Source organism: Leopardus geoffroyi, chromosome C1, assembly GCF_018350155.1.
Source record: "Leopardus geoffroyi isolate Oge1 chromosome C1, O.geoffroyi_Oge1_pat1.0, whole genome shotgun sequence".
Taxonomy (NCBI): Eukaryota; Metazoa; Chordata; class Mammalia; order Carnivora; family Felidae; genus Leopardus; species Leopardus geoffroyi.
This window is the reverse complement of record NC_059328.1, coordinates 147,913,592-149,035,610: the sequence shown is the minus strand read 5'-3', so window position 1 is coordinate 149,035,610 and position 1,122,019 is coordinate 147,913,592. Positions and strand designations below refer to the sequence as shown.

Sequence of the window (1,122,019 nt, the reverse complement as noted above, 5' to 3'; positions counted from 1 at the left end):
GAGTTTGAGCCCTGCATCGGGCTCTGTGCTGACAGCTCAGAGCCTGGAGCCTGTTTCAGATTCTGTGTCTCCCTCTTTCTCTGACCCTCCCCTGTTCATACTCTCACTCTCTCTCTGTCTCAAAAATAAATAAACGTTAAAAAAATTTAAAGAAAAATAAAATGAGCATCTTAGGTGCTAGGTCAAATATATGACTTTGGTTTCCTCATTTTCTTTTTATAATGTTCCCTCATTAAACTCTAAAGTTGCATGGATTAAAAATAAAAGCTATCTCCTGATGGCTGATTTTCTAAAACAATTCTTAAAGTAGACTGTATTATAGAATACCTCCCTCACATAACTGCAAACTGGGTATGCTTTTATTTTTATTTTTTAATTTTATTTTTTAAAATTTACATCCAAATCATTAGCATATAGTGCAACAATGATTTCAGGAGTAGATTCCTTAGTGCCCCTTACACATTTAGCCCATCCCCCCCTCCCACAACCCCTCCAGTAACCCTCAGTTTGTTCTCCATATTTAAGAATCTCTTCTGTTTTGTCCCCCTCCCTGTTTTTATATTATTTTTGTTTCCCTTCCCTTATGTTCATCTGTTTTGTCTCTTAAAGTCCTCATATGAGTGAAGTCATATGATTTGTCTTTCTCTAATTTCACTTAGCATAATACCCTCTAGTTCCATCCACGTAGTTGCAAATGGCAAGATTTCATTCTTTTTGATTGCCGAGTAATACTCCATTGTATATATATAGCACATCTTTATCCATTCATCCATCGATGGACATTTGGGCTCTTTCCATACTTTGGCTATTGTTGATAGTGCTGCTATAAACATGGGTGGATAAATGTCTAGTAGTACAACTGCTGGGTCTAGGGAACTTCTATTTTTAGTTTTTTGAGGAACCTCCATACTGTTCTCCAGAGTGGCTGCACCAGCTTGCATTCCCATGGATACACTTTTAATTTAAAAACAAAACAAAAAAGTCTGATCAACAGAAAACAAAAGACTTCTCTTAAAAGCTATGTTTTGTAGTATTACTTCAATGATTTACCAGAAGAGAAGCTTCAGTTAGGTTCTAACAGCCTCATAACTCTATTCAATATGTAACTAATCTTCCTTTTAAGGAGGATAGTCTCTGTATTATAGCAATAGCAATAGCCAGTGTAAGCTGATATAGGACTGGATAAGTACCATTGCAAAAGGCAGCATGTATTCTGAAACAAGAAGGTGTCCTGTATATGCTGCTTAGTTTGAAACTGATCTAAGCTCTAGGATTGTAGTAGTTTATTTACAATGTGCCCAGTGTCACTGGCATGAAATTATGTGTTTTGATTGATGTTACTACAATTAAGTTATATAGCAAAATTATATTTATTTGACTAAACTATATTGACTTTTTTCTTAAAGGTTGCTAATTTGCCAATATATACTTACTAATAACTAGCAAAATCATTAGCAGCTTTCAAAGTTTCAACAGTTCACTATATTCCTTAAATATTAGTTTTAAAATCTTTACAAAGAAAATTTAAAAATAAAAGTTGTCTTATCTTTGATTTTGCATCTGGGAGCCCTATAATGTCACGTACTTATCCTGTACTTGCACTTGGTTAACAAGGGTTAGCATGCTTAGGAACGTTTTTCTGCACAACCTTTTAATCTCAAAAGTGATTGGCAGGCCGACTTTGTAGTCAATTACACGCGAAACCACGGTTCATTCGTAAGCCCAGGAGACACACTCAAAAAGGTCGGAGGAAATGAACATCGGCTTCAAGGTGATACCAGGATATCCACAGGGGCCTGTCCAGTGAACAGCAGGAACAGCAGGAATCGCAGGAACCGCAGGCTGCCCTGAAGAGATGTAGGAAACCTGAGCACGAAGACGATGACAGAAAACACCAAGTCATGGACCGCTGAAAGCCGAGCTAGCCTAAACAGAAAAGAGAACACGGAGGTCAGAGGAGAACAGACAATACACACGAGAAATGAGAAAGGAAGAAGCTTCAAAAACCCTGAACTGCAATAACCAGACAGTTGATACAATCCCACCTTTAAAACCATATTTCAGGCGCTCGTTAGGCCTTGGGACTTCAGTTTCCTCAACTGGGAGAAAAAAAAAAAAAAAAAAAAAAAAAAAACCCTGTAAATAAAGGATCTTCCCCAAACTGAACTCATCTGGAACTGGCGCCAGAAGTAAGGGACTTCCGCAGCGAAGGGAGGGAATGCACGCATGCGCCGCGGCGAGGGGCGGGCCCGGGAGGCGGGGCCCGTTTCCATCCTCTTTGGATTTCCGCGTTTGCCAGCCCCGCCCGCCTCACCTGCGTGTCACGTGGTCCGCGCCGCTCCGAGGGCACCTGAGGGCGGATTCCGCAGGCCCTGGGTCTTCCAGGTGGAAGTGGCCGCATCCGTGGACAGGTTTAGCAGCGACAGAGGCAGGTGGGGGAGCATGGCTGGGGTCAGCCGGCGAAGCCTCCCTACTCGGGGTGTCTGAACCTCTGGTCCTCGGAATCTGGTTCCTAGCGCGCGACAGGGGCCAGCCAGCACCTGGACCGGAGCAGGGCGCGGCCTTGCGACCCGGGCCGGGAGCCGGGCGGGGACTGCGGGCGTTGCGTGGAAGCCGCAGCTGGGCCGAGTCAAAAGCCGCCTTGCGCCCCGGAAGGCCTGACTCCCCGCCGGCCAGCCGGCAGCCCTCCTTCCTGGGTGGCTCAGTCCGCTAAAGCCTGGCAGGCTCTCAGATTAGGGCACACTCTTGGTCCCTACGTGCAGGGGGAGTAAATCGCGGGCTTTATTTGGGGAGATTTGGGGCATATCCCCGGTTTGCTTTGGATTAGATAGGGATGCGTGTGTTGTCACTGGCGAGTTCACCGGCCGGCCCGGGGATGGAACCTCTGGAGTGACAGCTGAGACCTGAGTGGAGACGCCCACACCCGGAGGCAGGAAGCGGTAGGCTTGAGAGAGCTCTTCCAAACTGGCTGTTCTTTCAAGTGGTAATGTCGCTATTTGGTCTGGAACTGCAAAGGGAGCTGAGTGCCACAAGGGTGTGGAAGCCAAAGTTTATTTGCAAGATTACCTATGTGTACCTGCACAGTTGGGATTTGGGAGTTCTCCCAGAAATCACCGCATGATCTTGCTTGTTTTCAGTGCGCTAGTACAGGTGACAATCTATCAGGACATAATGTGGTTTGCTTTTTTTTGTTTTTGTTTTTGTTTTTTTTTAAAGACTTTATTGAAGTTTATGTTTGGAAAAATGCTGAAGTTTGGGCTATGATAAATATTGGTAAAGCTATGCTCCATATGTTTGTAAAGAATTCTACAATGTTACTAAAAAGTAACATTTTAACAAGGGATCATGAATTACAATCTAAGAGTATTTCAGCGCCGATTATTGTTTCATTTTGCATTATTTTTTCCCCTGCTGGATTTTTTTTTTTTTTTACTATTGGTAGATTTATTTTAAAATTTCTAATAACTTTATATTGTGTTCATATATGATACTTAAAGGTAAAACTCAAGTGGATTTGGGAAAAAATATGCAATAAGTATTTATTTGAGCATGTTAGGTGCCTGACACTGTTTTGTGTGCTATGGATTTAGAAACGAGCAAGATGGACAAGATCTCTACTCCCTTGGAATTTACATTGAGAAATAAGATCCCAAAAGCAAAGGGAAGAGAATTTCAACATGGAAAAACAACTTTATGGAGAGCTAGGACCAAATCCATTTGATCAGGGAGGCTGGAAGGAAATGAGGGAAAGGAGGAGTGGCAGGACTTGAGATCCGAGAAGCAGGCAAGAGCCAGATCATGTAACATTTTGTAAGCAGTGACAAAGGGCTTGGATTTCATTCTAAATTTGTAAATTTGTTCTTAAGCGCAGTCTGGCCAAGTCCTTATTGCCACTCTTTCTCTTTGGTTTCCTTCTCTTGGTTTCCTTCACTTATTAAATTGTTTCTTCACCTCAAGTGTTCGATATCATTTTATTCTTTATTAAGCAAGATGGTGGACCACGAGAGCTTTCAACACTGCCAGTGAAATTTTGAATGAAACCGTTTGTTAGTTTTTATGAGTGAACCGTGCAGTTAATGCATCTTAAAGGTAGAGCTTTAGCCTTGCCTCCATCCTCTGCAAGGAGCAGCCGAAACAGTTTCTTAAGAATGGAAAATCTTTTTGAGTTGAGAGTAGCCAGTCTGGAATGAGGCATCTTTGAGAAGTAATTAGTTAAGGGAAAGGCTTCAGAGGTGAAATACATACTCAAGGTTTTGGATGTTCAGTATCAAATCAGTTTGAAGTTACACAACAAGGTTCTTTTTCAAGAGTTATGGAACTTTATTGGTGTGCCGGTTGTGACTGTGATCATCATTAGAGTTTATAGTCTTATTGGCATTTTCTCTCCCAATTATTTTTATCTCAAGTATAATAGTTTGTCCTGTAAAAATATGAATGTAGGAGCCATCTCTGAGAAAACTGTTGAATTGATTTTGACTCTTTTATGTGGACTTGAGTTGTATTTATTTGATTCCGACGATGAAGTAATCTTTATTTAAAAATTGCAGGACATTTTACTTCAAATAAGAAACATGGTGAAACTAATCCACACATTAGCTGATCATGGTGACGATGTCAACTGCTGTGCATTCTCCTCTTCCCTCTTGGCCACTTGCTCTTTGGACAAAACAATTCGCCTGTACTCCCTCAGTGACTTTACTGAACTGCCCCACTCACCATTGAAGCTTCACACCTATGCTGTCCACTGCTGCTGTTTCTCCCCTTCAGGACATATTTTGGCTTCCTGTTCAACAGATGGTACCACTGTCCTATGGAATACTCAAAATGGAGAGCCTTTGGCAGTGATGGAACAGCCCAGTGGTAGCCCCGTGAGGGTTTGCCAGTTTTCCCCAGACTCCACTTGTTTGGTGTCAGGCGCAGCTGATGGAACGGTTGTTTTGTGGAATGCTCAGTCATACAAGTTATATAGGTATGAACGTTTAAATCCTTTCTGCTTTAATATTTAAATTAAAATATTACAACGCTCAGTCGTACAAGTTGTATAGGTATGAATATTTAAATCCTATTAACAAGTCTACCAAAAAAATAAAAATAGAAGGCAGAATATTTTGATGACTTGAAGAAGCAGATAATTTTCAGACACCACAAGGAATAACATTTTGACTTGATTTCTGAAGGACATAAAAACAGATGTTTAAGTGGTTCTTATAGTAGATCTGCTTGGCTCTGAGAGTTTTATATTTCCAATCTTTCTCTTGTAAAATAAGGATTAATCTGTTAGACTTTTATGGATTTTGACTTTAAGAGCTAGACGAAGAAAATGGTCTTTTGAATAAGGTTCAGTAATTTTAGGCTTTATTTTTGTCACTCATGACCCAGGTGTTCTCAATAATAGACTAATGGTAGGTAAGTCTCACCTAAAGAGACACAGCTATTTTCCTGACTAGGATTCTTGCTGGGTGAATGATCAACCCCAACCCCAGATAAAAGAACCTTGTGATTAGTGCAGTGTTGTGTTACATTTAAAAAAACAAGCAAACGAAAAACAACTGAAAACTCCTTTTAGATAAAAATACATCAATTATGTTACACTGGTAATGTTCCGTTGCAACTTGCCAACATGAAAGCTATGTATTTTTATGTACATTGTGGTTAAATACATACAACAAAAAGTTTACCCTTTGAGTATTTTTTTCTTTTTTAAAAAATATTTGTTTTGAGAGAGTGAGGGAGAGAGCTTGCATGCACTAGCTGGGGAGGAGCAGAGAGAGAGACAAACAGACAGAATGCCAAGCAGACTCCATGCTGTCAGCGCAGAGCCAAAACCAAGTCACACAGACGTTTACCCGACTGATCCACCCATAAACTTTTCAATATTATCAAGTAAAATAGCCCAGTATACTTTCTCCTCCCTGCCCCCCAGCATCATTCAGAGCACATGCCAGCTGGTAAACAACTGTTGCTCATTAGATTTAGGTCTTTTGATTGAATAAGGTCATGTGTTTTAAACAGTGTTAATGAATAGTTTAAAGAGAATGCGCAGGAGGAATGACATCTTTTTTTATTTTTTATTTATTTATTTTTTCAATATATGAAAGTTATTGTCAAATTGGTTTCCATACAGACATCTTTTTTACATGCGTGAAATATAGAGGTCAACTAAGGAATTTTCCTTTTCACTTATCAGATGATGACTTCTGGCCCTCTGGCATTACGACCCTAATGTATGTTGTAAAATGATACACTGCAGATTTAAGTGCTGGATGGGACACTGCACTACTTGTTGGGCTTTTACCAGTTTTTTTTCCTAATTGAGAAAATAATTAATATTGTCAGCACAGTGCTTCTTTTTCTTCCCAAGATAATTTTCTTTTCATAAAGAATTCATACTTGAAAATAAAAGATTTCACTGTTGCTTCTTTTAATACTAAAGTTGAAAGTACTTTTGACCCTAATAACATGTTTTTCAATAAGAATAGGTTTTTAAGAAATATGTGGCCATGGTTGATAGTAGTGGTTGTCAGAGCCTTTTTTAAGTTTTGTAGATTTTAACCTGTTCATACAGACCTGCCATTTGGAAAAATACGAAGATACATGGACTTTGGTTTAGATCTGTATAGCTTAGGCTTGAATACGTTAGTTAAGATAACATTTAGATCCTCTTTTTTTTAAGTGTATGATTTTTTATTTATATAGACATCTGCCCTTTCTAGTTCTCAGATAGCCATTTTTCCTGTTTTTACTATATCAAGCTGTTGTTAGAAATTGTAATATAAGGTAAAAGATACTCTGAAATGAAAACCTCCCCCTTCTTCTTCTTTTTATTTATTTATTTTTTTGCTTTTATTTCAGGTGTGGTAGTGTTAAGGATGGCTCCTTGGTGGCCTGTGCATTTTCTCCTGATGGAAACCTCTTTGTCACTGGCTCCTCGTGTGGAGATTTAACAGTGTGGGATGATAAAATGAGGTGTTTGCATAGTGAAAAAGCACATGATCTTGGAATTACCTGCTGTGATTTTTCTTCACAGCCAGTTTCTGGTTAGTTATTTTACTCTTTTAAGCACTAGTGGTTCCTATTTGTAATTTGTATATGACTTCTGGTTCTTTATTCATTTTCATTTCACCTTTAGTAAAATGAGAAGCCCCTTTAATTCATTCCTTTTAAGGAAATCATTCTCCTTTCTCTTGATCAAAATGAAATCACAAAGAACATGATAGGGGAAAATCAGGTTCTTGAATATATGTTGGGGATGACTCAGCTTTGTACAGTACATCTGGATTCCTTGGATATGGTAATTTAGAGGACTTGACCGTATTTTAAAATACAGTATGTTAATATTCAAAGAGAAATGTGAAGTTAAAAAAAAATTGGAAACAGAAGCTAAATTTTCAAAAGTTTACTAATTTAATCTTTGAAGCAAAAGCTAAATTTATGACATGTTTGACAACACAATTAGCTTTTAGAAGAAGTACAGACTCCTGAATATAGATAGACTCTTGGTTTTAAATAGATAGCGGTGAGTTGGGAAGCTTTCTTCTTCTGTTTCATCCCCTGTGTTAGGATGGGAGTTCTGCCTTTGTTGCTTCCAGTCTTGTTACACCACCAGTGCTGTCCTATTAGCAGTATAATGGGAGCTACGTTTGTAAATTTAAAATTTTTTAGTAGTAGGTGACATTAATTTTAATGATATATTTTAATTGTACTCAATATATATTAAATATTTCAGTAATCGATAGTAACAACAAGATATTTTACTACTTTTTGGTGCTAGGTTTTTGAAATCTGGTGTGTGTATTATGTCACATTTCAATTTATACTAGCCACATTTTAGGCATTCAGGAGCCACATGTGGCTAGTGACTACCTTTATTGCACAGCCCAGGGCCAGAAGGTGGGCAGGATCATTTTGGCACTTCCCCATTTCAAACCTATCAGTGAATGGTTAAAATAAGTTTAAGGTAAGAGAAAATGCCAAATCCAAAACATAAAGCCTGACACACTCTGTTTCCCTGCCTCTTAAAGCACACTTGGCCTCATGCATTCTCTTGCCACACTGGTCTCCTTTCATTCCTTGAATGTTTGTAAGATTTTTCCAAGTGTTTTACATGTGAACCCTTCACCTGGTTACTCTTAGATATCCTTTAGATTTCAGGTAAAAATCACTTCAGATGAACCTCCCCTGTGCTTACCCATTTAGTTGTATCTTAATACATATCCGTGCCCAAACTTCCTTTGATGAAGCTACATGTGTGATGATGTTGGGTGGAACTTATGTAAAATTGAGTTGATTTCAATATTTACATTACCAACAGGTATTTAGGAGCTTATCTAGTGTGTATGTAATTATACACTGAAATTATCTCACTAAACATTAAAAACTAATGGATTTTTTTTATGACACCAAATTTACTGATTACTTTCCCTAATTTGTATAATTTCCACCAAATAAAATAGACCGAGTTAATGTTATTTTGGATTCATATAATTCCAGCATTTGTCTTGATTAAATCAAATGCAGGGAAAAATCTCATTATTATTTCATGTGAATTATAGACTAAGCTTTTAAGAAATGGGTATGTTCTTGGGGTGCCTGGGTGGCTCAGTCAGTTAGGTATCCGACTTCAGCTCCGGTCATGATCTCAGGGTTCGTGAGTTCGAGCCCCGCGTCGGGTTCTGTGCTGACCGCTCAGAGCCTGGAGCCTGCTTTGGATTCTGTCCCTCCCCTGCTCACACTCTGTCTCCCTCCATCTCTCAAAAATGAATAAATGTTAAAAAAAAAAATTAAAAAAAAAGAAATGGGTATGTTCTTTAAAAAAAAAAGTTGGAAATAATTAAACATTTAACACTCATAACTTTTCTTCCTAATTTTTCCCATCAGTGCTAGCCTCATAGAGTCTAAAATTGGGCTGGAAAATTCTCTAGGCTTAGTGGCTCAATATTGGCGCATGGAGCCTTGAGTTACCTTAATGGAAGGTAAATAAAAAAAGGTATCTTGTTGAAGCAACTTCAGGGGTTAGAGTCCTAATCTTCTGAAGTACCTTGTTGAAAATAAATTCTTATACCATAGAGTGAAATGTTGGTTAAAGTTAATATCTCTTGTGAATATGGTTTAAATGAATAGAATTAACATCTCGATATAGGAAGTTGAAAATTTTTTGGTTTAAATGTTTTATCAATTCTTGTGTATTTATTTTTAACAAATTTTACGTTTTTAGATGGAGAGCAAGGTCTTCAGTATTTTCGATTGGCATCATGTGGTCAGGATTGCCAGATCAAAATTTGGGTTGTTTCTTTTACCCATATCTTAGGTATGTATTAATTAGTAGTTCTCTAAAATTATTTGTAGTCAAGATAGAATTTCTATATGAATGATTCTTTTTACTTAAGGAATTCTGGATATCTAGATGTGATTATAAAAATATGCTTTAATAAATTTTAATCAGAGAAATTACATATACATGATTTAAAAATTGGATGCTCATCACTGATTATGACCTCAACACCATCACCACACCCATTTCTGCTGACCAGAGGTAACCGCTTTTCACTTTATCTGTTTGCAATTCTTGGTGGTTTTCACCGTTTCTGTAAATATTGTTATACCACTATATTTTAAATGTATTCACTGTAGGGATTGTTATTTGATAGTGTGTGGGAGGTCGTTCCTCCCTGTATTGCACTATTCCTTCAGGTGACCCTTCAGTCAAGAAACTTACATTATTCAGTTTTGAAAAAGTGTTCCTTTAAGTTATTTCTTTAATAATTTCTTCCCCATGTCCTCTCTTTTAATAACTCTCATCAATAGAATGTTGGACCTCCTAATTTCATTCCCTATGGAATTTTTTATTCCATCATATTTTCAATTTCTATTAGCTCATATTATTTTCTGTTCCTTTCTCTTACTGTTTTTATTTTATGAATGCAAGATCATCTTAAAACTCTCAGGGTATTAATTAGAGGCTTTTTGTTTTGTTGTTCCCTTCGGTTTCCTGATTATCTTTGTTTGCTCTTGGGCCTTTTGTTTGTTTACTCTGATCTTTCTCTTTCATATGGTTACCTTCTTCAAATGTCTGGTGATCCTTGTTTTCCATTTACATTTAATAACTAGGCAAAAATAAGGTATTTAGAGGGTCTATGCACACAGTGGTTTGTTTTTGCTGGCTTCCCTATCGATTAAAGGGGTGGGTTGTTGGCCCTTACTGAGGAGGATTTAGGGACTTAGGGAATTGCTCTGGAGCTGCCAGGGAGCTCCCCAGAAAGCTGTTATTTTCCCTAGAAATATTTTGCTCAGAAAGCAGTATCAGGCTTTCGTTCAGTATGCTATGGGTGGGACCAGGGAGGAGTTAAAGGTAGACACTGTTTCATAAACAGGCTTTTCACTAACTTTTTTGTTTTCAGGTCGATGTCTGTGTCATTCTGACTTTCCTTTTCATTAGCTTTTGACAGTCCTAAGTCTTTTGGGGTATTCTTGGACATAGCCCCTCCTTTTGCACTCTGGGCTGTTACTTTTTCCTCCTCATTAGTTAATTTGCTTTCTGACTTTCCAAAATTGGTTTGAATTTTGGATTGTTGATAACTCTCTTTCTATTCTCTTCTTTGATGTGATTTTATATCTTTATTAATTCTTCCACTATCATTTCAATGAGGACTCTGAAATTATATGGTCATTTGGCCATCTTGCTTCAGATGCCTAAAAATATTCTTATTTGATTATTTGTTACCTAATAAGCTTCAGTTAAATTACAAACTGCAAATATTTTTTCCTACTTGTTGAAACTTTTACCTGCTCTAATGACTTTTTGTTTAATTAAATGCTTGTTATCATAAGAGCCATTAACACTTCAAAAAAGTTTTCATTGGGTCTGAGAAAATTAATAGATTTCACTTATTTCCTTATCTCCTCAGGTCAACTTCCTAATAATTTTTATAGCTTGTCACTAAAATGTATTGAATTCCCTGGGTTTACCTTTAAAATAGTTGTGCTATTTCTTTTCAGTAATTATAGAAGGTATGAAAAGGATTTTAGTGTTCCCATACTTTGTAGGAGTATTATATATTAGAATTATAAGATGGATAAATTACCAATGAGAAAATATTTTTTTAATATCGTATTTTGAAAACTGATCTTTGTTTAGGCGTTTGAGCAATTTTATTCCTTTTTAGGCATTTGGGCAATTGTGTGTGTGTATATGTACATATGTATGTGTGTATGTATTTTTTTTTTTTAACATATATATACTTTATAAGTAGGCTCCATGCCCAGCATGGGGCTCAAACTCATGACCCCAAGATCAAGAGTTACATTCTCCACTGACTGAGCCAGCCAGGAACCCCAATATGTATATTTTTTATATTTTTTAAAATTAGATGCCAAGACTGTCTTATACTGTATTTTAAATTTTTATATTAGTTTAAAATTTCATATTTTTATGTATTTTGTAGAGTTTAACATTAAAAATTTTTAAAGCATTTGATCATTACAATCCTCTGCACCTTTGCGGAGTGCACCATTTACTTTATCCATTACTGAACTTCTGAAATCACTTAATCACACTGCATTCCAGTACCTGAGTTGCAGGGGGAGTTTTTTTCATTTTTGTATTGTTTAGGCACTTAAAGATTTATTAAGTTTCTTTATTATTTAATATTTATTTAATTCATTATTATTTAATTATTTTTAATTTTTTTATTAAAATGAATAAGTGAAATAGTTTTGACTTAAAGATAAATTCTAAGCACAGTCAGCTTGCTAATTTTTCTCACCTTGTTATTTGCAGGTTTTGAATTAAAATATAAAAGTACACTGAGTGGGCACTGTGCTCCTGTTCTGGCTTGTGCTTTTTCTCATAATGGGCAGATGCTAGTCTCGGGGTAAGCTTTTTAGTTTAATTTCCTTACACCATTTTCATATGAAATAGGACATACATAAAAGTACATAAAACATAAGAGAATAGCTCAATAAAGTTATAGAGACCTGTGTAACCACTACTCAGGTCAAGAAATAGAACATCACTGGTTCTGCTCTGAAAGTCCTCCTCTTCCAGGTACACCTGTAGGGTGACAGCACCTCAGGTCATATACAATATTGCTTTTTTCTTTTAAACTGATTTAAAACAAATCATGCAATGTGTATTGTTTTGTGTCTGGCTTTCCTTAGTCAACGTGATGTTTATGGCATTCATATTAATGCATACAGCTGTGGTTTGTTGATTTTCATTGTTTATATTATATATATATATATTACACATATATATATAATATGAATATATAATTATATATATATATATATTTATATATATATATATTTATATATATATATATGCATGCTCTCTGTATTTCAGTATATGAGCCACTTATTGGTTATATATGTTACAAATATCTTTTCCCTTCTGTGGATTTACCTGTTCACAGTTTATAATTTTAGTGTACTTAGTTTTTTATGTTCTGAGTCATAAAGGTATTTTCCCATATTATCTTCTAAAACCTTCATTATTTTTCTTTTCTCAAATTTGATATGTGGGCATCATGTACAATAGGAATCCAATATTCTTTCCATGTGGATAGCCAGTTGTCCAAGTACTATGCATCGAAAATACCATCTTTTCTCCATGTTGTTCTGCTACCTTGTGAGAAACCACTGACCATGTGTGTGTGGATCTGATTCTCAGCCTGCTTTTTTTGTTCTAAATAATAAACTTACTATTTTTTTCTGTTTATCCCTTCTCTAAAACCATTCTGTCTTTCCAAGGCTTTGTATTTTAGCTATTCCTGAATTTTGACACTTCCATATAAATTTTAGATTTAGCTTGTCATATTGCCTCTAGTTACTCTCTGTACAGCCACAGACCTGTTTGGATTTTGATTGTGGTTGTAATGAGTCTGACAAAATCAGAGATAATTGACCTCTTTATGATATTGAGTCTTCTAATCCATGAATGTGGTATGTTTCTCCATTTATTTTTGTTTTGATTTCTCTCAATAATTGTCTTCTATGTAGAAGTCTTCCTCATCTTTTATTAGATTTATTTCTAAGCACTTAATTTTTTTTGTTGCTATTATAAAAGAGATGGCAAATGTAGGGAAGTAAATATGGGAAAACCACAGATTTACCTGTAAAGATCTTAAATTTTGTGTTTTTGATAACAAAAATCAATCATATCACATTAATAATGATGATTTTTGTTTCTTCCTTTCTAATCATTGTACCTTTGATATCATCTATGTGCTGCTGAACTGGCTGACACTACCAAGATAATGGAAACAGTGATAACAGCCATCCTTTGATTCCTTTTTGCAAAGGGAAAGCTTTCATTATTAAGTATGATCATATAGGTTTTGGGGAGATAAACTTTATTAGCCCCTCTGTTCCTTCTAGCTTATGAGTTTCTTTTTTTTAATCATGAAGAGGTATTATGATTTTAACTGTATCTTTTGAAATAATCATACGATTTTTCTTTTATTCTGTTAGGGTGGTAAATTATATTGACTTTTCAAATGTTAAACCAACCTTGCTTTGTTGGAATAAATACAGTTTACTCAGGACTTGTATTTTTGTGTATTGCAGTAGAGAAGTCTGATTCTAATTGTTACTTCTTTGTAATTTGTATTTTTTTCACTGGCTGCTCACAAAAATGTTCTCTCTGGTTTTTTGCACTTACTTTGTATTTAGATTTGGATTTATTTTTATTTAGTTTGCTTTGGAATTCACTGAGCTTGTTAAATATGTAGAGTAATAATTCATCAGTTAAGGGGAAATTCTTATTATCTCTTCAAATATTACTTCTGCCCTTTCTCTCCTCTAAATCTCAGACTCTAATTAAATGCAAAATATACCTTCTTACTATAAACTTTGTATCTTTTTTCTTCTGTATTTTTCATTCTCTTATTTCTTGTGTTGTATTCTGAATAATTTCTCCTTTGCTGATGCCCTCCTTAGCTTTATCTGATATGTTACTTTAAACTGGTCCATTGATGGATCTTTAATTTTGGTTATTTTACTTTTTGGTCCTGGCATTTCTATTTGGCTAGTTTTTCCAGGTCCACTATGTCACTTTTTATGATCTCTAGTTCTCTGTTGAAAATTTTAATCTTGGCTTCTATTTTCCAAAACTTTGTTCTGTAAAGCAATTGGTTTGGTACACAGTGGTATGATTCAGTTACTTTATATTCTCCTATTTGTGTACTTTGGTATATTTTCTCCTTGCTGCCATTGGATTTTTGCAAACTTGCCTGTCTGATCTCACAGGTCATAGCACTGAAATGCACATTCATAGCTCTTCACAGCAGCTTTTGCTCCAGCCACGATACTTAGGCTCCTAACATTCACTTAAAATATTCTGGACTGAACCTGATAGTTCTTTTCCCATATTCTCTAATCCTTGCCAGATAAAAGCCAAATAATTAGTTATATTGCCATCATTTTAGATTGACTTTTTCATCTCAAACGATGAAAATGGCTCATCAAAAAAGCATTTATAGTAATTCTCCTTTGACCTAGGATTGAAATCAGTGGAAAGTTTAAACAAATAAAGTTGGATTTCCTTCTGTTGTTTGGGGGGGATATATTGTGCATTTCATTTTTGAGAGGTTAGTTGACAAAATGATGGTATGAAATTCAGCAAATATTTATGACTCTCTTATGTACCCAGGTCTCTGCCATTGCAATAGGGCATGTAAAAGGAAGTATAAGACAGTGTGCCCTTAAAGACGTTTTGATTCTCTATCTTGATGTTCACGTGATAACCTAATGATATTACAAGATCTAACATGTCTTTGCTTTCTGAATCATGAAAGAAGTATTAAGTGATATTCAGTATAGTTTTTGTGTTACTATTTGTGTTATAAAAATGGCATTTTATAGCATACTTCCTTATATATATGTCATTTATAATTAGTATTTTATGTTAACTAAGATAGACCTTTTCAGTCATTCTGGATTAATGGAATTTTACATTATTAAATACTTTTTGGCATATGTGCTCTAGGTCACATTCAGATATTTTTCTGAATATTCTTAGTTCATTTGGATAAATATACAGGCAAGTGAATTGTTTGGAAATGTAAAGGATGGTGAAAGATAAACATTTAGTCTTTTAGGAGAATTGGGACATATGTTTTAACTATATTTCATGAGTAGATGAAGAACAAGTTAATTGGTTGATAATAGATTCCATCTGCAACTAAGAATCATTGGTAAGATGGAATGGATACATCTGCTAAAGAGAGAGTAGGAAAAAAGTGAGTAGGATAAAAGATTTTTGAATACAAGTGGCTACATAGGAAAAATGAATTGACCCCAGAATGGGATTATAGGTCAGGTGTGCTAAGGAAGTTGTATAGGGGATAGATACAGGGTAACTATGTAAAAGGCATTATGGAATTTATGCAGATATGGGAGGATTGGGAAAACAGGGCATTCCAAGAGGCAGGAAATTCTTGAGTGAATTACAATGTATTATAAATGGAGAGGTGCCTGGGTGGCTCATTTGGTTGAGTGTCCAACTCTTGATTTTGGCTCAGGTCATGATCCCAGGGTTGTGGGATCTAGCCCTTGTCAGACTCTATGCTGAGTGTGGAGCCTGCTTGAGATTCTCTCTCTTTTTGTCCTTTAGCCTCTCCCCAGCTTGCACTCTCTCTCTCTCTCTCTCAAAACGAAATAAATCTTAAAAAAAAAAAAAAAAAAGTATGATAAATGTAAAAAGGAGTAATGGGAATTGAGGCTGGAAAAATAGATTGTAGAGATGAAAGAGAACTAGGATGTTGTTATAACTTGGTATAGATTTAGGAAAACAATTGAAACTTTGAAAGCATTTCTAATATGCATCTCCTAGCTATAGGAGAGATGGGTGTTAAAGCTTAAATAAAGAAATTAAACTATGATTTAGGTCAATGGTTCTCATACATTTTGGTTTTAGGATTCTTTGACATTCTTAAAAGTTATTGACCTCAAAGAGCTTTTGCTTATATGGATGATATATATCCTATATATGCTATATATATGATATCTATATATGATATCTATATGATATATATGTATATATTACACGTATATGTGTGTGTGTAATATATATATTACATGTATGTGTGTGTATATATGTGATATATATATTACATATATATACATATATATATATGTATATTGCTATTTACCAAAAATAAAACTGAGAAAATTCTAAAATATTTTTAATTTATTAAAAATATATACTCATTGCGGGGCGCCTGGGTGGCGCAGTCGGTTAAGCGTCCGACTTCAGCCAGGTCACGATCTCACGGTCCCTGAGTTCGAGCCCCGCGTCGGGCTCTGGGCTGATGGCTCAGAGCCTGGAGCCTGTTTCCGATTCTGTGTCTCCCTCTCTCTCTGCCCCTCCCCCGTTCATGCTCTGTCTCTCTCTGTCCCAAAAATAAATAAACGTTGAAAAAAAAAATTAAAAAAAATATATATACTCATTGCATGTTAAGATTTTTTTCTTAGGAAAAATAAAAAGTGGCATTGTTTTACATTATTTAAAATCTCTTCAATATCTGGGCTAGCAGAAGATACATGGGTTCTCATGTCTGCTTCACATATTTCATTAGTTCTCAGAGCTATGATGGCATCACCCACGATGGAACAAAATACGTAGGAATTTATTCCATCTTTCTCTGCATCTCTCTTCTAATAATTTTCCTCTGGGCTTTGGCAGAATTTGTCTTTTGTTCTACCCTACTTCTCTTGATCAACCAGATAAAACAAACATATAGCTTTTGTTCAGGCAGAAAAGATCAGTCTTCCTAATTCAAATAGGGTTGCCACTTTCCATAAATTCTCAGTTCTAGTAGGTAGGATTCCTTGGAAACCAGTTTTACAATGCTCATTGTTGTTAGAGTTCAATAGATAAAACCCTCTTTTCTTCTTTTAAAAAAAAATTAAAAAAAAAATTTTTTTTTAACGTTTATTTATTTTTGAGACAGAGAGAGACAGAGCATGAATGAGGGAGGGTCAGAGAGAGGGAGACACAGAATCTGAAACAGACTCCAGGCTCTGAGCTGTCAGCACAGAGCCCGACACGGGGCTCGAACTCACGGACCGCGAGATCATGACCTGAGCCTAAGTCGGCCGCTTAACCGACTGAGCCACCCAGGCGCCCCTCTTTTAAAAAATTTTTAAAATGTTTATTTTCGAGAGAGAAAGAGCATGAGCGTGGGAGGGGCAGAGAGAGAGTGAGAGAGAGAGAGAGAGAGAGAGAGAGAGAGAGAGAGAGAGAATCATAAGCAGGCTCCGCACTGAAAGCAGAGCACCCAGTGTGGGACTCAAACTCATGAACTGTGAGATCATGACCTGAGCCAAAGTTGGATGCTTAACCTACTGAGCTACCCACATGCCCACCCTTTTCTTCTTCTTGAGTCAGAAACCAGTGACAGAGAACTACAGGACAGACTGGATGACATGTCTGTAGATTTGCAGCTGACTTGCTCACTGCTCTTGGGCAGCCAGCACCACTGCAGACTTCCCCTGCAGAGGCAGATCAGGTAAAAGAGAAAATCCAGAAGGGGCTGGGCCAAATGGCCTAATATCTTCCCCCAAACTTTCCAGTCATCTGTCATTCTTTTTCTGCTAAGCAGGAGAGGAATAAGACCAGGAACCTTATTCCAGAAAGGCTGAGAAATGTACCCTTTCATCCAACAAGATGTTTGTTTATATTTTATCTATTTTGCAAATGTAAAGGATAGAGTTTTATTGTCATGAATTTGGAGTGGCTTTAACAAACAACCTTCTCTTGCTCAGTAATGACTAGAATAAGGCTTGAGATCACTCTTCCAAAATCATCTTTTCCCCTCTATCTCTTTACAACATTGTTTATAATCCTATAGAACAGGTCAGTACATTTAGTAGCCTAAAAGTGCATGATGGCGATTTATCAATAGATAAATAAAGATAAAATTAGATATTGCATTGCTTTAAATTAGATGTCTTGTGAAAGCTTTAATGAAATATGAATGGCCATGTCATCTGCCTTATGTGTTTTTAGGCTGAAACCATCCCCATTATGAATCAATTTGAATGTTAATACATTCATGGGGGATGATGTTCTAGGAAGTAAAATGCAAAAAGTTGGGTTTTGGGATCACATAGAACTAGTTTTCATCCCAGTCCTGCCATTTACTAGCTGTGTGACTTTGAACAGTTTCTAATTCCATATCTTATCTCAACTTCATTTCTCTGAATTATAAAATAGAGAAAATAATAACACTTTCCTCATAAGATTGTTATGAAGCTTAAATAAGAAAATGCTGGGGGCACCTGGGTGGCTCAGTCAGTTCAATGTCTGACTCTTAGTTTCTGCTCAGGTCATGATCTCCTGGTTCATGAGGTTGAGCTCCGTGTCAGGCTCTGCACTGATGTGTGGAGCCTGCTTGGGATTCTCTCTCTCCCTGTCTCTCTGCCCCTCCTCTGCTGTGTGCTCTCTCTCTCAAAATAAATAAACTTAAAAAAAAAATTCCAGCAAAGCATTATTTATTTGGGGGGCATAATAATTGTTTATTAAACATTATGTATATTATTTTTTGTGTAATATAAAACATTGGGCAGTTATATAACATAACATTTTACTTCCTCATTTTCTGACTTCTGTTTGAAGTTTCAACCGTTGTCCTATACTTAGGGGTATTATAAAATAAATGTTTGAAATTAACCATGTGTCTTTGAAACAGTTGTTGAGGACTTTTTGTCATAGTATCTTCTCTGTAAACACCTTGGGGAGGGGCGCCTGGGTGGCGCAGTCGGTTAAGCGTCCGACTTCAGCCAGGTCACGATCTCGCGGTCCCTGAGTTCGAGCCCCGCGTCAGGCTCTGGGCTGATGGCTCAGAACCTGGAACCTGTTTCCGATTCTGTGTCTCCCTCTCTCTCTGCCCCTACCCCGTTCATGCTCTGTCTCTCTCTGTCCCAAAAATAAATAAACATTGAAAAAAAAAATTTTTTTTTTAAACACCTTGGGGAAAATAGTTCTTTCAGGTCTCAGTCTGAGGAATTGATGTCTCTTTTCCAAACTTGGAGTTTGTGTTTCTACATTTTTTTTTAATTGCTAAAGAAGCTCAGAACCAAACTTGCAGCCCTCCTGTGGCAAGGTGGACTGGATTTTATGACGTATATTTTTATTTTTAATCTTTATCTTTATTTTTCTTCCCCACCTCATCTTTGTATTCTCTTCATCTCCAGTTTCCTCATATAATTTTTACCTTGTTTTTGCCACATCTTGTAAGAGACTTCAAATACTTTATGAGTGAGAAGAAACATAGATAATTACCCCTCCCTTTTTTTTGAGAGAGAGAGAGAGAGAGAGCAAGCGAGCATGATTAGGGGAGGGGCAGAGAGAATCCTAAGCAGGTTCCACGTTCAACACAGAGTCCAATGAGGGGCTTGATCTCACAACCCAGAGATCATGAACTGAGCCGAAATCAAGAGTCAGATGTTTAACTCACTGAGCCACCAGGCACCCCCATAGATAAATACATTTAAAATAAAAATGCTTGAGTGTAAAATAAATCTTTAAAACTTAGGAACACACTTGACCTAAAGAAATGTTGGTAATTTCATTTGATTAGGGTTTTTTTTTTTTTTTTTGCCATTGTATAAAGCTAGTTTAGATTAAAATGCTTTGGTGATTTCTGATATGGGTGGCTGTTCGTCATAATGTCACTGATCACCCATGAGTCTATGTATGCTCTTCAATATCAAACACATAACAATATGTATTATTGCTCTCACCCAGTAACCGTCTAGATATAATTGACATGTTTGTCTTGTAGTCTTGAGTGAGCGGAGTTGAGGTTTTAGAGTGCCACAAAACTGAAGGAATGCAGTATCAAAAGGCTTGAAAACTAATACTTCCTTTATAAGGAAACCTGGGCTTAAAGTGACAGGACAGATTGTAGTGGGATGTAGATATGAAAAGTTGGGGAAAGAGTTACATAAAGCAGGCAGGAAATGTATAACCAGGGGCACCAGACAATTGGACTTCTTGTTCAGTGTTGGTTCAGGTTCAATTTAGGGAATATTTTGAGGTTTTATATTGCTTGAGTGATTTCAAAGTATTTTATTTTGTGTCTGTTTACAGTGGTTCTGTTATTCTCCTGGTCTTTCCAACTCAAATCTCAAATATTAAAAACTATTATTTTTTTCCTAACTCTAATTTCCTTCCACTAAATCTAATCAGCTATCAAATCCTATGGTATCTTTCTTTGAATCCCATTAGTCAAATTAGAGGTTATAGGAGGTGAGTTGACAATCTTTTCTATCTTCCTAAGTCCACACATCTTCATTCATAATTTCTATTCTTCTTGGTTGGATGTTTAGACTCTTAGGAGATCTTAATGTTTGGCCTTTTGCTTCTCAGATTCATTTTTTTTTTTTTTTTTTTTTTTTACCTCAATATCAAGTGAACCTATTCCATTGCCTTCATGGCTGACTATCTGTTGCCTACAGGATTGCCTACATTTCTCGGGTACTTTGTATTTTTGTTCTAGTCTACATTTTCGGCCTTATTTCATGCTGTTCTCGTATGTGAACTCTTGCTTGTTGTCCTTATTTCTGTCTTTCCAATATTAGATGCTCATAAAGATTACTAATGGTGATCCAGCTTTTCAAGTGCTATAGTATTAGGATGAGTCAGTTTTAATTGCACTACATGTAGTTAAGAAGGTGGAATTTCCTTTTAGTTTTCTTTTTTAGGCTGCTCAGAAGTAAGTTTTCCCTAAGAATTTTATATATTCTGATAATCATACCTTGTACCTTGAGGAATTTAGGACTCAATAAGAGTATCCACAAATTATGTTTAGTATATATGTACTCAAATAATGTTAGCTGCTAATTAATATTTTCAGTGTTTTTTGGCTGGAATTTAACATTTAATGCTGTAACTGTTTTTTACATCCAGAAAGCATTCTGTGTGCTTCCCACTTTCTTGTATTTTATTTTACATTTGAACATTTAAAGTGTAATTCTTATTTTGAACTTATAATAAAGATTCTGCAGTCAAAATCCATCCTCTACCCTGGATAACTTACACTAAACAAGGAATTTTAAGCCCTCCAGTAGGTATGACTCCTGTGGTCTCTTATCAGCTATCTTTTAATAATAATAACTATAAATATTATTAAAGTTGTACAGACATTAGTAACACTTATATTGTTGTATTATCTTACCTTGTAGCATATATCGTGGTGTAGCATATAGCATATATATAGCATCGTATATATTTTTAAAGAGGGAAGATACTATGCAGAAACACATTTATCTATTGTTAGTTATGTACTTTGTTACAATGTTTGCATTTTTCTTTGTTTGATGATTTTCTTTTTACCACCAGAATAATCCCAGATGGCTGTTTTTAATTTTATACTATTAAAAGAAACCTTGCAGAGTTCATACCAAGTTTAGAATTACAGTTTTCAGAAATGAGTCACAAGACGTGTGTGTGTGTGTATATGTGTGTGTGTAGAGAGAGAGGTTGGTAATTAAGTCATGGCTATATTAATGATAAAGAACAATGATGTTTGAAACAAAGACCAAGTAACAAGTATAGTTTACCGTTGAACAGCATGGGTTTGAACTTCATGGGTTTACTTATATGCAGTTTTTTTGGTACAGTACAGTATTTTCTCTTAAGATTTTCTTAACATTTTATTTTTTCTAGCTTTATTGTAAGAATACAGTATAGAATACATATAACATACACAATATGTGTTAATCAACTATTTGTTGTTGGTAAAGCTTCCAGTCAACAGGAGGCTTAGTAGTAGTTAAGTTTTTGAAGAGTCAAAAGTTATACGTGGATTTTCTTTTTTCTTAAATGAGATTTGAATTGTAGCTCATAGTATCATTTTTGACAAGAATATTTTTGTGATTCATACATGTATTTATGCATATATCCATATAGCTAGATATACATTTGCACATAGTTTTTATTTTTAAATTTTTGTTTTTTATTTCAAGTCTTTATTTAAATTCTAGTTAGAAATTAACATATATGGTAATATTGGTTTCAGGTATAGAATTTAGTGATTCATCACTTACATATAACAACCAGTGCTCAACACAAGTGCCCTCCTTAATACCCATCACCCATTTAGCCCATCCCGTGCCCACCTCCCTCCATCAACCCTCAGTTTGTTCTCTATAGTTAAGTCTTTTATGGTTTGCTTTCTTCTCTCTCTCTGTCTCTTTTCCTTTCCCCTATGTTCATCTGTTTTGTTTCTTAAATTCCGTATATGGGTAAAAATCCTATGGTATCTGTCTTTCTCATACATAGATTTTCAACTGCATGGGGAAGAGGAGAATCAATGCCCCTATCCCTTCATTGTTTGAGGGTCAATTATAAATAGCTTTCCCTTATAGTGGTTTTTCCCTTTGAGTTATTAACTTGATATGGGATTATGTCTTATTTATACATCATAAATGCTTACTCTGTTTATGGCTAGATGGTATAAATAGCATATACTAGTATTAATAAAGTATTAAGCTAGTATTTAATAAAGTTTATAATTTTCTGAAAAATTTTATATGTGGCATGTAGTCTTTTGAATAAAAGTTCATACATATGAACAAAAAGCTTGCATTCTAAATGTTTGTATATCAGTATCTCAGCCTTTTCTAAAAAAGTTATTTAAATGATTTAAAAATATTAACTACCTGGTTTTTATAGAACTTCTCACTCATAATTTCCTTTTTCTTTTAAAGATCAGTGGATAAATCTGTCATAGTGTATGATACTGTAAGTATTTCAAAATCTTGCATGTGTGATATGCGTAAATTATGTTTATTAGGGTACTGAACTTCAAGTTTTGTTAGGCAAGATGGATAAAATACTTTCTTTTCTTTTTAGAGTGCCTAAGAATATACATTTTCAAAAGTGCTAAGATAGTTATGCAAGTTATTGGTTCTGGGACAGGCCCTTAAATATTTCAGTAATGATTTTAAGATGGATAGATGTCTAAGATAGATGATTAATCTGATCAAAGAAAATACAGATTTAAAGAGCACCAATATCCAAAAAAAAAAAAAACACTTCAAAGTGATTTTTCTTAAATTTTTATACCAGGTTTCCATAATAGCAAAGAATGAATATTTACCCCAGGGTTGTGGATGGGTGTGCTGAAAGTGGCCTACCACTGGTAGAGATCTGGCTGGCTTTAGAGACTGATAGAAGGAAGAGTAAGTTTTAATAGACTTGGGAAAATGGCAGTTTTTGGTAGAGCCATATGAATAAAGACCGAGTTGCATGAGTATGAAAAAAAACCATTTTACATGTAGCAAAGATGTGGTTGATGAAAATATTCTTCAAGAGAAATCCATGTTGAATGGAGCCTTACAATGATGGAGTTCAGGCTGCTGCGTGCTAGCAAATGAACCAGAGATGTTAATCATCAAAGTGTAGTCGGTCAAGCAAGGAATCTAAACTAGTCTTCTAGTGGGAATTCAAATCGCGGAGTGCTCTGTCAGGAGATGGAAAAGAATACAAACTGGGTGAAGTAGATCCTGAATGTTTCTCAACAAATTTGCTTAAGATTTTACATTCACAAGAATAGCTAGAACACTAAACTTCCTCCATAAAATATGTATATGAATCTCAGCTAAATACAACTGATTGTACATTTGAAACTAATATAACACTGTTAATTATACTTCACTTTTTAAAAAATTAATAAATACATCTAGATGCTAGATGGCCAGCTAAGTGTACTCAAAATCTAAGTAACTAATTTCTCTTCACCAGTCCTGCAGTTGGGTACAAGTCAAATGCCATAGCAAAAATACAGGTCATTTCATGTAATAGATGTTTAGGCTACTGTTAGTAAATTCAAAACCATCAGCAGAAGCCCAGGATCTATTATACTAAAAATTTCTAGGAGGGTGGTCAGCAGACAACAGTGCTAATTACTGAGAGTGAAATAAGTACCTGATAATATTATTAGTTATAGAGGCTGTTCTCTCTTTATTGGGTAAAGTTTCAACTTACATTAGCGACTAATTATAATAAAATACTGGTATCATATAAACTATTTATGTCAAATGAGCCTTTATCAGTAACTTTACTCCTGCCTGAGTAAATATAAAGCTGTTTTTATTGTTTTTCAGAATACTGAGAATATACTTCACACATTGACTCAGCACACCAGGTCTGAGCTTAACCTCATTTTGTATTAATATAATAAAAAAATTAGTCTGAGGATACATAATAGTTGTTTTTATTAACTAGGTATGTCACAACTTGTGCCTTTGCACCCAATATCCTTTTACTTGCTACTGGTTCAATGGACAAAACAGTGAACATCTGGCAATTTGATCTGGAAACACCTTGCCAAGGTTAGTAAGGGCATCATATTTAACCCAGTTCAATCCCATTCACCATTAAATTAAAAAATCCTGTAATTTTTGGGGGCACCTGGGTGGCTTAATCAGTTAAGTGTCATGATCTCATGGTTCGCGAGTTTGAGGCCCAAGTCAGGCTCTGTGCTGACAGCTCGATGCCTGGAGTCTGCTTCAGATTCTGTCTCCCTCTCGCTCTCTGCCCCTCCCCCATTCACACTCTGTCTTTCTCTTTCAAAACTAAAAAAACATTAAAAAAAATTTTTTTTTAATCATGTAAATTTTTAACAAATTACTCACTTTGCTTTTTCTCAATATGAAGTGTATACCCGAATGTATAATTTAAAAATAATTTTACAGAATCTAGTGTTTCAAGTAGTTTATATATGTTAAAGCTGTTGGTAAATCCTTTTAGAAGCACATTCATGGAAATCATACCTCCCAATTTTTTTATAAGCTATTTATTTGTACGCATACTATTTTTTCAGATAAATATAGCCTGAGAACAAAATAGAAAGCAGAGTTTTACTTTGTTCGTTTTATTTTTGGCCTCATCAAGCAATGTTGACACATAATTTAGGAATTTTACTTTTATTACTGTCAGAATTAACCGAATAGTGGTGCTGATATGCAGACGATAGAGCAGAGTACTTTTGCTGATATGAATTTTATATAATAAAAAATTGTTTTTCTAGACTGAAAAGTTCTAAGAGAGTAGTATTTAATATAGTATTAAATAATATTGTAACTGTACATAGTGTTGTTTTTTTTGAAATTTCTTAAAAGGTTGTTAAAACACAGCTTTAAGGAAATTTTAGTTTTTAATTCTCAGTGAGAATATTCATAAAGGCAATACTTTCCTTCATTGTTATTTTACCTGCTTTTCTGTTTGTGGGTTTGTTTTTAAGCAAGGAGCACAGAAGACGAGGCGAAGCAATTTCCTGAAGACTGGTCAGAGGATGATGTTTCAGTGTGGCTTTGTGCCCAAGGTTTAAATGACCTTGTTGGTATTTTCAAAATGAATAACATTGATGGAAGAGAATTGTTGAATCTCACCAAAGAAAGTCTGGCTGATGATTTGAAAATTGGTAAGATTAGTGGAAGATGGGCATTCTTAAAAGCGACTTTTAATAATTTACTCTGAAATTGGTTTCAGTTGTATTAATGCTTTCCTCTTACTGTTCTGGCACAGTAATTATGCTGGTATATTTTTTTGTAGAGAAGGATTATGTAGGTTAGATTATGGAAAAGAAATGTTATGTGGTATTTCTTTAAGTAACTAAAGCCACCATGTAATTAATTTTCAAAATGTATTTATTTTAGAAATTGAGATGTAATTCACATAAAACTCACCCTTTTATAAGTGTACAATGCAGTGATTTTTAGTATATCCACAGAGTTGTATAGCCATCACCACTGTCTAATCACACAACATTTTCATCCCTTCAAAAAGAAACCCCATGCTCATGAGCGGTCACTCCTCTTTCCCTTTCTTTCTAGCTCCTGGCAACCACTAATCTGCATTTTGTCTCTAAGGATTTGCCTCTTCTTGACATTTCATAGAAATGGAATCATACAATATGCTGCCTTTTCTGGCTTAGCATGCTTTCAGAGTTCATCCATGCTACAGCATATATTAGTGCTTCATTTCTTCTTATGACTATCACTTTTTGCTATCCATTTATCAGTTGATTGAATTTAGATTGTTTCCATTTTGGACTATTGTGAATAATGCTGCTCTGAACATTTGTGTACACGCTTTTGTGTAGTATCTGTTTGCAGTTTTCTTGGGTGTATAATTGGGAGTGGAATTGGTGGGTCATATAGTAACTCTGTGCTTACATTTGAGGAACTGCCAGACTATTTCCAAAGCAGCTGTGCTATTTTATGTTCTCACCAGCTATATATGAGAATTTCAGTTTCTTTTCTTTTTTTTAAATTTTCTCTAATGTCTGTATATTTTAGAGAGAGAGAGAGAGAGAGAGAGAGACAGTGCGAGCAGGGGAGTGGCAGAGAGAGAGGGAGACACAGAATCTGAAGCAGGCTCCAGGCGCTGAGCTGTCAGCACAGAGCCCCCAATGCGGGAGTTCAACTTGTGAACCGGGGATCATGACCTGAGCCAAAATCAGACACTTAACTGACTGAGCCACCCAGACACCCCAAGAATTTTGATTTCTCCACATCCTCATCAACATGTGTTTTTTTAATTATAGCCATCCTAGTGGTTTCTCATTATGGTTTCAGTATACATTTCCTGGTGACTGGTGATGTTGAACATCTTTCCATATGCTTATTAGCTATTTGTAGATCTTCTTTGTGGAAATGTCTGTTAAGATCCTTTGGCCATTTTAAAAACTGGGTTATTTGTCTTTTTATTATTTTTTATATAAATTTGGGTATGAGGCTCTTATTAGATATGTGATTTGGAAATATTTTCTCCCTTTCTGTAGGTTAGCCTTATACTTGCTTGATAGTGCCCTTTGAAGCACAAATTTAAAAATTTTGATGAAGTCCAATTTATCTTTTTTCCTATTGTTGCTTAGGCTGTAGGTGTCATACCTAATAAACTATTGCCTAATACTAAGTCTCAAAGATTTAAACCTGTTTTTCTTCTATGAATTTATATGTCTAGCTTCTACATTTAGGTATGTGATCAATTTTGACTTAATTTTTGGATATGGTATGAGTATAGGGGTCCAGCTTCACTCTTTCAGATGTCGATATCCAGCTGCTGTCCTAGCACGATTTGTCGGAAAGACTATTCTTGCCTTTTGGGATTGTCTTGGCACCCTTGTTAAAAATCAATTGACCACAAATGTGAGGATTTATTTCTGGACTCTCAATTCTATCATTGACATATTTGTCGATTCTTACGCTCACACTGTCTTAATTACTGTAGCTTTGTAGTAGGTTTTGAAATTGAAAAGCGTGGGTCCTCTATCTTTTTTTTTTCTTCTTCTTCAAGATTGGTTTTGTTTTCCTGGGTCCCTTGCATTTCCATATGAATTTTAGAATCAACTTGTCAATTTCTGTTTAAAATCAGGTGGATTTAATTAATTAATTTATTTTTAAGTTTTAATTTAAATTCCTGTTAGTTAACACAGTATAATATTAGTTTCAGGTGTACAATATAGTGACTCAACATTTCCATACAACACCTGGTGCTCATCAGAAGTGCACTCCTTAAAAAGCCACTTATTTCGCAGTTGCATGGGTGGCTCAGTTAAGTGTCCAACTCTTTTTTTTTTTTTAATTTTTAATGTTTATTTTAGTTTTGAGAGACAGAGAGCACAAGCTGGGGAGGAGCAGAGAGAGAGAGAGAGACACAGAATCCAAAGCAGGCTCCAAGCAGCTCTGAGCTATCAGCACAGAGCCTGACGTGGGGCTCAGACTCATGAACCACCAGATCATGACCTGAGCTGAAGTTGGACAGTTAACTGACTGAGCCACCCAGGTGCCCCAAGTGTCCAACTCTTGATTTCAGCTCAGGTCATGATCTCGTGGTTTGTGAGTTTGAGCCCCGCATCAGGCTCTGAGCTGACAGTGCAGAGCCTGCTTTGGATTGTGTTTCCCTCTCTCTGTGCTCCTCCCCAACTTGCTCTTTCTCAAAAATAAACATTAAAAAGAAAAGCCAATTTTGATAGGGATTATATTGAATCTGTGAATTAATTTGGGGATTATTGTCATCTTAAGTTTTCCAATCCATAAGCACATGACGTTTTTCAGTTTATTCAGGTCTTCTTCATTTCTTTTAAAAATGCTTTGTCATTTTCAGTATATGTCATTTTTCCTTAAGTGTATAATTCAGTGGTCTTTAGTGTATTCATAGAGTTTTATAACCATCAACAACACTGTCTATTTTCAGAACATTTTTATCCCCTCAAAAGAACCCCATTCTCTCTCCCTAGCCTCTGGCAACCACTAATCTACTTTGTCTTTATGGATTTGTCTGTTTGGGATATTTCTTGTAAGTGGAACCATACAGTAGGTGCCCTTTGTATCTGGCTTCTTCTATGTAACATAATGCTGTCAAGGTTCATCCATGTTTTGTATGTGTAAGTGCTTCAATATGTAAGGTTTCCAGTTTCTTCACCTCTTTCTCAGTACTTGTTATTACCTGTCACCTTGATTATAGCCACCCTTGTAGATGTGAAGTGGTATTAGATTGTGGTTTGTGTTTGTGTTTACCTAATTATATGGAGTATCTTTTCAAGTTCTTATTGGCCATTTATGTATCTTCTTCAGAGAAATGTCTGAGAAGTTAAAATTGTTAAAAATATTTTTAAACTGGTTTATTTGTCTTTAAGTTGTTGAGTTGTAAGAGTTGTTTATTATGTTCTGGAGACTAGATCCTTATCAAAAATAGTTTGAAGTCTTTTGTTTTTATTTTTTTATTTTTTATGTTTATTTTTGACAGAGTGAGACAAAGCGTGAGTGGGGGAGGGGCAAAGAGAGAAGGAGACAAAGAATCTGAAGCAGGCTCCAGGCTCTGAGCAAGCTGTTAGCACAGAGCCTGATGCTGGGCTTGAACCCACGAGCTGTGAGATTGTGACCTGAGCCAAACCTGGGTGCTCAACCGACTGAGCCACCCAGGCACCCCTAGTTTGAAGACTTAATGTCATGCTGTAATAAAACTAATAATCGGACACTACTATTAACATGCTATAATGAAATGAGAAAGCATAGAAAATAGGATATCCATAGTGAGATTTATTGTTAATGAAGAGTCAAATGACAAAAAAAAAAAAAATATTAAAACCATTTTGGAGTATAGTGTTATACTTTCCTTATATGGTAAATATAGCATATGAGTGTATTTAAATCTCTTGAAATCTTACGGCCTTTAAAAAGTTAACATAATGATGGTTTGTGAAAATACTTAGGGTCAGATGGTTTTGTACTCCGGCCATATTATGAGAGCTATTTTTGTATTTCTAATGACTTATTGCCTTTATAATTTATTCTTTCCTCCTGAAAGTTGGTAACAGAGTGTTGGGTTGGTTGTTTGTTTTTCTGCTGATTTTTGCATCTTCATTAGTTGATTTCTTATTAGTCTCTCACAATAAATCTTAACAGCACCTTATCATTTAGAAGCACTTAACACTATAAAACAATAATTTCAGATTTCAACAAAGGATGTTTGAAAACAAAAGAAGCATAGTAAAAACAATAGGAATAGAATTCTATTCTGATAGATAAATAAGAAATTCTTATAGGATTTAATTAATGATTTGAAATAGTTTTTGAAGGATGAGTCCCAGGATTAGTAGTTACAATCATTTTAAACTTCAGTGAAATAAGTTTCAGAACTATCAGGCCCAAGCCAAAATTGAAATATAATTTAACTTCTCTAGTGGTCTAATAGTGGAATTAGGAAAATTATTATTATGAATGGAGACAAAAATGTTAACATTTTCTAGTAAATAAGGAATCTATTCTGTGTGTTTAAGATTTGGAAAGTTGGGGGGCGCCTGGGTGGCGCAGTCGGTTAAGTGTCCGACTTCAGCCAGGGGTCGATCTCGCGGTCCGTGAGTTCGAGCCCCGCGTCAGGCTCTGGGCTGATGGCTCAGAGCCTGGAGCCTGTTTCCGATTCTGTGTCTCCCTCTCTCTCTGCCCCTCCCCCATTCATGCTCTGTCTCTCTCTGTCCCAAAAATAAATAAACGTTGAAAAAAAAAAAAAAAAAAAAAAGATTTGGAAAGTTGGCAAATTAAACAGAATAAATTAGTAAATGGGCTAGGGCATTTATTTTTTCACATAATTCTACAGTATTTGAAAGTTTTTATAGAATTATAAAGAATTATAAAGGATCAAGAAGTTAACTTTAATCTTCTACAAGTACTACTTTAAGCTACAGTGAATTTCTTTTAGTCTTGAATTTTAAGAAAAGCAGATTCTTAAGATAGTATATTGGCATAATAGAGAATTGAAATTGAGTCTAAAGAAAAAATGTGCTAAGAGGCAAACTGATGAGTAAATGATAATGAATTTTATTCTTTAGATGCATAACTCTCTTACTTGCTTTTGACTTGTGATACAATTGTTAGAACAGTTCCTAAGTCAACGCGAGTAAATAGGAATTTGTGTATTCGTCATATGGAGGAATTGTGCAGTAAGGCACATTGGGGTGTTAGAGACCAAAGTATGTGTATCTATTATGTTTGACACTTAAAAAGTTACTTTTAAGGAATCAAGCAGTCTATGAAATTTTCTAGTGAGGCTTTTATAAATATATAATAAAGGAACTTTCTATAGACTTGAATATCTGCTGGAGTTTGATGCTTTAATTTAGGATAACCATCCTTTCTTAGGATTGTGTTAATGGAAACCAGGGCACACTAGCCAGTTGTAACTAGAAGATAACTTTTTATATTTAGTCCCACGTTTGCATAAGAAATGTCCAGACAGATTACAGGTACAAAAGATCCTTGACGTTGAGAGAGAGAGCTGTCTTAAGACATTTGTGAATCCACGAATTTGTGAACTCTACTATAGTATTTAATCTCTCATTCAAAAGTCATTAAGTATGAAGGGTGAAGATGAGAGTCTCTCGCTTCTGAGATGTGATAGTAGGCAAGCAGTAAATCTGGCCACATGACTTTCATCTGCACCTTGGCTTCAGTTTATGTTTGGGTCTCAGAAATTTTAAATTGCTGCCTGCCTTGGAGTGTGGAATTGCTGTAGATGATATAGTGGTAGAAACCTGGAATGACAAATGCCAAAGAACTATTCTATATCATGTCAGTCCTTACACCTACATTCAAATAATTATCAATCATAGAGTCCTAATTGGGAATGAAGTTTTTTCAAAAGGCTTCCTCTACCTTTTGCTCTTGTCTTTCCAAGAAACCATAAAGCACATGAGACATTTTTATCATTTTCTAGCTTAAAATTATAATATCAAATTGTTCAATCAGATGCTTTTTCAAACTTTATGCAGCAACTGAACATCCTTAGATTTTGAGTTTCTTCAATTCCTAGAACTACTTCCTTATGTAGATTTTCATTTGTTGCCTAAGTGAACTATCGTGAACTACTGGAACATTCACTGTTTTGTTGTTGTTGTTGTTGTTGTTGTTGTTGTTGTTATACACGATTAAAGTGACACAGTCCCTTTAGTTCTGGTCTCGTTACTGTGAGCCTGTGCATGGACCTGCTGCTGGACTGGGCAGTTCAGTTGCTGCTCTTAAATTGGCCCACCACACTTTCCAGTGGGAACTTGTGGGCATTTGGGGGGGCTCCTTTCCTGAGGCCGGTCAGATGTCCTGTTACTTCCTTCCACACAGGTGTCAACCACAGGTCTGTGGAGGTTGGTGGTTTCTCCTCGCCTGCTTATACGGTGGGGTTTGTGAGACACCTCGCCACTTTACTTTGTTGCGGAGATTGTGGGATTTGATTTTGCTCTCTCACTCTTTTTTTATGTGGAGATTCGGAGATATTAAAAAACTATACTGCTACCACCAACTTATCCAAATCCTTTTGAAAAAAATCCCTACTTGTATCTATCATCTTGTTTCCCTTTTCTTTTCCTATCATTTGTACGTCTTTGCTTTCCCTTGACCATTCTAGCCAGGAGTTGTTTTTTTTTTTAATAGTTTTTTTTTAAAAATATGTTTTTGTTGTTCTGTTCTTTCCTGAGAAACTGGCTTCTGGTTTTGTTGTTCTCTCTCTGGGCAGTGGAGAGGTGATGGAGTGACCAGCCTGATGAGCTGTGTTTCTTAGTTCTGGGCGACAGCTCTGTCTTGTTATGGTGCCTCCAGCCATTGCTGGCCTTGCTGCTTCAGCAGTGATCCATACAGGACACAGCTGGTAGAGAGAATGGTAGAGGTATCAAGGTCTCTCTTCCATTCGTGTACACATATCTCTGCTGTAAGTGGCCATCTTCCATCCCTCACTCTGGAACCCAGTTACCTCTATTTTCTTAGGGGCTTTTCAGAGTTTTGTTTTATATCTTTGGTTGTTATTTGTGTGTAGACTCCATCAGTTCTCAATTATGTAGCATTTTCAGGGTTGGAGAAGAGAGTACAGGAATTGTTGTCCTATTTAACTTGACATCTTATTAAGAACCACATGCCTTTTCAGAGTTACAATAAATATATCCAGATAATTCCCATTACCCATACTAAGGGTTTACTAGCCATCAGCTGGTAAGGGTCTTTTCTTCCTGAGCAATTAAATTTAATAACACCCACTCCCAACCCCCAGTCACAAAAGGAGATATTTGTTTCTGGCTAAGCTCTGGGGATATCACTTGGTAATTGCTTCCCTGAGGGCAAAGTGATCTGATTCCATTTTTAAATGACATTAAAATTGGACACGGATAACACCCAATTTAACTTTTTCTTATCTGGGGGCATTTTGAAATAGGTTTTCTGTGTTCTCTATTATAAAAATCATAAGCATTCTAAATATTAGCACCCATATTTTTGACAGGGAAATATATATTTTTCATAATATTAAATGCTTCTATATCTTTTTCTTGTATGTTGTATAACTATCCCTTTAAATGAGATGACTTCTGATTGTAAACATGTTGTGGTACTTTTAAAAAACTGTTTAAAAACTCTTCAATTTGGTTTCGGTGAATTACATAGGAAAGAATTCCTAGGAAAGCAGTGCCATAGTCCCTAAGAGGCAGGCGGCTGCTAGGTTGACTTGCCACACTTCCGTAGATTGTGGGCAACGAATCCGAACAGATTTAAACAGTGTATTCCTCAGGGCATAGCAAGCAGCATGAGCCTCAAGGTTTTTCTTTCCCCCCGAAGTTTTGTGAGGGCAGTTTGTGTCTGTGTCATAGCAGAGATACCCTGAGCTCACGAAACTCTTTCATCTTTTGAGGGGATTGCTAGCAAACCTAGCCCAAGAGTCATTTTATCTTTGTACCTATCACAGAACAAATCTGCCCTCTGACTGGGAGGGACACAAATTACTGCAAAAAAGTCATCAATAAGGAGTGTATAAACACCCTGAAGAATTGCCTCCCAACAAAATAAAAAGCTGATTTGGCTTTTCATGAAAACTGTGAGGTGTGAAATGTAATTTTTTTCTTCTACCCACCCCACTACCTTCACATGTCTCTGTCTAAAGTAGAACTGTCACTGGGGCACCTGGGTGGCTCAGTCGGTTAAGCGTCCGACTTCGGCTCAGGTCATGATATCACGGTCCGTGAGTTCGAGCCCCACGTCGGGCTCTGTGCTGACCTCTCAGAGGCTGGAACCTGCTTCAGATTCTGTGTCTCCCTCTCTCTCTGACCCTCCCCCATTCATGCTCTGTCTCTGTCTCAAAAATAAATAAACGTTAAAAAAAAATTAAAAAAAAAAATAAAGTAGAACTGTCAGTTCTAAAAAGGTAAACAGCTAATAACACTAAACCTCCTACAATTAATTACTCTCAACTTCCAGAAGCTGAAAATGAAGGTAGTTTTTAAAACTTGATAAAGTAAAAATGCAAATGAGTGAGTTTAACTTGTGTGTACAGTCTGGGACAAACAGATGAGCTTCATGATTGTGTTTCATATGAGATCGGCCAATAATCTTTCCAATTTCAAAAATGTTTTACATATAAGATGGAATTATTCCATTATTAAACTGAAGATGTTTAAAAATTGTTCTTAGGAAATTTTTTGCTTAAATACATAACCAATAACAACAAGCCTTTTCTAAGGTTGTGTGGTATATTACTAATCAGCAGTCTGAAATTCTCAAACTTTTAGAATCTAAGCTTGTTTAGAATAAACTCACCATTAGTTGCTGATTTATTTTAACCACACGATATTCTGTACTATAAATATTGGTTAAAGAATTTATAAAGAAAACCATTCCGTGTGGTCAAACAGTATGTGTGAAGATTTTGGGTTGTAATAGATAACCTCTCTATTTGCTAAAGACTTGCATAAAGGTTACCAGAGGTTCTCCCACCCTAACAGAATAATTTCTTTCCAGAATCTCTAGGGCTGCGGAGTAAAGTGCTGAGGAAAATTGAAGAGCTCAGGACAGAGGTGAAAACCCTTTCTTCTGGAATTCCTGATGAATTTCTATGTCCAATAACTAGGGAGCTTATGAAAGATCCTGTCATTGCATCAGGTATGTGTGATGCTTTTGTACGTTTGAGGGCATGTTGTGTGCTAAATGAATAAATGATGTAGATAGTTTATAGAAGTTTGTTTAAATGTGGAAAGTTTTTTAAATCTGTTTTATATCTCATAAGTTTTTTTAAGTCATTTAATCTGAAGTAAACTGTTGAACATTATATATTTCTTTTGTTTTTAAATGTTTATTTGAGAGAGTGTGTGTGAACCCGTTGGGAAGGGGCAGAGAGAGAGGGAGAGAGAGAATTGCAAGCAGGCTCCACGCTGTCAGCACAGAGCCTGACATGGGGCTCCAACTCATGAATGGTGAGACCATGACCTGAGCCGAAATCAGGAGTTAGATGCTCAACACACTGAGCCACCTAGGTGCCCTGAACATTATATATTTTGTAATAAAACTGGATGGAGTAGGTTAGGACAAAAGGAATAAGTTTTACAAGCTTTACTTAAACTTGTGAAATGTGTGTTCGGTTACAAGAATGCAAGTTAAAATACTGTTTTTGAGATAGACTGTTGAGATCTCTTATGTTTATTTTGTCTACCATGAATTTAAACAACCTTACAGGAATAAGATTTAAAGATTATGAAGTTGCATCATTCCACATTAATTTCTAATCTTTGTCAATAGACATAGGCATACATACTTTATCTAGTTGTAATCAGTGAATCCATATTTTTTTTTATCTTTGTGTAAAACTTTATACACTTCTAAATATTGACTTAGCCTAAATAACTTTATTCCACTGTGGCTGTATGCTACATTTTGACTCTTGCAAACACATACAAACACCAAACAGTAGAAATCTTTATTTTGTAAATATCATTGCACTGATATCTTATTTTTTTCTATTATTACCCATTACTTAGGGTTATTTTTATGGTATGTGTGCTCCAAAGCAGAATTAATCAATGAGAATATTTTATGAACATGAAAAAGAACAATTTTGACAGTTTTTTTAGGATATTCAGTGGACATTTGAAAAGTGTGTGGTCTTTCCCCATTGTATGGTCTTGGCATCCTTGTTGAAGATCATTTGACCACATATGTGAGGATTTATTTCTCGTTATTTCATTCCATTGGTCTATATGTTTGTCTTAGTATAGTCAGTACCATACTATTTTGATTACTATAACTTTGTAATATGTTTTGAAATCAGCAAGTGTGAGGCCTCTGGCTTTGTTCTTTCTCAGGATCGTTTTAGCGCTTTAGAGTCCTTTGGGATTCCATGTGAATTTTAGTATGGATTTTTTTTCTATTTCTGTAAAAAGTGTCATTGGGATTTTGATGGAGGTTGTGTGGCATCTATAGATGACTTTGGGTAGTATGGAATTTTAACAACATTAACTCTTCCAATCCATGAATACAGGATGCCTTTCCATTTATTTGTGTCGTCTTTACTTCTTTCCACAATGTTTTGTAGGTTGCCAGGAATTTGTATAAAAGCTTGCCAGGAATTTGATGAGAATGGTGTTTAATCTATAGAGCAATTCAGAATCGACATTTCCAACTCATGAATATCACAGCTCTCCATTTATTTAGGTCTTTATATTTCAGTCTATAGGTTTTGCCCATACTTTGCTAATACTGTCCATAGGTATTTACTATTTTTATGACACTATAAATACTAGTTGTGGGGTGCTTCAGTGGCTCAGTCAATTAAGCATCTGACTCTTGATTTTCACTCAGGTCATGATCTCACAGTTCATAAGGGTAGCCCATGTTGGGCTCTGCACTGACAGTGAGGAGCCTGCCTGGGATTCTCTCTCTCCCTCTCTCTGCTCCTCTCCCATGCATGTGCACATGCACACCCTCTCTCTCTCTATCAAAGGTAAATAAACTTTTAAAAAAGTAGTTTTTAAAAATTTTCAATTCCCAATTCTTCATTGCTTGGTATTCCACAGTTGATTTGGTAGACTGACTTTGTATTCTGTGACCTTGCTTAGTTTATTGGTAATAATAGCTCTTTCATAGATTTTCTTCATACGTGATCATATCATCTGCAAGTAGGGATTTGTATTTCCAATTTGTATGCCTCCCTCTGTCCCCACCCCTTTTCCTGTTTCTTGTTACACTGGCTAGGATTTGCAGTGCAATGTTGAACAGAAGTGGTAAGAGTAGATAGTCATACCTTAATCTGCTCTTGGGCGGGGGGGGTGGGGAGCATTCAATCTTTCACCATTAAGTATGATGTAAGCTGCCTTCTATCAAGTTAGAGAAGTTTTCTTCTATCTCTAATTGCTGAGAATATTTAAAATGTTTATCCACTGAAATAAGATGGTTTTTCTCCTTTATCCTGTATTATGATTGATTACTGTATTCGTTTCCTGTTGCTGCCATATCAAATCATCACAAAATTAGTGGCTTAGAACAACATTTCTGTAGGTCAGAGGCCCAGTACATTCTCACAGGCTAAAGTCAAGGTATTGGCATGTTCTGTTCCTTGCTGGTGGCTCTAGGGAAGAATCCATTTCTTACTCATTTAGGTTGTTGGTAGAATTCAGTACCCTGCGATTTTAGGACTGAGGCCTGTATGTTTTTGCTGGCTATAAGCTGAAGGCTGTTTTCAGCTGTGGTAGGCAGAATGTCCATGTCCTAGATCCCCAGAGCCTATGAATGTTACAAGGCCAAAAGGGTTTTGTAGATGTGATTAAGGATCTTGAGATGGAAGCGTCTCCTGTATTATCTGGGTAGACCCAGTGTAATCACAAGGATCCTTATAAGTGAAAGAGGGAAGCAGAAGAGTTGGGCAGAGAAGGAGATGTGACAACAGGATAGAGGTTATTATCTGATACCAGACAATGAGCTAAGGAATTTAGGCAGCCTCCAGAAGCTAATAAAGACAAGGGAAGAGATTTTCTGTCCCCTGGAGCCTTTGGAGAGAATGCCACCCTGCTGACACCTTGATTTCAACCCAGTGAAACTGATGTCATATTTCTGATTTGCAGAACTGTAAGATAACAAATTGTGTTAAGCCACTAAGTTTGTAGTATTTTGTTCTAGAGGCAATAGGAAACTAATACACTGGCCTCTTGGACTGTTTCATTTCTTGGCTTGGGGCCTTTTTCCATCTTCAAACCTAGTGACAGCATCTTTCTTGTATCACAGTGCATCTCTTTGACCCACCTTCCTACCTTCCTCTTTGGCTTTTAAGAACTCATGTGATACGATAATTTCCTGTCTTCAAATCAGCTTATTAGTGACCTTAATTCCTTTGCAACTTAGTTCTCTTTTGCCATGTTAACGTAACACAGTCATAGGTTCCAATTAGGATGTGGACATATTTGTGAGTCATATTCTACTTAACACAATTAGATTCATTGATTTTTTTTTTTATTGTGATATATATATAAAACCATTTTAACAATTTTTGAGTGTACAATTCAGTGGTATTGAATTTGACTATTCTGGATACCTCATAGAAGTAGAATCATGGAATATTTGTCCTTTTGTGTTGACTTATTTTACTTAGTATAATGTCTTCGGGGTTCATGCATACTGTAGCATGTGTCCCAATTGCTTTCCTTTTTAAAGCTGAAAAATATTTCATTGTGTGGATATACCATATTTGGTATATACACCCAGCCATGGACATTTGGGTTGTTACTCCCTTTTGGCTATTGTGAATAATGCCACTGTGAACATGAGTGTACAAATATCTGCTCAAGTCCCTGCCTTTAGTTCTTTTGGGTATATACCAAGAAGTGGAATTGTTAGGTCATATAGTAATTCTATATTTAATTTTTTGAGGAACCACCATACCATCTCCACAGGGCGGCACTATTTTACATTCTCACCAGCAGTGCACAAGGGTTCCAAGTTTTCTACATCCTTACCAGGACTTGTTATTTTCTGATGTTTGTATTGTTTTATAATAGCCATCCCGATGGGTGTGAGGTGGTATCTCATTGCGGTTTTGATTTACATTTCTCTAGTGATTAGGATGCTGACCTTCTTATGTATATTGACCAGTTTATATGTCTTCTTTGGAGAAATGTCTATTTAAGTCCTTTGCCATTTTTCAATCTGTTTTTGTAGTTTAGTTATAGGAGTGATTTATGTATTCTGGATATCAATCCCTTATCAGATATGATTTAGAAATGTATCTCCCATTCCACAGGTTGCCTTTTCACTTTGTTATAGGGCCCTTTGATACACAAAAGTTCTTAATTTTGATGAAGTCCAGTTTATTTTTTCTTTTACTGCATGTGTTTTTGGCGTTGTATTTGGGAAATCATTACCAAATCCAATGTCTTGAAGCATTCCCCTGAGTTTTATTATCTTTTGTATATGGTCTACTTATCCTTTTGTATGCAGATACTCACTTTACCAACCCCATTTGTTAAAGAATGGTCTTGGCACCCTTGTTGAAAACACTTGACTATGTGGGGGTTTGCTTCTCTTATATTCTATTGGTCTACATAGCTGTCTTTATGCCAGTACCATACTGTTTTGATTACTGTAGCTTTGTATATAGTAACTTTTGAAATCAAGAAATGTGAGTCTTCCAACCTTTTTTTCTTCAGGATTTTTCTGGCTCTTTAGGATCTATTGCAATTCATACACAAAATGTCTTTGGGATTTTGAGAGGGATTGCAATGGGGATCACATGGACTCTGTAATTTCTTTAGGTAGTATGGGAATTTTAACCACTGTCTTCTAGTCCATGAGCACAGGATGCCTTTTTTGTTTAATTTCTTACAGCAATGTTCTATAGTTTTCAGCATACAAGTCTTTCACCTCTTTAAGTTTATGACTAAGTATTTAATTCTTTTTGATGCTATTTGTAAATAGAATTTTCTTAATTTCATTTTTGGATTCTTTATGGTCAGTGTGTGGAACCACAGCTGATTTTTATATGTTGATTTTTGTATCCTGCAGCTTTGCTGAATTGATTTCTTAGAACTTTCTTTTGGAATCTTTAGGGTTTGAATTATCTTCTTCACTTATTGCTGGATTTGACATGCTAATATTTCCAGCGTTGTTGTATCTGTGTTCTTAAGAGATACTGGAGTTTTCTTGCTTTATTATAGGAAAGTTTCTTTTAATTATAATTCCAAATCTAGCTTTTAATACATAATTTCATCAAATTAGATTTCTGAGTATTCTCTCTTCTTGGAGGTTTGAATTTTCTGTTACCTTAAAATATACTTGTTGGCATCATTTAATATATTTTTTGTTGAATTGTATCTCATTTGTTTTAATCTTGATTCTCTTTTTGTTTATAGTTGCATAGTATTTTTCTTTCAATCTACTTTTAAAATAAACGTAGTGTACATCTTGATGTAACTTTACCTAAATTGAATTATAAAGTAGGTCTTTCTGGAGTTCTTAAGCTTCTGAAGCATTGTTTGATTTATCCATGTTGTTGTACAAAGCAGTAATTTGTTAACTTTTATGTGTCAATATACTATAAATTATCCATTCTGTCATTGTTACCTGCCATGAATCTTTATTCATGTTTTTTGGTGAACACACATATGCATTATTATTGGGTATATTCCATAGAGTAGATATGCACAGGTTATTATCCAGAGTGGTTGAAACAGCTTTACCCCCTCCAGCAGTGTATAAGAATTATAGTTCCTCCATAGCCTTACTTCTATTTGGTATTGCCTGTGTCTTCCACATGCAGTTCTAAAAAATGACAGGTCTGTACACTTGGTCCAGTTACCCCAGTGCCAACATTTTGCAAAATGATATATCACAAGTAGGATATGAACACTGATGCAATCTACCAAGCTTATTTAGATTTCCCCAGCTCCATGTAATGTGTATTAAGTTCTATAAGTTTGTCCCTTTTGGAAGTTTGAGCATCAGCCACCAGTCAAGACAGAACAGCTCCAAGCCTACACACCTTCTTTTGTCTTTTTCTAACTATATCCATCACCTGCCTGCTCTCTCCTCATTCTGTTCTCCATTTCTTTCAAAGAAATTTTTTAAACATTTATTTTTGAGAGACAGAACACGAGTTGGGGAGGGGCAGAGAGAGAGAGAGAGGGAAACACAGAATCTGAAGCAGGCTCCAGACTCTGAGCTGTCAGTACAGAGCCCGACATGGGGCTTGAACCCACGAACCATGAGATCATGACCAGAGCTGAAGTTGGACACTTAATTGACTGAGCCAACCAGGCGCCCCTCTATTCTCCATTTCTAAACTTTGTCGTTTCAAAAGTACCTTATGAATGGAATCATATAGTAAATAACATTTGGGGATTAGGTTTTTTCAATTAGCATTATCCAGGGAGAGTTGCCATTCATTTATTTTTAGTCTTCCTGTGTTACTTTTAGAGGTGTTCCCTGTGGAAAACATACAAAAACATACATATAGTTGAAGTTGAATTAAAATCTCAGTCTTCATCTTTAGTGGAATTGAACTGATGGCTTTATATTGTGATTGATAAATTTGGGCTAATTCCTGCCAACATATTTCCACTTGATTCTGCTTTCTTCTAGCTCGTTTCCCCCTTCTTTCCTGAATTAATCACATCCTTTTTGGTGTTTTTCCCTTGATGTTTCAGAAGGCCTCTATACCTTATCTGTTAAACTAACTGCCTCAGAAGCATTCTTACAGAATATTTTTAAAAAGCAGCATGCAGGGGCGCCTGGGTGGCTCAGTCGGTTAAATGTCCGACTTCGGCTCAGGTCACGATCTCGCGGTCCGTGAGTTCGAGCCCCGCGTCAGGCTCTGGGCTGATGGTTCAGAGCCTGCTTCCGATTCTGTGTCTCCCTCACTCTCTGCCCCTCCCCCGTTCATGCTCTGTCTCTCTCTGTCTCAAAAATAAATAAATGTTAAAAAAAAATTTTTTTTAAAGCAGCATGTGATTGGTGAAAAGCAATAGAGAAATATATATTTTGAAAATGTGGAGGCTTTGATATATCCATCCAGATCTTTTTCTATTTATAATTTCATCCTGTGACAAAGCAATATGATACAATCTTTTAAAAAATTGCTTTCATTTACTTAATATATCAGAGAGTATTTCATGTTAGTATATTCAGAACTACCTCATTCTCAACTACAGGATGTATTTCATGGCATGACTGTGCCATAAAGTTTTCCAAGTAATTCTGTAGAAAAAATCCTTAGTCATGTAGTATATACAGGTACACTTATTTAAATGTTACTATTGGATAAAAATCTTAATATTGATAGGTACTGCCATACTTTAATTATGCTCATCTTTCATTCTTTTTAAAAATTGGCTTGCCCAATTTTTGCCCATTCAGACCTCCTGATGAATTTTAGAATCATTGTATTAAACAAAAGAAAATCTAATTGACATTATTATTAGAATTACAGAAACCTAAAATCAAACTTAATTTGGGGATGGAGTGGGTAGTAGAAATGAAAACATTACACTAGTCAGGTATTCCTGACAATGCTTTTGAACAGTAATTATACACAATTAGCTGTGTGAGTATTAAATACTTCAGAAGATATTGTTTCTTAGGTTCATTCCTTAGAAATATTCAGAGCTTGTATCTGTTTTCACTTTCTGATGTTTGTGGGATCCTAATTCTGTTCTTTGTTGTCTGAGTATTCAGTCAAGTATTACCTGCGGAATTTCAGGGCAGGAAGAGGGCATTTAGCTCCAGAGAGGTGTTGGAGAGCAACAGGGGACAGAGCAAGCTTTTTTCTTGGACAAAGACAATATAAATTCAAAGCCCAGGCCAGTTAGCTAATATTTTTCACTTGAACTTGGAAGTCAGCTATACATGTAAAAAGATGGTTCCTTTTTGTCACATTTCTAAGTATAATGTAGCAAGAAATAGAAGTCTAAGAAACAAATCTTAAAAAGGTATTGTTACTTTGGTATTTTACCAGAACCTCTTCATCTGAGTATATTAAATTATTAAATAAAGTTTTGTGAGTGGAACTTATTAAATATTGCTTACCTCTTAGAACTAGCTGGTACAGTTCTTGGTTTGTCAACTTGATATCCTAATTTATAGCAAAAGTCAAATGGTACCATTTGGACAAAAAATATTTTATTGAAGGTTTTAAAATTTAAGTCAGTTTTAAAAAGTAGTAAAAATAAGCAAACTTAGTTAATATTGAATATGTACATATATTCTTTTAAATATTGTCATTTGTCCCCCTGGCAACATGTTTGATTTCAAATAAGCTGACTCTAATTGTAGTAAACTTCATGCATGAATTTTTCAAAGAAACCAGGAGTGTCATTAATACAAATTATAAGCTGCAAATATTTTTAGTTATAATAATGCTTCAGTGACTTTTCATTTATGCACGAAAGGCTCTATGTATATGTGTGGGTGGGGATGTGGCCTTTGCTTTGTAGCTCTAATAATCCCTCTGCTCTGGGATGAACTTCAGAACAGTCTGAAACCTTATTAGCAATGCTATAGATCCAACCCAAATTCCTGATTTTCCTATTTATCAAGTATTTGTTACCAGTAGAAAACTCTTGGTATTATAAAATAGTGATTCATTAGAATAACCATGAAAAGCTGATATTGAACTTTAGAGTAAACTATGGCCAGTGTAACTGACTTAGTTACAGTAGGAAGCCTGTACCTCCATAGACTGAATGATTTGACATGTTACACACTACCACCCAAGCAGGCAAGGAAAAATTATTCACCTAAGAAAATTCAATTAAAGGTGACAAAACACCGTGTGATAACATTTTCTAACAGTGCAGATAAAATATATATTAAAAGTGGAGAGTAGAGAATATGAAAAATTGAATATGCTCACTGATTATTAACTGATGGAAAACGTATTTGAAGTTTTGAGTACTACTTACTATAAAGAACCAGTGGATGCTAATAGTATTCTTGGTCTCTTTAAAAAAAAATTTTTTTTTCAACGTTTATTTTTGGGACAGAGAGAGACAGAGCGTGAACGGGGGAGGGGCAGAGAGAGAGGGAGACACAGAATCGGAAACAGGCTCCAGGCTCTGAGCCATCAGCCCAGAGCCCGACGTGGGGCTGGAACTCACGGACCGCGAGATCGTGACCTGGCTGAAGTCGGACGCTTAACCGACTGCGCCACCCAGGCGCCCCAACTTGGTCTCTTTTTAAAAGATATTAGTGTAGGGGTACCTGGATGGCTCAGTCGGTTGAGTGTCTGACTTCGTCTCAGGTCATGATCTCACGGTCCATGGGTTTGAGCCCCACAGGGGGCTCTGTGCTGACAGCTCAGAGCCTGCTTTGGATTCTGTGTCTCCTACTTTCTCTGTCCCTCCCTGGCCTGTGCGTGAGTTCTCTCTCTCTCTCAAAAATAAATAAACATTAAAAAAAAAAAAAAGATATTAGTGTAAAGGTAACCAAAAGATCAAAAATACAAACCTCCCTAAGCATTAAAATTGGTAAAACTAGCTCCTATAGTGAAAGTTTATTTATGTGATATATAAAAAGAATGATAAGTATTACCAATTTATTGCTCAGTAATTCTACCAGTGGATTTAACTCCTCCCTAAAGAGAAAAAAGATTTGACATTAGCTAACAAAGCATAATCCAACCTAAAAGCAAGGATTCAGAGAGGGTAGAAATAAAAGGATAGGCAAAAATGACACAGTTGCAAGTAAAAGTAAAGAAGGGTTACATACTTGTCTGCAAACATAGACCTCAGACCAAAAAACAAATTTTTAAGACACACAAAGATACCATGTGATATTGAAGATCAAAGCTCTCAGTGAAGATAACCATTATGCAGTCTCAAACAGCAACAACTTTCTTAAAGTAGAAACTACAGTGTGCGGAAAAAGCACAGTAATAGGCTTGATCGTATCTCTCAGTTGAAAATAGATCTGTGTATCAAACCCTGAATGTTCAAAATAGAAAGTACACTTTTTAAAACAGATATGGGACATTCATAAATATTAACCATATTTAAGCACTGAACACTATCACTACCAGAAGTAACACAAACAGCATTATCTCTCCACAATGGAACATAACTAAGAAATTAATAGCAAAAGTGGGCCTCTTTCATCTGGAAGGTCAAAAACATTCTATTATCAGATTTATGTAGCCTCGTGACACATGAATTAGCTGTTAATGAACTCATAATGTTCCACATAGTAATAATATTAACATGCACATCATTTATCAGTAATAGGCCAGCGTGATGGTACTACATAAGATTGAGGTTCATTATACTCAATTTTTTTTCGTTTTGTTTTTAAGTCGGCTTCATGCCCAGCATGGAGTTCAGGCTTGAACTCACAACCCTTCATGCCCAGCATGGAGTTCAGGCTTGAACTCACAACCCTGAGATAAAGACCTGAGTGGAGACCAAGAGTCAGATGCTTAAACAGCTGAGCCACCCAGGTACCCCCATTATACTCAGATTTTTATAAATAAAAATTGAATACGTTTTCCTGTCAAACTATTCCTACAATTCAACAATAAAACAAATAATCCAATTAAAAAATAGGCAAAGGATTTGAATAGACCTTTCTTCATAAGAGATCTACAAGCGGTCAATAAGTATTAGATGTCCAATATCATCATGGAAATGAAAATCAAAACCACATTTAGATACCACTTGACACCTACGGCAAAAACTAGAACCTAACATGTGTTGGAAGCATGTGCAGAAATATTGCTGATGGAAATGTAAAATGGTACAGCTGTTGTTGAAAACCGGCACTTCCTCAAAAAGCTAAACACAGTCACCATGTCTAGCAATTGTAGATCTACATCTGAGAGAATTGAAAACATTCATACACAAAGTTTATGTGAATACTCACAGCCTTATTGATATGCCAAAACATTGATATAGCCAAAACATGGAAATAACCCAAATGTCCCATCGCTGAATAAATGAATAAAATGTGATATGCCCATACAATGAAATACTGATCAGCTAGAAGGACAAATACTTCTACATGCTACATGGATGAACCTTGGAAACATGCTAAGTGAAAGAAGCCAGAAACCAAAGACTACATATTGTATGATCCTATTTATAGAAAATGTCCAAAATAGGCAAATCTACAGAGACAGAAAGTAGATGAGTGGTTGCCAAGGGAGGGGAGAGTGAATGCTAAGGGGTACAGGATTTTTCTGAGTGATGAAAATGTTTCGAAGTTAGTATAATTCAAAGTTAAGCAATCATCACCACCAAGAACCATTAAATTGTATACTAAAAAAGGGTGGATTTTGTGGTGTGTAAATTATATCTCAAAAAGGCAGTAACAGTATCTACAGAAAGCATGTACCATCTCTAGGACTCTGGGGAACACAAGCAAGTTGAGATTATCAGAACCTCACATAGGTCTCTCAGAACCAGAGTTCAGGCCTTTAAAGAAGGGGTACTACCCAACTGGTGCCTCTAAAGGGGTAGGATAGGACAAATTTGGGCATACACCTACAAAGAAGCAAGCAAAAAAATGTGGAGAGTATAACCAACTACCCCTGCCAGATGAAGGGCCATGGCCAGGCACAACACTGATAGGAGATTTCACTCTGTTTTTGTCTTCCTCTAGAAGATTCCTATGCAAGATCTAACAAGGAGTCAACTGATAAAAGCAGAAATGTGGTTTGCATTATCCTGGCTCCAGCATGCTGAATCCCCAGTATTGTGCATGAATTTGGAGCTTAGCGACAATAGCTTAATAAGTCTAATCAGCATTTACCAAGTTAAAGAGGAATCAATAGCCTTTCACTTGTGTGTAAATATATGTAAACAAAAAGCAGTTAAAAGGCATAACATTGACACAACATGGGACTGAGAGGATATTATGCTAAGTGAAGTCAAAGAAAGACAAATATCATATGATTTCAGTTGTATGTGGAATCTAAAAAGAAATAATAATAAAAAGCAGAAACAGATCCATAAATACATGGAATAAACTCATGATTGCCAGAATGGAGGGGGGTAGGGGAATGGGCAAAATTGGTGAAGGGGAACAGGGATACAGGCTTCCACTTCTGGAATAAGGGGGATATAAGGTACGGTATAGGGAATATAGCCAAGAGTATTGTAATACCATTGTATGGTGACCAATGGTAGCTACACTTGTGAGCATAGCACAATATACAGACTTATCAGTATGTTGTACAGCTGAGACTAATGTAACATTGTGTGTCAATTTCAATAAAAAAAAATAACAGAGGACAATGTACCAGATCAACATGAAGACGATTGTAACATATCCCTACAAAGTAAACTTGGAACAAATGGAAAGCATACCCCACTAATTTGAAGATACAATGTCAGCAAGATGCCACTATTAGATTTTTTTCCTAGTGATACAGATGATGATGATAGATTCCATTGGAAGGACCACACAACAAATAACCTAGAAAATAAAACAGTATCGCTTAGTCCTATCAAATATTAAAACATGTTTTAAGCCTCTATATAACACAGTACGAGATTGGCACATGAATAAACAGAATGGAAATACTTTTTTTTTTCAATTGAGGAATTGATACAAGTGCATTTGGAAATCATTTAGTGAATGATAAAAATGGCGTATGTTAAGTCAGTGGTAATAAATACTTTTAACAAGTGGTATTCTTACAACATAATAACCATATGGAAAAGGGTAAAACTGGCTTCATCTCTTATACTGTACATGTAAATTTCAAATGGATTAGAGATAAACAAGTCCCAGAAGAAAATGCAGATAAATTCCTTGATAATCTGGAAATAGAGACATTTCCTAACCTGGATTCAAAATCCAAGAGAAATCTCTGAAAAACTGATGAAGTGCCAATATTCCAAAGGTACAAAAAATATTCATGGAATACCAATCCTTCTCAAACTTTCAAAAACTAGAAAAGGAGGGAGCACTTCCAGACTCATTTTATAAGGGCAGCATTACCCCAATAGCAAAACCAGACAAGGACATTACAAGAAAATTACAGACCAATATCCCTGATGAACATAGATGTAAAATTCCTCAATTTTAGCAAATCAAATTCAATACATTAAAAGGGTTACACACCATGATCAAGTGGGATTTAGTCCAAGGATGCAAGAATGGTTCAACCTCTGTAAATCACCATCATATATCACATTGACAAAAATGAAGAATAAAAATCCTATCTCGATGCAGAAAAAGCCTTTGACAAAATCCAACATTCATTTATGATAAAAGCACTCAACAAAATGGGTATAGAGGGAATGTACTTCAACATAATAAAGGCCATATAGGACAAGCCCACAGCTAGTATCAATGTCAGCAGTGAAAAGTTGAAATCTTTTCCACTAAGATTGGGAATAAGAGAGCCTAGTCTCATTACTTTTATTCAACATAGTACTGGAAGTCATAGCTAGAGCAGTTAGGTGAAGCAAAGCACAAAGAAAAGACATCCAAATTGGAAAGGAAGAAGTAAAATGATCTCTGCAGATGACATGTTTTTATACATGGAAAAGTGTAAAGATTCCACAAAAACACTGTTAGAACTAATCAACAAATTAAAGTATTAGGATACAAAATTAATACACGGAAATTTGTTGCATTTCTGTACACTAGTAACAAGCTGTCAGAGAAATTAATACTTCCATTTACAACTGAATAAAAAAGATACCTAGGAATAAATTTAACCAAGGAGGTAAAAAATCTATAGACCGAAAATTATATTGAGAAAAGAAAGTGAAGAATACATGAAGAAATGGAAAGGCATGGATTGAAAGAATATTGTTAAAATGTCTATACTACCCAAAGCAATCTATAGATTCAGTGTAATCTCTATCAAAATTCCAATGGCATTTTTCACAAAAATAGAGCAAACAATCCTAAAATTTGTGTGGAAGCACAGAAGACCTTGAATAGCCAAAGAAATCTTAATGAAAAAGCTGGAGGCATCACATTTCCTGATTTCAGACTATATTACAAAGATATATATAGCATCAAAACAGTATGGTGTTGGCATAAAAACAGACATAGAATAGAGAGCCCAGAAATAAACCCACACATATATGATCATTAATCTACAACTAAGGAGCCAGGAATATACAATGGGGAAAGGATGGTTTCTTCAATAATTGGTGCTAGGAAAACATGAGCTGTGTGCAAATAGAATGAAATGGGACCTTACACCATATACAAAATCAACTCCAAATGGATTAAAGACAGCGTAAGACATGAAGCCAAAAAACTCTCAGAAGAAACATAGGTGGTAAGCTCCTTGATATCTGGCTTGGCAATGATTTTTTTTTTTTTTTTTTTTTGATTCTACACTGAAAGCAAAGGGAACAAAAGCAAAAATAAGTGGGACTACATCAAACTGAAAAGCTACTGAAAAGCTTCTGCACAGCAAAAGAAACCATCAGCAAAGTGAAAAGGCAGCCTACAAAATGAGGGAAAATACTTACAAATCACATATCTGATAAAGATTAATATCCAAAATATATAAAGAACTCCTATAACTCAATAGCAAAAAATGAATAAAAGATGAGCAGAGGATCTAAATGTACATTTTTCCAAAGATGACCTACAGAGGGTCAGCAAGTACATGAAAAGGTGCTCAGCGTTACTAATCATCAGGGAATTACAAAACCACAATGAGCAGTCACCTCACACCTGTTAGAAATGCTTATTTAAAAAAAAAAAAAAAAGTCTGGGATTGTGATGTTTCCCGAGTAATATTGAAGACGACCGAAGCGGGAGGCACCACAATCCCAGACTTCAGCCTCTGCTACAAAGCTGTAATCATCAAGACAGCATGGTATTGGCACAAAAACAGACACGTAGACCAATGGAATAGAATAGACTCCAGAATTGGACCCACAGAAGTGTGGCCAACTAATCTTTGACAAAGCAGGAAAGAATATCCAATGGAAAAAAAGTCTCTTTAACAAATGGTGCTGGGAGAACTGGACAGCAACATGCAGAAGAATGAAATTAGACCACTTTCTTACACCATTCACAAAAATAAACTCAAAATGGATGAAGGACCTGAATATGAGACAGGAAACCATCAAAACCCGAGAGGAGAAAGCAGGAAAAAACCTCTCTGACCTCAGCCGCAGCTATTTCTTACTTGACACATCTCCAAAGGCAAGGGAATTAAAAGCAAAAATGAACTATTGGGACTTCATGAAGATAAAAAGCTTCTGCATTACAAAGGAAACAATCAACAACACTAAAAGGCAACCGGCAGAATGGGAAAAGATATTTGCAAATGACGTATCAGACCAAGGGTTTGGTACCCAAAATCTGTAAGAACTCACCAAACTCCACACCCGAAAAACAAATAATCCAGTGAAGAAATGGGCAGAAAACATGAACAGAGACTTCTCTAAAGAAGACATCTGGATGGCCAACAGGAACATGAAAAGATGCTCAACGTCACTCCACATCAGGGAAATACAAATCAAAACCACACTGAGCTATCACCTCACGCCAGTCAGAGTGGCCAAAATGAACAAATCAGGAGACTATAGATGCTGGAGAGGATGTGGAGAAACGGGAACCCTCTTGCACTGTTGGTGGGAATGCAAACTGGTGCAGCCACTCTGGAAAAGTGTGGAGGTTCCTCAAAAAATTAAAAATAGATCTACCCTATGACCCAGCAATAGCACTGCTAGGAATTTACCCAAGGGATACAGGAGATGATGCATAGGGGCACTTGTACCCCAATGTTTATAGCAGCACTTTCAACAATAGCCAAATTACGGAAAGAGCCTAAATGTCCATCAGCTGATGAATGGATAAAGAAATTATGGTTTATATACACAATGGAATACTACTTGGCAATGAGAAAGAATGAAATATGGCCTTTTGTAGCAATGTGGATGGAACTGGAGAGTATTATGCTAAGTGAAATAAGTCATACAGAGAAAGACAGATACCATATGTTTTCACTCTTATGTGGATCCTGAGAAACTTAACACCATGGGGGTGGGGAAGGGGGAAAAAAAAGAGGGAGGGAGGCAAACCATAAGAGACTCTTAAAAACTGAGAATAAACTGAGGGTTGATGGGGGGTGGAAGGGAGGGAAAAGTGGGTGATGGGCATTGAGGAGGGCATCTGTTGGGATGAGCACTGGAAACCAACTTGACAATAAATTTCATATTTAAATAAATAAATGAATAAAAACACCAAAAAGAGACCAAGGGATAGAGAATACAGTAACTATGGGTCCACATTCTCTCAAGGGAGGCAGAATACAAAAAATAAATAAAATAAAAATAAAAAATGTAGTGTTGGTGAGGATGTGGAGAAAAGGGAACTCTTATGCACTGTTTTGTTGGAATGTAAGTTGGTGCAATCACTATGAAAAATATGGAGATCCCCCCCCCCCCCCGCCAAAATTAAAAATAGAACTACCTTATGATCCAGCAATCCCCTTCTGGGTATTTATTCAAAGGAAGCAAGTCACTAACTTGAAAAGATGTCTGTACCTCCACATTCATTGCCAATATTTAGAATAGCTAAGACATAATAACCCAAGTGTCCACCAGTGGATGAATGTATGAAGAAAATATATAGGTACACAACGGAATGTAACTCAGCCATAAAAAAAAAAAAAAGAATCCTGACATTTGTGCCATCATGGATAGACCTTGAGGGCATTGTGCTAAGTAAAATAACTCAGAGAAAGAGACCCATTGATCTCACTTACATGTAGAATCTAAGACAAAACGCTGAATTCATGGATATGGAGAACAAATTGGCCCCCTACCCCCGATCTCTGACAACCACTGAAATGTGAAGGTAGTCAAAAGACACAAACTTCCAGTTATAACATGAGCAGTCCTAGGGATATAATGTACAGCATGATGACTATAGTTAATAATACTGTATTGTATATTAGAAACTTGCTAAGATTTTTAAAAATTGAAGTCTACCTGACAGTTTGTGAGGCATAGTGATTTCAACAACTGTATGCATTCATTATACTCTGCTTACCACAAATGTATATAATATATATTAAACATAATGTATATATAATATATAATGTTACATATATATTATATAATGTATATACTATACAAAATGTATAGTATATATATATTATATACATTTGTGGTAAGTATAGCATAATGAATGCTATACCATATATAATATATACTGTATTCCCTGTGCTGTACCTTTCATCCCCATGACTTATTCATTCCTTAACTGGAAGCCTGTACCTTCCTCTCCCCTTTAACCGTAACAGAAATCTTAAAAGTCTCCCATCACAAGAAAAAGGAAAAAATTGTAATTATACATCATGATGGATGTTTATGAGACCTATAGTGATCATTTCACAATATAGTGAAGAATTGTTGTGCATCTGAAAATAATATGTCAATTGTATCTTAATGATTAAAAAGGAAAAAATCTTCGTAAGTAAAGGTCAACTCGGTGGAAAAATGGGCCAAAACCAAAAATATTAACAGTTCACAGGACAAAGAAAAGCAAATGGCTCTTAAATGTAAAAAAAAAAAAAAAAAAAAAAAAAAAAATTCTAGCTCCCTCAAAATAAAGCTACCTGACATCCTATAGCAGTGTTCGTGAGAGACTGGTAAAAATCCCATTTGACAACCTATTCTTTTGATGAAGCTCTTGGGGGGAAAAAGCATTCTTATTAATGTTGCTAGCGAAATTATATATACTCTTATCTAGTGAATATCTAGCAAAATTACGTATACCCTGTAATGCAGCAGTCCTACTTCTGGAATCTCTCCAAAAACAAGACTGTCCATCGCAGCACTATTTGTACAAGGCAAAGGTTGGAAACAACCGAGATGCCCATCAATGCCTCCATACAGTCCATCCATACAGTGGACTACTGTGGGGGGAGGGGAGGAATAAAAAAGCAAGTTACAGTTAAGTGAAAACGAAGCAGGTACAAAGTACAGTAGGCTAGCTCTCATGTAAGAATGTATTGTGTGTACACATACAGTTGCTTCTATTTTCAAAAAACAAAAGGATAAACAGAAGTGTACATAGTTCCCTGTATGGGAAGGCAGGGAACAGGTGTTGAACAGAGACTGATTAGACTCCTCCGAATGCACCTTCTTTTATAGTTTGTACTTGGAATTCACTTAAGTGTTTTACAGAGATAAATCATGAAAGACAAACCAATCTAAAAAGTGAGAGGAGGGGTGCCTGGGTGGCTCAGTCGGTTGAGCGTCCGACTTCGGCTCAGGTCACGATCTCGCGGTCCCTGAGTTCGAGCCCCGCGTCAGGCTCTGGGCGGATGGCTCAGAGCCTGGAGCCTGCTTTCGATTCTGTGTCTCCCTCTCTCTCTGCCCCTCCTCCATTCATGCTCTGTCTCTCTCTGTCCCAAAAATAAATAAATGTTAAAAAAAAAATTTTTTTTTAAAGTGAGAGGATAAAGAGGGAAGCAAATGAACATAGTTGTATGTCAAAGTGGTGACATAATGAAATGGAAGAATTTTTTTTTACCCCAGTGATTTTCACAGTATTTCAGTTAGAAGCCCTACTGGATCTATTTTTGGTGACACAAAGAGCCAGAAAGAAATCTGCAATTTCTTTCAGTCTTATGTTAGCAATATATTGGCACTGTTAGTTTGAAACTGTTGTACGCATCATCAATTAAAGCAAATAAATGTGTAAATGTAATTAGGAAGGAAGGTTTTGTGAAAGAGCTAAAAGTATATACATATATAAAAACAAAGCTTTACCTTTGCTATACATATAAAGAATTTTGCACAGATGTGGTATTAAGCACATGGAGTAGCCAGTGGAATTTTTTTTTTTTTAAATCACAAATCCCTTTACTGTCAAGTCCTTAGTGGGGTGAGTTTTATAATCTCTTGGTATCTGGTTCCCTGAGTTTTCAGTATGTCAGAGTTTTGCTGAGTTACTCCTAAGGCTCTTCTCTTTAGCCATATTAATTTTCACACATCGCTAACAGCTCTAATGAAGCCATTTATCATCACCACCACTCACCTTTCCCTGGCTCTTTTCCTTTCTTCCTTTCTGCCATATCTGAATTTTGGACAGGGTCTCTTTTTCTTTAATACTTTTTGTGTTCAAAATTATCCGTAAAATATTGACACTATTCAAGGTAATTTATACAATCTCAATGCATCTTATAAGGAATATTTAGGGTGTTGTGGCAGAAGTATTTTAGGAGTAGTGATACAAGACTCCCACTTAAATCACAGTGATGGCCTTGGCAGTGGAGCTGGTATACCCAACTCATTTTAGTAAATCCCAGCCTCCCGAAATTGCAAATAATTTGTGTTGTTGTTTTTTTTTTTTTAGACGGCTATTCATATGAAAAGGAAGCAATGGAAAATTGGATCAGCAAAAAGAAACGTACAAGTCCCATGACAAATCTTGTTCTTCCTTCAGTGGTACTTACACCAAACAGGACTCTGAAAATGGCCATTAGCCGATGGCTGGAGACACATCAAAAATAAAATAGTTTATATTGTATATATTTTTCAGTGATCTCATTTGAATGATTTCAAGGTAAATACTAATCAGATATTAAAGCAAAACAGGAGAAAAGTGAATTTACTTACCTGTAAAAACTTATTCTTTGAATTATATGGACAAAATAACATGTCTGACCTCCTTTCCTACTATAAAAGCCTTTTTTGTATGTGAAAGATATCTTAATCTGTGGAGAAATAAAGTTTTACTTTGACTTAAAATTGCAATACACAAAATTGATTCTTGCTAGATGTAGGTCATATTCTCATTAAAACCAAACATCAGAATAATCTAGAATATAACATTAAGATCCTAGTTAATAGCCATTAATTTGATAACTCTTTGGAATCCTTCTAGAGAGAATTTGTAGCAAAATAACTAGGTTTATGACTAAACTGGGAAAATCACCTGGACATGTTTAATGAGCAGTTTTATTGGATTCTAAATTTGCAAGGTGGCAGTGATTTTTCCCTGCAGTCCAAACCTGTGTACAAGTTAGATGGAATCGATTATCATGAATATGTCAAGTTGACTTTGTTGAAATAAAGTACTAAATTGGCCTCCTTTTTAAAGTTCAGAATCCTTAAAGTTCTCATATATCCTAAGCTAAGGTAACTATACATTTTTACACAATACGTTGATATTTTTTTTTTTAATTTTTTTTTTTTAACGTTTTTATTTATTTTTGAGACAGAGAGAGACAGAGCATGAACGGGGGAGGGGCAGAGAGAGAGGGAGACACAGAATCGGAAGCAGGCTCCAGGCTCTGAGCCATCAGCCCAGAGCCCGACGCGGGGCTCGAACTCACGGACCGTGAGATCGTGACCTGAGCCGAAGTCGGACGCTTAACCGACTGAGCCACCCAGGCACCCCAATACGTTGATATTTAATACAACATCCTGATAAGCGTTCACAAGAAGAAAACTTCCAGTTCACAAAGCTGGGGTGGTATTGACTTCACATACCTTTTGTAAGTTGTTTCCCAGAATGAAAGCCATTAGTGGGAAGGCTGGTCAGAACTCAACTGGAACCAAGGCAGGAACCAAGATTCTGTGTTTGCCCCCAAAACCCTCATTTTAGCTGTTCTAAAATTCAAAAACTCAGAAATGAGAGGGGAAGAGTGATGTAATTATGTATATATTCTTTTCCTATATTTTATAAATTTACAGCTAATATGCTACATGTTTACAGACTTTCGTGGAAAGCTTAGCTACCACAAAAATCTCCCAATTATCTTTTAACTGCTTTGTAAAATTTCTGTCATCCTAATGTATTACTGAATTTTATTTCCTTTGTGTCATAGCTGGGATTTACAATCTGTGATTCTACAAGAGGATTTTCTTTTTCATACCACCCATGCTGCTTACATTCAAGTGAAGACCAAAAAAAAGTTGGAACAGGCATTAGGTGCTTTTCTATTGTATTCTATAGAGAAAAGTATGTTAACCTAATTTTAACAAAAGATTTTAATTCCTAGAGTCCACTAATGGGCCAAATATTTGTTTTGGTAGATTTATTTTCCAAAGGAGGCACACTGGTTTTTTACATAAAAATTACTAAAAATTATTGACGTCATTGATAGAAAACACAATAAAAGACTGGTTATCTCTTAAATGTGTTAAAGGTGATTTTCTTTTCTACATTTCACCATTATGGTTTCCTGTGGCTGAAAACTAAGATGCCAGTAACTTACTAAAGTGAAGTACTTCTAGTCATGTACACAAACCAAAGCCAGACAGCGCCTCCTCCCCGCTCCCACACCAAAATCCAAACCCATCCACAGGAAGGGACACCACAAGGCCCCTCGGCTACATTCCCAGGCCCAACTGTTCACTCAGGTGTTCGTGGGAGCAGCGCTCACTGGCTCTCAGGACTGACCAGAGCTTCCCAGGAAGACTTCACTTCTTTCTGGGGGAAGTGGACCAAATATCTTTAAGACTATGTCAAAATCATAACGTAGTCTATAATAAATTCCCGTAGTCACATCAGCTTCGTAGCAAAAGTCATTCAACATTTATGGGCCAATGCTTTTCCTCCCACCTGTTTTTGTTTTTGCTTTTCAACTAGTTTAATATTTAGCTTTAAAGAAGGGCTGCAGATACCCAGCCTTGCTGTAACAGCCACACCCAGACAGTACCTGAAGCAGTACCGGATTGCAGATTAGGGTTTTATACCAGTACAACCCAGTTTGATGTTCATTTATCCTACCCTGATACAGAACTATGTGGGTATAAAGACTGAATGATGATACAAATGTGAAGAACTTTCCTCATCAACACAGAGTTTGGTGTCTGACCAAAGTGAGAGTGACTGACAGTACTAAAGGGATCCTGTTCCCTGTCAAAACAGACACCAAGATTTCTGGAACAGAGAATTACAGAATGCTCTTCCTAGTTCAGGCAAAAAGATTCATGTTAACCACTGAGTATTCTGGGATCTCTTGGAGCTGTCACCCTTGTTCTGAAATTATTGAATGACATTTAATATGCATGTGGTAGTATTATTATAAAAATAGACTTTTCACTCTTTTCTTGAGGGTAACAAGATCCCCCAGGATTAAACCAAGGCAAAGCATTGTCCTCAGGATAGTCTCTACTTATCCACTGTTTCATTTAATACAAAACAAATTCTATTAATACTCTTTATTCCATATGGAAAAGTACAGTAGTTGTGCAGAAACAAAACTACATAACAAGAGTAAGACTTTCACAAATATTAAAGAAAACAACAAACAATAAATAAGCCAAAGTACTTCTAGCAGAACTCAGGGAAAGCCTAGAAAAATGATAAAGCTGTACAAAGTACACCATTCACACTCAGGCACAAATGTTGAAGAATGACACCAGATTTCCTGTTCGTACAAAACCATAATGATGCTCAGAGGAACGTCGTTACAACGATTCATTTTTAAAACTTTCTGTAAATATAGAACTTACTTCTCCCCAATTCTAGAAAATAAATTTCACATCCCACCATATAAAACAACTATTCTCCTACCTCTCTCAAACTAGCATTTTAACATCCTCCAATAGCACACCATTTTCATATAAAAATACCTTTAAACCAAGGCTCATTGCTGTACCTTATCTTTACAAATGAATAATACATCAGTTAGGACTTAAGTAGCACCTCAAAGGTGTTCATATAAATGAGATAAAGTGCTGTTACTGGTATACTGTTAACATGCCATAGTAATATATCGTTCAGTGCAACAACCAGCATGAATGAAGCTTACAAAGAACATGCAAATATATGAGGTTTTTTTATGATTAACTACTTGAAATAGTTATATTTACAAGTCAGAATACAACTTGGCTATTTAATATGTACAACATGTGACTATAAAGTAATGATTGTATAATGAAACAAAAGCAACAACTAACCACACCTTAACTATCCAAATTAAATACTGTCCTTAAAGGACCCTGGAGGGCTTGTTCCAGGAATGGTATCATTGTTAAAAGCAGTTTGGGAACCAGCTGAGGGCGAATTTACATATCGTAAAGAAAGCTGTATCCTTAGTTTAGTCCAAATCCAACTTGACCACCAATCCTGCTTCCAAATGGCTTTATACTATTTCCAAATATTATAAACACCTTGAAGTGGGAATATAATTCCAAAAAGGTGCTATAAAAATGTTTTTAGTGAGAACCCTAACATGGAAATAAAAGAGAACTACTATGAAGGTAACAATACTTGGATATTCTTGTATTTTGCTTAAAAAAAAATGAAAAGAATCAGCTGTATAACATTTATAGTCACACATGTTCAGCCAGAAATTTTTATATATTTATATGTAAAAACTGGGATTTGACTCAATGGAACTGAAACTTGAAGATTCCATCTTTTCCAGAATACATCATCTGGATATTTGTCATAAGTTAAACCTATCACTTAGACATTTACATTCTCTAAGAAATATTATGATTTTACCACATAGCAAACGCTAGGAGAAAAGTGGTAAAAACCAAACAATTTCATAAGAGAAAACCATGAGTTAATGTCTTCTTGGTGGTCTTAAATTTTTTAACTTAATAGGCATAACTAATTATAGTTAGCATTCTTATTTATGGTGACTCCTAGCTATTTATCAAAGAAATTTTGTCCCATATTTTATATATATCAGTGGCATCTGACCCACCCCCAAGGAATAAAGAAAAAAAATACATGGCTACAAGGTAACTTTTCTCATGAAAAACCTCTGAATCACCACCAGGAGCTGGCACACGGTATCCCCAATCCCACATATGCGTCTCTCTTAAGGCTCACACATTTGACTCTATGAATGATCGCTTTGGTTTTGCTGAAGGGAGGTGACTCCTGTGAGCTTCATTACTGACATGAGGCTGCTGTTTGGAGATACTTTCCTGATACAGATGAGAAACAGTCTTAGTGATCCTGCTATCTTGACAGTGGACCGGAATTTGGCATTTCTTTTCTTCTAGCTCCTTCACCTGTGACCCATTATGGACACTTCCACCCAGGGTAGAAACAGCACAGGTTTTGGCTTGGCTACTATATCCTCCTGCTTGTTTGAGAGAGGGCTTCTCAGAGTTCAAGGATTGCAAGCCGGCTGCAGAGGACGTGTTCAGCAGTAGCCCCTCCGGCACCTGACAGTGCCAGGTACGGTTTGGAGGATTGTTCTGCTGCTGGAACCTTGCAGTCTTATCCATGATGCCCATGAACGGAGTACTGCGTGGTCTGTGCTCGGCTGTCCCACTTTGACCCTGGCTAACAACCTTGTCTTTAATGCGAGCATCCGGTCCTTGGACTTTGAAGCCATCTGAGAAACTGCTGCTTGAAGTCAAACTACTGGTTGAACTTGACATCTTTATGCTGCCAGACGGAGAACCAGAAGAGCCTGAGCTGGTGAGGGAAGCCGGGTGTCGCCCGTCACCGCAGCTCACCGGCCCGCCCTGGTTGAGAGGGGCTACATCCACAGCTACAGAGGCGTGAGACAGAAGCCTCTCTGCAGTCTTTACCTTGCTCGGTAAGGGGTAGGCAGCACTGCCCTCGCTGTGCTGCAGCTGGACACCGTGGCTGGGGCCCAGCCTCTCTCCAAAATGGCCAGACCCGGTGCCCACAGTCAAAGTGCCCGTGCCCTCCAAACGCTGGGTTCTGCCACCACTGGAAGCTGCAGGGATCCCACCTGGCATAGGGCTCAGGGGAGGATTCTGAGCAGCGACCTGCATTTTTGTGCTGCCGTTTCTCACACCGGCCTGTCCAGCACCCAGATGTTGGTTGGTCTTCACGATCTGTGCCTGCCGGGTGGGCTGCAGGACCAGCCCGGGCGGAGCTACAGCTTCCCTCGGGGCCTTACCGATGCCTGGCCTGTGCTGCGGGGACACCGGCCTGACTTTGGACTGTAACCCTTCTTGAAGGTTTCGGATATACGGAGAAGGGACACAGGAGGATGGCTGAGACCTGGGCGGCGGGGAAATAGACTCTTCCTGGGAGGAAGTTTCTTCTTCCCCAGCCTCCTCAAGATGGAAGTGGTCGTTTAACCCAGGGGTCGGAGCGTCCTCCTCGTTGTCGGAGTCATTGGGTGGGGCTGGCGCTGGGCACTGCTGTTTCTGCTGCTGGCTCCTCTGGAGCTGCTTGCATTCCTCCTCGACGCGGGCCACCAGCCTTCTGATTTCCTGATTGGTGGGACAGAGCTTCACAGCTTCCCGGAGGTCAGCCAGAGCCGCGGCAAACTGCCTATACGTGAAAGCAGAGGATACGGTTAGGAGCCACGTAGGAGCATGCTCCCAATGGAACTGTTCATAAAACAGTTCTGCTAAAAAGAAAGAGAAGGGGAGGGGGGCACCTGGCTGGCTCAGCTGGTGAAGTACTCAACTCTTGATCTTGGGGTTATGAGTTTGAGCCACACATTGGGTGTAGAGACTACTTAACAATAAAATCTCTAAAAAAAAAAAAAAAGGCAGCTGAGTGAGTTTGGCACACCTACTGTGGTGGACAGGAGCTATTCTACACGAGCTTAGAGCTACTCCACTAGGTGGGAGTGAACTCTGACCCACACCTGCACCATGCCAGGGCCCATACATCTCTAACCACCACTGGCCCAGGAGCAGGAACAGACATAAACCAGTGGGTGTTAGAATCCTCTTAGTTTTCTTCACCATTGCCTCTCACCATGTCCATCTCTAACCCAAAAGCCTTATAGGACTCTCTTCCCTTCCCCACCTCCCCTGCTCTAATGTCTCTAGCTGGCAGGTTCCCTGTGAGCACAGACTAATAGGGATTCTGTGTTGCAGCAAGTGTGCAGGGAAGGAACAGTTACTGGGATGTTAGGAGAAAACAAAAGTCTAGCCATCACTGATAATATCCACTGCTGTGCCCCTTGGAAGCTACCAATTTAGTATCAAAAGGGAAGAGAGTCATTAGAGCAATGCTGGTGAATCAGAAACTCCCAAAGTCAACAGCAGCTCTGATACCAAAGAGACACAAGAAGGCTTCCTTAGTCATAGATCAGACCCCAGACAGTACCTGCTATTTCTCTTCGCTCTTGCCCTGGCATAAAAGGCTTCATAGGACTTTGGTTTCAATTCGAGAGCCTTGGAAGCAAATTCTTCTGCCATGCCAAAGTCCTGGTGTCAACATTTAAATACAGGAGTCAAAAGAAGCACTGAGACATGAGTACAGACATCTTTTTAACAGATTTCCTCTCAAGGTTAGCAGAGAACTGGGACGTAACTGAATAGGTAAAGGGCAACATAAGTTTTATTTATTTTGTTTTAAAGTTAAGGAGTTTAAAATAAGTAAAGTTAGGAGATAGTTAATGCTTTTTCATATTTTAAGAGAAGAACCCAGTAGAGAAGTAAAAACGGACGACTCGGGACAGCGGGTAGAAGCAGCGCACCAGAAGGCAGGGGAGCATGCAACGCGCAAGCGCAGGGAGGGTCAGCTTCCAAGAGGGACGGAGACGCCCACTCACTGCAACGGCAAGGTGGGCCGCATTCGCGGGCACAGAAGCAGGCGGTCAATGGATTCGGTGGTGAGAAGATGAAATGAACAACAATAGCAACAAAAAGCAGGAGAAAGAAGTACTGAAGTACATCTCTAGTTTCTGTTTACAAATTAACTATGAGTTAACTACTGAGAACTACAAATTAACCGGTTACTGGCATACGGATTGTAACACATCCGTGTTGAACTTTACAGCACCCTTTTGAGTCTGGGAAGGGTGGCCCGTGACAGAAGTGCACGTTGGCAAGGGGAGGAGCGGCAGCCGGCTCGCCTGTCACTGCTGAGGCCGAGGAAAGTGCCTTCCAAGTGCATTCCCTCAGCACTCTAAGGACGCAGTGACGGCGATCACGTGACGGCCACCTAAGGAGAAGCAGCCCCCCACACGCCAAGTTCACAGCAACGTGCAAACAAATCACACAGGAGGCTCCATGACGCGGTCTGCATAAGGGCTGGCCTTCACCGCTAGAAAACACTCTACTGCTAAAGGAACAGACTAAGGTAAGGACCCACAGCTTACATTTGTTTTTCTTCGGCAGCGAGACAAATTGAGATAGAGGGAAACTCTTAGCTCATTGAATGGTCTCATGTCCTCTCCAAATCCTTCCCGCGGAAACTTCCTTAAGGCATACTGATACCTCTGGGCTGCCTCTTTCATCTTCCCTTTCTAGGAATCAAAAAAAGCACAGAAATTGATCCTTTCCCGGATGCTTCAAGATGAACAGCCTCCTGCAACTTGAAGACCCTGGTGAGGTTTCCGCGTCCCTCTCATCCCGCAACAGAAACCATCCGAGCACATGGAAGGGTCCTGCAGAGGACACAGCGCCCTGACCAGCATGAGCCCGCGCAGCCTCACTGTCCGCACGGACTTCTGCACCACGTGCTTCACGGGGAAGGCACAAACTGGTTTTCTAGGAAACAGTCTGTAAACTGCCTAATTGATAACCATCAATCTTAATACATCAGATTATCCTGTTATATATTTTTGAAAACCATTTCAGGAATGATCCTTCCTCGACAAATACTTTAATGCTAACTGTAACGATAGAAATCAGATAAAGAAATGATGCCCTTCCCAAGGCAAGTACAGTCTTGTGGAGAAACCTAGAGCTTGCTGTAAAATAATCATTTGTGAGAGGAACTAAAGTATGGGCTTTAAAAACTGGAACAGCACCGCACATCATTTTCAAGGCTAAAGAAATCAATTTGCTCAGTCAGTTCCATAGCACAGCAGGTGTGAAGTCTGCTGAAAATGGCTTGATATTTCTAACATAATTGCCTACCAAAATTCATATTAAAACCACTTCAAAGCCACAACAACATATACTCTGAACTCAATTTCAAACGGATTACAAGTCAGGAACCCTGCTGGGTCGTGCTTTTGCCTACATATTTGTTATTATTAAAAAAAGAAAAGGGAAAAACTAAATGCAGTCCATGCAGCAGTCTCCTGATAAAAGGATTAAAATGGTCATAATGCAGTTTTTTGTTTTATTTTCAGAACTTTTACTTCTGTCTAATTACAGACCTGGAAAGAACAGTGATCTAGGTCTATGGCCTAAGCATCTATCTAAGCCAGGGGTGGGCACACTACAGCTTCTGGGCCAAATCTCGCCTGCCACCCATTTTTACAAATGCACTTTGACTGGGACATGGCCACACCCATCTGTTCTGTATCACCTGTGGCTGCTTTCATGCCACAGCAGCAAAGCTGGGGAGCAGTGACAGAGACCATATGGCAAAGCCTATTTCCTTGTCTGGCGTTTTACAGAAAAAGTCTGCTGACCTCTGATCTAAACTAATGGCTTATTTTGGAAATTTTACTTCAAATTTTATTTAAAATGTTTACTTTTATTAATCTTTAGATTTCCATTTCTAAGGGAAAATGGGGAAAAAATTATCTCCCCAGTAACTGAGTATTATATATTCCTTGACTATCTTAAGTAAAAATATCTCTAGAAACTGTTTCAAATTGCAGAAGCTTACAACTATTAAAAATAAGATAATAAAGCCTTAGGAGACTTACTGATTCTTTTCTTCAGAAAATGTCTCCTGAGTGGCCCTTTCCTGAATTAAGGAATGTCCTGCTTGAGGCTACTCTACCTTCACACCAAGGCTTCAGGCCATACGTCACAATCATAGCTGTGAGGATTCATTCAGAAATAACAGTTCTCAACGACAGAATAGTGCCTTCCACCTTGAAGGCTCTGCTGTGGAGACATGAAAGCCTGGGCACAAGGCCAGGTGTGCATCTCCCAGAGCGTCCACGGAAGCCTGGCTACAGGTTTGGTGGGTAGGAGCATGGTCCTGCCTGGTCCACACCAAACTAAGAGGTTGCTCGTAGGCTGTCACATCCCAGAAAAGGGCGATACCACTTACTTTGTACATCACGTTTCCTTCCTCCATCAATTTCTGTAAAAGTATAATCAAAATATCAGGTTTGGAAGTAGCCATCGCCCAGGCGGCATTTCCTGCAAAACAAACATGCATTCAGAGGCACGTCAGTGCTCCGGGAGGGAAGGAGTTTACTGCTGCTGGGGCCAGATGGCAGCCCAGGTCACAGACGGCAGCATACTGTGTCCTGCAGCCTCCAGACAACAGTACAAGTAAGGACAGGGAGCAGGACCCCCAGGAGTTGGTCTCCCTTCCAATCTGCCTCACACTGAATGAGGCTCCTGGGAGGAGGCTGTACCCCATGCACCTGTTACTCTGATGAAAAGAGTGCTGGGAAACCAAGGCGTCAGAGCAGCCAGGCCCATCCCTCCCTTCTGCTGGGATTTTTGGGGAAAATCAAGCATGGCTTCTGAATAATCTCCTTAGCTTCCTGCAGGGCCCATGTCTGCTGGTGAGTGAAGGCACGTGTTCTTAGCAGCCTCTCGCTCTCTGCTGCAGTCTATACTGCATCTGCCCAGACAGGTTGGCTCTGGCTAGTCCGCCCTCTTGTCACAGCTCATGTTTCTCCAGCCGCCAGCCCCACTTCTGAGCACGTGCAGGGAATAATGCTTAAGAGAGAAGAGTCTCAGAGTCAGACTACTCTGCTCCACTGACTCTGCTGATTACCATGACCTTAGGGAAGCTATTTACCTCCACTGTGCCTTGGTTTACTCCTCTGCAACATGATGGTGTTATCTCTACCTACTTAGAGGGTAGGTGAGGATTAACTATGATAAAACATGAAACTGCTCAGAATAATTCCTGGTACTGTGAACTGCTTAGTAACATCAGATCTGTTCATCTTTGCCACAGTCCCCTCCTGGGGGCTGCTGCTGGCCAAAGGTCTGGCGTATTAAACTACGAGAGCCATGTTCTTGTTGCTCTTTACCCACACATTGTGAGTGGGGGCTCACGCTCCGACCAAGCACAGAGAACGAGGCTCTTCCTACTCTGAGTCCCCTCTGCCCTGTCATTATCCTTCAGTGACACCCCTCCCCCATCTAGTTTCCAGTAAAATCCCATGAACTTTCCTTCACAGAAACTGCTGGAGTTGTGGCTACCCTACCCGACTAGGACTACTCCAGAACAGTGGTTCGCCAATTCAGCTGCTCAGCAGAGCCACCTGTGAGCTTTCTTAACCACATAACCAGCCTCCCCCGAAGAGCTGAATGGAGCTGCTCACTGCCGTGGCTCCCGGGCATCCCTAACACCCTACAATTCTAGACTGGTCTTCAACATTGGCCACTGCTTTCTACCCACACTGCAGTGGTAATGTCATGAGTTATTTAAGCATTCTGAGTGACTGTGTTTAAATGAGCCTTGTAGAGGACAGAAAAGAAATCTCTAGGCACCTGACATCTTCTTAACCTGGGATCAGGTAAGTCTTTATGGCCCCGGACATACTCTAGAATTTGAAGTGAACCTCCCTCTCCCGCTGCTGAGATGAAGTGTTCACTGACCTAATTTGGCTCCTTTTCTCAGCAGTGTAACCACTACAGATGTATTTCGACAACCAATGGCTCTATCCAAGGGGCGCATGCCGCTGTGGTCCACGTGCTCAATCACGGCTCCCTTCTCAACCAGATACAGTACCTGCAGGGAGAGACAAAGCCCTGAGGGGTGGCTGGTGGCAGAGGTGTCACACTCCACCCACCTCTGCATCCTGGGGTGGAACTGGCAGTCTTAGCTTTACTGTGATCTTCAACGCCTCTGGCCATGAAGGGTCCTAATGGAAATGAAGCCAATGGGTAACTGAAAAGAGGGCTATAATCTATAGCTAAAGTCCACTCTGCCATCAGCAATGAGGGAGGCGGGTGAACACTCCCAGGGAGGGACATGTTATGTACATGCATTCATATACCACAGAGGAGTATATGCATATCCACTTCCCAGACCACAGGGATGGCCACAGTCATCTTTTCATCTCCAATTACTTAGGAGGCAGACTTCTACAACAGCTCCTACATACTGGCAGTCTACAGCAATGGGACCTCTGGAAACACTCAGACCCACACAACCTGGGTGTAGCAAGCTAGAAAAACTAGCAGCTTGAGATTAGATAAAACCAATTATTACTCACTTTAAGGCTTAGGAAAGAGACTCAAATATTGGGTATGTAAAGAGGCAAGGTTTGAGACCATGGTACATAGCTTGATTTGACATGGTATGACAGCAGTCACTCAGAAATGGAACACAGAGGAAAAATCACTTGGGCTACTCAAATTGCTGAAAAGAAGTCACTTAGATTTTCATGTGAATCTGACAGTCCACCAATTATTCAAAATGACACTGGAAGGATTAATATCCATAATATATAAAGAACTCCTACAACTCAACAATAAGAAACCCAAATAACCCAATCTTAAAAAGGATATGAATATACATTTCTCTAAAGGTGATATACAAATGACTAAGAAGCATATGAGAAGATGCTTAACATTATTAATCATTAGAGAAACAAAAATCAAAACCGTGAGATTATCACCTCACATTATTAGGATGGCCACTATCAAAAAAAAAAAAAAAAAAAAAGTGTTGGTGAGGATGTCAAGAAATAGGACCCCTGAGCATTGCTGGTGGGAATGTAAACTGGTGCAAACACTCTAGACACAGTATGGAAGTTCCTCAAAAAATTAAAAATATAACTACCACTTGATCCAGCAATCCCACTTCTGGGTATATATCCAAAGAATATAGATAAATCTTGAAGAATCTACAGGATCCTGAAGAGATATCTGCAGAGCCACAGTGGACTATTGTAAATTGTGACTATCCATGATAGCCAAGAGGTGGAATGAACTCAAGTGTTCACTGACAGATGAAATGATTGACACAATGTGGCACAGACATACAGTGGAATATTGTCCAACCTTAAAAAAGGAAATCCTGTTACATGCTACAAGGTGGATGAACCTTGAAGACATTATGCTAAGTAAAATAAAGCCAGTTTATAAAAGGAAAAATATTCTATGATTCCACCTGTATGAGGTACTAGAGTGGTCAATTCACAAAGTAGAATGGTGACTGTCAGGGACCGGAGGAGAGAAACAGTCTTATTTATCAGAGTTTCGGTTTTACAGGATAAAGTGTGGATATTAGTTGTACAATAATGTGAAGTGTACTTAGCACCACTGAACTCTTCACTTAGAAATGGTTAAGATGGTAACTTTTATGTTATGTGTTTTTAAATCACAATGAAAAAAAAATTACCCTAGAATGCTAAGCTCCTTCACTCTTCCTAATGCTGACAAACTAGGATTTAGTAAGGTAATAGAAGCTGAAAAATAAAAGTATGAATATGTGAGGTTTAAACAGCTGTTTTTGAAAATCAACATTAAGTACAATTTACACTGTCCAGGAAATTGAGACCATTTAACATGAACATCACTGCCTTCTAAAAAGCATCAAGGCCCAGACATGCAGAACAAGGATGGCTTTTGTTCTAAATTCCATGGTTTCCAGAAACACAGTATCTCTCTGGCTAATTTGCACATTAGACATATTTAATTCTTCAAAAATGGTAAGTCGGAAGGAGCTGAACATTCCTTTAACACCTGCTTGGTGCCTGGGATGTGGAACTTGACAAAGACATGGTTTCTGCCCTGAAAGACATTTTGCAGTTCTTATATTACTAATATTTTATCCCTTCTTCTCTCAATTAAACATTTGGCAAAGGGATGAATATAGTGCCCTAAATATTTTATATTATTTGTATATTATTTATATATATATATTTTATCTATATAAATAATGTGACATTATATCTATATGCATCTATATAATCTATATAAATAATGTGGCACTGTCTAGAAATAATATAAACATATATATGAGCAGTTACTAATCAGATAATTATCTGGTTTATTTTTAATAAATAAAAATCAGCATTGTCTAGAAATAACAAATAATATATAAATCTATATATATATTATATATATATATATTTATATATATAAATAATATATAATATATAAATAATATATAAATCTATATATATATTATATATATAGATTTATATATATATATATATTTATATCTAATATGTAAATCTATATATAATATATAATATATATTTATATCTATATATTTGTTATGTTTTATTTATGTTATTTATGTTGTCTAGAAATATGTCAATAATATATAGATATAAATATATATAATATGTATATTATATATAGAAATATATACATACAAATATATATGTAAATATATATAATATAGATATATTTATATTATGTCTATATGTCTATATTATGTCTATATTATAGACACCATATAATCTATAGCTATATATCTCTATTATATATATTTATATATATTATTTATATTATTTCTAGACTGCCACATTTTTATTAAAAATAAACCAGATAATTATCTGATTAGTAACTGCTCATATATATAAAAAAGTGATTTTTAAATGCTCTGTAGAGGAATTCTATTTATATGGGTTACTAGAAGAAAATAAAACTACACACGCGTTTGTGTATATATATACACACACACACATACATATACATATGTTCAACATATGTTTGAAGACACAGTTTGTAATCATGTATCTTGAAGGTTTTAAGAGTCTATTAAAATCTTTACTAAAATTCTGCCACAGACTGAATGCCAGAGAATTAGAGAAAAATGAAAGCTACCCCGCAGCACACAAGTCCACACTGACCACACTCAACACGGCCTCACATGCACTCTGGGAATAATTCAACTCCTGGGTTTCTCTGCAGCACTGGCCTGGTGTGCAGGTGGAGTGTGTGACCACCTGCGGGGTACCTACGGTCTCTGCGTCACCGTAGAAGGCGGCCAGGTCCAAGGGAGTGCGGCCATTCTTGTCCGTCTGGTCTATCTCGGCTCCTTCCTCAACCAGAAACTGGACCACTGCCCTGTGACCCTTCAGACAAGCCCAGCTTAATGCTGACAGTCCCTCTTTGTCCAGAGAAGAAAGGGCAGCACCTGAAAGAAAAGCCCATTCGCAAAACATGAGCTCGGTAAGACAAAGCCCAGAAGCCAATCGATTCACATCTGCAAACACCTGGCCTGACTGGTGGCAATCAAGCCTGTGATGTCTGAAGCTGGCAAAATGGTCACCACTGCTGAAGCTGAGTAATAGGTATATATGTCTACTACCTATTCTTTCTACTTGTGTGTGAATCAGAGAATGTCCGTAACAAGAAGACTTTTCAAACTTGAATTGAAAAGCACTGCCAGTGGGTCTACCAAAGCTCTTTTCTTTGTCCATTCCGAAGAAACCTCTGCAGGGGCTCCCATGCTGCTACCTTTTGAAAGGAGAAATTCCACGGTGCTCAAGTGTCCTTCACAAGCAGCCACCATGAGGGGCGTCCGGCCCTGCTTGTCACTTAGGCTCACATCACAGCCACGGTCCAAAAGTAATCTAACGATCTGAAAGAAACATTGGAATTACAATCTCCCTGCTCCACTTTCAATCTTGTGCTCTCTACCCAGGCAGGTTTTCCACACTTAAAAGCAATAAAGGATTCCTTCTTCAAATGCCTCTCTACACTGTGTGATTTGTAGGGCCCGTGCCATCTCTCCATTGTATTCCTTTGAGCAGAATCTTCCTCCAAATATGTACTTTTTTTTCACATACTCAATTACTATAGCTGTAAAACATGCACATACAAGGCATGAACAGTAGTAACGTGGAGAAGGGGAGATACCAGTCACAATCAAGTCATGACCAGACAGCCACAATGCGGCTTATGGGATCACTGGGCAGAACTAAAGGAAGGGGCAAAGGTCCTGGGTCCCGGGGTGATGATCCTGCAGCTACACTCCCGTAGGAGGGTGGGGGCTGCAGGAAAGCATTCACCCACCACACCCCCAAGCAATCTGCTTTTCTAAGCCTCCCAGCTTAGTGGATGGCTTGACCTTCACAGAAGACAATTTTTAGCAAAGCTTCCTGGAAGACATTCCCAGCCTCGGCTCTGTGCCTTCAACCAGTGCATGGCAATAAGACTGGGGAACACAAACAAAAAACCAGAGAGGTGTCTCCTACAAATACCCATCACAGTGAGTGCCCTCTGGCACAGCATTAGTTATATGGCGACAACAGAAAGTGGAGTATTCCCACTGCTTTCTTGTTCTTGAGACACTGACAGATGCTTTCCAAACCTCCCCATGACTTAGGAAGTACTGAGACCAGGAGAGAGGATTAGCTAGGGCATCAGATAGACATTATGAGGAGGACAGGACGCAGATGGTACAAACCAAGCTCTTGGAAATGGAACTGAAAAGCCAATCTTGGTGGAGAGCACTGGTAGCTCCTAACAATTGCACTAGCATCATGATTCCATGATGTAAACTTGGGTCTAGAAAATTCTTCCTATAATGTATGTAGTAAGATCCATTTGTGTGCAGCTTGAATGTAACCTCATACCAGGCATGGGGTGGGTACATGGCTACTATTTGCAAAATGAATAAATAAATAAATGACTGTTCTCGAAGATCTCCTATGCCCCTAAATTAGAGGCAATGGGCCACTCCTCACAAAAGAAACCAGGCTGAATCACAGTCCTAGACCAGAGAGAAAATGTTTCCTTCTCTAAAGAGCACAAGAGAACCACTCTTCTTCCAAGTGTGCTGGACAAATGGGTCACAAAATCACGACAACAAGTATGTTACAGCAAGTCTTCACTTCTCATGACAGAAAACTAACCCTCCCTGGTTAAAAGGAGGCAGCCGCTGGTCTCCCCTGGTCACCAGCCTTGCTCCCAGTTAGGTTACCAGCCTACAATGGCTGACTGCGCTAGCCTGTCAAATGTTGGCAGTTATCGAGTAGAACTGACAGCACAAGCAGCAGCCAAGAATGTGAAAAAGACAGGGTCAGGGGAGCCGCATGTGGCCCCTGGGGAGATGGGCGCTAATGAGCTCTATCCCACCCACGGTTTCTGAAGCCTTCGGGGGCCCACCGGGTACCTGCCAATGCCCCTGGCGTGCTGCACAAAACAAAGGTGGGACTCCTCTCCTGTTAGTCTGAGACACAGCAGCTCCGTGCTCCAGCAGCAGCTCGCACACCTCCAGCTTCCCTCTTCCAGCAGCAGCAGTCAGGGCTGAAGGAAGGTCACAGGGCAGAGGGAGTCTGTTAGTGTGTGGTAGCTGAAGGGGGCCACAGATTCTTGGATAGTCCTCCCACTGCCAGGAAGGCGGTTCTGCACCCTTCCCTGCGTCCCTGGATCTGGGTGGGCTCTGTGACAGCTCTGACCAATGCAACACAGAAGGAATGACGACATGCCAGTGTCTGGGCCAGGTCCTGAGATGGGGAACTTCTAGTTCTCCTCGGAACACTCATTCTTGGAACCAGCTGCCATGGTGGGAGGAAACCCAAGTGGCCCTGTGGTGATACTCACAGGGAGAAGCACCCAGGCCTGTGTGTGGTTGACAGTCCCAGGTGAGCTCCCAGCAGCCAGCCAGCAACAAACTGGCAAGCATGGGTGTGCACCATCCTGATAACGGATCCCCAGACAGAGTCTCGCTGCACCAGGTAAAGCAGGTGAGCAGAGGTGAACCATCCCTACCAAGCCCAGTCCACACTGTAGATTCAGGAGCCACTATGTTTTTATTTCATTGCCTTGTTTTGCTTTTTTTGTCCCTCCACCCACAGCAAGAGATAATCAGAATACAGTGCCACACACACACACACACACACACACACACACACACACACAATCAGTAGTATTATCCAGTCCAGCCTCTTACCTTAAAGTCATAAATTTCAATCAGCAAGAACTAGTAATTACTGAGGCAGTCAAGGGCATATCAAATCATTCCTGTCTATACAGAGCTTAGAATCTTTATAACCAGTCAAGATGCTGGATTAAGAACGTCAAGAAAGCAAGAAAAGGGAATCTGATTGTTGGGGGCCTCGAGTGCTTAGGTAAATAGCCTAGTGCGATACTGAGCAGCAAGTGGCCACTGGTAGTAGTGATGTTCTAGGAAAGTCAGCCAAGGATAAAACAAAAATAGAATGGAGGGAAAGAGAATACATTGGAAAGGTTCTCATGATGCCCCCACTTCAGTAACTATGCCTCCTCACCCCCATCCCAGGCCATGATTCCTGATGAAGAGTAGTAAAAAGAGGGGTTTAATTGGATGAGGGTCCTCTGCTATATCACATGAATGATCATCTAGAGGAAAGGATGGTCACAGATTCCAGGGACGATCCCAAGCCAGGACAACAAGACAAGTTTCAGTGGAGGACAGGACAGGAAGGCGCTGGGGAGGAACGACACCTCAGGAGGGAGCACTGACAATGCAGATGAGGAAGGAGAAGGCGGAGCGTGGTAATGTGGCTCTATTCCTGCTGCCTGCCTAAGACAATGTTGTCTCAGCCTCACACTTACACATGCCCGGCTTCCAGAACAGATCCAGTGTTGCTACAAATCAGTAAGACCTCTCAGTATGAAAATCAGGAAAACACAGTACAAGGCCCTTCACCAAAGGTGAAGTCCAAGTGATAATGAACTTACAAAAAGTACCCAGCCTCGTCAGCAATCCAAGTAATTGAGAAATGGATACGCTCACACACACTGCTGGTTGGAGTAAAGATATCCACATCCCATCGCACAGCAACCCCACTTGCAGACACGTGCCTGGAGATGCCCTTCTAGGGCACTGAGAGATGTAGTGACAACAGCCACAAACTGAAAGCAGCTCACATAGCCATCAACAGTGGGGTGCATCGAAGTACGGTGCAGCCCAACAATGGAACACCGTACAGCAAGAACGACAAACGCCACACCACTGAAGGCAACACAAGGCACCAGTATCACAAACTTGTCATCAGTTCAAAGAAACAACACACAAAGGAACATGTATGGTGACTTGGTCATACGTAGCACGCATACCCCACCGCCGCAGGGCACCTCCTTTTAGAGGGCAGCCTGGCTCCACTGCAGACCGCAGGGTCTGTGTCCCATTCTCCTGGGCACCTAAGGGAGTCAGGCCTAGGGGAGCCAAGTGCTCACAAACCCTGCTTTCCACATGCACATCTCCATCCTTCTGTCCTCCTCAGACCCCTCTCGGGACAGACAACCACACCTACTCCACCTCCAGTCAGCCTGACCACAGTTCAACCCCAGGAGCCACATGTGCACAAGCATGTAAACCTGACACCTGGGCCTGATCTGCCTGTGAGAAGAACAGTTCTTCCAAGAAACAAAGAAGTCTCCTCGGTCTGTTCCCGAGACACAGTGCAGTGGGGCCAAAGACTTTGTTCACACAGAGGTGCCACAGCTGCTCAGCAGATCACCTGAGTTTCCCATCCATCCCAGGGACCTGTGCCCCAGGAAAGTGAGGAAGATGGCAGGACTCATGAGCAAGTGAACGAATGTGCCAGGCCGTCCTACTCTCAGGGCCCTAAAGATGTGAAGGTCAGGCTGTGGAAGATGGTGTAGAAAGCAAGCCCTCTCCTTCCGGAAAGGCAGTGAGCGCTCACTTTGCTTCTGGCCCTAAGTCCCCTGAGGCAGGGAATGTGTCACCAGAGCAGCTTGTCACTGGGCAATCTTAATAATGCTTTCCTGTCATCATCCATCCATTCAAAGAATTTCTTACACTCTAAGAAGGGCCACAGTTAGCAGCTGCCATCTGCACTGCTGATTTTCTCAAGACAGAGACGAGGGTCTCGACTGCAGGTGCCATTCTTACCTGGGTTACCCTAAGAGGCTCACTGCCACTGACCATACATCTAAACTCATAAGGAATTTGTAAACAAACACCATAAAGAGAACAGTATTTGTATCAGTTTTATATACTGATGCCCTGGGGTGGAGGTGAGGGTTCCCATACCCAGAGTATCTGAAAACCAGTGCCCAAGGGGATCCTGTCTATACTATAGAGTCTAAACTAGCAGGCCCTGGCCCCAGCTGTCCCAGGCATGCCCAAGATAGTCCGTTCCTGCCATGGTGTTAACGTTAATGATTCCTAAATAACACAAGCTTTGGGGCACTTTTTAAGAGTGTTATCTGGATGGATTGGAACACGACCAATGAGCGGCTCAAGAGATGGAAGTTCTGGGCAGTGAGACACCTCTTGGACCTGCTGACCTCTGTAAGCCTCCTCCAATTAGGGATCTCCTCCTCTCCCCTCCTCTGGTCACAGCTGACCACTGCAAGGAAAGAATGAACGAAGGAATGAATGAATGAATAAATCCACACATACACCGCAGGCAGGGTCATGGCCAGCAGATATGCAGGACAGCCTGGGAAGGAACAAACTCAAGGCACTTCTGTTTGATGAGGTCCTGAAGCAGCAGGGCCTCACTAACATTCCATTATCTTCTATTTAGTAAACAAGTTTCATCTGTATTGTAAATGAGGCCTTTAAATCCGGATGTCTGGTGCAGCTGCTACTGAATTTTTGCAACAGCAGCATATCAGAAATGACAGCCCAGCACTAAAAATAGGGCCGTGTGTTTTATGGAGGCGCCAGAGAAGCCAGAAGTTGGAGCAGCTGATGAGCGGATGAGAGCGCCACCCCAGGCCTGGCGACAGAGCTGGATTCCCTTCTCTTCCTTTACAGCCAGACCTGCTGTGCATTTGGTGATTAACTTCCTTTCGAGATAAAGCACCTATATGCACAGGCTGAAAGAGTGTCACACAGTCTGCTCTGGCCTAACACCACCCACGCTGTGCACATCAAGTCCTAATGAGGCGCTCTCCTTTTCAAGTGATGTAGGTCAATAGGACCTGTGTTTCCCTTTTTTACTCCTGTGAATACTTTTGGCCTCATCACTCAAAACCCCTGAGGCTAGAGGGCACCTCAAGTTCCAGCAGCCACAGATTTAAGGACACCAGATTGAGAAACAAGCAAGACTGAAGAACAGTCAACCACATGCTGAAACAAACAAAATCAGGCAAGACTCTGCTCAGGAATTCCAACTATTCTACTGAAAAGGCTGACCTCTGAGCTGACCACCAGACTCTAATGAGGGTCAGTGCACTCTGTGTGGCCAGAAGAAAAGAGGGGTGGGGGGAGACAGGAGGAGCGGGTGAGGCTCTGGCAGTGGGGAAATGCCTGTCTTCTGGCCAAAGAAATTCGGAGACGAAGGTGCGAAAAGACCTGGCACGAAATGGAGACTCTAAAATCAATGTGAGTGAACACATGGCACTTTTTATGACTCAAATTGGACACAATTTCTTTTACTTGCAAATTCCTTAACAAGATGGCACTTTTCTAATTAAATTCCCATGAAAGCATAGATCGTTTTTGGAAGATTCTGAATAATTGTACCTCAGCAATACTGTCCTGTCTTCAGAACAGGAGATTTGTCACAGCAGACATTCCTGTTAAGAAGACCCAGTTGACACTCAATATTATGAGCTTCCTGAAAACATCAGTTAGATCTGGTTCTTTGTAAAATGGATCATTTCCAGGAATCTTTTACATATTCAAGTTCTCTGGGCAAAGGTCTGATTTACAAACACTCAATTGTCAACTTGCCAGGAACGCAGTCATTCCACAAACAGGGCTGTTTATAACATTTTATGGCAGATCTGTCACTCAAATACACAGGCACAGGATGGCTGGCTTGAGGGTTTTAACAATGGATCATTATTCCCCCCCTCAGATGTTTCTGTCCCTAATTTAGAGACCTTGAGAGAAGGGTGACAGGTCAGTGCACACAGTGGTGGCTCCCACTTGCAGACAGCGGCCTTTTCAGACACTCCTTACACATTGCCATGCCACCCTCCGAGGCCGGAGCGGAACACGTGAGCCCAACTGTCTGCACCTGCAAAGGGGCAGTCATGCTGGCCCAGATGGCTGACAGAGGGACATGGGCAGAGTGGCTCTGCTTTGCTTATATATTTATGTTTACTGGTGCAATTTATTTCCTAATATATTGACTTTTCCTGTCTGTCACAAAAGTGAGTGGGAAAAAAAAAAAAACCAAAGTGCCAACATTTGTAATAAGCAGCACGATTCTCATAAATGTCATCTAGTTGCAATCAAGATGGAAACCATTAGATGTGCCACAGGCAGTGATGTTTGAACCTCAGCTGGAGGCTCTCTGGACAAACCCCACCCAACTGCAAAGGAGGAGAACAAAAGTAAAGAGTGTGCATGAAATGCTGGAAAATTCTCAGCTATTTTATCTAAGAGGTCAAATGTAATCAGGAATTTTATGATTAAAAAAAAAAAAATTCTTTGGGAATGGCAGCCTCTCTCCCTTGAATTCCAAAAACTGACTGGTTTAGAAGTTGTTACGGAGGAAGTTGACCCCTGCTGTGTTTGGCTTTGTTTTCTTCTGAGTATGGGCTGGGCTGGGCAGCCACCCTGAGGGCCTCTGACAGGCTAGCCCCAAAGTTCTCTGCCCGAATGAATGAAAGTAGCACTAAACCCCAAACAAAAGGCAGGCAACACCCCCTTATCCACCTGCTAGGAGTAGGGCTAAGATTTATAAAAGCCAAACCCCACAGCCTTGCTCTGTTAGGCATTTGCTTCCTTTGTTCAGGGGATGGGAAGGCTTTCCCTTAGACAGAAAAACAACTTCCTACAGCTATAAATTCTTCATCTCCACAGGGACCAGGCAGTTACTTAATGTAATTCTCAACAACGTAAAGAGTAAAATGAAACACAATAAAGAGTGATTACTCTTTACTCTTACTGAGATCTCTTAGAGATTACTCTTTACTCTTACTCTATTACTTACTAAAAAATATCACTGCATTGAGGGATGAACCCCTCAAAAGTCTCTAGCACTCCCAGCCCTGAACAAAGCCCCGCTGGGTGTGGGCTCCGTGACCTTATGAACGGGAAGCCAGCACCACCCAGATGCTCAGAGAGTCTCCCAAGTAACGGCTGGGAACACCGTCCTAGGTCTGACCCTGCCTTAGTGTTCTCCATTTGGCAGAAGTCCCCCAGGAGGGCCTCGGGGATGGAGGAAAGGATGGATGTTACCAAGCAACCGGCAACAACCGAGCATCACATGAAACGGTGACTCCCCATCATATCACGCCAGCTCCCAATGACCTACCTGTGGAGGTTAAAACAAGGCAGGGGCCAAATCTAAGGAACCAGGACACTCCTGACGTGTGAAAAGTTCTGTAAAAACATGCTGTCAATCTCTGTGTGATAATTAAAGACTAATTAAAGACTAAACATGAACCTCAAATTGCCAAGGAATTCATTACAGAAATAAAATTTGTAATTGCCACTAAACAGGACTTCACATGTAACCGAAAGTCATTGTTGTCCTTCGTTTCTGTAAAGTAACTGCAAACTAAGGTTCTATCACTTCAACATCCATTTCAATACTCTATCCAGACCAAATGTATAGTATAACTATGTAACATTCAATAATTAATACTAATTTATCACAACCCTAGCAGCATACTGCATCTGTTGAACACTTAACAACTGCCAAGCTCTGGCTAAAATACTATGGGTGAATTTTTATTTAATCTTGATAAGAATCCTTTGAATTCAGTGACTGTCCATTTTATTGAGGTGAAGGAATCGAGTCACAAGAGTTACATGATTTTCCCCGAACCCACAGCCAATCAATATCAGTCAGGAATTAAATCCAAACAGCTGAATGAATGAACCTGGATTCATGCTCTCAATCAAAACAGGAAAATTCTAACATATTTTAATATTGTATCATGATACCTATAAAATGCTTCCTACACTGACACTTCATGGCCCTTTAAGTTCACAAATTCATTTAATATACAACTAACTTTTATGAGGTAAGTATTGCTCATCCTGGTTTTATAGATGAGGAAAATAAGGCCCAGAGAAGTTAATCAACTTGCCTAAGGTCACACAGTTAGTGGGAGGCAGAGGTAGGATTTGAAGTCGGAGATCCTAACTCCTATGTTGTTGCCTCTGGGATGTTCCCCTGAAAAATATCCAACTAGGGGCACCAGGGTGGCCCAGTTGGCTAAGTGTCTGACTCTTGATTTGGGCTCAGCTCATGATCCCAGCGTTGTGGGATCAAACCCTGCACTGGGCTCTGTTCTGTGCATGGAGCCTGCTTGGGATAGATACTCTTTCCCTCTCTCTCCACCCCTCCTTGCCCCTCCCACCACACCACACACTCGTGCACACACACTCTCTTAAAAAATATATATGTGTCCAACTAATCAAACAGACTATGAATGTTGTTTTAGATAAGAGTACCAGAAAACACTTTTCTTCTCCTGAAGAACTGTTAAGCCTTCTCCCACAGACAATAAGAATAATCTACAATGATTATGTTCCCTTCCAACTCTGGTCACATGGTATCCTAAGACCAAAACAGCTCAATCTAATGAACATTTAGGACACAGGAGCAGGAATATCTGTGCAAATCCTTGTGTCCTATTCCTGACATTATTTTTTCCCTATTCTTTTATGTATTATTTCAAATAAGTCTCCGCAAATCCTTTGAGGAATAATATGTACTATAAATAACAAATTCAATTTAGGAACAATTTCCTAAAACACGGACAACATAAATCACATTTCATACAGACTTTGCCCTAAAAAAAATCAGAACACAGCTTTTCACAGCTGTCATTTCTAAAGTGTGATGAGAATGCTCACATTTTTGATAGACCCTCTTACACACCACGTTATTTAAAGCATATGTAATGTGTGGTTCTTCCTTCTCTCCTTAAAGGGCTGAGCATGCCCGAAGGAGGACAGTTATGTGCAGGACTCCATGCAAGGGGTCAGGGTTAAAGAGGGCATTTCCACAGATACACTCTATGCAAGTTCACATTCAGCCCAGAAGGATGGAAGGAAGGATCCAAACACTTTAATAAGAATTTGAAAGAAATAATTATGATTTTTCTGAGGAAGTGCAGATGAACCACACATAGTTCTTCCAGGAGTGACTGAAATAACAAGCAACGGTGTTTGTAGATAAAGGTACTCTAAGCTACTATGTACTGTAGCTGTACTATGTAGAGGAGTACAAGTTTTTTTTTTTTTTTTTTTTTTTTTTATAATATATGAAATTTATTGTCCAAATTGGTTTCCATAAAACACCCAGTGCTCATCCCAAAAGGTGCCCTCCTCAATACCCATCACCCACCCTCTCCTCCCTCCCACCCCCCATCAACCCTCAGTTTGTTCTCAGTTTTTAACAGTCTCTTATGCTTTGGCTCTCTCCCACTCTAACCTCTTTTTTTTTTTTTTTTCCTTTTTTCCTCCCCCTCCCCCACGGGTTCCTGTTACGTTTCTCAGGGTCCACATAAGAGTGAAACCATATGGTATCTGTCTTTCTCTGTATGGCTTATTTCACTTAGCATCACACTCTCCAGTTCCATCCACGTTGCTACAAAAGGCCATATTTCATTTTTTCTCATTGCCACATAGTATTCCATTGTGTATATAAACCACAATTTCTTTATCCATTCATCAGTTGATGGACATTTAGGCTCTTTCCATAATTTGGCTATTGTTGAGAGTGCTGCTATGAACATTGGGGTACAAGTGCCCCTATGCATCAGTACGAGGAGTACAAGTTTTTAATGCCGAAGCCATCTGTTGTCTTTTAAAGAACAGTAGGGAATTACTCACAAGAAGGATGGACTCTATGCACAGCAAAAGCACTATGAACAGAGTTCCAGTAGGTAAGTGGCCAGGTTACCGGTTCATTTGCAGCGAGATGCGCTCTGTGGGTTTTCAACTTGCCCCACTTCTTGCCCCCGCCCCACGCCAACCAGTCCTGCAGGGCAGGCACACACAAGTCAGCTGATCTCTGCTGTCTTGTCAGCAGAGAGGAATGGCTCTCCATAGCACACCTACGCCGGGGCAGCGAGGTGGGGATGGGCGGTGCAAACCCCAGGGGTCTGCCAGAACAGTAAAAAGACAGGGTGCAGACAAACCCAAACCCCTTAGTTCTTAACCCCAAATCCGCCTCTACTTGAGGGTGACCCTCACGCCCATCTCTCTCCTTGCAGAGCCTGGGTGAGCCCCTCCTCCCTACATTCCCCCACTTTGTTCTTCCCCTTACAGGGTCCTAGGTTACCCCACCCCTTCTGCACCCCTTCCCCTTCCCTTCCAGGTCCTGAGCTACCCCCTCTCCCATATCTTCCAGGATCCTGTATTACCATCCTCATCCTGAGTTATCCCCTCCCTCACATCCTCTAGGGTCCTGGATTACCCCTCTGTCATGTTTTGAGGCCAAAGACAATCAAGAATTACTTTTGTTTGGATTGGCAAAACCTGGATTTCTACTCATCTTAGATACTTTCTTAAACACCAGTAGAAGAAGGGATGCCTTGACAAGGATTTTCCAACAACAGCACTGGTGAGATACAGAGGATCTCCAAAAATTGAATATCCTAGGTATACAATAATAAGTCACTTTGCTTTCCTCAGCAGGATACGTTTAGCAAATTCCTTAACATAAAAGTTCTCCACATGCCCCAAAAAGCAATGGACAAATGGTTTTTCTTCCAGTCTCTCATCTGAAAATCTGCTCTGAGATGCCCATACATCTCAGAATGTAGTCTGAATGCCAAAGTCAATACTTACTGGAGTAAGTATTAAATTTGCTTTAAATTGTTACCATGTGATAGCCCTCCTCTCTCTAAAAAAGCAAAGTAAAATCTGACCAAAGGGTCATTTTTCAACCAACAATAAGTCATCCTGTTTCCTGGGGTGCATGCACCATATTCTGTGGCAGCCTTGAGTGTGATAGGCTCAGCCGTCCATGGCCTGGGTCCACCTGCAATTCAGAGCTGAAGGACACCCCACCTCCGGGAGGGTGGGCAGAACCACAGAGTGGGAAATTAAAGCAGTTCCATGGAGACAAGAGGGCAACATCAAGGATGCAATACGACTCATTACCCCGGCTGCACGGTCCAGTAAGGAAATTAGTGTGAGCACCACCCTCCCACAAGATAGGCCTGGAAACGCTGCACCCCAGCTGACAGGGCCAGGCCTCAGATTCAAGGTCCAGAGGCAGCAAGGTCCTACCCAGAATTCTGTCCAGAATTAAGAAAATAGAACTTTGATTAATACACATGCAGAACTAAACTGCCCCCACCCGCTAGGAAAAGGGAGGGCCATGGAGCTGAATAATCTACTCAATTTACAGTGAAGTAGATTCTGCTCTTCTTAGAGAGGAAACTAAGGGGTTTTAAATAACTTTGACATTAAAAAAACATGGTATTTACAATGACTAAACTTCTTTAGGAAGTACTAACTAGCCAACTAAAGTATTTTGCCAACTGCAATAGCATGAGCAACATAAAAGACACTTTAGAGGAGGTATTTCAGCCAGACTTCTCACTCCCCCTGACAGAGCATCATCCCCTTGCAGAAATTAGGGCAGGGGAGCCCTGGGAGCAGTCAGCCCATGGGCATGACAGCATCCTGTCTGGGCATGAAGCCCAGGGCCCCAGGCCTGCTGACAGACCAGCCAGCGAGCAGTAAGAAGGACTTCCCAGGGAACAACAGTATGAGCACACAGCACATCCAGGGTGAGCAGTCGGGCTGGCAGTGCAGGGAGGGGGACATTAAGCATGGGCTGGCACAGGCCACTCTGTTCTATCAGCCATGCCCACACCACGTCTGGTTGTTAACAGCTATGTCCCCAAAGGTGCAATCCAGCACCCAACTACACCCTCAGCACACCTGCGGCACCAGTGACTCAGACAAGAGTTTCTAAGCCAGCCTGGAATCCAGCAGGACACAGTCTGTGCTATGACAGACACAAGGAAACCAGAAGATTAGCGCCTTATGAGCCACCAGGCTCCTTAGCGTTCCCCACCCCAACAACAAAATTTCTCCCAAATTATTCTGCAAGGTTAATGTTACTTGCCCGAAAACTGTACGTTTTTTTAAAAATTCTTTTAACTTATTTTTTTTTTTTGAGAAAGAGACAGAGAGAAAGAGAGAGAGACAGACAGAGTGTGAGTGGGGGAGGGGCAGAGAGAATCCAAAGTAGGCTCCAGGCTCTGGCTGTTGGCACAGAGCCTGATGCAGGGCTTGAACCCACAAACCATAGCATCATGACCTGAGCCAAAGTTAGATGCTTAATGGACTGAGCCGCTCAGGCACCCCTGGTTTTATTTTCTTCAAACCCACTTGTTCACTCAGCCAACACCCATGTGACAAGCACCCAAAAGGCCAGTATCTAGTGGCTACCAGGTTTCGGGGCACAGAGTACATTTCCAACATCACAGGAGGTTCGGTTAGACAATACTAGATTAAACAGTTGCTGTTCACACAGGTAAGCACAAGAGACAGGAAAATTTCTGCTCTCCTAAAGCCTACCATTTCGGAAAACCCACCTCTGACCAAATCAACATCAATAATCAAATTCATAAATGGTTAACTGTAAAGTGACCCAAAAGAGTTACGGGTGGGGAAGGCCCTGCTTACAAGACAGGCACATCTGCACGTAAAATGGCAAATGCTAACATAGAAGAGCCTCTATCTCCCTGTAAAGAATAAGAAATTCCGACCAGAAACACAGACAGTAGGCTCACAGACTTGAGAGTTGCCTGCAGCTTGGAAACACAGTTCCTCTGACAATTTGCAACAGCATGAGGTCACCAGTTAGGCATCTCTGATCATTTCAGTTTGGGCTAATCCACAACAAACATGGATATGGAAACAGTAACTTAGGCCGGGACTTCGTGGGAGCAATTACTTGTCATGGCTGAGGAATGCCTGAAACAGAGATAACACAAGCATCTGATGGGTTCTTGTCATCTTTCAGGCCGCCCTGGAAGCAGGGCCCTGAGATGGCCTGGCCACGCCTGGGAATGTCATGGAGCAAAGGGGCTCCGCAGCCTGGAGGGCAGAGCTGTGGGTGGCCGCACGCGTCAGCAGCCCCCTCCTCGGTGGCTTGGTGCTTTCTGACAAGTCCCACCACTTCTTCCACCAGAGGGGAAGTGCTAAGAAGCTACCAGACTACACAGCAGGTTTTCCAAGGGCTGGACCCTATAAACAGCAACCAGACAGGAAAAGCAAATGGCCCCAGATGCTGGTGAAAGGGGGACCTACATAAGTTAAGCTCTCTATTCTCTAAAACCAGTAGAGATATCCTTTAAGTTTTCTAAAAACTGTGGGTTTACTACAATAAACCTCCAAATTAAATATTGTTATTATTTTAGATGAGCATCTTTAAAATCTGTTATACTTTCTTGTCTCTTAAAACTCAAGATAGAAACCATGGGCACCTGGGTGTCTTGTCCCGTTAAGTGTCAGATTTTGGCTCAGGTCATGACCTCATGGTTTGTGGGTTCAAGCCCCACCTTGGGCTCTCTGCTGTTAGTGTGGAGACAGCTTTGGATCCTCTGTCTCCCTCTTTCTGCCCCCCTCCCACTCTCTTGCTTTCAAAAATAAAGATTAAAAATAATAATAATGCTAAGATAGGAACCACCCTCTTCTGTGATGACATTTGAGGACTTTAGGTCATCAGCAGGGAGATGCTCAGGGTACAGAAGGCATAGGACTGTCCCTACTCCCACCAACCCCACAGGGACTGGCCTGAGTGACCAGGGGTCTCTATGGGTCTGTTGTTCCCTGTGTTCCCTCCTCTCTGGCTGTCAGCTGTCATCACCTGTCACCAATGACATGCAACTTCTAATCAGCAAAAGGCATAAAAATGACATTTTTGCAATATAAAGGAGATACACAGGGAGCACAAGGGTCTCTCCTGGCAGAAAAGTGGGGAAGGATTTTGTGCACAGATTTAGCCCTCCCACTTCTAGAACTGGCTGTGAGAGAAGGACAGGTAGCTGCCATCTGCAAACAGGGGGGTGTCAGTGCACAGAAATAGAATGGGAAGGGGAGCCAAAAACAGACCAAGGAGACCCTCCCTGGTTACCCTATCAGCTGGTATTTTAAAGCCAAGCTGTTCATAACTAAATGTATACTCAACAGACCTGTATAAGCTTCTACAAGGGTTCAAAGAGAAATACTGAACCACTTTATTCATACGATACTTCCAGTTTTTCTGTCATCTTCCCACACCCCTGACAGGCTCACTCACAGGATCCTGCCCCCTGGCTGTGGCTGGAGACAGACAAGCTTCACGCTTGGTGCTTTAGACACAGAGCACCACTGACCACACCCAGGAAGGAGGACCAAACAAAACCAGGAAGCAAAATAACTGCTTTTACTTCCAAGGGTCCCAGCAAAGAGAAACAGTGCACACAGTGGGGCAGTCCACACAGTCTGGGGACCTGCCTGGTTGCTGCTTGGTAAGAACAAGGAACAGGAGCGGACCTACACACGCATGCTATCGTTACCAGGGCCTTCTGTTCCAGAAGGCATTCGGGGTCAGGTACTGTAGACACTTCGTGGCCAATCCCAAACACAGACCACCCAACCTGGACACGTGCAGATGTGCCCTCATCTAAAATATCCTCTGCGAGATTCCAAAGTATTCTTTCGACAAGCACAGACCTGGAATTGGGAGGACCTGGGGTAGGAGACATTAATGGCCATTTTTGAAGGAACACAGGAGAAAGATACCAAGGAGAAAAATGGAGCAAAGGCAAGACTGGTTTTATTGACACACAGTCTACACACAGTCACAGGGTCCCCCTGAGCCTGAGAAACAGTGCTTAGCTTTTTCTTTGGTTTAAATTTAGTTTTAAAAAGTCTCTCAAACTTTTGGCTGATGAAATTTCCCCTAATGCCCGAGGAAGAGTGTGAGCTGCTTCTCAGGCTGCAGAGTGATCTGAGCGCTGGGCACCAGCCTTTGGAAGACACTGGCTGAAACATTACTCATCTTCTCATCAAGGCTGATGGGAGAGCTGTAGTTTCTCTTAGGGGTCTCCCCTCAGAGTCCCACGGGGGAGAGCAGAGCGGGGAGAATACTGAAATTCAGGACTGGTCATCAGAGACAAAACAATGTTCACACAGCACCCTCAAAGGCAGCCCTCCTCAGGAAAAAAAAAAAAGTCAACGTTAAAGATCACAGATTCCGTTTCTCCTAAGTGAGTGCCACGGTTACTATTAGCACTCAACCCCATCGCCATCATGGGTACTTCTCACGTGTCCCATCCCCAAGTCAGGCCCTTTAGACAACGTTCTACAGAGGTTCTCTTCTTGCCCTGAAGCCATGTCACCTCAAACGCTTGTTTGAGAAAACAAGAAAAAAGAGTCCCAGTCTCATCCCAGAACTAATGAACCAGAATTTCTAGATGCAAGTGAATCATGTCAGGCTGGGGGGGTGTCTTATCACTGGGTACATTCATTTGGGCAAGACTGCCTTATCTCATTTAGTCTTTGCCCCAATCCTAGAAAGCGGGTACTATTTACCTCATTTGACAAGGAGGTAAAGTAACTCGTCCAAAGTTATTTAACCAGGCAATTGAAGGGCAGGGATTCAGACGTTCTGGCTCAGCACAAAGCAGGGTCATGCACTGACCTGGTCTGCTACCCACAACACAATATGGAAGTGGATGGACACTTTTCTTTTGCCAAATTACAAAGCAACCTGTGCTATTTAAATGGGTGGAGGAAAGACTCTGTGGAATCAAGAGTATTTAATTTTAAATTATTATATATATATATAAATAATATATATATAAACATATATATATATATATATAAATTTATTAATATTTAAATCTATACACGTTGAGCCCAAGCATAATTGAACCCCATTTGGGGTCCTGCCCTCTCCTTGGAACCATGGCGCAGGCCACCCCCTCCCGACGTACCACAAACTAGCTTTATAAACCACGCACACAGCAGCAGCCTCAGAGAGAGGGCACCAGGAGGCTCTGAAGTACAGGCCTGTACTTCCTGCTGGGGAACTCTGAGGTGTTTCCAAGTATGAGTTACCTGATAAACTCGACACACTACCATTTGGCTTGTTAGGAATAATTGAGAAGCATCTGGAAATAATTCTATGCAGGCAGGAACAGAAGATACGCAGCCATCCTTGTTTTATTGTACTCATTTTATTGTACTTCTCATATACTGTGTTTTTTTACAAATTGAAAGTCTGTGGCAACCCTGAGGTGAGAAAGGTTTGTTTTCATAGCAGTTGCTTAACTTGTGTCTCTGTGTCATGTTTTGGTAATTCTTGCAATATTTCAACTTTTTCATGATTATATTTGTTATGGTGGGATCAATGATTATGACTCCCTAAAACCTTAGAGGACAGGTTTTTTTTTTTGCAAAAAGTATTTAAAAAAATTTTTTTAATGTTGATTTTTGAGAGAAAGAAACAGAGTATGAGTGGGGGAAGGGCAGAGAGAGAGGGAAACACAGAGTCTGAAGCAGGCTCCAGGCTCCAAGCTGTCAGCACACAGCCTGACACGGGGCTCGAACCCACAAACCAGGAGATCATGACCTAAGCTGACGTTGGATGCTAAACCGATGGAGCCAGCCAGGCGCCCCTCAAAAAATATTTTTAAATTAAGGTCTGTACATTTTTTTTATGACATAATGCTACTACACACTTAGTAGACTACAGTCTAGTGTGAATATAACATTTTATGGACTGGGAAACCAAAAAACTCATTTGACATGCTTTATTGTGATAGTCTGGAGCCAAACCTGCAATGTCTCCGAGGTATGCCTGTACACTAGGCGCGCGCGCACACACACACACACACACACACACACACACACACACACACACACGACACAGCCCAGAAATGCATTTAGCACTCTTGGTTACATCTATTAAACAACTCATAACTTAAAGTCTTATATTTTGAATACCAATTCGGTCAAATGGAAAATTTCAAAGCAGCATTAGCTGTGTTAATCTGACAAATAACCAACTCAGATCTTCATTATGATGCACTCACCTGGGGCTCCCCTCCCACACTTCAGTTAAATATATATATCCACGCCAGCGAAAAGGGACCTGGCAGCTTGTATTCAGGAGTTGAGAGAGGCCCCACAAGGCTGGAGTCCTGATCTCATTCTATAAGGCAGGCTGCAGCCTTCCTTGCTGAGCAACTTTGACTCATCTGAATGTGAGGCCCCTGTCCTGCTCATACTGCATTGTTCATAGGAAGACCACGTCAGGGAGGATACAGAAGACTCCATAAGCGGAAACTACCATCTTATTTAGGTACTTCTAACAGAGATTCATCAGAAGTGCAAGAACTAATAGTCAAATTCAAAACTATTCTGATTTGCTTCAAAAAAAGTTTTACCATATTTGGGAAGTTTTAAAAGCTCTAAACTTCAAATGCCTTGTGACAAAATAAGAATAGGACTAACATGTATCTCAAGTAATTCTTAAGATAACTTAGGCCAAAATGGGGGCTAAAACATCAAGAAAGCTGGCCCAGACTACATGCAGTGGAACCATAATTACCTGTTTCTCCCCACAGCGTGTCGGTGCCATTGACGTCTACCTCATGTTCCTTCTCCAGTCCCAGCAAGCACTGGACCACCTGTCAGAAGTGGCAAGGTGATTTAATGAGTTCTCACAGCCATATGTGCTTATTATATCCCATGTATCAAAGGAGAAAGTGTGTTGTTTTTTAACCATAATTATCTCATGCTACACAAGGAGACAAAATATAATGAAAACTGTTTTCAAGCATAATTCATATGCTATTCACATTTTCACTTTGAGAAGAATAAAAAAAACCTCAGTGAATTTCAGCAACATTGTTCAGGATTACTAGGTACTCAGAATTCTAATGAATTCCAACATGACCCAAATATGCCAGCCTAATCAACAAAGGACACGGGAGATCATACAAAGTGCAGTTTCTGCATAAATCGCAGGAAGATGGTGAATCCGTTTTTTCACAAAGATGCAAAACAAAGCAATATATACCTTTTCAATAAAATAAAATAAATAGTATTGTCCAGAAGATTTTTCTACTGACAGCATCATTCTTCTTTTCCCTAGTTCTTTTCCCTTCTTCCCCATCAAAAAGAGCTTGAGATCACAAGTATGGAGGAAGGAGTGCTGGCTCGTGGGGAAAGAACACTATGTGAGCCCCGAGCCAGCATCCACCCTGTGCAACAGCAGCAACAGAAGAGCATAATGAAGCCATTTCCCAGTCTCCCAATCCATACCCTATGGGTAAACTGCATAATAGCCCCAAGTATGATCACATCGTCATCCCCAAACCCTGTGAATGTTACCTTATAGGACAAAAGGGAATCTGCAGGTGTGATTATGAATCTTGAAATGAGATGATTATCCTGAATTACCCATGTGTTCATCTCATACACCTGACATAATCACAACTGTCTTCAAACAAGGGACAAGAGGAATCAAGGTCAGAGGAAGAGATGGAATGACAGAAGCATAGGTTAAAGTGACGCACTTTGAGGGGCGTCTAGGTGGCTCAGTCGGTTAAGTGTCTGACTTCAGCTCAGGTCATGATCTCACAGTTTGTGGGTTCAAGCCCCACGCCGGACTCTGTACTGACAGCCGAGCCTGGAGCCTGCTTCGGATTCTGTGTCTCCCTCTCTCTCTGCCCCTCCTCCACTCACACTCTGTGTGTCTCTCTCAAAAATAAATAAATGTGAAAAAAAAATTTTAAGGTGACGCACTCTGAACATAGAGGAAGGGCCATGAGCTAAGGAATACAAGGCTTCTAGAAGCTCTAAAAAAACAAGGAAACATTCTCTTATAGAGCTTCCAGAAGGAACACTGGCTTTTGGACATGTTAATTTTAGCCTTCTGGCCTCCAGAACTGTAAGAAAATAGATGAATGTTGTTTGAGCCACTGGAGTTTGTGGTCACTTGTTATAACAGCATTAGCAAATGCATACACCCTTCAAGGCTTCTGGTGAACGAGCCCTGCCCTTTTCTAGGAGACAGTTACTGGCCTTGCTGAGGCTGCTTTGGCACAGGATTCCTCCCAGCCAGCTTTGAAACAGGTTGAGTTTAACAGGAGTTGAGAAAAAGGTCACATGTGAATGTAGCATTCACTGTCCTCCCTGTGATGATTTTTCACACTTTGCATTCCCATGCAGATTTAGGGAGCACTTTAAAAAAGGAAAAACATCTCCATTTGCTTATTTGTGTATTTAACATGCTCTCTGTATATGAGTATTTAAAAAACACATTTATAGTTCTTTTTTAAAGAAACAATAAACCTATTACACAGTAACATTTAACATACTGTTATGAAATATGTATTTTTTTAAGCGAAGTTACTATTTTTTCCAAAACTAAAACATATAGGGAGGTTGGCTGGCATTGTTTCCTATTTTTATAAATCTCTTTTATGCCTATCTTAAGAGAAGACAGCTGCATTCTCTTATGTTTCTGCAATTAACTTGTTGCAGTATATTGTATTGGCTTAAATATTGTATATGTGTACTTTTAATGTTTTAAATGCCAAATTTAAGCCCGCTTTCAGTATGTATGTGTACATGCACGTGTGTGTGTGTGTGTGTGTGTGTGTGTGTGTGTGTATACGTCCGTGTCTGCCCTTGTGTTTTAAATGCCAAAAAGTCAGTCAGCTGGCTCTGTACCCAAATTCACTATAAATCATTGTGGGTTCTAATCTTACCAAATACTGGCGACTCTAATTGCTTGAAGATAATACAGAGTAAGAAACAGGTGGAAGAGAACAGGTAAAAATGTTATTAAATCCTCAGACACATGGGTCAGGAGATTACAATTAAATCCTCAAACTAAGGGGACGCCTGGGTGGCTCAGTCGGTTAAGCTTCTGTCTCTTGATGTCAGCTCCGATCAGAAGATCCGGGTTCATGAGACAGAACCTGGTGTGGGGCTCTGTGCTATCGGCACTGCTTGGGATTCTTTCTCTCCCTCTCTCTGTGCCCCTCCCTCGTTTGCTCTCTCTCAAAATAAATAAATTTAAAAAAAAAGAAACTTAAAAAAAAATCCTCAAACTGAGAAATACTGACATCTACCAAAAATATGTGCTCTATTTAGCTACTGCAAGAAGCTTTCCTTCAGCACAGGAACTGTGAATGACAAGCATTCTTACATGCTACCAGAACTTTGAAGTTCTATTTTTAAAAATCCTTCAAATACTCAAGAACAATTTTAGCATTAGTATTCCACATGATTATTTTTAAAAGATCACAAGGACAAAAGAATGAATCAAAGAGAAAAAAAGTGCAAGACAGCTGAGCTGGAGGGTAAACGTGGAACAGAGGAGAAACTGGGATACTGCCAAGAGAGAGCCCGCCCTCCCCCCGCCCCCAACTGCAGGAGTCCACATGCACACCAAGACCCTGGACACCGAATTCTCTCACGCAAAGGGTGGGATGTCAACAGAAGACCTAGACACGTGGTCAAACCAACTTCCATTTCTTGAAATCCTCCTTTTCTTTCATTCCTAAAGTGCATCATGGGCTAGCAACTAAGATAACTAAAAAAAAACACCTGAGGGGCACCTGGGTGGCTCAGCAGGTTAAACGTGGGACTTTGGCTCAGGTCATGATCTCGTGGTTCATGAGTTCGAGACCCGTGTCGGGGTTTGTGCTGACAGCTCAGAGCTTGGAGCCTGCTTCAGATTCTGTGGCTCCGTCTCTCTCTGCCCCTCCCCTGCTCGTGCGTGCGCGTGTGCGTGCACGCGCTCTATCTCAAAAATAAATAAACATAAAAAAAATTTTTTAAAGACAAAGCACCCAATCCATATTGGGCTGTGGCTTCCAATTTCCCAAGAGTGTCCTCTCAGCGCCAACTCACCGAGCTGTGGCCCATGCTGGCGGCTGCTGTCAGCGCCTGCTGCAGGGCTTGGCTCTTCCTCAGTGCACCTGGCTGGGGAGGGCCTGCCGACCACTCACAGGTCAGCAGGTACCGGAGAATGTCACCATGGCCCCTCAGTGCGCTGTGCACCAGTGCGCACTGGCCTTTCTTATCCAAGTGGTCCACCTGGAGGGCAAGAGAAGGTCATGGGTTAGTATCACATCCCAAATGAAGTGCGCAACAAATCCAGTATCACTGCAGATGCTTGGTGGTGGCTGGGGGTGGGGTGTTCACATTCCAATGCAACTTTCTCTAGTGCACCAAATATCCATCTGAACTACTTCCTTGTAGTGAATCGGCCCTAAGGCCAAGGGAACCCTTTGTAGATCCGGCAAACACAAGGCACCCTCAATTCCTGTCTCTTTAGCAAAGGACTTAAAGCTCCAAGTTCTCTGGGAAACATGTGTGGGGACACAGACCAAAGCCTCAGCCAAAGCTCTGTGCTTCCCAATGCTGCTGGTGAGTAGAACACTCTAAATCTGCTGTGACAAGCTAGGATTTGGGGAGAATAAAGCAGTTCTTCAGTCATTGAAATAGGGGAGCCAGCAAAAGGCAGGGATCTGCAAAATCTAGCTATAACCAAGAAAGGGCAGGAAGGGACTCTGAAGGCCTTCTAACTGGGGAAGGAGGCCATGCACAGTCAGGTGACCTAGGACATGTCAGCATGTAAAGTGGGGCCTCAAAGCCAGGAAGGCCAGCTGGCCACAAAGTTAGTGTCTAAGGGCTGCTTACCTCTAAAGGTCCAAGCAGCAACAATGGGTCATTCCCTGTCTAACCCCAGGAATACTGGACTGGAAGAGGAACTCAGGGCCCACCCTCACCTCACTTGCAAATTCTGGTGATGCTCTGCACCCTCACCCAGAAGCTTTGCAGGAGACACCTGCATGACACCCAGCCTCCTCCTACAGAGCTTTTAGCAGTGATGGGAGGGGGCCTGCTAGCCTCCACAGAAAGCTAAGCCACCATTTAGATGTAGAAATGAAGGCATGGAGATGTACACTAAAGCACCCGCCGGGAAGGCTTAATTGCAACATTCCCCTTCTTCCATGAGCTGAAGTCCCTTTACCCCAAATATTGTATTTTTGAGGGAAAAATTAAAAGGCTCTCATAGTTTCTATAAACCTAATTAATGTCTTCCTGTTGAAACTTAAATATCCTAATTAACTATAAAGACAAATACCAGCGATTTATTTCTATTTTTATTCAAAAGCACATCCCCTCTCTCCCAAAGAAATGCTTATAGCAAACCTAAAGAGAGTTTACTGTGAGCTTGGCACTGTTCTCATTTAATCTCTCAACATTAATGGTCCTAGAGTAACTTGTTTAATAATACAGTTACATTTATTTAATGCTCAGACAACAGACCTGTGGTAGATACTGTTGTCATAATTATTTTACAGATGAGAAGCCTGAGGCACACAGACTGGACAGTGTGCCCAGCATCCTAGCTGGCAGGTGGAGAAATGAGGATTGTGGGCTGTCCAGCTCCTGCAGCCATATGCTCAAGTACATGGCTTCTAAGACCCATGGAACTCATTTTATTGTTAAAAAAAAAAAGACATGAAATGAAATAGGATAGGCAGAAAAGAGGCAAAAAACCCTCCTAAAATCTTTTAAACCAATCTAGTGCTCTGTTAAAATCTGTGATTGATGGAGTTCTAGGTCACCATTTCCAGGCTTTTGAAAGGATGACCTCTACTCACGCTGCTGTTGGCCTAGGGTCTCCTTGGTGTCCTGCCTCCCCATGGGTAGTATTAAGAAGAGTTAAGAGCTTATGAGCAAAACACATGATGCCTCCTCTCCAAGGCCGCACACCTGACCACCAACATCAGGCACCATCACGCCCTGACCGAAGCAGGCAGCTCACTCTTTCTGTTTAGGTGGCGATTTCTATTAGTTGCAATTCGACAAAGCAGAGACAAAAGGGAGGCTGGCCCAGCTGATGACAATTCTAACAAGGCTATGAAGACATCCTCCCCCTCTCCCCACTGGGGAATGCTACCAGCTTACCCTCGCCCCCTTCTTGGCCAGCAGACAAACCAGCTTCATATGGCCAGCAGCTGCAGCATAGCAGAGGGCGGTCATGCCATTCTCTGACATTCCCTCCAGGCAGGCGCCAAATTCCAGGAGGAGAGTGACCACTTCCTCATGGCCAAGGTGAGACTGGACACACAGGATTGGGGCATTATTTAACACTTCTGTTCTGTAGTTCACGTTGGCCCCTCCCAAAATCAGGAGACGGCTGACCTGTTGAATAATATCCCCCAACAAGATGAATTCTCACATAAACGTCAGTCACAACAGCATTTGTGGAGATGGGCAGTATCCTCATTCTAATCCAGGAGTTCCAAAACTAGAGTGTGCAACAGTACTATCTGCGAATGCACTGAAAATGCACGTTCTTCATAGTGGAAAACTAAAAGGGCAGCTGCTTGGAAAACAGAGTGGAGGTTCTTCAAGATCTAGCAATCCCATTTCTGGGAATATATCCAATGGAAATGAAATCAGGATCTCGAAGAGATACCTGCACCCCCATGTTCACTGCAGCACTATTCACAATACCCAAAAGATGGAAACAAACTAAAATGTCTCTCGACCCATGAATAGAGAAGCAGAAGCGGTATGCACATATACAATGGAGTATTATCCAGCCTTTAAAAGGGAGGAAATCCTGTCACATGCTGCAACATGGATGAGCCTTGAGGACATTAAGCTAAATTAAAAAAGCCAGTCACAAAAAGACAAATGTATGATACCCCTTACATGAGGTACATAGAGAAGTAAAATTCAGAGAGACAAGTGGAATCGTGGTACCAGAGGATGAGGGGAGGTGAAAAGTTTTCTTTAACAAGGGTAGTGTTTTAGTTTTATGAGAGGAAAAAGTTCTGGAGAGCTACTGCACAATAATGTGAATATATTTAACGCTACTGAATTCCGCACTTAAAAACAGTTAAGATGATAGGTGGCTGGTTGGCTTAGTCAGTTAAGCATCCGACTTTGGCTCAGGTCATGATCTCATGGTCCGTGAGTTCGAGCCCCCACGCATTGGGCTCTGTGCTGACAGCTTAGAGCCTAGAGCCTGCTTCAGATTCTGTGTCTCTCTCTGCCCCTCCCCTACTCGCACTCTATCTCTCTCAAAAAATAAATAAATAAATGTTAAGAAAATTTTTTAAATAGTTAAGATGGTCAATTTTATGTTTTTTTTAAAAAACCAAAATTAAAAATTTTAAACACCCTGAAAAAAAACCTTAAAATGCACATTCTCCGGCTCCACTTTCAGATTTCTGATTCAGCGGGTCTGGAGTGAGGCCTGAGACTGCTTTTTAATAGTTCCCTGATGATACGGATACTGTTGGTCAGTGGACCACACTTTGAAAAATCACTGTTTAAATAAAAAAAGAAAATTCATTTTTTATGGCAATGAAATAATCACAGGATTAAATAATTAACAGTGAGCTAACAAAAACAAAAGTAAATGCAAATACTCTTTTTTTTTTTTACAGGACATGTTCCTACAAGAAAAAGTAGAACACATTAAAATGTTCCTGTGCCTCTGGGATTGTCAGCAGCACAAGACTCCCAGAAAATAATCTGTTTTTTCTACTGATTACCACATCCACCACCTACTAAACTTGCTGTGTGATTTTCAGAAAATTACTCAGTCTCTCTGTGCTTCAGGTACCTCCTAAGAAAACCCAGCGGAATGCCATCCCATGCTACCCAATAGGTACTCTTGGTTAACAACGTTGGAAGGTGCGCTTTTAGTACTTCCTTGCCGACCACCTTACAAGACTTTACCTGGAAGGTATGTGCTTAGAGGCAGAACTTTCCTAAAGATGTCTGTCGTTAATTAATACTTCGTCTGCGTCTTGGAAAACAACATTTCCTTTGTCGGTGTAATGCTGCTGGTATTTTTACCACTTAACCCCCAATCGGTTTGTGGCTCTTCCCCCAGCCCACAGTTCTTAACCCTGCTGCACACCAAAACCACCTGGGAGCTTGAAAGTTTCCAGTGCTGGAGCCCCACCCTTGGAGATTCTGACTTGGCCACGGTACCAAGAGCTCCCAAGTGACTGCTGCTGGCAGCCAGGGCTGTAAACACATCAGGTGATAAATGCAGCTACAAAGCATGGGCTTGCTCGGAGCCAGGCACCCTCCAGCTGTGTGATTTGGGGCACGCTCCAACTGCCCTCGGCCTCACTTCCCTCATCTGAAAAATGGAGATAACAGTTTCACTTCACTGAGCTATTGTGAAGATTAAAAATGAACATGCCACACACACATACATACAGCACTTAGCACAGCCCTCAGCATCTCGTAAGTGCTAAATAAATATTGTCATGGTCACAGTCATCTTTTGTAAAATCTTCAGAAGGGACAAGACCCCAGGCCCCTGACAAGCACAGTAGGGAGCTCTGCCCCGCTGTCTGGCAACCCAGGTCTCCCTACCACCTTCCCCTCCCCTGCTATCACTAGCACAGAGCAGCAGGGAGATCTCCCACTTATTTGAGGGGAGACATAGGCAGCTCCTGTTAACAGCCACCAAACGGCACATTCAGAAGTTCTCAGGTACCTACAGCAAAGTCTCAGCTCCCTGAAAGTAGGTAAAACCTAGTAAGAACAACTCCCTTGACCGTTGTGAAAAAGAAAACCACAAGCCCAAAATGGTGTTACTTGGGCCAGGCCCGGTCACCAAACCTTTTAATACCTAACCTGACTGCAGTTGCAACCTCTTCCAAAAATAAGTCTTAGTCTGTCAATAGGGAATTTTCTGGTCAGCACCAAAGAGGTAATTTGTCACAAGGCCCTTCTCTACCCACCAAAAGAGAATGTGCATAGTAAGACCCTCTGCCCTTTCCCCTCAGGGAGGGTGATCTTGTCTGGAATAATCCTTTCCTTACTTCTGCTTATAACTTTCTTGCCCCACCCTCCTTCCTATAAAGAACTTCCATTTTTGGGGTGCCTTGGTGGCTCAGTCAGTTAAGCATCCCACTCTTGATTTCGGCTCAGGTCATGATCTCACGGTTCCAGAGTTCGAGCCAGCCCTGTGTGGGGCTCTGCGCTGGCAATGTGGAGCATGTCTGGGATTCTCTCTCTCTCTCTCTGCCCCTCCCCATCCCATCAAAATAATAAGCTTAAAAAAAAAAAAAAAAAACCCTTCCATTTTGTACAACTCCTGAGGGTGCCCCTCTACTTGCTAGGGGGGATGGTGCCCAATTCATGAATCCCTTAATAAAGCCAATTAGATCTTCAAACTTACTCTGCTGTATTTTTTTAATACCATGCAGAAGATGCCAAGTGTTTTTCCAAAAGCGTTAACATCTCAATGAGGTTTCTGATCACTCTAGGAGACAGGCTCTTTTGTGACCTCCATTTGGCAGGTGAGAAAACAGAAGCTCAGAGGGATAAAGCACAGATTAGCTCTGGGCACAAAGCTAATTACTGTCACAGCCCAGCCGCTGCAGCAGCTCTAGCTAACATTGCTCTGCCTTCAAGGAAGGGGTTAATGTTTCATCCTGTACATTTATTCCTAACCACATGGAAATTTCCTGATTATCACCACCGCATAAGCTCTCCCTGGATAACATTTGGAAATGGCAATGTTATCTATAAACTTCTGGGTTTAATGAATGCAAGAAAATTTTAAAAAGGGGGTCCAGGGAGCCAGGCGAAGCAATGTAATTACGAAAACAGAAGCGACACTGGAGTCTCAGTTTTCCAAGCATACTGGAGGTTCATAGCAACACAACCATTTCAAATGTGTATCGCCTATCATGTAGAATATGACCGGATCCTTTCCACCAAGGGAAGTCAGGCCAAAGTCCACGCCTAGTTCCTGTCTTCTCCCCTCCCTGCCTTTGGCTGAGAGAAAAATTCCCCCGAGTCCACAGCCTTGGGAAGGATGCCCACGGCCGGCATGCACTCCGATGGTACAGTGTGAACAAAACAACCCGCTGGGTGGGAGCCTAGAGGCACTGGCAGCAAAGACCCTAGTGGGCCGGCATGACCCTGGCCTGGTGAGGGGAGACGACAGTGTTAGAAATCACTGGCGCGCCAGTAAAATTAAAATTCATCTACCCAAGTCATCATTCTGGAGCAAGTCACTTTAATTTACCAAAGTGGCAAACTGCAATTGCTCAAAATGACATTCATTCCTGTATGACAACATTTAATACTCTCTAAAAAAAGTTCCCTAATTGCATGCATAATTTTAAATTACTGTAATTTGTTCAAGATTCTGTGAAAACCTTTTTTTTTTTCTTGAAAGATAAAAGAAACAGAAGGATAATGGAACGCCTTAAAATTCTATAACCAAGTTATAGAATTTTGAGCACAGTGTTGAAGCAGATGACACTGGGGTTCTAGAAAACAAAGTAAAGACAAATAACTCTGAGAATTGAAAGTATGTTAAAAGTAAAGTCTATGATCTCAGGAGGGTCAAGCTCATTACATTCTTATGCTGTACCTTTTAATTCACTGTCTTAAAAACATTTGTATTTAAAAACCCTGTATTTGACAGGGTATAACGCTTTCCATTTACTTTCCTCCACTTTAAAAGAGGAACTTCTGGGCCCATAATGCACTAGTGAAAACAGATATTGCCGCATTTTTATTTCTTTCTTCCTCATCATTATAGAATTTTATTAATTGTGGAGAATTCAAAAGATATACTTTTAGCTGAGAGGAAAGATGAAACCATGTTATTGTAGTAACCTCAACTCTCATTTCTATAAAATCTAAGCAAAACAAAAACTCTTAATATGACTTCCACTCTGATCATCCCTGTGATCAGTAGGAGAAGTTCTCCTTAACTACTAAAACCAGCTTCTCTGTAAAACATGCATGTGGGTTCAGCCTGGACACAGCACTCACACCGAAAAGTGTGGAAACTGGGGAGTGGGACAAAGCACAGGGTTCTTATGAGTGGCTCTCCACTGCTGCTTTGCTGCGAGGTGCCCTGCCAAGAGGGGAGTCAGGCTGAAATCCATTAAGCCTAGGACCCTAACAGTGGGCTGAGTCTGCCCGCAGAAGGCTGTGCTTTTATCCTTGCAAAAACCCTGTCTGCATCCATGGGGGAGCAGTGGCCTTTCTCCAACCAGCACCGAGGTCCTGCATGGAGCACCAGGGCTCTAGGGGACCTGCTCCAGAGTCGGGGGACTCCCATATCCTTTATGACATAGGGGCTCCTCTGTGTGCTCATTCTACCCTCTCTACCAGGAAGCCAGAGGAGAGAGAAAGGAAGCAGAACTATGTCTACCAAGGAAGCGCTCTGCAAGGTCCACACTCCCAGACACACAGCTGAGTGGCAGGTGCTGAGGATGGGGTGTGCACACAGTGGGGGAGAAGAGGTGCAGGAGTCCCCCAAGGGCACTCTTTCCAGGTGGGTCTGATGAACTGAAGTGAAGAATAGGGAAGAGAGATGCCCAGAAACCTCCAGGGCTTCGAAAGTCCTTCCCTGTATGACCACTTGCTTATACTCACCCTTGATGCTGCTGAGCAGGCAACAGGTATGATTGTGTTCATGGAGGTGTTGGAAGGGGAGGACCTGGCTCCTTGGGAAACTGCCTCAGAGGTTCTGTATGCAGCAGGGCACGTCAGGGCCTGGGGCTGAAAGGCCTGGAGTCCAGCTGACATATCGAGTGGAAGACACTTGTGATCTTTTTACTACATTGCATTGGACAGGATGGTTGTATGCTGCTGGAACATAAACCAGTAATTCCCACAATCTTTGTGGGAGTTAACCCTCCTGTGTTGCCTTAAAAGACACTTGGCCTTTATGTGTTTTAGATTCTCAGACTTGCTTAAAGGAGGAAGGAAAATTGACTCTAAAAAGCACAGCAGTGCACTGTGACATGACAGCCACTGATCAGGAGGGAAGAAGCTCCCGGCCCAGTAGCAGGTCGACCCCCCTACACTGTCCACAGTCATAAATGCACACGCACACACAACCTTTAGGTAACACATCTTCTCTGTGCAACCATCGCTTTGTTGTCACTCATCAATGCTTAATTTCCTATGAACCATAAAGAGATAGTCCAGATTAGAGACCCAGGACAGTTTAAAAATCAATTTTCCCTAGAAATCTCCCTTTGACCTTTGGTTTCCTTTGTGAATTGCTTCCTTATCACATCCTCTCTTAGACAGTCCCCACGTGCTCACATGGCAGCCCACGTTTCCCTGCCCAGGAAAAAGCTAAACTTCTACAAGAAAACCAGTAATAGGGCATTCAAGCCTGTGCGATTTATATCGGGGGGAAAAGTATCATTAGAAGCTCCACCAGCTCCTGTGGCTGCCACATGGTACAGGGGACAGCAGGGCTGCTGGAGGAAAGGTGGTGGGGGCTGGGGCCCCAGCTTTCCAGGCACAGGGTCGCTCACCTTCACATTGGGGGTGTAGAGATTCCTGAGAGAGGCGAGAGCGGCAGAGAGGCCCTCGGTGCTGTACCCGATCCACAGGGCTTGGAGGTGGCTTGAGGAGATTCCTGTCTTCTTACTGAGGCCCTGGAAGTAATCAGAGATAAGTGGGCCTCATCCTCTCCTTTCCCAGCTGTGTCAGGCTGAAAGGGGTAGGCCCGGGAGGGTGCAGACCTGCACTAACTCAGGGAAATGCCGAGGCACAGAGAACGCTGGACATGTAAGCCATCCTTCCCACTCTAAAATCAAGAATCAAGGAACTAGCCCACCCTTGCTACATACACGATGCCTAAGGAAAGACATGGCAATGAAGACCAAGTTTCTTCTTATAGAAGTTCTCCAGTCAAAGGAAGAATAAAATTTGGAATATCACCATCCTGTAACCCTTAATGCAGAGTCCAGGCAAACATCAGTAGTGACTGATAATACCCCACTAAGAGAAGCTAGTATGAATTCCTTACCTCCTGATGGAAGAAAAACCCTACAGACGTATAAAGAGTTTAAACTCTAAGTATAACTCTAAAGTAATTGTGACACCCTGCAAAAACAAAACAAAACAAAAACAAGCAACAACCAAACCCGAACCTGATTAAGCCTCTAGATACAACTAGCAAATGACATGGGGCGCCTGGGTGGCTCAGCTGGTTAAGCATCAACTCTTGATTTCAGCTCAGGTCATGATCTTGAGGTTCACAGAGCCTGCTTGGGATTCTCTCTCTCCCTCTCTCTCTGCCCCTCCCCAACCTGCACTCACTCTCACTCTCTCTCTCTCTCAAAAGAAATAAACTTCAAAACAAACAACTAGCAAATGACAGGAAATCCAGAGGAAAGAGAACCATGTTAAACTAGACCATGAAAAATAAGACTGTGATCAGAAAATCCAGGCTGTATGAAACTACACAGGTCACGTAGCTCACGTTCTTCAGCAACTAAATAACCGAGAAACAAAAGGGAATGAAAGAAATGGAAACTTTAGGTGAAGAGGAACTTTTTAAAACAGATGTTAAGGGGGAAAAAATGGGGCTCATGGAAGGCTCTGAGAGGGTTGATAAAGCTGTTGAAAATCTCCAAAACCAAACACTCAAAATGACAACAAAACTCTTCTTCAAGGTGGCGCATCTCACCTTGAAAATGTGTGCCTTCAGGATGTGATGGCCAAGCTCCATGGTTTGCTGGCGATTCAGCTTGCCCTCTTGTCGAGAGAACATGAATGCCAGGAGAGCGTGCCCATTCCTGGAACAAGAAACACAAAGCTTAGGAACAAAAGACTCCATTCCACGAACTGTAGGCTCTCAGGTGTGAACATCCCCACACGACTCTGCACTATTCTCCTGGTGCTTCAGCATCACCAAACAAAATGGGTCAAAAGCTGCCTCTTTACAAAAGATGGCCAATGCTATTTATTCTTCAAGTCATTTTAGGACTTTCTCTGGATACCCCTATCTCTGTGGAGTGACCCAGAAAGAAGCTCTAGGACAAGGCAGGTCTTTACCTTTGGAACCATCCACTCTCTGTCCCTCATCCATCATTCTTCACCTTGTTTATTTATTTAGGTCTGTCACAAAAATGTCAATTCCATGGGATTAAGGGTCTTGCCTATGGCACATCAATAGGCATAATACCTAGCAAATGCCTAGCCCTTAGCAACCACTCAAATATGTATTTCTTGTATGGATGAATGAACAGAGGGACAGGTGGAGCAGAACCATCACTGGACCTGGCATTCAGGTCTCCCCCCTCAGTGTAATCACCACTGGGAGTAGACCTGGCCAAAGGATAAGACCTGACAAAGAGAACAAAACAAAAACCAAGCCATGCAAAGCAACAGCACATACTCAGAAATACCTAGAATTCTAGGCTTGGATGGAACACAGTTCCTTACTGGGTGGAGAAAACTAAGATGTACAAGCAGACTTGCTGTGTCTGGGCACATGGTGGACATTCAACTGACACCACCAATTAACCCCTCACTAACCCTTTCATGAAGAAGCCATCCTACCCATCACCCTCTCCACATCTGCAAGACTCATTCCGTCTCCTGTGGGATCCATGCCTCTGTCTGAGCCAATTTGTTTGGGAAGGATGTTAGGGGCTGCTTATTCCAACAGCAATGACTTCTGTACAATGTGAATTATTTTTATTTCTATCAATCTGACAACTCTGAGGTGCTGGATTTTTTGTTTTGTTTTGTTTTGGAGGGAAAGCAGGTAATGGTGGAGAAAAGGAAGCATTATGGGAAAAAAATGCATTCTCCCCAATGTTTTCTGGGAGTTACTAATCTAGATGAGTAAAATCATGCATCATTTAAATAGTGTTTAGCTATCCAACTGCCTGCCTGTTTTTCAAATAGGTCATAAACTATGTTAGAGATGAAAAAAATCAAGGCAAGTAGAGACCAAGAGATTGCTTTTTATACTTAGGGGAAGGCATGACTTAAAAACATGCTGACACTGAGTGCCTTGTCCAACATCTCGTAAGGGATTAGAGCTCTTCCACAAGCACACAGTCTGTACTTCTTTGCACACATTCCACCTCCCACACCTCAAGCTTGGGTTTTCCCTCTCAGATGAGATCCTCCCATGTTCCCACCCTTCCTGCTCCCTCCCACCTACCAGTGGTCCAGGCTCTATATCCTCCCTAGTTCCCTAGTCCCTAGCCATGGGCAGGTCCCAGGGTTCAACCTGGCTCGCATCTCCCAGCCATGGCCTAAGCCATCCTTAGTCTCCCAGTCTGCTGAACTCAATGGCCACACCAACTGTGTCCACCACAAAGACATACTAGGCTAAGTACCATGGCTACACCCCTAATGGGGAAATGATCATGCATCCTTCAGTGGCTTCTAGTGATCTCAGCTAAGCACGTGGCCTCCTGCCTAAGGAGACAATTCATGTAATCACTAGATAGCTGTGTTCCATTCCTCTATATCCCATTTACTTTTCTTCCCTTCCTCCTAGATCCTGCAGTGCTTTCTAAGGCTACCTGCACTTATAATTCTGTTCATTATATACCAGATGCAGAAACTTAGCTAATTGTTTCACTAAACCGTACAATCCCGCAAACCACTAAACAGTTTGTTTACATGAGGAAACAGACGCCTGGACAGGTCAAATGATTTGCCCAAAAGATCAAATAGCTGGTGAACAACTGAGAAGAGATTTGAACTGCAGTCTACCTAATGCAAGCACCTATGCTCTTTATCAGTGCACCATGATTTCTCATTCATTCACTCATTAACATCCACCTTGTAACTAGCACCATGTTTGATATGGAGGATTCCACAGGGAACAATGTGAGGTGCTTCCCTGGAGGAGCTCTCAGCTACCAGAGGACTATAAACAACATTCAGCAGAATGGTGCCATGAATCACCTCAATGGGAATACAGAGGAGACAAGTTGCCTGTGCTCCCCACCCCTATCCCCCTTGCATTTCCATTAGGATTCCCCACATTATCCCACACCTTTCCAACAACACCTCCAACTCCTGTGTTAAAACAACAACAACAAAAAAAACCCTTTCCCCACAAACAAACCCAAACCTCTCCACCCTTACACTTCTTATCCCAGAATTTTGGCGCTCTCCTCTTCCATCCCTCACAGCTGGATGGAAGGAATCTCTAAGAATGTGGGATCTTCCTCCTCCACTGGGAAGCCAAACTCCCTCTTAGTTATCATCTTCCTTCACCTCTCAGCAGCTCTTGCACCCCAACCTCTTTCCTGGAATTCTGCTCCATACCCCAGAAGTCAGAGCTCCCTTTCTGCTAACTACACTCCCTCATCAGACCCCTCCACCACTTCTCCATGAATGATACCACATCTTCACCTCCAACTTCCCCACCATCAGACTTCCCCCCCACTTGAACAGGCAGTTCTGCCAACCCCACCAGCTCAAGCTGCTATAAGCAAAAGGCATCTCATGTCCTGCAACACGTGCTCCACACCTCCTGCTTTTCTTACCCTTCCTAAGAACAGTGCCACTCCTAGCTTCTGTGGCTTAACACCCTGATGTCCTCTACAGCTCCCCCTTCTCCTTGACTTTGCTTATAAGGCCAAGCTGTGCCCACCCATCTCATGTTAGCAGAGCCAGTCTCTACCCCCCTGCATCCCGAAGCCAGGTCCACCAGGTCCCTGCTGCTGTCACACAGGTTCTCATGGTCCAACCCTCCACACTCCTGCCAATGTAGGTAGTCTGCACTTTTGCCCTGCTCAATTGAGGGCTCTCCAGAGATGACTGATTAAAGTCTATTCTCCCTAGCACATGCTTCTGTTAAGTCTTCTATCCCATGACAAAAGCTCCAGCCAAACTAGGTTTGTTGTTGCCAAAACACAACCTGCCATTTGACATGATGACTTGGACAGCTCCTTCTGTCTGCAATAGCCTCTTTTCCACCTACTAAAATCCTATCTATTCATTCCTCAAGTCCATGACATGACAGCAGACAGGAGGTTGCTCAAGATTTTAAAACTCCTGATGCAACCCTAATGAACTGATGGATCTGGGAAATAATCATCAGGCCTCCATTAAGACATTGTGTGCCTCCTGATGGAAGCAGACCTACTATCTATTAAGTATCCTTGCAAAAAATACTTTAAGATAAAATCTGACCAATTTCAGGAAATAAAGGTGATAAACACAGTAAATACCATGAGAATGCAATCAGCAAAATTCAGATTATGGGAAACCATACAGAACAAATTACTCAGTTGTTCTTTTTAAACAAATAATATGCAAGGACAAAGCAGAAACAGAAGGAGAAGCAAATCTATAGATTAAAAGAGGCACTGTAAAATGCATTTTCATGATCTTATCTGGATCCTGATTCAAACATACTAGAAAAATATGAAGGAAGTAAAGAAATTTGGTCACAGCAAAATGTGTGATAATACTGATAAATTAGTCTTAACATTTTAGGTGTGGCAATGGTGTTGTGGTTAAGTGTGAAAATGTCTTTTTGAGGTACATAATCAGTTACTTGGTAAAATGTCGTGGTATCTACAACTTGTTACCGGCAAAAGATGACAGATGTAGTAAATATTGCAAAATGTGAATTATGTTTCAGTCTAGGTGATGTGCATGAAGACTTTAAGCAACTTACTCATCTTTTTAATTCTGCTCCTGTAATTCTAACATAAGGAATAATGAAAACAAAGAAGAAAATTCTATTCCTTTCCTGAAAAGCACCAAGACATGCACAATAGGTTGCTTTATTTATAAATAACCCAGAAACAACTGCAAGGCCCCACAGTAAGGGTAAATAAAGTACATCATTATTCGCCTACTAGGAGGTTTGCACACCCATGAAAAATGATACTTTGCTAAGATTTCCAAACTGCTTGCTAAGCTATCCATGATGTGTAAGCAAAAAAAAAAAAAAAAAAAAATGCAGGATAGGAATTTTAATATAGAAAAGATGATTTGGAGAATGTTTAAAATGCATGGAAAGAGACAGAAATAAAAAGTGAGATGTCATTGACTCTGGGTATTGGGTTCTTTTTGCTGCTTCTCCCTAATTAGGGCAAAATTACAACTAATTAGGGTGGGAAGAGAAATGCTACCCATCTTTCAAGGCCCAGCCCAAATGTCCTCATGTATGTGAAACACTTTCCAAAAACGGTCTTCCCTAGCTGGAAGCCTCCCTTTCCTAAAGTCCACGTGCAGTGCTTTCTTCCCACATGGTCACTTCCTCCCTCACTTGCCCCCTTGTGTGGGAAGCCCTTGAGAGCTGGGCCCTTATCCCAGGACTCTCTGAATCTGCCACAGTACCCTGCATGTGGTGGGCCCGCAGAGACTTCTGCTGAAATGCATCCAGTAGTGTCCTTTCACCAGCCTTGTCTGCTGAATGAAATTCCAGAACTAAAGGGGTCTTGGGTAAATGCTGATGTGCACAATGCCAAATAGGAACTCCTTATACTTTGTACCCTGGATGTCTCTCTTGTCCTGGTCCAGTCCTGGTCCTACCCTGGGTAATTCCCCACACATGCTTCTTGGAACACATCAGCACTCAGGAGCCCAACATTTCAGGTACACGTCTGCTAGTCACTGCACAGTGAGCTCTGCTCCAGGCTGCATTACCTCAGTGCTGCCCACCACCCAAAGCAGAGCGAGGCTTTACAGTGACTACAGTTCAACTTCCTCTGCTTCAAACCCTACTGACAAATCTACATCCCCTGTTGAAGTCTCTCAACTTGTTTTTATGTTTCTACAAACTCGACTGTAGCCTATCTTCCTAGAAAATGATCCAACTTGGCTAAGTATGTCAAATATATGGTACACATATCACCTCGTTATTTACAGTCTCGCTAAATAACCTGGGAGTTACAGTTTGTTGCCTCAAACCAGACTCAAAAGAACACGTTTTTGGCCTGGTGTTACCTCAGAAAACAACAGTACCCACAACATGAAACAGCCAGACTCCCATCTGGTCAATGTCAAATCAGTACTCATGGGGAAGAAGGTGGTGCAGCTTACAAATGCTTATTTCACCTCTTCATTCCTGGACCCCAGCATCTGGTCACCTGGCCAGTTCAGCTCATAGGGAACAGTTCAGCAGCTTGCTGGACATGGTACCGAGTCGGGGGCAATTATGACTCACAGACAGCAGAAACCATTCAAGACAACAGTGATGCAGGCCAAGGCCAGGGCCAGGCAGAAGTAGTACACAAGAACCCACCCTTATGGAAACAAAAGCATCTGTACCCTCAAATTCCCTGACCTCTCACTCTGACTAGCATGAGGCCACATGAGAGGCAGTCTTACCGCCTTCCCTCCCCTGAGCAGTGCAGAGAGCGGAGTTTTGGCCCCACCCTGCTGAGACTCCTCAGTGGAACCTTCCACTCCATATATGCAGCTGCCACAGGACCATCTCATAAATGGGGCATCTGAGGTCTGAATCTGAATCCTGCTGACCCCAAGCCTGTTACACTGCACTGAAGCACAAATGCAAATAATCACAACCAGCTGTGATCACCGTGCTCCATTTGGGGCCTGCAGGCATATCTGATCCCTGGGACAAGACGCTGTATGCCCAAGAGGGGCAGCAGTGATGCTAGGGGTCCAAGACAGTGCACAGACTCAAGGTGAGGAAGCTGAGTTGAGAGTGGCTTCTGGAGAAGCCCACTGTTCCCTGGAGCATGTACCACACTGTGACTCCCATAAAGGGGACCAAGGTCTAGAAGAGAATGGACAGCGAAGAAAGGTCACCAGGCATTGCTCAGCTTCTCTCTCACTGGATGTACTCGCATACAAATTTCTAGCAATTAAAGGATGGAAGTTTTTGTTTGGCAGCAAGGTTTTCCACGGCCCTCCTGAATTGTTCATCATGTGTTGCCTTTCCATTGAGAAGGGTGAAATGGAGAGGAGGGGAAAAAAGGGTGAATTGTGTTTGGAACCCATTCTCCAATCGCACATTAGACTCCCTGCAAACAGCAGACAGGAAGCGGCCTGCCATACCTGGGCTCGCATAGGAAGGCCGTGTTTTCGCCATCTGCTCTCCAAACGAGCCACTCCCGGAAGGACGGGTGGCAGAACATGCGGGTTTTGTCTCGCCTCTTAATGAGGAAGCAGGAGAGAGCATCCATCCTCTGCTGGAAGTCCTCCCATCCCTGCTCCCCTTGTACGTGGCCCGCGTTAATGGCCTGAAAGATCTGCTCATCCGTCATGGGGTGGAGGGATGCGAGGGCCACGTTTAGAATCGGAAGTGCTCTCTCGAAGGCGGACTGGGTCATGAACTTCATGTTGCACTGCAGCAGATAGAGCTCAGACAGAGACACGGGGACCACCTTATAGCTGGCACTTTTGATGACCAAATGTCCCCTCTGGAAGAGGTCCAAGGTGAGTTTGAGGTACAGGTAGGAGCCGAGGCTCCGCAGCACCAGGTGGCTGCTCACTTTCCCAATAAGGGCGGCGTCGGCCTTGCCGTTCAGGGAGATGTTGCTGAGGATGTCCTGGCTGCTGTGGACCCTGTGCTGGACGTAGGCATGCAGGTCACTGTGAATGTCTTTGTTGTCCGGAAAGTCATCTAAGGAAAGCTTGACGAATGGCAGCGTGCTCACAATTTCCTGTGGAAAAAAAAACGCCAAAAACCCACAGTGTCAGTCCACAGAGATTTCTTTTTTATGTCAGCTGCATTTCAAACTAGATTCACTAGTTTTCTTTCAAGGAGGATTTTCATGGATTACAGGGACTCATTGTTTTGTATTAAAACATGTAATAGGATAAGTTGAAGATAAAAAGCTTATGTGAAAGAAATCCTGATGCGAGATCGAATCAGTAATGGCTTTCCTGAGGCCCTCATCTGACGACTCAGAAACGAGCAAGATGTAAGAGCCCCGGGCAGACAATGGCAAGCTGGCCATTCCAGCACAGGGGCAGTGAGACCCTGAGGTGACCCAATACTCATAATCCTTACATTGTGCAGAGGTTACATAACAAGGACAGACACAAACCAGCACTGTGTATCTAAGAACACGGCCAGACACCGAGATAAGAGGCATCCCTCTCTGTGCATCAGATACTGGGACTGTATAACCGAGCCAGGAAATCTGAAACGGCCCCTGCCCCCCGGCAGGCTATACCGCAGCCACAGCATGCCTTAATGAAGGTGCCGTACTTCAGGATAGCCTGCTAGCATTTTTTTAACTGCTGTTCATTCCAAGTAAACTTTTAAGTTCAAGTATAACATACAAACCATAATTGCACAACGTCATTAATTTTTACAAAGTTAAATACATCTGTGTAACCAGCAGCGAGAAACAACGTCACCAGCTCTCGGAAACCCTGTGTCCCTTTCCATCCCACCCCCATCCAAAAGATAAGCACTCTCCTCACACCTAACAGCAGAGAGGAGTTTTTGGTTTTTTCTTTAAGCTAACCACTATCTGGGGCGCCTGGGTGGCTCAATCGGTTGGATGTCCGACTTCGGCTCAGGTCATGATCTCGCGGTCTGTGGGTTCAAGCCCCACGTCGGGCTCTGGGCTGACAGCTCAGAGCCTGGGGCCTGCTTCATATTCTGGGTCTCCCTCTCTCTCTCTCTGCCCTCTCCCACTCATGCTGTCTCTCTCAAAAATAAATAAACACTAAAAAAAAAAAAAAAAACTAACCACTATCGTTTCTGAAGAATCTGACCCATGTCCTCACTGAATATAATAATTGCAGCGGGCAGGCTGAGTGTAATCACTCCCATTTTACACAGATGGTACCCAAACCCTGTGAAAATTTAAACAGCTAGTACAGAAAATATAGGACTCCTGTTCCTTTGCTCTATCGATTACCAAATTCCGCTTACTGTGTGATAAATGACTGCAAAGGGTATAAATCAAATGGCCATAAAAACAAATGTCAAGTGAGGCTGAGGCCTAATGCCACTTTTAATGAGAAAAGAAAAGAACCCAAATGCTATTTTTAAATAGACATCATCACAAAAGGGCAAAAATCAAAATCTAAGAGTAATGTCTTTACTAAAAAAGGACAGGGGTAGAGGGAAGAAGTCAAAGGTTGGTAAGATATAATTTGGGTTCAAATGAGGGGAAAGATGAGGAAAAGAATTAAAAAAAAAAGCACTTCATTTCGCTACAAGTGGAATCTTATGTTGAAGTTTCATGAAAAAATAGACCTTATTTCAGAATTGGCCTTAAAAATCTTTTCTTCCTTGAAAGAAAGGAAGAAAGAAACCACAAGACAGAGAAGGAAGGAAAGAAAATAAAAGAAACAAATTCCCACTGCAATTCCACACAAATAACTACAGGAATAACTTTAAACTCCAGTACATAAATTGAGTTACTTCCAGGGCTGGACTCTTGTATTTTGGAAGTGCAGGGACAGTGCAGTGCTAAGAGGAGTCTTTCCTGACATCTTGATTCATGGAAGGTAAAAAGGTCAGAGTTTCACTCATTTGGGGCTTTGTGGACTAAATATTTCAAAGTCCTAATGTAGTTTTCAATTAATCAGCTAAACGCTTTTTAACAGTTTATGTTGTTAATCACTATAAATTCTTGGTATGAGGTCTTGGAAAGAGACTGGAGAATTCTTTCTCACCTGAAAATTTGCTCTTACAGTCACAATCAGCTTCAACCAGGCAGGAAACTTAGAAATAATTTTGGTAATAAATGAAGAAAGCGTATCTCCATAATCAGGCTTATGAAACTCCGCTTCATTTAAGCCATCTATCAAAATAATATATTCTTCTTCAGGAATTTTCTGCTCTAAAGGATAAAATAATTTTTTAATTAAGAAATTATACATTTCTAGCACCACCCAGTGAATTTTTGTGTTAGGAAAAGCTAAAAAGGTTTACATATTGCAGAAGAAATGTTTTCAGAGAAGCACATTTTCTATTAAATTTATAATGAAAACCAGAGCAGACAGCCAAGAGAAAAACAAATGTTATAAAACAGTTTTCAGAAACATATTGCATTACACACACTAGCAGGATCTCACCCATGGATATGATACAGTTAGCTCTTCATACACTCCTTTCACTGGGGTGAGCTATAGCTAAGATAACTGGCATATATGGAGATTAAATCTGGAAAAGATGCTAGGTCCTCCCCATAGAATCCCCCGTGCCCTGCAATGGATGTCCGGGAATGAAAAGGGACCCTCAAAAGCCAAGCATCTGGCCCAAGGCACACAGCTAGCCAGTGGTGAGAACCTCACTTTTACAGACTCCTAGAACAGGGCTGTTTCCCACAAGCCTGAATCTAGTTTTCCATTTATTAGCACCAACTTTCTGTCCAAGAAACTGAGGAGAAATGATGACAGATCTGTTTCCATCCCAAAGTGCTATGGAGGCAGGTAAACTAGCTTAAAAGGTGAGGAATGAGGAGGAGAAAGGATAAGAAATGAACAGCCCATAATAGCATTAATGTCCCCTACCTTGTTGAGTATTTCAAGGGCAAAAAAAAAAAAAAAAAAAAAAAAAAAAATCAAATGAACACTTCTAGAAAAGCCTTTAGGATCAACTCAACTGAGCAGAGCCCCTGAAAAAAAAAATAGCTGGCAAGTTCTCCAATCAACCAACTTGTTCCCCCACTAGGTAGGAATATAAAATATGCAGGCAACAGTTTCTAGGGCGTAAGTCATCTGTATAACCTATGGTTACAAATTAGCTACTTTGGAAATATTCAACGGGGAGTGAATTCTTTATTGGAGGCATTTCTTTCAAAACTACACCATTCAAGAAGCAAGCAGGGACCCTAGGGAGATGGTCCTGAGTAAAGGAATGAGCAGTGCACAGATTCACCCACATCCTTGCCTGGCACCCACCCTCGCCCCCATCCAAATGCTTCTGAGGACCGTCCCAGGGACTCTGGACTAGAGAGAGAGGGTGTGGGTGGCTGCTCCGAAGTACCGTTTCTCAGGCTTGTGAGCGGTTCCAGCACTCCTCTCCTGAAGGCGGCCACTGGGTCCTGCACGCAGGACCGGAGGCTCAGCATGCTCTGTAGCTGGGGCTCCCTGATCAGTAGGTCCCTGTAGGCGGCCAGCTGGTGGGACCGACACAGCAGAGCTGCAATGCTGTGCACGAACTCGGGCACCAGGCACGTGTACGTGTTGTCAGCTTGGCAGTAGTGGTAGGCCACGACCTATGCGGGAAGCAGAGCCGTCAGCACCCCTCTTGACATGCTCCCTCCCTGATCTCAAACACATGCGATGCCCCCTCTGCCAAGGGAATGAAATACGTTGTTTCCATTCCCCAACACTGAGTCATTATTTAGCTTAATTGTTTCAGTTATTCTTTCATTCATTCACACGGTTTGCCAAGTTCTGGGCAGACTCTTAATTGCAGCCGCAAATCCATCTTGATTAGCACTAAGATCAGCACAAGGTACTCTGTATCAAAAATAATGAATAAGCCTCATTCATAAAACCTAAAGCCAATCCTGGCTTAGAGCATCTCTGAATAATCCCAATGTACTCAACATCCAGAAGTGCCACATTCACTTCGTTCCTACTTTCAAAACAGCAGCATTTCCTTGGGAAACTCATGTGCTGCTCCCCAAAAGCAGATAAAGTTGGTGGCTAGGAAAGTGGCTCAATCAGTTGAGCATCCGACTTTGGCTCAGGTCATGATCTCAAGGCTTGTTGAGTTCAAGCCCTGCATCATGCTCTGTGCTGACAGCTCAGAACCTGGAGTCTGCTTCAGATTCTGTGTCTCCCTCTCTGTCTGCCCCTCCCTGTCTTGTACTCCGTGTCTCTCTCAAAAATAAATACACGCTAAAAAATTTTTTAAACATTTATTTTTAAAATGTTTTTATTTATTTTTGAGACAGAGAGAGACAAAGCACGAGCAGGGGAGGGGCAGAGAGAGGGGGAGACACAGAATCTGAAGCAGGCTCCAGGCTCCAAGCTGTCAGCCTAGAGCCCGACACGGGGCTCGAACTCACAGACTGTGAGATCATGACCTGAGCTGAAGTTGGACGCTTAACCGACTGAGCCACTCAGGTGCCCCAAACATTTATTTATTTTTGAGAGAGAGAAAGCACAAGCCTGCACACACATGGGTGCATGCATGCAGGGGAGGGGCAGAGAGAGAGAGAGAGAGAGGGAGGGAGAGAATCCCAAGCAGGCTTCAGCACTGTCAGTGCAGAGCCCTTGCGGGGTTTGATTCCACAAAAGGTGAGATTATGACCTGAGTCAAAATCAAGAGTCAGACATTTAGCTGACTGAGCCTCCCAGGCACACCCACAGCTGCTTCTTTTTCCCAGACAGGAGGGCCAGCAGCCTAGCTCAAACCTTTAGTCTCCTCCCCACACACACACCTGACACCGGAGATATTCAACACCAGAGTTTGAAGGACCAAAATCAGAAATTACCAAACGTCTGCCTATAGCGTGAAGAGACACATAGGAGAGAGGTTCCTTCCCAAGCACTGAGGGGATAAGGAGTATTGCCTTTGTTGGGATGGATTTGAAGGGGCAGCAGGCTACTCGTTAGAGTCCAAGGAAAGTGCCAGGTGCAGAACTGTCCTGGGAGAAGAGCTCTGTAGATGTATGGAAACTCTGATACATTCCCACATGAGAATACACGGAGGAACAGGGAGTATGAGAAAAGGAAAGTGAAAAAAGTAAAAATGTATGTGTGCAAATTGCTTTCTGTTCTCCAGAAGGGTCTGAGTGCCTGCTGTTCCCAGAGCTCCTCACAACCCTGCCTCACCAGGTGTGGTTCACAGCTGCGGACTGCACACAGGTTAAATGCCTCACCAGGTAACAAGGGCAGGCAGTGGAAGCTCTGGGATTAGATTCCAGGTCTGTAGACTCTTAAAAGCAAGTGGCAAGAGTAGACATGGCCAATTTGGAACTGTTGTGTGACTTCTGTTTTAGATTAAAATTATCATCCACACTCTGAGGAAAGCTGATTGCTCTTCCCCTTTGCCCTGGAAAGATGAGCAGGAACACAGGAGGACCCCCAAGCTTGTAGAAACCACCAACAAGACAGGCAGCACCCCGGTCTATGTCAAGCACCGTGTCTGACCGAAGAAGTCTGTCAGCCCAACAGTGGGTCATGAAACCAGTCTGGAGCCACAACAACTTGTTTTCATTTCATAAAGTTGGTTATATAAGGCTGCAAGAATTACTGTGATGCTTTTGCTTCAGTTGTGTGTTGTGAGTACGTGCACAGGTCTCCCGGGTAAAATATATCTCTTATTGCAGGTCACAAAGTGGTTTGAAAAATCACTATAGCAGGGTGGCTTTGAAGTCTGCACTATATTCTTCATCTCAGATCGCTCATTTCTGACTAGAGGACTGTCGCCAATCAGTGGCCGGAGCTGCCTACGCCAGTGAGGAGTAGCTGTCACGTGAGAAGGAGAAGCAAGGAGCAAAGATCTGGGGTAAAAAAGCCTTCTTTTCAGTCCCCTGCACCAAACTCACCCTCAGAGCGTTTCCTCTGAATCCAGCGGCATTCCTAGATGCCCCTGGCACCATCCACCTCATGCTCCCCAGCTCTGCCTGCCCCACCACTGCTGCCCAGGGAGACCCCAGCAGGTCACTAGCAGTGAGAGACATAACTGTTGTAATGCACAGGGTGGCTTATGAACTTGTCACAGATGCTGAGCAGATGGAAAATTTCAGAAGGACCCTGATGACCGTGAATCTATCAAGAGAAAGTCAGCCAAGTCTCTTTTTTAACCTCACAAGAAACCTCTGACAGAGGGATGCAGGGAACCAAAGTCCCCAGGCAACAGAGAACAGGCGTGGTGAACTGGATCACGTTCAAGGCTCCCAAGTGAAGGACAGCACATGCTTGTAAGGATGGATTTGTGGCACCTGTGATACCACCTGCTACTCTGAGGAATTCTTTCAATCCATTTTTTTTTAATTTAAAAAAAAATTTTACAATGTTTATTTATTTATTTAGAGAGACAGATAGAGTATGAGAAGGGGAGGAACAGAGAGAGAGGGAGACACAGAATCTGAAGCAGGCTCCAGGCCCTGAGCTGTCAGCACAGTGTCTGAGGTGGGGCTCAAACTCACAAACCACGAGATCATGACCTGAGCTGAAGTTGAGCGTTTGACTGACTGAGCCACCCAGGCGCCCCTCAATCCATTGTTTAAGATGAATCAAAGTCCCCTGCCAGTGTCTGGAGATATTTATTTTCATTAATACCTTTTACTTGGAGTACTTGATCACTATTTTATCAAAAGCTACCTTTTTACATTAAAGAACTGTCTCTGTTTCAAGATCCCTTTTTCTATTCCTTTCTCAGAAGCCAAACTAACAAATCTTGTTCTCTTTCTAGAAGAGTCCCCTAGAGCAGGAGCAGGTTACCTTAGAAGCGAGGTATTTCACTGCGTCCTCTCTTGGTCTCTGGTTCTCAGGAGTATCAGACCCAGACCCAGGTGGTGTTTTGGCCATGTTGGTAACAACTGCAGAAGAGCTCGGTGAAAGCAACGGAGTGAAAGGAAGATCCTGGGAGGAATCCGAAGCTGCCGAGAAAGAGGCCAATTTCATCATTACAACATCAGAATAGGGGTATGATGAGATAGGGAACGGATTGCTTGAATAGACCCAAAGAGTACTTTAATAGGTAATGAGTGAACAGCGTTCCAAATGCAAAGGTCCAAAGGAGAACACAAAGTGTCCCTCTCAGCCCTGCCCCCCATACACCCAGATACCCTCCCAGGAGCAGTGCTCTTTCTGGTTTCTTTCATTTTCTTTATATAAAGTCTTTTCGCCATATATACATATATGTGTGTGTATATATATATATATGTACATATATACATATAAATAAATATAATATAAATATGTGTGTGTATATATATATATAAATAAACTTTCATGGCTCACTGTTCCTGTTCACCATGTTAGAGACACTTTCTTTTAATGGGTTTATTATACATACAATAAGATGCGATTACTGAAATATTGGCTTCTATTTTAAGTTAGTTTTTATACTATGAGTAAACCCAGCACAGAGGACAAAGGCTGTGGAGAACAGGGTACAAAAGAATCATGCACAGACTCCTCCTGGCTTTTTCTGCCAGGAGCCGAACCCCCTTGGTTTTAGGACCCGAACTCTCCAGGGCACTTGATCAGGCCTCACAGGCCTACAGCTGAGACAAGACCAGGGAAGGCTGTTCTCATCCCAGGTGATGGCTTCCTGGGTGCCAGGATAGATGGAAGGGTTCAAACAGGTCTCCCAATGTGCTGGCAGACCAGGTACGGCAGCTAGAACAACTTGAGGAACATGGGGACTGTTTATCCCACAGCAACGTCCCCCATCTACCTGACACGAATATCATAAACTAGATGAGTAGTTAAATATGCACATACTTTTTGGTGGTGAACTGGGGCTGCTGGAAGCAATCTGCCTCATGCGGCTTCCGTGGCAGCTAAGTGCCACCAACTTAGAAATGATTGCGGTCTTCCCAAAGCCCACGTTTCCAACCACCACGGCTCCTCTATTTTCTGTCAGTTCTGTGTTCCTCAAGTTTTCTTCTATCTGGTGAAAGAGCCAATCCCTTCCCACAAACACAGAGTCCGTTGTTATGCTTGGTACTTCAAACAACAGGGGTTTCAACAAAATGTCCTGTGGCTTGTAGGGAGCAAATCGTGCTTAGGAAAAAAAACAAAAAACAAAAAACAAAAAGAAACAATCATTATTTTAGAAGAATGTCATAATTTTATACACTGATATACTTAGTATTAGCCTAAATTTAGGTTTACCCTACAAGGAATCCGTATTTCCAGTCTGGTTCTATGAATACTTCTGTAATACCTCATTTATAATCCCCTGTTGGTTTTACAAAGGGTCCTATTAAAATGACTTGCTACTTCATTAATCATGACTCAGGGCAGACACCAGAGGATTAGGAAAAGGGATTCAAGTGGCCAAACCAGGCCTCATCGGTTTGTCTGAAACAGTGTTTAAGACAGGCTCCTTCCACTACTGTGTTAGTAAAATGGAAATGTTTTCCTAGAGACGGGGCCCCAGCTCTCATCTTGGTGTGATGATGAGTGGCCCCTTTGGCAAGGTTCCCGACCACCCGACTGTGTGTTATGGGTAGACTTAAGAGGTGACCAACAGCCCAGGGAAATGAAACAAAGCTGACTCTTTGTTGGTCACAAAAAATATCCAGTGAGTGTTAAATTACTCCTCATTCCAAAATAATATACTGCAGAATTATTTTCCAACTCCAGAAACGAGTTCATCACATATTTTAAGGAAGAAGTCCCAAACCACTAAAGGACGCCCTCCTAGCACATTTAACAAACTTTTAGCACACACACACAATTCACGTCATGGTTTTAAATGAGCTGGCTTAAACGCTGGTTATCCCAGATCCTCAATGTTGAGTGAATGTGCTCATTATATCCATTATCCCAGCAGATGCAAAGATAAGTACCTTTAACTTCCTGTGCCCTACCTCCGGCTGTATTGTGCCACGGCAATCTAATTGACGTTCGAAGAGGGGCATTTCTCTGCCCGTCTAAATAACTCAGATCCTCCAACTTGGTTGAGCTTGTTGCTGTAATATTAAACTGAAGTTTAGTCTTTTCAAAGTTGATTTTAATATCATACCCAAACTACTACAAATTATAAATTACTAAGCAATTCCGTTCAGGCTTTCCATTCACTTCAAAGTAACTTTAGTTTTGTTTGCCCATCCCAGCTTATTTTTCCAGCAAGGAGTTCACCGAAAAGTGGCAAAAACCAAGTGTCCCTCATTCTTAAAATTGTGCTGCTATGGTTTCCAGAATTCTCCATTATTCCTGGAAAGACACAGACTTCACCAACAATTTTTATGAAGAAACTTGACCATCACGTGTCACTCAATACAGCTGCAGTACATCCTGCAGACACAGAGCACGGTCCCAGAGGTCTTTCCCTGCAATTCTGGAGAGCCTTCTGCTGTTGCTGGAATCCCAACCTTGTTAATTCAGGGAGCAGATTCTGCTGTACAATTCCACGGTGCTCAGAACACTAACAGTCAGCTCAGGACAGTGAAAGGAGCCATGTGGATTTCATCAGAAATAAACATTCCTAAGCTTTACATTTTTATGTATATGTTATATGCTATTTTATGTGTATTTTTAAAAATTCAAAAAATAAGTAATATTTACCTCTGATCAAATCAGTAAGTCACACCACACAGGTACCAGTTAAAACGCATTAAGGGTCTATGTGAGCATACATACAAGTTCGATTATAAAAACAACCAATACGGGAGGGGAAAGAAAAAAAAAAAAAAGAGGTTAGAGTGGGAAAGAGCCAAAGCATAAGAGACTCTTAAAAACTGAGAACAAACTGAGGGTTGATGGGGGGTAGGAGGGAGGGGAGGATGGGTGATGGGTATTGAGGAGGGCACCTTTTGGGATGAGCACTGGGTGTTGTATGGAAACCAATTGGGCAATAAATTTCATATATTGAGAAAATTAAAAAATAAATAAATTAATTTAAAAAATAAATAAAAAATAAAAACAACCAATACAAAATAATGTTGCTAATTCTTAGCAAATCTTAACAAATACACAGTATGTTTTTACCCTAAAAGAAAAAAAGAAAAAAAAAGAGCCTCCTCTTATTTACATATATATCCTAGGTCACAATGAGAGAATTCTAAATAGGATTAACCTAATTTGTTTGTGGGTTGAGTGACCCAACATTAAGATACTGCTGATCCTACACGTACAATTCTCTTCCAGGATAATCAAATACAGGCATCATTTGAGGGCAAATGAGTGGGGAACAGGAGTTGCATTCTAAGGGCTAGGGCTTCTAAGGACTGGTAAAATCATTAGCGGGACCAAGTTTTGAGGGAGAGAAGTCAAGTTGGGCCATCTGTCTGCCGAAAGCCTTCTGGCTGCACAGCATCCAGCCATTGACCAGCACCATCTGAGCAATCTGGGTCCTCCCCATTTCCCCTCCTGGGGCTTTCATCACTGTTAGCACCACCCCCCTCATTCCATTCAATAAGCACCTGGGCGGCTCCAAGGCCTGGCTCTGTGGTGGCATGTCCCCTCTTGCCACGTTCCCCAAAGGGCAATCCACCCCATGCCCTACTCACTTTCCCAGTCCCAGGAGAGACATCTGACGCCTTGACTTCACAACAACATACACGTATACTCCTGGATCCTTCTGGTGTATAACCACAGCCTAGGTACACATCGTGTGCACGCTAATGTCAATATTCCACACCAATCTTTCCCATAAGAAAGATTCAGCTAAGTCCTTATGTAGGACTCCCACATAAGCCTAATTTATGGGAATCCAATGGCAGCCTCTAGCTTCAATCTCAGTCCTTCACAAGTAGGGTGTGTGAAACTTCCAGGAGGGCCACCAGGACCAAACTCATTACTCTGGCTCCCTACAATAATATCGCTTGGAACATATAGTTCTAGGTTCCTGCCTGGGACCTGGGACTCTGACCCAGGCCTCTGCAAATGCCCCCTTTCCTCAGCATGCCTCACTGTGGACACACCACATGTTGGAGGCTGGGGGGAGAAGGATTAGCCACAGCTGTAACCCATAAGCCAAGTTGGGTTTGGAGCTGGAACAGCCACAAATATCTGGCCTGCTGCTTCAGCCCTAGAGAACTCAAAGGCTCCCCTTGGAGCCTCCAAAGGGTTTCCTATTTCCCTTCTTCCCCTAACCCCTTAGAACATGACATTCAGTTTATAATTTTGTGACAACTAAAAGGACTAAGAATAGGAGAGTATACAAAGGGCATTCCAAAGAGAGGATTGCAAATAAAAGCCCTAACTTGACACAGATGCAGGAGATGGTGAGGCTTCAAATACCTCTGTTTTCAGATTTACCATCACTATAGCTCTCGCTCCAAAGTGTGCAACAAAGTGGCCTCACCCTCTCTGCAGCTCTGATTCTCCATTGCAAATGGGATTAAGATGCAGCGAAACAGACCGTGGCTCAGTGGGGCTGCAAGACAGGAGCTGCCAGCCACCACTGCTTCCTACAGCGTTGTCACGGCCACTGAGAGAGACTTGAGTTGGGGCAGTGAAGCTTTAGGTGCTCCCCACCTACCAGAGCAGGCGACCTGGACCACGTGTTGCCTTCTCACACATGTGTACAGTAGAGTTTCAGATATTACCAGCACAACAGCTAGACTCACTTCCAGTATTTAACGATAACTGTTTTCAAAATCCTCAACACAACTCAGGGCTGAGAAAAAGCAGAGGGAAAACAATAATTTTATGCTGCCATAAACCTACAGCTAGTAGCTCTATGGTTAAATTACACACTTGTTGCATACACACACATCACATCGACCATCTGAGAAGGGTATTTTAAGATGCTGCAGGAGAGTTTTTTGAGGGGGTGGAGTGGGGTGGAGGGAGCAGAAGGAAAATTCTCTAATTGGAACAAAAAGAAACATCGGTTGAATACCATGGACTAACCTATCAAAGGTAAATACTATTAAGTCGAGGCAATGACCGGTTGGAATTTCAAGAAAATTGGCTGGTAATTCTGTTTGTTGGTATTCTAGAAAACTAAATACAGTGTCTGCGATCCACTTAGCAATTCAAAAGAAAAAGAAGTTAGTCAAAAACAGTGGAACCTAATTACCCAATTTCTAGATTATCTAAGATATCATGTTAAAGGCTTCTCCTCCTGTTTCCTAATAAAGGAATGAGGTGCCCATGCCACACATTTGATGTAGTATAAAGTAATAACCTGACTGCAGCATTTTAAACCAATTCTGCTCCAACAGATACCTTTACAAAGAAAATCTCTGTACAGTGAAACAATCTCCAAACCTAGCCAACTTATTTTTATAGTCTGACGTAAGAATTTTACTGATTTCATTGTATTAGACACAACAGTGAACAGACAACCACAGTTCTTTGTAACAGGCTCACTGACAGTAAAGGCTGGCAACCTCAGGAACTCACTTCCATAGGCTCACTCCCTGGGGGAAGGGGCAGGCAGGTCCCTTGGGGCAGCTGCAACCAGAAGCCTGGTATCGCCTTTCCTTCATCTGCCAGTCCTTACTCTTGCCCTCATGTGCCAAATGTACTCACTTGATGTTTCCCAAATGGCAATTTGTGTTTGCATGGATCTTCAGATGCAAATAATTCCCAGGGATTGCAATATATGGTCTGTGACATATTATTTAAGGCCTTCTAACATTGAGGGTTGTTTACTACCCTGTTTGTAACAGCTGGCCTTCTAATCACTAGACAAAGTGCTACACACAGTCTATATGACCTGAATCTTTTCTTTTCAATGATACTGGAAAAGTCTTGCCATTACTTTTTATTATTATTATTATTATTATTATTTTGTTTAATATGAGTTGCCATTACTTCTTAACTAAGGTCCAGCTTCAGGGGGAGGAAGGCAGGCAGTGAAGTTTCTCCCAGACTCCTGCTTGTTAAAAGGTACCATGAGGTAAGGAACTTGCTTATTTCCTTCCAAAACAAGCTTTCAGTTTATAAAATTTGCAACACAGAAGAAATGAGCAAACCCATTAGGCCAGGCAGCCACGCTCAAACCCAGAGGTAACACCCTCCCATTCCACAGGAGGTCTAGCTCAAGTGCGTACAGAGACGCTAATGAATAAGCACAGCAGAAATCAGAAAGCGCTGCTCTATAATCACCGCAGTCTCCTGGAAAAACTCAGCTCACACCCACTGTCACTCCACATGCCAGGAGATCACATGAAAGAACATCAGGCAGAAAACATAACCCCAAATGGGGTGCTTCCAACACTATTAATGTATTAATGCATTTACTAATTTTAAAATAGCTTGATTAAATTGAATGCAAGTTTGCTATTCTGTTGAAGTCAATAAAACTATCAGGTTCTGGGATCATATAAATGAATCGTTCATCGTAACTAGGTAGATAGACACAGTCTAAAAGGCCTTGGGTGTAACACACTTTGCTGTATGTAGCAGGATAGTGGTGGGAGGGCATAAAAGCTTTCGGAAGAACCATCACTCAATACGCATAACGCTCCCCAGTATTTCTCTCTGGCAGACATGCCAAATCCCTCTTCTGGAACAAGGCCATTTACTTCCTTTGAAAGTGAATTAGAGCTGCGCCTCAGAACTTTTCCATTAGGGCCATTTATGTATCAGCTGCTTCAGAGTTCCACTGAAAAAAGAATGCCCGAGAACAACCAGTCTGGCTGGCCACATCCCCAAGGAACAGTAGAGAAAAATCGTTTGATGCAGGGAGACAGAACCCGGGAGTGTTAGTAGAGGGGGAATTTTCAGTGCTATATTGGTAACAGAGAATAACTGCAACAAGGTCATCTTCTAAATTCAACCCAGGAGCATGGAGTTTAGAAACTCGGGACCGTCAGAGCAGGCAGGACAGCTTGGATGCAGAGTTCCTGTCTTCGCCCATCCCAAACTGCTCTCCTTGTCTGAGGACCCCCGATTGTCAACTAGCAACAGTCACCCCTTTTGTATCCCCTTCTTGTTCCAGCTGACCCCATTCCACTAAGGAGTGCCCGTCTTTCCCGTTTTCATTTCCTTGACTGACAGGCCGCACTTGGGCTGCTTATGGCTCATGCTGTGAGCTCCCTTATAACTGAAGGATACAGCAAGAGGACCTCCTATCTGTATGATGAGCCTCGATTATAAAAAAATTAGTTTGAAAGTTGGATTCAAAATTCTTTGAGTTGGTATTAACAAACTCACTGTAAACGACCCCTGTTTACCAACATATAATAAGAAGGTACAAATTCACTCAAGCTTCAAGTACCAAAAACAAGGACAAAATTTTTGGTACTTTCTTCCTTCATACATGAAGTGCCATAGAGTCTAAATATTAGATTTAAAGAATTCCAGAGTGGAAGGATCAGTTAAAGACCATTAAGGACAGCCTTATCATGTTTACAGGTGGGTAAACTGAGGCCTAGACAAGGTAAGTGCCTGACCCACGATCACAAATCTGGCTTGTGTCTGGACCAGATTCCCAAGTGGAGAGAGTGAGCATGGGGCACCTCAGACCCAGTGAGATAACCCTTCTGGAGAGAGGCATGACCTTACCTGCAACTGAGTTGGGCCGTGGCATTACTAGCGAGCTGGAGCTCTGAGAATAAGGGACTGGACCATCTCCAACTGAGGCTTCAGTTTTGGGCAGCACGCTCTCCGCTGACCCAGGGGGCTCCTCTTCTGCCACTGGGGAGCAATTATCTGCCCTGCGATCATGAAGCACTCCTTTCTGTACCCCTAACCTTAGGCTTCCGTCCTTATTCCATTCCAAACTGGAGCCACTCCGGTCATCATTTTCGGATGAACTTGTAATTGTGGCTGAAATGAGAGACCAAAATACTTTGAAGGAGGCCAGGCACAGCTGGGGCTGCTGAGAGTTAACACAAGCATACTGCCCTCCCCGTGATCAATGAAACTTTTCCGGTCCACACAGATTTTTATCAAAGTTATGTTTCATACAATGTATTTTGGTACATTAGAAGAATGTTGCTTATCACGGGAAATAAACTAAGTCATTCTACCAGGGAACAAAGGCTGGTAAGATAATGAAAAAGCTGTCTAAAAGTATCTGAGAGTTAACAGTAAACCTATGTAATCTAGAGATGATATATCCCCTCTTAAAGATAAATTGCTCACAAAAGAATTCATATCTCATTAAATTCCTTTGAACCTATAAACATTTTTTTTTCCAAATTAGTATTTGTATATGGGGCAGAGGACACGGTGATACAATGGTTAATGCAGAAAAGACGCGGGAGAGATTCTAGAAGAACAAAAATACAATTATAAAGTCAAGCAGAGAATTTGATCCTTAGAATTAAACTTTATAGCATCTGTTCAAGATGAATCAGAAAGAATGACGTGATTTTATTCTCCTTTAGCAGCATAGAGTGGAAAACCTCCCAGCACACAGAAAACACAAGCATGGGAAGGGATGCTTGACTACAGAATTTAACCTTGAAGAAAGAAAACCAGCATGGAAAACCATCTTGGCAAAAGAGGAGGAACATGATGTAAGAAAACAGCAATATTCACCCTACATGGCTTCTACCAATAGCCACTTCTAATTTAAAGACCCGAGCCCCTTGCGAGCACAGGTTACTACAGACCCAACACTGGCTTGTGTCCTAGAGAACAAGGGCCATGTCCCCTGCTCCCTTTGTGTTTCCTGTTTGGATCTACACAGTCTAGGCCCGTAAGTGAGAGATTCAATGGGATGTGGCAGATCAGAGTGTGGTATAATAGAACTCAGCCACCTGGATTAAGTTACTTCATCAATATAACCCGGAGGATACATACTATCAGCAGGCTGGTGAATGAGCTGCAACAGGCTTATCTAGGATCAAAGGGTCTGAGAGAGTTTTGTTTTGTTTATTTTTACAACACTCTTTAAGGTTTAGAAGACAAAATAATTTCCTCGCTGTGACAGAGGACATTCTGTCACGATTCTAAAATGTCCTTTAGTCCTGCTGCTCCAGTGTGGACTCATTATCCACTGCTTGTCTCCCTATTTAAAAACCCCTCCTACACACTGGAGCCTCAGACTGTCTACCTCCCTTTTCTGAAGAGCACAGCCCCTGGCACATACTAAGCGCTCAATGAATAAGCAAATGAACAAACTTCTCCTCCAGCTGTGCTCAGAGACGCTACATTTAATCTTACGGTTATTGATTCAGGACTTGATTTTCTGTCTCCAACAAAAATCTAAGCTGATTTGGGACAGGCCCACCCCAGGGTGTCTGCCATTATTCCCAACATTTCCAAGTATTCTATCCACAGTATTAAAACTGGTATCTCCATCTATTTGGAATCAGTCATAGCCCTGTGTGTTTTTTTAAATGGACCATTCATATGCACATAAGTATGGCAAGCATGACTCTTTCCACCCTGAAAATGTTGGTGATGATCATAATAGCAGCCACAAACATTTATTTCAGGTTACTATATGGCACGGAGTGTGCTAATGTTTCATAGGAATACTCTATCAGTGAGATCATTGCTTATTAATTATTATTAATTGTAATCTTGTTAATAAGCTGTGATTGTCACAGGCCTTCCTTTGTTAGCCCACTGTTTGGGACTCAGAATGCTCTTGCTGCAGACATAATTAGTTAGGTTCCCAGGCTACCCCAATATCTAAGTTACAGGAACAGTGACAGGGCAGGGGGAGGGGGGCAGCAGGGGTGGAGGTGATTTGTTTGGTTTTATTTTGTTGCTGCTTTATTTGAGGGCACATACTCTTAAGGTCAAAAATACAAAGAAAGTCAGAGTGAGGTTTCTCCTCATTTGCTTTCCCTAAGCACAACACACATCAGAGTCATACCCCCAAAGGTCTGAGTCCTAACTCAGTCCACAAGCAGTGTGATCAGAGACTGGGACTTCCCTCGTTCCTGCTACCATGACAGCACCAGAGGCAGCAGAACAGAACTGGGATGACCTGGTCAGGGGTCCTAGATTGCAGGGACAGGCTGGCAGTCCCATTCTCACTGTTCAGCCACAGGTGCCCAGGTACTGATGAGTGGCAGGAAAGTGGGTGCAGGAGGAAAACACTCAGCTGCAGGAAGAGTAGCTGAAAAGGGAAGTCCAAAATGGGGTTGCCATTTCAAAATGAGGGTAAGTTCATAATGTATTTCTAAGTAGGAGACTCTCCCAACTGCCCTCATAGTGTTCAGCTAAGACACACATTCCACTGTGCAGGCAGACAAGAAGTTCTCCAGCCACAGGTCCTCCCACTAAGACTGCCCCCCTTCACAGTATTCCTCCCTACGTTGCAGTACCAGATGCAGCCCACACAGCTTGAAGCCCCACAGTGTAGCCCCACAATGAAGCCCTGACACAGAGACAATGGGGCAGATCCAGGCCCAACAAGAGCAGTTTTCCTGTATGACCCAAGAAGCACACCGGATAGGGCAACAACAAAGTCCCCAAGAATGAGAAGCTGGTTCTTACAACAAATGACAGTCTACTCAAAAATACCTATTTTTCTTCCAGGCTAACAAATTCAAATGCCTCATTAAGTTAATCAGTCACTTTCATGTTAACAGGCACACACACACACACACACACACACACACACACACACACCCACCCCTATGGCAGCATCTGCACTCTGATGACTTTACTTATTTTCTTGAGCAGCAAGCAAAAGTTTATTAGAGTAAAAGATAAGAAAGGAAGAATAGTAGGAAAGCTCTCTTTACAGAGAGTGGACACCGGGAACTGAATGCCCACTATGATGACTTTAAAAAAAAAAAAAAAAAAAAAAAAAAGCACCACCTGAAAAAAAACTAAGTGACATTTGATATTTTCTGGAGATTTGGATCTTTCAAGTTCCCTAACAACTCAAAACTTCTAACATTTTATTTCTTCAACTCGTACAGATGCCAGCTCTTGTCAATTAAGACTGGCCATTATCATTCAGACAGGGTCTCTACCATTCTTCCAACACAGAGTATTCTGTTAAATGAGTGATTTCACAGTATTCTGTTAAATGATTAAACCTCAAGTTTTATCAAGCTAGGAGATTAGACTTTGCTTCTCACAATTTAGTATTAAATTCGGTTTGGTCCTGCTCACTGATTCACCCGTGCTACTTCTGACTCTGCACACCATTTGCAAACGCCTTTTAACCAGGGACGGCGTGTTCTCATTCCTATGTAGTAACGGCACTTTTAACCAAACCTCCTAGCACAAAGGGCTACGTGACTTCAATGCACACTCAAAACATGTTAGGACATATACATGATAACCACAGCGCTTAAGAAGGGGCTAAGAACCATCAACCCACTTTACAGATATGGAATGCACTTGGGAAAGACTAATCTCTCCCTCTCTCCCCCCCCCCCCTCTCTCACACACAAACACACACATGGTTAGTGGTAGGTCTAACACCGGCCTTTCTGACTGCCTACACAATATGTATTGAAACTCCCCTTGCCTTACACAGCTCTCAACAAGCAAGAGTTCTCTAAGTGTGTGTGGCTAAAAAGTACTTTGCAGTTCATGAACTTTGCCTTGTTAAAAACAGTAGCCCTCAGGCAGGCGCTAGCGGAGAGAAGCCAGTCATGGGCACACAGCAGCCAGGAAGTGGAAGAGACATTAAATGTTTTGCTATATAAAGTACTACAATAAAACTGTATTCTTTTTCCTTCCCAGCTTTCCTGCACCCACCCTTTTCTTTGCCTATTGAAGGTTCTTTGATATACTGAATGTATACTTAAAATAGAATTTTAAAAAATCAGTGTTAAGTCCAGGGCCCAGTAAGTAGTTCAGATGGATCTAAATCAAGTTACAGTTTAAAGGAACAATAAGAAGAAAATTAAAATGACTATAGCATTAGTCCAGAATTGTTGATGAACTAAGGGCCATATCAAACAAGTGTCCCAAACAGCAGAATTTGTCTCCCTTTGAGGTGGAGAAAAGACAAGATGTGAAAAGTGCAAAGGTCTTCGGTTCAAATTCTCCCCTTCCGAGGACCCATAAGGGGTAAGCACCTCCAGGCAGAGTACTAGTGATGGGCACATTTTTGTCTTTACCTTACAGACATCATAATTAGGTATTTGACTGTGTCTCTTTGTACAGGCTGCTAGGAATCCTAAACCTTTCTGCCCACTGAGAAGCAAAACGAATCAAGTCTTATGAACCTGACTCCTGACTTCACCCTTGTTTTGCATTTTTATTTTTTTAAATTTAAGTATAGTTGACACACAATGTTACATTAGTTTCAGGTGTACAACGAAGCAATTCAACAACTCTGTATTATGTTGTGCTCGCTGAAAGGAAGCGTGGCTACCATCTGTCTCCATATGCTACAATACGATTGCCTATATTCTCTGTGCTGTGCCTTTCATCCTCATGACTTATTCAGTCCTTAAATAGAAACCTGTATCTCCCATCCCCCTTCATTCATTTTGCCCCCCCTCACCTTCCCTCCCTTCTGCTCTTTCACTTGCTTTTATTTTCTTTCCTCAGCTCATATCATCATGGGGAAAAAAAATCTTATTTTACTAAATGTCTATTCGTAAGCATTTCAAATCCACTGGGGAGGGATTAAGTATAAAGCAGCCTCAGGAAATAACAGCAGTGGCTAACAGAAATATAATAGTGCTTACCATGTATGGGTTCTAAGACCTTATCATATGTCAACTCGCTGAATACTCCTAACAGTCCTACAGGCAGGAAAGCTGCATACGGCCTGAAGCCTTGTCATGGTGCCCCACGCCGTTCTGATCATGCCACACTATCAGAAAAACTGGAGCATGTATCCCAAACCCATGTATTTACAAATTATGTACATGCATCACTCTAATTTATTCTAATACAATCATACACCAAAAAATATATTTTGAAGAGACTTTTTAAAAAGCCCACAAATTGACATTTGTCTCAAGCACTCCACAGACGGTCTTGTGTTCTCCAATTTTCAAAGCCAGGGCTCTATAAAGAGAGTCCTTTGTCCTTCCTTGGGTTGTGGACAAAATCAGATATAAGGACATGTATGTAAAGTGCCTCACACATCATGAATACCCAAGAATGTTTTCCTCCCTACACAACTGAAAATAGAGTAGCATTGAAAAAACAAAGAAACATTTTCAACTCCTATATTCAGTATGATGATTGACACAAAGTTTAAAAGTTAAAACGCTCGACCAATGAATTGAAGATCAAACAAGAGAAAGACATAATGGTTGCTTAGAAAAGTGGGAGACGGGAATGAAAAAAGAAAATCCCAGCTATACTATAGATACACCACCTCCTTTGACCTGCCAGCATAAAGATCACTAACACTTTGGAAAGAGAAACCCGAGTCTAAATGAGACTGGGTGAAGGGCAGAGAGAAGAGTCGAGGAAGCACACGGTGCCCAACGCCCTGGTCCTCCTGGCCTGACAGGATTTGCTTCTTTCCTCGCTCACCCCCAACACCTTACACAGTTCGAGGCTGCTGTGCTGTATTTTGCATCTCCCCAGATGACAAAGGGAAGGATTGCATGGATGAAACCAGCCTGCCTGAAACCTTCGGACCAGAAACACCAGACTGGGCTTCTCCCTCAGCCCCACCTGCAAAGTAACCAACCACACAGCGAACAGCGAACAGAGGCAGCTCACCTGGAGTGACTGCTTTTACCTCCCTCAGCCTGACGAGGAGAGGACTCCAGGGAAGGCACTCAACCTAACTCGTCCTTGCCTGGAATGCCACAGGGAAGGTGGCCTGAGTTACCTTTGGCTCTCAGGGACTTTCTGGCTTCTCCTTCCACAACTTCCGATGGACAACGGCTTGGCCTATATAAAGCACTTCAGAGCCCTGCTCCCCTTCTGGGTTTGCACACCGGCACTATGCTTTGGCTTGTGGCAGACAGATCTCTGTACCAAATCTCCAGCTCAGTGCTCACGGCATTGCGCAAGGCATGCTCTGTTATGACACGCAGGAAGGCCAAGGACCCAAGTCATGGTTCACAGCTGTATTTGTGAAGTCCCTTAGACTGTGGAAACACCTAAAGGATCAGTGGGCGCAGGGCACTGGCAGAGTGGAGGACAGGCCACACTGCCTAAACACAGTCTGACACAGCAGGTAACAGACTCTAGAGAAAAGCCTGTGGATTTAAACACCATGAAGTTTTCTAGTGATAACACCCAATGCTATGCTTAGGTAAAGCTTCACCTAACCTGCATACTGAAGGCACAGACACTGGAGCTTCTGACATAGTCCAGTGACTCCCCAGAATTGTGGACTCTTCCAGAAAAGAGCACAAGTCACCACCAGTAGTTGCTATTATTATGCACCTACAGCATACATCTTCCATCAAGAGGTGTCAATCACTGCCATGTTTTAAACCCTTTTTCAGTAATTGATAACTTGCCCAGGTCTCCAAGGGCGGAAGACCACTCTTTGGTTCCACAGGTGGACAAGTTTGGAAACAGATACTGTGCCTGGGCTTTATTGTAACGATGCTGAAGAAGCTTGCTGCTGGTACACAGTAGGTGCCAATAAATGCTTGCTACACCAACAGAACAGCCTGAAGAATCCAACTACACTGTGAATACAAGTATTACAGCAGGCATTCTGCTGCCTCGAATCATCACGAAGGATTTCTTTCCCACATTAAGTATATTACCAAATTATATATGTAAAGGCAAATTTTCCTCCTTCACCCAGGAGATTAAAAAGAAAAAGCTTCTATAATTAAGGATGATTTTTTAAATTGCAGGCAATGTAGCAAAATGAATATTAACACAGATCTCAAACACTCTAAATAGTTATTACCAAATCAATTTCAAAGCATTTCAATTTAGTAGCAAGCAGGGCAATTCAGGTGGCAACAAAGCAGTATTAGCATAAAATCAAAAGGGCAGGATTTACAACAGGTTAAAATGAAAATAAAATACAATTAATTCCTCTTTGTAGGCCTCTCTATGCATATGATCATCTCCCTTGGGACACAAAGTCCAGGAAATAAAAGGAACAAAAGGTCTCTAGCTACCTCTGGAATCACTCTCATTTTACAAGTCTAGGAGGGAGTCGAGTCACAGGAAGATAAAAGTCAGCCCACAAGAAACTTTTTTTTTTTAAATATACTAAGCTACTGGGCAGAAAACAAATATTATCAAACTCTAGCAAGCACCAGCAGGATACTAATCAAGTACCCAGTATTTCTTGCAAGCCACATTTGCAAAAGAAATGTTTCTGTGAAGGTATGCCCCTGCCTAAATTTACACCTGCCTTCTAGCTTCAAAGGGAGAAAGAGCAAAAACAAGCTGCACCACACCTCCCCGCCAGAGAACAGGGAAAGGCAGCAGGAAGAGCCTAAGTTCTTTACCCTTTTCATATTCTGAGCACTTAATCTCTTGAAAGCTATCTGGCCTGGTGGAATGTGGTGGCTCAGGTGTTGGGAAGCTGGGCAGGTGAACAACACACCTGCTCTGTGTGGGACACATGCCCAGTGGGGGAGATGTGGATGCGGTCCACTCAGAATAACCCTCCTCCTTCATGTAGCTGTCCTAATACCAACTCTCAACAGGAAACAGATCTGGGATACTACGAAAGTAATTCGGAGACTATAAATGTCAGCAGGTACAAGGAGACAGCAGAAGAAGGGCCTGGAAGGGACAGATGACTAACTTTTAATGGCCTCTTACTCAGCCAGAATTTTTCTAATTGCTACCTATAAGTCCTTCTCCTGGGCACATCTATTATTAACGCATAGGAAGGATTATTATTTTGTTTTTAAATAGTGATAGGAAAGCTGGGTTTTGTTTCTCCTCATCCAATATGCATTCACTTTCTTCCTAAAGAGAGAAATAACCTATTTTCTTGAATACACACACACACACACACACACACACACACACAACACTGATCATGATGTGGGCACAAACAAAAACTAAACAGTATGTTTAAATCAAACAGTGCTTGTTTAAAAAAATTAAAAATAAACTGGTATTCACACGCATTCCAGTGAATACACCTACTTCATTTTTTTCCGAGCTGAAATTAACACAGTTTGCAAGTTCCATTTGTTAACAGTGGAAGTAAATTTATTCAAAGGAGTGTCACTAAGAAAAAATGTTTTCTCAGGCACGGAAGAAATCCCTTTAAGAGCCACTTCTTTACAGAGTTTTCCCTTTAAAGCAAGTTATTAAAAAGTTACCTTATGCTGATTGAGTATAGTTTCACATTTAGAAGGTCTTCACACTGCCAATTTGAAAAATCAGACACTAATTTCTAGGTAATGCTAATGATTTTACTATCTACAGAGTAGGAAATTTTACTTTAAAAAATATATGTGTTTGTAGGGAATTCAGTTACTCCCCATCCAGCTGTCAGAGACAGGATTTGTGCATGACAGAATTATGATACTTCTAAAGAACATCATAAGAACGCGGGGCACCTGGGTGGCTCAGTCGGTTAAGCGTCTGACTTCTGCTCAGGTCATGATCTTACGGTTCATGGGTGCGAGCCCCACGTCAGGCTCTGTGCTACCAGCTTGGAGCCTGGAGCCTGCTTCAGATCCTGTGTCTCCCTCTCTCTCTGCCCCTCCCCTGCTCATTCTCTCTCTCCCTCTCTCTCTCAAAAATAAATAATAAAGATTAAAAAAATTAAAAAAAAAAAAAAGAACATCATAAGAACTTGGACCTCGTCAAAGTAGGGTGAAGTGAGACTCCCCTCTGTAGGACACAATAAAGCTGGAACAGAGGGCAGAGGATCTGCTACCCTCTGACCTCCACACAGAAAGATTGGAACGGGTCCAAGAAATTCTCCTAATGGTCATTATTCTGCCCTCTCCCCCACACTAAGCTGTTCCCAAAAAGAAACTTCTCTTCACCCGCAACATGTCAAACCCAGCAGAAGCAGAAGAAGGACACCCCACGGCAGCCCTCACAAGGCTGTGTGAGCATGTGGGAACAGAACCTTCCCTTCATGGCATCTGCTGAGCAAAAACATGTAGATTAAGTATAATCGGCAAGATGGAAATCAGCTTACATAGTAAGAGGAGGGCCAGGAATTTCTAAGGATGGGTTAAAACTATTTGAAATTTCCCCTAAGTGCCCTATATATGCCATGCTAATACTGTGCATACAATTCTGAGCTCCATATGGGCGCCTGCAGCTACCTTAAACTACACAATGCCACAGCAACTGTGTGCACGGGCTGACAAATCTTAAACAATTTAAAGTGGAAAATTAAATGGAAATTTCCTCCCTGCTCTCTCCAGGGCCTATGGAACTTTAGAACAGGGATCCCAACCAGCCCATGACAAGCAGCTGCCAGGCCTTCCAAAGCAGGAAGCCAAGGTAGCTCACCTTCATCATTACCCATTCAGATCACTGTGTTCTTGAATATTTTACTCTGCTGAACACTTAAGATGCCTAAAGGCTGCTGTTCCCAGGCTACACCTTATAAAAACAGTCATGCTCCTCAGGTAGATAAAGCACACACGCCACCCCCCAGCAATCACAAAACCACAACTGAGTCACAGATCCCTGCTCTGTGATGAGGCCATGAAACCTGCATACCCTGAATTGATTCAGAAGGAAGCACTCTGCCTCCTCTGGCCCCACCAATCCTGCCTCTTCAAAGAGGTGTGGCTAGTCTGCCTAGAGAGGAAATACTTGCTTTTTTCCCCCTTCTCCTCCCTACCACACCCTCTCCTATATCCCTTGGCAACAGGTTCTAGTTCTGCAGGTCATGGAAGGAGAGTAAACAGAGGAACATTGTCCCCAGCAGTGTTTCCCTCTCAGCCGCCTACAGTCCTCACTCCCTGCAGAAGATCAGATAAGGCAGTAAGAAGCACAATTTCCAAAGCTGGGGGTCTTCTGTGAAAAATGGATGTACACTGCCTAATGACTAACACTTCATCTCAATGGTCACCATTTTTCATGCAAAGCTGAGTTAAGGGAACGTGTCTGACTGGAGCCAAGGAATGAAGGACAGCCTCAGTGACATGAAACGTGTCATTTAACTTTAACGACAAGACAAACATTAAAAGATGTGACAATGCCAACTTGGAATGGGAATACTGCATAGCTTCTTTCAAAACCAATTAAGCATTCCTTCCTTTGATGCAACTCGATAGTGGCAACAATTCTTCCTTAAATTCTCATTCCCAACACCATGCTAGGAGCCCAGTAGACAGCCGGAATAACATAAATGAGGATCGCTCTCCGTCCATATGGAGACAAAAATAAACAACAAAACCAGAACAAGTAAATTAAAGGAAAATACTGAGGTGCTATGGAGAGCATATGATAGGAGGTCTAACCAGTCTGGGATTGGATAGAACTGTACTTTTGCAAGTACTAATTAAGAGCCTTGGTATTCCTGCAGCTCAATCTCTCAATGACACGACAGAAAACAAAACCAGCAACTTTTCTTTCCACTCTTTACAACACTTTTAGGGGCACCTCGGTGGCTCAGTCAACAGAGTGTCCAACTCTTGATTTCAGCTCAAGTCATGATCTAACAGTCCTGGGATCGAGCCCTGTGTGTTGGGCTCTGCGTTGGGTGTGGAGACTGCTTGGGATTCTTTCTCTCCTTCTCTTTCTGCTCCCTCCCCTGCCCACATGTGCATGACCCCCCACCCCCAAAATAAAAAAAAAAACAAAAAATAGAACACTTTTAAAATTGCAGCACCGTATCTCAACAAGAGAGAGAGACAGAGAGCAGGAGGAATGAATAAATGAATGAAGGTCATTTTCTGTCACTGAAAAAGTTTCTGTCAAAACAAGAAACTGGCTTGGTTATAATTAGAGACATGTAAGGCCAAAGGCTGATCATTTCATGAAAAGAGAAAGGCTATCCCAAAAAACTGTAGCACTGACCAACTCCTCTTCTGAAGGAAGGTAAACTATGGATGAGAGGACATTTCAGAAGGGTGAAGAATGCTGTTAAAGGAAGTCAACTGGCTACCGCAGAATACCAGAGACCCATTAGTGATGGACAGCGCAGAGAGAAGGTGTGAGGACAGAAGTAACACTGGGGAAAATTAGTTGACCTAAACAGTAGGTGGGGAAGTGGAGTGAGGAGAGAACAGGAAATCAGTAGAATAAGCTCACTGTAAGGGCTTAAAACTGAGTGAAAGAATTTAAATTTGCTACAGAAACCTCAAGCCCCCATTTTATTTTTTATTTTTTTAATGTTTATTTATTTATTTTGACATAAAGAGAGAGAGAGAGAAAGAGAGGGAGGGGGAGAGGGGCAGAGAGAGGGAGAATCCCAAGCAGGCTCTGCATGGTGCATGGGAGTGCAGAGTCCAATTTTGTGGGCTCAAATTTGTGAGATCATGACCTGAGCTGAAACCAAGAGTCAGACATTTAACGAACTGAGTCACCCAGGTGCCCCATCAAGCCACCATTTTAATGAAATGTCCAGAACTAATCAACAGAGACAGAAAGCAGACTACTGGACAAGTGAGGCTAGGGGTGTGGAGGAAATGCAGTGTGACTTCTAATGGCTACACGGTTCTTTTTGGGGTGAGAATGTTCTGAAATCAGATGGTGGTAATAGTTGCATGCCTTTGAGCAGACCTAAAACTGTTGAGTGGTCTAAATGGGTGAATGCTGTGACATGTGAGTGCATCTCAGTAAGACAATTAAAACTGCAGGAAATGAAAACCTACTGGAGAGCCTGAAACAAGTGAAGACTAAGGGCACGGGCTGCCATCCTTATGCAGAGGGCCCCTCAGAAAGCTGCAGTGAGGTCTACGTCGGGGATCTCACAGGTCTTCTGGGGCAATCTCCAAAATATACAGTGCATGAACCCGCAACTTGGTTTTGCAAATTACACTTGAAAGAAATAGAAGGTGACTAAAGAAAATAAGGAGCTCAAATGTCATTCCCTTTAATTATATTCTAATGTGGAAGTAAGTGAGGTTCAGTCCACTTACTTAAAATGCAAAATACTCCTCAAAGACATGTGCGTAACTCAGAAAAAGGGAAGGAACTGAATGTTCAGTAGAGCTGAATATTGTTCAACAGCAGCACAATGCTGGAGCACAGGAGGGCGGGCCCGGACAATCCATCCAGTGGTCCCACATGTCTGTTATCTGAAAGGCACCAAGCTGGACACCTGAGACACACAGGTGTCCAACCCCAACTGCAAAAACATAAAGGCACACTTGTCTGGGGTAAGATGTAAAAACAAGGGCTCTTAAATTCCCAGCTGATTCTAATGTGCATCTGGGACTAGAATCTACTGAACTAATCAGAATCCTTACTTTTACAGAGAAGGAAAGAAGTGTGCAAAGAACTCAAATGTTATGCAAGTGATTATCCAGCTAAGCATCCTAAGATCAGTACTAGAATCTGTGTCACCTGACCCACAGTTTAGGACACCCGTACCTACTGTGTGGGTGTGTGGGGGCACAGGATGGATATCCTTACAAAATTCTGGCCTCAAAACAAGTGGTCAGATACCATTAAAAGAAACTAAAGAACAAACGCCTGGAAATAAGTGAGGAAATAAATGACCTTGAGATTGAGGTAGGACGACGCCTCAATATGCAGGGATTTTACTGCCCTGGTGTATGTCTTCGTGGGATGAGATCCCCAACAAATGGAATTAATCGATGAAGAGGTAAAATTTTGTTAACTTCACAGGCCAGATCTGATCTGGAAATTTTTTACCCAAATAAACCCAGTGTTATGAAAATAAATAAATAAATAAATAAATAAACACCAAGGAATGTAAAAGCTGATGCTTTATCCTCTCGGCTGCACATGGAGCCAGCGCAGTCTGTGAAGAACAAGGCGGGCCCTGGCAGACTGACCTTCACAGACCACGCTAAAATCCTCTTAAGAAGTGCCCGGTGAATGCTCTGGCTGACGTACATGGAGCCATTACATTACCGAGTCGTGTGCTTCTTACCTATAATTCCACTGTCCTTGCTTTCCAGGGTGGAACTAGGGCTGCTAATGGTCTCACAGGGACTTTTGTTGGCTGCAGTCTTGCTGACACAGCTATTCAAGGTTGAGCAGGGGCTATCGGTGCTAGGAGATGCGGTGCTGCTTGTTAGTGTGGAGCAAGGACTGATGCCTTGGCTTAGAGCTGTGCACTGCAAGACGAACGGAAGGAGGAGTTAGCACGGCTTTACACAGGATGCTGCTACACAGTCTTTTGTTTCTGGTGCGACAGCGATAAAACTCAAAACAGGAACACGGAAAACAGCTTTTTAAAACTAGGGAGCTTAATATGTATGTGGTCTTCCAAATTTTAGGAGAGAAATATCCTTGTTCTGTCCCCCTCCCTTGTGATTTTTTTTTTTTTTTTAATTAAAAGGGCAGTCTTAGAAATAATTTAGTGGGAATGCACATTCATAAAACAGAAATAGCAAGCAGGCAGACTTCCTTTCATTTAAAGTCTGCAGAAGACAAATGGGTTCTTTGACCTCTGCACGGAAAATCTGGGAACTCTGTTTTTGTAATGTTTCACGAGCACTGCAGCCTGATTCAATTCCTGAAGATTTATGGGCTCTGCGGTCAGGGCAAGGAGGCTGATGGCCACTGCAATCTCAATCAGTGTGTGATACCCTGGCAGAGACCCTCCCAGGGGGCAGAGGCTCTGGCCCCTCACGGCCATGCAGACATATACATCTCGAATGGGAAGCGGCAGGCTTCCATTCACTAGGATGCAGCGTGCTCTCCCATGCAGGAACCATTTGATCTCCTCTTATTTTGTCTCTGCCTCATCTCCTACAAATCTTTTCCTCACCCCGCTGACCCTCCAAAACCCCCACCATGAAAAAGCGCAGGAAAGCACATCCCAAAGCAGCCAGCTGAGAAGAATGGTGTTATAAAGATAAAAGTAGTATCATGACTAGGAGATTCTTGCAGCCACTTAAATTCATTTAGCTACCCTTGCCTGGGTAGTGACCTGAAGGTTAATGTGGACATTTTCTTCAGTTCTGTGCCCTTCTGCCTCTCCCCGCCTCCCCACTGCAGAAATCACAAACTGTCGAAGTAAACTTGAATTCACAACAGCCCAGACTCATGGACTGAACAGGGACTTCCTCACTCAGGGAGGGGGAGAAGACGGTTATGCCTTCGTTCATCCTCTGAGCAGGTAGGACATGCAGGGTCTTCCTCAGGCATTACCATGGTTTCATTTTTTTCTTCAATGGTTATGTGTGTGGCACTTGGGATCCCTTCTCCCAGTAAAAATCCCAGCCTTGTCAACAGTTCTTGAGCTGCCGGAGAACAGCTCGGTTCATTATCGGCCTTTGCTTCTGGAACAAAGAGAGAAAACAATGAAGATGCCCCTCTGGGGAATTTCAGGTTTGCATCTGGAGGAGTCCGCGCTGCAGCTGCTTGTCTGGGGCTTTTGTGTATTTTTATAAAATGCACAAAGTTTGACAATGCTGCCTGTCCTCAAGCAATACATTCTAATTAAGAGGCTGTGACAGGTTAAGAAAACAGTAAAAGAGAAACTCCAAGTGCAAAGAGTGAAGTATTTGACCTGAATCAGAACACAGTGTGATTATAGGATAGCAATTCCTATTTCCAGGTCCTGTGAAAAAGGGATACATCAGACACTAAAGGCAGAAAAGAGGCCTGCCCTTCATCTTAACTCTTTAAAAGCATAGGGTGGGGCCAACGCCCACAGGAGGCTGAAATAAAGTCAAACCCCAGTGGCATACTGGCAGAGACCTCGGCTACTTAAATGTTGGGGTACACCTGAAATCTCAGCTCTTATTAACCAAGACAGGGGCATTACTACTTTGGTGGAAATGTCCTGTGCATACCCCATTCCCACCACAATCAAAAGTCAAAGCCAGAACTCCAACTCAGGGGTCAATCGTCAGGAATCCACTCTGAAACAAAGATTTTAAAACCCAGCAAAATGTGTCCCAGGGGACCAGGCCCAAGAATACACTCTGCTGTTTACATGGGGATGTAGAAAAATCAGGCTGTGTTCTCAGCACACTCCACAGTAATGCTGGAAGCACAGTTAACCTGAAGGTCACAGGGCATGCTTAGAACCTGTCCTTCCTCTGGCTTCCCTGACCAGCTGGCCATCTTATTTTTCCCACTTAAACACATTCTGTTGTTGGGTTTAAATGTTGAGCTACAGGTTAACCTTGTATCCAAAGGCTTAAGGGAACTTAATTAAGGGTGACGAAATGATATTCACACCATTCTAACACCTTTCCTGTATTTTTAAATCAGCATCCATCAGGGAATTAAAAAAACAAAAAACATATAAAGCAAACTCTGCTTACAGATGTTAGAACTTAAAAAGCAATATGCAACCTGTAATACTCTCACTCAATGTTTTGTTCTTTTCTGTTAATTGTCTAGAGACTCAGACCTATACATTCATGAACCAATTTTTCCTAGACGTGGAAATCTGCAGGTGAGTCTTAGAAAGATAACATGAGGCAAGAACAAAACAGCAGTGGTTACCTTTGAACTACAATTCCACCACCGAAGTTCAATGCTAACTTTGCCTTCTTTAAGGAACTGCAAAAATCAAAACAAGTAGAGCTGAGAAGACCATCTGTATTATCCTCACTCACATATCAGTTTTGCTCAGTCATGCTCCCAGGATAGCAGCTACAAGGAAAACCAGGCTGGTCGTATCTTCAAGGAAGGAAAAGGATCCCACTCCTTGCTTACTCTCAAAACTCCCAATGTGTGTGGTAAGAATTGCTGTTTGCCAGCCTAGATGTTTTTTAGTTGCTCTAGAAAACCACAGGGGTAAAAGAACCAAGGCTGATTGTTCTGGGTTAAGAGTGCCTGCATGTTTCTGGATCATTTGTGTTAAACCTGTAACAGGAAGGGGCAGCGGCCACAAGCCAACGGAGTAAAAGAGCACCCCAGGGTGGGTCAACCACACCCAGAAGGCCACTCTACAAAAGGCCCCTTCCCACCAGAGATTTCCAACCACATTTTGATTCCCAAGGCACTTGGGCATTTGGGAAAAGGCGGCAGGAACTAAACCAAATCAGTAAAACCCAGGCACACCCAAGGGCTGAACCACTTCAGAACAGGATCAGAACACTTCAGAACAGCCTCGCCCCAAGGCTCAGACAGGGCAGCTATTTTATCTCAGGTGGCAGCTGGACCAAAGGGAGAGAACAGGATGCAGATGGAAAGGGAAAGAAGAGGGTAAGGGGCCAGAACTCAGCAGTTTTTCTACTACACGTCCCCCTTGCCTTTCAAAACAATCTCTATACGGCTACCAAATTGTGACTGTGCCCTTGAATGTCTGAATGTCTAGCTTCTGGTTCGACCTGAAACTCCAGGGAAAGTGCCAGAAACTACTCCCAGTTGGCAGCTGCTGTGGAGGCACAGAGAACAGCTGCACAGGCTTGGCTGCCACAAAATTTACCCTGACGACAAACAAGGCCATGGCCTATCGCTCACGTGGGGCTCCTTCCGAGACCCTGTAACCCATTGTAGGTCCTTGGCAGGGGGGGTTACCCCCTGAGGAGTCAATGCTGCCTCCACACTGTGTCTGTAGACAGACACCCCAGACTGTCAAGGTTTTCATTAAAACATATGTATTTATGCAAAGACAATTAACTCCTCATCTAAACCTTGCCCACAAGCTGGGAGCTATGGCAATTCCAGGTTTAATGTCTAAATTGACAGGACACCTCCAAATTCATGAACAAATTGTTCTCCTAACCATTCAACCTGGATTTGAATGCCCCTAAAGTTCTCAAACCTGACCTGGAGTCGGGATGAATAGATGTCCTTTATTTCAGGTTTAGCATCCAGTAAGCCATTGCAATTTCATTTCGTCCAAAAGCTTCCCAACTGTCTCTTCATATAATTCTCTCTTCTCAAATGTCATTCTAGTGACCTTCCCCTCAGAAGCCCTCTTCAGTCTGAATTCCTCAATCCATGTCAAGCCGTCTGCATTTTCCCCTCCCTAATGCACAGAGCTTTCTCTCTGGCTGAACTTTTCATTCTGGCAGAAGGACCCCTGGGTGAAGAGTGATGGTGCCATTTTGGGAGAGATGAGTTGCCTGGGAACTCACGCTGGTATACTAGACTGTGAAATTAAAATGAATTTCTACTTCCACAGCCGATCACCAAATACTGAGATCTGAACAGTAAGATAAGATGTTCTTGGAACTAATTCTTACTACAAAATTATCTCCAAACCAAAATCCAATGGGATACTCTAAATGGCAGTATTTTCATTCATGTAGTTAATACTAAATCACTCATCAATAATAGGTGTACCTTACCCAAAACAAGTGGGATAAGTACTAGAGAGACATCATCTCTTAGCAACACTTTATATCTCACAGATTTAAATATCCAAGGAATTTATGATGGCTGCATTTGGAGTTGAAAGGATAATTGGCCTCATACTTCCTGGGACTCTATTAGACAAATGGGGAGTGATATTCCTTCCCAGTAATGTTTTCATGGAATCTTCAACAGGACACCATTATGAAATAACCAAGTGGAGGAAGGCAAAGAGAATTTTTCAGGTCACTTCTTTTCTCTTGTTAACTACCCACACCTTGTTGGACTACGTTTGGGGCACCAACCCTCAGGTATGGTCCATAAATGGACCACCTTCCCAATTACCACCATCCTCACTTCAAATCCACTTGTGCCCCTTATAACCATCCCCTTATCCTTCCCTACAGTCTCAGAAGAAAGGACTTCTCCTGGCCAAAACTATTCTGGACCACTTACAGAGTGAACTTCTGTCACTCTCAATTTCTTCATGAGGGAAGTAGCCATAACCCACTGCTTATAGGTTGTGAGCTTAATAATAATAATAATAATAATAATAATAATAATAACAACAACAAAGAAGATGAAAAAAATGAGAAAATACCTTACACACCAAGCATCTTTGAAATAAGATGTGATATCAAAGTTGGTCATTATTTCTACCAATTTTAACACCAAGAGCCCACTTTCTCACTATTATTTCATTTTCTGGTGTCATGGATTCCTATCTATATTCAATGTGCTTGTATTTTTCTTACCTATTAAACATAGTTTTTTATGATTCTTCTGCCTTATTTAACTTTCTATGAACTCACTATTCCTTCATGACAACAAATTTCCTTCCTTTTTCTAATTATCAAACTGTTCCACGTTGGCCCACACTTAACTGCTTTCATTTTTATTTTTAAGTTTATTTCAGAGAGCGAGAGAGAGCGAGCACACGCATATGCTTGTGTGTGAGCAGAGAGAGAATCCCAGGCGGACTCCACATTGTCAGCACAGAGCCTGACATGGGGCATGATCCCACAAACCGTGAGATCATGACCTGAGCCAAAATCAATTTACAAAATTGAATTTACAAAAACAGTTATTTATAGAGGAGCATCTATCCGTGAACCTGAGCTGACTCTGTCAATAATTGGCTTCTAGTCCTTAATACAAAAACATAGTTATTGCACAAGTTGTCTTTAAGCACTCCACCTCATTCACCCCATATTGAAACTGTCACCAAATCTTACCACTTCCTCTTTTAAAATGTCTCCTGAATTAGCCTTTTTCTTTCCAGTCATACTGCCACTTATCAAGTCCTCATCCTCTCAAGTCTAGATAACTATCGGACTCTGGATCAATTTTCTCATCTTTTTAAAAAATTTTCACCGTCTTCTTTTCCTTCCTCACAGCCAGTGGTTCTCAAACTTTTTGTCACACTCTTAAAAACGAGGACTCCAAAGAGCTTTGGCATATATGAATTATTGATGTTTATCACATTAGAGATTAAAACTAAGAATTTTTAAGAATCAATGTTAATCCATTCTAAGTTAGTAAAACTTACACGCTAAACATTTTTAATAAAAAATATTTTGGGGGGGCGCCTGAGTGGCTCAGTCAGTGAAGCATCCAGCTTCAGCTCAGGTCATGATCTCGTGGTTGCTGAGTTCGAGCCCCACATAGGGCTCTGTGCTGACAGCTCAAGAGCCCAGAGCTTGCTTCAGAGTCAGTGTCTCCCTCTCTCTCTGACCCTCCCCTGCTTGTGCTCTCTCTTTCTCTCAAAAATAAATAAAAACATTTAAAAAAATGTTTTCCCAAAGATTTTAATCTCTACACTCAACGTGAGGCTCACACTTATAACCCCAAAATCAAGAGTCACATGTTCTACTGATCAAGACAGCCAGGCACCCCCAAAATATTTTCAAAGTCAAGAATGGCAGTGTTTTACACTTTTGCAAATTCTTTTTCATGTCTGATTTAACAGAAGACAGCTAGATTCTCACGTCTGCTTCTGCATTTAATCTGTTGTGATATGTTCTTTTGGGTGAAGCATGTAAAGATGTGTGGCCTCAGAGAGATATGCAGCTGGGAAAGGGAGGAATCTTCTCAGTTAATTACATTCTTCTCTGATACCTCACCAAAACTTGACAAGTAGCAATTTCTTAAAGGTTAGTTCTAGTTTTGACTTTGAATCCGTATCAATATACTTTTTGCACTCTGTTACAATAAAAGTCCATGATCTGTTATAAGCTTCAAATGGACTTAGTTAGCCATGCATGATTTCTTAACATCACGCATTGGGTGATTTGGAAAATATTAGTTTCGCAGATCCTATAAGTGCTGACACATTTATTATACAATACCAAAATATCACATTCATTAATATCTCATCTCAAATGAAAAGTCCTGAGAAGCCATCAAACTCAACGTGACCAGTGCAAATCCCAAAAACCTGATTTTTCACTTGAAAGGTCAAATTTTATCATTGGCAACTAATCCCTGTCAGTTTTATTTTTTAATTGAAAAGATGTGCTCATTTTGTTCTTTTTTGAGAAAATGTTGTGTCAAATACCCAATTCTGAATAACTCTGGCTTGCCAGTCATTCTTTCAAGTAAAAATGGTGTTCCATTAAAAAAAGTGGCTAGGTCAGCTTGCAATTCAAATAGCCACACAAGTGGTTTTCTCTGGGACAACCATCATACTTCAGCATGCAGCAGACTTGCTTTATGGAGACTTCCCATTTTATCACACAGACTATTAACAAGATCAGTCAAGGTCAAGATTTAGTAACATTTGTTATTTTCAGTGCTTTCTCAGGGATGTTACCCAGTGAGTTATTATTTTTAATACTAATGCATGGTGGTGAAAAATACCACTCCTAGCTCTAGTACAGCAGGTGGCCCTACCTCGATGCACACTAAGGCATCAGAAGTCTCACCAATAATTGCTTTTGTACCATCACTGCACATGTCAATGCAAGAGAAATGGAAGTATATTCCTAATATCATTATGGAAAGAGTTTTGACTTCATAGACCCCTGTAAAGGTCTTGGGGATGCTCCTAAGTCCACAGCCCATACCTTGAGAACCTCTACTTTAAGTCTTCAACTATACTAAGTTCTCCCTTTCCTTTAAAATCATTAAAAACTAATGTATGTATGCCTCTCAACCTATTAACTGATCTCTCATCTTCCCTTACTTGCTCAAAGCCTTGGGGTAAAAAGGCAATGGTTTGTCCTCACCAACTGCATTTCCCTTTCACCCACCTGCAACTTAAATTCACTCACCTTCACAAGCATCCTGAAATAGCCCTGTAAGGCACGGTGATATTTTTCTTTTTAAATGACCAATCTCCTCTTTTGACTTTCCTATAGTTTTTGACCTTGCAAATACTCTGTCCTCCAAGGAGGAAAGTGGCAACTGTCGTAACAGACACTCAGAGAGGAAATCCATGGTTTTCAGAATTACTGTGTGGTCCTGAGGATTCTTATCCTACCCTTTTGCTGGTGCCTCTTTCAGCCAATTCACAGCTCATGAATAAAATACCAAAGTTTCTCAGTCCTCTCCTCTCAGTGGCCTTTTTCCCAGTCTAACGCATCTCGTTCCATCACATTCCCTCCAAACAAAACGAAGTCCAGCTCATACCCAGAACTTTTCCTTGAGACCCAGTTTGAGTTTCCAATCGTTCAGTGGGCACCGGTGCCTACCTGTTCCACCAGCATCTCAAGCTCAACGTGCCTGAAACTGAACTCAAACCAAAACGGATGGTTCCCTCTCTTTCAGTGCCATCTTAATGTCACCTCAAAGCCTTGAAGTCATCATCTTTGTGTCTTCAGCTCCCAGGTCCATGCAATTTCTCAAGAATCTTCCTACTCATCTCCCCTTCTTTCCTGATCCTGTTCTCATTTGAGATCTTACTCTGTCTTACCTAACTACTGACATCTCTTCCTAACCATCTCCCTGACCCTAGTCTCTTCTGTGCCCCACTGCATTCTATACTTTGTTGCTAGGTAAATCTTAAGGTAATCAAGTCCTTCCCAGCTCAGCTCCCCCACCGGTACCCAACACCAGCTTGGATTAGTCAACACTACTTCCCTCTCCTGTTACAGTCACTCTGCGTATATAGGTCTTTAAACCCCAACCAGACAGACTCTAAGGCTCCATGAAGAAAGAACCTATGCTTGATAGCCCATCTCAAAGAGCATCCAACATAGTGCATTTCACAGAATCAGAATTTAATTAATATTTATTTAAGGAAATGCAGAATGAATGGATACTCTACCTCTAATCTCTCTTCCATAGCACATACAAGGCACATCTTTCTTCTATGCTTTCATCTAACTAAAACCTTACTCAACTATTGGTCAAATGGCCTACCACTATTCTAAGAGGCTGAAAATTAAATTAGCAGAAACAAGGTTACCTCTTGGTAAAGGAAGGGGAATATGATCAGGAGGAAATATAGTTATGTTTTATTTCTTAAACTGAGTAGTAGGTAGATAGGTGCCATGTTCTTTATAGCTTTTCATTCTCTACATCTTTTTGAACATCTGAAATAATCAAAAACATCAGGCACCAGTATTTTAACAAATCTAAAAAAAAAGGCTTACTCCCCCCAAGATAGTTGTGCATGTAATTATTCTGCTGTTTCATACGTGCTCATTTTACTTCCTAACTATACTGCCAGGTGAGAAGTTTCATCATGTTTTGAGATTGATCTTCACCAAGCAATGACTCATTAGACTAAAATTTTCTCACCCCTCCCCATCAAAGCTTGCTCAAGTAGCTAATGACAGATGGAAGCAAACCTAAACGGATTATGGTTGCCCCTAATTCAAAGAAACATAGCTGTGAATCCTATTATAATTTAATAATCCTCTCTAATTTATCTGGGTTTTTTTCCCCCTTAAGGCAGAAGTATTGTCTTGTGGGTAAATGACATTCTCCCCGTAAACAATATGTTGGTTTAGCAATAGGAAGCTTATTTGTAAAGACCATATTCTGTATGACACACACAGGTTATTAGAACCATTTGACAGGAAAAAGGGGATTGTATTCTGTTTAAGGAGCTCATTAAGTCACTCTTTTTTCCCAGAGTAGAAAATGCTATTTTTCCAAAATATTTTAAAATATTAAATAAAGTATCTTTTTCTAAAGATGTTTCCAGGTAAATGTAAACTTTAATAGATTCTTGGTATATAATAAAAATATTCATCTGTCCATATCATATAACCCACTCCCCAGGTAGCTAAAATATGCAATTTCACATAATCATAATTACTTACAAGTTAATGAACAAATTCAAAGTGCTTGTTGGTTTTGTTTTACTTTGATTTAAATTTCAAACAGCTAAGAATCAAGAATTTATGTAGCTAAACCATAAAACGAGGCAGCTTAGTCTGGGAAGGGTATTTCAAATATTCAGTAGTAACCTGATATTTCATGAGCCTACGGGAAATTTCAAAACCATTTCACAAAGAGCTGTTTGTTATTAACAGCGTCCAAAAACGCATTTTAAGATATTAAAAAAAAAAAAATCCCAAAGAAAATATGAAAAGTGTAAGACCAAGTTTTGAATTAAAATTTAAGTGATGATGTTTGATATTAAACCCTAGAAATTAGGGTTTGTCCACCATACATCAGTACATGCTTGGGTTAATACCCAAACTCAATTAGTTTTAGTTTGCTCCAGCCTCTCCTTTAGGTTCACTGACCTGGACATAAAATTTACACTTTAATATGGCAGACTTAATTAACGCTATTGAAATGTAAAGGATTCCATGGGGATTACAAAATACACCATCCTTTACTAATTGCCAAGCTAAATTGTGTTAAGCGACCACTTTCTCAGGAACCAACAGCTAACTGCTGGGGCTTCCACCACCTTCATGGCTATCCACACAAGACCACATGATTACAAACATCAACTTTACCTCTTTCTCTTTTTCTGGACACTTAAAAAAAGAAAATGTACCCTACCTGTAGACAAAACTTCTGGTCCATGTTCACAGCCACTTGGTATGTCAAAACTTCAGCCCACTAGGAGACTGACGATGCTGAATCTGAGAGCTAGGGTCTCAGCAGTGAGGGCACATGCAAAATGCAGGCTGCGGGAGCAATATCAATCTTTACGCTTGAATTAGCTCACCTGGCAGCCAGGCACGAGAATGCCTCCTCCCGCCAAGAATGACAGCCAATTTTGCCTTGGGTAAGAGGAGAAAAGTTGACAATGGGAGCTATTTATAACATCTTTTCTTTGCCCAATACAATTCTTAAAAATCTCCTCCATTCGTATCCCAGAAGGAGTCCTAAACTCTCAACAGAACAGGACCTCTGCGATATTCCCCACCAGGGAGAGAAAGGTAACATCATGGCCGTGTTTGGCCAGCCAAAACTCCAAGGGCATAAATAACCAGAACTTCAAAGGCTCTGGCGGGTGGTGATGAGGGTAACGGGAGGCTTATTCTGAAATGGGCAAACAGCTTGGCAAATCTGATTATTGATATTCACTTCAAAGGATCAGGTTTTTATTTTCCTTTCAACCCCCAGAACAGAAATGACAGAACAGATCTAAAAGTAGACACCCTGCACACGTGAATTCACCACCAAGAGAGTCTTCATGTCTGTAGGATGGCCATCCTAACCACACACCACTGGGGACTCTCCCCTCTTTACCACCACTCCCCTGGCACCCTTGTCCCTCCTCAGCACAAGTCTTAGTGTAAACCTCTTACCCAAACCAAACAGCTAGATGTCTGGACAGAAGGGAAAGGGTAAAATTTCTCATGCTAACACACAGGCAGCAGTATCCCTTCCCTGCCCAGAATGCCCAGCTCCTGGCCCTGTCTCATCTCCCACCCATCCTAAACTCTTCTTATTTTTATCTTCTGCCAATTCCTCCTCTTAGCTCATTTTTAGGTTTATTTTCACCACCATCCTATTCCATTTTCCTACCATATCCTCCTCTGAACCACTCCATACTATATATCAGCAGAAACACAAAATGCACACACAGCAGTTACAACATCAAAGAGCTATATTCCTGACTACCCACAACTGGGGCAAGGAAAATGCCAGATGTCCCATAGTAGAAACATGGGGGAGTTTTCTCTTTCAGCATTACTACACAAACTATTGATGTTGTATGACATTGTATGACAAAGTATTGACATTGAAGATAGAATGGGCTTCTCCAGACGGGCCAGGATTCCTAACCACAAGTTTCTGCAGGAAAATAAGATACAAGTTCAAAACATTCAAATTAAAGCCCACAGAGTTGTGACTTGGGGAGCCTCTGCTACCCCCAGAAAAGAACAAACAGGTAAATTCCCAAACTGATTAAAAAAAAATAAAGAACTCTTGATACATTTATGAAATGCTATCATTTGTAATGTCTGTTAGACGTGTTTCCAGATCTAGGAAAAAAGAAATATATAAAATATCTCTACTAAAGATTTCAATTAATTTGGATTTTTTTTTTTTTTGGCTCTTACTTCAACATTCCCTGAAGAACAACTTTAGATCTAAAAAAAAAAAAACAACAACAACAAAAAAACCACACACAAAAAAAAAACTTTCAAAAGCTATCAAATGCTTTTAAGAAAGCTAGTTATCAGAAACTTGTCTAGTGAAAGTGCTAGCTTTTCAGCCAAAGCCTGTTGAATACTCTAAAATGATGGAGTAGCAAAAAAAAAAAAACAAAAACAAAAAACAAAAGAGCGCCGGAAGCAATCTTCTGGCGGGCTTTCCTTATTCCCACCTACCCGCCCCCCCTCCCCAAGCCAGTGAGGTCAAAATTGAGAGGAAAGAAGACTCAACCCTTAAACAATGCATATGCACCCACTCAACTATTCCTATACTGTGTATATAATTCCAAGAATTTACATTAGCTAAACAGATCTGTATAACTGCAAAAGGGGAAAAAAATCTCCCAAATACATTCAGTTTGGCAAAGCTTCCTCCTACAAGAGGCACTCAAGTTTCACTCAGAAATGGAGTGTCATTATGTAAAATCTTTAGGAGGGGGGAATTATTGAAAACACATTCTTACCATTCTCATTGGGCTCTGCTGCCTTGGACACTTCTCTGAACGGTATTATAACTGCATCTCCAGGCACTCTGGGGCTTTCCACATACTTGGGCTTCCTGACGGGTCCTGCAGTGGAAAAGATCTGAGTGTGGCTAATTTTTTCCAGACGCAAACAAAGCTTCAGAATGTACAGTGTGTGTCCTCACCAGGACCCAAATATGCCTAAAGGAAGAGCCGGCCCCTTCTCCTCCCTTGAATACACACACGGTCATTTCAGTACAGACACGGGAATGTCCAGTCTGAGCTGCCAAAGAAGAAATGGGTAAGCTCAGTTTCGAGAATGTAAACTCTGACAAAAACAAAAGCCACTCTTTTGCTATGAAGTTTCTACAGCTGTCTTTGGTGTACATCAAGTGAGTGATTTTGACATGTTCAAACCTGGACAGCTTTTGGCAAAGGGTTTTTTATTTGGAATTTGTCTCTAACTGGGACAAAGACGGTTGGGTTGCTTGGTATCTCCAAAGTCAGGAGGCAAGGATTACTAACAGCCAGCCTGAAAGATCAACACACTCTGAGCGACCACAGAGAGCAGGCATTTTATCAGACTGGTGACGCACGGCAATTGTGTGGGGCACAGAAGGCGATGGTTTTCTTGGCACATGACAGAGGCACCTTCAGAAAAGCACAGCGGCCAGTGCAGCAGGCAACTGGGGACACAAGAGAGCCCGTGAGTCCAATCTCTTACCTCCCCCTCAACCTCGACTTATCATCAGAAAATCTGGAATTCTCAGTAAGAACGGATAGACCCCCTCACACACATTGGTGGTGGCAATGTACAGGTGCAGCCACTTTGGAAAACAGTTTGGTAGTTCCTCAAGAAGTTAAACAGTTATTGTATGACCCAGTAATTCCACCTCTATGTTCACACCACGTCCACACAGAAGTTTGTATACTTGTGCGCACAGTAGCACTATCAATAGCCAAGTGTCCATCAACTATTTATAAAATGTGATATCCCATACAGTGGAATCTTATTGGGCAATAAAAAGGAATGGAGTACTGATTCATGCTACAGCATGAAACACTATGCTAAGGGAAGGAAGCCAGTCCCCATAGATCACATATTGTAGGAGTCCACTGGTGTGGAATTATCCAGAACAGGTAAATTTATTTATTTTTTTAAACTTTTTTTTTAAGTCTATTTATTTTGAGAGAGAGAGAGAATCAGTGGAGAAGGGGCAGAAAGAGAGGTGGACAGAGGATCTGAAGCAGGCTCTGTGCTGACAGCAGAGAGGTTGATGCGGGGCTGGAACTCATGAAGCACAAGACCATGACCTGAGCTGAAGTCAGATGCTTAACTGACTGAACCACCCAGGCACCCCCTGAATAGATAAATTTATAGAAACCAAGTATGAATGGTTTTCAGGAGCTGGGGGATATGCAGGCTTGTGGGCTAATGACTAAGGGGTATCAGACTTCTTTCTGGAGTGATAAAAATGTCCTAAAATTAGTGGTGATGGCTGCATGACCTTAGGAATATACTAAAAACTTCTACAGGGTACACTTGGAGTGAATTGTATATGTGAATTATATTTAAATAAAGCAACTTAAAAAAAGAGCGCCTATTTTATTCCTTTCAAACATCACATTTGTTCCAGAATCACCCACTTTACTCTCATTTTCCTTGGTTGCCTTAAAGTGTGCTTTTAACAAGGCCACAAAGGCAGGGAACATTTCACACCAGTAAGGGACAGGATGGTGGAAAAAGTGGCAGATGGGTTGACAGCCCTCCCTTCTGCTCAGCCCTGAGCCATAGCCCGGACTCTCTGGGGTCTCGGCTCTGTCACGGCACACTGAGGTGGTGAATCGGGCACATCCTGAGCACCCTTCTGTGTCAAACATCTTAGGAGTCTGAGGAGTTCCGTTCAGAATATGGTTTGTGGTGAGAGATGCTGCCATCTAAAGGCTTACTGCAAGAGCATCTACACCAATATAAAAATAATCCAACTCCCCGCCACCTACAGTGTACTACAGATTAAAACAGGCTACGTTATCGAAGAAGCTTATGGTACTTGACAAATAGGGCTATTATTTCAAACTTTAGAAACCATGGTTTTTAAATGGCTAACACAGCATTTAATCACATGGCTATCTCCATAATTTATGTAACCCTGCCAGAAAGAGGATTTTTCAAAGGTTAAAATGGAATGCTTATGGGGGAAGAGGGAGGACCTGTTCACAATATGAATGGAAGATGTAGGCTATACAACAGAATACAAAGCATCATTCAGATTTTATCTAAAAATACACATATCTGTACACAAATATGCATGGAGAGAAGACTGGTAGGGGAGGAGGGCGGGGAGGGTAAGGGGATACTAAAAAGTATTTGCTATAGAGGAGCCAGAAACTAGAAGAAAGGGCCCTAACAGGGCAGGAAGAAATGGAACCAGGACAAACATGAGAACCTTTCTACACTTTTGGCTCCTGACCTATTATCTACGGTAAAAGAGATGGCTGGCGTCTCTTCCCCCATCATCTGCCCTAATAAAGAAGTAAAGCCCTTTACTATTATTGTCCAGTGATTCAAACTGCCCCAACCAGCATGCCATTGCTCAAGAGACACCTATAAATTTCTGCTCACCTTAACTCTTCAGAGTATAAGGAACAGCAAATCTAATCAGATCTATTTCCAGGCTCCAATCTACCTACCCCGCATATCCTTCAAAAATATTTTCTAACAGTAAGTACTCTCTTAAAATGTGGGCTACAGTAAGTACTCTTAAAATTTCACATGGATGAAATATAAATGGTTTCACATGGATGGTTTTGTGAATGATCGGAACATCGAACCCCAACGTCACCCAGAAACGTCATCCAGAGCCTTCAGAAAGCATCCATGCCCATCCTTTCAATTGTCTAGGACTGTATTTTATTCATAGGTCAATTGCTAATGATAAGAAATACTCAACATTGAGGAGTGAGGATATTAAGAGCAGAGTGTCTGGAATTGGGCAAACCTGGATTCAAACATGGTCCCTAGCCTCCCCCAACTTGGACCTCAGTAATACCCCAGAGCTAAAAGATGAACACGTAAGCCTCCTGCTCCAAGGGGAACATCCATGAGAGCAGAGACCAGGTGGAACGGATTCCCAGGATTGGCACAGTGCCTGGCACAGTAAACAGGGATGCAGGATAGGAAAGGAGACATAGAATATACCAAAGGAAATAAAACGTGTATTCGGTGGACCCACAAGGCTAAGCACTAACATACATTAATTCATTCAATGGTAATAACTTTGGGAGAAAAGCACTATTTCCATTTTTAGGTCAGGAAACCGAAGCTCAAATCAGTTAAACAAGTTGCTCATAGCCCACACATGGCAAAAGAGGAATTCAAATAGTTCTGTGGTCCATGCAGGTTTGAAGCCCATGTACTCAACCACCACTCAGTACTTATAAAAGTGGGAAACCCAGATAAAACATGCAGTCCTAGAAAAGGCCAGAACAGGGGAAACTTCTACCATTACCTGGTCATCCACGGACTTAGCAGAGTCAACAAATATTTTATTCATATTTAATTGTCTCTGATCACCCCTTTTACTAGGAGTTGAACATTATGAAATGAATACAGGCTTATGTGAGATAGTGCAGATCTTGCAATAGAGTCAAATAAATTTTTTGTTTCTTAGTGCATATGAAATTATGTATACACTGTAGTCTGTCACATGTGCAATAGCATTATGTCTAAAAAACAATGTACATACCTTAATTAAGAATTACTTGGGATAAGCACTGGGTATTGTATGGAAACCAATTTGACAATAAATTTCATATTAAAGGGGCGCCTGGGTGGCGCAGTCGGTTAAGCGTCCGACTTCAGCCAGGTCACGATCTCGCGGTCCCTGAGTTCGAGCCCCGCGTCAGGCTCTGGGCTGATGGCTCAGAGCCTGGAGCCCGTTTCCGATTCTGTGTCTCCCTCTCTCTCTGCCCCTCCCCCGTTCATGCTCTGTCTCTCTCTGTCCCAAAAAAATAAATAAACGTTGAAAAAAAAAATTTCATATTAAAAAATGTTTTAAAAAAAAGAATTACTTTATTGGGGTGCCTGGGTGGCTCAGTCCAAAGCATCTTTTGATTTCAGCTGAAGTCGTGATCTCACAGTTTGCGAGATCCAGAGCCTGCTTGGGATTCTTTTTCTCCCTCTCTCTCTCTCTGCCCCTCCCCTGCTCACACACATGCTCTCTCTCTCTCAAAATAAATAGTGTTTTTTTTTTTTAAAGAATTACTTTACTGTTAACAATGTCAACTATCATCCGAGCTTTCAGTAATTAGTAATCCTTTTGCTGGTGGAAGGTCTTGCCTTGATGTTGATGGCTGTGGACAGATCACAGTGGTGGTTGCTGAAGGCTAGGATGGCTGTGGCGATTTCTTAACACAAGACAACAATGAAGTTTGCCACATCAATTGACTCTTCCATGAACGATTTCTCTATATGTGATGCTGTTTAATAGTATTTTACCCACAAAATTTCATTCATAATTAGTCAAACCTCTAGCAGTCAAATACTGCTACTACTTTATCAACTAACTTTATGTAGTATTCTAAATCCTTTGTTGTCATTTTAACAATATTTACAGTATCTTCATGGGGAGTAGAAACTGTTTATCCATAAAAATCAACTCCTCATCCATTAAAGTTGTATCATGAGATTGCAACAATTCAGTCCCATCTTCAGGCTCCACTTCTAATTCTAGCTCTCTTGCTGTTTCCACCACATCTGCAGTTACTTCCTCTACTGAAGTCTTGGAACTCTCAAAGTCATTGCTGAAGGTTGGAATCAGCCTCTTCCAAACTCCTGTTCATGTTGATATGTTGACCTCTTCCCATGAATCACAAATATTCTTAAGGACATCTAGAATGGTGAATCCTTTCCAGAAGATTTTCAATTTATTTTGCCCGATTCATCAGAGGAATCACTATCTGAGGGATCGATAGCCTTACAAAACATATTTCTTAAATAAGACCTAAAAGTTGGAATTACTCCTTGGTCAGGCTGCAAAATGAGCACCATGTTAACAGTCATGAAAACAACATTAAGCCTGTTGTACATCTCTATCAGAGCTCTTGAGTGACCATGGGAATTGTAAATGAGCAGAAGTATTTTGAAAGCAATCTTATTCTGAGCAGATCTCAACAGTGGGCTTAAAATATTCAGTAAACCAAGGAGCCTGCGTGGCTCAGTTGGTTGAGTGTCTGACTTTGGCTCAGGTCATGATCTTGTGGTCTGTGAGTTCGAGTCCCGCATTGGGCTCTGTGTTGACAGCTCAGAGCCTGGAGTCAGCTTTGGATTCTATCTCTCTCTCTCTGCCCCTCCCCAGCTTGTGCACACTCTGTCTCTCAAAAATGAATAAACATTAAAAAAATATTCAGTAAACCATGTCGTAAACAGAAGCAGAAGTCCTGTCATCCAGGCTTTGTTGTCCACTTATAGAGCACAGGCAGAATACGTTTAGTATAATTCTTAAGGACCCTAGGATTTGCAGACTGGTAAATGAGCATTGGTTTCAACTTAAAGTCACCAGCTGCATTGGCCCCTAACAAGAGTCACCCTGACCCCTTTGAAGCTTTAAAGCCAGGCATGGACTTCTCTTCTCTAGTTATGAATGTCCTAGGTGGGATTTTCCAATAGAAGGCGATTTCGTCTACACTGAAAATCTGTTGTTTATCGTAGCCACTTTCAGTAATGACCTTAGTTAGATCTTCTGGATAACTTGCTGCAGCTTCTACATCAGCACTTGCTGCTTCACCTGATACTTTTATGTTATGAAGATGGCTTCTTTCCTTAAATCTCATGAACCAACCTCTGCTAGCAACAAACTTTTCTTCTACAGCATCCTCACCTCTCTCAGCCTTAACAGAATTGAAAACAGTTAGGGTCTTGCTCTGGATTAGCCTTTGGCTTAAGAAAAGGTGGTGGCTAGTTTGATTTTCTATCCAGATCATTGAAACTTTCTCCCTATCAGCAATAAGGCTGTTTTTGCTTTCCTTTCATTGATGTGTTCACTGGAGTAGCACTTTTAATTTCCTTCAAGAACTTTTCCTCTACATTCACAGCTTAGCTAACTATCTGATGCCAAAGCTAGCTTTCCCGGTTTTTGATATGTCTTCCTCACTAAGCTTAATCATTTCCAGCTTTTGATTTAAAGTGAGAGACATGTGACTCTTCTTTTCCCTTGAACACTTAGACGACATTATAGGGTTAAATTAAGTGGCCCAATTTCAAAACTGTTGTATTGGTGCAACATTCAGAACACACCCAACATTTATCAATTAAGTTTCCGTCTTATATGGGTATGGTTCGTGGCACCCCAAAACAATTACAATAGTTAACAAAGATCACTGACCACAGATTCACAATAAGACAGTAATGGAAAAGCTTGAAATACTGTGAGAATTACCAAAATGTGACACAGAGACATGAAGTGAGCAAATGCAGCTGGAAAAATGGTGCCAACAGAGTTGCTGGAGATAGGGTTGCCACAAATCTTCAATTTGCAAAAATGCAACATCTCCGAAGTGCAATAAAATGAGGTATGCCTGTATAAACAACTGCTCTCAACATGATCCTTTTATTTAAAGTGCTTTCCACAAACAGCTGAACCTCAAAATGCTATAAAATAAGAAAAATTTATAACTATAGAGGTTTTGTTCCTTCCTCCTCTCAACTGCTCATTAGAGAATCTTTGCACACTTTCCATTAAACATAGCAGATGAACACTCCTTTTCAAAATACCATTAAAGTTGCAGTAAAGGGATCTGAGAGACCAATGGGAAAAGGAGAACACCATAGGCAAGAAACCAAACTTCTGAAAGTGGGAAACTGTTTGCCAAGGAGCAGTGAATTGAGCAGACTAGAAAAAGTTAGCACTGGGGGAGGGGACAGGAAGGTTCAGCCTCAGGGACACAAGGCACCTCTGAAGGCACACAAGATCAGGTCTTGAGAATCTACTGAAGGGAGAATTAGACCCTCAGAACTAGGAAGCATTCTCTCTCTCATCCTGGAGGCTGAGGTTTTCCTCTGGAAAGGCTAAATGCCAAGACCATAGAGACTCGAGCTAAACTCTTAAGTGCTAAACTAAAAAACTGGGATTAAGAAAAATTCCACATGCAGATTGGTAGGCCCCAGATGCACCCCTGCATTTAGCCATGAAAACACAGGCAGTGAGCACTCACACCATGACAGAGAGAGACATTAGAGGATTCTTCTCTGGAGAAAGTCACCAAGAGAAAAGACCTGTAGGTAACCAGTTGGGGACATCCCCTGAAAGAAATGGTAGATCCCTGGGGCTCCTAGGTGGCTCAGTCAGTTAAGCAGCCAACTTCAGCTCAGGTCAAGGTTTGTAGGTTTGAGCCCTGCATTGGGCTCTGCGCTGACAGTTCGGAGCCTGGAGCCTGCTTCGGATTCTGTACCTCCCTCTCTCTGTCCCTCCCCTGCTTGCACTGGCTCTCGCTCTCTCTCTCAAAAATAAACATTAAAAAAAAAAAAAAAAAAAGGAAAGAAATGGTAGATCCCTGACCACTGTATTACAAAGCCTGTCCTCAATACCTCAACACCTATCCGGCACTTTCAATCAGCTTCTTTGTTCCTCCCAACATACAAACTAGAATCAGAAGGTCAAGGAAAGGTCCTGAAAGACACCAACTGAAACAAGAAAAGGACTCTGAGGAATCAAACAAAACAGGAGGAACACCCTCCAGAATGAGGAGAGTTACTGCTTCCACTACCCAAGGGGCTACCACGACAAAGGACACCTAGGATCCATGTGGTGGGCAACTGATAAGAATGACTGAAGGATGACGAGAAGAGAGGCTACCCCACTAGGAGCCATGTGATCACCAGGCACCCATCTTACACCTGAATTGCTGTCTATTAAACCACAATGACACTGATTTCTATGCCACTGAAACAAAAAAACTCCCCCAAAATGAAGTGGCCGCATTCTTTACCAACAGACCCAAACTGAGAATTCCATCTCCCTACTACCCTCTTACTCAAGGATATTACTACCCAGCTGCCTTCTACACACAGCTTTTTAAAATTTTTAATTTTTTTTTTTTTTTTTTTTTGAGAGAGAGAGAGAGAGAGAGAGAGGGAGCGCGTGCGCTAGCCCAAGTGGGGCAAGGGGCAGAAAGAAGGGGACAGAGGATCCAAAGAAGGCTCTGGGCTAACAGCAGACCTCGAACATCCAGGTACCCCTACACACAGCTCTTTGTTTAAAGTAAAATGCTCAATGTTCCCAAGCATAAACTATCTTAAAATAATCTCCCTTGCCCTTCCCTATCAGGTTAATCCCTGCAAATTAGCCAGAATATAATGGTACATACTAATTATGCAGAAAGCATGGTACTTTGGCTACTATGTTTTAAGGCAAGAGTTCCTTAGAAACGATATGATACAAGACTGTCAGGTATTAGCTTGAAAATCAGCTAAGGGTGCCTGGCTGGCTCCGTCGATACAGTATGTGACTCCTGATCTTGGGGTTGAAAATTCAAGCCCCACATTAGGTGTAGAGATTACTTAAAAAAACAAAACAAAACAAAACAAAAAAACAGTAGGAAGGGTGCCTGGGTGGATCAGTTGGTTAAGGTTCATCTCTTGATTTTGGCTCAGGTCATGAACTCATGGTCTGTGAGATCAAGCCCCATGTAAGACTCTATGCTGCCAGTGTGGAGACTGCTTGCGATTCTCTATCTCCCTCCCTCCCCTCCCTCTCTTTCTGCTCCTACTCACCCTCTCTCTCACTCTCAAAATAAATGAACTTTTTAAAAAATACATAATTTATTGTCAAATTGGCTTACATACAACACCCAGTGCTCATCCCAACAAAATGAACTTCTTTAAAAAAAAATGAAGATTCCGATATACTTACTAGGTATGGCTGGGACCATGGCCATGCTTTGGTACCAAGAGTATCAAGTAGAAAAGCATAGGCTACCATGGGCAGGGCCCCTAAGGAGGACCAACCATCCTTCTTCCCTCAGGTCTAAGCAGAGTCTACGGTCATGGTTGGGGTACCAATGGAGAATGTTCTCAATCATAAATGGGAATTGTTCTCAATTATAACTCATTTCATAGTAACTATGGATCCTTTACCTCATCCAGATTCCCTCACCCCCCATTCCCATTCTCTACTATGTGATACAAGGGAAGGGTCCTCGACTTTAAAGATAAAGGGCTCTTAAGACAAAGAGACACAGATTGTGCCCCAAAGAGGTTAAACTGGCACCCAGTACTCAGCTTGCACAAGAAGAGCTCCTGCCATCTCCTTTCACAGTTCAGCAGGACCTGTGTCAGCCTGGGAGGGGGATCAGCAGCCCAGCCTTAATCACTTCAGTCTCCAGCCTCAGAGGCAGGCATGCTTCCCATTCAGTCCTCTGCCTATGGAAATCTCCAAATGTACTTTTCCCAGCGGCCAGTTTTCCTACTCTTTTTGACATTTTAATCACATAGCTGACTATTCTGCTGCTTAGAAACTGCCATATAAGGAATATTTTTAAAAAGGGATGGCAGAAATAAACCAAACTGGGCTTTATCTCCAGGCAGTGAAAGACAGAAGGGCAGGGGTTACTTTACATTTCTGAGTGTTTCAGTTAAAAATAATTATATATATGAAAGCAGTAATTGGGATGCGGAACACCTGAGGCTATTTATTGCATTTAAAGCAGTCTTACATTTTTCACAACATCTGGAGACTATGAAAAGTGAAACTTTGTATTATCAATCATTTTAGAGGGTTTTGTTTTTGTTTTCTTTTTTAAGCATCTTGAACTTTTACAGAAAAGGTTCCTTTCAATTTTATCTGGTCTGGGGTTTTCGTATTACATTGGGAAATGTCCACAACAAGAAGGGAATGATAAAAAGGATAAGTAAGAGAATCTCCTTTGGGGGAGGGAAGCTTTATCACTTAAGCAAATGTCATTAATTAGTCAGTTGCCAAATGGTAAACTCTGGTAAACAATCAGATCACAGTCGGGATTTTTAAAGGGCACAATACTTAGTGCTTTCATTTGACCCTCTCCCTCCTGTGCCCCAAAAGGAAAGTGTTGGCGGGAGGAAGAGACACAGTCCAAACTGAGAAAGGGAGGAATTTGGCCTGAGGGCACAATGGGAACACCAAACACTGTAAATGGGATGAAGGTGTCCTCTCTTGTTGCTTTGTCCTGTGCTGAGTTGAGGCAGGGCAGGTGAGCTGGTGGGACTGCCCACAACCCTACCTGGGAGGAGTGAGAGCTTCTTGGGAGGATTCACTTTGAGGGAAGGAGCCAGACAATGAACCAACCCCAGTCAGGAAGCCTCCACCCAAAGTGAGGGCAATTTCAAGCACAGTGTGCTGTCCATCACTTGGATTTCTCCTACAAGAAGCAGGGGAGAGACTGCATATAAAAACCTAAAATGCTGCTGGAGATGGCTCTACTCCAGGGATGGACAAAGGCAGCAAGAGGCTCCCCAGCCAGCTCTACATCTTGGGTACTGGAAGCTGATGAAAGGCAAGGCTTCAGGAGAAGTGCATCAGCAAGAGCTTCTCTGGTCTGCCCCTTGGGGGGGCTTCCAGCAACTTCTAGAAACACTTTTATGACTGTCTGGGGCCCTGTGTAGGGAGAGGAGGACAGTAAGTCAGTGCAACCTGAGTTGTTACTACTGTATATAACCTCCTCTAAAGACAGGTAAGGTCTGGGAAAATGCAGGCTAATTCTATGGAAGAAAAAACTGGTGAGAGAAAAACAATGGGCCACCTGCTAATGATGATTGAAATACGAGAGTTACCTAACATTACTCTCAATAAGCCTCCTTTTTCTTATTTCAAATACCTTATTTTTTTAAGACTGCATTGAGAAGGGTAGACAGCCTTTATTTATTCACCCAATGCACAAGGCACTGTGTGATATAAACGTGCATTGCCATTCAGGCACTTAAATCTAGTAGGAAAACAGTGTTTCAAGATGGAGCCATATTCCTTTCAATATATCAGCTTTAAAATAAATGTTGACAAAGATTTTCAAGTCTCAGTTTATAGTGTGCATGTTTCCAGCACTTTGAGTACAATAAACCCCAAGCTCAACAAAATATGTACCCTGAGTAATGTTGCCACTTTCTTCCAATGCAGTTTGCTGTTCCTACACTGTACTGTCTTTATATACCAAAGCATGGAAATGCATTAATTCATAAAAATTAATAAAGTAATTAATTCTTTATTTACTCAAGTATCCACTGGCATCCACTGTATGCCAGGCCCAGGGTGAGAACAAGAAAGATATCAACACGCTCTCCTAAAGCTCTCAGATGAGGGAACAAAACTCTTTATCACATTGCCTAAATTTTATTTCCAAACACTTCAATATAGTTAATGTGATATAAATGTATGTCGGGTGCCTTTAATCTACTGCCTAAAAGCAATTAGTTGTCTTAATCTGGAATACAGACCCCAGAGGTTAACTAGCCTTTAATCATAAGGCCACACTCAAGAGCAGACCATTCACTACTAGTCAGTCAGCTAGCTATCCCTACCACAGCCACCACAGTAACACAAGTTAGCACGCTTGAGGTCAGAAATGGACTTCCACACTGGTGAAGTTCCTGATTTTGATAAATCATTATTATGTAGTTGGAAATTTATCTGCAGTGGTAAAAGTCATATTGAGTTAAGAGGATTAACCAGAAACATCCGGGAAACTCTCTAGCCCTTATATGACCCCAGTAGAAACTCTAGCAGGCCTGCAGAAAGGTGTCCTAGCTTAATAAGGAAAAGGTCCAGGTCTACCTGCTGATTCCAGAGAATTATTTGGCCCCAAGGCAAAACGACAGGATAAGTGAAATTCTGTCTGTGGTAGGTGGAACCTTGAAAGATGTCACTCCAAGATTCCTGTCCCCTGGTTACCAAATGAAACACAATCTGGGTATGGCTGTGAAGGGGTCTTGCAGATGGAATTTAGAATTAAGGCTACAGGATGGCAACACACAAGGCAGTGAATGTTTCTTGGGAAGAAAAAGCCTGATCCTTCACCCCCTACTTGGGGACTGTGTCGCTTGGATTCTTCTTTGTACCTGTTCCTTTCCATTCGACTTCACCTTCAGCCATCTTGCCCTTTCCCTGGCCAGATAACCCTCGCCCAAATGTTCCTTGTACTACAGTCTACTGGAAAGCAAACTCACCTCCTGCTATGTGATCTCTAACATTTACATGGGATTGTTTTTGCCATAGCTTAATCTTCCTGAGCCTGCTACCACCGTGGTAGGTTTTAGGTGGAGTTGTAGTGCCTTTGATTAATGTAAATATCTCATTTTCATCTTTCTCCCATTGATTTGGCCTCTCCAGTGACCTGAGATTTCTGTTAAAAAGGTTGATGTTACTGTTTACTGTCTCTTGTAGAGGAAACTAATAAAGTGTCTTTGTGTGGGGAAAAAAAAAATAGAATTAAGGTACTAATCAGCTGACCTTAAAATAGCCTTACAAAGGATAGACCCAATGTAATCACACGAGCCCTTAAAAGCAGAAGAGGAAGACTGAAGAGTCTGTCTTCAGCTCATCAGCACATGTGACGTGCCCCTGGGGGGCTTCCAGAAACACTTTACAAGGGCCCAGAGCCTTGTGTAAGGAAAGGAGGGTACAAGTCAGGGTAATCTGAGTTAGGTATAGATAAGATCACATTAGTAATAAAGAGTACAACATAAGGGGCGCCTGAGTGGCTCAGTCAGTTAAGCGTCTGACTTCAGCTTAGGTCATGATCTCACGGTTTGTGGGCTCGAGCCCCATGTTGGACTCTGTGCTGACAGCTCAGAGCCTGGAGCCTGCTTTGGATTCTGTGTCTCCCTCTCTCCCTCACTCTGCCCCTCCCCTGCCCACACTCTGTTTCTGTGTCTCTCAAAAATAAATAAACATTTTAAAAAATTAAAAAAAAAAAAAAAGAGTATGAGGTAAGATAAGGCAGAAGTTGGGGGAAGCGGTCAGAGAGACTCAAAGCATAAGAAGGATTCAACCCTTCTGGACTTGACACGTTGTGAGCGGTAAAGATTGAGGAAGGGGGCCACAAGCAAAGGAATGCAGCCAGCCCTTAAAAGTTGAGAACAATCCCAGCCAAGAGCCAGCAAGGAAGTGGGGACCCAATGCTACAGCCACATGACACTGAATTCTGCCACTATAAATGAGCTTGGGAATGTTTCATCCTCTCAGCCTCCAGAGAGGCTGAAGCCTGGCCAACATCTTCAGTGGGTCTTGTGAAATCAAAGCAGGGAAACCAATTTTGCCATGCTGTGCCTGGACTTCTAACCTACAGAACTATGAGTAATAAGCTTTTGTTTTTTTCTTTTTTTAATTTTTTTAATGTTTATTTATTTTTGAGAGAGAGGGAGAGACAGAGCATGAGCAGGGGAGGAGCAGAGAGACAGGGAGACACAGAATCCAAAGCAGGTTCCGGGCCCTGAGTTGTCAGCACAGAGCCCGACGCAGGGCTCGAACTCACGAACCACGAGATCATGACCTGAGCCGAAGTTGGCCGTGTAACTGACTGAGCCACCCAGGCGCCCCAATAAGTTTGTTTTAAGCTTATATGTTTGTAGTAATTTCTTAGGGCAACAATGGAAAACGAATGTATTGTCTATGAAATCCCGGAATACTTGCTACCGGTAACACTAAATGCAAGGTGCTGTCAGGCACCGACCCCCTAAAAGAACTGAGCTGGAACTTTACTGGGCATACAAAACAGGTTATGTGGTTGCACTGAGCTAGCCTGCTAATGAATCTATGTATAGACAGAGAGCCCTGTCTGAGCCTTGTTTTCATTCACACCTGAGTTTATAGGGGGACCTCTCTAGCCCTTACCTCCTCTATTGGTAGTAATTATAATTTACCATAAAGATCTAATGCCTAAAGGTTTTTTTTTCATGCTGGTAATAATCATTAACCAAAGCATCACAAATAAATGGCTAACCACAACCTTGGTTTTAAGATGTCCCCTAGGGGGGAAAAATTCTGACTCCTTCCTGGAATGGTAATTTCAGAGTTTCCCTAAAGAACTAGGGAAGAAGCCCATAAGGGAAAGGGTTCTCCTGTTATTCACACAAGCAGGAAACAAACCCAAGCTCTGCTGCATGGTGAAGTAATGACTTCAGAAAGAGACAGGGAGCATCCCCCAGAACTTTCTTTCCCTGAAGGTTCAGATCAGTATGCTCAAAGTAGGTCCCTAGACCAGGAACAACAGCGTGACCAGGGATCTGGTTAGAAATGCAAATTCTCGGTGCGCCTGGGTGGCGCAGTAGGTTAAGCGTCTGACTTCAGCCAGGTCACGATCTCGCAGTCTGTGAGTTCGAGCCCCGCGTCAGGCTCTGGGCTGATGGCTCAGAGCCTGGAGCCTGTTTCGGATTCTGTGTCTCCCTCTCTCTCTGCCCCTCCCCCGTTCATGCTCTGTCTCTCTCTGTCCCAAAAATAAATAAACTTAAAAAAAAAAAAAAGAAAAGAAATGCAAATTCTCAGCCCCATCCCAGACCAGAGTGATTCTGCTGTGTCCTCAGGTTTGAAAATCACTGGGTTATCCAGTCCTGTGTAGCTATGTAAGACCTTGCCCATGTCCTGAAACAGCTTACCATCAAGTATAAAGATTAGACAGAAAGAGCCACCGTGGCCAGTGTTAAGTGACTTGGGGAGGACAGCAGCAGTAGAGGCAAGAGGCAGGACCTAAGCTGGGTGGGAGGCAGGGGGCAATCACACCAGAGAGTGCACAGAGGTGGAATGAAAGCAGCTTGAGGAAGAGAACTTTGCCTCTTGTTGGCTCCCTTAGAGCACCGTGTACTCAAGGGGTGCACAAATACTAATTGTGACAACCAAGAGTTTCTGCTCTTTAAATGAATTACAACTATTGGCTTTAATCACTTTTAAGGAATTTCCTGATCTGGGGCTATTTTTCAAATATTCAGCACAGTAGCTATTATGGAATCCTGTTCTAACCTCCATTCATTCCTCCTGTCAAGGGTGGGAGATTTAGGGGTAAGGGAAGAGGTGGGAGGGAAAAGCATGAATCTCAGTCTATCCAGAGGTCCCACCTGTTGGCGGGACTTAACTATCTGGGAGAGGGCAGGAGACGAGAGGTCCCATGGCCCACTCATCAGCTCCCCTCCCATTCCTCCACAGTGACCAGGCCAAGACTTCTCCATTCTCCTCGAACCTCTGATGCACACACATGCACCCCCCTCCAAAAGGAAACTTCATGGCCCACATCAGAGATAAGGATACAGAAGGAAACACCCGAAACTTTGTTCAGCTCCATCCTCACACCTACTTGCAGTTATACTAATCCTGTCACACCCACATAAAACTAATCCTTCTCTGCTCATGGTGACAAGATCAAGACCAAGAAAAGGCAAGAATGCAGACTCCAACAGTTTCTATAGAGAAATATCAGAACTGTTGCTCTGGATAAGAGGGTTTATAAGCTTAATAAGATTAGGTCGAAATATTAGCAATGGATATTGTTACAACCTAGGTTGCACTGAGACTAACAAAAAGGGCCTAACTTGGGCAATGGGCCACCACTACACACATAGTAGAATAGTAAAATTTAAGAACAACAACAACAACAACAAAAAATGGAGGAGTAAAAACTGATGGCAAGCACGCAGATCAAGGGGAACTCTCCTCTGTTGCTGGTGGAGATGCAAAACGGCAAATCACTTTAGTAAAGAGTTGACATTTATATATAAAATTAAACATACCATGTGACCAAACAATTCCACAACTAGATACGGACCTCAGAAAAATGAAAATGTTAGCCCAAAAACCTGCATGTACATGTTTATAGCAACTTTATTCATCATCACTGCAAAGTAGAAGCTACTGAAATGTCCTTCAACTGGTGAATGGATAAACTATAGTATATCCATGCAACAGAGGGATACTCAGCAATAAAGAGGGGTACTGATACCCACTACAAAGCTTTGAATTTCTTTTTTTTTTTTTTTTATTTTTAATTTTTTTTTTTTTTCAACGTTTATCCATTTCCGGGACAGAGAGAGACAGAGCATGAACGGGGGAGGGGCAGAGAGAGAGGGAGACACAGAATCGGAAACAGGCTCCAGGCTCCGAGCCATCAGCCCAGAGCCCGACGCGGGGCTCGAACTCACGGACCGCGAGATCGTGACCTGGCTGAAGTCGGACGCCCAACCGACTGCGCCACCCAGGCGCCCCAAAAGCTTTGAATTTCAAACGTACTTATACTCAGTGAAAGAAGCCAGACTCAAAGGTTGAGTACTGTATCGTTGCATTTATATGACATTCTAGAGAACACAAACCATAGATTTAGTTGTTCCCAGGAAGTAAGGGTTGACTGCAGAGCAGCAGCCTGAGGGAATATTTTGGGGTGAGGAAGCTGTTCTGTACTTGACTGTGGGGGTGCTGAAAACAGAACTCTATGCATTTGTTAAAGCCTATAGATCTGTACAACGAAAAGTGAACTTTATTGTAGAGCTATAAAAAATGAAAAAAAAAAAAATTTAAAAGGATGGCCTGACTTAGGGTGTCCATCTGTGTAGGGGAGTATCAGTAGTTGTAGGACACCTCCATTCTAGGCAAATATCTCTGACCTACCGAGAGGCAGAAATAGCTGGAGGCTAGTCCCAGCATCCACCACATCCCCTTCTACCTTGGTGTTAAAAAAAAAAAAAAAAAAAAAAAAAAAAAAAAAAAAAACAACACCTAATTTTTTAACTGGTCACTATTTTAAAAAGTACCCAATACATACTTAGAGGCAAAGAGGGGTACCTGGGTGTTTCGGTCAGTGTCCAACTCTCTCTTTCTTTCTTTCTTTCTTTCTCTCTCTCTCTCTCTCTCTCTTTAATGTTTATTCAATTTTGAAAGACAGAGAGAGAGAGAGTGCAAACAGGGGAGGGGCAGAAAGAGAGGGAGACACAGAATCCGAAGCAGGCTCCGGGCTCTGAGCTGTCAGCACAGAGCCAGACGCATGGCTCGAATTCACAAACCGTGAGATCATGACCTGAGCTGAAGTTGGACACTTCACCAACTGAGCCACCCAGGCGCCCCAAGGGTCCCACTCTTGATTTCAGCTCAGGTCATGATCTCACGTCTTGACATTGGGATGGAGCTCCTCGTCAGTCTCCAAGCTGAGCACGGAGCCTGCCTAAGATTCTCTCTCCCCTTCACCTTCTGCTCCTCCCTCACTAGCATGTGTCCATGTGTTCTCCCTCTCACTCTCACTCTCAAAAAAGAAAGAAAAAAAAAAAAAAAAAGAGGCCAAGAGATTATAGAGTATCCCTTGAGTGGGGTGGTAGGGGTTGTTTTATGTAAAGCAGACTCTCCAAGACCATCTCATTCTATATTCCTGACTGGCTTCCTAGTAACTGGACTATTTTACGGCTCTGCACGTTTCCAAGAGCTTAATAGCAATGCAAATGATTCCTGTCCGTAGCAATGTAAATGAATTTTGTGTGGCAGAGAATATAAATCTCTGTAATCCAAATTCTCATTTAAACTGGTCTTAACATCTTACTCGCTCCCTCCTTAATTAATGAGCTAAATAAAATTGTTGACATATGACCTTTTATATTTGCATGTCCTATTTTTGCTTTTTTGAAAATTATACTTTAGCAGCACAGGGCATTAAATAAATCAAAGAGTGCATTTTCCAGCCTCCTTGGCAGCTAGGTAAGTGCAGTCAGAAAGGAAACTGAGTGTTAGGTGGGATTTCAAGGATGAGTGTTTAAAACTAGCCAACCCAGCTGAGAGGGGCCCCTTATTACTCTCCTCACTCTCTTCCATCTGATAGGAAATCTTGACATGCTAGCTGGTACTCTAATAATCCCATCGGACCATGAGGTGACCTTGTGGTAGGAAGGTGTCGCAGGCTGATACTGGCACCCAAAAGTATGTCCATGACCTAATCTCTGAAACCTGTAAATGTTCTTTATTTAGAAAAGTGGTTCATGTGGATGTGATTAAGTTAAGGATTCTGAGACACAGGAATCATCCTGGACTATCCAGCTGGGCCCAAAATGTCATCACAAGTATCCTGACAAAAGAGGCAAGGAAAAAGGAGACCAGACGGCCACACAGAGAGAAAGCCATGTGAAGACAGAGACAGAATGGAGGGATGCAACCACAAAAAAAATGGTCACGGGTAGCCCCCAGAACCTAGGACAAGCAAGAGCCTCTGGAGGGAGTGCAACTCTGCTCATACCTTAATTCCTGAATTCTGGTCTCCAGAACTGTGAGAATGAATTGCTATTGTTTTAAGCTACCAACTCTGTGGTACTTTGTTACAGCAGACACAGGAAACTAACACAGAGAATGGACACAAGTCAGGGGCCTGGTCCCCTGATGACAGACAGGTTGAAGTCACCTCAGCCCTGTACCATCTAACTCCATATTACTAACAGGAGAGAAATAATTTTTTATTTTGTTGAAGCTATTATGTATTTGATTGTTTTTCCTTGAAGCCAGACCTAATCCTAATGTAGCAACGTACTGTGATTATGAGTTATTGGCCCTAACCTCAATTTGCCTAAGCTGATCAATCATATTGGTTCTCCACAGCCTCAGCAAGGTTGAGAATTAAATGAAGAGCTGAAGAAGGAAGTCAGCCCCAAATAATTGATACAACTGTGTTACATTTAGAAATAAGTTTGTGTAGAGGCACCTGAGTGGCTTAGTCTGTTAAGTGTCTGACTTTGGCTCAGGTCACAATCTCATGGTCTGTGAGCTCAAATCCTGCAACAGGCTCAGTGCTGACAGCTAAGAGCCTGAAGCCTGCTTCAGATTCTGTGTCTCTGTCTCTTCCTCTCTCAAAAATAACATTTAAAAAAAAAAAAAAAAGGAAGTAAGTTTGTGGTCACTGGGTATAATCAGGAAACATGTCTAGTAGAGAATTTCTTGTATTTTTTAATTTTTTTTTTAACGTTTATTTATTTTTGAGAAGAGAGAGACAGAGCATGAACAGGGGAGGATCAGAGAGAGGGAGACACAGAATCTGAAACAGGCTCCTGGCTCTGAGCTGTCAGCACAGAGCCCGACCCAGGGCTCGAACTCACAGACTGCAAGATCATGACCTGAGCTGAAGTCGGACGCTCAACTGACTGAGCCACCCAGGCATCCCTAGAATTTCTGACATTTTTTAAATGTAGGGACACCTGGGTGACTCAGCTGATTAAGCGACTGACTCTTGATTTTGGCTCAGGTCACGATTTCATGGTTTGTGAGATCAAGTCCCACACTGGGCTCCACACCGACAGCACAGAACCTGCTTAGGATTCTTTCTTTCCTCCTTTCTCTCTGTCTCTCCCGCACTCAAGCGTGTGTGTGTGTGTGTGTGTGTGTGTGTGTGTGTGTGTGTGTGTGTCTGTGTGTGGGGGTGAACGTGTGCTCTTTCTCTCTCTCAAACATTTAAAAACTAAATAAAACAAAACATGGCCTATTGGAGTTTCTGACTGATTAGCTTTGTGATTCCTATTCAAGATATCTAATTTTTAGCTTTAAGTGAAAATCATTTTAAATGTGTGACTTTAAATTAGATTATAAACATGAGATTTGTAAACTGAGTTTAAAGGCTATGGAAAGCCGGGGCGCCTGGGTGGCGCAGTCGGTTAGGCGTCCGACTTCAGCCAGGTCACGATCTCGCGGTCCGTGAGTTCGAGCCCCGCATCAGGCTCTGGGCTGATGGCTCAGAGCCTGGAGCCTGTTTCCGATTCTGTGTCTCCCTCTCTCTGCCCCTTCCCCGTTCATGCTCTGTCTCTCTCTGTCCCAAAAATGAATGAACGTTGAAAAAAAAAAAATTAAAAAAAAAAAAAAAAAGGCTATGGAAAGCCATGTTTAAAATTAACAACACTACCTTGAACAGTAATTTGAAACTCTTATTATCATCTGTATACAAAACGCTGCTCTCAGACATCAAAAGGCTCATTTTAACAATGGTCTCTCCACAGTATAGTCAGTCTCTCACTTGTAAAATGCTCAGAGGAAGAAGTTCAAGATGGAAAGAAGGAAGGAGGGAGAGAGGAAAAAAGGACCCCCCCAAAACTCCCTTAACTCTGTCTCCCACAGCCCTTAGCCAGCCATCAAAGATAGCCACTTCATTTCTGGTCCTTCAGCTGAATTCTAGAACCTTCCATGTGCAACCACAGCCCCCATGGTCATCGTGGTATACTTGTCAGCATCCCCCAGAGGACTCACTCCTCCATGTTCCTGCTGTCTGTACAGAGGGAGACACTCTCTCTGAGGAGTCAGGAGCAGCCCATGGTGTTGCTGTACATGGTTAGAGGTTGGTGCATCAGGTCAGACACAAGTGGCCTCTAATGATCCAAAGAGTCCCAGCACAGGCTCCTTGGAGACTAAAAGCAAGAGCAGAGCAGAGGTTGGGCTTGTGAGCCGGAGGCAAACATTCCTCTCTGACCTCTTGGGTGAGAAGCTCACACTCTGAAGCATGTGATTGCCATTATCTGAAATACCTCTTGGAAGCCTCAGGAACCTAAGAGAGCAGCAGCAGACTGATATCTACAGGCTTAACTGCTATCTCCTTCGAGTTTGAATAGGACAAATTGCACTCAGAGATGACATAGGTAACCCATGACATCACTGACAAGGAGCCAGTTGAAGAGCCCCTGGCAGACCACATCTCTGTCATGGTCACGGGCAGCCCCTGCAGTGACCCAGCCAGTCAAAACCCTCCTCCAGCAACATCTGACTTTCTGTGCCCTGACCTCAGGGACTGGGTTTGCACACGGAGTTACAGTCTGGTCCTTTAGCATTTTTCTTTTTCATCAAAGCAACTACAATTTTATCTCACTCTCAAAAGCTGATCAAGATTAATCTGCAGCTTATAATTCCTGATTCCATAATGACTTATTACAACAAGAGTGGCTGCTTGATTTTTTTCCTTTAAATCAACTCAAACAGGCTGTCACGCTGACCTCCAGCTTACCATTTGCTACCAGTCACCAGGTCAACCACAAGGCCCTACGAATTACCCAACTAACTCCCTGACCTCTCCCTGCCCAAAGACTCCTCCTCCTGTAAACGTTCCAGTCATCCCAGCCCACCTCACATTCCCACACATCATGGTGGGTGGGACTGTCTGTCTGCTTTCCACACAGGCTCAAACATCTTTAAACCTTTGAGCAAAGAAGAATGAAGCTATTAAAATAAGTCCCCAACCTGACTAAGCCAAAGAAAAACAGCTCCAGAAGTTCAAGTTTTCAACCTGTTGCACTTTTACACCTCAGCTATTAAACAATTTTTAATAATATGAAAGAAAGTTTACCTTAAGATACCTAGACACCTTTTGGTCTGGGTGACCAAAGTTAGCAGTTACTATGCCAAAAAGAAAAAAAAAAAAAAGAACTATTGGGGATTTCAACCTTCCAGTGTTTACTTTTTATGTAAACCTGGACATGTACAAAGCTGAAGTCAGAAGGTAGCCTTTTAAGAACGTGGATCAGAAGAGTCCCAGAACTGCACAGAAACTATTCCTAGAATACACTGATCCTTCAGCATTTACCACACGGTGGCGCTGCTTCAATATAGATTTCAGACAGAATCCACAAATGCATTTCTTCAATCAGGACAAAAATGCTTGCACCCATTAGGAATTAGAAGCATGAAGCCCAGAAATGCTGCTTCTTGACAATTTCAGGGAACATGGTTCAGGAATTAAACTGTGGGGACAGCAACTCTCTGCTCACGTTTTATGCTACACCTAACATGAATTCTGATAACTTTTGGCCCCTTGCAAAGAGTTTCACTTCACTTATAGCCCACAAGGCAACATGTGGGGCAGAAAAGTGGAGTGTCTGAGTTGGTTTGTCTCAGTGCAACCTAAAATGTCCTCTACCCATGAATCTACACTGGTACAAGTATCTGAATGGGGAAGAAAAGATGAATCTCTCATGCAGAAAGTCTCACATCGATGCAGATACCCCACTGTCAAGGAGGGGGAGGAGAACACCCCACCCTGCATATGTGGGCTGCTCAGAGCACCTTCCCTCCAGAAAGTAGGACGTGGAGAAGGGCATAAGAAGAAAGAGTAACTTGACTATGGAGAAACCTAGAAACCACTACCTTGGCCGGGTGACCAAAGTTAATGTAAACTGTGATAAGTCACATTGTTAGTATTCATCATCAACACAATGTGGTAAGAAGGGGATTTTACCAGGGCGCCTGGGTGGCCCAGTCTGTTAAGCATCTGATTCTTGATTTCAGCTCAGGTCATGATCTCACAGTTCATGAGTTCGAGCCCCACATCAGGCTCTGCACTATCATTCTCTTTCTCCCTCTCTCTCTCTCTGCTCCTTCCCTGCTCATGCTCTCCCTCTCTCTCTCAAAATAAGTAAACTTAAAAAAAAAGGGGGGGCACTTTACCTCTATAGTCTTCCTCCCCAAAACCCCTTAAATCCAGTGTAATCATGAGAGAAGTATCAGACAAATCCCAACAGGAGGACATCCTACAAAACACCCTAACAGTAAGCATCAAAACTGCTAAAGTCATGAAAACCACACAAAGTCTGAGAAACTGTTACAGCCAAGAGGAGCCTAAGGAGACATGACAAATAAATGTAATGTGGTATCCTGAATAAGATCCTGGATATTCGTTATAAGCTAAAGAAATGTGAATGAAGCATTGACTTTACTTGATAATAATGTATCAGTATCAGTTTATTAATTGTGACAATAATGTACTATGTTAATAATACAAGAAACGGGGTATGTGGTATATGGGAACTCTGAGCTATCTTTGCAACTTTTCTATAAATCTAAAACTAAAATAAAAAGTTTTTATTTTTAAAAGTTCATCCAAGTCTCAAATGGTAACTAAGAGACACCTTCACATACCGGAGAATGCCTTTATCTTCTACATTAAGGAATTTAGGCTCTGTTCCTGATAGTTCCTTGATAGCCACCACAGAAGAAGAGGGTTGTTACAAGCTGAATGGGGTTCTCCCAAATTTCATATGTTGAAAGCCCAACTTCCAGTATCTCAGAATGTGACTGTATTTGGAGACTAGGCTATTTTAAAGATTATTTATTTTTGAAAGAGAGAGAAAGTGTAAGCGGAGAAGGGGCAGAGAGAAGGAGAGACAAAATCTCAAGCAGATTCCACACTGTTAGTGCAGAGCCCGATGTGGGGCTCAAACCCACCAACCACGAGATCATGACTTGAGCCGAATTCGGATGCTTAATGGACTGAACCACCCAGGTATCCCAGGAGACTAGGCTTTAAAGAGGTAATTAAGGGACACCCGGGTGGCTCATTCGGTCAAGTGTCTGACTTTTGATCTCGGCTCAGGCCATGATCTCATGGTTCTGAGATGGAGCCCCACACAGGGCTCTGTGCTGACAGCAGAGTTGGCTTGGGATTCTCTCTCTCTCTCCCTCTCTCCCTCTGCCCCTCCTCTGCTAGTGTTCTTCCTCTCTCTCAAAATACATAAACTTTTAAAAAAAGATTCAAATAAACATTTTTAAAATAATAATAAATAAAAAATAAAAAGGTAATTACGTTAAAAGAGGCCCCTGCTGTGGTCCCTAATCCAATCTGAGTGGTGTCCTGTTTAGATGAAATTTGGACACACAGAGACAGGAGGACAAACACAGGGAAAAGACCATATGAGGACACAGTGACAAAGAGGCCATCTGTACACCAAGGAGAGAGGCCACTGGAGGCGGTAAACCTGCAAGCACTTTAATCTTGGCACTTAAGCCTCCAGAACTGTGAGAAAATACGTTTTTGTTACTTAAGCCACCCACTCTGTGGTACTTTGTTATGGCAGCACTAGAAACTAATAGAGGGGTGAGGCAAAAAAACATGACACCACTGAAGGCCATGGGACTAAAGAGCCTGATGGCTTCTGTGCCATCTGCACCTACTGAGAGGAACCTAACCTAAGGCTGCTGTTCTGGTCAGCAATGAGGTGAAATGGAAATGTCTAGGGCTTTGCAATCAGGCTGATGGAAGTTCAAATCCCAGCCAGGCAGTAACTAGCTATGCAACCTTTAGGCAAATTATCTAAACTCTTGGGTCTCTCCATCAACAGTAAATGGGGTTGGTGCCTATACCTCAGGGTTAAATATATTTATAAGATATCTAGTACACAGTTAAGTACTAAACAAATACTAACTTTCCATTCCTCACTTCCTTTCCTTTAAGCTGGCAAACTATGGTCTAGGGGTGAAATCTGACCCATTTCATGTTTTTATAAATAAAATGTTAGTGCAATATAGATAGCCATGACCATTCATTTATGTACTGTCTATGGCTAATCTGTGCTACAATGAAAAGGCTGAGTAGTTACAACACAGACGGTATGGCCCTCAGAGCCTAAAATATTTACTATCTGGCCCTTGACAGAAGAAACTTGTAAATTCTACTCTGCCAGCAACTACCCTATTACCAAAAGTGAACACTTTCCATTCCTTATTGTACTTGAACTTCCCAGTCTCTCCCACAGATGCCATGTCTTGAAATTCTTCTGAGCTCAGGCTCTGCACTTCCAACTCCCCAATGTTCTTCACAAACAAGGCTCTGTGGAACATCCAAGGTTCAAGATATTCAAAGTCAAACTTTGCACCCCTCCCAACCAACCTGTTTCTGTAATCCACACCATAGTTAATTACACAGCACCTACATCCATGGCAGGACAGAAACAGCATGACTTGAAATCCCACAACTGGAATTGAAATTCCAATCATCAGAGCCTTACCTAAAATACGAGACTAATAATCACCTTGGAGACACCCTGATAATTATATAGGAGGGGAGGGTAAAACCACAAGAGCAACAAATTTTTTTTTTAATCTGAACCCACCTAGAAAACCAAGCTAGAGCCCCTGGCAAGCTTCCCAACTGGTTTGCAAAGAATGAATGAAGTAGGTACAGAGATATGGATCCCTTAGTTGTCAGGACTGCTGGGAAGTCTGGGGCAGCACCCCAAGGGACAGTCCATTTACCCTCGTGGCTGGACAAACATCTCCTACGTGCCATGATATGAAAAGAGATAGCAAGCCCTGGCCCAGAGCCATTCTGCATTTGTATTCCTTCCCTCATTCCCATGTACAAATAGGTCACCGCAACCTATAGATTCTTTTTCCTACAACTTTCTTAAGCAGATTTCCCCCTCCCTCCATTCTCTCATCAGTGCAGAGGCTTCAGTAACTATACTTCAATTGAATCATTACCAAAGAGGTCCAACCAGTCTCCCCAATTCCAAGATGGCCTCTATAAAATAGTTACCGTCCTAAATCCTTTATCTATTCCATGTCTCTACTTAAAGACTAAAGGACACCACTGCCAAAAGACTAAAATCAGTCCTGGCTCCCACTGAATTTCCACACTTTTCTCTAACACTACCTGCTGCCCCACAATGCCTTGTGAGCTCCAGCCAGTACCCTCCAGTCACTCACCTGCCTGCATGTTCTCCAGATTTCAGAGGGGGCTGTCCCTTCCCTACAGAACAGTCCTTCTGCCCAGCTCAAACCCCATTAGCTACGGACCTCCTAATTCATGCGTTAAGAGTGCCTTCCAGTGTCACATGCACTTGGCACATTACCAGCTGCCCCCAGAGATTCTTGCTCTTTTCCATGGCATCACAACTTTGTAGACACCGCTAAGCATTACAAGTTAGCACCTCTCTCACTAAACTGGGAGGTCCTCAAAGCTTGGGGCAAAGTATTTATTTACCTTCCTATCTACCTCACCTCTATCCCAGAGCCCAACATACAGCTCATGCTCAATAAACCTTTAGAAGACAAATGTTTATGGAGCCTCATGAAATCACCAACTAAAAGAAAGACTGAAGCAACTCAGAGTGCCTCTGAGGCCATTCGGAAAAATAAAGGTCACCACCAAAAAAAGTCACATCCACCTACACAGTGTCCTCTTACGATGAAAGGGATCCTGGAAAAATCTCTTGCCAACTCAGCTGCCAGCGAGTCCAGGAGAGCTGGGGGAAGCAAGGGCTCAGAAGAGCAGTAGTGCATAAAGAGGGACTATTTTTAAAGGCCAAAGGGCACACGAACTAAGAATTTCCAGTTTGAAAGGAAGAAATGGAAAGTAAACCACAAAAATAAGAGTATCCAAATGCAAATTAAAAATCATTCTCTTAAGCAGTCTGCTAGGTTTCTTTCTCATTTCAGGGAAAACATATTGGACTCAAAAGGTTTTATTTTTTCCTTTCACTATATCGTTAAGAAATCTACAAGCAACAGTGAAAAAGTCAAAGGGACTCATGCATATGAAGCTATAGTAAGGTTTTTCCTGCCCTAGAAGGATCTGTTCTTCCTCAATTGCTTATTAAAACACCACAAACTTTTGGGGCACCTGGGTGGCTCAGTCAGTTAAGCATCTGGCTTCGGCTCAGGTTATGATCTCATGGTCTGTGAGTTCGGGCCCCGTGTCAGGCTCTGTGCTGACAGCTCAGAGCCTACAGCCTGCTTCAGATTCTGTGTCTCCTCTCTCTCTGCCCCTCCCTGGCTTTCACTCTGTCTCTTTCTCTCTCAAAAATAAATAATAAAATTTTAGAATTTTTTTTAAAAAATTTAAAAACACCACAAACTTTTTAAAAATATGCAGCAAAACCTAGTATCAAGTAAATATCAAGTCCTCAGAAAGTGTTTAACATGTGCTTCCTTGACCTGGTCTGTTGACATCATTTCTTCCTGAGAGTCTCACATGGCTCACATTGTGAGGGATCTTTCATAGCTAGGCAGAATCAACCCTCCCCTCAAGATGCTGGGTGGTTTTCCTACCCTCACCCCAAAAACTTTGGTATCACCTTGCTTCCTTGTGAACTGCTTCTCACACTCCTCCAAATCTTGGCTACTTGCATTCTCACTGTTTGATCTTTACCGCTTTCAATAAGAACTACAATAGGACCAAGGATAAATAAACAAGGCATGTGACTGGGAGCAATACCTATTACAGGAAATGAACAGCAACGAGAGAGCTGACCAGACCCTTCACAGAAGCTGTCGGCAGGTCAGCTCCTGTGCTTATACACCCAAATCCAAGTACCAACAGTAAGGCTTCAGCGGTCCTTGCACTGAGGCAGAGGTGTCTTCCTCACTGTCCAGGTCAGACAAACTCAAGTCATAAGAGGAGGAAGTAGGAGAAACCAACACATGGAAAAAGGGGCAAGTTACCTAATCTCAGAAGTTATAGGTGGCAGCAAACTTCTTGAGTGTGTTTTAGGAGCCAGGCATTTACCAGCATCCTCTCCATCCTCTCAAAGAACTATATGGTAGATCATTCATTCTCCAGTTCAGATGAGGAAAACAAGAATCAAAGAGCTTGTCAAGTCACTTCCAAGGGCACAGAGTTGCTAAGAACAGGGACCTTGGATTTGAACCTCAGGTCTATCCACCTTTTAGGGTAGAAACTAACCACAGCACTACATGCTTGGATAGAATTTCCCCATTTAGATGACAGCAAGGGAAATGAAGGATATACAAGTTCATCTTCCCTAATGTACATAAGATCTGCTTAAATCACACCACTTCTAAAAAAATCATGCATTCTCAGAATCTTTTATATGCATATACTCAAATTTTAATGCATGTATGAGTACATATATACATTCATTCAAATACAGTACATATACCTGGCTCTAATAAGAACTCTAGAACTGGAAAAAAAATGCTGTAAATTGTTTTGTAAAAGTAAACTACCTTTAATAAAGAAAATTTCTATTGAATTTTTGCTAAAGATCTCAGTCTACAATCTTCTGATTAAAATAACAGGAGATTCCTAGCCTGTGAGCCTCACTTCAAGACCTCTAATTTCTGTATCAAATATTAACACTAGACCCTAGGATGTGCACAGCAGGCACATAATTTCTTTTGTGTACTGAAGCCTCACATCCAGAGTCCTTGTGAAATATCAAAATGCCCAAGAGAGAAGTGCCCATAATACCTCCTATACTCTCAAAATGACAGTGTTACAATGGAGTTGTAACCTGGGCACAATTACTTCACTTGCATTCAACTGCATGTGCTCTGCAAGGCAGGAGACACACGTACCTACTGTTCCCTCAGCCACTCTCAGCCCTACACACCCTCACATAATGGGATTCTGTGTGTGAGGTACACATTTCTGGTACCAATCAGACATGAGTACAAGCTTCCTACTTCATCTGGTACATCCAAATAAACCACAATCTGTGTCAATGGCAGAAGAAAAAATGTGCCATCCAGAGGCAGTCTGTCTGCATATGGCATTTAGGAGCAACTTAGAGGGTATTCAAGGGTAACCTGGCACAAAGACTTCTGTCTTAAATGCCAATTTTATCACTTACCTGCATAAGGAACGACTCTGTAACTACGCTTGCACGCACACCTTCACACGAGTAACTGTCTGCTCAACTTCCATTGAAGTTCTGCTCTCATTGCCCGGTGAGCAAGTGTGAACCACTTTGGAGCACTTACTCTCCATCAGCTTCAGGGACCGCTTCTCCTGTTTCATAAAGAGCTCACAGGAACTTCACAAGTCATTGAGGCAGGGGACCACCAGCCATCCTACCTTTGCTTCGCCCAAATTTCTCTTTTCTGCTCAGAACTTCTTTCTTAAACCTTTGCACTTGCATCACAGTTTACAAGGCAATTTTACAGACATCATTTTAATCACTTCACACAAATCGCATGCAAACCAAGAGATGAATAATACAAGTAGTTGGTGGGAAAGCTGGAATTGGAACCCAGACACTGGGCCAGCCACTGCATTATGCTGCTTTCATGTCCTGTTCACAGACAATAAAGCTTTGCTGCACATCAAAAAGACATATGCTTGCCAGAAAACACATATGTCTGAGGATGAAATCCCTCTGGGGGGCATCTGGCTGAGGATGGGGAACTGAGAAGACAGATACTGTGGGAATCCATTCTAGGCCACTAAGTCAGATGAAGGAAGATGAAGACGGGCTCCACGACTGATGGCTACACTAAGACAGCAACCACCACAGAAAAGCTGTGTATCAGGCCCTATACTTCACCGTCTACATCTCATTTAAACTTCAGTTACCCTATAAAGAGAAGCACCATTATTACTCCCATCTCCCAGATGAGGAAACACCTATAACCTTCCCAAGCACACAAAGTGGGAGGTGAATCCAGTTCCAATCTGCCCAAGACTGAGACGGATGGAGACGGTTGCACCTATCAAGATCATTAATATTTTAGTTAACTAAAACCAGGGTCTCACAGATTTCTGACTTCTGATGGATAATTTATTCTCCTAGGCTTTTCAAACAGTGAGCTCAAGCTGAATAGGCCTATATCTGTTAAAGAAATTGAATCAACAAATAACTTTCCAAAATAGCACCAGGCCCAGATGGGTTCATGGGTGAATTCTACTAAACATTTAAGGAAGAAATCATACCAGTTGTCTACAATCTCTTTCAGAGGATAGAAATGAAAGGAATACTTCCTAACTCACTGAGTTTATGAAGCCAACATTATTCTAATGCCACAAGCAGGCAAAGACATTACAAGAAAACTACAGACCAAAACTCCCATAAATACAGATGCGAAAATCCTCAACGAAATATTAGCAAATCAAATTCAAGAATGTATAAAAAGAATTATATATGACGGTCAAGTGGGATTGATCCCAGATGCGCAAGGTTGGTTCAATATCAGAAAATGTAATTCATCACATCAGTAGGCTAAAAAGTAAAATCACATGATATCAATAGACATTGACAGTTCATGGCAAAATCCAACACCCATTCATGATAAAAACTCTCCATCAACTAGGAATAGAGGGGGAACTTCCTCAACTTGATAAAGAATATCTACAAAAACTCTAATATCGTACTTATGGTGAAAACAAGCTTTCCCACTAAGATCAGGAATAAAGCAAGGATATCCCCTTTCACCAACTCCTTTCCATTATTGCCGTGGAAGTCCCAGTTAATGCAATAAAGCAAGAAAAGGAAATAAAAGGCACATAGATTGGGAATGAAGAAATAAAACTGACTTTCTTCACAGATGACATGCTCATATATGTAATAAATCCAAAATAACTGACCAAAAAATACCTGGAACAGGGATTATGGAAAATTTGTAGGATACAAGGTTCATATATAAAAGTCCATTGATTTCCTATATACCAGTAATAAACAAATGGAATTTAAAAATTAAAAACAATACCATTTGCATTTTCACTTCAAAAAGTGAAATCCTTTGGTATAAAAAAAATATGTAAAAGATCCACATGACAAAAACTACAAAATGCTGGTGAAAGAAATCAAACAACTAACTAAATGGAGAGATATTCCATACTCATAGAAGGGAAGACTCTACCTTGTCAAGATGCCAATTTTTTCCCAACTTGATCTACAGGTTCAATGAAATTTCAATTAAAATCCCAGCAATTTATTCTGTAGATATTAACCAACTGATTCTAAAGTTTATGTGGAAAGGCAAAAGATCCAAAATAGCCAAAATAACTTTGAAGGAGAAGAACCAAGTTAGAGGACTGACACTATCTTACTTCAACATCTACCATAAAACTAAAGAAATCAAGACCATATAGTATTGACATAAGAACAGACAAATAGCTCAATGGAACAGAATAGAAAGCCCAGAAACCCACATAAGTACAGTCAACTAATCTTTAACAAAGGAATAAAGGCAATATAATGGAGCAAAGTCTTTTCAACAAATGATGCTGGAACAATTGGACATTCATCACATGCAAGAAAATAAATGTAGACACTGACTTTACACCCTTCACAAATATTAACTCAAAATCGATCTCAAACCAAAATGTAAAAGGCAAAACTATGAAACTCCTTGAAGGTAAGAGAAGAGAAAACCCAAACACCTTAGCTATGGCAATGAATGTTTAGATACAACCCCAATTTATGAAAGAAGTAACTTATAAGCTGAAATTCATTAAAACTAAAAACTTTTCCCCTGAGAAATACACAGTCAAGAGAATGAGAAGACAATCCAGACAAATCCAGACAAACTGGGAGAAAAAAGATACATCTGATAAAAGACTGTAATCTAAAGTATGTGAAGAACTCTTAAAACTCAACAAGAACACAAAAAACCTGGGTTTTAAAATGATCCAAACCTTAAGAGGTAGTTCACCAACAAAGATATACACATTGAAAATAAGCTACGAAAAGATGGTCCACAACATGTAATCAGGGAACTGCAAATTAAAATAAGAGACCACCATTCACCTATTAAAATGGCCAAAATCCAAAAAACTGACAACACCAAATCCAAGTAAGGATGTAGAACAACGGGAATTTGTTATTGTTTTTTTGTTTGTTTGTTTGTTTTGGTTTTTTTTGAGAGAGAGAGAGCATGCATGCCAGCATATGTGAACAGGGGAGGGGCAGAAGGAGAGGGAGAGAGAGAATCTTAAGTAGACCCCATGTCCAGCACAGAGCCTGACGCGGGACTTAATCTCACGACTGTGGGATCATGACCCGACCTGAAATCAAGAGTCAGATGCTTAACTGACGGAGCCACACAGGCGCCCCTAGAACAACAGGAATTCTTATTCATTGCTTGTGGGAATGCAAAACGGTACAGCCACTTTGAAAGTTTGTCAGTTTATCTTAGAAAACTAAACGTATTCTTATCACATGATCCAGCAATCATACTCCTTGGTATTTACTCAAAGGCATTAAAAACTTATGTCCACACAAAAACTGGCACACAGATGTTTACAGAAGGTTTACTCAAAACTGCCAAACCTGAAAACAACCAAGATGTCCTTCAGTAGGTGAAGGGATAAATAAACTGTGGTACATTCAGACAATGGACTATTATTCAGCACTAAAAAGAGATAAGCTATCAAGCCATGAAAAGATGTGAAGGAACCCTAAATGCATACTAAGTGAAAAAGCCAGTATGAAAAGACTACATACTATAGGATTCCAACTATATGACCTTCCAGCAAAGGCAAAACTATGGAGTTTGTAATTGCAAAGGTGAGTAGTTGCCAGTGGGTGGGAGAGATGCAATGGAGCACAGAGGATTTTTAGGACAGTGAAAATACTCTGTATGATACCATAAAAATGGATACGTCATTATACATTTGTCCAAACTCACAGACTGTCTAATACCAGAATGTAAACTTTGGACCTTGGGTGATAACGGCATGTCAGTGCAGGTTCACAGATTGTAACAAATGTACCACTGTGATGAGAGATGTCGATAATGGGGGAGGCCGTGCATGTGTAGAGGCTAGGGGTATATGAGAAATCTCCGTACATTTCACTTAATTTTGCTGTGAACCTACAACTGCTCTTTAAAAAATTCTATTGAAAAAAAAAAGTGGGAGGGGCGCCTGGGTGGCTCAGTCGGTTAGGCATCCGACTTTGGCTCAGGTCATGATCTTATGGTCCGTGGGTTCGAGCCCCGCATCGGACTCTGTGCTGACAGCTCAGAGCCTGGAGCCTGCTTCGGATTCTGTGTCTCCCTCTCTCTCTGACCCTCCCCCGTTCATGCTCTGTCTCTCTCTGTCTCAAAAATAAATACAAAACATTAAAAAAAAATTAAAAAAAAAAAAGTGGGCTCATCAATTGCCAGGTAGGACCTCTAACCAATAAAGGATGACTTACTTGGTGATGGAAAGGATAAGAAAGTCACACCTCCTTGGAAGGGTTTCCTAAATTTTATTTCTCAGAACACTTGTGCCAAGAAAGGGTTCCACGTGCGACTGTTCACTAGCTACTCTCAGTAAGTCCCCAGAGACAAAGCTTACTGGTTTAACATTCCAGGTCTGGACAATGAAGATTTTCCCTGTGGTCCCAGTTCTCCCTTTGTAAGGCACCCTCGTTCTTACTGAGCTCTCCTCTAGAGATCACCATTCCGTGTTCACTTCAGCTTACCAACTCCAGGCTTTGCACACCCTTGCCCCTCCACCTGGAACACAGCCAGCCATTCCTGCCGACACACAGACTTGTTTCACAACAAGCTTGAGGATTCGAGCTGGAACATCACTCTTTTTTTCTCCTGCCGCCTTCTACTTTTCAGTGACGTTCATCAATGTTACTTACAAATACAGTAGGTTCCATGAGCTTCTGTGACTTCTGTGTTTCCCTGAGAATCAGAAATGATCAGAAAGAAGAGATTCCCACCACTGCTGTCCCTGCCCCCATCTGTTTTCTTGAGGTAAAAAGACTCCTTTCTGAGCATGGCACTGGGTTTGTTCTAGCTGCCATCTGACACCACCACAGGGTGCAGCTGACGAGGCTATAAAGTGTGACTGGATAAAGCCTCCAGTCATCATTAACCGCAGGCAGTGGGAAACATGCAGCAAAAATGCCAAGAGCCTGAGAAAATGGAAGAGTGACAGGAGGGAGCATAGAAAAGTAGGATTGAGAAGGCCCCTGACAAACCCAGCTTAAAACCTACTCCCCTTTGCTCACTGCCTAATGATAGCAAAGACCTGAGAGAGAGGTAGGGCGTTAATTAAAGAATCAGTTCTCTGTGGGTATGGGGGAAGGTATGTTTCTAGCCTTATAAACATAAGGTCATTACACTGAAATTGCTTATTAGTATTTTCAGCCAATCACATGGAGCTGATGACCATCAATTACTAAATTCCTATTCATTTTAACCAGTAGATACCTATGCCTCCTCACCAGGGTAACCAACAGAAGTGATAACATCCTGTTTTCAAGGCTTCCATGGGGAAACAAAGACAAGAACCAAGGACAAGGAGCTCATGGACTGTCAGGGCAGAGACATGCAATGAGAGGCTGTGCACAGGGAGGAGAAAGCACAGGGCTACAGGTATTTGGAGCGTGAAGTTTTTTCTCACACAGCGAAAAGGAGAGACACGAGGGAAGTCTGGATGAAGCAAAAGAAGCAAGTCATACACTAGGTCAACTCTAACAGAGGAAGTTCTGACCCTGGGCATGGGAAGGAGGGACTAAGCAAAAGGGAAAGCAGAACAACAGGGCTGGTTTAGAGCATAGAGATGACTTGGTCAAGGCCACTCACTGTTTCAGTAAACAGTGCTGAGACAATTGGATAACTACATGTAAAAGAATGAAGTTGGCCCCTACCTCTCACATCATGCATAAAATTAACTCAAGGGTGTCCCGGGTGGCTCAGTCGGTTAAGCATCCGACTTCAGCTAAGGTCATGATCTTGCAGTTCCCAAGTTCGAGCCCTGCATCCGGCTCTGTGCTGACAGCTCAGAGCCTGGAACCTGCTTCGGATTCTGTGTCTCCTTCTCTCTCTCTCTGTCCCTTCCCTGCTTGTGCTCTGCCTCTCTTTCTCTCTCAAAAATGAACATTAAGGGGCGCCTGGGTGGCGCAGTCGGTTAGGCGTCCGACTTCAGCCAGGTCACGATCTCGCGGTCCGTGAGTTCGAGCCCCGCGTCAGGCTCTGGGCTGATGGCTCAGAGCCTGGAGCCTGTTTCCGATTCTGTGTCTCCCTCTCTCTCTGCCCCTCCCCCATTCATGCTCTGTCTCTCTCTGTCCCAAAAATAAATAAACGTTGAAAAAAATTAAAAAAAAAAAAAATGAACATTAAAAGTATTTTTTTAATTAACTCAAAAATCGGGGCACCTGGGTGGCTCAGTCATTTGAGCATCCAACTTTGGCTTAGGTCATATCTCGCAGTTCCCGAGTTCGAGCCCCACACAGGGTTCTTTGCTGTCAGCATGAAGCCCACTTGGGATTCTCTGTCTCCCTCTCTCTGCCACCTTCTCACATGTGCACACTCTCTTTCAAAAAGAAACATAAAAAAATTAACTCAAAAGGGATCTTGATCCCTTTTCTCTCTTAGGAGAAAATATAGGCATAAACCTGTGTGACTTTGGATTAGGCAATGGTTTCTTAGAGCATCAAAAGGACAGCAACAAAATGAACTGAATTACATCAAAATTAAAAACTTGCACTTGAAACAACGTTATCAAGAAAGTGAAAAAGACAACCTGAAGAATGGAAGAAAAGTTGCATACTACAGAACTTGTAATTAGAATAAAAAAAGAATTCTTACAACTTAGTAATAAAACTATGGTGAGACACCAGCTCACATGCACTAGGATGGCCATAATCAAAAAGACAGACAATGACAAGTATTGGCAACAATGTAGAGAAACTGGAAATCTCACACTCTGCTGGTGGGAATGCACAATGGTGCAGTCACTTTGGAAAATACTTTGGTAGTACTTTCAAATGTTACATATACAGTTGTCGTGGAAAATACTTTGGTAGTACTTTCAAATGTTACATATACAGTTGTCGTATGATCCAGAAATTCTAATCCTAGGTGTATACCCAAGAAATGAAAACCTACATACCCACAAAAATGTATACACAAATGTTCACAACAGCATTATTCGTAAGAGCCAAAAAGTGGAAACCCAAATGTCCATATGCTGAAGAATGGATTTTTAAATGTGGCATACACATACCACAAAATATTAGGTAATAAAATGGAACAAAGTACGGATACATACTACATACAACATGGCAAACCTAAAGAACACTGTTCTATGAAAGAAGTCGGTCATGGAGCCCACATGTTACAAGATTCCATTTATAGGAAATGTCCAGGAAGGGTGATTCACAGAGATAGAAAGCAGATTACTGTTTGCTTAGGGCTGCAGGATGGTGGATTAGGAAGAGAGGGAGGGAAGTAGGGAGGAATGTGGAGTAATTGCTAATGCAAATGTTTTTTTTTTTTTTTTAAGGCAGATAAAAAGGTTCTAAAATTAGATTGTGGCAATGGCTGCACAACCCTGTGAAAATGCTAAAAATGTTGAACTGTAAACCTTAAATGGGTGAATTATAGGGTATGTGATACATCACAATAAAGCTGTGTTTTAAAATGCAACGGGATAAATCACAATGGAAAAGTATGTAAATTTGAACTGAGAGAACAAAAAACACTTTAGTGGGTCATAAAACACTATAAACCTAATTAAATGGAAAATGATCATCTGAGAAAATGTTTTAGTGACATACATGACTGATGGCCTTAAAACAAACAGCAAGAAAGCTGTGATGATTTGATAAGAAATACCTATCACCCAAGTAGAACAGAGGGCAAATGCCACAAAAATCCCCCCCACCACACACACACACCAGAGAGTACAAATGACAAGTATAGAATAAGCCACTCTCAACATTCATTACATTTTCACCCAGTAATCCCACTTTCATAGTCTATGCAATGAAAATATCAGAGATGGCCTTTAAATACTAATATACGAGAATGTTCTTCCACTGTTCTTTATTTAGTGGAAAACTGGGAGCTTCTCACATGTCCAGTGCTCAGGCAAATGGGCAAATGCATCACTATCATTTAGTGGTACACAACAGGGCAGGAAAGACATTCAACCAAGTGTCAGAAGAAGTTGTCTTTCTGGGGGCATGAGGAAACCAAGATTTACTGTATCTTTAGTACATTTTTGTAATGTATTTCCCTCCTCAAATATGATTTCTAAAATTTAGAAAATAAAGATACCTGTGTATTTACCTTCATTAAAAAAGAATATGTGATTATCTCATCTAATTCCTTATCAATGGTTCTCAAACTTTGCTACATATTAATTAGAATCATGTGGGAAGCTTTTTCTTTTTAAATCTTAAATGCCAATGTCCAGGCCATACCTCATATGCATTATATCAGAATCTCTGAAGTTAGAATTCAGGCATCAGCAGTCTTTAAAACTCTGGGGTGCGTCCAAGGTACAGACAAACCAGGATCAAGGGTGGGTTAGTCAATGGCACACAAAAAGGTCCGCAGCTTCACACAGGGGAGCAAAGGCATGCACATGAGTTCTATGTGTAAACACCGAACAACAGAAAGTGTGTGTCTGGGTCACAGCTGGGTGTGGCAGTGAGGCACAGGCAGCCACCTACTTCTAGGAGGAGGCTATCAAATAGCAAGTCTCCAGGAGGAAACAAAGAATGTTTTCCTATTCACACAGCAGGAGGAACTGTCCTTGATGAAAGTCAGAGCACTGAATGTGGCCCTGACCACTTAGGTGAAAGCAGGGCCTAGCACTCGCTGGTTCTACAAGCAGGCTTGTACTGGGACTGTGCATTTCCTGTCACAGATGCATGTGGGCACATAAGCTTATGGCCTCCCTGTGTGCATGCAACCAGAACGCAAAGCCACGTCATTTACAGCTCATGTGTCAACAATGTACAGGCAGAACAATGCAGACTGGACTAGGAGAACGTACTGGGGACAGAGCAGGGGACCTGGGCTAAGGCCAAAACTCTATCAATAACTTGCCCATTGGGGCAAGCTCTATACCTTCCATCCCTTTCATATCTGCAAAGAGGCCTTGCACAGGTGGCCTGGCGACCTCTCCAACTCTAACATGTCTATCATCTTCCCCACATAACAGAGTGTGGCTGTAGCTAAAACTGGAAGCCAGCTTTATGTTTTTCTGACCATGAACTTGATCTGACTCAGCTGTGATAATTCCCCTGACACAGTATCGTGGAAGGAAAAGAAAGTGAGAATTTCCTGAGAGGTGCCAACAGAGGGGAGTTCAAAAGAGGAAGGTGACAGGAGGGCTTCTCTCAGCCCCTTCTAACTAATTCTGAGTAGTCCACAGCTAGCCTGGACAAAGCACCTCACCAGCAGTAACCATCTAAGACAGTTCCCAGAAGACATTAACTTCAAAAAGCAGCCTCTCAAAGAATGCTGGAGGGAATGTGAAATCAATACAGCTTTTCTGGAAAGTGACTGGGCAGTATGTATCGAGATTCTTTAAAAATGCAGTCCATTTTGTTCAATAATTCCACTTCTGGGAACTTGCCACTCTTACGAGATTGGATATGTGTAAAAATTACTGGACAAAACATTCACATTAGGAGTTTTAGAGACCAGTTGCACAACAATGTGAATGTACTTAACACTATCGGACTGTACATTAAAAAATGGTTACAATGGTAAGTTTTGTTATGTGTATTTTACCGCAATTAATAATTTTGAATTCATAGGCATTTGACAGCAAGAACAAGCAAAATGTCTGGGCTTATGCTACAATTTAAAAAGACCTGGGGGCACTTCAGTGGCTCAGTCAGGTAAGCGTCTGACTCATGATCTCACGGTTTGTGAGTTCAAGCCCTGCACTGGGGAGCCTGCTTGGGAGTCTGTCTCTCCCTCTCTCTACCCCTCCCCTGCTCTCTCTCAAAAAAAAAAAAAAAAAAAAAAAAAAAAAAAAACCACAGTAACAAAGTAAATAAATAAATAAGCCTGAAAAAATAACAAATATCCAACAACTGGAAATTAGTTAAAAATCAATCATAGAGGGGCGTCTGGGTGGCTTAGTTGGTTGAGCATCCCCGACTTTGGCTCAGGTTATGATCTCGTGGTTCATGGGTTCGAGCCCTGCATTGGGCTTTCAGTGCTGACAGCTCAGAGCCTGGAGCCTGCTTCAGATTCTGTGAATCCCTCTCTCTCTGCTCCTCCCCCACCCCGCTCTGTCTGTCTGTCTCTCTCTCTCTGTGTCTCTCAATAAATAAAACATTAAATAAAACATATAAAAAAATTTTTAATCAATCATGGGATATTGAAACAATAGACATTAAATCTCAAGTTCTTCAAGCAAATTGGAAATTGTTCATGATATAATATTAAGCGAAAAAAAGCAGTGCGAGTGTGGTTTCAGGTCTAGATAGAATAGGTAAAAATAATTTTTTTAATAAAAACGCTAAGAGTAGTTCTGTTTCTACCCTGGGATCTCCAAATTTTCTACAAGAAACACTCTTAGAGGGTGAGGGCCTTGGCAGAGAATTAACTTACGGTCCAAGAATCAAAGGGTAGAATGACTTCCACTTTACAGGCTGTCAGCTTTGAGGTTTCTCCCTTAAAGAAACAGACAGCCAGAAGGATTTTCACAATTGCTACATCAGCTCTGTCAAGGGAGACAGAACTAGAACCGGAAGCAGCACAGGTGCAAACAGCCAGCACCCTCCAGTCTCCCCGTATAAGTGAGGATGAAAAAAGCAAGATCACCCACTTTCCACCATCTGCTGCTGTACCCCCATCACAGTATTTTAAAAGCTTGCTTCTCGTTCATGCCCTACCTTTTGAGTGTTTCATAATGGGCCCAAAGTGATCTGGGAAATATAATCCAACTATAAAGTAACTAATGATATTACTAATAAATAAACCACGGGAAATGGGCTTTGCTCTTCTCTGGAAGACAAAAGGATACATTACAAATATTAATGACTTCTTAGTCCAAAAAGGCTTGCAACCACCACAAGACTATAAGGGATACTGGTCCTTGTTTTCTTTAGCCACAATGTAGTTATCATTCAGGAAAAAAAAAAAAAAAAAAATTGCAACAATACTCAAAAACTGCAGCTTCAGACTAAATAATAGAAAAAATATAAATATATGGAGCAAGGTAGTAGGAGAGTAAATAATATTAACTAGCAATATAAGTGGAATGTAAGAAACTCAACAATGAAAAATGCAGGGTCACATTATTGCAAGGTTAATGAAACTCTCTGGCCCAGAGTTCCCAAGGCCCAGGAGCTAATCACCTATTGTATTAAAATACAAACTTTCATTAATACAGGCTATGCTGAGTGCCTATTACAGGGTTTTATAGTATTTGACCTTTGCCAAAATAGTTTCAGTCCCTGACAGTTTCTTGATTAGCATCAATTAGTAAAGAGTTTCTATCCAAACAAGTAAAACAGGTTTAGGTTTTCTTTCCTTCCTTCTTTCCTTCCTTCCTTTTTCTTTCTTTCTTTCTTTTTTTTTTTTTTTTTTTAATGTACCTTCTTGAGAGAGAGAGGGTCTTATCTTAAAAATGAGAACAGAAGTCATCAAGGTAATTTCAGAGCTAGGTCTGAAAGATGACAAGATTCTGAAGCATAGCCCACTAGTGCAGGCCTCAATACTTAGGGGTGTGGCACACACAATGTATTTACTGTATCATTAGCAACAGTGCGAGCTTTTTAAATATAAGGCTATTTTTTAATCCAGTGCACGTTCACAACCATATGTCAACTTATTTTTCAGGCAGGTAGAACAGTAGGTCTCTGGGTACTTTTCTAACAATATGGCTTGAACAGAAACCTGCCTGTGTTAGACACTGTAGAAAAACATTGTTTATTGTCTGATGTACTCTGAGTCACGCCATTTTTAAGCAAGCATCTCTGCCCTTAGCTTCCCTTTTGAATTAAAATTGCCAAGATAATGAAGCCAAATTACCACTGTGAGACACTAATTTGCTGCACAAATTTAGGCAACGCACAAGCATGGCTCCGTTAGAGGAGAATCTGCTTAGTGTATTAAATTTGGACCCAAAGCATCTAAATGGAGAGTATTTTCTTCAATCCATTAAAAAGCTGAATGTTGCAAAACTACTCTCTTCTATTCATAAGGCCTTGCGAAGAGTTTAGCAGAAATAAATTTTATTCCCATGGAGAAGAAACAAACTATAGGATATTTTCTCAACACTAAGGATATCAAATTTGGTCAGGACACAGGAGACCAGGGCTCGTCAGGGATTTCTGGCCAGTGAGCCTATAGACTCTGAGACACTTCTGGATAGCCATACTTCCCATGCTTGCCATGCCATTCATTGCTACCTAACATCCCACTAAAACCTCATAAAATAAACAAATTATAACTATATGAGGTGATAGATGTGTTAATTAACCTTAATGTAATCGTTTTGTAATATACACATGCATATTCAAAATCACTATGTTATACACATGAAACACACACAGTGTTATGGGTCAAGTGTATCTCCATAGAACTGGAAAGAAATCAAATTAAGAAAAATTAAAAAGAAGATTGAAGTTCCACTAAAACAAATCTTTAATTTGTTAATAATAAAATCCTATCTGAAATGCATATTCCCTAGTTTCTTAGGCATTCACCAGGCCTAAGGCCCAAGAAGCATCAATTCCTTTGCAGCAGCACAGGCTATATAGGAGGGCAAATTCTCCTAAAGGTCGTATCTCTGCACGTGGCACTTGCAAGTACTATTCCCTTAGGAATCCAGATAGGTTCAGAATTCTATTATCTGTTTTTTATAGATGAGGTATACTTAAAGAAGACATCGTGCCTGTCCATGCCCACCAGACACAGGATGCACATGAACACACTGATTCAAGGAAAAAGGGCAAATGACGTGGCTGATACAGAAAAAAGTATAACGCTATGTACAATTTGCATAGTCATTCCAATGGGGTAACCAGCAAGAAAGGCAGTGTGGGAACCAGGATTTGAAAGAAGAAGAGAAATCTGACAGAGATACAGTCGTAGGGAAAGGCAAAGAGAAAGAAGGACATTCCAGGAATTTCCCCAAATACTGATAAACAGGTCAAATTCCTTGGCACAGGAAATTGCTTCATACCAAAAAGGTTTCCAAGTTCCAGCTAATGACTGGATTGTAAACAATGTTGTCCAAAATAAGAAAGCTCTAGGACAATAAAAGATTTTGGACACTTACCAATTCATAGCATCATTTCTAACATTCAAAGCGTCAAGGTTTGTCCTCTTAATTTTGTCACCACACAAACTGCAAATATCCACTAAATGATTCAGAAATCATGCCTATCACATCTCAAATAATACAAACATTTAGGAAACCAGAAAAACAGATACCAATTTTATAGGCCCAGGACACAATGTAGACCAATCCCAAACACATTCATGGATAAATGAGAAGAATCCTTTCACTGGCATATGATTGATCAGTAAAGACCCCAAACTATCCTACCCTCAGAAAACAAATGCTCAGCAAACATGAAAGAAGATCAAAGAACTTTCATGATTGTGGGTATCAGCATTCTGGAAAGGCTTTCCTCACGTCTGATTCGTAACCTCTCAAAGTTAACTAACATTTATGTTTTCATTGGTAATGTTAAGTGCAAAAAGTTGGTAATGATGAAGGAAGCCAAAATACTTTAAACAAGTAATCCATGAGACCCTTGTTCCCACCCCTTTACAAATCTGAATTTTCACAAATTGTATATCTACTCAAATGCTGAGTGATGTAATCAAGGAAAGTATATCAGTATATAACACTTGGCAGTAATAAATGGACTGCTGTCAGATTACACTTGCCAAAATCCAAAATCTTTAAATGCACCACAATGAGTTTAGATTATAGCATTTCCTAATTCACCACCAAGAAAACAAGACCAATGATTAACATTAATACTGATAACAAGATCCTGAATCTTGGTAAAAGTCTAATCTAAGCAATCAAAATAGTTTGTATATAGGCTGAACTAAAGAAATAAGTCTAAATTCAAATCAAAACTTTGTTTTTTAGAGATTTTCTTCTTCCAGAAGTTACTGTAACAAAGAAAAAACCTCCCAGGAAATTTCTTACAAGCACTAGTTTTGCTTAATCTCAATACATGCCTTACATATATAACGAAGACAGTTAGGGTGCTGTTTTGTTGCTTACTTACCTGGGGATTTTTTATTTGATCTTGATTGCACTGAATGAGACTGTCGAGGCAGCAGAGGTGATGAAGGCAGAGACATTGAGACACCTTTGGCCAAGCTCACCCTGTAGGTGTCTTCTGCCACAGGAACGCTGCTCACAGACAAGTCACCACCATGGCCAGGGGGCAGGACTGGGGGAGAAGTCTCTGGACCAAAGTCACCTCCTGGAGTGAAGAGAAAAAACCATAAATTAGGTCATCCATCACAGGTAGATTAATTCCTAAGAACTACATCCTTAGAATATAATTCTCATATGTCACCTACGTATGTTGTTTTTTAATGTTTTCTTTTCTTCTACCACTCTTATAACTTTTTCTATGTGAGAGAAAATTCAAGTTTCACCACTCAAGTATCAATGAACTCTGCCTCATACACCATTCTGGACCATATCAACTGGCCCAGTTTCGCTCCTAACAATGGATCCAGAAAGCCATCAATCTCAGATTAGATTAAGGCCAAGTATGAATGATTCACAAGAAGCTGTTATTTCAGATTTCAGCTGAAGTAGGGGAGGGAGGTTATTGGTCTTACCCAAGTATCTTAGAGTAGAGTCAAACACCCAGATTCATTCCAGAACTCCGACTTCACTTCTCTCCAATAAAAGACTCCAAGAGAGGGTCTCTCTACTTCAACATTCCTCCCCAGCACTATATCTCTTCTCTCATTAGATCTACTCCATACTCCCCATGGCACAGGGTCCACCCTCCTCCAATTCGACCAGCCCAACCCTTAGTCATGAGACTAGAAATATGGCTTACTGATGAAGCTAGTTCTTCTTGGTGTTCAGCTTAAGAATAAACAAGCTTACTATTATGAAATCAGATATTCTAGGGTAAGCAGATCCAACAACAAAATACAGAGAATGCAATTACAGTATAGAGAGTACAAAAGGAAGGGAGTATGGTGGTGAGGATTAGCCTCTCTGAAAAAGATACAACTGGTCCTCAAGTATTCCGATAATAAGCTCTCCTCTTATTGTTCCTCCTCTACCCATTACTTTCCCCCCTCTAGTGTGTACTATGAAGCAACTGAGGACAGGTAAAGAGGGAAGGTAAATCATTACCCTGATGATTAACACATCTACAAGCTCTAATTTATATACAGAACTGGAAAGATATAGAAAATTTTCCATAAGCAAACTAGTCTTTCTGATAAATACTACCCAAATGGTCCTTATCAGGCCTTCCTGACTCTGAAAACTCAAGGCCTGGATTTGAATCAGAACTCAACTTGTGTAGATCTTTGTGCACAAGACTCAAAAGGGATGTGATCCAAACCATCAAGTTCAAATTGCATCGCTGTGCTTGTTTTTCATGTTAGGAGGCACGGTGAAATATGTAGTCACCCCCTCCACACACTGGGAGTTTGGGGGGTGGGGGTTAAAACTGGCAGACAGGCTCATGCTTGATCCTCAAAGGCAGCTCAAAACCAGTAGATCTGTGAACAGAAAAGCCGTGGGTCCCACAATGGATAAGTTGGCAACATCAGAAAGGTAATTTTAGTCACACCTGGGCCAGCTATGCTTGAAGGATTTTAACAAACTTGGACATTTAGTGATAAATCTTGAGTTTCCCAAGTGACTGGTATTTGAAGAAGAAAACAATTACCAGGAAACCTTCACCAGAATTTTCAAAACAAGGAGTATTCACACACAAATGTTCTGTCCCTGAGGGAAGGAAGCAAGAAGGAATTAGTGGAAATCTTTACATCCTAAATCTACGTGAACAGCGAAGTCACCCACTCTGGTCCTCCTATAACCTTCACTCACCCTGCTTTATGATGTGTACCGTGAGATACCACCAATTCCCAGGACCCAGGAGCTACTCTTACACCACTGTGGATAAAGCCAGAAATCTTTCTGAAACCACCTGTCCTTGAGGTCTTGAGCCAGGACATGAAGTTTCCCAGGTGCCTCTCCTTTGACTATCTGTCAATGAAAGAGATCTTAAGGCAGAGCTGGAGGTATACTGCAATGCCAGTGCCCACTGGGGCTAAGTGCCTCCCCGACTAAGGAGATTTCAGAAGATAGAGGAAAAGAGAGCTGTTTTCTCCGGTCCTATATCTGGTGCTCATGACCAGTCCCCACCACCACACTGGTCTCATCTAGGGAATGCAAGCAGGTGCTATGCCTACAAGAATGGTGCCTGGTCACCTGACTCCTGGCTATTTGGCAACGAAACTAGGAGATGTAGAACTTGGAAAGTGCTGAGGCCACAGCCCCAAGGGGTACATGCACAGGAGGTGCAGGGGACCTTGAAGAGGTTGTCCATGTGGTTTGAAAAGAGCTGCATTGCCCTGTGGCTGGCCCTTACACCATCCCAATCACCAAGGTGGTAGTCCAATGTCTAGATTGGCCTGATAGGAGCAGGCACTGTGACAAGGTATGGTCTTCCCTACTCATACAGAAATATTTCTAACCTTTACGATAAACAAAACAAAACAAAACCCAAACCAGACTTCAAGTCCCTTAATTTGGATGGGGACACAATATTAGGGAGAAAGGCATCTATTCTAACAACACCAGAAATAAAAAATAAGCTCCTTACTGAGAAAGGGTTTATTTTCTTAAATACTTCATATTCTCCAATGATACAAACAAAAGGGGGGAGTTAAGGATAAAAGAAAATTAAAGGGTTTCCTAATTATAAAATGTGCCCATAAACTTTGTTTATATCAAGCAAAGCAAATATTTTCATTAACTGCAAGTACGGTGGGGATGAGTTTCCAAAGCAGGCTGTAACCATGAGGACCTTCAGCCTTCTGAGCAGCTGCACTCTGACACTCTGATTTTATCTGGTCTGCAATAAAAAGGGACTTGGAGATGGGGCTCGGGAAGGAAGGGTTTCTATTTCAGGATTACTTGAACATCTTACTATATTATCATTCCCAAACATTTTCTGTTGGTTTGTCCTTCAGACACAAAGACCCCTAACTTCCAGTTTCCTTTTATTAGAAAGGCACAAAGCAGGGAGAGAAATTTTAGGTATGAACAGGCAGCATGAAACAAGTGGGGTGATTCAGCAGCTTAGAAGCTGGAGGCAGCATTCCGGAGCCTGGTGCTTTAACTACATGTAGGCAAAGGGGTTCAGGTCAAAGTAAATCTCGAGAGCATCACAAGGATGCAGACGACGCCAGGGGCAGAAAGTGAAAATCTCCTAAGGGTATCCACAAGAATTATACAATACTGGTTCTGGCAACAGGACACCAGAAATTCTCTGGTTGATTTAACATTCCACAGCAGATGCTTAAAGAGGTTTTAAGAAGAATTAAAAACATTTCACTGCAATAACCAGCACTGTGGACACATTTCCTTTAGCTCCAAATAGTTGGTGTCCTTTGAACTGTGACCTATTTTATTCCTACCTCAATTAAGTGATAAGATACACTTTGATCACCATTCCTGCTACTCCAGAAATGCCAGGCTATGTAGGATGACCATGTTATCAACCACCAATGATCTATCAGGTCCCCTCCTGTTCCACTGGCAGGTGTTTCCCATGAAACATTCATACACCACAGATACATGCATCCACCCCACCATGCTTTTAATCTCGGAGAGTATCTAGTTCAATCACATTGTTTCACAGACAGGAAACAATGGGACATAGGGGTTGAAATTGACAAGCAGGGGTCAAACACCTAGAATGACCTTCTCTCCCAATTCCTAAAACTGGCCAGCTCAGGCTCTAACACACTACCCCACACGTCTGAGGGGTGCCTAGATGGCTCAGTCGGCTGAGCACCTGACTTCGGTTCAGGTCATGATCTCACAATTTGTGAGTTTGAGCCCCGTGTTGGGCTCTGTGCTGACAGCTCAGAGCCTGGAGTCTGCTTTGGATTCTGTCTCCCTCTCTCTCTCTGCCCTTCGCCTGCTCTTGCTTGGTCTCTCTCTCAAAAATAAACAAACAAACAAAAAAAAAGACCTGTACTTTGAAAAAAAAAATGGAGGTACCCAAAACAGACACATTTTTAAGTAACAAGTCTATAAGGGGTCAGCACAGTTTTGCTTTTAAAGTTTAGGCTTTGCAGGTCACATACAGCCTCCAGCACATGCATGCACACACATGCACACACACGCACATACACATACACACACACACATACACACACACACACACCACAAACCCACACATACTTTTATTTTAAAATCACCACTTCTTTGAATTCCAAAAATAAAAGACCATAAATGGCATGGGGGTATAAGGTTCTTCCTATTTGTAATACATATAACTAAATATGTACATATGCACATATGTATAACACAAAGGAACTATAAGTCCCAGTCATAGTTTGCCAAGATAATGGAATTATCAAAGGGGATAAAGCCATCCAATAAGGCATTTTAAATTGGCAGAAATGGCTTTTGATAACACTTCTTTATTTTAAATTTTTTTTCTACTGTTATAGACTGTGAAAAGGGATTTAAGTTCATAATGGAAGAAAATGCAAATCTGGGAGATGATGAATGTTTAAAGGTGTCTATGCAGAATGGCAATGTCCAACATTACAGATTAAAGTAAATGGAGTGCAGGATTAGAGAAGGCTTAAAAAATGAGGGCAAAGAAGCCAGGGAGATGAAAGCAAAATCGCATTTCAGAAAGAGCAGACCTGAGAAAGGCAAGGGTGAGCTCAGACATTCAGGTAAATAGGTCTGCAGATGCAGAAAATAAGATTTCCATTTATTGTGCCATTGAAATCACTAGGTGGGGGGTGGGGAGGGTCAGGTGGAGGGGGGAGGATGGAAGCTCAGAATAGAAAGAAAGAATGTTCTGTTTATCCAGTTCCAGAAAACGGGACTTGTGCAGTACATTTAACTAGGGCATTAAATGTGTTAGGGCATCTTTTGTGCAGTCCCCGCCTGGGAGTGCATTAATGTTTCTTAAACATATTTTCCATCATAAGGTTTTATAACCACATAACTCATATATATTTACAGAAACCTAGAAAATTGGAAGATTTCCTCCCACAAGATCCAAGTATCATTTTGGGAGCCTTTGGAAGGCTCCCTCTGCAACCGAAAGCATTTTAAACCGTTTTATGTCTTATAGGATCTCCCCAAGTAACCAGCCAAAGCTACTGATTGTTAATGTACGTTTTCAAAAAGAGAGTCAAGATAAATGTATCCAAGAAAGCAATTTTCCAGAAGATTATTCACAGAGTCGTGACTAAGACTCAAACAATACTGTTAGGAGGCAACAAAGCAGCTAACTTCCACCCCCACTCCCCAGTACAGAAAAACCTGGTCAACAGGACAAGTTTATCCTTTTGTCTTCAAAAATCCACGAAGCAGATTCTACATGGAGATCAGTAAATACTATCCTCACAGTTTTATTCTCAATACTCAGTGGTTACAGAACCAGACATACTTCACCCTGACACAGACGATGAGGAAAGAGACTGGCATTTCCTCTCTTATTGTCAAAATTCTCCTTTAAGGCAGGTCCACCAGGCAAGAGTTTCTAAGCTTAAAGAATACAAGACCTCAGAAAAATTCCTACCCCCAAGCCCTAGAGGGGTGTATTTCAACACAGTAAGTGCCTTCTTTGACGTACTATGTGTTAGGACAGGGTTCGTTGGAGACACTTTATACCCATTATCTCATATCCTCACAACGACCTCATGAAGTGGGTGTTGTTTTTAATACTCCTCTGACAAGGAGTCTACCACACAGAAAGTACCCAGCATCTTGCCCAAGGACACCGACCAATGGCAGGGCTGACTCTGAATCCAGGCAGTCCAATCCAGAATCCATTCCACTACCCTGAAAAAAGGGTACTGAGCTATGCCTTTCAACATTACGTCATTTTGAATACTTAATAGGGAATGCCAAAAATAGTATATGTAGGTCTATGCACAGTACCAGGCCACTGTGAAAAGAAACCTGTTCCCTCATCTATTTTCACTTTTCGTGCAGGCTGGTTAATTAGCTCCACAGCACTCCTGGACCATTCCATTTGGGAGGCACCCGGGCTCAGATCATTAATTGTCTTTCAGTCAGTCACACCTTATGCTGTCACCATGCAAGCAAAGTGGATCTGAGTTAGATGTTTAGTAACCAAGCACCTTAAATAGTTTCTTCTCCTTTCCCTTTGCACTGTAAATTCATTTACCTCTTGCAGCATTGGGCCCTGCTCTCTCTGCCCAGGGTGGATGTGCTGAGTGTCATTCTCACCTCATCGAACCAAGAATGTGGCCACTCTATCCGGCCCAGAGGAAGAAGAAAGCAGTGGGCCGGCTGTGGTCAAAGCCGCCTGGTAGGATTCATCCTCAATCTACATGGAATCCGTTATTCTGTATTTCCTTGTCAGGTACACTCAGTACTCGGGTCCCTGAGTCCACTGGGCCTGCTGCTCCTGCACACGACTAAAGCTGTAGTGCCCAATCCCTGCACACAGGGAAACCTGAGCCCTTCCCAGCGAGGCTGTTGTAACTGGTCTGGGGTACGGTTCAGGCACTGACAGTTCTCCCCCAAGTGATTCTCAGGTGCAGCCAGGATTGAGAACCACTGAGGCAGAAAGGTGGTCAAAGACATCCAAAATGTTTATGCTCCTATTCCAAGACAGAGGTGGGAGAGATGAAAAGGGAAAGAAACTGGAGAACACCATACAGATGATTATAACACAATGTACATTCCTTGAGTGTGTGTATATGTGTATATGTGTGCCTATCTGTATACACATCTGTATATACACTATAAACTTATGTATATAAATCTGTGTAAACATACACAGTTGTACATGTGTGGGGTCTCTAGAAGGACACACAGGAACCAGCAGCAGTGGCCGACTCTGGGAAAGGGAAATGACCAGTTGGGAGCATGGATGAGAGGTGTATACTTTTATATGGTTTACATTTTATGTGCATATGTTTCCTGTAAATATTTTATATTTGCATCCCCTAGGATTGAGCCTTGTATGGACATGAAGATCTTAAGTCTAAATGGGCCACCCACCATGGCCTGACCTGGCAAGTGGATGAAATGAAGATCTGTTCCACAAAGATCATCCAAAGTGACCGTGTTTGGGGCTGACCGCTAGAGGAGCTTATGTTCTACTGACTGAAGTGGACGCAGTACAGGACCCCAAGGGTCCTGTACTTTTCTTTTCTTTTCTTTTCTCTGAAAAAGGTCTTCTCCTCTGAAGAAGGTCGGATTCTTGGTAGCACAGAACACACGTGCTCCCGTCATCGATGGGCTCTGTGCAGGCACATGTTTCATTTCTTTTCTGCCCACCCTGCATTCCGGCTCTCTTCCAGGTCCTGGGCGTCTCTGCTGCTGGTGGTGGAGTGTGGGCACACCTGTGGTTCCAGCACACACAGGATAATCCAGAGGTCTGCCAGGAAAAGGGCAGGAAGAGAGACAGGCTTGGCAGGGAGGTAAAGGGGATGGGGAGGAAGCAGAGGCTGAAAGGGCTAGGAATGAAACAGGCAGGACCAAGGACTATGGAAGTACAAGGAAGAGGGGGGACAGCCCATAGTACAGGGGGTGGGGTGATGGTAGGCTAAAGGTGGTAATTCCTGTTTCACTTAAAACATCTCCCAAGACCCTGATAAAATACTTGTAACTACAAAGTAAGAGGCAAGCTCATAAATGCAAAAAGCATATGGAAAGATAAGGGAGTGTCAGAAAAGGAAAGAACTTCCAATAATGTAAGGATAGTAACAGGGCATCTTTTGTTGTTATTGAAACAACCAGGGGCCTAAGCACACTTAGTCCACCAGGTCAGAGAGCTATCCAGGCCCTTTCCTGGGTATCTGCTCCTGTCTTTCCCTCACACCTACCAACAGGAACCAACAGATCAATCCATGTAGGTAAAACAGGGCTGACTAGGGGCACCCTGGTGGCTCCGCTGGTTAGGAGTCTGACTTTGGCTCAGGTCATGATCTCACCATTCATGAGTTTGAGCCCTGCGTCGGGCTCTGTGCTGACAGCTCAGAGCCTGGAGCCTGCTTCATATTCTGTGTGTGTCTCTCTCTGCTCCTCCCCAGCTCGTACTCTATGTCTCTCTCTTTCTCAAAAACAAAACAAACAAATCAAAATAAACAACAACAACAACAAAAAAAAACAGGGCTAACTATACCTTTTCTCTTTGATGAAAAGCCTCCCCTACAAACACCCCCAAAATAATAAATGATGGCAGAATGAGCAAACATATAGCTTATGAGAGAAAGGAAAAGAGTATCTTCTTGAAGACTCAAAAAAAAAAAAAAAAAAAAAGGCGGAGAAAAAAAATTCAGTGAATTGCATGGCACCCTCAGTAGAATACAGAATAATATGGCCTCTATACCCTTCATATGCTGTGTTATTTTGATTATTTCATCTATACACTAGATTCACACTAAAAATAAGGGAAGACAAGCAAGGAAATTTAAAAAGCAGTAACCAGATTTCGATCCACATTTCAGGCATAAAGAATAAAATTAACACTATAGAAAATCCACTCGGTGATCTTGAGGAAGTCTCCCCAGAATCAGAGGAGAAGGGCAAACATTTTAATGATGTGAGTAAAGATTATAGATATGAAAAACAAAAGGTGTTTTTGAGATGAAATGAGGACATGATATTTTAAAAACTAAAAACAAACAAATCTTGGGGCACCTGGGTGGCTCAGTGAGTTAAGTATCCGACTCTTAATTTCAGCTCAGCTCATGAGCTCACAGTTTGTGGGTTCGAGCCCTACACAGGGTTTCATGCTGCTAGTACAGAACCTGCTTGGGCTTCTCTCTCCCTCTCTCTGCCCCTCTCTGCTCATGTGTTCTTTCTCTTTCTCAAAATAAATAAATACACTTTAGAAAAAAAGAAAACAAACCCAACAGGGTACCTGGCAGGCTCAGTCAGTTAAGCATCCGACTTTGGCTCAGGTCATGATTTCATAGTTCTTGAGGTCAAGCCCTGCATAGGGCTTTCTGCTGTCAACACAGAGACGGCTTCAAATCCTCTGTCCCCCTCTCTCTCCGCCCCTCCCCTGCTTGTGTGCACACTCTCTTTCTCTCAAAAATAAACAAACATTTAAAAAATATCTTTTCTGAATTAAAGTATGCAGATAAAAAGAACCCACCATACCCCAGGCTGTTTCCCTGAAGGGACTGCACCTTGACTCATCTTGGCAAAACTAAGCTGATAATTTTTTCTTTATCACAAATATCCAGGTAAGGATATAGTTAAAAAAAAAAAAAAAAAAAGAAAAGAAAAGAAAAGAAAAGAAAAGAAAAGAAAAGAAAAGAAAGAAAGGAAAGGAAAAAGTAAAAAAAAAAAAAAAGTTTAATGGGCTACAAAACCACAGAGACTTTCAAAGGAACCAGAACCCAACTCCCCTCAGACTGCTTATCTTAGTTTCTCAGGCTGCTGTAACAGAGTACCATAAACTGGGTAGCTTAAACAGAAATTGAAGGCTTCAAGTCTACAATTTAAGGGTGTTGGGCAGAGCCAGGCTCTCTCTGAACACTCCAGGGGAGAATCTAGTCCAAGCCTTTCTTGGTTTCCAGTGTTGCTTGTTATCTTTAGCTTGTAGACACATCAATCTCTGCCTGTGTCATCACATGGCCTCCTCCCCTATGTCTGTGCTTCTTTTCTTCTAAGGACAGTCATAGTAAATTAGGGCCTACCCTAGCCCTATACAATCTCATTTTACCTCAATTATGTCTACAAAGACCCTACTTCCAAATAAGGTCACCTTCACAGGTATTGAGGGTTAGAACCTCAACATCTTTTGGCGGGGACAGAATTCAACCCACAACACTTCTCCTCTCCAACCAATACCAAAAAAACAGAAGTCAAAAGCAACACCCACAGAATTTGAGGGAGGGAATAGCAAGACCAAACCTTATAAAACTATACCAAGTTTTCCATTAAGTACAGTATCAACTAGAAAAAAAAAAAAAAATCAGAAACTCAAAGGCTCAGAAAATGCCCAGCCCATTTATCCTTCTTGAGAAAAAAAGTTACTTAAGAACCAAAATTAACTACTCAATACTAAGGACGTTATCATTAAAAACAAACAAACAAACAAAAAAAAAAAGACAAGACAAGAAAAAAGAAAAGAAAAGAAAAGAAAAAAAGGCAATAAATTCTAGCCCAAGCCCAGCCTCCAAACACCTCATTCAGCTGTCTCCCTCTTCTGCTTCCAGTCCCTGCTCATTCAGGAAATGTGTTTTTTTTTTTTTTTAATTTTTTTTAATGTTTTTTTTTTATTATTTTTAAGACAGAGAGAGACAGAGCATGAGTGGGGATGGGGCAGAGAGAGAGAGGGAGACACAGAATCTGAAACAGGCTCCAAGCTGTCAGCACAGAGCCCAACGCGGGGCTTGAACTCACAAACTGTGAGATCGTGACCTGAGCCGAAGTCAGACGCTCAACCGACTGAGCCACCCAGGCACCCCAGGAAATGTGGTTTTTGAACCATATCCTTCACCCCTTAGTGCAGAAACAATCTCTTACCTTATCTGGCAACCTCTTAAAACAATAATGCCCTGTGCCAGAACTTGCTAACAATGGCTAACATTTTTTGCATGGTTGTGACACTGGGCAGAGAAACCTCTCCCACACCACCGCCCCACCGTTTCCTAAACAAGCAGAGGAGTGCAGAACACCACAACAACCATTTTCATTGCCAAGGAACTGAAATTACGAAAAAGAAAGATTTGAGTTTACCATATGATCAACTTTAAAAAAAAAAAAACAAAGGGAGCAACATTTAAGCCAATATACACAATTTTGTATATGCTGTATACCAATGGGAAAAGAATATGCACAACCAAAAGCCAGAAGAAGGTTTGATAAAATGTTGATGGTTATTCTTAAGGGGGTGGAAGCAGCAATGGTTTTTCCCTTTTACATTTTTCGTTTGACATATCTTCTGACATTTTTATAATGAGAATGTTTTATTTTTTTTATTAAAAAAATTTTTTTTTCAACGTTTATTTATTTTTTTTGGGACAGAGAGAGACAGAGCATGAACGGGGGAGGGGCAGAGAGAGGGAGACACAGAATCGGAAACAGGCTCCAGGCTCTGAGCCATCAGCCCAGAGCCTGACGCGGGGCTCGAACTCACGGACCGCGAGATCGTGACCTGGCTGAAGTAGGATGCTTAACCGACTGCACCACCCAGGTGCCCCAGAGAATGTTTTATAAGAAAACACACTTGGAGCTCCTGGGTGGCTCAGTCAATTGACTGTCTGACTTCGGCCCAGGTCATGATCTCACGGTCTGCAGGTTCGAGCCCCACACCAGGCTCTGTGCTGACAGCTTGGAGTCTGTGGAGCCTGCTTCAGATTCTGTGTCTCCCTCTCTCTCTGCCCTGCCCTATGCTCTCTCTCTCTCTCTCAAAAATAAACACTAAAAAAGATTTTTTAAAAAAAGAAAAAGAAAACACAATTTATTTTCCATCAAACATTTATTTGAAACATAAATTTGTACCTATCTCTTTCTCCTTCTGGAGGTTTCCCAGTAAGCCCCTGCTGGATACCTGCCAAGTTATTGCTCTTATGAATACCCTTCCCCAGGAACAGAGACTCACTTTTCCCTTATCCATGCACCTCTAACGATGCCTACTCAACCACCTGGCTCAGACTTGCCCTTGTCCATGTAGCTTAAACTGTCTATGGTCCTCTTTTCCCCAGATCTTACAGACATCAAAAAGTCTTCCTTATTGGTTGATCTCACAGGGAAGGTCTGTTCTGGCTGTATTCTATGGTCATTGTGCAGTCCAAGATCCAGTTCCTTGTTCTATATACTTCAAAGTACTTAATAGAACCTCACTGTCCCAGCTCTGTCTACACTCTGATTTCTCTGCTTACAACCTCCAATCTCCAACCAAACTTCTCTTAACATTAAACTTTCTCAAAAACAATACCCTGAATATGACTTCTTATAACATAGAAAACTCCACTTTTTCTGTAGATCTTGAGTGTGATGTGAGGAAGAATGACAGTAGGATCACTGTGCTGCATGTCTCACATCAATGTGAATGGTGCCTTGGAACTGCAAGGAGGCAACCCTGAGGACTGCAGCTACCCATTGAATATCCAACTCCTCAAGCTATTCTCCATCTCAATTACACGCTTAGCCCCACTATGACTGCTGGAGCTCACTTACCCTGGAATTTCACATTGCAGGAAGTACCCAAGTAACACGTCAGGATTTACAGAGAGTTCTCTGCTCTAACTAGATATACATGTTCATCAAATGTAACTGTCCTAATAATAATGAGGGTGATTAAGTTAGCAGTAAAGGCCCTACTTTGTGTACCAGACATCTTGCTAAGCACTGTATACACGTTAGCTTATTTATTCATCCTATTCCATTTGGTGGCATTGCTCCTGGGCTATAGCTGAGAAAACTATTGCTTAGGGAGCCTACTAAGTGAGCTACCTAGGGCCCCAGAGCCTGTATGTGCTACATGTGGACTTGAACCCAGGCAGTCTGACCCACAGAGTTCTGCATCATGGCTTTACACTGGCCTGCTTCTGTGTACACCATGGATCTCCTAGCCAAGGTGTGTACCAAGCATGGAATGCTTTTCAGTGCTTAAGAAATTCTGACTGTCATCCACAGATAATTTAGCAAGTCATGTTTCCCTGAATGATAATCACCAGGAACATTCTGTCATATTGGACACGATGACATTTTGGGGGTGGAAAAGTAAGTGGAGGGAAAAAGACTTTTAGAACAATACCATAACCAGCACACCACCCCCTCACTGACTACTCAAATCCAAACCCTGGCAGGCCCATCAGCAATACTCCTGCCAACAGGCCTTGTTACAAGAGAAAGGAAGGAGAAGAGGGAGCTGCCACCATTTATCTCATTTCAACTCCTTACAAGGAAAATGGGATCTATAAACATTTGGGGGGAAATGCCTCCAAGTTTCTAGGCAGCCCTGAAAATTTCTTCCCTACAAAAACACGTTAAAAATGCAATGTAACCAATTCAGCACACATCCTAGAAAAAAGCAGACTAAATCAATTGTGTACATGTGGCTGTTTAACAAGATCCTTTTCAGGCCTGTACTGCGGGGCAGGGAGTGGGAGAATGAGAAGACATTTTCTGCATCTGTTATTTTATTTGCTATATTCCTGCTTCACCAGCACCACCAGCACCACAAATTGGGGCAGGGGAGGGGGGGTGTTGCGGGGGGGGGGGGGGAGCATCACTCAGTTTCGGAAAAAAAAAGCAGCCTCAATGACATGTCTGGTACAATATCTTAGCAACAATGTCAATATTGTCTCACCACAGCTAACCATATTCACATTCCACTCTAATCATGATTTCTCGACTATAAAATGGAATGTGAGCTACTCCATTCATTCTCTGAGCACTGCACTGGGAAACACAGCCCTCTAACAACTTCCATTAAGCTGCATGTAAATTAAATATCAAAATTACATTCAATAGCTATTACTTCCTGTGTATGTAACTTCGAAGCATGAGAATAAGCAAATATTGATGAGGCATCGACATAAACACAAGACCCAAATAAAATATAACTAACAAATTAATTTGATGAAATCCTGTCCCTGGTTATTTCTGGAATGGAACCCTTATCACTCACCTGCTTGTAGACCTGTATTTCCAATTCATCTTTAGAGGGCTGCCAAGAATGGGGTTGATTAGATAATGGGGAAGTTCCTTCTCCCAAGACTTTTCAAAGTCATACACACACACACACACACTTCTGCCATGGCTGGCTGGGGGTGGCCCTGCACAGACTCAGAAACAAGCAGCATCCTAGTGGCTCTCAAACCTGGCTAACCATTCAAAAGCCATTATAGGGGCACCTGGGTGGCTCAGTCGATTAAGCATCTGACTCTTGATTTCAGCTCAGGTCATGATCTCATGATTCATGGGATCGGGCCCCACGTCGGGCTCTGTGCTGACAGCATGGAGTCTGCTTGAGGTTCTCTCTGCCCCTCCCCACTCACACACATGTGCACACACACTCTCTCTCAAAATAAATAAATAAACTTAAAAAAATTACAAATACAGATGCTCGGGTCCCACCACTGAGGAGTGATTCGATACGCAGGATGGGAATTTAACTCACAAATGCCTCCAGTGAATCAGCCACGTTTGGCAATTAATGCACTAGACAATTATACTAGAGCACACTCTTATAAAGGCAAGGCGAACACCAAATCATGCAGGCACTACACCTTTGAGTGCACACACATCTTCTCTTGGCAGATAAAGAGGCTTCTGGTGGTGGGTCCTTGTGTTTGGGGCTCATATCCTTTCCCCCTTCCCTGTCCTAGCCAGCACATGCCATCTCAGACTATTTACAGCAACTGCCCTCACAGCACTTCGCTAAGGCCAGGCCCATCACCACAGCTCTCCTCCATCTGCACCAGATGAAACAGCCAGGGCTGTGTCTGCCACACAGGCAAAGAAACAAAAATATCCAAGAGGCTGCCACTTATTAAATGCTAAAGGAGGAGATTAAGGGGTGGGGGGAAAAAAGAACCAGAATGATACAGAAAGTACCATCAATTACAATAAGAGCAAGCCTAAAATGCTCACTATGGTCCAGGCACTGTTCTAAGCCCTTTAACTCACTGGATCATCAGAAAAACCAACACCCCTAGAAGACAGATACTGTTGTTATCTCCATTTTGCAGATTTTAAAACAGAACTGAACTTAGGCAACCTGGCTACTATACGAAAGAGAACACAGTCCTTGGAGACAAACTGGGTTCGAATCTTGGCTCTGCCACTTAGTAACTGCACGGTCTTAAATCAGCTCTTTAAGCTCTACTTAATACGCCATCCATGATATGGCATAACTGTTTATAAGCATTTAGCACACTGTCTGATACATAATAAGTACTCAAAGAGCAACTTTTATCAGTGCCACCATATCCTCTCCCAGGGGATTCACTTCCTAGTTTCTTTAATATATTTGAGGAAGAAAAAGAGGTATTGCACCCCTCCCTCACAACACTTGGGTATCAAAAACTCCTGACATAAGTTTAAATATTCATATGAGTGTATTTTATTTTCTCACTTAATGGGCATTTCCCCCAAACCAAGAATACCATGTGGTTAAAAACAAAACAAATTCCCCACATCACCAATATTACTGTGCCAGAAGTTAAAACAAACAAAACAAAACAACACAGCGTCATCTAACCTTTACAATTAGTATATGACAGACGATTACCTTCATTTTACAGGCAAGGAAACAGAGCTTCAGAAAAGTGAAACACTTGTTCACAGAGAGCTAGTAGCTACATTAAACCAGAACTCCAAGTTTCCTGAAGCCAAAGCAGCAGAGCGTTGTTCTTCTTGGAGACGCCGCTTCCACAAAGCACAAGGGATTTGAAGTACAGTTTGCGGAGTCCAATAACCATGGAAACAATTTAATGGATAAAGGGGGGAAAACTCGAGAACCTCTAATCTTAACAATCTTAGAGCTAAGGATGTAGCTTTAAAAGGTTTAATCAGATTAGCGCATCAAAACTCTCACACAAAGCAGGGGAAGAGAGAGAGCTGACCTCCCTGAAATAATGATGTGTAAACCTCTCAGTCAGTTTTCAACACTGAACTTACAGAATTAAAACAAAAGCCTTCACTTAATCCTACCAAAAACGAAGGATGACTTGTATGAATCCTTTTAGGGTTTATAGTTCAAAATTAAACAGGACATGTGTGACTTGCTTAGAGCTCCAGCTGGTAAACAATTAATGGTTCACCACTTACCAAATTTTAAAACAAATTTAAAACAGTAAACCCAACAGAAAAATAGGTAAACATACAGGCAAGAGAGAAAAAAACTTAAATCTTTATGACAAATACTCATATAACATATACTATATGTCAAGCACGGATTTAAGCCCTTTATAAATATTAACTCATTTAATTCTCATAAGTGACCCAGGAAGCACAGAAAGGTTAAGTAATTTGCTCATGTTCACACAGCTCGCAAACTATGGAGCTAGGATACAAATCCAGGCAGTAGGATTTCAAACAGCCAATAAATAGAAAAATGTGTATGAATTCATTCTGAAGAACTGCATAATTAAAACAATGAGATACAATTTTTGCCTATCACACTGCAAAGATGAAATAATTTGATTATAACCCATGTTAGTAAGTGTATAAAGAGACATTTTCATATATTGAAAGTGGAACTATACATTTTTATTTGACAGATTTTTTTTAAGTTTATTTATTTTGAGGGAGGTGGAGCATAATGAGAGGGAGAGAGAGATACCCAAGCTGGGCTCCACACCAAGCCTAGATGATCTCATGATGGTGAGATCATGACCTGAGCCAAAACCAAGAGTTGGACACTTAACCAATTGAGCCAGCCAGGAGTCTCACAAGTGGAGTTGTAAATTTAATGCCATCTTTTTGAAGGGCAATTTGACAAAAATCTAGGAAGTTTATAAATGAACAAACTTGTTAGCTTTTTCTTATAGTTATTTTTATGAAAGCGCAGGCAGGTATGTACAAGGAAGTTCAGTCTAGTACTAATGATAATGATGACAACAAAAGAGATACAACCGTCAACAGGGGAATAAAGAAACCACAGGCGGGGCGCCTGGGTGGCGCAGTCGGTTAAGCGTCCGACTTCAGCCAGGTCACGATCTCGCGGTCCGGGAGTTCGAGCCCCGCGTCAGGCTCTGGGCTGATGGCTCAGAGCCTGGAGCCTGTTTCCGATTCTGTGTCTCCCTCTCTCTCTGCCCCTCCCCTGTTCATGCTCTGTCTCTCTCTGTCCCAAAAATAAATAAACGCTGAAAAAAAAAAAAAAAAAGTTAAAAAAAAAGAAACCACAGGCTACCTGTCCAATAAATACTGAGCAACTTTTAAAAAGCCTATATATTAGTGTGTGCTAATATGAAAAAGGTCTAAAAACACAACCAACAAATTTGCAAAATAAAACACTGTAAAGTCTGGATTTTCTTAAGGATCTACACATGTACATATGTGTGTACATATACACATATATGCATAGAAAATACTTAGAAAAATAAAATAAACTATGAATGTTAACTGCCTTTAGGGAGTACAAAGGAAAAAGCAGAGAAGAAATAGGAATGCTGTCTATTTCTAATACCATTGTATAGCTTTTTAAAAAATAATTGCATTATATTTAACTATTACATTTACGGTATTTTAATGGCTTTACAAAAACTAAATAGGGCTGATTTGTAACGGTCTCAAAGACACCAAGCAGAAATGGTCCTTTAGATAAAGAAAAAGAAGACATATCACTCACAGTTACTGGGTCTAGATAAAGACCACGTAAGAAACTCAGAAATAATCCTTTGGGGCTGGGGCAGGGTGGAAATCAAAATAATCCCTGTAGAGAGAAATTATAAATATATAGGAAATCTATCTTCTATCTCAGGGACAGGTTTTCTATTTATTCAGTGCTAGAAACAAAAATAATGCAGCTAGCCAGAGACATAGAAACTGAACTAGTCTGGAGTCAGAAACTACACTTGGACTCCATGTTTGTTTTAACTAGCTATATAATGCTGGGCAGTTGCTCAGTGCCTCTTTTCCAAATATTCCTCAAAAAAATGAAGACTGAATTTCTTAAGACTCCTCTAGATCTAAATCCTTTCATTATTTTACCTTAGTTTGAAAAAGAATCCCTACACATAACAATCTAAGATTTGAGCCATGGATAAAAACTTTTACACTTGAGAATACAGCAATTTACTAAAGAGATGCTAATTATCTGGAACTATCCCTGCCTGCTGTTAGCACCTCACCGGGAGTCCAGCTTCGGGCACCTCCAGGTGGTAGGAGGTATTTAGACTTTTTGACTGTGCACAGAGACAGAATGCTATCAAGTACTGTGAAAAACTTGATGATTCATTTTGAGTTGGTTTTATGCTTTTATTTTGGTTTCTCTATAAATTTATTAAATAGAGCCAATCAGACTAACATATCTCCAGCCTCAGCACAAACTGAAACTTCAACAATGCAGGGGACACTTCTACCAATGGAACACAGGCAAGTTTTAGTAAGTTCAATAAAAATTCTTCGGTGAGTGACTTTATAAAGAAACCCCAGGGGCGCCTGGGCGGCTCAGTCGGTTAAGCATCCGACTTCACCTCAGGTCACGATCTCGTGGTCCGTGGGTTCGAGCCCCGCGTCGGGCTCTGGGCTGATGGCTCGGAGCCTGGAGCCTGCTTCCGATTCTGTGTCTCCCTCTCTCTCTGCCCCTCCCCCATTCATGCTCTGTCTCTCTCTGTCTCAAAAATAAATAAAGGTTAAAAAAAAAAAAATTAAAAAAAAAGAAACCCCATTCTGACATACCAGGGGCCATACTAGGAAAAGGGAAGAACCAGAATGAAGAGCCTCTCACATTCCCAACAGATAAAAAAAATAAACAGTTGATTCTTGAACAACACGGATTTGAACTGCATGGGTCCACTTAAGTGCAGATTTTTTTTTTCAGTAAATACAGTACAATATTATAAATATTGTAAAATTTTCAGTAAATACAGTACAGATTTTTTTCAGTAAATACAGTACAATATTGTAAATATTTTCTCTTCTTTATGATTTTAACCTTTTTTTCTCTAGCTTATTGTTTTTTAAGAATACAGTAATAAATATACAAAATGTGTTAATGTTTATGTTATCAGGAAGTCTGGTCAAAAACAGACTATTAATTAAGTTTTGGGGAGTCAAAAGTTATACTCGAATTTTTGACTGTGGTAGGGAGGGAGGTGGAGGGTTGGTGTCTCTAACCCCCATGTTGTTCAAGAGTCAACTAGACACGGGCATAAAAAGACAATAAAGAGAAAATATAAATGGGCACTAAATACTTAAGAGGTCTACCAATCTAAAAAAAGAAAAAGCTAATTAAAAGCAAATAACATGTTTTAAGTTATAAAATTGGCAAAGATTGTTAAAACCTACAAATACCCAATACTAGTAAGAGTCACGCAAGCAGGCACATGCACATACTGCTTACACAGGTGGCAATCAATACAATCCTCCTGGAAAACAATTTGGCAAGAGGTACGACCAGCTTCTGAAAAGTTTGCTTACTTGCACTATTAATTCCTTGCCTAGAAACATTCTACTAAAATAATCAGAGATTTGTATACAGATACCTATTTTCCAGACGTTGTTTCTGTTTTGTTTTCAATGAATGAGAAAAGCACATACCCAAGCAAAATCATGGTATATGAGTTCAATAAAATATTAGGCATTGATCAAAGACTAATGGCATTGGAGAGGTAAGGCAAAAGACAAAGAATATCCTGGGTTTTTTTCTTTATTCTTATTAGTATTTTCCAAATTTTTTACAATAAACACATGCTATATTGGGCATAGATTCAAAGACCTATATTTGTTTTCACTACCAAAATGTATGTTAACAGTCGATGGCATCTTAAAAATCACTATCAGCCAAGCAGTGATTGTAATGTGGAGGCCACTGACCACAAACCTAGGGTGACTAGACAATTTTAAGCCTTTCCAGGTTTCAGTCAACAAAGCACTTAAGATCAACCGTGGAATGAAGAAGAACCCTAGATTTTATCTGAAAACTTTCCATTAAAATCTCCTTTGGAGATCATGAAAGGATAGTATCAAATATGCAGAATGAAGATCTTCAGCTTGGAAGAAAGCCGTGGAGAATATAGTAACCGACTCAAAAAATACTCTATCATTAATGCTCTCAAAGGCAGATAAGATAATGTAGTGTGTAGAAAAATGGATGGTGACAACTAGGTTAAAAAAAAAATAAGGACTTACAAAAATAAGGCTCTGAATATAAATTAGAAATGCCTTAACCAACCTATTTATATTTTCTTTCAGTTTTATGAAAAAGGTTAAGATATGTAAAAATAACTCTCTGAAAAAGGGAAAACTTAAGTCAAATGAACATTTTAATTAATAAAGTATTATGTCAGTAGGTCAGTAGGTCTTTCTTCCTTAGAGGTACATGAAATAATGGTGTGTTTTATAATCAATGAAATATAATATTACATTTGTAATTAGAATAGAGACAAGTGCTGTGCGCTGAATTGTGTCCCCTGAAAATTCATTTATTGAAGCCCCAAATCCCCATATGATGGTATTTGGAGATGGGGCCCTTGGGAGATAATTAGTTTTAAATGACATCACGAGGGTGGGGCCCTCATGATGGAATTAGTGTCCTTCTAAGACGGGGTACCAGAGAGCTTGTGGTCTCTCTCACCATTTGAGGACACAGGAAGGCAACCGTCTACAAAACAGAGTCTTCCCCAAAACCCAACAATACTGGTGCTCTGGTATCAGACATCTGGCCTCCAGAACTGTGAGAAAATAAATTTCTGTTTTTTAAGCCACTCAGTCCATGGTATTTTGTTATGGCAGCATGAACTAAGACAATAAGAAAACATACCATCAAACAAATATATATTTTTTTAATATCTGACACTTGGAAATAAATTTTCTATATAACTCAAAAGTTATCTCCAAAATTTTCTTGGGGGGGGCGGTGAGAGGTAGGGACAAAGAAGCCCCTTTTAAAGTTTATTTATTTAATTTCTGTGAGAGAGAGACTGTTAGCAGGGGAGGGGCAAAGACAGAAGGAGAGAGAATCCCATCGTGACTGTCACTGTCAATGCAGAGCCCGATTTGGGGCTCAAATTCATGAACCGTGAAATCATGACCTGAGCTGAAATCAGACACTTAACCAACTGAGCCACCCAGGTGCCCAAAGACAAAAATTATTAACATATAAATTGTTCAATTTTGAGAACTGAAATAGAAGTGCAATCATCGGAAATCAGCAGTATACAGGTAGCTCTCTCTCATCCTTACTCAGGAGTTTGCATCCAGGCTCCTAGCCTCTGCTGCCGGTCGGCTCCTTATCTATAAAAACTCCAGACAAGTGCTCAAACTATTACAGCCACCTATGTATGTATCCCCTATCAGAGACATCATCCTTCCTAAGTACTCTGTGTTCCAGGACAGTCTCAGGACACAAAGACCGTCATTATATACCAAATCCAGCAGTTTGGTGTCCCCAAACTCCCTTAAAGATGGGAAACTTTTGGGGCGCCTGGGTGGCTTGGTCGGTTAAGCGTCCGACTTCGGCTCAGGTCATGATCTCACCGCCTGTGAGTTCGAGTCCCGCGTCGCGCTCTGTGCTGACCGCTCAGAGCCTGCAGCCTGTTTCAGATTCTGTGTCTCCCTCTCTCTCTGCCCCTCCCCTGTTCATGCTCTGTCTCTCTCTGTCTCAAAAATAAATAAACGTTAAAAAAAAAAAAATTAAAAAAAAAAAAAGATGGGAAACTTTGGCATAAATAAACTTGAAAGTAAAGAATTAAAAACCAACTGCTCATGTCTTATTTTTACCCCTAAAATAGTGCTGCGGTCGCCAAAACTTAAAAATTCTCCAACTCTAGGGGCACATCTGGGTGGCTCAGTTGGCTAAGCATCCGACTTCAGCTCAAGTCATGATCCCACAGTTCATAGGTTCGAGGCCCGCATCAAGCTCTGTACTGACAGCTCAGAGCCTGGAGCCTGCTTCAGATTCTGTGTCTCCTCCTCTCTCTGCCCCTCCCCCACTCACACACTCTCTCAAAAATACATAAACTTTAAAATAAAAAAAAAAAAAAAGAATTCTCCGAGTCTACACCAGCACCTTTAATGGCTGTTTCACAACTAGCCTGCTACGAAAGCAGGGAGAAATGTGGGATAGAGACCTACTTTCCAATGCCATGATTTCAGATGTGAATAAAGGTTTCTCAATTTAAAGCTCCACACCAAGGCTAGGGCTACCCAACTGATTACCCCTAGCGGCCATCCATCAGCTGCAGGACAAATGCAAGGTCAAAGCCTCACCCTCCTAAGAGGAATAAGTTCATATCATCCTTCACAGAACAAAAAGAAAAAAAAAGTCAATCTAGATCAAATCTTTGGTAGCTTACCTCCCCCCTCAGAAACTATATTTTCCAGTAGATTATATGAAATCAAGATTTTTATATTCCTGTAGAAGAGAAATAAAACCTTGGAATTCTCCTAGAAAATGCAAATTGGTCACATAAAAATTCAAATATAGAGCTTCTATGAGAATTAAGAAATTACACATGACAAAGTTCTTTGAAAACTCGATATATAGAAAATAAGACCATTGTTTGGGGGGTTTATTTGTTTACAGAAAAGCAACTTTATTTTTTAAAAAGTATTGATAGGGGCACCTGGGTGGCTCAGTTAGGTATCCAATTCTTGATCTCAGGGTCATGAGTTCAAGCCTTGCATTGGATTCCATGCTGGGCATGATGCCTACTTAAAAAAATAAAAACCAGGGGTGCCTGGGTGGCTCAGTCAGTTGAACATCTGACTTCAGCTCAGGTCATGATCTCACAGCTTGTGAGTTCGAGCCCCGCATCAGGCTCTGTGCTGCTGGCTCGGAGCCTGCTTCCGATCCTGTGCCTCCCTCACTCTCTGCCCCTCCCCTGCTCACACTGTGTCTCTCTCCCTCAAAAATAAATAAACATTAAAAAAAATTTTTTTAATAAAATAAAACAATAAATAAAAACTAGGGGCGCCTGGGTGGCTCATTTGGTTAAGCAACTGACTCTTAATTTCAGCTTGGATCATGATCTCATGGTTGGTAGGACTGAACCCCATGTCAGGCTCTGCTCAGACAGCGCGGAGCCTGCTTGGGATTTGCTTTCTCCCTCTCTCTCAGCTCCCCCTCCACTTGCACACACACACTGTCTCCCTCAAAGGAAGTATTTTAAAAAATTAAAATAAAAAAATAAAAAATATTTAGGGGCTCCTGGGTGACTCAGTCGGTTAAGCATCCAACTTCCACTCACATCATGATCTTGTGTTTGTGGGTTCGAGCCCAGCATCAGACTCTGTGCTGAACAGCTCAGAACCTGGAGCCTGCTTCAAATTCTGTGCCTCCCTCTCTCTCTGCCCTTCCCTCACTTGCACTCTGTCTCCCTCTCTCTCTCAAAAATAAACATTAAAAAATTTTTTTAATATGGTTATTTATAAATGAAATTAGATTTGACCCAAAAAAACCGGACTCTGAGTTGTTACTTTGTATTTCTCTATTAAGTTTCCTACTACATTTACACATATACAGTTGGCCCTTGAACAACACAGGTTTGAACTGCATTGGTCCACTTATACATGGATTTTTTTTCTTCAATAAATACAGTCAGTACTGTAAATATGTATTTTTCTCTTCCTTAGGATTTTCCTAGCAAATTTTTTTCTAGCTTACCTTATTTTAAGAATACAGTATATAATACTATGTATAAAATATATGTTAATAGACTGTTTATGTTATCGATAAGGCTTCCAGTCCAACAGGTTATTAGTAGTTAAGTTTTGGGGAGTCAAAAGTTACATGTTGATTTTCAACTATGTGGGGGTCGGGAATCCCTAATCCCTGCATTGTTTCGTGGTACATGCAAAGAAGGACCCAAGTAAATAAGTGCTGTTGTTTGAGAATTCTGCCACAAACTTTATGATGGAAGTCTTGGAAGTCTTACTGGCCAAAAAACAAAGAAGATCCAGGCAGGGTCTTGATTTCACCTTCTGTGTCCAGAGCTTTCACTAATTATGCCCTTCACAGGAAACAGGCTGTTCAGGATGAACCAGCTTGGTCCATTATGTGTAGGCACCTAACACATGATAAATGCTAAGTATTTGTTCTCTTCCTTCTCTCTTTCATCCTTTATAGTTCCCTAAAACATATGGAAAAGGTACAAAGAGGATGGAAGGCAGAGCCTTCTAAACAGGAAGACCTTCATTAATTAAGGATGTGTTGAAATGAAACATCTCAGAAACTACATAAACTGTCCTTAGAAATCTATTCTTAAAGCTGCTCGCTGACTCCCAAAATCTCTTTAAGCAAAGGAAAGAGGCTTTTCATTTAATTTCACAAAGAAAAAGGATAAAATGGCAGTACTTGATATAGGCTAAAAGGTAAAGGACTTCTAAAGAATAGACCACCATACAACAGACAAATGACTCAGCTTTCTCAGTTTTATTATGAGGGAAAGGGTAAAGATGGCACAAAAAGACTTCGGTATGCAAAGATGATGGCAGAGTATTTGGAAATGGGAAGTCGTAGAAAGAAGCTTCTAGAACATCACTCCTGAGAGCAGTCCCACCTTCTCTTCAAGGAAAGAACAAGAAGCTTTACAAGGGTTTTGTTTGTTCTTAAAGGCACCACACAGTGTTCTAAGGAAAGCAAAGCTCTACTGAATATTTAGCAGAAGCCATGTGTCAAGTGAGACTTCTGCAAAAAGGTCCTTGTATTTAACCCTGACAACATCCCTGTAAGGTAGTTTAGTGAATAAATTTGTCCAAATTCAAGTAAACTAGGAGGTGATCAAGCTGGGATTTGAATCTGTGACTTCTAATTCCAAAGTCTGTGCTTTTTATAGACTTTGAGACATGTATAGACAACAAAGAAAAAATGGTGAAGGAACCAATCAAACCAGAGGGAACAGCATTCCTGACTTTACCAAAAACCAACCTGGCTTCTATTCTGTTTTTATATCATGTCCCAATATTTTACAGAATTTTCTTAAGTGCCCTGGTAAAGAGAAATACAATACCTTTAGATTGAACTATTTCTGCCTGTTTTGTTGCTTGGGAAACATTTTTCGAGTCTGTTAACAACACGATACCATATATCCATAGCTCAGCAAGACAGTCACTGCACTAAATTCCTAAATAATAGTCCACAACCACAGAAAATGGGCAATGCAGCACAGAATAATCAAAAGCAGCTTCATATTTTCCGGATAAAACAAAGCATCGTTTGTATGGAGGCATTTTTAGAAGGTACCACTGAAAACCAGACTGCAGCCTGGAATGGCTTAAAATACCACATTTAACAATCACATCAGTGGCTTTTAAACTTTAGAGGCAAACAGCTTCCTTTTACTACAAATTCAAAGTGAAGGATTAGATGCAAAGCTAACAGATTAATTCAGTACACATTCAAGTTTAGAGACTATCCAATGCCTTAATTAACACCATTACAAGTGCACTTAGCCGACCAGCTGGGTTTTAACGATGAAAAGGTGAAGGTCAAATGTGTTGTTTTTTTTTTAATAAATTGCTTCAAACTAAGCCTCCCTGCTGAAAAAAAAGAACACAAATAATTAAACTGAAAGGAAAAGGCTAATAAACAATTATTTGGGCATATTAAGCAACCCTTCTTTACTCAGTCTATATTTTAATTGAGGCAGTGCTTCAATTAGAAGTTGACCAAACTTTGTTCTTCTTCCTCAACTTGGAGCTTCTTCCCCACCAAAACAGAACAATTGCAAAAGTTGGATAGGGCAAAAGACTATGGTTTCAAGCTTAGCACAGAGCAGAAGGGAGGGATACAGAGAGAGGGACGAACCCTCTCTAGGAGGGCAACAGGTCTTGCCTATTGCTTCCAGAAGGATGCCCCTATCTCCAGGATTAAAAGAAAAAACCCAAACTGCTAGCAACTGTAAGCTGCAATTATATCAAAGATGTTAGCAAAAAATTAGGTTTCATTTCTGGGAGCCCAATAGGAAAAAAAAAAAAAAAAAGTCCAAAAAACTAGCCAACTCATTTATTCACTCTGGAAGTGGCAGCTATTCCAATGAGCTATCCTACAGATTTGTGCTTGGTTTCTGAAGTGGAGGGGACCTGCCAATGTCTAGGACAGAAGAATCCTCTTCAATGCATGTCTCAGTGGGAGGTGAAGTCCACCCTGTAAAAGTTAAGAAGTCAAAATACACACCTGTCCCACTTCTGCAGCTAGAACCCAGCATGGGAACCAGGCTCAGTCATTTAGATACACTTGCCCCACACTTTCAGTTATTCCTTGGCTATTTTTAACCATGTTTTCTCCCAGATGAATTTTTAAATCAATTGGCTATGCTGTGTTAAAAAAAAAAAAAAAAAATGACAGGATTTTTTTGAGCAGTGAAAATACTCTGTAGGACACTATAACAATAGGTACAGGTCATTACACACTTGTCCAAACCCATAGAATGTACCACATCAAGAGTGAACCCTAATGTAAACTATGGGATTTGGGTGACTGTGATGTGTCAGTGTAGGTTCATCTATCGTAACAAATGTACTACTCTGGTGGGGGGTGTTGATCACGGGGGAGGCTGTGAGTAAGTGGGGGCAGAGGATATATGGGAAACCTCTGTACCTTCTGCTCAATTTTGCTATGAACCTAAAACTGCTCTAAAAGAACCATGTCTTTAGGGCACCTGCTTAAAGTATCTGACTTCGGCTCTGGTCATGATCTCACAGTTTGTGAGTTCAAACCCTGCATCAGGCTCTCTGCTGTCAGCACAGAGCCGGCTTCAGAAACTGTCCCACTCTCTCTCAGCCCCTTCCCAACTTGCATGCATATGCGCTCTAGCTCTCTCTCTCAAAAACAAAATAAACAATGTCTTTAAAAATAAAATAGGATTTCATTAGTGATTAAATGAAACGTATAGGTAATTCTATGAGAGTTAATCGGTTTAAAATAATGCCTTTGTCCACTTGGAAAACACAGTATTTCTTTCCATTTATTCAGGTCTTCCTGTAAGTGCTTCAGCAAAGTTTTATTTTATTTTATTTTATTTTATTTTAATGTAAGGCTTGTACATTTTTTCTTAGGTTGTTCTATGAAAGTTTTTGTTTCTATTATAAAATGGGACTTTTCCCTATTGGTTTTCTAAACCGTGCTGTTCTATAGAAAAAATATTAATTCCCTACATTGCTCTTTTATCGACTCTAAACTCTTACTTGCTCCATACTTATATCAGAATACTCTCAATATACTCACAGCAATTAGTTCATCTTTAAATTAAGTAGGTTTAATAATAGTAACATGAAAGTTTTTTGATAGCAAAGGTCACTTAAAAAGACATGGTCTCTCCCCTCTGGAGAGCTTCAAAATAAATACATTTGCTTTAGATCAAGGCCTTAACATAAGAGCAGGGAAGGGGAAAAAAAAAAATAGATGCCCTCATCTAGCTCTCCCCACGTTGTGGTTTAATATTGATTTTTGCTCCCTCTGGCCTAACTCAAGGTCAAGAGAAATACAGTACTCATTTGCACTGATGGAATGGTGAGGACAAAGCAAATGTACTTTCCCAAAAAACATTTTCAAGTTTTTAATACTGCATTCTCTGACACAGTTCAACAGCCTCCAGAAAACACGTTTTACTTAGCTATAAGCATTCCCTACATTATAAAAAGCATAATTAAAAAAAAAAAGAATTTCACCATTTTTAGAGTTCACCCAATGGCTTTTAATAGTTTAATACTTAACATACATTATTTCAAATACCATTATATACATATAAATTTCAATACCTAAAATTTTACCAATAATTTAAAGTACACATATGTGACATTTTCTTTTAGGGATAAGAACTGAGGATGTAATGACTTTTCAATATATATTTCTGAAAAAATGTCTGCTTTCTTTTGAAGAATACTAAATTTAACTCAGTGATTATGTTTTCCAAATTCTCAAAGCTGATTCGATTAAAAAAAAAAAAAAAGTATAGTTCAAGATTGTAAAAACAACCTACAAGACATGTATAAAAAGCGAAGCTCAGTACTTTAGACATAAATATTTCCTAAATTTCTGTAATTGTGAGTTCAAGTACATAAAAACGAATTTTCCTTTGTCTTTGCAACAAAGATTGGTTTTAATTGGAAACAGGAGAGCAAAATTTTTCCATTTGTAGGAGATATTATTACCCAAGTCTCAGAGCAGTCTCCATAGATTAACCAGCTTTAATTTACAGAGAAACTTAGCTATGATCTACTTATATAATGAGAGTTGGCACTGAACTTAACATACGAATGGTCAAATTCCAAGTATTTTCCTCAATCATCTTGTGACATAACTTCATCAAGATTTAAAATTCCATCTGCTTTGTTCCCCAACTACCACAACCAGATTCTAGTTAAGAGAAAAAAGGCACATACCATACAGATGTTTTATGAGAAATGTTCCCATTGCTTTTTCAAGTTGGTTTGCATTAGTGAAAAGCCATAGTGTGGGAATTATGAAGAAATGATTCAGAAAAAAACAGTAGTTGCTCTTAACAACCAGAGGGGGAAATGAACCCAAAATCACATGCTCTAAAACTGGAACAGTTACAAATGCAAACTATGTTCACGGTCTGGCCCTTCTCAAAGGCAGGGTGCCCCACATCATTACTGTACTGTTATTTTACTGGCACTGGTCAAAGAGCATCGTGGCTCTGCTGTGAAAGACTCCATTACAAAGTAGGGAGTTTTGGCTTGGAGATCCAGGCCAGTGGTTGGGCAGCTCCAGCTAGATAGCCGGCTTAGGACCCAATTTAATGCTGAAAATTCCAAAGGCATGTAAAGAAGCAACTAACAAAGTCCCTAGCATGAGTGTCAGACAAGCCAAAACTGGGGAGGGAAATTTTTTTAAACAGCTTTCAGAGAAATCAAAAGAAGGATATTTTGGCCTTGCCCCAGCAGAGGGTGAATATCCTCCTGGACAGAAATCATGTGTACTGAAAAATCTCTATAGTAACCATTCTAATTAATTATTCAAAAGGTAGGGATTGGTTTTTTAAGATTAAAAGCAGAATATGGTCTCTTGTTTCTATCATTAAAAACTGGTTTCTTTTTTTTTGTATCTGCTATACAGGTATTAATGAGAAGCTTCTAATAGAATCTTAACAGTAACTTTACAATAAACGGTATCTTTTTTTAAATATTTATTTGAGAGAGCAAGCATGAGCAGGGGAGGAACAGAGAGAGAGAGAGAGAGAGAGAGAGAGAATCCAAAGCAGGCTCCGCACTGACAGCAAGAGAGCCCGATGAGGGGCTTGAACTCACAACCATGAGATCATCACCTGAGCCAAAGTCAGATACTCAACCAACTGAGCCACCCAGGCACTCCTAAAGACTCTACTTTTAAAGTAAGTTTGACATTTTGCAGACTTTTTGGTTTAAGGGTTAATTAATAGAAAATTTGTCTAAATTCCATATAACTAAAAAGTTTAAGCCCACCTATTCTCTTAAGTACAGAAACAACACATATTACCATGATCCTTAACATTACATAACATACATTGTGAATCACACACACACATTACATAGTAACATTATGTAATAAAAGCTATTGCAACATCTTTTCAATTGAAGAGTTAACTATAATTCAGTGATATTTTGGTAATAAGTGTATTTATTTATACTTTAATAGAAATTACAGGACGCCTGGTGGCTCAGTCAGTGAAGCGTCCAACTCTTGATCTCGGCTCAGGTTATCATCTCACCATTTGTGCGTGAGACCAAGCCCCGTGCTGGGCTCTGCACTGTGAGCATGGAGTATCCCTGCTTAGGATTCTCTCTCCCTCTTTCTCTCTCTCGCTCTCTCTCACTCTGCCCCTTCCTGGCATGTGTGCACACACACATGTTCTCTCTCTAAATAAATAAACATTAAAAAAATAGAAATTAAAACTGCAATGTTATTCAGTATACAATAACTCAGAAAACCAGCCACTCTCCAACTCCAGATCATCGTGAGTTTGCAGAGTGAAACAGCACATCTTGGGGAAATCAATCAATGCGAACAGATTTTTTATTGTACAATAATGGTAAAAAATATGCAATTTTCCTAGCAAGAGAAACAGACCACTAGTGGCCACCAAAATAACCTTAGAGGAGTTTATCACATGGAATGCAGTGAAGAGTCACAATGACTACATATGCACCAGAACTCTATCAATAGGAATGAAATCCAAGGCAAATTAAGTAGCTCTCATCATAATGAAAGCTAGCAGTCTGGCACTGAGTGAGGCTACACCTGTTAGGCGGAAAATTTGATACTCAAAAGAGGAGGACCAGTCAGCCAGCAGTTGGCCAAACATATAAAATGAAATCGTGTGTGGGAAAGGGGAAAGGGCTTTCTAGAAATCAAATTCCTGGACACACCTGCTATCCCTCCATGTCTTAACTCTGACTGCCTCTGGATCTGAATGTTCTGTTAAAATTATGAACCTTCCAAGTGTTCTGCGGAAAGGATTTGGTTCGTAACCCAAACTCAGTTTTCAAAGTCGCTTCCCATAAAAGAGCTCAGAAATGTATTTAATTTCTCATGGCTTCCAGGATTATGTGCATTCTCACCCAGAGCACTCCTTGGGACCCATTCCCGATGCAAGGGCATGCGTCCAGCCTAGAGTGAGCAGGTGTTGATGTCCCATACCCACCTGCTTGTTCAGCTCATTCCTGTACGTACCTGTCTCCTTCCTGCTCCCCTTTCCTCCCTCTCGGCTCTTTTTCAGCACAGCCTTTAACATTTTCAACACTCTTTTGCTTCTAAAGAGAAAAGGAGGGGAGGGAAGAGGAATTAAGGGTTATGAGTTGGAATATAACTTGCATACTGACACAAAAGATAACCTGTGCCCTAACACATTGCTTAGGAGAATATAAAGGTACCTTGAGTTTTACATTATTTTTCTCTGAAGAGACTAAGATGGGAAACTAAATGCTAAAGACACAAGGAGTATTTTGTAACATTTAATGAAGTGATCAGAAGTTCACTGTCTTGTTATGAAAGTTTAAAAAAAAAAAAACTCACACCAGGGCATTCTCAGCATTCCACATCTAATTAAGGTTACGAGGCTAAATCTGGGCACGTTACTGTAAGATGTTTGGCACAGGAATTCAGGTCTCCTAACCCCAGTTCATCAAAAGAAAACATTAGAACAGAGAATCAACAAGATAATGGTTAAGAAGAAAGCTACATGTTTAAAGGCACGTTTTGCAGATGCTACTGATTATATAACCACAAGGAAAACGTTTTGTAAGTTTATCAGATTAAAACATAACCTTATAAACATTTATAAAATAAATACAATGGAAACACATTTTAAAGCCGATGTCAGGGGACCCAATCAAACAGCATACATTACAGTGGGTTTTTACTACATATAGTTAGGACTTGGGGTAGGGGGTGGGAGGGTTGGGGATGGGGAAGAAAGTAGAACCGTCTGTGGTGCTACAGCTGAATCCTTTAAACGATAAGCTGCATTTTTAAACAGGGTTGTACTGAGCATGTAAAAACACCACAATGGCCCAGGCCTAAGATGAAACCTAAAACCATCCCTATAGCAAAAGACAGACAAAGGGCCATTATTTCATCGCTGAGTCTCCAGTAGCTCTCTTCCCTCCAGGAACTCAGAGGAGATGGCTGGACAACTCCCAGTGGTCATGAATCCGAGTAGGTTGTGTTACCCATCACACCGTTGTTAACGCACTAAGGACAGGAAGGTGGAAGGCAAGCAGGTTGCTCTTGGAAAAAAGGGGAGAGAGAGAGAGAGAGAGAGAGGAGAGAAGGGAAGGGAAACAGGGAGAAACTGCTGGGGAGAAGAGGGCTCCACCTGCCTAGTGAGCTTGAATGCTTGAAATGGCCTCAATGTAACTAACACCCGCACAACTGCTCAATCCCAGAGTGAAACAGAGCCTTTGTGGGGACCACAGAGAGCCAAGAGTCTCAAAGTGCTGCCATTCACAGAGTCACACAACATAAGCACACAGCGTGACCTTCTATCATTTGGTCCAGGCCTGTATTTATTTTTCCAAGCCCTTTGTTTCCCTGACGAAGAAACAGAGACCCTGGAAGGCTGACTGCCCAGGGTCACACAGCTAATTAACAGCAGGGCCAGAATCCAAATCTGCAGGCCCCCAACAAGGGTCTTCTCCTTCCAACACACTGCCTCTCCTCTCAGAAAGTGAAAGCTTTGGGCAAGAGCAATCAAACCAACAAAAATCAACAACAAATCAACCCACCCTAGAGATACCAGGAAGACAGTATTTTAAGCAGAATTTGGAGAAAGCTAAAGTTTAATGGAGTTAAATTACTTTACAAAACAAGTCTCCACACACAAAAGGCTTACAGCCTAATTTTTTTTAAAAAGTCTGCTTCAGTGAGGGGTGCCCGGGTGGCTCAGTCAGTTGAGTGTCTGACTCTTGGTTTTGGCTCAGGTCATGATCTCACAGTTTGTAGGTTCATGCCCTGCGTCAAGCTCTGTGCTGACAGCATGGAGCCTGCTATGGATTCTCTCTCTGCCCCTCGACCCCACTCAGGCACACCCATGTTCTTTCTCTCTCAAAATAAATTTAAAAACTTAAAAAAATTAAAATGCTACTTCAGCAAAGATTTGGGTTTCACCTGAAGGGCAAGCACTGAACCTGGGAAGACCACCAAATTGTGGCAACACCAATTTCTATGATCATGCTTAAAAGAGACACTGAAAAATGTTGTGTAAAAAATGGTGGACAAAATTCAATAATAGATGCCTGCTAAGCTCAGATTTTTTCTTTTCCAAATCAATCAACCTTCAAGGTTTGTCATTTAACAAAGACAACATACTTCAAAAATAAAAGAAAATTATTGATGGAGTCGTGCCAACAGAGCTTGGCTATGGTCCCTTAGTGAGCTCTCCCAGAGCCCTGTACTTCCCTGGACCACAGACTGGCTCAGGCCCCACCATGGCAATGAGGCTGCCCCTGATTAATCACCCTGGTCATCTCCAACCCACAGCATATCTGCTTTGCCATGGGAAAGACATGTCCCACAGGGCGAGGACTAGGAGACACAGGCTTGGGCATCTCATCCCAGACTCCCTGGATGCCTACTTTGGGGAGCTCAGCTATTTTCAGGATAGTCACATCTTCCACATCAGTGGTCTTGAGTTAAGTGAAAGAGGCTATCAGATAGCCACTGTAATTTTTCTTTCCAGTTCCTGCTTTCCTCCATAAATAGCAAGTCAAGGGGAAAAGCTTAAATTTTTTTTCTAAGACTTATTCGAACTATGACCTGGAGAAACTTTAACTGAGTGTACCTGAGTACAAAAGTAACTTCAGCTTCTATTTCTTTAAATTATATACTGTTGAGGAAGAGAGAAAAGACTAGCCCCTATATCAGGCTCTGAAATTCTCTAATGGGGGAAAGTTGCTGTAATTTTCATTTAAAAGAAAATAAAATGTGAATAAATAATGTTAACCCTAGACAACCAATGACCTGAAGTGACCTAGATTTCCTTATTTTCCTACTATCATTCAACATCTAAGTCTCCCAAATACCATAGGTTCTTCCTTTTAAAATGCCCAGAAGTTAAATAAACTACCAAGCTTACTTTCACTTTTTGGATTTCTCCTTTAACACAAAGTCTTTGGGGATAGGCACAACATCTCCATGTTATGTGTTAGCATTCTACACAGTAATTACAATGATATGAAAATTATAACAAAGATCACCCTAAGTAAAACAGGGAGGATTTAAATCCAAGACCAAATCTGTTCTGGTTTGCAGTCACGATGGCAGCATCGTAACCATGACCACCTTGTCTGAAATCACAGAGTAACATAGCATTAAAATTCTCCTCTTCTGGAGTGCCATACTGCCTGTTTACACAATTCCAAGTGGAATCTGTGAGCTGAGGGCAGGGACTATGTTAATTCTTTAATACAAACAGAAGCCAGAACACAGGCTTCGTACCCACTCTGTTCTCCGTATTTGTTGACAGATTTAACTAGGCTGCAATGAACACAGATGAGCGACTTCCTCCAAATCAAGCAATTAGCCAACATTTATAGCAGTTTATAAGTTACAAGGAACATTCCTATAGATTTTCATTCACAAGAAACACAGAAACAGAAAACACAGTTAAATTCATGTGACATCAGGCAATGAGACAGTAGGGAAGGAATGCTACATTTCCTAATACCCCTTCAAGTCAACACCTGAATTAACCTTAAAATCTCCTGGTAACAAAATCTTATTATCCAGTTATCCTGAGTTTGTATGCACTCCACTAGAAGGAGCATCTCCCATCAAACCATATATCTGACCTCAAAGCAACGCTGTTTCTGAAGGTGGCTCCCTTTTGCCAAAATTAAGCAAACCAAAATAGCAATATTTACAAGTGAAACACTGAAAACTAAGTTGTACATAATTAAGGATTTTTTTCCCCCCAGAAAAGGGAGAGACATCAAAAACATCCTCATCTTTAAGGGTTTGAAAATATTTTTCCATCCTACTAAGGTCTGACTTATCAAAATAATAGCCATGTCCTCTGGTATGACTACCTGTGGAACTTTCTTTGCATTAGCAATCCTCAGTGTTTATTAAAAGAAAGGAAATGTGTGGTGGCAGTGGGAGGTCTGAAGCACCCTTCAAGATAAATAATATATAGAACAGGGCAAATTAAGAAAACAACGCAGCATAGAGACCACAAAAGGAAACAAAGGGGCCTGCTAGCTGGGGCACTGGCCCTTGGCTGGAAATTCACGGAAAATTACATTATAGAAGCTTCCTGAAAGCAAGAGCCACATCTCAACATTCTTTTAGAGCTCCCACGAAGCTGGGGAAAAAACAACCCCTGATGAATACTTGAAATTCCAGGAGGTCTCTCTCCCTGCTCTGGCTCCTGGTGCCCCGTGCCCCCTAACCCCAGCTTTTTTTTCCCCCTCTTATAGTAGAAGCCGCCTAAGAATCAAGAGACCTAATCCCAGCTGTGGCCCACACATTGTAACTAGGAACAAGTCACTGAACTTCTCCAGGATTCAGATGCATCAGCCAGAAAAGGTGGGGGAGACACTGGGCTATAATTTATTTCCCAAGACACACAGGCCCAATCATTCACTCTTCTTTATTCAAAACCACTCTACAAACTGTACCTCTAATTCTGCTGTTCTTTTCTTTAGTTAGGCTGGTCATAAGCAAAAAGACTTCTGATTTGAGTATAAGTTATTAAATGCATAGTAAATTTACAGTCTGACAGAATGTGAATTTAAAAGATCTATGGGCATGAAGTCTCAACTCAAATGTTTAAATTCTGATGCACAAATTAAGTGGAAACTATCAATTAGATTGAAATCACTTTCAACCCATATTTTACATATTCTGTAGGAAGGTATACACGTTGTTTGGGGAAAAGTTTCTTAAAAAACAAACAAACAAACAAACAAAAACAAAAAAAACAAAAAACCTGACTCTCCTAGAGCACCTGGCTGGCTCAGTCAGTAGATCATGTGGCTTATGATCTCAGGGTCATGAGTTCAAGCTACACATTAGGTGTAAAGATTCCTGAAAAATAATAAAATCTTTTACAAAATTAAGAAATTAAAAAAACCTGACTCTCCCAAGCTGGTATTTCAAATTACTAGACAATTACTATATGCAAGTTTGTTTAAAGAAGTTCTCATTTTGTGAACTAGTTGGCAAAAAGAAATTTTCACTTTAGAAGCAAAACAAGACTAAGCTACTTCCTTCTGACTGCAGGAGCTTTTTTATTTTGTGAAGAGATTTGTTCAGCCCAACTTGTCTACCTCTTCCATAAAGCCTTCCCAGGCCATAGCCATAAAAAGTTATCTTTAGGGTTGCCTGGGTGGCTCAATCAGTTAAGTATCTGACTTCAGCTCAGGTCAAGATACGTTCAAGCCCCACGTCAGGCTCTGCGCTGACAGCTCAGAGCCTGGAGCCTGCTTCGGATTCTGTGCCTCCCTCTCTCTCTGCCCCTCCCCTGCTCATGCTCTCGCTCTCTCTCAAAAATAAAGAAACACTAAAAAAATTTTTTTGGGTTATCTTTAATTCCACATCCCACTTTGTACTGATATATGGTTATGACTCAAAATCATGCTGAAAAATGTTAATTCTACAAATTCCTCTCAGCACCTTGTAATGTACCTTATACACAATCAACACTAGGTACATTTTTTAAATGAATGAACAACAGGTTGTCATGGAAGGAACTCAAAAATCAATGGCAAGGGGTGTGGACTAATAATTTAAGATTTTTTCCAGTACTAGCCACTGGTTTCCAAGTTTATGGTCAAAGTTATACATTTCCACAGCAGGATCTGTTCTTTTATCAGGCCTTCAGAAGGTCACAGGGAGGTTTTATTTTGGTATTTCAAATATGCATACAGAAGGAAAAAGTACAATGACAGAAAAATCAAACCCTGAAATCAATACATTCTCCTCCAACCAGGAAAAACTCAGATGGGAAGATAACCAAGGGCAGCACTTCTGGCAATAATCTTTATGCCTCCCAGGCCAATGGCTGTTGTACAAGATTGAGCACCAACCTTACAGAAAGCCCCTGCTCACCCAGAAGCTGTCTTCAGGTTGGAAGCTCCCCAACCAAGCACATACCTCCCTACTCCAACAGCAATGCTCCTAACTAGAGCTCCTAACTAGAAGACAAAGTAACCACCATATTGCCGCCACCACCACCAGCCAGACATTCATAGATATGTAGATCTATTTGAGAAAGCATAGGCATCCCCGCCCCAGCCCACTTCAAAAGCTACCTCAAAGCCCCTCCTACTCCTGAGGCCTTCTTACCCACCTGCTTCCTCCTCTAGGTCTGATGGTCAAACCCTGCCCCACTCCCCACATCAGCACAGAATTTGTATGGTCACTCCAGTACCACTGGATACGTTGGGGAGGAACAGAATTTTATTCCATCTATAATTCTCCAAGGGAAGGGTTGTATCTCAAAATAGACTGCCATCCTTTAATAAATTTAAACAAACGTAATAGTGTCATTTAGAATGCAAGTCCTGGGGTGCCTGTGTGGCTCGGTTGGTTGAGCATCTGATTTTGGTTCAGGTCATGAGCTCACAGTTCATGGGTTCAGGCCCCGCATCCGGCTCTGTGCCAACAGTGCCGAGCCTGCTTGGGATTCTCTGTCTCCTTCTCTCTGCCCCTACCCCGCTCGCACTCTCTCAAAGATTAATAAACATTAACAAAAAACTTTTTTTAATAAAATGCAGGGCTCTGAGGATTAGAGGAAATTGTCCTGACTCTCCTGGGCCAGCTGGCAGCAAAGAGAGACAGGGTTACAACCTGATTTTCCAATTAAGGAATCAGCCCTATGCTTGGAGTTTTTCATTTTATACACTCCTAAGTATTTGTACCAAGCAAAGAAGGATGCGAAGTCAAACATAATACGATGGAAAGGGAAGAAAATTATATTAACAAACATGGGCAGGAAGCTAGGAGTTCATGCCTCCATTTTCTCTATAAAGTAAAAATAAGGTATGAAAGGAGCAGTGAAGGTTGAAAACAGCCCTTGCAGAAGAGAGGAAGATAAGCACAAGATTAAAAGGACAGCTGAACAGCTCTGACTGCCCAATCTAGGCTGCAGAGCAAGCCATGGCACCAGATCAGAGTGTGGAACTGTATCCTCATGCTCAGCCCTACGGACCACCCAGAGGAGGAGAGGAATGAGCCAGCGAATGAATGTCCAGCACAGGAGCTCCAAGACTGAGAAGGGTGCTCTTGTGATGTGCTGAAAGTGGTACACCATGGAATGAAGGCTAGACAGGGAGGGAGGGAGGCCCCGAGAGGTCTGATAGCCAGAGAGAACAGGGACTGTGTCTCAAGGAGATCAAAGAACAAAACAGTCACACTAAGTGAATGAGGAAGTTGAAAAAAAGTCCAGTCCTTCAGAATAAACTTTTAAATTTCGGATGTGGAACAATTCCAGACAATGATAAAGGTCACATGATGGCCAACAGCATTGTTTGGTAAAGTGGAATGTCTTCAAGCCCAGGTTGCTGGAAGCAAAGAAATCACAGAACTTGATTCCTGGTGTATGGAAGGGCCATTCAGATGCTTATTACAGTAATGGAGGCAGCATTTGGGATATCAACCATCACCCGAATACCTAGTATTTACTAAGTTTTACTATATATCAGGTAAAGTGAAGAGTTTTACATACATAATCTCTTTTTATCCTCAAAAAAAAAAAAATCCTGTGAGATAGCTTACTGATATTTTTTTTTTATAACCAAAAGAAGCAGAAAGGCTTAGAGAAATTAACAACTTTCTCAAAGTTACACAATGTGTAAAGGTGGAACTAGAACTTGAAAGCTCAGGCACTGACTGGCTGACTCCAAAGTCCTCAATGAACTGGGGGGAGGGGAGGAGGGGGACAGGGAGGTGACCAGGAGAGTGCATAATACAAGCTTCAAAGACAAGGTGGCTTTTGCATAAGGGTGAAAGTGTAGTTGTTATGGGTCCAGCCAAGGAGAGCTGGGAGAAGGCCAACATCAAGCGTTAGCCCCACTGGCCATGAGGTCAAAAGCCCATGGAGGACCACCCAGGGTTTGAATATGAACCACAGTCTTTGAACATGCTTCCTTCCATCCTCTCTCACACAACTCTGTAGAGGATGTAACTAGGGTCACAGGATGCTCCCCTGTAAGGTTTACAGCAACTGGAGACCCAAGCCCTGTTCCTCACAATGGCAGTTAGCTCTATAACAACCACACTGATTACATTTTCTTCTCTTTTCCCTTCTCCTTTCTGGGAAGTTTTCCACTTGTGTCATTTAACAGATCTATGAGCTCCCAGCTTACACTGACTACCTTCTTGACGTATAGCAACTACAACTCCCTTAATAAGGATAGAAGTCATTATGTAAACAAAATAACTTTGGGCTAGTTATTTCCCCTTTTATGGACTCCTGTATCTAACAGGAATACTGCTTCCTTTCTGGCTTGACTGGACAATCAGGCCTCTTCCACCTACAGGTGCTATAATTTCACAGGGAAAATTTTATTTCTGGTTCATAAGACCACTGTAATCATAGTAGCTGGTAAACCATCACTGCTAAACCATCACTGCAGATGAAAAAAGAGCCCCTCATTGGAGTCTATGGCATGGGTGATAAGCCTTTATAGGAAAGGAGAAGAGACCTTGAAGACATGTCAGAAAGTCCATTTTTCAAAAACTGCTAAAAGGTAATCAATCAATGCCAGCTGAATGAAGTCTGGTATTATAAATCTAAAGAAATTAAATTTTTTTAAATTGCACTGCATCTGGCCTCAAAGTGAAAAAGGTCAGACAACTTCAAAGGTGCCGTGAAAGGCAGCTATTCATTACACAAAGATCTCTTGCTTATGTAGCTGACAGATGGATCCTTCACTTAAAGCCCTACAGAAGACATCAAAATCCCTCCTCCACTCCTGTCAGTGATGTGCTAGGATGCTCCAAACAAGGTTATAACCTCCCCTCCACCGGGTCCTAATTTCATTAGCATGGGAGTTCCCAACACCCAGTGTCATTTTTTTTTAAACTCCCCTAGGTGATTCTAATGTGCACCCAGCAACACTTATTTAACACTAACTACATACCAGGCCTTGTTCTAAGCACTTAGCCTACATATATTGTTATTTAATCCTTACCACCACCATCCACAGAAGGTACTATTAAGATCCCGATTCTACAAAGGCAGAGAGAAGCTAGTGATTTGCTTGGGGTCACACAGCTCAAGGGAGCAGAACCAGGGTGTCCATCCAGATTGTCCTGCTCTAGAGCCTAACTATATAGTCCCTCCTATGCCTACTTTTTTAATTAAAAAATGAGACAGACTAGCTCCCAGGGGCCTGATGAGGTGGACAGACAGAAAAAAAAACTGCCAAATAGGAGGAAAAAAAAAATCATCGTTGGTCACACACACACACACACACACACACACACACACACACACACACCCCTCCATCCACAGAGCAGCATCCCAGGTCTCAAACCTATACTGAAAAAGAGTCTGGCTCTATTGAGAGACACCTACTGTCTACTTGCTCAAGTTCTGCGAGGCATCCAGGAGTTATTTCAACCACCAGTGTTGTCAATATTTGTGACCTGGAGGTGTCATGCTACAAAATACATGCTAGAATAAGCAAGTTCTTCAATTCCTGAGCTCACAAAAGAACAATACTGGAAGTTGGGCCATATTGTCAACGGGGGAGAGTATTTGGGACAGAGACCTCCATGTCACATGGGCAATGCTTCCCCTATTCCTAACATCCAGAAGTTAGGAACGGTGTATTCAAAAGGATCTCAAAAATCCCACCCCATTTCTCACTGAATAAATTTCATAAAACCTGTTAATAGGAGATGGGGCAAGGAATGGCCTGGTGCCCAGCATTTCTCTGGGCAGTTTTACACAGTCCAAATAGACATAATAAGGTTTTAACTTTGGATAGAAAGTTCTAAAATAAACTAGGGTATGCCTGCCACAATAATGCAATGGAGAACTCACTGAAACTAATACAAGTCACACAACATCATCTTTTCCATAGCTACAGCAAATATCAACATACGGAGCACTGTGTATTCTTTTCTGAAATTTGTAAGGGAAACCATTGTTGGCCATAAACACTCGTTGTAGTAAGCCGTCTTAAGGGGGACTGCTACAGCGGGCCCTAAGAAAGGTCACCTGGAAATAGGGGATGGTCTTATTTTATCATTCACCCCAAGAGCCCCAAAATGGGGGGAAGTCAGAGCTCCAGATGATAAAAGTCAAAGACAACTAGGAAGCAAAAGCTGAATATGTTAAGACTTTTTTTTTTTTTAAGTTAACTAGTCTCAAAGCAAGATGAGAAAGACACAAGGATGCCATCCAAGGCAGAAGCTTATGACCTTTTAAGGGAGACAGACTGCTTCAGCAATCTAGATCCTCTCATGAGAATGTTTCTGAATGATTGTGATGAAGAAAATACGCTTACAAAGAAAATCAGTTATGCTGAAATGCACATATAAAACTATTTAAGAAGCAAAGATGTGATAATAGTGATGTGTGCTTAACACATACATAACAAGACACAGCAGCAGGGCTAACAGCTACTGTAGTTTTCTAAACAATGATGGGCATAAACGATGGTTTAAACTATTTCCCACAATGTGATACCAAAATCTGATTTCTACTTGCCAAAGCCACAGGTGCTACTGTATGCTGCATGTTTTCATGACTTAAGGAAAAGCCACATTCTGGTTAAAGGTTGTGAAAATAAAGATGTAAATTTTTTTCTCCATCCATCCACATTCACAGAACCCCTGAAGTGCATCCAATGATCTCAGGATTAGGAACCCTGACTCAAAGAATCAGAGTCAGACTCAACAGGACAATTACTCAGACTTGCTAAGTGGTCTGCTAATAGCCCAGGAGCTTCCAGACAAACAGTAGCTCAGTTTTATCCCACTAACAGAACCACTGAAATTCAGAAAATTAAACAGCAATTTACTGACTGGCACACATTAGCAAGATGGGGTATTTCACGTATGCACCACTCCTAGCAATTAAATGCCAAGTCCCATGATTAGTGTTCATAGTAATCTATAAAAGTTCTACTTAACAAGAAAGTCCATCACCACCAAATTACTAACCCACCCACAATAACCAGCCTGGCATTGCAGGAGTAAAAGACCTGTGGGGATTTACACCGTGAGACAATATACAAAAACAGGAAAGCCAGGTTGGATATATGGGACAAGTGTATTTTATTATGGTGTTGTTTTCTTGGATGCTCTCCTTATCCTTTTTAAAAGTGTTTAAGGTCCAGCAAGTATAGTCTTCCAATTAACTGGATCAGGCTTCCTAGTTAAGGGTGATACCCAAGGCTTGGCCTCTCCCACGCGCACTGTCTCATACGGTCAGGCCATTCCCCAGCTGTGTGCCCTAAATCAGGGGATACCCATATGAAGATAAATATAGTCCAAAATACATGGACTTAACATTGGGCTATTGCCAGTTTCTCATGGATCCTGGGTAACTGAGACGGTTTTTGTTTTCATGGCTAGGACCTACAACAACAGCTGCAGGAGCGTAATACTTTTTCTAGACTAATAAAATTACCTAAGTCTGGCTCACAGTTTCAGCGCTGGCAGCAGCCAAATTTCCCAGGAAGATGCAAGCCTTGTGTAGCTGTAGAAGAACCAGGAGGGTAGCGCTGGGCTAAACGGGTAGCATTCAAACCCGACCCAACAGCAAACACTTTGGCTAAATTGTGAATTACAGAGTAATTCCCTATGCATAGAGATCACAACTGTTATTATTTTTAGGAGTCCCACAGAAGTTTAATCAAACCTATGAAGTTCAAGCTTTACACGTGAAGTTATGTGACATGCTACGTATGAACATCAGATTGTTTTCCCTCTAAAATGCAGTGAAAGGTTCAATTAAAGTCCTTAGTAACTCTGCAGTGAAACCTTTGATCGTGGATTCTGTCGCCACTTCTCTTAACACATACCAACAGTATGAAGCATATCTGAGACCTAAGGAACAAAATCACTATTGTGAAGTCACACATGCACATACCTATGTATACACAGATAGATCCCTTTTCTTTGAAGCTGGGGGAGGTGGGGTGGGAGGGTGAGTTTCAGATTCTACAGTCTCCAAACTGAGAAGGTTCCTTGTAGTTGCAGCACAGTTGGCAAAGTTATTTCCTAAATAGAAGTGTGTGGTCCCTTTAAGGAAAAACATCCCAATTAGAACCCAGTGAAAAACAGGAACACATGTTTCTTCAATGACTCTGAATTAGAAACAGTGGATGTGAAATTGTTCTAGATATAATGAAGATGTTGCACAGATGTACTAACTTTCCGTGGTCTCAGGGAAACATCTTTCTCGTACAGAAAAATATGTGAGTCTACAACAAAGCTGGATATAGCTTTTTAACTATCTGGTCCTTGTTTTTATGCAAACTTCCCAAGCCGACTCCCTTCTGCCTTCTCACAAACCTAATAAAACACATATTTCAATGTATTGATAATTCACTGAAAACCACAAAGCCATTCATCTCCGATTCAGACTTATGACTTTTTAAAATTATCTCAGTACTTAAACCAATACTGTAAATTCGTTACAAACATAAGACCTTTACTCCACAAATCCAACAAAACATCATAAAAATCACAGCCCAAGTGGAGACACAAAAGCACCCTTCAGCAGGCACGGTTAAGTTTTTCCACAGTGAGGGGTCCTGTTTCGTCCTCACAGCAAGAAGGTAGAACTCTCCTTGTTCTCTTTGACACATAATGAGGCTGAGACAGAGAAACTCAGTGGCCTGCCCCAGGCCACCTTCGCTCTGAATACGGACTCCACAAGAACCTTGCCTTTGGCACCCTAAACCTTAGATCCCCATATTAAATGATGTCCAAGATCAGCCTCTATTGCACAGAATGGGGCCTCTAAAGATAGCATTATGAAACACTCCAACGTGTTTGTGATAATCCGGTTTCATTTAAAACTATTATCATAATGTATTCCTCAATATTTCTACTTATACTGCTGAAGGAGAAACTGAATGCTATTATCACAAACATCCAATTCCAAACCCATCAATCTCAGCTCTTTTCTGTGCACGATTTTCCTCGGACAAATTATCTGAATACCCACTTCAACAGCTACCTTCACTCAGGCAGTGTGGTAGTTTCCCCACACTGGGTAGTGGGTGGTTTCCCCATTGTTTTACCTGTGCTGCGGTTCCAGTACTCTATTTCCAACTTGCTGACATCAACCCTAGCAACACAAACTCAAAGTGTCCCAAACTAAACTCACCTTTCTCTTCCCCTGACCTCCAACACCCACTCACCAGGCTGGGCTCCAGGTTCCTGTTGATAGCACCACCCCCGCTTAGTCTACCAGACTCAAGCCCCCTACAACCTCATGGCCTCCTTCCTGGTCTGATCAATAGCCAATCAAATTACTAAGTCTCACCAGTTCCAGCCCTTCTCCACTCCCACAATTCTGGGGAGGTCTTCACTATATCCCCCCCACTGGACCACGTGGGGAGACTGCAGCCTAATTTTTCTAACTTCAGGTCAGTTAAAGTGCATCAAAATCCCCTCTAGGGCTTGCTAATAAGGCAAATTGTGGAGTCCCACTGCCACTGATTTTTAGGTCTGGTTTGAAACTGAGACATTATATTTCTAGTAAGTCTGAGCTTGTGAAGACTCTGCTTCTCAAGGTCCAACGCCTGGGAACCACTGCCTTAGACTCTCCTGACTCCCTTCCCATCTCACATCAATCCTTCCCAAATCTTTTCTTCATGGACCAGCAAAACCCTTTTTAAATCTGAAACTGTAGGCTTCTGATAACTAAGTGGGTGCAATAGGAGCTACTATTCGCTGAGGACCCACTATGCTTTAGGTTACCTCTGTTATATTCTAGTTAAAACAACCCTACAAAATACAGCATTGCCTCCAAAGTTACAGGGCAACTTTGTTAAAAAAAAAAAAAAAAGAGAGAGAGACTTTGAAATGTTAAGCAATTTTTAAATTCTACAATGACAAATTGGTTTTATGTATTTATTAAAGGGGACACTCTCCTTAGAAAAACTTTTGTTATCAAAATTTGATGCAAAAAGGAGAAGGATGATGGAAAACAAAGAGTATTTCCTTCTCAGGACAGGACAAAAGGAGAGACCTATGAGGACACAAAGTATAGAACCTCCTCTCCTTGATTTGGAGTTTGCTTTACTATACCACAACCCATGTTCAAATCCATCCTCCCAAGATCAATTTAACTAAATAAAAAATGTCAATAGACTCTGTTTAATTCACCTGCCTCAGGGTGCCTGGGTGGCTCAGTCGGTTAGGTGACCGACTTCAGCTCAGGTCATGATCTCCTGGTTTGTGGGTTCGAGCCTCACATCAGGCTCTGTGCTGAACACTTGCTGGGAGCCTGAAGACTGCTTCAGATTCTGTGTCTCCTTCTCTCTGCCCCTCCCCTGCTTGTGCTCTGTCTCACTCTGTCTCTCAAAAATAAATAAATGTAAATCAATCAATCAATAATTCACCTGCCTCTACTCACATACGTACTCTCTCTGGTTTTTGTACCCTCACCTGTTCTAACACAGCTAAGCTTGAATAACTAGATCTATGTATGCTATCCTTATCCACAAAGTCTTTACTTGAAAGGGCTTTTTCTGCCTACATTCACCAGCATGTGAATGAGTTAAACAGCATGACCAGAAATTCAGAAGAAACTACATTTTCACATGCTGTTATTTAAAAACAAAGATAAAAGCTCCAAGGCTCTACAAGAGATTCATTTCAAACCAACAGGCACCTGCAGATTGAAAGTGAGGAGACGGAGAAATATTTATCATGCAAATGGATATCAAAAGAGAACTGGAGTAGCTATATGACAAAATGGACTTTAAAGCAAAGACTGTATTTAAAGACAAAGAATAACACTATATAATAATAAAGGAGACAATCTAACAAGAAGATGTAATGACTGTAAATATTTATTTACCCAAATGGGAGCACCCAAATATTTATTTATCCAAATGGGAGCACCCAAATACATTAAACAGTTAATAACAAATATAAAGGAACTAATGGATCAAAATACAATAATAGAAGGGGACCATAACATCCAGGACAGATCATCTGAGCAGAAAATTAACAAGGAAACAACGGCTTTGAATGACACACTGGACCAGATGGAGTTAAGATGTATATTCAGAACATTTCATCCTAAAACAACAGAATACACATTATTTTCAAGTGCACATGGACCATTCTCCAGAATAGAACACCTACTAGCCCACAAAATAAACCTCAACAGATTCAAGATCAAAATCATACCATGAGTACTTTCTGACCACAATACTATGAAACTAGAAGTCAACCATGAGAAAAAACCTGGAAAGACCACAAATACATGGTGGTTAAACAACATGTTACTAAAAATGGATCAACCAGGAAATAAAATTTAAAAAGTACATGGAAACAAATGAAAATTAAGATGGTCCAAAATCCCTGGGATGCAGCAAAAGCAGTTCTAGGAGGGAAGTTTATAGCAATACAGGCCTACCTCAAGAATTAAAAAAAAAAAAAAAAGTCTCAAATAACCTAACCTTACACATAAAGGAGCTAGAAAAAGAACAAACAAAACCTAAAGCTAGCAACAGGAAGCAACTAATAAATATTAGAGCAAAATAAACAATATAGAAACTAAAAAAGGACAATACAACAGGTCAATGCAACTGGGAGCTAGTTCTTTGGGGAAAAAAAAATTCAATAAAACTAATAAAACCTCTAGGCAGACTCACCAAGAAAACAAAGATAAAGTACTCAATAAAATCACAAATGAGGGAAGAGAAATAACTGCCAACACCACAGAAATACCAATAATCATAAACATATTATTCAAAATTATATGTCAACAAGTTGGATAACCTAGAAGAAATAGATCAATTCCTAGAAACATACAAACTACCAAAACTGAAACAAGAAAAAAAAACTTGAACAGACTGATGACCAACAAAGAAATTTAATTTTTTAATTGAAAAAATTCCCAGATGACTTCATGGCAAATTCCACCGAACATTTAAAGAAGAATTAATACCTATTCTCAAACTACACTAAAAAAAACAGAAAGGGAAGGAACACTTCCAAATTCATTCTATGAGGGCAGCATTATTCTGATACCAAAACCAGATAAAAAGCCCACCGAAAAAGAACTACAGGCAGTGTATGATGATGAACATAAATGATGAACATAAATGATGAACATAAATGATGAACATAAATGAAAAAATTCTCAATAAAATACTAACAAACTGAATTCAACAGTACATTAAAAAAAAAAAAAAATCATTCACCACAATCAAGTGGGATGTGCTCCCGGGTTGCAAGGATGGTTCAATATTCTCAAATCAACGTGATACACCACATTAGTAAAAGAAAGGATAAGAACCATGTGATCATTTCAACAGATGTAGAAAAAGCATTTGACCAAGTACAACATCCATTTGTGCTAAAAACCCTCAAAGTAGGTTTAGAGGGAACATACCTCAACATAATAAAGGCCATATATGAAAAAAAAGCATAGTTAACATCATCCTAAAGGGGGGAAAACAGAGCTTTTCTCCTAAAGTCAGAAACAAAACAAGGATGTCCACTCTCACCACTTCAATTCAACATAGTAGTGGAAGTCCTAACCACAACAGTCAGTCAAACAAAAAGAAGTAAAAGGAAACCAAATCAATACGGAAGAAGTAAAACTTTTAACTATTTGCAGATTACAGGATATTGTATATACAAAACCTAAAAGACTCCATCAAAAAACTGCTAGAACCAATAAACATTCAATAAAGTCTCAGGATACAAAGTCAATGTACAGAAATCTGTTGCATTTCTATACGTTAAAAATGAAGCAGAAGAGTAAGGAATCAATCCCATATACAATTGCTCAAAAAAACAATACGATACCTAGGAATAAACCTAACCAAAGTGGTGAAAAGACCTATACTCTGAAAAGTATAAAATACTGATGAAAAAAACTGAAGACAAGGCGAAAAAAATGGAAAGACGTTCCATGCTCAAGGACTGGCTGGCTCAGCAGGTAGAGCATGCAACTCTTTATCTCAGGGTTGTTAAGAGCCCCCACTTGGGTGTAGAGATTACTTACAATCTTAAAACAAAACAAAACAAAAACAAAACAAAACAAAAACCCAAATTGTAGTAATCAAAACAGTATGGTACTGGCACAAAAACAGACACACAGATAAATAGGACAGAGTAGAAAATCCAGAAATAAACCCAAAATTATATGGTCAATCTTCAACAAAGCAGGAAAGAATATCCAATGGGATAAAGAAAGTCTCTTCATCAAAAGGTGCTGGGAAAACTGGATACCAACATGGTAGACAATGAAACTGGACCAGTTTCTTACCCCATACACAAAAATAAATTCAAAATGGATTAAAGATCTAAATGTGAGACCTGAAACCATAAAAATCTTCAAAGAACACAGACTAAAGTAACCTCCTTGACATCAGCCCTAGCAACTTCTTTTTAGATAGGTCTCATGAGGCAAGAAAAACAAAAGCAAAAATAAACTAATGGGTTTACATCAAAATGAAAAGCTTCGGGGCGCCTGGGTGGCTCAGTCAGTTAAGCGTCCGACTTGAGCTCAGGTCACGATCTCGCAGTCGGTGAGTTCGAGCCCCGCGTCGGGCTCTGGGCTGATGGCTCAGAGCCTGGAGGCTGCTTCCGATTCTGTGTCTCCATCTCTCTCTGTCCCTCCCCCATTCATGCTCTGTCTCTCTCTCTCTCTCAAAAATAAATAAACGTTAAAAAAAAATTAAAAAAAAAAAATGAAAAGCTTCTGCACAGCAAAGGAAACAACAAAAATAAAAGGCAACTACAGAATGAGAGAAGATATTTGCAAATGACTTAACGCAATACAGGGTTAGTATCCAAAATATATAAAGAACTTCTACAACTCAACACACAAAAAACAAATAATCCAGTTAAGAAATGGGCAGAAGACAGGGTGCCTGGGTGGCTCAGTCAGTTAAATATCTGACTCTTGGTTTTGGCTCAGGTCACATTTCGCAGTTTCATGAACCTGAGCCCTGCATCATCAGGTTCTGCGCTGGTGGCACAGAGCTTGCTTAGGATTCTCTCTCTCTCCCCTTCTCTCTCTACCCCTCCCCAACTTGTGCTGTCTCAGTCTCTATCAAATAAATAAACTTAAGAACAAACAAAAACAAAAAAAGGAATGGGCAGAAGACATAAATAGACATTTCTCCGAAGAAGACATACAGATGGCCAATCCATAAAAGAATGCTCATCATCACTTATCAGGGAAATGCAAATCAATAAGCTATCACCTCACACCTGTCAGAATGGCTAAAATCAACAACACAAGAAACGACAGGTGTTGGCAAGGATGTGGAGATAAAGGAACCCTAGTGCACTATTGGTAGGAATGCAAACTGGTGTTGATACTGTGGAAAACAATATGGAGGTTCCTCAAAACTTTTAAAATGTAACTACCATATGATCCAGCAATTGCACTACTGGCTATTTACTCAAAGAGTATAAAAACACTAATTCAAAGGGATACATGCACACCTATGTTTATATCAACATTATCAACAATAGCCAAATTATAACTGATGAGTGGATAAAGAAGATGAGGTTATGTATACATATATATATATATATGTATATGTATATGTATATATACATACACCTACATATGTATATGTATATACATACAACAGAATATTACTCAACCATAAAAAAGAATGAAATCTTGCCATCTGCAACAACATGGAGCTAGATATTAAAATGCTAAGCGAAGTAAGTCAGAGAAAAGGCAAATATCTATGATTTCACTCATATGTGGAATTTAAGAAACAAAAATGAGCAAAGGAAAAAAATGAGAGAGACAAACCAAGAAACAGACTCTTAATTATAGATAACTGATGGTTACCAGAGGGGAAGTGGGCAGGGAGGGGTGAAAGAGATGATGAGGATTAAGGAGTGCACGGGTAATGATGAGCACCAACCAGTATATGGAAGTGTTGAATCACTATATTGTACACTTGAAACTAATATAAGTACTGTATGCTAACTAAATGTAATTATAAAGTAAAAACTTAAAGAGAGGCTCATCTGAGCAGTCAATTATTGACATCCACAACTAATCATTTCCCCCAAAACGCACCCAAATTTTAGAGCACTTTTTCTTCTGCTATCCCACCTGTTTCTCATAAGAACTCTGGGAGGATAAGCAGCATGATCCCACCATCCTAACCTCGGCTACCTAGCTAATGCACATCTAAGAACCAGGAACTGAACCCAGATAAAGCCACAGAAGACATGGTCCATGGCTTTGCCATTAAGAATCTTGTCTTTAGCAGTGCCTGGGTGGCTCAGTTGGTTAAGTGTCTAACTCTTGATTTCGGCTCAGGTAATGATCTCACCGTTCTTGTGATCAAGCCCTGTGTCGGGCTCTGCACTCACAGCACAGATCCTTCTTGGGATTCTCTCTCTCCTACTCTTTCTGCCCCTTCCTCGTTTGTGTGTGCACTCTCTCAGGATAAACGAATAAACACTTTTTTAGAAAGTCCCCATTTAAAAAAAAATCTTGCCTTTAGCACCTACTATTATGAAAAAAATATAGGACACGCAAACTTGAATAACACCCAGTTCCTCAACAAAGTCAACCTACCAACCAGAGGTCTACAATGGCACTGTGGCATTATGGGAACACAGCAAGACAGAGTGACATGGTGTTAAAGGCTTTGGAGTCAGGCAGACCAACCCACAGGTTTAAAATCCCCCCATCCCAACCCCACCATGCTTTACTTGCCCTGTGATCCTAGGCCAGTAATTTAATCTCTCTGAATCTTAGAGTCCTCATTTATAACAGAGATAATATGCCACGGAATAGTTGTGAAAATTAGAAATAACATGACAACATATGTAGGCCTACGCTGAGCATAAAATGTGTATTATATAAATGGTCATAATTGTCTCATGTTATTCTATCTGCTTATATAAACCAAACTGCAACTTTTAATACCTATAATATTTAAATGTCAGTGGACTGGCCTTTTCCTTTATTATTTAGGTTATTAAAGTGATAGAACTTAATTGCAAATTAAGGTATGGGCTGACTGAGGGAGGATGAAGGATGAGTCACATTTCTGGCTTGAATAGTGCCAATGACCAATGTGGGAAAAGCAGACAGAAGCCTAGAGATGAGGTGCCTTGTAGAGGCAGGGGAGGGGGCAGGGATGCAAATGTCAGAAATGGTGCAAAAGGGGCACCTAGGTGGCTCAGTCAGTTGATCATCCGACTTCAGCTCAGGGCATGATCTTACAGTTCATGAGTTCGAGCCCTTCATTGGGCTCGCTGCTGTCAGTGCAGAGCCACCTTCGGATCCTCTGCCCCCACTCCGGCCCCTCCTCCACTCGTGCTCTCTCAAAACTAAATAAGTCAGTAGTATCAAGTGCTACAGAAAAGTCACGCCAAGAGTCCTAGCAGAGGTCATTTGTAACCTTAACAAGAGCAGTTTCCATGAGGTTGAGGCAATAAAAAACAGGTAATAGGCCATCTGTGAAGTCCTACTAAACAGTAAGATTCTTTGATCTTGAAAAGAAACCTATTCTCTGTCAAATCAATTAAACTATTAAAACCTCAAGTAACAAGTTGCAAGGTTTTCTTCCAGAGAAAGGGAATTTGCAAAAAAGACATAGTTAAAAAACATTTAACTTGATCTTTGCTATTAAGCTCCTATCTACTTCCTGAAGATGGTCCCAGGGAAGGAATAAAGAAAAATTAGCTAATTCTCTACCACCAAGAAACGTCCCGGAAGGGGAAAAAAATGTATACCTTACTAAATAAATTTCCTGTCAAATAAATCTCTAAGGGCAATATATTTAAATTGCTATTTCAATATTACTTTGAAAAAGGTGTCACCACAGGTCAAAAAGCTTTGGTTTCAATATGCAAATCTCTGCATACTTTGGGTGAAATTCCATTTAAGCAGATTCCCACCTGGATTTCTAAATAAGCCCTAACTCTTATTAAATTTAGAAAATTGTTCTTCAATGTCATTTTTTCTCGTTCTTTGTACACTTACAACCATAGAAAGTGTTGTCTCCCAGGCAATTTTAACTTAAAGTTATAAAATGGTTCTACAATACAAATTATGGCACAACAAGGGAATGTTTGGCTTGGCTGTATAAACTGGTTAAACTAGTTAGTAGAGTTCAAAAATAATTCCCCCAAACATCTGCTCAGCCTAAGAAAGAACTTCTTTGTTTTTAAGTCTACTCCACATACAAATATTTTTCAAGAAGTTATACACTATCACCTCTTGAGGAGCTTTTAAAAAAACAAACATAAATAGTAAGGACTCCCTCCCCATCCCCAAAATTCTAGCTTAGCACACCTGGGGGGGGGGGTAGTCCCGGTATTCTAATTTCTAAAGCTTCATGTTAGATTCTGATGTGTATTCCCCAGCCATGCTCCTTCTGACAAGCTTTACTTTTTGTCAGGATCCCCCAAAGTTTTAGGGGCAATGTGACCACTGTGTTCTTCATGGAAGAGTGAGGCATGGCAGGAGGGGTGAGTACAGGATATGAAATCCTGCCAGCAAGCCACACAAGACAGATGGCATAGCGCACCTGCACGTTGCATGCACGTTTCGAGAATTCACGGAAGTTTGGAGGCAGCTTTAACCTTGACCCTCATCTCCTATGGGGGCCCCTTCCACCACTCAGAGAAGAGAAGGAATATGGAGTGGTCTTCAGAACCCTCAGTCAACCACTCTGTCCTGGACCTCCTAGGGATTCCTGCTCCACGGTCTCAACTGTGAGCAGTGGAGGATAAATAACAGCCCTCCAAGCTGGGCTCACTTAAGATGGGATTGAAGATTCTGTTCTCAGCCAAGTCTCTTCTTAAAGGAAAGAGCGAATATTTGAGCCCTACTAACTGCTACACATTAGAGATAGGGAATATAACAATGTGAACAGAACAAAAGTTTTATATATGTATTTTTTTTATCATTTGTTTATTTTTGAGAGATTGAAAGAGAGTAAAAGAGGGGCAGAGAGAGAGGGAGACAGAGAATCCAAAGCAGGCTCTGTGCTGACAGCAGAGAGCCTAACAAGGGGCTTGAAATCACAAAGATTTCATGCAAGATCATGCCCTGAGCCAACATCAGACGCTTAACTGACTGGTGCCCCTGAACAGAACAAAAGTTTTAGCCATCGGGAGCCTCCAGCTTCACCAAAACCCTTGAGGTAGGTATTTTTGTTTCAAAATTTAAATATAGAACTGCAGTACAGGAAAACCATAGTACAGAGTTCCTAAAGGAACACAACTAAACAATCCTCCTTGAAACCCAGAAAAGAGAAGAGACACAACTCAGAATAACTTAATAGGACTTCTGTATTTGCAAACTGTCAGCACTAAGGTATTAAGCTATTCACACAACACGTCCTAAATGTTCTCACTGGAAAAGTACCATGCCAGGAACCATAAAGAGAGACCCAAAAACTCAGAAAAGTTCTGGAAAAAAATGTATTGAAGCATCCCTATTAACAAGATTTCACCTAGTAATTAAGACACCAATTTTAAAAATTTCTTCTTAAATTTGACTAAAAACCCAATTTACTTCCAAAGTCCTCAAAATTTTCAGAGAATAACCAATCTTGGAAAAGGTGGTCTGTCAGAGGATGGGTTTTCCATGGATCTCACTCACCTTGCCTCACCCTAGACTCCACTTGTTTGCAACAGAAAGAAGCTGGCTCACTCGGGGTGCACCCAGAAAGTTCCTCGGGACAAGTCAACCACAGAAAGCTAGAAAGAGAACTGGAAAAAGGACAACATGTGAGCACATTCACCCTAGGAGATGAGAAGCAAAGAGTTTATAAAACCAGCCACAACCTCCCTGAAACTCCCGACCAAGCCATGATGGAGACAAAAGAGACGTCAACCCACATACATACTCTTAACAGAGGAGAAAGCAGGTTGAGGGGATGTCAAAACTGAGAAAATTTGTTCTTTCTTCTGATGCCCTCTATCCAAGCTGACCGGGGACATTTACTGAAAGTTCCTTGTCTTGAGCAAGGTACTGAAGTATCTGTTTACTTCTCCTAGCTCAGGTTTTAAGTGAGGCTAATCGGTTTGCAACCCAGTACACAAAGACATGTTTCAAAGGTTTGAGATAAGGAGCCCAGAACCTCTCTAAAACACTCAGGGTGCTGAAGTTCCCACACTTCCTGCCTCACTCTTCACAGGTCCCAGCTCTGGACACAGCTCACTCTGAACACACTGCTCAATCTCACACCTCTGCTCTCCCGGGTCCCTCATCCTGAAGCACCTCTCTTGCACTTTGGAAATTAGCCATCCTCCACACACAGCTCAAACACCTCCACTGCATGCCCTGCCCCACCCCTACAGCATCCCACCAGCCCCTCCTCTGAGCTCAAAAAGCCTCTCAGGGGGGCGCCTGGGTGGTGCAGTCGGTTAAGCGTCCGACTTCAGCCAGGTCACGATCTTGCGGTCCGTGAGTTCGAGCCCCGCGTCAGGCTCTGGGCTGATAGCTCAGAGCCTGGAGCCTGTTTCCGATTCTGTGTCTCCCTCTCTCTGCCCCTCCCCCGTTCATGCTCTGTCTCTCTCTGTCCCAAAAATAAATAAACGTTGAAAAAAAAAAAAAATTAAAAAAAAAAAGCCTCTCAGGGATCTGAGTTCTAGCATTTGTTTCCTTCTGCCTTGACCTCCCCTCCTACCAGTCTCCCCAGGGCTGGTGTTACCTGTCACCCCCTATCCCAACCTCCTGCTCTTGTCACAAGAAGATGCCGACCGCAGGCTTGTTGAAAGAAGAACTCCAATAAGAGGTTCCCCATGACTGACTCAGTCTCTTTCCCTGGGAAATGCTCTTCTACAAGGGTGCTATCCATATGCTCAACCACACCAGCCATCAGGCTCAGTCCAAGTCAATGCCTTCCAGGCTTCACTGCCTAATAGGACAGAATCATGTGTAGTCACGTTTAGGCCAACAAAAGCACCTTGGCAGGGCAGCAGAATATAATAGGTTTGTGCATGCAAAGGCTGGGTGGAGGCCTTTTCTCCCCTTTAAGTCTGTTTAATGAGGAGCTCTAAAAGACATGCCCCCCTTGCCCACCAGGACTTCAAAGATGAGAACGGAGCACAGGAGCCTTTCTCGAGGAGGAAACCAGAGACAGAGGCAGGGCACAGGTTCACGTCTTCCTCCGCTTCAGAGACAACAGAGATCTCACTGAAGCAGAACGTGGAGGAGAAACCTACACGAACCAGGTGATCGCGCTTGGGTCAGATGTTTCCTCCAAAAGAGTCTCATCTCACGTCCAGTGACAGCCAACAAATGCTACCAAGTCTTCCAGGCACCTCAGACCTTTCTTCCACCAGGTTGCTGACCTCACTTGCAGTATTTAAGCATTCACTGCAGGACAGCACCACCTGGTGAACAGCAGCTCAAATATCTCAGGGCGTCTTCCTATTATTTGCCCATAATAGGGATCACCTGCCTCTTTACGGAGGGTTCTGGCAGCTAGGGAAGGAATCCATCTCACAGCTGGTGTGAGTACTTCAGCCAACCTCCTTTCTTAAAACACACCTCATCAGAAAAGGCAGGCTTCTCATCCGTCCCAACCACACCGACACACAAGTATACAAGAATATCCATCATAGCCCAGACATGCCGGCTGTCAGGCAGACCTGCTCAGAGGACCCACAGATGTGTGGGCACCCTTAAAATTACATCTGTCACAGGTTATGCACACACTTTCCCTCTGGCCCCTTCTCCACCTAGAACAACCCATCTGTTACACAACTTCTGTAAGGACAGGGGGAAATGCCCTTTCTAAGTTCAAGACCACAAAGGCACCACTATAAATTACGGAGTTACAGTGGTCCCAAAGGGAGGCGGCTTCCGGCGAGAAGGAGGACTGTCCCTATAGTCTGTTTTTGTGGTGATGAGATCACAGAGTTTAGATTCTGTATTTGGCCCTACATGGGTTTTCAGGGCCATGTTCAGTAATTACAGAAAGGAAAAAGGGAGGTCAATGAGACCAGAGGAACTCTGAGTGGTGTTTGAGAAGTTACTTATAACTGCAGTTACATCACTCACCTACCCAAACTCAGAACAGACCCTATGCCTGGACTTTTCACCTTTTGTCCTTCAGAATCTGTATTAGATTAAAGTGGAACTGTCTACTTTTTACTTGTTTTTGTTTCATTATTCCTCCATTCAAAGGGATCCATTCATTTTCAATGCATAATCTGAAATTTGGGCCAAAGAAAGTTTTGAAAACCAAGCATTATGTGATAAAATATTCTCACGTAAAATCCAAAAGACCACAAAGTACACTTATTGGGAAAATTTTTATGGAACATAAAACATGGGAGTTTAGAGCCCAGGTGAATGATAACCCTCAACTGCCAATCACTAGTTTTTACTTTGCAGATCTAATCTCCAATTGGCTCCTAAAAAAAATCACACAAAAATAAAACAAACAATAAAACTTAAAATGCTTTTGAGAATTTTTAGGGTTTACTTCCTGCCAAACTTTCTTACTCGCTTTCAAGGATGAACAAAGAGACTCCCAAGTTGTTCATCCAATAGAAGTTAAGTATTCATCAAACATTTTTTTTTTTTACCTCTCAAGTTTCTCCCTCAACGCTAGCAGTGGGCCTCTTCAGCCGACAAAACAAGGACTACTGTATGTGTTCATGGACTAAAGTGTGTGGCCACTTGTTCGTGTGACAGTCCACCAGCCCTGGTTGTACAGGGTTCTGCAGCACCGAATTCTGCTCCATTAGAACGTGAGGCCCAGAGAGGTGATGAAGGTCACAGCCTGCTGGGTCTGAGAGTTCACAGAGGTGCAAGTCACAATCAGCTAGCTGCATGGTCAGAATGGAAAACAATACCACAGAAATGCTAAAGCAAGGAAAAGAATGTTCTCGGTTTTTTTTGTTTTGTTTCATTTTGAATGCCGGTGCTTAATAGAAAGCAGGCTTATATAAAGGAGGAAGACAGGGGGAAGGACAACCTGGGGACTCGACATGCATTTGAAACACGAGCAGCAAAAAGCATTATTTTAAAATACTACCTATGTTCATTCTAAATCCTGCAGCTTCCATTTTCCTTAAGACACATGTACAGCTAATATCATTACATCTAACTTACAGTGAGGTGGCCACCAGATCAGAATCTCCTGGCAAGCCTTAAAAGTTCTGACGCCCGGAAGAATGGAAACGGAATCTCCGGGGATGAGGCTCAACTGTTGATACTTCATAAAGCTGACCGGCTGACCTTAATGTATAGCCAGGACTGTGAACCACCGCCCCTGCCCTATCCCCAGCGTGTTTTCTTTTTTCTTGAAGCTATGGGGGCAGCAGTAAATATTTATGCCTAAAATAAGGGATGGCAGGACAAACAAATGGACCGGGGAGAGGGCTGGAGGAAGCTGAAATGAGTAACAACTTGCAGCTGGTGATCACTAAAGTGAGTGCAAGGTGTGCCCGCAGGGCACACTCCCTCAGGGAGAAGACATGGGGTGGGGGGGGAAGCCTGGGTCATTCCCCAAGTACACTCTGGATGGCCCTGCCATGGGGATGACAAGAGGTAACAATTCAAAGCTCATCTGTAAAGAACATCCCTAGGTTAAGTGTCTGCTATGTAAGAAGTGATTATATAACATGATGGTTTTCATATGTGAAGAATCAACTAAACTGTATTTACCGCTATGATTTCTCCTGGTCCTTTTGCTAACAGTATTAATAGGTTTGTTGTTGTTTTTCTTTAACTGATGATGCATATTTCCTTGCTCACCAAATCTAACAAAGCACATACTCATTAAGAGATAATGCCTGGAGTTATAGCACCCAAAAAACAGAACTTCCCTAGACAGAAAACCAGCTGGCTCATAAGGGGCTGAACACAGATGCGACTTCAATTAGCATCATTATGTTCTATGACGTGACAGTGACTGGCTAGGGAGGAGAACGTGGGTATCAGGGTGAAGGGTGAGGACGGCAGGAACACTGTCTCCGGTTGAGGAGCTTATTCTCACGTCCATGTTCTTTCATTCTTAGGGCAACCTGCTCTCCATTCATCCTTCTGAAATAGTGACAAAAATCAGGCAGCCCAGCTTGGATGCCTCCTTCCCAATTCCTATGTCTCATGGAGGAATTAATCAGCTTTGCCTAATTCACCCTTGACCAATATTTCCTAAAATATGTCCTGCAGGCCAGTGTACCCGAATGATCTGGGCCATCCCTGGAGACCACCCCAGACCACATAAGAAGGGGATCATACTATCTGGAGTAGTGCCCAAAAGTCTACATTTTAATCAACCACACAGACACAACAGTGAACCAGTCAAAAACTCTCCTCCATTTCTCCTTTGAAATGGGTTTACCAGATGTGCTGCTAAACCTCTCCATAACCTCTGCCACTTCCTCACTGGGGTTACATTCTCCCAGTGTAGCTGTTTTCTCCAATGTCACTGCATGGCCACTTTCTCAGATACCGCTTGGACCCCAGCACAGCCAGCTCAAAGTTCCTGACTCAAGTCACACCCGACGCAAAACTTCTCCAGTACTTTCACTTTAGGATTTCGGGTCTGTTAGTTCTCTCTCCCAACTACACATTCAGCTTCTTGAAGGCAAGCTCCACATAATCCCTCGGTATCTTCCACAGAGATCAGTCCATCTTAGCTTTCAAGAATAGTGGTTGACAGACAGACCAATGGTTGACAGACCAAACCCTTGCCTCAGCCCTGGGTTTTTCCTTCATTCACCTTCTCATTTTTCCTGAGAAAAATTCATTCTCTCCTCTCCATAATAAAATTGCTTCAGGCACAGGTGGGGGGAAAATTTTACACACTATTGGGGGTAGTAGGAAAGGGACAGAAGTCATAAGCTAACAACCTCAACTATCCAGCAAACAGCTACAAACCAAAATTTAGTCTTTGCTGCTGCCAAAATCTGTGAATAAATTCACACACGAGAACTCCCCAGTCTCTCCCCACCTTGATCCAGCACCTTTTTCGCAGGCCCTCCTGAGAGCTATTTTACTCCTCTTTTAGATAGGATTCTAACAGGAGGAAAATATTTGGTTTCCCCGACCACTGTAAATCAAGAGGGTGGTTGGTGACTGCTAGATCAAGGCATAATGACAGCCCTGAGAAATTATGACTGACAGGAGACAATTTATAAAATCCCAAATAGCAGATTATAATTTAAATATAGTTATAGTTTAAATAGCCTTTCAATCCCCAAAAGTGTCCAAGGACACCAAAACAAGGCATTCCAAAACAGCACAATCAGTGGCCCTGAAAGATTATGCTGGGCACTAGGAAGAGGTTATTTCACTTTTAGTGGGTCTACAAGATACTCTGTCGAGGAGAGAAGATGCTCACATGGCCACCCTCTGTCCCTAAGACCCATGTGTTCTCAAAAATAAGAACGGGCACTGTATCCAACTGCAATGCACTGTCTCTATGCGGTCTCCAACAGCACTGAACACCAGGACAGACTTTCAGAGGCAGGAACACAACCCTCAGCATTGCCATTCTGATCAGAAACCTTCCATCTGGCTACTCCCATACTCTCCACACACTAGTCACTTCTCATCTACCTTTTCTTGTATTTGTAAGCTAAGCACCTTACCAGATTTAAGCATCCTTGAACAGGGGAGTCTGGGTAGCTCAGTTGGCTGAGCGACCAACTTCAACTCAGGTTATGATCTCATGGTCCATGGGTTCAAGCCCTGCATTGGGCTCTGTGCTCACAGCTCAGAGCCTGGAGTCTGCTTTGGATTCTGTGTGTGTGTGTCTCTCTCTCCCCCTCCCCAATTGTGCACTCACGTTCTCTCTCTCTCTCAAAAATAAACAAGTCTTAAAAATTAAAAAAATAAACATCCTCGAGCACAGGAACACCATGTATGGACACCATGCCCCCACCTCTGCATCTCACAGCTGATGCCTCCTGGCCCTGTGTCGGTTCACTTAATCTAGAAGCCCTATAGGCCAGATAATCTTAAGGAAAGAGGGATTTAAGTAAGTGTGTTTTAAGATAGCCCAAGCATCTCTTCCTTTTTTTTTTTTTTTTTTTTTTTTTAATTTTAATTCCAGTATAGGTAACATAAGCCCTAGCATTTCTACGGTCTTTAAAGATACAGATTTTCCTGCTCTCTTAAGGAGCTAAAAAATAAAAGTTTAAATGTTAGGATTCAACAATGGGACAAGCTTTGGTTTATCTTGGAATCTAATCCATATGGGATAAGGAGCCAAGGAATAAAATCTGCACCACTGCATGTACCTATCTGAACCACAAAGGTGAGGGTGAGTTTTTCCTTCATCTAAAAGCAACCCAACCTCAAATGGCTTCAGTTAGTTATCTATTCAGAACTGATCATTGGGTAACTTCCCATTTTTGTCTTGATAAGTAATAGCACTCACAAGTACTGATTTGTTTTGGGATTAGTAAAGAGAGTAATGAACTTATTTTGTAGTTCCATAAATGCAAGGTTATGATTTACACTTTGTTCAAGGAATTTTTTTATCTAAAGTTAACTATCTACACTTAACTCTAAACTGAGTTAAAAACTAAATCTATTTCCAGATTCACAAAAGCAATTCTCAGTTTTGTTTCAGGCTCATTGTTGAATATGTCCCTTACACTCAGACCCATTCATTGTATAAACAGGCTACAATGACCTACCAGGGTACTGACGATCTATTTTAGGAGGGTGGAGGTCAAGGTTGTCAGGACATCCAGGCCTAGTCTGCTGTTTTCAGCTTCTACAGCCCTTCCTTCCCACAGCTGAAGCCTCTTGACCCCTGCCCCACCCTCCCTGGCTGGCTCAACCCAGCGGGAATTTCTAGAATAGAGATTTAAACAGTTTGGGCCAAGTAGCTTTTGCTGTTTAACAGGCCCTGACCTTGTGTCTAGTGACTCGACTTCTTTCTCCCGCATTCCACAGGCCTAACTCACCCTCTAGCTCGGTTCTGATAAACTGCAAGACTCTGGGGGCTGAGGTGCTTCCTTGCTCTTGGCAATCATCCAGGGGACCAGAGGTCTTCTCTAAACCCACGGGGGACATGAGTACCCATGTCAGGAGACTCTGATGTTCTGGGCCACTCTAGACCACTGTCTCCCAGACCACTAGCACTAAAGACCCCTGTTCTTTCCTCCTGGTACACTAGACTTCCTCCCAGCTGCACAGTAGGTCTGTTGCCCCCACTACATGTCCCCCACCACTAGGCGTGGAGTTTCAGGCCCAAACCGGGCCTCAGAAGGAAATTACTCGGATCACACAAAGCTGAGGGTCCCCTGGCCAGAACACAAATAAGTCACAAGATCTGGATCTTAACCTATCAGAAATTAAAATCCCAGCAACAAAACATCAACAAAGCAAGAGAAAACATGTCTTTTTCTATTAAAATATAGAATAAATGCGTAAAAATGGCCCCATGCTGACTACGGGTATGCTGAAGCCATAACACCCTCATTCACTAATTCTAAGGTGAAACCTGAGGAAAATCAGAGAAATGGCAGCAAACTGCATCTTCCCTGGATGGAAGGGAGCAAAAAGGCTTCTACAAACCACTCCAAAGCTAACACCGGTGGCTACTAAAATTACAAATACAAAAACAATGAGGTAGGTCTTCTCTCCACAGAAGTCAAGTCCTGTTCTAAAACCCTGTTAACAAAGCTAAATTTATATATACATTTTTATCAACATCTTAAAAAAAAAAATCAGACATTAAAAACTCTAGCTGGCTAAACTGTATTCCAATTCAAAATAACATGAAAAACAGCAACCTTCATTTTCTGGTCAAAGCTTATTTTTGTAATACCTATCATTTTCTACAGAATTCTAGCATTTTCTGCTTTCCGCCACCATTTTATAGAAAGACTTTTCCCTCTTGGCTTTATATCTTTGCTTTTTGATCTTGTTAACAATCCTGAAAATTCCAACCTTGCAATTTTTTCAGTCCTGGGAAGGAATAACACACAGTCATTTAAAAACCAAAAGCAGTGTCAACACTTCCTCAATGACACAGCTGCTGTGACTGACCAGTGAAAAAAAGCTTGTTTTTCTTTTTTTCTTTTTGGAAAATGATGACTTTGCCTCAAAATAATTCTCAAAGTTACTGAACACATGATCAAAAACAGTAAGGCATTAGTAAAGCAAAAGTACTAACTACCTATGATAAAACACAGTGAAATAAATACATGAACAAGAGGGGCTGTGGAAGGGAACAAAATTGTGTGTGTGTGTGTGTGTGTGTGTGGCATATATTCCAGCATTCCAGCAATCCCACTTCCAGGTATTTACCAATAAGAACCGAAATCAGGACCCCAAAGAGAGATCCACACTTCAGTGTTCATTGCAGTGTTATTGATAATAGCCAAGACTGTAGAAGCAACCTAACTGTCCCCTGACAGATGAATGCATAAAGAAACTGAGGTACAGACACACATAGACCTAAAAAAAAAAAAAAAAAAAAAAAAAAAAAGGAGGGGCACCTGGGTGGCTCAGTCAGTGGAATGTCCTTCACTCAGGTCATGATCTCACAGTTTGTCAGATCAAGTCCTGAATTGAGCTCTGCACTGACAGTGTGGAGCTTGTTTGGGATTCTCTCTCTCTCCCTCTCTCTCTGCCCCTCCCCCACTTGCATACGTGCTCTCTCCCTCTCTCTCAAAATAAATAAAATAAACATTTTAAAAAAAGAAGGAAATCCTGTCACATACTAAAAGATGAAACTGGAGGATTATGCTAAGTGAAATAAGCCAGTCACAGAAGGTCAAATACTGTGTGATTCCATACTAGGTATCTAAAGTAGTCAAACTCACAGAGGCAGAAAGTAGAATGGCTGGTTGCCAGGGGCTGAAGGGAGGGGGAAACAGGGAAATGTTGTTCACTGGATATAAAGTTTCACTTGTATGAAATGAAAAAGTTGGAGAGATCTGCTGTACAACATGGTGCCTACAGTTAAAAATACTATAAAGCACACTTAAAAATTTGTTTGTTTAAAGAGTAGATCTCATGTTATGTACGTGTGGGTGTTTTACCACAATTTACACACACAAAAAAAAAGAAGAAACAAGCTCAGCAATTCAGATTATGCTGGCTTCAAAGTTCCCATCCCTTCTACTGCTTCATACTGCCTTCATGCAAATGAAGTATATAGGATATAGATGAGCATTAAAGGCCAGGAAGAATGGAGAGGGGACAGAGAACCAAAGAAGGCCCAAGTAGTTGAGGAAAGCATCAAAATGGAGGGTAACTCAGGCCAACCCCTGGAGGATTAAGCTGAGCCTGTGGAGCCTGCAAGGAGCCTGGCATGTGAATCTGGACAGACACTAAGCTGGTCCAAGCCAAGAAGGCATGCTAGGAAAGAGCTTTCAAAGGCTGCGGGGGTAATACTATGTAGCACGAACTCCACACTTCCAGCCCATGAATTAGTCACTGACAGCTAGAAATTGAAGCAAAACCAAAGGAACTGGTCAGAGTATCCTAAGCCATTTATAATCTAGCTCTCAGAGTCTGAGTTTTTCCAAATCCTGGAAAAGTACGTAATATAAAAAATCATAAGACACAGCTCTCCAACAGGGCCAGTCTGAGTTAAAATGTTCAGAAGACCAAATAAAGTGTATAACATTTCTTAAGGAATAAAAATATGGTATTAGAGTAATGCCCCATTTATCCAACATCTCTGAAAAATCAGGTATGCTAAATAAAGTCATCTTTTAGATAAAGAAATGGCTCCCTTTAAGTATAAAACCTGTATTAACAGGGAACATCTGCATGTGGACTGGTGTCGGACAGATATTATGGAAATACCCTTATTTTATTGTGTGATAATGGCATGGGGGGATCTTATCAATTAGAGATGCATACTGAACTCTTTACAAGTAAAATTACATAATGTCTGGAATTTGCTTTTAAAACAGTCCAACCATGGGCGCCTGGGTGGCTCAGTCGGCTAAGCATCCGACTTCGGCTTAGGTCATGATCTCACGGTTTGTGGGTTCGAGCCCCTCATGGGGCTCTGTGCTGACAACTCCGAGTCTGGAGCCTGCTTCAGATTCTGTGTCTCCCCCTCTCTTTCTGCCCCTCCCCTGCTCACACTCTCTCTCTCTCTCTCAAAAATAAATATTTAAAAAAATTTTTTAAATAATAAAATGGTCTAACCACATAAAAAACAGTGAAGGGTTAGTAAAACAAGACTGGCAAAATAGTAGTGTTTGTGAAGCTGGTTGATCGGTATACAGCAGTTCATTATATTCTCACTACTTGTATGTTTTTGATGATTTTTTTTTTAATTTTTTTTTTCAACGTTTATTTATTTTTGGGACAGAGAGAGACAGAGCATGAACGGGGGAGGGGCAGAGAGAGACGGAGACACAGAATCGGAAACAGGCTCCAGGCTCTGAGCCATCAGCCCAGAGCCCGACGCGGGGCTAGAACTCACGGACCGCGAGATCGTGACCTGGCTGAAGTCGGACGCTTAACCGACTGCGCCACCCAGGCGCCCCGATGATTTTTATAATAACGTTTAAAAGCCCCAAGTTACGCATTTGGAATAGAATTGTCTCTAACATTTATAACCCAGATTCCAGCCACCTTATTAGTGTACACAGGTCTCTCTCAACCTGGGGTATCTTTTTAATCCACTTGGACAAATCCTATGCACTCCCCAAGACCCCATCACCTTACGTTCACTCCAGAGAAGAGGTCTCAATTTTCCCTCTGCTCCCACTATATCCCATTCATCTCTACTCTGTACCCCTTATTATACTGTCTTGTATTTACAGATGAAACCATCCACCCTCTTAGCCTGTAAGAAAGGGACCCTAATTTATCATCATACGCCCAGAGCTTGGCACATAGTACACACCAAATAAATATTTGGGAATATAACAAGACCTAACCTGGAGTCATCACAAAAACCCAGTTACCATCCTGCCAAGGGATCTCAGAAAAGCCTGTCAGGCTGCACAGCATGTGTTCTTCCCAAGCTGATGTCCTTACACAGTCAAGCATGTCTACAATTTCCAGACTGTCATTTCTATGGAAAGAATCTCTGAACACATTTCAATGCTCACAATTCAAATGACCTCCAAATAAAAGAGCTCCTGGACTTAGGAGATAGGTACACATAAACTCACATGAACTACGTATTCTGGACTGCTCAGAGGGCTTTTCTGCTTAATTCCAAAAGTGTAACTGTGTTCAGGATAACTAGATTGCCAGGTGATACATAGCTGTTCCTGTGCAATATCTACATCTCCTGCCTGAGTGTAGACCACTAAGAACGTCAAGCTGAGAGAGGGTGGTACTCTAGCCACTCCCTTGACAAGCAGTATCACCTCAATGGAGTTGTGTCATCCCCACCACCCAACCTCCGCCACCAGTAGACTTCAAGTCTTAATGATCCAAGAAGAAATACCTCCGAAGGCTGTTGTGAGCAAGTAACCTCACATATATCCATCCAGGGTTTTCAAACCCATTTTGACATAGCAGAACTCTTTTCTTGTATAATCTTGAAATGCCGAAAAAAGACACCGATTAACTTATCTAGGAAAAATTTTCAGCTTAAGTTTTTAAAATTTTTTTTTTTGGGGCGCCTGGGTGGCGCAGTCGGTTAAGCGTCCGACTTCAGCTCAGGTCACGATCTCGCGGTCCGTGAGTTCGAGCCCCACGTCAGGCTCTGGGCTGATGGCTCAGAGCCTGGAGCCTGCTTCCGATTCTGTGTCTCCCTCTCTCTCTGCCCCTCTCCCGTTCATGCTCTGTCTCTCTGTCTCAAAAATAAATAAATGTTAAAAAAAAATTTAAATTTAAACATTTAAAAATGTTTATTTATTTTGAGAGAGAGAGAGAGAGAGCGCGCGCACGCACACATGAGCGGGGGAGGGACAGAGAGAGACAAAGAGAGAGAGAATCCCAAGCAGGCTCCTCACTGTCAGTACAGAGCATGTCGCAAGAGATGCTTGAGATCACAACCTGAGCTGAAACAAAGAGTTGGACACTTAACTAACTGAGCCACCCAAGCACCCCTCAAGTTTTTAAGTTTTTTAAATGGGAGTTTACAAGTCCCCTTTCCAGTCCTCAAACTTTGACCCAAGGCCTGTATCACATACTCTAGTCCTTAATTATATGCCACTCCATAGTGTTTATCCTTCTCTTGCATGTGGACCATCTGGTAAAGTAGAAAAGACAGGAATTCTGAAGTTAAAGTAATCTAGATTCTTGTGGTGGCTTGTCAATATCTTTCATATACCTTTTTTTTTTTTTTTTAATTTTAGAGCAATATTGTTGGGGTATGTGCAGGAGACATTAAATTTGAAAAAAACATTTAAGTTTGGCAATTCCTTCAGTTTTAATTTCAGCTGCATTTTGTTCCATTTAAATAAAACTAAATTTACTGTCTCATTTTAAATGTGTGCAGTAAAGCTCTGAATGGTAAAAATTACTCTTCTGTCTTTCTTTTTTTTTTAATTTGTACCAAAAGCATAGATTACTTTTGTCATCAGGAAAATAACTTAAAAAAAAAAAAAGCCTTAATATTTTTCAGTTGAATGAGAGAAGTATCCAAGCCCCGCCCTCTAGCTTCAAATGTAGACTTGAAAACCACAGACACCTACCAAGTATGGGCAAAGGATCAAATATTAGATTAATGTGATGAATACTGTATCATCTGTAAATTACCTGTTGTAAGTTAACCATTCTCCTTACATTCTCATTTACAGTATTCTCTGTGGGATGATCAGATATTTCAGTTTAGGGTCCTGTGCTAATTAGGTAAGGACTTGAGTATCTTTTCTTTCTTTCTTATTTTTTTTTTAAGATATTATTTTTTTAGTAATCTCTACACCCAACTTGTGGCTCGAACCCACAACCCTGAGATCAAGAGTCACATGCTCCACTAACTGAGCCATACAGGCAGGCACCCCCTTGGGTATATTTTCTTAGCCTCATGTAACTCCAGACTCCAGGCATCTCACAAAGGCACAACAGATGATCCAAAACCACACCTGTACTAACAAACCATTTCAAATACCCTAGTAACAATCCATAGCTCAGAAGCTATTTATAGGAATGATAACACATTACACTTTAAGTTAACAAGCCCTACTTTCCCACAGATGACAGAAAGATCCAAGTAGCAGTACTATGGTGTCTAGAAAAAGACCATGGAACCAGAGGTCAGGAAAAAGGAGACACAGGCTACAGCCACTCAACAGACATTTATGTCCAAAAGGGTTCTGGCTATACCACTCAACAGATGTATGACCTTGAACTAGGCTCTTAAATTCACTGGCCCTAATCAGCTTCATATGCAAAGTCAGCAAATTGGATTAGGTGTGTACAACCACTTCCAATTCTAAAATTCAACCTAAATCCAAATTCTTAACCGACTGAAAGTAAAGAAATAGGCGTGTACAATCCTTAACATTTTGGCTAGCTTACAGTAAGCATGTCAAAAATGCTAGCAGCTGTTGTTAGAATAAGGAGGTTTAGGTTTATGTGTGTTGTACACAGCATATATTTGAATTTCTCTGGTGTGATTTTCTAGAGGAAAAAAAAAACACTTTAAAGTCTTATTTTAATCAGCACTGTTAAGTCAAAAAAGCCCAAAATGAAACAATAAACTATGAAGCTCTACAGGAAAGGACATGAACCTCTCAAAATCGACTGGCTTTGTTTTGTTTTAAATTAGACTTTCAGTGAACTCTTGCGGCACGCAGGAAGAAATCGTGAGTGCTGTAGAGACTCACTCAGCACACATTCACTAAACATTGCTCTACGAAAGCTGCGGCTGGGGAAGCAAAGATCAGCAAAGACCTGCCTATGGGTCCAAACGATGGCAAGTGTTGACAGTGCCAGAGACACTCTGTTGAGGGGCCTGGACAAGTAAAAGGTTATCCAGAAACCTCCAGTAGCAGGCTACAGAAATTCTGTTCCGCCCACATGCTTTGTTTTTGTTTTTAATCGAGTTAGGTTGCCAAGACGGAGGAATAGCAAGGTCGTACCTAAAGAAGGGATTCTGGCTTCTCTTGGAAATTTAGAAGTGCCAGGAGTACCGAGCTCACATTCCCACTCAGCAGCATCTCCACATCTACCACTCCCTTAATTATCCCCAACACAGGGGTTAAGAATCAGATGCCATCTATGGTCAGCTCACTCTGTCCCAGGCTCAGGATTCCATTTTCCTTTGTCCATGCCACCTGCACACAACAAAGGAGCTTCTTAGGGGTCCAGGCTCTGGCACAGAGACTACTGAGCTGAATCTCCGCTCTGCCATATACGAGCCAGGTCATTATCTCAGACAAATAATTCATCTCTCAGTTTCCCTCTGCAAAACTGGGATATGGATAGTAGTTACCTGATGGCGCTGGGGTGAGGGGAGATATGTAGTCACCTGCAAAGTGCTTAGAGCTGTACCTGATAGACAGCAACTGCTTTATAAATATCAGATGTTACTACTGGCTGGCCCCTGAAGGCATATGAGTTTTGAACTTCTGTCCTACAGCTTTAATATCCTCAAGTTATCTACTATATTATTTTATGATCAAAGAGAGAATGGCATATGGTGAAAGCTATTCAGATACAACTTAAGAATTACCAAACCTGCCAGATACAAAGGACAAATATTATACGATTGTACTTACAAACAGTACCCAGAATAGAGTCAGAGAGTCAGAAAGCAGAATTCCTATTAGAGGGGCATGGGGAAGGGGGAAAGGTGGGAATGAGGGCTTAGTGTTCAATGTCACAGCAATGTTAGAGTTTCTCTTAGGAATGATGAAAAAGTTCTGGAGATGGAAGGTGATGATGACTGGGCAACAATTTGAATATTCTTGATGCCACTGAAGTATACACTTAAAAACGGTTAAAATGTCAAGTTTGCTGTGTATATTTTAGCACGATTTTTAAAAATTAATTATTAGAGGGGTGCCTGGCCAGCCCAGTAGGGGAAGAGCATGCAACTCTAGATCTCAGGGTTGTGAGTTCAAGCCCCACGTTGGGTGTAGAGATTACTTAAAAAGAAAATCTAAAAAAAAAAAAAAAAGAATTAGCAGAGCCTACACAATTTAGTCTGCTGCTATTTGCTAGAATTAAATTGTTAATGATCTCAAAGACCCCAAATGCACTCTAAGTTCATGTTCTCAAAAGCCAGATACTGTATTTCCCATAATAGTTTAGGAAGAACAGCATTAACTATTTTAACAGCTGTACTGCACAAGAGTGGGCTTTCTCTCAATTTGGTGACCTCATGGGAATGCATGTGCAGCGCATACAGTATGAGGCCAGTGGGATAGGCTTTTAGTACCTGCCTACAGCAGTCGGGCTGGTCTTCCCTCATTATAAAATGCTCCACATAGATGCCTCGTTCTCTCTCAACAAATATACAGAATGGGAGGCTTCCTGCCAAGCACTATGTTACTGGCTGCCTTTGAACTCCGGGATACTGAGCAACAGTGACAAGAGGTTTTGATCTCCACGCCTGTTCTGTAACAGCATTCAAAACACACACACACACACACACACACACACACACACACACACACACAGAGTCCTGCCAGGCTATAAATCAACATGCAGAAGAGAATATCCTAAACTGTTTCAATCAGGGTCTTATTTTTAAATTTCAACATGCTGGTATCTGTTCTTCATTTAAAAAAAAAGATTTAAAATATAAGCAAACTTAAAACTACTTTGAGAACTGCATTTAACCTGTGTGTGCACACACAATACATCCAATATGTGTTTGTAGTTGTCTGATTCAGAACCACTGAAAATAGTTATTTCCTAACATTTACAGGGCCATTTCCTATGAGTTTACAACCCTGAGTCAGACAAACTGGGCCTATCTCTAAGGAGAAACTGCATGACACTCGGAGATTTCTTAAATAAACTGATACCTTTTGGGCAGGAAAGATCCCTGGATTTTTAAAAAATTTTTTAATGTTTATTTATTTTTGAGAGAGAGAGAGAGTCAGAGCACAAGTAGGTGAGGGGCAGAGAAAGAGAGAGACACAGAATCTGAAGCAGGCTCCAGGCTCTGAGCTGCCAGCACAGAACCCAATGTGGGTGGGGTTCGAACCCACAAACCGTGAGATCATGATCGGAGCCAAAGTCGGACACTGAACCGACTGAGCCACCCAGGTGCCCCTGATCCCTTTAAATATTACTGAAAATTCAAAGTGAGAGGATATATTTTATCTTTTAGATATAATATTCTGAGTACCAACCCAAACTTGGAGTGGGAGAACTACCTGAAACCTTGATTTTTACTGACACCTGGTAGTTAAAAGACCAACCATCCAGGTGGCTGCGTGTCCTATATATAAACCCTCAAACACTGGCAATCATTTTCCCCTGCTAAGAGAAGAAAAAAAAAAAAAACTAAAAAAGAAAAGATCATAGGCAAAGTGCACATATATTGGTTTATATGTCTTAAACTGATGTGTACATTGAATGACAAGAATTTTATATTCCAGGGATCTAGAGGGAGAAGATATATGTTTTTAAAACACATTAATAAACAGCCTCAAGCAAAACTGCTGTGATCTAAGAAATGACTTCTATCTATAAACCAGCATGTCAGGGAACCACTGAAGAACTGGCATTTCTTTGAGTAGAAAATTTGGCTTTCCCTGTCCAAACTGCATACAAGCCAATCAACAAATATTTATTAAACAGACTGAGAAAGTTGCTGGAATTCGGAGACAAAAGGAAAGTGTGATCCCAAGATGTGCTGCTGTTATGAACTGAATTGTGTCTCTCCAAAATCCACTATAGTCCTAACTCCCAGCACCTCAGAAGATGAATTTATTTGGAAACGGGGTCTTTATACAGAGGTAATCAAGTTAAAATGAAATCATTAGAGTGGGCCCTACAACGTGACTGGTGTCCTTAAGAAAAGGAGAAATTTGGACACAGAGACAGAGATGCACAGAGGGAGATGACATAAAGGCACACAGAGAAGACAGTCCTCCATAAGACAAGCAGGGACGGCCAGGAACAGATCCTTCCCTCCTCACAGGCTTAAAAGGAGGAGGCTTAAAACTGCTAGCACCTTGATCTTCAACTCCCAGCCTCCAGAGCTGTGAGACGATATGTTTCTGTTGTGTAAGCCACCCAATTTGTGGTACTTTGTTACGGCAGCCTTCCCACACTAATACAGCTAATACAGACTAATACACCTACCCACTGTGTGGCCTCAGACTTCACAGAACCCAGTCGTCGGGAGCATCTCCATTCAGGTGCAGATAAGACAACATCCATGGGAGTATCCTGCAGATCTGCAACTGGCTATGTAGCTAGTCAGCGCTGTGTCAGGCACAGTGGGTTATCTAGAACTCTCTCTACCCTCTCCTGCAAAGATCTTACCACCTCACTGGCACAACAGGATGTATAATGCATTGTAAATTGACCATACTGCTATAAATCAAAGCCAAGAATGCATTTTTAAAAAAATCAAATTCTTTACTTATCAGCTAACAACGAAAAAAATCAGAGGTAATTTTTAAGACCAGATTTTTGCCCAGGACAAATGGCAAGCATGTTATAAAAATTCCCATGTTCTGTGAAGTTTGGGTACATCACGATGTGTTATCCTTGGTGTTTCACCCCCTTGGGACACAATCTTACTGCAGGAATATGACGTAACTGCCCTGCTTTGTCCACCAAACAGAATACAATATGCCTTCAATATGTCAGCCCGTTTCATCTTCCTAAATACATAATTGATTTTCAACATTTTATGCTCCAGTTACTGCCCAAAAGCAGACTGGGACAAGTTCACATGTCAATGCTTCTTCCTTTAAAGTACAAAAGGAGTGATCGGAACAATTAACAAACGGTCTTTAATTTTTCTGGGAGGAGTCATGTGTTTATTATTCTCTACAGTTTCTTTCTCACTCACAGATATGCCCCTCATGTATCAGAAAAGATACAGAACTTACACAACCTGGCTAAAAATCAGAGCCACATATACCATGAGAAACGACCAAAAAAACAAACAAACAAACAAACAAACAAACAAACCACACACATACACACACACAAACAAGAGAGGAAGGAATTTTATTTAGAACACTGAAAGGCTAGCTTCTTACATTCCCAATAGAAACAGAATTAGGACCAATGTCAAGCAAAAATTAAAAGCTTAAACTTCCCTTAAAAAAAATTAGAACTATATATTTAGGTCATTTTATTTTTAACCACAGTCTTCTAGATGACCTGAATATCCTAACATCCACTCTAAATGACAAGTTTTATAATTCCTATGAATAATTTAGTTGGGCAAATTTGTTTTACTTGTTGAATAAAAATGTTACTTTAGAAAATGGCAAGCCCGTTGCCCACAATAATTTTCAGTCTGAGTATGTTCCATTGCTCTTAGGAAAAAAACAGTGTGTGAGGGGGGAGAACAACATTAAAACTGGGACTCTTGCAGAGCAGAGACTTTGACAAGCCATACGGAAAAGGGTGGCTTTTGTTTACCTGAAGTTTTCCATCTATTCACCATCTTCCAAAAAGAATAGAAGCACCAAAGTATTTTAAAGTTCCAAAGGCATGTGTTTGAATTCAGTTTCTGAAAGACACTTCTATTAGCACAAGTACAGGGACTTTCTTAGAACATGGAGTGAACAATATACCGGACAATAGTTTACTCTGACTCCTACTAAAATGGAAACCAGAGCAGCTTGCCTCAGCAACAACACAGGTAGGGTTTTTTTTGTTTTTTTTTTTTGTTTTGAAATCCAATTTCACTTTTACAAAAGCCAGTATCTCAAGTAGAAGAGAACAATTTATCCAGAATGTTGTTGACTCTGGGAAACAGAACAGCATTTATTATTGGGGGGGGTGGGGGGATACCTGGTTCCTATTTCCTTTCATGTGGAGAGCAGGCCTCCAGTTCCCATCTGGGCCTTCCCACTGGCCCCTCACTCACTCACTCACTCCCTCCTAAAAGCCATGGTGATTTATCTAATCCTTGTGGTTTGGAAACAGTAACTGGGGATGAGGACCCAGCCCCTCCCCTCTTCCTCTCCTTGAGTGCCAAGCTACTCTCTGGAGACACACAATTAAGTCTTCTTAAAATTCTGGCTACATGGGAGCAGGCCTCCATGTCAAGGAGCCTCAGTGGTCCAACACATATTCTCCAATATCAGTTCTATCAGTAAAAAAGGGTGCAGTGTGAACTCCCGATGTCTTCTTCCCTCTTGTCCCTGTCAGAACTGGGTCAGCTCTCAGACTGACAGGAAAAACTGGGATGATGCTTATTGCCCCTCCCCAAATCCCAACAATCCAAAACATGAGCTTTTCCTCTTTGAGGGGTGGAATTTCAGATCTTGCTGGTTTTTTTTTTAAGTTTTTACTTTTTTCTAAATGTGTATTTATTTTTGAGAGAGAGAGAGAGAGAGACAGCATAAGCAGGGGAGGGGCAGAGAAAGAGGGGAACAGAGGATCTGAAACGGGCTCTGTGCTGACAGCAGAGAGCCCGATGTGGGACTCAAACTCACAAACCATGAGATCATGACCTGAGCTGAAGTTGGACACTTAAGCGACTGAGCCACCCAGGTGCCCCTAAAGATTTTAGTTTTAAGTAATCTCTACACCCAGTGTGGGACTCAAACTTACAATCCCAAGATCAAGAGATGCATGCTCCAACTGACTGAGCCAGCCAGGCACCCCAAGATCTTGCTATCTTTAAAGAGCCTGTTTTACTTCCAAGTAACCTCTGAGAAAATAGAACAATTCCAATACCCCACTTTTTTTTTCATTTCATTCAAAACTTATGATGAATCACTGTTACTATTATTACCACCATTTCTCTCTGTATTCTAGCTCAGCCACATATTAGTGGTGGCCGAGTGACCTTGTCCACGTGACTCACACTCATTTGTAAACTGGGAATAATGATGTCACTACCTCACGGGTAGGATTTAGAATGAATCAAGGATGAGGATTAAAGGAACTTTTATACATAAAGCACCAGGAACATATGTAGTAGGTAGTGTTAAATGCTACCTCTCGCCCTCAGCTACTCAAAATGGACACATATTTAGAAGCAGAAGGGGCTTTCAGAGACTATTTCAATAAACCTCTCTTTTATCTTTAGAGGAGGAAATTGAGACCCAATGTAAACAAGTGATGTACCTAAGGTTACTCAGAGAAAATTTTTAAAAGCTTTTCATTCATTTCCTCAAACAGTTCTGAATGTTATCCCCTTCCCACATCCTTGAAATAGTGTTTGGCAGATTATAGAATCTGTACACTAGAGCCACACGTTAGTATGAATTCCGTTACTGTCCGAACAATGGGTTTATGGGCACCCCTGCGGTAAGACAGGATGCTCCCAGGAATTCTCATTCAGAGAAGAAGGGCTCGGTTGCATTGCCCTAATGAGTAATGTTTCTGGAATCAATATAACTTTCTTTGATTCACTTCTTTAGTGAGGTCACCTTTCTCAAGGACTCCCAGCAACCCCAAATCCTTATTTTATCAGTTTCTAATTCTATTCCTGGCACTAAGTAGTTGCCAACTATCACAGTTTCTCATATTCCCCATGAAGCCACAAACACACCAACCAGTAATTTATGAGTGACTAAGCCTTTTTTATGTAACATTAAGGACAGGAATGTTCTAAGAATGTTCTATGAATGATACTGGGTTTTTGTTTTTGGGTTTTGTTTTTTGTTTTGTTTTTGTTTTTTTGAGAGAGAGAGAGAGACAGAGAGAGAGAGAGAGAGAGAGAGAGAGAGAGACCGAGAGAGAGCGCACAAGAGCAGGGGAGGATCAGAGAGAGAGAGAGAGACAGAGAGAGAGAGAGAGAGAGACAGAGTCTGATGCTGGGCTCCATGCAGACTCTATCAGACTCTATCCCATGACCCTGGGATCATGACCTGAGCTGAAATCAAGAGTCAGATGTTCAAACAACTGAGCCACCCAGGTGCCCCTAAGAATGATATTGTAACTATCATTTTAAAAAACTTCTCCAGAGCCGAATGCTGCCAAAGACTGGGTTCCTCTATTTATTTTGTCTTTCAAATAAGTTCCGAAGGGAAAGGAAGGTACCCTTCAGTGGCCCATGTTGCCTTTTCCTCTGGTTCTTTAATATCTGGCCCACCTATTTCTAGAAGAGGCTTTTTTCTCTCTTGTTGTAAAATGCCTCTCCCGAAAATATTCCAATAATACTCAAGTATTTTATTTGTAGATAATGAATAAAAGAAAATGAAGCTTTGGGTAATCAATCAGTTATTTCTCCAGTCTGCTTTTAGTCCTTCAAGAAACAATTTGAATTCTCTGTCTGCATTTCCCCACTTATCCCAGTAGTGAAACCCAGTCCCAGAGATTAACAGAAAACTAGGTGATCAACCTGCCTCAACCATCATCTCAAAAAAATTCATATTCATTACCACTTGTTGTTGTGAAGCACCTACCAATGTTGCCAGGCTGACGACTACTGCCATGGAATGCTACTACAGGACTCTCCCCAGATAAGCAAACAACAGTTTGTTAACTTGACAGCCTCCCTTCCCTATGATCTTTTTATTTCTTTTATTTGAGAGGGAGAGAGAACAAATGTGTGTGTGTGGGAGAGATGGAGAGAGAGGGAGGAAGGGAGGGAGGGAGAGAGAGGGAGGGAGGGAGAAAGAGGGAGAGAGGGAGAGAGAGGGAGAGAGGGAGGGAGGGAGGGAAGGAGGGAGGGAGAGAGAGAGGATCTTAAGCAGGCTCCACACTCAGCATAGAGCCCAATGCAGGGCTCCATTCCATGACGCTGGGATCATGACCAGAGCTGAAATCAAGAGTCAGTCACTCAACCGAATGAGCCAGCCAGGTGCCCCACCCCACCTCCATGGTCTTTAAATCCAGAAACAGGTAAGGTATTTGACAATCTTAGAAAATGTTAATTTGTGGGGAAACTACGACTAATTTACCAGCAGATATTCCATAATAACCACAGTAAGTGCCCCACTCTCTGCTCTACTCCTGCCTTTCCAGAGGCCTCAACAGCCTCCACCCTGATCTCTCCTGGAGCCACAATCAACACCTCCTCACTACCCCTCTACCCACCCACACCTCTTCCCAAGGTCAGGTCCAGTGATTTCATCTTACTCCACTTGCTCACTTGCAAACAATTAACTTGACTTCCATACTACTCCATTCAGGTCTATTCCTTAAAAATAGTTGAAATACCTTTCAATGAGGGGTGCCTGGGTGGCTCAGTTGGTTAAGACTCCAACTTCGGCTCAGGTCATATCACAGTTCATGGGTTCCAGCCCCTCATTGGGCTCTGTGCCGACAGCTAGCTCTGAGCCTGAAACCTGCTTCAGATTCTGTGTCTCCCTCTCTCTCTCTGCCCCTCCCCAACTCGCACACTGTCTCTCAAAAATAAACAAACATTAAAAAAAAAAATTTTTTTTAAGCAATTTTGCAAACCTTAGCGTATGAACTGTACTTTTTCCCTCTAACTCAGCGAGTTTAGCATAAGCAGTTATGAGGAAGTGATGTGACCATTCTAATGGGGACACTTTAATCCTCAGGAGTTTAGTTTGTGACCACCTCACCAACATTTTCAAGCAGATGGCCAGGCACAGTGTTCTGGTTCACTCTGCAAAACATCCTACACTCAATCTGCCTGACAGTTTACCTCTCTGTCAATTGCTCATCCCCACACCACTCCATCCAACAGACCCTCCTTCAGAAAATGCTATGTGCTTTCTCTTCTGGATTACTTTCAGTATTTCTAAACCGGATCAGATGTGGAAGGTGCAAGGTGACCTCCTGGACATAGAAAGAAAACATCAGAATGTTTAATCATGTTTATTTGTCTCATTCTTTTATTTTTATTTTTGTGTGTTTTATAATGACTATAATTCATAAATATACAAATGTTCTAGCTGTGACCAAAAGTATTTTACTGATAGGTCTCTGTGTCAAAAATGTTTAGACTATCAGGCTCAACAATGACACATTCTTCTAAAATACCTTTCTTGGTGCTCTACAGACTACTCCTACTAAAATACTGTATTCTAGTTGTTTGGCTAAGAAAATATTTTGTATTCATCTTGTGTTTGGATGGTAACATAACATTGTTATTACTAAACTCAGACCTCACTCCTGGCTTTCCTATAATGTCTCTGAATTATATTTTCTCATGCAGATCTACCTTTAAAGACAGTCCCCATTGTGAAAAAAAAAATTATTTTTTCTTTACTTCAAAATTAAAACCAAGTGAACCATCAAACATCCTTTAAAAAATAAAGGATCCTCAAGGCAAATTTTCAAACACAATGAGCATGTATAGTATAGGCAGTGTTCCAAGTTCTTTGTCACGTAATCTTCATGTAAGCAGTATTACAATTATAAAATTATATAATTACATTTATTATTAATAAAATTAATTATAAAGATTAGTTTTTAATAGATGGATAAACTAACTTTTGTAAAACCCAAGACACCTCTGTGACCATAGTAAATAATATTTTCAATCAAGAGGTTTCAAAGATACATTATTATTTTCTGTGCCTTCCACACTATCAACCTATCTCAAAGAATCTCACTTATTAATGGTGTGGCCTTGGGCAGGCAATTTACCCTCTCTGTGCCTTAGAATCCTTATCTGTGCTAAATTCATCCACTGGAGTGCTTCCTCTGTGCCAGGCACTGTTTTTGGCTGGAGGAATATAGCTGTGAACAAAAGACATGATCCTGTTCTCAGAGAGGCTTTTAGATAATACCCGGAAGGCACTTGGCCCAGAAGATAACCGCTCATTATAATGTCAGCCATTATTATTTCCCAAACTAAGGGCTACCATCGTTATTGTTATTTTAGTCTTATTTTCATTCTAAGGTAAATCCCATTTGCCTTCTTCTACCTGGCCCCCAAGTGTTTCTTAGCCAGAGAAAAAGGGCAGTAAAGAGGACATTCAAATGATTCATCAGAGTTTGGCACCAGCAACCATATAAACTCTCTACTTCCCTCGAAAAGAATTGTTGTAAAGGTCTGTAGATCCAGCCAGCTATTGGGCGTAAAACATATCACAGCCAGGAACAAGGTTCTGCAAATGACTTTGGATGGATAGCATCCTGCTGAGCTCAGATCCTCCCAGCACTTTTCAACGATGCTGATGAAGGTCTGTTTACACCTGGAGGTTAGGGTTGACATGCTGCGGCACCTCTGACAGCTGCAGATTTTAACTGCAGTGCAACTTAATCCCTTATGATGCTGGCTTCCAGGCTGCCCTTGCAGGACCTGTCATGAGAACATCTCTTTATTTATTCAAAATTATTATATAATCACAGGCCACACTCTCCACGGTCACCACTGTTACACAGACAGCATTGCTCAAGGAGCCTGTCTCTCGGCACAGAATTGAAAACCACCAGCAGGAGAATAAAAGAATTCTGCTGAATCCAAAGTAGGCACGTGAAGTAAAATAATAACAGGAACTCTCAACAGAGCGCTTCCCTTATAAACAGCTCAGATCACCTCACAAACACCTCGCCGAATCCAAATATCTGAGATAGAGTTACATCTCCACCCTGGGATCACAAATGCCACTGGCCACCACTGAAGCCAGGATACACGTTAGGAGTTTCAGGTTACAACCTCAAAAACTTCGTGAAGAGACAGGTATCTCTATTTCCTGCTATATATATTTCACACCATTCTGTTTCAAAGAAAGAAAAGCTGCAGCAAAACTTTTGCAGTTTGCTGATCAGCTACAAAGACAGAGAGCTGGCCATGATTTGACCTCACCCTTGGTATTTGCTCTGTCAGCATTAGAAATATAGCCAATCCTTTCCCCTGTCTCCACCACCTCCTCCTCCCTGCGTTCATGCACCTGAATTCAACATCAGGCTGACTTCAGATTCAACAGGCAGTGTAAAGAAGAAGTTCAGGAGGAAAACGATAAGTTCAGAAAGAGGGTACAGGCTGAGCCCCATCTCTGCACTTTCCACACCTCCAGCCCCTCCTCCTGCAGGTCCAGAAAGAACCTTCTGCCAACAAAACTGCAGATGGCAGACACCCCCCCACACACTCTGCCCTTAGCACTCTCTGTAGCCCCAGCCCCTTCAGAGACAGGTCAGTATTGGCCGGCCTTTCCACAAGTTCTATCAGGGCTCGTGCCCAATCTAGACACAGGAGTCCTTGCATCTAGCCTCCCATCTCCATGGTCCTACTGCTCTCCCTCCTTGCCCAACCTCATCGTCCAGCATTTTCCTTATTCCAGTCCCCCTCTGCCAACAACCCGGCCCTCACCCTTCCACCATTGCCTCTGGAACCATCTTTCCATTGTTCAATTCCCTAGGGGTTAATGGCAAGGGCTTTGGAGTCAGGGGGATCTGGTAGTGCCTGGCCTCTGCCATTTTCTGCATACATGAACTTGGGTGAGTTGCCTAATCTCTTCAAACCTGAGATTCCTCATCTGTACCACAGAATTGACCCCATCTCTGAAGCTGGATTAAATAAAACTACACGTAGAGCACTTAGCAGAATCCTCAGCATACATTCAAATATTAAATGCATCCATCTTATACTGGGGAAATCGTTAAGTGGTAGCAATTATCATTTTCTCCTTTCACCATCTTTTTATTTTTTATTGTGACAAAACATACCACAACATAAAATTTACCATTTCAGCCATTTTTAAATGTACACTTCAGTGGCATTTAGTGCCTTCACATTGTTGTGCAACTGTCACCATCATTCATCTCTAGAACTTTCTCAGCTTCCTCAACTGACATTCTGTGTCCATTAAACACTAACTCCCCAGCCCCCTCCCCGCCTTTGACAGGGCCCCTCTCCACCAGGAGACACTGGCCAAACCCATTTCTCTTACAAACTCATGTTAAAAATACACCCTTCTTTGAGTTTGTCCCCCTCTTGGAGACTCACTACCCACAGTCACACCACCCTCCACTCCAATTCTCAGCTGTCACCTACCTGGTTTTGGTAACTTCTCATATACTAGAAAAAGGAGGAAGGGATTTGGCTCTTTGGCCAAAGGTCAGCTCCTAAAGGAATGACAGCATAGGAGTTTGGGAGTGGAGGACAGACAACCTACATTAGAACCCCATAATCTATTAACTGTGACCTTGACCAATTACTTATCGTCCTGGGGGCCTCCGTTTCCTATGAGTGGGTATAATAATGTGCCTACTCACAGAGCCAGCATACAGCACTTAGTAGTTGACCTGAATTACCCTCACTGTTACTGCACTTGGGCTTCTAATCCTTGGCTCCTGACTCTAGTCAGCCATTCCCAGGACCACAGTTTAGGGTCAGAGGTCACAATTCAATGCTCTGGCATGATGACCACACCTCCTATCCTTCCAGTTCTTACATCCCCTCACTCCCAGGATACGTGTTCTTTGATGCCCTGGAGTGTGTCCTCTTCTTCCTTCCTTGATAGCATGGACCCCACCGTTGATCATCTGACTTACCTCCACAGCCACACCCTCCATTCTCTACAACACTCTCCTTTTACCACATCCACGGGAATCAATACCACAGCTCTGCTTCCCCATACCTAAACTCTGGGCCAGAAATCCCTGAAGAGAACTCACACCACTCACAGAAAGATGCCACCAAGTGCATCAAATGTCTTTGACCCCGAAAAGCTCTCAGCAGCTTTTTTAAAAAGTCCCAACCAAGTCCCCTCAACAACTATCTCAAACTTTTATCATCATTCTCCCCAGTCCTGCTCTAGCAAACGACCTTGCCTCCCACTTCACCCAGAAAACGGAAGCAGGCAGGCTTGACAGGCTAACACCCCAATTTCCTGTCCCTGACCTTACCCACTGGCATCTGCATGCAACTCCCTGGCTTTTCCTCTTGGCTCCTTTTCCAAAGCAACCTTACATGGACCTCTCCTGAACTTCCCACTGAACTCCATGTTCCCTCCACTTTGTTTCTACACACCATTTACCTTTCTCATTTCAGTCCTCTCCATTCAACCCACACCTCACCTGACTACTCCCCTGAGCTGTGGCTCAAGAATCATCTCCTCCAGGAAGTCTCCCCTCACTCCTCCTCTGACTTCTTCACTGGTCCACTCATACCTCTGCAAACTTCACTTTGCCATTTCCTCTGTTTGTGTCTCTCCCTGAGAGCAGAGGTTTCATGGTCCACTGTGAATCCTCAGTGTCTGGCACATAGCTGACAACTCCAAATAAATCAAAGGATGGATACAAGAGACTCTGCCTTCTGCTCTCAAGTGTTTCATTAAATGTTTTATTAAAATGTTTTCTTGAAAACATCACCAATTAAGACTCATAATCAGCCACTTACATATGGTGCCGTACATTTTCTTCCTCTGGTCTAGACTGAGAAACATCCCTTCCCCCTGCTTTCCCAGAACAAATATTCCTTTGATGAAAGAAAAAACCAGAAACAAAAACACTACTTCCTCCTCAACCAAAACAGAAAACCCAAAATAGCAAGACAGTTTATGAAAAATATCCAGCTGACACTGGCTTAGGTGGGGATAAGTGCAGTTGTCCACACTTAAGAGGAGAAAGGGAAGTTTACTTTGGATGGCTATTGGGGGAGGCAATGATATTCAAGTACTAAACAAGAAAGTTGACCAAATAATAAGTCTCAGGTCTATTTATAAGGCAAGGGAGGAAGAGGGAGTGGGTAACTCCAGTGGAAATTTCCTTCCTTTGTCTAGTTTTACTACAGGTATGTCTTCCATACTAATTTCTCAATAGTGACTTACAATGATTTAATTTATAGGAAGCAATTTCGAAGGGTCCCAGGGAGCTGCAGATGGTACCTCGGGGGCCCATCTGTTTAAGGATGAAAGCTTGGCACACACCATTACATCACCCTGACCTTCCTCAGCAACTTCCTATCCAACAAAATCTAGATGTTTGCTCTGTCAACAAGATATTTGTGTTTGTCCCCCCTGCCTCCGGCTTTGGTTCCTGATTAGTTTAAAAATCATTATGCACCCAAGCTGAATAGGGCTACTGTTAGCAGCTGTAAGGTCCTCTTCTGGGCAAACCCCCAAGTCTGTGGCCTTCAGGGAGTGATTTCTGTCCTTTCCACATAATTACACACTCTCCTGATTGATGAGCTGATCAGTCCTCCTACCCCCGTTCAGAGCTAAGCCTCTCTCTTCCCGCTCTATTTATTTTCCCAGGGGACCAGAGAGAAGGGAAGAATGGTATGGGCAGGGAGGCCTTGGGCTCTCCCCAAATAAATGCTCAGGCGCTACACATTCCCACCTGAGCATTCAACACGGTCCCACTCCAGACCCGCCTTCTCCTCTAGCTATCCTGTGAGCCGCCCTCTAGCTATCCTGTGAGCTGTGATCTTGGTTAAGATCATGTGAGGTATTGGAAACATGTGGCAGGAAAACAGCTGCTATTTCCTGGATACTCACAGGCCCCACAACGCCTCCGTGCCCACAAGCACAGATCCATTTCAGTCCAGCATGGCCTCCTAATCATACGCTACTGTGATCACCTCTGGAAAGCGCCTACATAACCTACAACTTCTCTAACCTTTCATCCCCCTCTGGGCACAACCACAGACATAATGTCAACTGTGAGTGCTGGTAGGTACCGGACAACAACCTTGGCAGAAATTACATTCTCACCAAGTTTGGGGGTTTTTTTCTGTGGCAGAGTAGGGCGGGGGGAGGTAACGTGTACTGATGTTTGCAACTTACTGTGAAATACTTTAAATTGGTGGGTTAGGTATGTAATAAAGCAAAGACCACAAAATCTTAATTGTAGAATCTAGTTGTGGGTATGTGGCTGTTCACTGTACACGTCTTTCAACTTTTCTTTACATTTATTTGAGTGTTTTTATAATTAAATGTTGAGAAAAAAATTGTAATATCTTTTGAAAAAATTAACCAAATTCCAGACCTCATTTGGGTTTTTCTAATTTTTCCACTAATGTCCTTTTTCCACTCCGCTTTGTAATTATTCATGGTATCTACTTAGTCTTGTCTGTTCCATCACAGTTTCTCAGTCCTTCCTTGTTTTTCATGACTTTAACAGTTTTAAGGAATACTGACCAAGTACTGTGTATTAAGACCCTAGTTGAGATTTCCTGATGTTTTTCTCCCAACGAGACCGGGGTTCGGAGGGGAAACCACAGAGGTAAAATGCCCTTCTCATCATACTACAATAAAGGCGCATGCTAACACTGGTGATGTCAACCTTGATCATTCGGGTTAAGGTAGTGTTTGTCAGTTTTCTTCACTATAAAATACCTTTCACCCTTTCCACACTGTGTCCTTTAGAAGTGAGTCACTAAAGTCAGCACACTTTCAAGGGAATGAGGAAAATTAAGCCGCAGCTCCTAAAGGGGTAAGTGTCTACATAAACTATTTGGAATTCTTCTATGAGGAGGATGTCTCTTCTCCCTGTACAAACTCATGTTTATTTATTTATTTTATACTCTGGGTTATAATGCAGTACTACACTATTTTGTTGCTCAAAGTATTCCAGTGTTGGCTATTAGGGGCTCTTTGAGTAAGGCTCCTAAGCCCTTTTGACTTTTCTGAGCACTTCATAATTTTCTCATAATACAAGATGCTCTAAACCTATAATTATCCATGTTTCAAGGAGCCCTGGTTACTTTTATTAAAGAATGGTATTTAGAAACAAAAATTTGGGAATGTTGCTACTACTGGAATGTCATTGCTTTCAAGCCCTTGCAGTGGATCAGATCTAGGAAATACATGCATGTATAAAGGTCCGCATATGTATACACATCTATAATTTCCGTGTCCATATTAATCTAAACGTAAGTTCATACTGACATCTCCAACTCCAACCCAGTACCACACGGTTCACTGTAGCCTTGTGCCCCTGCTTATCTGTAACTTCCCTCTCCAACAGCAAGAAAATCTGGGTCCCAGCATCCACCATCCATTTATTTATTTGTTAGACCCCTGAACACATGTAAAGCAGTTCATAATTGCTAACCTGTAATCCATGAGAAACAATTTTACCAACTACAATAGTGTCTACTCAAAACACCATCTTCCAAAGCTGTCAGGTCTATGCTTTTTGTCCCTCATTCCTTTCAGTGAGGTTATATCATACAACTATAATACAGGTAGATTCTTTTGTCAAAGTCTACATTCACGCTGAGACACATACCCGCACACACATGCACAGTCCTCTTTTTGTTTTTTAATGTGCATACAATTCCTAAATAAAATTATTTTTCTTTTCTAGCTATACTGATACCTGACAAAACTGTAAGACATACATTGTACACAATGTGATGTTCTGATATACATAAATTATGAAAGGATTTCTCCCAAGTTAATTCATATATTTGTCATCCCAGGAACGCTTGGGTGGCTCAGTCAGTTGAGCGTCTGGCTTCGGCTCAGGTCACGATCTCATGGTTCGTGAGTTCGAGCCCCGCATGGGACTCTCTGCTGGCAGCATAGAGCCTGGAGCCTGCTTCGAATTCTGTGTCTCCCTCTCTCTCTCTCTGCTCCTCCCTCCGCTCATGCTCTCTCTCTCTCTCTCCTTCAAAAATAAATAAAAACATTAAAACAATTTAAAAAAAAAAAAAAAGGCTCCTGGGTGGCTCAGTCAGATGAGTGTCCAGCTTCGGCTCAGGTCATAATCTCACAGTTTGTGGGTTCAAGCCTCACATAGGGTTCTGTGCTGACAGCTTAGAGCCTGGAGCCTGCTTGGGATTCTGTGTCTCCCTCGCTCTCTGCCCCTCCCCCTCTCATGCTCTGTCTCTCTCTCTCTCCTTCAAAATAAGTAAATAAATAAAAACATTAAAAACATACATATATCTGTCATCCCACATAATTACCTCTTTTTTTTTTTTTGGTGAGAACTTTATGTTCCACTTTCTTAGCAAATTTATTTCATTAGTTTATGCAGTATTACCAACTATAGTTGTCCAACTTCAACTTCAATTACCAACTTGTGTCCTGAAGGTCCATGTTATACATCAGATCCTCAGACTTTATTCATCTTATAACTGAAAGTTTGTACTATTTTACCAAATTCTATCCCTCCCATCCCCTGTTCACTATTTTTCTACTTTCTTTCTATGAATTATTTTTTTTTTGAAATGATTTCACATATAAATGGTATCATGCAGTGTTTGTCTTCTTCTGTCTGGCTCATTTCACTTAGCATAATGCCCTCCAGTTTCCTACATGCTGCCACATAGACTACAATTTCCTTCCTTTTTTAGGGCTGAATATTATTCCATTGTGTGTGTGTGTATATATTTTTTTCTTTATCCATTCATCGACTGATGGACACTTAGATTGTTTCCATAAGTTCTTTAGTGTCTATTTTATATAAACAGTCTATTTAAATATGCAACATCCCTTTCTATTAGTATATATGTTTTATTTGATCCTTCATTCTTTAATACTTATTTCTGAGTGGACCCCACAACAACTAGAACAGTTCCAGACCATGGAGATTATTCGGATACGAATACAATAAGCAGATTCTACAAATTTATCTTCTTAAACTACTATATTGATTTTAACACAGGAGAATGTTCACTACAGTGTTATTTAAAATTCAACAACAAGTGGGGCATCAGTGTGGCTCAGTCAGTTGAGCAACCAACTCTTGATTTTGGCTCAAGTCATAATCCCAGGATCGTGGGATCCAGCCCTGCGTGAGGCTCTGAGCTGAGCACGGAGCCTACTTGAGAGTCTCTCTCTCTCTCTCTCTCTCTCTCTCTCTCTCTCTGCTTCTGCCTCTCCCCCATTCGTGCACACTCTCTCTCTCTAAAATAAGTAATAAGTATTTTAAAAAATTATGTTACGCCTATAGGCTGGAATATGACCAACACACAACCATTACAGATCATTGGTAAAATACATATTAATATGAGATAATATGCACCATATGTGTACATAAAAACAGCAAACTATACAAAAAGTACAGCATGTAATTTAACATATATATCATGTGCATGTATGCCTATGAAAAGAAAACACTGAAGGAAAGAGCACACACCAAAAAATTATTTTTTAAGTTCCTTCTTGTCTTTTTTTTTTTTTTTTTTTTTTTAATTAAAAGTAAAGAAGAGAAGACTTTGCTGTGTGGAAAACTTTACAGAGGATTTTTCCAAGACACAGGTGTTGGGCCAAAGAGAAAGAAACAAAATCAGCAGCTGTGTCCTGAAGGTCCACGTTGCATCCAGGTAGGAGATGTAAATAAAGAAAAGCAAGTAAAAGGCATGGCTGTGGGTGTCCCCAGGTCAGTCATAATCTCAGACTAACAAATAAAAGGCAAGGACAGTGGTGTTTGCGCTAATATGTTTACTACAGGCAGAAGTACAAGAGGGGAGATGAGAGAAGTCTGGGAAGCATCCTGAGAAATGTGGGTGCTGGATGAAGCTTTCAAGGGCAGGAAAGATTTAAGTGAGAGGAAGAAGGGAGGTGGAGTGTGAATGGAGACAGGTATTAATAAGTGCACCTATCTGGAAGTTTTCTCATTATCTCATTCTATAAAAACCCAAGGAAGATCCTAAGCAATGGCAGCCATTTGGGGAGCTTCAGTTTCAAGTGTCTGACCCTCTGGCTACCCGCCATCTGGCCAAGTGCTTGGGGGTGGGTGGGGAGGATTACCCAATAGGATCTGGTTAGCCTGTAGCAGATTTGATAACACTCAAGTGGCTGATAACAGGAACCTAGCTCTGGGTTTTCAAAGATTAACATTTTTACACTGGAATTTGCACTCCATCCCTACAATTTTTGCTTTTTAAAAGGGAGTAAGACAAATAAACACTGGTAACCAGCCATTACACTGGAAAGCTCAATGGCAATAATGACCGAATTTCAGCTTGTCATAATTTTTCAGTGCACAACACTGTGCCCACCACCTAGCCACCTCTAGGGCCGGATCACACACGGCGTAAACACAGGGAGAGAATCTTCATCTCAACTTTAAGAGCTCAGGAGGAACTAGTATGTGCCGGACGTCTAACTGGACAAGGCAGCAGATGTTTCACACATTGTCCCTCAGTCTTCACAACCAGTGAGGCAAGGATTAGTCTTGGAAATTGCCACTCGGTGTGGAAATGGCAGAATAAATTCACACTCAGCTCTGTCCAGCTCCAAGCCTGTCATCTTTCCACTTAGACTGGTGTCAGGTGTTTCAACAAACTCGAAAGCAGACTTAAACATACCTTTAGTAGCACTCTTTAAAAAAAAAAAAGAAAAAAAAACAGTTTTCCAATCCATTTTTCCCTCAAAATAATAGTTCTTTTACAATATAATTCATATACAATGCAAAACATTCAATTTTAAAATCTAAAGCATATTCTCAAACCCCAATAAAGCTAACCAGTTATGATTTAGCAAAATAATATTTTACAAAGTCCACAAGTAAGTTAACTTGATTACAAGTTTTTTAAATGATAGCAAACCTAAAATATTAAAAAGTCAACATTTTTCAATATGAAGGTCTCAAATTGAGCCATGAACATCAGCACTGATGTTTTCTTCCTTCTCAGTAAGAACTAAGGTAGTTTATGTTCTAAAATATATTACCCAATTCCTCTCTTTACCCTTTCTTCTCCCCTTCCACTCACTCTCCCCTCCCCACAAAAAGAGATCCTGCTCCTACAGGTAACTGCAAAACAACCAATCTATTCTGTGATCCATAAACCACAAAATAGGGGCTCCTGAGTGGCTCAGTCGGTTAAGTATTTGACTCTTGATTTCGGTTCAGGTCATGATCTCATGGCAGTGGGGTCAAGTCCCATGGCTGGCTCTGCGCTGGGCATGGAGCCTGCTTGGGATTCTCTTTCTCTCTGCCCTCCCCACCACCACCAGTAAATAAAAAATAAAAAAAATAGGGGCGCCTGGGTGGCTCAGTCGGTTGAGCGTCTGACTTCGGTGCAGGTCATGATCTCACACATGTTTCTAGGAGACAGAAGCCTCCCTAGAAAGTTTAAACGAGGTATGTCAAGTACACTAGAGTTCCTTTGTCCAAATCACCTGAAAAATGTTTCATACTAAAATGATTTAATTTCTTAAGCACTCTTTAAATGATCAAGAGTGATAGTGTCAAACACACACTATAGACATTTGGAATATCACTGCCAAACCGTAGCACATTAATTCACACAGGAGACACCAAATCCTATTTGTTATGGAGTAAAGTGCAATTCAGGACAAAAAACAGTGTCTTCTCTTTAGACAAACCAAAGGAGAACTTTAGTAACTAACTTTCTAAAAGCTTAAGAAAAAAGTTTAAGGGTTCAAATTTGGAGATGGAGAAAAGGGCAATGCCTGTGTTTTTTACTTTTTTTAAGAGCAGAGGAAAATACTTTAATTTTTTTAATATGGTTTATTAAAGTAATACATAAATGAGGAAAAAATAGTATAAAAGTATTTTTTTAAATAGGGAAAACTGTTCAATCTTACCACCCAAAGTCCTTTAAGACTTTTCTACGTACACAAACCTATTAAAGGAGCCTACAACCTCCACATAGAGCCTTAAGTGTGTCAAACAGTTACATAATGCATACTTTGAAGAAAAAAAACATAAATGCAATTACAGCATGCATACTATGCTGTAACCTGTTTTTCAACGTCACAGTAAATAGAAGACCCCTTTCCACATCACCCCACTCAGTTCTCTCTCACCCTGTACAAAGCTGCTTATTATTCCATTGTATGGGTAACCAAGTTTTTCACCAAGCTCCTTTTGAGGTAAATATTTGGTTTCCCCACTTTTTTGCTATTAACCAATATTGCAATGAATATCCATGTAATGAAACTGTATTTATACAATTATTTTCTTCATTCTAATTTCTAGAACTAGATTTTCTGGGTCAAAGAGCTGGCATGTTTTAAATTAGCACATTGAAAGGCTGCCCTCCAGAAGAGTTGTCCCCATTTATTCTCCCAACACTGTATGAGAGTATTCATTTCCCCATCACTCTTACCAACACCTCAAACCATAAGGGAAAAAAAGTTATATTCGCATTGAATAAGCCCCTACCATGTGCTGGGCACCATCTTAAAAGCTTTACGTGTATTCTGATAGCCCTATGGAGGCAGGTGCCCACACTCTTTATACCTGCCTCACTAATGGGAAACTAATGCCCACAGATGTTAAGCAACTTGCCCAAGGTCATACCACTTGTCAAACAGGCTGCTGGGGTTTGAACCCAGTTCATCCATTGCCAAAACACACACCAGAGCAATTAAATATCTCAAAAAGATCAAAATCCTCCTCACTCATTCTAAATGGAACCCAGCCATCTCTTTCCCCAGCAAAACCTACTGAAAACTCTGACTTCAAGAAAAGTGGAAAGGCAGCTGAGATCAGGAGAACCGAATTCAAGACTGAATTCAGCCACTTTACAGGTTGCTGCTGCGTGAGTCTGGGAAGACTGCTTAACCTGAATCTCTTTCTTTGGCTGAAAGCTGCACATATCTACCATCTCTACCTTCACCGCTGTTGTAAAGCCCAAAAGGAACATTCATCCTTTCATAACTACTTGCTGAGGCCTTTCCCTGTGCAAAGGGACCATCCTACCTCTGAGGGTCTAGGAAGAGATGAACATCAACTCAGAAAACCAACACACCTATGCTAGAGAGCACTCAAGCAGGAGTGAGTCACCGGGGTCACAGGGAAAGGAACCACAGCGTTCCACAAAAAAGAGCAGCTATTCAAAAAGATAAGAAAAACACAACACCCAGGAAAATACATGAAATCATACAAACAGAAAATCCTCTAAGCAAATGTACATTTTATTTAGTTGTATTTTTTACAAAGGCATATACAAAGAATAGAAGGGAATCAAATCCTGGACGCTGCATCAAGCAAACAGTATTTATTCTTTTCTTTCCTCTTCCAAACTTTAGCATTATTTAACATTTATAATCCTTAAAACATTTTAATTGCTGTGAGAACAGATGAAAGTGATTAATTCTGACTGAAATAATGTATGTAAAAGTGGGAAACTCTAAAACGCCCCATGAATGGTATTATTGTCAGAGCATGAAATAATCTAGCATTCTGCATAATAGCATTACAGTGCGGTAGCCCAAGTTATTTTTACACTGCCGCTTGGTTTCCGGCTCACCTGATAATGTACATTAGTCATTTCTTTACAGTATTTTTCTTTTTTAAAGAAATGCATGCATGTGGGAAAATGGCCCAACGGTACAAAAGGGTCTGTAGTAAAATGTAAGACTGTCCTCTATTCCAGACCTCTGCATCCCTCCCAAAGGCAATCACCACTTCTATATACTGATATGTACTTCCAAAGATACTCTATACATATATACCTTTTGCATTTAACAATATTCTTGGAAGTTTTTCCTTAAGAGCACATATAAACTGACCTCATTCTTTTAACATCTGCAGATCACTCTCTTATGTGGATACACCATCATCTATTTAACTCAGACTACGCGCTATAAAAATGCCTGACTGGGGCGCCTGGGTGGCTCAGTCAGTTAAGCATCCAACTCTTGATCTCAGTTCAGGTCTTGATCTCAGGGTTACTGAGTTTGAGTTCAAGGCCTGTGCTGGTCTGCACTCAGCAAGAAGCCTACTTAAAAAAAAGAAAGAAAGAAAAGAAAAATGCCTGACAATGTTATTAAACACTATTAACGTAATTCTTTCTCCTTATATTTTGATTTTTCATCCTAGCAAATTTCACATCTTCTAAGTTTTTCAGCAAGGCCCATCAGGCCCACCAGAACCTTCCCAGACACAGGTTCTCTGGGCTCCTTCCCCAGTATTTCCTGCTTCCAGCCAAACCCAGGCTGCATACCGTTCTCCCAAATGCTCCATGCATTGCTCATGCTGTTGCTTTAGCTGCCACCCATTGCACCTTCTTTTGCTTGGTTAATTCTTATTTAATCCCTTCAAGAGAGGCTTAGGTATAACCTTCCAGAAAAAAAGGCTCTCCCACCCCTCTGGGCACCTTTTCTTGGCCTCCACCACAGCCCAGGGCTTGCACTTAACCTCCTCGTGATGAATCTGTACGTGTCAGCCCTGGCCACTAGCTTTTAAATTTCTCCAGGAAAGAAACCATTTTATTAATCCTTGTGCCTGCCAGAGTTTAACATAATATCTGGCACATTAAATATATTTAATACTGTTGATTCAAGCTAGAATGAATAAGGAAGCTCCTTAAAACCTGTTAGGTGCCAAGCCCTACTTGAAATGTACTGCACAAACATTATTTCTCCCTGAACACAATGATACCCAGTTTACAGATGAAGAAACCAAGGCCCTGAAGTTAAACTTGTCCAAGGGCAATAAGAGAGGGCTGAAATTTGAAGCCAAGTCTATTTTATTCCAGAGTCATTGATCTTTCCATTATGCTGTCAGCCACAAGATCTGATGCTGAAAGTTCAGTGAGGAGGTGGAATATGCAGTCCCGAAGGTCAGGACATCTTCTTAACTGTTGTGGGTAATCCAAGGGCACTACAGTCCCCCCAAAGAATCCAGCCAAATGGCACTAAACGGCAGAAAACAAAAAGGAAGTTATGAACAAGCAAATCTTGTCTATAGCATCCACAAATGTGCACGTAGCACACCCCGGCAGTCTTTCGGGAGCCATTCAAAATAAAGAAGACAAGCCGACTTAAGCAACCGCGATATCCCTGCTTAATCCCACCAGCTCGCTCTCCCAGTGAGCACTGTCTGTCACAGTACATGTTTTTCTTCCCACCCCCAACTCCACAGCATCCACAGTCCTCATACCACTTGCTAAAAGTGATCTTTGGGCCTGCACCTGTAAAGGATTGAAAAGCTCACCAATCCTGCACAGAGCCACCCCTGGAAAGGCCCAGGAGTGGGCGAGGGGCAAGACAGAGGGCAGCACTACAGGAGCAGGTACCAGGGCCCTATAAACCTGCTAGGCAACCTACCGTCAGATACAGACCCTCATCTGCAAGGTGAGCAAAGTAAGAATGCTTGCTCCTTTCTTACGGCCTTTGAGAGTATGAAATCAGACCATCTAAGAATAACCACTTAGCACAGAGCCTGACACCTATTCCATGAATGAACAAACCAACCAGGGAACAAGCTGACCCCCTCCTGTCCTCCGCACCAGGACAGGGATAAGGAAAAGCGGTGGGGAAGCCCTGTAACTAACACAGGAAGTATAATGGCATTTAGCAAAGGTGGGGACACAAGAGGAAGCTGTTCCTCCTTCTCACACATGACAAAAATGAACCTTCAGCAGCAAGCAGTTAATGAACCCAAACCTTACTCATTAGGTGAGACAAAGCAACAAGAATTATCCCAAGGGTAACCATACACCAATACAAAAGGCACACAGGTTGAAAACAAAAACCAAAAAACCCTTTCTCTCCTATTATAAGCCACAACCAAACAAAAATGCCTCCTACCTCTTTAGGAAAGGTAGAATACGGTAGGTAATGTTGTAAAGAAATGCACTGCAATCAGCCCTCAATACACTGCGGAGTGGAAGAATTAGGCGCTTAACGTGTGACGAATAAAGCACATTCCCAGGTCTGACTCTCCCTCCCAAGATTAAGGGAGTAAGGCTGGGTTTAGACCTAGGTGTTTTGACCTTATATCTCTCATTTCCCAAACAACCTTCAGAAGTACTCACATTCCAAAGTCACAGAAAACAAGGTCATGGAAGCTGGGTAGCATGCCAGGGTCACACTGAGATAATTCACAGTCAGGTCACACTGAGGTGGGACCGAAACCCAGTCTGTTTGGCTTCAAAGCCTTCACTCACCCCAACACACATGACTCAGGGGATGGGCAATGTGAATTAAAGGGGGTCAAAAGATACAAACTTCCAGGTATAAAATAAATAAGTCCTGGCGATGTAATGTACAGCATGGTGACTATCGTTCACAATACTGTACTGTATACCTGAAAGTTACTAAGAGAATAGATCTTAGAAGTTCTCATCACAAGGAAAAACTTGTAGCTATATATGGTGATGGATGTTAACTAACTAGACTTATTGTGGTAATGATTCCACAACGTATACAAATATTGAATCATTATGTTGTATACCCAAAACGAATATAATATTGTATATCAACTATATCTCAACAGAAAGAAAAAAGACACAGTGACAGAGAGGAAAGAGGGAGGAGATTAGGCCAGGGTCATGACCAACAACAAAGAAATGGTCTAATGACCAGTTGGTTGACCATGTTTGATAACATTTAAGATCCACCCTCTTAACAATTTTCAAATATGTAATTTTATAGTCACCATGCTGTACATTAGGTCCCCATTCAGTGACTTTCTGATCTGTGACCACCTAGGCCATTCCCAGGCAAACCAAGAGCCCCAAGGCACTATTCCTCACTCTCCACATGGCCAGGTTCCCTCTTCCAACCTCTTTTTCATAAGCAAGGAAGATACTCATTATCTAATTTCCCTAGAAATCTCTTGCCAAAAGTCCACTTAAAAGGCAAGCCAAACCTAATATTGGGGGCTTGCTACTTTTGAGCATTAATCCAAAATACTAAATAACTAAAAAATGACCTTGGCAAAATTAAATATGAATGTTAAGTTCCTAAAAACAAGTATTTTCCAAGGTGTCGGTTCTTACTAGAGATCAACATCATATTAAGGTGCTATCGAAAGCCCCCCTGAAAGAAATGAAGTTAAAAGACAGCCTAGACCACACACAGCCAAATATTCTCAACAGTATGATGCTCTTGTTACCTGTCTGGCTCAATCCAGGATCCCAGGATCTTACTATAAATGCAGACTGCCAACTCACTCCAGACTAACTGAAACACCAACAGGCAGGGCCTGGAAAGGGCCCTTCAGAAGAAGGGCAATACAACACACTTTAGGACTAGGGTCTATGGGAGGAAGGGCTCATTACCCATCCCCCCCTACACAAGTTCTAGTCCAAGCCTACCCGGAGGACTTCAAGGAGTTCCTACAGGGAGGCTGGGAAGGGCTTCAGGAACCAAATCTCCAACTGGCTACTGGGAATTTCCAAATGGGTATCCCAGAGGGGCCCCAAACCCTGTCCATCCCCTCCACAGAGAGGCCTCTGAGGGGTATCACCGATCGTGCACACCTCGATGCCGGGCCTGGAAACAGCCTTGCCCTCTACCTTTAGTCAGCCGCCAAGCAGCCTTTTCTATTCTGGACGGAGCTTCCATTCTGCTGCACAAAGCAGCTCCCATGAGCACCCTTCTTTGTGTTCTCATTCCCTCTGTCGTAAAAGCACAATGGCACTGGACTGTCCAGCTGAGTTCAAACCTTGGCTGAGCCAGGTTACTCTGAGCCCCTTTCCTTCTCTGCAAAATGAGGGTGAGGACAACAGGACTCTGTGAACAGAGTTCTGCGACAATGAAATGAGCTAATGCATCCTAAATGCACAATAAAAGGTGCTGAACTGACATTAGTTCTCTTCCCCCACTAACGCAGGCCCCAAACATCATCTCTCATCTGACCTACTTCAAAAGCCTCCTAACAGAGAGCCCTGCCGCCCATCTGTCCCCGATCCAGTCTCTCCTCCATACCACCGCCACCAGAGCTTTTCTCCAACACACAGCTCTGATTACATCATCTCCCTGCTTTCAAACCTTTGACAGCTATCACTTGCTTTACAGGATCAAGTCCACACTTCTTAGCCTAGCATGCAAGGCCTTTTGCAATCTGGCTCTCTCTCCTCCCTGCCACTGTACCCAAATGCCAAGCACCATCTGTTCTAGTAACAATCCTCCAAACATGACTTGTATTTTCACGCCTCCCTGCCTCTGCCGGTCATGCTCCCGTCACGGAGAGCCCCTCACCCCCTTCCCCAGTTGGCAAAGTGCAACGCATCCTTCACCCCCTCCCTGAAGTCTTCCTCAGCCACCAGCTCCTCATCTGCTTCCTCCTCCTTCTCCCCCTCCCCTTCCTTCTCTACTCTCCTGCTCCACACCTGCCTTCTAATATTTGTACTATGTATGCACTGGCCTCCTCAGACTGAGGCACAGAGCTGGGCTTCAACCTCAGAAGGGCACAATGGCAGCCCTCAAAAAGTATTTGTTGGAAAAATTATTCAAGCCTTCCACCAAATGAAAACAGTTTCTGATTTGTCAAACAGTTAACACCTTCATGGTAACTTTTTACTTCTAAAACTCATAAGGATATTATATTCCTTGAGCTAAGATTGCTCTTAATGAAGGAAGCAAAAAAGTGCTGTGTAGATGAATGTCTTTATAAATTCCATCTGTTTAGAGCTCAATCACTATCCCTGTAGAAATGATATCTCCTCCCTTTTGCCATGATGGGAGAGGGAAATCACATTCTCTGATTCTTCCTGGCTTGCCTTTCAGTATGTGGAACTGGACAGCTTAAGGAGTCCCTCTTACTTAAGCAAAACATTTCAGAAACGAAGGGATAAACAAAACTTACTTAATGGTAGGAAAAAAAAGTGTAAGAAGTTCAAGTGCGCTGGACCTGTGTGCCTTTGGGGAATCCGGTTCATTCTCAGAAACAGGTGTCACCTGGGCAGAGAACAGTGTGAGTACTGGTCTTCCTGGGACCTGCTCTTGCACAAGCCATTAACAAAGTCACATGTCCCAAGACTCAGAAACAGCTGACTGGAAAAGAACACTTCTTGGTTCACCCAAAATGCCAAGGAGTCAAGCCCCATAAATGTCTATTTATGCTGCCTCCAAAACGTGTTCCTTGACTACTTTCCATTTGAAAGTTAAGATATATTAACTGTCTCTTTACGTGAGTCTTTAACAAGGCACAAGCCAGGAAGGAGAATCTCTCCTCCTCCCCACTGTGAGGCTCCTGAGGCCCTTCATGGAGTCAGGGAAGCACTGACCCCTCTCCTCCGCAGGAAGGCTGTTCTCCTGGTTTGGCAACAGCCCTGTTCATAAACACACACAGATGACTTGAGTGTGGTGCTACAGGCTTACTTCATCTGGGTAAAAGAAAGCGTGTTATTCTACCCGACACTCAAACAACAGTCTACACGAGTTCGCAGAGCTTCTCGTGTTCTCACACACCTTAGTAAATAAATGGATTTTTAAAATACTGATTTTCATTAAAACCAGACAGTTTGTTAGCAACAGCTTCATGCCAACAACATCATTTTTTCTCTGGTTCCTTCTCCTAGATTACCACCTAAAAATATCCCATTTGTTTGCTGAAAACATTTCATATAAACATCTAATTGTTTTAATACAAACAACCAACCAACTTATAAAGATTATCTTGAAATTGGTGTCTTGGGGCGCCTGGGTGGCTCAGTCGGTTAAGCGGCTGACTTCAGCTCAGGTCACGATCTCACGGTCCGTGAGTTCAAGCCCCGCGTCGGGCTCTGGGCTGATGGCTCAGAGCCTGGAGCCTGCTTCCGATTCTGTGTCTCCCTCTCTCTCTGCCCCTCCCCCGTTCATGCTCTGTCTCTCTCTGTCTCAAAAATAAATTTAAAAAAAAAGTTAAAAAAAAATTAAAAAAAAAATTGGTGTCTTATCTGGACTTCTATAACAAGTACCTTAAAATTAGCAATTTTAAAAATACTCAGAATAAGCAAAAACTTCCATTCAATTACTGATCCAGAATGCTGAGCTTAAAAATATGGTTAAGAGGAAAAGAAGGAAGAAGAGGACGTGTTTTCGGCACCTATAAGCCAAGCACAGTGCTAAGCGTGTCATATAGGTTCTCACCTGCATCTTGGCAGGAAGCCTATGAAACAGGATTACTACCCCACTTTACAGGCAAAGAGACAGAGGTCAAGTAAACTGTCCAGAATCACACACAAAACCACAGTTCATCTGACTTCAAAGATCATGCTGTTTTCACTATACCCTATTTATTTGTATTTTTAAAAGAGGAGGAGAAAAAAGAGAGTGCTATGTGTCTATTTTTAGTATACTACTATAGTTGCAAAGTACTTACTGTCCAAGGTACCTCATTTACAACAAGCAAATTTCAATATATACAACAGTATTCCTACCCTCTAAGGGATTAAACACAAGAATGTGCTGGGAACTACCTATGATAGCTATCATTCTTCACACAAAGTTACTTTATATATGCCAAACTATTCTTCATTAAGACACACAAAATTTCTGATTTTAATTTTTCCCAGACATACAAGCACTTGGAAGGATATCAAGGGAAAAAACTTAAATATCAAATTAAGTTAGCAAAGTCAGCTACAGTAGGAACTTTTATTTACATGTCTGAGTTTCCAAGACAATGTATGTATAAAATTATTACCCTGAGAGTGTCCTTAGATTTATGGCTGTACCTGAAATTAGCATAAGCATTTATCAGAAAGATATTGTTAAGATTTTTCCAACAGAAGTAGAATTAATGCATATTCTTAATTAATGTGCTTAGAATAAATTTTTATAGAATAGTGTTTTACAATTACAACTCAGATACCTTGTCATTCTGAATAAAATCCAACCATCAAAATGTTTAACACTCAAGCCATTTTAACCAACAGGCTCATGGTTTATAATCTTAAGATACACTGAAAACTTATATCCATTTAACCAGACCAACTATTCAGAATACCACCACGTTTCCAACCACAACTGGAATAAATTAAATTTGCATCCACTTGTTATACTAATAAAATTAATTTCCAAACAAACTCTAAGCCATTATATATATATGTGTGTGTGTGTGTGTGTGTGTGTGTGTGTGTGTGTGTGTGTATATGACCTACTTATGAATTGCTAAATTAAAATGCCTGTTCTCAAATCATAGGGAGGAGAAAAGCATAGTTTAGGACCTGTTCTTGCCCAAAATATTTAACCTAAATTTAAACCATGCCTTGAAATCTAACCTCGAATTTATAAGAAATACAGAGGGCAAAGGACAAGGTACACAACACCACAAGGAAACAAATTCAGATATAGGACGTCCTACAAGTTATCTTCTAAAAGTCAGGAGGGAGAGGGAGGGGGTAGTGAAATAGCATTTTTCTACATTTAAAAAGACTAAAGGTGGGGGCACCTAGATGGCTCAGCTGGTTAGTGCCCAACTCTTGGTTTCCGCTCAGGTCATGATCTTATGTTCATGAGATCTAGCTCTACATTGGGCTGCACACTGACAGCACGGAGCCTGCTTGGGATTCTCTGCCCAAGGATTCCCTGCTCCTATGATTGTGCTTGCTCTCATTCTCTCTCTCTCAAAATAAAAATAAATAAACTTAAAAAAAAAAAAAAAAAAAGACCAACAGGCCAAATCAACAAAAACACACAGTGCTATATGTAAACTTTATCTGGCTCTTGATTTCAGCTCAGGTCACGATCTCACGATTCGTGGGTTCCAGCCCCACACTGAACTCTGCACTGACGGTGTGGAGTCTGCTCTGGATTCTCTCTCCCTCTCTCTGTGCTCCTCCCCCGCTCACTTTTGCTTTCTCTCAAAATAAATAAACTTAAAAAAAAAACTGACACTAAGAAATCACTGTTAATTTTATGAAAAGTGATAACAAGGTGATGGGTTTTTTTTTTTTTTAAGTCCTTAGTTAGAAATGCATACCAAAGTTTGTCAGGTGAAATTAAATGATGTCTGGGATTTGTTTTAAAGCTATTTGACCATATCAAACAACCCAACATTGTTCTCTGGCAAAGATGCTTTGCAAAAAAAGTTTCTACAACTCAATGCATTTGGGAACTGCTTAAAACTCTGGTTCCCTCCAAGGAGATTTACAATAAATATTAAAAATAATGGTGCTCAAAAGTCCTGCAGCTAAAAAGAAAATTACCAAGGCCCTTGGTAGCTCAGTCAATTAACCATCAGACTCTTGATTTTGGCTCAGGTCATGATCTCAGAGTTGGTGAGATCGAGCCCCACTGTGGCCTCTGCACTGATAGCATGGAGCCTGCCTGCTGGGATTCTTTCTCCCTCTCTCTCCGCCCCTCCTCCACTCGAGTTCTCTCTCTCTCTCTCTCTCTCTCTCTCTCAAATGAATAAATAAATGTTAGGGGGAGAAAAACAAAAATACCTATTTTACTTTGGTTAACCCCAATCTTCCCACTTATTTGAACACAGAACCTTTTTTCAGTGCATAACATCTACTAATTTCCTAAGAATTGCATTTTCCTTGGAAACTCCTTTGGGAATTGCTGCTTTATCTAGCTAAATCACTCTGAGGTAAGGCTCTCTTAAGTCACATGCATGTTCTAAGAACCCTGAATAATTAAAAAACTCACATACTCCAGGGGCGCCTGGGTGGCGCAGTCGGTTAAGCGTCCGACTTCAGCCAGGTCACGATCTCGCGGTCCGTGAGTTCGAGCCCCGCGTCAGGCTCTGGGCTGATGGCTCAGAGCCTGGAGCCTGTTTCCGATTCTGTGTCTCCCTCTCTCTCTGCCCCTCCCCTGTTCATGCTCTGTCTCTCTCTGTCCCAAAAATAAATAAACATTGAAAAAAAATTTAAAAAAAAAAAAAAAAAAAAAAAGAAAAAAAAACTCACATACTCCAATAATAAAATAATAATAGTAAATAAATAATAAATAATTCACAATTTTATTTGCAACTTAAAAGCCTCTCGCTTTCTCTGTCTTTTGCATCCATAAATAAGTACATGTGGACTCTTTAAGTTCGCATGTTTTCATTTCTAAATCAAACTCTGATTTTTTTAGTGTTTATTTATTTTTGAGAGGGAGGGAGAGCGAGAGAAAATGTGAGTGGGGGAGGAGCAGAGAGAGGGGGAGACAGAGGATCCAAAGCAGGCTTTACATTGACAGCAGAAAGCCCAACGTAGGGCTCGAATTCACAAACCGGGAGATTATGACCTGAGCCAAAGTCTGACACTTAACCTACTGAGCCACCAAGTTGCCCCTAAATCAAACTCTTTCCACAATACAAAACTGCCACTACAAAATTTCCCTCAAGTGGAGTTAAATTTTACTTATTCAAATCTATTTCCTTTTGAAATCTAAAACGGAAGAGATTTCAAATTCATAAGTTGTCAAACTACACCTAGTTTTTTTCACTTTCAAAACGTCCCTGAGATATTTCTTTTTTTCTTTTAAGTTTTTATTATTTATTTTGAGAGTGTGAGTGCACGGTGGGGGAGGGGCAGAGAGAGAGAGAGAGAGAGAGAGAGAGAGAGAATCCCAACCAGGCTTCTTGCTGTCAGCACAGAGCCCAACATGGGGCTCGATCTCATAAACCATGAGATCATGACATGAGCCAAAATCAGGAGTCAGCCACTTAAGCAACTGAGCCACCAAGGTGTCCCTGCCCTGAGATATTTCAAAGGCTCCTCAAACCCTCTCCAATGACTCCTCAAAATAAGTTAGTGGTTTCACAGTAACAAAACACAAACCAAACCAAAACCAAACAAAACAAAACCTGAAATCAAAACTCTCTGACAGTCTTTCAGGTAGTTCCTAAGGGCTTCTAACAATTTACCTCAAAGTCCACCAGATTCCCATCTTTCTGCACCAGACGTGGCCCCATTCTTATAAATGATCTTTTGAGTACTTGAACAACTAGATCCCTAGACAGATTCACCTTACCACAAATTCTATCTACTCCACGGCCAAAAGTTTAAAAGCAAGCTTTCAACTAATATCTGCAGTTCATTTAAGAAAAAAACATGTCCCATTCCATTTAAGAGCCTCCACACTTAAAAAGTCTTTGGAAGTACACTTAAAAGAAGACAAAAATTGCTAACACAGAAATCTGAGCTAGAAGTCACTGCTATAAGGAAACAATAAAATTTGATGTATCCCTTGCATCTAGGAGGCAATTTACAATGTTCAAAAGCCTTTCATACACATTCTGTCATTTGACCCTCAAAACCCTGGAGAGATGTCTGTTTTCCATCATGATAGCTTATATCTAACATGGCTCAACTTGAAAGCCGACAACTTGTCAACCTTCAATTATCCTTACCACAGAGAGAATAACGGCATATGCAATCTGACTCAGCTGAACCACGGAGAGGCCATCACCTCCAGCTTCTCAAAGGGGACACTCAGGCCAAATCCTACCGTGGGAGTTCCCCCATGATTTTGTTTGGTGCTACTTGCAGACAGCTAACTGTCCACAGGCATTTAGGTTGTCACACAACCCATGCTCCAGGCCTTGTCTTTACTCCACAGGAGAGCGGACTCTCCCTTGAACTGACTGCACCTGCCTAGGATTGTCCAGGGAGGTTTCTACAGCATCAGCCCACCGACCTCCCCATTTTTACCCATGTCAGTGTTTCCACATGAAATAAGAACAATGTTTAACTGTGCACAACACATGAGAGGGCAGACAAAAAACCTCTGGAATAAAAATGTCCTGGGTTTGGACCCTGGATCCTCCTGCCTTGGCCGTGTGCATTCCCTACCCTCAGATCCCTTACATGTATATGGAGCACTCAACCTCCTAAGCCTGTTGAGAAGTGGAGGAGAGAGAAGCTCCCCACAGTAACTGGGTTCTCCACCTGCCTCCCTTTTCTCCCCGGAAAGGGAAACAAGCAATTTAAAAAGCTGACTCAGGCAAGACAGGACTCCAACCATCAAGAAGCTATAACCCATAGGCAAAGTAAGCAGGCCAACAACTTAATAATAAAAGGCAAAAAGAAAAAAAACCAAAACATTGTAATTTTTCAAGTAATGTGCTGGGGACTAAATAGAAGCAACCATGTAAATGCAGAAGGGGGAGATCAGAAAAATATTAATAAGGAAGCAGTATTTACTTGAGCTAGTTCTTGAAGGACAATGAAAATGTAGTGGGGGGAGGGGGGGAGAACAGCCTCCCCAGAGGCAAAATTTATAGAAAGTATAGGACAGTTATGGAATGGGCCCCTAGCTGAAGTGTCATTTGCAGAGACACAGAGAAGACAACTGGGTCTGGAAAAGAAAGTTATGAGCCAGATCATGGAGAATCTTGAAAGCTATGAATAAAAAGGGAACAGCCATGTCTCTCACCTGACCTTGAATGGGTTGTGCCTTCAGCTACAAGTAACAAAAATTACATAACTACAAGTGGCACGAAAACATGGTCTCAAAACTTTTTGGATCATGCAGCCTTAAAAGTAAAAAAAATTTAAACATGTACCCCCAACATGTTATAAGTTGCATGTAATTTATGCATAATTAAAACACTAGACTTATGAATTACAGGTGTATGTAGTATGTACATTATAAAACATCTATTAAAAACTTTTTAAAGGATGAGAATGATTCAAATAGCATTTGCAAGTTTATTTTTATTAATACAAATTCATATACAATTTTTGTACCAATTTACTAATCTGATTTAAAAGTCACTTCCAGGGCGCTTGAGTGGCTCAGTCAGTTAAGCATTGGACTCTTGATTTTGGCTCAGGTCATGATCTCACCATGAGTTCAAGCCCAGCATCAGAGCCTGCTTGGGATTCTTTCTTCTTCCCTCCCTCTCTCTACCTCTGCCCCTTCACCACTCCATCTGTCTCTCTCTCAAAAATAAATAAGTAAACTTTAAAAGTCATTTCTTAATCTCACAATAAGACATTTTCTTGTTCCTATAGCCTCAGATCATTATCATTAAACTTTCTTTGCAAGAATCTTTTTAAGCCACTTGCCCACTCTGTGGGAGTCGATTTACTTAAAAATAGATAATATAATCCATAAACCCCTTTACACAGATAAAGTACACCAAAGGCAAGAATGAGAGTACCACTGGCAATTCCACCAGGTTGTAAAATGCCAACTCGTCCCTCATGTAACCTAAGTAACAGGAGACTTTCAGATATGGCAAACAGTGTCAATCCATCTATTAAATATTAGTAAAGCTTTTTCTTTTCTGGATAAAGTTCTAATATTTTCTTCCTTTCCATACTGGATGATCTAGCACACTCTACTTGGAGATAACTGCCTCAAACAATAACAATAATAAAAAATAATGCTCACATAAGAAGTTCTGAGTCACAGTGGTTTTAGGGTTAGTAAATTCAGCAGCTGAAAAAGGTCACTGTGTTCTTAGGCACCATCTATCCTTGAACTCTGTGATCCTCACACTATCAACCTGTTCTATTTTGCTGACCACCTTTGGTTCCTAATATGGTGGTACCCAAAAGGTGTCACATAAGTATTCATTAACCAGTCACTGGCAACAGGTATATTACTAAAGTTGACTTGACTTAAGATTCACTCCCTCAGGCAAAGGACACACCCAACTTACCTTGAAGTGAATGGCCAATGGAAAACTAATCAAAAGCAAGATTATGATATCAAGTAATGTGGAAATTATTATAGCAGTGGCCCTTGTAAAGAATCATGTAACCACCAGGGCATGAGTGAGCCTAGGCCCAGGCGGAAAAACCACCCAGCTGAGCCCAGCTCCAACTTCTGAATCCCAACCAACTAAACAGTAGTTGGTTTAAACTATAGGAAGGAAAGGAGACCAGGATGGGGAGTGCTGTGGTTTAGCCATCCCTGGTATAACACTCTGCATGCAGGATAATGGGGGAAGAAAAACTATACTGTTTCATTGCCACAGATTTTTTTAAATTCAAACATCTAGTTCAGTGTAAGCAAGCACTCGATAAACATTAATAATTGATGTTACTCACCCCCAAGTAATTTAGAATAAAGCATGGCAAAGAGAGGGGAGTATAATGGGATACATGATAATAATAACCAATTCCCGACTTTTTTGCAGTAATTCACTATCCTGTTACACGAGTGCCTGTATATGCAGCAATTCAAATCTCCACAGAATGTGGAAAAGTCTCAGACTGTGGAGTGTATATCACAGGAGCATTAAAAATGTTCTTACCCTCTGACACATTGGTATGTTGTTATGACCAGCAATACCACTTTTGGAAACATATCCTACATTAAACAGCTAGCTCTTTTTGTTTAGCCGGTTCCCTCCCTCTTCCATTAACAATAACCTCCTTCTTTGTGGGACACTTTGTCTCCCCACAGTCCCATCTTGTGGGTCTAAATGGAGACTGCCGACCGTAACTCTCCTTTGGCTGGCATCAGGCCAATCTGAGTTCTCTCCAGGGTTTTCCCAAATTGGAACTAAGAGCAAAGAGTCAGTTTCTTGATGATGGGAGGTTCTGAAGCTACCAGCAGCCAGGTGCCCCTATGTGGGGCAGTGTGCTGGACCCTATAATTTAATGAGTAAATCAGATCTGAGCCAAAGGGCTCTTAATGCCTAAGAGGTATTTCTTTTCAACACACCTAAACGTCCAAATGGACTGGCTAAATAAATTATGGTAATGTAGGTAATGGATTTACCAAATAGCCATTAAAACAGTGCCAAAGAATTTACTGATATGACAGGGGGGAAAAAAGCACATTATACAAGTATATACTGTACTAAACTGTGCAGATATATGCACCCTTGTATGTCAAATCTTTTTCACATCTCTTCAAAAGCACATGTAATAAAGGACCCTGTTTGCATGAGTAGGTATGCATGAAAAGAATATAACCAAGTGTTTCTTAGAGACTGCCCTACCCCCACCTGGACTTACAGAGGTAATAAGCCACTGTTCATGATAGGCAAGTAACCCTCGGTGTGCTGGGGTGGGGCAGGAAAGGTGGTGAGTCACTGTGGCTCTGGGCTATACAACTGAACATACTGGGTTCACATCTACATACAACTGTGGCCAGAAGATTTTTACTAATGAATTCCTTCACAGTAGTGGCAAATATCTGTGCTAAAATCCAGGGACCATGCCATCCTTCTACAACACTCTTTTAGTCCTTGACATCTTGCCTATGGGACTCTTCTTTCCAGAATATTCTTCTTGATTACACACACCTGCCAGAGCCCTTAAAGACAACGTCTACTGTAGAAAAGCAAACCCCATCAATACCGCAGCCTAGCCAAACCAGAACCCCTTTCACTCTCCACAAGATATTTGCTGATAGCCTTCTTTATCAAGTCTTCCCCTATCATTCAAAACCCAGTCTCCTGATAATAAAAAAACCAGAAGCTATTCTTCTGCTTTGCTGCTCTTGTCCCCTTCTAGTACACTGATAACAAAGTCTCCCAACTTCACTAGCAAATACAGGTTCATAATGCTCTCTCTGCTCACACACACAGAAATGGCAGCCTTTACAGTCAGGCAATCGATACTTATTGGTACACACTCTTTTTTGAGGTTTAAACCCCACTGCTTAACTTTCTGAAGAGGCAGTCTTTGGAGAATAAGTTTAAAAAGCTAAAGATGGACAGGCTGCTCAGACATAAAAGAGCCTATAGCTTAGCACATAATTTTATTTTAGAACCTTTTAAAGAAAATCCATACCAGCTTCCAGATGAGTGTCAAGTTGCACTCAGTGCTCTTAAACAGGCAAGCAAGACACAGTACAAACATTTAGAGTCACGGTGAAAATGGGTCACCTGCATCCTACTACTTACTTCTTTACCATTAAACCAACAGCATAAGGGAAGAATTTATGTAGCACAAAAAGAGCTGCAAAATTAGACTGATCCAGACATCAGTAGAAAGAGCCCAAAAACGATGACACCAAAAAAGGGACATTTATATCCAGGCTATATTATTCCGCTGAGAGATACCAAGATGAAAAGCAAATGATACGTTCATTTCTTATTTTAAAAAAAGACATACAGATTTGAGGATTGACTTCCTTAAGAATGCTGTCTGGGTTACTAGTCTGGATTATAAATCACACTAGACCCTGAAGCCTACTTAATAAAAGAAAAGTTGAAAATAAACAAATGATTAATTTGAGGTATGTGAATTTCTGAAACTCTCTTGGGGAGAAAGTTTTATTACCATTATTACTGGTCTGTTTTTAATCTCTGACATCAAAGCATAGATGTTAACCCTGGAGTTCTGAAACCAGAATAACCTATAAATGAAATACTGTGAGAAACTGCCACATATTAACATTAGTCTGTTTGTCAAGTTTTGGCCAATTCTCAGGTGTCTCCCTAAACAAAAGGGGTGGAGAGGAGGGGGAGAATCCAAGAACCTAAGGTTCAAGTTCAATTCCACCGTTTGTAGATGACATCTAGCAAACTGATCTAACTTGCTCAGCCTCAATTTCCTAACTTGAGAATTAAGGGTTAAAATTATTTAAGTAAAGCCCTTTGTAAATCCCAAAACGCTGTGCTAATATTACAGCACAGGTTCCAGAATGCCTATATTTCTCAAACTCTTGGAAAACTTTAGGGCTGAAAGATAATCCCATTTTAGAGATGATAATGATGAGAAAATCAAGACCCAGGAAGGTGTTAGAGCCTTGTACAAAAACACTTTTGTAAACTGGTTGGGAGGAGGTTCTAATTTTCCTCCACTGAAAAACACATTTAAAAGACAATCAAACAGGGGTGCCTGGGTGGCTCAGTCAGTTAAATGTCCAACTCTTGATAGCAGCTCAGTCATGGTCTCCCAGTTCATGAGTTCAAGCCCTGCATCAGGTTCCGACTGACAGTGCGGAGCCTGCTTAGGATTCTCTCTCTCCTCTCTCTGCTCCTCCCCTGTCTCTTTCTCAAAATAAATAAACTTAAAAATTTTTTTAACAAAATCTCTCCCCAACAACACACACACACACACACACACACACACACACACACACACACACACATATCCTCTGCTTCATTTTGCCTTTGTAAACTTTACTCCTACAACAAGTTAAACTAAACTTTCCATCAGAAAGATAAAAATAAAGCCATTTATCTTACTGTGAGGCTCACAGACAACTTTCACCCCAACCTAGACAAAACCTTTACAGTTGGGTTAGAAATGGCTAGAAGAAACATTGACATAACATTATAACCTCCAGCTAAGCTGACAGGCATCATTATAATATGGATTATAGTTATACCAGGCCAGAGATACTGGTTTTAATGTTCCCTGGGAGATAAAGAATTAATCAGCAACTCTGAAGGGGCTGTTGCCTAAAAAAGGACAATTTAATGGAGACAATTTCATTGTCTTTAAAATTGTGCCCTCAATCACCCAGTATCAAAAACCCACTATGGCACCAAATAAATTGAGTGTGGTGAAAGAGACAAAATGTTCTTTTTTCTACAGGCTCTTATGGGAAGCAGAAAAGGGCTGACTATGAATCAGTTATGCTTTAGTTCCACGATGGACATAAATTATGATGATTTGGGCGTTCTGGTGGTTAAACCAGGAAAGCAGGAAAAACAGTGCTTCCAAGTCCCAGCAAAAGTTAACTTTGTGGCATCACAGCTGAAAGCCAGGGTCATGAAAAAGTAACCTTACATTTATTTCTGGACTTTCCTGCCCCACTAAAATGGATGACACTATTTCCCATCCCTTATTGTCAAATCACAACAGTCCGGAAGCCTGGACCGAGTTCACTTGGCAGGTAACAGGAGCAAGGCTAGGAGGAAGTCCTGAAGGATGTCAGATACCACATTTCCTTTACTGCTGCATACTTTTCATCTCAGTACCACCAGGATATATTTACCATGAGTTCTAACACCCACCAAACATTCTGGCTGACAAACTCTGCAGAAGCTGGCATTGTCTCAATAAGGTCCCTCCTGAGATCCTTAAGTAGATTAGATGAGTAAAACATTCAGACTACTACTATAATGACCATCTCTCAGTCACTCATAAATTCTCTCATTCCCAGCAATCAAGAAGCAGCTGTTAAAATCCAGGAATCTTCCTAGTAGCAGATCTAAAATACCTCCAAGCTGGCCAGTGGAGCTTCACAACTGCTGCTTCTCCTTCCCCTCCCCCATCCGGGAGTGCCAGCCTGGCAGAAATAAAGATGACCCAGGAAGGAAAAAACAAACAAACAAACAAAAAACCAGAGTAACGGATCTGGTGAAAGCAGAGATGCAGACTCCCCTCATTTTCACTACAGAGAAATACCAACTTTTTGTACCAACTAACCAGGTTTCCCCTTTCCTCTCCCATCCCCACCCCCTCCAAACACATCAACTTCAGCAGTCTGGTGGTCTGGTATTTCCAGAGTTAGTGAACTCAGCAGTCCTAAACCCTTTCTCAAAGATTCTGGACAAGGCACTTCCTTTCCGTGCCAGAGTTCGAGGCCCATCCACGGTTAGATTCGGCTTGCCTTTACTTTGCAACCTGCCCAGACGGCGCTGCTCCTAGGGTCAAGTTCAAGATGAAGGTGCCCTTCCACCTCCCCTAGTTGACTCTAGCGGGGACAGCGCGACCGTTACGAGTCACCGGAGGCACAATGATCTAGGGCTGTCAAGAGTGGGCTGGAGGGGAAGACTGTGGCCGAGCCCAGCGTCCTCTCAACTCCTGGCCACGGAGCGGTATTTCTATCCAGGCACCGCCGCATTTCTTCCCCGAGCCTTACACAATAAGTCAAGTAAGTTTTGAGACTGCCGATCCTGAGACCTTTCTGTCTGCAAATACGCCACACAATGCCTAGGGCTTCCTTCCTCGCCAGCCGTTCCGGAAAGCTGCCGCGCCAAAGCGGGGAGCCCCCCAAACTCCCAGCGCTGAGCGCTCGCACCCCCAAAGTCTTCCAGTAAGACGAGAGCCTTGCCGTAAGTCCCCCCAAAAGTGACCACTCTCCACTATCCAAGAACCGGGGGATTCACAATCCTGATACAATCATCGTCTTTTTCAGCTCCCCCTCAATGTCTAATCTTACCCTCCCCCCACCACACACACAAAAAAGAACGTGGATATGCTAATCGCGGTGTTTTGGAAAGGAAGCAATGGACTTTTAGCCCAGACTGGGGCAATACCACAGCACCCCCCCCCCACACACACACTCCGCTCTCCGGCTTAAGTTCACCCGGCAACTTCGCGACTCGCGCTCCCCTACACTCCGGGGGGAGCCCTGGACCCCGCGGTGCCAGGCGCGCTTCTCCTCCGCCTCCCCTGCCCCAGGTACCAGGCGTAGCCCAAGCCCTTGCCAAGCCCGCGGGCTACAGAGGAGGCGGGAAAGGGGGCGAGGAGGCGCGCCGGGCGGGGGTGGTCCCGAAACTCTAGCGTGCTGCCGCGCGTTCCCGCTTGCCCCCGCACCTCAGTCCTGCCGGGGACTACTCGGTCCGGCACGGAGGGGACCGCGAAGGGAAGGCGCCGACTTTCCCGAGCCGGCAGGACCAAGGCCCGGGGCGCCCAACATGTCCAAGCCTATCCCCGGAAAGCTCCCGGGTGTGCCCAGCCAGAGAGGGGGTGGGGAAGAGAGGCTCCAGAAACTTTCCCACATGCTTTTCAACTCTCCCCATCTCCCTCTCCTTCTCCGCGGGACCCTCTCCTCCCCTCAGCACCGCAGCAGCTGGCGGTGCCCGGGACACAGGGAGTCCGGCGGCGGCGCCAGGGCGGCGAGAGTTACCTGCCGGGAAAGTTTCCAGCTCCTCGGCGCGGTTCCCTACCCCAGGGCCGGGCCTCGGGGCGCGGCCAGCTCGGCAGTCCGCGGCTGCCTCTCCTCCGGCTCCCGACACGGCCAATGCTCCCGCAGCTGCCACAGCGAAGGCTGCGTTCTGGCCCGTCCCCCCGCCTCGCGCGGCCCACACCCGGGCCTCATTGGCAGCGCGAATCCCCGCCCTTGCGCGTGTTCCCGAAGGCACCTTCCTCTCGCGCGCCCGCCCGGGCCGCGCCTCCCGCGCCCCTCCCCGCCCCGGGCTGCGGCGGCTCCCGGGACCCGCTGGGGCGCAGCGCGCGAACTTTCCGCCGGGCGCGGGCGCAGCGCCTTCCGCCCCACCTCTCCGGGTCCGGTCTCCAGCGCCCCGCCAGGGGGCTAGTCTCCTGAGGCTGCGCCTGGGGCCCTCTGGGCCTGCATCAAGATGAGTAGTCGTTTTCAACTTATTTAAAATCAGTGACAAGGCGTCCCCCTCCTTGCTGCGTTTTGAAAACAGTCGAAGACGACATATGGGAGCAATTAACTAAGTGAAGTTTTGGTGGATGCTTCACGGTGACTTTTGTGGCTTTCTTGAATTCTCTCTGCCTCACTTAACACACACACTCAAACATTCGCTTTTTGGGGCAAGAATGAGCTAGGGAAGATGGAAGGTGTAAAGAGCATATCCCCTGCTGTCTTTTTCTTTCCCAAAAGCGAACTAGGGACGTTCAGGGACTGGTGATTGTCCGGGGGTCCCCAGGGCCCGGTGTCCTCAGCCTCCTCCTACCGGTGCTGCAGCCTCCTCCTACCGCTGCTATATCCACGGAGGGCCAACATCATGTTTCTGTCGGTGGGAGGAGGGAGGTCGGGAAGGAGGAGAAACAAAGATGTTATTATTGTTTCTGTTGGTAGCAGTAAATTAAATTCCCGAGTTCCCAAAATGTTTTGTTATTTCCCAGCAGAGTGAAAGCCAGGATAGGGCCTACGGATTCTGGGGTCCTGGGTTCAGCCAGCACCCCGCAGGAATCTGAGGCAGTCAATTCAAGCCAGGCCCCGGGGGGGGGGGGGGGGGTGCACATCTCAGCCCACTCCACACCCCAAGCCCTTTGGACCAGCCTTGGTCACAGAAAGATCAACTAGGACTGCTGCTGCCTTGTGTGTCCTGCGGAAACTGCACAAGTCACCCCAACTGTGTGTCTGGAGCTGGGAATACAGAAGTTGCTATAAATGGATTTATTGGCAACCCTTAACCTTGCTGTGGCAAACCGGCCTTTAAAGACAACTGTGTTTTAAGCAAGTTCCCCATAAAAATTTCAACCTCATGCAGAGCTTCCCAATATAAAGATACCTCTAGAGATGGGTGTCCATATTTAGAGTTCTTATGAACAGGGACAGGAAGCAAAATGCCAGACAATCTTCCTACATAAATAAAAAACAACTGAAATTGGCTGGATTTTTCACCCCAACTTTCAAAGGCCTGATTATTACTGTCCTGATATTTGAGCAGTAAACATATCAGCAACCTTGAGGTCTTCCTCAAAGAAATCAGGATCTGAATATTTACGATAAAATGTTAACTTATTAAATCAGAAATTTATTGACTTATTTCTTCACTCTGAAATGTCTCATCGCTGAAAAATATGGTAATATGCTTTATTTAATTTCTCTTGAAATGAAATGCATAAAAGTAACCAATCTTTCAACAGATGAAAAGGCAGACAGCCACCTTAGAAATAAAAGACTGACACAAAAGAAAAAAAACTCCACAGTAGTTTAACTAATCTGAAATACTGAGATATAAAAGAAGCAATCCTAGGGAAACACACTGGTACAGTTCCCTGCCTCAGACAATGGGTGAAATGTATAATGGATGAAATTTACAATTTGTATCAGGTTCTTCTGTCTTTGGCTCTTTTAAGCTATATTCTCCAAGTTTTTGATGAAATTGCTTAATTAAATTGGGCTTTAAAGACAATGAAATTTATTTTCCCCCCTCTATCCCCAAAGCTCCCTAAGTAGCAACTAGAAAATCACATAAAGTAAATATGTTAATTATCAGCATCATCTTTAAATTATTTTTAGTTGAAAAATTTTCGTCTCTATAGTTTCAGAAGTCGCAGTCACTAAAGAAGTAACTTCATCACTGCCTAGTTAGGAGTGTTTAACATTCTAAACAGGCATACAGCTAGCAATCTGAGATTTGTACACAGAAGGGCCCTGTCTCCCCTTCTTCCTGTAGTGTTTATATAATCCAAACTACATATGTTATTATGCACAATCTGATCTTCAGCTTTGAACAGCTAACATTACATACAGTATGTCATACTAAGAACATCAAAGCTGTCTTAAGCTGTGAGTGAAAATGGTACATTTTCTAGAAGACGAGCCCCAAAACACATAGTAATCACAATTCATGGGAGGGGATGAAGGGGGGGGGCATTAAGATTAAGTCTATAAGAGAAAGACTTAAACATTTTCTAAGAATCTAAAATTGTGAAGTATTAGTTGAAACACGTTCAAAAAATGAATTTCGATCCTTTTTAAATATCTGCCTTTCCCTTAAAAAAATAAAAGATATTTTTAGTTAGTTGTTAGGTGATTGCTTTTATTTTTAGGGGTGGGGGGTGAGCAAGAATCACCTCTTGCTTTCCTTATGGTATTTCTGCTCCTCCCATTGAATTTTAAAAGCTCACTCATTACATTTCTATGGATTCCAGCTGAAAAAAATAATTAAAAGACAAATATAGATCACATTAGTGTTGTATGTTTGAACATATTCACCAAACATACATACAATACATTGGATTCCATTTTAAAATTTTCTGTCAGTTTGCCAGCAATGTAGCTTTTCTCAGCAGAGTGAAAGAAAACAGCAAATAATAAACTGGCTATTTTAATGTACAATTTACTGCCCAGGGCAATAGGCTGAGGAAGGCGTGAGAAAAGAATGTGTCTCATGAGTGTTAGTATGCTTTTTTCCCCTTGCTCAGATTCTTAAGTACTTCTATTTTAAATCAAGCCTAAGTTAGGATCAGAGCCAGTGTTTATTATGGTATGCCTAGTATAGAATACATAGTGAGAAGTGAAATGTTTAAAACAGTGTAGTAATTAAATACAAAAACTGAGAAGGGACCAAAAAAAAAAAAAAAATAAGGCCAGGTAGGAAATCCAGACTCCAAATAATTCAGCCCACAAACGCTTTTTCGCCTATCTTGGAGTGTCTTTTCAAGTTTACATAATTCATTCTCCTTTGGTCCATTCATTCTTCCTTTCCCTTTTAACATTTTCGGGGGAAAAGCATTTTTAAGGGCATGGGGAATACTGAAATAAATTGGGTTATAGTTAGAAATCCGCTGGGAAAAGCAATTAAATTACATACCCTACACAGTTCCTCGGTATGTAACAATTCATGGTCACACACTTGTATCAACACCATGGTCAGAGGTAGGCTAACAGCAGACATTCATCCTAGGATGTCAAAAACTGCAGTTGTATACAGTTAGCCAGGCAGTCAAAGTAAAAGTCATCTAATGGAACATATAACCCCCTCTGTAGGTCTAGCACATGCCCTGCCAATATTGTAAAAGCTCATCCAATAGGGGCGAAGCAGTGAATTATTTAAACTGATAAGGAATCCACAGAGGGAAGAAAATAGGGAAATAGATTCAGGGGGTCACATTTCCCTATAATAATAATGGAGTAACTAAAATCCCGGGAGAATTTTTTTTAAGATGGTACGCCATCTGATTAACATTTTAAACATAGGTTTAGTTCAGTCTTCTGATGGTGAAATGCTCTATAGGGGGAAATAGAAATTTTCCATGTTTAGGAAGGCTGAGGTAATGCAATCAGGTAGTAATCCCTCCAATAAATGTTGTTGAGTCTGGTTAAGATGGCTTAAAAAGAAATGTGCTGTTAACTTTAAGTATAACAAATGCATTTTAATATTCTCTACCTTGGAGGGGCGCCTGGGTGGCTCACTCACTTAAGTGTCCGACTTCAACTCAGGTCATGATCTCAAAGTTCATGGGTTCAAGCCCCACGTGGGGCTCCTGTGCTGACAGTCAGAGCTTAGAGCCGGCTTTGGATTCTGTATCCCTCTCTCTCTCTCTCAAAAATAAATAAACATTAAAGAATTTTTTTTTTAAATATTCTCCACCTTGGGAGTGGTATTTTCCCTCTTCTCAGCAAGTTGTATAAAAGGCACTGACACTAGAGTTATAAAATCTAGATCCCAGTGCTGACTTTGGCAGTTACTGTTTGTGATTCCTGGCAATTCGTTTAGTCCTTTTAAGTCTCTGGCCTCTCATCTATGAAATAAGGAGGATAGAATCTGTGCCTCACAGGTTTGTGGTGAAGATTAAACGAAATATGGTAAAAAGCACTTAATGAATTAGAAAATGCTCTACAGAAAGTAACTTTTATTTAGTAGACAATAAGCTATGCTTTTGACTGCCCCCCCCCCCCATTACCTGGGACCGTTTTGGTTGGAATAACAACCTAAAGTCTGATCAGAGAAGTCCAGAATGCCCACATTTGCCAAATGTGAAGGAAGAGTGCCTTAACTATGATTTAGTAGCAGATAATAACTCCAATTAAGCTCTCAGAGGCTCATCTGGGGGTAAATTGACAATTCTTTTCTCAAACAGAAGCAGTCAGGAGCCATCTACAGAGTTACATTTTTCTCCTGTGTTAGTTTTAAAGAGGGAAAATTGCAGTATATATACAATATAAGAGTACCTCACTTTATGCAAAAATATATGGAAATTATTTTTTGAATTGTTTTCATGTTTATTTAGTTTTGAGAGAGAGAGAGAGAGAGACAGAGCGCAAGTGGGGGAGGGGCAGAGAGAGAGTGAGACACACAATCCTAATCAAGCTACAGGCTCTGAGCTGTCAGCACAGAGCCCAACGCAGGGCGCAAACCCACAAACTGTAAGATCATGACCCGAACTGAAGTCTGACACTTAACTGACTGAGCCGCCCAGGTGCCCCTGGAAATTCTTAATTACACAATGTATTGATTTAAAGGAAATGTTTCCTTCAAAAAAATTCTTGCTCAGATTCTTCGCAATTACCATTACAATCTTACTTACATCATTAATTACTGAAGATCCTTTCAATTCTATGAAAGAGTACTGATCAACACTAATGAAATTATGAGCTCGAACCCATATAAATGTTTTCTGTTATACCAAGCACTAGTCAAAACTCCCTTGCAGGTGCATATTTATTTGAAGAAATATAAATCAGGAAATAGCACCTACCAAAAGATGTGGTTTAAGCTGGGGAAGGGGAGGGGGCATAAATATGGAGAGACTAGCCAAAATGGAAAGTTTGGTTTTACTTAAAAATCAGTTTGCTGTTTTCCCTTTGATGATCAGACAACCTACTCCAGAAACAGATGAGGAATATTGATGATGATGATGATGATGATGATGATGATGTTGACAATCAACTTTCTAGAACTGAGAGAGGTTTCTCCCCTAAGAGACAATACAGAATAGGCAGACTCGCCTTCCAAGACAAAATGTGCTTAAAGCAGGATTCCTGCATTTAGGAAACTTTTTTAAACTAGTCTTGGGATTTTAATACAATAATTAGAAGCTCTATCTAAAACAGTCTATTAAAGATCTGAACATTTTAGATTTGGGGCAGAAATGTTTAAATATAAACTTTTGCTCTATCTTCCGTGTGTGTCATGTCTAAATGTTTCAGTGGCTGTGACGCGAGTCATGTCTGCCTAAGAGAAAATAGGGCACAATGTAATTATCACAAGAAATTAAACCACTGGGCTTCATTAGAGAAGTCACCTCTTACCTAGAGCATTTGCTCTAAAAACCAGCTACTTAGTAAAGATTGATTTGACTACCTAGTGAGCTGTAGCTAAAGCCTTGCTACCTTTCAGTGGATTCAAAGCTCTTACTAAGCCTCTTTTTGCTTTTACAGCTCATCTGTTGCCTCTCTTCAAGGTTTTCAGTGCCTTTGAAAAGACCTCCTGAAGGGAGAGAGATTACTGATACAATTACAATAGAAACAGGTTAAAACAAGACATCAGCAACCCAAAATAAGACCACAATCACTGAGGGTTAAAATTAGATGGTGTCCTCATCAGCTCTCCATCTTCTTTCTAATTCTTCATGCCCTCATCCTACCCCTAAGGGCCAATCAAAATGCTAGACGCCTAAATCTTGTTGACAAAGAATTGGTACCTGCAATGGGGGAAAAATATTTCTAATATTTATCTGGAAAGCTATATTTAACTTACCATTCAAGATCAGGTGGCATGTGGAGAAACTGAATCACTCATACACGACTGATGGAAATATAAAATGAAATAGCCACTCTAGAAAACTGTTGGGCAATTTCTTTCAAAAAAAAATAAACATGCAAATACCATATGACCCAATAATTGCACTCCTGGATATTTATCTCAGATGAATGAAAACTTGTGTGTACACAAAAACCTACACATAAATGTTCATAGCAGCTTTCTTTGTAATTGCCAAAAATGGAAATAATTCAGATGTCCTTCAACAGAGGGATGGTCAAACTGTGAAACGTCCATAGAATACTAGTCAGCAATAAAAAAGAATGAACTATTATTGATACACACAACTTGGATGAACTTGCAGAAAATTATACTGAATAAAAGAAGCCGATCCTAAAAGGTTACAGAATGAAAGATCCATTTATATGACATTCTTGAAATAACAAAATTATAAAAATGGAGGGCAGGTTAGTGGTTGCCAGGAGACAGGATGGTGTGAAGGGCAGGGAACTATAAAAAAAAAAAAATCAGAAGAGATCCTTGTAGATGGAAATGTTCTATTTCTTGACTGTCTCAACATCAATATATATCTTTGTGGCAGTACACGATATAGCTTTGCAAGATACTACTATTTGGGATAAACTGGGTAAAGGTACAGGAGAGTTCTGCATCATTTCTTACAACTGCATGTGTTATTAACAATGATCTCAAAAGAAAAAGTTTAATTTTTAAGAAATCAGATGGGAAAAAATACTCAGGAGGTTGAAAACCAATACTTGTAAACAATAGCCATTAAAAAAAGGTCCTGTGTATCATCAGTTAGAATGACAAATGTATCAAAAACAAAGAATGGCTCCAGATGTTGATTGAAACATAACCTCCAGAGGCCCTTGAAAAGAGCAATAATGCCTGTAACCAAATGGCAGAGTGGCTTAAAAGCTGATAGCTTTTTCTGCTGGAATGTGAGCTCCAAAAGGACAAGGAACATGTTGCATGATTGAGTGAATATAAATTCTGCATTTTTCCAAGTCGTCTATTGCTGTGTGAAGAACCACCCCAAACTCAGTGTCTTTGTACAATAATGATCTATGGTCTGACTGAGTTCAACCAGGCAGTTCTCAGGATGCCTCATGCAGTTGCAGTCAGAATATAGCTCAGTGAGTTCTGGCACTTGGACTGGGAAGACCCAGAAGAGCTAGGGCTCCTTAGACATCTATCTATCTCTGTGGTTTCTTCACATGGTGGCCCCAGCATAGCCAAACCTCTTAACATGGCAGGGAGCTCACAGAGCAAGTTCCCAAGAGCAACAGCAGAAGCTGCATGGCCTTTTCTAAGACTCAGAAGTCACACAACCTTTAATGCTCTTGTTGAGAGTTGCCATGGTGTAAGAAAAAGGCCTTAGGGAACTCCTGGGTGTCTCAGTCCGTTAAGCGTCCAACTCTTGATTTTGGCTCAGGTCATGATTCCACGGTTCGTGGGATGGAGCCCTGGGTCAGGCACTGTGCTGACAGTGTGGACCCTGCTTGGGATTCTCTCTCTGCCCCCTCTTTGCTTGTGTGTGCGCACGCTCACATGTTCTCTCTCAAAATAAGTAAATAAACTTTACAAAAATAAAATAAAAGGCTTTAGGCTTTAGAGACAGGCAGACCTGTACTCGCATCCCAGTTCTGCTCTTTTTAGCTGTGAGCCCTTGACAAAGTAATTTAACCTCATTGCAACCCAAGGTGAAACTGTTATCTTAATAACTGGCATCAGAATTCCCCTTTAGAAGATCTTTACTGGGAAAACATTTATTGGGTCAGTAAGTGAGACCTTTGGTCCCATGTATGAGTTAAGCAGCAAGGTATCACAGACAAGGGCCAGACTGCTCTGTGACAGGGAGAGCAATCTGTGTTTGCTTCTAAGAAGAGGAGGTAAGAGGAAACTGTAAAATAGCAAAAAGTATGAAGCAATGTATATAGGAAGGACCACACCCACTCCCGCCAGAAGTGCCCTGCAATGAGGGTATGAAGGAATTTTTTGATTTTACTTTTTTTAATAGAACCCCTACCCCCAGAGTGGGGCTTGAACTCACAACCCTAAGATCAAGAGTCGCATGCTCTACCAACTGAGCCAGCGAGGTGCCTCCCAAGGAACATTTTAAGAATGAGAGTGCCTATTATTAAATGTAAAGTCATGGCGATGTGTTGCTTCTGTGTGTCCTTCTGTGTCAGTCTACCCCTCTCTGCAGCTGACATAGCTGTACTCCTACTGACTGTGATTGTAACTACTTTTCTTTTTGTTGTTGTTTTTATTTAAATCCCATTTGGTTAACATACAGTGTAATATTAGTTTCAAGTGTACAATATAGTGATTCAGCAATGCCATACAACACCCGGTACTCATCATGACAAGTACACTCCTTAATCCCCATCACCTATTTCACCCGTCTCCCATCCCACCTCCCCTCTGGTAACCATCAATGGCTTCTCTACAGTTAAGAGTCTGTTTCTTGGTCTGTCTCTCCTTTTCTCCCCCCGCACCCTTTGCTCATTTGTTTTGTTTCTTAAATCCCACATATGAGTAAGATCATATGATATTTATCTTTCTCTGACTGACTTATTTCGCTTAGCATTATACTCTAGCTCTATCCATGTTGTTGCAAATGACAAGATTTCATTCTTCTTTATGGCTGAATAATAGTAACTACTTTTCAATATGATGGCACACAGCAGATAATAAATGGTAACAGGTGTTACAGTTATTGATCAAAACTTCAAATTTGCAAGTCTTAATAAAAATAATTAACTATTTCTTCATACACCAGTTAAGGCTAGGATCAGAAAAAAACTCAGCTTAAAAAGACTTAACCAATAACAGCGTTCCCCTTGACAATTCCCCTTGACAATGTAACATAACTGCCAACCTCAACTGGGCTGTGTGCTTTCTTGTTTACATCCAGTAAGAAGGAATACATATTCCTGTCCCAACATTCCAAGCAAGAGTCCTGAAATTAACCTTGATTGGACCATCTGGTCCAATGCCCTCTTCTAAACCAATATTGGTAAATGGGGCTGCAATGTGCTGACTGCCTAAGTCAACTATGGCCTATCTGGGGCATTAGAGGAGACGTTGGTTTGCCTTGAAGCATGTGGGCTACATGAAGAAAGGTAAGTTCCTGAATGAATATCTGATTAGGGAGTAGCAAGCCAACAAATATCCACTGCAAGTGGCAAATATAGGTTAAAGACAAAAATCCTTTAAGTTGTGAACTAAAAGGGTGGGGGGGGGTGGTAATAATCAAGGGGATCTTTGGTGATTAAAAAACAAGCATGTGTGTTTTACTAAAGTTAAAAAAAACAGGTTGGCAATCACATGTATAAGAAGAAACAAAAGAAGGGGAGGAGAACAGGATAATAGATGGATCAAAAATTAAAAAAAAAAAAAGGATTAGAAGGAAAAACACACAGATGGTCCCTGAGTGATAGTTTATTTACAGTTTTTCAACTTTATAATGGTAGGAAAGTGATACACATTCCATAGAAGCTGTACTTCAAATTTTGAATTTTGATCTTTTCCCAGGTGAGTCCTATGTGGTACAATCCTCTCTCCTGACACTGGGCGATGACAGCAAGCTGCAGCTCCCAGTCAGCCTTGCCATCACGGGGGTGAACCACCGATTCACTTACCACCCTTCTGTACCCATTCTGTGTTTCATGGTGTTTCACTTTCAGTACTGTATTCAATACTTTACATGAGATTTTCCACACTCTTTAAAAAAAAAAAATGGGCTTTGTGTTTGATGATTTTGCCCAACTGTAGGCTAATGGAAGTGTTCTGAGCATGTTTAAGGTAGGCTAGGCTAAGTGATGCTGTTTGGTAGGTTAGGTGTATTAAATGCATTTTTAACTTAAGATATTTTCAATTTACAATGGGTTTATTAAGACGTAGCCCCTGTAAGACAAGGAACATCTGATAGACAAAGATAAATTAATTATAATAGTCTTGGCTCAATAAAAAGCTATTAGGTTTCTTTTTCCCCTTGAATGTGAATGACACAGAGGCCTAATTATCAGGTTTATTAGAGTCATCAGCAAAATGGAACAGAAAAGAACAGAACAACTTGTAATAAATCTCACCTAAAAAAGATGGGAACAAATACTAAATAAGAGATGGTTACAAGTAAAGAAGCATCTGAGACCCAATTATCTAATCACAATAGGTGCTCTTTTTCCCTTTTAACATGTACATACTTTGAATACTACAAACAGAATAAAGAAAAATAGTTTTAAACAATAGATATTGAAATTACGTAATACTTGTATTAGTGTCCTGTGGCCACTATAGCCAATTGCCACAGTCTCTGTGGTTTAAAGCAACAGGGATTTCTCCTCTCACAATTCTGGAGGCCAATAGTCTAAAATAAGGGTGTCAGGAGAGCAGGCTTCTCTGCTCCCTCCAGAGGCTGTGGGGGAGAATCCTTCCTTACCTCTTCCAGCTTCTGACGTCCCAGCACTTCTTGGCTGTGGCCCCGTAACTCCAGTTTCTGCCTCCAACTGCACACATCCTTCTCCTCTTCTGTCTGGCCCAAATCTCCCTCTGCCTTTCTTTTACAAGGACACTTGGCATTGGATTTCGGGCACCTATCCAGACAATCCAGGATGATCGAATCCCCAAATCCCTAATTTAATCACATCGACAGACCCTTTTCCCAAATAAGGTAGCATTCACAAGTTCCAGGTATGTGGACATATCTTCTAGGGGCCACCATTCAATCCACTGTAGTATTTGTTAAAACAGAAAAATAAGCTAACAAAATTGCATAAAGATTCTAAGACTAGATTTAAATCTACAAATCAATTATATTTGCTAATGAAATGTGTACATTTTTTATTTTCTCAGTTAAATGCAAGTACTTGGTCGTATTTAAGTAATGCACGTATATGTAGTCATCTAGAGATCCTTATCATTGTAGAGACATGCAGAGCAATTAGGTTGATGACAAATGGGTGAAATGTTTACAGTTTTAAGAAAATCCATTTCCACTAGGAAATTTTAAAAATGAAAATAATACTTTGGGAGCCATCATACACATATTACCTTAATAAGATATATATTAGAATTATAAGACCCATCTTATAAATCAGAGCCTAGTCAGGAAAATAGAAACCAAACTAGGGGGCACCTGGGTGGCTCAGTTGGTTGAGCATCTGACTTCAGATCAGGTCCTGATCTCGCAGTTCCTGAGTTTGAACCCCACATTGGGCTCTGTGCTGTCAGCGCAGAGCCTGTTTTGGAGCCTGTGTCCCTCTCTTTCTCTGCCCTTCCCCCACTTTCTCTCTGTCTCTCTGTCTCTCTGTCTCTCTCTCAAAAATAAATAAACCTTAAACAAGAGAGAGAGAGAGACAGAGAGAGAGAGAGAGAGAGAAACCAAACTAGGAATTTCAAAGAGACAGCATTTAATATAGGAAATTATATGGTTGGGAGAGCTGAAAGGTCAAAAAGGGAAAGGTAGGTAACTGTGAGATTAGTAAGCACAGAAAGATAGGCAGCAGCTGAGGGAACAAAAAGGAGGAGGTAGCATTATAGGAATAAGACTGCACTTCATACTGTGTCACTGGGAATGCTAAACAGGATGCTGGGAATACCAGGGAGAGGGCATCCAGAAATGAAGTCACTTCCAGAGATACTGCCAGAAACAGAAAGAAAGAGAACTATGACTTCTCCCCTCTTTCCTTAGAATGCCTCCTAATTTTCTGCTGGAACCTTCTATTGGCAGAACCTAACAGAAACCCAGCTAGAAATAAAGCCTGGGAAATGAGGTTTGCAGGCTCCCGTCCCCAGCATTCCGAAACTGATTGTGTGGAAGGGTAGATGCGGGGCTAAGAAAACAGCAGGCAAATAATCAGCACACCCAGTGATATGGAAAAGCAGGTGTGTTCTACATTGCTGATGATGCTGTAAGTCAGAGCACTGAAACAAGTAACTCTTCATACCCATTGACTAAATAATACCACTCTGGGGAACATAATCAAAAGAAAGAAAGAAGTAACCTCAAGGAAAAAAAAGAAAGAATTTATACAAAGATGTTGGAAGTGGCATCATTTATAACTGCAAAACCATGAAAATGGCCATATGCTCAACAATAGGGAGATGATTAAGCAAACCCATAGCACACTGATGTTAACAAAATACTCTAAAGCTTAAAAAAAGACATATATATTTCAAATAAGTATGAAAATGTTCATAAAAATACATTTACGTGAAAAAAATAGAACCAAGAATTGTAGGTCTACCATAATAATTACAATTGGGTAAAAATGTATGAAAGAATCTGAACAAAGATCAAGAGAGAACTGGATTCATGGAACTAGTTTAGAGCTTAATGTTTCTTAGGCTTCTTTTCTTCTATAATGTTGCTTAAGTTCTTAATTAAAAAAGAAAAGTAAACAAATCTTTATTTTTAGATTCCAAACCAACTAAAAATTGTGTTTCATGTTAAGCTGCTTTAAAGAAAAAAACCAACACACACACACACACACACACACACGTACTACAACCTGGCTAACCATTCCCACCATAGCACTTTTTACAACTCTGGCATTAATCACTGCCATGGCCGGAGGCCAGTGTCCGATTGGTCTAGAGATTTTATTTTACAACCTGAGAACACTGGCTGGCTCCCAGTGCCTCTGCTGGCTTGCCCTGAGCTGAGACTTTTTTCTGTTGCTATACTTCACGTATTTTACTACAGGCCAGGAGTTGTTAAAGTTAACTAAAGCAATGAATAAAGATAAAACAGGGCTAGTACGAACCGCCCCCCACCCTGCATTTTAATGACTATTTAAGTTTTTGTCGATATTTGTTGCTTCAAAATGATTTGTTCTCTCCCTGAGCCCAAGTGCCTTATACCATTCCTGAACCAAAACTCCCTAAACCCAGAGGGCATTAGGCCACACCTTTGAATCACCCCTCCCCCAAACCATGTTGCTTCCCAGAATCATGATGTGCCAAGAAGTTTTTTGCACTCGTGAACTCTGCCTCATTAGCAGGCTCATACTGATGCTTGTCACAGCTGCTTCAAGACTGTTTGGAGTCTGAGGGTATGTGGTTACATCAGGGAAAGTATGACAGCATAACTGCCTCCCATAGGGACCTGCTGGCAAATTGCCCAAGAGACCTTGGCCATGCCCCGAGCTGGCTCTCTGTGTGATTGATTAAGCAGTGAGAGGACTCGCAGGAGAACCAAGCTCCAAACTTAATCAGCTTGCCATCTTTGCCTTTTGTGAGTGCTTGAGAATCCTCTTTCATATTCCAGTTTTACCACCTACCACCTGTGCAACCCTAGGTAAGTAACTTCAGCCTCCGTGCCTCTATTTCCTAGTGTTTAAAATGGAAAAATAATAGTAGCTACTTCATAGTTTCTTGAAAAATCCGGGAGAAAGCCCTTGAGGCTCAATGGAGGAATTGCTAGTTGTTTACCCAAGATCCATTCTACCTTTCTTTTTTTTATTAACAGAAACATGATTTCGTTTGGGGTAGCAATATGCCCAGCTAAAATACTCCCTCCACAGACTGCCTTACAGCTATGGTGACCATATGTTTCTGTTCTATAGGGAGGGGCTCCCAGGAAAGCAATAGTTTCTGATTAAAAAAAAAGGGGGGGGGGAGGGAAGAGAGAGCCAGCCAGGATGTGTATTTTGCTTTTTGCTCTTCCTTTTTCATTCTGGACAAAATGAGAATACCTGGGAGAAAAGCAGCCATCTTGCAACCAAGAGAACAAAAGCTAAGGATGGTAGTTCAGGAAGCTAGGAGGTTTCTGGGTCCTTAAGATTTTCTTAAGCAGCTGTGCCAGAAGTCAACTACCTACTTCTGAACTTCACATTACATGGAAAAATGAACTCCATTTGGCTAGGCCACTGTGGTTGGGGTTCTGTTGCATGAAGATGAATGCAATCCTGATCATAACACTCAGCATGGGGCATCTGGGTGACTCAGTCATTTAAGTGTCTGACTTTTGATCTCAGCTCAGGTCATGATCTCACAGTCCATGAGATCGATCATGGATCAATGGATCAAGCACCACCCCCACCCCATTGGGCAAGCAAGGAGCCTGCTTGGAATGCTCTCCCTCTCTCTCTGCCCCTCCCGTGTTCACATACTCTCTCTCAAAATAAAATAAATTAAAAAAAAAAAACAACTGAGCATACCGCCTGCCAATAGTAATACCTTAATAAAGGTTACCTTTTATTTTTCTAAAAAGTATCATGGTTTTGAATCAGCTGTATTACATTGAGCACTAAGAGAGGTTCACCATTATTATTTTGGAATTTAGTTAATAGGTAAATAATGCATAAAATCCTCCATTATCAACGAGGGCTGGTAACATTCTCATTATTCAGAGACACTGGCTGTAATAACATTTGTTAAAATAAAATTTGCCAGTCTATTGCAGTTTTTTTTTTTTATTGCTACTAGGCTATATTCAACTATCCCTCTGAAGAGATGATTTTATTGATAAATGTAGTAATTGTATGAAGGGGAAGGAAATAGGACATTTAAATATTTTGGCTAACTTTTTTTTCAAAATTAAATTTTATTTTGTTAAAAGAAATGTTCCTTTCCAAGAGATATTGTCTTTATTTTATTTATGAATATAATAGATTTGTTTCTTTGGAACTCAACAACATTTTAAGGCTTTTTAAAAAAAAATGTTAATGTTTATTTATTTTTGAGAGAGCAAGAGAGACAGAGTGTGAGCAGGCAAGGGGCAGAGAGAGAGGGAGATACAGAATCCAAAGCAGGCTTCAGGCTCTGAGCTGTCAGCACAGAGCCCAACGCAGGGCTCAAACCCACAAACCATGAGATCATGACCTGAGCCAAAGTTGGACATTTAACTGACTGAGCCACCCAGGTGCCCCATTTTAATGCTTTAAAAAAATTTTTTTTGATGTTATTTTTGAAAGACAGACAGACAGAGGAGCAGAGAGAGAGAAAGACACAGAATCCAAAGCAGGCTCCAGGCTCTGAGCTGTCAGCACAGAGCCAGACACGGGGTGCAAACTCATGAACCACAAGATCACTAGCTGAGCTGAAGTCAGATGCTTAACTGACTGAGCCACCTAGGCGCGCCAACAACATTTTAATGCTTTCTAAGGAAGACTGGCAGTAGGGGTAGGAAGAGTACAACCTTGTTGATTTGCCCGTAAGTAAATGTGCAATACATAAAAGTCCTAGGAGATTTCTCAAGATTTCCCCAAGTGTCAGTTATGACACCATAAATAGCTTGCCCTCAAAGCTCTGCTTCCTCTACTTGGACTGAAACATGGATCCATCCCCAACACCAGAAAAGCTATTTCTAGCTTCAGTCTGAAAATACAGTTTCTACATAAGACCAAGGAGAAGTCAGAAAACCTGTCAGACGTCTCCACAATCCTAAATTATGCTTCTCTCAGTTTTTCTACTTTGTTGTTCAAGTAGAGGAAAGCAACAAGACAGGCTGGCTTATGATGCAGTAATAATATCAAAAGTTCAGTGGCTAAAATTGCCAAAATTTGTTCCTTGTTTATTCTATTCACCCTTGATGGGTCAGCAGGGACATTCTTCTCATGATAGCCATTGAACCCAAGCTGTGAGAACAGCCTTCACCTTGAACATTATCTGTCACTGTGTTGAAAGGAAAGGGCCTTACCCTGGCAATTTCCAATATACGTCACTTTTGTTCACAATTCTTTAGCTAGAACCAGTTTCACGGCCCCATACAACCAAAAGTGGGCCACGAAGTGCAACCCTACCATGTGCTGGCACTAATGACACTAGAGAGAGAGTATTACTGACAGGACTACCCGCCTACAGCTGTATACCTGTCATCTAATTCTCACAACAAACCTTGATATTGTTTAACTTTAGTTTTCAGATGAGAAATCTGAGGCTTACACAGATCAAGTAATTTTTCCAAGAATCCCATTTAATGTGTGGACTTGATTTCAGTTTCGTCTGATTCCAGAATCGGTGCTTTTTCCATTATTTCCCTAAGCCTCCCGATATAACATGTTCAGTTGCTTACAACCTCCAAGCCTTGGGGGCGGGGGGTCAGATGGAACAGGAGAACAGAGAGCGAAGAAAAGATTTATTGTTAAGAGATATTTCTCTCCACAAAGCCAAATTGTCCATACTTCTGTGGCCTCATTCTTTGTCACAATGAGGTGACAAAGTGAACTAACCTGACCAAGGATCTGCAGCTCAATCCCACAAGACCAGAAGCCGAAGTTACTAAAATTAGATTATGGAGAAGGAGATATTAGGGACGCCAAGTGGGTCATACAGACATTGCCATAAAATTGACAGGCAGCATTATGCTATTTCTGTTCCTTCAAGTAATCACTCCAGAATGTCTCCTATTACTTAGGGTGATGCCCAACTGCTTTAGAGGGCTCTATTTGCTACTACATAAATCTTACTCTTTAATCCCTAAAGTGGGAGTAATTTTGTTAAGTTCATTATAAGCATTATATATTTTTTGTTACCTCTCTGAATATAGTAATTTTGGGAAGGACTCCCATTTTGCAGTGAAGTATGCACTCAAGCATGCCAGAGAGGCTGCTTCAACCTAGAAGTCTCAGGCAGAGAATGATGAGCTGACCTGGTTCTTTGAGGGCTGTAATTTTCAGCAAAGAGAGGATGATCCTTTAAGCTTTTAAAATAGTTTTCACATTGTGTCTCATTTCTCCTACATAGCTAACCATAAGACCTTAAGTATTCAACCAGAGTTGAAGCTGTTGATATAATATAGCTAGATTTTGACTTTTCTAAGCACACTCTAAAAAAAAATTATAAACCTGAAGGAATATCGTTTCTTCTCTTATGAAGACTTTACTTGGAAATGCTTGTCATAAAATGTTACATGTAAAAGGCAATCTGTACAGTTTTTCACAGGCTTTGGTTCTAGGGCTGTTAAGCAGCCAGTATACACCAGTTTCAATATACCAACCTCGATGTGCTTGGCTGGGTCAAGACCCTACCTCACCTCTAGGGTAGGTCTCTTTTTAGCAGCACTTGTATTTGAATCATTACAGATGATTTCTCCCCTCTACTTTTCAATTTGTCTTTAGTGTCACTTTTCTGATAAAATTTTTTTAGCTTAAAGAGCGTTTACAATATGAGTTCAAATACTTCAGATTACACACTCCTATATTTCTATAGATTTTTTTAATGGAAAACACTGTGAAGATAAAGTATCAAAGACTCAACTAGTAGTCTTAAAATAATCATGAAAGTAAGCCATGAAAGTTAAAACTCAATTTGAAGAAGAGTGTCCTAGAGTTGAGGGTCAACCCCTCCTTATAACAGCCAAAATTTGAGTCACCTGAATAAATAGAGAGCCGAGAGGGAAAGGGCACTCTGAACTCTGCAACCTCTCATATTTAAAAGAAGAAACAGAAGAGGTAATTCCAATTGACCCTTTGTGCTTTATGGGTTTTGCATCCCTGGGAAGGTTAAGATGACAGCCCATTCTAAATACATGTCCATTTACATTAGCAGCCTTTTCTATGGGTGATTTAAGTGTATATTTGAAACATTCCAACAGAGAAACAAAAAATACATCAAAGGACCAAATAAATCCATACAAGCATGGGGATTTGAGAGTCAGTTTATTTGGACTTCATCTCATTCTTATTTACCCACCATAATCCAAATGATACCATAAAGGAGTCAGTATCCAAAAGGCCTGCTTTCCACAGTCAAAACAGTAAAGATCTCCACTCTCTTTCGGGAATGTTATAGTGGATGCTTTGACTATGTTAGCAAAGAGGTGTAGGGGAGGATGTCGGGACAATAATTTTACCAACATATTTTAAGTGACTCAAATAGGTGTCAAGTTCCTGCCTGAATGCTAATTAGGCCTGGATACTAAAAAAAAAACAAGAACAGGTTGAGAGCAGTTTTTATACTACTTGGGTGGTTAGTTGGAATAGCCATGACTGGAATGTCCTGAGCACCCCAACTTGGGTTGATGATGTAATTCAAGTTGAACAATTACTTTAGCTTTTCAGACAGTCAGGCTAGGTCCAGATTCCTTTGTCATAGCCTAACATTCTCTTTTTAATGACTTTTCCCCTTCTTCTCTTACACTCCTTTCTCCCTTGATGGTATCACTACATATGGAAAATTGCGGAGGTTTACTTTATACAACAGAAAAGATTAACACTCACTTTTTAAAAAATCTGGTACATGAATAAAATCCACATAGCAATACATACAATACTCACATACAGAACTCTGGGGCCCTTAACCCTAGTAAGCGCTAAAGAATGTTTTTAAGTGGAGACAAAGAAATGATGGGAATATTTGCCACAAGATGCAGACATCAGTCCCCTGGTGCCATTAGCTCAATAGGAATTAAATGTAACTATGAACAGAAGTCATTAACTCAATGGTTTTGTTAGGGAGTCTTTGTTTTGCAACCTGGCTGGACTGATTTGTTGGGTTTACCCAAGGAGTACAGAGATAAAATAGGAAGAAGAGAAGAAATGATGTGAGCAAAAAACATACTAAAGTTCAAATGGGTAGAACCCAGAGGAAGGCTATGGAGGTGATGAGCTAGTGGCATATGTTAAATACTTAACTTTTTTAACTGGCGTTTTAACTAGGGGCATTAGCATTAAAATCAAAGAAGCAAGTTTAAGTACTGGTTCTCTAAGGGAAAAAATCAGAAAGGGGCTCTTTGTCCTTTGTTAACACAAGCACAAACATTTGTACAACAGAGAGAAATGCTCTTCTGTGGTTTTCTCCTTTGCAAGTCAGGGATGACAGGGTACTTTTCAAGCAGAAAAACATAATAATGATTGATCACTGACAAAGTCTTATATTTTATATCACTAGAAGCAGATATTTTATATTTTTGGCCCATTTCTCTACATTATACAGTCACTTCTGCTAGTCATTGAAAGAGTTTCCAACATGTTTTTTGAAACATGTATTCTTTCTAGGTCCAGCAAATGATGGGCTACTACTTTTCCTTAAAGGTTGCCTTTTTTAACTTAAAATGCTTTTATTTAAAAATTACAAATGTTAATTATAAAAATGTAACAATGAACAGGAATATTAAAAAACTGTTTTAATATAAAAAAATTTTAAATAATGTTATTCCCTCCCCTTCTCTTCATACTCATTTTAGTGATCTATTATTGCATAAAAAAACTACCCCCAAAACTTAGGAGCCTAAAACAATAAACATTTATTATCTTTCCAGCTTCTGTGGATCAGAAATCCAGAATAGCTTAGTTGGGTGGTTCTTGGCTCAGAGTTGCTCACACATTGCCATGAGGATGCCAGCAGGGATTGTAGTAACCTGAAGGCTTGCCTGGGGTTGAAGGGTCCACTACCTAGGTGGGATCTACTCACACACCTAGCAAATCAGTGCTGGTTGTCGGTGGGTCTCAGTTTGTCAATACCTCACCTTAGAGCTGCTAGGTGTTTCCATTAGGTAGAAGCTAGCTGTGTCAAGGGCAAATGATCCAAAAGACAGAGTAAGGAGGCAGTCAAATGTCTTTTACAACCTCATCTCTGGAATCATACACACTAAATCTGGCCACATTTGAGGGGATGGAAATTGGGCCACACCTTTGTAAAGAGGAATAATGAAGTACTTGTGGACATTGTTTAAAATCACCACGGTGCTACTGATATTTAAAGGTAATCACTATTAATAGATTAATATGTAACTTTCTGGGCCATTTTCTATGTACATATAAATATATATAATGAACATATAAATTTTTTTTATTTAAAAAAAATTTTTTTTAACGTTTATTTATTTTTGAGACAGAGAGAGACAGAGCGTGAACAGGGGAGGGGCAGAGAGAGAGGGAGACACAGAATCGGAAACAGGCTCCAGGCTCCAAGCCATCAGCCCAGAGCCCGACGTGGAGCTCGAACTCACGGACTGCAAGATCTTGACCTGAGCTCAAGTCGGACGCTTAACCGACTGAGCCACCCAGGCGCCCCTATAAATTTTTATACACTAGATATGTTTATATACTTATTTTATAAAACCCAGAAAATTTATGGATATTGTTGGCAAATTATTATTTACTAATATATAAAGGACATAATTTATCCTCATACCCCATAGCTTGTTCTTTTTAATAGCTGCTAGCATTTCATTGGATACTTACAACATAATTTGTATAAGCATTTCCCTAAAGATGTACCTTTCAGGGGTGCCTGGGTGGCTCAATCAATTGGGCGTCAGACTCTTTTATTTTGGCTCAGGTCATGATCCCAGGGTTGTGGGATAGAGCCCCACATTGGGCTCCGTACTGATTGTGGAGCCTGCTTAAGTTTCTCTCTCTCTCTCTCTCTCTGTCACTCTCCCCAACTTGTACTCTCTCTATCTAAAAATAAAATAAAGATGTACCTTTGAGTTATCTTTAGTTTTTTGTTACTGTGAATATGTTGCAGTGGACATCCTAGTACATAAAACCTTACCTGCTTATTTAAGTATTTCCGTATGATATATTCTCATAAATGAAATTGTTGCATCAAAATATTTCTGCTTTTACTATTTTGATAGGTTACTATAAAATTGCCCTTAAAAGTATAACATTTATCTAGTCATCATATTGGGTAGGGTAGGCTAAATAGAGCTAAAAATTTTCCATGGTTTAAAGACAATAAGTTCATGGGGCACTGGAGTGGCTCAGTCGGTTGGGCGTCTGACTTTAGCTCCGGTCATGATCTCACAGTCTGTGGGTTTAAGCCCCGTATTGGGCTCTGCGCTGACAGTGAACCTGCTTCAGATTCTGTCCCTCTCTCTCTACCCCTCTACCTCTTGTGCTCTGTCTCTCTCTCTCTCTCTCTCTCAAAAATAAACAAACATTAAAAAAAAAAAAAAAAAAAGGACAGTAAGTTTCTTTCTGTTCTGTCACAGTTCAAAGCAGATTTCCCTGTCAATAGTGGTGGGACTAGAGGGATGGGAAGTGTTTGCCCACATAGCCGTTATCTACATAGTTCTTCAGGGATTCAGGATTATAGGGTCTCTGCCATTTGTATAATATCCTAAGATGACTTGGGTTGTTGCCATCACCATTCTAAGCAATGAGGAGGGAGGAGAGAGCATGAAGGGATAAGCCTGGAAACTTTCATTGGCCAGGCCTAGGAGTGGCATTCATTGCTTCTGCTTGCATTTCATTTAAGAGACCTGCAGAACATACTGGGAAATATAGTAAAGTTGAGAAACTATATGGCCAGCTACAATTCTCTGCCAAAGAGACTTTAAAATATTTAAAGTTGGTATGTCATGGATGTCAAGTAATCAAAATGGTTGCTAATCAAAAACAACCAGAAGAACCCAGCAGTACCTACCAGCTAAACATTAATCCTATTACACTGCCATGAAAAATTGAAAATAAAAATCTCAATAATATTTTTCATGGACTCAAAAGTGTATTTTGTTTATTTTAATGTTTATTTATTTTTGAGAGAGAGAAAGCATGCACAAGAGAGAGCAGAGGGAGAGAGAGAGGGGCAGAGAGAGAGAGAGAGAGAGAGAGGGAGAAAGAGAGAATCCCAAGCAGGCTCCAAGCTGTGGGACTCGATCTCAGAAGTGTGAAGTGATCTGAGACAAAATCAAGAGTCAGATGCTTAACCAAATGGGCCACCCAATCACCCCAAAAGTGTATTTTGTTTTACAATTTAAATGTTTAGCCTCTCCAGGAGCACCTGCATGGCTCAGTCAGTTAAGCTTCCGACTTCAGCTCAGGTTGATCTCACCATTCATGGGTTTGAGCCCTGCATCCAGCTCTGTGCTGACAGCTCAGAGCCTGGAGCCTGTTTCGGGTTCTGTGTCTCTGTCTCTCTGCTCCTCCCCTGCTCAACTCTCTCTCTCAAAAATAAATAAATATAAAAAAAAAATGTCTAGCTTACCCAAATGAGAAAATTTTGAAAAGGAAAAATAATGAGGATGCTTTTGTGTTACTAGATATCAAAGCATAACATGAAGGTATAGTAATTAAGATAATGAAATACAAAGGAATAGATCAATGAAAATTTATAAAGCTATAAATTCTGCCAAACTCTCAATTGTATTAATCATCATTTTTCTGGAGACCACCCTTTCCAAGTCTGCCATCATCCTGCTTCAAGGTAGAGTAATTGCTTTCTAGGTGTCCCCCATGTGGGGGGATTCCCTTTGTGGCTTCTGTTTCCTTCCATGCTATCTTTTTTCTTGGTCTACACACTGATTTTGCTGGAGCCCAGCCGTTAGTGGTTTCCTGAGACAGGGCACCTGGAAGGTGAATCTTTCAAGACCTTCTATGATTAAAGATACTAAAGATACTTTTATTCCTCCTTCAAGTTTGATTGACAGTTTAGCTGGAAGTTAACTGATATATTTTTGTATATATATATATATATATATATATATATAGTCTTCTGACATCCAGTGTTGCTGTTAAGAGGTTTAGTGTCATCTCCTACCTGTTCCTTTGTGTGTCACCTTGTTTCTCTTCCTTTAAAAAAATTTTTTTAACATCATTTTTTGAGAGACAGAGAGAAAGTGTGAGTGGGGGAGGGGCAGAGAGGAGAGAGAGAGAGAGAGAGAGAGAATCGGAAACAGTTTCCAGGCTCCAAGCTGTCCGCTCAGAGCCTGAGGCAGGGCTCGAACCCATGAACCGTGATATCATGACCTGAGCCAAAGTCGGATGCTTAACTGACTCAACCCCCCTAGGCATCCCTGTTTTTTCTTCCTTAAAGCTTTTAGACTCTTCTCTTTTTCCTTGGTGTTCTTGGCCTATGTGCAGATATGCCATACGTATCTCTCTTTTTTTAATCTCTCTTTCCTGTTAATCAGATGATAGACTTCCTAGATTGATTCTCTAACTTTCTTATCTTCCGTGTTACTTTCCATCAGTACTTTGGAAGAAAGGCTTTCCTCTTGTCATCTGATAAGATATATTAGTTGCTATATATATATATATATATATATATATATATATATATATATATATGATATATATATATGTATATAGTAGACTCAGGCTTCCTTGATCATTGTCTTCACAGCTTGGTCATCTGCTCAAACCTTGCTTGTTTGTTTTTGGTTTTAAAGGTTTTGTTTCTTTTTATTTGAGTAGTAGTTTGTAGCCATCACTGAGAGACAAGGAAGAAGAGGAAATTCTTGGATCTGTTTTATTTTTTTAAGTTTATTTATTTTGAGAGAGAGAAAGCACACACGTGGAAGTGTGCAAATAGGGGAGGGGCAGAGGGAGAGAATCCCAGGCAGGCTCTGCACTGTCAGCACAGAGCCCGATGCGGGCTGGAGCTCATGAACCAGAAGACCATGGCCTGAGCCAGAGTCTGATGCTTGACGGACTGAGCTACCCAGGCGCCCCTCTTGGATCTATTTTAGAATCTGAGACGTGAGGCTGAAGTGGGTTCCTGGCAGGGTCAAAGTCACACTAGTAGAGAAGACAGCTCTGAAGCTGCATGAGGGTGTGTTCCAAGCGACAGTAGGCGCCAGGCCTGTCCCGCATAGCCATGCACAGAGAGGTGTGCCCCAGCCTGGCTGGACACCGCAGACCCCTCCCACCCGACTAGTCCACACCCTCTGAGCTGTGCCATTCCTGGTCCCCGGGAGAGCCCACCACACAATAATAGCTGAGATGGTGGCTCCCTGTGCACATTCACATAAACATACCCACCCTCTGTGCACACAGCTCCAGGACAGGCAGCACAGGCAGAGGCACACAGCTTTCTCCAAGTATGCGCAGCATACCCACACTCAAGCTCCCTATGGAACTCAGGTCCAAGCAGAAATGCCTGTGGCCATGCCCATCATGGGCACAGTGTCAGGGAAAGCGGGGGTATCCCTGGGGAGGCCAGGCAAGTGGCCATGGCCACTGTGGCAGCCTCACCAGTTGGCCTCCACTGCCTGATGTCACTCACAGGGCTCTGGGCCAGACCAAAGATCTGGAGGAGGGCAATGCTCACAAAGAGCCCAGCCACGACGATCAGGTTGTTCTGTGGCCACTTCTCAAATTGGCCGATGCAGCCTTTGGTATGGATGGAGCTCTGCTGCTCCAGCTCCAGTCTGAGCAGTACATCCTAGTCACACTGTACATTGAGGACATCTTCCGCAGAGTCCCTGATGCAGCAGGAGAAGGGCACCTCGCAGCGCTCCTGGCTGGGGTTCAAGTCAGTGCAGTTGAAATAGATATTGAGGTTCCAGTCATTAGGCCCTCAGGCTCCACAGCAAGACCAATATTCCTGAGCAAAGTAAATGAGGTTCCGGAGATCAGTGTTGTCCTGATAGGCCTTGATGTTTTTGTTTACAAGGAAATCGAGCTGGTCTTGAATCCAGTCCTTGAAAACGAAGGCTAGGATCCCTGTTTTCAGCTCCAGGAAGAAGATGGGGACTAGGAACGCAGAAAAAGTTGAGCAGAAAGGTATTCTCCCGCAGTGCCCGGATGCAGCGGGCACAGCCCACTGCCATGCCGCCTCTAATCACTACAAACGGCCACACAGAGTGCAGGCCTCCCAGATCTGTCAGCACCGAGCTTTTGGAGAGAACTCACTTCTCACCCCAGGCCCAGAGGCTGTTGCCCAGAACCAGGACTTCCAGCACCCAGAAGACAATGTTGAAGCCAAACAGGAAGAGCTACCTGTAGCAGCCCATCACGGGGCCCCGGGGGTGCTGGTGCTTGTCAGGCTCGGGAGGCAGCCCACTGCCCGGCCCTCCACAGGTGGCCCTGGATCAGAGCCACCGGGGGCCCAGCGGGGTGGCAGTGGCTTCCGGGCACCAGAAGTACAAAGTTCAGATCTGAGCTGCCCACGTCTGCTCAGTCTTTCAACAAACAAACAAACCAACCAACAACAAAAACGCGAGGGAACTGAACAACAGAGGCCTGAGGAAGTCCACCTGGCAACAAGAGTGTTGCTCCCCATCATTATGGGAACTTAGTCCACTGAAATCTTTGTTTCAATGTTCCTGCCAGTACCATTCAAGTAACTCGCTTTCTGTTGGTATCAAATAGATAATTCATTTTCTGTTCACAGTCAACGTTACTTGTACTCATACTTCCTGTTTATTGATGATTTCTACTGCCTAATGGTATCTGTGCACAACTTTCTCATCTCTGGGGTCTTTTAGCTTTTTCTATCATAACAACGGCTTCCTTGTACTTTTCACAAAATGTTTCTGACATAATCTAATAATCTGTCTAATCACCATCATTCCTGTTTGGGCAGGTCTTTTCTCAGGCCACTCTTCTTCTGGCAAAATCAGCGGTGGACCGGGAGTAGGGGGTGGGTCGGGAGATAACATCAGACAGACTTTGCCTGAGGAACCACACAGGGTTTCTTTTCTGCCAAGTGGGCTTTGGGTACAGCAAGCATTCAGAGGTATGGCTAGTCCTTTATAGTGATTTCAGATAAGATACTGAAAGCTTAAGAGACTCAATGGCCTCTTTGAGAGTGGAAATGATTGGATAGCACTCATCTACTTCATGGGATTGTTATGAAAATGAAATCAAATATTGTAAATGATAAGGCATTGCACAATGTAAACAACTAGCAGAATGCCTGGCATGTAATAGATGTTCCATCAACCGTGTATGAGTGTAACAGGATGCTATAAAGTGCCCAGTACCAAAATGGGCTCTTCAGGTCCACTGCTGAGAACTACAAAATTAAGCACTACACAGGTCTTAGTCCAGCACTTTCCGATACGAGGGCTGCCTGCAGGGGCTTGCTGACAAGGCCTGTCAGAAGAGCCAGCAAGTCTGCCCTCATTCTTGCCCAGAAGGCCCTGGAGGAAGCAGTGGGGAGCTTTTAGGGGATGCCTTTGGGGAACTGCAGAGTTCTTGAGGGAAGGCTATTCCCTCTTCTTGCCAACCTGGTACAAAGGAGCAAAGGTACTTCCTCTTCTTGAAGCATAGGGAGGGAAGCTCCTGCGTGTGTGCGTGTGTGTGCATAACCACATCCACTCCCGCTCCGCTGAGTCAGGGGTGTATGGGAGTCTCTAGTGTGAAGCTGCCAGCGCTGGAACTAGCAGAGATCCTGCTGACATCCCGTGTGGAGAAAGGGGTGGGAGAGGGATGATGGAGCTGGGAAAGAACAGATGGTCTTTAAAATTTTTTTTTAATGTTTATTTATTTTTGAGAGAGGGAGACAGAGCATGAGCAGAGGAGGAGCAGAAAGAGAGAGAGAGAGACAGAGAGAGAAAGAGAGACAGAATCTGAAACAGGCACAGGCTCTGAGCTGTCAGCACAAAGCCCGACAAGGGGCTCGAACCCATGAACTGTGAGATCATGACCTGAGCCGAAGCTGGATGCTTAACTGACTGAGCCAGCCAGGCACTCCAAGAATAGATGGTCTTTTTAAAAAGAAGTTTCTCCTAAAGCTACAATTTTTAATTAAAAAGACTAATTTTTTTCCTTTTTAAAATGCCCTTTTTATAGTAAAATATAGCACACAGAAAAACATAAAATGTGCAGCCTAATGAATTATCAAGGCAATACCTGTGTAGCCATCACTAAAGTCAATAAATTAAACATTGCCAGCACCTCAGCAGTCTCCACCCGTGTCTCTTCAAAATCAGAAAACAATCCCTTCCCACAAAGGTAACCATAACTTGATCTTTATCACAATCACACTCTTGCTTGTTTTTTTTTTTTTTTTTCCTCCACTTTTTTCATCTAAGTATGTGCCCTAAAGCACTACACTTTAGTATTGCTTGTTTGGGGACTTAATGTAAATGGAAGCATATCAATTTGTCTATATTACTGTTGATGGCATTTGGTTTGTTTCCAATGCAAGGCTATGATTAACATACTGTTATGAACACTCTTGTCCATGATTCCTGGTGTGTGCATGTATGCCTTTCATTAGGGTGTACAGCTGGGAGTGGAAATGTTGGATGACAGAGTATGGAATCTTCAACTTGAGTACAGAATGTTTTCCAAGTGGATTCTCAATGTACATTTGGGAAGCGGTTCTCCTTGCTCCACATCAAAAATGATAATTTGTACTCTGAGATAATGTATTTCTATATAAAAAAAAAAGGCTTTCAAGAAAATGAAAAAAATAATGGTGGTAGAATTAACAGGTTACTCTTTTTGAGTGACTTTACATGGCAAAATAAAGATCTAGTAGTTCCATTTTGACCTGATTTTTCTCTTGAAATTCTACTGGACCATGACATCTCAAATGCTAGGAAACCATTGTCCTACACAGTATGCTAGAGATTGTTCCTACTTGTCTTAACATCAAAAGCCATTCGATGCATATAGTATCCAGCATCCAAGGTGCCCCTAATTTACCTTCTCTCTTGGTATTCATGCCTTTGTATAGACTTCCTACACTGAATAAAGGCTGATTTTTTTTTTAATTTTTTTTTTCAACGTTTATTTATTTTTGGGACAGAGAGAGACAGAGCATGAACAGGGGAGGGGCAGAGAGAGAGGGAGACACAGAATCGGAAACAGGCTCCAGGCTCTGAGCCATCAGCCCAGAGCCCGATGCGGGGCTCGAACTCACGGACCGCGAGATCGTGACCTGGCTGAAGTCGGACGCTTAACCGACTGCGCCACCCAGGCGCCCCAAGGCTGATTTTTTTTTGACTAATTAAAGTGTCAGTGTATGAATTCACAAGCTAGTTAATAAGAGACACTGCTGCTTCAACACTGGTCTTTTGGATCAGTCGCACTGGGGGAAGTCAGCCACCATGTTGTCAGGATGCTTAAACAGCCCTATGGACAAGCCCACATAGAAAAGAACCCATTTACTAACAGCAACTTGCCAACCAAGTGATTGCACCAGCTTGAACAAGGAGTCTTTGGACTCAGTCAAGCCTTCGGTGATTTCAGTCCTGTCTTTGGGTTTTTCAGCTAGACCCCAGAAATCATTAGGCAGACAAGCCATCCCCTGCTCCCTGTCCGAATTCCTGATCCCCAGAAGCCATGAGATAATAATGTTTTAAGCCACCACATTCTGGGATGATTGTTACACAGCAAGAGATAACAATGACACACATGACCACCTAGGAAGTATCCTTGCCAAAAAGTTGAACCTGAATCTGAATATGCCTGTGTATCTAACTACAGGTTTAGAAGAAATAGAAGGACCAAGGAATGTGTTAAACAAGTGCCCCACAAGGATGAGATTAGCAGAATCCAGAATCCAGAAAATTCTACAGCATAAATGACTCAATTCCTTCAACTAGTAAATTGCAGGGTGGAGGGCAGTGAGGAGAATATAACATTAAAAGGGACTTAGAAGGTATGATAGATTGCATTATCCCCAATATATGTGGCCCTCTTTTTTGGCAGAATTATGCTTCCTTTTTCCACACTGACATCAGCTTTGGCCATTTGATTTTCTTGCACCAATGAAATGTGAGCAGATGTGATATTTGCTACTTCTGAGCAAAAAAAATTTTTAAGGTTATTTATATTTGAGAGAGAGAGTGAGAGAGCAAGCAAGCACAAGCTGGGCAGGGGCAGAGAGAGAGAGAGGGAGACAAAGAATCAGAAACAGGCTGCAGGCTCTGAGCTGTCAGCATAGAACCCAACGCAGGGCTCAAACTCACCAACTGTGAGATCATGACCTGACTACAAGTCAGACAGGGGACCTGGGTGACTCAGTCGGTTGAGTGTCTGACTTTGGCTCAGGTCATGATCTCACGGTTCATTAGTTAGAGTTCTGCATCAGGCTCTCTGCTGTCAGCATAGAGTCCACTTTGGATCTTCTATCCTCCTCTCTCTGCCCCACCCCTACTCACTCGCTGTCTCTCAAAAATAAATAAACGTTGAATAAATAAGTAAAAGTCATTGTGTTTTAACCATTTCTCATTTCCATCTGCCAGGCAGTGGGTGTTTCCCAAATAGGGACTATTTCTTCAGCCCAGGGCCTGGAGTGAAGAGTATGCGAAGCTGACTTACAGTGGAAATTCACGTGAGGAAGAAATAAATCTGAGTTGTAGCAAACCACTGTGATTTTGGAGCTGTCTGCTACCACAGCATAGCTTAGCGTAATCTGACTCATGCAAGAAATGTTTCAGTCAAATAAAACAGATAAATCTCATTAGCATCTCAATTTACGAAACCATTGTAGAAATTTGATTACTACAATTTGGAATTTTCCTATAGTAATAAGTTAACAAAAATAGTCTATCGACTTGAGTCCCAGAGTTGTCCCTTGACTCCCAGAGAGGTACAGAAAATATGGGAGCTGGGAGGATGGAGCTGAGCAATTCAGTTAGTGAGTTAGTACACAAACGAGGTATTTGAATCAGGTCTCAGGAAGAACACATCAAAACTAATCATTTCTGACGAGAAAGATTTTTCCTCAGGAGCATTTTAACAATTCAGAGCAATATCAGGGCAAGATTCAGAGCACTGGAGAGATGTGGGGAGCTCTGGAGGTGGTAGCTTCCGCCTCAAGTGTGAAAGGGAAAGGTGTGGTTTAAGTAGAACCATTATCTCTTCTGTGCCTATTAGCTACAATCAAAAGCAGTATCTCTTCTCACCAATTAAAAGCATCCGATGTTTTCTCTGCCTGTATACTGGGCATTACGTTACTGCTTACAATTAGGAGATGGGTTGGGCGCTTGATCTATCCACTCCCTGCCTCAGCCTAGAACTGCATTACTTCTAGGAATGATGCATTCCTTTGAGTTAATGACAGATGATTTTCTATTGTTCCCCTTGTCTCCTACAAAGTGCTCTAATTCACTCTTCACGAGGCTCCAGACTGCATTTCCACCATTTGTCCTGCAAGGATAGAATTTCCTGGAAGTGGAGTAGACAAAGTAACTGCGCTTGAGCCACCTTGCCAGTATCACGTCCGAGAGAATATTGTACAAGCAGACCACTTGGGTAGGGAGAGGCCTGAGCTGAAAGAAAGAAAAAGAAGCTGAGCCTGAGCCAGACCCCATGTCAAGAGACTATGTGGCAGCACATGTGATCCCCTGGAGGGCAAAGATGGGCAGCTGTAGTGGGGAAGAAAATCTGTGGACATTTAGAGAGGCAGCAGCAACCTTGATGGGTTGACTCCCAAAGGAGTCAAGTAAAGAGATCCCACCTCTCATTCCATCCCCTAAAACTAGGGTTGTCCTCTCTGGGAAAGAAGATGGGTGTATGAAGGCAGACACATGTCCCACCCCCATTCCCACTAGATTGACATTGAAGCTTTGTGTTGTTTTGTTTTTGAGACTAAAGTTGAGAAATGAGTAGGACTTAGCATTAGCAATGGGACTGGGAAGTTTTACAATTGGATGGAGACGTCATTCAGATTTGAAGGGAACCCACTACTCAGGGATTCCACCAGAGGAAGCTGGAAACAGGTAAACAGCTTCATGCTTCCACCCCAATGAATTGTTATGGCTCAATAATTAGGTTCCTTCATTAACTCCTAACAATGCAACAACAAAAAGCAAAACCAAAAAACTTTGGTTCAGATTTTTAGTGATACACCATTCACTTCAGATTTTTTTTTTTAAGATTTTCCTTTTTTTTTTTTTTTTTTGTTTTGTTTTTAAAGTAAGCTCTATACCCAACATGGGGCTTGAACTCACAACCCTGATATCAAGAGTTGCATGCTTTACTGACTGAGCCAGCCAGGGCCCCTATGCCATCTGTTTCATCTAGACAAATCTTGTCTTTGGCAATTGCCCTTCTTGATCTTTCCTCCCTTCTGCCTTCTCTCCCTTATCCTGCAGAAAAACTGTGCCCCCCTGCTGCCCTCTGTGCAATTAACTAGAGCCAAACTTATGTACCATCAAGGACACTAAAAATAAATATCTATATTTTCTTTTAATATTTTGCCTACTGTGACCTACTTTTAGTTCAATTTCAAAAGCAAGGGAGTGAAGTGTGTCCTAAATAAACATGGCATTGAGCTCTGTTCCACTGTTTTGGCTGCATGGCTTTTTACCATAAACCAAAGTTGTTCTGTAGACAGTAAAAGTTTAAAAGATCTTCTGTGTCAATACATTGATATTCAAGTTCCAGAATTCCACTTGCTTCATCAAATATCTATTTCTTTGAGGGTCACTTCCCACTGATAATCCTGGTATTAAAGAACTCTAGTTAGTGTCACCTCTGAAGTGCCTGAATCACATGTAGAATTGCTTCCAACCCACCCACGTGTCTGAAAACACATTTTTCAGTGATTATAAAATCAAAAGCTGTGAATATTTCTTGCAAAGAGAGTATTTCATCAGCTAGTGTTATTTTAATTATTCATCTTTAATGAGGAATCTATGAATTGTCTTCAAAAATTCAGAATTAATAGGTAGACTGTCACCTAAAAAAAAAAAAATCAAGTTTTGGTCTGAAGGTTTCACAGGCATTTAGTGATTATTATCATAATTTAAATACTTCAGTTTAGGCAGCAAGATATACGTGAGTACTTTAAAAATTAGTTTTAATATTCACCCTAGGAGTTGTTAATGAACATTTTAAAGTGCTCTAATGGGGAATACAAACTCCAGGGGGTGGTTTGTGAGCACCAAAGGGCTCTAATCAGAACTTGGACTTGGAATCTGTGGCTACTACAGCTCCTTGAACTATTCATTTCTGAATCTACACTAGAGGATTTATTCTTTAACATAAGAGATGCTAGAAATAATTTTTATTAGTGAAACACATGATTTTTTGAGGTACGTGTACTGAACAAGAATCTCACCTGTATTTAAAAAAAAATTTTTTTTAGTGTTTATTTATTTCTGAGACAGAGACAGAGCATGAGTGGGGGAGGGGCAGAGAGAGAGGGAGACACAGAATCAGAAGCAGGCTCGAGGCTCTGAGCTGTCAGCACATAGCCTGACGCGGGGCTTGAACTCACAAACTGTAAGATCATGACCTGAGCTGAAGTCGGTAGCTCAACCAACCGAGCCACCCAGGAGCCCCAAGAATCTCACCTTTAAAGAAATGGGGCATAAGTTTTGGATGAGTCCAGAATGGTGCTCTAGGTTTGGGTGTTTGTTTAGTTCTGTGCCTGCCACTTAATGCAGGATTCTGTCACCTGAGTCTGTAAGAAGTGTGGCTGGATCCTGATTTAGGACAACATGATATCAGGTTCAAGTGCATATTTTCATGCAAGGTTCTAATCAGGAGCCTTGAGCTCAGGGCACATATAAGGACTCTTTTGCTTGTTTGCTAATCAGTATTTGCACATGGAACTTGGTGAAACACTGACTTTCATCAATTTCACTACCCAGTGGCCCTATGGAGGGTGAGAAGGCCCAGGCTCTACGGGCACAAATTGGAAGAGGCCCCACCTAGACACTGACAATTGTGTACTACCAAAACAGGCTTAGCCAGTGAACATTTGGTCCACAAATAGTTACCATGAGATGTATTTAATGAAAAAAAGATAGAGAGAAAGCCAAATAGAAAAAAGAAAATGTACTTACAATTGCAAAGATTTAAGGAAGATTCATAGAGAAAAATGTATTTTGTCTGCATAACAATAATAATGTAAACAAATGATATAGGACTTACTATATAAATTACATGTGTTCTAAACTCTCCATATACATAAACAAATACATATATTCATTTAATACTTGCCCCAACTCGATGAAGAAATACTATAATCATATTCTTAACTCCATTGTACCAACCAGAAAAAAGGGGCACAAAGTGTGACCTGTCCTCGATCATACAGAGCGAGTAAGTGGACAAGCAGTGATTTGAACCCAGAGAGTCTAACTCCAAAATCCAGGCTCTCACTGTTCTAGAAACCAGAATTTCCTTTCTGAAAAATAACCGTCTCCATGTAAGCAGGAGCCACAGGAGTCTACAGGGTTAAAGAAAACTGGACTTTGCTGTAAGAGCCCAGGGGGAAAACTAAGGAATTCTGAGGTTTTCCTTGGCTTGAGAAAAGGCCCTTACCAACAAGAGATTTTTCTGTCAGGCATCATTTGGGCAGCAGGGCTTCTGCGATGAATTAAAAATAAAGACCTGTCACTTGGTTGATGATGTGTATAACAGTTCTCCTAGACGCAACAAAGCTGCCGAGTATTAGGAGACTTTGAAGAAAAAGGCAGGCAGCAGACAAGCTGTTTCTCTCTCTTCCACATTTGACTTCCTTCCTTTTATATCTCTCTCTATCATCCCATACTAGAACAACTGTTCACACATGTGAGGTTACTGATCTCAGTCACAGCAAAACCTTCCTTCATGAAGCCATATTTTTCTCTATTCCTTTCAATCCCTAAGGCAGGGCAAGAGCTGGATAATCCAATCACTCACACAGTTATTTGGTAAACTCTCTATCCGCAGCTATAAAACTGACCTTGCATCTTGCTTTTGCAAAGTTCCTCTTTGGTCACGGTTTTTTGAGGGCATAGAAACCACCAGCCCACTGCCAGCAATCTATGGATGCCCTTTACCATTTACTTTCTTTAATTCCTGAAACATAATTTTACCCACATCTTATAGAAGTGAGTGTTTGGAGGTCTACTTGGGGCCTTTTTCCATTTCCCTGTCATGGAGGGAATATGGTGTGTATCTCCTATTATCCTCTGTTTTCAGCCTAGCTCTGTGTTTACTCAGGATCCTGGCAAACCACTCACTCAACCACATCACAGGACTATAGGAAACTAACTGTGAGCTCAGCAGACTAACATAATGGCTCTGGGGGCTGCCAGATCCACAAACACTTCAAGGGTCTAGGATTTTTAGGGTTCTTATACCTACCCCTTGGCAAGTTGCAAATTCTTTTTTAAAGAATCACCAACATTCACATAATCAGATTGATTTTATGTAAAAATATGATAACTAATTTATTTATTCATCAATTTTGAACTGAGACCAAGAATTGAACCCAACACTAGAAATTCAAGAGAAAAAAGATATGGATGCTGCTGATTTGTTGGGAGTTGTTTTGCTTGTAGTAAGTTGCTTGTAAGTAACTTAAAGTAACTTAAACAAAAAATGAAATTTATTGACATTAACTGTGAAGTCTGAGCATAAATTTCAGGCATGGATGGATCAACGGAGCTCAAATTATTTCATCAGGACTCCCTTTCATCTTTTCATCTCTGCTCATCTTTGTCTCTCTTTGTGTTCTGGCCTCATTTTCCCTTACTGAAGATAAATTTTCCAACATGACCTGAACCAATGGCTGTAAGAAGCTCCAGCTGAAATCATTCTCAGAGCTCAAAATAGCAGAGGAATAGAGACTTTCTCTCTCTCAGAATCCATCTATCAAAAATCAAGGAAGATTCTGATTGGCTGAAGTTGATCACATGCCCCGTTGATTAACCACTCTCTGGCCAGGGGACTAGAATATTCAAATTGGTCATGCTTAGGTTACCTGATTTCCCCTCAGATGTTGAATGTTCAACCCCAGTTGTACAACATGAAATGCATTTCTCACAGAAAGAAAAGGGTGATAGATAGAAACAAAGAATAGGTAATGACTGTGGTAGCGTGCCTCAAAGATGACCCCACATGATTTTTACCTCCTGGTATTTACATCCTTGCATAAGCTTTTATACTATATCATGGCTAGCCTGTGTGACCAATAGAATCCTGCAGAAGTGATGCTGTATGACCTTCAAGGCTAAGTCATAAAAGATATTGCAAGCCCTTATCTTGCTCTCTCTTGGATGACCTACTCTGAAGGAAGCCAGCTATCATGTTGTGAGGATGTGCATGCTGCCCCATGAGGAGATCCCTGTGGAGAGGAGCTGAGGCCTTCTTCCAACATCTAGTTCCAACTTGGTAGTCACTTGAGTGTGCCATCTGGGAAGTAGATTTTCCAGCCCTAGGGAAGCCTTCAGATGACTACATCTGTGGTATATACCTTGACCACAACTTTGTGAAAGACTTGAGCCTGAACTACCCAGCTAAGCTGCTTCTCAATTCCTGAACGGCAGGTGCTGTGAGATCTGTGAGATCATAAAATTTTATTTTTCTCTCAAGCCATTAAGTCTTGGAGTAATTTGTTACCAGAAATGGGTAACAAATATATCCAGGTAGCTCATTGCCCAGCCTAAAGTCATAGACATTATATAACTAACTTTAATTTGTGAGTGGAAAAGGAAGATAGAGGAGATGGAAGAGAAGCCTCTGGCAGTTTTATAGAGGAGACCACCTTTGAGCTCGGCTCAAGGATGAATGTGAGAAGGAACTGAATCCAGGCCAAGGGAATAGCACGAACAAAGGCTCTGAGCCTTGGAAGTGTTCAGAGAAATGCAAACAGAATAGCGTGGTTGTAGTTAAGGCAGTGGTTCATCAGAATCACAAGGAGGGCTTAAAAAAGTTGTTTTTGGGTTTTGGTTACTTGGTTAGCTGATTGCTGTGAAGGTGTATGTGTCTGCTACAGTGTTTTTCAGTAAGGTCTTTGGGCCACATGCTACAGAAAGCAGAAAACATCGGCTCTTGAGGCCAAATCAATCCTAATTAAATAGGATATAAGTGACCAGATAGAATGGAGTCCGGGGATCTGAATTTTAATGAACATTTTAGGAGATTTTATACACGTTAGTGCATTCATGTACAAGCTTGAGAGATGGGTGAATTATTCAAAACCCAGGAAAGAATTGTTTTGGGGAAATAAGGAGAGTTTCAAGGAGGTGGTAAATTCAAAATTGGTTTTACATTTATGCCATAGTGATATAAAAAATATGCTTAAGTGAAAAGACCAGAAAATATACCAAAATGGCCGTTGTTGAATTATTGTGGTGGCATTGCAGATGCTGGGTTTTGTTTTTGTTTTTATTTTTTGTGGTATAGGTACATTACCACTATGACTTAAAGAATGCTGGGGCGCCTGGGTGGCGCAGTCGGTTAAGCGTCCGACTTCAGCCAGGTCACGATCTCGCGGTCCGTGAGTTCGAGCCCCGCGTCAGGCTCTGGGCTGATGGCTCAGAACCTGGAGCCTGTTTCCGATTCTGTGTCTCCCTCTCTCTCTGCCCCTCCCCTGTTCATGCTCTGTCTCTCTCTGTCCCAAAAATAAATAAACGTTGGAAAAAAAAAATTAAAAAAAAAAAAAAAGAATGCTTCAGAAAGTTTAAGGGGCTGTGTTAATGCTGTGGAGAAGTCAAGTTGGACAAGGGTTGAAAAGAGGTCATTGGTCTTAGCAAGTAGGAGGTCATTGGAGACCTTTGGATGAGGGGGTGGAAGCCAGATTACAATGGTTGGATTCAGTGGTTGGGGAGGAAGTAGAGGGAGCCAGTATAGACCACTAGTTCAAGAAGTTTGGCAGCAAAGGCAAAATTTAAAATAAAATTGTTCCTTTTTTTTTTTTTACTGATTATAAAAGTAATACTTGTTCATTATATAAAATTGGGTAATTCAGAATATTAAGAATAGAATAATAGTCACCCATAATCCCACCACCAAAGCCAAACCATGTTAATAGTTTGGTATATTTGTTGAACATTTCCCTTTTACAACAGTGCTTTGCAGTACAGAGGACAGCTCATAATCATCCACATTATTCTCAGTAAAGGAAACTAAGGCCCAGAAAGAGACTTTCCTGAGACACTAAAACAGTCCATAAGAAAGAGTTTAGTTTCCATAGTGCTTTGACTTGTATTTCCTGGTTGCTCTGTGCCCACCCTACAGCACAAGTGGCTAGTCTAGCCCTTTCCTTGTGCCCAACCATATCCTAAACATATTTCAGCTGCAGCACCTCTTAACATTCCACTGCACCTATGAATTCACATTCTTTTTTAAAAAATAATTTTACTTAATTAATTTATGTATAAATATTTTTTTTTATTTGAGAGAGCGTGTGTATGCACATGAGTGAGCAGAGGAGGGGCGGGGGCGGGGGTGGTTGGGGAGAGAGTGAGAGAGAGATAGGGAATCCCAAGCAGGCCCCGCGCTCAACATGGAGTCTGACCTGGGACTCGATCCCACAACCTAGGATCATGACCTGAGCCAAAATCAAGAGTCAGTCATTCAAAGAACAGAGCCACCCAAGCTCCCCTGGATTCACATTCTTAAATCATCCATTAAGCCTGCTGTCTCTGATAGTAGGACCTGGGTCTCATCTCATTCATCCTGATATTCCCAGATCTTAGCACAGCATTTGACACAGAATCATTGCACATTTCTGGAATGACAGATAATGGGTGATGTTTGGTATAGTAACTGATGCAGTTTTCATTCTCAGTATTTCCTGCTTCTTTGTAATAGCTCCCCCATTCTGGGAGCAGCTAGGGTGTTCTATGCACAGACTGCCTTGGGGTAAGAATAACACAATAGAACTGAAGTCAAATGACTTGGCTTTTGCCTTTCAAAAGCTCAGGTAGGGTATAAACAACAGATTTGGAAGGCCAGCTGAAGAGCTGATTTACTGACTCCCTGACTGAACATGGTCTAATTGGGAAGAGAAAGGAAAGTTGAGGAAAAGGAAGCAAGTGAGATACTGGTGTTTGTTCCTTCCAGAGCAAGGGGTCTGCTGAACCCCCCCCCCCCCCTTGCCAAATCCCAATTCCAGAATAGAGCTTGCAGAGTTAATAAAACACCAGTTAATAAAACACCTGCTTCAGTGTGGCATTAGAAGAATATGGAAGGAATGGCCATGTGGAAAGTCTAGACCAGCACACTGTCCAACAGAAATATAATTTGAGCCACTTATAGTTTTCAATATTTTAGTAAGTAGCCACATTAAAGGAAGTAAAGAGAAACTGGTGAAATTAGTTTTATTAAAATATTCTATTTAACCTAATATATTAAAATATTATTTTGACATGTAATCAATATAGAAATCATTAATGAGATATTTTGTATTCTTTGTACAAAGTCTTTGAAATCTAGTATGTATTTTACAGTTATAGCACATCCTAATTTAGATTAGCTATATTTCAGTCATGTGTTCAGTAGTCACCTGTAGTTGGAGGCCACATTACACAGCACAGGTCTGGATAATCAAACGTAAAATAACTCTATGGAATGTCCAATATCCCAACTGAAAATTGGAGCCATAGAATACATATTTTTAAAGTTTATTTATTTATTTATTTGGGGGGGGGGTGGTGCAGAGAGAGAGAGGGAGAGAGAAAATCCCAAGCAGGCTCCACGATCAGTGCAGAGCTCAATCCCATGACTGCGAGATCATGACCTGAGTCAATATCAAGAGTTGGATGCTTAACCAACTGAGCCACCCAGGTGCCCCTGGAGCCATAGAATATTTTTTATGTGCTCAAGAATATCATTGACAAGGCCCAAAGAGCCAGATGACCTAAGAACATCTTGTTCCAGGCTGAGGGGGACCTGATCTAACACTGATCTGCATGAGCTGAGTGGACAGAGGGCCGTATGCATGTCTCAGTGGATGCCACGGAGAGATGGCAGTCCAGAGACCCCTTCACATGGGGTCCACACTCTGTAAATTCCCAGGAACTTGGACACCACCCTGGAAAAAGATGAAAGCCCATCCCATCATGATTAAGTTTCCACCATTTAGTAGAATAGGGCAGGGCGCAAAGGAAGTTCTATATAGAAAAAGAAAGTTACACTTACTTTGTGGACAGAGATTCAAATGCATTACAAAAACAATGAATGAGGGGGTGCCTGGGTGACTCAGTTGGTTAAGCTTCTGACTCTTGACTTTGGCCTAGGTCATGATCTCACAGTTCATGGCTTCAAGCCCTGAGTTGAATTCCGTGCTGACAGCAGAGCCTGCTTGAGATTTTTGCCCTCTCTCTGCCCCACCCCTGTTCACACTCTCTATGTCTTCCTCAAAATAAATTAAAACATAAATAAATAAACAAAAACAATGGATGAAGATAACTAGAATTGAGGCTGTTGTAAGCCCCGTCTGCTGTTTTCTTATAGGTTGCCAAAAGGTGATTTAAAGGAAGATGTGGCTGTTTATCAAGCCAACAGTCAGGAAAAAAAGGCGGGAGATTGGAACTCTTCTGCTAAAAGATAATCAAAGGACCCCTGGGTAGTTCAGTCAGTTGAGCATCGGACTCTTGATTTCAGCTGTGGTCATGATCTCACGGTTCGTGAGTTTGAGCCCTGCATCAGGTTCTGCTCTGATGGTGCAGAGCTTGCTTGGGATTCTCTTTCTCTCCCTCTCTCTCTGCCCCTGTCCCATGCATACCCTCTCTCTCAAAATAAATAAATAAACTTAAAAAAAAAAGATATTCAAGAAATATAACAATGAAATGTTAATATATTGAAGTTTTGTAGTGACTGGATACTGATTTAAGCAAATAAACCTAAGCCGTTTTGAGGAAGTTGGAGAAATTTGTATTTTAATTGAGTTATTTGATGATTGGTAATTTGGATGCTATTGTGGTTATGGGGGAAAATGTCCTTATCTCTTTGAGATGAATATTAAAAAATGAGGGGTAAAATGTCATTTTACTTGTAGTCTAATGTTCATAGCAGCCTTATTCACAGTAGTTCCAAAATAGAAAAAAAAAATCCACTGATGAATAAATAAAATATAGTATATCTAAACAATGGAATATTATTCAGCCATAAAGTATTGATTCATTCCACAACATGAGTAAACCTTGAAAATATTGTGCTAAATGAAAGCAGCCAGTCACAAAAGGCCATAAATTATGATTCCACTTATATGAAATGTCTCTATGTAATATGTAAATGTATAATAGAGACAGAAAGTAGATTAGTAGTTGACTGGGGCTGGGGATGTGGAGGGAAGTGGGGTTGACAGCTAGAGGATTTAAAGTTTCTTTTTGGGGCAATAAAAATATTTTAAAATTGATTCTAGTGATGGTTGGACATATCCATCTGTAAATATACTAAAAAACATTAAATTGTGCTCTTTAAATGAGTGATTATATGCTATGTGAAGTATACCTCAATAAAGCTGTTTTTTATTTTTATTTTCAGTTTATTTATTTTGAGAGAGACAGAGAGAGTGGGGGGGGGGGGGCAGAGAGGGAGAAACAGAATCCCAAGCAGGCTCTGCGCTGTCAGCTCAGAGACTGATGCAGGTCTTGATCCCATGAACCATGATGAGATCATGATCTGGGCCAAGATCAAGAGGCAGACATTTAACTGAGTGACCCAGGTGCCCCAATAAAGCTGTTTTTTAAAAAGCAGGAAAGAAGGGAAAAGAGTCATGCTGTATAATTTTCTTTAAAACAAGGGAAAAAAGGAGCAAATATAGCAAAGTTAACATCGCTAAATCTAGGTGCTAGATATATGGGGGTTCATAATGCTATTCTCTCTACCTTTTTGTATATTTGAAATTTTTTTTTAATGAAGAAAGGAGGGTAGTAGTTCTAGTTTAACATCCATGCTCTTGGGCATAAATTTGAGAAGCCATTCCCTTGCCTTTACCAACTGCATAATAAAATAGAGGACAACAGCACCCTCCTGCCTTTTGGGGGTACCTATAATGCAGGAGTTGCCTGAGTGGGATAGTAAATATTATTTCATTTCCTTTACTATTGAAAGCTCTCTGGGGAGTAGTCAAGTGATATCTGGAGAACCAAGCTATGGGGGCTGACTGATAAAAATGACCTCTCACCCTTCCACGCCACTACAGAACTAAAGGGAGCCTTGCACTGGCAGAACAGAATCATGAGAAAGAAATGAAAAGAAGGGAGAAGGGAGACAGAGGGAGGAAGGAGCATTATAGTTGTGTGTAACTGTAAGAAAATGTTATTCATAAAAAGGAAATCCCAGAAATCAGAGATTGTGAGACAATTATTTGCTTTATAAAAATATTTCTAATGCTTTATAAAAACATAAAATTTTTTTCAGTAATATATGCAAATACATGTAATGATAAAGCCAATAGTTGTATAGCACTATGTTCATTGTTCCACTTTCCATATAATTAACTTGTTTAATCTTCATGATAATCCCCATTTTACAGCTGAGACCACTTCAGGTTGAAAACTCACACAACAACCAAGGAACAGACCGAAGCTTCTAGTGTCATGCTTTTTAACTGCCACACTTGACCGCCCCCCTCAATAAGACACAAAAGGGCTATTCCCCTCCCCAGGAGCCACCACTGCTACCCACTTCCTGGGGATCCTCCCAGAAGATAGATAATTCAAGGAAACTTTTATTTTGCAGCCTCATTCAAGCCCACTTTTCAATCTGCAGTTTGGAGAATGGATTCAAATGCTCCTTTCCATCCACACGGTTAGTTCTGACCCATAAACTGGGAAGTCCCGCAGGCACCCGCAGAGAGGCACAGCCTGTTACATTGCCACCTGTAAGCCCACAGACCCACAAACAAGGGGCCTCTGATTTACTAGGCTTCTCCCTGCTGGTCCACAGAGTAGTTAATCTTCTGCCCTGGGGCAGCCTTTGACAGCTCCCAAAGGTCCCGTGAAGTACTCTTTTCAAAGTGAAATTCTCAATCAAATAAACTTGAAACAGACTTGGTCTGGATCCAGGTACAGACCTGGCCCACTCCCCGCCCCCTCCCCCCCCCCCCATACCCCCAGGCAGCAGTTGGCTACACTTCACTTCCTGGGTTTTTTGAATCCTCTGGTGCAGACTACGGTTTTCCTTCAATAAAACAGTGATTTAAAACCTTCATTCTTCCTGTTTTAAAACTGTGCCAAGGCATAATCATTCTGTCTTCACCAAGGAGTACACAAAAATCAACTGGGGCTCTGCAGCCACCCCCCATGGCAGATTGTCAGGTAAATCCTTTCTTAGAAACCGCCCCCCCATCTGCTTTTTTTTTTTTTTGAAAAATCTCTTTTATCCAATTAGAACTATTTTTTCATTCCTCCTTTCTTTTTTTTTTTTTTTTTTTTGAAATTTTATTTGAATTCCTTCTAAGCATTCAGTTTCACCTTAGACATTCAGATTATTCCTGCTGTTAGGTTAGTGCCTACAGATTCTCCTCACCTCTACCAGGGACTTCAGTGGTTTTCTGATGGTGACGATAAAAAGGAAAGTTTTCCTTTTTAAACTCTAACTGAAAAAAAAAAAACAACAACAGTGCAAACGATGATTGCCTGTGGGGTAGTGGTGGGGAAAAGTTTTTGTGAGGGGCAAAAGTGTATAGTAATCTTCTAATATCTCCACAGTTTACTTGTTTTAATGTTTATTTTATTTTGCCAGACAGCATGAGCAAGTGTGAGTGGGGAGGAGCAAGGAGAGAATCCCAAGCAGGGACTGACTTTGGGCTTGATCTTCGAACTGTGAAATCATGACCTGAGCTGAAATCAAGGGTCAACGCCTAACCGACTGAGCTACACAGGCCGCACCCCCCCCACCCCGCCATAGTTTAGATTAACGATATTATCAGATAAAATTCAGAATGACCATAAATAAATAATGAAGAGTTTGTGGATTTTTGCCTCAGCCTGTGAATACAAAAGTTAAAGGCTCTTTCCATCTGAGTGATCTCAGATGAAATACCAATTTAATTGATTCAATTAGCAAATGTTTATTAAGGACCTTCTCTGTTGAAAGCATTATTAGTAAAGGTAACAAAAAACTTTATTTGGTTATCTAGACTATTTATTTATAGGATACTAAAATTCCAGATAATTAAGAATAGCCAAAATGACTTAGCATATAAGATGCTGCACAGAGTGATTTTATTACACTTTCACATTGCCTTTCAGTATTTTCTGGCCTTAAAATTGTTAAAGAAGGGGCACTTGGGTGGCTCAGTCGGTAAGTGTCCGACTTCGGCTCAGGTCAAGATCTCATGGTTTGTGAGTTCGAGCCCTGCGTTGGGCTCTGTGCTGACAGCTCAGAGCCTGGATCCTCCTTTGGATTCTGTGTCTCCCTCTCTCTCTGCCCCTCCCCCACTCATGGTGTCTCTATCTCTCATAAATAAACATTTTTTTTTAAATTGCTAAAGGATAGATTTCTAAAAACAGTAAAATCACGTCTCTCAAAAAGAGCAGATATAAAATGAACCCATGTTAAAAATTTACCTAATTCATTATTTAGTGAAGAAACTGGAAATGCATTATAACTGGGTTCAAAGGAAAAGTCAAAAGAACACCATTTTTTTTTTTTTTTAAGAATCACTATTTTATATGAAGTAAAGAAATGTTGAAATGAATTCACAAAGGGACACAAAACTGGCATTTTTCACTTAGGTGGGGATTTTAAGGGTGTGGGGGGAAGTCAAATTAAACCACCACACCACAATTCCACCATGGACTTTATCTGCATGACACTAGGTAATTATTTTGCATTGCTATCACCTATATACAAATTGAGTTATAAAATAGCTCAGTGAAAAGCTTGAATCAGATAAAGCAAAGGGTGGGCTCTAGGAAATACAATTTTTCATTAGAAACATCCAGTAATTTCTTTCGCTTATTCTAAATTTCCTTACAGAATGAATTCCCAAAATAAAAAAAATAAATAAGGGGCGCCTGGGTGGCTCAGTCGGTTAAGCGTCCGACTTCGGCTCAGGTTATGATCTCGCGGTCCATGAGTTCGAGCCCCGCGTTGGGCACTGTGCTGACAGCTAAGAGCCTGGAGCCTGTTTTGGATTCTGTATCTCCCTCTCTCTCTGACCCTCCCCCGTTCATGTCTCTCCCTGTCTCAAAAATAAATAAACGTTAAAAAAAAAATAAAAAAAAAAAATAAGTAATGCTATTCACTCAGTGCTTTCCCAGTGTTAAGCAATATACTAAGAACTTTATATACATTATCATTAGGTAGATATTAATATTAATATTTTACAGATAAGATAACTGAGACCAACTTGTCCAATATCCCAATATTTACTTATTTATTCAAGTATAATTGACCTACGGTATCTTATTAGTGTCAGGTGTACATCATAGTGATTTGATATTTTTATGCTTTATGAAATGATCCCCCTGATAAGATACCATCTGTCACAATACAAAGTTATTACAATATTATTGACTATACTCCCTATGCTGTACATTATATACTGGTGACTTATTTTATAACTGGAAGTTTGTACCTCTTTTTTTGTTTTAATGTTTCTTTATTTTTGGTGGGGGGAGAGGAGGGAAAGAGAGAGAGAGAGAGAGAAAGAGAGAATCCTAAGCATGCTCTGCACTGTCAGCTTAGAGCCTGACTTGGGGCTTGATCCCATGAACCATGAGATCATGACTGAGCTGAAATCAGGAATATGATGCTTAAAGGACTGAACCTCCCAGATGCCCTAGGAAGTTTGTACCTCTTAATCCCCTTCTCCCTCAACCTCTCCCACCTCTGATAAGCAACAGTTTGCTTCCTGTATCTATGAATCTGTTTCTGTGTTGTTTGTTTGCTAGTTTTGTTTTCTGGATTCCTCATATAAGTGAAATCAGTGTTCCAATATTGAAGTGAAAGTGACTGATTCCAAAGCTCTCAACAGTTTTCAAAAAATATGTAAGATAATGACCAAATTAAAAAAAATTAACATATAGTAGAATTGACGTTTTGTTGGCATATAGTTCTATGAATTTTAACACACATGTAGATTGTTGTAATCACAACTACAATCAGGATTCAGGACTGTTTTATCACCCCCCTGCAAATCTCCCTGCAGTCACCCTCCTTTGTAGTCATATCCTTTCCCTACTGCTGGCAGCTACTGTCTGTTCTCTGCTGCCATACTTTTGTCTTTTTGATAATATCAAAAACATGGAATCACACAGTATGTAAGCTTTCAAAGAATTTAAAAATTTTTGAAATACTTATAGTTTCACAGAAAGTTGTGAAAAATAGTACAAAGAGATCCTGATACCCTTCACCTGGCTATCCCAATGCTGGAATCTTAACCTAACTATAGTGCAATATCAAAACCAGGACATTGACCTTGGTAAAACCCACAGCCCTCATTCCACATTCATCAGTTTTACATGCACTCATCTGTGGGTGAGTATACAGTTCTATACAGTTTTATCACAGGTGAGGATTTGTGTAACCACCACCATAATCAAGACACACAATTGTTCCATCACTGCAAAAACCCTTGTGTGACCCCCTTATAGTCACAAATTTTGGAAGGATTTCTTTATATGTCCCCCCTCCTTTTAAAAAAGACCTACTATAGGGGTGCCTGGGTGGCTCAGTCGGTTAAGCATCTGACTTTGATTAAGCGTCATGGTCCATGGGTTGGAGCCCTGAGTTGGGCTCTGTGCTGACAATTCAGAGCCTGGAACCTGCTTCAGATTCTGTGTCTCCCCCCTCTTTCTGCCCCTCCTCAGATTGCACTCTGTTTCTCTGTCTCCCAAAATAAATAAATATTAAAAAATTTTTTTCTTATGGCACAAGTACAGACACTCAGATCAATGGAACAGAATAGAGAACCCAGAAATGGACCCACAAACGTCTGGCCAACTAATCTTTGACAAAGCAGGAAAAGAATATCCAATGGAATAAAGACAGTCTCTTCAGCAAGTGGTGCTGAGAAAACTGGACAGCATAATGCAGAAGAATGAACCTGGACCACTTTCTTACACCATACACAAAAATAAACTCAAAATGATGAAAGACCTAAATGTAAGACAGGAAGCTATCAAAATCCTCGAGGAAAAAGTAGGCAAAAACCTCTTGGATCTTGGTTACAGCAACTTCTTACTCAACACGTCTCTGGAGGCAAGGGAAACAAAAGCAAAAATGAATGACTGGGACCTCATCAAAATAAAAAGCTTCTGCACAGCGAAGGAAACAACCAGCAAAACTAAAAGGCAGCCGAATGGGAAAAGATATTTGCAAACGAAATATTAGATAAAGGGTTAGTATCCAAAATCTATAAAGAACTGATCAAACTTAACACCCAAAAAACAAATAATCCAGTGAAGAAATGGACAAAAGACATGAATAGACACTTGTCCAAAGAAGACATCCAGATGGCTAACTGACACATGAAAAAATGCTCAACATCACTCATCATCAGGGAAATACAAATCAAAACCACAATGAGATACCACCTCACACCCGTCAGAATGGCTAACATTAACAACTCAGGCAACAACAGATGTTGGCGAGGATGCAGAGAAAGAGGATCTCTTTTGCATTGTTGGTGGGAATGCAAGCTGGTGCAGCCACTCTGGAAAACAGTATGGAGGTTCCTCAAAAAATTAAAATAGAACTACCGTATGACCCAGCAATTGCACTACTAGGTATTTATCCAAGGGATGCAGGTGTGCTGTTTTGAAGGGACACATGCACCCTGATGTTTATAGCAGTCCTATCAACAATAGCCAAAGTATGGAAAAAGCCCAAATGTCCATCGATGGATGAATGGATAAAGAAGGTGTGGTATATATATATACAATGGAGTATTACTCAGCAATCAAAAAGAATGAGATCTTGCCATTTGCAACTACGTGGATGGAACTAGAGGGTATTCTGCTAAGTGAAATTAGTCAGTCAGAGAAAGACAAATATCACATGACTTCACTTATATGAGGACTTTGAGAGACAAAACAGATAAACATAAGGGAAGGGAAGCAAAAATAATATAAAAACAGGGAGGGGGACAAAACATAAGAGACTCTTAAATATGGAGAACAAATTGAGGGTTACTGGAGGGGTGGTGGGAGGGGGGATGGGCTAAATGGGTAAGGGGCATTAAGGAATCTACACCTGAAACCATTGTTGCACTATATGCTAACTAATTTGGATGTAAAATTAAAAAAAATTAAAAAATATACATATAAAAAATAAAATAAAAAATTTTAATGACCTACTATAATGAAATTAAACAGAATTAATCCAATCCTTTTTTGTACCATAATATTTACTTTGTTTTTTACTGACTTGATTACTTTTGGAAATAAATACTATAATAAAAATTTTTCAGTTTTTTTGCTATTCTTCTTTTCATTTTGTGATTATTATTGAAAATAATTTTGTCACATAGACAAAGTGTGTTAAAAAGTGATCTATCCCAGGTAAGTCACTATGCTATGTGGGTCATTATTTGGAAACCAGAATCTTGGACTTCCCCAGGCATCCAGATATGTAGTTACCCATCACTAAAAATTAGTTCAAACTCTTATAGCTGTTGAGCCAAATGGAAGAAACTTACAATAACTTTTCCTCTTCACTACTTTTCTAAAAAACAAATTTTATAATAAAAAGTATAACATGTGGGTGGGGTGCCTGTGTGGCTCAGTCGGTTAAGCATCCCACTCTTGATCCCAGGGTCATGAGTTTAAGCCCTGCCTTGGACTCCATGTGGAGTTGTAGCTTACTTTAAAAAAGGGGGGAAAAGCATAACATGTTAAACTTATAAAAAAATGTCTATTTTGGTAGTAAATAGATGAACTATGGAAATGGAATAAATCAAACTTGTCTTTAAGTTAAAAAAAGACTTTTTAAAAGGAAAAGTAGTTTCCAAACCTATAAAATCTCAATGCTTCCTTGGGGCTCTTTTCCCCCCCATCTAATCATATTTATTATTTTAAGATAAGAAAAACTTCAGAAAATCCATTTCTAATTTTTTTCTATCTGCATATAACTTAAAATAAATTTTATTCATAAAGAAGATTGCTGCTTAAGAATTACCAGAATGCTATTCAACCATATTGATTTGTGAGGAGCTCTGTCTTTTTACTGGCCCCATCCATATGTTGTTTCTGTCATGGGTTAATATTTATTATAAAAAGGATGGTTCCCACTCTGCTCAAGTAATCCCTTTTGCATTCTCTGGTCTGTTGAGCCTCTAGTCATGATAGCATTTTTCTCCTAACCTGGACAGAAACATTCCATTCAGCTACCGATGGCATATCTTATTTGCAGGCCCGTGGGCTGGAATAATAAAGAAACCAAACATTAATAAGAGGGGGCAACAAGGGGACGTTTTTGCTATTTCATTTTTATTGACTCTTTTAATGAATAGTTTGCTTTTTCATTTTTATTGACTCCTTTTATATGTAGTCTCTTTTCTATATAATTGGAGTTATAAGCCAAGACGTGGTAAACTTTCAGAGCTGACTTAATGAATTCATTACCGTGATTGGATATACACATTGTCTGTGGTTCTTGGTGACTGGCTTTGCCCTGAGGTCCACAGACATGGCTACTAATGAGCACAGTAGAACACTGCTCCTTCAGGTAAGAGGCGTATTCTCTCTTAGCCCCTCCAGATTGACCCTCTACTCTTCCCCACCTAGGGTTGCCAGATTTAGCAAAAATGCAGGATGAAGAGTAAGGTCAGATGTTTCCCTCCAGCTCCTCCTTCTCTGGCTGCTGAAGGTTGGCTGGGTCCCTCTGCAAAGCCACAGTTCCAGGGCTCAGGTGCAGGAGTGGCAATGGCTGTCTCTGCAGTAGCCCCAAAGTGCTTCACCATCTTGTTCTGGTTTCCTTTAACCCTGATACGACACTGAAAATGGTCCCTTCCTTAAATTCTCTGTTCCCCATTTGAAAGTTCCATCCAGGGGCGCCTGGGTGGCGCAGTCGGTTAAGCGTCCGACTTCAGCCAGGTCACGATCTCGCGGTCCGGGAGTTCGAGCCCCGCGTCAGGCTCTGGGCTGATGGCTCAGAGCCTGGAGCCTGTTTCCGATTCTGTGTCTCCCTCTCTCTCTGCCCCTCCCCCATTCATGCTCTGTCTCTCTCTGTCCCAAAAATAAATAAACGTTGAAAAAAAAAAAATTTAAAAAAAAAAAAAAAAAAAAAAAAAAGAAAGTTCCATCCATTTCCTGTCAGGATTCTGATTGACATAATATCCGACGAGTGGTGAATGCATTATATGTTTTGTAAAAATGTAACTTGTAAATTGAATCATAGTTTTTATTGACATAAATCTAAGTCTATGGGTTGACATAGTTTCAAGGCTGCTGTAGCTTGATTTATGGTGTGTCTTCAACTGAAGGAGGATCCTAGTATCTCTGATTTTGGAGGCTTTGGAGATGGTTCTATTCATTGGCTATTGGACATAAGTCAACAGTGAAGATTTCCATGCATGTAATATTGTCCTTCTTTTGATCCTTCTCTTGCATAAGTATTATTATTATTTGATATTTATGCAATTTTAGTTACTTTATCTTTTAAGAAGATATAAATGTGTACATGTATATATGTATGTCTGCGTGCATGTATAACATTTAAAGAGTGGTAAAATGTTAAATAAATCATGATAGATTCATACTATTGAATACTATGTAGTCATTAAAAAGAACGAGATAGACCCACAGGATGCCTGGGTAGCCCAGTTGGTTCAGCAATGGATTTTTGATTTTGGCTCAGGTCAGAATCTCACATTTGTGAGTTCAAGCCCTGCATCAGGCTCTGCACTGACAGTGCAAAGCCTGCTTGGGATTCTGTTTCTCTCTGTCTCTGCACCTCCCCTGCTTGTGCTTTCTCTCTCTCTCAAAATCAAGAAAATTAACTAAAAACAAACAAACAAACAAACAAAAAAAACCCACAAAGAATGAGGTAGGCCTGTAAGTACTAATATGGAAGTAGCTCCAAGACATTTTGTTAAGTGACAAAACCAAGACCAGAATAAAAAATATAAAATCAAGTGCTTTGTGTATGTGTGATTGTGAAGAGTAGACTGGGGAGGCTGTGCGTGCCAGACAACAGACAATGCCTGGGCAGAACGGAGGAAGGTGCTTTCATGTTTCGTTCTCTCTACTTACACAAGGCAAAGGACTCTTGATGTATCTTTTAAAACATGTGTTTTGTGGGGCGCCTGGGTAGCTCAGTTGGTTAAGCGTCCAACTTCGGCTCAGGTCTGATCTCGCCATTCCTGAGTTTAGGCCCTGCATCAGGCTCTGTGCTGACAGCTCAGAGCCTGGAGCCTGCTTCAGATTCTGTGTCTCCCTCTCTCTCTGCCCCTCTTCTGCTTGTACTCTCTCTCTCTCAAAAATAAATAAACATTACAAACGTGTTTTGTGTTCATTTCTGCTTTCTCCTAAGACCTCACCAAAATGGTAGTAAAGATGTAAAGAGACAATACAGGGGAAGTAGAACAGAGACCGCTATAGAGGATTAGAGACAATAAAATTTTGGAAGCTTACATGTGAAGGATAGGTAGCAACTGAATTATTAGAGCAGTGAAAATGGAAGCATACGTTTCTGCAGAAGTGGTTGCCAGTGGAAAGCAACTGATTCATGGGCGGGGAACATCTGAAAGACTCAGAAGTTAGAGACCTTCCAAGGAAGGGCAAGATGTGAGATAAACACAGGAAAATTAGTTGAGAGTTTGCATAAGGAGTAATTAGGCCCCTTGAACTTCTACCACACCCCCTGAAGTCCAGTGATTATACCCTCAACCCAAGAAGGAAATGGGAGGTTTGGTATTGGGAGAGATTACACCAAGAGACTCTGGACTCAGGGATGATGACAGGCACAGCTGAAGGTGGGGATGAAGCACTAGACAGAAAACAGTGGAATCTGGTGAACCACTGCATACCACATGGTGACACCCAGGCTTTGTCCCCTCCTTAGTCCCCACAAGAATGTCAGGGAAGCTTATAGCCTTCACTCAGCAGACTGGATAATTACTCTTTGGAGAAGATCCAAGAAAAAGATCTATTGACTTTTAGGGTTGTCCAGTAAAACACCCAAGCTCCACTTGATTACCCTGCAGTGGAACTCACCATTTTACAAGCCCTATTTGTGTACTGAAAGCTTCCAATCTGGTTTTTAGCACTTCAGTTTTAATATGAACTGGAAGACTTTCGAGGAAAACTTCTTACAAAGAAAAAAAAGTAGTAAAACGACAGAATAAAACTCAGGAGAGTCCAAGGCAGTGCAAAGGACAGAAGAAAACCGTGGGGCATCCAGATTGGGTGGAGGCTGGCGGCACAGGCCATGAAAGAATTCACCCGAGGCAGAACAAAGGAGATAGAAGTTTATTGAATATACTGCAAGGGGGCAGTCGGGACAGTAAAGGACACTGTGTTGGGGGCGGTGGTGAGGGGCTATGGTTAGAGGGCAGAGTGAGAGGGTTCAGGGACTATGTGGAATTTTCCCTTTCTTTGGTAATCTTAGGAATTATGCCTGGCTGTAAGTAGTCTATTGGTCAGTTAGGGCCTATGGTTATTTTGAGGTGGGTCACTTAATGAGCCTGTTTGCATTCAACGTGGTGGTTGCTGTGAGCCCTTTTGCCTTGCTTAGGTTTCCATTGCTCAAGCCTGTTGCCTAAAAGTGGCCTCTACATAAACTTCAAACAAACTATTAATATCCTCTGAAAGATAAATGATGATATTGCATTCGTGGGATAAAAATAGTATGCTAAGACAATGCAATAATGAAAGAACAAGGAAGAGCTTTAGAAATTAAAAATCGGTTAAGTGAAAAATTCAATAGAATGGTTGAAAGATAAAGTTGAGGAATTGTTCAAGAGTAGATCAAAAAAGTTAGGAAAGGAAAGGAAAGGAAAGCAAAGCAAAGCAAAGCAAAGCAAAGGAAAGAAAAGTAGGGCAATTCAAGAGGTTCAATATCTGACTAATAGGAATTTCAAAAAGAGGACAAAAGAGAGAGGCAGAAATCACCAGATACTGAACTAGTCTGGGTTTTCCAGAAAAACAGAACCAATAGTATATATACATATAAGTGTAATATATTTGCTTACTTGAATGTGGAGGCCAATTAGTGCCAAAATCTGCAAGAAATCCAGGAGAGCCAATGGTATAACTCCAGTTTGAGTCTGAGTCCAAGGGCAGGAGAACAACACCCTGGGTGGTAGGCTGTCAGGCAGAGAAAGTGAATTCTCTCTAATTCAACATTTTGTTCTGTTCTTGGAGCTTCAGTGAATTGAATAAGGTCTATCTGCATTGCTGAGGGCAATTTGCTTTATGCAGTCTACTGATTTAAATATTAATATCATCTAGAAATACACAGACACACCCAGAATAATGTTTAACCAAATATCTGGGCACCTTGTGGCCCCAACAAGCTGACACATAAAATGAACCATCATAGATAGATATAGGAACATATCCCAGAATAAAGGATGTGGAGAGTCCCATTAAGAATGAGAAATGCGGGCACTTGGGTGGCTCAACTAGCTGAGGCTCTGACTCTTGATTTCAGCTCAGGTCATGAGCTCACACAGTTTGTGGGATCAAGTCCCGAGTTGGGCTCTGCCCTGGCAGTGTGAAGCCTGCTTGGGATTCTCTCTCTCCATCCGTCTCTACCCCTCCCCCATTCATGTGTGCATGCTCTCCCTCTCTCTCTCTCTCAAAATAATAAACTTTAAAATTTTTTTCTTAAAAAAAAGAACGAGAAATGAAAACGACACTGTAAAATCCCCAGCAGGAAGAAAAAGAATCTAAAAGCTTCCAAAAAGAAAAAGAAAAGTCATGAGGAAATACCACAGCATTGAACTCTCAACACCAGAAGCTAAAAGCTAATAAAGCAATGCCTTAAAAATTCTGAGAGAATATCTCTCCAATCCAATTCTCTGCTCAGCTAAACTATTAAATATGAAGATAGCAAAAAAGATGTTTTCTAACAGACAAATCTGAAAAATGTTGCTTTCTTTACATTTTTTTTTTCCTCCAGGAATCTTCTGGAAATTTGCATATAAGGGGATACAAAACATATTTGTTTAAAAGTTTTCTTAAGCTTTCTGGAATAGTTTGAGTGTTGACAAATAAGATATCTTGATGTTAATTACCTAATAGTTATTAATCACTATTTTCCTAATTCAAATGGCTAAATACATTAGGACATACACTTGACTGTTTTACGTAGAAAACATTTCTACCAGAGTAAAAATTTTCCATTGTAGGGTAGGAAAAGAAATCTTGTTTCTTCAACTCTTCTAGGATCTTGATTGGGATGCTATAACAAAAGACAGATTAGCAGTGCAAAACATACAAATTTATTTAATCTAAATTTTATGTAATGCAAGAGCCTTCATAAAGAAGTGAAGATCCCAAGAAACGGCTAAATCTTAGTGGTTTTATCCTGGGTTTGAAGAAGAGTGGAAAGTCATGGAACAACATGGAGGACAAAATGCACACGTTGATAGTAGTAAACTGGGGGAAACTTAGCAATACCTGTTTGAATTCCTCTCAGAGTCCCTCCATCTTTGATAAAAGGAATGCTCCTTTTCTCTGGGTATAGGAAGAGCTCTTCTCATAGGAGGGTCTTATGACGTGCTTCAGGGCAGAAAAGACCAGAGAGTCCTTTCTGAACCTGCCATTTCCCAAATTCCTTCCGCTTAAAATATGCAATATGCCAAGGCGCCATATTTGGGGGTAGTGTGTTCTGAACCCTGTCACTACCATAAATTAAATGTGTTAACTCTTTTTGAGATACTGTTGCTAAGAATCTTTATGTAGAATCGGATAAGTCTGTAGTTTTCTTTTACTCTTTTACATGAATTTTCTATCATGTTCTCTTAATAACCCTCAAAGGAAAAAAACCCTAGATTAGTACTTTAAAAGTTAATGAATTATTTAGACATATCCTTTAGAGTTATTTAGGTATATCCTCTCATATAATTTCCTCCTTCTAATCAGGGTAGAAGTATTAATACCCAGTGCTAAAACCTTGGCTTGAATTTCTTTAAATTATCTTTGTATAAGTAATACTCCTAACATAAATGTGGTTGGGGAGAAAACAATCTAGAGGAATAAACATGTAACAAAAAGCTATAGTGATTATCTGGTATGTGAACTTGGGAGGGTTTTCTGAAATGTTTTATAGGATTTGTGTGTCGTTTTCATAATCAGAATATATCTGTATATAAGTATGTATATGTATGTAGATATATATGTAAAATAAAGTATGTATATGTATGTATATACATGTAAAATAAAACAAGAGGTTGTACATAGTAGGTTTGGGCTCTATCATTGCTTTTCTTTATGGTCTTAACCTTTATCACAAAGGGGTTTCACTAGCACAAACCTAAAAGGATTTTCTGTTGAACTTCACATGACATTCTAAGATATGATTTAGCTATTTTGACCAAATGACTCTGAACTGAGGTGACCAAAGCAACTGCCTTGCTCTAGATAGTTAGGTCCAAATTGGGGTCAGCATGTTAATGGCGTGGTGAGGAATGTCCATGCTAGGCAAATGGGCAATCACTTGTCAGTTCATAATCAGCCAAGGTAAATACACGTGCAAGAACATGAAATGAACTTAACATATGAAAAAAAAAAGTAAATTTAATGATATATATTATTAAGTAATAAACAAAATACATTTCAACCCCCAATTTTTTTCTCTTCTTTTCTTGTCAGGCCATTTTATGTTGACCAGAAAATAGGAATGACAAAGTTGCCCTTCTGGAGTGGGAGCATTTTCTTTCACAGTAGCCCCCACCCCACTTTTTTTTTAAAGTTTCTTTTTTGTAAGTAATCTCTACACCCATGAGTTTGGGTGGGGCTCAAACTCATGGCCCTGAGATCAAGAGTTGAACGTTCTTCCGATTAAACCAGCCAGGTGCACCCCCCCCCCCCCCCCAGTAGTCCTTCTTACCTGAGAAAACCTGGATTTGGTTCTTTCCTCTTTAATTTCTAGGACAAACAGCTAAAGGATTCTCAGTCTCATGGTCTCTAGTTTTTGTATTATGATTCCAGTCCTTAGCATACATTTACAGACTCTACCGGAGGTTCTGCAAATAATTCATACATTTAGAGACTCTACAGGAGGTGGCATTAGGAATAGAACTGTTTGATAATCTTTTCTCTATGCCTACCTCATATGGCACGGTGCTACAGATTGAATGTTTGTATGTCCTCTAATTCATATGTTGAAAACTACCCCCTAATGTGATGGTATTTGGAAGTGGGGCCTTTGGGAGATTATTAGGTCATGAGAGTTGAGCCCTCATGAATGGGATTAGTGCCCTTAGAAAAGAGACTCCAGGGAGCTCCCTTGCCCTTTCTGCCATGTTAAGACACAGTGAGAAGATGGCTATATATGAACCAGGAAGCAAGTCCTCACCAGACATCAAATCTTCCAGCACCTTGATTTTGAACTTCCCAGCCTCCAGAAGTGTGAGAAATAAATATTTGTTGCTTAAGCCATCTGGTCAGTGGTATTTTTGTTATAGCAGCCTGAATGGACTAAGACACATGGGAAATAAAAGAATGTTTGGAGTCCCCTTTGACAACTCTAGGTCTCTCCTAACCCACATCCAGTCCATTAGTAGGTCTTCCCAACTTTCACTCCTTGAAATATACCTTTAAGGGGCCTGCCTTTGTCCAGTTTCACCACCTGGCCCTCAGGAGAGTTGTTTTGGTCCTGGTCCCAGGGGAGTTGTCCAACAGAACCACTGTAACAGCCGCAATTTTAAATCTCTTGCACGCTCCAGTGTTTTTACCAACTAGCAACCAAAGTGACCTTTGCCAAGCACAAGTTGGACCATGTCTCCCTCCTATTTACTATTAATAATTTTTAAAGTCAGGTTTGTTGAGGTATAATTTACATACAGGAAAATTCACCCCTTTAAGGTTTACAGTTTTATGAATTTTAACAAATGCACACCACATGCATGATATAGAACAATTCCATTGCCTCCAAAAGTTCCCTTGAGCCCCTTTGTAGGCAAACCTTTCTCAGCCTACAACCCCTGGCCACTGATCTGTTTTTTGTCTCTATGGTATTACCTTTTCCACACTGTTACAGAAATGGAATCATACCACATGTAGCCTTTTGAATCTGGTTTCTTTCACTTAGCAGAGAGCATTTGAAATTCATTCATTAGTTGCACACGTCAGTTCTTTCCTTTTTATTGCTAACTGGTATTCCAGCAATATAACTGGTTATCCATCAGTTGGTAGATGTTTGGGATGTTTCCTATTTTTGGTGACTATAATTAAAGCTACTATAAATATTTGTGTTCAGGTTTTTTTTAGGTTTTTGGATGGAGAGACATATATCCATTTCTCTTGGTTCGATCTATAGCAGTAGGATTTCTGGGTAGTATAGTAAATGCATGTTAAATGTTATAAGAAATTGATATTCTGTTTTCCAAAGTGGCTGTATCCTTTTCCATTCCCATCAGCAATGCATGAATTCCAGTGACTCCTCATCCTCCTCAGCACTTGGTATTTTCAGGTTTTGTAATTTGAGACATTCTGGTTTTAATTTGCATTTCCTTAATGACTAATGATGTTGAGCATCTTTCATGTGCTTAGTTGCTACCCATCTTTTCTTTGGTGAAGTGTTTGAATTTGTTACCCATTAAAAAAAATGGGTTATTTTGTTATTGAGTTGTATTATTATTATTTTAAATAAAAAGTCCTGAATAGATAATACATTCACATAGTTGAGAAGCCAAAAAATGTTAAAAAAAAAAAAAAAGTCAGGGGCGCCTGGGTGGCGCAGTCGGTTAAGCGTCCGACTTCAGCCAGGTCACGATCTCGCGGTCCGGGAGTTCGAGCCCCGCGTCGGGCTCTGGGCTGATGGCTCAGAGCCTGGAGCCTGTTTCCGATTCTGTGTCTCCCTCTCTCCCTGCCCCTCCCCCGTTCATGCTCTGTCTCTCTCTGTCCCAAAAATAAATAAACGTTGAAAAAAAAAAATTAAAAAAAAAAAAAAAAGTCATTCATTAGGAAGTGCCATCTTTTTGCCTTTATGCAGCCTCAGCTAGAAAACATTCTCATTAATTTATATTTCCTTCCGGAGTTTCTTTATGTGACTACAAATATATATTCCTACCTCCTCTCCATCCTTACACCAGAAGTAGCATACTATGTATACCGTCCAGCATCAGTATATTCCGGAAAGCTTACTCAGAGTGTTTTACAATTACATATGATTCTATTAAGGGGTAAGGCTTATTTAACCAGTCCTCAATTGATGGATGTTTGTTTCCAATTATTTCTTTACAAATAACACTGCATACAATGAGTAATGTTGTACATAGGTTCTTTGGTATGCTCACAGTTATATCTGTAAGGCTATATTCCAAAAATAATTCTCAGATTTCTGTTCTTAAAGTATGGCCCTCTTAATGCCTATGTAAGTTTCCACTGTTCATTTCAACTCCGCTCAAGGTTCTTGTGTGAACCCTATTCATAAAAAATAAAACTGGTGTAGGGTGCCTGGTGGCTCATTCAGTTAAGCATCCGACTCTGGATTTCTGCTCAGGTCATGATGTTGGGTTGATGGGACAGAGCCCTGAGTCGGGCTTAGTGCTGAAAGCACGGAGCCTGCTTGGGTTTCTCCCTTTTCCTCTTTCTCTGCCCCTCCCCTGCTCTCTCTCTCTCTTTCATTCTGTCTCAAAATAAATAAATAAACTTAAAAAAAAAAAAGAAAATTGGTGTGTGCATATATGATGTGTGTGTGGGAATGCAGTGGGCATACGGAGGCTATAAATTGGAAGTTCCTCATGATTCAGACTCTACTTGCCAGGAAAGGTATAGGAAGAGGAAGTGCCCGGCCCCACAAAGTTCTTCTGTGATAGTGACATTCTTAACCCTACTCCAAACCTTCCTGTGTCTGTGTTCTATTTATTTTACATCTCATGCTTATATCTGTGTCTTTTGCTTCTGATCTTTATCTGGGTAAAGAAAGATTTTTTTTTCTGATGTGTATTTCAGTCTCACTAGTGATTTATGGAGTTTGCTCTTCATAAGTTTTTCTTTTGATCATTGTTCACCCTCAGTTAATTTGCTCAAGTGAAGAGTAAAATCTCAGGAGGAGATTAGCAAGAAGGATAGCATTTAGCTTTATCAAATGAAGTGTTTCTGAATTTGATCATTCACTTCTCACTCAAGGGGAAATTTAAGATGTAGTAGTAACCTCTTTGATATTTAACAATCTCATTGATGTTCTCAGTTATTTATGTCTTAAAGGGCCATACTGACTTTAAAAGATGATTATTCTTTTAAATCCTACTCATATGCTAAAATAAGAAGCTGAAGACAAAACAAAACCACTAACCAGACTGCCTTCTGGTTAGCCCTAAATTTAACACAAATCTTACCTTTAGTATTAAAGAGATCTTTTAATTTTGGCTTCCTTATGTACACACAGCTATTGAGGTAACTGTGAGCTGGTTGTTTATTAGGAAGAGGCAATTGTGAAAGTGAAGTCAGAAAGCCTTGCTCAGGCATATGCCACTGGTTCATCTCTCTCCTGCACAAGTTATTTTCAGAAGAAAATGCTGCAAATAAAGACTATATTTTTCTTTCCACACTGTTTATTTCAAGAGACATGGGAACCATCATGAAGCAGATTCATAGGCTTAAAATGTAAACCCTGTAAGTCTGCTTTGTTTGAGTTTATGAAGATGTGATTGTGGAGCCTCTTCCTCCCTGGTCTCACCTCTGCCCTGAGAAAATGGCAGGCCCTGAAATTTATGGGAATTCTGACCTAAGAGGCCAGGAAATGCCTGAGACTAGAGAAGGTGGGAAGCATGGAGACTGGCCCCTGATGGGGTGCATTTCCCAGAAGAGAAAATAATATTACCTGTAGCTCTAATTTCCACAGCACTGTTTTTAAACACTCGAAGATTTGTTATTCCTCTTGAAATAGCCCCAGGCATATGGAAGACACTGGATTCAAGTAACTTCCCTTCGCTTCCAAGTCTTAAGGCTGGGGGAAAAAAAAATCCTTGAAGCAATTAGAAAATCCCTAGTCTTAAAACTGTAGACACAAATGGCACATGCATAGTTCAAAGTTTTAGGGGAAAATGATTGCTTTCAGGTTAAAATTTACTGGGAACAATTTTATTTCAAAAGATCAATTTTTGCCATTTCTACTAAGCTAACAAGGACAAGGCTGAACGAAGCCTTAGAGTAAGTCATGAAAGCTCCAGATTAAAAAATATTTTTTAAATGGTCTCATTGAGAAATTTTTCAAATGAGAGTCACACTTGAATGAATGAATGCTGTATCAAATTATCCGGAGACAAAGAAGAGAAGCCATTCTACCAGAACAAATGCAGCCTGCTTTGTTTAGAGGACAAATCATTCTTGCAGCCAGTTTGAAATGTCACTTTTAAGTCAATGAGAGTTGTGTTCAAATAAGAGGGGGAAGCAAGACCCTATTATATTCACTAGGATGTGATGTTTTGCCTCTGAATGGTTTCTACAGTGCATGAAAATTCCTTTTTTTGGAGGGGGGTGTGTGTCTTTTTTAATGTCTTAAACTGTTTTCAGGTTTTACAAAGTGCTTCAGTTTTTACATCAAAAGGGCAGACACGATCACACTGGAACACCAGTTGTCCAACTACAGAAGCTCTGGACTTTTGGGATAAGACTTTTGAACTCTTGGTAAAAACAGACTCATTGGCTCACATGGGGGAGTTGTCTTCTGGAAGCAATCCAGGGTTTGCAGCCGTCCAACCCAGCCATTTTCTCCATCTTTCCATGATATCACCACTGGAGCCCTGGCCATAATGGGGTAGGAGCCACAATGCTGTCCAGTGGCATAGGAAGTTCAGAGGTGAGTTGGAGCAAAACTGATGGGGGAGTCCATCTGTTGCCAAGAATTGACCAGACTGTCTGGCAGCTGTGGGCTTTATAAGCAATTTGGGCCTCTTGTTTCATTTTGGCAAACTCTAAACCCCCCAATACTATTGGTTTGGTCATAAAATCAATTCATTTTTGTTGCCATCATTAAAAATAAGTTTTCTTATTACTAAAAGAGACTATAATACTAAGCAACAGTCCAACACCATCAAATTATTGTTATCTTCTGGCAGATATAATAAGACACTCAAAATGACTGATGATGTTTTTATATCATTTTGAAGTCTGATTTTCTTTTTAAAAAGACAAGCTTCCCCATGGAGATAGGGGGAGGTAAGCCTGACTGCCAATGCTGCCATCCTTGCTCAATGACAAGGAAGGCTGGACTGACACCAGCTTGTGGGGAAAGCAGACACTCACTTTGATCTGTAAAAGTCTATCCAGAAATAAACAAGGGATGACACCTTGTGCACAACCATATAGCAGAGACTCAAAAGTTTTTGAATGAGCCACATAAAAGAATTCCTTCTGAAAAGAAAGCAAGATTTAAAAGGGCACAAATTCCACACACACTATCTGTTGACATAGATCAAATTCTCCACTTAATTGCATGACTTTCCGATTTGGATTTCTGGTAGAGACAAAGCTTCAGGATAGTGGTGAGCAGCCTGTGGACAGGGGTCTATCTAGGTTTGGGAAAAATCAGAAAATGCTCTTTGTGTTGCTATTTCCAAATATGCCTCAAGGTAAGCAATACATGGTACAAATACCAGGGCCAAGTTCTTCATTGCAAGTCTAATAATAATATTGTTAGTAATTATAAAAAGAATATTAAAAGTAATACTAACGGTATGTATTACATTTTACTATGTGCCAGGCACCGTGTTAGGTGCTGATGTGCATTTAATCTTTAAGCAGTCATCATCGGGTTGGTATTATTAGCCCCATTTTACAGATGAGAACACCAAAGTGAAGAAAAGTAATATGTCCATAACATGAGCCAATATTTGAATCCAGGCAGTGTAGCTGTAGAGCCCAAGTGCTTTAAGCTTTAATAAGAGCTAGCACTTATGGAGCATGCATTTGCTGTTATTACTATCATTTTGCAGATACAGGTAGAAAAACTTTCCCAATGTTGCACTGCTGTTAAGGGCAGATGTGAGATGTAAACCTGTCATTCTGACTCTAGACTCTGAACATTTAATGTCTAAGGTTGTCTAACCAGTTGAAATATACATATTAGTCATGAGAGTTAGTAAAGGTATTTTCATTTTGAGTTAAAGAAAAATGGGATCTGAATTGCTTTGCCTAAGTCGGCCATTCTGATGAGGTGGTTGTTGTTATTTGCTCTTAGGACTATGCTTTCACGGACTGGATGGCTGGACCTTTTGCTGGTTTACACTACCCTCTAGTGGTTAGTAGAAAATTCTGGGGATACGCCTATTTGGTGACAAAGAAATAGAAGGTTGTTCATTAAAAAGACTCCTTTTAAACATAAAGTTATGAACCTATATTGATAGTATTTGTACTTTTAGTATCTTTTGGCTGAGAAAAATATATAAAGTCAAAGAGCTGCTATGAATTTGATATCCCTTTGATGTGAATGCATTTTTATTCATTTCAATAATACACACCTAGATTGAAAACAAGATGACATATATATTATCTTGTTTTCAATGTACATGTACATACACATATACACATACACACACATATACCTAGATATAGATATAGATAGATACATAGATATATAGATAAGTGTGCATGTGTGTGATTTATTTATAAGTGTTAGCTCTAGACTATGCTGGGTGCATTGATGGATTTGAAAGTCCTCACAACAGACTTTCCTTGAAGGCTCTTTGGCTGGAACTTCCACAAATACCCATACCTAAACCAATCACAGGCAAAGGGAATTGAATTGACACAAAATCCTAGATTAATCAGTATATTCTCCTGAATTGAGCACAGAGGCCCCTTTCCTGAGAGGAAGAAACCTAAAGAAAATTGGTTTTCTGTTTACAAGGAAGAAGTCCTGCTAGAGGATGCATAGCTGTCTTACTTAGGTCTCTCTTGTCCCCCATTCTGCATCCCTGGCTGACTTCAGGAGGTGGAGGCTTGGAGACGGGAGGGCAGTGGGAACAATCCTCATGCAGGCAGTAGGGAGTGCACTGTTCTAAAGGGAATTGAAAAACAACAATAAAACCAACTAAAAGTGGCCTGCTTTTTATTATCACCACCAGCCTGCAATTCTAAAAAATGACAATGATATATAATTCTCCCTGAATTTTTTTTTTTCTGGTCTAAATTCTAAACAACTATTTTGGTTTCTATTTAGTTTTTATAAATACATACATACATACATACATGCATAAATTTCTAATTAACACATTTTTTTACTTATTCTTTCATAAACATTGTGTTCTTCATCATGAAGTTCATTTGGAGAACTTCTAGTTATCATTTGGCCTATGACATACGCAGACTCAGCTCCAACCATTTGTTTCAGGAGTAAGTTCATGATCAGTTGGAATCATTTAGCCCTCAATTTGGGCACAGTTCAATACTTATTCCTGTGTCTAAACTATAGATCTGAAATAATCAATTAAAACTCAGTGATTATAAAGACAAGAAACAGAACTAGAGCAATTTTTAATCCTGTCCACATGCGCCCACGCAAACATATTTCCAAACTGTCAGAATCAACCTACCACAATGTACAGTGAAAAGGTAAGCTTTAAATTGTTCATTGAAGACTGGAGCAGAGAAACTGTAGAGAACACCAACTCCGCAGAAACAAAGCATAAGGAAACAGACATTTCACAGAAGAATGACAAGGATGTCTTGTCTTACATTGCCAGAAGAAATCAAACGGACATGTTTGAATGCTTCAATCATTTTCACCAAGACCTAGACCCTCATTCTAAAGTAAAGGATCAGGGGTGCCTGGGTGGCTCAGTCAGTTGAGTGTCTGACTCTTGATTTCAGCTCAGGGCATGATCTCATGGTTGTGGGATCGAGCCCTGAGGTGGGCTCTGCTTTGCTGGGCGTGGAGGCTGCGTGACATTCTCTCTCTCTCTCTCTCTCTCTCTCTCTCTCTCTCTCTCTCCTCTATGCATCCCCCATGCTCACGTGTGCATGCGAGCATGCTCTCTCTCTCTCAAATAAATAAATTAATAAATAAAGGATCAAATACAATCAATGTTTACTATCATTCAACCACTTTCTCTGACTTTTGCAAAATGAAAATTTGGGAAGTTTTAGTCAAATACAGTAGAAATTTCTGATGAATTTTTTGGTGAAGATATTTTAGGGGATTTTTTTTTTTCCTGCAGAGATGTTTAAAAATTGCTACAACTCATCCTGAAGAAACTTGACAATATTACAGTCTCTGGGATTTATTAAATGGGATTATTATGAATCTGCCAATCTCATTTTATGGTTAAGATTTTTTCTTAACTGTTTATTGCTTCATTTGAAACATTTTAAAAAATTAAAATAATTCAAAATGTCCTTTGTTTGACATGAGTGGAGAGAGCTATGCTCTCCATTAAACATGTGAAGGTTGATTTGGACAATCATTGGCAAATCTGAAGAGGTGAAAGCTTGAGAATAGAAACCGTGATGCTACTCATTACTGTAGCAGACCAGAGGTAGGTGTAAGGTTTTCCCCCTTTAAAAAAATTACATTTTTTAATTTTAAAAATTAAGAAAAGTAATGTATTTTTATTTAAAAAAGTGGTGTATTTTTATTTTTTTATTTTAGCAAGAGAAAGAGTGTGCGCATGCATGGAGCAGAGGAAGGACAGAGGGAGAGGGGGAATCGTAAGCTGGCTCCATGCCCAGCTGGGAGCCCAGTACAGGACTCTATCCCATGACCCTGCGATCATGACCTGAGCCAAAATTAAGAGTTGGATGCTCAACCAACTGAGCCACCCAGCATCCTGAAAGTAATGTACTTTTAAATCATTACATGCTCTCATTTGTGTCCTGTAACATTTATTTTGGTTGTTTTTTTATTAAAGTGTTTTTACTGATGATTATACTGATGACTGCTGATGCCCTCTGGAGGTAACTAACTTGATGAAGTCTTAGTAGTGTCTCTGAAGAGGTACGTTAGAGGTGGAATTATTTACAAGTTGCTGGGATCTGGTTTAAGGTGGGTCTTTCAATGTCAGGCCTGATTGGGATTGGACAGGTTTATGATATAACTGTTTAGTATTGGTTAATATAGTAAAGTTAGTATTTTGAAGTGAGTCTTCAAACAGTAAACAATCATTTGTTAAGTACAGTTGAACTAATTATTGCTTTGAGAAGGAGATATTTACCCAAAGTTTTGGACTGATAGTTTGTGTTTCCTCCAAATTCATGTTAAACTCCTAATTCCCAATGTAATGGTATTTGGAGGTGGGGCTTTGGGAGGTAATTAGGTTTAAGTGAGGTCATGAGAGTAAGGCCCCCAAAATGGGATTAGTGTCTTTATAAGAAGAGGAAGACAGCTCCTGGGATGCCTGGGTGGCTCAGTCAATTGAGCATCTGACTTCGGCTCAGGTCATGATCTTTGCAGTCCACAAGTTCGAGCCCCGCGACTGGCTCTGTGCTGACAGCTCAGAGCCTGGAGCCTGCTGCACATTCTGTGTTTCCCTCTCTCTCTCTGCCCCTCCCCCACTTGTATTCTGCACTCAGTCTATCTCTCTCTCTCTAAAATAAATAAACATTAAAAAGAAAATAAAATGAGGAAGAGACACTAGAGTTCTGTATCCAAGCACATGTACTGAGGGAAAGGTCCTGTGAGCCCATCATGGGGTGGGGGTTGGGGAGAGGGGACAGCTGTCTACAAACAAGGAAGAGGGCCCTCACCAAGAAACTAATCTGTTGGCACCTTTATCTTGAATTCCCCAGCCTCCAGAACCGAGAAATAAATGTCTGTTGTTTAAACCACGCAGTGTATAGTGTTCTGTTGTAGCAGCCTGAACTAAGACACCCCACTATGGGCAAATTGATAGACTACTGTTTGGATTAACAGATTTTTCAGGAAGTTCAACTCTATCTTCCTCATCAAGAATTTTCTGGAAAAGGAAAGTCATACTACTGCAGGCAGTACGTTGTGTGACTGTAGACAGTTTCGGTTCTCAATATGCGCCATAAATCCAATAAATAAGTTCAATAAAATAAAATTAATATTGTCTGCATTTCTTTTCTGGCTATCATTATTACTTTTTTTTCATTTCATAATTATATCTGAAATTAATTTGTTTTTTAAAGGAGGGTGTTAAAAATGATGTATTTTGGTTGCCAGTTATGCAACGGAGGCCTGCTAGAGGGATTATATAAAAGGAGCCTATAGTAGTTGGGCACGGGAGCAGTAGGACCCTGGCCTCATAACCACAATAGGAAAGAGCTTACACAAGTAATCCCCTAAAAGATCCAAAGGAGTTCTTCATCATGCAACTTTTTTTGGTGTGTTAAAAACATTAATTCATACACTCATGTTCATACCAGCATTACACACAATAACCAAAAGGTGGAAGCAACTGGTGTCTTCATCTGTTTATCAGATGAACAGATAAACAAATTGCGGTCTACACATACAATGGCATATCATTCAGCCTTCACAAGGAAGGAAGTTCTGTCACATGCTGCAACATGGATGAATCTTGAGGACACTAAGTAACATAAGTCACAGAAAGACCAATGTTATATGATTCCAGTTATATGAGGTACCTAGAGTAATCAAACTCATAGAGACAGGAAGTAGGAGGGTGGTTGCCAGAGGCTGGGGGAGGGAGACATGGGGGTTTTTGTTTGATGGGTATCGAATTTCAGTTTTGCAAGATGAAGAGAGTTCTGGAGACTGGTTGTACAGCATCGTGAATGTGTTTGACACTATCGAGTTACATACTTAAAAATGGTGAAGATGTTAAATTTTATGTTATGTATATTTTATTGCAATTAAAACAATATTGATTTGTTACATTGATGACCTGCCACAATTTGCATAACCTTATTTTGGCATAGCTTCCTTTTTAAGAAAAAGGGGAGGGTACCACAGCAGTCAACCCTCAAAGTTCCCTTGCGTGAGTAAGGAAAGAAAGCTTTTCCTCAGACAATCTGCTGCCACCTGCCAGAAAATTTTTTCTAATGTGTGTACAATTGTATGGTGATCTCAGTATGAATGGTGCCCCCTAGAGTTGTGTGATGTGCTACCCGCACCGGCTAAAGAGTCCCTGACAGAGAGCTTCTCAAAATGCAGAGGACCAGGCCTCTCCTCCTCTGAGAGGCTCTACAAATGGTCCAGGGTGTGAGTCATGGCTTTTGGAAGTTTCAGGAGTTGGGAAAACACAAGAAATTGTTGATAGGAAGGGTTTGGACTATTCAAGTTGTAGCAGTTGAAAATGCTGTTACGTCAAAGTAAATAAGCCCAAAATGAAGTTTCCCAAGGTGCCCTGCTGGCGACCCGGGAGGTAGCTCTGAGTCAGAAGTGGTGGGAGGGGATGAGACAGGAAAGGAAGAAGCTGTCACCAGGATTGTCCTTATTCACAGACACACTGGAACACTGAAAAGGCCCTCTGCACAGAAATAATTTTACTATTATTTGGGAATGCCTAAAATTCCAGTTACTTTCTTTATGACTTATAGATTGCTAGAACAACAAATAGCCTTAGACATCAACTGGTTCAAACCTCTCATTTCTCAGATGCAGTCTAGAATGTTGAATGACTCACTCATGCTCGCACAGTAATTATGGTATTTGGCTTTGTTCTCTCTAGGGGCATCTGGAGGAGGAGAGGGCTCTCAAAGGAGGAAAAAAGGGCAACGGAAAAGAACAGGTAGAATATTCCAGAGACATGGTTGCCCCACTGCACAGTCATTATAATGTTCCTTTTCCTATAATCCCTAAATCCCAGGAAAGGTAAATCAAGAGGGAAAGGGGAGAGCACAAGAATATCCGTAATATTGGAAGCACATCACAGCTTAAGAAGAAACTGTAAGTAGCGTGTATTAGATTTTTCATTAACTTATTCACTAAATATATTAAAGGAGAGAGATTATGTACTTGAGGATCTTACAGCCCAGTGGGAGAAAGAGATATGCACATAGATGAATTGTAATAAACCTGGAACATATGGTGTTAGATGTACGAATCGAGAGCTAAGGGGATCCTGACAAGGGAACTACTATCTTCCCACAGAGGTTTTGGGAAAGCTTTCCAGAGGAATGGGTATTGGAGTGGGTCTTGAAGGGTGGACAGGAGTTTGACAGGTGGGAAGGGTATGAGGGAAGGTCCTAGGAATTCTGGCAAGAAAGAATAGAGAGTGTGACTGCAGCTCTAATCACCTTAGGAATGAATGAAGGGTCATGTGACTGGAGCGCTCTGTGACTAGCAGAGCATGGGAGGTGGCCTGGGCCAAGCTAAGGAGTTGGCATTTTATCCTGTGACCCACAAAGTCTACAAAGGCTGTTGAGCAAAATGTGGCAGGATGCCTTGTGGAAGAGGAGGACACCGGCTTCGGTGGAAGAGGTGGGGAGGCCAGGCAAGTGACTCTCGTAATACTGGGGCCTGTGCTGTGTCAGTGAGCCTGCCAGGACCAGCCAGGCTGGGCACTGGAGAGCCGTTCAGCCTCCACCCCACTGCAGCTATCTGCTCCCTCACACACAGACCATGCCTCCTCTCACCCTGTGCTTCCTCCCGGAAGTCCATGGAACTTCTGCCGCTGACATTCAAAACAGTGGGGAAGGCTCAGCAAAAGGGAGGGCCGTGGTGAATACCCCCCACCCCCACTCCCCCGTAAGGGAGGGTCTGGGTGCGTGAGATGACGCTTAGGGCTTCACAGGCAGTGCATACCTGTAGCAGTAATTGGGTAAAGGAGGAATGTCTCTTATCCCTTCTGGGGAAACAAACTGCCCTGGGTTCCAAGAAAAGCAGGAGAAACCGGGCATCCGGGTACAAAGCCGGGAAGATAGCTAGTGGGAAGAGAAAGGCTTTATTTTGGCAGCGGCTGGATACCAGGAGATCACATTAGTGTGAACCCCAAGGTTGCTGCCTATTTCTGCAGGAACAGGCAGGGGCCTGTGGCCAGAGAGTTGGCTGACCTCCAGAGGATGAGATGACCTACTGGACCCTGAGCCCTTGGGCTCCCGCAGCCTTACCGGCTGAGGACACTTTTAGCTGAGGATTTGAGAAGACTTTCCTGCTTGGTAGCCCCCAGCTCAGTGTAATGCCAAGTTCAGTAAATGATTCTTAAATGGAATCAAACTCAAGTGATTAGCCTACTGAAATTCTTATAATTGTATACCTGAATATAGCCTGGGGGAGGCTTGTAGAAACTTTTTTTTTTTTTTTTTTTTTTTAAAGCTGCAGATTATTATCCGGACAGGTTAACACTGGGAGACAGAGGAGCAAAAAGGGGTCTTCAGGGGGCTAGAACCAAGAGCAGAGGCAGGGAGTAGAGGAACAGCTTTGCTGAGCAGGGTCTCAGAGTCCCTTCCTGGAAACCCAGTAAACGTGTTTACCTTTTGTTTACCTGACAGAGAAATGGGAGTGTCCCAGAAGAGTTGGTGGTGGTAATGGTGGTGGTGGGAGACGCTCGAGGGACTTGTACACCTGCATGGAAGTTTGCAGAATATTAAATAGCTGTGGCCATACATGTGTTCCTGGTTGCTGAGGGTGAGCAGCGAGCGGGCAGAAGACTTGGGACACAGAAGGACTTGCCAGGATGTATATGTTCAAGGCATGACAGATTGCTGCAGAATCCAGGCTGGAGAAAAGAGGAAACAGTAATAATAATCGTTTCCAGGCTCTTTACACTTCGGTAACACGTTTAATCTTCACAAAAATTCTGTGAAGTAGACATGTTTGTTACCTCTATTTTATAAATGAGGAAATTCAGGAGTGCCCTGGCTAATAAACTTAGTAAAATGAAAACAACGGATACAATACCGAAAGCATCCTAGTGTCTCATCGGGATTAAAGAAACAATAGCCACCCTGTCACAACGTGCTCTGGTTGCCCAAGGTCTCCCAACAGTTGCAAACTTGTTTTGTGATTGATGGATTTGAAGGCAGGAGATTAGTACAATACATGAGAAATTGCCTTAACAATTTACAAGCAAATTAACGAGAACTGAAAAAGAGAATTCTCTGTTCTTGTGTTAACCAAAGCTGGGATAAAGGAAAAATAAGTTAGTTGCTTGCTTGGGAAATTCCTACCCCTGGAAAATAAGAGTTGAAACCACTAAACAGCTTCCCAATCAAGAATAACAACTTGTGCATCAAAGTGTTCCTCAAGACCCTTGACCCGTGTATGCAAAGCCATTGTGTCATAAACTCTGCTTAATTCCAGTCATTTCCTCACCTTGCAAGATCTCCCTAAAAAATCACTTAGCCCAGGTCCGTGAAAACCTGAAACTATTCTGCCCTACAAGGTGATGTTTATCAATCTGTTTTTCTGGAGTTAACAGTTGACATTAAGCATATATTTAACTATAAAGCTGAGGTGACATTGTGACCTTATCAGTAAGATGACCCAGTCTTAGAACAGTCTTATGCGTGTAAAACACATGCATGTGGATCCTTCCTGCTGCAGTGATCTGTGCTCCAAAACTAGAGCTTGAGACTTATCAACTGGGGATTCCCAGAGGGACTGCTTCCCTATGGTAGAACATGGTCATTACAATGTCTGGCTCAGGGACCTCCAAGTCCCCGAACACCCGCAGCCCCTTGCATCCAAGGTCCCGTGAAGTGTGTCATCAGACCCTGTCAACCTGGCCATACAGACTGACCCAGAAATAGAGTTCTGACAAAGGCACCTCTATATGTCATAAGTAAAGAGAAGAGAGGTTTCTGAGGTAGCTGAATATGAAAAATTAGACGAATAAAGATCCCCAGATAGAATGGTAACTCACCCAATCTTATTCTCTTTGGGCGTGAGAGAGGGAAGAAGGAAAAAAAATAACAGTAAAAACCAAGAGAAGTAAAGAGAGAGCAGCAGTAGAAATGATTGGATGCTGAGGGGGAATCTGAGTCACGAGAGTGCAGAGTGCCTAGGGAACACCAGCTGCTATGTTCTGATGTGACCACAAAATGCTGGAGCCACAGAGCTGCTGGTGTATCCTGGAGAGCTGCAAATTATGTCCCTGTTCTCCATGAGGCTTGTGGTGTGGCTGATGGGGTGATTGTTGTAATAATCATACAATAATAGTAACATTCTTATATATATATTTTGCTGATATACAGTTGAACACAATCATATGCACAGATCTTAAGTGTTCAGTTCTATGAATCTTGGAAATTGTTTATACCCATGTCACCACCAAGCAAAACATGAATCCAGAAAGTTCTCTTGTGCTCCTTTCCAGTCAATCCTTTTTTTTTTTTAAGTTTATTTATTTTGAGAGAGAGAGAGAGAGAGAGAGAGAGAGAGAGAAGTGCAAGCAGGGGAAAAGCAGAGAGAGAGGGAGAGAATCCCAAACAGGCTGCATGCTGTCAGCAAGGACCCCAACACGGGGCTCGATCCCACAATCCATAAGATTGTGACCTGTGCCAAAATCAAGAGTCATTTAACCAACTGAGCCACCCAGGCATCCCTTATTATAGTTTTAACATGCATTTCTCTGAGCATCAGTGATGTTGAGCACAGTTTCATGTGCTAGTATCCATTAGCACACCTTTTTTGAAGTATCTGTCCAACATTTTTGCCCATTAAAAGAAAATTGGGTTGTTCATCTATTCTTTGTTGACTTATAGTCCTTTCTATATTCTGGATATGGACACTTTTTGAGATAAATATTCTGTACATATTTTTTTTTGTCAGTCTGTGGCTTACCTATTAATTTTCTTATGGCTGTTTTGGGGTGCCTGGCTGGCTCAGTCAGTAGAGCCAGGATGACTCTGAATCTCAGGATCGTGAGTTCAAGCCCCACGTTGGTCATGGAGCCTACTTTAAAAAAAAAAAAAACGTTACAATTTTTTCTTATGGGTGTTTTTTGATGAAAGAACTAACATTGTTTTGGGTAGCAGGCACTGTATTAAGTGCTTTATCAGCATTACCGCACTTGATCTCAAAATTTTTGTAAGTTAGATATTAATCTTCCCATTTTACAGATAAAAACATGAAGACTGAATGAGGTTAGGTAGTGTCTACACAGTATAGGGATGGGAGAGGCAGTATCTGAATCATTCAGCCCATTTCCAGAGCCTGAGGTTTTGGCCATATACTAGCCTTTTGGTTTTTACCCTTCTGTGTTAATCATAAGCCCCATCATTGAAGGCTGTGCATCTGAGCCTTTTTTCCTGACCACCTGAAAGAGCCTCATTGAGGCAGCCACGAACTGCAACGCTGGACAGTGCAGACCTACTTCTGTACACTTACAATGGTGCTTTAACCACTTAGATGGTAAACAGCCTCTGAGGATGATGCCAGAGTGCTTTATGCCATCACCAGTTGGTCTAAAGACAAGAAATTCATCGTGACCCTACTGAGCAGCTATAGAATCATTGGCACCATAAAATTGCTTTGAAGTGAGGTTACAGAGTTTAGAGAAGAGAGGTTTCTTTCTGGGGAGTCACTCAGATTTGAGGCTTGCCTTATCCTTTTCTTAATTCTCCCTCATTATTCACATGTATTATTTACACACAAAAACCACCTCTCAGATAGGGCCCTCTGAACCTTGCTGGCCAGTCTTTCTCAATTTGGGTGGTATGGTATGGATAGCCACATCGCCACTGCTAAATATTTATGTACATTGTTATCTTAAGAATCTCCTGTGTCCAGTAAAACATCATTATCTGAACTTGTATTACACAGTTCTTTGCCACAACTCAATGATTTATAAGGTCATGATCATAGGAATACTTGAATGTGCATAATGGCAACAAGGAATACCATGCACCGTGAGTGCTACACTAGGTAGAAGAGTGATGATCTTCTATAATCTTCAGGGGACAAAGTGCTTGGGGAAGCCTGAGTACTCTGGGCAGTACAGAACACTGCAACAAAGGGAGCAAACGGGGCTTTCCTAAAATAATAGGTGAAGAGTAAACTCAAAGGCGGAGGCCCTGCCCTCAGTGGGAGGTCTGCAATAAAGCCCCCCCCCCACCCCCCTGCCCTGCCCCCCACGTGGCGCTGTTTAATGTGCAGCTGACAAAGGGTAAAGGAGGTCCTGGAAATGTTTACAGGAGTGCTCCAGAGTTTAACCTTCCATCACCAGCTTCCTGAGTTTTGTGTTCTGGGCTCCTAATGAGCAAGATGGTGTTGCTCTCACTTGAAATGATTCAGTGTTTTTCTTGGCTTGATTGGTCTCAAAATAATCGTTTTACAAAGATGTGCAATGCCTTGTACCGCTATTTCCTCAAATTCACGTTCCTTTTCATTCACTCTTAAATGCCCAAATTGGGAACTGTAAAAGGCTACTATTTTTGGTCATCTGATTTTCCACTGGCATTAAAATCCAATAAAACAGACCAGACAAAAACACCCTAAACCCTTTTTGCCAGTATGGGGTGAATGTCAAAGCATTTTATGGGTAACTGAACAAGTTCTAGTTCAACAGAGGAGACTAAATGTACAGGACAGCAGGGGTGACTGGCTGGCTCAGTTGGTTAAACATCAGACTTCGTCTCAGGTCATAATCTCACCATTGGTGAGTTCAGGCCCCGCATCAGGCTCTGTGCTGGCAGCTTAGAGCCTGGAGCCCGCTTCAGATCTGTGTCTCCCTCCCTCTCTGCCCTTCTCCTGCTCACACTTTCTCTCTCTCTCTCTCAAAAATGAATAAACATTAAATTTTTTTTTTTTAAATGTACGGTACAGCAAAAAGTTGTCCTTAGTGGCTGTGTGATTTTGGGTAAATTACTTCATCTTCCTGAGCCTCAGTGTCCTGGGATGATAATAATGCCTATCTTATATATTCATTATGGACATTAAATGAGGTGACAAATATATAAAAAGCCACCCAGCATATAATAACACTTATTAAATGTTAGTTCTACTTCCTTTTGTGTCTGGGTTTCATTTACTTCATCTATAAAGTAGGATTTGCCTCGTAAGGATCAAAGGAGAACATGTACATGTAGACACTTCGTAGGTTGTGAGGTTCTCCATGTGGTAGTTATTGTGAAACAGGTCATTGTGTTTTCATCATATTTGAGTCAGTCACTCCTTTGTCTTCCAGATATTCCTTAATGTCAAAACAGAACATGCATGAGAAGTTATCTGTCGGTCCCCAAACCTCCATTTTGAAGGTGCTGGGATATAAAGTATCAGGGTTAAGAGCTTTAAGAATTAGTAGAAAAGAGAAGAAGAGCATTTTAATAGGAGGGGGGAAATGCCTAAACATTCCTCTAGACTAAAGGACATTTAGGGGGCTATTTTCCAAATTCAGCTCGAAAACGTATTGGATTATGAAAATGAATTGTATGTAGTCTACAATGTTGTAGAATCTCAGAGACCAAGAGGTTCTCAGGTGTTGAGGGATTGGCTCTAAATTGTTTGTTTGAGGGGCACCTGGGTGGCTCATCTGGTTAAGCTTCTGACTCTTAAAAAAAAGTTTTTTTTTTAACGTTTATTCATTTTTGAGAGCTGGAAAGACAGAGCATGAATGGGCAGAGAGGGAGACACAGAATCTGAAGCAGGCTCCAGGCTCTGAGCTGTCAGCATGGAGCCTGATGTGGGGCTCGAACCCACCAACAACAAGATCATGACCTAAGCTAAAGTCGTATGCTTAACCAACTGAGCACCTAGGCGTCCCAAGCTTCTGACTCTTGATTTCAGCTCAGGTCTTGATTTCAGGGTCATGAGTTCAAGGCCCACCTTGGGCTCTGGGCTGAGTGTGAAGCCTGCTTAAAAAATTTTTTTTTGAATTATTTGTTTTGAAATTATCCTCTTATTTCTTGATCACAATAAAATGTTACAATGGAAATTTCAACTGGATACTAAGATACCATAGATTTGACACTCCAAAGGGAGGCCTTGTCACCGTAAGCAAAATGAAGTAGTTTGCTGGACCCCTGACACTTTACCCAGAGAGAGAGGCGAGCCCTAGGGGCTCCACCAGTGCAGGCACTGAGGGGGTGTGGCCTTGAGAATGGAATGAATTCCATACTTCCTGAGAGTTGTACAAATGATTCCTGGATGGCAAACTTTGAAAAACCCACAAAAGCTCCCCAAGAGGAAAAGTCAGTTGTGATTAAGCCTTTGACAAGAAACTTGGAAACTTCCCCAGTCACATTGATAAACTGGGGCCCTGAATGGGGTGAGGGAGAAGTTGACCAAAATCCCCTCCCCTATTGTAGATTTTCCCTGGCAGCAGCCTTAAGTCTATCAGAGTTTTGGGAAGCCTGGGTGGCTCAGTCGGTTAAGTGTCCGACTTCGGCTCCGGTCACGATCTCATGGTTTGTGAGTTCAAGCCCTGCATTGGGCTCTGCGCTGACAGCTCAGAGCCTGGAGCCTACTTCGGATTCTCTGTCTCCCTCGCTCTCTGCCTCTCCCCCTGCTCACGCTCTGTCTCTCTCCCTCTCTTAAAAATAAATGAACATTAAAAAAAAAAGTCTATCAGAGTTTTGGTTTTTTGCATTAATCAGGCATCGTAATTACCGAATAGAGACTGAGTATGTGCCCTAAAGGGGCCATAAAAAATTAGTTACTGAGACCTGAGAGTGAATTGATAAGCCAGGGGTCTGCCTGAGTTTGGGCCAGTTCCACGTCCTGAAGATCCTTAGGAAGTCCATGGGAGCGGGGGGCCTGGGTGGTTCAGTCAGTTAAGCGTCTGACTTTGGCTCAGGTCATGATCTCATGGTTCATAAGTTTGAGCCCCGCATGGAGCTCTGTGCTAATAGTGCAGAGTCTGCTTTAGATCCTCTGTCCCTTTCTCTCTCTCTGCCCTTCCCCAGCTCATTCTTTCGCTCTCTTTCTCAAAATAAATAAATAGACTAAAAAAGAAAGGAAGTATGTGGGAGCATGTTTTGATTATCACAATAATTAGCGAAGAAAGTGCTATTGGCATTTAGAAGGTTAGAGCCTGGGATGCTAAAAATCCTGAAAATTGCTCTGCTTGAAATGCTAACAGTGTCCGCATTGAGACATACTCATAGAGGCAAGGACAGGAGCATCTCTTTCCTGAGCAAAATTTTAAAAGACAGTGGAAGACAAAGATAAAAGTGTATTTTGATTATATCATAATTCATCATTCATGCTTATTCACCATATCCATTTCATTTGGGTTGAAATGATTTTGTGGGCTCCGTGCAGTGTTCCAAGAGTCCTCCTGGGGGCTTGGATGTATTACAGCAGAAGTAGGTCATGGAGTAGGTGATCCAGCAGAAGGATCACTGACTGTGGGTGTTGCAGAGCCCTGGCCCAGATGAAGCCTGCTGTGGTAACTGAAGACTGGGATCAGTGCCAGGTTTGAGGAAACGGGGCCCGCCCTGGTGTGGTAGGCTGAACAACGTCCTAATCCCCGAGACCTATGAATGTGTCACCTTACAAGGCAAAGAGGACATTGCTGATACAATTCTAGATCTTGAGATGCGAAGATGAACCTGGAGTTTTGCATGGGGACAGTGTATTCACAGGCTTCTTGTAAGAGGGAGGCAAGTGGATCCAAGTCAGAGAAAGGAGATGTGACAACAGAAGGAGAAGATGGAGGAGTGTGGTGGCTCTAGGAACTGGAAGAGGCAAAGAAATGGATTCTCCTCTAGAGCCTTCAGAAAGGAACAAAGCCCTGCCAACACCTTGATTTTGGCCCATGAAAGCCGTTTGGGACATCTGATTTCCAGGACTATAAGATAGTTGAATGTGGGGTCTTTTTGTTTGTTTTTTAAAGCCACTGAATTGGTGGCAATCTGTTACAGCAGCAGTTGGAAAATCGTACAGCTGGCATAACGTATAATAGAAACCTTCTGACTCAGGAGACCAGTAGATCTCAGAGTTTTCCCTCAAGAGTCTCCATCCCATGACACAGCCTTCCCTACCATTTTTAAGATTCCAAGGAGATATAAAAGCAACTCAGTCAGTATCTCCCACCATACCTTGTGTACATTTGCAATCATGGCGCATGGCCACTTGACAGAAATGTGTGTGCACTGGGACAAGGGTCCAAAGTAAATACAAAGGATTTCCATATTATCTGCGTTTTCCTCACTAAAATTTCTCCTTCTCTCTGCATGGATAGTTGAAAATGTAGTCCATGGCATCAAGGACATCACACTGCTTACTTTGATTTTCACAAGGACCTCCCTCACCCTACTGATTCCTAGACTGGATCTAGTGCTGCCTCAGGTCTTACAGAAGCCTCAAGTAGCAAGGTGAAATACACATTGGAGAAAGTTAGGTGAGCATTGCTGCAAAACAAAAAGAACCTCCCTTACTTGGTAGAGCAGAGCGTTTAAAATGGCAGGAATTAGATCACCCTTTGCAACAACCTACTTGACTTTTTCCTCTTTCTTCAGACCCTAGTTAAATATTTAGCTACAAACTTGAAGATCGAATAAAGCCAGACTTTGAGTTTATTTGATAAGAAAGCTTAGCATCAGATACTTAAATCATTAAGGAGAAGAGACCAGCCTAATGTGCTGTAAAACTAAAGATCAACGAGGAGTCAACCTAGATTCCTGTGTTCTACTCATTTCGGTAGGAAAAATGTTTATTCACTTGGAATTGGAGATCATGTGCTGAGTATGGATTCCCTGAGAAGGTCTGTTTTCTCTCAGGCATGCTTAGTCTGGCACAGGGAAAATGAAAACAAGTTAAAAAAAAACCATCATTCCTGGATAGTAATTTTCTCTGGAGACTTAAAAAAAAAAAAGGGAAATTAAAAATTGCCTCTGCAATCTCACTGTGAATGTCAAATGAAAATGCACAGAAGAGGTGGCCCTGGTAGCTCAGGTCCACCTTTAACTGCCTAAAAACAAAATTTTCAAATGATAATGTGTTTCCTTTTGTCAATCGAAAATTCCAGAAGAAGGAGACTTTTATATGTGTGTTTAATTAAAAAAAAAAGTAAGCAGTACAATAGAGCTAATGTTGCACATATGGATCCTAATTTTGCTAAAGTCTGACAAACCTGAGAAAAATAATCGATGCTATGAATCAATGTGTAATTATGTTAGTATTCCATGTAAACCTATTATTCAATATAACATGCCTATGGGCCACATTAGATGAAGGTCCAGTTATGGAAATGAGGGCATCGGGCATCTGTTCACAGTTGGGAGGTTCTCCAGCTTTCACTGAAGACTGGCACCTCACTCCTCCATCCTACAACCTCCTTATCCTGGTGACCTTGTCAGCAACTTGTCCCCTTCTCTACCCCTCAACCTGTCCCCTTCTCTACCCCTCAACCTGTCCCCCACTTAGCTATCCACCTCCATGGCCACAGCCTAAGGCTGCCCACAGGGGCTCTGACGACACCCACCAGCTCTTGACCCTAGGGAGACCTCTCTAACCCTGACTCCTCTTCGTTCTTCCATTGTGAGTATCTCTTGCGCCTCAGCTCATACAGATAAGATCTCTCAGGTACTCACCTGAAAATCAGGGCCACATTAGTGCCCAAGGCAATGAAAAAGTGATGGTGCCCTTGTCCTAGATGTAATTCAAAAAGGAACTCCAATTTCTGATTTGTTTCTCGTGGTGACTACATTAGTGTTCGTTGGCTTGTTTATTTTGGAGAAGGGGTAGGGAGGAAGTGAGGGAAGCATATTCTTAGAAAAAACTTTTTTTTTTGATTTCTGGGTGTCCCCACATTGCCAGTACTTCAATATGATTTAGTCCGCTAATTGGGTAACTGGAATCATTTTATGAGTATTCTTATCCCCTTTGCACTCTAGTCCTCCACTGCCCAGCCAGTTCACTAGTTCATTGTGCTCTCATTTTAGCATGCCTCAGAATCTCCTGCGATGCTCACTCTCACTGCCTGTTGCAAATAAGACGGGGTCACAGCCCACCTCAGCTCCCACTGGCTGTGTGGACCTCCCAGGGGCCTGCCGTGACGTGGACTGCTCACTCCAAAGCCCTTAGCTACAGGGTCGGTTCTGCCCTCGCCATGGTGACTCTGCGGCTTGCAGGCAAGACCTCTCTTCTCATTTCTCCATCTTCTCTGAGGCCTAAGGGAGATTCTGGTACCATCCAAGCCTCTTAGGGAAGCTTGTCAAAGGAGAGGCTAGCTCTGTCCCTCTGTCTGTTTAGACTTGTCCTACTCAAGTTGCTACTCTAATACAGCTGCCCAGTGGTGGCTCGGAAGAGGCTTCTTCCCAGGGGTTCAAGAGGGAAGCGGGACATGAGTGACCCCTGGCCTCCTCTCCCTCCCTTCAGACCTATCTGGATTTAGGAGTCACTCTCCTCTCCTCTCTGAGTGCTCCTGCCAACCAAGTGATCAAATTCTTTCCTGGAGGGTAAGCTCTTCTTACATGTTGTAGAATTCCTTCTCCCACCAGTTCTGTAAAAGCCTGACTCCTGCTCTAGATATCTGAGGGGAAGTTTTTAAAATACCGAAACCATTTTCTCTCTCAAAAGGGCTTGGCTCTTGGCTCTGAAAGCTTGAATTTCAAAACTATTGTTTCTGCTGGTTCCTTTAAAAGGTAGGTACTGAATATCACAACTGAGCAGAGATTTTTTTGTTGTTGTTCTGAACTGTATCTCACCTCCCGCTGAAACAAGCTTTATTGAGTTAAAAGGGATTAGACTCTAAAGAAATAGGGGAATAAAAAAATACGTTGGGTAATATTAGGAAAAAAACACAAAACCATGCACACATAGCCCCCCCACAGCCATGGGCTATTAGATCTTGTTTTGGCCTGGCCAGCATTTAAAACATTCAACTAGTTGGCGATATTTTCAGTTGGATGATTTAATCTAAAAAGCTGTATTTCTGCCTTCTCTTGGAGTCATGGTGACCTTGGGCTGTGGCAGTCACCAGGATCTGGCCTGCCCCAGAGGTCAAGGCTGCGCACCCCAGTTTGTTGAAGCTCCTGTTCAGCGCCCCTTGCACATTCCCCTCCTGGCCAAGCCCCAGAGGGCATTTGTAACTTCTGCCCTCAGTAGCAATTTACAGCCTCAATCCTTCCTATTGTACCTCTTAAGTTATTCCAGAACTTTGTACCTTCCTTAAACTCCTTACTCTCCTCCAAGCCCACTCCCCTGCACTCTCACCAGATGACCTATTTTGTTGAGAAAATTGAGGCCAGAATTACTGACTTTTCTAGCTGCTGTCCAACCTACAAAGTTCTCTACATCCATGTTGGTCTTGCCTCCACTCTCAGGATGGATAGTCTTCCTTTTGGTCAAAGCAACCTCTTCAGTTATGCTATTTGAAAACCATAATGTTGGGGTGCCTGGCTGACTCAGTTGGTTAAAGCATGCAACTCTTAATCTTGGGGTTGTGAGTTCAAGCCCCGTGTTGGGAGTTGAGCCTACTTAAAAAAATCTAATTAAAAAAAAAGTAGGCAAAAATAAATAAATAAGTAAAAACCATAATGTTTTTTATGATTATAGAAATGACATACTCTCGTAACTGTTCAACCAAAGTTAAAAATAAAAGTAGTCCCTTCCACAAACCCACAATGATACTATTCGCCAAAAGTAAATGCTGTTAAATTACTGTTAAATATATGACAGGTATCCTTCTGATTTGCACACAGTTACAACCACATATAAACTTAAATATATATGTATACACATTGCTCTATTATATTTTTCCAACCCTGTGATTGCGTATTGTCATGCAATTTGTTTTTTTTTTCTACTTAACAGTGATTGTAAATGCCTTTATGTGTTAGTTACATGTAAACATTACCTTTTTAATGTTCCATTGTTTGAGCATGTCATACTTATTCAAACTTCTTCAAAAATTGGTAGTGTATTCTTACTAAAAATAAACCAAATTATACAGAAGTGTAACAAGTGAAAGATTCTTTCTGCCCCATGATCCTCTTCTCCCATTCTTCCAGGGGTAATTAGTATTGGCAGTTTATTGGGAATCTTTAGAAACTTTTAAAAAGTCAGATATGTTGAAGTATAATTCATAGAGTAAACTTGGCCTTGTGCAGTGTATAAATGTATGTAGTTGTGGAACCAACACCACAACTAAGTTATGGAACATTTTCATCACAAAAAACTTCCCTTGTGTCCCTTACAGTGACCTCCTTCCTGACCTCCAGCCATGGCAACCACTGATCCATTTTCTGTTCCTACGGTTTTGCTTTTTCTTTTCTTTTTTTTTTTCTTAACGTTTATTTATTTTTGAGAGAGAGAGAGAGAGAGAGACAGAGCATGAACGGGGGAGGGTCAAACAGAGGGAGACACAGAATCTGAAACAGGCTCCAGGCTCTGAGCTGTCAGCACAGAGCCCGACGCGGGGCTCGAACTCACAGACCACGAGATCGTGACCTGAGCCGAAGTCATTCGCTCAACCGACTAAGCCACCCAGGCGCCCCGTTTTGCTTTTTCAAGAGGGTCATATAAGTGGAATTACACTGCGTGCAGCCTTTTGACGGTGGCTTCCTTTACTTAGCCTAATGCATCTGAGATTCATCCATGTTGATGTGTTAACCAGTCCTTATTTTGTCTAGTAACAGAAATAGCTTTGTTTCCAAATATGAAATCCTGCTATACCTAGAGTTTAGCTATATACATATATATATATATGTATGTGTTTGTTTGTTTACTTAAATAGTATAACCCTACTTCACATAATTTATCAGATCCGGATCTAATTCTTTTTCATGGCTTCAGAATATTCCATCATGTACTTGCTATGTAATGTAATTCGCTGTTATTCTCTCTCTCAAAGATATTATTTTATTTTTATTTTATCATTGTTATTTTTTTAAGTAGGTTCCACGCTGTGTGAGAAGCCCAAAGCGGGGCTTAGATTCATGACCCTGAGCTCAAGACCTGAGCTGACAGCTAACAGCTTGGAGCCTGGAACCTGCTTCAGATTCTGTGTCTTTCTCTCTCTCTATCCCTTCCTTCCACCTCCAAGTTTGCTCTCTCTCTCTCTCTGAAAAATAAATAATAAACATTAAAAATATGTACTTATTAACTATTTGATTTTTGTCTTCTATGAAATGCCAGTATAACTTTTGTTCATTTTTCTATTAGGTTGTCACTTTAAAAAATGAATTTGAAGGAATTCTTTATATAATAAGTAGACTAGAAATATTTTTTCTAGTCTTTATTTGTTTATGGGGTATATAGAAGCTGTTTGCTTTGTATCAATTCTGTAACACTTTTATTTATGACGTCTGGATCATATCATATATGGGGAAATTTTTCCATGTTTAAAGCTACTCTCAACTCCAGAATTTAATTAATCCTTTGCTGATAGACATGTCAATTGTTTCAAATTTCCCATATTGAACACTCTTGTACATATCTCTTTGCTTTTAAAGAATCTTGTAATCTTGTATATTTTTTCCTCTTATTGAGGATTTTTATAAGTTTTTTTGGTAAGACTTCTTTCTGTAAGATAAATTTCTAGAAGCTGGATCAAAGGATAGTCTTATTTCAAATTTTATGTATCTGTGCTCTTGGAATTCACATCCATCAGACTATTTTGGTACCCTGTTCTATCAGGTATTCTCTCTCCTACATACATCTTTGGCATCTCTCAATCTATGGGTTCTTTCTTTTCAGCTTACAAGTATGCTCCGGACTCATACTTTCCTAGAAACAAAGCAAAATAAAACAAAATAAATTCTCTTGAGTGTGCATTTTTTTTTCTAGTTGCCATCACATCTCTTTTCTTCTTAGTCAACCTGTTGAAAGGGTGGTCCATGCTTTCTTATTGTGCATTAGTGCTGTCCACTGCCATCTGTATCCTACCCCTTGTACTCCACTGATGTTGCTGTGGAAAGGACACCTAGGGACGTCCAGATGGTTTCTCAACTTCATCTACTGGCCACTAGCTCCTCCTGTTACTCACTAGTTTCTGCCTCCATGACACCAGCTCTTTCCCGTACTCACCTTCCTGGTCAGACTTTTTCCCCATCTCCTTTGGGTTCCAACTACCAATTCTCTCTCCCTTAACTTTGGTGTTCCCACTGCTTTGTTCTTGATCCAGTGTTCTTCTTTCCATACATGTCCACCCCATTGATTATATGTATGTACTCGCACTTAATGTAATGCCAACCACACATGTAGGCTGAATTATGTCCCCTAATTATCTCCAGGTCCTAATCTTTGGAGCCTGTGAATGTTTCCTTATTTGTCAAAAGGGATTTTGCAGATGTGAATAAGTTAAGGCTCTTAAAATGCGGACATTATCCTGGATTATTCGGTTGGACCCAATGTAATTACTAGTGTCCTTATAAAAGGGAGGCAGGGGGAGACTTGACTATCGGAAGAAGCAAGCATTATTTTACAATGCTGGCTTTGAAGATGAACAAAGGGCAGTGGGCCAAGGAATGTAGTTGCTTTCTAGAAGCAGGAAAAGGTAGGGAAAGTTCTCCTCCAGAGTCTCCAGAAGGAACCAGCCCTACTGATACCTTGACTTTTGGCCCAATGAGATGGATTTTAGACCTCTGACCTTAGAACTGTAAGAGAATAAATCTGTATTGTGTTAAGCCACCAAGTTTGTGGTAATTTGTTATAGCAGCCTCAGGATAAATACAATGCCCAAATCTGTATCTCTAATACTAGAACTTTCCTCTGATCATCAGAATCATAGCTGTGTCTGCTTGCTATCCTCAAATTCAACATGACCCAAACAGAAGTTATCACCTCCCTCTTCTACCTAGGTTTCCCTGTTTCATTTAATGGATCCACCACTCCCTGAGTCACACAAGTCAGAACCCAAGCGTCTTCCTGGTCTTCTCTCATCCACAGTCTTAATCATCAAGCCCTGCAGTGTTTTTTCAAATATGTCTCCTCTTCTCCATTCCTATAGCCTTTTGCCCATGGATTGATCCCCTCCTCAAACCCATTCTTCATGTCAAAGCCAAGATGAGCCTTCTAAAAGGCAAACCTGCCCAAGCTCCTTCCTTTAACAGCTGCCCAGAGTCAAGTCCCAGCTCTGTGGCAGACCATACAGGGCCCTCCCCTCCCCCTTAGTCACATCTGTGAACACCTTGAACTCCACTGACACTGAGCTGTTTGCCATTTCCCCATCTATACTAGGTAGTTTCATGTTTTCATGAGACTTCATGACCTGCACCCCTGCTGCCCCCATCCTTCTTTTTCTGGTCAGCATTTACTTGTCTTTGTAACTTTGCTAATTTTCTCTAATGAGGCAGGGCTAAGTGTCCTTCCTTTGTTCTCCTGTAGCATTTTGTGAGTGCATATTACAGCACAGCAGCTTCCACATGAAAGAGGCATTATCTGTATGCATCTTGCAGCCAGGACCAATGTCTTATCCATTTTTTAAAGCTCAGTGGTTTGTAGAAGACCTAGTAAGTGTCTGTTGAACTGAACTAAATTGTACTGTAGACAGAAAAAAAATATTCCATTTGCTTATAATATTTAAAAAATTTGGAAACTTCTCTTTTATAAGCTTAATCTCCTCTGACAGTTCTGGGCTATAGCCATGAAGAGCAAAAAACAAAAACACAAAACAAACACTGTCTGAAAATTCCCAGAGAGAGGCGTTTAAAAAAAGAACAATGCACATGTAAGTAAACTCTGTGGTCAACCCATCTTCTCAGTGTTCTTTCAAGAAACATATTTAAAATTTTATTGTTCCTTGATGTTCAAAACTTGTCAGCATATTTAAGAAAATGTCTAGGTATTTTGAATTTGATCTTTGACAATCCCAGAAGTTGACTTTTCTAGTCAGCTGTGAAATATAAATGCAAAGCACATATAATTTAACCCACAGCCAAATTTTAGGGTTGGGCATACATTCTGTGTAAATAAAGGAAGTAGGTATTATATCCATTTCTTTATAAAGATCATATCTTAAAGTGATAGAATGGGGAGATCTACATGATATACTGCTAGGTGACCAAAGCAAAGTGCAGAATGGTGTGTACAGCACGGCCCATTTTCTGTAAGGAAAGGAGGAATAATATATACTCATATCTGCATAAATAATCACTGGAAGGGGGCGCTTGTATGGCTCAGTTAGTTAAGCGTCCAACTTCAGTTCAGGTCATGCTCTCACAACTCTTGAGTTCAAGCCCCACCTCGGGCTCTGTGCTGACAACTCGGAGCCCAGAGCCTGCTTCGGATTCTGTGTCTCCCTCTCTCTCTGCCCCTCCCCAGCTCAAGCTCTGTCTCTCTCTCCCCCCCTCAGAAATAAAGAAACATTAAACAATTTTTTTAAAAAATCACTGGAAAGATAAATCAGAAACTTAGAAATGTAATTATCTGCAGGTGTGAGAGGTAGCTAAGTGGACGGTGATGCGGCAGGAGTGACATTTCTCAGTGTCTACCTTTTCCAAGTGTTCAGATTTTTCAATCATATAAATGCATAATCTATTTAAAATAATTGTAAAAACTAATTGTAAACAAATAAAATAATATCAGATGTAAGCCAGTAATATTCCCAGTGTGATATGCTACCATTTGAGAAGCAGTAGTGTATTCTTAGATTCTGGCCTAGAGTCTTTTTTACTTTCAACACTTGATTTAGAAATAATATCAAATTAAAAAAACAAAAACAGCACAAAGAAGATCTGTGCACCATTTACCAGGTTAACCTATTATTAGCATTTTATCCCATATGAGTGCCCTCTATCTATCCATGAACTCCTAATTTAGTGTTTGAACCATCTAAGCTCATGATCCTCTACCTCTAAGTATTTCAGCATGTGTTTGTATCGGATATAACCACAGTACAGTTATCAGGTTCATGAATTGGCAGTGATATCATGTGAACCAGAGAGTCTTCTTGGGGAAACAAACGTTTCCTAAACCTAAGACTCGTCTTAACTTTTACGTTGTACCAAAAGGTCATTGGGCAATCTCCTGTCATAGGTGAGGAGTGAAATTAAGTATATCACGGTGGAGCTCATCAAACACTTCAGACAGTGTCCATCAGTCAGTCTCAGACCTTGTATTTCCTCTTCTCTTTGGTATATAGCAAGCCATTCATTTCTAAAAGCCTGAAGCTTCCCCCAATTCTTAAATAAAAAAGTTCTACGTGCTCCCATTACAGTTCACTAAGGATTAGAAGAAGATTTCTCAATTACACATTGTTTAAAAGTAATTTAAAAATATATAAATATCACCTGTTTCAAACTCATTTGTTTGCATCCGTCTGCAACAGTGATAAATGTGATCAGGTTCTGGACTTGCCTTTTTTTGTCTCTGACTTTGTTGCTGAGTTTGGTCCTGTCAGAGAAAGAAGACATATGGATGCAGAGGTAAGCCTGAGAGGTCTACAGAAGGAAGGGAAGCTGGCCTTGCCCCCCAGGACTATGTTGAAGACCTCAAGTCTCGTACAGCTAGTTCAGTCTACTTAGAGGTAGTACTTTGCAACCCAAGGTCTAGGTGGTTTTTTTTTGTTTGTTTTTTGTTTTTGTTTTTTTAATTACAGAAGTATTCCATAAACATTAATGTCAAACGTCATGTTTCAGGTAAATAACACTGAAGAATGATTCTTTCATTAATACAATCGTTGTGAAGACATGGATAGTGGTTAGGAGGTGACCTTCCTGAGTGGGACGCATGCCAGGCTATGCTGGGTTTTGTGACTTAGTTTTGGGGAGGGTTCTTTCCTCCTACCCCCTATTCCCTTACTACCTTTGGACCCCCCAGTTCCTATCCACAAAACCTGACATTCCTGGGTCACTGCAGCAGAGGGATGTATTTACGCCATCATTTAACCAATCCTTTGTGGATGGAAATATGGATTTTTCTTTAAAAAAGTTTTTTTTGGCCTATGTACACAACACCTTGATGAAAAACCTTGTGTTTATATATATCTGTTAACTTGTTCTATGGTTTTTACAGAATAAATTTCTAAAAAGTGGGGTTGTTGGATCAAAGAAGTATGTCTCTATTTTTGACCTTTGATACCTCCTACCAAACTGTCTTCCAGAAAGTATGCAACAATTTACAGTCCCACTAACAGTGTATGAGAATGTGGTGTCCTACTCTTAGGACCCACCCGGTCTCTGGAAGATTGCAGTTAAACATTGGCTGGGTGTCTGGGTTTATACCCTACTTACGTAATACATTGGCTTCGCTCTTCAGTAAATGATGTAATCTAGCTAAATATTTCCTCTTCCCTCCAAGGGAAATGATAATAATAACTTCTCACGGGGCTGTCGTGGAAATAAATGAGATACTGACACCTGTTACTGCTTTTAGCTCCAGTCCAAGCCCCAAGAATAGCTTTTCAGGTGCCTTGTCTAGTCTGAGGCTGGGGGTAAAGCCAGACCCCAACACTGGGGACAGTGAGCTAGGATGGGGCCTTGGGAGGGAGCTAGAATATAAAAACAGTGCCAACCTTTATCACCTCCTTTATGTGTGTCATGACACATGACTGATGTTTCAATATCTAGTTTTCTGTTGTTTATTATTTTTTTTTGGTAACATTTTTTGAGGTAATGTGTATATCATACAATTCACCTACTTAAGTGTACAACTCAATGGGGTTTAGTATTTTCAGAGGTATGCAACCATAAATACAATCAATTTTAGAATATTTTCATCACTCCAAAAAGAAACCCCACAGTCTTTAGCTGCCACCACCAAATATCTGCATCCCTCCACTTACCCCAGCCCTAGGCAACCCCTAGTCTACTTTCTGTGTCTATAGGTTTGCCTAATCTGGACATTTCATATAAATGGAATTATACAATATGCGGTCCTTTGTGACTGGCTTCTTTCATTTATAATGTTTTCGGGATTCATCCATGTTGACAAATAATATCCCACTGTATGGATATAGTATATCTTGTTTACTCATTCATCAGTTGATGGACATTTGGGTGGTTTTCAACTTTTTGTTATTACAAATAATGCTGGTATAAATGTTTGTATACATGTTTCTGTATGGACATGTTTTTACTTCTTGGGTATCTATAATAAATAATATTGTAATGGATATCTTGGCAGAAAAGACTAGGGAAAAATTACCATGTCAAAAGAAAAGCATGAATAAGGGTCTGGGGGTGTTTGGGGCTTAACCTCTCTGGACAATACATTCGGAATCTGTAAAATGGGTTGTTGTAAATATTAGAGGTTAGATATAACAGAACACCCTTGGCACACAGTAAAATCTCAGAAAATGATAGTTACTATTGTACAGCCACCAAATCTTGAAGTAAAAGCCCTCTTGGTCCTAGCCTGTGCATCAGTCCATCCTGTCAAGATTATCAGATTTCCCTGGTTTTTCATTTTTATGACCTTGTATTTTGTTTTGTCAGTCTTGGCATAAGCCTTCAGTAACTTCCAGATTGATACCGTCTGAGGAAACTAAGGCTGGGTTCTGGCCAAAAGTCAGCTGTTCCCTTTCAACCTTCACATCTGACCTCTAGCTGAATTCTCCTTGTTGCTAACTTCTTTCCCTCCACCCCCACTGCAGGCTCTGCTCTTATACCCCTCAGGTCCTCAGGAACTAAGGATTGCTGTGCAAACCTGAGGAGCAAAATGCAGCTTGTGTGATATGATGGTCCACGGGCCAAATCCAACCCACAGGCTGGAACGGTTTGGTTTGCACAGTGTACAATAACAAAAAATTGACCTAATACATAAAAGCCAGGAGATCTCACACAAAACTATTCCAGGCTGTTTTTGAAACAAATCAGGTGTGTCAGTATGGGGCCCTCATCCTTGCTCGGAAAAAACAGACTGACTTGTCCTACCTCAGCTCCTTCCTTTGGTGCACTTCAGGGCTACACGGAAGGGAGGTGAAGTGACCAGTCTGTGGAGGAACGGCAAAGACCATTGTTTGCCACTTTCTTATGTGACCATGGCGCCATCCCTCCTCTCCCACTTCTTCCCCATTGTCGTTTATCCCCGCTAAGCCCCTGGCATGTTTTGTGATTTCATACCAGTCTAGACTTTATTTTCCACTTTGTTGAGTATTCGTTATGTTGTGGAAACTTTCCTACAAAAGTCTCCCACTCTACGCTTGTAAAGATAGTGGCATCTTATTCTCAACGTCTACCTTCTTTCCTTTGTAAAATATCGTGAGCGCCTTCTTTCACTGTTCAGCTCACTGCACCTTCCTCTTTAGTGTCTGCCATCGAAAACAGTGGTTTGCTCAGTTCTTAAAAGCCTGGTGGAGCTAGACACCATGTCTGCCAGGGCCAGGATGGCTCTCTTGCTTCCAGATCTGGCTCACTTAGAACCACTTGACCCATGATGTCTGCTGTCGGATCACTTGTTTCTTCCATCAGCCATGGCCAAGTGCATTGCTCAATCTTTCCTTGCACTTAATATGTCTGGTTAAACCCTTCCATTATCTCCAGGCTCTCTTTTGGTACCGGATTCTGCCCGTTTTAATCTTGTAACAATCCTCTCTCTTTTCACAGACCTTCGATTTTTGAAGGGAGTGTTTTTGTTCTTGCGTGACCTGATTCTGCTCTTAACAACCCCATTCTGTTACATCCGTTCTTTGATTTCACTGTTTCAGCCCCGGTGTCTTCACCTTGGTTTTATCTGTCTGTGCTCTCTCTTAAATGCTTCTGTGGCAATATCTATTTTATTCTTGGAAGCCTTTGCCTATATTCCTTTGGAAAACTCTCTTTATGTCATTGAAAAAAAAGTTCCATTATTCTGTAATCTTTGAAGGGAAGAATGTCTTTGGCTCTTCACTCCTTTTCCTAATTCCCTATATTTTAAGACATTAATTTCGGGGCCCCTGTGTGGCTCAGTCAGTTAAGCGGCAGACTTCGGCTCAGATCATGATCTCACAGTTTGTGGATTCGAGCCTCGCGTCAGGCTCTGTGCTGACAGCTCAGAGCCTGGAGCCTGCTTCGGATTTGACGTCTCCCTCTCTCTCTCTCTGGCCCTCCCCTGCTCGCACTCTGTCTCTGTCTCTCTCTCTCAGAAATAAAGATTAAAAAAAATTTTTTTAAAGAAATTACTTTTAATCTCTGCCACCACATGAATAGAAAGAATAACTTGTGTCTTTTAAACAAAACCCTGAAAATCGGAACTAGAATGGCTTTTCTCCTATTGAGGGATTTGATTAGTCCCAAACCAGTCCTTTCACATAGATTTCTGTCTTCAAATTCAGCTCTATTTTAAAGTCAGAATTATATCCAGATCCTCTCTGTTTGGAGACCTCTAAGCTTCAGCTCCAGCCTGTGATCTCACGGGGTCATGGAGGATAGCTTTAGATTTGGGATTAAGAGATTTCCAGAGAAATTCCTCCACTTACACTATTACACCCTGGGAATCTCTTAACTTCTCTGAGGCTCATGTTTGTCATCTGCAAAGTGGGGTAGTGACAGCTATCACTTTGTGATTTTTGTGAAGATTTCATGAAATCCTGTATGCAAAAGCAGGTTCAAAATTCTATCTGTATTATGTATTTTTACTTGGAGCTCTGCTCACCCTAATTTCATGTGTTTGTCTTTCAGTCCTTCAACATTTCCTTTGGAAGTTCTCTGCTTTTTCTTTTGGCTTATTTTTCTTGGCTCAGGTTCTCTGTCACTTCACCCTTTATAATTAATTAATTAATTAATTAATCACTCAGAACATTTTTGGATGAAAATGTTGACATCCTGATAGTTGATGTCAGACTTATTGGAAACAGGGAGATTATTTGGGGGGTAAGGTGACTCCCTGAGGTTGTGTTTTCCAGGGGTCAAGACAACACGAGAAATACTAATTGCTGATGTGGAACTGAACAGAAATTAGGAGGCGGGGAAGAGCAGAGAAATGAGGATGGGGGTGAGAGAGGGGAAGCCATCAACAAGACGGTGGGAGGAATAGGGGCCTGCCAGGGCTACGATGAGCAGTGAACAAAATCCTGGGTTGAGGGGAATGGGTAGTGGAAGGACATACACATAAAATCTTGGATAGCTCATATTCTGCTGCAGGTTGTCTGGTTGCTGTGATGTAAACTCTGCTAAATCTTTGATATGTTTATTACCCTCTGGAGTAGGCTTTTGGGAAATCACGGAAAAGGGCCAAAATGAGATCAGGGTGGTGGGACTCAGGGACACCAAATTCGTTGGAAATCAGAGGTGATTCCTGGAGATTCACAGACATTGTTGAAGGGCTTTGAACATCCACTAGGGGTAGGCTGGGGTTTGAGCTCATCTGATGTATTTGAAGGGGGCGGTGACTCCAGCTGACATCCCGACATGCACTTGAAAACGTAATACATACCCCCAAATCAGCCATACCCACCTTGGACTTGGGTTCCATCTAAAGAAAGCCTATCACCCCATTAGTCCTCTGAGTAACCTCAGAACTAGCTATTTGTTAGGGTTTTCTATATTCTTTTCCTCAACAAGAACTAATTTACCCCAGTGGTTTCTTCCTGTACCTTTTGTTTACTCCCACTAACTTTATGTTTACCTGTTTCTTTTCTTCAACCTAAAGACCACCTTCATTTTCTACCTCCCTTTCTGAGGTTTTGCATCTCACTGCCTCCTCAAATTTCACAGCTGTCATTTCTGTGAGCACGACTGGCTCAGCTGTGTGTGTGTGTGTGTGTGTGTGTGTGTGTGTGTGTGTGTTTGCACTTGTTTCTGGCTCTTGTAGCTCACACAGCAATACCAGTCTTCTTTCATAGTGAACAATTCTTGGATTGTTTATATAACACTCTCTTTTGCTCCACAATATTTGTAAAATTTTGTTTACAGGGAGAGAGGGAGAGGAAGAGGGAGAGAGGGAGAGAGAGAGAGAACACACGAGTGTTTATCTTTTGGAGATAGCATGCTGAAGTATTTATAGATGAAATTATGCTTGGGATTTGCTCTAAAATAATCCAGAAGGAGAGAGGAAGAAGGAGAAGTCGGGGGCTGGATGCTATAGATTCAACAAGATTGGCCATATTGTTGAAGCTTTGTGATGAGTACCTGAGGGTTCAGTATGATATTCACACAACTCTTGTGTATGTTTGAAAATTTCCAAGCCTGCTTCGGATTCTGTGTCTCCCTCTCTCTCTGCCCCTCCCCCGTTCATGCTCTGTCTCTGTCTGTCTCAAAAATAAATAAACGTTAAAAAATTAAAAAAAAAAAAAAGAAAATTTCCATAATAGAAACCTTAACTAAAGACTGTTTATTCAAGATCTGCATGTGGGTTAGTGATCTCCCTAGCCAACACATTTTTTTCTTTACTGTGTAAGACCTCCTCCTCAGCATGCCCCCCATTCTCACCAAGCCATTTCTAAACTCACTCTGCATGTTGATCTGTTGGCACGCCTGTTCCCCTTTGGTCTAGGGTCTTGTGGTAGGCAGGGGCCACTTTGTACTCATCTTTGTGTCCAGTGCCTCAGACAGCGTGCTGAACTGAACTGAAATGAGCTAAAGAAGAGTGTCCGCCAGCAAATCCCCAGCCTTGTACCTCCTGACACAGTCCTCCACCATTGTCATGGTTTTTGTTGGGCCTGTGAACATATCACAGGGGCTTCCAGTGAGTAAAACCACAGCACATCCATGCAGGGCTTACTCCTCAGGAGGGGGAGGGAACAGCCACTTTGGCTTTCAACATGTACAGCCATATCTCCACAAAGCAATCTGATTGGACTGGCCCTTTTCCTATTACACATTCTCTGAGATAATTTCAATTCCTTTCAGATCTGAAGTTCACATCAAACTTCCCCCTTTCTATAATTTGGTGATTTGAGTGACTGCAGTTGTGGGCCTAAATTACTGCTGGGGTCCTTATTGCATAACCTCCCTTTGAGCAGCGTCTCTTCTCTTGCAATACATCTTCCAATCTAGAAGGAGAGACTAGTACCCTTCTTCTCTTCTTCCTTCCTTTGGGTGGTTGGCCCTCCTATCACCTGCAGGAGAGGCAAGTCTAGCGGTCCTGCCATCTTAGCTTCCCATTTCCCGTATCACCCTCCTCTGTTTACTCCTCGCTTCCATCTGACCCCAAATCTTCAGCTTTTCCTTTAATTCCTATTCGAGGCTCATTTTATAGCACTTCTTATAGTTCTCCTGCTACTATAGTTCTAGAAGCTTCCAGAACCATCATCCTGGTACCACCTTACTCTCACTACTCTTGAAATAGCTTATTACAAACCTCAGTGCCCATTTTGTCTTCTTCCCAGTGTGTGCCACTGGTAAAGTTAAACTGGGGGGTGGGGTGGGGGTCAGGTGTTATTACACCCATTTGACAAGGATCAGAAAGGTTAAGTGGCTTGTTTAAGGTTTAAGAACTAGTAAGGGTCAGAAGTAGAATCCTAGTCTCCTAATCTCCTAGTCTAGTGTTCCAGCTGGTATCTACTATCCTCTTTATACTTTGCTACTGTCCCTCTGGGGATTCATGGCTGACCTTGAACTTCTGTACATTTATAAGAACAAGTGCGCCTCACAACACTTAAATATTCCAGCAAGGAGTATTTCTGACAATGGTCTCAGAGGACCAGGAACTGAGCTAAGCCAAAGTGAGGTGGTTAGGACTAACTGTCTTATTGATTCATACTGGCATTGGTTTAAGTTTCAATATTGTCTCAGACAATTTTCTTGTTCCTGAAAAAGAGCCAAACAATGCTGGGGGTGGGGGTGGGCGGTGCAGTGGAGGGGGTGAGATGCATCAGCATGACCACTGGGCTTCAGCCAAGTGCTTTTGGAGTTCCAGGAATCAGAGATAGGCATGGCACCTGGTCACTCCCCAAGGGTTATCAACCTATAATGTGACATACTCGAGTACTGACCACTTTTTTGGGTCAAGACAAGTGTTGATTGTTGGATAGCATTATTATTAAAAAAATTTTTTTTAATGTTCATTTGTTTTTAAGAGAGACAGAACATAAGTGGGGGAGGAACAGAGAGAGAGGGAGACACAGAGTCTGAGCTGTCAGCACAGAGCCCAATGCAGGGCTCGAATTCATGTACGGTGAGATCATGACCTAAGCCAAAGTCCGATGCTTAACTGACTGAGCCACCCAGGTGCCCCAGATAATATTATTAATTAGAGGTGCAGAATAGAACTGTGACAGATAACCTTTGTGAAAAAAGAACCTGGTTGTCCCTACTATCACCTGAAGACAGCCTTGGCTATTCACACGTGAGTATATGGGGTGGGGGGAGAGAGAGAGAGAGAGAGAGCGAGCTGTGGAGGGTAGGAGAGCTAGAGCAGGGTTAGCTATGGCAATACTTTCCCTCCTACTCCTACCTCCAATTAAAATCAACATCTATACCCCAACCACAATGCCCTGTAGCGTTGTGACCACCTAGGTTCTACAGATGAACTTTGTGGGAAGCCCTGAGCAAATCTCCAATGGAAACTCTAATTCTACCTTCCACCCTTGATTGCTTTGCAGAGGAGAGTATGTTTGTAACAAATCTAAAATTTTCATTTTCCCTCACCAAGCCTTCAAAACAAACTAAGTATTTATGCGGGGAACTGGGAATGACATTTTACCTCAAAGGAAAACTTGAGGATCTTGAAATAAACATATGGAGAAGACTTACTCCTCATGTTTGCATAGAGTTTGGCCTTTATACAGCCTTTGTACTCATTTGTCCTTTAGGAAGAACTCACTGTGGGTGGAACAGCTCAGGGTCAGCATCAAGGAGAGATAGACTTATCCTGAGAGGTGGAGTGGAATAGTCAAGTATTCTGGATTCTCCACTCATTCAACAGAATTACATGTGTAAACTTCAGTGGGTTCCTGACCTGCATCAAAAGGAGGCCCAGGAAGGCACTAGATTTATAACTTTGGATGCTTTATTATCTAAAGTAAAAAGAGAAGATACAAAAGCTGTTTTATTTACCAAGCAAGTGCACTAGACCTATGGAAAGTTTTGGTCCTTTTGCTAAGCTGTCGGATGTTTGAGGCAGTTGGCCAGACGGCTGTGTTTTACGTCCCAGCTTAACATTTCCGAGGCTGCTGAATAATGTGGATCCTTTTCAGTGGAGTGACCTTCTCCAGAGCAGGTCTGGGTTTTTGATGTGCCATATGCACTGCTGCTGGAAATTTATGGCTGAGCTAGAGGTGAGAAAGAAAGAAAAAATAAGTGTATTGGACCTTTTTTGGTCATGAAGTATGAGTAGCAGAGAACAATACGGTTTGGTCAGGGGAACCTCACAGTTTTTGGTTACTTCTTTAGTATCTCTTTTCCTAAACCACCTCCAGCTCTGGGCTCATATATGTATATGTTCACCTGGGTTTTCTCTCATTAGCTGGCTCCTGATTTTGAAAATTATAAATAATAGTATATACAAGATAACATATAGAAGATACATGTACATTTATATGTATGTTTTGAAATGACATCTGTACAGGTATAAAGGGTTGATCACATCTCATTGTTCCGACAAGATTAGCAAGGATTCTGGCACTAGTATGTATATATGGATCACTATTTTCCAAGGAGGCTATGGGGACACTGGGGAAGGTCCTGTAGGGGAGGAACACCTCCATTGTCAAAAGAGCAGAAATAAGGAGCCTCTGAAAGAAGTTAGGAAGAGTTAGGGTCAGTTAGTATGTTGAAGCGTGTGAAATAGCTGTATTTGTAGGTAAAAATGGTCTAGTATTGGCTATTTCACATGGTCCAATCTCTACAGCCTGGTAAATGGAAAGCTGAAGAGTGATTACCAGCTTCAGGTAACAAAAGTTCTCATTAGTCATCCCACGGAAGACGTCTATGAGGAAAAGGGCTTACGTGGCTTTCAGGGGACACAGACACTTTTGACAATAAGAGGAATTTCACATGGAACCAAGAGACCTTAGGGAATTTACACTAAGGACAGCTTAAGATGGAAAAGATGCCCAATGTGGTGAGCAATTCAGACATAGTTTTCTCAGGAAGAGAATTTTGACCCAGTGACCTTTTGGGTCCATTCCAGTTCTTGGTGTCTAAGCTGATGGATAAAATAGAAAAATACCTAATAAGGACACTTGCCTTAGCCAGCAAGGAAGGGATGCCTCAGCTCATGAGGAATTTAACTTATCACTGTAGAGTTTAGATGCCCTTGCCCTGACACTCAAGTTAAATAAAGGGGGAGATAAACTGTGCATGACCCGAGGCATCACATTGTTTATAGTTTGTTTGGGCTCTTCTAAGCCAGGGAAAACATATGTGCCTTATATCTCCTCTCAAATATCCCTGAGCTCTGAGCACACAGAGTTCCCCTTCATGTGAAACTTGACTCCAGAAAGTCCTTTCTTCTTAGTCTTAAAAAATTAAACAGGCTGGAAAAGTATACACTGATGTGTTAACAATGGTTATCTTTGAGGAATTATAGGGCAATTCCCAGTCATTTGCTTTACTTTGCCTATCAGTATTTTTCTAAAATTTTCCTTTTACAATGAGCAGACAGAAGTAATATAATAATTAAACCCAAGGATGGTCTCTGCTGGCATTCCAGCAGGAAGGAAGACACATAATTGAGATATTGGTCATAAATGTTGCTTTAGAATCCAAAAAAAGAGCCAGTGACTTTTTTTTTGTGTCAGATCAATTATCGTTGGGCCACATGACAGGCATTTTATAGTGTGGTCAGGGCAGAGTGTTTTGTTTTGTTTTTCTTTCAACATTAGAACCAAAAGGAAACTTAAGAGGCCACCAACGTTAGTAGTTTTCTTCCAGATAACTACTGGAAGTACTGGGTGTGTTTAGTGTTGACTAAAACAGATCAACCACATTCAAGAGATTACAGGTAGGACAACAATTTGGCAAGGTACTTAAAGTCAAACATAAGGTGAAGGGGCGAGAAAGGAAACAAGTTAATTCTTACCTAACAGAAATGTGGGCAAGTAACCAAGGTGAGACAGGGCAAGATGGCAAGTCGAGACTGAGGAGATGAAGCCCCAGAGTTGACTGTTGCTCTGCAGGCATGAGAGTGACCCCTGTGGGGGTGGGACAGGAGGGGACTGGCGGCACTAACTCGTTACCTGATCATCTTCAGGCTTATCTCCATAGTTTAGAGGTTGCATTTTTTTTTCTCATCACTTAAAAAATTGTGGTAAACTACGCAGAACAAAATTTACTATTTCAGCCATTTTTTTTCTTTTTTTTTTCTTAATTTTTCTTTTAACGTTTACTTATTTTTGAGACAGAGAGAGACAGAGCATGAACAGGGGAGGGTCAGAGAGAGGGAGACACAGAATCCGAAACAGGCTCCAGGCTCTGAGCAGTCAGCACAGAGCCCGATGTGGGGCTCGAACTCATGGACCATGAGATCATGACCTGAGCTGAAGTCGGCCGCTTAACTGACTGAGCCACCCAGTCGCCCCTATTTCAGCCATTTTTTTTTTTTTTTTTTCAAAAAAAATTTTTTTTTTCAACGTTTATTTATTTTTGGGACAGAGAGAGACAGAGCATGAACGGGCGAGGGGCAGAGAGAGAGGGAGACACAGAATAGGAAACAGGCTCCAGGCTCTGAGCCATCAGCCCAGAGCCCGACGCGGGGCTCGAACTCACGGACCGCGAGATCGTGACCTGGCTGAAGTCGGACGCTTAACCGACTGCGCCACCCAGGCGCCCCTCAGCCATTTTTAAGTGTACACTTCAGTGGCATCAGATACATTTGCATGGTTGTGCAACCATCCCTACCATTCATCTTCAGAACTTCTTCATCACATCAAACTGAAGCTCTGGATCCTTTAGACAATAACTCCTCACTCCCTCCTCCCCACTGCCAGCCTCCAGCAACCACCATTCTACCTTCTGTCTCTATGAATTCTGACTACTTCAGGTGTCGCAGAGAAGTGGACTCAGGCAGTATATTTGTCTTTTGTGTCTGGCTTATTTCATTTAGCATAATGTCTTCAAGGGTTACCCCTGTTGTGATATGTGTCAGAATCCCTTTCCTTTTTAAGACTGAATAATATCCCACTGACTGTGTATGTACCACAATTTGTTTATCTTTTCATTTGGATAGGCCCATAGGATGATAGACATTTGGGTTGCTTCCACCTTTAACTATCATGAATAACGCTGCTATAAACACTGGTGTACAAACATCTATTCAAATCCCTGCTTTTAATTATTTGGGGTATATCCTACAAGTGGAATTGCTGGATCATGTGATAATTGTATGTTTAATTTTTTGAGGAACTGCCATATTGTTTTTTTATGGTGGCTGTACCATTTAACGTTTCCACCAGTAATGCACAAGGGTTAGGGGTTACATTTTAACTAAGGCATTTAACGGAGATAGATCCTAAAAGTTCCGCTCAACTGCTTTTTAGGAGGGGCTTGTTGCAGATCAGAATGAATGGGAGACTGTCCCTGGGGTCTGTTGGCCATCTGGGAACTGATCTGGGAAAGTTTAGGGGGAAAAAATTGACAGGATTGAGAAGGAAGTGGAAATAATTCTGGCAAAGACCATAGGCTTAGGGAAGTTGCCCATAATTATTAAATTACAGATGTACAGGTTTGGGGGAGTAGCAAGACTCTATAGCAACTCTTGAATATACAACAAGAGAATCAAGTTCTCTCCTACGCCCCACTCCCTCAATCAGGAACAGGAACACCTTAATGTAGAAGGACTTGGGGGTTGTCAGTGGAGGGTCTATAAAGAGTCTTCCATCAGAACTGATCAGACTGTAAGTAGAATGGTCAAGTTCCAAACGCCCTAATTTTTTTCCTGTAAATTTTGTATCAAGGGCAATAGGAAGATTTTATTTTCAAACTGGAACTAGAAATAAGTAGGAATATCTTTCCAGAGTACAACCTACAACCAGCTGTCTTTCAGGCTGGCATCTGAACTTTGGGGAAGCTTTGGAATTTTCATCTTAGTTTTTTAAAAAAGATAGGGTTTCTAAAGAGAAAGGTGTTTCTTGCCAGATTTATTAGGATAAGAGAATCCAGGGTAGCCCCAGAAGAGAAAGAATTTAAGGCCAGTATATGTAAAAGGATTCTGCCTTGCTGTGACTCCATCATAGAAGGGACAACACACTGAACTTGAAAAGCAGATCAATAGAAACTACTCCATTGAGAATTTACCTTCATCTTGGGTAGTTGTGACCTCAGAACCTATAGTTTTAGTTTCAGAGAAAACACAAAAGAAGTATGATAAAAATCTTCATGACTGGAGCTAGGAGAGAAATTCTAGATGCAAGAAAATCAGCGGCAGGTTTTGTTTTAGAGCCTGAAGTTAGGTAGTGTTAGCAGACTGGAGCTCTTCCATTCATCTTTCCAGGGTGTTAACTTCCAACTCGAATGTTGGCACTTTGATTTCCACACCCCGTTAAGCAAAATGCTTAAAACAAAACATTCAGCTCCAGTCAATGAAATTCAAGGATACTCCTACAGCGATGTTAATCTACAGAACAGGAGAAACCTTTTTAGATTTGCAGATGCCTTTGATAGTTTCCACTCCCCCAGGATCCCATTTCACATACATCTCACTAACTTTGGCAATGGTGACACATCTGGCAACTTGAAAAGTGGCTCCAACTTTAACTAGGTTTCAACATTCCATCCCCCTCCACACCATAACCCAACCTTGTTACTCATGCTTTAACTGGATACTTTCATGTCCAGAGAAGCTTCACAACTATTGCCAAATTTAACTTCCATAACTGTCTAAAGAATTATATTTGGCAGTATCATTCTCTCTCGTTCCTTGCCTTAAAAAAAAAAAAAAAAAAAGATTAAATGAGCAACCATAAATCTCAGAGGAGCTACATGACTTCTAAAAGTTCAAACAGCCTTTAAGGAGTTGATGGAACTTGGTCTGAGACCGGTTCTCCCAGATTTTTAGTTTAGAGAGCTTTTGGGGTTACAAAACCCCTTTTCACGAATCAAAACCACACTCAGATACCACCTCACGCTAGTCAGAGTAGCTAAAATCAGGAGACTATAGATGCTGGAGAGGATGTGGAGAAACGGGAACCCTCTTGCACTGTTGGTGGGAATGCAAACTGGTGCAGCCACTCTGGAAAAGTGTGGAGGTTCCTCAAAAAACTAAAAATTGACCTACCCTATGACCCAGCAGTAGTAGCACTGCTAGGAATTTACCCAAGGGATACAGGAGTGCTGATGCATAGGGGCACTTCTACCCCAATGTTTATAGCAGCACTCTCAACAATAGCTAAATTATGGAAAGAACCTAAATGTCCATCAAATGATGAATGGATAAAGAAATTGTGGTTTATATACACAATGGAGTACTACGTGGCAATGTGAAAGAATGAAATATGGCCTTTTGTAGCAACGTGGATGGAACTGGAGAGTGTGATGCTAAGTGAAATAAGCCATACAGAGAAAGACAGATACCGTATGTTTTCACTCTTATGTGGATCCTGAAAAACTTGACAGAAACCCATGGGGGAGCGGAAGGAAAAAAAAAAAGAGGTTATAGTGGGAGAGAGCCAAAGCATAAGAGACTCTTGAAAACTGAGAACTGAGGGTTGATGGGGGGGGGGGTGGGAGGGAGGGAAGTGTAGGTGATGGGCATTGAGGAGGGCATCTTTTGGGATGATCACTGGGTGTTGTATGGAAACCAATTTGACAATAAATTTCATATATTAAAAAAAATAAAAAAACAAAAAAACAAAAGAAAACAAAAAAAAGCAAAACCCCTTTTCTGCAGGAATATCATGTTTATGACCTGTCACCAGGCAATATGAATTCTCTCATCATGTAGGGGCTGGAAGAGGCAGGAAGGGCTGACTGGAGAGGTAGGGAGGGAAGGAAAAAAGTAGTGGGAGAGAGGTCTGTGTGCAGGGAGGAGTTGGAAATAGTGGAAGAGGAAAATTTTAGGCTGCTTGCCACTTAGATTCATACAATTCCAAGCTTTGGGGGATTGTTTTTCAATCTCCCAAATCTCAAACCCTAGGTTGATTTTAAAGTGGGTCATCCAGAGATGAATAACATATGGATAGAAATTTCTTACCGTGTTTCAGTGGTTGATGAGATCCTATGAATAGGACTGCCCTCTTTCTGTCTTAGACTTTTAAATTCTTGCATTGATATGAGAATTAACATGGGTTCTTGAAACTAGACATACTTCTAGTTGAGTGCATGAATGAATGTTACTAAAATGCAGAAGATATGACCCTCATTTCTGCTACTGTATTTCTTCTGGCTAATTGTGTATTGTTGGGTCTTCATGACAATACATATTATGAGGGGAATCATAATGCATGTGAAAATTCATCAGCAGATACCTATACTTACATCACTACATCTTTTATATATCCTAATTTTTATATGAGGCTATAGGGTTTATGCATTTTTCATTAAAAAATTAAGGTATAACTTATCTACAGTAAAATATACCCTTTTAGTGTACAGTTCCATGACTTTCCATAAGTTTGTATAGTCTGTGACCAAAATCAAGAGACAGAACCCTCAACCCCCCCAAGTTCCCTCCTGTCCCTTTGTGGTCAACTGCTCCTCTCATCCCCAGCTCCTGACAACCACTGATCTCAGCAGATCTAGTTTTCTAAAAGGCATTGGTCTTTCCACTCCAAGTTGACCTTTCTTATAAAATCTTATTATGCTTCAGGCTGAACTATGGATTCAGGGAGGATTTTTCTCCGTGGTAAGAAAACACATGGGTCCCTCTAACTACCATATTCAAGATAGTCATACACAGGGATCTTGGGACTTGATTTTGTTGCTGGCCTCTTATCCTTTGCCTGGGATTCTGAGTGATGTCCTGTAGGATACCTGCTTAGGGATAGAAGCTAACACTTAGGAGGGCTATTTGCATCTGGCTCTGCTGTACTTTGCATATAACTTCATTTTCTTCTCACAGGATCTCAAGGAAGCACATACTATGAACCACATTCCCATTTACAGATGGGGAAACTGAGGCACAGAAAAGGGAAGAAATCTCCCAAGGACACATAGCTAGTGAGTGACAGAGGCAGCAGGAGACCCATTTGATGTCTTGTGTCAGACCTGTTCTACCCAGTAACCTGTGCAGTCTTAGCCACAGTCCTATGACAGTAAACATTGAACTAAGTATTAAAGGTGGTTTTTTTTTTTTAAATAGGTATAGTTGCTGTTAAAACAGCACATCAGCTCAATGTTTTCTTATGATTTACGAATACAACTTGTTATTACTGCTGTTGATTTTTCTTTTCTTTTTTGTTTACCTTTTATTTATTTATTTTGAGAGAGACAGAAACCTTGCAAGTGGGGGAGGGGCAGAGAGGGAGGGAGAGAGAGAATCCCAAGCAGGCTCTGCCCTGTCAGTGCAGAGCCCGATGTCAGGCTCAAACCCACGAAACCATGAGATCATGACCTGAGCCGAAACCAAGAGTCAGATGCTTAACCGACTGAGCCACCCAGGCGCCCCTTGATTTTTCTTTTAGTCTGTGAAATAAGGAAGTAATATTTTTAACGGAAAGGAAAAGAACTCTTGTATGTAATAGACATAAGCATATATGCCTATAAAAAGCAATATAGACTCTGGCATCATCAACCTAGCATAGCATAATCAACCTCTATTGACCACTCTCTTTAAACATTTTATTTGGGGTTAACATATATTCTAGGGGAATGTGTCCATTCCATCTAGTTCCACTTACAAGTGTGGACATGCTCTGGCCCCTCAGGAAGAGGCAGATAGTGGGCAGGTGCAAGAGAATGTGAGACGCAGAAGTAGGCAGGTTGTGTTGCCCTGGCAGGGCACCATCCATCCCTGCCCTTCTTCTAAAGCTAGGAAGGCAAAGAGTTGCTTATGACCTCACCTCAAATCAATTTGTAGGAGAACCAAGCCCCCCACCTTAGAGGCTTTGTAGCTGTAGCCTATAATCAAGATCGTGCCTTGTCCTGGGGCACCAGGTTGGCTCAGTTGGTACAGCCTGTGACTCTTGATTGTGAGTTTGAGCTGCATGTTGGGCGTAGAGATTACAAAAAAAAAAAAAAAAAAAAAAAAAGATCTTGCCATGTACCATCTGACTTATTACACCCCATGGACTTCATACACACACCTTTTTATTTCGCTGTCATAAAACCAGTGCTACTAACCAGAACAGAGTGCAAACAGATTACTAGGTGCCAGGCACTGTTCTAAGAACTTCATATGTAGAAACTCCTCTGTTTCACACAACAGCCCTGTGAAGTATATACTCTTCCTTGCCTCCATTTTACAAATGACTTCTCTAAGGCACAGGGTAAGTAATTTGGTCAAGGTCAAATCGACCTTGGTAGTGGAGAAGTCACTACCAAATGGGGGCCCTAGAGGCCTAGCTGCTCAGTTTATGCTCCAGTCTTTTCCAGATCCCTGATTTTGACGGCAATAGCTAGTCTTCCTTCTATAAATTATGCAATCCTGTCCCTTCAATTAATGTGAAAGCAGCAGAAAGAGTGGTTATTCACAGACTTAAATGCAAGTATCTGCCCTCTGGAAGTAGAGTAAGGACTCTCACTTCATTCACCCACAAAATGTAAAAACAAACTAGTAAATCCAAACCAAACCCCTGTCGATCTGGTAAGAGTTTTCTGAGTTTCTGGAGGTACTTAGAAGAAATACAAAACATAGAAACAAAAATGGCAACGGCCAACCACCTTCATAAAAAAATTTTACTGGATAAACCCAGTGCCTAATCTTCCTCCAGCCCTTAGCCATGCAACCCTCCACCACCCACCTTCACTTGAAATCAAATATTTCCTTATGGAGGGGAGAAAGATCAAAAACTTCTGAATTTCTATTACATAAGCTGCTTTTTTACAAAAACATGGCAGAGTAAAACTGTGCCAATTTGGTATCATGATGCTTGCCTCATTTTCTATCTTATCTTTGAAAAGGTTTGTTAAATAGACATTAGGAATTTGGGAGAAACAACTTTTCTCACCAAAACCTCTTCGTGTTCCTTGGACCGAGAGCAGATTCTCTCATAGGACATCAGATATCTGAGCTGGGTAGAGGCTCAGTGGTCAGTGCTTGTTCACCCATGCAGACTGGTGTGTTGGATAAATACTGACTGGGCGCATCCTGTGAGGGGCCTCACCCGTGGCTCACCTTCTCCAGTGTGTCGTTCAGGGTATCCATTGCCTGCAGTTTGGCAATATTTGCAATGGCGCTGTAAAGATGAGACAAAATTTCATATAGGATGGGAAAACTTTCTTACTAAGGAGGCTAAATGATTTATACAAGGGGCTATCTACTTGGCCTTTAAGTCTTTACACTTGCTTGGTAATATCTAGAAGGCAAAAAATTCTGCTTCTGTGTGCCCATGTGCTACAAAAATCTTTGTAGGTCAAATCATTCTTACTAGTGTATTTAATTTTTTTTTAATGTTTATTTATTTTTGAGAGCGGGGGCAGAGAGAGAGGGAGACCCAGAATCTGAAGCAGGCTCCAGGCTCTGAGCTGTCAGCACAGAGCCTGACACGGGGCTCGAACTCACGGACTGTGAGATCATGGCCTGAGCTGAAGTTGGATGCTTAACCAACTGAACCACCCAGGTGCCCTTTTACTAGTGTATTTTTGTTTTATCTTTCCATTGAAGTATATAGCCTGGTGAATATTCACAACTAGTTAAACCAGCTGCCCCTGAGGATAACTGTTTCCCTGACTTGTAGCCCTGTAGATTAGTTCTGAGTGTTTCTATACTTTATACAATGAATCACACAGCAAATACTCCTTTGTGTCCGGCTTCTTTTTCTCAGGCCAATTTATTTTGTAGGAGAGCATCAGTTAGGGCTCAGCCTGCAGTACAATTTCTTGATGGAAACTGTACTTGGCATTTTTTTTTTTTTCTGGATGTTTTGTGTTGGTTAGAAGTTATTAGGAAATGGACATAGATCGATGATGCTCAGAAATTTATTTTCTATGATACATTTTGCAAAAGCCATTCTCCAAGATGTAAGGAGGGATGTCTGTCCATGAAAATGAGGCCCTCGTATCTCATGCATACACTCACAAAGCAATGACAACAGCAGAGGTGAATTTAGGGTGGAGCTAATGAAGCTTCAGCTTCAGGCCTCCCCCTGAACAGGCTCCTTCTCCCTCAGGAGGGTTCCTAGCCATTCATAGCTATAATGTTTTACTATTTTTCTTTAAAATGGCTCCCAAATCCTACACATATCAGGCCTCACATACCTATATCTGTTGCTGGTAAATAGGGCAAGAGAGAGTGAGCTACTTCTTGCTGTTTATGTTTTGAAGTGGTCCCATTCTCATCTTTTAATGACTCTTAGGCAACAATTGAGTTTTTTAAGAGGGTTCCAATCTCCACTTTATTACTCTCTAGTCAACTCTTCCCACATCATTCAGCTGACGACACAATTAAGTCCCCATTTTCTGAAGTGTAGAGAAATAAATGACTTGTCCACTGGCTGCCAACTGGATGATATATCTAAGCAAACACTTTTATTTTATTTTATTTTTTGTGAGAGAGATAGAGACAGTGTGAGCAGGGGAAGGGCAGAGGGAAAGGGAGAGGGAGAATCTCAAGTAGGTCCCATGTCCAGTGTGGAGCCTGACACGGGGCTCGATCTCACGACAGTAAGATCACAACCTGAGGGGCGCCTGGGTGGCTCAGTCGGTTAAGCGTCCGACTTCAGCTCAGGTCACGATCTCGCGGTCCGTGAGTTCGATCCCCACGTCGGGCTCTGGGCTGATGGCTCAGAGCCTGGAGCCTGTTTCCGATTCTGTGTCTCCCTCTCTCTCTGCCCCTCCCCCATTCATGCTCTGTCTCTCTCTGTCTCAAAAATAAAATAAAGGTTAAAAAAAAAAAATTAAAAAAAAAAATCACAACCTGAGCGGAAATCCGAATTGGTTGCTCAACCACCTGAGCCACCCAGGTGCCCCTAAGCCATGACTTTTTAGTTGTTCCTGAGCCCCTGGCCCAGGCATGTTAACCAGGTCACAATAAACAGGGCTTATGCCTGAATCAGGTTTTAGTTACAGAATAAAGCCAGCTTTCAATTTCAAGTGATTTCTCTATTCTAAGAACTGTCCTAGATGTTGGGTCCGGAGATGAATAAAATGTGACCCCCACGGTTGAGGATTTATAGCATTGACTTTCATTATGTGATAGTTATTTTCTGATAGCAGAAGAAACAAAAACGTACTGGTAATGGGGCAAATGAGCCTTTCATTTTAAAGTGGCACAAATCCTCAAAAAAATTCTTTCCCAGAAATTGGGAAGAAAACTTCAAAAGTGATTTAAAGATGGGCACCTGGGAGGCTCAGTAGGTCAAGCATTCAACTCTTGATTTTGGCTCAGGTCACGATCTCACTGTTGTGATACTGAGCCCCAAGTCAGGCTCTGCGCTGGGTGTGGGGCCTGCCTGAGAGTCTCTCTCTTCCTCTGCCCCTCCCCCACTCATTCTCTCCTAAAAAAATAAAGTGAATTAAAGACAATTTTACATGAAACAGCCACAGAAATTACACAGTCTATTTCCCTCTGCATTCTCTTTCTGGGACTACTACCATTATAATTCTTTAGGATACATCTTGAATGCCCTCCAATTGATTTCTTTTTGAATCACTTATTGAGTCATCTATGGAAACCATCTTGAAATTGTCCCTGAAGTGCCCTCATTACCTACTTGGAGGAGCCAGTTTTGCAGGTCTCTTTCTTTTGGAACACATTTTCTTTAACCACAGTACACAGTGGTTAGGCCATTTGCTCACCTGACCAGCCCACAGCTCTCTGCTTAGCTCTGGGAATTGTGCCTTCTGTCAAGGTTACAGGGGAATGAGCAGGGAGAAACTAACCTCAGTATCTATATGCCTTCTGGCCATGCCAAATATAGTGGCCATTATTTTCTAAATAATTGAGTGATGGATTTAAAACAAAACCAAAAAAAAAAAAAAAAAAAAAAAAAAAAAAAAGAAACCCACCCCATTTATTTTTAATTCAGAAGATTTGCTACAGCAGAAAGCATATTATGAAACTAGGGCCAGCCTAGGGACACTATTTTAAAGGCTAATGTGAAAATAGGCTAAAGGAACATGAGTCAGGTTTAGATGAAGTCAGGATTGTGCTTTTTAAGCATAAGGACAAGGCAGCTGGGCTGGCTGCAGAGAGAAGGAGGAGGGTGAGGGGGTCCAGAATCTTCTAGAAGGTAGTCACCTTTCACCTGAATGTGCCTTTCATCTTTATCCCCCAACACCACCCCTCCTGGGCTGGCTGCCTTTAACCCTGTTCACCAAAGGTCTAGGAAGGGTTGGTTTGTCCTAAAATGCAGGGAGGCCTCTGACTTCTGGAAGCAGAGTCACTCAAAACTCCTTGAGGTGATGAAAGAGAAGAAATCAGGCAATCCCTACCTTGTTTTCTCTAATCCCGTTTTTTTGGTGTGTCTGTCCAAGACGCCAATTTCTTGTTTTTTGGAAATTCGCATTCCTCCGGCTTTTACTATACAAAATAAGCATCAACACAGAGGCGTAGTTAGAATAGAAAGAGTAGTCTTGCTTTGTTATCCAAGGTATGAATTTAGACTTGAAAAAAAATTTTAGAACTTACTTTCTGAAGATCTAAGCTTTTATCTAAAATAACACAATAAAACGTTACCCTGAATTGAAGAAAAAATATTGTGTCATGCAAACAAGGTGGGGAAGGGGAGAAGGGCTGAGGTCTGCTTTTTGATGTGCGGAGAGCAGGAACTGAGGCTAAAAAAAACAAGAGAGGTTTACACTTTTGGTTTGGGGAGGAGAATAACAACATACTCCCTTAGGTGTTTCACTGAAAAACATTTTTTCTTGTTATCAAACCAATTACATTCTTTATGATAGCAACAGACAATTACAATGTGACCCTCTTGTTTTCCCACAAGATTAAAGTTTGTGCAAGGCTTGCATTTTTTTTTTTTTTTTTTTTTTTTTTTTTCCAACTAGAGCGTTCAAAAGCCAGATTCTGAGAGATGAGCCAAAAGTCAGGGCATGCAGTGGTAACAGGCATTTAATTCAAGAGAAATGCCTCTGTTCCCACTGGATACCCACCTTCCATCCAGGACCCCAAACCTCTGATGTTGGCCAAGCTCAGAGGTTCTAATGAGTAATTAAACTACATTAATAATCCTGCCATTCAGGAGATCAATTAGTGTTAATTAGGCTACAGATGACCTAACAGCAATTCAAGTGTTTAACAATGTCAGATGAAATCAACTTTTGAAAAGGAACAACCCATTTCAGATTGCAAGTCAAAGCAAATACTTCTTTCTGTTCCCAGGAAATGTGCACATCTCAAATCTGACAAACTCAAATGAGAAGAAGCTAAATGGACATTGATTTGTTTGAACTTGTTAATTCTCTTTATGGAAACGCCAAATTGGCAATTTCTAAAACTAGTTCCAATAAAGCGAAAAATAAGGGAAACCCATTCTATTTCTCAATGCACTTGTGAATTTGACCTTACCCTTGTTCTTTAAAAATTATTACATACTTTGCTGATTTTGTAAAACACGCATAAGGCACACAATTCAAAAAGCACGAAGAGGTCTGCAGTCTCCCTCCTACCATTATTTCTAGCTCCCAGTTCATCTCCCTAGGGACTGCTAATGTTACATGTTTCCAATGTGTTTACCCAGATATTCTACATATCACGATTTTTAATGTTTTTAATTTTTAATTATTTTATTTTAGTGTTTATTTATTTTGTGTGTGTGTGAGAGAGAGAGGGAGAGAGAGCAGGGAAGGGGCAGAGAGAGAGAGAGAGAGAGAGAGAGAAAATCCCAATAGGCCCCATGCTGCCAGCACAGAGCCTGACCTAGGGCTGGACCCACAAACCTTGAGATCACAACCTGAGCTGAATCTGAGAGTCAGACACTCAACCAGCTGAGCCTCCTAGGTGCCCCATTGTATTACTAATTTAAAAAAAAAATTTAATTAAAAGTTTTTTTAATGTTTATTTATTTTTGAAGGAGAGACAGACACAGAGTGTGAGCCAGGGAGGGGCAGAGAGAGACAGAGACAAAGAATCGGAAGCAGGCTCCAGGCTCCGAGCTGTCATCACAGAGCCGGATGCAAGGCTCGAAGCACAAGATCATGACCCCAGATGAAGTCGGACACTTAACCGACTGAGCCACTCAGGCACCCCATCATATTACTATTTTTTTTTTAAATATGAAATTTATTGTCAAATTGGTTTCCATACAACACCCAGTGCTCATCCCAACAGGTGCCCTCCTCAATGCCCATCACCCACCCTCCGCTCCCTCCCACCCCCTATGAACCCTCAGTTTGTTCTCAGTTTTTAAGAGTCTCTTATGTATTGGCTCCCTCCTTGTCTAACCTTTTTTTTTTTTTTTTCTCCTTCCCCTCCCCCGTGGTCTTCTGTTAAGTTTCTCAGGATCCACATAAGACTGAAAACATATGGTATCTGTCTTTCTCTGTATGGCTTATTTCACTTAGCATCACACTCTCTAGTTCCATCCACGTTGCGACAAAGGACAAATATTTCATTCTTTCGCATTGCCACATAGTATTCCATTGTGTACATAAACCACAATTTCTTTATCCATTCATTATATTACTATTTTTTAAATGGCAGCATAAGATACACATTGTTCTGCATCTTGTTAGTTTATATTTTTCACTCAATGATAAATTTTGGAGAAAATTCCCTATCTATCTATGTAGACATGTGTTGTTCTTTTTTTTTTTTTTTTATACGAAATTTATTGTCAAATTGGTTTCCATACAACACCCAGTGCTCATCCCAAAAGGTGCCCTCCTCAATACCCATCACCCACCCTCCCCTCCCTCCCACCCCCCATCAACCCTCAGTTTGTTCTCAGTTTTTAAGAGTCTCTTATGCTTTGGCTCTCTCCCACTCTAACCTCTTTTTTTTTTTCCTGCCCCTCCCCCATGGGTTTCTGTTAAGTTTCTCAAGATCCACATAAGAGTGAAACCATATGGTATCTGTCTTTCTCTGTATGGCTTATTTCACTTAGCATCACACTCTCCAGTTCCATCCACGTTGCTACAAAGGGCCATATTTCATTCTTTCTCATTGCCACGTAGTACTCCATTGTGTATATAAACCACAATTTCTTTATCCATTCATCAGTTGACGGACATTTAGGCTCTTTCCATAATTTGGCTATTGTTGAGAGTGCTGCTATAAACATTGGGGTACAAGTGCCCCTATGCATCAGTACTCCTGTATCCCTTGGGTAAATTCCTAGCAGTGCTATTGCTGGGTCATAGGGTAGGTCTATTTTTAATTTTCTGATGTGTTGTTCTTTTTAACATCTACTTTAAAATTTCATTATATGAACATTCTGTGTTTACTTAACCAACTCCCAAATGTTGGACATTTTGGATGTTTCTAATTCATTGATGTCACAAATCATGCTGCAACAAATATTGCTTTATATGCATAATTTTGCACAAGTGCAAGTATATCCGTGGGATAAATTCCTACAAGTGATCTTGTTCTATGTGCATTTGGAATTTTGTTACATCTTGCCAAATTGCCCTTCCCAGAGGTTGTACCTGTTTACAGTCTCAGGAGCTCTGATGACAATGCTCCTTTCCCCTACCTCCGGCAACAATGGGAGCTGGAAATGTTTGGTTTTGTCAACGAAGAAGTCAAAGAAAAACATATTTTATTTTCATTTGCATTTCTTCGATTTTATTAAAGGTTGAGCTTGCTTCTGCGTGTTACAAGCCATTTGTATTTCCTTTTCATGAACTGCTCAAATTTTTGTCCATTTTTTTCTATTTGACTTCTACTCTGTTCTGTTAATCTCTTTACTGCAGTTGCAACTCTAGTTTAATGATGGTAGCAATATATATATTTATTTATTAAAGAATAGTTGACACACAGTGATGGTAGCATTACATTTTAATGTCTGATAGAGTTAATACTTTTTTGCTGTTTCCTCCGCAGAATTTTACTAGTTATTCTGATTTAGTTTTCCATATGAACTTTATTAAAAAATTTTTTTTAACGTTTATTATTATTTTAGAGAGACAGAGAGAGACAGAGCAGAGTGGCGAGGGGCAGAGAGAGAAGGAGACACAGGATCCAAAGCAGGCTCCAGGCTCTGAGCTATCAGCGCAGAGCCCAATGTAGGGCCCAAACCCACGAACTGCGAGATCATGACCTGAGCTAAGTTCGGATGCTCAACCGACTGAGCCACCCAGGTGCCCCTCCATATGAACCTTAAAATCAGTTTGTCAATTCTTTCCTTAACAGTCCTGCTGGTATTTTTTTTTAATGGTCTCACTTTAAATTTATAGATTTATTTATTTATTTTTTTAAATTTTTTTTTTTCCAACGTTTATTTATTTTTGGGACAGAGAGAGACAAAGCATGAACGGGGGAGGGGCAGAGAGAGAGGGAGACACAGAATCGGAAACAGGCTCCAGGCTCCGAGCCATCAGCCCAGAGCCCGACGCGGGGCTCGAACTCCCGGACCGCGAGATCGTGACCTGGCTGAAGTCGGACGCTCAACCGACTGCGCCACCCAGGCGCCCTTAAATTTATAGATTTTTTTAAAGGGAAAGTTCGTATCTTTATATTCCTAGTGGCTCTCTATTTAGGAACATGGTATGCTTTTCCATTGTTTATATATTCTTTTGGGTCGCTCAGGAACTGGTTCACATAAGGGGTGCTGGGTGGCTCGGTCGGTTGAGCATCTGACTTTGGATCAGGTCATGATCTCACAGTCTGTGGGTTCGAGCCCTGCATTGGGCTCTGTGCTGACAGCTCGGAGCCTGGAGCCTGCTTCTGCTTCTGTGTCTCCCTCTCTCTCTGACCCTCCCCTGCTCATGCTCTCTGTCGCAAAAATAAATAAAAACATTAAAAAAAAAAAAAAAAGGAACTGGTTCGCATAAATCTCACACATTTATTGTTAAGTTTAACCCCTAAGCATTTTATCTTTCTTGTTGCTGTTGCTATTGTAAATGGGGTTGATTCTTCAATGATAACTCTGACAGATTGTTGTTCTTATATCATTGATTTTATACCTAGATCTTATTGAATTCTTATTATTTATAATAGGTTTTTTTTTTGGTTGATTCCCTTAGGTTTTTCGGGTAAAAAAATTATATAACTTGCAAAGAATTATAATATTACTTCCTGTCAAACAATGTTAGTCATGGTAGTTGACATCTTTGTTATCCTAATTTTTAAGAGATTGCTTTTCATGTTTTTCCACTTAGGTGGACACACACACACACACACATACACACAGATATATATGTATATATATTTATATATTTTTTCATATTAAGGAAATACTCTTACTATTTCATTGGGCTTAAAAATTACAAATATCTTTTTAGCATTCATGGATATGACCCATGGTTTTTGTCCTTAATGTGGTTAATTATATTAACAGATATTAATATATAAAGATATATTAATGGATATCTTACTATCAAACCATTCTTGCATTCATGGAATAAACTCCACTTGGTCATTTTGAATCACCAAATTGTTTTTTCATTGATTATAAAAGCCTCTTGTTAGAATTTTGTAATATTAGATGCAGTCTAGAAAAAAGTGCTATTTTTACACATGATCTGCTTTAAATTCACACACACACACACACACACACACACACACACACAGACAAACATTACGTGAGAAAAAGGCATAGAGAGTAATCAGCAACAGAAATCAAATGATGTGAAAATATCTTCTGAACAGCCAGGGAATGTAAATGTGAAATAAATGAAGGGATGGCTTTTCTGGGAAGACTAAGGAGGCGTGCACCTCTGTGTGAGGGGTGATGGCATACACAGCACTGTTGTCTCTCCTACTGAGAGGAGTCAAACGGGAGGTCTAGAGTTTGGGCCTTCAGTACCTCTCCCATTGTATTTTTTATTCTCCTTGTGACAAGTGAGGTATCTTTTTAAAAAAAAATTTTTTAACATTCATTTATTTTTGAGAGACAGAGAGACAGAGCATGAGCAGGAGAGGGGCAAAGAGAGAGGGAGACACAGAATCCAAAGCAGGTTCCAGGCTCCGAGCTGTCAGCACAGAGCCCGATGTGGGGCTCGGACCCACGAGCTGTGAGATCATGACCTGAGCCGAAGTCGGACACTTAACTGACTGAGCCACCCAGGTGCCCCAGTGACGAGTGCTTTTGAAATATGGAGGGCTGTAATTATTTTCTTATTAATATTCTTTGTGTTTTCCCTGATGCTATTGTTTCTACATATTTTTTTCCACCAGGCTGACTATTATCACCAACTATAGAAGGACTATCGTGTGGAAGAGGAATGGCTTCTTGGTAAGGAAATTTTATGTAGGATCAGATAGCTCTAGAACCTTGAGCTCTGGAACCTTGAGCAAGATACTTAAACCTCTCTAAGACTCAGTTTCTACATCCTTCAATAATGCCATTCGTTCAGGTTGCTCTAGAGAATAGAGATGATACGAGCACCTGGTTCATGGTGGGCACTTGACAATTGTTATTACTCATATTTATTTCATGTTGTTCCAGAGGAGAGAATGAAGACCAAAGGATGAACATTCCTGAAAGGCAGAGCCTGGCTACTAGCCTGGCAAGTTTGTGTCATTCAAGTGAAGTAGGTTGCCTAGGACAAGAGTAAGTCCCTTGGCTCTCAGTGTGTGAAAGAAAAAAAGTCCACTTGCCATGAACATCTTAGGAGGATTTTGGAGAATTTGTTGGAAGTTGAACTAGATGATCTTTATTATAAAGTCTTAACTCCAAAATAAATTACTTTCCTCCCTTTGAAAGAATATAAGGCACTTAACAGAATGTCAAAAGAAATTTAAGAATGCATTCTTAAGAATGTCCTTAAGAACAATAAAACAAAGATATTTGAAGGGAAATTAAAAATCCTCCCAGAAGATTCTTACTTTCATCCAGGAATCTTTGAATTCTCTCTGTGATGGCTGCATGCTCTCAGTCATTTAGGAAGCATAAGTAAACCACAGACACCTTGGATTTCCAGAGCACAGTTCTTGTACCAAAGTTGTTCTGGTAGGCAGGTAATTTACTTGGTCAGCCATGTACAGTAGAAAGACATGGAAGTTAATATCCCCATACTGTAGATGGATACACTAAGATATCGATTAAGGCTCTCACTACTTGGGGTGACTGAACCTGATGGAACCAGTTTGTGGGAGGGTCATCTTCAAAGTTCTGCTGGGAATACTGATCACACTGGTCTCCCAGCCTGTTGATAAACCATTGCAAATAAGTATTTACAATCCAACACAATTAGGTACTTGCCCATTTTCAATACACCAGATAGGTCTGCTCATGAGAATGCTTCAAAGTTCCACTGTATCTAAATTAGTTTACTTAAAGATGTAATAATTTACACAATTCCATGTTTGAGACTATATTGCCTTTTGAATTTCTGTAGAAGGACCAACTGCAATTGGGCAAGGTAAATATGAACTGATTAAACATTTTAACAGGTTTTTCAGTACAAATATATAAGACTTTAGGTCCTTTCAATAAGCAAAATGAACTAGAGATTTAAAAAATGTAAAAGAGAAAGATGCCCTTTTGGATAGTTTCATCAGAAAAATCTAAATTTATGTGGGGAAAATGAACCTTTGCTCTCCTATCTCTGAGTAGTATTAATACTATATAATAACTTTTCAGTTAAGATTTTCCAGACAACAGGTTTTGGTAGAGGGTAGTCAAGGTAAAGAAAGATACATCCTCCAGCAAAATAAACTTTTTTCCTTCACTAATCAGTGGAAAATGAATGGGGGAAAGCTGAATAACACAAAGGTTTGTGCATACTCTGCCTGTGACTTAGCACTTATATTTGAAGATTTTAACTAAAGGTTAGATGTTCGCAAAACATTCACTTTGCATTTACAGTCAATGTTTCAGGCCATGTTTTTCAAGATTTTTTAAATGTTTATTTATTTTTCAGAGACAGAGAGACAGAGCATGAGGGCAGAGAGGCAGAGAGAGGGGGAGACACAGAATCCAAAGCAGGCTCCAGTCTCTGAGCTGTCAGCACAGAACCTGACACAGGGCTTGAACTCACGGACCACAAGACCATGACCTGAGTTGAAGTCAGACGCTTCATCGACTGAGCCACCCAAGGGCCCCATGTTTCAGCCCATTTTAAGATGCCAATCAAGACCCAAAAGGAGAGTCAGGAGAAGGTGGTGAAGTAATGAGAGAGGGCTTTAGAGCAGGAGAGCTTTGCCATGGGGCCCACTTTCTTTTCAAAGCTCAGCCCCACTCCCCATTAGCTGTGGCTTTGGACCAGTCCCTCAACCTTGCTGACTTTCAGTCTGCTCCTCTGTGAAACAAGGATGAGGGTGCATCGTTGGTCTGCAGGGCTGTGGGCATGTCTAGGAGACCAGCTGGTCCTATGGTCATCCCAACCCCTGGCCCCGTAATGTGTGGGGTAGCAGGTATCACACAGCGTCTCCTCGAGCCTCACAGACTAACCCCCGTACGGTGACTTGAGCAGACTGGAGTTGAGAATTAAGCCTTTGGTATTTGTTTTATTTTAAATGATACCCGTCCTTATGTAGCCATGGCGTCCCCCTCATTTTCTGCATGACAGTCACACTTGAGCATGTCCCCAAACCTCCCTCTCTTTTTAATGAGCCAGAAAACTGATTCTCTCTGGGGGTTCCATGGTGACCCCTCTGATGGCTCTGATTCATTTGACTTAAACCAAAATACAAAGTGAAAGAGATGCAGAAAAACGCAGGAATTCTTGCTCTTTTGAGTTACTTGGCTTCCTCATCTTACTTTCCACTCACACATTTTTGGCTCCTCGTGTAATGGGGTTCTTCTAAAATCGAGAGCGAGGCAAATCAGAAGAGCAGAAAAGTCAAAGCTACGCTGACGAGCGGCTAGGCCACGTCATGTTTAATGTAGACTTGTTTCACAGCACCAATATATAACCAGGGCTGACAGAGATGCAAAATATTGTATTCATACACGTGAAAGAAAAGCAGCTAAGACTGCACGTGTAGGCGGGAAAGAGTTACAGCTGGCTAACTTCGCAGACGTTTCATTTTTTTTTTTTAATTTTTTTTTTCAACGTTTATTTATTTTTGAGACAGAGAGAGACAGAGCATGAACAGGGGAGGGGCAGAGAGAGAGGGAGACACAGAATCGGAAACAGGCTCCAGGCTCTGAGCCATCAGCCCAGAGCCCGACGCGGGGCTCGAACTCACGGACCGCGAGATCGTGACCTGGCTGAAGTCGGACGCTCAACCGACTGCGCCACCCAGGTGCCCCCTTTTTTTTTTTTTTTAAATACTATCTCAACTTTTTAAAAAAGTTTATCTATTTTGAGAGTGAGCGAGCGAGAGAGTGTGAGGGTGTATGCAGGGGAGGGGCAAAGAGAGAGGGAGAGAGAGAAGCCCAAGCAGGCCCCATGCTCAGAGCAGAGCCAGATGTGGGGCTCGATTCCGCATCATGGATCACGACCTGAGCCGAAACCAAGAGTCAGGCCCTTAACTGACTGAGCCACCCAGGCTCCCCTATTAGCCCCTGCTTTAAAGATGAGGAAACTGAGGCCAGAGATGTGGAACGGAGTTTAAGCCTAGGGACTGCCTGATTCCAAAGGCCATGTCAGCCCCTCCCCACCAAATCACATCTGATTCCTGCTGTCAGGGATCTCTATATTGTTTATAAAAGTCAGGTGCTGTTTTAATGGAGTCTTGGCAATGAATTATTTTTGTGCCATAAATACAATTTTGCGCCATAGCAAACTGATTCAGGCTTCAAATATGTAGCAAGACGAGCTGAAGGATGAGGTTTCTTTGTTCCCTCGCTCTCAGCGGGGAGGCCAAAGTCTGCCTTCATCTCCATTCCAATTATCCCAAACCTCTTATCTGTAGTGTCACAGTTCATAATAATTAATTGTCATGCCAGAGGCATTGTGACATGCTTGATGGAGTCATGGTGTGCTATGTACACAGAGTAATTAGCAATCATTAGTGGAGGGACAGAAAGTTCCTGGTGGTTTCATTCAAACTTTCATTTGGTTAAGTTTATCTCTGTGTGCTTTGTGCATAAATGTAATTTAGCAAATCAGGTTTTAGCTTATCCGTTTTATGAAGGATTGGGGTGGAAGTTGCGGGAAGAGAATGTGTTCTTTTTTCTTTTGTCTTTCTGTAATGAGCTTCTCCTCTAATAATGTGCATGTATAGTTCCTGACCATTAGTTAGCATCATTAACTTTAAATACAGATAATGTTAAATACTGCTAAATCCAATTACAAATATAAAATGTCAGGAGTCTGCTACAGGAAACCAGGGCACCGTGTCCAAAACTTGAAGCTCAGATTTAGTAGTAAAATTCAGACTCTTTTCAGGTGGGCCACCCACCAGAAAGCCATTGAATTCTGTGTCAGTTTTTGAAGCTTTCTGAAGGTTACACCTGCCAGCATCCTCTGCAGCAAAGATGGCTGAAATAACCTTGGCTTAGAGGTGCCAAAGAATTACACCAATAAATAAATTTTGTAAATGGAGAAAAGCAAGAACAAAGTGGTCAAGATTTTGAGATCTTTCTTAAGGAAAAAAGAAGGAAGGCATTTGAAAGAACATAAAACTGGCTAAAAATAGTCCTGCATACCTCAGCCAATCTATATGAACATATGGTTAAGTACAATAAAACTAATTTCCATATTTCAGAGAGCATAAGTTAAAAAAAAAAGAGTGAGAGAAAACTGTGGCTACTTTGCAAAACACGTTGATTGCTACCTTTTCTAGTCAGCCCCCTCCAGTGCTTGGGTCCTTATTAAAAAGTGCTCCTTAGCTTGATAACAAGGTAAACTACATTATTGATAGCACTGCCCAATCCCAAAGCCTGAAGAGAAAGAGAGAAAAATAAAGTTGCTGTCCTCTTTGTGGAAACTGGTTTGCCTGGGTACAAAGTCAGATGATGTACAGGCATCTTGGGGTGACTGAGTCTTAGGGTTGGAACTTCTTGGGAGGAAGGTTGCCATGGCAGTCAATCACCTTCCTGTGGATGTGTCACTGCTAATCTCCAGCCAGAAAGGGAAGGTCCCTTTTTACGAGCACTGAGTCCCTTATACCTTCCTAGATCATTAGCTTTTAATTCAGCTGGGGCTTGACAAACCCCCAGGTGGTTTGTACACTAGCCCAGAAGGTTGAAAAAGACATAGGGGGAAAGCAGGTTGCATGAAGTTAAAGCAACAGCGGGATGTTAAGAACATCGACTCTGTTGGGGTGCCTCCGCCGAAGGTGTTGGTGGAAAGAGGAGCAGCGACAGCAGTGAGGCCAGTGAGGTCATCCGCAGGATGGAGGGCAGGTGGGTAGCCTACCTGCAGGAGGATGCCCCCCTTTCAGCGGGGAGAGCAGGACTTGCACTTCATTTGCCATAGCGTGTGCCAGTGTCAATGCCAGTCCGGTGCTCTGGAGGCTGAGCGCCAGCTGCTGCCCCACTGCACCCTGGCTTTATATGGGCTGGGGGCGGGGCCCCTTCAGGGCATTGCCGAGCAGCAACAGGGCTTGTCACCTCGCTTTCTGGGAACCTCCATCTCCTTGGCAAGTTTTCTCTTACAAGAAAGCTTTCTTCTTGTTCCCTTTATCTCAGAAGGCAAGGTAGACGGCTAAGGGAACTCCTGTTTTCTTTTGCCAGAGGCAGGGGAGAGGATGAAGTTCAGTGGAATTCTTTTTCTCACCAACTATTCATCCATCAAGTATATACAGTGCATCTACAATGTGACAGGCTCCCGGTTGCATTCTGGTGCGACAAGGAGGTCAAGATTTTTGTTTGGAGACATCCGTAGTCTTTCTGAAGAGACACTTAGAAAACAAAGCACTATGCCTTCGCCCCGGCTTTTGTCATTGTGAACATTCATACTAAGAAGATAATTGGGAATGTGCACAGAGACTTCTTCACAAGGATGACAATCATGTGCTTTTTTCTTTATTTTTTAGAATTGATTGGCATCAATATAAACATTCCCAAATACAGTGGGATAGTTAAGATATAGCCATGAGAATACTAGGTACACATTCCATGTCATGTTTTCAAATAATATTTAATGATGTGAAACTATTCATGATAAGACAGTGAAAAAGTAGGCTAGGAGCCAATAGATGCCAATTTTGTTAACAAGAAAAAGTCCAAATTTAAGCTTTATTGTATCTCCAGTGCTGATCAAAGTTGAGCATATGGCAGTTACTTAGAAATATTTCTTTGTTCTTCAGTATAATTAGAGACTTCTATACTTCAAAAAAAAAAAAAAAAAAAAAAAAAAAAAACCAAAATCAAAAGCAAAAAAACACAAAGTCCAAAACCTCTGCTCTTCAGAAAACATTGTTAAGGAAATGAAGACCAGCCACAAACTGAAGGGCAAATAAAATATGTGTAGAACACATTTCTGGTAAGTGCTGGCATTGAGAATACATAAAGAAACAACTCAGTAATAAGAAAACGAACAACCCAATTTAACAAAGTGAGCAAAAGATTAAAACAAAAACTTCACAAAGTAGAGATATTGACAACAAATAAACACATAAAAGATGTTCAACATCATTAATCATAGGGAAATACAAATGAACACCACAATGAAATACATTACACATGTATAAGAATGGCTCAAACAAAAAAAAAAAAAAAGAAAAAAGAAAGAAAAGGAAAATACAGCATCCTGATGAATATGCGGAGCAACTGAAACTCTCATACACAGCTGGTGGGAACGCCAATTGGAAAAACCACTTTGAAAGTCTGTATGGCAGTTTCCTGTAAAATATCTTGTAACATTAGTCATACACTTACTGTGTGACTAGCAATCCAATTCCTAGGAATTTTCCCAAGAGAAATGAAAACACATGCATGCACAAAAATCTACGTCTGAATGTTTTAACAGCTCCTATTCATAATGGACAAAAGTTATAAACAACCCCCAAATCCATCAAATGTAGGACAGATACACAGATTGTGGTGCATCCATGCGATAGGAAACTACTCCACAATAATAAAAAACAAACAGATAATTACATGCAATAACATGGATGAATCTCAAAAGCATTATGCTAAATGAGAGAAGACTAAAAAAGCCAGTTACTATATAACTCCATTTATATGACATTCTTGAAAAGTCAAAACTATAGGACCAGAAATCAGATTTGATTGCCAGAGGAGGGGGTGGGGAGAGTGGTTTAGCCACAAAGAGGCAGGAGGGGACTTTCAAGGCTGTTAGAAATAGTCAAGAGATTGTGGTGGCAATTCCATTTGTCACATATCATACGTAGATCATATAAAAGTGAATTTTACTGTATGCAAATTATACCTCAGTAAACAACAAAAATATCTATTTGTTAAATAATGAATGAAAATATTTCAAAATGTTGAGTGGTTGTATATAGGTAAGAATATTACCTGATGATTTTTGTTATCTTCTATTTTTCTGTATTACTTTTAAAATCAATACAAATCAATAAAACCTTTTTTCAGGGAAAAAGTATGTTAAAGTGTTTTGACCAAAGTAGGTACATGCTGTGGGAGCAAAACGAGGGATCATCCATACCATCTAGCAAATATTTTGTGAGTGCCTTCCCTCAGAGCCCTGGACAAGAAGCTGGGGTTTAGAGGTGACAAAACCCCAACCCCACTTTCAGAGAATCTCACAGTCTCATAGGGGATGTAGAAGATGAGATGAGAAGAAGGCTAAGAGGATTCCTTCTGTAGCTGACAATAGAAATTTCTGCGATGATGGAAATGTTCTGTATCTGCTCAGACCAATAGGGTAGCCACAAGCCACATTTGATTTGGGCACTTGAAATGTGGCTGGTGTAATGGAGAAATCAAAATTTAAATTTGTTAAAATTAAATAATTTTAATTAAAATTTAAATATTACTATAAATATATACATGTGGCTTGTGGCTACTGTATTGGATGGCATGGGTCTGTAGCATAAAACCTAGATGTGTGATTGCTTGTTGTCCAGAACTCATTGATTGGCCTCCTTTTCTGCAAGGTGCAGAAAGCCAGGAGGGCATCAAAGGGCAGCCATCCCTTAGGAGAGGCTGTACTGAGGGCAGCCCAACTGATTGGATAGAATATAATGCATGTCCAGGCAAGGAAGGCTTCTTTTGAGCAAATGCTTACTTTACCATGAAGTTATATTAAGTAGGTTCTTTTTCACCTCATTTACAAGCAAGGCCTTCAACAGTATGATCTGAGCTAACAGCAGTGATGTCGTCCGGGAGGTGATGGTGAAGAAGGGCAAACCAAGGAAATGTGAAGGGTGTAAGTAATTAGAATCCATGGGGCATCCCCTCTAGATTCTATCCTTCCCAACCCTACATATTTAAATTTTTTTTAACGTTTTATTTATTTTTGAGACAGAGAGAGACAGAGCAGGAGCAGGGGAGGGTCAGAGAGAGAGGGATACACAGAATCCGAAACAAGCTCCAGGCTCTGAGCGGTCAACCCAGAGCCCTATGCGGGGCTCAAACCCGCGGACCGTGAGATCATGACCTGAGCCGAAGTCGGACGCCCAACCGACTGAGCCACCCAGGCGCCCCCCAACCCTACATATTTAACATGAGCCTCACAGATGGATAGGGCGTTTGTTTCCTTTTACCCCCCAAATAGAAATATCTACCAGTTATTAACAAGACCGTATGTGGGAGTAAATAAAGGAGTGGCATAAACCACAAAGAGACAACCAACGTGTTTTACTATATAGAAACGTGAGAAGAAGAGGGGAAAAGCAAAAATGAGGACAATGTGTTTTTCCTTCCCCATCTCTGCCAGCATGGTCTTCCCCACTCTGCCACTATCTCTGCTTCCACAGGAACAGGAGGCCTGGAGTCCCAATTCTGATTCCCTTGGGGCAGGTGCACCACCGTGGGGCAGCCCACTTAGGGTGGTAGGGTCCTCTCTCACTCTATCTTGTGTAAGTCATTCAAAACCCAGACCTGTTTTGCAGGCTGTGACGTGAGTATAACCTGGATTCTTTACTCTGAGGATGGACTAGAGCCTCCATCAGGATGAAAGTCTCATCCAAAGAAGGCAACGTGTTATTACCCTTTAAATAGGCTTGTAAACCTCATTTTAAGAGGGATATTGGTCTGGTTAACTGCAATGGGAGAGTAGTTCCTGCTAGGACCAAAGTATTTGAAATGGTGCTTAGTAATGCTGAAAGCCTTGTAAAATGGCTTCTCATAACAGTGAAGTTGCCAGATAGCTTTTTTTTTTTTGTCTTTTAAGTGAAAGGACAATATAACATTAAAGACGTTAATAATATTTTAAAATTATGACACTTTCATCGTAGTACTTTCTTCTTTTAATTTGTATGTGGGGAGCCATTATTACCTTCTTCATACAATCACAGTTTAGCAGTTGCATTTCATCTTTAGATTTTTCCTCTTTATATACAGTATCTAATGCCCAGTTCTGAAAGTATGGGAGATATATGTCAGACTGTCACCGCAAGAAAGCCAACCAGGAAGGGGATGACTCTCGGGTGGGAGGTGGTTGATAAGGAAGCCCCCTCAAGGGGCCCTGTCTCCTGTTTTTGCAAGATGCTTCTGAGCCTCTGGTGCCTGCCCTGGGTTCACCAGCTTCCTTTGTCTGTTTTTAAAATGTAGTATGCCCTTCTCTCCCCTCTTTCTCCAAAGCACTGGGATATTCCTTTCCTTCAGGGACATTTTTAAGTCCTTGCATTCTGTAGCAGAAAACTTGTGCTGTGTTCTCTCTCTACTTGCCAGACCCAAAACAAAGAATCCATTAGTAATTCAGAGGTGTATGTGGGGATGTTTCCTCTGAGTTATAATGCAGGGAGACACGTTTGCAGATAGGAGAATACCCCAGCAATGAGTCTTGATTCTGTGTGCAGGATGGCATGTAAGCATAGCTTTGATGTTAGTTGATCTTGATAATAAGGCAAACAGTGATGAGTATACTTTCCCTTGCCTTGGGCCTTGGAGGCTTATCGGTGGGTGTTAGAGTGAAGAGACAAACAGTCTTCATTAGAAGATGGTAATAGTCACTTGTTTGTGGAAGTGCACTTGAGAAGATTAGTGAAAACACTAATTTCTGCAAATCCCTACCTTGCCCAACTCCTACAAAGTAAAAAAATGTATTTACTTCACTTTATAGGTGGGAAAAGGCCATAAAAAGAGATAAAGAGAGTCAAATGAGTTGTTACACATTGTAAAATGGTAGAGAAATGATTGGAAGCTGCTACTGACCCACTGTTGGCCCCATGTTTACTATCGTCCAGGAGCTTGACCCATTAAGCATCTGGAAAGTCACACTGGGAATCTGTATACCGCACACTGATTCTGTATATCACGCACTGGGAATCTGCATACCGCCCTGATAAGAAAACAGCCCCACAGCAGCACATTCTGAGCAGTAGGTGCTACCAATAGGTCATACATGTCACAGGAATGGGCACCTTTTCTGTGTGTTAGAAAGGTTCTGGTACCAAAGATTGAGAAAGGAGCTCTGACTGTAGCCAGACTGGCCATGGGAGAGAGATGGCCTTGCAAGGTTGCCAGCCACCAGCCTTTTGTGGGTCAGTGTTTGGCTGTATCCGCTCTGCTGATGGTTTCCTTCTCCTCCCGCCCAAGGCCGTCCCTGCCTTTTCTGTCAGAGGAAAAACTAGAGCTGAAAATCCATAGCAGATATTTTTGCTGTAATTAAAAAAAAAAAATGTTTATTGGGGGGGCCTGGGTGGCGCAGTTGGTTGAGCATCCGACTTCAGCTCAGGTCATGATCTCATAGTCTGTGACTTCTAGCCCTGCAGAAGGCTAGAAAATTTTTTTTTAATTAAAAATGTTTATTTTTGAGACGGAGAGAGTGAGGGGGCAGAGAGAGGGAGACAGAGGATCAGAAACAGGCTCTGTGCTGACAGCAGAGAGCCCCATGTGGGGCTCAAACTCATAAACGTGAACTCATGACCTGAGCCAAAGTCAGATGCTTAGCTGACTGAGCCACCTTGGCGCCCCTACTGTAATTTTTTCTTTAGTATGCATCAGTTTACTTTAGCGTTTTGTTTTTCCCTTTTATTTCATTATTTTCTCTTCTGTTTCCCCATTATATGTGCTTCAGGAGGGGTGTGGGGCAACCTTTACAGAGAAAATGATCCCTTGTTCTTTAAAGCACGAAGACATATTTGCCTGTATTGGTCTTCCTCTCAGTGCCACACGAGGTAGGGGAGTGGATTTCTGAGCCTGGGAATCTCTTTTGTTTGTTTTTTTTTAATTTTTTTTTTTAAACGTTTATTTTTGAGAGAGATAGAGACAGAGTGTGAGCAGGGGAGGGGCAGAGAGAGAGGGAGACCCAGAATCTGAAGCAGACTCCAGGCTCTGAGCTGTCCAGCACAGAGCCCAATGCAGGGTTCAAACTCACAAACCATGAGATCATGACCTGAGCTGAAGTCGGACACCCAACCAACCGAACCACCCAGGCGTCCCGCCTGGGAATCTCTTTACATGGATCCTGAGCCCTGTAGTCATGTGATGGCCCCTTTTCTTCTGGAAGTCCCATTCTACTGTTGGGAAAACCTTCCCATTTAAGTACTTATTGTATATCGACAACACCTGTCTTAAGTCTCCTACAAAGTAGTCAATTTAACATCTCTGAAGATTAAAAAATTTTTAATTAAGTAGATAATACATTCATGTAATTCAAAACTCAAAAGATACAAAAAGATATAGTGAATCTATATGCCCTTCTTCCTCTGATCACTTCTCCAGCAACCTCAAGGTCTCTGCTCTAGAGCAAACAAGGTAATTAGTTTCCTAAGGTATTTTAGACATTAAGAAATTATTAATATATATGTTTATATATATTACACAATATATACTTATATATAGTATAATATATATGCTATATATATTATATGTTTTATATATAACATATGTTTATATATGTTATATAACATATATATGTCATGTTATATGATATGTTATATATATAAACATATATGTTATATAACATGTATTATATAACATATATGTTTATATATATAATATAACATATATATTAGGTACCTTATGTACATTATTATATACTTAATGCTTCCCAGTTAACATACATCTTAAAGACAGTTTCCTAATCAGAAATAAAAGCTTTGCTGTTATTTAGTGATTTTATAGCCTTCCATTTTACGCATGGATCAGAATTTATTTTACCAGTGCCTTTCTATAAAGATTTACGTTGTTTGTAACCCTTTACTATTTCAAAAACCGTTGTAGTGAATAACCCTGTACAAAGGCAACTTTGCCTGTGTGTGACAGTTTATTTGTAAGCTAAATTCCTAGAAGTAGATTGGCATATCAAAATGTGGGTGCTGGGGTGCCTGGGTGGCTCAGTAGGTTAAGCATCCAACTCTTGATCTCGGTGCAGGTCTTGAATTCGGGGTCATTAGTTCAAGCCTGGTATTGGGCTCTATGCTAGGCATGGAGGCTACTTAAAAAAAATAAAAAGGTGCATTTGTAAGACTGATACTGCAAAATTGCCTTCCATAAATATTGGAGAGCAATTCCTACCACAAATATATGAATGCCTTTGTCACCATTGTCTTGCCAACATGTTAACTTTTGATCTTTGTCAAGCTGATAGGAGAAAAATAGTATTTAATTTTATTTATATGTATATATATATTTTTTTTTAACGTTTATTTATTTTTGAGACAGAGAGAGACAGAGCATGAACGGGGGAGGGTCAGAGAGAGAGGGAGACACAGAATCCGAAGCAGGCTCCAGGCTCTGGGCTGTCAGCACAGAGCCCGACGCGGGGCTCGAACCCACGGACCGCGAGATCATGACCTGAGCCGAAGTCGGACGCCCAACTGACTGAGCCACCCAGGCGCCCCTAATTTTATTTTTAATTTACATTTCTCTTAGTATGAAGTGAAGTAAAATTTTTCATGTTTAAGACACATTTGTACTTTTTTTGTTGTGAATTGTTTATTCAAATTATGTTGATTCTTCTATTTATTTGTGGGTGTTTGGGTCATTTTGATTATTGCTTGTTAGAAACTCTCTGTAAGCTGTTAGGGTAACAAGCAACACTTTGATAATTTTCTTGTGTAAATGAGAAAATATATATAAATTATCAACGTATATGTCAAAAATCTCCCCTAGAACAAATTTTGTTATTTTTAATGTTATATATTCACTACATAAAAACCTTTTATTATTGATATTTTCAAACACACACCGAAGTAGAGGAAACAGCATAACCAACTTCCACGGGCACTCAGTACCTAGCTTCGGCAATCACCCACACATGGCCAGTCTTACTTCATCTATACCCTCCTCTTGCTACCTCTACCTTCACACGAAACTTCCCTCTTGGACTAGTTAGATGCAAAATCCCTGGCATTCTATCATTTTGCCATAATAATTGCTATTGTTTTATTTTTTTTTTTAATTTTTTTTTCAACGTTTATTTATTTTTGGGACAGAGAGAGACAGAACATGAACGAGGGAGGGGCAGAGAGAGAGGGAGACACAGAATCGGAAACAGGCTCCAGGCTCTGAGCCATCAGCCCAGAGCCCGACGCGGGGCTCGAACTCACGGACCGCGAGATCGTGACCTGGCTGAAGTCGGACGCTTAACCGACTGCCACCCAGGCGCCCCTGTTTTAAAATAGTACTCTTATGTTTCCAAGTGAAATTAACTGTCATTCTTTAATATCATCAAATATTAAAATTTTTTCATGTTTATTTTTGAGAGAGAGCGCGCGAGAGAGAGTGAGAAAGAGAGAGAACATGAGCAGGGGAGGGGCAGAGAGAAATAGAGACACAGAATCCGAAGCAGGTTCCGGGCTCGGAGCTGTCAGCACAGGTGACCCGACAGGGGGCTCGAACCTATGAACTGACATCATGACCTGAGCCAAATTCGGATGCTTAACGGACTGAACCACCAATGTCACCAAACATTTAGTAAGCATTCAAATTTGCCTGATTGTCTCACAAATTTTTTGTTATAGATGGTTTGTTCACACCAGAATCCAAACCAATGTGCACTTTGCACTTGGTCGATGCATCTGGTAAGTCTTTTAAATCTATAGGTTTCCTTCCCTTATCTTCTTCCTTGCAATTGTTTAAGAAGCTGGGTTTGTAGTCCTGTAGAAGTTGCCACATTCTAGATTTTGTTAGATTTGTCATATTGCTATTTAACATGTTTTCCCTTCTCTTGTATTTCCTGCAAATTGGTGTTTAGATCTGAAGGTTTGATCTGATTCGGGTTTGATTTTTTTTTTTTTTTTTGGCAAGTATACTTCAGGGGTGTTATTGTGCACTTCCTGTTGAATTAAGTCAAGAGAACATAAAACCTGGTTGTCTGAGTATTCTGTTGAATTTGATCTGGCAGTTTAGCTAACATTCTGCTTTTGAAGAACGTTATTAGATACAGAAAACAAAACTTATCACTGTAGAAAATGAACTGCCAGAGGAGCGCTCAACCCACAACTTCATATTAGGAGGAGAGAATATGGGATGTGGGGAGATGGCTTTCATATTTAACTACAGTAAAAGGCTCAGCACAAAAGGTTCTTTTGGTTCAAGTTCCTTTTACTGTTAAGGTCAGTTATGTGTGGGACATATATGCTGGCTCACTGTGTCAAATGCATTTTTATTTCAGGCATTTTTCTACCTTCTTGTCCTTTTCATTTGACTTCGAATAAAGATTTCTTCATCTTGCTTATTACATCTCACTTTTAAAAATGCTTCTGCCAACTGCCTCTGAAATGTTAGTGAAAGTCAAAGAGCTTGAAAAAATGTCTTTCCAGGCACTTCCGGTGCCTGATGTCTCAGCTGTGGTCATGCTGGCTCTCAGTTCCTAAGTGTCTTCTGGTCTCTAAGCTTTCACTTTCCTCTTCTCTCTGCCCCACCCTGCTCTGGCTGATGCCAGTATGTGAGATGTTCCTAATACCCCCATCGCCCCAGCTATAATGCTTTGTACAGTTGATGAATTAAGTTTCAGGGTATCCCGGATTTGGACCACCCCACGGGTCCTCAAGAAGTACTTGTTGAAAGGGAATCACGTTTCTTTGCTTTGTGCTGCATTAAAAACTATATTTCTTCAAGGACAAGTGGCCTCCGTGGTTTCTCAATGGGAAATGCTTTCTCTAACGCTATTTCACAACTATCTGCAATGTTTCTAGTGCTTATACATTTAGGTGAGCTGAACTTCATGGTCATTTTGGGTAAGAGATAATTCTCCATTATTCAAATACAGAGAAATACAACCGTGAATAATCTTATTTTCTGAATGGTTTTAAGTTTCTCTCAATCCTATTAGTTAATCCTACTTTAACCATAAAGAATGACTTTCCTAAACATAACTTATGATAATCCTGTTATGAAACATGAAATGATAAACTGATGACATTGCATGCAAAGTCTCTTCTTTGGAAGATTTCCACAGATGCCCCTCCTCTGAGCCCCTTCTTCCCTGTGGGTAGGAAAGAAAGGGCAATAATTTGTCTTCAAGTTGAAGATGTGTGCTGGTGTGGGTTGGGAGTAGACGGGCTTGGAAAGGAGGCATATGTGCTCTGTTCTCTCTTGGCGATTGTGCTGTGGGTGTATGTGGTAAACGATGCACTTTAGAAATTGAAAAATTAATGGAAATCTGAAGATACTGACAGACCTTGTAGAATTTTATTTCAACTGTGGTTGAAGAGAAGTAGTGAGAAAATGCCTGTTGTCCTAAAAAAATATGCTCTTTAGTAACACTGATTGGAGATTAAAAAAATAAGACACACATATACATGTTAACATTTTATAGTAGGTCATTAATAAATTTTGTGGATTACATTACCCAATAGTCTGATTTCTGAATAAAAAACCTTTTCAAGGAAGATAACGATAAAACAATTCCTTTTTTCGTATAAGACCACAACTAAATATAGATTTAAAAAAATAGTCCCTTCGGGGCACCTGGGTGGCTGTCGGTTAAGCACCTGACTTTGGCTCTCGTCGTGATCTCGCAGTTCATGAGTTCGAGCCCCACATCGGCTCTGTGCTGACAGCTCAGAGCCTGGAGCCTGCTTCAGATTCTGTGTCTCCCTCTCTCTCTGCCTCTCCCCCACTCGCACTATGTCTCTTTCTCCTTCTGAAAATTAAACATTAAAAAAATTAAAAAAGTAAAAAAATAAAAGCATTTTAATATATGCCATTTGAAATCCTGTGTCTGTGTAGGTGTGGGGAAAGTCACAGATTTTTAAGATGTAGAAAGTCAGGACAAGAACCTTGGCTCTAGATTCTGGGTCTCTTTGGCCCCTGGGTGGATTTTAACACAGGATAATTTGTAACATCTGCCTTTTTATCTTTGCATGAGCTTGTGGGGATGGGGATTAGGAAAGTGGAATCTGCTTGTTACTCAGATCACATAGCATGTGGTTGGCACAAAATAAATGCATGTTATTGGTGCTGAGAATAGTAGGAAGGACAGTGGTGAGAGGCGTTTTGATCTTAATTGTGTGGTATCAGGAACGGTCACCTGGAAAGTTGACTTCTCCAGCTTCCAGAATGCCACCTCAGAAAGGGTGGGCCTTTCTAATCCGGGTCACCTAAGAATCTTCCTGATGCACTTGGAAGACAAAACGCCAATCACTTGTGATAAACAGTAATTTGAACATTTCTCCTCTGTGACCAGTGTGTATTCCATGAAAACAGAAATGACAAGAAAAGAATCTTAAACCTGTGAACTATGGAGAAGGTCAGAAAATAGCTATGGCAGCAGGCAAAGAATGGAAATGTCAAAAACTGGGCAGAAGAGAGAGAAGAAAGAAAGAAGATGCAAAGAATACCTTGTGTAAGATGAAAGTTGGGTGGTGGAGTGTGGGAGTCAGGAGGGGGAGGGGTGCTGATTTCAAGAGCAAAGTGGTCTAGATAACTGGGCCCTACTTAAATGCCAGCCTTCTGTGTTTTGAAGCCAGCAGGAAATGCTTCAGAAAAGCAGCAATATCCTTTGCCGAAGCCCATTCAATTACAAGCAGAAATGTCAATAAAGCTTGTGTGCCTGTACTTCCTCAGCCAGCAGCATCTTTATGCTTTGTGTCGGGGAGTAGAAAATGGAGCGCTCAAGAGTTTTTTCCTCTAAAAATAAGCCTACTGAAAATCAACTTTTCTTAAACTTTCTTGCACAATCCAAATGAACTCTGGTGCTCTCCCTAGCATGCCAGACCCCAGTTCATTGGGAGAGAAAAATAGCTCGATTCTAAACACCGCTTTCATTATTTTCTATCCCACAGACTCCATGTTCTGAAAGATTTTTGAGCCAAACTGCATTTGATAATAAAGTCATATTTCTACTTTTCTTCATTAGATGTATAGACCAAAGCTTTGGTGGGGGCATTTCTTCACCACTGCTGAAGTCTCAGCAAAATGTGTGTGAGCTAGCCGGGGAGGCAAGGTTGTGGTTTGGCCCTCTGACTGTCCAGATTAGCTCAGAGTCTATTTGAGCAGTTTTGTTTAAATTGAATTTGAGTATTTTTAGGTGGGATGAGTGCTCTTTAGTCTGCCAAAATTTACACCATCCGCTGTGGTATCTCTGCTGCTCCATGCATTGGATGGATGGTGTGGGAAGCCCCTGCTGGGAGAGGGGATAATTTTGTGGCACTGAAAATAGCTGTGGGTCATGAGTGCTAGTCTTTAGAGCCCCTGAGCAGCCTGGAGATCCCAGAATGGGAACCATAATTGTTACATAATCCACGTGGTTGGGGGGTGATGCGATCATGTCCTAAGGGTCTCCTGATCATCAGCTGCCTCTTTGAAGGATGCATTATTTTTGGTCAACTTTTTCATATTTGCTTACCTTTTGTGCACCTATTTTGCCACAGTGTCCCTATAGCAAATTGTCACTTAGGCAATACAGAAACTCCTTTGTTCTCTGTTTGCTTATTTGGTTTTTCTTTTCATCTTTCTTTGATCTTTGGAGAGCAATAGAGAGAAAAACCAGCTCTATGTAGAACGGAATTCAAAATAACCTTTTAAAGTATACAGTAATATCCTCCCCTGCTAAAGCTTTGGGTTAAACAAAAAGGAAATTTGATCTCAATATTAGAGAGAATATATACTTTAAGCTTTGCCTAAAAAGTCACACTTATTTGATGCTCTGGTTACCATTGCACAATTAATGAAAATTTGTCAAAAAAGAAAAAATGTGAGGGGTGCCTGGCTGACTCAGTTGGTAGAGTATGTAACTCTTGATCTTGAATTCTTGAGTTCACATTGGGCATGGAGATTACTTAAAAAAAAAAAAAAAGTAAGTTTCTGCACTATCATCTTAGTTTTCTTTTTATAATGTAATTTGGTTTTAAATTACACTGGTATCAAAATACACATCCCAGCTTTGCTGCTAAAATTCTGCCTGGATTCAAAATGAGGCAGAAGAATATAACATTGTGCAAGGCATTCATCACAAGAGGAGAGGAGATAGCAGGTGGTAATAATGTGGATGGAGAATCACAGACTCTCAGGGAAGGAAGAGCCCTTAGAAATCAGCTTAACAGACTCATTGTACTTTATTTTGGATTACAGTATCGTTTCTGCAAGACCTCCAAATTTCTATTCCATAAGTTCATTAAAGATGGAAAATACCATATGTTTTTTAAATATGATTAAGAATTCAAAGCTTCAGCTAGAAGAAAAGCTCACCCTCTTTTGACCTTAACTTCGTAAATCTGAGAAGAATAATGTAAGAGGCAGGATAGCACATGGATGTTGACATCTGAAGAATCTGGATTTGAATGCTATTCTCACCACTTATCAGCTATGAAAGCTTGGGAGATAGCTCTGAGTCTCTCACTTTTCTGTGCTTGTATCAGATAATCTTTTCACGGGTATGTGTACAGTGAACAGCCATAGAAGATAAAGTCTCTCCCTCCAGGGTACTGGGCACATTTGTTGTTACCCAAGATAATAGAACTAACATCTCTTTTGGGGAAAAAAAATGGGCAAATTTACTAACAACTATCTTATTATTTTTTATTTTTTATTTATTTATTTTTTTTTAAATTTTTTTTCAACGTTTATTTATTTTTGGGACAGAGAGAGACAGAGCATGAACGGGGGAGGGGCAGAGAGAGAGGGAGACACAGAATCGGAAACAGGCTCCAGGCTCTGAGCCATCAGCCCAGAGCCCGACGCGGGGCTCGAACTCACGGAGTGCGAGATCGTGACCTGGCTGAAGTCGGACGCTTAACCGACTGCGCCACCCAGGCGCCCCTATTTTTTATTTTTAAAGTTAATTTATTTTGAGAGAGAGAGAAAGAGAGAGAGAGAGAACATGCACAGGAAAGGGGCAGAGAGAGAGAGGGAAAGAGAGAATTGAAAGCAGGCTTCATGCTGACATCATGGAGCCTGATGTGGGGCTTGAACCCGCGAATCATGAGATCATGACTTGAGCCTAAACCAAGAGTTGGGTGCTTAACTGACTGAGCTACCCAGGCACCCCTTACTAACAATTATATGATTGGGGGGGTGGGGTTCCTGAGCTTGGGGTTTCTCAGTTGTGAGTCAGGCTTACTACGTGAGCATTGCACCTGGGCTGCTCCCCATTGCCTTTGTAGGATTTGGAGGACAAGTGGCACTAGAGTGATCGACCATTCTGGTTTGCCTGGGACATTTAATCCTGAAACTGAAACAGTTCTGAGCAAACTGGGATGAAGGTCACTCTAACTCGGAAACTGATGTGTACACAAAGCTCAGAATGTCTGCTGTGCCAGGAAAGTAATTCGTTTGGTCTCTGACCCAGGAGTTTTGTGTCTTCTGCCAGCATGCATGAAATTGGCAGGCTAGTTCATTAATTTACAAGTAGGGTAAAATCTCAGACCCTTCACAATTCTTTTTTTTTTTTTTTAATTTTTTTTTTCAACGTTTATTTACTTTTGGGACAGAGAGAGACAGAGCATGAACGGGGGAGGGGCAGAGAGAGAAGGAGACACAGAATCAGAAACAGGCTCCAGGCTCTGAGCCATCAGCCCAGAGCCCAACGCGGGGCTCGAACTCACGGACCGCGAGATCGTGACCTGGCTGAAGTCGGACGCTTAACCGACTGCGCCACCCAGGCGCCCCAGACCCTTCACAATTCTTGACAGTGAGATATTTGGCAAGTACTTCCCTAACCTTAGTTTTCTTAACTGTAAAATGGAGATAAAAACATCTGCCTCAAAGAGTTATGAGGATAAAGGAAATGGTGCATGTAAAGCCTGAGCACCACACGGAGGATATAATAGGTCCTCAACAGATAGACAGTTGCTACTTTGTTACCGTAATTCTTGTTAGGTAGAATTGTCCTAATCATTTCTTTAATTGGGATATGGGTACGTATCTTCCTCTGTCTTCACACAATAGAACATAGCAGATTAAAAAATGCTCAATTAAGTGCTTTTGATCATTTTTGTTACCAAGATCAAACTAATTCATGGTTGAGTCTAGTTACTAATTAAAATGTCCCCCAACTGGATGATTCAGTGACCCTATTTAGTTACTGCACATTTTGTAAAGTTCTTTTTAACCCAAAGAACAGTGCTCTAGTGGTATTTAACAAATCAACTTTGACCTCTTCCCTTAACGATCTTTAGGAGCTAATAAGATTAAAGTTCCAGGTAACACACTTCAGAGATTCTTTGCTGGGCATCATATGGAAGCATTTCTCTTCTATCATATAAGGTAAATGTCAGCCACTATGGTAAGTGAAGCTGAAAATATAGCATTTCCATCATTATTTGTATTTCCAAAGATTTTATAGATTTTTTTTTTGTGTATATATATATATATATATATATATATATATATATATATATACACTATATACTATATACTATATATATATACTATATATATACTATATACTATATATATATATATATATATATATATATATATAGTATATAGTATATATACAGTCCCTTCTTGTAAGAATCAGAGGCAGTTTTCTTTATAAGAAAAAAAGATTGTTTTTTTCTCTTTCTTTTTTCCCAGAGGATTCACAGTAACAAACATCTGGGCAGTCTTTTGCTCATTTGGAGACGTGGATAATGTTCATATTTTGTGTGGTGGAGGAATGTAACATTCCTTTCATGGGTTACAAGGAAAGCATATTTAAACTGAATGTGGTTCTATGAGATGATTTGAAACTGTCTAGGAGGATGGATCCATTGGGGACACTATGATTACACCTCAGTTAGCGAGTTCATTTTTGTGTGGGTAAGACAAGAATGACAAACAGAAATGAAAACCCAGTGCCTCCGCCTCTACTCAGATGTGATCAAGAGCGGATACAGTTCATGCATTATTCTATTTTTGTTCTGAAACACTGATTTCCATTTCACTTGCAGGCTCAGTTCAGTTCTGCTTGTTTTGCAAATGTAACACAAGACTCAGTAAATTCACTCCTTGGCCATCAGACTTTATCTTTTCTGAACTGACAACTGCCTTGGTATTTCCCTTGGATCAAAAATGCGATTTATGGCTTGATGCTTATCTGTCGGAAATAGAAAACATTCAGAAATCTTGCCTAAAGGAGCCAATTAAATTCTTAATGTGATGTAATCATACAGACATGGGGTACCCCTCTCTGGCCAGAGTTGAAAATCCTCCAACAGCCTCAAATGTTTCGTTGGTATCAGTACATAGTAAGGAAACTGGACCCACCAGTGATGAATACTAATATACATGTTTGGTTTTTTTGTTTTTTACTTAATTTTTAGGAAGGTAAAACGGACGTATTGTGAACACAATCTTATTTCTGAAGAATTGTTTCTTCCCGTTTTCCTTCAGCCCAGTTACTTTGATTTGAGTGAGGAACACCTTTCTCCTTCTTTGAAAGGGTCAAGCCTCTTGGCTCTGAACATGCTTGCCTTAACACCAAAACCTCCCCTTTAGACCTTGTCCCCTTTATTCTGCAGGCCCAAGGCCCCACACTCTTGTCTTACTCTTGTGCTATTGGCAAGATATCTGCTGGCAGCTCTCTCCACAGGCTTAGAGATGGTAGCCCAGGACTCTGGTCAGGCTTCTATGCAACTTCCGCCTACCTCCGGAGCTGGTCTCCATCCCTCTCCTGTAGGTTTAGAGCTTTCAACCCTTCCCTAGGCTCTTTTTTTTTGTTTTCTTTCACTTTTTTTTTTTCCCCTTCAACTATGTGGTTTCCACAGCACTGAGAGAGAAGTTTGGGTGAATTGTGGCCTCTGTGGAATCCTGACCTCCTGGTCCAGGTCATGCTCCCAGACTTTACATTCTGGTACAACCCTACTGTTTTTTCCCTGTACAAGTTTGCTAGTGATGCCATAACAAAGTACCATAAACTTAGTAGCTTAAAAACGGAAATTTACTATCTCATAAGTCAATGTCAGCAGGGCCAAGCTTTCTCTGAAGGTGGGAGAGAACGATCTGCTGCAGGCTTCCCTCCTAGCTTCTGGTGGCCTCAGACGTTCTTGGCTTGTAGATGAGTATCTTTTCCCTGTGTCTTTACATTGGCTACTCTGTTGTGTCGGTCTCCGTGTCCAAATTTTGCTTTTTTGTAAGGATGGTCATGACCTCACATTGACTTGATTTTTGGTAAAGACTCTTTCTTCAAATAAGGTCACATTCACAGGTACTCGGATGACTTCTACATCTTTTGGGGGGACACCATTCAATTACAGTCCCATTGCCTTGGTATCTCCATGTTCTGCTTTTAGTGCAGGCCATGGGATGAGCCCAGACACCGGGCTCAGGGGCAATGCACACTAAAGTCCAAGCCGGTCCCTCACCCTGCCTCGTGCTTTTCTGCCTTGCCACAATGCACAGCCATATTCCCCCAAGGTTTCAGCCACCCAAAAGGGGCTGTCAGGCCAGCTAAAATCTCACGACATCAACTTCTGATTTATTCATGGGTATTAGCTGTACTAAACAGATTTTCCCCCCGATTCAGTCATCTTGTATTAGTATTCATGTATAAACTATATGGACTGTTTTGCTTTTTCAAATGGGATTTAGCCTTTCTTTTAGAAGAAATAGCCTCACTGTCATCATTTTTATAACAAATGAAAATTTGTTTTCTGTAAAATTTCAAGGTTCCGAGGCAGGAAGCACGACAAACCTATACCATGTACCAGATGAAGTAAGAGACAGATCTCCGACTTTGCCTGGCGTCCTGCCTCCCCTTCCATTCTGGTTTCATAAGCCTCTCACAGGCTCGACATGGAAAAAGCTGGAAGGAACAATTATGGCCCCTATTTTTTTTACAACATCCAATTGTGGAATGAAAATTGAGATCTGGACTTGCTTATTATTTGCAAAATTTCAAATATAGTTCACTGGTGGTTCATAATTCACACAGAAAATTTTATCTACCACAGTAGAACCTTCTCTCCCGAGAGCATGATTGAGGGCTGAGCACATTTGAATCACCTTCAGATCTTGTCATTGCCCATTAAATTCATTGGACAACAGTAGGCCAGGCTCAGCTTTCTAATTCGGGAGGTTGGCAAGCATGAACAGTATCTCGGTTGCTCACTGGGGATGGGAATGGCAGCTTTGGGGAGGCCAGCCTAAATAGCATCTGCCTCTCCATTTAATGCTGACTCTGTGCTCAGTCTAGCCATAGTTTCATCTGCCTGGGCATCTCTGCCAAGCCAGTAGGGTAAATCTGAATGGGCCCAGAGACTGTGTTTCCCTTCCCATGACTTTGCCAGAGAGCTCACATGGCACAGGGCTCTGAGAGAATGACCTGCTGATTTAGCAAGGTCAGCGGCTCACGTGTAAATCCCTGGTTGTGCGTTGTTCTGAGAAGCTGGACAATGTCTATAAGAAATTACTCAATATAAGTCATAAAAAAGCCAAGGTATATCAGAGCCCACTGTGGGGATATATTTAGGGGTAGATTAATGATTTTTTTGTCAGCATGTATGGATGTGTGTTTTGTGTGTGTGTGTGTTTTTAAGAGAGAGTGCATGAGTGAGGGGAAGGGCAGAGAGGGAGGCAGGGAGGGAGAGAGGGAGAGGGACAGGAGAGAGAGAGAGAGAGAGAGAGAGAGAGAGAGAGAGAGAGAGAATCTTAAGCACTCTCATGCTCACAGCACGGAGCCCATCTCGGGGCTCGATCCCAAGACCCTGGGATCATGACCTGAGTTGAAATCAAGAGTTGGATGCTCAACTGACTGACCTACCCAGGCACGCCAGCATGTACTGTTTTTTTAATAAAGTGTGAACACATCCTTCTAATGTTTTTAAACAGGATTTTTACATTGCCTTTTTCTTCCTTTTATTTATTTTTTAACGTTTGTTTATTTTTGACAGAGAGAGGCAGAGAACAAGCAGGCGAGGGGCAGAGAGAGAGAGGGAGACACAGAATCAGAAGCAGGCTCCAGTCTCTGAGCTGTCAGCACAGAGCCCAAAGTGGGGCTCGAACTCACCAACCATGAGATCATGGCCTGATCTGAAGTCAGATGCTTAACCGACTGAGCCACCCAGGCGCCCCTCTTCTGTTCTAAAAGTTTATTTTTGAGAGAGACACTGTGTGCATGCATAGGTGCATGGACATGAGAATGGCTTGTGTGAGTGAGGGAGGGGGATGAGGCATGGAGGTTGGGGGGCGGGCAGAGAGAGAAAGTCCCAAGCAGGCTCCACACTGTCAGCACAGAGCCAGATGCAGGGCTCAAACTCAGGAACCTGAGCCAAAATCAAGAGTCAGATGTTCAATGGACTGAGCCACCCAGGCAACCTGCCTTTTTCTTCTTAATCTATAGAGATGGCAGTAGAGCCTCACAAAAGAGCCTGTTCTGTGTTCGTTAATGTGTATGCCCATACAAATGTTGTAATAGAGTGTTCTTGGATGGTGAAGTCAGGGACCCAGGGGCTCCAATGTGGATGGCAGAAGAGGCTCCAGAGAAGCCTAGTAGAGTGAAAATTTCAGAGATATGAGAAAATGACCTGGTGAAGGGGTAACCCTGGAGCTGTACTTTGTAGCTTTCCTGCAGCATAAAGAAGTAGGAGCCGTGGAGAGCCCTCTGAGGGCCAGTGCTGGCTGTGGCAGGGTTGGGTCCTGGGGCCTGCAGTGTCACCATCTAGGGGCAGGGTGGGGGTGGCACCACAGCACTCAAGGGCACAGCAGGCACTTCCATCACCAGGGCCACTTCTGCAGTGGGGTTTTGTCTTACCTCTGAGTGTGGCTCTCCAGACTTCCTGGCAAATTTTGGATGAGCACCCCCAATCCTTTATCATAAATTCCTTTTCTGCTTAAATCAGCCAGGGTCAGTTTCTGTCACTTGCAGCTGAGCACCCTAACTGATTTGGGCACTCTGGAGGGGAAGCCAGTATTTGCATGTGGACATGTGGGCCAGAGAGGTCATATCCTTCAGCCCTCCGGGGACATCATCTCTACTGCAGGCTCATCGCTGTGCTAGCACCAGACTAGAAGTGCTTCACCCAGGCTACCATATAGATTATTGTCCGAAATGGGACATTTTTGAGAATGGAAAAGCCTTCCATTTATAATTATGCTAGCACTATCCTGGGCAAAAAAACGGTCTTCCTACTTACATGTCCTACTGAGAAATTATGTCTTTTTCCTTATACTATAGAGGCTAATGGGATTGGCTGGAAATGGTAGGTGCCATTTAAGGCCCAGGGCTAAGGGTCAGACTCACTTAATTCTATTTTCAATTTCCCAAGATAAAGTCAGTAATGTCCATTCTGCTAAGTGTCCATTTAATTTCTTTATCAGCAAATATTAAAATCCAAGAGGAAGTACTTTTCTAGAGGGACAATGCCTACCAGTCCTAAAGTATATATGCAGGAAAGTTCTAGATCATGCTCATCACAAACACTAATTTTATGAAAAGTAAAAGGGTAAGTGCTGTATTCTTTTCAATGAACTCATGAAAGTAACAAACCAGGAAATTAACTGGTAATTGAAAACACACTTGAGATAAGGTTAGTGGTTACAGGGAAATTCACGGGGGGGGGGGGGGGGGGGGGGGGGGGCAGAAGCAAACAGAGACATTTTAGAGACATTTTACTCTCTTATCTGCTGGTAGATTTCTTCTTGAAAAGGGAATTGTATTTGTTTGGAAGAAATACATATGATAAACTTGGAGGGAAGGGTGAGGTCCCAAGGGGTAGAGCCAGGCAATAAGACAGAGTGGGTAAACTATCTTCCAAAGAGGGTTTCTGGGGAAACCTGGGTGGCTCAGTCGGTTAAGATTCCAGCTTTGGCTCAGGCCATGATCTCACAGTTCATAGGTTCAAGTCCCATGTTGGATCAGCTGTGCTGACAGCTCAGAGCCTGGAGCCTGTTTTGGATTCTGTGTCTCCCTTTCTCTCTGCCCCTCCTCCTCCTCTCTCTCTCTCTCTCCCTCTCTCCCTCTCTCTCAAGATTAAATAAACATTAAAAGATCAAATTAAAAAAAAAACAAAGAAGGTTTCTGTCAATGGCTAGGCTTTTGGTTGAGCACCTTGGGGAATTTGAGTCTGCAGAGATGGGCTGTGCAAAAATGGGCTCAAAGCTGAAGGCTCTGCACAGAAAAAGGCATAGGAAGTAGGGAGGGAGAATGAAGCAGGGAGAAAGCAGAGGGGCTAGGAGCCATATGGAGACCTTGTGAAAAGAAAACGGTTTTGGTAACAATGCTCCTGGGGGCAAGACCAGAGAAGGCCTCTGGGAGAAGAGAAGGATCTAGTGTGCTGCTTCATTTGACCTCTCTGTGTGAGCCACAAAGCTTCAGTGCTTGGAGTAATGGGGTTCCTGTGATAATGAGTGAAGGATCTACATTCTGCCTCTCAGTTGACATGGGATGAAGACAAAGCTAATACCCTTAAAGAGATGACTGACCAGTGGGTGTCTTCCTGATGAAATGTGCTTATTTTGCATCTTAACAGAGAGCCAGGATAGGTGGGAGCGCGGAAATTGATGAAATGAGGAACTACAGAAGGGAAGACAAAAAGGGTCAGTGTTCTAGGAAGAATGTGGGCAGAGAGTGCTGTCAAGGTTCTAGCTCAAGTACAGACATGGGGTCACAAAGGGTGGTGAGGAAAGGGACAGGTCAAATGGATATCTCTGCATCAATGAAGACTCCAATAGCTCACACCATGAGTCCCCGAGAAACGTGGTTAAGAGGCCCAGCAAAGAACACAACTTGGGAGACCTGGGGACAAATCTCGGCAATATGAATGCTGAGCTTTGGTGAAGCCAAAGGGCATTTTCCTCCACCTTCTTTTATATTCATTCTCCAATTATGTCAAGTAGATAAGCCAGGTGGATATGCGAAGTGGAAAAAGGCAAGCTGGTGATTTATTTTTTTACTTACTTCCTACTTTCCTCTATTCATGTCCAAATTCTGCCCAATTCCCAGAGTATCCCAATATTTTTAAGGATAAAGATTTTTTAAGATAAAAAATCTCCTGGAAAGCTGCAATAGCCATTATTTCAACTGATTAAAAAATACATATTATCAAAATATTGCTAATGTAATAACCTTTCAATTGGACATTTATCGTATTCGTTATAATGGCATCTAAGTACAATTGAAAAAGCATAACACATATTTGTCAGGATTGGATCTAACTGTAACAGATATCTGAAAAGCAGGCACACTTAAACAATATAGACATTTATCTTTCTATCACATAAAAGTCTGGTGTGGGGGCTCCTCAGTCACTGGCAACCAGGCTACATCTAGCTTTCAACTTCACAGTCAATAGGGTGCGACGCTTGGCATCATGGGCCAACAGAGGATTCTATGTAACATTTCCACATCCCAGGAAGTAAGGTGGGAGGAGGAGAGGGAGAAAAAGCAAAGGGCACATGTCTCTGTTGTTGCAAGGAAATTTCTGGAAACTTCCATGTAATCTTGCCTCTTCCATCCCACTGGCTAGAACTTAGTCACAGGGCTACATGTAGTTTCAAACAAGGCTGGAAAATGCAGTCTTTAGTCCTGGCTATCATGTGCTCAGATACATTTTGCCTGTTGCCAGTTATATACAATTGCAAATGTATATTGGGGTGATTAGTACTTTTTGCCCCAACAGATGCGTGTGATTTGTCCGCGGCCACATACCAAGTGACTGCAGAGTCAGGACTACACAAAACCCAGTTCTCCCAGATTTCCTGTTGCTTGTTGTCTGGTATCATTTTTATTCTAGCTCTTTATCTTGTCCACTGAACATACATATCTGTACCATGGGCAGATGCCTCTCTGGTGACTTACCAGGTTTCCTTAAATTGGCCTTTTCCTTTGTGTGTGTGACATTCTGGAAATGAATGTGATGTGATGTGTGAGTCCTCTAGCCACACTTAATACCACATGGCAGAATATTCTCAAGTTACAACAGACGAGGGATTTGGGGCTTAGGATTGTCTCTTGGGCACCTAAGAAAGTGCAGAGAAAGCAAGGAGGCAGACAAGAATTACTTGCAGTTCGTGGAGGAATTCACGAGATAATCAGGAGAAGCTGCATCTGGTAGAGACAGAGATGAGACCCTCGGGGTATGTAAAAGGGTGAAATATGTGAATAATAAAGGAAGTCTCAGTGTTTGGGAGATCTCTTGTGGAATATACTTTCAGAAGGTGGAAAGATATTTATGATGACTATGTTGTTGGTGTGCATAGCTCACAACTAAAGATGGGACTCTTACTATTTAAACAGAACATAATAACCATGGCTTCCAGTTTCCTTTTTTTTTTGTGCACTTCTGTGAACTAGCAGGTAAAATTGGGGCATCAACATTTGCAGAAAGCTGACACCCATCCTATTTAACTATCTTTGAAATCGAAAAGGACAATTAAAAACTAGTAACTTCTTAGCCCTTTTACAAAGCCAGGCTCTCATTTTAGAGCTCAAGAAAGAACGTTTACGTGGAGTATTGTCTTACATGATTCAGCTTTATTTTTGCTGAGAATTAGTAACAGATACTGAGTTTAGCACTGTACATCTTTCTGCAGGAATGAGAAGCGGGGAGCCGACTCTTAACTCTGCTGTGAAATCTCTTTGGTTGGTTGACTGCTTCCAACATGGTGAGGCAAAGGGACTCAATCAGGGTTCAATCAGGGAAGCAGAATTACGGAGGAAGGGATTCATTGCACAATTGTGGGAGAGGCTGGGGAAGTAAGATCCTGAAAGGAGGGACTAGAGGATCAGAGAAGAGTTACCAATCTGCCCTCTTTAAGAGTTGGCATTGTGAGCAAATTGCAGGGGAATCTATCTGGGAAACCGGATACATCCAGTTGCCAGAAGAGGACCGTGAAAGACGTCTTCTATGTGTAACTGTTGCCTCTCATGGTCTCTAGTCAAGCTTCTGCTGGGGGCCCTAGGGAGCAGTTGGTCAATAGTGTTGGCAGTTAGGAAGAGCTGGACACAGAGCAGGAGAGAGTGAAGATAAGCTGGAGCTTGTCTGCACCACTGTGTGTGTCTGTCACGTTCAGAGAATAATGGATACTGCTTTACTCCTGCCTTCCAAACCTCACACAAATTCCTCTTTTGGCCACCTCTAGCTCCCAGAACCATAAGGGGGTTCTGGAAAACATAGTTCTAGCTAAATCCAGTTGACACAGCACACATCCCCATTATAAAATAGCCAAAAAAGTGGGAAATCATAGTTTGTACATTTCAAGAGACATGCTAACAAGTCTCAGCCCGCCAGTTTCTTATATTTACAAGTATAAAAATGACAAAATCATTGCAAGTTAAACAGTCACAAAATATCACACAATATTTACATTTTATAAGTGTGCAACAGCTATAAAATTTTGCCCTTAAAATTCCCATCATAGTTATGGTTTTGATTTCCAGTAGTTACAGGGGGGAAAGGTCCAGGAGAGGTGAAACACTGAATGCTTTCCTGGGTTTGATAGAGTATCAAGAACAGAGGGCTGTACTCTGTGGACCACAACGTATCTCACACCATTTAAAACGGCGATTTATCCCAATAACAATCCCACTAATGGTTTCACACTTAGTGCTTATTAATGCTCATTACAGATTATTTCCCTCAGCTCCATTAAGTTTTAATCTCCACTGTTTTCTGGCACATTAACAATATGGCAGACCACCAAAGGAAGGCTGGTCACAGACTTAATGTTATGTACAAGATAATTTTGCCAGTGAATTGGATGTATTGAAAAACTAGAGCAGGATCCCATTCTACTCAGAAGACTTCAAGGCGCTGTGACATCTCAAAAGTGACAGCCTTGTCCTCTTCACAGAGGAAAGGCCTAAGAGAAGTATTAGGTTGAAAGCCTCCAAAGAGGCCTCCTTAGTTTTGGGAATTCACACAAACTGGAGAGCATGCTAGCATTTCAGCGTGGGCACCCTGTTTGTTCTTTCCCAGGCCAGGTTGGGAGGCACCAGGAGGTGGTGTCCCTTTTCCACAGGCTTCCATTAGCTGTGCTCAGGGCTGGCCCGGGGCCAAACCATGGGAGAAGCCACTCCCTGTCTTGTGCCTCTCCTTCCATTCTCTTTTGCTTTTAGATACCCTCTCCCCTGATAGTCCTTATTAAACCTTTGGTTGCCCAAGGTCACTCAAAATTGTTTGCTCCTTAGGTCAGCTTTCATTGGTCAATGCTTCATGCTTCAGAGTTCCATTTTCTCTGCCCCATGTACCATTCTGCTGTTCCTCTGAGACCTTCCTTCAGCTGATATCACAATATTGCTAATGGGTCCAGAAATACTCAGTCAACAAGAGTCTCTTTAGTGGTAGCAATTGGGTGTGTCTGGCTTCCCAGATTTGCCTGTGAGTTCCAAATTGGGCAGTCTGACAGAAAGATAACTTGGGTAAGCCTTTGGCAGTTTCCACTGGCCACCTACTCCACCTACATATAGGGTAAAAAACAGACATAAATATCTGTTTAATTATTAATGTGATCGATGGTTACTGCTTGCTCAAACTCAAGGCCATAAGTGTTTTGCACCTACTAGCTGCTTAATAAATACTTATTGGATGACGTAGTCTTCGAATTGTCCAAGGATTTTGTCCCTGAAATTACAGGGACAAGTGGGGCACTATTACTCTAGGACAGAGTGAGTAATAGCTCCAGGGGAAGAGAAGCAATCATGGATGGCAGGCTGGGCGTGTGGCCTAGTGGGCAGAATCCATAGCAAGGATGTCTGTGGCTCTAGGCCAGGTTTGTCAGCACACCTAACCTTGTGGCAAAATTTGGAAAAGGAGGTGAGTCATTGCTGGGGTCTACCACTGAAAAGGGCAGGGAAGGCCCAAGTGCAGCCGTGCAAGACAAAGCAACAGACTGAGGCCAATCAGTCAGTGCCTGGAAGGAGTTCAGACCAATCAGAGGAGCTCATCTTTTTCTAGAGGGTCTTGGGTTATTGTGTAGATCCTGTCTGTTCACGTGCCAGGAGTTGTAGGGCACGTCTGCAGCATTCACTGCCTGTACGGTATATTTGGTGATTGGCATTAGCCACTTCCTATTGAAAAAACATTCCTCTTTTCTCAATGAACCATCTGTTTGGGGAAGGGGCTAAGTTTTGGCACTGTAAGATCAGCTCCAGATCTCGCCCATGGTAGAAAGCCAAAAATGGTGGTTACCAATGGTATTTGGCTAATTGCGTTGACCTGTGCAGTGTAGTAGAGCAAGAAAGAGACTTGAAATAAAGATATTTTGAAACAAATCATGGTTTTCTTGATGGGTGACTTGTAATTTAGGGCCACACACAGCCACCCTGGGTGTCAATTTTCTCATTTATTACATGACGGCTTAATGAGCCTGACTACCTCCCAAGATTCTTGGCAAGATCAAATCTGATCACGCTTGTAAAAGTACATGGTTGACTCTAAAAACTAAAATGTAGGAGGGATATATACATATGTATAACTATATCAAAATTCTTATATGTGCCAAAATATATTTAGAGTGAGTACTTGTTCAAAAAGAACTTTCTGATGAGCTTTTTTGGGGAAACAGTTGAAATCCCAGACTCCAATGTTTCAGAAAAAGGAATGAAAATACTCCACCTGAGAGGAGTTGAATGTGTTTGGTTTTTGTTTTGTTTTGCTGTTTTGTTGTGTATGTGTGTTTAGAGGAAGGGAGGAAATGGAGTGAAGAGAGAGAGAAGAGATACAATGACAAGAAATTATCATACCTAGGCTATATGGGCCAGATTCTTTCCACTAAGAATTTTTAGAAGCACAACTTGGGAAATGAATTCTACCCCTTTAAGTTCATTGTCATCCTTAGAATGCTATCTGCCAGGACACAGGTAGTGGGCCTTTTTACTTGTTCTGTATAGAGCAGATTGGCATGCTGAAGGGACTTTAGATGATGATAATGGTGGGTGTTGGTGGAACTAGAAGTCAGGACTGACCTGTAGGGTTAAAACATGGAAGGGCACCTGAGTGGCTCAGTCGGTTGAACATTCAACTTCGGCACAGGTCATGATCTCATGGTTCTTGAGTTCCAGCCCTGCATCAGGCTCTGTGCTGACAGCTCAGAGCCTGGAGCCTACTCTGGATTCTGTGTTTCCCTCGCTTTCTCTGCTTCTCCTCTGCTTCCCTCTTCTTCTCTGCTCTCCTCTTTTAAAAATAAATAAAGATAAAAAAAAATTTTTTTTTTCCAACGTTTATTTATTTTTGGGACAGAGAGAGACAGAGCATGAACGGGGGAGGGGCAGAGAGAGAGGGAGACACAGAATTGGAAACAGGCTCCAGGCTCTGAGCCATCAGCCCAGAGCCCGACGAGGGGCTCGAACTCACGGACCGCGAGATCGTGACCTGGCTGAAGTCGGACGCTTAACCGACTGCGCCACCCAGACGCCCCAAGATAAAAATTTTTTTTAAAAAAATGTGGAGGGACAAGGTCAGCCAAAGACGGCTGTGCCTGGGCTAGTTAAGCAGAGGTCACCATGGGTGCTGGTCGTGGCTGGGGGAGACTAGGGAGGTGCCAGCTGCTGAGAGAAGAAGAGTGTAAGGCTCAGGATGGAAAACTGTGAGGCAGATGACACTATCAGGCTGATGATACTAACAACTTTTGATACCGTAGTCAGAAAAATTAACCAACTTTCAGAAGTAGAAAAGGATCTACTTGAACATGGATCAACATACGTTGGACTTAATGCTGCTCTCTGTGGCCTAATGACAGCCTTTGAAAAATTATTGTGGTAAAATATACATAACATAAAATTTATCATGTAAGTCATTTTGAAGTGTACATTAAATGGCATTAAGTGCTTTCTAACTATACAACTGTCACCACCATCCATCTCCAGAACTTGTTCATGTTTTCAAATAAAAACCCTATATAGCCACTAAACACGAACTCCCCATTCCCTCCTCCCTCTAGGCCTGGTAACCACCATTCCGCTTTCTGCCTATATGGCTTTGACTACTTTCGGTACCTAAGTGGAATCGTACGATATCTGTCCTTTTGTGACTAGCATGTTTAGCTTGTCTTCAGGGTTCATCCTCATCGTAGCATGGGTCAGAGTTCTCTTCATTTCTAAAGGCTGCATAATATCCCATTGTGTGTATATATACCACATTTTGTTTACTCATTCAGCCACTGATGGACCACTGAGGTTGTCCACCTTTTGGCTAGTATGAATCATACCACTATGAACTTGGGTGTACAAATGTCTCAATTCCTACCTTCACTTCTTTGGGATATATACTGAAAGTGGAAGTGTAATTGCTAGATCAGATGATAATCTTACCATTTTTCACAGGGGGTGCATCATTTTATATTCCCACCAGCAATGTGTTAAGGTTCCATTTTCTCTGTATCATCAATAACAGTATTTTTATTTATTTATTTATTTAGAGAGAGAAAGAGTGTGTGCAAGGAGGAAAGGGCAGAGAGAGAGGGAGAGAGAGAGAATCCCAGGCAAGCTCCATGCTGTCAGCACAGAGCCCAATGTGGGGCTCGAACTCACGAACCATGAGATCGTGACCTGAGCCTCAGTCAGATGCTTAACCAACTGAGCCACACAGTTGCCCCAATAACAGTCTTTTTGACGCATCTTAAATGTGACATGAATTAGTATAGCTAGCTTCTGGCTTCCCAATGGCAGTGATCTTATTTTTGATGACACCTATATCTTACAAAGATTTTGTAAGGTCATCTTAGTGCAGGTGATTTGAGTTGTGATATCTGTACGGTAACATGGGGGTGGATTGGTTGGTCTTGTCTTTGGTAGTCTCGCCCTCTTAGCAATAACCTGTGACTGGTGGCCTTGGGCCAGGTATAACTCAGCCCTGCTCCCAGAGAAAGAAGCATCTCAATTCACTGGATACGAATTTCTTTTTTTTTTTTTTAATGTTTATTTAATTTTGAGAGAGAGAGAGACCGAGCATGAGCAGGGGAGGGGCAGAGAAAGGGAGGCAAAGAATCTGAAGCAGGCTCCAAGCTCTAAGCTGTGTCAGCTCAGAGCCCAATGCAGGGCCCAAACCCACAAATTGTGAGATCATGACCTGAGCCAAAGTCAGACACTCAACTGACTGAGCCACCCAGGTGCCCCAGATTAGAATTTCTAAGCTCTCTTTAGGAAGATGTTACTTTCCACTCTGCCTCAGACTGTGTTTGCAGCAGTTGTGTTTGCAACACAAACTACATATGAAGCCCCTCTGCTACCTAAACCTGGCCTGGAAGTTTGCTGATTTTAAGCAAACATGCACGCAAAAATAGGATAGTTTAAAAGAAGTGGAGGACGAAGACCCTGCCTGGTGGCCAGGGTGGGAATAGTGAGATTTGTCCTTTGATGGGGGTGTTAGAGGGGGAAGGGGAAGGGGAGTGGGTGGGCACAGAGGAAGCTCCGCAGATTTCCTCCCTAACAGCCTCCTCCCAACACCCCCACCCTCTGCCCAGGGCAGGTGGATGCCTGCAGAGGAGCTCTTGGCAAATCACAGGATGTTAAGGAACCACCTTTCCTGTTTGGGCTGCTGATCGTTGATGTTGGCATTTTCAATTTCCTGATATTAAAAGAGTGTCAGAAATGTAATAGAGGGTATATTGTTTCCCAAATTGATTTTTATCTTTAATTTTATTTAATTTCTTAATTAAATCCCCCAAATGGGGATTCTTTATCTCTGCCTTTAAGAAATTGGCCTTTCCCTAGGCTGGCAGGGAGGGGAACCTCAACCAGTCAAGAATCCAGCTCTTGCTGAGGGTAAGAAGCTCAGAACATGCTTTCACCTGCCTTCAACCCAAGGACAAGCAAGCTTTAGACTTGACCATTGACCTCATATGAATTTCATGTTGACTTAGATGGAGTCTGATAAACTTGGGTTGGTCTGGGCAAGGAGTGTTCAAGCTCCCATTGAACTTGTCATCCAGTGCCCGGTCTTGTTTCACAGTGTCTTTGTAGCCAGTGACTCTCCTATTTACCACTGTGGTAACTCCCTTTTCCTACACACATTCTCTGGACAAGTTTTTACTTGACCTGGGAGGGATGAAAGGGAGGAGAGAGGGATTTTAGAGGCAGGAGTCCACCTACTTGTTCAGGCAGTCATCAGAAACTTGTACTGACTTGGTTAAGAGCACCTGCTTGCAACCATGATGTTCAGTGATGCATGTTCCTGCACAGGTCTTGGAAACCTATTAAACTTTTGGTTGTCCTTCTATGATTGATTAAAATGTTCACTGATTTTTGAAAAAAAAAAGTTTTATTTGAAAATTAACAGGGTTTTCTGTTTGTTGGTAAGCAAACTGCACAGAAAGGTAAGAAGTAAAATTCCCATCCCCCCACCCTCCATCCTAGCTTCCCAGTGTTGGGTGTGATCCTTTTGGGTATATTCCCAACACACACACACACACACACACACACACACACACACACACACACACACGTGTGTGTGTGTGTGTGTGTGTGCATGCACTTTAAAAAAAACTCAAAAAGTCATACTCTAATACTGCAGGAATTTTTTTTACAGCAGGAATGTTTACATTTTTACAGCAGGAATGTTTATGTTAATTCAATTTTTTTTTTTCAAGAAAAAATGTAACAAGACAAATAATCAGCTTTCTGATAGGTTCAAAACCTCAGCTAAACCAGAGCATTTAGCTGAGACTCGCTAGTATGACAGGCCCTGGGCTATTGGCTCCCTGGCCACTATTGCCTGCCCCATCTACTCATGAGTACCCACCACAAGGACTCTGGCATCTTGTTAGGTGCTTATCGAAGTGTGGGCAGGGACTCCTGGCGAGGGAAAGTGAGCACATGGCCAGTTTGGCAGGAAAATGGAAAGACTGGAAGAACTCCTGGCTTCACGGTTTTCCTGAAGTTGGCAGAAGTACTTCAAACATTGTCTGGTTCAGTGGATGCTGATGCCATTTCTCCTTATGAATGGTCCAACATCAGCTGCCGGTCTGGATCTCCAGAAACTTATGGATTACTAGTGGTCCAGACATGCCCACAGAGCCAGATTGCTAGAGTCCAGGTTGTTTTATCCCTACCTGTACTGTGGAGAAATCTGGGAGGGGGAGGAGGGCTTTGTTGTTACGTGTGACAATGATGAAAGAACTTGAGTAGGACACATTCCTTTGGAGAGTCCTAATTTAAATGATTTCTGGCATTTCAGAGGTTAATTCTCTCAACTAACACTCTCTTCTTCTGAACTGCATCTCTCTAATGACTTCCGGGCCCTCTGTCCTTGGCCCTGACCTCTTTCTTGAGCTCCTGGTCTGTTAGGCTAACTTCCTTCCAGAAAGTTCACCCTGGATTCCCAGGCCACTCACATCTAATATGTTCAAATTGAGGCTATTATCTCTACCTGAAAACCTGTACCTATTTCTTATTTCCACCCATCTGGTCACCCAAGAGAGAAACTGCTAAATCATTTTTAATTCTTTCTAATTGTTTGAGAAGTCCTATAGATTCTAGCTCAATGTCTCTCCAAATTACTCCCTTTTTCCTAGTCCCCCTGCTACTGCCTTCACTGAGACCACCACTGTCTCCCAATTCAATAAATATTATTAAATACTACCATGTACCATGATAATTCTGCCATCCAGGGCTTCATGGTTGAATGATCCTATTTAACCTCCAGAGGGATCTTTCTAAATTATACATCTGCTCATAACTCTTTTCTGCTCAAAACTCCACATTAGCTCTTTGCTGCCTACGAATTAAAACCCACTTCTCAGCTGGACAAGGTCTTTTTGCAACACCAAAGCCATAGCCTCCCCTCTTACCATCCCCCTCAGCCACGCCTTCTGTGGGCTCATGTCCCAGGGCACCCACCCGGCCACTTCATTTCACAGATGCTTGCTTTTGCACATGCCAACTCCTCAGCTGGGGACACTATTCCCCAGACCAAACTCCTGGGAAATTCTCACTTTGAGACTCCACTCAAATGCTAACTCCTTTGTCAAGCCTTCCCTTTTTCCCTGTCCTCTCAAGCTTCTCCTTCCCTCCTCTGTCTTCCCACGAGACTTTGCTGATGGCTCTGTGATGGCACTTACCATCCTTACTGCACGATTTGCTCACATCTCTCATGCTCCACTTGCCCTAGCTCCCAGCCTGTCAGCAACTTGAAGGCAGGGTCTACACCTGCTTCATGTTGGTATCCCTGGCACTCAGCTTGATACCTGGCACAGAATACTAGAATATGGGGGTACTAGGTTGGTTAACCTCCGGACTGCAACACGGTTTGTGAGAAGTGTCCTAATACCTGAACGTATTGGTTGCATGTGACAGAAACCCATCTCTATGTAAGCGTAAATCGACTTACACCACTGGTGAAGCCAAGGGTGCAGCTGGGTTTGGGGAGCCCACGCAGTGCTGTCAGGGCTCTCTCGAACCAACTCTCATCTCTGGTTTTCTTTTCAGGTTGGTTTTATATTTTTCCTGCTGACGCCGGCAGCTTTATACCTATGTCCTTGCAGTTTACGATCCAAAAGAAAGATACCTGCTCTCTCTCTCTCAGCATCCATACATCAGATCTCAAGGAAGTCTGCTTGGACCTGCTTGGTTATATGCTTTGATGAACCACAGCAGACAAACAGAGGAGGTACCATGATTGGTCGGGCCTGGGCCACATGTCCACCCCTGTGAACAGTAGGTGGTTGATGGAGCATCGCGAATGACTCACCCTGTGGGAACTACATGGGATAGACAAGCTCTCCAATAGGAAGAGGAGTGCCAGACAGACAAAAGCATTAGATGTCCACTCCAGTTGCGTGTTTTGGTCAATTAAAAAAAAAGTTTCATCTGATTTGTCTGTTAGCGCTCAATATAGCTGAGGTTCATGAATGGCCCATTGTATCAAAAGCAGAGTAGAGTTTTAAGACAGTTGATATTCTAAGACAGTGCATCTGAAACCACAGAAATGTGAAGATCTGAAACCGCAGAAATCAACCTTTTTTTTGTTTTTGAGAGAGAGAGAGAAACAGAGTGCAAGTGTGGGGGGGGGGGGCAGAGAGAGAGGGAGACACAGAACCCAAAGCAGGCTCCAGGTTCTGAGCTGTAAGCACAGAGCCTGACGTGGGACTCGAATTCATGAACCACAAGATCATGACCTGAGCTGACGTCAGATGTTTAACTGACTGAGCCACCCAGGAGCCCCCTGAACAAAACTTTTTAAAATGCAGGTTCTCATTCAGTAGGTCTGGGGTGGGACCTAGGATTCTGCATTTCTTACAAGCTTGCATTAGTCTGCTTGGGCTGCCGTAAAATACAGAAGACTAGGTGACATAATCAATAAAAATTTATTTTCTTACAGTCCTGGAGCTTGGGGCCATGGTTGGTTTCTGGTGAGGACTTCTTTCCTGGCTTGTAGACTGATGCCTTCTCCCCATGTCCTCACATGGCCTCTCCTCTGTGCATATGTGGAAAAAGCAAGAGCTCTGATAATCTCTTTTTTTAATGAGGATACCAATCCTACTGGATTAAAGCCCCACCCTTATAACCACATTTAACCTTAATTATATCTTTAAAGGCTCTATCTCCAAATATAGTCACATGGAGATTAGGGTTTCAACATATGAATTTGGGGTGGGGGGGGGACAGGATTCAGTCCAAACAACATGTAGAGTTGAATCTGTGTCCTGTAGCATCAGCAGCACCTGCCTGACAAGAAGCACCGAAGACATTAGAGGTGGATGCACGGCAGCTCAGCGCCCAGAAGCCCATGCTCAGGGGATCTGGAAGGACCAAACACTGGTTGATTCTCTAAGATCCTTTGGGTATTGCTCTCTGAGGAGGTCCCCAGTGAATATTAACACAAAAGTGTCTCTAATTTGGTGATTAGTAGTTGTTCAGTTATTTTGAAATTCAGTGCATACTGCACTGGGTTGGGTGTTCTCCTTATTTTATGATGTACCGGTTTTGTTTTTTTTTTTTTTTAATGTTTGAGAGAGAGGGGAGGGAGGGGCAGAGAGAAAGGGGGACAGAGGATCCAAAGCAGGCTCTGCACAGACAGCAGAGAGCCCGATGTGGGGCTTGAACTCACAACCGTGAGATCACAACCTGAGCCGAAGTCAGACACTTAACCAACTGAGCCACCCTGACACCCCAGTTTGAAAGTTTTATAAGAGCCTTTGTTCCATTTTGAGAAGGTGTAACTGTGGAATGTTTTCTAAGCGCCCCTTTAACTCCAGGCCTGCCTGGGAGAAGTTTGCTGATAAAGCTACTATCCCGGCAAAAGGGCCTGTGCCCATGTGTGTTCAGTCTCAAATTTCTGGGCTTTATATGCATTATGATATTTAAACGGAAGCGTAGGAAGTAGGGGCAGAAGAGGGGGTGCAAACCCATTACACTGCCTCAGGGCACCAGCTATTGTGCTCGACAAATTGTTCCATACTCGTCTGGGCTGAATGGTGTCTCCCCTCAGAATGTGATTGTATTTGGAGAAAAGAGCTTTAAAAGGGGATTAAGATAAAATGAGGCTGTTTGGGTGTGGCCCTAATCCAATAGAACTGGTGTCCTTATAAGAAGAGAGGGAGATGTCGGGGCAGGCATGCACAGAGAAAGGGCCACGTGAGGACACGGTGAGAGCTGGCGTCTGCACGCCAAGAAGAGAGACCTCCAGAGAAACCAACCAGCGGCCACCTTGATCTTGGATTTTTTAGCCTCCAGAACGGAAAGAAAATGTTTCTGTTTGTTGAAGCTACTGAGTCTGTGACATTTTGTTATGGAAACCTGAGCAGACTGATAGAAGACCTCAACAGCTACATTCTATGGTGTGTGAGGAGTAGGAATTTGTCATTCAAATGTTAATTTACTCAACAAATGCGCAGTAGTTCTCTGCTGGTGCTAGGGAAACAAGACACGGCCCCCATCCTCACTTGGTGATGGAGACAGACCCATAAGGGGCCAGAGTAGTGGAAAAAGGTCTGGAGGTTAGGAAGCCTGGCACATGAGAAGTGGGTGGCTCAGTCCTGCTGGGTGTCCAGTGACGATGGCAGAAATGACTCATGAAGAGGCTGTTGGGGGGGAGGTCACCGGAGCCAGCGTATGTTGGGCCTTGGGGGCCAAGTTGAAGAGAGATGGCATTTTGGCACAGAGTGTGGGAGGGCTAGAGGGGAAAACAGGGGCAAGGGGTGCACACACATTTAATGGCCATTCTCCAGGTACCCGTCATGGTCATTACAGGGAATGAGGTTTTTTAAAATAGTGAGTGGATTTGCATTATGGTTGAATAAGAAGCATAGTACACTGCGTTGGGTGTTCTCCTTATTCTATGATGTGCCTGGTAAGAACAACTTCTGGGGAGTTTTTTTTTTTTTTTCTTATATATGCCTCATCCCTAAACACACACGCATATGCATACACACACACACAAAGTTGCTTGAGAAAAATGTCATTCCTAAAACGCTTAGTGGAGCACAAACCTTATTGAGCAGGACTTGCTTGACCAGTTCTACAGAGAGAAAATTGCAGATGCCATCACCTTCCCAGCCATCTAAGGAGGTAGGAAACCAAAGTGTCACCTAGATGTCTCTTTCTTGCTGACTGTTCCCTTTAAAATCTCCCCCTCTCCCAGGGCCCGGCACTGCTCTCTCCTTCAGCTCATCCCATCTCCCTCTGCCTGCTCTCTCCAATCCAGCTGAGAATAGATCTAAGCCAGCTTTGCCATGCATGAGTTTTCAATTCTTTTTGTTAGACACCAGTGACAACCAGTCAGTTCAAGGAATGAGCATTTTAGCTCCTGCCTTCTCCCTTCTGGGTTGTAATGCAGGGGTTCATAAACCGAGATATATGAAATACATCTTTATTTTCATTAGCTTCGAACTGAAATTTAGTATTTCCTTCAATCACGCATAGCAAAACCCACCATACTGTTAGCATAGTGACTCCTCAGCAGGAGAAATCATGGGTATTTTTATGTCACGCTATACTTGTTACAGATATCTCAGAACACCATTTCTGCTTATCATGACAGTGTAATTATTAGAGAGCCATGAGAAGATTATGTTCTCAATTTCCGTTAATGAAGAAGCACAGAGGGGTGCATGGCATAATAAAGGTTAAGATCCTGTGCCCTCAAGGAGCCCGGGTGGCTCAGTCAGTTAAGCCTCCAACGTCAGCTCAGGTCAGGATCTCACAGTTTGTGAGTTCCAGCCCCATGTGGGGTTTGGTGCTGACGACTCAAAGCCTGGAGCCTGCTTTGGATTCTGTGTCTCCCTCTCTTTCTGCCCCTCCCCTGCTCGTGTTCTGTCTCTCTCTCTCTCTCTCTCTCTCAAAAATAAACAAACACTAAAAAAAAAAAAAAAAAAGATCCTGTGCCCTAGAGTGTAGCCAGCTATGTGAGCAGACCCCAGCACAGAGGACTGCGGTGTGGAGTACAAGTCGAGGGTGTTGATCATGTTCAAGTGGTGGTTAGAGGCAGACCTAAAACCAATGGCTTCCAAGAGAGATCTTGGTCCTGGCCTCAGGTGAGGCTGGGTCTGCTCTGTCTAGATCTGTGTGGCCCCCTGGTTGGCCCCACTGTTACTTCACTTGCTCAGTTGTCTAAGTATCTGGAATTATAACAGGACACTGTAACAGACCACAGGAACTTAACAAAATATACCTGTGAACTATTTGCTGTCTAATTCTCTACTCCCTGGTAGAGCCCCCCTCACGACTAACGTCCCCCGTTCCAGCCAACATGCGGCACCAGGGACCCTCCGGCAGCTCCAGATACACTGCCCATCATGTCTGTTTTGTGCTGCTTTCCTCTTAGACACCACGCTCTGTGTGCCTCAGATGCCCTCCTGCAGGCCACCTGTCAAGATCCCGCTGTCCCATTCCGGGTCACCTGCGTGGCTCAAGCTTTACTTTAAGAAAACATTCATGGAGGTAAAATTTAGACAAAACGAACCACTATAAGCAACTTTGTAGCAACCAGTGTATTCATGGTGTTGTGCAACCACCATCTCTGTCTAGTTCCAAAACATTGCTATCATTCCAAAATAAAACCTCATGCTCATTAAGCAGTCACTCCCCGTTCAACACTCTCCCCAGCCCTTGACAACCACCAGTCTGCTTTCTGGAAATATTCTGGATCTGCATATCGTGTAAACGGAATGATACAATATGTGCCCTTTTGTGTCTAGCTTTCCACTTAGCATAACGTTTTCCAGGCACATCTAAGCTGTACTAGATATCAGTACTTCAGTCCTTTTTATGGCTGAGTAATATTTCACTGTATGGACATACCACAATTTGTTTATCCATTCCTCCACTAATGAACATTTGGGCTATCTCCACCTTCTGGCGATTGTTAACAGTGCTATGAACATGTGCGTACAAGGATTTGAGTACTTGTTTTCAGGGTTCTTTTGGATAGACCTAAGAGTAGATTTGCTGGGTTGTACGGTAATTCTATGCTAAGTTTTTGAGGACCTGCCAGACTGTTTTCCACAACAGCTGAACCATTTTACTTTCAAACCAGATCTGCACGAGGGTTCCAACTTCTCCACATCCTCAGTAACACTCGTCATTTCAAGCTTTACTTTGTGTTAGGGGGATATTTTTTCTATTTATTTTGTGATTATTAAGGAAAATGTACGCTTGTCAATCAAGCGTAGAAAACATATAAGTGGAGTCATTTTGGTGAATGGAAATTGATTTAATTAATTTAACTAATTAAAAAGGGTTTAATACTGTCTTTTTAGTTATTTCATTCAGAAGCTTTACTTTTTAAACCCTTCAATAACTCCCTCTCTTTTGTGCCCATCCCAGACTCCCCACACCCACATGTGATCCAACCCCACAGCATTGCCCTTATCACACTATATTGCAATTCTGCCTTCACTTGTCTCTCTCCATTGTTAGCCTTGGCTGGGATTGCGTGGGGGAGGGGATCCTCTGGTGCTTGCAGAACAGGGCTGGCCACTTCAGTAGGAACAGGCGGCTCCTGCTACAAAGCGTGAATGGGGGAGCTCATGGGCTCCCCCTTGCGGTAAGCAGGAATAAGCCTACATGCGCTCTCACCTGCCCTGGTCCACCTAACACCAGCTTCACACCCTTTGTTGATTTTCACAAGGATGAAACGAAGACAAATGAGACACCAGATGGGCAAGCATGCTGAGCTCTTGGAGAAGAGAGGCTGTGTAAATCCAAGTCTTTCTTTTATTGGGGCAACAAAGCAAATGACTCCAAATTGTCTTCACTTTATCCTGCCTGCACAAGTCAGTTCAGAGGATGGAAACAGCAGTTGGAGGCATTTGAATGAATCATTATACAATTAACATAAGACTCTGGGGAAACTGTGACTTGGATGTGCAGTGCTCCAGACTAGTGACGGGGGGAATGTGTGCCCCTGCCTGACTGAGCCCTTTTTTTTCATTTGTTGTGTCCCACCGAAAAATTGGAGGGGCATACTTCCTCCTCCCACTGCCCATGTCCAAGCATTTGCCCACTTCCTATTTACCAAAGGTGCCCAAAAGGTGTTAGGCCCCGGAAAGTAAAGATAAAGAAGATCTCACCCTGCTCTCAAGGTGTCCATGTGTAAGATGATATACGTTAAGAAGCCACATACCGGGATTGTTTTGGAGGAAAAGAATCTCGGTGGAAAAGAATCCAAAATGTGTTTCTGGGCACACAAGAAGGATATATATGCTTTATTTTGGTTTTATGTGGTCAGTTGGGTCCCATCCTCAGACGAAGGGCTAAATATTTCTCAGATGTGTTAGCAGTCCTAGGGCTGTTAGAACACTGATTTTTCTAGTCCGAAAAGAAAGCAGATTAGGTCAGAGAGAATGATTTGACTATGGGTTTTTCTCACCTGGAGCTATTTCACCATAAAAAAAAAAACAAAAACAAAAACAAAAACAAAAACAATATAAATGGGCTTTCTGGGGGCACCTGGGTGGCTCAGTTGGTTAAGCATCTGACTTTGGCTCAGGTCATGATCTCATGGTTCTTGAGTTCGAGTCCCGTGTCGGACTCTGTGCTGACAGCTCGGAGCCTGGAACCTGCTTCAGATTCTGTGTCTCCCTCTCTCTCTCCTCCTCCCCTTCTTGTGCTCTGTCTCTCTCTCTCTCTCTCTCTCTCTCTCTCTCTCTCTCAAAAATAAATAAAGATTAAAAATTTTTAAAAAGGGGCTTTCTGTGTGGAAGAGGCAACACAGGCTATGAGAAGAATGTGGGATTTGCAATTAAAGACCTAGATTTGAGTCCTAGATCTGTTACTCATTTGTCATGTTCCAAGAGACAAGTCTCTGGACCTCGGGTCGCTCATCTAGGTTTGTCTTTGTCATCCCTCAGCCACCTTGGCAAATTAAAAAAAAGCACAACAACTAAATCTGAAGAAATTTCAGCAGCTCACCACATTGTTTTAAGACCACAGGCTTTGTTCCTGAACCCAAATGTCACATTCTTCATTTCCGAGTTGGCAAGGACCATGATTAAGGTGCCTTATCGTTGTCATTATCACGTACGTTTTCGCATTAGGATTGGAGTTGCAGCTACGTCTGATACTTGTCACTGAAAACCCAAGCCTAAACATCTACTTTGACCACATTCATGCCTGTCCAACTTTACTAGATAGTAACCTGCTCATAGATCTGGTTAAATTTAGATAATCATGGTCCAGTCCCTTCCCCTGATACCTGTGAATTCCTGGGGCTTACTTCCTTGTGATTCTCTGGCCTCCTCCCCAACCCTGCCCACCTCCTGTGCTCACTGCTTTTATTTCTACACCGTCTCTGGTGCAGAGCTCAGCAGCCCTTCGAGATTCCCCGGAAAGGCCCCCTCACACACTAGTGGGCAGCAGAAACCCATCAGAAGGCTTGATGGGGCCGGTGGCCGGCGCTGGAGCCCTGGGAGCACTCACACACTGAGGGGTGAGCAGCCTTCCCTCATGGGGCTTTCTCACTCTTCCATTTGTCCTTCTCACCTTCCTTCCCTCAGGCTGCAAGAAAATGCAAACCCTCAGAACCACTTTGTCCACACAGGTTTCAACTTCTTCACAAATATTTCCCACTGGAAACAGCTCTCCCTTCCCAGGAGGAATTCTGGTGAGTGGATTTCTTCCAGCTCAGCACCCTCGCTTTGGGAAGCCATCCAAGCCCATGGGGGTGCTTAGGGCTAGGAGTCCAATGTCAGGGCAGCTTCAATAAAACCTGCCAAGGATCTGTGCACAGCTTGGATGTCCATTGTAACACCCAAGACCTGTATTTGGTATTTTAAGTAAGATTCTAAAGCAAGAGGCTCCCCACCATTAAAGTTTATTATTTAAGTGTTCCGAGGCCCTCTGTCTTTTTGTCTCCCACACTCCCTGCTGCTTTTCTGGGGAAATGACCATCTGGCGGGGACTTCCTACGAATGGCCACTAGAGGGCACATCATTTCCAGCTCACAAGACCCTCGCCGCGGCCAATGCGTGCGGCTTTGCTGCGGAAAGGACAGTTTTTGTTTGTTTGTTTGTATGTTTGTTTTCTTTCAGAAACAGGAGGAAGGCACTTGAAATTCCCTGGATGCAGCTAAGGCATTTTCTACGGCATTCATCTGTGAAATGCTGGCTGCAAGAAGCACACATTCTGGCGGGTGGCGGAAAGAATGCATTCTCTGTTGCTGTCACTCATTCTCATCAAGGGGAGGAGAAGAGGGCTGCAGATAGCTGAACGCGTGAGTTTTGCTGTTTCTAAGATCACTAGGAGAACATACTTGTAGGCTGCATGTGTCTACGCAGGCCTAGTGATACGCGGGATAATGAGCGGAATGCATTTTGGAATTCAACATATATGGGATTCATTTCCCACAGCAGGGCTTCCTGCCAAATGGCAAACTAGAGTGGGTTGTGGCAACCCTGGAGAAACTCCAGTACTAACTTGCTGGGAGGCAGGAGAGGAGTTGAGGAGATCAAGTGACATGGGAGTGTTGCTTGGAAAGCCCCTTGGGCCTGTCTCTCAGAGGAGGGGTGAAGCACCCTACTAGCTGGGGGGAAGACAGAGACAGGAATGGGATTGAGAAGTTAGTAGGGGTGAATAACATCATGAATTTGAGCCAAAAGTTAGGAGTGACCAGTATAAATCAAAATTAGAATACTTAACTTCTAAATTAGCAGGCAAAAATTCAATGGTAAGTGGAAATGAAAAAAAAAAAGGGGAATTAAAAAAATCCTGTATTATAAATGAAAGTCTCTTGGGGCACCTGGCTGGCTTGCTTGGTTAAGCGTTGGACTCTGGGTTTTGGCTCAGGTCATGCTCTCATGGTTTGTGAGATCAAGCTCCGCATTGGGCTCTGTGGTGACAGCACAGAACCTGCTTGGAATTCGCTCTCTCCCATTCTCTCTGTCCCTCCTCCTGTGTGTGTGCTCGCTCTTTCTCAAAATAAATAAACAACCTAAAAAAAGAGAAAAAGAAAAGTCTACACTAAGATGCTGAACTAAGGGGGCACCTGGGTGGCTCAGTTGGTTGAGTGTCCAACTCTTGATTTCAGCTCAGGTCATGACCTCATGGTAGGTCATGAGATTCAGCCCTGTGTCAGGCTCTGTGGAGTATGGAGCCTGCTTGGGACTCTCTCTCTCTCTCTCTCTCTCTCTCTCTCCCCCCTTCTGTCCTTTCCCACTTGTACTCTGTCTCTCTCAAAATAAATAAACATTTTTTTAAAAGATGCTGAACTAAGTCCTCATAAAACAATGATTAAATAATTCCCAGCTTCAGCACTTACTGACTCTGTGACCTTGGGTAGGACACAAATTTTTTCTCAGCTTCAGTTTCTTGCCTCTAACATGAATAGAAGTACTATGGGTACAAATTTGCTGAGGATTAACATAACGTACGTAGGAGAGTCCTCTCCTGCCCGCCCTTGGAAGATGGTCAACTTTCTAGTTCTCTTCTCTCTTCTCCCTCTTTAACATGTTTAGCTCATAATCATTTATGCCTTTAAGAATATTTACATATTTACTGAGTACCTGTGTCAGCCAGGTTGTTTTCAGCAACAAGTGACAGACCACCTTACCTAAGGGGCAGTCAACAATAAGGAAAAGGTACCATCTCATTTCAAGAAGTCCAGAGATAGAATGGTTAATGTGAAGTCTTAATGAAACCATCAAGAACTCCAAATGATTCCTCCCACAGTTTGGTTCTATCATCCTCAGTAGGTTCACATCTGTCCTGTTGTGTCTCTTGTAATGGCTGCGGGACAACTGCCAAACCAGTCACCTAGAGACAGACAAGCAATGGGCTCCTTCACACAACTCCTTGGAATTTTCCTGGGAGTGTTTCCCAGAAGTCATCCCAGCAGACCTTCCCTCATGTCTCATGGACCAGAAGTGGGTCACTTTGCCCATCCCTAAATCAGTTCCTGGCAAGGTGAATGGGTTTCCATCACTGGGACAGATCGGTCATGATTCATTCCTAAGAGTTCACTTAGTCTTGTGGGGTTGTTGATATCAGAACAAACTAAGGTTCAGTTAGGTTAAAAAAAATAAAAAAAAAAAAAAGGAAGAAATGACTATTGGTAGGCCACCAAGAGTGTTTTCCTGGCGCTGTAGCTGATGTTGAGCATATAGTAGTTAATAAGATGCCATTCCTAGGGAGCTCGTTAGGGGAGGTTACACACAAGTAAACTGGCACTAACAATATAGTGTGTAAGTGCTATGCAGGGGGAACTGTGAGGCAGTAACCCATAATCAGTGGTCAGGGCAGACTTCCTAGAGGAGCTGCTCTTTGATGGAAACTGAGAGACAAAGTAGAATTTTTCTGGATGATTAGGGGTAGGAGTAGAATGAGAGCTTGCATGAAGCCCTGGGAGCAAAAGCGGTGATGATATGCTTAGATAACTGAAAGAAGTTCACCGTGGGAAGGGAGCCTGGGATGGAGGAAGCTGAGTGGTTAGCAGGGGCTGATCCTGAAGGTCTTGGAAGCTTTGTTGGGGGGGGGGGGGGGAGTTGGAATTGTGTTCTGACAGAAATGGATCAGATACATTTATAGCAATGACCTTCAAAATGTGGGTATAAAATCAATACAGTGGTTTAAAATGAGCATATAAAGATAAAATAACACTGGTAAATTCTTTGACTAGTAATTATGCCATTCAAGGCGTTGTTTTGAGAGTTTGTGTGTTCTCTAAAGACTCGATGATCCTCAGGTGGGTACTGCTGTCATCCCCATTTTGCAGATGAAGCACTTGCCTAAGGTCTGTTATAGGTGGAATTGCGTCTCCCCCAAAACAGACACAGTGAAGCGCGGACTCTCACCATCCCAGAGTGTATCCTTATTCGGAAACAGGGTAGTTGCAGATGTCATTAGTTAAGATGAAGGTCATACTGGAGCAGGGTGGTTCCTTACTTCAACACGACTGGTATCCTTATAAGAAGATGGCCATGTGAAGACCGAGACCCAGGAAGAACACCACGTGAGGATGGCAGCAGAGATCGGAGTGCTATGTCCACAAGCCCAGGAACACCAAGGGCCGCTAGCCATCATCGGAAGCTGGGACAGAGGCATGGGACAGATTCTCCCTCACAGCTCTCGGGATGAACCAACCTGGCCGCAACTTGATTTTGGACTTGTAGCCTTCAGAACTGTGATAGAATACATTTCTGTTGTCTTAAGCCACCCAGTTGGTGGTGCTTTGTCATAGTAGCCAGAGCAACCAAATAGGGCCACACAGCTAGTAAGTGAGGAATGGAGACCGAAGTGAGTCTGGCCCCATAGTTAAACACTCAACCACCCTACTTTTCTCAATAGAAAAGAGAAGGCAGTGTAAGTAGTTGAGGGGAAGGTTTTAATTGTACACATGTACACATGTGTGTATGTTGGGCTGGGTCATAACGTAAAATGTATTTCTTTAAAGTGTGAAAGTCCCTGCCTTAAAGGAGTTGGAACAGAGTAAGAAGACCAGTTTGCATTAAAACATTTTTTTAAATCTTTATTTATTTTTGAGAGACAGAGAAACAGAGCGTGAGCAGGGTAGGGGCCAAGGGAGAAGGAGACACAGAATCTGAAACAGTCTCTAGGTTCTGAGCTGTCAACACAGAGCCTAATGAGGGGCTTGAACTCACGGACTACAAGATCATGACCTGAGCCACAGTCAGACACTTAACCAACTGAGCCACCCAGACCTCCCCCCACCCCTGCCCCAGTTTGCATCTTAGAAAAAAAAAACTATGAAACAGGTCAAGATTTCAAGACTAGAAATCAAGAAGGGTGAACTCTCTTTTGTGGATGAGTTCGAAGGCTTCATTTCTTGGCAGGGTGGGGTGATAGGATATCTGCATTAGGTAGATGGTGGTGGGCAGAAGTATGACCTAAGGTCGTGCAAGTCCGGAGGGAGCTGCTGTAATCTAAGTGTACAGTCTCCTAGAACATGGTGCAGTGTACAACCTGTCCATCTGTCTTTGGTGGTCCTAGGATTGGTTTAGAGATATTCATTGAGAAAGAAGCATAGATGGGGGGGGAGCACCCCTCTTGAGCACATTCTTTAAAAATGGTTCCTTGCCAACAGATCCTTAAAGGTAATATGTTGGCATTCTGGGTATAAAGTCTATAATGAACAGCCAATAAAGGTAGCAAGACTGTGAGACCCAGGCGTTAGGATGTAGGCTACTCCGGAAGGTTAGCTCCCCACCAGAATGTAACTCCATGAGGACACAACTTTGTCTATGATACTACTAATCCTCAATGCCCAGAATAAATACTCAGCAAATGCTTGATGAGTATTTGTTGAAGGAATATTGAAGGGAATATAGTAAGTAAAATGAATGAAACTAAGTCACATGGTGGTCATCTTTAATGTCCACGCTCCCCGACTTGCCCCACTACCCTCTGAGCACCATCTCCTGCCCCACAGGCCCCTGGCTGCCCATCTCTTCTGTGTCCCTTCCATCTCTGAGACTCTACAACTCCACGTCTGCCTTTCCTTTCATTACACAACCAGAGGAAAAGGATGCTGGTGGTAAGTCGTGTGGCCTCTACTGAATCACATCCTCTCTGACAACAAGCCGAACACTATTAACAGCTCCGAGTCAGCTGCAGAGGCGCTCGTGACATTTGTGGATGCCCTGAGCCCTGTTCCACGGCAAGGGATTATAGCAGTGTGCACAAATCCTTGTCTGCTACGACCACAGTGCTGCCTCACAGTGACTGACAGAATTAAACGTGGTCTAGACTGATGGGAAGTCCAAGGGGGATTTATGGCCCAATATAAAGAAATGTAAATTTTGTTCTCATTCATTGCTATCATTGATTTTTTTTTTCTCTAGGTGTCAGAATTAATTCTGCTTCCTGCATTAGAAAGCGGACTCAATCTGAGGCAGCCCCTTGCATAGCCGGGCTCTGAGTGGCCAGATTTACTGCTTCTTGGGGTGCTCCTTGATGGGGGGGTTTGTGGCTCACAGATGTATCAAAATGACCCAATTGTCACCTGAGCTTTGTTCTGAGGGAGACTGTCCCTGCAGGCTCCAAATACAGGGACCCCTTTAGGGTGACCAACTCTCCCAGTTTGCTTGAAACTTTGCCTGTTTTTAGCATCAAAATTCCTGTATGTAAGGAAACCTCTTGGTCCTGGGAAAGGGATGGTTGGTGACTAGAGCACGTCACACTCAGAAGGGGACAGGAGCTTGTGCCTACTTGTTGGCACAACCAAATTGGCTGAAGCCAACTGTTCAAGGGCCTGGCAGATTAGGACTGGCCACGTTTTATTAATCAAATGGAAATGCAAGATACCCAGAGACAGAGAGTAGCCATAATCGTTTTGCTCCTCACTCCTCCCCGCTGCCCCCAGTCAAATGGGTGGTAGGAAAAATTCAGACTGCCTGCATTCAAATTCTGATCTGAACACTTATAACTACAAGTTCCTCAACCTCTGTGCCTCAGTGTCCTCATCTGTGGGAAGAGGATAATGAAAGCATTGGTCTCATGGGGTTGCTCTAAGGACTAGAAGAGAAAATATATATACATATACAATAGTCTTTCAACTGTAACTAGTTGAAGTAGGTGCTTAGGAAGTGAGAGCAATTATTACTATTACATCTCTCTGCAGAAATAGGATTCTTATGAAGCTGGCACTGCTTCCAAAGTGATGGGGGTGTGGGGCAGAAACAATTCTGCAGCTATCTGCAGGTAAACATGACTAGGAAACAGTTCCAGTGGGAAGGTGTAACCTGTCCATCCTGCCCCTTTTTAACTGTTTCTCAAATGTGATATGAATACCAGAAAATTGCATAAAACAAATGTGTAGCTTCATAAATTACTATATGGTGAAAACTCACAAGTGAGTTTGCTAAAAGGGGGAATGTTGCCAGCCATCCAAGGAGACCTCCACTGCTCTGTCCAAACTCTATTCCCTCCCCCTCTGCCCTGCTAAGAGTATCCTCATTTTTGCTATATCAAGAAATGATTTTTTTTTTTTTTTGGCTTTTTTTGTTTTCTTCCAATCATCCATTGGTTTTGTTTCCTTCAGGGGGAAAAAAAAAGTGGCATTGTGGTGCTAGTCAATCATGACTCTTACTTCTAGAAAACACATGGGCTGGGTCTCCTTTTTTATTTGGAGGAAATAAAAAACACAGAAGCATGATTTCTAAAGGAAAAGGTTTAAGTAGGAATTTGCAAATGTTACCTTCCTTTTTGTGACTATGCATGCTATCTCCTGGAAGGGGCGCATAGATCTCTGTGTATGTTGCTTAAAGAAAATAGACAACCGTCACAGTTCATTAAAATCCCATCTGCTTCCCATAAAGTGGAAAAGTCATTACTGGCTGAGTCAGGGGGTCTCAGCTCATGTCGAGGAAGAGATCACCTACTGGTTCTCCCTTACAACCTTGCAGCTTGTGAAGGGCAGAGTCACCCCCTTATCCTTCTGCCAGGCCAGTGCTTTTTACACCAAACCATGTGTCTCCCCAAACAGTTGTTAGTATAAAACACTCCTAATACAATTTTTTCAGTGGTGCTGAAAAAAATACAAGGCCTAAATGTGTGATTACAGTATTAATTGCTAGATTTAGAAAGGGAGAGGCTGCAGGGATATGGGAAAGGTCACTGGGACTTAAGACTAGAGTCAGACAGGGAGGAAACACACTTCCCTAGGGAATGAGGTGTGGAAGGGAAACATGGTTTAAATGGAGAAAATTGTTCATTGATGGGGCAGGCAGTTAGAAATTAAGACCAGGACACAATTTGAAATACCTCTTGTTGTATCTGTTAGGACTAGCTTCATCTTTAAAGAACAGAAAACCCAAATAAGAGTGGTTTCAATACAATAGAGGCTAATTTATTTATGCAGCCCATACTGGGTGTGTCGGTTCCATGACGGGCAGGAATTTTTGCCTTCCTGCTTTATCATCCTTAACAAGTCACGTCCTGGGAATGCAAGCTGGTGCAGCCACTCTGGAAAACAGTATGGAGGTTCCTCAAAAAACTAAAAATAGAACTACCCTACGACCCAGCAATTGCACTACTAGGCATTTATCCACAGGATAGAGGTGTGCTGTTTTGAAGGGACACATGCACCCCCATGTTTATAGCAGCACTATCAACAATAGCCAAAGTATGGAAAGAGCCCAAATGTCCATTGATGGATGAATGGACAAAGAAAATGTGGTATATACTCGGCAATCAAAAAGAATGAAATCTTGCCATTTGCAACTACGTGGATGGAACTGGAGGGTATTATGCTAAGTGAAATTAGGCAGAGAAAGACAACAATCATATGACTTCACCCATTTGAGGACTTTAAGAGACAAAACAGATGAACATAAGGGAAGGGAAACAAAAATAATATATAAACAGGGAGGGGGACAAAACAGAAGAGACTCATAAATATGGAGAACAAACTGAGGGTTACAGGAGGGGTTGTGGGAGGGGGGGATGGGCTAAATGGGTAAGGGGCACTAAGGAATCTACTCCTGAAATCATTGTTGCACTATATGCTAACTAATTTGGATGTAAATTTTAAAAAATAAAAAATTAAATTAAGAAAGTTAAAAAAAAAACAAAAAAAAAAAACAAGTGATGTCCATCCGTTGGAACCCTATGGTCCAGGATGGCTGCTGTAACCCACACCTATCACCTCCAAGTTTTTAGGCAAGAGGAAGCAGAAAAAGCAGAACAGGGTGTGTCTGGCAACAGTATAGTCTTCTTCTTCTTCTTTTTTTTTTTTAAACAGTATAGTCTTCTAAGTAGCCTCCCCAGAAGCTACAGCCTACAACCTCTGCTTACATCTCATTAACATACTAATGAGATGGGAGGCATTAACATACTAATGAGATGGGAGCTAAAAGGGAGGCTGGGGAATATAGTCTTGGCCTTCTGGAATAAAACAGTTTCTTCTGGAAAGGTAGACAAGGAGAATAAATAGGAAGGTGGGGCCATGAATAATCTTCTACATAATTGGAGGCAGTGAAACTTTATAGTGAAGCGTGGAGCCTCCAGATTACCTGGGTTAACATCTGGGCTCTATCACCTATTGTCTGTATGACCAACAAGTCACCCAACATATCTAAGACGTAGTTTCCTCATCTGTAAAATGAGGAAAGTAACGAAACCTCTCCCAGAGGATTTTTGTGAGAGTCAGGTAAGAACTTGGGCATGGAACACTCACTGCAGCATTTGGCTCCCTGAAAGCACCTCAAGTGGCAGCTGTTACTAGGACTCTGACTTAAGAGAACTGGGGAAGCAAAATCTCAACTACCTCTGTGTTTACACATGATCAGAATTAAACTCAATGTAAATAAATGTGTCATCCAGACTTGGAAAACTGAGGGGTTTCCAAGCCTGTGTTGATGGCTCCTTTTGAGTGCAGTCCCATAGGAGTAAGTGTTGTGCAGTGCCCTTGAATTCCCATAGGAACGTGTTTGACCAGCGTGAGGGACTCCGCATGAACTTGAGGGATGTGGGCTTTCCCTCATCCCATTGCTGTCATCCTGGTGGGGATAGATAGGTGGGTGCTGCACTGACCACCCTCCAATGGACCAGGTTGCCATGGAGGTTCTAGAGGACATTGTGCCTCCAGTCTTGATCTGCACTCACCCCAAGAGTAAGTTCCCTCCCGTTCTTTGCTCCTTCTCTGGGCTTCAAACCATTCTACTTAGACCTTCAGCCTCCTTTACCTCTCTGGAAAGCATTTTGCTTCTACCTTTTGCTGGTCCTAGTCTCACCTAGGGCCCAGGGATCCACTCTTTTTAGTCACTATTTCTTCTTTCTTCCTTTCTTCCTTCCTTCCTTCCTTCTTTCCTTCCTTCCTTCCTTCCTTCCTTCCTTCCTTCCTTCCTTCCTTCCTTCCTTCCTTCCGTTATTTGAGAGAGAGAGCACACACAAGCAGGGGAGGGGCAGAGAGAGAGGAAGAGAGAGATTCCCAAGCAGGCTCCACACTGTCAGTACAGAGCCTGACTCAGGGCTCGATCTCACAAACCCTGAGATCATGACCTGAGCCGACATCAAGAGTTGGATGCTTAACTGACTGAGCTACTCAGGTGCCCCAGTCTGTATTTCTAAGGTTTGTCTTCAGGAACATTAGTCTCAAACTGTGATAGCCATTCCATTACCAAATATGTGTGAGAAACATTATATACTTATACTCTAGCCCTCCCTTAGGAGTTCACAATGCACAGAACCAAAGGCTCTGAAAGTCCTGCAAAGAATGAAATTAATGCTCTTTAACTCCACATTTCCCACTTACTGACTAAAAACCTTGGCTTAGATGTTAGCTTCAGGAGCCTGTGTCTGCACATCCCAAATCTGCTAAAATTCCTAGTCAAACGTGCATTTTTCTTATGTCCAGCTCTCATTCCTGAGAGGATCTCCTGTTCAGTCTCAGTTTTCAGCCAAGGAGATATCTTTGGTTTGAAACCCATTTTCAGATCCGAGATGATCACCATTGCCTTAAAACCAAGACATGAGGCATCCCACTTATAAACTCTCCCTACCTTCTTATGTTCTTGAGATGAGAAATGAGATCATGTCTGTGAACAGTGCTTTAAAACCATTAAATGCTATATAAATGTTAGTTGTTACTATTACGATGACTCACTCCGGTGCTGCGATCCCCCTCTCCCCGGGAAGTGACATTTTCAGAATTACTGTTTCATAATATAAAAATAACTGAAACCTACACATATAGCAATAGCCATTTCTATAAAAGGGTCCACTCTGTTCGTGCAATAAAATGACCGTGAAGTAGTACACTGTCAGTTCTCTGTACAATGGGGGAAGGAAGAAGCGTAGAGAGCATCCCCTTGAATCCTCAGGTTATCCCCATACACATAAACCCGTAAAGCACCCCACAAACATGTCCAGACACTCGGGGCTGCCTCTTGCCTTGTCTGGCCCAGACCTCCAGGGTCAGATCTCTGGTTCCCCACAGGCTCAGCAGTGGTAGCCCCTCCCGTCAGATGTCACAGTGACAGCCTGCTCAGGATCCCTTTCAAACCAGGCCAGGAAATGCCAGCCAAGGCCTGATTCCTCTAAGCCCCCAAACAATGGACGCTTCCTTGTTTGTTTTGAGAGATTGGAGCTGTGGCTCCCCCTTTCCTCAACACCCCAGCAAGGTTCAGAGGCACACCCAGCCAGAGAGCACAGCTAGGGCTGGCAGTGGCTCAAGGGCAAGGTTGAAGTTCATTTTGCTGACTTCATTCAAATCTCTACTCCAGGGAAAACAGAAGAGAAAGCCAGGCGTCTATAGCCCAAGTAAACCAGCCACAACTAAAAATATTTGGCTAAGCTAGACACAAAAGGACAAAAATTATATGGTTCCATTACCTAGAATAGGCAAATTATCATAGAGACAGAAAGTAGAATAGAGGTTACCAGGGGCTGGAGGGAGGAAAGGGGAGTTATTGTTCAATGGGTATGGAGTTCTGGTTGGAAACGACAAGAAAGCTCTGGAAATAAATAGCAGTAATGGTTGCACAGCACTGCGCATGTACTTAATACACTGTACATGAAAACGTGGTTAAATGTCAAATCTTGCATTATGCATATTTTACCACAGTAAAACAAAACAAACAGCAATGGCACCAATAAAACATTTGGTATCAGTTCCCCTAACTTGGTGTCCATCCCTGGGGACACCCATCTGTGGTGGCAGAAATGCAGTCACAGGAGGAAGGATAAGGTGGATTGGAATTTCAGTCCTGGCCATTGGGCCCCCACAGAAGAACCCCACCAGACTGCAGCACTGAGAGAGCTCCTGTAAGTTTGGGATGTGTGCAAGAAGTCTCCTCTTGTCTCTCTAAAGCATCTTCTTTTTTAAATGTTTACTTATTTTTGAGAGATGGGGGGGGGCGGGCAGAGACAGAAGGGTACAGAGGATCCAAAGCGGGCTCTGTGCTGACAGCAGCGAGCCTGATGTAGGGCTTGAACTCATGAACCATGAGATCGTGACCTGAGCCAAAGTCAGATGCTCAACCAACCGAGCCACCAGGCTCCCCTCTCAAGCATCTTTCTTAAGTCTTTTTTTAAATGTTTATTTATTTTGTGAGCGAGAGACTGCAGGGGAGGGGCAAAGAGAGAGGGAGAGAGAGAATCCCAAGCAGGCTCCGCACTGCCAGCACAGAACCCGACGTGGGGCTGGAACTCATGAACCATGGGGTCATGACCTGATCTGAAATCAAGAGTCAGATGCTTAACCGACTGAGCCACCCAGGCACCCCTCTTTCTTAAGTCTTAAGACAGTCTGAAAAGTTCTATTCCTTTGACAGAGGCTAGAAAGTATTGGAAAGACTCTGTGGTTATACAGTCTCCTTGAGGGTGAGAGCTCTGTGAGCAGAAAGCCAGTTTTGAAAAGATAGAAGCAGAATGGGGTCTACTCAGTAAAGATAGGTTTTCTGAAAATGAAACATGAAAAATGAAACAGGAAGGAAAAAGATACAACAGGTTGGTGGCTGGAACTGAGGCTCAATTCAAGACAATGGCCTCTAGGTGGTGCACACACCGTAATAAAGACCCTGAGAAGAGAGTTCATTTGCAAATGAAGCTTCAAGGCTCGGATCAGAAGAGGGGGAGCTTTTATAAATAAGCTACCCCACCCCAGCTGAAAGATAACCCCCAGATCTAAACACTCTGGGTCCGATTTAAAGATGGTCGAGTTTTGATCGTCTCGAAGACAATAGGAAGAAAGGTATGGCATGTACTTGAAGACCATGGAGCTGTGAGCTGTGGCTTTTCCTAGAGGAGAGAGAGAGAGGTACTGTGCACCCATGGAAACGTTCAGCTCTGAGAAAAAAGGGCCTCATTCACCAGGACTATTGTTATTCCTGAGAGAGTGCCAGTGGTGGTGTTTTCTGAACACACAGGTAGAAGGGGTGATTGTCTCAGCTGTCAAGCGAGAGAGTATTCAGTCTGCTCAGCTCCTGGAGGGTTTTTCTCCCCTCCCCTTTTCAAGCCTGCTTGCTCTCGGCAGGTGCCCAAATGAGCAGGAGACCAGGAGGAGGAAGAGTCAGAAGGCAGGACCAGGAGCCAGGAAGATGAGGAGGGGCAGTTCTGCTCCCCCTTCTAGAGCTATTCTTATTTATACAAACAATTAACAGGCACACACGCAAACCCAGGCAGGGACAGACTTGATAATGACCTGGATAATGAAGCAATCCATTGCAGCAGAGAGTGGAGCAAGCAGCACTTCACTCTCAGGGCCCAGATTAATTCTATTTTTCTCCATTATACCACACAGCAGTGAGGGGTCACTTATGTCACCTTTGCTGAACAGGTCTATTCATGATTCTGTGCAAACTGGGATCACTCAGTCAATCGGTCAGATGCATTTACGAAGGACTTGCCAAGGGCCCCTTGCTTCACTCCTGGCTGTGGTGAGATGTGGAGGAAGCAGAAACTTCTGTCTCAGCCTTTATGAAGCTACTGTCTAGGGCTGCGTTATCTATTATGGTAGCCACTAGTCACATGTGGCTACTTAATTTAAAATTAAAAGTAACAAAAATAGAAAATTCAACTCCTAAGTCATCCTAGTTACATTTTAAGTGTTCAATATCACATGTGACTGGTGGCTACTGTCCTGGGCGGCACAAAAAACATTTCTGTCATTGCAGAAAGTTCTATCGGACAGTGCTACGGCATTTTGGGCAACTTTGGGAACAGAATGAGACCACATACAGACATGTTGCATCTCGCAGCCAGTAGGTGGTCTTCTGATTTCTACTCTAGTTTTTAGAGGCATTCTGAGAATGCCTGCATTTGAGATGGGGCCTCAGAAATGTTGCCTTCCATTTTTCTCTTACCTCCTTTTCCTCAGTGAAAGCCAATTCAGGTATGTGTTTGCCCCTCAGGGCTAGTCCCCATGGAGAGTAACCATTAAAGCCACAGTGTTATATGAACTATGGCTTTGTCCAGTCCAGGATACAGCTCTTCCTTGGAGTTTTGTCCCCAGGTTATGGAATCCTTGCTCAGTTGATTAAGGCCACCTATTTCTACCTCAAGTCCTGGCATTGGTTCCCAAGAAGTTCCTATTTTCCTATTTCCACTCTGCAGTGACCCATGGGCCAGGTTGTCTTTTTTTATTTTTTAATTTTCTTTCATGTTTGTTTATTTTTTCATTTTTACTCTATTTTTAATTCATTCAGAACTTTTAGTAAAAACAGAAAATTAGAGCAGTCCTTACATTCTCTGAATTCTACATATCAATCAAGTCTTTAATTCACATATTCTCAAATTTTGATTAATAAGAAATTACAAAGAAAGAAGAAAGCTAAAAAAATAAAGCAGATGAAAATAGGCATAAAAACAAATTGTAATATAATCCTTTTATATGTGATAGATATTTCAATTTCTTTTTTTAAAAAATATTTATTTAAAAAAAAATTTTTTTTTCAATGTTTATTTATTTTTGGGACAGAGAGAGACAGAGCATGAACGGGGGAGGGGCAGAGAGAGAGGGAGACACAGAATCTGAAACAGGCTCCAGGCTCTGAGCCATCAGCCCAGAGCCTGACGCGGGGCTCGAACTCCTGGACCGCGAGATCGTGACCTGGCTGAAGTCGGACGCTTAACCGACTGCGCCACCCAGGCGCCCCAAAAATATTTATTTTTGAGAGAGAGAGAGAGAGAGAGAGAGAGCATGCGAGAGAGAGCGAGTGGAGGAGGGGCGGGGGGTGGGGAGGTGGCGGTACAGATTCTGAAGCCGGCTCCAGGCTCTGAGCTGTCAGCACAGAGCCCGACACGGAGTTCAAGCTTATGAACCATAAGTCAATGACCTTAGCCAAAGTTGGAGGCTTAACACACTGAGCCACCCACGTCCCCGGGCCAGGTTGTTTTCTTACCAACTGCCCTGTAACCCCTCAAGGGAGCAGCTGTGTCCCCCATCTGCTCAGCCTCTGCCGATAGTCTCTGAACTCTGGCTCCCTGCTCTCTGCTTCTAACTGTTCTCTGCTTCACCCACAAGCCTTTGTTCTTTTGTTCCAGCAGAACCATTCAGCATCTTTCACTCACCCACCGGACGTGGCAGGAGTGGTGACTCCTAACAATGCATTCGGCCAAGTTCCCTCACTAACGTATGCAGGGGAGGGATCTGGTGGGCAGACCTACAGGAAGAGCAGGTAGGTAGCTTACGAATTACACACGGAGACAATACCAGCTACAGCTACACGAGGCAGGCTCTGGTTTCTCCTCTGTGGTTCCGATGCCTGGTGGGTAGATGCCTGGCTGAGGCAAAAGGAGAGAGGGAGCCACGAGTCCTCCAGGACCACACGGCTGCTTTGGACACGATCTGAAGCGAGTGGACTAAGGCAGGCTCTTTGGAGCTTAGTTCTGATTTTTTTCTTTCCTGAGAGTAGAACTTGTGTGTGGGGAAAGCAGAAGCTGGAGTCTCCCCAGCCCTTTCAGGGTCTGTGGCTGCTGCCTCTTCCTTGCTTCACCAGCCACACCTGTCTGGGACACTCTGATGGTTTTTTATGTCACCCGATCATCTATCTATGGCATTAGCTACAAAAACCTTGATCCCAAGTGCCAAGACTACACCAACTCCAACCATCCTATTGGGCAGACGGTGCTTTTGTTACCACTTCCCTCTGGTCGGATGGGTCCCTGGATGTCGACCTGACAGAATTCTAGACCCATCTGGTGTGCCCCCTCTTCATATTCAAACTATGGAGAACTTTGAAGGTCAGAACACCTGGGTCCACTTTCCAGCTCCTCCACCGTGTGCCATGTGATCTCAGACAAGTTACCCAACCTATCTGTGCTTCAGTCATCTATAAAGTGGGATAGTTTTAGTACCTACTTGATAAAGTCATAATAGGGATTAATAAACTAATAACATGATGTGTTTAGAACAGTACTTAGAAAGTGTCTGCTGTTGTTGACAGTAGACACAGCATCATGGCCACACATGTCCTAGTATGGCTGCAGAGCAAGCCACCACAACCTTCTAGAGTGGGGACAGCCACTGCTTGGAGACCAGCTAAATCAAAAATGAAGTGTGATCTTCTCCACGAATAAATGCACACAGCTTGCTTCCTGCTGAACTATGGCCAGGCAGTTCCCAAAGACATCCACCCTGCCCCTGTCCCCATCAGGGCTGGGAGAAGCATCTCTTTAGGAGAGTTGAGCCCCTCTGGTTCTGGGGTGGCTTCCACTTGCCAGGCTTCTGCTGAGCTGTACCCTATGGTCACCAGGCATTGCCTTTGTTTCTCAGATGGCAAGGACCCGACTGTCCTAGAGGCAAGTTATGAGGAGATTCATGATTCTCGATGTCGAGTGATGTCTCTCCAGTGAAGGGGAGAATAAAGAAGGTGGGACAGTTGCCAGTCCCTTGCTCCACTTGGCACTCAGCATGTGACAGCTGCTGATCTTTAGCTAAAACCCTCTAGCTAACGGTTGCTGCCAGGTGAGACTGTCTTCCCTACCAACAGAGATCACCTCTCAAGTTTCTTGCTATCTTTTATGTCCATGAAACTTAAGGCTTTGGGGTGAGGGAGGGGAAAACGTGTGTAATGATCCTGCCCCAGACTTGTGGAACCCAGATCTCTGAGGACAGAGCTCAATCCCCTCCCTGATTCCCATGCACTTCTCTGCGGGAAAACTATGGATTTATGAGAATCATCTGACCCTGAGGGGTCTGGAGCCAGATGGTCATTTAGTATAAACTTAGCAGATTTTGTCCAAAGGCAGAAAAGAACTGTCATTTCTCTGTCCCAATTCTAGTTTTCTGAGAATTGCCTGAGGAAGTCAGTAGTTGGGTCCAGATGAAAATTGTCTTATCTTTTCTAGTTGAATTTGGACTCCCTGCTGCATGGTTTCCCAGCCCTCCTCCTGCAGGATCCTATGCCGAGATGGGTACCAGCGCCTACGTGGGGTTGTTTGAATATCTGGGTTGAGGTCTGCCTTGGGTCTGAGTGGCAGAAAGGCCATGGGAAGGGACACGCTGGTCTCAATGGGAGGGAAAGTGGGAGCCACTGTAGGTCATTAACCCACTAGCCACTGTAGGTCATTAACCCAGGTCCCACCCCTTGTTAAGAGCCTGGGGGCTTGACAGGGAAGCCCAGGCACCATCTCCAGCACAACCCTCACTGGATGCTGTTTGGCAGCCTTTGGCATGTGTGAGAACACGTGGCTGAGATATTTCCCCGAAGAGCCCTTCCCAAGAACAGCCGTTCTGGCAGCCAGCAGGCAGCTCCTGGACAGACCACAGGCCTAGGAGGGAGGAGGGCTTGGGATACACATAGTGTCAGCCCAGCTCTGAGGAATGAAGCTCTTCCTGGGGCAGGACCAGCCAGGCACCTAAGACTGTGAGAACAGCCTTGTAACGCCCTCCTCAGTGGATTTCATAGGAGAGCCTGCAAGGGTTGAGGGCCACACATTTGCCACTCTTTAAAACATCAAGAGTTTTGTAATCTTATATGCTGTTGGTGGGGCCGATGGATAATGAGGATTAAACATCTGTGATGTGCTGTGTTACTTTACCAGAAAAACCACTGAGGCCTGTACTGTTAATCCCGTACCCTGTCAGCTGATAAGGGTGGGCACTCACTGGTTTCTAAGGCTGGAGAACATCTGTTGCCATTGTTTGACTTGTCTCCTCTAGACTTGCTGCAGAAAAGCTTTGTAATAGTTATTTGCAAAAGCAGGTGGAGTGTTTTGAAGAAAAGTCCTGTATAAACAGAATGAACACAACACCAGAATGTTTCACTTTGAGGCTAATCCTACCCCATCCCCGTTCAGGCTCTGTCATGTCAGGAAGGTTGCCACCTTCCCTACAGAAGGGCCCTTTGAGACAATGGGCAGAACCACATGGCATCGTGGTCAGAAGATATGAAGATGAGCCCTAACCTGACTGTGTGACCTCGACTAAGTCATTCAAACGTTTTCCTTATTTTGTCATCTGGAAAATGTGGGGAAGCAGAGATACTTTGGTGTTGTGGAGGATTAACTACACGATGCTTATGAAATGTATTGGCTGATGGCTAAAAAAGTCCCTAGAAAGTTCTGGTTTCAGGCATGGCTTCATTCAGGGCTCTAAGGATACCACCAGGTTTGCGCCTTGGTCTTTCTTCCCCTGGGGAGACCCTGTTTCTGGATACATTTGGCAGCTCTGGCCTCAGCCTCTCACCATCACAACACTCAGGGAAGCAGAGAAAAACATGTGCCTGCGGCTTGGCATCCTGGCATTCATCAGATTCAGTCTGCCCACACCAGGTTAAGTCACCTGCCCATCCCTGAACCAACCAATGTGGCTGGGACATTGAATGCGTTGAATCCACTTCAATCCACTCGTTTCCTCACCCGCTCACCAAGTGTGAGCACCTGCCATCCTGCCAGGCACTGTTGTATATTCTGGGGACATAGTAGGGATAAGATAGATCAGACCCCTACCCTGTTGGGGCTTTCTTCCCAGTAAGAGAGACGGAAAACAAACAAGTACATTGTGTAAAATGATACAAAATTGGGAAATGATGACAGCTATAAAAAAACAACAACAACAATAAGAAGGTAGAGAATGAAGTGGGGTGGGGGGAGGGAGTGCTGCTTTAGAGAAGATGGTCAGAGAAGTCCTCTCTTAGGAAATGACATTTGAATAGAGGTCTGAATGAAATGAGAATAGAGGTTGCGTGAAGAAGATCTGGGTATAGAACATGCTGGGCGTCGGGAGCAGGTGCAAAGGCTCGGAGGCAGAATAAGCCAGGCTTATTAAGGAAGAGCCACAAAGGCCCATATAGCCAGAGTCTCATGGACTGAGCGGAGTGCAGTGGGAGAGGGGGAGAGAAGGGGCAGAGCCATGCTATACTGGGCTCTGCAGGCTTCTGACCATGGTGACAAGTCCGGAGTCTTTCCAAAAGGGCAGAGACACAACACAACACGAGTTATGTTTGAAAAATATGTCCACATACAAATGGCCAACAGGTGTGTGAAAAGGTGCTCAACATCATTAAGCATTAGAGAAATGCAAATCAAATCTAAAATAAGGCATCACATCACACCTGTCAGAATGGCTGTCATCAAAAAGACAAGAGGTAATATTGTTGGCAAAGACGTGGAGAAAAGAGAGCCCTTGTGCACTGTTAGTGGGAATGTAAATTGTGGCCGCCATGATGGAAAACAGTTTGGAGGTTCTTCATAAAGTTAAAAATTGAACTACCATGATTCGGCAATCCCACTTCTGGGTGTGTATCCAAAGGAAATAAAATCAGTATCTTGAATGGATATGTGCACCCTCATGTTCACTGCAGTATAATTCACAATAGCCAGACTATGGAAACAATCTGAAGACCCGTCAATGGATGAATGAATAAAGAAAATCGGTATATTTACAATGGAATATCATATAGCCACAAGAAAGAAGGAAATGCTGCATTTGCAAGGACACGGATGGACCTTCAAAGCATTATGCTAAATGAGATAAGTCAGATAGTGAACAGCAAACTGTATGATTGCATATGTGAAATTTTTAAAAATCTGAACTTGTAAAAACAGACTAGAATGGTGATTACCAGTGACTGGGAAATGGGGGAATTAGAGAGATATGCTTTAAGGATACAAATTTACAACTAGCAGGTAAATAAGTTCTGGAGATCTAATGTACAACATAGTGATTATTGTCAACAATACTGATGATTAACTTCAAAGTTATGAAGAGACTAGATCTGAACTGCTCTCAACTCAAAAAAGAAATGATAAATATGTAACATGATAAAGGTGCTAATGCAACTATAGTAACATATTACAATATATAAATGTATCAAATGACATGTTGTAATTATATCTCAATTTTAAAGAGACACACATGTAAAACAACCCCCTGCAGTGTGGAGAGGGCTGGGGGAAGCAGGGATAGACAAGTGTCTGGGACAAGGGGGTGGCATAGAACTGGTAAGAAGTGGCAAGACTTGGGAGTATTTTAAGTTATGGGTTCCATCCCTGGAAGCAGAACCTTGTAACCTTCTCACATGGAGATTAGAGGCTGGTGCCTGAAGTCGTGAGGGTAGATTCTGGGGGACAAAAAGCATGAACTTTCAATGCTTTGACCATTTGTAGTAGTTTCATGCAGGTTTTTTTTTTTTTTTTTTTTTCTTTTGGAGCTATATTCTGACCATCATTAGCTTTTTCTGGGTTGGGGACTCTATCTTCAGTCTTGTTTCCTTCCTCCAAGCCCCAGAATCACAATGAAGGGTTTTAGAGAAGTGGTCTGACCCCAATCTCTTAACAACAGGTGAGAATCCCGAGGCTTTGAACAATTCTGGGATGGTGCAAAGTCCCTCAGCTGCTGAGAGCTGGAGCCAGGATGCAGCTTTTGCGGTTCCCAGGGCTGGCTTCATTCATGAACAAAGGGTACTGCCACGGACTGGTGGGGGTGATAGGAGAGGGTTTAACCCTCCTGCAGTCCCCATCAGCATCTCTCAGATGAAGTATGCTCAATAAACAGGGCTGTCCTCAACCATAATGCCCCCCCCCAAGGCCCCCCAGACAAAAATCCTTGAGACACCCCTATGCGTTTCATCAGCACCTCCAACGAGAGTCAAGAGTCCAGGCCAACGAGAGGCAGGCACACAGATGGAAAACACTAGGGTGTGCCTTATTTGTGTTATTTATTTTTTAGAGGAAACCTCATGTGAAGCGTAGACTTTTCATTCCTGCTGGGAGAGCTGCCAGCGGACAGTTCATTGCTCTTGTGCCAGAGGGACACACGTTAGCTTTTGAGCAGAGCTGTGGTTCTCTAGTCTGTAAAGCAAGATGCATGGGCTGTTCTGCAGGATGGAACAGCCAGAGAGGGGCTGCCTGAAACCCACCCCCACACACTTGGGGGGAGCCGGGGCCAGCCTCCTGCAGGAAAGGGAGCCGGGGACACCTTGCTATTGCACTCAGGACCCAGCACAGCCCCTGACACTCAGGGGGAATTGACACATGCTCAGTGAGAGCAGGGCCAGAGTGGCTCTGCCCCCAAGATAGGCACACTTACTGGGTGTGTAGGCACATGCCCGCTGGGCTGCCTCAGGGGTGATGGGGACATGGGGGGGGAGGAGAGGAGGGGCTGGGTCTTGCGAGGGTGGAGAAGAGCTGAGTCATCTATGGTTCTCACCAAGGGCATCGCAGCCAAGGGCTCTCTCTCATTCTTTCTCTCCCCATCACCCATCCCACGGTTTTAATTTTCTTCTAAGAAAAATAATCCAGCGTCTTTTTAATCAGTAACCATGGTGGTCAGAAGAAGCCAACACAGAGGTCGGGAGGAGTGGTTAGTGGGTTTAATCAAGAAAATGGCCCGGCTGTCCTCTCTGGGGAGGGCAGGGCAGCGATGCCTTGGATGGCTGTCTTTCCTCACACTCATTTCAGTGGTGAGCCAGCTGGCAGTGCAGGGCTGCTGTCTCTCAGCGTCTGTGTGGTGCTGAGGGCACAGGCAGGGTGCATAAATATTCAGTAATGAGCTCCCCGAGAGTGCAGGGAGTCTTGACGGAAGATACAGGCAGGAAGCGCAGTTCCTCTGGTGTGAAGCAGGGAAATGGGGAGCGGGTCCGAGGTCCACAGGGGAGGGAGGCCTGACCACAGGACGCACTGCTGGTGCTGAGCACTTGATCGAAGATTCTAATGGGCCAGCGGATGCCAGCCAGCAAAACAAAGAGGAACGTGGCCCTGGAGGAGTGGTGCAGTGGGGAGAGGATGGAGGTGAGGCTGGTGTCCTGTGATTTGGTCCTATGGTCCTGACTCCTTAGTATGGACTTTAATAAAGAAGGGGTGGGGCACCACACACACACGCACACACATGCACGGTTTCCTGCTTCTGACCTCAAACAGGAGTGTGGGGGCTTGCCCTGTGCGTTGGTGCAGGCAGTGGGCTTCGGGATAACGCTCTCTGTGGCTGCTGGCCACCAGGAGGGCACCCTTGCCAACAAGGAGGATAACTGCTGCAAGTGCCCAGGGGGGCACCCTGGCGTTCAGTCAACGCACCCTCCAAAGATGGGCACCGGGAAGGGGCACAGTCGTGCTCCGACCTTCCTGTGTCATTCTGCCCAACAGCGCAGCCCCCTTCCCGGACAGCCACAGAACACACTGCTGGCCTTGAGCACTCGATCAACCTTGTTCCTGGGCCTCCTCATCTCAGCCCTCAGCCCAATGTTGTGTGGAGCCTCCGTAGCTGCTGAGGAGATCCTCGAGTGCTCCCTTTGTGCATGTTCCTATCTTTCCTAACATTTCCTTGCTTCTTCTCTAGGTGGCAAACACAGCCAGGTGAAGGGTTGACTCCCAGGTTCTTATTTTTCCCCTCCCGTCCCCTGTACCCAGGGAAAGCTCTGAAACAACACACCTCCTGCTCCTTGAGCCCCATGTGGCCTAGAAGAGGCTGCCCATCTTTCCTTCTTACACACAAAATGCAGAGAACACACATATTTTTCTAGCCATGCTATATGGAGATTTCCCAGTCTATGTGTCTATGTGTATCTGTGTCTATATACACATGTTGGCCAATGGTTGCCTAGCTTAAAAACAAATCATCTCTAACATTTCTGTTCGCATCACAGAAACCCAGCAGGTACCATAGTAAAGTCCTCCTAAAAGGTGGCAAGTTCACCAAGGGCTTTTTTTTTTTTTTTTTTTTTTCCTCCTGGAAAGCACACTGAAATGTTTAGAGAAAATAACACCAGATCCAGAGCACAAAGGGCCTCTCTCCTGAAGGAGAGCAGTTGCTATTATTTTGGTTCCACGTGAGCAACATAAAAATGCCAATCGTCTATTCTCTGGTAACCACTCACGTCAGAGGTACCTCTGTGGCCCTCCTCTCACAGATCAATTTAATTACAGGCACGAATGCCCGCTGAGTGTGGGGTGCAAACTGGGAGCCTTGGATTTCAATGAAGTCCAAACTGCTTTGAAATCCAAATACGGCCAACCCTCAATTATCCACGCTGAGGAAAGGGAGCGTGGATAATCCTGAACAGCAGATGATTAAAAAATCATTTCTTTTGGCTTTGGGGAGGTACCATATGCTATTTGCAACAGAGCAGCAAAATTTCCTCTCTAGTTATGTTTTGCTGAGATTAATATTGCAATGTGCTTGCATTTCTCCTCATGCACCAGCTGACAGCAGTGGGAGTAAGACAGAGGAGTGAGTGCAGGAGCAAATTGAGTGGCAGGGGAAGCCAGCGAGAAGGGAAGGAGGAACACAGCCTGAAGTACTGATGAAAAAAATGAAGGCTCCGGGTCCTTCCTGTCTTAACTTGAAAAGAGAGTAGAAGGGAGGAGAAGGAGAAAGAAGAAAAAGAAGAGTAAACAAATTCTAAAACTCTAAATGGAGAGGCCAGCTTTAAGAGACCAAGCTCCCCTGGGGCACTGCCTTACTTCTGTCAAGCTTTCTGAAAAATATAGGATTCTGTGACATGATTCATTTTCTTAGAATACCCAGTCTACTCTGATCTCTGGAGCATGACTAGTGCTTTCCTGCCTCGTTGCTTTTGCTTATTCTAAATCACCTGCCTACAATGCCCTCTTCTTCTCCGGTCCTATCCAAAGTTCATCCATCTTTCAAGACCCAGCACATTTCCTACCATTCCATAAAGACTTTTCTTATTTTTTCAATATTTGTTTATTTATTTATTCAGAGAGAGAACGAGCGACTGTGAGCAGGGAGAGGTGGTAAAGAGAGAGAGGGAGACAGAGAATCCCAACCAGGCTCCACACTGTCAGCACAGACCCCCCCCCCCCCCCGACATATGGCTCAATCCTATGAACCACGAGATCATGACCTGAGCTGAAATCAAGAGTTAGACCCCCCAACAGACTGAGCCACCCAGGTGCCCCTCCATAAAGCCTTCTGTCCTCATATCCACTGGAAGCAACCTTCTTCCTCTCCCATCCTCCTTCTCAATGCCCACAGCACAGTGTTCTCTCTCCTCACCTATCTGGAGTGTAAGCTTCCAGAGCACAGGGAGAGATGTGCCAGGCCACTTAGTGTTTCTCTTTTTGGTGCATGGTAGGTGCCCCCTACCTGGAGATTGAGAGACCGAATCTTGCAGCAAGGTGTGAAGACACTAAACCAATGGTTCTCAAGCTTGAATGGTATTAGGCTTTCATGGGGGACTTGGTGATAAGAGTTTCCCCAAAATCAGACCCCTGGGGATGCTGCTTCAGAAGGTTGGGGGACTCAGAGTTTTCAACAAATTTTTTGACAAATACTCAGGAGATTGACCCCGAGAAGTCAGCTGTAAACACATACATCACCAAGGCTCACACACTGAACTTCCATCCTGGAATGCCATTTACATAGCTGAAGCCAAAATGTAAGAACAGAGACACTAAAGAACACACTGGCATTGGAGCGCCTGGGTGGCGCAGTCGGTTAAGCGTCCGACTTCAGCCAGGTCACGATCTCGCGGTCCGTGAGTTCGAGCCCCGCGTCAGGCTCTGGGCTGATGGCTCAGAGCCTGGAGCCTGTTTCCGATTCTGTGTCTCCCTCTCTCTGCCCCTCCCCCGTTCATGCTCTGTCTCTCTCTGTCCCAAAAAAAATAAATAAACGTTGAAAAAAAATTAAAAAAAAAAAAACCAAAAAACACACTGGCATTATTACTGTTCTCGGTCATGCTTCCTAATGCTGAGGACAGCATTTTCTTAAGTAGGAAAAAAAAAAAAAAAAAAAACCCCTGCTAAGATGCTAAGAACAGTGGTGAAAACAGTACAGAAATTTGCAACAGATTCTCCATATTTCCATCAGCTGAAGCTGCACATTTTTGTACTTTTTAGCATCTCTGATGTTGGGGTGCCCCTTACAATCTGCATTTGGGGCACAGCACTGACAGCATTTACTGGCTTGGTCCTAGCTCCTCACTCTGCAATCATGTGCATCCCTGGGGCTACCTAGGTTGAATTTCACTGCCATTTACATAAGTTTTGAAAGATTATACTATAATTTGGTGTTGAAATGAAAAATTGTGTACACAGAAGGGCATGAAAACAGAATAGCAGGATATAAGTTTGCTGTTAGTGAAACAAACATTTACTGGAGGAATAACCATACCTCTATACTTTCTTGCAAAGAAGTAACCAATTGAACCAATCGTGTTACAGCTTTGTTACTCAGACTGTAGTATCAGCTGTGTGGCCTCACCTGGGAGTGTGTGAGAAGGACAGAATCTCGGGCTCGAGCCCAGACCTATTTTATATCTGCTTTTAAACAAGATCCTCAGGTGATTTGTATGAACATGAAAGTTTGAGAAGTATAGCTTTATGGGGTTCAAGAAAGGGATATATCCACCAGTAGATAAAACTGAGTTATGTTTAGTTACAGAAGGATTGCCTATCACACGCTAGGCAAAAAAGCTTGTAAAAAGAGATGCCAATGGCTAGAAAAAAAATTCAGGTGAGGGTGCCTGAGTGGCTCAATTGGTTAAGCATCTGGCTCTTGATCTCAGCGTTATGAGTTCGAACTCAGCATTGGGGTCAATGTTGGGCATGAAGCCCACTTAAAAAAAAAAGATACAGGTGATAATAAGGAAACATCATCAATTCACTTGCAAGCCGGGAGGACATTATTGTAGGAAAAACTATGGCCGTGGCTGACTTAAAAGTGATTCTAAAAAGTTCAACTGAACGTGAATACATTTTGCGGAACACCTTAACCAATTTATTTCCCTGTCTTCCTTTTTAGATATGTACAAGAGTGATTTGTGGTAACAACAGATGTTTAAATTAATCTAAAAGAGCTCTTTCAATCAGAAGGAAAACTATGAGGAAAGAAAGCATCGTGTCATAGTTTAATTAGGAACATTCTTTGTTCTTAATGATACACCAAGTGATGGTGAATTTTACAAGCAAAGACATCTCAGATGTAAAGAAATACAAGTGAAAGTCCCACACACTTTACCACATTGCCTTTTTTCTTAGAGTTTAAATGTCAATAATAACTGTTTCAACTCTGATAATTCTTAACATCAAATTATTTTGCATAAAAGATGAAATTTTGAGGTTAACTCTGCTTTTTACATTTTCACATTTTTTTAGGTCCACCATTTTTTAGGTCTGTGCCATTCATCTCTTACTAAAAACAAACAAACAAACAAACACAAACAAAAACATTTTGCCTGCTCTAGCCACCACATTTTAGAAGCTAGCTACAGAAGAATGAAGAAAATCTCAAGTGAGAGATGGAAACGAGGCAGAAAGGCTTTGGTCCAGAAGGACCCAAACAGCTGTCACACCTTCTTTTCCTATCTCAAACAATGGCAACCACAAAACATTAAAAAAAACCTACTAGCCGCTTTCACATGTTACTGTATTTGATCCTGAGAAACCTATCAAACAGGTATCATTATCCCCTTTTCCACAAGTGAGGAGAGTGAGGTCAGACAAACGAAATAACTCACCCAAGAAGACAAGGATCATCAGTGGTGGGACCAGGATTCGAAGGAGGCATCACCACAGCCCCTCTGAGCCCAAGCCTCTAGAAGCACAGCTCCTGAAAGCGCATCGCCATCTGTAGCCTGGGCTGTGTTGCAACCACTGCCAGCCTGCGATGGCAGATAGTTCGAAACATACTCCTCAGGGTTAGTGAGCAATCCACACGCTGCCTTCTGTGGACCTGAATGTCGGCGGCAGAGTTACTGGCCTGACGGTGCTCTTCGCTGAAAGCGACGGCTCAGAACGCAAAAGCCCTTGCCTCTGAGTGTAGTATCAGGGCCTACCCGTTCTTGACTGGACCTCAAGTTTTCTTTCCATGTAATGTGCCCCTATTTCCTGCAGAGTTTCTTGGAACTTTCTTTCAGATTGAATTTAGCTCACTTCACACCGGGCTTTCATTTGAGAGCACAACATATGACTGACACATTGCCTGACCATTGGGGCACGTCTCATTGCTAACCTTTGAACCTGCTTCATGGCTTCACCTCAAGAACCTTCTCCCTGAGATTCTTCCTCCTTTCTAATTAACTTTCTAATAGTGGCACCTGGGTGGCTCAGTTGATTAAGCGTCCATCCAACTCTTGATTTGGCTCAGGTCATGATCTTACTGTTTGTGGGTTTGAGCCAGACGTTGGGCTCTGAGCTGACAGCTTGGAGCCTGCTTGGGTTCCCTCTCTCCCCCTCTCTGTCTGCCCATTCACTGCTTGCATGCTCTCTCTCTCTCTCAAAATAAATCAACTTTAGTAAAGAATGCTATTCTGAAAAGTGATCTCTCTTCTCAGTAATTAATGATTCTCCATCGTTGCTGGCATTAGAATCACCTGAAGAGCAAGAAAAACTCTCCAGCGCTCAGGCCACACCTCTTGCCAATTAACCAGAATCTCCAGATGAATCTCTGGAGGGATCCAGGATCAGTATTTCTTAAACTGGGCCGGTGATCTCAATAGACAACCAAGTTTGTGAGGGATCAAATCACAATCCCTTTAATAATCTTCCCTCAGCTACATAGCCATTCTTCAAAAATAGCTTTTGTTTTCATTCTAAAAAAGCCCCACACATTTATTGTACAATTGTTAGCCTTGCAAATACAGCCAAGCAAAGGGAAGGAAATACTAATCACTAGCAACCTCACTCTGAAGCAGTAACTATTGCTAAAGTGTTCAGGAACATAACGCCAGCATCTTTTCTTTGTATCTCTTTTGTACATGTGTATTTTATTGTATATCCGTTTTTGTAGCCTGCTTTTCTCACCCAAACATCCTTTCTCTTGCTCTCAACCTCTTCCCTTTTTCTCCTCTGTCCTGACTTCCGTAGCTTTAATAAGTCAGTCTTTGCTGGGCTTTTCAACAAGGCCTTCTGCTGTGAATTCTGAAGCCTCTTTTTGTCCTAATGGACGATTCAGTTCAGAAGCACTAAACATGTTCCTTCTGGAGCCACTGTCTTTCCAAATGACTCTACCATCTGGCTGCCTGACTGCTCAAGCCAGATGTACCTGAGGTCATCCTAGATTCCTCGGCCATCTCACACTTTGTTTCTAACCAATTATCAAAGCACACCCATTGTGCCTCTTAATATTTTTTGAATCCATATACATCTCTGTATCCTACAGCTGCAACTTCCCTCCATCAAGACATTTATCATCTTTGCCATGGTCTCCTAACTGATCTTCCTCCTCTGCTTTTCTTTAGTCCACTCCCCACACCATCTGAGTGAGTTCATAAAGCCATTCCCATTACCTTGATGGCAGAGTCCATGTGTCTTACTAAGGCTTTCAAAACCTATGGGATCAGCACCTGTTTAACTCATGTCTCCTCCAACCTCCTCCCACAACCCCCTACACACCTGGTCCACAGTGCTTCAGGAACACAGAACTGTATCCCTCTTTGTTGTGCCTCAAACATGTCTTCCATTCCTTTTTCTGGTGGATGCCTACTCATCTTGCAGGTCTCAGATGGTTTCTCACTTCCCTGGAGAAGTCTCCTCTGACTCCCTAAATCTGGATCAGGGGCCCTCTTTGTGTCCCCCCCACCCCATAATGTCCTGTACCTCTGTGCAGCAAAGCCCGCAATCACAGAGTTGCAATGATCTCTGTGTTTGTCTATATTCCTCTTGAGACTGGAATGAGGGGCCACATCTGTTTTGCACATGACTATGTCCCCAGCATCTAGTAACAAATACTTCAAACATGTGTTGAACAAACAATGAATGATTGCATTGCTTCATAATATGTCCTATAGTCAATCTTTAAGCACAGAAGGGGTTCTCTTCTCTGGATTGTGATCTTACTTGCTACTTAGAACATTAGCAGAGGCTGGGTGATGTTTTTCTCTGTGCTACAAGGGGAACGCTTGCAAAGGGGTTGGATTTCTCCTGTCCTATTGACCAGTCTCCCAGGCTTTCTCTGCTTCATACCCTTTCCTACTTTCTTTTTTTCTCCACTTCCTAGCTGCCTCCTGCTTTGCAACCTCAAACAACCTTTGCAATTCCAACTGAAATTAGCCAAGTTGACTTTGGTATGAGCCTCATTTTATTTTTCACAGAGGAAAATAATCCTCATCGCCTCATTAATAAGAGACACCATTGTCATCCAAAGCTCGGTAGCTTTTCAATTAAAATCGTGAATATCTGGTGAATATCTGATGTTTGCTTGTTGATACCAGCATCTTCAACACTTTAAAAGTGGGAAACACCAAAGGAACTGGCAAAAGTCGAGATAAGATTGTATGATTTCCAGTCTTTCAGAGTTTGGGTTCCTTCTTCAAAATATTGTGAATCTTTAGTGCCTCTGTAGTAGCTACTTTACACCACCTGGGGATGAGTGGGTTTTTACAGAATATTAGGCACGTGTAATTTAGGGCCCTTTAAAAAAAAGAATACAAAATTAGAAATATAATATACTGTAAGTCTTGAAAAGCGCTTGTGCAGGTTGGAGGCCCCTGAAAATCACCCTTCATTAGGTAAGTCTGTTTTCTGTCTTATATGTCAATCTTTTTTAAGTTTATTTATTTATTTGAGAGAAAGAAAGGCAGAGAAAGAGAGAGGGAGAGAGAGAGAATTCCAAGCAGGCTCCGCGCCATCAGCGTGGAGCCCAACCTGGGGCTTGAACCTGTAAACGGCAAGATCATAACCTGAGCCGAGACCAAGAATCAGATGCTCAGCCGTGTGAGCCACCCAGGCTCCCCATTCTATGTTAATTTTTGTAACTGGAGAAACTGAGGCCCAGAGTAATAGGTCCATCTGTGAGTTGACCTGAAGACTGATGACTGACGACTGACCTACCCGTCCCCCCTGGAGGACCTCCAGCTTGTTATAGAGCTAGATGGACTTTAAAAATTAGCTAAATCCTCAGTTCCTTATTCCATTCACACAGGCCATGCCAGGAGGATAAAACTATGGATATGTAGGGAAGCCTGGGTGGTTCAGTTGGTTATGCTGGGACTCTTGATTTTGGCTCAACTCATGATCTCACGGTTTGTGAGTTCAAGCCCTGAGTCAGGCTCCACACTAACAGAACAGAGCCTGCTTGGGTTTCTCTGTCTCCCTCTCTCTCTGCCCCTCCCCTGTCTGCTCTCTCTCTCTTTCAAAACAAATAAGTAAACTTGAAAAAATATATAGACAGGTAAAAAATAAATCTTTTTTTCAGTGAATTCAGGTTCTGCACAAGCAAAAGGCTTCTTAGTCTAGTTGGAAGAGCTGTGGGCCAGGAGGTGGGGGACAGTTCTGTGGGAGCTTGTTCGTACTAGTAAGCACCTACAAAAATTGACCTTCTTATGCTGATTCTGAAACTGATTAACCTTGAGTCAGTTAATAAACTTCTACTCCATGTTCACAGGAAAACAAGTGGATTCTGAACTTGGTAGAGTGGAGCAGTGTAGACACCCTGTCAGTTTTATAGGAAGGGAGCAAGAGCCTCTCACCACTTAACCATCCCATTGCTGTCACCCTACAGGGGTGGGGTCCCTTCTCAGACCCCACCTTCCGGGCCTGGAAGCCATCCTGAGGCCTGGATTCCCTGTCTGCCTCACTTCCTGAAGACACCCTCATCAGCCTGTGCCCATTTGTGACTTCAGTTTTGTCTCCCAACTTTCTCGTGGATCATTTCCACTCGTCCAGGGCTGTGGCTCAGGATCCCCGTTTGAGGACAGGACTGCGGGGGGACTCCAGTCTCCAGCTGTGTCAGCCCGGTTGTCATCTTGTCAGCAGGAGTCATAACGTATTAGGGGGCTATCATTTAAAACTCCAGTCCCAGCTGTGTGCTTTGGAGGGCATCCTTGCTGCAGGTTCCTAGTTTATAAAACTAAGGGCTGGACTTCATGCTCTGGAAGGCCCTTGGCAGCTCCACGGTCTGCAGATGCTAAGCAAAGTTGTAATAAAAACGAAGGAAGTTTGCTCCTTCACATGTTAAGAGTACTTTTATTTATTTATTTATTTTTGGTTGACGATGTCACAGATGAGCACAGTCAGTCCTTATGGGGCACACTGCTGTACCTGCTGCACTTTTTATTTCAAAGGATTAACTTTGAGACTTGTCAAGTTTCGATGAAGAGACCAAGGGCATGCTGCCATGAGGGCTGGGCCCGAGCCCCGAAGTCAGCATGCACTGGCTGTTTACATTTGGGTAAGACTCATGACAAACAGGAACGCGCTTGGCAATGAACAGGCACGGTGCTGAGTGAGCTCGGCGGGGACCGGATTTGTCCCACCATCCTCTCTGAGGTGCTGGGGTACAGGCCAGTTCGGGATTCAGGGCAGGAACTAGAGACACAAAGTAGGAGCAGGTAGGTCTAGAACTGAGGGCAGGAGGTCCATTTGCGAAAACCTCACTGAGGCCTTGGGGCAGAGCCATGGGGAATTTTTATAGGACACTCGCCCCTCACCTAGGATGGGGAGGGCAGGGGTGGCATACAGTGGTGCTCAATAAAGGGCAGATTCCTTCCTTTCTGAGTGATTGTGAGGTATAGGTAAAGCATAATTATGGGAGTCAGCTCCATGCCATTGCCCACCCAGGCCTCAGGGGCTTGGGATCACTAAGGCAGTGCCACAGTGGTTTCCCTGTGGGCGCCCTGGGCTTAGTGACCTCCAGAGTCAATGTTAGGCTATTGTTGGGCCAGTTGTGTTTGCTAAAGCTCTTTAAAACAACTCGTACAATTGTAGGCTTGTCGCGCACTGTATTCATGGTCCTGAAAGGGGTTCTTGTGTAGGCAAACCCCCCAGAAGGCCGGAGGCAGGGGTAGGGTCACTCCCTGCTTTTCCCGGTCTGGCTGCCAGCCCTGTGTCTGCAGCTGGCACTGGAGTGAGGCTAGGCCTGCTGCAGGCCCTGAGCAAGCTGAACAACACTGTCCTTGAAACCCACCAAGATCCACATTGGCATTGGTAGTGGAGAACAAATGGGGAATTATCTGCTGAGGGTTAATAATGGAGTCCTTGGGGAGACAGAAAGGCAAGAACTAGAAAGGACCACTTGCTGCAAACCCAGGTGCTCCTCTGTATAGAAAACTCCTTCCTAAGTAGGCCAGCTCAGTGGGCCACATGGCTGCCTCAGTCTCTGTGGCTGGGGAGGGGAGAGAGGAGCCCAAGCTAGGCTCTACTCTATGTACCTGGGCAGGGCTGGGAATATCAATATTCATTATCTGGCAAAAATGCCAGATGCCAAATGCCCAACACCGCACTTATCTTCATAACAGTTGACCTCACGAGACAGATGCTTCCTGAAGCAGAGCTCCCCCCCGACCCCACCCAGCCCCCAGGTTAACGATGAGGGAGCAGTTGCAGACAGGCCATGTCCAAAGCTACATGGCCAGCAAGTACAGGGCCAGGATGTAAAAGCAGGTCTGTCCAACTTATTGGAGCTCTTCATGTTAATGGGACTCAGCAGACACATGCTATGAGCAAATTGCTTCTCTTCTCTGAGTTGCAGGTGGCTCATCTGTAAAGGAGGGCTAATATACCCCTCTCTAGAGCTGAGGCGGGAATTAGATGAGTATGGACAGAGCCAGGCTCTGTGCTTGGCATACGGTAGGAGCTAAATTTGGCTCTTTGTCCTTCCTTCAGACATGGGATAATCTCAATGGAGTCCAAGATGGGTATGAAAGACGTTGTGGTCACTTCCTGCTCCCCTCTCAGCCCAGAGCATGTAACAGTGGGAATGCCTGGGTGCCCGTCAGGTTATCAGGTTGGCCATGGAGGATCTGTGAGGCTGTACAGTGACCTTGACTCTTGACTGCATCCTCACCACTCTACCCTGACGAGTGGACCCATCTTAAGCTGGCCCTTCCTGCTGGGTTGGAACAGCACCCCCAACACTGGAAAGCTACAGAGCAGTGCTCTCACCTGCCCAAGGTGCCAATCCTTCCCCTGGATTTGCTCTTCCTGTGGCTAAAATCCTGGCTCATGACCCTCTTTTCTTCTCCTCCCCATCCCCCGGCTCCATTTCCTGGAACCCTGACAGAGTGTGTAGTAGGCTAAAAAATGGTCCTCCAAATATATCTACTTCCTAATCCTGGAACCTGTGAGTGTTATCTTGTATGGCAAAAAAGGACTTGACAGATGTGATTAAGGATCTGGAGATGGGGAGGCTATCTGAATAGATAGGTCTTAAATACAATCACAAGAGTCCTTGTAAGAGAGAGGCAGAGGGAGGGGCGCCTGGGTGACTCAGTCGGTGAAGCATCCTACTCAGGCCATGATCTCACAGTTGGTAAGTTCAAGCCCCGCATCAGGCTCTGCACTGACAGCGTGGATCCTACTCGGGATTCTTCCTCGCTCTCTGCCCCTCTCCCACTTATGCTTTTTCTGTCTCTCAAAATAAAGAAATAAAAACTTTAAAAAAAGAGAGAGAGAGGCAGCAGGAGATTTCATACACAGAAAGAAGAGAAGGCAATGTGCAGGTGGAGGCAGAACATGAAGTGATGTGGCTACAAGCTAACGATGCTGTCAGCAACTAGAAGTTGGAAGAATCCAGGAACGGATTCTTCCCTAGAGCTTCTGGAGAGAGTGTGGTCTTGCTGACACCTGGATTGAGGCCCAGTGATACTGATTTTCAACTCTGGCCTCCAGATTTGTGCAGGTTTTTAGTTTTAAAAATTCTGTTAAAATATACATAACATAAAATGTATTGTTTTAACCACTTTTAATTGTCCAGTCTGTGGCCTTAAGTACATTCACATGGTTGTGCAACCATCATGTTCATTCATCTCCAGTGTTTTTCATCATTCCAAACTGAAAGGCCATACCAATTAAGTGATAACTCCCCCTCCTCCTGTCCCACAGCCCCTGGCAAATTTCTACTTTCTGCCTCTGTGAATTTGATGACTTTGACTACTTTGGGTACCTCATAAAAGTGGAATCATACAATATTCTTTTCTGTCTAATTTATTTCACTTAGTATAATGTCTTCAAGTCTCACCCATGTCATAGCGTGTATCAGATTTTTCTCCCTTTCTAAGGCTCAATAATATTCAATCGTATATATACACCACATTTTGTTTATCCATTCATCCAGCAGTGGACATTTGGGTTGTTTCTACCTTTTGGCATTTGTAATTTTTGTTGTTTTAAAACCCCAAGTCTGTAGTAATTTGTCACAGCAGTGAGAGGAAACTAATACATTGATAATTTGATCCCTGGCACCCCCATTTTCCTCTCTATAGGTCAAACAGTAAAGCCATGTTTCTTAAGGTCTGGTCAGCTGATTCCCTGCATCAGAATCACCTGGGAGAAGGGTGGAGATGAGACACTTTTTTTAAACGCACAGATTCCTAGGTTCTATCTCATATCTTCAGAATCAGACTCTGACAGGACAGGACTAGGGAAGCTGTATTTTTAACCCATGCATCAGAAGATGTTTATATACACTAGTGTTTGAAAACTAGCTTACTGAGTTGCTTCTTTCAAATACAATGTTTGATTATATGTGTCTTCTGGATACAATCCCTTAAACTGAAGGAATGACCTTTCCACTGGGAGTGTCAGGCATAGAGGTGAGACACAGCTCTCCGAGCAATCAAATCACATGGCAGATAGAGTGGACAGATAACAGAAAACACCTGTTATGTCGGAAGTTGAATGCAATTTTTCTTTCTTTCTTTCTTTCTTTCTTTTTTTTTTTTTTTTTTTTGGTCTTGAAGGAAGAATTGTTCTTAGTGGGAGAACTGTACATTTGTTGTTTCTCACAACTACAGGAGCCTCCCTCATGCTCACAAATGTGTTCCCTTGTCATTTCCTATTGCAAGTATACGTCAGCCTATGTGCCACACTGGGCTGTGAGCTCCTCAAGGGAAAGGACTGTCTTCCTCATCTTCCTCAAGGGAAAGACTGTCTCTCATTCTGTGTGGTGCCAGACTCCAGATTCCTGGTGTATGGCGGGTACCCAGTGTATTGTTTATTTATCACCATAGTAGACTGCTGAGCTGGATGGGTAGAGAGAAAACAAAAGAAGGCTAAACAGCTTTTGGAAATTAGGAAATGGTGATGTTTTATTAGCATCCAGAAGGGGAAGAGATGAAAAGATAGAAGAACTGACTAGCAGGAGATGGCCCAGTGGTCTGGAGGGAGCTCTTAGGAAAGCATGGGGCACAGTGTCATGGCACAAGGCTGGGGCATCATATGACAGAATCAGAAAGGAAAGCCCTGCTGGTGAGCAGAAGCAACCAAAATTAGGAACAGTGATGTCTGTCTGAGAGTGAATTTACTTCCTACTTTGTGCTATAATTACCCTCTATGGCCACTAAACCTTCAGGAAAATCTGTTACACAAAACTGTGTACAAAGAACTTTTCAGGAAAGGAGGACAAAAGGTTTTGAACCATGCCAGGAAATATTAAGAAAGGAGAGAAGTGGGCACTGCAGGAACTGGGGTGACAGTGAGGAAGCAGCTGGTAGCAAGGAATGACCAGAAGAATGTTGAGTCCCTGCCCCTGAAAAATTCACACATATTTTGGGGGATGCCAGACTTTCTGTAGTAGGTGGAATCCATTTAATTTTGTATTGGTGAACCTCTCTGATATATGGTGTGTGTGTGTCTGTGTGTGTAAAACAGAAGATTCATCAAATTATTGAAAGGCTGATAAAAGATATTCTGGAGACAGAGATCAGTAAAAAATACAAACTTCTCTTTTTTGATATTTTTCCTTTGTTCTTCCAGGCCAAATGCTCAAGTGTGTGGGATTTAAATAATTGTTTTTAAGTCAAATCAATTTTGGAACAGAGAGAGCTAGAGGTTTATAGACTCCCTTGGTCATCAGTGATTGCTGATTAATGATGCTGGAGTCTGTAATTATACTGCTGTCAGGAGGCTGAGTGTCCTCAATAACTCCAGGCTCATCTGCCTTCCCAAGACACTGGCGGAGGAGTGTCTTGATTTATCCCCCAATTGGCACATATTCTCTTTACTGTACCTTAGAGAACGCTCAATTACTTAATGGTTTGAGAGGTCAATTTTCATCTTGCTTGTATTGAGCAACCTAGAATTTAAGTGTCCTTGCCCACAATGGTGAGGACATAAATTGGACTTTTCTTCTTATTGCCTTTTTGGTTCATTTTTCTCTCCCTAACCTCTTTCATGGAAAAACAAAAAAAACCAAAAACTGGGTGTGGTAAACTGTAAAAACGGTGATAAATCACCACTCCTCTCTGAATCATTGTCTGTTAAAATGTGACTTTGCTGCTCTCCCCCGTAAGAGCTGGAATGATGGAGTCTATTTTGCTTCCCTTTGAGTCTGAGCTGGCGTTGTGACTTGCTTTGGTTGACAGAATGTGGTGGAAGGGACAATGTGCCAGTTTCAAGGCTAGTCCTCAAGAGGCTTTCACTCTGCCACTCTGAGAACCCTCCCAGCTGCCATGCGAACAGACTCGGGCTCAGCTGTTGCTCGATGAAAGACACATGTCCATCACCCTCTCCCACTGTCCCCTGTCCTCAGGTCAGAGCCTATATGACGTGCAGCAAACCCCAGCCCATACCAGAAAAACCACCCAGCTGAGCCTAGTGTAAACAGCCTAACTGCTGAATCATGTTTTAAGTTTGGTTTGCTATGAAACATTACTATGGCGATAAATAAGCAATACACTGGGTACCCACTGTATACTAGAAATCTGGAGTCTGGAGCCACACAGAATGAGAGATATAGAGATGAGGAAGACAGTCCTTTACCTTGAGGAGCTCACAGCCTAGTGCGGCACATAGACTGACATATACTTGCAATAGGAAATGACAAGGGAACACGTTCTTATTGGGCATCATCTATACGTCAGGCAGGATGTTAGGCATTTTACTGCATTATCATGTCACTAGTCTCTGCTGCAAGCCTACGAAGCTGACACTATTATTAACCTGTTTTAGAGATAAGAATACCGAGGCTTACAAAAGTGATGTCAGGTTCTGACTCCAAAGCCCATGCTTTTCTTTCCAGCTCCTGATGCCCCTCTACAACATGTCTAAGTCTTAAGGAACCAGATGAAGGGGCAGCTGGAACTCAGGAAGGAGGCAAAACCTCACCAGGACCTGGCTTTTGGAGGAGACTTGGACCCTGAGGTCACTGGCCACTGAAAGAGCCCAGGGGTGAGCTGTTATAATGGTGACCTGGAGAAGCCCGATAGTACAGTTCAGGCTGGGGGTCTGCCAGGGAGCTGGGAAATGTCTTCAGCTCATTTCCACATGGAGACTGAAGGAGGCAGGCCATAACCTGGGGGAGGCAGGGGTGTGTGGGGACAGGAGAGATTTTTCTTGCTCTCTTCGTCAGAAAGCATTTCTGCTTCCTCTGCTTCAGAGTATTCAACACCAGACAATGCCTGATTGGGAATTTCTGCATCCAGTGGGCTGTTTATTTATTAATTAATTAATTTTTAACATTTATTTACTTTTGAGAGACAGAATGCAAGTGGGGGAGGGGCAGAGAGAGAGGGAGACACAGAATCTGAAGCAGGCTCTAGGCTCTGAGCGGTCAGCACAGAGCCCTACCCAGCACTCAAACTCGCTAACTGTGAAATCATGACCTGAACCAAAGTCGGATGCTCAACCAACTGAGCCACCCAGGTGCCCCTCAAATGGATTATTTATTTATTTTTTAAATAAAGTTTTAGTGTTTATTTATTCTTTTTAAAAACAAAATTTTTTTAACGTTTATTTATTTTTGAGACAGAGAGAGACAGATCATGAACAGGGGAGGGTCAGAGAGAGAGAGGGAGACACAGAATCTGAAACAGGTTCCGGGCTCTATGCTGTCAGCACAGAGCCCAACGGGGGGCTCGAACTCATGGACCGCAAGATGATGACCTGAGCTGAAGTCAGACGCTCAACCAACTGAGCCACCCAGGCGCCCCAAGTGTTTATTTATTCTTGAGAGACAAGAGTGTGAGCAGGGGAGGAGCAGAGAGAGAGAGAGAGACAGAGAGGGAAACACAGAATCCGAAGCAGGCTCCAGGCTCCGAGCTGTCAGCACAGAGCCCGACGCGGGGCTCGAACTCACGGTCCATGAGACCATGGCCTGAGCCAAAACCGGACACTTAACTGAATGAGCCACCCAGGCGCCCCTTGAATGGATTTTTTAAAAACACATCATTGTTAATAGGAAATTCAGTTTTTCCCTCTGGTGTCTTTTCTGCAATGCTATTTTCAGATGCTTGTTTTTTCTTTCTTTTTTTTTTTTTTTTCATTTTTTAAAAGTTCTTATTTATTTACTTTGAGAGAGAGTGAGCTGGGGAGGGGTGGAGAGAGGGAGAGAGAGAGAATCCCAAGCAGGCTTGACAGTGCCAGCGCAGAGCGGATGCAGGCCTCGAACTCATGAACCACGAGATCATGACCTGAGCCGAAATCTAGAGTCAGATGCTTAACCCACTGAGCCACCCAGGTGCCCCCAGATGCTTGTTTTTAAATGGATTGTCCAGCTTCCTTTTGAGGACTCCTTTGATTGAAGGGATTGCACACTGTCACTGTGTGTGGTATAACAGTCCTGGGAGGTTCCTTATCTACTCCCTGCTCAAACTAGCATTTCCTTCTTTCTGTAAAATATCCATACAGAGGGGCATGGAACAGACACAAAGTGGTGCTAACATTTGCCTGGGCTGACTCCTTGCAGGTAGCACCCAGGTCTGCTCTATTTATTGTTCCTTTACTGTAGGTGGAAGTTTGCTGCAGTAAAAACGGCTAATATATATTGAATACTATGTACCAGGCGGTGTTGTGTTAATTCATAGTAACAAAAATACTATTATCGTCCTGGTTTTTCAGTTGAGGACAAAAGCAGGGGAAGACAGCTGTGTTCAGGGCTCAGAGCTGGGAAGGAACAGGAAGTAGATTTGAACCAGTGGTTCTAGGGCCCATGGTCTTAAGCTCTAATCCAATTTGTGTAGTAATGAAATCGAAGGGGCAATGGTCTGAGAGGAGTGGGTACGGGGAAGTGGGCGGGGATGTTTCATGTTTTACTTTATATACCTCTGTAATTGGTTGAGGTGAATATGTAATAAGAATGCAAATCTGAGGAAAAAGAAGAAAATAAAAAATACCCCAAAATATGCTTGACAATTCATGCAGTGTTAGAGCTGAAAGTGAACCTTGGAGATGATGTAGCTCAAGGAGGGAGTTGCCTGGAAGGTGAAGCAATTGCCCAGGCCACACAGCTAGGTGCTGATGACAGAATCTGGAGGAGAACCTGGCTGTTTTTTACTGTGTTTGTTTCTTGGTTTCATCTTCACCTACAAGACAGTATTTATGCCAGGGCCCCCTGAGGGTGCAGCTGTGGTCTGAGGTGAGCTTGCTCTGATCTTTCACTTGACATTCCTCACTTAGCGTAATATCCTCAAGGTTTATCCATGTTGTTGCAAATAGCAGGGTTTTCTCATAACGGAATGATATTTCATTGTATATATATATGCCACATCTTCTTTACCTATTCGTGTTGGTGAACCCTTAGGTTTTTTCCATGTCTTGGCTACTATGAATAATGCAACAATGAACATGGAGGTACCGATATCTCTTTGCTATCCTGTTTTCACTTCCCTTGGATACATATATATACAGAAGGAGGATTGCTGGATCACATGGTAGTTCTATTTTTAGTTTTTGAGAAACCTCCATATTGTTTTCCATGGCACCTGAACCAGTTTGCATTCCCACAACAGTACACAAAGGGTCCCTTTTCTCCACATCCTTGCCAGCACTTATCTCTTATCTTCTTGATGATACCCATTCTAATAGGTGTGAGCCAGAGAAAGACAAATACTGTATGATATCACTTATATGTGGAATCAAAAGAGATAAACTTGTAAAAACTGAGAAGAAAATGGTAGTTATCAGGGCCTGGGGGGTGGGGAATGGGAGGCAAGTTGTTTATGGGTACAGACTTACATCCAGCAGGCAAATACATTCTAGAGATCTGGTGCAGAGTATAGTAAGTATAAATAATCACATATTATAATCATCAAACTCACTAAGGCACTTGGTATTAATTATTCCCACTACAAAAAAGAATTATGTGACGTGATAGAGGTGCTAATTATCATCACAATATACACAATAATCATGTTATAATATACAAATGTAGCAAATCAACATGTTCTACCCCCTAAATTTACACAATGTTTTACATCAGATGTATTTCAATAAAAAAATAAATAAAGTATGCCCCTCCCTCATTCTCACTGTCTGCCCAGGCCTACCTCAAGCACTTGGGGCTCTCACACTGGCTCCCAGCTGACCACTGTGGCTTTCTGGGCCCTGCTTGGGCCTACTGTTTGGACGTGTTCCACATTTTTCTGATCTTCCTCTCAGTCAAATCTGTCTTCTGTCCACATTTGCTTCCTTGAGCATATCTGGTCATGCTGGAAAAACTAATTCAAGCTAAAGAGTTAACGACTGACACTATTTCCCCCCCCTCACATTTTATAGCTGGATTTTAACAGCAGTCATCAGTGACTTAAAGCCAAGGATCGTTATAGCCATTGCAGCAGTCAGGCCTTGAGTGAAGACTATTTAAGAATGCAATGTCTCAGTTAATGTCCTCAGCAGTAAGAAGAATTGCTAAGCAGAAGGGAAGAACTAATTGTGGGCAACCGTAAATTCCATTCTCTGGCAAGGCAAGTCAGAGAGAAGTGATATCAACCCCAAAGTCCCTTGTTCTCTCTCATCTCATCCCCCACTGAAGAATTGCCCTCCTCTCTGACCATTTGCAGAGATAAGGGGAGCTGCAACATCACCACAGAGGAAAACGAATATCAAGACCTTCAGACAGGAGCTCTTTTCTGGGACAAATGTTTAGTTTTTACAGCATCATCCAGTGTCTCACTTTATTCAATGATTCTGCCCTCGTGCTGAACCTTCTTCAAAATAAGAGAGTGGTCATTTCCTCCTCCTGATTCCCTGAAGGCAATGTGGCAGACAAATTACTATTGTGTTGTTCTGGGATCACGGGTTTGCTGCTTGGATGTTATGTTTACTGGGAACATTTCTTCTCTGTAAATGCCTTCTGAAGTCCCAGCCACTTCCTGTCTTGAGTCGCACAGTAGGCTGTGATGGCCAAAGAGGAAGTGAGGGCCAGGGAGCAATTTTGATCCTCATCCTGTATTTAGGATTCTAGCTTCCCCTCACCTCCCCAGAGGTTTTGTTCTGGAAAACAGCACTTGTTTTCCGTGGAACAAAGTTTTCTGGAAAGCAGGAAGACCATCCTGGCAGAGCCCTGTGTGGAGTAGTGAGCAGGGAGCAAGTTTCTAGATGCTCTATGGATATGCTTCTGCCAGAGGGGCCTGAGGGAGGCCTGTTAGGATTCAGGGCATACAATGTCAAAGGGTTGGCCCAGGAGGTCAGACTACCCTCACGTCTGGCAGGACAGGGCTCTGGTCAGGAATTGCAGGGACTCAGTAATTATGAAGGATCTTTGTAATCTAAAAGCTAGAGAGCTAGTTCTGGTTCTTCTAGGAACATACTCACATTTCTTTGGGTCTTTGTCACCTACGGAATAGGGATAGTCACACTTTCTCCTCCAACCTTGTGGGGGTAGTGTACAGATAAAAAGAAATAGAAAGGTAAATAAAAGAGAGTAAAAACAAATGTTACTAGTGTTGGGAAAATGCAAAAGATTATTATGCTTCCTCCACCACTCTACTGTACGTGCTCCATCAAGACAGAAGGTCCACCCTTCCAGAGACAAGGGAGGATATTTCATAAAGTAAGATACCAGTCCCTCCCTTGTAGATCCTGGGTGCTGAGATAACTCCCTGGATTATGTGTGTGGCTCAGTATTTCCAAAGTGGATGCTATTACAAGATATTATTAGATATTCTGGGAAAACATGTTTTATGCTTAAAATAATTTGGAAAACACTGGATAAAAAAATTAAACATATTCTTTACTGCAGATCTTCTCAGAGCCTTTAATATGTCCTCAAAGGGAGGGACATAAAATGAAGACTTTCCCAGATGTTTTTGTTCATAAAGGGAATATTATTTGCAAGGCATAATATTAATGGGAATCAGAACAGAGTGGTAAATTCTGATGTTAATTCTCATGCCTTTGGCTGTACAAAATTTCTGTAGTCTTTATTTATTTTGACTAAATAAGACTATGCTATTCTTGATATCAACTTCAGTACAAAAAAACCAGGCTAAAATTCATTCTCTCAAACTTCTACTTCTGGGAAGATGGACATACTTTTCCCTATGCCTTCTATTAACTACAATTGGAAACCACGGACTTTATACATAAACCAAACATAAGAAGACTTTGAAAGGTAGTGAAAAGAAGGCAGACAGGGTAGAGAACTTGGGACCCAAGGGAATACACAGTGATGAGTTCTCTGCGTTTTCTTTTTGCCTCAAATTTCTAAGATTTGGGGCTGAAAAAATTGGAAACAGCAACAAGCACAGGCCAAAAAAGTTCCTGTAAAAGTCTGTTTTCTCTAGCCAAAGGACCAGGAGAGTGGTTTTCTAAGACAGAAAACTTTTAGACAAGAACAACACCACAGAAACAAATTGTGGCCCTTCCTCTGCCTTTAGCAGTGAAGGCCCCATGGGGGAATCTAGACTTCCACCTTCATGAGGCTATAATGAGGAGCCCCAACACCCTCACCAAAGTGATATTGGAGAAAGCCACGTAGGAGGCCATGCTGGCTGGTAATTTTGCACCCTCCCCTCCCACAGTGTTTGTGTAAACCACATAGGAAACATGGAGCTCCACTCTGACCCAAGAATAATAATGCATCTCCTCCCAACACCCCTCCCCCCCCCCATCCCTGACTGGGTAGTGTCACAGGAGACCTAATGGAGAGTCAGGATTTCCATCATTGTCCAGTGGCAAAAAGACCATCCCCACGATGATGGCAGTGGAGACCATGCTGGGAGCCAGAACTCCCACCCAGCAGTAAGTAATAAGGAGACCCATCACTCCCAGATATCAATGGAAGCTGAATGGGAAACATGGAATTCTACCTCCACATGGCAATGATGAGGCAGCATGACCACCCCCTTCCCCTGCTTGTGCAGTGTCAAAGAAGACCAGTTAAAACAGAAAATAATATAAAAATGTCCCAAGTTTCAATTGGAAATTGCTCATCATACCAAAGACCAAGAAGATCTCACACTGAATGCAAAAAAACAATTGATAAATGCCAACACTGAAATGACAAGATGTTAGAATTATCTGATGAGTCCTTTTCTTTTTCCTTTCCTTTCCTTTCCTTTCCTTTCCTTTCCTTTCCTTTCCTTTCCTTTCCTTATAATCTCTACACACAATGTGGGACTCAAACTCATGACCCTGAGATCAAGAGTCACATGCCCTCCCAACTGAGCCAGCTAGGCGCCTCTGATGATGATTTAATGCAATCATGATCAAAATGCTTAATTAAGTCATTATGAACATGGTTGAAATAAATGAAAAAATAGAAAGCCCCAGCAAAGAAGCAGAAAATACAAGCAATGCAATAGACAATATAAAGAAAATCAAATGGAATTACAGAACTGAAACACATGATAACCCCCCCCCCCAAAAAAAAAAATCCTCAGTAGATGGGCTCAACAGCAGAACAGAAGTGACAGAAGAAAGAGCAAGAGGTATAAAACTATAGATTCTGGAAGCTGAGGAAAATACAAATAAGACAAACTCAAATAAAACCACATCAAGACACATAATAATCACATTCCCCAAAATCAAAGACAAATAATAAAATATCTTGAAAGCAACTAGAGAAAAATAACACCATACCTATAGAAAAAAACTTATCTGCCAGGCGCCTGGGTGGCTCAGTCAGTTGAGCACCCAGCTCTTGTGTCTCAGGTTATGATCTCACAGTTCGTGGGTTCAAGCCCCGCATCAGGTTCCATGATGACAGTGCGAAGCCTGCTTGGCTGCCCCTCCCCTGCTTGTGGTCTCTCTCTCTCTCAAAATAAGTAAACTTAGAAAAAATTTTTTTAAAGAAAAAAAAAAACTTATTTTTTCATTTCTTATCAGATTTCTGATCTTCATCAGAAACAATGGGGACCAGAAGGAATCAGCATAAATTAATTAATTAATTTATTTATTTATTCATTTTAAAGTTTTAATGTTTATTTATTTTTAAGAGAGAGAGAGAGAGAGACAGAGCACAAGCCGGAAAGGGGTAAAGAGAGAGGGGTCACAGAATCCGAAGCAGGCTCCAGGCTCTGACCTGTTAGCACAGAGCCCCTTGCAGGGCTCAAACTTATCAACAGCGAGATCATGACTTGAGCCGAAGTTGAAGGCTTAACCCACTGAGCCACCCAGGTGCCCCATTTTATTTTATTTTTTTATTTGAGAGAGAGTGAGAGAGAATGAGTGTGAGCTGGGGAGAGGGGCAGAAAGAGAGAGAGAGAGAATCCCAAGCAGGCTCCACAGAGCCCAATGAGGGGCTCGATCCTACGACCCTGGGATCATGATCTGAGCCGAAATCAAGAGGTGGACACTCAACCAACTGAGCCACCCAGGCACCCCAGCATAATTAAAATGCTGAAAAAAAAAAAAAGAAAGAATTAGCATTAAGGTTAGCATTCTAGAGCCACTAAAAATATTCTTCAGAGATGAAGAGGAAATCAAGATAGACTGAAATGAAGAGAAGCTAACGGAATTTGTGGTAGGCAGACCTATCCTAACAGAATGGCTAAAGGAAGTTCTCCAAACAGAAAGGAAATGAAAAAAGAAAAAAGAAGGAATTCTGGAATATCAGAAAGAAGAAAAGAACATGGTAAGCAAAAATATACGTAATTATAAGAGGCCTTATATCTTGAGTTTTCTAAATTATTTTTGATGGTTGAAGCAAAAATTACAATGCTATCTGACGTGGTTCTAAATGTATGTAGAGGAAATATTTAAGACAGCTATATTGTAAACAGAGGAAGGTAAAGGGATATAAAGGGAGGCAAGGTTTCTATACTTCCCTTAAGCTGGTAAAATGTTACCAGTAGACAGTTACAAGTTATGTATGCATAGTGTAATGCCTCAAGCAACCACTAAAAAGCTATATAAAAGATATACTAAAAAAAATAATAGATAAACCAAATGGAATTCTACAAAGTGTTTAAGCAACCCAATGAAAGTCAGGAAAAATAAAAAGATAAATTAAAAACAGAGAGAACAAACATAAAACAGAAATAAAATGGCAGGCTTAAGCCTTAACATATTAATAATTGCTTTAACTGTATATAGTCTAAAAAACATCAATTAATTAAAAGGCAGAGATTGGCCAAGGGGGTAAAAAAAAACAACATGATTCACTTATGTAAGAAACTATATAAGAAATTCACTTCAAATATAATGATGAAGGCAGGTTAAAAGTAAAAGGATAGAATCACTTCACATCCATTAGCGTGGCTGTTTTTTTAAAAAATTTTTTTTTAACGTTTATTTATTTTTGAGACAGAGAGAGACAGAGCATGAACAGAGGAGGGGCAGAAAGAGAGGGAGACACAGAATCTGAAACAGGCTCCAGGCTCTGAGCGGTCAGCACAGAGCCCAACGTGGGGCTCGAACTCACGGACCGTGAGATCATGACCTGAGCCGAAGTCGGAGGCTTAACCGACCGAGCCACCACCCAGGTGCCCCTAGTGTGGCTGTTTTATAAAAAAAACTACACAAACAAAAAGAGAATAACAAGGGGTAATGAGGATATGGAGAAACTGGAACTCTTTTTTTAAAAAAAATGTTTATTTTTGAGAGAGAGAGAGAATGAGTGGGGGAGGGGCAAAGAGAGAGGGAGACAGAGGATCTGAAGCAGGTTCTTCACTGACTGCAGAGAGCCTGATGTGTGGCTCGAACTCATGAACTGTGAGATTATGACCTGAGCCAAAGTCAGACGCTCAAATGACTGAGCCACCCAGCTCCGAAACTGGAGCTCGTATGCGTTATTGACAGGAATGTAAAACCCTGCAGCCACTATAGAAAATGGTATGCTGGTTCCTCAAAAAGCTTGACATAGAATTTCTATTTCATCCAGCAATCCCACTTCTGGGTATACACCAAAAAGAAATGAAAGTGGGGATTTGAACAAATATTTGTGTATCCATGTTTATAGCAGCACTGTTTACAATAGCCAAAAAGGGAAGCAACCCAAGTGTCCATTGATGGATTAATGGATAAATAAAATGTGGTACATATAATGGAATATTATACAACCTAGAAAAGGAAGGATATTGTGATACATGGGAACACATGGATGAACCTTGAAGACATTATACTAAGTGAAATGAACCAGTAACAAAAGGACATGTAAAGTATGATTCCATTTATATGAGGTATCTAGAGTAGTCAAATTCAAAGAGGCAGAAAGTAGAATGGTGGTTTCTAGGGGATGGTGGGGAGAGGAAAACAGGGAGCTGTGGTTTAATCAGTGTGGAATTTCAGTTTTATAACATGAAAAGGTTCTGGATGTGAATAGTGGTGATGGTTGCACAACAAACAATGTGAATGCGCTTAGATGCCCCTCAGATACCACTGAATGTACACTTAAAATGGTTAAAATTATTTTTAAAAACAGTAAAAGCACAGAAAAGGATATATCATGCAAACATTAATCAAAAGAAAGCAGGGGTGGCTATATTCATATTAGATAAAGTACATAACAGAACAAAGAAAAGTACCAGAGACAGAGAAGGACATTATGTCACGATAAAAGGGGCAATTCACCAAGAAAACAATTTAGCAATTCTCAGTGCATACCCACCAAAGGGAACGGCAAAATATGTGGAGCAAAAATGAACAGAATAGAACGGAAAAATAGACAAATCTATGATTATAGTGGGAGACCTCACAACCCCTCTTTCAACCCTTGATATAAACAACATCCTTGGCATATCTGAGCTCAATTCAGATACTTGCTCTGTCTCTTCAAATTGTATTTTTTGGCCTTTAGTATGCCTTGTATTTTTTTTTGTTGAAAGCCAGACATGATGTACTGGGTAAAAGCAACTGAAGTAAATGGGCTATTAATGCTGTAGTGGTGAGATATGGAGGGAGGGGGGTGTTTTGTAGTCTTATGATTAGAACTCAGTCTTTCAGTGATCCTGTGTCCCTGGGCTGTGACCTTCACAGATGCTGCTTTCTCAGTTTTTCCCCCACTGTAGGTGGGACAGGAAGTTGAGGGGGTGAGGTTAAGTGTTTGTCTTCTCCTAGGCTAGTTAGGTTCTGTTAGAACCTCAGTAGGTAAGGCTCTGGTAAAATTGTTTCCCTTGAGGGAAGGCCTTGTTAAGAACAGAATATTCTAGTGTATTTTAACATGACACTCTTTTCCCTTTTCCTGGAAGCACCAGGGGATCTTTTTTTGTGAGAATCTCAAAAAATGTTCCCCACCTCATCCTCCACTAAGACTGGAGCCCCCGGAGTTTTTAACTGTTAGACTTGAGATTCATGAATTATTGACCATCCACCAATTCATCACTTATAGTTTAGGTTTTCCTATCCCAGTAATGGTTCCCACAGATGTTTTGCTCTGGGGGCAACAGTTTGTCCCGTGACCTCCATTTTCTGGTGGGTGTAAGAAGAGTTGTTGTTTGTCAGTTTGTTCAGCTTTGTACTTACTGTTAGGATGAACTGATGACTTCCCTACATGCCGCACCAGAAACTGGAAGCCTGAAGCGTTGCTTAAAATAATTTAATACAAAATTGTTTCTCCAACCTTTCTATTTTATTTTATTATTATTTTTTAACGTTTATATATTTTTTGACAGACAGAGAGGGACAGAGTGTGAATGGGAGAGGGACAGAGAGAGGAAGACACAGAAACTGAAGAAGGCTCTAGGCTCTGAGCTGTCAGCACAGAGCCCGATACGGGGGCTTAACCTCACGAACTGTGAGATCAAAACCTGAGCCAAAGCCAGTCGCTTAACTGACCGAGGCACCCAGGTGCCCCATCCACCTTTCTATTTTACAAGTCACATGGTAAACAAGATACATTTATTTTCCTTTTGTATGAACTGATCTCAAGGGATATGAAGAGTTTTAAAGCCCCAGGGCCTAGACTTGGAAAACAGGACTCTGTCCTTTGCAAGGTCTCTCACTGTCAAGAAGAATATTTGTTGTGAGCTTGTAAGAAAACATCTACACAAGGGAGCCAAATGAACACTGGTTGTACTATCTTGGGGAAAAACATGCCCGAGGATGTTCTGATTTGATTAAGCCTTCCTGAGATGCTATGCCGCTTTCAACAGTGCCCTAATTTAGTTTTATTATAAACACAAACTTCCAGAAAATTTAATTTACCTGAAGAGAGTGTAGGTAACCATTCCAGGTATGTTGTGCATCAAAGCAAGGCAGTGTAGAGGCTAGGAGCAAATGCCATAAATTCAGACTGGACTGGCTCCCGGGCCAGGTTCCACTACCTGTGCTGTTCACTTTTCTCCCTCTCTATTAAAGCAGACACAAGCTCACCCAGATTCAGGGGCAGGGGACTGCTATAGACTGAATGTGTTTGCCCAAAATTCGCATATTGAAACCTCATCTGCAGTGTGAGGGTATTTAGAGGTAGGGCCTCTGGGAAGTGATTATATCATGAGGGTGGAGCTCTCACAAATGCAATTAGAGTCCCCATAAAAGAAACCCCAGAGAACTCCCTCACCTCTTCTGCCATGTAAGCATACATCGAAAAGAGGGTCTTTTGGGAGCTAGGAGGGAGACTCTCATCAGTCACCAAATCTGCTGGTGACTTGATCTTGGACTTCTCAGACTCCAGAACTATGAGACATACATTTCTTTTGTTTATAAGGCACGCAGTCTGTGGAATTTTGTTGTAGCAGCCCAAATGGACTAAGACAGGGATATGCTCTCCCCCTTTCAATGGGAGAAGTGCCAAAGAATTCGTTACCATGCTTTAAAACTGCCACGGAAGGCCCAGACTCCCTACAGGCCCTGGTGTTCCTATGAAGTTCATTTTCCTATGCTATCGGGGAGAGAGAAAGGCTTTGAGCAGGAGAAACACACAAAAGAGGACGGGCTTACTTTTTCTGGCATCTAAAATTGGTAGTAGAGAGCTGGGTATTGCTAGATTTACCTGCTTTACTTTTGATTCTCTGCAGCTGCAGCCTGGGTATTTAAGAAGTAAGAGTGGGCACCGAGGGCTTTTTGTTTTCTAAATCCACTTCCACTCCTCTCAGCTAAAATGTCACTCCTTTCTAAAGTGTATTGAGTTGAATAGTATCCACCTCCCCCCCGCCGCCCCCCCCAATGACAAATTCATGTCTCCATGGAACCTCAGAACCTGACCTTATTTATAAATTGTTTTTTTTTTTTTGCAGATGTGATTAGTTAAGGATCTGGAGATAAAATCATCCTAGATTTTGGATCATCCTAGATTCAGTGCCTAGGTTCTTTATAAGACGACGAGAGAACAAAGAGAGACACACGGGAAGAAGGCCATGTGAAGGTGGATGCAGAGATTCAGTTGTGCTGCTGCAAGCCAAAGAACGCTCGGGGCCATGAGAAGCTGGAAGAGGCATGGAGGTGTCCTCTCCTAGAGACTTTGGAGGGAGCATGGCACTGCTGACACCTTGATTTTGGACTTCTAGTCTCTAAAACAATGAGGGAATACATTTCTGTTGTTTTATTTTATTTTTTTATTTTTGTTAATATTATAGTTGCATACTTACTCATTCTACTCTTTTTTTTTTTAACGTTTATTTTCATTTTTGAGACAGAGAGAGACAGAGCATGAACGGGGGAGGGGCAGAGAGAGAGGGAGACACAGAATCGGAAGCAGGCTCCAGGCTCTGAGCCATCAGCCCAGAGCCTGATGCGGGGCTCGAACTCACGGACCGTGAGATCGTGACCTGAGCCTAAGTCGGACGCTTAACCGACTGAGCCACCCAGGCGCCCCCACTTCTGTTGTTTTAAGCCACCCCACTTGTGGTGCTCTGTTATGGCAGCTGTAGAAAACTAATATATATGGTATTATAAATGAAGAAAGCCCACTGACAGCAATTTTGGACTCAGAAAAATTAGAGCAAGCTTTATAAATTCAGCAGTATTGAAATTTTTGGATAGAGAATTCTTTGTTGTTGGCGGGGGTGGTGGCTGACCTGTGCATTATGGGATGTTTAGCAGCATCCCTGGCCTCTACTCAGTAGATGCCAGCAGCACTCCCATTTCGGTTGGCCCTTTGGGGGCCAGAAACAGCTCCCTGGTTGAGAACCACTGTGTTAGACAGAGGAGCCTATGACAACTGCTCTGAAGAATGAGTAACAAACACTTAGATTTTTATCTTTTGGGTGGTCCTATAGGCTGGTAAGACACATGTGATAAAATTGATTTGATGAGGCTCTTGGTTGCCTCTTCTGCTGATTTCTCTCTCTCTCTGCTGTGGACACATTCTATAGCTCATCTCCAACGGCTGTCTGAGCAGAGAGGGGAAGAGAACAGGTGGTTGCAAAAGCCAATATGGCTTTACCTGGCCTTGGCTGGGGCCCTCCTTGGAGGCCATATTAGAAATCATTTGTCCCTGGGGCCATAGCTTCTATGGCTGGGAGGGAAAGTCACACAACCTGAACCTAATTTGACTTTTGGGGAACAACTATGGGAGACAGGGGAGAGGAATGTTGAATGTAGGTTCAGCTTAATTCCTCCGGAGGTTCAATTCCCCCTCAGGAGAAGACATCTGGTTAAAACTGGACCTACACAACCACTGATTTTTTTTTCCCCCTTTAATCTTTCTTTTCCCTTTAATCGTGAAATTGTTTGTTTTCATTCTTTAAGAGACAGCTCATTAATTGTTAAGGTGTGGCTGACTTTTTTATTTATAGTGACAGGAGTCCCTGCTGTGTAGCTAGTGGGAACCACAGATAATACCCACCTTCACTAGAGTCCCTCAGCATTGCTTTAACATTTCATTGGGGGCCAGGGTGAGGAGAAATGACCAAATTCAAACTTCAAACGACAAGGAGGGGGAAGTAAGACACCTGGTTGATTCATAAGAATAACCCGAAAACCAGCTGTTTGTCTTGGTTTCTTGATTTTTTTTTTTTTCGTGCCTTGGTTCTTTGAGTGGGAAAGCCAGGCATAAAACCAAGTCAGCAGTCAGCACACCACCTGGTTCTGGGCAATATTTGGGGCATCTCTGCCCTTTCTCAGTGCTCTGGTATCCAGGAAACAATAAGACACGCACTGTCCCACACTGGGTGGGAGAACTCACCAAGGCCCTTTGCATCCCTGTCCTTTGAGCTGGGCAAAGGGGTTTCTGCTCCAGGCTCCACACATTACACACACACACACACACACACACACACACACCAGTCACTCAGTGCTTTGCTGAGTGCTGGTGCTTTGCTGGCACAGCCTAGACCCAAACTCCCCACCAACTGCTCTCCAGACCAGTACTGTTCAGGCCTCACAGAGAAGCTTCTCCACACCTCTTGCACTATGAACTTAAAACTCCAAACTACCGTTACAGAAGGCCAGGAAGGTATAGGTAGAACCGTGCACTGGGTCAGAGACAGATCTTGTTTCAGAGTGCAGGGAGAATTTCAGAAGTGAAAATCCTCAGGAAAAAGTTAAGTTATAAGATTCTCGTTAAGTATCATATTCCATTTGTTTTTTTTTTTTAATTTTTTATTTGAGAGAGAGAGAAAGTTGGGGAGAGGAGCAGAGGGAGAGAGAGAGAGAGAGACAGAGAGACAGAGAGACAGAGAGAGAGAATCCCAAGCAGGCTCCACGCATGGATCCCGACATAGGGCTGGATCCCATGACCCTGGGATCATGACCTGAACCAAAACCAAGAGTTGGACACTCAGCCGACTGAGCCACCCAGGAGACCCTCATATCCCACTTGTGACCAGCATCCATTTATTGTTTCTCTTCAAGTTCTCCCCGTGGGTCTGCACCTTATTCTGGAATGATCATTAAAGTCTAACACAAGTATGGTTCTGAAAAGTAGTAATGAAGGGACATCTTTTCAGGGGGCACAAGTTCAGTATGTGAATCTGGATGTACACATCTTATAGAAGAGATGGCCTGAAACCTAGATCCAACCTTGTTTTAGTCTATTTGGGCTGCTGTAATGAAATACCATAGACTGGCTGGCTTACAAACAAATTTATTTCTCATGGTTCTGAGGCTGGGAAGTCCAAGATTAAGGTGTGGGCAGATTCAGTGACTGATGAGGGCCCATTTCCTGGTTCTTAGATGGCCATCTTTTTGCTGTATGTTTACATGGCAGAAGGGGTAAGGGAGTTCTCTGGGGTCTCTTTTTTAAAGGTACTAATTCCATTCATGAGGGCTCCACACTCATGACCTAACCACTTCCCAAAGCCCCCCTCCTGATACCCTCACATTGGGAATTAGGTTGCAATAATTTTGGGGGAAACACAACTATTCAGTTTATGGCACACCCTATTCTCATCTTTCTTGTGAATTATTGTCTAGTCTCTTGAACTATTCATTCATATTTTTCCTCCTTTTTGCTTCTCTGTGCTGCATTTTGGGTAATTTGTTTAGAACTATTGTCTAGTTCATTAATTCAGACCTCAGCTCCAGCAAGGTATTTAACCTTTCAATTGACATTACTTACTTAAATTATATTAATTTTCATTTCTAGGAAATCTACTTGGGTCCTTAAAAAATATAAGCAGTCATTTTTGAAAGCATCCTGTTCTGTGCACATTTAAACATTATTTTATTTCTTTAATGATATTAAATATGTGTTTGGAATTTTTCTCTGACAATGTCAACATTTGATGCATTTTTACATCTGTTTTTCTTATTTGCAGTTTCTGCTGACTGTTATTCAAGGGGGCTTATTTCCTTGTGCATTATGTAATTTAAGAATATTATATAATCCATTTTGAGTTAATTCTTGTGAAGAATTTGTCTAGATTCTTTGCTTTGCATGTGGATGCCATATAATTCCAGCACCGTTTGTTGAAAGACTATCTTTGCTGCCTTGTATTGCCTTTGTTCTTTGTCAAAGATCAGTTGATTGTATTTCTGTGAGTCTGTATCTGGGAAAGCTCTTTATTCTGTTCTGTGAATTCATTTGTGTATTTCTTCTTGAATATCACACTGTCTTGATTATTGTAGCTTTACAATAAGTCTTGAAGTTGGGTAGCATCACTCCTCTGATTTTGTTCTTCTCATTCAATATTAAGTTGGCTATTCTGGTTTTGCTTCTCCATATAAACTTTAGTTTGTTGATATCCACAAAATGACTTGCTGGGATTTCGAATAGGATTGAATCCATAGATCAAGTTGGAAAGAACTGGCATTTGACAATATTGAGTCTTCCTAGCCATGAACATGGAATTTCTTTCCATTTATTTATTCTTTGATGTCTTTCAACGGTTTCATAGTCTTCCCCATATAGATATTTTACATATTTTGTTCACTTTATACTTATTTCATGTTTTTGAGGTCCCAATGTAAATGGCAATGTGTCTTTAATTTCAAATTCTACTTGTTTATTGCTGTATAAAGGAAAGCAGGTGATTTTTGTATATTAACTTTGTATCCTGCAACATTGCTATAATCATTTATTAGTTCCAGATTTTTTTGTTGCTGATTCTTTCAAATTTTCTACATAGACATCACATCATCTGCAAACAGCTTTATTTCTTCCTTTCCAGTCTGCTTACATTTTATTTCTTTTTCTTACTGCATTAGTTAGGACTTCCAGTATGATGTTTAAAAGCAGTGGTAAGGGGCGCCTGGGTGGCTCAGTCGGTTAAGCGTCTGACTTCGGCTCAGGTCACGATCTCACGGTCTGTGAGTTCAAGCCCCACGTCAGGCTCTGTGCTGATGGCTCAGAGCCTGGAGCCTGTTTCAGATTCTGTGTCTCCCTCTCTCTCTGACCCTCCCCCGTTCATGCTCTGTCTCTCTCTGTCTCAAAAATAAATAAAGGTTAAAAAAAATTTTTTTAAATAAAAAAAATAAAAATAAAAAAAAGCAGTGGTAAGAGGAGATACCTTTTTCTTGTTGCTGATGTTAGCGGGAATTCTTCAAGTTTCTAACCATTAAGTATGATGTTAGCTATAGGTTTTTTGTAGATGTTCTTTATCAGTTTGAGAAAGTTCCCCTCTATTCCTAGTTTGCTGAGATAATTTTATTTTTACAATTTTCAGCACGTATCTTCTTGGCCAGATAAAGAGTGGCTGCTATTGATCATGAATATTTAGATGGAATTATACACATACACAGACTTTCTTTACTGTGGTTAAAAAAATAAGGATAATTTGAAATTAACTATCTTCACCATTTTTAAGGGTGGTTCAATATATTATTAGCATATTATTAAGATATTAACATTATATATTTAGCTAACATACTGTTATAGTGCTAAATATGTTCACATTTTTGTGAAACAGATCTTGAGAATTTTTTCATCTTGTAAAGCTGAAACTCTATACTTATTAAACACCTTCTCCCTTCTTCCTCCCTCTAACCCCACCATTCTACTTTCCATTTCTATACATTTGACTACACAGTATTTGTTTTTTTTGTTTTTGTGACTGGCTTATTTCACATAGCATAATGTCCTTCAGGTTCATCCATTTTGTAGCATATGGCAGGATTTCTTTTTGCCAAGGCTCAATAATATTCCATCTTATGTATATGTGACAGTTTGTTTACACATTCATCCATCAATGGACATTTGGATTGTTTCCATCTCTTGGCTATTGTAAATAGTGCTGTGATGAACCTGAGTGTGCAAATAACCTCTTCAATAGTTTGCTTTCAATTCTCTTGGATATATACCCAGAAGGGTGGTTGCTGGGTCATCTGGTATTTCTATTTTTATTTTTTGAGGATCCTCCATACTGTTTTCCATAGCAGCAGCACCAATTTACAGTCCCACAAATAGTGTACAAGGTTTCCAATTTCTTCATACCCTTGCCAACATTTGTGTTTTTTATTTTCTATTTTTTTTTCAACGTTTATTTATTTTTGGGACAGAGAGAGACAGAGCATGAACGGGGGAGGGGCAGAGAGAGAGGGAGACACAGAATCTGAAACAGGCTCCAGGCTCTGAGCTATCAGCACAGAGCCCGACGCGGGGCTCGAACTCACGGACCGCGAGATCGTGACCTGGCTGAAGTCGGACGCTTAACCGACTGCGCCACCCAGGCGCCCCTTTTCTATTTTTTTTTAAGATTTTATTTTTAAGTAATCTCTACACCCAGCATGGAGCTTGAATTCACAACCCTGAAATCAAGAGTTGCATGCTCTACTGACTGAGCCAGCCAGGCACCCCTTGTTCTTAGATAGTAACCAACCTAATTGGTGTGAGCTGATATCTCATTGTGGTTTCAATTTCCATTTTTTTGATGATTAGTGATGTTGAGCATCTTTTCATATGCCTTTTGGCCATTTGTACATCACCTTTGGAGAAATGTTTATTCAAATCTTCTGCCCATTTTTTAATTGGATTATTATTATTATTATTTGTTGTTGTTGTTCTTGTCTCTTCAAGTTCTGATATGTGGTTCTTACAATGGTCAATAGGGAGCAGTGTACTCACAACAGTGGCACATGGTAACTGGGGAAGTGTTGCAGTATTAATTTATGTTATTTTAAATTTATACATATTATGGTCTACAGTTAACATGCATAAAACATGAAAATGATTATTTTGGTAACTAGGTAGACATGCATTTAGAATTGTAAAGTTTCATTTTTATCAAGATAGGTAGCAAGGTTTAATCAAATTTCAAAAGTGAAATTAATGTCAGGTTTATCTGAATTCTTAGATTTAAAAATTTATATTTACTAATTAGAATTTATATTTTGGCTTTTATAATTTTGAATATACTAGGAGAAAAATATTTTGGAAACATGAAAAGCAATTTATGTTTTTGAGTTTTACATGTGCTTTAGTTTACATTTCAGAAAAACCTTCTACACTTTGAATATATTACACTTAATGACAATTATACTTTATTAAACATTTTATAATATGAATAGGACATAAATTATGTAAAAATACTGATCACAACTATATCATTAATGCTTTTGCCAAAATGAAGGCAAGAAAGTATTATATGAAAAAAATACAATAATGTTGTGTTTATTATTCATCCAAATAATGCTGGCCTCTAGATATGTGCAATAATTAAAATCAGTCATATTTGTTATTTTATAAATTTTTAGTCATATAAAAACCATGCCTTTAGGCATGTTTAAAAATTTTTATTTTTATGAAGAATATCTCATCAAGATAAATATACAAGACATTTTATATAACAATTTTAGCAGATTTAGATCTTTTAAATGTCTATATATTTAAATGATATGTGGGCTTCCATCTGTATTTCCTTGTGTGCTGCAAGTGTTAGGGTGACTCTAATCTTTTTAGATTTTTAGGCACTTTTGTGCCTCTAATCATGTTAGAGGTTAACTAGAGCGCAAACTAATGGCCAGCATTTACTGAGTGCTTATCGTAAGCCAGGCACTATGGAAAATGCTTACATGCACTATCTCGGCAAATCCACCCATATTACAGGTGATGAAACTAAGACTCAGTGGGTCATGTGCGTTGTCCAAGGTCACCATGCTAGTTAGCAGGTGAGCTGGGACTACGTCCTATCCACTCAGCTCCAAAATCAGAACTTCTGACTCGAGTCTCATAAACACGTTCTTGCAGAGGAAGCAGGCGTAGCAGCTACTGCCATGGTATAAAGCAAGATCCTCAGGGTTTCATTTTCTCTCATTGTAGCCCAAGGCAGAGAAATGGTCAGCTGTGCCTGAGTGGTCACCTAGGGACTCTACAGAACAAGGACCCACTCGGGCCCTACTCATCTAGACCCACCTCTTGCTTGGTCTTGGGGGTTGGCCCAAGGCAGTGTCTCTGGCACAGGTGAAGCATGTCACCTTTATGCTCAGATCTACCAGAGCTGGTGTCTGTCTTTTCCTCTGTTCTCCTTTGTGTCTGGGCTTCAAACCTCCCCAGGGCCAAGATGAAAGACCGTTTTCATCCTCTTCCCGTGTGTGAAGAAAAATAAAAGATAGCTCTTCTTGGCTCATTCATATCGTGGGCCCACTCAGGCCCTGCAGGAGAACAGGACATGGATTATAGATAAAGCTTAAATCCATTTTTTCAGGAATTAGGCGGCTTACAAATGAAGGCAATATCTGTGTTTGCACAATGGCTACCTTGGGGCCCTCATGGCTTTAATGAAATTCTATACATCAAAGCTCTTTAAAAGCTTCTGAGTCAAGAACATGCAAACTGACCTCTATTCCCTGGGGCTCCAGTAACCCCAGGGAGAAGTGATAGGCAGTGGAGAGGAACGGGTATAGGCCAGGTCAGAGGACTGGGGCTCCCTGAGAGGTAGATCCTCCTGATCAGAGACATGATATTCCCGGGAGCAGAGAGACCCATCAAGGCCTCCACTCCTCTCAGGTGCATGCAGAACAAGAAGCAACTGGGCTAATCATCTGAAGCAGCAATTCTCCAAATGTGTTACAAGGATCCTGGGGATCTGAAGACCCTTTCAGGGGGTCCACAAAGTCAAAACTATTACCTTCATAACATGTCATTTTCTTTTTTCACTCTCATTCTCTCACCAGTGTACAGCGGCACATTATGAAGGCCACATGACATGTGAGGTCAGAACAGATTGAATCTAGAAGCAGGTATGAGAATACAGCCATATTCTCTTTTTCAAAGTTTATTTATTTTGAGAGAGAGAGAGAGGTAGAGAGAGGAGGAAAGAGATAATCCCAAGCAGGCTCTGTGCTGTCAGAGGAGAGCCCAACAGCAGGCTCTATCCCACGAGCTGGGAGATCATGACTTGAGCCGAAATCAAGAGCCTGATGCTCAACCGTCTGAGCCACCCAGATGTCCCTACAGCTATATTCTATTAAACCAGACATAAAGAAATTTTCAAAAATGTAAAGCAATGCCATTCTTCTTACTGACTTTTTTTGTTTTGCAAAATGATAGTTATTTTTCCTAAAATGTGTAGCTTATGTTAGCATGTAATGAATTTATTTTAAAATAAATTATATATTTAAAAATTTTCTGAGTTTTTAATTTCTAACATCATAAATATCCATAGATATAACCCACATATACAAGAATACTCTGGGGTTCTCAGTACTTTTTAAGAACATAAAGGGATCCTGAGACCAAAAAGTTTGAGAACTACTGAAGTTACTGAGTGTACAGAACACCCTACATCATTTAGAATTGGTACCTGTGGTCATATTATATGCCTATTCCTTACAGCTACAGAATAAATAAATGGGTCCAGATTTTAATTACGCTATCTTATATTTAAGGGAAACTTACAGTCTAAGAAGGTAAATTTTAATTATAGAAGTATAGAATATGTAAGTAAAAAAGAAGCTTCACCTATGAGTGAGGGGGAAAAAAACCCCTTTTATCTACTTTCATATTGCGTAGAATTCTACTGAATACTGTTTCTAAAGCAGGTACCCACTCCCCCAAAGAAAAGCTTCTTTGGTCTAATAAACTTGAGAAATACTGGACTTCTGAATCCAGTGTTTACTACAAATCTTCTCAAAGCCTTCAATACAAGCATTAAAGATATTGTGAATCTCTGAGATACACTAGGCTGCATTTTCCAGACTTACCTGACCATAAAACTCTTCTTAGGGACAACTTGTAGAACTAATCTTTCAAGCAACATGGGAAACTTCTCCACTCAGCAAAAGGATGAAGTGGTCTCCTGAGCGCTGAGAGCTGCTTAGTATCCAGAAATCCACCTGCTTGCTTCAGGGAGGGAAGTTAGGGATGGCTGCACCGAGGTGTGCAGATCTGAGTTTGGCTGGGGGTAGTATGGACTGGGAAGTGTTCATCCAACCCAAAGAGAATGATGAGTGGGGATAGAGAGAGGTGATTTGGAAGTCCAGGGCAGACCTGGGCAGAACAGCAGAAATGGAGGCTTTCTAGAGCTAGTGGAGTACAGAGATACCGGGGACAGGAGAGCAGAGCTCCCCAGAATGGGGACAGTGACACAGTGAGGGAAGCCCATGGTAGGCCTGACCTGTCCTACACACCCAGTCACATGGGAGAAAGCTGGAATGGAGTTTCCACCTTGGTCCATAAAAGATGAGACGTCCATGCTCATTCCCCAGAGCACCATGGCTGCTTGAGAGGAACTCCTGACCCTTAATCCCTACTCTCCCCAGCAGATGGGCAGTTGTTAATCTGATAGGTGAGAGACTGGTATTCATTTTGGGATGTGGCTCTGGAAACAGACACTCTGCCATTGTCACTTGGGGTGAATTTCTTACCCTCCCTCTACTGGGGTTCCTCATTTGTGGAATGGGGTCAACAGTGGCACTTACCTCATAACCTGAGTGAAATAATCCACGTGAAGGGCTTTGCTCAGTGCTTGAGACTAACCATGAATATTGTGGCGTTATTATTTCTTGTGCCACCGGAGGTGTATATGGGAGTATATGGGGGGCTAAAGGGACCCCACCCTCGAGTGTTTGCTCGGATGGTCTGCCGCTGCCGGGACGCCTGCCACGTGGCCTTTCTCTAGTCTCCCTTCAGGCCTCTAAGGGGTGGTAAGTTATGCTCAGGCTGAATGATGGACTTGACTGTCAATGTCAGGCTGAGAGGAGAGAAGAGGAAAATCTGCATTCAACACCAGATCCAGGCATGTACTGCAGAAAGAACTCACCAGAAGCTGGTTCCTGGGTTCCGGGTGCTGCCCAGGCTAGGGAGGCGGGACTTCCGCCCTCGGTGATGGTTGGCACACGCGCCGGAGACAGATTCCTTTGTCTCTTCCCAGGGAGGGGCCTGATTTACAGCTTGAGGGTCAGTGTGGTGCTGCGTCCTGAGGAGGCTAATCCACGCGTTCGGGTGTGCCAGACACAGTCCTCTTCTCCCTGAGGAGTAAGCACGGGAGCTCTAAGTATTAAAACGCCGGATCAGCGTTTTTCTTTGCGAAGTGGGACCTATAGCTTGAACCAGAGCAAAAAGGACTGTTCTGTAGATACCTGGATAAACTGAAGTCGCCCTGAACTTCCCAAAGCAGGACTTCAAGCCTCCCTGAGGACAGAGAGGGCCTGGTGATCCCACTGTGAGGGTGCTCTGGCCCTTACCTCATACCGGACCATTGAGCACCCTGAGCTGACCTTCCTCATCATCTCACCACATGGCCCCTCCTTTGCCCTTGAAGCAAAGTGAGGAGTAAAAAAGTGAGTGGAGCGCGAAGGGAAACATAAAAAGTTTGTTTCAGCGTCTTCCAGAATGTCCGTAGTTACCTTTTTAGACTTTGGAGGGCTGTGAGTGACCATTGTTAGGGAAAGTCTTTCTCCACGAAAGCTTAGGGCAGCAAGGAGGGCCCTTCTTTCTGTCTGAGGCTGAGTTGCCCCTTCAGGCCGAGCTGGGGGCAATGGGCTGGCCCAGGTGGGGAAGGGGGTGCAGGGTTCATTTGACATGTGAGTCCTTTGCTGCAGTTCTGCTGAGACTCAGAGCATATATAGTTCATGAACAGGACACTTTATAGTTTTCTATAGTTATAAAAGCATCAACTTTAATTTGTGCAAATAAGGTATTTTCCTAGTTATTTTGATAAGCCAAATATTAAAACTAATTTGCATTCTTTGATACTAATTTGGCCCAGGAGCTAGTAGGAAGCTGGAAGGGATTCCGCCCTGGAAGAGGGGTTGTCACATGGATTTACTTTAGCATAAACATAGACTACGTGAAGGCTGGAGCCTTCTGGTCTCCTCAGGGAGACCCAAAGGGCTAATGGGGGCTCCAGAATCCAACAGATCTAGGTTATAATCTCGGATTGATGTGAGCTTGGAGCACTTCCTCTATCTTTCTGAGGACTGTTTTCTTTTCCTCTTGTACACTGTTTTAGTACTGTTGCAAAGACTAAATGGGATGTGAGTAGGGCACTTAGCACACTTTGACACCTAATATCCTAGTAAACTCTCGACAAAGGGTTATTCCTAGGTTGTCTTTACCCAAAACCAGTGAGAGAAACTCACTGTTGTTTCCATCTCTCTCACTTGACCTTCTTCCTGTGCTGGCTTCAGCTGATTTTCTCCTTAGCCCCCTGCCATTCCTGTTTATTCCCTGGCACCTTTGCTTAGAATTAATCTTAAGTTCTGGGGCACCTGGGTGGCTCAGTCCGACTTTGGCTCAGGTCATGATCTCACAGTTTGTGGGTTCGAGCCCCGTGTCGGGCTCTGTGCTGACAGCTCAGAGCCTGAAGCCTGCTTCGGATTCTGTGTCTCCCTCTCTCTCTGCTCCTCTCCCACTCATACTGCCTCTCTCTGTCTCTCAAAAATAAAAATAAAACATTAAAATAATTAAAAAATAAAAGAATTAATCTTAAGTTCAGCTTGAGTCCTTCTTGTTCTCTGAGGCTTTCCTTGACAACTCAACTCAGACTTGATGGTTGCTCTCCGTTCTGATGGGTTCAGTGGGGCTCAAATTCTTGAGGTGATGGCAGCCTCATTGGCCTCTAGGTTTCTCCAAGTTGCCTAGGACATTGTATGGGGATGCTCCATAGACTCATGGTGAGTTAAAGTGACTCACTGAAGAAGGCTGCTGCTGTGACTCCACCAGCCTTGCCAGTCAGGACCACACAGAGCTATAGGTCTCCAGGGAGCTGCTCGTAAGGTCAGTCATGGACCATACAGTGGTTATCACTACTTTGCTTGGTTTTTAAGCCGTAGAAGCTTTGCTAAAATAATCTTACATGGACGTATGATATAGGAAGCTGCTCATGGTGGGCTGCTATTGGTACAGTGGAGAGAGGGGGCCACAGTTCCTCCCCTTGACTCCTGAGGTGCTTTTGTGGACTCCCGTGGCATTGCCCCTTGGAGATTGGAAGCCATAATGAAGGCAGGGTTTCTGACCACAGGTTGCTGATGGTAACTGGCTTTTGAAGGTTAACATCTGAACTGAGATGGAACAGTAAATTGAACCTGACCTGCTGAGAACAAGCTGAATTTGAGAAATTTCATCCAATTTTGGTTATATTTCATGTCTAGGGAGGGATGGGTACTATGGCTTCTCCCCAAGCATGGAATTAATATAACACAGGTCTCTGGTGTGGAGCCCACATTCATAGGAACCAAAGTAATGGAAGTGTAGGGGATCCCCTCATAGAATCATCTGTATCCTAGGCAGAGACTGATGGTGACTTCCCCTTATCCATCTCATTTTCCTTATCAACAGAACCCCTGCATGAGTAGAGACAGCAATTGGCACAGGTAAAATAAGATGGGTGAGGATTATAAAGGTCTTTTAAGAGAATGACTCAGTTGGCAGGTTCCACTTTTGTAACTCCTTGTTGAAGAATGAGGATGTGACGACTGGAGCTTCAACAGCCAGCTGGGAAGCCATGAGGGTGAGGCCCATGCCCAGAGATAATTAGGGAGCCTGGGTCCATGAGAACATTATAGAACTACCATACTCACATTGGTCTGTCTTTCTCTGTTCAAAATGTGGAGGAGAAAAACCCCAAAACCTTCTATAACTTATCGTGTTGAAGCCTCAACTTTAGGGAACTTTGTTGTTATCAATTAAATATAATTCCTTAGTGATGATACGTCACTACCACAACCCAGTGATGTGGACTTGGAGGACAATATTTGTAGTTTCAAGTGGTGTTGGACCAGCTTTTCTCCAATTAAGATGTTACATAGTGACAGGCTTGAAGGGTTTCAGTACCACCTTACATTTCCTTTGATAGCTTTTCTCCATAGAAGAGTTAATTATCAAAATAACAATAAAAAAAGTAGGGCACATGAGAGAAAAATGAAAAAGGAGTCACCTAATTATTTGTAAACTGAATAAACACACCATTATCTTTTGACCATAGTTTACAGACAAGAATGAGCCTTCTGGCCGTGACTGCAGTAATGTTGGTGGACATGTAAATATTTTAATCACTTAGCTATACAATACACTTCCTGGTTTGTTTTCACAAAATATTTTTTTAAAGGCTTGAAATACATTCCTTACAGCACAACCATCCCTATAATGGCCAGCTCCCCTCCTATGATGGTTATTTCCATCCTGGAGCCCATCTGGGTTGAATTCTTTCCTCTAGTCTTCAGGAAGCTGGGCGTGTCTCACTACTCATTCTCATTTGTAGAAAGGAGAGAGAGCTCCCTGGGATTGGGCTGGGACAGCCACTGACTCTGAAGAGCCCTGAAGAGAGATGCTAGAGGGATGTCATCCTCCCTGAAGTCATTTTATTAGATTAGTACTCAGTGGATGGCAGCTCATCAAGGCCAAAGCTCAACATGTTACATTTTATTGCCAGCAAATGAAGGCAAATTTTAGGGGTGTATGCCTGTGGGGGGAGTAAATAATCAGCTAAAGGGGATTTCTGAAGGAAGAATTGGATATTTTCCCATTGATCTCAGAATTACACCTTTGACCCAGTGCAAGTTGTGTTTAATTGTATTTTACAAGACAATGCGTTGGTCAGCTCTGGAATCAATGGGATGTGAATGGAGGGTGAAATAGTCCATTGTGTCATGAAGTCTTTATCAAAATTCCCCCAACCGTTGGATGGGCTTTAATAATGAAAGAGCTAGTTATGGCTCATGCAAATGATTATGACAGCACAAAATGGTTTTTAGTGATTTCGAGTTAGAATTAGGCAACAGCAATAGGCACAAACAGCCACTTAGGGGACATGCCAGCTGCTTCCAGCGAAGCTGCTGACATAAAAACAGGGAATGGCACTAAAACAGATACAATTCAAGTCATAATTTGCTTGCTAATAATTTCCTTTTTGTGTCTGCAGCCTTGAAGGATTGTCCTGAATAAGTGCATTCATAAAGATAGCAAGTCAAGTCAAGCCATCCGGCGGATGAATTAACAGCAAACTGCTATCACAAGGGTGAGTGAGGTGGGGGACAAAAGTCAAGGTTTCCTAAAGTGAGGCAGAACTGACAAGTACCAGCTGAGGAGTGTTATTCTGTATGATGGCAGCTCATGGCTGCATATAGTTCTCTGAGGATGAGTCCAGCCCTTGGCACAGGCCAGCAAAGGGCAGCTGTCCATCAGGATGGAAACTACCTAGGGAATTCCAGACATGGTTGCATCCTTTGCTCTCTTCCAGCTCCCTCTGCAGATGCACTCTAATTAAGAGTAAGACTATTCATTCCTTCTCTAGCAAGGATTTCCTTGACTTACAGCAAAGATCCTCTCTGAATTCAAAGTCTGCTCTGCATTTGTAGAGTTTAAAATCCCATTAGCTGTTCTGCCTCTGATTTCACTGATCTGTTTGTTTTGCTGCTAACACCTCTCTGGTACCTTGCTGAAAGGACTTCCCTCCCCTTCTTCCCTGTGGCTTGGGTAGCACTGAGGCGGGTGAGGTGTTTATTTACACATCTCTCTGGATCATTAGGTAAAAGAGGTGACACACTTCTCTCTCTTGGCAACATGTTTAAACATGAGCCTGTTTTACTTCTGAACTTACTTTCTTGTCAACACACACGTAAATCTGTACAATCATAGCTCATTCAAAAGACACTCCCATATAGTGCTTTTCAAATATGTATTTTCTAGAATTCTGTTTAAATTTAACTTTGGTAAGATGTCAGCTTTTAAACAGACTTTGTGTATATAACTACAAAGAATTTTGTGCTAAAATCTTTTGTTTGAGAAACCACTTGTTGGTCTGCAAACTGGCCCCCGTGGATGGAGGGCCAGGGGAGACCAGAGGAGGCAGACCATCCAGATTCGTAGGTGTCAGATTTAATAAGCAAGAGAGTTTATGAAGCTTGTCTTGGGGGGTGACAGGACGAGCAGCTCTCTGCACCTGCCCACCAGGATCTTAGAAGTTTATATAGAAGTCTTAATGGGTTCAGTAACAGACGGCCTCACCACCACATTACTATCTCAAGGCTCTGTGGGGCAGCTTCCAGAGTAGTGAAGGCAAGCAGAGTGCACATTCTAAGGACGGGGAGGGGGATGGGGAGCCTCTGACTGCCTGGGTCCAGCTCTCAGGTCAACTGGTGGTCACATCCTCTCAAGAACCACCCCTAACACCACTCTTAAGTAGCTATTTTGGAAAGTTTAAAATATATAAATTGGATTTTTCTCCACTCAGTAAAATCACTGTGATTCTAAGATAGAAAACTATGTCTCAGATGATGTCATCACGTATTTCTTCAGTGCCTTTTAAAACAAATGTTAGTAATTTTTTAAATTGGAATAAACCTTACCTGTGATGAAATGTCTTGTGTGAACATTTTGATGAGTTTTGATTAATGTATACACCTATGTAAAAGCCACCCCAATCAAGATCTAGAATATTCCATCATCTCCAAATTTCTCTAGTCAATACCCACCCCTTTAGGCAACATTGTTCTGATGTCTATCACCATAGACAGGTTTTACCTGTTTTTTTTTTTTTTTAACGTTTATTTATTTTTGAGACAGAGAGAGACAGAGCATGAATGGGGGGAGGGTCAGAGAGAGAGGGAGACACAGAATCTGAAACAGGCTTCAGGCTCTGAGCTGTCAGCACAGAGCCCAATGCGGGGCTCGAACTCACGGACCGCGAGATCACAACCTGAGCCGAAGTTGGACGCTTAACCGACTGAGCCACCCAGGCGCCCCAATGATTGGATTAATTGATGGTTCTGTGAGGTCATTTCTGACACTCATGAGACATCCTTGGGCTTCAAAGGACACACATTTTAAATTTTAAACTGGCAAGAAGGAAAACCTCATCTTTCACGTTCCAAGTTTAAAATCTCAATGATAATACTCCAGATCTCTTACCACTCTCCCAGGCAAACTCCACACACCAAACTCCAACTACCAAAATTTCGGGTCACAGGGCAGGAAGGTAGAGGGTAATCGTGTGTGGGCCAAGTGGCTCTCACCTTGACTGCCCATCACAGTCATCCAGGGAGCTTTTCAAGAATACTGGTGCCGGGACCCCCCCGTCTTGTGCTTTCGATTGGTCAGGATAGGGCCCTCTTAGTTGTGAAAGCTGCCTGGGTGATTCTAATGTACGGTCAGGGTAAAGACACACTGGTTTAGCTCTCCAACACTGGCTCAGTTCAGCCTTGACCTGCAGGATGCGGTTGAAGTGCACTGAGCAGAAACCACAGAACTCTTTTGGGGGGTATGAATTCCACATGCTACCTTGTGACATTAGGGTAGCAAAAGTCAGCTTTGTTCCAGCAGGGCTTGCTTATTCTTATACATTGGAAGGAAGAGTAGGATGGCTTTTTGAGCAGGGATACAGTTTTGTATTTTTCAGGCTCTATCTATGGTTTCTTTTCTCTAGTTACAAGGAAGGAGCCGTATAGGGCATCAGATCTTCTCTGTCCAATCCTCACCCAAAGGTCTCTTTCTGGCCCCAGTAGGAGGTCTGGGTGGACGCCCACGTGGGTTGTAACCCAAATTTGGATCAGTTTTTGAAATCCTGCCTGTCAGAGTTGGGCACCTGTGACCACTAAGTTATCTCAAAGACAGATGAGGTCACTAAAAGCAACAGTTAACTGTGATTCAGCTTAGGCCCGCTGTAGATCCTCTTCTATTCCTGACTCGAGTAAGGGTCTTCAACCCAGACATGAAAATGTCAGGTCCAAGGAAGTCAGTGATTGAAAGCTCAGATGGATACCGGACATCTCAAAAATCCTGATGCCAGTTCCTCAGGGAAATCTGGCAGTGTCTGCCACCTAGAGGGCTGTTTCTTGAGCTCTGCCAGGGCACATGAGGCCGGGGACATCCTGGCAGTCTTATTGTGTTGTCATTTCAGATAGCCTACACATCATTAAGTCCCCTCACCGGCAGACTTTAGGAATACTCCTGTTTGTGCTTGGATTTCCATTTCACTTTGTACTCTAATCTTGGGCTACAGTCTGTTCAACAAAGGGAAGCACTATTCTCCTACATCTCCTTCCATATACTCACAAACATAAGCACGCATGTTTTAATCTAGGATTTGTACCTCATTCGCAGGATATACTGAGCTGAGTCAACAGCTCTGGGTTTGACTTGCCATATGTGTTGTTTCCCATGTCAGATCCAGGGCGGAAACTGCAAAACTTGGGAAGGCCTGTCTTTGGCCCTCGTGGTGTTGGTACCCCTCGTCTTGATAAATGGAGAAAAGCTTACAAGTAATGCTGCTTGGTATTATTGGAACCCCTGTCACGTATGCAGGCCTTCTTCCACTCTGTCTCTAATCCAGGGATTATTGTCTCATGGGATCATTCAGCAAAAGAATTATTTTGAATTTCTTTTGGTTTCCTACACTGGTGCCAACCAGTAAGTGCCCAGCCACTGTTCTTACGGAGTTATTGAGTTCTTTAAAAAATTGCCAAGAGGAGTCTTTGTCAATTTTAGTTAGGGCCGGTCTTGCCAGAGGGACTTTCACTCAGGTGAAAAGTGGTGTTAAATACATACAGCGGTCCGAAGGAAAGAAAAAAAAAAAAAAGATAAAATGGCAATGTACAATAGATTCAAAATAGATCCCCCCAAATAAAAATACTAAGGTGGTTAAGGAGGAGGAAATTTCACAGCTTCATTCTTTAGTATTGTCCATCTTACAAAGTGTATAAAACTAGGAAAAGTCCATAATACTTGGATATATTTAAGCTGTTTCCAACATGCATTTAGATTCACATTTATAGCATGTGCTTTTCCATATTACACACAAAATAAAAAAAAGAACGGGGAACAAATTTCCAAGGATGAAATTTCCACATTTATTTTTCTTTCATGTGCATAGAAAATGGCAGTGAAGTGTCCTATGAAAGAGGCAGGGAATGGGCATGGCGCTTCTATACCAGACTGGACTTTGTGCTTCAAAGGTACACTATTCATTTTGAAAACAAAGGATGTTATAGTTTGTTTTTAATTGCTAACAATTCCTCGGGTTTCCCATTTGTCTTTTAAGCTGTCAGTTTCTTCAAATCTCTTTTCAAATGACACACTGCATTACAAATGATGGCACTTAACCAATGTGGCATTTCCATATTTACACCAACAAAAGAAATTTACAAGACATAATAGCATACAATCTTGACATTTAGTAATAGCAATAAAACATGAAGGGCATCCATTTTATTATTTTTTTTCTGTACAAACTATCAGAACATAACTTTATTCACATTAAAAAAATCATCTTTAATTTGATTTGACCTACACATCCCCCACCTCCTTGCACCCATTTCTCAAACCTCTCATCACATCGCCCACACCTTCACCAGACTACAGAATCTATAAGTAATTAGATCTAACACCTAAATAGAGCTTAGAAAGTCCTCTCTCCCAAAGGTTTCCTCACTTCCCTGATAATTCCTCAAAAAAGAAAAAAAAAAATGCTCTTCACTCATTCCTTCCATTTCACTTTCACATTTCATCAGCAAATCAGCAAGACGGATTTTTCATCTCAATCCAAACAAGGTTAGAAAGAAGAGTTCCTCTCCCGAGCATCTTGATGCTACACCCATGAGTCCGGGGACCCTGGGTACTGTTCTGCTCTATAAGAAGGTCGTTTCGTGGAATAAAAGTCTACATAATTTGTAGTTGATTTCAGTCCATACTGTGTTGAATAATCAGTAGAAGCTGGAAAGTGAACTCGGTCATCAAAATAAGGGTCTTCATAGCTATGAGGAGACTGCAAATACAATCTGTATGCGTCAAAGTTCTTTCTGTTGGAGTCATCTTGACTATAATACAGCTGTTGATGCTGTTGACAAAATGAAAAAGCAAATAAATCAAAGCAATTTTTGGCAATACATGTTTAAGGGAAATTAATGTGGGTTTCCTGCTTAATATTTTTAAAGCAGTATTCAATATTTGTGAACATATGGTTCAGAGTTGTTTCTGGTACATGCTATTATGTTTACTAGTAGATTGTAAGGATTTTAAACTATGTTTATAAGTAGGCTGGCAGAGTTTGCTCAAGCCCTGTTCTAAGGCCTCTAGAAGTTGGTGTCTCCAGAGAGCCTGAGGTGGCCTCTGGCTACCTCCTTCCTCACTAGAGGACCAGTTCTGTGCTCTGCTGTGGAGGGGCTTGTTACCTGGGCATGCTCAGTGAAAGGATGGCCTTGATTTTTGCTTTGACACGGGAACCACTAGTACATCATAAATTTAGTTGGAGGCTGGATTTTCATGCTTCAGATAGTTGTATATGTGCAGAACCATCTTTTAAAACATTTACCTCAGAGATGAAGATTGAGTCCATCCCTCAGTTTTAGGACAAATGTGAGGTACTATTAAAGGAGTAAGCAATCTCCAGGCAGCAGAGTAATAAAATTGGAAGAGACATGTGAGCAAATGGTTCGAAAGGAAAAGACTTCCCCAAGCCAGGACTAATCGATTTGTAAGGAAGCAAGGTGAGCACATGTGGGCATCCACATCAGGGTACCCTGCCCCCATGTCCTTTTGTGTTGTCTTAGCTCATCTCTGATCTCACCTTAACTTCTTCAAATATGTTTAGAGAAAAACTGTCCTGGTTGTTATGTCGGATTTCCCTCTTGATCATGTCCAAATCCCCTCACTTAGTAAGATGTAACAAATTTACCACGTAGGTATCAAAACATCATGTTCTGGAACTAAACACATTCTAACATTATAAGCGTTTCAAAGCTAAATTCTCTTTTTAAGTTAGAGTTATGATTTTTAGTTTTTTTTCCCCTCTCTTGACTTAAAAACTATGGCATAAATTATAAATAATTTGGGAAATTCTTTTTTTGTCCATCTAGAGAAAAGATGAAATGGAGGGAGGTTTTAGAGCATCCTTATCTGAAGTTGAGGATACAGGCTTGTTTGGAAAACCCCAGTTGTTCATGTATTTTTGGAAGGTAGGAGGAGAGATCAGATGACCCACGTGGGCATGGCATCAGGAAGGACTGAAATAAATTTTAGGTCCCCATGAAAGCAGAGATTGGATGTTATAATCACTAGTACCCACTCTGATGGAGAGTGGGGTCCACCCCAGTAGGGCCGAGTCCACTTTGACTTCTGAGACTAATGGAGACCTGGCCATGGACCAAAGCGTTTTCAAACCATGGCTTGGATATGGAGGGAGTCACGGAGATGAGGAATGAGGTGTACAGAAAAGAGAACAATGAGATGAGAGAATGAAGTATGCTTACCAACCTTTCCCCACAGAGGATGGAAGAGATTTTAGAGGTTAACAGAAAAAAGGAGTGGGAAAAGGAAATTACTGGGCAAAGAATAGGAGTTAGACTTCTCAGCTGGTTCCCATCAGTGGCATGGTGGTCTCGGCAGCACCGATTTGGATATTCAAGCACCTGGGGCTACTGTGGAAGTCATTTGCTTAAACCACACAGGAGATTCTGAAGTGCATCAGAGATGCCCTGGGAAAGCTCCTTGGCCCCTGCTGTGTTGGCCCAGCTCTGGTAAGTCAACCGACCCGGACCCCTTCCTATGTTGATCCCTGCTAATCAACCTTCTGTAAAAATGACATTGCAAATTCACCTGTAGCCGTCTATTTTGTTCTCTTGCTGGTGAGGAATAGGAACTGATGTAAATTGGTGAAGGTTTGCTGGAGCCTGTAAGAAAATATTTTATGAAATTAAAACTAGTGCTCATTACTGTGGTCCATTAGGCTGTGTGGGCTCCCTGACAGGGCCTGCCTTTCCCAGTGCCAGCGTAGATCGGGACAGTCAGCAGTCTGAGTTCCCTGGATCTAGCCTGGCTGCTGCTCACCCCAGGGTTGTTAGGGGCTAATGAATACGACAAAGACAAGTCGTGTGTGTGTGTCACCAAAAAGCAATACCAGAATACCAGAAGGTTTCCTTCTCAACTTCTGGTCACTGTGGGGAGCTATGTATACCTGTGAAGAGTTCCCTGGCTGGCTCTGAACAGCAGCCTTGCTCCCTCAGCCGAGGGACATCACTTTTCCAGGGCTTTGAGCTAGAGCCCTGGGTCAGATGGGGGAAGGGAAACATATTAGAACAAGCTCCATGCCTTCAGAACAACTTTGATTCCAAGTCCCAGGTCCTGGAGCAGGCACAGGCATGTTCTAAGCAGTGTGGCCACATGGAGGCACAGTCTTGTGTCTGCCATATTTAACTACATTTTCAAACAAAAAGGATCTGATAATCCGATGATGGTCTTCAAGAGTCCACAGCAGACTCCCAATGACGTCACTGGCTACCTTTCTATTATTGTTAGGGCTCACAAAGATTTTTTTTTTTTTAATGAGGAAAATGAAACATACTTGAGGCAAATTAGTTTATTGAAGCAAGCAAAGAAGATACAGAAGGGCATGCATGCTAAGGAGGCGATCTTAAAAATAAAGCAGGCTGCTGCAAATCTGAAGGAACAACGCACTTCACTTTGTGCATTTCCTTTGCAAAGAGCTTGGTGTTTGAAATGTAGCATCTGCAATTTTCTGAGCTATTAATTGCCATAGTAACAACAGTCGATTAGTAAACAGTCCTGTGAAATCACAATTTCAAAGACAACAGCACAACTGAGACGGCTCCCCCAGCAGTTAAGTTGCCACCAGATTTTATTTATTTCTTTTTAATAAATAGGTTTTTTGAGAAAAGAGTACTCTTTTGTGGTAGCTCAGTCACACTGCCTTATTTGAAACCTCTAGAGTAGTTATAATTTGCAAGAGAGTCAAGAATGGGGACAGTATGAAATCCTGGGAACTCTCAGGGCTGGCATCCTTTAAATAAATGTTATGCCCAGCTTTCTGAATGACATAAAAATATTAATACTGTGCAACATTATTTTTGTTATCTTAAAATATAATCACCCTGGGAAGAATCACATTATACATTGTGTTATTCATTCAAACTCTTTTCCATGAAAATGTAAATGAGATTGATCACCATTCTCAGGTTTGAATTTAAAAGAAGAACCAGTCTAGGATGTGTGGCCTTGCAAAGAGTCACAGAACTCAGAGTTCTGATACGTGGGACACACAGGGACACACTGCATGGATGGGGGTTGGGGGAGCAGAGCAAAGGGAATGCGCTGGGGGAGAGCCAGAAACCATCTCCCATTTGGATACAGTGCTCTTTTATTTGTGGTCACTAGGCCACTACCTTAGCTTGTTTTCCTTAAAAGAAGCGGAAAAGGCAACAGCCCCCCAAGCAGGAAATGCTGACGCTAGAACATGGTTTGCTGCTGGGGGGACCGTCTCAATACAGGCACGGGCTATTTCCCAGGCTGCTGGCAGGGTGCCTGGAAACACGTGGCTTTTCGAGATACTCTATCACACACCCAGCTGGCGTCTTACCAGGGTACAGGCCTTTATGTGTGGCATCCCCTTGGCTATTGTAATACTGCATAGGTGGCTGGGTCCTATCGTATTCAGAGCGAGGGTCTCTGATTCCTAACAGTGCTGGTGAGGAGGAGGTGCTGCCGACTGAAGGGAGAGGCAGAAGGAGACGGGAGAGAGAAAGGAGAAGAAAGAGAAAGCAGACTGTCAGTGTCTCTGCAAAATCCTCTCTGGAAAAATACAAATCAGCAATTAGCAATGCCACGCAGCTGATGCTAAAAATCAGCCTTCAGAGGTACTGTGAGTTGAAGAGCAGCCAGTGCGACCTGCAAGCCCTGCAAGCCCGCCGCTTCGAGGATCAGTGGGCGTGGCGAGAGCAGAGCTTCCGGAGAGCTGAAGCCCGGGCTGCCCAGTTAGGGGTGCAGCGCAGAAACCATGCAGCTTTCCCGGTAATGGGCCTCAAGGACTCCGACGTGCCTTTACAGCGCCTTTACAACGGAGCGAGGGTAACTTCTTAGCCATGCGAGAGGTACATTTGCTATTTTATGATCTCGGTTCGGTTGCTTGTAAAACAGCCGTCTATTATCCTTTATGTGCAGTTCTTTAGTAAATCGATGTTTTATGGCATATTTTGATTTTTAATTATTTCAAAAATATCTGCATCTCTGAATGTGTTTGAGTAAGAGTACCCAGCCCATAACATTTATACGTCTTTTTATGGTGATCAGCTGTCAGGGAAATTTTATAAACTCAGTAAGCCTGGCTCCTTAAGAAGTTGACAGTGCTAAGTTCAGCCTCACAAAACCCCAGACGATTTTTTATCCCAGCTTGAGCCAGATATTTAATAATAACATATACATCCACAGGTCTCCTTTTGAGCATTTCTGCACAGAAGGAAAGCTTCACGCATTTTTTTTCCTCATTAAAAAGTCATCTTGCTTGCACTAAAGTTAATTATAAATAAAAGTGGTCACTTATTCACTTGATCCACTTGAAAGCAGCAGCCTGCAAACCTTGCCACCAGTGCTTTTGCACACCTTGATGCTTTCAGAGGCAGGACACTGACATATTTTCCCTAAAAGGTCACTTCACTGCCGTAGGGCTGCTGTGTGTTAAAGGGAGGTGAGCATGCATGGGCTGTGTCTATGTGCTACTCACCTTGCTTACTTTCTAGAAGATAGCAGGACAAAGATCATGCCCACCCGCCTCCCACAATTACATTAGCACAAAGGCGTCAGAAGTGCCAGTAAGTCGAGACCACATCAGTGCTGACAGGTGGAGGATTAGCGCTTAGAATTATTGGAGAAACAAGTGCGAATTCTATCCTTCCTCTCAAACGGAATCCAAAAAGCTACGTTCAGGAACGTGGAGGGGCTCATCAACACTGTCCAGTGTATATATGTGAGGCCCTCAAAATAAGTTCATTGTTTAGTAACTATGCCCTAATCTGTCTGAAATAATCCTTTTGCCTGTGCTACATATGCCTTTGGTTAAGCAGCCAAATCTCTTGTTTCCCCTGACACCCTTATTCCAGAGTCCCTAAAGAGTTCTGAGCATTTTTATACAAGAAGACAGCCACAGGCTACACCTGGAAGCTCAGCAAGGATGTCAAAAACCAAGCATTAAGTGTCTTTGAAGAAAACAACTCATAATTTAAAAACTAAGATAAAAATATACACCAGACGCAGTAGGCACAGACACTTTTAAAAAACTCTTAGTACAAGTGGAGCTATCCAATTATGTGGTAAGAACCACCAGTCCTATATTTGTCTTTCTGGCCACATTTGTCCACATGACAAATAAGACTGCCAGCAGTAGCAAAGTTGAATACAACAGATAATATTTATATGTCAGAATGGGAGATTTAAAGCCAAATAAAAAAAAGATACTACTTTTCCTGTTTCATTTAACTAAGAATTAAATTTATAGGACTAACTGGGCTTGGTAGTAATATTCTGTCCTTGTATATAAAAAACAGCCTGAGTCTCAGAACGTTCTTTCTACAAAATTAGGCACTAATAAGTAGGTCGTGTGGTTGCCAAGAGTCCCAACTTACAAATCAAAGGGAATTCCTGCGAACCCACCTGTAGAGCCTGTTCCCATCAGTCATGGATAAGGGGTGGGGGCAGGTGGGGGTAGGGTCTGGAATACAGCCAGGGGATGGAGGTTTAACTGGGAAGAAGGAAGGTGCAGGAGATCGTGGCTTCCCCAGAATGCAGATGTAAAAATCATGTCTAGAGGACCTTGTTTCTAAGAGTTTTCACCAAGAAAACTAAAAAATCACTTTGGAGGAGATTCCAAACTTATAGCTAGTGGGCAGGCAGGGCAGCTGTTTTCAGGCATAATCCAGTGGTTCTCAAAGTGTGCTCCTCTACTCCTGCAGCCGCATCACCTGGCCAGCCTATCAAACACAGATTCCCAGACCCCTTCACAAACCTAGTGAAGCAGAATCATGGGGGAGTAGATGGGATGGAGGGCCCATCTTTTGTGGGTAAACTTGCATAAACTTTTAAAACTGAAGGAGGGAAATGGGTCTGTTGTTTACAATGGCATGTAATTCCCAAAGAAGGCTCTTCGCTTGAAAAGCAAATCCACCTCCTAAGTGTTTGGAGGTGACAGGCTTAATTGTCTATGTTCAATCTTCTCTGGCTGGAAAATAACGTCTGTCACACAAATGTTCTCACGAAGGAGTGGAGTTTGCCTACTGACCTGACTGAATGATGGGTGACATCTGTTGGTTGGTGGTAGACAAGGAAGGATGTGATTTGAATCGGTCTCGCTCTAACGTTGACACAGGTGTAATAAAATGGTTCTGATTCCACCCATCCTGTGGAGTTAAAAGAGAAAAAGAAACCTCTCAAAATGAATAATGACATTTCATTACAATAAATGATTATGAATGTGTGCTCTGATGAATGCTAATTATGCCAAAGCTATTCTTGTTAAGTTACCTTTTTATAAATGCTCCGGAGGTCCCGATATTGCCACAATGTATTCAAGACCTGGGCTGCTGCCTTCACCACCTTCAGAGATGATCTAGGAGAGAGCAAGGTAATGTTAATGAATGTGGGAGGCACATCCTCAGGTTCCATTTGCAGAGATTTAAGCTGCAAACCAGTGATCAAGAGGCCCAGAGGGCAAAAGGGGCCACTGCTGGAAAACACGACCGAGGAGTCAGGTGTACCTGGGAGTTGGGCAGGTTCAGGGTGGGCCCAGGTGGCTAGGACCAAAGTGAGACTCTCAGGCAGTCAAGTCTGTGGTGAGAGGCTGTGATTGGCATGAGCCATGACCCTCTAAGCTGGAGGCCTCTTTCAGGTGTCAGCCCCTAGCTCCCCCCCACCCATATCTCCCATGGGGCTGACTTCCCTGGGGCTTTGGGATTAACGCGACCATGACCTCGCATCCTGAGTACTGGAGGACCTTCCCACTTTAAATGTTTCCCCCATGACTAGGTCTTCCTATAAACACCAGCATTGCCTTCTTATTTATGCCTCTGGGTAAACGTACATATGTGCTGTAATGTTCAATTTGGAAAATACGGTCAGTTGTAAGTTCTCTCTGAAGACGTTTGCTGAATGTTGGCGCTCTGTTCAAGCACTGCTCACCATGAGTCACTGCTTTTCACCTCGAGGGCTGCTCCTCTAAATCAGTGGCTTCGGTGATAAGTGAAGAGGGAAGTGCAGCCTCCTTCCTGAGCACAGGCCTGCAGATCACCACGTCAGGGGCGGATCAGCGCTTGGGGAGTCAGCGGTAAGGATAATGGGATACCTCTTCACAGTTCATCTGAACATCGAAAATTCGACTTCAGATGTGTACCACAGTATCTAAAATCTGATTTCCTCTTATCTTCCTAATGAAACCCTTAGGAAGGGGGGGAAGTAGTGAGGTGGGCAGACTGGAAGCACTTTCTCTGTCCCAGACAACAGGATATGGGTTGTAATGATTCTGAGGGCTTCAGGGAGGAGGGAGTATAGTCATGTTCAGGGATAGCGCTGTCCCTGTTCTTGGAGGTGGGGCATTTCTGCTTCTAACTCCGCCCCCACCTCCCACTCAAGACTACCTCTCCTCCGTGTTGCTCTTGAGTCAAGGGCAGAACCAGGTCAAAAAAACCCACTCAAAGCTGTTCTAAGTTGTACATTTTCAAAATGGACCACAGAGCAGGAGATATCTCAAAACAAAAAATGAACAGAGATGACATTTCTGATACCTGGGATGGCCTCACAGGGCCTTCGCACCTCACAGCCATGCCATTCTCAGCCAGGTCCTGACACTGCTGCTGGTGTTTATCTCCCCGCCTGTAGGTGCTAGGCAGCCGGGAGGGGGCAGGAAAGACAGACCCCACGCCGGCTCCAAGGACTGCTCTGCAACACTCGAGCAAGCAGGAGTGTGCTGGCTATATGCCTTGATACAAACTGCTAGGCTAGATATCTGCAGATGAATTCTATTAGCAGAAACCTAACTCTTGAGAAAATCAAGGAAGCTTCTGTGCTTACCTTTGCAGCACACCTCCTTGGAAGAGTGATGTATCCTCAAAATTCTAATTCTTATCCTCTAATTTCTCATCTTAAACGTGTGACATCAGTAGCGTTCAACTGGACAAGTCTCAACTGTCGTTGTCCTATCTGGTTAAGCAGAGCATTTGACACGTGCTCACCTTTGAAGCACTTCCTTGGCTTCCAAGATACCACACGTTCCTGATTTTCTTCTGAATGCTCTGGCTACTCTTCAGCTCTTTTGCTGGCTCCCCATTTCCTTGGGGAAAATTATATCAGCCCTTAAGCCTCTTTTCTTCTCCATTTACAGTTCTTTATTCATCTCAGCCCATTTCACTTCTCTAAATATACCATTTATACACAAATGACTTCCAAATTTTATTTCTAGTTTGGACCTCTATCCTGAACTCAACTCAGATATATTCTACTGTTGACCAGACACTTCACATGGATGTCTAATAAAGGTCTTAAATGTAACATGTCCAGAACAAACACCTGGTCTTCCCTAAAAACCCTGTTCCCGTAGGCTTCCCCACGTTAGTAAGTGCAATTTCATCCTGTGGTCTTTTTTGCCAAAGACCTTGGGGTCATCCTTGACATTTTCCTCCTCTCCTGCTGCTCATCTAATCCCTCAGCAAATTTTGTTGACTCTTTCAACCATGTCAGCATCAACCACTTCCCCACAACTGCTGCCACCATTAATCTGTACTTGGTAGAGGGGAAGGTTCATTGAGTCACGATGACCCCTTTAAGGGAAGCCAGATTGTGTCCCTCCTCTGCTGAATGATCTCCAGTGGCTTTTGATTTTCCTCAGAGTAAATCAAAGTCCTTACACTGACTCACAGGGTCCTGTATTTCTGGTTACAGAATTTTCTTTTTTTTTTTAATATACAAAGGTTTTGGCACTGGTTCGCCACAGCTTCCCGCACCACTCCTGACTTGCTCTGTTCCCATTGGCTTCCTGCTGCCCATCATATGTGTGAGGCACTCTTCTGTCTCAGAGCCCTTCCACTTCCTCCTTATCACCTTTCCTGTTTTTATTGTTTGCCCCATCTGCATCTGACAGGCTGTGTTTCCTACTCACAGGTACCTCATCTACCTTGCCCTTGCATGTAAGGTACCCAGGGGTAGGGGTTGTTGGGAGATGTGCTCACTGCTGTAGCACATAGCAGGTGAACAGTAAACTTGGTGAATGACTCCTAAGGGAAAATAAATGTGTGTTTAGAGGACAACTTGAGTTGATCGAGAACTTTCCGAGTCTCTTGTTTTGAAAAAAAAGATTACACTGGATGAGAATTTTTCTTTTTTAATATACAAAGGTTTTGGCACTGGTTCAGCATTTCTCCAGCTTCTTATGCCTTTCACAAATGAAGGCCCTTTAATGAAATTTTAAGAGCACAAAAAGTGATTATTGGTTCCCTTAGCTTTATCTGTAACATTTCATTTCTTTTGAAATAAAAAGGTGTGTGTGCATTTATTACTAAGGAGATAAAAAAGATATGTAAGAAAAAAGGACTGAAAGGAAATTGGTTAATATGGTTAATGTTGACAGGTGTGACTTCTAGGGGATGAGAATATGCTTTGCGACATTACTCATATTTTAGAAATTCCTTCAAAAGTATAAACTAAAAGATTAGACAAGAAATAAGGTGAGTTGTAGCACTGTCACTTAGTCAAGTAATAAATATTTACTGAGCAACAACTGGGTCAGGTTGTTCTCCATGTAGAGGGTAGAAGAAAAGACAAAGTTCCTGCTACTGGGGGAGTCGGATGGCAGAGAAAGCCCTACGTTAACATATCAGGGGTTAATCAGTGCTGTGAAGGAGAACAGAGCAGGGGACAGGGTGGCATGTGGGGAGAGAGGTGCCATTTTACGGATCAGGTGGCTGCTGTCCTGTGTGTTGCAAAGGCTCCAAGCAGTCCTACTTCCCACTTCCTTGAAGGATTCTTTGATCTGATACTAAGGCAAACTGATAGTCCACTGATAAAACTCTGTGACAAAAAAAATCTTCTATTTTTGCCACCAATTCTCTAATTCCTACTTCTGCTGCTTCATCAATTAGGTGTCACCCAGAAGCAAGGGGGAATGTATGATCCAAGCCCAGGGCACATCCTGAAGCCCAGGGCACATCCTGAGGCCACACAACAGGCCCTGCTGCAGAGCAATGATTTTAATACTTTTTAGGCACCTGGCAGAGGCATCAGTCCCAGAACTGAGGATTCAATAAGATGTTTTTGCAGAATAGGCCCCAGAGGCTGGAGCGGAGTCAAAGGTGAAAGGGAAACGGTGCCCCCAGATTTTCCTCGTCATAGCATTTCTTTTTTTTTTTAAATTTTTTTTCAACGTTTATTTATTTTTGGGACAGAGAGAGACAGAGCATGAACGGGGGAGGGGCAGAGAGAGAGGGAGACACAGAACCGGAAACAGGCTCCAGGCTCTGAGCCATCAGCCCAGAGCCCGACGCGGGGCTCGAACTCACGGACCGCGAGATCGTGACCTGGCTGAAGTCGGACGCTTAACCGACTGCGCCACCCAGGCGCCCCATAGCATTTCTGATTCTTGCTGGAGTCAGCACAACCAAACATGGCTTTAGAGACAAAAATGGATGTAGGGGTGTTACAACAAAGTAAAAACCAGAAAAAAAGGGGCCACAGGACTGCAAATGCCTCTCCCAACAAAACAGGTTTTAATTGGTGGAGACTGTTTAGCTTATTAATAGTGTGTATGATATGCAGAAATAAATCGTTTCCAATAGGAAATATCCTCCACAAAAGCCCTTATCATAGGACAATCCCATCTCCCTGTGCCAGACTTGCCTGTCTCCTCTGCCCTTGGTTATGTTCACCAGCTTCTCTATCCCCCCTGAGTCGGCCAGGGCTTTGGCATTCTCCATGTTTTTGCTGGTGACCTCATGCAGAGCACAGCAGATGGCCGCCATGGTCTCATCAGACAGCACACTGGGGCCGGTGCCGCCGGGAAGCCGGTTGACCAGGTCCCGCATGGCATATTTACCTGCCAAATGCAAAGGAGTTCATTCTGCTTTCAGAAGGTACAGGTTTTTGTTATTGTTGCTGTTGAAAGACCCTGACAGTGTGTTGTCTCTTGAAAATAGAACCTCAAAAGACAATAACAGGAAAAAAAAAACATGGCAAAATAGGAAGTGACAAATATTATAAACATGGGGGGGGGAGTTAATCTTTACGGCAAAACCACTTGGAGAAATAATTGGTTTATAAAACATTACAGTGAGCCACTAAAAGAAAATGTAAATCAGCATATAGTTTGGTACGCCAATCAAGTAGCTTTAGTTCAACTATCTTCATTAACAGTGAAAAATAAATTATAAAAATAAATTTTACTTTCAATTGAATTCCTATTCATCAAAAATACCTTAACTTCCTCTTAATGCTTTTAAAAACTGATCTTTGAATAAGTTTTAAAACTGGACTAAGTAAGCCTGCCAAACAATACTTTTCATTAAATCTTTCAGGGTCTTAACATGTGAGCTGGGTAAAATTACGCATTTTTATCAAGTGAAAGGTAAATATCAGTTGGTCTGACTTCAACAGTGATAACAGGTTAGTTTCTTTTAAAGGACACAAGTAACCTTTGGCGTTAAAATGATGGCTGATTATTTCATAGGAGTGATGCAATATAATAGAGATTTGTTTATTTTGAGAGAGAGCACGTGCACACATGTGAGAGCAGGGGAAGGGACAGAGAGAGAGGAGAGACAATCCCAAGTAGACTCTGAGCTGTTAGGGTGGAGCCCAATTCGAGGTTCGATCTCAAAATCTATGAGATAATGACCTGAGCCGAAATTGAGAGTCAGATGCTTAATTGACTGAGCCATCTAGGTGCCCCAATATAACAGAGTTCTTGATGGGACAATGCTGGGGAAGTCTCCAGCTATTGAAGCATTTCTTTACAGATACTCTTTCCCTTACTTCTCTCTCAAGAGATTATCTCTTTTTTAATTTCAATTACCAACTGACAAACTAGAATAACTGCATGACAAACAAAAGAAATGAACTAAAGCTCAAGTAAATATTTTCTTAGTTTTTTTTTTCTATGCTAATAATTGAGTGGATACAAAATGGGTTTTTTATTAAAGACCTATTTATATACAATGGTAAGCAGTAGAAGTTAGGCCCTGACTACACGCTGCATAATTTACTGTATTTCAAAGGGAAGGCTCTGGCTTACTCACGGTGAACATTGTTGTGAATAGGGGGAAAACAGTATTGACACTGTAAGCCAGAAGATAAATGTGGTTTTTAGAACAGATGGAAGTTAGCGCTGGTGATTTTGAATATTCACGAAAAACCAAAACGTCCATGACATGTAATTCGTCATTTTGCTAAGGCACAACTTTAAATTGCCCCCGGAGACTGGGATAAGGCAGCTCACTCCGCCTGTGAGTGAGCCTGGTGGTCCCCTTGGAGCCTGCAGCTCTAGACAGCTGGGCTGGTCCGATTCAGTGGAGTATGCAGTAACTTTCATAGAGTGACAAAACTTGGTTTCCTTGTGAAAAATGGCTCTACAGAGAAAGTCCATTGCTAGTGCTGGTGATGGACGTGAGCACAGAGTGAAGGAAGAAGGGGATGGTTCTCAGAAACAGAAGTACTGAATAAATTAGAGTCGAATATTGAATCTGGGAGGGGCTCAGACCTCAGGAAAGGAGGGATCTTTATAGAGAAAGAAATAAGAAAGTGATTCATGAAACCATTCAAGAATGCTCCAGTTAGGTAAAAAAAAGGCTCACAGGTGGAGAGAGAAAATGCTCTTGAAAGTTTAAAAGGGAGTCAAGACATTCACAGAAAACACAGAGATGCTCTGAAAGAAGGGCAGGGCTTGGCAAACATGGTCCCCCTTCCCAGAGGTCTTGGCCCTCAGTGGCCCTGCACCTTGGCACACCTGTGTCCCCTCCCCAGCTGTAGAGTGACAGGCCACAATCCTATGTTGTCAGGCCTTTAATTTTTAGCATTAGAAACTCCCAAACTGTATGAGCTTCTTCTAAGAAATTCAAACAGTATGGATGTAAAAATAACTTAAAAAAAAAAAAATCTCTTTAGGGACCTGAAGGATTTCTCTCAAGAAGTATGGGAACTAAGAGTTATAATGCATACTGGCATCAGGCACCAGCTGGACTGTATGAACAGGGTGTGGAGGAAGCTCCTTTTCACTCATCAGGGGACAGTTTGGCTCAAAGGAACGGTGTGTTAAGAGCAGGTTAACCTGGGTGGTAATTTAAAATAGCAATATTGCCAGGCACTGTGTAGGGGCTTTCCTATAAGCTGCCACAGTGAATCCTCAAGGCAACACTTTAAGGTAAATATTATTGCCCTTGTTCTTTGTCTCCCTCCCTCCATCTTTGTGTCCCCCCACTCACACCCCCCATCTCAGGGCAGGCATATTTTAATGAGTTCAGTACCTATTCACTAATCCACATGAGATCCTACCAAATCTCCCCTCCCTCTCTCCTGGCCTGTCGTCAGCTGTGGGGCTGGTGTGGAGCTTGCTGGTTTATAAAGGGCTGCTTCATTCTCTCATTTGATTTGCACAGGAAACCCGCAGCGAGGACAGCAGGGTGGTCGGCTCCCTTTCAGACACGGGGTCAAGGAAGTTTTCAAGTTTAGATGAAAGAATTGGGGCAGGGTGGGATCACCACAGCACACCCCAGGTTACACAGCCAGTGAGCAGCAGATCCAGGGGGTAACTGAGGTAAACTGGAGAGTCTCTGATCTTTCCTTTACCCCACAGTCGGCTTGAGTGTGGCAATGCCCTTGGAGACAAGCAAGCTAAGTTGGTGAGTGTGTCAAACTTGAAGAGGTGCTCAGTGTCAGGTTCATGCAAGTGCCAACCCTACAGCCCTGAGGGTGGATGCTTCCTGCCATTTTGTACCCGGTGTGCCTGACTTGCCTTACCCTAGTCCTGATGCCACCCTTGGGTGTAAATGGCCGTGGGCCAGTGGTTCTGCCTCAGGGTGAGCACTTAACACAGATCTGAGAGGGAGAAGCTATAAACCATTTATGTCATTTCTTTTTTTACTTAGAACATGGTAGTTGGTAAATTAGCAGATACCAGTCTCAAATATCAGAAACGGAGAATTAACTTATTTTGTGGCTCAGGAAATGAACCTTTCTTGAAAATGTACCTTCCCTGATCAATGTTTAATTAATGAGCTTGGCTCTTGCTGAAAAGGGATGGTCACAAAAGATAGACACCACAAAGGGTACCCAAATATGCCAAGAAGCCAGAAAGTAGAATTCAGTTGCTGATGATATAAAATGTCACCTTTTTATATAAATCAAAAGAAGAGTCTTATAAATGTTACTCTGTTTTTGTAGCTTACCTTGTCACCAGAACATACCTATGAGCTCCTTGTTGCGAACATCTAGTGCCATATTCCTCAAGGCAGTTGCCACAGAAGAAACAACTCTGTCATTATCCATTCTCAGAAGTTCTACAAGGATGGGGAGCCCTTTTTCTTTGCGGACGGCTGCCCGGATATACGCTGCAAACTAGTGAGTAAAATAGGCCAATAAGTAATATAAAATAGAGTTCAACTCAGATGTTACTATCACCTAAAAAAGAGGTTTCCAAAAGATAAACTAATAGATTAAATGTTTTCTTTCCAATTGGAGAATAAATCTGTGGTGTCAGTAAAGAAAAAACCATAGATGGGGATAAAGATAGGCTAGGATGACTGATTTAAAAAAGAAATTCTAAAGCCTAAAAATCTCAAGCCACCATCTGCCAGATATTTTTGTGCAGAAAAGAGAAGGCAGTGATTGCTTTCTACCTCAGATACATAAATATGATTAAGGACGGATTTTGGGTCTTCTTGGCAATTGGCTCCATGCCAGGTCCAGAGGCTATAAATAGGATGGCACAGACAGTAACTGATCACTGCACATTACAGGAGAACCTGTCTCCATCAAGTCATTCTTTTCCTATATTCTCTGCAACAATATTTAGAGTTCAGTAACCTTTCAAAGAGATTGACTGAAAAAAAGCCCTTGCCTCAGAAGAAGAGGAATTCTCCAGAAACACTGAGCATCATAATTCACACACACTGGTGAAAAAGTAAGTATATTTGTGTGCAGGATGCTTTCTGATTCAAGATTAGTTAGCTGCTTTTTTTAATTCATAGTCAAGAAATTCTTTTGTGACTATGAGGCAAGTTTGTTCAGCATGTGTACCACTTGAATTGGAAATGAATGCTAGCTAAGTCATCAGGGAAATAACCAAAAAAAAAAAAAAAAAAGTAGCATTTGAAAATTGGGTCTTTAATCGTGTTTTGAGCTTTTATTGACATTTTTTACCAATGCAAATTGTTTTTCAAAATTTAGGAAAGTTGAAAAATGTTGCTCATGAAACATCTAATACTTTCCTGCTGTGGTCAAGACATAAGGATAAAGATCTACCAGCCCTTTGTATTATTTTGAACATTAAAATATATGATTGACCACTCAGTTTCTTGAATGCCAACAGATTAAATAATACAAGTAAGAGGAAAAGACTCATTCCAAAGACCCTATTAACATTCTTCATATGAAACGAATACTCCTATTTTTCTAAATCAGATGAAATCTATGGGGGAGGGGGAAGGGAAATGGAATACTTGATTTGCTACAAAGCACTCAAGGCAGCATTCTCAACTTCTCTCTGAAACCTGCAAGAACAGAGCCAACACCTGGCTCATGTGGAGACCACTTGGCTCAGCCCAGCCCAGAGTGCTTCCCTTCTGGGGCACCACCACTCCCAATTTAGCCTCTGACTTGATAGCATCTGTGGTTAGGATTATCTTAAAATTTTTTTTTAATATTTATTTTTATTTTTTGAGAGAGAGAAAGAGCACAAGGGAGGGCAGAGAGACGTGGACAAAGCAGGCTCCAAGCTCTGAGCTGTCAGCACAGGGCCCGATGTGGGGCTCGAACCATGAACCTTGAGCAGAAGTCGGATGCTTAACTAACTGAGCCACCCAGGTACCCCAGTATTTATATTTTAAGTGAGCTTGCCATCTAACTTACATTCACTAAGTGACCATTCAACACAACTCAAATCACGTCTATGTCAATTATTATCTTATTTATTGTCATAAAATAAGTTGGATGTGAACACTGGGTCACCAACATAAATATTTATCAACACTTATGTGCCACACACAATCCTAGGTCCTTCACATTTATTATCTCTCTTAAGCTCATAGCCACCTCATGAGGTATGAGGTCTTATCTCCATTTTACAGATGAAGAAACTGAGGAGAGAAGATCCAAGGCCCCTAGCTAATAAGTGGAAGGATCAGGATTCAAAACCAAGGGGTCTGGGTCCAGAGCCAGCACTTAGATGCTAAGCTACTTAAGAACAACAACAAAATAACCCATTGGCTTAGCACTAGGCCGTAAATATCTGTGTACATTCATTATAGCAGCTGACTGCACGTAAGAAACCATACCTAGCCTGAGCAGTGCTTTTCACTCTCATGGATAATACAGTGGCCAAAAGCTTCTCATTTGGGGAGGTGGTGGTGGCAGAAGTAGCCAAAAACAAGCATTAGAATAACTTTACTAAAATATACTCGTCAGGAAATTTTTTAGAGGTTAAAAATATTTCAGACAAGGACTGTCTGGGAAATTGCTAGAGGTTGTTTAAGAAGTTTTGAGACCCTGCTTACAGTAACAGTAGGAAACCACTCTCAATTTTCATAAAGAAGTCACACACCTTCAAAGGGATGTGGTAATGTGCATCATCCATATGTCTGTAAGCATCTGAGAGAGGAACGGTGGCCCCTCTCCCTCCCACCTCAGCCGTAATTCAGGCCCCTGACATGTCTAGCACGGAATCCTAGCCTCTATTTTCCTCTTCTTTGATTTCATCTTCTGCACCGTGGCAGAAGGGACCCAGTAGTATCCACATCTGTGTCACCTGTCTGCTTAAACCCCTTTAGTGGCCCTTGTGGTCTGCAGGTCACGTCCCAGCTTCTGAAGCTTGGCCGTCAGACCTGTCTGCGATGGCTGGGTCTAACCCAGGTCACACTTGCCCTGCCCTTGATGCCCCAGCAACCATCCTGCAGTCTCTGCCACACTGTCCTTTCGTCTCTTGTCCCTTTCTCTAGATCACTCCCTCTATATACCCAACCTCACACTCTGTTGGCTTAATTCTGCTCATTAAGATTCCATCTGGGTAGCACCATCCCTCTAGGAAACCTTCCCCATCTCCTGGGTTCCCTCTTTGCCTTTTTCTCACCTGCCAGGCTGGGTTAGATGTCCTTTTTCAAGATGCCACAGTACACATATCCTGTGAAGGCTATGCTGTACTGACTCTATCTGTACATTTTTCTTGCTAGTCTTCAGCTTGTACAGGGAGGGCCGTGTCACATTCATCTTTGGATCTCCAGAACCACTTGCTATCTCCCTCCTTTTTGTGCTCCCACCCTTTCCCAAACTCCACAAACAACTGTGTCCTTTTCACCATCATTATTGATCTGGCTGCACAGATGGAAAGAATTGTAGATAACTGGAAGACATCATACCTTCCAATTTCCAGCAGAGAGGTTCTGGAGAGATCCGGCAGAGCCTTCCAAGGTGGCTGGGTTGGAACTTTCTGCCAGAAGAGTCAAATATGGTTTTACCACTGATGGATGCCATAGCATCTCAACACCTTTGGGGGACTTAGACAGTCCTGGGATAGGACCAACTCCATCCCACTGAAAGACAAAGAGCACACGTGAAATGGAAACAAAATGAACACAACATTCCTGAAAATATTCCTCTCTGCTGGATTCAGCTATAGTTAGGTAGAAAAACTGTATGAGAAATTTTTTTTTTCTTGCCAAATATGTGATTTCTTACTCCTAGAAAAATGAAACCTTAGAGTTTCATGTCAAATAAAATGCTAACTTGATCCTCCTGTGGCGTTCTCTTTTTCTTTTTCTTTTTCTTCCCCCAGCAGCTTGGCTCCGAGTCCTTGCTGGGAGACTCTTTTCCTAGTAAGTCATCCAGCTCACTCAGCCCCAGTAGCCGGGCCTGTGGGACCTCCAGTTCCAGTCGATAGGACAGGTTCCTCAGGGTGCACACGCAGTTTTCCACAGTCTGAAAACCAACACAGCATATAATTAAAACCATCGTAGCACATTACTGCAAAAATGCTTCTGTACTGAGCTGCAGTTGTCATAAATAAATGTAGAATATGAGCTCCTTTTTTACTTAAGGGAACCTGAAACAATCTAAGGAAAGAATTACAGTTCCAGAATTTCTGTGGGATACCCAAATGACAGTGCAGGGCTATCCTCGGTACATCTGTGGCCCCGATCGCAATGCTGCATCTGATGAAAATGTGCAGGGCTCTGGAGGAGAAAATGCCCAGTGTTCCTGCTTTAGCGTGGCTGCACTGGCAGGGGTGTACCCAAGTTGCCACAACGTCACTCCTTTTCGCCACTAGGAATCCTTGCCATGGCAAGAGGTGCGAGCAACCCCCTCTCTGGGGAAGCCCCTCCCCCCAAGTCCCATCTTCGGCCCTTCCATCCATCTCCCTCTGCCCTCCCTCTGAGGAAAGTTCCATCAGCTCTTTCTCTGTTGACATCTGCCTTCTGTACATGGTCTTTTGCTTCTTAAAATCTGTATCACACCTCTTGTTGGGAGGCCAACTGTCACTTCATTCAGAGCGCCTAATGCCAAGCTCAGCTCTTTCCCAGGATGGTCACCTTCCAACTTGCTTATTCCTCTCCATTTCATCTGCACATCTTTTGGATCAACGAGGTTCAAATAAAAACCTGGCCATCACTTTGAGTTTTTCCCCCACCTTCTCCCTGAGCCTACCACTTGTCATTCTCTTCTCTCAGGCCCACGTCTATCACACAGGCCTATTTATGGCCTCTCCTTATCTAGCCCATAGCTCGCCCACTTGGAACTCCTGACACTTTTAGTCCCTCCTTTCTGTTTCTTGCCCCCACCTTCCTCAGCTCCTGTTCCTGGGGCAAGGATGGGGAAAACTGGAGGGGAGCAGAAGGGGCTCCTACTGGGAACAGACTAACCAGCAAGGCAACAGAAGGAGGGTTGAAAGGGCCAGACTGGGGATGTAGAGAAGGGTATCCATGTGGGTGTGGGGTGGGGGCTGTGGCCTGCACTGGGGCAAGAAGGGCAGTTATAGTGGGTTATATGTGTATATATATGTGGTGGGTTATAGTGTCTCAACCAGGAACATTTATTCAGTAATACTCAAATACAGATGGGTCTGATTCTAGGCACAGGGACACAGGACTGGAGGCAACAGCAGCACGGGCAGTCACCGTGACAATTAGCCCAGAAGAACCACAAAGAAAGTTAGGACCCTGCCACACCACACTAAGTCCTTGGCCACACGGAGTCACTCAGTTTTCATGGTTCTAAGGCTATTTTCTTAAGTTGTCATGTCCCTGTTAATTTGTAATTTTTAAATTAATCCCCTTAATCTGGAGTGTAGCCTAATGAGGAGGAAAGGCTCAAGAATCCCAGAAGGAATCAATGGCATGCCAGGAGCAGCATCAGGCAGCTGTCGTCATCTGCCACCATACCCCTCGCATGGCAGGCCGGCACTGACCTTGCTGTCGTAATCGGATGTGTTCACACATGTGTGGATCACATACAGGAGCGAGTCCACCAGCCCCTCACAGGAGCGCATTTGCTTCCTCGCTTCCTCCCCTGCAGAGCTGAGGTTCCTGAAGGGGCAGAGACACGTGGGAGCTGCTGAGATGAACAGCTTACTCCTTAGCCACGGAGCGTTATCTTAACATCAGAGAGAACCGACGACAGGCAGCAGCCGTGCAGATGCCGTGTGAGGAGGCATTTTAACATCGCGAGAACTCACAATAACTAGCTCCCTGTTGTCAACCCAAATAGAAAGGAGCAGGGGCATCTGAATTCTGTATCCCTCTGGTGACACCCTACTTTCTAACCTCCTAAAAAGTTGTTTTGGGGGCTATCCTCCTCAGTTTCCTCATATGTAAAAAGGGGAGAATATTGATCACCTCATAGGGTCGTGTGAGGAAGAGATGCTCCATATAAAGCAATTATTAAAGTGCCTGGTATGTCAGTTAGCTATGGTTGTTATTTCTAGACATGCTTTGCTTCCCTTGTTGGGCCACCAGATATGGCAGGCTCCTGTACCTAATATAATGTTTTGCATGTAGTAGGTGGTCATAAATGCTTCCTCAATGAATGAACAGAAGAAAGGTCACTTGTTGTATAAATATTCAAGTTAAATATGGACATTTGCTTATGCTACACTTTTTCTCATCTTTTCAAATATAAAAAACCCTGAAAATTGCTTTAGGTCTCATCCGTATTGAAACTTTTTTAAGATTTTATTTTTTCAAACAATCTCTACACCCAACGTGGGGCTTGAACTCACAACCCCAAGACCAAGAGTTGCATGCTCTACTGACTGAGCCAGCCAGGCAATCCATATTGAAAATTTTGATACCAGTTTGCCTTCATGAACTGATACCATATATTAAGGATCTATCTCGTTTTATGTGGTATTAGCAAAGGTTCTAGGATACGCTAAGATTTTGCAAAAACTTAGGCTAGATAAGGGGGTCTGGAATGATTTTTCTTTTCATCTTTGTTTTTCTGGGGCCAGAGAGACAATGTCATCTGTGGTCCCTACTCTGTTCTTATCTTGTGTCACTTCTCAGTAGCACTTAACAGCTGCCATCTTCTATTCCTTTATAAGCCCCTGGGACCCTTCACTTCTTTGGTTTTCCTCCCATCTTGCTGCCTTTCCTTCTTAGTCTTTTCAGCCAGGGGGACCCCCTGGAGTGCCCAGGACTACTTTGGTCCCTTCTTGATCTTTTCATTCTCATGGGTGGTCTCCCTCTGCCCCTTGGCTTTAATACAACCCGTGGATCCATGCATGACTCCCAAATGTCTATCGTTAGGCTGACCCCTCTTTAAAACTCTGGGCTCCTTTATCCAACTGCTTTCCTGATATTACCACATGGATAGCTAAATAGACAACTCAAAATGGACATGGCCAAAGCTTTCAACTGCTCACCCCTCTACCCTTTCTTCTCCCTGTGTTGCCAATTTATCCAGCCAAAGATTGAGGTATTATCCTTATCTACTCCCTTTCCCCACCCCTCTATTCAATCCATTAGCAAATTCTGTCAGCTCTCCCTCCACAAAAATACCCCCTATCTCCTACCTCTCTCCAGCACCTGGTGTAGGCCACTGTCATCATCTGCCTGGATCTCTGCAACAGCCTTGGCCTCCAGTCTCTACTGTTGCCCTTGTTTAGTCTTCATGCTGAAGCCAGGATCCAGTCCCATCACTCCCATGATTAAAGCCCTCTGTCAGTTTCCCAAGGCACTTGGAATGAAGTGCAAAGTCCTTCCTCTGACTTCAAAAATCCTGCATAATCTATGGTACTACTCTGTGCCTTGCCCATTAAGCTCCAGCCGTAAGCCCATTCTTGCCCCAGAGCCTTCATACTACATGTTCTCTTCACTTAAAATATGTGTCCTGACCCCACTCCACTCTCAGATGAGCAGCTCCTGGTGGTATTTCAATGTAGGCTTTAATTTCACCTCCTATGAGGGGCCACCCGACCATCAGAATCATCTCCCAATAAATCCTACATTACCATGGCATTCATTGTTATTTTCTTGATTGTTTTCTTTAATAGAATATGGTTCTGTTGAGCAGGGTCCTGTCTGTCTTATTCATCACTCATTTCACAGGGAGGGCATGCACCAAATGTTTATAGTCCTGAACCTGAGGGAGCCTGACTGGTATGTCCTGCTTCTGGGAAGCCTGGCAGGCTGGCTAAGGAGTGATCACATTCTCCCCAGATGCAGGGGCAGGGAGAGCATGAGGTGCTCCTTCCACAGATCATCAGTAGGGGATACAAACTGCTGTCTGATGCACACATCTGATTTAGGGAGCTAGCCTGCTTCCCAGGATCCTGACTCTTGTCATCCACCCACAGCAAGGGGGTTGACAGTCACTTGTCACAACAGTGGAAGGCTTCAGAGCAGCAGTCTTTCAAGCTCTGTTATAGCCTTACATTGGATGTATGGCTTAAATGTTAGCGCTATGTGTCAGATACTTCACTAAGCACTTTATATGGAGCTGATTCTTCACAAGTGTGAGATGGTGTTATTTTCCCTATTCTAAAGATGAGGAAGCTGAAGCTCAGAGTGGGGCAGGAAGCCACTCTGCCCAAGGCTCCTGCTTCAACTTCCCAGAGCACTGTAAGCCTGGGACACTGGGTAGAAACTGAGCTGATGAGTGTTAATGGCAAATAATAAGCACTACTGTCCATAAAGGGGCCTTTATGAATTTCACATGCTAAAGATAATGACTTAAAATAGTATTTGGGCTCATTTTCATTTATTTATAAAACTCAAACCCAATGATTGTTTAAACCACACACCTTTTTGCACCTTTTAAAAGCAGAAAGGTTTTAACCATCACATTTTGAATTTAAACCAAAACCAGGCTGTAAACACATTAGCAGTCAGGATGTGATAACCAGAAAAATGCTGTTAAAGTGGAAAACACAGGAATTTTGGCAGTAATTCCGGACTGAAAGGGCCCTTTTTACTAATCCACAGAAGGGTCATTTATCAGATAATGTCTTTCAGGCCGCTAGTCTGTGCTCATGGTGTTTAACTCACAGGATAAGAGTCCAGTGGTCATTTACCTACATGGTAAACGTTAATAAAATGAAGTAAATCCTCTTAAAATCAATTTAACCATAACACATGCTCTTTAATCAAAGAATTGGAAAGAAGAAATAAAGAACTTACCTCAGGCAACCTGTTGTATTACGCAGAACGAGTGACGTCTGAAATTTAATTTTATGATCATCATCAAAAGAAGAGTTATTCCATCCAGAATGTGGAACGATCACAGTGTTTGTTAAGGTCGAGAGAGCATCTCGAATGATTGTCATCTTTACAGCATCACATGAAGATAAATTCCAAAGAACTCCTTAAAAATGAGATTTAAAAAATCCAATTATCAATTAGAGATCCTGCAGGTTTAGGAATAAACAAATAAACATCAGATGTGAACTCGTTCTGTTCCAAATCTAATCTATGGCCTGAATTTGCAATCAGGCAGGGGTGGACCTCTACTAACTGCTGAGTGAACATATGTGAGCTCCTGGCAGCCCATCACAAAGCCGTAGCAGTCCATCTCTGAAGTTTTAGAGCCGACGTATCTATCAGACAAGATGACTGTGGCTTCTGCAGGGTAAATTAGAGCTACTCTTTGTGTGGGGGGGCACAATCCAATCAAGGGGCATAAACATACAAACGTAACACATCTGTGGGTGTCGTAAAGCTATCATTCACTGCATCATCCCTTACATTCAATGTTCTGTGTGGCAAAACCATTTTTAGACTTCGGTACATGGAAAAAAATTCTTTCTCAAAAGACTGACATGTTTCTCTACATCATACTTCCTCTTCCTACTGGGAAGCTCAAGCTTTTTTTTTAATTCTTTTTTTTTTTTTTAAATGTTTTTATTTTATTTTGGGGAGAGAGAGTGAGAGTGGGGGAGGAGCAGAGAGAGGGAGACACAGAATCTGAAGCAGGCTCCAGGCTCTGAGCTGTCGGCACAGAGCCTGACACGGGGCTCAAACTCATGAGCTGCAAGATCATGACCTGAGCCAAAGTCTGACGCCCAACTGACTGAGCCACCCAGGTGCCCTGAAGCTCAAGATTAAATATGCTTGCAGTAACATATATACAGGGTGGTTACATCTGTTTCACCTCCATATTCAGATAAGGTTTAAACATTTTTATTTCCATGTTAAGAGTTTTACTGCCATGTGCAAGTTACTGCCATTCCTTTTTTGGATCTAGGCGCGACTGACACTACATTACGTCACTCCTACTATAATTCATATCAGGACTGAACAACAGACTTAAATGCAGCTTATGAGAATATTATTTAAATTGTAAGCCTATTAGAGTGTCTTTATTTCTGTATCAACTATGAGGTGGGTTATTGTTACAGTACATATATTTTCTAATAATTATTCTATAAGATATCAGAGCAAATTCAAGATTATACTTACTCTATGACCCTTTCACATCAGTGCATTTTCCTAAGTCAGAGAAAAGTAGGTAGAGGAGAGGTGGGGCAGCTGGCACTAAGGTCCTGACGTCCCTCAGAGCCCTGCACTCCTGATGCATCGTTGACAAGATGCTCAAAAGCCCATACAACAGTGCTTTTAGAATTATCGACCAAAAAAAAAAAAAATGCTTCAGGCCCTGTGAAGGGGAAGGAATTGGCAAAATCTGCCCATTTCCATGGGAGCGTGTCAGGCTTGTGAACATGACTGATCAAGGGTGTTGGGAGAACCGCTGCCTCCAGTGCATGGTAACCGTGGATTGTCTGCTCAGCCTTCTCAGGGCCTGGAGAAATGGTGGGGACCTTTATAAAAGAGGGAGGTGTGACAGTGCTGACGGGACCTTTTCCTTTTAGAAGATGGAGAAGTACAGACAAAGGGCTTGGAGTGAAGATAGTAAACTGATATTCTGACTCTAAGCCGAGAGAGGACCACCCCTTCCCTGCAGGTCTGCCCTGACCTACCCACACTGTTGAGGGAATGGTTGGTAATGGAGGCTGATGCTTGGGCTCTGGCTGGGAAAGCCGTCTGCTCTGCCCTGTGCCTGGTTCCTTTCCTCTTTCACTTGGCTTTGACTTCTGGACCTGGCTGGATGGGTTTCCTTTGTCCCCCAAGGACTTTTACCCTTTCTCTGCTTACTCTTTGGGGTGGGATGGCTCACCATTAGCAAAGGACTTCAGGCTCAGCAGTGGTTCATCTAGTTAGGCCCCAAATGGGAGGGGAATTTAGACAGTTTGGAATCAGGAAAGTAAAGACACTGCTTTGTCTCTGAAAGCTTGTTGTGTCCACCATTACAGGCCTTTGCTTATATAATACATGGCACACAATAGATAGGTTCTAGTAAAGAGTGTAGCATACACTGTGGGTGCTTATGAAATGAACTTAAATTCGTTAGGCAGAGTTATTTCTCCATGGATTCTGATAAAACTGGCCATGTTTCTATATAAAATGGCTTTAATCCAGGGAGGTTTTAATCTTAGGGAGGTTGTGTTACCTGTTTTCTGGAGGTTTCACTGGACTCTCTCAGGGGCAGCCATGTGAGGTGTGGGGAGAGAATTGGCAGCAGGCTGCCAGATCCCCACCCCGATTCACCCAGAGTGGCTCCATACTTATCTGTCCTCAATATTGGGCTGCACTGTGTGTTTCTGTTTGAAAAAAGGGGTTCATGTCTAAAAGACATTTGAAAAGCACTGTTTCAGGGGAAAGGTATCAGAGGACTGATGACCATGGGTGGGACCTGGGAGCTAACAAGTAAAAATGAGTCCTTGGAGATAGCAGAAGGGAGACAAGATGGAAGAAAGAGAAGGTTGAAGCATAGAAGGGTGGGAGATAAAGGCTGCCACGAACGGGGCTTTAACATTTTCTGCTAATGAGGACAGCCATACTCCACCCAGGATACTGCCGGGGCCTGCTGGGGTGTGAGCCAGCCGCAGGGCAGCATACGGCCCAGATACTGTTGGGTGGGAAGGGTCATTTCCTAACCTCCCCTGACAATTTTATAATATGTTTTCAAATTCCTCACTCCACAGAATTCAACCATGAGGGAGAGTGGCATCTTCTAATACGCTATGTTGTACTTCATGGAATAAATGTATTCTAATAAAGTTAATTGTAAGGCAAGGCTTATGGAAAGGAAAGCTCGTTACATTATAGGCTATAGGTATAAAATTACATATATAGCTACAGAAAACAAAACAGTGTGAGTCACAGACTCACATGTGAAAACATGACTAAGAGGGGTGGTTCTTTAGCATGATGGATCTAGGAGTTGATGCCTAGAATTTCTCTGATCACTAGCAGCAAATCTTGTTTTTCATGGTTCCTGCCTCCACTTCTGGCTCCTGCTAAGACCTACTTCTGTTAAGAGGCTATTTCCTAGATTTATGGATTTCCTTAATTTTCTGTGCAGGTAGAATTTTGTCCTGCTCTTTCTTTTATCAGGCATTTAGAATGATCAGTTGAGTTATATGTCATTCTACAGTTTACTACTAGCCCTTATTTACATGGGATTGAACAGCATAAATGTGCATAGGTCAATACAAACAATAGTAACATGACCATTTACTGTGATTTTACTCTGTGCCAGGCATTGTGTGCTTTACATATAGTAACTTAAAGAGTCAAGCTGCACAAAATGAATTAAATTCCCATTTAATTATTTTGTAGGACTGAAATTCTACATGTTGATTTTTTTAAAGGATGAATATTTGTATTTCTAAATTTAATTTTAATTTCATCAGGAAAATACAAGAGGAACAAATACTCCACCATCATCCATTCTTTTACATGTCTTGTTACACATAAGCAGGGCACATAATGGGTGCTCAAAAATAGTTGTTAATGGATCCAGTTTAATAGCATGTATTTATTTTTGGATTTCCCTTTTATTTCCTGTCTGTCAGACTTAGTTCACAATTACCTCCCTTTCATGCCTTCTCTTAAGCTGGGTATTCAGGAGTGTCTTTAAGGTTTATAACTATGGGGAGAGGGTCAGAACAATGTTTTGTACCTGTAAGGGAATTTGCTAGCGTAGTTTTGTTTGCCTTTCATATGAAAACCAAAAGAGATGGCTGTTGAAACCATCTTAGCTCTGAGGATGGGAGAGTCCCATTTCTGTTATACCTCTAGAAACAGAAGAGTTAAATTAACGTGCCAGAATCCCAACCCCTCAAAACTGCAAAATAGAAAAGCTCAGTGTTGCCCAATTATAAAATGTTAAAGTATTTAAAAGTATGTAACCCTTCTGTAGACCAGGTGACAAGGCTATCTTTTGGTTAACTGAGATGACTTACTCATCATAAAACCAGTCTACTACAAGCTTTCTCTAACCTCAAAAAATGTCCAAAATTATTCTTGACCAGAAAAAAGGAAAGATTCTATTTTTCCTAAGTTTGTGGCCTTCAGAGAACCCGCACCAAGGCAGCTTTATCATCCTGCACTGAATTATATTATCCCTCTAATCTTGCACCTCTCCAGGTAACACAAAGAGCTACAGCACTAGGTGTGGATTTAAAGTAGCCACTTTGAATATCAAAGCAAGTCTCAAGACAGGGATTTTTTTCTTCCCCACCTTCTATTTCAAAAGTAAGGTTATGGAAAAACTAAACAATCAGTTCCAATCAACCAATATTGGATGAAGAAGGTTCAATTACACTTAAAAGCCTTAGCTATGGAATGATTAATTTGGCTTATCCAATCAAAGTAAAAAGCACCATTCTTGAGACCAGCTAATAATATCTGTGTGTACTCCACCTCACTAAAGTAGTAATAAAACAATGTTCTCCCCACTTAGTCTGTCTAAGGCTTCATTTAATGGGTCAGGAAGAATGCTGCTAGAGCAGTAAGTAATGAATAGAAAACACACCAGCTCCCAGATGTAGCAAGACTGTTGAGAAAAGAGAGAGCTATAGGATTAGCATTCTCCATTAACATAATAAACCTCCAACTCCTGAGGTCCTAATGAGAAATTTGCTTCAAAAAAATTTAGCAGCATACTCCTGGTTTCTAAAGGGAAAGTTAAAAATAAACTATAATTTGGTTTAGGAAACTTGAGTTTTTTATTAATTTAAAGCAATTAGCTATTTGTTGTGAGAACTAAGAATATACACATACAAACTAATTTAGAAAATATTAGAGAATTTCATGCATACTGTTGTAGAAACAGCTGCTTATTCTCTACCACAGGAAAAAGCACACACAATTATGAGTAACCAATAATTGCCAGGAAATACTGCCATGAGAGATGAAAGTTCATTTTCCCCACAAAGAATGAATAAAGTAATTAAAATATTATTTCCCATAAATCCTACGCTGCAGAATTTTGAAAGAGCTCACACTTAAAACTAGCTTTATAGCTATTCAAACAACCAACTGATAATCTGATTTTACTGATTAATTAAAATAATGGCACTATTTGAAAAACGTATTTCTTAACTGGCGTTAAACACCAACCAAACAACGTTATTTCTCTGGTAGCATAAATATATAACAGCTTACAAAACTGTTTTCCTTTCTGATTTGGAAGAAATCTAAAATCACTAATTTTTATATGGCATTCAGTTTTTTCAGTTTCCTAATTTATAAACCCCTCCCACAAATATTTGTGGACATTGCAAAAAGAAACATAAAGCAGCCCAAAGAACTAGCGCACTTCAAACAGTACCACTGGGCATGCTCCTGCATTTTCTTCCACAACCTAGCCTTATTCTTGGTGTCTGTTGTCGATGTCATGTCAGTCCTGCTCTTTCACAAGATGTCTTTCACAAGAGGTAAAAAGAACTGCCCAAGCCTTCGGGAGGCCGGGATGGGGGGGTGGGGTGGGTGGGTGGGGAGTTTTATATGAGAGGACAGATGAGACACTGTCGTACCCAAACAGAGAGGCATCATGACTGGTTTCTATGCTTCAGTTCTGATACTTGCCTTTGTTCGCCCCTAGCAATTCTGCATCTGTGTGCTCTTTGGAATAGGCTGGTGTTGGGATACCCACCCTGCAAGCATTCTTGATAAGTGGGGATAGAAATATTAGGCTAATAGTGAAAATACAGAAAATCAAAGTTTCAGACTGCATACGAAGGTCAGAGTGTGTGTGCATCTCGCAAACTCAGTCTGTGGATAATAAGGCAGGAATGTGGGCTTCTGAATCTAGGGCCACTGCCTGCTCCTGCACATGCCTCCGTTATTATTCCCCTAGACAGTCTTTGGCTGAAATACTCATGATCTAGCAAATACACCTCTCCACTTCTTCTCATCGCAGCTGCCCCCAAAGCTCTCCCCTAACACCTGTTAGGGTTTTTACAAAGCTCTAAGGCTTTCTCTTGGGAAGAGAGAAATGTTGTGACTCTATGGCTACATCTAGTCACACTATGGCCTCCTATGTCCCTGTCCATTAAAGCTATACAGCTCATGCCTTTCAGATGCATGTTACTTATACCCAAGCATGGTATAGATATGTGCTGTCCAACAGAGTAGCTATTGGCCATATGTGGCTGTTGAGCACTTGAAATGTGGCTAGTCCAAACTGAGATCTGCCAAAAGTATTAAGATATACAGTGGAGTATGAAAACTTGGCATGAAAAAAATGAATACAAAACATCTCAATTTTTATATTGCTTATAAATTGAAGTCATTATTTTATATTTTAAGTTTATTTATTTTGAGAGAGAGCGTGCAAACCAGGAAGTGGCAGAGAGAGAGGGAGAGAGAATCCAAAGCAGGCTCTGCACTAACAGTGCAGAGCCCAATCCAAGACTCGAACCCATGAACCATGAGATCATGACCTGAGCCAAAATCGAGTCAGATGCTTAACCGACTGAGCCACCCAGGCACCCCTGAAATGATTATTTTAGAAGAATTGGGTTAAATAAACTGCCCTGTTAACATAAATAAGACCTGTTCCTGTATCTTATTTAATGTGTCTACTAGGAAGTTCAGAATTACATGTGTCCTACGTTATACGTGTATTGGAAAGTGCTGGTAGAGACCCGTAGGCGAGTCCTCTGCTCTCAGAGGCCTTGCCACAAATGGTCACAGCACGAGGCAGCCATCACAAAGCATCCAAGAGTAGGAAGAGTGCCGAGCACAGCTCGCGTGTTGTCTGCACTATGCACTCCACATCCATCTTCATACAAACACCAAGCAGCAGGTATTATGTTTACACTGGGGAAGCTGGTGCCAGGTGAGGTGATTTGTCTGGGGCCACAGAGGTGGAAAGAAACAAGTGGATCTCACTCCAGAACCCAGTCACTCCTGACACCATGCTACTTCTCCCTGGATGTTTTTCTGTCTGGTAGGATTGAGGACCACGGCATCCAGGGTGGAGTATGAAGGGCAGAAGCCAGGGAGAAGCAGGCTGGGGCTGGGGAAACCCAGCTTGGGAGGAGCAGGAGTAGAAGAGCCTCGAGGCTTGGGCTGGCCTGGAAAGGGAGGGCAGGGGCTGCAGATGAAGACTTGCCAAGGTGGGGGGAAGTGTGGAAGGCAGGGACAGGTGTGATCCCAGGGATGAGGGGGAGGTTGATGGACCAGAAGGGGCACAACCTATGTCCCAGGAAGCACTGTAGGGGGAATGTGATGAGGACCTGAAGGAGTGAGGAGACGGGAAGGCACAGAGGAAGGGCGGGTGCTTGTGATGAGAATCTGGAGCCTAATGCAAGGGGAGGGTAGCATCCAAGCTGAGCCCCGGTTCGGCATGTGTGTGAGGATCTGGAGGTGTAACAGGAATGAGGAAATCCAGTGGCAGTGGGAAGAGAGAAATACAGTGAAAAATGTCCACCATTTGTGGCTTCAGGCAAATCACTCAAGCTTTCCACCAGGACTGGAATGCTGTGAACAAATTATGAAACTGAAATGGAAGTGAAATAATGGGAAAACAATTATTATGAGTGGGACGGAAGTACTGTCTTTAATCCTAGAAAAGCCTTCTTCCTCCCTCTGGATAAATGCTGAGGAAACGACAGTCACGGTGGTTTATAGTCGCTCCCAGGGTTCCTCAGAAGCTACTGCCTCAGCAGGGGTTGCTGAACCGTGTGCAGGGACATGGACGAATGCGCAGTCCCGGGCCAGACTGAAAGGCATGGCTCATGGCTTCCTTCTTCCTACCCTGCCGCCAGCCTTGGGCCTGCTTGCTGCCCTCCTTGCTGGCTGGCACAGCTGGCTACTAAGGTGGTGGACCAGTCCAGCGGCCTGGAGGGCTGGGTCGCACAGGAGGCCTGGCCCGGCCAGCTGGGTGGGCCTTACTTTGCTCGCCTGGTTGTTCCCCGCGATTTTCTGCACACAGCTAACGCGTGCTCCATGTCAGACATGGAAGAGCTCCCTCACGCCCAGGTGTGGGCATGGTGGTCACCACCGCTGGTTTCAGCAGCAGTAGTGAGAGGGTGCTTAGGTGGTGTGGGACAAGGAGACTTCCCTGGAGGGGCAGTGTGGAGTTGATGGTGGCCTGGGCCAGCTGCCGAGGCTACATACTCAATTTGAAGAGGATTGCTCCTGCTGTTTCCCTGCTGAACGGCACGAGCAATAGATCTTTAAAGTCTTTAAAGACCATAAGGGTTAGCCTGCGTTTCTTTGATTTTTCAGGTACAAAGGTGGTGGATCACAGCATCTTTGAAAAGATCTATCAATTTCTAGAGATCCGTTTACAGACTCACATTTACATTTCAACATATTCTTTATTTCAGGTAATTTTCCAACTTCACGGGTAGGCTGAGAGGATTAATTACATAATGTAGTCACAGAGTCCTCTGTACCCTCGAAAAGCATTTCCGCTGAAAATAAATCAGCTTAAAATTCAGAAATGCTGACTGAGAATTGCCCGTAAGGGATGTAAAAGATGGTTCTTCTTGTTAGGGGGAGTTTGTAAAAGTGAACAGGTCGCACAAAGGAAAAATATACCCAAGAGAATCACAGGGATGCAGAGGTGGCAGGGAGGGCAGTGATGTGGCCACCCTGGTTGTTCTTCAGGGTACTTCAGCCTCTGGCACAGAATTAGGTCACTTACACTATCCTAGAGATTTGCCTGAGAAAAAGTCACTGAAGTGATGTGTTCCACGTCTGGCTTTGATGGGTTCCAGGAATGTGCTTTTCCATGTGCACTACATCTTCAACCTCGTCATCTGGTACCAGCAGAAGAAGCTTACAGACAAAAGTACCTCCAGTCCTCAGCCATGAGAAGTTCTATAGACTCAGAAACTGCAAGGTACTCAGGGGACCTGGGCTGGGTTCTCTTGGGCATTTTTTTTTAGATTTCTATCATATGCCCTCATCTTTCTCAAATATACTGGTTCTCCAATATACTGAACACATGTGTCACTATGGGGTCTCTTTTGTACTGAGAAATTCTACTCTAACAGCTGACCACCTGAGTTCTGTAGGGACCTCTGAGGCTCCCCTTTTGATTGCTTCATTTTGCTTGACATTTAAGAAGCCTAAATATAAGGGGCACCTGGATGGCTCAACTGGCTAAGCGTCTGACTTCAGCTCAGGTCATGATCTCACGGTTCATGGGTTTGAGCCCTGCATCCAGTTTTGTGCTGACAGCTCAGAGCCTGGAGCCTGCTTCGGATTCTGTACCTTTCTCTGTTCCTCCACAGCTCATGCTGTCTCTCTCCTGAAATAAAAACATTAAAAAAAAAAAAAAAAAAAGAAGCCTACGCATAAAAGAAGATCATATTCATCTTATTAGTTGAATCTTTTCATACTCGAACTATAAATCCTGAAATAGTTATAAGACAAAAATCACATTTCATGTTTTCTAAGCAACCTAACACTTTATGATTATACCTTATCGGTAGTTTGATATGACTGTGCTAGTGGCCAAGTTCAAACATATTTCTCTGTACTCGCAGATAAAATTCAGAGAATAAATTCAGAGTTTTTTGTTTTTCCTTTTTTGGTGGTAATTTGAAAGAGTAAGGGAAAATGGGCAGGTGCACCCCCAAGTTGTGCACCTGCTCAGCACTTTTCAGTGGCCTGGGGGCGGGGGGCAGAAGCAGAAGAGGAAGGAAGAGCTGCATGCCAGGAACACAACCAGGACTCAGTCTCTCTGGATCCCTGTTTCTCATCTACAATATGGGGGAAAGAATAGATTTCTTTAAGGCCCTTTTCCAGTTCAAAGTTGTGACTCTGAATTAGGAGTTGTCCCATCTGTAATACACCGTTTTGTCTTGTTACCTATTAAACTTTTTTGTCATCTTATTTATTACCAATTTTTATGGTTTGAAATGTTCAGTGAATAAGAAAGCACATGATTCTGTTGCTCCTGTTTTATAAAGTGGGCCAAGTGTAAGGATCCCACTGACTTTGGCTGAGAACTGGGAAGAGATGTTGCTAGATTTGTGGAAACTACCCATGCAGCTCCTGATGGCTCTAGCGGTCCACAAAAAGCAGGATAGAAAGTAATAGGCCAACTCCTCTCTGGACCAAAGAACAAACGACTGTTTTGAAGGCATAATAATTAGACCAAGGGGACATATTTAGTAAATTATTTCATTCTGTAATGGCACTTAACATTCCAAATGGCTGAATGCATGTCCACTAAGCCCCAGCTCTTTATAGAACATCCTACTGTTTGCTAAACTTTAGTCTGGCCTATCCACCCTTCCTTAGTGCAGGACTATCATTTCCTTATTAATTTATTACCTAATTAGAAATATGGCGCTAATGATCAGTAAGGGAATAAACCTAATTTCTGCATAGTGTCTGAAATCCACTGCTAGCATCCAAAAATTTTTAAAATAAACAGTGTGGAAATATTGTACTTAGCCATATGGATGAATAATCACTTGCTAAATTGGAAAGAATGTGAATATAGCAGTCATTTAAACAAAGGCTATTATTATTCAAGAACAAGGGCTACTTTGTGGTATTTAACACCAGTGTTAACAGGGATAATAGAAATGTGGTAGTTTTAGGACATCTGGTACATTTAAAAAAAAAAAAAAAAGGTAGGCCTCCGAATTCTGTGAAATATCAATTTCTATAGTTTTTAAAAAATGATGCTTTCAGAATGCTCAATAACTCAAAACTCATATTTCCTGGCTTAGAAACACTATTTAATTATCTTGAGCAAATGAGTTCAACATATCTTTTCTAGTGACAAGATGTTCCCACTTTCCACCCATAGCATGTGGCCTAGAAGACATTCATTTTATTACCCAACCAGGAACAACCATATTTCATGCGGCTTTCAAGTTGAAGCACAATAAAGGCAAAAAGTATCTTTGTAATAAAAAAAACCTCACCCTGAGCACCAGATAGATCAGCAATTACTAAAAGAAAAACTCATTAGGTTTCAACCTGGAAAATATTCAACAAAATGAAGAAAACACAAGAATCCTGTTACATATTAGAGGACCATTTTAATTAACAATGACAGCCATACTGTCTTGAGAAAACACACCTGGCAAAAAGTAGTTTTCCCTTTTTTCCCTGCAAGTAAAGATGTGGCCCAAAATGCAGGTGCTGGGCAATTATTATATTCAAAGCAGAGGAGAGGCATCTTTTTAAAAGAAGAGCTAAAATTTCTTCATTTACGTACATTAAAATGCCAAACTGAAACAAAGGGACTAGAAAAAAAAAATAAGTCTTCGGATTAATAACTAGGTTGAATTACTTACATTAAGAATATCAAAATACTTAGTTTTCAAGGGGATAGTAATTTCTTCCAATAATACAATATTTTGAACACAGCAGTTCATTGTGCTTTGACATTTCATGATCTTAAGCCGACGATAATCTCCACTGAGGAGCTCCAACGCCATCCCTGCAAAGGGTAAGTACTGCACTAGGCTAGCCAGGGCCAGAGTACCTCGTGGAGACATTGAAGAACACGGAAATTTAGAAGGATAATGTTCTGTTTTCAAAGAGGATTGTACAGGAGATGGGCAGCTCATAGGGAATGCTGAGTGATGTGGTCACATAGCACACAGCTGCCCATGTTTGGAGCAGACACGCCTTAATGAGAATGGTTCAGCCTGAGACACACTTTCCTGGTTAGGAGAGTCCAGGAGGCTGGATTTAGGGGCGACTGGTCTTCTCCTATGGGGCTATTCTTCGGCCAAATGAACTCCCGAGGGCGTACCTTGCTTGCTTTCTCAAGCCATACTTAATGTTTTCTTGTTGCTCTCTGGATAACCCTGTGCTCAGTCTTAACCCCACAAAGCAGTGAGCTCCCCGTCCCTGTGGGTCCGAGTACATCAGGGGTGGCTATGTTGTGTGGAAACTGTACGGGGAATTCAGGCACTGGATAGCTGATGGGACAAAATTTATTTTGAGGTCTCCTCCAACCCTGTGATTGGTTTAAAGATGGTTTATGAGTATTGACTCAAGGAAGAGTTACTGAAGGAGCTCAAGGAAGTCTTGATATTGTCAGGCATTAAAACACACCAGGGATTAGTTATTCTTAAAAAGTTACTGAACATCATTTAGAGGTGGTACCACTAAATTCTGGAACCGAAAAATATGAATGTATAATTTTTCTTGTCTTCATAAATCTTGGTCTACAAATACGTGCATACATGCAACACACACACATAACTGTGCTAGATTTATATTATGACTTTGTAGTTTCAAATTAGCTGGATAATGGTTATATACAAATCAAACTCAGGTTGACATTCAGCATTCTGAAGCTGGAAATTCACTTTTGAAGTCCTCTGGTCCAACTCCCTTATATATATCAACTGGATGAAGTGTTCACACACCGACCACTCCCATTCCAAAGCAAAGACTACTTTTGAAGAGAACATTTCATAAGCAGTTGGTTCATAAATCAGTATAAATTATTGGGAGTAAAAATATAGAGTTATTGATTTTTCCTCCCCTACAAATGTGGACAAAAAATACTTCTTAAAGCCTAAAAGTTACTGGCAGTTGTTTAAAAAAAAAAAAAAAAAAAAAAAAAAAAAAAAAAGAGGTTGTTGCTGGTTTTACATTGGAAGCAATACGATCTACTGGAGAAACAGCCTTTTTGAATTAATAAACACTCATATCCTCCTTTCAAGGCTAGGACCCATGTCTTAAAACATCTTGCATTCTCAGCAACTAGTACTGCACTCACAAAGAGAGAGTGAAATATGGAGGGAAGCATCTAAATTAGCACTTACATCTGGAGTACGCACCAGGCAAATTAGTACATAAAAGCTCTTAGTGAAGTTTGGCTCTACTTCCAATAAATCGGATTTATTCTCAAATGAAAAAGAAATCGCCAAACTTTCATGTACTTGCTTCTTGTTTATCACTAAATCTTATACATTCCTTGAGCTCAGAAAAAGCACTGTAACCATTTCACCCAAGGATAAAACCTCAGAAACAAAAATCTACCAAACACCTATTCCTCCTGTGAGAAATTATGACAGAAGAGAAAAAACACCCTACACATCTATCATGACTAATCAAAAGAGAACCAAATCTGAGTAGAAGCTATGCTTTTAACATCAGGCTGTCCCCGGATTGCCATGATGTTGTAGGGAGCCCACACACATCGGTTTGCAGCCCTGTTGGCCACACAGGTATTACTGGGAGACGCTATTTGGACAATGACACAGGAAGTTCACAGTGATGGGAAAGAAACAGCAAACAAGGAAAGAAAGCACTCATGCTGCAAACACATGGTCTCCTCTGAGCCTCCCTTACAGAGAACTTAATGTAAGGGAGGGACTATATTGACTTCTAGAATGGATAGGTCTATATTCTTCCTTTTCTCTTAGTTCTATTTATCCTGTTCTAATTTTCATTTTATATACATATGCCATATGTATGTAAGTGTAAATAATTTATTTTTTGGTGTGAGAGGGTTTGATGCCTCGAAAGCATTTGAGCAAGAGAACATAGTAATAAATCAATAGATAATTTAGATGTGTGAAAGCATTAATATTCAAACTATGTTAAGGCAGGGAGTCTAATCCAGAGTTTAAGATTATATATAAAGTGTATTCTACTTTTAGTATGTAAATTTCATACCTTATTTGGAGTACAGGGTACTATATTTTAAATTTTAGTATCTTATGAGAAAGTTGATTCCCCTCAAATATTAGATTCATGATGGTTTGCTACATTCCCCAGTGTTACTGAATTATATGTGACAGAACCTACAGCTCTAATTTCATCGTGAAAGCCAGTGGGGAATGGGGTTAATTTTTTAAAATGTTGTTAGAGATTTTTAAATTAAATATCTCAGGCATGAAAAATAGCATAGCAAATACAAGATACCCAGGTAACTACTATCTAACTTTGACATTTTGTCTTCTTTGTTTCAGATTTCCTTCTTTCTTTTCTTTTTTAAAGAAACAGAGCTGGATTAAATCTCCCAATCCCTTTTTCTCTACCTGCCCTCCTCCCCACCCCACAGGCAACCACTATCTTTAATCTATCTTCTGTCATTTCAATGAAAAATTTTAACTTTATTGCATGTGTGTATATCAGAAAATAATTTATAGCCTCAACCTGCATACTGTGAAACTTTATACCAATAGTATCATGCTGTGCTTGCCATCCCACCAATGCTTCTAGATAGTTATCTATACATCTATAGATACACAGACATTACAGCTATCCAGAGACAGCTCTACTGCATTTGTCTTAATTCTTATGTCTGGTTTCACTGTGTGAATATACTGCCATTTATTTAACTATTTTCCTACCAGTCAATACTCAGTATTTCCCCTGATTCTCTATTATAAATAATGCTGTCATTAATTCGCTCTGCTGCAGAACTGTTCTTTCACCTGGACTTCAAGCACCCTTAAACTCAGCTGACAGTGCTGCAACATCGTCTCCCAAGACAAAGCATAACTTGCTTCCTCCTGTTCTCTCACTCCCCACATTGGACCGCTGTGCCCTGACCATCAAGTGTGTTTCTCTCTATTCCCTCTTCTCGACCACCCACCCCTTCCTTCCTTTTTTTTTTTTTTTTTTTAAAGTTTATTTAGTTATTTTGAGAGAGAGAGGGAGAGACAGAGAGTGCATGAACAGGGGGGAGAAACAGAGAGAGAGGGGGAGAGAGAAAACCCCAAGCAGGCTACTGTCAGCACATGTCAGCCCGACATGGGGCTCAATCTCATGATCCGTGAGATCACGACCAGAGCTGAAATCAAGCATTGGACATTCCACTGACTGAGCCACCCAGGCACCCCAGCCACCCCTTCTTTCTATCATGGATGTGGCTCAAGCTATTACCTCAAGATTATAGGCCTCCCAGATGCCACATTCATCTACTTCAAATCAATCCCCCACCCTGATACCTGCTGGAAGAATGCATTTAAAAGCCCAAACTGGCCACACCACGCCCTATAATCACCCCACAGTGTACGGGACACAAGTTCCTCATAAAAGTTCCCCAAACCAGGCCTGTGTTTCTCTTTGGCTTTGTCTTCCTTCAGCATGCCTCTCTGGCTGGAAACTCTGACCCCATATTCCATGCTGGCTTTGGGCTCTGCCTGTGACTGGAAGTATCTCCAGTCAACACCTCTACATCCTTCAGGGAAATTTTGGTTTCACACTGACCAGAGGACTTCCCTGCCCATCCTCTGTGCTCCTAGCTGCAGCCCCTACTAAGTCCTGACACTTGCAGCTTCTCGCTGACATTCTCAGAACTACTCCTGTTCCTCCTGAGTCGGAGTGCTACTTGAGGGCAGGGGGTGAGGTTTATTCACGTGTGCATCTCCGGTAGCCAGGAAAGCATCTGACGTACTAACAGGGATCTGGAAACTGGCTGAACTCAAGTGGAAGGTAGTTAATCCATTAACTGTATTTTACTTTCATAATAAAGGAGAGCCAGTCTATTTAACACAAGTAGATTTACTATAGAATACATCATAAAAAAAGCTGTATTCAGTCCTTCACGCACAAGACATCTGTTAGCTGATACTTAACGCACTCAAGTACAATAACTGATACTAGTCAGGATGACCCTGTAGCAGTGCAAGTGCTTTCTGAATCATCGGATTAAATTAGATTCAGCCGTTGTCACAGTTGTGCACAATACATCATGATCTCCTACCTAGAACCTCCAACTTCTTCACTGTGCCACCACACAAGGACATCAGCTAGGTGGCTTTCAACATTTCCTTCAGGACAAGATCACATTGTTTACCCACCTGTAACAAGCTCCCTTACTTCTGCATCAATAGATTTTCTCAACAGTCGCAACAAAGCAGGAATCCCACCAACATTCTTCATTGCTATTTTATTTTCATCTGTAGACTTGCCAAAAACAAGGTTTCGGAGGGCACCACAAGCATTCTTCTGAACTTCCAAAACTCTGTGGTCCAAAAGGTCAACCAGATGCTTGATTCCCCCTAACCTACACACCTAGAATGAAAAATATGAGGTACCAGGCCTAAGTGACACGTGACTAAAAAGTGATCAAATAAAAGTCTGTTATGGAAAGATCACAGGAAAAAAAAAGGAAGGCAGTCGTAGGTGGATTAATGGCCAAGTGTAGGTAGCATAGTCCTACTCTACCCTCCTAAACACACAGAGGGGTTATGCTTATACTTCTGAGGGAAATGAGCAAATACACAAACACAATAAAGCTGTATGGATTGGAGGTAAGGATTTTTGACTGAAGTCATTTGGATTACAGAATTGTTTCTCTAGACCACTCTCCCTAATTTTCTCCCATTTGCCAATTAATTAGTACATTACATGAATATATCTGGGCTTTATTTCCTTCATCCACCTTTAGCTCAGCAGCTGGTATGTTGTTTTGCATACGAAGCTGAGGAAAAACAACGAAGTTCCATTTGCCATTGCAGGGGGGAAAATGCCAAAGTGTTAAGAAAGAATCTGTATGTCATAGGACACTAGTCAATAACCAATGATTCACTGTATTTCTATAAATGCCAAAAAACTTTAAAATCTGAAATAAATTATTTATGTTCAGTATTAGTTAACAGTTAAAAATTCTCTGTAACTTGACTTAATTTCATGTCGGCACCAATCTTAACAGAATCACATAAAGTACGTGAGCTCGCTAGTTTCATACATAATTTTTATCTAATAGATTTTTGGAAAATACTCTAAAAACGTAGGTTAAATCGAATTTTGCTTCATGTTTTATAAGTAAGCTAATGAGTAGACACGGGATTTGAAAATGCTAAAAGCACTCCAAGAAATATCCTCATCTTGGTTTCTCCTACAAAATACTGAAATGCACGGTTAAGAACGAAAGGGGTCTGGTATCACACTATCCCTTTAAAATGGCCTGTGAATTGCAGCTAGTAATTTCTGAAGCACATAAGCACGTGATTGCTCCATGGAAGGCACCGCCCCCCGGGGGCGTGCCAGGCGCTGGGTGCGTACCTCCATTTTCACTTTGTTGTCGCCAAAGCACAGGTGCTGCAGGTAGGCGGCCGCGTTCGCCTGCACGGACGGGAACTGGTGCTGCAGCATGTGAATGACTTCGGGCAACTCGGGGTCACGCCAGGCAAACTCCCTGTGAGAGAAAGACCCAGCTTCAAAGCAGGAACGACCGTGTTTTAACAATACACTCGATGAAGAGTCTGTCATAAAAAAAGCTTGGCTGAGACTAAAATTGGAAGTTACAAAATTCCTAAAATATATAAATGTAAAGAGCTCTTCCCCCGCCCGCCCCGATGAACATACGCAGAGATGGAGATGCTACTGAACTCAAAGAAATCATCAGGCACAGAAAGAGGTTCAAGAGAACAAAGGACATTCTTAATATGAAAAACTTTTCCATTCTCATTTTCTTCTTCCATTCTAATTTTATGCCTTTCCTACCTATGTCAGAAATTTGCAGGTGTGAGGCTCAGGTAAACAAGTGCACTTTAGTCAGGTGAGAAGTCATGTCTGAGCAGAGAGAAAGAAAGCTGCTGGGAATAGACAGAACTGGTGTCAGCTGGGAAATCGCAAGTAATGTGGGCCTGATGATTTTTAAAGAACTTAATATAATATTTATGGTTGCTCTCAATTATAAGTATAGAAATTTATAAAAAAATATTTTTTTTCGGTAATCCTATAACCAGAGAAAACCACTGCTGACATTTCCTGTTGGTCTTTTTTTCCCTAATACATATATAAAAATGTGCACGTGTGCACACCGAGTTTTTTCAAAGTAATGGATTATATTTAAATAGCACTTCGTATTTCATGAGTACTTATCCTGTGCCAGGCACTATTCTAGGCATTTTATATATATGAATTCTAGGCATTATATATATATGAATTCATTTATTCTTTTTTTTTAATGGAACCACCATTTTTTTTATTTCAATTAAAAAAATTTTTTTTTAATTTGAGAGTGTGCATGTGAGCGAGCAGGGGAGGAGTACTGCGGGAGAGGTTGGGAGAAAGGGAGAGGAGAATCTTCAACAGGGTCCATGCTCAGTGCAGAGCCCAATGCAGGGCTTGATCCCATGACCCTGGGATCATCATATGACCTAAGCTGAAATCAGGAGTTGGACACTCAACAGACTGAGCCCCCCAGCCACCCCATGAATTCATTTATTCTTATTGCAACCACATAGATATTGAGGTTGAGACAGAGAGGCTAAGCATCTTGCCTAAAGTCACTCAGCTAGTCAACAGAACACTCTGCTTTCAGAGCCGGTATGCTATCCCACTTCTTGTAGAGTGAGTATACAGTCACACTAAGCACGTACACTTATACTCTGCTTTTTCAGATAACATCACATTGTTGGAATTTGGATGTTAACTGATTGGCTCACTGTTTAGGATCCTTTTTAAATGTGCATTCACGCTTGTAACATATAGAGACCAACTTCTTAGAATTGGTTCACATGGGGCACCTGGGTGGCTCAGTCGGTTCAGCGTCCAAATTTGGCTCAGGTCATGACCTCACAGTTCATGGGTTTGAGCCCTGTGTCGGGCTCTGTGCTGACAGCTGAGAGCCTGAAGCTTGTTTCAGATTCTGGGTCTCCCTCTCTCTCTGCCCTTCCTCCAATCGTGCACCCCCATCTCTCTCTCAAAAATAAACATTAAAAACATTAGAAAAAAAAAGGAATGGTTCACAAAGCAACAAATTTGTGGACTTTGCAGAATGAACTATTATACAAAATGAGTAAAATGAATGCTGTTTATAATAAACTCTAAAAAAAAATCTTTAAATTAACAACCTAGTGATCCTTCTATTGCCCAGTTGTTAAGGCCTAGAGTCTCTCTTGGTCTGGGAGCGCTCTATGTATTAACTTGCTTGTCCACTACAAGGGGCAACTTAAACCTGCACACACATACACGCCACCCGTTCAAATGAATAGTGCCATAGCAGGTGTCAGAGAGATACAAGCACTGAATGAGACGTGGTTTGGTGTACAAGACTCTGTACATGAAACAATGTCTTTTTCAATGAGTTTACCTGTGTCAGACACTGTGTCAAGAGCTTTATATGCATTACCTCATTTACCTTGACTATTGCCATATGACGTAGGCACTACTCAATAACATTTGATAGAGGTAAGGAACCTGAGATTAGTAATAAGTGATAGAGGTGGGTGAAACCCACCCAGGTAGTCTGTATGTTGCCTCCACACATAAGGAACAGAAAGCAGAGGTTGTGAAGCAGAAGAGTGAGAGAATGTAACATATATAAAGTCACATTTATAAAGAAGAAAACTCTGGTGGCCAAGTAGAGAACATATTAGAATCAGAAAATATTAGTGGCAAGAAGACTATCCACACATTTGCTCAAAACAAAATAGAGCCATCCTGACTTCTCTCTTTCCTGTATTCTTCTTGTCCAACCTATCAGCAAACTTTATTGACTATCTCTGAACTATTTCATATAAGCCCAACCCATCCATTCTCTTCGCCTTGCCTGGCCCATCTAATAGTCTCCTATGTGCTCTGTTTCAAATATCACTCCCTTACCCCATCTACTCTTTGCCTAGCAGCCAGATGATTTTTTTTGAAAACTGAAGCCAAGGGTAAGAGGGAGATTCTGTCTTGGGGGACAGTCTTAATGACTTAATTCTTTTTTTTGTTTTGTTTTGTTTTTTAACGTTTATTTATTTTTGAGACAGAGAGAGACAGAGCATGAACGGGGGAGGGGCAGAGAGAGGGAGGGAGACACAGAATCTTAAAACTGGACCAGGCTCTGAGCTGTCAGCACAGAGCCCAACGTGGGGCTCGAACTTGCGGACCGCAAGATCATGAGCCAAAGTCGGACGCCTAACTGACTGAGCCGCCCAGGTGCCCCAATGACTTAATTCTTAATAGACATTAAGAATACCACCAATGCCAAAAGAGGCAGGAAAAAAAGCACACAATTTGGAGTTAGACTGCCTATGTTGAGGTCCTAGGTCCTTCATTTACTATGTGATTTTGAAAAGTACTTAGTTGTTTGGAGAACTACTTTCCCCATCTGTATAATAGGAACAAAACAACTATCAGTTGTACCTTCTTCTTTAGGTTGGCTGTGATGATTAAATTGTGATTGTGTATATTAAAATATTTTCCTTTTAATTATGATATGGATGTTTTGTTAATATTCATCAGCCCTGAAAAAGGAACTAAACAGGGTCACTCTCTATAATAAATTCCCTTTTATATATTGAAGCTATGTTAACTATTTCTGGTCAAAATCTGTCCAAAGCCTGTTATGTAAATCTGTGCTCTAATTAACAGACTGCAAGGAGTGTGATTTAATTTTTCCTTGATGACTCACAATCATAACAAATACACATTTTTGTCCTCTTTAAGTGGCACAGATATGGTCAAGATTTTCTGGCATCACTGGGGTACCATGAGGGCCAGACTCCAGCTGGAGATGGGCAGTTAGGCTTGGTTGGCATCAATTCCAACCCCGATTTTCAGCAGAAATTTACCCTGGAAACACTGCTATCAATTCATGGGCTGGTTGGATGGCATCAATGTCTGCCAGGATTTGCTTCATTACAATCTAAGCCCAGACTTCTGTGTTCAGCCATCATAGAATAACTGATCCTGGACTTGGCCTTTTCACAAAACACAACCATGAAATGTATGTATGAAGGAAGTGTTTTTAGGTCCTGGACAACACATAACACAAGAATGTAATCTTGGGGGACCGACTTAATGACTTAATTCTTAACAGACATTAAGAATACTACCAATGCCAAAACAGGCAGGGAAAAAAAGCACACAATTTCAAGTTCCTGAGAGACAGGAACCATCATAGCAGCCCCATATTCCCTGGCTTTCTGCCTGAGGGTATTTTTTTGCATCGTGACATAGGAAGCTGGGCCCATGAAGTGGAGCAATGATGGACTTGGTGAGCTGAGGGAGAGAAGTGAGAATTGAACATGGTTGGAATTTGAGGGGCAGGGAACTGGGAACTATGTAGAAGAGATTCTACAAGTCTACAGGAGGATTACTCATAAGTCTTTAACTGAATGCTGGACCGTACACGTCCATGACACATGCGTAGGTCGGATGGAGTAGGTGTTGCAGGACAGAGCTGAGCATAGGCCAGTGACTATGATCTTCCAGCCCAGTCAGACTGTAAACCTTCCTGATTACCTCAGCATTTAATTTCCACAAAGAACTACACCAAAGAGTGGAAGCATATGCTAGGAGTAAAACAAGTCTGAAACAGACCCTTCTCAGAAGAACAGAACCAATCTTGACAGGATCAAAAGCATCTGTCAGTAATTTAGTTATCTGCCACAACAAAACTCAGAATCCTAACAGGTCACAACATAATACAGAGTCCCTACAATGTATCATCCACAAAAGTTAGCATATGATTTAAAACTGCTAGGTATAAGAAGAAACAGAAATGTGACCTATGAAGATGTAAACAAAACAAAACCAACCAACCCCAATAATAGAAACAGACCCAGAGCAAACCCAGATGTTGGAATTATCAGAGGACTCTAAAAGGTCATTATAGATGTGCTCAAAGATGGAAAGGAAAAGATGTATACAGGGAGTGAATAGATGAAGAAATGTCTTTAGAGACATGGAAACTATTAAAAAAAACCCCACCAAATTCAAGTATCTGAAATAAACAATTCACTGGATGGGCTTACCAACAGATTGTGGAGACTACAGAAGAAAAGGCAGTAAATATGAAGATAGATCAACAAAAAATATCCAGTGTGAAGAATACAGAGAAAAACTATTTTAAGATATACACAGAGCTTTAATAAGAGTAAGAGCATGTAGTACAATAATGTCAAGTTACTCCAGAAGGAGAGGAGAATGAGTTTGGGGCAGAAAAAAAATATTTAAAGCAATTATGGTTAAAAATGTCCCAGTTTTGATAAAAATCACCAGCCAATATTCAAAGAATCTCAATGAATCCCAAGCAGGTTAAATGTAAAAAAAAAAAAAAAAAAAAAAAAAAAAACCAAAAAAACCAAAAAACCATAGGTAGGCCTGTCAGAATAAAACTGCTGAAAGTCAAAGATAAAGAGAAAAGCCTGAGAGGCAGCCAAGAGAGAAGATACATTACATAAAGAGAAGAATGATATGAATAACGTCTGATTTCTCATCAGAAACAATGGCGGCTGAAGACAATGAATGACATCTTTTTAAAGTACTGAAAGGAAAAACCCATACCTGTCAATCCTGAATTTTATACCTAGCAAAAATATCCTTTAAAAATGAATGAAATAGTTGTATGGAAACCAATTTGACAGTAAATTATATTAAAAAAAAAAAAAGAAATAATGGAAACTCAGGTGATTCATTCTACAACCCAAAAATACTCATATAAAAATGATAATACTGTAATATTTTATAAAATAATAAAGGTAAATAAAAATTAAAAAATGAATGAAATAATAACATTTTCAGATAAATTAAAACTGGCAGAATATGTTGCTAGCAGACACGCAACACAAGAAAGGCTAAAGGAAGTGCTTAAAATGAAGGGAAATGGGTCGAGATGGAAACTGGAATTTGTAGGAAGAATACATAGGATGAGAACTATATTTGGTAAACATACAGTAAATATAAAGACATTTGTTCTCTTAATTTCTTTAAAACACAATTGACTATTTACAGTAGAAATAATAACACTATATTATGGGTTTTATTATGTGTGTAGAAGTAAAATATTTGACAATAACATAAAGGTCAAAGGGATTGTACATGGTATTATTCTGCTGAACAGCACAGATTAAGTCCTGCTTAAAAGGAACACCATGAATGCTATTATTCTTTATGTTGCTATTGCTTTCCATAGGAAGTATTTTTGTTACTACTTCTAGATGTGTCACTTATATTACTAATAAATTTTACTTCCACACTCAACAACTATTAAAAAACCCCACAGATTTCCATTTATATGGAAAATATTAATAACTTCTCCAGTCCTATAAGAAATTTTTCAGGCTAATTATAATACAGCATTAAAGGTAAAGAATGTGGGCTTACAAGTGAATAGAAATCACTTCAAGTTTGCTATTTTCAAAACTAAAAATTAAAAGCTGTCATGAGCTTTTTACTTTGGTTTGAATATTTAAACTTCAAATTCACCTGGATTCCAGTTTCATCGAGACTGGATTATTTTATTATAAAATAATCATTTATTCATCTTACAAAATGCATTATCAGTTAAGTTTCACATAATCAAAGCTAGCCGTAACAGTTTTATGCATTAGACTACAAAATTATCATACTATGAATAGCTGAAGTGTATTATCATACATGAAATCCTTATTTATCATGAATCAACTCGTAGCAGAGGTCAAATCTTCAGGGACACCTATTAAGCTCAAAGCTCTAATCACACTTCACTGTCTTTCTGGATAGCTGTTCTTTTTCTCTGCAGGTTCAGCCGAGGTAAGGTCTAAATTGCGTACAATTCAAAACCCTTTTGGGAAATTCCACATCTATTAGGGTGTCTTAGTATTTTGGCATTTTGAGGATTTAAAAAAATGGAATCATGTGAAAAAATTTGTGAGTCAATTATATTGAAGGTACTGTAAGACAAGTTATTTTAAAACCCTTAAAATGACAAGGACATGGACTAGTAGAACCAAACACATGTGTGAACTATAAAGAATTTTAGGCAAAAGAGTCAGAGTGGAGTGATTTTAGTGAAGCAATGGGCTCCCACTCAACTCAAGAGTACCTGTAGTTATTTTGTTTAAATGACCAAAATCTCATTCACATTTTTAATTCACATTCACTAGAATAAGTTGGTAGGTTGCTAAAAATGAATTGATAATTATAACAATTTTCCAGTAAAACAACAATTTGTGGGCGAAGAGTGAATGAAATCTTGCTAATTAATATATACCTTAATATAACACTCAAGCTGCTTAAAATGTAGTGATAATTCCATTCTTTTAGAAATTAAAATTCTTTCAGTTTCTAAATAATCTTTTTTATTTCCTAAATATTTTAAGTGGCTTTCATTAAAGATGAGACTACTTTTCAAAATCAATCAAGTAGTAAATGAGTCATACTCATCTTAATAAAACATTCTTTCTACATGGCCAAATAAAATGAAAAGGAGGAAACATGTATTACTGGCCAAATATTTTTTGCTTATGTGATATGAGAATGTCTTGTAAACTACTTTCTCCTAAATGGCAGAAAGCTTTTCAAAGGACCTAGTTAATAAAAGCACAACACAGCACTGACCAGTAGGATTCAAAATGTACACAACACTGGTCTTTTCTAGTTTAAAACACCATACATTTTTTTTCGGAAGCCCTTATCTAAAAAGTCAGTCAGGATTAAGGAAATTGGGTAAAATGATCCTTTAAAATCATGCGTATATATAATTCAGACAAAGAGGCTAACCCAGGGAGTGTTCCTGGTGAAGCACTTCAGTGATGAGTGCCGCAGATAGTGTGTGCATTCTCTAACTTGTTAAGGCATCGAAAGAAGGAATCGATCTTTAAGATGAAATTAACTTCAGTGACCTACAGTGCTAAAATACAACTGGAAATACTAGAGATTAGGAGTTAACTGATAGTATCATAGACTTGGCAACTTGAAAAAAAGTCAGACTGAAGGAACCACTGATGCCTGTGATACTGTAGCATCCTGGAGATTCATAACCAGTACTTGCCTGGGGTCTTTCTGAATGCTGTCTATCGATGGGGATCTTGTGGTGCCATCATCAGCTGGCGCTGCGTGCTGAAGCCTGTTATAATTGCACTCTTGCACTCGGTATTGTATTGGCCTGTAGGGCTCCGCGTAGGTAGCTGTTGTGTTCAGAGCATAATTATTTCTTTGGTATGTAAGGGTGCTTCGTTGGCTGGATGTCCTTTGCAGATTTCCAACACCTACTAGAAAGTCAACATTTTTCAAAAGATTAGTATACTTTCCACAAGGTGGTACTTTTCCAAGGAAAACTATTTTTAAGAAAGATTATAGTCTTTTGGGGCGCCTGGGTGGCGCAGTCGGTTAAGCGTCCGACTTCAGCCAGGTCACGATCTCGCGGTCCGTGAGTTCGAGCCCCGTGTCAGGCTCTGGGCTGATGGCTCAGAGCCTGGAGCCTGTTTCCGATTCTGTGTCTCCCTCTCTCTCTGCCCCTCCCCCGTTCATGCTCTGTCTCTCTCTGTCCCAAAAATAAATAAATGTTGAAGAAAGATTATAGTCTTTAACAATTATGTAAATTGCTTTATAGATTTTTACCAGTATTTCCAATGTAGATTTTAGGTTTTACCAGTCTAGCTTATCAGGGCTAAAGAAGGCACTTAGATTTTTAATATACACAAACTATGTCAATTTTATTGACAGAAAAGAGCAAAAATAAAACTATAAATCTGCCTACATGATTGATCTTACTATGTTTAATAAGATTTTGTAACAAAAATGCAAGCAAGGGGCGGCGCCTGGGTGGCTCAGTTGGTTGAGTATCCAACTTAATTTCGGCTCAGGTCACGATTGCATAGTTTGTGGGATGGAGCCCTACATGCGGCTCTGTGCTGACAGCATGAAGCCTGCTTGGGATTCTCTCCCTCCCTCTCTCTCTCAAAATACTAAACTTAAAGAAAAAAAAAGTGCAAGAGAGATATAGGAAAAGAATTAAACTATTCCAAGAAATAAATGTCAAAATGCCATAATTTTACTTAGCAATAAAAAGCAGTTATTCAAACCTGTAGATAATTGAGATGGTCAAACTGAACACTTAGTGTACACAGGTTACTTATTTTGAGACACATTTTATTTATAGAACTTTGGATTTTGATAATATTGGGAAATTTATTTCGTAAGAAGGCTGATACATCAAATTCTTCTCTAGGTACCCTCTTAAATTTTTGCATGAGGCTATATATAGAGGTATTGTACACTGCATATAACATTTCTTTCTTAATTATTACAGAAGCTATTTCTCCAATAATTGCAGACATGTTCTTCTCCCAATTAAAAGATTTTAATAACATTGTTTGTTTCTTAATGCTATGAAAGAAATTCCTTGGGAGGAGTTCCCCTCTATTTCTAGACAGAAGGCTGAATCACTAATCATTTAAAAAAGCCAATTAGAACTTTAAAAAAATTCCTTAATTTAGAGAACATAACAAGTGAAATATTTCTTGACTAATATCTATTAAAAATCGGTACATTCTATTAGAAGAAAAATCCTGCAGTGAACCAAACTGTCAGTTTTTGGTAAAGAACCAATTCAAATATAGTCTTCTCCCTCTTGGTATTCTGGGAGGCATACATCCTAGAATAGTGCCTTTACTTTATGTGTTATCATTGTGGGCATGTTCATTTGTGGGCATGTTCATGGATGCACTATCTCTAAAAAAAAAAAAAAAAAAAAAAAAAAAAGAGAGAGAGAGAGAGAGAGAAGAAAAGGCCTCTTGGGATTCCATGAACCAGGCTGGCAGCACAATCTGGCAGCTCATTTGGCCATGGGCCATAGCTTCTGCTCTGTCAGCCAATATGGGATGGCATAAATGTGAGAGTGGGGGTGCAAGGGTGTGATGCACTCATCCCTGTTTTTATAAATGCAGCTACTGTATTCTGCCTCAGACTGAGTCCATCATAAGGAGTATCTCACATTCTACATGTAGACATTCAGAGGAAATCTAGTATCTGAAGAGGAGTAATACCAAATACAGTTGGGATACATACATGCTGAAATAAAGATAGCCAAATAACTCATAAAGGAATCTTCTGTAAATACATATTCCAGGCAACAAAAACCACAAAGAAATATTCCAATTCGGGTTTTCCTTTCTGTGTCTAACATGTTTCTAATGCAAGGAGAGTCATACGTGTAGCTCTACAAACTTACTTGTGAATTAACAAACTAATCACTGCATTCATTGATTAGACTAAGGTGAAAATATATCACCTATAAATAGGTACAACATGAACTTGTGTTGTACTGTTTATTGATCTACTGTGATAGCTGGTTATCTGACAACTGAATGGGCAACATGATTTCATTCTAACAGGGGACCAATCTCAATAAAATCAGTCTGCTCTTGGGCATTGCATTTGGGAAAACCAGCTAAACAGCACTAAGGCCCACCTGAGCCTGTGCGATACAATGCTGTCTGTGATCCTTGGAGCTCCACGGTCCCGTGGTTTGGGCTGCGGTACACGGGGCTGTAGTAGGTCCTCCCCTCATATATAGGAGTGATGTGCAAGTCAGGAGACACAGCTGAACGAAGGTCTTGCCCAAGCTGGCTGTGCTGACTAGCGTAGGAACTCCGTAAGCCTAGAGGCAGGAAAATTACATCATTAAGAAATTGAGAAAATTGTGGACAGGTTAAAAGACTTAATTAATAGGACCTAACCAATAGGACCCAATGTTAAGACTAAACACTGGACCTGGTGAACTTTACAAGAGAAGGATGCCAGCTATGAAAGGGATGTTATATACATTTTTTGAGTTAAACTTTCTCTTGGCGGCAAAATAAAGGTAAATTTTGTAAGAAAAAAATTATTGTGTGGTTTGATACTCTGAAATTCATTCCCCAACTGTAAGCTATTTTATGGTGGTGACCAAAGAGAGAATGCCCTCTTCTGTGGTTACATGATTTTCACAGTTAAAACATAAAAACAATGGTTCACGTCATTCTCTTTTCCTGCTCTGCAGAACTGGACAACCATCTCTTTGGGGGCAGGGCCCACCATGTCCCACGCCTCTTTAAATCTCAACATCTAAGACAATGCCTATGTAACAGTGCTTAGTGAAGGCTGAGATTCAAGAACACTTCTGAAATATATCTCTCAATTCACCCATGATTTTTCAGTAAAACATGAAATTTTATGTTACAAAATTTGGAATATTATCAGTGAAGCAATAACATTTATTTAGTATTATGAGGTATTATTTTACTATTTGTTATCACTGTATTTTTCCTTTAAAAAAAAAAACAAACATAGCTGTTTTTGCAGGAACCCACATACCAGATTCTTGTTTACCTTCTTTCTAGTGCAAAGGAAAAATACAAAGTTAGTACATTCACATTAGATCATTTGAAATATTCTTTCATTCAAATTGCTAATAACTAAAGTTTACACATGGGATTTGTGATAAAAAAAGTACAGTTCAAACTCAAACATTTTATTTGCTTAAAGAAAGTGAATTACTACATTCTATGTTACGATGCTCAGAAGTTTGTGATCTGTCATCATTAGTAAGGAAAATCTGTCACTTGGTAAGAATAGTAACTAAGGTTACATTCCAAATATGAATAAGAGAAAGCACAAACATATCTGAAGTCAGCACTTACTTCCTTTTAAAAAGATTGCAAATAATTAACACAGTAACTAATTACAAAAAGACAGGTTCATTCATATCCTATTAGCTCAGTTAATCATATCACAACAAAAAGCAAATGGGCCTGAATATGAGTGATAATGTTGCTTAGTGAGGAGTGGCAAGAAAGTTTAACACGTAGAGCTCCTGAAATGAATGATTATTACCTACCCTGGACAGCAAGGTGACATGGTAAGAAACTAAATGAACCAATGTGGGCATTAGCTACTGCTCTCCACTTGCCAAAATGAAGATCAGAGGCTTAAACAATTATGTAATTGGGAGATTCTCCAGCTAAACTTCATTTCAAAACCAAGGAAACTGAGAGCCCAAAAGGAAATGTGATTCATCCCCATCAGAAAACTAACTCCTGGTAGGGCTGAGAGGAACCCAACACTGGACACAGTGAACCCTCTGGGTTCAATAAGACGTGGTGCGAGAGATCTGGAACTCGATAGAGCCCCCTGTGTTCACACAGAATTAAAGGGCAAGTTTAGCCCACCAGGGGTCCATGGAAGCCAATGTAACTCTAAAGATGATACCATGATTGTTATCGTAAAGTTCTCATTTGGACATTTCAGCTTTTCATTCACTGGCAGATTTCTCATTCTTCTTAGCAGAGGATAAGCTCCATTTCTTTATGGGATGCATTTTGAATGAAAGTGCAGGCATTGTATTTGTTAATGGTGATATAAAGTGGGCAGGTAAATGTACCTGGTCCTTGGTAATCTTCTCAATACAAGGTGCTATTTTAACATTCAATAAAGCCACAAATACTTGTGATTTGCTGTGATACTCTGTAGATCACTCAACACTTGGGCACAAACAAGCTGAGCACTGAATGCTCATGAAGTTGGCTGAACAGCCATGCCCTCAAACAAAGCATTTTGCACATAATCAGAATGTTATATTCTCACTATGCAAGAATCTGGCTGGATTCTTCACTGGAAACCATGCTACATGATATGATTTATAAATATTTGCAAGTATTTACTATAATTTCATGGGAAAGGAAACCAAATGAGCTTGTTGAGAACCATAAAAAGTATCCAGCAACTATTCACTTGTTATAAGATTATTAGTGAGATGAAATTACTACATGTGACAGACTGAAATGGGAAATAAAAGCCCTAGAATTATAGTGAAATGAACATTTATAAATGAAATGTTCATTTCACTATAATTCTAAGGCTTTTATTTTGTGAGTAACATAATCTTTGTGAGTAACGTAACAGTGATGGCTACTAATTTTGTTCACCTGCTCATGCATGCAAACAAAACACACAGTCTTACAGATTTACATTTAAAAAATCATAAAATTACATAGCCTCCATAGATTAAGTAAAATGATTAAGTGTAGAAAGTCCACTGTAACTTAGTGTCTTTTAAACTGGAAGATAAGTAAATATGTTCCATAACTGTTATTAGAAATAACTTTTCCAGAAGTATTTATGCAAATTTTTTATAACCTTATCTCCCCCTCCAAATAATGGAAAATGCTGATCTACAAAATTATTTATGCAACCAATAGTTTCTATTTGCAATTCCACAAATACACATTAGTTTACCTATTACAATGACATATTCCCTGTGATTTAAAATCTTTATATTTAAGACATTGCAAATAAACATAAATTTATCTCCCAAATAGTATTCTTTATATTCTCAAAATTTTTCTTGACATGCTATGATTTTACTGAAATGAATATTTTAGGGCAGAGATATTTTTCTGTTGTAGGAAGTAGTTTATACACATATTGTATCATCACGTAAATTATGATCACCAAATATCCAAGTGTCTGAATCTATTAGAAAATATTGCTTCAGGCTTATCAATTAACAGGTTATTAATCCTTTGAGATCAAGAACCATAATAAATATCATGATAAGCACATGGCTTTTGGAAGTAAGAATGAAAGAAAGGAATTCACAAATTAGGATCCACATTCAGAATAAGCAGGCGGGAGACAATGGGAAGACAGAGCTTTCCTAGAACCTTTATAAGGACACCCTTAGCTTCTTTTCAAGACTGTAGTAGATTAGGGCAAAAAATCTGTGATAGCCTAGCTCTAAACATAAAGTCTAATTTCACCTGTGATGGCAGAAGACAGGCTTTGTAGACCAAAGAAGATCATCCCTCTCAGGGTTAAACATAGAGACAGTAATTGATGTGCTCACTTCCTTCCTGGGTTTCCACTTCACTCTACGGCAAACATAGATTTCTGCATAGCTATTCTATATGTACACTGGGGGGAATACAGAAATCCTCAGAACTATTTATCTTTTAAGGTTTCCTTGGGAGACAGAATTTCATAAATGATTCCTACCTCACTTTGCTGCATACTTTCAGAGGCATGCCAGAAAATATCTAAGTCAAGTACACTCCTCTGATGACTGAATGAAAAAGAGGTGGTTTCTCCACTAGGAATTTCTTTTGAGCTCAAAATCTAGTTCAATATGAATTCTTCATGCAAAATTATTCAACTAGAAAATACCTTTCCCAGAAGCCATAAGGAAATGATATTAATTTTGCTATACAAAATATTAAAAACTTCTGTAAATAAAAAATACCAAAAACAAAGTCAAAAGACAAGTTACAAAATAGAAAAAATACCCGAGAAGTATATTACTAGAAGCTAATTTACTTCAAGTATAAAAAGCTTTCATAAGTTAAAAATAGACAAAAAACCTAAACTTGTGGTTTGGAGAAAAGAAATAAAAAGGCTGATAAACATGTAAAATCTTCAATATCAGTCATAACTCGATAAAGGGCACTTAAAACAATGAGGTACAGCTTTTAATCTACGACATTGGCAAAGATGAGGCACTCTGACAATATGCAGTGCTAGTGAAGGTTTAGGAGAACAGATATGCTTAAACCTACTGGTGGAAATAGAAATCTGTGCAACTTCCCTGGAAGGCACGAGGTAGGATAGTATTTCTTTAAGAATAAGCACCTAGTTTGATCTAGCAATTCTACTTCAAGAAATGCATCCCACAGTTATCTTAGTATCTATGTGCAAATATGCAAGGCCAATACAGAACTAGCTACATACACGTTACATTGTTGTCTCTAATGCCTAAATATGAAAAAACCTAAATGTTAATAAGGAAGAGATAAAATAAATTATAATACATCTATAAAAATAGGGTCCTAGGCATCTATTGGCAGAATGGAGCTTTCAGGAATATTAAAAAAGAAGATATACATATATATTATACATATTTACATGGTATAAGATATATACAATATATAAATATATAATAGAATCCCATCAGTATAAAACACAGTGAGTGCACATTTGTAATACATACATATGTAAACACACATTCTTTAATTTTTTTTTACCATTGTGTACATGTTAAAAATGTATTTTAAAACACTAACTAAAGATAAATTTCATTTTGATAAAAAGAACAATGCCTATACATTATGTGGGAAACCCTCCATGAAAATACCCTGGAGGAAATGGCTATAATATCAGGCACCTTGCTGGTGTCTTTCTGACTTAATCCGAATGGCATTTGAAGGTAATCATAAGAGCTTTGTGCATTTCCCACTGGGATGCTAAAATCAAGGCAGTAGGTGAGAAAAATCCATATTCTGTATCATTAAAGCATTTCTTTTAAAAAAGCTAAATATTTCAAGAGATATTTCAAGAGATTTTTTTAACATAACTTAGAGGTTTGGATATAGGTAGGCCTACCTGGTGAACAATTTTTCATTAAAAAAAAAAAACAAGCAACCCCCCACAAACCCCAACAAACAGCTTAGAATTCAATCAACGTTTCTAAAATGCAAAAAAAGTACTTTTTATATCCTAATATTGGGAGGGGGAAAATGCATTCATTGCAAAAGATTTCTGGTTGATATAAATGTATATATAGTTTCATGCATTAAGAATTATAGAGCCTGAAAGACAAGTCAGCCTGAAGTCAGCAGTATAAATTTTGAGATAAAACTATGAGCTTTTTCCACTTTATCATGCTCTGTTTCGGTGACGACTGCACAGAAGATTTCCTCACCGGGCTTTATGTAGTGCTGTCACCTTGAACTCACCTGTCAGGCTGTCTGGCCGAGGTGGGACCATCCTTTCGTAGATTTCATACTGCTGCTGTCCAAATTGCTCCATGTCGTGAACAGTCCTTTGCAGTGAAGGTCCCAGATGTTGTGGCACGGCAGTCATCCCTGAGCGTTTGGGGGACGACGACCCCACCTGGCCTTGGGATGGGGAAGCTACTCGAGTCTGTGCATCCATCAGGGTCAACGGGGACCCTACTCTGGCGGTGGTTTGGTACTGAGGGGTTGGTCCGTTGGGATTGGAGGTCTGCCGGGAGGTGACTGACCCAATCCGACGTACAGCTGTTGGGGACGCGGGTCTCTGTGCAGAGTATGGAGATGCTGCCCGCTGAGCAGGTAATGTGGTTGAGGAATATGCACTGGGGTTCAGTGGTCGGGAGTCTGTCACTGATGGAGAGCCAAATCCACTACCCAGAGAAGTTCTCAGTGACCCCCTTGAAGGAGACACGCCTGTGCTGATAACATAAGAAGGAGACTGTGCTCTAGATGGAACTGAACTAACTCTTCTCATGGCCCGATTGGCTACTGATGGCTGATGAAAGGGGGGGGAAAAAAGAGAACGGGTTTATCCAGGGTTTTGTGTCCACTGTCATTACAGAACAAAATGCACATAGCTCACTACAGAACATGAATTCACTGCTCATTTTAGGCGTCTAAGTTTCTTTCCTTTTTATGCTTTAGAGCTGGATATTAATTTGTCCTTATTGTGCTTCTCTTGGTCTACTTTTTTTTTTTTTTTTGGTAGTTTAACCTCTAACTTTTTCCCCCTCAGAATCAATTAATAAAGAGAGATCTGAAGATACTTAATATTCCTTTTTCCTTTGTCTTTATATTTTTTACCCTCTTGCCTATGCATTTTTCACAACAGACAAATGTTACATTGCCATTTACAACAACATGGATGGACCTAGAGGGTATAATGCTAAGTGGAGTAAGTTAGAGAAAGACAAATACCATATGATTTCACTCATATGTGGAATTTAAGAAAGAAAACAAAGAAACAAAGAAAAAAGAAACAGAGGAATAAAAAAAACCAGATCCTTAAATACAGAGAACAAACTGGGAGTTGCCAGAGGGGAGGTGGATGGGGGGATGGATGAAATAGATAAAGGGAATTAGGGAAACACTTATAATGATGAGCACAGAGTAATATGCAGAATTGTTGCATCAGTACACTGTACACAATTTAAAAAATGCTGGATTGCAAGTGTAAAGTATCACTGGATCAATGTACTTATTTTGTTCCCTGTGAGTCAATATTTTTGGCCATGGTAAGGCATTTGTGTAAAACAAAACAAAATTTGAATGTACCAATCTAAATGTAGCTAGAGGAGGGTCTATAATTTTTTTGTCCTTATGGGTTGGCCCCATTAATGAAAGGAATGTGATCAAATGTGGAATAAATGAATGTCTGGATAGGGCCTGGGGTCCAAAGCGCTGCTCTGTGTATCTATTCTCAAGGGACAGCTCAGTTGCACAGGTTGCCCCCTTGCAACCTAACTCTTCAGCTCTAGGAACAAAATCAACTTACCTTAAGTTAAAAAAAAAAAGAAAAGAAAAGAAAAAAGAGGTAACATGACCACTTCTAGGGAGATAAACAAATATCTGTAGTTAAGATAATTATTATTCAAAAGTGTGACTTCAAACCAGCTGACATAAAAATTCACCTAAGCCGATAAACTCCTGTAAACAGTCTAAAAGCTTCTCACACTTTCCCATCAAAGCATCCCTCATGTACTAGGAATATGATGATTGGAGAAGAAAAAAATAACATGCACTCTATTTTCGTTTGTTTTAATATAGAGATGTTTCTCAATACTTAAAAATTTCTTCTAAACTGTTGAGCCAAAGTGCCAAAGTCCTCTCCTGTTTCTCCTTTGGCACTGGGAAGCCTGACCCATGGCAGTGTTACCTTCAGGGCTTCCTCTACAACATTACGAGAGGATTAGTGTCTGCCTAACTTCTTGATCATCTTGGCATTTTTCAGTTCCAGAGAAATCACTGGGTACTTCGACAGACTGTTATCCCCGCTGGTTACTACCACTCAGGATCCTACTGCTTCCATGAATTTTGGTACATGCTGGTGGATCGAAGTCTGTGAAGTGGCAGTGAATACGGAGCTAAGGAGGTTTTACAAATACATACACAGGCAATCTTTTTTTGACCAACAAGTGAGAAAACCCTAACTTAACAGAATGGCTACACTTGTAAACAACTTTCTATAGGCAAGAGTATCTATAGTCTAGCAAAGAAATGTGATTTCAGGGAACAATTCCAAAGATGAAGGCAAAGCATTTTGATTACAACAGGCCGGTGCCATTTTATTCAGGTGTGGGAATAGTGTTCTACCCTCTAGGACTCTTTAGAACATATTGTAGCTCTAGTATTTTTAGAAACGCATAATCCCTAAGGCACTGCAACATTCTACCTAGTTTTCTAATACTCCCCCCACCCCACCAATATTCTTCCTCTCATGCCAAACTTGCTTCCTCTAGAAGAATTACTCTCCTATATCTGGAATTTATTAGAATTTACTGATACAAGCTAATAATTCCTAAAAGTTCTTTTTACTATCACAGACTCTAATAACGTTAAATTGATTTTGCTACTTTGTCCATTCTATAAAATCAATCCAGAAAGAATACTTATGACAGATATTCAATTAGGGGGGTTATTTCATCATAAGGATCTTGATGTTCTTGGCTTACCTGAACCAGTGTTTGTCCTTCAGCTCTTGAATTCCTCACCAAATGGTTATTAGTTGATCCTATAAATGAATGCTGTGGTCTATTATCTGCTTTACTCAAATTCTGGCTGTTATGGAAACTCCCTGCTTCCTGGTATCCACTGTCAGAATAAGAATTCATTTGTGTTGAACTTCGTGAGTTACCCAATGATCCTGCAGGAATGAAACCAGCAGGAAACACCTTTACTTTACACTTCGGATGCTCATTTTCAAAAAGTGTATATGAAAAGCAAATCGAATGCTTAAAAGATAATACAACAGACCCTCACTTTCATGGAGAGATGTCTGCTCTGGTGAGTAGAGGGTCCCTTGTTCTGGTTCTGTCCTGATGAGATAGTTGTTGGGATGGACAGCGTCAGAAACTCTAGGTTTGTTTACACCAGTATTTGGCACATCTGTAAGAAGAGAAGTTTAAACAGCGAAATCTAATGACAGTATTACATAAAAACTTGCTAAAAAAAGGTTCAGATATTTGTACCTTCTTATAATCTATATGTTAATAAAAGACTATTTTCATTGTAAACTGCACAATGATTTACTCTTTTCTATATGGAAGTGTTCCATATACCCATTTTATTAATATGTTTTCCTAAATTTCATGAAAGTTGTTCATCCTGATTACCACCCCAAGTGAACTTACAAACTATGTTAAATTAAAATCTGAAAACTGACCTTGTTCCTCGTTCCTTCTTGGAAAACTCACCACTCAGGTGACATCCTCCAAGAGGACTAACAAACTCAGAACAGTAGACAAGTGTTTAATAAAAGGTCCTCCATACCTCCAAACTTTGGAAATAAAAACTTGCATGGTGTTTACATTACTGAGCTTGGTAATGAAACCTCTGAAGGTAGAACTAGGCTTTTATGTCATATTTCATGTTATCTAAAATCAGTGGAACTCAGTACGGAGTTTTCAGATTTACAAATGATGGAAACTTTAATTTTTTATCCATTTGCTTATCTTACTTGTAGTCTCTTTCCAAACGAATACAGACAAATCTAACCTGATCCTTGTTTTCTCTAGCCAAATCAGTCGTCTCTTCCATGATCTTATTTTCCTTCCAACTGTACCATTGTGCCATCTTGAACTTAAAAACAAAACTATTTACCTCCTTTCCTATTCCTGCTTTTTTTTGTATGCTACAGCATACAAATCGAGGTGGTGTAATTACACTGCCTGTCCCCATTTCCATTCATATATGACCTCTTTTCTCCATTACCTTCAAAATATATTAGCCCATGTTATGATTATCTTCACAACTCTGTCTTTCCTCAAATTTAACTCTCAGGTTGCTAGTAAACACTTTTTTCAGGAATGCCGGCTTCACTATCTCTTCAAAGATTTATATGAAGTCTGTATCACATTCCGAGTCCAACACAGAGTCCTAAGGATTTCAATGTCTTCATTTGTCTTTCCTTTCTGACTTTCTTCCTTTAGCTATTTTTTAAGGCCCTAACTATGCAGCTATGTGAAAAGACAGGCGTGTGTGTAAGAGAGAAAGAGAGGGAGTGCCTGGGGAAAAGGAGCTTCAGAAAAATTTCCTTAAGGAAGTAATATCTTACCACAGGAGGCCAGCTTGCCCCTTCTTTACTACACTTATACCTCCCTCCACTAGAACATAAGCTCAGCATGAGCAGGGACTCTCGTCTGGTATGTTTACTGTTACTTCCTCAGTGCCTAGGATGGTACATTCTACTCAGCAGGTGCCCAGTAAATATGTGTGGAACAAACAAATTCCTAGTAAGAAGAACAACTCTTTAGTGAATGCTGATTCATGCCTGGCATAGTGCTGCAGCTTTAAAATGTTCAATAAAGTTTATCTATGTAAAGCGAAGTGAAACTTTTAGGAACTGCTGATCAAGCTAGTTTGGAAAGCAAATACAAGGTTTATAGGAGAGCCGGGAGCCCCACTGCATTCTAAACCTTTAGCTTGACGCTGAATTCAATCCAAGGTTTTGTTTCTTAGCCTCCAGAAAGATTCACTGACATTCTTAATATAGGCTTTTAACGACCTGTCTCCTGATTTATTATTTGACAGTACATTTCTAGGTGGTAGAGTTCTGTGACGGTTCTGAATTCTTAAGCTTGGAATTTCAATAAAGATTACAGATTGTGTATGGTTTCCCTGGTACACACTGAAACATGATCTGAGTCTCCGGCAGGCTGATGATCCTGAAGAGTGATCTGCTTCATTTGTAAGTCTTTTGTTACAAGTTCCAGGGTTCCACATGCTCTTATATAGCACTTCTTGACAGAATTTTACGCAGGACTGAGTAAAATATGTAGTTTGCTAGGCTACTAGAGTTTTCTGTAGAACTGGAGTGCCTGGGAATAGCAATGCAAGGGTCGGCCTGAAGGCAGGGCTGTGCTGAGTCTACCTGGGCTTCGTTCGTCCAAATGAAGCCCAGAGACATTGAATACAAAACGGCAGCAGACATGGAAGCACCCCTGCGGTAGCTCCAAGACTTCTCATACATGGAAAGGGTACCGTTTTTCAAAAGGAAGAGAGGTTTAGATAGTTCTTAGCTTCAGGTTTAGTACGAGATAAAACGTGGGATGCCAATACATCAAAGCTTTTGGCTTGGAAACACTAGGTGGCATGCAGTGTCAGGATCGGAGAACTTATCACCATGGAAACCGAAACCCATTAGAGTTCCATGTATGCCTCTTCATTTTTAAAAAACTACTAGGAGCTATTATTTAAATAGGAAAAGAGAAAGAGGCACCCTACAAATCTGTACCTCAGCAATTGTGTCTCCTCACCCAGAACATTTTCTCACAAACCATGTGGCAAACAATTGTGCTCATTTAAACTCTTTAAGAGAAGCTATTTAAAATAATCTTGGGGCACTTGGACAGCTCAGTAGGTTGAGCGTCTCTTGATTTCAGCTCAGGTCATGATCCCAGGGTTGTGGGATCTGGCCCCACGTCAGGCTCTGAGCTGAGCATGGGGCCTGCTTGGGATTTTATCTCTCTCTCTCCCTGCCCCTCATCCCCACTTTCTCTAAAAATAAGATAAGTTAAGATAAAATAAATCTTAAATAGAACAAGCACAAATTGTGAGATACAGGATTCTATACTGGTCACCCTAATAAATAAAACTTAACTAGTATCTCAAAAAATACAAAAACAAACAAAATAAACAAAATTACCCTGAAAGTAGTATAACCATGTACCCTCTCAATGTTAGTACCTGTTTCTTATACTTTGAAATGCAATGCCTCAAACGATAGAATATAGAAAAGGACTTTGAGATGGTTAACTAGAGTACTAAAATACTAAATTCCCGTGTCCCCCAAATCCAATTTGAAGATCTAAATAACTAGGTTTAGAGAACAGGATATAAATTTCATTTTAAAGATTTCATTTTTAAGTAATCTATACACCTAACTTGGGGCTTGAACCCACAACCTTGAGATCAAGAGCTGCATACTCCACCAACTGAGAGAGCCAAACACCCCTATTTTTTATGTTTAAGTAAGTTTTAAGAAGTTGATAGATAAATGAGATTAATCTAATATGAAGTACAAAACAACCAAATTTTAAACTACGAATGAGGTCTTCAGTCATTTTTCTATTTCTGTAATGAAGCCCAATGTAATCTATATATGCAAAGACAAAAAGATACTGACATCTTAATCATTAGAAGTTAAATAATTTTCAGTTTTACTATTATTTACTATTTTGTTGAAAACTTATAATTCACAAATTATATGCACATATATAAATGTATGTATGCATAGATGTTATACCTAAGGTAAGAAGACCCACTTCCTAATTACTGAATAAAGTATTCATATTGTAGTATGGTAAAGTTCGAAATTATTATATTTTTAAGTTTATTAATTTTGAGAGAGAGAGCGAGCGAGCGAGCGAACGCATGTGCGGGGGAGGGGTAGAGGAGAGAGAATTCCAAGCAGGCTCCATGCTGTCAGCGCAGAGCCTGATCTCACAAACCCAGAGATCATGACATGAGCTGAAATCAAGAGTCAGAGGCTTAACCAACTGAACCACACAGGCACCCAGGTAAGGCTTGAAATTATTAATTATGCGCTATTTGTGCAATCTTACTCTAAAATAAATGTCTTTTTAAAAGTTTATTTATTTTGGGGGGGGAGGGGGAGTGGGGGAGGGGCAGAGAGACAGACAACAGAACCCCAAGCAGGTTCTGCATTGTCATTGTGGAGCGTGATGCTGGGCTCAAATTCATGAACCGGCTCAATCATGACTTGAGCCGAAGCCAGATGCTTACCCGACGGAGCCACCCAGGTGCGCCTAAAATGAATGTCTTTTAAAAACACATGCTAGAGGAATAAAAGAAGACACTAGTCAAATTTACCAGATAAACCACAGAGCCTCACAGGATGGGATCACTTCATGCTCATTGCTATAAACTAAAATTAAATAGTTGGCATGGTGTGATTTAGCACAGTCAGAACATGCAACTGAGACATTTTTATGAGCAAAAATGACAAACGGAATGTCAATGCTATTTCTTTAATCTGTGTACTGAAGAATATGTGTTACTTTTTCACAAATATGTTTTGTGGGACATCAGAAATATATTATGGGGCATTTTCAAACCTGAAATTATCATTTTCCATGAAAATACATGTTTAAAAATGTAGAATTTGAACAAGCTTCAAGGTAGAATGAGATAATCTCCCATTTGTGTTTACGACTAGGAGATTATTGGAAACATGGCCCTTCTTGCCTATTACATTTCTTCTGAGTGCTCCAATATCACTAAAAAAAAAAAAAAAAAAAAAAAAGGGGCAATTAACTAGAAAAAGTAGAAGGTTGCGGCTAGGAAAAATATTAGTGGGTAAGGGATAATAATGCTGTAGGGCTATGTAAATCTCATGTATTATCCACCCCATTAAGCTTACAGTGAAAGAGAAAATACAAAGTGTATTATCTTTTCTGTGATGTATGTCCAAAATATACACCAAGTATGCATAAAAATATGCTCAGGAAACAGGGTAAGGTCTCACTAAAGAACTTAAATTACTGAAATTCCTCTGCTTTGTTAATCTATGTGTCTTACTGTTTAGAGTATATGAAACAGAGGTCTATGCTAGGTGTAAAATTACCATGGAAACAGGAACCCAGAGATCAGTAAGGAGATTTTTAGTATATACAACCCTGTAACTAGTCTTTCTTAGTCCAGCATACTGTAACTTTGTGCTAGAATCTCCTTGTTTGTGCCTGCTCTGAGTTGCTATGGTGTCTAGAGGTTTGTCCTTACATAAAAGATAGTGCAATATGAGTTTTTGCAGGACTCCTGTGATGGTTAATAGAATGAATGCAGATGATTTTTTGACAGCTAAGGGAATGGAGTATCTCACTTTTTTTCTAACTCTGGACTGTGAATTGAAGTTAGCCTTCATATTCAGAGTGGCAACACTTTATGAAAAATAAGAATAGAAAATTTTGTCTTATGGGGACTCAACTTCCTACTTGGCCATGGTACTGTGGCTTCCTGTAGGGCTACGGGCTCAGAAAGGAGTCTATCCACAGAGCTGTAGAAATAGTCCAGTGCCTTCTATGGCTAAGAAGTAAAGCTCTAGGCCAAATTCTGGAAGAGAACACGGATGATGGCCTTGAATAGACTTCTCTTCAGTAACTTCTTTGATGTACATGAGTCACTTCTATAGCAGGTAACCCAATTATTGTGGGAAATGACATCATTGGGGAATACTGTTGTGAAGTAAAAATGTAAATAGGGCAATGGAAACATGAATCATAAAAACATTCTTTGGTCTATAGAAGACATAGATAGATGTTGACTGATATTTTAAGAATATTATAGATACCCAGAGTTTGTTGACTCAAATATAAATTACTGTGTGTGTGTGTACCCACATATGATACCCTTTAAAAGTTGGGCTTTAATGGAAGTAAAAAACTTCTGGTTCTCGAGTGTGTCTAGGTTTCTGGGTCTTATACATGCTTATATTATCTTTTAAACATTAAGACAAAGACTCCAAAAATTTTACTCATCTAGAAAATGTTGAGTGAAAAGTCTTGGAAAGCAGAAACCATTAATGAAGTATCTCCTAGTTCACTTTACACTTTGCTCTAAACATCAATTAATCTGTCTTGAAAGCCACTGTAAAAGCTCATCTGTCTAGATTCAATTTCATGGTTTAAGCAAACTTTGTATCTACATAAGCTGGTATAAAGCACTTTCTTCAATTTCTGTAATGACACATCTGTAAAGTATTTTATAGTTTTATATGTCACCAGAGAGATCTTTTGTTCATAATATTGTAAAATTCCTGAATTCCGTTCAGGAATACAAAATGACTAAAAGTATTTTTTAGAAAAAAAAAAAGGAATTTTTGCAAATTGTCATATTAAAATGAGTATTTATCAAGTATTTTTTTTGTCTAGGCATGAATTAAAATACAGGTGTCATACTTACCATAAAGAATTTATATCTGTAAGAGGAAAACTAGAAAAACAAGGAGTTTAGAAATGTAAGAATGAAAAGAAATAGATCACACATGTCAAATTTCCAACACTGAGTTTACAGGTAGGTACTCATGAAAGGCCCTGGGCCTCTTGCTTCCTATAGAGAAAGCTGAAAAAAGAAAAGGATTTGCGGTAATGTCTACGAAAAATAAGTGCTCAAAATCATTCAAATATTTTTCCAAGGACACACTTTATTCCTTAGGGAAAAAGTGTTACCAAATATAAAAGTGGATATATTTGATAGCCGGAGATATAAGATAGATTCCCTCTGTTAAAAAAAAAAAATTCTTTAAAAAGACCCAGACAAATCTGTAAAGGAGGATATTCACTACCATAAGAAATGAATGGGTCTTCTGAAACTAGGTTTTTCTATAATTTTCTATTGGGTTATCTTTTTTGGTAAAGATTATCAAGATAAACCTAAATACAGACTAACTTTCTGGCATAAGAATGAAATGTGGAGTTACAGATGATAGCCTGACTCCTTGACATTTCCCAAAGCAATGACTGTTCACTGAGGAAGTATGGCTCTGTGTGTTGCAGAGATGGTAACAGAAAAGAAGGAGCTTTTAAACTTGATAATTTCTGTTTTATTTTAGGTAGTTAACAGAATATTTCTTCACATATCACTAAGAGCATGAGAACACTTAAATACTTATTTAATACATTTATATTAAACATGGAAGGTTAGAGGCTAGAACTGGATACGAGATTTTCATACAGTCCTAAATCACTGTATTTAAGTCTTTGAGGGATGTATGTAATCCATCCCCATATATTATGTGTAAATGGTGTAGGAATGGTCAGATACATTATTTGCTAAAGTAAAATGCAAATACTCTTATTTGCTGGTTGCCACACATCCATGAACCATGTCTAGTACTTTTACTGTAAGTATCTTTCCTGCAGATCACTTTACCATAAGCATTTTCAACAGAAACATTTTCGCTGTTTAATTGGCCATAAGACAATCTTGCCATAAAAGATAAAAAAATAAAATAAAAATAACTGGCTGACAATTTGGCTTCTTTTCTCCAGTGATGCACTACTCCTATTTTTATATTACGTAAATCGTAGCCCTCATAATGGTTTGTACCGTGGCGCAGAGGTTTGCACCCACATTTCCCACAGAACTTTGGAACATCTATCAAAAGACATGTGACAATATGCTAAGAACAAACAAGGCTTATCACAGCACAACACAAAATTCAGTTTCAAATACGCATCCTAGCATTTGAAATCTGATGCCTCTCTTAATAAAGAAATTTTAGTGAAAAAAGAAAAAGTGTGATGTCAAACGAGGAGACACATCAACAAGCAAAAAAAAAAATGTGTTTAATACTATCAACAAAATACTTTGAAGACAAATGCTTAGGTACAACCCACAAAATAAAGTCAGTATTGCCATGATTCTACCTTCCACATTTTGAATGTATTCAAATATTTTGTGTTTTGTAGTAGTCTTTTACATTTTGCTATTCATTTTTCATGTTTCATTATGTCCTTTGAGTGAATGTCCCTCTTTTGTTTTTCGTGATTTTATCTTTACAGTGCAACTGCCTTATGGCTAGTTACGCTGTGAAAGTGTCTGTGGCCGAGATATGTACAATGAAATTACTTACAATCCACACAAACACAGTGATAAATGTAGAGTTCTAAACTAGCAGAAAGGCTGATGTCCAGCATGTTACAGAAAATTTTGCTTAAGTTAGGACTCATTTAACAAAATCCCAACTATGTGGAAATACACGTTAAATAGCATCCACTGGCCGAGAAACTCTCTCATCTACCTCAGAGTGGTTTCATTTGTGTCACAGCTAACCTTGGGAGTATGACCAACAGTTGGCTGACTTTAACATGTGCCACTTTGATGTACTACTTTAACCCACAGTATGCTGAACCCTTTGTTTAAAGAATTTGTATTCAAGTATTCTAAAATTTAAGTTTTCAAACTTTCATAAAAGTAGAGAGATCAACAAACCACCTCCCCAATTTAAGTTACAACATTATGCCATACTTTTTATGCTCCATTTATCTTTCTTTTCTACTATTATAGAATTTTAAAACAGATCCCTCACATCAGATCATTTCAACTCTAAATACTTCCATATGTAGCTCTGTAAAATAAGGACTTTGCAAAACTACATTTATTCCACCATATAATGAGTTCACAGTCAAATTTTCCTGATGTCTCAAAAATTTCTTTCTTCAGTTGGCTTGTACTAGTCAGGCTGAAATAAGATTTACTGATGGCATTGGACTATGATTGCTACTTAAGTACCTTAAATCTAAAAAGAGGCTCTCATACCCTCATTTTCATGTTCTTGGCTTACTGAGGGAACCATAGCAACAAACTCATAGGATGCTCCACATTCCGAGCTTGTGTGCAGGTTTCTCATGGTGGCATTAAAACATCCTCTAACCTCAGTATGTCTTGTAAACAGAAAGTTAGAGCCAGCAGCTTTCAGGTCAAACTTTTGTGGTTAGAATACTTTATGGATGGTGCTGTATGCTTTACATCTTGTCATACTGTAACGCTTAGAGTTGCTAAGATCAGTCAGCCAATTCAGGTGATGGCAGCCCCATCTTTCCATATTTTCAAGTTCATCATCAACCTGTCTCCTAGTGCAATGGTTTCCAATGTTGGCTGCACACTGCAATCACCTGGGATGGGGTAGGTGCAGAGTTTAGAAACTATCACTGACTGAGTCCCATGCCCAGAGATTCCAATTCAAGCTGTGGTCTGAATATTAGAGATTTAAAATATTAAATATTTAAGATATTAGGAATTTAAAAACTCCCAAGATGATTCTAATGTGCAGCCAGGATCAAAATACAGTGGTTTTTGCATACACTGACAATCTTTGCTTGAACCATTTCATTAGAGCATGCAAATTGGTGATTTTTCTAATTTTATTGTTCTTTCTACATTTATCAGCAGGAATTCCTTTGGCGTATTTAGATACCTTAAGATAGCTATTAATGGCCAGGATTATTTGGTTATCCTAAAAATAATCTGTACAGGATAGTAGGATAAACTTTTAATTCTTCTCTTTAATTACCAGTAATTAAATTAATTTACTTTTGAGTAAGGCAGTGATTCTCACACTGCACTGTGTGATCATCAGGGCATATTCAAAAAGTTGATGCCTGCTTCGGGCCCCAGACTTCAACAGCTCCGCAGGCAATTTTAATGTACAACAAAGTTGGGAACCTCTGGAGGTGTTAGTACCCGAATTACCTCCAATGATGATAAACAAAAGTTTGTTGTTTGCTTGTTCTAGTAGTGGTTGTTGCATTTCTGTTGACAGAAAAATGTATGTGATCGTTTTGAGCCAGATATGAAAAGAAAAGAAAGAAGAGCTGACAGGAAACATGACAATTTTATTAAATTCCAAGATCAGGTTGATCTCCAACTTCCATAAGAACTAATCAAATGATAGAAAGGTCAGTGGTTTGCTGGTCTCCGCACAATGTTCTGATTTAATGAATATTTAAGAATTATTTAAGTGATTTTACTGTTAAATCTGTCTATAAAGCTTATGATATAGGGCATTTGGAAACAAATGGCTTTTTAAAGCCTAATAACTCACTAAAATTTTATATATTCATGAAAATTTACGCTCCTAGACTCTGGCAACATAGCAAGCATGGATAGGCATAGCAGTTGGTATAGGTAGGAATATTTGTAGGGACACCCTCAGACTCTGACAGTCAGCACGAAGGTTGTTTTGAAGTAAAGACATGTGAAATTCAACAAATGTAGAAACAAGCCTTCTTGGAGCATCCCTTATTTTACTAAAAGCAGAAACTTCTGGGAGTGAGGCTGCCATGGGTCCCTTCTGGGGGAGATTCATGGCATGAAAAAAAAGTGGGAGGACCACTTGTACCTGCATAAACAAACATTATTGCAAAATTTCTTAGATCCCCATTGTTCCCCTAGGAACCTATTTGTTTTCCCCCCAGAAGCCTTTTCTGCCCACTTCCTCTCCCCCATTAAGCTAGGTAGATAACCCCTAGTGTAGCCATTTAGGTAAACTACTTTCGTGAGCTCCTATGTGTATCTGAATACTTTGGGATTATTTTTCTATTAATTTAACTATTGTCAGTTAAATTCACTGGCTCCCTCAGTCACTTAACCTAAGAAGGCAGAGGAAAAGCCTCACTCTTCCCACATACTGTTAAGCATTTTTGGTGGGCAGTTTGACAATATGTGCCCCTAAAGCCCCCGTATACACACTTGCCCAGGCAGTCCCACTTAAAAAAATGTAAGCGACAAAGATACTCAGATGTGCAGAGAAACCTTTTACCATTGTTCGTCAAAGTAAAAAACTGGAAAAATAAATTTACTAATAAGGGATTGCTTACATAAATTTTCTAAACCATGGGTATTTAACCATTAAAAAAGAGGTGGGTCTTTATATACTGATAACAGAAACACATGCTTGGTTTTCACTATGCCGTTAAGGAAAAAACCTACATTATAGAACACTGTATAATATATCCTCACTGAATTAAAAACAAAACAAAGCCAAAGGTGTGTGTGTGCGCGCGCGCGCATGTGAGTAGGTATCTACAGAGGTGTGTGGGGCAATGGCCATTATATAGAAAGATGTGGGAATGAAGGAAATTTTACCTTTACTCCAAGTTCTTCAAGACTTACTTTTTGTAAAATATAGAAGGCCTTTTGTAATAAAACATTAACAAGTTAAGAGAACCTTTTTGTGGTGATCAGGAAGCTATAGTGTTGTAGCTGTGGTAAGAATATCATGACTATGTAGCTAAAAAGGCCTGAAAAAATAAGGGAGGAAAAACTTGGCTGGTTTTAACAGAAAGTCGTATTCCTCCTGTTATTTAGAAGAGAAACAGGAAGGAATAAATATATGATGAAATTTTGTCATTTGTACAATTCATAGCCATAATAAATCATAACATCCAAAATCCTCAATAAAATAATAGTCCTTTATACGTGATTGCTAATCTAATATTCTATTTATGGACATGTATAATATAACTTCCTATTCTATCTCCTTTATAAATCCGGCACATTTCTACTGAGGCATAAAGTGTTCCCATTTAAGTTTGTGTCCTATCTCATGATGTGTTGATGCTTTTTTGTATTGTAAATTACTTGCTCCAGATGGAGGAAAAAAAGAAATAAATTGACTTAGGGCTAGTCTCACATTTATCTCTTATCTTCAGTATTTATGTTTTTTTTTTTTTTTTTTTTTTTAACCCACCGCAGTGGGAAGAAAGTCGTATCTATACATTTTAGGAACAAAATTTAAATATGTAAACAAAATACAAAACCCAACCCCTATAAAGTCTTAAAATTAGTAGTATACATTAACTATTAATGTCAGTATGTACCACACAATAATGATTTAATGGACAGTATGTTAAAATTATGGCACTTAAATACATACTCCACAATAGATGGATGTGGCACTGTGAAGTTAAATTACCCTATCAGTTTAAAATTTGTTTTACCACCATCTTTTTCATTCCCTTTCACATTTTATTGTCAAATATCCACTATTTCAACTGAATGAAATCATTAATATTTTCTCTCTTACTCATTACTTATTACAATAGGCCCACCCAAGTCTCTCTACCCCTTAATGCCTTCTGGGTCAACCAGAAATTTCCCTTACTTTTATTCTCCTGTGTCCTTTGCTAACTCGTTGCTTTAGGAAAAACTCTAATCTTGTGGCTTCTTTATTTTCTTAGAAGTAGTAATTCCCAATCAGTTATTTAACATTCATTAATATCTGCTCTTGAGACTATTTCTTGAGCACTTTCTTCTAGTGAAAGGGAGCCAGATTCCTTGGCCTGTGGGCACAGACAGGTGCACTCAGGTTCAGAAGGGGGCCCCTTCTCATCTGCAGGGAAGGGGAGGGTGGGGGGCTGCCGGAAGAAGGCTAGGATTCTCAGGCTGATGCCATGCTGCTCCCCTCCCCTCATTTTACACATAAGTACTAAAACTGGAAACTGCCTAGACTCTAGTATTTTTTTCCGGGAACAGAAAAACTGTGAAATTGTGACTTGTGGCACAATTCACTTTACAGGATGTGGCTGGAGGATTTAAGTAACAGCCAATGAACACTTTGACAAAAGGACTCAATTTATGGCTTCAACAGCTTCTTTCTGGTGGGCAACACAAACTATGTATCTTTTGTGTGTGTGTGTGTGTGTGTGTGTGTGTGTGTGTGTGTGAGAGAGAGAGAGAGAGAGAGAGAGAGAGAGAGAGAGAATTGGTGTGCTTTTTCTTAAAAGAGAAGCCCAAGCGTTCCACCTCCTTTCTTTTCTTTAAAGACTATTTTGCATAATATTTTCCATCAAGAAGAATTATAATCACATGTGCATATATTTGTATTCTCACTTTCCTCCGGCTTTTACCTATTATTCTATTATATATGTTTATGATTATGGTGTTTATTTTCTATCTTATTGTATGTGTTCTTAAAAGCTACCTCAAATTTTGGCAGAAAATAAGATATTGTACAAATGCATCAAATTTTAAGAGAGGTGAAGATGTGAACAATGGAAAAATGGAACACTAATAAAAGAGAAAACAGAAAGGAACATTAAGACAACATTCTCTCCTCACTGCTCTTTAGTGGAACATACATAAAAAAAAAAACAAAAAACACAAGGTTATAAGAAATGCAAGGCTATAAGGAAAAGACAGAGCCAAAACAAAATGATAAACTCTCTTCATAAAAGACAAAAGGATGCACATTTTATGTTTATAGAGAGTAGATATGTAACACTGGTAAGCTAGAAAATATGGAATAATGAAGAGAGGGGAACAGAAAAGCAAGATAACAATAAAGCATAAATATTTCAAAACAACTTTATTACTTCTGGGGAAGCTTCTCCTTAAGACTCCTTCCCAACCAGCCTGAGAAAATTGTAGAGGGGATGGTTCTTCCTTGTGTTTTGGGAAGTAATCTCTTTGAGCCCCAAACTTAAAAAGCTTTGGCTTTTTACTTTCATACAGCCTACTATCCCTCATACAAAAATCAACCAAACGACTGTCAGACCAAAGGACCAACCAACCCGAGCAAACAAACAGGGATTCTGCTGAACTGAATCATAAAGAAATGGAAATCTTTTCAGCCTAGGGCATCCTGAGCTCTTCCTTAGAAAATGACTCTGCAGTAAGTCAGCTATTTAAAAACAAAATTCAGCAGCTGGTCTCAGGTTCTGGCATTTCAACAGAATGTGTAACATCCTGAAAACACCAGAGTAGGCAGGGATCTCTCCCAGGTAGTGATCAAACCATTGCCCTGTTAACAATTCACCTCACTGCTAAAAGGCAAATTTTTAAGTTCCAAGCTTTTCAACTCAAGTTTGTAATATGTATATAAAGGTAGAGCAATTGTCTGCAACAAAATGTTCAAAATATTGAAGAAAAATGAGGAACAATAAGAGACTTTTAATCCTAAGTCTTTTCATGTAATCCTTTCTTATTTAGGAAACCAAGAAAATTGAACAAAGATGTTACTTTTGTCAAGATCTAGTCAAAGACAAAGACTACCCCTATCTATCTATCTATCTATCTATCTATCTATCTATCTATCTATCTATTAAATTTTAAGCCACCCCTGCCCTTATTCTCATCAGGACTACTAAATTCTAAAAATGAGAGGATTTTTATACTACATTTAGTATTTCTGCATGCAACGTGGTAAAGAGAAGATAAGAGTTAAACTTAACAGAAAAAGCAGCAAAACTGACATTTTATGCCATTATTTACTTGCAATCAAACTTCTAAAGATATCTATCACTACTTAGAAAAAGAAACATGAAACAAATCAGATTTTACTCCTTTATGCATACAATCAAATTTCAGTTTTCTACCCTTATCTTTGTAGCTTATTGCCATGGTTACAACTTAAATGTCATAACTGTGGCTGAAATGTAGGCAAATTTAAGAAAGCACACAAGTAACGTTATTATAGTTAAAATAATAGAAAGTGGAGTAAATAGCAGTTGTGATTGTAGTGTGTGAAGATTAATACACTCCTTCTCCCCCCAAAAGAAAAAAACAAGGTCAGTAAATGTAACTAACACCTGCCAGATCTGAATAGGAGTTTGGTATGAGTATACTCTGACAAAAGTAAGGGATGAAGCATAGTTATTAGGTGTGAATTACAAATGTAGCTGTGGTGAAGACAGATGAATTATTGGAGTTGTATTTCCCTAATATTAAAGTATTTGGGGAGGAACTCAGACAATACACACACACACACACACACACACACACACACACACAACTTATCTATATTTAACTCATTAGTAAATCGTGAAGATGGTGGTCGAACGACGCTGAGTAAATGTACTAGAGGGGAGGGAGGTAGAAAGGACAGCAAGGCCCCAAATATTTCATTCTGTTATGTGTCTTCCTAATCAAAGCTCATTCTCTCTATATGTAAATCAACACAGTTGTACACTGCCTGGCTGGCTTTTGGTAGTTAGAAACCACCGAACTGCCTTTTCCGGCTCAGCTCAGCCGGGGCAGAATGGTGTGTGTCAGGAGCGGAACTGTACTAAGAAGATCCAGGATGTTCTCCGGCTCTGCTCTAGGCAGCATTTCTGGCTTGGCTTTATCTCCTTCCTGGTTCCAGCTAATGCTGGAAATCTCCCCCTGCCCTACTTCTCACCACTGCTCCAGTTTGGAAACAAAACCACCTAATCCATTGCCCCCTCAGTCCTAGAAACAGTGGCAGCTTTGGTTATGATCAGTCTCATGGGCGTTTGAGTATGCTGTTTAATTTTCCCAAACTTTCCAATGCGCCCTTGAACTATAAACCTCCCTGAATCAAATCCCTCATATGGAACTAGCTGCCATGGGCTCGGTTTTCCTGACTTGACTCTGACTAATATAGTTATCATCCTTGGTCTACAAAAAGCTCGTGCCTATCAAACACTCGCACTGCAACAAAAAAGGGCAATATATAAGAGATTTTAATAAAACGATGATGCCAATGAGGAAGTATAAGAGGTTCAACCTCACATTCCTAAAGGGAGGGAAAAATAATATAATCTTTTCAGGCAAACAACTTGGTTACACATACCAAGAGGCTTAAAAATGTTCATATACTCTAATATTTTTTCTTTAAAAGTCTAGCCTACGATAAATCAAAAGTACAGATATAATTTTATGTTTACCACAATGTTATTTATAATTGTAAAAAAATTAGAAACAACCTTAATGTCCAGAAATAGAGATATCAGTAAATATGGCATATATCTGTCGTTCCCCTTTATAGCCCCCCCCCCCCTCCAATTTCAAGTGGATAGCATTATATACCTCCACTAGACCTGAAGCACTTAAGAGGACAAGGATATTTGTTTTAAAGATTGACAGCTATGTGCTAGACAACTGTTTTAAGGCTCTCAAGAAATATTTCTGGAATAAATTAATGATGTACTGTTAAAGATAAACTTACAGAAGAATTTTATATGAAATGGCAAATTTTTGCCACAAACAAGTATGAAACGCACTGTGTGCTTAGTATTTTTCTTTACTTTTTTCAAATCACTTTTTAATAGTTTATAGAGCTGCTATTTCTCCTGAAGAATATTTAAATCAGGCAACTTTTTTGCTCAAAGGATTTTCAGTGACTCTCCATGACCTGTGGGAGAGTTAAAAGTCACCAGTATTTACAAATCTCTATATTTTGACCCAATGTGGCTATCTAGACTTTGCACACTTTACCATCTCTCAAACCAGTTTTAAATGTTCATATGCGACGTTTCTGTTGTCTCTTTTGCTGCCTAGTGACAAAGCGCTCTCTGCAGTAGGCTGTCCATTTACAACAATGTCTCCCACACAATATACATTTGGCATCTAACCACATACTATTTCATGGTATGATTTTCCTTATATTAAGCTACTGTTTGTGAGTCTTATTGTTAAGTAGCTTTTCATATGTCTTTGCCTTATCTATGGCTTGAGTAAACAATTCATGGGAATTGGGAATAGCTTCCTTATAAAACAGTGGAGTGCCTTGTATGCACTATAAATAACCCTGGAATCCTAATACCAGGTTTTGGTAAACTCAGATCAGACATTTAGTGATCTGAGTTTTATTCAAGATCAAAATCTGTCTAAAAATTGTCAAAGTATTTAGATAACAAGGCTTATTCTAGTATTTATATATTGATAACATTGTCCTTTATAAGTTCCAAGGAAGATGCAGAAACATGTATGTGTTGCACCAATCACTGTGTGACCAGCAATGTGTATAGGACTGGGTCCGTGATGTAGGTGCTCAACATTTAATGAATGAACACTGAATATGAAGTCATCAAATATTTATGAAGATGGCAGATACTCTCCTTAATGTAATTCATCCTTTCTATGAAGTGAATTTGGAGTGAAAAGAAAGATAAGGAAATTATATTAGAAGCTTCTGAATTCTATTAGAAGCTACCATATAGTCTGCATCTAGATACATAAAGGATATGAATGTTTCAGGCAACTCTTGAGTGCGGGAAACACTACGAAAGGAAAAATCTTGATTTATATAAATGATCAGTCAACTTTCCCAGATTATGCAGGAACTTTTGTGAGGGCATCCCTGTACTTTCTTATGATAGAAAAGAAAATATTCAGATGATATGTGACGATATTAAAAATGTCCAGTGGTGATAACATTGATATGCTGATGTCCAGTGCTTTAACTTTCTTTATAGCTGATATCTTTAAGTCTACTCAACAATGTTCAAACGAATCAAGCAAAGTAAGAACTATTTGAAAGTGAAGGAGCTCAGGAGTGTCACTACAAGAGGCAGTAAACTGAGGAAGAAAGCTATATGAATGCTCTTTTTGTGTGTGCAAAACATAAGAAATATTTTTTGTATGATAAAAACTCATACCTGTTGATCTCCAAGGAAATGACTTCTCAGTTGAGCTAGAGAAAAAAGGGAAAAAATGAAATATTTACTTCCTTTGTCATAATATTTAACTGTGGACCTATTTTGCACATAAACATCTAATTTTCACATTTCATTACATAAAAGTATAAAAATCTCAAACAAAATTTAAAGCCACTCTTTTAACTAAGTTAATTTTAGACATATTTAAGCTTCCATATCAATTTTGGATGAAACTAGTCCTACTTGGAAATTAAGGCAAATTATAAAGTGACATAAGATTCTTCTTGGATAAGACAAATAAAATAGCACAACTATGCATAATATTCATGGTACTTATGTATTATGTTGCTTTTTGTGATATGAAAACTACATATACGTTAAAAAGAACATATACGTTATATACAAAGAACTTATTATACATGTATACATTGACTACAACACATTAAAAAGGACCCAAAAGGCTGTTAAAAACTTCATTTTAATTCCTGTTAAAAGCCCCAGAAACTAAAAATAAATACATACACACATGCATACATACAAACATAAATGTCTAGAAACTATAATCAACACAAAATTTATTGGTTAGTTTGAGCTGGATGTTAACCTTATATAAGGTTTTAGGGGCACCTGAGTGGCTCAGTGAGTTATGCCTCTGACTTCGGCTCAGGTCATGATCTCATGGTTCCTGGGTTCAAGCCCCAGGTTGGGCTCTGTGCTGACAGCTCGGAGCCTAGAGCCTGTTTTGGATGCTTGTCTCTCTGCCCCTGCCCCTCCCCTGCTTGTGCCCTCTGTCTCTCTCTCTCTCTCTCTCTCTCTCAAAACTAAACATTAAAAAAATTTCAAAAAATATATAGGGTTTTAAAAATCAGAATATTTTAGCTATACATGTCTCTTAGTTTATAGAGTACCAATTTAATACATTTCTTCATAAAAACATATCTGTGCCTCCCCACCCCCCACCCCCACTTGCCAAATACAGCAAAGCATGGTGCTAAGGGGACAGTGAAGTAGAACACAGGAACAAGAGGCTGGATTATGAAGCATTTATTAAACTCTTGATGAAGCACTTTACATATATTACCTCCTTTTTATTGTCCACAACAACCTTCTGAAAAGATACATCATTATCCTTATTTTACAGGTAAAGAAACTGGTCAAAATCTTATGCTAGTAACCAGAATTGGCTGGGATTCAAACTTAGGATGGTCTGATTCCAAAGTCAGGGCTTTTCACTAGTGTATACGGCAGAACGGCTTGCGATCTCATTTTTCCATTAAACACGTAAACACACACACACACACACACACACACACACACACACACACACACACACACAATATGCCTAGAAAGAAAGAAGTCTGGAAAAATAAAAACCCAAGTGTTAGCAGTTATTTCTGTGGGGTACAATTAAAATGTCTTTTTTTTTCCTTCTTAAACATTTGTACTTTTTTGAAATCAGGAAAAATGCACATATTGACTTATTTTTAGGGTGTTTATTAAATTTAAGGAAAAGGTGTGTGACTTTGGACTTAAGGAAACACTATAAAATACAGGACATGGAACAGAAGGGAGCAGTGTTTTTAGTACTATCGCTCTCAGATTTAAAGTTCTTGTTAACCCCCTGTTATTTCTCCAATTCATAAAGTGGTTAATATAACTCTAGATTTAATAAGAACTCCCTGAACTTCAACTTTGTGTGTGATTTGCCTTTACTTTGGTCAGAGCCCTAGCAGTTTACATTCTGGGACCTTGAACTAGCAGCAAGCAGGGGAGGGGCATGCCCCCAGTGAATGCATATCTCTATTACTCTGTTGATGTTCCTTTATCTGCTGCACTCCTACCTGATTTCAGAAGGGACTGATGGGACAGGAAAAGATGAACATTTGGTCAGATACGAGTTAGGGCACATTTGTCTTCTTGCTCCTGAGGGAAGGTTATTACATTCTGTGACTCCAAAAGTGGTTCCCTACACTGAATTTCAACTTCTTTTAAATCTGTTTTTATTTCACTCTATCATCTAAATTAGTTTTCTAAATACTGAGGTTGATATTACCCAACTGTGTTCCTTTCAAAATGTTCATACTTTTGCCAATATTAAAATATGTGATAAATTAAAAACTGCCATCTAGAATTGTTTAACGTATCTCAAGTTTCTTGGGAATAATATCATGAAAATTATTATCTTCTGAGTATGAAACTTACATAAACTTTAATGAAATACTTTCACAAGATTTTTTATTCTTATAATTATAGATAACAGAATATAATTCAGGTTGATTTCTCAAATTGGGCAAGGGTTGTGGCTATTTTGGTCATCTTTTTAATGTCAAGTGCCTGTCATACTATCTCACACATAGCAGATGCTTAATATATGTTGTTACAACAGATTGGGTAGAATATCAAGTTCTTAACTGTCCTGACTGATCAGGTATATATAAGTGATCAAGCAGGCAACTTATTCTCGTCCATTCTAGGTAGAAAATTGCAGTAGCCTCGGTTAGGCAAACAGCTTTTTTACTGCTGAAAAGGCCTTTGATCATCAAAATACAATAAGCCATTCCTAGGTGAAGTGAAGGCAACAGGAAGTCTCAGTTAATATTTTTCTCTATTTTAGGTAAAAGATAAAAATCATTAGGAAAATAAACTAATATTAGGATCAAAAACAAGCAAAAATTTCCATGGTATTTTTTTTTGAAGACCTGTGTGTTCAGCCAAATTACTTCACACTAATCTTACAATTCTGTTATAACTGGTCACTGCATGTTATTCAGAATGGTCAATTTTCTCTTGAATCATTCACTTTAAATGATTCTCAAATCGTTCAATACTCTGGGATTCGGGGGTCAGACAATAAATATGTGCAATTTTGAAATGCTATTTTAAGTCACTGAACATAACCTGCTTTTCTCAGAACAATTAGAGGTGGCCCCCATGTTAGACATGTAGGCTTCTTCTCCCTTCTTCCCTTCCTCTCTCCAACCATCTAATCCTAGAAACACTTGCCCAACTTGTACTGTCTACAATGTGTCTATAGGCACTGTGCCCACAAATGATTCCATCCTATTCCCTTTCTTATCTTAAGATTCCAAGTGACTCGTGTCCTAGGAGCTTCCGCTGGAATGTAAAACACATTTTAAAATACAAGAACTGAATCATCCAGGTTAACTTTGTTTCAGTGGAAAGATGCATTCACAATTTCTAATAGCTTAATTATCAACAACCTTCTAGAATGAAATTCTTAAGTCTGAGACTGTGGAGTCACACAGTGAACAATTAGAAGTTCATTAGCAAATTAGTAAATCAAGGCTGTTCGTTTTAATGTGGACAATATTAGTTTTGTTTTAGAGCAGACACCATGCCTTCCTCGTAATGTTATAAAAATATATGTAGTAAATCATTGTAAAATTAAATGTTTTATTTTTCATTTCGCAGACATAAATGGATGCAAAAATATCTTTGCTAGATGTGTATGGTTGCACAATGTCTTCAAAACCCCTAATCATTACCACCTAGTCACTCAAAGTGAAGAGCATGGAATCATTTTATTGTTTTCCACCCACTAGTGTGCAATCTCCATGAGGGCAGTAAAAGTCTGCCTTATTCACAGATGTACTTCCAGAAACTAAGATAGTCCCGGGCACACAGCAGCCACTTAAAACATACACATTTTGAATTCATCCCTACTACCACAGACACAGTTCGGGCCTTCATCCTCTCAGTGTGTTGTGGCTGGATCATCCTTCCAGGCTCTCTTCCACACTGCCACTGCAGTGATTTTTCTTTTCTTTTTTTTTTTTTTAATTTTTTTTTTCAACGTTTATTTATTTTTGGGACAGAGAGAGACAGAGCATGAACGGGGGAGGGGCAGAGAGAGAGCGAGACACAGAATCGGAAACAGGCTCCAGGCTCTGAGGCATCAGCCCAGAGCCCGACGCGGGGCTCGAACTCCCGGACTGCGAGATCGTGACCTGGCTGAAGTCGGACGCTTAACCGACTGCGCCACCCAGGCGCCCCTGCAGTGATTTTTCAAACCCTCGGATATCTGACATCACTCTCGTGATGCTAATGCATAACAGACCCACAGAGGAAACAGCTCAAACATCTCGGTATGCCCCAGACAGCCCTCCACCACCCAGGTCCTTCTAGTCTGCCCTTTTCCACACAAACCTACATTCCAGGCACTTCTAATTACTTGCAGTTCCCCCACATACCGCGCTGCTTCATGCTTCCAGTGCAATTTTGGGGATAGAATGTGCGGAAACACAGTCTGGAAGCTCTTTCAGAATTACACAAATTCTAGAGTGGCCAATGCAGGTAACCTGTTACAACATATATGTTATACACCCATGAAATTGAATACACTAATAAACTTTACTCCATATCACTTAATAACAGAAATTTTTTTGAAAAATAGTATACTTAAGTCTGCACCCAATTTCCTTCCAATTCTCCTATTTCTGATGTGGGCTAGCCTGCGTTAATGGACACTAGGAGGTAAACAGTAGTGGAGGGGGCAGTAAAGAATTTGATGGAGCCACATAGAGTAATGTTAGCATGTCATTTCTCTCTCTCTCTACTAGGTCTAGATGGGGTTCTTTCCATTAGTAGGAGTGCAGGCTACTATCATTACTCACTGAATTGAATAGAACCCCAGAGTCATTTTTCTGTTGAAAAGAAAGTCAGGCCTCAGCCTGAGACTAGAACGTGGTCAAACTGCAAAACTTACTGCTTTGTTTTATGGAAAACAAATTCTCTGTATTAACAGTGAAGGCAACCAACAATAAGACAAAAAGGTAACTTCCTGAATGGAAGGAGAGGTCTGCAAATGATGTATCTGATAAGGGATTAATATGCAAAATAAAGAGAAAACTTACACAACTCAACACCAAAAAAACAACAACAACAACAAACCCCATATAAGCTGATTAAAATGGGCACAGAACTCAAATAGACATTTTTCCAAAGACATCCAGATGGCCAACAGATATGTGAAAAGATGTTCAACATCACCATCAAAATAAAACCTTATATCTGCCAGAATGGCTAGAATGAAAAGAAAAAAAAAAAAGACAAATAACAAGTGTTAGGGAAGATGTGGAGAAGAAGTAACCCTCATGCACTACTAGTAGGAACGTAAATTGGTACAGCCATTATGAAAAACAGGATGGAGGTTCCTCAAAAAATTAACAGAACCACTATATGACTCGGTAATTCCTCTCCTGGGTACTTAACCCAAAGAAAGTAAAAACACTAATTTGAAAACATATATATTCCCCTATGTTTATTGCAGCATTATTTACAGTAGTTAGTTATGGAAGCAGCCCAAATGACCATCGAGAGATAAAGAAAATATGGAGTATAAATACACAAAGGAATATTATTCAGCTATAAAAAAAAAAAAAAGAGAGCTTGCCATGTGTGACAACATGGATGAACCTAGAAGTATTATGCTAAGTGAAGAGAGTCTGAGAAAGACAAATACCATATGATTTCACTTATATATGGAATCTAAAAAAACAAAACAAAGAAACAAAAAGCAGAAACAGACTATAAATATGGAAAACAAACTGATGGTCGCCAGAGGGGAGGAGGGTGGAGGATGGGCAAAGTGGGAGAAGGGGAATAGAAAAAAAATCACCTTAAGAAATTTTACACACACACACATACATATGTGTATATATAGAGCCCTCATTAATAGTTTAAAATTTGAGTATAGTCAATACGAAGGTAAATTTCACTTGTATTAATGGAGAGGAATCACTGTAATGAATTATTTGAGACTTTTGCTTGTAAGAGTATGGGTGTGTGCCACTGCCTAGACTATGTACTCTTTACAGCATTCTCCCTGATGATCACCAATTATCCTTCAAGAATTAATAATAACAAAAAGACTTCAATGAAATTTGATCACATCCTCCTTTAAGTGAACAATGTGCCCAGTAACCTATCTCAATTTTAGGTCTTTTTGTATGATTTTAATTGTAGTAGTTGTTTACCTGCTTCAACTACCAAACTATGACCATCTTCTTGAGGGTAAAGTTTGTGTTTTAATTCTGTCTGTATCAACTAGCTAGCATTGAGTAGATAGCTGATCTTAATCTTAGCTTTTTGGATTCTTTTTTTCAAGGCTAAGTCTATGTGATTTCAGAAATTCTTTTATTAATTTTTTAAATGTTTATTTTTGAGAGAGAGAGAGAGAGACAGAGACAGAGAAGCACAGAATCCGAAGCAGGCTCCAGGCTCTGAGCTGTCAGCCTGATGTGGGGTTTGAACTCATGAACCATGAGATCATGACCTGAGCCAAAGTCGGATCCTTAATCGACTGAGTCACCCAGGTGCCCCAGAAATTATTTCAATTATTCTATGAAGGGATCAGAATTCCCCCACCTTGATTTGGCTCTATTATAGTAAAGATGTTTATTGTATACATAACATGAATCCAATTAATAAATATCTGATTATCTACTTGAGTTCCAGACATCATTAGAAGCTTCATTTGCAAAGTCCTTGTCTTCCAATGCTGGACTGTCTTATAATTACTCATTATGGTACTTTTGTGACACCTCCAGTGGATCACATGCCTAAAGGCAAGAAGGTGTCAAGAGACTTTGGAAAGGCTGTTCTTAAAGACAGAAACCTTTAAGAGAGGACTCTGATGGGCCCAGTAGTGTTTGAAGGAAGAAGCATTCACCTATCTATAACAACCCAAAGTGTGAAACATTTGTCTTTTACAACAAAAAAAACCAAGATCTAGCTCTCCTTCTACTCACCTAGCAAGAGAAGGTAAATTAGTATTGGGACCACTCAGGTGGAAACCGGAACATGAAGGCTCCAGTGGGAGAGAGATATAGCAATATGAAATGTATTGCCAAATTCTAGAGTTCACTTCAATTCCCATGGATCAAAAATTGTAAAGGGCTAGTAATCAGCCAGTTTGGGAGACCACCAACATAATATTCTACATGTCCAAATAAAACATTTCTCCCTTTTGTATTATGACACTGTCTTCAAATGGTTATTTAAATCATCCCAATTTGGTAGCATTATATCATCTATTTATTTCACTGTTACAACATATTCTTCCACAATGTTTTTAAATTTTTTAAATTTTTTTTTTTTCAACGTTTATTTTTGGGACAGAGAGAGACAGAGCATGAACAGGGGAGGGGCAGAGAGAGAGGGAGACACAGAATCGGAAACAGGCTCCAGGCTCTGAGCCATCAGCCCAGAGCCTGATGCGGGGCTCGAACTCACGGACCGCGAGATTGTGACCTGGCTGAAGTCGGACGCCCAACCGACTGCGCCACCCAGGCGCCCCCACAATGTTTTTAAAATGATTCTTAGGTGATCTTCCTTTACTGAACAGAGGTAATTAACAGACGAACACACATTAATCATATGTTCATTGACTTTTTACTATTAGTTTTACTACTTTGAGTTCTGAGTATAAGTTCTGAGTCTCATACAAAAGTTCTGTATTTCTTCTGTATATGTAAACTCCTGAATTCAAAAATTATCACGTTTACAGATGACATCTCAGTTGCTTAAATAAATTCCAAACTGAGTATCTTTCTCTAACAATTCATTATTGTCTTATTTTCAATTTATGATGCGCTTATTTTAAAAATCAACTTTCAACTTTTCACTTGTTATTGGTGAATATCCCAGTATTATATTGGGTTATATATCCCAAACTGGCTTTATTATTCTACTAATTGGTGTTATTCTGTTAGCAAGTATGTAGGTCTCCTGGATTCTAAATCCATTGTGAAAACTTCTGGTGACTCTCTATTAGTTTGTTATAGTTTCCTTTATAATCCGTTGCTCTAATATTTATGTCTAATGTTAATTGATTTCGAGGTCCATTTCTGGATTAAAAAGAAAACAGCGGAGGGGTGGAGGGCACCTAGGTGGCCCAGCCGGTTGGGTGACCAACTCTTGATTTTGGCTCAGGTCATGATCTCAGGGCTTGTGAATTCAAACCCTGCATTAAGCTTGCTGCTGTCAGCATAGAACCCACTCAGATCTTCTGTCCCCTCCTCTGTGTCCCTTAATGCTTGTGCTAACTTTCAAAAATAAGTAAATCTCTAAAAAAAAAAAAAAAAAAAAGAAAAGAAAAAAGAGGGGTGCCTGCATGGCTCAGTTGATTGAGTGTCCGACTCTTGTTTCAGCTCAGATCACAATCCCAGGGTCCTGGGATCAGGCCCCATGTCAGGCCTGTGGAGCCTGCTTAAGATTCTCTCTCTTTCTCCCTCTCTCCCTTGGTCCCTGTCCTCCACTTGCTCTCCTCTAAAAATAAAAATAAGATAAAATAAAATAAAATAAAATAAAATAAAAAGGAAAGTGGTTTATTTGGGTTTTTATTTTCTGGCAATGAATTCATATTGCAATTACTTAGCACCTTGTTATCCTTTAGGCATTACAAATTGCTTTTTAATGAAATGCATCATAATCTTCTTAGATATGGACTCTGGGCTCCACAGTTCCCAGGTCACTTCGTATTTCCTAATACGTACCTAGGATTTTCTACCCCAGAAATCTGGCAAAATAACTACTAATGATTCTTAAGTTTTAGTCTCTACTTGGGAGTTTTACAAGATAAATTTAAAACAAACTTCCTTAACTGAGTAACCGTTCTGGTAAACGTAACTTTCTGTATCTTGATTAATTAAAATAGTCAATTATGATATGGAGATAATACCATAACATACTTTAAGGTTTTTTTTTTATTTCTATTTAGTATTACTTTGACTTCCCTTTTAATTTAGTACATTTAAAATTTAGCCGTGTTTCTCTTAACACATTTATAAAGTCTACTAGTTCCTTGTGAGTTCTTAGCTAGGTAGATAGCTTATTCTGTCCTTTAGCTTAATCTTGAGTGCTCTTGAATGCTTGAGAATGCTACTTCTTAAATATAATGTCTGTGGAAGTCCCAAGTCTTAAAAACATTTACCATGTAAGCAGGTCAAATTTCTCTTCACCCTCAGCAAGAATACCCTTGAGCTTATTTTATGCTCATAATTAGCAGGGGGGGAAGTGGGGTCTAGAAAACTGAGATGGAATCAAGACCTCTCTAATGCTATAAGCCAGCTTCTGGTGTTCCAAGAACTCATACCACCTACCAACAGGGAACTGTGAGGCTGGAACTAGTTTCTTTTTTCCTATGTTTGGGAAACAAGGACATCACTTGTCACTTTTAGATAGATAATAATTAACTAGGAGATAGATCCTTTACGTTAAAAAAAGACTTAATCTCTGCCCTACCACCAGAACAACTAGAGCAGTTAGATAAAATTAAACAATATATTATGATTATTCTGCCTAAGATAGGTGTGGATAGCTCTTCCTTCTTCCACCAGGCTATATCAAGAAGTCAAAGATAGGAAGGCCAATATGTAGAACAGACAATGAAGGTGAATGCTTTACCTGGCTGAAGCAGAGGTGGGGAGCTGGAAGGCAAATAGCTAGCCCTATCAACGACACTTTTTAAGGAGCTCTGAGGACCCTAGTTTGAAAAGTCACTAGCCCATACACAATAAGGTTATCTTATAACACCCAGAAAGCAATCCTTCTTAGCATCTAACTACATTTTTAAGAGCCTCGTCCAAATTTTTTGTCTATTCATAATCAATCTCAACAAAAACAAAAACTCTTCCTCTAAATTTATGATTTTTCCAGGACTCAGGTTCCTTTCTGTGTTTTTATCATGGTATCAGACCCTGCACAATTCTCTATTGGATGGAGACCGATTTCCTTCTTCCTAAGAAAGGACCACATGATCAGCAGCCAGGAAAAAGGAAACCATGATAACATGCTCATTATGGTAGTTTATTAATGTTTTTGTGTCTTATGGCTCTGAGTTGACCCTGAAATGGTATATGCTTATAATCTGGGCTAAGCAAGGCATAACATACGAGAAAGAGCAAAGGATCTCTTTTCATAATTGTTTATATGATCTGAGGCTGATATTGAGGTTAGAGAAAGCAAAGAGCACTTGCATGAAAAATGATGTCCTTCTCGTAGGATGCAGTTGTTCCCGACCCATCAGTACCAGGACACAAGCCCTGAGTCACCTTTCACTAGTGTGGATGGATTTGGGCTGATCCATCTGCAATCTACACCAAGTCACCTGGAGAGCCAACAGAAGGTGCAAACAGGAAGGCTGTAGAAGAGAAGGACTGATACTTCAAGGAATCTGGGAAAGATCTAAGACTTACAGTCTGAACCATATATTTCCTCTCAGTGACACTTTACCTGAAAAAACTGGTCATGCTCTCAAAATGTGCTTTACAATTTTAGTCTTTAAAAAATCATGAGTAATAGGGACAACAAAGTCTTGGTTTTCATCGGCTGTTAGCAAGTTTAAAGTAAAATGTATAACCAGCCACTGTGGCGAACATTTGTGGTCTCATTACTGGCTCTATTAGTGTTCACCCTTGTTTTAATTCTTCATTCCACTTCTCCCCATGCTACTCTACAATAGCAATAGTTTTAGACTCCTATAACGGCTATATAAAATGAATTCTAGGAAGACGTAAGATATAAATAAGTAACACTCTGACCAGTCTCCTAAGGAGAAAATTATGTATTTAATGCAGAGCAAAAACAGTAAAGGAACAGATAATACTAGCCCTTTTAACAATTCAAGTAACTTTCATAGGGATTGGAGGTAAACACATTTTAGAAAATGTTAAATATTCTTTGACAAAAGCATTTTGTGTTAGTGCTTTGAATCTATGAAGAAAAGATCCAAAAGACCATATGGGACGGGGAAGATCAAAAAGGATGTAGTACTAGACAAAAATGAGACAAACAGTTCCCTCTGGTATCCCCATAAATTATATAGGAAACATGATTTCTGGTTAAGTCCATCCCACAACAGGTGTTCCAACCAGTAAAAGTAGAAATCAGAATAGAAGCGTTTTCTAACATTTCAGTTGACCTTTGAAAGAATGAAAGCAACTGAAAATAGTAAAATGGCTAAACACAATACCAGACTCTCTTTCCTAAGTATTGTGCCATGACTTAGGGTACTATTTAGGCAAAGGTTTAGCCTTAGAATAGATGGGCTACTGCAAATTTTTTGTGTCCATGGTCTAAAAACTGCTATTGTCTCCCTCACTTCTGTTCTTTCCAAAACCTTCCAAAGGTGAAAAAAACAGAAATGAGAAACAGTTTTAAAGATGGAAAATTAAAAAAAAAAAAAAAAAAAAGAGAAAGAACACACAAAAACACACTCTTTTTAGAAATGTATAAAACAATTTAAATCTTATATTTGAAAAAAAAAAGCTACACTGGTAGGGAGCAGGAGAAGGGTCCTGTTTTTCTACTTGCTCTGCATGAGATTGAGCAGCGTTAACACAGAAAGAACTAAGCTGTGGAGATGAGTAGTAAGATATACTGGCTGGCATCCAAATTCCGTAAAACTCATCATTATAAATAGCTTTGTTTATGATGCATACAATTTCATTTTTTACTTTAGGCTTTAAAATGTTTTGAAAAGCCAATATAAAAGTTTACTTAAAAGGAATTTTAAATTATAAAAACCTAAATTTTTTATTAAGCATGTACTCCCCTGATTGTTTATCCCATTTAGACATTCAAAAGCAAATGATTTATTCACATACAATTCTTTATACTCATATAAAGACACTATCAAATTTGGCATATGTCTAAAGAACGATATTCACTTTCTTTCCATTGATCAGCCAAAGGATTGATTTTTTTAAATTTTTATAAACAGTAAAGTTTCTTTAACTTCTGAAAAAAACTTCTATTTTCACTATTAAGTGTTAAAAGAAAGAACATGATATATTAAATTTCTCCTTTGCTTTTTGAAAAAAATTATGTTTCTCACTGTAACAGCATTTTCAGTTCTTAATTCACGGACAAGCACCATAAATAGCTGTTTTAGTGCTGAAGGAGGAATGAATTCACACGTGGGATAGACCCAGGATCATCAATAACTGTTCTGAAAAAAGAATGGACAGAAGGATACAGTCAACATTTGGCATAGTATATGCTATGTTTCTATGTAGTTAGACCTATGGAACTTAGGAAAGTGGTTCCAGAATGCTTAAAAGTCTTCTGAAAGCCCTCATAGATCCCTAATTTGTCACACATCCCCTCTGTTTATCTCTTCTCTGTTTATCCCCCACATGTAAGTGTTTCCAAACTACCAAACAGGAATGAAAAAGAAAAAAGCGTATTAGAACAAATGAGAAAGAGGGGTGCCTGGGTGGCTTAGTCAGTTGAGTATCCAGACTTCGGCTCAGGTCATGATCTCACAGTTCGTGGGTTCAAGCCCTGCATTGGGCTCTGTGTGGACATGTCAGAGCCTGGAGCCTGCTTCAGATTCTGTGTCTTCCTCTCTCTCTGCTCTTCCCCCACTCGCACTCTGTCCTCAAAAAATAAACTTTAAAAAATTAAAAAAAAAAAAAAGAACAAATGAGAAGGAATGACAACAATGATAATGGAGGGTCAGGATAAAGTCTCTTAAAACAGCATTTTGGATACAGAAAGGGTGATCCATAAACACTGTTCAGTGGTTGAACAGGCAATCTATGGCAAATAAGGCAAGTATTTGGGCAAGACTGTGTTAAATTCTTAGCTTTCATGTCCAGCATTATTCTTTTGAGAGATATGAATGAAAAGGACGACAATGGTTTGCAATATGACAGAAGAAGTTATTGATCAGCTTTATCTTTCCTTCTCCCTTTCAGTGCCCTCCCATTCATTGCCATAATAAGCCAACATTATTGATGGAAAAGGCAGCAAGAAATGTGTGGTGCACTCTGTGAAGATTCATAATCTATTCAATTTAAATAGTCTTTATTTGAACTATTAAAGAGAACATCTACCACTCAAATGTTAAGAAATAGAACCATCTCAATTTTGTAAAAATGAAACAGACAAATTTTAACCATAATTTCAGTCAGAAAATAAAGAGCTCAATCACTTAACATCAAAAAAACCTTTTGTTATGCAATATTTAAAACACACACACACACACACGTGTATAAAGAAGAAAACAGATTATAATAAATCCCTTATATATTCATTACCCAGCTTCACCTACTATTTTCTTTACATTACTAGATTATTCTGAAGTCTCTCAGACATCTTATCACTTCTGTAATAAATACTTTAGATGTACCTCTAGATACTTTAAAGAGATCATAACCACAATAACATTATCACACCTAAAATGTTAATAGTAAAATTCTTAATATCAACAAATATCTAGTCATATTCAAATTCCGTGTTTCAATTTTTTTTTTTTTTAATTTTTATTTTAGAGACAGAGCAGGCAAGCGGGGGAGACGAGCAGGGGGTGGGAAGGGAAAGAGAGAGAGGGAGAATCTTAAACAGGCTCCATGCTGAGTATGGACATGGGGCTCGATCACACGACCCTGGAATTATGACCTGAGCCGAAATCAGGAGTCAGATGCTTAACTGACTGAGCCACCCAGGAGTCCCTCAATTTTTTAACACAGTTGGTTTGTTTGAATCTAATCAAAACAAGGTCAACACATAATATTTGGATGCTGGTCTCTAAAATCCATCTCTCTTAAGGTCTGGTTTCATCTTCCCTCTCTCTTAATTCTTTCTTTCCTGTTTGAAATTAATTTCATTTGTCCAACAGAAAGATCTGGCTGATGCATCAGCACATTGTCGTTTAACAGCTCCATATTTCCTATTGACTTGGTATTTATATTTAGACGACTGAGAAATTCTTGGGCAAGAATATATCACAAATGACGTTATGTTCTTCCAATTGCATCACATCAGGAGGTCATAATTTCTGACTATCTCCTGTTTTGCAATATTAACATAAGAATAGATTGATGGGTTCAGATGCTGTCAGCCTGATCCATTCAGTGTAAAGTTTCCCATCATCTTTTTAGCTAATGATTTTAACTGCTGTTCATGATCACTGATCTAGATAAATTATTTTGTCAGTGGTTGCGAAGTTCACCCAAGTTTTTAACTTCTGGACATATTCTTAATGTACTACTTCTCTCAATAATTACTTTCTACCTTTATATTTACATTCATAGAGATACAATACTGTTTCACTATTTACCAGTAAGTCTTTACTAAAAAGTATTTTGCTAATACCACTGAGAAAACAGATATAGATCACGTGTTGTCCTTCCTAAGCAACTAAATTCTTGAATCACGGTTGCTAATTTTACTTGAATTTTCTCTGTGCCTCAAGTATCCCTGTATAGATAATGTAACTGAAGCTGGGGTTAGATCAACCTTTAACTGACATGTTCTGAAGCAGAGATGACACATCGTAGGATCCTCGAGTAACTGGCTATTATTTGTTCTTTTTCAATAAAAACAAAGCTAAAAGAAACAAGCACACACATATACCCTAAAGTCATTCCTCCTTGGATTATGGGAGTCTATTAATGCAAACCAAATGTTGTATCTAAACTATGTGACAGTGGCTAAAATGTGTAATTATTTAATATAAATTTTTTTAGCTGTGAAAATCTGTAGCATACAGGCTTTTATTCCTCTTCAGTTTCAAAAGTGTTTCCCCCCCTATTTAATAGTAGAGTAACACAACTGGAGAATAGAAAAACCCATGCAACAAGCGGATTAGACTGATTTGTTATTAAATAGACTGTGAAGCCTCAGGGAGGATAGCCATAATGACAATTCAGTCACTACAAAGTCTGGCAAACTTGTAGGTTGTCTCCCTCCTTCCCCTGGGGGGCAGACAAGCCATATCCATTTTTAGGGCAAGCTGATCAACTGCTGAAAATGCACTAATGGATGGCACTCACTTTTAGGTAGATAATCACATTCTCTATTTCCTTTTCCATACATCATTGGCTTAGAGCTGTATATAGTAGTAATTCTCTGAAGGGTTAAAGGAACATCTCATTACTTATATCAGTCTTTCCGCTCCATGTCCTTAACCTGCCAAATGGTAATGAGAATGTGAACTTAACACTAAACTTCCTTTATTTCATCACAGAGATGAAAATGATTAGCTGAAGAAATGGCAAACTTTTCCCCCTTAAACAACAAACTCCAGAAAGTGCATTAGGGGGAATATGTTGTTCAAGAATGTTTCCTAGAATCTTTAATATCTACATGACTTCTTTTAACATGTTTGTGATGGACCAAACTATAAATTGTAACCACTGCAATTTCCATAAGAGACAAAACAGTGGCAGTGGAGACGGGGCTAAGGGCACCATTTTTTTTTTTTTTTTTTTTAATTTATTTTTTTTTTTCAACGTTTATTTACTTTGGGGACAGAGAGAGACAGAGCATGAACGGGGGAGGGGCAGAGAGAGAGGGAGACACAGAATCGGAAACAGGCTCCAGGCTCTGAGCCATCAGCCCAGAGCCCGACGCGGGGCTCGAACTCACGGACCGCGAGATCGTGACCTGGCTGAAGTCGGCCGCTTAACCGACTGCGCCACCCAGGCGCCCCTAAGGGCACCATTTTATATAGGCTGTAACTATTGGGAGTGGTACAGTGGATGTAAGTGGGATGCTTAAGTCTTCTCACACCACTTATTGACACCCTGGGGAAAAACCAATAGAACAATGCTATCTTTGGGGGAAAATATCATCCTAATGATAAATTCAGGTATAGAGTAATAATTAAAACCAAAGCAAACTAAAACACAAAACACCAAAAAGGAAACGCTGCTGAACAGTTAAGATAATGGGTGTGTCTCTGGGGTGTCTGGGTGGCACAGTTGGTTAAGCTTCCAACTTCGGCTCAGGTTATGATCTGTGGTCTGTGAGTTTGAGCCCCATGTTGGGCTCTGTGCTGATAGCTCAGAGTCTGGAACATGCTTTGGATTCTGTGTCTCCCTTTCTCTCTGCCCCTCCCCTGCTTGTGCTCTGTCTCTCTTGCTCTCAAAAATAAATAAAACATAAAAAAAAATTAAAAGGAAAGAAAAAAAGATAATGGGTGTGTCTGTTATGCAATAGGTGCCCAACGACTATTGTTCTCTTCCTTATAATATAAAGTACTTTAACCTAATAATATAAGAATCAAAGACACCAAATAAAAGCCTTCTGAGATAGAGACAGGACAGAGAATGTAATCGGATCATCACGGAGCTCTTTACAAAATTAAAAATAATAAAATATAAACCTATATTTTATGCTGCTACTAAGGTGCTTTGTCATATTGCTAGTTATGCACAATGGTCCCTTCTGCAGGCTGGGAATTTCCAGACTTTTAGATCTTTATATCTCTACAGTAAAGCAAAGGTATACATATTTACTCAGTGAGTTTAGAGGGAAAAAAAAAAAAAAAAGAATCATGAAAGGGAATCTGGAAATAGAAAGCAATGTTCGTATCATCTGTTTGGGCTTTCATCTACCCTAAACTACAAATTTGGACAATTAGGTATCTATTATTACATCTTTACATATTTATATTATTAATACATATTTAATATTTACATTACTACATGTCAATTATTACATATCCTATATAGAATATGTAACTTCTACATACCTAGTAATGATACTAAGGGACTTGTATTCCAAAAACAGATTAGTACAGTAAACTTTTAGTGTTGTAATGTACTAAGACCTGTATTATTTTAACATGTACATTTCAGAGTTATTTCAGTGCAAAAAAAATAATGATAGAACCAAAGAGAATAAGCCAAATTACTCATTAGAAAAGTGGGCAAAGAATATGAATGGATCATAATACTCAAATGGATCATAAAGATACGAAAATACTCAATCCCATTAGTCATCAAGAAAATGCTAAGTAAAATAAGATAATGTTAGATTGGTACAATTTAAAGACCCTGCCTATTATTAAATGTTGGCCAAAGAAAGAAACAAAGAAAGAAAGAGACAGAAAAACAGAGAACACACACCCTGGAACTTTTCTGCATATTGTTTGAGAGGTTATAGTTGTTGTGCTACTTTAGAAAGCAATTCAGGAAGATCTAGAAAAATTGAAAATGTACATTTATTATAACCCTAATATTCTACTTATAATGCTATATTTTCCAGAACTCTATATGTGTAAACTAAGAGATATCACTGTTTCATATTTAAAGTATTGGTAAGTGGAAGTTAAATGTTCTTCAATAAGGAAATGGCCAGTTTATTATTCTAAGAAATATATATACACAACAATAGTTAAAAACATAAACTAGACCTACACATACCAACATGGATAGATCTTAAATACTAAGTAGAAAAATACTGAGTGCACAATGATACACACACTATACCATTTTATGTAGGTTAAAAAAGCAACACACAATACTGGTCAAGGATGTATAGGACATAAAAGTATGCAAAGTGAACTGGAAGACTATATACTAGTGGTCAGCTATTGGGAAGAGAGAATGGGCAAAGAGGGCTTGAATTTAAAAATAATTTTAAATAAAAAAGGCCAATGTGATGAATTATCAATAATTTTCAATTCCGGGATGTGAGTAGTTGAGTTTTTGTTATATTATTCTCTGTACTTCTTAGTACTTCTAACATTTCTTAAGATAAAGATTAAAAGATGCAGATAAAACCCAAAATGATAGCAAAAAGAAGATATATGATTAAAGTAATTATTAATTCCTACGAAGCAGTAAAGGTCAATTTTTTTTTTCAGGAAGTATCTTGAAATATACTCTGTATGGCCTATTTAAATTACTTTATAATTTACCAGTATATACACATAGTTAAAAAAAATGACAGAGTGGGGACTGGTAATATAATTAATGTATTGATTGAATAATTAATCACTGTTATATATTTTGAGAATAGTAATTACAGAATGTGAACTATGAAAAATTACAGAAAATGAAATAATGTTATTTTAATTAAAATGGTGTTTTATTTTTAAAAAAATTTTTTTTTTCGACGTTTATTTATTTTTGGGACAGAGAGAGACAGAGCATGAACGGGGGAGGGTCAGAGAGAGAGGGAGACACAGAATCGGAAACAGGCTCCAGGCTCTGAGCCATCAGCCCAGAGCCCGACGCGGGGCTCGAACTCACGGACCGCGAGATCGTGACCTGGCTGAAGTCGGACGCTTAACCGACTGCGCCACCCAGGCGCCCCTAAAATGGTGTTTTAAAAGACAATTAAATCATGGCATGATACATATATTTTAGAAGCATGGGCCCCTGACTTTTAAAAAGTATTTTCCTCTTCATTAATTAGGAAAATTGTACATTTGGGCTGCCTCCATATTTAATCAAATATAGTGAAAGAATCAAGATAATCTGAAACCTTGGGGTGCCTGGGTGGCTCAGTCAGTTAAGTGCCTGATTTTGGCTCAGGTCATGATCTCACGGTTCGCAGGTTTGAGCCTCATGTTGGGCTCTGTGCTGCTAGTGTGGAGCCTGCTTGGGATTCTCGCTCTCACCTCTCTCTCTGCCACTCCCCCACTTGCCCTTTCTTTCTCTCAAAATAAATAAATTAAAAAAAAATAAAAGATAATCTCAAACCGTGATGCTAACTATAAACTTGATCTCTTTTCATGGTTCCTTCTAGCCATATCACCCACTTAACATTTTTAAATGTTCAGTCTAAGAAATAGGTAGTTCATTTTGAAATATTTTTTTTTACTATGATTAAAACATTTTGTTGTATAATGTCCATAAAAGACACTCTTATAAAAACTACTTGGCTTAAAATCCACATTCTACATGGTCACGTTCTTAGGTTAAAATAGGTTAGCTTAACAGAATACTGGTTGAATTACCTTGGGCTCACATGCCCTGCAGAAGACCTAGTTTATACAAGTTTAATTCAAATCAGTAGAGATAGTTGTCACTTGGATTTGTACGTCCCAGATGAAATTGGCTTGTGACTGGAATGGCAATAAGAAGTAATAATTAAAATGCCTTCCGGAGGAAATGTGCTTAAGTAAACTGCTCCAGATAAATGACTTCTGTAGAGCTGCAGGTCAGCCACAGACTCATTTATATCTTTCAGATGTGGTACTCTTTACTCTGTTTACAGTAGCAGTTGCATCATAAAAATTCAGTGTTACTAAATCTGCTCATAAGAGCATCCATTTCATAAATATTCACTGCAGAGATCCCCAAGAGAGTTTCTGATAATTACATTCCAATATCAAATAGTTTATTCTTCATCTGGTCTGAATTAGAAGTGAAATCAGAGATCTTTTATTTGTTTGACCATTAAGAGAGAGTGACCATTAAAAGACAACATTTAGGAATGGAATTGGGTGAATTATATTCTGGTGAGTATCACAGGATTCCCAAATAGCTTTTCTTACTACACACTTAAAGTAACTCAACAGACAACTAGCGCAGCAGTATACAAGGATTTAACCATAAGAGAAAGCAGAGGAGAAAGGACAGAAGGCGAGTTCTCATGAGGGAGTGGGAGGATGGGTGGAGAGGCTAAGGAAAACTTCTGCCACTCCTTGACCCCCAAACTAAGAATGCCTACAGCAATACCCTTGGGATCTTCCCCTCTTAACACCCAAGACAATAGTAGCATTATTTACAATAGTCAAAAAGTAGAAACAACCCAGATGTCTATTAACTGGTGAATGAATAAACAAAATGGGGTATATCTATCTGTACAATGGAACATTATTTGGAAATAAAAAGGGATTGAGTACTATACATGCTTACAACATGGATGAACCTTGAAAACAGCATGCTTGGTGAAAGAAGCCAAGTCACAAAAGGCCATATATTGCATGATACTGTATATAGGAAATGTCCAGTGGGCAAATCCACAGACACAGAAAATGGAGGAGTAGTTCCCAGGGGCTGTAGGGAAGGGAGAATGGGAACGGGGTGCTAATGGGTAGAGGGCTTCTTTTTGGGGTGATGAAAATGTTCTAAAATGGAACAGTGGTAATGGGTGAACAACTGTGAAAATTGTACCCTTGAAAATATGAATTTTAGGCTCTAAAAATATATCTCAATAAAACTATTGTTTAAAAAACTCAGATTTTGACTGGTGAGAGCTCTGAAGGTCAAAGGGACAGAACTTTATCAGGCATCTTCTTGAAGAGGTGCATTTAACATGTAATAAACTGTCAAGGCACAAACATTCAGTCTTTTCAAAGACCCTTCATTTTTTAAAGAATGTATCATTTGAGGAGGTTTAGCTCACAATGACTTGAAAATATTCGCTGAAGAAAAGACATGAACCATGAAAAGGCCCTTTTTGCTACTGTCAGCCTAAAACATTTTTAGAATTTTTAATAGTATCAATGGAAGCCTGATGGGCACTAACAGATGACCCTATAAAGTGTGGGAAAAAAAATCTGAATGGCTGTGGGGAATCAAATCTTTTCATTAAAAAATAACACAGTTCTTTTCTTAAGTGGCGATAAGACGACTATTTGTCAAGACTGTATGACCTTTTTGAAACCATAAAGAATTCTATTTTAGCAGGGCTTTAAACTAACTGAAAGGGAGAGATAATCTTGGGAAGAGTGTGAAGTTATTTAATTTCAATATTGCTACCCATTCCCCGCCCCCCACCCCCATTCAGTTGGTATGGACAGGATTTTTCCAAGTCTAGAATAACTTCCTGACACCAGCAGTAGCCAGTTAAAGGATAACGTGAAAGGACCAAACGCTTCCAAATAGGGTCATCAAAGTTTAAGACAATGTATAAAAATCAAAATGAAAACTGAAAAACTGTACTTTGATTCCAAAAGTTGCTATTAATGTTTCTTACAATTAAAGGTCCATTTTTTTAAGAATCTCTTTTTGACTTCAATGCAAAGGAAAAGTTAGTGTTTCGTCTTGATAAATGGACAAACTATGATGTACAAGATAAAATACATGGAACCAATTTATGTGTCCTAAAGAAACAACCTTTTTCTTTCACTATCTACAACTTGTCTAGAAGTAACTTTGTTTTGGGGAATGAACGGGAAGATCCCAAGTCTGCACTCAGGTATAGTTTTGAAATTCTGTACAACAAAATCTCAGAAATAGCCTGTTGAAGTCGAAGATGATCATATTTTCATTTATTGACTTTTCAATTCCAATTACATTTTCTTCTCCTTGCACAATTTTGTTACACAACAAGTTGAACCACTTGTGTAATTCCTCTGCTTGCATGAAATGTGAAACATGAAATGTGTCTGTACACTTGAAAGCTGAATCTGCCTTGTAGTATTTGCCCTGACCAAGTCTTCCACCCACACCGTGCCCCTTGCCCCTGTTAGGCTGTAATGATCTCTAACCACTGCTGAATTAGCATCCCTAGGTCACTGGTTCCGCCTCAAGCTATCAGGCAGAGAGGGCCATTAAAAATGAGGCCTGGCATGTCAAAGTGCGACTTTAGAAACAAGACAAAACCAAAAGTTAGGGGAATTACCTCAACCTTAAATTAAAAAGATAAAAAAATTTTTTTTCAAAAGAATGAAATGTAGCAAACATTTAAAAGTGGTTGTTTCTTTTTGGCGTTAGTGGAGATGTTCTATATGGTGATGGTTACAAAACTACAAGCCAAAACGCTAAAAAATCATAAAGCTACATGTTACAAACGGTGAATTTTACTATAAGTAAATTATACTTCAATAAACGTAACTTAAAAACAAAGTGGTGGGGCGCCTGGTTGGCTCAGTTGGTTGTCTCAGACTCTTGGTTTCAGCTCAGGTCATGATCTCGCGGTTTTGTGAGTTTGAGCCCAGAGTAGGGCTCTGCACTGCCTGAACAGAGGGATTCTCTCTTTCCCTCTCTCTCTGCTTCTCCCCCATCTGCACGGTCTCTGTCTCTCTCAAAATAAATAAATAAACTTTAAAAAAGAAAATAAAATGGTTATCTGAATGGCAGAATTATGGATTTTTCTCTTTATAATTTCCTGAATTTTACAAATTGTCTAAAATGAGCATATTTAGCTCCACAGTCAGTAAAAACCAAACCAAAACCCAAACCCAAACCCAAAAGCAGAGTGAGAATAATGCTTTGGCCACCCCTGCTCCTTTCTATCCATTGGGAGTATAGGTGGGCAGGGGAAATCTAAGGGTGAGGAGCTGGGCCTCTCACTGAGGGCCACTGGGACCTTCTACTGTCACTGTATTCAGTGAAATCTAAGCTAGACTAGAGTTAGAATGAAACCCCATTGATGATGGGATACAAGGGGAAAAATAATAAAATTCCATGCTCATCAAAATTTGGATTTGAACGTTGTTGCTTAGTCCATGGGAGGCAAGAGGTTTAAAGGGCAATTTTCCCTGAGGTACCCGTGCTGAGATTCTCCTACAATGAGCCATACACACTTCAGCATCCCATGAGGGCCATGCCCCTTTTTATGGCACTCACACCATGTACCTGCACAGTTTTAACATAGGATATCTCACATTTCAGCACCCATTGTCACCCATGACTGTAAAAGGCGTGGCAGACAGAAAGTCTTCGTGGCATGCTGCCTGCTTGGAGGACCTGAAATTAACCCTTCCATCTATACATGCTAAATTCAGCTTTGAGTCTAACTAGTGTCAGAATTGGCCTCCTAGAGAATTACTTCCAGGTAAGGTGCTATTCTATCCATTTATACTCCCATTTAACAATGGAAGAAAGAGACCTAGCAGTCTGATTTTGTAATTCAGAGAGAGACTACCGAGGACGCTATTTGCCACATCATATAGTGGCCCCTCAATGTTGACTCACAGGAGAAACCACTCAAGTCCCGGCCTCAGGAATGGCAGATTTTCCTGAGCAACCTGGTTATTTTTATACTAGAGACACTTGAATCATACAATTCATTAGTGTTTCTCTCTTTAGGATGGGTACTAGGTCACTCAGAGCCAGAGTGGTTCCCTACTTTTAGCGAATGCATGGAATGTTAGCAACATACATTTCTTATACTATTTTAACCTTGATTTCATCTTGTTTTTCTTTAAAAAATTTTTTTTTTCAACGTTTATTTATTTTTGGGACAGAGAGAGACAGAGCATGAACGGGGGAGGGGCAGAGAGAGAGGGAGACACAGAATCGGAAACAGGCTCCAGGCTCTGAGCCATCAGCCCAGAGCCCGACGCGGGGCTCAAACTCACGGACCGCGAGATCGTGACCTGGCTGAAGTCGGACGCTTAACCGACTGTGCCACCCAGGCGCCCCTCATCTTGTTTTTCTAATCATTATCTTGCATTTGCTCTAATTTCCTCTCTCCATCTTTGGCTTCTGTATTTTTTTTTTTAATTTTTTTTTTTTTCTTAACGTTTTATTTTTTTTGAGACAGGGAGAGACAGAGCATGAACAGGGGAGGGTCAGAGAGAGGGAGACAAAGAATCTGAAACAGTCTCCAGGCTCTGAGCTGTCAGCACAGAGCCCAACGCAGGGCTCGAACTCACGGACCGCGAGATCACGACCGGAGCCGAAGTCGGCCGCTCAACCAACTGAGCCACCCAGTCGCCCCTGGTTTTTGTATGTTTAAAAGATGTTTCAAATGCTTTTGGAATGAGGGAAAATATTAAATACATAGATGACTACGGTGTACTCAAAACAAATGAAAAAAAAGTGAGATCTTCTTTATTATCTGATTCCATAGCCCACTTTAAATGAAGTGAATATTAAATATGTAAAGAACTATACTATACTCAGTATATATGAAAAAAAGTTCTAACTTCCTTATGAAGTATTTCCACAGCCTGCCTTCAGTGAGGTGAAATACTAAATACACAGGTAATGGTAAACGCACAAGTAACTGTAGTGTACTTGGGCACAAAGCAGTGAGGCCGTAACTTCTCTATTAACTAATCTCATAAGTCACTGTAGGCTTTTCAAAGTCACAATGATTATTTTTGGTTTCACATATCATCTTAGGATATAAGCACCATCAATTCCAGATGAAGAATCATTCTATGTTGCTACTGCTTGGGTTATTAGGGCTTTTTTGTAGTAAATAAAGCAAATGAGAAATCCTATCAGAAATGGGGTTTTTATTAACCTTGTTTAGAACTAGATTTCCAAAGGGGCCTTAATAGAAAAACTAAGCAATTACTTTAATCATTAAGATTTTAAAATGATTTTTAATGAATTTTGTTTTTAAGTTCTCAAAAAGGCATATTACAAGTAAACTGCCAATGGCAATTGTTCACTTTTTTAGGACACTTCCTAAATAAAAACAAGCACAGGCTCAGTTTCTCCACCTATGAAATGAGAATATCTCACGGCATGGGTTAAAAAGTTATCTTTGGTACTGCAAGTGTAAGGAAACCAAACTGCTCGTTTGGAGGGCCATTCCCCTGGGAGAGGACTCCATAGTGTACTATTTAGCACAACAGAACAACCATTTATTAAATACGACCTCATGCCACTGCCTCCATCTTATTCACAGGGTGAGGCCAATAATGGCAAATGCTTCGAACAGAAAAAGTAAATAAAAAATATGCTTTTCGTTTCCCTCTGAGTTATTAAGATGTCATCTTCGGACCAGGAAACATAAGAAAATCTTACGGTCACCTTACCAACTCTGACACAGGATCTAAATAAAATGATATGAAAGACAGATGGTTGTCAAATCCCCCATGTTGCTTACTTGACTTGATTCATGTAAGAATGTCCTGAATCTACTTCGTGACCATAAGCAGTGGTCCCACTTTTAATTTCCTTTGAGCAAATCAGAAATGGCTGACAGGAAAGAGGGTTTGGGTCTGAGAGCTTATTTCTGTGTTTCTTTAGAATCTTGCTCTGAGATGAACAGCTGGTGGGGACTGGAAGACACAGGGGGATCTCTCAAGTGACCAAAACCTATGCTCTCCTCACTAACATTGTTTTCTAATGGGCTCCTTGCTAGTGTGTAAACCTGGTGGTCACAGAGCAAAGTAATTATGTCAACAGGCTTCTCAAGGTCCACTGAAAAGCACACTGAAAAAGGGCAGAGAGAAACCCAAAGATGCCAACTAGATGACCTCATGATAAAGCATCCTTAACTTGATGAGCTTAAAACACATTGGGCTTCATTAAGTTTCATTATTCTTTCAATGAGCATTTGTCTAAGTGCCTGCCCGCTGAGGACCAGGTACTGTGCCAGGGTTGTGGGGACAGGGTGGGCCTTACCACCTCACAGGAAAGCTAACAAAGGCACAGTTAAGAGTTCAGATGAAGAGAGGTGACTTTCCTGGAGAAAGCTGGGAAAGGTTGTAAGGAAGGGTTAGCATTACACGGGAGGCATCAGGAATACATGAAAATCCAGCGTGAGATTGGAGTAGGGCAATCAAAATGGATCACTTATGATTAGCAATCTCACTGAGTGCCAAAACCAGGCTTACTCATAACCCTAAAATTCCATAACAGATTCCTGTCCTGTTGTCTGGTCTCTCTTCATTCTGAACTATGTAGGCCCTACATTGCCAGGACACTTACCTCCAAAAACAACTTTCCACAGGTCTCCTTTATAGACCTAATGAAGGCTAAGATTCTCATCACCCTCTTTCCTTGTTCGCCATGATCAAATGCCAGCTTTACCCTCCCAACTTCACAAGCCATCAGGTCTTTTTAGGACACATCCTAGACACGGGAGCCTCTTGGTGCTCTAGTATAACCACAGTGTGGAATCCTATATACCTCTGTGCATGTTTTCCCCCTTCCTCTGGTCAAACCAGCTTCCCTTTCTGCAGGATCCATTCACTAACCCCAAAGTCACCGACCGAACCCAGTGACATGCCACACACCACACTAGGCACTGAGATCCAGACACAAAGCACCAAAATCACAGAGAGTAAATATTATAAAATGTATTTTTACTAACAGATTAGCTAACTAATTAGGAATAAGCTAATTCAACTATATAATCTTAAAATTATTTAATACTTTAAAAATTGAAGTGCAGAAAATGATCTAATAGCCATGAACATATCCACCCCCTTATTTAACGTATGTTAATATTATGTCATTTTGCTGTAGATGGCAATTTATTTTATTTTTTTAATGTTCATTTATTTTTGAAGGAGAGAGAGACATAGTGAGAGCAGGGGAGGGGCAGAGAGAGAGGGAGACAGAGAAGCTGAAGCAGGCTCCGGGCTCTGAGCTGTCAGCACAGAGCCCGATGCAGGGTTTGAACTCATGAACTGCAAGATCATGACCTGAGCCAAAGGCAGATGCTTAACCGACTGAGCCACCCAGGCACCCCTATAGATGGCAATTTTAAATAACATGTTACAGATTTGGCTAAAGCCTAATTTCTGATAGCTTCTTCCTCCCTTCTTTCTGAGAAATACCACTATCTTAAATTGGTATCATTCCAAAATACTTTTTATACTTCTACACATGCATACATCCATAAACAATATCAAATACTGTTTAAATATTTCATAGTACTGCTGCATATATTTTTTTAAATGTTCATAATGATTTACATCTATTCTTTTGCAATTTGTGGTTTTCACTCAGGAGTCTGTTTTACAAAGATGTCCATGTTGATACATGTAAACCAATTATTTTATTTTAACTGTTCTGGCATTTACTCATCCACAGTTTATTTTCCATTTCCATCCTGATGGATAATTATGTTCTTTCTCATATTTCACTTTTGCAAACAACGCTCTAATGCACATCCTTATACCTGTTGTCCTATGCACACTATCAAACTCTCTCCAATGACAGCATATTCTTGAAGTTGTAAATCGTACTCTTCTGCCAGTTGATTCTCACTCACTGTTGAGGTTTTTTTTGACTCAAGTTTTATAATATCTGGCTGTGAGCTCATCTTTAGTGATGTCAATTTCTCGGCTGGGGATTCCTGAACAATGCGAAGAATTACACTTGGACTCCAAACCCACATGCGGTACAAGCTTGGAGTCTGCGATGGGAAATGGTCATAGGCTGCTTAATGCAGCTATCTTAAGGTCACGTGTACCACCTTCAAATTATACCAGGCCTCGTTCTTGGGTCCCTGCATGGGTATTAAATCCAAGACTCTAGTGCTTTTACATGGAAGTGGGGTGGGGTTTGACTGTCCCTAGGTCTCCTGTACAGACAGCTCAACTGCTTCTGGCTCTGGCTTTCAGTTTATTTCTAGGACCTGGGGATTTTCCTTTCTATTTTGCCATTTCCTCTAGGTATTGACTTGCTTATTGATGTATCAAGTATTTCTAGGGGTTTATCAAGAGAAATTCTATGTTAGTTTAATTAGCTACATTGCCAGAATAAAAGCCCTAAATGAATTCATTAAATGTTGAATTAAATTTTGTTAGTATCAAATTATATATTTTAAAATCTGTTGGCCTGTACATTTTAGAAACATACAATAATGTATTACTGAGGTTGTGAATTGCTCTTTTTGGTGCTAAAGATACAGATGGCTTTTTAAAAATACTGAATAGAGTCGAAATTAATTTTTCACAATTTTAGCTTCTTTGAAAAATTATTTCATTGAGTACCACAAAGCCAGAGTTAGAAATATTTGATTTACATTTTTATACCTTGCTTATAATTTCCCTTCCTATAAAAATAACTGTCTGGATAACTAAAATATGAACATGTAATTTTATATTTGTATTTTAAAATTTTTATTAATCTTATTTGTATGCTTTATGTCTTACTAAACATACCAATATACACAAACGTTAAGGGTCAGAGATGAAAAAATTCACAAGCACACAATTTATCAGCCTAATATTTTTTAAATCCATAGCAACAATTAGCCTGAAAGGAGAAACAACAGGCAGTACTCTTTCACCAAGAAGGATTTCTTGGCCATGAGTAATAGAAGATACTGAAAAGTAGAACAATGATGATGTTAGAAATAACTTAAAAGACAAGTTACTGTGGGTACATTCCTATGCAAGAGTAAACAAACCAAGCTTAAAAATGTAAGTAACAGAAGTTATTTTATGGTAGGCTGTACTAGAATATGTAATTAACAAGAAGGAAATCCACAAATAGGATAAGTAGTGATTTCACCACTTCATTCTTGTAGCAATAATTTTTTATAGTAATGATGTTTTTACATAGCTTAAGAGGCTATTTAAACAGAAAACAGTAATTCTGATTAAACATGCTTTTTTTCCAGCAATATACTGGTTTTGAATTTATTATGTGAATACACTACATTATTTCATATGGTAATTATTTTTTATAGCAGTTTTACAGAGTTGTAGAAAACCTCAAGGTCAACTGGAGACATTTTTAAAAGCTACTTAAATGTTATCCTTTAGAAATATTTCTTATTTGAAAAAATCAATGCCAGGCTTTCAAAGCCAATTAGCTTTACCAAGTAATTAGTAATTAACTGTGCAAACATGCATTAACTGTATCTACATATGAGAACTCAAATTTCTAAAGGCAGCATACTAGCTTTTGCTACAGAAACTTACCAATGCCACATAAAACACTTCAAGCACAGGACTGAAGGATAATCAATATTGCAAGAGGCTTCTCAAATTAGAATAAATTGACATTTTTGGTGTCAAATTCAGAAAGGCAAGTTAACAGTGACAACACTAACAGAATCATTTGCTGCATCCAGGACAACTTAATAAGGCATGTAACTTGAAGGCATGTAAAAAGATAGAGCCATCAGCCCTGTACCTGGTGCTGGCGATACTCGGGGATTCTGCTCCAAGCCTACATCTTTCTAGCTGACTGGCAACGATCTGCCTTTCCACTTCCAGTTCTCGGGTGAGTCGTTGAAACTGAAGCTCCTGTGATTCAAGGAAATAAAGGTATATAAGGTGCCAAGACAGATATTTGAATTAATGTGTGTCACAGGAAACATAGGAACATATCCATAACAGAGCACTGTATACAGTGTGGCTTTGTGAAATTAAGAGTTTTGGATGGGAATTGTGGGCCTAGATAACATACTGATTTGTACCTGTTTCAAATTTAAAGGCACTAGAATGTTAGCCTTTGTTAGGAATGGGAAACATGTGGATATTTATCTGTTTTGTTCTTTTTGTTGTTGTTAACAGTTTTAAAGGTTTATTTTGAGAGACAGCAATGGGGGAGGGGCAGAGAGACACAACCCCAAGCAGGCTCAGTGCTGTTAGCACAGAGCCCGACTCAGAACTTGAAATCACGAACCGTGAGATCATGACCTGAGCGGATATCCAGAGTCGGACACTTACCGACCATAGCCACCCAGACACCCCTGGTTTGTGTGTTCTTCTAATTGAGGTTTGCAAACAGTATTTCTGTTACAGTACTATATTAAATGTAAGGTCTGCAAAGTCCTTACTTGATGTATCTACATCAGGTGCCCACCTACCAACGTAAGCTCTTCAGCCTCAAGAGCAATTTTTATATCCTTCATTCTATATTGAAAAAATGTAAATTCCCATATGAGAATCACTTTTTCATGTTTGATACAGAGCCTTTTAATTGTTAGGGAAAAAAATCATTCCAATCCCACAGAAAAAAATCTTGCTATATTTATCTGCAATATAAGCAAGAAAAATTTTCTATTGTTACAAATGAATTCATGTGTCACTGTGTGAAGGGCAGAAAATAATGAAGCCTGAACCATAATACGGAATTTAAAACTGTATTTAGAAGTTTGGAAAGACTGTCTACAGATATTATATTATTCATTCTATGCTGCATTATGAAGGCAAGGAAGTTCTATCATAGAAGATGCTTTAATTTCATTTGTGCTTATCTCACTGTTACCTTGACAAGATTTTAATAAACAGGAAGCATGCCATGCTATAAAACATCTATAGATCAAATCAAGTATACTCCAAAGGCTTTAAGCCACAAATAACATCTCCAATAACACCTCAAGCTCCCCTGTGCCATATTATCTCCTTATAAGTCTACTCAAAGCAAATGCTGAAGTCAAAACAGTTTAATTGGGCAATGAATGCTAGTTCAAAATACCAGGTATATGAAGCCTAAGCCTAGAAACTAACCAGAAATAAAGCCACCTTAAATATTTATGAAAATATGTACATATCTGTTTGCCATGCAAAAATTTAAAACAATTTAACTGAAAAATGTGTTAGCGCCCTGTGGATTCAGGCAATCATGCTATTACTTGACAGCCCTGGCTTTGTAAATTCTACAAACTACTCTTACAGCAATTTTTTAAAATACAGTCCCTGAACTCTTTACTGCTTTGTGATATGGAGAATACTTTTCTAATGAGCCTAGTTGGTGTGGGTATATAAGGCAGGGCCTGAATGAATAATAATAGTTGGCTCAATAATGCTATAGAACATGATCAAAGTGGGAAGATACCTATCTCTGCTCAACATTTCCTAGGCCTCTGTCAGCTTAGCAACAAAAGACCTGATAGATAATAACAACATTCAGTATCAAGCTAAGATAACTGATTTTAAGGACAAATAGTATTATACTTATCTCACACTTGGTTTTTCTTTGCCCTTAAATAACAGCACATTTCTTGTGACACACTTGCATCCTTTCAACTATTTTACTCAGTTGTTTATTATACCTCTTATCCCAGAAGATTGGTTGCTTGTATCAAGCTGGGCCAGAAAGGACCATCTGTGAATCCAAAAAATATTCCCAGAGCCATCACATTCACTTTGTGTTCTGAGTTCAGTGGCTACTAGGGATGGAGGGCTGTAGTGTTTTCTTCATTTTGGGATGGCCAAAAGTTACCAGGGTAGAATTGAAGCATGTTTCACATTACAACATTAAAAAAATCTTTATCCATACAAGAAAATTCCAATTCAGTGGATTTTTATCATGTTTGAGGTTGCCTATGACCTTTTGAGCATTCTTTCAAGGAAATGGTTGGGATATTTCCCACTTCAAGGCAGAAAGTTGGAAGTTACTGTCCCATCATTCCTTCCCTCAGAAGCAGAGAGGGTGACTTTGGCTCTGCCAACAAGATGTTACACTGTGACTCAGATGCTGAAACTAAGACTTTTACTTATTTTTAAAAAATTTTTATTTATTTTTGACAGAGAGAGAGAGAGAGAGGGAAAGGGAGAGGGAGAGGAGAAGAATCCCAAGCAGGCTCTATGCTGTCAGCATGGAGCTTGATGCAGGGCTCGATCTCATGAACCATGAGATCATGATCTGAGCCAAAATCAAGAGTGGACACTCAACCGAGCCACCCAGGCGCCCCTGAAACTAAGACTTTGACATCAGAAAACAACAAAGCTTATTTTCTCTCTCTTTCACTTTCTTGCTGCAACCTCTGCGACAGGTGTCAAGGTCAAGCTCCCAATAAAGAAATGACCTCCCCCAAAACTGCTATGTTTATGCCAGGTGGCAATGTCAGTGTTGTTTTTTTTTTTTTTTTTTTAGCCAATTTGTGGTACAGATCGAGACACTGTTTCTGGAAGTTAAATCTCAAGGCTTGTTCTCCAGGCCTTGCAACAAATATGGGAATTCACAAATACACGCTTAATTTAAATGCCTTTTTCTGCATAATCAGCCACGTCTGTTTTTTTGAACTAGAAATCTTGACTGAAGCACCTACAGAAACCATTTACAGTAGTCGAGTTGCTAGCTAAACCTATGTACCCATGAAGTAGCTACATTCTTAATTTAAAAGTTGGGTAATTCCTTCAACCTTCATACAGACTGAGTAATGTCCACATTATATCCCTAGTGGCCATGGACCTATAATATTGAACATCACCAGCTGCCTTTATCAAAACCATTCTGCCCAGTATTTGCTCACGCTTCTCATTAGGAGGATGTCATTAAAGCCCTGAAAACAGATTATCAGGAAGCTATAAAACATGAAATTTGTAGAGGTTACCTAATACCTGTGAATATTTACAAGCAAAAATATATGCCTTGTTGCAAAAGTACTCATATTACCCCTACAGAATATAAATCGAACACCCATAAGGGACTGCCACCAAGATGGGTGAGCAGGATATAAATATTTGACAGTTCTGTCTCTACCAGCTTCTTAGACTGCCTGATGAGGAAGTTATTATTACAGTCATATAAAAATACACTTGATCATTTCTAAAATAACACTCATTAATATGATTACACAGAGATACCACCTACAAATTAAAAATTTTGTATTTTATCCTCTAAACTGACATTGTGAAGGGTAACACTTAAATCAGTATCCAAAACTGGGCATCTGAGTTATAAGGGGACCCTATATTTGTTCTCCTTTGAGAAGACAAGGAAAGCAATGTTAAAAGCATTTGCCAATGATTTAGCATATGACAGTTTCCTCTTAAATTCTGGCAAACAAGACCATAAACAAACCCAGAAAGTCAAGGTTACTAATATGCTATAAAATGGAGTCTACATGTGTTTGAAACCTTTTCTTTATGTTTACCTCCTCTCTCTCAGGTAAATACACCAATAAATATTCTCTGAGAGTGAGCCAAGGGAATAGAAGAAAAACTTCATTTTCATGCTTTATATGGTGGACAGAGCAGGGCAGGAAGCCTGAGGAAGGACTTGTTGCCGGCTGTCAGCCACTTCAGGGGTGCCTCAGTGGCAGAGAATGGTCCTTGCCCAAGGGCATGCCCTTCTGGGCGGTTGCAGCCAACCACTGATTGAGGTGGGAGTATAAAGGTGGAGCCCAGATTTGCTTCAGGGCTCCCCTGGGGCTGGGCCAGCCTGCTGAGTATTTGAACTTCCCCTCTGCCCCCAAGTGTTGATCTGTAATAGATACTCCGCGCCCCAAACTCCATCTCCGTGAGAACCCGACCTGAGACAGTATTGTTTTTTGGCCTTCTTTTATATAAAGATAGAAATTTTCTCTCACTCTTAATTTTTAAATTCTGTGAGACACTTTGTACAAAAAAAGTATAAACAATAACAGTGAAATCTGGAGAACCCGACCCAGCTGCAGCAAATCTTAATGTTTTACTACATTTCCTTCAGGTTTTTTGATAAATAAAATATTACAGATACATTGAAATCCTGGTTTCTTTCCCATGGATCCTATTTCTCTCCCTCCTTTCCTCCCTCTTCAGAAGAAACCATTCACCTCAATTTGGTGTTTAATAGTCACGTGACCAATTTATATTCCAGTCAGCAGTGTATGAGTTTCTACACATTCTCTCTCCCGGGCATCAGTTTGCATTTGGGGGCTTAACCCCCCCTCCCTTTTTGATAATCTGATAAATATGGGCAGCTACTTTGCATGTGTTTTAATTTGTATTTCCCCGATAACCAACATCTTTTCATATGTTTATTGGCCATTCAGATTTGGAAAACCATAGGTATCATGAATTCTCAGGGGGGAGAATTTTCTCTACTTCCAATATCCATGGCTCGTCCTCTTGTGTGGGACAGATGTCTTATTACCCGCCTACTAAGGTAGTTTGGTCAAGTTTTGGCTTTGGGCAAGGGACTTCCCATTTGACTCCCCACCTTAAGGATCCCTCAGTTGACAAGTAACCTGCAGCTGTCAAGTGGCATGCTGAAGATCATCTAGGTTTGGCAAGTACCTTCAAGGTGAAAGCCAGTTTTACTTACTACTTACTTAGCTTAAGATTCCCACTTTCATTTTAGTTTTGGTTTCTGTGGATTCTTTACTTCCCTTCCAGCTTAGTCCTGCTTTTACAAAAAACAATGTAAATATTTTACTCAGCTTATTTAGTTTCCTTCAGGGAAAAGACTGGTTAGGGTATGTCAGGAATGAAGAGTCTTAACAGATTTTTCATATTTTCTCTTAATTTCTCTCAGTTATATTCAGGGAAAATTTCTTAGTATTACTTTCAATTCGCTATTTCTCTATGTGCCCTGTTAAGGGTTTATCTCATCTATTTTAATGACAATATTTTCCATTGCTGAAACTTCTACTTGGTTCTTTATCACACCCACCTGTTCCTGCTGCTCACTGAGAGTGAAATCCTTCTCCCTTCTTATTTAGGTTTACCTTTCTTTACCTAAACTCCCAGGCACCTCGGTCCTAAATTGGTGACAATTTCAAACGGAAACACTACAGATCCTGCACATGTAGTCACGAGGCTATTGTCTACTTCCTCTGGTTTCCAGAAGCCCCAGGAAGCCTTCTACTATCATCTCCTTTAATAAGCAGGAAGAGCTCCACCTTAGCTTCAAGGACTCTGGTGTGGGCACTGAAAACAGGGCATACTTTATTTTCCTGTGGCCTTTTTAAAATCCTCACTGATGGCCCGTGGTGACAGATCTCCTGACCGTTTCTAACTGTGCCCTATGGAAGCCTTACTCCAGTTTGCAAATTTTCTCCTTATAAACTCTTCATTATTTACTCAGAATATTCTCCGTCTCTGGGTTACTAAGAAGACCCTACAGACTGTATGTGAAATGTAGTTCTTTCCTGAAAATAGTGCTTTTGCTGACCTCTCTCTCTGGCAAACACTATACATTCTTCACAGTCCATACCTGAAGTACCCAAAAGTCTTGGCTCCTCACTACCTCTACTTACTAGCGTAAAGTTGTTTATAATATTCCTCGTGGTCCTCATGCTGGTAGGATCAGTAATTACATTCCCTCTTACATTCCTGATATTAGTACATTTTTCCCCCCCTTAATTGATAAAAACCACGATTCCTCCAAATATGTACAAAAGCTCATTGTGCTTTCAGGCTCATGCAATCCAACTACAGTTGCCCACTTCCATCACTACTATCTATATTTACTTTTAGTTATTCTATCTGATTTACTGCTTCAGGGGTACCTACAGTAGTTATTACTGCCGTGATAATGACAAGAAAGAGCAGTGGGCATCACAGCAGGCCATTAGCCATGATGCCCTCAAATTCCTGTCCCCACACTCAACTAATCTTCAATCTCTTCCAGGCTGAGTGGAGGGAGTGGCCCCTTCCTGACTATCCCTAGCCTCTCCATGCCCTCTGGCCTCCTCCGGGATTTGCTTCTTTTTCCTGACTCTGAAGAGTTTCCTCTCAGTTTAATGTTCAAATCTTTCTCATCAGAAAGCACCTACTTGGTCTCAGGACTCCTTAATCTTTGTCTCCTTCCCTTTGACCTATACTACCTTTTTGGTAAATATTTTTCTTTAAGTTGACTTGTTTTTTAAAACACAGTATCTCAGACATTAAAATAATTAAAATCCTGGTTTCTAATGTTTTTTACAATTCTAATATAAACTCAAGTACATAGTAATTTTTAAAGATGTTCATCTGTGTACTAAAAATCATTTCACATCAGCAGAGCACGTGGAACACACCAGGAGTCAACATGTCTTTCCATGCCTGTAAATCTCAGCAGGAAAGTACTGAGTACTGGTTATGCTGAAGGAAAAAAAACCTGATACATGGTTATTATGTGATGCAATCAGTGGTTAAGCAAGAAAGCAATTTTATTTCAATCATTTTGCTTAAAAACCTTCCCCCAAAATGTACCTTTCTGTTTTAGCGTGCTGAAAGACTTTTATATCACTAAGAGACCAATTATCACCAAATAATAATATGTTAAAATTTTAAAGTACAGAAATTTGTGCTGGGTATGTCCTGCTCTCAGGATATACACACTATAGCATTTTTTTTTTCCCTCATGTTCAAAATATGAACAAATTATGGTCATGATCATATCTTTGGAGGTCTTCAGCCAGGCCTAGGGATCCATTTTAAAAGTGATTACTTAAAAGCAAATAAGAAATCCTCAAAAACATTCTAAATGCCATTCTTTAATCTAGGCTGGTACTAAACCAAAGCAGCCATATTGTCAAATGTTCTTGAACTTCTCAGTCTCAAAATAACCAGTCAGTAATGTAAAGGAGATTAAATGTCCTGACTTCCTATCATGGTTAAATAACTGACAGGGGCGCCTGGGTGGCTCAGTCAATTGAGCGTCAACTCTTGGTTTCTGCTCAGGTCATGATGTCATGGTTTGTGAGATGGAGCCCCAAGTTAGGCTCTGCACTGACAGGGTGGAGGCTGCTTGGGATTCTCTTTCTCTCTCTGCCCCTCCTGAATTCGTGCATGTGCACACGCGCGTGCTCTCTCTCTCAAAATAAATCAATAAACATTAAAAAAAACCCCAACCTTACAAATCATTATTAGGTCTACTTGGCAATCCCTAAACCATCCATAATTAATTGTCGAAGTGCCAGGCATATCATGGCCATCTCTTCTGTACTGGCTAGTTCCCTTTGTCAAAAGGAAATTCAAAATTAAAAACATTTAAACAGCTAACACTGACTTTCTCAAACTGTGTTCTGAGAACATCAGTGTCCCACAAAATATGCCCTGAAAGGAAGAGGTTCCAGGTCAACTAGATTTGGGAAATGCTGCCCAGAAGATTCCAATTCTTGGGGATTCACGGCAACACTTTGATTTTAAAAGATCTAAGACGTCTACTGATAGGAAATCAGCTTACCTTTGTATAACCTAGCAACTTTGATTTACTGAGACTAAGCACACTTTTTCAAGGAACAACTATTAACATCTCAAGAAACAATATTGTCTTGCAAAACACAACTTAGGCAATACTGAAAAATAAAGCTCATTTATTGTATTTAGAGATGGTTTAAGAAAGGGGTATTTAACCTGTATTCTACATTAGAAACACATACAGGAAAACAACGTTTTAATTACTTTTGTCCAGAAAGAATATTTACAAAAGGCAGGGCACCACAAAGGGTTAACCTTCAAATGGAAACTGTTGACCTCCTCCCACTCTGAAGATAAGAAGGGTATGAATGATTAGGGCACCTCTGCAGGGCTAGCCGCCCTACACTATATAGCCACAGCTTCTTGCATTTAGATAGTTTGAGATAAAAGGAAAATACAAGATACAATTACCAGCCTGATTTTTTGTTATACTAGCTAACATTCCAAGAAGGATGAGCATTGTTAAGATCTTATTGTTTTATCCTCCTATCAAACCACACAGGATTATACCAGCTTCTAGCTTTGATCTCTTAGCTTTCAGTTTTAATGAAGCAGAGAGAAAGCAGGGGAAGTTTACCAGATGCTCTAAATTTTTATTCTAAAGCTCAGGCTCTTATCTGTAACTCTGTCACCAAAGCTCCTTTATTAGAAGTAAAAATAAAGGGAGAAAGGTATTCAATACAACATACGAGGAAAGCGTTTTGCCTAGAACCAGATGCAGACGACAACATCAAGGTAAACAGGTAAAAGTCCAAGCATTTTTATAGTACCACTGATTGCTTTTAAAACACTGTCCCCTTAATGGTAACTCCTTGCCAGTGGTTCTTCTTCAGTCTCTCACCTGGCAATCTGACCAGAACACAGGTCCATCCACACCTGTGATACACAAATTATCTCTCATCAGATCCAATGTTTGGCTAAGTGGCTGTACCAGCAGACACATCCTCCACCCTGCTACACCTCCCCCTTTCTCCTGTGTTTACTATTTCTCCACTGCCATGGTTTTCAAAGTGTTTGCCCTGAATCAGCAGCATTAGCGTCAACGCTACCTGGAAACTTCTTTGAATCAGAAGGGGTGGAGTCCAGCCACCTGTGCTTGAACAAGTCCTCCAGGAGATTCTTGTGCATGCAGAAGTTCAAGGACTAGCATGCTAATGAGGTCACCCTTCCCTTCTCACCCAGGCTCAAACCACAAGTGTTTTCACCATTTCCCTCCTTTCTCTTACTCCCCACACCTCTCACGGTAAATGCTTTCCGAAATCGGTTGCTCTAGCTCTCTAACATGGACTGGATCCATTCCCTTCCTCACCATTCCTGTCATTTCCCCTAATTCAGGCTCACATTAACTTTGGACTACTGCAGTACCCCTCCCTCAGTCTTTCCCCACCGGGGTGGTCAGGGACCTCGCCTCTGCTTTCACGTTTCTTCCAGCCATGTCTGTCAAAGGCACAATTCTAATCAATAATTTCTATCCTATACTGGTGGCTCTCTGGGCTGCAGGCTCTCTGCTGAGTGCTGTAAATGCACTACTTGGTTAACTCCCCCAATCAACCAGCAAGGAAGTCCGGGTTACCCTCACTCCATACAGGGATGACTTGCCCAAGGTAATTCAAAGCCAGGATTTGAAATCACATCAGCCTGACTCTGCATAGTGCTAACCATTGTGCACCATGCCCTTCCTACCCCATCCACAATAGGACTTATGAAGTCAGCTCAGCTGTTTTTTAAGACCCAAGGTAGTGTGTGTGCCTCCCCAAATACCTTTTCTTGGTTTCCTGTCACTCTCCTTCAGGCACCTAAACTGAACTATTTATGGTTTTCTATGCACACCGCTCAAAGCTTTTTCTCATGTTGTTCCATCCACCTGAAATGTTACCTTTCCATGAACACCTACAGTCCTTTATTTAACCCTTGGGCAAAGACCTTGGCCCACTACATGTACTCAATACTAAGCTGGACTCTATTTCATTAATCTCAGCATCCTTCTAGCTCCCTGCAAAAGCAAAACAATGAAACCTTGCTAATTCATTCAGGGTGAATTTTATATAGCATATTTTATTTGTATGTTATAATTGATTGCATAAATTTTTAAACTGATTCCTGAGTATTTGTACCAGAGAAAGGCATAATATATTATGGCTGATCCTTTTTTAGGGTCTTAAAACATTTCAGATGTAATAACGATCATATCCTTGCAATGCAGGTAATCAATGGTGCAAATTAATGTTCTACTTTTATTTAAAGTCAAAGGGAGATGTGGAGGCAGACCTGGGACTAGAATCTTGTTTCCCACAATTTTGTTGATTGCTCTGTTAACAAATTAGTTCTATCAGGAATTTCCTATTATTCATGGTGACATGGGTAAAATAAGGTTTTATTTTTTAAAACAATGTGTGCATAATTTCAGTGACACGGTGGTTTATAGCCATTAATATGACTTACTCCATGCCACCGCTTACCTCCTCCCTCACAATTACTTATACCTGGTTTTTGGAAAGAAAGAAAGAGAGAAAGTGGGGGAAGGGCAGAGAGAGAATTCCCAAGCAGTCTCCTCGCTGTCAGCACACAGCCCGGTGTGGGGTTGGAACTCACCAACAGTGAGATCATGACCTGAGCCAAAGATGGCCACTTAACCCACTGGGCCATCCAGGAGCCCCTACTTACACCTGTTTCCACCTGCTGAATTCTCTGATCTCTCAGGCTTCATGCTCTGCCTCAGAGAAAATGAGGAATTTCCCAGTGGCAACATGCCATTTTAAAAATCCTGCCCACCAGTCTACTGACCTTTTAAGTCATTGAACTAGCAATGCCTTGTTTTATTTTCATTTACTTTCTCCCCTAAAAAAAGGCAGAATGAATGTGCGTGCGTGTGTGTGTGTGTGTGTGTGTGTGTGTGTGTGTGTAAATAGAAATAATTCTAGTTGTCTTCTTTTAGTTGAGGTTTTACTAATGCTTAAAAATACATATACGTGAAGAAGTCCTAGTAGTAAAGGAAATAGGGAGGAAGGACTACAACACAGAAAATGGACACCTGAGCCAGTATCAGTTGCAGTTGTCAATAACTGCTGCTGTCGTTTCTCTCACAAGGTAGTTCTCTGGTAGAATTAAATGTCAAACTTCTCCAAAGAAGACATCCAGATGGCCAACCAACACATGAAAAAATGCTCAACGTCACTCATCATCAGGGAAATATAAATCAAAACCACAATGAGATACCAACTCACACCTGTCAGAATGGCTAAAATGAACAACTCAGGAAACGACAGATGTTGGTGAGGATACGGAGAAAGAGGATCTCTTTTGCATTGTTGGTGGGAATGTATGCTGGTGAAGCCACTCTGGAAAACAGTATGGAGGTTCCTCAAAAAACTAAAAATAGAACTACCCTACAACCCAGCAATTGCACTACTAGGCATTTATCCACGAGATACAGGTGTGCTGTTTCGAAGGGACACATGCACCCCCATGTTTATAGCAGCACTATCAACAATAGCCAAAGTATGGAAAGAGCCCAAATGTCCACTGATGGATGAATGGATAAAGAAGATGTGGTGTGTGTGTGTGTGTGCGCACGCGCGCGTGCGCACACACACACACACACACACACACACACACACACACACACACACACTGGAGTATTACTCGGCAATCAAAAAGAATGAAATCTTGACATTTGCAACTACGTGGATGGAACTGGAGGGTATTATGCAAGCAAAATTAGAGAAAGAGAAGTATCATATGACTTCACTCATATGAGGACTTTAAGAGACAAAACAGATGAACATAAGGGAAGGGGAAGCAAAAATAATGTAAGAACAGGGAGGGGGGACAAAACAGAAGAGACTCCTAAATATGGAGAACAAACTGAGGGTTATGGGAGAGGATGTGGGAGGGGGAGATGGGCTAAATGGGTAAGGGACACTAAGGAATTTACTCCTGAAATCATTGTTAAACTATATGCTAACTAATTTGGATGTAAATTTAAAAAAATAAAAAATAAGTTAAAAAGAATTAAATGTCAAAAACATAAGGAAGTTTTTCTTTAAAATGTAATACCTTGAAAATTTTATTACTCATTACTTTAAAATTCATTAATTATGAAAAATAAGTGACTTAACAATTTATCTGGTTTTCTAGTATATAAATATTTCCAAATTAGTGAGATCAATGATGCATGTCACGTAATGTTAGATGCTTATTTGAGAGTTAATTGACTGCACAGTAGATGATGATAATGCAAATAAATCGTTATTTGCTGAAATGGAAAAGTGGGAAGAATAAATGACCAATCTTCCACTTCCTCCATGTGGACTAGTTACTATAAGCATAGCATAAACCATAAAAATGGTAGCAGAAACAAAATCAAGCCTAAATTTAATCTTCCTTTCTTCAGTAGGTCTAATAAATAGCACTAGGGAATAAGTCTAATTTAAAAAATGATTAATTTAAGATTTGGTTAGTAACTTAATGAAACATAATGGGGAAAGGAAACAAATACCCACTAGTACAGGTAGACCTTTTCTTGTGACGGTCCTTTTTTAATTACTAAACTTAGTTTATAGTTGTTCTTTCTGTTTTGCAGATATTTTATGGCTACAGTGTATGGGGAATTAGTAGAACTGGAATGTACATTGATCAGTTGGGCCCTAGACAATTAAATGGTTCCTTGTGAAGGCTTGTTACCTGGCTCAAGAGGTATGAGGTGTTCAACTTTTTTTGTCTTCTGAACTTCTTAATTTTACATTTTATCTTTATGGCTCCGTTAACATTATCTTTCCTTTCTAAACCTCCAGAAATTGTCCTGGGATTCTTGAGAAATAAGGTTAAGACAATCAATGTATTATTGATAACCATAGGATATATCTAACCTACAAAGAGCACTAAAGCCTGAGGACAGAACTGGGGCATGTCTAGCAATAGGCTGAGTCCAACTTCAGTACGTCTGCATCTAAACTCCCACCCACTGAAGTCTTCAGGTCCACTGTGTGCCACTCTGTGTTGTTCCATAACGTCTGTCTGTCTCTGCCTCTCCTGCTTTCTCCTCTGACATCCTGCTCCTTCCACCGGTTAGCTATCTATAAGAGCAATTTTCATTTCCTCTTTGTTACTCTTAGTAGTTATATTTCCTCCACTTATCTAAAAGAGCAGACAATATGCTGTTGCTTTTTACTTGTGTGATCTATATGACTTTTATTAGAAAAAAAGGAGAAACAAAAGATAAAAAAGAGACATTTTTAGAAAAACAAAAGTGTCAGGTTTGAACATGCTATTTTTATTGTCCAGATTAATACATCTGTCTGAAAGAATCTCTATTTTAATTTTTAAAATATTTTTAAGTAGGCTCCACGCCCAATGTAGGGCTTGAACTCATGACTCCAAGATCAAGAGCCACATGCTCTACCCACTGAGCCAGCCAGGTGCACTGAAAAGAATCTTTAAATTACATTTAGAATTCTTTTTCTCTTACATATAATATATATTCATCAAGAAATATATCTGCTTATGTTTAGAACAGGTACAATCTGATATTAAATGTCTTACTTTCTTATTTCTTGCTAAATCATAACACTGATAATAAAAGTGGGCACCAATGAGTGAATGCCAACTGTGGGTCTGGCACTCTACATATATTTTCTCTAATCCTTAGTACAGGCCATGGAGTTGAGCAATCTTAGGGTGGGAGAGAAAAAATAAATGACCTGTTCAAGGTCATATAATTAGTAAGTGAAGAGCTAGGAATGGAATTCTAAATTCTTGCTCCTGCCATTACAGGAAGCTAAAAACACTGAGGTCTCATTTTCTATTCCTGAAGGTTATATTTAGAACTGTAATAGATTTTACTGCTTCAAAACTTTCTTCCCAAATCAAATAAAGCCCTGGAATGTAATAAGAATTAAAGAGCCAGATGCCGGTATATATGGGAACTTACTAATTATGACAAAGGTAGAATTTCATTCAATGAGAAAAGAACTCCTGGTATAATTAAAGAAAACGAAGTTAGATTAGTATCTCAAGCCACACACACATCCACACACACACACACGTTCTATAATCAATGTAGAAAAAAACCCCAAATATGTGAAAAGATGAACTAAGAGAATATGTCTATAACCTTAGGATGACAGAGACATCCCTAAGATAAGAAATCCCGAAATTGTAAGGGATAAGACAGCCATATTTAACTACATAAAAACAACCGTTCATCTGCCAAAAGATATGCAAAGTCAAATGACCAGAAAAGCGAAATATCTGTAACATAATAGACATTTAAAATCTCATATAAACCAATTTTACAAAAACATAGTAAAATGAGCGAAGAGTATCAAACAAAACAAGTGGTCAAAGATCAAATATAAATGCTAATTAAAATATCAGAAAAAATTGCTCAATTTCATTTGTAGGGAGAAAGAAAATCAAGTAACGATGAGATGCCATTTTCATCGTATTAGCCAACATTTTAACAGTGGTAACATCCATGTCTGGGGAGGAGCCAGCAAAGGAGGAGCATACTATACACATTAGTGTCATTTGTTGTAACCCTTTTGGAAAACAACCTGATAACATCTATTAAAATTAAAAATAAATATTCCCTATGACCTCACAATTCCACTTTTGGATACCTATTCTACAGAAATAAAAGCAACCATATATATGAAATATTAAGTGCAGCATTGTTAGAAAGAATTTGCATGTTGATCTACATAGCGGTATTTTAACAAACTATAGAATCTCCACACTACATGTAATAACTACTATTAAAAGGAATAGTTATTAAAAGGAATAAGCTGAACCTTTATCTGCTGCCTCAAAACGGCTATCTATGATTAAGGGAAAACACCATTTGGAGGGCTGAGTAAAACACAATAAAATAATAAGATAAAAATCCTGAGTTTGAACATGGAGAAAACTGATAGAAATGTAGGTCAGTAAGATTGGTTATTTCAGGAGGTAGGATTCAGAAAAAGGACTGAGATACTATTTACATTTTTATCTATTCTCTTTATATTGTTTCACTTTTTACAACTAGCATATGACTTCTTTAATTACAATCTAATTCAGAAAATTAAAGAAAAGAATAAGACGGCTAAAGAAATGAAGTATTATTTGAGCACTACCAGGACAGATCCTGCTTAAGAAACAATCCAATTCCTAGAAAATGGTATTCTGGTTGAGAGGAGAAGAGATATTTTTGCTTTTCTGAAGCTATTAAAATAGTTTAAGGGGTTCAGTAATAGTCCAGTGATCTACAGAGGCCCCTAACCATGAGGAAGAGGACTTACCAGATTGCATAGTACGCAGCAATGGGAAGGCTGTGGAGGAAAGGTGCTTTGAGAATGTGCATTGGTGCAAACTCCTGGACAGCAATTTAACAACAATAAACAATGTACCTACCCATTGGCCCACCAGTTCAAAGGCTGCGACTCTGGATATACTTGGGAAGGTACACAAAACTGACCAAATAAAACTGGAAATAATGCAACATTCATCAACGAGGGACTGATTCAACATATTACATACAACTATGTAACAGGACCGCACGCAGTCACTACAGAGGACTGAAGTAAATCCACATGCATTAACGTGGAATCATTTCCAAGAAAGGAAAGCAGAGCCAGGCAGTTGTTTTTAAAAACAACTGGAGTATGCAAAAAAATTTTTCTTGACATATACTCAAGAAACTTAATTTGGGGGAAAGTTTTAACAGTTTGGGAAAAAGAATTCTCCATTTGTAGCATGGCTTACTTTTATACTCTTTATACATATAGATATATTTATATATATACTTTATATATACTTATATATATATGTACACACTTTTTTGTAATTTTATATACTTTTGATGAATAATTTCTTTTATTTTTTTTAAAAAAAAATTTTTTTTTCCAACGTTTATTTATTTTTTTTGGGACAGAGAGAGACAGAGCATGAACGGGGGAGGGGCAGAGAGAGAGGGAGACAGAATCGGAAACAGGCTCCAGGCTCTGAGCCATCAGCCCAGAGCCTGACGCGGGGCTTGAACTCACGGACCGCGAGATCGTGACCTGGCTGAAGTCGGACGCTTAACCAACTGCGCCACCCAGGCGCCCCTGAATAATTTCTTTTTTTTTTTTTTTTTAATTTTTTTTTTTCCAACGTTTATTTATTTTTGGGACAGAGAGAGACAGAGCATGAACAGGGGAGGGGCAGAGAGAGAGGGAGACACAGAATCGGAAACAGGCTCCAGGCTCTGAGCCATCAGCCCAGAGCCCGACGCGGGGCTCGAACTCACGGACCGCGAGATCGTGACCTGGCTGAAGTCGGACGCTTAACCGACTGCGCCACCCAGGCGCCCCTGAATAATTTCTTTTAACTTGCACTTTCGTTTGTTATTAATTTTATAGATGAAATAGAATAAGAGTTGTTTATTCATGTAAAACCACACAAAGTTTTTTGCTAATTTTTACAATTAGTTAAATGTTCCAATTCTGGCTTACTAAAGAAGACAATTTTTTAAGAATTAGTTTTCATGAAGGGCATGAAATACATGACAACAGTAATAACTATCTTACTTGAAAACACATGCTATATAATGAATTACTGATCTAATGGATTCCACTGTATGCATTTCTCTTGAAACTCCTCAGGACTCTTTAAGAAAGAATTGGTACCTTTAGAAAGGTGCATCTCAGCTTGATCTATGGTTAATTTTCTTCCATAAACTGCTAACAAGTAAGGAAGAAAAGAGCAACTGATGCCCAGTATAACCAAAAAATCAAATTTATACAATCTTTCTTAAAAATTCTATACATCAACATACTTTGTGGAAACAAAACACAAAAGAGGATGCTATACTTAACTTTAAATTTTAAATAATTTTAGGGCCAAAACACTTAGGTACTGCATACCAAATGGTAAATTTTTCATTTGATAAACTAAAACTATTAGTTTGAAAGGGTAGTCATTTTATTATATTACATAATTGATAGGTATTCTAAGTAGAAATGTTTTTTAAATGATAGCTGATTGTTTATATTAAATAGTCTTTTATTGTGATAAAATATACATAATGTAAAATTTACCATTTTAACAATTTCAAAGTGTGGAGTCCAGTGGCATTAAGTACATTCACAATGCAGTGTGACCATCACCCCCATCCATATCCTGAACTTTATCTTCCCAAACTGAAACTGTGCCCATTAAATAATAATTCCTAATTCTTCCCTTCAACCAGCCCCTGACAACCACCACTTTATTTTCTGTCTCCATGAATTTGACCACTCTAGGTATCTCACATAAGTGGAATCGTACAGTATTTGTTCTTTTATGACTGACTTATTTCATTTAACACAATGTTTTCAAAGTTCATCTATGTTGTGGCAGGTGTCACAATTTCTTTTCTATTTAAGGTTGAATAATGTTCTATCATATGTATATACCACCTTTTGTTTATACATTCATCATTATACAATCCATACATACACATGGATTGCTTCTATACATTTTTAAAAACCCAAAATTCTATATAAAACTTAAGCCAAATTCTGCAACCAACCTCCACAAAATTCAGTAGTGAAAGACTTTATCTACAAGGATAAAACTAGTATTATGACCTTTCTTTCTGTAATTTCAAAGACTGACTTGGCTAAATATTCATTCATTCATATTCATTCATTCGAGTGCCTACTATGTGCCAGGCACTGTGGTGGGCAGAAAGGAAATGAGAAAGAAGGGAGGAGAGGGAAGGAGAAAAAGAGAGAATATGAGTGCATGGATTTCACAATTGCCCCCCCCCAGAGGTCTTTGTGGGGGTCACAGGAGCAGAACAGACAAAATCTGACATCAAGTTTCTGTTCATGACAGCGAGAAACTGGATTAAAATATTCAAGCTGAAATGTCAAAATAAACCCGTACTTTAAGATGCCAAATAAAATTAAGTACCTAGAAAGCTAGTGAACATGAAAAGCTGTGTGGTGCTGATGAGACCACATGGTTTGGCATCCATTTCCTGGTTGTCTGGTACAAGAAGGCAAACACCATCTGCCTCACTAGCTGTTGGGACCATCAAAAGACCTAAGGTGTATGAAAGCCTTAATGAATTTTCATGTTCCATAAAAAACTTCTAATCGCAGATTTTGGTTTCAAAATCCTAGAGCAGGAGTTGGCCAACTTTTTCTGTGAAGGTCCAGACAGTAATATTTTAGGCTTTGTGGACAACACGCTAGGTCTCTGTCACAATGAGCCACCTCAGTCCTGGTAGTATGACAGAAGCCATAGAAAGTAACATAAAATGAGCGTGGTTGTTTTTATTTATGAACACCAAAATTTGAATTTCATCTCATTTTCTGATGTCATGAAAACAGTCTTCTGATTGTTTTTTATACAACTAAAAATGTAAAAAGAAAAAAACAGGCCATAAAAAACAAAACAAAAAAACAAAAACAAAAACAGGTAGAGGGCCAGATTTGGCCTATGCACAAAAGTTTGCTAACCTAGGCCCAACAGTTTAAAAGCTCATAAGCTTCTTTAAAGGCATATGATTTGAGAAACAAAGATAAAGGATTATAGGATTTGGGGTCCAATCTAGATCTGAATCTAGGCTCTACCACTTACTAGCTGTATAATATTGGACAAATCACTTTAACATTTATAAACCCTAGTTTAATCATCTGTTAAATGGGAACAATACCCATATCACATAGGAGTTAGTGTTCATACATGAACAAGATGCTGAGTGCTGTGTAAACTGTCAAGCTGTTTTTAAAGAACTAAGCATTATAAAGTAAAAATATACATTGAAAAACGTACCATATTCTCTTCTGAGGTTTTTTTGCCAAAAATTTGGGAATATATTTTCAATTCCTAAGTAGAAGAAAAAATGAAGTAATTTGGAGTATAGACAGATGTCTTGGATTCCATCTTCACTAAGCTATTAGCATTGTACGGTGTTGTTATACCACTCAGTTAATAATTTATCTTTCATTGTCTGATCATATTGTGTTCTCAACAGCTCTGCTTTGTCATTTTGTGTTCTCCCCTCTTAATCTTCATTTAAGAGGATCCAATTTTATATGTAAAATCACAAGAGAACACTGGCTGAAGCACCTCTCATAATAAATGACTGAGAGAGGTTGCTTCTTGCTATCATATGCTCTACTTTCTATTTCTTAAATTTCAGAGCAATCAATCTCAGCAAAGCTAGGGACTCTCATGACTCTCAGAAAATTAAAATGCCTAATTTCTTTATATGGCCAGCTTGAAGATATCAAAACATCAATGCCAATAAACAGTATGGGGGAGGGGGCGCCTGGGTGGCTCCACTGGTTGAGCATCCAAATCTTTATTTCGGCTCATTTCATGATCATGTAGTTGTGGGATTGAGCCCTGGATCAGATTCTCTCTCTCCCTTTCTCTCTGCCCCTCCCTCACTCTCTCTCTTTCTTAAAATTAACAAACACTAAAAAACAAAAACAAAAACAAAACAGTATGGGGATAGTGGGTAAATATATTAAGTTGTTCTTTAATATTCAGAGACCGAGCTAAGGCACAAAGTCTTGATTCGTATCTTTCATCATCTTACTCCATTAAGAAATTCCTTAATTAGACTTACTGTGGTGATCATTTTGCCAAATATATATAAGACTCCTTATGTTGCACACCTGAAACTAATATGTTATGGCAATTAAATTTCAAATTAAAAAAATTTTTCTTATGTCTTTTATGAAAATACTTGAAAATAAATAAATAAATAAATAAAAACCTGTTTTCCTCTTGTTTTCTGAGGATAATTTGGCCAGTAATTTTCATGCCAAAAACTCATACCTCTAGTTGAGAGACATGAAAAGATCAAGCTTGATTCTGTAACTGTCTTCTCTCCTTCTAAGAGCAGGAAGTTGATGTGGCAAGATGCTTCCTCTGACCCGAATGCTTGGTGTAAATGATCAGCAGACAATCAGGTTAGCCAGTGCTCCTGTCCAGGGCCTAAGGTTCAGGTAAGCAGAGGCCAGCATGCTGGTCTGCACCCACCTTGGGTGCCATCCTTAGGTCCTGGGACCTTGCCTGCCTGCATGTATATGAGCGGGGGAGCAGATTGGGTCCCACTGGACGGAAGGGATAATATGGTTTGCTACAGGATGAATAAAAGGGCTGTGGAGAGGATCACCACAGGCAGGCTATGGCTATTCCTCACCTTGAATCTACACCTAAATCATCAATTAAATCAACATTTGTGACATTTATCTTTTAAAATAAAATAAAGTATGTACAATTAAAATGAAACATTATGATAATATTGGGTAATGAATGTAAAGCATAGAAAAGAGTAGGCAAAAATACATGATATGGCAAATCAACGTTTTCTCTATAGTACACATCAAGTTGGTTTAGAACAGAACCTACTTCACTGAATGGATTTAACTTAAGAATAGTGACATTTTCATTACAAAGGCTGCAGGGCAGATGACTGTAGTCCCAGCAGGCTTGCAACTCTGGGACAGTATACAGAATGGCTTGGATGTTTTCTGGCTCCCTATCCCATCTCATTCACGTGACTAAAATTTTTATGACAGAATTATATCAAATTTTAACCATTCTCTTGTATTTCTTCTTGTTTTTAAGAAGACTATATCTGGCACAGATTCGTTTAAGAATTTATAATGACACTAGTATTACTGGCTATTATTTGTTAGGTATTTACTATGAGTTACATACTGTCCTAATGCTTTCTCTACAATCATCCCCAATGAATGATTTCTATGCGTTAAGCACCTCTTAATTTTTATAACCACCCCATGAGGTATATATTATTATACTCATTTTTGAGATGTGGGTCATAAGAGTCGAAGGTCACACAGCTGGTAGATGGCAGAGAAGGGATAGGAAGTTAACTAGTGTGACTCCAGAGTCGGTTCTCTCTATATCACTGTCTTTCAGCCTCACACCATGACCTACAGAGTGTGGCAATGAAACAGATTTCAAGGTGGAGAGAGGAAGATAATAATCTCTGAAAAACAACACAAGCCTAAGTAATCCATCAAAGGTCTCACTGCCCAGCTTGTTACTTCACCCTAGTGTGATGATCTCCTTCAATTTAATAACTGCCACTCATAAGCTCTACTTTGGCATTATCTAAAAAAGAAGGCACTACTAAATAGTACCCTGATGATCTCAAACAAGGAACAGTTTCTAAAGTTCCAGGGAAACAGCTGCAGATGGAGAAAATCTAGTTTGCAGTTTTCAGAGTTTTCTTCTATGGTTCCCATCTGATACACACAGTGCCTTCTATGACATCCAGTTCACTTTAACAGTAAGAAAGTAATGCCTTCATTGTATCTTAACTCTTGGGATCATAAATAAAAACTCCTAAGTGCAAGCAGAAAAAGAAGGAAGAGCCACATTGCTTCACTTATCTATCTGGATTTCCCCATTCTGAATTTGCTGTGAGGATTTTGTTTTTTAGCTCATTATTGTCAATATATCTGATTGAGAAAGAAGCTAAACAAGTCCCAGGTGAGAATGCACCATAGCAACAGGCTTGCCGTGAATTCTTTGGGGAGCAGAATTTCACACAAGTATTTGATTGCCTATTCACACTCTTGATTACAACACACCGAGCTGTTAAACTAAACTGTATGTCATTAGTGTATTGAAGGAACTTTAAAAAATAAACTACCCTGTGTGAAGATATTTTTCACACATACATTCATACTGATAAGTGTTTAATTGCACGTAGCCCATTTCTCTTTTATTCGGAAAACAAGAGACATCTTTAAACTATTTCAGAAGTTGCCAATGTCACTGTGTAGTAATGTGATAAATAAGGCATTACCTTTTATCACAGGTAAATATTGAATTCAGATTCTGGTTCATAAATATTTGTTTAAGCCTTCATTGTTATTATGATAGAATATAAATGTACTACCCTTTGAATTTAATCAGGAGTATTAAAGTACCTTGAGTTAGGTAAACAGTGGCCAAAATAACTATAGAAAAAAAAGGATCTGACATTAAAACCACCTCAGTCTCATAGATTTTGCTGAGCCTCTGGCTCAGCTGGGACAATACACTGATAACAAACAAAAAAGAGGCCGTAGAGAAAAAAAAAGGAGTTTACATCTATGTATCACCACAGAATGTCAGCCACCCTACAAATCATGTCATGATCAAAAGTAAGACCAGGTGAAGATACAGATGGCATGGGCAAAATCCATCATAACCATCAGAAAATCAACTCAAAGCAAAAGTCCAGATGAGTGTCAATTATTTCCATCCATCTTCATGTCCAAACAGAACACACTTAACTTTCTCCACAGTTGGTTGTAAAGGCGCTGGAGACTGAGTATAACATTTTACAGATATTCAAATCAAAAGACTGAAGAGCATTCATTATTTTTACACAACCAATTCTGTTATTTATGCTACTAGAGACACCCAATGGTGTGAATATAATCCAAATTATTTACATTTGGTTTTGTAATGCATGGTATAATGTTTTGGTGGCAGACTTGCCTTTCTAATTACATTTTGCTTTATTATTAAAATCAGTTTACATGTCCTTAATATACACCTGCTGTATGGGAAAGGTGGTGTCACAGAAGCCTGCTGGGCAGGAGGACAGCTGGCTCACAATTTCAAATACTCCAGACAAGCTCCAGAGAAAAGAGCTAGCCAAACAATTTCAAACCTTTATTACTTTGTAAGCACTCAGAGTTTATATAAGATTAGTATAAACTACTTGTTTCTTTTCTTCCATTTTTGATGTTGTATTTGACTTTTGTCTTAGAAGACTGGGAAGTACCTTAAACACCTAGAGCACAATTAGAAATTATCACTTCACTAAACATGCACTCATATTTAATTGATTAGACATGGTTTTTAATGAGAGACAATTTCCTTAGAATCTATTTATGTAATTAGAATATTCAAGACTATTTCAAGTAAGATAAATACTAAACCACAATACAATGGAAACATGCGATGAAGCAAGTATTATGTAGTGGACACCTGTTGATTTGCCACTTGGCTTTTTTTTTTTAATGTTTATTTATATTTTAGAGAGAGAGAGACAGTGCGAGAGCAGGGGAGGAGCAGAAGAAAGAGAGGGAGAAACAGAATTCAAAGCAGGCTCCAGGCTCTGAGCTGTCAGCAGAAAGTCCAAGGTGGGGTTTGAACCCACAAACCCTGAGATCGTGACCTGAGCCAAAGTTAGACGCTCAACCAACAGAGCCACCCAGGTGCCCCAGCATCTTTTTTACCTTTCTTCTAGATACGGCATTCTGGTTTTCCTACCTTCCCTATTCTTGGACTATGTGAGTTTGGTATATTAAGAGTAGTGTTGGTCAAGGCAAGACCAAAGCACAGGAGCTTCTAATGAAGATGAAGAATTATTTTTGGAGGTGAGTGGTATTTTTTTGGTATTTTTGGACAGTGGTTTTTGGTCTAAGAATACAATGTTTAAAGGAATACGACACTCAAGATAAGGATGCCAAAGGACTGCTCTACCAGAGATTTGATGGGCTATCTGGAGGGATACTGAAATCACCTAGAGACACATGGCAGAGGTGAGCTGGAGAAGTGACTATGAACTGAGAGTTGAGTCTTCAGTGAATGAAACTGAATAACCAAAAGGCTGTTGAATGATAGTAGGAAGAAGGAAACGGTGATACAACCAGTCATGGAAGTCTCAAAGGAGCAGGGTGCACATATGTAAATGATTTGAGATGGAGGAGAATAATGAATGGTCTTACTTCCTGAGCTTGAGCAACCCAGAGGTTAAGAGAATAATCAGATGTCCCTAGAGTGAGTTTTAAGGCATATGGAGTCCCCTCAGAGGACATCCAGACTGCTATAAATGGCAAGACGTGGGGAAGGAAAGATATGAGGATGTGACTGAGGATGTGTTGAGAATGTGGGGTTAGTGGTTTCCACAGGAGTTCCAGAGAACACAGAAGAAGAGTTTGGGAGAAGCATGAGGAGGATGGGGGCTAGACTGGGCAAGAGAATAAACAGAAAGAGGAAGATGGAAGACTGGCAGCTAACAGGATAACCAGATAGGAGTAGACTTCTGGTGATGAAAGAAAGAAAGACAATGTGAAGCGTGAGAGATGAAGTCCTTAATGTCTCTAGAAGTAGAGAGCAGGAACTTGCGGATTGTTCCTAGGAGAAAGGGAGGTAGACAGCTGAGTACAGATGTCTTGTTGAGCTTCAGGTGCAGGTATGATAGGTGCTCCAGGGTTTAGAAGGTCTTAGGCCTCAGGAGGTGACTTGGCAGTCACCTGTCCCATGGTATGATAGATCTCATACACAGTGTGCAGGTAGTCACAGCCTGAGTTAAGAGGGTCCTGATCCACAGCATGATTAGGTAATGTGTGCGGATTACTGGACTTTGTAGCCAAAAGAAAACCTTACTCTTAATATTCTTAGAAGGCAACCCCAGCCAACAACTCCTTTCTGTTTCCAAGTCTTGCTTACTGTCCCCAGACACTATCCTGCAGAGATTACCAAATATTATCACAATTAGAAGGAGGTGAAAAAAATCAAGGCAGGAAGAGCCGAAGGAAGAGTATTCCAGGCAGAGGGAAGGACAAGTACAAAGGCCATGAAATGTGCCTGGCATTGGTTCATTGAGGAAACTTCATCTGAAGCAGTGACTGATAAAGAGAGGAGAAACCGTGGACTGATCATAGAGGTCTTCAGAGGCCCTTGTAAAGACATTTGGCATCTACTCTGAGAATGGGAAGTCACTGCAAGATTTGGGTAGAAGGGTGACCAAACTTGATTTCCCCTTTAACAGCATCCCTCTGTTGAGACTAAACTAGACCAGACGGGAAAGGGTAAAAACAGGAGAACCAGTCAGAAGGCTTCCGCAAGTCTGGGCTGAAATTTGATGGGGGTGACGTGTGGACTATGGAGTGGCTGGACAATGCAGATAGGAAGTAGCTGGATTCTGGAGAGATTTTGGTGATAGAAGCCCATGAGTCTTCTAGTTCAAGAAACTATCCTACCTAGCATAGAGGCAGCAGTGGGAAACATGAGGAAAAGAATATTCGTTCCTGTTTTAGCTTCACTGCCACCTCTTTGAAAAAGGCCTTATCTGAACATCCATTTAAAGGAAGTCCCCCTAGATATTTTCCTGTGATATCCACTCTTTTCATTTACAGCACTTCTCAAAATCAATTCACATATATAAAGTCCTTTGAGTTTATGTGTTTAATGTGTGCTTTCCCCTATCAGATTCTAATTCCAACATGATCAAAAACTCTGAAAAGAGAAGTGGGAAGGGGGCCATCATTAAATTAGATAACAGGATAGATTCTAATGATTAGAATGGCTGAACCTGTGATACAAGTACATATAAGCTTCACAAGGGTAGGGAGCCATGCATTTAAAATTTTTCTTCACCACTGTATTTTTTCCAGTACTCATTCTACTAATCATACATTGAAAGAATGAATGCTTCATTCTTTGTCAGTATATTTTTTAACCTCAAACTATTGCCTAACATTGTTATTTAACTACAATCATTTTAGGTCTTAATAACTAAAGTCCACATCTGATTAAAATAGCTAAGATAATTTCAATGTCTTTTAAAGCTCTTCTTTTGTCTTTTATATCTGAAAAACTCATAAGATAAATATAAATCAAGGTAACATTGTTAAAAATTATCTCTACCCAAGATAGAGGAAGAACAACAGAAGAATTCCTTCAAAAATGAAGATCATCAGATAAAGCAATATATATGTATCAAAACCAAGCATATTTTAAAAAATCAAAAGAGCAAAGAAAAAACTTTTTTTTTTTACAAAAAGGAAAAAATATCTAACAGTACAATCAAGTATTTCCTTAAAATGTTTGATGAGTCCTAGGAATAACCTGGGAGAAATCAAATTGGAATGGAAAATAAAGCAAACATTTCTTGAGGGCTAAATGTAAAAGGGTCACCATATTAGTCTCTTCTGCCTGCTCTAACAAATTGCCATAAACTTGATGCCTTACAACAACAAAATTTTATTATCTCAGAGTTCTAAAGGCCAGAATTTAAAGATCAGTTTTGGTAGGCCAAAATCAAGGTGTCCACAGGGCCATGCTACCTGTGGAATCTCCAGAGGAGAATCCTTTCCTTGCCTCTTATAGCTTCTGGTTGCTGCAACATTCCTTGGTTTGAGGCTCCATCACTCCAATATCTGCCTCCACCTTCATAATGCCTTTTCTCTGTGTTAACTCCCTCTCCGCCTTTCTTTTACAAGGACACTTGTGATGGCATTTAGGCCTCACCTGGATAATCCAGAACAATTTCCCCATCTCAATATCTTTAATCACATGTGTAAAGACATTTTCCAAATAAAGTAACCTTGACAGGTCCAAGAATAAGGACCCGGATATCTTCAGAGGCAGGGGTGGGGGTGGGGCAAGAGATGGGACATGGCATTATTATGCCTACCATAGTCCATCTGGCCAAAGATTTTTGTCTGTCTCATGTGTAAAATAGGTGGACCCCATCCCAACCCATGATAGAATCAACCACAAAAGCCAAATCTCATGATGTAAACCTCATCGGCTTAAAAGTCCCAAATCTCATGATCTAAACATCTATGTCAGGTATGGGTGAGATTCTGGATATGATCCATCCTGGAGCACAATTCCTCTCCATCTGTTGATCTGTGAAACTAGAAGGCATGTTATCTGCTTCCAAAATAAGATGGTGAAGCAGGCATAGGATAACATTTATGACATCCCCAACTCCACAAGGGAGAAAATGGAAGCCACGCAGCCCAAGTAATTTCAAAGTCCTGTGGAGCAAAGTTTCAAGGGCTGGAAGTAAAACTCCAGGAGTCCCTGGAGTCATTTTTTTTCCTTTTTCTTAAAGGGTAGCACATATTAGATCCTGAGTAGTTTTATAAGGCTGTTTTCTGCCTATAGAATTTTGGAGGTCCAACAGCCTTCTTATATTTCATCCTGTGTCCCTTTCAGTCAAGTTGGCATTGTTTCTGATTTAATATTCCCAAAAACCATGTGTATCCCTTGTGTATTCATGCCATTAAAGAAGACGGTCCTCCACAGATCTTTCCTGGAAAATCCCATCTGCATTCCTGTTTCCTGTTGAGATGGTTGAGGGGATCCATGAGTCACACACCTAATTGTGTCAGCACTAAAGATTGTCCAGTTACACCTTTGGCCTACTCTCCAGAGCACACTTTCCTAACAATAAATTTCCTAATTTTAGTGTCTTTTGCAATCTGGATAGAGTGGAAATTTTCCAAATCAAGTTATAGCTCATTTTTGCTTGAAAGTTTTCCCCTCAGTTTATATCTTTCAGCTCACATTTTATTACTATGAACAAACAAGGCTGCACAAGCAAGAACAAGCAAGAACAAGCAAGAACAAGCGAGGCTGCACCTTCAGCATTTTGGTTGGAAATCTGTTCAGCTAAATAGTCAAGTTCAATGCTTACCTGCTTTCTATAGAACTGTGGTAGACAATTCAGCTAAGTTTTCTCCCACTATATATATAACAAGGATCACTTTTCCCCTGGTTTCCAACTACATCTTCCTCATTTCCTTCTGAGCTATCACTAGAAGTACCTTTAAAGTCCATCTTTCTACCAATAGTATGTTTAAGGCCTTTTCTACTCTGTCCCTCAAAAATTTTCCAGGTTCTACCTACTGTCCGGTTCCAAAGTCACTTCTAATTTTTAGGTATTTGTTACATCAGCATCCCACACACCAAATCCTACGCCTGCTATAATAAATCACCACAAATCTGGTGGATTGTAATGATGGAAGTTTATACTCTCACAGTTCCAGACACCAGAAACTTGAAATGAGTGTCACTTGGCTGAAATCAGGTGGTAAGTTGGGATATACTCATTCCAGAAGTTGAAAGGAAGAATCTGGTCATTGCCTCTTACAGCTTCTGATGGCTAGTGGCATACTGGGCTTTTGGTCACATCACTGGAATTTCTGTCTCCACCTTCACATTGCATTCTCCTCTGTATATGTGTCAAATGACCCTCTGCTTCTCTCTTACATGGACAGTTGTGAAGGCATTTAGAGTTGACCTGGATAATCCAGGATAATCTCCTACTTTCAAGGCTCTTAATTACATCCATAAAGACCTCTTTTCCAAATAAAGTAACATTTACAGGCTATAGGTATTAGGACCTCATATCTTTGGGGAGGGAAGCATATTTTGCCCACTACAATCACAGTGTAGAGGCACAGCATATTAACTTACTACAAGCCTATATGTCTAGAAACAAGTGTTAAAATTGAATTTGGCTCTCTAAAAGTGACCATTTGTTATTAATATTGCAATAAAAAGCTGCAGAAATTACTTTTCCAAGGCTATAATGTTAATGTGTAATACTTATTCTGATTTTTTCATATACAGATAAGTGTAATTAACTATACAAACAATTTTTAAATGAAGTCAATACTACAGCTAAATAGAGTAAGCAATGGTAAATTAGCAAATATAAATAGTTGCAAAGATTTAAAAAAACCTGCAGAAAGTCAAAAGATTTTAGGATCAGATATCACTTTATTTTAGGAAACTACTCTTTAGGAAAATACTTTTTTCCCTTAGGGGTGGGTAAATAAGTGGCTGACCTCTCTCTTTAAAACTGAGTTCTATCTAGGTTATACCTTCATTCTTTTGGATAAAGAAGGGCCAAGGGTGATCACATACCAGATGGGAGAATACTGGCTGAGATGGTTTTGGTAGAGCAGCAGGCAGCTATTTTTGCCAATTTGATCAATTATCCCAGAAATGGCTTCGCAGCCAAGAAACTAGCTCCCTAACTGTATTTGCTGCTATAGGAAGGAAGGGAAGATTTACAGAAGCACTAGTAGTGCTAAACAAATTAATGCCTTTTCTCTAACCTAGAAGCAAATAGTTTGGGATTTTCCATCTAGAGCTGTTAACTGCCAAATAAAAATGGTGTCCTTATTAATAGTTTAAATTGCTTTGGTAAAGTTGACCCAAGGGCCACAGGCCTAGTGCAAATTCGAACACTAAGAAAGGAGATTGTTCTTTTCCATTCAAGCCTAGCAGGCAAACCAGAGTTACATTAGAGAATGACCATTAATACTTAATAGTGAAAAGAATAACGATCAACAAATACTTGGATTTGTAAAATATTATTCTAAAAAAGTGACTTGTGCAAGACACTTTGAGTATACAGTTGTATTTTTTATGTAAAAGAGCATAAAAAAGCAGCAAAGCAACCTAATCTATTTTCTCTGTTATTCAAAAACCAGATTGCTTAGCCCACGAGTTCCCTGGTAGAGCACACCATTTGTTTCCAAAAAGTTTATAAGCTTTCTCTTTTAGTATTTATTTTGCAAACCTAAACTAACAAAATAACAATAAATATTGATTACCTAAAATGTAAATGCCCAGTCCTGTATAAACTTAAAAATTCACAGCTGTAGAACTTCAGCGATAAGAGCAGTTTCAAACACTGTTTTTCACTGGAACAGAGTGCCAGAAATTCTCCATTGGGTCTGAGAGGAGGCAGACTCATGGAGTCTGTCAAATTGGAAAGGTCTTATGCTGAAAAGATCTCAAGCTGCCACCCTTGCAGACTGTGAAGCCACAGGGAAAGACTAGAGATCACCCTAGCAGAGTCACAGCTGCAGTGACAAGTGATTGCTGGGTCACAGTGTGTTTGTTCAGACTATAGCCGCCTTTTGGAAAACCATCTACGGAACATCTTCTTGGGGGTGATGGCAATGTTCTGTATTTTGATTATGGTTTTATAGCCGTATGCATTTGTCAAAACTCATAGAACTACTCACTGAAAGTGTGCATTTTATTGCATTTGTCAAAACTCATAGAACTACTCACTGAAAGTGTGCATTTTATTGCATGTAAATTACACCTTGACAAACTTTCCTCAAAACCATTAACACACAGCTTTCTATTTTCTTTTTATTAAGGTATGACATTTTAACCTACAGATGCATTTCTTATGTTTCTGCCAGTAAATACTGCTGTAGATTCACTCACTAATCCACCTTGATGCACATTATGTTTTAGGAATCATTTGTCCTCATTAATACATTGTCCAACTTAAGTTCTCCTGGGCAATAGAATAATTTTTTCCTGAGAGATCTATAAATGTAACTTTGGAGCAAAGCCACAGAAAGGGCTGCCAGAGAGTAGGGTTTGGGTCCTCTAAGTGTCCCCAACCCTTCTGGTGTTTTCTCCTCCAAGATGCTGGAAAGATACTAATTACCATTAGCTACACCGCACTGAGGTAAAATATCATTCACATTAGGTTGAATCATTTTAGAACCCTTTTAAAAGACCACAACCATATATATTAGGCACACTCATAAATATTTTTCACAACTTAGATGTTTTGTTTCTATAAATTCATACAATTTTTTAAATAAGGGAAAGAAATTTTATCAAAGCTACTATATCTTCAATAAAATCATTGTAATTAAATCAAGAAAACTTTTTAATCTTAAATTTCGTTAATAAATGCAAAGATGGGCACTGGAATATTAATGACTCTTTCTGAACTGGTTAACATGAAAGATTAAAGTACTGGGCTATGTAGTTAAACCACTCTGCCTTCTCCCTCTGCTTAGTAATACATTAAGGAGAAAAAAAAACGTTGTCTGTTTCCGATACCAAATTTGTCTGTGTAAAATGAGTTTCCTAAGAGGTTAAAAGACGTTCAGCTACCCGTAAAGAGCTAAAAGGTCTTTGAGCTAGTCTCTGGTGATTATGTCAAAATCTTGTATGTAGGCCACTCAGAGGGGAGAGGACACTGGCCTTCACCCTTATAGGAACTGAGAGCTAACAGATGGGGACTGCAGGATCTCACACTGAGCACCGGACCAATGAAAGCACTGATGTTTGCACAGTAAGTTAGCTCATCAAGGAAATGGATCAAGTGTTGGTTATGAATAATATATCCTGGGGGACATGGAGGTCTTACAGCAATATAGGAGTACTGCCAATTAGCTTTACCAAATCCTATAGAAGTCTGTATGGCTATCTGTGGACTGTGTTCCTTCCAAGAACCCCATCTGGGAACCAAAAATGTAACTGTTCAAAACTTTTAAACAGGTATTGGTACAGAGAGGCAAACACCTAGCTAGATAAGATCAAAGTTATCTGTATGCTTGCAAGGCACAAAAATACACTAGAATGTTGAAATATTCTGGCATATAGCATAGTCTGAAGAGAAACTAAGGCTCTTGCTTTATCATGGAAATCATGGTCCAGAGACATTAGTTAGGATATTTTATGCACAGAAAAGACCAGAGGGAAGAAAATTAGACCTAAATTTTAGCTTATTCCAATTCTTCTATGTATGTTAAACTAAGGAGGAGGGGGAAAGGGGGAGAAGGCAGATACTGATTTGCTTCATCGTTTAGATGGTCTGTGCCAGGTTTTTCTATTGTTAAGATACTTATTTTCCCTTCGTAATTGATAGTATCTTGCAGGGAGATACCTTGAGACTACGTAAACAGATCATGTAAATAATACTGTTTCTCATGCTAACCCACCAGTTTTAGCAGCCAGTGACAATCCTTGCCTGAAACAATTACTACTTTGGCGACTGCCAACTGTGCCACCCCCCCCACCCCCATTCTATCATTTTAGGATTAGTTTTACACAAGCAGATACACTGGATGATTCTGAAGAAGACGGTCTATCAAACACACGTCAAGAAATCTGGATCTGGTTTTGACTACCTGGAAGTAAGGCTGCCAGAGGAAGGCTGGACTAACACCATTAATTAAGACCCTCTCCCAGAAGGAAACAGTCCCCTCTGGCAAAATACCAGGTCTGGGGTGTTTTAAGTACCAATTGATTACAAACATTTCATAGGAAAATTGTAGGTAAATGAATGGAGTTGGGGTGAGGCTAATTTTCTTCTCTCTCCAAGGACACACATATGTTCAGTTACAAGAGATGTGTAAGTAGAATAAAATGATTGGATTTTATCATCCTTGGATTAACCACATTTGTTGACCCAAACAAGGCCACAAAACCAAATATGTGAACTCTTCACAAAAGGCAAAGATGAGCCAATGAATTCTTAGGGTAACAAAAAATAAAAAGGATGAAATCTAGAGGACTTCAACCAAAGCACTCATCCCTTACAGGGATGTAGGTACAGGGCCACTAAGAATTTTCCCCCAAACTGAAAAATACTGCAATAAAATTTTAAAGGATTAAACACCAAAATACACTGACTCAGGTTTATTTTTCACACATGAAATAAAACATGATCCTTCCCTGCGAAAGTACCCCTCTGGTAACACTGAAAATGTAACATTTATGGAGTTGTATAACCTAAAGCAATTTCTTCAGCATTGACACAGAGAAGCCAAATACAAATATTAAATTTTTCCACAGGGTTAAAGTTTTACTTATCCACCAATTCTGTTTCTTCCTAAGTAAATATGAACAGTTATATCTGTTTCAATCTTAAAATACTCCTGAAGCATAAGATGTTATTTCCATAATCTTGGCCCTCAAACAGATGAGTCAGGCTTGATTTTATTAAATCTACTAACACAGGCTTCCTTACATTATTTCAATAAAATCGTTTCCTATATAAAGTACTCCACAGTTAATAGTCTGAATCCCTGTCTACCATCAAAAGACTTTATCTGTAATTCCAGCCGTGGCAGATTACATTGCACACATTCCTCCCCAATAGAAAAATAAATGTGAGGATGAACAAATCTAAAACAAAAATTTTATATCCAATAGCTTCACCCAGTCTCTCCTAGACTTGAACTCTGGCCCTGGAGTCTTGCTGGCTGAACTCCAGGGAACTCTGTTCTTCTATTCCCAGCCTATTATGTCACCTTGTTTCTATCTTTCACTCAGGCATTTACTCAAAAACATTTATTGGGTGCCTATTACCAAGCTGCATGGGGAGGTAAAAAAAAAAAAAAAAAAAAAATCTACCAAAGGATCTGTGCTTTACTGAAGCTGTCTAGTTTAAGTCAAGCCATATGGGATTTAAAAAGACATTAATATTCTTTACCTGTAAAGCCAACTCTGTTGAGATATAACTTACATACAATAAAACACACCCATTTCAAAGGTATAGTTTGATGGATTTTATTAACTGTACACACCAATGAACCACACCTCAAATCATATTTACTTCCATCGCCCTCCAAACACTGTCTCAACTCCTTTGCAGTACTTCTTCCCCACCTGCTTATTGGCAACCATGATTTGCTGTCATTATAGATGAATTTCATCTGTTCTAAAATTTTATATAAATGAAATAATAGCAGTACACCCTCTTAGGTCTGACGTCTTCAACAGCATATTTTGGAGACATTATCCATGTTGTATAAGGAATTTTTTTGTTGCTGAGCAGTATGTCCATAAGATACTTTATCAACAATCAAAATTTTATTTAAACATTTTTTAATGTTTATTCATTTTTGAAAGAGAGAGAGCATGAGCAGAGGTGGGGAGGAGAGAAGTGGGGGGGGGGGAGGGGAGGGGAGACACAGAATCTGAAGCAGGCTCCAGGCTCTGAGCTGTCAGCATAAAGCCTGATGTGGGGCTCCAACCCACGAACTGTGAGATCATGACCTGAGCTGAAGTCAGATGCTTAACCAACTGAGCCATCCAGGTGCCCCAACAATTAAAATTTTAATATGGAGGTACTATAAATAATGGTGCTATGAACATTCATATATAAATTTCTGTGTGGACATATTTCATTCCTGGGTTGTACCCAGAAGAATTACTGGGTCATATGAGAAGCAGACTGGTTAATTTTAGAAGAAACTGCCAAGCTGCTTTCCAACATGGTTGTATCCACAATACACCTGCACAAGCAAATAAAGTATAATATCCACCTTAGGCACAGGTCATGCAAAAATAAGTGATAGACCAAATTTGGCTGACCCCCATTCTGGAGTTTATACATATAAAATCATCCTTTCTGTGAAAAAAGTCTTACTTTCGCCTTCATATCTGTGTGCCTCTTATTTCTTTTTCTTGCCTTATAACACTGGCTAAAATCTTAAAAGGTAAAGTCGTTAGTATTTCATTACTAAGTTTATGAGCCTTAGGTTTTCCATAGATACACATTAACTTAGTTTGCAAAAAGACTTCAATATAATTGGAAGTTTCATTTTATCACATGCTTTTATCTATTAAGTTAATAACATGGGTTTTTCCATCTTTCTATTAATGTGTTGAATTACATTGCTTAATTTTCAAATCCTAAGCCAAGCTTGCATTCTTGGGATAAACCACACTTAGTTATAATGAATTAATTTTTTACATATTGTTGGATTAGACTTTGTATGTAATTTTTTACATATTGCTGGATTAGACTTTGTAAGGTCAAAGTTTCACTCTTTGCAGATGACATGATACTCTATATGGAAAACCCTAAAGATTCCACCAAAAACTGCTAGAATTGATTCATGAATTCAGCAAACTGGCAGGATATAAAATCAATGCACAGAAATCGGTTGCATTCCTATACACCAACAACAAAGCAGCAGAAAGAGAAATCAAGGAATTGATCCCATTTACAATTGCCCCCAAAACCATAAAATACCTAGGAATAAATCTAACCAAAGAGGTGAAAAATCTATACACTGAAAACTATAGAAAGCTTATGAAAGAAATTGAAGACGACATAAAAAATTGGAAAAAGATTCCACGCTCCTGGATAGAAAGAACAAATATTGTTAAAATGTCGATATTACCCAAAGCAATCTAAATATTCAATGCAATCCCTATCAAAGTAACACCAGCATTCTTCACAGAGCTAGAACAAATGATCCTAAAATTTGTATGGAACCAGAAAAGACCCCGAATAGCCAAAGCAATCTTGAAAAAGAAAACCAAAGCAGGAGGCATTACAATCCCAGACTTCAAGCTATACTACAAAGACACAAGAACAGACACTCAGATCAATGGAACAGAATAGAGAACCCAGAAATGAACCCACAAACGTTTGGCCAACTAATCTTTGACAAAGCAGGAAAGAATATCCAATGGAATAAAGACAGTCTCTTCAGCAAGTGGTGCTGGAAAAACTGGACAGTGACATGCAGAAGAATGAACCTGGACCACTTTCTTACACCATACACAAAATTAAATTCAAAATGGATGAAAGACCTGAATGTAAGACAGGAAGCCATCAAAATCCTTGAGGAGAAAGCAGGCAAAAACCTCTCTGATCTTGGCCACAGAAACTTCTTACTCAACACGTCTCCAGAGGCAAGGGAAACAAAAGCAAAAATGAACGACTGGGATCTCATCAAAATAAAAAGCTTCTGCACAGCGAAGGAAATAATCAGCAAAACTAAAAGGCAACTGATAGAATAGGAGAAGATATTTGCAAAGGACATATCAGATAAAGGGTTATTATCCAAAATCTATAAAGAACTTATCAAACTGAACACCCCAAAATCAAATAATCTTGTGAAGAAATGGGCAAAAGACATGAATAGACACTTCTCCAAAGAAGACATCCAGATGGCCGAAACATGAAAAAATGCTCAACATCACTCATCATCGGGGAAATACAAATCAAAACCACAATGAGATACCACCTTACACCTGTCAGAATGGCTGACATTAACAACTCAGGCAAAAACAGATGTTGGTGATGATGTGGAGAAACAGGATCTCTTTTGCATTGTTGGCAATTGCATTGACAATGCAAGCTGGTACAGCCACTCTGGAAAACAGCATGGAGGTTCCCCAAAAAACTAAAAATAGAACTACCCTATGACCCATCAATTGCAATACTAGGCATTTATCCACAGGATACAGGTGTGCTGTTTTCAAGGAACATATGTACCCCCATGTTTATAGCAGCAGTATCAACAATAACCAAAGTATGGAAAGAGCCCAAATGTCCATTGATGGATGAATAAAGAAGATGTGGTGTATATATATATGTGTACACACACACACACACACAATGGAGTATTACTCGGCAATCAAAAAGAATGAAATCTTGCCATTTGCAACTACGTGGATGGAACTAGAGGGTATTATGCTAAGCGAAATTAGACAGTCAGAGAAAGACAAATATCATATGATTTCACTCATATGAGGACTTTGAGGGACAAAACAGATAAACATAAGGGAAGGGAAGCAAAAATAATATAAAAACAGGGAGGGGGACAAAAACATAAGATACTCTTAAATATGGAGAACAAACAGAGGGTTACTGGAGGGGTTGTGGGAGGGGGGATGGGCTAAATGGGTAAGGGGCATTAAGGAATTTAGTCCTGAAATCATTGTTGCACTATATGCTAACTAATTTGGATGTAAATTAAAAAAATTTTTAAATTAAAAAAAAAAGAGTAAAACCAGTAGGGATAATCCAGTATGTACCTCAACCAAAACATGATTTTAAGTTAAAATACTGTGAAAGGTATTACATATAAACCTTGATTGATCATGTGAGAAACTATATGTAAGAAAAATTGAGTCCTGGGAATTACATGAAGAAAGCAATCATAATTCTTGCATTTATCTAGAGTTTTACCTTCAAAGAATTTTTATAAACATTAATTAAACCATACAATGTATTTGTGAAATTTCATTAACAGTTTACAGGCACAAAAACTATAGCACCAGGTTTGAACCAAACATGACACACACACACGCACACACGTGTATATATATACTTATATATGTGTATGTGTAAGTGAATATATATCTAATATATTCATACATCAATATGAATATATTAAAACTTTCATATATTAATATTCATACATTAGATAAAATATATTTTACAGAAATGAAGAGCTATAAAATACATGTAAGTAGCTATATAAATATATCTATATATGAAAAGCTACAGTTGTTCATGGATATGATAAAAAACTATTCCAAGTGTTTTAAAATAAGTATGAAGACTACAAACTGAATGCAGGTATTATTAGAAAAATAATTTGCATTTGCTTAGACCCCATAATAGTTGTGTTGTTACTATTAAAAGCATTTGAACTCATGAGATTCTATCAATGCTCTGCAAGAGGTAACAACAGCTTACACATTACCCTCCATCAGTTTACAACTTAAAAGAACACTTACCCATACCTCACATTTTAAGCTCTTCTCCACCTCTCTTTCTTTGAACAAATAATAGGAAACATTGCTGCTGGTAGGACTGTAGGAAGAGCAAAAAGGACAAAGCTGTGGAAGCAGGAAAAGGAAACAGCTGTTAAAGTAAGGGAAGACAGAGGGAGAGTGAGGAAGCCCAGGCGCCCGGTGAGGAAGCCAAGCCTTCGCAAAGAGAAGACTTCCTCCAGAGGAAACAAAGCCGATCAGAAGTAATTCTCAACTGTCTCGTGCCCTGTGGCTCCCATATAAATGTGGAAACTAGACCTTCCCTCTTTCATGCTCTGAACTAAAGACTACAAATGCTGGATCATTGGGTGCCCAATAACACTGTGTATTCATGTGCAGAGGACGGAACCTGATACTGGTCCTTTCACTGAAAAGCCTTGAAGGTAGAAGGTGCTAGGTGGAACAGCTGAGATTCATTCATTAAACTCCAGCTTCCTTAAATGTCTCTTCACTATTACCATTTTCTGTTTCCACCAGCAGGTAAAGAGGGCTTTCTCTTGACATGGTTTCTTCTGTCAGAAACAGATGATGAATGTGAAGAAGTCTGACATTTATTTATACATGGAAAATAGATGTGTATATACTGAGTTGGATGGATGACTGCATGTGAATACAGGACCTTTTGGCTTCTGGTGGCATGTTCAGTTCAGACCACATTCACTAATCAGAGCAGAAAGAATCACCAATCAAAACAAATTCTTCATTGTTGTCACTGTCTCCTTTATGCAGCCTACATATCAGTGGGATGAAGCAAACATAACACAACCAGGACTTTTTCATTAAGCTGGGGTGGGTGGGGAGGGTACAATAGGAGAATATTTATGGCAGGGAGAACCAAATTAAGATTTCTAACTTGAAAATATTTGAGGCCTAAACGAACCCTTATTTCTTAGTCCACAATGCTATATTATACCACTTCCTAAAGGAAAATAACTGTCATTTTGCTAACTATAAGGATATCATAACAGTGCTTTGAAACAATAAATTTTACAACTTAGAGGATTTCTATATAGTTGTATTCTCATGATGAGTCTTACCCCTCATGCAATAGGCAGTCAACTAATTACTCTTATCCCATTCATCCAACAGAGACTCAGGCTTGGAAACACTGTGTGGCTGGGCTAGGGTGACACAACTAGAGAGCGGTTTTGCTTCACCTAAGCGTGGCTCTCCTGAACCTTGGCCAAGAGCACAAGTTCAGCAACTGGTAGTGGAAAGGGGGTCGAGGGATAAGGGAGAAGATTCTTGTTAACTGCATATGAACTGTGTGACCATGAACAGCAACTCAACCCATTTACACTTCAGTTCTGCCATATTTAAAGTAAAACAATCCCAGGGTACCTGAGTGGCCCAGTAGGTTGGGTGCCCAACTTCGGCTCAGGTCACGATCTCACAGTCTGTGAGTTCGAGCCCCGCATCAGGCTCTGTGCTTTAGTTGAGATTACACTTTGAAATTCACTCATTTCCAATTATAAATTGTAAAGGAAAAAGTTTTCAGGTAGTGGGGGGAATTATCTGCCTTCAACATGCTTACAAATATAAATTGAGCCTCGGAGTTCCCTGGAGAGAAACCTGATCATATTATAAAAAATACTTAAATTTAAGACCCAAGGGGTAATGAAAAGAGTTTTCCAAACGCAGAAAATGAGAAGTAAAGAAATAGAAAAAAAACATTTAGGATCTCATAGCAGCATCAATTATTATACTGGGCATATTCAGCAATTTCCATTACTATTTTTCAAGATGGTAACAGCATGTTTAGAGGCCCAGGGCAGGCCACCTCAAATATGCCACAGTGGCACATTGATCATTCTGAATTGAAGCTACTTGGGAAACTGTACAAGGACACTCACTCTTCTCTGTCCTCTCAAAAGCAGGAAACAGATCTTCCATACAAAAGGCACCACCCCTATACTAAGTAAAGAGATAGGGACTTTGAAACCGTGAAAGCTGTAGAAACAAATTTGGTTGCTTTTTATTAATCGACTACCTCCACCCAAATTCCACTTAAAATTCCTTACTAACTGAAGTTCCCAAGCATCTGCCTTCTTTATCCTGACAATTCCACACTACTGTACTGTCTTTTTGTCTAAAATGTATAAAAACTGCTTGCCTTGGTCACTTGTTTGGGTCTCAATTTCATTACTGGGCCATCATGCACATTTAATAAAACCTGGGCTTTTCCTCCTATTAATCTGTCTCATGTCGGCTTAATTCCTAAATCGGCTGGAAGAATCTTAAAGAAAGAAAAAAAAAAGGAAAACTCCCCCAATACATGAAAAGCTCAATATGAGAATTTTTTAAAAATTTAATTTCCGTGATCATTTTACAAGATGGCAATATCATGGAAAGTTCAATATGAGGATTTTTAAAAATTTAAGCAGTATCGACAGGAAAGATGAACTTGAAGCATTTTAAAATAAAAAGTTACTGAGAATACAAGGGAACCATATTCTCCATAGCACCTCTTTGTTACTAATGTTAAATAGAGAAACAAAACCATCTCTCAGAAAACATAATAATCAGTGTAATGGTTCTGATTCTGGTCCTTTATGGACCTACCATGAAACATCCAGCATGGCGCAGCCCAGTCTAATGCTAATCTAAAGGAAGGTACAGTAAGGCAGGTGGAAAAGAGCTGAGGAGCAAGAAGGCCCAGGTGCCAGAGCACCCCTACTCTTCCCAAGGGGACTGCTGGCTATTAAGAATCATTTTCACCGATCTCCTTGTTGCTTAATTGGAGCATGCGTTCCCAGCTTTGGACGCAGCTTGCTGTGAAGAACAAGTGTCTTCTAGACCATGTTCTCCAAAAGGAATGCGTGTATGTTCCCCTGGTTCTTTACCCGCTACCTGCCAGCCAGATCCTAATGAGAACTAAGCCACCTCAGACCCAGAGAAGGCAACCACATGGCAAAGCTGCTTTGGCTAGCTCTGGACCACTACTCTCTGGAATGTTTCATGAGAGAGACTCGATTTCCATCTTGTTTAGGCCACACTATTATGATGTCTCATTATAGCAGCTAAACCTGAAGCCAAGGGAACACATATTTATGACAGAGCTATTTTAGTGCCTATCTTCCTCAACTCTTATTCTGAAGCTTAGGAAACATATACAACCCTTTATTGGTTTGTAACCATCTTCACTGGATTGTGCATCTAGAGGGCTGGGGTCCTGTCTTCAATTTTGGTCTAATATAGGGCTGACTGAAGGAGGAGAGGAGCAGAAAAATGAAGTAATTCAGGCTGTAGGCTTTAGGGTCAGATATTCTCCTGGAACTCAATCTTTTGTTAGTCTCTGGATTCTAACTAGATTGGTATCAAACAAATATCAACTGAGTACCTTTTATGCAGCAGGTCCCATTCTAGGAACAAAGAATTCTGCTGTGGATGATTCTGGAGGAGTTGGGTTTCACAAACTCCCTTATGACTCAGCTTCCTTGTTGGTAAACCAAGGCTTATAAATAACAGCAAGAGACTTATTATAGGACGGTTGTGAGGATACAGGAGATGATGTGTACAAAGTACTTATTATCACACTGTACTCAATAAATATTGACAATTAGGAACTGTCAATAATTGATGGTTGGTGAATAGAGATACTCACTGAATGCCACAGCATCAGAGCAGCATTCGTTAGCGCTCAGTAAGAAACACAATTCAGAACTGCTACGTCCAATCAGAGTTTGGTGTTCATTTTATTTGTAGTGTTTTATCTTTTCTTATATCTGCCACCTGTCTGCCAGGAATTGTGGACATGTCTTACAAAGACTTATTGAATATTACAGGGCACTTGCGACCTAATATTAAAAACTGAAAATATTAAAACCTTCCAAGAAATCATTCCTCTGGATTCTTTCCAATATGATAACTTGGGAATCATCTTTAAGGGGTTCAAAACAGAACATTATCCATCTCCCTATGATGGTTTTAATACCTGGAGCACACCAAATTGCTTGAGCACACCATCCTGCACTGTGAATCAGAACCTACTGCTTCTACCCAGCCACAGCTCATATTCTCAAAACAATTAATGGTTTCTCAGATCCGGCAGAGAGCGCTTATGGAACAATCATATTATACATCATTTTAGACTACATACTGTTCAAATGCATTTCAGGTAAGAAGAAATCCTAAGGCAGGTTCTAGTAGGAAACAAATGGGGATTTTCTCAGCTCACCAAACAAAATTGGAAGATTGGGAGTTAAAGATTTCTGGTAGATAAAGATGGAAAATAAATTTAATGCTCTGCAGGAAATAAAGAGCAACAGAGTAAACAATACTCCATACTGGGTGGGTGGCTTCATTTTGCTATAGCAATTTCAAGAGCAACTAGATTTCAATGTCAGCTTTATCATTGAAAACCCCCCAAAAGATAAAGTGTCAATATTCATAAAACACCTCAGATAGCTCTGCTTCTACAGAGGGACTTGACCACCTAAGTACCAAGCATTATTTGCATTTTAAATATACAACCAACAAACTATACATTATTATTCTAATTGTTCAGAGGGGGCAACAGGCTATGAGGGCCTGCCCAATATCATAAAGTTATTTGTAGAAGTCTGGATGTGAGCCAGGTTGGCTGGACATCAATGCCTACATTCTTCCCACTGTACCAAGATGAATTTTGAAACAACTGAAATCTTTAGAAGAATACACTGAAATTCTGTAAGAGCTCCCTGATGAGTTAGGATTATCAGATTCTTACCATAAATAATAATGAGGATAACCTCATTTAAAAATATTCACTAGGGTAAAGTGATGTCCTCAGGACAGAACGAAGCTCAGAGGGCTCTGTGTGCCTCTTCTAGAGGATCCTAGGTGCAGGCTTGCTGGCTGAGAGGATACCTTGGCTAATGGGATGATCATGATCAGCCTACGTGGAATACCTTCCAAAATATCCCAGTGAAGTGTTAACAGGAGGGACCCATGCTGTTTTGGCTCAGTTCTCCTGACTGGTACCCCAGACCCACTGCCTGGCCTAGGCTCTTAGGTGGCCATTTGCCATTATTTTTGGAGCTGTCAAAGTATTTGTAATGATGAACATGGTTTCCTCAAGATGTTTAAAAACCAGTCAACATGCTAGCTAAAACAGCCACAGAATAGCAAACTGGTTCTTGTGCTTTGCAATATTTTGTGGCCAACGTACTCATTTTTTGGTATATTTCTACGCTGTCTGGGGTAAAGGACTTTGAAATTGGGGTGGTATTTGTCAGACACAAGGACTGTATTGGATATAGCTCCTTATTTTTTGCATTGCTCTAGTCATAAAGTAAGCAGTCATAATTATTACATTTACCTTTTTGTGCAGGAATATGTCATAAAGGAACGTTTAGAATATACCAATGTGAGTTCTTCCAGGTTAAATAAATCAGTCCAAGTGATTCCAACTGTTTTTGGACTATATCCGGGTTATGGAAGGTGAGAACAGATTAGGGGTATGGACCATCACAGCAGTGACAAATTCTCAACTCCTTTGTAAAAGCACAGGATTTCTTCAGGTTTAGACATGACTCACTAAAGCTATATTTTCAATGAGAATATAGCGGGAAGCATTTAAAAGGTAGAAAATATAATCATGACAGTACAGACTGACCCCCACCCCCCACAAAAATGTATGACCTCATTTCAAGATGTAGTTATTCTTCTGTCACTAGGCTGTTGGGTGGAGTTGCTGATATCTACGTGTCACACAGGAGAACCCAAAGTGTCATGTGGTTCCAGTTAAGGTGCAAGGACCACTATTACACTTCAGAAAAAAAACATCATTTCTGAACAATCTCTTTGGACTACTGATTTTCTGCAAGACTGATTTTCCTAATAGCAAGGAAAAAGTAATCAGGTACAAGCTGTCCTAAACACATCATGAAGAAACTATTTACTTTGGATATGCCCCTCCTACTCTGTGTTCTAGGGAGGGGTTCTTACTTCCTCCTTCACTTTTCCTAGGTAATTAATGCGATGATGTGCACTAGTGTACTTGTGTTTTATTCCCTACTTGTTTTCCATGAATAGTCAAACATTTTGAACAAGTGTGTATTTTCTATAAGTACTGAGAGCTGATTAGTATCAGACACTATTCTAAAACTCTGGAATAAAGTGGAAAGCATCTTGGAATTTATATCCTGGAGGGGGGCAGTCCAAAAAAATGGATATTTTATATACTTCTTTGCATCTTCCTTCTCTTACTTAATGATACTTGCTAGAATTCCCTCCAAGGCAACTGGTAAAGATGTATCTGAGGAATTTCTTAATGAGATTTCCGAATATACTCTAAAGATAGCTGTAAAGAGTTGAATTTGCAAAATTATATTAAGATGACATAACCTTTATCTCTACGGATCCAGACAGACATTGACCCCTCCGACTAGCTTCATCAGCATGATGACATAAGGGTCCTTAGGCATGTAACCTCAGCTTGGCCCTTTGCTTGGAACCCCTTCCATGGGCCACATCTTAGCTTGGGGATCTCCCTTTGAGTATTTCTCATTCTGGATCCAGGTCCCTCCTAAGTGGCCCCAGGCTAGAACACTGCACTTCCAAAACCTTTCTACCTTCTCAAGGATAACAACTGTAGTAAATGTTATATTGAGTACTTGCTATTTTAGTAAGATTGGAACCATTATGAGGACACAGGAGCCTCCACCCAAAGTTCAGAGTCACACATCATAGCCAGGGGTAGAAGTGGGAGCTCCTGCTCTTAATCACTGCCATTATACCTTTCTGGATCTGAAGATTGCTAGTCATGCAAAATTTTCCATTTCAACCATGCTTCATCTGACAAGTTTTCCACATTTTGTAAGTTATATAAACATCTTTTCTTTCCTTCTCTGTCAACCATAGTCTGTAGTAACTTTTTTACGATAATTTTTATAAAGGCTTTCTCCCTCCTAGATTCTATTATTTTGTGGCTTTAGAATTTTTATTAAGCACAACATGTGTTCTGTAAGAAATCTGCAAAATACAAAGGGGAAAGCATCTGAAGATTCTTACATAACCTTCAGGAGTATCTCCTGTTTTATTAATGAGTGCACATGTGTTTATATACATGAATATGTATTTGTATAGCAAGATTCTATAACATATAGTTGTATTGTGAATTCTTCCCCCCACATCATTAAAAATTATTTAAAAATGTGATTTTTAAAGGCTGTGCAAACCCCATCATATACATAGACTATTATATAATCATTCTACTCATACTGGGATATTAGGCTGTTGCCAATTTTTAGATATTAGAAACATCGCTATGATTAATATATTTGTGTTAACAGTAAATATTTCTTTAGACTGGATCCCTAGAATTGGAATTACTGAGCCAAAGACGCAAACATCTTTAATGCCTTTACTGCAGATCATTAAAGTGCTTCCCAAAACGGTTGTGCCAATTTACTCTCATCAATACTATGTGAAATTGCCAACATCACAACACTTACACTGTTTTAACTGTTACTAATATAATAGGCAGATATATTCCATTATTCTTATTAATGTTTATTTACTTTTGAGAGACAGAGAGAGCAAGCGCACAAGCGATCGGAGGAGGGGCACAGAGAGGAGATGCAGAATCTGAAGCAGGCTCCAGGCTCTGAGCTGTCAGCACAGAGCCCGATGCGGGGCTTGAACTCATGGACCGTGAGATCATGACCTGAGCCAAAGTCGGACGCTTAACCGACTGAGCCACCCAGATGCCTCCCCATTATTTTAATTCATATTTCTGTGATTACTAGTGAGGTAAGAAAATTATGTCATATGTATATGTCATTTATATTCCTTCTGTCATCAATTATCTGTTAATATCAAATATCTCCCCTTTCCCCCCACCTTGTTTTTCGTTATTCATTTGTAATTACTTTGCACAGATCACCTTCGTTTTATTCATTCATTCAACAGGTATCTGCTAATCTCCTGATGCTTACCTTGTCCAGTGTTAAGGATACAAATCCTATCCTTTGTACTCCAGAACGCCTTTGGGAATTTCCTTACAAGACTTTTCTGAGTATGTATCTTAATATAACTAAGAGCATATTACCAACATTGATATTTTAAGCACAATTAAAATAATACTCATAGGTCAATGGAAGATGATAATAGGAATAGGAATTTGTTCCCAGCTCAAACTCGAGACTTTTTTTGGGGGGGCAGGGGTCTTTGCAAATTCAATAAGCCAACAAATCATGACTCAAGTCATTCAATAGAAGTTTACAGGTTGCAAAACATCTTACATGCTGGGACAATGAAAAGTGCCGCCGAATTTTATTTTAATTTTATTCAAGTCTGTCTGTCTGTTTGTTTGTTTATTTATTTATTTTATTTGTTTATTTATTTATTTATTTTTACGAAGAGAGAGAGCATGTGTGCATGCTCACAAAAACAAGGGAGGGGCAGAGGAAGAGGGAGAGAGAATCTCAAGCAGGCTCCATGCCCAGTGCTGCAGCCTAAGGATCTCAGGACTGTGAAATCATGATCTGAGCTGAAATCAAAAGCTGGATGTTTGGGGTGCCTGGGTAGCTCAGTCAGATGAGTGCCTTGACTCTTGGTTTCAGCTCAGGTCGTGATTTCAGGGTTTTGAGTTCAAGTCCTGTGTCGGGCTCTGCTCTACCAGCACAGAGCCTGCTTGGGATTTTCCCTGTCCCTCCCTCCCTCCCTCTCTCTCTCTCTCTCAGAATAAATAAACTTAAAAACAAAACAAAACAAACAAAAACCAGTCAGACGTTTAACCAACTGAGCCACCGAGACACCCGCCATTGAATTTCTAAATGAAATTCTGCATTGACTGGGTGTTCTCCTTGTGGAGTATCTAAAACATGTAAGCAGTTTTGGGGCGGCTGGGTGTCTCAGTCGGTTAAGCGTCCGACTTCAGCTCAGGTCGTGATCTCGCGGTCTGTGGGTTTGAGCCCCGCGTCGGGCTCTGTGCTGACAGCTCAGAGCCTGGAGCCTGTTTCAGATTCTGTGTCTCCCTCTCTCTGACCCTCCCCCGTTCATGCTCTGTCTCTCTCTGTCTCAAAAATAAAGGTTAAAAAAAAAAAAATTAAAACATGTAAACAGTTTAGCTGCTATTATCAAAAGTGAATCAGAATAAACAATGGCCTATAGTGGTGGTCACCAGATTAACACATCCATCTGAACTACTTGAAGGAGTATGTAGCTTGTGGACCACAGGAAACAGGAGAGTACAAGAGAAACTGCAAAATCTAACTGATAACATGTAATAACCCTTGATTCTTGGATTGGAATCTTAATCAAGTAAGGAAAGATGCACTACTTATTTTGTAACATGAATTTCTCATTCCTGAGTCTGAAATTTGGGGACTTTCTGAAGAAAACACATCTTCAAGTATCAAAAGGATACCAGGGTGCAAGGGTGACTGTATCTCATGAGATCCTGAATGTCTGAGTATATCTGTTTAGTCCTTCACACATTAGATAATTTAGCCCTGTGTAAAACTCTTGGATTGGATTAAAAAAAAAAAATTCCCTTCAACACTCTAAACACATTGCTCTATGCTCTTCTTATATCTACTGTTTCAGCAAAGCTAGATCTCAGTCTGATTTTATCTTTTGCAGATAAATTGCTTTTTTTAATCTGGATTCTCAGGGTTTTTTTTTTCTCCTATATCTTTGTAAATACAAAATTTTGTCAAGGTTATTTCTAGACTAATCTCTTTTCCATAGGTGATGCCTGGAATGTGATAACCCCTGAGTACACTCACAGCTTTACTTTTTGCTTAGAAAAAACATTTTAAAATTATATTTAACTATTGCTTCTGTTCTAGCTACTCTAAAATGTTTACTGAGAACATTCATAATGCTTATGTTAGATTTATTTTCTATAGGCTCCATGTCTACTAACATTTATCATATCCTTTTTGCTCTTTTCCTTCATATTCCAAGATAACCACTCCAACAATCTTGTCACTGCCAATGACTCACTTTTCCTCTGTGTCCATTCTTCTCTTTATTGACTCAACTGCAGATTTTAACTGTCTAGTAAACATCTCTGTAACATAATTTCCTGTGAATCCTAGATTCCCTACTTATTCACTGTGTAAGTTTGGGCAAATTAATCAACTTTCCTGAGTTTCAGTTTCCCTGTAAACAGGGGCAATAATAACAACTCTCTGAATAATTCAGGGTTTTAGGTTAAAAGCAACAGAAAATGCCGTGGCTAATTTAAGGGTTAAAAACAATTTACTAAAACAATTTACCTGTATCGCTTAAAATTATATATTTCCCACCACATCTATTGAGGAGGGAAAATGCATGGAACAAAGAAATTTGGATCAGATATGTTCAGTGGCCCAAAAAAAAAAAAAAAAAAAAAAAAAAGAAAAAAAGAAAAAAAAGAGATTTTCAAAGCATCAACTTGTTAGGTTGGGATAAGGAATATAGGAGATCCTCAATGCAAAGCACTTAGCAAAATGCCTGGCACATAGTAAGTAATAATAAATGTTAGCTATTAGTCTCCTAATAGATTTCTATTCCATAGAGTTCATGGATTCTTATAAGCTATCCTTATGACAATATCTTTCCTAAGTTTTTCATTGGTTTCCAGTTGTAGTGGTGGTAATAGTGGTGATGGTAGGGAGAGAAGAAATAGCAGTCTGGCTATTCGAACAAGCAGCAAAACCAGTAAAGCAACCGGGGGGGGGGGGGGGGGGTTGGTCTTTGTGATCACAAAAAGGCAGACCTGACATGGATGATGCACTGACCATTCTTCTCAAACCTGTTCTACCGGAGAGCTCTAACTCTGACAACAGAGTGAGCCCTTCATCGTTTTTTATGGAAAATCAAAAGTTTTATCAAGGGTTCAGAAATTAAAAAAAAAAAAATTCACCCAAATAAAATGGCTTCATATTAGTAAAATAGGTTTTCCTTATTCTGTAGTACAAATCAAAGAAGCTACATGTAACAGCATTCTGTTCGGTATGCATAGTTACACAAATATGTTTCCTATTCTTACCTACAGACCATCAAATCTTCTAATCAATCTGCTTAAAATAATGCTAACAGCAGCAATTACTAAGATACATTTTTCTACAAAATAATTTAATAAGAATTCACTTGTTTCATTATATTTTGCTAACTGAAATAAAAGAAAAATAAAGATCCTGCTGTTAAGAGCTTACATTATATAAAGAAAACAGTATTCACCTTATTAAGAAACAGAGGAGAAAATGGGGCAATGGGAAAACTCCAGTGAGCTTCTCTCCTTACAACAATTATAGCTTTAAAACAAGAAACATATGAGGTAGCTAAGGTCACAAATGAAATAAGGAGGTGTCAATTTACTCTGCACTTGGGCAAGGCAGGCTTACTCTTTAGTTATTATTATTATTACTATTAATTTATTTTTTATGTTTATTTGTTTTTGAGAACGAGAGAGACAGAGTGCGAGCAGGGCAGGGGCAGAGACAGACAGGGAGACACAGAATCCGAAGCAGGCTCCAGGCTCTGAGCTGTCAGCACAGAGCCCAACACGATGCTCGAGCTCACAGACCTCAAGATCATGATGTGAGCCGAAGTCAGACACTTAACTGACTGAGCCACGCAGGTGTCCCAGTCCTTAGTTTTTGAATATAAAGTTAAAATAGTAAGCATCAATTCCCCTAGAACAGCTTAATAAAAGGCCCTATGCAGTGGCTAAGGACGTTTATCTTGATTTAGGCTTTAGGAATGATCTTAGGAAAACTTGCAAATCAGGTATATTCCTATTATGGACAATGATACCACACAATGAATACTTTTCTGATGTCATACTGCTCTGTGGGAATTTTCATATATAAAAGTCTGCAAATTAAAATATAAATTAAGTAGCCTATACATTAAAACATACCTTGAACTCCAATTTTTAAAGGAAAATTACAATTTCTTTCAACAGTCAAGAGATTTCAATTCTAAGAAAACTATCTTTCAATTTATGATAGCCACATTCATATCTGAAATATAACTTATACAGAATTGCATAACATGCATTTGTCTCCAAGTTTCAATAATGTGCTCTTTCAATTTGCTTGCAGGCTGTTTCTATTACATGCAACCCCTGTATTAAGGTTTGAGTGCGTAAAAACTCTTAAGATTCTCTAAGCGAAGACATAGATTTATCTTTGAACTACTTGAAAAAAAAAAACTATACATTTTAAATGATTTTTCTTAGGAATGTCTAAAATGCAATAATCATAACCTAAATTACTTTGCTGAGGTACAAGCAGATCTGATCACTTTGGAAACAATACATTCCTAACATATAAACAGATGCAGCAAGACCATACGGACCCATTTCTGCAAAAGTAACAAAAACAGCAATTTAGAAATCGAGAGCACTTCAACATGAAGATAGACTGTTTTGCTATAGCTATGGAGTAACTGCAGGGTTAGACCTGAGGGGAAAAGAATGTTTCTAAAATATTTTTCTCTCCAGAAATGATTCTAAAAAGAAAAACGATCACGCAGTGCAGAGAATTCAATGCTGAATGATCCTGTCATCCGTTTAATCTCACCAACTCAGCAGTCACTCATTTCAACTTTAATAGCATCAACTTTGCATGTACAGGGGAAAAAATATTCCATATATTCATAATTTAACTCTGAACAGGAACTGTTATTCAAGTGAAAAGGAAATTATCATTTTAAACATACAAAGTCAGGGTTAGCTTTAAGTGTTAATAAAGGAAAAATACTGCATTACTTTCAAATGTAAACGAAAGGTAATGCTAATTCAATGGCAAAAATTGAAGTTAAAAATGTCTAAGTTAACAAATTTACATAAAACTGATTCAATACAATACATATCTATAACCTGCTTAAATAAAAAGGGGGCAAAAACACACATTCTTGGATTTTGTGGTTCCATAAATGAATATTCATACTTGCCAATTACTGCACATAAAGTATACAATATGGTTTGTGCCTCTGCATTCTTCTGAGGTGGCAACTATACGGAACAGATCATCTTTGTAGACCAGCTTACCATCCCTCCCTCCCTCCCTCCCTTTCCTGGACAGAGTGTTTTGTTTATAGGAGGCTTTCCATGGATATTTTTTACTTAGTTAAAAGCAAGCACTAAAGCTAACTACAGGGGGATCTTGAGCATTTTTACATTCCCAGTTCATTAATACAGTAAGTATTTTTAGGCACCTACTATGTATTTCATGTCTACATATGTGATATAGCTATGTGTGCAAAGCCAGACTGAGCCTGTTCAAATTCCTGGAATTTAAGAACTCTTCACATCAAAACAAAGCAAAGCACCCCAAAACAAAACAAACAAACAAAACCTACAGCACCCAATAAACCTAAAAAGAGTCTCCAACCGACTCGAATAGAACAAATAGTTACTCAGGATGCACTCCTGAGACATATAAGACTGGAGAACTTTGCCAATAGGTCCAGCTGATCATTTATCAGGCCATCACAAAAGGCATATAACTGTTGCTAGCTAACTTGGCAATCTAATTTTTTATCTTGCTGCGGACAATTTTTTTTGCATACACTCACATAATGAATAAAGCTGTTGGCCATACTCAGTTGTATTCCTTAACCACAGAGACACCTGAAGTGAAGGATACCCTACACCATGAACACATGGAAGAGAAATGTTACAGTCTGACCACAGCACACTTAAAGAAGACTGATCTGAGAAGCAAGTCTCCGGGTTCAGAATTTTTGAATCCAGGCCGAACAGTATCACAGGTACTCTACCACCTGACCTCATCTTGAACCACACTGCCATAATATTAAGGAGATAACGCTTTCAAATTTGATGATCCCACAGAAATCATTAAGAAAGATCCAATCTTACCTTGTGTTTGATGATGCAGTTCAGGCATGGAAGACTTCACTATACATTATGTGGTAATTACAATCGCCAGAATAATCCAGTTACCAGTAGGAGCAATTACTAAGTTACCACAGGAAAAATGCCAAGTTTTAGGCATTGTTCTTACAGTGCTTTTAGCTAAGCAAAAAACTATGCTTGTTTACAGCTGAAATAAAAATTCTGTCTTCTGCATGTGTTTGAGGTGTGTCAGAGAGAATGATTTTATTGTAAATAAACTTAGGGACCAAATAAAAGGAAGTTGCAAAGGCAGGTGCACAACAGTTGAGTTGTTTCAGTTTCGAAGGAATAAAGTAAATAATTGCACTGGAATTTGTTCAGTTCTGGGCATTCTGCCATACAGGAAGGGTGTGTAATTACTAAAGCTAACATATCCATGTAAAAATGAAGTAATATCAATAGGGCACAGTTGGCTCCAAATTTCCTTATTTTATCTTCAAAAATTAAGGATCTTTAATGACTCTCATTTCACTCTTTGATATTTAAGTATCACCTACATTAATATGGACACACTGAAGGCAGAATTGAAATTTTCACTGAAGTCAGAAAATATTGTCTTGAGGCTTCTCTCTGAGAGCCTCACAAGTAATGAACATTGCAATTTTAACTCACTAAAGGCAACAAAAGAAGTATACACACTATCTAATTTAGGACTTTACCAGAGTTAAGAAACGTATATGTAAAATGAGCATGTTTTACCAAATCTGTTCTGTGCTTACAATTTCATGCTATCTGGATTGGCCTCAACCTTAAATGTGGTTTTCAAACTTCTTAAATCAGAAGCCAAAAATAAGAGTGTGGTTTGAGGGAACAGTAGAATGGAGGTTAGAGTGCCTGAGTATGGCCAAGTTCAAATAGAGGTCTCAATTATGCAAGCAACTGTTATGACAGAAGATGAAAGAATGTAATAATGTAATTATGCATGATCTACAGAATGCAAATCAATTTGCATCCTATATAGAGCTATGAAATATACTTGTTAACCCTATGATTGGCCACATAGTCTTTTACAGTGTTTCTATAATCCAGATCACTTCCTATCAGTTATAAAAACTACAATATACTCTTCCCATTGATAACAATAGCCTGTACATGGTCTTTGGCTCACTGTTTCCTTTGAGCCTGTGAAGTTAGCACACTGACACATCTAAGTTGCAGGGGGTGGCAGCAAAGTTCTGGATGAGCAGCCAATGCCTTATCAAATTCTAATTCTTTTGCATCCAAATATGTACCACCCACTTCAAGGCGAAATCAATCATTTAGGTCTAAGGCTTTCATGGGAGGAGGCAGGGCCCTTTGAGGTCACCGCATTTGGCCATATTTCTTTACCTTACTATGCAAAAGACATTAAGCTAGACACCAGACCATTCTTAAATTTGCCATACATTTGAAAACTCTCAGGATGCAAAAAAATTCCTTGTTTTCAACAAAGGACTTGTTTTCATCGTGGACTACTGGATCCTTATTGGGAGTTGAGTTCAATAACAAAACCTGTCCAATGCTGATCTTGATTACAGCCAACTGGTGGCTTATGTTTACTTGGCTCTTCAGGTAAATTCAGATTTGAGTTCAAGGAGCACATTATTATTCCCATGGGATGATTTTTTATTTCTTTTAAAACATGATCCTTAACTGAAAGAGATTTCTTCGGTGGTTACCTGTATCACCAGGTACGCATGATGATGGTGGATATTTTGTGACATCACCAAGATAACCATAACCTTCTATTCTGTACACTTAATTTTCAGCTAAATTGGACAGATGGGAGACGAAATTTATAACACGTATGTCATTATCTAACCATTAACAGGAAATAAAATTTTAGTTTGCTCCATGCAGAGATCAGATTTAATTCCTAGATCAGTATGAATATATACAAGTTGTCTGAAGGATAAAAATACACAGGTGAGTAACTAGTTTTCTAAGCGCTCCCTGTGAGATTCTCTGGCTTAGCAGTGTTCTATGAATGTGGCCGCAGGTTCCATTATCTTCACAGAACAGTTAGCTGGTGACAAAGAAATCTGAGGGCCAGTATTATTCATTCACTCCCTTTCTGATCGATCATTTATTACAAGTCTAATATAGTAAAGGGGTTGGGAGAGTAGCCTGTGACACATGTGTAAAACACTGTATAAAACATGGCTCTATCCTTAGATAGCTGACTATATCATCCAAAGAAGCATACAGTAAGAGTCAAAGCAGTGGAATAAAGTGCTAGAGAGGGATATAAAGCAGTGGAATAAAGCGGAGAGAGACCCGACCTCAGCTGGGGTGCAAATGGCTTCACAAAAGAGGCAGAACTTGAACAGAAGTAGATTCCTTCTTTCTATCTGTCAAAAAGCAAGGACTTTTTCTATAACTGCACAGGTATGCACCTAAGTGACCGAATCAATGTGAAAGGTTATTACTTCACAAAAGGGAGAGAACATGCATCTTAGCATTCTGTCAAGGAATAAGGAACAGTTATGTCTTTGGGATCCTAGGGGAAGTGTGGCCCCATAGAGGAAGATTTAAATGTTTTTATGACACCCAAAATCCGATTTTGGATATTAAGAAATTAATGCTTTGTTAACAAGATTGCTTTGGTTGCTTGCTATTTCCTTCCCTACTACTTATCTGTGAATGGCCCAGGGCAAGTATGTCTGAGGTGTTTTAGTGGCCTGGATGTACTTTACTCAAGAACCCAGACTTTTCCTCTCAACATTCAGGTGTGTGTTAAAAGGTATTACTCTCTAATTCTTTAACCAAATACCTTGACATTATGATGGGGTTGCACTAAATCACCATGTAGATAAAATTTATTTTCACATGCTCTATTTCTGATAATACATACATAAAGCAGTTCTAGTTTGTGAGACCAGCATGGTGAAGTTTTCAAAGTTTAATGACATGCAGAAGTAAAATACTACCACAGCATAAACACAGCTCAATATTCAGAAAGTTGTTTTGTCTTCATATCCATGTCCAAAGAAGGTTCATTGAATCCTGATACATACTTAAGAGTAGAATCACCAGATCCTCCTAAGAGGAACCTTTTCTTCTTAGGTAGAAATGCTGATGAAAATAGTATTATTAGCCCTTACCATGAGCACTTACTAGAAAGTGCCAGGCACCACTGTAAACATTTTACAACGGTTACTTCAATATCTTCAGGATCATTATCACCACTTTACAGATGAGAAACAGACACAGAGAGGTTAAGAAATCTTCCTAAGATCACGTGGAAAGTAGTGATAGGAACCAGGGCCACTTCAGCTGCACTGAAGGGGTCTCTTCCTTCTGTGCCCTAATGAAACATCCTTCCTGAGACATGGCTGCCACCAAACAAGGTCTCTTCTTTGACAACAGAGAAGCTGATGTTATTACTCCATGGCCATGAACGTTGCATGGTAGCGAGGCTTTTATTTTTTAAATAATTATACATCCCACCCAAGAATATTATTCTTTTGATATAAAACATGATCAAGGACACAATCTAACATTAACTGTTTCATTTGAATCTAACACAATTAAGAATGTAGCATTCTGACCAGTTATTTTCAAATCATATATATAAGGTAAACAGTAATTGGTTTTCTTATTCCTAACTTTTCTGTGCTCTGTCTCATTGGGCAGATGACAGGGAGTGACATTTTAGGAAAGTCCTAAGAAATTTTTACCCCAACTACAAAGAAATTAGAGTATCTTGCCTGGTAGCACAAAAATCGCACAGAAGCTTGAGTTAGCTTTTTAAAATCAGGTAAGAATCTTGGAATGAGACATGGATACGGTGTCTTGGGTTGAACGAAATGCTGAGTGCTGAGCGATGATAAACAATTTTAAAAGAAATTAAGAATGAAAACTGCAAACATAAATTAATGGATTCAAATTCTTAGAACAAGAATAGAAGGGTAGAGTATATCCTCTTACTAAACAAACAATCTGGGATATATATTTTAATTCTTCTAATAAATAACAAATACCTGTATTCCTCTGGCTATCTTCAGAAACAGGAACCCTTCTTGCTATCTCCTACAAAATATTCATTCAGAATACTATTTATCACCAAAACATAAAATGCTCAAGTCATGTGAGGCCATCAAGGAATTCCAGTGCCAAAATCATAATAGGCTTCCAATTTTATTCAACATGCAAGGTATGTGGTCTCAAAGTACAAATGCAAAGTTCCTGTAGCTATGTTTATGGGACACAGTTTCTAGCTTTAAGTGAGTTCTGGGCATTTTGATAAATTTACTGTCATGTTCCACCAAAATGTGGTATACACTAACAGCTCTAAATAAATCAGACTCTCCTCAGTTTACAGCTCTTTGGGTCAAATCTTGACAACTATGAAGTTCAATAAGAAGAGTCCTTTGTTTTCCTCCTCAAAGGTGAGAGAAGCTTGGATAACCTAGAGTTTGGTGGAAAATGAAAACAGTACTGACAACAATTTTTTGTGTCTTCTCAAATTAGTTTGTGGAATGTTTTAAAAGCCTCACATTTTAGTAAGGGGATGGAAAATATTTTGATATCTTGTTACCAGAATCAGCTGTGAAATTCTTCTTGAAAACATAGCTCCAATGTCAGATATCATTCTGGAGTATTCTTTCACTCTACATACCTAGCTTTAAGTTATAGCAAACAGTGAAATAATGAGGTAGTGAATATTCCTTTCTTCTCTGTCATAATCAGTTATCTGAACTATTGATTTTTTAAAAAATATTTCAGCAAATATACATCTAAGTTTATAACTCTTGAGAAGAAAAGAACCAGAGGTTTAACCATAAGATTTAAAAAAAAAAAAAATTACTATTCAATTATTTCCACAGAAAGAGTCTTATTTTTGAAGGAGGGGGCAGAAAAGAAAACGGTGGAGCTTTAAATTTACATTTACCTCATTAAGCTTTTAAATCTGAAGAAATTAAATGCAGGAGTTCCAATTTCTCTAAGCACAACAGATAAGATCTAATTTAGGAGGTTACTTGTACTTGAAGGATAAATAGTATCCTTTATTAAAAAACTGAACATAAACATGACATTGAAGCAAACTGGCACAGTATGACAAGTTTTAGAACACTAGCTCACAAAATGAATATACTTGGATTCAGACAAACACAACAAATATAGCCTTTATCCAAAAAAATCACAGAGACAACCCTATAGAATACCTACATGAAAATGTTAGAAGGTTCAACATATCTAAGGATACTACAGGCCTCGGGATGCCAGAGCCCTGACAGAAAAGTCAGCAGCGTAAACTACGCTTCACAAAGCTTGGCGCGCATGCACACACTCTGCGATGTGGGAGAGACAGAGACACCAATCACCATCGATGTTGTCCTTACTTGCAGACGCACAAGTATCCTGCATGTTCCGATTCTGACTGGCACCTGGAGCGGCTCTACATGCCAGTCATCCCAATGTACTCAGGGATGTAAACACCTTATAATTAAAAAACGTGAAGGCATCAAGGACGTTAGACAAATTTAAAACACATCCAAAGATTAATTTTTAAAGGCATTGAAGAAAGAACTGATTGCAAATTCCAGCAAGAGGATGTACCTGCTCCTTCACGGAAGCTAGAATAGTGGTGGCTGTGGTCTCGGGTTCCATGCCTGGGCCAGTGGAGGCAGCTTCCTGGCGTGTCTGTGGCTGGCCCTCCTCCACCAATGAGGCCTGCTCAGGAGCGGGCATTCCTCCTGCAAGCAAGCAGACAAAGAGTTAACACGGGCTCACAGACTCCTATGCAGAGCAGGCAGTGGCTGAGGATTTGCAGATGGCTCCTGGGAAATACCACGGACTTCTACATACAAAGATCACAGCTTCTTACAGCTGTTTGATTTTTAAAGGCAACATCTAGGGCCCAAAGTACAGCTAGTACTACGAAAAAGTAAAATGATAATAAAAAATAATAACAACAATACATACGAAGAAAATATATTAAAGACATCATAGGGAAAATGACAAAAAAGTGTTGGGGAGGAGGGCTCTTATTTAAAAACATACTAAGGACACTAAAGCGTTTTTAGAAGCTTGTTGAATTGCTGAATATTCTATTCAGATAGCCAATAAATATGATTATATCATGAAACAAATAATAATAAATACTTTAGATTGTTATAGGGGCCAATTTATAAAGTATACACATGACATCTACAAATATTCAAATGCTTTACTGGTTACAGAAGAGGCTTATGTAATAGAAAAAAAAGAAGGTTTATAACTTGGGCTTGAAAATAAACAAAAGTCTCCTGTATTTAAAAGAAACGGAAGGCATTAATGACTGAAACAAGGATATCTTCGGAGTATTACAGCTAATTTGGTTTCCTTAGTGGATCTACTTTGCAGGCTCATAGCTTCTAACAGAAGAATGAGTTCTTGGCAACAGAGGGGGTGCCTCTCCTAAGATAACACACTGAGAGCAGTGTGTTTGCCAGATCAGTCACCTGACCTGTTATGGACTTTTCATAAATTTGGAAAAGATTGGGAAAAGATTCCCACCTAAAATGCTGTACTTTTTAGGTACGTGTACTTAATCATGCAGCAGTCTACCATACCATGAGACTAACCTAGTGCCTGGCATATGTAATAGGTATTCAATACATGTTGGCTGAATAAATGAATATATAAATGAAGGACCGACCATGTTTTCCATGTCGCATTCCAGTTATTAAGCAAATCTCCCCAAGTGCTATGACGCTCATGAGACCTTATTTGCTCAATGTGTGACTCTGCATACTCATATATGGGTATCTCAGACCATAAAAACTCTTCTTGATATTCTTCAGTTTACTCCTCAAAATTACTCTACTGTTCCATTTCAGCTCTTTATCAACTTCCACAATGTTTAATTCCATAGTATGATCTGGGGATTCCAACCTCCCCATTCCCTCAAATTTCAATACCAGCTTGCTGTTTCTTTCTAAAATCATAACCTGAAAGACAAGGGAAGATATGTGCACCACCTGCGCCTCTCTCCGTCTCTCATCTTCACTCTTCTGACTTATACAGTAAGTGAAGGTAGGTTTAAGTTCTGGGCTTTTTATTTTTTTTAATTTTTTTTTTAATGTTTATTTTATTATTGAGAGGCAGAGAGAGACTGAGCATGAGCATGGGAGGCGCAGAGAAAGGAGGAGACACAGAATCTGAAGCAGGCTCCAGATTCTGGGCTATCAGCACAGAGCCCGACACGGGGCTCAAACTCACACACCACGAGATCATGACCTGAGCCGAAGTCGGACTGAGCCACTCAGGCGCCCTTAAGTTCTGGGCTTTTAACAGTGGTTGTTTTATTGTCGTCATATTAATAGGCAGAAATAGGCAGTGAATATGATGAGTCTCTAACGCCAGCTTCATGAAGAGTCTGCATGCCTGCTCCAGCAAGTGAATTCTCTCTCTTTATTTCTATGGTGGCCAAGGCTCAGGGCAGAGCCTGGCCTTCAAGGGGGAGGACCTCCTCAGGTATGAGCAGAGGAGGAACTCCCTTCAGTGTTGGAGTAAGTGGGTCTAGGATCAAAACCTAAGTGCCCTTGGACAAGTTGCCATCTTGTTGAGCCCACTTTCCTCATTAAAAAAAGGGCTTACTAATACTTTCTAGAGCACAATGGAAGTATTTTATGGTAATCTTTATTTTTTAGTATATGTGGTAGGCTTACTGAGATATGAAATACACTTAAAATATCATCAACTGAATAAAATAGCCCATTTCTATATTTACTGGGTGCTCACTAAAAACAAGATATGAAGTCTATGAAGAAACAAATGCCACACGAAATATCCTAGATTAACATTTAAGGCAAGTAAAGATATGAAAGTATTCTATGCCATTGAAAAACTACACACCTTAAAATAAGCAGATGGTTGCAGAGAACAAAAATGTTACTATGCAACAGTGAAACAAATAATGCCAAGAATTAAAAATTTTAAATGTCAAGAGTAAAATATCATGAAATACCAATGCGTAAGGAAAAAAGAAACATAAATTCAATGAACAAAGAGAATTTGAGAAAAGGAGAAAATAAATATCACTAGGGAAATAATTATTAATTGTTTACATAAATAGGAGACGTCTTACTGAAAGATAAAGAATTTTTTTTTTTAACGTTTATTTTTGAGAGAGAGAGAGAGAGAGCGCAAGCAGGAGAGGAGCACAAAGAGAGAGAGACAGAATCTGAAGCATGCTCTGGGCTCTGAGCTGTCAGCACAGAGCCTGATGTGGGGCTTGAACCCATGAACTGCAAGATCATGACTTGAGCTGAAGTCAGATGCTTAACCGACTGAGCCACCCAGGTGCCCTGAAAGATAAAGAATTATATTATTGTTATTTTATTACATTACTGTAAATGTACCACACTTAATTTCACAATATTTGATGATTCTGTCCAGAAGCAGTACTGGATGAGCATTTTCTGAATACCACTCTGCCCACATAATGTGCAGGGGGATAAGGGGATACAGGCATAAGGCAGGGTCACTGACCATTAGTGGCCTCATCACCCAGCTGAGGCATGAATCAGATCAAGGGCAAATATAGCAAGACACAAGTGATGGAATAACAAACACCACCAAAGTCTATAGGTAGAGGCTGTGAAGAGCTTATAAATTCACAGAAGAAACTAGTACTCAGCAGGAGAGATTTTCATAGGCAGGGATGATGTTTTTCATTCTCAGATTCCTCAAGACTGAAAGGCATTGCAGGCAATTGCTAATACTGTTGGGCTAAAGAATGATGACCACGGTGCCCATGTGTAACTGAGATGAGACACTTCCCTGCCCCTCATCTCTGGAACAGTCTCCAAATACCACAACCAACACTGGGCAGAGGAGGGATGCCACAGCTCCGACAAGTTCTAAACCTAATATGGTCTTCTGTTCACTTTCTTGTAGCTCTTATAACAATTTAAGGAGCTGTAGGAATCAAACTTAGAGTCACAGAATGATATTACTTTTTCCCATCAGCAAAGAAAAAAAACAAATAACAATAAGTGCTTATTAGCAAAGAGACTGTGAGAAATTAGGCTTCGTGCTTCCTTCAATGACCTCAGCTTGCCTGATCTGGACAATCACGTTCTAGGGACGGGAGAAAACCGAACTGTTGTGGGGGCTCTCTGGATAATCAGAGAACGGTAGAGGTGACAGAAAACTGGAAGCAGGAAAATGCCATTGCTGTTTTTGAGAAGACAAAAGTAGACTCTCTTCACATTATAAACTAGAGAGCTAGACATACATCTTAGGTGAGATTCTTAAAAGGATTTTATCCAAGAGATGATATGTGAGAACCAAAAAGGGGCCCACCAAAGAAAAGTCATGTTAAGCTGTTCTAATTTCTGTCTGTGGCAGCGTAACCATGGAAATGCAGTGTGTCTAGACTCCAGTGAGGCATGTGTATTAGAAGTCCCCCATGGTATTACAATCAGCACAGAAATGGGGCTGGCACAGGGCAACTGCTGACTGTCACAGTCTGGAAACGGCTAACAGAAACATATCATCCTATAAAGGTTTCTAATGTAATGCCAGAGAAGTTTGATCTTGACCCAATCCCAACCAAAAACTTAGGCTATAATGTAAAGAATAACACACAGGGCATGCTCAAATTCTTCAATCACTATGAATACTGAATTAATCTATATAATACAATTAAAATACAAAAACACTGTCACACTGTAGTAATGAGCTGCCTGGATGAGATAGAAACAATAGGAATAAATGTGGGCCTTATATTAAGGTTAGCTCAGCAACACATTGGGGAAAAGATTTAGGCTAGACTTAGGTTCAAGAGCAGGATGAGTGAACCATGCACGAGACAAAGCTGTTCCAAAACCAAGGTGATCGTATGCTGTACTGAGGTCAGTACTTAAGATGATAGGAAGAAAGGGACATGGGAGTGCACACCTCTCCTTCAGGCTCCTGGGGACATGTCCACATCCAGTTACAGATGGCACATTTCCCGGAATGGACACAAATGTATCCGTTCAGGAAACAATGAGTAGGATGGTGAAGGGATTCAGTCATTCTTTCCAGTCACAGGAGTAGGGACAAAATGAATGACAGCTCCTGCTCCTTATGAACTCCTTATGAACTCAGACCTTAATGGTGGGAGGTGGGGGGAGGACGACACAGAAAGAGCAGTTAATGCAACAAGAAGAGAAAGTCTGACTTCAAGAAGAGAGAGACTATGCAGTCAAGCAGATGTCTATAAATCTCTGAAGGGCTGCTATGGACAAACAAGGTTAGATGCTTTAGATTTATGATCCTAAGAGCTAGATCAAAAACTAATGGTTTTGTAACAAACTCGTATTTGCCTTTCATTACAGTCTTTATACTTTGAATCAAATTTGGCTGATGGTTTTATTATTTTTATTCAAAATTAAAGGCTGGAGCCATGAGAGCAAGCTCAGGTGGGCCTTTCCTTTTTTTTTTTTTTAATGTATTTTTTTTTAATATATGAAATTTATTGTCAAATTGGTTTCCATACAACACCCAGTGCTCATCCCAAAAGATGCTCTCTTCAATACCCATCACCCACCCTCCCCTCCCTCCCACCCCCCATCAGCCCTCAGTTTGTTCTCAGTTTTTAAGAGTCTCTTATGCTTTGGCTCTCTCCCACTCTAACCTCTCTCTCTCTTTTTTTTTTCCTTCCCCTCCCTCATGGGTTTCTGTTAAGTTTCTCAGGATCCACATAAGAGTGAAAACATATGGTATCTGTCTTTCTCTGTATGGCTTATTTCACTTAGCATCACACTCTCCAGTTCCATCCATGTTGCTACAAAGGGCCATATTTCATTCTTTCTCATTGCCACATAGTACTCCATTGTGTATATAAACCACAATTTCTTTATCCATTCATCAGTTGATGGACATTTAGGCTCTTTCCATAATTTGGCTATTGTTGAAAGTGCTGCTATAAACATTGGGGTACAAGTGCCTCTATGCATCAGTACTCCTGTACCCCTTGGGTAAATTCCTAGCAGTGCTACTGCTGGGTCATAGGGTAGGTCTATTTTTATTTTGAGGAACCTCCACACTGTTTTCCAGAGTGGCTGCACCAGTTTGCATTCCCACCAACAGTGCAAGAGGGTTCCTGTTTCTCCACATCCTCTCCAGCATCTATAGTCTCCTGATTTGTTCATTTTGGCCACTCTGACTGGCGTGAGGTGATATCTGAGTGTGGTTTTGATTTGTATTTCCCTGATGAGGAGCAACGTTGAGCATCTTTTCATGTGGGAGGGCCTCTCCTTTTGAAACAAACAGTCCAGTGTCCAACATTTCAAGAATCCTCTAAAGCTGGTACATTCCCTCTCATGAGAGGTCTTTAATCACAGTTCAGATGATCAAGTAGCAGGAATGGTATAGAAGGGATCCGGCCCTGGGTATATGTTAGAAATAGGAAACAAAGTCCTCTGAATCTTGAGGCAGACACTAAGATAAGAAAACAACTACATCTGAACTGATTTCAGTGTCCCTCATTTTTCAGAATGTTGTCTATCATACACAGCTATCTGTAAAAAGGCACCTGGAGGGCAGCAAGTTGTGCTTTTTCTTGACGAAATGATGGACAATGAAAATCTTAGTGTTGTTTCTCTGGCTGGTTATACAAAGCTCAGAGATGAGTTTGTGACCAACTCTTACACGTGTCTTCTCATTTTATTCCAGACTTTACTTATTAAATTTCCTCTCTGCCCAGGTCTACTTTTATCATTCTGTTGAGCTGCATTCTTTTGCACCTTGCAAAACACTTTTTGGAAGACAGACTTGTGCTTTCTCTATAATCTTTATCGAAGACAAGCTTTCAGGTGAAACTGTTAGTATAACTGTGTGCATGTGTGTATCTCAATCTTATAGTGAACTATCACTGAGTTATGGGAAATCTTCCTGCTCAAGGTTGCAGGCCACATATATTCAAGTGTGAGTACTGAATCTTGAGGCAGTGTGTGTAATATATGCAGGGTAGGGATGTAACATATAGCTATGGATGTAATAATATATATGGGTACAATCCATGACTCAATATCTATAATCCCTTTTATCACAGATGATACTAATCCATAAAATCATCTCTGTGCTAAACCTCTCTGGGATAGAAGATCAACTACATACCATATTTTCCTCTATTTACTCATTTCTACTCTCTTTACTGATAATTTTTAGCCAGAGTATACGAAGTATACTTTGTTTCATCTTATCCAGTGATATAAACTGGAGTCTACATATTTTTTTTCTTCTCCTCTTTTGCATTAGTATTTTGGACCATAACATATCTCATGACTTCATTTTCAACACTCACAAAATGTTATGATGATTGATGACCACCATTTCAAAATTGATAGGATAAAATAATAATGCCTAAGAACAGATGAAGAAAAATAATAAAGGACAGAAAATAATCATGAATATTTAAATTCAATTCAAATTAGGATATTAATAATATGGGATAATAAACATTTAAAAAAAAATTTTTTTAACCTTTATTTATTTTTTTGAGACAGAGAGAGAGAGCATGAACGGGGGAGGGTCAGAGAGAGAGGGAGTCACAGAATCCGAAACAGGCTCCAGGCTCTGAGCTGTCGGCACAGAGCCCGACCCAGGGCTCGAAACTCACAGACTGTGAGATCATGACCTGAGCCGAAGTCGGATGCTCAACCGACTGAGCCACCCAGGCACCCCGATAATAAACGTTTTTGAATAAGCACTAGATAAACAAAATACTATAAGAGAATAAATTACAGAGTATCCTATGTAGTAAAGACAAGTTTCTTTGCTTTACTTGTAACAAAACTGGAAGAATGAAGTACTGGGGAATCAGGATGTGCCTGAGAAGTTAAACACCTTCAGAACCATATGGAATCTATTCTAGAATTCTAAAAGTAGTACTAGATGAACTTTTCACAGTTAAGAGTATTAAAATATCCTGGAAGTAAGAAGCATTACTAAAATCTGCAACTCTTTAGGAAGCTTACAGATAGTTGGTTACATACTAAACTTCTCATCAGACAGTTATCCAAAAAATTTAAACTTCTTGGCAAGAATTTGTTTAGAAGGAAGCTATATGCCAAACAGCATAGTAATTCTAGAGAATAAACTATGTATAGCAGTTAAGTATTTTGACTTAATGGATTTATTTTTACAATCAAAAGATCAGTGAAAGATAACCTGGTATTTTTTTTGAAAATGCAAAAAGTGTAAACAGACCTCTTTGAAAAGAGGAAATCTGGATGGCCAAAAATGAGGTGTTCGACCTCATTAGTAACTAGAAAAATGTAAATTCATACTACAATGAGATATCAATACACAACCTTCAGAATGACAAAACATTTATCAATATCAAATGTTGGCAAAGATGTAGAACACTGGTAAATATCACAGGCTACTGATCAGTATGTAAAGGAGCCATCACTTGGGAATGCATTTTGGTATCTACCTAGTCAAGCTACTGATACATATATTCCCCAGCCCAGTAATTCCACTCCTGATTATACAGGGACATTCTTGCACACAAACTCCTGGAGAACCATATTAAGTAAGGTCATGGCAGCACTCTGTGGAAGCTATGAATTTCAAACAACCCAAATGACAATTAACAGTGAAATGGGTCAATATATTGTGGTATAGTCATGCACTGTATTTTACCTACAGACATATAACAAATGAATGAAAGGTCTATACAACAAGAATGACTCTAAAAAGCATATGGATGAATAAAAGAAGTCACAAAAGAATACAAACAGTAGAATTCCATACATGTAAGTTTAAAATATAGGCAAGATAAAATTGTTTATTAGGGATGTATTCATAGGTACCAAGAAAATGACTATCGAAGTCAAAGGAATGGTTATATCTGCAAGGAAGGTGCAGGCTGTAATTTTAGAAGAGCACATTAAAAACTTTTGGAGAGCTGGACTGTTATGGGGAATTATTAATGGATATTTACACTTTTAGGTGGTTTTCTTAAATTTTTATTTATTTGTTTTACTTATTTATTTTGAGATGGAGAGAGAAGGGGGGGGGGGAGGGCCGGAGACAGAGGGAGAGAGGGAATCCCAAGCAGGTTCTGAGCTATTAGTGCAGAGCCCGACGTGCGAACCCACGGACTGTGAAATCATGATCCGAGCCAAAGTCAAGAGTCAGACACTTAACCAACTGAGCCAGGCAAAAAAAATTGTTTTTAATGTTTATTTATTTTTGAGAGACAGAGAGTCAGAGCATGAGGAGAGGGGCAGAGAGAGAGGAAGACACAGAATCTGGAGCCCGACACGGGGTTCAAACTCACAAACTGCAAGATCACGACCTGAGCTGAAGTTGGATGCTTCACCAACTGAGCCACCCAGGCACCCCTGCCTTTTAATGTTTTTTAATTGCATATATATTTTATGTACTCTTCTATAGTTTTTTTTCATGAAAAGGGAAAAATATTAATATAGCAGAAAATGATAAATTCTTATTAGATATGATCTATAAAATATAAAAATTTAGAGTATTTATAAATAGATTGTAATAGTGTTTAATAGCTTGAAGACTAAGGAAATAGAGAACTGACATACTTCTGCATATAAAACTACACTAAATATATAACTCATAAATGTGAAGGTATTTATTTCAATAAAAAAGGGGCTTACATTACAAAATAAAATGCCTGAAACATCATATATCATTCACTAATAATTTCTGAAAATAAAACACATAGTTAATATATAACATAAGGGTCAACACTGCTCATACCTCAAAGGGAGAGGTTCACATCGTGCTCTATGTGAATGATGTGCCTTGGAGTGTGAAGAGTGTGGATACAGTCCCTGTAACACAGGCAAACACTGAAAAACTGTTAACAAAATGAAAAAAAGATTTTTTATGTTTATTTATTTAGAAGCAAACAAAGGAGTGATCCAAACAGAGCAGTGCCTCAATCAGCTACTGATGCCCAGAAGGAATCAATTCCCTAAACAGGAAAAGTAAAGTGGCATATGTATGATGCTGTTTTTAAACTGAAAGCTGTGTGCATGAAGGAGAAACAGCCAGTGGCCTTGAAATAAAAAGTTACAAGATAGGGGTGCCTGGGTGGCTCAGTAGGTTCAGCATCCGACTTCAGCTCAGGTCATGATCTCACAGTTCATGGGTTTGAGCCCCACATCAGGCTCTATGCTAACAGCTCTAAGCCTGGAGTCTGCTTTGGATTCTTTGTCTCCCTCTCTCCGTCCTTCCCCCATTCGTGCTCTCTCTCTCTCTCTCTCAAAAATAAACATTAAAAAGAATTTTTTTTTAAGCTATAGGATAAAAATTAAAATCTCATTCAGTAGAATAAATATCAGAATAACATTTTTTCAAAAAGAGTATTTTATAAGAGGGGTGCCTGACTGGTTCAGCCAGTAGAGCATGCACCCTTTGATCTCGGGGGTTTTGAGTTCAAGCCCCACGTGGGCGTAGAGATTATTTTTTAAAAAGAATATTTCATAAGAATGATCTAAATAATTCTCTCAGAAACTTGAAAAAAAAAAAGACAGAAAAAATAGACGAAGAAGGTAAAAGAAGTTTGGAGACTAGAGACTAGTCCACGGTTACGTTTATTGACTAGTAAGAGTACTAGGAACAGGGGGAAAAAAAAGAGGATAAATATTAAAGGAAATAAGAAATGAAAATTTCTCAGAGCTGAAAACTAATCATTTAAAATAGGCCAATAAGTGAACAAACTGAATGAAATGAACTACCTCTAAACCAAATCCATTGAAATATCTAGGTTCCAAGGATAAAGAAAAGATTGTAAATGTTACCATGGAGGAAAAACAAATTGCTTACAAATGAATGAGAGTCCATTTGGCATCAGAGCCCTTATCAACTACAGTGGATGTAACAATAGCTTCTGGTACTGACCAAAAACTATGATTCAAATATGAACGCAAAATAAGAGCATGTTAGGACATACCGGGACTCAAGAAAGTTTGGCTTCAACAATCTTTCAAGGAAGTTCTGGAACCAAACAACATATTATAGAAGGACTAAGACACAATATAAACAATGCTAAGCAAGTAATTCCGGCAAGTGAAGATTAAAGTCTAAATAAACTGCCCATGATGTCAGCATGAGAGGGTGAAAAGCTGAAGAAAATAAATTGTACACACGTTCTTACTTAACCTGGTAGGAAAAAATACATACAGAGTAACTCCAAGTGAGTGTGCCTTTGCTGCTCCTCTCCAGAAGAGACAGAGCCCACTGTGTGCCCCTTGAATGTGGGGTTGGCCTCTTGTGACTCACACAGTGTGGCCAGTGTGGATGAGGCTAAGTTTTAAAGGCCCTGTAGCTTCTTCATCTGGAACCTTGATATCACCATGCTGTGAAAGAGCTCAGGATTAAAAAGATACTGTGGAGACAGAGGCCCAGTGCTCCCAGCCACTCTGGCAGATACCTCAGAACATATAAGACAGGCCATCTTGGAAGAGTCCCACCCTGACCAAGCCATCAGCTTACTGCAGCCACCTGAGTGAGCCCAAGTAACACCAGAAGAACCTCCTTACCAACCTAGACTTGTGAGAAATTTAAAAAACTGTTGTTTGAGCCACTGAGATTTAAGACGGCTTGTTACATGATGAGCAAGTAATACTAATACAACCATCAAAACAGGAAATGAGGACACGGAAAAAATTAACTTGTATTATTTTTAAGTATCATAAGATTAAAACATTAAATGCTAAACGCTGAATTATCTTATAAAGATATAATTTATTTAATGCATTAGCGATCTTCCACTTATTATGTATTACACTATAAACTAGATGTTATTGAAAGTACGACATATAAGACTCTGACCTCCAATCCAATTTACAGTCTAAAAGGGAAGACCCAAAAAAAAAAAAAAAAAAAAAAAAAGGCAACTACAATAAAATGTAGCTTGAGCTAATAAACGAGGCACTAAGAACTCAAACACAGAAGGCAGGTGCTCAGAGAAGGGTTTCAAAAAGGCATGTGTAAGTAGGGAAATTATTCCAGGTGTAGCAGAAGGATGCAGCTGGGGGAAAGCCCACCTCTGATGTATTAATTAGTTTTATTAAGCTTTTACATTTAAAAATTTGCTTTAGGTTCAATAGATTTCTCAAAAACCTCCCTAGACTACTGTTTCCTCTCATTTGCAATTAAGAATATGGTAAGCCATATCAAATCTCAAGCTGTTTAAATAAAAGATTTGTTTTTATCATTAGTTTTTCATATCAAATGCTAGTGTTAACAAAGATTAAAAACCAATGAAATCACTAACACAGCACATATGGGGATTTAGAAATATGGTAATTTATAAGTGAATTACTAGAGGCAATAAAAATAATGCAAAATTGTTTAATTAAGGACTTGGGCATTTAATAATATTTATAAGGTCTATTAAAAATAAAAAGTATACAGCCCAGTAACAACTTCCTATCTTATACAGTGGTTGTCTTTTTAGTTCCTTGTATTTATCTTTCTTTTTACATGGACTAGCTAAATGATTTTTCAGTGTCTTAGGATTTATACTAAATTGTCTAGCTGAGAATAACCCAGTTCTGTATTAGATTTCTTAGAAGTTCTACAGTAGACATTTATTTAAATTATACATTCACTTATAATGTGACAGATTCCATTTAAAATTTAAAATTCTCTAAGTATGCTCCATAGACGACTTCTGGTATGTCAAAAAGAAGGTTCCTGTGATTAGTAAGTCTGGAGAATGCTATAGAGCCTGATTCCTCTTGAAGATCCCTAAAAACCTTGTTTTCTCAAGTGTGATCTGTAGACCAGTTACACTGGCAGCACTTTAGGGCTTGTAAGAAATGCAGAATTTCAGGCCCTACCCCAGACCTACTAAATTAGAATCTTCATGTGAATAAGATCCCTAGTGTTTCCTACACACCTTCAAGTTTGAGAAGCAGTGGCACAGAGCATTTTAAAGATTTTGAAAGATCTTAAAATAAATGAACCTGTTTAATCTCATCTTGGTATCTTACACTTACTTGACCCCTTCTCTTTGTGTCACCTAGTAACACTTTGAGGAACATACTTTGAGAAATTCCACAGTATAGTAAAAATTATTATTATTGAACAAATATAGCTAGCAGAGGCACTGCTCCATCCTTTACAATTAAAATTTGGTTCTCCCCAGCTTTTCCAATGATGTCAGTTTATTAAAAGAAAAACATTAATTAAGTACTTTTCAGAAAATGGGAAAGAAAAATTTAGGCTCTTTTCAATAAAGATTCCTGCCAACAAAATTAAGCATGAAATTGTGTTTTGGCTGTAAGTTGGGTACCAATTTCTTGGAAAACTTAATTTCTAAGTGAAGGAATAAATGACTTTCCAGAAGAAGAAGCCAGCCTGCTCCAGGCCAGGTGTTTTAATTATATTTTTCATGCTCTACTCATGAACACCCATGTAGAAAAGAGACTAGGTGTGTATATATATGTATTATATAATGCATACTGGTGCTTTGGTTGGAGAGATCAACTCTCCATCTGGGATATAACAATTTCCTCAAAACAGGTCCAGTTTGGGCAGATGTTAATCTATAAAATGACTTACCAAAAGCACGGGTGAAAAAGAAAAGTTTACATTTTTCAATGACAGTATCATCAAAAACACTGGTTTTACACATGTTTAAAATCACTTAAGAGTGGGAGAGAGCCAAAGCATAAGAGACTGTTAAAAACTGAGAACAAACTGAGGGTTGATGGGGGGTGGGAGGGAGGGGAGGGTGGGTGATGGGTATTGAGGAGGGCACTTTTTGGGATGAGCACTGGGTGTTTTATGGAAACCAATTTGACAATAAATTTCATATATTTAAAAAATAAATAAATTTAAAAAAATAAATAAAAAAATAAAATCACTTAAAAAAAAGTTTATTTATTTTGAGAGAGGAGGGGGAGAGAGAATCTCAGACAGGTTCTGCTGTGCTGTCAGCACAGAGCCTGAAGTAGGGCTTAATCTCATGAACTGAGAGACCATGGCCTCAGCTGAAATCAAGAGTTGAACGCTCAACTGACTGAGCCACCCAGGGACCCCTAAAATCCCTTTTAATAATGCTGATTTAAGCAATGATGCATCTAATGACTTCCAATCTATTAAGCAGCTCTTTAGTGTAAAAGGGAAAATTCTAGGCATCAAAAATAAAGTTCCAGAGGTGAACAACTATACCTGTCCCTGTCTTCAGCAGGTTGAAGTTAGAGAACTGATGATTTTCTTTCAGTCTCATTTATTTATTTAGATTATGTTTAATGTCATATTTTGTTTTCAAGAAGACAAACACATTTTCACACTTAACATCTCCAAACAGCTTTTTGAAGAAAGCACAAGAAAAAAATACCAAAGGTTCTAGAATTTTGTTGATTACAGATGGAGCTTCAGTGAACCCTACTGTAATTTCCAGTCCACTGTTCTCTTTCCCTCAAGCATACACCTAGGTTCAGTGAGAGCAAGGGCTATTGCCATCTAGACCACCACCGTATTCTCTGCAGCCATAGAAGCGCCTGAAACATAGGTGTTCAACAGAGTTTGTTCAGTGAAAGAATGAAACAAACTGAGGGAAAGGATCAAAGTATAGTATATTGCGTTTCCACTGAAGTAACATTTATATGACAGGTAGTGTAGGTTTTAGAACCAACAAGATGCTGAGGGAGCTCATAGTCTAGCAGGAAAGAAAAGATAAAAATTGGTGACAAATACAACAGTAATGATGCATAAAACATACCACAGTAGGAGGGTCATCAGGAAAGATGACACTTACCACAAAGACAGAGGACAAAATACCACAATGTGCTGTGTGCAGAGAATGCCAATGGTCTAACCTTGAGGTGGGGATGAGGAGGAGGAGAGAAAGAGGGAGAAAACACTGAACATGAGAAGATGAAGGAACCATAAGGGAAGGAGAGTGACGGATTGCTTCATATGATGGTGAAAGTTGAGGAAAGAGTTTGAGTCAGGTGCCTCTGCCCCAGAGAAGTTGGGAATGTGACCTGGATGGAGTTAGACATTATGAATAAAGAGGAGTGGAAGAGAGGAAAAACTAGATGGTGTCCACTTGGAGTAGCATAAAACATCTGAAAGGCCCAGTGAAGAGCTAGAAAGCAACTGTGGGGAACGGAGCAACTTCTCTTAAGACAACTTCGAAAAGAACATACGTGCCTTGAAGGAGCGCCTGGGTGGCTTAGTCAGTTAAGCATCTGACTCTTGATTTCAGCTCAGGTCATGGTCTCACAGTTCGTGAGTTCAAGCCCCGCATTAGTCTCTCTGCTGTCAGCACAGAACCCACTTTGGATTTTCTGGCCCCTCTCTCCCTGAACCCTCTCCCGCTCACATGCACACTTTCTCTCTCAAAAACAAACAAACAAACAAACAAAAAAGACCATGCCATACAGAACCTGTAAGAGAAAACAATTCTTTCCTTCATGTGCCAAGTCCCAGGGACACAATGATAAATATAATCCTAGAAACCTTGTCCTCATTTGTCCAGGTGGTCTGTTTAAGACGACTACAGAGAAGTCCTCAAGTATCACTACTTCTAAGCTTCCATATCGTCCCAGGGCACATTCAGATGCAACAGGGCATCTCCTCAAAATCCAGAGAAAAAGAAAACAGGGCTGCTCCCAGGAGAAGAAATTTAGAAAAACCACTAAAATAAGGATAAGATTAGATATGGGTGGAAAAATAAAAACCCTAAAAATCAGTGCATGTGTTTTCCTAAAGAACTTTATAAAATAATCAAGGAAAAGATCATAACATCCAGACCAGAATCAGAATGTGATTACGACACATCGTGTGTAATTACCATCAGAATTGGAGAAGAGAACAGTCAGTATGGAAAGGAAAACCTAGATTCTGACTCTGTCTGGGGAAGTAAAAAAAATATGAGATCTTCTCTATAAGGGACAGAGAGGGTCCTGAAATGAATTCTCTCTTGAAACTATCTCTTCACAGGACTCTAGTTTCACCACTCCAAAAGCTACCCTGATGGCTAAAAGGGAGAAAGAAGCCTATCTGGCAAACATAGACATTTTGGTAATTATGAATTTATAACTTAGCACTGTGCTTTCCATATTAGTCCTGATTCTTAGAACCACAAAACTGAGGACAGGCTCAGAACTGCAGTGACTTCAAAGCTCTGTGGTGTGATTTTGGAGAAACCTCCTGGATGCCACTAGTTGTTCTCTCCAGATAACAATCTAGCTAAGTGGTCCCTCATTCTAATTCAGAAACTTAAGAAAGGTGGACACAAAACCCACATAAATAAAGAGGTTAGTCACCATGCACAACATACACCTGTCAGTCACTCGAGAACAGGAGAAAAAGAGCTACACACTTGCAGAGCTGCCGAGGAAGGTTTTCTATGCCAACCGTTCCATCAATCTCTAGCACTGCTGTGCATTTGCTACCCCTGTGCATTGTGTTGCCAACTTACGTTGTGTTATTTAAACTAGATTCTTTTAATATTCATTAGTTTGAATCAACTTTTGCAGAACCATACCTCAGTTATGAGATATCAATTATGTCTAATAATCTGTCCAAAAATTTTGCTTTAAAAAAAAAGTACATTTCATTATTTGAAGTGCAAACAATTTCAAAACCAAGAACCAGGTTCAGTATTCCAAACATGATATCCAGAAAGCACATGGGCAATTATCTCTATTTTACATATTTTTAAATAAAGCCTACCACTAAAGCTCACAGTGCTTTCTGTGTTTCTGGTCTCGTCACCCCAAGGCACGGACGCATACAAATGCATATATAACAAGATAGAACTGTCATCAAACTTGCAACAAGCAACCAGAAAAAGTACTCTCCACACACGGTGTATCATTTTAAACTTACAATATAATTCATACCATACCATTTCTACTGGCTTTAATACTACCCACTTCTATGACTAAATATGCTTCATTCATGATTTTTTTTTTAAAACACCCAACGGGACTGATACGGAGTGGGTATCTCTTACGACTAGCTTCTGTTACATATGCTCCTATTTCATGTGTAAACTTTAAATGGCATGTCTCAGAGAAAAGGTAATGTTTTCCATTTGAAAACTTAAAAACTAAATTGCACAACAGAAATGTCGCGCTTTGAAAATGTCTTCCTAACTCGCTTCGGTGTGTCTGTCTCCCTCGCTCTCTCAAATTTCCAGAAGGAAATTCAATCAGGTGACACACTTAACTAAGCAAATGCTATTCATCAGATAAATAATACATTGAATTGTTCAAAGCTACAGCAAATTCTCCAACTTGCTAATTTCTTCCAAACATTTGTTTGGAAGTACTGGTAAATTTTAGCATTCAAATCAACTTGTGTGTCTCAAATTAAGAAGGGTATACTTTTGATCAACCAAACACAATATGTATAAAAAAAATAAAGATCACCAATTTAAAGGATTTGAGGAAGGGGTGCCTGGGTGGCTCAGTCGGTTGAGTGTCTGACTTCGGCTCAGATCATGATCTCGCAGTTTGTGAGTTCTGGCCCTACATCCGGCTCTGTGCTGACAGCTCACAGCCTGGAGCCTGTATCAGATTCTGTGTCTCCCTCTCTTCATGCCCTCCATTCATGCTGTCTGTCTCTCAAAAAAAAAACACTAAAAAAAAAAAAAAGGGATTTGAGGAAAGGTTCTGTGGGGTGAGTAACAGAGTAGGGGACTCTAGCACAGGTTTTACAGGCCTTTGCATGTTCCTTCTCCCCTATGTTTCTCTTAGGGCTCCTCCCTCAACTCACAGAGGCTCACAGGTCTTCCCTGACCATGGTGTGCTCCTTAGGACAACAGGAACTGAAGGGACAACAAGACCTCGAAGGGTGAAGAATTGTAAGAGAATGGTGGGCCAAAGTTAGGTGGAAATTTGGAAGGGGCCCCCCTGTGTGTACTTGTCCCCAAACTGTGGGCATTCTTGCTATCAGCAGGTCCTTCTCAACACAGCCCCTCTGTGGGGAAGCTATTCTCAAGCCTTTGACTCAGCCCTTCTGCTCCCCTCCCCTCACAGAGCTCCAGCCCCGTGCTTGCTTCCTGCAGCTATTTCTAGAGCACAGCCCCTCCACCTCTGGTTTCTAACTTCACAAGCGAGGATAAAACTAGGTTCCCTGCCTTTACTTCACCAAACCATCTCTTCCTTCCACACACATACTTTCTAAGAGCCTCACCCTTAAGAAGGCATTCCTCAATGTGTTCTGGAATTGCTTTTTTTTTTTTTTTTTTTTTGGATGACTCATCTCTCTAGTCCAACTAATCTACTTAGAATCTTAACAACACACAATGCTCATTTTCACCCACTTGTGTCTGTTCCTTAAAATGCTCCCTCACCTATTTAGAGTTAAATGTACTGAAACCAGGATTCAGTTGTGTATGTATGTTCTCTGGTATCTAACACGTGCTGGGGCATTTCCTACATTGCCTGTTGACTGAGCTGGTTTTACTATGTAAGGAGCTGAAAACAGAAACTGGTGTTTCACTGCTGCACTTGCTGAAAAATGTTTAATATATTAGATGGCTCCTATTCAAAAGCAAAGAACCCCTGAACAAAGGACTTCCTTAAAGAGGTCCTTTGTTCAGTACTTGGCACTAAAAGAAATGTCAAAAAGAATCAGATTTCATTTTCTATCTTCCTGGTTAGGTAACTTGTTTCTTTTTAGGTGAGGGTCTGACTTCCTTAAAGAAAGAATTTAGGAAGAAGAACCACAACTCAAGGAAGCTACATTCCATTTGCAGGAGATAACACACCCCATGCCAAGATGTGCTCACTCTGCTGTTTCTAAATTCTCAGCTGCAGATCTTAGTGTATAACAAAAGTGTACTTTAAATGAGACCCTATAAATCAGAGTTATGATTCCCACAATAATCTAGAAAGCTGTTAGCAAAGTCTTGACTGTGTCTCAATATACTGAAACATTACCTGTTCAGATTAAATGGGCAAGAAAATGAAAGGACTGGATTATTCCATATTATAAAAACATATTTTTTATTGCTACTATTAAAAATATAGGTATCTGTGCCCTGATTTAATGAACAGATCCAAATCAGCCTTTAGTGATTTTAAAACACTGTGATAGAATGCCTCAAAGATTAAGTACATCCAAATCTTTTAAAATTTTATTTTTGAAAAAAAATTACTTTTTTTCTGCTTAGCATTTTATTTATTCAGAATGCAAAGCTAACTTCAGTCTATCAAATTGATCACAAATTCAGAATCTAAGTTAATATGACATAAAGTCTCAAAAAATAAGTATTTTGAGTTTAAAATGTTGTGCCCTACCTGGGTGGGTCAGTTGGTTAAGCGTCCGACTTCAGCTCAGTTCATGATCTCACAGCTCGTGGGTTTGAGCCACGCGTCGGGCTCTGTGCTGACAACTCAGAGCCTGGAGCCTGCTTCGGATTCTGTGTCTCCCTCCCTCTCTCTGCCCCTCCCCCACTCGTGCACGTGCTCTCTCTCAAAAATAAACAAACATTAAAATGTTGTGCCCTAGATGCATTTTCATGTCATTTTAATTTTGAGGATAGGGGGATGTTTGCTTTTATTAATCTGAAGATCATGAACTGTGATTTGAAGTTCACTGACAGGTTGATAGGGATATGATCATATTTCTCTTAGATACTGCAGAGAACCTACCTAATGCCCTCTGAAAAGCGGAACATTCACCAATAAAGTATGGCATTACAGGGTATAAATAAGTAATGATTGATAAATATTTAGAACCCTGGCAATGCAAAGGAGAACACATGTTAGACGACTTTCCACAACCACCCTAGAATCTCTCTACAATTAAGGTAATAGTGTGAATATAAAATTTTGATGTCCAATCAGCCTAGCAGGATTCTAACAGCTGTGTCAAAAGTACCATCTGTCCAAATGGAAGTACGTACCCTCACAACTTGTTAAGAATTACAGCAACAAATATAAGTTTGAACATCAGAGGTACCATGATAAATTAGACATTTAATTTAACGTCTGATGAAGATGGAGTGAGCTGCCACTTTGATGGAATAGAAAAAGACACTGAAACGGCAATCTGCTCATTTTATAGCCCAACAATTCTCTCCTCTTTCTGAGTCACTACGATTATTCTGAGAGCAGCTGGATCTCTCAGTATCAATTTTCTACCCATATATCAATTGTAAACTATTACAAAACACATGCAAGAATTGTCAGCGGGAATTAAGAAATGCCTAGAACTTGAAGCGGTTTCTAACTTTCCCTCACTGGTATCTTCATTTCTGTTCTCAATGTTCTATGGAAAGTCTAAGGGATCAAGTACTCCTTGGGTGGGGAAATGCATGTACCTATGAAAGCAGCCACCTTGTGGTAGAGTTACAATAAGCAGAAGTGGAGGTCTACTAATGGGGAAAGATCCAGGAATTTTTCAATCATGGACAAAAGCTCACTGGGTTCACATTACCCTGCATTCGACCGGCAATAAAGATTTTGAGAGCTTTTTCTAGTAGTAGTCAAAGAAATTCGAAGGCCCCAAACATCACTTATTTTATTTTTTTAATGTTTATTTTTGAGAGAGAGAGAAAGAAGAGAGAGAGAGAGAGAGACACACACACACACACACACGCAGGGAGGGGCAGACAGAGGGAGACACAGAATCTGAAGCAGGCTCCAGGCTCTGAGCTGTTAGCACAGAGCCTGACGCGGGGCTGGAACTCATGAACCGCAGGATCATGACCTGAGCCGAAGTCAGACACTTAACCGACTGAGCCACCCAGGCACCCCCAAACTTCACTTTCTTAACGGCTGCTTAATACAATGTACCTCCTCTGCTCTTTTGATATCTGTGAAAGAAACAAAGGAAGTTTGAGCAAGATATCAACATTAACTCCAATAATCTGATGGTCACAAAAAAACTGAAAGAGTAAGCTATTCAAGAAGCCCAAAGTCTGTTTGTCTATCAAGACCTGCAAAAGTCACTCCTTGAAGAAAGTGGACTTTCTTAAATGGAGTGAGGTAGGCAAGAGAGGGAGATGGGAAAAGTGTCAGATGAAACACGTCTGAGAGTTAGTTGGGACGGTCTCATGTTGCCATAACTGAGTCCCAGCTTCACAGCACTCTGTTGATCCTCACCACTGTGCTATCTAAACCAGCTGGCTTCCAATGTACTTTCGACTAACAGCTGCCATGAGCAGCTACTGAAATTACATCACAACAAAGCCACTCTACTAACAGTATAAAGTCATCTTCAGACCTTCAGTCAGTCACATGGAAAAAACAACAACAACAACAACAACACTGAGAAACACACAGGTCTCTCTCTAGACTGGAATTCATGTATTCCAATTCAGTGTGTGATACCAATCACTTATGGGTCAATATATCTGCACAACTGCAAAACATACGTATGGTGATAAGTATACAAAATGTGAAAATGTACAAGTGATGGGCATGTTGTCTCAGCCTTCAAAGCAAAAGAAGAACAAGACAGCCTAAGACTGGATGGAAGAGGCTTTACGTTGACCAGGGGAATCACTGGACTGTTTCCTACCCCTGACTTTCTGTAATTCCATACTGTCATCCAAGAAAGACAAAGTAGCAGCAGCACCTTGCAAGACCATGTCTTCAAAAGTGAGTGCAACCATGAAGAATAACCATTCACTAAATATGGTACTTTTAGAAACCACTTAGTTGTGCTTTTATTAACTACCTTTGATTTCTCTTCCCTAGTCAAAAATACTTTGAGCAGCAGTTGGCTGGTCCATCCATCCTAACATCATACAAGGCGAAATTACATCTACAGGAACTTCTTGGCAACAGTTCATAAAAGCATTTTAGTCAGAGGGAATAGGGGAAAGTTCCACTCTAATGGTCCATTCTTATTCTCTTCAGAGAATTATTCTAATCTATAAAACTTTACTAAAAGGTGAAAAAATAGACATAAGTATAAATTTGAAGAGATAATTGTGTCAATTCTTGGTCAGATTTCAAAAATAATCACAAAAAAATAGTATTCAACATAGGAGAAACTACCACTAAGGAAGCCCGTTAGCCAAATACAAGATCAGTTAACAAGCACCTCTGTCAAAAATGCCTGAGATCACCAACAGGTATCAAACGCTGCTGTGGCTAAATTACGTGGTAGCAACATACACGAGGACTCAAAAACAGCTTCACAGAACTCCAGAAACAGGAAGGACCTTGGAGATCATCTACTTGGGTGGTTACTTTCTTAACCCTTTTCTCTAAATCAACTCAAGAGTAAAACCAACACATTAAAACATAAAAGCAGAAGCTACTCTTCCTGAACCTTCTTCATCTCCTCAGCAACCAGGCAGCCAGGCAGCCTCCCTGAAGAAGACCATCATCGAGGATGGCACTTTAGAGAGATGACTGGAGGCTGACAGCTGGGACATAAGCTGCCTGCAGTCTGGCTAATGGATCTGCTGGTTCTCCCCGCAGGGTTCTTTCACTGCGGGGTGCAACCACAGCAACGCAATCCTAAAAGGAACATGAGTGTGTTACCATCCAACTCAAAGGTACTTTCTTAATACTACACAACTTTTTAAATTTCAAAATTTACAGTATACAGCTTTGAGGGAAAAGGTTGGGATTTACGGTTTTCCAAATGCTTTAATGTTTCAGAATGAGGACTTTTCAAATTCACAGTTGAAGGATGTGCCTCCAGAGTATTTCGGAGGTCTCCCTCACAAGTGAAGGCTGGCACAGAGGCTGGCAGCTGCACTTCATGCCCCTCTACCTGCACCTGTACTTCAGGGACATTCCAGCCTCAAACTGCTTCTGTACTTGCTGTTCCAGGCCCTGGCATGCTCCCTCTTTCTAGCTCTTTGTCCTTTACTTCATACTGCTGAGTCACTCACTTCAGCTGAGACTTTCCTGACCTTGACCTTGGCTCATCCCCTCTCAGTCACCCTATGACCCTCACTCACTCTGCATTTTCATCTTAACACTTATTACCACCAGGTCTGTTTGTCTCATCTTCCCTCACCTTAAATATAAGTGACAGAAGTAGAGACTTTGTTCACTAGTTTATCAACATCGTGTAGGAGGAAGAACTGAAGCCCAGGTCATATGACTATAGTTCAATTTTCTGATTCCTCCTAAGTTCCAGTAGTTCCTAAGGATTTGTCTGGTTTTCCTAGTAGATCTACTTCTGGGAATGGGACGTAATCTTGAGGCATTGATGATCACTTCTAGGCTAAACACTAAAAATATAATTCTGGAGCCCTGAGCTCAGTTGCAATTTTCATGTTTACTGACCATCAACAAGGTTGAGTTCCAGACACTCAAACTCAGCATGTCCACAGCTAAATTCACCATTCTCCTGAATCTGTGTGGCTTATGGAGTACCTTTCTTATCAGTAGCGTAAGCCATTGAAAATAGTTATTTAATTCACTCTTATAATATCCTCATGAACAAAGCAGGAGCAGTATAGAAATTATGAAAACCCATGAAATTATGGAATGGAGCTTTCTCTTAATTTCCACCTGAAAACACTATTAAACTCTTTTGTCCATTTTCTTGTGTGGAAGAAGCATCTTTGTGAACACTGGTATGAGCAGTCTACCTGTTCTAATCAGCAGGACAGTTATCAAAAAACAAAGCTAAAATTGCCCTGAAATTACTAAAAAATGGAACGTTACATAGATGTTCAATGTATCCAATATTTTGGAAAATATCATAATAAACTTGGTTAGAATACCATAATAAAGAATTAGAAATTCCTATGAATTCCTAAGAAAGACACAAAAATAATATCTAACTTGCTATCCACTCATACTCCAGATTACCTAAAAAAGTGTTTTAAAAAAATATGTTTAGAAGATCGCAAGGCCAACTTGAATAATGAACCCAAATCATCCCAAAGAAACTTTAAGTTAATACTACCTATTTCAGTGAATAAGTATTACTAACAAGTGAGAGAAAAGGGAAGGCTTAATTTTATGTTTAACTTGTCTCCCACTCTTGCTAGTAGAAGGGCTAAGTTATCAGTGAGATAATCATCCCCCAGGAATACAAGCATAAGAAGCCAAGATGGTAAAAATGGTAAAGTCAATACACTAGCTAACTCTTGAATTTCCAAAGTCAGATCAGCCAAGTTCTCAAGGAGTAACTCCATTATGTTGGACGAAAATGGGCTGCTCATACACCCACGCTCATTTCAACATTTACTGAGCATCCACTGTGTATCAGGCACTGGGCCATGTACTTTATAGAAACCTATTTATACTGAGTCTCTAATACTGATGCAAAACTAACAGCATAAAAGTCACTGCAATGCTCCAATCATCACCTCTCAAATTAAAGAAAACTAGCAAATATATGTTTGGTAATTTATCAAGTAACAGCAGTCAAACTGTCAGCATTATGTACATTTAAATCCAGGCAAGTGAGGGGCGCCTGGGTGGCGCAGTCGGTTAAGCGGCCGACTTCAGCCAGGTCACGATCTCACGGTCTGTGAGTTCGAGCCCCGTGTCAGGCTCTGGGCTGAAGGCTCAGAGCCTGGAGCCTGTTTCCGATTCTGTGTCTCCCTCTCTCTCTGCCCCTCCCCCGTTCATGCTCTGTCTCTCTCTGTCCCAAAAATAAATAAACGTTGAAAAAAAAAATTAAAAAAAAAAAAATAAATCCAGGCAAGTGAAATGTAGTATCTTGAGAACATCAAGAAAGGGAATTATGGTTAAAAAGCAATTTAAATATAATTTTACAGCAAAAGTGAACTACTGGGACCTTATGAAGATAAAAAGCTTCTGCACAGCAAAGGAAACAACCAACAAAACTAAAAGGCAACCAACAGAATGGGAAAAGATATTTGCAAATGACATATCGGACAAAGGGCTAGTATCCAAAATCTATAAAGAGCTCACCAAACTCCACACCCAAAAAACAAACAACCCAGTGAAGAAATGGGCAGAAAACATGAATGGACACTTCTCTAGAGAAGACATCCGGATGGCCAACAGGCACATGAAAAGATGCTCAACGTCGCTCCTCATCAGGGAAATACAAATCAAAACCACACTCAGATATCACCTCACGCCAGTCAGAGTGGCCAAAATGAACAAATCAGGAGACTATAGATGCTGGAGAGGATGTGGAGAAACGGGAACCCTCTTGCAGTGTTGATGGGAATGCAAACTGGTGCAGCCACTCTGGAAAACAGTGTGGAGGTTCCTCAAAAAATTAAAAATAGACCTACCCCATGACCCAGCAATAGCACTGCTAGGAATTTACCCAAGGGATACAGGAGTACAGATGCATAGGGGCACTTGTACCCCAATGTGTATAGCAGCACTCTCAACAATAGCCAAATTATGGAAAGAGGCTAAATGTCCATCAACTGATGAATGGATAAAGAAATTGTGGTTTATATACACAATGGAGTACTATGTGGCAATGAGAAAGAATGAAATATGGCCCTTTGTAGCAACGTGGATGGAACTGGAGAGTGTGATGCTAAGTGAAATAAGCCATACAGAGAAAGATAGATACCATATGTTTTCACTCTTATGTGGATCCTGAGAAACTTAACAGAAACCCATGGGGGAGGGGAAGGGGGGGGGGGAAGGAGGTTAGAGTGGGAGAGAGCCAAAGCATAAGAGACTCTTAAAAACTGAGAACAAACTGAAGGTTGATGGGGGGTGGGAGGGAGGGGAGGGTGGGTGATGGGTATTGAGGAGGGCACCTTTTGGGATGAGCACTGGGTGTTGTATGGAAACCAATTTGACAATAAACTTCATATATTGAAAAAATAAATATAATTTTACAAATTATATTATCTTATGTTCTCTTGTATCTCACGCTCATTTGGAAATCGTAAGAGATACTATTTACTGGAATTCCTAACCAGTGGTTCTGAAAAAATAGTCCAGCAGGATCAGCAATGCCCCAGACCTACTGAATCAGACACTCTAGGAATAGGGACACAGCACTGTTTTTGACAATCACTCCAGGTGGTTCTGACACCCACTAAAGGTTAAGAACCACTGTCCCAAAATAACAAATCAGAGGTAACATAATAAAACAGAATGCTTTAATTATTCTATACAGAATAATGAAAATACAGTTCAGGTTTATATTTATAGAAAATTTCACAATAAAAATATTAAAGAACACAATTTCTTCTGAAGTATACAAACAATGCTGAAATTTTGGATGGCCAATATTTAACTCACAAAGTCTTCATTTACTGGGCTTGGAATTAAAAATTGTTTTAAGTAAATGAATGGTATAAACTTTGCCCAGCTGCTAAAATTTTCAGTTAAAAAATAAAAGGTGTTTAAAAAGCCTGGAATGTCCAAAATTTTAACATAAAATTGCAATGTCTTAAAAGTACAATTTCAAAAATTTATGAGTGCATCCCCACGAAAAAAATGATCTGATAAAATGTTTATACATAAATGAAGATATGATTTCATCTTACAAAAATATTCTTTATAAAATTACTAATGGGATTTACTTTTAGTAGCAAATTTAGTCAAGCCATTGAACTATTTGTTTATAAGTTATCACAATACTTTGGAATCACAGAAAGAAAATTAGAGGTAAAGGGAGAATCAAGGGAATCTGCAGCTGAAGTGTTATATCTGCTACCAATCAAGTGAAATATGAAACAAATTAGAGAGAGCATCACTGAAATTCCTCTCGACATATCTTCTACATGAGTTGACACGCATCTATGAAATATCAGAAACATAGCAAGTATAGTTAACAATTTGGATATTGCTTCTATCATCTGACAAATGTCGCTTCTAGGAGCTTTCCCAATTCCTTCACATGTGTTATGGCTCAAAGTTTTAATTAGGCTAAAGAATTCCTATGAGGGGAGGTTCTGACTGGATTTATGCAAAACAGATGTGGAGAGCAACGCTAAGAGAGGTAGAAGATAGGCCTAAAGTCTTTAACACTTCTTACCAAGAATTCCCACAGCATTCTTAAATATATAAATAGAAGACCATGGAGCAGAAAAGTCTCAAGGATTTGTGCCAAAAGTTTATTTTAAAACAGGGAGAGCTTACTATTCTTTGCTTTTATGAATGTCTACTTTTATTCTTACAAAAACTATTTCTAACACACCGCAGAGGCTGTAACACACATAAACATTCTGTATCACTATCAGCACCTATTAGCATGTGAGTTAACACAACTTTGTGAACCACTTTTTGTCTCCAATTTCACCAAACGCATTTGAGTATTTCTCTAAAGGGTCGTGGCGTCTTGGAAATGTATTTTTGTTTGCCATGAGGCTAGCTGGGCCAAGGGACCAGAAAGAAGCGTGGTGGTGGCTGGAGGTCAGCTAGAAGCCACCGCAGTGATTCACGTGGAAGGTGAGTGGGCAGAAAGGAGTGCGCAGAAGGTGAGGAGCACGCTGAAGAGAAGACACCTCGGTGGCAGATCTTCAGTCAGGTAAGATGGCAGGCAAAGAGCAGGAGCAGGGACTGAAGGTTAGGTATTCTGTCATAGAATTTTAAAGTTCAAAGGGACCTGAGAGACCATTCAAACTAAGGTCTCCAGCCCAGGGCACTAGCTTCTCTGAAAGCTTTCTGGGGAGCTCCCACGTTAGGAAAAGGAAGAGATCAAGCTCAGAAGAAACTAGGACCAGATTTGGTATGCACCAGCTGCCTACAGAGGCGGGAATCTGGATTCTGATGGACCTGGAGGTCATTCATGTGTCCAGTATGTTATTTCCAGGAAATAAGTTTTCATCATCAGCCGACCTGGATTATCCCAGTTCCTAAAATGTGATTGCTCTTATGAGCACACTAAGATCTTCAGGTTTCATGCTCATAGTCTTAAATGTACGGTCAACTCTTCATTGTGAATGCAGTAACACAAAGTCAAATAAGCGGTTTCCATTTTACTCTGCTAAGTGCCTTTAGCCCTCAGAAAACCTCAAGAAGACTCTAAAGCATGGTCAAATGTGCTTTGCAGATACTATCCAGAACCTGCCCAATGCCCATGCCTCTGAAGTACAGATTTGGGAAAGCCAAACCTGAGTGACACAAATGATCCTGTTGTCTTGAAGATACTAAGAACTGAAGAGTAAGTGGGAAGATCAAGGTTACAACCTGTTTTAGGGAAGAAAACCTCCTATCTGCATGGTGATATTGTGCATGTGCTAAGGAGACAGTATGAAAATGAATCAAAACCACACATTTTAACAGAGACTTAAATAGTAATCATGTACCTTTCATTGAGCTGTAAACTTGGTTCTGCCCCCAGTCAGGTATTTAAATCTGCTCTTCAACAAAGTAGTATCAGATGGCAAGACAGAGTGGCAAAGTCCTGGAGCATAGCCAGTTCACCAGCATTGAAAACATGCTCACTCCATGCTCAGTTGGCTGGACATGTGCTGTGGATGGTTGTCAGCAGGGTATGCAAGCAGCTGCTACATGAGAACCTCAAGCAGGGAGGTTGTGCAGGGCAGGGAGGGAGAAATCTGTGAAGATGCACTACAGCACAGCTTTGAGTAATGTGGCATCTGTGGAATGCTGAGAAACAGAAGTGCACAAACCAAAGTGGCATGTGGCAATTAGAAATAAAATGGTTCATATTAAGTGACATCAGTGGATACCTAGAAAGGCCAAAGGCAGAGTTGCAAGGCAACAATAAATACTGGGTTTGCTGTTGTTTTGCTTTATTAAACGAGATGTTATCATTGGTAATGTTAGCTTTTTAATAACACATATCAGAAATCAAATAGCCCACTTGAGGCCACAGCCCATGAAGCAACAGGGTCTGGTGCAGCAAAGTAAGGAAGCCTGCTCCAGAAAGTACAGTGTTTGCAGACTACTGCTGAGCCTGGACCCCACCTTAGGGAGTTTCGACGATGCTTGTTGTCCTCGCTAAGTTCAATCTAAAACCCATCTGTGCCCAGGGCTAGCAGCCATGCTAAATTTTACCAGGTTTCTGGAGTCTCAGATGAAGTAATAGTTCTACAAAATGGCTCCTGGCTAGAGGCAGCGTCAAGCAGCCCAGTAAGAGTGGCGAGGCTGGGCACTGTGATTTGGGATCTGTCCGAGCTCTCTGGTATCTACCCAGATCAGAACTGCAGACCAGAATGACCAGATAGCTCCTAAAGGCACAGTTGTCATACTAGGTCCGAATACAAATACCTTTCTGCTAGTCCAGGTCCTCTCCCAGATACCTACACCTCTCTTTCTTTCCCTCTAATACTGGGGAGTCTAAAAGGTTCTCTCTTATAGGAAACCTTTCCTAACAGAAGAATGGAAAACATTTCCCATGGTAATCAACCCTTGACATCACCAATATACAAACTCCCATGGCCTGCTAAAAATATTTAAAAAAGCATTTAACATCTTATCAGATTGATTGATAGATTTTTTACTCCAAACTATAAAAAGGTAGAGTAAGAAGTCTCTTTCCCTACTTATAGAGCACAATAAATGTTACCACAAAATTCCTCATAAAATTGCTTTAAAAACAAAGGAATGCAAACTTTTCTTATAAATGGTCAAGGATTAGTTTTCTTAACATTTTCATAAATTTTACCAAATTTACAATTTACATAAACTTACCAAATTTATAAATTACAATTTCATAAATTTTACCAAATATCAAAGGCAATTGTAGAGAACAAAACACAGACAAGTAGGAATCTGAAAAATCAAGATCTGTGGATCCATTTATTGATGTGTATGGCACCATGCCCAGTACCATGGAGAACAGTGACTCAGAAGCTAATTCTAACCTCAAAAAAATTAAGTTCAGAAGTAAAAAGTAAGACATGGAAGGCTATAAACACATTGTCGAAAAGTATTTGAGGTTATTAAAAGAGGTACAAGTGGGCAATGGTGCGTATACACACATGTGCAGGAGGAAGGAGGGCGTTAGCAATCACGAACACCTTTGAGGAAGCAATACGTGAGCAGGGCCTTAAAGGGTGCAAGGCCCTTGGACAGTGAGTAAAAATCATGGAGAAAATTCAAGGCAGAGTAAAGTGCACAGTCAGAGAGAATGGGGGCAACATACTGTTGGATGTGTATAGATCAGATGATCACTCTGGTTCAGATGAATGACAGGGGGCCTCAAGGGAGACAGTGATAAATCCTGGGAAACAAGGATAGCTAGTCGTGCAGGTGAGGCTAAGAAGTTTGACCCCACATGATGGGCATTAGGGCTCCAATGGAAATATCGGAGCGGGAGAATGATAGCATCACCTTCAAGTTTCAAGAAAACCACTTTAGCTTCTATGTTAAGCTGGCTCGAAAGAAGAGGGGATAGGAGGCCTTGTGTAAGCTTATCCTAACAGTTCAGGTAGGAAGAAAAATAAAAGTGGGAATTAAGCTGAGACGCTAGGTTTGGGAAATACTACACAGATAGGTCATCAACCAGAGATAGCCAACTGGACATGGGAATAGGGGAAGGAGACAACTCAAGGATGAGCTATGGTTGTATGTCTGGTACGATTAATGAAACTAGGGGAGACAAGAAGAGGAGCAAATGATAGGTGCAGTTTAGACACACCAGGTTTGTAGACCTGGTAAGTCACTCTGAGGAAGAAGGCCAGCAGAAAACCAGAAAGGACCTAATCTGGAACCACAACTTCATCAGCTACAGGTCGTTTTTGCCCAGCCAGGGTCAAGGCCCAAACTGGCCAACTCTGTAAGAGCATCTCCACGGCCCAGGGGTCTCTGGGCCAACAACACAGGAGAGCTGGCTGGATCTCATTATGCATGCTATCATGGACTCTATGGTTCAAGTAAGCCATAGACTAGGACTTGGAGGCACATCTGTGGGAAAAAATGGAGGCATTACCATCTGCAGTCTTCTATTTTTCCATGACATTGCTGCTAAGTTAAGTAAGAACTGCATTTTCTGTTGCTCAGGGAAACAAAATATCTACAAACAGGGAAGCCTTCTGTGCCTTTGCTTTATGAACTCAGGTTTTAATAAGGGTTATCTTTATTTTTTTGCTATTATGCATGTTTATCAAAGAAGAAAAACACATTTGTAAGGCAAAATAAAAATTTCTGCAAGCTTAATAATAGACTTTGACTGGTATAATCACCAAGGCAGTCATCACTGGCAGTTATCAGGATGATTGCTTTCTCTACAGTAGCAACCAAGCTGACTAGGGCCTTCACGTTTGCCACTGTGCTATGGGTGTGTGCACTGCACTGCGGTTAGGATGTTCCAGCTTCTTGCAGCAGAAAGAGAACTGATGGGAGTACTAAAAATAGAATAATTAGGAAACAAACATGCAAGATTAGCCTGCCCTGATTATTCATGAATGTAAAACATACTAAATTACCTTCTGTCCTATCCCCAAATGTGCCAACAACTTACCATGGAAGTCTTTCATGACTCCTTTCTCTAGCATGAGTACAATAATTTGAACTTACTAACATTTCTGGAAAATTAACATCTCACTCTGATACACATAACTGTACATAATAGAATCAGAAATTGCAAATTCAAGTCTGGAGAGGTGAGACTTTGATCAATTCAAGCATCTGGCTCTTTAAACTCTGAATCTCTATACTCTTTATGTTTGGATATCCTTCATTTTATTCAAGAAAACGGAGACAAATCTATGGGCAAGGGAATTTTTTTCAAGTTGGTCCAAGTATTGCCATTTTTTTCCCCCAGAAATAAATGACCTCATTTCTAACTAAGTGGTTGAAGAGTAAGTACTAAGTCAATGGCATGATTTAGAACACATTGTCATCACGTCAGGCCACTGAACTTTCCAACTGTAGTAGGGGTCAGTGGTACTCTGTTCTGCTACCCACACAAACACAAATTTTTCTCCGGGCCAGTGGACATGTGACCAGTTATCCTTTAGAATTATCAGAACACTGACCTATGCTATTCTAACCTAAATGAAGACATGTGTTAAATATTATCTGACCAAAACTCAGCGGTGTTACAATTTCTCTAGAGCTAAAGACACAATTGGGTCACAAGGAACTAAGTTTTCCACACAACAAGCTTGCAAACTGAGCAAGGTGGGTCAACAGCATGTTTCACTGACAAAAGGTACAAGATGGGGCAGTTTGCTCAGCAGGAAATCCCCCCCTAGCCCCAAACACTTGAGTTATGCATCCTCAGTGCTGATGTAAAGGGGGTCACTGGTCTTATACACTTACTTTTTTTAAGTTTATGTATTTATTTTGAGAGAGACAAAGACAGCACAAGTGTCTTTGTGGGGAAGTGGCAGAGAGAGAGGGGGGAGAGAGAATCCCAAGCAGGCTCTTCGCTGGAGGTCTTCTGCATTTCTATTATCAGGCGCCTGGGTCTTCTGCATTTAAAATGAAGTTTCCTGGGTGCCTGGGTGGCTCAGCTGATTAAGTGTCCAAGTCTTGATTTTGTCTCAGGTCATGATCTCACAGTTCATGGGTTCTAGTCTTGCCTTGGGCTCTGCACTAACAGCCTGGAGCCTGCTTGGTATTCTCTTGCCCTCTCTTTCTCTGCCCCCCCTTCAAGCTCTTGCTTGTGTTCTCAAAATAAATAAACATAAATAAATAAGAAGTTTCCAAAGTCTTCTTTCTTATCCGCTATAATAAACAGCTCATGTAGGGAATCTAAAGTAATTGCTATTTTGGACCCCCGAAGGTACCCTCACAGCAGCCTCTTTCATGTAGGGTATTTTACAGTTCTTACTGTACACGCTTTCATACTTATTTTGGATTCAGGAGCACTGAACTGATGCAGTAGCCCCATGGGTTCAATCCCTAGGCAGGGAGCTCTGCTCTTTTCTGGTTATGATGTTACCATAGCCAGCTGGGCTATGCAAAGCCATGTGCTGTCGGGAGAGGCATAGCAACTGGATCCCCCCCAAATCTCCCACCTCTGGAGAAAAAACTCACAACCTTCCCACTGCTGATACAAAAGCAACAACATTATCTGAACAACAGGAGCAGCAGTATATTTAAGAGCAAGGCAGATAAGAGTAAGTTCCAGAACAGCCTAAGACTGTCTGCCCTACAAATTTATTTCCATGGTTTAACACTGCAGTATCTCCAGATATTAAAGATATATCCTAGGGAAGATGGCTAAATGGCCAACATCAGCATAACAAACTAGATTCCCAATGATTTTTTTTTTTTTTTTTTTTACCGCTAATGAACGCTGTAAAGAAAAATGTAACTCAAGAAACGAAATTACTTTTCACAACACAAGTAACATTTTTGAAACACTGGGTAAAATTAATAACATTGACTAATAAAATTCTGAAACAAAGTACCAAAATACAAAATCCATCATGAGAATGCAGTGAAGACTATAAAAATGCTTTTTAGGGGTGCCTGGGCAGTTCAGTCGGTTAAGCATCCGACTTTGGCCCAGGTTAAGATCTCACAGTTCCTGGACTTGCGCCCCGCAACAGGCTCTGTGCTGGCAGCTCAGAGCCTGCCTGCTTCAGATTCTGTGCCTCTCTTTGACCCTTCTCTGCTCATGCTCGCACTCTCTCTCTCTCTCTCTCTCTCTCAATAAATAAATAAATAAATAAACAAACAAACAAACAAACATTAAAAATGCTTTTTATATCTGAGTAGGGTTTTTTTTTTTTTGGTCTATTTCAAGTCACCTATATTTTCTAATTTTTAAATGAATTCGTTCATTTAAAAATGTGCGATAGTTGCACAACTTAAAATCTTCTCCTGCTCCCCTTTTTACCATCCTCACATTGCCTCAAGGCAGTCATCCATTCTTCATCATCATCTTTTTTTTTTTTAATGTAGTTAGGAGCTAAGATTTGTTTTTTCCCCTCTCCCCATACTCCTTTTCTGCCACACTCCACATCTAAGTTTATATAATATTTATATGTAAAACATCAGATGAACTTTTGAGTTCTATCCCATGCTTTTATGTTTTGTTGATTTGTTTTGGGGGTTTTTGAATACACACTGAGTAGGCAATGTTTACTGGCATTTTGAACACCAACACAGCATTTAAAATAAAATGTCTGGCCTCCATCTCTGAAAAATTAATGTTACAATAGCAACATCAGCAACAATCTATTGAATACTTCCCATACAGAAGTCAAACAGTATTGAGCACTTTACAAACAATGTATCATTTAATCTTCAAGACAAACCATTCACACGTCATCCCTGGTTCACTACTGTTGAAGATATAGAAGCCAGAGAAGTTAATAACTAACCTAAAGTCAAACACCTAGCAAATGGCACAGTCTGGATTCAAGCCCAGGTCTACCTTCTCCCTAGCTCTTTCTAGAAGTTTCCAATAAAAGTGAAAGACCATTTCTAAACTCACATTTTAAAGAAATGGAACATTTTCTTTTTTTAAAGAGAAGTTAACTCCTCTTCAACCAGTACTTATTTTCTCCATGTGATTTATATCTAGCACTGGGCAAGGAAAAGAAAAGAAACTAAAGAGGAGTAGAAAAAAAGTAGGCAAGAGGGAAGGCAATTTGGAACAGTGAACTAGGCAAAGAGCCAAGGGGAAAAGGAAGGGCACTCAAAAATGCATAAATGCAAATATAGCCCAACACAGAATAGCAAAAGTTAGCCAATCTTGTAATCATTTAAGAAATAAGTTTAAGCTGATATCCATTTACCATATTCAAAGCTTAAAAATACAAACATACATCTCTTTTTATTTTCAAAACATAGGACTATCTTTAATGGCTACACAGAAGTCTATTGGATGGTGTATTAACTTAGTATTCAAATTTATAGTTTTTAATACTCTAAACAACTCAGCAGAAAACAATTTTGTTTACTTGACTGATTATTGCCTTACAGTACATTAGAAGTCAGGAACCAAATGTACTTTTTGGATTTTTTAAGGTTGTTAATGCCTAGTGCCAACTTCCTTTCCAGAATAGTTGAGACAACATGAGCTCAACTCACCGAGCCTCATCTGTACAAGGTTCTATCATTGTTTCCAGTCTGAAAAAAAAATGACACCATATTGTTTTAATAATTATTACTAAAAAGGCAGAACTTTAAAAAGATAAAATAACAACCATTTATTTAATCTCACTGATTTAAAAAAAAACCCACAAAAACCCTAATGGTAGGAATTATTCTGACTTCACTGATAAGGAAACAGGTTCAAAGCAGTTAAAATATTTGCTCAAATTTAATGGGCAAAGAGCAAAACTAAAACTTCTAATTTTAAAAAAATCATAACCGTTTACTTACAAATTAAAAGAAATATTAAATGCATTTTATCTACAGTGAGAATATTTAGTACCACAAAAGTCTTTGCAGTTGGCTTAGAAAAATTTCATATTAAAAAATCTAAATTAAAGAAATGAGTAATGAAAGTAATCTATGATATTTTAAGTGTTTTTACTATCTGTGATTGCCTAGTTCAAATATTTTATTCTAAAACAAATTACCCTTAATGTTATTAATCATCATTTCAGACTTCTCACATTCCTAATTTCATCTATTTTCAAATAACTCAGGTATATTTTAAGTTACTCAAACTATTGCAAGGAACTTTCTAGTTCACAGTATATTTTTGGCACGGTTGATATTTCAGAACATAACAGTTGAGCCAATATGAGCTCAATTCACTGAGCCTCATCTGCACAAGGGTCTATCATTGTTTCCAGTCTGAAAAAAATGACACCATAATGTTTTAATAATTATTGCTAAAAAGGCAGAACTTTAAAAAGATAAAATAACCATTTTTGCTACCAGGAAGTCTTTTTTTTTTTTTTTTTTTTTAACAGAACTCGTCTCCCCCTCCACGATTAAGAAAAAAACAAAACAATTTTAGTGCTGAGGTGAAATGACTTTCAGGATGCACATAATGAAAATATAAAACCTCTTGTCCTAGAGTGCTGAAAACAGAGCAAATGTCTAAAGTAGTAAAATAGATGAATATCTTGAGTTGAAGTATGATGAGAAATATGCTGAGTGCAAACAGCTTTTCCCTCTTCATCAGTGAATCACTTAAAAGTTCCTAAATTTTAAAAAAGAAAATGATCCAATTTTTATAATGGCAAGAGTCTGCCTACTTCCTGAAGTCTGAAAATGTCAGACTTATTTTAAATAAATCTTGCACCCCTGGATTCCATTTCCTTCTTCCCCAAAGACCAAAAATGTTAGCAGTGCAATCAATAATCACAGAAGAGCACGATAGAAGATTGAGAGAAGGGGTCTCAATGGAGCAAGAAAAGGGGAAAGAGAAAAGAGGGCAAATCAATGGTCAGATCTTGACTAGCATTCCTGAAACATCAAGAAGTGTGTTGACAAATGAGCAGGCACACACACATCCTAAGACCAGGGTGAACCACTGCTCTCAGTCAGTAGCAAGTGCTTGACACCTACAGGGACTAGAGACTTTCTGAAACCTTCTCAAATCCCCACATTTGCTAAAATCACTATATCACTGAATTTATCCCCTAACATGCAGGAGCGTCAGGGGTCCCTTCACTCCCTGGGTAACAGTTATTCAGGTGCAGTGATATTCATTTGTGAAGCAGACCTAGAGAGCAACCAGCCCAGTCTGGAGCAGGAAAGACAGGTGTGGCCCCAAGAGGGTGGGTCAAAAGAAAACAATGAAACTCACTTATGACTGGATTGACCACCATAGGGAAAAAGGTACTAAGAGGCTGAAGGAGGGTGTGGAAAGACTCAGCCATAAATCAAAACAAAATTAAGGAAATAGAAAATGAGAAAAGCATTTCTACTGGGGGATAAATACTGGTACAAGAAGACAGACAAAAGACTATTTGGCTCATTGATGAATGATAATTACATAGTGGAAATAATGCAAACAATGAAGTGTTTTAATTTTTAAAACTTATGATCTATCAGTATTAGAAAAATGGAAAGAGGAAAGAGGTGTAAGGCAGAAATTTTCACTTACACAATAAGTAAATAGTGTCTAATATTAATGATTCAAGAAATAGTATAACCACATTATTTTTACTTTTTTACATTTATTTATTTTTGAGAGACAGAGAGAGACGGGACAAATGGGGGAGGGGCGGAGAGAGAAGGAGACACAGAATCCGAAGCAGGATCCAGGCTCAGAGCTGAGCTGTCAGCACAGAGCCCAACGCAGGGCTCGAACTCACAAACTGTGAGATCATGAACTGAGCTGAAGTCGGTCGCTCAACCTACTGAACCACCCAGGCACCCCATAGTATAACTAGATTATTTAAAAATTAAGAGATAAGTATCAGAGATAAATATCAGAAAAACAGCTCAAATCATTCAAAGTATATGCCTCTAGGAAAAAGAATAAGGCAACAGGACTCCTGTAATTTATTATATGCCTTTTGGTACTATTTGATTTAACTACATACATATTATTTTAAAAGAATTTTTAAAAGCTCAAACAATAACCGACACTAAAAACAAACTATTTGGGGGGCACCTGGGTGGCTCAGTCAGTTAAGCGTCTGACTTCGACTGAGGTCACGATCTCACAGCTCATGGGTTAGCTCTGTGTGGACAGTGCAGAGCCTGGAGCCTGCTTCAGATTCTGTGTTTCCCTCTCTCTCTGCCCCTCCCCCACTCACCCTCTGTCTCTCTCTCTCTCAAAATTAAAAAAACATTAAAATTTTTTTTAAATAAACTGATAAATATATATTAAGGGAGAGATAAAGGCAATATATAAAGGCTGCATATGCAGCATGATCCCATTTTTTTTAAGTTATATATTTTTGAGAGAGACAGAGACAGTGTGAGAAGGGGAGGGACAGAGAAAGAGGGAGAGATCCCAAGCAGGCTCTGCACTGTCAGCACAGTGCCCAATACAGGGCTCAAACTCAGGAAACCATAAGATCATGACCTAAGCTGAGACCAAGAGTCGGATGCTTAACTGACTGAGCCACCTAGAAGCCCCAAAAGTTCAAACAGTAACCAACTTAAAAACAAACCATTTGGGGGTGCCTGGGTGGCTCAGTCAGTTAAGTGTCCGACTTCGGCTCAGGTCATGATCTCATGGTTTGTGGGAGCCCCGCGTCAGGCTCTGTGCTGACAGCTCAGAGCCTGTTTCTGATCCTGGGTCTCCCTCTCTCTCTCTGCCTCTCCCCCACTCTCACTTTGTCTCACTCTGTCTCTCAAAAATAAATAAATGTAAAAAAAAAATTAAAAAAACCATTTGGTAAATATATATCATTAGGTAGGGAGGACATAAGGTTAGGTATAAAGACTTCATACACAGCATGATCCCGTATTTCATAAAGAATCAAAATCAAAAGGTTATTTTTAAGTGGTGAGATTTTGGATAGTCTATCTTTTAAATTTTTTCCATATTTCTTACTGTAAACATGTTTAACACTTTTTTAAGAAGAAAAAAAGGTAATTTAAAAAAATAAGTGGAAGCAAAGTAGTCAGCAGGAAATGGAACTTGAGAAATAGGAGTTGGAAAGATGAAAGGAGACACAAAATAAATAGTATCCTAACAGGCAAGGAAGACAAGACATTTCATCAGGGAGTGGGAAGTCAATAGAACCAAAAGCTGCTGGGCAAGATGAAGCATAAAAAACTTCAGTTAGGAGATCAAGGGAATCTTCCTGAGCAAAGCTGGAGCAGAGCAGTGGGAAGACCAGCAGGGAGGGGAAGAGGAAGACAGCATTGGGCACTTGGCTGGGAAAGGTAACGGCAAGCCCCGGCCAGTTCTCATGAGGTGAAGGCAGATTTCTGGCTGTTCAAATTTGGGGAAACAAGTTTAAGAGAAGACAATAGAGAGGAAGTCACTGAGGATAAGAGACAAAATATTATCCCAGTTAAAAAAGAAAAAAAAAAAAGATTAACTTTGAGTAATTTTTTTTGGGGGGGAGGGGTTAATTTTTACAAACCTTAGTTCCTACTCAGTGCCTGATTATATTCTGCCATTTGGCACAATAAAAACAAAGCACCCCACAAGGACGCTGGCCATTCATTACTGGTGTTGACAAACTGAATCCTAATGTAAAATGGGAAGAATTTTATACTACTACTAATATGTAAGTCAAAATTTACCATTATAATCCAGTGAAGAAATGGGCAGAAGACATGAACAGATACTTTTCCTAACAAGACATCCAGATGGCTGACACATGAAAAGATGCTCAAGATCGCTCATCATCAGGGAAATACAAATCAAAACCACAATGAGATACCACCTCACACCTGTCAGAATGACTAAAATTAGCAATTCAGGAAACAAAAGATGTTGGTGAGGATGAGGAAAAAGGGGACTCTTGCACTGCTGGGTGAGAAGGCAAACTGGTGTAGCCACTCTGGAAAACAGAATCGGGATTCCTCAAAAAGTTAAAAATAGAACTAACCTACAATCCAGCAATAGCAATACTAGGTATTTATCCAAAGGATACAAAAATGTTGATTCAAATGGGCACATGCACCCCAATGTTTACAGCAGAGCTATTGATAATAGCCAAAGTATGGAAAGAGCCCAAATGGCCATCAACTGATGAATGGAAAAAGAAGATGTGGTATGTATATACAATGGAATACCACTTGCCAATCCAAAAGAATCAATTCTTGCTATTGCAACAGCGTGGATGGAGCTAGAGTGATTATGCTAAGCGAAATAAGTCAGGCAGAGAAAGACAAATATGATTTCACTCCTGTGGAATTTAAGAAACACAACACATGAACATAGGGGAAGGGAATGAAAAATAAGATAAAAACAGACAGGGAGGCAAGCCATAGAAGACTCTTAAATAAAGAGAACTGAGGGTTGCTAGAGGGGTGTTGAGTGGGGGGATGGGCTAACTGGGTGGTGAGCATTAAGGAGTGCATTTGGGATGAGCACTGGGTATTCTATGGAAGTGATGAATCCCTGGGTTCTACTCCTGAAACCAATACTATACTGTATGCTAACTAACTTGAATTTAAATATTTTTTTTAAAGGTTACTATTATTCACAAGAATATGTAACCACTTTAAGATAATTATTCTATAATACTATTCAGGTTGATTAACAGCACTAGCATACTTGATAACATTTTCAAAATAAACAGTGTTTCATTATGGTTAAATTTTAAACCAATGGTAGGGCTTTAAATCTCACTTAACAAGTACTTACGAAAAAAGCAGAATGCTGAAAAATATGTTTGGTGTGACCTATATTTATTTTTTAAAGTATTGTAAGAATTAGTATTTCTAACACTAGCTACACATTAGAATCACCTTGGGAGGTATTAAAAATATCAAGACCTGGGTCCCACCCCCAGGGATTCTGGTTCATTTGGTCTGAACATGGCCATGGCCTGGGCATTAGGATTTTTGATATTCCTCCCTGGCCCTCTACCTCCTTGCTTGTGGAATAAAGATAAGAGTTTGAAAGGGTTGGTGTTCAGAATTTTTCATTTCCTACTTTGCACATTTCTGTATTGACTCCCAAGATAATGAGTATGTTCCATACTTTTTATAATTTATTTTTAATTTTAGAGCGAGAGAGCAAGAGAGAATGCAAATGAGCAGGGGAGGGGCAGAGGGAGACAGAGAATCCAAAGCTTGATTGAACAACCCTGGGATCATGACCTGAGCTGAAATCAAGTGTGAAACACTCAATGGACTGAGCCACCCAGGCACCTCTACCTTTTAGAATTTAAATAGAAATATTTCTGTTAAAAAAAAAAAAAAAGAAATATTTCTGCTAAAAAATTAACAAAAGGAGGGGCACATGGGTGGCTTAGTCAGTTGAGTGTCCAACTTCGGCTCAGGTCATGATCTCGCTGTCCATGAGTTCAGGCCCCAAGTCGGGCTCTGTGCTGACAGCTCAGAGCCTGGAGCCTGTTTCAGATTCTGTGTCTCCCTCCCTCCCTCTCTCTCTCTCTCTGCCAGCCTCTCCTCCACTCAAGCTCTGTCTCTCTCTCTCTAAAAAAAATAAAGAAAAGAAAAAAATTAACAAAAGGAATACCCTTTCCTAAGGTTTTAAAATGATTTAAATATGGAAAATACTATTGAATTATATCACAATACTCACTTTTCTGTTACAGGATGTTATAGAAAACATCAGATTTTGTGTTATCCCGTATTATGAGGACGAATAAGGAGGAGTGTGGGCATATCCAAATGGGAGGAAAGATATGAGACAGATGTTGAGGGGTTCCATATGCCCTCTTGAGTGTTCTGGCTTTATTCTGTAGGCAACTTAGGCCACTTAAAGGCTTGTAATCAGGGCCATGACATAATGTGGACTCCCTATGGGAAAAAAGCCAAATCGTGAAATGTAAAATTATAAAGTTAGAAGAAGAAAATGTTGGAGAACATTTTCAAAACCCAGGAATAGAAAAGACTTAGTAACTACTTTGCCATAAGGCAAAAAAAAAAAAAAAAAGATAAAGATAAAAAAAAACACACCTATTTTGATAGCTTATTTTAAGGATTTCTTTTCAATGGATAAAGTTTACAGACAGATGAGAGATTAGAAGATTTTTACAATGCCCCGATAAGGGACTAATATGCAGAAGATGACAATGTCCCACAAATCACCATAAGATAGGAACCCCAATAGAAAAGTGGGCAAAATCTAGAAGTAAAAAATTTACAGAAGATCATATCCAAAAAGACAACAAGCAGATGAACAGATGAAGTTCACAAGTAGTCAGAGAAATACAAACTAAGAATGAGGTATTTCATACCTGATAAACTGGCAAAAATTAGAAAGGTGTACCACACCAAACGTTGGTGGGTTGTGGGGATATAGACGGATGCTGCCTTCCTGGAGACCTTCAGGTACTGCTCATGCAGATTAAATGTACTTATAGTCTATGACAGATTCGCACAGTTCTAAAACAAATTGTCATACAGATCCCAAGGGATGTGGATCCCACTTTGTGATGGTGGGGAGGTGTGGAGGAGTAGAGAGGTAAAACCAGAAGAATGCTTATCATGAAATATTTAATTGCACTCAGAATCAACAAGCTAATATTCACACAGGCCCAGGGACAGCTCTTTAAATGAACGGAATGAGGATAATACCATTTACATAACAACTTACATAATATAAAATATACATTATACAGGAGTAGGTACAAAAAAAAACCCACACTAAACACATTAGAAAAAGTGCCTCTGGTAGTGGGGGGTAGTATATGTAGGAGATGACGATAGCAGGAAATTAATAAAACACTGGCTTGGCCCAGACCAATGATAACAAAGTGTCACCAACTGAAATGCATGAACAACTCAACCCTCACTTCAGTCCTACTAAGTAATTTTTACAAAATAAAGATTAGCACGTAAACAAAGTAGGGGGAACAAATAAGGCAGTTTCATCAGTCTTCTAGGGTGTTCACTACAGAAAACCCAGAAGTGCATGCCCTACTCAAGAGGGGTCAGATGTTTAAAACCATTCCCTGCACGGACTCCTAGGGAACACTGCTGTCCGCACTTCTTCCTCCAGAAAAACGCCTATTTATTCTAACTTGTTATTCCTCATTTCCAAACTTCAACCGTCTAGGACAAATAAACTATTATCAGTATTTAAAGCCCAACAGCATTTTCTTTTTTATCATTTATCTGAGAGAGGGCAAGCAAGTGTGAGCAAGGGAGAGGGGCAGAAGGAAAGAGAGCAAGAGAATCTCAAGCAGACTCCACACTCCGCACAGAAGCTAATGTGGGGCTTGATCCCAGGATCCTGGCATCATGACCTGAGCCAAAATCAAGAGTCAGACACTCAACCCTGACTGAACCACCCAGGAGTCCCTCCGGCAACAGCAATTTTTAAAAACAGCCATTAAAAGCAGAGATTTTGGGGCATCTGGCTGGCTCAGTCAGTAGAGCATAGAACTCTTGATCTCAGGGTTGTGAGTTCAAGCCCCACACTGGGAGTGGAGACTACTTTCAAAAAAAAAAAAGCAGAAATTTCTTACAGGTTTTTTGAAAATCTACAATAAACACATATACTTATGTGTTTTTAACCCCCTCAGAATTCTAGTAAATATGTTTTTTTCCCCTTGTATTATCACCTGTGCTTTCCCTTCAAAGAGTTTTTAAAATTTGTTTTGGTAACTGTGCCTGTTACCAGAAGCCTAGAAGGAAAGAAAGGTGAAAGATTTAATGTCCTAAATCCCCTTGCCTTGGTATGTTCACAACAGCACTGACCAATCTGTGGGCACAGTAACTCTTCATAAGCTAAATTCACAGGTTTGGGCTATACGTATCCCAATTTTACCCTTCAAATATCCTAGGTAGATGCCATCTGGTATGAATGATTCGCACACCCTTAAATTGACTGAAATATTTTAAGTAAACCCAACTGTTTGATCTAGTATCTCTAATGTGTCCATTTGATCTAGTATCTCTAATGTGTTCATGTGTCAAAACACAATTTGAGAGTAAGATTTCTCCTGTTAATCTTTAATGACCAGCAGCTAAAGAAACATGATTTACATTCCTAGTTGCTTTCTCAGAGGAGGCTGGGGTGGGGGTGGGGGGGTGGGGAGCAGGGCTGTGAGGAGGGTTTTAGAGCTTACCAGTACAAGAACCAGACCTGAGAAATACAGACTCCCTTTACCTCAATGCCCTCCTACAATATCTTGTTAAAGTTTTGCTGGACAAAATTATATTTTTAACATATATACATGTCTTAATTGACAGACATAGCTTTAAAAATTATTTCCATTAAGTCCAACTGGCAAGATAATTTTGTGAACCATATGAATAAGACAGGGCTTAAACTTAGAATTTAGTTTCTTATACTCTGAAAAGGGTTAATAAACCTTAGATCTGACGGGGAGGGGCTCTTGGCAAAAAACCATCCACCAACATCCAGCTAAAGCAGGAGGCCAAAGGGTCAGGGAACCCCATATAGTATTTTGAGTGCCATCATTAGATACCAGGAACATTTTAGAAGATAGAAGATTTCAGGCATGTCATACCAACTCCACAAGAGGAAAAAAATAAATACAGCGTAGAGAAAGGGACACATCATTTTCCCTTAGCAAGTTAATTTTTAGTTTCAGAAACTTGCGGGTCAGGGACACAAACTCAAAAAGATTAAGATAGTGTGACCACATTAAAACTGCTTCCATAATCACTATAAAAGGTATTACTCTAAGAAGTTAATAAAAATAGGAACTCAAAAAAGAGAAGCCTAGATATGCTAACAACCAGTGAAACAATATCAGAAGTTTTAAGATGGTACATGAATTTCATACCTACAACATGGTTTCTGAAGGAAAAAATTCATTTCACTCTACCTGGATGGGACTTTTTATTTTAAATGAAACCTCCTTATCACAAGAAAAATGTTAGATTTCTGGATGTGCAGAATGTGAATTGAAGAGATTTCTCAAAATCCTCAAATTTAACTCCATCCATTAAAGAAAAATGAAAAAATAATGGCTGAAAGAGATATATAATGCCTTCCCCAAGACGACGTAGTCAGCAGAAATGAAAACAAGCCTACTTTTGAAGGCCACGTGCCCTGCTCACCTGTTCCCTTCTGTTTCCAGATACCTTTTGGATAGCTCTTTTTAAGCAGTCACAGGCCTTGCCCTTTCCCTGACTCAGGAATGGATTCTATCCGTCTTGCAAATGGATAACACAAAGGTATCAAGAATCATGATACTGGTAACACTGCTCTTAGAAGTGACATTCCATCATGCTAAGAAATATTCTATTCATTAGAAGTGAATAATAAATTCGGGCCATGCTCAAGGGAGATTACACAAAAGTGTGCATTCCATATCCCTGGAGGCTATCTTAAGAACTGTCTACCACCTATTACTTCATACTGAATACTTGGATACAAGTGATATAAGTGAATACCAGAGTCAAGACAGGGGTGGGGATGACCACTTTTTCTTTGTGGATGCTTCCTCGCATTCTTTTTAAGTGGCAGAACAATAGAAGTCATACAGGAAAAAAAAATAAGGAAAGAGCACATGGTACATATGTGAATTCTGCAAGGCACCATCTCTGGAAAACACCTCAGAAGTTAGAGTAAGACCAAATGAGAAAAAAGTGAAGGAATTCCAGAAGGGATGGCACGTGCTAGTGAGAGAAGGAAGAGAATGCTCCTAGCACATAGCAGGGTCAACAAATATTTGTTAAATTAAGCTTTTATACATTTTTAAAGTTGATACCCTAGCCGCATCCTATACTTCTTCCCCTCCCCCAAATTTTTATAATTTGGTTTCATTAGAAGGTAAAATTTGATTTGTAGGGCATGTATGCAAAAATCTGTAGGACTGCACAGACAATGGTTAAAAACCCATTTCACAGGTAGCAATGAAAGTTGTGGGTATAGAAGGAAGAAACTGAAAAAAGTGGAGAATCTACCTAGAATGTGATCTGATCCTATGGAAGAATGCAGAAGTGAATCCTTCCATACCTGAAGAAACAAATTAATATTTTCATTTATGACTTAGGCACATATCAGGAGCTTCCTACTTAATTTACTTTGTATATTTCACTATCATATTTATTCCCCAAATGACTTCTCTTACAAGACACAAACATCTGCCAAATCTTTTTCCTTCCTTCCTTCCTTCCTTCCATTCATTCATTCATTCATTCAACTTCATGGAGTCGCTATGAGCCAGGTCTGCGTATGGCAGTGGTAGAGTACAATGTCTTTATTCAGCAATCAAAATGATATAAAGAAACAAGTATGAAATAGTATTTGTAGAAACTATTCTAACATTTCTTTCACCACAAGTCTTATCAAAATTTAACTTCAACAATTATATCAACATTATACCTGAACAAACCAAAACTCTAAACTGATGGGTTCTTTCTACATACGACATAGCCCACATTAACTCAGAGCAACAGCATGGCTACAGAGACTTTTTATTTTTACAGCAGAACAGTAAGGTTTGGATTCTATTACTAGTTGCAAGATACTAGGCAAGTCAAAGATCTTTTTTTTTTTTTTTTTTTTTTTTAGTCTGTTTCCTGGCATTTAAAACATGTATAAAGAGATTATTATTACATATTTCCAAAGATCATAGTTAAGGCAATTGGTAAATAAGAAAATGTACAGAAGCACCATACAATGGTTCATACAAATGCAATTTTAAAAAGGGCTTTGTGCCAGTTGAAAACATCCTATTTATGTATGGCCTGAAGGCTCCACTATGTCACTTGCAATCGTTTTTAACTATCACACAAAGCTGACAGGCTACTGCTAAAATCAGTACTAAAGATCAAATCATTTTGTGATAAATGCTCTGGCCACTTCTCTGTGTTCTGTCCCACCCCTGTTTATAGTTATACCTTATACAAAGTATAATGTATATGTAACATTTCATAAAGAATATAGTCAGTGCTGGAAACAGGTACATGACCATGAAGTTCCATGACCATGGAAAATACTTTTTTAAAATGTTACCTTAATTCTGACCATAACCATTCTTCACATAGCCATAACTAAAATGACCAGTTCCAAAATAGTCTTATTTAACCTACAAAGAATGTCACTGGAGTCACACATTTTACTGTCTGTGATCCAGCCTTGAGCTGTTGGTGCTCAAGGGGGACCATCTCAAGCAAAAAAGACTGACTTGCAATCAGTTATTCTGTACTTCATGACAATGATGTGCTGTTGCTGATACGCAGGATACACCTTTTAAGTGTTTTTCCAGACCACTGCCCAAATTTGGTTTGCTATGTAGCAGGCACTAGGTTATTATGCTTGATTTAATCCATTCTCTGCTTTATGGTTTAGTCAAGAAGAGCTAGATTTGGAATATGGGCCACTTGGTTCTAAGCCCCACATTTTACTTCACCCTCCACAACTTTTAGTGAGCTGAAACAGCATTCAGAAAGCTACAGGAGATTGGCAGGTCTTAGGAATCTCAGTCATTTAAAACTTTGTTCTCTAAGGCTTCAGTTTCACCTAAAAGTCAGTTCTACACTGCCACAGAAGTATTAGTTAAAAAACAAAACAAAACAAAAAAACCACGTTAGATTTGATACAGTGGAAAATGTTCAGCCACATTTTGCTTAAATTTCTCGACTTCATCATGATTTATTACTTTAATAATAACCACAAAGAAAATTCTACTTTTTAGGGCACAATTAACATTTTCTCCATATGTCATACAACTTAATGAAATTTTCTTCTTATATCATATCTACATGTTCAAATAGGAAGACTAGTTTAATTATAGCCTCTCACAAAAGAATTTAGAAATTGAGCTACCAAGCATTTCCAAAATAATTTTACTGTGATTATAAATTAAATGCTACAAAACACAATGTTTCTTATCAAATTCCAATTTTGTATTTCTTTTAGTTTGAACTCCACTATTAGTGATTACATAGATTCAATTAGAAGTAAAAAAAAAAAAAAAAAAATTCGGTGCACCAGGGTGGCTCAGTCAGTTAGGTATCTGACTCTGGATTTCAGCTCAAGTTATGATCCAAAAGTTGTGAGATCAAGCCCCACTTGGGCTCCATTCTGAGTGTGGAGCCTGCTTGGGATTCTCTCTGTCTCTCTCTCTCTCTCTCCTTCTGCCCTTCCCCAATTGTGCGCGCTCTCTCTCTCAAAAAATTAAAAAAAAAAAAAAATTTTAAGAAATTAAAAACGCAATGAGACTCAAGTCAAAATGTATGTTTTCTTTCTGTAATAAAATATGAACAGTGTTAGGTTTTAAATTTTAAATTAAAATAATAATTTACTATAAACATAACCTTAATTAGATTACACATGCCAATGTATTTTAATTACTGACATTATTGATGGATGTAACTGAACATGAGCTAATTATACCTATTCTCATACTCATGATCAAAACAAAACAACAAAAACAAATCTTTGGCCATTATGAAGTTAAACATTTTTTTGTATTAGAATCCAACATGTTTCACAGACATTTCACTACCACTTTCTGATTTTACAGATGATAATGAACTAACCGATTAAATAATTTTGCTTACAGAAGGGCCGAGTCTCATGGTCAAGCTCAGTGACGGGTCACATCAAATCACTTTCATTTATTCATTCGACCACCATTATTCATACATGGACCAGTAAGTACAATGCTTGTAATGACCTCTAAAAACAATGGTAAAGAGGGAAAGGATATAATTCCTCCTTCATGGAACCTAGAGTCTTGGAGGAAAGAGAGACTTCAATCAGATAATTCTACAAAAAAATGTGGAATTATGAATAACAGCGATATGGGTTACACTGAAAGCCTATCAGCACAGCAAGTGGTTATAAGCCTGAGGTCCAGGAAGAAGTCGCCTGGACTGAAATCCCAGCTCTGTCACTTCCTAGCTGCATATCTCTAGATGACCTACTTCACTGTTTGCGTTTCTATGTTCTCTTTTGTAAAATGGAGCTAATAATACCTGGCTTGTAGAGTGGTTGTAAGTATTAAATGAATTCACATAAAATGTTTAGAATAGTTCCTGCCATATAATAAGCACTCAATAAACAACGACTGTTACTTGAAGAGAAACTGGAAATCTAGACTTGTGCCAATTTGGAACCTCTGCGAATAGAGGAAGGCAGGTCACACAAGGCCTTGTAGGTTACGGTCAGGCTTTCAGTCTTTTTTTTTTTTTTTTTTTTTTTAATTAACTTGTTTTATTTAGGCTTTCTTTCAGTCTTTATCACAGAGCAATGGTATGTCACTGTTTCCCTATATAAGTAGGGAAGTGACCTAATCAAATGACACTTTGATTCTTTCTTTTCTAAAGACCTGGCACTTGAGGACAATGAGTGAGGTACACTGAGGTGAGACATCAGTATGCTAGACTGGACGGTAACAATATCTTACTGCTACTCACAGAACTTTACTACTGTAAACACTCCCTTCTACCAAGTCCACATGTGGCTCACGTGGTACCCGACTGAGCAGTTTCCTGTGTTTACCAAACCAGGCTATCTTCTGTTTATCACTTTCCCATAACTACATTTCAAATAGATTCATGGGTAACCACCCACTTTAAGGAAGAAAGTCCATTTATTACAACTTCCTAAAATGCCATCTGGAATAAAGTTCAATTGTTACCATCCTCATCACAGAAAATACACCAGAGGCCTCAGAAGGTAGGGTCTTTGAGAAAGGCATACATAGGCATGAGTGTGCAAAGGAAGGAATTCTTGCTAAGAATAGACAACAACATGCATATTAAGAAACACTAACCTCGAACCACAAACATCTCTACACATTTACTAAGTGAGGACAGCAATGGGTACTTCAAACAGCAGAATGTCAATGCTTCAGTTCTCAAAGGCAAGTAGAAGTGATGCAGAATTAGCTCAGAATCAAAAAAGGTCTGGAAAAATGTTAACTATTCATGTTATTATGTTTACTTTATAATGTCTCACACACACACACACACTGTACAGACTCATTAGTTAGACTGGCAAAAGATGAGAAAATAAAACTGAAACCCACTGACAATAAATTTTACTAGCTTTAAAATACTTTGCAGAACTGATGAAAATCAACACCTTTCAGGTTATCTGTTAACTTCTCTTCAAATTTACCTATCTACACACATTATTAGAGTACAACCTAATTCCAAATTCAGTTGGTTTTAATAAGATGTTAATAAATTCAAGAGTTAAAAACAATAATTAACTTTAATAAAAAATATTCCCCATAGTATAAAGTTTCAAAAAACAACCAACAATAAAACAAACAAAAATGACTCTTCCTTAGGGGCACCTGAGTGGCTCAGTTAAGTGTTGGATTTCAGCTCAGATCTTGATCTCATGGCTCATGTGAGTTTAAGCCCCTTGTCAGGCTCTGTGCTGACAGCTCAGAGCCTGGAGCCTGCTTCAGATTCTGTCTCCATCTCTCTACCCCTGTCCCACGTGTGCTCTCTCTCTCTCTCTAATATAAACATTAAAAAAAAATTACAAATCACTCTTCTAGATAGTAGGTTCCCCAAACACCACCTCAATGCACAAAACAGTACCTTCCACCCTAACATTATGACATTACATATTTTGTCACTAGTGTCCAGCCAGAGCCAATTAATCTCCAGATTAATGGCTCTCTCTACTGACTCAATGAAATTCATATGAATTGATAGAGATCAGGTTCTTCAAGTTACAGATACAAACCCCAACAATACAAGGACAGAATCAAAGGACAGTGACAACACAAAACACAAACACATGGGAGAAAAAAAAAAAAAAAAGAGCAAACTGTAACACAGAAAGGAAAAAAGGAGAGAAAGGATCAAGAATTCCCAGAATGGCACTAGAAATTAGGAAAACTTTGAGAAAAATGTATTAACAAAGAACAAGTAACTGAGGACAAAAAAGTAACTTTGCCATGAGAATTGGACAAAACAAATCATAGGTCCCTAACACTTACCTCAACTTTCAAAAGATATCAAACTCCCCAATTCAAAATGCTGTACTGATTTTTTGTAAGCACACACCAGTGAGCAGACAGCTTGCTTCACTGGTGATTTAGAAATGGGCCAAAAGATTACTTTTAATGTACAGAACCTGTACTGTAAGTTTCAGAACCTAGCAATAAATATTTACTATTTTCACACTGGATGGGGAAAAGCTACTTTAAAAAATCACTTGGTCTATGTACAAGGTAAGAACCACTACACCATAAACCTTCAAAATGTAATTCTTTCCCTTCACAGTGTTACCTGCAAGTGAAATTTCAAGGAGTTTCATGGGACATTCAGAGAGAAGTCAATCTGAACTCTTTGGGGAAAACGAGAACAAAAACTTAACACTTCTAAAGTCATTTGCCATGTAAAGAAGATGGCTACAAATATCAAAGACAGATGAAATGCACAGGAGTGAAGGACAATGTTAACATGAATAGTATGAATAGATATATTACCATCCAATACAGTGATCTGCACCTTCTCTAAAGTTTCTATATCAAATTCTAAGTCTCTAAGATAACTCGGGCAAAAAAAAAAAAAAAAAATTAATCCCAGTGACAATTTCCTTAGAATAAGAAACTTCAGAATAAAGTAAATCTAGACCAGCACTGTCCAAATGAATTTTCTGTGATGATGGGAATATTTATTTGTGTTGTCCTACATGCTAGGTACTAGCTATGTGTGGCTACTGAGCATTCAAAATGTGGCTAGTGTGACTAAGGAACTGAGTTTTTAATTTTAATTAATTTAAATTTAAACTATAGCCAAATGTGGCTAATGGATATGTATTAAGCAGTACAGATAATTAGGACATGGTAGACCACAGTTAAGCCTACAAACTTTACTGATATTACTCTAAATAGAATATAGTAAAATATCACTAGCATTAACAATGTTTTAGGGGCGCCTGGGTGGCTCAGTCTCTTAAGCTTCTGACTTTAGCTCAGGTCATGATGTCATCATCTGTGGGTTCGAGCCCCACGTCAGGCTCTGTGCTGACAGCTCAGAGCCTGGAGCCTGCTTCGGATTCTGTGTCTCCCTCTCTCTCTGCCTCTCCCCCTGCTCATACTCGGTCTCTCTCTAAAATAAACATTAAAAAATTATGTCTTAAATCTGATATTAAAGCTATAAACTAAATTGGTACCATTTCAATAATACATCTGGATTGGTTAAGTTCATTTGTATAACCAGCTTTGCTCTTTTTATGTATGAATGTGGCATTCCTTTCTTCACATGTTTTTTACTTATCATTCATTCTTACAAAATTTTCTTTTCTGAAAAATAATTGTAATACTTGTAACAAAAGTACTTGAAATAAGCCAACTCAAAAATGGGCAAAGAGGGGTCCCTGGGTGGCTGATTTGGTTGGGTGTCTTAGTCTTGGCTCGGGTCATGATCTCATGGTTTGTGGGTTCAAGCCCCATGTTGGGTTCTGCACTAACAGCTTGGGATTCTCTCAGCCCCAGCTCTCATAAATAAATAAATATTTTCAAAAAATGGAAAAAGAATATGAACATTCTTCCAAAGAAGATACACAAAGAACCAATAAACCCATGAAAATATGTTCAAATATCTTTAGTCATTAAGGACATATAAATCGAAACTACAATGAGGTATCACTCCATACTCATTAGGAAAGCTATAATTAAAGACAGATAATACCAAGTGTTGGTAAGATGGCAGAGAACCAGAACCCTCCGACTCCTGGGGGTTGAAGGGTGGGAAAGTACAGCAGTATAGCTGCTTTGGAAACAGTCTGGCAGTTTCTCAAAAAGTTAAACAGAGTAACCAACCATATGACCCAGCAATTCCACTCCTAGGTATATACCCAGAAGAACTGAAAACATATTTACGGAAACACACCAATGTTGTTCACAGTAGCATTTTCTTAGTAGCCAAAAAATGAAAACCACCCAGATGTCCACCAGTTGATAAAGGGATAAGCAAAACGTGGGATATGCATACAGGAGTGTTATTCAGTTTTAAAAAGGGATGAAGTTCTAATTCATACTACAACATGGACAACTCTTGAAAACATTATGCTAAGTAAAAGAGGTCTGACACAAAAGTTCACATACTGTATGATTCTATTCATGTGAAATGTCCAGAATAGGCAAATCCACAAAGTAAATTAGTAGTTTCCAGCAACTAGGAGGAAAGGGAAATAGGGAATTGTTGCTTAACATGTACAGGGTTTATTTTGGGGGTGATGAAAACGTTCTGGAATAAGAGTGATGATGACTACGTAACTTGGTGAATAGACTGAACACCACTGAGTTCTACACTTTAAAAAGGTGAATTTAATGGTATGTGAAATATACCTCAAGTTTAAAAAGCACTTCAATTTTTGGTTTTAAATTTTATAAATTTCCTGTTTATATACTTTATCTATCTTGGGGGTGTTTTATTTTTTCCTCTAAAGAAATACTGGTCGTTTTAGGGGTGCCTGGGTGGTTCAGTCAGTTAAGCATCTGACTTCAGCTCAGGTCATGATCTCATGGTTTGTTAAGTTCAGGCCCTGCACCCCCACTCATACATGCACGTGCTCTCACTCTCTCTCTCTCAAAAATAAAACATTTAAAAAATTTTTAAAAAGAAACAATGGTCATTTTAATAAGTGGTTTTGTGTAAGAAGAGATATTTGAAAACAAAGGTTCTTCATTATAGGAGACAAATTTTAAAGGTTGCTAGATATTTAAAATCAAGACAGGAAACATTCAACAGAAATCAGCAAAACCTCTGAGCTGACACTGACTTTTGAACAGAAAAGGACAGGTGTACGCCCCTAACCCAGAGATACAGGGCAAGTCTATAATTAAGGCTCTCACCATAAAGCAGCAGCAGTTCTGAGCCAAATCTGAGAAGAAAGACTAAGTCCCCCTGTTTCTGACAACCTCCTCAGCTGACAAAGGACCTGAGAAGTGAAGATTGAAGCCACACGGGCAGCCCTGGTTGACACTAGAGATGAAGCAAAAGTGGAGCCACGTTAGGAGCAAGCCCTGGGTTTTTCAACATTAAGCCATGGAAATGTAAGAAATGGGCTGAAATTTCTTTCCTTGAAGATACAAAGAGAAATTGGAGTAAAGAATAAGACAAGTAGGAACACAGAAGTACAAAATTTACATAGATCCAGAAGAGAAAGCACAAATGCTTTAAAAATACACTTCTATTTCATGAGTTGGAAAAAGGATTGCTTGCCTGGGTCATACAGTAAGTCAGAGACTAATAAATCACAGGTAATTAATACATACAAACTCTTACTCAGCTGTCATCTTAGAGAACCAAACTACCACCTCTTACAGGTTAATGAAGTTTTTTCCTATGAAAATGGTTGCTATTAGTTGAATTCTATTCCAAATTGATAAATATATCAAGATTCTCATTTTACGTACAAAAATGTCAAATTTATTGAAGCTTAAATATGAATATATCAAGGAAAAATAAAATTTTAAAAATTATGCTGCATTTATAAGTTAGCTCATATTTAACATCTAAATCGCTAGAGAGCTAACCATCTTGAAAAAAATAATACTGCTTAACTGACTCCTACTAATGGAAAAAGAAAAGTAACAGAAACCTCCTGGTTTGGCAGCCCAGTCTAGAAAAGGAATGGGAATAAGTCCCTTCCATCAAAGTACTTAGTGGGTGTAACTTACTAACTCTAATACCAGAGAAAAAGTGACAGGAAATCATATAAAGCTAACAAAGATTTTCAGCGTCTAAAGGCCCATATTTATAAAAATACATGTACACAGTAAAAATAAAAACATGATGAAAAGGATAGACACCAACTTCAGAAATCTTAAGCAAATTTGGCAAAACGAGATTTACGTCTGAATGATAGTTTCATTAGTGCTCATTCCATTATTCTCTGTACTTTTTTATATTTGAAATATTCCATAAAAACCTTAAACAAAAAGTCTCATTATCATTAGTGATTACCAGTTTCACTTACCCCAAAAGCTCAAATTATATATTTTTTTTTTTTAGGTACAACTGACATAAAACATTATACTTGTTTCAGGGGTACAATGTAATGACTTGATATTTGTATATACTGGGAAATGACCACCACTCATCACCATATGCAGTCACAAAGTCATTTTTCTTATAAGAACTCTGAAGATCTACTCTCTACGCAACTTTCAAATATGCAATACAGTATTAGTAACTACAGTCAGCATGCTGTACATTACATCCCCAGGACTTATTTATAACTGGAAAATTTGTACCTGTTGATCCCCTTCACCCATTACACTTCAAATTATGTTTTTGGATAACTACCAAAATATTAGGTACAGTTCATATTCTGTGCTTCACCATGCGGATTGAGGTTTAAGTCATTACTAATAACTTAGGTGATTTGATAAAAAATATTTACAAAGCTATTTTACAGAAAAAGAGGAGATACTGCCAAGAAGCCATGGACAGCAGGCAGACAACACACACTTGCTGATGATTTCATTTATCTCGATTAGTACCGCAGTTAGGTACAATACTTCTAAAACATTTGTCTATCTTTGAGTACAAAGAATTTAAAGGTCACGTGGTCAGCACAGTCCAAAGTGTTTATTAAACTTTGAAAGTCAAATTAACAGCAAGTTACCAGCTTGTGAATATGTCATCTTACAATATTCTAACTCCCTGAATGAAGAAACGAAGCATACAGCATAATGTGATACTTTTAAGGTACAAAAGTAATCTTTTGAATGTTTCTCTTTAAAAACTCAAAATAATCGGGCGCCTGGGTGGCGCAGTTGGTTAAGCGTCCGACTTCAGCCAGGTCACGATCTCGCGGTCCGTGAGTTCGAGCCCCGCGTCGGGCTCTGGGCTGATGGCTCAGAGCCTGGAGCCTGTTTCCGATTCTGTGTCTCCCTCTCTCTCTGCCCCTCCCCCGTTCATGCTCTGTCTCTCTCTGTCCCAAAAATAAATAAACGTTGAAAAAAAAAAAAAAAAACAAACTCAAAATAATCTAAATAAATATCTTTATACTCTGGGATAAAGTCAAAATTCGTCTTTATTCAACGACCTCACATCTTGTAGCTAACATTTGGAGTTCAACTTCAAACCACACCCTTTCAAAAACAAAATTGCAAACTGAAGATCTCTAACCTTTGCCAGTCTATTTTAGAACACTGAAAGTGTTTTTAGCCTGAACCAGAAATCTCTCTAGAACACAAGAGCTGGGAGAATAAACTTTGTCCCTGGCTTATCTGTTACATATATGAAGCATTATTATAGTTATTAGCTTATTTATTTGCATACCTCAGAAGTTAGTTCCTATGACTTAACTGGAATGGAGTTTTAGTCATTTTTTAAATCAGGAAACTATTACCAGGGAATTGAACCTCAGTCTAATCCCAGTTGATCAATATGACAATAGACTTTTAGGGACCCCTGCTATGAAACTGATACTTCACTTTTCTTCACAGTGTCTGTCCCTTGCTGCTTGACTTCCAAAGAAATCAAGACATACTTAATATTTCAATGCTACAAGAGCTGATATTTCTGCTGTCCTCAAGTAGTTCATTCACTTTGGCATGATTTTCTTCTAATTATTTGTAAAAAGCACACCTCCAGCTGAGTTGGCCTAGATCATTTCCTGTTTTTAAATTTTTTTTTGTGGGGGGAGGTGGGAGGGAGAGATTAAAGTTCTGAATTCTCATCTAAATTAGCTAATGGGAAACATGGTACCTTGCCCAGGATGCTGCTATGCAATCAGACAGGACCAGTAGTTTTGAGAGTTTCCTGTGGCCTTGAAACAACTGGGCCCACCATCTATTGCTGTCAACAAGTTCTCTTCCTCTCCTTGGTATACATAATGCAGGCAGACTGTAGATTAAAAGCTGATGGAGTACACTGATCTCCTATGTGTGTCCTCCATATAAGGCACAGAACTATGCATGAAGACATCTAATGGTTTAAGACAGGTTCTGGCCAAACCAAGAGGTCAGGTTCATACTCCAGACCTAAGTATTTGGTCACTGCCAGTGTTCCAAAATCAGAGACACCTAACCAGCACTTAAGATTTCTGTAATTACTGATAATGGTTTTACTGCTTTTCTTGGATATAAAGACTAATGGATGCCAACTGGTTCCTATTCTGAATTTCTTTTTGCTCACCAACACATGCAGGATAGGAACAAGTCTGGAATTTATGAAGGAAAGGCTTTATATAACAAACAAGTTACAGCCAAATATTGTGATAAAGTGCCTCACAACTAACACATTAGGATAATGTAAATTCACATATAAAAAATGTATATATAACTGAATTGGCACCCAAACTCCCAGAATTTGTGCTTGGCTAGCTTTGTAGGCAGACTCACCTTGCTCAGTTCATTAACCTTGCACTGATCCAACTACACAGTTCACAGGACTGAATTTTCTGTATCCCACTAATACTATTATGGCAGGGTTTGACTGTGCCACCTAAGAGATTTTTGTTTTTATTTATTTGTATTTCTTTTTAGAAAGAGAGAGCATGACCCGGCCTACCTTAAGCCCTAGGGTAGGGCTCAATTGCCATGGGGCTCAATCTCACAACTACAAGATTGTGACCCGAGCCCAAATCAAGAGTCGGATGCTTAACCAACTGAGCCACCCAGGCGCCCCAAGAGACTAATTTTAAATTGGCTAGCTAGATAGCATGCATGGGCCTTCCCTGTCACCACCTCCAAGTTTAATTCTTAGATTTAAATAGAATGACCATAAGATATGATGCGTGAAGCAACAAACTAATTGAACTACATGAGCAGAAGACAAATCCTGATGCAAATTTCTTTAGCACATCATTCATTGCCACCTCACCAATTCCTTCTATGTAACTTCTAGGACCTAAGATTTAGTTCAATAGTATCTTTAGTTTAGCTTCTCATATTTACTTTCAACATCACAATGTATCACTAGGTGAAAGCTTTAAGTACTAAGACCAGCTATTTAACATGAAGCAGAAAGATATTCTTGGTCAGGCTGAAGTCCAAGAACAGATAGATACAGAGGCCACTTGAATATTTCGGTAACACAGTGAGAAAGAATGATCTAGGGATCAATTAGTTGATTCATCTTAAACTGAATATTTGAGTCATTCTGGAAACTGTGTACCTTGTGTTCACTTTTTAGAAAAAGGTATATTTTGAATATTCATAATAGTTTGATTCCATTTTTTGAAGACATTTGAATGCCAAATCTAGGGCTACGTGTGGATTCCATACCACTTGCATGTATGTTTTTGTTTCTTCAGTACTTCCTAAAATTTAAAAAGCATAATGTAGTAATCACTATACATAGCTTAAAAAACACCTATGACTATGAACTAAAGCATAAAATCAAACACAAAATTAATCCATGAAATGAAAGAGATAGTAACGCCCAGTAAGGTCAACATATCTTTTATGACCTAGCTAATAATTTGCGGTTATAACACGGTATCTAGTTTAGCTTCAGGCTAAGGCTTGGGTCTGTTTTTCAGCTTTCTGACTTAGATGTGTTTTGGAGATTGGATGACAAAAATGATATCAGTAACAGATTCCAAAGATGCCGCACACCTGCCACTGTTTCCTGCAACTCAACCTGAAGTCTAGTCTTCCAAATAATTCACCCACAGTAACCTAAAGCAAGGGGACCACAGAAGTAACAGACTGATTACCTTAAGAAGTAAACTAGGGGTGTGGCATGCCCAGAACAATCTGGCATCCATCATAGGAAGGACTCTTCAGGAGCTTGGAACGCCCAACCTGCAAAGCCTATTCCTACAAAGGATGACTAGGCTGCAGATACACCTAGACACAACTACTTGAGGAGAGCACCTATGCCTCCTGATCCAGGCATGCACATGAACCTGAGTGACTACCTCTTCAGAGCTCTGGTCATTCACCCGGAAAAGGAAGGGACTGCATGTGGTGATTTCTTTTCTTTTCTTTTTTTTTTTTTTTAATGTTTATTTATTATTGAGAGACAGAGCATAAGCATGGGAGGGGCAGACAGAGGGAGAGACACAGAATCCAAAGCAGGCTCCAGGCTCTGAGCTGTCAGCACAGAGCCCAACGTGGGGCTCGAACTCACAAACAGTGAGATCATGACCTGAGCAGAAGTTGGATGCTTAACTGACTGAGACATCCATGTGGTGATTTCTAACATCCTCCCTGGTCTGAAAGGCTTTAATCCTATAACCATTCACTTCAACAACAATGCTATCCTCAAGTGAGTGTGGATCATGAGGTGTGTGGCTTAATAAATTTAAAAAGGAATTTGACTATTTACAATAAAATGGCAACAGCAGTCACCTCTGGATGCAGGTAAATATAGGTAGATTTTACTTTCTTCTGTGCTGCTTTTAAGTCTGCATTTAAAGATTTTTCTACAGGGGCGCCTGGGTGGCTCAGTCGGTTGAGCGTCCCGACTTTGGCTCAGGTCATGATCTCGCAGTTGGTGGGTTCAGGCTCCACGTTGGGCTCTGTGCTGACAGCTCAGAGCCTGGACCTGCTTTGGATTCTGTGTCTCTCTCCTTCTCTGCCCCTCCCCTGCTCGTGCTGTGTTTGTCTCTCAAAAATAAATGTTAAAAAAATTTTTTTTAAAGATTTTTCTACAAAAGTATGGATCACATTTATAATCTGAAAAGAAGTATTTTAACAGTGGATTTTTCTGTATTTAAAATAGAAGTTTTCTATTCTAAGACTAACACTATTTTTTATTTCAGTTAAAACTTCAGAGGATGCACCCTAATTCAAAAGTACAGAAAATTATAAAATGTGACACCACAGCCCATTTTTGCTGTGCATGTGGATGACAACCAGCAACATAAATGCAAACCTGAAATCCTAACCTTAAAATCTAGTCACTCAGATATGATTACATGTGCATCTACAATGCCCCAGTGATTTCCTCATTGCATCTACACAGAATCAGTGTACCAGTTTTCTAAAAGCTGCTCTCAATTCTTAAGCTAAAGAGAAAAAGGCAGGGTATTTCTTTTCATTTATTGCAGTTTGTCCTAACTCTTTGGGAGAGGGGGGGGAAAGCAAAGAACCATTTGAAAATCTGTTCAAAGCTGTAACTGCTCTCAAAAAAATAATAAAGTTTGCATACACTCAAATCTCCTTGATTCTATAAACTATTCCTAATACATAGAACCACTTCAAATGTCTAAATATTTATGTGACTTGTAAGTGTCTCACTGAGTTGAAATTCCCCAGAATTAGACCCCAAGACAAGGATTTGAGTACAAATAATTGACTTGGGAAGTGGACAAGTGAGATAGGCCAGAGAAGGACATCAATACAGGGTGCATTAGCAAGCAGGTTAGTGCTGTGAGCAAGCAGATCCCATGCTTGCTGGGGACTTCTGGAAGTCTACAGAGGGCGGGCCTCAGAAATACTTCCTGCAAGGGGTGAGGAAGAGGTTACTGGTCCAGCTCCTGTTGGTTAATGGTTGAGGGCTGTTAGGGCTCCTACAGGTGATAACCTCCTGGCTCTTCTCACCTGACCCAACGCTGAAGGCAGAGAAAGCCTTCACGCTACAAGTCCCAGGGGCTTGCAGCAGGGCTCTGTTGGGTTAACAGATAATGAACTGATGGTGAGTGCCATAGAATGTGGGTAGGACACAGATTATGCTGCCATCATTTAAGTACAATAATGTTTTTACTTAAGTTAAAATGCAGCTATAATGTCTACAAAGACTTAGAGTGCCTATTCTGTGCCAAGTAACTCTGCTGGGTGCTAAAGATTAAAAAAAAAAAAAAGAATAAGATCAGTTTCATGACATTTAGTTGACAACTTAGTAGGGAGGTGGGCAATAGGTTATCAAAAAATTAAAAAGCTTTAATAAAAGGATTTAAAAAGTGGGGCCAGGGGTTCTTGGCATCTCAAGTAGAATGATTATCTTCTTCAAAGCAGCTATAAAAGTAACATTTCTTCCAGGAGAGAGGAAGATCAGAGATCTCACCCTGATAGCAGCAACAAAACACCACACAATCTGCCAATTCACAGCTTTCTTCCAATCCACCAAAGACGTGAAACCTCGGTATAATCAATTAACCTGGAATTAAAGGATGAGAGGCACCTCAAATGACAGGCTGGCTTACCAGGGAAGATGCTGCTGAATGCTGGTAAGAAATGAGCTAGAATTTTTAGCAAATTGCTAAAGTCCGAACGTGGGCAAGCAAGAGAACCCAGAAATTGCCCACGACAAGAGGTGAATTCACACTCAGGTTCTTCTCCATGGACCTCCCAGGTGCTACCACAAGAGTCCTGAGACAGCCTCCCACTAGGTGCAAGGCTGGTGCATGGGAAGAGTGGCTGCTGTGGGAAAGGTACAAAACCTCCCCTGGATCCTCCTCTCCTATCCCTACTCTGGAACAGAGCCTCAAACTGCTGAGGGAAGGGCAAAAAGACTGTCTTCCTTAGAACACCGGTGGAAGCCCATTGCAGCTGGGAATTTCTGTCTGTCAAAGTCAAAGTCTAACTGAGAAACACCATGCTTTTTACAAACACAGCTTTAAGACCACGGTCCACCCAAAGTCCCAGGCCACCAGCCTAAGCCCCTTTTTACAAACACTTTTGCAGCCACCCAGGACAGAGGAATATTTCCAGGCCTTGGAGGTTAAGAGATAATCACAACCTAAAAGGGGGCTTAGTGGAGGAAAGATTTTTAAAGATGAAGGCTATGGATGGAGCAAGGAAGTCAAAGAATAGGATTAATTAATAATCAGGAAGTATGGGTGATAAATCACTTAGCACGAATTTTCTTCTGAATGTTACATCAATGTAGTTGCTTAGACATGCAAGTTTAATTTTTGTTTAAAATAAGGGAAAAATCCTACATGAATAGATTCCTGGATTAAATTTAGTATCAGATTTAATTTTTACAGTCAAGAACAATTAAATTGTCTGCTCGTATTTTCTGGATCATGAGAGCTATTCACACTGAAATGTCTAACATTTTGCTTGTTGTCAGAAAAAAGGCCTTCAAGTGCTGACACGAAGAACTGTGCTTTATTTCAAATTGTGCACATCACTGCAGTAACAGGAGCTCATCACACATATGAGAGGAGACATACTGGAAGTAAGATTCATCTCCTCTTCTAGTTGATTTGACATGAGCAGTAGCATCCAACCTAAATATCAATGAATGCCTGTTTTAATATTTCTCCAGTCTTATCCACAGTTACAAAATCAGGATGATTTCCTTCTATTAACTGCCATTTATTGAACTAAGCATTATTTCAAAGAAAAGCAGCACCAGTCATTGAAAAGTAATTCCATTTAAGTTACCACATTAAACTCAACAAAAGCATTTAAACACTTCTGATTATTGAAAAATTAAACATGCTTAAATTATTCAGGCTCATTCTACAGATAGCCAAAACTTAAATATAGCTTATCAAATGGTTTTTAAAAGATATATAATGAAAATGTATTCTTCCTCAGCTCTTTCTCTGCTCCAAAAAGCTTTAAGCAGCTTAGTACAAAACCGCAAATTAAAATGAATCCAAAAAAGGTGAATGAAAACCTATTTTCAAACTGACTCTGTCAGTTCTAATGTCTTTACAACCCAACTGATTCAGAGCACAGAAGCGACCTGCAAAATACTTACAGCCTATGCATTCATGTGGAGTGTCGATCACCTCGTTTCTTACAAGCAGTGAAAAAACTATAACCTATAGCACAGATTTGTTATGTGTTAAATATTTAAAAAAGCATGAAATGTTAAAATATATCAATTTAAAGTAACTCAAATTTTACATCAGCATTTCTGCTTTGAAGTTAATTTATGGATATTTAAAATAAGATGAAATTTCTGTGTCTTAAGTCAGCATTAATGAAAAAACAAGAAAAGGGGGAGGACTCTGCCCCTTAACTTCCCTATGACTGTGAAGCAAGGGGATAGTATTTTGCATGTGGGATTAACTTATTCCATATACTCAAACTTCTATGTGTTCCAGGCAGTTTTTAATTTAAAAATTTCCGGGGCGCCTGGGTGGCTCAGTTGGTTAAGCGGCCGACTTCGGCTCAGGTCATGATCTCACAGTCCGTGAGTTCGAGCCCCGCGTCGGGCTCTGTGCTGACAGCTCAGAGCCTGGAGCCTGTTTCAGATTCTGTGTCTCCCTCTCTCTGACCGTCCCCCGTTCATGCTCTGTCTATGTCTCAAAAATAAATAAACGTTAAAAAAAATTAAAAAAAAATTTTTTTTCAAAGCAAAACCACAAATGGAAGGTGTTCAGCACAACTGTCCTCCTTCTTTTATCCCCAGAATTAAAGCAGTTTTAATTCAAGCTTCTTGAGGACAAGTTCTTTGCCTTTTATACTTTGCTGCCCCTACAGGTCTCAGCATATAGACGGAATAGAAAGTAAAAGGCTCTGGCCAGCTTGAAGTTGCTACATACGTGAAGACGATCGAGCTTTTCTGTAATCAATAATGACATTTTCTGGGATCTCTGAGGTTCAATTGCTACTATAATGTCACGTCTAAGAGCTAATATCCTTACTGTAGGTCATGAACAAAGGAAGTAAGCCTTTTCTGCCTCATTTCCACATCCCTCCTCACACCTAGCACTAGGCCTCAGGGGAAAAAAAAAAGGTTATTGACTAGAATTCATTGACCTCCTTTGAAAATTTCAATAGGTAAGCCAAGAGATTTTTTTTTTTAACTTGATGGGATTTTAAGTGAAAGCAAAAATAAAATACATTCATGTACATCCAATGCTTTCCATAATTCATTAATCAAGTATTTACTATTAAATAACAACTACTGCTTTCAGTATGAAGAACTGAACCACAAACTGAACTTATAGTATATTCTAATGCCCTTAAGAGTTACTTTTTATTGCTGTGATGATGCTCATAACTTCCTTGCATGTGAAATAAAGGTAGCATATCACCAATTTTATGGTTATTAAAAAGATTAAATAAATATGAACATAAATGCTTTGAAGACTGTAAAGTTATACTATCTTGCTGTGTTATTCTGAAAGCATCTACAATTTTCTTATTTATAATTGGTCCCAGCTACTCTCTATACCAGTTCCAACAGAATTTTCTGCAGTGACAGAAACATTCTTTATCTATTACAATAGCCACTTGCCATCTGTAAGCTATCCAGCACTTAAAGTGTGGCCAGTAAGGAAAAGAAACTAAACTTTTAATTAAAAAACTTAAATAGCCCACGTGGTCAGTAACTACCATATTGGACATCAACATTTCTGTAGCTTCAGAAGCATATAACCTTTTCCTTGTTAAAACAAATTTCAAGAGGTAAATTTTGTTTTCTCAGCTACAGTTTTCACTCTTTTCAGTATGTGACAGTACTATATATATATATATATATATATGCACACACATATATATAAAACAACAACTTATAGGAGCAAAACCCCCACTTAATACACCTTACTTCACAGATGGGGTCTTTAAAAACTAACCATCAAAGCTTCATTTTGATGTAGCTTATTTGGCTACTGAGGTCACCAAAATATCTAAGTGACATATACCAAAGACTGGTACATGCTAGGTGCTTTGCAAATAACTCTAAATGAAAGGACAGATGAGAGACTGCCTTTTCACGGACATTTTGGTATGCCTAAATTAAAAGTTAACCCTGCTTACCCATATCACCAGCAGATACAACCTCTATTTCTTGAGTGACCTCTACTTGAAAAATGTCACTTGGGATAGCACATGTGCAGGACAAGGACACTTCCCTCAAGAGACTATACTTGGGAGAAAGAGACAAGAGAAACATTAATAGGTAGAGATGAACAATCCAATACAACAGAAAACCATCATGGGAAGTTTATCATTAAAAGCCAGAGTACAGGGGCACCTGGGTGGCTCAGTCAGTTAAGCACCTGACTCTTGATTTCAACTGGGGTCACGATCTCAGGGTTCAGGAGTTCGAGCCCTGAGTCAGGCTTCATGTTGAGCCTGCTTGGGTTATTCTCTCCCCCACTCTCTCTCTGCCCCTCCCCTGCTTGTGTGCTTTCTCCCACTATTTCAAAATAAATAAATAAGTTTAAAAAAAAAAAGAGTACAAGTAAAAACATTTGGAGGACAGAGAACAGTCAACCAGAGTGGTCACAGAAGGTGACCCATACAAGGAAATATTTGAACCAGGTCTTGGAGGGCTGAAAGATTTAAACCTACGGTGCAGGGAAGCAGGTAACAGCAAGTAGAAACTAGTTTTGCTGATGGGGAAGGCTCAGGAAGGAGAATAATTAGGGTTTCATTGTAAAGGGTCTTAAATGGTAGGCAGGCTAAGGAGTGTTGAAGGCATCCTGGAAGGTGAACAACCAGGAGTCACTGAAGGTTAGGGGAGACAGGACAACTAACATCATAAACAAAGTATTTAATTGTTCATTCACACAAAGCACGCAGCTGGGGCATAATATATGGCAGGCACGTTGCTAAGTGAGAGCTACAATGATGGCTGTGACACAGTAACCTGAGCAGGACTTGCAACATAGCCATGAACAGAGACACAGAAACAACTTGAACACAACGTGACACATGTTCATAGCAGAGTTACATGCAAAATGGTAAGAAAGAAGGGCCAAAGAAGGCTTCACTAGGAAGGGGTCAATGAGTTAGATCTTGAAGGAAAAGAACCACGGGCTCATGAGACAGAGAAGGGCACACTAGTCACCTAGAGAAAAGCCTTCAGGAAATATACAAATTGTGGGAAGATGATACTTCAGTGAAATTAAAAGGTGCTGAGGTTATATCATTCAAATATAAAGGATCAAATCCTTAAAAGCATGTGTTAAAAAAGAATGTTACTGGATAAGCTATATTTTAGGATTGCTCATGATCATCAGTTGTCTTCTCAGCTGGGATTGCAGAAGACTATGAATGCTAAAAGCATTGATAAATGTATTATACTAAAAATAAGCAATACAGAACAAGATATAAAACTAACAGATCTGGTGGTATTTTAAACTATGAGAAGAAACATATTTGGCATTCAAGATAAGAAGGACATTAATTCAAAAAATCAAATTATTAATAGTAAAGATTTTGGCTAGACAATTTCAGCATTTTTTTTTCTAGCAGAAATTGTATGTAATCATGCAAAAAGCAGGGGGTTAAGAGGAGAAAGTGAGAGAATCACGCTTTAAAAAATGTCTTCTCTCCTAGGAAAGAAAGAGTCCTTGCCTTTAAAAATACCAGGTATGCTTATTGTCTTCTACCTGACAGCTGGATCAATTCCAATCACATACAAGGATACTGATGTCTTCATTTTACGTCCCCACTTTGCCTGTTAGCATGGTACACAATAAACACCTTTTTTTGGGAAGAACATTACCTATAATGTTGTACATCCTACATAGGTGAAATTCCAAATAAACGCAACATCAAGAATTGCATTTAAAAATACAGTACTGCTACCAGAAATTAAGTATACCTGCTGTCCAAAACAAAACAGAACAGAAAACAAACACTGAAGTCAAGCTACAAAGCAAGTTCAGGATATCCACTTAAAATGAATGATGTTTTGCTAAAAATAAGGTAAACTTATGGGAGTAGTATTTGTAAAACACTAACAAAAGATAAAAGACTTTATGTTTTATAGACAAGTTGTCTATATATTTTACAGACAAGTTTGTAATTTACCTAACTTTACATGAGGCCTCATGTAATTCAGTGTGTAATCACAGAAAGAAAGCTTTCAAAATTCAGGGGCACTTGTCTGGCTCCACTTGGTGGAGCATGTGACTCTTGATCTTGGGTTTCTGAGTTCGAGCCCCACGCTGGGTATAGATTACTTAAAAATAGTATCTTAAAAAAAAAAATCAATCCAACAATTTCATTCCTACACATTTTCTAGGATACAGATATCTATAGCAGTTATATTTGTAAATTTAAAATTATCATAAATTAAAAATAACCCAGATGTCCCTCCATAGGTGAATGATTAAACAAACTGTGGTACATCCATACTATGTAATACTAAGCAATTAAACAGAAGAGATATTGATACAGAACCTGAATGAATCTCTAAGGAATTATGCTGAGTAAAAACAAAACCCACAACTCCAAAGTCACACACTATATGATTCTATTTATGTAACATTCTTAAAATGACAAAATTATAGAAATGGAATTAAATTAAATTAAATTAATTAAGTTGTTGGTAGAGATTAAGGAGGGGGTGAGGGTGAAAGAGAAGTGAGGCTGTGGCTCTACAAAAGCAACATAGGGGATGCTTGTAGTGATAGAATTTGTTATGTATCCTGACTGTATCCTGGCCATGACACTGTACTGTAGTTTTGCAAAATGTTACTATTGGAGGAAACTAGGTAAAGGGTACCCAGGATTTCTGTGTTATTTCTTAAAGCCACATGTGATTTCAAAATAATTTCACAATTAAAATTTATTTTTTAAATTATTATTTATTCAAATTTTACCACTGTGATTACTTGAGGTTAGGGGACGGATCACCAAAATGTCTTGAGTATTTCCAACTGCACTATTAAAATCAAACAAAGGTTTGGTGTACCCACTGGGCTAAAACAAGCTATGAAATTTCCTGTTTTAGTATTTTTAATGTTTATGTAGGTTTATAGTATAAATCATACTATTTTAGTAAACTTTTTCCTTTGAAAAACTTCATGTGCTTAAAATTACATCTACTCCTGACCTCAATTCATCAGCTGGGTATATAAAAGTTATTACTAATTTACAAAAGACAAGGACACAGAAAATTTGCTCAATGTCATACTGCCAAAACCTGACCAAGCTGGTCTTGGTGCTTGATGTCTGCATGTGAATAGTACGAGAAAGAGGACTATGTAAATTCATTTCACCATAGTTATAATATAGGCAATTAAAATTAATATGAATATGAATCAATATGCTTAACATCTTCTAATTGAGGATTTTTAGTAAGGAATTTGATAAGTTATCTAGCAAGTTGTATTACAAAGGTAATTTTTCTATGAGGCAAATGCAGTGTTGCCATTGAAATATGCATGATAAACAGTTTACAAAAATAATTTACAAAAGAAAGAGGGCTGCAGAGAGAAGTTAATCCAAGAGTAGTTGGTGAAGGTATTCCAAAATTGTAATTTAAAACTCATTCATTAATGGGAGAAGACATGTGCAAAGGATTTATCTGATGAAGGGTGAATATTCAAATTATATAAACAACTTCTACAACTCAACACCAATAAACCCCAATCTGATTTAAAAAATGGTCAGAGAACGTGAACAGATTTTTTCCAAAGAAGACATCGAGATGGCCAACAGACACAAGAAAAGATGCTTGACATCACTCAACACCAGGGAAATGCAAATCAAAACCACAATGAGCTATCACCTTATACCAGTTAACATCAAAATGACAAGAAAAGACAAGTGTTGGCAAGGATGTGGAGAGAAAGGAACTCTCATGCACTGCTGGTGGGAATGTAAATTGGTACAACTACTGTGGAAAATAGTATGGAGGTTCCTCAAAAAATTAAAAACAGAAATATCACATAATCCACATAGCCAAGATATGGAAGCAACCCAAGTGTCTATCAATAGATTAATGGATAAAACACACGTGGTGAATGTATGTATGTATGTGTGTATACACACACACAGTTGAATACTACATGGTCATTAAAAAATGAAGAGATCTCGCCATTTGCAACATGGATGGATATAGAGGATATTATGCTAAGTGAAATAAGTGAGAGAAAGAAAGACAAATACCATGATTTCACTCATATATGGAGTCTAAAAAAATGAATAAATTTTTTATTTATTCATTAAATAAATGAGCTGAATCAAACCTAAAAATACAGAGAACTGATGTTTCCCAGGAGGGAGGAGAGGTGAACAAACTGAGTGAAGAGGAGGGGGAGATACAGGCTTCCATTTATGGAATGAATAAGTCATGGGAATGAAAGGGACAGCATAAGGAATAGGTCAGCGATACTGTAATAGTGCAGCATAGGGACAGATGATAGCTACACTTTGGGTGAGCATAGCATAACACAGAAGTTGAATCACTATGTTGTAGATCTGAAACGAATGTAACATTGTTATTTATACTCAAATAAAAAATATTTTAAAAAACACAATTTATTCTTATAAATATCTAGAAAGACTAGAGGTCAAGAATAAGTCACACACAAAGACAAAATCCCTGCCATTGAAGAGCTCAGAGGAGGACAATGGGAACCAATATATTCTAAATTCTAGTTATATTTTAGGATGCTGAAGTTCTGGATTTATATTGCTTCTATGGAAAACTGTGTCCAGAGCTCCAAACGAATGACCCACAAACAATATTTCTGAAGACTGACACCTGCCAATAGCCTGTCTAAAGATTTCAGACTGACAGTCTGAATTTTTCATCTGCTGACAGTCTGAATTAGACATTTCAACAGCTGAGTTGTTTATCACAGGTCTCAAAATAATAGCAGTTCTTGTGCAAGTCCAATTGGGTTTTCGGATTCCTTTTTTAGTGCTTTAAAAAAAAAAAAACTGACTCTTCTGCTTATTCAGTCATTGACAAATTGACAATAAGTGGAAAATTCCCAACAGTACATCAGTCTGAGATTTAAGGTAAGATTCAATGAGACCATTTATTCTAGCAGATGTCACAAGAGATTTTCAAAACATTCTTCTGTTTATTCATAACAACGGAAGGGGATATTTTCAATAACAGATAATGAGTCTGGACTCATAAAGGCACATAAATTGCATAAAGAATAAAGAAAAGCACAAAACACAATAAACCAAAGTACTGCTATATGAAAATGAAAATAAGAACTTACTTAAGGGGCGCCTAGGTGGCTCAGTCAGTTGGGTGTCCGACTTCGGCTCAGGGCATGATCTCACCATCCATGAGTTCAAGCCCCGCATCGGGCTCTCTGCTGACAGCTTGGAGTCTGGAGCCTACTCCAGATTCTGTGTCTCCTTCTCTCTCTGCCCCTCCCCCACTAGCACTCTGTCGCTCTCTCTCTCTCTCTCTCTCAAAAATAAAATAAAAACATAAAAATTTAAAAAAAGAAGTTAAAAAAAGAACTTACTTAAAATGGTAAGTCTTGAAGCATAAATTATGGTTTTTCATCAAGAATTCATTTTCAGGGGCGCCTGGGTGGCGCAGTCGGTTAAGCGTCCGACTTCAGCCAGGTCACGATCTCGCGGTCCGTGAGTTCGAGCCCCGCATCGGGCTCTGGGCTGATGGCTCAGAGCCTGGAGCCTGTTTCCGATTCTGTGTCTCCCTCTCTCTCTGCCCCTCCCCCGTTCATGCTCTGTCTCTCTCTGTCCCAAAAATAAATAAACGTTGAAAAAAAATTAAAAAAAAAAAAATTCATTTTCATTGTGATCATTTTACACAGGGTATTTGGTAAAGTACTCTAAGAAATATAGCCAAATAATCAAGTTCATGATTAAAACCTTTTCTGAAATCTCTACCTTACCATTGGTAAGAGTGTACTTTTTCAGACGCAAGGTTTTTCCAAAGAAAGGCACAGACAGTGGTTAAGGCAGGCAGCTGTCTATCTAGATTCTGGTAATGTATCAACACATACCAAAAAAGTAGATTTAGCTAAAACCCAGTTAATACAAAGTCATCTTACAGCTTTTTCTTAACACTTACAGAAAAATTTTGCATGTTTATTTATATACCAAAGTTTTCTAGGACTTTTTTCTTCCAGTTCATGTGTATTATCTTTCCCAACTGGATTGTAAAATTAATCACAAATTCCTTAAAGATGGAGACTCTCAATACTGAATCCAAGTAAAACTCCTGACAGAAACCATTATTTGGCCATGAGGCCTAGCACAGTCTGATACAGAGCAGGGGACTAATGAATGTTGCTTGAAAGGAACTAAAATGAATCGTATATCTTTTTAAATAAGAGGTATCCAAAACAGAACACATACATGGTAGGGCTCCAGTAAATATGAAGCACTAATTGTGTTCAGTCCCTTTGTTTGAACCCTTGGTAGTATTCAAGAATAAGAAGTTACTTCTAACTAGCTCGATCAGTCCTTCTTTCCTATTCAATACAGGGTACAGGTGTCAGAATATATGATGAGCTTCACTTCAAAGTGGTTATTACTGGTTTCCATTTTACATGAGTGCTTCTAATTCTTGTGAAGGTATGGAAACTGAAAAGCCTATTCAAGTGTTTACTTTGATCATGACACTGAAAATTAATATTGCATACATTAGTATACATACATAATTCTCCTTTTGAAAATAATGCACTGATTACATTAGCAAAAGAAAACAGTTGATCTCAATATTTTTAAACTACTGTTTATGGATGTATACATATGTAAGTTCTATAAGGATTTTTTCCCCTTTGTAGGGGAGAGCAGGAGCTAGAAGAAGCTCTCCTCAACAGAGTTTCTAACTGCTTTAAAAAACAAAAACAAAAAACACAACCCAAGAACAATATCATCCTGTTGGAATCCACCAGTTTCCGAACACTGTACATTGTCTGCATGCAAAGATTAGAGTTAAATGAAAGAGATCTATAATCTATAATGAGATATGAATTAGTGAGTTCCTACGAACATAAAGTATTTATGGAAAAGCAAGATGTTTTCAGAGGAACAACTCTCAGTTCATGTCTTTGAGGACAAAACAAAATTAAAGCAAATGGTAAGTGGGTCTTTCTCATTTTAACAAGACTAGTCCCCTCAAATCACCACCTAAATCCCCCTTCTGTTTCTATCCAACTTCCGGAAAATTTAGTCTCAATTAGGGGTTAAGCCTCAAAAGTGCACAGGAAACTGGCTATTAACAAATGAATCCAAGAGGTTAGCCACTGACTCAGCCAACATTAGGTCAAATGTTTGTCTGGCTACAATGCTTATATTTTTATGAGCTGAGCATTTCATGTATACAACTTCAACTTTCTCCCCTTATCCTAAAAAGTAAATTTTAATAAATACTTGAGAAGACAGTCCTCATTTCTGCTGATGGAAAAATTAAACAGAATGACAACATGTAATTCTAAGCATGGTGAAATGTAAGTACTAGGGCTCTAGAGAGCATCTAGTTCAACTCCCTCATTTTATACACGAGAAAACTAGAGCCCAGAGGTAAAGGACTTACTCATGGGACACACACCTATGTAGTAACCCAGCCAGGTCTAGAACAAGAGACTCTTTATTTATATCTCTTACACCACTGTCTCTTGGTTTATTACATTAAGTATCTTCCAAACTTCTAGTCTTTCATTGCTTTGGCAATTTCCTGTCAAATTCAAGTGCTCATTTCTGGACAGAAACATCAGTTTGAAAAGCTGATTTAAGGGGTGCCTGGGTGGTTCGGTTGGCTGAGCATCCAACTCTTGATTTCGGCTTAGGTCATGGTCCCAGGGTGGTGAGATCAAGACCTGCATTGGGCTCTGTGCGGAGCATGGAGCCTGCTTGAGATTTTCTGTCTTCCTCTGACCCTCTCCCTGGCTTGTGTGCTCTCTCTAAAATAAAATATATATATATATTTTTTAAGTTAATTTAGCAGCTGCATTTTAGGCCATAAATGCATATATGATTAACACTAACACTTTCTGAATAAAATCATGAAATTTGCAGCAACGTGGGCAGAACTGGAAGGTATTACACTGAGTGAAATAAGTCAGAGAAGGACAGATATCATATGTTTTCACTCATATGTGGATCTTGAGAAACTTAACAGAAGCCCATGGGGGAAGGGAAGGGGAAAAAATAATTACAGTAGAGAGAGGGAGTGAGGCAAACCACAAGAGACTCTAAAATACAGAGAGACAAATTGAGGGCGGATGGGGGGTGGGGGCGAGGGGAAAATGGGTGATGGGCATTGAGGAGGGCACTTGCTGGGATGAGCACTGGGTGCTGTATGGAAGCCAATTTGGCAATAAATTATATTAAAAAACAAAACAAAAAAACACTAACACTTTCTTCATGTAAAGACTAGGAAAGACATTGTATAAAATGATACTAATTAGAATTACAAATGCAATAGTTATATACATAATTAAAAGATATTTTACATTTTGCAAGCGTTTCCACTCTGGCCCCTGCAATATAATACTATCCGTCTTTACCTTTCAAACATGTTTATTAAGGAATTATTCAACCAAACCTCCTACATGTGTTGGTTAGTGGTATTTTACGTGGCTTTACATGTTGCCTAACTAAAGAAGTTGTAACTCTCCTATTTTATTTTTTTTAATATTTTTAATGTTTGTTTGTGAGAGATAAAGTGTGAGCGAGGAAGGGGCAGAGAGAGGGAGACACAGAATCCGAAGCAGACTCCAAGCTCTAAGCTGTCAGCACAGAGCTCAACAAGGAGCCCAAGCTCACGAACGCGAGCGAGATCACGACCTGAGCAAAAGTCAGACACTTAACCGACTGAGCGACCCAAGCACCCCAAGAAGTTATAACTTCCCTATTTTAAAAAGGCCCTTCTTTGATTTTGCTGGATTCTTTTCCTTATGAACAATCTCTTGCAAACTATCAAACTCATAATTTCTCTTTCATAGTTTATATTTTCCCTGAAATATTTTATTTAGATTCATAATCGTATTTACTAAGATAAAAGAAAGCAAGTTAATAATTTGCCCAATATATAGTAGATGCTACAGAAAGTATCATTAAGTACAACAATGCAAGAATAAGGGTTTAAATGTATTAAGAGCTGGCCCTGAGCTTTAAGGGCTTTACATGCATTGACTCATTTATTTCTCACAACCATTTGAGGTGGATACTTATATCATTGTTTTACAAATGAGTAAAATGAGATCTATAGAATTTCTATAATTTAGCACGTCACACACCTAGCAAATAGAACTGAACTATGGCAGTCTGACTTCTAAGCAGACACCTCACGGCTTTACTGATACATTTTATGGATTCACTCAGTGTCAAGGTGAAAGTCCAAGGACCTTTTCCGACCTAAACTACCATGGTTAATCCTGGATGAGGGGTGGGTTAGGGGTAGACAGCCAAAGACCGTGAAAACATTATATACATTAATCCGTTCCTCTCACTTCCCAAAATGATCTTGTTACAAAAGAAAAAAACAAAATAATTTAAGGTGCCCATGAAGGAGAATCAAAAGTCCCAAAAGAGAACTCCAACTCCTTTGTTGCTATGATTTGGGGAAGGAGAAAGAAGACTGATTACATAAACTAATGCTTAGGAAACTTATCTTTAAAAAGAAAAAAAAAAAAAAAGCAAAAGCATGGAGGGCTTTGGAAACCTTGAGCAAAGCAATGCAATCCAAACCCTTCATTTTTACTTGATGTTTATTTATTTTTGAGAGAAAGAGCGCGTGAGAGAGTACACTAGCAGGGTAGGGGCAGAGAGAATCCCAAGCAGGTTCTCTGCACTGTCAGCACAGAGCCCAACGTGAGCCTTGAACCCGTGGACTGTGAGACCACGGCCTAAGCTGAAATAAGAGACACTTAACTCACTGAGCTACCCAGCCACCTCAAACCCTGCATTTTTATTTGTATTCATTTTTAATGTTTTTATTTATTTTTGAGAGAGAGAGAGACAGAGTACAAGTGGGGGAGGGGCAGAGACAGAGGGAGACACAGAATGCAAAGCAGGCTCCAGGCTCAGCTGTTAGCACAGAGTCTGAAGCAGGGGGTGGGATTTGAACTCAGGAACCCTGAGACCATGATCTGAGCTGAAGTCAGATGCTTAACTAAGCCACCCAAGTGCCCCCAAAACCTTGCATTTTTAAAAGGAGGAAGCTATAACCCAAATGTTAAATGGTTTATTAGGGCCATAAGGTTTAGTGGTAGATATCCTAATTTCTGGAGTAGGGTGCTTTTCACCTCCCCATCTGCAATTTGAGAGAGCTTACAAACAACCAGAATTTCAGACACTACTTCCCAGTGTTTTAAAAGCCTATGTGTAAGTCAGCCGTGGCATCTATGAAAAACTGTATTCCAAGTTCCAGGCCAGGCCTCCAAAGCCTACAGAGTACTCTGATGACCCCTCTTCAACGACACATTTTACCTTTTATATATAATGCCATTTTGATGACAAAAACCTGCATCCACTCTAAATTCAACTTGGAACACTAAGCATCAGCTTCAATATTAAATGGCTCCTGAAAAGGGGCTTTGTCTGCCTCTCCAAGCAGACAGATGCATTGGGTGGTAGTGTTTGACGTCAGGGAAAGGGGGCAGGGGAGGGGATCCAGATTAAGGAAGAACAGAATAAACTTCTCTGGATATTTACAACTCACTAAATTTATATTTAACATAGACAATAATGATAGAAGCAAACAAGCCTTGGCAGTTGAAGAGGGTTATTGGTTCACTTACCCCCTCCCTACTCACCCTTTGTTTGTTGAGTTCTGGACTTAATGAAGGCTATATGATATTATATCTACCTAGAGGGACTGGCATCTACTGAATCAGCAGGCATTATACAGTTCATGAAAAATGTTTCATAATGACATGACTTAAAATAATGCAGACACTTCCATATTTTAATTTATATATTTTATAGTATTAAAACTTTACAATCCAATCTCTAATGGCATTTTATCATCTGCAGTGAATCATTATGTATTAGTCACAATAAACTATAACATCAAGACTATGAATAATCAAATGATCAGCAATGTAGCTAACATTTATTAGTATACCAAATAACAGTAAATCTAAATTAGAAAAAGAAAATACTTAGACCAGTGACAAATGGACTGTCTGCAGTATTCTAAGTTTCACTGAAAAGCACCATCATGTAATATCCCCAATTAGTTACGGTAACAAAGCCCCCAAAAGATGAAGATAATTCCACTGATTTATTAAAGTGATAATGTGAACAACATATGAATGTTGTGCAACTTCTCAACTGAAACCAGCAGGCACATGAATTGTTGCTCTTTGTCACTTAGGCCCTCACCTCCTTATCCTAAAAGGAGCCTGTTATTTCTTACAGCTGGGCATCAAATTGATCTGCTGATTGAGATCATCACTTACTGGCAGTTTATGAAGTCTCACATTCAGGTATCTTAAAGTTTTACTTCCTCTCTCTCTGCAGCTCTTTGTAGTTACAGTTTGGGCATGAAATAGTTACCTAATTTTCTAAACATGATCAGTCCACTGGTGTCCTGTATCAGATTCTTCTTCCCCCTTCAGCGCAGGAAAGGCACTACAAAACCATTTAAGACATTGAAGAAGTAATTATCTCCCAGTACAATGAAGGCATGAAGGCAGCTTTCCAAAGTGACATACAATTCCATGAATGTTTATGCCCCAGAATAACCCTAGAATAACTCCTACTTTATCTTCCAGTTAATAATGCATGTATGACTTCATTATTATGATTCTATTTTAAAATTAGGCAAATTAGAGATTTACCCCTTGATTGAAATGGGGGGGGGGAAACCCCACCAGATTACAGAGCATTCTCAAAATACTTTAAAATTTCAAAGCAGTCAGGTGAGAGACTGGACTTCCCAAATGATTGGTGATGGGACAATTCTCTATTTAAATCAATCCTTGGCCAACAACAAGGAAAGAATTCAATTTTAAAATTGGCAATAACTGTTTTTTTTAATTAAGTGAATTTAAAAGTTTTAAATTAAATTTACTTTCCCAATTTGTATAGAAATAAGAAATTGCAATTCTGACTTAATATAGACTTAATTCAATTACTCAAGGTCATACAATTGCTAAAGTTTTTATTAAACTGAGTTAGGGAGTAGTTTCTTTAAGTCAAATTATATCAGAACTACTCACTGAAATAGATTGATTTATTCAGACTGTAAATGCAGCAGTAATATTTTTTTTTTCCTGGATGAACGCCAACTGCTCCTACTTTCTGCTTACCTTCTCTTATGCTTCCCATCACTACCCTGCTCCCCTATCTCCCTTCAAAACCAGTATAGGTTAAGAATTAAGAAAACTGGACACTTAATTCCACAATTTAGAATCTTCAGTATAACATCTAATATGTGAAATGCAGTACCTTCTACTTATATAATAGCGGGGGTTGGTAAGGGAATATACTATCATCAAAACACAATTTATGTTATTTTTGATTGTGAATGATTACTAGTTTTAGAGCCACTTCTCTTCAAGTATCTGTAACAACTAAAATCTATTTCCAACTGAAAGCATACCTTTACCTGAAGCAGGTAAAACTATTTGCACAGCCAATCACGTATATACATTATATACTTGAATGAGTTATTTCAATTTCTAAGGTAGCAGAGAAACTGAATGTACTTTTACTTTCTAATCTTCACATCAAGTCAAATAAGCATGTGTTAAACTCTGCTGTAATATGATATTGTTACATAACAAATTTCCTGTTAGCATCCATAAACACCTCCCAATATCCTACACAGTGTTACTAACTCCAATTTAGAGTTAAATCTATAAATGAGAAGGTCTACAGATTAGGGACCTACCTAAAAAACAATGTACCAGTTAAAACACACAACCTTTCCCAGTGCAAAGTTTTTTCATTTTTTTCTATTTTTCCTTTCTGTTGAGTCCTTAACTAAAAGGTACTCATACTGTTCAGTGCACTTGATTCACACAAAGTAGGTGTTGGAAGACAGCTAGACAATCAACTTATTATTTTCCTGAATCTGATACAAAAATAACGAAGTGTGGAGAGGCTTGTAGTAAACTCAACCTCCAAAGCAAACTGTGTCAAATAAAGGCATACATAGTATGCTTTTCAACATCCAGAAACCTTATTTTGGACATCGGTTGTTCTCATTGTAATGTTGCCATTTCCATAACTATTTCACAGGTACCAGAAAAGATGTTACTTCCATTGCAACACACTGCATTCAAAAAGCGAAGCGGTCTTCTACTTTCCCTTTTAAAATATAATAATCTAAGCCCAATTCTAGAAACACACCGTCTGTCGAAAATGTGCTTTTCTGCATTACAGAAAATAAAATTTGACGAAAAAGTATATTAATTATTATTGATTTTATACATAATTACCATTAGTTAAAAGTTGGAGGGCTGCATTTATTTTTTCAAACTCAGTAACAAAAAGAACTGAGACCTCAACTAATAAATTACATCTTGAAATATACATGATTGTGTTGTCCCCAGTTACTTCCAATGGTAACTGACACGCCCCGAATTTAACTGTACCAGACAGTTCTATCTGTCCCATCGCTGACCAAACACTGCTTCTCTGTTTCTATTCATTATGTATTATAAGAGGTCTAAACACAACCCAGCATGACGAGAAAAAATTGCAATTCTTGTGACAGCAAAGTGATGCATTCAAGTTCTCTCGCGGTACATCCCTATCCATGAGCATTAACAGACATTTTTGATAGTGCTAAAATGCGTTGGCTGCAAGCTCATTACTCTAAGAACCTTGGGCACCTTTCCTGCAGGTTTTCAGAAAACCCTCGTAAAAAACAGGCACTATTCAAATCTTGCAAACCAAACTTGCCAAGAACCTTGTGCAATGATCAATAACCTTGGCTACACCGCCATCCACCCCAAATTCACGATCCTGGAGACCAATGCAGCAAAAACCCAGGCTAAATGCTAGCTGAAGCCCAACAGAACTGCCGCGCTTCCCCTCTGCCGCCCTCTCTGCCGCATGGAGAGAGGCAAGGGGAAGAGAGGAGTGGAGCTAGGCTCACCAGCTCTGAAGATGCTCCGGTGACCTCTGGCTGAGCGGCGAAAGCTGGGCCAGGAAGGCGCTAGTGCAGCCGCGGCGGGCCGAGTGGACTATGCCCCTGGTGCATTCCTCGCATTCCTGCACAATCTGTCGCCAGCCGAGGAGCCCGCGGCGCGCGTCCCCCCCCCCCCCCCCCCCGATACACACACACACACCTGCCTATTGCTGCGCCCCGAGCGGCCACGGCCGCCGCGGCGCCTGCACTGCCCGCGCTCTCAGTTTGTCGCACTCAGCCAACACGCAGCCAAATTCCGGCCCCGTCGCTCATCCCCTCGTTTCCCGGGTAGGGGAAAGAGGACTAGGCAGCCCCAGCGGTGGGCAGGGACTCCAGAACGGCCCGGGGTTGGGGGGGGGGAGGGGGTACCGCAGCTCCGCTTTAACTCCAGGCAGGGTGAGGTGGAAGCGGCGGCGCAGGAGGGCAGCGGAGGAAGCTCTAGGCTGGAGAACCAGGAGGGGTGGAGCGTGAGGATACGCCGCGAAGAGCGAGGGGCGCGCTGGACGGAGGGGGGGGGGGGGGCAGGACCCGCAGGAGCGCGGGACTCGCGGGGCAAACGCGAGACTGTGCAGGCAACAGGGGCGTGGGAGGAAGGGGAGGGGGCCAGGACGCAGGATCTGGGGCTGGAGGGACGGACAGACCGCCCCGAGGGCTGGGGAAGGCGGGCGCCCCAGGGTGTCGGGGGCGCGGGGCGGCGTGCCAGGCGGGCAAGAGCGGGTGAGCCTCGAGGCAGACGTCCGGGAGGGCTCGGCGTGGCGCTCAAGTTCGGGGCTGGGGGATCTGGATCCGAACAAGCCAACGCGGGGAGGGTCGTGCGCGGCGCGCAGGGGAGACCGAAGGAGAGTAATAGCCGGGAAAAGCAAATGGAGGGTGAAACTTGTGCGCCTGCCGGGGGGAGGGGAGCAGGCAGGCGAGTGCGGGCAGGAACACGAGGCGGGGCAGGAAAGCCGAGGCGGCCGCGAGGCGGTGGGGACGGAGTAACGGGAGGGAGGCGCCCGTCCCCCACGCGTCCCTCACAGGCAGGTCCCGGCTCCGGCGCGAGGGGGCGAGGGCCGGGGGTCTCGGGGGCAGGAGTCTTCGCGCCCTCCCGCGAGCCCGCACACTTACTTTCCAGGTTAGGCAGCGCCCGTCGTCGCTCGGGGGATCAGGGACATCTGCGCCGAGGGGTCGTCGCTGCGGCACCCGAAAAAATTAAAAAAGTGCGGCGGCCAAGCGGCTGCCCGCCCCTCCCTCCCCCACCCGCCCCCTCCCCCGAAGCTGCTCTCCCACCACCCCGGGCGGCGGCGGTGGCCAACTTGCCCCTCTACCCAGTGCCCATGGTGCCGCCTCCGCGGCCGGCGTCGACACGGACTCAGCCCCGGAGCCCCCTCTACTGCCCAGAGGCCGCCGCCGCCGCCCGCCCAGCCGCCAGCCCGCCTGCCCAGCCAGCCCCGGGCTCCCGGGAACGTCAGCACGCCGCCGTCTCCGGACCTGCTCCCCGCCAACGCCATTGGTCGGAAGGAGAAGGCTGGCCCTCCCTATTGGCCCGGCCCTCATATTGAACGGGCCAATGCGAACTGCGGTTTCAGGTCGCCATAGAGACCGATGCTGTTAAGAGCGAGAGGGCCTGAAGAAGGTGGGGAGTGAGGCTGGAGGTGTCTCAGGCTTGGGGAGCGGGAGGGGGTGTAGGGAAGAAATACAGGGAGATTCCCGCGTGCTGGCTCTGACACCTGAGGCAGCTTGCGCTTTGGCTTCCTGTCAACCCCAGCTGTGCATGACAGGGTTTGTCCCTCATCTCATCTCAAAGGCAGGAACAGCTGAGCCCTTATACGAATCCATGAGAACCTAGGAGTGGGCATTTCACTTTTCCTGCGTCGGGGGAACTCCCTGAGGCCTTGACCTTTGACCTTTGACCTGTGTGCAGCCTCTGCTACTGCAGGTGAGTTTGCTCCCTATCCCTTAATTCGCTGCTTCTTCCTGACGTCACTGATCCACCTGAATTCTACGTGTTTTTCCGAACCACTCCCCTTTCCCTGGGGCGGATCTTGCCTCAAAATTCTGGGTTTAAAAACTTAATGCCTAACCTAAAGGAGACTCAAAGATTTCCTTTGAATGATATTTTAGCAAGGAACTGGCTGACGTATAATATGTTGGATGTCATCGAGTCGCCACTTAAATGTGTTCCCTGCTTTTCCAAGCAAGCCTCTAATCCCTCCATTGAAGGGTATTTATTAAAGACCCACCTGTGTGTACATTCCACACTGTGAGCGTGGCAGGTGCGTGCTCTTTCCCCTCAGTTTACCCAGTGGGGAAAAACAGGTGATAAAGTCAGTTCTTCATGCGTTCCGATGATCTCAGAGAGTAAAGGAAATAGATTGCAGTTGATTGAAGTTTTCTGGGTATTTTCCAGTTTACCTCTAAATTTTATGAAGAAATGAACTCAGTTATGGAATCAGTACACAGAAAAATCTTGAGCTTTAATAACAGGTTCTATGCTTTCATTTGGTCACTTTGTGCTAGCTTGTCAATACTGATTGTTTTTTGTAAATAACTTTCATAGTTAAATGCTGGCTATTCAAGTGGGTCTTCATGAAGACATTAGAGTTTTAAGCATTATACTGCTCTATCACGTAGCCACTGATGTTCTTAGGTTCCTTCTTTTGGTGATTTTGCCATGTTAGTAAGATGTAAGAATATAATTATGTTACTGCCTCTTAAGTTGGAGGGACCATATTTTGTGAAAAAGCAGTTAGGATTTTGGAAATTACAAATATTTGTTGAGAGAGATTAATGTGTGTGCAAGGTACATATATCTAACTACTGTGGTGAATTTTAAGTTGAATAATATGCTTTGCTATTAGTTTTTATCTTGCTATAGTTGAAAATTGCAAAAATAGATAAGACTTGTTAATATGGTATCTTGATTGGAAAAACACCTCTTACAATTTGTAGTAAAATGTAAACTTCGTTGATACTCTTATGCAGGGTTGGTGCAGAATAGAACAGTTGAACATGTGAGTGTTCCCCCCAAATATTTCCAGAATTGGGAAGGAATCAGCAGGGACCATAGAACCTTGCCATCCTGGAAGTTTGCTCATCATGCCTTTCATTTCTGGCTTTTGTGTGTGTGTGTTTGGAAAATGAAAAAAAGTAAAATTCAAATTCTTATAAGACTCATTTTTATTTATTAATTTTTTTTAATGTTTGTTTATTTTTGAGAGAGAGAGAGACAGAGCATGAGCAGGTGACAGGCAGAGAGGGAGACACCGAATCCAAAGCAGGCTCTGGGCTCTGAGCTGTCAGCACAGAGCCTGATGCTCGGCCTGAACCCACAAACCGTGAAATCATAACCTGAGCCAAAGCCGGACGCTTAATGGACAGAGCCACCCAGGTGCCCCAAGACTCATTTTTAATGTACTAAGATGATGCCAATGATTTGGTTTAAAAACATTTTTTTAATAATAGTGAATGAAAAGAACATGGGAAAAATAACATTAATATTTCCTTTTTTCTTGCCTTAGGCTAACATAGAAAGAAGACAACAAGAATTAATTTTTTTACTCCAATAATCTTTTCTTTTTGTATTTTTCTCAGATCACAAGTGTGATGAGTATTTTGATATTGTGTATTCCATGTTGGTAATGATTAAAATCTTACTAAAATCTACCATGAACAAGGTCCCCTAAAATGTCATTATCATTATTATTAAGAATTATTATTATTATTATTATTATTATTATTATTTTGTAATTCTTATACTTGGTTGAAAGTACTACCATGCATTGCTGGACAAGTTTACAAAATCACTGTGTTCCACTAAGAGTTCTAGGCTCTCCAGACTTGGCTGGGTCTTCACTGATTCTCTAAACTCCTTTCCTCAATGAGGAGGGTGATTATCCAGGGTACTTCTCTCAAACCTGTCCTATTTCTGCTTTCCTCAAGCCCCCCACTGTACTTTGTCTTCTTCCAGTTCTTTAAGTGATCTTGCCTCATATATGGCTGAGACATCCATCATGGAGTTCCTCTATTTTAACTTTCCTAACACTCAGTCTCCGTTTTTACACTTGATCACTTACTTCAGTCCTGCTGAGAACAGGTGCCCCTCTTTTGTGCTAAACCCCTACTCTACTTCTGCTTCTGAACATGGACCATATTCTCTCCCCAGGATTTTGCTCCATTGATTGTAAATTTCTCTCTTACATCGTATGCTATGTTCTCTCCTCCAAAAGTTTTCCTTACATGTTATGCATATCTGACCCTTTGTGAAACCACCTTCCTCCAAACCTACCACCCTTTCCTCACCTTCTTTTCACCAAAAAACAGTCTGAAGGAAATTTATTAAGGCTTTTGTTTTTTAACTTCCAGTATGCTGGCCCTTGAATACAACTAAAAAGATTCTGAAGATTGTGCGTTTTCTCCTCAAAATCATAACCCATTTTGCCAGTAAAGTTCTCTCCTACAAAAAGGGCCTTTTACTTGCTAATTGCAGTGCCTTACTTCCAGATTTCCAGTGGAGGGTGGAGACCATTGTCTCCCACTCTGAGGTTCCATATAAATGCAAATGAACACCTTGAGAAGAGGAAGCATTTAACCTGCTAGCCACACCACTTTGGCGGGTCTAACTGCTGGGAAGTAGAGGTGGGAAGCTGGGGGTTGGGGGTGGGGGCAGGGTTCTGCTCATGCTGATGGTGGGACCTAAGGCAAAGTTCAAAAGACTAAAAAGGTTTGGTGAGCACCACCTTCAAGAACAAAGTAAACAAATCAAAGGGAATTTTCACTTACCATCTCAGAAAGAAGTCAACGAGAACCATCATGATTATGAAAACTTTGTACCTTTCTGATGTTTATTTTCATATTAGCTCACCATGATTAATATTCCTGAAAAATCATAGCAGAGGCAGCAAAGAAAGGGGAAGAGCGGAAACACTCTCCTTTCTTATTCTTGGATGCCTACGGAGAAGGTGGGAGCAGTAAATATAAGAATTCCAAAAAACACACTAATTGATAGTTGCTTTTTTGTTTGTTTGTTTTTAAAAGGAATGTTAAAACAGAGGCAGGTGGCAAATGAGGGAAAGAGAGCAGTGGAATAAACTGGTCCTGCGAATGGCTGCTAAAAATAATAGTTCTGCTCAGCATTGACTGACTGTATACCACCTCCAGACCATTCTCTGAATATGCAAATCCTCCCCTGCCCTTAGAGGCCCAATCCAATACCTCTAAAGCCTTTTCTGAAAATTTCCTCACCTTACCCACCTCTGGAGAGGATGATTTCTGCCTTAGTATTTTATAGTGGCACTTAATACACTCTACCCCATGGTGTAGTTATTTGTGTGAGCCTTCTCCCATAGAAGATAGGATACAGTAAGAGTGATGACTGTAACTTCCATAGTGCTTTGGACTACTAAAGTGTCCCTCACACTAAGAAAAGCCACCATTCAGTAATCCTTTTTTAGTCCTTGAAAGAATTTGACTTCTAACAATGAAAATGTAGGATCAGTAATGTTGGTAATGTTGGGAGGTACTTAGAAAAAGATGGGACTGGAGGTTCAGTGTAGAAAAGTGAGATAATGTATGGCAGAGCAGCATAGAGGTTTCTGTCATGTAGCCACTCAAGAGAGAAAAGCCTTAGATCTTATCTCTGTCAGGACTTATCTCTACCCCTCAGTGAGGTGGGGTTGGGGGGGCAGTGTGAGAAGGACTGGCTGTACATGCTTTGGCATGAACTTATCCTATTCAGAGTTAAGGCCATAAAATTTGGTGTATTGGGAAAAACAGTTGAAATTCAGCTTTGTCAAGCAGATTAAATAAGGGCTACCTACATTTTTTTTTTCATCCGAAACATCCAGGTTGCTCTGATTCTTTTGTTGTTGTTGTTGTTGTTGTTGTTGTTGTTGTTGTTATTGTTGTTGTTGTTTGAACACAGTGGAATCATGAGAATTTAACAACTTTATAAAATAAGAAAGGGATCAAACATCTGGTAAATGTAATAGACATGTTTCTAAGTACCTATATCCACAGCCCTTGAAGTATGCAGTCCTGCAAGCCTCATGACCTAGTAGCTGGCCATGGTTCAGCCCGGGGGAGACCTGATTCAAATGTGACCAGTTTATTACAGACCACTGACCATACCCTATAATAGTGCCAATCAGATTCTTCTCTTAGAAATTTGAAATTAAGAGAACAAATACAGAGAGAACTGCTGTGTTGGCCCTTGTGTTTTCTGGGATCCTATTCTCCTCACAAGGCTAGAACACACTTCAATTTTTAGTACTCCATGAGCTTTCTGTTTCTTAGAGTCACCCCTCACACATTCTTTCCCTGGTTTGCCTTTAGTGAGTCTGTCTCTTATAATAAAAAGGTTTCGTGACAATATTATGCAAATATTTGACAACAGAACATATATTATGACCATCTTGTTGGACTATGAAGAGCAACAAATAAAAAATGAATGATCCAAATATTTCCTAAGTTGGGTAAAAGAGCTTTGTTTAGTGCGATGTCTATTCCTTCCCACTCCCCAAGCTCAAAGCCTTATATTCCTCAACACTTAGTTCTCCTCCTGTGAAACTGGGAGCAAGAGAAGAACTTCAAGAATATGAGCAATGTGATTGCTTTTTCAAGGTAGAATCATTTACCATGCCACTGGTAGAGGAAGAAAATAATAGAATTTATATACATTTTATACATGTATAATAATTTTTTAGAAACCAGGCTAAAAAATAAAAATAAGGTAGGAAAATTTACTAGAGATATCAGTGGCACCACAGCTCAAGGGAAACAGATTCCAAAGTCTAATTTCCAGCAAATAATTAAAAAAAAAAATTCTCAGAAGGAAAACCAAGCTTGATCCAATATTACTGTAATATTTTAGCTAAAGTATCCAATTTTCAACAAAAATATTTGAGACATGCAGAAAGAAAGAAAGAAAGAAAGAAACAGGAAAGCATAATCCAAATTTAGAAAAATAGGTAGCCAATGTTCATGCTGTGTGGTTCCACTTGTTGGATTTAGTAGGCAACTAATCCAAAACAGCTACTATAAATACATTTAAAAACTTAAAGGAAAAATAACTCAACAAATAGGGACTCTCAATAAAGAAAAAGAAACTATAGAAAAGGAATGGAGGGGTGTGTGAGTGGTGCAGTGGGTTAAGCGTCCGACTTTGACCTCACTGCTCATGAGTTTGAGCCCTGCATGGGGTTGACAGCTTGGAGCCTGGGGCCTGCTTCAGATTCTGTGTCTCCCTCTCTCTCTGCCCCTCCTCCACTCATGCTGTCTCTCTCTCTCAAAAATAAACATTAAAAAAATGAATAAACATTAAAAATTAAAAATAAAAAAAATAAAAAAGGAATGGAAACTACCCAATCTGAGGAATAGAAAGGAAAAAAAGTTTGAAGAAAAATGAATAGTGCCTCAGAAACTTATGAGACAACTAGGAGTACAAGAAAGAAAGGATGGGGGACCCTGGGGGACTTGGTCAGTTAAGCACCCTACTCTTGATCTTGGTTCAGATCATGATCTCATGGTTCATGGGATCCAGCCCTGCATCAGTCTCTGCACTGACAGTGCTGAGCCTGCTTGGTATTTTCTCTCTCCCTTACTCTCTGCCCCTCTCCCACTTGCTTGCATATGCACACACTCTCTCTGTCTCTCTCCAAATAAATACATAAATCTTAAGAAAGAAAGAAATAACGGAGTGATAGAAGGATATATAAAAATATTTGAAGAAGCAGCAACCTAAAATTACCCACATTTTATAAAAAACTTAATCTATGGATCCATGAAACTCAGTAAACCCTCAATAGAATAAACATAAGAGGAATCAAAACTAGATATATCATCATCAGATTGCTGAAAGACAAAGACAAGAAAATTTTGAAGCAACAAGATCATTATGTAACAATGAAGTAACAATTTATTATGTACAAGGAGAAACCCACAGTAAAATTAACAGCTGACTCCTCATCAGAAACAAAAGAAGCCAGAGAACAATGGAAGAATAGATTCAAAGGGCTGAAAGAAAAACCTATCAGTCAAGAATTCTAGATCAAGCAAAAACAGTCTGTCAAAAATTTGGTGATCATAAATGGATGATCATAGATGGATAAATAGATCATAGATGGAAAAATGGATCATAAATGGATCTATGTTGGAAGTATACTAATTACTAATGGTACCCATATAGCTTTGAGTGAAGCCTAAAGCAGAAGTCTGTCAGACAGATAGATGCAGGACACTTGGCAAGTCAACAATTTCCATTTGTAAAGTAGCTCTTGACTCAGTGCCAACCCCAGGACATCAAATGATCACCACAACAAAATGTTGTATGAAGTACTGGATTTGAAGTTATTTTCCCTAAATTTTGTGAAAATATGACTTCGTTATTTTCTTAACTCCAGAGCTCTGTCTCTGTCAGAAAGGTGGCAAGAAGCCGATTAGAACAGTAGAGGAGAGGACATAAATCATACACAAGCGCTTTCCTTATATCCTATTCTCCTACCGTGGCACCTGGCCCTTCCCATTCCTGTGTCCCTGTTTCTTTACATACCAGGTCAGCTAACTCTCATCACCGGGTTTCCACACAGCTGGTTACAACTTCTGTGCATCTCTGGGGTTGGACTAGGGGGATAAATCAATAGCATCTGCTTGTTATTATCTTACCAGAAACCACAAGTCAAGAATGGCTATATTTTTAAAAATAAGAAAAAATGATGAAAATAGATGAAGTTAAGGCAACTGACAAGATACAACACCCATTCATGATAAAAATGTCCAACGAACTAGCAATAGAAGGGCACTTCCTTGATGTGATAGAGTGCATCTATGAAAAACCTGCAGCTATCATCACATTTGTGACAAAAGACTGAATGTTTTCTCTTAAGATTGAGAATGAAATGATATCTACTCATATCTTTTTTTATTCGACACTGTTCTGGAGGTTTTAGCCATTGTAACAAGGAAAGAAAAATAAAGTCGTAAATTGGAAAGGGAAATTTAAAGCTGTCTTTACTTACAAATGATGTGACCCTATACATAGAAAATTCTGAAAAATATACAACAAAAGTAATACTAGAAGTAGTAAATGAATTTAACAAAGTCACAAGATACAAGATAAGTACATAAAAATCAGTTATATTTTTATAAAATAGGAATTAGCAATTTGAAAACAACTTGAGAAAACAGTTCCATTCATAACACAGAAAAGAACATGATACTTAGGAATACATTTTTACAAAGTATAAGAACTCTGACCTATCGACTCAATGTGATCCCTACCAAAATCCCAGCAAATACTTTACGTAGAAATTGATAAGCCAGTCTTAAAATGTATATACATAGGAACAAGAATACCAAAAACAGCAACAGAATAGGAAGAATTAAAATATCCAATTTCAAGATTTACTATAAAGTTGCAATAATAGAATATAGTATTGGCATAATAATAGCCATGTAGATCAATGAAATAGAATTGAAGGTACAGAAGTAAGACCTTACATTTACGATCAATTGGTGTCCAGCAAAAATGCCAAGGTAGTTCAATGGGGACTGGGGTGTCTCTTCAAGAAATGCTGCTGGTGGCACAAAAACAGACACATGGACCAATGGAATAGAATAGAAACCCCAGAACTAGACCCACAAACGTATGGTCAACTCATCTTTGACAAAGCAGGAAAGAACATCCAATGGAAAAAAGACAGCCTCTTTAACAAATGGTGCTGGGAGAACTGGACAGCAACATGCAGAAGGTTGAAACTAGACCACTTTCTCACACCATTCACAAAAATAAACTCAAAATGGATAAAGGACCTGAATGTGAGACAGGAAACCATCAAAACCTTAGAGGAGAAAGCAGGAAAAGACCTCTCTGACCTCAGCCGTAGCAATCTCTTACTCAACACATCCCCAAAGGCAAGGGAATTAAAAGCAAAAGTGAATTACTGGGACCTTATGAAGATAAAAAGCTTCTGCACAGCAAAGGAAACAACCAACAAAACTAAAAGGCAACCAACGGAATGGGAAAAGATATTTGCAAATGACATATCGGACAAAGGGCTAGTATCCAAAATCTATAAAGAGCTCACCAAACTCCACACCCGAAAAACAAATAACCCAGTGAAGAAATGGGCAGAAAACATGAATAGACACTTCTCTAAAGAAGACATCCGGATGGCCAACAGGCACATGACAAGATGCTCAATGTCGCTCCTTATCAGGGAAGTACAAATCAAAACCACACTCAGGTATCACCTCACGCCAGTCAGAGTGGCCAAAATGAACAAATCAGGAGACTATAGATGCTGGCAAGGATGTGGAGAAAAGGGAACCCTCTTGCACTGTTGGTGGGAATGCAAATTGGTGCAGCCGCTCTGGAAAGCAGTGTGGAGGTTCCTCAGAAAATTAAAAATAGACCTACCCTATGACCCAGCAATAGCACTGCTAGGAATTTATCCAAGGGATACAGGAGTACTGATGCATAGGGGCACTTGTACCCCAATGTTCATAGCAGCACTCTCAACAATAGCCAAATTATGGAAAGAGCCTAAACATCCATCAACTGATGAATGGATAAAGAAATTGTGGTTTATATACACAATGGAATACTATGTGGCAATGAGAAAAAATGAAATATGGCCTTTTGTAGCAACGTGGATGGAACTGGAGAGTGTGATGCTAAGTGAAATAAGCCATACAGAGAAAGACAGATACCATATGGTTTCACTCTTATGTGGATCCTGAGAAACGTAACAGGAACCCATGGGGGAGGGGGAGGAAAAAAGAAAAAAAAGAAAAAAAAAAAGAGGTTAGAGTGGGAGAGAGCCAAAGCATAAGAGACTGTTAAAAACTGAGAACAAACTGAGGGTTGATGGGGGGTGGGAGGGAGGAGAGGGTGGGTGATGGGTATTGAGGAGGGCACCTTTTGGGATGAGCACTGGGTGTTTTATGGAAACCAATTTGACAATAAATTTCATATATTATAAAAAATAAAAAAAAAATAAAAAAAAAAAAAGAAATGCTGCTGGGATGGGGCACCTGGATGGCCCAGTCAGTTAAGCATTGGGGCTCTTGACTTTGTCTCAGGTCATGATCTCCCAGTTCGTGAGTTCGAGTGCCGTATCGAACTCTGCACTGACAGTGCAGATCCTGCTTGGGATTCTCTGTCTCTACCTGTCTCTCTGCCCCTCCCCTGCTCATGCTCTCTTTTTCTCTTTCAAAATAAATAAATAAACTTAAAAAATGCTACTGGAATAATTGGACATCCATGTGCAAAATAATGAACTTATACTCTTAGGCCATACAGAAAAATTAACTCATTATACATCATAGACCTAAGAACTAAAATAGTAAGACTTCTGTAAGAACTATTAATTATGTAAGAACTAAAATTATAAGACTTCTGAAAGAAACATAGTACAGTATTTTTGTGACTTTGCTTTAGGCACAGATTGCTTGGATATAATACAACATCATGATCCATAAAAGAAAAAATAGATAAATTGAACTTAATAGAAATAAAGGTTTTTTAAATAAAATTTTGGTTTTTCAAAACAACAAGAAAATGAGAAGATATGCCATAAAGTGGAAAAGAATACTTTCTTTTTTCTTTCCTGTTTTTCTTATAAGTTTGTCTTTTTAGTAATCTCTATACCCAATGTAGGGTTCAAATTTTCAATCCCGAGAACAAGAGTTGCATGCCTTTTGACTGAGCCAGCAATGCATCCCAGGAAAGAATATTTTCTAATCATCATCTGATAAAGGTCTTATATCTAGAACTTATGTAGAATTTCTAAACATCAAAACTAAGAAAGCAAGGAACTCAATTTAAAAATGCGCAAAATATTTGGATAGACATTTCACCAAAAAGTTATACAAATCATCACACGAAAAGATACTCAACATGATTAATCATAAAGGAAATGGACATTAAAACCACAACACAACTGTACAACCACTAGAATGGGTATAAGACAAAAGATTAATAACACCAACCTATTAATAATACCGAGTGATGACAAAGATGTGGAAAACTGGAACTATCATAAATTATGAGTTAGTATACCCAACTCTGGAAAACCATTTGACAGTTTCTTTCAAATACAAATATAAATTTACCATATGACTCAACAATTCTACTTCTAGATTTCTACTCAAGAAGTAAAACATGTGTCCACACAAAGGTGTTTACATCAATAATATTAGCATTTTTCATAATAGGAAAATACTGGAAATAAAATGTCAATCAACAATGATTAAATAAAATGTGGTACAATAGAATGCTATTCAACAATAAAAATAACTGTGGATACATGCTACAACATGGATAAACCTACAGTATATTATGCCAAGAGGAAAAAATCCACAAGAGGCTACATGTTTTATGATACCATTTGTATGACATTTCCAAAAAAGGAAAAAAAAATATAGAAACAAAAAGCAGATCAGTGATTACCTTGGGCTGGGACCGGAAGATTGAATCCAAGTGGCTATGAGATAACTTTTTCAGGTCATGGAAATATTCTAGAACTGAATGATGGTGATGGTTGCACAATTATACATTTATTAAAAATCACATTGCATGCTTGTAATGGATATATATTCATGGAATATAAATTATGTCTCAATAAAACTATCGCAAGCAAAAACTTTAAAAAATGACATAGGCACATCTTAAAACTCTCATATATGATCACTTAGTAAATTTGGAAACAATTCTCTTTTTTAAAAATGTTTTAATGTTTATTTATTTATTTGAGAAAGAGAAGGAGAGAGAGAGAGAGAGAGAGATCATGAGTAGGGGAGAGGCAGAGAAAGAGGGAGAAACAGAATCCGAAACAGGTTACAGGCTCTGAGGTGTCAGCACAGCACCTGATGCAGGGCTCCAACTCGTGAACCACGAAATCATGACCTGAGCTGAAGTTGGTCGCTTAACCAACTGAGTCACCCAGGTGCCCCGGAAACAATATTCTAACGTGACAGAAAATCTTCCCAACAGCATTTCAGTGGATTGAGACCCCAGGTTTTAAACATTAAAGGAAAAAAAAAACTTTAGGGAGAACTGATTGATAGAGAAGTCAGAAATTGTCAGAGAAAAAGCCTAAACTACAACTTTAGTATAAGTATTAGATGGAGTTGAAATTTGAGTGTTATAATTGAGTACATGAAGCCAAATTTGTATTTCTTCCATATCTTTTTGTGATATCTATTTTAGCTTTTATAGCCCTTATAGCCAAGCATGGGAATAAAATGATCTTAGACTTGAATCCTTCTGTTATCAGATATTAAACCATGATTTTCAAGGTAATGCAACATTTATCACAAAATTCTCACTAAAATTTATTTAAATTATCAGTACTATATATTTCAATACATCTTTTTTGGTACTTGTGTATTTTCTTATATTTGTGTTTTATAATTTATATAATGTTAGTATGGTATTACATTAAAAAAACTTATAATAATGTTTAATAATAGAGATATGTGATTGATAATGTTTGAAGGGGAGACCTCAGTTTTTTTATTTTATTTTTTAAAATTTATTGTTTAGGCATGTACGTATGTATGTATTTATTTATAAGAGAGAGAGAAAGAAAGTGAGTGAGGCAGGGGCAGAGAGAGAGGGGGACAGAGGATCTGAAGCAGGCTCTCTGCTGTCAGCCCAGAGCCTGATGTGAGGCTTGAACTTACAAACATGAGATTGTGACCTGAGCCAAAGGCAGACGTTTAACCAACTGAGCCACCTAGGTGCCCCAAAAGACCTCAGTTTTAATAGAATATATTTAGATAAAATGTACCTTCGTTCCCTGTTGTTTTGGTTTGTTTCTGTTGCTTTTTTAAAAGTTTTTCTCTATTGTCTACCTCAGGTGGTAGGAATAAATCTTTGGAAGACTACATTCTAATTTTTTGGTGTTTTCTTTGTCTTGAAGATCAGTTAGATCATTTACCTCTAACAAGTCACATTTGAATTTTTAACATCATTTTTAACAGAGACAATAATCATAACTGTGATCCAACTTGAGAGAGGTCAATGAAATCTTGAATTGTATTGAGAAATTTATTCTTTTGACATAGCCAAATGATGTAAAAGTGAGACATATATAACAAAAATACACTAGAAAGAAGGCCATGGAAATTGCCATAAAGTAGAGAATTTGAGATAAGAGAAAAAATTCCATCCACACAGAATTAATTCATTTTTATGGTCAGTAGAAAACCTGATTTCAAAATTCTAGGCTTTCAATGATTTACCATTTGGCTTTGGAAAACTCATTTTTTTTTCCACTGACTGCCCCACATTAATGAAAATGAGATATAACATACTTCTCCATTCTCACAAACATTACTCATTAACTTTTAAACTTAATACATAAGTTTATGAAATACATAAACTTCTGAACTTTTAGTATGAGTATACTACTGTGCCTATATCTGACCATTAGTATTGGGGTTTTTGGTATCTAAGAATTTAGCTAAGAAGAGGTCTCCTCATTTCTACTTTACTTCAGCTTTCCTTTTTGCTTTCTCCCTTCTAGTTCTCAACAGGTAAAAAAATAATAATTATCATAGTCTGACATACCATAGAAACCAACCATCAGCATTTTATTAATTTAATCTTTTTTTTTGAAGCCACTATAAACAGTTTCTCATAGGCTTATATTAGGAGATGTATCATAATCTCATGGTCAAATATACTTAAATTATAATGTGTTCATCTAGTGTTTATTTCAATTATCAGTTTTCTAGAATTATAGAATTTTAGAGCTGGAAAGAACATTAGAGATTATAAACCGACACTAAAACTGGCTATATAACTCTCAACTAAGATTCTTTCCATCCAACCTTTTCAATTTCTCTGGTAAGGAAGAAATTTATATGATTTGGACATTTCACTCTTTGCCATATATATGCATGTGGCTAAATTTTTCAAAGCTAAAATAAGGGCACCTGGGTGGCTCAGTTAGTTAAGCATCTAACTCCTGGTTTTGGCTCAGGTCATGATCTCATGGTTCCATGAGTTTGAGCCCAATGTCAGGCTCTATGCTGATAGTGTGGAGCCTACTTGGGTTTCTCTCTCTCCCTCTCTCACTCTCTCTCTCTCTGCCCCCACCCCCATGCTTTCTCTAAACAAACAAACAAACAAACAAACTTTTAAAAACAGATTAAAAAAACAATTAAAACATTTTTCCAAAGCTAATTTCAATTTAAAGATTTTTATAGATTTTTATATGTTATGTTTTAACATTAGAGGTAAAAAAATATGCATTTATGCCAAGAATTCTCTTCCTTGCATTTATAAATGACTACTTTATCTACACTGCTCTTCTACAATATTATTTGTGAAGAGATGATAAGTTAAGGTATTTGTATTTAATCTTCAACATGTATGCTCTGTAATTATTTTTTATGGTCCAGAAATTGAGTCAAAACCATGTCGACCACCACATCTATATTTTAAAAGCTGACAAAGTGTGTTTGATATAGTTGGTGGAAGAGGATTGAGCTCAAAGTCAGGAGATCTGGCTGAGTTTTATCCTTGCCTATGCTACCTGCTTCTTCTTGTCTTGGCCAAGTCATTTAATCTCTCTTGTGTTTACTGATCTGTAGAATGTAACAGTCACACTAAAATCTTCTCTGGGCTTAAGTTAATTTGTGTATAAAGTGAAATGCTGCATGATCTCATTCTAAATCTTGGCTTGGTTTTCTTTATTTTCTTGAAGGAAATTTACCAAAAGTGTTTTTATCACTTTGCTGTAGCCATTGCAATTTGTTTTTTCTCATAAACTGTCTTTGAATATACTTCTTTCTCTTTCTTGGTTCAAAATCTGCCTCTCCCCTTAACTCCAGTTATATTTTGCCTTCTTTTCGCTCCTTCTAGAAACTTATCTTTACCCTTAGGGAGCAAGTCTCTACTAAGAAAAAAAGATGATAGAGGTCTACTTGTATGCATGTTGAAAAGCACTGCCTATGAGTTAATCTCCCTTCACTGGCAGGGAGTAGCACAGACAGCTCAGGTGTATGGACTCTAAAGCCTAGGTATGCATCTGGTCTCTACCACTCAGTACTATATGATCTTTACCACAGTTTCCCATTCTGAAAAATGGGAACAACAGTGTTGCTTTGAGAATTAAGTCAATCAAAATAGATAAAGCTGTTGGCATAGTGCCTGGCTTGTAAGAAACTGCTCAACAAATGTTCACAATTATTGCACCTACTCTATAGACCCTCATTAAGTGGTAAACACTTTAGCACAGCAAGAAGAGGAAAGGATAAAGCTGAGGCAGGGGAATATTTTTGGGTGAATTGAATGGTGTGTTTTTACAGTTCAGGGCTTTTTGTAACAACATTCTTTATTTCCTACTCCTTGCCCTTTTCATCCTACTGGGATGTAAATGTTGGGCAAAAGTATGATGAAGAGGAAGATTGACACAATTTATTGGTGATGTCTCTTATTTAATTTGCAGGAATGGCTACCAATGGCAACTTTTTCCTTCAAGTAAATTATCTATTTGAAATGTGATTTTGTTTTGTTTTGTTTTCTGCCAGCATTTTCAACTGGCATGCCATAATTGTTATACTCTGAAACATTAAAGAAAAAAGCCCAAGAATTGTCCTTTGGGCAGGTCTATTTATGTAATGCTCCATTTGAGAAATAGCACTGGAAAAAACTGTTCTTAGCAAAGAATGTTAATTGATGAAAACATTTCTTTGCTAACAATCTAAGGGAAGCAATCTGTTCTTAGCTCTTTAAACCACAAAATAGATTTAGCCATTCATGAACAAAAGCCAATTATTTATTTTCAATACTACCTTTAACAAATCTTGTTTTTTGGTAACGGAGCTCTTTTTCTATTCTCTATCAAAGTAGATTTTAAAAATATAACCACTCTCTTAATAAGAAAAAGACAGCCAGATCTAATAGCAAGATTATCATAGGGTACAAAACATATTTTCCACCTTAATATTTAACTATGTGAGCTTTTTAAATAGGGAGGGGCTTATCCATTTTGATTAAGGAGTCTGTTATACCTGATGTTCTGTAGAGCTAGCGTAACAAATATGTGATATAAAAAAAAAAGCACAAGAGATGATTTGGGTGAGAGGAGAAAATTTATAGTGTTTAGAAAATTATACTGCACATACCTGATGTGAACATGGAAGATATTGAATCTGGATAAATCAATGAGTATTTCACTTTTCCTCATGGTTTTCTAAGAAAGAAGGAAAGGATTAGTACATGTACTTTATCAGGTCATAATCATTATTTTTGAAGTTCAAAAAGAAATATATCAACAAAAGTAGAAATTAGAATTCCCAAGCCATAGGATGTCACTTGGCAAAAATATGCCTTTTAATAAAACATCTTCAGCATATTTTTATTTAAAATACTAGCATAAGAGAAAAACTCACGTATTACATGATCATGTAGAAAAGGATACACAACACAGGAACAACAACAACAACAAAAACTGATTAAAAAATGAGTAGAGGAACTAAACAGACATTTTTCCAAAGAAGATATACAAATGGCTAACATGTACATGAAAATGTGCTCAGCATCACTAATCATCAGGGAAATGCAAATCAAGACCACAATGAGATATTACCTCACAACTCTCAGAATGGCTATCGTTGTGAAGACAAGAGATAAGCATTGGTGAGAATGTGGAAAAAATGTGTACTGTTGGTGGGAATGTAGATTGGTGCAACCATTATGGAAGGCAGTATGGAGGTTCCTCAAAAAGTTAAAAATAGAGCTACCATATGATCCAGCAATTCCACATTTTGATATCTATTCAAAGAGATAAAATCACTATCTCAAAAAGATATCAGGAGCCATCAAGTTCATTGCAGCAGTATTTATAATAGCCAAGATATGGAAACAACCTAAGCATCCATCAAGGGATGAATGGATAAAGAAGTCATACACTTGCACACACACACACACACACACACACACACACACACACCAAAATATTTTTCAGCCATAAAAAAGAAGAAAATCCTGCCATTTGAGACAACATGGATGGACGTTGAAGGCACTAATGCTGAGTGAAATAAGACAGGAAAAGATAAAAACTGTATGATCTCATTTAAATGTGGAATCTAAAAGGTTAGAATTCACAGATACAGAGATCAGATTGGTGGTTGCCAAAAGCAAGGGAAGAGGGCAAAATGGGTGAGGGCCTCCAAAGATAGCAACTTTCAGTTATAAGATTAATCAGTCCTGGGGATGTAATGTGCAACATGGTGACTAAAGTTTAAAATACTGTATTGTATATTTGAAAGTTGCTAAGAGAGTAGATCTTGAAAGTTATCATCCGTACGCACAACATTTCTAACTATGTGAGGTAACAGATGTTAACTAAACTAATTGTGGTAATCATTTCACAATACATACATATATCAAACCATCATGCTGTATACCTAAAACAAATACAATGTTGTATGTCGATTATATTTTATTAACTGGTTAAAATTTAATAAAAATGGTTAAATGGTAAATTTTATATATATTTTACCATAATAAAAATTTATATTGTTATCACTCTTACTAGTAAAAAGAAGCTACAATTACATAAGAAAAAATAAAGAAGTCAATAGATGTTCCAGGATATATAAGGTAACTAAGTTCTGTGCTTATTCTGTACCCTTCTAATTAGATATTTCTGATTTATTTTGGATTTTTTGGTGTGATATTTAGCTTATAAATGTAACGGTTAATATAATTAGTTCTGAGAATCTCATCATTTTGCTTCTTTTTTTAGAGTTTTTGTTTTAATTAAAAAACATTTTTAATGTTTATTTTTGAGAGAAAGAGAGAGAGACAGAGACAGAGTGTGAGCGGGGGAGGGGCAGAGAGCGAGGGAGACACAGAATCTGAAGCGGCTCCAGGCTCTGAGCTGTTAGTGCACAGCCGGATGTGGGGCTGGAACGCATGAACTGTGAGATCATGACCTGAGCTGAAGTTGGACGCTTAACCGACTAAGCCACCCAGGTACCTCTAGGGTGTTTTTTTGTTTGTTTGTTTGTTTTGTTTTAATGTTTACTTTTTGAGAGAAAGACAGAGCACAATTGAGGGCAGGGTAGAGAGAGAGGGAGACACAAAATCTGAAGCAGGATCTAGGCTCGAGCTGTCAGCACAGAGCCCAACATGGGGCTCAAACTCACTAACTGTGAGATCATGACCTGAGCCAAAGTTGGATGCTTAACTGACTGAGCCACCCAGGCACCCCTCTTCATTTTGCTTCTTATGTATTGTACATTTAGATTTTTCACAGTTTAATTTGGCCAAATGATAGCTCTAGAAATGAAAATCCCATTTTTATTAGGACCCATGTAAGAGATGTTAAGGTTGCCCTAATTTGTCCAAATTTAGGGCTGTATGCTAATCCACTCACATCAGGATTGTATTAGTACTTCAGATTTTGTTCCAAGTTCTCCTTCCATGAGATCTTTGGATGATCTGCTAATATAGCACATAGGAAATGATTCTCATTGTTAAGCATATTCATTTACTTTTTACTAGACTACTGAACATCCATCAGAAATGAGCAGCCTGAAGTAGATTTGTAGTCATTTTTATTTGCACCATAATAACTAATACTTACATAGCATTTATGTATGCCTGACACAGTTCTAAGCACTTCATTTATATAATTTCATTTAGTCTCTATAAGAACTATATGAAGTAGGTATACTGTTATTATCCTCACTTTATAGTAAATTATGGCACAGATAAATTATTGTACTTGTTCAAAATTACTCAGCTACTAAATGGCAGAGCTGGGGTTTGAACCCAGGTGTTCTGGTTCTGGAGTCTGGCCTTAATGCAGTGTATTACATGAAAGACTTAGAGTTGAGTTTCTAAGTTCCGAATGATCTAATTTCCTGATAGATCTTTATTTTTTTTCCTGTTTCATATTTCTCTTCTCTTTAAATATTGAACATTAGGACAGAGATGAGTTGTATTTTTAAAACAACTTTATTAAGGTGTAATTTACATAAAACAAAATGTACCTATTTAAAACATTTTTTATTTTAGAGAGAGACTGCAAGTGGGGGAGAGGGGCAGAGGGAGAGAGAGAGAATCACAAGCAGGCTCCATGCTCAGTGCAGAGCCCAACGTGAAGCTTGAGCCCATAACCCTGGGATCATGACCTGAGCTGTAAATCAAGAGTCAGATGCTCAACCAACTGAGCCACCCAGATAACCCAAAAATATACCTCTTTTAAAGTATGGTTTGATAGGTATTGGTAAACCAATCACCCTTATAAGTACCAATGCAATCATTTCTCTCATTTCACAAATTTTCCTTACTGCCCCTTGCCAGGCAACAATTGATCTGGGTTTTGTCATTACACATTAGATTTATTTCGTTTAAATGGAAGCAATACAACATGTTTCTCTTTTGTGTCTGACTTCTTTCACTCAGCATAGTGATTTGAAATTCAGCCATATTGTGTGTATCATTAGTTCATTCCTTTTTATTGCTGAGTAGTATTGTATTATATGTATATACTACAATTTGTTTATTCATCTACCCATTGATGGACATTGAATTTCAGTGTTTGGTTATTATGAGTTAGCTGCTATGAACATTTGTGTACAAGTCTTTGTGTAAGCACACATTTATATTTCTCTTGGAATTGGTGGGCCTTATGGTAAGTTTATGTTTAACTGTTTAAGAAACTGCCAGCGTTTTCCAAAGCAGCTATACCATTTTATATGTCCATCGGTAATGTATGAAGTTCCATTTGCTTTATATTCTTGTCAACACTTGGTACTGTCAATGTTTTAAATTTTAGCTACTCTAATGTGTGTCATGGTATCTTATTTTGGTTTAAATTTGCATTTCCCTGATGACTACAGATGTTAAACATCCTTTCATGTGTTTGTTGGGCATGTATGTATCTTCTATTATGAAGCAACTGTTCAAATAATTTGCCTTTTTAAATTGGGTTGTCTTATTATTGAGCTATAATGTTTTTACATATTCTGGATACAGGTTCTTTGTCAAATATACCTAACACAGATATTTTCTCCTAGTATTTTGTTTGTAATTTAAGTTCCTGGATAGTATGTTTTGAAGAGCAAAATTTTTAATTTTTATTAAGTCTACTGTATCAATTTTTTCTTTTATGGTTTGGGCTGTGCTGCCTTATCTGATAATTCATTGCCTACATTCAAAGTGATGAAGGTTTATTGTCAGTTTTATTCTAGAAGTTTTATAATTTTACCTGTTGTATTAATTTTAATGTATGGTATAAAGTAAGGCTTGACTTTCATTTTTTTCCAGTAGATATCCAGCACCATTTGTTAAAAAGACCATCCTGTCCTCACTGAATTTATCGGCATACATTTGTCAAAATCAACTGAATATAAAACTAAAATGAGCTATCATTTTATATCCATTAGGATGGCCATTATTAAAAAAGATGAAAATAGCCCCCCAAATAACAAGTGTTGGCAATGATGTGGAGAAACTAAAACCGTTGCGAACTGTTGGTGGGAAAGTAAATAGTGCAGCTGCTATGGAAAAGTCAATTTCTCAAAAAATTAAACATAGAATTATCATATGACCCGGCAATTCCACTTGCAGGTATATACCCCAAAGAGGTGAAAGCAGGGACTCAAACAGATTTTTTGTATACCCATGTTAACAGCAGCATTATTCACAATGGCCAAAGGTGGAAGCATCCCAAGTGTTCATGGAAGGATGAATGGATAAACAAAACGTGGTGTATGCATATAATGGAATATTATTCAGCTTTGAAAAGTAAGGAAATTCTGACACATGCTACATGGATGAATCTTGAAGACCTAACGTTAAGTGAAATAAACCAGTCACAAAAGGACAAATATTGTATGATCCCATTTATATGAGGATATATATGGAGTAGTCAAATTTATAGAGACAGGAAGTAGAATGGTGATTTCTAGGGGCCAGAGGGGAGGGCAAGGGTGAGTGAATAAATATGGAGTTACAGTTTGGGAAGGTGAGAAAATTATGGAGATGGATGGTGGTAATAGTACACAACAATGGGAATGTACTTAATGACACTCAAAAATAGTAAATTTTATGTTTATATATATCTTACCACAATTTAAAAAATCAACCCACCATATTTGTTGATTTCTAGACTTTCTTCTGTTTCGTTGATCTATATGTCTATCCTTAAACCAAAACCACAATGTCTTGATATTTGTATCTTTTATAGTAAGTCTTAAGATGAGATAGTTAAGTTCTCCAAGTGTGTTCTTCCTTTTCAAAATGATTTTGGCTGTTCTGAGTCTTTTGCTTTTCTGGAAAAATTTAAAATCAGCTTTCAATTTCTATTTTTTAAAGAAGCCAACTTAGGAAGTTTATTGAGATGGCATTACATTTCATATTACTATCGGGAGAACTGACAATATCACCAAGTGTTTGAACCATTAATGTAGTATATCTCCTCTTTTATTTGGATTTTCATTAATGTCTCTTGGGAATATTTTCCAGCTCTTAAGGTAGGGGTCTTGAATGTACATTGTTATATATTCCTAATTTCAAAGTTTTTATGGGTTTTTGTTTTGTTTTTATAGAGAGGGAGAGAAGGGGAGGGGAGTGTCAGAGGGAGAGGGAGAGAGAGAATCTTAAGCAGGCTCCATGCCCAGTGCAGAGCCAGATGAGGGGCTTGGCTCTATCTCATGACCTTGAGATCATGACCTGAGCTGAAATCAGGAATCTGACAGACTGACTGAACCACCCAGGTGCCCCATTTTGATGCTATTTTAATGGTATTTTTAATTTCATTTTTCAACTGTTCATTGCCAATATGTAGAAACACAATTGAATATTGTATATTGTTCTTATATCCTATGACTTTGCTAAACTCACATATTAATTTCAGTAGGTTTTGTTTGTTTATTACTTGGTATTTTCTATAGGTACAATATGCTGTCTTTGAATAAAGACAGTATTAGTTCCTCTTTCCAAAGTCTCTGCATTTTATTTTCTTCTGTTATGTGTGCTTGTGAAGACCAGAACAATGCTGACTAGGAGTTGTCAAAGTATACATCATTGCCTTATTTATAATTTAGAATGAAAAGCATTCTTTTACCTTGCAATATGATTATAATTATAATTTTTTTCAAGTGCCCTTTATCACTCTAAAGAAGTTCCTTTGTATCAAAGTTTGTTGAAAGTTTCAATTATGAGGTGATGTTAAATTTAGTCAAATATATCTGCATCCTAAGATGATCAAATGTTTTTTTCTGCTTTATTTTGTTAATATCCCTAATTTAATTGATATTCAAATGTTAAACCAACACTACATTCCTAGGATTAACATCACTGGGTCAAGTCTACTATTCTTTTTTTTAATTTATTAATTTTTTTAAATGTTTATTTTTTTTTAATTTTTTTTTAACGTTTATTTATTTTTGAGACAGAGACAGAGCATGAATGGGGGAGGGTCAGAGAGAGAGGGAGACACAGAATCTGAAACAGGCTTCAGGCTCTGAGCAGTCAGCACAGAGCCCGACGTGGGGCTCGAACTCACGGACAGTGAAATCGTGACCTGAACCGAAGTTGGACGCTTAACCGACTGAGCCACCCAGGCGCCCCAAATGTTGATTATTTTTAAGAGAGAGAGAGAGAGAGACAGAGAGACAGAGAGACAGAGCGAGCATGAGCAGGGGAGGGGCAGAGAAAGGGAGACACAGAATGTGAAACAGACTCCAGGCTCTGTTCTGACAGCTGGACGTGGGGCTTGAACTCCCGACCTTGAGATCATGACCTGAACTGAAGATGGACACCCAACCGACTGAGCCACCCAGGCACTCCCAAGTCTACTATTCTTTATGTATATTTTTGGATGTAATATGCTGTTTATGAGGGGTTTTTTGTTTTTGTTCTGAGGAACATTGGTCTTTAGTTTTCCTGTAATTTCATTTTTGGTTCTGGTATTAGGGTAACACCAACTTTTTAAAAAGATTTCGAGGGCGCCTAGGTGGCTCAGTCAATTAAGTGTCTGACTCTTGATCTTGACTCAGGTCTTGATCTCACCCTCTTTGAGTTCGAGCCCCAGTCAGGTTCTGTGTTACACAGAGCCTGCTTGGGATTCTCTCTCTCTCTCTCTCTCTCTGCCCCTTCTCTGCTTGCTCTCTCTCTCTTTCTCTCAAAATAAATAAATAAACATTATTTAAAAAAAAAAAAAAAGATTTGGTCTGTGTTCCTTCTTTAAAGTCGGAAGGAGTTTGGTTGGGATTGGCATTATTTTTTCCTTAAAAAATTAATAGAATTTACCAGTAGAATGATCTGGCTCTGGAAGTTTGTCCTTCAAGGTTTTTTGTTTTTTTTTTCTTTTCAATAACAAATATAATTAATTTAATAGGTATGAGGCTATTTAGGTTTTCTATTCTTCAATAATCTTTCATAATTTACATCCTTCAGTAATTTGTACATTCCATATATGTTGAATTTCTTGGCATAAAGTTGTTGATAATATATTCTCTTATTATCTTTCAAGGTATATATTGTCTGTAGTTATGGCCCTTCTTTCATTTCTGATATTGATAATTTGTATCTTCCTGGTTTTTGGTCAGTCTATCTTGTGATCTTCTCACCTTCCCAGTGGTTCATACTTCAGTGCCTTATACCTCCACCCTTTCCAGTTGCGCTGGTCAGAAACTAGGGAGAGAGCTTGGACAGCTTCCTCTCCCTTATTCCCCTACTGTTCCTAGCTGTATACTCTCTTCATCAGCAAATCTTGCTGTCTTAAATTTTATTGACTACATCCATTTCTTACCATTGTCACTGAATTAGTACAAGCCAAATATCGCCTCTCACCTGACCTATTGTAACAGTCCCTTAACTGACTTCTGTATATCCCCTCTAATCATTCACCCAATATCTCAGGCTAGAGTGATCTTCCAAAACGCAGTCTACACATGTCACCTGCTTCCTTAAATCTCCTCAATGGATTCTCACTGGTCTTAGATAAACTAATCCTAAACCAGGCCTAAGAGGCCCTGCCTACCTCTCTTTTTCTGTCACCATAAGACCCCTCATTCTATTTTCCAGTCATACTGGATTTTTTTCAGTTCTTGGGAGATTTCACCTTCCTTCTTGCCATAAGATCTCAGCAAATGCAATTATCTTTTTTGGAATGTCCTTTTTCACCTTCGAATCATCTCCTTCTCCAGATTAATTCTGATTTATCTGTAGATTTTAGCTCCTATCACTTCTTCAACACAGCCTTCCTTAACCTTTAAACATGCACTTTGTGTATAATTGTATAAAACTACTTATGTCACTGCCACTTTATCCCCAGTGGAAATAAGCATGTCTCTAGCATTAGGCACTACATAAATATTTGTTGAACGAACGAGTCAATGATTGCCTTCTTATTTTTATAGAATTATGAGCATGATAGATCCTAAATGAATATTGTTGACCACTTTATGAGTTATTGCCTAATATGCATCATTTCATATATTCTGAATGACAATTTATTTATAGCCTCTAAAAATGAGGTTCATATTTCATTGAAAATAATAGCATAGAAGAATTTAATTTCACATAAACTTTCATTACGAGGGTAATTTTTTTCTTTTTAAAAATATGGTTGAAAGATTCACCTCCTGGTTGCTGTTTGCCATTTGTACTTCTACGGGGAAAAGGCCTACTTCCAAAATATTTCAGTTTTCAACTGTATAGATTGTGTAAATTTTATAAAGGAGGCAACACTATCCTCCTGTAATAGTATTAGGTAGTTCTGACATCTCTCCCTCTCACACACATACTCTTGAGCACCAGAGACTTAGATTGCCAATACATTTTCATTGTCCAGTTTAGCCACCATTTATTGTCTTGTATATTCCTAATTCCATGTTCAGTATCACGAAGCTTCAAAACAAGTATTACTAATAATGCAACATGCATTATTGGTACTATTTTACACATTAAAAAAATAAGTGAATTACTGAAAGTCATTGTAAGTGCCAGGGCCAGGATTTGCAAAGCCCCAAAACCTATACTGTCCCTGCTACTTCTTCATGAGACAATTCTTGATTATATCATGGAAAATTGAGAGTTGACTTCAGATATGTCTGTTCCTTGTACTTTATGATATCAAATTCATTTAAAGGATTACCTTGTAAAAATGTTTTCTTTAAATTTCTATGACTCATTCTTAATATAACCTTTTTATAGTGATTAAATTTTCATAGAGCTATTTCATGACTTTATTGTTAGGCATTGTGATTTTCAATTCTTTGGAAAGCAATAGAATTATTTTGATGCTTGCTGTTTCCAAATATTAAAACCTCAGGAATTTAAGCCTTTTTGCTCAATTAGTTAGAACATGATCTTGATATTGATCAGCATATAATTCTATTGACCTTCTGCAGAAACACCTAGCCGAAAGCTAAAACTAATGCCACTGCTGGCTCACATTTAGGGTATTATCTTCTCTAATTGTGAAAAACAACACACAGAGCCAAGTTTATATTCTGCTTCTATATGACCCTGGAAAAAATTGAACAAGAAATGATTTTTATAACTCTTTTCATTCTTTTAAAAAGTTAAAATGTATGTTTTCTCTTAGGGTGTATCTATTCAGTTGCTAACTCATTTGTTCATGTGACATTTATTGAGAGCTTCTTACATGTTAGGTATCATTCTAGGAGATAAAATGATAAACAAGACAGACAAAATATTTTCCCCATAGAGATTCTACTATAGTGGGGAGAAATGGACAATCAAACAAGTGGTGAAAACTAATAAGACATATAAGGGAATTCTGATAAAGAGGCTTGAGGAAATTATGAGAGGTTTATTTTGGATAGGATGGTCACATAAAGCCTTTTTGGGGGAAGTGACATTTGAGCCAAGGTGTGAACTATGAGAAGGAGCCAGCCATTTGAAAAGCTGTAAGAACTACTTTCCAAACATATGCAACAGACCTAGAGGTAGGAACAACCGCGAGAGGTACTAGTAACAGAAAGAAGGTGTTGCTAGAACATGATTTATAATGCTGGGAAAAGAGGATTTCAAATAAACCTGAAGTTACTATCAGTTTCTTCTGAAATAACATTATTGATATTATATTTGCCTTAAAATCAACTTTATCTACCTGGAACAATTTATTAATTGAAACATATATTAGTATAATATTTTAAATTGAGAGGTTCCTTAGAAATTATGTAGGCCAACCTCTTCATTTTATTTTATTTAAGCTTATTTATTTATTTGAGAGAGAGAGAGACAGACAGACAGTGAGCATGAGCAGGGGAGGGGCAGAGAGAGAGAGAGAGAGAGAGACCCAAGCAGGCTCTGCTTTGTCAGTGCAGAGCCTGATGCAGGGCTCAAATCCATGAACCTGAGCCAAATCAAGTGTTGGATGCTCAACTGACTAAGCCACCCAGTAGCCACAATCATTGACCACATTTTTTTAACTAAGAGCAGAATAATGCCAATGTTGACTTAGTATCTATCTTTCATTTGACTTTCATTGTACCATCTGTAGAGGTTTTTTATCTGGTGTTTTTACATTCTAAGGAATACACAAATGGGCTTTGAGATTCTATTTTTTTATTTTTATTTTTTAACGTTTATTTATTTTTGAGACAGATAGAGACAGAGCATGAACAGGGGAGGGTCAGAGAGAGAGGGAGACACAGAATCTGAAACAGGCTCCAGGCTCTGAGCTGTCATCACAGAGCCCAACGTGGGGCTCGAACTCATGGACTGCAAGATCATGACCTGAGCGGAAGTCGGATGCTTAACCGACTAAGTCACCCAGGCACCCCTTTTTTATGTTTTTATTTTATTTTTTTTAATGTTTATTTATTTTTGAGACAGAGAGAAACAGAGCATGAAAGGGGGTGGGCTTTGAGATTCTATTAACCCTCTGAAAAGTTGCACATTTGTTGTGCTTATGAGTATCATTTCAGCTCCTCTAAGAAATAGACATCAAGATAGGTTTAGGCAATTTATGGGAAAATGCCTGTGGAGGATATAAGAGAGGGATCAGAATAAGTAGCAACAGACCACAAGACAGGTCTGACATCTGTGAAGGGAGAAAGGGAAGGAAGAATTGGGTAAAAAGTCTCAAACATCAGTACAGTTCCAGGAAAGTGTCAGTCAGGTTGATGAGGAATCCCTGTGGAAAAGCTACTAATTTGAGGTATCTTTTGTCCAGCAGAAAGCCACTGGCACTTGTGTCCCTGCCGTGCTCAGTTATTTGCTGCAAGCAGCCCCAGGGGAAATGTGGTTTGCTGTGAACACTATCAAGGATCCAGGGGGGGCAACAGCTGGGACTGTCTATCAGCTCTGCTCCTGGCAGCAGTGCACTGGAAGGAGACTGAGTACTGCATTTCCAAGAACATCACACTAGGCTCATGTGTTGCTCTTGTCATATTGTAAAGAATGCAGTTCCCCCCCATAAGCTCAGGACCACGGACTATTCTGGCACCTAACTGATTAAATTGTGCCCTTAGAGAATGCAAACTCGTGCAGCCACTGTGGAGAACAGTATGGAGTTTCCCCTAAATATTAAAAATAGAAGCAATCATGCTCCTGGCTATTTACCCAAAGAATATGAAAATACTAATTTGAAGAGATACATGTACCCCTATGTTTATTGCAGAATTATTTATAATAATCAAATTATGGAAGCAGCCCAAGTGTCCATCGATAGATGAATGGATAAAGAAGATGTGGCATATATACAGTGGAATATTAGCCATAAAAAAAATAAAAAAGAATGAAATCTTGCCATTTGCAACATCATGGATGGATCCGTAAAGTATAAAGCTAAGTGAAATAAGCCAGTCAGAGAAAGACAAATACCATATGATTTCACTCATGTGGAATTTAAAAGACAAAATGAACAAAAGAGAAAATAAGAGACAAATCAGAAAACAGACTCTTAAGTATAGAGAACTGATAGTTACCAGAGGGGAAGTGGCTGAGGGGATGGGTGAAATAGGTGAAGGGGATTAAGGGTACACTTATCTTGAGCACTGAGTAATATATGAGATTATTGAATCACTATATTGTACACTATATTGTAATATAACAGTGTATGTTAACTACACTGGAACTAAAATTTAAAAATAAAAATAAAAAATAAATTGTGGCCCTCAGAAACCAAAGTATGGACTCAAATTTATTACTAAAAGTCAATAAACAGGAGTTACCAAACTACTGACAACTGTGGCGTTGTCCCCATTCTTCCTTCCTGAGTGACAGAGACCCTCATACTTTTCACATTTATGTTTATCACAGTGAAAGCAACTAATGTCAGAGTACTGATGGCAGGGCTACACAATAGGGTGTGTATCTACTTACCTTCCTTCAGGGGAAGGACTAAAGATGGATGATGGAGACAAAGTTGCTAGGTTCATAATGTGGTTGTGCCACTAGTTAGCTACTTGACCTTGAGTAAATTACTTCTCTGTGCCTCAGATTGCTCATTTCTAACTTGGACATAATAATAGTGCCTTCTTCCACTATTGGATTGTAGGGAGGATTCAGCGAGGTGATCTCTAGAAAGCTCCTCGTACAATGCCTGGCACACACGATTCCTACAGTGATAGGCTCTTGGGTGCTGAACCCTGCAGTATGGCCACTTGAGCAGATTGAGCAATCTAAAATGTGGACTTAGGGAGTGAATGAGTACGTGAAGCACTGATTCTTCAGGCTGCAGAAGGATCCTTTGAAGAGTGAGCTCTTATGACGCATTTGAAAATCATTCAGTTGCAAAGTAGTATCTCCGGGTTGGTAGTGTCTGAGGAGATACTACAGTTTTTTCTGTGTGCTTACTTGTATTTTGAATTTAAAAATGATTATGCATTACATTTTTAAAATTTTATGCCCAATCCTTTAACACATTTACATTTTAAAGCAAGTTAGAGCTATAAAGGTGGTCTTGCATAGAAGTGGATTATTCTGTAGCATTATACTATTATCACTGCTGTGATTGCACAAATATTTTCAAAGTTTTCATACTTGCACTATGATCTTTACCTTTCCTGATGAATCATTTTCTATTTATTTATTTTTTAATGTTTACTTATTTTTGAGAGAGTAGAGAGCACAAGAGCAGGGGAGGGGCAGAGAGAGAGAGAGAGAGGGAGAGAGAGAATACCAAGCAGGCTCTGTGCTGTCAGCACAGAGCCCAATGCTGGACTCCATCTCACAAATCATGGGATCATGACCTGAGCCACATGCAAGAGCCTATGCTTAACCTACCTAGCCACCCAGGCACCCCGAATCATTTTCTATTTGGGTGAAACTGCCTTTCCTCCTTTAACAACTTCCTTGATTTCTCTTGGCCTATTTTTTTCTGTAATTCTTTAATTACCTGTCTCCTTGGTATACCTGATTTTCACTATTCCTGGCATATGCATTTTCAGTAAGGCAGACATGATAAAGGCTAAATAGGCATTTGGAAGATTACATAAGTATTCACAAACTATTTAGTCTAGTGATTGGCAAACAGAAGCCCAAGGGTCAAATCTGACCGTCAGTCTGTTTGTGTAAATAAAGTTTTATTGGAATGATGCTTTTTAGATTACATATTGGCTGTTTTCATGCTACTCAATGGAATTGGATAGTTACAACAGATACCATTTTGACCACAAAGCACAAAATATTTCTTATCTGACTTCTTACAGAAAAAGTTTGCCAACCTCTGATTTAGTTTACCCAAAATTTTTAAAAGCAGAAGAAAAATAAAAATATATCTAGAACAGGATAGCTTTTTGAGGGTAGGACTGTGCCTGATTCATCAATTTATCCTCAGTAGCTAGCCTAGAGCCAGGCTTGTAGTAGATACTAATAACATATTTGTGGAATTGAATTGATTGCATTAATTTTTAAAATTAAATACTTAAAGTTAAAAAGAAATTTCCTCGCAGTATGTTTTTATTAAAGTTGGCACTGTAGAATAAACTAGCTGGGCTAGCCCATTAGAGTGACCATTATAAATAATCTCCCTGGGGTGATTGGTAATACATGAGAAAAATATTCCTTTTGTGAATACACTATTAGTTTAATGAAATAATATGTTTGAGAGAGAATACTTGACCCCCTGCTGCTTCTTTTAACGTTTTGCTTTTTATGCTGAGGTTCCTTTAATAATTTCGTAATACTTTAGGCATGATAATTCATCAAATTCCTAGATTTACATGCATAAAGCTCTCTAAATATTTCAGTAAGTGTATTGTAGTACCTGGTTTGGAAAAATTGAGTAGAAAAGCCTTTGTATCTGGTTACAGATGAATTATAAGATTAACTTTAATACTTGTTATATTGCTATGAAGGTAAAAATGTTTTAAACTTATAATTTATTAATCATTTGTATTCAAGATTTCACAAAGAAGTAATGTAACTTTTAATAGATGATACTTTTTAAAAATTAGGGCACAAGTTTATAGGGTTTTTTTTTTTTGTCAGTCCATTTGGTTTTGTGTAATTAACAAGGACATTAATTAATAGCAGCTTTGGAAAATTTCCATAAAATGCTTCCTATTGGTAAGAATCATCAGGGGCACTTTAAAAAAAATTCCAGGGGGAAGAGATGAATAGGCAGAGCACAGGATTTTGAGGGGTAATTGGCTTTTTTGCATGTTTGGGGGGGAGGGGGTATATGAGACATCTCAGTACCTTTTAATTTTGCTATGAACTACTCTTAAAAAAATAAAATCTTAAAAAATAAAGATAAATAATTCCTGGGCCTCTCCCCTCTAAATTCTGATTCAGTATTTGTGAGGTGGGACCTAAGACTTCTTTTTCAAATAGAAGTACCCCATCACCACAGAAGTTTAGGAAATGCTTCTTTAAAGACTACCTTCACATTTTCTTGATAATGTATAAATTATTTGAATGGACTTGAAAAGTTTACCTGGGCCTATAATATACTCCCACCAATGATGAGACCACTTTAATATTTACACATAGAATTTAATATTTGCACTTAAAAGAGTCTAAGTATTAGTTAATTTCATCAATTACTTAGAGTGAGGTTCTTTTGATATTTTAGTCACTGACTCTCCTTCAATATTTTAAGCTTATTTGGGTCACAGATTCCCTCTGAGAAGTTGATGAAATCTGTGTAATCTCTCCCCAGGAAAATTAACACACAAAAATTCTGCATATAATTACAAGGTTTTTACTAACCCTGACATGTAAAATAGACTCCAACCCTGAACCAAGTTAAGGTCTGTTCTTTAGTTGAACCCACTTTATCTCAATTTTTTCTCTACATCTAGAGGTCTTTAACCTTAATTTTTTTGTCTATAAGATGCCATGCAGCCAAAGATTTAATAGGTATTGGTATCCTGATTGTATATATTTCTCTTTCCAGTTAAATAGGACATGTATTGTCATTGCACTTCTTTTGCTTACCACGTCCTTTAAAAAAATGTATTTTGATACAGCTGTGGATTTGGGGTATGCTATTTAGGTAAAGAACAAGCAGTTGACAGTTAATTGGTGGCATGATAGAGGGACACATACCCTGAGACCGTGTGATTCCTGATGGGCCCTAGGATTGAAAAGAAGATGCCTGGGGACTGGGGGGTTGGGGAGGGGGAAGCTAAGGTAACCAGAAACCGGCAATGAAAAACAGGGCAGCCTGGAGCCAAAGGGGTGAATTCAGAAGAAGCTGGCAGCTTAGGCCCTTGATTCCTCCCTAGTTCTAGAAATGAGAATTCACTGAGGGATGCAAACAGCTTGGGTGGCAGATGGCTTCAGAGAGAACTGTTTCAACCCAAATTTGAGCATTGTATCAAAAACTCAGGCAGAAAGAATCTTGTTTTCTTCAAGGTCTTAGGGATGAGGTTGAAGGGGAGAGGGAGAGAGAAATGTTGAGTGGGGAAGAGAGGAGAGGGGAAGGAGGAGACGGAAGTGAGACAGAGAAAAGCAGAGAAGTTCAGGAAAGAAGCCAGGCACACTTGTATTAAACTAGACAAAACTGGGCTCATTGATTATACTGGAAATGTCATCTGCCTACCTGGCTGTGTTCTCGAGTGTTCTTTAAAAGGACTCCCTGAAAGTGTACATTGTAGTGTTATACGCTTCAGTGTGAGGACAGGAGTGTCAGAGAATAGAAAAGGGACAGTCTCTCACCTGGACGTGAAATTATGACTCAGGGCTCACATTAGCCTACAGGACACTTGTGTGTGAATTAGAAACAGGCAGATGCAACCCCATACCACAGCATGTGGCTTAGCAGGCAGAGTATAGTCAAGACTTTTAGCCCCATTTCTTTTCAATGCCAGAACCTCTTATGCCATTAACTCACTGCCCAATCATATGTGTCAGCCCTGTTACAGAGAAATGAATTTCTCTTTAGGCTTCAGGCAGTAGAGAGGATAAGGAGAGCCTTCATAACTGTGTAAAGACATTTCAGGTCTCAGCCAGAGCTTCCACAACATTGTGATTTGTTTCTAGAACTCAAACTATCCAGGGAAATGTGGATCAGGGTAACAAGGTCACAGATCAGGCTGGTTTGGGGAGATCACATGGAGAAATCAAGGAGGAAGTAAATGCTGGTCCAGTCAGCCACATCCCACAGAACCCCTGACAATCAAAAAAAGAGGCAGATGCTTCAGCCAGATTGCTCTCACCTTCATAAACTGGTTATAATTTTTAGGTTTTTACAAATAATTGTAGAAATAGTTTCAGAAGTCATCGCATTCACACAAATGTATAAAATACACACATACACATATATTCACATACATGCAAGATTCTTACATGCCTCATATAAACATATATTTATGAATCCTAGCCATTCTTCCATATGGTTTACTTTAAGCTATTGCAATATCCAAAAGTATACTCTCCAATAAATGTAATTACCTATTGTGTCTACTAGAACAAAATATGAAGTATGTAAATAAGGAAGTCATTAACTTCCCTAGAATTTCAAAAACATGATTCAGTCTTACTGAACTGTTAATTTAATGTTTACTGCTAATTAACTAAACATCTAACACAATTTATTCATGTAAATGATTAAGTTTAAATTATTTTGCACATATTTCCAATATTTTCTTCAGTTTTCTCTATCTTCTTTTGCAAATTTACTGAAAATCTGGGTAATAATCTGATCAAATGTGAATTCTGTCTGTGTCTTCATTGTCTGTTTGTGGATTGTCCTTATAAGACTGGCCCATTTTCTTCATTTAGATTTACTAATCATCATCTATCATGATAAGTAAAGTTTATAGTTGTAAGAGGTAGGGAGGTACCTTTTCTTCCTCTATGCTTAAATTCTGTTTCATTGTAGATTCAAGACAGTCTCTTTCAGCTTTTTACTTAAAAAAACAAAACAGACTTTCTACTTTTTAAAAAATTTTAAATGTGAATAGAATAAGACATTTTCTTTTTAAAAATTTTTTAAAATGTTCTTATTTATTTTTGAGAGAGAGAGAGAGAGAGACAGAGCAGGAACATAGAAGGGGCAGAGAGAGAGGGAGAGACAATCTGAAGCAGGTTTCATGCTCTGAACTGTCAGCACAGAGCCCAACGTGGGGTTTGAACTCAAACTGTGAGATCATGACCTGAGCCGAAGTCAGACATTTAACCAACTGAGCCACCCAGATGCCCCATAATGTTTATTTATTTTTGAGAGAGAGACAGACAGAGCATGAGTGGGGAAGGGGCAGCGAGAGATGGAGACACAGAATCCAAAGAAGGCTCTGGGCTCTGAGCTGTCAGCACAGAGCCTGATGTGGGGCTTAAACCCACAAGCTATGAGATCCTGAGCTAAACCAAAGTCAGATGCTTAACCGACTGAGCCACCCAGGTGTCCCAGACTTTATTTTTTAAAATAGGCAATTTGGGGGCAACTGGGTGGCTCAGGTTGAGCATCTGACTCTTGGTTTCGGCTTGGGTCATGGTTTGTGGATTTGAGCCCTGCATTGGGCTCTGCGTTGATGGAACTTAAAAAATTAAAATTAAAATAGGCAATTTTAAAATTCTTTTAAGTCTTAAAATATTTAATATTTGTCATGGGTCAAAAATTAAATGATGTCAGAATGTATGCAAGGAGAAATCTTACCATCATTCCATCCCTGCCTCCCCTGCTCCTCCTGCCTTGTACACAACCATTTTTAGTAGTTTCTTCTTAATCTTTTCTATATTTCTTAATGAAAACACAAATATGCATTCTTGCTTTTCTACTGTTCTTTCAAAAACAGGCAAAACTTAAAAATTCTCCCCATAATTCCCCTTTTTTCAATTTTTAAAAAACATATTTATTTTTGCTAAGAAGGAAAATTACATTATTCATTGCTTACTCAAAATATTTATATTTCTATTTTTTAAATGCAAAATTTTTTTGATATAGCTTTAAAAATTTTTTAATTTTATTTATTTTTTTAAGTAAACTCTACCCCCAACATGGGGTTTGAACTTACAACCCTGAGATCAAGAGTCACATGCTCTACCAACTGAGCCAGCCAGGTGCCCCTAAAATACTGATACATCTTACACTAACTTGTCATATAGAATTATTAAATTCGAAAAGCACCTCACATGTTTTTTTGTTTTTCTCTTTTTTACTGAAGTATAGTTGACATGCAATGTTACATTAGTTTCAGTGTGCACCATAGTGACTTGACACGTCTGTATGTTTTGCTGTCCTCACCGTAAGCATAGCTACCATCTGTCACCATAGAACACTTACAAAATCACTGATTATATTCCCTATGCTGTACCTTTTACTCCCATGACATATTCATTCCCTAATTGGAACCCTCTATCTCCCATTTCCCTTCACCCATTTTGCCCATCCTCCCCCTCAGCAACCATCAAGTATTTATGGGTCTGTTTCTGCCTTTTGTTTGCTTATTTGTTTTTAAAAGATTTTCTTTTCTTTTCTTATATTATATCTATACCCAACATGGGGCTCACACTCACAACCCTGAGATCAAGAGTCAAATGCTCTACCAACTGGACCAGTCAGGCATCCCTGTTTTGTTTTTTAGATTCCACATAAAAGTGAAATTATATGGTATTTGTTTTTCTCAGTCTGACTTATTTCAGTTAGCATAATACTCTCTAGGTCCATCCATATCATTGCAAATGACGAGATCTCATCCTTTTATATGGCCAAGCAATATTCCAGTGTGTGTGTGTGTGTGTGTGTGTGTGTGTGTGTGTGTGTGTATAATATATATATACTTTATCTGCTTTATCCATTCATCTATTGATAGACACTTGGGTTGCTTCCATATATTGTTTATTGTAAATAATACTACAATAAACATAGAGGTGCATATATCTTTATGAATTAGTGTTTTCATTTCCTTTGTGTAAATACCCAGTAATACAATTACTGAATCATGTAGTATTTCTATTTTTAATTTTTTGACAAACCTTCATACTATTTTCCACAGTAGCTGTACCAATTACATTTCCATGAGTACAAGAGAGTTCCTTTTTCTCCACATCCTCACCAACACTTGTTATTTCTTGTCATTTTGATATTAGCCATTCTAACTGGTGTAAGGTGATATCTCATTGTGGTTTTTGATTTGATTTGTATTTCCCTGATAATGAGTGATGTTGAGCATCTTTTCATGTGTCTATTGGCTGTCTGAAGGTCTTCTTTGAAAAACTGTCTATTCAGATGCTCTGCCCATTTTTTACAGTCCTATCATTCTTTTGGTGCTAAGTTATAAAAGTTCTCTATGTATTTTGGCAATTAATCCCTTCTTGTATATATTATTTGCAGATGTCTTCTCCTACTCAGTAGATCGCTGATGGTTTCTTTGCTGTGCAAAAGCTTTTTATTTTGGGATAGTCCCAATAGTTTATTTTTGGTTTTGTTTCCCTTGCTTTGAGAGACGTATCTAGAAAAATGTTGCTAAGGCTGATGTGAAAGAAATTACTGCCTGTGTTCTCTTCTAAGAGTTGTATGGTCTTGGGTCTCACATTTAGGTCTTTATTCCATTTTGAGTTTATTTATGTGCATGGTGTAAGAAAGTGGTCCAGTTTTATTCTTTTGCATGTAGTTGTTATCTACTTTTCCTAACACCATTTGTTGAAAAGCCTCTCTTTTCCCCATTGCCTCTTTGTTATAAATTAATTGACTATGTGAGCATGGGTTTACTTCTGGGCTCTCAATTCTGTTCCATTGATATATGTATCAATTTTTGTGCCAGTGTCATACTGTTTGGGTTAGTACAGCTTTGTAGTATATACGAAATCTGGGATTGTGATGCCTCCAGCTTTGTTTTTCTTTCTCAAAATTGCTTTGGTTATTCAGATTCTTTTGGTGGTTCCATACAAATTCCCATAATACCCTCTTAATATTGCTACTAACTCATTTGTCAGTTGGTAACTTACCTTTTCTTTGCCAAAGAAGACTAATGAAATCATCTACATACACATGCACAAGATCTCCATAAAGTTATCAAAATCAACAAGGTTATTTTAAGTAAACATTTATTGATTACACTCCTAGAAGCTTCCAAGTGGACTGGCTAATTTGCTAGAAGCCCAATGCTTGATTTAAGGCTGTCAGAGAGGAAGCTGGTCTTCTCTAGTGATTGAAATATTTTGGCACACTGTCCAGGTTACTGCCTTCCTGGTTTGATTATTTGGATAATTGCTGTGCTATTTTTTTCCACCATTTAAAAATGAGTTTAATTTTTAGCATAAAAGCTATGCTGAAGACACCACATGGGAAGGTATATATAGACCTAATAAGTAACCTGCAAATGTTAAAAACTCTTAATTTCCAAGTGTTGTATACAGTGATATTGCAAAAGAGTTTGACCTGTTTAAATTTAGAATACAGAAAAAAAAATTTATACTGACAGTTGCCCCTGGTATGGTCATGTCATCAGCTGATCACAAAACTGGACATTTTCATTTTAATTTTTTTATTAAGTTTTTCATTTTAACCCCAGTATTGTTAACATACAGTGTTATGTTAGTTTCAGGTATACAGTACAGTGATTCAACACTTCCATATATCACCTGATGCTCTTCATGACAGGTACTTACTTGCCTTAATCCCCATCACTTATTTCACCCATCCCCCAATTTATTCTCTGTAAAGAGTCTGTTTCTTGGTTTCTCTCTCTCTTTTTTCCCTTTGTTTGTTTGTTTGGTTTAAAAATTCCACATATGAGTGAAATCATATGGTGTTTCTCTTTCTCTGACTGACTTATTTCACTTAGCCTTATAGTCTCTAGCTCCGACCACGTTGTTGCGCAAAACTGGAAATCTTTAATTAATTTGAGTCTTTCCTTCTCATTGCTAGGTAGCTAGGCATTCTCCTTTACTAATACAATTTTATATTTCATGTTGCTTATCATTAAAACCTTGCTCCCGTTCTAGAGTATTCTATGCTACCAGACTGTGCTACACAATGATTACGTTGACTTTCCATCCCTGCCATCATATTGCTAAGAGAGCCCCCTTTCAACCTCAAAAGTGTCTCGGATTGGATGAGAAATTATATGGTTCTCTATGAGATTTCTCAGTTGTAATAATGGCTAACCTTTTTGGGCATTTGTTTTACACCAGGCACTGTGCTAAACTCTTCATATATGATTTGATTTATAATTGCATATAGTATAACTTCCAATAGGTGACTAGTATTATGATACTTAGATTATAAAAAACAATGGAAGCTAAGAGGTTAAGTAATTTACCCAAGGCCATACAAGTAGTAACCAAAGAACTAGGACTTGAATTCAGGCCTGTTGGATCCACACAATAACCGTTTGTTATTAAGACTGTGTTATTAGGACCAGCCTGTGGCCACCAGTGCCGAAGTGAGTTTGGCAGCTTGAGTTGCTGGGATTTAAATTTATTCAGGACATTCATCTGATAAATAAATTAGTTCTTTTTATTTTTATTTGTTTAAATAAATGCCAAAGAAAAACAGCAATTTTTTTTTTTTTTTTGAGACAGGACCAATAATCTTGGCAATGTTTTGTTACAATGGCTTTTTAAATTTTGTGCTAGATGGCATTTAATTGTTTAGTTTGATGGGTGCATTAGGGACAGTGGTTCACTGTTTTACTTTGGAAAAGCTGCTCTCTGTCAGGTTTGTGAACAGCTTATTGTTTAGTTCACATAAAGGTCAGTGGCTCCAAAAAAATACACTTTAATGGGTGATGTAATAGATGGTTTATATGTGCTGCAGGTGCTTTCCCTCAGTGGTTGAAATGAGCAATTCTGTACCTTCTGGAGAGAAGGTGTGTGCATGCGTGGCATGTGAATGTGTGTGTACGTGTGCCTGTGCGCACACGCATACCTTGTTCGAAAGCCCAGTCTTACAAACTTCCGCACTGGATTTGTAAATCCCTATCTTACAAAATGTCAACATCTGCCAATCGATTGTGTATCATTGGATTCAATAGGCATTTCATCTAATTTTGAAAGGCAGACTTTGGGTCAGAAAAAATGGACAATAGATTTGTGGTGAGTTTTGTTTGATTAAAAAAAATGGAATCAATTGATTCAGTTTAGTCTGGCAACCTTACAGGTAACTTCAGCTTCCGCATCTTCAAACCTATCTCAGCTTTTCCTGGCCCAAGAGACTATTTCTTTCCTTTTGTTTCTTTTCTTAGCTTGATGAAGTGTTAAGATTTGCTCATTTTAAAACAGACCGTTTAAAAGTGAAGTAATCACTTTGTTTAGTTCACTGGACTGGGGCCTTAGAGACATGTTCTATTCTCAGCACTGGAAAAATCTTTTAAAGCAAAATCACATGACCTGCAAAAAAAATATTACTTCAGTTTGAGATAGTACATTTTACTTTCTAATCATTGTTGAAAGCATAGTATTAACTGGAAAGTCCTTGGCAAACTTACACCATATAAACAAGCAAGTTCTAAATCCTGGCAGAGAATATTCCTTTGAGTTACATTTTCCTACAACTTTTTAAAGTCTCTTTTTGTCTATAATCCTTCATTCCCACTAGAATAATATAAGATTAACTTATCCATTGGGAGGATAAAGGTATTTTGGGTGAAGTTACTATAAATCCTGTATGGAAATGTTACTACATTGTAATCTCCAACTCCATTGGTCTGGGGCTGGGTGGTAGGGAAATTGGGTTACTCTGATTTATATAGCTGGGACTTTTGGTGACCCCATATCTGGCACCCTAGAGAAATTTATCTCTTTATTTTTATTTTTTATTTTTTAGAAAGAACGCAAGCAGGGGAGGGCAGAGGGAGAGGGAGAGAGGGAATCTTAAGCAGGCTCCACACCCAGTGCAGAGCCTAAAGCAGGGCTCGATCTCACCACCATGAGATCATGACCTCAAAAGTTGGACCCTTAACCAACTGAGCCACCCAATCACTCTGAGAAATTGATCTCTTTAGCTATGTTGGCCCAGGCTTTGACATATCTTTTTCTTGACCTTTCTGTAGTCAACCAAGGTATATCTGCATTAAAACAAACAAAAAACAAACAAACGGTAAAACAAACTTCCTTAAGCAAATAAGGAAAATTATAAAAGAAAAAGCAGACCTGGAAACCACATGGTGATCAAAATGCAATTTCATAAGACGATGCAGTAAGCAGTGCAAAGTAATTGGTTTCAGAAGAATTAAGCTCTAGCAATCTTCACCATTTACTCGTTTTGTGCCTTTAAGCAATTGACTTAATCTCTTCTTCGCTATTCATCTGTAAAATAAGAGGATATTACTTCATATAGTTAGCCTGGGATCAAATGATAAACATGAAAGTACTTTGTACAAGATGGATGTTAGTTGTTGTGCTGATGATGGAAGTCCCGCCTTGAGGCTGTTAGGTACATTAGGTGCACAGCCTTGTTGTTTTTCTCCACTTTGTGGAAGCCCTAAGGAGCAGTCATTTCAGATTGTGTGCCGTCACACATGGTGGGATTTGCACTATCTATGTGATCTCCCTTTTCTTCTAGTCTTGTCTTCGTCTCACTGCATTCTTGCCCTCTCCTCCCTTGCTCTGCTCCAATACCTCATCCCCAGAGACAGAAGCTTGTCTTTCCTGCATCAGTGCCAATATTTGGGTACTTCCCTTGCCTCTCTGAAACTTTCTACCCCAAAATCTTTAGAGGTCCTACTTTCTCCCTGTTCTGCTTCTGTCTGCCAGGTTGGCTTATCTAAAACATATTTCTCACGGGGATTTTGTAACAGATTTTTGCTGTTTTCACCTGGGCTTGCTAATGAGTCTGGTTTGCCTGTGGTCTCACTGCCTTTGAGATTAGAAGCTCTCTGACTTCATCCCATAGCCAATTCCATTGCGATCATGCACAGTGCAGATAGAAACTGCTCTTTCTCACTTTCAAAAGGCTCCGTGTTCCCTAGGGCTTTCCAAGTGAATTTCAGATTCCAGTTTGAGAAAGCAGAAATGTGAATGAAGGGGCGTCTGGGTGGCTCAGTCGGTTAAGCGTCCGACTTCGGCTCAGGTCATGATCTCAGGGTTCGTGGGTTCGAGCTCTGCGTCGATCTCTGTGCTGACAGCTCAGAGCCTGGGGCCTGCTTTGGATTCTGTGTCTTTTCTCTTTCTGTTTCCACCCCACCCCCCGTTTATGCTCTCTCTCTCTCTTTCTCTCAAAAATAAATAAATAAACATAAAAAAAAAAAGAAATGTGAATGGAGAGAGCCAGAAGTGTGTTTATCCTTCTCAACAAACAGTAGTACTAATTGTAGTGGTACTACTAGCAGTAATCATGATAGTAGTAGTAAGTAGTAGCCATCACCATCGTCATCCTTGTCATTGTTGTCACAGTGGTAGTTAACAGTTTTGCCCCTTGTTACGGCCATTTGTGACGAAAAGTTCTTGATAAGTATTACATTATTTAAACCTCACAAGAGTTCTGTGAGATGAGCCAGTTATACTTTCTCTTGCAAAGTTGAAGACACTAAGGCTCTGGGAGGTAACTTGCCTGAGGTCACAAACCAGCAATCTGGAGAATCGGTATTCAAACCCAGATTATCAGATTTCGGAACCTGAATATACTTCTGTGCATCGTGGAATATGTCCATCAGCTCTCGTGGCAGAGGTCACTAACTCAGATGCCCTGGGAACTAGGCCAGAAATGAACATTAGTGTGGAGAGCCTAGAGTTTGCAAGGCCAACAGGGCAAGCTGGATGATAAATGGCTGTTGACATTCTTCCTCCTTGTTGGCTGCAAGGCATGGCAAAGACTGGGCCTTCCTGGAGAATGTATGTCCTCCCTAAAAAAGCTAGCTGCTCCTTACTCAAGCACTTGTTTTCATTAGGGAATAAGCTTTTGAAACATGATTTTTTTTTAAAAAAGATGGAAATAGAGACTTTATGTCATATTTCCTGATTATTAAGTGCTGGCAACTAACTCAAACAAAAAAAAAACTAAACACAACACTGTGAAGGCTCAAGTAATTATGTCTGGGGACCAAATTTGGCCTGGTTTGTAACCTTTCCCCAAGGGAAAATTTTCGCAACATTCTAACCATTTCAGTGAATGATGACACAGTACAGTAAGAGATGTATTGTTCCCCATTGGCCAGTAGTTGGACCATCCTTGCCTATTCCATCAACTTTCGCTTAACAGAAGACTGGGAAAACCCCAGTCTTTATATTGTATAAAGACTGAAAGAAACAAAACAAAGAGCGGTAACTCCTATTCTTAAGTACCTACTGTGTGCCAAACACTTTATACATGCTCTTTTATTCATTTTAATCTCCAAAGCAGCCCTGCTTACAGGTGACAAACGAGGTCTGAAAAGTTCAACGAGAACAGCAACAACAAACGTCTTGCCACAAGCGTTCCTCCAGCCAGCAGCAGTGTGGGTGAGAATCCACGTGTACCTACTTCCAAAGCCCTTCCTCTTGCTGCTCAGCTTGCCTGCCTTTACAATGTACTATCCCAACCAGATGCGCGTTATGTTGGAACTCAAATATGCAGGGACAGCCTTTTCATCTGATTTTCGGTTTCAGTGGGGGATGGTTCCTCGAATCAAAATTATCTCTGCACACTACAGGAAATTCTTCCATTTCACTTTATCATGCACCTTGAAATTCTAGCGTTTAGAGATTCTTTTGTGTTAACAAGCATACTCCTGGGAAGGTCCCTGCTTAAGCAAACCTTTCTTTCGTTGACATGTTAACATGAAGTGAAGGAGATAATAAACAACTAGTTGAGATGTGGGGTTTTCCTAGGACAGCAGGGGAGAAGTAGGCACCATTCTAATGTATGGATCACTGTGCAGGTGGAGGGACTGTGTGGCGTTACTTGGGATAGGACCCTAGTGTGAGGGCTATGCTTCTGGTTGCCCCAGAAGCAGGAAAGTAGACACACAAGTTTGTTGCCTACTTTACTTTTTGCCTAGAGCTATTCCCTCAAATAGATGGACCATATTTTTGCTTGGTGCTTTTTATCCTATTACATTTATGCTACAAAGATGCAGCATTTTGACACTTAGGGTGAGCACAACCTAACATATAGAGAAGTTGAATCACTAGGTTGTACACCAGAAATTAATGTAACGCTCTGTGTCAACTATGCTCAACTAAAAAAAAAATATTTTTAATGCAGTGTTTTTGCTTTGAATAGATTTTGAACATCTTTTATACTTCTAAAATTAAAATATGATCTTTAAAAATTGGGGTTTTTTTTGTTGTTCAGATGAAGGGACAGACCCAATGAATAATGAAGGAGAAAACAAAGCCAAAGAAATAATCACAAAATGGCTCTTTCCAAGGGATAGGATTATGATGGACGCTTTATGTATTGTTTGAATTTTTTATAATAAGATAACTCTTTTTAGAAGAAGAACAAACAACAGAATTATGTTATTGAAGTGCAGTAAGTGAAAAAATTCTTAGTTGTCAATGTGTGGTAAGAATAAGGTGGTCAAATTTTACTGCTTATGAGCTAAATCTGGAATTACTTTAATGAGAGGGGACGTGGTGGGGTATAGGGCACAAGAAAGGAAGCAACAAAAGAGCTGACTTTTTTGGTTGGTTTTCTCTCTCTTCCTCCCCTTTCTTGGAGCCTTATGGAGTGTAGGGTTTCCCCAGATCTCTTATTTCCTGCAAGCAAGAGTGAGTGAGAAGAGTTGGAAGAATTCATGGTGACTTGATGCTAAGAGTTCCCTGACATCTGCTAAGCCTCAGGACTGACTGTTATTTATTAGACAGCTTTGCCCAAAACATCCCCTTAGTGGTTAGTGTGCCAACACTTGTAGAATTTGCTCATGCTTCCTTGCAACATGAATCCTCTTTGTGCTTTTTGGCAATCCCAGAATAGTTCTATTTTCTTCTCCCTTCTTCCATTTGGGAAACTAGTAATGAAATATTTTTATTCTTTTATTGTGGTTCAGATGCTACCTGGGATCCTCAACTGAAATTCCTGGTCATTTGTTAGTGGTAAATTGTTGCTTTGCCTTAACTATAGTATATTGTCTTTCTGCAAAAGTTTGCATTTTCCAGGAATAGAAGAGTAGTATTTTTTTCCAGCTTTGTTGAAGCATAATTGACAAATAAAATTGTAAGATATTTAAGGTATGTAATATGATAATTTCACATAAGAGTAGTATTTGAATGTATGCATATATTAATGTAGAATAGTTAGCTTTGCTTTTTGTAAATAAATGCAAAACTGGTAGATGGTGATTGTAAGTAGGATACAGTTCAATGACAAGGACTCACCTGGCTATTTGAACCCACACACCTCTCACTGGTCAGTCCCCAGAGTCCCTTAGACATTTTGAAGAGTAACAAGGCTACAAAGAGGAATATTGGGGGCTAAGAATTCAGAAAGCTCTTTGGCCATTAAAGGCAAAATGATCATGGCATCCTTTAAAATCAAATTTGTTATGTAATTATTCCATTTATCTAACCCACAGATATCTGGTACTAGGAAAGGCTTTTATGGTCCTACTCTCTGTGATATTCAAGGAAATAAGAGCCATTTATTTAGTTATCAAGAAAGCTGCTGTATGGCTGTGTCTTTTAATATGACATGTTCCTCAATGATTTCTCTTTAAAAACCTGTCCACCTCTGTGATCTGCTCTCTCATCAGCTCATCTATTTAATTTTGGCTGCCCTTTTCTAAATTGAAGCCATCAGTGTTCTTGGCATCAGCAGATTTCTGCCAATCCTCTTCTCGTCTGTTATTTCTCTGTCTATATATAAAGCTGCCCACTTGGCCCCCTCACCTGCAGCCACACAGAATTGCTTGTCTGTACTCCTCCAAACATGTCCCGCTCTTGTGCTCCTTGATTTTAATAGCTGTGTCTTCTAAGGCCTTCTCTCCCCCTATACATGATGAAACCACCTTAATATTCTTTCAGGCTCACCTTACATGACACCAGTCCTACCTTTCTCCACCTTGGCCTTCCACCTCAAGCGAAATGAGGCTGTCTGCCCTTCGTGCTCTGGTACCTCGGATGTCAGGATCTTTGTCACACGATGCAGACGGGTGTTCTTCCAGGTGGAGTGCAGGTTGACTCCGTGCAGGAAGACGCAGGAAGGCAATGTTAGATCTTCCTTTCATATTTATTTCAAACATAAGAAAATAAAGTAAACTTGTCTTATCTTTAATGCATGGATACATCCTGGCACCCTCACTCAGTTCCCCCATTATACCAAGTGTGCTGTCACTCATTTTCTCATATGCAACATATTCAGAAATGTTATAATTACTTTCATGTGGCTTTATGAGAGCTTACAGATTATGCTAGCTTTTTTGAAAAACCAAAACTGGGGCACCTGGGTGGCTCAGTCAGTTGAGTGTCCGTCTTCGGCTCAGGTCATGATCTCGCGGTCTGTGTTCGAGCCCTGCATTGGGCTCTGTGCTGACAGCTCAGAGCCTGAAGCCTGCTTTGGATTCTGTGTCCCCCTCTGTCTGTGTCCCTCCCCACCTCATGCTCTTTCTCTGTCTCAGAAATAAACATTAAAAAAATTTTTTTTCAAACCTAACCTTTTTAATGGACAAATGCCTTAAACACATTCCTACAAAATCCTTGGATTCCTAATGATATTTATAATGTAGGTACAACAAATGACAAGAAAATATCAGCGCTGACTCCTCTGTACCTCTGTGAGGACTTCCTAAGGAGTAGGATGGCCTGTGGTATGCAGTAATATGCAGTGGCCCTGCCAGCAAACGCATTATAGGTAAAAACAATAACGGTACCAACCTGATTGTATTTTTTTTAACGTTTATTCATTTTTGACAGAAAGAGAGTGAATAGGGGAGGGGCAGAGAGAGGGGGAGAAAGAGAATCCTAAGCAGGGTCTCTGCTGTCAGTGCAGAGCCCGACATGGGGCTGAAACCCAAGGACTGTAAGATCATGACCTGAGCCAAAATCTAGAATTGGATGCTTACCTGACTGAGCCACCCAAGCACCCTGCACCTCCCGTATTTTCAAGAAGACTTAAATTATTAAGATCATTTAAATTATAGATTTACATCAACGATTGCTATCTGGGAACATTATCCTAAGGGTTTATTTTGCCCTGAGATATTAGATGAAAGGAGTACAATAATAGTAATCGCCTATCATAATTGTAAGAATTTGCAAATGGTAAATATCCATTATTGACAGAACATAACAATTTTATTAAGAGTATGGATTAGAAAAACTTAGCACTAGCATGAGTTTAGAGACCATATCTCAGAGCTGTTAGAGGATACAGCCTGTGTCTTCCCATCTTTGTGGCCCTAGCATCTATTACAGTGACCAGAACATGGTATACACTCAGTAAATGTTGAGTGAGGGAATAAATCAGTGGAAGAATCAGTACAGGACGGTGAATGCCTTGCAAAGAGACCTCAATCATTTCTTCTATTTTAAACTGGTACTGGTGCAACCTTACACTAGAGGTGAGAAACCAAGATGAAAAAATCAGATGACTCAGATGCAGGAAGTAGATTTATGTCTGAGTACATCAGCGAAATTTTGACCCTGCAATGGGATTATGTCTGGTGAGGTCATCGCTTCCTGGGAAAAGAGAGACTGCCAGTGAAAGGAAAGAATTTGGGATGATTCTCCTTGTGATTTTACCTTAGAAGTGCACCCCATTGCACAAGTTCTCATCCAAGTCTTATCCTCTCATACCTTCCACTTGTGCCTCTGTGACTGTGGAAACTTTGTGGAACTTTGAAACAGTCACCTGCATTCCTGAGTGGTTTTATTTGTCTCTAGTGTGGTCATAGTCCCCAAAGTATTTTCTGATAAATGATTACAACTATACTTGCATAACCTGGCAAGCCCAGCCTTGTCCTTCAATATAGTGGCAAAAACTTTTCAAATTGATGTCATGATTCTACACCAAAAATCTCACCTTAGGACTTAATTGTTTTACTATTTAAAGATTAGTTACCCTTAGAAGATCTTGGTTTGTAATAGGGGGATCCTTTAATCATTTCTATTCTTAAGTAATAATATTAAGTGCTAAGGAAAGCAATATGGGCTAGCAATTAACTTATGTTTTCTGGAGTAAAGAAAGATTTTCTCAATATTAGAAAGGAACAAAAACAATTTCAATAACTAGTAGTATAAAATAAAGCCTCATTACTTTGTGGCAAATGTTTAATTCATCTATGTCACTTTGATTAAATGTTCTGTGAGATTTGATGGTAGTTATAAGCTGAGCTACTATGTCTTAGGACTGGTAATATAGGCATTTCGCAAATAATATTGATCTTTTCATTAAATGTTCATGATAAATATCGAATATTCATTTGAATACTAATATTTTTGTTGCATTATTATGAAAGAGTAACCACCATCAATAGCAGAGAGAGCCTTGTCTTCTGTAATTCACTGCCCATGAGCACACCAGGCCATTAGTAAGTACCAAGAAAGCAGGGAGCATGTCCACCATTGTGGACCAGATGCTTAGTACACAGTGCCTAGCACATAACAGGAATCCAATAAATATGTGTTGAATGAATGAATGAAGTAGTGTGGGTTCATCCTTGACCCTAGTCATACATTATACCTATTTCTGTCCAGAAAGACAAGTCTCAAATAATAGGTATTACTTGGGGCAGTGACTTTCAGTTTCTGATCTGGAGAACTTTGGTGCTCTGTGGAGATGCTGAAGGGTTCTGCACACAGTAAAGTACTTTCTGCCAAACATTTGTATCACCTGAGTGTACTTGTCAGGATTCTTAGTTACAATGCAATCTAGCTTAGGCAAAAACAACAACAATAACAACAACAAAAAAAAAAACAAAAACAAAACAAAACAAAAAACAACATGTTGGCTCAGGAATACCAACAAAGGGAGAACGAATGAGGCCAAGGAAAGGGCAAGATTCACTGTGGGCCTCAAAAGAATTCACTACCTCCATCTCTCAGCATGTTGGCTTCATACACACTCAGTGCAAACTGGTTTCTTTTAGTGGGAAACATGGTTTATGACAGCTGTTAAACTTTTATGTTTCAGAACTTTAGTCACCGGGTAAAGACTGACTTCAAACTTTCCTTGGCCTTAAGTTTACAATCTTGGAAAAGGAATTTTGTTTACAGAAGAGTTTGACTATAGGAAAGGGCTTGAAAAACTTGTGCTCTAAGCAATTAATGTGCAATCCCACCACTCTTTTCTTACCCTCCTGTTTCTATCCCCATCTGCTTTGCTTCAGCATCATTTTCCTCATTGTGAACTTGGATCTCCCTGCCTTGTCTTTCTTTCTTAACTCTCCTCCTGATGTGTTTGGCTGAGATTTCCTGTTCTTTGGACTTCATATGACTTTTAGTCCTTCTATCCTCTTGTCTTGAGTGAAGACTGTCTGCCTGGGGATTCCCCTTCCAGCTTTCTGTCTGGGGGGAAGTGAGCCACATAATGTACAAGTTTCAAGAGTACACACACCATAGCTGTATTAAATCTTCCTGCTGCTTTTGAAAGGTTTTCACTTAAGGACAAAGGCGGTTATTTTATATCCACTGTACTCCCAAGCAGCATGTAAATAGGGTAAAAGTTCTTAAAATAACTTCTTTTATAAAGTGGGACACCTTCAATCCGCAGACAACTAGAATTTTCTCTGAAATAAGTGCTAAGAAATGACCTTGATTACTAAAGAAGCGCATGCATATTGAAGCATGAGAATGAACAATACAGTCTTTCCTTTCTGTTTCTGGACAATTAAGGCTCCTTTTCCATGAGCCACAGCAGAGCCTAGCCTGAGTCAAGGTTTGACAATGACATTATCTGACTATGACCAAGGAGGTGCCAGCCCATTTTTAGAGCGGGATATTTCATCTTCACTCTTCCACACAAACTTTTGCACTGAGTTTAGAAAATGTGAGAAACTTGTCCTCTAAATACGTTTTAAATCTTGAGAAAATAATAGAGTCAGAGAGCAGAATGAATCTAAATACGTAAGGTAGTAGTCATACAGAGCACTCTACACGTGACTCTGGTGAAATTATTTTTAAATGAAGTTTTTCTTTAATTAGTTTGTGAAGATGTGGATAAGTGCTTTTGAAAGCGTAATGACCTCGCTTGTAAGAGAACATGGGTTGAAAACTGGAGTTGATCTAGGATCAGCTCAATTAACTGTATCATACTTTTCTCGTGTTCTGCAGTTGATTAGCATGAATTCCATCACACATAAACTTTCTTCTCTTTTCTTTCCTTTTTTTTTTTCTAGGTGATTCTTATTTAGAATAATTGAAAGAAAGCCTGTCTATTTAAACTAAACTAAAATTCTTAGAGGGCTATTTAATCTTTTTAATCTACCTCAAGTTGTAGAGAGAATGAAAATATATTATTATGTTTTAAGAAGTTATTCTCACACTAGAGATCACCAACATATAATAGGAGATTTACAAGTTCTCTAAGAGAATTTAAATATTTCATGTTTTTATTTCAAACACAATCTTTAAGGAAGAGGTAAATATATAGTCTTAAATCCATTCATACAATTTTAGTGCCTATCTTTGTGCTCACTGATTTATCATGACATAAGTGCCAAGCGATTAACTAAGTGTCAGAGTCTACATTTCTTTTAATGTTTGTTTATTTATTGAGAGAGAAAGTACGTTCAAGTGCCTGAGCAAAGGAGGGACAGAGAGAGAGGGAGAGAATCCCAAGCAGGTTCCGCACTGTTAGCACAGAGTCCAATGCAGGGCTTGATCTTATGAACTGTGAGATCATGACCTGAGCCCAAATCAAGAACTGGACGCTTAACTGAGCCACCCAGGTGGCCCCAGAGTCTACATTTTAATATCTTGTTTTTCAAATCAGGGTCTGAGGATCAGAGTCTGTGAGCACATTTTCAAGTATTTGGGAGTACCCTCATAGTAACATTAATAAGTAGTATTTTAATGATATTTTTTTTATGTCAGATGCTCTTGTAAGAAATTTTTGTGTATTATCTGGCATAGTCCTCATGACTTCTGTACCATTTTTGTCCTCTACAGATGGGAAAACTGAGGCACAAAAAAGTTAAGGAACTTCCTAGAGGCCTCAGAGCTGGGTTTAAATCTAATATTCTAGCTCCAGAGCTCACACTCTTGAGTAGTATGATATTTTCCCTCCCTGGAAGGAAAAATGGCTTTCTTTGTCATTGATTACATACCTATAATTATGATCATTAAAAAGTAATTACCTTTATTAATTTGATGATTATAGATTTTAATTTCTTAGAATACAAAGACTTGAGAAAATGTTGACTGGTCTTTAAGAGTATGACTGCTTATAGGATAAATTAATTTATATATCAGAAATCCTTAGAGTTGTCAATAGAAAACTTAAATGGTAGTAGGAATAAAGTCAAGAATTTGTTTTAAGGTACATTACCTAGGAAGGCAGCAATGTTTCCTCTATCCAATTTCCTCTTCTTTTTCTTCCCTTCCTAAACAATCAGTCCTGAAGCCATTTGAAAGGGCAGAACAAGACTGGTCTCTACACTGGAATAGGGAGGGAACTGCAGTGACTCAGGGCATCACATTGCCCTGATGAAATATCTCCCCAAATAGGAAGGGATTCATTTGGGAGGGCTGACCTGTGCTGTCAGAGACCAACCAAAATAAGGACCGCATCCATGTGGAGGGGCAGCCTTGTGTGGGTGTCAGAACTCAAGCGAAGCTGTGGGGGAGAACCTATAAATGGGAGTGATCCACTGCAGTGTGTTAGAACTCAAGCAGGGGGAGTAGAGTGTAAATATATATGGAAGGGCAGCCTGACATGAGGTTTTGAAACCCAACCAGAGGAGCCACATCTGTGCAGTGGGCTGGGGTACCCAGGGGGGAGTCAGAGTGGAAGAAGTCTATTTAGAAGGGTCTATTCTGACATGAAATATTGGAACTTATATGGTAGTGGTGGAGATATATTCTGTGGAATGTTGGAACCCAAGTAGGTCGAAGAAGGAGTTTGTGTACAGGAGGAATGGTATCAGAGATGAGAGATGGGTATATATAAAGTGCTTATGAAATAACAAAATATGAAGGGTAATGGGGGCTGGCTTTCTCACTGTTAGAGTAAGGAGTTGCAAATGCAGAAAGGGACAAAATGAAAATAAACTTCATGCTGTTGTATTGCATTTGGAGGTATCAGTTGGCATGGTGTATTCTCTCTCTCTCTTTATCTATCTATCTATCTATCTATCTATCTATCTATCTATCTATCTATGTACCTACCTACCTACCTACCTACCTATGTAATTTTTAAGGAGAAATAGAAATAGAAATAAATATAGAGGTAGGGGTGTGTGTGTGTGTGTGCGCGCGCGCGTGTTTGTGTGTATTTCTAGCTTCGCCCATAGGGAAGATCAAGGAGCAATGATATCCCAATAACCATGAGCACATCTAGGGGCCAGATCTTAACTTCTAAATACCATCTTCCAAGAAACCAGAGCCATTTGGAAAAAATAGCCAATTCCGGGACTGTGACAAGCAAAGCACAAGATAAGACTGGAACAATACATTATTCCAGAAGACAAGGAAGTACTCAAAGAATGATTTCAAAAGGACACAGAACTTAACCATATATATTTTCTTATTCTTTTTTGTTCCCCGCAAGAATACTTGTTATATAGCTCAGATATAACAATGGGTTTGAGTTGATTACCAAAGATAGATTGGCAAAAAACTAGAACATAAGTGGGGCAGATGGCTAGGGCTAAAGATGGATGCAAATTAAAAGTAAATGAAGGTGATTGCAGAGAAGGAATCTGGGAAGGATGGAGTAGGGGGAATCCCTGAAGAAGAAATGGACAGTTGGTATCTTCAGAGGCCCGGATATTGACTTTTATCAAGACTTGTGTTATATAGTAATAGGTAGAAGAAGCTGTCCTCAGTTTTTGTCTCTGTAGAAAGATGCTAGTTCTAAACATGGACTTTAGAGTATCTGTCTTTGGGTTCAGAGAGCAAGGGGAAAAATTGTTTCAGTCTGAACTTGTGGTGATATCTAGATGCCCCAGTTAAAAGTGTATCTGCTAATTTGAGAGTAAGAGTCTAAGAGGCTGGAGCTGAAAAAAGCTTAGGAGAAAAAAATTAATCTGCAGTATAATCATATTGCATATGGCTAATTTGCTTTCAGGCATAAGGAAGCAGTGATATGTACTATATAGTAGGTCTTAAACTAGGCTAATCATTAACATTCTTAGGGATTTTTTAAAAAAAATGTTTATTTATTTATTTTGAGAGAGAGAGAGAGAGAGAGAGCATGAGCAGGGAGGGGCAGAGATAGGGAGAGAGAGAATCCCCAGTAGGGTATCCCCAGAACCCTGATGCAGGGTTTTGATCTCATGAACCGTAAGATCATGACCTGAGCTGAAATCGAGAATTGGATGCTTAACCAACTGAGCCACCCAGGTACCCCAGGGAGCTTTAAAAAAGTTTTTTTTAATCTTTATTTATTTTTAAGAGAGAGACAGAGTGTGAACGGTAGAGGGGCAGAGAGAGAGGGAGACACAGAATCCAAGGCAGGCTGCCGGCTCTGAGCTGTCAGCATAGAGCCCAACGCAGGGGTCAAACTCACAAATCATGAAATCATGACCTGTGCTGAAGTCTGATGCTCAACTGACTGGGTCACTGAGCCACCCAGGCACTCCCCAGGGAGCTTTTTAATTGGTGTGTTCTCTATCTACCTACCTACCTACCTGGTCTCAGAAATCACCAGGAATCATTGGAATTTGGTAAAAGTGTGAAACCAGTGGCTTTAACACCAATTTTTACCATTTCCTAGAAGTATGTCTTTGGACAAGTTAATTAACTACTTTGGGCCTCAGTTTTCTAACCTCTAAAACAGGACTAATAGTAGGTATTTCATGGTGTTATAAAGAGTTATAGGTGCTCTCTTAATAATTGTTAGCTTCTGTTTCCCCCTTCACCCCATTTAATACATAGTTTTTACTCTCGGATGACTCTCACTATAGCTAAAACCAACCAAAAGTCCTACTCTAAAATCTAAGCTGAGAGTGTAACTTAACCAATTTAGTATAAAGGGGAGTATACATTAGGAATGAGAGTAAGTAAGACCATACCTTTGCAATTTAAGGCCTTGGGTAAGGCAGCAGTACAGAAAAGTGGGGGGTTGGGGAGGTGGGGAAGGTAATGCAAAGCCTTCTTGTTCAGGATGCCCTTGTTGTTTTGGCAAATGGGCATGACCAGAGAGGTGGTGTCAGAGAATGTTCTCTCCCTTTTCATGTGACCCTGTCTTGACAGAGGGCCACCTCACACTCTAGGGGGTCCCTAAGAGGTCAGCAGGAACCTTCTTTGACCTACAGCAATGTGAGGAGGCTAATACCCATCTTTCTGTGCCATAGGTGTTTAACTGTAACACAGCTCAAGAGAGATAAAGAAAAGCAGGAATCCATTTGGTGTTTGTACTAAAATTGGATAAGACCTCAAAGGCAATTTTGCAACCTCTAATTCCTTCTCTTCTAACATGAGTATGTCCCCTCCTCATTCAATATTTTTCATACCATGTATTTTTGTTTTTTGTTTTTATATTTTTAAGGCTACATATTGTTCCCTTGAATAGCAATGTATATTAAGTATTATTTAATCAAACCCTTAAAGGGAGATTTTTGTTTCTTTTAAAGTATTTATTATTATAAATATATTATAACTAATGTCTTCTTTCCTATATGTTTGTGTTTACCTCTGTTTATGTCCTTAGGATGAATTCCTAGAAGCAGAAATATTAGGCTTTCAATACACATTGCCAAATTCATCACCAGAAGCTTCTAATAAGAAGCTTATATTTCTTTGATGTTACATGGAGGTGTCATTTCACTACACCCTTGTCATTACTGTCATTGCTATTTTTAAGATTTTTGTGAATTTTTTAGATAATAATGATAATAGTAATAGTAATAATAATAACAGCTAATGCATGTATAGTGTTTATAATGTGCCAGGCACTGTTCTAACACTTTACATAGTAAGTAGTAGTAGGCCAGAATTCTAAGATGGCCCCAAGACTTCCTGCCCCCCAGTGTGCATGCTTTGTTTAATCCCCAGGAGTATGAATATGAGGAGATATTACTCCTGTGATTTTGGTATTTTATATGGCAAAAGGAGTTTGCAGAGGTAATGAGGGTCCCAGATCAGTTGGTCTTACCATAGAGAGGTTATCGAGTGGGTTGGTATTATCACATTAGCCCCTTAAATCTGTGTTTAATGGTCAGAAACAGAGAAAGTCAAAGAGATTCAAAGCATGCGAGGGATTTAACATGAGAATGATTATTACTGGTGTACTTGAAGATGGAGGAAGACACATGGAAAGGAATGAAAGCAATTTCTAGTTGTAGAGAGTGACCACTGGCTGAAAATAAGCAAGGAAATGATGACCTCAGTCCTTTGTTGCAAGTTACTGAATTCAGCCAGCAGTAAGAATGAGCTCGCAAGTGAATTTTGTCCAGACAAGCTGCAGAGAAATTTAGCCTGGTTGATACCTTGATTTCATTCAGCCAAGAACCTAGCCACACCATGCTAGACCTCTGACCTACAGATCTGTGAGCTAATAAATGAGTATTGTTTTTAAAAACATGTAGAACACAAAGACCAACTTGAAGAGTCTTCTCCTGGCCAATATGAAGATAATTTGAACATCAAAATAAATAATTATAGTAATAGGGCACCTGGCTGGCTCAGTTGGTAGAGCATGCAACTCTTGATCTCAGGGTTGTAAGTTCGAGCCCCATGTTGGATATAGAGATTACTTAACAATAAAATCTTAAAAAAAATAATTACAGTAACAGATTATAGCCTACTGAATAAAATAAACCTATACACGTTTGAGCAAAATAAATATCTAAATTAAATATTTAATGTAGGGATTTTATAGCATATCAAAGTAAGTCTCTACAAAATACTTACTAATTACAAGTGGAAAAAAGAGTAACTCTATAGTGGAGTACCTTGGTGGATGCTACCTTGATTAAGTGTTCAAAATGAACATCATCAGTAACGGACAAAAGGAAATCAGGTGATCGGATGCAATGAGAAGGACACAAATCTCTTCTGTGATATTCCTGCCACAGACATATAGCCTAATTGTGAAGAAGCATCAGAGAAACTCAAACTGAGGAGCCTTCTACAAAATAACTGGTCTGTGATCTTCAAAAAGATCAAGATAATGAAAGTCAAAGAAAGACTGAGTAGCAATTTCAGACTGAAGAGGCATGACAACTACAGGCAATGCTTAATTCTGAACTAGAGGGTTTTTTTTTTTTTTACAGCTTTTTAATGTTTATTTTTGACAGAGAGAGACAGAGCATGAGCGGGGGAAGGGCAGAGAGTGAGGGAGACACAGAACTAAAGCAGGCTCCAGGCTCTGAGTTGTCAGGGAAGAGCCCAGCGCAGGGCTTGAACCCATGAACCATGAGATCATGACCTGAGCTGAAGTCAGATGCTTAACCGACTGAGCCACCCAGGCGCCCCTGAACTGGAGTTTTTTTACTAGAAAGGACATTATTGGAACAATTGACAAAACTTGAATGGGGTCTGAAGATTAGTTGACAGTAATGTTTATCAGTGTTACTCTCTTGTTCATAATTATCTTGCAGTTATGGAGGAAAATGTACTTGTTTGTAGGAAAGTTACCCTCAAGTGTCTTCAGGAGTGAAGGGGAATCAGGGCAGCAACTTTCTCTGAAATGGAACCTTCCTTCAGAAAATTTATGCTATTCTTGCAGATTTTCTCTAAGTCTATGATTGAAATTTTTAATAAATTATTAACTTTTTAAAAAGAAAGTGTTTTTTTCCTCAAACCATTTGCAAATTTATAAAATACAGAGCAAAAAGAGGAAAATAAAAATCCATTCACATTTTTTCTGTTGCACACTGGTGTACAGCTTTTAATCATTTATTAAAGATTCGTGTATATACCTATATATACACACTATTTATAAAATTAAAATTCTTCCTATTTGCATTTTGCTTTAGGACTTTTATATTTATATGTAATCTATATCTCATTAGTCTTCTACAATATTAATTTTTATGGTGACTTTTTTTGCATTTGAGCTACATTGTGTTACTGTTTGAAATGTTCACATTTGGGGGCAACTGGGTAGCTCAGTCTGTTAAGTGTCTGACTCTTTATTTCAGCTCAGGTTATGATCTCATGGCTCGTGGGATTGAGCCCGACATCAGGCTCTGTGCTGACAATGTGGGCCTGCTTGGGATTCTCTCTCTCCCTTTCTCTCTGTCCCTCTCCCCCTCTCATTCTCTCTCTCTCAAAATAAATAAGTAAAACTAAAAAAATGCAATGGACAGTTTGGTTTTAAAATTAGCTGCGTGCCTCTCATCAAGTTTTTCAGCTCTGTCACCAAGGCAAATTAACCTCAGCTAGCAATTACAAAGATAAAACCTATCTTGGAAGAAGTATGTTACGCAAACTTTAAAGAAGAATAATGCCCGATGTTAATGTACCCTTTCTCTGATAAACATTTCCCCTTGGACAGAACCATCACATCATTTTCTTGACCCAAGGAGACACTATACTGATGAATATTTTACTACCCTCTTCATCTCCACAGCTTCATTTCAAATGACCAACGTCAAATAGTAAATTGTGAATACACCACAATTTGATTCAACCACTGATATTTGAGTAGTTTCTGATTTGGGGCTACTAGAAATAGTGCTGCTATGAACATCCCTATACATATCTTCTGGTGAATGTATGTACACATTTATTTCTGTTGGGTATATGTAGGAGTAGAGTGACTGGGTCATAGTAGCTTAACTGCCAGTGAGTTTTCTAAAGCAGTTGTATCAACACTCCCACCAGCAATGTGCGAACATTCTGGTTGCTCCACCTTCTTACCAACATTCGATATTTTCTATCTTCTTCATTTTATTTTTTAAAGTGTTTTTATTTATTTTGAGAGAGCGAGAGAGAGCACGCATGAGCTGGGAAGGGGCAGAGAGAGAGAGGGAGAGAGAAAATCCTAAGCAAGCTCTATGCTGTCAGCGCAGATCCCACAAACTGAGATCACGACCTTAGCTGGAATCAAGAGTCAGAGCCTAACCGACTGAGCCACCCAGATGCTCCTCTGTCTTTGTCATTTTAGCCACTCTAGTGTGTTTATAGAAGCATTTCATTTTGGTTTTAAATTGTATTTTCTTAATGAATAAAGTTGAACCCTTTTAATATGTTTATTGGCCATTTGGATATCTTTTTCTTTTGTGGAGTGTCTATTGAGGTATTCTGCCCTGTTTTCTGTTGGGTTCTCTGACTTTTTCTTATTAATTTGTAGGCATTTAAATGTGTCTGTATTCTGGATACAAGTCTTTTATTGAATATATGTATTACAAATATATTTAACCACTCTTTGCGTTGCCTTTTTACTCTCTTAATGGTGTATTTGGATGAACAGAAGTTCTTAATTTTAGTATTTCCCATCTTACTACATTTTCCATTTATGATTAGCTTGTTTTTGGTGAACTATTTAAGAATCTTTGCCAACTCCAAGGTCATGAATATGTTCTCCTATATAATCTTCTAAAAGCTTCATTTTTTAATCTTTCACATTTGGATCTTCAATACATCTGGAATTGATTTTTGTTAATGTTGGAAGGTAGGGGGTCAAGATTCATTTTTTTCCATATGGACATCCAGCTATCCCAGGACCATTTATTGGAGACTGTTCTTTGCACACTACAGTGTGACTCACCTCTGTCATAAATCAGGTGACCTTATATGTTATATATGGATCTGTTTCTTACCTCTCTGTACTGTTCATGGGCCTAGTTATCCATCCTTGTGCCAATAACACATTGTCTTAATTACTATAGTTTCATGATGGATGTTGATACATAGCACTATAAATCCTCCAGCTTTGTTCTCTTCTTCAAGCTTTCCTTGGCTATCCTTTGTCCTTTGCATTTCTGTACACATTTTAAATCAGCTTGCTAATTTTACCAAAAAATCTTCTAGGATTTCAGTTGAGGTATATAAATTTGGAGGAGTTGACATCTTTACAATATTAAGTGTTTTCTATCATTTAATTAATTTGCTGAGAGTCCCATAACTTATAAGGGGTGAGTTGGAATTCAGTCTTCTGTAGTCTTACTCCAAAGCCCAACACTACTCTAGAGTTAATGTATATCTCAATTTTGAGAATGTGCTGTTTTCATATCAATTAAATTTTATTTTATGTATTTATTTTTTAAAGTTTATTTTGAGAGAGAGAGCACATGCATGTGCACAAGTGGGGGAAGGGCAGAGACAGAGGGAGAGAAAGAATCCCAAGCAGGCTCCACGCTGTCAGTATGGGGCTCAAACTTACTGAGATACCATGACCTGAGCTGAAATCAAGAGTCAGACCCTTAACTGACTGAGCGACCCAGGCACCTTCAATTATATTTTAAACAAACCCATGTTGTTGGCAATAATTTCTACAGGACCAGCTTTTAAAATCTCCCATTGCATGGATATCTCATGTATCCCATGTCTTCAATTGCCACTGACAGGTAGTAGTCATATGTTAGTGAATATTTTATTTATTACTGACCATTATATTTTGGACCAAATTCCTTTGATGGTATTTTTAAAGCCAACTGGAAAATCCTATGCAGCCAAATTCTTGTATTGTTGTCCTTGTATTACATGACAGTTGATCCTCTCACCACCCTCTGCTTTACCCTCCTCTTCCACCACCCTAGGCAGAGCTTTTCTTTCACTCTTGTTTTTTTTGTTTTTTTCTTTCATTTTTTTAAAGTAGGCTTCACACCCAGTGTGGAGCCCAATGCGGGGCTTAAACTTACAACTCTGAGATCAAGAGTCGGACGCTTAATGGAATGAGCCACCCAGGTGCCCCTCTTCTTTCACTGTTAAGGGAGAGAAATTTATTTTTCTTCTACCCATCCCACCCACCCTGCCCAGATTTCATAAGACATTACTGGGATTTTCCATACAAAGACTTTCAAATTTATTCAGAGACTATGGATTCCTGTAGAAGGAGAACATGAAAGAGAGGATAGTGGAGGATTTCTTTTTCCTTTTCTGTGTGAAGAACTAGGTTGAAACAAAAATCGAAATAGGAAAAGACTGACATCTCTCACTACACCTTCTGCATTCAGTCCATCTGTTCACATCAGATATTCCATCTCTCTTCTCCAGAGTGGAGCTGTTCATCCTGAGTTAGTTGCCTCCTGCCAATGGAAATCCCACCACACCTGCCTTAGGGCCCACCTTTGATGCTGAAAAATTACCTGCTCTACCTCCACTGTAATAAAACTTCTAACCACTTCAGTGCAGCTGATCCAAACTGTGAGTTTGACTTTGTAGGGTGGAGGGTGCTTTCATTTTTGACCAAACTCGAGGGAACTAGAAATAGGAAATAGGAAATAGAAAATAGGAATGAACACAATATTTTTCTCTTTCTTTGTTCCTTTTAATGTTCTTTTTCTTCACACTTTCTTCCCCCACTTTAAACTTTATCTTAATTCCTTTAATCTCTTCCTTTCATTTCTTCATGTCTTTGACTAGAGATCTTTCCTTTACACAAAAATGAATTAATATTTCCCACCCATTATAATTATTTCATCCACTCAAAATGTATTAGTGCTACTGTGTTCCAAGCACTGTCATTAAACATAGTTTTGTAGTCTTTGTTGTTAAAGAATGGTTGATGGCCATTTTTTTATTAAAAAATTTAAAAAAATCTCATGTAACATTTAAAAAGAAAATTCCTCTTCACATGGTTGATCTTTTGTGGAAAAACTATTTATCCTGGAGTATTGAAAACCCACAGATACATTCTTCTGTGTTATTTTTTGATAATGAAATTAAGGTTCCGATTTTTGTTTTCATTCCCCTTCCAGAATCACCTACACACTTTACCTACTCTCTTTCAGCTATGTTGAACTGTAAATGAAACTCTATTGGAGTTGGAAAATTTTCTAGCTGTGATTTTCTCATGCTATTATTGAAAAGCAACAACAGTATTATTTTCTAGTATTTTATCCTGTGCCTGTATTGATGGGTACTTTTCTAGAAGAATTTTTATATTCCTTTATATGAAAAAGCATCAAAACTTCTTGGGTGCTTCATATTTTCCCTTTCTGTATCAGTCGGGAATTTTGTTTGGCCAAAAGTTATAAAACCTGCTTTTCAGAAGCTTGGGATTTATTTTTCTCATAACAACAAGCCCAGACAGAAGTAGTCCACAGCTGTTGCAGCACATTCTTGCTATCATCAGTGTCCCAAGCTCCCTTTGGCTTTCTTCTCTGGGATAGTTAGTATACATTTTTCATCCTAATCCTCACTACATAGTCACAGATGGCTTCTCCATGTCCAGTTTCACATCCACATCTCCAGGCTAAGAGAAAGGCGGGAAGGACAGGGAAGAAGGGGTGGTGCTCATATGAAAAGACAAATCTTATCCCCAAATTCCCAGCAGACCTCTGTCTGCTTAAATCCCATTGGCTAGAACTGTGTCACATGGTCACTTAGCATCTCAGGGATATCAAGGAAGGCCAATCTTTTAATCCTGAACAAAAGTGGGTTCTGCTAGGAAAGAAAAAAAGGGAGAATGGATATTAGCACCAAGCTATGTCTGCCACAATTTTAAAATTAAGATGACACAATTTCCTCAGCAGTAATAGTAGAAAGCACATCAAAAATCCATTTAATTGTTGAACTCTATAACCTTGCTTGTGGCCTTGATGTTAATAGTCTTTTAATGAACAAACTTGTAATCAAAAGAATGAGCAGTGCATTTGTGACCATTAATTAAAATGTAAAAATACTGTATTTTGAATCATTTTGTTAGAGAAAATGTCAGAAGAAATTTCTTGTACAAGGCACAACAAATTTGTATGGAAATTATTTGCTTATATTCAAAATTAAAGATAAAGTTAACTGGATGTTTCAGGCTGGGCTTCACAGGGTTGTTACAACATGGGAGTGTCAAGGTCCTTTGGCAGTAGCCCAAGTGTTAGCAGGTGCAGAAATGGGTGGGGTTGGGTCATTAGGCTCTGGAGCTCTCACTGGCAGAACCCACTGGATAATCATTTATAAACTCAAATGTAATTGTATTAACTCTACAATAGATAATATAATTATTTAGAAATAAGATCTTTGGGAGTTATGTTTATTACTCTTAATTACCTATATATATATGTGTATATATATATATGCATTCTCTTTGTAAAAAAAAACAAAGATTTCATTACAGATAATCAGAGTCCCCTTTGAAACCAACCTCCAGCTGCATTCTAGTTTGGTCTATTCTTTAGACTTTTTTCCTTTGTAGAATGCATGTGTGTGGGGTGTGTTTGTGCAATACAGTGTATGTGTCTTTGCAGGTTTATGTAATGGTATCATATGGTAAATATCATGGTAAAATTTGCTTTTTTCATTGAACAGTATATTGTTGGAGATAAGACCAGATAATTTGTGTGTACTTTGCAAAGCATGGCCTTCTTACCCAAACTCTTGGAGAGGTAAGATGACACAAATGTGTTATGTGCTGTGATTGGCAGCTGAATAACTGATCAAGGGACACCTTCAACTATAAGTTAACATGAACTTAACAATCAGTGCTGAAACTCACCGAGATAAAGTAGGACTTCTTGACATACACCTCAGTGCACTGACCATTTTGGTTTGGAGTTTTGTTTTTGATAATAACTTTCATCTCATACAAGTGAGCCTAGATTTTAAAAATTGGAAAAGAGGATGTAAAAACTATGTGCTTGCCTCTAATAGCACCATGCCTTAGGAACAGGCTCATGATCTGTAATGCAATCACTTGATGCTTTTTCAGCAAATACCTGTTGAGTGTCTAGTATATGACCTACACTATTTTAGGCCCTCTGGAAAAATAGAGATGATCAGCTAAAGGCCTTGCTTTTATAGAGCATACATCCTAGTTGTAGAAGTGAACAATAAGCAAATAAATAAATGAATACATAGTATAATGCCACATAGTTAAGTGCTATGAAGGGAAATAATTAGATTGAGGATATAAAGAGTGATTGAGGGTGAAAGGGGCTACTTCAGAGAAGATGCCTCGGGCAGGTCTCTCTGCAGAGCCTGAGTAACTCTATATCCCTTAGTCTAGTCTTTAATAGATATTCAATAAACATTGAATAAATGAATAACTGCATCAGCTGGGATATACAAAAGTACAATAGTAGCACAAGAGAAAAGATAAATAATCTCTACCTGTATTGAGAAGCTCCAGTAAGATGCTTAAAATGAGACTGAACCGTATGTAGGCATTGGCCAGAGAGTCAGGGGTGGAGAAAGGCATTCCAAGCATAGGTAACAGCATGCGCAAAGGTAAGGAGATGTGAAAGAGCACCGTCAATTTCCTATTGCTAAATAACAAATCACTACTAATTTAGTGGCTTAAACAACACATATTTATTATCTTATAATTCTGGAGGTCAGAGGTGCATAATAGGTCTCACTGGGTTAAAATCAAGGTTTCAGTAGGGCTGCATGCCTTCTGGAGGCTCTACAGAAGAATCCATTTCCTTGCCTTTTCCAGCTTCTAAGAGTTGCCTGCATTCCTTGAGTCTGGCCTCACTCCCCCATCTTCAAAGCTAGAAGAGTAGCATCTTCAAAACTATCTTCTCTCTGACCTCTGCTTTTCACCTCACATCTCCTCCTCCGACTATGACACTCCTGCCTTCCTCTTTGCAGGACACTTGTGATTACATTGGGCCCACCTGGGTAATCTCTATAGCTAAAGTTAACTGATTAGCTGCAACCTTATTTCTCCTTAGCCACATATCATATCATATTAAAAGGTGCTGAGGATTAGGATGAGGACATTTTTGGGGAGGTCATTGTTCTGTCTACCACAGCATTGTGTATTCAGGGATCTTCAAATGATTTGAGAATGCTGAAGTGTAGTGTGCATATAGGGTAATGGGTAAGGAAGAGGCTAATAGAGAAGAGCTAGATTTAAAAGGTCATTGTCAGCTATACAGAATTTGAACCTTGTCTGGAAAGCCAAAAGAAAACATTTGGTAGATCAGAAATATTGGGGGTTTTGAGGCATCACACATTCAGGCACTTGTGTGATGGTAGCTAGGGCCAGGAGAACGGATAAAATGCTACCGCAAAAATTGACACGAGATTTGGAGGTGGTAAATTATATGATACTCCTCTATTGACAGAAACGTTAAGGGTAAAAGGCATGGGGGGAAGCAGATAAGCTTCTAACTTCAAGTCCAGATATATAGGATGAGGAACTGGATTCCCAAATTGTATCAGAAGAATGTTGACAAAGTCTCCAGTTTAAGCATGTCCAAAGTGGCAAGTCAAGAAGGGCAAGTGGTGAATCTTTTCACAACAGAGGATCACTTTTAATACTCTTCTTTGATGGGTTGCACATTTATGGAAAAAGTTGGGGACAAAATAGTGTTTCTTCACAAATAATGTAGGGATACCTGGGTGGCTCAGTCGGTTGGACGTCTGACTCTTGATTTCAGCTCAGGTCATGATCCCAGGGTCTTAGGATCAAGCCCCACATTGGCTCTGTGTTGAGCATGAAGCCTGTTTAGATTTTCTCTCTCTCCTCCCTCTGCCCCTCTCCCCTGCTCATGCATGCACTCTCTCTCTCTCTAAAATAAACAAACAAATAAATAAATATGAATAAATAAATAGTTACCTAATTTCCCCAAAGCTTGAAACTGTTGTTATGGCTTCAGGTCAGAATTTCTGAGGCTATAAATGTGAGCTTTGTGAATTTATCTATTCCCTTATTTCCTCAATGTCTGGAAATTTTCCTCATCCCCCACCCTTTGTTTTTACTATGTACTGTTTTAAACTAGGTACATATGCAATTTCTCCTGTGCTTTTGAAATGATTAAAACAGCTTCGAGGATGTAGCAGGAATAAAAGTGTGAGAGGCTCCCCTGAAGTTACTTCCACTCTCTGTGGAACTCTAAAGTCCTTCAGAAACTTCTAGGTTCCTTGCTTCAATTAATTGTGTTCTTTCTACTTTACTCTGCTCCCCATTCTTTTATTGAAAAGCATATGGGATAAGTAGATTTTTATTTTAATAATTTTCATTACTGAGGTTGATTTAGACTCTCCTCTTTGAGATATTATAGACATAAAAATAGGGATAAAGAGAAAGGTTGATTGTATGTAGAATTTGCTTCAGAAGCAAATTTATATGAATTGTGAAAAAGGCAGATATTTTGTAGATTTCCTTTGTCTGATTATGGATTTTTTTTTGCAGTAAAAGGGTAAAATATTAAAAAAAATTTTTTTTTCTTAACGTTTATTTATTTTTGAGACAGAGAGAGAGCATGGATGGGGGAGAACTATATATGTATCATGATTGCATTTGTTTTTTTTTAATGTTTATTTATTTTTGAGAAAGTGAGAGACAGCAGGGGGGGTGGGGGAGAGAGAGAGAGAGAGAGAGAGAGAGAGAGAGAGAGAGAGAGAATCTGAAGCAGGCTCCAGGCTCTTAGCTGTCAGCACGGAGTCTGATGTGGGCCTTTATCTCACGAACGTTCTGATCATGACCTGAGTCCAAATCAAGAGTTGGGCCCTTAACTGACTGAATCATCCAGATGCCCCAACCAGTACTTTAATAATTGAAAGAAGAGTTTAATATATTTATTCCTCATACAGCATTAAAAAATAAACTTGTGAGTATTTTAATGCTAACATTTTCAAGTTCTATAAAATTCTACAAATGTATTTAACATATCCTATTTTTTAATAGAAAGACTAGTGAGAAATAAGTCAATTCAGTATTAGTATGGAAAATTATACTCATATATACAAGTTCACATCTTAAAGGATTCTTGATGTCATAAAATCCAGTTTCTTTTTTGACTGGTAAAATATAGAAACTGTGTTATCTTTTCCCCTAATATATAGTGAAATAACTATTGCCCCTGCTCAGTATTTTTTAAAATGTATATTTCTTCTTCGTGTAAAAAATATTTTCTAGATTCTGCTCAAACAAAAAGAGGAAACCAAAATCAACTATAATCCTGCTATCCCCAAATTGCCACTATTAAATATTTGGTACACAGAATTAGAATTATTTTTCTCTATTTAAATTTTATTTCCTTTAATAAGCCTTTGTGGGTGTTTTTAGGGTATGAGTGCTACATACTTCTTGTACAGTTTCTTCCTAGGGATTTTGTTTTTATTTGTTTAGTTGTAGTTGCTCTTTTGAGTCTGAGCTTTTCCATTATGTTTGAATTGAATATGAGATATTTATTATGTAACTGAACACTTTACTTAAATATTTTTATTAACCTTCATAGATTTGCTCTTGGTTCCATTAGTTTTTCCAGGACAATATTTTTATTTGATGCTAACTACAATATAAAATGTTTCATAATGGAAGTAATATGCACCATTCTGCTTAGAATTTAAAAGGGAATTCTGCATGCTAGAAAACTATTGCTTAAACTTAGGCCAAAGTATTTGAATTAACGTTTGAAATGTCATGAGATCTTTCATATGAAAAAGGTTATAATTTGATGCTACATCCAAGATATCTTTCCACGTTGGTGTTGTCCTCACACTGTTTGGCCTGGCAGAAGCCCTATCAATTTTGAAAACTTACCCTCACAGGATGATTGGCTAATCTACATATCTATACAGTTAGACAGTTTAGAGTTCACAAATTATCCATGCATTGTACAATTTTAAGCCTAAGTACAACTGACATTTTCTTCCTTAGTGTATTAAAAGAGATTTTCTCAGCAAAGAGAGGAATACAAATTTTCACCCTGTAAAAAGATTACCTTGTTATATAAATGATCTCTTTGCTATTTTTTTCTCATCTCTAGAGAAGCTTACCTACCCCATAGAGACTAGTTGAGGTCATGGATTTTTTTTTTTTTTTTGAGTTTAGATTCTCTATCAAGTCTGTAAAAATTAACTTTATATTAAAATCTTGATTCAATCCTGTAGCTACCGCAAAGCTATCATTACATTATATATCAAAACGTTCTTCCTACACTCTAAGAATCTTCTCATAGAAACATATTACTGGAAAATATTTTCAGTGATTGAATAGCTGTAAAATGTTTAACATTTTGATAATACTCATGAGCAATTTCTAAAATGTCACGTAATGTGAACATGAAATAATTTCTAAAACTGAAAGCTTTAAAATTATTTAACATGGAAAATTCTGTTCGAGTGGCCGTTACTCAGCCAAAAGCATCTTAATGGCCAGCTGAAGTAGCCACTTTGAATTTCACTAGTAAGCATAAAGTCGAAATGGCCTAGATGACATATGCTTGTTTGGGAATCAGAGGCTGCTTGTTTTAGTACAGCTTCATAATCCCTTATCTGAAGTCTGTGGTGCCAGATGTAGTGTCAATTTTTCAGATTTTTAGGGCTGTGATATAGAGCATCTGCCCTATATTCCTTAAGACCAATGGTATCTGGGTAGCACCCCATACATAAACATATTGACACTTTTGCACAAATGCATGAATGTCCACATTAAATAGAACAAACTTCAGTCTGGGTCAAATTTGCCACCAAATGATTTCAGCTCAGATTGGATTTGGCCACAATAGTGATTATGAAATAAACCTTCATTTTCAGAGATTTTTGTGTTATGAGTATGATTTAGGACTTGAAGTTCTCTGTGATTTTGGTCATTTTTCTGGGCTGCCAACCATCTCATGCTAAAAAGAGAAGTTGGACGAGCTAAATTTTATGCAAACCTTTCAGATTCTGAATCTGAATGTTTATTTAATCCACTGATATAAAAAACACTATAACTAAATCAGTTTTATATTATCTCACTTTAATAATTATTTAGTTCAGAGGTCCTCAACATCCCTGAAAGGTAAGTAGTAAGTAACTATGATTTATATATAAATATTAAAGAATATAGGTCAAGAAGTGTTTTGGATTCATCTTCTGTACAGTTGCAACCAAACTAGATTTCAAGTTCATGAAGGCAGAGTAGTATTTTTTTTTTTTTTTGCAATTTTGATTTCCAGAATGTATTCTTTAAAAAAAAATTTTTTTTAATGTTTATTTACTTTTGAGACAGAGAGAGACAGCATGAGTGGGGGAGGGGCAGAGAGAGAGAGAGGGAGATACAGAATCTGAAGCAGGCTCCAGGCTCTGAGCTGTTAGCACAGAGCCCAATGCGGGCTCAAACCCACACACTGTGAGATCATGACCTGAGCCGAAGTCGGACGCTTAGCCGACCAAGCCACCCAGGCGCCCCCAGAATATATTATAAGTTTCTTATGGTCATAATTAATATTTGAACCATGTAGAAATGGTGAGAAATGTTTGGACTTCATGACTTTTCTCTGAACATCAGGAGGAACAAATTAATCAATGTTAGATCAAAGTAACCTAAAGGGAGTCTGCAAAACCCCACTTTGATTCACAGCCTCTATCTTGCAATCTAAATCCCAAGACAAATGAGTTGTAAATCTGAGGGGGCTGGGCTCCCCACTGAGGAAAACCTAAAGTGAATCAATTAAAGAATTGGCGAGGTCTCTCCAAGATGGGGATAGTCAGCTCAGACGGGTGGGATATTGAGATGAAGACCAGAGGTGAGATGTGGTAGGCAGAGCTCACAGACAGGTTGCTAAGTGCAGCATCCATTTGTTTTGGACACTTACTTTATTTGTGCAGAAAAAAGGAAAAAAAAGATGTACTTGATTATCTTTGGGCATGGAATGCTTTTTAGTTTTCCATGTCTTCTGCAGTCCCTATGATTTTTCACTCTCTCATTGACCCGATGGCTTCTGAGGGCATGTAAATGTGCCATTTCTTCCTGTAGGCTATGCTATTAAGGCAGACTTATAAAAAATGAAAGTTTTTTGTTGGAAGAAAGAGGGTATAGTATGAACTAAGGAATTATTATCGCAGCCCTTCTGGGGGGCTAGAAGACATTGAGCTACTGCCAGCTACCTTTCATTGTTTTTCTCAAATGATATTTATTGAGCATTTACTACCTGTGCTAGATACCAGGAATTCAGGAATTCAATCAGAAGTAAGACGCACACAGGCCACAAGTTTGTGGAGGAGGACAGATATTGAATCAGTAAACATGCAGATGTGAAGACTGATACAAATTATTATGGAAAGGAAGGAATGGGATGAGAGAGAAACAAGGCATCCTCCCTTAGTTAGACGGAGAAGTCTGGTTAAGTCTCTCTGAGAAAGAACAACATGTTGGTGTAGCTGAAGGCTGAGTAGGAACCAACCAGGTAAAAAGAGGGAAAAAAATGTCTGCAAGGTAGAGAGGACAGCAAGTGGGAAGACCTTGAGGCAAAATAAACGTGGTATGTTTGAGAAGTAGAAAGATCAGTGTGGTTGGAATGTGTGGATGAGGTGAGAATGGGGAGATGACCAAAGGCAAGGTCTTGGAGGGCCTTATAAGCCTCTTGAAGAAGTTTGGGCACTATTTTAAAGAGTAAATGGGAAGCCATTGAAGGGATCAGCAGGGTCAGACTAGAGTTTTTAAAGGGGTTGCTCAGGCTGCTGTTTGAAGAATGGACTATAAGGGTACAAAGTGGAACTGCTGCTGCCATCAGGCGGGTGGTGATGGTGGCTTGAGGCAGTACAGGTTGATAGATTGGATGTGCAATACCTTCCCCCCAAAAAGAAGAATCCTAACATAAGTTGTAGGTGTCAGTAGAAACCAGACTATAGAGAGGATTGTCAGTGTTACTGAGGGCTTGAAACAAGGATTCCTTGTAGAAGTTACACACTGGAGTTCATCCCTATATTCCAAAAGCTAGTGGGCAATCACCATGATTCTTGGGAACTTGGCAGTTTCCAAAAGTTATATATGTGTACTACTTTCTCTTCCATTTAGCAAGGTTAGTTTTGCAAAAGCTACTAGATGTGAGTAGTTCAACCTAGCGGATATGGAACAAAATTTGTGAAAAATGGATACTGTTACTTAAGAACCACTTTACTAGTCTGTAGCCCCAGAGGTGCCCTAAAAAAGATGTCAGTTCAGTTCAGTGCTATTGCAGGTTGGGTTCTCAGGAAGGAGACACTGAGGCAGAGCTTAGGGTTCTGTGTATTCATTAGGCATCCAAACCTGTGAAAGGAAGAAGCAGCAGCAGGACTGGGCAGATGAAAAAGTCAGTTTCAATGTAGGTCCGATAAAGTCTGGGTCAACCCTGCCAAAAGCTCTGGATCAATTATTGCCCATCAGGGTGACCCACACTGGGCCCAAACTGGTGGGGCTTTATAGTTCTGCCTTGCTCAGTCATTGGGTACAGGCTGCCCCAGCAACGGTATACCTTTGGACGAGGTGGCTCTCTGAAACTGAGTCTAACCCTGAAGGAAGTGACAGCTGGGCATTAAGTGCTTTCTAGAAATAGACGGCACATCCTAGTGTCTGCTATAAATGCTGATTTGTTTAATGTTACTAATGAGTCATTTGGCTAACTGCTTTATTCTTTAATTTATGTAGCTTCTTTTTCCTAGGAACTCAGGATAAAGCTTACACAATTTTTAAATCACAAAATATCAGTCACTAAGGCAATCCAAGAGAAAGGGATTAAAATGTTGGAGGTTCAAAGGAGAGATCAAGAACAGGAAAAGCATAGAGGGAAAAAACTAATGGAAGGAAGCTTCTCGAGGGTGGAGAAGTAAATTTTAGTTAAATACAAAGAGTTCTGGCACCCAGTCCTGGGCCTTGTTTTAAATTTTTTTTTTTTTCAACGTTTATTTATTTTTGGGACAGAGAGAGACAGAGCATGAACGGGGGAGGGGCAGAGAGAGAGGGAGACACAGAATCGGAAACAGGCTCCAGGCTCTGAGCCATCAGCCCAGAGCCTGACGCGGGGCTCGAACTCCCGGACCGCGAGATCGTGACCTGGCTGAAGTCGGCCGCTTAACCGACTGCGCCACCCAGGCGCCCCCTGGGCCTTGTTTTAAAAAAACAGTATGATTAACCCATCTTTAAAAACATTTGGAAAATAACACTGAAATTTAGCTGTCTTTTTTTATTTGACAGATATGGAGGACATGAATAAAAGAGACCAGCCATTCATGATGATTGAGAAAAATGATAGCCCAGGTATTTTTTTCTACTTCCGTATCTGTTTTACGATTTATGGTGGATGATGCATGATGTAAAGTTGGAATGTTGATTTTCAAAATTTTAATGGAAACCTCATTATTTGGTCATATTAAAGGTTTCTCCAGTTCCTTGCAATGCATGCTTTAATCTTTTTTTTTTTTTAATTTTTTTTAATGTTTATTTATTTTTGAGACAGAGACAGAGCATGAACAGGGGAGGGGCGGAGAGAGAGGGAGACACAGAATCTGAAACGGGCTCCAGGCTCTGAGCTGTCAGCACAGAGCCCGACGCGGGGCTCGAACTCACAGACCGTGAGATCACGACCTGAGCCGAAGTCGGACGCTTAACCAACTGAGCCACCCAGGCGCCCCTTCCAATAGTGATCAGGATAACCATACTTTCTTTTACTGTGCTTGTCCTTAAATCACTTGAAGCCTACTTAAAGTCATGAGATTCATGATATAATTAATTAATCTCAATTACTTTACATTACACAGTTTACTTATTCATATAATTGAGGCAAAAGTGCATTTTTTTTTGTTTGGATTACTCAGATTATTATACTTTATGCTACTTGGCCTATGAATACCTCCTACCTATGTTTTACTTTATCAAAACAGTTAATAATCATACTAAACTAGGACACTTTATGTATTTGGATGGAGATTGGCTGCTTGGTCATTTTATATCATTTTATTCGTATTTGGCCCATTAAAATTTTAGGTTTTGTTTTCAATTTTTTTCAAATTTAATTGAAATTATTTCAATTTTTCTGTTAGAAATGCAGCTATGACTTAAAAAATCTACTTAATTTCATTCATAAGATGAAACTTAAATATTCACCATTGATGCCTAAAACTTTTTCATTTTTTTTAATGTTTATTTATTTTTGAGAGAGACGGAGACAGAGTGTGAGTGGGTTAGGGGCAGAGAGAAAGGGAGACACAGAATCCAAAGCAGACTCCAGGATCTGAGCTGTCAGCATAGAGCCTGACGCGGGGCTTGAACTCATGACCTGAGCCAAAATCAGACAGATGCTTAACCTACTGAGCCACCCAGGTGCCCTGACGCCTAAAACTTTTTAAATAAAAAGAATGGTCATACTTTGTATCTTGGCATTATAATTTTCTAAAATTCTCAATATATTTACTTAAATGGAAATATTCCCTTTATGTTCTTTTAAAAGTAATTTTATGCAAGAAATATACTGGTGATATTTTTAAATTTTCTAGAGATAGAGGTTCAAGTATAATATGAGTGTTGTAATATTATTCTTGTTTTTGCTTAAAAATAATTAAAAATAAGACCAACATGTTACCATAACTATATTTAGACTTCCAATAATATGATACTATTTCTTTGTCATTTTCTTTTTTTGATGAAAAACAGACAATCTGATGTTCCATTTGAAAAATGGAATGAGAAGTACCAAGTATAAACCAGTAGACTATCAACAATTGCATGCATTGACTGAAGCAAAAAAATTAGCTTCTGCCTCTACAGAGCTAAAGGTTAGTTAGAAGTTATGCATGTGTGTATGTGTGTTTTCTAGTTTTGGAAAATTGAATTTCCAGGAAGTAAAGTCATATTTATAATGTAAATGTGAAAATAAATAACATTCTGAATAGTTTTTAGAATCTTCCAACTATTACAGTAGTGAATAGCAACTATCATTTATTGAATGCTCTTGGACAATGTGGTATATAGCTTACATGCATTCCTCATGTAATGTTCATAACAACCCTGAGATATGAATGCAACTTTACTTTTATTTGTTTATTTATTTATAAAAAGTTTATTTATTTATTTTTAAAAAGTTTATTTATTTTGAGAGAGAGAGAGAGAGCATGCATGTGCACATGGGAGAGGGGCAGAGACAGAGAGGGAGAGAGAGAGAATCCCAAGCGGACTCCCAGCTATGAGCCCAATGCAGAGCTCGATCTAACAGACCATGAGATCATCACCTGAGTCGAAATCAAGAGCTGGTTGCTTAACCCACTCAGCTACCCAGCTGCCCCTCTACTTTTAGCTTTCAACAATTTCTAACTTGCTCTGAACAATAAAAATTGCAAATAAGGGACAGCCATGGATTATCATTTAAGGCTCTTTCTGCAACATCATACAAATATGCCCTCAGGTGCCTCTCTTTCCTACAATTTCCTTTTATGCCCTGATCTCAGGAAAGGTGAACCTGGACTAGATTTGAAAGGGGTTTAGGTGCAAGTGATTGTGCATAGTATTTTAGGACCATATATGGTTTAGGATTACTCATGCAGTATATTTCCCTCTTGTGCAAATAATAAAGTACATTATAAACAACATTTTCATTGCTTGGTTGCATTTTAAATAATTTTTTAAAAATCTGATTTGGCAAAGTAACATATAAGTAATTTACAAATTTTTATTTTCATTTAATATTTTTGTGTTTTATTAGTTTTCGATGGCTTTTTATGGTTAATACCTTTTTCTTTTTCTTTTTTTTCAGTTTTTATTTAAATTTTAGTTAGTTCATGGTTAATACCTTTTTTAAGATGTTTTTAAAATATTTTTATTATTTATTTTTGAGAGAGAGAGAGACAGAGACAGAGACAGAGCATGGGTGGGGGAGGGGCAGAGAGAGAGGGAGACTCAGGATCTAAAATAGGTTCCAGACTCTGAACTGTCAGATTAGAGCCCGACATGGGGTCAAACCCACGAACCATGAGATCATGACTTGAGCTGAAGTTGGACGCTCAACGGACTGAGCCACCCAGGTGCCCAATATCTTTTGGGCAAATATTATGATTCCAAAACACATTTCATACCTATTCTATTTTTTTTTTTAATTTTTTTTTTTCAACGTTTATTTATTTTTGGGACAGAGAGAGACAGAGCATGAACAGGGGAGGGGCAGAGAGAGAGGGAGACACAGAATCGGAAACGGGCTCCAGGCTCTGAGCCATCAGCCCAGAGCCCGACGCCGGGCTCGAACTCACGGACCGCGAGATCGTGACCTGGCTGAAGTCGGACGCTTAACCGACTGTGCCACCCAGGCGCCCCGTTTCATACCTATTCTAAAGAAATTACCATATATCCATGAGCTATATCCCCTCAAGTAAGGGAACCTCTCAAATACAACATTATTTGTTCAGTTCAGATATAACTTTAAAATAATTTGATATTATTGATGTTATCAGGATAGTGAAAGAAATTTTATGGAAAAATCACTTATATAACTATCATCCTAATAGAACTATTTCATATTTCTGACTTATATTCTGATCCATTGTATTTATATCACATATACACTACATACATGTATAGAGACATAAACATATACATACACTTTTTATTTTCTCCCATGATAAACATAAACATGAAATCCTGTATACTTTCCCCCTAACACTTTGCCACATAATCTTTATAATATTTAATTACTCCAGTAAATAAATATTTATTATGTGGCTCAACGATACAATAATGAGCAAAATACATCCCTACCCTCATGGAATGTACTGTGTGTGGGAGAGGAGGAGGAGGAAAGTCAGTGTTTATCAAATAATAAAAACATGCTGTCTGGTGTGTACTAATAGGACTTGATCCTAGTTGAGTGGGAAGGCTTTTTTTGAGGCAATGACATTGGAAATGGGATTTCAAGGTCAATAAAAATGAAGTAAAAACAAGAGTGATGAGTACTTCAAATAGAAAAAGATGCATGCCTTATCCTGATTTTTGGATATTGGGATTGTATCCAGTTTTATGATATTGGAAATCATGCTTTGGTAATTACATATCTTCATGCAGAGACACCTTTCACATTTTAGAATCCTCTACCCCCATAGGATAAATTCCCATGATTGGCATGTTTGGGCTAAAAACTATGAATTTTATTTTTACAAAAAGTTCTTTCCCGGGGCGCCTGGGTGGCGCAGTCGGTTAAGCGTCCGGCTTCAGCCAGGTCACGATCTCTCGGTCCGTGAGTTCGAGCCCCGCGTCGGGCTCTGGGCTGATGGCTCAGAGCCTGGAGCCTGTTTCCGATTCTGTGTCTCCCTCTCTCTCTGCCCCTCCCCCGTTCATGCTCTGTCTCTCTCTGTCCCAAAAATAAATAAACGTTGAAAAAAAAAAATTAAAAAAAAAAAAAGTTCTTTCCCAAGGTATTGTTCTAATAAAGATACCACCACAGACACTTCTCTACACTCTTATCAGTACTGGAATATGTACATATATATTCATATAGATACACATACATTTTAAATATTATCTATGTATCTATTTGTCCACCAATCCATGCTTCTATGCATCCATCCATCATTTACCAATTTTTTTTTCTGGCTGAATGTGGAATGGTTGAATGTCAAAATCAGTGTTTGTTCAAAGTGAATTTCTCTTTGATGATAGAATCACTATCAAAGAATAAACATATTTTAAAATTTTAATTTTTAATGTGGTTTTCAAGTTTTGATATTAAGTTCAAGGGCAGTAATTTCTCAGCCCTGTCAGCTGCTAGATTGCTTCTCTGGTTACTGTGCTACATATTTGTGAGATTAAACAAATGATCACGTTCAACTGACATTTTAAATAACATCAATAACCTTGTTGTTTGTAGAATGTAATTCAGGAAGAAGCTTTTTAGTTACATATTTTCTAGGAATAACTGTACCTGGGATTTATTACTTGGCAAATCTCAAAAAATCCCTTGTCTTCAACTACTGAAAGTGGTTCACAGTGTGTAGCAATCATTTTGATAAGCTTTTTGCTTCAATTTTTAGTTTCCATAGATTCATAATGATAAGGAATTGTCCTGTTAAGGCATTTTTATAATATCTGTTGTTTTGAATTCCAGTTAGTGAGAACAAAATGTGTCTTAGATACCTCGTCATTTTCGAATACTTTCTTCTTTCCTTTTACGGTTTTTATTTTTTAGTATAGCTGGATTAAGAAAGATGTATTGGGAATGTTGTTTTACATGATTTTTGGTCTTACCTTTTCATTTAATTTAGAAGATAGCAAGTTGACATTTTGCTTTTAATGGACTCTTCTAAAATGTGAACAATTTCCAAATAGGACTTTTCTTTAAAAGACTCGTGGCTTAAATGGAATTAGATAACTGGAAATGAAAAATAATTCTTAAAGTTTATTTTGTTTAATGTTTTGAATGCTAAGATATATACCAATCAGTCTACACCAACTAGGATTGTGATAATAATGTCATCTCTATTATTCTTTCTTGTATTGGTATTTACATTTTTGTAAAATATGCATTGGCTCAAGAAGAATACTTCTTCCTAATATTACATAGTTAACACATTCTCTCAATATTTGTATTAAATATCAGTTTATTTCCTACTTCTTTTACTAATTAAATGTGTTTTTTCCTTGCACATGAGATTAGCAGCTTTAACAATCATTGTTAATTATTACAGCACTATACTCTGGCAATATTAAATGTAAACATACTTAAATTGAATGATAGAATGTTAACATTTAGAGCACATAAGGAGGTTTTTGCTTCAAGTTATATCTAGAATACTTAGTTATACTTGAAAATAAATTAACAATTTCTTTTTTTTAATTTTTTAATGTTTATTTATTTTTGAGAGAGAGAGAGAGAGAGAGAGAGAGAGAGAGAGAGAGAGACAGAGCAGGAGCAGGGGAGGGGTAGAGAGAGAGGGAGACACAGAATCTGAAGCAGGCTCTAGCTCTGAGCTGTCAGCACAGAGCCCGACTCAGGGCTCAAATTCACGAACCATGGACGCTGAACTGACTGAGCCACCCAGGCACCCCAACAATAATTTCTTGTAATAATTATTGTTAATTAACAGTAAATTCAGAAGACCTGCCTGGTTTCTGTTACTGGTATTATACTGATCAGATGTGATAGTCCCTATAAAATCCCTGTCGTTGATCACGCACAAATTTTGGCCTGCCAGATAAGACACTGATATGGACATTGAGTGATCTAGCTTTCACAGGCTGAGATTGAGTCTGAAGCCAAATAGTAGAGTTGGCCTGGAAACAGAGACCAATTTTAGGTACATTGTATGTTAACTATTCATTTCTAGTTTAGGTAAGTATAAAAGGGATCTTTATTATTATTTTTATTTGAATTGCTTTGCTTAGCAAGAATGAATATTTCTTCTTGTTCAACTAAGTATCTATCTACTAAATTTTTAAGAGAACATTATGAGAAGTTGTGATCATATGCAAAATTAGAGTGAATGATATCATTATCTCTATGTAATTTATCTAGCTTCAACTATAATCAACTGTTGCCTATTGTTTTCTCTATACTGCCTACCATAACTTTCCCCTGTGCCAGGTTATTTTGAAACAAATCTCAGGCATCATAACATTTAACCACAATTATTTCAGTATGTATCTCTAAAAGATTAGGGCTACAAAACACCACCCCAAACCCTAAAATACCATTATCATTAAAATATTAATAATTTCTTAATTTCAAATATCCAGTGTTAAATTTCCCTGATTGTCTTCAATTTTCTTCTTAAAGTTTGTTTAAATCAGCATCTAAGTAAGATCCATATATTATAATTGATTTTTATTTTTTAGATATCCTCCTCTATCCTCCTGTGTTTTTGTAATTTATTTTTTGAAGAAATTGTATTTCTTACAGTCTGGATTTTGCTGATTACATCCTGGTGGTGTCATTTAACATGTGTTTCTGTCTCATGTATTTCCAGTGAACTGGTGGTTATATCTGGAAACTTGATCAGATTCAGGTTCAATTTATTTTGGCAGGAACACTTATTGATGGAGTTTTTGTGCTACATTCTTTTTCTATCACAAATAGTGCTTCAGTGAATAGTTTTGTTCATTTATCTTCTTACATAGTTTTACCAATATAGTTCTCAGATTGATTTCTATGAATAAGGTTAGGTCTAGGTCAAAGGGCAAATCTGTAAGAAATTTTGCCCCACCTCCAGATTCCCTTCTGTGGGGGGCTGCATCATTTTACATTTCCACTAGCAACATAGGAAAGAGCATGTTTCCCTATGGCCTCACAGAGTGTTTTGTGAAACATCTGAGGTTTTGTTAACCTGCTAGATGAGAAATTTCATTTCAGTGTAGTTGGGTTTTCTCTTTTTATTTTTGTTAATAGCTCTTTATACATTTAACTGTTCTTTTATCTTTATTGAGATATAACTCACATATACTAAAGTGTACATACCTCACCTATAATAAAGTGCACAACTCTTAAGTGTACACCTTGATGAATTTTGACAAATGTATACACATATGTAACCAACACTTCAGTTGCCCACTAGCTATTGTTGCATATATCTAAAGATAGTTCATTTGACCCGAAGGGCTATCATGGTATCTCAAGGTGCCTACCTAGAGTCTTATTATTATCTTGGATCATCACAATAAACCACATAGGAAACCTCTAGTTTCAGATTCCTTGATGAATTTATTATTTTTGCTATTTTTAATTCATCAACATTCCATATAAGTCATCATCCACCTTAAATATTGATTTCGTATGGCTTATTGCCCAGAAAAATGAATTGGAATCTCCTAGAAATCTATTGATAGAGATCCAACTTTAAATCTTTTTGTTCTTTTAAGACTTTATTTTTCTTCACTTTTGGCCTGAGGATAGAAGTGGAGTCAATGAGTGAACTTACAAAAAATCAAGATGTCTTTAAAATATTGGAAGTGTCTAGTGAAAAATAGTAGCTTTATTTTGACTTTTATAGTCCACTTAATTGGTCTTTCTCTGGGCTCAAAGACAGCATTGATTTTTTTAAGCCATAAAAACGTGTCCACATCTTTCACCAATGTGTTTTAATTTTTTTGTACGACATGGACCAAATATGTCAAAGAAATCTAATTTTAAAAGTTGTGTCTGCTGCAACAAACTTTAGAGGCTGTAGGTGGCAAACAGTTGCAATGAGTTTTAAGCATTCTTAAAGCAAACACTAGAGCATCAGATTTTAGAAACATTATGTATTTTTATGTTTTCAGTAGGTAGAATGAGGATTGCTGAATGTTTTTCTGCAGTGTCCTGTTCTTATTTAAATATACTTTTCTCCTAAATTTCATAATTGTAGCCCTCTTAAGACCCCCTGAGGAAAAGATTTGACTTTGACTCCATGTTTTTGTTTTCTTACACCCCTAATTTTGAATCAGTAACCAGAACAGTGGAAGGATAAACTCAAGGTTGAAGTAATCAGTGAATGGCAGCTAGAAATAGCATGCATTCTGAAGAGTCTTTTTAGGATTTGTCTTCTGAAGTTTTTATATCTTCAGCATTGAAGATGTATCTGTTAAGGCTTTCAGGATACTAAGTATTCTAGTAGCAGAGAAAATATAAAATATGCATGTTTCATCAAATTTTTGATTTGAGAATAGCACTTTCATAGACATTTAGAAGTACTAATACGGAATACGTGAATTCACTGTACACGTAAGTATCAGTCAGCATCCAACCAGGAAACAGACACTGAAGACTAAGAGAGGACAGGTCTTTAATACAGGAAATTGTTACACAGGTGTAGAGCTGAGAAGCCAAACAGGATACCATGAAGCAATGTAGAGGTTAACAACAGAAGGCGCTCCCATGCCTAGGTCAGAGGGACATTAGACAAAGCAAGGCTGTACCACATTCCATCTGCTGAATTTACTCAGAAGTTGTTGGAACTGTATTAGAACTGTCAAGAAAAGTCAGAGCAATGGAGAAGATGCAGATGCTCCTGGAGATGATTGTGATACTAGAGAAGGCAGGCGGAGTAATCCTTTGGCTTCTCCTTTCCCCCCTCCCTTCAGGATCCTACTACTAGTGTCTCCCTTGGCTGAACCCAGCTGCCAGTTAGCTAGTCGGGGTGTCTGGGAAACAGGCTGCTCTGTGATATGGAGCAGATCAGGGAGATGGCCAACAATGGACGTTAAGGCAAACAGATCCAGGCCTGATACAATTTGTCAACAAACTCCAAAGTACTAATTATGTGCTACATTTTTGAAAAGCCATACAATCTGGGGAAAATTTAAATTTAGTAAAAAATGTGGGTTTCAATGCTACATGAGTTTTCAGTATTTCTTTGTCAACTTCTGTACCTTCAAATAAATACTTACCTAAATTTTTAAAAGTATTTTGCTAACATTTAAAAAACTTTATTTATGAAGGCATGGAGTTGAAAGATTAAAATTACATGTTCAAGGTCCTATTTCTAGTAGGTGCTGAAGCTGAGACAAAAGCCAGGCCTCCTAACAACTTATCCAATGACTTTTCCCCATCCTATGCTGAAGGATCATGTAAAAGCCAATGTGAACACTAAGGTTCTATGTGATTCTGACATTTATGAGCTTTAGGATCTTGGCCACGTTTTTTAACCTCTCTGAACTTCAGTCCTCATGTGTCAGTGGGAATAGTGATGCCCATAGTGCCTGGCAGGGAAGATGTATCAAAAAGATGAGAAAATATATGGAAAGCTACTGAAAAATTTTCTGAGACTACATGAATTAAGGTGTTATTTGTTGTATGTATGGAAAATATAATTACCTATCTTTTCATAGACACTTTAAAAACATTTTTTTTAATTTTTTTTTTCAACGTTTATTTATTTTTGGGACAGAGAGAGACAGAGCATGAACGGGGGAGGGGCAGAGAGAGAGGGAGACACAGAATCGGAAACGGGCTCCGGGCTCTGAGCCGTCAGCCCAGAGCCTGACGCGGGGCTCGAACTCACGGACCGCGAGATCGTGACCTGGGTGAAGTTGGATGCTTAACCGACTGCGCCACCCAGGTGCCCCTAAAAACAATTTTTAAATTGGCCAGTATTCCAAACCAGTTTCTCTTTCATCTCCCTGGTTTTTGTTTAATGAATTATTTATTTTAAGGTGGACTCTGTATCAGAAGTTGCACTAATAGGACTGAACAGAGATAAATATGTAACTTAGAAATTACAAATTAAACAATTTCATTGTGGAAAACACATTCAGAAAACATTGGAATTGCTCCTCTTTTGTTCCTCTAAATCTAGATCCGAAAAGCAGTGCAGACTTCAAAAGCATCTAAAGAGCAGACACTAATAAAACAACACAAGCAAGTGTGGTGGCAGGAACACCAAAGGCTAAATGACGTCAGGTAAGAATCGAGGGAAATCTCTATAAGAACATTTAAGACTTGCTAAGAGTTGTACTTACTTAGACGTTCTATAACGTTCCGTGTTAATGAAGCCATTAAACTAAAAATATAAAGTTATGCTTTGTGAGTCAAATTAAAATTCTTTCATTTCCTCAATTTAATTTGGAATCCAGCAAATATGTTAATATGGCTTTTGCTTTGCTTTGGAAGACAAGATAATCTTCTATATCTGCTGATCACTTAACTCTTCTACACTCCCTTTCATACTTGTAATTACTCATTTTACTCTTAACCTTTTGAATTATAATGTCTTATTTACATGTTTGCTTTCCCTATGAAGGGGCAAACAGGGCAAACATACCATCAGCTTCATCTTTTCCTTGTAGGATTTGGAGGAGATCTTTGACTGCTTTCAATGAATGAATGAATGAATGAATGAACTCAGGGATTCAAGTTGTTGACTGATTTCTAGATGTAACTGCATTATGACTAAGTCAATTTGCATTTTTGACTTTTGTCATTATTTCCAGCTCTCATTTCAAGGTGAAGTAACAAAATAATGATTCTATACTTGTTCTTAATTGTAATCTTTGAAAAATAAATTTCTTTTCAAAGGGCAGGGCAAAAGGAGAAGGCAGATGTGTTTTCCCTCCATTTGAGGCAATATATTAGTTTTAAGGTATACTTTAAAAATGTATATTTTGGGGCGCCTGGGTGGCGCAGTCGGTTAAGCGTCCGACTTCAGCCAGGTCACGATCTCGCGGTCCGTGAGTTCGAGCCCCGCGTCGGGCTCTGGGCTGATGGCTCAGAGCCTGGAGCCTGTTTCCGATTCTGTGTCTCCCTCTCTCTCTGCCCCTCCCCCGTTCATGCTCTGTCTCTCTCTGTCCCAAAAATAAATAAACGTTGAAAAAAAAAAAATTAAAAAAAAAAAATAAAAATGTATATTTTAATCAGATATTGTATATCACAATAGATTATTTTTGTAGTTTACTCAAATTCAAATTTCTAAAGGTCATTAACTTTACTTTTTTTTTTTACCTGTTAGAAATATTAATTAGAATAGAACTGAATTGGCAAATGGTTTTTGAGCAAATTGACATTTTTAGCCCTATCAAGTCTTTCAATTCACCATTTATTTTAGTCTATTTAGTGTCTTTCAATAGAGATCTTGCATATCTTTTGTAGGTTTATTTCTAAATACTTTATTTTTATGCTATTGTAAAAAGATATTTATTTATTTATTTATTTATTTATTTATTTATTTATTTAACATCCAAGTTAGTTAGCATACAGTGCAACAATGATTTCAGGAGTAGATTCCTTAATGCCCCTTATTCATTTAGCCCATCTCCCCTCCCACAACCCTTCCAGTAACCCTCTGTTTGTTCTCCATATTTAAGAGTCTCTTATGTTTTGTTTACCCCCCTGTTTTTATATTATTTTTGCTTCCCTTCTCTTGTATTCATCTGTTTTGATCTTAAATGCCTCATATGAGTGAAGTCATATGATATTTGTCTTTCTCTGACTGACTAATTTCGCTTAGCATAATACCCTTCAGTTCCATCCACATAGTTGCAAATGGCAAGATTTCATTGTTTTTGATTGCTGAGTAATACTCCATTGTGTATATATACCACATCTTCTTTATCCATTCATCCATCACTGGACATTTGGGCTCTTTCCATACTTTGGCTATTGTCAATAGTACTGCTATAAACATTGGGGTACATGTGCCCCTTTGAAACAGCATACCTGTATGCCTTGGATAAATACCTACTAGTGCAATCGCTGGGTCATAGGGTAGTTCTATTTTTAGTTTTTTGAGGAACCTTCATATTGTTTTCCAGAGTGGCTTCACCAATTTTCATTCCCACCAGCAGTGCAAAAGAGATCCTCTTTCTCCACATCCTCACCAACGTCTGTTGTTGCCTGAGTTGTTAATGTTAGCCATTCTGAAAGGTGTGAGGTGGTATCTCATTGTAGTTTTGACTTGTATTTCCCTGATGATGAGTCATGTTGAGCATTTTTTCATGTGTAGGTTGGCCATCTGGATGTCTTCTTCGGAGAAGTGTCTATTCTTGTCTTTTGCCCATTTCTTCCCTGGATTATTTGTTTTTTTGGGTGTTGAGTTTGATAAGTTCTTTATAGATTTTGGATACTAACCCTTTATCTGATATGTGATTTGCCAATATCTTCTCCCATTCTGTCGGTTGCCTTCTGTCGGTGATTGTTTCCTTCTCTGTGCAGAAGCTTTTTATTTTGATGAGGTCCCAATAGTTCATTTTTGCTTTTGTTTCCCTTGCCTCCAGAGACGTGTTGAGTAAGAAGTTTCTATGGCCGAGGTCAAAGAGGTTTTTCCTGCTTCTCCTTGAGGATTTTGATGGCTTCCTGTCTTTGGTTTAGGTCTTTCACCCATTTTGAGTTTATTTTTGTGTATGGTGTAAGAAAGTGGTCCAGGTTCATTCTTCTGCATGTTGCTGTCCAGTTTTCCCAGCACCACTTGCTGAAGAGACTGTCTTTATTCCACTGGATATTCTTTCCTGCTTTGCGAAAGATTAGTTGGCCATATGTTTGTGGGTCCATTTCTGGGTTCTCTATTCTGTTCCATTGATCTGAGAGTCTGCTCTTGTGCCAGTACCATACTGTCTTGATAATTACAGCTTTGTTATACAGCTTGGAGTCCAGGAGTGTGATGCCAACAGCTTTGGTTTTATTTTTCAAGCTTGCTTTGGCTATTTGGGGTCTTTTCTGGTTCCATACAAATTTTAGGATTGTTTGTTGTAGCTCTGTGAAGAATGCTGTTGTTATTTTGATAGGGATTGCATTGAATATGTAGATTACTTTGGGTAGTATTGATATTTTAACAATGTTTGCTCTTCCAATCCAGGAGAATGGAATATTTTTTTCATTTTTTTCAATTTCTTTCATAAGCTTTCTATAGTTTTCAGTGTATAGTTTTTTCACCTCTTTGTTTAGGTTGATTCCTAGCTATTTTATGGCTTTTGGTGCAATTGTAAATGAGATCGATTCCTTGATTTCTCTTTCTGTTGCTTCATTGTTGGTGTATGAGAATGCAACCAATTTCTGTGCATTGATTTTATATACTGCAACTTTGTTGAATTCATGGATCAGTTCTAGCAGTTTTGGTGGAATCTTTGGGTTTTCCATATAGAATATCATGTCATCTGCAAAGAGTGAAATTTGACTTCTTCCTGGCTGATTTGGATGCCTTTTATTCCTTTGTGTTGTCTAATTGCTGAGGCTAAGACTTCCAATACTATGTTGAATAACAGTGGCAAGAGTGGACATCCCCCCTGTCTTGTTCCTGACCTTAGGGGGAAAGTTCTCAGTTTTTCCCCATTGAGGATGATATTAGCAGTGGATCTTTTATATATGGCTTTTATGATTTTGAGGTATGATTCTTCTATCCCTACTTTCTTGAGGGTTGTTATCAAGAAAGGATGCTGTATTTTGTCAAATGCTTTCTCTGCATCTATTGAGAGGATCATGTGGTTCTTGTCATTTCTTTTATTGATGTGATGTATAACATGGATTGTTTTGTGGATATTGAACCAGTCCTGCATCCTAGGCATAAATCCCACTTGGTCATGGTGAATAATTTTTTTAATGTATTGTTGGATCTGGTTGGCTAGTATCTTGTTGAGGATTTTTGCATCCATGTTCATCAGGAAAATTGGGCTATGCTTCCTTTTTAGTAGGGTCTTTGTCTGGTTTTGGAATCAAGATAATGCTGGCTTCATGGAAAGAGTTTGGAAGTTTTCTTTCCATTTCTGTTTTTTGGAACAGCTTCAAGAGAATAGGTGTTAACTTTTCTCTAGCTGTTTGGTAGAATTCCCCTGTAAAGCAATCTGGCCCTGGACTTTTGTTGTTTGGGAGATTTTTCATTACTAATTCAATTTCTTTACTGGCTATAGATCTGTTCAAATTTTTTATTTCTTCCTGTTTCAGTTTTGGTAGTTTACATGTTTCTAGGAATTTTTCCATTTCTTCCAGATTGCCCATTTTATTGGCATATAATTGCTCATAACATTCTCTTATTATTGTTTGTATTTCTGCAGTGTTGATTGTGATCTCTTCTCTTTCATTCTTTTTCTTTTTAATGTTTATTTATTTTCGAGAGAGAGACAGAGTGCAAGTCAGGGAGGGGCAGGTAGAGAAGGAGACACAGAATCTGAAGCAGGCTCCAGGCTCTGAGCTGTCAGCACAGAAGCTGATGTGGGACTCGAACCCACAAACTGTGAGATCATGACCTGAGCTGAAGTCGGACACAACCCACTGAGCCACCCAGGCGCCCCTCTCCTCTTTCTTTCTTGATTTTATATATTTGGGTCCTTGCCTTTTTCTTTTTGATCACACTGGCTAGGGGTTTATCAATTTTGTTAATTCTTTCAGAGAAACAGCTCCTGGTTTCATTGATCTGTTCTACTGTTTTTTTGGTTTCGATAGCACTGATTTATGCTCTAATCTTTATTATTTCCTGTCTTCTGCTGGTTTTGGGTTTTATTTGATTTTCTTTTTCCAGCTCATTGAGATGTAAGGTTAAGTTGTATATCTGAGAACGTTCTTCCTTCTTTAGGAAGGCCTGGATTACTATATACTTCCCTCTTATGACCACCTTTTCTGTGACAGTTTTTATTTTATTTTATTTTTTTAATTTTTAGTTTTTTAATGTGAAATTTATTGTCAAATTGGTTTTCTTACAACACCCAGTGTTCATCCCAACAGGTGCCCTTCTCAATGCCCATCACCCACCCTCCCACCCCCCATCAACCATCAGTTTATTCTCAGTTTTTTTTTTTAAATTAAAAAAAATGTTTATTTTTGAGAGAGACAGAGGCAGAATGTGAGTGGGTTAGGAGCAGACAGAGAGGGAGACACAGAATCCGAAGTGGGCTCCAGGCTCCGAGCTGTCAGCACAGAGCCTGATGCAGAGCTTGAACTCATGAGCTGTGAGATCATGACCTGTGAGAAGTGCTATTGCTGGGTCATAAAGTAGTTGTATTTTTAATTTTTGAGGAATCTCCACATTGTTTTCCAGAGTGGCTGCACCAGTTTGCATTCACCAACAGTGCATTTCTCCACATCCTCTCCTGCATCTATAGTCTCCTGATTTGTTCATTGTAGCCATTCTAACTGGCATGAGGTGGTATCTCAATGTGGTTTTGATTTGTATTTCCCTGATGAGGAATGACATTGAGTATCTTTTCATGTGCCTATTGGCCATCTGGATGTCTTCTTTAGAGAGACAGTTTTTATTTTAAACTTTATTTATTTTGAGAGAGTCAGAGAGCACACGCATGAGCTAGGGAGGGGCAGAGAGAGGGAGAATCTCAATCAGGCTCCGCGTGGTCAGCATGGAGCCTGATGTGGGGTTTGAACTCACAAACCCATGAGATCCCAACCTGAGCAGGAATCGAGAGTCAGATGCTTAACTTACTGAACTGCCTAAGCAGCCCTATAATTTTTATTTTAACAAGAATTGTTGAATCATAAAATTTGCAGGGTTTATTTGTACACCTTACTACTTTCACTACACAGGGATGTTTTATAACCAAATCTCTGTTAGGAATACATATAGTCTTTTGCTCACGCTTTTAGTTTTATAACATTTTTTTAAATATCACCTTTTTACAGAGGATATCACGAGGTTTTACCAACAACAATTAAATGTCTGTAAATGCATCTTTAAAGATAAAATTAACACCAGCATTCACACTGTATGACTCAGAGCATCAGAGAACTCTCTAAGCCCAGCTCCTGAGTTCATTCTCTAGCCATTGGTTGTGTGACTCCCTTTGTTGCCTCTGTGGTTTGCTCACTTGGGATAGACTCTTTCAACTGAGAAGTGGATGCAATAGCTGATTCTAAGGAACCAAGCTTTCTGACCTGATGATTTTCTGCAGGTCTCCTGGCTATTAATTCCATTATTGGAACTTTAACGTATTCTCTTGCTCTGCCTTTTGTGATCCACGTCCCTTTGCTAATTGTTTGCTTAAATGGCTTCTGACTACCATTCTTGGACCTGTAGTTTGCTTGTTCTACCAAAACTGGTAATTGAGTGGCTAGCCTAGTCATCTCAGGAAGCTCTGGGGATGTTTGATGTTCTGAGGAGACAGATTCTACATCTATAACTTTGGCACCCTCCTGGAAGGATGAGGACCTATATGACAGTAGACTCCTGAGAGTTCAAGAACACCCTTCACCAGGCTGGTTTACCTTACAGGTGGTTACATTGCAAGTAGGCAGATCTAGGAAGTAGATTAGCATATCATCTAGGCAAATGGTCACACAAGAACTCAAGAGGCTTTTTTGTAGTACCATCATATTTATTGGAAACAGAGGATAGCCCATACAGCATTGGGAGGTACTTAAATTGGCATACATGGGCACAGAAAGATGCCTTATATTTGTTCCCTCTTCAAATGGGGAGGAGGTTGTAATCTGCACAGAGTTCCAACTTGAAGAACCCAGGGGCCTAGTCTAGCATGTCACTGATGAACAGGGCAGGGTTTCCTTCTCCAGAGTTACTATTTTTAATGCTCTTGAGTTGCACCACAATCTTTATATTTACTAAATCATATTCTGCAAAACAAATATTCTGCAAGTTACTCCATGGAGAATAATGAATTTCATGTTCCTATAAATTAGAAAATACATTTCCTACCGTTTTTGTATAACCTCGTTGTATTTTAGCATAATCAAGTTTTTGAGAAATCCTTCACTGTAGAAACATATCTGATTTTATTTACTATTTCTCATCCCCCTCCCTCCCCATGGCATCTCATTGACATTACTGTTTTATAGAACACAATTCAGGAAATGTTAGCCTTCATTCACAAGCTAGTTTCAGATTGTCATAGTTCTAGAAGGCATAAAAAATGCTTTTGGATTTTGTTGGGCCATCAGGACAATCAGCAAAAAGGGCCGGTCTTGGCAGATGGGTAGGGTTGTTAATCTAGGAAGCTAGGATGGAACTTACCAGAATTATTACATGCAAGTAGCAGGTTGGTCTCCTGTGTGAACAAAGCCACTTCTCCTGTTGGCTTATGTTTTACTATGACTTTCTGGATGCTGAAATATAGGTAGGAGAGCTAGAAGGTTGATAAGTACTATGTTTTTGTTTATACAAATCCACTATGAAATAATTTCTGGTTTTAGAGCTTAGGTTTTGCACCCATTCTCCATGTAACAGTTTCAAATGTAATCTTAAAAATACTTCTGGCAAAAACTACATAAAGAGTAGACAGTGAAGTGTCATCTACAATAGCACCCCCCCCCCATTATACATGCAAATAAAGTCTCTGTCCCATGTAAGTGAGTTGGTTTAGAAGATGATGCCACATATATAAAATAGAATACCATGCAGCCATTAAAATAAAGGATAATTATGAGAATTATTTAGAAATATCTTAAATGTTATTGAAAAACCCCAATATAAGATGATGAATATTACCATTAATTACCAATTAATTCATAATTATAGTTATTTAACATACATATGCCTGTGGACAAGGGCTAGAAACTTATATGCAAAAATAAAAATAATAATTGTATTAAAGTGTTATAATTGTTGATAACTTCTTATTTTATACCATTTCCAATATTATATTTTAACAATCACAACAAATCAAAACTCTTTTCTATGATTTCGTTAAATCTGCCGTAAGCAAGGGATAGACTACAATGTTTTCAGATATCCAGTTTCAGCTGGTTATGGTTGTACTCTAAAAATGACTATATTGATGGGGCGCCTGGGTGGCGCAGTCGGTTAAGCGTCCGACTTCAGCCAGGTCACGATCTCGCGGTCCGTGAGTTCGAGCCCCGCGTCAGGCTCTGGGCTGATGGCTCAGAGCCTGGAGCCTGTTTCCGATCCTGTGTCTCCCTCTCTCTCTGCCCCTCCCCCGTTCATGCTCTGTCTCTCTCTGTCCCAAAAATAAATAAACGTTGAAAAAAAAATTTTTTTAAATAACTATATTGAAATAAAATAAAAATCATTAAGATTTATTGCTTTTATTAGTCTATAAAAACAGAACATACCTTTATTCTCATTTCTCTAGTTCAGGACCTCATCATCTCTTAACTTTTGGAATAACTACCTTGTTGGTCCAGGTTAACCTGATCCTCTCCTTTTCATTTTCTGTTTTTATTTGACTACCCCTCCTTCCAACTCATCCTCTGTTTTGCTACATGGGAATCTTTCTTTCTTCTTCTTCTTCTTTTTTTTTTTTTTTAATGCTCATTCATTTTCTGAGAGAGAGACTGAGCACAAGTTGGGGAGGGGCAGAGAGGGAGACACAGAATCTAAAGCAAGCTCCAGGTCTGAGCTGTCAGCACAGAGCCCCGTGTGGGGCTTGAACCCATGAGTCATGAGACCATGACCTGAGCTGAAGTCGGAGGCTTAACCTACTGAGCCACCCAGGTTCCCCTGCCTGGGAATCTTTCTGAAACACAGATCTGCTGCGCAGGTGAGGTCAGCTTAATATCCCTCAGTGGCTTCCTAGTGCCCTAAGCTCTTTCCACAGGAAGCATTGCCAGGATGTGCCAGGCACTTGCCTTTGCTCACGCTGTTACTTCTAACTGAAGTTTTCATCTGTGCTTCCTTCTGTGTCGTGTCTGGCAAGTGTCCAATCCATATTAGGAATTTAGTATATGGTCTGAATACATGAATTAGATTAAATTTCTAGGGGCGCCTGGGTGGCTCAGTCGGTTAAGCGTCCGACTTCGGCTCAGGTCATGATCTCACGGTCCGTGAGTTCGAGCCCCGTGTCAGGCTCTGTGCTGACAGCTTAGAGCCTGGAACCTGCTTCAGATTCTGTGTCTCCCTCTCTCTCTGACCCTCCCCTGTTCATGCTGTGTCTCTCTCTGTCTCAAAAATAAATAAACATTAAAAAAAATAGATTAAATTTCTATTTTTAGATATTTTTAAACCCATGTATGTTTATGATTATTTTTAAAAAGCTGATAGAGATAATGTCTATTTCAGGTATAAAATGGAATCTGAAATAAAATCCTTTCTCAATGAAGAGAACATTGGAAATGAATGTCTTACTGACCTTACAAATTTTGGTGAGGTTTTTTGTTTTTTGTTTTTATCCTATATTTAAAGGGGAGTTTTGTTTTGAAGATGAAAGTGGGCCACTCACTTTATGTTTTCTTACTGTTAACTGCCAGTTGTTTTTTTCCTAAAGGAATCCAAAGCTAAATCTGCACTCTTAATGTCCTGTTCTTGAAGAAATTTAGAATAGTAATATATTACCTGGGGGTGCCTGGGGGGCTTAATTGATTAAGTTGCTGAATCTTGGTTTAGGTTCAGGCTATGATCACGCACACACCATTTGTGAGTTTGAGCCCCTTGTCAGCTCTGCTCTGACAGTGCAGAGCCTGCTTGGGAGTTTTTCTCTCTCCTTTCCCTCTGCTCCTCCTCAGCTTTTGCATATGTGCGTGCGCACACACACACACACACATACTCAAAGTAAATAAATAAACTTAAAAAAATAATAAAGTGTTACCTGGATTTAATTTTGTTTCTCCATAGAACAAGAGTTATCAGAACAATGGTGCGTGTATCTTAAAAATGTGATAAATCCTATTCAGCAGTTGAGAGCAGATCTGAAATACAGACAGCATCACATTTCCAAGCATTCATACTCACATACTGAGTTTAACTCAGTGAAAGTACTGGAAGAGGTCAGTATATTACCTTTACTTTTAATAATGTAATACCTCATTTTTTTTTTAATTTTTTTTTCAACGTTTTATTTTATTTTTGGGACAGAGAGAGACAGAGCACGAACGGGGGAGGGGCAGAGAGAGAGGGAGACACAAAATCGGAAACAGGCTCCAGGCTCTGAGCCATCAGCCCAGAGCCTGACGCGGGGCTCGAACTCACGGACCGCGAGATCGTGACCTGGCTGAAGTCGGACGCTTAACCGACTGCGCCACCCAGGCGCTCCTCATTTTTTTTTTTTCAACGTTTATTTATTTTTGGGACAGAGAGAGACAGAGCATGAACGGGGGAGGGTCAGAGAGAGGGAGACACAGAATCGGAAACAGGCTCCAGGCTCTGAGCCATCAGCCCAGAGCCTGACGCGGGGCTCGAACTCACGGACCGCGAGATCGTGACCTGGCTGAAGTTGGACGCTCAACCGACTGCGCCACCCAGGCGCCCCGTAATACCTCATTTTTATCCCGACTAGAACAGTTTGACATAAGAAACAAACATGTGTCTTGTATTTAAATAGAAGGTATAGCAAATTGTCTCTTCAATATCTTAAACATACCCCTGAATCTATCCAAGCATGCTTATTTCTCTCCTGAAAAGTTATGATGGCCTCATGACTAGTCTCCTTGCACTCATTCTTGCCCCTCATTACAGTGCCTTTTGGGATTCTACCTTCAGTGCGGTGGGGTCCAGTCATCCCCCTGGTAGATCCCTGCAGAGCTCCTGCTGGCCCACAATTCCTCCCTGTACATCCAGCCCCCTTTTTCAACCTCATCTCCTACCTGGCACTTCCCCCTTTCTCCTAGACTTTGTCACACTGAGGCTGGCCTCCTGTCTGTTCCTCATACATACCAGACTCCTCATCTCAAGGCCTTTGCATCGTCTGTTTTCTCTGTCCCACTGATGGCACTTTTTGTCACTTAGGTCTTAGTTTAAATGTTCTCTCCTCTGAGAAGCCTTTCCTGATCACCCATAGGAGAGAAGCTACAGTCATTCTCTATTATCTCACACTGTTTTTTAATTTTTTTTAAAGTGTATATATTTTTGAGAGAGAGAAAGAAAGAGAGAAAGAGAACAAGGGAGGGGCAGAAAGAGAAGGAGACACAGAATCTGAAGCAGGCTCCAGGCTCTGAGCCGTCAGCACAGAGCCTGACGTGAGGATTGAACTCCTGAGCTGTGAGATCATAACCTGAGTCGAAGCCACTTAACCAACTGAGCTATCCAGGAGTCCCTACCTCACCCTGTTTTTACATCACCTACCTCCTTTTGATAATTTTCTTATCTATTTTTTTATGAGTGTACTGACTGCCTCCCCTGACTAGACCGTAAGCTCCATGGTCATAGTTGCACTAGATATAAACTTTTAGGTGATTTTTCTTACTATTTTTCAGTTATTCTGTAGTGTTGTTATATTGATTTCATAAATAATATATTTAAAATAATTTTAAAAATTTAATGTTTTATTTTTATTTTTGAGAGAGAGAGAGAGAGTGAGTGAGCGAGCAGGGGAAGGGCAGAGAGAGAGGGAAACACAGAATCTGAAGCAGGTTCTAGGCTCTGAGCTGTCAGCACACAGCCTAACACAGGGCTTGAACCCACGAACTGCAAGATCATGACCTGAGCAGAAGTTGGACGCTTGACCAACTAAGCCACCCAGATGCCCCAATAATATATTTTTTAAAAAGGTATTAAAAACCCCATGTCCAGCTGGGGACTGGAGGCAGGGATGCTAGCGGAAGAAGAGGTGATTGAGCCAGAAATAGTCTGGTAAGCTCTCTGCCTTACCACAAACAAAATCCAAATGAGGGTATAGAGTGTCTATGACCCCACCATACTCCTAGCTCCATTTTTAGGATCGATGTCTGAAAGCCCCCTTCTGGAAAGCACTGCCTGGCTATGGCATCTCTTAAACCCTCTTCCACAGGTTCTCAAAGGGACTTTCTTTTATCTATATGTTACAGGTTGACTTTGTGAAGACACAATTGAAAGCTGTCTTTGAAAGACTTAGCCTGGAGCAACAGAAAATAGAAAACTATCTTTCAGACTGGAGTATGAAAGTAAGTGTGATGCATATAGTAATTTGTTTATCAATTTGTCATTTATGTTAAATAAAACAATCATAAACTGTTTTTCAGATACTAGATCATTCTTCAGAAGAAAGATGTAACCTGCTTAGTGAAGTGCCCATGGAATTAGAAACCTTGGAATGCCCATACCCTGATTTAAAATCTTCAGTTCTTAATGAGTTCTATAACTTTACAGAGAAATATCAAAAGAAACTTCAAGATGTTGATCTGCAGTTAGAAGACATAGCTAGGTAATAAGATAAAGCTACTTGAATTATGTAGATTTTTGCCACTCAATTTTTATTTCTGTTGAAGGCTGCTTACTTCTGCTTTACTGTTTTCATAATTACTATGTGGTTGAAATGTAGTCAATCAATAAGTTTTCAGATTGACTATTTGTTGAATGAGGGTTCTCTTTCCTCTAAAGTAATTTCCCCAAACAATGGTTGTAAAAATTTTATAAGCTTGAAACATGATGAAAATACTCACCTCATTGAGCTCTTTACTACATAGTTAAGAAACAGTTTTGAAGCATGAATTTTTAGTAACTATGAATTTTGATTTTAAGACGTGAAGCTCTTCTTTAGTGGAAATTTATAAATCAGTACTAATAATAATTGACTGCAATGGAAAAATGTACCCATGGAATTATGTTACTTGTAATTCACTGTGATTTTGTTCTATAGTAAACACAAAATATGTTTTATAAAAATTTTTAAAACACATTACATTTTTTTAAGAAAATGGACTTTTAGTTGTATCTGAAAATGACAAATCCTCTTCTGAATAACAAATACAACATTAGGGGATTTAAAATTCATCTTTGACAGTGTCATCTTTTGTAGTATAAATCCTTCTTTAAAAATATTTTTTTGGGGATAGCACCAGGTGGGGGGACAGAAAGGGGGGCAGAGGATCCATACTGGGCTCTGCGCTGACGGCAGTGAGTCCAGTGTGGGGCTTGAACTCACGAACTGTGAGATCATGACCTGAGCCTAAGTCAGACGCTCAACCGACTGAGCCACCCGGGTACCCTTTCTGTAGTGTAGATTCTATATTAAAATTAATTTAATGAGTAAAGCCAGAAATGCCACTGTAGGGTCAGATCAATAGCTTACCTCATGTGTGTTTTGCGTGTGAAGTTTCTGCAGAATATTTTATAGGAAAATATGCCTTTTATTCTAGTATATTGACCTCTAAATTCTCTTCAAAGAATATATATTTTAAAAGTTTTTTTTTAATTTATTTTGAGAGAGAGAGCAGGGGGGAGGGGCAGAGAGAAAGGGAGAGAAAATCCTAAGCAGGCCCTGTGCTGCCAGTGCAGAGCCTGAAACAGGGCTCAAACCTACGAACCATGTTTATGACCTGAGCCCAAATTAAGAGTCAGATGCTTAACCGCCTGAGCCATCCAGTTACCCCCAAAGAATATGTATGTTAAAAGAAAGGATAATTATTCAAGACACGTTTATAGTCAATTAAAGTAAGCCTTTTACTATATTTCTTATATTTCTTAATGTATTGCCTATAAGTGAAACTCATTTATATGAAATTGCTAGTGTTAAGGAATAAGTGACAACAAGGAAAACCTTAAATCTTATCAAGTAGAGTTATTTGCTTTAGTAGCTTCTTGATCCAACTCTGGTTACAGCTTTTACTTGTCTTCATATACTGGGCAATCGTAGGTGAAGTCCAAACCTTTCCTGACCCAGGCTTTTTTCTTACATCTCTGTGGCAATGGTCGTAGTTCCTCCTGGGCAGAAACTTTTTGTTCTTCTAAGAGCCCCTACTCATCCTGCCTCTCTGCCTTCCTTTTTTTTTTTCTTCCCACCTTTCACTAAAGCTGGGAAAAATTAATAATATATCATTTATATGTGTTGATTGATTAATTACACTTTAATTGAAACTCAGTCACAATGAAATGTTAACTCAACCATGCACTTAGTTGAAGTCTCTAATTATAAAATAAACTTTCTCTCTCCTTTCCCCATCTCAACCTTGTTAAAGAGATTTTAGAGCTCATTAAGCAAGAGCGAGACGGGTGTGGGTTTTGTTCTTTTGTTTTTCCGGGGGGATGCATTATAATCAGGCTGCTGTGGCTATTGTGAGAAATAAGCCCACTGACCCAATCAAAGGAGGGATACAGAGACTCAGAGCACAGTGAAATGAGGCTTTAATCAACATTCTTGCAAGAGCATTGTCTGATGGACAGGCACACTGGGGGCTGTTACAGCAGGCAATTTATCTCCTAGCATGCAAGTCCCTCCCCTGGTTCCTCATTGGCTGAGTACTACAGATGTTACAGCCTTACCCGGAAGTCACCTATGCCCTTATAAGGCAAAAGTAGTCTGATTGGAACAAAGGTATATTCCTTGAGGTGACGCACAGACTTCTTTGGCGCATGCTCATTGCAAAGCCGGTGGAAAATAAGCCTGTGAAATGGGAAGGGGGAAGAAAAAACAGGAAGTGAAGTGTGTAAGGGATTCAGACTCCATTGTGGGGAGGAGGAGGGGTTTGTACATATTTCCAATAGGTTGTAAACCTATTGGTAACTAGACAGCACAACTTTTATTTGGTATTTATGAAAATGAATCATTTCACTTACTTCTCACAGCTATGAAGAAGGTCAGTTTGAGTCCTACCTTTTATTTTATTTATTTTTTTTAAATGTTTATTTTTGAGAGAGAGAGAGAGAGAGAGAGACTGAGTGCGAGTGGGGAAGGGGCAGAGAGAGAGGGAGACACAGAATCTGAAGCAGGCTCCAGGCTCTGAGCTGTCAGCACAGAGCCCGACGCAGGGCTCCAACTCATGAACCACAAGATCGTGATCTGAGCCGAAGTCAGATGCTTAACAAACTGAACCATCCAGGTGTCCCTTTGACTCCTTCCTTTTAAAGCATGTTGGCTGCCCCACTACACCTCCTCCCAGATGAATCTTGTCCCCCTAGAACATCTGGCTAGGATTGTGGTGTTTCTAGGTTAGCAGCTCCTAAACCTGGAAAAGTTTGCCTTAGCAGCCCGAAGTGGATGCTTTCCACTAAGACCTATCCTTCACAGCCCATTTTCCTACCTTACTTTTCATCTGAACTCAGTTTCTGCTCTTCCTTTGTACAATGCTGTATCACTCAGAAAAAAGTTGAGATACACAGTTCTATTGCCATTTCTGAAGGTTAAGTAGAGAATATGATGGACATACATCACATGCTAAGTTTTCTTCAGCGGGAAGGCACACTGAGGAAAAAATAGCTTAGGAAAGCTTAGTGGAGGAAATAAAATTCGCTATAGGTTCAAAGAATGAGCAGAGTTTGGATAAGACAGGAGGTAGGGAGGACATTCTAAGAAGGGATGTTGCATGACTAGACTGTAAGCCTCTTGAAGACAAAATAATTTATTAGCAATATTTGTATCCTTAGCACCTGGCCCATCCTGGCACACAGCAGCTTTCAAATAAATGATTGTTCCATTGAGTTGAATTAAAGGTGAAAACAATGAAGGTAAGAGTGGCAAGGCATGTTAAGGGAGCAGTAGGAATTCACTTTGGAGGAATATAGGTTCATAAATTCTAGCTTAATAGTCTGTCACATATAATTATCCAGAATAAATTTTATATAATTACTGATATGTTTTGCTTGATGAAGATTCATTGGGAAATCCTTAACATACAGTAGTTTCTGCTAAGCTCCTTGGTAGGAGAGTCAACAGACAGACTAGACTAGAATATGGCCTTGCCTTTATGAAGTCTTAGAAAAGGGGTGCCTGGGTGGCTCAGTAGGTTAAGTGCCCAACTCTTGATCTCAGCTCAGGTCTGGATCTCAGGGTCATGAGTTCAAGCTCCACATGGGACACTGTGCTGGGAGTGAAGCCTACTTAAGAAAAAAAAAAGGAAAGAAAAAGAAAATAAAAGGCTTAGAATGTTTAGGGGAAGCAGCAAACACACACACATATATCCTGACCAAATAAAGGCTATATGCAAGAGTCAACTGAAGAGACTATTTTACAAATATGCTGGCAATAAATGATGAAGCGTCAATAACACTGAATGCGTTTTCAGGAGTATTTTTTTTTGAAGAAAAGGAGAGTAACTGGGCTATTTTGAATAAATACAGAGGTGGTCGGCATCAACAATCTGTGGTTGGTGGTCAGTAAGGCATGTAAATGTACTAGTCTAATGAGCACAATGAATTATATGTTTAGCTATAGTATTAACCGGACCTCTACTTTGCCAGTATCTGCCAAGATTTTGATAAGGCCATTTTCCCCTTTGGGTCTAGTTATTAGGCCTTGTGAGAATTCATATAGATTGTGTGCATTTATGTCCATACCAGCACAAGTGATGGGTGCTTATTTTAAATAGATGCATAGCGCTGTGACATAAGGTTGAAATATCTGGGGGACATTTTTAAACTATAAAATTTTCATTGGGCTAAAGACAGTGGATGCCATCATTAATCCCAACATTTATTTTAATTCTTTCTATTTTTTTAGCAGCTCACTGGTTTGGGTTGGAATGACTGTGTCCCCAGGTCCAAAGGTAGGCTCTGGTTGGGAGTGCGTACCAGTCAGTCACCTCATTTCCCTGAGCTACAGTGACTTGATTTTACTATGAGTGGCATGGAAAGCTACTGGGAGCAGAAGTGTGAGAAGATTTTGGAGTAACAAGACCTAAGTTACGTTTTAGCAGGACCACTTTGGGAGTTGCTGTGTTTAAGATGGAAGCAGGGAGAGGCAAGAAAAGATTGGACACTTAGGAGATTATTAAAGTAACCAGGTGGGAGATAATGGTGGTCTGGATCAGCAAGTGGAGGTGGCATGAAATAGCCAGCCTTTGGACACATTTTGAGGGTTTAGAGCCAACAGCGTCTGCTGATAGAGTTCATTAGGCACGTGAAAAAGAACAACAAAATAATAGTCCAAAGTTTTTGGGTTGAGCAACTGAAAAGATGGAGTTCCCATCAACTGAGAAGAGGCAGACTGTAAACGATGTAGGGTTAGGCTGTGTGCAAGATCAGGTGTTCAGGTTTGGACATATTGAGTTTGAGATGCTATCAGATGTCTAAGTATAGATTTGTGAAGGCAGTCAGTTACATGACTTTGGGGTTCAGGAGAGAGATCTGAGCTGGAGATTCATGTTTGTGAGTCACCACCATGAAATTGGGTGTGATCACCGAAATAGTGAGTGAAGAGACAAAGGAGAGATCCCTAGAATCTGCTGACATTACAGAGTCAGTAAGAAGAGGGGTAACCAACACTGGGTGTTGAGAAAAGATCTGTGAGATGTGAAGAAAACCAAGGAACTATGCTGTCCAGGAAGGCAAGTAGAGAGGGAGTGGTCAAGAGTATGAGCTGAGGAAGGATTATCACTGAGTAAATGCTGCTAAGTCAAATAATATACGACTGATAATTGACCCTTGGCTCTAGAGAACAAACAACTGTTGAGTCATTGGGAACAAATGCCTAATTGGGTTGGATTTAAGTGACTGGGAGGAGAGGATTGAAGACAACCTTGAATGTTGTCTTGAAAGTTGAAGTACCTACAACTCTTCTGAGAATTTCTTTTGTAAAGGAGAGCAAGAAAGTAGGGCCAGACTTTTATGTTGTTGCTTGGTCTTTTGTTTTGCTTAAAATGGGGAAAATATTACTATATTTGATGCTGATGAGAAAAATCCAGCAATGGGATTTGGTACACAAGTAGGGGAAGAAACACTGATGGCTCATCTACTACAGTAACTGGTAGGGATGCAGAGTACATGGTGCAGGTGCTGAAGAGGTGAATAGATGTCATAGTGGCAGTCCATGGAACTCTGGGGGTGGTTCCAAATACACATGACAAAGAACTTTACGAAGACCTCCCTACTCATCAAAGCAATAAAATTTTTAAAAAACACTCAGATTTTGGGGCACATGGGTGGCGTTGTTGTTTAAGTATCCAACTTTTGGTTTTGGCTCAGGTCAGTTCGTGGGTTCAAGTCCTGCATCAGGCTCTGTGCTGATAGTGTGGAACCTGCTTGAGATTCTCTTTCTCTCTCTGCCTCCCTTGCTCATGCTCTATTTTTCTCTCTCTCTCAAATTAAATAAATAAAACTTTAAAAAAAGATTTTTACCTACAAAATGGTAAAGCATTAAAAAATTATCTAAGGTTGAAAATATGGAAGAAATGGGCATTTTTATACATGAATGGTATATAAACTCTTTTGGAAGGCAATCTGGCAATAAATCATCAAAAATTTATAAATGTGAATTATTGTTTTTTAGAAATAATCTTAGAGGGAATAATCATAGAAGTGAAATAAATAGGTAGTTTCAAGGATATTCAACATTTTCCCCCATTCTTTAATGATAGCAAAACCTTCGAAATGACTAAATAGCCAACAGAAGATTAGCTTCATCATTTATGATCTATCCATGTAATGGGATACCACAGTCATTAATAATTATATTAAAAAAATTTTAATGACACAAATAACTGCAATATGTTGCTATGCAACTTAATTAAGGGTTAGGCCACAAAATAGTTTGTATGAAATGGATTCTCTTACATATTTTTTTTCTTTTCCCTCTGAAAGTGTTACTTCTACATCTATGTAGCTACAGAAAAAAGACTGGAAGCTTATCCAAATAAACAATAACAGTAGTTATCCCCAGGTAGTAAAATCATAAATAAATTCGACATACATGTTTTTTCCTGTTTGTAAAGCAAAAACACAGATTTTTAAAAATCCAAGTTAAAGAATGAATTGATATGTAATGAGCACCCGTTACATGACATGACAAGTACATGCCATTTTAATCCTCAACATAGGCCATTTAGACAACTATTTTACAGATGGAAAAACTACAGCTGAGTAGAAAGTGAACAATTTCTCCAAAGTTTCTGAGCTAGCAGATAGCTGAGCAGAATGAGTTTCTTCTGCTCATCTGACTTGAACGCTTTTCCCTCACACTACACCACTTTGAGCACTTACATTTATCAATCACATTGGTAAATTGTGTTCACTGCTAGATAAGCAAGTACTGTGCCATAGAAGTACGATGCGAGATGTGGACCACATATATAATTTAACATTAAAACTTTAAAAACAATTTTTTTTTGAGAGAGAGCGAGAGAGAGCGCAGGGGAGGAATAGAGAGAGAGGGGACACAGAATCCAAAGTAGGCTCGAGGCTCGGAGCTGTCAGCACAGAGCCCGATGCGGGGCCAGAGCTCACAATCCACGAGATTATGACCTGAGCCAAAATTGGACGCTTGACTGACTGAGCCATCTAACACCCTATAATTTAACATTTTTAAGTGGCCATATTAAAATCTTTTTTAAAGAATGAAATTTATTTTAATAATATATTTCATTTAACTCAGTAGCTCCAAAACATTATAGTTTCAAGATACAATCAATATATTAAAATTATTAATCAGATATGTTACATTCTGTTTTTCATAGAAAGTCTTTGAAATCTGGTTTGCATATTATACTTGTAGCACATCTTAGTTGGGACTAGCCACATGTTAAGTCCTGAATAGCCACAGGTGGCTCATGGCTACTGTCTTGGACAGTGCCCTTTAAAGGATATTGTCTTTTACTAAAACATAGTTTTTAAAAATCTGACTGCAATTGAACTTATTTCTTTATTCAATACGTGTGAAGCTATTTAGATTCTATTTAGTCTGTATTTCATTAGTAACATGAAGACAAGTTTAATTGCTTGTTTTAGACTCAGATGAGATTGTGGCTTTAATTTCCTAACATTTGGATGAATTAATCATATAGATGAGATATAATTGTCTGATGCTCCATTTAGCTATGTCAGATGTGAAGCCAATATGCAGCAAAAGCTATAGAGTGATAACAAGTAATTTCTACGTTATTGTTTGATAGATATATTAAATTTTAATTATTGATCCGTAATTCTATTATTTTATGAGATCAGAATCTGAGTACTGTTTAAAATCAACAATGATTATAACAATTCTGTCCCTCTATGTGTATATTGCCAAGGCCCCTAGTTTCATATTTTCTCAACTAAATTATTTCAATTTACTTGTTACTTGAAAGTTACTATTAGGGTGCCTAGGTGACTCAGTCGGTTAAGCGTCCGACTGTGGCTCAGGTCATGATCTCACTGTGCATTCGAGCCCCGCGACCGGTTCTTTGCTGACAGCTCAGAGCCTGGAGCCTGTCTCAGATTCTGTTGTCTCCCCTTCTCTCTGCCCCTCCCCTGCTCATGCTCTGTCTGTCTCTCTCTGGTGTGTTACTTAGTCACATAGGTCACATGACCCACTTGAGCAACATCCTGGGTCACTGCAACTCTCATTTTCTCTTGGCATATTCCAACATGGATTGTCCAACCTGGCTTGGAATTTATATTTGTTACAGGGAGGCAATAGTTGTAGACTATCGTTTTATTTTTTGTCATGTGTATTTAATATCTTTCTCTTAAAATAAACACATCATTGAAAATACTTTATGATTAATTTTTTATAATTTTTTTAATGTTTATTTTGAAAGAGATAGGGAGAGACAGAGTGTGAGCAGGGGAGGGGCAGAGAGAGAGGGAGACCCACAAACCGAAGCAGACTCCAGGCTCTGAGCTGTCAGCACAGAGCCCGACGCAGGGCTGGAAGTCACAAACCACGAGATCATGGACCTGAGCCAAAGTCCGACGCCCAACCGACTGAGCCACCCAGGCGCCCCAATTACTTTATGATTCTTAAATCAAAAGCCATATGTGGTGATTGTTCAACCTACTTTGGGTTTGTCGTGGGAAAAAAGTATATTTTAAATTCTTTTGGCTATAGTGGAATGCATTTTATCAAGGGAACAAATGGATGCAATTTTTGTAAGATACCCTAAAAACTAGTCTTGGAGTTTGCCTTGCTTAATTAATAACAAAGTCTGTATATTTACTTGGATGTTATGTTTATTTAAATGTATCTGTGAAACTATGTCTGAGAATAGTGGTTATAAATTTCTAGGTCAACAGTCTTTATAGTTAGTATCATTGCAGCCCACACCTACCTTCTTGGTATAATTGTTTCAACTAGAAACTACACAGTGTAGTGGTGTATAAGGCTACATTTTTAATAGTTTTGGAAACTGAAGAATCTGTGTTTTAAGGGATGAAGGAGTAAGAGCCATTTATGAGAGGCTTCTGTTCTTTGCTTGATGTGAAATCATATTAATCTTGAGTAAATCAGATTGGAGAAAATGGAAACATAGCAGCTTGACAGATTTGTGTCCAGGACAATTGACATATGTTATTTTTTAACGTGGATAAAACAGATAGAATTTATTATTAAAATAATAAAATATATGTAACTAAAAACAAAGATAAGATTAAAACTTCTATGGACAGATTTGTCAAATTTTGACAAGAAAGGAATTATAATGCTATATTATATATCAAATCAATTGCATATAACAAGGCTTTCCTACTCCTTATAACTTGAGGTCCAACTGTGGATATATATAATCCTTTTGAGGAAACCATATCACTAGAACTGAGACTATGGAGAACCAGTAATGTAATAAATTATCATCATGTGTGTGGCCTGAGGGGAAGGGGAAGAAAAAAAAGAAATTATAATCACTACCTTCATAGGTTTATGTCTACTTGCCATATTAGTGCCTATACAAGAACATTAAGTTAAATATTGTTAATGTCTAAAAAATAATGAACTGAGAAAGAGAACCATCAGACTTCTAATCCACTCATACTTTCTTCGTGAGTACTGGTAGTTGGTTTGAGGTGATATGATAGCATTTTTATGTGGCATTTAAAATTTCAAAAGCCTGGGACATCTGGTTGGCTCAGTTGGTAGAGCATGTGACTCTTGATCTTAGGGTTGTGAATTCAAGCACCACTTTGCGGGTGGAGCCTACTTTAAATAGATGATAGATGATAGATGATAGATAGATAGATAAATAGATAAAATTTCAAAAGTCCTTATGGTTAATTAAATTTTTCCTCATGCTATCTCAAAGTGGGCCAGTTTTATTATTCTTGTTTTTGAACCTGGAAAATGGAGTCATAATGCCTATATAAGTAACTTTATTCACTTCAACTGTATTGCACTTAAAAATCTTCTTGCTTCCCCAAAATGAAGAATAACATGGTAACATGGAGACAAATTCTGGCTCAATAGGGTTAAAAAATAGAACTTACCATATGTTTTCATTCTTATGTGGATCCTGAGAAACTTAACAGAAATCCATGGGGGAGGGGAAGGAAAAAAAAAAAGAGGTTAGAGTGGGAGAGAGCCAAAGCATAAGAGACTCTTAAAAACTGAGAACAAACTGAGGGCTGATGGGGGGTGGGTGATGGGTATTGAGGAGGGCACTTGTTGGGATGAGCACTGGGTGTTGTATGGAAACCAATTTGACAATAAATTTCATATATTGAAAAAATAAATAAACATTAAAAAAATAAAAAGCTAAAAAGAAATAAAAATAAATTTAAAAAATAGAGCTTATAATGTGTTTATAGATTATCTTGTCTTTACTGATTCTGTTCATTTGAGTTTGAGCTGTTTTTGTTAGTTTTGGGTTTTTGTCTTTAAAATGGCCCTTGATGTTGAACACCTGTCTGTTGCCAATCATCTGAGGAATGTTAGTGTAGATGGTGGCCTCTGGATACATTGGATCTGCATCTCTTCATCCTTCATAGTACTTTCCTTCCAAAGCAATATTAGGATGTCACATTTTATTTTATTTTATTTTATTTTATTTTATTTTATTTTATTTTAATATGAAAATTATCATCACATTGGTTTCCAAACAACACTCAGTGCTCATCCCAACAGGTACCCTCCTCAATGCCCATCACCCACTTTCCCCTCCCTCCCACCCCCCATCAACCCTCAGTTTGTTCTCAGTTTTTAAGAGTCTCTTATGCTTTGGCTCCCTCCCTCTCAATTTTTTTTTCCCTTCCCCTTCCCCATGGTCTTCTGTTAAGGTTCTCAGGATCCACCTAAGAGTGAAAACATATGGTATCTGTCTTTCTCTGTATGACTTATTTCACTTAGCATCACACTCTCTAGTTCTATCCACGTTGCCACAAAAGGCCGTATTTCATTCTTTCTCATTGCCCAGTAGTATTCCATTGTGTCTATAAGCCACAATTTCTTTATCCATTCATCAGTCGATGGACATTTAGGCTCTTTACATAATTTGACTACTGTTGAAAGTGCTGCTACGAACATTGGGGTACAAGTGCCCCTATGCATTAGCACTCCTGTATCCCTTGGGTAAATTCCTAGAAGTGCTATTTCTGGGTCATAAGGTAGTTGTATTTTTATTAATTTTTTGAGGAACCTCCAGTTTGCACCAGTTTGCATTCCCACCAACAGTGCAAGAGTGTTCCCATTTCTCCACATTCTCTCCAGCACAGGATGCCACATTTTAAAAAGTCATTTTTATTCCCCTCAGTTAGCTATCAAATAGGATATCTAGGGCTGTAAGCAAAAGAATTCCAACCCAAGCCAAAGTCACTTAAACAATAAGGTAATTCCTTATTTTCCACAAAGTCCAGAGGTAGAGAAGCCCAAGAACAGAGAAGCCTGGTTTTCTGCATTCTCTTACCCTGATTTCCTACAGCACTGCCCACCACAACACACAGAAACAGAAAAGGACCTTTTCTTCTTCCCTGTAAGCTAGAAAACCTTTGACTTGTAAGACTTCTCCTCACATTTCATTGGCCAGAATGGGTTGTTTGTCCCTGCCTAGATCAAATACTGACCATATGAATAGATGTTTGTAAATGTCTTAGAATAAATCAAGATTTACTCCCAGGGCTGGGGATGGTGCTCACCTTCCCTAGAGTGGGGACCCTATGGGGAAGGTAGATCTTGAATAAAATTAGGATTCTGGTGGGCAGGAGCAGGAGTAGGGGCAATGTCTGCCACAGTTACCTTTTCCTTACACTTCTTATGATGAATATAATTATTAAAAATGTAGCATATGGAGTGGTTGAGCCATTATATTTTACTTTTAACAGGCTGTTTTATCTTGATCATATTCTTTCAAAATTTCCACTAGGAATAATATTGTGTCTTAAAACTAGTGTAGATGGATGTAGGGACAAAGGATGGTTTAGGAGGCATGCCATCATCCCAGATACTCCACTTATAAAAAAAAATACACATTCCAAGTAAAAAATTGAGCTTTCTATGAAAATTACTCCAAAAAAAATCTAAGTAAAAATAGCATACTTGCCATGTCAATAGGAAGTGTAGCTTCCAAATAAATCACTTAACCTCCTCTTCTGGCCAGATTCATACCCTTAAACCCTCCTATAAGAAATTCAGGTGCCATCAATTTTCAAACCTGCCATATTTTCACTTTCCTGTCACCTCTCAGAAGAAGGAAGTGTGCCTTTGGATGCTGATGCGAGTTCTGGCTTTACCTTATGGGCCATTTTGTTATTCTTTAATTTAGTGGATTCTGGCCATACTTTTGAGAGCCCACCTTATTCTGGCTGTCACCTCCCACCTAAAAGGCAGACCCTGGGGACCCTGGAGGTGAGAACTGCTGAGTGGGAATGGCTCTCCTGAAAAGACAATGTACTTACCAAAACAAAATCCAAGGAGGAGATTCTCTTGGTCAGAAACAAGTCTAAAGCTAGGAAGTCCCCTGCAACCAGGCTGAAAATCAAAGATAGATTTATATTTGGACAATGAGGGTAGGGTGGGGTAGTAGTTGGGGAGAGAGACAGTTTCAAGAACCAGGCTGATTAGATTCAGTGTTTGAGTCTGATATGGAAAGATAACGTTAAAAAGTAAAGTCAAGCTGTATTTTCTAGAGGGTCAGACCCAATACAGGCAGACAAGCAGATTATGTCAGAGCTATATTTTATCCACATTAATCCTCCAGTGTTTCACTGCAATCCTGCTTCTTAGTGGAGGAGCCCTAGGTGTCTCCTGCCACCGTTAACACTAGAAGAGTTAAGAGTTTTTCTTTGGGCCAGATTCACTGTGGCCAGTTGCCAATCTCGAGCCAGCTGTCTGATGCATCAGGTAGCCTCAGGAGATACTACCATTTTGCTGGAAAGCTGCCTTCACTATGAGAAAATTATAAAACAACTTTGAGCCAGTTTGTAAGCACAATGTTTATTTTCATAGACTTACTCCTGGTGTTAAAGTACCTTTTACCCTTATGTACCTTGCTTGCCACCATTGGCTGCCTCTCTACCTCTTCCCCACCACAAATGTGTTTTGATGTCATGGAGCCAGAACCTTAAGGAAGAGGCTTAAACATGACTAAGAAGAAAATTGGTAGCTAAGTTAATTGTGAGTCAGTTTAGGATTTCTGGAATGATTCAGACAGGTAGAATTAGGGAGACAGTCAGCCTTAGTGTGGTTGGATTCTCACAGCCATGGTTCTCCTTTCCTGAATTACCTATTTCGTTTCACATCCTAGGATATCATGATGAAATTGTATCATAGGACTTCATTATGGGGCAGGAACAGTGGGTGGGGATCGAGTGGTAGCTATCTCACACTTCTGAAGTCTGGAATTTCCTCAAGTATTGGAAGTGCCCAATACACCTGGAAACTGTAAAATCTTGGTGTGCTGTTATAAAGATGAAAGTTATGAAACCTTTGAAATTAGAAATTTTGGATGGACAAAAAGAATAGAAATTATACAAACCTGCCAAAGATATTTTGTCTAAAGATAATTTAAACATTGCAAAAATTTAGGATGACTTATAAGCCTTCATTAAACTTTTCTTTAAAATTATGGAGTCACTTTCCAAATTGAGAAAATAGGTAAGTGATCAGAATATTTTTCAATAGGTGTGTGGTTTAGCTACTTCTGTCATTATAATCACCAGCAGAGCAACTAAATTAAACAAGAACTTCGGAAGGTAAAAACTAACCTTAGTTATTTTATATGGCTTAGCTATCTTACATAGATTTTTTTCTGCACAATGGAAAGATGTTTGATTAGTAAAGGTAAATGTTCAGATTGGAATTTAGAAATGCAGATTTATTAAATTTTATTTTATTTTAGAGGCTAAGAAGGGAACAACTACTTTGTTATTGTGAAGAGGCTCTTATGTTTGAATATTCCTCCTAGATTTTTACTATCCAGAAGACTCAGTGCATATATTATGGTGGGAGCTTTCTCCCTCACCAACTGCATCCTAATGGAGATGTATGACTGAGCCATTACTATTGCTGATGTGAATATTTGCCTCAAAATTTAAGCCTGTGGCTCTGGAAATGGCTATAAATACTCTAAAATAATAATATTGTGAGTATTTATATATCATTTTAAAGCCTGTTTTTAGTTTTTATTCTATGTATATTAGAAAAATGACTTACAATTTGCGTAATTATGGTAATTGGAAAAAGCTGTTGAGATGTGAGGTTCTAAAATCAATAAGAAGAGCAAAAATGGATCATTTGTGACATACGTGGTTTGAAATAGTTTTACTGTTATATTATCATTTCATATGTTTAAGTGGTTTTAATGTTGTCACTAAAATGGCACCTAATTAATACATTCACACATGTATAAAAATGCACTCAGCACCACAAATTCTCCTGCTGCTACATTTATTTATGGCAATGTACACCCGTTAATGTGTGCTTTTATTTGAAAAGCATTTTTGTAAATGTTTGCTATTTGCACTTTCTCTTAGAGTATAGCCGCAATCTTGCGCCACCATTCAGTATGAGAGATCATCAAAGCAATTAGCTTAGAAGTACTTCTCCATTTACCAAAGGACTAAAACTACTTTTGAAAATTATGGGTCAGATTGCTTCGAGATTATCGTAGGTCAGGTTCTGTAGAAGGAAAGCTGAGACAGGAATTGTAAGAACAAGTGATTTGTTGGGCAATACTCTCAGGAGAAGGATGGTAAGGGAAGAAGGAAAGAGGAGGGGGAAACATCTATGCATGGAGGTGATCTCAGTAGAAATGGGCTGCAGTTTGCTGCCACAGTGAAACTCTCGAGCACGAATGGTATCATGGAATTGCTTCTATCGTGAGGCAAGTAGGCTGGACTTTGGTACCCCCGTATCAGCTGAACATTGGTCGCAACTGGCCCTCGAGAACAGGTGGGAGAGAAGCCTCCTCGGTGAGGCACTTCCCATTTGGTCCAGGGCAAATTCTCCAGAAAAGGGAGGTGCATCTGTGAATTATCAGCATCTTGGTGATGGGAATTCTGGTTAACAAGGGAGATCAACAAGGCAACAACAGCATCTGCTATATAGATGAATGACAACTTAAAAGAACAGAGAATTTACTGGACCTCAGTTCTATTATTTTCCCTTCCTCAGCACACACCCCACCACACACACCTATATTTGTAATCAAATAAATGTGGGGAGTCATGTTCAAGTCCCTTTGATTAGAGAAACAGTTGAAATTCATAAATGAAGACATGGACTTCAGGCCTATTCTTTTTTGTTTTTTGTGGTGTAGTAATAGGAAATTTATGGGCGCCTGGGTGGCTCAGTCGTTTGAGCGTCCGGCTTCAGCTCAGGTCATGATCTCATGGTCTGTGGGTTCAAGCCCCGGGTCGGGCTCTGTGCTGACAGCTTGGAGCCTGGAGCCTGCTTCGAGTTCTGTGTCTCCCTCTCTCTCTGTGCCTCCCCCACTCATGCTCTGTCTCTCTCTCTCTCTCCTTCAAAAATGAATAAAAACATTAAAAAGAAAAGAAAAGAAAACTTATGTGGACAGGGTGCCTGGGTAGCTCAGTTGGTGAAGCGTCTGACTTCAGCTCACTTCATGATCTCACGACTTGTGAGTTTGAGCCCGGTGTCAGGCTCTGTGCTGACAGCTCACAGCTCAGAGCCTAGAGCCTGCTTCAGATTCTGTGTCTGTCTCTCTGCACCTCCCCTGCTCATACACTGTCTCTCTCTCTCTCTCTCTCTCTCTCTCTCTCTCTCTCTAATAGAAAAAATAAACATTAAAAATGTTATTAAAAAATTTATGTGGCTGACTCTGCTATTAAAATGCATTTTTGTTATCACAAATGAAAATGAGTTCCTGGAGAGAGGACCTGAGGCATTGTCCATGAAGACTTGAGGGTGTTTCAAATGCCAAGTACACTTGGGCAGGCCTTTCTGCAGGCTTAATACCCCTATTTGAAATACCTTGTTTGCAGAAGCCTTCTACTGTCTACACATTCATAACTGATTCAGACAGAACCAATGCATTCAGTGTGTTTGATGAATGAGTTCATCTTAAATTCTTTCTCTGCAATAGATTATTACATCATACAGAAGAACTGTAGAGTATGCTTCTTCCTGGTAGAACACCTCCAACCCTCTTTTCTTCCCATTATAGAGCTTAGTGAAGACTATCTTTGAAAAAGAATTTTTTCTTTCTTGCTACTTACCGAAATACTGAAATGCTTTACAGAAACTAGGTAACCTTGTATGAGGACAGTGGAATCCCATTTGTATCACTAATTTAAAGAGATCTTTATTCTATTTTCAATTGTCAAATATTTTTCAAGGGCATAGAAGACATATTATGTAAATTCTGTGATTTGCACAATTAACTTTAAAGCAGAAGATCATTGATATAGTAGAAATAAACAATAGCAAGTATCCATCTTGGATCAAATAAATACTTGTTGCTAATAATATTCACTCTGATTGCATCTGTATTTGATTATTCCAATTTATTAAACAGGAATAATGATATGCAAATAAACCCAGAATAATAAAGAGACATTAATTCAGATTAGAAATCAAGCTGATATTGCAACCTTTTCACTCTGCATAGGGCTTTGCTAATTCTTTCTATAGAACACAAACCAGGCCAGTGCCTACGAGTATCCTGAAATGCAAAAGGCATTTTGGAGCAGGTAGACATGTTATTGGATAGGACCTTGAAGAGCTCCTATTTACAAATGATTTCTTCAGTGGTCTGAAATTTAATACCATTGGTAATCTGCTCACTAACAATATCTAGTCTTAATCCCACAAAGTGAGAACTTGAGAGAATAGATGATCATTTTAGACTTGTTTTAAAGTCAAATCCTAAGTTAGTGCTTTCCTCAGGCCTTAATTTCCTTTGTACAATTGTTCATTTAATCATCTACATTTGTGTTTTCCTCCAGGAATAAAAATTCCTTTTTAGTCTGTGTGTCTTAATAATTTATTTTCCAATATTTGTTTATTTCATCCATTGGTCATGGTTTTTAAAATATTGTTTTGGCAAGATAGAATAAATACTTCTAAAATATTATGTCACTTGGCAACTTCTTGAAATTATGCCTGGAACTCATGGCAAGACCCATAAAGGATTGAAGAACTCACTGTGTTATTAGAATTTAGAACATTTTCTATAGCACACATTTAATTTGGCTAATGTATTAAAAAAAATAATAAACCACCCCAGACTTTGTTTTCTATAATCAGTACCATTTGCTAATAGCTTGAGCAGTGTGAATTCCCTCAAACTCCATGATTGCTTAACAATATGTTGTGACATTTTTCTTGCTTCTAGAAATTTCCACTTAAGTGAAGAAGACCAATGGATTTACCAGGCTGTTCTGGATCAGTATCCTGCAGATCTCTGTGGTAGAAGGACTCTGTATCTCAACATGTTACAAAGATATTTTCCTCACAAATCTAGGCATGATTTGGTGAGTGCTGGACCCTAATAACAGCAAGTTAGATTGTTTCAGTGGTCCATAATAACTAAGCAAAATTTGTATTTCTACAATGGTGATCTAAAAATTATTTTTTCCTATACTCTAGAAAATAATAGGGTTATAGGTTGAAAATCTCTCATTTTTCTTTTTTTTATGTTTATTTATTTTTGAGAGAAAAAGAGAGCACACAAGTAGGGGGAGGGGCAGAGAGAAAGGAAGACACAGAATCCAAAGTACGCTCCATCTCGCTCCATCTCAGAGCCTGACATGGGGCTCAAACCCATGAACCATGAGATCATGACCTGAGCTGAAACTTAACTGACTGAGGCACCCAAATGCCCTGAAATTCTCTCATTTTTCAAGTTATATCATCCGTAAGAAGGTGGAGAACCCCTCAGGCCACATATATTCTCCCATGCTTACTTGCCCCAGAGATCTTTATTGTGGCTCCCTGGGTTGCTTTGCTAGTGTTTGACCTCTCACTGGCCCACCCTCAGAAGTTCTGCAATCTCTGGGTCTTGCCCGAAAATGGGGTGCATGCTCATCTGTCCGCAAAGCCTGCGCATCTCAGCCTTTTTTCTGTGTATAATCTCCACCTCGACAATTCTGCTTGATCTCTCTAGTCAGGTCTGAAACACATGCCCCAAGTTAGAACTCAGAGTCATGACTGAAATTTCCCTGAGAAGGGCCTGGGAGACTATTGTTTCATTCTCTAGTTAATAAGGCCACAAAGACAAGAAAACAGAAGTTACCATGTCACCAATTAACTTCACAATAACTCACCTTGAAACATATATGTAAACACACATGTGAAAGTCTTAACTTCTAAATGGGCCATGCTTATAAAATATTATCAAATACTTTGCATTTTTGTAGTTGTTTTAAATTAAGCAAGTAATAAGACCAAATGTGTATCAAATTTACCTTTTATCAGTCATCTAAACTGCTGTAAGACACATAACATTAGGTGAAAAAGTACTATTTGTGTTCCTATTTTACAGATGAAGAAACCGGAGCAAAGGCCACAGATAGTATGACCATCCTTTCTTATCCTTTCCTACCCCCCACCCCCGACCCAACAACTATTTGTTTTAATTCTCACCTTTATAGCAGATACCTGTTTTATGAAAAACATGTTATACAATAAATAATTCACTCCAGTTTCTTTTGGTCTTAGTTTATTAAATTAGATCTTTCTCTTTATTCCCTGTTGATTCTATTTGTTTCTCTGACCAGCTGTCATTTTTAAGTTTGTAAATTTTTATGTTTACCTGCCATTAACATGATAAAGATTTTTATACTCACTTCTTATATTGGGCTCATTAGTATGCATTTCTGCATGGTACATGCTTCCTTTCTTAGTGTTTGACAGATTTTAAGTATATTTTTGGCTTTTAGGAACAAAGTTCAAAAGTTTCCAGAAGAGATTTTGGTAGCTGATATTTGGTTTAATTGAAGCCATAGCTTGTTTTATCATGTCCCTGATTAACCATACCTAAATTATTATTTTAGGACAACCTTATCCTACTTGTTAGATTCTTTTCTCCTGCTGTTTAGGGGCTAAATAATGTACCAAATTCAGAGATGTGGTCTATACTAGCAAGATAAAGAATTATGTAGGTCAGTGTGGCTCTCAACTTCAGGAGACACAACTTTATATAAGGAGTATTTCAGAATCACCTACAAAGATTTTTCAAACTACTCAGGCACTCAGGCAATCCCCATTCCTATTCTTTCCCTCAGAGCTCTGAGGTCTCCCATGGTTGGGATGCATTGCCAACAGGAACTACCAGTACCCATGTGAGAATGTCATGTCCATCAGGAGTGTAGGATGGGAAGAGCTAACATCATTGCTGGAATTCCTTCAAGTTTAGACATACAAACACCTGGGCATTCAGTAATCAAGGGCAGACTGAATTTTTAGGGTTACCATAGAAGTTTATGCTTTTTAGCATGTGTCTAACTGATGAACTTTAAGTAATTGTTAAGATACCCAGTCTGATTTAAAGATGGAGTATTTTGGGGGTGCCTCTGTGGCTCAGTTGGTTCAGCGTTTGACTTCTGCTCAGGTCATGATCTCACGGTTGATGAGTTCGAGCCCTGCATCAGGCTCTGTGCTGACAGCTCAGAGCCTGGAACCTGCTTCTGATACTGTCTCCCTGTCTCCCTGCCCCTCCCCCACTCATGCTCTGTCTCTCAAAAATGAATAAATGTTAAAAAAAAAATTAAGATGGAGTATTTTTGAAATTATATGTAGGGGAAGCAATGCTTTCTGTTCATAGGTTCATTGCCACATAGATGTGGAAGTTGTGTTAAGGCTGCCTCATCAGACTCTATCTTATACGAGGAAACTAGGACTTATAAGCTGGTCCTTAGTCACCAGTTAGCCATAAGCTCAGAACTACAGGACTGGTACCTTGTCCTGGTTGCTACATTTAATATTAAGATGTTTGTCCCCAATTTTTCAAAATCATTGGTTATAATTCATTTTTGTAACAATGACATAAAGCACAGGCTCAGTTTCATAATAAGTGTTTACCATCTCTTATCAGGTGGAACATGAGAAATATTGTGATCAGTATCACTTTGCTAGGGAGCAGCGAAGGATCCTGATATCAAATTGGAATAAGAACAGGAGAGACTTTATGAAGAAGGCCATACTGACACTTGCTGAGGCCTGTGCAGCACATGCCATGGAGGGCACGTTGGCAAAGGATAGGAGAAAGCAACAGGAACTGTGTGCTCATCTGAAAGCCAAGGTGAGGTGCTCTGCTAAATGTGTTTCAGGATTTGCCCTGGTATTCATTTAAGAACCCACTTTCCCTTTTGTTCAAACCAAACCTAAAGTTCAGTTTCTCTAGAAATTTAATTTTCAATAAAATTGTTAGTTTGAGGAGCACCTGGGTGGTTAAGTATCCGACTTCAGCTCAGATCATGATCTCGCAGTCTGTGGGTTCGAGACCCATACTGGGCTCTCTGCTGACAGCTCGGAGCCTGAAGCCTGCCTCAGATTCTGTGTCCCCCTCTCTCTCTGTCCCTTCCCCACTTGTGCTCTGTCTCTCTCTCTCTCAAAAATAAATAAACGTTTAAAAAAATCTAAAAATTGTTAGTTTGAACCATATGAAATTGTGATTCTTTTAGATCAACAGTCGTCAACAATCAATAATTTCATATGGTTCAAGTGGAAGTTACCAAGAACCAAGAGGTTCATGTTTACGTTTGGATTGAGAGATATCCAACACGAACCACAAATGCTGCACACCAGAGACAGGTGCTGGATGAAATGTAGAATGTAACCATAAAGTCAAGTCTGATTCTGGCTCAAACACCCTGGGACCTCTCATTCACACTAAAGATGTAAAAAAGGTAAAATTATGAAAAAAAAAAAAGAGAGGATTTGTGAAGAGATATGTTGAGGAGATCTCGATGGGCTGTGTAAGAGCCTTCAACAAAGTGAAAGAGGGAACGGATGGGGTGTTCCTCTTCCTCACACCCAGCGAGGGGCCTCCAGGGTGGCTTGGAGAGTTTAGGGGGCATCTCCTGCAGCTGGAGCTTAAAGATTGGTGTCTGATGCTTACAGGGAAATAGAGGAGCTGCCTCCGTGGCAGAATTGAAAACAAGGATGGCTTCTGTGTTGGGAATAACTGCATTCCCCATAGTGCACGAGTCCTGGAGGCCCCATGTGGAGTGTTGTTGGCAGGACCATTAAAAACAAATTGTATTGGGGCGCCTGGGTGGCTCAGTCCGTTAAGCAGCCGACTTCGGCTCAGGTCATGATCTCGCGGTCCGTGAGTTCGAGTCCCGCGTCGGGCTCTGTGCTAACAGCTCAGAGCTTGGAGCCTGTTTCAGATTCTGTGTCTCCCTCTGTCTCTGACCCTCCCCTGTTCATGCTCTGTCTCTCTCTGTCTCAAAAATAAATAAATGTTAAAAAAAATTAAAAAAAGAAAAAAAAAACAAATTGGATTGAGGTACAGCATACACACAGTAAAGTACACAAATCTTTATTTACTGATAAACGATGTGGTAGGGGAACGATAGAGCAACAAGTTTGATTCTATTGGTAGAAAAAGATAACCTGGTAGGTGTTACACTATAGCAATTAATAGCTGTAAAATAGCTATGACATATAAAAATAGCTATAAAAACAAATGTCTCTTTTAAAACATTAGAGGAGGGGCACCTAGGTGACTCAGTTGGTTGAGTGGCTGACTCTTGATTTTCACTCAGGTCATGATCCCAGGGTTGTGGATTGAGCCTAGCATTGAGCTCCATGGTGAGTGTGGAGCCTGCTTAAAATTCTCTCTTCCTCTCTTTTGTCCCCTCCCTGACTCATGCTCTCTCTGTGAAACAAACAAACAAACCAAAAAAAAAAAAAAAAAAAAAAAAATTAGAGGAAAAATGCCTGCTCTGCATTTTTTGTAAACAAAAAGATATTATTTGGGGCATTGTGTAAACTTGGGACCTAGAAGGAATAGAAGCTGCATCAAGTCTAATCTACCATGGGCTACAGATCTAATGCTCGTTTCTTCTCCATCCGTGGCTGATAAGAAACACACAGGGGTCAGGGACTGGGACAAGTCTTTATATACTCATAGTCTTTTTGTATTAAATTTGCACACATTGTCATTAGCCTTTCAGCTACTCTGTGGGGGATATTTTCTTTTTATTGTATTGCACTGAGGTAAACATGCATGCAGTAAAGCACAGAAACATAAGTGTGCAATTGAATGAAATTTTACAAATATATATTACCCATGTAAAAACCACTGAGATCAAAATATATAACGTTTTCTGCAGCTCAGGTTCCCTCATGCCTCTTTTCAGTATATATTACCCATACCCCTAACCCCTATTCTGAATTTATCACCATAAATTAGTTTTGCTTATTCATGAATTTCATACAACTCAAAGCACACAGTATATACTCTTTTGTACTTCTTTCATTCATCATATCTGTTGAGTTTCATTCTTGTTGCATGTTGGAATTGTTTGTTTTTCTTTATAGCTGGGTAGTATTTCATTGTAGATATGTCCCACAATTTATTTATATGTTATCCTGTTAATGGAAATTTGTGTTATCTCCAGACTTTTGCTTTCATGATAACAGTGCTGTGTGAACACCCTTGAACATGTCTTAGGGTAGACACATACACTCGTTTCTATTGGATCAATGCCTGGGAGTAGGACTTCTGGATCAGGTGTGTTTGGCTTTAGAAAATACAGCCAGATAGTTTTCCAAAGTGGTTATACCCATTTTCAACCAGTTTCAATTGCTCCACATCCTCACCAACACTGGGGGTGCCAATCTTTACTTGTAGCTAATCTTGTGTATGTGTAGTGGTACCCCTATGTGCTTTTCATCTACATTCAGAATAGATTATGAGCAACTTTCCATTTGCATATTGACCATTTGATATCCGCTCCTGTGAGATGCCCACTCAAGACTTTTGCCTGTTTTTCTATTGGATTGTCTGTTTTTTCTTATTCATCTGTGTTCTTTATACATTCTGCATGCAAGTTCTTTTTTTTTCTGTGACTTTTCACTCTTTTAATGGTGTCCTTTGATAAACAAAAAGTTCTTAATTTTAATGAAATTCTTTGTTTTTAATTTAAATGTCTGAGATATAAGTTTATGCAGTAAAATCACCCTTTTATAGTTAGTACAGTTCCATGAGTTTTGACAAATGCGTGACATGTAATTACCACCACAAGCAAGGTATAGACTGCTTCATCACCCTTCAGAAATCCTTCATGCCCCTTTGTACTCAACCCCACACCCACCTTCAGCCTTTGGCAACTACTGATCTCTATCCCTATACTTTTGGCCGTTTCAGAATGTCACAGGAACATAACCATACAGTATGTGGACTTTTGGGTCTAGCTTTTTTCACTTAGCATAATACATTTATGATCTAGCCATGTTGTTATGTGTATTAATAATTAACTCCTTTTTATTGCTGAGTAGTATTCCATGCCTGGGCTTAAGCACAGTTTATCCATTTATGACCTATTTTCAGTTTTTGGCAATTTGTGTTACTTTGCTTATGGTGGGCGTGGGCTTTATGCTTCCCCTGTGAGCCTGTGCCTGGGAGACGCTTGCCACTGTTGTTCCTTCCCCTGCAGTAGATTCTTACTAGACACTTCCTGGCCTGGTAGGGGAGAGGCATTCTGCTTTCTCGGTTCAGCTTCAGTCTCAGGCAAGATTTTTGTCTTTTGGTCTTGGGACTAGAACCTGCTTGGTGATCCTGCCCTCCACCCCATGGCAGACAAACTCTGCCTCGGGTCATGGTGGTTCTTGTGTGGGAGAGGTCTTCCTGCCCCCTCCCACCCAGGAGAGGTGGGTTTCTTTTGTTTTGTTTTTTGTTTTTTTCCCCCAGCTATAATGGGTCTACATCCCTTACCACCCCCCCCCCCAGGGGCTTTTTTTTTTTTAAGGTTTATTTTTATGTTTGTGAGAGAGAAAGAGTTGTGTGTGTGTGTCTGTGTGTCTGTGTGTGTGTGTGTGTGTGTGTGAGAGAGAGAGAGAGAGAGAGAGAGAGAGATAGAGAGAGAGAGACAGACAGACAGCAGAGAGCCAGATGCAGGGCTCAAACAGTCATGACCTGAGTGTCAACCGACTGAACAACTCAGGCACCCCAGCGGTTTTTGTTCTATAGGGGTTTTGTTCATATCTCTTAGACCTGTGATAACATAAGAGGCTTCCTCTGCACACCTCCCCTGACTCTGACCTTTCTTAGGAGCTTTCTGTGAAGTTTGTGGAGAAAAAGCCTGTGAGGGGGTGTAAATTCCCCTTATGTCTATAACTTTCACGGGTTCTATACTCTCACATCTATGAAAGCAGCAAATTGTAAAAATTTAACTATTAACCCATTACAGACGATTAGCTGCGATCTTCTTACCCACTTCTACAGTGGCTGTGTCTTTCCCAGGTGCTCTGTCTCAAGTAAGCCAGTTTCCACATTGCTTCTCTCCTTGGAGACATCTGCCTTTCTGTAAATTTCAGGTTTATTTGCCCTCTGACCTCAGCTCTCTGATGGGTTCAAGAGAAGTTCTGATGTAGGCTATTCGGGTTTTTCTTGTGCTTCAAGTGGGAGGCAACAATCTTTCCAGCTTCTTACATTCTAAATGGAAGCTGAACATCCTCATGAAATACTATTTATCAATTTTTCATGTGCTCTATTTAAGAAATCATTGGCTAATGGCACAGGGTCATTTTCAAAGGCATCCTGCCTGAGATTTTTCTGCCCAACAGGGCTCCTGCCAAAGGAGAGGGGATTCCCCCCCAAAAAGTGGGCTGGAATAGCAGTAAATGGGAACCTGATAGGTGGAAGAGAAGTAGTTAGACAATGTACATGACCCACATTAGGGAAATTTTTCCAGAAACAGCCCAGCTATCAATCAAGAGAACAAAACTGGTAGGAGGGCAAGAGTCAGCATTAACCACCTGCCAGGTTTACTTGGGACGGCATCGGTCACCAATCTCATGAGAACTCTGCTGTCCTCTTCTGTACATCTTGTTCCCTTTTCCCTCCTGCCCGTGCACTCTAAGCATCTAGGGAATGAAAGAAGATGTCATCATCTGAATAAAGAGGGAAGAGTTGATGAATCTCTTGGAACCAGACCATTTAATTTTGAGTCAAGACTGTATTTTGTGACTTATGACTGTGGGCCCCTTTGTAACATGGGTGAGTTATGGGTTCTGCTTAGTTTTCATCCCGTGGCAGTAGAAATCTCTAAATGGGGGACAAAAATAATGCTGTGTTTTGATTATTTCCCACATGTAATGCTGTTCAGTGTATTGTGTATACACTGTGGAGTGTTCCCTACATTTCAGGCATTCTAATAGATGCTTTATAGTCATTTTGTCATGTTACCTCCAGTGACAAACCTGAGATGTGCAGGGTTTGCTGCAACAGAGTACCTACCCAGTGAAATCAGGGGCTCGGTTTTTGGAAGCAACATAATATGGTGCCTCCTCAGACACTCATGGTCACAAGATGGTGAACAAATATCTCTGAACCTTTGGAAACGAAGTTTCCGAAAAGTAAATGTGAGCAGAGGATGGTGGGACATAATGTAAACTGTGATACAAAATGGATTCTATTTCCCATAGAGATGGTGTTATCATTTGAGTTTGTGTTCCTGATCGAGGACTGAGGCTTAATAAATTATAGCTGTGAACACAAGTGTATCATAACAGAAAAGGAGTAATCCTATCAATTCTATAGTAATTTAAAATATTAAATTATACTCATTTTGTTTTTACCTGGAAGGAAACTTGAAATTTACCCCCATCCTTCATTTTACAAGTCTAAAACCTAAAGTCCTGAAAGATAAAGTGACTTGCCTAAGGTTCGTGCCAGCTCATTTGACTTGAAATTCAAAATTATCTTGGCCCTACATAGCTTTGCATACAAGAATCTTACAAAATAATCGAAGATATTTATTATACTGTGAGCCCCAGTGCACTATAAAATAGACCTACAGAATCTGAAAAATATTACTTCATTGTATCATATATTTGACCTTTCTAAAACTAACATGCTAGCTATAATAAACATTAATTAAATGTTTAACCATAATTTTGTTCTTAGTCTTGGAATTTAAAAAGCCTTTTGGGGGATGATTTAGATGACTCGTGCCTTTAAAGAAAAGCATTAAAAGAATTTTTCAATAATGAGTTTTCTCTCTCTTTCCCTCCTTCTCTGTTTTATTTTGGCTTTCTATCAGTAATGGATGTGGTAGCGAGTGCAGGCCTCTCACCGGAGCGGTGAGAGGAAAACAGGGAAGAGTTCTCATTCTCCTGCTACCACCAAACCCACTCTTTGATCCCCTAAATTCTCTCAGACCACCAGCCCCTCCTCACCATCCAGCCTAGACCACTCTGTTAGCTGTGCGCTTGATTTTTGGCATGCTTGTCTACGCCATGGCTGGGAAACCGCATTCCCAGATCTGCTTTACAGTTGACTTTCTCTGCATCCATGCTGGGTGGCCAAGTGCTACTAAGGAAAAGTCACCTTCACCTGGACTCTGAATGCCACATGAGAGACCTTAGTCCTGTCCTTAGTTTGCCAATTCTCCCCATTCCTCTTATGACTATTTCAAAATGTCACCAATCCTTTCAGTAACCTTACCTAGTACCATACACCCTCCCCTTCATGCCCCGAGGAGGCAACTTACCTCCTACTTTATCAAAAAAAATGAAGTCATGGAGTTATGAGATAGATCCCTAATTCCTGCCCCCTACCCTATGTCTTTATGTCTTCTGCTAATCCCCCACTTTCCTCCTGATGCAGGATGTGATGCTTTCTACATGTTCATATCCAGTCCTTCTGCCAGTGTTTGGGACTCTGACCCATCTAAACACTTTAGAAACTTGATTCTCCTGATTATCTCCTTTGATTATTTTCTTTCTTATTATGTGGGTATTTCTCCCAGCCCATAAATATGGTTAAGTCTTTCTTATTCAAATCAAACCTTCTTGGGGCGCCTGGGTGGCGCAGTCGGTTAAGCGTCCGACTTCAGCCAGGTCACGATCTCGCGGTCCGTGAGTTCGAGGCCCGCGTCAGGCTCTGGGCTGATGGCTCAGAGCCTGGAGCCTGTTTCTGATTCTGTGTCTCCCTCTCTCTCTGCCCCTCCCCCGTTCATGCTCTGTCTCTCTCTGTCCCAAAAATAAATAAACGTTGAAAAAAAAAATTAAAAAAAAAAAACACCTTCTCTTGGCTCTAAATCATCCTCCAGCTCCTGGGCACCTCCTAATTTCTAACCTTTTCTTTGAAATCAAGCACTTGAAAGAATAATCTGTATTTTCTCAGGACTTCTGACGGCCCTACTCTGTCAAGATCCTCTCCTCTCCCCAAGGTCACCAGTGACCTTCCAATTACCTAATCCTGTCAGTGCTCTAGCATCCTTATCTTAGTAGACCTCTGCTTCATTTCTCACTGTTGACCACATACCCTTTGTTCTAAAATATTATTTCAGCTTCTAAAATATTATTCTGTTTCCCGTATCTTTGAGGAATACTTAGTCTGTGTGTGCATTTGTCATTGTCTGCACAATCCTAAAACCCTGCTATCCTCAGGTTTCTATCCTTACTCTTTATTCTTCTCTCATTACTTCACTGGTTCCTAATCCCTCTCAGGTTTTTACCTACCTTTATATGCTAATTATTCTTCAATCTCCTCCCCCCCTCCACCATCTCTGAGCAGCTCTCTCTTGAATCTCATTTATCCAGCTGCCTACCAATTACATCAACTTCAAAGTCTACAGATGCATCAGAGTCAGTGTCCAAAATAGGTATTTTTGTTTCCCTCCAGTAAATTTGCACTTTTTTTCTTAAAACTTAGCTTCCTCTTCTCCCTCACGTACCCCCGTAGCTATTTACCACCTTTGGAAATTTTACACCTTAACTCTCCACATCTTTCGTTCTGTCACTAGAAAGGCCAGTTCCTGGACTATTGCAGTAGTGCTCTAATGGCTATGCTTCACATCCTGCCCTTCTGAATTTTTCCCCCTAAGCTGCATGCAGAATGCTCTGTCTAAAATGCAGTTTGAGCTACCTTCCCTTCAGGACAATTCCTTGGTGGCACCCTTTGCTTATAACAATGGCCACACTTCCTGGCTTGCTTTTCTAGGTCCCTGCTATTATTGATTTTGCCTGGAACGCCTCTCTTACCTTTCTTTGTCTGGTTAAGTCTCACTCTTCTTCAAGATTCATCTTAAATGTCTACTACAGGAAGACTTTCTTGAGTCCCTGGCCAGATTCAATCCACTCTTGGTTCTCCCTAACCCCTTATATATAACCCTGACTTAATAGTGGTTATGGCACATTGGAAAATCTATGTCTACTACACAACTGCAACCCCATCTTATTCATCTTGGTATAACATATACTCACTCCAACTTCCTTATTCCTTCATGTCCCATCCCAACCCACCACACCCTGTGCTTGGTGCTTGGAATATTGTAGGTATTCAGCAACTGTTGCTAAAGCAAAGTATATAATAAGCCTTAGGAATTACCCCCACCTTCTCAATACTTCCTGATATAGTACTATTTCCACTACCTTCTTTCTACCTTATTTATGAGAAAGCTAGCTGTAGAAACATGTGGATGTGCAAAGTCATTAAGGGGTGAAGTATAAGTCGTAATTGTCAATATGGAATATGCTGAAATCTGAAATGCGGTTTTAAAAATAAAACCTGGTAACCATAAAAGGTACATTTTAGGCATAAACAAAGTTACCATGCACTTCTCCACTCTTCTCCAATTCATCTTACTTTTGTGCTCCTTGCTGCATCTCTAGCTGATTGTCTGACCTGATCAAGAAGACACAGTAGTTAGGGAATCAGATAGTAATGGGATAGAAAATACTTTTTTGAGTAAATATAATTTGGCACCCTTTTCACATTTTGATAGTTTCTCATAGCATCAACCCCTTCTACAATCTTCCTTCTCCACAGATTTCAGGCTTCTTTGCTGATGGAGAACAGACTTAGACTTGAGTTTCACAAATCAGATGATGAATGGTACCTAATGTAAAGTAGAGGGTTTTTTCAGTTCCTATTTCAGTGATAATGAATAGTTGATATGGTAAACAACTATAAAAATTGAGCAAAATATTTTTAAAAAAACCATTTTCAGGAATTGGACAAAAAGTACATAGATAAAATTCTTGAAATAAGAGAAACTTTGAAGGTGAACCCTATATTCACTCTAGATTTCTTTATACCAGTTTTTTTTTTTCAAAATAAGGTGGAGGGAAATATAACCCACGTAGAAAATTATAGTCTTTTTTTTTTTAACATTTATTTATTTATTTATTTTTTTTCGAGAGAGAACACAAGTGGGAGAGGGGCAGAGAGAGAGAGAGAATCCCAAGCCGGCTCCACACTGTCAGCACAGAGCTCGACACAGGGCTCAATTTCATGAACTGTGAAATAATGACCTGAGCCAAAATCAAGAGTCAGACACTCCGCTGACTGAGCCACCCAGGCACCCTGAAAATTATAGTCTTGAAAAGTGAAGGAAGCAGATATTGGAGTTTAGGCTGCGAAGGGATATCTTGAAGTATAGGGTACTAGAGATAAAGGAATGGAAGATAAAGAGTCCTCAAAATGCATATAAAAATACCTCATGGGTCCTTAGCCAACCTATAAGCTCTGAATGCACAAAGTGAGACACCAAAAGGCTAAGAGAGAACAACTACTCAAAGCTGAGAACTGAATAGAGATTTCAAAGGTCATACAGTTTTGGGGAGGGGAAGGTATTTGAATTCTACCCCAGCCAAAGTAGAGACATCTTGGTGAACACTCTAGACATTCAATTGTACCTCTAGAGAGACAATGTTTTAGAAGTATGGGCTATATTATAAGATTATAGATAAAACTGAAACATACCTGGCTTAAGAAAAGTAAAAATAAAGCATCAACAAGATTCAGGAGATTCCCTGGCAATTTAACTGCCTTCCAGACTAAAGACAAAACACTATTTAGAGAAAAGTAATATAATCTAGAGACCATAGGATAGATCTATTACAATGTCCAGCCCACAATAAAAATGATCAAACACTCAAAGAAACAGGAAAAGCAACTGATAGATAATCAAGGAATAAAACAGACTCAAAATTAAAAGGAAAAAAAAATACATTCTAGAAATGCAAAATATAATACCTAAAATTAAGAACTCAGTGGATAAGCTTTAAGATCAGACTAGACATAGCAGAAGAATTAATGAACTTGAAGACAGATCAATAGAAAATATTCAAACTGAAGCATATAAAGAGAAAATAATAAAATGAAAAGCAGAATAGAGAGCATAAGAGAAATATGGAACATAGTAAAAGTTTTTATATACATGTAATTAAAGTCCCAAAAAGAGGAGAGAGAAAATGAGACAGAGGCAATATTCAAGAAATAACATCCAAGAACTTACCAAACTGGATGAGCAACATCAATGTATTTTTTCAAGAAGCTTAGCAAACCCCAAGATGGATAAATACAAAGGAAATAATATCGAGGCACATGATAATCACAGTCCTGAAACAAAAGGTAAAGGGAAACAAGGTATGTGAAGGGACAGATATGGCGTGGAGATCCATTTTGTTGGTGTGATAAAGAGCAAAGGTAGCATGTCCTGAGGTCAGTGGTGATGGCAGCAACTTCCCAATTGTGCCAGAATCAGTGTGACCTCACCAACTGTGATATGTGGTTCTGGATGTTATTCCTGGAAGCTTAGTCTAGAACTTGCTTCTCTGACCCTTCCAAAGACTTCATGAACTTTCCACAATCCTGCCATTAATATTTTTCTTCTTAAACTAACTAGGGTGTATTCTGATGTATGCACCTAATAACTCTGACCCAGAAGGTGTCTGGGTTTTGCTATGCTGTTCTAACTTGCCTGCTTGCTGACTGCAGGTTAAGATGAGCAGGCGTCAGAATCAATAAGGACCCACCACTTACCTGGTTCAAGCTGGAAGTGATCCTATAGGCACACAGTACCTTGTATAGGATCATCATAAAGGGGGAGGTGACCACAGAAAGCTTACCCATAAGTCACATGGGCTGAGTGACCACCTGCCAAAGGAAAAGGATGCTTTCATCACATGATAACAGTCTATCAATATTTATAGTTGTAAGTCATTTCCATTTATAAATGTGACATCATCTCAGGTTTTTTCCCCTTGGTAATTAAAGATAAAAGAAATTTCTTCTTGGGCATTAATGAACCTCACATTACATGCTTCCTTAATCAGAAAAGGAAAAAAAAAACCAAGACACTGGAAAAACTTAGATGACTAGTCTATCACAGGATCTGGCAAGGATTCAGTAGTTTCTGCCAATTTAGGGCATTTGTTTATCAATGTCTTGGTGTGGTCAACTGTGCCATGCACCATCAGCATAATCAGTGTTATCTATGAATCCCTCACGTTACTGGCATCCCTATAGTCTCTGCAGTTGGGGACATTCACAGAGAAGTTCTCTGTGGTTAACCACGGGCATAATATTGGCATAATCAAGAGAGCTCTGAGGAACCATAGGCATCAATACTAGCGTGATTTTTGTTCACAGAGGCAGATGGCATTTCCTCTATACAGCTATATTATGCTATCTGTGGCTCTTGGCAGGTAGCTAATTGAAATTCCACAAGGCCTGGGGACTTGATGAATCTATGTATTAGTTCCAAGTAAAATAATCAAGCTAGCCCTATTCTTAAAATGTCTTAGTTTTAAAAAGTGCAGTTATCTGCATTGGGGTCTATTTTGTAAAGTCTAAAAGAGGCTGTACTTTTTAATGTTCTTTATAATGAATGCCTTTTTTTTTCAGTGGCAAATCAGAAAAACATCTCATAAGATGTTTTACAAATGAGGATATTGGATATGACATATATTGTCTGTTTGCATTTTAGAGTGAGTTTATGCAATACAACTTTAGGCAATGATAACCACGAGCACTAGGTAATTTAAGAGAAGAAAACACAACTTGAGGTTGGAAAGCCAGTATTTTTAAAATTCCTATTAAAAATAAAAATATACTTACTAAAAAAAAATTTAAGTGTGTCTCATTTAACAGGATAGAGAATCCAGAAATAGACCCACACATCAGTGTTCAGGTGATTTTCAACAAAGACACAAAGTTAATTCAACGGAGAAAGAGTAGTCTTATAAACAAGTGATGTGGGAGCCATTAAATACCCAGATGCAAAAAGAAATGAACCTTGATACATACCTTGTGCTCTATACAAAAATTAACTCAAAATGGACCTAAATGTAAAACTGAAAACTATAAAACACAGGAAGACAATAAAGGAGAAAATCTTTATGACTTTGGATTGGAAAAAGATTTCTTAAACACAACACCAAATGCACTATACATAGAAGAAAAGGTTGATAAATTGGACTTTCTCAAAATTAAGAACTTCTACTCATTGTGAAGACAATAAAGACAGGCCTCCCACTAGGAGAAAATATTTGCAAATCACATATCTGATGAAGGGCTTGAATCAGAGTTAATGAAGAATTTTCAAAACTTAATAACAAGTAAACAACTCAAAAAAAAGAAAGTCACTTCACAAAAAAAGATATGTGGCAAATAGGACATGAAAAGATGCTCAATATCTTTAGTCACTAGAGAAATGCAAATTAAAACCACAATGGGATATCACTATATAACCTATTGAAAAGTCTAAAATAAAAATCTGACCATACCAAATATTGACAAAGATGTGGAACATCTTGAATTTGCTTACATTGCTGGTGGGGATGCAAAACGATACAGTCACTTTGTAAAACATTTCTGCAGTTACGTATGCTGTTAAACATACACTTACTACAATACCCCAGCAATCCTACTCCTAGATGTTTATTTATGTAAAATGACCTATGTTCACACAAAAATCTATAAGTAAACACATGCAGCAGCTCTATTTTTCATTGCTAAAACTGGAAGCAACTCCAAGACCCCAATGCCCTCAACTGGGGAAAGGATAAACAAACTGTGGTACTTCCATATGATGGATTATTCCTTAGCAGTAAAAGTAACGAACTATTGATACACACAAAAAATGGACAAATCTCAAAGGTATTATGCTAAGTGGAAAATGCCACACACAAAAGGTTCCATACTATGTGATTTCAATTATATGATCTCCTTGCAAAAAGAAAACCATAGAAGCTGGAGAAGGAGGGACTTCCCTAATCAGCAGGAAGAGGAGAAGGCCACATCACTTCCCTTGAAATTTACTTTCCAGAAATTGCACACTCTGGTTCCACTTAGTGTCTCATAAACCAGCACTTTTTCACAACTGTCAGACATGACTGCAAGGTGAACAATATGGGCTGTTTGAGGTGGTTGATGTCCAGCCCAAAGTTAAAAGGTCATTACTATGAAAGAAGGGGAGAATAAATACGAGGGATAATCAGCAGACTATGACTGTGAGTTACCAGCAAGGGATTTGGGGTACCTGGCTCCCTAAGACTCTACTTCTGCTTCGGGCATTCTCACAAAAGCTTATTATCTGTAAGGACAGACACAGGGACCTTGGAGCTGTATCATTCTCTTGGAGGGTTGAGTCAATGGTATATTTTAGGGAAGATCTCAAGAAAAAAATAGGTTCGGTTAAATGGTAACTATGGTCTTTAGCTTCTCTCAGTCCCCATTGGTTCCATCTGTTTTTCTCTCCATGCCTCTTCCACTTGCACTTGCTACGTGATAACCAAATATTTGTGGAATAAATACATGAAAATTTGTTTTAAAAAACTCATAGGTTAAATCATGTCAAATTGCTGTTTTTGTAGGTCAGAAATAGCTGACTATTAGCATTTTTATATGGCACATTTTAATATGTAGATAAGTATAAGGTATGCTGGTTCCTTTTGTATCATATACAATGGTAATATTAACAGTGCAACTTTCTCTAGAGATCTGATTTTTATATGTAATGCAATAGATAAATGTGCTCTTCCGTCCCCCATTCCACACTGTTCTTCTCTCTGTGTTCATCTCACATATTGCATTTATTTCATCTGATGTAATGTTTGTATGTCTATTGCTAGACTCTAAACATATGAAGACAAGGATACACTTTTTATTCATCTTTGTGTCACTAGTGTCTGACACCAATTATAATCCATCATAGGTACTCAAAAAGCCCAGTATTGATTTCATATACCCTTGAATAAATTATATTTGTATAATATTGACTTTAATTAAAAAAATGCTACAGGAAGAATCTTGTATAGACAAGTTTCTAATACACACTGTATACACAAGGTTCTCTGATAATCTACTTGCATTTCATGCTGTTCACACCTGGCTTTTATGGTTTTTCAATGTTAAAAAAATTTTGCATTTTAAAATCAGTTTATGGTATTAACTCATCCAAGTCTTTCTGAGACAATTGTCATGGTTTTTGTAACTCCAGAGCTCATTCTGGTTTCTATATATACTTTTCTCCAACTAGAAACTCAGAGGGCAGATCTATCTGCTTTTTATAGTTTGCCCTTTTACCTTGGCATTGTTTGATTAGGGAAACTTTAGGCAGTGAACGAGAGGATAATTGGGTAGAAAAACCTAGTCCTGATTCCTTGCTTTTAGCTCCAGAAGGAACAGGAAATCTTTTATCAAAAGAATTTCAAGTTTAGGATTAACAGGTTACAAATGGACAAATGAGGTCATCTTTTTAATGTGCCGTGTATTTTCATAGATCTCTCTGGGTAGTAATGGAGAAATTAAATATATTAGTCATTGAAGGACATATCTGTTATGATATCTATGGTACATAAGTACATTTCTACCTAGTGGAGAATTTAGTTCTCTGAACACAATGACTACTTGTCTGTTGTTACCAGGCTGGTTCTTACCCAGTGAATTCCCATTAGCCTATTTTCACTGCAGACTACTTGAGAAAATTCCCATTTTGTAAATGTCTAAAATAATGTATATTGAGTTTCTCCTATATTGTCTCACTATGACAAATGTTACATTTGGTTATGGTGGCTTGCTGGAAATTCTTTTTTGTGAGTGAGAGAGGCAGAGTAGTGAAGGGATAGAGTTGAACAAAAAATGAGAAAAGTGATCTGTTGGTGCCTGCGGCATTTATAATAAAGAGAATCAAATTTCTGGGCATGAAAGAACCATTAGAGACATGTTAAAAGTGATTCTTCTGGGCTCTGTGCCTATTTCTTTACTTTCACAAAAGACGGAATTTGTAAAAGACATACGTTGAATGCCTGAGTATCTGAAAGTGACACAAGTTGATTGTTTCTAATTTCCTTAGTGATTATTACAAAAATTTCTTTGTGTATAGCCTAAATCACTCATTTACTCAGTCACCTAATATTTTTTGAGTACCTGCCTGTGCCAGGCACTGTGATAGGCACTATGCATACAGAGATGACTAAGATGGATACAAAGATCTTAGATTCCAGTAGAAAAGAATGGTATATAAACATATAGTTATTATGGAGTGTGGTAAGTGCCACAGGAGAGTATGTATGAAAATTATGGGAGCGTGGAGGAGGGTACACAGCATACAGAGGGAGGCAGCAGTAGTAAACCCTGGGAGAGGCAAGCATTTGAACTCAATCCTAAAGGATGGTGTTTATTAGCGGTAAAATGAGAAGTGAGAGGACGGACATTCTAAACATGGGACAGATGAGCCAGTCTCCCACAGATCTGAAACCTGTTGGCATACAAAAGCATTTTGGTGTTTCCTGATCATAAATTGTGGTCTAGAGAATGACGAGAGGAGGGCTAGCGAGGTAAGTGTGTGCTAGATCTTGCAGGGATGCTCAATGTCAAGGAGCTGGAGTTGTAGTCACCGGGAGTGATAAGGAGCCATCAAAGTGTTTTAGTAGGAGACCGACAGGTTTTAAGATCAATCTGATAGTTTAGGGGAGGATGGATTTTATGGGACTACTACTAGAGGAGGGGAGGGAAGTCAGGCAACTATTGCCACAGTCTGGGTGAAAGATGATAGTGATCTGAGTTAGAGTGATGGAAATAGAGATAGAGAGAAGGGGTAGAAGGATATTTAGAAAGTGGACAGAACTGGGTAATGGAGAACAAAGAGCAAAAGTTACCCAGGTTTCTAGCTTTCATTACTGGATGGATGGGTTTGTTCATTCATTCTTTTGTTCATTCATTTAGCAAATACTAAGTGAGTGCTGAGTATGTGCTGGCATTTTTCTAAGTACTAGGGGAGTCAAATGTGAAAAAGACCCCTAAATCCCAACCCTTGTGATACATTCTAATAGAAGTTAGTATGCCTAACAAGATATATAAGTAAAATATATAGTGCAAGAGAGTAGTAAGTATTAGTGACAGAAAGATTAAGCAAAGAAAGGGACCCAAACTGGGGGGAGTGCTGTTGAATGTTTAGATACTCTATGGAAGGCCTTAGAGAGAAGATGACAATTGAGTAAAAACCTGAAAGAGATGAGAGAACAAGCTATGTATCTAGGGGGAATGTAACCAGCAAATCTAGGCAAAGGGAAGCGTGTACAAAGGCCCTGACTCTTGAGGAACAGAAATGAGAATAGTGTGGTTGGAGTGAGCAAGGAATGCTGTGATCTGATCTAAACAGTTTAACAGGATCCCTCTGACTGTGGGTTTGAGAATAGGCTAGAGGGGCAAGGGAATAAGCTGGCTAACCCATTTGGAGGATTTTGCAGTTAGCCAGGCTAGAGATGATAGTATGAAATGTTAATATATAATGACAACCTTCACTGCCTGGCAGAGCATGCCCTGTGGCCAGTTCTGGCCAGCTGGTAGCCTCCTTCTTCCCTAGCTTGTTTTGGTGACCCCGGCTTATCCTGCCCTCAGCCTGCTGCTGTGCCTCAGCTCCCTTTCCTCTGTGACTCACCTCAGCTTCCATATCTGCATCTTATTTTATTTTTTTTAATGCTCATTTATTTTTGAGAAAGAGAGCACAAGTGGGGAGGGGCAGAGAGAGAGGGAGACACAGAATTGGAAGAAGGCTCCAGGCTCTGAGCTGTCAGCACAGCACCCGACGCGGCGCTAGAACTCATGAGCTGTGAGATCATGACCTGAGCTGAAGTCGGACACTCAACTGCCTGAACCACCTAGGTGCCCCTGCATCTTATTTTCACTCTAGGTCTACCATACATACATGTCACCCGTCTTGACCCCCCTCCTCTTCAAGACTTCTGCCTCACCCCAGTCCCTGGCTGAGTGCTTCTCTTAGTCCCTTTCTTTCAGCCTCTTACCCACATTTTCCTTCTCAGGCTCTACCCTGACACCAACCCTCAGCATCTGAATAGTATAAGCCAATTTTTGTGATAATCATTTCTCTGCTTTTACCACTGGATATGCATCCCTGTGCTTTGCCTGTATTTGAACTTTTGTGAATAGAATCAAATAGTATGTTATAGTATCACGCATGACATCTTTTCCCCTATACTTTGTTGTTGCATGTGACCGTAGATTACCACAATTTATTGATCTGTTTTGCTATTGATGACATTTGGGTCATTTGCATGTTTAGAGTTTTTAGGAAGTATGTTGCTATGAACATTTTTACACATGTTCTCTTACACCACATTTCTGTGGGGAATACCTAAGAGTGAATTGCTGGATCAGGGCATATATGTATTTACAACTTTGCAAGGTACTCCCACACTTTTTCTTAAAGGGGCCACACCAATTTACTGTTACAACAGCTATGTATATAAGCTCCCATTGTTCTAAATTCTTGCTAATGCTTGTATTCTGAAATGTTTTCATTTTAACCAATTTGGTGGATGTGAACTGGTATTTTGCTGTGATTTTCACTTGCAGTTCCCTAATTTCTAGTGATGTTGAAGGTCTTTTAGCATGTATAATGGCTATTTGGATTTCTTCTTTGTAAAATTGGCTGTTCAAATCTTTTGCTCATTTTTTTTCCTATTTGACAACCTGTCTTTTTTCTTACCAGTTTACAGTTATTCACTAAGTATTTTGGGTATAAGCTCTTTGTGGTTATATCTGCTTCAGATATGTTTTTCTACTCTTTATCACTCATTTTCATTGTCTGAGTAGTAACTTCCCACTTAGAAAAGTTTTTAATTTTTTTAATTTCTTAATGTTTATTTTTGAGAGAGAGAGAGAGAGAGCATGAGCTGGGGAGGGGCAGAGAGAGAGGGAGACACAGAACCTGAAACAGGCTCCAGGCTGCGAGCTGTCAGCACAGAGCCCAACATGGGGCTTGAACTCATGAACCACGAGATCATGACCTGAGCCGAAGTTGGACGCTTACCGACTGAACCACCCATGCTCCCCAGAAAAGTTTTTATTTTTAAGTAATGAATTTATCAGTTTTCTCTCTGATGTTAATACTTTTGTATTTTGTGTAAAATATCTTTCCCTACCTCCAGGGCAGAAACTAGAATTCAAAAAATTCTCTTAAAAATAAAAAATTGTGAAGACTAATTACAATAGATACCTTAAGTCCAATTATAGATTGCGAATAAATATTGTGAGTGTTAAGAATATATCATTATTGAAAACTATCTCAGGGCTACTATATGTAGTTGTGCAAAGTAAATAGCACACTCAAGGGGTTGTGCCATCTGAAGAAATTAAAGTTGGCAGTGCACAACCTGAATGTTCACAACAGGGTTGACTATTTCATGCAAAAAGTCCTTTTGAGGAATTGGGGAGCTACTCTAATGCAACCTGCACTTCTTTGCAGTGACGATGGTTATTCTTGATACTTAACATTTCACACCTACCAAATGTTCCAAATTAGGCTAATGTTTTGTCATAATCACCTTATAATTTTTCTCTCTGGCTCACAAATAAGGAAAATAGCACCTGCGTGGTTCAGTCGGTTAAGCATCCGACTTCGGTTCAAGTTGTGATCTCACAGTTTGTGAGTTCGAGTCCCACATCAGGCTCTGTGCTGAAAGCTCAGCCTGGAGCTTGCTTTAGATTCTGGGTCTCCCTCTCTCTCTGCCCTACCCCATCACATTCTGTTTTTCTCCCTCTATCTTGAAAATAAATCAAATAAACATGAAAATGTTTTTTTAAAAAACAAAGAAAACCAAGAAAAATAATAACTAACATTTGTGAAGCATTTCCTACTTTTTAGGGACTATGCCATGTGATTTACATGCATGGCCTCATTTAATATCTTAATTTTCTTTATTTTATAAACAAGGAAACAGAAACTTAGATGGGGGTAAGTAATTTGTTTAAGTTTAACAAACTCAAAAGTAATCTGGAGAAGACATGACCTAATATTCTTGGGCTTTAATTTCTTTTTCTCTCAAAGATAAGAGTTGGACTAAATTATCTCCAGGTCTCAAATTCTAGGATTTGCATGTAAAATACAATGTTTGCATCTCTGCAGTAAATTTCCATCTTTGAGTGAATTTCTAGTATTAGCTGCACAGGTTGGAATTTCTGTTTATAGGCTGGTAATTAGTATTAAGGATCATACTTTTCCATTTGTCATATTAACAAAGTGTCCATGTTCTAGAACAAATGAGTGACCTTTAAAATAATGGAGTTTAGGGCACCTGACTGACTCAGTTGGTACAGCACATGACTCTTGATCTCAAGGTTATAAGTTCAAGCCCTACAATAGGTGTAGAGATTACTTAAAATAATGGGGTTTAGTCTGATCCAAGAGACCTTTTCTTTTCTTTTTTTTTTTTTTTTGGTTATATAAAGTATTTTATTTTATTTTTTCAATATATGAAGTCTATTGTCAAACTGCTTTCCATACAACACCCAGCGCTCATCCCAAAAGGTGCCCTCCTCAATACCCATCACCCACCCTCCCCTCCCTCCCACCCCCCATCAACCCTCAGTTTGTTCTCAGTTTTTAAGAGTCTCTTATGCTTTGGCTCTCTCCCACTCTAACCTCTTTTTTTTTTTTCCTTCCCCTCCCCCATGGGTTTCTGTTAAGTTTCTCAGGATCCACATAAGAGTGAAAACATATGGTATCTGTCCCTCTCTGTATGGCTTATTTCACTTAGCATCACACTCCCCAGTTCCATCCATGTTGCTACAAAGGGCCATATTTCATTCTTTCTCGTTGCCACATAGTACTCCATTGTGTATATAAACCACAATTTCTTTATCCATTCATCAGTTGATGGACATTTAGGCTCTTTCCATAATTTGTCTATTGTTGAGAGTGCTGCTATGAACATTGGGGTGCAAGTGCCCCTATGCATCAGTACTCCTGTATCCCTTGGATAAATTCCTAGTAGTGCTATTGCTGGGTCATAGGGTAGGTCTATTTTTAATTTTTTGAGGAACCTCCACACTGTTTTCCAGAGTGGCTGCACCAATTTGCATTCCCACCAACAGTGCAAGAGGGTTCTCATTTCTCCACATCCTCTCCAGCATCTATAATCTCCTGATTTGTTCATTTTGGCCACTCTGACTGGTGTGAGGTGATATCTGAGTGTGGTTTTGATTTGTATTTCCCTGATGAGGAGCGACGTTGAGCATCTTTTCACGTGCCTGTTGGCCATCCAGATGTCTTCTTTAGAGAAGTGTCTATTCATGTTTTCTGCCCATTTCTTCACTGGGTTATTTGTTTTTCGGGTGTGGAGTTTGGTGAGCTCTTTATAGATTTTGGATACTAGCCCTTTGTCCGATATGTCATTTACAAATATCTGTTCCCATCCCGCTGGTTGCCTTTTAGTTTTGTTGGTTGTTTCCTTTGCTGTGCAGAAGCTTTTTATCTTCATAAGGTCCCAGTAGTTCATTTTTGCTTTTAATTCCCTTGCCTTTGGGGATGTGCCAAGTAAGAAATTGCTACGGCTGAGGTCAGAGAGGTCTTTTCCTGCTTTCTCCTGTAGGGTTTTGTTGGTTTCCTGTCTCATATTCAGGTCCTTTATCCATTTTGAGTTTATTTTTGTGAATGGTGTGAGAAAGTGGTCTAGTTTCAACCTTCTGCATGTTGCTGTCCAGTTCTCCCAGCACCATTTGTTAAAGAGGCTGTCTTTTTTCCATTGGATGTTCTTTCCTGCTTTGTCAAATATGAGTTGGCCATACGTTTGTGGGTCTAGTTCTGGGGTTTCTATTCTATTCCATTGGTCTATGTGTCTGTTTTTGTGCCAATACCATGCTGTCTTGATGATGACAGCTTTGTAGTAGAGGCTAAAGTCGGGGATTGTGATGCCTCCTGCTTTGGTCTTCTTCTTCAAAATTCCTTTGGCTATTCGGGGCCTTTTGTGGTTCCATATGAATTTTAGGATTGCTTGTTCTAGTTTGGAGAAGAATGCTGGTGCAATTTTGATTGGGATTGCATTGAATGTGTAGATAGCTTTGGGTAGTATTGACATTTTGACAATATTTATTCTTCCAATCCATGAGCACGGAATGTTTTTCCATTTCTTTATATCTTCTTCAATTTCCTTCATAAGCTTTCTATAGTTTTCAGCATACAGATCTTTTACATCTTTGGTTAGATTTATTCCTAGGTATTTTATGCTTCTTGGTGCAATTGTGAATGGGATCAGTTTCTTTATTTGTCTTTCTGTTGCTTCATTGTTAGTGTATAAGAATGCAACTGATTTCTGTACATTGATTTTGTATCCTGCGACTTTGCTAAATTCATGTATCAGTTCTAGCAGACTTTTGGTGGAGTCTATCGGATTTTCCATGTATAATATCATGTCATCTGCAAAAAGTGAAAGCTTAACTTCATCTTTGCCAATTTTGATGCCTTTGATTTCCTTTTGTTGTCTGATTGCTGATGCTAGAACTTCCAACACTATGTTAAACAACAGCGGTGAGAGTGGACATCCCTGTCGTGTTCCTGATCTCAGGGAAAAAGCTCTCAGTTTTTCCCCATTGAGGATGATGTTAGCTGTGGGCTTTTCATAAATGGCTTTTATGATGTTTAAGTGTGTTCTTTCTATCCCGACTTTCTCGAGGGTTTTTATTAAGAAAGGGTGCTGAATTTTGTCAAAGGCCTTTTCTGCATCGATTGACAAGATCATATGGTTCTTATCTTTTCTTTTATTAATGTGATGTATCATGTTGATTGATTTGCGAATGTTGAACCAGCCCTGCATCCCAGGAATGAATCCCACTTGATCATGGTGAATAATTCTTTTTATATGCTGTTGAATTCGATTTGCTAGTATCTTATTGAGAATTTTTGCATCCATATTCATCAGGGATATTGGCCGGTAGTTCTCTTTTTTTACTGGGTCTCTGTCTGGTTTAGGAATCAAAGTAATACTGGCTTCATAGAATGAGTCTGGAAGTTTTCCTTCACTTTCTATTTTTTGGAATAGCTTGAGAAGGATAGGTATTATCTCTGCTTTAAATGTCTGGTAGAACTCCCCTGGGAAGCCATCTGGTCCTGGACTCTTATTTGTTGGGAGATTTTTGATAACCGATTCAATTTCTTCGCTGGTTATGGGTCTGTTCAAGCTTTCTATTTCCTCCTGATTGAGTTTTGGAAGAGTGTGGGTGTTCAGGAATTTGTCCATTTCTTCCAGGTTGTCCAGTTTGTTGGCATATAATTTTTCATAGTATTCCCTGATAATTGTTTGTATCTCTGAGGGATTCGTTGTAATAATTCCATTTTCATTCATGATTTTATCTATTTGGGTCATCTTCCTTTTCTTTTTGAGAAGCCTGGCTAGAGGTTTATCAATTTTGTTTATTTTTTCAAAAAACCAACTCTTGGTTTCGTTGATCTGCTCTACAGTTTTTTTAGATTCTATATTGTTTATTTCTGCTCTGATCTTTATTATTTCTCTTCTTCTGCTGGGTTTAGGCTGTCTTTGCTGTTCTGCTTCTATTTCCTTTAGGTGTGCTGTTAGATTTTGTATTTGGGATTTTTCTTGTTTCTTGAGATAGGCCTGGATTGCAATATATTTTCCTCTCAGGACTGCCTTCGCTGCATCCCAAAGTGTTTGGATTGTTGTATTTTCATTTTCGTTTGTTTCCATATATTTTTTAATTTCTTCTCTAATTCGTCTGGTTGACCCATTCATTCTTTAGTAGGGTATTCTTTAATCTCCATGCTTTTGGAGGTTTTCCAGACTTTTTCCTGTGGTTGATTTCAAGCTTCATAGCATTGTGGTCTGAAAGTATGCATGGTATGATCTCAATTCTTGTATACTTATGAAGGGCTGTTTTATGACCCAGTATGTGATCTATCTTGGAGAATGTTCCATGTGCACTCGAGAAGAAAGTATATTCTGTTGCTTTGGGATGCATAGTTCTAAATATATCTGTCAAGTCCATCTGATCCAATGTACCATTCAGGGTCCTTGTTTCTTTATTGACCATGTGTCTAGATGATCTATCCATTTCTGTAAGTGGAGTGTTAAAATCCCCTGCAATTACCACATTCTTATCAATAAGGTTGCTTATGTTTGTGAGTAATTGTTTTATATATTTGGGGGCTCCTGTATTCGGCGCATAGACATTTATAATTGTTAGCTTTTCCTGATGGATAGACCCTGTGATTATTATATAATGCCCTTCTTCATCTCTTGTTACAGCCTTTAATTAAAAGTCTAGTTTGTCTGATATAAGTATGGCTACTCCAGCTTCTTTTGACTTCCAGTGGCATGATAAATAGTTCTCCATCCCCTCACTCTCAATCTGAAGGTGTCCTCAGGTCTAAAACAAGTCTCCAAGAGACCTTTTCAAAGGCCGGTCCCAAACCATGATTATCTGTGTATAAATGACCATATTGGTTGCCTACTTAGTTCACAGTATTTCATATAGCTACAAAAAGTACTTATCAGTGATGATGGAAATGCCATTTTCTGTGTTTGAATGGAGTTACAGCTCACCTAATGTAATAATTCATACTTAATCTTAAAGTTGTCTCAATGGTACAATTAGGCAACTTTGAACACAAACCCAGTAAACTTCTAATGCCTCATCCTGGTCTGATAAGACTCTTAAAAAATTCACATTATATGAATAATTTATGACTAAATATTGCCATTTTACATGTTAATCTTGTTATTACTAAATCAACTTAAGTTTTTGGAGAAATTAGACATCTTTCTTTCTCTGAAAGAAAGAAAGCTTGTCAGGAATTTATAGGTATAATGGTAATACTTTGATTTTAAAGTGAATTTATCCTTAAGCCATAAACTTCTTTGGATACTAACAAGTACTGCTAATGATGTGCATGGGTGATTCTGTCTGGAACTTACAATGCAGGAAAAATGCTCACTATAATATGTATCTTTTCAAAGTCATCATGACTACTTCTATTTTTCCAAAGTAATAATAATTTCTCCAGAGACTTTTTTTTTCAATTTAAAATTTCCCCATCAAAAATCTTTTACAAAATACTTTGAATAAATATAACAAACTGCAACTCTGACTTCCAGCTGTCACCAAAGGTCTCCAAAGAATGTACTTTGATTATAAAACTAGATTGACAGGGATTTGAGGGGAAAAGAGAGAAACTCCAAAAAGCCATAGAGTGTTAGGCCCTTTGTTCACATAAATTCCCTAGTATGAAGCCATAGAAAAGTGTTAATACCAGAAACTTCTTTCTTTCTTTTTAAAGAAAGGAAAAAAACCTAATTACTCCCTAGAAGTGAGTGGCGTGGCTCCCACTCATGCATACTGATGATCTGAATGGAAACCTATTATATTGTCGAAATTTAAACAGTATAACAATCACAATTTAGTTTTCTTCCTTAATTTTTCAAAATACTTTGACATACATATTTCTGTCATCAAAGCTGTCTCAAGAGAGAAGAAAAATTATTATCCCTAAGCCCCAGATAAGGACATTGAGTCACAGAAAATTGGCCTGTCAGAAGTGACGTATTTGGCATTTGATTTGGGACTAGAATTCATTCTGCAGTCTTACCACTGCCATTTCCTAAAGACTACAGGATCACTTGCAGGGACATAGGAATAAATGGGAAAATGCTGCTCTGAGAAAAGTAAGGAATTGCTCCTTCCCTTTCTCCTTTTCTGAGTCCTTTTTTCTTTATATTCATGCCACAGCAAAGTGAGTTGGCCTTGTTATTCCCAGTTGTGTAAATGTTTTGTAGCCACCTCGCTACTAATTTAAACAGATTCGTATAAATCCGTTTGACTCTATTGACTTGCCTCTTTATTCTTGCAATTCTCTCATCCTTGTTTCTGAGAATCCTCTCTGCCCAGTTTTTCTTCTAGTCTATGGCCATTCCTAACTCTCTTGGACTGCAGTAATAGTCTCCCACATCGATTCCTCCTACCCCCGCCTTATGACCCTAAATCTATCCTCCAAATAGCCACTAGAATGGTCCACCTGAAGCAGAATATCTAGCTGTGTTACTTCCCTGCTTAAAACTTGTGTATGTATTTCCATGGACCGTGGCTGTGGTTGTCAATGCCCTCAGACCCAATGCCCTGTATTTGCAACAAATGTTCTATAAAATCTCACTTACTCTCCTGAAATGAAATACATAGAAAATACAACCAACCTACACACACAGAACTTGAAAACGCAGTCAATAAAATACCCTAACATAATGTAAAAGGGAAGTAAAGTAAAATAATTGACTGCAAAATAATACATATTTCAGTGTGCAAACGTGTGGGTGTGACACCAGCAGAAGACATGATGGTCAGACACTTGCACCTATATGTAGAATCACAGTGACCGTGATGGCTGCAGATACAGATGGATACAGGTGTACATATTCATGACTCAAATCTATGAGCAGTGTTGCTGTCAGTGACATGATTTTCTAAAATGGTAAAACTTAGTGATATAGTTTGTGACACTATCTTCTCATACTTCGATGTAAACAAGAATCACCCGGAGATGTCCTCAAACTGCACATTCTGGGATAGAGTTTGAAATTATGCTTTTCTAATGAGCCTCAGGTGATCCCTATGCTGCAGGTCCATGGACCACGTGTTGAGTAGCCAGAGCCTCGAGTATGGGGACTTTGTTTGTATGCAGAGGCTAATAACATCTACGGATATTCCAGTAACATTTTCATGGTCCGTGAAAGACTTTATGAATTAGATAGCATGGGGGTCATCTATATATTGGAATAACTGCTATCCTGAAACATAGCCATGGAGGTCAGCAACCATAGGCTCTGAGCCCAAAGCAAGGGCCAGAAAGCCACAGAGAAAACACTATCCCCTTCTCTGAGAAAGAGTCCGTGGCTAAGGCTGGAATCCTCTCCAAGGGACTTGTGATATTTTGCAGGGAGGACAGTGGAGAAAGATAGTTCCTGCCAAACCCAAACTGATTCTGTAATCTCATGCCATGTATCTATCCAGGTTTTCAAGTGCCTGAGACAAATGTATGAGAGATGATGGTGGAGGGATGGCATGGCATTTGAATCCTTTGAAACAGGGAATAATGAACATGATGCATTCCTATAAGGAACTCAGAATCACTGTGGTACAGAAAAACTGAAGGGAATGCAGGGCTAGCTAGCACCTCTAGGGTTTGGTGGCTTTGTGAGCACCAGCAGATGGCTTGCAAGGAAATCCCTTGTAAGAGCTGCATACTTAGTGGATCAAAGTAGAGATGGCAGATCCTCCCCTGACGTGTAAGAAAGAGGCAAATGCCCATCAGACATGTACCTGTTAGTATACCCTCTGTTAATTTCTAGAAATAATTTGGGGACATTTTACAGTGGGCTGCAATCCCATGGGAGGAGGTAAGCATAAGGAGGCAGTAAAATTTGTACCCAAATGTTAATGTGACTTTATTTGTAGTCACAGGTTGAAGAAGTCTGGGGACATTGTTATTTACTACTGGGGACTAGATGTATTATTTACTACTGATAATCATCAAACACATTCTTTACTGTTGTTCTCTATATATCATGCCTGTTATCACCACAATGTACACTTTTTACCCATCTTCATCTCCTTGTAGTTTGACATCTTCTATATCAGGTTTGTATGACTCCCACCTAAATTTTCTTCCCGATCTTTATAAAATGCTCATGTAGAAGTTTGCTGATCTAGAATCCTACTTTGTGGTGCAGGAAGCAATTTTTTTTTCTTGATTCTTTGTTCAGAGCCAGAGGCTTACTGCTCACATTCTCTAGCCTCTTCCAAAGACATAATTTCCAGTTAGAAGAAAAACTAACCTATTTCTTGTGTCTCCAAGTCTTCAATTTGTGGGACAAGTTTTTTAGACCCAAGAGATATACACATTCTGGGTTTCATTATTTCATTCTTTCCCAATGAATAAGCAGAGATATGAGGGTTGGTGTGCTTGATTCTAGACAAGCTCTTTTTGAACCTTGACTGAGTACCCCAAGAAGATAAATTTCCCATGTCAGACTTGCATTCAGTGTTCTGTCCTCTGCAGTAAGCCTCACACATCTATGCCCATGCAGAACTGGCATCTTCCTCTCTGGGCAAGGCTTCTGCAGCTTCATCAGAAACTGAGTCTATTCTGCCTGGGAGAGTTTCATACCTGATGGAGAGTAAGGCATTATAGACTTTACTCTTTTTCTTATCTGTGTCAAAGATAAGAATTGCCAAAGCATTGAAGTAATTGTGCTCTTTTTCTTGTTGACTTTCATTCAAGGATACTTTATTCTGTTCATCCAAGACTGTACTTCACCTTCCATAAACCAGAGATGTAGGAGGAGTTATGAAAGCCTCCTCTTCCATTGAAGAGATAACTTGGATTTAGGACCCATATATTTGTCTCCACCTCTAGCACATGCTCTGAGGTTTGTTCTAAGATCATTCATAAGTCTGAAGTTGAGCTACGGCTCTTTGTGCTTTCCCCAGAAATTCCCACTATAAATGATCTTATGAAAACCGCTTGGAATGCTGTATTTAAGCTTGTCAGGCAATTTTCATGTCTTCTCAGAGCTCACATATAATTGGTCCTGATATTAATAGACTGAGCATCAACCTAGCCTTTTGGACTTGGACAGGAAGAGAGGGAAGAGAAAAGAATAGCAAGGAATGAATTAATATAACTTGATTTACTATAGGGAGGCAAAGAGGATGTAAGATACCTGAAATTTCCAACCTGAAGTGTTTAGAATAACAGAGAAAAGAGAAGAACAATTCACTTTTGTGACAAAATCACTAAGTTTGGTTATAAGGTGTGTTGTTTAAATGATAGCTATACTCCTAACTAAAAATAGTCAACATTTTCTGTGATTTTAGTTTAATAAAATAGATATGTTGCAAGCTACTCATATACCGGTGAATTATTATCTGAAAGGTTTAGAAGGGTACACATAAAACCCTCAGAGTAGCTTATTAACCATAAAAATCTATATCATTAATTACATTAGTTGGTGACAGAGAAGGTGACGATGATTATGGTGGAAAAGGATAGGTCAGTTTCATGAAGGCAGTTTGTCATAAATATTTACAATGTTTGATTATTGTAAATACTAAGCAGTTATCTATATAATTTCCTCTTAGGGATTTTAAAAATCTGGAATCACATCACACCTAAATTGCTCATTTTTCCCCAGGAGCTTTTCCTCCAGGATTCATCTATGAAGCCTAAAACTGTGTGTGAATGAAATTCAGGAGGTATTCTCTAATAGAGCACACATATGTGGCTTCTGTCTACCACTATGTCAGCTTCTACCTTTTATGAAGATACTAAGAATGCTTTCTACAATAGGAAAAGGACTCCCACGCAAAGAGTGCCTGTGTGTATGTGGTGTGTGTGTGTGTGTGTGTGTGTGTGTGTGTACATACATAGTATTGTGCCAGACAGATCTGTGCCAAAAAGCGTTGAGTTATACTTGTATTGTCATCAAGAAAATTTAGAGATCTATCCTTATGAATAGACTAACTTTCTCTTGCTTGCTAACAAACATCCAGAAAAGTAGTATCTGTTAAAAGTGATGATAATAATATAAACCTTTGTAAGATCCCAAGTTTACCTATGAATTATTTTTCTCTATGGACATTTCTAAGGGTTATCTTTGTCTGATCCACTTGAATATGGTTTTAGTGGCCAGAATTATCAGGATCAGGACTCTGCTCCTGATACAAAAAAGCAACCCTTTCCTTTGCTATTTGCTTCTGTCCTAAATAACACAAGGGTCATTGTCACTCATGTTCTCTGTCCAGATCTGATGTGAGCCCTTGGACCCAGAACAACCCCCTTCCATAAGAAACTACATCTAAGTAAGCCACTTCAGTTATTTTTCACATTATTCTCATGAGACTCTGTCACAAAATGTGCAAACAAAATAAAACAATGCAAATTTACAAATTAGTGAAGAGTAAAAGTTAAATATTAATGTTCAGCGAGTTGACATTAATAGTTGATTGTTTTCAATAAATCTGAATACTATCTTCACATATTTTATTGAGATTCTAATCAAAGAGACATATTTAAGTATTAAAAATCCAACAATTTAGTCATATAACTTAGCAATCCTCTGCTTGAAAGCATGCCTACAAAGTACCCACCAAAGGGGGGGATGTGTTACGGAAAGTATTGGCATAGATACTGCTTGATTCTGTTATTTACTTCCTCTTTGAGCTGAAGGACTTTCCAAAGATGCTTTAGCCTGGGTATATCCTAAAGCAGAGCCCAAGGAAAGGTTTATGTACAGATAATTTATTTTGGGAAGTAACCTCAAGGAATAAAAGTAGGGACTTTGAAGGACTTAAACAAGGAAGGAGGGAAAGCTATTGTTAAGATATATTCTTTTGCTGATCACCACTGCAGGCTGTGTTCATTCAGTCTGTGTTCATTCTCACTGGGGATCCTCTGAGGAGACATAGAGAAAATGCCTTAGAACTATTTTTCCGAGGGATGGAACCATTCTTCCAAGGGGAAGAGTATGTATTCACAAGCTTCCATCTACTTTTGGCCAAAAGTTTCCCAACAGAGTATGAATTTTCTTGCATTTCTAGGTTTATGTATGCATTAGAATCAAAGGTTTTTGCAAATATTTCACATGGGGTGTTGGGACCGAGAAGCCATGGGGCAGAAAGTGAGAGATACATAGTGTAAGTGAAATCAAGTTGTGTTGCTTTCAGGTCATACCTGGGAGCAGCTGGTTGCCACAACAGCCACTGCAGTAAAAAGATTTGCTAATAGGATGTGAGGTGGGACACAGAGATGTCTGATATACCAGCTAACAAGGAGGAGTAAAGATAAAATGATTTATAAGAGGTTAGGCGAATTGAAACCACAATGAGATACCACTATACTTCTGTGAGAACAGCTTTAACCATTCCTCCACTCAAAAACTAACCACCCCCAAATTTGACAACATCAAGTCCTGGAGAGGTTGTGAAGCAACTGGAACTCTTATACATTGCTTATGGAAATGCAGATTGGTGCAGCAAAGTTGGAAAAACAGTTTGGCAAATTCTGATAAAGTTAAACATACACTTAACATATGACTCACTGATCCTACTGGGTATTTATCCAAGTGAAATGAAACTTATGTTTATACAAAAACCTGCAGCAAATGTTTATAGCAGCCTAATTATAACCACCCCAAACTGGACGCAATCCAAGTGTCCTGCAATTAGTGAGTGGATAAACAATCTGTGGTGCATCCATACAATGGAATACTCAGCAATACAAGGGAATTCACTTCTGATGCATGCAACAACATGGTTGAATCTCCAATGTATTATGCTGAGTCACAGAAGCCAAACCCAAAAGACTATGTGGTATATAATTACTTTTATATAACAATCTGGAAAAGGCGAATTTATAGAGTCAGAAAACAGGGTGGAGCCACTGCATATAAGTAAAGGACTGACCAGCCTGAAAGAAGAGACAGATTGTGAGGATTTTTCAGTTAAAGCTAAAGTTGTTATTTTGTATGAAAGCAAAGTTAAATTCCTTCAGACATCAGTGAAGGTCTCTATCTGTTTCCGATTGTTAATACTTTATTATAATCTGGGGAAAATGGCAGTCACTTATGTGCTATTTCATTCCAGTAGTATTATGTGTTCAATAATAGGCTGTGGGTGGGGCACCTCGGTAGTTGAGTTGGTTAAGCATCTGACTCTTGATCTTGGCTCAGGTTTTGATCTCAGGGTCCTGAGTTCAAGCCCTACATTGGGCTCCATGCTGGGTATGAAACCTATTTTTAAAAAAAAAAAAAAAAGGGCTATGGGCTGAGAATAAATGTAAAAAGCTGAATAAGTCTTTGTGTTAAAATAATTCTGTTATCTGATTGAGGAGACAACTTTAAAATAAACAATTTCACACTGTGATTAATTCTGTAATAAGTGTAGGTCTTAGAACAAAATAATTTTCTGATTGTGGCTGGGTCTGGGAAGGCCTTATAGAGGAAGAGATACTTAAGTTGAATCTGGAAGGGTGAATAAAAATTTCTGTTGAAATAAAGGGTAAGTAGGGGTAGCAGGGTGTTCCAGAAGTAGAAAAAACTGTTCAAAGCCATGGGGGCCTGAAAGCAGCATCACATGTAGCTTGTTACGGGTACAGCATGGAGGGTGAAGAAAGGAATATTCTTAGATAGATATTCTGGTATGTGATACCAAGAGTTGGAATTTTATCTAAACGATGAGAGGTTGAAAACTGATGGCCTAAATATTGATTAGGTCTTCATGTGTTTGTTTTTTAGAATGTAGGTGTATTTCCAGCATTGTGATTTTGGAAAATATACATAAAAATCCAGACTTCCAGCTTCTCTTGAAAAATTGGAACATCTGGTGGCCCAGGACCTACATTTCCATGACAACAACTAGCTGGAATCAAAAGCAACTGCCTCTCTTAAGTGTCTTTAGTAGGGCATGTGCCTATCCATCTGAGTACAGTCCCAGCCACCACCTGTTGTCTTACACACAGTCCCCTTTACTAATTTGATACTCACCTGACACCGACAGATGTTTGAATTTGTGCCTCTCCTAGAGACAGTACCATTGAAAGGCTTGAGCCAGTGGAGAAATATGATCAGATTTTTCATTATAAAGGGATTAGTCAGACATGATGTGCAGGATGGATTGACATGGGATAAATCTGAAAGTGGGAAGCCCAGTTAGGAAATAATTCTCATGATCTAGGAAAGCGATGATGAAAGTTTGACTGAACATGGTATCTTTGGTGCTAGAGAGGAGATAAAAGAGTCTAGACATACTAAGAAGGATTTGGTGACAGCATCTGAGTGGAAATGGAGACAATGGAGTCTAGAGTGGATCTTGACCTGGGCAACTGGGTTATGTATAATGCCATCAACCTAGATAGGGAATACAGGTTCTGAGAGAAAGATGGTGATTCTTTTTTTTTTTTTTTTTTTTAATACATTACTTTTAGAGGGCTGTGGATTACTCTTTGGGGAGTTGGAAATATGGATCTGGAGCCATGGATTTGGGAGCTGTGAGCACATTTATGGTACTAGAGTCCCAATGGGTTAAGTCAAAAGGAAAGAACTAAAAGGAGACCCTGGGAACACCGGGGGTATATAAAGGAGGTAGGTCCAGCTAGGCAATAAAGATTTACAATTGGTATTATTAATTCTGACATGTTACTAACTCTTTAAAATATGCTTTTATTCAATTATAAATTAGAGCTATTTTCTTATTAATGTTGCAGAATATGTCTTAATTTAAATGCTAATGATAAAATTATTCAAGGACTAGATCCTCTTCCTGTGTGATTCATGGAATGTGTATGACATAGAGGATTCATACATACGAGAAACCTGGATTGCCATGACTTTTCTGACTCCTATGAAAAGACAAAGTTCTTTTAAGTGTAAAAAATCTGAGACACCTGGTTGGCTCAGTTGGTTAAGCATCCGACTCCTGATTTCAGCTCAGGTCATGATCTCACTGTTGTGAGATACAGCCTCGAGTCGGGCTCTGCACTGACAGCATGGAGCCTACTTGGGATTCTCTCTCTCCCTCTCTCTCTCTCTCTGCCCCTCCCCCACTTGTACTCTCTCTGTTAAATAAACATCTGAAAAAATAATTGTAAAAAATCCCCATGACATTTGCAAATGATGATGTACAGAATTACTGGTCAGTAGCATTAGCTCTGTTGTGACAGATAGGATCATTTTTCTAGCTGGGAATAATTATCTGTAAGCAGGAAATTTGCAGCAGAACATAGACTTGAAAGACCAAATTCAAATTTCTAAATCTCACAGCTTAAGTGGCAATTAGATTCACACCATCATGCTTTATATGTTCTATTTAATATGTTTTTATGGATTAGGACAGACTTGTCTCTTTGGCTGAGTAGTGTAGAATTTTATGTAAGGGGTCATAGCTATTTCTCTGAGCAACATATGCAGAATAAGTAATTAGAAGTTTGGGGAAGGTAGAGGAATATATAAGTGAGCTTCAGTGAAGTCGTCATTTAGAAGTAAAACTGGTTAAATTTTGAACATAAAATAAATTAATTCAAAATAATGCATATTGTTCTAGTGTTTATCTGCTCAGAACATTCATTTCAGAGACTTACTAAGACTTTATGGAAAGGAATACGATTTCCCATTTCCATGAACATATTGTAGTATCAGCATAGCATCCTGCTTCTTCCTTAGTATCTATTTGGAAAAAGTTCAAGACAGGATTTATCATCTTGTGAATGCTTGAGAAATTATTGTCTGTAACTTCCATTAACATTTTGGAGGATAATCTGGGTGAGGTCCTTGTGCACAGATACAATGCCACCTTAATTGTGCATTTTAACTTTTGTCTTCCTCAACCCCCCTTTTTTTCCCCATAAGAAGATATTGCTTTTTTTTTTTTCCATTGATATGTTCTGACTGTACTTTCTGCAGGAAGGCATTCAGGCAATACACGTATATCAATATGCACTATATCTAGTTTGAAATATTTATTGCCGAATAACATCCTAAGTGAAGGGGGTTCTGCTGATGATAATGGAAGTCACTTTCTTTTATGATTTTTCCCATTTAATCTTTTTGTGATGTCTGCTTGACTTCTCTTCTTAGTGCCCATATAGGTAAGATATAATGAGTTTCTGTGAAGAGATTAAAAGTACTGCCAAGTTCTGTAAATTATCTGTTGTTGATTCTGCGCTATATCTATAAAGAACTGAGCTGATGGGGGAAAACAATGTTCTCATTGAAGGCTTCCTGTTTGAGTCCTAACAATTAGGAAATCCATAAACTGTAATCACTTTTATCATAGTCTATAATCATTTTCCTTAATTTTTGTTCTCAGCAGTGGTCCCCATATCATAGCTCCAAAATTATCTTATTCTCATAAAAAACCCCGAACAAACCTGTTCCATTGTTTACTGGCCTATGAGCATTTCTCTTGAGGCTCTGTTAATTAAAATGATAACTCTAAGGGAAATATCAGAGCTGTGAGGTGTATGGCTATGCTAGTGTAAACTTGTGCATTTAAGAATAGTTTACTAATGCTTATTTACATTATATAATACACATTTTCCACTTTCCCTCTCTAGATATCATACCACCCTAAATACAGGGAAGGATTCTAGATAACTCCTTCTCTTGTCGGTAATCCCTTTCACTCGCATTAATTAAGCAAATGCCTTGTTAGGCAAATTTTATTTGTATTTTATTTTTAACTATAGCCCAAAGTAAGATAACTCAGAATTGCAGAATAAAAACAGAAGTCATTCTGGGGTTGGTGGCTTTATGGAAAATCTCTGATACAAAATTGCTATTATTTCTGCTCAGCAGAAAGTTGCCTCAACTTTCTTATAGGATGTTTGTAAAATCACAGATATCTTTATAACGTGTTTCATAGGATACCTTCTATGAGTTTGGATTGTAGTGGATTTTATGGATTACAAAAACTGCATAAAACTTGACCTCAGAATATAAGCGGTACATAATCTAGTTGGGGTGTGGGATATGCATGTGAAACGGTTAATAAACAAGGTACATAATCTAGTTGGGGTGTGGGATATGCATGTGAAATGGCTAATAAACAAGACCATTTTTTTTCTTTTCTTAAAAAATGAGATATAATTGACATATAACATTGTATTAGTTTCAGGTGTACAATATAATGATTTGAAATATGTATATATTACATGAAGTGATTACTACAATTATTTTAGTTAACATCCATTGCCACACATAATTATTATTTAACACTTAAGATTTACTCTCTCAGAAATTTCAAATACACACTATAGTTAACCATAGTCATCATTCTGCATATTACCTCCCCAGGATTTATTTATCTTATCATTGGCACTTTGTGCCTTTGGACTCCCTTCACCTGTTTTGTCCATCCTCAACCTCTCCATCTCTAGCAACCACCAATCTGTTCTTTATATCTATGAGTGCATTTTGTTTGTTTTAGATTCCACATATAAGTAAGATCATACAGTATTTGTCTTCCTCTGACTTATTTCTCTTAGCATAATGCCCTCAAGGTCTTTTCTTCTCTTTTATGGCTTAATAAACACACACACACACACACACACACACACACACACACACACATAATGTGTATAAGACATATTTTCTTTATCCATTCATCCATTGATGGACAATTAAATTTTTCCCAAGTTTTGGCAATAAACATGGGGTTGCAGATATCTTTTAAAAATGGTGGGTTTACTTTCTTCAAATAAATACCTGGAAATACAATTGCTGGATCATATGGTATTTCTATTTTAATTTTTTATACTGTTTTCATAATGGCTACACAAATTTACATTCCCCTTTTCTCTGCATCCTTGCCAACACTTGTTATTTTTTGACTTTTTGATGATAGCTGTTCTAAAAGGTGTGAAGTGAGATCTCATTGTGGTTTTGATTTGCATGTCTCTGATGATTAGTGATGTTGAGCATTTTTTCATGTACGTGTTTGCCATTTGTATGCCTTCTTTGATAAAAGAATCTATTCAGATCCTCTGCCAACTGGATTGTTTTGTTCTCCTACTGAGTTGCTTGAGTTCTTTATATATTTTGGACATTAACTTCTTATCAGACATATAATTTACAAATATTTTCTCCCATTTGATAGATTGCCATTTTGTTTTGTTGATGGTTTCCTTTGCTGTGCAGAAGTTTTTTAGTTTGATGTAGTGTCACTTATTTATTTTTGCTTTTTTTTTTGCCCTTGCTTTTATGTCAAAAAAATCAAGGTAGATAAGTAAGAGCTTATCCCCTATGTTTTCATCTGGAAGTTTTATGGTTTTATAAAGAAAACCTTTTTATAAAAGACAATAAAGTACTAAATATGTTTAACACACACTTACTAAACATTCACTGTGTTCCAGACACTGAGATAATTTCTATGGGAGATAAAAAGGAGAATAAGTCGGTACTCCTTATCCACCAAGAGAACATAGCTATGCACATATATAAGCCTAACCTTTCTGAAGACCTTCATTCCCAGAATATATACCCTAAAGTAGAGTCTTCATGTGTTCTGAAGTATTCTGTTCTCTTACAGTCTAATCCTCCTTCTTTCATGTGAAATAGTTCAAAGTTGAGCTCAGATCCTACCAGCTGTGTGACACCTTAATGATTTCAGCCTATCTTGTTAACAAAAGGGCAGAGAGCAGAGAGAAAGAGAGGATAAGTGGAAGGAAGTGTGATGTGTATAAGGAAGTGGTCAGCCTAAAGTTTCCTACTCTAATTATGGAATCCCAGAAGTGACATGCTTGATAGTAGGTATCTGGATCTTAGGTTTACAGCCTAAGCAAGTAAACAATTTCTAATCTCAGTCTTGGACACTCATTCATTCACCCAAGAAATATTCATAGAGCACCTACTTTGGGTGAGGCACTGTTTGAGGAGTGGGTTAGAGCAGTACATAAGGCCAAGTCCCTGTTATCATGGAGCTAAAAGTTTAGTGAGAAACACAGACAAGAAAATAAATTAATTGATGAATGATATGATTTTTTTCAGTTTTGAGAAATAACTGGTGTATCACTATATCTTTAAGGCGTACAGCGTGATGATTTGGTATACATATATTATGAAATGATAACCACAACAGGTTTAGTTAATATCCATCATCTCGTAATCTATAATGTACCTAAATGTATCTAACAATAAAAGTAAAGAAAAAAAATTCTCCTTGTAATGAAAATTCTTAGGATTTTGTATAATAGTAAGTAAAATGAAAATAAAGCAAGACAGGCTTGAGAGTGACTGGATAGTGTCTATATTAGACACCACTCATGAATATAGATCAGAATTGGGATGGCAAATGTTGGGTGAAGTCATTAGACAGGGCCCTGAATGACCCTGAAGGGCAGATGAACAGGAGTGAAGGCTTTCTAGGCAAATGCCTGGGACAGAGATAAGCATGAATATGTAAGAGCAGGGAGGAGAGGAAGAGGCAGAAGAGGAAGAAAGTCTGGCTTGTCTGCTCTGGGGAGTAATAGGAAATAAGGTCAGATGTGTGGGTTCAAGTCCAAATATGCCTTTAAAGATTGAATCCTCCTTTTGAATAAGGTGGTGTCCAAATAAGTAGGTATAGAAGCCACTTGAAATGGTAGCCTGTGCACAGCCCCTAATATTAGAATCTTGAACAGGGGAGCAAATATATGTGACAAATAATCCAATAGACAAATGTATACAGAATGGGTTGAATTAAAGTGGCATGAAGTCAGGAAAGTCAACTGGAAAGCAATTGTAGCAATCCAAGAATATAGTTAACTTTTGTGTAGAACATATACCTTCTTATCTCATTTATTCATCCAAACTTATTCACTGCACATTTATTAGGGTGTCAGGTGGTGTGTAAGGCACTGGGGATGTAATGGTGAGCTAATCTGGTGAGCTAGATAGTCCCTGTCCTTGTGGAGATCACAGTCTGCTTGAGAAGCAGATAGTGGTCATGTAATTACAAGACTGAATGTCACATTTTAAACTGTGGTAAGTATCTTGAAGGCAAAGTAAGCTGTTAAAAGAGCATGTAGCTGAGGGCTTCACCTCATGTAGAATGGGTGCGTAAGGCTTTACTGACTGCATAGGAGCTGAAATTTGAACTAAGTAAGTACTGAGTAGGGAAAGGTATGGGGGAGGCAGGGAGGAAGAGAAGAGCATTCCAAACAAAGGAGATAGCATATGCAATATCCACACAGCTGAAGAAAATGTGCTCTCTTCGGGAATTTGTAAGATTGTCACGTGCTCCTGGAGTGCAGAGGTTGAGTCTATGCTTGCTATGGGGTTATGACCTGGGGCTGCAGACATAAGCAAGGCCAAATCCTGGAGGCCTTGTGGCCTATAGTTGGAAGCAGTGGAAAGCATTGAAAGTGTAGGCAGTAAGATGGGGCTGTGGTCATGGAATGAAATAAGAGTAGAAGCCAGATGCATCCTTGTAGCATTAGGATGGGGGCTGTGAAGATAGAGAGAAGTGAATGGGTCTAAGAGATACTCAGAGGTACTTGGTAATGGATTACATATGGAATGTCAGGGATAAGCAGTGTTGGAATGATGCTTGAGTTTTTGGGTTGTGCAGATTGATGGTGTTTGCACAGCAATCCTGTAAAGTGTGCATCACTGTTATCCTATTTTACATTAGCCTGTAGTTCTAGGTAGTTAAGCAGTGTACCCCAGAGAATACCATTAATCATTTACAGAGGTAAGACTCAAGCTCTGGTTTATGGTCACAAAACTTGGGTTCTCTCATCTGTCCCGTGCTTCTGGGTTTATTGCGGAAGGAATAAGGACTGTGGCTTAATGATGACAATACAATAGCTTTAGTCTTTACATCACAGAGTCATAGAATTTTAGCATTGGAAGGAATTATAGAGAACTTCCTGCTGTATTTTTCAAGCTTCTCGAAATAAAATGAGAAATGTATTTTACATCACATCACACACACACACACACACACACACACACACAGAGGAAACAAAAATTTCTTGAAACAGCATTAGTATAATGACATGAGATGCACTCTGATATTTTCTGTTCTATTTTCTTTCATAACACTAGTTCCCATTCACAAAATTGATTTTATTATCTACTAATGAGTTATGGGCCTCTGTTCAAAAAAGTGATCTAGTCCTTTTCCTTTTCCAAAGAGGATTTGAGGTCCAAAAATAGGAAGTGATTCCCCCTGGATCTCGTAGCCAGCAGGCAAGTGATTTCCTGACTGTTAGCCCCATTTTCTGACAATATTATACAATTTGGCTTTGTCAGCTTCACACACAAAATTGAGAGGCTTGTAGATTTTCGTGCTTTATGAAAAAATATCTGTTGATTGTTTTCTGCTTATGACATTTAGTTTTTTTCTTTATCTACATGTCTTGTTTTACAGTAAAGTTAAGACTCTGCAGGATCCTATTAAATGAAAGTTTGCAAAACTTTCTTTGAAAAGTAAAGGACATGAAACAGTCAAGATAATAGAGAATAATCTTTGAGATTCTGAGAAAGACTAATAAAAAGCCACAGAAAATGGAAAGTGGTTATTCAAGGGAGGTGATAAAAAATGGACTTATGATGTCATCCAAGAAACCAAGGGACAATTGTGAAACCAAGAGGAATAACCAAGTCTTTTTGCTAAGTGAAAATGCCAAGGAGAGAATAGAAAGCGTTAATAACATATGCAAAATCACAGGTCCTTACTTCATGAGTAAAGTTTAAACACAAATGGAACACATGAGATTAAAAAGCTTAGGTAATATCGAAAAATAGTGGGACAATTGGAAAGAATTTAATGAAACTATCAGAATGTTTAAGATTTAATAAAATGAAAATTTGAAGTTTACTCAGGTGAACTGAATCTACAAACTTATAGGAGCATTGAGGAAAAAGAGAAGGGGATTTGCTTGCCACATTTTTGCACAATGTCCTCTAATATTGCTAGAAGCTGTTGAAAATCCTGCAAAGGTTTCCTGGATATTTTCTCTGTCAGACAAGCAGAGGAGGAGATTAGGAGGCATGGAAACAAGTAGGACTGGGGAAATCAAGGATCGAGAGTCTGGTGTGGGGGAGTCAGAAAATGGTAGCATTATGGTGGTGGGGGGTTACTTTTTTTTTTTTTTTCTAAAGACAAGTCCAGTGGGAGGAAGGGAAAATGTTGTTAGTCTAACTTCCAGGTACAACCTCCGAGCTTACCTGTGCATATCCCAAGTATTTCTTGAACCCTTATTAAGTACCAGATACCATGATAAGCTCTGTGTAGAGTTTATGAATAAGACAAATTTGGTTCCTGCCCTTAAGAAGTTTGTAGCCAAGTGGGAAGTACAGATAAATGATTTAATGCATGTTGTAATAAAAGGGAGGGACAAGGTGCTAGGGAAGTAGAGAAGAGGGACCTAACTTTGGACATGGTGAGTTAGGGAAGGCTTCCTGGAGCAAACAATATCTGACCTTAGACATGCATAAGAGTAAGTGGGAGTTAGCCAGATGGACTGTGAAGATGATAACTTGCTTGTCTCAAAGATCACATCATATCTTGTGTTCAATGCTTTTATAAAGACTAGGCCTGGCACACAATAAGCCCTCATAAATGGCAGTTTTTAATATTTTATTATTGCCGGTTATAGGTAGTGGTCAGACAGAACTTTTCCTGTATAAGGCAACACACATGACACAATGTTTCCATGAATATGAGAAATAGAATTCTATATTAATTTTAATTGTCTATTATTATTTAACAGGCTTATAAAATACTGATATTCCTCATTGCAATTCATTTTGCTTGCAGAGGAAAATTACAGAGCATGTCATATATCGTGATGTCTCCATTTAAGGAAAATATAATTAAAATAGAATCAGGATAATATGACTTAAAGAAATTGTAGTAGTCACCTGATCCAGTCCTCCCTTTTAACACATAAGAAAAATGAGTTAGCCATTTGCTCAAACTAACAAAATTGTTGGTTAGTGCAGAGATAAGACAAAAAAGCAGGTGTTCTGACCAACATTTCAATACTCATGTCCTTTATACCACATTGCCACTTGTAATTTTTTCAAAGCACTCAACTTTGTTGCAAAATTGTGTTAATATTGTTATCTTGATGTTAATTACCATTACTACGTTTGACGTTTTGATGGGCTTCATTTTTTGCTTTTCTAGTACTTTATTTACTCTGAGAATATGTGTGTTTATTAATTTCCCTTCAACCATTTTACTTTTACATTAAGAGCAAGGGACTTGGGGCGCCTGGGTGGCGCAGTCGGTTAAGCGTTCGACTTCAGCCAGGTCACGATCTCGCGGTCCGTGAGTTCGAGCCCCGCGTCGGGCCCTGGGCTGATGGCTCAGAGCCTGGAGCCTGCTTCCGATTCTGTGTCTCCCTCTCTCTCTGCCCCTCCCCCGTTCATGCTCTGTCTCTCTCTGTCCCAAAAATAAATAAATGTTGAAAAAAAAAATTAAAAAAAAAAAAAAGAGCAAGGGACACATGTAATGCTACCAACCATTTTCATTTTAAACCCTTAATTTATTATTTGCAATAGATGAATGTATTTTAAACTTCATTTGTTCTTTGTTGGGTTAAGGTTTCATTCAGATTGTACCTTTGGCAGGAATATTGAAGTATTAACTAAAGACCTGGAAAAATGTGCTGTAGTTAATAATCTAAATAATGCTTTCCTTATAACAGGCTCCTGCCTGCCACTGAGGTAATGTTCTTTCATGGTGATTATTGTTGCACAGTTATGTTCACATGCTCTGTTTAAAGCTATATAATTAACAAACCCTTTAAAATAAAACCACTAAAATGTTCTCCTGGGTCATTCTTCCTTTTGCTCACTGTTCACTAAAGAATCGTCTATACTTTAGCTTATTGTGACAATATTGATTCCTTTGCCCACCTGCCAGCTTCCTTATTCTTGGGCATCTCGAAAATACCATAATTGGTTGTCATTCTCTCCACATGGGAGCCATCCACATCCCTTGGCTGCCTCTGGGGATCCATTGGATAAGGATTTTGTTTTCAATGGTACCCTTTTCACCAAATTCTTTACCATGTCCATTGTGCATTCCAAAAAGCCCTGTTCGTCCTACTGCCTGGACACCGACTGATGCAGAGCCTATTTGTCATCAAGAACCCACAACCCCAGCTACTTAGGATATAATGCTACCTTCCACAACTTTCTCTCCTTTCTTCTTTACCTTTTTTTAGGTATGGTTATAATTACAGATAATATTGTGAGTTATTGATTTCAAGCAAACCTCTACAGGTCCCTGACCATTCTCATGATTCCAATATTAAATGGAAGCAATTTAGTTTCTAAAGGCTGATGCTGACTTGCTCGAGAGTCTTTTCCCCAGAGTTTTATATATACATGTATTTATTGCCTGACAACTGAACCCATTGGCTTTTGGTTACTAAACCTGTATTTGTTTCAGGATTCTTTAGTGTGTTTTCCCACTTAAAAATCTACCATAGCCTCTCATGATATGGTTTTTACTTATGTGGATTTAATATAAACTTAACCAGTTAAAAAATTAAAAAAATAAAAAACTACCATAGTCTTTTCTTCTCTGGAGAACAGGAGAAACATCATTAACAACATTATTTAATGATAATTCCCTTAAGTTATTTTAAATCAAAAGGTGAGAAGAGTACTTCTAGAACCCAAACTTCTTTTACTGAAATTTATAAAAACAATTTTAGTATTCATAAAGGCTAAATGTATGCCATTTTTCTTTTCATTAGTTCAGTGTGTCTCAAATCTCCCTTTCTACTGTCTGAGAACTTTGAGGCTACAGCATTTTATTATATGAAACTCTTTGGACATACATGATATTTTATGGTTTATTTATTTACTATTTATTTATTCATACAGAATTTTTAGTGTGGAAAAATTTAAACACACACAAGTGTATTATCACTCAGTTCCAACGGTTATCAACTCACTAGTCAAATTTGTCTCATCTATATCCTTACCCACTCTCCCATGACCACTGGGCCCTAGTGAACAAATCCCCATTTCATCTGTTAGTATTTCAGTATCTATCTCTAAAATTAAAAACACTCTTTAAAAAAACATAACTATATTATAATCATATCTAAAAACGCTAACAATATTTCCTAATAGCATCAAGTAACCAATATAGAAATATTTTTGTTTTGTAATTTATTTTTATATTTAGTTTATTCAAATCAAAACCAAATATAATCTACATATTGCATTTGATTGATGTTTCTTAAATCTTTTTTTTTAAATTTTTTAATGTTTGTTTTTGAGAAAGAGAGAGACAGAGCATGAGTGGGGGAGGGGCAGAGAGGGAGACAGAATCTGAGCTAGGCTCCAGGCTCTGAGCTGCCTTCACAGAGCCCCATGTGGGGCTCAAACTCACAAACTGAGAGATCATGACCTGAACCGAAGTTGGACACTTAACTGAATGAGCCACTCACATGCCCCGAAAGTCCTTTAAAGTTTTTCAAATTTCAATTTTGTTGATTGCATGTTTCTCCACTGTCTGAATTTCCTATATCTTGATAAATAGGTCTAGATATTTGATATTCATTTTTATTTCTTGGCAAGAATACTTCATGGCAATATTGCATACTTCCATCTTGAGGCCAAGATATCAGCTTGTTTCTCTGTGACATTAAGATTGTTCAGTGTGTCCAGTTGTTGCTAGCCATTATAAAGTTTCCCACCTGCTATTAATGTGTTTAGTAGCCACTGGTGATCATAAACAAGGATTTATTATTTCAGCAAGTGTTACAAAATGATATATTCTAATACTTTTATTTCTTCTCCATTTATTAGGCTTTTTAAATAACATTTTATTTTGGTAAATTAAATAGAAAGTAATTATTGAGCACCTATGATGTGCTAGCACTCTGCTAGAAAGTGTAAGAGGAAAACAAAATACACAGGTATCATGGAACTTGCTATAAATAAAAATTAAACATGCTCAAAATGATTAGAGAACAGCTATGGTATGGTAAGTGAAGTAAGAAAAGGGAAATGATCATGGGTTGAAAAATGTTTCATGAAAGATGCAGGACATGTATTGGGCCAAGGAGCATCCTAGGAAATAGGGGGAGACTGAGGGTGTTCCAGGTGGGAGAATAGTTTGGACTATGCCATGAGGCTAAGAACAAGAATGGCCACATATGAGAAGGCACAGGAAAGAATCTGTGTAGAGATTACACTTTAAGTTAAAATGGGGCATTGATTGTGAGTAAGAAAACTAAATTACTAAGGTCTTATTTGGATAAATTGGCATCACCCCATGAACTCTGGTATTTTTCTAAATACATTTGGCAGGTAGACTTTGGGTGAACTAGGAAACTACAGAAAAGTGGTCAAGGGAAATTCAATACGTTAGAAATTGATTTGTCACAAGTAAAACCCATCTGATCTTAAGAAATGTAAGATTGGGGGCGCCTGGGTGGTTCAGTTGGTTAAGTGTCCAACTCTTGATTTCGGCTCAGGAAATGAGCTCACAAGTCATGAGTTCGAGCCCCGCATCAAGCTCTACACTGAGAGTGCAGAGCCTCCTTTGGGTTCTACCTCTCTCTCTCTCTCTCTCTCTCTGCTCTTCTCCCACTCACTCTGTCTCTGTCTCAAATCAATTAAAAAAAATAAACTTAAAAACAAAGAAATATAATGGGAATGCAAGCTGGTGCAGCCACTCTGGAAAACAGTATGGAGGTTCCTCAAAAAACTAAAAATAGAACTACTCTACGACCCAGCAATTGCACTTCTAGGCATTTATCCACAGGATACAGGTGTGCTGTTTCGAAGGGATACATGCACCCCTATGTTATAGTAGCACTATCAACAATAGCCAAAGTATGGAAAGAGCCCAAATGTCCATCGATGGACGAATGGATAAAGAAGATGTGGTATATATATATACAATGGAGTACTACTCAGCAATAAAAAAGAATGAAATCTTGCCATTTGCAACTATGTGGATGGAACTGGAGGGGATTATGCGAAGTGAAATTAGTCAGAGAAAGACAAAAATCATAGGACTTCACTCATATGAGGACTTTTAAGAGACCAAACAGATGAACGTAAGGGAAGGGAAACAAAAATAATATAAAAACAGGGAGGGGGCAAAACAGAAGAAACTCATAAATATGGAGAACAAACTGAGGGTTACTGGAGGGGCTGTGGGAAGGGGGATGGGCTAAATGGGTAAGGGGCACAAAGGAATCTACTCCTGAAATCATTGTTGCACTATATGTTAATTTGGATGTAAATTTTAACAAATAAAAAAAAGAAAGAAATATAAGATCACCCAAGTCAGATATAAAATGTAAAGAATTAGTCATTTTGATAGGTGTACACAATAATAAAAAAAATACAAACCACACAGATGCTTGTGGTTCCACAGAACAATCCCAGATGTTTGAAAGAAGAGACAAGTGCACAGGGCTTGGTGTGAGACTGTGGCAATGTTAAAGATGTTGAATTTAATTTTGAAAATATTGTATTTTGGGTGCACATGCAAAAAGTAAAGGCCTTAAGCATTTGTTAGGATGGGATTGCAGACAAAAGGCAAAGCTTAAATTGTACATTTTAGTCATATGCACAGAAGTGATAGGTTAACTTGTAGGAGACACACATGAGCATAGAGAGGCTGAGCTGAGGTCAAAGAGAAAGGATAACAGTAGAATTGGGGGTGGAAGGTGGACAAAGAGAGCAGGAAAAGAAAAGAATAGTATCCATTGGTGGAGAAGTAGAGAGAACAAGGTTGTGGGCCAGGAAAGAGCTGTCATCAAGAAGAGATGGTCACCAGGGTCCACATGATATACCACCATCACTAGCAACACTTGACAAGACGCATGACTTTAATACAGTGTGTTACAAATGGAAGATGGTTTGCAGGAAGGAATGGTTTGGAAGCAGATCAGGACAGAAAGCATGATGATCTTATTCTAGGAATGGGCTTCCAAAGAAGATAAATATAATGGCCAGGATAAGCAGCAGATTGGGAAACCTAGGTGTGTCTGAGAAACAAGAGTCTGAATTTCCTTGGTTATTCTGATAAATAGGGGAAGTATATTTTTAGAAAACAGACTTTGAATATTGAAAGTGAGAAAAGAGCTTAACTATTAGTCACTTTAATTCCTTGTATTTTATATATTCCATTCTCATTTTATGTATTACCATAATGAGTCATGCTTATATCAAATATAAGACATGAGGTATTAAATTGGTAACGCTAGTTTCTTCCTTTTCTAAAAAGAATTCTGCACACATCTCCATCTCCCTTTTCTCTGATTTCTCAGCTTTCTTAGTGCGCATGGAAAGTGTAAATGTTTGTTTCTATTTTGTTAGTTTCATTGGTTTGCTGCCTACAAAGATAACATATTTGTTGTGAAAATGTCACTCAGTACAGAAAGGCTTAAAGAATAAATTTTTAAAATTTCTTGAAATGATGCTATTCAGAGATAACTAGTATTATTACTTTGATAAATCTCCTTCCAAAACTTTTTCTATGGATAGATGCATAGATGATATTTTATATTAAGGACATCATACTATTAATGTGGTTTTGCACCTACTTTTTTGCATCTAATAATATGTTGTGGATATTTTCTATGTCAATGAATAAAGGTATATAATATTCTTTTTCAATAGCAGTCATTATATGAAAATGCCATAATTAATTTAAGCCACCACCTGTTGCCAGACATTTAGACTCTTTCTAATTTTTCTGTGTAAGCAGCACTGCAGTGAACATTCCTATGGATACATTTTTGTGCACTTATTCAATTGACTGTCTTCTTTGAATAGCTTCCCCCAAATGGGATTGTGGGTCAAAGGTTATGCATATTTTATATTGTGATACATATTTACATATCGCCTCGGGTCCTTTAGAAGTGTTATACCAATTACACTTCTACCAATAACACCTACCAGTACCCAGAAAGTTCTTTTAAACGTCTTAGACATTTTTTTTCATCTTCATTCAGGCTCATTTCCCTCACATACGAAATAAAAAGGATGAAATATATTAGTGGTTCTTAAACTTTTTAGGATCTTAGGATCATTTCAGAATTTTTGAAAACTGTTGACCAGAAACTAGAACCATTGTTCCAGGAAAACATACCTGTGCAAAAACACAGAAATTTTTACATACTATTTATGAGAATTCATAGATTATTTGAAATCAATTCACAGACTCTTTGGGATCTCACTCCATGAATCCAAGTGAAAAATCTCTGAAATGAGATGATTTTAAAGTTACTCTCTCTTTTTAACATACATGCATACACACACACACACACACACACACACACACACATTTCATATGCATCATGCACATATCACACACTCATGTGCACACAGAATTTTAATGAGTATTTGGAAAAACTTTGACACCTGCTTGATATAGAACCTAGTCTCATTGTGATCTGTAAAATCACTTGACTGGGTATAGCTATTGGAATGAATTTCTATTTATTTCAGGTTCTTCAATGGCGAGCCCATCAGGAAGAAGTAGCAAGACTGGAAATGGAAATTTCTGCCAGAAGAAGAGAAAAGGAGAAGGAGAGAGAGAAGCTATGGAAGAAGAAGGAATTGTTTCAAAGAGCAGAGAAGAAAAAGAAAGTATGTAATCTGCTATTGTTGTGAATGTGCAAATGAATGTTTAATTGCCTGATTGAGCTTTGAGTGATCTTGGTGTTTGGCATGGAATCATCATAGGTAGTTCTTAGATTCATGAGATTCTAGTCTTGCTTCAGTTCATTTAAGCTTCAGAGTTTCATTGGACATGGAGGGGAATCCGCTTTACTGACCTGCATGAGCACAAGAAATTGTGATTAGAAGCAATGCTATAGGTAAAGACAAGACAGGGTTTGTGACTGCTGAGTCTTGTACTAACTAGGGATACGTGGGAGAGCATTTTATTTGCAGTGCAGCAACTGACGGTCAAAGGTGTCTTTGCTGATAAAATACGTTGTACTAGGGTCAGAGCAACTCATGCAATACAAAAGGCCCTTTAAAGAATTTACTTCTTGTTTTATTATTTATTATAGTGTTTGTTTTTCATTTACTAACATAAATTCATGACTCTACTTTTGAGAAAACATTTGCTTCCCAGTTTTCAAAATACTAATCACAACACTTATTAACAGCTTTAAAACGATTGCCGACAATCTGTGGAAGAAAAAGAGTGTATTTGAGGCAGGATTTTAAAAATATATTTGGGGTATTTATTTAGATATTTTTGTTTGTTTACACCTTGAAAACTGATAAAAATAATCACATTAGTACTCATCACCTAGCACTGAGTTTACTCAGGATTTACTCAGGACCTCCCCACAGTCAGTCTCGATCATAAATTTTATTTCTATCTTTCCAAGCCATCTATTGCTTTTAACATCTTTTAATACATAGTTTGTGACTTTTACATTTTCTTTTCATGAATACTCTCTTACTGTATCATTTTGCAGCATGTACTTCTTTATTTAACTCTACATTTTTGAGATATAGCCATGTTAATAGGCAGAGACTTAGTTCACCCCTTTCTACTGCTACATGGTATTTCATTATAGAACGAGTCTACCGTTTATCCCTTCTGTTAGTGGTTGACATTTACATTTCTAAAGTTTTGTTCTTGCACCTGTGCTGACGCAGCCACTTGTCACATCAACTGGGGCACATGTGCACAGCTTTCTCTACAGTACACTGAGGAGGAGAATTACTATGTGATAGGATTTCTATGCTTTCAATTTTATATGCTTTTTTTCTTTATAAGGTATTATAAATTTTCTTTTTGACTTTTCCCAATGTGATGAATGTGAACAGTATCTTGGTGTCTTCAACTGGATTCTCCTGATCACTTGTGAGATTGAAAATTTCCTCATGTTTATTGGGTGATTTTCTTCCTTTGGGAATTGCTTATTAGTGCTTTTTATCTACTTGTCTATTTTTCTTTATTAATCTGTAGAAGTTCTTTATAAACTCTGGATATTATTGCTTTCCAGTTGTTATATAGGTTGCAAATTTATTTTCTTTCATTGGACATCTGCCTTTACATTTGGTCTGTAGTGTCTGTAGGTTCATGGAAATTTAAAGTGATCAAGGAATCAAAGTTATTAAACTTTCTTTAAAAGATATTTTATTTTCTTTTTTATTTTTTGAGAGAGATAGCAAGAGATAGAAAGAGAGAATAGTAAGCAGGCTCCAAACTCAGCATGGAATCTCTTGCATGGCTTGATCCCATGCCCCGGGATGATGACCTGAGCCAAAAACAAGAGTCAGACACTCAACAGACTGAGCCACCCAGATGCCCCTAAACTGTTTCTCTTTGTGAACTGTACTTTTCTTTATGAACCATGACCTGGTAGTGAGAACATCTCTACAGAGTTTATGCTTCTGCTCAGGGCCCTATGCATTTTACTGGCTCAGGACCAGTGCATATATTAACTGTGAGATTTGGGACCAATTCTGTGAGGTCGGAGTGGCTGCTGACTTAGCACTCATGCACAGCACCAGCCTGGGTTCTGCTGCTGACCCCTTCCCTGCTCTGGTCCCAAGCAGAAAGTCAGCTCCCTTGTCACTTCTGGGGAGTGGTCCTGGTGTGTCTCAGTCCCATTTGGTGTTTGGACAAGTTCTACAGGACTTCTTGCTCTTTTTTAAGTGGCATGGTTCCAGCTCCTGTATATAAATCCCACACCTAATATTAAACACCCAACCACTAGCTCCTCAGGCCTGTTTCAGGCTCAGTTCTGCCCAAGGGCCCCTTGGCTTTGGCTCCCTCTTACTGCTCTGACTTTATGTTCCATCTTTATCTTCAGCACTGGGGCATTGTGTGTCTTTGTGTTATAGTTTGCCCCAAATTTCTATGTGTTTAAACTGGGAAAGGAGATTTCTTTAAAAAAAATTTTTTTTAACGTTTTAATTTATTTTTGAGAGAGATAGAGCACAAGTGGGGAAGTGGCAGAGAGAGGCAGACACAGAAGCCGAAGCAGGCTCCAGGCTCTGAGCTGTCAGCACAGAGCCAGACCCGGGCCTCAAACTCGTGAGCTGCGAGATTATGACCTGAGCTGAAGTCGGACGCTTAACCAACTGAGCCACCCAGAGGAACCAACTGAGCCCCTAAACTGGGAAAGGAGATTTCTTTTTTTTTTTTTTCAATATATGAAATTTATTGTCAAATTGGTTTCCATACAACACCCAGTGCTCATCCCAAAAGGTGCCCTCCTCAATACCCATCACCCACCCTCCCCTCCCTCCCACCCCCCATCAACCCTCAGTTTGTTCTCAGCGTTTAACAGTCTCTTATGCTTTGGCTCTCTCCCACTCTAACCTCTTTTTTTTTTTTTTTCCTTCCCCTCCCCCATGGGTTTCTGTTAAGTTTCTCAAGATCCACATAAGAGTGAAACCATATGGTATCTGTCTTTCTCTGTATGGCTTATTTCACTTAGCATCACACTCTCCAGTTCCATCCACGTTGCTACAAAAGGCCATATTTCATTTTTTCTCATTGTCACGTAGTATTCCATTGTGTATATAAACCACAATTTCTGGGAAAGGAGATTTCTATGTCAACTCAGACATACTGACCAAAGTTCTGGCTGCCTTTATATATACTACAAATCCAGACTCTCTTTGTTCTAACTGTTTTATATGCTGGAGACAAATTTTAGTTCTTTGGTGTTTAACAGCAGTTTGGAGGAAACCCTCCTATAGTTTCTCAAGTCAGAAGCTCCCCTGGCTTGAAGCTGACTGCTTTGTTAGCTGGTGCTCTGTTTCTCTCCATCCACCATCTTTCCTGCCTGGATTTCTCTTCTCATAAGTGAACAGCAGCAGAGATAGAGAAACAACTCCATGTATAAAGCCCCACGTAAGGATTCTGAAGAACAGAGAATTCTCCTAATTTTTCTACTCAGCAATTTGCCTGTTAGAGAATGATACTGTCTTTTTTTTTTATGATACTGTCTTTTTGTGGAGTAACATTTTAATTTGTATCCAATGCCAAAGTTTACCATGGTAGGTGCCCAGTTCTTTTCAAACTGATCTTTAAATCTGTGCTTTAAAACTCGAGCTGAACATAACATTCACAGTTTTCATAGTTTTATCCCAAGACTCAAGGAAAGTTTTGAGTCATAGGCTGTTAGGCAATAATGGTAATATTTCAGAAGCATCTCTTCACTTTTAAAATTATTGTCATGATAAAATCAAAAGATAAAGTCTTTCCATAAACTATTCCTAGGAGCTATTGTAAGAAACAAAATTACTGTGCTAGGTGAACCTTAAAGCGCCTGATATGTAATATTGGTCCCAGTGATCCCCTTTCACTAGACGTGGCTCTTTGGGTGGCTTGGAGAACATAAAAACTACTCTGCATCACAGCATTTTAAGATGTTTTGTTGCTGCCTGGTGCCTGGTGTTCTATGGGATCAAAGCAAGGATAGTTTCAGCCTCACTCTCAAAACAGAGATTTCAACCAAGGCTCACGTAAAAAGGAGACCTAGTCCTTCCTTAGTCTAGCACGTCACAATTCTCTCCCAGTGTGACCAGTTCCTAATCTATCATTGAAGCTCCCCACATTGTACAGCTGAGGGATGGAGCATGATCAGGGAAGTCAGAATAACTTCACCAGCCATGGTCCACCAGCCCTGTGACCTTCTGCCTTACCTCAGAGATGTTTCTGGGGAGGAAGCTATCATTTTGTGATCTCGTAGCCTCAAGTGACATCATATCAGTAAATATCGATAGACTCAGCCTTCCATAAAAGCTTAGCATGTAGGTGGTCTCCCTTGTCCTCAGGTAATGTGGCAAATACTCAGAATTATATTCATCCCACAGGTAACCAGGGAAGAGGAGAAACAGTTCTAAAATAAAAGAAGGTAGGCTATCATAAACAGAATGTAGGCTAGAAGGCTAGAACACTGCTTCTCAGAAGATTCAAGAAGCTCTGTGCTTAGGAGGGAATCCAGAGTACCTTCTCAATTCAGAACAAGGCTATTCTCTCAGTGTGGGAGTCTGTGGGTTCTTATGAGAACAATTTATCATGAAATCTCTTTCCCAGTGTTTCTTAATCTAATAATATGCTGATCTAAGAGCTACGAGTGGCGGGGGGTGGGGGGAAGGTAGACACAGAAGAATGATAAAAAAATAATAATAATTCCCAGACTATAAAATCTACTTCTTCAGGATTGTTGGGATGTAAAGGGGTCAATGGATAATGGCCAATGGGCCTGTGACAGGCAGGCTCCTAAGATGGTCCCAGAGATTTCCTGCCCTCCTGGAATACATATCCTAATCACCAGGACAATAAATGCTGCAGGTTAGGTTATATTATATGGCACAACCTTGAGAAAGGAAAATGACCTGGATGGAGATCAGAGTTTGAAAGTACAGAGTTTTCTTTGCTCACAAGAGGGGTCGGCAGAGATTTGAAGCATGAAAAGGACATGACTCAGTATTTTGGCTTGAAGATTCAGGGGGTCACATGGCAAGGAATGTGGGTGGACTCTAGGAGCCAAGAGTGGTCCTGGCTGACAGCCAGAAGGGAAATGGGAACCTGTAACCTATAGTCCTACAGCTATAAGGAACTGAATTCTGCCAAAAACAAGAATGAGCTTGAAAGCATATTTTTCTCAGGTCTCCTAGGTGGTTCAGTCGGTTAAGTGTCAGACTCTTAATTTTGGCTCAGGCATTATCTCATGGTTTGTGAGTTGGAGCCCTGCATTAGGCTCCATGCTGACAGTGCAGATTTTGTTTGGGATTCTCTCTCTCCCCTTCTCTCTGCCTATCCCCCACTCACACACGTGCTCTCTCACTCTTTCTCTCTCTCTCAAAAAACAAAAACATTGGGGCGCCTGGGTGGCTTAGTCGGTTAATTGTCTGACTTCGGCTCAGGTCATGATCTCCCAGTTTGTGGGTTCAAGCTCTGTGTCGGGCCCTGTACTGACAGCTCAGGGCCTAGAGACTGCTTCATATTCTGTGTCTCCCTCTGTCTCTGCCCCTCCCATGCTCATGCTCTGTCTGTCTGTCTCTCTCTCTCTCAAAAAATAAACATTAAAAAAATTTAAAAAAAAAAGCAAGCAAGAAAGCAAGAAAATATTTTTCTCTAAGGCTTCCAGATGAAAACTCAGTTTTGTCTACACCTTGATTTCAGTCTTGGGATGTCATGGGCAGAGAGCCCAGCCACAACATACTGGACTAGGAGTCTGAGCTCATAAGTGAGTGTTGTTTTAAGCTGCAAAATTGGTGGTTATTTGTTACACAACAATTTAAGAAAACTAGTACAGTTTTTGGTATTTAGAAGTGAATTGTTGCTATAATAAATACCTAAAAATGTGAAAGTAGCTTTGCAGTTGGCAAGTGGGAGGAAGCAGGAAGAATTTTGAAGAACATGATAGAAAAAAAGACAGGAATGCCTTGAACTGACTTAGTAGAAATGTGAATGTTAAAGATGTGGCCTGTGAGTCTCAGAAGGAAGTGATGAACATACTATTGAAAGCTGGAGAAAGGAGGATCACTGTTATGTGGTGGCAGGAATTAATTCCGTGCTGCAGTTAGTTAGAAAACTTTCCTGAGTAATGAACTTCATAGGTGATGAACTAAGAAGATTTCCGAAGCGTTGAAGATGTCACCTGGGGTTTTTTGCTACTTATAGTAAAAAGGAGAGGTTTGATGGTTTGGGAAATTCTCAACCTATCTAAATGGCAAAAGACTCTAGAGTTCAGAGATTATTGCTGTCATCATGCCATAGAGAAAAGGCTGAAAGTATGAATATACAACCCTTTGTTATAGCCTCAAAAAGATCACAGGGACAGAGTATTCAGTCATATAAAAGACCCTTCCAAGAGATTAAGGGTGTTTCTCATAGATCTTCTCAAACTAGAGAGCCTCTGGGAAGTTTAAGGGCAATTTCTCTCAGCCACCTCAAGGGAAAACCAAGGAAGAGAAAGGATTATCTTGAAAAGACGTGTCAGTGCGTGGCTTTTGTCTAATGGAGTGAATCCCCATAAAATCTGCTAAAGCTCACTTGTTTCTTGAGAAAATTTTATCAGAAACACTTCCAGCTTGGACTGAAAGAGACAGAGTGAGTATGTAATGAAAGGAGGCTCATAGACCTCCTAAAATTCTAGTGGCAGGAAGCAGAAACTTGGAATTCCTAACACTTCTGGCGCTGGACCAAAGCCACCTACCTAGGGTCAGGAAAAGCTTCTCTTCACTTTTCACCATGTTATATATAGAGTAGTTGTATCAGTTCCCAGTAAGAAATATTGATGGTAAGATTGTGTATAAACTCAAAGGGGCCACTAAAGGTCCAATAGGACAATCATTCATCCATTTATTTATTTATTCAATAAGTATGTACCAAGCATCTTTAATATGACACATATTGTACCCAGTCCCTCATGCAATTATAAAATGTTGCCCCACTCAAACAGAAATTGCCCCTTTTCTGGTATCTTTTTAAAGGGATGTGTTTATGGAGTACTACATGGCAATGAGAAAGAATGAAATATGGCCCTTTGTAGCAACGTGGATGGAACTGGAGAGTGTGATGCTAAGTGAAATAAGCCAACAGAGAAAGACAGATACCATATGTTTTCACTCTTAGGTGGATCCTGAGAAACTTAACAGAAACCCATGGGGGAGGGGAAGAAAAAAAAAAAAGGAGGTTAGAGTGGGAGAGAGCCAAAGCATAAGAGACTCTTAAAAACTGAGAACAAACTGAAGGTTGATGGGGGGTGGGAGGGAGGGGAGGGTGGGTGATGGGTATTGAGGAGGGCACCTTTTGGGATGAGCACTGGGTGTTGTATGGAAACCAATTTGACAATCAATTCCATATTGAAAAAAAAAAAATAAAGGGATGTGTTTACCTGCTCCACCACAAAGATAATATGCGATTCTTGGTTAGGTCAGTAGAAGCTTTTACTACTAATAAAGAAGGGTTTATTTTAGCTCCAAACTTAATGAGTGTAACAAAAGGGCTAATAGAACAAAATTAAAAATACAAAATGGAGTGAACTATATAGAGTCTACAATTAGTTAAATTAAGCATGACTACATATAGTAAATTAAATATATATGCATACATACACTGTATTTACAAATGGGTATATTTGTGTACCCCCTCCCCCCCCACACACACACATAGTTATAGTGTGACTTTCCTGTCTCTCTCAGTGGGTAGTGATAGTTGAAGGAGATCAGGACAGTGCCTTTGCCCTCATTCATGCCTAGACCTCCTCTTCTATTATTTCCTGGTCCTGTATCATCAAACCGTACTGTGGGCATCTATCCTCATGTGATGGCCCGTGCTACTCTGAATGCTTCCTAGTGTGCATCCTCGTATGCCAATGAAACTTATTAGTTTTGCTACAGTTGATCAAGGTCCAGGCCTTCGCATATGAACTTTTTGCCCTGACTGACTCTAGTAAGGCTCATCAACTATCCATTAATTTTTCTTTTTGTTTGGGTCTTTAATTGCTCCCGTATACGTTTGCGTACTGCACGATACAGAACTGTCCTATGCAATTTCCTTCAAATGCCTGTGACTGATTATCTTTCGTTTCCAGTGAATGCTCTGCTATTGCAGAGCGAGGGGGATATAGATTTTGAGGATTTAGGTAGTGGAAAAAAGGACCTTTAAGATCAGAGCACTGCCTGGAAAACATCCCCTGACAGAGACACCTCTGAGATGGCACCTTGTAGTCTAGACCCTCTGTTTCTTCCAGGTCCTTTTGTCTCATGCTGCTCCTTCTCAACCTTGATGAAAGGAGTGGTATGTGTGTGTGAGAGAGAGATTGTGATCTAAATGGATCCCACTTAGACTAAAATGACTTAAGCTATAAATATTGTAAATTTATGTAATATATCACTGAGGACTGACTGAGTTGTGAACATACAAAAAAAAAAACCCCACAGCATTCGGCAACATAGTAATGCAATGACATTCAGTTGATTTAAAATGGGCTTACAGCACTCTTTACATTTTCATAACATGGAGACTATGAAATATAAAAACTCATTGATGCCTTGGACCTTGGAAATATGTCTTTGAAATTCTCTGAACTCCAGTTTGATCTCTGCTGTAACTACACCCACCTAACTCTCTCACTGCAAACATCTACTTTTCAAAGGAACCACCTGCCACTAAAGCCAAACTATCTCCAGCTGGTTGAGTCCCAATCTGTTGAATTACTTCCCACCCTCAGTTTTGTGGTTCTCTCAATTACTAACTCCTAGAAGTGTGAAGTTTCAGTAAAAGTTTGAGGGGGTCTTTTAATTATTGTTTCTTTTATTTGGGAATTTGATGAACATGGGAACTATCAAACCTAATGAGTAAATTAACTATTAGGATATTATAATTAAAAGGAGAAGATAGTTATATTTTATGTAAAAATGACTCCAAATAAACTGGGGGTCAGAGTTTATTTTCTGAAATTTTAATATTAGTCCTCTGGTTTTTTTTATATGAAATTTATTGTCGAATTTGTTTCCATACAACACCCAGTGCTCATCCCAACAGGTGCCCTCCTCAATGCCCATCACCCACTTTCCCCTCCCTCCACCCTAATATTAGTCCTCTGAATAATATTGTTTAAGTAAAGAAAGTAATGTAATATGGGAGGTTTAATTTTCCAAAAGAAGTCAAGGATTATATAATTTAAAAATATTCATAACATTCCTTATTTTGTTATTAAAATTTAGAAATGAACATTAATGTAAGCTTATTAATTAATGGATTCTAACATTCTAATAGGAGACTGAATATAGAGTCAACTTTCAGTATGAATCAACAGGTGACATAAAGATAGGATGGTAGTCTAAGAACCTCAATTTTCTAGTGTCAACTGTCTTTTAAAAGTGAAAATTTCTAGGTGATGTCACCAGGATGGTGTCCTAGGTTGTTCCTGACTTCATTCCCTCTCAGAAAAGGAACAACTGACTTCTATTCCAGAACAAGACAACACTGGGAGAATCCTAGAACATGGGGGTGAGGCTGAAACAGCCCCTTGCACCAGAAACCATGACAGACTGCATTAGAAGGGTAAGAGAAGAGGCTACACATTGACACTGCATTGCCTCTCCCCCTATGACAGTGCAGCACCACACAGGTCTCCCTTGAGCCTCCAGTTTGTCTTTTGGAAAAAGGCCAGGGGGAGACAACTAGCCTCTCCCAGCATTGTGGGTCATTTTGTGGGAGCCCCTCCTCTGATCTCATACAACACGGATTGCAGGGAATCATCAGGGGCCCAGCCACTAGGCATCTGTGATGGAGAAGGTGTGTGTGTGTGTGGAGGGGGGATGGGCTTGCAGCAACCAGCACACAGGTCTTGGCAGACTGAGTTCATATCTGCAGTGTCCACATTGTAATCCCAACCAGCAGTTTTACTCATCTGCAATACCAAACTGGGGGTGCAGATCTGTCTAATTTGGATCCTCAAATAAGGAGTTTTGCCAGTCCTAGAGCCTGGTCTGTTTATGCCCAGTCAGGGTGCTGAGTCACAGCTTCACCCCGTGGAAAGTGTCTCCTAGTCCCATTTGACCAGATGGGATTATAACAACTTCTGGAAGCTGTGTGGTACAGTGGCACTGAGAGGTGGGTGGAAAGAGCTGATAGCCCCCAGAGCAAAGCCAGTACAGAGCATGGAGCTTCCTGGGCTATGCACAGACATGGGGATTAATTTATAGACAAGTCTGAGGGTAACTACTGGACAGTCAGAACTAGAGGGTCTGTTTGGGCATTTGAGCGCCGCCTGGAGTATCCCCTCCTTCTCACATTCAGTCAAGGGTGCTGAGACATAGCCCTACCTACTATGGAAAGTGTCTTCCAGCCTCATCTGCCCAGAAGGACTGGTGAAAACACCTGAGAGCTGTGTGGCCCAGTGGTATTTGAGTTGAGAGAAGGGCAGCAGAGCTGATAGTTCAGAGAACAAAGGCAGTAGCTAGGGAAACTGGGGTGGGGGTTGGCTTCGGTTAAGAAAACAAACAGAGATTTAGAACTGCTTCTCTCACTGTGCCAGGGAAGGGAATTTAATTCGTAGCCCTGCTTATCACTGAATATAACCTTCAGCCTGTCCAACCAGGGAACTTAACCAGAGCACATAAGAAGCTGCATAGATGATTCAACAGCCCTACATGCAATGGCACCTGAACAGAGAGCACAGCCTGTGGCTTCCCTTATCTGCAGAGCAAACTGGTTGTCTCACTTGACCAGGGAATTCAATGCACAACCAAGCCTCATTTGGTTTCCCAAACAATAAGCTATACAGGCCCTGGGCCCTGTCCTACTGCCCTGCCAGTGCAGGGAGGCTAACTCATAGCTCCATCTATTACTGAATATTGTACCCAATCCTAACCATCTAGTAAGCCTGGCCAGAAAATTCAGACAACCATGGAGCCATCCTACAGCCACACTTGTATAGGGAACCAAGCCAGTAGTCCTATTTAAATGTTCTCAGCCAATAACAACCCCCCACCCCAATCCCTGTCCTCAGAGCTTGAACAATTCCCTCACACAGAAATAGCCCATAATATCAAACCCCACCTTCCCAAAGGCATTACTAGCAAACAGACTCAGAAACCCAAACTGAGCTGACTGGTGAAGAACTATCTCTGCCAAAGCAAACCTGTATAGTCTGCAACAGGAGCCCCATTACTAAAATGCATAAAAACCAACATAGGGAATCAGGGATTATGAAAAATCGGGTAAATATGACACCACCAAAAGAAACCAATGAAACTCTAAGGATAGGGAGATCTATGAACTCTCAGAAAAGAAATTCAGAATAACTCTCTTAAGGAAGTTTAGTGAAGCACAAGAAAACACAGACAACAAAACAAAATTAGGAAAACGGTACATTAACAAGGATATAGCAACCATCAAAAACAAATAAACAAGCAAACAAACAAGCAAACAAAAAACCCACCCAAACCCAAACAAACAGAAATCCTAGAGTTGAAAATATAGCAACTGAATTGAAGAATTCAACAGAGGGTTTCAGAAGTAGACTCAACTATTCAGAAGAAAGATTCAGCAACTGAGAGGGTAGGACATTGAAAATTACCTAGTTAGAGGAGAAAAAGAAAAAAAATGAAAAAGAGTATTAGAATATAAGGAGAAAAAGAAGTAAAAGTGTAGAATGTATTAATTCTATCGAAGTCATCAGTTTAAAATAGGGTGTTATAAGTTTAATATATTTTATGTAAACCTCATTGTAACCGCAAAGGAAAATCTTGTAGTAATGACACAAAAGAATGTGAAAAAGAAATCAAAGAATATCAATACCAAAATATAGCAAAACTCAAAAAAATAAGGGTAAGAAACAAGGAACAATGGATCTACAAAATAACCAGAAAACGATTAACAAAATGGCCATCAATAGTAAGTTCTTACCTATCAAATATTTACTTTAAATTTAACAGATTAAACTCTCTAATCAAAAGATATATAATGGCTGAGTGGATTTAACAAAAAAAACAAAAACCCAGACCCAATAATATGCTGCCTACAAGAGACTCACTTCAGCTTTAAAGAGACACATAGACTGAGAGTGAAGGGGTGGATAGAGACATTTCAAGCAAATGGTAACCAAAGCCAATCAGCCAAGCAACAACAACAACAACAACAAAAGATCAAAAACAAACAAAAAAACCCCAAAGTAGCTGTACTCATATCTGATAAAATAGACTTTAAGCTAAAAATGATAAAAATAGACAAAGGTTATTATACAATGATAAAGTGTTCAAGACATCAAGATGATATAACAACTGTAAAAATGTAAATATTTACATGCCCAACACTGGAGCACCTAAATATGTAAAGCAAAAACTAATAAAGCTAAAAGGGGAAATAAACAGTAATGCAATAATAGTTGGGGACTTTAATACTCCACTCTAAACAATAAGTAGATTTCCAAGCAAAATCAATAAGGAAACAGTGGATTTGCACAATACTATAGGACAAATGGACCTAGCAGACATATACAAAACATTCTATTCAACAGCAGAATACACATTCTTCTAAGAGCACATGGAACATTTTCTAAGATTGATCTTAAGTTAGGCCACAAAACAAGTTTTAGCAAATATAAGAAAGTCAAATATTAATAAAATGAAAGAAAAGGATTGTATGATCATCTCAATAGATGCATGAAAAGCATTCAGCAAAATTCAACATACATTCATGATAAAAACTCTTAAATCAGGCAAAGAAAGAACGTATCTCAATATAATAAAGGCCATATGTTGGGATCTGTGCTGAGCATGGAGTCTTCTTGGGATTCTCTCTCGCCCTCTCTTTCTGCCTCTCCCTCACTTATGCTGTCTTCAGAATAAAAAAGATTTTTTTAAAAAGGGGGCACCTGTGTGGCTCAGTTGGTTAAGAGTCCAATTCTTGATTTTGGCTCAGGTCATGATCTCATGGTCGTGAGATCGAGTCCCACATCAGCTTCTACACTGAGCATGGAGCCTGCTTGGGATTCTCTCTCTCCTTCTCTCTCTGTCTTTCCCCCACTCACACTATCTCTCTCTTAAAATAAATAAATAAACATTAAAAAAAGAGACAAGCCCATAGCTAACATCATACTCAATGGTGAAAGGATGACAGCTTTTTCTGTAACATCAGGAACAACACAGGATTCCCATTCTTACAATTCTATTCAGCATAGTACTAGAGGTCCTAGGTAGAGCAATCAGGCAATGAAAGTGGAGAGAAGAGAAGGGAAGGGAAGAGAAGAAGGAGGGAAGGGTATCAAGATTGTAAAGGAAGAAGTAATAGTGTCTCCATTTGCAGACAACATAATTTTATATATAGAAAATCCTAGAGAATCAGACAAAAAGTGTTAGATCTAATCATTGATTTTAGTAAAGTTGCAGGATACAAAATTAATACAAAAATTAATAGCATTTCTATACAGTAAAAATGAAAATTTTAAAAACGAAGAAATCAATCCCATTTACAGCAGCATCAAAAGCATCAAAAACTATAAAGTACTTAAGAACAAATATAAATGGGGTCCCCTGCATGGCTCAGTCAGTTAAGTGCCCGACTTTAGCTCAGGTCATAATTTCATGATTCATGAGTTTGAGTCCCACATCAGGGTTTCGGATCCTGTGTCCCCCTGTCTCTCTGCCCCTCCCCTGCTTGACCTTTCTCCCTGTCTCTCTAAAAATAAATAAATAAACTTAAAAAATAGAACAAATTTAGTTAAAGAGGTGAAATCTCTTCATACTAAAAATTACAAGACACTGATGAAATATATTGATGAAGACACAAAAAAATGGAAACATATTTTGTGTTCATGGGTTGTAAGAAGTAATATTGCTGATATGTACTGAAAGCCATCTACAAATTCACTATCACTATCAAAAGTCTAATGGCATTTTTTACAGAAGTAGAAAAACACTCTTAAAATGTATATGGATCCACAAAAACCTTGAAGAGCCAAAGAAATCCTGAGAAAGAACAAAGAAAGAGGTATATAATACTTCTTGATTTCAAGCTATGCTATAAAGCTACAGTCATGAAAACAGTATGATACTGGCATAAAAACAGACAAATAGACTAATGGAACATAATAGAAAGTCCAGAAATAAACTGAACCCTCAATGGTCAACTAATACTTGAGAAGAGAGCCAAGAATTCTCAATGGAGAAAAGACAGTCTCCTCATTAAATGTAGCTGGGATAATTGGATATTCACATGTAAAAGAAAGAAATTGGAACCATATCTTATGCCACTGAACAAAATTAACTCAAAATGGATTAAAGACTTAAATATAAGATCTGAAACCATGAAACTCCTAGAAGGAAACGTAGGAACAAAGCTCCTTGACATGGGTCTTAGTAATGATTTTTCAGTGTGATACCTGAAGCTCAAAGCAACAAAATAAAAGATAAACAAGCGGGACTACATCTAACTAAAAAGCTTCTGCAATCAAAAGAAACAACCAACAAAGTGGGAAGACAACCTAAGTAATGGGAAAAAATATTTGCAAACCATACATTTGATGAGGGGTTAATATCCAAAATATATACAGAACTCATACAACTTAACAACAAAAACAAAACAACCCAATTTTAAAAATGGACAATTTTAAAGGATCTGAATAGACATTTCTCCAAAGAAGACATATAAAGGCCACAGGTACATGAAAAGATGCTCAATCACTAATCATTAGGGAAATACAAATTAAAACCACAATGCGATATCACCTAATGCTCATTAGAATTGCTATCATCAAAAAGACAAGAAATAACAAACACTAGTGTAGATGTGGAGAAAAGGGAATCCTTGCACACTGGTAAGATTATGGATTGGTGCAGCCACTATGGAAAACAGTATGGAGGATCCTCAAAAAAATAAAAAAATAGAACTATCATATAATCCAGCAATTTCATTTTTGGGAATATATCCAAAGGTATCATAAACACTAACTCAAAAAAATATCTGGACCCTCATGTTCAAAGCAACATTAGTTACAATAGTCAAGACATGGAAACAACCTAAGTATCCATCAATGGATGAATGAATAAAGAAGTCGTGGTATATATACACACAATGGAATATTATTCAGCCATTAAAAATGAGGAAATGTACCATTTGCAAGAATATAGATGGACTTTGAATGCATTATGCTAAGTGACATAAGACAGATAAAGTGAAATCATATGTTAAGTGTAGTCACAGAAAGTAATTATACTAAGAGAAGTCAGACAGAGAAAGACAAATACTATATGATCTCACTTATATGTGGAATCTTAAAAAAAACAAACTCTGAAAAAGAGCTCAGACTTATCACAAGAGAGGGGGTGGCAGGAGGGGAAATTGGAGGAAGACAGTCAAAAGGTACAAATTTTCAGTTATAAGATAAATACGTAACAGAGATTTAATGTACAACATGGTGACCATAGCTAACAGTGCTGTATAGGAAAGTTGTTAAGAGAGTAAATTAGAGAGAGAGAGAGAGACACAGAGTGTGAGTGGGGGAGGGGCAGAGAGTGAGGGAGACACAGAATCTGAAGCAGTCTCCAGGCTTTGAGCTGTCAACACAGAGCCCAACGTGGGGCTTGAACCCACAAACTGAGATCATGATCTGATCTGAAGTCAGACACTCAACCAACTGAGTCACCCAGGTGCCCCTGTCAGGACACAGTTTTAGGAAAAAGTCAGATGGAGGGGGGGAAAAGCAGCCTGGGTCATCAAAAGCCAGATAAATGATTCTCTGTAAGAGATTTTCCAATAGATAGTTAAAAAAAAATTGTTTTAATTAACTCAAGGTATCAATTTTTTTTTTTACAGTTTCTATGTCTTGGTTATTCATGGTAATTTGATTTAATTAACAGACATCTGTATAGTGCTTGCTATCCCAATTTCTCTGCCACTACCATTTCTCTCTTCTCTTCTAGATCTTTCCTATTAACCTACAAATATGCCATTATGACTTCTATTTTAAAAAACTACTCTTCCTTTACCCCACACACCCTCCCTTAAAACTGTACCATTCTATGGCCTACACACTGTTTCCAACTTCTTTCCACTCATTCTCTCTTGAGCTATTTTGTCCCTCCACTCCAGCCAAGCTGTGCTTGCCAAGGTCATCATTGATCTCCACGTTGTTAATTTCAGGAGTCAGTTCTCAGTCCTTACTTTACTTGAACTATTAAAAGGAAGTGATCACTCCCTCCTCCTTGGATATTGGGCTTCCAACTTAATACTTGGCTTGTAGGAGGCCATTTTCTCTTTGTTCTTTTATCTCACTTCATTCTTTTACCTCACTGATTTCTCTTTCTCAATAAATTTGGATGAATCCTCCTCACCATTCTGACTTCTAGGCCTTGGAGTGTCCCAGGGACTCAGTCCTAAGTATATATACTTCTTGGGTGATCTCAATCAATGCAAAATTACTTATATGTCATTTATATGCTGACAAATAACAATTAACATCTCTGGTCTAGACTTCTCTCCTGAACTCCAAATTTACACATCCCACTGCCTCAAATCTAGTATGTCCAAAATGTATTCTTGTTTTTCCCTCCAGACCTACTCCTTCCTCAGTTTACCTTTTCTCAAAAAATGGGAACCTATGCACCCAGTGCTTGGGTCAAAAGCCTTGGTATTATCTTTGTTATTTTTCCCTGCACACCTCATATTGATAAATTGTCATAAATAGAAGGCTCTATCTTCAGTCAGAGCTGTTATTTTTTTAAAATATTTTTTAAAGTTTATTTATTTTTGAGAGACAGAGACAGAGTATGAGTGGGGGAGGGAGCAGACACAGAATCTGAAGCAGGAGACACAGAATCTGAAGCAGGCTCCAGGCTCTGAGCTGTCAGCACAGAGCCTGACTCAGGGCTTGAACTCATGAACTGTGAGATCATGACCTGAGCTGGAGTTGGACACTTAACCGACTGAGCTACCCAGGTGCCCCTCAATCAGAGCTATTATAATAATCTCTGAATCTCTGAATGTCTCTGCTCCCTCCTTTTCTATTCCCACACTATTTCTTTTGTCTATTTTCCACACAGCAGTCAGAGATGTTTCTAAAATTCACGTCAGATTGTTAGTCCCTGCACTATACTCTATATCTCTTAGATCTCATATCCTGCCACTTTCCCCCTCACTCATCCTGTGGCAGCCATATCAGTCCACTTCCTCCCCTTCCAACACCCTGGCACATGACCTCTTAGGGTGTTGCATTGGCTGTTCCCTCTTCCTGGAATACTACTCCCCCAGATGTCTGCACAACTCACTGTCTTGCTTCATTCAGGCTTTCACTCCAATGTCATCTTAGAGAGAATGTCCATCCTTGATCACCAAACTTAAAATAACATTCTTCTTCCCTGTTACTCTGTCCATTTATTCTATTTCATGTTTTTTCAGCACTTATCCCACCTGATACCTATCTATTTATTTATTCACTGTCTTCTCTTTTTCTTCTAGGATGTAAGCCCCATAAAAAAGAGGGGTTTGTCTATTTTCATTGTTTTACCTGCAGTGCCTGGCATAAGGCATGCAATAAATACTGCTTGAATGAATGAATGTAATGAACGAGCAGGATACCACTGAACCTTCATGGTGAGGTGGAGAGGAAAACATGCCAAAGTAGGAGGCCCCAACAAGGTGGGGTGACCTTGGGCAACTTACGCAGACTCTGTTGGATTTTGCCTCCTCAATTGTAAAATGAGGTGTTTGGATTAAATGATTGCTAAAATCACCTCAGCTCTAAGAAGTTATGATTGAATGACTCTGAGGTTTGATTACTTTTCACTTTTCACTCTCTGTGACACCTCAGGCTGTGAAATACAACATCCTCAGTATATATACTCCCTTCCTAATGAATAGTGAAAAGAGAGAAATTAAACAAGATTACAGACAAATCCATTTTAGCAATATCAACATATGACATGATCATTATGTAATATTTCAATGCCCATACTGAAAATAGACCTTACTTCTAACGAAGACATGACAGTTATTTTTTAATCCACCTGGCATTTCATTAAGAGGGAGATAACTAATGTGTTTACCTCAGAATACTTTCTTGGCTCATCATTGTTCTAAGGACATAAGACTACATCAGAGCAGAAATTGCTATTGGCAATTCAAGTAGGCAGCTCTGCCATGGAAAAATACTCATGTAAGTGACCAAAGTGAACACCACCTAAAAAGAGATTTCATTTCATTTATGTATTTATGCATACAGACATCACCTACTTCCAAGAAAGTTATAATAAGAAACATTAATACTATTGTGCTGGACATCCTCCCCTTGGATCGTATCTACTCTCCATTCTTTTCTGTGGCCCAGGGAGTTGTGTTACATGGCTCCCTTGACCCCTGGATTCTGGTTGGATTCAGTCAAAATGGAACACTAGAGATCAGTTTAGGAAGGAGACTGAGGTTGGGAGAATTGTTCCCCCTGTTCCTACCCCTGCAGAGTTGTGTTGACCAGCTGTGTCCTCCACCAAAGTTCTCAGCTCCTATCGGGTGGCCCTCCCCACATAGCTGTCTTTGACTGGTCAATGGGTGGTAATGCAGCCCGGCTATTGCATGATGTCTTGTGATTATCCTGAATTCCAACCCTCCTTTGTCAATTGTCCTCTTATTATATTCTTCTTGATTTATTCTAATTTTGAGTGTGCCATCTGTTTCCTATTAAGAATCATTAAAATAGAAAATTAGTAAGAGAATGTAAGACAAAAAATTAAGAGGATGGGAATATAGTTATGTCAGCAAACCAAGACTAAAATGGGGTGCTGTAATTGAACATGGTTAAAGTTAAAAGGAAGCATTTAGCTCTTATTTGCTAATAATAGACAACATCCTAGCACATCAGGAGCTGACAGCATGTACCGGGGGGAGGGAGGCAAACCACCCAGTGGATAGCATTTTTAGTAGAACTGCTTTACAGAAGAATCTAAATCAATCCTCATATAATATTGCATCAACCTTTATAAGGCCTATGGTATAAAATTAAATTATAGTCCTGTGAAACTTTCTCTAGAAAGTGAAAGTGATGCTGCACACAAGGTGATAAAAAGTGAAAATATTATATAAAGGTATATACAATGTTCTTGTCATCTGCTTGGTATAGAAATAGAGTTTGGAAACTTCAGGAATGAATAATAGTCATGTCCTTATAAATATTGATTTTTTTTTCTGGCCAAACCTTCAAAAAACATACTTTTGTAACTATAAAGTATTTATGTCCATTGTAGATAGTTTGGAAAATACAAACAAGCACACAAAATGTAATAAAAGTCACCCCAAGTCCTAAACTAGTATGAAAAGAAAATTATTAACAATATCCATATATCCTTTTTCTATATACATGAGGAATTTAACTTACCCAGAATCATACTGCACATATTATTTTTAACCTATTTTTAACATGTATTAGTATATCTTGTATATCTTGATTTTCTACCACAAAATTTTTAGTGTTTGCATAGTGTTTCATTATGTGAAATATTGCATTTAACTGTTTTTTAAAGTTTGTTTGTTTGTTTATTTATTTATTGCGAGATGGGGAGTGCATACGTGCATGCAAGCAGGGGAGGGGCAGAGAGAGAGAGAGAGAGAGAGAGGGAGATAGAGAATCCTAAGCAGGCTCTGAGTTGTCAGCACAGAGCCTGATGCAGGGCTTGATCTCATGAACCACAAGATCATAACCTAGGCTGAAATCAAGAGTCAGACACTTAACCAACTGAGCCACCCAGGAGTCCTCTATTTAACCAATTTCTCATTTTACACTGTTATGTTATATGTAACCTTTCACATTTTTAAGGCTGTAATGAACATACCTATACCTGAATCTTCGCATATGTCCCTGCTTATTAATTCTCAAACTTTGTTTCTTAATTCTTAAGGCTTTTGCCAGTGATTTTATTTGTTTTTCAGGAAGAGTATAACAATCTACCCTCTTACCAGTGGTGGATGTACTTGTTTACCAGGTTGGAGATTGGTGGCAAAATGTTCAAGTGTAAAACACTGATAAGTAGCTGAAATACAAATAATCTGAAATGTGGACTGAAAGGAGTTCTATTCAAATAATCTGGCAGAATGGTGGCAAATTTGACTTTGTATTGTGATTTCTTACCCATGTAGAGAGTTTTCAAATATTTGCATAAAGAATGTCATGTAAAGTAATTCTCTTGGGGACAAATTTTTATTCAGAAGCTCCAGCAGATCCTGAGTTGAAGCCCACAGAGATCTCTATGCCACAAGTATAGAAGAGATGAATGTTGGCTAAAAAGTTTTGAGGCCAGAGGTGACAAAGTGTCCATCTTTAGAAAAAAAAGTCTTTAATCTGATTCGTAGACAATCTGATTTAAAGACATACTATGCCTTCAGGCTCTTTTGAGATTAAATGCACTTCCATCCCAGGCATGACTTAGTGAGTAGACTACTGACTGTTTATTGTCTAACTGGATGCTTTATTAATAGTTTTGGATTTATATAAGTTGATATAAGAAAAGTATTGTGTGCAATGTTGCTTTTCTATATCGTTTTTCCCTGGATTCATTTGGCAGTTGCATATCAGGTACATTTCATTAGCTAGATGCAATATTAGATACAAATAAGTACTACAGCATAAGGCATGTTTCTTACCTTTCAGAAATTCACACAAAAGTGTGAAAAGTTATCTGGTGAAATATAGATGCTTGTCAAATTCATTGTATAGAAAGAAGAGTCATACTTCAGTTGGTGGCAATTTTATGGGATACAGGTTGATCTACACGGAACAAATAGAAAAAAATTACAGTAAAAAAATATGAACACTTTCTATTAAGAGGTCTTGCTGCTTTTATATGTAACAATATCACTGTTTTGTGAGGGTTCATATTCCAGACCAAAAGTAGAAAAGAGAGCTGTAAGATGCAAAGAATTAGCTAAGTAAATTAGAATCTAGAAAATGGACTGAAAGTTGCTCTATCTCCATAGCTTATTAGTAATGGCACTGGATATTTTGAACTTCCTATTTCATACATTTTATGTATCTGGTTAAGAATAATGAACTCCTTCTGAATAAGTCATTAAAGTCTTTGAAATAATGATCTGGGAGCAAGGTGTAGAAGTTTGTTCAAAAATTCAACACCACACATATTGCTTGAAATCAGAGACCAAACTGTCTTCCTTCTATGATATTTGAGCCCTAACTTTTTGCTTTCATGAAATTCTTATTTCATGTTGAATTATAATAATTCTTGGACTGAAGGGGTGAAAAAATATAATTTGATGGTTGTGTAGTATTAGTACAAGTTTTTAAAAATTAAACCCTGAGGTACTCCAATGCTGTAAACATCACTTCCTGGTGGAGTTTTTAATAGGAAACATATTGTTTGGAAGATTAGAAAGGTAAGGTAGGATATAAAAGTGATCTCAAACTCTTTGAAAAGTTAGCATAGCATTATTTTAGAGAACAGTTTCTTCAGTTTATTGACACTTTTACTGGCTTCACTTTACCAAAATGAGCAAAATGTGGAAGAAGGAAAGGGGAACATCCCTGATATGAATCTGAGATTATAGAGGGGTAGTAATGAGGGCCTGTTTTGCTTTTCAGAAAAGCAAGCTTTTTCTAGAAACCTCATCTGTGGGAGTCAAGAGACAAGCTTTAAATGCAACTCTTCTCATTTTAACTAACCTTCTGATTTTCCTATCACTGGAATATTATAAGTATCACTCAAGAAGTAAAACGCAGGGTGTTTGAAATCTGTGTCTTAACAAATGTCCCAAAGGGCTAGTTAAATATCCTTAGCCTTAACTTTAGTTTGAGGCTTTCAAAGCCAATAATTCTTGACATACATACTTCCCGCTCCTATTAATTGACAAAAGGTGAATGGAACTGTCCTTAGGGAAGTGCTTAGTTCAGACTTTACCATCCTGCAAATAAAACTGCTGGCCTTGTTCCCATCCACAACTTTGTTATTCTCAGACCAGAGACCAGAAGAAGCTCCCACTCACCTAATGGTGATCAATTAAGCCCTATTATGTGTGAGACATGATACAAGGTACTACAATGCAAAGATGAATAATGTGAACCAATATGGAAAGTGCTATGCTAAGGACACATAAATAGTGCCTTAGAAGGTACACCTATGTCTGGAGGAGAGAAGAAGGAGGAAGGCTGAGAAAGCAGTGTTAAAATTGCATCTTAAAGGATGGACAGGAGAGATTTAGCAGGTCACAGGTAGGATAGACCATGCTAGGCATGTAGTAAATGCCTAAATGTATCAGTAACAGTGCATTGTCAGAGCCTCATGAAAATGAATCAAGGAATACAAGGCAGGATGAAGAATGGAGAGTAATAAACCTTCGCCAACGGTCATTGGTGTGCCAAGGATGGCTAAGCCTTTTTTCCTGGAGGGTTCAGAGGATGATTCAAGGAGATTTGTTTTGGTAATAAGGGTAGAGTAAAAATGACAGGTGGAAGAGGGAAATGGAGTCATTTTTGTTGAGAAAACTTTGCAAAAGGCAGATAAGAATGAAAGTACATAGCCACCTTTTTCTTCTATTTATATTCTGACCCTAGAGATCTCTTCTAGTCCTGAGGCATCAAATGCCATTTTAAGTAGATATTTCCTTAATTTATACCTCCAGCCCGGAATCGACCCTTGAGCCACCCATCTGTACCTCCACACGTTTATTTGGGATCTCCACTTCAAGGTCTTGCAGTCACGTCAACTGTTTAATGTTCAATACTGAGCTCCTGATGGTCTTTCTTTCCCAGACCTGTTATTCTTTCAGTATTCCATCTCAGTTATTGGTACCATCATTCAACCAGGTGCTCTAGCAAAAATCTAGGAATCATCCTTGATTCCTTTTTTCTTCAGCTTTAATATTCATTTCCTCAGTGAGCACTCTGGTCCCACTCAAAAACCATCTCAGATGTGAACATTTCGTTTCCTGGTCCAAGTGATCATTTTTACCTTATTCTTCTATCTCGTCTCCTTGTTTCTCCTTTGCTTCTCTACTGTCTTATTTTTAACTCAATATCGAGAGCTATCTTTTAAAAATCTCAGTCAGATCACATCACACCTTGCTTTAAACTTATCTATAGCTTTTCTTTGTTTCTAGACCTAACTCCTTGCCAAATCATCTAGCCCTCAGCTAGCTTCTCAATCTCACCTCCACTCTTAACTCAACCACATGCTCCATCCAGCCACACTGCCTTCTTCCCAGTCCTGAAAATGCACAAGGTCTTTCCCACTCAATACTATTGGACCTAGAGCTCCCGCTTCCTGTGGTGATCACCCTCCATTTCTTCCCATAATTGTCTCACTCTCATCTTTTAAATTTTGATTCAAAGGTCATTACAAAAATATGCCTTCTAGTAAAAATTCTACCCCATTTTTTAAATCATTGCTATAGTTATTTCCTTCTAAGAACGTATGATGTAATATTCTGTTCATTCATTTACATATTTATTCTCTTTGTCTCTCTCTTTCTAGAAAGTCCCAGCAATATGAGGCAGAGAACTTATTTCTCTTTTGAGCATCATATCCCAAATATACAACACAATATCTGGCTTAAAGCATATGTTCAGTAAATATTTGTTGAACAAATGAATGCCAAAGTCAGTAGTGTCTTAAGACTACATAGATAAGGGTTGACAAAATCAAATACACGAAGAAATTGTGTAAAATAAGGATTGAAAAGGATCATTTTGTTCACTCACTTGGAAGTCAGTGGTAAGAGTAGTGAATTTGGAGGGAAGGCAGAGATAGGAATATTACAGATGAGGAATAATACAGGAGATGAGAATTGAAGAACAGTAAGTAAGATGCTTGACTGAAGAAGAGAACAATGAAGGATGAGGTGCTACAGTCTCAGGGGTCTAAAGAAAGTCCTTTTAAATTTTTGTAAATGGGTGAGATTTGTATATATTTCCATGTGAGGAGAAGGAAGCAGCACAGACCAAGAAGTTGAAGGTATAAGGGAGAGAGGGGTAAATGATGGAGTAAATTTATGGGGAAGATGGAATCTGGGAATAGGATCTGGAGCCCAAGAGGGATTTATTGTCCCTTTGTACAGACACCTCTTTTTCTAAAAGGCAGGCATCAAGGAAGGTACCATTTATAGTCTCCATTTCCCCTGATAAAAGTGAAGAAGAGGAGGCAGATATGCAGCTTAACATAGTGAATGGGTTTGGAATATGTCCATGAGAACACAAGAGGTATTAACCAGGAATTCATAAAAGGGATGCTGATTATCAATGAATATTCAGTTGAAACCATAAATTTGGTATAATTTTCTAGAGTTGTGTAATTCATTCATCAATCAAATGTTTATTAGGTATATATCATGTTCTAAACCCTGTAGTTAATGTTGGAAGTGCCAGGATAGATAAATCACATTTTCTGAAGTGCAGTGGGAGAGAGAAACAAATATACTAATTAGCAAGGCCTTGAGAAGAGGGCTATAATGGAGGAATAAAATTATATGATCAGAAAACTGAGGATGATAGCAAAGGAATGGGTAGGTCCTGATCATAGAATCAATGGCTATAATTGAAGATTTCAGAATTGAAACTGAAATGTGTTTGATGATAATAGAATCCTGGAGGAAGTCGTGACTCCTGGAATAGAGGAAGTTATGGAACTGTGAGATTAGTAGGTTGGAAGGGCATTCAGGCAGATGCTGAAGTTGTCTAGGGAAGTAAAAGGGGTTGTTTTGGACAAGTTCTGTGTGGCTGTGACCCTCGTATCTGAATTCTTCATGAATATTTGAAAATGACCTTTAGTGTAAAAGTAGCAGTTAACAAGGAAAATGCTCGAACCATTCCTCAGCCTCCTGGCATGTGGGGCACCAGAGGATAAGCATCCTTCGCTCAAGAGAATTCCAGTCAAAATAATCATGTAGTGGTCTGAAGTTTGAAGATGTAGAGGATTTTATGTGTGATGACACAGGGCTTTCAGAGAGCCCAGTAGAAAGCACTGAGAAAGAATAAATTGGGCTCACATAAGAGAGGGAGGGAGGGAGGGAGAGAGGGAGATGGAGAGGGAGAGAGAGACTGAGAAAGAGAGGTGGTGAGAGAGAGAGAGAGAGGAAGAGAGAGAAGGGAGGAAAGGGAGAGTTGGAGGGAGGGAGGGAGAAAGAGGGGAGGGGAGAGAGAGAGAGAGAAAAAGAGGACAGAGAGAGAGAGAGAGAGAGAGAGAGAGAGAGAGAGAGAGAGACTCACACTGTAGCAATGTCTGAGCATACTAGAGAGTTGGGGATGGAAATAATTGATCCTGAGATACCAAAAGCCTCTGATGTGACATGTTTATATGACCTTCAGAGGATACTGCACCAAATGGTGTCTGTCTTCTGAGGACACCAGCAACCTGGTTGTCCAGGTTGGACCTAAAGGGTTTGTCCAGTTGTAGTCAAGGGATTGTCGACAAAAGGACCACTGACTTCCCTCCAAGGCCAACACTGAGAGTAAGCAAATATTGTTGGTCATTTAGAGCCTAGAGGCAAATGCTGTTTAATCCAATATCTGCTCTTTTTTAAAATTTAGTTTTGAAGTAGCTTTACTTTCTCTGATTATGAAAGAAATACATATTCATTGCAAAACATAAAGTAACACAAAAATTACACAAAGTGTAAAATAAACATCATTTAAACCCCAGAGGGAGATGATATAATCATTGTTAACATTTCCATATCTGACACTGATAGAATGCCCCAGCATTTATCAGTCAGGACTCTGAAACACACCTTATCAGTCAGTGTTTTCTTCCTCTGCCTCCCCTACCCTCTCTTTGCTATCTTTCTAGCTTCATCTCTGTTCTTCCCAAATTCAAATCTCAGTTATCTACGGAGTGAAATCATGGTACCTTGACCTCCCCCAGTTACTTGTTATGCTTTGAGCAGATGTTTCCATTGTGACTGCTGGTGTGGCGGCCCTGTGGCAGAGCTGCTATGACTGTGGCCATGTTGCTTGGGAGGCTTCCTTTGTTCTCCCAGTGGTCAGAGACCATGTTGCTAAGGCAAGTCTGGAAACCACTTAGCTTTTCATATTCACTTCTCAAAAGAGACAATGCCACGCTGGGGGTGAAGCTAACATGTCCTCCACAACAGACCTTCTGCTGGCAGTCACTCATTATCATTCACCGCTGAAATACTCTACTTTTTACCAACAACATCCAGTCTCTTGAGTTGCATACAACATGGCGAGCCAAGTGGTTGAAGGCGCCTCTGTCAAATACACATTAACTTCAATTGCCCCATCACCAGGGGAACCTTGAATGATGGTTTCATCCTCCTGAAAATAGCATACGTAGGGGCGCCTGGGTGGTTCAGTCGGTTAAGCATCCGACTTCAGCTCAGGTCATGATCTCACGGTTCATGAGTTTGAGCCCTGCCTCAGGCTCTGTGCTGACAGCTCAGAGCCTGGAGCCTGCTTCAGATTCTGTGTCTCCCTCTCTCTTTCTGCCCCTACCCCACTCATGCTCTCTCTCTCTTTCTCAAAAACAAATAAACATTAAAAAAAAGAGAAGAGCATATGTATACTTCCAGTTTTCTCAGGCTGTCTCCATTTCCAGAGAAGGGAAATAAAACAGGCCTAGTAAGAACAATGCTTTCACCTTTTTGAGCTTGATAAATGTGTCCTTTATTTTACCACATAAGTCAGAACCACTATATATCATAACCCTGCTATTTTTTTCTTGTTCTCCTTCCTCCCACCTATCTCCTGCCACTTCCCCAGAAGCATAAAGCTTTCAACATCCTGCTGTCCATTAGCATAAATAAACTCATGCTTTTAAAGTAAGAATAGGTTTAATGCTATATTTGTTAAAGACTGCATTACCATAAGAGGATAAAAATATTCTTGAGTAACAGGTAGATCATATGCTTTAGAGACAATAACATGCTTCTATTGTGGTTCCCTGAAAGTCGATTATTTTAGCCATAGATTCAGGCTTTAGATCTTGGCACAAGTTACATTTCCACTTCAGAAATTGTTAAACCATGAAGTTTCTCAGGACTTGTATCTTCAGGTTTTCATTTATTTTTTGTCTGCTGTCAATATACTATAGGCAGATCTAAGAAATGAATGTTGTTAATTTAAATTTTATGTAACATTTACACAATAGATAAGAAAATATTGGGCTAAAAAAGAACAGAAGTGGCAAGAAGTGGAAATGAGAGATCTTCAGCGTCTAGAAGAACTGAAGAAATTAATGGCTGAACAGTCAGTAAAAGACAGAGAAAGGTAAAAAAAAAATCTTAAATTGCATAGTAATGGAGATGGTTTGGGTAAACAGTGTCAGAGGGAGCATTTTTTTATACTTAATGTATCCTTCCAATGTTTGTATCCCACAAATAGATAAAATGATACTTATAATGTATTTCAGTCTCTCATATTCATACACAAATCTCTGGTTTGCCATTTTGTTCCTTGGATAGCTTCCTAGTTAAAACCCTTAACAGAGGATTTTATAGTATTTGATTGCCCATTGTGTGCATGAAAGGATACTGGGTGCTACTATGACTTAATATGTTGACCTAGAAGGAGGAAACCATTACTCAGGTAAGAAGGGAGACCCATTTAATATAATTGAGGCTAAGAAGGACAATACACAATTATACTGTGTATGTGATTCATTCTAGTATACTTAGAATTCACTCTGTAGGAAAACATGGAGGGTTTCTTGGAATGATGTATTTTTAGAGCTGAAAAGGGCATTTGAGACCAACTAACCCAGTGTCCTCATTTTATGAATGAGAAATTAAACTGAGAAATTAACTGAGAAATGAAAATTATTTTTCCAAGTTTACTGTATCAATCAGGGTCAGTGAAGAGACAAGATAACATAATAATTTGAATAGGGAAAGTTTAAGATAAAGAATTATTAATTCCAACAGAAAACCTCTGTTATGTAAAGAGATAAAGAGAGCTTTGAAGACAACTCCAGGGCTGAAGGAAGGTTCCCATAGAAGAAACAAATATGGAAGTGCCTCACCAACCCCCGCTCCCGACCCTCCATGGTTGAGATTCAGATCTCATTGTAGAAGGCATGGTTGTGGCCCACTGAGTGGTGGAGAAGTTATTATATGGGCTCACCCAGGTCTTGTTCAGAGTCACTGGGAAAGCAAGAAACACCCTGCCTGGGTGTAGGAAGCCAAAGCTGGAAGTCAACCATTGGGATGCTTGCAAAACTCAGTGGGGATCTGACCATGGGAGTGCCTCTTAAATTTGTTGGGAAACTGACCATTGGGCACCAGTGGAACTCCATGGGCACAAGTGCCACTGTGTGTTCCCCACACATGCAGCTGGCAGCCATGTGGTAGGAGCAAGAAAGGGTAAACACTGGAATCAAGAAAGAAAGCCCCTTCCTCCTTCAATATCTTTCCAGAACCCCTTTCTGACATAGCTTAACATTGTGCCAGCTGCAAGGGAGAAATAGTTATAGGGTCCATCTTATTTTCATAGAGTAGGCAATGAAGGGTGAATTTGGAGTTAAGAGACAATAAATTGGTAGCCCACATAGGTATCTAGTTTACCTAGCTTCTGAGTAGATTTTCACAGGAGACAAATTAAGAATAGCTCTTTTATTTCATAATGGAAGTCACAATAGTTTTTTCTTTACTGTTAGTCAATGTAAAAAACTTGCCTGGAACTCTGTATTTTCTGCTCAGTTTTGCTGTGAATCTAAAATTGCTCTAAAAATAAAATCTATTAAAAATTATTCCTTAGAAAGATATTTGCAAATGACATATCAGACAAAGGGCTAGTATCCAAAATCTATAAAGAGCTCACCAAACTCCACACCCGAAAAACAAATAACCCAGTGAAGAAATGGGCAGAAAACATGAATAGACACTTCTCTAAAGAAGACATCCAGATGGCCAACAGGCACATGAAAAGATGTTCAACGTTGCTCCTCATCAGGGAAATACAAATCAAAACCACACTCAGATATCACCTCACGCCAGTCAGAGTGGCCAAAATGAACAAATCAGGAGACTATAGATGCTGGAGAGGATGTGGAGAAACGGGAACCCTCTTGCACTGTTGGTGGGAATGCAAACTGGTGCAGCCGCTCTGTAAAAGCAGTGTGGAGGTTCCTCAGAAAATTAAAAATAGACCTACCCTATGACCCAGCAATAGCACTGCTAGGAATTTATCCAAGGGATACAGGAGTACTGATGCATAGGGGCACTTGTACCCCAATGTTCATAGCAGCACTCTCAACAATAGCCAAATTGTGGAAAGAGCCTAAATGTTCATCAACTGATGAATGGATAAAGAAATTGTGGTTTATATACACAATGGAATACTACGTGGCAATGAGAAAAAATGAAATATGGCCTTTTGTAGCAACGTGGATGGAACTGGAGAGTGTGATGCTAAGTGAAATAAGCCATACAGAGAAAGACAGATACCATATGGTTTCACTCTTATGTGGATCCTGAGAAACTTAACAGAAACCCATGGGGGAGGGGCAGGAAAAAAAAAAGAGGTTAGAGTGGGAGAGAGTCAAAGCATAAGAGACTCTTAAAAACTGAGAACAAACTGAGGGTTGATGGGGGGTGGGAGGGAGGGGAGGGTGGGTGATGGGTATTGAGGAGGGCACCTTTTGGGATGAGCACTGGGTGTTGTATGGAAACCAATTTGACAATAAATTTCATATATTAAAAAAAATTATTCCTTAGATTTATACATAATCTTGGGGGACATAGACATTTTATTTATTTATTTATTTTTAGAGAGACAGACAGCGTGAGGGGAGGGGCAGACAGAGAGGGAGACAGAAAATCCCAAGCAGGCTCCGCACTGCCAGCACAGAGACCAATGCAGGGTACGAATTCACAAACCATGAGATCATGACCTGAGCTGAAACCATGAGTTGTATGCTTAACCGACTGAGCCACCCAGGTGCCCTGGACTTAGCCATTTTATACAGCTAGGTTCACTTGTATCTAGGAAGCTTCCCCTGTGACCCATGGGACAGTTATCTCAAACTCCAGTCACCAAGCTTGCAGACTAAATGTGGAGTTCCACATACATGCCAGGCTATTCCTAAAGATTTTCTGGATGAAATTCACATCATTTTCTAGGTGTCTCAGGATTTTAGAGTTCAAGGCTAAGAGGTGAAACAGTCAATGAGAAACCAGCCAAACAAACACAAAGTGCTTACCAGCAGATAGGCCATGCCATGGGTCAGAGACAAAAATCCCACCAACAGCTAAATACTAAAGAGCAAGGCAATGGTGGAGGTCAAAGTCTGGGTGGATAGTCTGAAGCTATGCTGGGGAAACAAGAGAGCCACAGGAATTAAAGGGGGTGGGAAGAACAGAACAGATGTGAGGTCCCAGCATCTAGCAGACAGGCTTCTAATAGAATCTCCCCTCGCAGCCAGGGAGTTTCTTTGATTACAGAGCCATTTCGGTCTTTTCCTTCCTGTTCCAATAATTATCAAGATTAGCTGACTCAGAAATCCAGTTGAAAAGAAGAAAAGGAAAATCATATTAATCTGCATTACATAACAGGAAAAAATAGGCATATTACAACATAACGAAAAGAGTACTAAGGACTAGGAACCAGGGGACCAGGTTTTTAGTCTTCAATCTTCTTGGAATAGTGTCTGATCTGGCCAAAGCCATTCAGCCTCTATAGGGCTCTGCTTTGTTCTTTGTAAAATTGAACTGTATAACCTCTGAGGGCTAAGTAAGCTATCAACGTTTAAGGGCCTATGATCTGTATGTTCTACTCATGCGAAATGTAGATTCAGAAAGTTATGAGTCTAGTTCTTTCATGCCATTGGGAAATCAGTGAGGAAGGCCATTAAAATATCAGGATCATATATCAAGAAATAGTTCCCAGAAAATTTTGGATGATGTTGTAGATTAAAGCATAGTCCTCATTCTGTGATGTAGGGAGATGGAAATCAACGTGTAAAAACTGCTGGTAGCTTTTGCTCCTGGCAAGAACCAGAAGTTGTGTTCTTTTATAACCATCCTGACACTAAGAAATTTGGTTAATTTGTTTTTCTCTGCTACTGAAATACAATTCACAAACCTCATGTTTAATATTTTAACTGGAGGCTCGTTTTTTTTCATATCAGAATAAGAGCTTAAAACTGTTTCCAGATCTGTTAAAAACATGCACACATGGCCTTGAGGGTTTAAAAATGTCCATTGTTTATTTTCTTTTTCTAGTTTTTAATTCTAAGGTTAAGTTTCTTGAAAACAATATTCATAAATTAGCAGATATATTATGTTGAACCATAAGAAAATTCCATTTTTGCAGGTCGGAAATGGTTAAGTATTGGCAGTTTCATGTGGTTCAACATAAAGAGATAAAGTAATTCATTTTACTTATTAATTATGTTTTCCTTCTCAGTTATACTCTGCATTTTGCCCTTCTTATTTTATTGTTTTTGTTTTTGCCAAAGTTTCCACTAACCCTAAGGCCTATTTTCTTTCTGAACATGCCAGAGAGGTTAAGAAGGAAGGTTCTTTAATTAAGTTGTCGACATTGGAATCCTGGCTCTATCCTTTATAGCTATGTGACTTTGGGGTAAATTATTTAACTTGCCTATGCTTAAATTTCTTCATCTGTAAAATAAAGACATATATAATGTCTACTTCATAGGATTGTTGTAAGAATTAAATGAAGTATTGAATGCAACACTCATCAAATATAAGCGATTACTATCAATTGAATTTTTTAAGTTTATTTATTTGTTTTGAGGGAGAGAGTGTGTATGGATGTACCAGCACACTGTCAGCACAGAACCTGACATAGGGCTTGGTCTCATGAACCCATGAGATCATGACCTGAGACTAAATCAAGAGTCGGGTGCTTAACTAACTGAGCCACCAGGTCACCCCAACCAATTGAATTTTTATTTTTTATTTTTTTTATTTTTTTTATTTTTTTATTATATGAAATTTATTGTCAAATTGGTTTCCATACAACACCCAGTGCTCATCCCAAAAGGTGCCCTCCTCAATACCCATCACCCACCCTCTCCTCCCTCCCACCCCCCATCAACAAAACACAAGACACCTTCTAACAATTTTTTTCTTAAAGTGTTTAAGCATTTTAAATATTTTAGATAAAACATGTAATAATGAGGACATTTTTATTAAAAATAAAACAAGGTTAAAGCAAAAGTGCCCCTTGATCACTACCCTCATACAGTGTCTTCTCTAGAAGCCCTTTCTGTTTTCCAATGTTTAATACTTATGCATACATACTATGTACCTACATAAAAGGTAAGTTGAAGAACAACAACAGAAATCCAATACATTTTATGATATAATACTGTTGTATTAGCTCAGACTTCCATAATAAAATACCAGACTGGTGGCTTAAACAACAGAAATTTATTTTCTCCATAGTTTTGGAAACTATAAGTCTAAGATCAAGGTGCCAGCATGGTGAGTTTCTGGGAGAACTTTCTTTGTGGCTTATAGACAACTGATTTTACACTTTGTGCCCATAGGTGGGGAGAGAGACAGTAGCTCTCTGTCTCTTCTTATAAGGTCACTAACCCCATCGTGAGGGCCCACCCTCATGACCTCATCTAAACCAAATGATTTCCCAAAGGCCTCTTCTCCAAATACTATCACATAGGAGGGTGGGACTTCAACATATGAATTTTAGAGAGACAAGTTCAGTTTATAGCAGCCATTTGCGTTTTTAAAAAAACAAACAAAAGCATTTATGTATCCACAAATTACTTATTTACTATTAAGTACTATTTACTGTTGCTGCTAGTATATAAGGTTTTTGTTCCAATTAGAAGAGGTTCTCCCTTCTGGTGGCAAAGTACGTAGATCCCCTATCCAGAAGTAGACAAATTAGGGAAAAAAAACCCTTTCTGAACCATGGCACTCAGCTTGACAAGCAGCAGCAAAGCTGGATGTCATTCCCTATTTATACTCCTGGTCTGGCATTGCTTTTGCAAAGCACAAACTTCAAAACGACACACGGCATTCCTGCAAATAGACCTACCTAATTCTTTTAAAATAGTATATACCATCCACATTTCTTCTGAAGTTTAGCCATCTGGAATTTATTTCCAAGAATGATATGAGCTAAGTGTTTGACTTTAATTTTTTGGTCTAAATTGATAGCTCTCTCAACACCAATTATTTAATGATTCATCCTAACCCACTGAGTTGAAATGCCACCTTTATTATATATTATACTTCTAATTATACTTTCATATCCATATGGACTCTTATTAGATTAAATAAAAACTGATCTATATTTATATTTCTACATCAATACCATGCTATTTTAATTAATCTCTTTTGCTATCTGTTAGAGCAAGTGTTCACTCATTATTCTTTTCAAAATATCTTATTCTTTTTTTTTAATTTTTTAATATTTGTTTATTTTTGAGAGAGAGACAGAGACAGAGTGAGAGCTGGGGAGGGACAAAGAGAGAGGGAAACACAGGATCTGAAGCGGGCTCCAGGCTCTGAGCTGTCAGCACAACGCTTGACGCAGGGCTCAAACTCACAAACTGCAAGATCATGACCTGAGCTGAAGTTGGACGCTTAACCAACTGAGCCACCCAGGTGCCCCATATCTTAGTTATTCTTATGTCAAATTTCATTTTTAAAAATCTTGTCAATTGTTTGCATTGATATTTTGTTAAAGAATGCTGCCATATATACCAAATTAAATTTCCAACCTAGGATCATCCTTCCAGAATAGCTCTCCAGTTCAAGTCTTCTCTCAATTTCTTCCAAAGATTTCATAGTTTGTTGGTTTTTTTGTTTTGTTTTGTTTTGTTTTGTTTTGTTTTTTTCTGGTGAAGGCTTGGAATAAGTAGAAATTGATGACCAAGAAGCTGATTCTAAATTTTCTTTAGTAGCAGTGTGAGGAAAAGTGTATGAACTAGGAAGTAGCAGTGGTGATGCAGAAATGACAAATGTTCAAGTATTTAGGTAAAATATGATGACTTGTTTCATTGGGAATGGAGTTTGAGGTAAGACAGAGGAAGAAGCATGATCCTGAATATTACTGAGCTATATCTATCCTCTTAGGTTGAAAATTTTAATTTGTTTTCAGTCTCTTTTATTTTCTAATAAATTTATTTGGCTATAGGTTCCTTTTTTAACCTGCGTCTCTTGGCCTGCATTCTATAAGTTTTCAAATAAGGTTTCATTATCTAATTTCTAAATAATTTACATTGCATTTTTGATGTCTTAACAATAAATTGGTAGATATTGGAGTGTTTGCCCAAGGCAAGGTTACTGATAGTTTTCAATTTTTTTCTACTTGTCTACTTTCCATGTCTTTTTTTCTTTTTAAAATTATTTTTACATTTATTTATTTATTTTTGGAAGACAGAGAGAAACACAGCACAAGTGGGGGAGGGGCAGAGAGAGAGGGAGACACAGAATCCGAAGCAGGCTCCAGGCTCTGAGCTGTCAGCACAGAGCCTGATGCGGGGCTCGAACCCACAAACCGTGAGATCATGACCTGAGCCTAAGTTGGATGCTCAACCAACAGAGCCACTCAGGAGCCTCATTTTCCATGTCTTTTCATAACAATATGCAAACATTTAAAATGCTTTATGGAAAGCTACCAACCCTGCTACTTTTAACATTAAAAAAAAACCTCTATTGAATAGCAATTTATATATGAATTCTCTTGTTTTCAGTGTACAATGAAATGATTTTTAGTAAATTTATATACATGTACAACCATGGCTATGGTCCAGTTTTATATCATTTACATTAACCCAGAAAGATCTCTCATGCCCATTTCCATTAATTCCTATTCCTACACAGCCCCAAATGACCACTAGTCTATTTCTTTCTTTTTTTTTAATTTTCTTTTTTCTTTTTTAAATTTACATCCAAATTAGTTAGCATATAGTGAAACAATGATTTCAAGAGTATATTCCTTAATGCCCCTTACCCATTTAGCCCATCCCCCTTCCCACAACCCCTCCCGTAACCCTCAGTTTGTTCTCCATATTTATGAGTCTATTCTGTTTTGTCCGCCTCACTGTTTTTATATTATTTTTGTTTCCCTTCCCTTATGTTCATCTGTTTTGTTTCTTAAAGTCCTCATATGAGTGAAGTCATATGATTTTTGCCTTTCTCTGACTGACTAATTTCGCTTAGCATAATCCCCTCCAGTTCCATCCACATAGTTGCAAATGGCAAGATTTCATTCTTTTTGATTGCTGAGTAATACTCCATTGTATATATATACCACACCTTCTTTATCCATTCATCCATCGATGGACATTTGGGCTTTTTCCATACTTTGGCTATTGTTGATAGGACTGCTATAAACATGGGGGTGCATATGTCCCTTCGAAACAGCACACCTGTATCCCTTGGATAAATGCCTAGTAGTGCAATTGCTGGGTCGTAGGGTAGTTCTATTTTTAGTTTTTTGAGGAACCTCCATACTGTTTTCCAGAGTGTCTGCACCGGCTTGCATTCCCACCAACAATGCAAAACAGATCCTCTTTCTCCGCATCCTCACCAACATCTGTTGTTGCCTGAGTTGTTAATGTTAGCCATTCTGACAGGTGTAAGGTGGTATCTCATTGTGGTTTTGATTTATATTTCCCTGATGATGAGTGATGTTGAGCATTTTTTCATGTGTCAGTTGGCAATCTGGATGTCTTCCTTGGACAAGTGTCTATTCATGTCTTTTGCCCATTTCTTCACTGGATTATTTGTTTTTTGGGTGTTGAGTTTGAGAAGTTCTTTATAGATTTTGCATACTAACCCTTTATCTGATATGTGATTTGCCAATATCTTCTCCCATTCTGTCGGTTGCCTTTTAGTTTTGCTGATTGTTTCCTTTGCTGTACAGAAGCTTTTTATTTTGATGAGGTACCATTCATTTTTGCTTTTGTTTTCCTTGCCTCCAGAGACATGTTGAGTAAGAATTTGCTGCGGCCAAGATCAAAGAGGTTTTTGCCTGCTTTCTCTTCGAGAATTTTGATGGCTTCCTGTCTTACATTTAGGTCTTTCATCATTTTGAGTTTATTTTTGTGTATGGTGTAAGAAAGTGGTCCAGGTTCATTCTTCTGCATGTCACTGTCCAGTTTTCCCAACACCACTTGCTGAAGATACTGACTTAATTCCATTGGATATTCTTTCTTGCTTTGTTAGAGATTAGTTGGCTATACGTTTGTGGGTCCATTTCTGGGTTCTCTATTCTGTTGTATTGACCTGAGTGTCTTGTGCCAGTACCATACTGTCTTGATGATTACAACTTTGTAGTATGGCTTGAAGTCTGGGATTGTGATGCCTCCTGCTTTGGTTTTCTTTTTCAAGATTGCTTTGGGTATTCGGGGTCTTTTCTGGTTCCATATAAATTTTAGGATTTTTTGTTCTAGTTCTGTGAAGAATGCTGGTGTTACTTTCATAGGGATTGCTTGAATATTTAGATTGCTTTGGGTAGTATCAACATTTTAACAATATTTGTTCTTCCTATCCAGGAGCATGGAATCTTTTTCCATTTTTTTGTGTTTTCTTCAATTTCTTTCATAAGCTTTCTATAGTTTTCAGTGTATAGATTTTTCACCTCTTTGGGTAGATTTATTCCTAGGTATTTTATGGTTTTTTTGTGCAACTGTAAATGGGATCGACTCCTTGATTTCTCTTTCTGTCGCTTCATTGTTGGTGTATAGGAATGCAACCAATTTCTGTGCATTGATTTTATATCCTGCCACTTTGCTGAATTCATGAATCAATTCTAGCAGTTTTTTGATGGAACTTTAGGGTTTTCCATATAGAGTATCATGTCATCTGCAAAGAGTGAAAGTTTGATCTCCTCCTGGCCGATTTGGATGCCTTTTATTTCTTTGTGTTTTCTGATTGCAGAGGCTAAGACTTCCAATACTATGTTGAATAACAGTGGCAAGAGTGGACATCCCTGTCTTGTTCCTGACCTTAGGGGGAAAGCTCTCAGTTTTTCCTCATTGAAGATGATATTAGCATTGGTCTTTCATATATGGCTTTTATGATCTTGAGGTATGCTCCTTCTCGCCCTACTTTCTTGAAGATTTTTATCAAGAAAGGATGCTGTATTTTGTCAAATGCTTTCTCTGCATCTGTTGAGAGGATCATATGGTTCTTGTCCTTTCTTTTATTGGTGTGATGAATCATGTTACTTGTTTTGCGGATATTGAACCAGCCCTGCATCCCAGGTATAAATCCCACTTGGTTGTGGTGAATAATTTTTTTAATGTATTGTTGGATCCAGTTGGCTAATATCTTGTTGAGGATTTTTCACCCATGTTCATCAGGGAAATTGGTCTATAGTTCTCCTTTTTAGTGGGATCCCTGTCTGGTTTTGGAATCAAGGTAATGCTGGCTTCATAGAAAGAGTTTGGAAGTTTTCTTTCCATTTCTATTTTTTGGAACAGTTTCATGAGAATAGGTGTTAACTCTTCCTTAAATGTTTGGTGGAATTCCCCTGGAAAGCCATCTGGCCCTGGACTCTTGTTTTTTGGCAGATTTTTGATTAATAGTTCGATTTCCTTACTGGTTATGGGTCCGTTCAAATTTTCTATTTCTTCCTGTTTCAGTTTTGGTAGTGTATATGTTTCTAGGAATTTTTCCATTTCTTCCAGATTGCCCTTTTATTGGCATATAATTGCTCATAATATTCTCTTATTATTGTTTTTATTTCTGTTATGTTGGTTGTGATCTCTCCTCTTTCATTCTTGATTTTATTTATTAGGGTCCTTTCCTTTTTCTTCTTGATCAAACTGGCTAGTGGTGTATCAATTTTGTTAATTCTTTCAAAGAACCAGCTTCTGATTTTATTGATCTGTTCTACTCTTTTTTTGGTATTGGTAACATTAATTTCTGCTCTAATCTTTATTATTTCCTGTCTTCTTCTGGTTTGGGGTTTTATTTGCTGTTTTTTTTTCCAGCTCCTTAAGGTGTAAGGTTAGGTTGTGTATCTGAGATCTTTCTTCCTTCTTTAGGAAGGCCTGGATTGCTATATACTTTCCTCTTATAACTGCCTTTGCTGTGTCCCAGAGGTTTTGGGTTGAGGTGTTATCATTTTCATTGACTTCCATATACTTTTTAATTTCCTCTTTTACTGCTTGGTTAGCCCATTCATTCTTTAATAGGATGTTCTTCAGTCTCCAAGTATTTGTTACTTTTCCAATTTTTTTCTTGTGGTTGATTTCAAGTTTCATAATGTTGTGGTCTGAAAATATGCACAGTATGATCTCGATCTTTTTGTACTTACTTAGGGCTGATTTGTGTCCCAGTATATGGTCTATTCTGGAGAATGTTCCATGTGCACTGGAGAAGAATGTATATTCTGCTGCTTTAGGATATAATGTTCTGAATATATCTGTTAAGTCCATCTGGTCCAGTGTGTCATTTAAAGCCATTGTTTCCTTGTTGATTTTTTGATTAGATGATCTGTCCATTGCTGTGAGTGGGGTGCTGAAGTCTCCTACTATTATGGTATTACTATTGATGAGTTTCTTTTTGTTTGTGATTAATTGATTTATATATTTGGGTTCTCTCACATTTGGAGCATAAATGTTTACAATTGTTGGGTCTTCTTGGTCTATAGACCCCTTGATTATGATATAATGCCCTTCTGCATCTCTTGACACAGTCTTTATTTTAAGGTCTAGATTGTCTGATATAAGTATGGCTACTCCAGCTTTCTTTTGTTGACCATTAGCATGATAGATGGTTCTCCATCCCCTTGTTTTCAATCTGAAGGTGTCTTTAGGTCTAAAGTGGGTCTCTTGTAAACAGCATATAGATGGATCTTGTTTTCTTATCCATTCTGTTACCCTATGTCTTTAGATTGGAGCATTGAGTCCATTGACATTTAGAGTGAGTACTGAAAGATATGAATTTATTGCCATTATGATGCTTATAGAGTTGGAGTTTCTGGTGGTGTTCTCTGGTCCTTTCTAATCTTTGTTGCTTTTGGTATTTATATATATATATAAATTTTCATCTTTTCTCCCCTCAGAAAGTCCCCCTTAAAATTTCTTGCAGGGCTGGTTTAGTGGCCACTAACTCCTTTAATTTTTGTTTGCCTGGGAAACTTTTTATCTCTCCTTCTATTTTGAATGACAGCCTTGCTGGATAAAGAATTCTTGGCTGAATATTTTTCTGATTCAGCACACTGAATATATCCCACCACTCCTTTCTGGCCTGCCGAGTTTCTGTGGATAGGTCTGCTGCAAACCTGCTCTGTCTTCCCTTGTATGTCAGGGACTTTTTTTCCCTTGCTGCTTTCATGATTCTCTCCTTGCCTATTTTGTGCATTTGACTATGATATGCCTTGTTGATCATTGGTTTTTGTTGAATCTAATGGGGGTCCTCTGTGCTTCCTGGATTTTGATGTCTGTGTCTTTCCCCAGGTTAGGAAAGTTTTCTGCTATGATTTGCTCACATAACCCTTCTCCCCCAATTTTCTCTCTTCCTCTTCTGGGACCCCTATGATTCTAATGTTGTTCCTGTTTAATGAGTCACTGGTTTCTCTAATTCTTAAATCGTACTCTTTTGCCTTAATCTCCCTCTTTTTTTCTGCTTCATTATTCTCCCTAAGTTTGTCCTCTATATCGCTGATTCTCTGTTCTGTCTTGTCCATCCTTGCCGCTGCTGCATCCATCTGTGATTGCAGCTCAGTTATAGCATTTTTAATTTCATTCTGGCTATTTTTTACTTCTTTTATCTCTGCAGAAAGGGATTCTTCTATTTTCAACTCCAGCTAGTATTCTTATTATCGTGATTCTAAATTCTGGTTCAGACATCTTGCTTGTATCTGTGTTGGTTAAATCCCTGGCTGTCGTTTCTTCCTGCTCTTTCTTTTGGGGTGAATTCCTTCGTTTTGTCATTTTGAAGGGAGAAAAGTAATTAATGAGGTAGAAAAATTGAAATTAAAAAAATTAAAATTAAAAAAATATTAAAATTAAAAATTAAAAACACACACACACACAAAAAGTGAATAGATGATGCTAGATACTAGGTGTGTTTTGGTCTGGGTGTTGAAAGTGGTTTGACAGATTAGAGGAAAAAAAGGGGGGGAAGAAAAAAAAAGAAATCGTTTGAGAATTTGAAAAAACGAATACATTGAAGTAGACTAAAATGAGATGATGGGGGTAAAATAGAATTTGAAAAATTATATACAAAAGTAAAGAATATAGTAGAAAAAAATTAAAGAAAAATAGTTTTTAATAAAAATTAAAAATAAATATGATTTTTTTCTTTTCCTGTATTTAAGAAAAAAGAAAAGAAACGAAAAAGAGAAAAAAAATTAAAAAAAAGAAATCAGTTGAAAGTTTGAAAAAGTGAATACACTGTAGTAGACTAAAATAAAATGATGGAAGTAAAGTAGAATTTGAAAAAATTTACATAGAAGCAAAAAATATAGTAATATAAATTAAGTAGAAATAATTTTAATAGAAACTGAAAGTAAAAATGAAGTTTTTCTCTTTCTGCATTCAAGAAAAAGAAAAGAAATGAAAAAGAGAAAAAAAAGAAAAAAAGGAAATTGTTTGAAAATTTGAAAAGGTGGATACACTGAAGTAGACTAAAATAAAATGATGGAAGTAAAGTAGAATTTGAAAAAATTTACACCAAAGTAAAAAATATAGTAATAAAAATTAAAGGAAAATATTTTTAATAAAAATTGAAAATAAAAATGAACTTTTTCTCTTTCTGTATTCAAGAAAAAGAAAAGAATTGTAAAAGAGAAAAAAAGAAAGAAAATTGAATAGGTGAACCTGCTAACAGATTGAAGTAGGACTGAAATTTCTTTGTTTTCCCCTAGAAGTCAGTCTGTGTAGCTCTTTATAGTCCATAAATTAAGCTGGCGGTGAGACTTGTGTTCTTGAAGAGTGAAGTTGGCCCAGATGGGCAGGGCTCAGCGTAACAGCTCCGCTCTCCAATAGATGGCGTGCTAGCTTACTGGGGTGGATTGTTGCGGTGCTCGTATGTGCGTATGCGCTTACGTGGGAGAGGTGAAAATGGCACCATCCAGCCACCCAGTCTGTTCTCCCGGAACCACAATCGCGCACGCGTCCTCTGTCTTCAGCTCTTGTCCACTCCCCGCTTTTTCACTGTTTGTGACTAGGCTTCAGGCAGTACCCCTCTCCCGACTTTTGCCTCAGATGCGGCTGTTTTCCCCTGCCCCTTACTTCTGAAGGACTGCGGCTTTGACCCCTTCCCCCACTCTGCAGGAGGGTTTCACTGAACAATGGCCGAATGAGCAATGGCTGAATATCGGCTGCACCCAGGAACGCCCACTGGACCCTGCTGCTGCCGGTGCCCCAATACTGCAGCCAGGTGCCAGCCCGCCCCAGAAAAAGTTCACGAGACGGTGTAGCAACAGTGTTTCAGGGATTATGGAAAATCACAACACACATCTGGCACCTGGCTTTACCCTTAATGACCTTGCCCCAGCACCAGCGAATGTGGCGGCCTTCTGGAGTCTGCTGGGACCAGGTGGCTTCAACAGTCTCTACCATATGTCCTTCCAGCAGTGGAACCGCTTTTCCCTGTGTGGCCCGAGAACCTCCTGGACCCCACTCTGTTCCTGGGGATTTGCCCTTCCCACCAGAGCACCGCAAGATATCGAGCTGCAGAGCTGCAGACTCTGCACTCCCCTTGTTTACAGTCTTAATGGAATTTAAACCCTCTCCTTTCTTCTTTCTCCCTTTTTAGTTTAGTCCCTGTGGCTGTTTCCAATTGTCCACTTTCTCTCCAGCTGCTTTTGGTGAGGGGTGCTTTTCCCGTGTTCTCCCTCCCTCCCCAGTCTCTGTCCTCTCTGCCTGCAAAAGTGGTTCCCTACCCTCTATGGCTTCTCGCTTCCCAAATTCACCTCTGCACACCATATACCTGCTGAATTCTGTGGTTCAGGCTGTGCAGATTGTTGTGTTAATCCAATCAGTTTTCTAGGTGTGTAGAATGGTTTAGTGTTGGTCTGACTGTATTTCATGGATGTGAGACACACAAAAAACTTCCATGCTGTTCTGTCATCTTGGCTCCTGCACCACCACTAGTCTATTTCTGTCTCAATAGATTTGCCTTTTTATATAAATTATATATAAATATAAATTTTATATACATTTTGTATACATTTATGTAACATTTTATTTATTTAAAAAATTTTAGTGTTTATTTATTTTTGAGAGAGAGAGACAGAGCATGAGCAGTGGAGGGACATAGAGAGAGGGAGAGAGAATCCGAAACAGGCTCCAGGCTGTCAGCACAGAGCCGATGCCTGGCTTGAACTCACAAACTGCAAGATCATGACCTGAGCTGAAGTCAAATGCTCATCTGACTGAGCCACCCAGGGGCCCCTATAACATTTTATATAAATGTAATCTATCTGGGTTCTTTCTCTTAGCATAATATTTTTGAGGCTCATCCATGTTGTAGCATGTATTGTTTTTTTCCTTTTTATTACTGAATATCATTCCATTTCAGCATTACTTTATATATCTATTTTTACAGGACAATGTATATATATTTTCCTGTTGGTGAGAGATTAACATATGCAGGTTGATTAAACAAATAGGGCTCAAGGGGTGCCTGGGTGGCTAAGTTAAGTGTCAGACTCTTTAACGTTTTTATTTTATTTTTTTTTTTTTTTTTATTTTTGGGACAGAGAGAGACAGAGCATGAATGGGAGAGGGGCAGAGAGAGAGGGAGACACAGAATCGGAAACAGGCTCCAGGCTCTGAGCCATCAGCCCAGAGCCTGACGCGGGGCTCGAACTCACGGACCGCGAGATCGTGACCTGGCTGAAGTTGGACGCTTAACCGACTGCGCCACCCAGGTGCCCCAATGTCAGACTCTTTATTTCAGCTCAGGTCATGAGCTCATGGTTGAGACTGAGCCCTGCACTGGGGCCCTGCACTGTCAGTGCAGAGCCTACTTGGGATTCTCTCCCTCCCCCTCTCTCTGCCCCTCCCCTGCTTGTGAGCAGGCATGCGGTCTCCCCCCTCTCTCTCTCAAAAAAAAAATAAACTTTTTTTAAAAAGTAGGGTTTAAAATTTATATAAAGTATGATATCAATTCTATAAAAGACTTTACTTTGTACTGAGGTCAAATATTTACTCACACCACTCCCAAATGTGTGAAGAATAGTAACTGATCTCAATCTCTTTGAGACCCCTTCCTGCAGGGTAGTGAAGAAAGATGGAAACTTTTCAATTAAAATTATCTCAAGCTCTTTCATTTCAAAGTGATCTGATTTTGGATTCTGTCTGTTTAGGTGGACTAAGTACAAACTGCAATCTCTGCTGGAGGTCAGGCAACCTCCTTCAATGGAAGGATGGCATAGCTGGTCAGCCTGTGGGTTCTGACACCCTGCAGGGTCCTCATTACCCTGCACAATTTCATCTCATCCCTCTACCTCCCCAGGGTACAAGGCAGGGCTACCCAATAGAAATATTATGCAAATCACACATGTAATTTTAAATTTTCTAGTAGCCACACTTAATGATATAAAAAGTGACAAGTGGAATTGACTTTAATAATAAATTTTATTTAACTCAATATATCCAGAAACATTGTCATTTCAACATGCTATCAATATAAAATTTAATTTTTTAATTTTTTATTTTTTTTAAAGAGAGGAAGAACATAAGTGGGGAAGAAGGGTAGAGGAAGAAAGAGAGTGAGAGAGAGAGAGAGAGAGAGAGAGAGCAAGAATCTTAAGCAGGATCCATGCTCAGTGTCAAGCCTGATGCGGGGCTCGATCCCATGACCCTGGGATCACAACCTGAGCCTAAACCAAGAGTTGGATGCTCAACTGACTGAGCCACCTAAGTGCCCCTTAACAAGATATTTTACATTCTTTTTTTTTTTCATATGAAGTCTCTGAAACCTGTACATTTTATACTTTCAGCACATTTTGATTTGGACTAGTCACATTTCAAGGGCAGAATAACCTCAGTGTGATGAATAGATACTGTGTGGGCCACTGGAGGTTTACAGTAAAGCTGAACGACCTTCTTGGCCATGGATGGTTGAGTGGCTGGTCTACTGGCAGATTCTGACTTTCTTACAGGGTTAATGATATACTTTATACAAATTTTGAACCCTGCTTTTTTCATCATCTTGAATAATTCAGGGTCTTCACTACCCTTGTCAGTATGTCCCTGATATCTCTTGCCTCATTTCTTATACGATCCACTGAAAACATACTGGACTCAGCCTTAGGATGTGGGCCAACATATGCTGCTGCTGACCACATACCCTGCCATTGCTTTTGGTCCTCAGCTCTCCTCCAAGTCTTGCCAGACCTGGTTTTCCCAGCACACGACTTATACTTCCAATGAGACTTTTGGCAAGCCATGAGAAACAAATATTTTCTCATGCAATCCCTAAATATCTCCCTCTGTTCCCATGTCATGGTAGACAGGATGCCATGCTAAATGCAAGGCTTCCCTGGGAGACATTTTATATTAGGAAAGTGGAGACTTAGCCCCATGTTCTTGGATTTTCCCAGTGCTACCTCAGTATTTCTTCTAAGCCTCAACCCTCACAGTTGATCCACTAAGGGGTAGAAAGTGATGAAGCTGGTTTCTCAGAACCTCACCTACTTCTCCTTTTCATACCAGTGAAATGGCCAAAGGGAAACATGATTTCTAGGAGAAATAAAATAGATGAAGTCAATATTTAAAAAATGTTGTTTCCGACTCTTAGCGGTGGATCACTCGGCTCGTGCGTCGATGAAGAATGCAGCTAGCTGCGAGAATTAATGTGAATTGCAGGACACATTGATCATCGACACTTCGAACACACTTGCAGCCCCGGGTTCCTCCCGGGGCTACGCCTGAAAAAAAAAAATGTTGTTTCTGTAATATTTATATAAATAAAAAAATCTTGAAAGAAACATAACCCTATGATAACAGGGTTTTTTTTTTCCTCCAGGAAATAAAATGAAAGATGGTTTTGATTTTCACCTGTATTTTCCAAAATTTCCACAATGAGGATACATTTCTGATAGTAAGAAGAAACAATAGTAGTTTTGAAAACAAATAAAACATACTTTTCTGGGGCACGTGGGTGGCTCAGCTGGTTAAGCGTCTGACTTCGGCTCAGGTCATGATCTCATGGTTTGTGAGTTTAAGCCCCAAGTCATGTCAAGCTTTGTGCTGACAGCTCAGAGCCTGGAGCCTGTGTCAGATTCTGTGACTCCCTCTCTCTCTGCCCCTCCCCTGCTCATGCTCTGTCTCTCTGTTTCTCAAAATAAACATTAAGAAACTTTTTAAAAAATCCATACTTTTCCATGTTCATTGATTGGCTGTGGGCTTCAAACTGATGTGCAAAGTGGTAAGTCACATAGAAGGGAATATACTGAATCAAATATAAAAGTATTAAATAGAAGATACCCTTTCCACATAACAGAAGTATCAGACTTTAAAATAAACATAAGAACATACATGTCTCTTTTATTATTTGCCACAGTGTTTATACCTTGTATTATCTAATTTCCCTAATTCTACACTCCAGGTCCTTTGCTAGCCCTCCCACGTTGTCATGTGACCTCCTAATGGCCTTCTTTTCCCACCCACTTGCTGGAAGTTAAACTCTCTTCTCTTGCATACAGCGGTTCTTTCTCTCTAGCAGGGCTCTGAATGCTCTCCTTCCCCTCAGCCTTCCTACTCAGCCTATTGGGGCCAATGCTGCAGCACGAGCCATTGCAGTGTGTGGCTCTGTAAGCCACAATGGTTCTGTGAGGCATATTTATATTGTCTACAAACACTTTTTTTTTCTGAGCATTCTTTATGTTAGATATGCACAGGGAAGAGTAGGATGCAAGAACTTGTAATGGCCATGTCTCATTTTTTTTTTTTTTTTGTCTTTAGATTCATTGCTTCCCATTACCACTGAAAGTTGCAGAGTAAATAAGAAATTAGATCATCCTTCCATGCACAGGGCCCTCTCTCCTCTTGTCATTATGACATTTTGTAAAGGCTTGTTAAAATGTTCAATCTCTAACTTTTCAGCTCTGTCCCCCCTCTGTATTTGCCAGTTCTTATCTTTACAAGGATGGTTGTAATTGTGACATTTCACTTATTTATATCCATTGTTGTCCCTTGTCATTTAATAAAAAGCCCACTTTTCCCACTTACCTCCTTTGTAATAACTTTAACAGTTTTAAATTTTTAGCTATATGCCCTGGAAGGTAATTTAAAGATTCCTAAAGCATTTTAGGAACCTTTCTTGGCTAAGCAGCTCCTCTGGATAACATTTCATAAGAGAAGACTGAATGGAGCTGGCATGACCAACAAATGGAAGGGAAAGATGTAAGAAATTCATCAGTCACCCAATACCATACACTCTGTGATCAAATGTATATGACATTCCAGAAGAGGCAAAATGGTAGCAAAGAGTCATGGTTAGGGGAGTTGTCTATAGAGTTGCACAAAGGGAGATTGAGGAATGCACTTGTTGTGATGAGCATAGGGCTTTGTACGTAAGTATTGAATCACAAAACTGCACACTTCAAAAATTAATATTATACTGATTGTTGACTAACTGGGACTTAGATAACAACTAAATATAAATAAATAATAAAAAAAGAAATTCATTAGTTAATGTTAATGTAATACGAGAGCCCTGGTTGCATTCTTTGCTACAACAGAATCCCCTGGGAAATATTTAAAAGTCCTGATGCCTAGACAAAGCTCCAGATCAATTAAATCAAAATCTGTGGCATTAGGATTTTGGTCCCAACAGTTTTTGAAAATCTTCAGGGGATTCTGAAGTGCAGTGAAGTTTGAAGGTTAGTGTACCAGAGTTCTTTTTATACTTTCTGAAGTATGGGCCCCAAATCATCTATTGGGTTCTTGAGAAGATCCTACTTTTTGTAGAAGTGCCCCTGAATTCTTTTTTCCAATGCGATTCCCTCATTGAAGTAGTCCAGGGAAGTCATGGAGGTAAAACTTCATATTCACGAAGGAGGTTAGCAATTCAAGAATCCTCTGCAAGCAAAAATCTTGCATGTTTCTGTCTAAGCAGCTGTGTGTGTGTATGTGTGTGTGTGTGTGTGTGTGTGTGTGTGCATACATGTGCACGGATGTGTGTGTAATGGAGAAAGCATTGCTTTCTGTAGTAACAAACATTAGATTTCAGTTATCGTTTCCAAAGGAATGGAGTTTTTCTATGTTGCAAAACAGTACATATTTGAAGTTTAGGATGGTGATGACCATGTGGGAAGGAAGAAACTAGAGCCAGCTGCCTTCCTAACACTAAATTGGCTTTGTTAATCTAGTGTGTGTTTTTGGGGTGCTTGCCAACAGCAGGCAATTGACAATTATTGCATTTTCTAAGTAGTAAAACCAGATGTTTCTATTTTCCATGTCTTTTCTTAACAATATGCAATATTCAGTATGTTGTATTGGAAGACATTACGGGCATTTAAAGTGGGTTCATAGTCTAATCTGTGAGATTTTAAAGAGTACGTTTATTAGAGTGACTTCAACAGAAACTTTACAAACATTTGTTATGTTTTTGCTTCTCAGCAAGAGATTTCCCAAAATTAGTAGAATATTCTCGTTCATTAAATCTCTGTCAACCAAATCCCCTTTCCAAGTGGATGTGCCAAATGATGTCAACCAAAGATCACTGTGAGGCATTAAACAAATACAGTTCTTAGTAAGACTGTCTGTTTTGTTTTTTAAGTGATATCAGAAATGTTTCACAAATTAGCATTAATTTAAAAGACTGAAATAGATCCTACTGTTAACCAACATGCTATCTTCCAATCCATAGAGGTAATTTTGTCTAAAAATAATAATAATACTTAGAACCTGCTCATCAGTATAACATAACTATGAGTGTGTGTGTGTGTGTGTGTGTGTGTGTGTGTGTGTGTGTGTGTTTTCATATATTGGGGCATGAATATATAGATTATTTGGACATAATTGTAGTAGTCTGTGAATGAATCTTAGCTGACCAAGCATAGTTGACAGAGGGAGGCTAAGAAGTTTATGAACAAAGCAATATACAGTAATTTTAATGTGAAAATAAACAAGCAAGCTTGTGCCAGTGGGCAGACGGAGCACCAGCTGGGCAAAGATGGCTCAGCTGAGGGTCATTGTAGAGGTCTTGGATGATGATTTATCTCCCCAGGTATGCAAGTCCAGCTTCAGATCTGTGATCCTTTTTAAACCACAGCAATCAGATAATGTCTTTTGTTCAGTAGTTTGGGTTGCTTTTACTTTATTGTTTACAACTTTGATTTTTGATTTTAGAAATCTTTGCTCATTAAAAAAGCTCCTGGATTTCTACCGTATGCCACACTGAGCTGTCTGGTGCAGTTAGGACACAAAATGGAATGTTAGCAGGTGTGTGTTTAGTAGAGGGCAGGCAATATTCAGAAACCCTTATAATACATTTTTTATACAAAATGTGCATTATTGCTTCCCTGTAGTGAGCACCATTATTTGTCCTCCATACAAACGTGTCAGTGAAGTGACCACAGATGCTATGATTTCAAATAGAATGGCCAGATGCTATGGTCTTCTCAAGAATCTGTTATCTCATATTCTCTTCCCCAGGAACACAGACTTTTATCTTGGTCCATAATTAATGCTACAGACATTTGAAAGTTCCTCATTGGGCATCAATTTGTTTTGATACTGCATTGCCTTTCTCCCATTTACCACTTACATCTGTAGAGGTAAATTATTTTCTGTGTCTTTTCTGCAGCAAAGGGACGCTGTGTCCTCCAAGGCTCCACACAGTATTTGTGAGTGAAATGGAGGCAAGCATTCTTTAGGTTTACTGAGGTTTTTATAACGAACTCCATAGCTAGGGAGTTTTACTAAGCACTTTCAAGTAATGAAATACTCACCTTTTAGGCATAAACTTTAGGAAGATCTTCTAAAGATGCAGGGCTAGGTAGGCAGAAACTTAACAACCATGGTTACATGAAAAAAGTATCAAGTTATGGATCGGGAGACATGTAAAGGTAACTTTCACAAAATACCTCCACTGTGGTGGGTAGAGTATAGCTTCAAGCACTGGTTCATCCTTCCTTTCTTTGCTTGGAACCGCTCCTATAAGAAAAATACACACACACACACGCACACACACACATGGCTATCAGATGATATTAAATAATACTTAGTGAAAGAAACATGCTTACAATCTAGGATATTTTCTTACTTTATGTATTTTAATATGAGATTTATAAAGTCATGTTATTTTAGAGCTCGGAGGAATCTTGGAAAGCATCTAGCCCAGCCCCCTTGTATTAATTAGGGTTCTAGTTTGCAAACAACAGAAAGTATTTCTACTTGAATTTTGCAATAAAAATATTTTATATTAGGGTAGCTTACAGAATCATTTTCAGAACTGAGCATAGAAAATGTTTGAGAATGACAGAGGCTGGGAAGATAAGAAGAGTCAAGACTGGGGGCTCCTGGGTGGCTCAGTCAGCTAAGTGTTGGACTCCTGATCTTGGCTCAGGTCACTATCTCACAGTTTGTGAGTTTAAGCCCCACATTGGGCTCAGCGCTGAAAGTTCAGAGCCTGCTTGGGATTATGTATCTCCCTCTTTCTTCCCCTCCCCAGCTCTCTCTCTCTCTCTTGGTCTGTCTCTCAAAATAAAAATAAATAAAAAGAGTCAAGACTGTACCCCAATTCCCTACACAGAATCATCCCTGCAAGTCCAATCACTGAAAATTAGATGCCACAACTTGGGTTTTCTCCTCTGCCATCTCTGGACTCTGGACATCCCACTTGGCAATGCTGCTTTTATCCACACCCCTGCCATGCTTCTACTGCCAGTATCCTTGACAGTGTCTCCACAGGCCCTGCTTCTTTGCATCACTGGCTTCCAAGTGCAGCACCTGAAGGGCTGAACTCAGATCAAATGCTCATGAGCTAGTTGCAAATGTGGGAAAGCAAGTATCTGACATCACTTTACAGGAGGGATTTATTAGAAAGAAGAAGGGGGCCCAGATGCTGAGAAAAGAAAAGGAAAGAAAAATATAAACTAATGTCTTTTATAGTCCACAACTGTAGTTGGCAAAATCAACATACCCTTCTTTTTATACTACTCTGCCAAGAAATGTCCTTCTACCCAACACTGTAATTTTACCTTGTACAACCCCAAACATGCTTACCCCATTCCTAAAGGGAATCAACTCGAAGTCTTATTTATTACATTTTGTCTAGCTCTAAATTCAAGATCTCTGAGATCTTTTTGTCTTACTGTCTTCTGGTTCTGTTATGATCCATTTCAATATTTCATGATCTATGGACTAAATTTTACTCTACTACCAATAAACATGCCTTAAGTAAAATTGTAAGGAAAAGAGAGGTGAAGAAGTCAGGCAGAAAATTATTATATATATGAAAAGAATTTTGGATTTGGATCTTTTCCCGGGCTAGTGGTGTGTAGGGCGATACTCTCCCCTGATGCTGGGCAGTGGCAGAGAGCTGCAGCCTCCTGTCAGCCACACGAGGGTGAACAACCAATACACTTACACTCATACAACCATCCTTTTTTCACTTTTAGTACAGTATTTAATAAATTACATGAGATATTCCACAGCCTAAAATATTCTAGAGCCTAAAGTAGGCTCTGTGTTAGGTAATTTTGCCCAACTGTAGGCTAATGCAAATGTTTTGAGCACATTTAAGGTAGGCTAAGCTAAGCTATGTTTGGTAGGTTAGGTGTATTAGACACATTTTTGACTGACAATATTTTCAACTTATGATGGGTTTATTGAGAGGTAACCCCATCATAAGTTGAGGAAGATCTGTATTTATACATATTATATATAGGTATCTCTGTGTGTGTATGTAAATGGCAGATGATGAATACCTTCTTTCAGTAAATGGTCAAGATCACAATTCAAATTTATTATTCTCCTTTTCTACTATGCATTACATTTGCTGTTTGCTTTCAGCCAGCATCTTGGCTGGGTGAGGTTCTTTACCCAATGGGTTGACTTATGCTGGCTTGTATATGATGACTTTTACCATTGGCCATGCAATACCACAAGGTATCCTAGAAGTTCCTTAGATTCCATCTACTTCTTTCTGCCTCTGTTAAATGACAGCAGTCCTATTTCCCTCTGATATCAATTGTTCCAGCCACCACTGTAACTTCCTTTTCTACTTCTTTACTTAGTGGTATGATAAACCCCAAAAGGCAAATATTTGCATCAGTTCCTTTCAATGTAACTGTTACTCCTGGTAGAAGTACTAGAAGTTAAAACCAGCAGAGAGTAGAGTCTCAGGGATGGGAAAAAGAGATTTTGCAAATGTGTCTTTAGGGTTAATAGTGAAAAACACCTTTCCCACCTGTACTTACTGGTCCACCTACGTACATGATCTGGCTGGGTTGTGAAATAGCACAATATATTGGCCATTACTTCAGAGGAAAACCACCTCCTATAGAATAGCACCCAACCTTCCAAAATATTATCTTGCAGCTCATGACGTATCTGAGTTTTCAACAGGCCATTTCTTTGTTTTATAAGGACAGCAGCATGTGGGCTTCAGCTCATTGTCTTACTTCTTGCACAGTTAAGGGAGTTCCTTAGGAAGAAGCAATATCTTGTGGGATATACTAGGAGTGCACGAATATGCAAACATGGTATGCAGGGAAAGAAAATCCAAACTCTTTTGCCTTTCCCATGATAGCATGAATGTGATATAATGTTTTAACCAGGTAACACTGTCTAATTCTCCTGTTGTATTTTACTCTGTCAAGGGCTCAGAGTGACAGTAGCCAGATTAGCCTTGAGAAAGGTAAATTCATGTAACTGAGAAATGTATAGCTTCTGTTCTCTTCACTGGGAGAATTTTATCATGAGCCCATTGAACAGATACCAGTCTGTTGGAGAAGAAGACTGACACAAACCTAGCAGATCATCTCTCCCACCTAATTCTTTAAAATCACCCCTAAATTATTCCCACACTCTGAACCCATTTCTTTAGGTCCATCAACATAATCTCTCTGAATCTTCCTGTCACAAATCCTCCAATCACATTCCTTCAATATCCCTAATCAGCTGGCCAAACCATTAACTACTGCCAACAAATTGTCATTAATCCATTATTTATTCATTTACTTTAAAAATATTTGAGTACCTAATATGTGACAGTCACCGCTTTACCTCAGGTGAAGTGAACGTTAAGATATTCCTCTTGACATTATACCTACATGGAAAATTTCCCCTCTTTACCATCTTCCAGGGAGATTTCCCAGCAAGGCTATCCACCATAGCATTCTACTTCTGTCTGAGGCCAGTAGATGTGTAGACCTAGCTATAAAACTGGCTCATTTGTTTTTTTTTTTTTTTCTTTCTTGGCTCGTTTTTTCCCAGTAAGCTAGTTACTGAGAATTCCCCTTGGCCATATGTGCGGGTTGAGGGACAGATGTTAATGTGGAAAGTAAGCCACCGGTTCATACAAATTACCTGTGCCTTCTGATCCTGCTCAAGCCCAACGTACTTCCATTTCATTAGTCTGTGCTGCTAATCATGCCCAGCTTTATGACCAGGTGGTTCAGATAACATTCAGCTCATTAGGAGTAGCTAGAGTCTCACTGTCACCAAGTGTCTTAAAGTCAAAAGTCCAGTTGATACCCACCCTCATCTATAAAAGATAGATAAGAAAATAGTACTTATCTCATAAGGTTGTTATGACAAATAAAGTTAAAACATGGGAGCACTTACTACAATGCCTACTATGTTGTGCCTGGTTGACAAATGATAGTTACCATAATAATTACCAGGATCCATTAGTAAACCAAGAGCTAGTTCTTAAAAGAAAAATAGCAACTTGCAAAGAAGGCATGAGTGTGCTGTTGAATCCTGAGGGTTTCTACTAGACAAGAACTATAGAACATTCTGATCATCCAGAATACACCAGTGAATCCACAGTGTCAGGGCCAAGTGGCATTGCTGTCTGCACTGTGGCTTAGACCAGCTGGACAGCTTTCTTTTTCTCTGGCCCCTTTTCAAAACTGTAGCTTTTTTTTTTTTTTTTAATTTTTTTTTCAACGTTTATTTATTTTTGGGACAGAGAGAGACAGAGCATGAACGGGGGAGGGGCAGAGAGAGAGGGAGACACAGAATCGGAAACAGGCTCCAGGCTCTGAGCCATCAGCCCAGAGCCCGACGCGGGGCTCGAACTCACGGACAGCGAGATCGTGACCTGGCTGAAGTCGGACGCTTAACCGACTGCGCCACCCAGGCGCCCCTCAAAACTGTAGCTTTTTAGGTCACCCGCTAAACTGACTAGAGAGGCATTCCCAAATGCTGATCTTGCTGCTTTCAAAAACTGATTTTTTTTTTTTAATGGAAAATAGAACCATGTGTCTTTCACTTCGAACTGGAGTAAGATCTATATTGAAATTTCTACCCTACACTGCCTGTCTCTCTGATCTTAGGCAGGTTACTTAGCTCTCTGAACACTCCAACATGGTTATCAGAATTATAATTATAGAAATAATATCTATAAATTACATGGGTTAAAATACACATTTGGTAATATTAGTTCCTCTCCATACTCTCCTCCTTACCTATAATATTTAACCAACTGTCTTCTGGCTTTGCCACATGGATGTCTCTCTGGCACTTCAACAAAATTCTTCATTCCCCAGATGGAGCTATTCATCACTGCTTCTGATCTGTTCTTCCTCCGCTGTTGCCTTTTGGATAAATGACACCATCACTCACCTCACCACCCAATCAGAAGCCTAGACAACTCCCCGCTCCCTCACTCCCCATTCCCACAGCCAAAGGTTTATAAATCCCATGAATTTACCGTTTGAATATTGACCCCCGTTGCTATCCTGATCAGCCTACTATTACCTCTTACCAGAATTAAAGCTATAACTTCTTACTATTTCAGCCTTGCCACAGTGCAAACATATCCAGTCATGTCATTTTGATACCAAAAACCTTTCAGTGGTTTATCGTCCCACTTCTGGTAAAGCTCAGACGCCATAATATTGTTTATGAGAGGATCATGGTCAGACTCTCCTTCACTTTTATAAAAAAATATTTTTATTTATTTATTTATTGAGAGAGAGAGAGAGAAAGAGAGCAGGGGAGGGGCAGAGGGAGAGAGAGCAGCCTCCACTCTCAGCACAGAGCCAGGCATGTAGATTGATCCCACAACCCTGGGATCGTGACCTAGGCCAAAATCAAGAGTCGGATGCTCAAATGACTGAGCCACCCAGTTGTCCCTCTGTTTCATCTTTTATCTCCCACCTGACTTCTGCCCATCCCACTCCTCATTACACTACTACACTCTACCAGTTCCTAAATGGCCCCAGTATTTCTCTTGCTTCTACGGGTTCTTCAAACAGACTGTTTCTTCTGAGAACACTGTGGCTAATTCTTACTTGTTTATGTCTCTGCTCAAATATGACTTCCTCAGAGACCTTTCTCTGGCACTTAAACAAGGTTAGATCTTCTTCATACATGTTCTTATGGGCCTGTTGTGATGAGCTGTTTTATAAATGACCCTATAATTTATTGGCATAAGACAACAATGATGTTATTATTATGCTTATGGATTAATTGGGTCAGGAGTTTGGACCGATCCCAGAGAGGATGGCTTGTCTCTGATCCTTGAGGTCTGGACTATCAGCCTGGAAGACATGAATGACTGGGAAGGACTTGAATGCCTGGGGCTGGAATGATCTGGTGACTTCCTCCTTAATTAGGACTGGAATGACTAGAAACCTAGGTGTAGCTGGAAACTATCAAGTGGAGCTCTGCATGGTCACTCTTTGAAGCTTGACTTCTTCAAAGCACAGTAGGCTTAGAGTAGCTGAACTTCCTACAGGGTACTTCAGAGCTCCAGAAACCCATCTTCCAACAAACAAAGCAGAAGCCTCATGATCTAGAAATCACATAGTATTACTTTTTTTTTATTAAAAAAATATTTTTTAACATTCATTCATTTTTGAGAGACAGAGAGGGACAGAGCATGAGTGGGAGAGAGAGAGGAGGACACAAAATCAGAAGCAGGCTCCAGTCTGTCAGCACAGAGCCTGACATCGGGCTCAAACTCATCGACTGTGAGATCATGACCTGAGCTGAAGTTGGACACTCAACCAACTGAGTCACCCAGCTGCCCCCACATAGTGTTACTTCTATTTTGTCTTTTGTTCAGAGTAGTTATAAGCCCAATGAGATTCAAGTGAAGGAAATTTAGCCCCAAACTCTCAATGGGGGAATATCAAATAATTTGTCATCATGTTTAAAGACCATCACAATGGAAGAAATGGGCAGAAGACATGAACAGATACTTTTCCAAAGATCTCCACATGGCTAACAGACACATGAAAAGATGCTCAATATCACTCATCATCAGGGAAATACAAATCAAAACCACATTAAGATACCACCCCACACCAGACAGAGTGGCTAAAATGAGCAACTCAGGAAACAATAGATGTTGGTGAGGATGTAGAGAAACAGGAACCCTCTTGCATTGTTGATGGGAATGCAAACTGGTGTAGCCACTCTGGAAAACAGTGTGGAGGTTCCTCAAAAGATTAAAATAGAATTACCCTATGACCCAGAAATAGCACTACTAGGAATTTATCCAAAAGATACAGGGTGCTGATTCATAGGGACACATGTACCCCAATGTTTATGGCAGTGCAGTCAACAATAGCCAAATTATGGAAAGGGCCAAAATGTCCACCAACTGATGAATGGATAAAAAAGATGTGGTTTATATATACAATGGAATACTTCTTGGCAATGAGAAAGAATGAAATCTTTCCATTTGCAACAATGTGGATGGAACTGGAGGGTATTATGCTAAGGGAAATAAGTCAGTCAGAGAAAGACAGATATCATATGTTTTCCCTCATATGTGGAAGTTGAGAAACTTAACAAAAGACCATAGGAGAAGGGAAAGAAAATAAAATAGTTACAAACAGAGAGGAAAGCAAATCATAAGAGACTCTTAAATACAGAGAACAAACTGAGGGTTGATGGGTCGGGGGAGGGGAAAATGGGCGATGGGCACTGAGGAGGGCACTTGTTGGGATGAGCACTGGGTGTTGTATGTAAGTGATGAATCACAGGAATCTACCTTTAAAGCCAAGAGCACACTGTATACACTGTATGCTAGCTAACTTGACACTATCTAAAAAAAAGACCATCACAATGCCCTATATCTGCACAATCTCAACACCCATATTTTAATTGTAATTACTTGTTAGATTTTTATCTTTTCCAATAAATTGTAAATTCTATAAGAGTGGAATCTGTGTCTACACAATGCCCTCGTATTTTGTACATTGTAGGTAACACACTATCTTAATAAATATTCATCAAGTGAGAAAATACATATAATTAGAGAAAAGTACTATTCGACAAATGGTAGGGCCTCAATTTGTTGTAGATGAAGGAGCCACACTTGTCTTTGTTGTGGTTAAACTAGAGGAATAAGGAATTGCCTCACTCTTTTGGTTATTTATCTTTATCCCCCTTTTCTTTTCTTACACAGAAAATAATACCATCTCAAAAGTGTCAAGCCTAAATGTTAAATGTCATAAATCATAAAGGTTACCTAGTTCAATGATTTTAATTTTTTTAATTTTTTCTACTACCTCTCCAAATGGTCATACATCCTAGGTATGTATCTCCGGATGCTAAACTTGCATCTTCCAGGACAAGTCCATTTCATTGCATCAGTCCATTTCATCTTTGGACAGCTATTGAATTTTTTTTCCTCTTGTTATTTCTTTATGTTTTGGTAGTAAGCCCAGTTCTGTCTCACCAGCTTCCACACATTACTCCTCCTTCTATTGCTTGAGATAATGTGGAACAAGTCTGAACCTTCCTTCCCTTGACAACCATTTAAATACTGAGAATAGTTATAGATTTCTCTTCCCCCATCTCCATCTCCATTCCTATAAGCCCTTTATTTTATAAGCTCTTTTTGGAGAGGTATATTTTCAACTCATTTGTCATTTGCAGTGGAGGAGGGGCTTAGGGGAAAACCCTCACTGGCCAAAGGGGCCCGTTGTGATTCAGCACACATCACGGTTCAGGGTCACTATGGAAATAATTATCAAAGGATAAAAATTATTTTTTTTAACATTTATTTATTTTGAAAGATTAAGATGGGGAAGGGACAGAGAGAGAGGGAGGGAGAGAGAATCTCAAGCAGGCTCCATGCCATCAGCACGGACACTGAGGTCATTACCTGAGATCATAACCTACCGAGGCACCCAGGTACCCCACAAAGGACAGGCATTATTGTAAATAAAGATTATTACTAGGAAATTATTTCTGTCAGTATCTAATATACATTTATTTAAATAAGATAAGTTTATATCTACAAGCAAACTAATTTGATTAGACAGAGGTATTAACATGAGATCGATCTTCAAGGCAGAGGCCCCAGAGTATGAAGACAGTGGATGAGGTTGGTTTCACTTGCAGAAGGAAGTAAATGGAAAACCTCTCTAGTTCCAGGTGGATCTTGGGCCAATAGACTAAGATTCTACTTGTTACTACCTACATTATGACTCCTCCTAATTACACTGATTGTTAACTTGGAATGAGCCTTTCTATTTAGAGCAGCTGTTGGACTTCTTGAATCTTGGTGGTCTGGGAGGAGAGTTACTATCTGCTCAGTGGCTTAAAATCATAGAGCTGCTTAGCCCTGTCATGCTATCCAAAGGATACCCTTTCCATCACCATAGCCAAGTGAGACAGCGAAAAGGCAGCCAGCACAAAGGAGTAATTGTTAAGTTTTTCCCTTTTGTTTTCTGGTTTGAACCACATCTACCCTTCTGTTTTTTTGTATCATCTGTAAGCTAAGAATATTTTTTACAGTTTTAAATACCTGGGTAAGAAAGAAATAATGTGAAAACCATATGAAATTTAAATTTCTGTGTCCATAAGCAATGTCTCATTTGAACACAACCATGTCCATTCATTTGTCCATGACTACTTTTGTATGCCACCATGACACATAAAGAGTGACATACACAGCAGCAGTAAGGCCCACAATCACTGTGTGGGCCTTACTATCTGTGTGTGACATACAGTGGCTGTATGAGCAACAGGCCTGAAATATGTATTATCTCACCCTCTAAAGAAAAGTCTGCTGACCCCAGGTCTAGTGGGATGGTAGAAGGAAAGGACATTTATGCTGTTGCTTTTTGCAAAATATCCTTGTGTATTTGGGTTCTATCCTTAACTAGTCTCTACATAAACTGAACTGGAATGAAGGAAAGCTAGGAAGACCTGACATTTTATTCACTCTAATGCACTATTCTCTCCTCTGATTGCATCCTTTTTTTGTCCATTCTATTTCATAGTAAAGCACTTCAAGCTCTAGGTACTCTCTGACCCTCTGCCAAAGCAGAGCAGAATTAAAAGCTTCTTCCCCAAGACACATGTTAATTAATCTTGTCCAGGTAACATAGCGTTTGTGCATGTGTATATGAATCACTTTTTAAAATCTATATTAAACTAATGATCATCTTTCTCTCTTTTCTCCACTTTTTTCTTTAACTTTGGTAAAATCTCAAGTTTAAGGAAGAGTTGCAAAAATGGCACAAAGAATTTCTACCCAGATTTACTAATTTTTAGTATTTTGCCCTATTTGCTTTATCATTTGTACTCTTGCTCCCTCTGGCCCACCACCCCACCCCCACACACCGTGGTCTGCCATATTATTTAAAAGAAAGTGCGGGCAAGTAGCAGGAGTTGCTGTGCTTCAGCTCCCTCCCCGCCTATGCCTTCCCGGCTCCCTGCTGCAATGAGCTTCCTCAAAAGGTCCCTGCTGCCATTGAGGCTGAGGGCTTTGGCGACAGGCAGACACTGAGGCTGTGCTGAATGGCAGGGGCCTCAGCACCGGCCCCTTTGATATCACTGAGAGGCACCTGTCTTGGTTTGATGACTCTGGATTGGGATTCTTAATGGAATACCCCACCATTAGTTTGCATGCAGTGTCCAGGGACTTAAATGCCTATCCATGAGAGCATTTGTATGTTATGGTGAATGCCAAATTTGGAGAAGAATCAAAAGAATCTGTTGCTGGAGAAGACAGTGATGATGCTGTCGAACCTATTGCTGAATTTAGATTTGCGCCTAATGATAAGTCAGCATTGGAGGCAACGTTCCCTGCAATGGGTGAATGCCAGGCTTTGCATTCAGATCCTGAGGACGAAGATTCAGATGATTGCAGTGGAGAAGATTATGATGTGGAAGCATGTGAACAAGGGCAGGGAGACATCCCTATATTTTACACCTGTGAAGCAGGACTATCCAATATAACAGCGGAAGGCTGAGCCTGACTGGGGAGATTAGAAGAAATGCTTTCTCAGTCTGTGAGCAGCTGGCATAACATGGCTGGTCTGGACAAAAGACTCAACAAGAGATTATGAAGACGGGATGGAGGTAGATACTACACCAACAGTTGTTGAGCAGGTGGAGGATGCAGACATTGATCACTGAAAATGATTTATGCTGCTGGGGGATTCTGCTCCTGACTGCAGAAAGAACTTGGTGCCTCTTCTGTGGAGGGGGTGTTGATGAAAGTCTTTTTCTTTCTCCCAAACTTACCCGAATCAGTTCTCTTTTGAGACAGACTATACGGAGACAAAAAGTTGTTACCAGTAGAAGAAACTATGACTTTTATTAACAAAGGTGAATTAACTTAACCAAGAGGGTATCTGTAGTTTATCATCTACCTCAAAACTTTCTGTGTATAGGTACCCTCAGAGTGGGCCTACAGTTCCTGCCTTTACTGTATGCATCTTCTGTAACCTAGCAGGGCTATGTGGTGAGAACGCACAGGCACTTGAAGGTGTAGGTGGACTGACTGGGAAGAAGGGGGACTGAGTCTAAGATATACCCCCTTAGAGCCTAAGGATCCCCTTACCTCTTAAAAAGAAAGACAAAGGGATCTCAGAGAAATCCTGACCTCCACTCATTCTCCATAAGGGTAAGTTTCTTTTTACTAACTTGGGACACAGATAAATTCATTCAGGCATCACTAGGGAGCCTCTTGGGAAATATCCTAGCCACATATACCACTAACACAAGTGCTTCTGACTACCTTTTACTCCTTTCACCACGTTTCACAAGTCTGTTTTGTTATAATCTCTTAGTTTATATCCTTTAATTCTAACTTCTTGGGTCGGTGTCCATAACAACAGGTGAAATTGGGATGTAAGTACTCCGAGTGCTTCAGATGAAATTGTTTTGTCTTTGTTATAGTTTAACAAATAAATCCAGGTTTTCTAAAAAAAATAAAAAATAAAGAAAATTTCAGACATCATGAAATCTCACCACTAAATATTTTGGCATGATTTAGCTAAGAATAAGGACAGTCACCTACTTAACCACAATACCATTGTGATAGCTAAGAAAATGAACAAAAACTCCATAATATCCTCCTGCATCTAGTCTATATTCCAGTTTCCCTAGTGGTAATTTAAATTTTTTCATAGCCTCCCCAACTAAGATAATATAACCACATGAAGAAAAAAATTATTTCAACTAACTTTTGAAACTAGTGCTTTTTACAGCCTTTGTTGGATGAATTCTAAGGGAAAACTTTCTGTTTTACTGGAAAGAAATCCTAAACTTCACTCAGTAGGTTTAATGTTTGTGCTAATTGTGACCTTGAAATATTCTACTTTTGTGGTAGGACAAAACATTTAAAAGAACGTTTTAATGTTAATGGGGCTAGGACTGTGTGTACAAGAAAAGATACCAATGTTAAATTAATAAAATTTTAAAATGTTAGTATTAAACATAAAATGAAGATATCAATAAGGACTTGTGATTTTTTTTTTGTTTTAAATAAATTTTTCTCTCTCTGGAAATAGTCACTGAAATGGCCTAGAAACAATGACACTTCAATAGCAATGAGTATATCTAGTACTATTTAAGTCTGTGATGGCCCTCCCTTCTGTTATCCCTCTGTAACTGGGGTCACTACACTTTTTCTGTAAAGGGCTAGATAATAAATATTTCAGCCTGTGGGCCATACACTGCAGGTGCTAAATCACACAGACTAGCATCTACATCAATTTAGGTATTGATTTCTAAATATTATTTTCTCTTCCCCCCCCCCCCATTTCTTTTTCTTTCTTCCAAGGTTTTATTTAAATTCAAGTTAGTTAAGGGACGCCTGGATGGCCTAGTCAGTTAAGTATCTGACTTCGGCTCAGGTCATGATCTCACAGTTTGTGGGTTCGAGTACCACATCGGGCTCTGTGCTGAATTGCTCAGAGCCTGGAGCCTGCTTCAGAGTCTGTCTCCTTCTCTCTCCGCCCCTCCTCTGCTCACTCTCTGTCTCACTCTGTCTTCAAAAATATATAAATGTAAAAAAATTTTTTTAAATTCAAGTTAGTTACCATATAGTGTAGTATTGGTTTCAGGAATAAAATTTAGTGATCCATCATTTACATATAGCACCCAGTGGTCATCCCAACAAGTGCCCTCCTTAATGCCCATCACCGATTTAGCTCATCCCCCCACTTATCTCCCCTCTAGCAACTCTGTTTGTTCTCTGTATTTTTAAAAAATTTTTCTTTAATGTTTATTTATTTTTGAGAGAGGGAGACATAGTGTGAGCGGGGGAGGGTCAGAGAGAGAGCGAGACACAGAATTCAAACAGGCTCCAGGCTCTGAGCTGTCAGCACAGAGCCTAACCCGGAGCTCGAACTCACAAACTATGAGATCATGACCTGAGCCAAAGCCAGATGTTCAACCAACTGAGCCACCCAGGCACCCCTCTTGGTTCTCCGTAATTAAGAATCTCTTATGGTTTGTGTCCCTCTCTTTTTTTTTAATCTTATTTTATTTTTCCTTCCCTTCCCCTATGTTCATCTATTTTGTTTCTTAAATTCCTCATGAGTGAAATCATATGGTATTTGTCTTCCTCTGACTGACTTATTTCACTTAGCATAATACTCTCTTTCCATATGTATATGTATATGTATATGTATATGTATATGTATATACACATATATATGTATATATATGTATATATATATATACATATATATATACATATACATATATATATAACTCATCTTCTTTATCCGTTCATCCGTTGATGGACATTTGGCCTCTTTCCACAATTTGACTATTATTGATAGTGCTGCTATAAACAGTGGGGTGCATGTGCCCCTTCAAATCAGTGTTTTTGTATCCTTTGGGTAAATACCTAGTAGTGCAATTGCTGGGTCATGGTGTAGTTCCCTACTGGTTTCCAGAGTGGCTGCACCAGTTTTCATTCCTACCAGCAGTGTAAGAGTGTTCCCCTTTCTCCGCATCATCACGAACAGCTGCTATTTCCTGAGTTGTTAATTTTAGCCATTCTGACAGGTGTAAGTTGGTACCTCATTGTGGCTTTGATTCGCTCTAACCATCATTTTCACCTAAAGGAACCAGGATTAATTGAAAAGAAAATGCCTGATTCTAGGTCTAGAGCTGAGAAATTATAAGTGGAGCTTAGATTGTTTTATTTTGTCAGCTCATAAATGTTGAAGAAATAATAGATTTAGAAACTGGCACTTTTTTTTTCAATATATGAAGTTTATTGTCAAATTGGTTTCCATACAACACCCAGTGCTCATCCCAAAATGTGCCCTCCTCAATACCCATCACCCACCCTCCCCTCCCTCCCACCCCCTATCAACCCTCAGTTTGTTCTCAGTTTTTAAGAGTCTCTTATGCTTTGGCTCTCTTCCACTCTAACCTCTTTTTTTTTTTTTTTCTTTCCCCTCCCCCGTGGGTTTCTGTTAAGTTTCTCAGGATCCACTTAAGAGTGAAAACATATGGTATCTGTCTTTCTCTGTATGGCTTATTTCACTTAGCATAACACTCTCCAGTTCCATCCATGTTGCTACAAAGGGCCATATTTCATTCTTTCTCATTGCCACGTAGTACTCCATTGTGTATATAAACCACAATTTCTTTATCCATTCATCAAACTGGCACTTTTCAATCTCCAATGTAATAATTATTTCAGGCAAAGATCATCAATAGATAGTAAAATCTTTGGATGGAAAATTTTTGAGAAATAAGATATTTATGCAGAGCGAAAGTATCACTCCATGAATTACTTACTAAATGAAAAGAGGGGGGAAAACATGCGTGTACAATGGGGAGATCTGGGTATCGCCACTTTAATCAAATGTGCTAATTTAACATGACTCATAGTGGACTAATAGCTTGACATTGTGCCTTCTGAGATGATGTGATATTAAATACATCTTATATCACCGTTTTGCCCAAAATACTTTATCTCAATATAACCGATTTTCTAGTATAGGAATTGGCAAAGATTTTTTAGAAAGAGACGGACTGTAATTTTTTAAGGCTTTGTGAGCTATATGGTCTCCTGTGACCACTCTCAACCCTGTCCTTATATCAGGAAATCAGCTATAGACAATATGTAAACTAATGCGTGTGGCTCTGTTCCAATAAAACTTTATTTACAAAAAATAAAGTGGGGTATTGAATTTGGCCTGTGAGTTATAGTTGGTCAGCCCTTCCTTGTTTGAGACTTAACTTACAGGAAATTCAGGGGGAAGAGGAATGAAAGGAAATAATTAGATACCAACAGAAAATAATCAGATAAATCCAAAATGACAGACATGTTGCAAAACAACTTTAAATGCTTCAAAAAAGTGAATATCATGAGTAAAAGAACTGATAGAACTGTTCAGACTAAAATAAACTAGTGAGACATAACCTGTTTCAGTGTGTGGATCTAGATAACAACCTTTTTTTTTTAATGTTTATTTTTTATTTTTGAGAGAGCGAGAGAGAAAGACAGAGCACGAGTGGGGGAGGGGCAGAGAAAGAGGGAGACAGAATCTGAAGCAGGGTCCAGGCTCTCAGCTGTCAGCACAGAGCCTGACGTGGGGCTCGAACCCACAGACGTGAGATCATGACCTGAGCAGAAGTCGGACACTCAACCGACTCAGCCACTCAGGCACCCCAACGACCATCTAATTTTATACATGGGCCACTAAACCCTGCGTCTCCACCCCCATTCTTGTGCAGATGATTTTTTGGATGAATGTACAGAATCTTTTGATTATCCTCTCCCTCCATCAGAATGATTTACAATCACTACCAGAACGACCAGTTTGAGAATGTCTCAACCCTCCTGGGTTGCTTTTCAAAGTCTCATGACATAAAATTGATCGTATTTTTTTACTAAACTTTTGATTACAATTATTAAGAAAGCAAGTTTATGAAGAAAGAGGCAGAAAAAAAAAACACCTATGCTTTAATCACCAATCTTTAATTATCATCAGTTACAAGCAAGCTTGTATCATTTGACCCTTATATTCCCAAAGGAAAAGAAACATTTGCTTGTTCCTGATAACAATCTAAGCAGATAACTATATTTTTACTAATAATTATAAGGCGACCTTCCTTATTCACCTGCAATTTTCCTGTGAGACATGACTTGGAATTAAAATCTCAGTTTATTTCAGAAAATGTCATTTAGAACTCCTAAGTTCTGCTATAGAAAAATAACTTAAAAATAACTTGTCAGTTGAAACGGGTTTTACCCATGGGGGAGGGAAAGGAAAAAAAAAAGAGGTTAGAGTGGGAGAGAGCCAAAGCATAAGAGACTCTTAAAAACTCAGAACAAACTGAGGGTTGATGGGGGGTGGGAGGGAGGGGATGGTGGGTGATGGGTATTGAGGAGGGCACCTTTTGGGATGAGCACTGGGTGTTGTATGGAAACCAATTTGACAATAAATTTCATATATTGAAAAAAAAAAGAAAACGAATTTTAAATTAACATCAATATCTCTTTGTACTGAAACTATTTTAAGAAAGTTATTTTCCAAGCTTCAAATATCATATACTTTAGAGCAAACTAATAAAGACAAGTAAGATTTCTTATAGACCAAGACAAGATGTTTTTTTCCCCCAATTCACACCTTACTGCCGTGACACTTTTCTGTTCTCCCAGTAAAGCCTATACACAAATTTAGAGCAGACTTCCTTACATTCAACTAATCTTTACTAGTCTGATCATCCCTTCCTTGATTTTTCCACTCTTGTTTTAGTTTCCTTAATAAGTCATCTTTGTGAGGACAAAGCTGTTTCAAAATTAGGGCTTAATGTCCCTCGTCACATTGAAAGTTTCTCCTGCTTTTGCTTCTTAGGGGAGATGTTGAACTTCACAGTGGCTTTTCAGTTATGTTTAACAAAGGGCTAAATAAAATGTGTGCTACCAGTAACATACAAAATCAAACAAGATAAATTTAAACACAGTTCACTGTTTCTACCTTTTTTATCCTACAAACCATCCTTACAGGATGATAGTTTTAAATGATCTTTTCCAACCTATAAAATAGATCTTGGACCACTACAAGTATTGCCTGCAGATATTAGCCAAGAAGTTCAATGAAATCCCAGACATCACTACAAAAGAAAGCAAAAACATGAATTGGCATGTGTATAAAAATCACCATAAATTTGCATTTGGGAGACTGAATGATTCCTAGTGTGATTCAGAAAAATGATGAGTATGACTCATCGGGCTATTCTTTGTAGAGGGCCAGAGTTGATGAACTGAGCCTCTAGTATGGAACTCAGTGGTGATTTTATTCCAAATCTATTAACCTATTTAATTTATAAGTTAATAATAACCAAATGCCTTCTATATTTTCATAGAGTAATGAACAAAAAAGACAGTCCCTGATTTCAAGGACCTGATGGTCTAAATAGGGAATTTAAATACTCTTGGTGAGAGCAAGCACAAAGTACTATGGGAACACATGGCAACAGCATCTAAACCAGGTAGGCGGTGGCAGGCGGGTCAGGAAGTCTTCGTGGTAGAAGGAAACATCTTTCAGAAAGGGGAAATATCTTTCTGCCAAATACCTGTGGCTATTTTAAGGAAGTGACAATAATTTGGTAGAGTTGAAGCATAGGATTTGGAGTGGTTTGGGGAAAGGTTCCAGTGAGAGAAAAGGTTGAGTAGATATATAGAGGCCAAATTATGAAAGTCCTCCGAAGCCTTAAATCTTGTAGGGTTTGAGTAGGGTAAATTCTGACTTTTTAAATTTATTAATTATAATTAATTGAGTCAAACAATTACTATATATTTAGTGGTTTATACCCTATTTCCCAAAAAAAGTTTAATGTATGCACAGAGATTAAACAAATTCCAGAATACTAGAATAAAAAACTATGGAAATAATTACCCTGGGAGGTTGCACATGTTAATGTATTAATGGGTTCAAAATGGGATTAGACACACAAAATGGACGTAGTAGGTTATTAGGGTCACTTGTTTATTTAAGGCCCTCCCACAAAGGGATCTCATTGGCATGATCAGACACTGAGTCTCAGACAGAATGTTTTCTTGGTCTGAGTTAGTATTATGTGTCTTAGGTATTTATAACCTTATCCCTTATGTATACATACCCATCTATTTGGGGTACTCTTAGTAAATATGATCTTCAGGTGAGCTTAGAACATCAGAGAATATTTAGAAACCTGAAGTCCATATCTACTTTTGGGGAAAATCCAGACATCCCATCTTCCATTGACTGCATTTTTGGGTGACTTTTTAGTAATAAGATTCTCTACCTCCAAATTAAGCTTCTATGGAATCATTGATTAAAATGGCTGATTAAAAACAACTTTAGGGGGGAAAAGCCATTAAGATAATTTTCTTTTACTGAATTCCTCTCAAGTTCTATGAAGTGCTGTAAGTTGAATCTCTCTGAACTTATCCTAAGTGGAAACTGAGAACAATGACTCCTCTGTATAAAATTCCCAGGCATTCTGCAAGATCACTTTCAGCTTACCATTAGCCTTATCATTGCCATATAAAGAGTCTTACTTTCTTTATATTTTCTTGAGTCAGTTCCTGATCCTTTAATAACATTTGCTGACCTCCTCCTGAATTCCCTCTTAAGAATTCAACTATTGATTCAAAGACATTTAATGATCTCCCTTTCTAGTGTCTTAGTAGATACAGAGTTGGGCTTAAATTGTAGTTATTTGAAGTTCAACTTAGCTAATAAGAAGTAACTATACAACTGCTGTACAGAGCCTAGAGATATGCCCACACAAACACTGATACACACATGTGCAGAATAGGGTCTAGGGGACAATGTAGGTAAAGGAGCAGGGATTTCGAACAGAGAAAAGTCAGATATAAAATTTATATAAAGGAATTTCTGACTTCACCTTAGAGAGGAGAGACAATTAATAAAATAACAATTCAATATGAACATTATTCAGGTCAGTTGTTTGATATAGATTATACTTCCACATGTTTTGACTTGGGAGATGTCAGACCACTTTGAAAGGAAAGAAAGCTGGAGGAAATGGGAACTTGTGAATTAAAGTCAGGAAATTCCACATAATTATACTGTTCCTTTGTGTTTCTCCATCTTAATACTAACTGGATTCACAACAATAATGTGCTGGTAAATATTCAACAACTTGCTAGGGGTTTGGGATAGGGCATGGAATAAGCCCTGATATGTAGTAGCATTTACGGTCTTCTGTGGTGTACATACTTTTACCATGGTTTATTTCAAACAACCTACTGATGTCACTTAACACAGAGTTGAGAGGAAATGTTCACTTGCATACCATTATATATTATTTCTACTGTATAGATATAACAGACATAAATAACCTCAAGAGCATAGATAATAGTAAAATAATTACTATTTGATTTTATTTGTTACCTTTTTTATTTTTCATTTTTTTGTGTATTGTATTATTTATACAAGTTATTAATTGTAATGCATTTACTCCAGTAAAGATGTTAGATTATTTTCAGGTGTACAATATAGTGATTCAACAACTCTACGCATTACTCAGTTCTCATCACAACAAATGCACTCCTTAATCCCCATCACCTATTTCACCCATCTCTCCACCTACTTCCCCTCTGGTAATCATCAGTTTGTTCTCTATAGTTAAAAGTCTGTTTTTTTGGTTTGTCTCTCTTTTCCTTTGCTCGTTTGTTTTGTTTCTTAAATTCCACATGAGTGAATTTGTATGTTTTTTGTCTTTCTCTGACTTATTTCACTTAGCACTATACTCTCTAGCTCCATTCATGTTGATGCCAATGGCAAGATTTCATTCTTTTTTATGGCTGAATAATATTCCATTATGTGGAATAATATTCCATTCCACATCTTCTTCATCCATTGATCAATTGATGGACATTTCAGCTCCTTCCATAAATTGGCAATTGTAAATAATACTGCAATAAACATAGTCATGCATGTATCCCTTTGAGCTAGTGTTTTTGTGTTTTGGGGGTAAATGCCCAGTGGTGTGATTACTGGAATGTAGGGTAGTTCTATTTTTAACTTTTTGAGAAACTTCCATACTGTTTTCCAGCGTGGCTTCACCAATTTGCGTTCCCATCAATAGTGCATCAGGGTTTTTTTTTTCTCTACATCCTTACCAATACTTGTTTCTTTGTTTTTGATTTCAGCCCTTCTGACAGGTGTGAGGTGCTATCTCATTGTACTTTTTGATTTGTATTTCTGCAATGATGAGTAATGTTGAGAGCATCTTTTCGTGTGTCTGTTAGCCATGCTGCCTTTGTTTCTAAATATAATTTATTTTATTGTAAGTTAATATAATTTCATGTTAATTGATGCCTGTATTAAGCAACTAGCTTGCAAAGATCCTAAACATCTAGCAGTTGGCTCTCACCAGCTGGTATGAGGCAGCTTTGGCACTTGACCCCAGCAGATGAAAGCAATCATGACGTAGGTCACATGAAGAGATAATTGTGATTCCCTATGGATAGCTATGGGATTGCCTGTGTGCAGACCTACTGTGCCATATTAGCTGTGCTGCCTCCCCTGTGAGTTCTCCCAAAATTCAGAAGTGAGGTCCTATGCCTCATGCACCCAAGAGGCACTCTATACTCGTTGTGGCTTGTCTGGTCAGTTTGAAGAAAAGTAAAAGCTTTCCCAGAAACTTTGAAGTCTTGAATGAAAGACTGAAGGAACTTCAGTCTTCAGTATGGAGGTGGTGTTTTCATCTGGTCTTGTTAACACTGGTAGCTTAGGAAGCAGAATCAAACACAGAAAACTCTCAGGATGTGCTGTACATGATTGTGGGGAAATAGGTTCAAAAATTCCTTATACTTACATAAATGAGGTAGAAAAAATCTTAGGCCAGAAAGCTGCCACCACGGGACGAAAGCACCTGAGGTTAGTTACTGAGATATTGTAATGAGATCACAAGAAACTTGTTATATCACCTGCAGGAAATTACTTTCCATCTGGCACCAATGTACCTTGATCACAAACACCACTTGACCCTCAGACCCTTTGCTTCTCTCACACACAAGTTAATGATTACTGACTGATTGTTTTCTCCACGCTCACCACGTGTATAAGATCTTGTTTTCTCCACATTCACCACGTGTGTAAGATCTTGAGTACTCAATAAATACGGAGATGAAACGCCTGTTCCAGCTTTTGTCTCCTCCTGGACGTTAGTCTCTCTCCTATTTAATTCTGCGTCCACTCTCTTAGCTGACAAAGGGAGAACTCCAGGTTCCTAGTCTGTGACACATGATCTTTTAAAAATTGTTTCCTGGGTGGTCTATGACCAGAAAGAGGGGCTCTGAGCTAGGAACAAAGATACTTCTTGAAGAGGGAGCAAATATTTTCGACAGGAGTCTTACAAGCCTAATAAAGGTGGGGGGAGGGGCAGAGTATTATCCTAAATTTTAAGAGAATAGGCAAAAATTCAGAGAACAAGAACAAGACCTTGGGGCTAAATAGGTGCTGAACGGTGATGAAACCCCATGCATATAACTGGAGATTTGATCACTATAGGGCAGAAATCTGGACGACAAACTTTAAAGTCAGGATGTTGGATGTGCCTTCATGTGAAATGGCCAAACACCAGAGGCACATCAGGAGACAACAGTATCAGTTAATATATTGAGGGGGAAGTGGAAAATAACAAGAATAGCAGACTTTGGGAGGATTTGGAGAGTGGGAAAAGCATAAGATACATACCTTAAATACAGAGAATAATCCCATAAGGTCCCTTAACTGGAAATAAAAGCAGAGAAGAGAGAATTCCTCCTACCTAAGTCCCCATCTGGGCACCAATGGCCAGAAGTCAGGGAGGGAGCATCTCACATGTTCCCATAAACAACAATGGAGTAAACTTTGTTAAATTACGTTTTAAGAAGTTTATTTTGAGAAAGAGGGAGAGCATGAAGGGGGGGGGGTCAGAGGGAGAGCGAGAATTCCAAACAGGCTCCATGCTGTCAGCACAGATGGGTCATGAGATCGTGACCTGAGCCAAAAAACAAGAGTCGTACCCTTAACGGGCTGAGCCACCCAGGCACCCCAGGAGTGGGGTAAATTAACCCCAAGTGAGACAAGTAAAGATTGCAACATGTGCAGAGCTATCAAAGTGAGTTTAGGAATTACCAGCAGGTGATGGCACATACACACGTATCAGGAATCTGTGGCAGGAATCTAAACCAAGCTGATGAGCAGGACGGGGATGGGATGCTGGAAGGAGAATATTATAGTCAGAAGAGGCCAAGTGTGTGGGAACATCCAAAGTAAAACATTAAGCGGGTAATGAACCAGGAATTTGAAAGTATTATGAGCACAGGGAAGGAATAGGAAGGCAAAAAGCAGTATCCAAGAGACTGATTACTAGAACAATCTTCTACCTTCTTGAAGCTGGGTTTTCTATTGTTCCCATGCAACAGCCACTAATCCCAGAAAAGCAGTGGTTTCCAAATTTACAGAGCAAAAATATAACCTAGTGGGCATGTGAAAATACAATTCCAGATTTGTACCACCAGGGATTTTAAGATTAAGCCCAGGAATCTGCATTCTAAATAGAAGCACCACTGAAAATGCCATTTCAGTTGGCTTACCAACCACTGTCAGAGAAAGATAGCAGTGTGATTAATCCAGGGGCCCTGATGGTAAAACAGTTCTGTAAACATCCTGTTAAATAGCCGAGAGTTTCAGCATTCCCACCTGGCGAGCAAATGCTAACTCCTGTGAGAGGCAAGTTCATGGCCCAGCTGTCACAACTTGTTGCAGTTGCTTGGAAACATCTACTCCTTTTACTTGTTTTTGTATCTTCTTTGATTTTTAATGTTGCCATTTTACCCTGGGTTTAATATTATGCATCATTTCCAATCTTGTTTGGAAACAGGTGGGATATAAATCCTAATTAAATAAAAAAATTGCTGATGGCCTCTCATGTAATCAGAAGTGGAAAAAGGGAGTAATGCTGTTTAGTTGAATAATAAAATGTTTTATACTGAGTCTCTCTAGATAATGTATGGGAGAGTACCTTGAAAACTGTCAAGTTTTATACAACGAGATGATTTTTAAAATATCAGTACTTTATATATACCAAATAAGTATGTGTATTTATCTATTGTATTCCTATAAAGTATCTACTCAAAGCTTCTTGTACTTAGGTTTTAGTAATTGAAGGGGGAAAGACCACGTTTCCATCGAGTATACCTAAAGAGAAGAATACATCACTTTGTCAAAATATTGTGGCTCTTTATTCTTTGTAGTTCTTCCAAATCCTACAAACAGAAAGAGGATTATCAGTACCATCTGAGTATGTGTGGGCTTGAAAGCTCTAGATGTTTCTAAAAGATCAAGGCTTTTGATGCCTTTTTTTTTTTTTTTTTTAAATCCTGGGAGCTTTTGGTGCAAGTTAATCCTTATGATGTCTCAGACTATCGCTCTACAAACCCTTCCTAAGGCTTCGATGTAATGGACATAAACCATTTTATGTTGGGCCAGGTTCAGCTAGGGTCTTCCTGTGGTCTGTGCTTGGCAATTGGCCTATTTGCAGAAAGGCTTGTCTCCATCTGCAATTATGCCAAGGTCTTCATATAAATGCTGTTATGCATTCAAATGGAGCAGTCCAAGCAAGACATTTCTGATCAGATTGAAGAATACATATGAGAAATGTTGGCTGTGCCTGGCTAAGGTGATAAAATTACTTTCACAACGGAGGATCCAGGCAAAAGATAGATTTATTGATGTGACAGTCTTCAGGGAAACCAGAAACATGATCTCAGAAAGATGTATACTCAAGAGGAGGCCTTAGGGAATATTCTTGTCTCTTGAAATAATGGGGAATCTGGCAGGAGGAGTTGTGACAATCGGGAGAGGACAATAAAGATTAAAATTTAGAGTTGGTTGGAGAGAGAATCTGAGTTGCCTTTCATATATGTGACAAGGTTGGCTATATCTCTAAGAAATTAAAATTATGAGTGAATACAGGGAACAAACTGATGGTTGCCAGAGGGGAGGGGAGTTGGGGGAATGGGAAAAATGAATGAAGGGGAGTGGGAGATACAGTACTCCAGTTACAGAATAAGTCACAGGGATGAAAGGTATATCATAGGGAATACAGTCAATGGTATGATAATAGTGTTGTGTGGTGACAGTTGTGGTAAGCACAGCATAACATGGACTTGTCAAATCACTGTTGCACACCTGAAATGAATATTGTGTACCGTTGTGTCAACTATACTTCAATTAAAATAAAGTTATCAGGTTGAAGGATGTGTAAGTGTCGACTTAATATTTGAAGAGTTATTTTAACTATTGACCATTGTGTTATTTGGGGCAACCATTTTTAATTTCTGTTTAAAGAGAATATTTATTTTCCCAGTTTTATCAATTTTTCTGATAATAAATTCTTGATGCCAAAAAAGAGAAAGAAATTAGAATTACATGGATATTCAGCTTATAGCTTTTATAGAAAATGAAATAGCTTTCTTTTGCTATCCAGGCCACTGGATCACCCAGTAACTTGAGGGAGAGTAAATAATTTACCTTTGAGGAGCAAGATTAACGCCGCTTCTGTTAGTTTAACTTGGACTAAGTGGGTTTTCCTGTGGGCTTAGTGTTTGGGGGTCATGATCAGGCCCCTAGGAGAGCTGGGCCTGTTTCTTTTCAGAGCTTGATTACCAAGAAGGTCTTGTGACAAGAAAGAGCTCTTCTTCCTAAGAAACCACTCATGCTGTTGCTTTACACACGGTGCAAAACGTGAAAAGAGACACAACCCATCTCCTGGTGTCCTTTGTTAGCTGTGTCTAGAGAGGCCAACATTTGGCCATTGTGACTTTTATTAGAGTAAAATTTCATAAAAATTACCTGTTTCGTTTACACCAGCAACTTAGGAAACTCTGCCCTACTTCTCTTCTAGCCTGTCTACCCTTTCCCCGGCTGCTCCTCAAACTTGGGATTTAGCTATAATATATAGCTGATACACTGTTAAATTGTACAAAGTGTGGTTTTGTCGACCTATTTCATTGTGCTTCTCTGGTCCACGACTCTCCTCTAGGAATTTCTCCATTTCTCCGTTCAAAGAGCTGTCCCATGGAATGTCAGTGTGTGTATGTCTAGCTTAATGTAGGAAAGGAAAATACAGGGTTTTTGAGATTTATTTCTGCCCTTACCCAAACAGTGCTGCGGAGAAAAAAAAAATCCTTTAAAGGGGGGGCTAAACAAACAGGAAAAAACACAGCGCCTGTGTGTCTGTTGGTTAGGTAACCAACACCTGATTTTGGTTCAGCTCATTGATCTCCATTCCCCAAGATAGAGCCCCCCATGGGGCTCTGCAAGGCTCTCTGCCCCACCCCTGCTCACACATGCTCTTGTGCTCACTCTGTCGAAAGATAAATAAACTTTAAAAGGGGGGGGGGCGGAGGGTCACTGATTCAAGTATTACTTATACATTTATCTGGATCTCTGCCCACTTTATCTTATCTTTCCCGGTAAAGTTGGTCACTTTAGCCTACAGTACTATGTTCAAGCTGATGTGTCTGCTTGAGTTCTGGAGAAAGCCACAGATTTCTCTCTTGGCCTCAATAGCCTTTCTAGAACATCAGCTTCAGCATCTCACCTGGCCTCAGAGCTCATCAAGCCTGCACGGGGGACGGGTCCCCTCCCCCGAGATGCAAACGTGTCAGCGTGCACTTGGCTGGACTGCCGGGTGCGCTGCTGTGTGGAGGTGTCAGTGATTCAGTCCCAAAGGCTGAATTCTGAGACCTAAAGGAGACAGAACTAAGAGAGGCATGACTCGGCTGAAAGTCACCGGAGGAGGGAGTTGAAACTTGGAGGCGGAACCCCCAGGGGCAGCAAGCGGATCAGCATTTAAGGGAGCGAGCGGAGGAAAAAAGCAGGAGGAAAGTCATGCCCAAAATGTAATATATTTTATCTTTTGTTTTTTAAAAGGCATAATTTAAAATGCCTAACCGAAAAGTTGTGGTAAAGAAAATATTCTATAATGTTGGTAGAGGAGGGATTAGAAGGGTTACTTAAAAAAAAAAAAAAAGAAAAGAAAAAAGAAAAAGAAAAACCTTCAAAGGTGTTTATGGCAGTAACCATTCTGCTACACTGATTTTTTTTCTTGTTTTTTAAGCTTCAAGTGTTAAAGAGGCTGTTTATGAAGCCTCTTTGCTGATCATTTCCTAGACTAAAAGAAAATCAGGGTTTACTTCATTGCTGTGGGTGGCTGAATCAGTATAAAAATCTTCGGTCCTTTTGATGTTTGCTGCCTATAGAAGTTCTGAGAAACCTGGGAAGGAAAGAAAGAGACCATAAGGGGATTTTCAAACAATAGTAGAGACGGCAAGTTTTATTAATCCTATTTACTTAAGTCATTTGTTTGAGGGGAGAGGACTGTGTTTCTTTTGTTCTTAATGCCATCCTGTCAGGACTCCTGACAAAGGGAAACCAGTTCCATCAAAACGGCCTATATGTCTGTCTCTGGAAAGACAGGACCAATTAAAATCAGAAGGTGAACATAGATAAAACCAGAGTGAAATATTTTAATTTGGTAACCCAGTGGTATATTTTATTAGTGTGGCTTTTTAAAATTTCATACCCACACAATGCTTCCTTCAGTTGTGAGTCTGAAAACATTCTTATTGAAATTAGGGTCATCAGAAATTATATGTATCTTAGAAGAATTCTTCAGGGAAGAAAATCCAATGAAACTAATCACCTATGCTTCTCCTTTTCTTACTTTAAAATTTTTCTTTTTCTTGGGCACCTGGGTGTCTTAGTCGGTTAAACGTTTGACTCTTGATAATGGCTCAGGTCATGATCTCACAGTTGGTGGGATGGAGCTTTGCATCAGGCTCTGCGCTGACATCACGAAGCCTGCTTGGGATATTTGCTCTCCATTCTTTCTGCCCCTCCCCCACTCACGTGCCGGCACTCTGATGCTGTCTCTCTCAGAATAAAAAAATAGCATTAAGAAAAACAATTTTTTCCTTTCCAAAGTGGGAAAATAATTTAAAGAAACCTAATATTGTGAAGTAAACCCTCAATATGAGTTCCCTTCTTATGTAGTTGATAAAATGATAGCATCTTAAAGATGTTTTAAATGCAATACATATTAGCTGTGACATTAAACTTTACCATAAACCATTTGTGAGTTCAAGAGTTACTGTGCAAATTACCCAAGTAGTGTTAAATGACAGATGTCTCTTCTTGGTGAACTCCTGTGATGGCAAGTGGCAAGCCCCGTATGTATTCAAAAATCTAGATGTAGTCTGTGTTTGTCTACTTTATAGGTATATCTAATGGCTCTGGGATTTTCTTATGTGATTTGGTAGGAGTATGATTTTTACACACTCATATATGTGGCACTTAATACAAATACGTGGAATAAATGAATATATGAAGGCAGTGAGGCAAATAAATGCTGATTTGCCTGGGTAGGTTGTTAAATTCCAAATCATATTTCCTGAGAGCCAACATGTCATTTGTGCCTCTCCTGCCCATCCAAAATCACAGTACCAGGAAGTTCGTGTCATGGAAATCATCTTTGAGTTTGCCTTTTAGCATCTATGGTTCCTGATCATTTTAAGGAGCTGGACACTTGATTTGAAGTTGAAGTGGTTCAACTTCTCTTACTACTCCTCAAATGATTAAATATATTCCAAAGGAATACCCACTGATTAACAGAAGAGGGTATATTCAATTTATTCTTAATTTTTTATTTTGTCAACTCTTCTGTTATTTACCTACAGTTAAGAAAATTTAATCAAATGTTTGCCATAACTTTAAAAATTTTAATCTCTTTCATTTATGGGTGAATAATGAATATTGCCTTCTGTTTTAGGCACTATGCTAGTTGTTGGGGATACAAAGGCAATTAAGACATAGCCAATACCCTCAGGAAGTGTAGTCTAACACAAACAACACATGGAAACAAACAACTATAGTACAAGTGAATAAGTGTGTATGTGTTTATGCGTATTAGTTTACTTGGATAGCCATCCCTGCCTGTTCAATGGAAAGGCAAGTAACATTTCCCAAGCTGGATTCTATTCAAAAAAGCTTCGATTATCAGATAATTTGCGGAAATTAGTACACTAGTCGTCTTTTTGAGAATTCATATTGCATACCACTATATTCTAATAACTATTCTGAGAGATCCTACTGTGAAGAAATCTATTTCACATTGTTTATCTTTCTCAAGCTTACTTGAATACCCAACACAATATCCATGGCACACATGTTAACATCCTGTGGAATATTAGCATTCCATGGGCCATCAATTTGGAAAACAAACTGATTATCACTTGGAACAGCTTGGCACATGCCCTTCTGTTACAGAGGATGAAAAGATAAGTATTCCCTTATACGTAGAAGATATGTTTACTGGTCAGGACTACTCAGAAGCAACTGAGAGAAACCTAACTCACACTAACTTAGGCAGAAGGGAGAATGAATGGGAATCCAGGAGGGAATCTTGCTTCAAGGACTCAAATGACATCTTCAGGTTCCTCTCACTCTCTTTCTGCTTCTTTACTCTTACCGGTTTGTGCATTGGAATGGACTTCCTCCTATGGGCTGGGGAAACCAGGAGGAAAAGAGACATGGCTTGATTTAATTACATTATTTTAGGTAGTGACTGCAGAGAGAAAAGAAAGCTTTTCTTCAATATTCATATATAAATCCCCAGGGAAAGATTCTTTTTTTTTTTTTAATATTTTTATTTATTTTTGAGACAAAGAGAGACAGAGCATGAGCAGGGGAGGGGCAGAGAGAGAGGGAGACACAGAATCCAAAGCAGGCTCCAGGCTCTGAGCTGTCAGCACAGAGTCTGATGCGGGGCTCAAACTCACAGACGGTGAGATCATGACCTGAGCCGAAGTTGGACGCCCAACCGACTGAGCCACCCAGGCCCCCCCCCACCCCCCCAGGGAAAGATTCTGATTGGTTCAGTTGAAGCTCACTGAGGGCCAATCACTATGGTCAGATTTATAATGTACTAGTATTAACCATATCTGGTCACCAGGAAAAGTTGGGAGACTCTGATTAAAGGTTTCAACAGACCTACAAAAAATAAGGAAAGGCAATTTGAAGGGGATTGATAATTCTAGATTGATGATAGGGGATAAAAAAAACCTGACATGTCTACCACAATGTGGTCAAATTATTAAAATCTAGATTTGGCCATAATGGGCAGTTAGCCCTAGTATCCAGTTACTTCCAGAAAGGGGATGGGGTGGGGAATCTGCTCTTCTAATAGTAAAGTCATTATTTTTGGAAGATACCTCCTAATTTATAAAATGGTTTATAGTTAATAATTCCAAATGTTGTGACCTCAGATGGTTAATTATATAAAAGATTTTCTTGGCTCCAGGAAGTGGCATTGCTCAAAGTTACACATTCTACGATTTTTTAAAGTGGTTGAAATGATTAACCCTGCTGTAAATATTACAGGTTAAAATTGTTGCAGTATATGATGAGGTATTAAACAAGGGGAACTTAATTCTCTGCTTTTGGATTAGAGCAAACCCAAAATAATTGAGTAGAATCTCGACCCTCTCCCATGGTACATGGTGGCTTATCTCCAAGCGGACGTGAAGAGGCATGTGCCTAATAGGCATGTTCTAATAGGCATGTGTCATTACGTTTGTTCCTAAATTTTTTGTGTATGAAAAGGACGTCCACTCTATGCGAAGCTCAGATGCCCACTAAAGCAGCAGCTCTGCATTTAACTAGCAATATGATATAGTTACACTTGAGAGATTTGTCTGAAATGAATCTTGATATTACATGAAGAAAAAATAAAAGATCAATGGATTTGGGGGTATGAAGGAGGTGGAGGCCACAGATATTGATGCCTCAATTGTAGCAAGAGTCAGATCTCGGGGAAGATGTTTTGAAATTAAGAAAAGAAGTGGATTCAGTTTGGAACCATGGGTGAACAAATAAGAAGGAGCAGGTAAGGAGCGCCTGGGTGGCTCAGTCAGTTGAGTCTCTGACTTCGGCTCAGGTCATGATCTCACAGCTCAGGAGTTCAAGCCCCACGTCGGGCTCTGTGCTGACAGGTCCGAGCCTGGAGCCTGCTTCAGATTCTGTGTCTCCCTCTCTCTCTGCCCCTAACCCACTCGCATTCTGTCTCTGTCTCTCTCAAAAGTAAACAAACATTAAAAAAAAAATTTAATTAAAAAAAAAAAACACAGAGCAGGTAAAAGAGAAGGAGGAAAGGCAGAGAAGTAGGATGTACATTTCAAAGAGGTGGTCATTAGGACCAGCCGTTGTGGACAGGTTAAGTCAGAGGAGCTCTAAAAGACTCTAGGTTTACAATTTGGAGTTCCTGGTGACATTGGGGAGAATGGTTTCCAGATAATGGAGGAGGCAGAGGCCGGACTGCATGGGTTTGGGATTAAATGAGAAGTGAAGAACTGATAACAGAAAGTATAGCTTTTTCATCTAACGAATTTCACCTAGAAGGAGGAGAAAAAAAAAAGGAGGATGGTAGTTGAGAAGAGAGAGTTGAGAGACACACTTTCCCCATTTGAAGAAGTTTTCATGTGGAGAAAAAAAGAATCATGAAGTGGGAGAGAGAAATATTGAAGAAATAGGAAAGGAAGAAATTCATTTCTGGAGCGAGCTCCTAGAAACAAATAGGCTTATGGGATAAAAGCCCAGATTTAATTTTTTTTTAACGTTTGTTTATTTTTGGGACAGAGAGAGACAGAGCATGAACGGGGGAGGGTTAGAGAGAGAGGGAGACACAGAATCTGAAACAGCCTCCAGGCTCTGAGCCATCAGCCCAGAGCCCGACGCGGGGCTCGAACTCACAGACTGTGAGATCATGACCTGAGCCGAAGTCAGATGCTTAACTGACTGAGCCACCCAGGCGCCCAAAAGCCCAGATTTAAGAAGCAAAGAATGGGTAAAATGGAGTCTTGACAAGATTGGAAGTGGGCAGGACATATTGGGGAAACAAATACTTATGGCCTCTGCAGTAAAGTGGGAGGTGAGGTTCTCTGCTAAGAGGGAGAAAGTTAAGCAGCTGGTGTAAATAACATTAATCTGGAGGAGTGTTGCATGTCCAGGTAAGGTTCGACTTCATAAATGCATAATAAATACAGCAAAGAAGCAGGGCTGGAAATTGGCAGGGCAGATGTGGAAATAAAAGAAGACAATTAAAGGATACTAGTGATTATACTCTTAAAAACAGACCCAGGGATCCACAGCTGGAGAGAGAATAATGTCTGTGTCTCCTAGCCTGGGAGGAAAGGAAGAAGTAGGACAGTAAACTTCACGAGGGAAGATCTAGCCCAGTGTCTGGCACACAGAACACAGTTTAAATATATCGTTGAAAATGGAGAGTCTGATGAGCTAAAGTAGCAGGTTGAGTAAGGCTAAATGATAAGAACATAAGGAACATAGGCGGTTAGCAGGCAATCCACTCCTAAAGTCGTACAGTCTTTATCAGTATGTGTGTTGGCCCTAGACATTGGAGTCAGAACGGAATCCCTCTGTTTAAGATTTTGGCAGGAAACCGTTCTAGGTGATGCCAAGCTCCAAGTCTGGTCTAAGGAATGAGCTGTTGAAGCAGCGGGGGAGAGAATGCTGTTGAAGCACAAGGCACACTGTAAGGGTGGAGTTTTGAATAACCGTCGGTGAATGTTGGGCAGTGACCTGGGCAGCTAGTAGTTGATTGCAAGAACCCAATGACAAAGAGGATGGTATAACCCCAAAGTCAATAGAAAAAGCTTTTCTGGAATTGTTGCCCGAGACCAGGAAAATGCCAGCCTTCTCCGTCAACAATTTTAAAGGGAAGAGGGGCGCCTGGGTGGTGCAGTCGGTTAAGCGTCCGACTTCAGCCAGGTCACGATCTCGCGGTCCGTGAGTTCGAGCCCGGCGTCAGGCTCTGGGCTGATGGCTCAGAGCCTGGAGCCTGTTTCCGATTCTGTGTCTCCCTCTCTCTCTGCCCCTCCCCCGTTCATGCTCTGTCTCTCTCTGTCCCCCCCCCCCAAAAAAATAAAACGTTGAAAAAAAAATTTTTTTTAAATAAAGGGAAGCAATGGTGGGGGGGGGGTGGGTACCCGTGTGGCTCACTTGGTTAAGCATCTGACTCTTGGTTTCAGCTCAGGTCATGATCTCACGGTTTGTGGGTTCCAGCCCTACATCGGGCTCTTGCTGGCAGCTTGCTTGGAATCCTCTCTCTCCCTCTCTCTCTGTCCCTCCCCCACTCCCTCCCTCTCTCTCTCTTTCTGTCTCTCTCAAAATAAATAAACTTTAACAAAAAGGAGGAGCGATGGGAGTAGTGCCACCTGGGAAGCACTGGTTTTCAATTAAGAAAAACTATTAAAAGGAGCAACCAAGAGTGAAGTGAAATGGGGTTGTGTGCTCCAACGAAGGGAATATTTCATCACTAACTTCGTTTAGACTTGCTAGTGCGTGATCATAAAAAAGACAGACTTTTATTGTTTTTTAATTCCTTATACACAGTGCACTCTGGAAATGCTATTGGAAGGGACGATTCTAGGCAAATTTTAAGGGCATGAAAGAATTACTGAAACCTCTATGGAAAGTGTTAGGAATAGTTCAAAAAGAGGAGGGTAGATAAATTGTGGTAGAAATGTCTTTCTGCACTAATTTGGGGGAAAGAGCTAATATATTTGTCACATTCTTTCTGTAACTTACTCCCCACATCTTCCCCTGTATTCAAGTCCAGATTCCCAGGCTTAAGTCCTTGTTTCACAGTTGTTTATAGGTCTGTACCTAGAACTCAAGTGAACTCAGACAGCTAGGTTGAAATTGATCACAACAAACAGGAAAATGTACTTCACTCGTATTTGTGGGTTTTCACTTTCAGTATGAAAAATATCCACCCCCTTGGAACTACAAGATTTAGTCCCAAAGGAAGCGGCTCGTACCTCCTTTTTAAGGCACGAATACCTTGAAGTTATTTCTTCCTTCTTTGCTTTTACTGAGTATACCCTTTATCTCCAGTAGTCTGAGGTTTTCAACTGTCTTCAGGGTACACCAGCGTTTTGTCCACTGGAGAGAAAGAAATTGGTTCTGTAGCAGCCATTCTTGTAACTGCTCATCACAGACACTGACCCAAGACTTGAGAGGGCCACTGTGGTTGGGGAAACCCGTCATTTGTGTGTGTTGGGGGTCATGGAGGCTGGGGCGAGGGTGAAAGATTCTGCTACTTGTCAGTAGCACCAAGGCAGGAATTTCTAGTTTGGATCAGTCCTGAGGCATGTAACTGTGCTATTTGGCACATGAAAACAGAAACCAGTCCTGGGTAGTAAAATGTACCTGGTTTTGTCTTGATAACAGTAGTCAGGCAGAATCCCTCTAATCTGAACGTTTATCTATACTATAATTCTTTTTTTTTTTTAATTTTTAAATGTTTATTTATTTCTGAGACAGACAGAGAGACAGAGCATGAGTGGGAGAGGGACAGAGAGAGCGGGAGACACAGAATCCGAAGCAGGCTCCAGGCTCCGAGCTGTCAGCACAGAGCCCGACACGGGGTTCGAACTCATGAACCATGAGATCACGACCTGAGCCAAAGTCAGTCACTCAACTGACTGAGCCACCCAGGCACCCCTATCTAGACTCTAATTCTTAAAGTGTGGTCCCTGGCTTAGCATCGCCTGGAAACATAAACGTAAATTTTCAGACTCTACTTCATTACTACTGAATGAGAAACTCTAGAGGTGGTGAAGTGATCTGAGCTTTAACAAGCCCTCCAAGTGATTCTGATGTTAGCTCAAGTTAGGTAACCAATGGGCTAGGTGGTTTTGGCTTTCAGGCCTGGCTGCACATTAGAATCAATTGGAGGAAGTTTTAGCAAAATACCAACGCTTGAGCCCCAACACCACAACACCAGATTCTGATGTGATTAGTTTGGTGCGGGACATTGGCATCAGAAGTTTTTACATGTTCCAGTGATCCTAATGACTTTTATAGTTGAGAACCATCACTATAGCAATACAAGAAGGGGCTAATTTAGGACTTTGTGATAAGATTGTTCTTGATAATTATTTTTTAATTTATGTATTTTATTAGAATGTTAATTTAGGCATGCTTATAAATAACCACAAATAATATAAGACTTAAGAGAGTGGGGATCTTTTTTGTCTAGTTTAAATTTTTCCCTATTGTATCCTAAGCACTGGGGACAGTGCTTCACACATAGTAGGTGCTCAACTAACTGTATGTTGGCTAACTGAATCAATCGATTAAAGAATAGAGTTCCAATAAGAACTTGCTCTTACACCTCACAAAGGAAGCAGTAAGTGCTCTGAGCTGGAAGAACAGTCTCTGTTTGGGGCTGGCATGGGTTCCTCTCCTCTTGGTTCTGTGGATTCTCTATGAATCCTCTTTGTTCTTGCCCACGCCTATCTGTACCAGGATGTCACTGCCTTGCATCAGGATTTACATTCTATTTGCAGAAATTGGTCTCCACTTATGCCCTTAGCCAAAATCCCCACTGAGTAGTCTCATTGCCTATATCATTAGAAGCATCCAGTGAGCATCCAGGTTTTTTTCCTCTGGGCTAGCTTCTCCTTCTCCCCCCTTTCCCCCATCGCCATTTACCTCTTGACAGGTGCTTCCACCTGGCCTGTGTTTTGATCCACATAGTCTTCCCTATTACCCTATGTCTAATAGAGCGGTTTCTCTCAATTTGGTGGGAAGAACAACTTTCCGAGTGGGTTTGAGCCAAAAAAATGGATTTCCCAACAGGCAGGAACAGGTTCACCATGCTGCTGCTGAAATACCTCCGACATGTGCCTGTTTAAAGATTTCTCATTCGGGGCGCCTGGGTGGCGCAGTCGGTTAAGCGTCCGACTTCAGCCAGGTCACGATCTCGCGGTCCGTGAGTTCGAGCCCCGCGTCAGAGCCTGGAGCCTGTTTTCGATTCTGTGTCTCCCTCTCTCTCTGCCCCTCCCCCGTTCATGCTCTGTCTCTCTCTGTCCCAAAAATAAATAAACGTTGAAAAAAAAATTAAAAAAAAAAAAAAGATTTCTCATTCAATATTGAGTAAGCCACATGACCTAAACACTAAGTAGCAAGTTTGCACACAAACTGCCTTTAATTCAGTAGGGTAAATTACTTCCCTGAAATGTTTTTGGGGGGAGTTCAATACTGGTTACAGTGCCCTAATTAAGATATATCTTTGTTGTTTTATTTATTGCATAAGCTTTTTGTTAAAAAAAAAAATGGTAGATCCTGCCACTATCCGTTGTTCCTCAGGAGTCTTCCTAATCCCCCTTGGGTGCTGTAGGTTTGTTTGGACTGAAGTTACCTGTGGCTCCAAACAGGAGGCAGGTCAAGGTTTAGTACTTAATATTTTGCCCAGTTCTCACTGAAGTTTCACTGAAGCAAAGGGATGCTGCTACTAAAGTTCAAGGTGTTCCCAAGCCACTTGCATTCGTATACTCACCTCTTCGAGTGCTGTACACACACATAAAGAATCTCCTAAATGATACATAAACTCTCCATTCTACATGAAAGCTTCCTGTCCCTTCAACTACACTCAGGCCTGGAGGCTTAAACAAAATCCTTTCCAGATTATTGTTAATGCTGTGCCTGATTCTGCAGCAGCTGTTGCCTTTGAACAATACGATGCCTCTCCTCCCCCATGAGAAGTTGAAAATGCCCCTTCTGCAATACTTTGAACCTTTGTAGAAGCAGGGAGCATAAAACGGACTGAGACATGGACTTAGGACTCCTGTTTGGGAATTCTGTGCACAACCTAGACTTTTGAGCTTCACCATTTCCTGACATTGACTTTCATGGCAACAGTTTAATTTGGAGAAAATCTGCTACCTCAAATAGCTAAAGGTATTTATGTGGAAAATTTTCCAAATGATTGACTTTACTGTGTTGCTATTTTCTTTCCCCATGAATATGTGAGTATTTGGCTTTCTCCCAAGAGTTTTTCTGCATCACTTCTCTTTAGGCAAAGAAAAGTTTCTGTCCAGACTGGGAGAGGAGAGAGGCACCAAGAGTTTCCCCTTTCCAAGGGGATTATTATCTGAGTTTATACCACAGCATCTGTATAAATGAAGGATTTGAGTATGTCACCTATTTGCTTAAATTTTTCGTGGCAAGGGGCTCCTGGGTGGCTCAGTCGATTAAGCTCTAATTTTCAGCTCAGGTCACGATCTCATGGTTCATGGGATCGGAACCCAAGTGGACCTGTATGCTGACAGCATGAAGCTTGCTGGGGATCCTCTCTCTCCTCTCTCTGCCTCTCCCCTACTCGTGCTGGGGCGCTCTCTCTCTCTCTCTCTCTCTCTCTCTCTCTCGCAAAATAAATATTTAAAAAATATTTTCAGTGGCAAATCCTCAAGGTGGCCAGAGTAACGTTGGTCATCACTTTGGAGCCAACACAAGTGTGATCAGCTGCGCGCTCCCTCCAGCACCCTCAGTCTCGCTGAAGGGGTTGTCTGCTCCCTCACTCACCTCCTCAGCCCCACTAATCCTCCAGCCACGTCTCTACTGACTGCTCCTGCCAAGATCACAGATGACTCCCTCTTATTTAATCTAGTGATCATTTGCGGGTTATATCGGATCTTTCTGTGTCGTTTGACATTGTTAATGCTGTTTTCCTTAGCTGCTTTGGCATCATTTCTCCTCATCCTCCTAGTTTTGTCTTCTGTCCCTTTCCTAAATGTTTCCTTGGCAGTCACTCCTAGACCTACTTTTCTTATTACTCTACACTCTCTTCCTGATTGATTCCATCTGCTCCATGGCCTCGATTCCACGCCGTTGATAAAGATCTCCCATTTACATCTTCAGCCCAGATCTGTAAAGACTGGTCCCTGTCCAAAGGAACCTGATTCCTTCTCTTCCCTGTTTCTCCAAGTTCCCAGTTTTAGTGAGGGACGCCATTGCTCACTGTGCAAAAAGGAAACCTTAACTCCTTCCTCTCTCTATCTCTTCTGCTCTGCCATAACATTAACAATTCAAATTAATTCTATCTTCTACATAAACTTTAAATCCAAGTCTTCTCCTTCAGCATCTCCTCCAGGTCTATCTCCTACCAGTTCCCTAGGTTAGGAAACCATCAACTTGCCTGTGGATAACCCTCTCTGGTCTTGACTCCTTATTACCACGTACATATTACAGGAGAGGTTTTTCAGATCACCACATTTCCCTGATCAAAACCCTCATGCATGCGAAGCCCCAGTCTGGCCTCTCATGCCTCTCCAGCCTCACCTTGCATTGTCCACTTTTGGTCTTTCCGAGTATTTTTCAGTTCAAAAAATACTGTGCTTTCTCACCTTCACATGCTCTTTTTCTCTGCCTGGAACATTCTTCCTATTCTTTCCCCCTCTGCTCCTTTTTCGGGTGTGAGATTCAGAGCACTTCCTCTTGGGTGTTCCCCTAAATGCCCCAAGTCTGCAAAAGTGCCCCTCCCAAGGCCTACATCCCACTGTGTCCTCAGAGCAAGGGCCACCCCTTAACAAAATTGCCTGGGTCTTTGTATCCCTGCTAGACTGTTAGCTCTGTGAGGACAGAAACGTGTCTCCTGTGTTGAAATTGTATCTCTAGTGCCTGGAACAGTGGTTGATACAGTGTAGGTGCTCAATAAACATAGGTTGAACGAGTGAGTGACCCTCAGGGTAAACCATGAGCCGGGCTTCTTTAGGCACAAGTTCAAATGCCTTAGTCTGATTTGCAACTTCTTCCTCACAAGTCAAGCTCCCCTAACTGGTACAACTCTTACTTTTTCACGGCAGGCAAAACTTTGTTGCAGACAAAGCAACCTATATATCCCAAAGGAAGAGAAAGTTTTCAAAGGTTCTGAGAATTAGCATATGGTAATGATCAAATCCCAGGGTATCTTTTAATTGAACCTTCACAGTCGTTCACTTAGCTTGTACTCAGTACATAAATTGAGTAGAACCTTATTAGGGAGGTTGTGTCATGCCCTAGTGAAAATGGAGAGAATGAGAAATAGCTTTCCATGACATGGAGGCATTGGAGAAAGGGAGCAACCTGGTCTGTAGCTTGTTTAACATGTGTCAGGCTACTGACTCCTGTATGGGAGATGAGGAGGACAGCCACAGCCATCAAGGTTTAGGACTTTCCTCCTAAATCCCATTGTGGGTTTTGTACTCTGCAAGGATCTACTGCACATTCCGCTCTTTTCCTCTCCTACGCTGCTGCTTTAATGTCAGCCTCAGGAGCAACCTGGTTTTGGAGATTTTTCCTCCCCAGGAGCAAATCTTCCTGAAGGAACCACATGACTACCAGGCTCACCCTGCCAATACTTCCCTGGGCTTCTTTCATTCACTCACTCTGTTCAGATGACACAGGTTCAAATGCCTTATTCAGTCTGTCCTAGCCACCCTGGACTCTTCCTTTCTTGGGACTGTAACCAGCAAGGCAAGCAAGATGCCCAGGGAGCAAAACTTAAAAGTTGCTCACTCTCAGATGCCAACCCTGTCTATGCATGTGCCTGAGTGGGAGTGCCTTTCTGAACTCACCCTTGGCCTGGCACTCTCTTCCAGGAAGGCCAGCCTCCTTTCCACCATCACGCCTCTCCAAATGCTAATAATCCCTGGGACCCAGCTCAAATGCTGCCTCCTCCATGAAGCTCCCAAGTCTTTTCCACAAGGTCCCCCAGCAGACCTTTTACCTCTCTGAAGGCACTCTATACCTTGATTAGTTCTTAGGCTTGTCTTTTTGTATCCATATTAAACTACAAACTTGGAATGGCTGTCTTCTCCATGTGCTTCCAATACCTCGCACAGGGTACAGCACACAGCAGGGTATTCATGTCAGTGAGGTGAGTAGAGCAATCAAGGGAAGGAGAGAAGAGCACAGGGGCTAATTGCACAGTAGGGGGAGGGCCGGGGTCAGCGTGGGATCTGGGGCCAGTCTGCCTGTGTTTGATCTCTGGCTCTGCCACTTGCTGGGTGTGAGAACATGAGCAAATCACATCACCACTCTATACCTCTATTTCTTTATCTTTAAAATGGGATCAATATTGGCGCCCCGACATCAGGTTGTTGTGAAATCTAAATGAGCTAAAAGACATGAAGGTTTTAGCAACAGCCTCGATGCATAGTAAACACTTCAGTTAACATCAAGATCCAGAATTAAAAGAGTCTAATGAAGGTACATCCGTGGAAAATGCAGGTATGCACACTAAGGGCAAAGCACATCTGTGACTGATGTCTTAAAGAAAGTTAAATCTAAGCCATCAATAATGGAAGACAGAGGCAATGGCCTCATACTCCCTTGAGAACCCAAATGTCTACTTTTTTAGAAAAGACAAATCTCCTCTCTATAATTCAAAAGAAGAATAGCTTGGGCAAGAAGATGGGAAGGGAGGCTGCCTAAAAAAAGGCAGCAGAGGAGGGCTGAATGAGTTTGGAGGTATTAAAATGGGTATTGAAATGTGCTCTGTTTTAATATCTGCTGATTTTAAGGAGAATGAAAACATAATGCTAAGGGAAAGTCATGTTTTTGCTGCCATCTACAGTCAAAGTGTAATTTTTAAACCACACACACACCCAAAATGGGGGTTCTAGACAAAACAAGTGAAAATATAGATAAAATTTTAAGTTCTAGTATTGAGACAATTTGGGCATATTATTATAGCATTTTATTTACTCTTCTTTCTAAAAGTATGTATATTTAATCAGTAAGGTAGCCTTTTTAACATCTCAAATTGTGTTGAAACTCCTTGAAGAAACTGCTAGAAGACTCACTCAGGAGTGAGGCTGTCCTCTGGTGGGTTGATTAGCTATAGCTGTGGCAGCTGACAGACAGTTTGAGGGTCAATACAATGATTTCAAAGGAAGAAAGAGATGGGTTGGATTTTTACCCTACTTTATCCTGCCCTGTGATCTGCAGTTCTCTCGTTATTTTAGAAAAAAATTTTTTAATTTACATTACTTTATTTTTGAGAGACAGAGCACAAGTGGGGGAGGTGCAGAGAGAGAAGGAGACACAGAATCCAGAGCAGGATCCAGGCTCCAAGCTGTCAGCACAGAGCCCGACGCAGGCTCAAACTCATAAACCGCGAGATCATGACCTGAGCTGAAGTCGGATGCTTAACTGACTGAGCCACCCAGGCACCCCAGCAGTTCTCTGGTTATTAGAATTATTATAGATTGCATTTTACACCAATGAATTTTATTGTTTGGTTATGAGAAATCAACCAAAGGCAAGCAAAGCCAAAATATGACCATGATGTCACCTCTGAGATGCCTTCTGCCCCTATCTGTGTTCCTACCCATATAATTTACACAGTTACTATGATGCTTTCCCAACTTCCTTGTGCATTATTTTTAAAGGGTTAAATATAGACAAGAATTACTGGAAAAGCGTTTGCTGGAGAAAAAAGCAGTGGCCCTCCAAGAAGCTCATGAAGAAGGCGAGAGAGAGAGGCGACTAGAAGCCCTTAGGAAACAGGTGTTTTTAATTTGGAAATTTTCATGGGTGGTTTCTAAGTGTTCTTAATAACATTATTAGTAGGGCTTAGTTACAACATCTGTGATATAAAATGTAACTTTTCCAAATTGGGACACTGATCTTCATTGCTGGGAGCAATTAGATTTATGTTGAACAATTTCCAGTATCTTGGTATATTAAAAGAACTTTATCAGCACTTTTCAAAAGGCTCTCCCAAGATTTAAATGCATCCGTATTACCTCTCGTTTATTAGCTGAATAGTACCCATTTACAGGAGTGAAATTTTACATCTAGCAGGATTTTCTGCTCCTCAAAAAACCTGATGGAGTTTGAGCAAGATAATCATCTTAGGGGTAGAAATTTCTGTTTGGAAATCCCCTGTGGTCAGCAAACATGTGAAAAACCATTTTTTAAAAATATATACTATTTTTTGTGAGAGAATTAAAGCCTCCCATTGTGTTGCCTAGTAAAAGTAGGCAAAGTTTTTCAATTTGAGAAATGTGATAAAATAGTTTTACTTGGTAACTTTTCAGAGGTTTTGATCTGGAAGTGATTAGTTCAACTCATAAGCTCCAAAGCCCACTGACACCCCTACACAACTGATGGGAAATGACTGTCTGATTTCCCTTTCATGTCAGAGGAGGCAACATGGAATCTTGGATAAGAACTTGGCCTCTGGTATCCTTCAAACCTGGGTGCAACCTGGTTCATGACTTACTGGCAGAGGAAACTTAGATCATTTACTTCCCTAAGCTTCATTTCCTCCTCTGAAAAATGGGAATAATGATAGTACCTGCTTCAGAGGTTTGTAGTAATGTGTGTTCACACTTTTAAAATATTAAATATAAAACCCTCTTCTAAATGCTCTTAGGTTTTAGCTCACTTAATCTCTACAACAACCTCATGATGTATGTATTTATTTTCATAGCAATATTTCTATTTTATACAAGAGGAAACAGAAGAGCCACAGGTTCCCCGAAGTCACACAGCAAGCAACTGTCAGACTGGATTCAAACCGAGGAAGTCTAGTTAAACTAGTTAAATGGCATAGTTTACAGGAAGTGTAAATGCATACCGCTATTATGTCATCATCTTTGATAAAAATAGGTTACAGAAATAAATTCAAAGAGGAATGTAAGTCCTGGTCATGCTAGATTCAACAAAATTTAATCATTAGCAAATAATTATACACCATGGTCTTCTGGGGACAAAACTTAATGTCAGTATTACTATGTACGTTCTTCTTCAAATATATATTTGATAACTACAGAGTCCATATGATTAGAATTCTCTCCATTTGTGAACTCTTTGAAAGAGGAAATATTTATGCCCGTTACCTATAACCGGTGTTTAGAACTATAGTTTAAGATATTTTGGCTAGGAAACCTATAATAATTAAAGCATATTCAACCCCCAGTTTTGTCATTACAGTTTCTAAATGGCATTAAAAATGCCATTCTCTTAATGCTAATTCTTGACTTTAGGAATTAACAGGCAGGTGTTACTAATGGTGCATATACTTTACAAAATTAGTGGCTTCTTTCATTAGGATACAGGTTTGAATGATTTCGATTATCATAAAGGACAAGGGCATTTAGGTTAAAATGACTCTACGGTTTTTCAGTAGAAGGGGAAACAATGGTTTACAATAGTCCCTGGAAATCTCATTGCTGAACACAATGGAGATTCACCCATCTTCCCCAATAACGCCAACATAACTCAACTTAATGCATGAATAATATACTCTAGAATGATCTTGATCATATTAAACTTTCTAGAAAGCTTTGTGGAGTTGTCACCATGACCATATATTGCTAGTAGTTAAAAATTAATGTTTTTTATCTTTGGTTACTTTTTAAGGTAGTTCAATATATAGATTTTCTTTATAAGATTTCCTATGACTTAGTACCAGAAAAATACATTTTTATCTAAATTTAATCATAACTCAATCAGTAGCAAACCATATATATTATGGCCTTTTAATATGTTTTGTTTTTAAACCATTAGCTCCTTTGGGGATCTCTACGACTGGCCTGGCTTAATATTTTGTCTGTCCTTCCTTCTTGGGTTTTATCTTTAATAAAATTCCCTACCTTTAATGGACATTGAACATTAGTAGTGCTCCCCAGAAGTAGTTAGCTTGTATCGTAATCCAAATAGCCATGCTTTTTCTTCTTTTAGGTTGCTATTGTTGCTCAATTTGATCCTGTTAGAATGATGTCAGACACAATGGCATCAAAAGCAAGAATGGGTATTGGAACTGAAGAAGAATTTATTCTTCAAAAGCCACTCTTTACATTGAATACATACAATGAATACCAGGTAATTGTGGGAATTAGCATGATTGATGCAAAAGCCATGATGATAAAAAGATTTATAGAAGTGTGTGTTTTGGGTTAAAAATTATTTTCAATATTTACATTTGAATACCATGTGGATTTACTTAATTTTTACTGCTAAATGATAGCACGCAATTACTGCATGATTCTTAGCCCTGTAAAATAGTTGATAGGTGACCATAGAACAGTTTGTCTGAACATATTATAAATCTGTCATTGAAAATTATTTTTAAAATTGACATTTCTACATTAAAATATCTTTAAAATTTACAAAATTTTACTTTAAAGTTGTGTTTAATGTTCTATTTTAAGTGTTTCTCTATCATTCAGAATTTGTTTAATGTTAAATTCAGGATATAAATCCTACTAAGGCAACAACTGATGACACTGATACAAGACGAAGCAGAGGGAAGCTTTCAGAAATTGAACTGAAGATAATACATCAGAGCTAATGATAAAAGAAAACATTTTCTGTGGAAAAGTATTAAGGTGTTATTCAACCATTTCTAGGAACTTCTGACTCCTTTTAGTCTGTTCCTGTAACTGAGAAGGGATTTTAAAAAGTACTTTCAGGGGTGCCTGGGTGGCTCAGTTGGTTAGGCGACCGACTTCGGCTCAGATCATGATCTCACAGTTCGTGAGTTTGAGCCCTGCGTTGGGCTCTGTGCTGACAGCTCAGAGCCTGGAGCCCTACTTCAGATTCTGTGTCTCCCCTCTCTCTACCCGTCCTCTGCTCACACTGTGTCTCTCAATAATAAATAAACGTTAAAAAAGTTAAAAAAAAAAAAGTCTTTTCAGATGGATGGAAGGCAGGGAGGGAGGACAGATGAATGAATGGATATCACTGATATTAAGGGAGAAAGTAGTTCTCCCTAGTTTGTTAATTTTGCAAGTCTAAGGAGAGAAGCTGGACACTTAATTATTTACAGAGTAGGAAACTTCATCCATTCACCCATTGACAGATCAAGTGTGCCTCTCCTATGTGCTGTATACTTCGCTAAGAAATAAAAAAGATGAACAGTTCATTTATCAATTGGACAATATTTACGGAACGTATTCTATATCTGGCACAGTGGAGTTGCCAGGGCTACATCCTGAACAAGACTGACTTACTCTGTTGAAGGAAGTGAGCAGGGCGGCTGGGTTAGGAGGGAAGGTAGCGAGAATAACGCCCCTGGGGTGAGACTACCTCCATGGTGGAGGTCTAAGGCCTGTAGTGGCACGAAGGGAACCAAAAGAAATGCAGACTAGGGAAGTCGGACCAAGTGTTGAAGAGGAAACTAAGCTACATCTTAGTCGAGGATTTTTGGCAGCAGTAACAACATTTTTTCCAGGTTGATTTAAATTAAAACCAAAAAACTCAGCTGGGAGGAGGGGTTGGGTGAAAGGAAAGGGATTAATTATAAGGATGCAAGTGTATCTCCAGAAGCCAAAGCAGGAAGGGCAGCTGGGGCTGGCAAAGAATTGAAGTCAAACTGGAAAGCTCTCGAGTACCTGGGCTGAGGAAATAAGGGTTTCACCAAGCAGAGGAGGGTGGAAAGAGGCCCTTATTGGCGTGTCTTCAGTGTAAAGGTACACGGCAAGGGTGGGTGCTAGGAGATGAGATTGGAAACATAGGTTAGGGTCAGACTGAAAAGTATAGTAGCTTTTGCTTGCTAAGATGTTACCCTGTGAGCACAGGTGAGACTTAGAAGCAGGTGAATTATATACTCAGATATGCTTAGCAACGTATTCTGGACGGAAAATTGGTGGGGGTGGGAGTGGGGGTCAGAGTCTTTTAAGATAGCAAAGTCCTCATAAACGTGGGAGGGCGTGGCATGAATGGCTCTGGCTGAGAGGAGGGAGTAATGAAAGTGAGGATGATTCTAAGCCGGGCAGCGAGTGGTATTGAGAAGAGCCTGCATTTTGGATTCAAATCTACATCTGCTATTTACTGGCTATGAACTTGTGTAAGCTATTAACACCTTTATGTCTTGTTTACTTCATCTGTAAAATAATAATTTGTAAGGTTCTTATGAGGATTAGGATAATAAATGTCAATTGCCTAGGATATTGCCTGGCATCTACAAGTAATTCAGTAAATTATAGTCATTACGTGTGGCTGCCATTAACCATATAAGAATACAGAAGTAAAAACAGACTTCGGGGAAGAGCATTTATTTTGTTCATGTCATGATTAGGGTGAAGATGTCTAGAACACATTTACAAGAATCTGGTTGCTTCTGGGGAGGTGATTTGGGGAAATGCAGGTCAACTTTCCAGGGAGATCTCCATTTCACTTGATACCTATTCTAAAAATAGGATAAGGTGATCTTTTAAACCTCACAGACCCGAAGCTGAGAAGACAGGTGAATCCAGAAAAAATTAGGGAGTACACAGGCAGAGCATGAATCCTTGGAAGTAGATGAGGGTGACTACAGAGATTGTATCTAGAAGAGGAGAGACTAATGCTCAAAATATATTGCTTCTCAGACACAAATCTCTGTATTATCTTCGACTTGTGTGCAATCATTGCTCCTCGTCCCTGTACCTCATCAGTTGCCAAATTCTCTTGATTCTTCCCTTCATAGTGTTTCCGAAAGTTCTCTCTTCCTTGCTACCAGCCAAGTTTAGGCATTTATTACTTCATGTTTAGACAATTGTAGTAGACTGCAGCTACTCCAGTGTTCTACCCAAACTGCCCTGACCCCGAATTGACCTATTTCACCTCTGAGTTTGCATGCGCCTTCCTTTTTTGGCTCTTTGTCTCTTTTCTTCCCCACTCTGCTTCATAGAAGAATAGGGTGGACTTTACAGTTAGCTCACGTGCTCCTCCTCACCTAAGGTCATCCTAGTCTAACCCGCACCAGGAGATGTACTTTTGTGATCTTCTATCCTTGGAACATCAGTCACATGTGCCACCAGCTGTAGTTATCTGTATACCTTCTTACTGCCCCTATTGGTTTAAGAGCTTCTTGAAGGAGGGCTGCTTTCAACAGCTTGCTATCCCATCCTCTAGGGGGACTTGAAGTCCGTGTAAAATGCCTCATTAGCTAAAATCCATATGTGGTTACCTTATTGCAAGCAGCGTCTGTTGACATTTAATATTCATGGAAGGAGGGAAAGAGGAATAAGGTCCAATCAGCTATAAATGAAAATAGAAATTGAGCTACTCATATTTCCATTGCCACTTAGAACCACATTGGTGGAGACATTTTCTAATTCTGCTTGAAATAGAAATCAGCCTTGGAGAGTTCGATTGATTTTGTTTTTTAAGTAGAGGCCATGTGTTTAAACATAATTTACATATTTCAGAATGATGGAGAAATTAGAATGTCTGGTTAAAGACGAATGTACCAAGAGTGTGGTTTAGATTTATTTTAATCAATGATTGTCTATATTTTGTAATTCTAGCTATGAATAAATAATGAATCAATGATAGTACTGAAAGTAAGCTTTTTTTACTCCATCTTTTTAATAATATCAATATGTTGTATTTTGACTAATCTAGTATAATATTCTCTGTATCTTATCTCGGAAGCCATGGATATACTGGAAAATGATAACGTCAAGAACATTTGGACATTTTCAGTAAAAACAACAAAAAAACCCCCAACCCTCTCCCCCTAAAAAAACGGCAACAGAATATAGTCACTGTATACGCAAAGTTTATTGTCATCTAGTCATCTACCCAGAAGAAACAAATTATATAGCTTGAGCAAATATAGAACTAAATGATAAAATTTACTTTAGTTCAATGAATTGCTACTTATTTAAATTGTATTTTATTTCTACAGATAACTTCTTTTTTCTTTCTACAGATAATTTCTGACCCTAGACTCCGTTTTGAGTTAGCAGTTCGAGAAGCTGGACTTCATAAAACATTTTATGCCAGAGAGATATTACCAAAAATCAGTCCTCAAAAACCTCCAAGAAAGGACATGGAGTCTACTGTATTTAAAATCTAGAGTTCTTCTGTAAATCCTAATATATGGAAACAAGATTTTTCTTTGAATACATTTATATAGATAACAATTACTACTTTCCAAAAATTTTTAAAATATCAGACATAGAAATCAAAGCATTCATTAACACAACTTTGTCTTTTATGACTCTTAGCATTTCATGCACTATTTCCTATATCTTTGTTATGTCTGATACTACTGAATTCAGCAAGACTATGGAACATAATTATAATGCATATGATACATATATTATTCAGTAAGCTGCATATTGGAGATTGCATTATCCCATGAAAAGACCTTAAAATAACCATTTTCAGGAATTACAATTTATGTTGCTACTACCTGCTAAGGGTCATTTCTGCTTGTTATTTCAGAATTTGACTTTTTAATTATGGAAGCTCCATTATCATTAATACTTCTATTTCTTGATTATTATAAGAGGAGACTCAACCTTTTTCTAAATTTAGAAACCAATTTGGTGTACCATGTTTACTGCAAACCAATCATCCAAACAATTTCATTTTGCAAATTAGCCTTTAAAAATAAATTAGAAATTAGGAACAGCACTTCAAGCATGGGAATATCTGTTTGGGCTTAGAAAAAAAATGTATTTGTGTGGTTGTTTAGAAAGAATATTTTACAATTTATAATATTTCAAATGTTATCAAAAATTCCAAATTATTTAATATCTAGATGGTTTTATACATAAAGAGCATTTCAAATAAATATCAACCATATATGTCTACTTTAAAAACTTGATTAATCAGAATCACAAGTCAGTGTTGTGGGAAGTTGCCATTATTACTGTTAAGACTACCTCCCCTCCCCTTCTTTTTCTTTCTATTGCAACTTCCTGCCATTTCCTCCCTACATCTATCCCAGAATTGCTGTTATTGGAGTAATGCAAAAAAAAAATGACAAAGACCAGTCTGACTGGTGGAATATTAGGTTTCATGATTATTCCCAACATGATGGGAATAAATAATGCAGCAAGCCCAGCTCATCAGAATAAACCTTCACAAGAGATTCTATGGACAAAATCTGTATCTACAATTCATTATAATGCCCTCTCCATTCAACCTTTTGCATCATCACATCTCCTAATTGGAAGAGGAGAAGGAATCATGAACAAGACTCAGGGCAGTGGGCAGTAGCAACATTCTTGAGGATGTCTCCCACCATCACAATGTTCCTTTAAGGGTCCTCGCTTTACTTGATGTGAAGCCCCAGACCATAAACCATGAAAGCCCTGCTCTATCAGAGCACATCCTCTCTATGTTGCAAGACATATTGTAGTCCTGTTTCTCTAATGTCTCTCCTTCCTTATCTGTGTGGATGTTATTCTTCTTAATTTGTTTTTACGTTAACTTTAAGATCTGATTCTTCTTTTTGCTCATTTATACTCAAAATTTGTCTTCCTCAACTTTTAGAAATAGTTGTGACTCAAGATAACCCTTCTAACTTCATAGCTCTACAGTTCTCTCTTTTGTTATATTTGTGTATGTTCAAAAAATTTGCAGCTTACTTTCTGGAGATATTTCCTCCCCTAGTTTTATCTGGACCTGTTATTTCCTTTGACTTTGCTGTTCCTATGGTGCTCAATTTGGATTTTCCTTGCAACATTTTCTCATCATGGGACTTTGTCCTAGAAGTGAGTTTTGACTACCTGGTCTGGGATTTCATGGGGCCCAGATTTCTGTGGCCCCTTCAGAGTTCACTGCAAACACTTTGTACTCACTCGTTATCAGAGTATAAAACCCCCTCTCAATTTTATCAGAAGCTTCCAGTGAGTACTTCTTGGCTTTTTAGAGATCTCAAGTCCATCTGATGTCCCTTGCTTCCCTCTGTCCTGCAAAGGTGTTGGTACAATCAATTCTTATAGCTGTCAGTGGTTGTTCTTTATCCATTCATAATTTGTAGTTTATGGGAGAACCTTGTCACTGTCACTGTTGAAGATTATCTCCATTGGTGTTTGGCTTTATTCTGCTTTTTGTTTCTTTTTATAGGCTGCTCTGAGGAGATTAAAAAATCACCCCACTTCTGCTGTTATCTTCCCAGAATCCTTCCAAACCGAATTATTGATCCTAATGGCCTTTCATGCACTAAATATGCCCACTGCATCTCCGTAATGATTCCACCATCCACCACATATACAAATCTGAAATCTGAGAGTCACGCATACTGCCCTCCTCTCCCTCATTTGAAGTATCTAATCTATCAAAACCTACTGACTTTCTGGCTTCTATACTGCAACCATACATCCAATGGAAGATATTTGCCATGTTTTGTGACTTTCTAGCCACACCATTTTCACATTCGGGGATTATTCCACATTATCTACCCCTCTCCCAGAGGAGAAGCTAGCCCCTCAGTTTTCCTGGTTCTCATGGCATATTCTATGGCAATCAAATGAACCTATTTGAGATTTCACTCATAAGAGAGCTATGTGAGAAGGTAAGAATCCATTTTCTGGCAAGGCTGGCAGTAGAGGCTTTCAGCTTTGGGGGGTCATAGTTGCAGAGCTATTAGTATCTAGCACTCAGGGGAGGTGATGCTAATAGAGGTGTGTGGGACTACCAGAGCAGCCGTGGGTCTCTGTGAAGCTGTTGCCTAACGAGTATTTGGCTAACCTCAAACACAGACTCTCTGGTCTCCCAGAAATACCTAACACTCTTTAACAAATTGCTTTTCTGTTTATACTAGCTTAAGTGGGTTTGCTACTGTGGATGCAGAGATACACTGATCTTTTTGCAGTTCCTGTTATGCACCAACCACAGTCTCATGCTCTCCAGTGATAATCCCTCTGTCTCTGTAATCTGTTCTCTCAATTACCATTTCCCTTCTCTTCAGAAAGTAGGAAGAAGAGAACATTTCAGTCTTTCTTTTTTTTTTAATGTCACCTTAATTGCTGAGTACTGTTTTTCACAGCAATGATTTTCACTCTAAGGAGAGGCCTACTAAAAATCACTTTCAGGCACCTGGCTGGCTCAGTTGGTAAAGCATCTGACTCTTGATTTCGGCTTAGGTCATGATCTCAGAGTTGTGAGATTGAACCCCATGTTGGACTCTGGGGTGAGTGTGGAGTCTGCTTACGATTCTCTCTCTCTCTGTCTCTCTCTCTCTCTCTCTCTCTCTTTCTCTTTCTGTCTCCTTCTCTCTCTCTCTCTTCCCCCCTCCTCTTGTCTCTCTCCCTGCTTGTGCCCTGTCTCAAAAAAATTACTTTCTCTCTCCCCCCAAAATTCAGTCCATCTTCCCATATCCAAAGTCCCATATAGTATTTTTTTAAATTTACATCCAAGTTAGTTAGCATATAGTGCAACAATGATTTCAGGAATAGATTCCTTAATACCTCTTACCCATTCAGCCCATCCCCCCTTTCACGACCCCTCCAGTAACCCTCTGTTTGTTCTCCATATTTAAAAGTCTCTTATGTTTTGTCCCCCTCCATGTTTTTATATTATTTTTGCTTCCCTTTCCTTGTGTTCATCTGTTCTGTGTCTTAAAGTCGGCATATGAGTGAAGTCATATGATATTTGTCTTTCTCTTACTGTCTAATTTAGCTTAGCATAATATCTTCCAGTTCCATCCACATAGTTGCAAATGACAAGATTTCATTCTTTTTGATTGCCAAGTAATACTCCATTGTGTATATATATATATACACCAAATCTTCTTTATCCATTCATCCATCAATGGACATTCAGGCTCTTTCCATTCTTTGGCTATTGTTGCTAGTGCTGCTATAAACATTGGGGTGCATGTGTCCCTTCAAAACAGCACATATCCCTTGGATAAATACCTAGTAGTGCAATTTCTGGGTCGCAGGGTAGTTCCATCCATACAGTATTTTTAAATGGGACACTTGGGTGGCTCAGTTGGTTAAGCATCCGACTCTTGATATCAGCTCAGGTCATGATCACGGTTCATGATCTCAAGCCCATTTTGGGCTTCATGGTAACAGTTCAAAGCCTGCTTAGGATTCTCTTTTCCTCTCTCCCTGCCTACCTCTCTGAAAATAAATAAACATTAAAAAAAAAAAGCATGAAGAAGCTGGAGCTTCCTCTACCTGGTATATATTTGGTTATTTTCTATGGAGCCCACATTTTCTTGGGTTTTATTTTGCCATCAATAAAGCAGCTCCATCATTCTCCTTATCTGTGCTAGATTTTAACTCTAGAACACAGGTAAAGTATGAAGTCATTTTGAAGGTAAAAGACATTTAAAAAAATATTTTTTAACGTATTCATTTCTGAGAGAGACAGAGTGTGCATGTGTGTGGGGGGTGGTGAAGAGAGAGAGGGAGACACAGAATCCAAAACAGGCTCCAGGCTCTGAACTGTCAACACAGAGCCCAATGTGGGGCTCGAACCCATGAACCATGAGATCATGACCTGAGCCGAAGTCAGATGCTTAACCGACTGAGCACCCAAGAACTCCAAAAGGAAAAGACAGTTTTTTTTTTTTTTAACGTTTATTTATTTTTGAGACAGAGAGAGAGCATGAATGGGGGAGGGTCAGAGAGAGAGGGAGACACAGAATCTGAAACGGGCTCCAGGCTCTGAGCAGTCAGCACAGAGCCTGATGCGGGGCTCGAACTCATGGACTGTGAGATCATGACCTGAGCCGAAGTCGGCCACCTAACCGACTGAGCCACCCAGGCGCCCCAAGACAGTTTTAAAGAAACTTGGATAAATTAGAGACTTTTAAAGATCAAGACTCTGTTTGTCTGGAGAACTTATGAGGAGAATCTAAGATACAGAATTTTAAAGATCTCCATCAAATCCCAGGAATGATGGAGTTTGACCTAAGGTGGAAAAAAGATCTGAGATTTCTACTGTTTTTGACATCTGATCGATTTATTTTGGAAAAATGGTATATGCTTGCTGATGCATTTGAAGATGAACACTTGCTAGATTACTGCTGAGTACCAGAGAGGTCCTGAGGGGGAGAGTTTCCAGGAACTTAGACATTAAGCATTTAGGAACAGTGAATATTGCACTTTGAGACTCAGTGTGGGACTTGATTATAATAATAGAATCCATGAGCTGCATGACCTCATGGAATCAAGTCTCAATCCCTAGAGAGGAATGTGGCATTGAATATGTTCTGTTCTTGTCATGTTTTTAAAATCTCCAGAAAGATGTTTTCCAACCTCTACAGCAATTCCTCTTTTTACACTAGCAAGTACCTATGTCTTTTGCTTGCCCACTTCAACAGCAGTTGGGTCTAAATTTTTCAGTGCTTTGCCTGATTCAGGTTTGCATTGAAGTACATGTTTTAATGTCACTGTTAAGCTTTACTAATTTTACCAAATGCCATTTGTCCCCCCTCTAAGCGAATGTGTTATTTTGTATGTGGGAATGTAAGTGTGGGGAAAGAGGAGTTGCATTATTTCCCTCTGTTTTGCACATTTTCCCAGACATGTCAATATTACTTAGCACCCCATATGCTTAAAGCTCCTAATATTTATAAATAATTTCAAAAACAACTTGCTTACATTTCTTTAGACATTTTATAAATATTGTATTAATCTGAAATGCTTACCTTCACAGTATATTTAAAACAAATGCTGCAAAAATTGTCCTATTCATATTGAAATATTATAAACTAAATTTGGGAAGCTTATTAAAAGTAATATTTATTTTTAAACTTACTGAAATGAAACAATATGTTACTTGAAATTGAAAACAATTGACTTGCTAAGGGAAATCCAGCATAATACAACATGAATTTATGTCCACATGGATTAGGATCCTGCTATCTGGAAAGAAAAAACACAGATACTGTGAAAAGGATATGTTTTCATCCATGTTGTTATATCAATATAACATAGTTGCTTAAAAGGACCAGCAGAAGCCTTGGAGCTTTCTTATTTTTATGTTTCTAGATAGTTTTCTTTTTTTCCTCCACTTTCTCAGTCCAAATCTATAGTTTAAATCAGTTCAACAAATATTTACTGAAATTGTGGCATAAAACAAAATCTCTGCAACCGTTAAAAAGAATGAGGATTGTCATGATGGCTGCACAGCTCTGAATATTCTAAAAACCATTGAATGGGTGATGGCAGGCTGTGTGAATTGTATCTCAATAAAACTGTTTTTTTTTTTTTTTTTTTTTTTCAGAAAAGAACAAGGAGAGGGGTGCCTGGTTGGCTCAGTTGAGCGTCTGGCTCTTGATTTTGGCTCAGGTCATTACCTTGGGGTCATGGGGTCATGGGGTCATGGGATCAAGCCCACGCTGAGCATGGAGCCTGCTTGAGATTCTCTCTTCCTCTCTCTCTGCCCCTCTTCCTCGCTCACACCCCTCCTCTGCCCCTCTTCCTCACTCACACCCCCCCCAAGATAAAAAATAAAAAATGAATTAAAAAAGAACAAGGAGAGGTACATGGCCCTTTATGAAAAGGAACCAAAATATATTGTATAGATGAGAGGTGTGGGCAACAACAGACGAGAGGTGTGGGCAACCACCACAGAGGTGTGGGTCTTATTTATGTAAAAAAAATACAAATTTCTGGAAGGATATAGAAAGAACTGTCAGCAACTGTTACTTTCCGGCTATTGGAATGGGAAGTTTGGGTGGAGTAGCAACCAGAGGAGGCTTCTATGCTGTTTTAGTTTTTACAATGAGATTATAGTATTTTCATAATTTTATCTTAATTTTTATAATTTTAAGGCTAAATATTTTATAGGGTGCTATGTATCAGATGCTGAGGAATCTAAGAGTTCCAGAGCCTGCATAAACTGCCCGGTGATGAGCAATGCACGGCAAAGGCTTGAGGTGGATAGGAGTCAGTAAGTGATTGTTGACTCCATGACAAAATGGGTAAATGGATGGATTGGTGAACTGTAAGAGTTTTGTCTTTCTATGGCATAACCAACTAATAAGTAATTATTGCTACTCTGAATAAGTATAAATATATAGGGTAGAAAAACACAGTTTAGAATAAACCCCTTCTTTTCCCAAAGTAGGCTCAGAATATGGCTTGAGGAGGGGTGCCTGGGTGGCTTAGTGGGTTAAGTGACTGACTCTTGATTTCAGCTCAGGTCGTGATCTCACAGTTCATGAGTTCAACCCCGGTGTTGGGCTCTGCACTGACAGTGCGGAGCATGCTTGAGATTCTCATTCTCTCCGTCTTTCTGCCTCTCTCTGCCCCTTTCATGTGCTCTCTCTCTCTCTCTTTTTCTCCTCTCAAAAAGAAACATTTAAAAAAATATGGCTGAGGAAATGAAACCTCTCCTACATTTAAGAAAAATACAAGTAAAATGCAGTAGACACAAGAGGACTACAAAACAAGGCATTCTTATCTTTCTTGCTTACCCTCATTTCTTGTGCTCCAATGCCTCAGCTTCTTGAGACATTGGCACAGCTTGTGTCTTCTCCATTCCTTCCCTGCCATTGCTTCCCATCTTATGCAGAGAGATGAGAAAGGACTAGGAAGTGAGGGGAACAGACAGGGTAGATCAGTTTGAATGGGTGCAAAGGTTTGTGTCAAGGGGTAAAAGGGAATGTTATAGTAAACATTGTGCAGCACATAGATAAGTATGAGGTTAAAACATGAAATTGGGACACCATTGCAGAGGACTTCTATGGTTGTTCATGATGCAAACTGCCCTCCTGGAGAACTGGAAAATCTCCTAATCTCCTACAAAGGTACAAATGAAGGAAATTGCATAACCTGTAGTTTAGACACAGGAAAAAAGGTGGTTGAATGATAGGCAGCAAGAATATGGGGACCCAGAGCTCAGACATTGGGCATAGATTATTGTCCTAAGTGATGTGGTTTGCTGAGTGGCTTTACAAGGTAGCAGAAGTTTTTTTCTGGGTGATAATGCAAACCTTTCATAGGTAAGAATGAATTTCTGGGTGCCCTTTTGTTCAAATCTGGCAAGCTTTTTTATCCCTGCAGGCTTCTGACCATTGTCACCTCTGTGGTCTGATGACAAAAATGATATATCATTCAGATGTTTCCATTGTGCTGTTTGTGCACTCTTTAGGCTTGATAAAGCTAGAAAGCAGTCAATATTGCCATGTGAATTTCATTTCTGTCATTCTCTAACTTAACCCCGTATTCTCAGACACAAGCCCATGGCCCCTTGAATAACAGCCTAAGGTGTTCAAACCTTATCATACAGACAATACTAAATAGTTAAGTTTTCTTAGGCAGAGACACAAAGACAATGTTTCTGGAAGGCTAACATGAGAGCAGAACACAAGTTGGATAGAAGTAGGGAGATGACTGGGTTTGGGGGAGACCTTGATGATAAGCTAGAATATATCAGGTGTGAGATGATGTGAATGTGGGGAAGAGTGGAGTCTATTAATTTAGGGGGAAAACTGAACTCTGAGCTCACCCATTCCTTTTGCTTTTATAAACTTCCTTTAGACCATACCCAGTGAACCATGGCTCCTAGTAGTCATGCCCTTCTGTAGTCTGCTCCCTCCACATTGAATCTGGGTGACCTTGTGACTTCTTAATCCAATATAATGGGCAGAAGTGACACTGTGCCAGCTCTGGGCCTAAACGCTAGGAAAGGCCTGGCAGCTTCTGCTTTTGTGTTCTCAGAAACCAATTACCATGTGAGACATCTGGGTGCCCCACTGGCAGGCCACACAGAGAGCCCTGGAGGATGAGGAGCCCTGTGGAGAGAGACATCATGTTGTGAAGCACTAAATCACCAGGCACCAGAGGGAAGAAGTCATCTCAGGCATTCCAACAGATTCAGGCGTCCCAATGTCTCCAGCCCCAGCCACCAGCTGATTGCAACCACATGAGAAACCCCAGCAGAAGAAACACTCATCTGAGCCCACTCATCCCACAGGAATTATGAGAAGTGGTGATACATTATTATAAAGTGATCTATTGTGCAGAAACGGATGTCTGAATCTAAACTCTTGAATAACAGATCCTGGACTTGACTACGTCCAGTCCTTTGCCTGAACTCCCAGTAGGAGCAGCCAACATCCAGTGAGCCCTAACTACATACCAGGCATTGTTCTAGGTGCTTTACTTGTCTGAAGTAATTTGATCTGCAATAACAACTCTATGAGCTATGGACTAACATCATCCGTGTTATTCAACAGAGAAGCAGGTGCAGCAAAATGACTTGCCTTGTACAATCTTACACAGCTCATCAGTGCCTAGATTTAAAGCCTGAACTCTACTGCCTCCTAGTCTCAGGATTTGCCAATCAGGCCATCCTTCTGTTGTCACTAATCTCTAGAACTATTTTGGGGCCTTGATTAGAAAGGATGGGATATAGCCACAAGTCAGTCACAAGTGGTGACTCTTCTCTGGGTTTTTGCCTGGGTATGGAATCAAATGTATTGTAATAGTGTGATTTAAGAAGTGCTGAGAAAGTCCCCTAGCAATCCCCTCCCATACGTCAATGATCTCTCATTATCTGCAATAGATGCTAAATTCTCTTCAGTGGTGAAGCATTTATGAAAATGTCAATCCTCTGGGTTGGCTGCTAGCTTAAGCCATTGTCTTCAAGGTCTATCCTATAGAACCTTCTTCCCCAAGATGTAGTCACACAATGAATGCCTCCCCAACTGGTGACTATAAAGTCTCACTTTCTTTTTATATATAGTTTATCCACAACCATCAGCTTGTATTTTCACCTGCTTCTCCTTTACACATGTTTCTGGGAAGGTCCATACATCACATAAATGTGTCCTGGTTGCAGCTTGCCATCTTAGCCAGCCCTGTGGCTCCAACCACAGCCCTATACTCTGCAGACCATCTTTCGCCATCTCATATTTGGTCTTGTATAAGCAGTTGCCATTCTCTCTCTATGCTTTGCTACAAGCATGAAAACAGGGAATTTCCTTAATTCCGCACACTGATAACTATGATCAGCCTGTAGCAATTCACAAGATTTATTGAAGGCTTAGAGACTAAGAGGGGATTCTGATCAGAGAAATAAAGGACTAATATATGAGAAGTGATCATAGGCCAGCTCCTCCACAGGAGGTCTCCCAACAGCCACCATTCTCCACTTGCCAGGATGTAGCAGTGCCATTATGTAGTAGTGGCCTGTGTACAGGAAAGACCCCAAGTGTCTCTTCTGCCTGGAAGCAGGCTCCAACTCTGTCAGACCCCAAGGGATGAAACTATTCCCCTTCTTTAGTCTACCACAGTGAATGAAAAAATGCACAGAAACAACAGAGAGGAAATGTAGATAACACCTCATTTTGAGTAAAGCTGGAAGGTGCAGAGAAAATGCCCTTGAAGTGGACCTCTAAGCCAGTGGGCTGCTTTTCACGGGGGGCATTTGAAGCAGTGTTCAGTCTAAGCAATGGCTGCCAATTTCAGAGTAACTCCCATCTAGAGCAGGGCAACTGGCAGGTTTCCTTATCTATACCCTTTGCAAACAGTCAGATGTTCCCTCAACTCATCATTTCATAGACGTAGACTCATGTCAGTTGTCTGACTTTTTTGGAGAAGTGTCCATTTAACTTTCCTCACTGTGCACAGACTGAAGGCCTGGGTTTCTGTTTTCACTCCTCATCCTATGCCAACCCCAGCAGGCATGAATCCTCATATCTTGAACCCCTGGAGCAATGGCCTGCAAACCTTTTCTGTAAAGGGATAGTTAAATATTTTCACTTTGAGGGTCATATGATTTCTGTCTATACGACTTAGTTCCGCTGTTACAGTGCAAAAGAAGCCAGAGACAGACAATATGTAAACACTGGGCCTCGCCAGGTTCCAATAAAACTTTACAAACCCAGGAGGCAGGCTGAGTTTGGCTCCCAGGCTGTAGTTGTTGACCCCTGATCTGGGGTAGCATCAGTTTCTGTGTTTTTGTTCATCTGCTTCTGTGGTCTGGGCTTTCTCTTTGCTTTTTCTGTCTTCAAAGGGTTTCCCCTATTTTCTTGTGAGTATAATAAGACATTTTCAAGTGTCTTTGAGGGGCACCTGGCTGGCTTTGTTGGAAGAGCATAGGACTCATGATCTTGGGTCACGAGTTCAAGCCTTATGTTGGGCGTAGAGATTACTAAAACAAAAACAAAACCCAAAACTTTAAAGTATCTTTGAGTGGTTTGTCCAGATCTGGGTGTTCTGGGGTGGCAGAGGGATTTTTATACCTAGTTCTCGATCTTATTGGAAATATAAATCTGGTATTCTTTTCTGTCGCTTTAATGTCAACCTTCAATGTCATTATGTTTTTAGAAGTTCTCTCATAAATGGAATATAGCTGGATTTTGTTTTACTTTTCAATCTGATAGCCTCTGCCTTTTAACTGGTGAGTTAATTTATATTTACTGTGATTACTGTTACATTTATTTCTATCACCTTACATTCTATTCCCTTTACCATGAAATTTCTGTTCTTTTTTTTTTCTCCTTTTTTTATTTCATTACATTAATCAGATATTCCTTTATTTTTTCCCCTCAAATTATTTGGAAATCCAGCATTTTATTTTCCTTCTTTCAATATAACCTTTATATTTTACTATGCACAAGTAACTTAATAAAGTCTAACACCATTCCAAATCTCTATTCTCCTCACCACTCCAGTTTTAAATTTTCTTTCCTTTCTTTTTTTTTAAGCACATTTTAATTCTGTTCCCAAATTATTTTATGGAGCTTTTGTAGATGTTTCCAGTGCTTTTGAGGTATGCTAGCTCTCCATCTTGCAGAACCGCAGGAGACTTCTTCCTTCACATAATATAATTTCACAACCATCTTCCTTCCTTACGTCTCCCTTCCTTCTCAATATTTCCTTTTATTTTTTTCTTATCACCTTCCTCTATTTCACACCCGGTTGTTTCCTTCTTTGGTAGCATATCTCAATCCTACAGAGTCCCGTATGTGCTATGTCAACCTGAAAAGATAAATAACTTTATTAATTGGTCTTCTACTCTCATTGAGACACCAAAGCACTTATACCAAGGGCAACACATATTAGGTTGATGCAGGAAAATTTCACTTTAAAATCAGACTTTGATCCTGGATAAATATTTCCTGTTGTCACTCTTCTTCTCTTCTCTCTAGTGAGTGTTTTAGATTTAATCTTCTTTCTGATAGCTATTGATGTGTTAGTCGTATTTTCTCACTGCCTTTGTGACTATGATGAACTGTGCTTTGAAAGATAAGCTTGGTTTGCTACACTATCTTGAGGAAGAGTACCCAGACTGGCTAATGCAAAGATTCAAACCTCCTTGGCAGCTATCTTCCTACATTGGAGATTAAAACATTAGGCAAAATAATCTCTCTACTGGTAGCTATTACCATACCCAACTCCTTTGCTCTGATTCCTAACTCCCCATGCTAACTTCTTAGAGACCATAAGTCTTCTCTTGGAACAGAGGCCTGTGTAGAAAGGCCAACCTACAAGCCTGATTCTATCAGGCCACATAATGTGAACTTTCTCTCTAAAAATCAGTAAATTAGAATTTGGCTTTATAAAAAACACACTATGGACCTCATTGAGCCATTGCTCTTTAAAAATCATAGTAAAATGTACACGCCATAACATATGCCATGGTAACCCTTTTTGAGTATCCAATTCAGTGGCATCACGTACATTTACTTTATTGTGAGACCATCACCACCATACATCTTCAGAGCTTTTTCATCATCCCAAACTGAAATTGTACCCACTAAACACTAACTCTCCTGTCTTCTTTCTCTCAGCCTTGGTAACCACTGTTCTACTTTCTTTCTCTATAATTTTTTTAATGTTTATTTATTTTTGAGAGGGGGTGGGTGGAGGGGCAGAGAGAGAGGGAGACACAGAATCCAAAGCAGGCTCCAGTCTCTGAGCTGTCAGCATAGAGCCTGATGTGGAGCTCGAACTCATGAACCACGAGATCATGATCTGAGCCGAAGTTAGATGCGCAACTGACTGAGCCACTCAGGCGCCCCCTCTTTCTCTATAAATTTGGTACTCTAGGTACCTCAGATAAGAGGAATCATGCAGTATTTGTCCTTTCGTGTCTGGCTTATTTCATGTAGCATTATGTTTTCAAGGTTTATCCATATTGTAGTATGTGTCAGAATTTCATTGAACCCTTACTTTTAATATATTGAATTTTATACATTTTTCCTTTCTGGGAAAACTAATTTTTTATGAGTCACAAAACCAGAAAACATTTTATCTGCACAGATACCAAGACCATGGCTGACATCTCTCCCTCATCGGCCCTTTTGATGCCATTCTCTTCCGTAGCTGTTACTCTGGCTCCGTCATGCTTGAACTTTCTTTTGCCTTTTAGCAAAAGAAAGGCTTTGGAGACATATCATCTTCACATGAAAAGGGAATTTTTATTCTGAAATATGTAAGCTGCTTAACTTATTAGGTGAAAATTTGAAGGCACTGACCTTCACAAGTAGGGGACCTGACTAGTCTAACAAGAAAATGATGTCGTTGGCGGCCTCAGCTTGTCTTTAATCCATCTCTGCCCTCCCTGCAACCTTGGGATATTGTGGAATGTATCGGTCAAGTCTTGGTCATCCATGCCCAGATGCAATTTCTTGTTACTGGTACTTCTCTTTCTCGTACTCCCCCTCCTCCCACTTAGCCCGAAAAGACTCCTCACCAGGCCTGCTCTATGCCTCTCAGTCATCTCCCTTTGCCTAGGCTCAAAGCCCAATCTCCTTAACCTGACTTGTAGGATCCAATATAACAGAACCCCAAGTTACCTTTCCAGATCCAGCCAAACAGGACACTACTATTCTGGTTGTGTCCTATATTTTCCTTCTTTGTCCTCTTTCATGCTTTTATTTTTGATGATAACACCCTCCCCAAAGTCTCTTTCAAAATTATGGCCCTTAAATAAAACTCATCTCAAACATCCATCTTGTCTAAGAAACACCTTCACATCCTTCCAGCTTCATATGATCATTCCCTCTGTTGACTCCTCAAAACACTTTTATTTCTACCTCTCTTTTGGAGTCTCTCAGATTATCCTTTGAATTATAACTATGTATACATTTGTCTTAGTGCCGCAAACTTAGTAGGCTATACTTAGGGAAGTTACTGTATCTTGTTCTCCCACAACACCTATCACTGTGACTTGCACAAAGTAGGTTCTTATAAATCTATTTCGTCCATCATTTGCTTTTTACTTAGAGCAGGTCTGTGGTATTGCAACTTTAAATCAATCATGGTACCAGTTCTATAACAGGTAACTCCTCTGGAGTCCAGTGGAAAACAGGGGAAGTTAGAACAATGAAATGTAAGAAATAGACCTGAGTAGTGGACTGGTTTCCACAGCTGATAATTTACCCAGAGTAAGTAGAACATAGATAACATTTTGTTTGCCTCTTCATTGGTTTTTGTTGGTTGCAGTGTTGGGAAGACATGGGAATGCAAAGGACCTTAAACTCAGATGAAAGATAAAGTGATACGCAGAGGCATCTGGGTGGCTCAGTTGGTTGAATGTCCGACTCTTGATTTTGGCTCAGGTTATGATCCCAGGGTCATGAGATGGAGCCTCATGATCAAGAGAGAGAGATTCTCTCTCTCTTTGTCCCCCTCTCCTCTGCTTGTGTACACACTCTCTCTCTTCAATAAGAAAGAAGTGATATGCAAATAAAAAGAAGAATCTAAATGTTAGATAATTTATTCTTCGTGTTCTAATAGGGCATGGGGCAAAATCACATTACTCAGATGATTTCTCTAACTCTGGAATGCCCACAGTGTTTCATGATGGTAATGATTAAGCTACTGTAGACAGTAATGGCTTATCCAAGAAAATTTAGAAATTTAGAAAAAATATGTACAATCCTAAATCACTACATTTTGTAGCTAATTCTTTTTTCTTTAACGTTTATTAATTTTTGAGAGACAGAGAGAGAGCATGAGTAGGGGAGGGGCACAGTGCCTGATGCAGGGCTTGAAACTCAGGAACCCCAAGTACATGACCAGAGCCGAAGTCGGTCGCTTAACGGACTGAGACACCCAGGCGCCCCTGTAGCTAATTCTTGAGTAATTCTCTACAAAATATATAATATTGGTTTCTAGGTTGTTTGCCTGATGATTTTAAAATTATTTTATACTTAAACATAACTTAAATGTTACTTTTATAAGGTTTCAGGGAAAAAAAGTGGTTTAATTGTGGGCTTTTGTTTTCCAGTGAAAATTGTGATGCTCAGTGTTTAGAAAAACAAATCATAAATCCATTCTGGTTTGAATGATACCTCTTTAGGGGGAGCAAAAAAGGCAAACCAGAAATGAGAACGGTTGAGGAGTGAATAATGAAGCAGGTTGCAAATTATAAGTATTTCAGTTATTTATCTTGGGAGACATCAGATGCCAGAGCCACTGGCTATTATTTTAGGATTCCTGGAAGATAGAAAAAGTCCTGAAGGACTGAGGAACAAAACATTTATGAAGTTCATTTATTTTTTAAAAGGGAGAGAGACCCCAATAACGAAATATTTTTCTTTGTTTAATTTGCTCTAATTCTGAAATGAAGATTGTAGATCAAATCCTCAAAAATCCTGTTTGTGGTATTGACTTCCACAGGCACACAGGATCCTGTAGAGGAACACCGTGGTTTTATGAAACTCAGTATGTGTCAGAGCGTTTTAATTTCCTTTCATGACAGGATGACGGGACATGTAGCTGGGAGGCAAGCATCAGAAGCCATTTATCTGTCTTTAATTCAGGCTTTCAATTCTTTCCTACATGTGATGCCCAGCAGCCAGCTAGGAAAATAAGTCAAGCACCATGTTTCTCAAGCTGCAAGCCCTGGAGAATTCCATGAGAATTTTTACATGTAATAATAAACATTCTTGTAGAGAAGATTATTGTTTAAAAAGTATCCTACCAGTTAAGAAGAAAAATACTAACTTCTATTCTGCAGTAAAAAATTGCAATCCGGGGGCATCAGGGTGGCTCAGTTGGTCAAGTGTCCAACTTCGGCTCAGGTCATGATCTCATGGCTCGTGGGTTCGAGCCCCGCATCAGGCTCTGTGCTGACAGCTCAGAGCCTGGAGCCTGCTTCAAATTCTGTGTCCTCTTCTCTCTTTCTGCCCCTCCCACGCTTGCACGCTATCTCTCTCTCTTTCAAAAATAATTAAAAAATTTTTTAAAAATTGCAATCGGAAGATCTTCACATGGAATGAAGTTTCTTAAGTCAGTGTTTTTCATAATGGTTTTGGGTACCCAGATGTATTTTGGAGGTTGTATTACTGGGCCCCAGCAGGAATCGGATGGCACAATTAAATGGGAGAACAGAGAGAATTACTGAAGGGGTAAATTCTCTGAATTTACAAAGAGGTGGTCAGGATTAAAGGGACGACAAAGGACAGTGTGGCTCAAAGGACGGTGCGGCTGGGAATAGCTGTTACCAGCCCTGATGTGAGGGAGCAGGAGGGAATCAATTACCAGAGCCTGGAGAGGACAGTAATATGTCAAGGTCTATCAACACCCAAGTCTGGCCATTGGTAGGGATACAGTTATCCTGCCATGACCAGCCTCAGGAAGGTGTCTGGACTCAGGAAGTTATATGCAAATTTGGGGATGTATGTGTGAATGTGGCTTCTCCTGCAGAGCCGGCCCATAGAGATTTTAAGAGTTCCAAATGTTAAGAGTTATATTTTTAAATGTTTATTTTTATTTTTGAGAGAGAGAGAGAACGGGCAGGAGAGGAGCAGAGAGAGGGAGACACAGAATCTGAAGCAGGCTCCAGGCTCTGAGCTGTCAGCACAGAGTCTAATGCAGGACTTGAACTCATGAACTGCAAGATCCTAACTGAACCAAAGTTGGACACTCAACCAACCGAGCCACTCAGGTGCCCCAAGAGTTAGATTCCTCAGAGATGGAAATAAAATTCAAACTGACTTTGATATATTCCTGAGTTTGATGGTTTATAGCCCTTGTTAAGGACATACAGGGTACAAAGTACTAAATAACATTCTGTAACTAGATACACATAAGCCAGGAGAAGTTATTTTGTGTAATTTGGACCAAAGATTCAGTTTTACTAAGCAATTGTTAATTGTGTCAATTATTTAGTTTGTTGGTTCTTAGAAGTGAAACATGGAACCCAAGGGCTAGTCATAGGTGTTAATGAACTCATATAGTAAATTACGTTGAATAATATATACATATTACTTTGAAAGTTTGGTTAAGGGATAATATTTGGGCAAAATTAAGTTGACAGCTATGTATTTGCTTTTTTTTAATTAAAAGAATGTTTATTCATTTTTGAGAGACAGAGACAGCACGAGCAGAGGAGGGGCACAGAGAGAAAGGGAGACCCAGAATCCAAAGCAGGCTCCAGGCTCTGAGCTGTCAGCACACAGCCCGACCCGGGGCTCAGACTGGTGAACTGCGAGATCATGACCTGAGTCAAAGTCGGATGCTTAACCGACTAAACCACCCAGGTGCCCCTATGTATTTGCTTTTATGTATTTTTCTATCTCTCTGTATCTATCTATGTAAGGTGGTTTTGCTTTTTGTTTTTTATTTTTGTATATATATTTTCATATACTACACACATACACACACACAAAAACACACATGCACTGTGCCTGGTATATTGTGAGAGTAAATGATGTATACACATAAATTCATTACATATGTATGTGTGTGTGTGTGTGTATATATATATATATATATATATATATATATACATACCTATAGAATATATGTCTTAATAAGCTCAAGCTGACAAAATACTAGGTGGCTTAAGCAGCAGAAATGTATTTTCTCACAGTTCTGGAAACTAGAAGTCCCAGATCAAGATTCCAGCCTACTCCATATCTGGTAAGCAGATGGCCAACTTCTCACTGTGTCCTCACATCGCCTTTCCTCAGTGAGTGTGTACACACAGAGAAAGAAAGTGAACTCTCTGGTGTCCTATCTCATAAGTACACTAATCCTATTGAATCAGAGATCCACCCTATGATCTCCTGTACCTTAATAATTTCTTATAGGCTCCATCTCCAAATACAGCCACACTGAGGATCAGAGCTTCAACATATAACCTTTGGAGGGGATACAAAAATTCCTGTTTTAAAAAATGTATTCTTTGGTGAGGACACTTAAGGCTTACTCTTTTTAAAATTTATTTTTTAAATTATTTTTTAAAATGTTTGTTTATTTCTTTTGAGAGAGGGCGTGAGAGCAAGCATGAACAGGAGAGGGGCAGAGAGAGGGAGGGAGAGAATCCCAAGCAGGCTCCGCACTGTCAGTGCAGAGCCTGATGTGGGGCTCGATCTCACATATTATGAAATCATGACCTGAGCTGAAATTAAGAGCCAGAGGCCTAACCAACTGAGCCACCCAGGCGCCTCAGGATTTACTCTTATAGCAAGTTTCAAGTATACAATATTACATTATTAAATATAATCACCATGTATAATCCCCAGAACGTATTCATCTCATAACTAAAAGTCTGTATCCTTTGACCAATTTAGCCAACATCTCCCCATTTCCCCCACCCCTAGTTCCTGGTAACCACCATTCTATTCTCTGTTTCTATGAGTTTGACTTTTTAAAAATTATTCCATATATCAGTAATACTATACAGTATTTGTCTTTTTTGTCTGTTTATTTTACTTAACAGAATGCCATCCAGTCTCATCGCTGTTGTCACAAATGGCAGGATTCCCTTCTTTTTATTCCATTGTGTACATATGCCACATTCTCTTTATTCATTCATCAATGGACACTTAGGTATTTTTCCAGATCTCTACTAGTGTAAAAAAGGGAACTATATGAGGTAATGGATGGTGTCAATTCACTTGATTGTGGTAATCACTTCACAATGTACATGTATATCAAACTATCACACTGTATACTTAAAATATATACAATTTTATCTATCAATTATCCCTCAATTAAAAAATATGTATACTGTTCCTGACATTGAGGAACAATGTTCTGAAGACTTGTAGAAGTTCACCCAGAGGAATGCCTTGCCATACTCATAGCCTATCCATTCTTCTAAACATTGGCTCTTGACCCCACCTGCAAATTACCAGGGGAAATTTTTTAGATAGGGCTTTCCAGTCCCATTCCCGGAGATTTTTATTTTGTTGGCCTGAAGAAGGGGCCCAAGTAGTGTTTTTTCAGGGCTTCCCTGGTGATCCAAATGTGCACTAGTGTTAAGAACCACCTGGAGTAGATGCATTGACCCACTGCCCACCGCACACCCACACCCAGGCCATCTGCTCTGGGGCCCACACTCCTTGCTACACTACACTGTGATCTCTTAGAATCGGGACTAGTTGTTCTTCTCCTAATTATTAGTTCACATCTTATCTTAAAGACACTGTATATTTTTCTATTTATGAAACAATGCTAGCCAGCCCAGAACCATATTAGGGCCTGCCATCTGCCAATGCATAGACTACATGGGATGCATCTATGCAACCCAGTATCAGTTCCAGGCTCTGTGTCAGTGATGCCCTTTCCTTTCACTTTTCCCTTTTCTTTTCCACTTATTCTATCTAACCTATACTATCTTGATATGCTTTATTTATCCTTATAAACTGTTCCTAGTTATTTCTGGGAAGAAGGAGGGATATGTATTTATAATGAATGAACAGAGGAACAAACATATCAAAAAATGCACATGAGCACCCATACATAGAAATAACCAGAAGAGAGTTTTTGCAAGCCTTTCTGTTTCTTGAAGAGTGTTCAAGGAAAGCAAGATTAAATGAGTGGAAAAGATGGAATTAGAAGAGGTGAAAAGCCAGTGTCTAGGCATAGGGCAGGCATAGTTGAACAGTCCAAGACTGCCTACAGAGGACTAAACTCCATAACAGTCTAAGGATAGAAGGGACACACAGGCCTTTCAAGTGAGGACAATCTGGGTGGTCATAACCCAAATTCATGAAAAAGGATGAATGTTCTCAACACGATATATGAATGCAAACAAATCGGTATCTTCTTAGTGCAACCCCAATTCTAAGTGAAAAAGAAGGGAAATTATTATGGGCTGAGAGGGAGCTAAGCTTGGAGAACTTCCCAAAGTTGACTCTGGGGTTTGGTTTTGACAAGGAAAGCCATGTGCTATAGGAGAAAACACGAGGTTCTAGACATCACAACTCTACACTGATAGTACGTGAAATGCATTAAGAAGGACAGTCGGGGGAGCCATCTGACAAGGGACTGACAGAGGAAAGGATGAGTCTCGCAAAGATTAGGGACATTTTAGTGAGAGTTTATAAGGGAAATGCTATCAAGAAGATTCATTCTTCATTTAACAAATATTTTTTGAGTACCTAGTATGTGACAGGCAGTGTTTTAGGTTCTTAGGGTACATCAGTAAATAAAACAGGTACACACTTTGCCCTCGAGAACCTTATAATCTAGGCAGTAGACGTTAATTAAATAATGACCCAAATCACAACATAATTGCAAGCTGTGGTGAATGCTTTGAGGAGGCAGTAGAGGGCGCTGTGGGAGGCTGAGGGCGAGGTTGGCTCGGAGGAATCCGGTTTGAAGATTCAGAACGCAGTGGACAGATTGGAGAAACATTTAGGAGAATCAATTAATAGGATATGGTGATTGATTGGAAGGAGAAAGAATCATCAAAGAGGTTTCCCAGGTCTCTTGCTTGTTCAACTGATACCATTTTCTGAGATAGGAAATACTAGTGGGGAAAACACACATATACAGACTTAGGTGGGTGGGCATACACACACTCCCAATCAGGGGTTGAGAGGAGGATTAACTGCAATTAGTTCTTTCTTCTCTGTCTTTCTTAACCTCCCCTTCTCCCAGTAAAAAGGAAAATAAAGGAGATTTCCCAGGAGCAGACAGGTGAAAGTTCAACCTGAAGGCTTATGGAGAACATTATAAAGTATTCCACTTGGTCTAAAAAAATTATGAAACAAAGTGAAAACTTGACTAGTGACTGCAGTGTTCTTCTACATTACTTTTAGCTCCAATCTTTATATTTGATGGTCAATTATGGGGGTACTTTAAGAATCTCACTCCAAGCACACCTAACTGCCAGAAGAAGTTCCCAAATGGATGCACCTCACAGGATGTTGTTTATTGTCACTGATTAAAAGAGAAAATCCTTGGGGCACCTGGCTACCTCAGCTGGTAGAGCGAGTGACTCTTGATCTTGGGGTTGTGAGTTCAAGCCCCATGTTGGGTGTGGAGATTACTTAAAAATAAAATCTTAAAAAAATTTTTTTAACATTTATTTATTTTTGAGAGAGAGAGAGAGAGAGAGTGCTAGTGGGAGAGGGCCATAAAGAGGATCTGAAGCAGGGTCCATGCTGTGAGCACAGAGCCTGATGTGGGGCTCGAACTCCTGAACTGTAAGATCATGACCCAAGCTGAAATCAAGAGTTGGCTGCTTCACCAACTGAGCCACTCAGGCACCCCACTTAAAAATAAAATCTTAAAAATAAATACAGAAAAAATACAAAAAAATAAAAGAGAAAAACTTTTTCTGAGCGGGAGCAGACCCCTTTAGATTCAACTAGGCTAGACCATGTTGACCACCAATAGAGAAGCCCACCCTGTGCCTCCACTCTGTCATTCATGAGGCAATAGTTTCAGGATGCAAATAATCTTTATTATGGAATTAAACTTTACTTGAACCACAAGCATATAAGTATCTGTACACGACATACACTGTAGAAGCATGTCAGCCATCCTCCATCCACGCTTCCCAACGTCTAAGTGTGTAGGCTTTAAAAACTTCCCAGGTGGTAGCACCTCGTACAAAGCATTGCCACACAAAATGACAACTTTAACATCTTTTTTTTTTAATGTTTATTTACTCATTTTTTTGAGAGTGACCGAGGGGCAGAGGGAAAGGAGGAGAGAGAATCCCAAGCAGGCTCCACACTGTCAGTGCAAAGCCCTACTTGGGGCTTTAACCCACCAACCATGGGATCATGACCTGAGCCAAAACCGAGAGTCAGATGCTTAACCGATTGAGTCACCCAGGCGCCCCTAACATCTTGAACTCAAGTCTAAACTCAGTTGTTACTAATTCCTGAGCCTATTCAATCAAGTTAATATTGAAATGAGATTTAAAAATATAGCCTCCTTGAAACACATTTTCTCAAAAGAAAAGAAAATTACTAGAAGGCAATTTAGTCATTTGTGAGTTCTGAAAAAAAAATGAGGTTCATTCTCTGCATTACCTGGGGTTTTCATCTTCATATAAATGTGTGGTCTAGCATCATTCTATTCCATGATAAAATCGCAAACATAGGCAAACATAAGCCTCTAATCCTATTCTGTGGTGTACTGAAATCATGCAGGTGGGGCAGGGGGTTGAGTGGGGGGCAGAAAAGAAGTGTGATCACATTTCCTGAAGGGTAGCTTTCGCTATAGACCTACATTACACTGACATTTTTTTTTCCTGTAAATATTCTAAATGTGCATGATCAATTTCTGTCACTTGTCCAACACCTAGTAAGTGCCTGACAATGTTCCAACATTTCTGGATTGGTTTCAGAAACAGAGTGACTGGTAACCATATCTACAAGTGGCTAATCTATTTTGATGTGAGCTTAATTAATGCTGCATATGAAACTCCAAATGTTACAATCCAGGAGTTTTAAATTTTTAATTATTAGACTAACTCAGTTAACTTATTCCAAGATGAAATTTGAATTCGATTTAATGTGAGTATTAAATTCTTTTACAATAAATTCAATTTTCAACAGAAAGGGGTTTTATAAAACCACTCTATTATGATTTTAGCACATGATGAGACCTATATAAAAATGTCACAAATAATATATGACTTTAACACTACAGTTTGAACTACCCAAACTTGCAGGGAAGGATCAGGCTGCATAGTTATAACATCTGGTCCTGAAATCTAAGCTGCTGTCTGATGAAGCTGGAGATTAGGGGCTGAGGCTGTTGCCGTTACTCTGCTAAAACACCATGGGGCAAGCTGATCTGGTCACATTTAAGTCTGTCAAGACATGTCACACACCACAGCAGTTGGAAGAGCAGGTAGCACTTCTACTGGACAAATGGGTTTATCTTTTGTATAGAAACATCAGACAAACACCCTCATCTCCCTAGCATATGTACTTTGTGTTATTTTCTCTGTTATGTAGATACAACCCACAGAACCTTCTAGCCTTCCATATAATTCATAGTTCTGTGGACTGCAGCAAACACCCCATCTAAATAAATTAACTGAGATAGTTTTAAGTACTCTCCTTTTTCCTTTGTAAGGTTCAGGAAAGGTTTGTGTTCAGGAGAAGAACACGGGGTGATCTTTTTCATTCTAGACACACAAAGCTTCAGCTTTCTATCCTATTGCCGGTTCTTAGAGAAGGATCTTCTTACAGGAGGGTAGAAGTGGAGAGCTAGTCATTACTCCTGAGATGACATTTTACTCTGGGGTGCAATGTTTGAGTTTGCCTAGCCCTTGGTAAAGAGCAGAGTAAATACAGAAGAGGTATGAACACAGACCTCAGGAAACACCAATAAACGTGATTACTGATCCTTATGAAATTTGAGAAGGAAAATATGAAATAAAATGCGTAAACTTAAGAACCAGCTCCGTGAAGGAGCAAATTTATTAAAATTGAGTGGCTGAAGATAGGAATGAAATCTTTAGACATGAAACCAGGGGAGAAGAACAAACACCTTAAAAAAAAATGAAACTCAGTTTTGAAAAATCACCATGCAGGTGGGGTCTGTGTTTTTTTCCACCAAGAAGAACGAGAGAGAAAAATTGGGTCCCCACAAATTCTTTATGGTCACTTTCACATGAAATCTCTGATTTCAAGGAATATGGTTACACACATTGAAATCAATGTTACCTACTTTAAGTAGATAGCAATGTAGTGATGTCTATCTTCACCTGCATCATCTTATTTTATTTTTAAAGTACGTTCTACACCTAATGTGGGGCTCAAACTCAATGACCCCAAGGTCAAGAGTCACATGCTCTCTGACTAAGCCAGCCAGGTGCCCCGTGTCTGCATCATTTTAAACCATTATACATTTCAGTGTACACGGGATTAGATGTGCCTACATTAACAAGCTTGGAAGGCATGGAGATAAAGTTGGGTGTGAATATAATACTTTTTTTACTTCTCCACTATTTCAAACTTCTTAATAAGATCTGGATTTGGGAAGGATAAATGGACCATAATGATAATAGATGCTCTTTGTTTGGTTTAGTTCTTGTTATATGCTGGGTATTTATGATATCATTTAGTCCTTATGGCTGTACCATGAGCTAGCTATTATTTTTATCCCCTTTTGACAGATGATGAAATGAGGGCTTAAGGAGGTCAAATAAATGGCCCAGAATGACACAGTTAGTAAATAGCCAGTCAATTCCCAGCCTCCTAAAGTGCTGAGAAGAGTTCTCTGCCTTTCCATCCACTGCTCCCCTGGGAAGGCACATGATGAACCATTACACAGACCTGCTCCGACCTACTGGTCAAACTGACCTTCCTGTTCAGTGAAGTGAGAAGCAATGAAAATATTCAACTTGAGCTGAGTCAAATATTTTATCACCTAGGACCTACCCTACTTATTCAAAACTCACTCGCTTGTAAAGCAACTTGGTTGAACAGGTAAATAAGCAAAGGGAAGTGCTAGAAACTTCCCCAGCTTTTCGAGTTAATGATCAACAAGTCTGTGAAGCCTGACATGGGCTGGCAGAAACAGGGAAAAGTTGAAAGTCCTTCTCTAATCCTTCACTTGGCAAAAGGATAAAAGGAAACTCATGCTCTGAACTTTTCACAGAGTGGGAGCTGACTTTACTAAACGTCTTTTCTGATACTTTCAAGGGGAATGCCAAAGATGGAAAAGAACAGGTCATAGCAATCCCAGTGGTGTTTTCTTGACCCTGGAGGACCCATTAACAAGCAGCATATAATAATCTTGTCACCTAAAATTACTATTTCCACGAGCCATTAAAAGGGACTAATTACCCAAAACAATTTGTCAAAATTAAGCCTGACAGCTTTGCTACCATAATCCTCAGATTGGGCATGGAGGGGTGCTCCTGTGGAGAGATACTTAGTGACCTAGCTGTCACCAAGGAGGATGTCGGCTAACTGACCTTAGACTGCAATGTGATGGAGCACTGCGACATGAACACAGAGCTTGATGCACCCTTGGTTGTGCCAGGGACTCCCAGTGGTTTTTCACTCTTTGCAGTCATTTATGGTCCCTTTGAGCACTGATGAAAGTTGTAATTGGAACCTCCTTTCACAAAAATACACATATGCCTATACACACAAAATATTCATGTATAATTTCAGGAGGTTCAGGGTCCCTGAATTCCACTGTGAATCCTTGGGAATCTACAGACCCCCATTGGACACCCGATTTAGCCCCATTTCTCTGATTCAGAATGGACTTCCAGGAAAATCTTCATATAAACTGTAGGCAAAGACAGCAAGGTGAGGCACAGATTCCCCCATGCACCGCAGAACCCAAACAAGGCTGGGCCTTGAAAATGACAAAGCAGCAAAGGTTAGCTTTGGAGTTTCCAATGTGGCCCTTATGACTTCTCCTCTTCCACTTATCCTGTCTTTTTCATGGTTCCCTTTACTCCTCAAGGTTTGAGTTTATTAAGCATTGTTATTTTATGTATGCCTGATAAATAAAGTATAGGAATCTCAGCAACCCAGAGCCTTTGCACTTCCTCTGTCTTCCCTGAAAAATCAATCTCAGGCTATTGGCTGCTAATCAAAACCAAGTTGAGAAAATATATATTCAAAGGGAAGATCAAAGCTAAGGAGCATAGGAATAATTTGTTCTTCTAGGTTGGTGTTTCTTCAGATGTGCCCCACTGGCCACCTGAATCACAACCAGAGCTTATTAATAATGCAGACTCTTAGGCTCTATCTTGGACCTATAGATTGAAGGATGAGGGTGAGAGAGGACAGTGATCTACATTAGGAAAAAAAAAAACCTTTGTAGTCAATTATTTTCACATTAATATTTGAGAACAATTGCTTTTTAAACATTTTTAAATTTTTGAGAGAGAGAGATGAGCAGGGGAGGAACAGACAGAGAGGGAGAGACAGAATCCCAAGCAGGCTCCACATTGTTGGCACAGAGCCCAATGTGGGGCCCAATCTCACAAGCTGTGAGATAATGACCTGAGCTAAAATCAAGAGTCGGACACTTAACCGACTGAGCCACCCAGGCACCCTTGAGAACAATTGCTTTAAAGACTTTAAACTCTATCCTGAATCAAATCATGTTACAACAACATAACTGAACCCTCGTGCTCTAGGTTCCCAAAGAAATGCTGATTCAGACAGAACCAAGATTTAATATGAACTCTATCAAGAATTGTCCCATATCTTTTGTGTTATTGAAGACACTGTCCATTATAATATAGCTGACATTTTTTAATTAAGCATAATGTTTGGATGAAGTTTTTATGATAAACTTGAAATACTAATTCAGTGTTTCCATTTTCAACTCACCTCCAGGAAACTCAGAACCAAATCTGAGTATTCAGATTTAGTATTGCACTCCCAAATGGCCTCCTTCATATTGAAAACTCCCTATCCACTCTCTTAAATACATGCCTCTATTCACTTTACCTTTGCTTAAATTATAGTAAACATTCATCCTTTATTGAAAGCTGCTGCTAATGCCTATTCAAAAAAATAGAGAATACAAGTAACTGTCAGTAGATAAATATGTTACTCTTTTATACCTTATGAAATTGTGGAGGGAGTGGGGATCAGGGGATGGGAAATCTCAGTTCTAGTCCATCTGTCTTTCTCTGTCTAGCTGGTTGCCTTAAGCAGGTTGCCTCCTTTCACTGTCTGAGAAAGGGGCAGGTTGGAGCTCAGAAGTCTCTCCCAAGTCCACACCCTCAGCTTACGCGCTTCCCATCCTCTTGCTGATGTAAGGACCATGCTGTCATCTCCAGGAGGTCCAGCTGCAGCCATGGGTTCTTGATTGTCTGCTAGGTGCTGGACTGCCAACCAGAGACATGTCAGGATGGGCAGAGGATAGAGCCTGATGTGCTGGGGGTGGGGGTGGGCTCCGGGGGGGGCACACAGGAAGCCTCACTGGGGTCATAGCGAGGAGTGGGTCACAAACAATGCCAACCATACAAGGGATTCAGTCAGTGGTCCTAAATGGTCCTCTAATATGTGAGTGTGTTGGAATAAGGGGAGGGAGGAGTTGGATAGAGGGTAGGAGAGGAGAACTAGGATAAATTAAATAAAATGATAGAGGCTTACCTTGATTAAAAATATATAAAAACGGCACCTGAATGGCTCATTTGAGCGTCTGACTTCGGCTTTGGTCGTGATCTCGTGGTTCTTGAGTTTGAGCTCCACTTTCGGCTCTCTGCTGTCAGCACATAGCCCGCTTCGGATCCTCTGTCCTTCTCTGTCCCTGACCCTCCCCTGCTCATGCTCTGTTTCAAAAATGAATGAATGAATGAATGAATAAATAAATAATAAATAAAAACACCAACAAAGTAAGAAGAAACCATTTTTTTAAGTCTTGTTTTTGTAAAAGTAATAAATGAATTACCTAACATTTATGTATGATTTCCCAGATAAACTGACTGATTTTCTTGGCAAGATAACGGCTAGGCAGAGTACTGAAAAATTGTCAAATTAATGCTTTATTTGACTCTAGCACTCACCATCTCGGCATACACTGAACCCTTAGGACTTGCTTGCTGAAGTAGCACAACTCTCTGCTCACAACTTTTAAAATAGAAACATCTGCATAGTTGTTGTTGTGAACAGACTCTATGAACTTTGTGTATTTATGGGAAGCTGCTGGGATGAAGCAGCCGAGCATGCTGCCAAGGGGCCTCCAATCAGAGCTGGGTTCAAGTCCCCGCTCAGCGGCTAATTCACTGGGAGAATTTGGGAAAGTTACTGAACGTCTCTGAGCCACAGTTTCTTTTTCTCCTGTGAGGGTGAAGAGAGCTGTAATTGGTTGCCTCATCCCCTTCTGCAATAATATTTCAAAACCCTGACTTGTCTCCATTTTAGAGTTAAGAAATGCTCCAGCTCTAGACTGAATATAATCTTTAATCCTTGTTGTAATATATTTTTTGCTTTATCAGTGATCACTGCACAGTCCCCAGAGTCCACCATCCTTCATTGCTGGGACCAGTGGAAGAATATAAAACTGAGTTAAAATCAAGATTCTACTCCCTTTCATTGAACTGTAATAAAGTAATATTATAAAGACTGACTATATCCCCAAAGTTGCCAGTATCTGTCAGACGAAATAACACTGGATTCTTCCTTTATCCTAAAGAAAAAAACCACTGTAAGTGCTGCAAACAGTTAAAGACAAAGAAGAGGATTTAAGCAGAACTTAATCTTAGATAAACGTTAGGTTTCACGTATTGCCATGCAAGCGTGTGTCAAAAGGCAGCACTGTCTTTTAAAAATGGATACAAATTGAACGTACTTATCACAAGTTCACAGTGCAAAAGGATTATCATCTTTAATCAGAATGTTAGGGGTTTAATTAAAGTAGATTTTGCTTTAAGGGAGGGACAGATGTATGCATATTACAAAATCATGGGTGAATTCATTTATGCACTATATAGTGGATTTACGTTATTCTGAAGGTTTAGCCTTTCGATGGAGAATAATTCTGTGAGTGCCACTATTTCCCTTCACCCTAATCTTTGTTAACACAACGTTGGATTTCCACTGTTCTTTTTTGGGATAATGAGATCAAGGTAACAACAGTGACTTATGGGTGTCTGTGGCCACATTTCAAGCAGGTTGTACGCCTATCAAACATCAAAGGATCCCGGGGCTAGAGATACAGCAGCGTTATTGTATGAACTTTACTGCAAGGGAAGGCTTAACTCTAAGGCTTTGCCTATTCCAATGAGGACAGTTTGGAGGTGCCCTGAGGTCCTTTAGGCCATTCTCCCGAGTCATTAATGTGGCCAGGGAATGAAGGAACCAGATGGATTTGCCATAGCCATCTTTCATGGCAAATGAGAGTTAAAGGTCATTGCTTTCATTCATGTGTTTGTTCATTTAGCAAATACTTATTGAATGCCCATAAGGCAGGTATTATTCTAAGTGCTGGGGATATAGCAAGAAAATTACAAACAAGGTCCCTGTTCTCATGGTGCTTATATTTCTAATGGAGAGAGATGCTAAGTACATACCTTCATGCATTAATATATGTAAAATAATATATAAGTTAATAGGTAAAGAAACCAGAAGAACAATGGGTGAGTGAGTTGAGTTGAGGTCATCCTACAGGCAAGGCTTCCCAGTGAAGTGAGATTTGTGATGAGATCTGATATTAATCATCAAAATAAGAAGTGGTAATCCATGTGGACCCGAGACCTCCTTGTCCCAGGGGGATGCAGAAAGATCCATTTTGCATCAGTCCAAATTCAGCGAATGACTCCTCTGAATTAGAACAATGGCTTCTAGAAGACCCTTGTTTTAACAAAAAGTTATTTATAAGTTGAAGCCATGGCCATCATGACCTTAGTATGAAGTCAGATTAGTTATCCAGTCATCTGGTAATATTAAGAGGACAGAGAAGACCATTCGAGAAGGTGATCTGGGGGGACAGGGTGGTATTGGCCATTACTAACAGTGGGAGCAGAATGGTGGGGAAGAGAGAATAGGTCTGGGAAGTCAACCCTAGCCCGTGGGCCCTGAGCTGTTTAAGCCAGGTGAAATACATTTTCCCATGTCGTTTACCACTGATATATTCTCCCTCCCTTCCTCCATGTTAAAGCAGCCGCTTGTGAAGTCTCCCTCAGCCTTCCCCCAAGCAAGTTTTTCTCGCTCATAGAGTTTTTTCAGAGCTTCACTGCTGTGGGGAACTGATGTTATGAAGCAGTGATGCAAGGTCAAACATGGTAGCATTGTACGCATGGAGTTTGGGTCTGTGTCCTGGTGGCTGATCTTCCAGGGGGCCCTGTACCAGGAATTCACCTTTGAAAACAGGGGTGTCTGAAGGAGGTGAGTCCCCGTCACCTGGAAGAATTTCAGACCGAAATACTCCCAAGAACTGCAGCGTTAGAATCACAGCTGCAACCTTTAGCGTGAAGATTGGCAGTCTGGAAGGTTTGCTCCCTGAAAGAGCTGCAGGAGTGGCTTGGGAGAGAGCTGCTAGCGGGCTGAAGTCAGCTACCAACAGCTTCGGCATCCAGCCTCGGGAAAAGGCAAATGCTGCAGGGCATCAGGAACTACAGGAAATAAGGGAGGAAGGAGTCCAGGAGGGAGCCTGCAGGCGGCAGAGAGAGCAAGGTCACAAGGACTCGCAGCAAGGACAGAAAGATCCCTCATAACAGAATCATTTCTCTGAGGGCTTGGCGATGTCCTTAAAGAGAGAAAGACCAGGGTCCAGGGTTCACAAGCTGAGAACTCTCCCTGGTTGCCAATTGATGCCTCTTAGGAAAGAACTGATGGTCATCACCAAACTGACATCAGGGCAGCACGTTTGTCAGTAGGCATTTTTTTTTTCCTTCTAAGTTAACTGGATACCAAATTCTCCATTTGCATACTATGTGGGGCCGTGGCTCAGGTGACCACTTGTTGTTTCTATAATAAAGAAATGTGAGGAGGCATTTCTTGGAGCAGAAATGTCTAAATCTGGGTGTTCCTACAGGCTGTGTGCTGATCGGACTGTTGTTCAGGTCAAGGTCAAGCTGCCGCCACCTGTTGCTCTCACTCTCACTAACTTGTGGGGAGAAAAGCAGATGCTGTTGTTTCTCTGAAAGGGGGTATTAATGATGACCTTCGAAAGAGGATAAGGATTCGTTTGCATTCTTCACCCATATACTACAAGGATCTGCATGGACATGAATTCTGAGAGATGGGAGTAGTTAAGCCTAGTGGTTCTACAATTAATCTCTTCTTATGAACTACGACTTCTTTCTAACATGTATTTTTGGAAATTTTACCATGTATATTTTGTTTATAGTATTGGATATATACATATATTTTTATAAATTTTTTGATGTTTATTTATTTCTGAGAGAGAGAGAGAGAGCATGAGCCAGGGAGGGGCAGAGAGAGATAGAGAGAGAGAGAAAGAGAGAGAGAGAGACAGAATCCGAAGCAGGCTCCAGGCTCTGAGCTGTCAGCACAGAGTCTGACAAGGGGCTCGAACCCACCAACTGCAAGATCATGACTTGAGCTGAAGCCAGACACTCAACCGACTGAGCCACCGGGGCACCCCTGTAGTTTTATATATTAAAAGTGACTGATTATAAGGACAACCGTTGCAATTAAAATTCCACTTGTGATTAAAAGACATATTAGCATGCTATAATTCTTTACGTGTTCTTTGAAGTCTGCTTCTCTGAATTCCAGGACACTAGACTCTCCAGGTGTACTGCCAATTCCACTGGCCTGGCCAAATTTGAGATAATTTGAGTATCAAAGACAATAATGACAGAAACCATTTATAACACATTGATTTGAACAAGAGTCACGAAACAATAGTAACTACCCTCCACGACCAAAAAAGAGAGCGAGGGAGAAAGAATGTGATGAAGAAAAACTTTTCTTAAAGTAGAATTCCAGCTATTAAATGTAGAGGGAACGATGGAATTGAAAAATCACCATTTTGCAACCCATGCTAAAATCATTAGTAAAAGACAGTTGGGTTACTGGGTGTTCATGCCGTGCCACATAGTCACCACAGAGATTGCTTGTTCCACACAAAGAGGGAACTTTCACTTCTCCATGGAAAGTGATGGAAGTTACCCCTTGGACCAAGTGCTCCAACTTGAAATGACTAATAGTGGGACATCTTCACATTACATCTCCCTGAGGTGGTACACTACAAAGCTTACATTACCATCAAGTGTTCTTGCCATAAGGCTGAATCTAGTGAGGCCACTAGACTTCACTTCCACCTACAGGAAATCTGCAGTAGAGATTAACAAGTGAGACTCCATGATGAAACACACAGACAAATCTAGAACATGGTATATTTAACAAGATAACAGCCTTGATGTGTTAAAAAAATCCATTGTCGTAGAAAAAAAGAGAAAAGTAGGGGAAACTCTTCTAGAACAGAGATATAACAACCAAGTAATATAATGTATGAAGTTACCTTGATAATGGGTAAGAAAAAAATCTGTAAAAGATATTTTAGGAAAATTAGGGAAATTTAAATATGGAATGGATACTAAGTGATATTATGAAGCTACTTTTACTTTCCTTAGGTTTTTGGGTTTTTTTTTTTTTGATAATGGTATTTTGGTCATTATGAGAATACCTTTATTCTTAGGAAATGATGCTGAGGTATAAGAGATAACTGGCATGATGTTTGCAATTCATTAACAAATGAACCAGCGAAAAAAGCAAATAGATGTGTGTATACCTATATTTTCACACATGTATATGCATATATATGTGTATATATATATATTTAGAAAGCATGCATAAATGTGGCAAAATATTAAAAACTGTTCAATCTTTGTTAAGTGTAGATAGGTATTATACTATTTTTTTCAATTTTTCTGAATTATTAAAAGTTTTCAAAATAAAAAAGTTGGGAAAAGCAAAAATGCATGTAAATTAATTTTAAAAACCTACTCCACTGATGCTTTGTCCTTTGAACAGTTTTAGGAATATTTTATTTTTATCGTGTCTTGATAAATTAAATTGTAACAGCAAACAGCAGCCACTACCAGGATCAAGAAAGTGGAACTTGCTGTGAAGTCCTGACTACAAACCTTCATGACCTTGGGCAACCCCTTTTTAACCCCTGAGGCTTGGTTTCCTTATTTGCATAATGAGAACAATGTTCTGCCCTCTCATAAGACATTATGATCATATTATAAACAATTATAAGGCATGCGTTCAACCCCAAGTAATATATAGTTGGATTCCTTTTTCTTCTCCTGCAGAGTGAAAATAACTTCATGAAAAAGGAGAATTGGACCTGAGGCTTTCATGAATAGCTTACCTTTTAGATCACAATTTCTACGTGTAGCCAAGGACACTGCAGATTCCGTGTCAGTATTCCTGATGCCGGCTTTATGTGCTCTCTTCAAGCAGTGAAACTTTTCTTCTCTGGAAAAGGACCACAGCGCTCCATCTAGTAGACCCTGGCCTGAAAGAGAATGGAGAACACTTAGTGGCTTGATGTCCTACCACGGTGGCAGTAGCATTATTAAAGGGCTTACTGTGGACCCAAGTGCTCTATGGCTGACTCTAACACTTGGGTCTGCACTCCTGGGAAAAATCCAGCCATCTGAACCATCCTGTCAAGGTATTTGGAGCAAGGCTGTGCCTGGCTCAAGAGTCTCTTGTGGAGAGGAGTCTCCATGGTGCTGAGTGACCTAGCTCTGGAACAAGTAACCATTGAGTGGCCGCAACAGCTAGCACTGTGCCCAGGGATAGCATGACCTGGAGGCTTTCTAGGAGATCTGCCTTTGAGGAAAATCTCAGGTTGCTTCTGTGACTGGGGAATGGCTCAGGGAGAGGTGCCGAAGGAGAAGCAGCAGCTCCAAGCCTCAGTGATGCTCCTGAAGCTACTTGAGGACCAGGATGGTGGTTTGGAGCTTGCAGTTCCCCATCTCCGTTAGGACAATGGAGCCACATACGGACCATGGACTTGTCCACCGTCTTCTCTGCCACGCGTGTCTCAAGTTGCATGCCACCCTTTTGTGATCACTTTTTCCCTTCTAGGCTGCTCTCAGTGTTCATTTAGTTTCACCTGTGTCAACTAGTGAAGCCAGAAGGAAGCCAGGGAGGGGAGCCTGAAGCTATTTTGTCTCCTCCACTGTGCATACACTGCTCCCAATTGAAGAGGGAGGATAGAAGCAGGGAGGCCAACACACTCTGTCACCATCCATTATTTGCACAGTCCCCATTTTGGCTCCCTTTCTGCTCTTGTTCTCCCTTTCCTCTAGTTTACACACCACTTCCACCGTGGCTGTCTGCTCCTCCTTGCTCCCTCCTCCTCAGTGCTGCCTGCCAACACCTCTAATACGGTGTTATTTAAGCCAATTCAAACTCAGATGTCCCAGAAGCCGAGCAGGTAACATCAGTGAGGTCTGCCTGGTCTAAAGGGAGAAGCCTTGCCTCACCTTCAGCAAATGCAGCCCGATGTGGGCTGGGGCTTGCTAGGGCTGCCACGAATATATCATTTCATACTTTTTATGTGATGTTATCTCAGGAAGCCAAAAATCTGGACTTTCATGTGAAACCTCCAGAAATTTTCAAAGTTGGCAAAATAATTCACATTTTAAAAAATACTGTGCGGGCCAAAGAAAACATCGACTCCAACAGGCTGCCGTTTGCAAGCTCTGACTTAAACCTAGTGATGACCCTCCCGGTGAAGGGGCCAGTGACCTATCACAGAGTCTCAACCCTATTAGACCCAACATTCCTCCTGCTTTATAACACATAGGTACTGACACTACTTTTACTAACCTCAGGTAATATTTGTACATAATATAACCTGTCTCCATACGTAATTTTAAACAATTTTTTTAATGTTTATTTTTTGAGAGAGAGCAAGTGGGAGAGGGCAGAAAGAGAGAGGGAGACACAGAATCCAAAGCAGGCTCCAGAGTTTTAGTTGTCTGCACAGAGATCGACATGGGGCTCAAACTCACAAACCATGAGATCATGACCTGAGCCAGTCAGATGTTTAACCGACTGAGCCGCCTAGGTGCCCCTCCATACATAATTTTTTTTTAAAGTTTACTTATTTTGAGGGAGAGAGAGTGAGAGAGAGCATAAATTGAGGGAAGAACAAAGAGAGGGAGAGAGGGAATCCCAAGCAGGTTCCATGCTGTCAGCACAGAGCCCCAAGCAGGGCTCGAACCCACAAACTGTCAGATCATGACCTGAGCTGAAATCAAGACTCAGATGCTTAACCAAATGAGCCATGCAGGAGCCCCCATATTTTTTTAAAATTCAGTATAATACCCTAAGTTTGATCCAAGGGACAAGAAAAGAAACATAATTTAAAATGAATTAATACATAGTTTGATGAATTTACACAAATACAACTACACCTTAAGATTTCTAGAAGGCCCTTCAAGAAATGGTAACAATCCTGGTTAGATTCTTTCTTCTGGGATGAGCAGAGTCTGCCCTTGAGACTGTTTTCTCCCGGCCCCTCACCCCTTGGAGCTCTTGGATTGCCAAGAGCTACTACTTGGCAATCACCTTCAATTTGTGTCAAAGTTGATTTGGGCACCCTTCATGGTTGAGAGATAAAAGAACCACTCTGAAAGCACCCATCCCTTTAGGATTCCCTCCCCCAAATATTTCTCCCTGTTTCCTGGTCCCCACTCTTCCCTGGGTACCAGATCTGTTCTGATATATAGGTGAATATACCTCAAAATGGCAGAAACATAGAGTCAGCATAATCCTTTTTTCCCAGAGTTACCAGTGTAAATTAAAGGCATAAACAGAGGTATGATTTTGCTAACATCACTAATTGCATTTTAGTATTTGATTTGTTCTTGGAGGATTAAACCCACTCTCAATATAAATTCATTATGGATGTTTCTCTGCTGCTTATTATGTCCTTGTGCTCCCATGCTCTAGTAAGTTAAAAAGACTGTTTCTGTGCCTTTTTTAATCCCCAACTATTTAATTTTCTAAAGCAGAGTTTTTAATATAAATTATGGCTTTGAATTACAAAGAGTTCCTGACAAATTTCTGTTGCTTTCCCAGTTTATAACTTCTTCTGTCTTCAAACAAATCTCCTAGGTACACAGTGCATATCTGATGAAGATTGGGAAGTGGGAAGTCCCTTTACCATAGTTGAGGAGCTCCTCAGCCAGGTCTTTGTCAAGCTCAGCACTTCAGGTGGTGATATGGTCTGAGATTACATATTCAAGCCAGGGCTTAAGGAAGGAGTCTGTGGCCCCAGCTGCTATTACAACAGACCTTGGTGCAGTATTGCAATGTGGGATTAAAAGAGTGGTTACAGAAGAATGTCACTGAGAGTTCACTTTTGACGTGTAGTATGTAATCTATTCTGCCAACACTAATTAATGCTGGTTGCTAATGATTCTCCCTATTTTCATCTTTTACATTATTTTCTTTTCCAAATGCAATTAAATAATATTCAGAACAAGCATTTACATTTGCTATCTTTCCAGATTCACATTTACAGTGTGATCAGGTTTAGATTTCAAGACAAACATGACTCTTGGACATGCAAATTAGTACCGGCCTTCAGGCTCAAATTTGAGTAAATTAGGTCAGGAATAAACTAAATGAGCCTGCCAGCAACTAGCTTTCATGAAGTGATGTGACTACTTGATATTTAATCTTCTCTGCAGCTCCTTGATTACTATAATTTCTTTGCATCTCCGTCCTCTCTTCCTTCTGATTCTTGTCACATCCACTCCCTCCCCATCCCCCCACCCCCACCCCCGCCATGTAAATTAGGCCTCCTGGCTGACCTTCCATTGCTGCAAACTCTGCCTTGCTCGTGGGACTCAGAAACTCAAGTCTCAGGGACTCAAGAAACCATTTTCTGCCAACTCATTCTTCCTGCCTGGAATGCCTTCTTGACCCACACTCTTTCACCAGATTACCTGCAACTCATTCTCCAGGTGTGAATCCATGGAGGGGGAAACGTCTGAAAAAACATCTGAATCCACAGAGGGGGAAAGAATAAAAGGCAACACAGATAGGTTACATTAAATTTCTTCAGCCCAGCTTTTGATCTAGTTTTGGATCCATTCTGATTTCTATTTAGAGCCTGGATAAGGGGATATGTATTGATAGTACCCTTGATTCTGTGTCTTAACATTTATTACACTTAGTATTTACTCCTTGCATGTCCATTGCCCGGATAACACACGAACTCTATAAAGGCAGAAGCAATGTCTGTTCACTATTGTCCCTGTAAGCCTAGCATTCTGCCTATTACATTAAAGGTACTGATAAAAATGTGTTGAATGAGTGAATGCTTTCACAGAGATGCCATAAAGCAGAGATCTGCAAACTACAATCCATGGGCCAAATTCAACCTGTCTTTATAAATAAAGTTTTATTGTAACACAGCCACATTCATCCATTTATATATTATCTACAGTTGCTTACACACTACAATGACAGAGTTGAGAAGTTGCAACAGAAATCATATGGTCTGCAAAGCCTAAAATATTTATTATCTGGCTCTTTACAGAAGACGTTTACTGATCCCTGCCACAGGGCATAGTCATATCATTCTGGGGTTTTATAAATTCTAATACTAATCAACATGCGGTCAATTTAGAAGGTTCAGGTAGAGACCCAAGGTGGGCTCTGATGAAAAAGCCTTGGTGGGTCAGATACTTTTAAAATAAGTCAAACAAGTGGCTCCTTGAATTATTCACAATGTCCTAAGAGTAGGAAAGAGATTGAGAACAAAGTTGAAAATGTGGGCATCAAAACTGATACTATTCACAGGTCATCCTGATATTTAGAGATTTTAGAACATTTATATCCAGGTTAAAGTCTCTTAAAGGTCAAAGTATTATTTAGTCAGGTATTTTATCCTCATGAAAGTTTGCTGGCTTGTCTAAGGAGTGGGAACAGCAACAGAGGAATTAGCTTTACTTCCTTCATCTCTGAATTCAATGCTGCTTAAAACAAAACAAACATTCACATCCTAGCAATAAGCTAAGAGTTCTTAATGAGGATAAAACTTCAACATGAAGGTATCTACAACAGCCCAGTGGTTTTATTTCCCACCATTTGTAGACCTCCGCTGTGATACGGGTATAGCCTGTGGGCTGGATGTATCTTGTTGCCATAAAGCAAAAGACCTAGAATTCATGACCATGAGTTGGATAGGCAGCAGAGTGCCTTGTGCATACTGGACACTTGTTCATATCCAGTGGCAGCCGCAGCAGCAAGGATGGTACATTGCACTGGCATGGGCTATGCAGAGAGATCCTTGTATCCCACACCCCCAAATTATAAGCAATCTTAATAACAGTACTATCCATTTCATTACCGAATGCACTGTTATCTACTACTTATTTGGGGGTAACAATGGATAAACAACAATCTAGAAGGATACCTCATTTAACAATGATTGCTAATATTCTCCTTCTGTTTCTAGATGGGCATCCACGGATGTTTTTCTTTATGCCACCTGTAAGGGCCATGGCTGGACCTTACCCTGTACACAGCTATGGAAAGGGCATAATCTTTTTGAACGTGTCTATTTCTAGTGAAGCATGGCTCAGTCACTTGTGGCTCTGTGATACTGGACAAGTCACTCCTCTAGTTCTTTGTCTGAAGTTTTATAAGGTTGAAATTTATCCCAAAACTATGTCATCCTGTGAGCAAAATCACAACCCTTTTTATAATCTCCGTGCAGTCCTGCCCTTCTGTCAACCAAACCTTTTCAGTTACAATGCCCTGTCTATATCTGCATTTGGGTACGTAGTAAAAGCACCTCCTCACAAGGTCTGCTCCTGGAGAAAAGATTTAAAAAGAAGGAGGTTTCCTCACTGCAGAAGCACATGCATGGCCCCTGACCAGCCAGCCACCTGACCAGTGGAGGAGGAAGGGCGGAGGGGAGGCTCTGGGAAAACAGTAGGAAGCATCACCTGGCCCTTCTCTAAAAGCCCAGCCTGATCTTTTCTGGTGTGTTGATGAGGAAAAGATCCAGACAAGAAAAGGGGTGTAGTCACTGATAGGAGCTAAAACAAAGTATTCCCCTGGAGGTATGAAGTCTGCTTACTTAGCTGACAAACAAGGCAAACCTTAGTGATTAATTTTTCCTTGAGAGCACGTATTTCTGTCACTTATAAAATTCCTCAGCCTCAAAACTTATACTTATCCTCATCCATATTCTCTAGCAATTCTCCCAGTCTTCCCCTTAAGAATACCTAAGTCCATCTGGGCAATAGGCAGTGTGATCTCTCATGCCAGGTTTCCATGGAGAAAAAAAAAAAAGGAAGATAAAAAAGAAATACTTCTTTAGATTTCTTTAATTTTCTTTAAATTTAAATTTTTATAAATTTCCTCAAGGCCAGCCTGACACTTTCTAGCCCACCTGGGTCTCTGCTGGTCTCTAAGTATGTTGCTGTATTTTGGCAGCCACCCTGTATGGAACAGTCACTTGGATTTCATAGTAGAAACCAACCCATCTCACCTATTCTCCCTAATGTACCAGTTCTGATAACGGTAACATCACAGCACTGGGCATGGTGCAGTAATTTGATGAGTTCGTGAAGCATACGCATAATAAAAATGGAGGGAATGCCAATGCCATGCTGTTGAGAGAAAAGAGAAAGTCATTATACATCTTGCAAACTGGTACATGCACAGGACATATTTTCTTACTTCATTACAAGTTAACAGCCCTTAGATAAATTTACATAATCATTATGACTTTGCCAAAGCTGAGGAAAACGTAAGTCAGCTCTAACTGATGCCTACCTGACATGCTGATAGATGTGTCCATCTGTGAGGATCAGACAGAGACATCTCCCTGCCAGTTACAGAGTTCAGCCCTCATTGTCAAGAGCAGAAGGTGGGGATAGCATGGTGTACTCGTGTGTCAGAGCATGGCCGTTTCTCATCTCCCTACTGGGTTCTTTATAGTGAGCTTTTGAAAAAGAGCTTTTTGCAAGATTGACTTGATTCTCAGGAAATATAAATTTGGCTGCCATGTTATTAGTCCTCTTCTACTGTACTAAGTGAAATAGTAAATCCATTTCATTGCTCTCATGTGGCCTTGTTCATTTGCTGCTAATTCTGTGTGAGCTCTGAAAGGTATGAGGGTAGAGGTGTGGTCTACATCCATACCTGACAATTCGGTGCATAGGCAAGGCTACATTGCTATACATCATGACCACAACGCCTATTTCCATCATAACCCTTATTTTCCTTAGCATTTGCTACAACAAAATCCACATCACCAGAATAGGGGGTCAACATAGGTTAGAGGATTTAGGGACTCCTGGTGGTTACAATATGTTCTAATAACTCTCCAGAAAGATTGTATTGAAATTTGTAGTAGCTGCAGCTGAGTTTTGAATTGGTGGTGATTTCATTTCTAACATAAACATTAGGGAGTCAAATGTGTTCTTCAATGTATTCACCTCTTGAGCACAAAGACTTTGTATGTGGAACAGCACCAGGGGTATCTTGGCAATTAGGTGATGCCTGCCACTAATTGCAACCGTGACCATGATGTTCTCACCTGAGTTCCCTCACTGTCACCATCAAGGATATTAAACTAATGGGGCACCTGGGTGGCTCAGTTGGTTAAGTGTCCGTCTCTTGATTTTGGTTCAGGTCATGGTCTCTTAGTTTGTGCGATCGAGCCCTGCAATGGGCTCTGTGCTGACAGCTTGGATCCTGCTTGGGATTGTCTCTCGCTCTCTCTCTGTCCCTTCCCCTGCCACCTCTCAAAATACATAAATAAACTTTAAAAAAAGAAAAAAAAAGAATATTAAGCTGTGGAACGTTTGAATCTCTGGGTTCACCATTTTTGGTTCCCAATGAACATGTCCTGACTTCCAAATGCATTGTAAGCCTCCTAGAGACATGAATCAAATCTGTATTAATTTGTATGTCCAAGATTAACAAGTCTGGGCTTTGGCACTGTCTCTGCCACTAATGAGTAGACTCTCTAAATCTCATTTTCCTCAACTATAAATTAAGAGAATGAACTATTATTTCATCTATTAGGTTCCTTCTAAATCAGATATGTGATAGGTTTATGATTATCACTTATTATGCAACATGGTAATAAAATGACAAATGGGCTTATGTGTTCCTGAAAAAGTCTCTTTCTCTCCCCCACTCGCTTACACACACACACACACACACACACACACATCCTCAGCAGCTGCTGGGGAGAAAGACTTTTTAAAGAAGGTATCCCAACTGGAAATCCTCTGTCTGCCTTAGTAAAGGCCACTTTTAATTGGCAGACTCCTGAACATGACACACATTTCAGGTCTTTTTCCCAGACAGGACAGCAGGATCAGTCTAGTGCAGTTTTTCTTGCTCTGAAGTTTTACTGCTTGTTTATGATAGTTTCATATTTATATAAACAATTACTTTTTTGTCCTTACTCATTTACCGTGAAAAAAAGGAAAAACAGTTGTAGTCTAAAAGTCAGGCAAAGATGAGTAAAAAAAAAAATTGCCAGGATCAGAGAATATTCATCTAATGTAGATCTCCTATAATAGTTAATGAACAAATGATTAAATGAGTGGATTCCCCCGTTTGAGTCCCCAAAGCAGTTCTGAGGCATTCATGGCCCAGAGGGGAGATCAACTTGGCTACACCAATTGACATTGCCTAATTTTCCCTTCTTTACTCCAGGCTTCCAGCCAAGATGGCTCATCTGTCCTTCCTCATCTGTCCTTCCATCGCCAGGTGCTATTGAGTGACTGATGGACGAAGGCTATTCCCTGGTTCAGGGGCCACGGGTAATTCAGCTCCTTAGACTTGTCACACGTCTGCAGTGGACTCTTCCCCTCTACTCTGGCATGCCTGGTGGTGCCCCTTAGGAGGGCCACAGTGTCCAGACACATGACAGACATAGAGCCGTGGTTTCAGACCACAGGCCTGTGGCAGACAGACGCACTTAGAAAGGCGAGCTGGGTGTTCACGTATATCCACTCCCTTTATGCATATGCTGCCCTGAGTTGAAGAGGGAAGTGGTCTGTGTTTCCTTAAACTGCAAATCGTTCTGCTTTCATTTTGTGTTAGGACACTGTGTGTGTCGGGAGCTGTTAACATATTCCCAATACGGAGAGCAATTCACAAGAGCTTGTGAAAATGCATTAGCAGCTTTTCCAGCGAGCTTATTATAATGTTAAACAGCACACTTTGACAATCCTGAAAATTGGCCCCTGTGTACAAAAAGCTCAACATTCCCAAAGCTAACTCAGGGATAGAGAGAAAAGTGCTGGTGGCTTAATCAGTTATAAATTAAAGAGAGGAGGTGTGCTTTGAGGGTGTTCTTCCCCCCTAACTTGAATAGCTAAGTGGTAGCTAATAAAGTAAAGTGACAAGGAATGCTGTGTTCTCCCCCTAGGACTTTTTCCAACAATAAATGTCACACCTGGGCACTTAATTTAATTGTGTGAAAATGCAAAGCAGGTAAGGAGAAAGAACTCCTGTATTCAGAATTTCCCATCTTTTTTTCTGCTAGCTTATGATGAGTACCTCAAGGGCAACTATTGAGTACGTAGACTGATGGAGGGCATGAGACAAGTTCTGTCCCTGCAAGATCTGTCTGTCCCGGCTCAGACGTTCTTTCTGTCCTCTCCACTCTCCTCCAAGTCGAGCTCCTTGTGCATAAGGAGTGCAAACTCTTTCATTGTGTTGGGGCTCCCACCAACGCAAACTGTTAATAAATAATTACCTGCCTTATAACTGATGTAGGAAACAAGGGTCAGCTTTCAACTTTAATATTTTTATTTTATTTTTTCAGTAATTTGCATGACAGTACGTATAGACATAATGGGTTACATTTATGAGTTAGCTAATTTGCATCATTAACCTGTAAATAAGGCAACCAGACGCAAACTTTGATGGTACTTAATTAGTAAAGGAAAAAGATAATCACAAAATCAAAGTAAGTGTTGATTTTGTTCAAGGAGGTGTTTCCTGGTGTTTTTGTTTACAGTGAACATCATCCCGCATCTTGAGTTGATAAAGACAGCTTGTTTCAGGGTATTAGCAAGCTATATGGAATATAAGTAACATGAGAAAAAAAAAAAGAACTGTAACTTTTAGATATGTCTTCTCATTCCATATTCCCAAACATTAGTTTTTATCGTAAAATGTGCTATGTTAACTTAAAGCTTTAAACAATCACATCAAGCCTTTCCAACTTCTCAGTCAGAAGAAATCCTCATGTAATAAGCCTTATCATTCATTGTAGACTGGAAATGTCACTACGCTATTTCACCAATTCCAATGACTTGTTTTTGTTTTGTTCACATTGTAACATCTCTGAAATGATAACAAGTGTTGCAGTCAAGGGGGTCCACTCGAAGAAAATGTGGTAACACAATTGTGTTATAGTTGCTTGTACAACGGCCCATTAGGGGTGCACGAGCCTCAGGGGTGAGTGAGGTGGAGGTCTAAGGCAGGATGGCAGCAGCCTAACAGCAAGGGTGAGCAGTGGCCTGGTGATCACTGGGGGTCAGCAGCGGAGTAGATGAGCAACAGCAGATGTCCTAGACCCAAGGAAGCACAGACCGTAGAAGGGCGCCAGGAGCAAAGCCGTTCAGAAATCTAAGCTAAGCCGAAGCGTGCCCAGAAGCTGAAGAAGGTCCATGTCAGAGAGATAGGTAACAAATGTAGTTTTTAAGCGCCTGCCCTTTGAGATTAGATAAACCTGGCTTTGCACCCCAACCCTGTCAGTGATTAAGTGACTTGCTTAGTGTTACACACGTAATCTCTATGTGCTTCGGATCATCGTCTCCAAAATAGAAAAATGCAGAGCACGTCAGGGGGGTTTGGTAGAGACAAAACGGGATAGACTATGGCAGAGGACATTGCACAAATCCAGGTAACTTCTGAGTGTTCAACAAATGGCAGCTGCTTCCTCTTTTTCATATCATGTAGCAATTTTCTGGCCTTGCTTTTAAGCTTGCTTATTGTTTCTGTATTTGCAGAACTTAGTACAAATGAAGCTGGTTCAAATCCAGTAAGGAAAAGGCAGTTGGTGGTGCCTAACCGATGTGGGCAGCATTAGGCACAGGATCAGAAGGATTGTTGGAGAGGTTCTTCCTAGCAATGAAGACTATCTGTCCAGCCTCCAAGGAAATACCTAACAGAGGTTATAGAGTAGGCGTCCCCACTCACAGATGACTTACTGGGACTATTGGGTGGTCTGATTACATGATGCATTATGTTTCCATTTAACAATAATTCCTGTGCCAGACTAATTTTTCAGTTTTGGGATGTAATTATCCTTTTATCCAGGCCCTCTGCTTCTCTTTTACTATCATTATTGTCTTCTCTGTGCTCTTTCATGGGTTTCTCCAATGGGCCTGTGGTTGGTAGTGAACTGCAATGAAAGTTAGCCATAAAGGCTAGGTAGCAAAGAGGGAAGGCTGTGGTCTAAGGTGAGTTCTTAAATTATTATTGATAATTCGTGAGATTTTTTTCCCTCTGTTGGTATGGATAGTTGAGACTTGGCTCAACATGTAAGTACAAAGAGGCCATTTTTGTTGTTTTCTTTTTACAAAATACAGTAGTTTGAAAATAACCTCATTGTGTGGTGTCAGTGAACGTAAATTACAACTATTCAGATTGACCATAAAACCAAAACAGATGTTAGAATAGCTTGTGGTTTCAATTCTTCTTTGAACTGTAGATATTGCTGTAATCAACAGGAATTTCTGAATGTTTCTGGAGACACAAAGATATATGTGTAGACTGAAACATTTTCATTCTTGAAGACTTACTCCTAACTGAGACTTACAAAATATCACCTCTAGACACAATTTTTGGTCTGGCTGCTTTAATGAGAAGTAAAATATGGCTGAAGACCACCAACCAACATTGACCTTAAGTGACATTTTCTGTGATTTATGCTCCAAACAAAATTATCATTTTTCCTGGTTTTATCAAAGAAGATAGAAATGCATTGGAAAGGGGTCTGAAGAATTACAAAAATATGTTATGGACTTTGCCTAATGACTGCCAGAATGAATTCACTTTCAAATATACCCAGTGTCTTAAAAGACTTAACTTTGCCATGTTGTCCATGTTATATTAATCTGGTCCTATTTCTAGTCAGTTTGATAAAGACTGATTAGCTGTTCACCAAAGCTGTTTCCCTTCTTTCCAGACACACAGTTCAACTTCCTAGCCTCCTTTCCAGTTAGCTGAGGCCATATGCCTGGATTCCAGCAACTAGAATGTGAACAAATTTGATGGATGCTACTTCTAGTCCCAATCCATAGAAATCTCTCATTGGTGCTCCAATAGATTGCCTTCTTCTGTCTCCTGGAAGGGTGTAGACACCCAGGGAAACTTCATAAGCTACTCTTTGAAGGTGAATGAACAACAAGATAGAAGGAACCTGGGTCCCTGAATCACCAGTTGGAGGAAAGTCACCATGAATATTCACTTTATACTCAATGTGAGTGAGAAAAAAAAAAAACTTAGGTTGTGTTAAGCAACTGATATTTTTCAGCAGCAGCTAGCAAACGCTTTTAAAATCTAGCAAGCAAGGAAATGAAGGAAATAAGAATGGTTATCAGAGTCTTTAGGATTTAAATTTTACACACCCAGAGTTCTCCTTTCCTTCGAAGATAATGCTATTAATAATCCTTATCATTTCTATAAAGACAAGGCTGAGTTTTAGGTACTGATGGATTTTATCCTCTCTTCTTAGCTAGAATTACTGCCCTGGGATTTAAGGGAGTCAAGAGATTGAACCTAGCACGTTCTCATTCAAAGATAAAAATGTGGCTGGAAGAAGGCAAGTTTCCAAGAAAAGCATCTGTATATGCAGAACGGACTTTACCTACTGTGTCTCGAGAATCCTGCTATAGGTTAAACAGCCAGTTCTGATCATTTGGAATTACACTACCTGCTCCCCAGTCTACACACACACACACACACACACACACACACACTTTTGCCTCCTATCCATCAAAATGGTCCAATAATAAGAGTTAACTCTCTGGTGGAAACAACAGGTTCTATATCAGAACATGATTTTATTTTTGTTTTTGTTTTTGTTTTATCCAAAAGAGAATCTACTGAAGATGTCCATAACCAAGTGGATGGTGAGTTTATAAGTTTGGATAGTGGTTATGACAGAGTGTAAGAATACGTGCGAATGAAAATCTATTCAGGTAGAAAGGTAAAGGCCTGATTCCTGGGATTGTAACAAAGATGAGACAACTGTGTGTGTGTATGTGTGTGTGTGTGTGTGTGTGTGTGTGTGAAAGAGAGACTGAGAGAGAGAGAGAGAGATATGTGTGAGTCCTGTAATTTTCATGTCTAAGACAAAGCTTTCCATCCCAGTGGTTTCCCAGAAACTAACAGTTAGAATAAAAGTGTAGTACTTTTTTCTTTCAAATAGAGAAAGAGCCACTACTTTTTCCATCAGAGAAACTTAAGGTTTAATCCCAGCTTTTTTACTTACCAGTTGCATTATGACTGTTACAGATGCTCTCAGAGAGCTGGAAGGGGAGGAAGCAACTTAGCACCTACAATTAATGAATATCACAAATGTCCTTCCTTCCTTCCTTCCTTCCTTCCTTCCTTCCTTCCTCCTCCTCCATCTTCTTTTCTTCTTTTTCTTTCTCTAGCTAACTTCTTCTTCTTCTTCCTCCCTTTCTCAATGCCCCTCCCAGGTAATGGACTATTCTCAGTTACTATGACTCACAGAGCACACCTAGTGCAGTGGTCAAGGAGACCAGGAATGGGACTTGGAGGAACTTGGTCCAAGTCCTTGCTCTACCACTATGTGGTGTAACTTATTTAACTTCCAGAACTCAATTGCCTTGTTTTACGGAGGAAATTAATATCTGCTAACCCCACCTAAAAGAGCTAATGTGAAGATTTAGAAAGATGATGAATGTAAGAGCTTTTACTTTTGCTCCTGTAGTTGCTAAGAAAATAAAGGTCAGATAAAAACTGCTCAATTCTTGCAGATGGTTCTCACAGAATTCTCTCATGTGTGAACACAATGTAATCTATAGCTTTATCCAATCACTATGTTGTACATTTAAAACCAGTGTAACAATGTGTGTCACTTAGACTTCAATAAACAAAAAATAAATAAAAACAATAAGAGAAAAGAAAAAAAGAAAACTGTACAACTCTCCACTGGTAGGATTATGAATAGAGGTGAACTTTTTAGAAAACAAAAGTTCTTTAAAAAATTTAAAAAGTTTATTCCCTTGACCATTTCTGTGAATCATCCGAAGCAAAAGTGAAAAATCTTTAGGTACAAAAATGTCCATTTGAGTGCTGTTTATAATAGAAAATACTTCCATATAAAAGTCAAGAATAGACTATAGAATGTAGGGCACAACCACTTGATATCCGTATGCAATGTGTTTCAAAGAAAATGTCATAATATGGGGAAATGCTAATGACATAAAGTTAAGTAAAAAAATGCAGAATGCAGAGGGAAAAAATTTCTGACTCTTTTAAAACCTACTTATTAAAAAGGATTGGAGGAAAAGCAAATAAGTTGATGGTGTTTGTGTTCAGATAGGAGTTTTTTAAAGTTTATTTAGTGTGTGTATGTGTGTGTGAGAGAGAGAGAGAGGGAGAGAGAGAGAGAAAGAGACAGAGACAGAGAATGAGTGGGGGAGGGGCAGAGAAAGAGGGGGAGAGAAAGAATCCCAGGCAGGCTCCACATGTCAGTACAGAGCCCAATTAGGGGGCTCTATCTTACGAACCCTGAGCCAAAAACCAAGAGTCAGACACTTCACCCACTGAGCCACCCAGGCTCCCCTAGATGGAAGGAGTGGTTTTTTTTTATTTCTTTTATTATAAATAATGAACATGAGTTGCTTTTATAATTAAAAAATATATATAAGTTAAAATAATACAGAAGCACAATTTTCCTAACAGTATTCCACAAACAATTTTCTCAGAATATTTCTTATGAAATAACACAAATCTTAATAATATGAAATATTAGGTAAGTTACATTCAAGAAGCAGAATAAGATAGTATTTTTTTGTTATTTTATAATTTAATAGAATGAAAATTAGTGAGGTTCAGCTATGAGTGTAGATGTTAAAGAGTGAACTGAATCATAATGAATTCTGAACACCCAGCAGTATTGTCAACAAAATTGTATTTATCTCTAGGGACCAGAGCAGCCAAATAATCATGTTTGTATTCAGTTTAGTTTGGGAACCTTTATGTCTCGTTGCGGTGGAAACGATTGCACATTCTAACTGGTTTCAGATTATGAACATAGCTTGGGTTCCTATTAGGACCTCTGATATTTCTCTAGCCAAAGGTATAAATGTTATGTTGGTAAAATAAGAAGAAACAGTGACAGAGAAAACTCCATTGTTTTTCCTAAATTTAGAAATAGTTTTACCTCTACATTCCCAAGTGTTGCTGGTGGGTTGTGTTCTAATCTTATATCCACTCTATGAAGCAATACTAATCATTCAGTTTACAAATGCAGAAGCCAAAGCTCACAGAAGTTGGAAAACTCATGCAATATTATACAACCAGTAAATTACAGAACAGTAATTTCTCCAGTTCTGTCTGGCCATAGTGGCTATTTTCTTTCTCTGCATGGGGACTGTAAAACAAAAGCTACTGGGCTTGGACTCAGACTGCCTGGGTTCTTGGGTAAGTTACTTTATCTTTGTTCTTTAGTTTCCTCATCTATAAAATGGGTATAGTGAAAATAATAACTGCTTTGCGAGATTGCCCGAAAGCCAGAGATAATGTTTGTGACCCACTTGATGTACAGTGAACAGAGAATAACTAGCCCTCATTATTACACCTCCCAACATTGAGAATCTGAAAGACACCAGCTTTAGAGAGATTGACGTGAAAAAGTAGGGTGTGGCAAAGAATGCAGCGTGTTCATCAGACCCCAATTCTTCTCCTTCTTGAAAGCATTGTAGAACGTATTCCCAACTTCCCTGCAGTGAGGTGAGGTCATCTGACTGAGTTCTGGCAAGTGGAATTTGGGTGGAAGTGACACACTTACTTCTTGGCGTGACTCATAAAAACCAGTATCTCACTCAATCCCTTGCCTTCTCGCTAAATGCAGGAGATGGAAGGCTCTAGATCTCTGAATGGCTGAATAGTAGACACCTCTCTTTACTTCATCACAGTTTTAGATTAAGCAAGAAGCCACTGATATTTTAAACAGCATTAGCCCACCTGATCAATAAGAGGTTTTTAGTTCTGTCAACAGAGTTGACAAATGTGACCTTTGTCACTTTAGGAGATTTTAGTGAGAAATAAGTGAAATGGATGATGGACTGAAAGCACAGAGCTGAGTAGGAACCTGAGAGACTGAATTTGGTTATAATAGGCACAAAGAAAGAATGAATGGGCATGTAGTTCTGTAGAAACAGGACTTAGAGCTTCTCAAGAAAAGGAATGCTCAAAAAAAAGCATGAAGGAGAAGACATGAGGCTAAAGAGCTTAGAGAAGGGGGAGTGAGACATCCAAATTTTAGCAAACGTGTGACAGAATAATACAGAATTATTGTAATAAGGTAAGTGAAACCGAAAAACAGAAGTAATAGAAGAAGGCAGACATTTTTGTGTGGAAACTATTTGTCCAGCAGCATTCCTCCACCAGATTCCCAGGAGAGAATGTGGAGAAATTACTAAGGAACCAAAGGAAGATGGCTTGCCAGAAATAAAGCACTAGAGTCAGAAGACCTTGCAGCCATTCATGGTGCCAGCCCCTCACCCCATCACCAATGTGATTCAGCGGGTGCCTGTTCACTCCCACTCATCATCCTGGGTGTGATGTCCCAGCATACCCTGGCCACACCATCCATCCTAGCAATGCCATGGCTGTCACTCCACCTGTCCCTTCCTATGTCACATGAGCACTGCATCCTGAACCAGCAGCCTTATGTTCCTATGGTAATCCTCCCATATGCCCTGTAGAGAGGGCCTTTCTCACTACTATCTCTCCATCTCACACACTTCTTTGTCTCCTTCTTGACTTTCGATGGGTTTTGTGTATGTCTGGGTCTGAGGCTATGTGTGCATGTAGTCTATGAGTCCTGTAGCCTCTTTCAGCTCTGTAGACCAGTGCTCCTCAAAGTTTAGCTAACATAACAATCACTGGACTCTTCATGGGCTCCTTTTCCAGAAATTCTGATTCAACAGGTTGGGGATGTATGTATCAGAATTTGCATTTCTTCTTTTTTTTAATGTTTATTTCTTTATTTTGAGAGAGAGAGAGGGAGGGAGAGTATGTGTGTAAATCCACATGTGAGCAGGAGAGGGACAGAGAGAGGAAGAGAGAGAATCCCAAGCAGGCTCCTAGCTAGCATGGAGCCCCAACTGGGGCTTGATCTCACAACCACGAGATCATGACCTGAGCTGAAATCAAGAGTTGGACGCTTAACCAATTGAGCCACCCAGGTGCCCCCAGAGTTTGCATTTTTAATAACGTTCCTCATTCATGCAGATTTTGCTGGTCCAAGAACCACACTGGGAGTAACACTGACATTGAGGACTCACTCCATCAACTATACTGAATCTATCCCCTTTCCTCCCCGGTGGCCACTGCCCCAGGCCTCCATCACAGGAGTCCTAACTGGGCCACCAGCACTTCCTATCTCTCAGTATAATAATACATGACACGGAATGTAAGACTAACTGCTACTATAGGAATGACCTTAATTCAATCTAATTCATATTTATGAAGCACATCATCCACAGCCTTCGGTTATTTCAGTAATAATTATATACTACTTTAATTATTAGTGATAACAAGTTTTCCTCCCCACACCACAGTGGGTCAAGCCATCTTTGCCAAGAACCATCTGGGACTTCTTTGCTCTACATTTCTCCCACTTCCTTCCAAATACCTCAAAAAATCTTAACAAAAACTTTGTGTCTTTATACATCTCCAGTGATCCTCAACCTAATTGCACATTAAAATCACCAGGGAGCTTTTCAAAAAACACTGGTTCTCGGGCTCCAATTAATTTAGACGCTGAAAGTACTTTTTAAAGCTTCCCAGATGGTCTGATGTGCAGCCAAAGTTAGGAACCCCTGCTTTAGTTCTTTGTTCTGAAGCATCCTTCCCCTCCCCCCCCCCATTTTTCATGAATTGGAATCCTACTCATTCTTCAACTTCGTATTCAAATATCACCTCCTCCATGAAGGCTTTTCCAAGCGTCTTTCCTCCTTGGTCAATATGGATTCCCCACACTGTGCTCCTAGAGCATTGATTTAGCATTTCACATGTTAATTTTCTGTTTCCCCAGAAAGATTGTGAATTCCCTCATGCAAGCTGTCTCATATATCTTTTTTTAATCCCTAAAGCTTAAATTCTATTTGTTGAATTAAATTTAACTGTTCAGGAAGTGGAACAGAAGTACTATTAACTTCCTCCTCAAAAACATTTAGAGTAACGGATTCTTAATTAGTTAGTGGATCATAGCTGGTTTCAAAAATAAAGCATTCCATGATGTTAATACACTCTCCTTCTTCAGAATAAGCCTCAAAACCTTAAGGCAAAAGGACACCTCCTTTCTTCTCTTGGTGAGGGGTAAGAGGACATTTACCCATAGTTCCCTGTTAGACAAAATGTGGTCAGGGAAGCAGCACCCCAGCAGCATTGCCTGGGAAGTTTGTTAGAAATGTAGAATCTCAGTCCCCATTCTACACCCACTGAATCAAAATCTGGTTTTAACTAACTCTTATGCCACTCATGTGCACATTAAAGTTGGAGAAATACTGCCATCCACTTTCTCCTCCAACTTCTCTTACCCTTTCTGTTTTACTCTGCAAAACTGCTTTCACTATCTGGAGATTTCCCAGTGGAATCTGTGAATCATTATTCTGCAAAAGCATGCCGTTCATCTACTTCAGTGATTCTAAACTCTAACAACATCTCAAAATCACCTGGGGTGCTTTAAAAGGTATTGATACCTTGGCCCCCACCCCTAGAAATTCTAATTCAGTTGGTCAAGGAGATCTGGGCCTTGGTATTTTTAAAATCACTGATCTAGTCATTTTTCCTATCTTCAAGAAGAAATTCTCAAACCAGCAATTTTATTCTCTTGTATGAATTATAATACTCCTATTAATTCATAAGGGGGATATTCTTTAGTTTTCCTTGATGTCTGCTCCCAACATCTGATGACCCCTTTGTCAAAAAATTGGAAAGCTTGTCCATAGAAAGTTTTTATCCCCTTGATAAGAAGCACTTCTAAGATGATCACTCTATCAGGGACCAAAGGAAAGACTAATTTGGGCATCAAACCAAATTCAATCCAGTATGAATCTGGCAATTGCAATACTTTGATCTTTCCAAGATATATATTTTTTACTAAATAGAATTGCTTTTACCGTGTCTTCTTCAACCTTGTTTGGTATTTTCTTTTTCTAAAACATGGGCCAAAGTTGCCCAAAGTTAGGAATAAAGTCTTTAGCAAACCGTGAGAAGTTACACAGAATGGTTAGTATTATATATCAGTGACCAAAGGAAAGTGCTGGCTGAGAAGTCTTTCATTTTATTCTGACCTTCATCTTCATAATTTTTCCTTTTCCTCTCCTTGACCTTCCTAGAGAAATAAACATGTAGGAGATTACCTCTGTTTGGGATGGGTAAGAGGAGCACCTTCTGAAATGCTGACATGATAAAGGCTCTAAGCAAGACATTTCACACAACTCTTAGTGAATCATAGGGAACTCACAAGAATTCCTTAAGCCTCATGAAGATTATTAATGCTCTATTATGTTCTGCAAACCTGGGGCAAGAATTGGAGCCAAATTTGCCGACTGCTTTGGCAGATTTATGTCTACTCCTGAAATGAATAACATACACAGTATTTTAGAAGTGAATTCTATGTAAGGTCCGTCACAAAGCACATGAAATCACTTCATAATAGGCTGCAACACAGTTAAATCTCCCTTAGGCACTAGGAGCCTCCTTTAATTATTTTTTAGATACAGCCCGTGATCCTGGAATTAAAGGCTGAATCCCAGGCTGAACTTTGATTTTGTTCACTCATGCAGGCTGAACTTTGATTTTGTTCACTCATGTTTTTTGTGACTTTTTTTGCCTCACTTTTTTTATTGAGACATAACTGATACACTCCCCCACTTTCTTAGATGAGCCAAACCCCAGAACCAAAGGATGAAAATTCCATTGGAAAGAAAATGTGCATTGTTTTTATTTTGTTTTGTATTATAAGCTACATTCCAATGTATTGTCTCTAAACTAAAGAAATTTACATAACTGTAGAGGTTCATCTTATGAACATTTAATATAAAATCCAAAGAACATCCATCTCATCAGAATAAATAATCAAAATTACTCACCCAACATATGTATTCCTGTCAGATTTTGTGACTATTTTTACTATATGGATAGTCATTCTTAACTTGATGTTAAGAAAAAGAATTGCAGGGGTGCCTGGGTGGCTCAGTCAATTGGGCGTCCAACTTTGGCTCAGGTCATGATCTCAAGGTTCATGGGTTCAAGCCCCACGTTGAGCTCTGTGCTGACAGCTCGTAGCCTGGAGCCCGCTTTGGATTCTGTGTCTCCCTCTTTCTCTGCCCCTCTCCCGCCCATGATCTGTCTCTCAAAAATAAATAAACGTTAAAAATTTTTTTAAGAAAAAGAATTGCAATTTGCTATTACAGATATGCTATTAAATTAAATTGCAATGTTAAGAAAAATATTGTGAGTTGTTATTAAATTAAAGATCAGGGGCGCCTGGGTGGCGCAGTCGGTTAAGCGTCCGACTTCAGCCAGGTCACGATCTCGCGGTCCGTGAGTTCGAGCCCCGCGTCAGGCTCTGGGCTGATGGCTCAGAGCCTGGAGCTTGTTTCCGATTCTGTGTCTCCCTCTCTCTGACCCTCCCCCGTTCATGCTCTGTCTCTCTCTGTCCCAAAAATAAATAAACGTTGAAAAAAAAAAAATTAAAAAAAAAAAAAAAAGATCAAATCACAGTGGTTCAGCTCCAAGTTAGAATGACACTCTCCTTTAAAACCTATGTTTTCTTCTAAAATTGCTGAATGGAACTTTTCCCCGAGCATTCTAAAGTCCCTTATCAATTCAAAAATATCCTCCCTGACATGGCCTTTTATACTCCAACCCAGCTCTCAGAATAGCATTCCCCCTAGAAGACAGACTTCTTTTGAAGCTGTGGCATCCTGTCTCTTTGACCAGATTGGTTAGCTTATTAACTGTTGACCAGTGAGCCTTTCTCTCACATCTGGCCTTAGTCCAGCATGGGTCTGGTGGGGCACACTGACTTATTTATTTTGAGACAATAGTACATGGATGTCAGTCCTCCATTGATTTCCATAACAACTCCACCAGGTTGTCTCAAAAATGTGTCCAGTGCACGTGAGAACTTCCAGTTTCCAAACATTCCGTTTTCTTACCCCATCCCATCCCTCACCAACTTGTTCTTATTCTTTGTGATCAGAAGTGAGGAAAACATCCAAAGTCAGGACCTCAGAATACCCCTTTATCTGAATGTTCCCCATTCAAAATCACAAAGTTCTGATAAACAAAACCTGTTTCCCAGGGTCTCTTCATTTAGCTAAACCCTAGCTAAAATCCAATGAACTACCTGTCAGAGGCCAATCCAGGTAGAAAAATGAACTACAGTCCAAAATTTTTAGAAAACAGAGTATCTGTTAAGAAATCCATGAATTCACAACTTTGCTGCTGCTTTTCGCTTTATGCTTTCAGGACAGAAAGTCTAAGAGACTTTTGAGGAACTTCATCTTGTTCCTTTTTTGCCACATTAGTCTCATGGTTTCCAAGTCAATCAAAGTGCCCAAAGAGCAGCAAATACAAGGCATTTTATAATACACATGGATTTCTCTCTATGAATGTGCATAACAGCCAATAATCAAATGTCCATATCTTTTTTTAAAGTTTATTTATTTAGAGAGAGAGAGAGAGCAGGGGAGGGGGAAAGAGATGGTGGAAGAGAGAATCTCAAGCAGGCTCTATGCTGTCAGCCTAGAGCCTGACATGGGGCTCAAACCCAGGAGCCATGAAATCCTGACCTGAGCCAAAGCCAAGAGTCGGACATTTAATTGACTGAGCCACCCAGGAGGCCCTCAAATGTTCATATCTTACCTGGGATCTCCATGTTAGAAGATACTCCTCTTCCTGGTGATAGTCACTCTGGGCAAACCCCTCAAATTCCATGCTGGCCTCCTTTGGTCTATCCTGGCCAGCTAACAAAGCTTACAGAATGAGACGGAAAGAGAATAGGGAACCAATGCAGCAGCCTAAAGCTTACCACTGCCACCACCAAATAGGTATTGGTAACTTTGCCCAAAGTATTCACAAATCCCTGATCCTAGTAAGGGTGATGACAGCTTTGAGGCTAAATAAGCCTGAACACGTGTGTTGCTTCTGTCACTTGGGACAGTAGCTCCTGTTTGTAGTTTACAATGATACCGATGTCTCTTACCTCATGACCCACCTCCAACTGCTCCCCCTGCTGCGCTTTCCAACCACCACTGACAGTTTGGCGCCTCAGCAATTGCCACCATGAGGCCTCCACACTTGTGTTTGGTATTCCATGCTGCATGTCTCAATTTATTTTTAGGGAAAATGAGTCCGACCACCGAATTCCAGTCTGGCATTTACCTCTGGCTCTGACAGGTGAAAGTGGTAGCTAATTAGAAAAGTGTTAGATAATTAATTACTCCTTTGAATTAATTAGACTGATTAACAAGTCTGTTTCCAGTGCAAATTCTGTCAGCCAATGGTCTCAATCACTAATGGTGCCAGGTAATGCCAGCCAAGATTTACGGGCCCCGTGTAACATGTCGCAGGACATTAGGGCAAGAGGTCATCATGTGGATGACATGCGAAATAGTTTTGTGGAGTCTACGAAAGCAGAGTACCGATTCCTGTCTTCTGGAGAGTCTTCAATTATTTTCCCGTTTTCAATCTTTTCAAGACCCAATCCTACTCTTCTGGTAGGTTGTTCCTGGATGATTGTTTTAACTGTGTTGCAATAGGCCAATCATCTGAATGGCAGTGGATAAACTTTCCATTTTTAGAAGCATGTACACAGACCACACAAGGTAAGTGCAGGCCGTCATTGGCTGTTTTACAAACAAAGGCCGTGTGCCAGGCAGAGCCCCACGACTCAGCACGACCTTGAGGTCAGTATGCTTGTTTTCTCTCTGCCAGATCCATGCTCCATGGTGTCTGGCCTCAGACAAAACCCTCGATTTCCCACCATCTTCCTCCACAGTGTCAGCATTTTTATCTTCTCGCTCCCATAACAATTCTCTGTCTGGCTTAATTTCGCCACTACACCTTTAACGTGGAGAGAAGAAATCAGAGTCCTGGTGTGCAACTGGAGGACATTGGGGTCACTCTCCGTTTGATTCGCTTTCTGCTTAATCTGTGAGGTGGTGTAGACATAGAACCACACCGACACCGCGAAAACAGTGTCCGTATCACTCTGGGGAGGGCTCTAGGTAGGAATTGGGGCTTCCAGAACCTTGCCGTAAAGACTGGGCATCCACCTCAAGCCGGGCCCTGGGCTAAATTCTGAGAACACAAAGAAGATGAGATGCATGGCATCTGCCCTAAAGGCATTTATACTCTAGTGGGAAAGAGAGATGAGCAGGGTTATCCTAGTTATAAAATATATACTTTAAAAGTTTACACTTAAGGGATTGGCATCTTGACTCTTTTAACAAAGAGTACAGTCAAATTGTGCTGCTAATCACAAGACATTGCAGGGCTTATCAAAATATTTCTTAATTCATCACACACCATAAACTTAATAGAACACGAGTTTAAAAGTAGCTTATAGTCTTCCCTTCTCTCAGTGCAGTTGGTGAATTTTTATATATACATATTTACAGTCTAATTTTAGACCAAACAGCCCCCACCTTTGGGCCCACCAGGCCGGGTCTGCCTCCTTGAGACCATGCCTCAGTGCTCTTTTCTTTTCTTCCAGACCAACACTTTCTGCCCTGGGCTCAGAGTCTCTTCTCTGAGAGTGTCTCTCCATGAAGCACCTTTGGATCCTCTCAGTTTACCTAAGGCTGCACAAAGCACTCTTGTCTGGGAAACCATTACACACACAGGCAAACACACAACCCCAGAGCCACCCTCACAGCCTGTGGGAGATGGGTGGCAATGCACAGCAAAGTCCCCACGTCCACACCTTTCTTTCTTCCCTCTTTCTGCAGCGGGTCCCTCGTGGTGAGGATGGGGTAACAAAGAGTGCCTGTCTCCCTGCCATCCCACCCCACTCCACTATTTGGCCCAGGGTACCATCAATGGCTTTCAAGAGCTCAAAAATGTTTCAGTTATCCACTCAGATGCTAAGCAGTTTATTTTTTCATTTATTCATTGAACAAATATTGACTGAGCACACATGATGCTCCAGGAAGTCTAGGAAGTACCAGAGATACGGTTATGACTAAGACAGCTCCTGCTTCTCTGATTTCTTCCACAAAAACTTTGACGTTGCATAAACAGAAAAGATACAAGTTACCACACTTCTTATACTAACCTTCCCCATGTCAAACACAGGATTAAGTGTATCTTCATCATTCCATTTTTATTCTTTTTATTTTTTAAATGTTTATTTTTTTATTTTGAGAGAGTGAGAGCAAGCTGGGGAGGGGCAGAGAGAGACAGACAGACAGAATCTGAAGGAGGCTCCAGGCTCTGAGCTGTCAGCACAGAGCCTGACACAGGGCTCAAACTCACAGACCATGAGATTGTGACCTGAGCTGAAGTCAGACGCTCAACCGACTGAGCCACCCAGGCACCCCTATACAGTGTTATATTCTATTCTTCATACCTAATAACTAAAACTTATTGAGTCTTTGGATCTTTCCTGAAGTGTTTACCTTCCAATACATAGACTGTAGCTGCCTCAAATCCTTTTTGGAAGAGGGGAGGTACAAAAAATAAACAATTGTTTCCTTTATCATATAGACATGTTGCAGCTTAACATTTGCACACATATGTGCAAGGAAAATGCATCTTATTTTCTATTAGCCATCCAATCTCTCCCACTATGCCTACCATCCTGGAAGTTGGGGTAGAGGGTGGTGACTTTAAACTTGCCAATCAGAAGCATCTTCCTGTCTTTGTTTTGGACAGTCTCATTTAGGCGGCTTGTTCTCTTTCAAGTACACATTTTCCTCCCTCTGCCCACTGCTCCCATCTGATATAACACACAGTGAATGGAGTGGATGGGGAGGGGCTTACTTGGTTTCTTGACAGTAAGGAAGAGAAGGGCTCTGGGGTACATGTGCTCAGCTCCTTGTCCTGGGAGGTGGCAGGTCAGGCACTGTCCATTGCATTCTTGTGACAAACCTGTAGCTACTTGGGTTGGTCTGAATGGGGTGACTGAAATGCATGCAGCTAGGCCCATCCAGCAGTAATGGGACATTATGCTGGCACCCACCTCTGAATTCTGTGGCTTGTCTATTCATCTCCAGCCTCAAAGTCTCCTTTCCTTGTGGCCTCTTTGTTCAGTTCCCATACCCGACAGCCCACTGGTATCTGGGAACTTCTGCTTCCCTTTGTGAGAGCAATCAGAACTTTGATGCCCCTGTATGCCAGACATAGCCCTTGGTGTTGTCTTGGGCTGTCTCTCTCAATTCTTCTCTGTCCACCATTGGTGCACTAATGTCCAATACCATGCTGGATGGAGATTCTCCTGCAGACTTGAAACCTCTCCTGGGCTACATCAAAGGATGCAAACTTCTGGCTCCAGTGTCCTCAGGCTGACCTATGCCTAGTTGGATAGTTACATGGCACTTTCTCCCTGGCATTCATCCCCAGAGGTAGATGGTGACCAGGTACCCTGTATGAACTTCTTGCCCTACTTCTTCTCCCTGCTCCCACCCCCACAATTCTCATCACAAGGAGGTGAGGTCCTCTTTGTACCTTTTCTACCTGACCAATGTGAGATACCCTTATATCATATACTGAATGCTTCCTGGCTTCTGGCAATCCCCATATTCAAGTTCACTGGACCTAGCTTCTATGTTAATTAAAACAAACATTTTTAAAATCTTATTGTTCCTCACACTGCCTCCCTAGGGACTCAAATTTCCTGTTAAAAGAGTTCTAATTTCCTCCTTTAATCTCCTTTAATTCCCATTGCCCAGCAGGTAGGTAGGAATGTGGACTATGAAAATGGTCATGTAGGCAGAAAGGAAAGAAAAGCTTGGCAATATGTTTCAAAACTACTATCTCTGTAAATGTTATAAGTAATAAGAATTGAATCCCTAGCACAAAGGCCAGGAGTACCAGTGTTTGTATTTTTCCTTGGAGCACTTATCCATCCACAGTTCTGTTAGAATGCTGTACTCAAACCTTATGACACTCTTCCAGACAAGACCATGCAGAGGGGCAGTGGATGAAGCCTGTGTCATGAGCGGAGTCACTTGAAGGGGACTCTAGTGGAGGATGACCCACATTGAGACCATGGAAAGGGTGACTGCATACCCGAATCCTTGCAGAGGACTGAAGCCTCCTGTTTTCAGTCCCATAGGATTCTAGAGTTACTTTGTTTTAAAAGTTCAATAATTGTGTATGAGATTAAAAATACAAGAAAAAAAGACATATTTTCCAGAACCCACAGAGCACTGACCTCTGGCATATTTATAAAGGTGAGATTTGCTTTAAGAAAATAATTGCTTCTTGAAACACAACAGAAAGCCTAGAAATAAGCCCAACATTCTATGGTCAGTTAACCTTTGACAAAGGAGACAAGAATATGCAATGAGAAGAAGACAGTCTTGTCAACAAATGGCGTTTGGAAAACTGGACAGCTACATGCAAAAGAATGAAACTGGACTACTTTTTTACACCAGACACAAAAATAAACTCACAATGGATTAAGGACCTAAATGTGAGGCCTGAAACCATAAAAATTCTAGATGAGAGCATAGGCAGTAAATTGTCTGACATAGGCCATAAAAACATTCTTTCTAGATATGTCTCCTAAGGCAAGGGAAACAAAAGCAAAAATAAACAATTGGGACTACACCAAAATAAAAGGCTTCTGCCGAGCAAAGGAAACAACCAACAAAACTAAAAGACAGCATACTGAATGGGAGAAGATATTTGCAAATGATATATCTGATAAAGGGTTAGTATCCAAAATATATAAAGAACTGATATAAGTCAACACACACACAAAAAAAACCCAAATAATCCAGTTTAAAAATGAGCAGAAGACATGAACGGACCTTTTTTTCAAAGAAGACATATAGATGGCCAACAGACACATGAAAATATGCTTAGCATCACTCATCAGCATGGAAATGCAAATCAAAACTACAATGAGATATCACCTGTCAGAATGGCTAAAATAAAAAACACAAGAAACAAGTGTTGCAATGAAGTGGAGAAAAAGGAACTCTCGAGCACTGTTGGTGGGAATGCAAACTGGTGCACCCCCTGTGGAAAATAGTATAGAGGTTCCTCAAATTAAAAATAGAACTACCCTATGATCTAGTAATAATTATACTACTGGGTATTTACCCCCAAGATACAAAAACATTAATACAAAAATATTAATTCATATGTTTATAACAGTACTATTTAGAATATACAAATTATGGAAGCAGCCCTGGGTCCATCCATAGATGAATGGATAAGGAAAATGTGGTATATATATATATATATATATATATATATATATATATATATATACACACACACACACACACACACACACAATGGAATATTATTCAGCCATAAAAAAGAATGAAACCTTTCTATTTGTACCAACATGGATGGATCTAGAGGGGATAAAGCTATGTGAAATAAGTCAGAGAAAGACAAAAACCATATGATTTCACTCATACGTAGAATTTAAGAAACTAAACAAATGAACAAAGGTGGGAAAAAGAGACAAATAAAAAATATAGTTGCTTAACTATACAGAACAAACTGATCAATACCAGAGGGGAGGTGAGTGGAGGGATAAGTGAAATAGGTGAAGGGGGTTAAGAGTACACTTATCTTGATGAGCACTGAGTAATGGATAGAATTGTTGAATCACTATATTGTACACCTGAAATGAATGTAACAGTGTATGTTAATTACACTGGAATTAAAATAAAAAGAAAGAATTTCTTTAAAGAAAATAACTCCTCTTGATTTACAAAATTGCATTGATCTTTTTTCCTTCCAGAATTATATTATCTAATATTTAAACTACATATTACCAGAAATTTCTTTTTGGATAATGAGTTAAAATAATAAAAGAACATATTTCAAATTGTGCAGACATTTATTTATAGGGCTGTTTTGGGGCATGGGAGGACTTGACTGTCGTCAACCATCCTAGATGGATAGGATCTGTTTCTTAGTCTGTTCAGGCTGCTATAACAAAATAATACAGACTGGCTGGCTTACCACCAAACATTTATTTCTCACAATTCTAGAGGCTGGGAAGTCCACAGTCAAGGTACCATCAGATCAAGTGTCCATGAGAGACTGCTTCCTGGTTTATAGACCACTATCTTCTCTCTCTGTCCTCATATAGCACAAAAGGAATGAGAAAGCTCTCTGTGGTCTCTTTTATAAGCCCCTTCATGAGGGCCCCACCTCATGATCTAGTCACTTCTCAAAGCTCCCTATTTCCTATACCATCACCTTGGAGGTTAGGATTTCAACATACAAATTTGGGGGAGACACATTTAGTCCATAACAGTCTGTTTTGAAGTGAATCTGCATGGAAGGTGTCATACATACTCTGCAGTAAGTAATTACTAAGGCACCTACTCTGTGCTAAATTTGTTCCTGATTGAAGCTGTACAAGAAACATAAAAGAATGTTTCTTGGGGCACCTGGGTGGCTCAGTTGGTTAAGCACCTGACTCTTGATTTGGGCTCAGGTCATGATCTCAAGGTTTGTGGTCAAGCCCCACATCTCTCTCCCCCTCTCTCTGCCCCTCCTCTGCTCACACACACTCTCTCTAAATAAATAAACATTAAAAAAATGTTTCTTGTTCTCTGACTTATTCTTCTGTCAACCTCCAAATTAAAGGAACTTAACTTACAACTGCCCTGGCTGCTGTGGTGATCTTTCTTCCTGGGAATATGACTCCCACAGTGTGACTAAAGCTTAAATTTCCTGTTCCCCAATGGCTGACCTTAATACTAATGCCAGGGTCTCAATTAGTCAGCGGGCCACACTGAGATGCCAGCGAAGGTCAGCAGTGCCTCAAGTGGCTTGGCCAACAGAGACACTTAAGGCTGAAGCCACTTGATTTCTGAATATGTTTGATTTCAATTTTTAAAATATTTCTGTTCATAATAATGTCTGAGAGAAGGAAATATGAGGCAAAATATCAGACAAAAATTCAAGAAAAGCTATTGGGAATAAATCATGACATTTTAAATCAGTAGTAGTCAGGAATAAAATGTAAACGTTCTTCTCTAAAATCAAAATAATCCCTCTCAATTCAGAATGGAAATCTGAAGAACAAGGGAAAAATAATCAAAAGAACAGTCAGAAGAAGAATGTCAGTAACAATAGTGAATTCAAGCATTACACCAGGCTAGACTCTGGACCATCTCATTCAACCCTCACAACAAGCCTCTGAAATGGGTGTTATTATTTCCCCAATTTTCAGATGAGGAGATTGAAGTCCAGAGAGTTTAAATGAAGTGCCTACAATGAGTAATCCAAGACTGGGATTCAGACCTTAGTCTGCCCAGCTACAAAGCCATGGGGACTCTTTCTATGTCAGCACTGTTTCTAATGTTAGAGTCCTTTATTTTTTTTAATGTTTATTTATTTACTGAGATAGATAGGGAGGGAGGGGACAAGTGGTGGAGAGGGAGAGAAGGAGAGAGAGAGAGAGAGAGAGAGAGAGAGAATCCCAAGCAGGCTCTGTGCTAACAGCACAGAGCTTGACGTGGGGCTCACTCTCAACCATCACGAGATCACGACCTAACTCAAAATCAAGAGTCAGATGCTTAACTGACTAAGCCACCCAGGCGCCCCTGTTAGAGTCCTTTAAAGAAGACAATAGTCCAAGGAGAATGGAAGAGAAGGAAGGAACATCAACATCAACAAAAGAAGGAAGTGTGATGTGGGTCTTAAAAATGAGGTAGGATTGGGATGTGAGGAGCATCTCTCTACAACATCTTGCCTGCTGGTGGTAAGCATTGTTGATTTCACTGATTATGGGAAAGGGGTGCATAGTAAGCCATGGTGGGTGTTATGTGAATGTTGCTGAAGAAATTAGTCCCACTAAAATGATAGCCCAACACTGACACAGATTTTAAAATCATCTCATTGTCAAAATTTAAATTGACCTTTAAAATGGGCTTCAAACACACTTTAATTTCCACTTTAATTCATCTCAGGCTTACCACTTCCCTAAGATTTTACCCCAAAAGTTTGGTCCAGTTTAACACCCTTCCCATAACCAGTTCAGTCTGCTCCTGAGTGGTTTCTGAAACGAGAATTAAAAAGCACTTGGCTGAGAGGTTCTTAACTCCCTATGGTTTGTCCATTATGCACATTTGAGGCATTGGTGATTAAAGCCCTGTGTTTGTTTCTCAGCACCAGATGAAAATGTCCCATCTGGGAGGGCATGTGGCTGGTTCACTCTGTAGAGCATGCAACTCTTGATCTCAGGGTCAGGAGTTCAAGCCCCATGTTGGGTGTAGAGTTTAGTTAAAAAAAAAAAAAGAAAAGAAAATGCCCCACTTGAATGTGAAGTACATTGGGAAATCAGATTCTCCATTGGAAAGAAGCTCTTTAATTTGACAGATCTCACTCTGAAATGAGAGAGGGTGCTATTTTCCTTAGAACTCAAGGAAGTGCAGTCCTAACCTCTAACAAAAAACAAGGTTATTGCTGCTGCTGCCCAAGAAAGCTCAGATGGGAAAATAATGCTAATGCATCATGGAGGTGATGAATTCCAGGCCCAGAATGTCATGAAATTTCAAAGCAGACTGATTTTACTTTGGGTTTAGCAGAGTGACAGAGAATGGCATGGTCTATGGGCACTCTTCTAACCTACTAAGTGAAATACATTGAGTTAAATGTGAACTTTTTTCTAAAAGTGTAGAAAAGCTTGGGTCATGGTCACATTTATATTAATGCCTTCCTTAGTAATGTCATGACTTTCCTAAAGTGATTATTTTGAACACTTCACCTTGGCTTTGCATTTCATTTTCTATTGTGATGATTGTGGATATTTCTCTCAGTATTTTATACTGGTCAATATTCTTTAAATTTTTAATTATGAAACAGTTCAGGTGATATCATGACCTGAACCAAAATCAAGTGTCAAATGCTTAACCTACTGAGCCACCCAGGCACCCCATTCCTTGTGTCTTTTAAATTTTCTCTTTATATTCTCAAGTTTTCTAAAGTATGTTTAGATGTCACTTAAAAAAAAAAAAAAAAGTTCTTCTCAGGACTCACTATGCTTCCAAATTATGAGAAAGCAAATCCTCATGATTTCTTCCTTGAATACCCGGTCTTCTCTGGCACTCCTATTAGCTATGTGTTGGGCCATCTCAGTCTGTCCTCCGAATGTCTTCACTTGTTCATATATTCTGCCTCTTTGCTTCACTGCTACAAACAGAGAAATTTTCTCTGGTCTTTCTTCTTCACTTGTTCTCTTGGTAGGTGTGTTTAAACTAGCTTTGTCACTCAATGGCCATCTATTGCAGCAATGCCCTTGATTCCTCATGTATCCTGTACTCATACCCTCTCCCATATGACTGTGCAGTACAACGCCCTCTCACCACAGATGGAGTGACCTGTTCTGCCCCGTGCTGGGTTCAGCCATGCCACTCTTTTGATCCAGAAAATGAGGCAGTATGTCAGCTATTCCTGCCCTTGAAACTCTATCATTGTCCTAAGAACATGCCCAGGCTAGTCTGCTGGAGGGTGAGAAGCATGTAAATCAGAGCCCAGTCACCCCAGGAACCCCAGCTGAGGCCAGCCTGGATCAGCCAATAGCCAGCTGATGCCTCAAATGTGAGCAAACCCAGCCGAGGACAGCAGGGCCACCTAGCCAGCCCCAGCTGACCCCAGGCACGTGAGCAATAAATGCTTGTTGTATGTCGCTCAAGTCTGAGGCCATAGGGTGATTGTGGCAACAGAAACAGATAACTACTATCCTCTGGGATCTCTCTTTCAAATAATGTTTTTTTCATTTGTAGATATTCCAACTGTCATTTTTGTCAAATTGCCTATCCTTTTAAAATTATGTCCTGTTTCCATACATTTCTATTCCACATTTTGTCTATTTGATCATTTTAAACAGAACTATTTTATAGCTTCTTTTAGACTTTAATTCTAAGTTCTCAGGGGTGCTAATCTTCCCATTTGTTGTGTCTGTTGATGTCTCTCATAAGGGATTTTTTCCTGGTTTTATTTATAATTTTTCTTTTTGAATCCATTTCCTATGAGTGTCCAATATATATACTGGTTTATGAAAGCATTCCTAAGCAGTGGTTTTGTATTTGCACCTTCCAGGAACACCCAGGGTAGGTATCCCCAGTCTAGGACCAGGTTTATATCAATTTCCTATCTGAGGATCTCAGCACCATGTAGCTAGCATAAATTGTCATTTTACGATGACACATCATACTTTGTCTCAGTTACTCACTAGAAACTGTGCTTCTATCCACATTTGCTGACAAAAAATTCATTTGCATTTCAAGAGTGGTCATTAGAATATTCTCTTTTACTGAAGGTACAGAATTTCCAAAGTCCCAGCTGAATATGGGGGTTTCAGGTCCAAAGCCCACCTCTGGCAGGTCAGGACCATGTATGTGCATCCTGCAAAACCCCTGTACATTGGCATAAGGGTCTCTTCCAAGATTGATCCTCACTGCGCCATGATCGCATCAGCTCATGACCTGATGATCTTCATTTCTGAAACCTAGGGTTTGCTCTTTCATTTTTCAAAGTTCACCCATTAACATTTACACAATACTCCTCTTGTTTACTTTAAGAGACATGGCCATGTGGCTCAGTTTTCCATGTTGCTTACACATGCTTTGTTTCATAAGCAAAGCTGCTACTGTAAAAATTAGAGATTTTTAAAACTGACTTGGTCCTTAGGCAAAAGGAAAATGTGGCAGAAAAAAAACAGTACAGAGAAATTAGTTCATTCAGGGCCACAAGTTTTTCTTAAAATAGGCTTGATTTTTGTTAAGCACTAAAAATAGCCTCTATCTCTGTTAAGCACTAAAGAATTGACATAAGCAGTTTTTGGACTTATGTTCTTTTTTTTCCACAATGTCAGCATTTCACACAATTCTATATTCTATGATTTACTTGATGAGAATGTATCTATTCCTTTATTTTCCTGGTAACGCTTGATTCTTATGTCTGTAACTCATTTGAAGTGTAACAACACTGCAAATCAACATTTAGAATAATAGGACAAAGGCACAGCTCACTATTAATACTAAATGTTACTTGAAAAATTTAAAATACATGCCTTTAAATGAATACTTTTAAAATGCTACAACATGTGGCTTCCTAACAACCCCTGTTACTGGACATTTTCCCTCTCTTCTTGTCAGAGCCTGGCTCTTTCTCCATTCTTAGGGTAAGGGAAGGGGGCAGGCCAACAGGACTAGAGAGATGTCCCGTCCCGATTGGAATCCCCTACTTCTTTGCCTTAATCCTTTCATTCACACACTAATTGGGACATAGTCTGGGAAACAAAATGCAGAGATTGGGATTTTGGTACAAGTGTCACAATTATTTTTCAAAGCGTTTGCAATGGAAAAAAAAAGTGTTTGCAATGTTTAGCAAGTTTTGACTTGAGTTGAGCTAGCTAGGAAAGAGAACTATGACTTTAATAAGCTTGAAGAGAGGAGAACATCAAGATTTATAAAAATAGACCAACAACATTCCAAATGATGCATTGTCCCTGAGTATAATCAGTGTGCGGATAAATGGAAAGTCATTGTATTCAGAGAAAAGCCATATTCTTGGCTCTGGAAGTAGAAGGAAGAAGTAAGCACAATTCTATCACAGTATATGAATGCTGTTTTGTTTCATAATGGTAGACTAACAAATGGCACCTACCAAGGCAATATGGTGTACTGGAAAGATAATTCTTTTTATGCCAAATGGATCCGTGTATTGTTGGGCAAGCTCATCATCTTTTCAAACTTTAGTTTGTTTGCTTATTTCCTATAAAGTGGAAATAATAGTAATTTCCATACAGGAGTGTTGGAAAGATAAAATGAAAAAATATGTATTAAATATCTCGTTTATAATAAGCCCATTATAAAGGACGACAATTACTATCTTAATACCATTTTAACATACCCTTTTTAAAAAATTGTGGAAGGGGTGCCTGAATGGCTCAGTTGGTTAAGTGTTAGATTCTTGATTTCGACTCACAGTTATGAGATTGAGTCCTGCATCAGGTTCCCGCTTAAGGTTCTCTCTCTCTCTCTCTCTCTCTCCCTCTCACTCTGTCCCTCCCCTGCTTGTGCAGTGTGCACTCTCTATCTCTCTCACAAAAAACAATAAACTGTGGAACGTGCAGATAGAGAAATGTGAAATGATGTGTGGTTCATGGAATCTGAATCTCTTTGTCAAATAAGAATTCTCCAAAAGGGGGATTCCAGGACAGCCATGGGGCTAAGGCCAGGCATGTTTATGTGTCTGTACTGTCCCTAAGCAGAACTCTGCCTTGGAGAATCAGACTTCAAACACAGGTGGCAATGACACTGAACAGCCCAGATATCTCTGTACACATAGTGCCTGACAGACAGGAAAGTCATTCCTGTGCTACATTTTTCTGAATGCAGTTAACTTTACACTTACACACCCTGATTCTGTGTGCAGAGCAATGAATCAGGCAGCATATAGCTCACCCCTCTCTCAATGACTGTGACTCATTCTAACTCACTCAACCTTTCTTTGCTAGATGCACACTCATCATTTGAGAGCAGAAATAGTCACAAGTAAAGGAGAAAAATTGGAAAAGCTTTTTAAACCTATTTTTCTTAAAATATACATGGAACTCTGGGTATATATCCAAAGGATATAAAATCAAGACCTGGAAGAGATATCTGCACTCCCATGTTCATGGCAACATTATTCACAATAGCCAAGATATGGAAACAGCTTAAGTGTCTATCGACAGATAAATGCATGACAAAAATGTGGTAAGTATATACACTGGAATATTATTGACCCTTAAAAATGAAGTAAATCCTGCCACCTGTGTCAATATGGATGAACTGGAAAGACATTATGCTAAGTGAGCCAAGCATGGAAACACAAATATGACAGGGTTTTGCTTTATCTGTGGAATCTAAAGTAGTCAGACTCATAGATGCAGAGAAAGCAGAATGGTGGTTGCCAGGGGCTGGGGAGAGAGAGAAATGGGGAGATGTTGGTCAAGGGGTACAAAGTCTTCTTTTTTTAAGTTTAATTATTTATTTGAGAGAGACAGAGACAGCACGAGCAGGGAAGTGGCAGAGAGAGGGAGAGAGAATCCCAAGCAGGCTTCACGTTGCCAGCGCTGAGCCTGACACGGGGCCCAAACTCATGAAACTGAGATTATGACCTGAGCCAAAATCAAGAGTCTGATGATTAACCTAGTGAGCCACCCAGGTGCCCAAGGGGTATAAAGTCTTAATTACGGTAAATGAATAAGTTCTGAAGACCAAATGTACAGCAATACCACTATAGTTAACAATACTATATTGTATACTTGAAATTTGCTAAGAAGGATTTTCACCACACACCAAAAAAGAGAGAACAAAAGGCAGAAATGATTTGGTGAGGCAATAAATACATTAATTAGTTTGATTATAGTCATTTTTCTCAATATATACGTATGTCAGAACATCAAGTTGTACACCATGAATATATACAATTTTCATCTGTCAATCTTACCTCAATAAAGCTGGGGGATGAGGGGGACAATGAAGCTTTATAACATATACCTGTAGCAAAAAGTGCCCTCTTTCTTGAAGACATGTTTAGTATCTCTACTTGTATCTTTGTGTAAAATCATATAACTGTGTCGGTATAAGTAAGATCATGCCCTTTCATAATCTTAAAAAAAAATAAAGTAAAATATACATCAAAGAAATGTGCAAGTGGGAAAACTAATTGTGCAAAATGAAATGGATTCAGCATGATTCAAGTGCTTTTTCAGTTTTCTGGTTTCCCTAAATGTGTCTGATGATGACAAGTGCTTCATGTATGTGGTCTTGTTTCCTCTTCACAACAAACCTGTAAAGTAGATATTTCCTTTTTACAACAATGTTCATCTACTTGCCTTACTTCCCTAAGTGGTGAATAGCCTATGTGTCTCTGACCCTAAATTCCACACTCTTCCTCCAACCTTTTCTACCTAACAAGCATATCTTGGATCAGTTTTTTACATTTTAATTAAATGTGTAGGGCCATAGGCAAATAGTTGCTTAATTAATATTTTTGGTGAATAATGTCACTGTGGCAGAGAGGAAGGAGCACCAGATTGTGAATCAGGCTACTAGAGTTCTGGTCCCAGCTCCATAATTAACTGGCTTTGTGATCATAAGGAAACTGTATAATTTTTCTTGTTCTCAGAGATCTTATCTGTTAAAGGAGGTTGGTGTCTTCACTCAAAGCAAAAGACTTAAGCTTTTGTTGTAAGGGATGTTTAATTTCTGGGTAGAGATAGGTAGAGATGTCTTACCTGGAATGGGTAGGGATGCCCTATCTGAATGACACCAACATAAATGGGAGAGCTACCAAGACCTCCAGGGTAGTTCAGTTTGGGTCCATTCATGAGACAGAAACCACACAGGAATTTACACAAGGGACAATTTCATATAAAGAATGGCTAACTCTAAGAATAGATCAGAGTAACAAGGGGCTAGCTAGTAAGAAATGAAGAGAACTCTAACAAACATGGAAAGAGCAGCTCTAAGGATTAGGTGCTACCCTTAGGGCTGAGGTAGAGCACCCAAGAAGGAGCCATTCCACTTAAAGCTCCAGATCTTGTTGGAGGGCATGATTGTGGCTCACAGATTGCTGGAGAGGTCACTGTGGTGCCCAACTAGTGGAACCTACTGGAAGTCCTCCCTCTAGGCTATCATGAAAAGCTGTTTACAGGGAGGTGTCTTGCCAGAAGTATTCTGCTACAAATGTGCACAAAGACTTCCAGGGGAAGCTGCTTGGCCAGGATGTACTGTGGAAGCCAGGTACTGGAGAAGTTCTATGCACTACAGTAGATAGATGCTAAAGAAGTCACCCACACTGCAAAAGCTGGCCTCTGGAGAAGCTTCACACCCTCCAGGAACTGGACACTGGAGAAATTGTGCCTAATCCAGTGCCAAATTCAGATGCTTGAGAAGTCATTCCCAATGCAAAAAAAAAAAAAAAAAAAGTGGGCGCTGAAGAAGTCACGGCACTGCAGTAGCACTAGAGTAGCTGTGTGCAGTGCAGGAGTCAAGTGCATAAAGAGACTCCCATGCTGCAAGAGCCAAATGCTAGAGAAGCTGTGCACCTGCGGACACTGGAGAAGCTGTGCACCTGCGGACACTGGAGAAGCTGCCTGCCAAGAGGGAACCCACCAAGAGAGCTCGCTGGAATCAGGAAGTAAACTTCATTCTCCTGAAATCTTTCTCCAGCACCACCCACCAACATAACTTAAGCTTGTGCTACCTGACATAAGAAAATTATCTAAAGGGCCCATCTTAGTTTTCATAGAGCAAGAAAAAGGGGCACATTTCAACCTGAGATGCAGTAACAACTTGCACAGGTGGACATCAAAAGCAGTTTCGTAAAAGAAAAGATATGGGTTCGTGGAACATGATTTCTTGTATCTTAGCAATCGTTCACTCCAGAGGCAGCCAGCCAGAGGCCTGCTCACCAAACCAGGACAGGAAAGAACTTAAACATTTTGAATGTGAGTGCTTTAAGGAAGGCCTTCTGGCTAACCAAATTCTCAGTAACTCCCAGTGTCTTAGCCAGAGCAGGCAGGCTTCACACAGATACACGCCGGGTCCCTGGGATCGTCTGTGATCCTGGACCATCTATCTGCTTCATCTTACAGATGACAAAACCAAGGCTCAGAGAAATGAAACAGCCTGCTTAAACTAGCTACTCTGTCCCCTGATCCCATCTCTGTCATATTCAAACAGATGGCAGAGTGGAAGTAATAAATAAACCTATCTTAAATGTTGATTTGTCTGAAACGTTTGCATTAAATTTGGGCTGTATGAATTGCATAGACATTGCTCATTTGCATAGAATCAGGAGATTGTTGAAAGAAATGTGTTCAGGTAATCCTTGATAGCAAGAAAATACCCAGGAGCTTATCAAGACTTGTTTGTCATTGGGTGAACTACCCTGATAGTAAGTGTGCCCTCATGCATAATCTCATTCACAATCTCTGGCAACCAGATCAGCACTTCGCAATCTATAATTACTACTATAAAAACAATTTCATTGATTCCCCCTTTATCCCTTCTCCTGTGTTTTCAAAGCTATCACTCTCCTTCTGATGAGGTTATGCACCTTCTTATCGCTTTACCAAAATGGGAAATCTATGCTATTTTCATTAAGTAACTAAGTGTTAGGCGATTTCCAAATCTTAAATAATTTCACACTCTTGGCAAGGTGAGAAAGAAAACTGTATTACAAAGTTTTTCCAGGATTGCTGATAATGATCATAGTAGCAATGCCTTATTAATGCAGAATACTTCATGGCTGATGATATGCTTTGCTATGTGTTAATTCATTTAAAATAAATCTTCCAAAACTTTATTTGCCAATACCCTTTTGTTTTCTAAGAAAGAAGCCTAATTTAACTTCAATTGCAGCTTAAAAATGCTAGGTGAAACATAATTCAGAAAACCTTCTAGTTAATTCCAAATAAAAATTTAAGTAATATCCACAACCTAATTATTTTATTATAAAATAAAAGACACCTCCAGAAGTCATAGATATTGAAATTTTAAGCAAATACACAAATTTCCGAAATTAATTTGAGTTGCAGTATTTATGATCAAATAAAGAATGGGGGAAAAATTAGAATGTTGGAAACAGGGCATGTGGGTTTATACATCTTCTCTTCCAGCAATGGGTCATCATTTAACTTGTTAAAGCTTTGTTTTTTTTTAATCCATGATGTGAGTGGGATTCCACGTTCTTTATAATTTTCGTTCCGCTGTAAGGAAAGAGGTCTATAGCCTTTATCTCCTCTGGCCTTTTCTATCTTCACCCCCAGTAGGGAAGGAGCTTTGTTCATTTTAAAACATCAAAGTATGAGGTATAATCCCATTTTTTATTCATTCGAAAATAGGCAAGGCACAAAATAGACACACAGATCAATGAGACAGAATAAAGAACCCAGAAATAAACCCATGATTATATGGTCAGTTAATCTTTGACAAGGAAGAAAGAGTATGCAGTGGGAAGAAAACAATCTCTTCAATAAATGGTGTTGGGAAAACTGAATAGCTACATGTAAAAGAATGAAACTGGACCACCTTCTTACACTGTACACAAAAATAAATTCAAAATGGATTAAAAGACATAATGTGAGATGTGAAACCATAAAAATTCTAGAAGAGAGCACAAGCAGTAATTTCTCTGACATTGACTATAGCAACATTTTTCTACTTATGTCTCCTGAGGTAAGAGGAACAAAAGCAAAAATAAACTATTGGGGCTACAACAAAAAAAGCATCTTCACAGTAAAGTAAACAACTAACAAAACTAAAAGAGAACCTACTGAATGGGAGAAGATATTTGCAAATGATATATCTGATAAAGGGTTAGTATCCAAAATACATAAAGAACTTATATAACTCAACACTAAAAATATAAATAATCTAATTTAAAAAGGGGCAGAAGATTTGGACAGACATTCCTCCAAAGAAGACATACAGATGGACAACAGACACATGAAAATATACTCAACATACTCAGCATCAGGGAAATGCAAATCAAAACCACAATGAGAGATGTCCTCTCACCTGTCAGAATGACGAAAATAAAAAGAAAACACAAGTGTTGCAATAATGTAAAAAAAAAAAAAAAGGAACTCTTGAGTGCTGTTCATGAGAATGTAAACTGGTGCACCCACTGTGGAAAATATATGGAGGTTTCTCAAAAAGTGAAAAATAGAACACCCCTATGACTCAGTAATCACACTACTGGGTGAAAATTACAAAAACATTAATGCAAAAACACTAATTCAAAGAGATACATGTACCCGTATGTTTTTAGTAGTATTATTTACAATAGGCAAATTATGGAAGCAGCCCAGTGTCCATCAGTAGATGAGTGGGTAAAGAAGATGTGGTATAGGGGTGCCTGGGTGGCTCAGTCAGTTGAGTGTCTGACTCTTGATTTCAGCTCAGGTCACGATCCCAGGGTCATGGGATTGAGCCCCGTGTCAGGCTCTGTGCTGAGCAGGCTCTGTGCTGAGCCAGCCTAACATTCTATCTCACTTTCCTTCTGCCCCTCTCCCCCACTCACGCTCTCTCTTAAAAAAAAAAAAATGTGGTGTATCTATATACAATAGAATATTATTCAGCCATAAAAAAGAAAACCACTAGACACTAGGGTTATTTAAAATAAAATTTCAAGTTACCAAAATTAAATGAAATTTAAATATGGTTCCTTGGTTGTACTAGCCACATTTCAAGTGCTCAATACCTGTGTGTAGGTGTTGGCCACTGCACTGAAAAGCACAGATAAAAAACATATCCAACATTGCAGAAAGTTCTATTGGACAGCATTGTCTAGACTAGTGATCAGCAAACTTTTTCTCTAAAGAGCCAGGCAGTAATATTTTTGACATTGTGAATCACACAGTCTTCTTCACAGCTACTCAAAAGTGGTATGAAAGCAGCCACAGTCCATGTGTGAATGAATGATCATGGTCATGTTTCAGTAAAACTTTATTTACAAAAACAGGCTTTGGACAGAGGGCCATAGTATGCCCATCTTTGGTCTGGAGGATCCAAAGCTCCCAGGTGCTTTAGGGAAGGGACAGGGGCCACAGAAAGAATTTACAGACTAGCGGAGCCCTGGAATAGGACCAAATTACCTGATCTTGCACCCCAAGGTGATGCAGGTCCAGGCGTAACTCAGCAGACACCAGTGAAGGACCAGACTTAGCATCACAGAACAGCACACAAACTTGCACACACAGAGTCAAGTGTTCTCCATTTTGAGAAGAAGCAGCAGGAATGGAAGAAACCCGAAAGACCAAACCCAAGTAAGACAAATGATCTAAAAGAGACTAAGTGGGGGAGACAGTGATACTGTTTGACGGCAAACATAGGTGTCACCACCCACTGTCTCAAACCTACCACTCCCTGTACCCCCATCTCTCACACTGAGGGGGTTGGAGGGGGCTCAGGAGGAAGTTTAGACCCATTATAGAAAACAAGCCATGATTTCTTTGCATCTCTGAGGTACAGTGCAAATAAAAGTTTAACACCACAGACGAAGAGCAGGAAAGGAAATCTTTGCACTCCCTAGGAGCTCCGGTTTGAACTCATTCATCTCTACAGCCTCACCAGGGCCTCCCTGTGACTGATGATGTACACCAAGGCCTTGTGTGGAGAGGACACTGGTCTCAGAGGGAGAGAACTTGACTCCAGCTATGTGGCTTCTGCTAAAGCTTTTAACCACTCTAGGCCTCAGTGACCTCATCTGCCACATGAGAAGGTAAATCAATGACTCCTAAGTTCTTATCCAGCTCAGGAAACAATTTTGTGATTCATCTAAAAGTCATCTGGGGTTTTAGACTGTGACTATAATTAATGTAGTGAACGAGATCACATGTCAATGAATAAAGCTTTAGCTTTATTAGGAAGTTTCTACCAGGTCACTGAAAGGTTCTGACATTTTATACTTGGATAGTTATAAGATCATCTTATCACTCAAACTGTATTAGTCTGCTTGAGCTGCTGTAACAAAATGCCATAGACCAGGTGGCTTAAACAACAGACATTTATTTTCTTACTGTTCTAGAGGCTGGAAGTCTGAGATCAGGATGCCAGCATACCTGGTTCCAGGTGAGGGCCCTCCTTCTGGCTGCAGATGGCACCTGCTTGCCATGTCCTCACATGGCAGAAAGAGAGAGTGCACTCTCTGGTGTCTATTCTTATAAGGGCACTTAATATCACGAGGACTTCACTCTCATGACCTCATCTAAACCTAATTACCCCCAAAGTCCCCATGTCCAAATACCATCACATTGGTGGTTAATGCTTTGATATGTGAGTTGGGGAACAGGGGTATACAGTTCAGTCCATAGCACAAACCTTGAAATGACATTCTGCTTAGATGCTGAGTTCCTGGAATTTTGGTCTCTGGTCACGGACGAAACAAAAGGAAATGCTCTTCTCATTACTAGGAGACTTTTGAGAAAGAAGTATCACATTGAGTCCTACCTTCTCTGAGATTCAAAGCAGAGGTGGAATGACAGAGACAGGGGGGATGACTGCTTTGATGATCAACTATCATGATAGCTAACATTTACTGGGCAGCTTACCGTGCACCAGGCACTCTTCAAAGTGTATTGTATGAATCATCTCATTTCACCCTATGATTTTATTTGACCTATGTAGGTTGAAGAGGCTGCAGTAACTTGCATAAAGTCACATAGCTAATATGAAACTGAGCCGGAATGTGATTCATTAGCAGGCTAATTCCAAAGCCTGCTCTCCTAGTCTCTACAGCCTCAGGTTGGACACAAGCAATGGGGAAATTCCTACACCTACACACAAACACACACCGCAAGATATGCTTGACCAAAATCACATGTATTAATGACATATACTAATTAATTTACACTTTATAATCGACTTATTTAACCAACCAATCAAAGTGTTTTTTCTTAACATCCGGCTGAGGTCAGAATTTCAGGAATGGGAACTTTGATGAGTGGTGACAAGCAAGAAGCTATTTTGGTTTGGAGCATTTGAAGGATGAGAAGCCTGGATAGAAGGCTGAATTTAGGAGCCATGAACAGCTAGGTATCAGACAAAGACATACATGTCTGAGGGGAAGAAAAAGGTTGGAGGTGAAAGAGGAAGCCATATTAGGAAGATGGGTACAGAAAGCGGAGTGTGCCTTCTCCGGAACTCTGTGTGTCAGACACTGTACCGAAGACGTTACAAAAATATTATCTCATTTCTCCCCCAAATTATCTTATTTTTACATCTCCATTTCTCATTTTTATTTTTAATTTTTCTTTACTTTTTGATTTTATTAAGTTTTTTATCTTAATTCCAATATAGTTAACATACAGTGCTATATCAGTTTCAAGCATGCAAATAGTGATTCAACAATTTTATACATTGCTCAGTGTTTGTCATGAGAAGTGCACTGCTTAATCCCCATCACCTATTTCACCCACTCCCCACCCACCTTCCCTTCTGTTAACCATCAGTTTGTTCTCTATAGTTAAGAGTCTTTTTTTTTTTTTTTTGGTTTCTCTCTTTTTTTCCTTTGTTCATTTGTTTCTGCCCACAATTATCTTTTGAAGCAGACTTTGTTACTCCCACTTTGCAGCTATTGAGTCTTGGGGATATTAAAAAGCTACCTAAAGTTATATATCAAGTAAGTAGCCTACATTTGAACAACAACAAAACTGTACTCTGTATACAGCCTCTCTAGACAAGGTTTATATACATTTACCTTATTGCCTAACATAGCCAAAGTCAGTTGCTAAAACCTATCTTTGTGCCAGCCAGGTGCTCAAGGTTGGTCATGCCTTGCTGCCAAGATATGATATGTGGCTTATGTTAAAACATGACCTCACATGGGAAAACACTCAAGAGAAGCTCAAAGAGTTTAATGGTCTAGTTCAATTAAAAATTGATGAATAGCCAGTTATCCTAGCCATCAATCAAATAGCCTCATAATTGAAATACTGATAGGCATTTGTGTCCAATATGAAGCCGAATGAGAGCACCAGCTTGGTTACTTGATGGTCAAGTACACTAAATGGCTAGAGCTGGGCAACAAATTTTGTAAGTGCAGAGTTCCCCTACCATGTGTTTTTCCATCTTGGTTGGCATTTTGGAGGGGATCTATGATCTTACAACCAGCTAGATAGTTGTTTTTTTGTTTACTGAAGATCTCCTCAATGACTGATAATTAACAGTTTACCTAATAACAGGGTCATTTGCTTTGATAGTCCTCGGCTGACTTTGGGACCTTCTGTACTTGTCCTCTTCATTTACATCCCTCTACTCATCTCTTTTCCATAACCTTTCTGACCTCTAATCAGTGAATCTTTGCTTGGCCTGAGCAACTTCCTTTCTCTCTTTTTCATGGGTATTGTGCCCACAAATCTCTTCTTCCTATCAGCTTCCTGAGTGAAGTGGGGTGAGGTGAGTGTGACGTGGGAAGGTGCTGGTGAGGGAAATTGGGGGCCAGACCCCACACAACCTTGAAACCAGACCAAAGATTCTGTCTTTCCCTAATGACAATGGGAAACTATAAAAGATATTAAAAGTTTGTGGGGGAGGAATGAGTAACATCATCATCAAATATGTACTTTCAGAAGATCACTCTGGCTACAGTGTGGAGAATGGATTGTCAGAGATGAGGTGGGTTTTGTACCCTAGTTAGATGGCTACTACAGCAATCCAGGTGGAGCCTGACGGTATCATAAACCAGGGTGGTGGTGGTAGTAATGGTGGAGGAGATGGGGAGTGGATATTTGAGAGGTATAGAAAGTAAAATTAATGGTATATTTCGTGAAGTTAAAATAATGAAAGGGAAGTCAAGGATGACTTCTAGGTTTCTGGTATGACTAGCTGGATGGATGAATATGTCATTCACTGAGACAGAAAAATATGAAAGCAAAATAAGACCAGCTGTGCCAAACTCCTTGCCATTTCTGAAATGCACCATGCTATTTCATGCCTCAGTACTTCCAACACTCTGTTCTCAGCACTTGGAAATCTGCCGTCTCCCTTCCCTTGCTTTGAGGAAATTGTGTTGTATTTAGTAGCACACACTCAATGCCTAACACAACACCTAGGTATAAGAAGTTAGGACAAGTATAAAATTAGAGTATAAAGCCCCCAGGATTGCCCTCACTTCTTGACATTAAGCCACACTGTTGACCTTACTAGCCTAGCCAGCCCCATCCTAAAACTTATATGAATGTAGGTGGCCCCCATTATAAATACACTGTTAGACCGAATAGATTGTTAAATCCAGTATGACCCAAAGGCCTCAAGCAAACAAAGACACTCTTATTAGGCATAACTTTCCAAAGGCTCAGATATTGCCTCCCAGAAGTCAGAGGCAGAGGCCAGAACTTCTCTTTGGACCATGCTAAATTCTTTAGCACGCAAAAGTGCATAGTAAGCTCTCAATAAATGTCAAATAAAGGAATTAAGAGTTGGGTTTTATATTTTCTGGATAAATATAAATACTTTATCTTATTTCATTTTTTAAAGCAATTCTTTTTTTTTAATTCTTAAATTTTTTAAAATTTTTTAACACACACACACACACGCACACACACAGAAAGAGAGAGAATGCACATGTAAGTAGGGTAGGAGCAGAGAGAGAGAAGGAGAGAGAGTCTAAGAGAGGGAGAGAAAGACTAAGCAGTCTCTTCACTGTCAGCATGAAGACTGATGTGGGCCTCAATCCCATGAACCATGAGATCATGACCCAATCTGAAATCAAGAGTCAGATGCTCAACCAACTGAGCCATCAAGGCACCCTGATGTTACTTTAAAACAGAAACTCTTAGAGAGCTGCCTCTGTGTTTCCTCTCTATAGAGCTTAGCACAGTGTTGTGTAAAAGTTATTAGTCCATGATGGTTGCCAGAGGGAAGGCGGGGTGGGAAAATGGGTGAAGGGGAGTGGGAGATACAGGCTTCCAGTTATAGAATGAATAAGTCGTGGGGATAAAAGCCACAGCATATGGAATATAGTCAATGGTATTGTAATAGTATTGCATGGTGACAGATGGTAGCTATACTTGTGGTGAGCATAACATATAGAAAAGCTGAATCACTATATTGTACACCTGAAACTAATGTATCATTGTCAATTGTACTCAAATGAAAAAAAATGTTAAGAAATCAGTAGTCTTGGGGTGCCTGGGTGGCTTAGTTGGTTGAGCGTCCAACTCTTGATTTTGCTCAGGTCATGATCCCAGATTCATGGAATTGAGATCCACATTGGTCTCCATGCTGAGTGTGGAATCTGCTTAAGACTCTCTCTCTCTCTCTCTTCCCCTCTCCCCCACTCACACTCACTCTCTCTCTCTCTAAAACAAAAAAATAAAAAGAGAGGAATCATTATCCCAACCCATGTTCACAGTAGCATTATTCACAATAGCCAAAAGACAGAAGCCACCTTAATGTACTTTGACAGATAAATGGATAAGCAAAATGTGGTATATATATATAATGGACTATTATTCAGCCTTAAAAAGGAATGAAATTCTGATACATGGTATGATATGGATGAGCTTTGAGGACATGAGGTTAAATAAAGCCAGACACAAAAGGACAACTACTATATAATGCCACTTACATAAGGTACCTAGAATAGCACACATATAGAAACAGAAAGTAGAATGGGGGTTTCTAGGGGTTGAATGGGGAGTTGTTTAATAAGTACAGTTTCAATTTTGCAAGACCATAAAAGTTCCAGAGATGGATGGTGGTAATAGTTGTATAACATTGTGAATGTTCTTAATGCCACTGAACTGTACACTTAAAAAGTATTAACTGGTAAATTTTATGTTTCATGTATTTTATAACAATTAAAATAATTTTTGATGGAAAAGTTCTTAACCCAATGTAATGTGAAATTCACTGACTGCTTATGGGGATGAGAGGAGTCAACTAAAATACCAGTGGTGATGTTTCTGGAGAAGGCTGTGATAAAGCTACAAAGCCTAACCCCTAAAGCTCCCCTAAGCACACACTAGACTCCTACAAGTCACTGGGTTTGGGATGGTTTGCACATTTTTGATTGCCTCACATTTCTGCATGTCCCAATACAGCAATTTCAGCACAATCTCATGTTACCAGCGAGAAATGACCTTCAATATGCAAAGCCCACGACTCTCCAAAGCACACAGAGAAATACAATATTTACTTTCTTTCCCATACTTTATAAGAATTTTCTTCTTTAAGAAAACAAAACAAATAAACAAAACCATGAGAAAGTAAACTAGGACTTGCAAACCTGCATTTTTCCTTTTTGTTGCTTTCCTGCATATACAGATCTTTACTCAACACAGCTACTAATATTTTGCTGTAAGTCAGAGTGAAATTGTGCAAATGCTTACAGCAGATACACTGTCCCATCAAACCTAGTAAACGAAACACCTTCTTTGGAATAATACTCTATTATTTTCTTCACTATTTATTTCTACCTCCGGTTAAAAAGACCTTCATCTGTCTATGCCCAGCTCTCCACATTTGACTTATAGAAGGTAAATCCTTCAGCCTTCAAAAGTAATGGTAATGAGTTCAACAACTTGTGGGTAAAATGCTTAAAATTCCCTGGAAGAACTGTGAGCTATAGCTTCATATATTAATTCATTCCCTTCTACAAATAACCATGGAACAGTACTGAACCAGGCCCAGTACAAGGTGCTAGTAATATGGTATGGGAGTCAAGCATCCAGACACTGGGGTCAGACTCCATGAATTAAACTCTGGCTAACTGTGTGATCATGCGGATCTTTCCAAATATCAGTTTCCCCATGTGCAAAGTAGGGATAGTCATACTACTTGTTCTTTTTAGAGTTTGAGCTGTACTAAATCAGATAATGTACATAAAATTCCTATCACAGTTGCCAGCACACAACAAGCATCCAGTACATGTTAGATATTGTTACAAAAGTGCATAAAATTCAACTTTTTCCTTCAGGGTTTTGACAAAGAGCTTACATGTTTCTTCCTTATTCCTCTAGGTCAGGAATTCTCAAAAGGAAGGTGCACTGGGAATAAATAACTTGCAAAAGACATATCTGATAAAGGACTGTTATTCAAAATATCAAAGAACCTTAAAATTCAACAATAACAAAACAGCTCTATTAAGAAATGGGCCAAAAGCCTTAACAGACACCTCACCAAAGAAGATATACAAATAACAAAAGCATATGTCATCTGATAAGATGTTTCACACCCATATGTCATCAGAGAAATGCAAATTAAAACAACAACGAGGGGCAACTGGGTGGCTCAGTTGGTTAGTGTCCGGCTTAGGCTCAGGTCATGATCTCATGGTTTGTGAGTTTGAGCTTCTCTGCCATAAGCAGAGAGCCCACTTCAGATCCTCTCTCCCCTCATCTCTCTCTGCCCCTCCCCTGCCCAATCTCTCTCTCAAAAATAAATGGATTAATAAATAAATAAACATTAAAACTACAGCAACAATAAGACACCACTAGACCCTTTTAGAGTGGCCAAAATCCAGAACACTGACAACACCAAATGCTGGTAAGGATGTGGAGCAACAGGAATTCTCATTCATTACTGGTGGAATGCAAAATGGTACAGCCACAGGGAAGACAGTTTGGCAGTTCCTCGAAAAACTAAACATACTCTTACTGATCTGGCAATCATGCTCCTTCATGTTTACCCAAAGGAGCTGAAAAGTTACATATACACAAGAACCTGCGAACAGATGTTTATAGCAGCTTTATTCATAATTGCTGAAACTTGGAAGCAATCAAAAGGTCCCTCAGTGGGTGAATGGATAAATTAATTGTGGTACATCCAAACAGTGGCTTATTATTTAGTACTAAAAATAACTGAGCTTTCAGGCCATGAAAAGACATAGAGAAACATTAAATATATATTACAAAGCTAAAACAGCCAATCTGAAAAGTCTGTATATACTATGTGATTCCAACTACATGACATTCTGAAAAAGGCAAAACTATAGCGAGAGTAAAAGATCGGTAGTTTCCAGGGGTTGAGGGTTGGGAAGCAGGATGAATATGCAGAGCACAGAGACTTTCTAGGGTAGTGAAAATACTCTGTATGATATCCATAATGATGGATACATGTCCAATGATGGATACATGCTTGTTCGAGCTCAAAGAATGTACAAATCCAAGAGTGAACCCTAATGTAAACTATGAATTTTGGGTTATGATATTATGAGTTGGTAGTTCATCATTATAACACATGTGCCACTCTGATGGGAGATGTTGGTAAGGAGGTTATGCATATGTGGGTACATGGAAAATATGGGAAATCTCTGTACCTTCCCTTCAATTTTGCTGTGAATCTAAAACTGCTCTAAAAAATAAGATCATATATATGTATATACATATACACATTATTCTTATACACACATATGTATGTGTATGTGTGTGTGTGTGTGTGTGTGTGTGTGTGTGTGTGGAGAGAGAGAGAGAGAGAGAGAGAGAGAGAGAGAGAGAGAGTGCAGTTGCCATTCACCACACACAACTGATGCCCTGTCAGAGATAAATTCACACTTATCCACCAGTTTCCAAAGCACCTCTTTCCTTCCTTCCCCATGATAATGAGATTTGGGAGACTGAGGATCCCCGCTTTAAATCAGGAATTGGTATACTATAACCCACAGGCCAAATCTGACGCAATGCTTATTTTTGTAAATGAAGTTTCATTGGACAGAGCCATAGCCATTCTTGTGTGTATTGTTTGTGGCTGCTTTCTCACTACAATGGGCAGAGTTGAGTAACTGTAACAGAGACATTATGACCCATCAAACCTAAAGTATTTACCATCTGAGGCTTTACAGAAAATGTTTACCAACTCCCATTCTAGATGATGATGATGATGATGATGATGATGATGAAGAAAAGCCATGTCTGCCATTTATGGAGTAAAAATAACTCTTAGAGTAATATCAACTCTATTGCACAAATAAAGACACTGAAGCCCAAAGATATCATGTAACACAATCAAAGTGACAGAGATAATACATGGCAGCTAATATCACTCCAAAGTTTGTGCTCTTAACTTAGTAGTGCCATACCTATATAACGAGTGACTGCTGTCGGTATCCAGAGCATTAGCCATTAGGGATATAATGGTATATCTTATTCTAGGTAATAAACTGAATCCATTCTAGATAATAGCAGACCTTAATTCTGTCACTGTTTATTGGATGTTTACCACAAGTACACTTTTTCCAAGTTTACCCACATTCTGGGGTCTCTATCTTCATACTTTTTCCAACAGCTGCATGTGCAAATGGGGTAAGTAAGGTGCACCTTTTTTTTCCTTACGAAGATTCATTGCTGTTCATTGGACTCTAGGCTCATTGTTGGGTTCCAGTTTCTTGTCTGCTTTTTCCTTCAGTCTTTTCCCGCTCAGTAAATGCTCATGATCCCCCATATAGAGTTACCAGATAAAATATAGCACATTAGTTAAATCTGAATTTCAAATAAACAACGAATAATTTTCAGTATGGTAAATTTTGTGTTACATGTGTATTACCACACTTAAAATAATTTTAATGGAAAAAAACTTTCCCATAGAATATTTAGGACATGTACAGGATGTCCTATATTTGTATTTGCTAAAACTGGCACCCTTAACCCAATCGCTATATTTTGGTAGCTAGAAGATGAATTATCCACTGCAGGGACATTCACATAGGACATTTACATAGAAGGCCTTGTGGATTAGGAAAAAGAATGCATGATTTCTTTTTTAAAAAAATTTTTTTTTCAACGTTTATTTATTTTTGGGACAGAGAGAGACAGAGCATGAACGGGGGAGGGGCAGAGAGAGAGGGAGACACAGAATCGGAAACAGGCTCCAGGCTCTGAGCCATCAGCCCAGAGCCTGACGCGGGGCTCGAACTCCCGGACCGCGAGATCGTGACCTGGCTGAAGTCGGACGCTTAACCGACTGCGCCACCCAGGCGCCCCTAGAATGCATGATTTCTTGTTAGAGGATGTGTATGCCAGGACCACTGGGCAACATACATACATTTCAATGTACCTACATTTCACTCCCATGAAATGGGAATAATAGTATCATACTGGCTGGGTTTTGTGAAGACTCAATGAAATGTTGTATTGAATAACACTGGGCTTGGTAGAAAGTAGTAATCATTGTTTCCTTTCCAAGTAAAATTTGTTATTTCATTTTACTTATTCCCTCTAATAGTTCACATTCAGTTCATATTCTTCAATATGCCCTCAGCACAGCCCAGTTGGATTCTGTCCCCAAGCTCCTTCCTTTCCAGCATCTGACAGAGGAATCTCACTGATCATTAAAGTTGATTTAAATATGAAGTACACAAAATCATCTTTGGTTTATAAATTCCATAGAAAAAAATTAGTTAACCAAGTTAGGTTGCGATCAAATGAAGGATATTCTATAAATATATTCCTGGGAGTTCCCACAATAAATTTTAATAGCTTATCACCTGTAATAGCTGCTCTGATGGCCACACTTATTCAAATTTCATCTTTACATTTGATAGCAGCAAATACAAACTCATTTTAAAAAAAATTTCTTGACGAATAGAATTTTTGTCCTCTTTGTTCACTCAGCAAATGCCAGATCCTTCTTATTCTAAGATCTCTTTCAGAGACTGGAATTTTAGTTAGAGCCAATGCACTTTTCATCTGTTACCTTATTGGAAAGCAAGGACAGGATAAAGTAGCATGAAGGAAGGTAAAAAAAAAGAAAACCCAACTTAGCCAAGTAATCCATGTAAACAAATTGGAACCAAATTGTTCACCTCCTAATCTTCACTTTCGAGTCTCTACCTCTAGGCTTTTAGCAAATAGTTGCTAACAGTTCACACAGTTCTTCAAAATGCAGACTAGAGAAAATAATAAGTTTTCTGTCTGCAGGAGATGCTCTATGTCAGAATATGCTCACGGAAAGCCTCAGTCCACAAAGGTGTTTATTCCTCATGAATCTTCCCAGCTAAATCTCTTCGCTAAATTTCTTTGTCAGGAACAAAGCCTAAAGCCCCCTACTCTCCATTATTGCCTATCATTCTTAATATTTTCACTTCTCCGATCAGGAAGAAAAGAGAAAAAGGAAATTGAGGAAATCGAAGATATTGACTATTAGAAATAAAAAATAATAAATCACTGCTGTTAGGGAAGAACCTGAAATCAAGGGCACGCTTGTCTCAAGTTGCAATGGGGCTTGCTGGTCCGAATAAATAATACCACATAAGAGCCATTTTGCTGGAGTCTCTTGCAAGTGAACACTTTCCATAGGATTTAGGCCTTAAACAAATACATTTGAATTCTAACATATAATCAGAAGAAACTAATGGAAAACATTTACAAACTTCTTCCCTCCAGGTAATAGTTCCCAGCTCACTTTAGAATTCTAAATGAAAGCTGATGACTATTCTCGTACAGACTGATTTTTGAAATGGCTTTAGATCCCAAAGACATGAGTCGGTCCAAGGGCTCGCTGCTCCTACTTCCTGCAGGGTATATGAGCCTCTGATCGCTGCCTCCGGTTCTCTCCAACTACGATTTCCATACACCTGTCGTTCACAGTAGGGGAAAAACTCACTACTGTATCTCACCTGAAAACGAACAGAGCCTGAAAAACCATTCTCTGCTACTAAGAAACACTGGGCCACAAACAGATGAAGAAATTTAAAAAGGAAAATGGGGGAAAGGACACAAGACCTGTTGTCCTCTGGTTTGCACTGCACCTGAGAACAACACGGAACGTAACTCATGAGACTAAAAGAAGAGAGCAGGGCCGCGGCATGAATGGGGAAGTTATTATCCCCCAACTGTGATTTGCAGGGTGCACTGTCAGGTGGCACAAGCCCGTAAATCACTCTCCACCTGTCCCACAGCCTACCATGCCAGATATATTCCTTTGAAATAAACTATCTCTCATGCTTTCCTTTTCACCTCTTTGTCTCCCTCTGAGGAAGAAGCTGGACATTGAGCCATAATCCACCATTATTGTAGAATATGATACTCCGGTAAAAGTCACTAATGAAGCCCTAAGGGGATCCAACACGAAACAATTAAGTTGTGATGGGGGTGGGCAAGCAGAATGTCTGGAGCCACACCGGGGAGACCTAAATTGTCAGGGCTCACTCCACCAGCACTGACGCCTGAAGGAGGGGAGGGGCTTCAGTGGAAAATGGATGGCAGAGGTCACATTCATTCACATCACATCTGTAAAGAGTCTGCTCTGGTTAGCTGGGAGATGGGCAGGGGTTGAAATTGGGTGGGGGCTCACCTCTATTTCCCAACACCTCTCAGGTCCTCATGCAGCTTTCCGATGTCCTTTTCAAGCCACTCAGATGGTTCAGGTCCTGGAGAGACTAGAAGAATATGGTTAAACATGGAATCAGGAATTTGGATAGCTAATAAATGGCACCCCTTTAAACCAGTATTCTTTTTTAAATGTCTATTTGTTTTTGGGAGAAAGAGTGTGCAAGTGGGAGAGGGTTAGAGAGCTAGAGGGAGACAGATCTGAAGCGGACTCTGTGCTGACAGCAGAGAGCCTGATGTGGGGCTCAAACACACAAACCATGAGATCATGACCTGAGCCGAAGTCGGACACCTACCTGACTGAGCCACCCAGGCACCTCTAAACCAATATTCCTTAAGTACTTGTTTGACTTAGAGTACAGACTACGTGCTACATCAGGTAAACCGAGAGGGAAGAAATGTGGGGTGTCCTCAGTGCCTCAGTTACATTCCTGAGAAGCTCAGCTCTGGTCAGGACCTCACCCATGTGGACAACTAGAGGCACAAAAATAGTCTTTAACATTTTCTGTCTCCAAAGCCTACCCAGTGGGTGGTCCCACACTGCCCCTGCCCCTGACACTGCCCATCCCACTTGTCCAAGCATTCCTTCCAAATGAGTACAATCTCTGAGAACAGTTCTTGCAAAAACCTGTGTTCTTTCTTATTTAGTGCCTGTAATACTTAGTGCCCCTTCTCAATTAGGTGCTTGGCAGAGGGCAGAAGCCCCCCCATCTCTGGTTGAACAGCTGGCTATGGATTCTCACAGGCCCTCACCCTTTCACCTACCCTTGACCAAATGCTGCTCAGGACTGTTCACCCCCCATACCTCTTCTCTTCAGATTTTGAGCTGATCCAGGAGTGAAAATCCCACAAAACGAGCAAATACCCTAATATGCCGGGGCTGAGGTTGGAGGAAAGCTGGCTGAGGAGATTTGGGCCTCCGCAATTTACAAAAAGCCTGGAATCTGGTAAATGTTTACTGAATGCTTGTTGAATAAAAATACATTAATGGATAAGCCACCGGGGCATGGGATAAGGGTGATAAGCTGTTCCCTACCTGCAGGTATAATTGGAGGTACATTCATTTATAATTTGGCTCTATCTTTCCTCATTTTCAACAGTTACAGCTGATGTTGAAGTGATGTTATTTTCACATATGACACTAAGGAGTGGCACTGAATTAGAAAACATGAAACAGACTTTCTGTGTCTTCCCATTTGTGTTGGTCTCACGCCTTTGGGTAGGCGGTAATACCCAGGTTCACAAGTGATGTCAGCCACCAAATCCTCCTATCCACACGTTGCTCTTGCTACTGACATACGAATCTGAGAAAAGGGCAGGTTTAAACTTATGCTGATATTAGGCAAATGAGTAACCAGCCACCACCTATGTATCCAAACACCCCTCAGGTGTAGCTTTCCTGTTAGCTCATCAGCCCCGGGCTCATGCCGAAGTGTGGATCACCTGGAGTGGGCTTCATGATTGCTTCTCCTTAGATGAGACTTAACATCCCTGCTGTGTGAACATGTGGAGTTTCTGACAAAGGTGTTCACGAGAGAGGAAATACACCACAGGGCAGCACAAAGTTGCTTTTGGATGGAAGGAAATTTGGAATAAATGCAACATGAGACAGAATTATAAATTGACTTGGACTGTTAACCCGAACTCAGATGCACATATAAAGAACAATGATAACTGATTTTCATAATTACAACCCAGAGAGACTGCAAAATACTAAATTATCTTCAGAATCTTCAAATAAGAATAGTGTGTTTGAGCATGGGATAAATGACTTAATTTATCTGTTTCAATACATTTGAATTCTTTGAAAAATCATATTCTACTTATACAATTGCAAAATTTTATTAACTGTAATAGCTGAGTAACTGGACTTTATAAATAAAATTCTGCAAAAAAGAATTGACTGATCCCTGGTTCCCCATATGGGAGAAGGAGGTGAAATTCACAGGACACCCTAAGCTTATTTCTGGTAGGGGAGAAACTCAATCACAATTATGAAAGTCTACTGGTGAGATACAGAGGTAGGAACATTTTGTTGAGATAGAACATTTTTATGCCTTTATAGGGCAGTTTTCCAAGTTTTCCTTTGGTCATGACTTGAAGCATAGGTGAAATACTAAAGAATTGACTATGCTATTACTTTATCTACCTCAGATGTTTTCTTAGAACTTCCCTTTCATACGGTTCTGTCTCCTATTGCCTGACTCAGAGGTCAAATCTCAATGCACAACCTGGCTCAAAAAGAAGCCTGGGTCAAAGAAGACTGGCGAGTCCTTAAGCTAACAAATAGTGGGCAAATTAGACACTTAGTGAGAAATGAAATTGTAGATAATTATTTAGAGAGCAATTGGGAAGTTGACCGGAAAGTCACGATGGACCATATTCAACTGGAAACTATGAGCAAGCAGACAGCCTCGTGGTAGGGTTATAAATTTATTTAAACTATAATTCCACAGTGTAGAGAAAGTGTAGCTTCCTCATTTGATTTGTAACTCCTTTAATCTTCTTCATGAGCACCGTTGACTGGGCAACAAAAGGAACAGAGCAAAATAAAACAAAACATCTTAGACCATTTCTTGGCTTGAAGTAATAATTTTGACATTTCTTTAGGTATTACCCAGTATTTTAGAATTTTATTTCTTTCCCTTCTCTATTTCAATATGGCATGTGGGTCTATGGGGCAAATAGGGATTAAGTGACTTCATGGCTTTGAAGGAAAGAGCCCAAAAAGCCATATGATATCCTGTGTCTCTTTTCCTCCCCACAGCCATGATCCTGAATATTCAGTCACAGCCGGAACTGCTGGCATGCACCACTGCCATTGGTAGGTGGTATTACCTGTGATCTGATCTCTTGCATCTTGGACTGTGGCTGGTGGCCCTCCATCTCATGTGGTCTCACTCTGTTCCTGCTGATTTGAAAGGCCCGTGACTCCCGTTCATCTGCCACAACATCAAAACACTCTTGCTCAGAAATAGAGCTCCCCAAACTCTCAGTTTCCTCTGTGTTGAATCCACACCACTGGAGCACCAAAGGCAAACAAGAAACACTAAAGCATCAGATAAGCCTGTCTCTTCCACCACATGACACCACCAGGATTACTTTGAGGAAGCTGTCCCAGAGGTGATGTGGGAAGTGGTTGCCTTCTGGAGTCCCAGGTAGGGGTACAACAGAACTCTCATGGCATTGAAGACTCCAAGTTACCTAGATGTTCCTAAAGCTACCCACTGTCCTTCAAGGTTGGCCTTGAGGCTGAGATAAGAGGAGAACAAAGTAAGTGTCTGGTATCTCCTTTCCTCCACCTCTACCTCTCTCCTTTCTCCCAAGGTCCTTCAGGCCAGAAAGAGTGGGGTTTTCCATCATTTCACCTGCATCGGATCATCCTTCCACCATTTCTAGTCAAGCCTTGGGACATGGCTAGGTTAGATGGAAAAGGTATCTCCATGCCCTGCAAGGAGTTCTATGATCTGACCCAAACAGGTTAACTCCTGAAATTCTGAAGGCGTTTAGAAAATCTTCCTCACCCAAGCCCCAGTTTCAGAATGACTATTTTCTCACAGGACAAAAGATTTCATGGCTGAGCCTCAGAGGTGGAGAGCTACAATGAACATGATTTAAGAGGGGAAATAAAACATATCAGTTTAATGTTTTTGCAAATAGTATCCCCACTACACTATAGAGACTACAAAATATAATTTTAAGGGTGAGGGACATGAGGAGAAGTGAGAGATGGAGATACAGAAGCTCTGAGAAAAATTAAGTCTGTTATTGGTAAAGCACTAAAATGAAACACATGGACATTTTACTAGAGCCATTTAGGTTAGAGAAAACTCTCCAGTTACCATCTCCCTGAGGCCTCCTTTTGTTTCTTTAGCTTTTCCTGAGCCCCTATGCTTGTGTACAAATTTTTAATTACTCAATTTAACTTGAGTGCATTTCTGTTCCTTAAAGCCAAAATACGTGCATGAACAAGAGCCTTCAGTTAAGGCTTTCATACTTCACAATGTGTATGCTGAGCAGATGAGCATCAAGTCTCACTTCCTGTTTCCCGTAAAGGTCTTTCTAATCCATCCCTCCACCCAGCCCCAGATCCCCAGCGTCACACCCCCAGATCACTGCCCCATCACCCTAGCTGGCCAGCCTGACTCCAGGCCCTCTGCTCTCTGCTATCCTCCAACTTTTGCCCTGTTAGTCATTCTGAAACTCCACCTTCACCACATGCACTGCTGTTCAGAGATGTCAGGCTTCTCCCTCCTCTCTGGTTGGTTCGTTTTGCCCCAGTCGGGTTGTTGTTGTCTCTGCCCTTGTCAACTAAACCAAATGCATTCTTTGCTCACCATGCCTCCAGTTTAGTCTGGCCCATGAATAGGAACACCACTGTCTGTGCCTTCTCTCATGTTTTTTGCATGTCCTGAGCAGATTTGTGCTCCTCTCCACTGATCATTCAAATCCAGCCAATTTTTTTTTTCCAAGCCACTGAAGTGGTTCAAAGCAACTTATTTTCTGTTTCTCTGAACTGTCGGTTACATTATGCCATATCATGCTACTTTAGGGCTTAGTTATATTCCATCTTTGAATAATGGTAATATCAATGGCTAATATTTATTGAGCACCTTTTATGGGGAAAGTGTTGCACTGGGATAGCTCATTTGATGCACACCATCCCTGTGAGGTGAGCACTAAATATGTATGCCTGAAGATGACGAAACAGAGTCTCCTCTGCAATTTGAAACCTTGCCTAAGGTTATACAGCTGGCAAGTTGATGTGGGCGGGGTTCGTGCTGAGAAATTGGACTCCAGAGGCCATCCTTTCAGTTTGTATGGCTTATCACCCCCAGAGAATTGCTCCTTCTGACTTCATCTGTCTTCATCTCTCTCCCCAACTACACTATAAACATCTATATGGCAAGGTCATGATTTTGTGCTCTCTGTCCCCCTACACAGGCACATAATAGACCTTTGAATGGCACTTCTTATCTCCTCCCTAACTGTCCTTTCCTGTTGAGTCATCATTTTTCAGATACAGAGCAATGTGACCTTCATATTCAAGGTTTGCTCATACTCTGCTGAGGTTAGGCATTTCTCCTCTCTTCCTGTGAAAGTTCTATGAGCCCCTGCATGGTTAAGGTGCCGACCACCAAAGGTAGGAGGCAGCTGATATCTTCATGGAGACTCCATTTTCTCTCTGCCTATCTTCCAGGCCTGACTTCTGATGTCCCAGGATCTTGGCCACCACCTGACACCCTCTTGCATTGCACAGTCACACAATGTTCCTAAATCCACCTTCCAGACACCTGTCCCAAAGGATTTTATAAATAGGACTGTAGCCCGTAGGAGGTGGTCTCAGGCCAACTGCCCTGCAGCTGGGCCTTTTGAGCAGTGTTGAAAGGAGACCCCAAAGATCCTGCATTAGAATGCTTAGCAGCCCTGTGATTTATTTGGAAAGAAACCAGCTGCCCCAGCGAGAGTGGAGAAATGTGTGGTTTGCTAACAGATTTTAAACATTAGAGCTTAGGACTTCAAAGAGAGTTTTCCCAAGGGGATTTCTCTTTGCTGTCCTAAATGAGAAGCTACAAGCATTTAGGACTGCCTTAAGATGTAGTGAAGTGAGGCTTTGAGGCTGTCCACGTTTGTCTTGGGTCTTTGTAGATGGTGTGTGGGAGCTCCACAGACCTAGGCCTGGCAGGAGAAATCTTGGCAGTGGCCACTTTGTTGTAAGAGGACTTAGCAGGGGTGGGGCTGGGGGGTGCAACTGGCTCATTTCCTCCCAACAAGCCATGTTGTGTCTCCCTTCTTCTCCTGGCAGCATGCCATTCTCTCCAGAGCCTCTGCCCTTCACCCCCCACTCTCTCTCTGTCTCCTTCCCCTACCCACCCTTGAGAGGAAGAAAAGAATGAAGCACATTCAAAGGGGTCTCCCCAGTCCTTCAGAGTGCAAGCTTCTTGTCATACTAAGGTCAGACTGCAGCCTGGGAACGACACAGTCACCCATGACGTGACAAGATCGTTTCAAGAACCCCTTTAAAAGTCTTGTTGTTTGTCTAAATCTTTGCCCACAGCTGCCTGTTTAGGAACTCTAACAAAAGCACCATGAAATCCTGTTTGATCTTAGCCATATTTACTCCTTAGCCCCCAGGACAGAAGAATGGAGTTTGGTTCAAGATGGGGGAAGTGTGGCTTTTGTGATTGCCACAAATATCACACGCTTCCCCTTCCAGACATGCCAGGGAAGTGATAGGACTGGGAGGCACTCAGGAAAGGTAGGGCCATGCTTCCCTAGCCTGCTCATGTCTCTAATCATCCATTCGTCTTGCTTGCAAGGGACTGTGAGGAGCTCTTGCTCTACAGGCCTCTATTAGGCAGCAGGGAAGGGGAGTTTCCTCCTTCCTGCCAGGTGGGGGACTCATTTCTACACCTGGCCTTCCTGCGCCTGCTTCAAATTGTTCTTGGACGTGGCCCATTGCCTGCAGAGAAAAAAGGTGAGGCAACATCACTCGACCCCCAACTCCCTAAAGCAATAGGAATGAACTTTGCTCTAAGAAAATGTGATTCCTGGAAATTCAGGTTTGTGAAAAGTAAGATAAGTCAGGGATTGGGTAGGTGTTTCCTTTTACTTGAGAAACATCAAAGGATGCCTTAAAATAGTATCTCTTATGTGAGGGCACTTGAAATACAATCTGATTCTTAAGAATTTGATCCCAAATCAAATTCTTGGGACATGGATCCTATACAGTTTTAATGGAAACAGGGAGACTCATTAACTACATCTTTGCAGTGTCAAGATTTGGTGAGGAAGCAAAAGTTTCCAGGACAGAAAGATTCATTAATGAACTGACCATTTTTACAATTAGTTCCCATTTAATCATAACTTTCCATCATGCTGGTGTCTATTCTCACATATGGTATCAAGATCTTTGTTGGACCCTCCCGTGTGGTCAATAATACAATGCAAATCAAATGCAAATTGATTGCAACAAAGTGAAATTGCATATCCTGCAAAAGATGCGGGCTTTCATCTGACTTGGATGAGGGACAATTTGAGCTTCAAAAGAGACTGATTTAAATATCAGAGAATTAAAAGAGACCCTTGGGAGAATGAGCCAAGTCCGTTAATATTTTGGCAAAAACTAACCCTTTCAGTAAGTGTGAAGCAAAAATCAAATGTGAAGAAAAGGAGACCTTAGCGTTTTGTCAGTCAAGTTAAGCCAAAAAAATTGACACTTGATTCATTTTATGATTCCAAGAATTAGCAAATAATTACAGCTATAAGATTCTGGAAAATAGAAGATAAACTTATTTTTAATGTTTCATTTTTAACAATAGAATTCAACCAACACCTAAAAATACCATTTATGGTAAAATTTTCGTTCTTCTCTTAAGTGATTTCTCCTTTAATTTTTTTTTAAATCTCAGTTATCTTCAAGAAATGATTCTCTCCCATGGTTCCTTGCCATTTCATGTATATTATTTGATTTAATATTCACAGTGATGCTATCTGTTAGACTGAGTAGCTGTCCGCACCATTTTACAAGGAAGAAAATTGAGGCCCCAAAAGGGTGATTTGAACAGCACCATGAAGTTAGTAAACATTAGCTTCGCTCATGTAAACAATGCAAGTATTCTTATTGACTGTTGGCTACATGGTTAATAATATTAGGCATATCTGAACCCAGACCTTTAGACTCCCAGGGATTTCTTTACAGACAAAAATAGCAAATTGTGTCATACCCAACATTTTGAGTACTTACTATCTACCAGGTACCACCCTAAGTGTCTTACGTTCCTCTCATCTAATCTTTACAATAATCCTATGATATGAATACTGTGCTTTATCCCTGTTTTACAAAAGGGGAAACTAAGGCTCAGAGAGGTTAAGTAAGTTGCCCAACGTCCCACAGCTGGTAAATGACATTTCAGCTAGAATTAGAATTCACATGTTTATCTATCTTGGTGCTCTTAATTGACACACCACAGTGCCCTTTTCCAGGAATAGATTTATTCCAGAGCGAAGCTCAGGATCTTTGTCTTTAACAGGTATAGGACAACCACGCATTGTGTAACATATTACATCTCAGAGGGAAGTTGCCTGGAACTCTCCTCAGCTGGTTTATAAAGGAGAAGGTAAAAGAATGGGACACGGGATACTTAAGTTTTACAAAGTTGTTCAAGAGCAGGGATGGCAAACAGGCTTCTTCCACAGAAGATGGCAATCTTCTTTCATCAGCTGGCAATCCCACTTAATGAGTAGAAGCTGCTAGAATGAAGCCAAAGCCTTAATCTGGGCTCCGTGGCAAAGAGTGGCACGAGTTTTGAGCAAGCCTGGAAGGGGAATTGGCCCACACACGGGCCATGTGTTTCCTATTTACCCTACGGGAGAGTGCCAAGGTATGGCACTTTGAGATTCAATGGACTCAGATTATATTCCTTAATGTTTCATACCACAGTGAGTACACAGGCTGCCTGAAGTAGCAAGTGGGGGCAGGAGGTGAACATAAAAAGTGTCCATACTTCAAATTCAAGAAAGATTGACTACTCTTTGATCGTAGGAACAAGTAACTACCAGATTCAGTTGTAAACTCTTCCCAATTAATGACAACTCTGAAATGGTAATCAAGCTTCTGAAAGCCAGCCAATAGCAGCAGCCAGTTTTAGTAACTGCTTTCCATGGCCAATCCCTGACCACTCCTGCTTCTGAGAGGCCACCAATCTCTGAGTGCCTAGCTTCTCCAAGCCCCATATAAGAGCAAGCATCTGCTCTCTTCAGAGTCCGTGTTCATTGGTTTTTTGCTTAGAAAGTAATGCATTCTGCTCTTTGTTTCATTTATTCAGTGGTAGCCTCTTCCTTGTCCAGAGAAAGAACAGAGAAGAAAAAGCGTGGAAAAAAAGGCCTTGTTTCATACGTTTGAAAGGTGGAAAAGAAATCTCTATCAAACATACATAATGAAAACATAAAAATCCCTAGAAATTCTCTCTCTCTCTCTCTCTCTCTCTCTCTCTCTCTCTCCCTCCCCTCTCTACTTTTGCCTTAAAGATGTCAAAGGGAAACCTCTAGGGTATTCAGGAAGCCAGGTTCTGTTGCAACCCCCATGGCAAGGGAAGGATAATCATTGTTAAAGTATATGTTTAATTCATTTAAGATTGTGTTAAATTGGTACTTCAGTGGTGAATACACCAGGCTATATTCTTCTTCGATGACCTGTTGGCCAAAAGTTCCACAGTGATTAAACACTAAGCAAATACATACATAAGACAAAAATAGCACTCAGATGTTGAAAATCTAAACTTACCCAGCACATTTAAGCCTAGTGCAGCAAAGTATCTAGTTAGTATCTGTTTTTATTAATGGATTTCTATTTCTGGCTTATTTTTCCTTTCCTGCTTTGGTAATGCTAGATGTATGTACAAAAATCTACATATTTATTCAGAAATTGGTACTTTACTACTGATGAGTTGATACAAACAATATAACTAGGGCCATTATAATGTTAAGTGAGTTTTGAACAAATAGAGTTAGAAATCCAATTATCTTTCTATAGAAAGCCTTTGTGTAGAGTCATTGTTAAATAAAAGAGGGAAGTCAGTGGGAAAGTGAGAACAGCAATTTCTCCTGCCTGCAAAAGGACATTGGAGAATTTTATCCTGAACATGCATTAATCTGTTCACAATAGCCTCTGCCCTGTGGTCAGCTCATAGAGATACAAAGATCTGTTCTAGCTACTGGAAGCTTCCTTTTGGAAGTAGAGCCGACAGTCAGGAGCATATGACTTGGGTAAGAAAGCAAAGAAGAAACACAGATCCTTGCACTGGGCCAATGGCTTAGAACTGCAGGACGGAAGTCACCGCAACCCTTCCCCGGCACCTCAGTCTAGGGCCTTCAATGCTTACCAGTGGGGGCAGAAAACAGAAATCCCTTGCAGTAGTTCCGATTGGGCCTTTGGTCAGTCTTAGATCAGTGCCCCTCAAGCTTTACTAGGCACATGAATTACCTTGTTATATGGTTAAAAATGAAGGTTCTGATTCATAAATTTGGAGATCTGAGATTCCAAATTTCCAAAAAGATTGCAGGTGATGGCTATGTTATTGGTCCATGGACTTTGAGTAGCAAGAATATAAGTTACCCTAAGCCTTATCTGGGACACAGGGGCTTCCACTTGGCTTCCACAGCAATAGAGATTAAAATTTTAGTCAGAAGGGAGCTTAAAGATCATCTGGTCTTTGAAAATCCCTAGCTGTGTGATGTCAGGCAAGTTACTTATCCTCTCTGTGCCTTGTTTCTCATAAAAGTTTAGTTATAAGGATTAAATGAAATAAGGTTTACTACAGTGCCTGATATTCAGCATCTGCTTTGTAAAGGCTAACTAAAACCATCTGGCTTCATTCCTTCATTTTGCAGATGTAAAGATAAGTCGTTCTGACACGAAGAAGCTTGCTTAATATGACACAGCTTGCTAGTGTCAGAGATGGAGTGAGAACACTATCTCCTGACTTCTAGGCAAAAGCCCTTTCTGCTGTTTAGTTAGAGCCCAACAATAATTGAGAAAGCTGGCCCCAGCATGCGCTCAGCCCACTTTCCTGCCCCGGCCTCAGACACCCACAGAACAACTGTGGCTTAACCCACATGCCCAAATATTTTTGCTACAGCCAGTCCTGACAGCTCAAGTCTTCTGCTGTTAATTATGAAGATTACCCAGATAATTGATTTAATTGGGAACAGAGAGTATCTCAGTGCAACCAGCCAAAATGGATTAGATCTCCTTAGTGCAGTATACAGATCCCTGCGGCTCTGAAGGGAATGCATTTCCTCCCTGGGGAAGATTGTGGATGCCCCATGGAACCTATGGTATAGTCTTGCTGACCTGTTCCCCAGGGATACAGTTAAATCTAGTCCAAGTGTTGGAAACATACAGCTCTCTCTTTACCCCCATTGTCTTTATAAAATTCCTCAATAGAGTTTTTAATGCTCACACTTGACAGTGATGTCTTTGGGGAGGTCAGAAAGCAGAGAGTAAAAAATCCTCTCCCAATATGGTTTTGCATTAGCCACAGGCTGTTCCAAGTCAATGGTATGGAGAAGTACAAACTCTTTTTTCTGCAGTAAAGGGAACGAGATGACTTCTTTCTATTGCAGTGCTGAGATATGAATAACTGAACTGGAAAAACATATTAGCTGTCTGTCTAGTGTTGCTACATAATACAAAAAAAAAAAAATCATTCCAGCATCTGCCCAGTGAAAAGTTATAAACAACTAGCAAATATATGCTATGAAGTATCATTGCTTTGGTTGTCCTCACTATTGGTGCAATCCAAATGGGGTTATCTATCTAGTTCTTTGAAATCAACTATTTGTGTATCCACTTATCCTAAAGACACAACCTTTTTAACAAATTATCTTCACATTACTTTAGCCTCTGTGGGGTAGTTTTTCTGTTTGTACATGTATTGAAGTCATGTTGAAAATCTGGTAGGTAGAAAGCTCCGGGGAGGGAAGCCACCTGAACAAATACAGAAAGCTTGTATTATTGATCAGATACTGAAAGATGTGTTCCTGACATCTTCAAATTTGAGACACTAAAAATAAGATGAATCTGAAATTTGGTGATGGGATATGAAACCTTTCTCTTCTAGGTGACAGTTGACATTCTAATCAGAGCTGAGATGGAAAAATCATGAAACAGAAACACTTCTATCCATTGGGGATACATTATTGGATGTCTTAGTTTCAAAGGCCCCTTGGACCTGCCACTACACATCAAACCTATCCAAGATGTTACCATACATGCTTTGGCAACATTCATGATTTGACAGGGCCAGATAGTTTCTCATTCCTATTATGGGTTGCAATGTATCCTTCCTCCCCCACAACAATATATATATCTCTGTATATGTGATAGCTTTAACCTGTAATACCTCAGAATGTGACCCTATTTGGAAATAGGGCTATTGCTGTTATAATTCGTTAAGATGAGGTCCTCCTGGAGTAGGGTGAGCCCCTCATCCAAAATACCTGGTGTCTTTACAAGGAGATGGCCATGTGAGGACAGACAGAGAACACCAATGTGAGGATGGAGGTGAGGATTGGAGAGCTGTATCTACAATTTAAGGAATGCCAGGGATTGCAGGCCATTAATCCTTGCATGTCACTAGAAGCTGGGAGAAAGGCAGTGGACAGTTTGTGTCTCAAGGCTCTCAGAAGCTACTAGCCTTGCTGACACTTTGATTTTGAACTTGTAGCCTGCAGAACTATAAGAGAATAGATTTATTTGCTTTAAGTTTATAGTACTTTATTATCATAGCTCTAGGAAATTAATATATCCCCCTCATAAGGATTGTTATGTTTCCATCCTCTATCAGGTTAGACTCTGGTTGGCTCTCTCAGGTGGGAATGAATCTGAGATTTTAGGAAATAAATGATCTTGAAGATAGGAAACTTTCCCAACCCAGTGCAGGCTTAGGACTGATCTGTGTTTTGCTGAAGATGTGTTGCTTTTTTTTTTTTTTTTTAAAGAACATATAGATGACCTTGGGTCTCCTTGACTGTTTGGGACCTGTCAGTATGAAGCAAAACACATCTAGAAATGTGAAACCTTGACTCTACCCCTTTCAACTGATCACCATTCTTGGCTTCATTCAATGAATATTTATCTTCTGCCCACAGGGACAGGAAACTGATGTGTTGAGTACTTGGAAGTAACTGGTCTTATCTTCATTTGCCTTTCCATAAGCATTTATATTCACAGCATCACCGTTGCAATCTATAGTTGATTGATTTTGAAGTTGTGTCTTTCTCTGAGACTTATACCAGCTTGTGAACAGATAGGAGCTAGCAAAATTTCTGCTCAGGGTCTTACATAAATGTGCATCACTGGTTACAGTTTATGATGGAAAGTGGCTTTCATCTTGCATGGCATCCAGTAGGCCAACACTAATGGACTGAGTGATGAATGCCAAGGTGGAGAGCTTTGTACTAAGTTCAGTACTTTGTAAGACTGCCCCCTGGACTTAGCAGGAACACGTAATGTCTCTGATTAGCTCATGGGGCTATAACAGTGGTGAATGGACTCTTTGCCATCCCCTCCTTTTCAGGTTCAAGTGGAAAGACTTTAGGTTCAACATCGAAAAGAAAACTGTAAAACACAAAATATAACTTTAATAACAGAATGTGTGACACTATGAATCTTGGAGAATGGCTTAAGAAACTCAACAAGCACTTTTCCTAGCCATTCTCTGATGATAATGTATCTAATATCTTAGAATAAAGAAGCAAAGCTGGTATTTTGCCTTTTTAAAATGGTCGCTTTTTGGAGGTGGGAGGGGCAGAGGAAAGGGAGGAGAGAATCTTAAGTAGGCTCCATGCCTTGTGCAGAGCCCAACTCAGGACTCAATCTCATGACCATGAGATCATGACCTGAGACAAAATCAAGAGTTAAATGATTAATCAACCGAGCCACCCAGGTGTCCCTAAAATGGTCACTTTTACTTTTCAAATTGTGAGCCTTCTTTCTTTCAAGGTCCATGTTCAGGATCCTTTTCCTACCACCCAAATGATTCACATGTCAGAGCAGCAACAGCATATCCAAGGGCTCAAACTATCGGGCATCTATTTGACATGATCCTTGTCCTTGAGAACTCACTAAGCTAAGTTTAATGAGAAAATCAACTTCCTAGACATCCCTGTCCAAGTAGCTTATAATGATAGTAGCTGATTATCAGATGAAAACCAATTTCAATACCTGTACATTTGAGCAACTGCATCCCATGTAAGATAAGAACATCTCTGGATCAGTCAATCCTTTCCCTGGGAAACTTCATGCTGGTTTTTATATAGTGTTAAACAGTTTTGTTGACCAAACATTGTCAATCTATGGATTAGTTTCATTCCTTTAGCTGTAAGAAACAGAGAACAACTACGTAGTGATGTCAGTGTGCCCTCATCAGCCAGGTTAGATCACAATCCCATCCCTGTGGTAGCTGGTTATGATGCCTGATTGATACCTCTACCAATATCCTATAAGCTGGGGGCGGAGCTCCTCTAAATGGAACCAGCACGATAAGGACAGGCTAGTAGCTGGTCAACAATGAATACCAGAGTCCACAAGATACTGATTCCCTTAAACTCAGGCACCCCCACATCATATCTCTCGGTATCTTCCATAGTTTCTAGCACTATCTTTGAAAACAGAAGTCTTTCAGTAAATGCTGATCAAACAAAGAGGATGTAGGGATGTAAAGACTTTTTTCCAGGGGCACCTGGCTGGCTCAGTCGGTGGAGTGTATGGCTCTTGATCTCAGGGTTGTGAGTTCGAGCCCCACGTGGGTGATTATTTAAAAGTAGAATCTTTAAATAAAAGAAAGAAAGAAAGAGAGAGAGAGAGAAAGAAAGAAAGAAAGAAAGAAAGAAAGAAAGAAAGAAAGAAAGAAAGAAAGAAAGACTTCTCCACACCTCTGCCTGATCTCTCCTAGAATCTGGTCTGATGCCAAGCCAGAAACAGGGCCCCAACCCAAGCTATTGTGGCTCTAAGGCTTCCAATTTGCACAGTTTCGTGTGGTGGAGGGTCACCTTAGTATAGAATGGAGTCCGCTAGGCTGGATTGACGTGGCCTGGGTTCTTCACAATTACCTCAGCTAAGGCCTCATGCAGGCTGAATGAGAAACCTGAAGCTGATTTGAACAGGCTGCCTCTAGGTAAGGCCAGATGGAATTGTGCCCCGAGGCAAGGAAAAAGACAGAACGAACCCCTTTCTGGTGCCTTGTGATATCTTTCTAGTCAATCATCATGCATTTCTCAGCCTAGGCTCTATGGTACAGACTTCCTAGAATCCTCAGACACACAACAAATCTCAGTTCTTCTCTGCAAGGAAAAGGATTTCTATTTTCCCTCTTTGCCCTCCTCTTTGGGAACTCCAGTCATCACGGCCCTTCTGTCAGTCACAATCCCCTGAGAAGGCATTGAAAGCTAAGCTGGTTTGGAAAAGAACACACTTGATTGTTAAACCAGACTCCCCGCACATCTTAGAACTTACTGACACCTGCTGGACGGTTTCCCTCTCTCTGGAAAGCATCTGAGCAGGTTTTTGATCTATGAGTGATGGTCCCAGGACATTGGCTTCTGGACTGGGATAGAAATGGAGAACTTTCCATGCTCTAATGAGCGCTGTGTCAGCTTAGTGAAAATGTGCCTCCTTCCCACTGAAAACAGACTTGAGAATCTCCAGCAAGCTTCAAAGACAAGACCCTATGGTAAAAATGAATGCAAGAGTAGCAGACAAAGCAGGTCAAGATTAGAAGGGTGGAATTGGCAATTCTGGTCAAACTCTGGGTTCCTATGTGTTTTCCTGCTGGAGAAACTGAATAAAATAGGGCTTCAGAAGCATCCATTTTAAATATATTTTTTTAATATTTTATTATGTATTTTTGAGAGAGAGAGAGAGAGAGAGAGAGAGAGAGAGAGAGAAGGAGTGGGGGAGGGGCAGAGAGACAGGGAGACACAGAATCCAAAGCAGGCTCCAGGCTCTGAGCTGTCAGCACAGAACCTGACATGAGGCTCAAACTCACAAGCTGTAAGATCATGACCTGAGCCAAATTCAGATGTTTAACTGACTGAACCATGCAGGCACCTAAAAGCATCCATTTTAGAACATAATTTAAGGCATTCCAGAGCCCAGGAGATGCTGCTTGACTGGGTCTGTGTTGGCCCATGGCAAATCCTAAAGGAAGTGAATGTAGCCCTCGGTACTCTCTGCTCTGTCAATTCAAGATATTTAGCTTCTTTGGCTACCTTCTCCAACTCCTAACGTTTCCAGGGCAATGCATTCCTCTTACTAGGGAGGAATGACTCAATAGACTATTGTATCCAGTGAAACTCATCTTTAAAGAGAAACTAAGGGTGAGATTTACACTAAAATCCAGGGAATCCATCTTAATGGTAGCATTTTAAACTTCAGAGTAGGCTAATGTGGAAGCTACTGAGGGGCTTCTGGGCCCCTCAATGAGAACATGTGGGGCAGTTATCTGTAGGCAGCTCCTAAACAGAGCAAGGTAGTTATTACTGCCATCTTGGCCAAGCACTCATCCTGCATGGAGACCAATTGCTGCATTGCCCGCTTTCCAACTTCTCCTTCTCTCAGGAAACCAGAGAAGCACTGGCTAGCTGGGTAGCTACCTGCAGACAGACTGGAAGACTCCTTCTGGAACAACTTTCCTTCCCACTCTCTGTCTGGACCACCCCTCCTATCTGGGGTAGTGGGTCACAGGAGCAGCCCTGAAACTCCTCTCATCTTCCCACCCAAGGAGTTGAGCTAAATGCAAGAAGAGGGAGAACAGACAAGTATGTGCTTCTGAGGAAGTGGAGGGGCCAAGAGGAGGCCTGAAGCCAGTGCTGAGGAGAGAAGGCCTCCCTGGGAGTGGGCTGCAGCCCCCCTACAGGAACACAGCTTACCCATGCCAACCTCAGAAACCACATGCCTTCATTGCAGGCAGGAAATACCAACCTCAAAGTCTCCCCACCTTTGGGGCCCCCTCCCATCTCCAAAATGCTTCAGGCCAGAATTTAGGGATAGCTCTGAAATTTGAGTTCTAATAGCTGGGTGTTGCCTACACTTGCTGTTTTAAATGACCTCTGGTCCCCTGGGGGTAATTATACAGTGGGCTTTGAGGGTTTAGGGGTGGGTAGGCTAATACTGGCAAATGCCAAAAGAATGTACTATTTCCCTTAAAAGCCTGTTAGGGCTAGAGACTCCACTGATGAAAGAGGTCAGGAAAATGCCATGATATTACTTGCTTTCTACCCTAACATTTGGCCTCTCTGAGGCACTGCACAAGGAAGCCAATACTGCCTGTCAAGTATGAAAGACATTGCTATTTAGTAACTCAGGTACCAGTGGAGAATGTACTCCAACAACCTACAGTTCAAGGATTTCCAGTATCTGGCCTTCACAGCTATCTCCAATCTCTGAGTCCTCCCCTCACAGACCCTCCTCTCTATTCCTGGTATCCACATTGTTCTAGCATAGCCTTTTGTTTACAGTGTTCCCTGTAGCCCCAGCTGCACCCCTAGAATCTCCCCAACCATTTATCTGAGTCCTCCAATCTCTGAGTCCTCCCCCCACAGACCCTTCTATTTCTGGTGTCCACATTGTTCTAGCATAGCCCTTTGTTTACAGTGTTCCCTGTAGCCCCAGCTGCACCCCTAGAATCTCCCCAACCGTTTATCTCAGTCTCAGCACATTTCAACACCCAGCCTGTATCCCACCTCCTAATGAAGCCCTCTGCATCTGCCAATTCCAGGTCCTCCCACAGCTCTCAGTATCTCCCCTGGTCTGTAGCATGCACTTCTTACATTGTTACTTATATTTTTATTTAGGCATCCTTTCTTCTGGAAGACAGTAGGTGCTGACAAGGAAGGCACTTTGTCATACATCTATTTGTATCCCCAGTTTAAACTCAGAGCCTTTCACTGCAAGTTACCAGGGAGGTATCCTGGATATGGCGTCCCTTTCTCTCCATGGACATTTCCCATGACTTCATGACTTCATCCTAGCCCATTTCAATACTGACTAGCCCCAAGTTTTATTAAGTTCTTCTTTTCACAAAGCCAAAATGAGCAATATCTGGATCTGCCTCTTTTTTTTTTTAAGTTTATTTATTTATTTTGATAGAGACATAGAGCGAGTGGGGGAGGGGGAGCAGAGAGAAAGGGAGAGAGAAAACCCCAAGCAGGCTCCATGATGCCAGCACAGAGCCTGATGTGGGGTTCAAACCCACAAACTGTGAGCTCATGACCTGAGCCGAAGCCAAGATTCAGACCCTCAGAAACTGAGTCACCCAGGTGTCCCAGGTCCCACTGCTGCATCTGGGCAGCCAGCAGCTCTCAATTTTTAAGTTGAGATATGCTTCGCCAGACTAGAGACGTTCAGTTCTTTTGCCTGTTCTTCATTTATTGTAGTTTCCAGATCCTGTACTGTCCCCCTCTCCTGGGAGCTTTCTGGTTTCCAATATCCCTCATGAAAAGTGCTGCCCAGAATTAAGTGTAATATTCAGCTATTGAATATGTGCAATCTTAGCCCAAACAGAGGGAAGGAGGCACTTGAGGAAGGTCTTTTTATGTTCATTGTGATGACGAACACAACTGGATTCCAATGATCTTTGCTTAAAACAAGGAAGAAATGCTTTTTAAAGCAAGCAAGCAAGGATTTTTACCCAACCAAGGGATTCCAGTTCTAAAAAAAACCAAAAGTGTCAGAATTAGAACCACCTGGATTGCAACATGGAATCCATTTTTTAAATTTTATCTCACAGCCTTTTGATGGTATAGTTGTGGTTTGTGTGTGTTCTACAAAGAAGTTCATGTACCTGGTTATCCAGGAATATGTTATGAACCAAAAAGGGAACCAGAGCAAGTTAGAAAATGAAGCGCATCCAAGCTGCAAGCCTCCCAAACCACCACTGGCTGACTCTCCAAGTACCCTAGCAGTCTTAGAGGTGCTCCAACACCCCGGCTCCCCATCTCTACACTCGTCCCCCACTCCTAAGCCTGCTTCTCGCTCCTCAAAATCTCTGAAGTTCCTTTAAAGGGCCAAATCAAGAGAATGGAGTCATCAAATTTAAGAGGAAGGCCACCAGGATCACATGATTTCCTTTTCCCCAAGCCACTCAATGTAGCAAGTAATACCTCGTTTCAGGGTTTAGAAGCCTAGATTATTTTCTCTGGTCCTTAAGGGCCTTTTATGTATCTATATAGGTTTAAGTAAGTGAATTCTCCTCACTGACCTTCAGCATACTTCTACTCCAAAATCTGTAAAACCAAGTTTACAGCGAATGAAGAAAGAAGCCTCATTTCTTTTCATCACGGAAGCTTCTGATCTCTTGTTTCTTTTTACCTCTGAGGTGTTCATTTTCTGTACCATCAATGGCAACCTTTCCCTGCCTGTTTGCTTCTATTTTCATAGAGAAAAGCAATAGCTCTGGAAGGAAAGTCCTCTAATTCCGTCAGAGAGTTTGAGGGATTTGCCTGAAGTTGTACAGCCAGTTAGTCTAAGAGTGCATCTTATCTAGCCCCGACTAGACTCTCAGCTGCCAGGAGGCCAGAAGAGACCAGACTGACACACTCTTCTTTCCAGATCCCCACAGTGGCTGGTCTTTGGTTGATGTATCCAAGGCCACCTTAACACCATGGGTTAGGCTGGGGTCCATGACGGAGGCTTCTTAGGCATGTGATGGAAAGGAACTGTCCCTGAGCCATTCAGTGTAGACTTTGCTTGCAGAGACCCTGGTGTTCATCAGTGAATCTTGCACCTGCTCATATCACCCCCTACCGCATGCATGGTGCTATTCTGAAAGACAGCAGCTGGGCTTATGACAAAAACCAAAAAGACATAGCTCACAGGCTCAGTGTTTTGCTCTATCACCTGGAGTCCTAATAAATTTTCTGCCCAGGCAGGAAGTCACGGGGAACCCCCGTATTCACCCAGCCTGAATTCCAGGAGCCTGTTGCTACCAACCTACACAGAACAGAAACCCACGTGGTTTGGACACATAAGCTTTGGGGAATATAAATAAAATATTCAAGTGTCTAATCAAAATACTGAATCTGTTAATTAAATTATATATTGATACTAAAAGTCAGTTATTACATAAAATAATGCTTAATTTAACATTTTTTTCCAGTTTACATTCAGTCTCCACATACATTTTCCGTCTTCATGACAATGGCCAATTTTTTTTTTTATCCTTTGCTGAGTTATCCAGAGCACATGTCTTCACGTTTCACTTGTTTGACATATAGTACTTTTAAAAATCAGGCATGATGATGTTGCTGAAATATTTCCTCCAAACCGTAAACTTTCATAACAACAGGAATTTCCATTCATCCTATAGGTTAACAGCACAACCACTTACTTTTTTTTTTGCTTTTGTGACTGTTTGGAAAATCCTACAAAAAAAAAAAAAAAAATGATGAGGGACTGCACCCAGGAATAATTGTGAAATCTGTGTCAAATTTCTATCCCTCCTTTTAAAATCTGATTTGCATTAGTTGATCTCTACAAAAATGCAAAACTAGGAGTGGCTGAATCGTTTCAGGATGTCTTTCCTAAAGAGCATTTTGTAGTTAACAAAAAAAGGAATTTGACCTGGAATATGAGTAAGTTCATGAGAACCTGAATAACATTGAGAATTCTATCTGTATCTTCCCTCTTTCTGTGAAATAACTTTAAAGGACAAAAGCTTGCCGTATAAGCAAGGAAGTCCCAGTTTACATCTATTTTCCTGGAGTGATTATTAATTGTGCCTCCTTTTATTCTCAAAAGTATCCCAGTTTGGACAGTAAGTTACATAGTTACTCTGCTTTTAGCAAGGAGCATACTATATATTGTCATTCTGGTGGCCTTGCCAAGGCATTCAACATATTGGCCATTCAGCAAATTTCCTGTGAGACTAATACCCACACGGCTGCCAGACAGAACTCAAAGGCACAGTAGCTGAAAATTAAAGCAATGCGGCTAATTATCTAAAGTGATATTACAATGTCTAAGATTCTGGTACTTTGACTGCCAGTCAACACAGCATCTGTTTCCAAAGGAAACAATTTTTTTTTTAATAAATCTTTAAAAGAAATCTAATTATAAGAAACTCTTTCAATTAGTTAAGAAGAGCTGCTTTGATCTGAGAACAGTGCCTTTATTATTAGTTTAATGTTTCTAAATATTGGGAGGGAAGTTGTCTTTATTAATTTTATGATTTAACCATCCATACTTGCCAAGATGTCTCGGCTAAGGCACGATTCACTTCCGGTTGACCGGCCGGCCGGCGAGTGAGCTGTGTGTAATGAATAGTGTGGGTGCAGGTGGAGCAGGTGCCCCCTGCACCCGAACTCTGGGTCCCTGAGACCCCCAGCAGACGTGCAAGAGAACTTCCCTCACTTTTTGTGGGTTGGGCTGCCTGCACAATGCCGACGCTTGTGCGGAGACTGAAGAGGACGTATCTGTGCAAATCCACTCCCACTCGTCAGAAAATCACGTTGAGCACCAGCTCGCCTCCTGGGAGATCAGGAACTTCATCTTCCAACGTAAAATCTGCCATGCAAGGAAAAACCCCGCCAAACAAAAACTCAAAAACTTGCTGGTGAACGCTCTCTTCTTCTATGTTTCTCCATTCCTGCCTCTAAGGGTTGATTGCCTGAGTGTAAGGAAATCAGCCCAGGTCTGAGACACATGTACCCCAGAGTTAAGGCATTTATCACACTGGATGTGGGATATGGTTTGCATTTAGAGGGTCACTAAATAAAACTGCTTATCCTTAAATCACCTATGATATTTTACATTACTCATGGCCCAAGATCTCATGACAGTTGGCAAGATATGAGCTCTTTCTGTGTGTCCAGCTTTGGGCAGCCCATCTCCCCAAATCCACGGATAATGCAGTGAAAAAGGGGTCTTGTCGAGGGGAATGTCTCTCAGGCATCCCCTCTCCTCAGCTATATAAGCGTCTCGCTCAGCTGCTTAGCAGCACAGGGAAGGTTCTAATGGCACACTGTCCTGCAGACACACTGGCTCCATAGAGAACATCCATCCTGTCTGCCAAAGCTCTAATATGATTTTCCCTGCAGTGAGGGGGGTCTGAACAGAGAATAACCAAAGGATGGCTGTCCCTTAAAACAACCAGGACCTCAAAGCCTTTGCCCCAGCCCCACACTGTGAAGAATAAAGAGAAAAGAAATATCTCCGACATCTCTCCTGCAGTCTCTGAATTTCTAAGACAATGGCCCCTTCAGCCTTTCTTCTTGAAAAGAGTTTTCCCCTTCCAACCATTTTCCTGTCCTGACCAAGAACACGATGGGAGAAACTGGGAAGGTGGGAGGGAGGAAGGCCCAGCTATTGAGGCCCGTTCTATTTCCTCACCACCTTTTATGTCCTGGTGGCCCTTCATGCTTCCTTCAACGATATTCCCATGCCTTCCAGGGTTTCTTCTTTGAGAGGAAGCTGAATTAAGAGGGTAGAATATGAAGCCAACTTTGCCAAGTGCCCTTGAAAGGTGAGAATTGATTTTTATGCCTCGGCACCCTTCTCCTACTGGCCTTTCTAGACACATTGTTTCGACACTCAAATGTGTCAGGGACATCCTCAACGTGGGGCTGTGGCCAAGGGCTAAAACCTAGATACATATGGCCCAAAGCCCACAAGGTGATCGGCAACCTTGTCCCCTGAACTCTCCACTGGCCTGAGGCCTTGGCTGTCTTTTGTAGCCTATTCCTGTGGAGTGTTGTCTTGGCCTCACTTTAATGCCAACCACTAGCCTCTCTGTCTCCTGAAGTCCCAGGAGCACAGTGACCTTGCCAATGGCTTGGCCTTCCAAGTCTGAGGCTGTGCTGCTTGGCTTGAAGTTGTGCTGTGGTGAGCGCTCACAGCCTCCTCTCTCTGCTCTCAGGCCACTGGCTTCCTCGCCTGCTGCTGCACCTCCCAGGAGGCCTAGCGGAGTTGCTGGGAAAAACTCAGGTCCACACCACCCAAGCCGCACCTCCGCCTTCACTTTTGGTTCAGAACTGCACCAGTGTTATGTTGATCCAGAGTTGTTTCTCTCTCTCTCTCTCTCTCTCTTTCATTTTCTGATCCTGACTACAGACCAATAAAAAGGAAATTTTACCAGATGATGCTTTTTTTTTCTATTTTTTATTTTTTAATGACCAGATTGTACCTGCTAGTTCTCAAGAAAAACTCAACTTCTCAGAAAGCTTTTAAGATACTTTCTTTGAGTGACATTTTTCATCTTGCAAAGACTACAGCCTTTACTCAAACAGATTTTTATCTTTTTTTTCTGGGGTTTGATGTGGAAATCTCACTAAGTTCTTCCATCTAGAGTATGTCAGTATTTGATTGAAATGCTAGTTTGAAGGC

At 40.0% G+C, this 1,122,019-nt stretch overlaps 7 protein-coding genes, 3 long non-coding RNA genes, 2 other non-coding genes and 1 pseudogene across 49 annotated transcripts; 7 read left to right on the top strand and 6 right to left on the bottom strand.

Moving 5' to 3' along the window:
• Window positions 1-2,320: 2,320 nt before the first annotated feature.
• On the top strand, window positions 2,321-53,981 carry WDSUB1 (WD repeat, sterile alpha motif and U-box domain containing 1). Of its 5 annotated transcripts, none has more exons than XM_045479944.1 (11): window positions 2,321-2,432; window positions 4,548-4,969; window positions 6,853-7,037; window positions 9,215-9,307; window positions 11,777-11,870; window positions 22,714-22,747; window positions 24,112-24,152; window positions 24,233-24,339; window positions 25,251-25,430; window positions 34,282-34,422; window positions 53,581-53,981. In XM_045479944.1, the coding sequence occupies exons 2-11, from the start codon at window positions 4,572-4,574 to the stop codon at window positions 53,736-53,738; spliced, it is 1,431 nt and encodes a 476-aa protein (XP_045335900.1). In that variant the 5' UTR covers window positions 2,321-2,432; window positions 4,548-4,571; the 3' UTR covers window positions 53,739-53,981. The 5 variants fall into 5 exon arrangements, with proteins under 5 accessions (XP_045335900.1, XP_045335901.1, XP_045335898.1 ...); XM_045479945.1 differs by having other exon boundaries at window positions 2,329-2,432; window positions 4,795-4,969; XM_045479942.1 differs by having other exon boundaries at window positions 2,332-2,432; window positions 4,768-4,969.
• Window positions 53,982-56,381: 2,400 nt separating this feature from the next.
• On the bottom strand, window positions 56,382-297,232 carry TANC1 (tetratricopeptide repeat, ankyrin repeat and coiled-coil containing 1). Of its 13 annotated transcripts, XM_045479930.1 has the most exons (27): window positions 241,570-241,670; window positions 230,863-231,014; window positions 218,988-219,067; window positions 188,751-188,951; window positions 146,339-146,443; window positions 135,196-135,326; window positions 133,970-134,156; window positions 120,664-120,927; window positions 115,050-115,172; window positions 113,977-114,258; window positions 112,969-113,126; window positions 109,553-109,784; window positions 108,238-108,404; window positions 105,655-106,262; window positions 99,332-99,440; window positions 98,172-98,294; window positions 91,804-92,040; window positions 89,734-89,919; window positions 86,417-86,495; window positions 70,096-70,229; window positions 68,436-68,559; window positions 67,937-68,112; window positions 64,614-64,746; window positions 63,100-63,191; window positions 61,241-61,387; window positions 60,244-60,344; window positions 56,382-59,454 (listed from the first exon to the last, which is right to left on the bottom strand). In XM_045479930.1, the coding sequence occupies exons 3-27, from the start codon at window positions 219,046-219,048 to the stop codon at window positions 58,020-58,022; spliced, it is 5,595 nt and encodes a 1,864-aa protein (XP_045335886.1). In that variant the 5' UTR covers window positions 219,049-219,067; window positions 230,863-231,014; window positions 241,570-241,670; the 3' UTR covers window positions 56,382-58,019. The 13 variants fall into 13 exon arrangements, with proteins under 13 accessions (XP_045335886.1, XP_045335884.1, XP_045335890.1 ...); XM_045479928.1 differs by lacking the exons at window positions 230,863-231,014; window positions 241,570-241,670 and adding an exon at window positions 297,069-297,232; XM_045479934.1 differs by lacking the exons at window positions 230,863-231,014; window positions 241,570-241,670 and adding an exon at window positions 297,069-297,232 and having other exon boundaries at window positions 115,071-115,172.
• Window positions 297,233-320,719: 23,487 nt separating this feature from the next.
• On the bottom strand, window positions 320,720-323,115 carry LOC123596894 (annotated as a pseudogene).
• A 3,687-nt stretch (window positions 323,116-326,802) lies between these two features.
• On the top strand, window positions 326,803-326,995 carry LOC123600062. Its single transcript, XR_006713461.1, has one exon. It is a non-coding gene; the product is annotated as a U2 spliceosomal RNA (small nuclear RNA).
• Window positions 326,996-364,872: 37,877 nt separating this feature from the next.
• Window positions 364,873-413,820, bottom strand: DAPL1 (death associated protein like 1). Of its 4 annotated transcripts, XM_045479924.1 has the most exons (5): window positions 413,693-413,820; window positions 402,758-402,845; window positions 399,501-399,561; window positions 394,526-394,555; window positions 390,282-390,561 (listed from the first exon to the last, which is right to left on the bottom strand). In XM_045479924.1, the coding sequence occupies exons 1-5, from the start codon at window positions 413,748-413,750 to the stop codon at window positions 390,445-390,447; spliced, it is 354 nt and encodes a 117-aa protein (XP_045335880.1). In that variant the 5' UTR covers window positions 413,751-413,820; the 3' UTR covers window positions 390,282-390,444. The 4 variants fall into 4 exon arrangements, with proteins under 4 accessions (XP_045335881.1, XP_045335880.1, XP_045335882.1 ...); XM_045479925.1 differs by lacking the exons at window positions 390,282-390,561; window positions 394,526-394,555 and adding an exon at window positions 364,873-365,322; XM_045479926.1 differs by lacking the exon at window positions 394,526-394,555.
• A 106,696-nt stretch (window positions 413,821-520,516) lies between these two features.
• On the bottom strand, window positions 520,517-760,305 carry PKP4 (plakophilin 4). Of its 14 annotated transcripts, XM_045479913.1 has the most exons (23): window positions 759,973-760,292; window positions 681,653-681,789; window positions 625,484-625,596; window positions 596,994-597,028; window positions 579,889-580,020; window positions 579,588-579,778; window positions 576,859-577,411; window positions 571,563-571,751; window positions 569,142-569,361; window positions 561,455-561,587; window positions 560,248-560,461; window positions 544,331-544,514; window positions 541,120-541,237; window positions 539,442-539,633; window positions 539,075-539,248; window positions 535,910-536,060; window positions 532,353-532,548; window positions 527,994-528,078; window positions 527,752-527,869; window positions 525,061-525,189; window positions 523,284-523,357; window positions 522,001-522,072; window positions 521,415-521,526 (listed from the first exon to the last, which is right to left on the bottom strand). In XM_045479913.1, the coding sequence occupies exons 2-22, from the start codon at window positions 681,782-681,784 to the stop codon at window positions 522,034-522,036; spliced, it is 3,372 nt and encodes a 1,123-aa protein (XP_045335869.1). In that variant the 5' UTR covers window positions 681,785-681,789; window positions 759,973-760,292; the 3' UTR covers window positions 521,415-521,526; window positions 522,001-522,033. The 14 variants fall into 14 exon arrangements, with proteins under 14 accessions (XP_045335858.1, XP_045335861.1, XP_045335862.1 ...); XM_045479902.1 differs by lacking the exon at window positions 522,001-522,072 and having other exon boundaries at window positions 520,517-521,526; XM_045479905.1 differs by lacking the exon at window positions 522,001-522,072 and having other exon boundaries at window positions 520,517-521,526; window positions 569,142-569,358; window positions 759,973-760,274.
• Window positions 760,306-760,682: 377 nt separating this feature from the next.
• Window positions 760,683-1,014,448, top strand: CCDC148 (coiled-coil domain containing 148). 5 transcript variants are annotated; one of them, XM_045479917.1, is made up of 15 exons: window positions 760,683-760,783; window positions 829,194-829,256; window positions 830,649-830,770; window positions 839,243-839,346; window positions 848,351-848,433; window positions 848,903-849,054; window positions 851,050-851,145; window positions 851,224-851,405; window positions 868,609-868,747; window positions 871,309-871,515; window positions 918,459-918,599; window positions 945,549-945,667; window positions 1,007,008-1,007,125; window positions 1,009,307-1,009,447; window positions 1,013,265-1,014,448. In XM_045479917.1, exons 2-15 carry the CDS (start codon window positions 829,196-829,198, stop codon window positions 1,013,409-1,013,411), a joined length of 1,812 nt encoding a protein of 603 aa, XP_045335873.1. In that variant the 5' UTR covers window positions 760,683-760,783; window positions 829,194-829,195; the 3' UTR covers window positions 1,013,412-1,014,448. The 5 variants fall into 5 exon arrangements, with proteins under 5 accessions (XP_045335873.1, XP_045335874.1, XP_045335875.1 ...); XM_045479918.1 differs by lacking the exon at window positions 830,649-830,770; XM_045479919.1 differs by lacking the exons at window positions 760,683-760,783; window positions 829,194-829,256; window positions 830,649-830,770 and adding an exon at window positions 839,733-839,889 and having other exon boundaries at window positions 839,241-839,346.
• LOC123598959 lies at window positions 951,822-979,098 on the top strand. The gene is made up of 3 exons (XR_006712897.1): window positions 951,822-951,832; window positions 967,184-967,193; window positions 977,997-979,098. It is a non-coding gene; the product is annotated as an uncharacterized LOC123598959 (long non-coding RNA).
• LOC123600274 lies at window positions 963,091-963,243 on the top strand. The gene has a single exon (XR_006713631.1). It is a non-coding gene; the product is annotated as a 5.8S ribosomal RNA (ribosomal RNA).
• Window positions 976,837-977,978, top strand: LOC123598957 (methylosome subunit pICln-like). Its single transcript, XM_045479923.1, has one exon. It carries the CDS (start codon window positions 977,405-977,407, stop codon window positions 977,699-977,701), a length of 297 nt encoding a protein of 98 aa, XP_045335879.1. The 5' UTR covers window positions 976,837-977,404; the 3' UTR covers window positions 977,702-977,978.
• A 24,232-nt stretch (window positions 1,014,449-1,038,680) lies between the features above and the next one.
• Window positions 1,038,681-1,053,171, bottom strand: UPP2 (uridine phosphorylase 2). The gene is made up of 4 exons (XM_045475133.1): window positions 1,052,398-1,053,171; window positions 1,046,239-1,046,385; window positions 1,040,686-1,040,722; window positions 1,038,681-1,038,783 (listed from the first exon to the last, which is right to left on the bottom strand). Exons 1-4 carry the CDS (start codon window positions 1,052,486-1,052,488, stop codon window positions 1,038,681-1,038,683), a joined length of 378 nt encoding a protein of 125 aa, XP_045331089.1. The 5' UTR covers window positions 1,052,489-1,053,171.
• A 2,061-nt stretch (window positions 1,053,172-1,055,232) lies between these two features.
• On the bottom strand, window positions 1,055,233-1,100,054 carry LOC123598960. The gene is made up of 3 exons (XR_006712898.1): window positions 1,099,900-1,100,054; window positions 1,099,100-1,099,184; window positions 1,055,233-1,055,613 (listed from the first exon to the last, which is right to left on the bottom strand). It is a non-coding gene; the product is annotated as an uncharacterized LOC123598960 (long non-coding RNA).
• LOC123598958 lies at window positions 1,075,827-1,121,772 on the top strand. Of its 2 annotated transcripts, none has more exons than XR_006712896.1 (4): window positions 1,075,827-1,076,067; window positions 1,101,902-1,102,292; window positions 1,121,087-1,121,159; window positions 1,121,553-1,121,772. It is a non-coding gene; the product is annotated as an uncharacterized LOC123598958 (long non-coding RNA). The 2 variants fall into 2 exon arrangements; XR_006712895.1 differs by lacking the exons at window positions 1,121,087-1,121,159; window positions 1,121,553-1,121,772 and adding exons at window positions 1,105,455-1,105,612; window positions 1,107,168-1,107,945 and having other exon boundaries at window positions 1,101,902-1,102,407.
• Window positions 1,121,773-1,122,019: the final 247 nt, after the last annotated feature.

Excerpts from the sequence above, each read along its gene's own strand:
- DAPL1 (XM_045479924.1), bottom strand. The coding sequence starts at position 413,750 with ATGGCAAATGAAGTGCAAGTCCTGCTCTCCCCGCTGAAAGGGGGGCAT. Across the intron at positions 402,846-413,692 it reads AGGGGGGCATCCTCCTGCAG|TAAAAGCCGGAGGAATGCGA; the intron begins GTAGGCTACCCA and ends TATTTTGTATAG. Across the intron at positions 394,556-399,500 it reads TGAACGACACACTGGAGAAG|GTTCTGAGGTCACAACTACC; the intron begins GTGAGCCACGGG and ends CTAAAACTATAG.
- TANC1 (XM_045479928.1), bottom strand. The coding sequence starts at position 219,048 with ATGTTAAAGGCTGTGCTGAAAAAGAGCCGAGAGGGAGGAAAGGGGAGC. Across the intron at positions 109,785-112,968 it reads TGAAATACCTCGCTTCTAAG|GTCGTGGCCTACCACTACTG; the intron begins GTAACCTGCTCC and ends CTTCCCGCATAG. Across the intron at positions 64,747-67,936 it reads TCTACGGTGACGCAGAGACC|GTACTGTATCTGGTTGAGAA; the intron begins GTAGGTACCCCG and ends CTCTCCCTGCAG.
- UPP2 (XM_045475133.1), bottom strand. The coding sequence starts at position 1,052,488 with ATGCGTATGCTTCACGAACTCATCAAATTACTGCACCATGCCCAGTGC. Across the intron at positions 1,040,723-1,046,238 it reads TAGAAATTGTGATCTAAAAG|AGCATGAGCAGGGGAGGGTC; the intron begins GTAAGCTATTCA and ends TTTTTGAAACAG. Across the intron at positions 1,038,784-1,040,685 it reads GTCAGGGACAGAGAAGGACA|GCCCAGCCTTGTTTGGGTTC; the intron begins GAGGATCCGAAG and ends GTCATTTTCAAG.
- CCDC148 (XM_045479917.1), top strand. The coding sequence starts at position 829,196 with ATGGAGGACATGAATAAAAGAGACCAGCCATTCATGATGATTGAGAAA. Across the intron at positions 849,055-851,049 it reads CAGTGAAAGTACTGGAAGAG|GTTGACTTTGTGAAGACACA; the intron begins GTCAGTATATTA and ends TATATGTTACAG. Across the intron at positions 1,009,448-1,013,264 it reads ATACATACAATGAATACCAG|ATAATTTCTGACCCTAGACT; the intron begins GTAATTGTGGGA and ends TTCTTTCTACAG.
- LOC123598957 (XM_045479923.1), top strand. The coding sequence starts at position 977,405 with ATGGTGAATGCCAAATTTGGAGAAGAATCAAAAGAATCTGTTGCTGGA.
- PKP4 (XM_045479902.1), bottom strand. The coding sequence starts at position 681,784 with ATGCCCGCTCCTGAGCAGGCCTCATTGGTGGAGGAGGGCCAGCCACAG. Across the intron at positions 569,362-571,562 it reads ATTGTATCGCACAGGCTCAG|TAGGTGTTGGAAATCTGCAA; the intron begins GTGGGCCTTAGT and ends TTGACTTTCTAG. Across the intron at positions 523,358-525,060 it reads ACATAAAGGCCTGTACCCTG|GCTCCAGCAAACCTTCACCA; the intron begins GTAAGACGCCAG and ends ATTTTCTTACAG.
- WDSUB1 (XM_045479944.1), top strand. The coding sequence starts at position 4,572 with ATGGTGAAACTAATCCACACATTAGCTGATCATGGTGACGATGTCAAC. Across the intron at positions 11,871-22,713 it reads GGGCAGATGCTAGTCTCGGG|ATCAGTGGATAAATCTGTCA; the intron begins GTAAGCTTTTTA and ends TTTCTTTTAAAG. Across the intron at positions 24,153-24,232 it reads ACATTGACTCAGCACACCAG|GTATGTCACAACTTGTGCCT; the intron begins GTCTGAGCTTAA and ends TTTATTAACTAG.